Source organism: Castor canadensis, chromosome 11, assembly GCF_047511655.1.
Source record: "Castor canadensis chromosome 11, mCasCan1.hap1v2, whole genome shotgun sequence".
Lineage (NCBI taxonomy): Eukaryota > Metazoa > Chordata > Mammalia > Rodentia > Castoridae > Castor > Castor canadensis.
Window position 1 is genome coordinate 128,957,538 of NC_133396.1, and position 1,101,677 is coordinate 130,059,214.

At 45.2% G+C, this 1,101,677-nt stretch overlaps 24 protein-coding genes, 2 long non-coding RNA genes, 5 other non-coding genes and 4 pseudogenes across 94 annotated transcripts in view; 18 read left to right on the forward strand and 17 right to left on the reverse strand.

Moving 5' to 3' along the window:
- Nucleotides 1-6,140, forward strand: part of Chi3l1 (chitinase 3 like 1) — a 7,460-nt gene extending 1,320 nt beyond the window's left edge. Inside the window, exons 3-10 of the mRNA XM_020163579.2 lie at nucleotides 1-182; nucleotides 655-711; nucleotides 1,420-1,570; nucleotides 2,365-2,486; nucleotides 3,790-3,913; nucleotides 4,381-4,563; nucleotides 5,227-5,343; nucleotides 5,513-6,140. The exon at nucleotides 1-182 is cut by the window's left edge and continues 20 nt beyond it. Coding sequence (XP_020019168.1) covers nucleotides 1-182; nucleotides 655-711; nucleotides 1,420-1,570; nucleotides 2,365-2,486; nucleotides 3,790-3,913; nucleotides 4,381-4,563; nucleotides 5,227-5,343; nucleotides 5,513-5,653 — 1,077 coding nt within the window. The 3' untranslated portion in view covers nucleotides 5,654-6,140. The remainder of the gene's footprint in view (nucleotides 183-654; nucleotides 712-1,419; nucleotides 1,571-2,364; nucleotides 2,487-3,789; nucleotides 3,914-4,380; nucleotides 4,564-5,226; nucleotides 5,344-5,512) is intronic.
- A 3,467-nt stretch (nucleotides 6,141-9,607) lies between these two features.
- Mybph (myosin binding protein H) lies at nucleotides 9,608-17,339 on the forward strand. Its single transcript, XM_020163575.2, has 11 exons — nucleotides 9,608-9,921; nucleotides 10,015-10,149; nucleotides 10,848-11,015; nucleotides 13,345-13,433; nucleotides 13,816-14,011; nucleotides 14,162-14,301; nucleotides 14,857-15,016; nucleotides 15,892-16,028; nucleotides 16,172-16,358; nucleotides 16,619-16,669; nucleotides 17,065-17,339. Exons 1-10 carry the CDS (start codon nucleotides 9,693-9,695, stop codon nucleotides 16,633-16,635), a joined length of 1,458 nt encoding a protein of 485 aa, XP_020019164.1. The 5' UTR covers nucleotides 9,608-9,692; the 3' UTR covers nucleotides 16,636-16,669; nucleotides 17,065-17,339.
- A 337-nt stretch (nucleotides 17,340-17,676) lies between these two features.
- Nucleotides 17,677-61,999, reverse strand: Adora1 (adenosine A1 receptor). 9 transcript variants are annotated; one of them, XM_074048591.1, is made up of 5 exons: nucleotides 61,850-61,999; nucleotides 61,192-61,320; nucleotides 51,532-51,653; nucleotides 50,303-51,187; nucleotides 17,677-19,628 (listed from the first exon to the last, which is right to left on the reverse strand). In XM_074048591.1, exons 4-5 carry the CDS (start codon nucleotides 50,641-50,643, stop codon nucleotides 18,989-18,991), a joined length of 981 nt encoding a protein of 326 aa, XP_073904692.1. In that variant the 5' UTR covers nucleotides 50,644-51,187; nucleotides 51,532-51,653; nucleotides 61,192-61,320; nucleotides 61,850-61,999; the 3' UTR covers nucleotides 17,677-18,988. The 9 variants fall into 9 exon arrangements, with proteins under 9 accessions (XP_073904692.1, XP_073904694.1, XP_073904691.1 ...); XM_074048593.1 differs by lacking the exon at nucleotides 61,850-61,999 and having other exon boundaries at nucleotides 50,303-50,700; nucleotides 51,033-51,187; nucleotides 61,192-61,565; XM_074048590.1 differs by lacking the exon at nucleotides 61,850-61,999 and having other exon boundaries at nucleotides 61,192-61,566.
- Nucleotides 62,000-68,238: 6,239 nt separating this feature from the next.
- On the reverse strand, nucleotides 68,239-69,391 carry LOC109686325 (developmental pluripotency-associated protein 4-like). Its single transcript, XM_074048980.1, has one exon. It carries the CDS (start codon nucleotides 69,346-69,348, stop codon nucleotides 68,467-68,469), a length of 882 nt encoding a protein of 293 aa, XP_073905081.1. The 5' UTR covers nucleotides 69,349-69,391; the 3' UTR covers nucleotides 68,239-68,466.
- Nucleotides 69,392-110,399: 41,008 nt separating this feature from the next.
- Nucleotides 110,400-113,092, forward strand: Myog (myogenin). The gene is made up of 3 exons (XM_020163566.2): nucleotides 110,400-111,032; nucleotides 111,767-111,848; nucleotides 112,381-113,092. The coding sequence occupies exons 1-3, from the start codon at nucleotides 110,487-110,489 to the stop codon at nucleotides 112,500-112,502; spliced, it is 750 nt and encodes a 249-aa protein (XP_020019155.2). The 5' UTR covers nucleotides 110,400-110,486; the 3' UTR covers nucleotides 112,503-113,092.
- A 4,759-nt stretch (nucleotides 113,093-117,851) lies between these two features.
- Nucleotides 117,852-170,133, reverse strand: Ppfia4 (PTPRF interacting protein alpha 4). Of its 9 annotated transcripts, none has more exons than XM_074048598.1 (31): nucleotides 169,989-170,133; nucleotides 158,343-158,964; nucleotides 154,976-155,077; nucleotides 154,425-154,589; nucleotides 154,063-154,137; nucleotides 153,749-153,838; nucleotides 153,022-153,213; nucleotides 152,601-152,747; nucleotides 152,218-152,352; nucleotides 150,334-150,417; nucleotides 149,952-150,083; nucleotides 149,601-149,663; nucleotides 148,735-148,826; nucleotides 146,761-146,869; nucleotides 141,478-141,686; nucleotides 139,677-139,917; nucleotides 139,242-139,277; nucleotides 138,887-139,020; nucleotides 138,443-138,609; nucleotides 136,357-136,450; nucleotides 135,787-135,868; nucleotides 135,059-135,259; nucleotides 134,325-134,387; nucleotides 133,707-133,733; nucleotides 131,386-131,561; nucleotides 128,038-128,153; nucleotides 127,271-127,446; nucleotides 124,362-124,430; nucleotides 120,889-121,066; nucleotides 120,579-120,686; nucleotides 117,855-120,302 (listed from the first exon to the last, which is right to left on the reverse strand). In XM_074048598.1, exons 2-30 carry the CDS (start codon nucleotides 158,574-158,576, stop codon nucleotides 120,628-120,630), a joined length of 3,648 nt encoding a protein of 1,215 aa, XP_073904699.1. In that variant the 5' UTR covers nucleotides 158,577-158,964; nucleotides 169,989-170,133; the 3' UTR covers nucleotides 117,855-120,302; nucleotides 120,579-120,627. The 9 variants fall into 9 exon arrangements, with proteins under 9 accessions (XP_073904705.1, XP_073904703.1, XP_073904699.1 ...); XM_074048600.1 differs by having other exon boundaries at nucleotides 117,861-120,302; nucleotides 128,038-128,135; XM_074048604.1 differs by lacking the exon at nucleotides 149,952-150,083 and having other exon boundaries at nucleotides 117,852-120,302.
- Nucleotides 132,253-132,314, reverse strand: LOC141414388 (U7 small nuclear RNA). Its single transcript, XR_012439427.1, has one exon. It is a non-coding gene; the product is annotated as a U7 small nuclear RNA (small nuclear RNA).
- A 2,590-nt stretch (nucleotides 170,134-172,723) lies between the features above and the next one.
- On the reverse strand, nucleotides 172,724-188,650 carry Tmem183a (transmembrane protein 183A). Of its 2 annotated transcripts, none has more exons than XM_074048607.1 (8): nucleotides 188,435-188,650; nucleotides 188,158-188,247; nucleotides 187,181-187,345; nucleotides 183,030-183,183; nucleotides 181,960-182,140; nucleotides 179,453-179,533; nucleotides 174,935-175,090; nucleotides 172,724-173,413 (listed from the first exon to the last, which is right to left on the reverse strand). In XM_074048607.1, exons 1-8 carry the CDS (start codon nucleotides 188,541-188,543, stop codon nucleotides 173,228-173,230), a joined length of 1,122 nt encoding a protein of 373 aa, XP_073904708.1. In that variant the 5' UTR covers nucleotides 188,544-188,650; the 3' UTR covers nucleotides 172,724-173,227. The 2 variants fall into 2 exon arrangements, with proteins under 2 accessions (XP_073904708.1, XP_020019162.2); XM_020163573.2 differs by having other exon boundaries at nucleotides 183,030-183,186; nucleotides 188,435-188,648.
- Nucleotides 188,651-199,560: 10,910 nt separating this feature from the next.
- LOC109686324 (uncharacterized) lies at nucleotides 199,561-226,723 on the forward strand. Its single transcript, XM_020163582.2, has 6 exons — nucleotides 199,561-199,665; nucleotides 200,523-200,679; nucleotides 212,469-212,920; nucleotides 213,104-213,532; nucleotides 224,714-224,870; nucleotides 225,591-226,723. The coding sequence occupies exons 1-6, from the start codon at nucleotides 199,561-199,563 to the stop codon at nucleotides 226,721-226,723; spliced, it is 2,433 nt and encodes an 810-aa protein (XP_020019171.2).
- Nucleotides 226,724-231,280: 4,557 nt separating this feature from the next.
- On the forward strand, nucleotides 231,281-232,082 carry LOC109686323 (casein kinase I pseudogene; annotated as a pseudogene).
- Nucleotides 232,083-241,127: 9,045 nt separating this feature from the next.
- Nucleotides 241,128-246,363, forward strand: Cyb5r1 (cytochrome b5 reductase 1). The gene is made up of 9 exons (XM_020163565.2): nucleotides 241,128-241,280; nucleotides 241,589-241,738; nucleotides 241,883-241,955; nucleotides 242,479-242,585; nucleotides 242,792-242,921; nucleotides 243,623-243,706; nucleotides 244,469-244,554; nucleotides 245,006-245,105; nucleotides 245,438-246,363. The coding sequence occupies exons 1-9, from the start codon at nucleotides 241,266-241,268 to the stop codon at nucleotides 245,608-245,610; spliced, it is 918 nt and encodes a 305-aa protein (XP_020019154.1). The 5' UTR covers nucleotides 241,128-241,265; the 3' UTR covers nucleotides 245,611-246,363.
- Nucleotides 246,364-250,075: 3,712 nt separating this feature from the next.
- Adipor1 (adiponectin receptor 1) lies at nucleotides 250,076-269,733 on the forward strand. 6 transcript variants are annotated; one of them, XM_074048609.1, is made up of 10 exons: nucleotides 250,076-250,256; nucleotides 253,751-253,817; nucleotides 256,812-256,907; nucleotides 257,218-257,452; nucleotides 258,980-259,096; nucleotides 260,248-260,419; nucleotides 261,198-261,384; nucleotides 264,921-265,108; nucleotides 268,278-268,471; nucleotides 268,875-269,733. In XM_074048609.1, the coding sequence occupies exons 4-10, from the start codon at nucleotides 257,312-257,314 to the stop codon at nucleotides 269,001-269,003; spliced, it is 1,128 nt and encodes a 375-aa protein (XP_073904710.1). In that variant the 5' UTR covers nucleotides 250,076-250,256; nucleotides 253,751-253,817; nucleotides 256,812-256,907; nucleotides 257,218-257,311; the 3' UTR covers nucleotides 269,004-269,733. The 6 variants fall into 6 exon arrangements, with proteins under 6 accessions (XP_073904710.1, XP_073904709.1, XP_073904712.1 ...); XM_074048608.1 differs by lacking the exon at nucleotides 256,812-256,907; XM_074048611.1 differs by lacking the exon at nucleotides 253,751-253,817.
- Nucleotides 269,734-276,045: 6,312 nt separating this feature from the next.
- Klhl12 (kelch like family member 12) lies at nucleotides 276,046-307,619 on the forward strand. 10 transcript variants are annotated; one of them, XM_074048617.1, is made up of 14 exons: nucleotides 276,046-276,217; nucleotides 277,158-277,243; nucleotides 277,694-277,738; nucleotides 277,947-278,137; nucleotides 282,593-282,746; nucleotides 284,283-284,500; nucleotides 290,066-290,215; nucleotides 292,458-292,572; nucleotides 299,942-300,048; nucleotides 300,831-301,026; nucleotides 304,084-304,242; nucleotides 304,528-304,626; nucleotides 305,700-305,886; nucleotides 306,069-307,619. In XM_074048617.1, exons 4-14 carry the CDS (start codon nucleotides 277,955-277,957, stop codon nucleotides 306,193-306,195), a joined length of 1,695 nt encoding a protein of 564 aa, XP_073904718.1. In that variant the 5' UTR covers nucleotides 276,046-276,217; nucleotides 277,158-277,243; nucleotides 277,694-277,738; nucleotides 277,947-277,954; the 3' UTR covers nucleotides 306,196-307,619. The 10 variants fall into 10 exon arrangements, with proteins under 10 accessions (XP_073904718.1, XP_073904715.1, XP_073904716.1 ...); XM_074048614.1 differs by lacking the exon at nucleotides 277,694-277,738 and having other exon boundaries at nucleotides 277,898-278,137; XM_074048615.1 differs by lacking the exon at nucleotides 277,694-277,738.
- Nucleotides 307,620-310,392: 2,773 nt separating this feature from the next.
- Nucleotides 310,393-317,564, forward strand: Rabif (RAB interacting factor). The gene is made up of 2 exons (XM_020163571.2): nucleotides 310,393-310,569; nucleotides 315,302-317,564. The coding sequence occupies exons 1-2, from the start codon at nucleotides 310,438-310,440 to the stop codon at nucleotides 315,545-315,547; spliced, it is 378 nt and encodes a 125-aa protein (XP_020019160.1). The 5' UTR covers nucleotides 310,393-310,437; the 3' UTR covers nucleotides 315,548-317,564.
- LOC141414321 (U6 spliceosomal RNA) lies at nucleotides 313,279-313,385 on the reverse strand. The gene has a single exon (XR_012439381.1). It is a non-coding gene; the product is annotated as a U6 spliceosomal RNA (small nuclear RNA).
- A 13,379-nt stretch (nucleotides 317,565-330,943) lies between the features above and the next one.
- On the forward strand, nucleotides 330,944-336,702 carry LOC141413970 (uncharacterized). Its single transcript, XR_012439037.1, has 3 exons — nucleotides 330,944-332,406; nucleotides 334,355-335,602; nucleotides 336,185-336,702. It is a non-coding gene; the product is annotated as an uncharacterized lncRNA (long non-coding RNA).
- A 6,178-nt stretch (nucleotides 336,703-342,880) lies between these two features.
- On the forward strand, nucleotides 342,881-355,873 carry LOC141414120 (uncharacterized). Its single transcript, XR_012439210.1, has 4 exons — nucleotides 342,881-343,105; nucleotides 344,062-344,208; nucleotides 352,999-353,122; nucleotides 354,204-355,873. It is a non-coding gene; the product is annotated as an uncharacterized lncRNA (long non-coding RNA).
- Nucleotides 355,874-359,855: 3,982 nt separating this feature from the next.
- Nucleotides 359,856-359,962, reverse strand: LOC141414264 (U6 spliceosomal RNA). Its single transcript, XR_012439326.1, has one exon. It is a non-coding gene; the product is annotated as a U6 spliceosomal RNA (small nuclear RNA).
- A 13,821-nt stretch (nucleotides 359,963-373,783) lies between these two features.
- Nucleotides 373,784-445,118, forward strand: Kdm5b (lysine demethylase 5B). Its single transcript, XM_074048624.1, has 27 exons — nucleotides 373,784-374,173; nucleotides 400,291-400,368; nucleotides 401,777-401,899; nucleotides 402,668-402,838; nucleotides 408,199-408,333; nucleotides 411,173-411,269; nucleotides 412,418-412,527; nucleotides 415,281-415,439; nucleotides 416,940-417,059; nucleotides 418,717-418,875; nucleotides 419,922-420,103; nucleotides 421,296-421,458; nucleotides 423,823-423,942; nucleotides 425,174-425,368; nucleotides 428,243-428,424; nucleotides 428,556-428,680; nucleotides 429,941-430,091; nucleotides 430,244-430,358; nucleotides 430,760-431,115; nucleotides 432,398-432,536; nucleotides 434,265-434,444; nucleotides 435,446-435,604; nucleotides 438,647-439,132; nucleotides 441,004-441,115; nucleotides 441,911-442,065; nucleotides 443,308-443,628; nucleotides 444,162-445,118. The coding sequence occupies exons 1-27, from the start codon at nucleotides 373,970-373,972 to the stop codon at nucleotides 444,297-444,299; spliced, it is 4,635 nt and encodes a 1,544-aa protein (XP_073904725.1). The 5' UTR covers nucleotides 373,784-373,969; the 3' UTR covers nucleotides 444,300-445,118.
- Nucleotides 445,119-458,623: 13,505 nt separating this feature from the next.
- Nucleotides 458,624-564,806, forward strand: Syt2 (synaptotagmin 2). 5 transcript variants are annotated; one of them, XM_074048631.1, is made up of 10 exons: nucleotides 458,624-458,835; nucleotides 543,005-543,124; nucleotides 549,972-550,178; nucleotides 551,261-551,427; nucleotides 552,817-552,936; nucleotides 553,360-553,527; nucleotides 553,867-554,034; nucleotides 555,333-555,450; nucleotides 556,655-556,788; nucleotides 559,067-564,806. In XM_074048631.1, the coding sequence occupies exons 3-10, from the start codon at nucleotides 549,995-549,997 to the stop codon at nucleotides 559,271-559,273; spliced, it is 1,266 nt and encodes a 421-aa protein (XP_073904732.1). In that variant the 5' UTR covers nucleotides 458,624-458,835; nucleotides 543,005-543,124; nucleotides 549,972-549,994; the 3' UTR covers nucleotides 559,274-564,806. The 5 variants fall into 5 exon arrangements, with proteins under 5 accessions (XP_073904732.1, XP_073904730.1, XP_073904731.1 ...); XM_074048632.1 differs by lacking the exon at nucleotides 458,624-458,835 and adding an exon at nucleotides 519,643-519,783; XM_074048629.1 differs by lacking the exon at nucleotides 543,005-543,124.
- LOC141414132 (small nucleolar RNA U13) lies at nucleotides 533,781-533,871 on the forward strand (annotated as a pseudogene).
- A 1,419-nt stretch (nucleotides 564,807-566,225) lies between the features above and the next one.
- On the reverse strand, nucleotides 566,226-782,919 carry Ppp1r12b (protein phosphatase 1 regulatory subunit 12B). 9 transcript variants are annotated; one of them, XR_012439038.1, is made up of 26 exons: nucleotides 782,466-782,918; nucleotides 736,498-736,628; nucleotides 727,159-727,277; nucleotides 724,300-724,459; nucleotides 722,796-722,940; nucleotides 721,428-721,502; nucleotides 719,725-719,804; nucleotides 718,908-719,047; nucleotides 711,691-711,803; nucleotides 708,544-708,747; nucleotides 707,266-707,348; nucleotides 705,885-706,010; nucleotides 703,237-703,419; nucleotides 699,187-699,369; nucleotides 660,114-660,204; nucleotides 651,776-651,979; nucleotides 649,657-649,846; nucleotides 649,465-649,571; nucleotides 648,373-648,414; nucleotides 595,433-595,449; nucleotides 590,061-590,205; nucleotides 588,983-589,087; nucleotides 585,551-585,604; nucleotides 584,251-584,301; nucleotides 567,024-573,430; nucleotides 566,226-566,992 (listed from the first exon to the last, which is right to left on the reverse strand). XR_012439038.1 is itself a non-coding variant. In XM_074048625.1 (25 exons), the coding sequence occupies exons 1-25, from the start codon at nucleotides 782,754-782,756 to the stop codon at nucleotides 578,684-578,686; spliced, it is 3,174 nt and encodes a 1,057-aa protein (XP_073904726.1). In that variant the 5' UTR covers nucleotides 782,757-782,919; the 3' UTR covers nucleotides 577,223-578,683. The 9 variants fall into 9 exon arrangements, 5 of the variants coding, with proteins under 5 accessions (XP_073904726.1, XP_073904727.1, XP_073904728.1 ...); XR_012439039.1 differs by lacking the exon at nucleotides 703,237-703,419; XM_074048625.1 differs by lacking the exons at nucleotides 566,226-566,992; nucleotides 567,024-573,430 and adding an exon at nucleotides 577,223-578,818 and having other exon boundaries at nucleotides 782,466-782,919.
- On the reverse strand, nucleotides 636,559-636,669 carry LOC141414221 (U2 spliceosomal RNA; annotated as a pseudogene).
- A 2,706-nt stretch (nucleotides 782,920-785,625) lies between the features above and the next one.
- LOC141414341 (U6 spliceosomal RNA) lies at nucleotides 785,626-785,723 on the forward strand (annotated as a pseudogene).
- A 3,149-nt stretch (nucleotides 785,724-788,872) lies between these two features.
- Ube2t (ubiquitin conjugating enzyme E2 T) lies at nucleotides 788,873-798,369 on the forward strand. The gene is made up of 7 exons (XM_074048981.1): nucleotides 788,873-788,965; nucleotides 794,438-794,551; nucleotides 795,253-795,322; nucleotides 796,677-796,782; nucleotides 796,889-796,987; nucleotides 797,116-797,199; nucleotides 798,021-798,369. Exons 2-7 carry the CDS (start codon nucleotides 794,443-794,445, stop codon nucleotides 798,168-798,170), a joined length of 618 nt encoding a protein of 205 aa, XP_073905082.1. The 5' UTR covers nucleotides 788,873-788,965; nucleotides 794,438-794,442; the 3' UTR covers nucleotides 798,171-798,369.
- A 5,756-nt stretch (nucleotides 798,370-804,125) lies between these two features.
- On the reverse strand, nucleotides 804,126-919,291 carry Lgr6 (leucine rich repeat containing G protein-coupled receptor 6). Of its 4 annotated transcripts, XM_074048638.1 has the most exons (20): nucleotides 918,531-919,291; nucleotides 889,298-889,369; nucleotides 887,537-887,608; nucleotides 880,369-880,440; nucleotides 847,265-847,480; nucleotides 842,250-842,321; nucleotides 839,751-839,857; nucleotides 838,586-838,588; nucleotides 827,055-827,121; nucleotides 824,361-824,432; nucleotides 824,056-824,127; nucleotides 822,083-822,151; nucleotides 820,780-820,851; nucleotides 819,597-819,662; nucleotides 818,452-818,523; nucleotides 817,955-818,026; nucleotides 816,137-816,262; nucleotides 814,901-815,061; nucleotides 811,131-811,211; nucleotides 804,126-808,490 (listed from the first exon to the last, which is right to left on the reverse strand). In XM_074048638.1, exons 1-20 carry the CDS (start codon nucleotides 918,734-918,736, stop codon nucleotides 807,235-807,237), a joined length of 3,006 nt encoding a protein of 1,001 aa, XP_073904739.1. In that variant the 5' UTR covers nucleotides 918,737-919,291; the 3' UTR covers nucleotides 804,126-807,234. The 4 variants fall into 4 exon arrangements, with proteins under 4 accessions (XP_073904739.1, XP_073904735.1, XP_073904736.1 ...); XM_074048634.1 differs by lacking the exons at nucleotides 838,586-838,588; nucleotides 839,751-839,857 and having other exon boundaries at nucleotides 827,055-827,123; nucleotides 918,531-919,290; XM_074048635.1 differs by lacking the exons at nucleotides 820,780-820,851; nucleotides 838,586-838,588; nucleotides 839,751-839,857 and having other exon boundaries at nucleotides 827,055-827,123.
- Nucleotides 919,292-921,524: 2,233 nt separating this feature from the next.
- LOC109682252 (receptor-type tyrosine-protein phosphatase V-like) lies at nucleotides 921,525-945,360 on the reverse strand. Of its 12 annotated transcripts, none has more exons than XR_012439043.1 (36): nucleotides 945,221-945,359; nucleotides 941,300-941,382; nucleotides 940,534-940,684; nucleotides 940,048-940,091; nucleotides 939,581-939,758; nucleotides 938,450-938,516; nucleotides 938,006-938,054; nucleotides 937,566-937,838; nucleotides 936,656-937,369; nucleotides 935,573-935,827; nucleotides 935,226-935,471; nucleotides 934,795-935,070; nucleotides 933,587-933,859; nucleotides 932,715-932,978; nucleotides 932,228-932,494; nucleotides 931,687-931,968; nucleotides 931,243-931,383; nucleotides 930,798-931,008; nucleotides 930,230-930,297; nucleotides 928,772-928,898; nucleotides 928,648-928,695; nucleotides 927,346-927,439; nucleotides 927,079-927,169; nucleotides 926,895-926,971; nucleotides 925,980-926,114; nucleotides 925,220-925,342; nucleotides 924,471-924,631; nucleotides 924,226-924,361; nucleotides 923,837-923,904; nucleotides 923,599-923,686; nucleotides 923,445-923,523; nucleotides 923,303-923,364; nucleotides 923,029-923,157; nucleotides 922,739-922,888; nucleotides 922,082-922,649; nucleotides 921,526-921,853 (listed from the first exon to the last, which is right to left on the reverse strand). XR_012439043.1 is itself a non-coding variant. In XM_074048639.1 (36 exons), the coding sequence occupies exons 5-36, from the start codon at nucleotides 938,504-938,506 to the stop codon at nucleotides 921,794-921,796; spliced, it is 5,304 nt and encodes a 1,767-aa protein (XP_073904740.1). In that variant the 5' UTR covers nucleotides 938,507-938,516; nucleotides 939,581-939,758; nucleotides 940,048-940,091; nucleotides 940,534-941,382; nucleotides 945,221-945,358; the 3' UTR covers nucleotides 921,529-921,793. The 12 variants fall into 12 exon arrangements, 2 of the variants coding, with proteins under 2 accessions (XP_073904740.1, XP_073904741.1); XR_012439047.1 differs by adding an exon at nucleotides 938,816-938,970 and having other exon boundaries at nucleotides 940,534-941,382; XR_012439050.1 differs by having other exon boundaries at nucleotides 921,528-921,853; nucleotides 928,648-928,692; nucleotides 936,656-936,919; ... (1 more) ...; nucleotides 940,534-941,382; nucleotides 945,221-945,358.
- Ptpn7 (protein tyrosine phosphatase non-receptor type 7) lies at nucleotides 943,616-957,928 on the forward strand. Of its 4 annotated transcripts, none has more exons than XM_020157381.2 (10): nucleotides 943,616-943,759; nucleotides 945,646-945,819; nucleotides 946,335-946,518; nucleotides 946,815-946,899; nucleotides 948,341-948,417; nucleotides 949,904-950,041; nucleotides 950,388-950,498; nucleotides 951,528-951,685; nucleotides 953,937-954,050; nucleotides 955,542-957,927. In XM_020157381.2, exons 1-10 carry the CDS (start codon nucleotides 943,725-943,727, stop codon nucleotides 955,633-955,635), a joined length of 1,170 nt encoding a protein of 389 aa, XP_020012970.2. In that variant the 5' UTR covers nucleotides 943,616-943,724; the 3' UTR covers nucleotides 955,636-957,927. The 4 variants fall into 4 exon arrangements, with proteins under 4 accessions (XP_020012970.2, XP_073904743.1, XP_073904745.1 ...); XM_074048642.1 differs by having other exon boundaries at nucleotides 953,942-954,050; XM_074048643.1 differs by lacking the exon at nucleotides 943,616-943,759 and adding an exon at nucleotides 944,428-944,585 and having other exon boundaries at nucleotides 953,942-954,050; nucleotides 955,542-957,926.
- Nucleotides 957,929-958,955: 1,027 nt separating this feature from the next.
- Arl8a (ARF like GTPase 8A) lies at nucleotides 958,956-969,094 on the forward strand. The gene is made up of 7 exons (XM_020157378.2): nucleotides 958,956-959,199; nucleotides 965,668-965,748; nucleotides 966,002-966,075; nucleotides 966,922-967,015; nucleotides 967,145-967,212; nucleotides 967,453-967,523; nucleotides 967,978-969,094. The coding sequence occupies exons 1-7, from the start codon at nucleotides 959,077-959,079 to the stop codon at nucleotides 968,025-968,027; spliced, it is 561 nt and encodes a 186-aa protein (XP_020012967.1). The 5' UTR covers nucleotides 958,956-959,076; the 3' UTR covers nucleotides 968,028-969,094.
- A 3,631-nt stretch (nucleotides 969,095-972,725) lies between these two features.
- Nucleotides 972,726-978,262, reverse strand: Gpr37l1 (G protein-coupled receptor 37 like 1). Its single transcript, XM_020157379.2, has 2 exons — nucleotides 977,520-978,262; nucleotides 972,726-974,183 (listed from the first exon to the last, which is right to left on the reverse strand). The coding sequence occupies exons 1-2, from the start codon at nucleotides 978,147-978,149 to the stop codon at nucleotides 973,368-973,370; spliced, it is 1,446 nt and encodes a 481-aa protein (XP_020012968.1). The 5' UTR covers nucleotides 978,150-978,262; the 3' UTR covers nucleotides 972,726-973,367.
- Nucleotides 978,263-1,009,011: 30,749 nt separating this feature from the next.
- Nucleotides 1,009,012-1,009,084, reverse strand: Trnaa-agc (transfer RNA alanine (anticodon AGC)). The gene has a single exon. It is a non-coding gene; the product is annotated as a tRNA-Ala (tRNA).
- A 22,571-nt stretch (nucleotides 1,009,085-1,031,655) lies between these two features.
- LOC141414249 (U6 spliceosomal RNA) lies at nucleotides 1,031,656-1,031,762 on the reverse strand. Its single transcript, XR_012439311.1, has one exon. It is a non-coding gene; the product is annotated as a U6 spliceosomal RNA (small nuclear RNA).
- A 14,946-nt stretch (nucleotides 1,031,763-1,046,708) lies between these two features.
- Elf3 (E74 like ETS transcription factor 3) lies at nucleotides 1,046,709-1,051,808 on the reverse strand. 3 transcript variants are annotated; one of them, XM_074048645.1, is made up of 9 exons: nucleotides 1,051,605-1,051,808; nucleotides 1,050,893-1,051,059; nucleotides 1,050,292-1,050,513; nucleotides 1,050,043-1,050,138; nucleotides 1,049,719-1,049,838; nucleotides 1,049,490-1,049,579; nucleotides 1,049,237-1,049,356; nucleotides 1,048,179-1,048,374; nucleotides 1,046,709-1,047,522 (listed from the first exon to the last, which is right to left on the reverse strand). In XM_074048645.1, the coding sequence occupies exons 2-9, from the start codon at nucleotides 1,051,053-1,051,055 to the stop codon at nucleotides 1,047,408-1,047,410; spliced, it is 1,122 nt and encodes a 373-aa protein (XP_073904746.1). In that variant the 5' UTR covers nucleotides 1,051,056-1,051,059; nucleotides 1,051,605-1,051,808; the 3' UTR covers nucleotides 1,046,709-1,047,407. The 3 variants fall into 3 exon arrangements, with proteins under 3 accessions (XP_073904746.1, XP_073904748.1, XP_073904749.1); XM_074048647.1 differs by having other exon boundaries at nucleotides 1,049,237-1,049,353; nucleotides 1,051,605-1,051,788; XM_074048648.1 differs by having other exon boundaries at nucleotides 1,050,893-1,051,063; nucleotides 1,051,605-1,051,734.
- Nucleotides 1,051,809-1,055,374: 3,566 nt separating this feature from the next.
- On the reverse strand, nucleotides 1,055,375-1,074,190 carry Rnpep (arginyl aminopeptidase). Its single transcript, XM_020161305.2, has 11 exons — nucleotides 1,073,463-1,074,190; nucleotides 1,069,656-1,069,796; nucleotides 1,068,341-1,068,489; nucleotides 1,064,411-1,064,527; nucleotides 1,063,588-1,063,823; nucleotides 1,060,621-1,060,734; nucleotides 1,059,622-1,059,734; nucleotides 1,059,338-1,059,446; nucleotides 1,057,897-1,058,121; nucleotides 1,056,960-1,057,102; nucleotides 1,055,375-1,055,933 (listed from the first exon to the last, which is right to left on the reverse strand). Exons 1-11 carry the CDS (start codon nucleotides 1,073,889-1,073,891, stop codon nucleotides 1,055,775-1,055,777), a joined length of 1,935 nt encoding a protein of 644 aa, XP_020016894.2. The 5' UTR covers nucleotides 1,073,892-1,074,190; the 3' UTR covers nucleotides 1,055,375-1,055,774.
- A 6,153-nt stretch (nucleotides 1,074,191-1,080,343) lies between these two features.
- On the reverse strand, nucleotides 1,080,344-1,094,395 carry Timm17a (translocase of inner mitochondrial membrane 17A). Of its 2 annotated transcripts, XM_020161301.2 has the most exons (6): nucleotides 1,094,260-1,094,393; nucleotides 1,090,009-1,090,108; nucleotides 1,089,803-1,089,866; nucleotides 1,087,766-1,087,894; nucleotides 1,086,507-1,086,617; nucleotides 1,080,344-1,083,421 (listed from the first exon to the last, which is right to left on the reverse strand). In XM_020161301.2, the coding sequence occupies exons 1-6, from the start codon at nucleotides 1,094,283-1,094,285 to the stop codon at nucleotides 1,083,336-1,083,338; spliced, it is 516 nt and encodes a 171-aa protein (XP_020016890.1). In that variant the 5' UTR covers nucleotides 1,094,286-1,094,393; the 3' UTR covers nucleotides 1,080,344-1,083,335. The 2 variants fall into 2 exon arrangements, with proteins under 2 accessions (XP_020016890.1, XP_073904750.1); XM_074048649.1 differs by lacking the exon at nucleotides 1,086,507-1,086,617 and having other exon boundaries at nucleotides 1,094,260-1,094,395.
- Nucleotides 1,094,396-1,101,677: the final 7,282 nt, after the last annotated feature.

Below are 1,101,677 nucleotides of genomic sequence, written 5' to 3' on the forward strand. Positions count from 1 at the left end.
TGCTATTACACCAACTGGTCCCAGTACCGGGATGGTGATGGGAGCTGCTTCCCTGATGCCATCAACCGCTTCCTCTGTACCCACATCATCTACAGCTTTGCCAACATAAGCAACAACGAGATTGACACCTGGGAATGGAATGATGTGACACTCTATGACACATTGAACTCACTCAAAAACAGGTTGGGCCACAGGCTGGCCAGGGCAGGAGGAGGATGGAGGGATAGCTGGGCTGGCTTCAAGACTGGGCAGCAATGCCCAGGAGGATGGGTGAGGGTCCATGGTACCTTCCTCTGGATGGACAACAGAAGGCCTTGGCTTAAGTGGGAGGAGGTGACGAGTGTTTGGGGTTGTTGATGACAGGCAGACTGTAGGAGGCACCACTGAGCTCCCCTGAGAAAGGGGACTCTCCTTCCCCTAAAGGTGTCTCTCCCTGGTGTTTTGCTATTTTCTGGTTTCCCCATTGGGAAACCAGGGTATCTACTGTGTGGTTTATGACCTCCTAGAACACTGAATCTTGGGGTAGAAGGCCATCAGAGATGAATGCAGCCTCTTAGCCAAAGCTAGAACTCTATCATGGCCTCCCAGACTAGGATCCCCAGTGGCATGACAACTTCATTCCACCCCTGCCCTCCCCACCTTTCTGCTCCACAGGAATCCCAAACTGAAGACCCTCCTGTCTGTCGGAGGATGGAACTTTGGCTCTCAAAGGTAGGACCCATTCCTGGGGCAGGGTAAGGGAATAGGAGAGGGGAGGCATGGCTTTCCCCCACCCCCAACCACCACCACCAGCATGTGGGCGTTATAGTAGCTCTAGACTGGCTAAGTGGTTGTCAGGAGCCTGCCTTCTCTATATTCAAGAAAACAGAGCACACACAGAGAGAAGGACTTCCCAAGAGTCACACAGCAGCTCCTTTTCTCTGCCGATGCTCATCTCAGACCTGAAAACAAAGAATTTCTGGAGCTATTGCCATTGGGGTGAAAGTAATGGGACAGAAACCAGTGGGAAACATGGAGTCTGGAGACTCTTTGTTGTAGGCTGAGTTGGAGCAGGGATTTGAAAGGAGGTGAGGTGGCCATAATAGCTTCCACCTACTGAAAGCTGACAGTATCCAATGCACTTCCCCACCGTGTAATATAATGAGATATTGTGGTTATCCCAATTTACAGATGAGAAATCTGAGTCAGGTTATAATCCTATTCAAAGTGACTGGCTAGCCATGGAAACCAGGAATGTCTGAGTCCAAGGCACATGCCCGTTCTAATGCCTGGAGATGGGTGCTGCCTTTTAGGGTGCCAGGCCCTCCTAAAGCTGGTGGACTCAGGCTCTCTGCTCCCCAGGCTGTGGAAACCCCAGCACAGGACCAGGGCACCTGGCATCTCAGTGCTGAGCACATTCTGGTGTGATTTCCATCCTAGATTTTCCAGGATAGCCTCCAACACTCAGAGGCGTAGGACTTTCATCAGGTCAGTGGCACCGTTTCTTCGGACCCATGGCTTTGACGGGCTGGATCTGGCTTGGCTCTACCCGGGATGGAGAGACAAGAGGCATTTCACCACCCTGGTCAAGGTGCTGGTCAGGTTAGGGGGAGGCAGACAGGAGGGTGGGTAGGCCTGAGAGTGTGGGGTGGGTTAGAACCTAACTTCAGCTGACCTACTTCTGAGAATAGGCAAAGAGGACCTTCAGCCTCCTCACTGCAGGGCCCCAGTCTCTGTGTCCTGGAGATCACACACAATAAGGAAGACACCTGGAACCACAGTGGCAGATGGGGTCAGGAGGAGAGTTCCCTGAGAGGCAGAAGCCATGACTGAGCAGGGTGCCCAATCTCATTGTCCACTTAGTGGAGTGTCCGTTGTCCACTGTTCAATCAGTTCCACATGACGCCACCTGCTACCCAACAGGCACTGCACGTAGGGGCCCTGGATGCCATCCAGGAGCAGCCCAAGTATCTCCAGCTTCCCAGGGGCAATTGTAAACACTACCAGAGTAAATCCCTTTGACCTTGTGACTTCACGTACCAGCTAGAACAAAGCACAGACTGGAAGGTGAACTCCTTCCAATGCCTCCCCGCACTGTTCTGACGGCTGCTCCAGGACAGGGAGTCATGGAGTGCTGATGGGTGTACATGGGGCTTAGGAATGGGATTGGTCCAAACTATATTTTAGTAAAAGGACAGGGTCCCCAAAGGTGGAACCACTGATAGACCACCTTATCATCCTCACTGAGCCCCAGGCAGATTGAGGGTCACAGCAAGTGAGGAAGATCATAAACTACCCAGAGAACACAGAGACTTTGGCCTCCCTCCACAAGTCTCCCTGGTGCCTTTTGGGTCCCTTCTACTCACCTGCCTGTTTCTCACCCAGGAAATGAAGGCCGAATTCGCAAAGGAAGCCCAGCCAGGAACAGAGCAGCTCCTGCTCAGTGCAGCAGTGTCTGCAGGGAAGGTCACCATTGACAGTGGCTATGACATCGCCCAGATAGCCCAGTGAGTCTCCTACCCAGCAGCCCCCCGGAAGCCTCTGCATACACCTCTTCTCCCACTCTGTCCTAGTATCCAATGAGGACTCAGGAGACTGGTCTTCTGGACACAATTCTTCTAGAACCTTCATGTGTGAACTTGAGCAAGTCATTTTCATGTCTCAGATTCCACATCTGTCAAATGCAGAAGCCCTTCCCTTCCTTTTTCTTTTCTTTTCTTTTTTATTTTTTGGTGGTACTGGGATTTGAAATCAGAGCCTTACACTTGCAAAGCAGGTGCTCTACCACTTGAGCCACACCTCCAGTCCCTTCTGCTCTGGTTGTTTTGGAGATGGAGGTTTCGCAGAGTATCTTCCTGGGCTGGCCTCAAACTTCAACCTTCCCAATCTCAGCCTCCCAAGTAGCTACAACGACAGGTGTGAGTTATCAATGTCTGGCTCCTTTCTCACTTAAGGTGCCCTTAGCCATTTGAGAGAGTTGCTATGAATGTGTTTTGGAAAAGGAAGTAGAAAAAGTTATACAAACCCACTAGCCATTACAGAATATTTTCTCCACGACAGGCTGAGCAGGGTGCAAGGCTCTGGTGAGCAATAATACCTTTCATTTCTAGATTACTGGGGAGTCCTCAAGGGCTCCCACGCTCAGGGGCAGCCCTGTTCCCATTACCCCTTCAGCCAACAGCCATGCAGGGTCTCTCCCAAGAGCACAGGCAGGATAGTGGGAACCCCAGGAATAAGGAACAGTGATGCTCAGAATGACTTTAGAATCTCCACTTAGACTCGGTGCTTAAATTGATCACACAGACAGTGGAAAAAAGGTGGCTCAACCATTTGTGTGTCCTCCCCCTGCCCCCATTACTGAAGCCTACATTTGTGCTACCCAATTACCAATGCGGCTGTGGAGCACCCCCTCCCCCAAGTGTCGTGGCTGGGCCAGCCTTTGGTCGGGCTCCTTCCCTGTTAGCCTGACTCCCCATGATGCTTTTAAGTTGTTTTCACCAAGACCAGCATGGCAGGAGTGGAGGGCTGAGGCAAGGTGGTGACCAACTCCCAATCACGTGCTGGGGGCCTCATAGAGAGGTCCTTCTTGCCTGCCTTGAGGGCACTGGTGGAACCTGGAGCCCACACCCCACCATAGCTCAAGGAAGATGGGCCAGCAGCCAAGACAGTGGGCCCTGGAACAACTGGGCTTTGGGTCTGTGGCCTGTATGTCAGCTGCCTGCTTTCTCTGCAGACATCCTGCTGGGGCCTCTGACATGAGGCCAAGAGCTTTTGTCATTTCCCTCCTCACCTCTATCCTACTCCTCCCAGATACCTGGATTTCATCAGCATCATGACCTATGATTTCCATGGAGCCTGGCGCCAGACCACAGGACATCACAGCCCCCTGTTCCGCGGCCAGGAGGACGCCAGTCCCGACAGATTCAGCAATGTTGTATGTACCTGGAAGGAGGGGGCCCCTACCCCTGTATTCTGCAGTACAATCCTGCAAGACTTGGGTAGAGGGGATGAGGCCTATTTCACGAATGAGGAAAAGGAAGACCCCAAATCTGCCTAGGCCATGGCTCTGGGATGTGGCCTGCTGGTGGACCAAGTAAAGGCAACAGTGGGCAGAATGGAGAGAGGCCAGGGGCTGAGAGATGCAACCTGTCATTTGCTTGCTGCATGTCCTGAGTCAGTCACCTGATTTCTGCATCTGTCACATAGAAATGCCTCAAAAGAGCTTTTCAAGAATGAAACATAAAAATCCATTTTCAACTGGTATTATCAGTTCCCAGAGGGACAGGGAGTTCCGGATGCACAGTGTAACTCTAACCTCACCTGTCAAGGCAGCAGTATTAATGGTACAATCTTCCCATCCACGCACCACCAGCCCAGCTACCGCCTTCCCTCTCCACCCAGGACTACGCCGTGGGGTACATGTTGAGGCTGGGTGCTCCAGCCAGCAAGCTGGTGATGGGCATCCCCACCTTTGGGAAGAGCTACACTCTGGCATCTTCTGAGACGGGTGTCGGGGCCCCAGTCTTGGGGCCAGGATTACCAGGCCGGTTCACCAAGGAGGAAGGGACCCTCGCCTACTATGAGGTAATGGAGTTGGGGAGAAGCTAAGATTCCCCCGGAGAAGTGGAGTCCCACCCACTCCCACTTTTTCTCCTTTGGGAATAAAAATATGTTCAGTTGGCCCTGAATCCCTGAGGCAGGGGGTGGAGGCACACCTTTTGCTGCAAAAAGTCTCCAGCAGGTACAGGCCACCAAGTTCCCAGAATATTCCTCTGACCACTCTGCTGGGGTTTCCCTTCCAGCCCAGGAACAAGAAATGGCCAAGAGGCAAGGTCTGTGTTTTAGTCTAGCCTCTACTGCTCTCTGTGGCCTGAGCCAGTCCTCAGTGTCAACCCACCATTTCTCATATCCCTGTTTAAGATGGAAGAAGGAAGAAGCAGGGCTGGAGGTGTGGCTCAAGCTGTAGAATGCCTGCTTAGCAAGTACAAAGCCTTGAGTTCAAACCCCAGTACCAAAAAAAAAAAAAAAAGAAGATGGAGGTAGCAATTAGGTCACTTAAAGTTCTCAGGCTTTATAACAGCTGAACTCCACAGCATTTATATCTGCTTTTCATAAATTTGCATGAAGCCTACAGGCTTGTGAGAGGAGGGCTACAGGCTGATTAAAGGTAGGGAAGATTTGGGGAGTGACTCCTCCTGGTGGCCTGCCAAATCCCTCTACTTTACCCATGCTTTGTTTTCTTCTTAGATCTGTGACTTCCTACGTGGAGCCTCGGTTCATAGAATCCTAGGACAGCAGGTCCCCTATGCCACCAAGGGCAACCAGTGGGTGGGGTATGACGACCAGGAGAGTGTCAAAAACAAGGTAGGCTTCCCCAAGGTCATATCCAAGACAAAGAGGGAGAGGAGGCCCTGCTCCAAGCAGCCAGCTTCAGTCTCCTGCCCTGGGGCTGGGTGTGTTGGTCTCAGGTGCCTGCTGTTCCCTCCTCTGTTCCAGAAAACCCAGCCCTGCCCTCTCTGGTCCTCCCCACCAGGTGCAGTACCTGAAAAACAGGCAGCTGGCAGGTGCCATGGTGTGGGCCCTGGACATGGATGACTTCCGGGGCTCCTTTTGTGGCCAGAATCTTCGCTTCCCACTCACCAATGCTATCAAGGATGCACTCGCTGCTGCTTAGCCCACAGCACATGGATGGGGGGTCAAGGATGCCCCACATCCTCTAGCTCCAGCTGGCCAGGAGCCCTGCTAAGCCCCCCACTGAGTCTCAGTTTCCCTCCCTTGGAACCTTTTCAGAGGATCACAGCACTGAAGATTAGAGCTCAGTCCTGGTGGGCAGGGAGGTAGGGCGGGGCTATGGGGTTACTGAAGGATGAGGACCAGCAGTGTAAGACCCAGGATCAGTACCTAACTGTTGATGAATAGAAATGCTTAAACTCCAAGCCCCGCACAGGGTGGTTTCTTCAACTCCCTATCCCCAGTTCCCCTTATCAAAGGACACCATCTGGCAAGCCATATCACAAAGAGATGAAGTGGCTATACTAATTATACCCCTGCAAAGCCCAACTTGAAATCTTCTCTTAGGAACATAATCGCGTCTCCCATCCCACTTCCCTTTCCTAATTCCACAGCTGCTCAATAAAAAGTACCAGAGCTTAACAACGGGTTGCACTTGCTTCAGTCTATCTTTGGGGGCACACTGGACCACTGTTCTCACCTCCCCCATCTTTTGTGTGTGTGTATGTGGTACTGGGGCTTGAACTCAAGGTCTCAATCTTCACTCTACCACCTGAGCCATGCCTCCAGCCCTTTTGTTTTTAGTTTGTTTTTCAGATAGGGTCTCCTACTAACTTTGCCCTCATCTGGCCTTGTTCAGAGATACTCCTATATCTCCCCTTCCCAAATAGGTGGAATTAAGGCATGTAGCATGCAGCCTGCTCACCCATCTTTTCTAGATTCCTCTCTCTGAGGCTTGGGAGCCCTGAGCTTGCAGAGGTGAGGCCATCATGTCATCTATTGGGTCCCAAAGAGTCCCAACAAAGGGGCAGCATCATCAGATTTACCTGCCTTGAATTTCACCCAAGCATGGCTGATGGCCTTCCAGATACCAAAGCCATTGCCAACCAGACTTCCAAATTAAGTTCCTTGTTGAAAGAAACCACTTCTGTTTCCTGAAGGCTAGCAGCACCTTCTGGAAGGTGGTGGAGTCGACCACAGGGCCCTGTGAGAGGCACTGAACCCCAGACTCTCAGAGCAGGAAGGAGAGCTCTCACACACCCTCCTTGCTGCCAGGGCTGGAGTCTGCCTGGGCCCTTGAGAGATGGCCTTCCAGCCTCTCAATACTACCAGCGATCTGCAGTTCAGTATCTTCCGGGCAGCCCATTTTTTATGGCTGGGGCAAAACCTGCCAGTTATCCAGTGCTGTCCTTGTTCCCAGCCTTCTATCCTTGTCTCACTCCCCGCTCACACGTGTTTCTCAACCCAAGCAGAGATCAAAGCATCCCTGCTCTAACTGGCCTGAGGCAGGAGGGGGAGGATGGACAGAACAGGATCAGAATTGCCTCAGAAGGCCAGCCAGCTTTCCAGCCTTTATGGAGTAGTGATGCTCTCACCAACCTTCTGCGACTTTGACGGCTTTGGACATGACTTTATCCAAAAACAACCCAGACATGTACGCCAAAACTAAAGAGAATTTATTTGTGGATTCTCTGATGTTTGGATTATCTGTAACTTGGGATAATCATGAGTTGGCCAGATGGTTTGTACTCTGGTTTGAGGTGTAGGGAAGGAAATACCTATCTGCCACCCTGAAATCTGAACCCACTGGAGCTGGGCAGATACATTGAATTCCAATGTCACAGCTCTGCTAAAGGCAAGGAACTTGGCCAGTGCTTTCTGGGGTACCTGGCATTTCACTGCTGGCCAGTGGGTCAACAGCCCTCTAACCCCTGCCCAGTGCCTGTATCACCACACAGGGGCTTTGGAATCCAAGGGCTGTGAGCCCTCCTGGGCAGCCAACCTTGTCCCTTGGGGCTCCCCTCCCCCAGCTTGGGACAGGTTCTCACAGCTGACTCAGGACCCTGTAGGGTTAGTCACATTCGCTTATAGCTGCAGAGTCAGAGGACAAAGATGAAGATCAGGTCTCTAGGGCCTCCTCCCTGCCCAGCAGGACACTGGCAGAGAACAAGGGCACCCAGGCCGGCTGGACCTAGAGGCTCCCTGGTCCCTCCACTATCATGCACCACAAGGACAGCCAGGGTTCGGAGACAGCCACACTCCTGTGACTCCAAGAAGGGTAGAGCTTGCATGCTGTTGACAGCCTTAAATAAATTACATGTTTGTTTATTATTAAATTGTGGGCTACACCACATACTAAAGAGTATAAAAAATGTATTGGTTTAATTTAAAGAGTTGTTATGACACCTTGAAGGCTCCACAATCACTTGCACCCCTGTCCCTAGAGGCCATCACTGTGTAGACCTTTGTGCTAAACTTGGCCGTGCTTTCCTTTACGGGCTTACCACTATGGACGCATGTTGGTGTGGCCCGGTTTGGACGTAATGCATATGGTATGACAGCATTCTGTGAGCCTTGCTCCTTTTCCTTGCCATCAGGTAGGTCTGTGAGACCAGCACATTGTACACAGCTGAAGTTTGCTCCATTCCATATTTTGCTTTATGTTGCATAAATGCTCCACAGTTATTTACCCATCCCACTGCAGAGGGGCAGCTCTTCCTTCTCCCACCCCATTTTGGCTGTTCCAAGGGACATCTCCACGAACATTCTCACCTGTCTCTTGTCAGTCACCTGTGAGCAGTTGGGGCCAATGACTAGGCAAGGCCATTACCAGTGTCACTAGCCTCTGTTTCACTTTTTTCAAAGTCACCACTCCAATCCACACTCTCACCACACCTCCCTGACACATGGTGTCCTCTGAATTTTCAATTGTTACCACTCTTAACATTTTCTTGAATGACCACGGATTTGGCCATACCTGCCTCATTTCCTGCACTGGGAAAAATCTGTGGCCATGTCCTGCTTGGAAGAGGCTGAGTGTTTCAGAGCGTACCCTCCAGCAGAATGTCAAGTCTGCCAGTGACTTCATCCCACTCCCAGGGGTGCAAGTTCTCAGTAATAGATGGGAAAATGAGGCCCAGAGCAAGGACCAGGGAGGCTAGATCTTTATCAGCCTCCACAGTAGAGGCAGGAACCAGATGGCTTAGTCCTTGCTGTGGCTTACATGTCCCTTTAAATCTTATGCTCAAGTTTAATTGCTATTACAACAGTATTCAGATGTGGGGCCTTTACAGGGGTGAGCAGGCCATGGGACAATGCCCTCATAAGTGGGTTAATACTGTTTTCATGCTAGTGGGCTAGTTATCTCAGGAGTGGGTCCCTAATAAATTTCAGCCAGTTTCCTCTGTTCCTTTCTGCCACATTGTTGTGCAGCATCTATGGAACACTATGTGGGTGCCATGCTCTTGGACTTCCCAGTCTCCAGAGCCATCAGAAAACAAACCTCTGTTGTTTATAGTTCACCCAGTTTGTGGCGTTTTGTCACTGCAGCAGAAAAACAACTAAGACAGCCTCATTCCTGGGGTCCCACTGCCGAGGCACTCAACTCTACCATGGCTTCTCAATCCCTCCCTCTCCAGGGCCCTCAACCTCACACAGCACAGATGAATCTCCAGGGACTGTGGGGACCAGGGCAGAGTGGACCCCTAAAGGCAAAGCTGGGAGTGTATGCAAGGAAGGCTGGTGGAGGCTGTCTGGGCCCCAAGCCCCGATCTGAGGAGACCCCAGCTTAAGTGGTCCCATGAAGGCCAGACTCACAGAGCTGACCCCGACTTCTTTAGGTGACAGCTCTCGCCATTGCCCCAGTCCCTGGCACAGGCCCCAGCCATGTCCGGCTCACCCATCTGTTTCCTTCCCCATCTGGGCACCAGCGCCCCGGCTGTGAGGTCCAGTTCGGGTGATGGTGAGTAGAGCACTCCTCAAGGGGCCTTTCAGTTCCTCCCCCAGAGCTATTCCTGGCCTGAGCACCTCCCCACCCCTTGTCCCCCTGCCTGACCTAACCCCACAGCTGGGAATGGTTCTCTGGGGGTGGGGCTGCCCTGACTATATAAGCCAGATCCTAGGTGTCCCAGGCACCCCTAGAGGCCCAAACCCTCCACAGCTGACCCCTGTACACTCTAGCTTGACCCGTAGCCAGCCCAGCAATGACAGGAAAAACCAACTCTGAGATCCTTGACTCTGGTCCACAGGAGACAGCCCCTGAACTTGCCAAAGCACCTGCCACAGAGCCTTCTGGAGAAACAGCAGCATCAGAGCCTATCAGGGAAGAGAAGTCTCTGGAATCACAGGAGCCTACCTCTCAGGCATTAGCCACCAACACCCCTGCGGCCCCTGCTTCTCCCACAGCCACTAAGCCTGCACCTCCAAATGAAGGTGACTAGAAGCAGGGCAGGTGGAGGAGGGAGGCAGGTGTGCAGGGCACGGCTCTGGCCTTGAGCCTTTCATCTCATCCTGGCTTCTCCACAGATGTCCCCAGTGCCCCACTGTTGCTGACCGTGGAGGATGTGAGCCACAACTCCGTGACTGTGAGCTGGGAGCCCCCGGAGAAGCTGGGGAGGTTTGGGCTCCAGGGCTATGTGCTGGAGCTCTGCCCAGAGGGAGGTGAGTGTCAGGCTCAGCCCTGCCCACACCCAGCTGCAGTGGGGTAGGGAGGGGCTCAGCCCCTGCCCACAGGTCAGCTGGGAAATGCAGAGGGAGGGGTGCAGAGGGAGCCCCCCCACCTCTTTCTCCACGGGGGTCCTCTGAAAGTAGGGGGATGACCTCAGGAGCCCTCTTATCCTCCAGTTCCAGGGAGCCTCTGAGTATCAGAAATGTGGGGGCACTGGGCACTGCTCTGATGAGAAGGGAGGAAGGCACTCAGCCCGAGGACCCTGCTTGGGCAGGACAATGCAGCAGATGGAAAGCAGAGGGGTTACAGAGGGAGAGTCATAAATAAGACACAGTAAGAAATACAGAATGGGAGAGAGGTCTGACCCAATTCCTTCTGCTGCTCTCTCCCTCCGTGATAGCCAAGTTCAATCTAATCTTTGCTTCTGCCCTTACCTTACCTTATCTTGCTGTGTGACTTCTTAAATGTGTCCAACCCTTTCTGGACTTCAGCAATCCCATCTCTAGCCACTATTCCAGAGCTCTAACATCAGGTGTCTTTGATATCACTTGATGATAAGAAGTGAGGGAGGGAAGCAAGGGAGAAATAAGGCCTGTAGAAGGAAGTCAACTTCCTCAGGTCACCACCAAAAAGGGAAGTCTCTTTGAGAAGGGACTTCACCAAAGCTTCACTCACTCTGTATTCTCCTCAGCCTCGGAGTGGGTGCCTGTGAACCCCCGGCCCGTGATGGTGACCCAGCAGACCGTGCGGAACCTGGCTCTAGGAGACAAGTTCTTCCTGCGTGTGGCTGCAGTGGGCTCTGCCGGCGCTGGCCCACCGGCTGTGCTGGACCAGCCTGTTCACATCCAAGAGATCGTTGGTAAAGTCCATACTCAGCTCCCGCTCCCCAGCCCCCCGTAACTGGGACATTGAGGCCGTGGGCCATGGGATCTGGGCAGTCATTTCCCCATCCCACGCACATGCACAAGCCACAAGCTACACCATTTTGCCTTCAAAAGACTTCAGGTTCCTCAGAACCAAGGGGCCTCTATTTCCCTGGGTGTCCAGCTCTGGAGCACTGGTTGAGGGCCCTCCTGCTGCCTAGAAAGGACAGGTCTGCTCCCCTGCTCACCTGGCTCAGGCTCCCAATGCTAAAAGACCACATGCTTTTCCTCCTATCTTAATCCCTCCGACAGTCATGGAAGCTCAGTTTCTGCCCATTTACTGAGGCCTGGGTTCCAGATTCTCCTAAAGGTTCTGGAATGAAGAGAAGGCCCATTTGCCCCCTGTTCTACCATGGCCTTAGTGGAAAGAAGAGCAGGATCTGCAAAGGGCCCATGAAGGCTTCTCCATCCCCAAAGGGTAGGGCCTCACCGGGGACCTGGGCACCAGCTGCTGACCCTGTTGCTAATATTTCTATTTGCAGGGTGCATTAGTCCCAGTCCTACCCTCGCTTCCCTCCCCCCCCCTCCCCCAGTCCAGAGATGATCAGGTTTCATTCTGTTAATGGCAGTGAGTCATTTGGTCTGATCTCAGGTCTCTGGGGACAGTGAAGGGCCCCAGGGTGAAGAGAGACACAGGCAAGCAGGTGGCCTAGGCCTTCTCCAATCTTTCTTCTTGTACCTCCACTAGGGGGTGGAATGGTGGGAGGCCGAGGTCAGAACCCCACAGTTCTGGAGAAGGTGTCACAGCTACCAGAGGGGCCAACTTTAGATTCAAGTAAACACTCAGCACTGAGGCCTGAGAGACACAGGGAAAACAGAACTACGTGTGATGACTGTGATAAGCAGATCCCAAGGGGCCTAGGGAGTCCCCCGAGGTCACCCAGCCTCTCAGTGGTGGTCCCAGATTCTGATGCCCACACAGGACTGTTCGCACCCACCTGGCTGCAAGACATCTGCTCTGGAAGTTTTTAAAACCCCAGGACATTGCTAGCCTTTGACTCTGGGTGAGCCTCGGCCCCACGTGGAGCTGAAGTGCGGCAGTATTGACTCTAATCTAGAGGTGCCAGGAAGCCCACCTGGTTGGGAGAGTCCCAGACCTTCCCCTGGATCCCTAAGGTGCTCAGACTCCGAGAGGCCTTCAAGACCCAGTATTGAAGGAGCCAGCCGGACTCAGCAACCACTTCTCCATTAAAATTCTTCTGGCAGGAGAGGAGGGGATTTCCTGGAGAGAAAAGGGGGAGGAGACCACAAACAAGTGGGGGACAGCCAGGCTCCTTGCGGGTAGGGTAGGGTGGGGACCTTGTCCAGGATCTTCAGCTGCTCAGCTGTCCCTCCTTGGCCACCTGGAGCTTCCAGGCATTCCTGACCCCCTGCAGCTGCCCCTGGAGCAGTCCATGCCTGATGCTCCCCCGCCAAGCGCCTGCTCAGCTAATCTTTGGAGACACAGTGTTCTTTCCCACTGCCTCCTCCTCTGCCACCCCGCGTGCCTCTGACCAACTGCTGGCACCTGTTTGCTGCCCAGGAAGCTCAGTCCTGGCCCCAGCATCACCCCCCAGGGACAGAGATAGCAGCTGCTGCAGGTCCCCTTGGAATGTCCAGTGGCATCTGATAGGTGATGGTCAGGAGGGTGGCTCCCTACCCCAGCAAGGTGCTGACATGGGAGTTCAGGAAGAACTTGCCAACCATGAGATGGAAAGACCTGGTAAACTGACTGAGGAAGAAAGGGCCATACCTGCTCTGATCTCACTTAGGCAGGGCCCAGAGGTGGAGGCATGAGCCAGCAGGCTTCAAGGGCTTCCCTGAAAGTCCAGGGCTGTGGGGTGCCTTTGCTGGATTAGTAGGAAGTCACATTGCTTGCTTCCCAACCCAGGACAAGACAACAGGTGCAGCACCTGCCTCCCTCCAGGGGGAACTAGAGAGCCGGCCAGACCCATCTGGAGTTTAAGAATGCCTGGGCTGCAGGGCAAATCCCAGTCTGGCAGGGTTGATGTGCCAAGGGAGTGCCCAGGATGCTTACCAGTTCACACCATGGAGGCCCTGGAACCTCTTGGCTCACAGCTTCCCGAGGGCCTTAAGAGATTTTGGGCCCTCAATCTCAGCAGTGACAGCTTTGCCCTTATCCGGAGGAAGTAACCTGATGGAACATACCCAGAAGCCCCCCTGCCTGGCCTGCAGCCCACACCTGCTGTCTCCTACCTCTGTCTCAGAGGACCCCACCCAGCTATCCCACTGCTGTGCTAAGCTTAGACTCTTGCTTTCATGCAGAGGCTCCCAAGATCCGTGTCCCCCGCCACCTTCGTCAGACCTACATCCGCCATGTGGGAGAGTCAGTCAACCTGCAAATCCCTTTCCAGGTGGGTATTCTTCCACCCAGGTAAGAGTCTGAGTGGAAAACAAGCCCATGCCAGTCTGAGGTGTGTCCAGGGACCCCCAGAAATGCCAGGTTCCCCACGAGGGTCTGCAAGGCCCCATCTAGATGGCCTCACCCTCCCTTAATGGTGCATACGTGACTCGTTGTGATGCTGTAGCCTGTGGACAGGCAGGTGGCCCCAGGACAGGCCAGATACCTGGAAGACATAGCTATGGGCAGCTCCTGTGCCTCCAGCCTGACTGCGTCTCCTGAGAAGGTCCAACGTGGCAGATTCCAATGGGCACACCTCCAGATGCCCCTGGAGTTGGGAGAATGTGGAGTGCCGCCACCTGCCTGCTACACTCACCCAAGGGCCCCTCTCTCAGGGGAAGCCTAAGCCTCAAGCCTCCTGGACCCACAATGGCCACGCCCTGGACAGCAAGCGGGTAAATGTGCGCACCGGGGACCAGGACTCCATCCTCTTCATCCGCTCAGCCCAGCGCTCTGACTCAGGCTGCTATGAGCTCACCCTGCGGCTGGAAGGCCTGGAGGTCAAGGCTACCGTTGACATCCTGGTTATTGGTACGGGGCCAGGAGAGAAAGGGCTGGCTCACCACAGACCCTAGGCTGATAACGGGTGGGGACAAGCTAAGGAAGCATGGCAGGGGCCAAATATTTGGTGTGGGAACTGTGTGGCAGATGTTCACGTCCCTTCCTGCTCTGGTCCTGCAGAGAAGCCAGGGCCCCCCAGAAGCATCAGGCTACTGGACGTCTGGGGTTGCAATGCTGCTCTTGAGTGGACTCCGCCCCAGGACACAGGCAACACAGAGCTCCTGGGCTACACGGTGCAGAAGGCGGACAAAAAGACAGGGGTGAGGCCGGCTGGGAAACAGTGGGGTCTGGGAGGAAGGGGCCATGGAAGCCAGGAAAGCCTCCCTCACCAAGGGGCTCAGGACTGACTTCCAGTCCAACTACTGCCAAGCAGTCGGCCTTGGCAAGACTTCCCTCTCTGCACCTCAGTTTCCTCCTGAAGTCTGCAAAGGGGCTGCACTGGACCCTATGGGCCTTTCAAGGTCTGGAGCTGTGTTTCTGGAACCTTGATATGCATACAGATCACCTGGGAATCTTGCTAAATGCAGATTCTTCAGATGCAACAGGTCGGGACTGAGGGCTGGGTGCCTGCATTTTTAAGGAGCGCCCAGGTAATGCTGAGTTCACACATCTGCCAGCCATGCTTTGAGCCTCTCAGAGAGCTCACCTGAGTGACCCAGGAGCCCTTTCTCCCACTTCCAAGTCCCCTGGGCCCAAAGCCGAATGGTTCAGCCTCCTGGGGTTGGGAGCATAGAGTGAGCTCCTCTGAGGAGGGGGCTACAGGGTGAGCACGGAAGGTGAGAGCCGAGGGAGTGACCGGGCCAGAGTTCCCACAGCAATGGTTCACAGTGCTGGAGCGCTACCACCCCACCACCTGCACCATCTCAGACCTCATCATTGGCAACTCATACTCATTCCGAGTCTTCTCAGAAAACCTGTGTGGCCTCAGTGACTCAGCCACCACCACCAAGGAGCTGGCCCACATCCAGAAGGCAGGTAGGTTTGGGCCTAGGTGGGAAACCAGGCATACTGAGTCTGACTCCACACTGTCTCCATGTCTTCCTCAATGTCCCCACGTCCCTCTCTCTCTGGGCTTTTCCTGGGTGCCTGCTCCCTGGAACATTTGCTGCCTCACCTCCCACTCCACAGCTAAGCATGTGTGTGTATACATGTACACACACACACACACACACACACAGACGGTAAGGTATTGCGTGTGGCTGATTGATTTTGACAAACACATCAGAGCAAACCCATGCAAATGAACGATGTCCCCAGGAGGCTGTGTGCTTATTCTGAAAATATGAAGATGTATGTGACTGCCACCATTAGGTCTCATTTGCAGTGTCCCCAGGCACCACCCTGAAGGGCACCATGTGTGTGACAGGTAGACTGGCAAGTGCGTAAAAGCGCAAGTTTCCCTTTGCAGAAGAGAACATCACGTAGACTGCAGGAAAGATGCAAGACTAACTGCCTCCAACAGGCACCTGACCTTCTCACATCAAATGCTTAAATTAGACCTTCTCTCTGTCACCTGTGTGTCCAATGGTCTATGTGGACTCTGAAAAATTGTACTCTTTAACACCAATTGCACAGCCTTAAGAAGAAATTTTTGTTTAAAAAAGAAAAGCCAGTTTGGTCCTCAAAGACAAACAGAAATGTTTGTCCAAGTTGCCAGGTTCCACCTGAAACGTTCCTCTCATTGCCTTGGTTTTCCTGAGCACTCTTTTTTTGTGCTCACTGCCCCAACCTGTATCTGCTCAGCTTTCCTTGGCCTCTTTGGGAGGCCTTTTTCCTTCCAAAGCTGTTAGAAGAGGTCAGTCTTCTGAGGTCCCCTCCACTCCTGTAACATCAATTCTCTCCTGACCCAGATATTGCTGCCAAACCAAAAGGGTTTATTGAGAGAGACTTCTCAGAAGCCCCCTCGTTTACCCAGCCGCTGGCTGACCACACCTCCACCCCTGGCTACAGCACTCAGCTGTTTTGCAGTGTCCGAGCATCACCCAAGGTGAGGAGCCTCTGGACAGGTGGGGATGAATCAGCCCAGCATCGCACATAGGCCTGAAGATGGCCCTGGAAAGCCTAGGCCAGGACTACATCCTCCCCTGACTATGCCTCCTCTGACTGTGCCTCCTCTGACTGTGCCTCCAGCCCAAGATCATCTGGATGAAAAACAAGATGGACATCCAGGGTGATCCCAAGTACCGTGCCCTGTCTGAGCAAGGGATCTGCACCCTGGAAATCCGGAAACCTAGCCCCTTTGATTCCGGGGTCTACACCTGCAAAGCCATCAATGTGCTAGGGGAGGCATCTGTGGACTGCCGGCTGGAGGTCAAAGGTGAGGGTTTGAGGAGGGTCACTCTCCAGGTACCCTGCTGTGGTGGGAGGACAGAAGTCCCCCTCCATACCTTTGGAGCTGAACTCGATGTAGTTGAGAATCAAAAATTAAAGCAGGAAAGGAGGGGTAGTGAGGATCAAGGTCAGCCTGAGTGGATGATTGTCCAAGTGAGAAGACAGCCCATTGGGATGGTGGGTGACCTTGAACCTTGTGTTCCCTCCCCTCTTCCTCCAAGCTCTAACCTGCAGGCTCTCTTCCAGCCTCAGCCACACACTGAAGAGCAACAACCAGAAGCTGGGATGAGGAAATAAGTAAGTGGCTGGAGCTACTCCTGTTTCCTCTGGGTGCTACATGAGAACAGAAAGGAGGTTGGGAGCAGGAGGGTGGGGGTAGGAAGGGAAGGTTCAAATCTGCAGCCACCAGCAATTATCGTGCGTATCTAGAGTTGCAGTGACTTTGCAGGGTTGGGTAGTACCAGTAAGGTTATGGGAATTTGCTTTGGACCTGATTTCTCATCAGAAGAGGGGACTACAGCCCCTGCCCTGTCTTCCTTCCTTTGATGGCTCTGAGGCTCTGAACGAGCCAGGAAGTTTCTAGGACTGTGGAAAGCAATGCTCAGCCTTGGGCATTGGGCCTGAGGGAGGGTAGCCTGGCATGTGGCTGAGTTCGGCCACACTCCAGGGCTCAGGAGCGTATTCTCTGCCAGGTCCTGCAGGCCTGAGGCCTTGGGCCCCAAGCTCAAAATCTAGCTCCACAGTTGCCTGAGACCTGCATCTCCATAGCAACAGCTGATGGAACTGCTTCTGGTACCTGCTGGCCTCCTTCCACCAGAGGCTGGAGTTCAGAACCCAGGAGTGGGCTTGGCAGGCCCCAGGCCAGGCCTCCTGGGTCCAAGGGGCCCTGAAAGATGCAGGGATTGGAGAGCCCTACAGAGTTGTGTGCTGAGTGAGAAGCACTCAAATAAAGGTGTGTGGTGTTACACGGTGGGGTCTCTGTGGGAGAGTGTGTCTCATTGTGAAGGGCGTTTGAACGTGCCACCGTGAGGAAGGTGCCAGTGGGAGGAGTCTCAAGAGGTCATGGGGCACTATCTGGACATGGACATGGTCTGGATCTTGTTTTCTGATTCAGAGTTTGCCACCCCAAGTGGGTAACTATAGCAACAGACACACCTTCCCTGGAACCCTCCTTGCTCTGACCGCCTCCACATCCCCACTCCCAGCTTCTCCCAACCCCCCTCACCTCCCACCATTGTGTCTTCTCTGGTGAGGCTGACTTATTGCCTCAGTGGTGGGGGTGGATGCCAATGGTGTGCTCGACATGAGGGTTCACAGTCTTTTATTAGTCACATGGACCCCTGTTGGAAAGCAGGGCTATCCCACCTCACACAGAGGGAAAAGCCTACAATCAAGGTCTGGAGTCGATATTCATATTTGGCACCTCCCTCCCCAGCCTGCCTTCCACACTGAGACTCCAGGCTCAACAGGGGGCAGGGTGGTTCCAACCCAGACCCCTAAAGGCCTCGATGCTGTCTGCAGCAGAGCTCCTGAAGCCCCTGAAAACTGAGTTTAATACCAAGGGTATTTAAGGTATTTAAATGCCGGTGAGACCCTCCCCACACTCTCTGGAGGGTGGTCTCCTCTGACCTACCATACCCACCCTAGGAATGCCTGCAGTCAATCCTTGACCTAACAGGCAGTGGAGATACTCCCAAGGGTTGGCAGTTCTGAGGCTGTCTTCTGATTCAGACCCAGCAGCAGCAAAAATGGTGTCACTTGGGAGAGTCCAGGCCTGTCACTGGGAGCTGGTGGAGCTTGGTGGTGCAGGTGACAGAAAGTTACACCCAGGCTGCTTAGAAGCCCAGTGCGGGTGCTGCCCCCTGGTGTCTGTTTGAGGCCAGCACTTACTACACTACACTCATTCCCCAGGGCTTGGAGTCCCCACTGAGAGTCCAAGAGCTAGGAGAAAATAAAGCCAATATGAAAAACGATCTCTGGACCCAGAGTCTAGTCCCTGCCTTTCCCAAGCATAATTCTGGGATGTCCAGGGCAAGGTGAGCAGGCGTCATAGTGCCTGCATGGTCAGGGACTCAGAATTCTTTGAGGTGGGAACTGAGGCTTGTTTCCTGTCCCTTTGCGGTTCCTGGCCACTTGCTCTTACAGAACAGCATAAAGAAAGGCCTGGATACACTCTGTCTCCTCTCCTTAAGCTTGGTCCCTGGGCTATGCCACCAACATCTAAAAAGAAGATTCCACTGTCTTACTTCAAGAGCCCGTGCATCCTCTCCTGCCTTGATGGCTCCTCCACAGCCCACCCTGAAGCACTAGACTGCTCATGAGCTGGCCAGGCAGGTCAACAATAAGGTGCGGCTCAAGATACTTTTCCTTCACCTCAGAGCACCTGGTGCCTTCCCCATTGCCTGCCCACTCAGAGCTCTTCCAGGTCTCCAAGGTACAAGGAAGTTAGCTCCTTATAGAGGGGCCCCTGCTCCATGGGCATCTCTTTAGAACCTCCCCAGTGCCCACACCCACAGCCCAACTGGGGAAGGCTCAGGAAGACCAGTGGGACAGTGGGGACATGAGGGCCAGGCTGACAACCGCTGGAGGAGGGCTGATGGGAGCAGAAGGCAGAGTCTAGTCATCAGCCTTCTCTTCAGGGAGATCATCGTCGATGGGGGGTTCCGGCCGACAACGGAAATGGTCATTCCAGATCTTCAGGAAGGTGACTCGGAACTTGTGGATACGAAAGGCATAGACGATGGGGTTCATGGCTGAGTTGCCGTGCGTGAGGAAGATGGCAATGTAGATGAGGATGCTGGGCTTCTGGCAGGTGGGGCAGAAGAGGGTGATGCAGTTCAAGATGTGCAGTGGCAGCCAGCTGAGGGCAAAGAGGAAGAGGATGAGGGCTAGTGACTTGGCAATCTTCAGCTCCTTCCCGTAATACTTCTGTGGGTCACCGGAGGAGGCTGACACCTTCTTGTTGAGTTGCTTGCGGATCAGGTAGAAGACCTCCAGGTAGATGAGGACCATGAGGAGCAGGGGTGGCAGCACCCAGACGAAGAAGTTGAAGTAGACCATGTACTCCATGCTGATGACCTTCTCAAACTCGCACTTGATCACGGGCTCCCCGACACTGCCATTGGCCACCCAGGCCCGCTCCACCTCACTCAGATTATTCCAGCCAAACATAGGTGTCAGGCCCACTATGAGGGAGAGAATCCAGCAGCCAGCGATGGCTACAGCTGCCCTCCGAGGGGTCACCACTGTCTTGTACCTGCGGGAGAGGAGGACAAGGTGTAAAGAGTTGCCTCTCACTGCCAAGAAGGCCCCTCTGAGGCTCACAGGCCTCAAAATGAGGCTGCCTCCCCGACTGGGGCCCAGAGAGTCTGTGGGAGGGTGTGTTCCTTTTACCCAAAGGCGAAATCTTCAGGACCTAAAATTTAGGGCAGTGCTTGGCAAGCACTCATTTCTCCTACAGAAGAAGGCAATCTTGATTAATGATAAAAATATTAACAGAAAATAACAAAGGACCTCCTTTAGGAGTTTTAAGAAAATGCCCAGGGTTGGGGGCATGGCTCAAGCGGTAGAGCACCTGCCTAGCAAGCATAAGGCCTTGAGTTCAAACCCCAGTACTGCCAAAAAAAAAAAAAAAGAAAGAAAAAATGGTCAGGGGCTGGGCATAGTCACACATGTCCATCCATAATCCCAGCTACTCAGGAGCTGGAGGTAGAAGGATCTCAGTAAAAGCATGACATCCTACATGAAAAACAAAATTAAAAAGCAAAAGGACTGGGGGTAGTAGAATGCTTGCCTAGCAAGATGGACACCTGAGTTTAATCCCTAATACCGTAGAAAAAAAGAGAAGGAAGGAATGGAGGGAGGGAGAAAGTGACCAAAGTACAAACTGCTCCCACGTGCTCAGCACATCCCCACTGGTTTTCTTGTCATTGCTTCATGACAGCCCCTGTGGGGTGGGACAGCACTGTCAGGATGAGGACTGCCCAGTTTACAGATGAGAAACCAGGTTGGAAGTGGCCAGGAAATCTGCCCAAGACCACGCAGAAGGTGGCAGCATTGATCTGTGTTTCCTAACGGGCCTACACCCCAAAACAGCCCTTCACCCCAAAACAGCCCTTCAGTTAAGGCTGTGACAACGCTGTCACAGAATCATTCCTACCTCCCCTTCTTTTGGTTCTGTCCCTTGTTTCCTGCCAGCACCCCATCTCCTCTCTCCATCCTGACCTCCCATTCTCCTTCCAGTCACTGTACAGTACTCCTGTCCTAAGGGGCTGGCCTCAAGACCCAGCTCTGCAACCCTGCGCTAATTGAGAATGATTCTCAGAAAGGAAACATGTTCGCGGAGCATCTGCTAACATGCTAGGAGCTCTCCCTTGCTCGCTCACGCATGTCGCTCACACGTTCCTTACTCAGCAAAGATTCCTTGAGCGCATTCTGTGCTGGGCATAGCTCTCTGGGTTGGGAACGAGATAAAAGGGCTCTGCCTCTATGCGCTGTGCATTTTGGGTGAAGAGACCAATAAGACAAAAGTAAGGAAATAAACAAGACAACTTCACACCATGATGTGTTTCTTAAAGGAAACAAACAGGATGATGTCAAGGGACAGAGTTTTCCAACCTTTTTCACAGATGAAAACACTTGGGTGAGACAAGGCTTGCTGAGGATCAGGGGTTTTAATATCTCAGTGGCGGGGGGAGGTTCCCTGCTTCCCTTTAAGCCAATCCAGTCAACAGCCGGCCATAGTGTCCTCTGCCCACACACTGGCCTTGGAGCAAGTGCCAGGGCTGGGGCCCGCCCCGCACTGTGCTGAGGAGCTGGCTGAGCGGGCGCCTCTTGCCCAGTTGTTATTTTCCAATGCAGCTTCTGGGAGGGAGCAGTAAACAGCTCCTGAGGCCTGGGGTGTGCACGGGGGCCTCCAGCTATTTTCTTCTGTCCTGTGCCTGTAGAATCTGCAGCTTTCTCCTTCTCAGCAATGATGCTTAAGGTCTCTCTCACCTGGGCAGTAATCCCTCTAGACCCCTTACCATTCATCAAAGCCCACCTGCTCCTTGCAGGCTATGGGGATGAAAAGGGGGACCATTTGAAGGGTAGGAGAAAACCAGACACCTTTCCCTGCCCCTTCCAGAAGACAAGCACTGGAAGGGACATTTAGGACCACATATCCAATCTCTTCATGATTTCAATGGAAAAACTGAGGACCCTACATGATTTGCCACACATTCAGAGTACCACCTCCTCCCCTACTCTGTGATCTTAGGATCCTGTGTCCCTAAACTACCAAGGGTCCTTATTGCTGACTGGTTCCCTTATGCCTGTTCGCTTTCCCTCCCTTCCTATCCTCAACACAATGGCCAGCCTGGTGCATCCTCTGCAAGTCGGAAGAATGTGGGCCCCAGGTCAGCCGTGTGCTAACTCAATTCTTCCTCTGTCAAATGAGCCCTACTTCAGAGGGCGAGGATGGAATGAGATAATATGTGCAAATGCTCTGTAACACCCTATCCATATTCCATAGCCTGAGCTCATACCCCTCCAAAGTCTAGACAAACAGGCACCTGGAACAACCCCAGTGTTTCAAGGTCCTCAGCAAACACAGCCTAAAACATTTGAAACATCTGGCTCAGGTCTGGTCCCTGATGACCTCAGACTGTCCCTCTCATGTCCCCCCAGATACAGGGGGATGGGAAACAGCTCTGGGCACAAGTCTAAGGAAAAGATCAAGGGAACGTAGATCATTCTGTGGGATATCCATCCCTGAGGAGGTGGTTCCAGGTCCCCAAGGTGAACCTCTACAGGACCAAAAGTGGGGCCAATGGCTCTGTCCCCACCACTGCCCATAGTATCTTTCATTAGATCCCATCCGTGGTTTACAAAGCCCTTCCACAGTCACGTCTCAGGTGATCCCACAATCACACTGAGGGACTGCAGCTGATAATGGAGTCCCCACAGCTCAGATTAGGAAATTCACTGGCCCAGGCCTCCTGACAACCAGCCCAGTTCCCTTTCAGGGCCCGGGTGACCGATGACAGGTCAATTTGGAATATCCCTTCCCTAAGAGCTTTAAAAGGGGCACGGCTGGGCCCTGTTCTAGGACAGTACCACCCGAGATGGGGGTGGACCAGGTGACCTCTAGTGTTGCTGCCATCCAGCCTGAGAATCAGGGGTCTAGCCCAAGACCCACATCTGGGCAGTGCTGATCTATAGATGGAGGGGAGATGGACACTGACAGATGGGAGAGAGAGGTGGCCACTTGTAGCAGGAAAAGTGCCTACCTCCCCCCTCCATCCCTCTTTCCCTTCCTCACTGCCCTGGAGCCCCGAGGTTAAAGCTTTTCTGAGGCTCCTCCAGGACTGGGTTCCAGCCGACCCTGCCACACAGGGTATCAGTTCTCATCTGTTTTTCTTGCTATTTTCTCCTTGGTGGGAAAGGCTGCACCCAGGACCTTGGCTGGGGTGCGGCAGGCTCTCATAGGAGGGCTGCCTCCCTGGGCCAGGAGAGGCACTCACCTCTCCTTATGCATGGGAAAGGGAGACCCAGGCACTCATAGGGTGGGGACATGGAAGGTGCCTGGGAGCTGCAATGAGAATAAGCCAGAGAAATGGCTGTCCTCAGCAGCGTGCTGTCCAACAACTAAGACACGAAAACACCAAATCTGTCCACAGGCAAGCAGAGCAGACAGCTCCATAAAGATATAACTGGGGCTGGCGGATGACTCAAGTGGTAAAGCACCTGCCTAGCAAGAGTGAGGCCCTGAGTTCAAGCCCCAGTTCCACCAAAAACAAAATAAAACAAAAATTCCTGGAAAGTTTTATCTTATAATTCCAGCATTCAGGAGGTTGAGGCAGGAGGATGGTGAGTTGGATCCTAACTGGAAGATCTAACTGAAAGGACCAGGGCAAGCCCACACCTCCAGTATCTCTTTCAGTATACAGAGAATCCTGACACTACTGGGACCCTCCTTTGGGTTAAGAGTCACTCTCTCAATGTGGTATTTTTGAACATCAAGGTAACACTAACTCCAAATATGAATTAGTGGGTTTCTTCTTGATAATGATACCATGAAAAGCTAAGGTCTACAAGACTGTGTCCAAGGACCAGGATCAGTGATTCACACCTGCAATCCCATCTACACAGGAAGCAGATTGGCAGGCTCTCGGTTTGAGACTAGCCTGGGCGAAATGTTACCAAGTTCCCATCTCAACCAATAAACCAGACATGGTGGCACGCATCTGCAATCCTAGCTACAAAAGAAGACTAGATAGGGGGATCATGATTTGAAGCCAGCCCAGGTAAAAACTTGAGACCCTATCTGAAAAATTACAAAAGCAAAAAAGGGCTGGGGGCATGGCTCAAGTGGTAGAGCGTCTGCCTAACAAATGTGAGGCCCAGAATTCAAACTCCAGTACCACAAGAAAGAAAAGAAAAAGGGAAGGGGAAGGGAAGAGAGAACTAGGTGCCAGTGGCTCATCCCTATAATCCTAACTACTCAGGAGACAGAGATCAGGAGGATCTTAGTTTGAAGCCAGCCCAGGCAAATAGTTCGCAAGACCCTATCCCAAAAAACCCTTCACAAAAATAGGGCTGGTGGAGTGGCTCAAGGTGAAGGCCCTGAGTTCATGCCCCAGTACCATGAATGAATGAAAGAAAGAAGAGAAGGACAGAGACAGGAAGGAAGTAGGGAAGGAAGGAAAGAAAGAAGGAAGGGAGAAAGAAAGAAAGAGGAAGAAATGAAGGAAGGCAGAAGGGAGAAAGAAAGAAAAGCAAAGAAAGAAAGAAAGAAAGGTATCAAAATAGGGCAGGGTGAAGAAAGCCAGGTTCCTCCCTGGACACAGGGAGGGGAACTCCAGAATAATAGTGAAGTGATTGAAGATAATAACACAACACTGATAAGAGTTACCATTTGCGCTAGGCACCGGCTTTGTCAGCATAATCTCACTGATACCTCAGCCAGACAGAAGGATGAAGTTCTGTTATGATCCCGTTCCCTCATCGCAAGTGAGACTCAGCCAGATTAGGAAACATGCCCAAGGTCTCTCGGCCAAAAAGAAGTAGATGCAATTTCTAAGTCTGAGGTGTGTCCATGTCCAAAGCCTCTACTGGACACAGCTCTGCCACTCTGAGAGGCAGAGCACAGGAGAGTTTTGGAGTGTGGAAGCCTGGAGCCGAGGACGGAGCCATGGTTAAGGTGTGGAAGGCAAGCTTGGCTTGCTCCAGCAAACCTCCCTGGTCTGAGGAGTTCTGAGGACACCACCATACCCTGCTGGAGGCTGCCCTCCTCCTGTAAAGCCTGACCACTCTGTGAACCATCCAGTGGTCTGTTTGGGTGCAAACACTGAGGCTGAGGAAGTATCCAATGGTTTTCATGGGCTGGGGTGTGGCCCAGTGGAAGAGCATTTACCCAGACTACAAGAGGCCTGGGTTCCATACCCAGAAGAGAAAGAAAGGAGCCTTCCTAGATGGCTGTCTTGTTCCCACTGGGGCCACCAGGGTATCCAAGGCTCTCTCCTTTCCATGCATTCAACAGATATTCACTGAGCTTTCAGGACCTAGCCTAGTAGGTACTAGCGTTTCAGAATACAGAAGAGGCTAAGATGGGAGCTCTGTCCTGGAGGCAGGGAGGCAGGCAGAGAAATGTGAACAAAGTGGTCAGAACCTTTTAGAGTGAAAAGACCTACAGAAAGAGAACGCAGGGGGCCAGGGGAGCTAGTGAGGCAGGGTGTGCTGCTGACTTGGGCCACCTGTCTGGGGAAAAGACGTGAGCTGAGAGTAAAATGATCTCAAGGATACCAGCCAGAGATCCGGGGCACAGCCTTCCACGCAGAAGATACTGACAGTGCTGGGCTGGAGGGTCTAAGGAACAGAGGGAAGGCAGGTGTGGAGAAGCCACAGGAATGAGAACAAGAGAGGCTGGTTTACACAGAGACTTGGGCAGGTTGCTCACCTCAGGAGGACAGGGCCACACTAAAGGTTCTGGGGTTTATTCTAAGTGCAGGGAAGCCATTTTTAGCAAAGGAGTAATATAATACAATTGTCTGCCTTTAAAAGACAACTCAAGATGCTGTGTGGAGAGTATGAGGTAGCAGGAAATGCAGGAATGCAAGGATGCCAACACTCACCTATTGTAGCCACCTGGGCAGAGGAGGCAGGTGTTTAGCTGGCTGCAGTGGAACTGGGGAGAAGTCTATGGCATTGAGATGTACTTGGGAACAGAGAAAACAAGACCTGCGACTGACCATGGATGTCAGGGTGAGAGAAAGAACCAAAATGATGCTCAGGCTTTCATCCTGACCAGAAGATCATCCCCCATGTCTTCCCAACCCCTTTTCCACTTGCACAGAAGCTCAGGCCACTCATCTGGGAAGGCCACACCACCCTCAGGGACACTCCATTGTGTGCCTGTCTGGGGTACCCTCTCACTTCAGGGTCTTTACACTTCCTTCTCACCTCCTAAAGGTCTAGGAGGCTCATTCTCTCTCCATTCAGGGCTTAGCTCAGATGTCACCTTCTCAGAGAAGATTCCAGATCATCCTGCAAAGACGGTCCTCGTCACCCTGCATTCTGTTGCCATGTTTAATTGTCCTGATAGACATGTTCTCACTTTCTTGCTGCATAATTGTGTTGGTGAATATATGATTTCTCTCCAGCAGAATGTAAAAGCTCCTTTAGGATAGAGACTTCATTTGCATGCTTACCACCAAATCCCAGCTAGAAGAGAGCTTAGACTGTTCATTCAACAGTGGTTGAATGAACAAACATGTATAAACATGGATTAATGAATCCATGTATCCATTTATGCAGAAATGATTGACTGATGAACCTGCAAGCAATATGTCACAGGGAATAAGAGATAAGGACTAAATGGTAGGTGCTTAGTTAGGGACGGTCAGTTAGAAAGACACAGTCCCAGCTCAGCCCAGGACAATTACCAGCCCTGGATGAGGACGATCATTCTCTGGTCCATCTCCACTGCACTGGGAACAGTAGGAGATCTGCTGTTGGATCACAGCTGCTGGTCCCCTGCTTAGGTCCTGTGACAAAAGGCTGCAGTGAGGTGGGCCCCTGATGAAAGGTGTGAGCAAAGACAACCAGGCTACTAGACAACCACCAACACATTCCCAGCAGCTCTTGAGCCTGTAACGGGTACTTAGAAACTGCTTTTTCTGGAAAGCGCTGACTGCTCACTGGAGCCCACAAGTGTCCAAAAAGTAATTGACATCCCTATCTCCATTTTGTATCTGTGTCCTTTGCACTGAGCCATTCTTTTCTGCAGTCACTTTCAGATACCTTGGAATCCAGGAAGGGCAGGACTGATGGATAACAGCTTTATAAGAAGGGATGGAAACTGCCCCCAAAGAAAGGAGCAAAACCTCCACAGGACAGACAACAATGCCTTCCTTATCGTGACCAGATTGCTCCCCTCAAGAGATGACATCCATCACAACTTCTCTAGAACGTTTTGATAATGAACAACCAGACCATGCCTCTGACCACAGGACCACACCTGTGACCGGGACTGTTAATTATGTGTGTCTCTTGCCTCTGCCCCTCTGTTGAAACCTAAAGTTCCTATCTATATCCTAAACATGGGCTGAAGTGCTTACTTTGCCTCCTCCTGCAGTGTGCTCCTGCCATGTTAGTAACTCTCCTTTCTCTACCCTTTACCACTGCTCTTCTCTTCATGCTGTGGCAAGTGGGCTTGACATGAGGAACCCCACAACTGGCTCTTGAACTCTGGTTACAAGCCCAGAACTACCCTTGCATAAGACCAGCCATGTCTCTGTGTCCTGTTAGATCCCTGCAGGAGTCTGAGAATCCCCAGCTCCTCAAGGATCCTTTGCCTTGTGATAGTCCCCTTCCATGGATGAGATCACTTCCTATTGGAAGTGGCATCTCCTTGCCACAGAAGAGCTCTTCCTGGACAGCATTTGGGCACTGATTTTGAGGCTGACTCTGAGAACAAAGTCAATAAGCTTTCACTTAGAACAGGGAAAGATCACAATGCCATCAGATGAGCATTTGACAAAAAGAAGGGTAGTGGGAGCTGTGGGGAGCGGGGCAGGAATTGGGGGTGTCCTAAAGCCTTTTCTCGTGGACTGAGAACGAGCAGACAGAAGAAGGTGAAAGGAATCACTCTGTCGCTGCAGGGAGGCTGGAGTGCGCTTGTCCTGAAGCTGTCTGTCCTTGGCTTTCCCTCCTTGCTCTGTCCTGCTCTATACTACTGAGGGGCTCACCCCTACAGGCTGCACTACCCAAGTCCCTGTCTCAGCTGGCTCTAGGGGAAACATTGATGTGCTGAGAGGCCTGGAGGGACATGGAGAGTCACCCCTCTCTCTCTATCCCAGCCTGTCTCAGGAATGGGACCTCTCCTTGGCTCTATCTCCCCTTACACAGGCCCACTGTAGCCCAATTTCTACCAGGACCTGCAGCTCCCAGACTCCAGGAACTCCTCCTTTTTCCTTTGTCTTTCAGCATAGGGGTGGCATTGTGTTTGTCTCTTGGGACTTTACTGTCCCCTAGGCATCACTGCTGCTGCATCACCTGGGCAACCAAAGCCCTGGTAATAAAGGCCCTTGGTTGTGAAATGATTTCTGCATTGGACCCCAGTTCAGGAATGAAATGGCAGCAGGAGGATTTGAGCTAATCATCCCAATGAACTGGCTACCAGAGGTGTGAGCGAGCTGTGAGCCAGCTGTGAACCAGCTGTGAGAGAGTTGGCTAGACTCTCAGATATGTGTTGACTCAGAAGAGAGAATGAAATCACATGGTAAGGGTGGAAAGGGTGAGTGTGTCTGCTTCAGTGGAGTGACCTGTCATCTGCTGGGACCAGGACAGGGTCCTCAGGTCTGGCTTCCTGCTCCTCACCCAGACACAGCATGGGGGCAGAAATGGAGGCTGAGTGGGGACGAGGTAGTGTTTTTTTCTGCATCCCTGCAGACTAGATGGTCAGTCGGACACTGGCTGCTCTTCCCATCCCTTGCTTTGGCTCACAGGGAGCAGTATTTTGTATTTTGGGAGACTGGTCTCCTCCTTCCTCCCTCCCTTCTTATCGAGGATATCAGCCACTTATAACTGGAAACTTGGATCTCAAGACCAGGGAAGTAAGGCTTTCAGACTATTAAACTACTTCCTGCAGAGAAATTCTTCCTCCCAGAGGAGAACAGGAAACCAGATACAATCAAAGGCGCTCGGCACACTCCAGGGGCCAAATACTTAATAGTAAAGTTGCCCAGGGGAGTCTGGCTCAGGGGACTCTGGGGAGGGGACAGGATGTCTGGGACCTAAGAATCCAGCTCACTCGTTCCCTGTGACGTCATCACCTGCCATCTCAAACATCAGTGTCCACTGGCCCACAAAAGAGAGGTCAGACTGACACCCCCAGGGACAGCCTGTAGGCCTCAGAGAGGAGGGGGCACTCTGAGCTCCCTGAAAGAAAAGAGCTGGATAAACTGATTAGGTCATTAGTGTAATGGGCCTTGGAAATAGCTCCTGGTCACTTGCTGAGGACAAATAACTCCACAGCGCAGTAGGGAAGATGATGAAGTTTGAGAACATGATTCTGAAACAGCCTCTATTCTGAGCAACCTGCCCTGCTCTCTGTCCCTCAGGTTCAGAGCCCCTCTCCAGGCACTGGGGGTGAAAAGAAGAAACACAGCCCTGCCTGAAAGGAACTCTGGATCTGATGGGGGAGGCCTGGCCCTAAGCAAAGGAGCTCCAGGTCTGATGACAGCAGCATATGCTACGATACTCAAGACAATGTCCAGTGGTGCTGTGAATCCCCACACTCAGGTCACACGGATAACTGACATCGAGTTCTGCTGTAGACCCACATGCTTTGGGGTGAAGTTTCACTTTATATGGTTGTGTTTCAGCAACCCTACAAAGAAGCTTGAGTTTGCTCAGTGGCTGTGATCCCAGGAGGCTGGGGGTAGAGAAGGGGTCTCAGATTTGGGGAAGGCATATTTTCAACCCCCCATTCCTTTCTTTATCCTGGGGAAGCCCAGGAATTGTCAATTTTGAGATGCAGAAACCTCTTCCCCACTCCCAAGGCCCACACCTAAGTGAGGGAGGGGTCTTTAAGGAGGGGTGCCTGACCTGAGCAGTAAGCTCAGAAAACAGCCCAAAGTTTAGCACTGCCAGCCATGTTCTGCTCTGAGATTTGGTCTCTCTAGCTCTCAGTGTAAAGCCCGGATGGGGAAAGGGCCAAGGCTAAATGACCATACCTATCTTGGGTGACTGGTTCTGAATCACCCAAGGGGGTGGGAAAAAACCCATCCTACCTTCTCGTAAACTTACTTAGTGAGTAGTTGGTGAGGCAAGGCCTCACTGGTTGGACCCACCATGCTGCTAAGAGGGGCAAAATTCCTTTTCCAGCACAGTGGAGAGATCAGCTGTTGGGAAAGCATGCTGATTGGATCATTTGTTTCCCACAGGCCTCTGGGTTCTACAGACCATGGCCACTTATGAGAGACAGCAGGTCATGACTCCCTCCTTCTGGAAGGTGTCAGATCTCCCCCATGGAGAGCTCAGTTCAGCACTAGCAGAGGGCGGCTGTGCACTGAGACACCCCTCTCACCAGTTTGTAGTTTCTGGCTGCTCCCCAGAAGGCTGACCCCCCTCTAAGGGATTCCAAGCCCCAGCATGTGTCCTACAGAGAGGAAGATGGGGCGCAAGACAGAAAAGAAAGAAAAATGAATGTCTGTTGAGTGAATAAATTAGATGAGTGAGTGAGGTATGCTGCAGAGTAAGATCAAGTCCAAACTGTGCCTGCCTCCATTAGCGACTTGTGGCCTTGGCAAGAAACAGTTCTCTAAGCCTGCGTTTGTTCTGGGCACAATGGAACAGAAGAGGAGGTGGGGCACCGATAGCTTATCTAGGCACTCAGCAAACAACACTGGGTGGTCATGCTATCCCAGAACGCTGGAATGCTGCCCCTGATTGTATGGGAAACACTGTAAGCCCTTGAGAGATACAAAACAGGGTACAGGGACACAGATAAAAAAAAAGTCACTCTGTTTCACTTTGGAAGGCTAGCCACTGGGCTTTCCTTTCTGTGTTGCAGCCAACTCTCCCACCAAACTGGACCTTGCTATAGTGTGTTCCCTGATCTGTTTGACTAAGCTTCCTGAGTAGGGGTGGGAGGGGTTGGGGGTTGGGGAACTTGCTCAGCCCGGCACTAAATCCCCATAGGGTGCTGGAGGAGCCACACCCTCTGGTTAACCCCAGGAAAGCTCTCTTGGGCTGTGGGCAGCAGGGAGGCTGGAGGTGATGCTATACAGTGAGCATCTCTTGGCCTGACTGAAACCACTGGGTACTAGGCACCTCCTGAAGACCTGTTTCCACCATGGGACTGTAATCCATCCCTTCAGAGAGAGCCTGTGCGGACTCCAGATGTGCCCAAAGGCAATGTCAGGGCTAGGACGTTGGAAGCTGGGCTGATGAGCCTTGAGTCATGAGAGGAGAGGCCCTTACAGACCTTTCCTGGCCTGGGAGGTAGGGACAGTTCTTCCTCTGTTCTAACTGCCCTGAACAGACAAGGCTCACTGAGGCTCATAGCATCCAGCCCTCTGCTCTGGGACAGATCTGACATATGTGGGAGGACAAAGAGGACAGGGAGAGCTCTCTACCTTGCAAATCATTCTGAAGGAAGAATCCATGCCCATCCTCAGATGGAAAGTCCTTCCCAGAGTCTAAATTCAGTTACTTCTGTTATATCAGAACCCAAGGAGACATGGTTCTTGAGACCAGAAGTTTACTCATGTTCTCCCAGATTCTGGCCTTTCTCCTCACCTTGAATCCAGATCAGTGGAGTTTAGAGCCCAAGTAACAGCAGTAGGGACTCCAATGGCCAGCAATAGCTGTCTCTCCATGGCTAACTCCTGATGCATTCTTTGCCTTGCATCCTACCACATGCAGCCCAGGTCAGTATGAAGCCAGCCCAAAATGGGGTAGAGCCATTAACACAAAGTCGCAGGCCAGGCCCAATCCAGAAGCCAGTCCTGCCGCCGGCAGTCACTATCGACAGCTGCTACTGTGAGCCTTGCCAGCCCCACTGCATTTGCTGAAGCCTGCCTTCTGACCTAGCTCCAGGGATGGCCTGGGTGAAAGAGGGACCCAGGTGCACAGGTGCAATAGAACATGGGAGACACCCAGGCTTGCCCAAGTGGGTACAGAGGTAGGGTTGCATAGTTCCCCCTTCCCAAAGCAACACAAAGGAGGAAACAGACAGTAGTCCCTGGATCATTAAGGGTGAGGAGGTTTGCCTTCCTCCTTCTACCTACACGGAACAATAAAGAAAATTCTGACCAAATAACTGCAAATCCTCAAGGTCAAGGACAAATTCAGGTCCAATGTAGGCTCCTTAGCACCATCACAGTACCTGGCACTCATTAGGTACCGAATAATATCTGGGGAAGGAAATGGAACTATTAAAAAGTGCTCAGCTGGGCATGGTGGCTCACACCTGTAATCCCAGCTACTTGGGAGGCAGAGATAGGAGAATTAAGGTTTGAGTTTGAGACCAGTCTGGTCAAAAAAAGATCCTGTCTCAAAAAAAAAGCCAGGTGTGGTGGTGCATATCTGTAATCTCAGCTAAGCAGGAAGCATAGATAGTCTTGATTCAGGACAGGCCCTGGAAAAAGCATGAGACTCTATCTGAAAAATAACTAAAAATTAAAAGGGCTGGAGGTGTGTCTCAAGTGGTAGAATGCCACAAAGCCCTGAGTCCAAACCCCTGTACCACCAAAAAATAAATAAATAAGTAAATAAAAAAGCTCAGTTAAAACCAAAAGAGAAAAGAAAGAACAAATACAGAAAAAAAAAGTTACAAGCATGGCAGACATTAAGTCAACTACATCAATAGCCATATTAAGTGTGAGTAAAGCAGGAGGGAAGGTTAAAGGAAGCCATCTGAGACTGCTTGCTCATCTCAACAACATCCCTCCTGGCAAGCAAAGGAGCTCTGTGCGCAGCCTGGGACCTTCTGCAGAATTCTTGAGATTTCTATTGGAAGGTTCTGCCTTAATCTTCCAGTTCCAGTATCTCAAGCCACTTAGTTGGCTGGTTATACCAAGGCTCTGTAACACCAGCAACTCTCCTTGCTGCCAGGCCTGGGTGGAGGTGGGGAGCAACCTGCATTCCTGCTTCCCAGGGCACCCTGTCCTTTGCAACCAGAGAATAGAGCAGCATGTAGCTACTGGCAGAGTCCCAGGCACAAGGGGCCAGGAAGGTAGCCTCTCTGAGGGTTGATCAATAAATTCATTTTCAGTCACTTCTTCCAATTCTGCAAAGCCCTATAAATCATGTCTGTTCTGCTACCACCCTAGATGGGGGAATCTCACATTATGATGGGGGCGGGGGAGGAAGCTTATTAAATCAAAGCCCTTTTTTTTTTTTTCCATCCACCATTCACGAAAACTTCTAAGTGCTGTGCTCAGAGCTGGAAAAAGAAAATGCAGAGTGCTGGCAGTAATGGGCCTTGGGGAACTCACCAGACAAGAATAAGGCAGGACAGGAGCAGGCAGACATGTGAGAGTGGCAGCAGAGAGTATATGGGGTGACTTCCCTCTCCAGCTAGTAAAACATCAATGACCTGGCTATTTGGAAGTTCTACAAAGGTCTAGGCACCTACCCCTAACCTCTCCCTCCCCTCCCCAACCTCTGTAGCTGGTAACTATGTCTCCAATAGAGCATGCTGGTTAGCCAGAGAAGCACAGGCACAGAGGGCCTGGGTGTGAATCACAACTCACACTTGCTACATTATTAAGCCATATCACCTCGCAGAACCTCAGTTTCCTCTTCTGTAAAGTGGAGCTGCTACCTGGCCAGCCCACCTCTCAGTGACTCTGGTTACCACTGGCCTTGAGCTCTACAAACAGCCTCCCTTCTGCTCCTCTCACCCTCAGGCTATCAGGAAGGTACCCATTTCCACAGGTCAGCCCAGGTGACCTGCCCAAGGTCATGCACCTAGTGTCTGGAATTGGAACTGCAGCTTAGGTTGGCCTCCAAAGATGGTACCTTTTTTTTTTTTTTAAGTTTCATGGCATTTAAAATTTTTTTCATTTATTTTATCTCATTTTTACCGATAAATAACTATATGTTTACAGGATACATAGCTGTGCTCCAATGTATGTATACATTCCACAATGAATGCACCCTAGCTTTCAAAATTGATCAAGAGTGGCTTTTATAGCCAGTGTTTTGTGTTTCTTGCATTCATGTTCCCAAGAGGCTGTAAGGAATCTGAGGATAGGACTGTGGTCTTATATCCCGAAGTATCCATGTCCATCTGAGCATCCCAAGCTGTAATATGGATAGGAATCACCTGGAGTCCTTTTAAAATGTAGCTTGGAAGTCAACAAATCAGGTGGGACTAGGGTTTTGCATTTCCAGCTAGCTCCCAGGAAATGCCAAGGCTGCTAGCCCCTGACCAGGCTTAGAGAAACAAGCCCCAGTGGCACTCGCCCAGTATCTGGCACAAACCCTGATTTGGGGAGGAGGGTAATAGAGGAAGCCCAGAAAACGAAAGGTATTGTTTTGATCATGCAGGAAAAAGAACACAGCACAGCTCTGCAGGGCTCATCATAAATCCATCCTGTGACCTGTTTCTTTCAATGGAAAACCACCTCCCCACATGGGGAGGGAGAAGCCTGGGAACTAGGACAGCATATGAGACAGGGGCAAGAGGCTGTCCCTCAGCACCTGGCCAATGCACTGCCAAACCGGGGTTCGGTCAATGCCCACATCAGCTTGCAAGGTAAGAAGAGTAAGCTCTGTTGCTGCCATTTTATAGCCAGAAGAACTGAGGCCCAGGAAGGTACAGTGAGGGTCCAAGGCTGCCACTTGGCTGATTAGTGTTTGAGCTGAGACAGAGCCCCATAACCTCTGACTAGGTCCATTCTCTTTGCAGGAAGCCCTCTCCTGCAGGATGGGTGGAGAGAGAGGGGTCCCTGAGTCACTCCAACGCCCTGTTCTAGGCCTCAGCCAGGGCCTGCTGGGCTGCCTCTGCTGCCCATCTCCCCCACTCTCTGCCCTGACTATCTTGTGGGTTTGCTTCTCCTGCATGGTGCTAGCAACACCTCCTGATTTAGCCTCCCTGCAGTTGTGATTGAGCTAGCCGCGTGAATGAGCTCTGGAGTTGGAGAAAAAGCAGACAGGACCTAAAGGAAATCAGGCAGCAGGGCAAGCCAGGCCCGTGCCCACCAGCAGTCTCCATCTCAGAAATCTCAGCCTTCCTAGTTCAGCTGTGCTGATTTCTCTTGCTATCCACAAGATCTTATATTGTGTCTCCTTCTGGGCCTAGAAGCTCCCTAAGGACAGGGCTGTGGTTCCCCACAGTCTAGAAATCCCCAAGGACAGTGGCCTGTTGCAAATAGCACACACTTTGTTATTTCGCAGGCATATATTCAAATTCCACTTTTGCTTCTTACTAGCTGGGTAATGACTTCCAAGTTATCTTATGCATCTGGTTCTGTTTTGGTTTTTGGCAGTACTGGGGTTTGAACCCAGAGCCCTGTGCATGCTAGGCAGATGCTCTACCACTTAACACAAGCCCCAACCCAGAGGTTGTCTATTGCATTATTTGTAAAGGGGTGGAGATTCTGGCCTCGCAGGACTAAATAAAATCTATATGCTACCAAAGTGTTTGCCAACAGAGATACCCAACATGTAGGCACTCCCTCCCCTGCCAGAGTGCAAGTCTTCCTTCCTGGTGTCCCTACAGCTGCTCAAAGCAGCAACCTGCTTGAAGGGAGGTGTTCGTTTGACATTTCAGAGGCAGGTGCCCTGCCACTGCCACTTCCCCAAGGTCAACTTGTCAACTTCAGGCTTTGGCATGCTTGTGCAGGAACTCCTCAGGCTACACGATCCATTCCAACCACAACAGACATGGACAAACACACAACCGCACATCCATCCATCCATTCTCCTTCCTCTCACCAAACAGCAGGAAGGGGCCGGAAGATGCCCCATGGCACTGGAGGGAGATACTAGGTTACGCATTTGTTTTCATATACTCTCTGCACAGTTCTATGAAGTTGATATTATCATTGCCTTTCAACAGATATAAAAACTGAGTCTCTGAGGGAATGGCCAAAGCCCATGCTGTCTCCCAAACCACATCCTGATGGACTTGGGAGGCTGTGCCTCTACGCATCTCTTCCTTTCTTTTTGGTAGTACTAGGGTTTGAACTCAGGGTCTTATGCTTGCTAGGCAGGCAGTCTACCACTTGAGCCACTCCACCAGCTTACATCCTTTCCTTTCCTTCCCTGCATGCACCACACATTGGATCTTTGCAGAAGCAATCCGAAGAAGCCAGGCAGAAACAATGAGACCATTTGTTGATGAGGATGCAGGCCCTGAGTGGCAAGGTGGCTGGTCCAAGTGGGCACAATGGCCCTGGCTGGGTTCAATCCCCACCACTGCGAAGGAAGGAAGAAAGGAAGGTAGGAAGGTAAAAAGATAGGAAGGAATAAAGGGAGTGGGGAGGAAGGAATAAAGGGAAGGAAGAAGGGAAGGTCTTCCTTCCTTCACAGTGGTGGGGATTGATTGAACCCAGGGCCTGGAGTCCAGGTCACCTGGTTCCCAGCCCCTCGTGCCCGGCAGACTATGGGGAATGGTTCTCTTCCATCCTCTCCCCAGTTCGGGAGAGAGTCCCCTGTCCTTGATTCTCCTCACAGACATTCCCTTGAACATTTTTAATTTGAGTCTTAACTGTGGACTGTAGTCAGACCCAGGCTGTCTTCTGACAGAAAGACTGGTCCCTAGAAAAGGGCTTGCATGCTTCACACAGAGCCCTGGAGCTGCCCTGTCCAGCCCATGAGACATTAAAACCTAGTGCCAGTGCCATGTGGAATCTCCTTCCCCTGTGCTTTGGTTTTGGTCCATAGTTTGGTTGGTGGTGGTGCAGAGCCTCCCTTCCACCAGCCTGCTGGTTGTGATGGCGTCACACACTCCTCTCCCCACAGCTGGGAGCTGTCCATGGCCCCAGCAGGCAGTAGACAGCATGGTGGGTCACCCTGGAGGGAAGAGGCTTTCTCTAAAGAGGGACTCCTCTGCCAAGTGTGCAGTACCACCTGCTGCCCTTCCCTTCCTGCTTCCAGTACAGTGCCTTTTGTCTCATGGCTCTCTGCTCCATTCACATGTCCCTAGTCCTGCAGCCAATGTCACCTCCTTCTGTCTCCTCAGTGCCAGGCCATCAGGCCAGCCCCTGGTCTGTGCGTGAGCTACAGGCCAGGATTGGACACCTTCCCTCTACACCCAGAGCCAACTCATTACTGAACCATGAAGCCACTCCCCCTTCCTGTTCCGAGAACACCACCTCATACGTGGCTCTTTACTGTAGGGATTAGACACCCATTCTGTCATGGTGGATGCCGAGACCCAAAAGTTACCCAAGATCACCCACCAGGAAGTGTTGAAGTCAAGGCTCAAATACAGGTCTTTACATTCATCTATTCAGTTATTCATTCAGAAATTCTGGTCCCACTTTGCAGCTCTGTGACTGTTAGCAAGTTGTTTAATCTCTCTGAGCCTCAGCTTCCATGAATGGAAATGGGGATATAGTTTATTATTAATATAAAATACTGCTGGTGCCTCTTCATAAAACTGTACAAGGATTTAAACAAGATAATCCATGTAAGGTGTTCATCCCAGGGCCTGGCAAATGCCAGGTCTCAGGAACCACCCTGTGACCACTCATTCAGTGAGTCACTGGATACCAAAGATGGCCAGGCACTAAGCAGCATACTGTGGATACAGGAATGAGCAGCCTTGGACCCCACCCTCTAATGGTTCACAGGCTAGTGCAATTTGAGAGGGACATGGAGCACATAGAGCGCAAACAAGGAAGGCTTCCTGGAGGAGGCTTGGCCTGAGCTGAATGCTGAGTGTTCAAGAATGAGTAACAACTAGTTAAAAGAAGGGAACAGCTTTCTCTCTCCCCTCCTCAAGTGTGGTGTGTGTGTGTGTGTGTGTGTGTGTGTGTGTGTGTGTGTATAAGAACAGTCTTGTGGTCACATTCCTTTGTGATTCTCCTCTACTCCAAGGTCTACATGGGTTAAGAAGTGACTGGTTCAGGGAAAGGAAAAGTGAGCTGGAACACAGGTAAGGAGTGGTATGGCTGAGCATTAGGGCTGGGGAGTGACCTTGGCCTTATGTGCCTGTGTGGGCCGGATGCTCAGGCCTCCTGCCAGTGTGGCAGCTGGGCACTTGTCAGTCTCCTCATTGGACTGTGAATCTGTGCCCTTGGGGACAGGACTGGTGTCATCAGAAAACTCTTGGTGACTTGATCAGGGAGTGGCACAAGGGGTGGGTGGGCACAAATGACAAGACTTAACTGGGTATCTTGTCCAGACCCTGGAGCACAAGGGACTGTCATGGGGTAGGCACAGAGATGAGCAAGCAGAGCTGAATGAGAGATGTGGAAACCTGGAACATTATTCTTTGGCTTACAAAAATAAACAGCTACAACCCTACACACACACACCACACACAGCACACACACACACACACGCCACACGCCCCACACACACCACACACACATCCCCCCCACACACACCCCCACACCCCCACACACACCACACCACACACACCCCCAACACCCCTCCACACACACACACCACACACCACAAACACCACATACATACCACACACACACACACAGACATACCACACTCGCCTATGTGAATGCATGGCCCATAATGGGAGATGGCGGTGGTGAGACTTCAGAACTTCACACTCCTCGCGCCCAAGCTGTCATCAGTCCCTGGGGCCGACACAGCAGTTCTGCACGTTGTCTGCATGATGTCATCAAAGAGCTCTATCACAGCCCATATGTGTGTGTGTACGTGGGAGGTTGTTGTGTTTCTTCTACCAAGGATAGGGACATGGCAAGTGTGTCAGCAGAGCTCAAGCCCCCAAACACACTGAATGGGTTTCCTGCCCATAGGGGAGCCCTTGCTGCAGCCCTACTGGAGGCCACGACCCCACAGGAGCTGCACAGAATAAAGCCCTGGGAAGGACAGAGGATGCAGGAAGGGCTATTCACACCCCGGAAGCAGGGGATGTCAACACCCTTTGCCTCATACAAACAGGCAGCTTGGGGAAGGTGGTCTGAGCAGGAAGCCGGGAATCCTAAAGGCCTCTTTATTCTCCACCACCTGCCTTTGCCCTGTGCTGGTAAATCCAAACCACCGCTGGCTTCTTCCCAACCTGGTGGCGCTCTGCTCCCACTGAGCTCTCCTTCCTGCCACAAACATCTTCTCATTGCACTCCTCACACATGCAGCAAGCCACCTGCCAAGTGCCAGGCATGGGCCAGATGCTGACCACCATGAACGGGATGGTGGGACAGATGTACACCCTGCCCTAGTGCATCCAACTCAGGGGCAGGTCACGGCAGTCACATAGCGTCACATGGTTGATGAAAATCAAGCTTTAGATTATTTAACAGTCATCAACAGTCCCCCTTATTGAGTGCTTACTGTGTGTCAGCACCTTAACATACATTTCATCGACTCTAGCTCTTAAGAAGCCTGTTTTACAGAAGAGGAAATGGAAGGCAGAGACGTTAAGCCAAGACAAAGCTGCTGTAAGTGCCTGAAGTAGAGTTTTCCGCAGGTCCCTCTGCCTGGGGAGACTGCACTTACCTCTGCATCACTAATGCATCTCCATGAGGCAGGGGGAGGGAGATGCCACTCTAAAAGGTGGGTCATTAAAAACATCTGGGAAAGGAGCTTTCTTAAACAGACCTCCCCACTCCTGTCCCCAGGAGAATTGCTGGTGACTCCTGTCTGCCTCCCTGCCTGCTGGTGCAAGTGCATCAGAGCCCTTGGTTCTCTGAGGATAGAAAAGGGGCTGAGAAGCAGCTCTCGCCATGCCACAGTCTCTGCCCTGCTCCCCCAGGGTTGGGGAGCTCAGGATTGAAAACCAGCCAGCAGCCAGGACCCATGCCAATGTTGTCAACTGCACTGAAACATGCATTCTCCTCCATGAGGCAAAAGAGATTGTCTCTGTGTGGAAGGGCTGCTGATGGGGACAAAACAGACCCCCATGACAGCCTTGGGATTCTCCCCCACCCCCAACTGGGCATCAGGGCTGAGCTAGCACTTGAACTGCCTTCTTTTTCTTTCTTTCTTTCTTTCTTTCTTTTTTTTTTTTTTTTTTTTGCCATACTGGTATTTGAACTTAGGGCTTCGTGCTAGGCAGGAGTTCTATCACTTGAGCCACTCACTCCTCCAACTCTTTTTCCTCTATTTATTTTGGAGATAGGGTCTCACTTTTTGTCCAAGTAGATCAGGACCGCAATCCTGTTTGATGCTTCCTGCTATTCCTGGGATACCAGGCGCATCACCACACCGAGCTTTTTCAGTTGAGATGGAATCTCCTGACCTTTTTATTTTTGGCTGGGTTGGCCTGGAACCACAATCCTCCCAATCTCAGCCTCCCAAGTAGTTAGGATTACAGGCATGAGTCACCAACACTTGTCTGCTTATTGATTGACCGTCCTCTCTGTTTTATTAGCTTCAACAGGGCCACTTTGTGTCCTAAGCAGCTAGGAGAGGATGCTGCTTGTTGAGGGGTGGCAACCACTGTGCAGGGAAGTAACATAACCCATCATGCAGACCATCAGGTGTGATCTAGCAATAGGAGAGGGAACTGAGGCTCTGCAGGCACACCGTTCCAGACAGGACTCCCTCCCCCCGAGAGCTAATGAGGGTGGACAGGCTTGGGGTAGAGGATAGGGGTCTAGTTGTCCCAGAAGCCATGGGTCCCATTCTAAATAGAGCTGGCTGGACAGCAGAACCCCCAACTTTGCTATCTCCTGGATGTTCTAGGGAGCATGAGACCACATGTCCTTACTGCTATGGGTCCAGCGTAAGGAAACCAGTGGCCTCCTGAAGTGGGTGGGAAGGCAGCAGAAGAGCAGCTTGAGGCATTCAGGAAGCTTTCTGGGGATGGGGGACCCTGTGTGATATTGTGTGAGGCAAGAAGACCCATCTTCCCACCACATGAGGAGACAGAAATGAGTAAGATGACCACTGGTCGCCCTGTCATTACATCGCCTCCACTTGAGCACCTCCCCTCAATTTCTTCATCCTTCCCCATCCCTAGCAACGGCACTGCCATCCCCCAGGGGCTTGACTTGATACAACCAGGGTGGCACTGGATGTAATGCATTTCCAGTTGTTCTAATCCTAACATGCCCAGTCCCTCCATTTCTCCCCATTCCCACAGCCTCTTCCACTCCCTGCCTACTCCTAACCCCATCCCAACTGGTCTCCCATGTCCTGTTACCTCACTCATGAATTACAGTGATTGAGTTCTTTCTAATGTTACACTGTCCATGCATACTTGGAATAAACCATTTCAGTGTGATGTATTATCTTTTTTTGTATCACTGTATTGGATTTGCTAATATTGTGTTAAGGACTTTGCCTTCATAATGCAATTTGAATTATGTCATTCCCTGCTTAAACTACTCAGACGCTTTATAGAGCACTTGGAATAAAATCCAAACCCTTGACCATGAACCACAAGGCCTCATCTAAATCCTCAGACCTTTGCAGGTCTCTCTGGATTTCGAGATGCCAACAAGGGCCTGCCACAGAGAATACTAAGATGGCTTCCTTCCTCAAATCTTCTCAAATTGTAAGTGCAGACACCTGCTTGTCTAGCAGTCTACTGGCTCTCTTCCAACTAGTCTCTAAGTTCCATGAAGGCAGAGACCAGCACCAACTTGTGATAAGATCCCCATCTTATCGTGACTCAGGCACCTCTGAGCTGATGAAGGATGAATGCTACCTCCTCCACGCCTGTGCCTATGCAGTTGGCCATGGCTGGTGAATCACCACATGGCTAAGGATCACTGCAAACTCATCCCTGTGAGCTTCAGGTGACCCTTCATGCTGCCCCCAGTTATGCTACACTTCCCTAGTCTAGTCACTCTCCCACTTCCTGGAGAATTTATATTTCACACTTGCTATTCTCCCCAACACCTCCCATTGCATCCCTGCTCTCAGCTGGCGACCTTGCTGAAACAATCGGAAGAGAATTTCGCCTGCTGGCATCTGCACCCAGACACTACTCAAACCACACAAGAGCCTCCAGCATTCTGTCCAAAGCCCGCCTCCCCATCGGTGCTAGGTCCAACCCTACTTGCTTACACAAGGACATCGCTCCAGAAATTCCCTCCTTTGCTCCACCCTCAGTGCTAATCTCCCTCCTATCTTCAAAAACAACAAAGTACAATGCCTTGTTCCCACTGCTCTGTAACTTGGCTCTCTTTGCAACAAAATTCCTCAAAAGAGTTATCTATACCAGCTGCCTTCATTTCCATTCATTCCTCTTCTCTCCTGAGCCTTCTCCAAGCAGGTTTTCTGCCCCTCACCACTCCCTTGACATTGTCCTTGTCCAGGTCACCCATGGTTTCACTATATCCAATGGTAGTGCGTAGTCCTTGTCTCACTTCACCCATTGGCAGCATTTAAAACATCTGATCTCTCACTCCTCTTTCTACGTTTTCTACACTTGACTTTCAAGACGCCGCACTTTTGGCTCTGGGTTTCCTTCCTGTATCTGGGCTCTTCTTCAGTCTTCTTTGCTGTCGTGTCCTCTCTTCTCCAACTTCTCAATTCTCAGTCCTGCATCCTTTTCATCTGTTCTTTCTCCCTTGAGGAGTTCATCCAGCCTTGTGGATTTCAACCCCATTCACATGCCAGTGGTTCTTACATTTAGGTCCCCAGCCCAGGTCTCTCTCCTGAACCTTATCTTTATACATCCAATTACAACACTCCACTGGAGGTCTGTCAGACACTCCACACTTACCATGTCTAATCTACACTTCTGTTGCTAACCAAACCCGTACCATCTGCAGTCTCACCTGTCTTGGATGAAGCCAACTCCATCGGCTCAGTTGCTCAGGACTAAATATGGTCACGTTGACACTTCTTTCTCACAATCTATAGCTAAATTCCTATATTCAATCCATGAGCAAATCCTTTGGCTTTTTCTTCACAATATATACAGAATGTAATAAACAAATCATAGTACATTCCTACAGTGCAATTCTAACAAGAGCAAAGGTTAAAACCTACTGTCTCACATAGATGTAAGGACATAATTTTGGGCTTCAGAAGACAGACACAAAAGAATACATACTGCTTGATTCCATCCATAAAAGTTCTAGAACAAGCAAAATCAATCAATGGTGATAAAAATCAGAATAGTGGCTATCTTTTGGTACTGTATGGGAAGGGCACAGGGACCCTTCTGGGGTGCTGAAAATGTTCTAAATATTGATCCTGATGGTGACTATTTAGGCATACACATTATCATAAAAATGTATTGATCTATATACTTAAGATGTGTGCACTTTACTCTGTGAAGATTCAATAAAAAGATAAATTTTATTCTAGCACTCAGGAGGCTGAGGCAGGAGGATCGTGAGCTCAAGGCCAACCTGGGCTCCATAGACACTGTCTCCAAACACTAAGGTAAAACTTAACAATGCACATCCAGAATAAGCCATTGTCACTGCTCCCTCCACTACCGTAGAGGTTCAAGCTTCTTCCTCTCCTCTCATCTGAGTTGCTGGAATAGCTCCTAGCCAGCCTCCAGCCTGCACCCCGGCTCTAAAGCACACTCTCAGCACAGCCCCTGTGACCCTTTGCCACACCAGATGACATCCCTTCTCTCCTCTAAGTCCTGCAACTGGCTCCCTATTTCCCTCAGAACAAAAGTCCATGTCTGTCCAAGGGCTCCAGGCCATATGTGGGTTCACAGCTCATTATCTCTAGCCACTCTCCCCTTTTATCCTCCACACAGTTCTCCTTGCTAACACTTCAAGTACATTCCTGCTCAAGGGCCTTTGTTCTTTTTATTTCCCTGCACTGGTCATCCTCCTGATATCTGTATGACTGTCCCTCACCTTCAAGGTTTTGCTCAAATGGCACCTGCTCGATGAAGCTGCTCTGGCCCCCCTATCTCAGGTCACAGCTCTTTCTCCCCAGCTCAGCCTGGCACCCCCAATCCCATTTACCCTTGCTTTTTGCAGTAGCACATTTCCTTCTAACACTGTTGTAATTTAAGCATTTGGTTTTATTTGGTATCTGTCCTCCAGCCCATTAGAAGGCAGGCTCTATACAGATCTATTTTGTTAATGAATGTATCCCAAGTATCCGTAACATTGCCAGGTACATACAAGGCACGGGATCAGTACTTGTTGAATGAAGAAATAAATGAATAAACGAACAAATAGATCTGTCTATATTAAGGTCCTATGTGGCGGACAAGCCAGGGTGACCAGGTGTCTTTTTCCAAGGGGCAGAAAAGTTCTGGGAAAAGGTAACAGGAAGACAGTCCCAAAAGGCCTGTCTGTCCTGGGATGCAGCGAATGAGAGTGGAGTAGGGTCTCCCTGCCTGGCCCAAGCTTTGCAACCTGCCAGGTACCAGTCTCCTGTGGTCCCTACTCCTACCATAGGTGGTTTGTGAATTTTTCCTTGGCAACCTTGGTCTGCAGAAATCTATAATATCAAGAGTGATTAAGAGATCCAGACAGAGGTAGAGACTGGGCCAGGCTGCACATCTATGTCTCCAGGTCCAGCAAACGTGCTTGGCATGTAGCAGGTGCTCCAAACATGTTTAGGAAATTGGTAAGTGGATGTTACCAATCCCCAAACCACACCTCGCTGCAATCCTGGTAAAGAAGACTGCCAGGGTAAGGAGCAAGACAAGGAAAGGTGCCCAATCTCTTCATTGGGGTCAGGGAAGCCCCCTGCCACTGCCCCATCTCCTTGCCAACTTCTAAGCCAATATTTCCAAGGGTACATGAATGCCCAGGCTCTCCCACCTGCCTCCCCTTCCTCTCCATGTTCCCACTCCCACCTGCCAGGCTTTCCTTTGCTCTACAGCAACTTGTAGCCTCTACTGGACTCAAGTAAAGGTGGCTGAAAGTAAAGGAGTGATTCACACAAACCAAGGAGCAGTACCTCCTTCCTTCTGCCTGTGCATCTGTGCCCACCTGCCAAAGGGGACCACGGAGAAGCACTCCACTCCAGAGACAGCTCTCCCCACACTGCCCCAGAGGGAAAGAGACAGGATGTCCAGGCTGCAGGGGACAGAAACAGATAATAAGGACTAGCCTCCAGGCCTAAACAGTCCTGACCTCCGTGGCCAGAAGGGCAAGTGGGCTGCAGAATGCCAAACGCCCCCTGGGGATTTGCAGTGTGGGTAAAAGGGGCAGGGGTTGGGGAATGGAGTGAAAGGAGTTGGGAAATATGTAGCCTCATAATAAAATCCTTAAAGAAAGAGGCTACGCTATTATTCAGAAGGCCCAACCCTAGGTTCTAGACCTTGTCTCTGACCTGAGGAACAAAGTGAATCATGAAAGTGTTCTTTGTAAAAATAAAGAAATCAGTAATGCTGTAATCCTAGCTACTCAAGAGACAGAGATCAGGAGAATCACAGTTCAAAGCCAGCCCCAGGCAAGTAGTTTGGAGACCCTATCTTGACAAAACTCATCACAAAAATGGGGCTGGCTGAGTGTCTTAAGCTGTAAGAGTGCCTGCCTTAGCAAGCGTGAGGCCCTGAGTTCAAACCCCAGTGCTGAAAGAAAAATTATAGCAATCTAAACAGCCACCAAATTATGAATAAAATATTATATCCAAATGTTCACTTATTCCAAAAGTGTTTACAGTATGCATTCTTGTGCCAGACATGGGGGATGCGTGGATATGTAAGCAGACCTACTCCTGGCTCTTTGGAGCTTACCAAGCCCAGAAAGAGAAAAAATAGAAAACTCCATGGGCCGTGAGTAACATGGAAGGAGGAGTAAATCCAATCTGAGCACCACAGAGAAAATGAACCTGGTCTGGGAGGAGGCAGAGGGGGGAGGATTCCCTGAGGAGAGGCTATTTTGGCTGAGACCTGAAAGATGAGTAATATTGCAACCCAACATAATCATCATAAAAGTCCTTATGAGATCATTTTAGTTGACATGGGGAAATATCCATAATATAATGTTAAGCGAATAAAATGGAATATAAAACTACATAGAGAGAGATGCTCTCCAAATGTAAAAATAATGTATCTATCTATATATATGCATGTGTGGAAAGTTTTTCTGGAACACCAAAATGTTAACAGTACTTTCTGTAGGTGGTAGAAGTACTGGTGATTTCACCATCTTTATTCTTTCCTACATTTCTCACAATCAACACGGATTGCTTTTATGCTCAGAAATAAACATCGAATGTCAGGGTGTGGCTCCAGTCCAGGACCCATGGATAGAAAGCATTCTCTACAAGGCCTCTTGGCCATTCCCCTGCTTTCAAACCACAGACACCCGGGCAGGTTGTCCCTCAGGCATCCCAATGCAGGGTACAGGGGCAGCCTTCACCTCTAAAATGAACCCAGGCATCTCTGCAATGAAGGCCCACGAGCCCCAGCTCAGCCTGCTCCTAGGCACTGTACCCACCTAGAGGCTGCCCAGGACTACAGCAGTTGCCTTCTTCATCACTAAGTGACTTCTCTACATCACACCCCTTCCAAACCCACCACACATTTGCTGACCAAACCAATGGAGACTGCATTTTCATTTTCTGAGCCTCCAGGAGCTGGTGGTTGCTCTTCCTGCATGAGCCTTTCACATCAGAGGCAGAAGTGCAAGAGTCTGCATTGAGAGGAGCAAAGAGCTTCCAGCCACATGACCTTGAACAAGCTCCCCACATCCCTGGGCCTCAGTTTCCTCATCAATCCGCAAGTGTGAGGGGTTGGGCTCAGGGTCTCCCCCATCTGCTCTAGGCCTATGAACAATGCACCATTAGAAAGAGGATCTAGAGACAGCCACATCTCTTAGAAGTATATAGAGAACTGACAGCAACTGGACCCAGCAGCCACAGAAACCTGCTGGGGTACAGCAATACAAAAGCCTACTTCAGTTGTCAAGAAAAAGCCAGGCTGGCCAGTGTGGGGAGGGCTAATTTGGTGCCTAAAAGCAAACATACCTTAATCTATCAGATTTCTTTCCCTGCCCAGAGCTCAGCCCAGCACACCAGGCCTCTCCCACTCTCCTTGTTCTTCCCTGGGTCGGCACCCACCTGGGCAGGCTTCCATCTGTGGGCAGAGAAAGTGATGCCAGGATTCAACTACCCACTGGAGTGAAGGTGGGAGGAGGTGCTGAGTGTGGGCTGAGCAGAGTGCAGAGGTCATTGGCAAAAATCAGAGGAGAAAGACCCTGCATCCGACAGCTTTAGGGAAACACCTGCATAAGTCCTACAGCTGCTTGGACAGATGCAAGCTGCAAAGTTAAAGCCCTAGATGCCAAACTGACTACTCCTGACAAGCCGCTTGTCTGGGAAAATTACCAAACTTTTCAAGGCTTAGACCTCAGTTTACCTAAAGAATAACAATAACTTCTACTACTAAGAGTCTATGAACACCAAATGAGACACCATGGCGTGTGTCCAGATCATAATTTCTAGAAGAAAAAAAACACAACTCGAGACTCTACCAGGATCCCAAGACCACACTGTCAGGACTCAGGATAAGGAAGAACCACAGAGAGTTAAAGCTGAAAGGAATCTAGGTGAGTTCAAATCCAACCCTTCATTTAACATATGACCAGGGGGAAAAGGCTCAGGGAGGTTGAATAATTTGTCCAAGGTTGCACTGCTAGCTAGTAACAAAACAAACTTCACACTCATGTCTGGCTAACTCCCACACACTCACTACCCCTTGGCTTCACTCTACCCAACTGGCCATGGGCAACCCTTGCTGAGGTCTCCTTCCCACAGCAAGGCTTTGGTCAGGGAGGTCCCTGGGGTAGGCACCAACTGCTACAGAGTGCCATTAAGAAAGGTCTGGGCAAGGAGGCAGAGGGATGAATGATGAAGATTCTCTAGAACTAGGAGTGAGGGGAATAGAATATCAATAACTAAGTATAAGGAGGGTTTATGCAAATAACATGCAAATGACCACAAGTTATTGATGAGTCAACAGTTTGAACATTTTTTTTTTTAGACTTTGTAACTGGATCACAATTACATGATCTGAATCTCTTTTCTCTCTTGGCTTTCTACCACGTAGAAGGAAATAAAGTCTGTGGTTGACTGACCAACCCATATCTTGCTCACTGAGGGCCCAGCTGACTCCTGTGTCCAAATACCCAGACACATCTCCCCGATGCCTGCTGGAGTTACTCCGTCTGCTTAGGGCTGCAGTGATCTTTGACTGGTGAGTCAGGGCAGGGAGCCATGCCTGTGGGGATTCACAGACCTGGCATCCCACTGACTCCAGCAGAGCATGCTGTTCCTGCTGCAGGACCCCTGGGTGGTGACAGGCCAGGACACAGAGTGGCCAACACCTCCGCCAGGAGACCTCCTTGAGGAGCTAGGCCCCTAACTAAGGAGAAAGGCTTCTCTCTGCAGGGTGGGACACTCACTCTAAGCACACTGGTGAGAGAGCCACACCGAGCTGGTGGGAACAGCTGCGGATAGGACCATGAGGTAGAATGGTAGAAAACTAGATGTGAGACACCTGAGAGGCCTGCTTGGGGCTTACCTGAGTACATGAGTGCCGAGTGTCTGCCAGGGGCTAGATAAACACTGAGCTGGGCTTTCTGGATATTTCATAGAAGCACACAAGATATGGTCACTGCCTGAGTCACTGTCCTTGAGGTAACAACCATCCACGAGGGGAGAAGGCATATGGTCAGATAAAACTTAACAGTATATTGACACCTCCCTGGAGTGTGTTGTGTGTCAGTGCATATGTTTGTGTGTGAGTGTGTATAGATATGTCTGTGTGTGTACGTGTGAGTTGCCATGTAAGAGCATGAGTGTTTGGGTGGGGAAAAGCAGGGTTTGTCTATCCAGCCCCTCTCTGAGCCATATATTAATAATGATAATAAAACTACTAACATAAACTTACAGGCTAAGTATACTATATCAGGCCCGATGCTAAGCACGTCATGTGTATGAGTTCATCCTGTTTTTCTGGTAACCCCAGGCAGTCATACTGTTATTAATGTCCACTTTTATAGATGAGGAAATTAAACTTTAAGGAGGTTAAATAAGTGACTTTCCCAAGGTCACATGGCTAGAAATTTATAGCAAGAATTTGAGCCAGGCCTATATTAGACTGTACACACACCCCTGCCTTGGCCCTCAAAAGACACCCCCTCCCCACTGAGCCCCCCCCAGTGCCCAAGCAACAGCAGTTGCTTTCTGGAAGAGTAAGCCTGCAGGTCCTTCCAGCACAGTCATCCCCCAGGGCAAGGAGAGCACATTCCACAGTCTGCGACCTCTGTCACATCAGGATTGGGCCTTTGGCTTGTACTTGGCACTCACTCAGCAGGCAGAATTTCTTGAGCAACCTTCCTCCATCTGCCCATCTGTATGTGTGCCTGATGTGGCCACACTGTTATAATGGTAGAACTCTGAGGCCCAGTCCATTCAATGGGCTGAGACCAGTTTCATCTGTGAGATTCAGCAATGCCCCAGGACTAATGGCAGCATGAAGAATCCTCAGAGGCCGAGCTCAGGAGGCTTTTGGGCTGTTTGCTTCCTCCCCTGAGCAGCAGTCTGCACCCCACCTTCCCTGGGAAGCTTGGCAGCTGTGAGGGAGGTAGGCAGGGCAGAGAGGCTGGTATCACAGTCCTGGGCATGGGGCGGGGGATCGGGAAGGAGGGCTTGGTTGAATGAGGGCTCTTGAGCCTCCAGGCCTGCTTCCCCTTTACCAGCTCCTGCTCCACCTTCCTTGCCAGATCACAGTGAGAACAGGGAAAAGACAGCATGAAAAGAGGCTGGGAAAAGTTAAATGTGCACAAATGTGACCAAAGGGATAAGCATTGAGTACCTAGGCCTGCCCAGGCAAGCTGCCAAGAGAGATCAGAGGCCCCATGTCCCAGATATGGGAGCTGGGAAGCTACACCAGAATGGGCTGACAGGTGCCAGAGATGGCCAGAGCTTCCCATTAAAAAAAAAAGGAATCTCCCAGTGGTGAGACTATAAAGAGGGGCAAGTGTGCTCACAAGAGTGTCCCAGCAGGGCCAGTTCATGGCAGTGTTCCCAGGCCCTCACTGGCACTTGGTGGCCCAGGCACTGCCTGGTGATGAGATTATGGCCTGGCAAGCCTGGGCAGGGAGCCACAGTGTAGATGGACACCCACACTGAGGACTGCCACCATCAAGGCCTCCCACCCCAGAGCTACCCAGAAGTGGCTAAGCACCTCTGCTATAGCCGGCAGAGACACAGGTTTGCAACAGATGGAAGCATCAGAAGCAGGCACCCACATTTTCCATCTTGCCCACAACAGAGATCTCCTAAGTGGGAGCTAGGCAGAGGTAATCAGTCTCCTGGACCCAGCAGGACAGCCCTGGACAATGGAGTCAGTTGGCACAGAGAGAGAGAGAGAGAGAGAGAGAGAGAGAGAGAGAGAGAGAGAGAGAGACCTGGAGAATAAGCCAGCAAGGAGTGTCTTCGAGAAGCCTGGCTGGTCTGGTCAGAGAAGCAGCAGTCCCCCACCTGCTCTGCTGTGCCACCCTCAGCACATCTTTACCCCTACCCCAGCTCTCTGTTCTCCTTCTCTTTCTCTCTGGCAGTGCTGTCTTGGTGGCCCCTCCAAACCTTCTACCTCCACCCCAAATCTGATAGGCAGCCTCGGGTTTCCTGGCTGCAGCAGCTTCAGTGCTGGGTTCTGGGCACTGCCAGGTCACATTCCTCCAGCCACCCAGCCCTCTCCTGCTTCTCCAGCAGCAGCTCAACCTGGCACCATGGCACAGAGCCCAGGAAGGCAGAGTGAGGGCTAGGGCACAATGGCTGTAGAACACCTGGCTGGTTGGCTGGGGGGAATCTCATGTTCTATCTTTTATCCTCTCTATCTGGCTCTGGAGTGAACCAGCACAGGTACTGCCCATGCCTTGGGTTGCTGTGGACTCACCTGAGCGGGATCTTGACGCGGAGGTAGCGGTCCACAGCAATCGCCAGCAGGGCCAGGATGGAGCTCTGGGTGAGGATGAGGACAGGACAGGCCACCATGAGGCAAGTATGGAAGTAGGTTTGTGGCCCAATGTTTATAAGGATGGCCAATGGGATGACCAGGGCGCCCACGGCCACATCAGCCACTGCCAGTGACACAATGAAGCAGAAGGTAACGTCCCGCAGAGCCTGGTTCACCTTCACGGCCCAAATCACCAGCACATTCCCAGGCACGGAGACCAGGGCGATGAGCACCTCAATGCCAATGTAGGCAGCCTGGAAGGCTGTGATGGAGGGTGGCATGGCGGGCACCGGTTCGGCACATCAGCAGACAGGCACCGCGGGGCTCGAGGCCAGCACCTGTAGTCAGGAAGCTTGGGGTGGGGAGGCCCGCCTGGTAGGACCCAGGCAGCCCTGGAACTTGGCTGCCCTGCAAAGATGTATCCCACTTGGCACATCCAGTGCTCGCCCAGGCTGGCCAGGACACCCTGGCCCTCTGTTTGCCTAACCTTTGTCCCCTCCCCTTATTGTCCCCAGAGGTTCCATCCAGCAACTTAAAATAGCAGCGCTCACTCCACCAACGGCTTTTGTATCAGGTATGAGGCAGCTCCCAGCACACACACACTCCACAGGGGTCCCCCGTGCCCAGCGCTGCCCACCCGTGTCCACAGAACAGGGTGCAGGGAGCTCACCATCCTGCCTGCTGGCTGGCAGGGGGTCTCAGAGGCAGTGCCCAAAGTTCCCCGCGAGGGGTGCCGCCCAGAGTTCCGCCAGGCAGGGCTGGGCTCTGGGCACAGCGGAGCAGCACATCTCCTCTGGGCTCCCGCCGCAGCGCTCCCAGCCCGGCCTTTCAAGCAATCACATGGTGCGATAGAGGCTCAGCCCCGGACGCTTTTAAAGAGGTAGCGCCCCTGTTTCGCACCTGGGACTGGGGTAGCAGGCGTGGGTCTCGGGGACTAAGCCTAGGACGAGATTCTGTTGCGGCTTCCCATTCCCCAGCGTGCGCGCACCGCCGGCCCTGCGCCCACCCAGTTGGGACATTGCAGGCGCCGGGCTCTTGCAGCCTCCTGGTTCCAGTTCCAGCTCTGCAGGGAACCCTTGCCCACCGCCTAACCTAAGGGTGCATTCCATTCAACGCTCTCCAGCACCCTCATGGGGGAGCCCCAGGGACGAACTGAGGCATAGACTTACCCAAGGTCACACCAAAGCTGGCTGAGCTCGCGGTCACCTGAGCTGTTCTGTCCAAGTGCCCCCACACCTGGACGCCTTCAAGCAGGCTCTCCCGCAGGATGTCTAGAGAATCCAGGGCTGGTCTGTTAGATCCAAGGGGATGATTGCTGGCTGGGACTCCACTCAGGCGCCGGAGCCTCCGTCGCCCCCGGCGCGGGAGCTGAGTGACAATCAGGCTCGGCACACCGGGCGGGGGCGGCGGCGACACCCGCGGGCCCCTCCCTCCTTTCCCTCCGTCTCCTCCCCCACCCCCTCCTCTAAACAAAGGAAGTGATTCTGTGTGAGATAAGCTGGAGAAATGTGAGCTTCTGGAAGGGTCTGATGTGTGAATCCAGCTTCGGGACTGTGCGGAGGTGCAGCCTCCCGGTGTCCCCACCCTGCCTTCTCAATGCAGCATGCCCGCCGCCTGGAGCCCTAGTCTAGTCCCCAGCTAGCATCTCACAGGCTGGGCCCCCAGAACGTCCCCTGTCTGACCTCCCACAACCGACGGTTGGCAACTCCCCCAATCCCCCCACTCTCCCATAATCCGAAAACCGCTGTCCCCGGGAAACGAGTCCCTGCAAATTCTCAAGAACTCAAAACCTCCCCGCACACATTATTTTGCAGACTCTATCCTGAGTCATTATATCCCTTTCTCATCCATCTTTCAGAACTACCTTTTAGTCTATTAGCAATTTCCATTTTGCAGATGAGGACGCTGAGGCTCAGGGAACAGTTCCAGCTTTGCAAGAACGTCCCTGTCAGTATCATCCGCCTGTGCCCCATTTCCTTCCTGCTCCTCCTCCTCCTCCCTCTTTAGAGTATAGCACCTAAGCTGTAAGGTATCTGGTCCAATCCCCTTGGGTTCCAGAGAAACAACCCAAGCTCAGGAATGGAAGGGACTTGGGAAAGATCACAGCACAAATCCTAAAAAGACTAGCAGAAGAAACCCAAGCTTCTGCCTCCTGGCCCAGAGCTCTCCCTGCTGTGTTTCTAGCCATCTCCTGCAAGTTTCAGTTTAGGTAGCCCATTGGTATGGACTGGGGGCAAATCCTCAATCAAGGCCTTAGCAGAGAGGCTGACAGTGTGGTTCAAGTGATACAGCACCTGCCTAGCAAGCCTGAGGCCCTGAGTTCAAACTCCAATAGTACCAACAAAACAAAACAAACCTAAAAACAAAAAGGTCCTAGCAGATATCCCAACTTGAGAAATCAAGTTTGTGGATGTAGGGAAAGGGCCCTGGGGTGGGGATGGGATGCAAGTTAGGTGGGGAGAATCCAGTGCCCAAATGCCCCCTTGCTGGATCTCAGGATGCCGGGAGGAGGGCGAGAACTTTTCCCTGAAGGTTTGCTGGAACCTGAGTGGCTGGGAGAAGGAAGAATACCAACATAAGGAAAGACTGCTCCTACTTCTGCCTTGGGGCAACAAGGAATCTGTGCCTCAGACAAGCTGCAGTCCTACCCTAGAGGCCAGCAGGAGGGGAGAGCACACTCCTCAGTTTCCCCTGTGGGCTTGCTTCCTCCCCAGTCCCAAAAGCATGCAGACATTCTGTTGCTGCAAACATCACACACACAGGCCACTCCACACCCAGTCCTCTGCAGCATCCTCCTGTCCCTCAGTCCGTTCCTTGGCACAAGTTCTTTGCAGCTCAAGGCTTTCTCTGTTCCTCTCCTCTTGTCTTCCTGTCTCTCATGTAGTTTTCAGACACACACACACAAACACACACATGCACCCCCTCCGCAAAGATCCAGACCCAGGCAGGCCCAGCTGGGGGGCAGGGAGTGGGTGATCAGGTCACCCTTCTTAACCCTCAGTAGCACCTTCAGTTCTAAAGGGTAACTGGGCCCCCACCTCCATACAGCACCACACTCCCACACCAAGTCTTCTTATCAGCGGTTACTGAGGTGTGTATGATAGATTCATTTGCATAATAGCTGTAGGTAATTTGTTAATCAGTTTGAGGCAAAATAAGTTTAAACCCCTTCCATTCTCCTCACCCTTCTTCCACCCTTGCCTGCTCTCAGGTTGGGGGGAGGGAAAGGGAGGACCAGCCTGCTTGAGGACAGAGCTGACAAGGCAGGGTCCCTCCCAGAGGGCAGCTCTGGGAAAAGTACACAGTTTCCTAGGAGTCTCTGGCTGCAAGTGTGGGTGGGGGAGAGGTCAGGGCTGAACCAGGGCAGCAGAGCCATTTAGTGTGGTAGAAAGAGCACTTGGCAGAGCCAGAGGGCTGGAAGCTGGCTTCTAGGCCCTACTCTGCCACTCATTGGTTGTGTGGCCTCAGGTGAGTCACTTTTCCTCTCCTGACCTCGATTTATCCATCAGTCAAACAATGTCTACTGTCCTTTCCTACCGGGCAGTTGATAAAGCCATTTCAAGGTGGAAAAGCCAGGATGAGATGGAGACCAGGAATTTGGGTCTTTCCCCCTGGAAACTTCCCAAATGCTGGCTCCTCTGGGGAGCTGAGCCCAGGGTTACGCAGGAGGTTGTGGGCAAGGGAAGTAGAGGGAGATGGGGAGGGCAGAAGTAGAACATCCCATGATGGCTGGGATCCATGATAAACTAAAAACCTCTGGCTTTCACACATGTCCAGGATCCCCTGATTAGTTGACCCTCCCCACACCAGAGTCCTCCCCTGCCCTGAAGTCATGGGACCGTCCATTCTTTCCCATGCTTCTGGCAGTGTAGAGCCTTAGTTTCTCCATTTGTACAATCAGTACAAAAATGGAACTGAGAATACTCAGTCCTGGGAGTTTATGAGAATTTCATGGGTGGGTTATGGAGTGTCTAACACAGATATTTTGTCCAAAAGGCCAGTGGTCAGCATCAGGAGGTGCTGCAATGGAGGAAGGGAAGGGAGGAGATGCAAAGTTCAAAAGAATGAACTATGTTCCCTATAACCAGTGGCACTGGCATTGGGACCAAATCCCACAGGTATCAGTTTAAGTGCCCTTAAAGGAAAAGCCTTTATTAAGTATGTCACTCTACGGACAAGACAATGCCACAGTAAGTAAAAAAAAAAAAAAAAAAAAAGACCCCCAGGGCCTGATCCTACCACATTGTCCTTATTTTTTTTCTTCCAAAACCCCTGTCCCCAGTTTCTCACTGGTCCCTCACCCCTGCGGTTTCTCCCCTATGGGCAGGGGAAGGGGTGGGGAGTGGAGGCACTCCTGGAGGGGAGGGGAGCCTGCCAAGCGGCTCTGCACCTTCTCCCTCCTGGTGCCCTCCTCATTGAACTAGACCCCAGGTCAGGAAGAGCCACCCAGGGGTGCTGAAGTCATCCTGCATACCCCTCAGAGTACCAGCAAGAAGGGCAGGGAATGGGGTGCCAAGTCTTGGTTCAGATCCTGAGTGGGCCTTGGGAAATGGAAGAGGCTTTAAAATTCTTCTCTGGGGGTAGGGGTAGGAGTGAGGTGGGAGGGGGGTGGTTAGCTCAGAGGTGGGGTGCTGATCTAGCTTTTGTTTCATTTTGGTTTTCATGGTACTGGGGATTGAACTCAGGACCTCATGCTTGCTAGGTAAACACTCTGATCTTTTTTTTTTTTTTAAAATTGTTTTGTTGGGTCAGGGTACATTGTAGCATTTACAAAGGTTCTTACAATGTATCAAATATACCATACTTGAATTCACCCCCTCCACTGCTCTCTTTCATCCCCCCTCCCCTGGTCCCTGGAACAGTTTCAATAGATATCATTTTTGCATTTATATACATGTATATACATGTGTATACATTATTTGCACCGTATTCCTCTTCCTACCCCTTTTCCTGCCACGTCTCCCCTCCCACTGGTGCCAACTCCCCTCCGCTCCCACCCCCACACCCTCAGGTTCTGCCCTCTGTTCTCCAATTTTGTAGAAGAAAAAACATAAAAGATAAGAAGTGAAACATGACGTTTTTGCTAGTTTGAGACACAGGGTCTTTCCTTGTGTTCTTTCCATGCATGTATGTATTACAGTCCCAATTGGTTCATCTCTTCCAATCCTCTTCACTCCTCCCTTGTCCCCTTCCCATGGTGGCCCCGGCCAGTTTAAGATTTCTATATTCATTTCTGTACAGTGAACACACCAACCACATTCAAGTTTTTGGTTTCCTTTCTTTGCCCTATCCCTCCTGTATACGGCCTCCCCTTAGTGTGACCCATGTACCCTAATACTGCTGCAGTTGTTTTAGGTCTATAATCTGCATATGAGGGAGAACATGTGATTTTTTGGCTTTCTGTGCCTAACTTCACTTCAAATGATGCTCTCCAGTTCCATCCATTCACCTGCAAATGACAAAATTTCATTCTTCTTTGTGGTTTAGTAAAATTCCATTGTGTATAAATACAACATTTTCTTAATCCATTCATTGATAGTGGAGCATCTTGGCTGTTTCCGTAGCTTGGCTGTTGTGAATAGCGCTGCAATAAACATGGGTGTGCAGGTGCCTTTGTAATAACCTGACTGTCATTCCTTCAGGTATATCCCTAGGAAGGGTATTTCTGGATCATATGGCAAATCTATTTTTAGTTTCTTAGGAAGACTCCATATTGTTTTCCAAAGTGGTTGTACCAGCTTACATTCCCACCAGCAGTGTATAAAGGTTCCTTTTTCTCCACATCCTCACCAACATTTGTTGTTGGTGGTGCTCTTGATGGTAGCTATTCTAACTGGAGTGAGGTAGAATCTTAGTGTGGTTTTGATTTGCATTTCCTTTCTGGCCAGGTATGGTGAGCATTTTTTCATGTGTTTTTTTGGCCACTTGGACTTCTTCTTTTGAAAAAGTTCTGTTTAGTTCAGTTGCCCACTTCTTTATTGGTTCATTGATTTGGGGATAGTTTAGTTTTTTGAGCTCCCTGTATATTCTGGTTATCAGTTCCTTGTCTGATGTATAGCTAGCAAAGATCTTCTCCCATTCTGTGGGTGGCCTCTTCAATTTAGAGACAATTGCTTTTGTTGTGCAGAAGCTTTTTAATTTCATGTAGTTTTTGAGAGGCTCTGGCTTTTGTCCTCTTTCTGCTGTTCCTTTTCTAGCAGGCAGGAATGTTCTGGTCACTATCATTTTTTTTTTTTTTTCTGCCCAGCATTTTTGTGGGCAGTGTATGCACAGGGAGAAAAGTTGTTAGGTAAGAACAGGCAGTTGGGATGGCAGGGAAGCCCTGGGACTGTCCCCCTAGGGGCCAAGTCACCAGCCCTGTCTGCCCTAAGGTGACTGACTCCTTGAAGTTCCACCCCCTCCACCTCCCTCAGCCTAGGTCTCCAGTCCTCATCTTCACTCTCTCTGCCTTTCAGCTGCACTCTCCCAGGTCAATGAGCCTTCAGGGGACATTCTGAGCCTGTGGAAAGAACCAGAACATCAGCACAGGCTGAGTGTTCCTGTGTTTGTATGTTTGTGAGGGGGAGGAGAGGCACGTGGTAAGTGATAGGCCATTTAGCCCTGGTCCTTCCTGACAGCACGAACTGTTCCTAAATCCTGAAGCAACAGTGTGGCTCTCATGTCTTTCTTAACTACCTCCTCCTTCATTCATTCATTCATTCATTCTTTTCAGCAAGCATTTATCAAGCCCCTCTTGGGTATCAGAGAATGACCATCGTCTCCAGAAAGAATTCAGTCAGGTAGGGGACATAAGCATAAATGAGCCCTATATGAAGTCCCTTCTGTGAGGATCAGGACATGCCTTCAATGTCTAGCCTGTCTTTCCCATCTCCTCCGAGGTGCCTTCTCCAATTGAACTTGAGCAGGGATGGAACAGAGCTAAGGCCGTCTGGGTCTGGGGAAGAATGGCAGGCATCCCTGTCACCTGGGGCTTGGATACAATGAGGACACCTTAGAAGGCCCAGGGCCTGGAAGATTGGGAAGGGGGTAAGGTCTTGGGAGCTCAAGGAGCTACCCCTGCTCTAGGCAGAGCCCTCTGCTTTGATGTGGTTCACATTTCACATGTGGGTGCCTGGTATAAGACTTTGTTCAAACACAGATTTTATTAGCTATTTAGCTTCTAAAAAAAAAAAAAAAAAAACTTGAAAATCTAAATCTTTAACCTAACCCCTCTACGCACAGATCAGAGAAGTAAAACCCAAAAAAGGTTTTGTTAGGATGAACAAAAGGAAGCCATGTTAAAATTGGCCCCCTCCCCCTTGAAGGTGACTTACTGGAAACTCTCTAACAAGCCCTAAAGGAAAATAAACATCCACCTTTAGCCATTTACCAGAAACTCCCCACCTGGCCTAGAAGGACTAACTCACCCTTAGCCAATTATCTCAGGAGCGTCAGGGGACCATTGAGGATTTTCCCACCCAGTGACCTTCCTGGGACTTCTCCACCCACCTCATAAGTATCCCCAGTCCGTAAACAGCTGGGGGCTTCAGCAGTCTTACTGGGAACCCCTCTTGCAGGACCACTTCTCCACAATAAAGTATGTGTTTGTGTTGAGCTGTCTTCCCCGCCTATTCACTCTGTACCTCTTTCAGTCGAACAGGGTTCACCTGTGAATTGAGGGTAGCATTGAGGCCTGGGGAGGAACCAGGAGGAGAGCCACACTTGCACTCTGGGCCCTAGTCCTATTTCAGGGAACCCTGGGGGAACCTCTCCAGCCCTTCAAACCTAGAATTTAGTTAAGTGAGGGTTCTTGGCTTCTTTACCAGTTCCATCTCATAGGGGAGGGAATCTGGCTGTAAACACACCCATGGGAGCTAGCATCAGGTGAAAGACCCCTCACAGGTGCCCAGCAGTTTAGGGCTTATAAAGACATGCTGGAGAGAGGTGGGGGATGGGGGATGGGCGGTGGAGGATGGAGGGGGCAGTGACAGACACTACAATGGGCAAAACACCCAGTTAGAGTCGGAAAGCCTTAGCCTGGGTTCCACCCTTTGGCACAGGCAAACCCAGAAGCTCACCACATCTCCTGAGTCCAGTTCTCTTATCCATGAAAAAGGAATAGCCAGATTGCCTAATTTACTTATTTGAAGGTGACTTTTAGGGTATAAATCGCTAAATAAGCATCATGATCTACTCTTGGTATTCAGAAGCCTTTAAGGATTTTGATCAGGGACCTGGAGGGTCTGAAAATGCTAATTTAGAAAGACCATCCTGTGACATGCACAGAAGGACTGAGGAGGGGAGTAGAAGTGCCAAAGAAGGAGACCAGCCCGCGGCAACAGCAGTCTTGGTCAAAATGCTAGAAAGCTGCATGGAAGAGGAAGCTGTAGGAACAAAGATGACAGACAGATGACACGGTACTGGGGAATCCTGGGCTCAGTGGCTGGCCAAGCACATCAGCCAGGGCAGAATGAGGAGGCAAAGATAGGGCCAGGGGAAATGCTGGTGGCCAATAGAGGAGAAGCTGGCTGGGGGGACAGAAGGCAGGATTCAAAGTACGCTCCTGGACAGCTCGGGTGGTATGTGCCCCCTTAGGAGGGGTTCAGCGGGCTTCTGAAAACCACCAAGGCAGAATGAAACCTGGAGCTGGGTGGTAGTGGAGGCCCTGGGAGATATGAGATCCCTTGGGCGTAGGGCACAACAGCAAAGCTGCAGAGAAGAAGCTGGGCTGTGTCCACGAGGTCTGGGAGGGAGAGCAGCCAGAGAGAGGAGGAAACATTTCAGAGGGGCACTAAGTGATGGGATTTGGTGACAGAAAGAGAATGGAGACCTTAAAGACCCTTCAGAGGAGGGCTGGATGTTTGAGTGCCTCCCAAGGTTAAGCTGTAGCAGGTGGCTCAAGGTGGAAGTCATGGGTACAGACTAGTCTTTGAAGGATCTTGGCGGGGAAGAGATGAAAGATGGATGGTTAGCTGCAGAAGAAGGGGGTCAAAAAGAGGTTGGTTTTACACAGAGAGATCTGAGCATGCTCACAGCCAAAGTGAGGGAAGCAAAGGCAAAAGATGAGTCAGAGGGAAGAGAGGCTAGGAACAGCACCCCCATCTTGCTTTTATCAAGGACCTAAGCAGTTGCTGACAGCTGGCTGGACACCACTCTGCATGCTCACAGACTTGAAAGTCTCTGGCTCTTCACCCCTGGCTAACACCCCCATCCCCATCCCCATCCCCATCCCCAGTGAGCCTTGCGTGGAGGCTCCCAGGCCTCTTCCTGAACCCTGTCTCCACAACACACTGCCAGGAGTTTGCAGACCACGTCACATTGCACATCAATTAAAGACTTCTCTGGCACCAGACCCTCTTCATCTGGCAGCCATGGCCCAGCCCATAGGGTGCCAGCCATGGATTTCTTGGTTTCTCTGACTCTGTCTGTAGCCAAAGAGGTGCCTCTGGGCAATCCACTTGCAGCCTTCCACCACCGCCTGAAACATGTGGGTCGGCTCCACCATGTAACAGACCCATCAGAGCTGCACAGATGACCCATCCTGACGGGCACATACACCCCCACCTTCCTGGACTCCTCAAAGGGGGCAGGGCTAGTGATCCTCTGCTTCCCCTCCCATCAATGGACACGAGAGGAAAATCAAGGCAGGGGAGACTGAGACTTCTGTTAGAGGTTGGACAAGCCACTCCCACCTCCCACCCATCATACAGTGCCCTCACCCCTCAAGAAAGAGACATATCTCCCAACCTTCTGTATGTGCCAAGAAAGAAGGTTTTTAGGATGGAAAGGAATGAAGGCAGGACAGAAGTTCATAGAACATTACTCAAAACAACCTAAAAGTAGAAACAACCCAAATGTTCACCAACTAGAGGTGTTGCATTAACCCAGTTAAAAATGTTAACAGTTTTATTGAGGTATCATTTACATATCACCCTTAACAGTGTACACATACCCATCTAAAGTGTACAGTGCAATGGTTTTGAGTAGTATACCTACAGAATTGTGCAACCGTCACAATAATTTCATTTCAAAATATTTCATCACCTCCCTCCCTAAAAATCCTTGCAGCTATTAGCAGTCACTCCCCATCCCTCCTCCATCTAGTTCCAGGCAGCCACCAATCTACTGTCTCCATGGATTTGCCTGTTAGGGACACATCAGACCAATGGAATCATCCAATTTATGGTCCTGCAACTCACTTCCTCCACTTCGTATAGTGTTTTCAAGGTTCATCTGAGTTGTAGTGTTTATCAGTACTTCTTCCTTTTAATGGCTAAATAATATTCCACCCTATGGACATGCCACTTTGTTTTTCCATTCTTCAGTTGATGGACATTTCCACTTCTAGGCTCTCTGAACAGGGCTGCTAAGGACTACGTGTGAGTTTTTGTGTGAAAAAATATTTTCATTATTAGGGGGATAGATATAGATGGAAAGAAAGGTAAGGAAAGGTGGAACACAGGCTTGGCCCTTTGTCACACCTGTCTCCTGGACTGTCACACAACCTGGTTGAAAGCTATTATGTTCCCTTTAACAGATTTAAAATGTTGAGGCTTAGAGGGAAGGCCCGAGGTCACTGAGTGCTAGAACTGAGAAGTGAACTCAGGTCTCTCCAGTCCCAGTACAGGTTCTTCCAAGGAACCCTTCTCAGAGAGTTTGCAGTGCCCCAGGGGCTGAAAATCAAGATAACAATGCGACAATCAGCTCCCTCCTCTGAAGCCCTAATTGGGGCTTTGTGGAGTCCCCAAGGCTGAGAAAGTGAGGCTTTCACCTCGCAGGGTAGAGAGCTAACTGGGGTGGAGCAGCCCCCATTCCTCTGCGTAACCCCCCGGAGAGCCCGCCCCGCACACCTTTTCCAGCTGAACGCAGAGAAGCCAGGGGAGGAGACACCTCACACTGAGGAGTTCAGACCGGTCGGTCGCGCAGGCTGGGCCACAGTCTCCTTCCTTCAGTTCCAGTTTTATCCTGGCTCTGATTCCCTGGTCATAAGCCGAAGTATAAATGTCAGTCTGGAGTTATTTCCTTCTGCTCCACCTGGCCCCCCCACCTGGTGCCCTGAGCCCCAGCCCTGCCCCAGACAACACTGGGTCTGCCAAAGGAATTTGCACCGTGTGCATATTCCTGAGGTCGGGGTGGTGAGGCGACAAGTGGGCTCTGCCTTATTTGTGTGTCCACCCTAAAATCCTCAAGTCCTGAACCACAGGCCGGAAGTAGAAAAGAGTTTACCAGGCTTGTCCCCAACCCTGAAAGCTACTCAATGTGGCTGGGGGGGGGGGTGGAGGGTGGGGGATGGGGCACAGAGAAGCCCTTCGATGGCTGGACTTTCCCATTTTGACAACTTTCGCTGACCCAAAAGTCGGACGCTGTCATCCAGGCCCCCCAAATCGGTGCTCAGTAGAGCTCCAGAAAGCTGAAAGCTGGGTGTCCAGAATGACGCGCGTCAGGAGCAGAAGGAGCAGAAAGTCCACCCACGCTGCACCGTTTGGGGCTCACGCGCTCCGCACGCACCGCTGGCGACTGGACCGCAGTTATTCCCCCATTTCGCGGAGGAGGACACTGAGGCTGGGGGCGTGGCGGGGTCCGCGGCGCAGCGCTCCAGAGCCAGGAGCCTCCGGGCTCAGCGCGTTGCCTGGAGCTCGGGGTCCCCCTGCTGGCCGCACCGGCGTCCGGCTCGCGTCCCGCCCCGCGCGGTGGCGGCTCCGGTGGCCGGGAGCGGAGCCCCGGGCGGGTCCGCGGTTCGAGCACCAGCGTCCTGCGAGTGCGCACGGGGCCAATCTGCGGAAACACAGCGCGGGGTCCCCGTCTCCAGGTCTCAGCTTGCAGAGTCGGGAGGCCCAGGGTGTCTGGAAGTGCCCCGCACACCTGTCACCAGACTGGGACTCGGGTCGCTGGTCCAAAGTCCTCTGCTCCCACCACGCTGCCTCTTCTCGTGTGTTTCCAGGCCAAATCTCCTAAGCTTGCCCCCCGAGGGACAGGGGTCCTCACCTGGGGAAGTCGCCAGAGAACAGGACCTGCCAGCTTCCTCTGCCCTCGGTTCTGAGGCCAGAGAGGAGGGCGCAGACCCTCCACCGCCTCACTTCTGAAAGTGGCTCACCTGGGCGCGCCACCCTCTGTCCCTCCAGACCCCCCTCAAAGGCCATGGGCAAAAGTCGGCGTCAAATGTCACTCTGTCCCTTCTTAGTTTGTGGCTTTGGGCACCAAGAAGCAAGCCTGGGTTTTCTCATCTCTAAAATGCAAATAGCATTTTCCCGATGGGCCCCGGGGAGGATTCCCTGATATAAAATCAGGTAATAATAATTACCACATTCCTAGTTCTTTGGACTTTTCCACCCTAACACTCAACTAAAAAGAAGTAGGGTCAGGACAGAAAGTGTGGCTCGTCCCCAACATGTGTTTCAGATTTCCCAACCTGGTCACCTGTTTGTGCTCCTAGCCGGTCTGCAAGGGGTGGTGGCAGCTGCTTCCCTCCGCTGCCCATGGCCTGACCCAGCCAAAGGCCTGGCACAGCTGTTGGAGTGGCCCGAATGCCTGGGGTTTAGGGTAGGTAAAGGACAGCTGGGACTAGGGCTGGGGGAGGGGGTTATGGCAGAACTGGGCATCTTCCCCCTCCGTGTGCCCACTTACCCTGCAGCCTCTGAAACTGTTCAGGGTTAGCCTGGGACCTTTGGCCTCTCCCGCCCACAGCTGGGGGAGAGGGGAACAGAAGAGTCATTTCTCCTGTCCTCTGCCCTCTAGAACCTCTGCCCTCATGGCTGGACCCACCACCCTCCACCCCCTTCCCTGCTCCCTCTGCCGCCCACATGCTGCCCAGCTGTCACCTACCTCTGTGCCCGGCACCCCGCCCACCAGCCGCCTGCAACGCTCATGAATCGCCAGCATTCACACTCTGACCCCACAGCCTCCACCTGTTCCCCTCGGTCTGAGCAGCAGTGTGGCCCCATCTGTTGTCCTCCATCCAGGACTTCAAAACCCAAACTTCCACCTGCCAGGAGGAGAGGGCCCTCACCTCCTTTCTCCCCTGTCCGGCCCAAAAAACCCACATTCCAGCCTGGAAAAGCAAAAAAGCCACTCTTTCCAGAAGGATCTTTGCATGTTAACAGCATTCTCTCTCATTACTACATTTCATTTACTCTGGTCAGTATATGGTGGCAAACAGAAAGGAATAGCAGTGATAAAAAAATTAAAATTAATTCTTTACAAGTAAAATGTGAACACATGTTTCTTAATAAAACAATGACACCCTTGCTTGCAGCTCAGGCTCAAATTCTCTTTGATCAGTTCCTCAAACCCAGACCCTTTCTCCTAAACACAGAGGTGACCATAATTAGTTTGGTGTATATATTTCCAGGCATTGTGCATATATATGCTTATTTGCGTAATATAAAGGTGTATGTTGTATATGTAAATATATTCAATATGTAGCACTATTATTATCATTATGAAGGCTCGGATTTTGTTATTTTTATGCAAATTGCAAGCTACAAGTATTCGATATAAAAAGCCTTGTCTAAGTCAGCACATGTAGCTAGCTGTTCAGTCTCTTGGTTTCTCTCTCTCTCTCTCTCTCTCTGTGTGTGTGTGTGTGTGTGTATGTGTGTGTGTGTCTCTCTCTCTCTCTCTCTCTCTCTCTCTCTCTCTCTCTCTCTAGTACTGGGGTTTGACTCAAGGCTTTGCTCTTTCTAAACAGATACTCTATGGCTTGGCCACTCTTCCAGCCTCCCTGCAACCTCTCTGAATGTGACATTGTGATCCTCAATTGACACATTGTGGTTTATTTCGCTGTCCCCTATTGGCAGATGTGTACGTGGTTCCTCATTTTCTGCCATTACACCATGTCACTGCCTCAAGTTTGAGCCTTCTCCGACCTGGCCATATCTGATCCTATCTAGTCCTGTGTTCCTACCCCTTGTGAACAAAAAGATGTATCATTTGCACTGTTTTAACAGTATAAAAATAGCAAAAATGTCCTGAGAAACATTTTTAAATAATTTTTTAGTAATTCTTTTCAAACCCCTGAGACCAAATAAGATGGTTTCTATACACACCTGGGGGAAAATTGCTGCTGTAGGAAAGAGAAATGCAGTCAAAGAGGAAGAGATTTTGGGGAAAAAAGAAAGAAAGAAGGGAGGGAGGAGAAAGTGAAAGGCAGTAAATAGGAGCATATGAAATGCTTCTAATAATTAAGTGAAAAAGTAGACTACAAAATTAGAACTGCATTATGACTTCAACTATGCAGAATGATGTGGGCACAGGGATGAAGTGAACGTAGAAAAGGAGACCTATCTGCTTCATCGATCCAGCAGAATTTTTTTTGTGGGTGCTCTATCACTGTTGCTTAACTCCATTACACTGCTGTAAGGTTGTTTGTGTAACACGTGACTGAAGTGAAATAGCAATGGGAAGAGGGAAGGAAAGTGGATGAAAGAGGAGAAAAGAAGGGAAGAGTGCAGGCAGAAATGGGGGTAGGGGAGACCAAGGAGAAAAGGGAGAGGAGAGCCATCTCTAGCAGCTGTGACGGTGAGGGTCACTTGGGCTCTTCTTCTAGATCCTTTGGATGGAAAACAGTCCCCACTGTGCAGAGGCTGGGATGTCTGCACTTCCTTCCCTCTGTCTTCCCCCCCAGTACTTTCTGAAACCCACCAGAGATGCCAAGCCCAAGACTGGGCTCTTCAGGGACTCAGAGGCTAGTGGGGGTCCCATTCAAGTCTTTTCCCTGGCCTGGGAGGATGTGTGGCCAGCTGCACCTGCTCTTCATGCCCTCCTCATTTCCTGCCATTCTGCAGAACCGTGTAATGGCCCACAAGCAGATCTGTCACTCAGACAAGTACTTCAACAGCACCCAAAGTACTTTCTAGACAACCACCCAAAGCTAATCTGATGTCTGAGGAGGAGTGGAGGAGACACACTGTCCCACGGAGTCTGGGCTGTGTTCATTTTTTTTCTTTCTTTCTTTTTTCTGGGCTGAGTTCATTACAGGATTCACAAGCCAGAACCACATATTCTTTTCTTTGGATGACCTCTTCTGAAAGAACAAAAACGAAACATGTCTGGGATCATCAATTAAATCTTTTTCACATTTAATGCATATGTGTATACAAGCAGTATTCAGCAAATACTTGAAAATGTACAAATCATTCATCCATGCCTGTGTGTGAGCTGTATTTTTCACAGCAACAGAGCTCAGTTAAATGCAAGTAGGTTATTGTAAGGTGTTAAAAAAAAAAGTTTGTATGTTGCATTAAAAAGAGAGAGAGAGAGAGAGACATGAGTAGGATGGGGGAAAGATATGTGAGCAAACTATTACAGCAATCAACAAACACTCAGATAGAAGTAAAATCTTCTGTAAGTGGAAGTTGCAGGGTCCTAGAAGGCTTCTTGGAAGCAGGGACATTTGAGGTGGATCTCAAAGGATGGGTAGGAGATGGTTGGGCAGAAAGAAAAAATGTTGCATCCTAGGTAGAAGGCACATGTGCAAAGGCCCTGGGGCCTAAACACATACCAACACCACATCTGCTACCATGGAATATCACCAGATGCAAGGTTCAAGAGGAACAGAGGCAAGAGAGGAGGCTTGAATTATCCACAGGGCAATAGGAAGCACTGGGGGGTTCAATCAGAACATGACTAGTCCTTTAGAGAGAATGCTTGAGGCAAGTGGGTGGGAATGGGGCAAGTGGAGAGAAGGACTATCCATTAGGAATTGTAAGAGTTCTGGTTGGAAAGAAGCCTGCCAAGTCAGACGCCAGTGGCTCATGCCTGCATTCCTAGCTACTCAGAAGGCAGAGAGCAGGATTGCGGTTCAAAGCCAGCCTCAGGCAAACCATTGGAGAGACCCTATCTTGAAAAAATTTATCACAAAAAAGGGCTGGTGGAGTGGCTTAAGTTGTAGGCCCTGAGTTCAAACCCCAGTACTACAAGAAAAAAAAAAAAAGATGCCTGCCTTAAGCTGGGACAGTCAGCAGATGAGATTTGAAGGATTGATTCAAGACACTCTTATGTAGAAATGACAGAACTTAGCCACTCATTCAACAAACGTTTATGGAGGGCCTGCTGTGGCATAGCATATTCAGAGATCAAAGACAGTGTACGGAGACGGAGAGTTACAGATCAGTGTGAAAGAGCTAAGCCAGTGTGGTCACCAGAGGCCAGGAAGTGATGACTGAAGGAGGGAGGTGGGTCATGACCCCTAGGTTTTGGCCTCATGCTATAAGAGGAGAGTGGAGCTGTCACCTGAGACGATGCACAGGGTAAGAACACATCTGCAGGCATGGGCCTCTCCCTCTTCCTTTGTCCTCACCACATTCAAAAAACCAGATGTGGCTCAAGGAGTCTGTTGTCTTCCCAGTGAATGAATTACATGGAAAATATCAAGAATAGTGCCTAGCACATAAGTGCCCAATAACTATTACCTTAAACAAACAAAAACCAAATAAATCTGGGTGTGGTGGTGCGCAGCTGTAATCCCAGCTACGCAGGAAGCAGAGGTAGGAAGAGTGAAGTCCAGGCAAAAGTGTGAGGCCCTATCTGAAAAACAGACATGGCTCAAGCGGTAGATTGCTTGCCTAGCAAGCAAAAAGCTCTGAGTTCAATCTGACTTCAATCCCCAATACCGCCAAATAAATAAATAAACAAATAAATGCACAGAAGCTTAAAGCAAGATTCCTACTAATAAGGATGCCTTTCTCCCCTCTCCCAGTAAAACTTGTGCCCTCCCACCCCAGGCCTGAAAGGTAGTCCACAGACAATTTTTGAACCAGAACTCAACCTGCCAAAAAATAAGTTGGTTTTTCTTTCTTTTTTTTTTTTTTTTTGCAATACTGAGGTTTGAACTCAGGGCCTTCACCTTGAGCCACTACACCAGCCCTTTTTTTGTGCTGGATATTTTCAAGATAGAGTCTCTTAAGTATTTGTCCAAGGCTGACTTTGAACCGTGATCCTCCTGATCTCTGCCTCCTGAGTAGCTAGGATTATATGTGTGAGCCACCAGCACCCAGCTCAAAAAAGAGGTTGTTAAAACAAATAAATAGTGTGGCTACACATATGCAAAAACTGAGCTCCCTGCTGGTAGATGAAGCCCTTGCAATGAAGGAGAGAAGGGAGCAGGGGGTCTCCCCGTGGAAAGGAATTTGCGTTGCATTATTTGTGTTGCATGCACATGGCAAATCCAGTCACTACAAGTGTGGCTTCCGGTGTTCTTGTGCCTCAGCCATTGTGAGTGAGCTGGCGTTTGGGAAGATGAGGCTGAGGACAGAGGCGCTGTTTTTTGTTGACACTGTTAGTGGGGACGTCATGGAAACTCACTGGAAGGATTTACTGAGCTGTTTCCCCAGATGAAGGGCCATGGGGAAATAAAGGCTTTGAGGGACCCAACTCCTCAGGCCACAGGTCTTACTGACATACAGGACGTGTACACACTCCACTCACTGAAGTACAGGACATGTACACACTCCGCTCTTGCTTGACACATAGCTGGTGCCTGTGCTGACTTACAGTGGGCACGTGGACTAGTAACCAACTGCTGCAACTGCTCTCGGGTCTTCTTTTTTTTTTTTTTTTTTTTTCACATTTGGTACAATGTTTTATAACAATAGAAAGCAAATGCAAACACTACATGCTAACATGGACAATAAGAAACAACTCAGGGACATGAAACAGTGGGAGTGTGGCAGGGAGCACAGACCCCTCAATTAAGCTTTTTTCAATGGACCGCTGGCTGATTGGACTCGACCTGTTGCTTCAGCTGTGAGCCTTGTGTAATGGTGACAGAACAGGTGATGACAGAAGACCTCACAGCCCTACCCCAGGGCCTGCATGGAACACATAAATATTCTGGTCTTCATAGAGCAGTGGGAGCTGCAGGTTTTTCCAGGGTCTATGTGTCCACAGCCACAGTGAACTCAGAGGTGCCCTTATTGAGTTTTGGTGGTCTCAGTGGCTTCTTTCTGAAGACACTGCTAATTACATGACTGAACAAAGTCCAGTAGTTTCTTGGTGAGGTGGGCATCTGTGAGGGCACAGACGTTTGGATTTCCAAAAATCTTGGTCATAACTGCAGTTCCATAGGCCACTCTGCAAGAGCAGATGACATCAGAGAAGGATGTTCCCTTTTTTCTGGAATTCTAACCTCACTGGAGGCTTTTAATTAAGACCTTGTTCCTGTGAACACATTTGGGACACAACATATTGTCCTCCAGGTTCGGGGGTAGAAAAGTGCAGGCAGGAAGCAAGAACAGAGCACTAACTTTCCCTTTCTTCTCAGGTACCCAGGCTTGTCCAGCGTGAAACTGCAGTTGAACCCAACCATCAGTGTTTGCAGGAAGACTTCTCCCATGGACCACACACCACTTGTCACCATAGGCCACTCGTGGCAACTCTGTCTCCTGGGCCTCCTTATTCCCAGCATTGGCTGCAATTCTGCCCCAGGAAGCCAACACTGCTTCAGGGGCAGATGTGGTCACCACAGTAGTACTGACTTCTTCATAGAGAACAGGGGGGTCTTCAAGAACAGACAACTGCTCCTCAGGTACAGGGGCCACTTCAGGGGGGGCAGCCACCTCAGAAGGTAGCTTTTTCTTAGAGCTTTTTTGGGATGGTTCCCCCTGGCCTGCCTTTGATTTTCTTTGACCTGGTGTCTTCATCCTGGCCTCTTTTGCTGAGCTAGGAATATTCTGCAAGCAGTGCTTTTGCTGTGGGTAAGCATGTTCACAGAGTCGCTTATATGCCTCTAATTTCTGGCCTTTGCTGCTTAGCTTCAGCTGTTGGCACCAGGCCCGCAAAATATCCCTATGAATCAAGTTGACAGGTGGCAGTTCAGAAGGTAGGGGAGGAATTGGTATCTTTTTAGGTTCCTTTGAACAGGAACCCTTGTCATTTCCCACTGGTTTTGCTTGTTTTTTCCCCTTCGCTGTAGCTTTTGTAGAAGATGTGCTTGGTTGAGCAGGCCCTTGTTCCTCTTCTTCCTTGGACTTCTCTGAGCAGCTCCACTCTTTGCCTCTTGCATTCTCCATGCTCAGGAAAGGAACTTGAAACTAACTCTCAGTTCTTCTTGTGTGACTGTCCCCAACGCAATGAGACCTCCTACAGTAAAGAATCACAGTGCTATTTGGTGAGCACAAAGTCACATGGAAGGAAAAAGGCTCAGCTTTTGACAAGTATGAATTTGCTTTAGACGTCTGTGTTTTTTATCTTTTTCAAGTTAACCTCTGTTGAGTGCTTACATGGTCCAGGCACAGCTCCAGGTGTGTCACACATACTAGTTCATTCAAGACTCATGACTGCCCTGAGGGGGTAGTTTCTAGTATTATTCCCTTCTCACAAATGATGAAACTGACACACAGAGAAGTCCAGAGGTGAAGACTTTAAGTGGAGCAGCCTGGGCTCCAAATCCAGCAGCCTGGCTTCCATGCACTTGACCACCTTGTGTGTAAACTTGAGCATCTATCTAAATTTCCTGGCACCTGTCCTCAGCAGGCTTCATTTCCAGGGGGCTTACTAAAGCGAAACTGAGTTATGCTCCCCAGGAAGACTCAGCTGTCCTAGAATTTTAGAAAGCAAACTGGGCAGTACCTGTGTCCATTTTTCTGTTTCATGAAATGACTGAGACTGTCTTAGTTAAGATGCACCTTAACAAAGCACCCTCCATGGCTCCATTCATTACCTACCTGCCCTCATGGACTTCACTGATGCCTGGGAACTTGACCCACATCTTGCACCGAGTGAGAGGAAGGAGCCTCTGCACACACTGCTAATCCAAGTGCTTTCATGCTGCTGTTAGCAATCTGTGCGTTTGCTCAGCTCGCTTCACTACTGTTATTAATTTTTTAAAATCACAGACTTCAGTCCTGAGGTGTAGCCGAGTAGTTTATTGATTAATCATCTCAGTAGAAACAACATCAAAGCCTGGATGAAATATTTAAAACCTCTTTTTAGTACATCAACTGGAAAAGAATGAAAGGCAAACTCAGAAGCCTGTAGTCACATGAAAGCAGGTCCCAGAGAGGGAACTCTTGCCCCAATGTCACAAACTTGCAAGACACTGAGGGCTTGTCCATGGCAGGGTCTCTAATAAATACCCCAGGATAAACCTTTAAATCTGCAAGCCAAAGTTTACCATTCAGTACAAGGGCAAATTCAAAATAAATAGTGCTCTACCTGCCTGTCTTGAACCTGGCACTGACTGAGCCAAATGGAGATGAGCATCTCCCTGCAGCCTAGCCTGGGGTAGGTGTGCAGCCCAATCCACACTATCTTGGTGATTCAAAAAGTTCAAAGCCAAGAATGCATTTCTTGTAGTCCTGGGCTGGTAGCACCCACAGATGTCTGGCAGTAGCACTGAACTGGAGGAAAGGAACCCCTTCAACCTAGGCATCAGAGAATAGCTGCAGATACAGTTCTGAGGAAAATGAGTGTGTTAGTCAGTTCTCTGTCACTGTGACAAAATACCTGAAATAACATAAAAAGAGGAAATATGTATTTTGGCTCATGGTTTCAGACGTTTCAATCATGATCACTTAGCCCTGTCATTTTGGCATGTGACTAGGCAAAACGTCACGGCCCGGAGTGTGTAGTAGAGGACAGCTGTTCACTTCATGGTGGCCAGAAAGCAAAGAAAGAAGACATGGCAAGGGTCCCAATATTTCCTTGGTGCGGGGGGCGCCCCCCCAATGACCTTCCTTCCATGTGGACCCACCTCTTAAAGGTCCCACCACTTCCCAATAGTGCCATCAGCTGGGGACCAAGGCTTCAATTCATGAAGCTTTGGGCACATTTAAGAACCAAACCATAACAATGAATTTACAGTGAAAAAAAAATCACAAAACACAAAGAAACAAGAAACAAGACACTATGAGCAAAAGCTCACAAAGGAAAAAACTGAGAGCACAGGGGTCCACAAGCCAGGGCAATTCGGCTTCCAGAAGACAGTTTTGGTTGTCACAACTAGGTGAGTGGGGAGAAGAGGCTACTGATGTCCAGCGCATGGAGGGCACAGGGCCTATTAAACGTCCTGCATGCACAGGACAGTCCCTCACACCAGAGGTTTCTCTGGTCCACATGTCAATAGTGCCAATATTGAAGAAAGCCGAGACAGATAATCATACCAGCAAAGCTTCTTTCATATTGGAACTATTAGGGGGAAAGTACAAGTATAAACTGGAGGAAGCAGGAGAAGAAACTTAAAATATGAATAAAGAGCAAGGGACTATATTATCCAGGAGATTTGAAGAAGAACAAAATAAAATTTCTAAAAAGGGATTGAGTAAAACAATTGAAATTTAAAATTCAGTGGAACAACCATTTTGGAAAATATCTTGAGATTGTCGATAAAATTGAAGATATACATAATAATCTATGACCTAATAATTAAATTTCTGACATTTAACCTTGAGAAGCCCATCCACCCGTGTTCAAGTATACAACTCAAATACCCAACAAAATAGAATGGAATGAAAAATTATAATAGCTGGATGCCATGACTCATGCCTATAATCCTAGCTACTTGGGAGGCTGAGATTGGGAGGATCACACTTGGAGACCAACCCTGGGCAAAAAGTTCATGAGGCCATCTCACCAACAAAAGCTAGGCATGGTGGCACATGCCTGTCACTTCAGGTATTTGGAGCATAAATAGGAGGATTGCCATCCAGGCCAGCCCAGCCATAAATGCAATACTCTATTCAAAAAATAACTAAAGCAAAAGGGCTGGGTTATGGCTCAAGTTGTACAGTGCCTGTCTAGCAAGTGCAAGGCCCTGAGTTCAAATCCCAGTATCACCAAAAAAGATGAAAAATTATAATATAGTCATCCAATAGAATACCTCACAGAAATGAAAAATCAATGAGTCATGTTTGCAAATATGGATTAACCTTTTTTTTTTTTTTGATGGGACTGGAGTTTGAACTCTGAGCTTCAGGTTTGCCAAGCAAGCACTCTACCTCTTGAGCCACACCTCCAGTCCAGTTTGCTCTGGTTATTTGGAGATGAGGGTCTCATGAACTATTTGCCTGGGCTGTCCTCAAACCATGATTCTCCCGATCTCAGCCTTCCAAGTAGCTAGGATTACAGGCATGAGCAACTGGCACCCAGCTGGATTAACCTTTAAACGTAATTTTTAATAAAAGAAGCAGACCCAAAATATGTGTTCAGTATTAAGTTTAAAAAAATAAGCAAACATGATGGGCACTGGTGGCTCACACCTGTAATCCTAGATACTCAGGAAGCAGAGATCAGAAGGATCAAGGTTTAAAGCCAGCCAGGCAAATAGTTCACAAGACTCTATCTCGAAAAAAAAAACATCACAAAACAGGGCTGGTGGGATGGCTCAAGTGGTAGAGCACCTGACTAGCAAGCATGAGGCCCTGAGTTCAAACCCCAGTATTGCCAAAAAAAAAAAAAGCAAGATAAGCAAACAAAATTAGACATAACTGATGAAGCTATTTGCTTTTTGAAAAGCAAAGAAATGATTACATAACAGTGATGGACTCCTCTGGTGACAGGGGTAAGGGATCAAGAAAGGAAATATTGTGGTTTGGGGGGCCACTGGTGATGCTCCATTTCTAGGGTAATTACTTGGGTTTTTGTTTTATAATAGTTTAAATGTACATTTATATTTTTGTACTTTTCTGAATTGTGCTATATTTTCCCTATTTTAAAGATGTTTTGTAAATGAAGTGGACAGGTTTAATAGCAGGTTAGACAAAGCTGAAGAAAGAATTGCCACACTGGAAGACAGATCTGAAGAAATTATCCAGAATGCAGTTCAGAGAGAAAGGAGGTGAGAAGTAGAAAAGAAAAATTAAATTGGAATTCTAGAAGTCAGGAGAAAGAGAAAGGGCAAAGGTGACATGTGATGAGTGAAAGATTGAGAACTTCTCAGAAGTGAAGAATTGATGACTGATAACAGTCATCTATTAGCCTGACTAATCATAACGGAATAAATAAAAAATAATCCACACCCCTAGAACATGTCACACTGAGACTTTCCAAATGTCTGGGTTTTTTTTGTTTGTTTGTTTGTTTTTGGCAGTAGTGGGTGTTAGGAAAAACACCACTCACAAAGAAAGCTCATGAGAAAAGTCTCACATCCAAGAGCAAGGTTTAATGACAGGCTCCAGTTGTCAGGCTGGCTGGGGAAAGATGGTGCAGCACAGACCTGGCTAGGCATGGCTTTTATAGAAGAGGGAGCTTGAGGAAGTTAGTGCGTGCACAGGAGTCTCCGTTAGGGGTAGAGCTGTCTTAGAGCAGGGGAGTTTCTGTTAGGGGTGGAGCGGCCTGGGGGAGGCTCCATTTCTCAAGAAGTGAAGCCTGAGGATGAAATGGCCACTGATTCTCAAAATGGTGACATTATTACTCTATCATTCCCCCATTTTTCTTTAATAATGATGAGGGTAGGAGCTGAGGATCGGGAATTGGGGTGAAGCTGGCCTCTTAGCTGATTCCTGCTGGCAGGGGGCACTGTATGGGGCGAGATCCTCAGACTCCTGCATCCTGGTGGGGGCCCTCATAGCAGTCCTCTGGATGGTTTTGGAGAGGTTGATATTCCTGGAGGTACAACTGGTTAAACTTTTGATTAGCAATAGCAGACATGTGGTCTAAGAGAAATCTTTGTACTGTTTTTATGATACAAGGGAGGAAGCTTAACAACAGGAGAGCAAGAAATATAGGCATTAGGATGGGCATTAGCCAGGAGAACCACTGTGAAATGTTATTCCTTAGAGGATTCCAAGAGTCCATTCCTTAAGAGGTGCTGTCACTGGGGGATCCCATTAAGCTTGACAGCAGTGGGTGTTGTGAGGATGACCAGATGAGAGCCAGTCCACCGAAGTCCCAATGGAGAGGGTCAAAGATCCTTTAGGAGAATAAGATCCCCTGGTTTGACAGAAATTGTTATAGGGTGGAGCAGGATCTGATCTGCATGCTCTCTAAGAAGTTCCCTGAGAAGGTTAAGATAAGGTAGATAGTCAGCCAGAGGAGCAGGGTCTGTTGGAGGCAAGTTTCCTAAGAGAAATGGGTTGAAATACATTATTTCAAAGGGGCTCATGAAAGAAGGGCTTCAGGGGGGTGGTCCGGTGTAGTGGGTTTTTCTCATTTGCGGGCTTTCTCAGGTGTACTGGTTTGGTTTGTACCTTTATTGGGGGAGGGGAAACAATCTTGAGAGCATTTATTATGTAAGACCCAAATAGAAATATTAGAAGGAGCATAAAAAGGTGTTTGGTAAGGGCTGCATATCTAGGGATCTAGATTCTGCAAAATCCTGTAACTCCGAAGGAAGTTCTAAGCTGCTTTATGGTATGGGGGGTGGGAAATGGAGGACTGGGTCAATTTCCTCATGACTCAGGGAGTGAGTCTGTCCCTTTAAGAACACACTAGGTAGGTGACCTGTGGGAGGCAGGGGCTGACTGTCAGGATTTAGGTTAAATGTAACACTCTTGGATAAAAGAGAGCTCTAACTCATTATTTTATATAAATTTATATTTTTAACTTTGTAAATGTTTATACCATATTTAGATAAAGTATAGACACAACACAGTTATAAGGTGGTCATTTAAGACACATGAGCAAATACATAAATGAACTCTGATTTAGTAGTACTTAAAGCTTGGCAAGATCAGCAGAAAACACAAATAATTTCTTTGACAAAATCTTTCTCTGTAACAGTTTTTTGTAGATGTTACTCAGAGCAGAAGAATATTAGAGAATTTGATTTTAGTTTGACATGACCCTAAAAATCTTTTAGGCAACTCTTAGATTATAGTCAACTTTAACTTTATCACACGCCGGAGCTTTTTATTATACACTTTTAAAACTTACTCAGACCTTTATATAACATACTAAACCCTTTGATGGCTTGTCTTCATCCCTCTTATTTGAAACAATCTTTAGGACAAACCCTTCTTTACAAAATCCTTTCTCGTCCAAAAAATCCATTCTTTTTTCCTTTAACTTCTCAAAAAAATACATTCAATACCTATCTATATCCTTTCCAGTTGTTTGCTTTGTAACTTGTATTTTAAAATTAACTTTTATAAGAATTTTTAATTTATTATTGGGGCTGGAGCAACTAATTAGTAGCCCTTGTTGTTTTAAGGAATTTACATAGGCATAAGGACTCAGGCTTGAGGGGATATTGTTTTGGGTGTGGAAACTGTGAGGGATTTTTGAGCTTTATTTGAATAGGGAGGGCCAACCTGGCTCACCCTACACTCACCCCATCAGTCCACACTGTGGAATCTATTTGTTCCTAAAGGAGGGGGCAGCAGAAATAGCTGCCTGGGGGGAGGAGAATTTGAGCTTTTAGTTGAGATAGTAGATCCCATCCCAGCAAAGGCACTGGAGTCTCAGGAACTATGAGGAAAGAATGACAGAAGAGGAGGTCTCCCCAAGAGCAGGCCAGAGGCCAGGTAAAATAGTGCTGTAGGTGCTGGCCAGATTTGCCCTGAGCAATAACTTTTGCCATTAGACTGGGGACCCAGAGAGAAAGGTAAAACAGAAAAATGAGCTCCACTGTCTAGCTGGAAAATGATCTTTCATTTTTCTGCCACTATGGCTACCTCAAGGCTCCTCAATGTTGATCCCAAGAAGTGGAGCGTGGATAGGAGGCTGGGACCCATCAGTCTATAGGAGGTGGCACCCCACCTTCCATCTGGAGATGGGGCACTTAGACCTCTGGTGGTTACCTTTGCAGAAAGGGCAGGGTCCCAGTTGGAGGCAGGGCTGTCTCCCCAGCAGTCCCCCTTAAGCATTCCCTGCAGAAGTGCCCCTCCTGTCAACCATGGTAGCAAGTTCAGGATGGAGGACCCAGTTGGGTGGGGCCTTCTGAGAGCAGCAATGAGGTCATGATGTCTTTTGTCTTTTTCTCTCCTGTTAGTAAGGTCCCAGTTATATTATACAGACATGGCTAGCTGTATTAGTTGATCCAATGATTTTTTCCCATCAGCCTTTGAGTTTTTTACGAATATCTGGGGCTGACTGTGTTAGAAATTTATCTTTGAGAAGAACCTCTCTCACCTGTGACTCTGGGTCCACTGTGGTATGCTTTCTGATAGTGTCCTTAAGATGCTACAGAAAGGTAAGGGGGTTTTCTTCAGGGTGTTGCTGTACTACAGTTACCTGGGAATAATGTAGAGGTTTGACTTTGGCCCTTTTTAGCCCTTCCACTATGAGATGGCTGAAGTGACATTAACGCCATTTATCTTTCTTTATATATATATATATATATATTTTTTTTTTTTAGCAATGCTGGGGAATTGAACCCAGGGCCTTGCACATGCTGGGGAGGTACTCTCCCACTGAGCTATGTCCTCATCCTCAAATATTTTTTTTTCCTTTGGCTGTACTGGGATTTGAACTCAGGACTTTATGCCTGCAAAGTGGCACTCTACTGCTTGAGCCATATTACCAGCCCCTTTACCATTCTGATTTTCAGTGTGGCTCTGCCAAGGGGACTGCCTGTGCCCCTGTGGGTATAGGCACATTTATTCCCTCATTTTCAGGTGCCCTGGGTATTGTGGCTCGTTGTAAATGGTAATCATTTCTAGTCTGAGTGGCCTGGGCCAGAACCCATTGCTTTTCTAATGAGGAAAGAGTTTGGTATAATAGAAGCATACTATCTTTTTATGTCAATTTAAAGGTTTGGATCACAGAGACAAAGGCTTGGATGTAGTGATCTGGTGCATCAGTATAGCTACCCAGATCTTTTTTTAATTTCCCTTAGATCTCATAACTGGAAGGGGACATAGACTCGCCCTCTTCCTACCACTGCCTGCTGAAAGGGGAAGCACCCATTAGAAGGTTCTGAATATTAGGATGGCTTAGAAGGTAGGGCAGAGGGTGGAGCAGTAGGGGTAGGTCTCGTCATTGATAAGCTTTTCTGGTCCTCCTTCCCCAGTTTTATCCTGCAGCTTACAAAGAATGACCAGTATTTGAGTATCTAAATAGCAATTATGGAGCCAATCTGGGTAGTCTCAGAGATGAAAGAAAATTTGTGTAAGGGACCTCAGTTCACTTTTCTCCCTTTTATTTGGAGGGAAAATTTATGCTGAGGCCAAACGTATAGGAGATTTTGAAGGAGAAGTTTAGAGACCACAGTAACGCCCATTTTGCTGTTCCCAGGACTATAGCCTTGAGCTAACAATTGGCTTACAAGGGCTGGGTCTGGTGGCCTGAGGCGTGAGGTGGGGCTGGGAGCCGGGCTTGTGCAAGGCGCTGCCCAGTCCCCACACACACACCTGGCACAAGCGACCCTGTCTGCCTAGCCTGATCCTGCGGCCTGTCGCCCCTCCCCCCTTCCTGTGGACTCGCGCCTGTGCGCATTTATTCTAGGGGAAGTGGCAGTGGGCCTCAGCCACCGCCATGTGCAGCTGGCAGCCTAGGATGTGTGTTGGGTCCTCTCTATGGATTCTCTTAGCTATGGCAGCCTTCCCACTGTGCCCAGGGGCCAGCATCCCTGTGCATGAGCGCACCTGTTTGTTTTCCCTCCTCCTCTTGTGGGGGCAGCGTTAGGGCATGAGTGTGGCAGCTGCAGTGTTTTTGCAGGCACCTCTGCCTCCACCAGTACTTAGCAGTTGATTAAAGTTGCTTTAGGGGGCTGGTGGAGTGGCTCATGTGGTAGAGTGCCTGCCTAGCAAGCATGAGACCCTGAGTTCAAACCCCAGCACTGGCAAAAAAAAAAAAAAGCCACTACATTTAGGGGGTGGGGGAAAGGGGGAGAAACATTGTATGCACATATGAATAAAAGAAAGAATTTTTTAAAAAAATAAAGTTGCTTTAGACTAAGGGGGCTGACAAACTAGTGGGAATAACTTCAGTCATAAGGTACCATGCTACAGGTTTTTCATGGGAGGCAGGGTGCCAGTAAGCCCAGGGAGGGGAAGGCAGACAGAGACAAAGGACATGTGGTGAGACCATGGAGGAGGCAGAAAGGTGTACTGACATCTTAGGTAAGGGAGGGGAAGGCAGAGCCTGGAGGAATGGCACATGCCTGAGGGATCAGCCATCACCTGTGTCTCTAGGCCGGTCCCATTGACTGGTACTGGACACTTTCAGCAACACGAAACCTCCACCCTCGGGTCACTGTCTCAGGCAAAAGGAGCATTAGACAGGGGGGAAAAGAGAAGCAGTTGTCAGATGCAGCAATCAATCAGGACCCCCCCAAAGTAGCATGAGGCATACCTGAATAAACCCTGGGTTTGATCTTGGCCCACAGGAAGGGAACATGAGCTCTCCCAGAGCTGGAATCGCCTTGAGGCCAGAGTTGGCAAGGAGCAGCTGGCTTGACACCATGACGGGAAAGTCCCTCAGGAAGATAGGAAGAGATAGGCAGGGCAAGCAGTGCAAGGAAGTCTGCTTACATGGGAAGGAGGAGATTCAGGGGAGGATTTGGTTGATTTAGAGACTGGTTTAGAGGCTAATAGAACTGCGCGGGGAACAGGAAGTACAGAGGGAGGGTTTGGTGCGGAGATAGGAAAAGGATTGGACATAGGCTATTTCCTTCCATGTACCAGTGCACTCACAGAAATTGTATAAATCCCTTAAAATATTGGGATCGAAAGTGCCATTAAGAGGCCATTTGGAGGCACTGTCAAATGGATATTGGGGCCAGGCTGATTACAGAGAAAAATGAGCTTTTGGGGCTTAAGATCAGGCATTAGGCAAAGGAGCCCAAGGTTGGCCAGGAGACATCCCAATGGGGAGTCTGAAGGAATTTGGGATGGTCCAATCTCCATAGTGAGGCCTGAACTGAGGAGAGGATATGACAGGCATCCCTGAGATATTGGTTTCTTAGGAGAGGAACCTCAGGAGAGGAGAGAGTAGAGGTGAGACTCCCAGGAGGGATGTCTCCGTCACCGGGGGCCCACAGTCCTAGGGGACTCGGTCCCCAGGGACAAGAGAGAGTTGAGACCTAGCACTAGGATTTAGAGGAAATGAGAAAGCGAAATCAGGGCTCTGCATGCATGGAGGACTCACCTAGAGAGGACCTTGAGGGAGGATTGACCAGTGGTGGATGGCAACTGGAGGTGCACTGGGTGGAGGAAATTCCCTGTGAGCAGTGAGGGCGACTTCTAGGATTGGGGGTCCTGGCAAAACAGCTCAAATCCTGGAGGAAGGGAATGGGAGTTTAGAGAGAGAGACAGAGAGAGAGAGAGAGGGCAGGATGGAGGGGGCAGGAGAGCAAGGTCAGTGCCAGGAGCTCACCCAATCTGAGTCACGGCACCAAAATGTTAGGAAAAACACCACTCACAAAGAGCAAGGTTTAATGACAGGCTCGAGTTGTCAGGCTGGCCAGGGAAAGATGGCACAGCACTAACTCTGGGCTAGGTGTGGCTTTTATAGAAGAGGGAGGTTGAGAAAGTTAGTGCGTGCACAGGAGTCTCCATTAGGGGTGGAGCTGTCTTAGAGCACAGGAATTTCTGTCAAGGGTGGAGCTGCCTAGAGGAGGCTCCATTTCTCAAGAAGTGAAGCCTGAGGATGAAATGGCCGTCAATTCACAAAATGGTGACATTATTGTTCTATCAGTGGGGTTTGAATTCAGGGCTTCACACTTGCTAGACAGGTCCTCTACCACTGATCCACTCTGCCAGACTTTTTGCTTTAGTTATTTCTTAATAGGGTCTTTCATTTATGCCCGGTTTGGCCTGTATGGCAATGCCCATATTTCACACTTCCCACCATCCCTGAGATGAGAGGCAGGTGCCACCATGCCCAGTTTCTTTCCACTGAGATGGGGGTCTCATGAATTTTTTTTGCCTTGGCTGACCTAGAACCGTGATCCTCCTGATCTCAGCCTCCTTTGTAGTTCAAAAAAACCTTTTAATTAAAAAAATATTAAAAGCAGCCAGAGTGAAAAGATGTACTGCCATACGTGACTCGCCTGGAGCTACCTTCTGAGAAGTGTGCCATTAGATAACTTCATCACTGTGTGACCTCACCATGTCTCCTTACACAAACTAGATGGTATAAGTCAGTCACTTGGTGTGGCTTCTTGATGCAATCAAGAGACATGGTAAACACAGGTGGAGGAGGCTGCTGCTAGCATTGGCATATATTCTGTTGTACAGAATGAGCAAGCTTTTTATCAGTAAAATACTGATAAAAAATATAGGGTATAAATCTATAAACCAGAAACATAGTTTTCCATAGCTGTAACAAAATACCTGAGATAATGACTTAAAAAGAGAAAAAGGCTGGAGTTTTTGCTCCCATTTCCTGCATGGGGAACAGGAAATGTCTCTCTCTCTTTCTCTCCCCCTGACCCTGTTGCTCTCACTCTAGAGACAACCCAATTTCTGTCTGTTGAAAGTGTAATCCTTTCCTAATAAACTTTACTGTTACTTTTACTAAATCTTTTCATGTTGCTTGAATTCTTCTCTGCTGGATGCAAGGACCAAGGTAATTTTCAAGACCATTTTTCCGGTAACATACCTGGCCCTGTGACTCAGATACCAGATCTTACGTCTGTTTTGCCCAGAGTTTTTGTCATCTACAGTTTGGATCCTTCTCTAAGACATTTACAATCAAACTCACAGAAAATGTCTCTATCTACGATCACATCCTGATGGTTACTGTTTCCCTTGACTGCACCTCCCACTGTCACAGACCTCTGGACAGATCTTAATGCTGAGAAGCGACTTGTCTTCCTCATGGCCACTGACAGACAACAAGGACCAGAAACTCCTGACTTATGACTCCGTCCCCTGCCAGCAGGAAACAGCTAATGACAGATTATGACTCCCCTTCTCCCTCAAAGATTTCAGGGTCTCTAGTCCTTGAGTGGGAATGATAGGTAGCAGTTAGACATAGCGGTGGCCATAACAGGAGACAGGAAAATAATATTATTTTAATAAATACTTAAAGGGCCAGACTGTTACATTGGAACAGGAGAGCCAGAGCAGCTAGCCCTCTCCCTTCTCTTAGATGTTAAAATTACAGGAACAGGGAGACAAAGAGGAACCACCTGCTTCTGCTTTCCTCTTTGAGATGTTAACAAGCTACCAGGATCCTTGGAAGGGTAGAGAGGAATGAAAGGGGAGTTCTAAAGCATACCTACTGTCTCTGGGTGTGATTTGGGAGGGTGACCCCTCTCTGTTTTAACAGCCATCTCAGCCATCCAGACCCATTATCTGTGACCATGGGTATCCCCCAACTCTCCAGTATAAGACTAAGAGATGAAACCACTATTTTGAGTTCTTGCTTCCATTTTCTGCATGGGGAACAGGAAATGTCTCTTTCTCTTTCTTTACCCCTTGACCCTGTTGCTCTCAACTCTAAAGACAACCCACTTTCAGTCTGTTGAAAGCCTAATCCTTTTTTTTTTTATTCGGCTTTGAATCTATAGTTCAGTTTCAATTATTTTACACATTGCTATACAACTTTAATCTAGGAGATCTTGGCATAGCATTAGAAAACTTGGTGAATGTCACCAAAAGCAGCATAGGAATCACCAGCTTTATGAGCCTAATCCTTCCCCAATAAACTTTACTATTACTTTTACTAAAAAATAAAATTAAAAAAAGAGAAAAGGGTTATTTTGGCTTACAGTTTTGGAGGCTTCAGTCCATAATTGGTTGGCCGGGTTGCTTTTGAGCCTGTGGCAAGGCAGCATATCATGCTGAGACAAACTGCTCACCTCATGGTAAGGGAGCAAAGAAAGAGAAAACAAAGAATTGTTTAGAGTCCTAAATCCCCTTCAGAGCACAGCATCAATGACCTAAAGACCTTCCATTAGCCCCACGTCTTAAAGGGTCCCAATGACACCATGCTGGGACCAATCCTTTCACACATGAACCAAATGTAGCAATACTTGTCCATCGTCATCATCAAGAGTTACATGTAGCATTTTACAGTTGTGTGTGTCATATTTTTATAGGTCTGACAGCACGGTATGTTGTTTACACCAGCCTCACACAAACATATTAGTAATGGGTCTGTATGATGTTAAAACAGCTATGATTTATTAGGTGATAAATATTTTTCATCTGCATTATAATTTTATGGGCTGACCATAATACAGGCAGTTGGTTACTAACAAAAAATATTCACACACAGTGCATGCCTGTGGAGACTTCATGTAAACCATAATTAGACTGACAGTTTGTCCTCTGTGAAAGCTGGAGGACAGGAATAATGACTTCAATATGGCTAAAAAGTAACTCTCATCCTAGACTCTTTTTTTTTTTTTTTTTTGTATTGTGGTTTGAACTCAAGGGCTTACACCTTAAACCATTCTACCAGACCTTTTCTGTGATGGATTTTTTTTGAGATAGAATTTTGAGAACTATTTGCCTGGGCTGGCTTCAAACCTCAGTCCTCCTGATCTCTGCCTCTTGAGGAGCTAGGATTACAGGCACGAGCCACCAGGGCCCAGCCTCATCCTAGACTTTTAAACTTTGTTTTGTTTTTTGTTTTGTGGTGTTGGAGATTTAACCCAGAACCTCACACATGCTAGACAAACATGCTATAGACTTTATACCTAGCAAAAGGATCTTTCGTGAAAGCCACAAAATGCATTAAATGCTTCATGAATTAAAGAGCAACTTATAATGAAAATTTTAAATGTTTAGAAGTGCTTTTAAAAAGCTAGATGTCAAATTTGTGAAATACAATTAAAGTCATGTTTACAGTAGAAAATAAAACAGACTGGCTGGGGATGTACCTCGGGGGTAGAGCACTTGCCTAGCACATGAGGCCGTGAGTTCAATTCCCAGTATCACCAAAAATAAAATGAAATCCCATTTTTAAAAAAAGAAAGAAAAAAGACTGAAAATTAACATGCTAACTACTCAAGAAATTCAAGGAAAAACTGTTGAGTTTACCAGGTTAAACTCAAAGAAACTAGAAGGAATAAAACACTAAAGAAACAGAGGTAATAAAATACAAAACAAAGACAGTGGTGGGTACGGTGTCTCACTAACTTTTTGCCCAGACTGGCCTTAAACCTTGATCCTCCCAATCTCTGCCTCCCAAGTATCTGGGGATTACAGGCTTGAGACACCATGCCCAGCCTCATCCCAATATTTTTGAGTCATGTCTTCTGAGTTTTACTTGATCATTTTTGCCAGAGCATTTACTGATTAAATAGAGGGGGAACTAGAAACTAGAAACTATTCCAAGGTCATAAATCCACTGAGTGTCAAAGCCTTGAACCTGGGAAGTTCAGCCACAGAACACATGCTCTGAACCTTGTATTATGTTACCCCTTCATGAGTTAAATAACTATAGAGCAACACCGTGTTCATGGTTGGAAATGCACAGTTATGCCAATAGCAGTCCTCCCTCAAATGAACCTGCAGTTTCAATGCAACTCCAGTCAAAACCCCCAGAGGTTCCCCAGCGTCAAAAGCAGCATGTCTCCAGGTTTGGGGACTTGCAATACGGAGGTGAATCAAATCACTGCTGAGACCCATGCCAAATCCAGGCACTGGCCTTCCCCTTCACCACATACCTGCATGTTGGCTCTACCTGTGAAAAACAGTTGGTATTAGATTATCCTTCACACAGAGAACTTTAACCACCAGTTGAAACAGTCTGAAGGCACAAAGAGCAGCAATGCCAGCCAAGAGCCAAAGATGAGGGAAATAGCACCTAAGCCCAACCTTCTAAAGACAGTCTCTATCCAGGTGTTTGCCTAAAAGGTGCCTGTATGAGGCAAAGCTGCAAGAAACCAAGCAATGTTACTAGTTCAAAGAAGGCAAAACTGGGGTTCAGGGCCCCAAGTTTTCAGTTTAAGACCCCAGAAGAATTATATCTTAGAAGTAAGGGTGTCATGGGAACAGACACATCTCAATTGGATCATGTTAATGTGATCATAACTTATCTGCCTAATTGACAAAAATCAAATCCTTATCTGGAGGAAATTAACATCACATAAAGCTTCCACAATTTATCAGGAATAATAACCAGAAATCAATCAAAAATTGACAGCACACAAGAAATTAAAAGACAAATCAGGCCCTGGTGGCTCACACTTGCAATTCTATCTATACAAGAAACTGAGATCGGGAGAATCCTGGTGCCAGGTTGACTGAGACAAAGTTTGTAAGAGCCCCATCTCAACAGAAGAAAAAGCTGGGCCTGGTGATACATGCCTGTCATCCCAGCAACAGTGGGAAGCATAAAATAAGATTATAGTCTAGGCCTGCCAGGGCAACAAGCAAGACCTTATCTCTAAAATAACCAGAGAAAAAGTGCTGGGGCAATGGATCAAGGGGTAGAGCAACTGCCCAGCAAGTGCAAAGCCCTGATTTCAAGACCCAGTACCACCAAAAATAAAAAACACAGGGCCAGGTTGTGACTCAGTGGTAGAGTACTTGCCTAGCATGTACAAGGCTGTGGGTTTGATCCCCAGCTGAAAGGAAAAAAAAGAAAACATTTAAAAGACAAAAGGAGGAAGATACCTCTCAATTTAAAAAGAAAATTCAAGACCCATAGGTGATTGCAATTTTTTATTTGCTGGATGCAAATTTTAAAATATCTATGATTAAATAGAAAATGCATTAAAGGATAGCAGGTATTAATGGAGAAATAGAGTCAAAAGTATTGGGTGGAGGAGCCTGAAGTGTAGCTCAAGTGGCAGAGCAGCTGCCTAGCAAGCGTGAGGCCCTCAGTTCAAACCCCAGTACCGCAAAAAAGAAGTATATAAAAACAATACATTAAGAATATCATAAATCAAGAATTTATTACAATAATATAAATAACAACATAAATTAATAAATCATTTGATTGGTTTAACAAGGGATTAGACACAGTGAAAGAAAAGTTTGGTAAACTGGAAGATGAATCCAGAAAATAGATTGAAATAGACACCCTTTAGGAAGTGTAGGAAGTGAGTAAGAGACATATAGTACATGGTTGAAAGTCCTACACACATGTAACTAGAGTGCCAGGAGAGGAAAGAATGATAAAATAATGCAGCATTTGGAGATAATGGCCTAGAATATTCCACCATAAAGCCACAGAGTCAAGAATATGTGTAACTTCCCCCCACCAAAATGCCTAAGTACATCATAGTAAAAAATGAGGAAAACAAAGGCAAAGCAAATTCCTAAGAACAGAAAGAGTACAGAGACATAGTTGCAAAGGAGCAAAAATAACACTGTCAACTGACTTTTCAACAGAAATACTGAAAGCTAAAATGAATGGAATGACATCTTTAAAGTGCAGAAAACTCCCATAAATTTAAAATTCTATAAACAGCAAAAAAAAAAAAAAAAGCCTTAAAAGATGCAGGTTAAAGGTTCTCAAACAAGGTAAGTAGAATTTATCAACAGCAGACAAACACTAAATGTATATAAATCTATAGCTAGCTAGCTAGATGGATAGATGGATACATAGACAGATGATAGATAGATGATAGATGATAGATAGATAGATAGATAGATAGATAGATAGATAGAAAGAGATAGGTAATTAGCTAGATAGCTAGATAGAAGTAAATAATTCCACATGGAAGTGTGGTAATATAGGAAGAAAGAAAGAACAGCAAAAAAGGAGTAAAATATGAGTAAATCTAGATGAAGAGTTACTGTTAAAAATAATAATGTCTTGTGAGATTTTACATATATGTAGACTTAAAATGCATGACAATGGTATAAAAGGGGTGCACAAAGGAAGCTATGGTGGAGTGAGATCCTTATTACATGTGTGAAAAGTAGTAAAAGTGCTAATGGTGGGAAAGTATAGTTATGCATGCCATAACTACACAAATAATAAAATAATACATCACTAATAAACATAGTGGAGAGGAGAGTAATGAAAGAATAAATAAATTTATTAACTCAAAGGGAGGCAAGAAATGTTTTAAAAGAAATAAATACAGGGCAAATAGACATCAAAGGGTAACATGGTAGTTTTAACGGCATATCTGTAGTTCTTTGAATAATAATGAACTGAATTTTCCAAAGAAAAACAAAAAGCTCAATTTTTTAAAAAACTGCTAAGAGACATACTCTAAATGTAAGTGCAGAGAAAGACTAAAAGTAAAAGGTTGCAGGTCAGCACGGTGGTGATACCTATAATCTCAGCTATTCCGAACACAGAAGTAGGAGGACCAAGCGTTCAAGGCCAGCATAGGCAAAGTTAGCAAGCCCTATGTCAAACCAATCTCATGCCTGCAATCCTAGCTCCTCGGAAGGTGGAGATGGGAAGGATCTTGGTTCAAGGCCAGCACCAACGAAAGATTCAAGAGACCCCCTCCATTTCAACCAACAGTTGGGTGTAGTGTGGCCTGCCTGTCATCCCAGTTACATGGGAAGCATAAAATAGGAGGATCAAGGTCCAGGCCAGACCAGGCACAAACAAAGGACCCTACCTGAAAAATAACTGAAGCAAAAGGGCTGAGGGTGTGGCTCAAGTAACAGAGTACTTACTTAGCATGTATGAGGCCCTGAGTTCAAGCCCCAATCACACACACACACACTCTCACATACACTCACACACATTTACACTTTCACAACTTCAAACTCACACTCACTCTCATTCACACACCAACACACTCACACTCACTAACACTCACACACTCTCTCACACTCTTGCACACTCACACTCACACACATTCACTCTCCCAGTCACTCTTACACACTCTCTCACACACATACACATTCTCACACCCTCTCACATGCACACACACTTTCGCACTCACACCCTCGCACACTCGTTCTTGCTCACTCACTCTCACTCACACGCTTTCACACTTTCACACCCTCACTCTCACACACACTCACACACTATCACACTCACACATGCACCCTCACACAGCCTTGCACACTCACACACTCACTCTCACACACACACTCTCTCGCACTCACACACACTCACAAAGTAAAAAAATGCAAATACTACACCATACGAGCTGGGCATGGTGCTAAACTTCTGTAATCACAGCACTTGGAAGACAGAGGCATGAAGAACTCTAGTTAGAGGCCAGCCTGGGCTCCACAGTGAGACCCTGTCTCAAAAACCCAGGGTTTGGTGACGTAGCTCAGTGGTAGAGTTCTTGTCTAGCATATGCAAGACCTTGGGTTCAATCCTCAGCCCACCTCACCAAAAACAAAACAAAAAAAACCACACCATACAAATACTAACCAAAAGAAAGCTATCAAAGTAGACCTTAAGACAAACTGTATTACTACAAATAAGAAGTGAATGATAATTAAAAGAATGAATTCAGCAGAAAGATAAAACAACTCTATGTATTTATACAGTAGTAGTTTAGCCTTGAACCCAACAAAACGAACAGAAAAATAGACAATTGTAATTAGAAATATTTTTACCATACCTCTATGAGTAATTGGTAGACTTACAAGCCAAAAATTCATCAAAGCTAGAGAAAAATTTGAGTGTAATAATGAACAAATTTGACCCAAACACTAAACTCAATGCACAATGATCACAGGGGTCATTTACATGAGCCCACTCCCACAGTCTCAAAAGATGGAACCATACAGATTATGTCCTTTGAACACAGAGGAATTGTCTTTGTCTATCTTCTGCTGGATAACAGAATGCCACAAACAATAGTTTATTTGGCTCACAGTCGAGGCTGGAAAGTCCAACACTGAGGGTCTGTGTCTGGTGAGAGCCTTCTTGTGTCATTATCCAGTGGAAGACATGATGGCCTGGGGCAGGGATGCAAAGGCCAAAGTTATCCTGTATCAGCAGCACATTCCAAGGTAACAGCATCAATCCACGCACTGGACCAAAGCCATCTTAAAGGCTTCACTTGTGTTTTGTTTTTTTGTGGTACTGGGATTTGAACTCAGGGCCTACACCTTGAGCCACTCCACCACCCCTATTTTTGTGAAGGGTTTTTCAAGATAGGGTCTCGTGAACTATTTTCTCAGGCTGGCTTCAAACCACAATCCTCCTGATCTCTGCCTCCTGGGTAGCTAGGATTACAAGTGTGAGCCACCGGTGTCCACAGGCCTCACTTCTAAACACTGTTGTTACAATGGCAGTTAAATTTCAACATAACTTTTAGAGGGCACATTCAAGTCATAGCAGAAATTAAGTAAGGGCTGGCAGAATAGCTCAACTGGTAGAGCACCTGTCTAGCAAGTGTGAGGCCCTGAGTTCAAACCCCAGTACCACTAAAAAAAGATTTAAAAAAAGAATTAAGCAAAACACAAGTACAAAAGGAAAAATAGAATATCACCAAATGTTTGGACAATAAACATTCTTCTAAATCAAATACAGGTGATAGAAGATTTCATGATAAAAATGAGGAAGTATTTATGAACTCAATGATTATAAAAACCTAAAACATCAAAAGCATGAGTTGCAGCTGAAGCAGCAATTAAAAGGAAATTTCTATTCATATCTTAAAAAGGAAGTCTTAGTAAATATATTAGAAATAAAGCCAGAAAAAATATTGTAAACATCCATCTGAACAACCTGCAAGTGAAATCCAAAGTGCAAGAAATAGTTGAATATATCCAGTACCACCAAAAAAAAAGAAAGAAAGATAGGAATAGTGTAATACAGATAAAGCATGAGTCAATGAAATGAGGAAAACATGAAGCAGAAAAATCAACAGAGCCAAAAGTCATTAGTAAAATCAACATTTAGTAAAACTGATCAAAGAGAGAACATATATTACAAAAGCAGGATTTTTTTTTTTTTTTTTTTTTTTTTTTGGCAGTTCTGGGGTTTGAACTCGGGTTGAGCTACCTCCCAGCCCTTTTTCCTCTGGTTTCTTTTTGAAGATAGGGTCTCACTTTTGTGTCAGGGGAAGCCTGACCACATCCTCCTATTTAGTTGAGATGACAGACACACCACCACACCCAGTTTTTTTCCACTGAAATGGGGTCTCACTAATTTTTTTCCTCCTGGACAGGCCTGGAACCACAAACCTCCAGGCCCTTACCATCACACACACCAAGCTATTGTTTGTATTGGGGTTTTGTGAACCTTTTACTAGGGCTGGTTTTGAACCATGATCCTCCAGATCTTAGCTTCACAAGTAGCTTGGATTACATAAGCCACCAGCACCTGGCTCAACAGGAGGAATTTTAACAGGGACAGCACTACAAATGAGATCTTACATTTGCTGGAAATATAAGAGCACATTAAAAACAACTGCCAATTCATTTGAAAATTTTCAGTAAATAAGAAAACTCTTGAAATGCACAAGTTACTAAAATTAACACTAAAAGAAACAGAACTTATGATTTGCCTTATTTCTTTTGTTTGTTTTGGTTTTTTGAGATAGGGTCTTGCTATACAGCCAGGCTGGCCTCAAACTCATGATCCTCCTGATTCAGTCTCCCAAACGCTGGAATTACAGGCGTGCACTATCACACCTAGGTGATTTGTTCTATTTCTATTAAAGAAATGAAATGTCATTTAAAAAAAAAAAAACACTTAAAAAGAAAACTCAAGGGCTGCATAGATTTCCCTAAGTATTTAATGAGGAACTGAGCACAACTCTTACTCAACAAACTCTTCAAGATAATAGGAAAACAATACTTCCCAATTTGTTTTATGAGGACAGCATACTCATGGTACCAAACCTTGTAAGGAGGAAAATTATACGTCAGTCTCCCTCATGAACATAGCTGAAAACCAAAGCACAATATTACCTAATCAAATGCAATGATACATAAATGATACATAAACATTACTCATGAAAAGGATTTAACAATCAATATCAATCAGTGCAAGTCACTGTATTTATAAAACAATGGGACAAAACAAAGGAAAATCAGTCACAATCTTAACACTTGTGGAAAAGTCATTTGATAATATTCAGTACTCACTCATCATAAAATCACTGTAGCATAGGGCTAGAAAGGAACTTTATTCATCTGATTTTTAAAGTATCTTTATAAAAACAACATTAAAAGCCTTACTTAGTAAAATATACAAAGATTTCCTCTTTGGGGTCAGGAATAAAAAAGAATGTCTGCTATTATTACTTCATCTCAGCATTGTACTGAAGTCATTGTGCAATAAGACAACACAAATGAAAATGTATAAGAAATAAAAAGAGGGCTGGGGACATGGCTCAAGTAGTTAAGCATAGGGCCCTGGGTTCAATCCCCAGTACTGCGGAAGGAAGGAAGGACAGGAGGGAGGGAAGGAGGAAGGAAAGGAGGGAAGGAAGGATCAGAGGAAGGGAGGGAGGGAGGAAGGAAAAAAACTTGTCCCTATTAACCAATAACATGATTGTCAACATAAAATTTACAAAAGAATTTATACATGAACTATGAGAACTTAAAAGCACATTTACCATTATATAAAACTAACATTAAGAATGAATTTCATCTCTATACAAAAGCAATGAACAATTCTAAAGTGAAATTCAGTCTACATATACCAGCATCCAAAAACTCACACACCTAGGAATGAATCTGATGAAGGATGTGAAATCCTCTGGAGGATTCACAACCAGGACATTACTGAGAAAGCGTACAGAAAACATAAATAGATGGAGAGACACCGAAAGCTCTAGGATTAAAAGACTCAAAATTGTGAGGACATTGGTCCTTCCTGAAATTCTAGCAGATTTTTTGTTTGGTTGGTTGGTTTTGATATAGAATTTGGCAAGCTAGTTCTAAATGGAGAAGAAAATCTTAAAGAAAAACTACAAAAAACATTTGTGCAGGGATAGATAAAAGAGACCACAGTCCAGAGGTGTATGCATGTAGTCATCCGATTTACAGCAAAGGTGCCACCGCGGTGCACTGGGAGGTGATGGCCTTCTCAGTAAGTTACACTAACAACTGAACATCAAATGAAGGAGGAAAAATAAGCCACCACTCACCAGCCTTATATCACAGACAAAACTCTCTTCCTGACATTTAGAAACCCACATGTGAAAGGAAAAATAATAAAACTTCCAGGAGAAAACAGAAAGATTATCTCCATGACTTTACAATAAACAAAGATTTCTTAAATATGAACAGAAAACATTAACCTTAAATTAAAAGGTTGACAAGCTAATCTCAAAATAAAAACTGTTATCCAAAGGACATCCTTAGAGAGGGCCAAGGTAAGCCAGAATGAGAGAAGACATTTGTAACTTAAAGACAGACACACACACAGACACACAGACACACAGACACACACACACACACACACACACACACACACACACACACACAAAGACAAGGACTACCACTGAGAACATTCAAGGAACTCCTACAACCAATAAGAAAATTATGGAGACTTTACTCCCATTTCCTACATGGGGAGCAGAAGATGTTTCTCTCTCCCCACTTCTACTTGTCCTACTTTATCCTGCTGTACTAAGATAAATTCTTACTTGAAAAGAAAATGATGAACAAGCTGTTACGATTTGAATCTTAAATGTCCTCCAAAGGCCCATATGCTGACTGGTTGGTCTTGGCTTATGGTGCTAATGGAAGATGGTGGAACTTTTAGGAGGTGGGGCCTAGTGGAAGGAAATTAGGTCATTTAGGGGTATACCCTTGAAGGGGATTTTGGAACCCTGTCCTCTTCCTGTCTCTCTCTTAACTCCTTGGTCACTATGAGGTGAGCAACTTTGCTCCGTGACACATTCCTTGTCATGATGTTCTGCCTTGCCATAGGTCCCAAACAATGGAGTTAACCAACCATGGACTGAAATCACAAGCCAAGACAAACCCTTCCTCCCTTTAAGTTGTTTTATCTCAGGTACTTGTTACAATGACAGAAAGCACAATCCAATAGAAATGGGCAAAATATCTGAATAGGAATTTTACAAATACAGAAATCTGAATGAGCAAACACCTGAATGAATACTCAATATCTCATTAGTCATCAGAAGCATTCAAGTTTTAACTACGAGATGCCACTATTCCCTCCAGATAAAAAAACAAGAAGGAAAAGCTAAGTCTGGCAGTATCACTGTCAGTGGGAGTATAAAATGGTGTAAAAGCTTTGGAAAAAATTTTTAATCTTATCTAGCAACGTTTAGGGTACATGGACTCCAGGACTTAGCCGTGCCACTTCTGTGCACAGATGCTAGAGCAATTCTTCCATTCAGGAAGTCAAGAGGCACAGAGGAGAATACTCACTGCAGCACAGCACCTTGCACTCCCAACTGGGGGAAACTTCTTTCCATAGCCACAGAACTGAAATTCACTCCATAGAATTATGCACAACAATAAAAAGAAAATGAAACAGACCAAAGTGAAGCACACCCACAGTGGGCACACAATGAGACACCCCTTTGAACATCAACTTAAATATTAATAATGAAAATCAGGACTGAAAAATAAGCACAGTGTGTGTGAGGGGGGTATTTGTGGGAGGGGGAAGGTGAAGGAAGGAGATGAAGGTGACAGTGTGTGGTTGATGGACTTCAAATACCTATATGAAATAGAACTAAGAAACCTCTTGCAATTGCTTTAAGTGGGGTGGGGAGGGGGCTGAGGGGGAGAGATGAATGGGGACAATGTAAATAATGTACAATATAAGTCTAATCGGAATTGTCACTATGAATCCCTCCCTGCATAAAAAATATATCCTAATAAGAGTTTATAATAATAAAAAAGAAAAAGAAAGTAAGTTACAAGGCACACAACACAGACAAAATAAGGTAGTCATGAAAGAAGACACACGCTTTGATTCCATTAATAAAATGTTAAAAAAAAACATATAAAATCAAACAATATGTCATTTGGACAATAGAATGTGATTTCCTGCAGAGAAAAGCAAGGTAATTACAGATCAAAAGTACTGATGAGAGTTACCTCAGCTCAGGGAGTGAAGAGGATAAAGTCACTCAAAGGCGATGACTTTCTTAAACTGGATGGTGGGGATTAGACTAAGAAATGCCTAGGAGATTTGTAAAGCACCCCTCTAGGCATTTCAGAGACACTTTAGATCCTGAGGGCTCTGACCTAATAAGTGCTTTAATCCACTGATGGATTCAAAATCTGAATAGAATGAGAACTATGAACGGTGGGGCCTGGTTGGAGGAGGTTGGTCACGGGAGTTATATCCTTGCCCTGGCTCCTTCCTGTTACTGCTTCTCGCTGCTTCCTGTCCACTATAATGTGAGCTTCTGTACCACACTCTCCTCACCAAGGTGATCTAAAATCTCTGAAACTATGACCTAAAATAAATTTTCCCTCCCTTGAATTGTTTCTCTCACGTGTTTGGTCACAGCAACAAGAAAGTCTGATTAGCACATGAGTGTTACTGAATTGTTATTTTATACGTTATTATTTATCAGTTTTCTTTTCTAGTTAGTATAATTGGTTCAACAATTAAAACTTCACATACATATTGATTCCCGACCATGTGACTCAAGATAGAAGAAAACAAGGCTGCCCTATACTAGGATTCACTAATGGAGCAACCGCAGTCACCAGCATTGCATCAGGAAGCAAGCCCCAGATGAAACGCTCCTCCTGAGAAGACAGAACGACCATTCTGCTTTATGTGCATTAGTCAGCTCAGGCTGCCACAAAACAGTACCACGGGCTGAGGGGCTTGAGCAACAGAAATTCATATTGTACTAGTCTGGAGACAAACTGGGGATCAGTGTGCCTGCACGCGAAGGTGGTGGTGAGGGTTCTCTTCTGGGCTTGTAGACGCAACCTGCTCGCGCTCATGTGGCCTTTCCTTGGTGCACATGTGCAGAGAGAGCAAGCTCTCTGGTGTCTCTACGTATAAGAGCACTAATCCCATCACCAGGGTCCCACCCTCCTGCAACCCTAATTACTATTCAAAGTTCCCGTCTCCAAATGCCAGCACACTGGTGGTAAGACTCCAGGACGTGAATTTGGGGAGCAACACGAACGAACGTTCAGTCCAGAGGAACAGTCACTGGATTAGCTCACTGTCACTCTGGCAGGATGAGAGGGCCCAAGGCTCATGAAGAATATGCTTTCTTAGGGAGTGCAAATGACAATGGAGCAAGATCCCAAGGATACTTACCTCATCCTTCTCCCTACTCCCCCGCCCCCAGCCCCCATACACACAAGGCTAAGGATTTGTTTGGCTTTGGAACCAGAATGCCACAGCTTTGTAGTCCCTTTGGAGTGAGTGGTGCCTGACTCACAATCCTTCATGTTTTCTGGGCACATTCCAGCCGCCCTGCAGCTGCTGGCCCAGCCCAGCCACAGGCCGGGGAGGGAGCATGCCACTTCTGTGCAATTTCTTTAAATGGGCACTTTCTTCCCAGAGAAGTGTTCCCAGGAGATTTCCTGGACATCTGCAATGATGGAGAGGCCGCACACAGGCACGGAGTTGGGGGAGGCAGCACAAAAGAGAAGGGCTTTAAACTCTAAAACAGAATAGAACCCTACCAGAGCAGAGGGAGATGGGAAAGGATGGAGGCAGGGAGCCAAGCAGCTTCTGCTTTGGGTCTCACTATTGGGGGTTCATAGAACAGATGGCTGGGGATTATTTATAACTCGCAACAGGCAGTTGAGATCCGTGAAATGCAAGAGGTTTGGATGACGAAGGTTGAGACCTCCACAAGGACTCCTAGAATGCCAGGTTTTGCTCAGTGTAAGTTGCAGGGACAGAGGTAGTAAATGTCATCATGGAAAGGTTATGGAGACTCTAGGCAATCTTCCAAGCAAGATGGTAAATTCTGGAAAACCACTGTTTTCAGGAATAGGCATAGTCTCACCACTAACAATAATAGCTAACATTTTATTAGCTAACTGGGTCAGGTAGTAAGTTAAGTTCTTTATTATCTCTATTCTAAAATGAGAAAACTAAGGCTTGGTGAGGATGAGTAACCATCTCAGGCCTCATCGCTCTGAGTGGTGAAGCTTTCTGCCTGCTCTGTGTGGGAAGGAGGAGGAGTTAAGGATCTAGACATCTCCCAGCATGTCCTGTCAGCCCCTTGACACCTAACAGCAAGATCCACAGGGATTTAATTGGACAAATAGCTTTGATAGTGGTGGGATAGGGAAGGATCTGAAGTTTGGCAGGCTCTGGAGAGGTACAGAAGGGTGTGTTTGTGTGTGTGTGTGTGTGTGTGTGTGTGTGTGTGTGTGTGTACACGGACACCCAGGTGATCATCCAGTTAAAAGCAGTGTGATTCCATGTGGAAAACATTAAATGTGCACCCAATGACTACTTCCTGGCTCTTGAGGACAAGCCAAGCAGACTGCTGAAGTCCAATATGGCTCACTCTACTCTGCCATCTGTTGCCTTAGGCAAGTCACTCCTTCCTCCTTAACTAGTTCTCAGTTTCTCCCCATTAAAATGAGACAGTTGGTCTGAGATGCTTCCCAGCTCTACCAATTTATGCATCTATGATTTCACTGTGGTTAACAAGTGAGGGGGATGAGGTTAGAGGTATCAAAGACCAGAGGTAGGCTACCAACCTCCAAGGCCAAAAGCCAAGCCTGGCAAGGACAGCCAGCAAAAGCAAAGCAAAAACGAAAGCAAGTCAGGAGATGCTGTCTGCTCCCGGCCAGTGCCCAGGATCAGCAGATCCTGGCAGAGAGAGGCTCTGTGAGTAAGATGGCGCCAACACCCACTCCCCGGGCTACAGGCGCTGGTGCCAGGCTCCCCTCTAATGGGTGGATGGACTGTTGAGAGTGAGGCTGTCTGTCTCAGAACAAACAAGCCCCAGGCAACTTGACACAGCTCACCTACTTTTTGGTTGTAACATCTCTTTGAGAATCAAGGCATGTGCCTCCTGACTCCGCTAGTCCACAGTTATGTGACCCTGTGAGTGACATCCTCATTTTTTCCCAGTGGGTGACTCTGAGATCCAAAGGGCCAAGAATTCACCCAGGTCAACAGCACAAGGCTATGACATTCTGGTCAATGCAAAGAAGAAGAAGTGGCCCCAAAAATCTCACTCTGTGACATAAAAGGAAGTGGTCTTGATGACATGGGTTCCATTACTTTGCTCAGTTAATCAATAAGTATGTAGTGAAAAACCACAAGTTGCACCTGCAGAGTGCCTACTGTATACACACTCTGAAGAAGAGGGTTGTCCAAGGTCTGAGATGCAGACCATAATGGAAAAGACCATAATGGAGGGAGCCATGCTCCGGTGGGTGCCTCCACCTTTCATTATCACCACTAGTAAATTTCTTAACCATGACTCCAGTTTGAAAATGGGAATAATACCTATTTCACAGAATCACTGTGGGACTTAAACAGTTAATGTGTCTAGAGCATTTACCCTGGTGCCCAGTCAACAGGAAAGTCCTACATGATGACATAGCTGTTGATGATGACATGGTGAGGATTGTCACATTACTCCTTGGGTCCCATGTAATCCTACACTGGGCTCAGGGTACTTTCCTTGACCATCCAGCTCCTCCAGGTGACACTAGGTGGAGAAGGCAGGCAGTTCTGGGTTCAAGAGTCTAAAAAAACATTGCCTCTGGCCTTGGACCAGGAAGTGTGAACGCCTCCCTAGTCAACAAAAAAACAGTTGCTTTTGGAAATCTGTTCACAGCCAAGAAAGATGAGTACCAGGCATCTGGGACTTGGGAAGCCAGCCCTGGCATTGTGGAAGCAGTCCTACTGAAAAACCAGTAAGTCACAGGCTGAGGGAGCTATAGCTAGAAGTCTGATTCACAGTCAGGTCTATGACTCCACTGTGGAGGAGCCATGATGGGGTGAGAATGCAGATGGCAGCTGTCAAGAGAGTGTCTGGCTGTGTCTGAGGGTGCAAGGAAGAGTACCCTAGCCTGGAAGCAAGTGCAGCATCCCCATCCCCACCCCCACTCCTACTATCGGGAGGCCATCTGCTTTCAGAGGCAGAGAAGTCAGTGGGCCCTGCCTCAGAATGGCCTAAGCCTCCAAAGGAAGGGAATGCAGACAGGCAAGGAGGCTCAGGAAAAACACTCCAGGCACCAGGGTCTGGAGGGCGGAACGCAGTGTTCCCACAGCTAGCTATGCAGGGAACGCAGCAGATGGAACTGCCCCAATCCAGGGAAACATTTGGTTCCTTGTCTCACACCAACTCACTGGAGAGGATGGTGAGGAGGGCCTGGGAAAGACAAAGAGAAGGTCAGGAAAGGGCAGGGAAGCTAAGCCAGGAAGATGAGAGGAATATTTCCTGAGATCCTTCCAGAAGCCTTGAACAGGTGGCAGCAAAATGCCAACAGTGTAAGAAAGCTCCAGAACACTGAACCCAGTTCCCTTATTTTACAGCTCAGGAAACTGTGGCCCCTAGAGAAGTCAGCACTTTGCTATGGAGACAGACTGTTGAATTTGGGAGCACTTAGCAGCTGTGAGATTTGGTGCCAATGTCTTAACCTTTCTGAGCCTCAGATTTCTCTTTTGCAAAATGGGAGCCCATCCTCTATTCCATAGAAGTGAGGTAATGTATATACAGCACTTAGTGCGGTGGCCAGCACACAGCAAGAGTCAATAAATACTAGCTTCCTGTTCCCAAGGTCACATAAGGGTTAACGGCAGAACTAGAACTAGAATCCAGATAGCCCAATTCTCAACCCAGTGAGTTATGCCACATTCCTCATTCCAGTTATGGAAAAGAGTTAAAGAAAGACATGTCTGGGATGGGTCACTGGAGGTGGGGAGGCGGGGAGATGTGACAGTAGAAGGGATTTTCTCACAACCAAAGCTCAGGAATGCATTACTGAGGGTTCCATTTTGGGAACTTATTTAAGTATGTGCCTAGGATGGATTAAGGGCTAAGGATGAACTAAATGTCATCTCGATGACCTGTTCTGCCCACGGATGCTAGGATTTATCAGAGGCAGGGCTGGTTCTACCCTTCCCAAATTCCCAAAAGAAAGGAAATGAATATGCATTCTTCCAACAACCAGCATTCACAGAGCACATGAGAAACAAGTTTTCCTGCTAACATTTTGCCTGTGAGGAAACGAAGGCTCTAGAATACTAAATAAAAGATCACACAGCTAGCAAGTGGCAGAACGAGGATTCCATGGCATCTTAGTTTGTTCTGTGCTCCATGCCACTCCATCTCCTGTCTTGCAACACAGAAGGCATAGGATAGCACTCCTCAGAACAGGGTGTGTCAGGGCAGAACAGTCTTGAGAGAACTCTCCAGCTTGCCCCATCCTGGGGGTAGACATAGCCCCTGGAGACTGTCTTGTGATCTCATTCCAGGAGCTGCTTGGCTCTCTCAGGGGACTTCCCTGCTCTGGATAGTAATCTCTGTCTAGGATCCCCTTTATCCTTCCCCAGGGCCTGACCTCGCCACAAGGCAGAGCCTCCAGGGTGCCTCTCAACAACCTCACTGCCCTCGTGGTCCGCTGGGCCTCCAGTATTCACAGCCTTGTTCTGAGCACAGAGAGGCAGGCAAGCAAGAGAATTCAGATCGTGAGGAGCAGTCACAGTCCCTGTCTGATGGAGGAGACACATTCTCTACCATTAAGAGTCCCCACTTCTTAGGGGAGATGCAGCCCCTTTCCTTAGAGAGCTTCCAGGATGACAGAGTGACAGAAGAAATACTACCTCTGCTCTCAAGAAGCTCCCAGTCTGATGGGGAGAGAGAGCAGAAGAATGTGGATTCAATAACAATAGCAAAACAGCTATGTTTATTGAGTGCCTTATAAATAGGATCTCCTGGGCCAAATGTGATAACACACTCTTGTAATCTCATCTCTGCAGGAGACATAGGTAAGAGGATCATGGTCCCAGGGTGACCTCAAAACAAAGTGTGAATCTTATCCAAAAAAGTAAACTTAAAGTAAAAAGGGCTAGAAACGTGGCTCAGTGGAAGATTGCTTGCTAGCAAGTGCAAGGTCCTGAGTTCAAACCCCAGTATCACCCTAAAAATTAAACAAATAAGATCTCATTTAATCTTACAGCAACCCTATGAGACAGGTTCTATTTTTACCCTTATTAAGTAGATGAAGAAATTGTAAGATCACATAGCTAGAGAGTGATAATGTCAGGATTAAAACCCAGGCAGTCTGGTTCAAGGATCTCTCAAGTAAAGGAGAAAGATAAAGGGAGACACTGGACAGTCTGGGGATGCTCTTGTCACCAGAGAAAGAAAAGAGAAGAGGAGGATTCCCTGACAAAAGAGACAAGGGGAGAACTGTCCTTCACTCAGCTCTCCAATTTCCACGTAAATCACAGCAACTCCAACTCCATGACAAAAACCATTTTGTATTTCGAAGGGTTTCACAGCAAAGGAAACCCACAAAGTGGAAGTTTAGCAAGGATTTATTTAGCAGAGCAAGATAGAGTAGGGAGAAATAGAAAAAGGAAAGACGAGTACCTCCTGCTTGACACCTAAGAGATGAAAGCAAAGAGGCTCAAAATGGCAGCTCTTGTCCAAGGCATATTTGTATCTTACCAAGACATGTGGTCATGTCACCTAGCAACCCCTAACCAATGTGTTAAGTTTTCAAGTATGGAGACAATGGGTTTAGGGTGAGTCTGTCCCCCAAAATGTGGATCAAAAGGCGTAGGATGGATCCTAGTACTATTCAAAACATGGTGGCACTCTGACTTATTCTGTGAGATTGCAATCTGACATCTGCAAGAAGGAAGGGTGGTAGGAGAAATGATTGCACTCTTGGTGATTTTCAACTTTACTTCCTGGTTCTGTTTTAATTCCTGAATCAATTATATATTTTTTTCCCTTTAAGTTCCCAGTCACCTTAATTTTATCCTGTCTCACTCTGATTGCTGGCGAGTTTCAGGTGGCCAGTGACAGTTTATTTGGACTGAGAAGACTGTCTGAGGAGCATGGTGTCTCAGGTCTTGCTTAGAGCTCAGAGCCCAGGGAAAAGAGTCTAGAAGTCCTCATCCTGAATCTCCCTTTCTAACTCTATTGTAATTCTGTTGTAACCACTCCAGGTTTCTTATGACTACTGCTTGTATTGTATGTATTTTTCCATCCCTTTTACACTCAGCTGTCTGCGTCTTTATGTGTTAAGTTAGTTTCTTGTACACAGACTATAGTTGGAGCTTACTTTCATAAATCCAGCCTATTTATATTTAATACAGTTGTGTGTGTGTGTGTGTGTGTGTGTGTGTGTGTGTGTATGGTTAGTCTTAAATCTGCTACCTTTCACATTGTTTATAATTTTTCCTCTTTTCTCTGTTCTTTTCTGCCTCTTTTATTCTAGAGTACTATTTTATTTTGGGGGGGCGGGATGGTACTAGGGAAGTTGAATTCATGGCTTCATGCTTGCGAGGTAGGTACTCCGGCAGAGAGCTCACTTGAGCTACTCTGCCAGCTACGTTAACTATTTTTAAATATTCTGATTTATCTCCACTATGGGCTTAGTTAGCTATACATCTCTGTTTTGTTTTTCAGTAGTTGCTATGGTGTTAGCAATATGCACCTTTAACTTAGCACAGTTTATACTCAAATACACCACTTCTTATATAAAGTGGTGTAAGTGGGAAACTTACAACAATTAATTTCTGTTTTCTATCTGCCATTCTTTGTACTATTACTGTCATACGTTTTGTTTCTATCTGTGTTATAAATCCAGTAACACATTGTTATTATTTTTACTTTAAATCCTTTTAAAGAAGTTTTAAAGTAAGGGGAATAGCCTTTTCATACTTAGCTATAATATGTTTGCCACTGCTGGTGTTCTGCATTCCTTTAGGTACATCTCAGTTTCCATCTTCTATGATTTTTCTGGTTCCTAGAAAACTCCCTGCAACATTTCTTGTAAAGATCTGCTGGTGATGAATCCTGCCAGCTTCTCTTGTCTGAAGAAGTCTTTAGTTTACTTTCATTCTTGAAAGCTTTTTTCATTAAATATAGAATTCTTGGATTGGAGGCATGGCTCAAATAGTAAAATGCCTGCCTAGTAAGTGTGAATCCCTGAGTTCAAACCCCAGTACTGTAAAAAAAAAAAAAAAATCATAAATATAGAATTCTTGATTGTCAGGTTTTCTTTCCTTTCAGCACTTTAAAGACATTCTATTGTATTTTGACCTTCGTCGTAGCTGATGAGAAATGAGCAGTCATTTCTTATCTTTGCTCCTTTACTCATAAGTGCCTCTTTTCTTCTGGTTGCTTTTAATTTTTTCTTTTTATCACTGGTTTTCAAAATTTTGATTATGATATGACTTAGTGTGGTTTTCTCGTGTTTATCCCTTTGGGGGTTTAGTTAATAATTTAGATTTGTGAATTTATAGTTTTCACAACACATTTGGAAGTTTTGTAGCTATTATTTCTTCTAATATTTTTCTGCCCCCTTCTGGGACTTCACTTACATGTATATTTGTCCACTTGGTATTGTAATGTCCTCAGGACATTGAAGTTCTTTTTGTTGTTCTGTTTTGTCTTTTTAGTATTTTTTTTCCTCCGTGTTTCATTTTGAATGTTTCCATAGCTTTGTAGTCACATTCAATATACTTTCATTCACAATGTCTGATCTGCTATTAATTTGTTATGTACTGAGTGTTTAATGTCTCCTCAAAATTCATGTCTACTTGCTAATTCCCAACTGATGGTACGCTGGAAGGTAATTAGGTCATGGCAGATGAAGCTCAGGCCTAATGGAAATAATACTCTTAGAAGAAAAGACACCAGAGACCTCTCTCTCTCTCTCTCTCTCTCTCTCTCTCTCTCTTTCTCTCTCTCTCTCTCTTTTCCAAGGAAAAGAAAAAGTCACACCAAGGAAAGTTCCATGAAGGCAGCCATCAGGAAGCCAAGAAGGGAGCCCTCACCAGAATGTGACAATGCTGCAACCCTGCTCTCGAACTTCCAGTCTCCAGAACTGTGAGAAAATAAACATCTGTTGTTTTAATGTATTCAGTCTATGATATTTTGGTATGACAGCCTCACCTCATTAGACTAGTAGATACTCCTATCCAGTAAAATTTTTATTCCTTTTTATATCTTCCATTTATCTCTTAATTTTGTTCATGTTTTTCTTTAAATCTTTGAGCATAGTTATAATTAGTTTGACTGATAATTTTATCATCCCTATCATTTCTGGATCTATTTCAATTAATGGATTTTTTTCTTCTGTTTATGGATAACATTTTTTTCCTCCTTCTTTGTTGTCTTCTAATTTTTGATGGCATAATTGCCATTGTGAATTTTACACAACTGAGTGTTAGATTTTATTATATGACTTTAAAGAGTATTGGACTTTTTTTTACAGGCAGTTAAATTAATTTTATGCTTTTGAGGTTAGTTTATAAATAATTAATATTATTATTATTTGGTGCCAGGGATCAAACCAATTGCCTTGTGCATGTGAGGCCAGTGCTCTATTTCTAAGCTATGCCCCTTGCTCTGTTTTTAAACTTTTTGAAGACAGATCTGGAGTAACCTTTACTTTTTGCTAAGGTATGACCCTTTTGTGATCTCAGTTAAATGCCATGCCTTCAATGAGGCCTTTGACTTTGGCTAGTGGGAACCAAAACAAGTCCTGAACCTATGTGAGTCTAGAATTGTTGAGATGGATCATGGGACTTGCTGAACGATTGTATATGGATGGATAAGAGATGCAGAGACATTATTGGGTGGATGATGGCATCAACTAGCAGTAAGGGGAGTGTTGGAATGGAGGAGAGAGTAAATGGATTCCACATCAGATATATTTAATTTTAGGAGCCCACAAAACATTTAAGTGGAGATATCTACCAAAACCTTGGATATGCAATCTGCAACCCAGAGAAGCAACTGAAGCAGAGCAGAGAACTGGGAGTAATCAATACATAACAGTTAAGAGCAGCTAACTGTCACCAAGCATTTATTACGCAAGGTCATTAAAACCAAGGTAAGAACATGAGACTGCCAAGGGAGGTTGTATAAAAGATGACTTAGGAGAATCCTCTTGAAGGTTGGACAGAAGTAGAGCTAATGGAGAGAAAGAAAGGTGAAGACACAGTGAGAAAAGACAGGGAAGAAACGGGAGATGGAGGGGCCTTGGGAGCTGGGAGAGCACAGTTTTAAGGGGTGTGTGTGGCTCATACCACCAGATGACACAGACCAATCAAGTAAGATTAAGACTGAAAGTATCTCCCCGGCTGAGGGCCTCTGCTGATCTTAGAGTCCTCAGCTGCGTAGGTGGTCAGCTGAAGTCACATACTGATAACTAGCTCGATTCTACGCTGTCAAGATTCCACGTCAAGAAAGTCAAGATCGAAGAATTTCAACATCTCAAAATTTCAGAACTTGCTAGAATGCTACCACCACCATGGTTCTAGAACTTTAAAGGTGTCAAGATTCTAAGGATTTCCAGATTCTAGAATCCTAAAGATATCAACATTCCAAATCCCCTCAGATTCTTTGTTTACTGGGCTCATTGGTTCCAGAATACAATGATCCTGTTTTTCAAGCCTGGCCCCTCTGTGGCCACCCACAGCAGCAGCAGCAGCCACTGGAAGTGCTGGGTCAGACCCATGGTGCCACTGTGGCTGCTGCTCCAGGAAAAGCAATCTTACTGACCTAGGGAAAGTGGAAGCCAAGGAGCAGACAAATGAATGAGAGGTGAGGAAGTATAAACTTTTTCTGAAAACTTGATGAAGAAGGGAAATTAGCCATAGAGCCATAGCTAAGGGACTACATGGGAAAGAGGAACTTTTTTGGTGGGAGAGACTCAGCATGCTTAGGTGCTCAGAGGAAAGGCCAGCAGAGAGGGACAGTGTAATATTCTTAAGAAAAGACAAGGTAGTGAGACCAATAGCATTCAGAGAGCTCCTCAGTAGGTGTCAAGGTACTTACAGAGGTGGGAAAGATGTTATTCATCACCTTTATTTTAAAAATAGAAGAATAAAACCCAAAGGGGGAAGAGACCTGCCTGAAACTGGGGGCTTGGCAGAAGAGACCCTACCCCCAGCCCTGGCCACCTGGGGCAGAAGCCCCAGAAAGCTCCCTTGTATCAGTCTGAGGCCTTGGCCACCCTGCAGAATCCTAGAAAAAGTTGTTATCTGAGTTGCAGAGCAGGGAATGCAGGGAGGGTCTCTAGGCGCATTCTGGGAAGGGGTGGCTATCAGGAGGATTCAGGAGAGGAGGATTCAGGAGAGGAGGATGGAGCCAGGAGAAAGGCAAAGGCAACTCCACCCAGGCAGCAGCTGCTCCCAAATATGTCACAACTTGTCAAAGAGGCAGAAATAGAAGCAGTTCAGGGAGTGGAAGGGGGTGGGGTAGCAAGATAGGGCTCTGAACCCATAGGGGGCAGGGGAGTAGAAGGATAGCAGCGAAGGGTGACAGGCAAGGAGGCTAAGCTCAGGTGTGAGTATGGCAAACACATCAGAAAGTTCTAGATGGGCGAAATGGTTGCAGAGAACCATCTGGTGGTCTTTCAGTGAGGTGGAGTATAGAAGCAGAAGTGAAGGTGGACAAATATCCCAAGAAAATCTTCCTTCTCTTATCCCAGGGGTCCACTGTTCAGGCCTGGTTCACACAACCCTCCTAACTCCCTCCAGCTAGCGGTGTAACTCAGTGCCTAGTGTGTCTGTGCAAGGTCCTGGGTTTAATTCTCAGTATCACAAACCCAAGCAACCAAATGAAAAAATAAACCAGTCCTCCTGTCCTGATCCCAAGAGTACATGCTAAGTCAGGAAAACAGGGGATATTCAGATCATTCACTCCAGCATCTTGGTTTACGGATGGGCAAACTGAGAAGCAGAGAGAAGACATGACAGCACCGTGACTTGACTCCCTATCCAGGCTTCTTTCCTCCACTTTCCTGTGATTTCCTGACAGTATTTGTTCCAACCAGAAACTGAAGGCCCTGTTTTCATAGGGACATGGAACACTCACAAGCAATCCTCATCCCCATTTCAAAGGCCCCACTGGTGCCAAGCCCTCAGGTTCACAATGCCACATTCTCTGCTGAGCTCTGTTCTGAGTATTTTTAAGACCAGCTCTACTTTGTCTCCATCAATCACTTCTCCCTGACTGCCACTCTCCCCAGACCCAACCTCTTCAGCCCCCAGGCTGGCACCTTCCCCCACTCCTAAGCCAGAGATTCTTGAAGGATGATCCTGGCTCATAGTTCCAAATTCCAGGCAGGGAAGGAATTTCCCAGTGGTTATCTGATGCTCAGGCCTCGGTGGAAACAATGTGGACTTGAGGCGAGGGAGGGGGAGGACCACCTCTCAAACATGGTCCTCTGCCTCCAAGCTTCTTCTCCTGTCCCAAGTCCCCCTGCCTTTCCCCTCACACTTGTCCTATATCTTTTTTTTTTCACTTTTAAAAAAAAATTTTATTCATATGTGCATACAACTTTTGGGTCATTTCTCCCCGCTTCCTCCACCCCCTCCCTTACCTGCCCTGCCCCCTCCCTCTCCCCCACTACCTCCTATATCTTCTTTTCTTCTCTCCATCACAACTTCTCCTGATGTCACCCTGAACTCACCATTGGAACACGGAATCCTCTCACTGTCCACTGCCTGTGGCACCATGCCCACCTGGAGAGCATGTACCCACTTGCTGCACCCACCTCACCTGCAACCTCAAGGAAGGGAGAAGGCTCCTGGATTCAGCCCCAGGGTCTAAGTTTAGGCAGACTCCTTAGCACTCTGACACTGGTCTTCTGCCCCCTTGGGCAAGTCACGTCCCTTCTTTGGGCCTGTGTTTCCGACTCTGTAGAAAGAAATTGGACTAGCTGATCCTAGACTGCCTTGCACTCTGACAACCTATGATGCTGTGATCTGTACTTACCCTGCGGCATAGCTACTGCCTCATAAATAATCAATTCAGATTTCCATGTCATATTTATGCATGTTCTGTTGAAATGCACATGCATTCTGGACACCCAACCCCAGCCCAGTCCTTACCAATAATACTCAAGAGATTCAGCCCAGGAAAACAAAAGGTGGGAACTGTTTGCAGAAGCCAGAGACTCCCATCTTTCTAGACTCTCTTGCTCTTCTATGTCCAAGCAAATGAGATTCCAGAATAGGCAACTTGCTGAATTTCAGACAAGCAACCTGCCAGCCCAGGTCAGTTCACCTGTGAAGCCTGCAGGGACTAGAAGAGGCTGGAGGCCAGACAGCCATGGCTGGACATTCAGCAGAAGGGGAAGGAAGGAGTAGGGAGCAGGTGAAAGGGATTTCTGAAATCCCCTTCATGCAAATGAGATTAGCCCAGCATGCAAATGGTACAGAATCAACTTGAGATGGTGTGTGGGGAGGCAGCAATCTGGCCCTGGAACCCTGTGAGGGACAAGGGCTTCCTCTGGAGAAAGCAGGACTCCAGTGGAGGAGGTTACAGTCAGAAAGGGGGCCCTGTGTGCCCACACAGCAGGGGTGGGGATTAGGGCTGGACGCCCTGCTGTCAGGTTAGAGCTGATGGATCACCGCTGGTGGCAGAGCACAAAGGCTGCTCTGTGCTTGGCACCAATGTGTTCCCATCCATCAGAGGGCAGCTTGCGGCTGAAGGGCTGTGCCGGGGAGAAAAGCAAGATCTAGACATGGTTCCTTCACAACTCGGCTAAGAGAAGAACAAGGCCAGTCCCTAGCCACTTGAAAGTTTTCAGAGGTCAGAGACACCTGGATCACCCCATGATCTTGGTCCTGGGAACATTCCCACTTGAGTCCTGATATGGTACCCAGGTCACCTTATTCAGGCATACATAAACATATGTACAGGCGTGGTTCATAGAGACCCAGGCATACAAGGTCACCGTAACCTCCCAACCCTGTCCTTATATTAGGTCAGAGGCAAAAATCGCACAAACACAAGGCCACACTCACACCTAACACAGGTGCCTGAAGACAGGAGCTGCTCCTAGTCACTGTTCTCACCCCAGGTCCTGTCCCCACCCAGAGATCAACACAAAGTAGGTCCTTAGGAAATAGGTGTTGAGCAGAGGAAGGAGTGAATGAATCAAATTTTCCCTCTGGATTATAGACCAATGTGGCAGTTTTTCTAACCTTCCCTTTTGTCACTGAGCCCTGTCTACCTTGGTGTGCTCATCTCCCTCACTCAACTGTGAGCATATTGACAGCAGACAGACCACATCCTATTCGTGACAGTGACCCTGGAGCCTGGCACACTGTGCTCAGTATATGTTTTTCAATTGAAAGAAAAAGGATGGGAGGGAGGAAGGAAAGGAGGGAGGGAGGGAGGAAGGAAGGGGAAGGAAGGATGAAAAAGAAAGAAAGAGGAAGGAAGGATGAAAAGAAAAAAGAGAGAGCGAGAAAGAATAACTATATAAGGTGGGGGGGAACACGTTTTTCCCCAATTCCTGCTCCTGGGTTCTGCTATGGGACAATGAGGACATGATCTGTAGATCATAGAGATAAAAGGGAGGGTAAGGACTCAGGAGTTGGGAAGAGGACAAAGCAAGAAGTGGGTCTCGTATTTATTGGGTATTTTCATGAAAGTCCTCCTCTCACGTAATAAAACAACATCCTCCCAGGGTACGCATGCACACACGCCCGCACACACACCATCCTTCGTCAGCCTGAACCATGCATGCTTCCCAGTCAAATCCACTCTCTTGCCTCTGAGGGTTGTTCGGACAGATCATCGTCGTACTCCAAGATTACTGTCATGGTGGTCTTTGTGGTCTCCTTGCCTCAGTTTCCAAGTCCCTCCATGCCCAGCTGGGCCTCTTTCCATCTTTGTAGCCTTGTCTCCAGGTACTCCTCACCTGAACTCTTCTCCTCTGGTACAAATCACAAATCCTACCCGTTCCTCAAGACCCAACCCAGCCCAGCCCACTCCTCCGGCCTGAATTCTCCACAGAGGCCCCAGCCTTCAGTGGTTTTGCCATTCTAAAAGCTTCTGACACACCTTTTGTTTTCAGTACTGGGGTTGGAACTCAGGGCCACGGGCAGGCACTGTACCACTTGAGCCACACCTCCAGCCCTGAGTCACCCTTTTGCCAAACCTACTTATTTACAAAGAATCACAGCCCCATTAACTATGCCATTAGCCTACTCTCCCTTGCCTGCAGTCACAGTTCAGTGTCTAGGCTTGCCCACAAGACAGCAAGGGCTGTCACAGGACAAGCCCATTCTGCTTCCATTTTTAGAGGAAGAAGACAGATTGCTTAAGGGCAAGTCAAATAGGATTCTGAAAGGACAAAGACCCTATTTCTGGGTTTTCATAGTAGCTTTGACTTCATTCCTTTTCTTGGGAATATGAGATTGGAATGTAAACTGAGGCAAAGTTTTTCTTTTTTGGGGTGGGTGGGAGGATTGGAAATAGAGCTTCTTATTCTGATTGGGGTCAAGGACAAGTTTAGAACCTGCAATACCTGTGCTGTACTTTATGACAGACTGGTAAATCCAAAAACCAAATTAAGGTTCTGCTGTTCCACAACTTGCTTGGGGTTGTTTTACTGTCCAGCTATATCCCCTCCTTACCCACTTTCTTCATCAGAAGGATAGCAGCATTTTCCTGGCTCCTTGCTTTGGATAAGGTAAGGAAGAAAAGTTAGTCCTTCAAACTCTGTGCAGGTCTCACTTCCCCTGGGAGTCAGTCCTCCCTCAGGCTCCCGCATGATTCTGCTGCTTATCCTTGCTACTGGTTTTAACTTATAAGTCTCATCTGATTGCAAGATGAATCAGACTTTGTCTATGGAATGAAAGACTGCAGCTCAAAGCCCAGGATTCAGCCAGGTGCAGTGGTTCATATCTGCAATCCTACTCAGGAGACAGAGACTGGGAGGATCTTGGTTTGAGGCCAGCCCAGGCAAAAAAATTCATGAGCCCCCATCTCAATCAATAAAAGCTGGGCACAGTGACATGTGCCTGTCATCTCAGCTACAAAGGAAGGGTAAATAGGAAGATCACATTCTAGGCTGGCAAGACCCTATGGTAAAAATATCTAAACTAAAAAGGGCTGAGGACATGGCTCAAGTGGTAGTGCCTGCAAAACACAGCATTGAATTCCCAAAGCTGCCCTTTGAGGGAATGGGCTGAGCTGTCTTGTGACATCAGCAGCAGAGGTGACCTAGGAAGGGGATTTGAGTATCAGAGGTTGTGTTAACAAGGTGGTCCTCTGGGGGTGGGGGGGGTAAAGAAGAATGATGGGGGGGGTGAAATCAACTATGATATATTGTAAGAACTTTGGTAAATGTCACAATGAACCCCCAGTACAATAATAAAAAAAAATTTAAAAACAAGGTGGCCTTCATGATATAGTACACAGTAAGGTGGAGGGAAGGGATCCTGCTCTGGGCGTCCCTATATTCCCAGCCCTAAGCCTGAGCTTTGCTCATGGCTGGCACCTGAGGCCTGCACAATGCATGGGGAGGAACAGCCCTCTCAGACCCCCAAGGTCTCTACTAAGAGGTGACCATCACTGGAGACACCCAAAGATTAAATAGTCCTCCATCTGACATTTGAGAACTCGATGATGCACGAAACACTGGTGCTGAGACAGGCAGGGGGGAAGAACCCAGGCAGGAGGTCCAGGAGAGGACAGATGCCAGCTGGGTGTGAAGAGCTCCCTGTCCTTTCCTACCCCCTTCCACTAAGGAGTCAGGAAGATTCTGGTATTCAAACATGGCAGGAAAGAGAGCTGAAGGACAGATAAATGAGGGTGACAGAAGGAAGAGACTTACAACTGGTGGCCTTGCCACTGGAGGTAGCAATGTGTAGGCTGTGAATTCTGATTCTTGCTCTGACCCTGACCAGCCATCTTAAGGAGAAAACTTCTTACTAAAAAACAAAAAATTTCTCTCACCTCAGTAACCACCAATATGTGAGATCTAAGAGAATGAATAAGGCCAAAAGTGCTTTGGAAACCCAGAAGCTGAATCCGTGTACCCCAGCGAGTTTCAATCTTTCTTATCCCTGGACACTGGGAACCCACAAGTGCCCAAAATTTGAAGCACAAAATTTCTTTGGTGAGGGAGGTCTTTAAAAGTCTCGTTGGACTGATACAGTGTAGTTAAGATGCTGTCAAGAGCAGGGAGACGGATGGATTGACTCTTAAGGCCCCTTCCAGCCTAAGCTGACCCCTTCCTTGTCCCTTCCTAACCTACACCCACCCTGCTGCTTTGGCTGGCAAGCCAGGAGCCGGCAGGCAGCCACTAGGAGTAACTGAAAGGAGCAGATGAGAGCGGCAATGTATCCACCCCCACCTCTCTTGCCCCACAGGGACTGCCGAGAAATGAAAACTAATCAAATTACACCCAACGGCCTCCCGACCCGTGCACAGGAGCCGCCTGGGCCAGGGGCAGGCTGGCTGGGTGGGGTGGGGGCCTTGGGGAGAGGGAAGGGGAATCACATGTAAGCCACTGTAAACGTCTTGATGTGCAGCAACAGCTTAGAGGAGGCTCAGGTTTCTGTGGCGTAGGCTATATTTATCTCTGGTTCCATGCCAGCCGGGAGGGTTTAAATGGCACCCAGCAGTTGGTGTGAGGGGCTGCAGGAGCTTGGGGACCTGTGGCAGGAACAAGCCTTTTTCGATCCCATGGAGCTGTATGAGACATCCCCCTACTTCTACCAGGAGCCCCGCTTCTATGATGGGGAAAACTACCTGCCTGTCCATCTCCAGGGCTTCGAGCCACCGGGCTATGAGCGGACTGAGCTCAGCCTGAGCCCCGAGGTCCGAGGGCCACTGGAGGACAAGGGGCTGGGGACCCCCGAGCACTGTCCTGGTCAGTGTCTGCCTTGGGCATGCAAGGTGTGTAAGAGGAAGTCCGTGTCTGTGGATCGGCGACGGGCGGCCACCCTAAGGGAGAAGCGCAGGCTCAAGAAGGTGAACGAGGCCTTTGAGGCCCTGAAAAGGAGCACCCTGCTCAACCCCAACCAGCGGCTGCCCAAGGTGGAAATTCTGCGCAGTGCCATCCAGTACATCGAGCGCCTGCAGGCCCTGCTCAGCTCCCTCAACCAGGAGGAGCGTGACCTCCGCTACCGAAGTGGGGGTGGGCCCCAGCCGGCGGTAAGTGGCCGGCCACCTGCACCAGGGGTGAGGCCAGAGGGAGGCATCCAGACAGCCGTGGGACACCATGGAGTCACCAGTCAGATGGCTGGAGCAAGTGCCAAGCAGGGCCTTAGGGATTGAAAGACCCCCTCCTTTTGTCAGAGCTTGGCTGTCCAGCTGACCTCCTGTGCCCCCATGCTCTTTCCAGACCAGACAAAGGCAGTGGGCAGGAGGTGCTGACCCAGTGGGGCTGGCTGGCACAGAGCTACAGAAGGGACCCAGGAATAAGCCAATAGTGAGCCTGGGTGAGAGAAGGATTAATCTCCATGCTTAAGTCAGAGCCTAAAAGGCCATGCCAAGTTAGTCAAAGAAGCCTGCTTTGCTCCCCAGTCCACCCCCGTCCTGGGTGTGGCTGAGCAGATAAAACCCACCCAGTTTCACTGGAATCCTAGCAGGCCTCCTCAGAAGTCACCCTAGTGGGGCCAGATGGGCTGCCTTGTCACCCTTATCCCCAGGAACCCCTTTAAGTTAGTGTCCTGTGAAGACAGAATCATTCTGGAAACCAGGAAAGGCCTGGCTGTAGGAGGGTCTTTTTGGAGTGAACATTCTGGAGGTGAGGGTGCCCTAGGCTGGAGGGCCCCAGCCTTGGCCCACCTTTGTACCCCAGCACAGTTCTGACTGCTGGGACCAGGCAGAGAGACACAGCTGAGGATGGCTGTGCCCTGACCTTGGGCCTTGGCCGTGTCTTGCAGGTGCCCAGTGACTGCAGCTCCCACAGCGCCTCCTGCAGCCCAGAGTGGGGAAGTGTACTGGAGTTTGGCCCCAACCCCAGCGGTAAGTGAAGCCTGACTTTGGTAACTAACCATGGCTCAATCCCTCAGCCTTTCCTTAACCTGGATTCTCCCCTCTTACCTGTCCCTGCTCCAGTCCTCTTCCTGTGGTTTCTCCAGGGACCTGCTGACCCCAAATGGTGGGCTGAGAGGCCCTGTGCCGTCCTGCAGCCCTGACCAGCTAAAAGGGGCCATGGCCTCCTGCAGCTCTCCAGCTGGTGCCTGCTGACTGACCTTCTCAGTGAGAGAAGACCGTCCTGCCCCAGGGGTCCCTGGGAGTTGCTGAGTCAGTGCTGCAAAACTGGGCCCAGCAAAGGGCAGTTCCAGTTGCTTCGAATCCCCCACTAGGGAATTCAGAGAGGAGACATGCACACAAGCACACACACACACCCCCCCCCACACACACACCATGGAGAAAGGTAGTGGCTAGGGAGAACTCCTGGATTTTGTCCACCCATCTGTCCTCAAAAACCTGTGTCACTCCAAGGCATCCTCCTTCCTTGCCCAGATAACACCCTCCCACCTTCTCCTTACAGACCATCTGCTTGCAGCTGATCCTACAGATGCCCGCAACCTGCACTCCCTCACCTCCATCGTGGACAGCATCACAGTAGAGGATGTGTCTGTGGCCTTCCCAGACGAAACCATGCCCAACTGAGATGTCTACCAGGCTGGGTGTCCGTGTGAGCCCCCTTGCTGGCGACAGATGCTACCACTTCTGCAGCAGGGGCCTCCTGAAGAAGGCTGTTAGGATGCCAGGATGACAGCCCTGGGCTGCCACAGGCCATACTATTCCACTCCCCATCCACATAAGGAATGGATGCCCTCATTTAGCTGACTTAGAACAAGGGCATCCCCTTTCCAAGGAGATAAAGCAGGGGACCAGAGCGCCCCCTTGTGGATACCCCCAGGGGCTCAGGGGGCAAACTCAGGAGCTTCCTTTTTCTCATACGCAGCCTCTAATTCCAACCCCCAAATGAAATGGTTTGACAGACAAAGACAGTGTTCTGACCAGGACAAGTGTGCACATCTCTTGTTCTAGTCTCTTCCTGATGCCAGTGGCTGGGCTGGGCCTGCCATGAGTTGAGAGAGAAGAAAGGGAGAGGAACAATCCATGTCCTTGGGGGGCCAAGCTTTTGCAGTGAATATTGGGAACCTTCCACTGGTTTTATGTTTTGTTTTGTTTTGTGTGTTGTTTGTAAAGCTGCCATCTGACCAAGGTCTCCTGTGCTGATGTTGCTGGAGACAGGCAGGGATGGGGGGGGGGCTCTTGGGGTGATTTCTTTTGTTAACTAAGCATCGTGTGGTTTTGCCATTGTTTTGTATTTTTTTTTTTTGCTAACTTATTTGGATTTTTTTTAAAAAATGAATAAAGACTGGTTGCTAAAAGAGTGTCTGTGATGAAGTAGAGGGTGGGGAGTGACTGGCAGCTCTGCCCCTTCCCCTCAGCAGTCCAGATACACTCCAGGGGTGGGCCTTCCGTGGATGCCAAGGATTGCCATGGGCTCCAAAAGCACCACAGGCACCATCCTGCAATGGTCACTAGGCCCTGGGGGGCTCTGCTCTTTTTTCCCCCACTACAACAGGAACCAAGTGTGTCTGATCCACAGCCTAGAGGAAAACCAGTTTCCAGAGAAACTGTGGAACCCAGAGGAAAATCTGGTGTGCACTCCATTGCACTTTAATTCACAGACATCTTCACACTCTGCTTTGTTCCACTGTACAACCCAACAGGTTCATTGCCTCCACTTAGTTGAACGTGTGCAGGTGCCCTGCACTCAACACATAGTCCAGGCCAGGGGAGTACAGCTGGATTTGTCGAGCTCTCCTCCCTTATCCCTGTCTTTCCCCTGGTTCCACATTACTGGGAGCCCTGTAGAGAAGTGGGAGGTGATTAGATTAAAGAGTGTGCTCAGGCACTGCCATTTCATTGCAGGCCAAATAGCAGTCCCCTCGCCACTCTTCTTTCTCCATGCAAAAGGGTTCCTGTCCCTGTCTACTACTCAGAGATGAAGCAGGAAGAGCACAGAAGGGTTCACAAAGAATAATCAAAGGAGAAGCTGGGGCTCTGTCATTTAGGACGCTATTTTTCAAAGACTGGCTTCCCAAGGGGAGAAGGTGGGCGGGGAATTGTGAACAAAGACTTTGGATGGAGATTACGTAAGGATTAACTGGGGGAGTTAGCAGGAACTAGAACTGAAATGGACCAAGAACACCTAATAAAAACTTTATTAATTCCAATTGCTTGGGCCTAAGTTGGTCTGGTTTATTGCGAATTATAAGTTTCAGAATCACTGCAGAATGGGGATTCAGAGCACGGCACTCAATTCCAGCCCCCACTGAGTTCTTGGGGGCCCTTAACAAGTGACTCAACCTAGCTGCAGAGACCAGTACTGGTGGCCATTCAGTACTTACTCTAGATTCTGCTAGGCCACCTCCCCACACTGCCCCCCTGACTTGGTTCCTAGAGGGAGAGTTGACACCCTGCCCCCAGTTTTTCCTGGAGGCAAAGTCTACCTAAGGAAGAAATAAGAAGAAAACCTCAGCAGAGACTCAGGGAACTCTGGTGAGGGTGCACAAAGTAGGATTCCCCCAAGGCCTGCTTATCTCAAGTAAGCAGTCAGGCTGGGCCCACTGGAAGTCATCAACTGACCTCATCGGCCCTGGTTTGTGGGATTTTCTTCTTTGTGAGTTTGTGTCACTGTGTTTATAGTCTTCCCCTCTTGGATGGGCTGGAGAGGTACATCTATTTCTTTCCTATGACCTCAAGGGCCCACGCTCTTTCGGTGAGGAGGGCAATAAGGGTGATTATGATGATGTGCCTCTGGTCTACGTTCACTTCCTTACAACCCACCAAAATACTGAACTGTACATCTACAGAACGATCTTCTCTCCTCAAACTTATTTCCTCTGACCCTGGTACCTCCCAGGCTCTCAGGGTGAATTCTACCCACTGCCTTCAGCTATGTCCTGCCTATCACTTATCCTCCTTACTGGGGTCTAGGCTGGCGAAGAAGAAAGGCACTCAACAGTGCCAAGGAGATAATGCGTTCTGGGGTTGAGGATATATCTCTAAAATCCATTCCTCTTCAGTTACTATGCCAACTAGAAACTGAGGTTCATTCATCCTCTGGAAAGAATGGCTACTAGAGTCAATAGAGCTCTGCCATTGTTCAAGTGTAATCATCGTCTACTTACTTTGTCACAGCCTTAAGTCCTTGAGTTAGAAGTAATCTGGTGTAAAAGTACTGTTGTGAATGGCAAACTCTGCCACACAGGAGCCCAGTCTCATTCATTATTTTCACAGAATAAATGTCATCAGAGGACAGGGACTTTCTTAAATTAACAAATCCTTAACCTTCACAATAGAAGTACAGATAAGACTCCAACTAATGAATAATGAGGTGGAGTGCTTTAGGGAAATTAAGCTTAAATTCCTTCCTCAGTGGAAGCACATATAATAAATCAAACTGTGTTAATCAAACGTTGCCTAATTATGGACTTGGGGGAATCACTAGAATGAAGAGAGAATTACTTGAAAGTGGCATACCAATTGTTAGTGTAGAAATAGGAACTTTACTTAAAGTGTTTAGATAATTAGTGTGAATTGCAGGATGCTTCAGGTTAGATTTGTATACTCCAGTAAACACTCTTAGATATCAAACTTCTCCAGGTAATTTATTTGGTGGGCTGGAAAACCTGAGTGTTGTAGATATAGCAGGTGGTTGGAACAACTGGAGAGGGAAGTGAAGGGCAGACAATGGAGGGTGAGAGGAGAGGAACCCGCTCGATTTGAGAATCCGTTTCATGGATAAAATGTCATCCCCATCATGTCATGCCCCTTGCAGTCCTCTGGCTTCCTGGTTTCTGGGAAAGGCCTGATGCACAGAAACCTGAGCTAAAGCTTTGCATGAGACCAGAAGACTCCAGGCTGACCTGGGGTCTTAGCTAAGGAACCCCGGCTCAGGCCTGTGTGGGAATGCACACCGCCACCTGTCCGTGCTGCATGCCTACTCTCCCCTTTGCCACAGGCGACCACCCTGACCCACATCCTTGCCTCTCACTCTGTTTGGAACATTCCTAAGGGGAGCAAAGGAAAGGGTTCTAGGAAAGAAACCAGAATGCTGAAACATGATGTTGGAGTCTCGTCTCAAACTCAACATGTCCATCACCAAACTCACATTTCCACAAAAGCTTGTTCCTTCTACATCTCCATCCCAGTGGATGGCAGCACTAGGAAATCATGTTTTTTCTGGATCCCTTTGGATCGCATTTCTGTAGCCAGCTGGTCACCAAAGCCCATCTTGATCATGGAGGAGGTAGAAGGGGACCCCTAGAGGCTATAGGCAATAGACCAGCACCTTCTTTGTCTGTTTGCCCTGTCTGGGCTCTAAGTTGTCTTGCCTGGCTCTCCTCCTGTTACCTGTGCCTGTCACCTGGAGAGGGAGGTGGTCAGTCAATGGAGGATAAGAGGAAAGGAATCCCCTCAATTCAGATGTCTGTTTCACAGATAAATCTCTACCCCCAACAAGTCTCGTCCCTTGGACTCTGCCATTCCTTGCTCCATCAGTGTCTGTGGCATTGCTGACTTTGGATAGGATACAAGGACACAGTGTGTTATGCAGCACAGATGGAAGTTCACCATTTGGATAAGCAGAACAAAAACATGGCAATGAAGATTCACAGGATCCAGGTCTACCTGAGTGGTACAAAACAGTTGTGGTAAGAGCACAAGCACTTACATGTTGGGGAAGGCATGACTTCCCTTTAAAGAGAAGCAAGTCATATTGTCAAGTACTCCTGGCACTGGGTCAAGACAGTTTGTTGTTTGAGACAGGGTCTCATTGTGTAGCTCAGGCTGACCCCAGATTCTCCTCACCTCACCTCCTGAGTACTGGCATGTGTCACCATGTCTCATCTGGATCAGGACTTTAGCTTACAGACTCTAGTTAAGGACAAGGCAATGGAGTCAGGAGACTTAGGGTGAGACCTACATCTCTTCCCAGCTATGTGATCTCAGCCTTATCATTTTCTTTTCTAGAAAATGGGGATAACACATCATAGGGTTGTAAGGACTCAATCAATTAATCCATTCAGTATGTGCAATGATTTGAATGTTTGTGCACCTCTCCAAAATTCATATTAAAACTTAATCTCCAATGCAATAGTATTAACAGAAGTGATGTGGGAATGCTGAGTTCATGAGATCTTGGATGTGCCTAAATCTTGAAGGTCTCAACTTCCAGAACTGTGAGAATTTGTTATTTATAAATTACCTAAGTTATTTTGTTATAGCAGCAGAAACAGACTCAAACAATGCTTAGGACAGTGTCTGCCATCCAACAGTATACAGTAATTTTCAGCTTTTACTAATATTATTCCCTCTGAAAATCCTCAGATAAGGTTGGTTATCCATTCCATTCAAGTGTGTCCACCCAAGGATGTAGAGGTCAATGAGACTAACTTAAGGCATGTCCTAGCAGCCCAGTGTGAGACAAACAAGGAGACAGTAAGTGCACAGCATTTGAATGTGCAGAGTGCTCATGGAGTGCTGGAAGCTATTGGCTCCCTAATTCTGCTGGAGAGGTAGACATTGCCTCACCGGGGAGGCTTGAAGATTCAAAGCTGCAAAGGCAGGGAAAGAGGTAGCTGGCTGCCTTCTGGTGAGGAGACTGGATGGACATAACATTTCTGAGTTAGGTGGACTGGGGACTGGCAGAAGGAGGAAAGGGTCAAGGACCCCCATGGCTCCTTGCTTCCATAAGAAACATGAATGGCTTCTTATAGCCACCTAGAACTGGAGCTGGACCCTGATCTAGAGGTAGGGGAGAGCTGCTGGTAGTGAGAACGAGGAGGGCAGCTTAGAAGCAGCAGCAACTCTGGGTGCAGTGGGAAAAGATATGAGCAGGGTAAGCATGGGTAGGTGAAGATGGAAGAGGAAATCAGTTAAGCCGAGCACAGGCTCCTCACTCCTTCATCTTGCCTTCTATACCCTTAGCCCAATCCACCCAAACATGAAACTCCCCATCAATCCTGTATGTAGAGAAACAAACAGAAGGTTATTGACTATAAGTTTGCAAAACTCTTGATACTGGACATGTCAGATGAGTTCAATTTCAAAAAAGGACTAGAGGCCATTTGTATGTTGTCTTAAAACCAGGTTGTTTATTGTTACGTACACACCCACTCTCACACCCCACACACAGACACATCCACACATTCACTCCTGATGAACTGAGCCAATACAGTACTGAGAAGGGACCTGGTGAGACACAGAAGTTGGAGAGAAGGGTTTGGGACACTGGTGATTCTCTAAAGAAAAAACATATTGACTATGAAGCAAGGGGTACACAAAGACAACTGCCTTCCATCATTGTGTACAGATACCCCTTCTCATCACCTCCCTGTATTCCTTCTCTGGGGCCCTGAATACACCTGGCTCCCCCAGCTGTTGCCTTTTCACTTAGCCAACCAGGGCTGACTCTTTCGCATAGCCAGCCCATGGAGTTTCCTGACTCTTGTAGTGCTCAACTCTATTAATCTAAGGACTCTGAAGTTTCTCCATAATTCTAGCATCCACTATCTAAGAATGGAAGCTCTTTATACACAATTCATCTTCTGCTCCATTGCTCCTCTGTATTTATTCCCAGCAGCCTGACTGGTAGGGAGGGCAGAAACAATGAGGAAGAACAAGGGCAGATGGTTGCCTACCCAGCCCAAGTGCAAGCCCACCCAACCACCCCACTGGTCAAACTCTGCTCTACTGAGCTGCAGCACAGGGCTCTAAGCCCTATTACTCCTTCAGAACAGAGTGCTCTGACCTATTATCCCACCTGAGAGCCTAGCCCTGCTCAAAACCAAGCGCAGCAGATGACCAACTGGCTGCTCCAGCCACCTGTAGGATTGCGCTGCACCACTGCTCTACAGCAAAAGCCCTTCCCCTCCCACAGGTGTTTTCCCTCTCCTCTCTTGATGAAGCCCTAGTTCCATCAATCCACCATGAACTTGGGTCCCCAACATTTTCAGGCACCTTGGTAGGATGAAAGAATGAGTGAGGAAGAGATCTCTTGAGAATCAAATTCCTTCCAAATCAGAATGCTAATCCTCTGCCCCAGGTCTCTCCATGCTGCTAAGGGAAATGATTAAAATGGTGGAAGGCAGGCAGGTCTCAGGAATTTCAGGAGGAAGATAGTCCATGCACACCAAAAGAACCCTGGAGAACTGGATGATATGGGGACAGGCAGGAGTGACTGCCTTCATTGACAGGATTTCCTGGTCCTGGGATGTGATTCACTGAAAGGGAAGCTATTTTCTTCCTGGCAGGTCAGAAGAAGGAAGCTTCCCACTGCCCTTTTTCCCAAACCTGATTTTAGTGTCAATGTATGTTCAATCCACTCATCAGATTCTTCTTATGAGGGTGGATTTACTAAAGAACTGTGGCAGAGGAGGACAACAAAGGAAGAGATATTAGGGGCAGAACAGCAGCTCACAGTTCATCTGTTCTGCCCCAGGGCCAAGATCCACTTAGCAGCTGTACTCTATGGCTGGGGCTGGGAGCATTCTCATTGTCTTTTGGGCATATGGCTACCAGAGGCCACCAGAGGCCACTAGCTCGCTCTCTCTCTCTCTCTCTCTCTCTCTCTCTCTCTCTCTCTCACTCTTTCTTTTCTTGCCTGCCTATACCTGTCACTAGGCAGCAGGCTGAGTTTTCCCTCACCCTCACCCTTGGCCCAAAGCTCTGGGGTCCACACCGCTCTCTTATTTGGGATTCAACTTAAGTCATGCCTTAGAGTTTCTGCCTCAGTGTTCCGCCTGGCCTCACCATCCTGAGGGGCAATGGGGCCTCTGTACCCCTCCTAGCCCCCAAGCAAGTCCTGGAGGCAAGTTGTGATGGGTCATGGAGGGACAGTGGGAGGGTTGATGTGATGGGGGGGGGGTGTCCCAAAGCCAACTGTCTGACCATCTGGCTCAGCCAGAGTGGACAGGGACCAGAAGGCCAGAGCCCAGGCAGGACAGAGTATGAGTCCCTTTCTTGGAAGGGCTGTATCAGTCCTTGGCTCAGGATCCTGGTCCTGATGGAGGGCACAGTCTAAACCAGGCAGAAGGGTGATGTCACACCCACCCTGGGCTGCCCTCCCTACAGAATCCCAAGCACCTGGGTGCCTCCACGACACAGAGCAGGGGGGGGGGGGACCCAGGCCCCACCCACGAGAGACTTACAAAGTACACGCAGTGGACTTGGGGTAGTGGGATGCCGAGGGGGTGGATGAGTATATTCTGAGATCCAGGGCAACTGGAAAGTCACGGACGAGACTGGGAACCGTGGGAGGGAGGGGAACGAGCAGGTGGGGTCAGGGCCGGCTGAGCCTGGGCAACCAGAAGGAGGGCACAGGCCCTGGAGGCCGGGGCTAGTCCCGGAAGGCGGATAGCATGTGTCCGTAGAGATAGTGGGAGTGAGCTAAAGAAAGAACAGACAGAGACAGGCAGCGCTGTGAGTCGGGCTCAGCCCTGGGAGCCGGGATGCAAGAAGTCTGTGGCATGCTCCCAACCTCAAGGCACCCCAGGCCACACGAAGCAGGAGGGCGAGCCGGGCAGTGCTGGCGAGCGAGCGAGCGAGCAAAGGAGCCAGCGAGCGGGGTTACAGCGGCAGGCAGGGCCAGGCCGGTGGCCGACGAGAGGCGTGGGGCCAAGGACCAGCAGCAGGGCACCCGCGCCCCGGGCCTGGCCCACTTACCCCGAGCCGGGGGCGCACCCCCGCCAGACCCGGGGCAGGAGGGTGGGGGTCAGCAGGAGTAGGTCCGAACCGTGGAGGTCTCCAGTCTCTGCGCCCCCGCCGGCCCGGCTGGGAGGAGTCGGCAGCGCGGTAGAACACAGAGCGGGGTTAGTGCCCGCCCGCCCGCCCGCTGCACCGCGGGGCTCCGCACGGCCTGCCCCGCAGCGCCCCCCACCGCAGACAGCCGTTAGTGCAGCACTGGCCTCGCCCGCTCCCCCGCCGGGCCGGGGATGCCAGGATCCGAGCCCCGCCCAGCTGGTCCCGCCCTCACCTTCCGGCATCATCTTCTTCGCCGGGGCCGGTGGGGGCTGCAGGGGCCCCAGCGTGGACACGCGGAAGCCCGCCGGGAGGGTCTCGGCCGAGGTGCCCAGCATGCCGCCGCTGTGGTGGTCCCGCGGGCGGAAGCGTTTCCTCCAGGAGGGTGCACGGCGGAACACCTTGTCTTCCCCCTGCACCATGGGGACACGTGGGAGATACGCGGGGGGAGGTACGGGGGGGGGGAGGTATGGGGGGAGGTAAGGGGCATGTTGTAATTGCGGTCCGCACTCCCTGCCTAGGGAGGACAGTCGTGGTTGGCTCGACGGTACTACTCCCGTCCCATAGGAAAGAAGGGAGCAAGGTCACTTCTTTCTAGCCCTCAGTGTTTCCATCTGTGGAATGAATCAGGTGAAGTGGATGGCTCCAAGGGGCCTGTGCGACTCTGAGCTCTGCTTCCCTGCCCACTCCAACCTCCCTAAACTGAGCCTGAGATGCCCCTGCTCTAGTATTCTTCTCAGCCTCCCCCAGGAAGTCGCAGGTAGCCCTACCCCCATAATGCTCTCCTGTCCTAGGGTCTCAGTAAGACTCTCATCCAGGCACATTGGAAGAGCACTGTGCCAGAGGTCAGGACATCTGGCCATATGACTAGCAATGTGACCTTGGGCAAGTTAGGTGACTTCTCTGACTTCATTTCCTCTTTTGTAAAATGGAAATACCAACATCTGCCCCCATCCATTTCTCAGGCCACCTACCCCAAAGCATCAGCTAGAATGCACCCTGTGAGAGTGATGTGTCAGGAAGATGAAGAATCTGATGTGCTCCTCCTAAGGGCAAGGTGGGCAGCCCCCACCGTCTGCCTCTCACCAATGCCCACCAAGTCTCCAAAATCATGCTACCAAGGGGCACCACCAGGCCACAACTCTACAGGATGCTTACTACACAGGTCTCCCTTCTCTACCCCACAATGCTGCACCCACCCAACTTTGCAGCCAGCCCTCATCTCCTTCCACCCCTGTGTTCTCACAACTACAAGGGCCCTAGGTGCAGGCAGAGTGATACCAGCAGGAATAGGAACACAAACCCACTCCTATCTCCCCCTGTCCCCTAAGGATTTGTCGTCTGTGCCCTGTGGAGGCCAAATGCTCAGATCAATTCTTAGCACCAGGTACTTCTCTTTCATACCACTCGTCCAGTAGCATTTTTACATGAACTTAGGAGACTATTTCATTAATACTTTTCCCCCTTCCCCTTCCCTTGCCTTCTCACTCCCTCTCTACTTTTACCCCTTTCACCTTCTCCCTCTTCCTCTCTCTCAAATTCTATGCTCCATGGGCAGAAACCATGATCTTTTTTCCAACCAGTACTCCCAAGTAGTGTCTGGGAATACCGTAGACATTCAGCAATTATTTGTTGAATGAATGGCAGTTGGCACCCTGTGCAGGAGTCTCATTCCTGAGTTTAGCAGGAACATTGCTCATCACTGCTATCTTCCCCTTAACCTAGCCCAGAGCCCTATCCTTCACCCTCCACTGCCACCTTTGCCAACCCTGAGGACTTGCTTCTGTGTCCTCCTCTACCCACTAAGAGGCACATGTTCTTCCTGTCACTCCTCATTTCCTTTGAGTTCAGATCTCCATGTAGAGGGAAACCTAGAAGCAGCCTTTCAGAGCCTTAATGCTTGAGAGGGGGAACAAAGAACTGGCAGGACTAATTGTAAGAGACAGCTCTAGATAGCCCATGAAGTGCCAGATGGCTGTGCTGGAGGTAACCTCCCTGGATCTTCCTGAAGTCTCCTGGGCTTCTCCCCAGCCCGGCCCCCTTCACCAGTCTCCCCTTACTCCCACCACCAGGCTTCTACTTTAAGCTTCCTGGAAGAACCAGTGCTCTCTCATCTCACATCTAATGCAGCCCAGACTCCCCAGTGTGCTGCCCCATGATAGCACCCACTCCACCCAATAGCTTCACCCTAAGGTGGGAAGCCCCCAAGACTGGCTGTCACAGTCAACTTCCAGGATGCAGAAGCTAATGGGAGAATTAACTCTACAAGCAGACCTACATGTGCTCCAGACTTGCTCTGCCACACACTGGCTCTGGGGCAGCAGTAAGGTACTTCTTTAAGATTTGATTTATTATCCTCATCTGCATGATGTGGATAATAACTTGCCCCATAGATGACTGTGAACACAAAAGGTAACACCTGTTGCCAATGAACCACCATGTCTGGCCCATCCCTGGCACAGAGCAGGAAATTCAAAGAATATTTTTCCAGAGAGCAACAAAGAAAGCTATGATCCTAGGAATGTAGACACTTAGTAGTAGGGTCAATATCACAGTGGTATTAGAAGAACTAAGGAATGTGAAAGTGAAGACAGCTGGGGGAGTCTGAGTTTATTTCCTCAGTTGGAATACAAACACACACACATACATACACACACACACACACACACACACCCCAACTTCAAGGTACCTCTGAAAACAAAGCTCCACAAATTCTATGTATTCTTGGTTATGTCCTGTCTACTGAGACACAGCAATTGTTCTACAAAGGTGGTTTTTAGCCCTGTTAGACCCAACTAAGAAACAATGATTGATTGAAGATAGAGAAGCTAAAAATAAACAGAGCCTGGGCTCTTTTTTAACTTGCTTGGAGCCAAATCAGCTAAGGCAGACATGACTGGCAAGGGCAGGCAAGGTTGGTGACAGGAAAGTGAGTAGGGAAGAGGAAATGGAGAGAAGGCAGCAGGCTGGGCTGTGGCCTCAGGGAACAGGTGACCTTAGGTAGGCATCTCTTAGGGTACCATGATGGCTCAGGGTGTCAGGGTCTTTTCTGAACCCAAGAGGAAGACAAAAGACTATTTCTGCAGACCAGGAGGGCAGAGAGAGGACAGCTTTAACATGGCATGATGGTAAAGAGAGTAAAGCTAGAGAGAGCTGGAATGATCAAAGCCTGAGCTGTGTGTTTAGCCATGTCTGACTATACTGAGGAGTAGAGAGCAGAGAGCAGAGCTGTCACTCAGCACCTCAGAGATACTCAGAACATCTATCCCCAAACACCACACTACCAGGCAGCGGGCTGCAGTCCCACTGAGCAGATGGAGATATGGCTGTTGGCACTGAAAAAATGGGGTCTGAGAGACAAAAACAAAGCTATGACCCAAAGATGTGGCCTCTAGGGAAAACTTTGATCCTGCATGGGTACGAGGGCCAGGCCCAGAGTTGAAACATACAGGGATCTTTGCTTTTAAATCAGAAAGGAGTTTCATGGAGACTTCTCCACAGCCATTGCTGACCAAAGACAATCCCAGCTGAGCCTGGCTGACTTCCCCAACCTCTAAAAGCACCCCCATCCCTCTGGCTCTCCTCCCTGAGGCAAATGCACTGATCATCAGCCCAGGCAGGCAGAACTTATGAACCTGTCAATCCATCCAACCAACGATGATCAAATCCTCAAGGTCCCCAATTCATGGCCAGGTACCAGGTACTCACATCATCCAGCTTCCGGTCTGTACCCAAGGCCAACAGGTTATTGAACTCTCTCTCCATCACCTGGCGGGCCTGGAGGCCACAAGTCAAAAGAGGGAAAGGTGAGAGGGCTGTGATTAATGACCTTTATGGCATCTTCCACCTGTTTCCTAGGGTCCAAGGGCAGAGACGGCACAGGGAGTTAGTGCACTTAGCCTAATCAAAACCTCACACACCTTCCTGAGGCTACTTCTTCAAGCAAACCTCTAACAGTGTCCTATGGAAAGTGAAAATGTTAATCTCAGAATTCTTTTTTACAGTGAAAATTACAAAACATATTGTCATTTTCTTTTTTTGTTTGTTTTTTTTTATTTCTTTTATGCATACAATGTTTGAGTTATTTCTCCCCCCTTCCCCCCCGCCCCCTCCCTGTCATTTTCTTTAAAAAAAAAAAGAGTACAGAACACAAGAATGGACAGACTTTATCTGTAAGACAAAACCTACATTTTTTCTCAGTAAGAAAAGAACCATAGCTGCCCACCCTTTAATGAGGGCTGGGGGTGGGAAATAAGCATGTAGACCATGGGTAACCAAAACTTGTGGATTAGATAAATGTATCTGACAAGATTCCACATTTCAAACTTAAGCTATGGATTCCGGTGGTCCAGGGCCACATGGCACCCGGAGGCTTTCTCTAGGTCTCCCAGAAATTAACTCATTAAGAAAAATGTCACAGAGCTGGAGGTATGGTTCAAGTGGTACAGTACGTGCCTAGCAAGCATGAGGCCCTAAGTTCAAACCCTGGTACTGAAAATAAGAATAATACTGCCAAAACAGGAAGGTTTTCAAAACTTTCTGGCACCAGATATTTTCACCATTTTTTTTTTTAAGATACTGGAGATCGAATCGAGGACCTTGTACATGCTAGGCAAACACTCTACTACATAAGCCATTTTAAGTGAAGAGGTCAGATTCTATTTCCCACAATTGCTAAATGAACAGGTCAGGAAAATAAGAAAGATTAGAAATTGATAGGAAGGTGTCCTTGCTATGATTTATAGAATTATTGCTATCCACAAAAACTGAATGCATTTTGAGGTAGGAAGTAAAGGAAAGAGAAAAGCGCATTTCCAGATGAAAAATACTAACTGTAGAATTCTATCAGGATAATCTTTGTCTCCACATAACATTTTTACAAATGATCTGAAAGGAAAAGCACAGTAAATTTTCCAAGTATACAATGACACCACTCCTCTGAATAGTGAAGTGAAAGGTGAAGTGGAGGCCATGTGCTGGTGGCTCACACCTGCAATCCTAGCTACTTAGGAGGCTGAGATTGGGAGGATCATGGTTCAAGGCCAGTATGGGCAAATAGTTCATTAGACCCCCATCTCTAAAATAAACAGAGCAATATGGACTGGAGGTGTGGCTCAAGTGGTAGACTTCCTGCTTTGCAAGCACAAAGCCCTGAGTTTAAACCAAAAAATTTTTTTAAAAAAAGGGAAGTGAAGAGGTATCAACTTCAGAAACATCTTGAAGAGAAGCCAGGCACTGGTGGCTCATCCTTACAATCCTAGCTACTCAGGAGACAGAGATCAGGAAGATCTTGGTTTGAAGCCAAGGGCTAAAAGAGTGGTTCAAGTGATAGAGTCCCTGCATAGCAAATGTGAGGCCCTGAGTTCAAACTCCAGTACCAGTACCACCAAAAAAAAAAAAAAAAAGAGAGAGAGAGAAAGAAACACCTCAAGGAATTGTGTGATGGTATGATGGAGCAAATGAGGTACAACTTGCATTCAGGGGGAAATCCAAACTGTTCTTAGAGAAGAGGGAATCCATGCTGTCCATTCTGACTGGCTAGGAGGGGTCATTGCAGAGACTCTATAGGACACACTGGCCCTGTGTGTTGCCCTCACCCCCAGGGCCAACACAACACCCAAAACTAGGAGGCAACACAACACAGCTCTACCTTCCCTCAAGCTAAAACGTGTCTGCTCCCAGAATAGCCCAGGCAGCCCTGCTGGCTGAATTTCAAAAGCAATCTGACAGCTGCAAACAGTCCAGACAAAGGCAGCTAAAATGATCAGGGACAGAGGCGAGAGAGTCTACATGAGGGAAGGCTAAAAGAATTAAGACCACTCTGTCTGGAGAGACAAAGGCTTGGGCCCAGAAGCAAATATAATCAGAGTTTATGAAATTCACAGTTCGCACAAAGGTGAGAACTGGTTACATCCAAACATCCTTACCAAACCTAAATTATGAGAAGGCCGTTCCTTCCCCCAGGGAGAGCCTGAAGGGGCTTATTTAGGACAAATAAAATTAGGAAGTACTTTATATAACTGTTAGTACTTGTAGAATCCATTACCCACAGGAAGTTAGAAAGGCCAAAAGTATAAATAGGTTCAAGAGAATTTAGATATATTCTTGGATGACAGCTCCATTATAATTATGAAATGTAATTTAAGGAGATGTCTAATCTTTTGAGCTGTTGACAGGCAGACAAAGCGCTGGTGTGGAGAGGCTCTGGGCTCTGCTATCTGGTATATTTAGTTTTGTGAAGCCTTGGGGGCCCATGAGCAGATCCCTAGGGAGGCAGACCAGAGATATGGGTTCTCTGGTGCCTGTGGGCCTCAGGTCTAAGAAAAGTTAGGTCAGAGAAGCAGGATAAGGAACAGGAAGGTGCTGAGTCTCAGCTATGTAACTGAATTGGAAGGAGATGCAGGAACCCAGAGCAATGTAGTGAAGAATCTGTTATCTCTGCCTCTGAGGGACTTTAGCTATGCATAGGGACCACGTTTGGAGGTTTGAGGACATTGTAATCCCATTTGGGACAGGCTCCAAAAAAGTCCCGCACCCCACACACAGAGAGACAAATCCCTAAGCTTGGAGAGGAAGGGAAAGGGAGACAGAGACATACTAATTAAAGGGTTGCCCACCTGGGTGTTCTGCGTGGGGATCTGGAGAACCAAGGCCAGAGTGTTATGGTCGAAGTTCTCATCCAAGGCCAGCAGGGCGCCATGCACACCACTCTCATGCAGGTTTCCTGCATAGTCCCGAAGCCCAATAGATTGGACCCAATGAACCACCTGGTCGTTGGTCCAGACCAGCACATCTGAAAGAAAGAGGAAAAAAGGTGCAAAAGAGACAGCAGGTTAGACCTAGATCAAGGTCTAGGTAGAGTTCCCTATACCCAAAGTCCCAGTGACCCTGCTCTTAGCTCCCACCCCTCTTCTTCCCACATCCTTCTGTCTTCCCTGGCACCTGGGCTCCTGCAGAACCAGCCCCACCTGGCTCCATCCCCGCCAGCCCACAAGATTCAGGATAAGGCCAATAGGCACCCAGTTTTCTCCTCAGAGCCACTGCACAGGTCATTCTCCCTCCCCAAGCCAGAATTCCCTCCACTTTAAGTCTTTTAAAATCTGAGGGCACCAATCTACAGCACTGTCCCAGGACTTCATCTCACTTGTCTGGTTGGTGGCCACTGTCTGGTGGTGCAGGGAGAGGTATCACAGGGAACTGGGCAAGGACTATTTCTCCTTTATCAGACTGAGAGCTCCTAAAGCAGTTGGACTATATCTTCCCTCTGATTTGGAGCTCCCCTGAAGTTCAGAATGTCTCCTTTCCATTCAGCCCAAGGAGCAATGAGAGAGGCAGGCTACTCCGCACCCTTTCTGCAGAGGGCCACCAGGCCTGACCGGCTTACCCTTGATGTCATGCTGGCTGTCCTCCCGCCTCTTCTCCAACTCCTTCCGGTCATAATTCAGTCTCTTCAGACACATGATGCCATACTGAAGACTGGTTCTGCAGGCACACAGCCCCCTGAGCCCAGCCTCAGCAGGGCCTTATTTCCACCCACTGGACCCACATCCCATACCAGACACAACAGGTCTAAACCCACTGCTCTAGCACACAGAGGACCCCAGCTACCTCATGCACTTCCTGCTGCCCAGGGTTTGCACATGATCCATCATCCCCAATCCACCTCACACTCTCAATATCCCTTCCCTTGGTCTAAATGCTTTTCTTAGCACTTTTAATCTATTAGCTCCTTAACTGACATTCCAGGTTAGAATGTAAACTCCTTAAGGGCAGAGGACTCTATTTTGTTCACTAATCTGAAACTCTAGCACATCATAAGCACTCTATAAGTGCTCAATTAATTAAATGGGATAATTCACATAAATTACTAAGAGTGCTTAAATGTCACAGTAAGCACTAAATGAAGAGCTAAGCCAGGCTGAGAACCAGATTCTGTGGATTAGAAAGGACCCCAGAGCCATGAGTCTGAGATTTTCCTAAAGCAGGAGTCATCTGTAGCACCCTCCAGAACAGTCAGAAGTCAGTACGTGAACCCTTCCAGTCACAGGGAACTCAAGGCAGCCCATTGCACCCTGGGAGAACTATAGGGCTCCTGCTTCACTTGAAATTGCTTTGTCCCCTTCAGCCTTTCTGGGGTTTTCTATCCATGGAGGAACAGAGGAGAGGGTCCCTTTCAACTCTAATTGCTTTTGACTCTGTTATTGAAGTCATTGCTTTGTGAGATTAAATTATGCAGTCACTCTCTCCTTCTCTCCCCTCAGTTCTACCCTGGAAGCCCTTCTATCCAGAACAATTGTGGCTCAGAGACACCATTTATAGGAACCCTTTTCTGGCACAAGCCACACACTTATTGACCAAGCCATTGATTTAAGCCTCAGTCTACTATGGAGGAGTATCAGCACACACAGTGCATGATGGGAAATACCCCTGCCTAATTTCAATCTCACTAGAATTCTTAGTATAGTTCCTATGACTTTCAAAGATGCTGCACAGCATAACAAAAATGTAAAGGTCTGAATGCCAGCCTGGCCACTTTCTAGCAAAGGAGCACTGAGCATCTGTGAGACAAGGTCCTACTTCTCTTGCAGGGCCATGGAGAGGATTAAATGGAGGGGCTCAACTACCCCTGGAGCATCACAGGCACTCAGAAAAAGGGCCACTATTAGGTTGATGGTTTTGATTATTGTGTGGGGAGGGGGGGGTTCTACCCAAACAGGAGCTCCTCAGAAAACTATTCCACAGAATACCCTGATCCGAGGGAAAGCACGGAGTTGGGTGTCAAGACACAGGGTTTAAGCCCATTCTTCCACCACTTGGCTGAGTTACCTGGTGAAACTCAACCTCTATTGGACTTGTTTGCTCTGTCTGTATAAAATAAGTGGTCTTAAACATTCTTTTTTTATCATAAAATGCATGACTTAAAATAATCTGTCACAGCTGAAGAACAAGCTTATGAAAAATACTAAGTGGAATAAAAGCAGGTAGGGCCAGGTGCTGGTGGCTCATTCCTATAATCCTAGCTACTCAGGAGGCAGAGATCATGATAGTGATTCCCAGCCCCAGGCAAATAGTGCAGGAGACCCTATCTCAAAAATACCCAACAGAATGGCTCAAGTGGTAGAGCACCTGCCTAGCAAGCAGGAGGCCCTGAGTTCAAACCCCAGTACTACCAAAAAAAAAAAAGCAGGTAGGGCACTGCTGTATGGACATGCTTCAGAACTCCAAAGCACTGAAAGTCAGTCAGAGCTGATCCAGAACCATGTGGAAGGCTGGCTGGTTTCTCTCTCAGCTCGAGGTAAGGGGCCATGGGAGGACTTCCACAGTGTTGGTGAGGCTGCTGGCCTGTGCCAGCAGCCCAGGCCCATCCTGGCTTGGAGAAGGACTCACCCTTCTCCCCAGCCCTATTAATCACCAAGGAGGGGACAGGTGCAGCTGGGCCTGGCAGCCTCCCAGGCAGAGACAAAAGATATCTTTTCAGCCCCAATGACAGGAGAGGGTGGAGAGGCCACAGGCCTCCCTCTCAAGTCAGTCCTCACAAGTTGTGTTGGGGTCAGGAAGGGTCAGGATAGGAGTTTCTGTGGTGTGGTGGGCAGAGCACAGAACTTGAGTCCACAGACTTTATTCCACCTACACTTGCCAATCATTCCCAAGTGACCGTGGGCTATTGCTTCCTCCCTATGTCTCAGTTTCCTCACCCATGAAAATCAGAGGCAACTAGATCCTCTCATGATTTATGTGAACTAGAAGGACATCCACAGAGCCTTGAGAGAACCTTGAAAAGCCACACACACACACACAGCCCCACCCCTTGTTTCATTATCCACTCAAGCCAAAAAAGCATGGCTTAAATAGCAACCTGGGCTACATAAAGCTGGATGTTATGAAGGACTTCCTAAAACCATTACCATCCACTTTGTTCCCCAACTCAAATGCCTACTGGGACCATGCAAGTGAGGGAAGCAGGCTGAGAGGCTGGAGGAGCTAACGAAGGCCACCCCATTCTAAGAGGGCACTGCTCTCCAGCTCCAGCTGGTTGCTATTCTGCTGGAGAGTGACAAAGCTTCAGTTTTTCAAGAGAAGCCAAGAACCCAGAAGTTTATATAAAACGTCCTACTGTTTAAGTACTGGCAACTAAATTTATGATTTTTAAAATACACAGGGGCCAAACAAAACATATCTGTCTGCCAAATTCTGCTCACAGGCTGCCAGTTTGGAACCTCTGCCATGATACTTTCAAGCAGACCTTTCCAGTCAAGAGGGAAGAAGAACTGGGTGACACTGCACAAAAGGACATGGGTCCAAAACTGAGGGGCTCCAATTGGGGATGCTGCCAGAGCAAAGGCCCAGCAACCCTTTTCCCTCAACCTGGAAGGAATGAGACACCTAAATTAAATGCCAAATTGTATATGAGTCTTCTCAGCATAAACATGGAGAATTCAGCAAGCCCAAAGATAAGCAAAGAAAGTGAGATCTAGGGGGATGTCTCAAAGATGATTATGCTAAAGAGAAATGACTTTTTGTGTCCTAAGAGTTAGAAGTAAAAGGATCAAATCCTCAAATTGCAGGAAGAAACAAGCATTCAATAAGAAAGACTTTCCCAACGGGGAGGCCTGTCACCACCCAGGACCATATCATGGAAAGAGATGAGAGGCACCTCCATTCCTGGAGATAGACTCCTAGCGCTGGGGGAGATGCTTGCTGGGGAGGTGACCCTGGCTTCAGCCTTGCTCACCGATGGAAGCTGTCCACCATCTTCAGGTGGACCCGCAGATCCTTCTTGGTGAGGTGATCCAGCATGCGTGCATCCACTAGGCACTCCATGAAGTAGCTGCGGTACTGGGGGAGCCCCAGGCTGGGTAGCCATTCGTTTCCAATCCACTCATGGTTCATGTCTCCATAGGCCAGGGTCTGGGGAATGAGAAGGAGGAGGCCATGGGGGAGGAAGGCAGAGCCATCAAGTTGCAGCTGGTTGGGAGAAACATTAATCCTACCCATGAGGGAGGGAGGGCAGTTCAATAAAATTTCAGTCTCTTTTCACTAAGGGGCTGGTAGTGGTGGGAGGTAGGGGATTTCAAATGGAACTTTTCAAGATCTCTAAACAATCCGGTTCCACTCACGCATCAATTATCCAAACTAATGAACAGGCACAACTGTCCAGGCAGCAGAGAATATGAAATCCTTCCTGCCAACTCAGGAATGCATGTGCACGCTTGTGCAGCCGACCTGCCTCCCTGATTCTCAGCCTCAAGCCCACTGAGCCCAGGGGAGAGGCAACATTACAGTAGACCTGCAGAGTAGCAAAGGACACCAGCATTGCTTTGGGAAGTGAATGGCCTCACAGTCCACAGGGATGCTAACTATTGGCTGAAGACAGAAAAAAATAAACAGCAGGTGGCCAATTTGGTTCCCTGAGCCTGGTCCTCTGCTCCAAGAATTCTCCAAGTCTTTCATTGCTTTCTCTGTGCACAGTCTCCACCTGGCTCTGAGAAGCCTGTGCTGTCTAGACATCCCCTCCTGACATGAGGGCACAAGGACTCCCTGACCACCCATCTTTAGAAAGCTCCAGTTTTGTTTTGTTTTGTTTTTTCTTACTGGGGGTGGGGGTGTTCCAGCATAAGCCAGAAAAGCTGCTGGATAAATTCTAAAAGAGCTGTGACACTTAAAGCTTCAGTTTTGACAGCAAACTCTCCACCACTCTTCCTTCATCCCATGTGACATTTTCAGACTGAAAGGTTCAATTCTGTTATCTTTTAAAAAGGAATTGTTTGTACATATAAAACTATATGTCACATCTGTTCATTATTAAGCATAAAAACGAAGCTACCATCTGCAGAGGGGAAACAGAACATCACCCACAACCTCCCATCCACCCTTCCATTGTTCTTCCCCATGTCCTGCCCTGCTGTCCATCCCAAAGGTAAGCACTACATTGAGTTTTCTGTTTAGCCTTCTCATGCCTAAAAACTATTTTTAGTTTTTACAATCACCAGTGTAGATTTTTCTAAATAATTTTTATTTACTTTGCTTATTTTGAATTCTAGCATCAAATTCTATGAAGCCATTGTGATTTTCACTTTTTTTTGGGGGGGGGGGCAGTACTGGAGTTTGAACTGAGGGCCTTAGCACTGGCTAGGCAGGAGTTCTATCATTTAAGACAGGCTTCTATCCTTTTTTTGGCTTTAGTTATTTTTCAGGTAGGGTCTTCCAGTTTTTCCTGGAGCCTGTCTTAGGCTGTGATCCTCCTACCTTTGCCTCCCATATAGTTGGGATGACAGGTAGGCACCACCACACCTGGCTTGTTGGTTAAGATGGGATTCTCCCTAGCTTTTTGCCCAGGCTGGCCTCGAACCTCAATCCTTCCTAACCCCTCCTCTTCAGTAGCTGGGATTTGAGGTGTGAGTCACCATGCCCAGCTATTACACTTTCATTTAACATTGTTTCTCAGATCCTTCTATTTCCTCTGCCGAACTGTATTTTACTATGTGAATGTGCTTTGATTTGTCCAGTCTCCTGGGGGTGGTGCTTCCTGTAAATGGCTACTCCATGCTTTGTTCTTTACTGCACTTGTCACTATCTGAGATTGTCCCTTTATTTGTTGGTATTGTCCTTTTTGTCCCTAGTGACATTGTTCATTGATATTGCTCCTTTACTCATTTACTGTTCCATGAGGGCTTTTGCTTATTCATTTTTGTATCCAACACACTTAGAAAGGCTTAATACCTAGAAGATTCTCAATAAATAATCGCTCACTAAGTGAGTGAGTGAAAGGCCTTGGCACCAGGGATGCCCATGACAGCCAGGAGAGGATTATATGAATTTTCTTATTGTTCCTGAGAAGAGGGTCTAACTGTGGAGAACAGCCCTGCATGCTAGGGGCACAGCTGCCTCAGCTGCCATCTTGAGAGATCAGAACAAGGTACTAAAGAGGAAGTAGGGGACAAGATTCAGTGGAAGAATTGTGTCCAGGCTCTTCATATGTATGCACACTGGGGCTGTTGCAAAGATGCTGCCATGACCTTCGGAGAGCCAGCTCAACAAACCAGGGAGTCTTACCTGGGCCCAGCTGCCCTCCTCTCTGTCCTAACCGGAACCAGCGCCGCATGTCAGGGGAGACAGGAAAGTCAAGAACCTTGCACCTACACCCCAGGTTCCATCAAAAGGGGGAGAAAATCCCCCAGTGTCTGGGTGGGTGGCAGCTTCTTGGGATGGTTACTAGAGAATAGAAGCCTGATGCCTGTACCCATGTTTGTGGTGAGAGGGCAGCAAATGTGTGTGGCAAAAACCACGTTGCCCCACTTCCTGGGCTTGACTGGGAGAAAGGCACAATGCCAGGTGTTCCCACCCCCCTGTCCCCCCCACCAAGGAGCAAGCTAAGGGCAAGGCTTCTGTGGCTCAGGCCCATAAGCAGGGCAAATGCCTCAGCAGCCTAAGTAATCTCCCTGCAGTACATCAGGACCGGGGTGGCTAGTGACTCTGGAATAGACACCCCCCCGCCCCCCACACACACATACACAAACTGTTCCCAACCTCACCCCTGCCCCCACAATGCTCTACCCTGAGAAAAGAACCCAACATTAGGGACATTACATCTACTGCCAGCCCCTGACTTTCCACTCCCTCCCTTTCATCCTCACAGGTGTCACTGGTCCTAGGGCCAAGGGTTAGACTCACTGTTTTGGTGGATGTTGCCAGAGTTTCCATCTCTTCATGGGTGACCCAGACATTCCCGGAAGACTGCAGGCAGAGAGGAAACCTAGCTGGTCTTGGGTGGGAGCCTCAAGGAGAAGGACAAAGTTCCCTTCCCCAAGTCTACTCCAGAGCTCTGCACATTGTCCAGCTCTGAGCAACTTCCTAACGGAGACCTATCTCTAGTATCATTGTATCCATGCTGCATAGCATAGTGTTTGGGACACAGAAAGTTCTGGGTACACATTTCCTGGATGAATATGAATGAATGGTGCTGACCTGAAATGGGGGGCTGATTCCAATCCCAGAGATGAACAGTAAGATTTTACCTTGGGTTGGGGGGCAGACCACAGAATAGTCTATACTCTTGTGTTGAGGTTAGCGGGCAAGACAGAATTCATAAGGGCCCTATTGCCTCTACTTTCCCCAAGTTGACAGTACCATAGAACCCCTGAAGTCCTGTCCTAGAAACTCTGTTCAGAGAGCTAGAATTGTCAGGGGGTTGGAGCCCATGAGTAGTAGACAGGGGACGGGGGACAGTGACCAAGGCCTGTAGTGATCCTCCAAGAATCAATGGCATACCCTTCTGAAGACCAAGACCCTTTGGTAGGGATTGGAAGTTAAGGGGCAGAGCTCAATGCCACCAAAGGCCAATGGGAGTCTTTGCAAACACTATTCCAGGGCCTCAGTAAATGTTCAGAGTGAAGGAAGCCACTCACAGTTCTGGAGGTGGGCGGGGCTGAGGGGCTGGTCAGTGACACCATCTCCTGGATGGCCAGCCGAAGCTTGAGCCGGTGCAGGGCATTACTGATGCCAATCTCCCGCTGAATCTCTGTGTCTGATAGGGCAGACATGATGGCACCACTCTTGACGTTGGCCCGGCAGGCTGCCACATACCAGGCAGGCATCCCCACCCACAGCTGCAGACATGGAGCACAGGGAGATAATTCAGTCTCTGCCCCCAAGGCCTGGGCCCCACTGCTGAGCGCTTGGCCATACCACGTGAGGGACAAGCCCAGACCTCAGTCTCAGTATGGCAAATGCAGAGCACAGCTTAGAAACATAGAGAGAATACTCATCAAATCCCTGCCTTTCCCATTTTACAGATTAAAAATTTGAGGACTGGGAAGGCGAAGGGATTTTTCTCAGCATCACATGGGTGATCCTGAGGGCAGTCTGTAGGAGGAGTCTAAATGCCTGTGCCTCAGTGATTGGTCCCCTTAAACTTAACTGCCTGTGAGGCATCAGTAGGGAGCACTGATTCTGTCCTCTGAAGTTCGTGTGTGTTGGTGGGAGGAGTAAATGCTTGGTATGGCACTTTTGCACTTGGGAAAGAGAAGCATGCAGGAAAAAGTATAGAAACACCACCCATTGACCAGGGTTCCTCATCCCATCTCATGTGGTCTTCCCTCCAGACCCCAGAGCAGACTCCCTCTCCCAGGCTCACCTCCAGCCAGGAGACCACTGTGGGGCCATCCCACTGGGCAAAAGGCATTCCTTTTCTGCGAGCATCTTCAAGCAGTTGGTGTCTTGTAGAAGGAGGAACAACAGACTCACTAGTCCTTCTTCCTCTCAACCAAGCTAACTCCACTGGGTCAGACTGGGCCAAGGGTTAGGACCCTCACTTCCCCAGCTCCCCATCCATGGACTCTTCTGCTCTACGCCTAAAGCAATGTGACACCAAGAAGTGGGACAGGATATCTCTCCAGATGACAAGGGGCTCTCACGTTGTTTGGACATGACCTGATACATACTGACTTAGACATTTCAATCTGCCCTGCCAGGTCCTGGGTCACTCTCTCACAGCCCTCTTGTCTCCTTTTCCCTAGGATCATCCTAAGAACCTCCTCCCAACTCAGGACAGCCATGATGTGCCCACATGGAAGACCAGGACAAATCAGCTCACAAAGGGCCTTCCTGGGCTCTGGCTCCTGAGTTCAGTCCTATGGCAGTTCAGGGGAGGGTAGTGGGTGGGAGCCTGGGCCCACCCTGGCAATGCTTGGCCTGTGGCTCTTACTTCTTCTTCAATCTCCGGTCCTTCTCTGCCTGGGTTCCCAGCTTGGCAGGGACCATGGGTTCCTGCAGACTGAGCTCGGAGTCTGTTAGCAGAACTGGAAGGGAAGATGGTGTGTTAGCTAGCCTCTGCTTCTCCTCCCTTGGCCTGGGCCTGGGATGCAGAGCAGAAGCAGGAAGAGGCTCTTCAGCATAGGACAACCCAAGGAGGGCTGACAGGACCCACATCATTTTTAAAGCCTCCTCCCAGAGTCCCTGCATATAGGCAGTCCACACATGACACTGGGTGGATTGTAACCAGCCCAGATAGTATCCCTTGGAAGCCTCAGCCCTGGAGGTGTTTTTCAGCCAGATGGACCTAAGCTATCCCACTCTAGAATCCAAGACAGAGCCTATTTCTCCTCAAAGCCAAAGTGCAAAGCAAACCCAGAGGGCAAACATGAGTGGCCTATGAGGCTCAGAGAGGATTATTCACAGAGGGAAGTACCCCTGCCCCTAGCCTCTTTCTCTGGGTGTACTTACTTGCCCCAATTTCAAAGGGGAATATGCTCTGCTCTCTGTCTATTGAGGATTCCCTGAATTCATGCCAGACCCCTACAGAATTCATGGCAAAGGGCAGCATCTTGGAGTTCACTCAAGTCCTGGCCATTCCCCCACTGCACGCAGGCAGCAGGTGTGGATAATCCAGAAGCCAGTCTAAGGTGAGTTGAGTTATGGAGCCAACACATTTCACAAAATGCCTCTCCCCCGGATCAGACCTTTCTGCTTCCTCCCCTGTGGCTGGCTCCACAGTTCCCCTCACCCATGACGATGGAAAGGAGGGAGCTCTACCTGTTCCTGGGCTGAGACTTCCACTTCTGAGCAGAAGTACTCGTCTCCACCACCCCCTCCTCGCTCAGCTAGTTGTGTTCTGATTCATACCTTCTTAAGGCGCAGGAAGGTCTAATTATGCATTGGGGTTCAAAGGTTCCCTTCTTCTAGCTGATCCAGTTCCTCCCCTGTATGATTCATCAATGTTTCCACTGCCTCGGGTACTTCTAACCCTCTTCTACCAGCTTCAGAGCTGGCCCAGCCCAATTGTCCATCCTCTTCCTATTCTTTCCTCTCACCCCTCCACTCACCGCATACATCCGGCAACAAAGCCCTCACACTCACACATCTTTCCCTCTCCCAGATCGCACCCCTCTCACCATACACACAGATCTCTTCTTGGTATGGCTAATTCCTATCCTCCTTCAAGCTTCAGCTCTGGTGATGCTTAACAAAGGAAGCCTTTCCCACTCCCACCACTCTAGCTGGTTCTGAGCTGCTGGAACCCCTGGGTCTCTCCAGCAGAGAGATACTGTGTGGGAATCATCTAACTTTTTCCTATTCACTGAACACTGAGCTTCTTGAGGAATGGGCTATCACTTCAACCCCTGATCTGGTACTATGCCATACAGGGGTTACTCAGTAAATGTTAGGCCATGACTGGACAGATGATGCAAGAAAAGGAAGGAGGGAGGGGAAGGAAGAAAGGAAAGAAGGAATGTGGGTGAGGGAGGATGAAAGCAGCTATTGTGTACCTCCCACACACCAAGCACAACCTGAGCTTTATACCACCACAGCAGTGACAACAGCACTCCCCATGCCCAAGCACTTTCCTGAACTGAATGTCTACAAAGCCATAATTAGATGTTTTCATATTCTGAGTCCTGCACACCAGATGTACCAGAAGTTCCAGTCAAGAACTGACTCTTCTAAAGAAAGGACAGGAAATTTCTCCTGCAGGGCCTATGCAGTATGTCAGAAGACTTCCAAAGAGGAAGAAGACACAGCAGTCAGATCTTTGACTCAACTCAGGAATCCCTGCAGTGCATGCCAAATAAACAGCCACCAGCGCTGCCTGGCACATCTAGGCACAGGAGCCACCACCTCATGAGGCCATCCATCCTGTTGTGACACAGTTCTAACAGAACAGCATCATCCCTGCAGAGCTGAACCTGCCTGCCTGATCCCTGGAAGGCAGACAGAAGACTGGATCTAAGTATACCCTTCTGATTCCAAGCCCCTACTCCCACCCAACCCTCTGCTAGGACAGGGGAAGAGACCGTGGCCTGTGGCTCCATCCCGACTCAGCTGGATCAGCCTGCCCTTCTCCTTCTTCCCAAACAGGCGACCAATGGATGACTTGATGCCCTTGCGCTTGCCGCCCTTGTGCAAGGAGTCCTGGCTGCTGTTGCTGCTGCTAGGGTTGCTACCCTGGTCCTCCAACGCGCTACAAGATGACAGCCAGGAGGGAGTGAAATAAGAAGGAAACATACTTAAATTTCAGCAGGAGAGATGGAAGTTAGAGCTCAGAAAGAACTGAAGTATCAGCACCACAGTGGGGCCAAGGGGGCATGTGACCAAGGGAGACATGGGAACATCCATCCTGGATAATGTTTCAAAGAGAAGCAAAATAGTCAAGTGCAAGGCAATCCCTTAGGAGGCAGAGGGAAGGATGAGATGGCTTTGGGACAGAAAGACTAAGAGGTGGGGCCCATTCCACTTACCTCTTGCCTTCTTCCTGGCTCAGGGCTGGGTGGCCAAGCTTCTCTAGCCGCAGCGTCCTGGGTGAGGAAGGAGGAGAAGTCTCACATTTTATGGTGGCTTTATCCTCTCGGTTCTCTTCCCGAGACACTGGCGACTGAACAGACAGTGGGGCCGTCAGGGGATAGAGGGAGAGATCTGGGCCTGCCTACCCAGCCCGGACGAGGCAGAGGAGTGGAGAAACGGAGAAATGCAGTATGGAGGCCCTATGGCCTCTGGATTTCTTTCTCAGCCCCAAGAGCCCTGGGGGAAAAGTGGAAAGGGAAGAGCTTGGGAACAGTTACCCAACTAGTACCTGGGTCATCAGGCAGCACTCACCAGCAGCTTCCTTCTATGCTTTCTTAAGTCACTGGGCTAGAAGAGAGAGAAAAGGGTGAGCTTGGGCCCAATCCCAGCTATCCTAAAGCCAACCCCAAGGGGAGCCCAGTGGTCTTAGGATAGGCTTGGAGAGAGTATCAGACCAAACAGACCCAGCCTGGAGATAGTCAAGGCTACCTTTAGAAGAGAGGCAGCAGTATGGGCAGTGTGTGAACTTTTTAAGCCTTCTGTGCTTATCCAAGGGATAGGGCAGAACAGATACTACAAAAACTCTCCTACCCAGCAGGGCATGCTGGTGGCCTAATATGCAGGGTCTACACACATCACAGGAAGAAGATGCCAGGCCCAGCAGAGAGAGGCTGGGCCTTCTCTTATAAACTCCCAAGGGCACAGCCCAGTGACCAAAGGGCTGCTTAGTTGGGCAAAGACTCTCACCAGGGTCATGACCCCCATTCTGTCCAGGTCCTGGGCAGCGCTGCGGGAGGTGAGCTTCGGTGTGGAGCGGCCACTGAGTGGGGGGGATGCACTGGCCAGGGACAGGGCGGTCAGAGAGGTGGGGATGGAACCACGTTTGCGCAGCTGTGTCAGGTTTAGTGCCTCCATGCTGCCGCTGGTCACTCGCGTCTCAATCTCCTCTGCTCGCAGTTCCGTGGACTCCTTTTCTTCCTGGATCATCCTGGGTGGCAGGCAAAACCAGACCTGGCCATTAGCCCAGCAAGTTCTGGCAGGCACGGTATTGGGTGATGACTACTCACCACACTAGGACCACATGCCTGCAATGCCTAAAGACACTCCATTGTCTCTGGCATGGTTGGGACAGATGACACCTGGAGCTTAGAAACATTTCTCTCTTCTTGCTGGCCTATCTCCCTGTTTAATCAAAGTAGTTACTGGGGAAGGAGGTATTTTGATCATCAAGGCACAAACCTATCCTCCAAGTCACAATTCGTGACCTACCACTCACTACAGGAGGGATACCTTGAGTCAGGCTCCTTGTTCTCTGTGCCTCAGTTTCCCAATGTGCAATGTCTGGAGTTGTCTTAGTCAGCAGTTTCCAAACTTGGGACTTTTAACTGATGTTTCCCTTGTTCCATGGAAAGATGAGAAAAATAATGATAATGGGGAGGGGAGTTGTGTGGCCAAGAGGCGCTCAGGGAGGAGTATGTATATATGCACTCTCAAACATGTACACTGTACATGAGCTGATGGATACATGCCAGCTGTCTTCAAGATGAAGGCATGTCTTTATTCTGAAGAGTACACCTTTCCTACTCTGGGGATGTTCAAATGTCCTTTCTTTTGCAGAACAGTTGCAATTGTAAATGGTAGTTCTCTTTCTTGTTTTACTTTCAGAGAAAAAAGTTGGTAGAGGGCTGGGGTGCCTGTGAAGAGGTGATGTGGGTATGTGTTTGTGAGGTGTGGGTGACTCCCTTGTAACTGGTTGTGAAATTCAAAGGTCTGGGGTAAATGGAACCAAATGACCTTGACAGTCTGTCAAGCTATATCCTCTGGCTCGGATTTCCTCTTGATCCTTGTCACTAACATTAATAAGATCACTAAAAAGACAGAGTAGAGCTCGCAGAGTAGCTCAACTGGTAGAGCGCCTGCCTAGCAAGCATGAGGCCCTGAGTTAAAAACCCAGTACCGCAAAAAAAAAAAAAGACTGAAGTGAAGGGTCTGACAACTTCCCCCGCCACCAACAGGTTTCTGTTTGATGCTTCTTTAGAGATGGGAGGCATGGGACAGTGGTCTGTTTTTCCACCTGATTTTGAAACCTGGCTCTGTCACTTACTATGTGGGTTTTGGGCAAGTCACTTAACTTCTCTGAGTTTCCATTCCCTTGTCTATAAAACAGGTATCACCCCACCTACCTCAGGGAGTGGGGTAAGACTGCCAGTGACATTCACGAAGCTTTCTCCCTGCGCTGGCCTCAGTAGTGGGAGCTACATTCTTAGTGGTCGCTACATTCTTAGTGGTCAGGTCGAGTTCCAGGAACACCACTCCTCGGGCCCACAGTCACTTCCCCAGTCTGGGGAGGGGAATGAAGACTGCCCCTCTTAGGTTGGTATTGAGTCACTACCTTGCCTGATGCCCCACAGTGGGACCCTAGACTGGGATGCTATAAGGAAAGGCTATAAGAGACAAGCCAATGCATACAGAATTGTTACCATGGTGCCCAAACACAGGGCCCCCCGCCCCATCCTTCAAGGCTTCTCAGCCCTCTGCCATCCCCAACCTGATCTCCTCGTTGATGGCATCCAGCTGCTCCTGTAACATCATGGCCAGAGTCTGGGCATCAGAGTGACCGCTGGGGGAGACCGTATCGACAGCACCCACCAATCTGCCTGGCTCATCCTCATCCACATCGGAGATCTCAGGGTCACTGTCAAAGGCAGGGGCAGCCGTGGGGGCCAGCACCCCAGGCAGTGGTGACGGCTCCCAGTCCTTAGCAAAGGAAGAGGGTACAGGAGTAAGTCCTCCAGATGGCTCAAGAGCACTCCCAGCAGCACTGGCATGTCCTGGGAGCCTGTTAAAAATGCACTTTTAGGTCCACTACCAGACCTACTAACTCTGAATCCGCTTTTTAGCAAGATTCTCAGGTGATTTGTTTGCACATTAAAGTCTGAGAAATACTGCTCTGACTAACCCAAGGAACTAGCTAGCAGACTGATTAAGAACTGATTCTAAGAAGACATGTACCTCAACATAAGAAAGGCTATATATGACAAACTTATAGCCAACATCATCCTAAATGAGGAAAAAACTGAAACCATCTCCTCTAAAGTCAGAAATGAGGCAAGGGTGTCCACTCTCTCCACTCTTATTCAGTGTAGTACTGGAATTCCTAGCCAGAGCAGTAAGACAGAAGACATAAAAAGGGATTCAAATAGGGAAAGAAGTCAAATTATCCCTATTTGCAGATGATAAGATTTTTAAACTCCAGCAAAAAACTCTTAGATCTCATACTTTTAGCAAAGTAGTAGCATACAAATCAATTTACAAAAATCAGTAGCTTTTCTCTATGCTAGCAATGAACAGATTTAAAAGGAAATCAGGAAAACAACCCCATTCTCAATAGCCTCAAAAAATAAATTATCTACAAATAAATTTAACAAAGGAATAAATTCCATTGTAGAATGAGTTCTACAATGAAAACAATAAGTCACTGAAGAAAGAAATTGGAAAGAACTCCAATGCTCATGGGCCAGCAGAATCAATATTGTGAAAATAGCTATACAACCGAAAGCAATCTATATGTTCAATGCAATCCCCATCAAAATTACAATGACACTCTTCACAGGGATAAAAAAATTAATCCTAAAGTTCATATGTAAGCACAAAAGTCCTCAAATAGCCAAAGCAATTCTGAGCAAAAAGAGCAATGGTAGAAGTATCACAATACCTGACTTTACGCTACACTACAGAGCCATAGCAATAAAAACAGCATGGTACTGGCACAAAAACAGACATGAAGACCAGTGGATCAGAACAGAGGACCCAGATATGAAGCCTCATAGCTACATCCCAAAACACGCTGGAGAAAAGACAGCATCTTCAACAAATGGTGCTGGGAAAACTGGATATCCATATGTAGAAGACTGAAACTAGATCCCTGTGTCTCACCCTGTACTGATATCAATTCAAAGTGGATCAAAGATCTTTTTAAAGGTGATAATGAAACACTTATTAAAAAGAAAATCTCTCTTCAACCCAATAATAAAAGCTCAAACATGTCCTTTATTTCCACTTTAATATATTTCGTATTTCAGAATTACACTATGGAGAAGGGATAAAAATGATTTGTATCTGTACTTAATTTGAGTGGGCTTGATCTTTTCCTTTTGTAAGCAGACCTAAGCGAGTTAAAATGTCTTCCCTTTTACATGTAAAGGCAGAGTCATAGAGCTTAAGTCTGAATTTATTTTATATTTGACCTTTCCTCTGTAGCTACACAGGACAGTGGCTTGCCACAGGTAATATAACTGTAATTAAATTCCCTATCTCCCAGATACCATGAAGCACTGACCAGAAAGAATTGACTTTGGTGAGGATACTGCCTTCATAAGAGTCAAGAAACCCAAGTTCAGCTCTCAGCCTTATCACTCACTTACTGTAAGACTTGAATTGTGTTCCTTTTCACTTTCTTCATGTTTATTTACTTTTTTATTTGCATATAACATTTACGTATATGTTTACAGTACATCTTAATTAAATTCACCCCCTCTGTCATTCTCCCTCACTTCCCCTGCTCCTTCTTAGAACAATGAGTTTCATACACAAATACAAAATATATCCACCATATTCACCATCCTTTACCCTTGCTACTGCCCTCCTACCTCCCACTGGTACCCAACCCTGGGCAGAACCTGTTTTACCTTCTTGTCCTTCATTTTTCTAACTGTATGTTGATTGTTCAACAGGGTATTTCAGACATGTATATGTCATGCTTTAATCAAATTAACCCCCCTAATTACTTTCTCTTTCTCCATCGCCCTGCTTCCCTATTATTCAACAGTTTACAGTGCATTGCATTATCTTAATGTAAGATCTGAAACTTTGAAACTACTACAGCTAGAACAGGGAAAATACTGGCACATACAGGAATAGGTAATAATTTCCTGACTAGAACTCTCATAGCTCAGCAAATAAGAGAAAGGATTGACAAATGGGACTACCTCAAACTGAAGAGCTTCTGCACAACAAAGGAAATAGTCACGAGACTGAAAAGACAGCTCACAGAATAGGAGAAAATCTTTGCCAGCTATTCATCTGACAAGGGATTAATAACCAGAATATACAGGCATTCAAAAAACTAAATTCCCAAAGAAGCAACAACCCAATTAAAAAATGAACAAATGAACTGAACAATTTTCAAAAGAAGTACAAATGGCTAATAAATACATGAAGAATTGCTTGACATCTCTGGCCATAAAGGAAATGTAAATCGAAACAGCACTGAAATTTCCCCCACTCCAGTCAGAATGGCTGTCATCAAGAATACAAACAACAAATGCTGGTTGAGGATGTAGAGGAAAATAGACCTTTATACACTGCTGGTGGGAATGCAAATTAGCACAACCCCTATGGAAAGCAGCATGGAGGTTCCTCAGAAAACTAAAAATAGAACTGCCACATGATCCACTCATACCACTCCTGGGCATGTATCCAAAGGAGTGTAAGTCAGGATACAATAGAGACAATTGCACACCAGTTTACGACAGCACTAGCCACAACATCCAAGCTTTGGAAACAGCCCAGATGCTCTACAACTGATTAACGGACTAAGAAAATGTGGTATATATACACAATGGAGTATTATTCAGCCATAAAGAGGAATTAAATTATGTTATTTGCAGGTAAATGAATGGAACTGGAGATCATTATGTTAAGTGAAGTAAGCCAGATTCAGAAAGACAAAGGTCACATGTTTTCACTTATATGTGGAAGGAAGACCTAAAAGATAAACTTATACTTAAATGCACACATGGTCATACATATAGAGAGAGAACATGTCTGTAATAGTGGGACTGTTTGAGGGGACTAGGGGAAAGTGGGTGGGAGAGGAAAAGAGAATGAGAGTGAAAAATATTAAAATACACTGCATCTGTGTATAGTGTGGCTTAACAAAACACACTGAAAGCTGCTGAATAACGGAGCAGGAGGAAAGGGGAAGAGAGTAAGGGGTAAATGGAGAAGGTGAAGGAAGGTAAATAAGGTCAATGTGCTTCATATACTTATGTGAAAACAAAACAATGAAATCTGTTGAAACTGTTTTAAGAAGGGGGAAAAGGATGAGGGGGAATGACGGTGGAGGTAAATCTAACCAAGGTACTTTGTAAGTATATATGGAAATATCACAATGAAGCCCTGTACAAATAATATCTGCTAATAAAATCTTTTTTAAAACGAGTTCCAGAGAGACTGCCTTAGTTTGAGTCCTGCTCCACCAATGCTACCTACACTACCACCTCTCTGCGCCTCAGTTTCTTTATTTGTACAAGGAGGACAGTGCTGGTACTGTGAGGCTTAAGTGAGAAAATGCAGGTGCAGCCCTTAGTACAGCGTCTGGCACAAAGGCGACACGATATAAAGGTTACTGGTTTTTGTTCATTGAAACAGGGAAGATGACTAGATCCGGACCAAGATGAGGCCCAGCAAGTCTGACTGTCTTGTGCCTCCCAGTTTCGGCACTTTGTTGGACTTTCTGGTCAACTCTAAGAGAAGGCAACTTTTCAGAAATCACCCTATGAAACTTTTCAGAAGACAAAGACCCAGAAGAGCGAGCACAGGACTGGGCTGGGAGAGCCCAAAGAGTAGGGGAAGGAAAGAAAGGAGGCCAGGGACAGAGAGGGACACTATCGCCCCTCTGTTCTAGCTCGTGCCACCTTCAATCTGAGCTTCTGGGCAGCTGCTGTGTTCTTATAAACAGAAGAGTGAAGGAGTGAGGGAAGGGAGAAATAGGGGTACCGTCAGACTGAAGGCTTCTTTTTACCTTTTTTTCTTTTGTGGTGCTAGGGATTGAACCCAAGAACTTGAGCATGCTAGGCCAGGGCTCTACCACTTAAGCCACACCCCCAGCCCTTCCATTTGTATTTTTTGAGATAGGACCTCACTAATTTTGCCAGGACTAACCAGAAACTCAAGATCTTCTGTAGCAGCCTCTTGAGTAGCTGAAATTATAGGTGAGCACCACCATGCCTGGCTTTTGTTTCTAGAGACAGGGTCTCACTATATAGCTCAGGCTGGCTTTGAACTCATAACCTTCTTGCATCAGCCTCCCAAGTGCTGGGATTACAGGCATGTACCACCATGCCTGTCCTCAAAGTAAGGGCTTCTTAAAGGCAGAAATGAATTTTCCCCTATCAGACTAAGAGTCCTCTCTTTCTCCATTTATACTTTCTAGTACCCCGCAGCACATAGAGGACCTGGACTCAGAGTGGAACATGATTGACAATTAGGAGACCAAGCAGCAATTAGCCTTCCCCAAAAGATGGAAGTCTGACCTTTTCTGCCCCTCATCCTTCCTTGTACCTCTCTAATCTTCCTAGGCCAACACAGACAACATGAAGCCCCAGCTGCCTCTTAGAAAACTCCCGGTGCCATCCCCAGGGCCAGTTAACCTGTCATCTGTCCTTCCTCTCTCCCATAAACCACACTTTTGTTCCAGGAAGTCAGGAAATTCCATCTTACCCCTGCAGCCCCTCTCAGGCCCCCAGAAACACACGCCTGCACACCCAGGCACACGCACACACATTTCAGCAGGGCCTTGGGGACTGGCTGGCCACCATCCAGCCCCTACCTCTTGCTCACCAGAAGGCCAAGGCAAGTGGGGGTCACAGCTGTTGCAGCTGACAATAGCCCCAACTCCAAGGCTGCAGCTGTCATTGAAATGGGGGAGGGCGGGGGAGGATTTGCACCATTCGCCAGCCGTCTGTGTAACTGGAGCCAGGCACGTGGCCGAACTGACCCCAAACTCCCCAGGGAGACCCCTGCACACACTCACCCCTCCACTCCTTACCTTGACAGTTTCTTCCCTCAGCGCCAAGTAGCGGTGATGCAGGCCTGGGGGTGCATGGGTGGCTGCACTCAGGGAGAATCGCACATCCACTGCACTGCCCATGTGTGACCTTGAGTGGTGGCAGGGAGAGAAAAGACAGTCTTTGAGGACTTAAAGTGCCGGTTAGTACCCACTGGGCCCAAAGAGTTGGGGATCTTTAACTTAGAGGAGAGGAATCTTAACAGAACATAAAGCGATCATATATATCTGAAGACTGCCATGTAAGTGTGAGATTAGACTTATTCCCTGGTGCTGCTGGGTCAGAATGACCCAGTGGAGAATGCTCTTGGGAGAAGCATTCCATTTAACATAAGAACGATCTTCTCATGGCAAGAGTTGGCCAATGATGCCTTTGACAAATGTAGTGTAGGAGGGCTCTGGGCAGTGGGACTAGTCAGAAAGGATGATCTCTGAAGGTCCTTTTAACTCTGAAGGTCTTTGTTTCTTGACCTCCTTTGCAACTTTTCTCAGGTCTCCTGATAATCTGGATTGAATTCCTGGCTAAAATTCAACCCCAGGAAGCTTCAGGAGGCCCTGACATTGTATCACAGACACAGGCTAGAGAAACCACTTTGTTTGTCCCAAGGGTGTATTCCACCCTTGAGACCTGAGACCTTAGGGTCTAGAAGGACCTGGAGTGTGTAGAAGTCATGCCTATGATACTTTTTCCCTATGCCTTCCCAGCCTGGAACCCTTAAGGGAGCCCAATAAAGGGGGCCAAGTGAACCTACAAACTATACCAGGTACCTGGAGGAAAAGGGGAGCGCCTGTGTAGCCCCCTCTTTTCTCCTGAAACTCACTCCCAATTCCATGATAGGTCCAATGACTCTTTAGTCAAAGCTAAGAATTTCCAACCAATAAGGAACCTAAGCAGTGGCAAATGGCTTGGTGTACTCTGGGTCAAGTCTTATTAATTGAGAAGGAATAGTAGGAAGAATCCCCACTATCACTGTATGTCTCTGTTCCTTGCTTTTCTTCACACTTCTATACAGACACAGTAATTCCTGATGAACTTGAAGATGGTACTTGAGTGTCCACCACCTCAGACATCCCTTTCCCCTATGCAATCACTGACCCTCCACACATAAATATGCATATTTCCCTTAACCTTTCTCCACAGTATCTGATTCCTAATTTCCCTGATGTAACAACAGCATTGAGTAAAAGGAACCATAAGGGTTCTGATCAGAGTCTGGTTTGGAGAGAAAACAACCAGAAGCCATGAACCTTGTGTGGCATCATTTGCTTCAGATTCCTTGACCCTCACTATGCCTTGCTGGGCTGAGAACTAAGGACAGGCTTGAGGTCTGAGTTGAATGCCAACTACTTCACAAAATGGGAAGGGAAATTCAGAGGTTCTCTAAAACTGGGTGAGAGCTCAATTCACTTCATCTTGTAATGTCGTCAGGGAAGGGGGTGCCACGACTGCATGATTAACGCAGCATCTCAACTTCCAACAGTAAGAAAGTTTTTACTGCCTCATTTCAATCTCCCTGCTATGTTTCTGTCCCCTGCATCCTACCTGAACTTGGGTGATACTCACCTCTCAAACAGTAATCCTAAAGATAGTGTCTCAAAAGAACTACAGTGAGTGGCCAGTGGGCTATGTGGGACAAGGAAGAGCATGTAACTCAGCAGAGCATGCTGAGCACACGCACTATCAAGGACCCAGTAATGATGGTCCATGCCCACAGTAGAAGGGAAGGAACACGGTCTGCTTACTTGCCTCTCAGTAACCCTCAGGGGACAGGTATGCACTGCTGAACTACCTAAATGCACTGGGTGACTGACCAAGTTCTCTGAGTTTCAATGTCCCACTCTAAATAGGAAGAGGACTCTGAAGTCCTGGGTGGTCTTTTGGTGGGGAGAAGTCTCTTTCCTCAGGGTCCATCCAGGACCCCATCCTGGCACGTCCCACCTCCCACGCTCCAGTACCTGGAGTGGATGCCATCCACAAACGGCCCCCCTCGACCCTTCAGCTGGTCCACCTCTTGGCGCAGCTTCTCAATCTCTTCAGACAGGCGGCCCTGTGCCAGGCAGACCCAGGGTGGGGTGGGAACCAGGGAAGGGCAGAGAGGGGAGAGTGGACATCAGAGAGGGACAAAGAGGACAGCAGAGTTGGGGAGAAGCAGAAGAGTACAGTGCAAAGTCAAAAGCCAGGGGCCCCAGGCCAGGGCCATGGATGAAGAGGTGTGACTGGAAAGTGAGCAGAAGGTCAACAGAAGGGCTGGACTAGGAACAAGCTGTGTCTGGGGAAAGGACTCTACTGAAGTAGGCCATCTGATCCATCACCACCAGACAAACGCATGGCAAAGGAGGCTAGGCAGCAGGGATCCCTGGTGCCCTCCCAACACATTGCTGAGGCTGATCCTCCCCTTGCCTCACCAGGGTAGGCTCCCACCAAATCCTCTGATAAGAGCCATTCATGGGGCCCTGGGTCTGCTGCACACTCTGTGCCCTATGTTTATGGCCTTCATTTCTTTTTTTAACCTCTGGGTAGTAATATATCAACTGTGCTGGACTGTGGTGCAGAGTGATGAAATAACAATGTACATGGACTGACAGAGAAGCTAACACAGAGCTGGGTATCAGAGCAGCTACATGAAAACCAGGATTGTTGGCAGAGTGGCTCAACTGGTAGAACACCTGCCTAGCAAGCCCAAGGCCCTGAGTTCAAACCCCAGAGTTGCCAAAAAAAGAAAGAAAGAAAGAAAGACAAGAAAAAGAAAAACAGTAGTGTCCTTTCCTCATAGCCACCAGGGCCCTCCCAGGCTGGATGGGGCTGGCCAGCAGCTGGGTACCTTGTGGTGGTGCTGCTCCTCAATCTGTCGCTGGGAGCTCTCCAACTCCTGGATCAGTGTGTTCTGGGGGAGAGAAGCTGTGAGCCAGGGACCCCCACCCCACCAGCTTCCCTGATCTGGCCCTGCCCTCCAGGCCTCCCAGCCCACCTCTCCAGGCTGGCCCACCCCTCCGCAGCCCCAAATGTGTGGCTGTACTCACTAAAGTTCTGGCCAGCCCTCCCTGTCCCACTCCTCACCCTTACCCCTCCAAACCCCACCACCCCCAACCCCACCTGGGGAGGCCCCACCCACATGCTCCTCTCACCACACCCCTTCTAACAGCCCCTCCCCGCCCACCCAGGCCCTCTGCACCTTCTCCTCTAGGGCTGCCATGCGCTCCTTGAGGTGGAGCTGCAGGCGCTCGTTGGACTCGCTAAGCAACCGATCCACGGTGTCTGAGAGCCGCTTGTTGTGGTCTTCATTCATCTTCTCACGCTGGCGCACCTGCACAGCCGCCCACCTTGCACCAGGCCCTTAGGGCCTGAACATCACCCTCCTCAAGAACCACCCATTCCCGCGGAGGTTCTATTCCCCTCACCTGTCTCCTCTCCAGCTCTCCACATCACCTCCTCCCCACCTCTTTCTGCCCCTGTGTGGCTCTCTCCCTGGACCAGCCTTTCTTCAGTGGCCCCCATCCTGAGAGCCTGCCCTGGAGACAGGGAGGTGGCCTAAGAGCCCAGAATAGTGCCCTCACCCTTGCCAGCTCCTGGTTCTTCTCCTCCAGCTGCCCTTCCAGCTGCCGCAGGTGCTCCTCAATGTTGCCATGTCGTTCCTCAGCCTAAAGACAGGGATGGGTCAGTGTATCCTGGAAGTCTCTGTTCCTCCTGCTCGGGCCCCCATATCCCAAGGTAGCCAGGGTAGCCTTGGAAATCAGGGTCTCAGGTGTCAAGGAAACCCAGCCCTACCCTATCTATCATCTTGGAATAGAACCACCATCACCACTGCCATGTCCTCCTCCCCTCCCCTGCCATGTCCCCCACATCCTTCCTGCTCAGGCCTATCCTTACAACATCTCAGAGCTGACAACTCAAGAGACTATCAATTCTCCCCTTATTTCCAGAAGAAAAAAAAATCTCCACTTGAAAGCAAGAGATACTGTACATATCCTCTGTGCCTCAACAGAGAACATGGACTCAAGTCAGAGTACCTGGGTTCAAATCCTGGCCCCCTCTCTTACTAGCAATGTGATCTTGGGAAGTCACTGAAATTCTATGTGCCTTGGATTCCTTAACTATAAAATGTGGATAACACCACCTGTGCCCAATGGACCCTTGCAAGGACTAAATAACATAACCCATGGCAAACATCTAAAACACTTACTGTACTTACTATACTCCACAATGCTAGCTTCACCATGATTGCTACCTTTGTTACTAAATCAGCCCTAAGAAAGTGGTCTTCTTTCCCCTTCATGTGTCTACAGAGACGGAGACCCTATTGTTTTTGCTAACAAGGTATTGCAGAATACCACACATTTTACAGTCAGGAAACCCTTCCTTAAAATCCTCCTGCTATGACTCACTTGAACATATTAATCACTTCAGCCCATCCCTTCTTGTCAGTTTCTGCTCTGCATCCCACACATAACATTCTCTGCTGTAATTTAAACTCAGTCCTTCATGCTTAGGGACTAGAAGACTGAAGAGACCACCAAGGCCAACTTCACCTTCACAGAGATAAGTTAGGGAAGGGGTGACTTTCTCCAGGTCACAGAGCCAGTGAGTAGCAGAAGCCGACTTGGTCCCAGGTCTCCTGAGACACAGCCAGGCTGCAGGCTCCATCTCCAGAGCACCTGAGCTGTCACACTGGCCAGTAACCAGTCTCTATCTTTAGAAGTTCAGGAATGCTTGGGTGCTTATCAAACACAGATTTCCTTCTATGCCTGGGCTTGGGGGTAGCTATGGTGATCCCACATTAGGTTCCCCAAAGTCTCCCCAGTTGAAAAGACTCCTAAATTCTTCTGATTACCCTCTGCATGTCTAAGTCCATTCATATACCTTGCTCTTCCATAACCTGTTGTTTTCAGCCTTCTCACCTCTTAGGAATTATTACTCAATAAAGTTATACTCCCCTTTTATTCATCCTAAAGCTGCAGCCTTCAAGCAACCAGAGGCACTGCCTAAATCTAGAATGCTTCTATTTGGTGAAGAAAGATGTGTTCAACCTCAGTTCCCACCCTGACTACCTTCCAGAGAGATACAGACTTCAATCATATCTTCCCTGGGGTTTCATCTTCCCTGAGGTAAAAATCCTAATCTTTCCATGCCAGCCCCAAAGGAAAAGAAGTATGAACGATAACAGTGTGAATGATAATAAAAATACTGTGTATCAGTGGAGCTGCATCTCCTTCAAGTACTTTTAGCCTCCTTTATATGGGATTGTCACATCCTGTGGGTGATGAGGGTAGGGATTACTCTTCCAAATGACAGCCACAAGGGAGTATTTGGTGTCACATAGTGGGAAGCAGTTCTCTGTCTCCCAGCTGATGTGCCTCCCATTCTCCCTACTCCCTGCCTGGCTGCATAAGAGCTGGGGATGCAGAGGTCAGAGATTGATCCCAGGCCATTGGCCCTCTTGCCTTGGTGAGAGCTGCAATTCTCTGAGCCAGCTCAGCCTCCACCTCTGGCAGCGTTTCTGCCTTGCGCATGGTCTGCTGCAGCTTCTGCTCTGCCACCTCCAGCAACTCCTGTAGGTGCCGGGCCTTCTCCTCACACTAGCAATGTGGGGCAAGGAAGAGATCCAAGAGGAGAGACTCAGTACCCATCCCCACCCCACCTCAGCAGAGAGCAGGTGTCAGGTCAGAAGGATCAAGGAGCAATCTTGGTTCTTGACTGCCCATGATGCCTGACTTCCTCTGTCCCAAGAGGGCCTGTACAACCCCAGGGCTTCTAGATGACCAACGAATGGTTCCAGCCTGATCAGCAGGACCTCTAGGGACAGGCACAGCACCCACTCTTCTACCTGGCGGTGCAGGGACTCCTTGTTGGCCAGCTCATTCTCCAGTTTGTCATTGAGATCATGGATGGATGTAGCCTCACGCTGAGCAGCCAGGTAGCGCTTCTCCAGCGTGGTTATTCGCTCCTCCATGTCCTCTTTCTGGGCTAAAGCCTGGGTGGGGTGGGAGGGAAGGTCACCAGCCTTTCACCATCCCTCCCACCCCCCATCTGTACCTCCTCATCAACAACTAACTGTAACCCAGAAAGGGCCATGATCAGTTTCTAGCCTTGACCCAACCTCCCATCACTCCTCCCCACCCTAGACCCCCAGTGTACAGGCTCGCACACCCCAGCTGTTGCCTGACCTCTATCCACACCCACCTGAGTGTCAACACCCGCACTCAGCAAGATAAGGTCACTGAGAGCAGGCCTGGGCCCTCACTCACCTCCCGGAGATCCCGCTGGTGCTTGCTGCTCAGCTCCTCTGACTTGATGAGGTCCCGGCGGGCTGTGCCCAGGTCCTCCTCAAGTTCAGTCACAGTTGCTGTCAAAGTGACCAGTCGCTCCCGGGCCTGGCTCAACTCAAAGTTTTGCTTCTCCAAGAGCTCCTGCAGCTCCTCCACCCGGCCCATGTCATCCTCCAGGGACAGTGAGTCATCAGTCAGTCATGGGGCCCAGGGCATCCCATACCCTGTCCTACCCAAGGGGGGTGGAAGAAGGGAACCACATGCCCACAAGTCACAGCTCTGCCCCCACATTAGAGCACAGCTCCAGGTATACCTTCCTTTCTCCAGTCCCCAGGAAAAACACACTCTTGACAGTTAGTAAATACCTTTGCTCTCCTGTATATCTCTTTAAAAACAATTGTTTCTAGTTTTACCTGCAATCTCAGTCTCTTGTAACCCAGGAAGGGAACAAAGGCTCAGAGAAAGAAGGAATCTTGCCTGATGCTTACACAAAGGTTCCTAACAATTCAAGTGGACAAGCATATCACATGCCTAGCACAAGAACAAAAATCTATAAATTTCTTTGCAGGTGAAGGGCTGGGGAGAAGAAGGAAAGAGAAGCCCAAACTTAATTTGACCAGTTACTTTACTGAACTCAGGCAGGTAGAGCCTCCCATTCCTGTCTTGGGGAATACAAGCCTCTGTTAAACAGCTCCCTATTACCCACCTTCCACAGGCATTTTGGTCCCAGCTCCACAGTTCCCTCCTCTTCTGTGACTCCATCCCGAACCCCTGCCCCCTGCTGCAGGGCAGACACCTGTAGAACACAGCCCCGGAGGAAATGAGTCAAAGAGAACTTTCTACCTATTGCAGACCCTTCTGTGTCCCCAGCTCTTGGAAAGGGGTGCCTGGCCTAGCCTTGTAACAGTCTCTAGCCACAGTGGGGAGAAATCTGATGAGGAGCAAAGTGGAACAAAGGGGTAAACCAGGTGAACTTCTGGGAGCTGCAGTGTGCAGACCAAGGGTGAGAAGGCAGCTTACCTGCTGGTGGGCTCCTGCCAGCTGCTCCTCCAGTGTGGTAACTCTTTCCAGTGCTGCCCTGAGCCGCTCTCGCACCTGTCCAAGTTAAGGGGAGATGGAGGAAGAAAGGGGGACCCTACCAGACTCAGGCTAGAGGGGCCTGGGCTTGGTCTACTACTATCAGTGAGGGAAAGTGAAGGGCCTCCCAAGGGACAAATTCCCAGGAGGGAACTTAGGAGAACTTGAAATCAGGCTAGTGGTAGGAAGCAGCCAGTTAAAAGACAGTCTTCCTCAAACATGGTACAAAGAACTCAGAGAAGGGACATGAGGCTTGGGACAGCCTAGCTGCACCGGGGAGACATCAGGGACAAGTGAGTGAGTACCTTCTCATCCAGGGCCTTGTGGTGCTCAAAGAGTGACTTGAGGGCCTTTAGCACCTCCACCTCACTGGAGACCCCTGAAGGTGACTGGGCCTGGCGCTTCACCACAGTCATCCGCAGTGACCGCTCATGGCGGGACACAAGACACTCCAGATGTTCCAGAAGCAGCTAGTAGGAAGCAGAGGAGGGCAGGAGGGAGGGCTGTAAGTATGTGCTCCAGGGACCACAAGCAGAGTCTGTATGATCACTGAGTAGACAGGAGTATTGCCATAACTTTGATAAAATGATGAAGTTCTCCCATGTTAGTAAAGAGCTGTTCCCAATTAAACACACACACCCAACTCAGCTGCCCTGGCCTCTCCAGAATCCCAACCCTTCCATGACCCAGAAACTGTAAGAGCCCAGCAATGGTGGCTAAATTGTCTGATTATGACCTTAGGATGTGAGATAGGGAGAGGTCAGGATAAGGCTGGGCCTGTTCTCTTGATTGAGGTACACACACACACACACACACACACACACACACACACACACGCGCGTTTATCCTCACTTACCCTTGTGTTATTCCGTTCTGCTTTCAGCTCTGATATCTCTTCCTCCCGCTCTAGAAGCTGCTCCCGACACATGCTCAGCTCCCGAGTTAAGGTGGCAAATTCCTGAAAACCCCCAAGACCCCTCAGTGCTTGGGGATTCACCCACTAAGCAGCATCCTGCATACTCAAGTCCATGGTGGGCTTCTGTCAACCGTCCCTTACTTCCACCTGCCTCCCCCAAAAAAATTCCAACCCATTCACATTGCAGGGTAGTAAGCCTGTAGCTAGCATGAGCTTCTCCAGGTGGTCTGGGGATCTCTGAGTCCTCCATGTAGTCCAAGTGTGATCCGAGGAAACAGAGTTGCACAGAAACACAAGAAAGCTACTGAGTCTGCTCTGCAGCCCCTTCCCTCTTCAGCCACCACTGTGATCAGTTTACTCCCTCCTTCCTACTCAGCCTTTCCATTTGTCCAGCAATCCAGTGGCCTTTTCTTTTAGAAACTCATGGAAGGGAATGCCATTGCTGGTTTGGCAGAGTGAGGTCCACATCAAGATGATGAGTGTCAGAGAGGGAAGAGGAATGTATTATGAAGCTTTTATCTGAGTGAGTCCCAGGAAGCTCTCTTTCTCCCCCTCCCCAGGGCTTTGAAAGCTGGAGGTGGCTAGTGAAACAAGTGGATTGAAGGATCCACCTATCCAGGAGCAAGAGGGCACAGACTGCTCAATCAGTCAGTCATGTGGCTTCAGTGTTGGCTTCCTGGAAGCCCCACTCAATGAGGCCAGGGCTGCAGTTTATTGCCTGATGGTAGGGTACCTGCCTGGGCCTTACTGAGTGTGTGGGACACACTTCCACACTGTCAGATCCATACACTTTAGAACACCCTTCCTGACCATCCTCTTCCAGCAGGACAAGGATTCAGGAGAGAAAGCCTGGCCCCACAATTCCAAATCCATCACACCCTTTCTACTTAGTATACATCTCCTTATTTCAGAAAGGTTCTCAGATGAGTGGCCCACACTCTAGCTGCCAAGGTCTAAGAGCTACTGAACAGAGGATGCAGCCCAACTCTTGCACACCAAGAATTCATGGCCAAAGGAAGAAGTCCCAAAGCAGTCCCCTCTTATCACTACAGGCCAGGCAAAAGTGGCTGAATGGGTTGTGGGAATGGACAAGGGACTAGAGAAGCAATAGCAGGAGAACCTCTAACCCTATTCCTTGATAGCTGTATTTCAATCCAGGCCATGGTCAAAGGCAGTCAAGGTCAAGCATTTCACACTCTGAAAGCTAAGGCCTGAGCTTGATGCTGCTTCATGCCTCAGCTAACATGCACACATGCATACATACACACACACACATACACACATGCTTATACCTACAGACAGGTCTTGATGGCCTATCCCCACCCCCACACTCTGTACCATGACACTGCCACAAAAGGGCTGTGATGCTTTCTGCCCCCCTAGCCTCAAGCTGAGTGACTGCCATTCTCCCCTCCCCAAGATGCCTGCTCCTTCCCTCCATAACTTTAACTCATCTGAAGGACACTGCCCCAAAACACACTATCTACAAAGTGCCATACAAACTTCTCACCCTCGTTTTCGAACTTCTCTCTCATGGCTCCTTTCCATTTACCCTAAGACCTAGTCCACCGAGGCCTCTTGCTGTTTCTAAATACCAACATGCCTTCCTGATGCCACACCTTCACCCAGTAGGCTACCTCCCTACCACCAGAATCCCCTTATTCCTCCTACTGCAGAGCCCAAACCTCTGTGGCCACCTGCTGAGGTCAGATACCTCTTCCAAAGCTCATCTCAAAGGTCACAGCCTCCTCAGGACCTTTCCAGAACAATAATCATGAAGGCTAAGAATCAAATCTCAGCTCTGCCCCTGTTAGTTATGTGACCTTGGACAAATCACCTAACCTCTCTGAACCTGTCCTATGATCTGTAAGACAGAGCAATTCTCTTTGGGAATTGCTATGAGAATTAAATGAATACACAATACAGAAAGTTTGGAGCACAAGCCCATCCCAGGCAGCTATTTTTATCACTGATGTTATGCTTAACCACCCTTGTGGGCCTCTTTACCTTCCTCTACATTCTCTCCTATGCCTCTTCAGGAACAGGGTCTCACTTCTTCACTCAAGTGCATGTTCAGAGCTTCATGCACAGTGAGGTAGGAGAAGCCCACCTTCCCCCCACCTCTTCATCAGGGTTCCCATCCCGTCTGTGCTCTGGGTACAAAACCTAGCCACCCAAGCTCAGGCCCAGCTCTTCTTCCTGCATCTGGAGAAAGGGCCTGGAGCTAAGGCTTGAACTGTGTGGCTCCTCAGGGCTGCCTCCCCAACCCGGCAGTGTCCCCACCAGCTCAGGGTGAACTATGCAATGCATCCACTGCCTGGTTTTGCCACCCATCTCTTCCTAAGAGGAGGTGGAGAAGACGGGCTGTTCATTCTGTCACTGAGAACTGTGCTCAAAGACAGACAATTGCCAACCACGCCCCCAGGCCTGGTTACCAGGCAGAGTTCACACCATTTCTGACAAGCAGCCGCATTACTCAGGTTTCTGCTCCCCTCTCCATCCTCAGAGCATTCATTCGCCTGAAATATCTACCAAATGAATGACAAGAAGGAATGTGGAGTTCCAGGGTCAACATGAGGAAGTAGAAATACAGGGAAGGGTGAGACACTTTACCTGTCGGTGCACGGCCCAGAGTTCAAGTCCTCCCTCTACCACCTATTAACTGTGAGGTCACAAGCAATCGATTAGTCTCCCCAAGTCTCCATTTCAACGTTGGTAAAACAGGATGATGATGACAATGGTACCAAATTTATCACTGTGAGAAACTGCTGAGACAACTTCTACAGAATGCTTAGCCCATAGGAAATACACAATAAATGGTGGCTACACTACAGCTCGTGGCAGTGCCACCAAAGAGCATGAGACACCTGGCATCTGCACTCAGCTCTGCCTATAATTGTCTATGTGATGCCCCTTGCTTTTTTCATCTGTGCAGTAAGGGAACTGGATTAGATTATAGCTAAGGCTTCTCCCACCTCCACTTTCTGTGATTCCCCCACCTGCCACCTCCAAGAATAGGGATCTGGTAAGGAGCAATCAGGACTGAAGTTTTTTCCAGTCTACAATGCCACCTACTGGCAAGCTGGCCTCACTGCAGTTGGCAGCTGCGGCATCAAAGTCCATTCATTTCTCTGGCTGAAGCCTAGTCCAGGCTGAAGAGCTTGGGAGTGACAGGGGAAGGATTTAAGTAGGAAGATGCGGAGTAAATGCTCTGTGGATTCCAATATTTGATATGCAAATAGATGCAGAAGGGATCCACAGGGGTATGGGGAGGGAAGGGCTGAGAGGCACAGAGCTTTAGCCTTACCTGAGGGAGGGCAGAGTTAAGGTGCCGCTGGAGCTGGTCCCGCTCATGCAAGGCATCCTGTAGCCGGCTCTGCGTAGCTGCCAAGGTTTCCTGACTCCCCCGAAGGGACTCCAGCAACTTCTCCCTCTCATCCAGCATGTTCACCATCAGCTGCTCAAAGTTGGCGTCAGCATCGGCGCCATGGGGGGGCCCCAGAGGGTCCCCCTCATTGATTGTGGGCATCACCTCACACATGGTGGGGGTGGGCAGGGCCTTCTCAGTGTCAGGGGACAGGGAGGGACTCACAGGGTAGGCACCTGCAGGAGGACCCAGTGCATGGGTCTCAGAGTGGGCAGTGCCAGGTGGGCCAGGGCTTCTCCCATGGCATCAGTTGCTCTTGATCTGAAAGGAGGCTGGGGCCTGCAGTGCCCCTGTAGAATGGAGCCAGAAGGCCTGGCTTAACCTCTCAGGGCTGGGGCTGGGTGCCCTGTGTCCCCAAACAAGTGGGCAGCATCGGAGTGTGGCCATGACAGGCAGGAAGAGCAGGACTGAGACAAAGCCCTTGTCTTAGACTGAGCACTGGAGCCTGGCAGAATCCCAGCTGTGTCTATTGACACCCATGGTTTCTGGAGGGCGGCGTGGTCTGTGGGAGAAGACAGTGCAGTGAGGACCAGCTGAAGTGAGAAGGGCATCCAGGGGAGAGGGGAAGAGGAGGTAGGCCCTGAACCACAGCGGGGAAGGGGAAAGGGTGTTGGCATAAGCCACTCCAGTGGCTCCTCCTTAGTTCCCCTCAGGAATGCACATACTTACTGCCTGGCCTCTGCTGCCTGCAGCCCCTGCCCCCCACCCCCCCGCAGCTGTCAGAAGTGCAGCCGCAGAGGTTCCCCACCCACGTGGCTTGCTGGCCAAATATAGAAATGATTCAGTCAGCGGTAGGGGAGCAGTCGGCAGGCTGCCCAGAGTCCTCCTGAAACCTGAGGGTGGCAGGAGAGGAAGTGGGTCTCTGCCTTCCCCCATAGCCCTCTCCCCACACTCACACCAAGGCAAGTGTAGAAAGGATTGATAGAATTAATGGGTGTGAGTCCCACAGAGGTTGGGCTCCTGGGGGGGGTCACAGGAAACGGGCAGAGTAGGTCCTGTCCTGACCAGTGGCACAACATGGCTGAAGCCTTGGAAAGGCACAGGCTGGGCACTGGGACAGGCCAAGAGCCCTGACCTACTACAGTGCCCATAATTCAGGGAGGAGGCCCTGGCCCAAGTCATTCCCCACTTCTGACATCTGCCAAGGGCAGCACACAGGCCTGGCTGGCAGCAGTCTTTGACTCAGGATTCATAGCATGAGAACAGGGACTGAATGACTGAATGACAGAAAAGAACCCAGGGTTGGGGTCCCTCCCCCAGGGTGGGGCATCAGCGGCGGAGCGGGGGGACCTGCTCCCAGCTGGGGATCTGCTACCTCAGTGTAATTAGCCATTACTGCCAGAAGTCACCAGCTGGGGCTGTCGTCCTGTACAGCCTGGCTCCAGTGATGCCCTGAGCCTGGCACAGGGAAGCCCAGTGGTCAGAGCAAAGGAAGGCGAAACGTGGAAGGCAGCACATAGCTGGGAACCTCTCTGCACATCATCAACTCCCAGCCTGGCCCACTGCTAGAAGGCTACCACCTTCATCAGCTCTGAGAGGGAGCATCTTCCAGTCTCCAAATGCAGTAGAGCACTGAAGGAGCATGAAGCCCCCAGCACATGGTGGCTACACTGGAGATCCCCATAAATGATGTCTTCCTTCCCTCCCCTCCTTCTCCCCTCTAAGAGACACAGAGGTAGCCTTCTGTCCACCCAAGGGATGAGAATAGGCAGACTAGGTGGGCAAGGACAGAGGAGCCATCAGGACCCTGTGTGAGGCAAAAGGTCAGACAAGGACAGGCCTGTGCCAGGCCTTACTTAGCTCAGCAGGGGAAACAGAATCCTGATAATCTAAGCAGAAATGGGGGAGCAGTAAGAGAGAAGTGGGAAGGAATGTGGGGTCTGGATCAAATGAAAATTACAGAAACAACTGGAAAACTCTAGAACTTATACCCATGGCCATTCCCAGAGGGGCTGCAGTTCAAGCCTGCACCTGCCACACACACACATACACACATGCCTGGAGGCAGACACAGGAACATGGAGACCCAGGGCATATACATGTGACCCCAAGCATGCTCCCTGACATAGAACCTAGACACAAAGTCTACTCATAGGGATCCTTTCCCCCTACTTGGAACCCACCATGGAGGGCACAGTCCCTAGAGGCTACTTGATGAAAAGAATCCTGGTCTGGCAGCCCACACATCCTCTCTCCCCCACAGAGCAACTGGAAAGGGGGAGGAGTTGCACACCAGGCTGGCAAGAGCTGCCTTCTCACCATCTCATGGGTATTAATAACAGCAGTTCCTCTGATTCTCTCATCCACTATGTCCAGGCCCCTTCACCCTGAATGTCCAGATTGAGAGGCTGAAAAGCTCCAGAACCCCAGCCTCCCTCTTCAAACCCATCATTAGCTGGGTCCACATTCCCTTATTTCCTCCACGCAACTACTCATATCAAAAAGAAATAAAATCAGGCATGGTGGCACATGCTTGTTATCAAGCTCTTAGGAGACAGAGGCAGGAGGCTCTTGAGTTCAAGGGCAGCCTGAGCTACATAGCAAGACTCTGTTTCAGGGGAAAAAAAAGGAAAGAGATAGAGGAAAGAAAAACGAAAGACTGGAAGAGGAGAGCAAGCTAGAAGGGCCCTGGGCAGAGGCTATCCCTTGGAGAAGAACAGAATGTGCTCGGGAGCTCAGGTGCCCCAGGGATGGCCTCAGCCCCAAAGATTTCCAGGCAGCCTGAAGTGCAGTCCAAAGAAAGAAGCCCAGAGCTGGGCCTTAAGACATCTGGGTTGCAGTTCTACCAGAAACCAGCCAGATAACCTTGGACTTATCGCCACTCCTGGGGCCTCTGCTATATGATGGAATTTGCAACCCTTGTTTTGTCTGTTTTTGAGGGATGAGCAGAGCTCTGAATAGTAGAAAACACCCTACAGTGGCAGGGGAGAAGGAATTACTGTAGTATTGTGCAAAGGCAGGCCTGTGGATAGAATTGGTATTTTTTGTTTTGTTTCATTTCGTTTTGTTTGCATGTCTGTTTTGAGACAGGGTCTGACTATGCAGCCCAAGAGGTCCTTGAATGTGTAATCCTCCTATTCTGGCCTCTTGAGTGTTGGGATTACAGGCATATACCACCATGCCCAGCTTGGGTGGAGTTTTTAAGGCTCCTTACAGGAGAAGGGTTAGAAAACTTCTCAGAGGGAAGAATGGGCTGCCCACTATGAGGTGCTGGCTATTTGGTCCAACCTGGCCTCCCTAAATCCTCCCAGTCTTTCTGGCAACTGAGAAACTGGCTTTGGCACCACAGTACTTTCCCAGCCTCCCTCTAAAACAGGTGCCGTGTAGCAACTTCACTTCCATGGGCCAAATGGCACAGAAGAGTTGGTTGAATATGAGCCCAGAGAGGGTGCAGGCAGATAGCTAGCCCTGACTGTCCAGAACCTCCTACTGTATAAGCCAGCAAGCAGAAGGGAACTCTAGAATAGCCACATGGGGACACCTGGCTCCTTCTGGCTCCAGAGTCATCTTTAAATAGCGCAATTATCATTTCAGCCTAGCAGAAGCCTCCTCAACTCTTGCAGAGACTCACAGGTCCTGATTCAGAGGTGAAAACTGCCAGCCCCTAAAGCAAGCATTTGCCAGGGGCTTTGCCAGGGAGGAGTGTGGGCAGGCTGTGAAACAGCGGAAGACAGCTCAAGAGTGAGTGGGTGTGAGGAGGGAGAGGTCAGCAGAAAGTAGGCCTCTGGCTTTATAAACAGACACAAACTCTGAGGCACCTCTGGCATCCCCAAAGTCACCCCCCTCCATCTTTTCCTAACAAACAGGAAGGATGGGCACCTGGGTCTGATGCTTTGGCTAGCCACACACACATATAGGCCTGGCTCCCTACTGGTCTACCAGATGGCAGGCCCTACCACTTGAGCTAGCTCAGTAAGGACATGGCTGCAGCCTTTGTGGAGGCAACAGGGCCAGGGCAAAACTGCTGGGACCTATACTCAAGTCTAGTGGGCCACGGGCTGGGCAAAGAGGGAGTTCAGAATACAAGTCCCTTCAGAGTTAACAGGAAGAGTGGTGGGTCATACACCCATCAACATGAGGAAGGGTGGGAACCTGAGGAAATAGAGATGTGGAAAATATCCAGGAAAATAATAATGACTGTGGTAGCTGCTGTGACTTATCAATATTTACCGTATGCCAGGATGGTATCATCAGCTAACATATGTTAATTGATTTGAATCCTCACAATTCCTGATGAGGAAGATGTAATACTTCTTCCCATTTCACAGATTTGACAACTAGGACTCAAAATCATGTAACCACGTCTCCACAGCTAATAAAAGGAAGAACTGGGATTTGATTTGTCTGGATGACTGCAAAGAGGGAGAGGGGATGGAGGAAGAAGGAGAATGAAGATGATCCCTTCAGGCATCATGTCTCCCTCAAAGAACCAAAGCACCAGGGCAAGGCCCTTCCCACTCTCATCAAGTGATGGTGCCTCTCCTCCTCCAGCCTGGGAAAAGACCTCTACCAAACAGCCTTCCATCACGGTCACAAGGTGGCCACTTCTCTGCCAGCAGTGATCTGTCTCCCCACAACCACCCACCCAGATCTCTCCCCTAACCCTCTGGTTTGCTCGATACCCAGTGGTAAGTGGGCTCCCTAAGCCCACCATCCATGTTCCTGCAAGCACCACAGAGACAGGCTTTTTTCTGAGCCACCACTCCCTTCATCCTATGGGTTTTCAATCAGTATCTCCCAGGGCACTGAAGTCCAGCTACCCATACCCTCAGGCTTCCCACCTGTCTTTCTCTCTCACCCAGATGCTTCTCCTCCTCCCCCATCCAGCTTTCAACTCCCAAGAGGTCTGGCCTCCACCCTCTCCTCCATCACCCCATTTAGCCTCCTCCCCAGCTACGCCCCAGCCCTGGTCACTCACATTCCCAGAGCCTACCTACTGCTCATGTCCTCTGTACTATACCTGGTGTGTCTTTCATTTCCCCTTCCATGTCAGTGTAATGAACTTGGATCGCCCTTCTAAGCTCATCTCAAAAACCACTTCCTTCATGGAGCCTTCTCTGGTTCCCTCAAATGTGTGGGATTTGCTTTTTATTAACCCAATATAGCCCTTTATTGACATCTCTTTCTGGCACTAGAATTCCTTTACATCATCTCTTTGGCAGACCCTAGGGTAAGAACCATATTCTACTTAGCGCTGAAAGTTCCAGCACAGAGTCCTCACATTCATGTGACAGAGTGCTTTCTGGGAAATCCTTCCCTGACTGACTTCAAAGAACTCTAAGACAGGAAACCCACCTCAAGGACAGGAATAGGGCCACTTACCTCTCCCTCTGAATACTGAGAACTGGGGCCACTCCTGTCTTGAAAGGTAGACTCTGGAGCAGGCTGATGGTTCTACATGCAGGCTCCTCTCTAGCTACTCATGTGACCCTGGGAAAATACATACCCTCTCTGAGCCCCAGTTCCCTTCTGTGAAATAGGGGTGATAACAGTACCCACCTCAGCTAGCTGACAGGAGGATTGCTCATTACCATTCATGAAGTGCTGAAACCAGTGCCCACTAAGACACCCACTCTGTGTTAACTCTTAGCATCCAAAGCCCCCAAAGTCCTATCCCATAAGAAAATTTATAAATCTGTGTGGCTACAGGAAGCCATCTCCAGAGAATAAAGCCTAGGGAAAGCTACAAACCCCTTCAGAAGCACCAATTCTCTGGGCCTTCTATAAGACCACCAGTGAGACCCTGCCTCTCTAGGTTTCAGGTTTCCAAATCTGAAGAATGAAGGACATAACACACAACACACTCACAGGTTGTCATGGGGTTCATAGAAGATACCAGTCAAGAAGCATTTCTGAGAAGTATCAAATGCCACCAAGTACAGGTTGGCACCAGCTGCCAACCCCTAATGTCAGGCATATTTAGGTAGACAAAGGAGGAGACATCTGCGTACTGAATGAGCTCCCCCAGGCCTGAGTCTGTAAAGCCCATTTCTTTAGCTACTCCCCAGAAGCTAGAAAAAGGACACCTCTTCCCAAGATATGCCCTTTCACCTGGGCAAGCACACAGCGTACTCCCCAAATCATGCCCCTCTTGAAAGTGAAGGGAGGTACCACAACAATCATACCAATGGAAACCAGGTCTGTCCCAAGCACACTTGGCAGCATGGCCACTCTCACTGTCACCATCCCAAGAGGTTTAACATCAAAGACTAGTGGGGAGTGGTAGACTATGTACTTCTGTGTTCCCTCCAAAATAGTTCATCCTCTGTAACACAAAAATTACTCCATCACAACCCTTAACTTCAGACAGGGAGTGCAAACTAGGCTTTATGACAGAGTACCCATTAAAGGCAGCCTGAGGAGAAAAAAAAAGGTGAAGCAGTGTGACAAACTCAAAGGGCTCTGAATTTACTTCAATTCCATCAACTCCAAATCTGTCAGTTTTAGAGGACATCTGAGTATCTTTTCACTTGTATAAAGGACTCCAAGTAGAAGAGTTTATAAAATCCCTAGTTTAAGCATTGTCTAACTTTCTTTTTGAGACAGCTGGATCATGAGTTCAAGGACAGCCTCAGCTACATAGTCAGACCCTGTCTCAAAAAAAAAAAAAGTCTACAGAAATACTTGTCTCCTTTTTTGCTAAAATAATTTAAGTTCTCTCAGAGAGCCAGAACATCAATGCAACAGAGCAATAAACCTGGGAAGGCTACACAGATTACACTGTGACCCATCAGCACAGACCACATTCTAGGTGTGTCATAGAGACTGCATATTCCACTCAAGTCAAAATGTAAGGCTGAGTCACTGAACACAGCACACAGATTTTGCTGTACTGAGTACAATAAACCTAGCCATCTTCTGTTAATCAGAACACTTAATTAATACAAATGTTCTCAAATAGAGAAAACTCCACTTGCCCCAGGTTTTCATGTTTGCAAAAGAAAAAAATGAAGTAGTAAGTGGTATTTGGAGAATAAAATTCTTGAAAATCAGGGGTCTGTGCAGGACAAATATTAAACAGGGGATTTGACAAAAACAAATGCTCAGAGTCACTGCATTAGTAGACCAACTATCAGATTAAGAAGCTATCACATAGCAGAAAACATACTGCTCAGAGGGCTGACAGGTGCCAGGGTGTGAAAGATCCAGAGTACAGAACTGCCCTGAGAAATGTAGGCATCATAAAAAGTGTGCATGTGCAGATGGTCATGGAAGTGTGCAAGCATGTGTGTGTGTTTATGGAAAAGAGAAACATGTGAGGTGGTCATGTGTGCATTCATGCAATAGAGGGTGTCAGTATGTGGTCATGAAAATGGGGTCCTCAGTGAGTGCATGAAAGTAAATGGATGTGTACAATCATGAAAGTGAGGGGATGTGTGTGTGTCATAATTCTATATAGGGCTCATGACTGCATATGACTGTGATCATGAGAATGGCATGTGGCTGTGTACACAGTTGTAAGAGCATGTGTGGTCAAACAAGCATGTGATCTGGGAGTCATGAAATCGTGTACTCATTAAAGCACAGCGGGAGCATGTATGTGTGATTATAAAACTGTACTGCTAGTCATGAAAGAGTGTAAGTGCATATGTGTTCTTGAACCTGTGTGAGAATGTGTGAGGGAAAGAAGGAAGGGATAGGATGAAAGAATGAAAACTCTACTTGTCCCAGGCACTCTGCCCCAAATAGCCAAAAATTTCAAGCACTCTATAACTGGCCTGGTGTGAGCCGAGATCATGAAACTTGGCCTACCCCACAATTTAATTACCTTCCTCCCCTCCCTCATCAGGGATGTACTGCAGGATTTGCCAAGCCCAGGGTTCCATGTCCATGAGCAATGGCTGGCATTACCCTTGCATCTTCCAGAATTCCCCTTCTCATGGTGCAGGCTAGGCCAACTCTGGGCCTGGCCCTACTCCCCACTCCCCAGGCCCTCTGCTGTCAGCTGTGCTCCTCTGAACTGAATGTAAGCGAGCCCTCTTCTGAAGCAACTGCCAAGGGCCCTTCTGTCCAGCAGCCTCCCAAAGCAGCCCCCACCTAGAACTTCAGGCCCCAGCCTTGTCTGGGGTCCCGTCACAACATCCCTGACAGCTCAGTATTTACTTGATTATCCCTAAGGAACAAGGAGCTCCCCACTGATGAGGAGGCCTTCATCATTCTAAGAAAGTTTTTCCTAAAGTAAATGGAAATGATAGCCACCTAGCTGAAGACAATGGCTATGAAGGCACATCAGATATGAATTTCATATATAAGGAGTCAACTCACTGGCTAGGCAGCACAAGCAAAAGTCTCTAAATACAAACCAGCTATTTCATCTGACATTTAACTGTGAAATTATTTTACTCATATGTACTTTCTGTTTCATTGCCATATGATAACACACATGACATACTTATATCATTAACAAAGAAACCTGTACATTCAGAGCACTGTTCGGGATTATAAACCTGTATCCATATACTTCCCTTTATGAGAGACTTAGGGATTTTTCACTTTATCTACTGCCTACAGAATCTAAGTCCACCCCCCATGAGATATAACATCGCTGTACTGAGTCCCCAGAGGCTTCTCTGATTTAAGTTAAATACTTCTAGTTGCAAGGAGATCCTGCTTCATAGAAGCTAGGGACCAGAAGACAGACCTCTTCAATTCAATCCAGCAATACTCACTGAGTGATTTCTGTGAATTCAAGACTGTTACAGATACAAAAGACATGAAAGGTAAATTTCAACCCTCAGGAAGTTTGCAGACTACTTGGGAGGGCACAGACATGCCTGTAATTATTTGAGAGCCATACAAGAAGCATGCGACCAAATATTCAGTCTCTGGCCAGCCTGAGGTCAGAGCTAAGAATCACTTGGAGTGTGGCCAATTGAATTAACTAGTGGCAGTATGTCCGCCACCTCTCTCAGAAAGAAGTGGTCCTACGCCAAGCTTCTCATCCCCCATCTGAAAGGCAGGCAGTTGCCCTGTGCTAGAGCCAACTTCTGGGGAAAGAGAAGACACTTGAGGGAAGCCCCAAAGCTGCAGCCGCTAAGCCTCTCTGCAGGCAGAACAATGAGCTGGGCAAAAGTCATGCTGTGTGGTGAGGCAGCAGCCTGGCAAGGATGAGATGGAGTCCTCAGGGCCTGGCCCTAAATCTCATACCATCCTCACTTAGTGCTCCTTACCCCACTGCTCTTTCCCCCTCAAGTCCTGTTCCCCAAAACATTCTCCGTTCCCCTCCCAGTTCAGCAAATCCTGAGGGTCACCTAGAAGCAGCCCCTCTCAGAGTGGAGTATGCAGAGCGGCCATGGTTCTGTTCATAAAGTCCTTAAGCACAGGACCAGAGCCCCTCTGAGTACTCTTTACTATGCTGGCCACCCGAAGTGCCATGCTTCTGTGAGCCAACACCGTATGCCCTCCAGAGCTAATTATAGGTCAGTGAGCTAGCAGGCCGGAGAGGGGACAGATGGTGACTTCATGTGGCTGCAAAACACACTTGTCCCTCCCTCTGACCCCAAACCTTCCCCTCCATTTCTCCCAATTCCCTACCTGGGACCCAGACTCTGAGGCAGCTGTCATTCCCTCAGTCCTCCCTGCTCCTCACTACTCTTTCTTTCCAGCACACACACACACACACACTCATACATGCATACACATGTACATACAGAGACATGCACACTCATGCATGCATATCCACACGCAACTCTAAGACCACTCTGTCAACACAGCCCACCTCATTATACAGCAACTCCTCTACCAACTCAACACATTAGAGCCTAAGGCCCAGAGGAGAGTAGCCCTGGCACAAGGCCTTCACTAACTCCTCCATATCGTAAAGCTCCCTTGGCACCTGGCCCTCCTGAGCCTTCACCCTGCCTCATTGCCACATTAGCCCAACTACTCATCTTCTCCCCAGTTGTAGTCCTGCTATCCTCAGAAGCTCAGAAAGGCCCCACAGCAACCCCTGAAAACTCTTTCCAACTCTAAGGTTTCAGTAGTGAACTCAGAGAAGGGACCCAGGAGTCTGCCTGGCTACCCTGCCCCACCCCTCAAAGCCTTCCTTTACAACCCAGCGCCAGACTTCATACATTCTAACATCATGACACGCTCAGCAGCACACACCAAACACCACCATGCCCTTCCACCTTTCAGAGATGGGTCTCCCCGTGCAAAGTGTCTAGTGCATTCCTAGCCCCTAATAACCACTGTGATACCATTTATCCTAAAGCCTCCTCAGGCCTCAGTACAAAATCTGAGAACCTAACCAAGGGAAATTATTCAAGCTGTCTGTTTTGGTCAGGTGGCTACCCTGGGACTACCTAACCAGTTAATAATGTTAGGGACTGCATGGATTGCTATCCAGTTAAGACTCTGTCTTTCTTTTCCTAATCCAATAGGCAAGTACCTGAACTGTGCTTAGGAGGAGGAGAGTGTTACTATATGGGTACCTTTCAGCTGCTCCATGGCCCTGGATTAGCCTCAGAAGACCAAGTGTCTAGCATGATGTCTGGCATACAGTAGGTGCCCAATAAATCTTAGTGAACACTGAACAAAGTACTAAGCACCATTCCAACAAGGACTGAAACTTGGCTCCTAGAGGGCCCATTAAAGTCACACCAGGAAATGATCACTATGCTAACCAAAGCCTCTTCCTTAACCACTTGCTACCCTGGAAGAACTGCACAGCAGCCTCAACTCCCCTGCCCTCTAATGAACACTCTTCAAAGGTGACATCAGCCATGAGTATACTTTGTCCTGGATACGTCTTCCTTCTCAAAGAAAACCACCCACACCATGTTTCCAAGCCCTCCAGTCCAACTTCTCTCTTTCCACCCATCATCAAAACCTCAACATCGTACTGGAAAACGCCCCTACTGCATGGACAAAAGTCAGCTCCCCACTCCCACAACCCCCCAGTTCAGGAATCTCTTTCGACTGTCTTTTCCTGTTGCGCCCACCTCATCCCCACCCCCACTAGGCCTCCGGTTGGCCGCTCCTTCCACTCCACCGCCTTGGCACTGCGGAGATGGAGGCATCTCTGGCACGACCTGAGACTGGCAGTTCCAGGAATGGAGAGCTGGCGATAGTAACAGGGGGTGTAATGAGGCACATGGGAAGGATTAAGACCCCTCGGGAAGCACGAAGACCTAAGCCCCTCAGAGGCGCTTGTCCAGAGAAGCAGAGTTGGCCCACGAGCCGAGGCGCTTCTTCTCTGACTCTCCTGGAGAAGATCTGGGGGCACAGTGCATCTGGTTCCCACCAGGAGACAGCCAACTCAGCCCCTCCCTGGAAGCCGATGTTGCTGAGGACGAACTCCACGCCCTCCCTGCAAATCCGGCATCACCCCCCACTCGCATCCCCAAGGGCACAGGCCACCGCAAAGGCGGGCGAGGGGCGGCGGAGAGGGCATTCTCGACTCACTCCAGAGTAAGAGTGGTCGTTCTCCCAAAGCGCGCTAGAGACCCCTCCCCAAACTGTGGAGAGGAGCTGGAGCTGATTAAAGAGGCATCCTTCCCCCCAGCCCGGGCTCTGAGCGCTCACCTGCCTGAATTGCCGAAGGCCCAGCAGCAGCGGGCAGCTCGGCTCCGAGGCAGCAGGGAGCCGCCCCCGACCCGGGCAGCACCACACGTCCTGGGCAGCGAAGCGCGCCGAGGTAGCTGCAGCCTCCGCCGCCCTAGTGCCCTGCCTCGAGGCCCCGCCCCCCTCCTCCGCGGATATCCCTGGCCCCACCCCCAAGGGCGGGGCCCGGCTACCTCTCCCGAGGCCACGCCCCCCGCCCGGGCGCGCCTCGGCCCCAGCACGTGACCACACCGCCGCTTTGATGTAGAGCGCCATCTTGGTTGGTCCCTCAGAGGAGCGGCGAGGCGGATGGGCGCCAGGCCGTTACCCGGCAGGAGTAAGGTCTCAAGGCCGGGAGTGCAGGGCACATCCTGCTCCTCCCTTTGAACTTAGCCTGTCCCTAGCCTAACCACCTGTTTCCTAAATTGACCAGTGGTTTGCCACCCTGCACACCTGCTGTCTCCCACCAATTCGTTAAGGAGCTTGAAACGCAGATACATTCCTTAATGTGTCAGCCAATTGTCACTTGCCTTCAGGCATCTGTCCTAACACTGCTACGATAAAATGAAGCGTTTGCCTATTATGAAAGCGTTTGCCTATAGTATGCAAACAGCCTCAAATGCCAAAATTTCTGAAACATTTTAGCTCAAAGCTCTCCATTTTCCTGTCCCCCGGGGCTATTAATGTCTCTCTCCCACCTGGTTTGTGAAGTTTCATCGAAGTGCCAACTCAACCCGTTACAAGTGCCCGGTGAGCGCTGCTGCAAGTGTGAATGTTCATATGCGTGCAGCGTGTACATCTGCACTTACACATCCACACACGCCCTGTACCACAGCAGCAAAGCTGTAGTTGAGATCACGGATAGAGAACCTTTCGTTTATCATTTTCCAAAATACTTGCCATTGGGACAAGTTTCCTTGCATTTTTGGAAGACAAGGAAATCTGAGTGATTCGAGGGTATATGTAGCTAAAGCTAAATTTGTATTATTTGGCTCTCTGAACAAAATCACATAAAAATATATATTACGTTTTATTTAAAGAAGTGAAAATTATGTAGTTTTTAACCCGCAGTCTAGAAACTTCCAATTCTTCTCTAGGTGGTCTGGAGTTCTTACCAAAAGGAAATCCTGAGACCCATCATGTCCTTTCACTAACAATACATGAATCATCATAGAAAAGGCAACTGAGCCAATGCAAAGGAAAGCTGAAGCCATGAGGACCCATTTACCAATATTGTATCCATCATCATTCCATGGAGTTTGATATAAAAATTTGGAAGTTGAGTCAGAACACAATTATTAAGCCACATTTATTTCACCCCATTTTTTAAGGTAAATCCTAAACAAGGGACATACAATCCACATAGACAAGTTCCTCCTGCTCTGTGGCATCATTTGTTCAGAAACTAGGAACCACTGTTTTTTTTTTCCTTCCACCTCAAAAGAGGCAACTTTTGATTATAGAGATCTGTGAAGTGTTATGTCAGGTTTTTTGTTTGCTTTTGTCACTTAGATACCCGAATTCTGTTTTTCACTTACCCAGGCTAACTTTATTTGTGAACAGCTTTAGTCCCAGCCTCAATATGGGGGAAGGCTAGCTGTAAGCAGCAGTATTAAACAGATCCTTCCTAAGAATGTTCCTTAAATAGCACAGGATGGGGAGGATGGGGAGGAAAAACTAACATGGTAATTTAGCACTTCTGGCTCACAGTAATACCTGCCCCCACAAGATTTTCATGTTTAAAGAACATTGTCTTAGCTGGGCTTGGGGGCATACACCCTGTAATCCTGGCACTTGGGAGGCAGGCAGGAGGATCCCAAGTTGGAGGCCAGCATGCACTACATACTGAGACCCTGTCTCAGGGAATTAAAAATATATATATATTGTCTTAATGCCCATTTCCTGACAATTTGGAGATAGGAGGAGGTAAGCAGCAAGATTATCTTCTTAGCAAAACAAAAACACCCATGATCCTCTTCTTAGACCATACCATGTATAGCAAGTACCTGACCAACAAGAGGACATTAGTATTTCTGCAGGGACATAAGGCAAGGTTCTTCGGCTGACACACAGGATAGCAGAGGCAGCAGAGTGCAGGGCAGAGAAGAGCAAAGTCACTAAGTGCTTTATGATTCCAGAGACTGGTTTCAACATGCAATGCACTTTTTTAAATGACCTTTTAGCATAATAAATGCCTTTCTAAGGATTTAATGAAAATGCAACTATCCTTCCTGAAATAACTTTCTTCCTTTGTTTTACATTTTACTTGAAAAAAACGCACTTACACAGATTCATCAATCTCATATACTTTGTAGGTGGATCAGGAATTAAGTATATCATAATCAAACTTCAACTCATCCTTTTACTTTTTTATCTATTATGCCGTGCCTACCACAAGAAAACTAAGTATGGCCTTTTAAGCTGTGGTACAGCAAAAAACACTTGGGTCGGAATCCTACCTATTCATTAACTGGCTGTTAAGGCCCTGGATAAGTCACTAATTCAGTATCTCAACCATAAAATGGGAATAGTTTCATCTACCTTGCAAGACCGTTAAGGATTAGAGATACTATGTAAAGTACCAAATCACTATTGTCACTATTGGCCTCATGAAGGAAAAAAAAAAAAAAACCCTACAATACAAAATTGGCAAAACAGTATTTATGCAATAAATATAAAAAAATTACTTTAAAAAAAGATACACAGTCAATCTTAGATAAGATTCTGAAAACCCTGTTACCTACTTTATTTAAATTGGAGAAGGGTAAAGGGAAAAGAGAAAATTTTCACTCAAATCTGAGGGGCAGCCTCATTGAAAGCAATAGTAACAACACTTTTAGGCCTCTGGGTTACTTTGATCCATAAGGGAAATCTTCCTTGCTTAAAGATTTAAGAGTTTAATTTTTCCCTAGAGCAAGATCATCTATTTTCACTGGAATAAAAGAATAAAGAACAAACTCAATAGCACCAAGTGGGGTTTTAACACAGAAAACAGGGCCAGGTCTGTCCTTTCAAATGCAAATTTTTACATTAAAATGTTTATAAATCATAGTTGTTTTTCTTCTTGATTCAACCCTCCTCCCTCCTGTAATAGAAACCCTAGGAACCCAAAGAACATATGCATTACTAATCAGATATACAATCCAGCTGCCCCTTCCAAACTGGAATCTGATTACTAATGGACTAGACTCAGAGCTGCCCCAAGGGAAAGGAAGCAGTAACTATGCTCTCAGGGAGAACGGATACTGCGGATGCCACCAGTCAAAGAGTCGAACGCTGTGCACTGGATCCAGGATGACTTGCACGCCCTGTTCACTGCGCAGCTTCAAACCTCCACGGACAGGAGAATCTTGGAACACCAGTCTCACCCGATGGTGCCTCATATCCGTGCTCACATTAACAGTAAACTAGAAAGGAAAGGCAAATTTAGTGCTCAACTCAACCTTGGTTTCCTAGGTTGAGTCTAGACATAATTTACACTGGCTAGGTCACAAAGCTACCATTACGCTGTACGACCAACACTTTTGTAAAGATACAAAAATTAAGGGTGATTTTATAAGATCTTCTCAGCTTCATATATTTAAACTACACTAATTAAAGCCTCACAAATGGATGAATAAATTAAGATATACGCACACAGACTACCATCAAGGCCAATTTTTTATAACTGGGTTAGAGCTATAAAAGATGACTTGAAGTGATTTTTTTAACAAGATACCGTTAAACACATGGAACACAAACTTTATCCCATTTTCTTTTGGTGAAATAAGTCAAATACATATATGTAGGTCCCTATAGAGTATAAAACTAGGTCCCTACAGAGTATAAAACCTGGAGGGTTTTAACATAAGACAGAATCTCAATTATACAGAACTACTTGCTAGAATGTATACATGAACATATAAATAGACTCATTAAAAAACAGTCCCTAGAAGGTGAACTGCAATTATAGGACAGTGGCAGTAAAAAGGACTTTTATTTTCTCAATATATTTATGTATTATTTTAATGCTTTAAAGCTATTTTCATTGTGGAGGGAAAGCCACATATTCTCTGAACATAAGCCTAAGATGCAGAGAACACAAATAATGTCAACTTTCAAGTTTGCCAATCCAATTAAACTTTCTTAAACATGGGGGAAAAAAAAACCCACAGGCACATGCATTATTTATTAATTCTTAGTCAAGCCTTGAATTGTCAGAGCATCACACAAAGGACAGAGCTGGTCCCCTATATTTTAATACTCTATTCATAACACCTCATGCATGCCTCAAGGTTCTGATACACAGTGCTCATGTGTAAGTTTCACCATTTTTCCTTTCAGGATAACTTATCAGCCAGGCACTGGTGGCTCATGCCTATAATCCTAGATACTTAGGAGACTGAGATCAGGAGGATTGCAGTTTAAGGTCAGCCCAGGCAAAAAAGTTTGCAAGATTCCCATCTCAACAGAAAATAGCTGGGTATGGTGGCAAGCATCTGTTATCCCAGGTATGGCAGGAAGCATAAAATAGAAGAATCACAGCCCAGGCCAGCCTGAGCAAAAAGTGAGATCTTTGCTCCAAAAAATAACCAGAGAAAAAAGGGCTGGAGGCTCAGGCAGAAGAGCATCAGTGTGAAGCCCTGAGTTCACACCCCAGTACCTCCAAAAAAAAAAAAAGAATGCTTTTCTATCATTAATGATCACTGCACACACATGAAGATGCAAAAAACATTCCTCTTTTCCTACAGAAGGAAACAGATGCAAAATATTCTGATATAATTAACTTCTCCCCAAATCAGTCTGTTGCTAATATACAACTCTGAGTTCAGACTTTATTATTCTTCAGAGATTTCTTCAATGATTAAATTTATAAATCTCAATTCAAAAATGCAGCTTAAAAAGAACTATGGATGACACCTTGAGTGACACCTTGAGGCCCCACTTACCAAGGTAAATATCATTCCCATGACAATTGGAATGAAGATGAAATTGAGGGTGGTAACCTGCAGTAGGCAGCAGTCCTGGTCTGGGTTGGTATGAACATCTTCATACTGAATAGGAGGCTGCAATCGTTCCACACACTTGCTCTTTAATCTAGGAGGCTAAAGAGAACTAAGAATTAATCGAATGGCCTAGAAGAAATATTTGTGTCTTTAAGACTGCTTGAAAATCCAACAGGTCAACTAAAACTAAGGAGATATACTTTTCTTTCTCTCTTCTTTATATACATATTGGTTTCAGGTTGGGGACATGATTATAAAGTACTACTGCACATTGCTTTCTATGCAGAGATGAAAGAAAAGTGCCCTTTAAAAGGTAAAATAGTTGGACGGATAGGTTTATGTTACATGACAAAAAATGGAAACTTACAGCGTTTATTAAATGGGTTGGTTTTTTTGGGGGGGGGCTGGGAGGTACTGGGGTTTGAACTCAGGGCCTTTGCCTTGAGCCACTCCACCAGCCCTATTTTTGTGAAGGATTTTTACAGATAGGGTCTCACAAACTATTTGCCCGGCCTGGCTTCGAACTGTAATCCTCCTGATCTCTGCCTCCTGAGAAGCTAGGATTACAGGTGTGAGCCACTGGCACCCGGCTTAACTGTTCTTCAATATTTGAAAGACTGCAAATTCCTGGTGACTTATTAGCCTCCAAAAAATATCTGTGTTACAGAAGGGATGGAAGCAGAAGTGACCTCCTAATCCTGGGTACCATAAAACAAAGGATTTACAAGTGTCAGAACTAAAGGGAATCTCAACATTCACTTTCCTTCAGTAATTCTGGTATCTGCTTCTAAATCACATCTCTCCACTGCTAAGACCACCCCTCAGTCCTTTCCCAGAAAGACTCTATGGTGGACTTTCTACCAATGTCTAATAGATATCAGATTGTGAGCATCTTACTAAATGTAACACACAGAAGCCAAATTTCTTCCCCAGAATGTTATTTAAATATATCAATAGGAAATTATGATTTACTTAAAAATTTATCTATAATCCACATGCCATCAAATGAGAGATAACTAATTGTATATGTATCATCTGTAGGCTACTAAGTAAAGGGGATGGGGGGAAAAGACTAGAGGATAAGAAGATAGGCAAAACAGCTCTTCACTGTGGCCAACATCTCAGGCACATCCAAGAGCAAAAGGCAGAGTCAGAATGGACTAGTATCTACTTCTCTTAGAAATTCTTTGGTCATCTTCTCCCAAATCACCTCAGATGTAAAAACAAAAATTACTGTTATCTGCAAATACATTTGTGATGATAATCTTGTCTTGAATTGAGAAGGGACTAGGAATAAAGCACCCCTCTGGGTGTGTTGGTGAGGGTATTTCCAGAGATTTAACTAAGGGGGAAACTGCCTTGAATGCAGGTGGTACTGCTCAACAGGCTGAGAGCCCAGATAGAATGAATAAAAGGGGAAGAAAGAAGAAATCTGTGAGCACAGGCATTCTCTCTCTGCTTCCTGGCCATGATGTGAGCTGCTCTGTTCTGCCACACACACCCTCCCTGCCATGATAGACTGAAACTGAGCCAAAAAAAAAAAAAAAATTCCTCCCTTAAGGTGTTTAATGTGAGGTATTTGGTCACAAGTAGAAATAAAAAGCTGATTAATACAGCAAACTGGTACCAAAAGAAGGGTCACTGCTGTGACTACTGGAAAACACGGTTCAGAACCCCAGAACCCTTTGGAACTGGTTTGTGGGAAGAATTTGGAAAAGTTTGGAGATGTGCACTAGAAAAGTCTTAGAATTCTATAAACTCAGCTTGGTGGGTAATTCTGGTGAGAGCAGAAGACCAAAATGCCAGACAGGAATGAGGACAGTTAAGACTATGCTCACAAGATTTCAGATGGGAACAGGGACTCTATTGGGAATTGGCCTAGAGACTATACATTACATTCTGGCACCAAAAAAAAAAAAAGGCCCTACATTATTTCCCTACCCTGAGGCTTTGTGTTAGGCTGAATTTAAAGATGATAGACTACCTACCTAATAGAGGAAATTTCAAAACACAGCCCTTCATTCAGGCTATGGCATAGTTACCAATGGCTGCTTTTAGCCAGTTTTATGGTAAGAATAGAGAGAAAAAAGCAGTGGGGCTGTGGTTTGGCCAGAAGAGGAGTGCTTTTAAAGTTGTAGAGAAGGAAGGTGTGGTGATTGAAGAGATTAGGACCATTAAAAAGAAGCCAAATACTTAGGAAAAATGCCTTGAGGGCATTTCAGGAATCAACAAGACCCTACTCAGGGCAGACCTAAGTGTAAATGTATTTAAGACTTCCCCTTGAGAAAAGAGCACTACCAAGGTACTCTGCTCACCCACAGCTGCCTAGGAAGCTCATTCCCCAGGACACATTTCGCCAGACTCAGCCACCCAGACATTCAGAAGCATGGTCCAAATGGGTCCAATTACTGCTTGAGTTGACAACAGATTTTGGCATTGACCCCATGATGCTAGTTTTGCAAGCATACAGGATGCAAGAGTTCTGGTTTATGGAGGCTTCCACCCAAATTTCAAAGGCAATCCTGGAAGGCCAGGTAATACATGGGCAGGGTCAAGATCCCTATAGGCAGCCTCTGAAAGGGCAATGTGAGGGTGAAGCCTAAGTTGCAATGGAGACTACAGGAAGCTGGAGCCGCCAGGAACATCTGCCCAGGGAAGCTGTAGACAGCAAGCAGGGGTCAGTCCAAGAGAAAGGTCATATGGGCTACAAATGGCAAGACCATAGGAGCAGAACTGCCCAACACCTCTGGGGCCCATGACATGCTGTGTGCCCTAAATGCAGAACAGAAATCTACAGGATTTAATGTTTTTTCTGCTGGATTTCAGTCTTGCTTTGGCCCCATTCCTCCCTTTTGAAATGGAAATGTTTATTCTGTGCCATTGTACACTGGAAGTTCATAATGGTTTTTTAGTTTACAGGGGTTCATAGCTAAGAGCTTGCCCTGCATTTCAGAGACTTTGAACTTAGGCTTTTGAACAATGTTGGAACTGTTAAGACTGTAGAGACTGATGCTTTTGGCATTATGAGATGGATGAGCTTTTGGGGCCAGGAGGGAATGTTACAGTTAAAAAAGATGTATTTGGGTGTCAAATTAACAAGGATGTTTATAATCTTTTTTGGAGGGGAGTAGAGGAAGCAAGACCTTGTACTTGGGCTGGAAGAGTGGCTCAAGCAGTAGAGCACCCTACTTAGCAAGTGTCAGGCTTTGAGCTCAAACCCCAGTACTGACAAAAAAAAAAAAAAGAAAGAAAGACCTTGTACTTGCTAAGTAGGTGCTCTGCCACTTGAACCAAATCCCCATCCCTTTTGGATTCAGGTATTTTAAAAATAGGATCTAACATTTATGCCCAGACCATCTGCCCACATACCTGGGATGACAGGCACACACCATCACACCTAGGTCTTACTGTTTGAGATGGAGTCTCAAAAACTTTTGCCCCAGCTGGTCTCAAACCATGATCCTCCCAATTTCTGTCTCCTGAGTAGCTAGGATTACAGGTCTGAGTCACCAAGCCCTACCTGGAGTGCTTAATCTGAATTGCCAACTTGACTGGATTGAGAAGGGACTGGGAGTTAGTAAAGCACACCTCTGCATGTGTGTCTGTGAGGGAGTTTCCACAGAAGATTAACTAAGTGGGGAAGAAGTGCTCTGACTGTGGGCAGCACCACCCAATAGGTTGGGAATCCAGATGAAATAAAAGGGAGAGAGAGAGAGAGAGAGAGAGAATGAATGAGAATTAGCAATAGCTTCATATTATCTGAAAGCCACAGCAGTTTTCCTCAACTGCCAACATGTCTTCTACAGCTCTTTGTTCTGATCCAGGACCCACCCAAAGTTTACTCTTTGTATTGGGCTGTTACCTTTGTCTTTCAATATAAAAGATTTTTGTTACTTTTCATTATTATAAGTTTTGATTCTTAGTACGTCATTCATGCTTGCTGTTAGGGTTTGAATGCTAATGCCCCCTCCAAAATTCATTTTGGGGTCTTTGGGGGTGATTCAGTCATGAGGGCTCCTCCCTTAGGACTGGGATTAAGATTCTTAGAAAAGAGGCTTCAAAGTGGGTTTAGCCCCTTTTGGCCTTCCACCCTCTGCTATTTGAGGACCCAGCATTCCTCCCCTCTAGGGTGCAGTAAGGCACCAGATTAGAAGCAGAGAGACCAAGACCTCACCAGAAAAAGAACACGCAGGTGCCTTGATCTTGGATCTCCCAGTCTCTAGAACTGTGAGGAAATTAATTTTTGCTCATAATAAATTACCCCATCTATGGTACTTTGTTATAGCAGCACAAATGGACCAAGACAAGTACATTACCTGAGGGCTAGAGGCACGAGTCAAGTGGCAGAGCACCTGTCTAGAAGTACAAAGCCCAAAGTTCAATCAAACCAGTACCACCAACCCCACATCCAAAAAAAGGTATGACCTGAAACACAAAGAGAAAATAAGAAAGACCACCTACCTGTTTCTTAAACTTAAAGTTGAACTCCCACATTGGTTCCTGTCTATTCCCAACAATCTTTCTGCACCAGAAAAGTAAGCACTGTAAAAATAAATAAACAAAAATAAAATAAGGGAGAAAAAAACATCAAAATACACTGTAAGGTTAACAAAAAATAATTAGCAAAAAAATCTTTTTTGACAGCTCTAAAGTCAACCATAATCCCAATGATAGGATTATACCTTGGCACATAAAGACCCACAACTTGACACTGGTGCAATATGAAGACAATCCCAGAGCTGTTCAGGAATAAGAGGGACCAATATAAGTCAACCTCGGAGGCTACTGAGATCAACACCTATTGTTCTCATCTTTAAAGACAGAAACATGGTATCTAGAGACTGGGGCATTTTCTCTCACTCAGAAGGCCTCTGCTCTACATTAAAATATAAGGGTACCCCATAGCCACCAGGCAAGATGATAACAAGGCCATAAGGCAGGCAGAGAGGGCTGGCCTTATAATAGGAGCGAGCCTTTCAAGACCTTGTGGGAACACATAGCCAGTGTGAAAACCAGAGCTGGGCTGAATTCAGTTTGAAGCAAGTCCCTAATGAAAGTCAGGCTATAGCTAGGGTTAAGCACAAGAAGTGAAGTACCTCCCAGGGGATAAGGGGTGGGTCGTCCGCCGTGCCAGCTGTCCTGCCCTTCAGACATGCCCTGTACGTCCTGCTGTTCCATCAAAAATAATGGGCTTGGCTTTAAGGGGAAAACAATTCTGCTGCCATCACAACGGCTCCAGTGTCCCACACAAGCTATGCTACTGAAAAGAGAGAGAGGGGGAATCAAATACGAAAAGGTGGAGTCCAGGAACATAGGACAACTTTCTTTAGGCATGCTGGCAACTACCTGAATGCCATGCGATTGTAGGCATACAAGTGGTGAGGCCATGCATAGGACATCTGCTACTGCAGGTCCCATACCCTCTTCAGGTATCTCACAAGGCATAAAGAAGCAGCCAGATGGCTTGGGCTTACTACCTGAATTAAGATCTTAATTTTCGCTCAACTTTGGCTTTTCACACTCTACTTTTAAAAAAATTAATATATAGTGGCAAGGATATGAAGATACAGGTCTTTTAGAATTTAAGCAGTAGCCCTTGCATTGCGCACTGGAGCCGCTAAGATGTGTAAAGCATGAGAAGTTTGCCCAATACTGCTCTGCTCCCAACACTTGATTCACACCTGGCATGGTTGAGCTCCACCCTTCCCATAATTAGTCTGATACTATCAAATGCTTCTGGGGGAGGAACACTGTAAATGTGAGACAATACACTGCCTGCTCATATTACAAGCAGAAGCAGCTGCTAGGTGAACTGTACTTGCACAGCATGTTACTTAGTCCTGCCCAAAATCCATCAGCTAGCACAATATTAAGGTGAGCTCAGCCAATGGCCCTGACCACCACAGTTTGCAAGTCTAGCAGGGAACCCTGATTATCTTGAAATCAATAGTACACTTTTAATTCACATGTGTCAGGTAGACACATATGACAGGGTAATATTATTACCCTGGAGCTAAACTAGTGAAGAATCATTGTATAATAGTCATGGCCATAAAGACAAAGTATCAGAGAAAAGGAAGTACTATAGAACTTAGGTACTATAGATTTTAGGTGGGAACAATGTAATAAAAATTACCTACAAATTCAAAAGATATGAAATTTATACAATGATATTAGTTAAATGAGAAAAGGGCTAAGATACCAGCTTGCCTAAATAATATCTACTATACTCATCTAGGTTGGCAAAAGTGATTTCTCTAGGTTTTTCATCAGGGAGGAGAAAAGGAGAGAGCGGACCAAAGACTAGTAGGCCTATTTACTAATCAGAAGAATTTCAGAAACTTGAATATAATGTATGAATATAAAATACTAAGAGAATTCTGAGATAAAAATAGCCTAAAACACAGGAAGAATTTTAGAGCCCTAAGACCTATGAATCAGAATACCCTACAAGTCTCTAAGACAACCTAACAGAGCCTGGCAAAAGCCTGGCACAAGGCACTTAGCAATTTTAAGTCTACCTCAGAATCCTTTAAGAATAAAGGGGAATCTCAGGTGTCAAGGTTCATTCGAAAGAGAAAATTGGTGAGCTGCTCATGCTACATCTTTGTAACGTTATTCAAGGACCTTTTAAAAATAATAGTATACACCTACCATTTGAGTTATACTCTTCCTAGCTCAAAATCATTATATCTTAAAGTGGTCCAATGTATAATCCATGAAAAAAGTTAAAATAAAGAGAATAAGGAATACACTAAAAGCACAAGAAAGTTTTGAGGTAAAGATAACATAAGCTAGCTCAGCCCAGTGGGAATGTCTTAGAGAAATGAAATCTCTGACCCCTAAAAGTTGGCATTAGTCCCCTAGCAACCTGAGACCACAAAGAAGCTGAAAACAAGCCACACTGAACAGGCCCACCATACAAAAGTTCATCAGTCAAACCCCAACATTAACTCTTTCTCGCTTACTTTGGAATTCTTTAGTGTGCTGGGAGTGCTTTCTGGAATGGCTGGATTCTTGGAGATTCGAGCAGCAAATGGTTCATACATATGATACAGAGATCGGATCACACATGCCCGGAGACAGCGTAGTTTCTCCATTGACTCTGGTCGCAGACGCAAAGGCAGAGAAGCATCTATTGTGTAGTGCCTGTAACATGACACATTACTCCAACCAACATGTGACCTGTCTCACCTGCTTTCTGTCTCCTAGGACTCCAGTCGCCATATGAACTTTACTATCCTACTCCACTAGCTAGTAGTTAGCTTGCCCCAATTCTCACATACATAAAAATCACCATCTCCTTAACATCTCAGTGACTTCTGCCTCTTCATTTTGTATTCCTGTACTCTTCCACCCTTTTCAAATGTTTAAATCCACGTTTCACTCTACAAAAAAGCAAGCCTCTAAATTGGTAACAGCATAATATACTTCAATTACTCAAAAAGAATCTGCTCTGGAGAAGAACCACCAAAGTCTCCTGTCAGATGTCTCAGCAAGTTTTCTACTCCCTCTACCTCAATATCCATTCCCACCACAGCCTTACAGTTAATTCTCCACTACATTTCTGCACCCATATCAAAAGACAGCCCTTTTATTAATCATATAATTCACTCACCTCTTACCAATACAACTTTGTACAAAAACTATATAGTCCTTCCAGACAACTAGAAAAATCTAAGCAACAACTAATCCAATGGGAAAATAAGCAGATAGGCAACCGTAGCTTTTGATCATTTTAGCTAAGATAAACCTCTGAAGAAAAGTCTAAGTCAGTTGTTTCTGGGACCCGAAGCAGTACTGTTTCCCAAAAGTTGATACTGGAAGGAAAAGGTGACAACCACAGCGAAATAATTACCTGGATGAATCAATAATATCAAATTTAAATTAAAGAAGGGTCAAGGGGTCCAAAGCTAGGTCATACCCAGCCATAGAGTAGAGAACGTAAAAAGAAGTCACCAATTAGGAGTAGTTCCAAATCACAAACAGCAATGAAATCAGCTACAAAGAAAACAGAATGAGCCCTCTGTGGTCGCACCTTCGGTACAACCTGGTCCAAAAGGCAGCAGTACAAGTGACAGTCCAGGCATTCTTACAAATCAGGGAAAAATTCACAATGTCCTCAGGACGGATGTAGGAGGCCAGCAATAGCCAAATATCCATGGGATATTCTTCTCCAGCCCCGTCCAGGTCTTCTGAAACAGAAAAAAGAATAGTATTTTTTGACCTTCTGCTACAAATCTATCGAACAGTTAAGAAAAAGGTGTTAAATAGGTACAAGGAAGCCCCTCAAGTCAATCATTTCCTCCTAAGTCTAGCTTCTAAAAACTTTTGACTCCTATTACTGAAGTGATAGGTTTTGTTCTTAAGTCCTATTCAAAACAACTATTTACATACTATTTTGAAGCTTTCAAAGTTCCTTTGCATAAATTATACCATTCAAATAAAATAATCTTTCAACAGAAATAAGGAAATTATTGTGCCCATTTTAGTAATAAGAAAACAGGCTTGCCACCTAGACGAGGTAACAGAATCCAGGGATTTTTACTCCAATTTCCAACTTTAACTATAAACCCTGTCTTTGATTTTTTTCTTTTTAATACAGCCCACATCCACCATTTTCTTCAGTTTGAGTCATGTAAAAAACAAAATTGGTTTTAAGATGGTATGAGGAAATCTCAAGTGCAAGCTAAAAAAAAAAAAGGGCTAAGTTACAATTATGCTCATTATTCAGTAACTGCCTATAAATGTGTTTCTTTTCTTCTAGTTTCTCCTTGTTCCACTGCCACTTTGGCCTATGATCCTAAGCAGTTAGTCACTCCTTGACAATGTAACCCTACCTCCTCCTCTTCAGGCCTCATTAGTGTTATTCTCTTGACCCTGAGTTCTACTACCCATCTCAGGTTCAGACAATAATACACACTCCATCTGGAATGAACTCTAACCCTAACCCTTAATTCACATGTAGAATGAATAAAAACAGCTTTTCTCTTTGCCAAGGCAAAACCTCCTATACTACCTCCCCAAATTGTCCCTGCTTCCTGCACCTCTACAACTCAATCATATGCTTCATAACACAGACCAACATATCTGAAATAATATCCTCTGTTCTGGTTCCTGTCCCTTCTTGTAATCTCTAGTAACCATTCAAGGTTCCATCTACCACATCCAGGCACCCCTTTCTCTCACTGCATCCTCACTCTCTGAAAGAGAAGGTAAAATGACTATTAGAATTTCCTCTGCAGAGACCAATAAGGACTTATACAAAGCAGAATACTATTAAAAGTCTTTAAGGACACAATTCAGTTCTTACTAAAGAGTTGTCAGTGTTTTGTACATAATTATTAAGAAATTTCCAAGCAAAGGAAATGGATGGGGTTGGTTCAAGTGGTAGAGTGCCTCCCTTGTAAGCGTGAGGCCCTGAGTTCAAATCCCAGTACTGCAAAAAAACCAAAACAAAACAAAAAAGGAAATGGACTCAGTAAAGGAAAGCTACATGGAAATAAATCATAAAGAACATAAAGAATTTTGACCGGCATAGGTTAAGAGGAAAAGCATCCAAGTGCAAAAAAAAAACAGCTAACACAAAGGGGAGAAAAAACCCACATGTGTAGGCAGTAAAGACAAAAGTCTAACAAGATTTTGATGATGTTAAGAAATTAATGAGCCAGGTGCTAGGATGTGACTCAACTGGTAAAGCACTTGCCTAGCAAGCATAAGGCCCTGAGTTCAGACCCCAGTATGTCCAAGAAAAGAAAGAAATTGATAAGCCAGGTGCACACCTGTAATCCTGGCACTCAGGAGGCTGAGACAAGAGGATCGCAACTTCTAGGGCAGACTGGGCTACACAATGAGATCTTATCTCAAAACAACAAAAACAATGGCTGGGAATATGGCTCAAGTGGTAGAACACCTGCCTGCCAAGCTCAAGGCCCTGAGTTCAAACCCTAATACTACCCAAAAAAAAAAAAAAAAAAAAAAAAGAAAGAACCTAATGGTGATAACGTGAAGCAAGGAAGTAAACAATGAACTATTAAGTCACAAGTCATAGATCTGGTAAGCGACTGGTATCCTGAATATATAAAGAATTCTTATAACTCAATAATATAAACTTTTTTTAATTTTTGAATAGATATTTCTCCAAAGAAAATGTACAAATAGTTAATAAGTACATAAAAAGATGCTCAACCTAATTAGCCGTCAGAAAAATGCAAATCAAAATCACAATAAGATATTATTTCACATCCACTGTAATTTAAAAAGTCATACAAGCTGGGCATGGTTGCAGGCACTTGTGGTAAGATGATCACAGTCTGAGGCAGACCCCAAACAAAAATGCAAGACCTTACCTAAAAAATAACTGAAGCATAAAAATAAAATCAGGCACTACAATTTCAAGTTGACAGTAACAAGTATTGGCAAGGATGCGGAAAAGCTGAAGCATTCATACACTACTGGTAGAAATATAAAGTAGTACATCCACTTTGGAAAAGTTTGGTGATTCCTCAAAAAGTTAAACATAGGTTACTACATGACCCAGCAATTACACTCCTGCCTAAAAGAACTGAAAGCATATACCCACATAAAAACTTGCCCAAAAATGTTCACCAGTATTACACATAATAAACAAGCAAAAAGCATTCAAAGCCAGGTGTGGCAGAACACACGTGTAATCCCAGCACTCAGGAGGCTGAGGCAAGAGGATCTGGAGTTTGAGGCCAGCCTGAGCTACACACCAGAACCTGTCTCAAAATTTTAAAAAAAGAAATATTTTTTATATGTATATAAAATACATGTATGTGTGCATATACATACACACACACACATATATGGATATATACATAAGTCCCTAATAGAATGTTCCTAAGTAGGGATTTTTAGTGAGAAATTAAGGAAGAATGAAGTGTAAGAAATGTATCAGTTTTTGAATTCTGGAAAAGCAAGGTATCACTGGCAATAACTGGTATAATAGCAAAGTAATGTCAGTTCATTAATTTATTATGTCAATACTCATACATCTTATTCTCAAGTAGAAGTTAAAGTTCTAAGTTAAAGTTCTAAGTTAAAGATCTAAGACCAAAATTACACATATAATTTATTATTTCTCTGCTTCCCCCTAACCCTAGCTGACTATCAGAGCCACCTTAGCCTTAAGAATAGCTAATTTGGGCGAGGCATGAGTATCTCATGCCTGTAATCCTAGCTATTTGGGAGAATGAGATTGGGAGAACCATGGGTCAAAGGCTGAGGGGAGAGGCAGTTCTCAAGACCCCTTTTTCAATCAACAGCTGGGCACAGTGTCACACACCTGTCATCCCAATTATGCAAAAGGCTGAGATTGGGAGGATGAGAGTTCCAAGGCTCTGGCAAAAAAGTTCACAAAACCCCACCTCAACAAAAAAAGGCAGGGCACAGTTGCACAATATCTGTCATCCCAGCTACAGTGGGAAGTCTACAATAGGATAGTAGTCCAGGCTGGCCTCAGCAAAAAGTGAAACCTTAGCTCCAAAACAAACAGAATAAGTGCTGGAGGAATGGCTCAGGTGGTAGAGCCTAGCAAGCATGATGCCATGAGTTCAAACCTCATAAACAAAAGATGATATGGGCTCCACCCCAACAGATTCTGATTCATTGACTCTGGAACAAAACATGGGAATCAAAATGATTGTGTGGCACATTATATACCATTTGTTTATTTTTCTTTGTTTCTTTTGTATCTTATCACCATTAAGATTAAACATCATACACTTTTCTATTTTCATAGTGCCTATTAAGACATAAAGTAGCCATTATAATTGCAGAGTACTTGAAAGCCCATGATAACATCTAATTTTATCCGAAATAAAAATGGTTGTGTATAATCCACATACTCGGGGAAACATTTTTTTCACACCTCTGCTTCCTTACACATTAAGAAATCCAGAAACTCAAGTTTTTACCTGATAATGACATGCTCTCAATAAATGGTTAGTACAGTCCAGTTCACAGGTCCAGAAATTTATGACTCTTCCCTCAAATGTAGACAAAGTAAAAAAGCCAAGTGTATTAATAGCTACTGTCTCATTATCAATATCTTAGTTGAAAGCCTGGTTTGCGCCAAACCCTGGTTCCTCACTGCTTCAATCTCCCCTTATGCAGAGAAAATGACAACTTCAATTATCACCACAGACAGGACTAATAAGCCTGTACCTTTGTGCCTCTTGCTTTTCTTTTTTCTGGAGATGGTTCTCTTGTGGATGCTTTCCTCCTGGGCATCCATCTCATCACTACTGTCAATGTCACAAGGCTCACCAACCACAGAAAGAGCTTCCTCTGCAGGAACCTGGGAGGCTTCCAAGCCACAAAGAGATTTTACTAGAAGAAAATAAGAAAAGAATGAGATGGCACACAGTCCCACCCAGAAGTGCAAACACCTTAGCCAAGATATCACCATCTATCAGGGAAGGGGTGGGGAGCCATGTGAGACAGACTGCTGGAGGAAGCTGAGAACCTATAACCAAGATAAAACGGAATTTTAGCATTTTAATGACAAAAATTTGGAAAGTAATTGGCAAAGTGACTTCAAAGCTGCAAAAACTTGACTCCTTAAAAGTGCCAACTTCAGCCCTGAAAATAAAGGAAAGGCACAACTCATTCACTGTGATCCTCACAGGATAATAAAGATGAATTCTATTCTCGTTTACAGAAACTCTGAGGAGCAATGTTTGAGAAGAAGTGGATCCGATTTAACCCTGTTCCTGAGCTGGAGACAGAAGTGTCATAAAACAAAAGCTTCAGGGGACAGCGAGTAAAAAGCTCGAAAGCAAGAGAAACACCAGAAGAGGAAAGGAACACGTCAAGGTGATTACATGAGGAAGCCAACTGTAGAGTAAAATACATATCAACTACCGAAAGAAATTAATACTCAGGAAGAAGCAGTGGAAACTAGTGATGATTACACAAAGCTGGGCTGGTTTGGTTTTAACGCAAGGACAGAAACACAGTATTTCAGGCACAGAAACTGCCAGTCTTGGCTAATCCTCCTCCCACCCCTCCCCCGGAGATGAGAGCAAACAGTGAGAAGAGCAAACACATTTATGGAAAGACGCCCAAAGGACTGCAGGAAAAACACCGAAATAAAATTCCAGGAAAATAAAGCGCCTCGTTCTGACTCGCCAGAAGCCTACCTTCCTGCTGAACAGCGTTGGCGACGGCTTTCTTGACCCGTCCAGACCTCACGACTGCCGGATCCGAGTTGGCATAATCCGCCACGGTCACTGAAACACAGCACCAAGCCTCCAGGTAGAGGCCTTTTCTCCAGGGTCTTCCCCACCCAGACCTCCTCACTCCGGGATCCCAGCCCAGCCGCCCTTCCCTTCCGGCAGAGAAGCGCTCGGTCCCGGCGGTCCAGCCCCCTCCCAGCCGCCAGCCCCAGGTCTTGCAGCGTCCTCACCCCCGACCCACCTCGCCCCGAACAGGCGTCGTGGGCCCGGAACTTGAGTCGCTTTCCTCTCTTGGGCATGGCGACTGTGTCTGGGCGAGGCCGGCCTAGAGGGCCGGGACCCCGGGCCATGTCTCGGGCGGAAGAACCGGCTCCGGGAGCCAGAGGCCAGCTCCGCCCGGCTCCGCGGCCATCCCGCACCCTAGGCCGCTGCTCTCGCGATGACTAGCCTAGGGCGCCGGGCCCCGTTGGCGGCCGACGCTCCACTTCGACAACCAATCACCGCCGGGCTTTGGCATACGTCATCACCCGGCGTCCTCAGCTCAAGCTGGCTTTGGTTTCCAGAAGTGTCCAGTGCTCTTCTGCGAGTTGTTCTTGTTTTCGCCTTGTTTTATTTCTTGGTTATGACACCAAAACACAGCCAACAGAGGCAAAAATAGGCGATGTGAACTGCATAAAAACAAAATGGGTGGTGTCAGACGCGGCACTCACACCCGCGTTGATTTAAGTTTACATCCTGGTGTCCCGGATGCTTCCTGCTTACGCCGCTGCCCAGTCTCCAGGTCCGCTTCAGAACCCAAAAGCACATGATCAGGTTGTGTGTTATGTCTCCAGCACTCAGGCCGCGTAGACTGTGCTCTTGCTATTTCTATGTGGGTGTATAAGAGTCTTGACTGAAATTCCTTTTTATGAATGTGTGGATTTCTGAATTCTCAAATTGGGGAAGGGGTGCTTCAGTTTTTCAGTTATTACCATCCCCCAAGCAAAATTCCACAAGGATCGGTGAGGAAAGAATACCATCTTTCCTGTATATTATGAAGTCCTGGGTTAAGGGTTTTTTTATCCTTGTAACTTCTTCCAGCTTCCTAGGAGTGACAGGCCCTAGCTTGAGAAATGGTAGCATCCCATCTGCCGGACACCTCCTTAAAGTGCCACCCGAAGAATTTGGAAGGAGGCTCCATTTTGATCTAATTAGCTACTGTACACAAAAGTTCATTAGGAGCAAACGACTGGCTTATTAGCATCATGAAACACTACATCTAGGGGTCGAGCTAATAGGCTTGAATCAACTAGGAATTATAATTGAAGCGAAACGTAATTGTTTATAATCATAAAATACCTAATTTAACTTACCTAAAATTATAATGAGAAACAAAGGTCCAATAGAATATTAACTAAACGGGAATTGTTTCAAATAATTTTCCACATATACATAATTCATGTTTGTAGTTAGGTTCAAAGTACAGATGGTAAGCACTGAGTCTTCTCATTTCACATTATCAATAAAAAATTCATGAGGCTTTCGTGCATGTAGATTTCTGCTCATGTGGTACTCTGTTGAAAACACAGAATCGGACTTTGAAGGGAATCAAAGATGTAAGAGACATAGGTCCTATTAATACACTACTGAAAACAAGAAAACAAGGGTTTTAATTGAAAGGTTCTCTCATTTTAATGCATTGAAATAAAAGAAGTGTTAGTTCCCAAAACATTTGACTGAGAAGATCTTCAGCAAGCAAGGCCTCTCAGACTCAAGTCATTTGGCCACTTTCGTGGAACAAAAGACATTGATCTTTGATTCCTTCTTTTATGAAAAAGGAATACTTTCAATTAATGCCACTGTTAATTTCCAGACCCAATGATACATGTTGTTCCTAGAAAGACAAATTGTAAAAGTTACTAAAATTGCTATTATATGTAAATATAAGTTGCCTAACCTATCAGGAAGAAGGTGGAAAGAGAATGTTCTAAAATCTTACTCCTCAATAAAGCAAGAAATGTAAGGAAAATATATCAATACATGTAGTATTAGGGTGCTATCATTCTAGATTATGTCCATCCTACTGTTTGGTATTAAATTGTCCTTTATTTTGTGCAAATTATAAATTATGGTGGGAGTAGTTGCCTTTTAAGATCCTTGTCAAATTTTAAATTTAGCAAATCTGTATTGGTTGTCAGAATCTTTGGTTGAATTTTAATTTTAATAGCTTGTGAAACCCTAAAACCTGAGAACCATTGCTTTGGAGACATCCTAAAATTAATCCTTCTAATTTGAAGAAATTCATGACAGTGAAATTTCCTATTGGAGGCCGTTTAATAACATGAAGCAGTATCTGAAAACCGTAGAGTGCAAATTAAATCAGGTTTACTGACAGGTCCAAAACCTGTCTCTGCCACTTACTGTCTACGTGGAAAAGTTAACTGCTCTAGGCTTCAGTTCCCTTGCCTATAAATTTCTGGTAACACCTGCTTCACAGAGTTATTGAAATAAAAAGCATGCAGTAAGCACTCCATAAGTGTCACCTATTATTATTGTGGTAGGGATAGTTAAAGTTGTGGTAAATAACAAGACATCTTAGGTGTCCAATTACTTTTTGCTTCTACTTCATGAAACTAGATTTCTGGGGGAGGGAGTCAAAAGCAAGACAGCCATTCCAGTTGATTAAAATGCTAGAAGACTAGCTGATGTTTATTGAGTACTTAGCCCGAAAGTGGCAGGGCCAGAATTTAAACTGAAGACTGTCTTTAATGACCATATCTAAAACCACTACACTATGTCACATCTACAAAAGAAGAAAATTATAGTAAGCCTTTACCTTTGATTAATAACCTATAAAAGTAATCTCCCAAGCAGGTGTAGAGTCAAACAGTTACTAAGACAGAGAAAACCTGTAAAAACAAGCTGCTGTGTTTCTATGAATTTCTGTGATGTACCAAAGCTGTGGACAAGGTCTGAGAAGAATCTGATTTAGAGTTAAGAATTCAGTGGCATGAGAAAATGTACTTTAATTAAATCTGGGGGAAAGTCATTATGACTAACTTTATAAGCCTTATTTAAAATATATGGTAAAAATAGTTTCTCTGGCTAAGTTCAGGTGGATGCTGAGCATTTTTCAGTTAATGATAGTGGAATCTCAGGCTTTAGCAGCTGATGTCTAAGTTTGAATCACTGCTCTTCCTGTTAACAGCTACTTGACAAAATTACTTAGTCTCTTAATCTATGGAATGGGCATCATAATGGTCCCCAGTTCATAGAGCTGTGAGGATTAAATGAGAAAGTGTATGGAAAGCTCTTCGATCAGTACCTGGCACGTACTAAGCAAATGAATATTAGCTACGCTTACAACTAGAAGCACTCAAATGAGTCAGATGAAGCGTTGATTCAGCAGTACTACATAGCAGTCACCCTGGTGGAACTTTATAAAAACAGGTGACCTGGCCTCATACCCAAAGATTCAGGGCACCTACATTTGAAAAAACTGATCCCTAGGTAATTTCATGGTTCAGCCCATATATTGGAAACCATGAGTTTACATCAAGGGCAGGTAATTCATAGGCTCCAGGCCAAATCTGATCCCTACCTGTTTTTGTAAATAAAATTATATTGGATCACAGACAGGCCTATTCATTTGTGTTTTATCTGTGGCTACTTTCTTCTTTTGTAACAACTGAGAATTTATTAAAATTGATAGAACAACTTTAGCTTTCACACCTGGCTTAGTTTTGTCAAAAGTAATCCACTTGCCAGGCACTGGTGGCTCATACCTGTAATCCTAGCTACTCAGGAGGCAGAGATCAGGAGGATCACGGTTTGAAGCCAGCCAGGGCAAATAATTCGCAAGACCCGATATCAAAAAACCCTTCACAAAAATAGGGCTGTTGGAGTGGCTCAAGCTGAAGGCCCTCAGTTCAAGCCTCAGTACTGCAAAAAAAAAGCCATTTAACAAGCTGAGAAGCAACAGAGCCAGTCAGTAGCCTCATGGGTTCTCATCTGGATTCTTCTATGAATCAGCTTGAATTTTGCTGAGTATTAGGCCCTTCATACGTCACAGGAGTTTTTCTCATGCTGATTTTCAGAATCATTTTCTTTTTGGGGAGGTGATACTGGATTTTTTTTAATTATTCATTTATTCACACGTGCATACATTGTTTGAGTCATTTCTCCCCCCTGCCCTCCTTCCCCACCCGATACTGGGGTTTGAACTCAGGGCCTCATGCTTGCTAGGCAGGCACTCTACCACTTGAGCCACTCTGCCAGCCCTGTTTTTGAGTTGGGTTTTTTTGAGATAGGGTCTCATGAATGTTTACCTGGGCTGACTTCAAACCTCCATCCTCCTGATCTCTGCCTCCTGAGTAGCTAGGATTACAGGAAGAAGTCACCAGCTTCTGGCTTGATATTCAGAATCTTGAGGAGATATGAACTGGTCCTTACAATTTGAGAATTTCTTCCCTGTGCCCCTCTGATCAAGGCTGCACACTGGAGGTTTCCGTTGTGGTTGGTTAGGGCAGTTTTAATTTGGTTCATGACCACCTCTTCTTCCACTAGTCTTTCCCATATTTTTAAAAGCCACATCTGGGAATCAAGAGCAGGAGCTAATGGACCAAGATTCTGCTACAGCCATGGCCATGTCTGCACGGCTCCCTCAAAGAGGGATCTGTGGCTCCTTTCTCTCTACAGTTGTGTAGTTGAGGCAAAGACTATGTGCTCCTCAAAGTCGAAAATGTTTACTGCAACTTGCAGTTTAGAATGAAGCTCCTGGGTGTTCTACACCACATGGGGGCAGTAGAGCCTCATTACAGGATCAAGATTCTATACCTAATAAAACTTAAAATTTCACTCTGCAAAACTAAACACACTGGGAATTACATAAATGAATATGTTTTTCTTACTTACAGGTTCCTGTCTCTAATTTCCAATATAGTATGCATAACTATATTCTGTCTGGAAGACACCTATATATTGTATAGTTGTATAGTACTCCCGTCTCTGTCTACCATTCATGAGACTAGTAAGAACAGCTTTGACTACTCTTTTTTTTTTTTCCTCCACAACCTAGTCATTTCTTGTATCTCTACACTCCAAACTTGCATCTTCAAAACTTACTTAGCCAGATACTGGTGGTGGCTCACGCCCATAATCCTAGCTACTTGTGAGGCTGAGACAGGAGAACCACTGTTCAAGACCAGCCCTGGTAAATAGTGCAGTGAGACCGCCATCCCCAAAATAACCAAACCAAAATGTAGTGGAGGCTTGGCTTAAGTGATAGAGAGCCTGCTTTGCAAGTGTGAAGCCCTAAGTTCAAACCCCAGTCCTACCCCCCTGCCAAAAAAGAAAGAAATATTGCTCTCCAGGGTAGCCAGTGACTTCCTAACTGCATTTTCTAAGTTGTCTCTTCTTGGAATTCTAGAGACCCCACCCTTCTTGAAAGCATTTCATCATGGCACTTCACTTTCTCAGTTTCCTTCTGTTATTTGGAAATGCAATGTCCTCCCACACTCAAAGGCTCATGTGTTGAAGACTTGATCCCCAGCTGGTAGAACTATTAGAGGTAACTGGATCATGCGGGCTCTCACCTAATAAATGAATTAATCCATTGATGGGTTCAGTTTTATGGCCTTATTGGAAGGCGGTATAAACTAGGAGGTGGAGCCAAGTTGGAAGAAGGTCACTGGAGGTGTCCTCTTGAAGGATATACCTTGTCGCTGATCCCTACCTGTCTCACACGCTCTGCTTCCTGTATGTCAGGAGATGAACCACTGTGTTCCAGAAGAGGTTTGATCAAGCATCATGTCTGAAGGATAGACCAGAGCAGGTTGGGGATACACACAATCTTCCTCATACTCATAATTCTACACTTTGTGATGCAGTCAAACTTGGGACCAGACTCAAATCTGACCTTTGGTCCTTTATTCTGTCTTCTCCATCAGGAAATACCTGCTTCATTTCTTTCTTCTGGTAACATAGCATTTCTATAAGATGCAAAAATGTGGAGCTACGTTGTTCACTGTAAACACTGTACTTGCAGCTTATGTAGCTGAGAGCTCTAGGGATTTTCAAGTTTTGTCTATGTTGGAACATGAATCCAAACATTTCTTTTTCTTGCTGAATAATATCCCATTGTATGTATATACATTATGTTTATCCATTTGTCTGTCTATGGACATTTGAGCACATAAATATCTCTTTGAGACCCTACTTTCAATTCTTTTGGTATAGACCCAAATTGGAATTGCTGGATTATATGGCAATTCTGTTTTTTTCAAAAACTTCCATTCAGTTTTCCACAACAGTTGCTCTATTTCACAGTGCATAAGGGTCTCGATTCCTACACATCTTTGCCAATGTTGATTGTTTTCTATTTGTGCTTTGTGGGTTTTATTTTGTTTCGTTTTTCAGTGCTGGGATCAAGCCTAGGGCCACGAGCATGCTAAGCACATGCTCTACCACTGTGCTGACTCCCTAGCCCTGTTTTCTGATATTTTTTTTGTGTGTGGTACTGGAGTTTGAACTCAGGGCTTACACCTTGAGCCACTCCACCAGCCTTTTTTGTGATGGGTTTTTATGAGCTAGGTTCTCTCAAACTATTTTGCCCAGGCTGGCTTGGAATTGAGGTTGGAGAGGATCTCTACCTCCTCAATAGCTAGGATTACAGGCATGAACCACTGGTGCCAGGCTTATTTTCTGATTTTTAAATGGTAACTATCCACACAGGTGCGAGAAAGACTTTCACTGTGGTTTGATTTGCACTGCCCTGATGAACAGGGATATTGAGCATCTTTTCATGTGCTTTGGCCATTTGTGTATTTACTTTGAAGAATGTCTGTTCAAGTTCTTTGCACATTTTTGAATCAGGTTATTCATTTTTGTTGTTGAGTTTTAGGAATTCTTTACATATTCTGGATACTAATCTCTTATCAAGTATGTAACTAGAAAATATTTTCTTCTATTTTGTGGGTTGCCCCTTTACTCAGTTCATAGTAATTTTTTCCAAGATTCTGCCTTTTGAATAGGCTTGCTTTTTTTTCTTTTTTCTCTTCCATTTTTATTAGGATATATTCATTGTATAGAGGAGATTCACTGTGACATTCCCGAATAGCTTTTCAATAGTATATATATATATATATATATATATATATATATATATATATATGCAACATTTTTTAATGTAGGGTTAAAAGTAGGGTTTCACTGTGTAGCTCAGGGTGACCTCAAACTTGCAATCTTCTTGCTCCAGACTCATCAGTGCTGGAATTACAGATGTGGGTCCTCACACCTGGCACGCCAAAATTTTTTATTTTCATGAAGTGCAATTTGTCTGTTCTTTCTTTTTTTGACAATGCCTTTGGTGATATATCTAAGAAATCATGCCAAATGCTAAATCCAGTATTTTGAAGATTTTTGTATATTTTCGTCTGAAGAGTTTTATAGTTTTAGCTTTCAAGTCTTTGATCTATTTTGAGTTAATTTCCATATTTAATATAAAGTAAGGGTCTGACTTCATTCATTTGTATGTGGATATCTAGTTTCCCCTGTACCATTTGTTGAAAAGACTTCCCATTCCCCCACTGAATGGTCTACAGCCCCCTTGTTGAAAACCATTAAAATCATTTTACCATATATATGAGTGTTTATTTCTGACCTCCCTGTTCTATTTGTTTGTATGCCTTCATTTTTGCCAGTACCACATTGTTTTGACTACTGTAGCTTTGTAGTTAAGTTTCGAAATTAGGAAGTATAAGTCTGCCAACTTTGTTCTTCTTTTCAAGGATTTTTGCCTATTCAAGGTCCCTGAAAGTTCCATGTGAATTAAAGGAAGAATTTTTCTATTTCTACAAAAAAAATTACGGTCTGGGTATGGTGGAACATGCCTGTAAATCCCAGCAACTCAGGAGGCAGAGGCAGGGGGAATCTCGAGTTCCAGACCAGCCTGGGCAAAAAGATTGTGAGACCCTGTGTCAAAAATAAAATGAAGCTGGGGGCCTGTGGCTCACACCTATAATCTTAGCTACTTGGGAGGCAGAGATCAGGAGAATTGTGGTTTGAAGCCACTCCAGGCAAATAGTTCATGAGACCCTACCTCGAAAAATACCCAAGCAAAAAAGGGCTGGCAGAGTGGTTCAGGTGATAGAGTACCTGCCTAGCAACTGTAACTTCAAATTCCAATACCATCAAAAAAAAAGGGGGGGGGTGGAAGGAGAGGAAGGAGGGAGGAGAAAGCAGAAACAATGGAAAAGGGAAAGGCGAGAGAGAATCCTAATATTCTGAGCAAATGACTTTAGCAAAGCTACATTGTCACCAATTAAAAGTTGATTCTTGCTGGGCACTGGTGGCTCACACCTGTAATCCTAGCTACTTGGGAGGCTGAGATAGGAAGGATCATGGTTGAAAGCCAGTCCAGAGAAATAGTTCAAAAGACCCTACCTCCAAAATAACTAGAGCAAGAGGGACTGGAGCTGTGACTTAAGCAGTAGAGTGTCTGCTTTGCAAGCATGAAGCCCTGAGTTCAAACCCCAGTCCCACCAAAAAAGATTTTTACAAAGTAATATAAAACTTTTTAAAAGGTTCTTATTGTGGGTCTAGTTCTTTGGAGGAGAGCTTCATGGTGGGCACTGAAATTCTGGACTTATAAAAGTGTTAGTATATCGCCATCATGTTATCCTTAACAACTAAATGTATATGTTATTCAGAGCAGACCAGGAACTGTGGGAGGAGAGCAAGGGAAGGAAAGGCAGACATAGAACATCAGTTATTAAAGAAAACATGGAAGATGACAAGATAAAGAAGAGTGGTAGAGAGAAAAGATAAGAAAGATAAAAAGGACAGCACATCTGGGATGAGTGGGACTGGAAGCTAGGCTAGGCCATTGAAAATGGTTGATATGGGGAGACTGAATTGCCTCTTATTCTCTGAGAATGGCCACACTTGGTAAATTCTGTTGCTCAAATAACACTCAAAGAACTTCTTAGTGATTTTACCTCTGTTGCTAGGAACTCAAGATTTTAATCCACCCATTTTATTGTGACTCAAGGTGTTCAGTCAGATGTTAGGAAGAGCTTATCCTGACCATTAATATTTTGGGTCACTTTTGCTCTTTTTTTTTGGTAAGTGATTTAATATTTTGTGTTAAACACATATTGACAATTGAGAAAATACCAATAAAACTATTTCTGTTTGGAGAAAAATATTACCAAGTTACAGGCCACATTCTTTGATCAGAGTCCAAGGAAGCTCCTACCCAGCTTTCCTCACCAAGAGCTGGTGCTTGGTGTGAGGTTAGGTTGGTAAACAGCACCCATTCAGGGAGAACAATGGTTGCCAGGGGGGGTGTCATCTGAGAGTGGTGGCCGACTTGATCTTGCCTCAGAGGATGCATATTCTGGCTGAATCCCAGCCCCTCCAAGCATTACATTTTTCTTCTTGACTTTGGGGGACGCTCTGGACACTCAGTGGTGTGGACCTTAGCTCCTATGCACCTGGGGAAAGTCTCCAATGGGCCACTGGAGCTCCAGTCAAGGTGAGGACTTTCATGTGCTATGGTTGATGCTAAAGAGAAAACCAACTTTTTAATCTCCTCACTTCCTGCCTCTTCAGAAGCTGTGGGGGGACCAAAAGATGCCTGTCAGAAAGAAAAATTGTCTCTTGGATCTAAGACTGCCCCCCATTCATACAATTAGTTAGATCCTTAGGTGCCCAAATGAGTGTCCATGGCTGTGTTGTTCAGTGAGTCATCCAGAAGGCCAAAAACATAGGCAGGAACGGTGACTTCAGTTCATAGAGGGGAGGGCACCCCTTGAAGAACTTGAAGTTCTTCAAGCAAACCTGACAAGCAAACCCTGGAGATATGGAGAGGTGACAGTCTCTGGAATCATGCAGGAAAAAGAAAACCTGTGAGGAAGTAGGGAATATCACTCCTGGAAACAAGAGGCTGGCCTAAGGGTCAGAGTTGGACAGCACAAAATGACGCACTATTTTCTTAGAGCTAATTGTGCTCTGATCCCATTGAGCAGTGTATAAAGAAGTCATGAAGACTACACTTAACAGAATTCCTGGCTCATTATGAGCCAAATCAAAGTCTTTATCAAACCTAAGAATTAATGGTAGACAGGGAGCAGCAACCACTCAAGAGAGGATAGTACTTGGAGGAGAGAGAGAAATAAAGGCTTCAGATGTCTCAGTCTAGAACATTCCATGCTGCTTAATGTAGGGTATATAGACAAGAGAACAGTGTCTAGAGAATGTCTTCCTGGCTCCAGGGTCAAATGGGTGAAGGAGTAAATAGGTAGGCTCTCCCACAAACGCCCATTAAAGATCACTATACTCCACCTGCCTAGCAAGCACAAGGCCCTGAGTTCAAAACCCAGTATTGCGCCCCCCCAAAAAAAGATCACCCCTCCCATTACTGACTCATTCCCTCATCACCCCTTCCTTTCTTCCCCAAGGAATGCTCTCTGGTTCAAATGTACATGAGAACAGTTCTCCATAACACACCTGGAAACTCCCACCAGAACAGATTTGAGCTTTCTGCCCTTCACCTTACCTTCCATGGAAACCAGGTCAGGGAGAACAGAAATCAAAGGGCAATCAAGGTGAGAAAGAGCTCTGGAAATTTAACTAAACAGTTGTCCAGAAGAAGGGAAATGAAGGAATGGATGGAGAGACTTGCAGGCAAGAAAAGAGCAGCTCAGCTGTGAGGTTAAGACACCTTGCACACGTTTCTATCTGCCTGTGTTTCTCAATGAGAGAATACATACATCTCCTTTGAAGGAGAAAATTATTAAGGATCCCTAAGAATACATATTTGAACCACCCCAGGTTCAGAATCCCTGGCTTTGGAAACTACTCTTATTCAATGATAATGTCTTTTTTTGTGTGTGAGTGCGGTACTGGGGCTTGAACTCAGGGCCTACGGCTTCAGCCACTCTACTAGCCCTTTTTTGTAATGGGTTTTTTTGAGATAAGGTCTCTTGAACTATTTGCCTGGGCTGGCTTTGAACCATGATCCTCCCGATCTCTGCCTCCTGAATAGCTAGGATTACAGGTGTGAGCCACTGGTGCCCAGTTCATATATCTTTCAATTGTAAGTCATAACTGCAAGACAAAAGGGTATTTTCTTGGTAACTAGAGTATCTCTCTCTCTCTCTCTCTCTCTCTCTCTCTCTCTCTCTCTCTCTCTTTTGGTGGTACTGAGGTTTGAACTCAGGACTTTGAACATGCTAGGCAGGTGCTCTCCTGCTTGAGCCATGTAAGTTTTTTATATTATTATCAAATGCGAACTTTTCTCAGTAGAGTATAGATTGCAGACGTCTGAGGATACATCCCAGGATCACAGATCAAGAAACAGCTCTACAAGTTCTCAACCCAGGCACCATGAGAAACCTCCTGTGGACACTCACTATTGCCATAGCACTGGTGTTCCCGATCTTCTATTTCATTAAGGAAAATCCTTTTGACACCACAAGTTTCCTGACTTTGGTGAGTACCAGAAATATGTGGTGGGGCCAAGTTGAGAGCTGACATTATCTTAAGTGTCTGTGTGAAATCAACACGAATACTGGAGATACTCAAAGAAGAAAGAATTGGAGAATGCCTGAGGAATTGACGTATCATTTTTCTTTGATGAATTTAAAAAGTGATGGTATCCCAGTGGGAGAGAAAATTCAAAGCCAGGAAGGAATAACACTTTCTTAATACATCAGCAGTTTATCCTCTTCTTATAGCAATTGATGAGACTGAAATTTTTTCTATGTTTGTAAGTTTCCCATTTTGGAAATTTTCCTTGATTCTCAAAGTTATAAATTTTCAAGCATTTTGTGTATTAGGATCCTAAACCTTAGAGAAGTTAAGTCATTTGTTCAAGCCAAGAAAAAGTCTAAGGAGTAGAGAAAATTTCACAGAACTCAGAAAAGGCAAAGTAAAGAAGAGCAGATGGTGAATGAATGGGAAAGACTTTTGTTTTGGCCAGCGGGGTGGTAATATCTGGCTCCTGTATCTCTCACGCTTAATACCTGCTGTGCCCTTGGTGGAATTAGTGACTCATATCAGACTATAATCATAAGGATAATTAAAGAATGGTATTATCTCATCCGCTATGTTTAACCCAAGAGAGCTAAAGGAATCCCAACTCCATCTATCCCATGATCCATAACCTAAAATAGAACTTGGTATCTCAGGTATCTCCTAAGAGAGAACTTTTTCAGAAGACAAAGATGAAACTGAGCAACCTGCCCTGTGTTCTGGAGATCATTTTGTCATGCTCTACGCAGGGGAGCCTAGCCAACATTATTCCCAGATGTGATGAATCATAGAGCTGAATCTTTCTCTTTTCTCAGGAGGAAAAGGAGCTGGTAGCTTGGCAGACAGCCCGAATGCAGATCAACCCTGGCAGAACAAGACACCTCAAAACCTTCAAAGATATGCAGAGAAACTCAGAACCACTCAAAAATGTGAACTCTCGTATCTTGATTGGAGCCCCTCCCCTGGAAAAAAGTGAGTGTCTACAAGGCGTGTAGATCATCCAGGTCAGCCCAGGTAGGCAGGGAAGGCAGGTAGAAAGGAAGTGGAAGAGATACCTGGAATTTAGACTGCAACAGACAGTAATTCCTGGTCCATTCTTTTCCCACCCTCTCTTCTGAAGAAACTAGGGAGAGAATAGTTTCCAGGAGGAAACTAGAGAAGGGGGATTTAGTAAAAGAGAAAGAAGTCTGGAGGTGACAATGAAGTCTGAGTGGGTGGTCTCTCAGGGTCCTGGGGCCTCTAAAGATCACCTACCGTCCATGACAGATGGCAGCAACAGCACCTGGGCAATAGTTAGAGCTGCAGAATACTAGCCCTGTCCCTGACCTACAGAGTCAGAATTTTCACTGGGAGCAGATCTCCAGGTGAATGGTTTACACGAAGAAGCTTGAGGATTATACTTTTGTAGCACTGCAGCCCAGGAGATGATCTTGGAGAGCAACACCAGAACTGTGACAAGTTTCAGGCAAGCAAAATCAGTTTTAGTACTTTTTAGACTCTCCATATGGTAGAGACCCTGTCTTCCCAGTCCACCCTCCCAGACTTTAAAACACTACATTTGCAGTAAATAAACACATTTGCACTGGAAACTAATTCCATACTGTACATTGTAAAAATAGGTACTGTGTGGTGAGTTAAAAATGAAAGTTCCTTTTTCTTCCCCATTCCTCTTCCCTCCCCCAGAAGTCTGGTGCATACCCTCCTAGGGATTCAGACATCTCTGTGGCATTTACATAGATGCTATAACCATGGTATTTAAAAAGATCATTTTATGTGTATTGTTCTGAGATCTTTTTTTCTTTTGAGACAGTGTCTTGCTATGTAACCCAGGCTGTTCTAGAACTTGAGATTCTCCTGCCTCAGCCTCCTGAGTGCTGGGATTACACGTGTGAAACATCAGGCTCAACTGGGATTTGCTTTTTTCATTCTTTAATGTGTGTGTGTGTGTGTCTGTCTGTCTGTGTGTATCTTGGAGAGTCTTCCCTTGCCTCATTCTTTTTTAACTGATGGCATCTACATACTATGGATATAAAAAGGATTTATTTAACCATTCCTTATTGATCAATACTCAGTTCTTTTCCATTTTTTCCTATTAAAAAAACAATGTCACAATTAATATTATTTTTGTTCATATGAAAAAGTATTTCTATGGGAAATATGCCTAGATGTGAGACTAATAGGTCAAAAAGCACACCGTGCTTTGGATTTCTATCTACATCTTAATTGCATGGAAAAGGCTACAGCTTGATAGTCACATCAGTTTATTCTGTGGACTTCCTCACAATTTCACTAGTTCTCATGTCATTGTTTGAAAGGCAGAAAAGATTTCTTTATATTCTGTGATGTTTGTTATTTGATAACCATGATTACTAGCAATGGTTAAGCATGTTTACATGCTTAAGGGTCATTCCATTTCATTGGATTGCTCGATTTCTGTTGTTGATTTATAGGAGCTATTTATGTATTATAAAAATCTTTTATTGAATGTGTTCTTCACTGCTGCTTGGTTTTGCTCATGATTCTTTTAGGATATAGACATTTTAATTTTATGTAATCAACTGTGTCTGTGATTCCTATGACTTCTGGATTCCATACATTGCCTAAGTGAAAAACTTCCCCACCACAGACTATTCTTGGAAAACTTTCACATTTCTTCTAATAGTCTTATGGTTTTGTTTCTGCAGGGATAAATAGTTCATGTAGATAATTTTTTTAAAGTAAGATGTCAGCTACATAATTAATTTACAAGGGGAAATCCTGGGATTGCATCACTATTTACTGAATACCCCATCTTCTCTCCTTACTGATGTGAAATACCACCCTTGTCACAGAAGCTCCCACATATACATGGGCTTATTTCCAGACACCACTTTATTCCAGACCTTTTTAAATGTTCCTGTACCAATTCCATATGATTTGATCTTGTGTTGCTATGTTGTATATGTTGTTAGATTAATCCTCCCACTCCTTACTTTCTTATTTTTGTGCTCTTTCAAATTTTTCCTATTTTTCATTTTTTCTTCCAGATGAAATTTTAAATTAGTTTGTTGACCTTTGTGAAAAAATACTGTTGATATGGACCTCATTAAATTTATAGATAAACTCAGAGTTAATTGATGTCTTTATAATTCTGAATCATACCATCCAGGAATATCTTATGTGTCTCCATATATTCAGGTATTTTGTGGGTTCTGTTAGAGCTTTGTCATTTTTTTCATGGGTCTCTCACATTATGATTAGGCATATTCCACTGGATATTACAGAACTTCAAAGTATGGGGCATGCTTTTCCACTACGTCCAGTAACTGAAGGAATGCCAATGCCAATGTTTTTTGTTTTTTGTGTGCTCATCATATATGTGTGTGTATATATATATATATATAATCATCTTGATGAACTCTCTTACAAGATCTAGAAGATTCTCTTGATTTATCAATGTAAGTCATCATTATAGCCAGGCACTGGTGGCTAATGCCTGTAATCCTAGCTACTTTGAAGGTTGAGCTCAGAAGAATTGAGGACTGAGGATTGAGTCAAATAATTCACAAGATCCTATCTCAAAAATAACCAGAGCAAAATGGACTGGAGGCACGCGAGTGATAGAGTGCCTGCTTTGCAAGTGAGAAGTCCTGAGTTCAAACCCCAATCACACACACACACACACACACACACACATCACTATTTTTTGCAAATAGTGACAGTTATGTCTCTTTTCAACAATTATCGCTCATTTCTTACATGATTTCAACTATTAGTAAAAAGACACATCTTTGTCTATTTCTGACTTCAGTGGGAATGCTTCTGTGATAGTTTATATTATGATGCTTCCTATAGTTTTTCATTTCTGTATGTCAAAGAATAAGCAAAGTTCTCTGCTGTGTTTTAGGCTTATAATTTATCAAAAGTACTTTCTTAATCTTTTTAGAAAGGATATAGAAAGGGAACTGCAGCCCCAAACAATGGAAATCTCACCAAATTTTTCGTAAAGTGCAATGATTTTGGCCTTAGTAACAAAGCCAACATGAGGTATTCTAGATGTTCATTGTAAAGAATTGGCTTGTGAGATGGTGGTAGCTGGCAAAACAAGTTCAAAACCCATAGGTCAGCCGTTAGGAAGGGTAGGCTGGAACCTGGGACAGGAAATGAAGCTGTCGTCTACAGGAGCAATTTTATCTTCAGAGAAACTGAATGACCTGACTCATTCAGCCCACCCAGATTATTTAGGATAACCTGTCTTCCTTAAAAACAATTGATTATGGATACATCTGTACAATACCATCCCAGTAACATCTAGCTTAGTGCTTGAATAACGGGGACTACAGCTTATGAAGTTGACATGGAGAAATGAGCAGCACAATCAAGAAATTATTTATTTATTTATTTGTGTGGTACTGGGGCTTAAACTCAGGGCCTACAGCTTGAGCCACTCCAAGAGCCCTTTTTTGTGATGGTTTTTTTTTTTGAGATATGGTCTCAGGAACTATTTGCTTGGGCTGGCTTCCAACCACGATCCTCCTGATCTCTGCCTCCTGAGTAGTTAGGATTACAGGTGTGAGCCACTGGTGCCTGGCATGACTTTTTTTTTAATGAGCAGATTCATTTTAAGTTTTGTGAACATTTTAAATGCATTAACTGAGACAGGCATGGTAGTTTACAGCTGTAACCCCAGCTGCTCAGTAAGCAGAGATTGGGAGGACCACGATTAAAGGCAAAAAGGCCATGAGACCTCCGTCTCAGTCAACAAAAAGCTGGGTATGGTAGTGTGTGCCTGTCATCCCAGCTAAACAGGAAGTATAAATAGGAGGATCAAAGTCAAGTAGAAATCTGACTCATTTTGACAAATAACTAAAGCAAAAAGTGGGATAGGGGTATGGCTCAAGTAGTAGAGCACCTGCCTAGCAAATGCAAGGCCTTGAGTTCTAACCCAGTACAACCAAAAAACTTTTCTACTGTGGAAACCTCTGGGCCTGTGTTTTATTTGTTTTTTGATGAGGTGGTGGTTTTCTTTAAAAATTGTTTAATTATTCTTTAATTTATTCAAGTTTTCTACCTCTTCTTGGGCCAATTTTTATAATTTATATTTTCCTAAACATCACTTATTTTTGCTATATTATCAAGCATTATAGATATGATTGCTAGTATATATTTTTATATATATATATATATATATATATATATATATATATATATAATTTTTGTGTGTGTGAGGCTTGAACTCAGGGCCTACACCTTGATCTACTCCACCAGCCTTTTTTTGTGTTCAGTTTTTTTTTTTTTTTTGAGATAGGGTCTCACGAACTATTTGCCCAGCTGGCTTTGAACTGAGATCCTCCTGATCTCTGCCTCCTGAGTCGCTAGGATTACAGGTGTGAGCCACGCCCAGCTGCTTTTATCTTCTACAGAGTAATTCTGTACAAGAGTAAATCTTCTACAGTGTAATTCTACACTCTGCTTCTCTTAGTTTTGTTTTTGTCCTAGTTCCTCTGTATCTCATTTCATTTATTTCTTTGTTGTTTTGTAGCTATTACTTCTCTAAGTGCCACTTTAACCATGTTCCCTGAGGTTTGGTCTACGATGCTCTTATCCCTACTTGCTCCTAAGTGGGTGGCAATTTCATTTGGCTTTCTTCTTCAATCCAAGAGACACTTAGAACAGTGATTTTCCATTTCCAAAGGGAGAGACTCTGATAAACTTTCAGGATTAGTTTTAGTTTTATTGCACTTTTGTCAAGGAAGACAGCTTATAAGATTGCTAGCTTCAAGACAATTAAAAATTAAAACTGTCTTCATGGTCTAATACATGGCCAGCATTTACTTTTTCTTCTTCTTCTTTGTTTAGACAGGATCTCATCTGTTTCCCAGGCTGACCTCATACTTGAGATTGTCCTGCCTCAGCCCCCTGAGTGCCGGGATCATAAGTGTGCCCAGCCAAACTCAGATATAGGTAATGTTTTCAAAGTATATCTGAAAGGAATGTGTATCCTTTAATGAACACTACACACGCACGCGCACACACGCACACACGCACACACAAATACAATGAGTTACATTAAATGTGTTATTCAAATTTTCTGTTTTTTTGCTTAGCTAATCAGTTAATTTCTGAGAGAGATGAAAGGTTTCCCAGTGTAATTATGCATATATTCATTTCTGCTTATATTTCTAGAATTCTGTTTCACGTGTAGCTTTGAAAATAGGTAAATCCTGCTGGGCGCCGGTGGCTCACACCTGTAATCCTAGCTACTAGGGAGGCAGAGATCAGAAGGACCACAGTTTGAAGCCAGCTGGGGCAAATAGTTTGCGAGACCCTATCTCGAAAAACCCTTCACAAAAATAGGGCTGGTGGAATGGCTCAAGGTGAAGGCCCTGAGTTCAAGCCCCAGTACCGCAAAAAAGAAAGAAATCAGTAAATCCTATTTGTTAGCATTTGTATAACATCATTTTTTCATTGCTGTCCAGTGTTTCTGTATCTTGTGTTTGTTTCGTACAATATATTGCAGCAGCATTTCATCTAACATTGGTATAACATGAGGTATTTTTCCAGATGTCTTTCTTCCCTATGGTCTGCGGGCCAATTCAGAAACACACAAGGTGTTGGATAAGGAGTGAAGTGAAACCCGCCTTGCTCCCCCACTTTTCACATAGAGCTAAATTGGAGAATGTCATTTGGGTCTAAGAACATAATCCACTTTCCAATACCTCACGGGTCCCAAACCTAAAGAAAGGAACTTGAAGCCTGGAAATATGGGTCTGGAGAGTAGGCACTTAAAGATTCAGATGAGTGAAGCTTTGTTCCTACTTCTCACTCCACAAGTGCAGAAGTCCAGAGAAGCTGACACATGGGCATTATCTATCGTAACCTTGCACTAAAAGGAAACTGTGGGTCAGCTTCCAGTAGGTGTCAGGGTTGTCACCTCATGGAACACACTTGCCAATCAGGGAGAATAAAGTGGGTGTGGCTCAAGAAACTTCTACATCAGGGGTTTGAGGATGCCAGTGGTAGAGTGCTTGTCTAGTATGTGCAAGGCCCTGGGTTCAATTCCCAGGACTGCAAAAAAAAAAAAAAAGAAAGAAAAAGAAAAGAATCATCAAACAATCACTTGCTGGGTATGGTGGTGCATGCCTGCAAATCCCAGTAGTCTAGAAGGTGGAGGTTGGCAGATCTTGAGTTCAAGGCCAGCCTGGGCTCAATAGCAAGACTCTATCTCAAAAAAACAGGAAAAGGAGAGAAAAAAGGGAAAAAAGACAGAAACTTCTACATGAGAAGATGGATATTCCTGTTTTAAGAAAAGCATGCTCCAACCAGGCGATGGTGGTTCACACCTGTAATCCTAGATACTTTGGAGGCTGAGATTGGGAGGATCATGGTTCAAGACCTGCCCAGGCAAATAGTTCCCAACACCCTATCTCCAAATTAACCAGAGCAAAATGGACTGGAGGCCTGGCTCAAGCGGCAGAGCACCTGCTGTGTAAGTGCGAAGTCCTGAATTCAGACCCCTTGCTGGGCATTGATGGCTCATGCCTGTAATCCTAGCTACTCAGGAGGCAGAAATCAGGAGGATGGTAGTTCAAAGCCAGCCCAGGTGAATTAGTTCTTGAGACCCTATCTCAAAAAAAAAAAAATCTTCACAAAAAAGGGCTGGTGGAGTGACTCAAGTTATAGGCCCTGAGTTCAAACCCAGTACCTCAAAAACAAACAAACAAAAAACAGTCCCACTGAAAGAAAAAAAAAAAAAAGTATGTCCCAATGTACAAGAAAAGTCCTCTTTTCTATGATAGATGGACTGGCCCTGCTCCTGCTCCTGCCTATTACAGCTCTCTACTTTTACACTAGATTCCATCTCTCTCTCTGTCTCTGTCTCTCTCTCCTCCTTCCTCCCTCAGCAGTGTGAGGGTGTGGGGTTTGAATTCAGGGCCTTGCACTTGCTAAGCAGGCACTCTACTGCTTGAGCCACTCTGCCAGCCCTCCACCTCCTCTTGACCACTCGTGAACATCACTCCAGTGATTTCTCCCTCCTGGGCCATCAACTTTCCTTCTCTCTTGTAACTCACAAACATGCCACAATTTTTCTAATCTTGATAGAAGATAAAAAAAACTCTCCATACATCTTCATGTTGTATAGGTAACCACTGGCTTCCACACCGAGTCCACTGATTGGCTTCCAATCTCCGTCCCACTTTGCCTATCATGGTATTTGACCCAGTGATCACTTCTTTCATCAACATTCCCCTCAGTTACTTCCAGGATTACAAAGTCTTCTGGGTTTCTTCCAACATTACTGACAAACTGCAGAAGCTGATACACCCCAAGGCTCAGGCTTTATCTAGACTCACTATCTTGGGGACCTCGTCTACTCCCACAGCTTTAATTACCATCTATGTGTCAGTTACTCTCAAAATGATAGCTCCAGCCTGGACCTGTCTGTGGTCCTCATGGATCCCTTTTTCCCTGTCACTGGTCACCTATTGGCATTTGCTATGAAGTTCATGGCTAAAGAACATATGACCTCCTCTCTGTCTGCTCAACCAGGACATTGTAATTCTCCTTGATGAGCCAGCTTCCCTCTGGGACTGAAGTCTGACTATGTCCACCCATTTGACACCATAGGCACAGGTGGCTCACGCCTGTAGTCCTAGCTACTCAGGAGGCAGAGATCAGAAGTATCATGGTTCAAAGCCAGCCCAGGCAAATAGTTTCGAAAGACCCTATCTCGAAAAACCCTTCACAAAAATAGGGTTGGTGGAGTGGCTCAAGGTGAAGGCCCTGAGTTCAAGTTCCAGTACCACAAAAAAAGAACTAAACCTCGAGACAGAATTAACCTCCTCTGAGTCAGTATTTTAAGAATTCAAAGGACAGAGCTAAACTATTTATTATGGCACTAAAATAAGATTTAAGTTTAAACACTCTTAAGTGCTTAAGAGTGTTTGGTTTTAATAACACAGAGAACTCTCAATGAAGAGAAAGAGTTTTCTTTAAGTTTAAATACATTTTAATTGAATATATTTTGAAATATCACTATGAAGTCACAATGTTTTCTTATCTTAAAAAAAAACATATTTTAGCTGGGCCCAGTAGCTCATGCCTATAATTCTAGCTACTTGGGAAGTAGAGATCAGGAGGATCATGGTTCACAGTTAAGACCAGCCCGGGCAAAAAGTTCATGAGACTCCAATAGCTAGGCATGACAATGTACCCCTGTCATCCCAGCTACATAGGAAGTAGATATTGGAGGATTTCACTTCCATGGCAACCCAGGAATAAAGCAAGACTTTCTCCAAAATAATCATAGCAAAGCAGACACTGTACCACTTGAGCCATGTGCCGGTAGCTCACGTCTGTAATCCTAGCTATTCAGGAGGCAGAGATCAGGAGGATTGAAGTTTGAGGCCAGCCCCAGCAAACAGTTTGAAAGACCCTATCTCAAAAACACCTCACATGAAAGAGGACTGGTAGAGTGGCTCGAGTGGTAGAGCACCTGCCTAGCAAACGTGAGGCCTTAAGTTCAAAGCCCAGTTCCACCAAAAACAAATAAAAATATTTTATCTCTCTCCAGTAGAGCCTAGAAATGACCACCCACTAATAATGAGCACCCTGGTCTAAATCCTAGACTCTATATACCATTTTGCGCTCGAAAGCACCAGGACTCCTCATAAAAATGGGTGATTCTAGGTGTAAGGGAAGAAATGTCTTACGGGGTAGTAAGAACACTTCTTTAAATGACCAAAGTGTCAGAAGGCTCAATATCCAAATTCAAGAGGCTATTTGCCAAAGACAGGACAATTTAGGCCAATAAAAATTAAATTCCCATTAAATGAAACATGTAAACTCCATGGATTCATAAGGATTTAAACAACTGACATTTTGTCACCATTCAAAAATGCCAGGAAACCAAGTCATTATTTTTAAAGGCTGATAAAGGGGAAGAATCAAGCATGCATTCCCTTTTCTATATGAACTATACTACTGACTAACCAAAAAGTAAATGAGGAAATGTTCTTTTATAAAAACATTCCAGGTAATAAATTAAGAAGGAATGTTTGACTTACAGTACCACCATATTGCAACCTCTTGAGGGTTAACAGATGAGCACCAAGGCTGTAAACATCACAGAAAACAGAAACAACGTGCCACCGTGTGACTTCTGATGGATGAACATGTCACCAACGCATGAAGCATTATTGCCAGAAATCTATCCTGAACTTGATCAAGTCTTCATATCCATATATATATATGACTTTTTGCAGTGCTGGGGATTGAACTCAGGGCCTTGTTCATGCAAGGAAATCACGCCACCACTGAGTACATGCCAGGCTCCATAGTCATACTTTGTACAAACTTTCCAATTCATCTCAGCCTATTTTCTCATTGCCAAAGAGCTTTTACTTGTGAACTTTCTTTCTGATTAAGTTTTTTCTTCTTTTCATTATCTTGGTAATTGTTATTTCAGACTTACATTTGAGAATCTAGAATGAATGATTCATTGCAAATAGCTCTCCCTGTTCGGGCAAAATATCATATTCTCTCTCTCTCTTTCTCTCTCTCTCTCCCTCTCTCTCTCTCTTCCCTGGGTTTATGCTTCCCATATAGCTGGGATGACACTACACTCAGTTTTTTATTGGTTGAGATGGGGGTCTCGTGAACTTTTTGTTTGGTCTGGCCCCGAACCACAGTCCTCTCCTATCTACCTCTGAGTGAAAAACTCTTAGGACTTTAGCCTGAAAATGGATGTCGCCACCAACAGCCCCTAAGTGTTCACAACCCAGTGGTTCTGGAAACAGGTGTATAATAGTCCAGGTGACCATCCTGATACAGGAGTTAGGCAGAGAGTTAGGAAACCTGCTGGGTAAGAATGAAACTTGGATGTTGATGCTGAATCACATCCTAGCATGGTGGTGCTAACAGAATGAGTTTTGTGCTGTCCCCCTCCCCACAGCCCATGATCTGACTATCCAAAGCCACGAATTCCCCTGCCCAACATGTGGGAGGAATGGATGACACATACCCAGTCTCCAGAAGTTAAAGACACATTAGCTTAGTTTTCTAGGAGTGACCACCCCTATGTCTGCAGATCCTAATCAAAGTTTGAGGTCTTGGGACCTCCAGTGCAACACTCCCTTTTGAGTCTGCCCACCTTCCTGTCTGCTTTCACTTTGCTTTGCATTACTTAACCTGCTCCTGCTCAAGTCTCCTTTGTGTCCATTCTTGAACTCTTTCTCCAATGAGACCAAGAACTTTCTGGCCCCTGGACCCAGTGAACCAAATTCAGTGATAATCCTAGGACCCACTCTTCTTTGCACTTGGTGGCTGTTAACTTAGAATTTCTCAGAACTTTTTATAGAAAGATATACTTATGCAGCTGTTTCCTCTTGTTCGTCTTTTAGACTATAGACTCCTCTGCTTAGATTTCTCCTCCAGTCCTGTCCCACGTTCAGGGATTCTTCAAATAGGATGGAGCTCTCAGAACAACCCTTCTGGGTCCTCTCATGGGGTTTTAAATGAGAGGGGACATAGGTGAAAATGCTAGTTTGTCACCTTTATCCATCTCTCCCACATCCATTTTCAAAAGTAATTATTTTTTTAAAAAACCTCAGAATGGCTGGTGGAGTGACTCAAGCAGTAAGAGCACCTGCCTAGCAAGTGTGAGGCCCTGAGTTCAAACCCCAGTGCCACCAAAAACAAACAAAAACAAAAAAAAAAACCTCAGCTTGTTAGTGATTCAATGTCTCATCTTATTAAGAAGTACATAAAATCTGGATTTCTATTTCTCAGGTTCTGACAGTTTTTTCTTTGCTATATTTTGTACATTGTCACCTCTAACATATACTTTCACATTAAAAAAAAAAAAACAACAAAGCAGTCCTTGGTTCGACACCTGTGGCTCACACCTGTAATCCTAGCTACTCAGGAGGCAGAGATCAGGAGGATCATGGTTTCAAGCCAACCCAACCCCAGGCAAATAGTTTGTGAGACCTTATCTCGGGGAAAAAAAAAAAAAAGTCACAAAAAAGATTCGGTGAAGTGGCTCAAGGTGTAGACCCTGAGTTCAAGCCCCAGTACCACACACAAAAAGTAGTTCTTCAAGTGAGTCTGTAGAGTTACATTGCCCACCTCAAGCATAAACTTGTAATTGATCAAAATGTCATCTAAAACTTCTGGTTTATTTTAGTATATTCCCCCTACCAACTTTCATTTTCAACATCAATGGTCAAAAGATCCCTCTAATTTTTTGATGGGAAATTATTCCAGAAATTTCTGAATGCATGTGCGTACTCATAGTCCATGTCCTAATAAAACCATTGCTGAACATGTTTTGTAAACCTAGATAATTTTCGGCATATAACTGGTTTTAAATGTTTTCACTTCTATTTCCTTTCATATCTCTTTTTCAAGTAAATTGTTAGTGCTCCTTCCCTATTTTCTAGTTATATTTGAGAGCACATGCCATTGTAAACTGACACCTTATAAAATACATAGTTCTTCATAGTTTGTTTTACTAAAGATTAGAAATTAATTTCTTTTGAATAAGATAATGTTTATCTATTTTATCAGAAAGAAATGCAGCTTGTGACCAGATAGTAACTCCTATATGGTCCTTACTCAGCCCTGGGGGACAGAAAATGTAAGAAAATGGTGATCTTATGTGTTCTTACATGCAAGGATGGCATATGGGAAGACTTATGAATGTGTCATAATTGATCGCTGACAACTACTTTCCTCATTTCTATAAGTTGGTAAAGGTCCTCTTTTCTCACCAATCCTAGAGCTGCTGACCATAGGGATTTCTTCAGTGCAGCATCTCCAAGGGAGCTACCTCTTGGACACCCTGCAATCTCTCTTCTTTGCTTCTTCCTCATCTGAGTTGAAACACATCATTGTTCTGGTACACCTGGCAGATTCTGACCGCAAATGGCTTAATCAAGTGATCTCCAACATCTCAACACTCTTTAAACCATACATCCAGGCCGGACAGCTGGTAGTGATCAATACTCCTCTTAAAAGCTATCTTCCATTGAAGAAACTTAAGAGTAACCGCAACAATACCCCCACCTACATAGCCTTCCGCTCTAAGCAGAACATGGATTATGCATTCCTCATGAACTTTGCTACCAATCACTCTGACTACTTCCTGATGATTGACGATGACGTGAAATGTGTCCCTGGATTTGTCACCCAGATTGCCACGATATTATCTGCCTGGGAATGGAAGTTTTGGGTGACTTTGGAATTCTCTCAACTGGGCTTCATTGGAAACCTCTTTCATTCTAGAGATCTCCCTTACTTTGTTCATTTCCTTCTCCTTTTTTACCAAGAAATGTCCTGTGATTATCTTCTCTCCCATTTTCGTGACCTTGTCATGCAGCAAAAACCAATCCGCTTTTCCCCCTCCCTCTGCCAGCATACGGACAATCACTCCTCCTTTGGAAGCAAATTCAGTAGCCTCAAAGATAAAGAGTTTATTGAGGAAAGTGATGGCTCTCCCAGCAACCCTGCTGCTACCATTTACACTAGCCTGAATGTTACCAACGACTCTGTTCTCATGAATGCCTATAGTGTGGATAAGAATTTCTTTTATATCAAGGAGGCAGCGGCTGGCAGCCATCTGACTGTGATCTTGGACATACCTGCCACTTTGTCCCGAGTTCAAGTGCTAACTGGCTCTGAACTCAAAGAGGAAAAGCAGTTGAAAGAAGGGCAAGTAGAACTGGGCTATGATTCTACCAATAGGATCAATGACTGTGATGACTATGTTCTTCTGGGGATACTTGTGAACGGCATCCTGAATAAGCAAGTGTTATCTGAAGAGTCTGGGAAGAAGGTGAAATGCGTGAGATTGCTGGTAACAGCCACTCTGCCCTCTGGGCTAATAGTCAGGCACATTAACCTCTGGGTTAAGTAAAGTTTAATTAATATGCAGAGAAGTCATTGGGAGTTCTGGGAGTGGTCAGGTTGGAGGTAACCTACAGAATTTACAAAACATTAAATTCCCAAAATTAATAGGGCTAGCCCTTCACTGGGTCTTTCCAGGATTCTTGCTAGGCAGGCACTCTACCATTTGAGCCACACTCCCAGCCTCTTTCAGGATTCTTAAGACAGAAAACACAACCTACTGAAAGGCAGACTGAAGGTGACATTCTCTTGGTATCAAGAGTCATGTAGATGGAGAGGGCTTGTGAAGACCTCCTCTGGTTTTCCATCCATAAGGGTGTAGTCCAAAATTCTTGGCTTGGACTGAGAACACCAGACTTCTAAAAACAACAGGAACATGTGAGATTAACTGATGCTCAGATCACAAGACTGTATCAACCTTGAGAGTAGACCAAGGGTCCTTCCACCAGACAAGAAATGGATTCATTAAAAGCTAAACTTCTTATGTAACAGGACAGAGTAAATTGGCCAGGAATATGACTGTTTTCTCTGTGATCTCATTTTTCCATTAGAAAGTATTCATTCATTCACTAGACATTAATCGAATACCTTTTATTGTTAGGCAGAGTCTTCTTCTACTTGAACACCCCAAATGCCAGGGGATTCCTTTTAAAATAGCATCTCAATTATTAAAAATAACTTACCGTGATTTCTGGTAGCTCCTGTCTCTACCATCACAATTATTAAAATTAACATCATTGTCAGGCACAAGTGACTCATGCCTGTAATACTAGCTACTCAGGAGGTAGATATCAGGAGGATTGTAGTTTGAAGTTAGCATGGGGAAATAGTTCGCAAAACCTTATCTTGGAAAAAAAAATCACAGAAAAGGGCTGGTAGTGGCTCAAGGTACAGGCTCTGAGTTTAAAACCCAGGACCACAAAAAAAATTTATCATGGTGATGCCTTTGGCAGCCAGTTTAAATAAATCAAATACTCTAAAAAAATAACTTACCATGATTTCTGTAGCTCCTATCTCTACCAAGTCTTATCTATGGGACTAGAAGTGATTTGCGTGCTTCTCATAGGAGAACATTTGGATATTTTACTAATATCTTTATTGTAGCTTGGCTATGAAATCCTGCTCCTAGAAAATCTGAGTCCACAGCCCCATTAATTCGCACTGTCTTAACAGGGCTTTTCACCAATTTGAGAACTATAATCCAATATGGCAGGGACAAAAGAAGAGAAAAGGAGCAATTTAAGAAGAATACTTAGGGCTTGGTAGCCTGGCTCAAGTGGTAGAGCATCTGCCTAGCAAGTGCAAGACCCTGAGTTCAAACCCCAATACCATAAAAAAAAGCCAAGAGTAATACTTAGGAAAAACTCAAATCAAAAGCCAGAGTGTTCAAATCTATTGTAATCAAAGTGGTTAGAATAAGCTGGGGAATCTGGAAAGAAGAATGGGAGCTAGAAGCTTTGGGGCATCAGATATAGGGGAATTGAGCAAGTGTATATGGCAGCTGATCAAATCTCCTGCTACAGCCAGCATGATTGACAGACCCAAGGTTTCCCTCTAAGGCCACCTCAGTGTCGGTGCCAAGGCTACACTTCCAAATGACTGCCATTGACCACAGCAGGGTACTAACATCAAGATGGTAGACTGCTCTAACTTTAGCTTGTGGACTCCCCATCAGCCTGGTCAAAACTTTTGGAACCATAGTCCTAGACTCTCCCTAGCCAACCCTCTCTTCTCATCTCCTTCAATAGTTATCACACCTTCACTACAGTCCAAAACCTCTCCCTGCCTTCTCCTTCTCTTTCCACTAATAAATCTCATCTACGTGTAATCCTGTTTTCATGTCAGCTTCTTGGGAGATGTGAATTAATACAAGTTGTATCACAAGTGATCTCAAAATACACATAGTAAGATAAGGATTTAGGACTGGCTTACCAGCAATTGTCAGGGAGTTGTGTAATAGAGGTTAAAATGGGTTCAGACAAGGGAAGAGGGGTTAAAATAAACATATATCACTATGGTCAAAATAGACAGTCGAAGTCAGCCAGGAAAAATTGTTCACGAGACCCTATCTTGAAAAAACCCATCACAGAAAAGGGCTGGTGGACTCGCTGAACGTATAGGCCCTTAGTTCAAACACCAGTACTGCAAAAAAAAAAAAAAAAAAAGACAGCCAATAGGGCTGCTACCTAACAGAGAGATAGAGAGAGGAGAGAAGGAAGGAAGGAAGGAAGGAAGGGAGGGAGGGAGGGAGGGAAGAAGACTGAGGGCAATTATCCCAATGAAGAATCACAATCAGCTGAGTACTGATTGTGAGGCTGGGCACTAATTAGGAGGCTGAAATTGGATGAATCGCTCCTGGAGGCCAGTCCAAACAAAATAACCAGAACAAAATGGTTTGAATATGCCGGGTGACAGTGGCTCACACCTGTAATCCTAGCTACTTAGGAGGCAGAGATTAGGAGGATCTAGGTTCAAAGCCAGATTCAGGCAAATAGTTCATGAGACCCTATCTCAAGAAAACCCATCACAAAAAAAGGGCTGGCAGAGAGGATCAAGCAGCAAGAACGCCTGCCTAGCAAACGTGAGACCGAGTTCAAACTCCTGTACCACACACACACACAAAAAAATTGAGATATCCAAGACAGCTGAACTAAGTCTTCTCAAGAATTAGAGTCTGATAAAGCAAACACCAAAAAAGAACCATAGCCAAAGGCAGGAGTAGAGCAGCATCTAGCCATAGCAGGCCCTTAACAAATGCTCTTTCCCTTTACCTGTTCTAGCCTCATTTCCTCATCTTTAATTTAAAGGAAGTAATAAATACGCCCAATGGTATCATGAAGACTCAATAAAATCACATTAGGTGGTTTTCCATCACCACCACCATAATGTCTGGCATGATTGCTCAATAAATATTAGCTCTTCCAGTTCTATTTTTCTTTGCATTGTGGGGTGCTTGAAATGTTTAATATTCTAACTGGAACAAGCACCCTTCAATCAAAATGGGTGCTAATCAAAAAGGGTTCCAGAAGCTCCCTGCCATGCTTGGTCTTAACTCTTGCTCTGCCAGGTCATGGGAGATCTGGGAAGCCTCAGGAAAGAAGCCTACGTGGCTGGGACATTGGAGCACATCTAAGGACAAGTGTTTACTATTTACTGGGTAAACATCAACCCTGTATTGTACATACTAGTCTTTTGAATCTGGGTCAATCAGACTCATATCCTATCACTTCCTGTTCCACCCCAAATTTGGATTGTTTAATATACCTCTTCTTTAGTCTTGATTGAAAATTCCTAATTAGCAAATTCCTAATCAAAATCCTAAATTCAATTTTAAATTCACATCCTGCCTCTTCAGTGAAGGCTTCCAGACTCATTTCTGGGTTCTTTTTTTTTTTAATGCTATGCTGAAATTTACTATAGCACTTCTTTCAGTCAAGAAATGGTTTAAGTTGCTGGGTATGGTGGTTCATGCCTGTAACCCCAGCACTTGGGAGTCTAAGGGAGGAGAATCTCAAGTTTAAGGCCAGAGTGGGCTACATAGTGAAACCATGTCTCAAAAAAAAAAAGTGTTACTTGACTTCCATATGGTAAGAAATGACTAAAGAAATAGTCAACTGGTGTTATGATTCCTATCTCCTGTCTACCACATTCCATTGGTCTCCACAAGCCACTAGGGGAAGGTCTTGTCCTTCCTTCTTTTCCTGTCCTATAATCCTAGTTGCCATCTCTGCAAACCAGTGGAAATTAAGCCATCTCTGAAGGGCATGTAAATTATTTTCAGTCAGTCAGAAAGTAAATCAGCCATCCCCTCCAAGTTCACAAGGGTTTCTCTGTGCCAACCACATGCCAGTTGGAAGCTGCAGTCCCTCCCCTTGACATGTTTACAGACAGCAGGAAATAAACAATGAACTAGAATGGCACATACCACACACTAAGAAATGCTAGGTACAGACAAACACTGAGCACCAGGACCACACAGAGGAGAGGCCTCACCCCACACTGCTCCGAGTATGGTTTATTCCAAAACATTCCCCAGGACTCCAAATTCTAGGTTACCAACTGCGGAATTCTGTGACTGGGGGACTTTCCTGAAAGGCACCTGACGTGGGGAGTTCTTAACCTAAGGTTGACTTGAAGTTAAATGCAAAAGTGGCTGAGACTTGTATGGGTGTGTGTGAGTACACATGGAGTGCGTGAGTACACATGGAGTGCACAGGTTGGGGGGTGAGTGGGCAAGTGGTCAGGGGAGGAGTGTATTGTGTTTGAATGGAAGTGTGTGCAGGTGTGTGGAGCTGGTGTGCATGGTCATGTGGAGTGGAGGTATATAGAATAATGTGTCTGCAAATTGGTGCATAGATGGGGGATTGTGGCTGTTTATTTAAATGACATTGGGAGGTAGATATTGAGTGAGTGACTGGGTGGGTTCCATGTATTTTTCTTGGGAGGTCCAAAGAGGGCTACATCTCTAGTATGATTAAGAGCATCTTCTGGCTAATCTTTCCTTTCCCTCTGAAAAGCATTTGAATTATCAATCCAGAAAGTGACCAGAAAGGAACCATTCCTGAGTCTGGTAGAGGCCTAGTGCAGTGGGTGTGACACCACTTATTCCTCAGAGACACAGACTGGTGCCTTAGAGGAAAGAAGTCAGCACTGTACCTTTATTTCATTTCTAGGACTTGCTTGCACCAGAAAGGAGCCAAGGAGAAAGGGGTAGAGTTGGTGAGCTCAGCCATCAGAAATAAAGTCAGCTAGGGATCTGATGTTAGTAGAGGAACTACAAGCTGGCCTTGAACCTGATCCTGAGGACTTTGTGAGGCTCCTCAGCTACCAGTCAGGTCCTGGACTGACTGGCCACCAAGTGTTTTATTCATCATAGGTGACCCAGCCCATTCTGCTGGTTCCTGCCTTAATTCTCACCCTGTGCCTTCATCAGTTCCCCATTGTACACAGAAGCCTACCCTTGGCTGGGTCAACTAAGTGTCCAGAGATGGGTCAGCCATGTTTAAAACCTGACAGGGCATCAGTCTGCTCTGTCAGGCTCTCCAGGTCAATAAACCAGCCCAGCCTTAGTGGCATTGTCCCTGAAAGTTTTTCTTGAAATTACATCTAAAAACCAGGATCATGGTGGCTCACGGCTATAATTCCAGCTACTTGGGATGTAGAGAATGGGAAGATCATGGTTCAAGACCACCTCCAGCAAAAAGTTAGCAAGAACCCCATCTCAACAAATAAGCCAGGTCTGGTATCACACAGTGAAATTCAAGCTACATGGGAGGCATAGGTGGAAAGTCAGTCTCAGGTAAGAATGTGAGGCCCTATCTAAAAAAATAACTAAAAAAGAAATAATAAAAATGGAAACCAGGACACAAGTTAGAGCACTATACCCGAGTAATAGAGTACTCGCCTGGCTGGAACAAGGCCCTGGGTTCCAACCCTAGCGCTGAAAATTAAATAAATAAGTAAATAAATAACAAATTCACAAATGATGTCAAGATCACTCCTCTATCATACAGGCATTCCAGGTATCTCTGGGTGGAACCTCATGAAAGACAGCCAGGGATGCCACCATGTTATCCCTGGGTGGCCATGCTTGGCCATCTGGGGTGTTCCTGTTAAGAAGATCAAGAAAAATGCTGTTTGTGCAGCATGCTCAGCAAGGGCGCAGGTGTAGGTCTAGAAGGCTGGTCAGAGGCACATCATGGAGGTGAGATGTCACACTACTAAGCCATGAACTTTTCCTGGAAGCATCAAAAGAACCAGAAAGGGCGGAGCCAGCTAAGTGAGAATGGCAGGAAACACTCCACCTCATCCTGGCCACTGGACACTTCCTGTTCTGCTCGGATATCTTGTCTCCCATGTCACTCAGGATCTCACTGGGTGAAATAAAACTTGGCCACCAAGGCCATCTGCCATGAGAGCTGGTCATTCTACTCTTGGTTGTTCTCCCAAGGGAAATGAAAGTATATCTACACAAAGATTTGCACAGCAATTTATTTATTATAGCCAAAAGCTGAAGCAATCCAAACGTTCATCCAAAGTCTTGAACACATAATGAACTTGTGGTACATCCACACAATGGAACACTACTCAGTTATTAAAAAGAAACAAACACAGGTGAATATCAAAAAGCATTATGTTACGTGAGCAAGGTCAGACACAAAAGACTATATACTGTGTAGTTCCTTTTACATTAAATTCTTAAAAAGGCATACTACAGTGATAGAAAGCATGACCATGATTTCCTGGGGAGAGAAAAGGGGGAGGGAGGGATTGAACCAAAAGGACCATCAAGGATCTTTATAGGATGATAGAACTGTCTGTATCTTGATCATGATGGGAGTGACAACCTCATAGCTATATGCACTTGTCACATTCAATAAGCTATATACCAATAATGGGTTATAAATCATATTTCAAGAAAGACAATTTAAAAGCTAAAGAAAGAACTAAGAAGTTATTCTAAATCAAAATGGCATGGTTTCAACACATGGAAAGAAAATAATCCTCAAGAAATATGGGTAGATAGAAATTGTATTTCTAATAAAGATGGTACAGTGGGGAAGGAATGTCCATTTTTAATAAATATGGCAAGGACAGGGTCATCACATGCAGAAATAGTAGGATTGGAATCATAGAGCACTTTCTACATAAAAACTCATCCTACTTAACCATAAGAAAACACAGGAACCATCAGACAACCTCAGAATAAGGATATGGGGTCAATAGATGCTATGTGTAAGGGTGAAGATAGTCAAATGCATCAGTGAAACTCAAAACCATAAAAACAGCTTCAAACATACATGGTTAGTGGATTGTGACAAGGTGCCAAGGTGATTCAAAAGACAAGGAAAAATCTTTATGATAAATGGGTATCAATACAAAAAAAAATAAAGCCCAGCATAGTGACTCACACCCACAATCCTAGCTACTTGGGAGGTAAAGACAGAAGGATTGTAGTTCAAGGTCAGCCTGGCCAACAAGTCCACAACCCCCCATGTCAACCACTAAAAAGCTGGGAGTGGATGCGTGTGCCTGTCATCCCACCTACACGGAGCACAGATAGAAGGATCACAGTCCAAGCCAGACAGGAGCCAGACAGGCATAAACACAAAGCCCTATTAAAAAAAGTAAAGTGAAAAGGACTAGGACATGCCTCAAGTTGTAGAGTGGCTGTGTAGCAAGCATAAGGAGTTGACTTCAAAGCCCAGTATCACAAAAAAAAAAAAAAAAAAAGCCTCTGTGGGGGACTGGGATAGGATCTCAGAGTGATAAAAATTTTAAAGTTTGGGAGTAGATGGGCAAAGTTGTTACCCTCTGTGTTGTAGAATAAATCCCTAAAGTTTGAAAAAAAAACCCAAAAACATCAACCCCTATGTTATTCCATACACAAATATTAATATTAATTTGAGATGAATCATAGCCATAAAGGTAACAGCTAACACTACAAAACTTCTAGAAGGCAAGCTAACAGAATATCTTTGCAACCCTGTAGAAAATGATGGGTTTTATACGTGTGTGCAGTACTGGAACTTGAACTCAGGGTCTTCACTTTGAGCCATTCCACCAGCCCTTCTTTTGTGATGGGTTTTTTCGAGATAGGGGCTTACAATCTATTTGCCTGGGTTGGCTTCAAACCGTGATCCTCCTGATCTTTGCCTCCTGAGTAGCTAGGATTACAGGTGTGAGCCACTGGTGCCTGGTTACATCTTCAAATAAGATAAAAATATCACAGACCATAAAAGAAAATAATAAATTTAACTTCATCAAAACTATATAGTACTTTTTTTGTATGCACATATGAATAATAAAATAATGAAAAAAGAAAAAAAACTATATAGGACTTTTTAATGTCAAAAATATTGTTCTTGATCTTTGTTATTTTCACATTAAATCTGAGTTATTGTTAAAGCTTGGTCAATTGGTTGTTCCTTCCTAGGAGAGAAAGAGGGGAGGAAGAAGGAAAATTGGAAGAAAATTCTAACGGGAAGAGAAGAGGTGGGAAAAGATTTTTAGGGGTTTTTTCACATTATTTTTTATTTATTTATATTTTTATTACTGTTGTGCTGGGAATAAACTGTGACATTTACCAAAGTTCTTACAATATATCAAATATACCATAGTTGAGCCAGGCACCGGTGGCTCACACCTGTAATCCTAGCTACTCAGGAGACAGAAATCAGGAAGATCACGGTTCAAAGCCAGTCCCGGGCAAATAGTTCTCGAGACCCTATCTCGGAAAAAAACAGCTTGTGGAGTGGCTCAAGGTATAGGCCTTGGGCTCAAGCCCCAGACCACAAAAATATACCATAGTTGAATTCACCCTCTCCATTGTTCCCCTTTATCTTCCCATCCCCATTCCTGGAATAGTCCCATTTTTTCATTTAAATATGGAACACAGCTTGTGCACCATATTCACCTTAGAAGGGAAAAGATTTTTAGTCCAAAGAAGTTACACCCTAGTAGACGCTTACAGTTTTTAGGTTTATGGCCTTGTCAAAACACTATTATGAGTAAAAGTGTCTGTAGAGAGGGAGAACTGGAAATGTAGACTCAGTAACGAAAAAGAACAGATAAAGAGGCAAAAGGGAACCTCAGAGGTCCCCCAAGTATGTCTAGGCCGAAGGGAGAACTAGAAATTTGAGGAGACCCACCAGGCAGCACAATGTGACAACCTGAGGACCAAGGCAGCAGCAAGTTGCCCATGGGGCACAGGGGATCCACCCTTGTTGATCTGATTCAAACTGAAAGGTTATTTCCAAATTTCCAGTCAAAAACTAGAAATCTGGTTTTGAAGCTATGTCCCCCGCACCTCCCCCCAGCCCTCAAAAGCTGGTGCTTGAGTGAGGCCAGAGTGGAAAGCAGCCCCCATTCAGGGTGAACAATGGGTGAACAATGGTTGTCAGGAGGTATCTCCTGGGAGGGGTGGTGACTACTCTCAGCTACCTCAGAGGAGCCACTCTGGTACCTCAACCATCAACATTAAAAATTTTCCTCCTTGTTTTCAGGGGAATCCCTGCTCTGACAAGCCCTCAAGTTACATTTTCTGTTAGGCAGGAAAGACTTCAGTGGATATAGCACTCCAAACATGGTGACAGAGTGGACTTGATTAGAAAGTGTCTGGTTTCCATCCTCCTCACCAGCCCAACTTCAGAGATATACACCAACCTGCATTGCCCTTGGTATTTCTGATTTGATTTAAGACCTTATATATCTGCCTAACGTAGTAATCCCAGAAAGGATCAGGCACAAAAGTAAGTATGGAGCTGAAAGACAAGATTCTATTTATTTATTTATTTATTTTACTTTTAAGCAGTACTGGGGTTTGAACTCAAGGCCTTGCTAGGCAAGTGCTAGGCAAGTGCTCTGCCACTTGAGCCACACCTCTGGCTCTTTTTGTTTTAGGCTGTTTTTAGATAGAATCTGACTTTTTGCCTAGGCTGGCCTGGGACTGAAATCCTCCTACCTATGCCTCCCAGGTAGCTGAGATTACAGACATATACACCACTCCCAGCTTATTTGTCGAAATGGAGTCTAGCTAATTTTTTTACCTGGGCTGGCCTCAAACTGAGATCCTCCGATCTCTGCCTGCTGAGTAGCTGAGATAACAGGCACAAAACCCTACATCCAGTCTAAGATCTGATTGATTGACTAATAAAAGAGATTGGGGCTTGAGTTTGAACTTTGGGGAGGAATACAAGCAATACCAAATTCCCAATTTCCTCTCCAGCATATCCTCACTGGTTGGGTCTCTAAAAGCAAGTAAATGAAGGAAGCTCCTTCAGTTTCACCTGAAAAACCCAGACAGGAGGCTAAGGAGGCATAAGCTGAACAGAAGCAAATTCCTTGACCTTTATATTTTCTTAGATGGCTATGCATAGTGGGAAGAGAAGATTTGGAAGGGAAAGGTAAGACAAAATTAGGTAGTGATGCCCAGGAATTGGGATGGGGTCAGGACATGGTAGGCTTCCAGACAGGAGGAAGAGACCCCCATGCTTTCTGAGGACAAGGCACTCAGGATCAAAGCTGCTCACGTTTCTTTGTGCAGCTGCTCCTGGCTCAGCGCCATGTCCCACTGTCCGTGGAGGTACACCATAGTTGTCGCATCCTTAGTCATCCTGGGAGTTTGCCTGCAAGAGGGCAAAGAAGAGCCTGTTGAGGACAATGTGTCACTGGTGAGTACCAGAGACAGAGGTGGGACCACTTGTCAACCCTTCAATAGGATGGGAATTTTCCCAGTTATGTGAAACATGCCAGGCTCAGTATAGGAGTTCTACAGGAGAGGCTCTGAAGAATCCAGACAGTGTCAGAGAAGAGGTCAACGCTGAGCCAGCCTTGAGGCAGAGAAGATTTGAGCAGGGGGAGAGGAGGGGAGCTGGCGTTGCAGGTATGCAGAGGGTGATGCACAGACACCGCTGGAAGACACTACTCACTGGCAGGACCACAAGCGATGAGCACCGCCTGGCTGCTGCCACCTCCCTCATCCGGTCCCTCACCGGGTCCCTCACTAGGTCCTGCCAGGCAGATGAATACTTTCCCTCTCTCGTGTGAGGAATTGGAAGTAACTCCCCAGAGTAAACTTCTGCAAGTAAGACCTGACTCACACAGGGCGGGTTGAGACTTTGGGTGCACATTTTTCTAGAATGTCTCAGACCAGAGCCCAGCACGGGGTGGTGTGGGGAAGGGATACCATGCTGTGTGTGGTCACGCTGAGCAAGAGGAAGGCCTTCAGATGGAGACTGTGTGTGTAGGTTCCTGAGGACAGGAGTAAGCTTTGTCTTCAGCATCTGTCCCAGAACCCAGCACAGGCCCAGCCTGAGTTAGACGATGCTTGCTAGCCTGATAATGGTCAAGAAGTGACATCTGGGCTGTGGCAGGGCAGACAAGTCCTCCCTTTGCCCGCAGATGCTCACTGCACTACCCTGCCTGGGCCTGTGGCTTTTGCTGGAAAGCCATGTGGGCTCAGGTTGAGGCAGGTAGTCGTGAGCTGCCATTCAGGCTCCCTGGTGACTGGATCTTGGGGCTCACTCAACCTGTCCTAAGGGGAGGATGAGCCCCTCCATTGTCTGCAGAGGATCTGGGTATCAGCCTCAGAGCTGGTATCTAGCTATCTTGTCCTCAGAAGGAAAAGGGAAGAATCGTTTGGCAGATAATTCAAGAACAAATGAGCTCTGAAATCCAGAACCATCTCAAAGTCTTCATGGAAATGCAGATACGCTCCCCTCTTCTCCAGCATTCCAGCTACACAGTCCTGGCTGGAGCCCCTCCCCAGAAAAAGAGTAAGTGTGTGGGAGGGATTGGTCAGACGAGGTATTTCAGCAAGAAAAGGGAAAGGGGCACCAAACGGGGAGTAAGCAGGTAGCTGGTGAGAAAAGGAGGGGGTTCTGGGTGAGAACCAGGCTGGGAATTTGGTGCAGGTTGCAATCCTGAGTGCTTTTTCCTCCCCCCCCCCCCCCCCGGCTCATTCCTCGATTGAGCAGAAAGACCAAAGTGACCCTGACAAGGAGCCATCCCATAGTGGAGCTCTTTCATGACAGGCCCCAGAATGGGGAAGACAGGATAGAAGAGAAGCCTGGGAGAGTCAGAGCAAAAAGAACTAGGCAAAGGATAAACAGGGAGGTGAGGACGTGACATCCCAGTGCACTGGACTGGTAGACCTAGGGCTTGCAGGGGTCCCTGGAGGTCCTCTGCTTCAGGTCTATGTGATCCAAGGTAGCTAAGGTAACTCTGAAAATCAAGGCCAGGCTAAGATAATTTGCCAAGCCAGCAGACTTACCGTTGCTACATGGTAGTGTTCCCCATCAGAGAACGCCTTGTCCTTCATAAAGCTTCCCCTAGCCATCGGCCTTGAAAGGTACTGACCACATATTAACCCCTCGGCAGGGCCATACACCACCAGGGAAGAGATGTGAATTTGTCACAGGGATTAGTCTTAAGAAGGAGAGTCCTAGGACCTCCTCATCATCCTGAAATGCTGAAGGTGCCCCTGTCTCCCCCAGAATTGCTGACAGTGGGGATCTCCACAGTACTGCGTCCCCATGGGAGCTACCTTCTGGACACCCTGCAGTCCCTGTTCCAAGGCTCTTCAGAGCATGACCTGGAGTATACTGTGGTGCTGGTCTGCCTGTCAGACCCTGACCCCGCATGGCTCAGCCAAACGGTTGCCAACATCTCAGGCCTCTTTGCACCACACATCGAAGCCCAGAAGCTGCTTATGATCTCTGGTTTTTTGGGGGGTTCCCTTCTGAAGAAGGGGAATCACACCTCGCCCTGTGAAGGGTTTAATTCCAGGCAGAAAGAAGATTACGCTCTCCTCATGAACTTTGCAAGCAACCTCTCTGACTACTTCCTGTTGATGGAGGACAACGTCCAGTGTAGCCCCAGGTTTCTGTCTGCCATCTACTGGACGTTGTCAGCCTGGAAAGACCTCCCTTGGGTGATGCTGGAGTTCTCCAACCTGAGAGCCTCGGGGAAAGTTTTCCACACACGAGACCTCTCCCGCCTGACCTCTTTCTTCCTCCTCTTCCACAGTGACACCCCCCCTCACTTGCTTCTATCTGAATTCCGTCTTCTCCTGGATCAAAACGTCCCCATTCGCTTCAGTTCCTCCATCTTCTCCCACGTGAGCAGTTATTCTGAGTTTGAAGACAGATGCTTTCCTGAGGAGAAGGAAGTGGTCTTCGGTGATCCAGACAACCCTACTGCTGTGGTCCTCACTAACATGTTCCCAGGATTTCGTGACCGTCCACAGCATGCATACACTCTGAATGAGGACTACTTCTCTACCGTGGATGCCCAAAGTGGTAACTACGTGACGGTGATTCTGGATAGACCTCAAAAGATCATCCGGGTAGCAGTGCTAACAGGCTTTAAGAAAAAAAGGATGTACCAACTCCATCAGGGACAGGTACTACTAGGTTATGGCCTCACAAAGAGTCCCAGGTACTGTGCCCACTATATTCTGCTAGGACCATTGGTGAGAGGCAGTTTGGACCAGAGGGTATATTATGAAGAAGATTCTGTGGAGAAGCTGAGTTGCATCAAATTGCTGGTGTTATCTCAAGAAGCTTTGCTTCTGATCAGGCAAATCAAAGTCTGGACAGAGCCAGAGGAAGAGGAAGAGGAGAGTTAGAAGGCTCAGTGGGGTTTCTGGAAGGATTGGGATCAGGAATAGAATCTACATGACTGACAAATAAGTCTAGAAAGAAACCCTTCTTATGAATACAGTGATCTTGTAATTCTACAAACTGGGACCCCTTAGAGAGTGAAAGAAAGTGCTATTAAAAACTGCACTAGAGCCGGGCATCAGTGGCTCACACCTGTAATTCTAGCTACTCGGGAGGCAGAGATCAGGAGGATTGTGGTTCAAAGCCAGCCTGGGTAAGTAGTTCACAAGGCCCTATCTTGAAAATACCCAATACATACACACACAAAAAAAGAGCTGGTGGAGTGGCTTAAGTGGTAGAGCTCCTGCCTAGCAAGCATGAGGTCCTGAGATCAAGCTCCAGTATTGTCAAAAAAAAAAAAAAACCAACTACACTAGGAGCCATGTGCTAGTGGATCACACTTGTAATACTAGCTATTTGGGAGGCTGAGATCGGGAGGATTGTGATTTAAAGCCAGTCTGGACAAATAGTTTGTAAGACCCCATCTACAAAATAAGCAGAGGGAAATGGACTAGAGGTGTGGCTTAAGTGGTAGGATGTCTGTTTTGGGAGTGTGAAGCCCAATTCAAACCCCAATCCCACCAAAAAAAAAAACTGCACTAGGATCAGGCAAGGCAGTGCACGCCTGTAATCCTAGCTATACAGAAGGCAGAGAGAGAAGGATCACAGCACAAGGCTGGCCACGATAGAAGCACAAGAGCCTATCTGAAAAATAAACTAAGAGAAAAGGGCTATGGGTGTGGCTTAAGCAGTACAGTATCTTCCTACCAAGCATGAGGCCCTGAGTTCAAACCCCATTATCCCCTCCCCAAAAAAAGAATACAAAAATACCCTAGAATAATAGATGTAATCCAGGAATGTCCTAGACAAAATGAGATATTTGATCACTGTCATGCTGAGTTTTCTACACTACTTAAATAACTAACAGTCTGGTGAGGAGCAGAGATAAATCAACATCCTAGCTTACAAGCACCAGAGCGAAGGAGTCACCATGAATTGCCTTGGTTCTTCTCTACATCCTAGAATCTTTCCTTGATGGAGTTATTGCTGTCTAGAGTTGGTGGTAGTCCTCCTATGTAGCCCAAACTGACTTCAAACAAGATCCTCCTGCCTCTACCTCCTGAGTACTGGGACTACAGGCTTGTGCCACCACAGCCAACAGCCACTGTCTTAATAGAACCATAATCATGGACTTTGGCTTATAGCTATATACCAAACCTGCAACAAACCAAGGTTGAAACCTTGGTGGAGCAAAGTTTGCTGAACTGGGATTCAGAAATGACTGTGTCAAGTATACATGATCTCCTAGAGCTGTGTGCAACTTTTGAGAGAAGCTCATATGTGCGTTTTTCCTAAGGAGAGGAAACTTTATTTTCATCAGAGCATCAAAATGTCCCATATGGTCCCTAAAATATTAAGACTAGTTAAATTGGCAGCTGTTGCCTTCTTAAGAGAAGAAACCATGTGTCTCTTCCAGCATAAATCTATTTCCACTGAAAGAGAAAAAGTTAAGATTATATATTCCTTCATTCCTTTGTATATCTAAATTTGGCAGATATTTGGGTGTACACCAATGCTAGGTGTTGTTAAAGACAGTATGAGATGACATGGTGGCTCAAGCCTGTAATGCTAGCTACTTGGGAGACTGAGATTGGGAGAATCACAGTTTGAGGCCAGCCCAGGCAAAAAGTTCATGAGACCCTCATCTCAACCAATGGCTGAGCACTTGGTGCATGCCTGTCATCCTAGCTACTGGGGACCATAAATAGGAGGATCTCAGTCCAGGCAGGCCCCAGCAAAAATAATTAGTACCATAAAAACAGAGTTGGCAAATGGCTCAAGTGTTAATGTACCTGCCTTGCAAGGCTATGAGTTCAACCCAGAGTACTGAAAAAAAAAAGAGTATATGTAATAAGATGAACCAAACATGGATGACACCAGCAAGGGACTTAATAGCAAAGAGCAGAAATTAAATCAAAATATGACTGAGGTGTGGCTCATAAATGTAAAATTGTCTCTAGACTGGTGAATAAAACTGATCAACCTTAATAAAAACACAAGTGAGATTTGTTGTGTTGTCTATTGATTTTGAAGTTTTTCCTAAAGTGAAACTTAACAGAAAACAATATTTGTGTGGGAGGGGGGAGGGTGAATGAAGGAGATAAAGGTGAGGGTAAATGGCTGATGGACATCTTATATTTACAGGAACTAGAACAATGAAACCTCTTGCAATTGCTTTAAGTGGGGAGGGAGTGGAAGGGGAGAGATGGTGGGGGTGATCTAACCAATGTGCAAAATGTAAGCCTATTTGGAATTGTCACAATGTAATCCCCCTGAACAACGAATATAATTTTTTTAAAGAAAACAATATTTATGTATAGCTAGCTGCTTTTCACTACAATAGTCTCCATGGACACATCTAAAAAGAACAAAATTCCCATGTCCCTTGCAATTTATGTTGGCCAATAAAATGAAAGCAAAAGTCTTTGGGTGGAGTTTCCATGAAAAGCATCCAATAGCTGATTGGTAAAAAACTTTTTGCATTGTTCTAATAATTCTTCTTTCCTTTTGTTTCTTCACTGTTGGTTTCAGTCAAATGCTTTTCCTAGTTGTCTTTAGTAAGAGAGCTGGGTCAAATTACCTCATTTGCTGTTCTAAAAAGTTTTCATGTGTGACTTGAAAAGATCTTGAAGACACAGTATTAAATAAAAAAGATCGAACTTCCATACAATATATTCAAAATTTTTCATTCATGCATCTATTCAGTGTAATTACAAAAAGAAACTACATAGAATTCTGTTGCTGATGGTCTTTCAGACTATGACCTTTAAAATACCTCTCCTGATTAAAACGACTATATAGGGTGCAGCACGAGGCCCTGAGTTTTTGTGAGCCCTACCTCCTTTAAAGGGACATGCAGTTTCACAAGTCATGGCCCCCTGGGGATGCCTCAAAATGCCATAAGGCTGATAAGCAGGAGGCTTTCACAGAACTGTGTATATGTTCCTTCAGAGATATGTTAAAAGACCACTCCACTCCTGACTCCTGACTCCCCTCCCCAAAAGTATGTTCTAACTGAGATATATCAGAAACCACTCCATCCCTGACTCCTAACTCCCCTCCCCAACAAAGTACCAAATAAAAAACCCTCTATGTAAACAACAGGGAGCCACCGGTTTCTGGGCTCCACTGCAGGAACTAGAGAAAAGGTGAGATCAAAAAGAATTAACCTAGAAGGTAACACACACAGGAAATCAACGTGAGTCAACTCCCTGTATAGCTATCCTTATCTCAACCAGCAAAAACCCTTGCTCCTTTCTATTATTGCTTATACTCTCTCTACAACAAAATTAGAAATAAGGGCAAAATAGTTTCTGCTAGGTATTGAGGGGGTGGGGGGGGAGAGGGAGGGGGCGGAGTGGGTGATAAGGGAGAGGGTGGGGGCAGGGGGGAGAAATGACCCAAGCCTTGTATGCACATATGAATAATAAAAGAAAAAAAAAAAGGAGAGGGTGAGGGAGAAGGAGAGGGAGAGGGAGAAGGGCCAGGTGGGGGGGGGAGAATGATTGAGAATGAATTAGTATTGACAAAAAAACCCCCAAGGAAAAATTGCTAAATCTACCATCATGGTGGGAGAATTTCAACACATATCTCAGTAACTGATAGATCTACAATACAAAAAAATTAATGAGATCTGAACATAATTAGCAAGCTTGATTCAATGACTATCAAATATTGCATCCATTATACTTGTTTGTAAAGCATACATGGAACATGTAATGAAATTCCACTATATAGCACCTCAACAATTTCACTGATTTAAAATACACATAAATTCTCCAAGAACAACGCAATTAAATTTTAACCTGTCTGGTTTCTAAATTAATGACAACAGGAAAAGATTTAAAATCCATGTATTTGGAAATAAGCAGATGAATTTCATTTTTATTTGTTTGTTGGTAGTACTGAGGTTTGAACTCTGGCCTCAGCTTGCTAGGCAGGTGCTCTACCATTTCAGCCACAACCCCAGCCCATTTTTGATTTTTAGTTATTTTTAAGATAGGGTATTCTGTTTTTGCTCAGGGCTGCCCTCAGATCTCCATCCTTCTTTGTATACCTCCTGCATAGTTGGGATTACAAGTTTGAGCCATTGCTTCCAGTCTTGGTTTTTGGTTTTTGGTTTGGTTTTGTTTTGTTTTGCTTTGGTTTTGACACAGAGAGATAATATGTTGATAGAGATTGAGGGAGAGAAAGAGAGAGAGAGAGAGAGAGAGAAGAGAAGAGAGGAGTGATGGCAAGAGCCCAGAGTCAGATCCCAGCTGGCAGAGGGCAGTGGCCCAGCAGCTGGGCCAGGTGAGTGCACCTGGTGGCTCCACCAATCCTCCTGCATCCTCCTAGTGGGCAGGCCACGCTTCTGTGTCTTTCTGGTGGGCAAGTGGAATCATGGACCAGCGTGTCGGGAATAAGTGCTCCTGGGACACAAGATCGCAGAGGCTCCTTTGAAGACATCTACCTGAACCTCTGGTGAAGAAGTGGCCATCAAGCTGGAGTGTGTGACGACCAACTTGCACATGGAGATCAGGTTCAAGAGGATGCAAGGAGAGTGGGCATCCTGTCCATCAAGTGGTAATGGGCTCAGGGTGACTACAAGATGAAAGTCATGGATCTGCTGGGGCCCGGTTTCAAGGGCTTCAATTTCTGTTCCTGCAGCTTAGCCTCAAGAGCCTGCTGCTCCTGGTCTATCACATGATCAGCCCTTTGGAGCACACCCACTCCAAGAACACCCAGATGTCAAACCTAACAATTTGCTAATGGACCTGGGGGAAAAGGCAACTCGGTATACATCATTGACTTCAGCCTGGCCAAGAAATACCCTGATGCCCACACCCACCAGCACATCTCCTACTGGGAAAACATAAACCTGCCTGCTATGCCTCCATCAACACCCACCAGGGCATTGAGCAAAATCAGGGAGATAACTTGGAGAGTCTGGTCTACGTGCTCATGTACTTCAACTGGGCTCCTCAGAGCAGTGACAAAGAGCCAGAAGTAAGAGCAAATCGATAAAAAGGAACCCAACTATTCCAACCCAACTGCTCCTGCCTGTGTTAGCTCATCGGCAACCTCTTCCACTGGCAGGGCTTCTCCTATATCTCATCTTTGACTGCAACATAAACAAATTCTGGGCTTCCTTGAGCCAGGTCTAGCCCCATGATCAGGCCCATCTGCTTACCCAGGTTCTGGTTCCAGGTGCCACTAGGTATCCAAGGCCCCCCAGACAGGCCCATGCAGAAGGTGGAGGAGCTGCCCCAGCAAAATCACTAGCCTATGGTCTGGACTCCCAGACCTCAGTTCTGACATCACCAGGTATGCCTGAGTTCATGGGGACCAGGCCTAAGGAAACAACTCTTGGAATGATGGAAGTGGCACCCTGTTCTTGAGAGGTGGCTGTTTAGCGGAGAGGTGTGGTGGAAAAGGCCCTGTGTGGGATTTTTCAGGACTGAGCCAGCTGCATGGAAGTGAGTCTGATAAATGGATCATGGCCTCTGCCTGGGAAGACCCTGTGGACACAGTTACCAGGACCCTTGGCAGTCTCTGTATTGAGCTTGAACTCATTAACTGCCTGCTCTTCTGAAAGAAAGAATCAATCTCAGTAATTCCCAATGTTCTGTCTGTGCCCGTGGAAGGCATTAATCCTATCCAGATATAGCTCTCCCCCAGCCATCCCAAGAAAGATGCACGAGAAGTACAGCAGGTGCTGAAACACACACTGTTCCCAGAGGACTTGGGCTGTTCTAAATAACAAGTGACAAGGACCAGAACAAAGGCAAAAATAAAATAAGACAACAAAGAAGTGTTTAGTTTTCCTTCCCCAGTTCCATCTACCCTCACCCCCATATATTCCCTTTTGCTAACATCCCTGCAGCCCACTGGTTCCTGATACTCTGCAACAATGTTCTCAACCAGGAGGGGTTTTTGTACCCCAAAGGACATTCAGCAATGTCTGGAGATATTTTTGATTGCCACAACTGGAGGGTGCTACTCACATCTAGTTCAAAGAAGCCAGGAATGCTGCTAAGCCAACTATAATGGATGGAAACAATTTTCTGGCTCAAAATGTCTACAGTGCCAAGAAACTTCCTCTTCAATGAGTCAGCAACAGCCTTAGTGACAGGGTGAGGCTAGTTTAAAACAATATACTCTAGCCAGGAGCCTGTGCCTCACACCTGTAATACTAGCTATGGAGGAGACAGAGATCAGGAGGATTGCAGTTCAAAGCCAGCCTGGGGAAATAGTTCACATGACCCTATCTCAAAAAAAAAAAAAAAAAACATCACCAAAAAAGGGCTGGTAGAGTGGCTCAAGTAGTAGGCTCTGAGTTCAAAACCCAGTACCATAAAACAAAACAAAACAAAACAAATATATATATATATATATATATATATATATATATATATATATATATATGTACACACACACACACTCTGCCAGGTGTGATAGTACATGCCTATAATCCCAGAATTTGGGAAGGTGAGACAAAGGACTGCAAGTTCATGGACAGCCTGGGCTATGTAACAAGATCCTATCTCAAAAAAGTAAAATAAGATCATCTTAATCCTTGAAAGGACTGCATCTATACTTTATAAATCTATGAACGTCCCTCTTACACCCTCTCCAACCAGAATTTCGCCCTTACCCTCAACCAAAATTGCTCCTGCCAAGATTTCCAATGACCTCCTGGTTGCAAAATTTGAGATTTTTTTCAGTACATAAAACCATGAGACTGCCAAGGACTGAGCCCCAGATCAACATTAAGTTAAGCAGTTGAAAAGGAGCCAGCCAGGGAAGAGAGTGAAAAAAAGAGTAGATGTAGAGAGAGGAAGAGAACCAAGCAAGTACAAAGTGAAGACAGTGTTTCAGGGAGAATGAAATAATTAGTTGGCTGCTGATAGACCCAGTTAAATGAGGCTCATTACCAACCACTGGATTTAGCAATGTGGAGATCCAGTAAAATAACGGCAAAATGAAACCATCTCCACAACCCTTTATCCTAGTTCTGTTCCCCAAATATAACTACTTTCAAGTCTTCTGATGTTTCTTCTGGGATTGCGTTATATTTCTAAGTAATGCACTTACATTACCATTTTTAAACGTGTTAGTTTTATACATAGTTCCTTCTCATTTAGATAAGGTTTTAATCCTTTACGCGCCTCCACGATATGCAGAGGTGGTGTCTTCCTTCAGGGCAGAGGGCAGATTTGTTTATAAAGACAGTGATTCCCTCCGGAGAGATTTACAGGTTGGCTCTCAGTGACATTGCAGCTTAATAAGATCTTCCTTCCCTCCTCAGAGAATGTCTGTTTTGTTTTATAGCCAAGTCTCCCCTTGGGGCAAAGGTTGGGTGATTTGGTAATGTGCTTGTAAGATTAGGAGTTTCCTAAGCTTAACATTTCTCAGCTGTGACACAGATCTACTGTGTGTTCAGTATCTATCCAGGCCTGCTTTGTATCACCCCTTCACAAGGTTGTCCCTTGGAACCTGCAGAGCAAGGGAAGTGGCAACATGAAGTCCATGGTGTCTTCTGGGTCATGGTGGGGAAAGGGTCCACTGTTTCCTTCCCAACTGGATTTGTGGAAGTGTGGCATGTCAGCCAAGCAGCTATCCTGTGTTTTGGGATTATTTGACCTCTTGATTTAACAATAGCAATCTGTGATTGTTTTCTTTTGTGTATAATTTTTCCTAGAAGAAGTAGTTGTTTCTTTTATTATTTGTACTATTTGAGAAACTTAGGATTCATCAGTAAACATACTGAGATTGCTACCATCATGGAGCTCACCTACTAAAGGGGAATAGAGAGACAAGGAACATATAAAAATTGTAATTTTTACAGAGAATTACAGTTTTGAGTCAAGGAGTGGCATGATCTGGCTGAAGTAATATAAGGAGTTCTCTACCTGCTTGTAGAGACTAGATTACAGAAGAACAGGGATGGAAGTGGAAGCAGTTTGGATGCATCAACAAGAGTCCAGAGGAGAGAACATGGTGGTTTAGATGAAATGGTAGCAATGGTGGTGGTCACAAATGGTTATGTTACTGGATCTGGGTCACCAGGTCCAGAGGCCAGAAAGTTCTTGGTCTCATCAGAGAAAGAATTCAATGACAGGCACAGAGGAGACAAGCAGGAGCAGGTTAATGAATGCAAATCAAAGTGAAAGCAGAGCAAAAGTGCACTCTCCAGATGGGAGGGTGGGCAGGCTCAAGAAGGGGAGCACTGCACTGGAGGTTCCAAGACCTCAAGCTTTTATTGGGGTCTGCAGACATGGGGTGGTCAGTCCTGGAGAACTGGCTTAATGTGTCATTAACTTCTGGAGACTGTGCTACGAGTCATCAACTCTTCCCACACATCCAGCAGGGGAGTTCTTGGCCTTGGGTGGCAAACTGAAGCTGTCATTTTCTACAGGCTAGGGGTCAGCAAGACACTACTGTAGGTCACAAGTCATTCCCTCAGTATCAGTGGCCAGGATGGGATTCCTTATCAACATCCAAGACATCATTTTCAGCCATCAGGTGTCCTAACTCCCTATTTCTTCCATCAGTTAGATGTTGAATACATTTTAAGATGGAACCAAGATTTCCTGAAAATTGGTTGTAGGACTTGAGAAAGGGAGTGAAGATAATTCTTAAGTTTTTATCTGCTTTCCTGGGGAGATGGAGCTGCTATCCACTGAAATGGGGAAGACTTCTTTATATGCCTTCTAAGAAAAATTTGATCATTTTCTCAGGGGCCTTGTAGCTCCTTTGTTATATTTATTCCTCAGTATTTTATATTTTCTTTTGATATTAATATATTAGGCTATTATAATAATATTAACATTTTATGTTTTATAATTATTGTACAATGGGCTTTTCTATTTTATTTATTTATTGGTGCCATGGACTCTTGTCTAAGGCCTTGCAACACTACTGAGTTATATCCCCAGCTACCTAGGAATCTTCTTGAATTTTCTTTGTTTATATTTGTGATTCTGCTGACTCTCTCGAATCCTCTATGAAGATGAACATTTTAAACCAATAATGATTATTTGTCAGTTTCTTTGGCATTTTCATTCCTCATTTACTTTTCTTAAATTGTTGCACTGGCTGGTGCAGGAGCTAGTGCAGGGGCTGACAAACTATGACCTTCAGGCTAAATATTGCCCATTGCCTAGATTTATAAATAAAGCCTTATTAGAACACAGTCATGTTCATTCATTTTATGCTACCACAATAAAGTTGGGTAGTGGAGACACAGGCCACGTGTCCTAAAACATTTACTATCTGACCTAGGGAGAAAAAGATTGCCAGCTCCTGAGCAAGTGTTGGTAAAACCATGTTAATTAATAACATCAATTACAGACATTGTAGCCGTGTTGCCTGTTAACGGAAATATATCTGAAAGCATGATGCTTACAATAGGATTTTGGTATATACTTATCCAAGTTAAAGAAGTTCCCATCACTTTCTGGTTTTCTAAGATTTATGACATTGGTTTTTTTTTTTTTTTTTTTTTGGTGGGATTGGGGTTTGAACTCGAGACTTTACACTTTCAAAGCAGGAGCTCTACCACTTGAGCCATGTCACCAGTCCATTTTGGTCTGGTTATTTTGGAGATGAGGTCTCACAAACTGTTTGCTAGGATGGCCTGGAACTGAGATCCATTCCCGAACCCCACCTTCCTGGTCTCAGCCTCCCAAATTGCTAGGATTACAGATATGGCCCACCAGGGTCAGCTGACAGTAGATTTTATTAAATGCTTCTTCTGCAATTAATGAGATGACCATGTGTTAACTCTTCCTTAATATGTTAATAGGGAGAATTTTATATATAGACCTCTTATCTTTGCTAGCTCTCATTCCTAAGATAAACCCAATATGATTATGACTATGGTTTTAAAAAAATAACTGTTGATTTGTGTAATTTTTATGCATGTGTGTGGAGGGGGACTGGGATTTGAACTCAGGGCTTTTCACTTGCAAAGCATGCACTCTATAACTTGAGTCACACCTATAGTCCAACTATTGGATATGAATTTGCTAATATATTGTTTAAGAATGTTACTCCTATGTTGATAAATGAGATTGGACAATAATTTTCTTTTCTTGTTGGTGTGGCTCAAGTGGCAGAGCACCTGCCTAGCAAGCACAAGGTCCTGAATTCAAGCCCCAGTACAGTCAAAAAATTTTCCTTTCTTGTGCTGTCTGTGATAATAAGATAATATAATCTACAAATATTTATTGAGCATTGTGTGAAATGCTGGAAATATGTCAGTCCAATTATGTCAATCTTTATGGAGCCTATAATTTAGGAAAGAATTACAAAATATACCTGATTATAAAATGAATCAGATAAAACCACTGTGGTAAAGACTGAGAAAACGCAGTGTAGAGTCAGGTGTCTAATGAGACAGGCAGAGCTGAAAAAACTCCCAGTGAAGAAGAGGTACCTTTGATTAGCTCTTTATTAGTTTTCTGATGCAACATAATTTACCACATACAGTGTCTTAGAATAATTTGGAGGACTATTATAGAGATTTAATTATCTGTTCAGATGCTCAGCTATAAATAACATAAGAACCAACTCAACAAAGCTTGGTTTTCAAACTTGAGTATGCATTAGCATTGCCCCAGGGCTTGTTTTAACAAGCCTGGACTGCTGGCCAGCTCCTTGCAGGATTTTTAGATTCAGTGGTTTCAGGATATATGGCCTAAGAATTTGCATTTTTACAGCACATTTTTGTTTTTGAGGCAGGATCTCAACACATAGCCCAGGCTCACCAGGAACTCGCTATGTAGCCCATCTGGTCTAGAACTTGTGATCCTCCTGTCTCAGCCTCCCACATGCTGAAATTAGAGGTGTACACCACCATGCCCAGCCTTCTATTTATATTTTTTAAATTGATGGATAAAAATGATACTGCAGGAGGGAAGTGGTCAGGGGTCAAGTAAAACAAGTCTGGCCCAGGCACCAGTGGCTCACACCTATAATCCTAGCTACTCAGGAGGTAGAGATGAGGAGGATCAAGGTTCGAAGCCAGCCTGGGCAAACAGTTTGCAAGACCCTATCTTGAAACAATCCTTCACAAAGAAAAAAGGCTGGTGGAGTGGTTCAAGGGGTAGGCCCTGAGTTCAAACCCCACCACAAAACAAACAAACAAGCAAAAAAACAAGACTGATCATGAGTTAATCATTGTTGAAAGTGAGTGGTGGGCACATGAGGTGCGCTATCCTGTCTACCTTTGTATAGACTTGATAATTTCAATATCAAAAATGTTTTAAAAGTGCGTGGACTATTGGCCTTCAACATCAGGCTGCCCGCCCTCTGTGCCACCTGATTTTGCTGCTTACTTGACCCTGGGCAAGTTATTTATTAGTTCTACACTTTATTTTCTCCACCCACAAAATGAGGGTATTAGTGATAATACTCTTCTCTCAAGTTGTTGTAAGGATTAAATGAATGTTGGCAGAATATGTGAAAAGCAATTTACCTTGCTCTTGGTATTCTGCACATACTCAAAAATGCCAACTTGTTTTGCTCATGAGTACATCTGATTTCTCCAGTCATGTCCTCTGTATGAAGCGCTCTTCCTCCAAGCTCCTTGAATATTTGGATGTCCAGTTGCATTTCAAAAGGACTACTGTTGGGTCTAGGACCTAAAGGATAGATGAGTGAGTCAGTATCCCATCCCCTATGGAGAGCACCATGAGTCCTGCACCCTGAGGAGACACGGGGTCTCACAAATCTGCCACGGCACTGATATGCAGAATGCTCTCAAGGTTGTTCCCCCCATAAGGAGCAAACAGACCAGATCATCAAAGAGAGCCCACACATGCAAATCCACAGCCAATGGAAAGAACCCACCTACCCTTACCCTAACCCAGAGTTAAAGTGTCCATAAAAAGCCCCAGCCTTCACCTGAGTGGGGAGCCACCAGTTTCAGGGCTCCACTGTACTGCTCTACCTGTAGCCTTTCCTCTCTCTCCAATAAATTCTACTTTGTGTACCAGCCTTATCTCACAAGTCAATCAGCTGCCTCATGAGCCAGTTCTTTGGCCTGTGAAGGCAAGAACCCTCGACACCAGCCCACAGCATTTCACATCTGCACATAACACTACTATATTTTATACTCTAATTCAGAATTATGAAACACATCTTTGATATTCTGTTTTCCCTCATACTGATTATACATTCTATTCTTTCGGTAGTTGTTTTTCTTTTTTTCTTTCTTTCTTTCTTTGTGATACTGGTGTTTGAACTCAGGGCCTTATGCTTGCTAGGCAGGGGCTTTACCACTGGAACCATATCCCCAGCCCTTTTTCACTTTTGTTATTTTTGGATAGGGTCTTTGTACTTTTTGAGGACCAGCCTCAGACTGCAATCCTACCATTTAGCTGGAGTAAACCACTGCACAGATACATTCTATCCTTTTGAGTTATTTATTTATTTTTATTATTGTTGTGCTGGGGGTGCATTGTGACATTTACAAAAGTTCTAACCATATATCACAGTTGAATTCACCCCCCTCCATCATTCTCCTTTATTTCCTTCCCCCTATTCCTGGAATAATTTCAACCAGCCTCATTTGTCCATTTACATACACATGAACATAATATTTCTACCACATTCACCCTCCTACACCCTTTCCTTATATCCTCCCACCTCCCACTAACCCTTAGGACCTGTCTTGCCTTCCTGTTCTCCATTTTTAAAAAAATGACATTTTTGTTTATTTAAGATAGCTATACAGGGTGTACATTCTAGTCTTTTTTTATTTATTATTTATACAGGAAGAAAACCTAAACTTTAAAAATTATATTGGACAAAAATCCAGAAATGCCTCTTGCAAACAAGGAGTAAATAAAAGATGAATGTGAAACATCTTCTGGACTGGCACCATGAAACCAAGAATCTGAGCCTGGAAAGGCCTGTGAGGACCTAGATTCAACTCAAGACAGAAGGCGCTCTCTAGCACTCCTGCAGAATCCATTTTCAGGAAGGAAGTTCACTCATGGTTGCTGCAACACCAGTTAGGCCCAGCTTCATACATCCTGTTCTGTGGCTTCCAGAGATGCATTCAAACTACTTGCTACACCAGCAGTGGATAGTCAAACGCCCTGGAACACAGTCTCTTCAAGCTCTCCAAACAGAAAAGGGGAAGGATCCCTCCTTTCCCCTTTCAACCCTCCCTACACAAACTGACACTTCACATATCCTGGCACACCCTGACTTCCTGCAAGACAGTATACAGTCTGCTTTAAAAACTCAGAGGGCGATGCACCTGGGTCTGAGTGACATTTTCAGCTAGCCAAGAAGAAAACGTAAACAAAGCTTCTCTTGGATTGTTCACAGAGTTTACCAATTACGACTGAAACCCAGGGCTCCAACGTCCCTGCTACCTTAATGGCATTAGTTTGAGATGTTGACAGTCACATATGTGGAACTCTCATCCATTACTGTACATCAAAGAGCAAATGTCATTCTGGCTGAGAAACTCTTGTGTGAGGATGGCCATCTTGGCAGCTCTAGTGGTTCCCAGTGTCTATTTCTGACTCCTCCTGTTGCAGGCTTCTGCTGCCAAGTGAGCACTGCCCTAAACCCCTGAGTTTCTGAGTTAGAATCACAGCTGCCATCCTTTGACTATTTTGCTCTATGATAGGCACTACATTAAGCACGTGAACATATCTCGGGGAAGAATCACAATAATTCTCCTAACTAAATACTACCTTCTTTGCATGATAATGTCTACCCATCCATAGATGAAGAAATTCAAAGAAGTTGTTTAAGGCCACAGAGCCATTCAAGTCCTGCCTCCAAAGCCCACCCCTTTGCCTCTGAGGTGTGAGAAACCAGACTAGAGGTGAAGCTTGACTTGAACCCAAAGGAAACTCCTGATTGGTCCTGATGGCCTGGTGTTGTCAACAAAACTAGTCTTTTGTCCAGAGAGACCAGGAAATGAAGTTGCCATGCCACTGTTCCTTCCTGAAAGAGACTCCACCAGGCTGCTCAATTGTCTTGCTCCAATTCAGCCTGCTGGAAAAACTAGGGTGTCTGCACAATGATTAATTTCACGCCTTCGCTGCCTACTTGAAGCCTGTCTCTGGCTCAACAGTACACTTTTGTGTAGCATTTGGAGTCAGACTTAGAGTGGCTCTCTGTTACACAGAACCGACTTCCCGTTCAAGGGTAAGTAGACTCAAGAGGCAAGGACCAGAATGCTGGAAAGGAGGGGCCGGACCTGCATTCTAAAAAGTCTTGAATAAGTACCGGCCATCCTTAGGCCCGCGGGCCAACAGGGCTGGAGAAAAGGAGAGGGGCACAGACTGGACCAGCCCCGCCTCCCACGTGGACGACTCCCTGTCTAGGCTCCGCCCCATAGGCCCCTCCTCATCTAGGCCCCGCCCCCGGTCCCGCCCCGCGGCGCATTGTGGGATCCGTCCTTCTGCCGGGTGGTGCAGGACACAGCGCTTGGTCATGGGGATCCAGCCGGTAAGACCCTGGTTCGGTATCCTGCTCCCGGGGACCTTGCCCCAACTGGTTCTGGGCCCTCAGCTGCGGACCAGGGGACCCCACCTGCGGATGGGGTTCCCCGTCCCGCAAGGCTTTGGACCCCCCTGAGATGCTGGGGTCCCAGTACTACACCTCCTACCTCCGGGCTGGGTACGCCGGCTTTGGCATGCCTTCGCGCTGGAGCTCGGGACCGTCATCGCTGGGGCTGCCGGTCCTACCGAACGGTCACCACCCACGCCCTAGGCTCTTTCTCAGCTTGCCGGTCACGCTGCCTCTTCTATTCACAGAGCCCAATCCTTCTGGCCTCTCTTGGGGTGGGTCTGCTTACTCTTTTCGGTCTGGCTCTGGGCACCTACTTGGTTCGAAGGTCCCGCCGGCCACTGGTCACTCTCCTGAACCCCGATGAGAAGTACCTGCTGCGACTGCTAGACAAGACAGTAAGTTGTGGAAGAAAGGGCCAGGGTAGAAAGGGGACCACAGTTCTCCTGGTATGAAGGGGACCTACGGTGGTGGGGATGCTCCAAGGGACTGGTCAACTCCAAGACTGGCTTGGTGAAACACTTGTGTCATCCATCCTCCAGACTGTGAGCCACAACACCAAGAAGTTCCGCTTTGCCCTGCCTACCGCCCATCACATTCTGGGGCTACCTGTGGGTAAGGAAAGTATGGAGTAGGCTCCTTTCCCTGGTGTCCTAGGAAGGCGATTCTCCTGGGGTCTGAAACATGCCTTGGTCTTTCTTCTGCACACCATTCCCCTTCTCTCACTTGAGTCTGGATCTTCCAGGCTGTAAGGGGTGCCAGTGAGACCCTTTAGGGTGTGGCTTCTGTGCCCCCAGACATCTTTAACACTCAGCAGCCTCCCTCTTTCCTGTGGGACTTGCTCATAACTGTCCCTGGGAAGACATTGATTTTTTTTTCCCCCATGGTCCAGACCCTCAGCTCACCTGGTGCTGCCACGGTCCTGGCAGTGATTGATAGGAATCTCTCCCAGAGGAGACTGGGGAGAGATCCTGCTGAGCACTTTTAAGGGGTGAATCCTCCCTGTCTGCCAGCTCCTTGGGACCACTCCAGAAGCAAAACATTCTATCCTTTCAAACCTCTCTGAGTATTTCAAAAGGTAACAGAGCTGCAGCACATCCATAAGCAGCCCTTATGTAGTTCTCCTCATGGTCTCCAGGCAAACATGTCTACCTCTCTGCCCGAATTGATGGCAGCCTGGTCATCAGGCCATACACTCCTGTCACCAGTGACGAAGACCAAGGCTACGTGGATCTTGTTATCAAGGTAAGAGTGTAGGAAAGAACCCCAGAGGCTCCTTACCCCATTCTTTCTGGGATTTGTAGAAACTTCTAGGTTCATTCGATAGCAGGAGATGGTGTGTCCTTTCCAAAATATGAGAAAAGTGTATGGATTGGAAATGAAAACGTGTGTGATCCTTGCCTCGGCCTCAGTGACCTCCAAATAGGGTATTTTCTTCTCTGCCTTACCAGGTTTATCTGAAGGGTGTGCACCCTAAATTTCCAGAGGGAGGGAAGATGTCTCAGTACCTAGATAACCTGAAGATTGGGGATGTGGTAGAGTTCCGGGGCCCAAGTGGGCTACTCACTTATGCTGGGAAAGGTAATGACCTGTCTTTTCCTTGAGCCTAGCTTCACTTCTTCAGTTCCCATAGCCTGCTTGGCACAGTTTGTGTGTGTGTGTGTGTGTGTGTGTGTGTGTGTACATGTGTGCACGTGTGTAAGGCCAGAGCTGCCCTTCTATCTAAACATAGCTAGCACTGATACTACAGAAAGTCATGTTTCTTAGCCCTGTTCACTGTAGGAAGCAGTTACCCTTCCACCCGAATTCATCTGCTTTGACGGACAGCTATGGAGATCACCAAAGCAAACATCCCTCTAATCCTCCCTCAAAGTTTCACCCCTCCTGACTGTGGAGATGAAGAGATAGCTTCCAGCCCTTCCTATGGGAAACAGCTGGGTGTGATAACAAGTCCCTGAAGTTGCTTTGTACAAGTAGGGAAACCAAATTCACTCCTTGTCCCATGCCCGTCACCCTCATCAGGGAGTGACCCTCTGCCAGAAGCTTCTGATGCTCACTATGTGGCCCTGAACTGACTGGTAGACAGATAACTCTGGCCCCATTGTCCCTCGAGGGTATTATTGTCAGGGTTGGCTCCTCTCAAACCTCCATTCAAAGTTCCAGGATCAGATTTCATAGCAGTTGCTAAATTGACCTCAGGCATATTTTTGGTTCTGCACTTGTTTACTTAGTTTCCTACTTTGATTTTGTTCTTCCACCCGTTTCTTCACTTTACTCCTCAGGGAAGTTTAACATTCAGCCCAATAAGAAATCTCCACCCGAAGCAAGAGTGGCGAAGAAGCTGGGAATGATTGCTGGAGGGACAGGTATGAATCCCTTTGAGGGGCTATTCTCTCCCACCCTTGTTGGTTGTTGTCATGATAATGCCTTAGTGACCTCAGATTTAGTAATCAAAGCCAAACTGTTAATCGGGGCATTCCCAGCAGTGCCTAGACCTCCCCAGTGGCTGAAGTCATAAGCAAGTAGAAACCAAAGGAATTTTTGCACTGATAAAATGAGAGCAATAAATCAGGTGAGCTCTCTGCAAATTGAATGAATCTAATAATTTTTAGGTGGAAGTAAAGAGCAACAGTTAAGAATGATAATCAAAAGGAAGGAAAATTAGCACTGGTCACCACTGTGTATTAGACACACACATATATATCTATAGGTTAGTTACCAATCTTTCCTTCATAGATGACAACGGATATTCAAAGAGGTTAAATGGTTTCCATTAGGTTACTTAATTGGTAATAGTCAGAGGCAGGATTCAAATCTGGCTCTGCCCAATTCCAAAGTACATGTACTTAACCTGTAGACGTCCAGTATCTCAGAACATGTCCATGTAGTCATCGATGTGATTTAGGTCCCTAGCCTCCAAGGGACTTTCAGAAGAAGAGTCTTAGGTTGGTTCCTTAGAAGGATTTCCCCAATATAAACATCTGTGAATGTCGAGAATATGCAGGAAAAGGTCAGAGGATTAAGGTGCTAAAGGAAAAGGGAGTAGGTGTGAATGAGTAGGTCAGCTAAGAAGCTGTGATAGAGCAAAGTGTGGACACCACATCTCACCGTGGGGTGTCCTCATGCAGGAATCACCCCTATGCTACAGCTGATCCGGGCCATCCTGAAAGTCCCTGAAGATCCAACCCAGTGCTCTCTGCTTTTTGCTAACCAGGTGGGTTTGCCCTTCTCAGTCCTGGGCCTTCAGAGTTGGCATGTGGGTAGGGCTGAGTGTTGAGGAACTGATGGGCAGCATGGACCCAGTGCCTGTTTAGCCTCTGCCCAAGGTGTCTTCTGCAAGATACAGGACCCTCTACTACAGTGAGGAGGAAAGAGGACTGAACATTGGGCCACATTCTTCCGTGGCCCCCAAGGAAAGAAAAAGATTTAAGGCATCTTATGCTGAGCATAGACACTAGAAGATCTAAATCTTCCTGGCTAAATATTCTGTCTTTATTCCTTCATAATATGTAAATAAAGGCCGTTCTCCTCCTACCCCCTAAAAGCACTGCAAGCTTTGCTTATTCCTTAGAACTTTAGCAGACCTTTAGTATTCCTTTCTGTCAGAGAACCTTTCTGATGTGAGCCTAAGCTCTCTATGACTTTGCTTCCCCTTTGCATTTCAGACTGAAAAGGACATAATCCTGCGGGAGGACTTAGAGGAACTGCAGGCCCAGTATCCCAATCGCTTTAAGCTTTGGTTCACTCTGGACCACCCCCCGGAAGGTACCTTCCCCATTTCTGGGTATCCCAGTATCCCCTCATTATCAAAATCAAGGCATTGCCCCTCTGTGAGTTCTGGTTTCAGTGAAACCAGCCCTCCCTGACTGCCAAAGCCCCAAGTCTGAGTGCATAGACAGACATTAGTTTCCTAGTCTCTGCTTCCGGTTTGCTGGTGAGGGTGGGAGTGGTGTGGGGGAGGGAAGGTAGCTGCTGCTACAACCTGAGACCTTCTCAGGATCTCCTCAGGGATCTTCTCAATGGCCCATCATGGCATCAAATTCACTTGCCAGCATGGGTCTGGGAGCGTCAGTTCTCTCTTCTCCCTCACACTTCAGATTGGGCCTACAGCAAGGGCATTGTGACTGCTGACATGATCCGGGAACACCTCCCTGCCCCAGGAGACGATGTGCTGCTGCTGCTCTGTGGGCCGCCCCCAATGGTGCAGCTAGCCTGCCATCCCAACTTAGACAAACTCGGCTACTCACAAAAGATGCGATTCACCTACTGAGCGTCTCCCACCTCCCTGGTCCCACATCTGCAATTGTCCCCAGTTGGTACTCAAACACTATAAGCCCTAGATTCCTTTCCTGAGAGCATCAGCTTTTTCTGTCTTACTCTGAAACTGCAATCTGGATGGTACCTGCAGGAGAGCATTCCTGAAGCAATGTAAGGGGGGGGGGGCCAAGGCCAAGTTGTTCCTTAGAAGGCCCCCCAAATCTCCCTGTGATAAAAGGGCCAGGTGAGGTCCATGGAGCAGTTTCTTCCCTAGGTTCAAAAAGAAGAGAGAATGTACTTTTGTTCCAAGACTGGCAAGTTCCTTTATAGGAACTTGATGTGAACACTATCACCTTTGTGTCTGTGACAAATTTTTTTTTCGGGCGGGTTTGAACTCATGGTCTCGTGCTTGCTAGGCAGGTGCTCTTACCACTTGAGCCACTCCACCAGCCTTACCTTTGTGTGTATGATGAAAGGAACAGACTGTGCAATGTGTGTTTGTTAATATTTAGTGCTTAGCCCATGGGCAAATTCTGTTGATATGAGTGCAAGTTGAGTGAACTTGTAGAGATAGTAGGAAAGGAGGAAATAGTTTCTTCAGAATTCCAGACCTCAGATAAAGGAGTCTGAAGTATATATTTGTATGTCTGTCTTGGCCCTTGCCCAGGCTGGGGGAAAATGGCTGCCTGCTACCTAAGACAGTTGCTTGTATAAGGAACGTTTGGCTGTTCAAATAAATGGGGCTGAACCCTGATGTGATACCGAAGAGGTTGTTGTGTCTGGGGTCCTTTTTTCCAAATGCTTGAGGACTTTGGGAAGGAAGGCCTTTCAGCACAGAATCTCCTGGGTCTTCCAAAAGCCTTTGCGCAGTTGTGCTTTGTGCTGAAATGTGAGCTGCCACCACTTAGTGTTCATCTCTGCAGCTGTTTCTGTGGGCCAGCACTCAACTCCTCCAGGAGGCTTTTGCAGTGGGGGAGAAGAACATGTTAGAGGGGATGTTTTTAGAGCATAGTTATCCCTCTCAGTGATCCCTTGATTTGGCAGTTTTTCCCTCTCTTATTTTTGTTAGCCTTTCCTTCACCATATTTATCCTTCAGGTTACCTGGCAAACAAATCAAAGTATTGCCTTTCCATTTGGAAGCCTTCCCCTTTAAAAAGTAACTTGACATCACCTGCTCCAGACAGAGTTGGCCTCCCACAAGCCCATCTGTTCTAAGCGCCTTCTCTGCTGTGGGAGCTTGACCCAGTCCATTCCCTTCTCACAAGACAGGGCTTGGGCAACCTCTTCTAGTTCTTCTTTCTTAGTCCCATTGGGACAAAATGATGCTTTTGGTTCAGGAGGAAGGGCTACAATGTTTTTCTGTATAGAGCTACATGTTTCTGTCTCAGGGTTTCTGAGAGAAGGATTGTGACCCTCAGAATTCACCCCTCCATAAGGTAGATTCTTCAGTAAATTCTGTTGGCGGTATTCCATCAAATAGTTCTTTTGTTGTGTGTGTGAGTAAAGTGGAAGAGTTTATTGGGATAGAAAAGTAGCCGAGAGCTCCCAGAGCTGGGAGGACACCCAAGAGGGTGCTTGCTATAAATTTTTCTTGATCAGCTAGTATATGTGTGGTACCGTGCTCTGTAAGCCACCTCACCTCCTGAAAGGAAAATCTTGCTTAGGACTGTTGAGCTTAGTGAACCAGTTCAGCAAAGAGAACTTCCTACATGTTAGTTCACCATTCCTTGTTTCACACAGGAATGAGTGGGCCTCATCCCATCAACGTACAAACATTTACTGAGGACCTGTCATGTGCCCAGCACAGTGCTAGACTAAGAGTACAGCTATGACCAAGGCTGGTGTTAGACCCCCAAAGAACTCAAAGTCTAAGATGGACAAGTAACAGATCATCACAACAAATGGAAAGGGGTTAAGAAAGATTCAGAGGAGGAGGCAGAGGAGGAAGAAAATAAACCTCTGAGTTAATAGCCACATTCAAGGTACTGTGCTAAAAACTCTGTGTTGTATTGTTTAATCCTTATGCTAATCCTGTGAGTTGAACATTCCTTGAAAAAGGAAACAGCTGGATGGTGGCTAACAGAGCCTGAATTTGAATTTAGGATTATCTGAGGCCAAGATTTTTCAGCAGACAATGAGGGGAAAGGCAGTCCAAGAGAAGGATCGGCATGCAGAAGGCTGAAGGAGTGAAAGGGAAGTTCACATTCAGACAACTAGGAGAAGCTCATTGAGGCCCCGAACGGGAGAGGGAGATGGAAAATGAGGAGGCAGGGGAGCAGGTTAGAGCCAGTTTGCAAAGGGCCATGATGAAGAAACTTGAACTCAATCCAGTGGACGGACAGTGGGAAGTTTCTGAGGGCTTTATACAACAGACAACACACTGTTTTTTGAAGCAGTATTTGCCAGGCAGCATACTAAACCTTCATGAATTACCTCACAATCCTGCCAAAGACCCAGTGGAAATAGAACTAATTTTTCACCATTTTTCAGATGAGGTCATTATTATTTGGAGGGATTCAGCAATGTGCTTAAGATCATGGACTGGCTAGGAAAAGGAACCTGGATCTCTATGACTCCAAAGCCCAGGCTTTTATAACCAGAGTTGATCCCAGTGCCTTGAGGAGTACATCTAACATTATGAGTTCCTTTGAGAATGGGCCAAACTCCTGGGTTTCATAAGTCAGGTTCTGTCACTTGCCCCCAGATGCAAAAGAGACATGATGAAGGGCAGAGGTAGTGAAATCGGAGTTTTGGACCCAAGGCCCAAACTCCATATGAGATTCCATTTGCCAGGTCCAGCCACCCACCCCTAAACACCAAATAAAGAGGCTTGGTGAAGGCAGAGAAAGGACATTTATTACACGGCTTGGGGCATGCCATGGGAAGAGGCAGAATAAGCACTCATCTCATCTTCAGCCATCTTGAGGTACAGATAGGCGCTATAGGTTTAAGGAGACAAAAGAACTGGGGGCAGGGGACAAAGGTACACATAGTTAAACAGTCCCAGTCACAGGTGTGTTCTGGTTGACTATTATCTCAGTCCAAGGGTTCCCAGAAGGGTTAAGGAGAAGTTATTATCACTGTCATCGCTTGAGGGGAGCAATCTGGTTCCTATGAGATGATTGCTTCTGGTCCAGGGTGCAGCCTCATTATTACAGGTAATTGTCCTCATTTGGAGGGGTGGTCTGCCCTGAAAGTCTCCACTGTTCCTTATGGGAAATTTCAGTCCTTTGTCATAGAGATGTTACCAGTTCTGTCCTTTCTGGAATCCAAGGCAATTGCAAAGTGATTGCAAAGAGAATGACTTAGAGCAAAGACATAAAATGGAGGCAGGGATGCCAAGCTTCTGTTTTTAGTTAATTCGTGCTCCCAAGTAAGGAGTCAGTGCTTTTCAGCAAAAGCAATTTGAATGCCTCTTGGAAAGGTAGCATTTCAACCCCTCTTCCCTAAACAGACATTTGCTTTAGGTTTAAATAGGATTGGGGGCAGATGAAGGGGTTGCATAATTACTAAATAGTACCAGCCCCAAGTGTGTGGCCATAGGTGGCAGGTGACAGTCACAAGTGGGTTAACAGCTCCTCTCACGATTGGTCAGGTGGAGCCTTCTTACAATAAGAGTGACACCTGGCAACTGGTCTGGTCCTTCCTGGATTCCAAGATGATTGCAAAGTGACTGCCAGAGAATGGGTTAAGGCAAAAGACACAAGATACAAAATGGAAGCAGGGATGCCTAGCTTTTACCTTGCCTTCAGTTAATTTGTGGACCCAAGTAAGGAGTCAGTGCTTCTCAACAAAGGCAGCCTTCGGGCACCTGTTACACATTGTTGGTCAGCTCCTCAAATCATCTGTGTTATGAGGTTCAGCTGGGGAGGGAAGCACGCCCCTATATTGTCTCCCAGGATTGCTCTCTGGGTCACACGGGAGAAGCTAGAGCAGGGAGTGCTCAAGCAAGACTGGTTAAAAATAGTTTCGCCGTTCCTAACGGGAAAAAAAAAAAAAAAAGAACAGGAGCCAAAAAAACAAAACAAGAAAAGCCTAAAGTGCTTGTCATATGTTAGTTTCTCAATAAATAATGTGCAGAAAGAAGGAAGGGAGGGTCCATGAGGTAAGAGGGATTAAGAAGTGTTTCGGAGAATGGCCTTGGTAATGGAAGAAATACAGGTTATTCCCGGCCTAGACGACGGGGTGCACGGTAGGCAATTCGGCATTGCGTCGCAGGGCTCGCTCTAATTTTCTGTAATCTCTTCTCCATCACGCGCCCGCGTCCGTGCGCTGCAAGGCGGCGTTTGCAATTGGACAGTGCGCGACCAAGCCGGTGGCGACCCGAGCGCGCGACTGGAGCGGAGCCGGGAGCTGGGCCAGTGCTGGGAACGTGGGCGCGCGGGGCGTGGCCGGCCGGGTCGGGGGCGGGACTGGGGGCGGGGCGTGGGGAGCGCGCCTGTGATTGGGACTCGAGAGGAATGCCTGGGATTGGAGGGGGCGAGGTAAGAACTTCGAGGAGGTGACGCGGCTGCGGAGGTGACGCCGTGCGGTCGCGCGCCCCTTCCGGCGCGGGGAGGGCGCTGAAGATCTGAGGCCGCTCGGCCGCAGGCCGCCTCCAGCGCCGCAGGATGTAGCGCGGGGGACCGCGGCCCCCAGCAGAGCCTGCCCACCCTGCCGTAAGTGTCCCGGGGGGAGAGGGGCCTGGCCGGTGGACAAGGAGCTCGGCCTCAGCGCGCGGACCCGGCAGGCGCGGGTCCCGGCCAGAGGAGGGGACAGCCGCGGGGGTAGCCCGTCCGAGGGTCCCGCCCGACTCCCGCGCTGGACTCGCGGGCAGGGCCTCCCCCGCTTCCCCGCGACCGGGTTGTAAACATTTCCGGCCCCTCCCACTGCGCGCCGCCTCCTAGGCGGCCTCCCGAGAGCAGTCTTGGGGTGGTGGGCTGCTCCGCCCGGACCGTCCCCGGTAACCAGCAGCTCAGGTGAGTGCTGCGAACTCAGCCTCGCGGGGATTGAGACGTCCAGGTTCTGGCCTCGGTCGCGACCCCGACGACCCGAGGTGAACCTGCGAATTGGAAGTACGGGCCAGGGTCGTCTCTGCGGGGAGGGCCTGTCCTGGGGGTCCGGGGAACTCTTAAGGCTCCTAGTCCGAGAGTCTTCGGCAGGTGAAACCGTGACAGTGCCCTCATCTTGGTGGGGTTGGAGGGAAGGTTTGTTGATAGACAATCTCCGGGTTTAAGGTAAATCCTAAAAGCTGAAATGTGAACAAAATCTAAACTGCTTTAAGGAATGCCGAAATTTCACCCCCTCAGAAATTTAGGATTGATGTATGCTATCTTATATTTGAGAATGTGGGTCTTCAAGCCCGCGGTTTTTAGGAAATAAAAGAGATCGGTGCTTTCCCTCGGTTTCTGGCGCTTCTTGGGGGGAGACCCAGTTTCAGATGTCAGAGGAGCATGAGGAGGTCATGGAAAGTCTGCTAGGTTAACCAGAGTATTTCCCTCAAGTTTTTACGAGACTGGTTAGGAAACCCATCGGTGAGTAGATAGGCTGTGGATGGAAATCAAGTGAAGATGGCAGTGGCTGGTTCTTTTCTGAACGGGGATGGTGGGGTCTGTTCACTGTTTTTCTCTTTAGGAAATGGCCAGTCAGGCTGTGAGGGTGCAGCTGCTGTTCCTGATGCTGTGTAGTGTGTGCACACTGCCAGGAATTTAGACAGGGTGGCGCTAGACAGATTGCAATGTCAGGGCTCCCGGCTCGCAGCCACTAAGCTGCTTTTCCTCCGGAGAAGTTTGTATTGTACCTGTATTGTGTTTGGTGCTTGGGAAATCAGTTTTAAAAACTGGTGTGATCTGAGAAGGTCCGTCTTAGTAGGTAGACCTTCACAAAACTTATACCTAATTACAGAGTAGAATCTGAAAACGTTGTGCTCTCAGTGGTCCTCAGGAGTAAGTAAATAAGTGACCATTTTGCCTGCAAATAGGAATCTCAGAAAAGTATCAGCAAGCAGCATTAATTCACCAGGCTCTCCATCACTAATGGATAAAGTACACTACCTTAAGTGGTGTATTTAAGGCTTTTAGGCTGTGTTGGGTTCCTCCCATCTGGCCTAATTTTACCTTTCCAAAACTCCTTATGGAAAAATGAATTATTCACTGTCCTGGTGCTCTGTTCTTTCATGCCCTTGTTTACATCACGTACCCTCCCAAAATGCCCTGCCACTACCTTTGCCTGTCTTTAAAGAAAGATCCTTTCTTTAAATCCTTCCACAAGACTTTCCTGATCGCTTCAACTAAACTTCACCTTTTCTTCTGAATTCTTCCAGCACTTAATGGTACTTAGCCTTGCAGTATGTTGGGAGAAAACAAGTTATTTTCTCTTAAAATAGAGACCCAGCAACCATTGTAAGCCTCTGTGTCCTCTCTTTGCCTTGACTTTGTAGCCACACCATGTATATTATGTTAATCAATAGGTATCTTCAGATTAATAAAGGTGCCCTTCTTTCCAGGCCAGGAAATTTGCTCTCTAGTTCCCTAGGAAATTTCCTTTAACTTTTTTGGTATAAAGTCATCAAATCAAGATCACTTTGGTGAACTGAACAGTCATATTTAGATCTAGAAGCTTTATTAATAATGGCAGGGGTTTTTTTGTTTTTGTCTTGTTTTTTTTAATTCTCGTGCTGGTACTCATCAAAATTGTTACATTTTGTCCTTAACATCCATTTGTCTCTATGTCACCCATGGGACTTTGTTCCATCCACCATATTCAAGTTGATTGCCTTTTGCTGCTCAAAAATGTTGGGGGCGTGATTAGTGTTTATAAAGTTTGTAGCTGCCTTGGATTGAAAAGATCTTTCAAAGTGCCCTGTAGCCAAACTAGTTCCAATTGATTGGCTTTTAGGCATGCACCTAGTTTGCTTTTGTTTCACTGGGACTCCTGGGGTACACAGTGCAGCTATGTTTTCCAAATATCTGTAATGCACTTGAGAGATGGTATTAAAAACAGGATTAGCTGGGCACTAGTGGCTTACACCTGTAATCATAGCTACTTGAGACAAGATCCAGAGGGTCACAATTCGAGGCCAAATAGTTCTCCAAAATAGAGCAAAAAATGGACTGGAGATGTGGCTTGAGCAGTAAAGTGCCTGTTTTGCAAGTGTGAAGCCCCGAATTCAAACCACAGTACTGGTTTTTTGTTTTGTTTTGTCATGGCATTAGAAAAGTTTACCTGTGTCTGTTTGGGACCAAAAAGACTCTTCTGTTGGGATAGCTTTAACTGGAGAACAGCCATGAAGGAAGTTAGATTGTGATTTTCCCCTTCAGATTCTGAGTCAGTGACACTTGGTCATCATTAGGAGAGCTGAGGCCCTATTGCTGCAGTTTGGTAATTTCAAACATACGCCTTTGCCTTGACTCCTTTTTTCCCCCAACAGAGCTATGAAACTACCTCCCTAAACAAACAGGAGACAGGATGAGTCTTTGTCTATCTGCTTTAGAACAATGAGAATGAAGCTACCCACAGAATCTGTATGGGTCTAGGAACCCCAGATAAAAATTTCTATAACCTTTGAGCCTCTGACTCAAGGGAAAGAATGTGTCATAGCTGGAAATTTTCAGAATAAATGTCTCTAAAAACTCTAAGGGAAATAACTATCCCACTAACTGGCGATTAAGAATCAACATCAACCTTTTCTTCAAGTTTGGTGCAGGATTATCCTTTTTATAGCAACACAAACACGTCCCTGCTTACATGGCTTTACTCTGATAGTCTAGGTTTATCCATTTGAAAAGCTTAGTGGTAAAGGTTTATCAGCTTGAGTTTAAGAAATCCCATCAAAAATGATAATTGAGCAGTAGAGTTTGGCTCAGTTATAATCTGCTGTGCTGGGTGTGGCAAGTTTCAGAGGAAAGGTGTTTCCTCTAAAATAAGGCGGCATAGAAAGCTGGCAGAAAGTTGGAGTATATTTTGGCTCTCCTGAGACTCCCGGAATTGGTCTAACACCTTAGAGGTTTGTGCTGATTGTATGCAACAGACTCACACTTGCTTGTAATTCTCAGTTGTTTGTGAGTGATCACCCCATATAAGTGCTATTTTCAGGGCCTGGTGTTACTTGCTCTTTTTTCTTGCCAGACCTCCAATCCCTGTCTTTCCCTTTCCTGTCTCTGTGTTGCTACAGTTTAGAAGACCAAACTGGACAATGGACTTTGCTCACTATGATGACATGATCTCCATTGACCTCCATTGTATGTACTTTAATGCATGATGATATATTTTGTATGGTGAGTTGTAGCTGCTGACTGGTTTGTGAGTTAACTGGGTTGTCTGTTAGGTTTGGTGACTCTGGGTCTAAAAGATGGGAGGGGTGAGGAACTAGTGATATAGGAACTGGAAAGAATCAGAAAAATTAACAGAAAGTGATTTGAACTGAGAAGGGTAAAAATTTTGATGATGGCCAAGAGACTTGAGGGCATCAACACTTCAGACAGAATGAGGAAATTAGCAAGAATACCACACTGGATTCTGCTGCTGTTTGGACCGTACTTGTCCAACTTAAAGTTTGTATTGTTCTCACTTCCTCTAGTAAAAGAGTTACATAGTGCTCCAGATAGCTGAATTAAGTGTGTTGTCATCTAGTCGAGGATTCTCTTCCTTCACTGCCCCCAACTATGAAATTGTATCCCTTAATTGAGACGTATCACACACTGCCTTATGCCCACCAATGACAGGTTCTTTGAAGGCAGTGACATAACTTACTCAACTTTGTATTCTGCACAGGGCCTTAGGATGCATTAGGGTGCTGGTACTAAATACATTTGTTAAATATGTGAGTGTGTTGGCTTAGTCTGGGGAAAGGGATAAGGGTGCCACAGAATAAGACAAAGTACACAAACCTTAGCTAGTGCTAAGAGCTTAGTTATGTTTGTTTGCTAAATCTGCCTCATTTATTCATTCACCTTGAAATAAGGGTTTTGACCAATTTATGGATACACATCATTTTATGATCCATGTACTATTGCATCCCAGGCCCTAAGTGCTTTGCTTTGCTTCACTCTGCCATGGTGGCGTGCTGTAAGTTACTGGGAACAGTATTTTAAGCTTTGTGTGCTCTTTTCAGACTTCTCCAAAATGCCCAAAGCTATTTGTTTGTTTGTTTTTGCTTAATAGTATAAATTATTTCTTAGTAAAGCTGTTTATTCAGTATACTTCAAGTTGAGGAAGTATGTTTTGAGGTCAGCTATTGAGAAAGATTTTCCAATGTTTTCTTCTCACGTGGGTTGCCTATCTCCTGAGGTTTTCAGGGGCCTCCAGTTTCCTGTTCTCCTTGAGCACAGTTGCTGATTATGGCTGTGCTGGCATCTGCTTGTCACAGTCTTGCATGCTTAAAGGAAGAGGAACTAAGTGTTGACACCATATAAAGTTCTGCTGTACATTGAGTTATTGTTTGTGTCTCTTGGACTAGATTTGTCTCTTGCTTTCAGCTGTACTTGTAGGGTGAGTATAGCATGATGCATGACTGTTCTGAAATTTGAGGATTGCCCTCACCTGAGGGCAGATTAAAGTATTAGTCAAAGATTTCCAGAAAAAGCCAATAGGAGAGAGAGAGAGGAAGGGAGGGAGGGAGATAGATAGATGGATGGATGGATGTTAACTCCATTATAGGCCATCTGCAAGCCAGAGAACCACGAGATCCAATGGTCTCTCAACCCAAGACTAAGAACCTGGGGGCCATTGGTACATGTCCAAGAGAAAGAAAGAGAGAATATATTCATCTTTCTTCTCTTTTTTGTTTCTGTCTCGGCCCTCAGCTGATTAGATGAGAGTTATTCTTCCTTACTCAGATTGCTAATTCATTGCCAGTTTCTTCCTGAAACACCTCACAAATGTACCAGAAATAATGCTTTCTGGATATCCATCATTCCAGTCAAGTTGACACCTAAAATTAATCATGTGATCTGACAGCTCATACTCAGTTACAATCCTTGAACAGGAACTGTGGATAAAAACTAGTACAAGATGCAAAGATGTTTGTCTGTTTAGTGAGCAGCCATGGGTGATATAGTGTCTCCTTTGGGAGCAAAGTCATGTTTACTTCCCAGTACAATAGAATTGGGCTCCCTTAAGCTTCTTTCTCTCCCAACATGCAACCCAGTCCAGTTCTTCTCTGCATTGCCCAGTGGTTATTGGGACAATGCAAGAAAATGCCAATATTCTAACTATTACTTTTACCCTGAATAATAAAGTCCTTTGTCTGTGAGAGGCAGAAGAGAAGAACCAGTAATTTACAACACAGTAGAAATGTTTGGAAACTTTTCTGTATTACTTATGTGTCCCTAAGGCCTAATTAAAGCTTCCTACCTAAAGTCCAGCCCAGGAAAATTTAAACTGTTTCTGAGACTTTCCTGAGAAAACTGAATTCTAGGTTTCTCTGGCTTTCCTAAAGGATCTGTGTGCCTGTGTCTAGCTTCTGAAATTTGAGTGGGTCTTAGATTATAGGCTATGATGGTTGAGACAAACTCTTGCGGAGCTAGTGATTAGGTACATGTGTGGCAAAGGGCAAACTTAGGTCTGCCTTCTTGTCTTCAACTTCCTGCTTCCAGGTAAGTTATTGCTTGCTTTAAAGGAGGGGTATGAAGAAAGCTTGTTGCCTAAGTGTTAAACCCAGGGTAGAATCCTGAAATAGAATTAGTAGATTTTTAACAGGCGTGAGCCACTCACACCTGTAATCCCATCTACTGGGGAGGGGGAGATTGGAAGGGAGGATCAGGCTAACCTAGGCAGAGAGTTAGTGAGACTCCACCTCAACCAAAAAGTTCTGGGTATGGTGGTGCTTGCCTGTCATTTCAGCTACGTGGGAAGCTGTAAGTGGGACAATTGCTGGCTGACCAGGGCCATCTGGGCAAAAAATGTGAGGCACTACCTGAAAAACAACTAAAGCAAAAAGGGTTGGGAGTGTGGCTTAAGTGATACAATACTTTCTTAGCAAGCACTTAGGCCCCGAGGTTTGACCTCAGTCCTGTCCCCCAACAAAAAAAAAAAGAAAGAAAAGAATTAGTAGATTTTGTAGAGAAATCAATCACTGAGTATCCATCCCACACTATACCATATTCCTTTTGTATGCAAGGCACAGTGTGGGAACATTTGTAGATAAAGTCCAACTTAGTTTAGTTGGCATTTAATTCATTACTTGTAGTATTGTAGCCAGGTGTTAACTTCATAATTTTGTTCCTCGATCTCAGGGCCAGGCCTTTCTTGGGCAGAATGAGTTTTGGAAATGGTAGGCAAGACTCTGTGCTAAAGAGGAAGAGGCTTCATTCCTTGGGAGAGACTTTCGGGTAGGGACTTTTTTTTTTTTTTTTTTTTTTTGTGGTGACAGTTTGGAGCAGTAACTGTAGATCCTGTGAAGGAAAGAAACTAAGTGTTATGTTTTCAGCCTTACCTGTAAGATCAGTGAGGTTGTGGATAAAGGGTGATATTAAAGAGAGGACAAGGAATAGATATCACTTAAGTGATGAGTTAGGCTTTACATTTGGAGACAGGGCATAAAAGCTAATTAGCTGTGTCTTATTCAGTGTTGAATTACAGAAATGAAACTCTTAAGAGAAGTAAATTGCCAACACCCTTCATGTTTGTGTTTGTTTTTAGTGTCTACCATCACAGGGAGATCTCTGCCCCTTGGGGCTGAGAGACCCCATCTTTTCCCCAAGCTGAAGCTGCAGGGTATCGAGGCACCAACCAGATGTCTTCCCACAAAGGATCTGTGGTGCCACAGGGCAATGGGGCTCCCACCAGTAACAGGGAGCCTGACACGGTGGAACTGGCTGAGCTGGGACCCCTGCTGGAAGAGAAGGGCAAGCGGGTAACTGCCAATCCAACCAAAGTAAGTGACCTCCAGGAGCCAGTTCCCTGACCAGCCTCTCCCCAGACCTCTGTCAGTCTCTGTTTGAAGATCTTACCTTCCTTCTGAAAGGAAGAACCATAGTACCATAGCACCCTGGGAATATCTCTGTCCAAGTGCTTATTGTACTGTCTTTTGGTTTGTGTTTGTCACTATAAGCTTTGGGAAGTTCACTCCCCCAAAGTGCTGAACACTTTTGTATCCCCAGTGCTTAGCACAAGGCCTGAAATCCAGTAAGGAATTAGTAAATGTCCATGAATGAATGTAGGAAGCAGTCAATTAGGGTTAGTTTTGACTTCTTGTAACCAAAATCTTTACCTTCTAACAAGTTGGAAGTGTCTCTCAAATTAAAAGACTCAGGAAATAACCAACCAAAGGCTGATATGGAGGCTCCACTACTGTCAGGCACCTGCCCTGATCCTTCATCATTCAGAAATGTTGTCTCCTCCTTTTATGGCCACATTCCACCCACTATGAACGAGAAGGGCTCGCCCTTTCCCTTTTAAAGAGAGTATCAGGAAGGATCTCACAACATTTAGGCCAGAACTTAGTTGAGTATTTACACTCAGCTGCAGTGAAGGTTAGGAAATATCTTTTCAGTGGGCTTGAATAAAATTGTAGTAATGTTGCTATCCTGAATAAAACCAAGGACTGAGGATCATGGGTTGAAACTAGCCCCAGGCGACCTGCCTGGCAAGGGTGAGGCCCTGAGTTCAAACCCCAGTATGGCAATCAATCAAATAAATAAATAAATAAAACAAAACCAAGGACTTTGTTCTTAGGAGCAAAGAGAAAAAATGGTTCCTGGGGTATGCAAGCCAGAATTTACATGATAAAATCTGAGAGGGACCATGTGCCTACCTGTGACCTTCAAAAAGAGAAAAGAGAGCAAGCAGAGAAGGAGCTGGGGGCCAGGCTTCTCATCTGCATGGTAGGGAGCCTGGGACTAGGAGAAAAGTCTGTCTCCTTCTTCATAGGCAAGCTGTACCACGTGCGGTCAGTTGGAGCCAGGAGTCAGTACTGCTGCTTTGCATGAACCAGGTTAGAGGCCCAACACTTCTGGGAGCTGTTACGGATACAAAGTTGCAGTAATGATAGATAGCATCCCCAGAGTAGGTGAGCAGACAACTACAACAGGATTATTAAGGAAATCTTTGGGACTGTCTTTTTTATCATTTTGAAATTTAGTGACCTGGAAAACTATTTGGGAAATTGGGGAAAGTTGAGAACTACTTGTCCTAGAGAAGTCATAGCATACAGCTAGGGCTTGTGTGCCCATCTGTGTCCCTTCCATGCTAGTCTCCGTCAGTCTATCCTCTACGTGGAATAGAACTTTCAGTGTGGCATTTATAAAGTATTAATAAATCTCAGTACGTATCATACTTTTGGAGAAGAAGCTGAAGGTCCTGTGTAGGAGAGAGGACGAGCAGAATGCCTTGCTCTGGATCTGACTTGGAGTGGTACCTTTAGGAGATGACTCCCTGGATTTTTTTTTTTTTTTTTCTTCAGACTGAAGAAGAGCAAACATGCCCAGTGCCTCAGGAAGAAGAGGAGGAGGTGCGGGTACTGACGCTTCCCCTACAGGCCCACCATGCCATGGAGAAGATGGAGGAGTTTGTGTATAAGGTGGGGCTAGAACTTCTGTTCTGGAAGGGGAAGGGTAGCAGTCTTATTTGGAATACTCCCAGCTGGCAAGCTTGCCTGGGGTTGAAGAGCTTTTACTCTTGTAGGTATGGGTTTTCGGTTAGGGTGAAGTAAATCAAGGTGAAAACTGGCTACATTTTTATTGCCTACTGTGTTAGACATTGTTCAAGATAGACTCTGAAACAGGGCTTCTTGGGCTAGGGGCTAGCAGTGTGGCACAGGTGGTAGAACTCCTGCCTAACAAGTGTGGGGCCCTGAGTTCAAACCTCAATACTGCCAAAATAAAATAAAACAGGGGTATCTGAACTTTTTTTAGTACTGTGAATTCTTATGGCAGTCATCAAAATATTTAAATATAGTAATATGGGTTCCTTTATTAACACATTAGATATGTATTAATGATAAGCCCCCTAACATTTTATTAAAGCTTGTAATTTGTAAGTAGTGATGAGTAGAAATAGTATTTTGAGGTGTTTGTAAAATCCACATATAAAAATGTCTGTTGTTGGTTTTTCTGTCATCGTTTTTTGGCTCTGGGAATCAAAACCAGAACCTTGTGTGTGCTGTGCAAGCACTCTACCACTGAGCTACATCCCCAGCCCTAAAAATGCCTGTGATTTCTATTGGTGACAAAGCCACAAGTTGTAATACCACTGACGTCTGTTGTTTACATTTATAATTGAGGAAAATGTTAAATTTAATTAGAGATAAATGAGAATAAAGATGCTTTTGTCCATCCAAGTTTATACCTACTCTGGATTCTGTCCATTATGCACGGGTCCTCTGTTAAGAACCACTGCTACAAAGATGTAGCCCAAGCCTGGTAAAAACTTAAGAATGTAACTGGGGGAACGATGGAGCAAGCAGGCAATCTACCAGAAGACAGAGCAGAAGGACCACCTGTATGTTCATAAAAACCCTCTCTATAATTTGTTTTCATTCACTATTACAATTTTGAAATTTCAAGGAGTCTAAAGGAAGTTGTGCCATAAAGTAGTCAAAATATGGATCAGTACTCTGCTATCCCCATTGGTGTTGTGTCTTGGATATCTCCTGGTCCAGGCTTATCCTGGTATTCTTGGGAAAGCTAGTGTTCTCTATGGACCTCCCTAGAGCCATTGTATCTGTCCCAGGTCTGGGAGGGACGTTGGAGGGTCATCCCCTATGATGTGCTTCCTGACTGGCTGAAAGACAATGACTACCTGCTACATGGCCATAGACCACCGATGCCCTCCTTTCGGGCTTGCTTCAAGAGCATCTTCCGCATCCACACAGAAACTGGCAACATCTGGACCCATTTACTTGGTGAGTGCTTTGGAGGGGGAAAAATTCAGTATTTGTCCCGTTTACCGCCAAGAAATTAGAAAGCTTTGGTCAAATATTGTGAGAGGCATGCTGGAGGGCATGTACACTAGACTATAAGCTCCATGAGGCTGGGAATTTTACTGCTGAGTCTATACAGCCTTAACATTGACTAGGATTTTTTGTTATCTCCAGTACTTATTTGCTAAATGAATCAAAAGGAGAACATGTAAATACTTGAAAATGGTGTACAGAGAAGGAAACATTCAAAATAAAATCATTCAGGGGAATGAGTATTTGTTGAAATGCAGAAAACCACTGGATACTGCATCCTGTCACACTAAAATGGTGTTATCCTGTTGCAAAAAAGAAAAAAGTCTTTGTTGATGAGGAAGAAGAACAAAGTTGTTCTGATTGATTTTATACCTGGAATTGTGCCCTTCAAGTCCCTCGGTTGACCCTTGATTACCGATCTTCAAGACCGAGGTTGGAAGGTCTAGAAACAGAAGAAACTGGAGCTAGATGTTCTCTATGACCCCTGGTAGAACTGTTGGCGATGGAGAGGACCCCTTCTACTTCATAATTTCCTATTGTAAAAACAAATGTGAGCATTTCAAAAAATGGTCTTTCTGGCTGGGTTTTTATGACTCGTGCCATTTTCTACTGAAAGTTTTGACTGCAGTTCTCACAGCTAACCCCACAGTTCAGTGATTTAAAGCCATCATCAAAGAACACACAGTCCTTTTTTCTCACAGGTTTTTCTTCTTTCTCCCTCGTGTAGGTTTTGTGCTGTTTCTCTTCTTGGGAATCCTGACCATGCTCAGACCTAATATGTACTTCATGGCTCCTCTACAAGAGAAGGTGGTTTTTGGAATGTTCTTTTTGGGTGCAGTGCTCTGCCTCAGCTTCTCCTGGCTCTTCCACACGGTCTATTGTCATTCAGAGAAAGTCTCTCGGACTTTTTCCAAGTGAGTTGAAACAATAGCAGTAGGAAGAATGTGCACACTTGTCAGGTCCTGTGGTCTCAATGCCGGCTGGGTGCTGAGAACCCTCTAACTCCCGGGAGTCCCTGGTATGCCCACGGAAAGGCTTTCTGTTCTGTGGGTATAGTGACGTGATGAAGCTTTTCTTATAAACGTGTCATGAAAAAACTTACTGTAGCCTCAACAGATGGAAACCATTGTGGGATGTATTTTCTGCCTGTACAGTACTAACTTTCATGAAACTTCATTGCTTCCAAGACCTTGTACCCATTGCTAGCTTATCTTCCTCTTTTTTTTTTTTTTCTTCAATACTAAGGCTTGAACTCAGGACCTTCTTGAACCAATCCACCAATACTTTTTTGTGATGGGTTTTTTTGGGATTGGGTCTCTTGAACTGTTTGCCTGGGATTGGCTTTGAACCGTGACCCTCCTGATCTCTGTCTCCTGAGTAGCTAGGATTACAGGCGTGAGCCACCAGCAACCAGCTTATCTTCCTCTTGGCCCAGGCTAAGTGGGGTGTAGCAAGCAGTCTGTGCTTCATTCTGCTAGTGCTCCTGCCCACCAGTCAGAGCTTATCTCTCCTGCTCAGGCATTGCTGGAAGCCCCAGGAGTACATCTGATGCTTTCCCTATTTCCTGACTTTGAGCCTAGGGTTCTGTTTACACATGTGCTTATTTTTGTTATTACTGCTGGCTTTGGTAGTGATGGTAGCAAGCAACAAGAATACATTTTTCATCTTTAAAAGAGCTAATGCCAAGGCTGGCAGTGTTGCTGAAGTGTTTGAGCACCTGTCTGGCAAGCACAGGCCCTAAGTTCAAACTCCAGTACCACAGGAAAAAAAAAAAAACTGATGCCAGGCATAATGATACACATCTGTAGTCCCAGATACTCAAGAAGCTGAGGCAGGAGGATCACTTTAAGTCCATAAGTTTGAGGCCAGCCTGAGCAACATAGACACTACCAAAAAAGAAAAAAAAAGCCAAAAATGTCAGTGAAAAGAGAATAAGCAAAAGTACCACTTAATAATACACCTAAGGAGATTGTTTTTAGAACTTGTTATAGAAGATTGGGGAGTTACTCAGAGTACTTCCTGAGTATGATGATGGGGACCATCTGGATTATGACAGAATCTGTAAATTCAATCATGCACTAAGGGATACAGCTCTTCACAGCTAAGGACAAGGGATAGCGTTCTATGAGCAGATTCTTAGAGGATTTTCTATTGTAAAATAGAAGTGCTTGGCCTTGTGGAGTTTTTTGTTGTTGTTTTAGTGATACTGGAGCTTGAACTCAGGGCCTTGAACTTGCTAGACAACTGTTCCAGCACCTGAGCCAGACTCCAAGCCCCCTCGTGGAGTTGTTTTTTGATTGAGTGGGTTTTTTTTGATTTTTTGAGTTTTTTTTTTTTTTTTTGGTGGGATGGGGTTTGAACTCAGGGCTTCACACTTGCAAAGCAGGCATTCTACTGCTTGAGCCACCTTCCAGCCCATTTTGCTCTGTTAATTTGGAGATGGGCTACCCTCAAACTCAGTCCTCTTGATATCAGCCTCCCAAGTAGCTAGGATTACAGGCATGATCCACTGGTGTTTGGATCCTCTTGGAGTTTTAATACAGGATATGGGTTAGATTTATGGGAAGTAACAAGAGGAAGGGTAGTCAAATCTGGAAGCAGGTAAAGAACTAGTTCAATGAGCCATAGAAATTCTTCAGTTCTTGTTTTTTTTTTGTTGTTGTTCATTTGTTTTTGTGGTGCTTGGGGATTGAACTCATGACCTTGAGTATGCTGGGCAGGTGCTCTACCACTGAGCTACATTCTCAGCCCAGCTCTTTTTTTTTAATGTTACTAATAGTAGAATATTTTTGAGACATAGAGAATTGGGTGCTAGTTCTGCATTGGTGTATTAAATTTTTACCTTGGAAATTTTTTTAGGTAACTCTTAAATTACAACCACATACATAAAAACTTTTTATGCTGCCTTTTTTTTTTTTTAAATGAGACCAGGATTTGAACTCAGCTTATCATTTACAAAGTAGGTGCTCTACTGCTTGAGCCATGTCTCCATTCCATTTTGCTGTCATGATTTTGGAGATGGGGTTGCAACTATTTGCCTGGGCTGGCCTTGAACTGTGATCCTTCCTATCTCAGCCTCCCAAGTAGCTAGGATTACAGACTTGAGCTACTGGTACCCTGCTCTTCTATCATATATATAATATTTACTCCTACACTTTACATTTTGCAACTTTTTCAAACGTTTGGAGTTTTTCCAGTATCCTTTTTCATTTTGGAGCAGTCTTTTAGAAAAAAAAAAACCCTTATTACCAGGCACCGGTGGCTCATGCCTATAATCCTAGCTACTCAGGAGGCAGAGATCAGGAGGATCAAGATTCAAAGCCAGCCCACAGAAATAGTTTGCAAGACCCTATCTTGAAAAACTCTTCACAAAAAAGGGCAGGTGAGTCACTCAAGGTATAGGCCTTGAGTTCAAATCCTAGTACCACAAAAAAAAAAAAAAAAAGAAAGAAAAACCTTATTTTATAAAATCTTTCCTCACCCAAAAGCATTTCCTTTTCCCTATAACTTTTTCAAAAATATGTTCATATACCTTCCTTAGATATCTTTCGTATTTGTTCATTCTTTTTTTGTCTGTTTAATCTATATTTTGGAATAACTTTTACAAAAATTTTGAACTTAGACAAAAATGTTTATTTTTTTCAATAAAATACTCATAGTAACCTTTTATTCTAATGAACAACCAGGAAGAAAGTCATCTTAAGCTGTCTTTTAATAACAATAACAATTTATTTTAAGAGAGTTGAATCCAAATTACATTTCTGACAACAGATTAAGATCATTTGTTTAAATAACCAAACTTTAATATCCTTTTGTAAGTAGTTATAGCAACTCCTTAAGTTTAAAATGACACCCTTTTCGTGGGATGTATTTTCTATCTGAACAGTACTATCTTCCATGAATCTTGGGATGCCAGCAGGTTGCATTCCAAGACGGTGTACCCAGCACTAGCTTATCTTCCTCCTGGGCTAAGTCAGAGTGGGTTGTAGCAAGCAGTCTGCTCTGTTCTGATAGTGCTCCTGCCTGCTAGCAGGCCAGAGCCTGAGCGAACTCTTGAGTGCCTGTTTATTATCAGTCCTTGAGTACCACACTAACTTCATGATGGTAGTTTAAGAACCATCTTAATGACGGTTAAAAAAAAAAAGATGGTTAACACATACATATATGCACTAAAAAAGGTTTTTAAATAGGCATACCAAAAAAATGTCAATTTTGTGTAGATTAAAATAAGCAAGAAAATGAAAGACAGCTATAACTAGTCAGTTTTTTTTTTTCCCTTGAATTCCAGGGGCAGGTTATGTTTTTGCCTAATACTTAACAAATACACAAAGTAACAGTAACAATTATATTAATTTAGAGTACCCTTAGACAAACCTTTTAGTCATAGATTTGTTTATAGAGTTCAAGTCTACCACTGGTTTGTTTCATTTCTATGACTTTTTTTTTTTAGACTGGATTATTCAGGGATTGCTCTACTGATTATGGGGAGCTTTGTCCCCTGGCTGTATTACTCCTTCTACTGCTCCCCACAGCCTCGGCTCATCTACCTCTCCATCGTCTGTGTCCTGGGCATTTCTGCCATCATTGTGGCACAGTGGGATCGGTTTGCCACTCCTAAGCACCGGCAGACAAGAGCAGGTGAGTGGGAAAACACAGTGTAACCTTCTGAGGTCCTGGGCTTTGGCCCTGGTCAGCCCACACCTGGGTCCTGAGAATTGCAGCTTGTAAAACCCACCCAAACCTGATTTACATTTAGAACTTTCAAAGGGACATTAATTTTCTTTTTTTTTTTTTATTGTTTTATTATTCATATGTGCATACAAGGCTTGGGTCATTTCTCCCTCCTGCCCCCACCCCCTCCCTTACCACCCACACCACCCCCTCCGTCTCCCCCCCATCCCCTCAGTACCCGGCAGAAACTATTTTGCCCTTATTTCTAATTTTGTTGAAGAGAGAGTATAAGCCATAATAGGAAGGAACAAGGGTTTTTGCTGGTTGAGATAAGGATAGCTATACAGGGAGTTGACTCACATTAATTTCCTGTGCGTGTGTGTTACCTTCTAGGTTAATTCTTTTTGACCTAACCTTTTCTGTAGTTCCTGGTCCCCTTTACCTATTGGCCTCAGTTGCTTTTAAGGTATCTGCTTTAGTTTCTCTGTGTTAAGGGCAACAAATGCTAGCTAATTTTTTAGATGTCTTACCTATCCTCACCCCTCCTTTGTGTGCTCTTGCTTTTATCATGTGCGCAAAGTCCAATCCCCTTGTTTTGTTTGCCCTTGATCTAATGTCCGCATATGAGGGAGAACATACGATTTTTGGTCTTTTGGGCCAGGCTAACTTCACTCAGAATGATGTTCTCCAATTCCATCCATTTACTGGCAAATGATAACATTTTGTTCTTCTTCATGGCTGCATAAAATTCCATTGTGTATAGATACCACATTTTCTTGATCCATTCGTCAGTGGTGGGGCATCTTGGCTGTTTCCATAACTTGGCTATTGTGAATAGTGCCACAATAAACATGGGTGTGCAGGTGCCTCTGGAGTAACCTGTGTCACAGTCTTTTGGGTATACCCCCAAGAGTGGTATTGCTGGATCAAATGGTAGATCGATGTCTAGCTTTTTAAGTGTCCTCCAAATTTTTTTCCAGAGTGGTTGTACTAGTTTACATTCCCACCAACAGTATAAGAGGGTTCCTTCCCCCCCCCCCCGCCCCTCCCCCGGCATCCTCGCCAACACCTGTTGTTGGTGGTGTTGCTAATGATGGCTATTCTAACGGGTAAGGTGGAATCTTAGTGTGGTTTTAATTGCATTTCCTTTATTGCTAGAGATGGTGAGCATTTTTTCATGTGTTTTTTTGCCATTTGAATTTCTCCTTTTGAGAAAGTTCTGTTTAGTTCACTTGCCCATTTCTTTATTGGTTCATTAGTTTTGGGAGAATTTAGTTTTTTAAGTTCCCTATATATTCTTGTTATCAGTCCTTTGTCTGATGTGTAGCTGGCAAATATTTTCTCCCACTCTGTGGGTGTTCTCTTCAGTTTAGAGACCATTTCTTTTGATAAACAGAAGCTTTTTAGTTTTATGAGGTCCCATTTATCTATGCTATCTCTTAGTTGCTGTGCTGCTGGGGTTTCGTTGAGAAAGTTCTTACCTATACCTACTAACTCCAGAGTAGTTCCTACTCTTTCCTGTATCAACTTTAGAGTTTGTGGTCTGATATTAAGATCCTTGATCCATTTTGAGTTAATCTTGGTATAGGGTGATATACATGGATCTAGTTTCAGTTTTTTGCAGACTGCTAACCAGTTTTCCCAGCAGTTTTTGTTGAAGAGGCTGCTGTTTCTCCATCGGATATTTTTAGCTCCTTTGTCAAAGACAAGTTGGTTATAGTTGTGTGGCTTCATATCTGGGTACTCTATTCTGTTCCACTGGTCTTCAAGGGACATTAATTTTCAAAGCTCAATTCTCCCCAAGCTCATACTATTTCAGTAGATTGGTAACTGAACACATCATTCCCAGCTTGTTGATTAGCTTTAAGCAATCAACCTTATTTTTAAGGTTTAAAAATAAAGCAAGCACAGTCATTTTAGTGACCTGAGTCATCAGTACTCAAAGCAAGCAAGGGATTCAAATTAAAATACCCAGAGGCGTTTTACTAAAGGAATGGAATACCTTGTTTGGTTTATAAAATAACTTGAGCATGAAAACTAGTAGCAACTAATTTAATAGCTATAAGCACAAATATCTTTGTGTTGACTCGTCTGGACTCTTATTTTAAGCTTTTATTACTTGTCAGCAATTACCACTTGTTTTCAGCCCCTTCAGTCTTCTTAGTACCTGTTGTGTTTTAGCCTTCAGCTAAAAGAATTATATGTTTATCAACCACCAACCATTGGCAGGCACTGTGCTTAAACAAGGGTATTTGCAAAGACGACATTCCTGCCCCTTAGTTCTGTACAGTGGAGCAGTATGGAGACAAGTATCCATTCTTCCCTTGCTCTTGCCTTATTTATGTCTTTCAGCAGCTTTGGGAAACTGCTCATCTGCATGTATCTATGGGAGATCAGAGGCCTTGTTACTTAAGTCTCTTTCATGATCTTAATGGGAAATCTATCCTATACTTCTCTGGTTTGGGAGCCAGCTGAAGACTTGGCATCTAGGATCTGTACCCAAGTCAGCCATCAGAGAGCTTTAACATACTATTTCTGCCTGGGCTCCTTAACATATAATAAAGACTATGAGGTATTGGGCTGGGGACATAGCTCAGTGGTAGAGCACTTACTTAGCATATGCAAGCCCCTGAATTCAATCTCTTCAGCACTGTATTTAAAAAAAAAAAAAAAAAGCTGGGCACTGGTGGCCTGTAATCCTAGCTACTTGGGATGCAGAGATCACTGAGAGTTGCAGTTTGAAGCTAGCCCTGGGCAAATAGTTGGTGAGACTCTATCTCAAAAATACCCAACACAAAACAGAGCTGGTGGAGTGGGTGTGACAAGTGATAGAGCGCCTGCCTAGCAAGTGTGAGGCCCTGAGTTCAAATTCCAGTAACACCAAAAAAAAAAAAAGAGAGAGAGAGAGAGGTAGAGATGTTTGTTTTTGGTGTTCCTTAACAGGTAAGTGCTTACACAACCTTATTCTCATTCTGGGCACACCAAAACTGTCTGTTACCCATCTTGTGGCCAAACTTCCAAACATGTATTATTCAGAAAGTAGTTCTTAGGATAAACGCAGAGTCCAGAGTCAGGCAGCAGCACCTTCCACATAGTGATTGTTTCCCTGTTGATGATCTCGTGTCTCTCTGCTCAGGAGTGTTCCTGGGACTCGGCTTGAGTGGGGTCGTGCCCACTATGCACTTCACTATCGCCGAGGGCTTTGTCAAGGCCACCACAGTGGGCCAGATGGGCTGGTTCTTCCTCATGGCTGTGATGTACATCACTGGAGCCGGCCTTTATGCTGCTCGGATTCCTGAGCGCTTCTTTCCTGGAAAATTTGACATATGGGTAAGAAATGACTCTTCCAGCAGGGCCTGTGATGGCGAATGACGGGCTCACAGTTGAAAGGCTAAGTAAAAGGTGATAGGAGACCTGGATCATGTAGTATTTAGGTATACTCATATATGTACATTGGAGAAAAATAGCCAATATTAACATGTTGGTGTTATCTCTGATACTTTCAAATTTTTTTGATACTTTTATAATGTAAAAAAAAGAAAAGCAAAAACCAGAAGAGGCAAATACTGTCTCCTACTTCTTTCTTTTTATTATTGCTGTACTGGGGGTACATTGTGACATTTACAAAAGTTCTTACAGCATTTCATAGTTGATTTCACCCCCTCCATTTTCCTACTTCTTTCTAATTTCTCCTTCCATCATCCTAAAAGCTGTTCTCTTTTTATTCCTGCAGTTCCAGTCTCATCAGATATTCCACGTCCTGGTGGTGGCAGCAGCTTTTGTCCACTTCTATGGGGTCTCCAACCTTCAGGAATTCCGTTATGGCCTAGAAGGTGGCTGTACTGATGACTCCCTTCTCTGAGCCTTCCCACCTGAGGGGTGGAGGAGGAACTTCCCAAGTGCTTTTAAAAATAACTTCTTTGCTGAAGTGAGAGGAAGAGTCTGAGGTGTCTGTTTCTAGAAGAAACCTCTTAAAAGAATTCAGTACGAGTCAAGGTTCAACTCACTTTCACAGCCACTGGGCAATAAACTTTCCATTTCTATTCCCCAGCTGGGGAGGGTGAAATGGTCAACACAGCCACCCCCCTCCTTAGCGGTCACCACCTCAGCAAGGCAACTACTAGTCCTTTACAGAGACGACTTTGAAGCTCATGTTGAGATTTTACCCCCTCCTCAAACCATTTTGGGAAAAAATTACAGACTGGGACTCTTCAGAAATTGTTTTTCTGGAAGAAAATGTCCCTCCCTTACCCCATCCTTACTTTGTAACCTGGCTTATAACAGGCCATCCATTTTTGTAGCACACTTTTCAAAAGTAATTATACCTGGTCCCACCTTTCTTGGGCCTAGACCTGCTTTCACAGCAGGAGAGCAAAGCCCTGACTTTTACATGCCCGGCTAGTCATGGGAGTGCATCCAGGCCTCAGATAACTTGAGCTTTAGTTTTGTTTTTTTTTTCTTGGCAGAGTAATGTAAAATTAAAATGGGGAAAGATATTTAATATTTAATACTAAGCTTTAAAAAGAAACCCGCTATCATTGCTATGTATCTTGATGCAAAGACTATGATGATAAAAGAAAGTACAGAAAACACTTGGCATTCATATATTTAATGTGTGGTCTCGACTACTTGCATATAACTCCAAAAGATTAAAACCTATAATCATCCTAAATTCTGCTGGGTCACAAATTTGAAAGATAGTCACGACAAGCCTGATATGTGTGGGTCAGGGAATGATCCTAATTGAGTTGCTAGCATCTGCTCCTCAGTACAACTTTAATTTTTCCTACTTGCATAGATGTCTAATTTGAGAAATGACTGTGCTATAGTGCTCAGTGATGTGAAGATTCTCACAGTTTAGTTCTAGTAAAACCACCTTGCCTAGGGTTGTCTCATCAAGGAGCTATTCTCTGCCCTCCTGTACTCTTGTGACAGGTACTCAACCCGGACTTCTGTTCCTTAGGTAGCTGAAGCCAGCAGTGATCACTTCCTAGTTGTAGGCAGTTGAAGGGGAATCTCATAAAGTTGGGCTCACTTCAAGTTTGTACAAGTGGAAAAACAAATGATCCTTTTAAAATATCCACCGAGGCGAACAAACAGGAAAAAATTCTTAGCCTCAAGAGGCAATCAGGAAAATGTAAATTAAAACCAAAATGATAAACCATTTCCTGCTCCAACAAGATTGGCACAAATTAAAAAGCCTAATATTGAGTGTTGGCGCTGACATGGAGCAGACCAGATGGCTGTTGTGGAATTGTACATTGGTAAGATCACTTTGTGTGGACATGCATACAGTGTGAACATGCACACGTGTAAACATTTCATCAAACATGCTTGGGGGTGTAGTTCAGTGGCATGCTAAATACTTAGCACGCATGAGGCTCTGGAGTCTATCCCCGTCATCCACAAAAAAAAAAAAAAGGGAAAAAAATTTCACAAAGTAACACCATGAGATTATGAGATGCATCTGGTATTTGTCTTAACATTAAAAAAAAAGTCTGATCCCCTAAATTTGTTTTCCTAACTCATTAATTTGTCATGACTCAATGAAAAACACTGCTGTTACACTAAAAGGCTCATTGCAGCTCCTTATAGCCAAATACTGCAAATGTCTAAAACTGTTGAATGGAAAAATAAATTTTGGTTTATTCATGAAATGAAACACTACCAGTAAAAAAAAAAAAAAAAAAAAATTACACAGGAACAGGAGCTGGAGGCATGGCTCAAGCAGCAAAAGTCCTGCCTAGGAAGTGTGAGACCCTGAGTTCAAACCCCATAGTCTCCAAAAAATAGTAAAAATGGATCAAGGTAACTTCATTTCATCTAGTGTTCTTTAAAAAGACCGAAACAACATGGTTGAGTCTCAAAATTGGCAGGAGGAGAGAGGAAAGCAACTCACAGAATATATTGGTTTGATTGCTCTTCTGTGGTGTTCAGAAACTTGCCAAACTAGTGACAGCTTAAGGATACAGACATGGCAAAAACTTTTAAAATAACGTTAATTCTGAATAATAGTTACCTCTAAAAGGGTAAGAACAATATTTATAGCAAAATTGACATTCTTTTTAATAGGTGGTAAGGACCTGGGTGTTCCTTATATCATCATGATTTTGTATTTGTTTAATTCAAAACAGCTTTTAAATATATTTTAGAAAGTGTTGCAGTCACAACTTGATGATCAGGCAGTTACCAGTGTCCTCAAATGTATGCTGTTTGGCCTTGCACAGTAGGAATCAATTGAGCCCAGAAGCAGCCTGTGTCCTATATAGAGGGCTTGTGCTCTCCAGTTCACCACTGACCCCACCTACAGTGATCCACTCATTGGAGTCATCTGCTGATCCCTGGAACACATCTGAGTTTGCATCTAGTACAGAACTGGAAGGAAGCCTAGAACTCATACTCCATCCTTTCATGTTTGTTTTTGGTTTGTTTTTTGAGGCAGAGTGTCACTATGTAGCCCAGTCTAGCCTCAAACTCAGTCCTGCCTCAGCCTTCCAAGTGCTGGGGTTACAGGCCTGAACCACCATGCCTAGCCAACTCCACCCATTTTACAGATGAGAAAACAAGGACATCCATGGCAATTGATGAAAGCCAAAATGTGTGTTTCATTTTGCAGTTCTAGACAGATCCAGGAAAAGAATCTGAGGGTGTTTATTGAGGACCTACCTAAACCTTTTTTTTTTGGTGGTGGTGGTGGTACTAGGGATTGAGCTCAGGGCATCCTACTTGCTAGGCACTCTACCTCTTGAGTCACACTCCCAGTTCTTTTACTTTTTTCAGATAAGATTCTCTTCTGCCCTCCCAGCTTCTGACCTCATTCCTCTTACCTTCTGCCTCCTCAGACTTTACAGGTATGCTCATCACACACAGCTACTTCATACTTTTGATAGGTCATTTTATATCTTTAATCCTGTAGAGCAGATAGTATTATCCTCTTTCAACATAAAAAATAAGTTGGTCTCCTAATTTTTTACTTGCTGATAGGAAACAGGTTGAGTCAGGTTTTTAGCTTTTATTTCTTTAATCACACTTTGTCATTGTTTTTATCTTATTCTATAGTGCCTAGCACGTAACAGGTCCCCAACTTTGAGGATCACACTAAGGTCCACTGCTATGGATCTTGTTTCTCATCTCGGAGATGAATTGACTTACTTGGATCACATAGGATCCCTTCTAGTCCTAGTCTTGAAGGCATCTGGTTGCAAACTCAGATGCCTTCAGACCACCTATAATTATTCCTAAAATGACAGCAGGATTAGAGCCTGCTGGATTTGGATTAGTATCCAAATCCAGATCATTTTGACTTAAACTTTATGTTTTAAAGTCGCAGATGATTTAAAAGTTCCTTTTACTTATGATTTCAGTTACCTCTTGCTTTTATCAGCAAATAACTATTACCTTCTTTCTCTAACTGCACACTTCTGACTCATTCGCTTACCAAATTCCTGCTTAGGACCTGTTATGTGCTTGGCACTACAGAACAAGTAAATGAAACAAACACTAATTTTTATCAAAGAAAGGCGAAGGATAAATGCTAAGAAGTCTGATTGTACCCCTATCCTATCAGTAAATCAAAAATTAAAGGACAGCCGATGGCTCACACCTGTCTATAATCCTAGTTATTTGGGAGGCTGAGATCGAGAGGATTGCTGTTCAAGGCCAGCAAGAACACATAGTTCAAGAGACCCGCCATTTCCAAAATAAGCAGAGCAAAATGTACTGGAGGTGTGGCTCAAGTGGTAGAGTGCCTGCTTTGCAAGTGCTGAGTCTTGAGTTTAAACTCCAGTCCCACTCAAAAAATATTAAAGAAGGGAATAATTTGTCTTTACTGGCCATCCATTTTGGTTTTTTGTTTTGTTTCTTTTTCCTTTTTTTTTTTTTTTTTGCAGTACTGGGGTTTGAACTCAAGGATTCTTCCTGCTTGCTAGATAGGCACTCTACCACTGGAGCCACACCTCCAGGACTTTTTGTTCTAGTTATTTTTGAGATAGAGTCTTCCTTTACGTCCAGGTCAGCCTGGACCTCAATGCTATTTATACTTCCCACAGTAGCATCTCACTGTGCCTGCTATTGGTTGGGATGGGGGGTCTCCCTGTTTGCTCTGGTTTTATCAAAGAAAGGCCAAGGATAATTGTGATCCTCCTGATCTGCCTCCCAAGTAGCTAAGATTACAGGTGTGAGGCACTAGCACCCAGGTAGGCCATCTATTTTCTTCTTTTTTTTAAGGCCCTTTGATTGATTGATTTTGGGGCACTACTGGGGTTTAAACTCAGGGCCCCACACTTGCTAGGCAGGCACTTTTACCACTTGAGCCACTACACCAGCCCAAAGGCCATCTACTTTCAATTAGAGTAAGATAGAACATTGAAAATAGTAAACTCAGATTATTGCAAATGGGTAAGACCCAAAAAAAATTCCTGAATGCCTTGTGTTATTCAGGCAGAAAAGCATCTTCCCAGATGCTTACATGTGCAAAAATTGTTCAAGCAAGGAGAAGTACTTAGAAAAGAGGAAGGAAGCCAGAGAAGGTGGGGAGAGCCATTAGGCCTTGATACAAGTCTGACCCCATGAAGGAAAAAGACAGAATAAGGACAAGTGTCCTAGGCTGCCTTGCAATCTAAGGAAGGCTCAGCAAAGTCCTTTGGGAGAAGTTCTTGATCCACTCACAAGTCTCCCAGGGGAGTCCGTCTAGCTGATCCCAACCAGGGCAGAACCAGCCCTTGGGAGGTATGACCTCAACCTGAGTGCAAATTCAGACAATGAATTTCTAAGCAGCAGTTGGAGCCCTGCTTGGATTACATTAAGTAACTGAGAGGTGCATTCTCATGTCTGCCACACTGTGACAGTACAAAAATGCAATGTATTTGGCCTGACTGGCTACAGATTTGACCCACACTTTACATACCTGATTGTGGAGTTCCAATGTAAATTCCCTGTGCCTTGGAATTTGCCTTGCAAATTCATTGAAACCCTTCAGTAGCTATGAACATACAGAATCACTTTCAGGTCCAAAACATAAAGGTAAGATGATGTATGGGAATCAACCAATTAACTCACCTTATCCAGACCCACCCATTCAGAATATGCCTAAGAAACTCAGAAGAAATCTGGGTGTAGAGTATTGGGCCAGGTAGCCAAATTACTAGAAACATTCTTGTATGGGAAGGATAGTGTTGCTATTATTTAAAATCCCAATACAAAGCTGGGTGTAGTAGTGCATGCCTATAATTCCATGTAATGTAATTCCATGGAGATGGAAGCAGGATTGTTGAGTTTGAGGCTAGCATGGGCTACACAGAAACACCCTGTCTCAAAAAGACCAAACCGACAATGACCCAATATATGCTAGGACTGTACCCTTGAAGAAAACAAAGTCAGGACAAGCCTGAACTAGTGTCAGTGAGCTCACTTCCTTACTGACAGTTTCTCCGTCTTCTCTGAAAAAAGGAGTGAGTGAGCATATTCTAAACAAAGCCTCTTTTCAGAAGTTGGAAAAAAAATTCTTAAATTTAGCAGCCAGAAATTAGGCAGTATCATTAAAGTGCTATTAATTAATAGGAATAACTTTTATTTTAAATTGTACATATTTTAAACCACAAGACATGACAAGATATGGAGGGGAAAAAAAACCTCCTTTCCACCAGGTCTCAAAACCAACCAGTTTCTCTCCCCAAAGAAACCAGTGTTATCACTTTACTTTGTAACTTTCCAAATACATTGTACATATCTGGGCAAATAAAATATTTCTATTTTCCCGCCTTTTTATACAACGAAGAGCAGATTTTACACACTGTTCACAGCCACATGGTATGGTACTGGATTCTGTGGATGGATCACAATTGAATCAGCCCCTATTAATGGACACCTCAGGTTATTTTCAATCTAATCTATAATACTGCTGTGAACAACTCTGTACAATACATCATCTTACACGTTCATAAGTATATATACAAATCAAAGTCTACTTACATTCATAACTTTGTCTCATGTTTCCAAAATGCCCCCAGTAAAATTTATACCAATCCTGCACTCCCATCTACAGTATGTAAATCAGGGACAGTTTCAGATCAGAAAAGATATGACGTGAAATATGGGAACGCTATGAAAAGTTAGGATGCTGCCCATTTGAGTAAATTTTAGTATCCTTAAAAACCAAAAGTCCCATAGAGGAAAACTCTGAAAATAACCAAACACAGTTTGGACATTCACATAAAAGGAGCTAAGGGACCTCTTTCCCTTCTCAGCCACCAAGTGCGCCCAAATCAATGAAAGCATAATTCCTAAATACTCCTCAGCACCAACGGACACGGTGAAAAGCCAGGAGAGGATGGTGGAGATAAGGGCTACTGGAACTGCTCTAAGACGATCCTTTGCAATTTCTCTCACCGTGTGCAACTTCTGATAGCCCCAACTTCCTTCCACTTCATTCTGGGAGTGAAAGAAGTAAAATCACCATCGCTGATGCATTGGTGACTCATTATGATGCAGAGAATGCTGAGGCTGCGGACCGCCGGGCTCAGAAGGTTCTCGCCACGGCGGTGGGTAGCCCGAAAAGGCCATTGTGCATAACGGACCTGAAAAGGCTTGAAGCCTTGGCTAGGTTTTCCTGATGTGACAGTACGCCTGCACACCTTGCAGGTAACCCTCTCTCTCTGTGGTCCCAGCCTCCGCACGGCCAGCCTCGGAAGCCCCTCAGCTGGCCCGCCCCGTGAGCCGGGAAACTCAGGCTCGACCAATCCCCGAGCAGGAGAGCCGTACAGGCCCCTCCCCTGCCGGAGCCGCCCAGAGTTTTCTTTTTTGCTTTCTCCAGCACCCTAGGGTTCGTGGGTCACGTGACACCGCCACTCGCGTGACGTAGACCGCAGGGGGGTGGGGCTCGAGTTGCATTACGTCATCACGTCGCGCGGCCTTGGAGTCTTGAGCCGGGACGACCACGGTGACGGCTCCGGAGCCTCCGGGTGGGGGCGGCGGCGGCGGCGCTCCGGCTCCTGCTGAGCCGCCTGCTGGCCCCGCGCCCCACCCCATCCCCGCGGGCTGGGGACGGGCTCGTGCGGCTGGGCGGGCCCGGGAGCGGAGGTGAGTAGCGCTAAGGTGGTGGCAGCCACCCTTCCGTGCCTGCCAGTCAGCTCAGAGGTAGGGCCCTTCCCTCATCCTTCCTCTACCTACCTGGTGGGCTGGGTGGGGACCCGGGAACGGAGGAAGCTGGGAGCGACGTCCTCGCACCTTTCCCTGCACTTTGCCCCTCCGCCACCTCCACCTGGCGGTAGCATTTGTAAGCTTGGTGTTGTCAGGAGAGGAGACCTCGTTTCCTTCTCTGGAATTTAGTCTTCCAGAATCTGATTAATCCCCCTCCCGTTCTGAATCTCCAGTGCTGGAACCTCTCTATTCAGGTAATAACGGAAGCTCTCCACTAGATCATTTCTGAAAGATGAGGGTGGAGGATTCATTGAGACTTTGCTTGGCGAGGCAGAGATCCCCAGAAGAGGGACCACTGCACTGAGGTTACTGTCAGTTCTGTCACAACCCGTGGAGCCCAACAGCCCCGGCCCTGGGGTAACCCTCCAGAAAATCTACACAGCCGACAGACATTTGCTCAGACCTTTCTCTCATCTCCAGAGTTGAAACTAAGGAAGTTTAACTTCAGCTGACTTAAGGGAAACATTTCCTCCTTTTCTGTAAGCTGGATCTTGCAGAGTTATTGGAGGGAGAGTCTAGAGTGCTTATAACGTCGTAACTATAAATATAAGTAGATGAGAATTTAGAATCTAGTTTTACTATTCAAACTTTGTGGTTGGGCATTGTAGGCTTTTGAAGTCCACACTTTCATTTGTCTTTCTTGGCTTATTTCAGAAAATTTGGGATTGCAAACGAAAGACTATCCTAAATAATAACCATATCTGGGCTGGAGGTGTGGCTCAAGTGATAGAGTGCTTGCCTCACAAGCTCAAAGCCCTGACTGAGTTCAAACCCCAGTATCTCAAATAATAATAACCACCACATCTACTTCATTCCCCAGAATTGTTTCTGAGCCTGATAGGGAGGTGGGGAGAGTGACTAAAGTCTGTGAACACTGAAGAAACTATGCCTTAAATTGATTTTCAGGTATGTAACTTAATAGTGAATTCATTTAATTCATTCATACAAGTGAACTTAGCTAGTATGGTTATCCACAGAAAATTGGTTCCAGGAACTCAGTACATACCAAAATCTGAAGCTGCTGCTGAATGGCATCATAGTATTTGCATATAACTTATGCACATTTTTCAGGATTTTTTCTTTCCTTTTATAAATTATTTTACTTGTTTTCTGCTTAACTCATTCTAATTTGGTTTTTGCAGTACTGGGATTTGAATTCAGGGTCTTATACTTGCTAGGCAAGTGCTCTACCACTTGAGCCACTCTGCCAGCTTTGCAGGATATTTTAAGTCATCTCTAGATTGCTTACATACCTAACACAATTTAAATGCTAAGTAAATAGTTGTGTTGTTTAGAAATGATAATTTAAAAAATCATATATGTGAACTTTTTTTTTTTAATTCTTTTGATCCTCAGTTGAATCCGAGAATGCAGAACCGTTAGAACTCAGAGAAAGAAGAGGTGACTTTTACTTGGAATTGGTTATCAGATCATGGTGGTGATGCCAGGGATAGGAGTGGTTGTTTGAGTCGAAAGAAGCCTTTCCTTAGTTCCCTAATTTGTAAAAATAATTGAGTATCTTCGGTTTCCCCATTTCTTTGTTATTTTTCTCTCTCGTAGTTCCATTATCCAGGGATCCCTTTTGTTCTTTCTCCATATTGTTTGGTAGGAGGCATTATGGCCCCCAAAGACATAATGACAAATACTCATGCTAAATCCATCCTCAACTCCATGAACTCTCTCCGGAAGAGCAATACCCTCTGTGACGTGACATTGAGAGTAGAGCAGAAAGACTTCCCTGCCCATCGGATTGTGCTCGCTGCGTGTAGTGATTACTTCTGTGCCATGTTCACCAGTGAGGTAAGTGGTAAATTGGCTCCACACAAATGAAGCTTACATATATAGGTTGTAGTTTGCTCATTGTTGCAAATAAAATAATAGATGTTTGACATAATGAATTCTTTTTGTGTGGCAATACTGGAGTTTGAACTCAGAGGCCTCATGCATACTAAGTAGGTGCCCTTGTCACCTGAGCCACACCCCCAGCCCTTTTTTAGTTTTTAGTTGTGTTTTAGGTAAAGTCTTGTGTTTCTTCCCGAAGTCAGCCTCAGACCCCCATCCTTCCATTTCTGGCTTCCCAAGTAGCTTGGATGACAAGTACCTGCCACCATGCCCATCTTATTGATTGAGATGGGAGCTTGCTAACTTCTTACCCAGACTGGCTTTGAACTGCAGTCCTTCCAGTCTCTCCTGAGTGGCTGGGATTATAGGCATGTACCAAAGTGCCTCTTCATAAAATCTTTCTAACCACCAGTATTTTCTTTAGTTAGCCCTAATCACCTTTGTTAAGATGATATTACTGGATCTGAATAGGAGAGGTAGTATCATATAATAACTATTTTTATGGGCAAGCTATTAGGCTACATGTTTGTCATGCATGTCTTACACATCTCATTTTATAAACAGAGGACTAAGTTTTTATATTAAATGACTTGCCCAAAGTCACATGACTTGTGGGTAGTAGAGGTAGGATTTTCTGACTGTAAAAGCCTAGTTTTTAACTTCTGTGCCTCCTCAGCCTCTGAAATATGGGTTTTATATTCTAAAATCTAATTTTATTTATTTATTTATTTGAAGTACTGAGGTTTGAACTCAGGGCCTCATGCTTGCTAGGCAGGTGCTCTCACCACTTGACCCACTCCACCAGCCTTTTTTTATGATGGGTTTTTTTGAGATCAGGTCTCGTGAACTATTTGCCTGGGCAGTTTCCACCCATATCCTCCTGATCTCTGCCTCCTGAGTAACTAGGATTATAGGCGTGAGCCACCAGCACCCAGCAACAATCTAATTTTAAAGTCAATATAAGTTTTTTAATGCTGTGAGCCAGTGCTCTGTCACATGGCTGGTAGGAAAAACTTAGAAATCTGATAGGTCATTCTTGTTAATCCAGTCTAATTTTAAAATGATCTTGTGTACTGTAACATATGGATCTCTGTGCTGTAGGGTTTCCGTGATAATCTGCTAAGGAGCATCAGAAGCACTTGGCATTTAACTGGGTAAGGAGAGTGTCTCCCAGAAGCTACTGAGCATGAATTGGGCTAGCACTGCTGACTGCTAATTATATATTGCACAGCAGTGTATAATTATTTTTGTTAGCTTGAAGAAAATTAGTCTGTCTGCACTATTATTTTTTCACATTCAGAAATCAGGTTCTGATGGCTGACACTTGTAATCCTAGTTACTCAGGAGGCAGAGATCAGTAGGATTGGGGTTCAAAGCCAGCCCCAGGTAATTAACTCATGAAACCCTATCTTGGAAAAAAAAAATCACAAAAAAGGGGTAGCAGAGTAGCTCAAGTGATAAGAGTTCCTGCCTAGCAAGCATGAAGTCCTGAGCTCAAACCCAAAAAAAGAAAAAAAATTACTGTGGCGTTTTACACAAAAAGCCTTTTTTTCTAATCAGCAATTGGTTCTTTCTTTGTTTAAAAACTAATATTTAAAGAACAACAAAAACAGTCTGGCATGGTACTTCATGCCTATAATCTCAGCACTGGGGGCTGAGGCAGGAGGACAGGTGAGTTCCAGCCAAGCCTGGGCTAAAATAATAAGACCATGTCTCAAAACAAAACAAATACAAGACTCCCCTCCAGAAAGAAAAGAGGTTGATATCAGGTAAGAAAACCCCTAGAAAATTCTATGTTTACTTTTTTTACAAACAGGATCTTACTTTGTAACCCAGTCAAGCTTCGAACTAACGATCCTCTTCCCTCAGTCTCCCAAGTGCTAGGATTGCAGTCATGTGCTGCCATAAAGTTTTATTTTTGTTTTTGGTGGTACTGGGGTTGAAACTCAGGTTATCACACGGCAGGTGCTCTACCGCTTGAGCCACACCTCCAGCCCTTCTTTATCTGGCTATTTTAGAGACAGGGTCTCACTTTTTGCCCAGGCCCTCCTGGACCATGATCCTCCCATTTTAAGCTTCCTGCTGTCACTGTAATGATTGACACACGCCACCATACCCAGCTTTTGTGTGTTGAGATGGAGTCTCAAAAACTTTTTAATCTAGGCTAGCCTGGAACCATGATCCTCCCAATCTCAGCCTCCCATGTAGCTAACATTACAGTGTCAGCCATGGGCACCTGGATTATCTGTAGTTTTAAGAGTAATTGTTTTAAAGTAATGAGTCTAGACCTAGGTTCTAGGGTTAAGTTCTCTTAGCAGTTCTGTATGAACTCTTACTAACCATCTAACTTTACCAGGTGGCACTGTAAAATAAAGTGAATGAATGAGGTGGTTCATTGTTCTCTTCTAACCCTTAAATACGCCTCAGATGTCCAACTGAGAGATCATAGAACTGAAGTCAGAGGCCTGGGGTTTGTCTCTCTTACTATTTAAGTGATTTTGCTCAAGTCACATAAATTCTTTGAACCTTAATCTCTGTTTTTTTTCTTTTGACTGTACTGAGGTTTGAACTCAGGACCTCATGCTTGTCAGGCAGGCACTCTGCCACCTGAGCCACTCCACCAGACCTGTTTTATGTTGGGTGTTTTCGAGATAGGGTCTCCCAAACTGTTTGCCTTGGCTGACTTTGAACTACAGTCCTCCTGATTTCTGCCTCCCAAGTAGGTAGGATTACAGGCATGAGCCACCAGTGTCCAGTTTGAACCTTTATCTCTTAAATGGCAATAGTATCAAAATAACTACCTTACCAAATTGCTGTGAGAACTAGATGAACTAATAGTAAATGAGACTCATGCTGGCGAGTTGTAAAGCAAAAATAAAGATGTGAGATGTTTTGAGGTCTTACGTAAGTGAAATCATGTCTATATGTGACTATTTGGCTAATGAGACTGTGGCTTATTTGTTGAATGAAGAACTTCTAGATTACATGTACTTGTACATTTCAGAATCATTAGTGCTTAATGTGTTGGAACAGTAGTTGTTTATAAATACCTGTACTGTATTAAATGTTAAATCTAATATGTTTTTTCCAAAATAATGTCCAAGTGTTGTTTTTTAATGTTAGAGATTGATTTGGTTTTGGCGTTAGTAAGAAATGTTTTATGAGGGCTGGGGGTGTAGCTCAATTGGAGATCCTGGATTCCAGTACCACCAAAAAAAAAAAAAAAAAAAAAGGCATTTTGATTACACTGTGAGCTGATGGAGAAATAAAAGATGATAAAGCCATTTAGTTCATAATGGAAGTGTACTATAGTTGTATGAGTAACACAGATTTTCAATCTAAAGCTTAGATCTAGTAAAATTTTCATAAGGTAATCAACTTTCAATAGTTTACTGTCCTGTAAAGTTGAAGATTTCTACTCTTAACAGTCTTTTACGATTACCTGGCCTCATCAACACTCATTGCTTCACGGAGATATTCTAGACTAAATATAACACCAGTTACTCATTAATCCCAAAATACAGTGTATTTAGTATTTTATAATTTGAAGTGTGTGTGTGTGTGTGTGTGTGTGTGTGTGTGGTGGGGATTAAACCCAAAGCCTTGGGCATGCTGGGTAAGCAGCACAGTACAGAGTTATGTCTCTAGTGATCCAATATTTGGAGAAAGTGACAAATAACTCACTGTTATTCAGGCAGTTGTATAGAAGAAAGCCCCTTAGGATGATCTGTGTGTTCCTTTCCTTGTTTCCAAATGTAGTCTAAGGGAAGATGATAGGAACTTGATAGTCTTGAAGGATGTGGAGCTATAACCCACAGAGTGCTCTCTAAGTACGAAATTTCATTGAAATTTTGTGTTTTATTTTAAAACATGGACGCTAGTGATAAATTCGTGGAACTTTAGTATTCAATTCTGTAATAAATCTATATTTCTTAAAATAGGGAATTAGGGTTTTTAATTACTCATTGGTAAAATTGATCCTGCACCTTGGTTGCTGGGGACACAGATAACTGCCCACTCCATTTGAGTATGAATATTTGCTTAGTACAAATCAAACAAAACAGATTATAATTTTTAAAAGTTGTTTATTTTAATTAATATTAATATCCCTTTAAGCTTTTGGATTTGAGATTTTGCATTTATCTTGTGGAACTATAACTACTGTTCTTTCAGCTGGGCGCCTGTGGCTCACGCTGTAATTCCTAGCTACTCAGGAGGCAGAGATCAGGAGGATTGTGGTTCAAAGCCAGTCCACGCAAATAGTTCAAGAGACCCTAACTCGAAAATACCCATCACAGAAAAGGGCTGGTGGAGTGGCTCAAGGTATAGGCCCTGAGTTCAAACCCCAGTACCGTTAAAAACAAACAAAAAACAACAAAAAACTACCATTCTTTCATATCTGTGAACTTTCAGCTTTCAGAGAAGGGGAAACCTTATGTTGATATCCAAGGTCTAACTGCCTCCACCATGGAAATTTTGTTGGACTTTGTGTACACAGAAACAGTTCATGTGACGGTGGAGAATGTACAAGAACTGCTCCCTGCAGCCTGTCTGCTTCAGCTGAAAGGTACAGACATAAAAAGTTGCTATTATTCACACCAAAGCAACCCTGGAAATGTTTTAAATTAATGTAAACTTAATCATGAGTCCAGACTATGAGCACTCATGTTTCTGCCCATGGCATTTGAATATTTGAGCAATAAAAGATCTGATGTCAAAAGCAATACAAAGGAATTTCTCCAAATTTGAGTATCTTGTAAAAGAAAGCATTTACACCTTTTCCATTTAAAAAAAAAAGTGGCTGGCAGAATGGCTCAAGTGGTAGAGTGCCTGCCTACCAAGTATGAGGCCCTGAGTTCAAACCCCAGTACTGAAAAATAACAACAAAAGAAATGGGGGAATGGAAGATATGTGCATTTTCTTACATTTCTCATACCATACCCCTGTAAGGAAATCTAAGACACTAATAGTATTCATTGTCTGCATATCTGCCTGGTCTTTAGATGGCTAGGTTGATAGGGAGGCAAAGGGGACTTTTCATGGTAAACTTTTTTATATCTTTAAATTTTTGAACCGTGTAAAATATCTGTTAAATAAAATTTACCCAGCACTTGGGAGGTGGAGGCAGGAGGATAAGTGAGTTCAAGCCTAGCCTTGATACATATCAAGATATAGGCCAGCCTTGGCTACATAGCAAGACCTTGGCTCAAAAAACATAAGTGAGGGAATAAATAAATGAATAAAATTTTAATTGATGCACACAAATGAAAATATGAACTTTTCACAGAATTAGAGATGGGTCTCCCAGTTTCCAGTCTTTTTTCTCCACACACACACACCCTTTTTTTTTTTTGAGATGTGGGCTCACTGTATAGACCAGGCTGGACTAGAAATCACTCTGGAGCCCAGGCTGGCCTTGAACTCATGATCTCCCTGCCTCAGCCTCCAAGTGCTGGGATTATAGGCATGCACCACCACACCCAGCTATCTGTTCTCATTATTTTCAGTTTTTATATACACATAATTGAAACATTTTCTATTTTAAATACAGCATGGAAATAGTGTGAAATTTTTACATTTGTGCACAGTTATGAAATTAGGTTTATACTATGAATTTTTGTGTGTGTGTGGTGCAGGGATCAAACCCAGGGCCTTGTATGTGCTAGGATGCTAGACAAACAATGCTTTACCCCTGAGCTCTGTCCTCAGCCCCTACTCTGAACTTTTCAAATACAGAGATATAATATTTGATATAGAGTAGAAAATAGGTACATTATGCTGAATTAGTAATTGATTTTACAGATTGGTTCTCAAGGATTTATAGCTTTTGTTTAACTGCTCCAGGGTTCCTGGAAGTAGTTATTTTTGTTATACTTATTTTAAAAATGAAGCAGAAACAGGCATAAAGGCCTTATTGAAAGTTCCACAGCACATAAGACAAAGATTTGAACTGCTTAAGCATGAACTATCTAATCTGTGTGTTAGGTGTGGAGCAAGGGTTCCTCTGCTAACATGCAGAGAAGATGTTGAGGTCCAAGATATAAGATGAATTCACATATGGTCAAGTGTCCTGAAGTATATTCATTGCCTGTGTTTGTCCTAGGTGTGAAACAAGCCTGCTGTGAGTTCTTAGAAAGTCAGTTGGACCCTTCCAATTGCCTGGGTATCAGGGATTTTGCTGAAACTCACAATTGTGTTGACCTGATGCAAGCAGCTGAGGTTTTTAGCCAGAAGCATTTCCCTGAAGTGGTACAACATGAAGAATTCATTCTTCTGAGTCAAGGAGAGGTGGAAAAGCTAATCAAGTGTGATGAAATTCAGGTACATATTTGTCTTGGTGCTATGGTTTCTTCAACATAATTGAGTTATCTGTTTCTGTATTGGAGCTTTATATTCAAGTGTCCACATTGGCTCCACAGGTTTTGACTTGCTTTCATACTTACAGAGAAGAGGTTTGTCACTTTTCTTTCATTAAATGTGTGATCTCAGTAGTTAAGAATCACTGTTAAACAGTGTGGAATGAACAGAAATCTGAAAATGAATGCTTATAGAATATTATTGAGGATTTCTAATATGTAACAGTCACTATGCCAGGTGCTATAGATCCCAAACTGGGGAACAGTTTTTACTTTCAGAGAGTTCAGTGTAGTAGCAGAGACAGACATATAGAGGGGAAAAGTTAATAGCAGAGAATAATAGGCTGAGTGCCGGGGGCTCACATCTGTAATTCTAGCTATTTGGGAGGCTAAGATAGGGAGGATGGAGGTTCCTGGGCAGCCCAGGCAAATAGTTTATGAGACCCCATCTCTAAAGAAACCAGAGAAAAATGGACTGAAGGTGTGGCTCAAGCAGTAAAGTGCCTGCTTTGTAAGCATAAAGCCCTGAGTTCAAACCCCAGTCCTATCAAAAATAATAATAATAATGAGCCTATCCAAGGTAAGAAAATTACATAGAGAAAAGAAGAGTAAACTTTAACCCAGGACTGGATCAAAAAAGGAAGCTTGATGGTAAGGATCTGCATGAGCAGGAAACAGACCATAACTGCCTAATGGGGATGAAAGGAGATAGAGGAGGGGACATGTGAGCTAGGTGATAAAGAGTGCTCACCCAACACAGGGAAACTACCTATGTCAGGCAGGCATTCAGTGACTAAACCCAGCAAGAGAAAAATTCTAAATCAGCACAGTGGTGTAGTAGTTTTTGTTGCATATAGGTGTATAGTTAGGCTGAGAATTAGAGTGAGAAGTCCAACATAGGGCTAGTAGATATCTTTGGAACCTGTAGTATTAATCTCTAGTGGCCTCATTCTTTAATTTTAGTTATCTTACCATCTGGGAGAGCCAAGTGGTAAAATGACAGTCTACCTATTATGTTATGTTTCCCTCATTTAGAAGAAAGTTGATTCTTTTGTTTTTTTTCCTTCTCACTGTCTTCTGTTAATAAGAAAATAAATTTTAAATTAGTTGATTTCCAGAAATTACTGGCACCTCTACAGGTGTACCTCAGTTTATTTATTTGCTTTTTTATGGTTCTGATAATAAAACATGCTAGCAAGTGCTCTACCAATGAGCTACATCCCCAGTCTGGTGTACCACGATTTAGACAAGAGATTTATTGGAAAGAATCAAAACTTAATTAATACTCTTAAGTGATCTAAAAGGAATTTGCTACTAAATTAGGGGAAGGGTACTGTTTGAACTCAGGGCTTTGTGTCAGTAGGCATGCACCTACCACACTAGGCTACCCCCTGCCCAGAATTCTAAGGACTGGAATTCCAGCTACTCAGGAGGCATATGTAAGAGGATCAAGGTCCAAGGCTGGCCCCAGCAAAAAGTGCCAGATCCTGTCTGTAATATAACTAAAGCAAAAAGGACTGCAGACATGGCTCAAGTGGTGGATAAGAGTGCCTGCCTAGCGAGCACAGATCCCTGAGTTCAAACCCAAGTACCATCAAAAAAGTAAAAAGAAAGAAAAAAATTATTATATACTTTGGTAAACCAGAGGATTTACTTCCTGATTTATTTTGTTAGAAGTAGGATTTTAGCCAGGCACCAGTGGCTCATGCCTGTAATCATAACTACATGGGAGGCAGAGATCAGGAAGATTGCAGTTGAGAGCCAGCTCAGGCAAATAGGTTCATGAGACCCTATCTCAAAAAAACAGGGCTGGTGGAGTGGCTCAAGTGGTAGAGCACCTGCTTAGCAAATGTGAGGCTCTGAGTTCAAAACCCCAGTATTACAAAAAAGTAGAATTTTATGTAATATAAGTTTTAAAATATTTTTCTCATCAATTTTTAGCCAACTTTTTACACCCTTCCTTAGTGACTTTTCTGTGCAAAATTGATGAGGGTACATTGGTAACATTGTTTCCAACTAAAGAGGAATTACTCTCCAACTTTACATACTGTTTCATGTCAGCGCAGAGAGCTGCTGTTAGAAATGCTGCTGAGTCAAGAATTTGCTATAATCTTAGTTCTCACCTTTATTGGTGCATGACATCGTATCCTTGCACTGCCATGCCAGGCATACCCAAAAGAAAGTATGCAGGGGACTGGGATGTAGCTCGGTGGTACAGCGCTTACCTAGCATGCACGAGGCCCTGGGTTCGATCCTAGCACCAAAAAAGAAAAGACAAAAAAAAAAAAAAAAAAAAGAAAAAGAAAGTATGCAGATTTACTTGGTGGAAGTTTGCTAGAATATCTTCATTTTTTCTTGATTTGTCCATATACTAAAAAATAAAGAAATACAACTCTTCAGGCTTGAAGCCCACTGCAAATGGTAACAGAGTAACTAGTACACTTGGCATTTACTGTGATTCACTTACTACATATTTAATGAGCATTTATTATGTGCCCAGAATAGTTCTAGGAATCAGGAATCAATTATGAACAAAACAGATGAAAAATCCTTGTGTCTTGGAGTTTCCATGCTTTTATTTCCCCACCCCGTGCTGGGGGTTGAGGGGTTGAACACTGCTAGCCAAGTACTGTACCATTGAACTACACCCCTTGCCTATAGCTTCCATTCTCATAGCATCATTCTTGATTTTTTATTTTAGTTAACTCTTACATCTCCATTTCCTGGAGGAAGAAACTTGAGGCTCAGGGGTTAACCATCATACTACAGCTATTAAGTGGTAAAGCCAGGACTCAAATTCAGGCAGTCTGGCTCCAGAGTGACCACTAAGCTATGAGCTCCTCATGGGCTCAGTTTGTTTTTAATTGTACAAATCACAGAAGTCATTTACTTTTGGGACTATTACAGACTTTGGAATAAAATAAGGTGAAGGAGAAAGAGCAAATAACTAACCTTATTCAGGGGCTAACATGAAAAACAGTTTGAGAGCTCTTCTGGCCTTTGCTTTTTTCTGGGTAGATGGCAAATGACCTTTGTTTTTCTGTTCCATGTCCTATCCAGAAATAGAAAGCAGATGTCTGACTCTCAGTTGCTTCCTCTTATTAAGTAAAACAATAGTACTTAAAACAATGAGAAGCACTGTATCATACTGCTGAAAACAACATGAGTTTCGCAATCAGACATGACTATAATCTTGGCTGTGCGACATGTGTTACCTAAATGCTAACCTTCTGTTTTCTATGAAATATAGGTAATATTAGTATTTAGTACATGGGACTGTTTTGAGCATTAATGAGAATGCTAGAATCTGATACATAAGAGAAAATTTTGTGAAAATTAATTGTGGAGAAAATTTATTTTCCTCCATAGTAGAGCATTAACGTTGGGATTTTCTGCCACTTTAGCTATTTCTCTGCTATTCTGTTTTATTTGTCTTTAGTAAAATCAAGAAACTCTGCTTGGGGCTGGCATAGTAAGTGGCACAAGTTGTAGAGTGCATGCCTAGCAAGCATGAAACCCTTAGTTCAAACCCCAGTACTGCCAAAGCAAAAAAGAAGCTCTGCTTTGGCTAGAGGCATGACTCAAGTGGAAGAGTGCCTGCCCAGAAAGCTCAAAGCCCTGAGGTCAAACCGTAGTACCGCAAAAAAAAAAAAAAAAAAAGCCTCTGCTTATGATTGAAAACCCCATCTTTAAATTGATGTATCAAATTTAAACCTAGACTATATCCGAGTCTAGCATGCATCTGCTTAAGACTATTTGCCAGTCATTCTTTTGAGAAAAAATTTTTTTTAATCATGGCACCCTTCTGCACCCTCCCCTGCATATAATCCATCAGTAGGCTGGATTAATTTGACCTCCCAATTATTTCTCCAGTACATCTATTGCTTTATCACCACTGCCACAGCTGTAGTCTAAATACCATCATCTTTTGCCTGTTATGCCAGAGTATCATCTAACTGAACTTCCAACTATCGGCACTTGTAAAGTGTTCCACACTTGGTTGCCAGGGTAGTCTTCAAAAACATCAATGTGATTATATTACTAGCCTGCCTGAAACTTTTTAATGATTTCCAGTTGCTCTCAAGAGTATCATCCAGTCTTCTAGGACCCTCTGTGATCCTGCCCTTGCTTAACTCTCCAGCTTCATCTGTTACCACATTTCCCTCATTAGCCTTCTGTCATTTCCTTAGGCTGCCAGTTCTTTTTTCTTTAGGGCTGTGCTGACCAGTAGACTATTCTATGAAGAAGGAAATGATCTGTGTTGTCCAGTTAGATAGCCACTGGCCACATGTTGTTGCATACTGAGAAACTGAATTTTTAACTTAATTTTAGTTAATTAGTTCATTTAGTTAATTAATAGCCACACTTGGCTAGTGGTTGTCATGTTGGATAGTGCAGCTAGGCTAGTGCTTCTGAATGTGCTCTTCTGTCTGCCTTTGAGTGCTCCTGTTCTCCCTGGCTATCTGCTACTGACTCACCAGATTTTGACTTACTGCTTCTGCAGGGAGGCCTTCCTCTGTAATAACAATACCATTCCTATATAGTAACAGTAGTAAGAGAAATAACAGCAGATCCTTCAGTTTTCCAGTTAGTAATTGTCACTCCACTTCAGAGCAAGGATTGCATTGGATTTGTTCATCATTGTATGATCACCTTCAGCACAGTGCCTGGCACTGTGTACAGGTTCATTAAATCCATCGAGTGAGTACATGTTCTAAAACGTTTTCTACACTTCCAGAGTACCACAGTTCTTGGGAAAAGTTCACAAGGTGTGTTTTTAAATCTAGTCACAGTGATACTCTGAAAGATATCCTTCAGAACATGTATGTATGCCCTAGGGACTGGTGGGAAGGACACAACACCTATACTTAGGTGTCTCTTTGGGAAGTCCTAGCTCTTATCTAGCACCTCCTGGTGGTATAATATAGACTTTATAGGGTGAGTCTTATCTTATCCAGTTGTCATATGTAAGTCTAGATCTAAGCTCCCCAAAGAAGTATATGTATCATCTCAATGGCATGGTGCCTAATACATAGTCATTGCCCAAATGCTAAGTTGCCATGCTTTGAAAACTGTAAGATTACAAATAGCGATATGAGAAGCCCCTGAAGCAGAGGCTTAGCAAGTGAGGGATGTGGGGAGCCTGAGCTCATTAGACAATAATTATGAATAAAAGTTATTTCAAGAGCTAATTTTAATTGGAGCAAAAGATCCCCACCACCCACTCTCCCTGAAGGTATAGAAATGACCAGACAAAAATTCAGGACTGGAAAAAATTCTGAAGTGAAAGCCAACATATGGCTGATGGCTTATTAGGTACTAGCTATCTTTTTTTTTTAACCCATTAGCTATAATTCTTTTCCCATGTCTGTAAAGCTTGTTTTTCCAAGAGCCTACCTATTTCTGGGCGATGGGAAATAATAGTGGTAGGTGACAGGAAGCAGAGAAGAGAAAGTAAACATGGTTATGTTTTGAGATTGCGAGCTAATTGAGAGAGCAGAAATCCATGATGTGAATTATACATTTATAGGTGGATTCTGAAGAGCCAGTCTTTGAGGCTGTCATCAATTGGGTGAAGCATGCCAAGAAGGAGCGAGAAGAATCCCTGCCTGACCTGCTACAGTACGTGCGGATGCCCCTGCTGACCCCCAGGTACATTACAGATGTAATAGATGCTGAGGTAAGTCTTGTAGGATATCAAGATCTAAAATCTCGACTGGCTCTTGCAGCTTAGTATTGTGTGCTCAGAGTTGATCATCTTAATGTAGGCAAAGATAGCTTACCTTTCCAGGAGTGCCAGAGAGGTGGTGCTGAGTACTCTCCAGGCATATTTCTAAGAAAAGTTAATTGCTTGACAAGTCAGGTTTCCAGCCCAAATGAAAATCCATGAGTTAATTTAATTTTGTGTTTTGTTGTCTTGCTGTTTTACATGCTTAATGGTTTTTTGTGTTGTTTGTTTTTGTGGTCCTGGGGATTGAACTCAGGGCCTGGCACTTGCTAGGCAAGGGCTCTACCACTTGAACCATAGGCCCAACCTAAGGGTTTTCTTTAAGCAACATGAGATGAACAACTTTGTATCCTTCTCTGTTAAACATACATTGCTACAAATTGCCTTGAAAAGGGAAAAGATGCTTTTCTCTGCAAACTTCTTTATTTTTTACCTTAGCGAAGCCAGTGTAAACATAGGTTAATGCATTTTCGTTTCAACTTTGGTCATGTTGAATTTATTTATAAAAGTGTTTCTCCAACTTAAGTTCTTTGTGGAATGTTTTCATAATTTTTTTCTTAATTTGTGGTGCTAGAGATCAAACCCAAGGCCTTGTACATGCTAGGAAAGAGCTCTAGCACTAACTACATCCCCTGTTTTTTGAGACGTCTCACTTTGAAACTCAGTCTGGCCTTGAACTCACTACATAGCCCAGACCTATCTTCCTTGGCCTCCTGAGTATTGGGATTACAGGTGTGTACCACCATGCCTTGCACATTTTCATAATTTTTACCATAAATGCCATCTGTGTTACCTGGACAATACCTTGGAGAAACACTGATTTATATCATATAGATAAGGTCCATGTCAGTGATGAGTTCTTTCTGCTGGCCTACCCCTGAATGTTTTTAAAAGTAAACCATAGAAATAGTTTGTTAGTTGTTCACATTAGAAAAGTTGCAGGCTGGTTAGTGTCACATCTCAAACTCATTTTCTATTTGTAATTTCTTTCTTAGAATACATCTACATTCCCCTTCTGTCCAGTTCTTTACATTGTGGTTAAGTGCACACATTTTAGAGCCAGAATCAGGGAGCTAAAATCCTAATCCAGTGCTCACTATATGAACCTTAAGTAGATTACTTAATATATATATGCCTCAACTTTCTTATCTATAAAACAGAATGTGTTTAGTAAGTTAAGATGCAAAAACTTTTAGTACCATATCTTGGTACTTACGTATCTGCTACTACTAATTTCCTTTCCAATGAATACTGAAAACTTCTTGGGTCAGGTTAATAGATGTGCTTCGTACTTAAAACTTAGTTTAATCTGGGTCCAAAAAGGAAACATATGGCATGCTCAGAATGGTATAGTTTTTAAGGAAAGTTTATATAAAAAGGCTGTTTACAAAGATATGAGTGCAGAGAAATAAGACAGTGACAGAACTTGGGTCTAGGAGAACCAAGAACCAAGCTGTGTAAACAACCCTTAAGCCTGAAAGGCCAGGGTTGAGGTATGGTTACCAGAACCTGAAAGGAAAGAGTCATGTAGCGTTATTGCCTTGAAAGGAGACTTGACCTTTGGTGGGGCTGATCCCAACCAGAGACCAGAGGGTCTGGGACCCTTATTGGCATAATTCCATATGACCCAATCTTCTGACCCAGAGAGCAGAGTGGAGGAGGATGCAGAGATCCTGGGGAGGCAAATACCAATACAGAGCTCTATAGACCTGGGGATAGTGACTGTGCTGTGAATTTTGGGGAAATTATTTTAGAAAATTATTATGTCCCTGTCATCCTAGAAAATGACAAAAGCCTTTGGTTTTCTCTTAAAACTCCTGATAATCGTTATGTACTTGTACTTAGATAATCCCTGGAAGAACATACAACCTAATAAAGGTAGTTATGTGTAAGTGCAGAGGTAAATGTAGACTACTTTCCAATATATATATATATTGTCATTTCATTTTTTGGGGGAAGGGGTTGTGAATTGAACCCACTTAGCTATAATCCCAACACACTATCATTTAATTTTTGATTCTTATAATATATTATGTAATAAAAAATAAAAATAAATTCTGAAAACCCACGGCAGTCTTTCTGGAATCATAGGCTTTGAAACCTTGTTTTCTATACTGTTAATTCTTGTGTCATTTTATTCTTACAGCATTAGAAATGGCTGTCTTGGCTCACTGCACTATCTGCTATGTTTCAGCCTTTCATCCGCTGTAGTTTACAGTGCAGGGATCTAGTTGATGAAGCAAAAAAGTTTCATCTGAGACCTGAGCTTCGCAGCCAGATGCAGGGACCCAGGACAAGGGCTCGTCTAGGTAAGCTGGCGTCTTGGCAGAATGAGGGGATATTTTTCAGTTGCTTCTTGTAGGTGTCATAATGCAGTTGAAAAGAACATTCTGTAAGAAATATAAAGATCTCTTTCAGACCTGCCTTTTATCTTTTTATTTTGTCATCTTAAGACAAGTCATAACCATTCTGTTTTATTTCCTGTAAACCGAGAATATTTTCCCTTTCTATTTCACACACCTATTTGGAGATTAAATGAGATAAAGTATAAAAAGTCTTCATAAATTGTCAAGTTTTATGTGCTGTGTTACAGTTTTATTTCAGTACTTTTAGAGTCTATGAATATTATATTGAATGCCATGTAGTAAGTAGTATGCTCCCATCCACCTCTCCCCTTCCCTTGTATGGATTTTTTTTTTGTCCATTCTGGAATGAAAAGAAGAAGGGAAACAAGCTCAGTGTAGTAGAAAATACAAGGATTTGGGCAGTGATGTGCAACAGTTAAAAACTTGGCCTCTAGTGCCAGGTTTCTGGGTACAGATCACTTACTGGGTGTTTACCTTGGGCAGGAAACTTAGTCTCTCTGTGCTTTCTTTCCTCAAAGGATTTTATGAAGAGTAAATGAAGAAATTTATGTAAAGCTTAGGGTCATTCTTGGCACATTTAAGTGATATCTCTGTTAGGTGCTATTTTAGCAAACAGACCTAGGTTCAAATCCTAGCCTCACCAGTGACTGGCTAGACCTATGATACCAGTTTATCTGAGCCTATGCTTCTACCTCTAAAGTGGCTGTTAGTTTCTTATCTCACTTGGCAATTGGGGTTATTAAGTAAGATAATATAGGTACTGGGGTTTAAACTTAGAGCATCACACTTGCTAGGCAGGAGCTCTACCACTTGAGCCATGCCCCAAGCCCTTTTTGGTTTTAGTTATTTTTCAAATAAGGTCTCACCTTTATGCCCAGGCTGGCATTGACCACTGTCCTCTATTTATGCTTCCCAAGTAGCTGGGATGACAGGTGCACACACCATGCCCAGCTTTTTTTTTTTTTATTTGTTGAGTAGGCTCTCAAGAATTTGCACATGATCCTTCTGATTGCCATATTAAATATTTTCACATTGTTGTATCACCAGTCTCCAGATCTCTTTTCTTCTAGCAGAACTAAAATTTTGTACCCATTAAACAATTCCCAATTCTCCCCTTCCCTTCCTGAGTAGGAACCTTTTCACCAAAACAAAAGCACATAATTCCTCGAGGTTACTTAACTACATAAAAAAAAATTTTTTTTTTTTTTTTTTTGGCAGCATCGGGGTTTGAACTCTGGGCCTACACCTTAAGCCACTCTGCCAGCACTTTTTGTGATGTGTTTTTGAGGTACAGTCTCAAGAACTATTTGCCTGGGCTGGCTTTTGAACTGCAATTCTCCTGATCTCTGCCTCCCGACTAGCTAGAATTAGAGTCATGAGGCCACTGGCGCTCAGCTATAAAAAAAATTTTTTTATTTGATGGCAAAGACATAGACTGGAAAAATATCTATTCAATGTATATGACAAAAGGTTAAGATTTCTAATGTAAAAAAGAACCCAATGGATCAACAAGAAATAGGATAATAACCTTTAAAATATTAGTCAAAAACCTCAGCACCAGAAGAAAAAAATAGATTAGCAAAAGACATGTATAGGCAGCACACAGAAGAGGGCATACCAGTGAGCAGCAGTCATTTAAAATGTGCCTCACCAGGACATTAAGTTCTAAGCATCCATGCGCCTTGTGTCCTTTCTTTAGGGATGTGCTTTGCAGATATGAGTGTCAGTATGTAAGGCTGCATGCATGAGAACACTTACCAGAAAAAAGAGGGACGCAACCTGAATTCCCTGAATTGGAGAATTATAATACAGTTGTGCTTTGCAATGTTATGGAACTATTCAAAGTATTGAGTCACATGAACATAGCTAGCTAGACAGACTGGGTTTTTCCTTTTTTTTTTTTTTTTTTTTTTTGACAGAGACTGGCCTTGAATTTGTGATTGTCTTGTCTCAACCTCCCAATTACTGGAATTACAGGTATGTTCATCACACCTGGCTGATTTGGCATAATAAGTAGAAAAACTTTTTCACAAAAAAAAAAAAGGACAGGAATGAGGCCCTGAGTTCAAAACTCCAGTACCACAAAAACAAAGAAACAAATAAAAATGAAAACTCCTGTATGTGTGTATGTGTGTGTACAAGCATAAACAAAAGTATGCTCATAGCCAGTCAGTGGCTAGCACCCGTAATCCTAGCTACTCAGGAGGCTGAGATTGGGAGGATCAGAGAATCAAGGTTTGAGGCCAGCCTGGGCAAATAGTTCATAAGACCCCACCTCCAAAATAGCCAGAACAAAATGGATTGGAGGTGTGGCTGAAGTGATGGAGTACCAGCTTTCAAGTGTGAAGCCCTGAGTTCAAATCCCAGTCCCACCAAAAAAAGTATTTTTATATCCTGTTAACAGAATTCTCCATAGATGTGATGGCAAAGGCATATTAGCAATTCATGTTTTATTTATGTACTCATGTTTTACTTATTACCATTGCATGTGGTGACTTTTATTATTTAAAAAATAAATGGGGATAGGGCTATAGCTCAGTGGTAGAGTACTCACCTAGCAGGCATGTGGTCCTGGGCTCAATCCCAGCAACACAACAAACAAATTATTTGTAATAATACTAACAAAACAATTCGTATTTTGGTGATGGTGCTAGGGTTTGAGGGACATGTGCTTGCCAGGCAAGTACTCCACCATCTGAACCATGCCTCCAGCCCCTATTAAAACAGTTGTTGTTTTATTTTGTTTTTGGCAGCACTTGGGTTTGAACTCAGGGCCTCACACTTGCTAGGCAGGCACTCTGTCATTTGAGCTACTCCACCAGCCCTTTTTGGTGTTGAGTATTTTCGAGATAGGGTCTTGTGAACTATTTGTCCAGGCCGACCTCCAACCACAGTCCTCCTGATCTCTGTCTCCAGAGTAGCTAGGATTATAGGAATGAGCCACTGGTGCCCATCTCCACTTGATTCTTAATTAGCATCTTCTTCTCAGTGCTTTGTAAGGTATATTGCTACATCTACCTTGTCCTCTGCCACAGAGGTTGCCAACCAGGTACAGGATAATGAGTTTTCATACAACATAAGGAAATTAAATTTATGGTCAAGTCAAAATAGCATGCCAAATAAGGGATTTTACTTTAGCTTTTCCCTCTCTCACAGAAGAAATAATGGAGATTAGTATCCTCATTTGTGTCTGACTCTTTTTCTGAACTAAAGATCAGTACAAATGGAAATGTAAGTCCCTCAATGCTGTTATTTTAGTGGTTCCATCATCTGTCCAGTTCCTCTAAACACACCATAGCGCACACACACACACTCCTTTCCCACTGCACCAAAATAATGACCATGGCACTGCCAGCATACCTCAGTTTTGTAATGTGCTTTTTCACATTGCTCTTGCCAAATGTCGTAGACACACTTTTCTCATCAAAAAAATAAAAATCTAACAAGTACCCTGAGCTGGGTGAAGTAATTCATGCCTGTTATTCCAGTACTCAGGATGATGAGGCAAGACCAGGGCCAGCCCCAGCTACACAAAGAGTTTAAGGGCAGCCTGGGCTACCTGGCAAAACTGTCTTAAACAGCAACCAAAAAATTTCTGAAATGACTCATACTGACATAAAGTTCTGATATAGATGTATAGCTACCAGAATGTTTACTACGAAACTTTCAGTTAATAGGAAGTGTTATCAGTTCTCTGGGTTTTGCAGCATGATGTATTTCCTAGAGAGCTTCTGTGACCCCCTACTTTAAAAGATGCCTGTATTTTTTTTAAATATTGGAATTGCATAAAGCAACAGAAATAAGAGCCAAAGAATCTATGGAAAACTTTAAAATATGCCAAGTATAGGAAGTACTTCGCAATTGTTATGGCAGTTTTAATTCTCTTATTCATAAATATCCCCTAGCATCATAGATATCTACAATGAGAAATGTGTTTAGATAAAAGGATCATGGTTACATTCTCTGTTCAGGTCAGGTAGGGAAAGTAGCATATGAAGGAGCACACGGAAAGTGCTGTTAAGGACAAAATAACTCATGGTTCTCACCTTTTCCAGCTCGAAGGAACTTTGAGGCACATACAATTAGACTGATATAAAAGATCCTTGCCTTTAAGTGCTTTGCTTTTCTAGATGGATCTGCCTGCTGAGACCTACTTGTTGGGTCACTTTGGAGAAGGGGCCTTTTTATTTGGCAACTATACAAGACAAATGCCCTCTTAGGAAATGAAGTGAACTGCATGGTTTATGTGTGGGTGCAGATGTGTTATTAAGAAAAATTTCAGGTAACTGAAGAAGAAGAAGAAGAAGAAAATATACAAACATTATATAAAACCAGAATAATGGAATGATCCTCCATATCCATCACCCAATTTCAGTAATTATTAACTCACTGGTAATTTATATTGAAGCAAATTCCAGCAGGATATAATTCTATCCCAATATCTCTAAAAGATAAAAATGCCCTTTTCACACATGCAAAATGTCATTTGCAGTCTAAAACAACACACAGCTTTGTGTGTTGGTACACACCTATAATCTCAGCATTTGAGAGAGAGAGATGGAGATCATGGGTTGGAGGCTAGCCTGGATTACAGCATGAGTTTAAGGACAGCCTAGGTGACATAGTGAGACCGTATCTCAGAAAAACTAAATAAATTACACACAAAATTCCTTATATCATCATCAGATATCAGGTACATATTTTCTTCTTTTTCCCTATAATTGTTGTTAGTTTTCAGACCCTTAAGTTATTCAAGTCAGAATCCAAAGTCCATATATTGCATTGACTTCCCATCTTTCCTTAGGCTCTTTTAATCCTTTTGATTTTCTTTCCTGCTTTGGTTTTCCTTGCACATTTATTTGTTGAGGAGGCCAGATTGAGCTGTCAAATTTCCCATATTTTGGATTTTGCTTATTACATCCTTATAGTGTTAATTAATAGGTTCTTCTAGCCAGGCTTGGTAGCCTGCAGCCATAATCCCAGCACTTGGGAGACTGAAGCAAAAGAATCACTTGAACTCAGAGGAGTTTGAGACCAGCCTAAGTTATTTAGTGAGACCCTGTCTCAAAAAATAAAAAACATGTTTTTCTGTCCCCCATATTTCCTAGAGACTTGGATAAAATTCAGGTTCAATATTTTGGAAAAGTCATTTCATAGGTAGTGTACTGCCTGTCACATCAGGAAGCACACAGTGTCTGACAGTAACATAATAGCTTTTCACTTAATATTGTAGCAGCCATAGATGACAATCACCAAAGCCATTACCTCTTTAGGGGTTTATCTCGATCTGTTAGGAGCTTCTGTTAGGAGCTTCACGGTGCTACATTTGCTCTTTCAGGTCCTGGTTACTTACAACACAGCCATGTTATTATAGTGCTACCTAGTGGCTGAATTGTCCAAAACTCTACCAAACTGTTCTGTCCATGAGGTCTAGCAGAGTAGGTACATAGGGGATTTCTTCAGAGACTTTTTGCTTTTTGAAAAGAGCCAAGGTAGAAAGTGTTTTATCACAATAAGGCTTCAGGGAAAATGGGAGGATATGAAGGCTGTCAGAATAGCTTCTTTGGGAAAATAAAGAAAAGGACTTCCTTTTAAAAACCCTAGTCTTTGGTGACCTGGCAGTTTTGAAGAATTGACAGGGTATTCCCTGTCATACACACACACACACACATACACACACGCACATATGTATATAAATTGGAAATGTAAATGTACATACAGATGTATACAAATTGGAAATGTAAATTTTCATGGAAAAGAGATTTTTGAAATCTATCACTTGTCCTTTTGAATGGACTCAAACTTGGGGTACCTGGCTCCACAGTTGTGCTGGGTCAAAGCAATTGTCAGAATTGTCAGGCAGGCCCATTCCTAGGAAGTTCTGATTTTGCTAAGACCAGCCAGTTGTAGCTGTGTTCTGATCCTCATGTGTTCTCAAGCCTACCAAAGGTATCAGGTGTCATGCTTCCCATCTTATCTAATGTATGTTTCCAATGACTCCCAGTTACCTGACCTTCTTCCCAGTGGACATTCTCATTTCCCCCATGTCCATGAGAACCCTACACCAAGAAATACCTTTGGGTGGCCAAGATATGTTTTTTGTCCTACTGACTAATTTTGGGAAGCTTGTTACTCATAGAGTGATTCAGCAAATGCCCAGTCACTTTCTCACTGGGTGCCTGGAAGATCCATCTGTGAAAGACCTCCCTGGGCTTGAATTTCAGTGCTAGGAACTCTCAGTATACCAAGAGGGCCACATCTGATCCTGATAAGTATCTTTGAGGGTATATGTATGTGAGTAATACATGTCCCTTTAATAGTGACATTATACACATGCTATATATTAGTGTTTTGAGTGTTCAGTTATGTTCTGTGATAATTAACATTGTACTTGAACATTGATTTTTTTGTTTTTTCTTTTTTTGTAATTCTGGAGTTTGAACTTAGTGCTTTGTTCTTCCAGACAAGTGTTCTACCACTTGAGCTACACCTCTAGCCTGGACATTAAATATTTTTACAAGGAAGCTCTTGGGATTTATTTCAAATAGATATGTATTTTTTCATTTTGAATATATACATTCTTCTGAAAAACAAACAATCTATCACTTGGTTCCTAAGCCTCAGCCCTCAACCTTTTTTTTTTTTTTTTTTCTTTTTTTTGGTGGGACTGGGGTTTGAACTCAGGGCTTCACGCTTGCAAAGCAGGTGCTCTACTACTCGAGTCACACCTCCAGTCCATTTTGCTTTGTATATTTTGGAGATGGGGTTCTCTTGAACTGTTTGCCCAGGCTGACTTTAAATCCTGATCCTCCTCCATCTCAGTTTCCCAAATAGCTAGAATTACAGGTGTGAGCCACCAGTGCCTGGCAGCCCTCAAAATTTTTTTTGCAACAAGTTTAGAAAGGTGTTTTTCCTCCATTACCAAAAACTCCCAGTTTGGGTTTTTAGGCTGAAAAGAGCAAAGAATGCCTTTAATTTCCCACCTTATACCTATTGTGCAATGAGTTATTATGCATAACAGTATTTCAGTTATTATGTTAACCAGAAGCCATCTAGCTAGGTTGAAATGGTGTGGTAGAATGTTTTTAATGTTGTCTTTTAATGTTGTCCAGAAATTTACATTTCAGAGATTCATGTCCTCAGGAAGAATACCTTCCTGTTGTTCAGCCTTGTAATGTGTCTCCTTTTTCAGATTGCTTCTCTTAGCACATAAGACAAGGTATCATACAACTGTTTCTACTTACACGTCCCCGTAAGTAGTTAGCCAGCCAGTCTGGTGAAGTAACCTGTCTTTTCCTACCTTTGTTCTTAGGAGCCAATGAAGTGCTTCTGGTGGTAGGGGGTTTTGGAAGCCAGCAGTCTCCAATTGATGTGGTAGAGAAATATGACCCCAAAACTCAGGAGTGGAGCTTTTTGCCAGTAAGTAATGGGGCCATTTGTCCCAGAACTCAAGTGTCCACATTCCCCAACTCCAGATCATAACTGATCCAGCCCTGAGAGTAGAAAAGCCTTGTAAGAGCATGTTCCTTCCAACAGTGCTGTGTACACAGTAGGTAATGAGTAAACAGTTTCTGAGTGTTTAGATTAGAAGACTCAGCTCCAGAAATGTAAGTGGCCCTATATTAAATGAAATTCAATCAGCCACCATTTAGGCACCCAGTGTACTCCATTGGTCATGCTGTATTAAACTGAATTGGAGTTCAGTTATCTTACATCAAACAATTTTCAATTGAAATGGGAAGTTTTTATCTTTCTCCCTCTATAAGTCTCTATTTCAATACTGAATGAACAGTAATGATTTCTGAGAAGTCATGGAGATCTTTTGAACTAGTCCTCCTACATTGTAGGATCTTTGAATCCTAGCCCTCTAGCATTATGCCAGTACTTTCCTACAGTGTGAAGGGATATCATTCTCTTAGCCAGGGTCTTATGTAAAGGAAAGGTGTCTGGTGCCAAACAGTAGAAAGCACTGGAATGGGGTCAGGGGCAGAAGGCTTGCATCTTTCAAGCCCCACAACAGTCATCTCATTCAGCAGGCAGTCAGCTGGAGGCCACTTGAGGATGAATCGCTGTTCCAAGGAGGGTTCATGGTGAAGGAAAGAAACAAAGAGGCATAGATAAAGACAGCAAGGATAGCAAAAGGTAATGCTGAAAACTTGCTCCACTGAACTGCTCTGTATCTTTTCTCCCCAAACCCAAAGAGCATCACTCGCAAGAGACGGTATGTGGCCTCTGTGTCCTTACATGACCGGATCTACGTAATTGGTGGCTATGATGGCCGTTCCCGCCTCAGTTCAGTGGAGTGTCTAGACTACACAGCAGACGAGGATGGGGTCTGGTATTCTGTGGCCCCTATGAATGTCCGAAGAGGCCTTGCTGGAGCTACCACACTGGGAGGTAGGGCTTGGTGTACAGGCAATGTTTTCCTTTTTTTTACCCTTTTGATATAGAGCTTCACTATGTAGTCTAGGTTGGCCAAAACTCATGATCCTCCTGCCTCTGCCTTCCAAGTGCTGGGATTACAGACATGTGCCACCATGCCCAACTAATGTTTGCATCTTATTGTAGCTGGATCACTGTTCTTACTGCTCCTGTTGTATGGCAGGAGCATGAAGTAGGGAGGATAAATTGGTATGGGCAAATAGTTCCTTTTTTGCTTTTGGAAATATCAGTGTTAACAGAAACTGTTCATTATTTGTGGATATTTCAAAGTTGGTTATTCAGGTTCCATTGTGCTATGTGAGAACTGGCACTAACTGTATTTTTACAAACTCCTTTGGTAGTCTTCAAATACTCTTAAGAATTTCATTCTGCCTCCTGCTACTTAGGAGGAGAGATCAGGAGAGATCATGGTTCGAACCCAGCCCAGGAAAATAGTTCCATGAGACCATATCTTGAAAAAAAAAAAAAAATTACAAAAAAGGTCTGGTGGAGTGGCTCAAGGTGTAGCTCCTGAGTTCAAGCCCCAGCACTGCCCAAAAAAGTAAAGAAAGAAAGAATTTCATTCTTGGGCTAAAGGCATGGTTCAAGCAGTAAAACACCTGCTTTATAGCAAGCAAGAAGCCCTGAGTTCAAACCCCAGTACTGCCAAAAAAAGATAATTTTACCTTTCTTGTACTATTAATGTATTCTAATATAAAACACTATGAAAAAAAAAAGAATTTCATCTTAACACCTTTTTTTTACATTTTTATTAGTGTATATTAATTTGACAAAGAGTTTCATTGTGATATTTCCATACATGCATATAATGTAGTTTGATGAAATTCATCCCCTCTGTTACTCTTTCTCATCCCCTCTACCTCTTTTAAAACTTTTTTGTTTGTTTGCTTGTTTTTTGGCAGTACTAGGGGGTTGAATCAGGGCCTCCCACTTATAGGCAGGTGCTCTATCACTTGAGCCACTCTGCCAGTCCTTTTTGCATTGGTTACTTTTGAAATGGGATCTTACTTTATGCCCAGGCAGGCCTGCACCACAGTCTTCCTATTTGTACTTCCCTGCATCTCTGGGATAACAGGCACACACCACTGAGTCCAGCCATTGGTTGAGAAGCAGGGGTTTCAAAAACTATTTGACCAGGTTGGTGTCAAATTGCAGCCCTCCTAATCTCTGCTTCCTGAATAGCTAGGACTACAGCCGTGAGCCACCATGCCAGCTAAACAGTTTAACAGGCTTCATAATTCTATTTTCATACATGTGTATTTATACATGTACTTTGACCGTGTTTGGTACCCCCATCACATCTTCTGTCATTTTACCCCTCCTGATGGTCCCAACCCCAACAGTCCCTGTTTTACATACCTGTCATTGATTTTTACAGGTCTCGATTCCATATAGGAAATCTGGCTTATTTCGCATAACATGATGATTTCTCAGTCCATCCATTTTCCTACAAATGACATAATTTAATTCTTCTTTATGGCTGAGAATACTCTATTGTGTATCTATACCATATTTTCTTTATCCATTTACTGGTTGATGGGCACCTAGGCTGATTCCATACTTTGGCTGTTGTAAGTAGTGCTGCTATAAACATTGGTGTGCAAGTATCTCAATTAAATGCTTACATTCCTCCAGAATGTGTAGCAGGAGCATATGATAGTTCTATTTTTAGTTTCTTGAAGAACTTCCATACTGATTTCCATAGTGTTGTGCAGTTTGCATTCTCACCAACAGTGTATAAGGGTCCCTTTCCCACATCCTTGCCAGCATTTGTTATTTGTTCTCTTGCTGATTGCCATTCTGACTGGGGTGAGATGGACTCTCAGTGATTTGCATTTCCTTTATGACTAAGGATATTGAACATTTCTTCATGTATTTATTAGCCATTTGAAAACTGTCCAATTCATTTGCCCATTGGAGTTTGTTCTTTCATTGTTTAATTTTTGGAGCTCTTTATATTCTGGATATTAGTCCTTTGTCCTATGAACAGCTGGCAAAGATTTTCCCCCATTCTGTAGGTTGTCTCTTGATTCTGATAATTGTTTCCTTTGCTGTGCTGAAGCTTTTTAATTTGATGAAATCCTATTTGTCAATTCTTGTTCTTGTGTCCTGGTAATTGTGGTTCTATTCAGATAAGTGTTACCTGTGCATATGTCTTCAAGGGTTTTCCCTATGTTTTCCTCTAGCAGTTCCAAAGTTTCAGGTCTTACATTAAGACCTTTACAGGATGAAAGATAAGAATCTAGTTTCAGTCTTATACATGTGGAGATCCAGTCTCCCTATCACCTTTTGTTGAAGACACTGTCCTTTCTCCAACATAGGATTTTGGCACCTTTGTCAAAAGTCAGGTGGCCATAGCTATGTGGGTTTATTTCTAGAACATGTATTCTATTCCACTGATCTACCTGTGTGTTTTATGCCAGTATTATGCTGTTGTGTTACTATGACTGTATAATTTGAAGTCAGATATTGTGATACCTCTAACATTGCTCTTTTTGCTCAGGATTGATTTGGTTATTTGGGTTTTTTTGGACTTCCAAATGAATTTTACAATTGATTTTTCTATTTCTGTGAAAAATTACATTGGAATTTGTATAGGGATTGCATTGGATCTGTAGATTATTTTCTGTAGTATAGCCATTTTCACAATATTAATTCTGCTGATTCATGAACTTGGGAGATCTTTCCATCTTCTATTGTCTTCTTTAATTTTCTTACTTCAGTGTTTTATAGTTTTCATTATAGAGTTCTTTCAGCTTCTTAGTTATATTTATTCCTATGTATTTAATTTTTTTTCTTGAGCTATTGTGAATGGGATTGTTTTCCTGATGTTTTTTCTCATTATTGGTATATACAAAACCTATTTTTTTATGTTGATTTTGAATCCTCCTTTGCCAAAAGAGTTTTTTGCTCTCAGACATCTGAAGGACCTGTGGGGAGTTTGTACAGAAAAGAGTTCTTTGAAATCTCTCATTCTTATTTAATAGTCTGAAATTTGTTCATGCTGAGCAGATATGATCTACGTCTCTGGAGGCTTTGATGGAAGCAGGCGTCATACCAGCATGGAGCGATATGACCCAAACATTGACCAGTGGAGCATGCTGGGAGATATGCAGACAGCTCGAGAGGGTGCAGGACTAGTAGTGGCCAGCGGAGTGATCTACTGTCTAGGTACTCAGTCTGGGATGCAGGGATGGAGAGAATTCAATGGTTACCAGACTCGGGTGGGATCCTTTTCCACCAGAATGAAGTTCTTAGGCTTCCTTTAACAAAAACTCTGGTCTATTTCAGTATATTCCATTAACTGGGAAAAAACAGAGTACTTTCTAATCTCTCTTTTGGTTATTAGAACTCTGTAGGAGAACTGAAACTAAACTAGTTAGATGTACTCAGAGAAGGCCACTTGGAATGAGCCTGATAATTGATTTCTGCAGTGATCTCTATTTTGTCTTCCAGGAGGATATGATGGCTTGAATATTTTAAATTCAGTTGAGAAATATGATCCCCATACAGGACACTGGACTAATGTTATGCCAATGGTCACCAAACGTTCTGGTAAGACCGAATCTGAGGAAACTGACAAAAGATCGTGCTGTCAAATCTTATACATGCATTGGTGGTGTGGTCACAGGATCAGGGTATCAGTAAATCAGAGTTATAGTTCCTGTGTACTTACTGTAATTATGAGTCCAATTCCAAGGGCTGGAGGAGTGGCTCAAGTGGTATAGCACCTGCCTAGCAAGTGTGAGTCCTTGAGTTCAAACCCAGTACCACCATAAAAAAGGAAAAGAGAGGTGAGTCCAATTCCACTCTTCTCTTTGCCTCTATTGTCTCTAAATGGTAGTGAAGATAAAAATAGCTTAACCTTATATATATAAAATAATATATATATAGCTTTTGAGGGCAGAAGCCTTCTTGAGTTATTTATTTATTTTGGCATTTCTGGGTAGGCTTTTATTTATTTTTAATGTCCTTGTTCATTTCCTGTGGTCTAGAATATCCAGTACAATTTTGTGCATATAGTACTTGTTAAATGTTTAGTAAACAAGATTTCTGGTGCATTAGAACAAGAGTAACTATTTATCATCACTGAAAAGCTGGGTTTTTGTTTTTGGATTTTTGTGTGTGTGCTGAGGATTGAATGCCAGGCTTTGTTTACACTAGGCAAGCCCTCTGCCTCTGAGTTAAAGCCCCATCCTCAACTGAGAGCTTTTTAATGTAGTCTATTCTGGGGTGTAAGAAAGGAGAAAACACTACACTATTTTAATTGACTGCCCCTGGGTAAAACTGCCCCAGAACCATTGTCACAACTCCTTTCCTTCCTTTCACCTTTTATTTTACTGACACCTTTTTCTTACTTCCTTATTTTCTCCTACTGAAGAAAGTTGAACTCCTTGTTAAAGTGAAGAAAAGAACCATTTCAGTTTTTCTTTTATCATTTCAAGTCCTAGCCAAATGTTTACAAATGGAATAACCTGTGCTGTACTAAATTATTCTAGACCTGTTTGACCACATCCACATCCTTCATCTCCCCTAGAATTTAGCTAGCCATTAGTGACATGTTTTGTTCCTAGAATTCAGACGCTGGGCTTAGTACCATTCATCTGCTAATATCTCCTTTCCCCCAGGTGCAGGAGTAGCCCTACTGAATGACCATATCTATGTGGTGGGGGGATTTGATGGTACAGCCCACCTTTCTTCGGTTGAAGCTTACAACATTCGCACTGATTCCTGGACAACCGTCACTAGTATGACCACTCCACGATGCTATGTAGGGGCCACAGTGCTTCGGGGGAGACTCTATGCAATTGCAGGGTAAGGATTTAGAAACCGGGGTAATCATTATGTGTCCAGGGCAAGAGTCTGTGTGCTCCAGTCCTCATTTTGGATGGAGACATAGGTTGGGTGGGGGAAAACACCTCCAGTAAAACTTTAGTGAAGGACTTGTATATAAGGAATAGAAAGCTCATTTCTCTCTTTTGCTTTTTCCCACTCAGGTATGATGGGAATTCCCTGCTGAGTAGCATTGAGTGCTATGACCCTATCATCGACAGCTGGGAAGTAGTGACATCGATGGGAACCCAGCGCTGTGATGCTGGGGTGTGTGTTCTTCGAGAAAAGTGACTATTATTGGAGCATCATCCAGAGCTAGCAACCAGTCCAAGGGACAGTTTGTGGGAGAATCAAGGATCATTTCCACAATGTCTATTTCTCACTGTGTGCACAGGGTGATTACAAGCACCAGTGCAGTGATGATTGTACTTATTTGACACACTCCCTCATGGTGGTAATGTCCCTCAGCAGGGTGGGTAACATGCAAGGGAAGAAAATGCACATTGAGTGGATATGAGAACAGATCACTCCTCCATCTGGTCGGGGAGCACTTTCTTGTCATTTATGGCTTACCATGTGCGTGGGAGAATATATATGTGTGTGTGTGTTGTGCTTCATATATTGCAGAGAAGTAAAGTGAGTATGGCCTGCTAGATGTGGACAGTACCCAGCCTAGATGATTGAAAGGATACCAACTTGCATAAGCTTGGTAAAAGCCAAGTCTTTCCCCCCTACCAGGAAAATGTCTTTTTTAATCTACAGGTAGCTAGGGGCATCACAGTTCCATTCCGGAGGAAAACAAAAGGGAGAGCCCTATCAAACTTTGGGAGCCTAAGCTAGAAAATCACATTATACTCCTTAAGGGGAAAGGTCCATCAGAACTGGAGTTAGAATAAGTGGTGTGAACTGAATTTAATGGAATGTGAGTGAACCCAGAACACCACTGAAGTATAACCTGGAAGACTGAGATGGATGTATTGTTTGAAGAATTTTTTTATTTCCCTAAGGTATTTCTACAGTAGAATGTTGTACATCTTGGCTGAGATGAAGACTGTCTGAAAGAATAACGTTGGGGTGAGAGGAGAGTGCATAAATATGGGAGTTGAATATACCTGGGGACAAACTAGAAGAACCTGTGACTTTACAGTTGTCTTAGTCCCTGCCAGGGCACAGCAGCCATGGCAATATTTGTCTTGAATGGGTGAAATACTCTTTGTTGAATCAAATGCTACTACACTGTTACACTTCTACATATTTATTGGGGGATGGGATGGGGGTGACAGCAGCCTAGTAGTTCAGCTACCTAATTATGTTCCTATTCATCTAAGGTCATATTTGTGCTAAGGAGTGTTTTTTTTACTGCTGTGTTTGGTACATTTAGTCCTCTTACTACTATAAGTTTTCCTCACCTGTCTTTAGCGTGAATTTTATTCATCTTTGGGCAGAATAATCAAGAACAATGAAAATTCTTTTGTCAGTTCCAGTACTTCTGCTATCACCATTTCTGAGCTACCATTCAAGGCTCCTCTGTGTCATGGAGTACAGTTTTTGCTTTCTGGATATTGGGTGTGTGGAATGTGATAACCTAAACAAGGGTGCCCTTTCCCTTTGCTCTGGAATTCTATTTTTTTCCTCTCTCCCTGAGTTATATTGACCTATGAGTTAATTTCCTTTGTATTTTTTTTAAAAAAATATTAAAAATCACCTGTCTCAAATGCCGTTAAGAGTCCATGACTATCAAGCTCTGCCTTCAGCAGACATCTTGGGGGACAGGAATAGAGATCAGCTGTAGGTACTGTCTCTTCATCTCTTCACCTCATGTTGGCTGACTGGTGCTGATGTTTCTGTTAGACACAGGGAAGAGGTAGCACTGTACTACTGCAGAAATTCTCACCTGTAAATGTTTACTTGAATTTGTCATATTTATCAGCCCTTCTCACACCTGTTTGCTTGAAAACCAAAGGAAGTCTTGAATTAATTTAGCATCAACTTTATTGTTAAGGTTTTAGTCACTCCATCCATTTTGTTTGATTTATCATATGTGTTGTAAACAGCTATGCAGAAGGCCTGAGAAACTGCAGAAGTCCTGCTGGTCCCAGAGTGAAAAGAAGGAGAAAAGCCACAAGAGGAAGGATTTTGTTTTTGTGGTTTTTGTTTTTGAGACAAGGTCTCACTGTGTAGCCCAGTCGGGCCTCATACTTGCAATTAACTTTTGCCTTGGCCTCCTAAATGCTGGAATTACCGATGTGTGTCACCATCCCTGGCTGAGGAAGTCATTTTCACTAAAGAAGCCAACCTTTCTTTGACAGATGGATTGTGCCTTCTAATTGAACCAGTCTGTGAAACAGGTCATCTGTCTCAGGAAGAGATCCAGGGGAGGCTGAAGGGGAGGAGAGAAATGGGCAGAGGACTGAGGCATCTATGCTGACTTCTGAGTTGCAGACCATTCACAGACAGTTCATGCAGTGAAGCAACAACTGAACATTCCATTAAAAAAAAAAAAATCAACATGTAAAACTCCTTTTCCACTGTTCTCACTTTTATACACTTAGTCTCACACATACACAAGAGCCCTCTAATTTGGTGGGTTCCTCCTGTTATTCTAGCTCCCACAACTACAGCTACCTAATCTAGGAGACCTTTTATCTGTGTCATCTTCATACAATACAGATACCCAATTAGTTTGTAATCTACACAATTTTGTCTTTTAATTGTTCTAAGTCCTCTTACCTTCATTCCTTCTGCTACCAGATAGCTCAGGCTTTTTTTCTTTTTGGTGATACTGGAGTTTGAACTCGCGGGCCTCATGCTTGCTAGGTAGGTGCTCTACCACTTAAGCCAACCCCTCCACCTTAACCCCCAACCCTTTTTACTTTAGTTATTTTTTAATATTGATTTTTTTGCCCAGAACCAGGTTGGACCTCAGTCCTCCTAACTATGCCCCCCATGCAGTTGGGATGACCATGCCATGCTTATTGCTTGAGATGGGTCTCCCCAGCAGTTTGCCCTGGGCTGGCTTTGAACAACCATCCTCCTAATCTCTGCCTCCCAAGTAATTGGGATTACAGACGTGAGCCACTGTGCCTGGCTCAGACCTTTTATCTCTGTGCTGGATTCATGAAGTTAATAGTCTCCTCAGATTTACTATTCTTTTCCCCTCTTACTATCTAGACTTCCTGTTTTGAGATCAGAACCTTTCTGAAGCGCTTTTATGATCATTACAGAACTTCACAGATTATCAGTAAATTATTTCTGTCCTCCAATATCTATTGATTCTCATTACCTGTACTATTAAGTTCAGATTCTTAGCATGATATTAGACCCATGGGGATCTAAGCCCAGTTCTGCTTTTCTGATTTTACTGTTACTACCTTTTTTTCCCCAAGCATAATGTGCTTCAGCCACTGATAGCCTAACCATTCCTGAGTTTGATTCCACCCTGGTTTTTATATTATACTGTTCCTCTGTCTGAAATCTTGCTTTCCTGACAGTCACCTCTTGATGTCTGATAAAAAGGTACCTAGATAAAGAAACCTTAACTCCCCAGACGGAACTACTCCCTAATACATGCTTCCATTTACAGTACTTTTGTTCCTCTGATTGACCTTATCATAGATCTTCCAGTTCGGCCTTCCTGTTTAGGCTGTATTCTCATATGCAAAGTGCCTTAGGATATAGCAAGTCTGCTGGGTTGTTACTTACTAAATATGGAACTAATGAAAAATAAAGAGGAAGCAAAGATGATAGGGGATATTGGGTACATTAGACATAAATCAGACGGCTTAGTTCCCCCTCTTTCTTTTCCCCCTGCCCATTTCAGGAAACCCATGGCCTGTTGCACTAGAACTAATAAGCTGGGAATACAGTGTAATAAGAGCAGTGGTTTTAGAGCTGCGCTTGAATCTATGGACCACGGGAAGATCTTTGATCTTTGCCTTCATTGTGCACTGGGGAATAACAAGAGTGCAAATCCTGTAAGGAAACTGGTGATTTAACATGTTTGCAAAAGCACTAATATGTTGCTGCATCACTATGATTAGAACTGAGACTTGTAAAGCTTCCAAGCATCTTTTTCCTCCTCCAAAAAAATTACACATCGCTCTAAGTTGCTATTTATAGACAAAACTAATGTGGCTAAATCTTCTGAACGGTAGTCCAGCCCAGATTCCTTCCACACTAACCCCACCCGATAATGCTCCCATCCATTCACGAGACAACTGAAATCTCAGAAAACTAAAGGGTAAAGACCATCCTTAGCGACCAGGTGGCTATGCAGAGAAAGGACTTGTCATGGGCCCCACGAAGTGCAGCTGTCACAAAGCCATACCGACACCCAGTCACTCGGGTAAAGCAATGAATGAGCGGCGCTAGCTCAGCACAGTCCGGTGTTGGTGTGGGGGTGGGGGAGCGACGCCTGCGCAGAGAGGGCAACCGTGAGTGCGCCCCGCCCCTGACGAGCTGCGCCTGCGCGGTCAAGAGCGGGTGGGGCAGAAGCCGCGCGTGCGCGGTCGTGGTGGAGGAGGCTGCAGCAGTATGGCAATGGAACCAGCGGAGCAGCTGAACGAGTTAGTGTCAGCCGACGGCCGGAACCGGAAAGCGGTGCTTTGCCAGCGTTGTGGCTCCCGGGTGTTGCAGCCAGGGACCGCCCTATTCTCCCGCCGACAGGTAGGGAGGCAGGTTAGAGGCCACTTTCATGCGCACCCTCCAAGCGGCCGAAGCGGTAGGAGTCTGATTCCCGGCTCCTCGGTTTCCGGAGACGGCACGCATCCTCTCGCCTTCCGTAAGCCCCGCCCTCCCGAGTCTAGGCCCCGCCCCTCGAGCTCCGCTTGGCGTGTCTCCGCCCCGCTGCCGCGGGAGTGGGACGGGGTGCTGTCCTTGATCTGAATCCTTTTCCGAGGAGGACTTTCCGCTGTGCCCCTGCATCCAACGGTGGCCCGCCGGGGGAAAGCGCCCCGGCCTTCCCCCAGATCCTCCGAGCGCAGGCAGAGAACCCCTGCGCGCCGTCGGGCGGTGTCCGCGTGCCCCAGCCCGCTGCTTCCTAGACTTCGGGTCTTTGCCGCCGCGCGGTGCGCAGGGCGCCTGAGAGTAGTTTGATTCCTGCGCCTCACCAGCTTTGCTGCCCAGAGACAACTTTGGTGCGGAGACAGTAACTCCTAGTGCACTTTGCCAAGGCACTACAAGCCAGAGTTCAGGATAGTCATATTTCAAGTACCGTAGATACCTGAAGTCCTGGAAATAAATCTCGAAGACGGGGGTGGGGTTTGCCTTCTGGTTAGGGGGTTTGCGTGTGTGACTAAGGTTTGACTCAGGGCTTCCTGCTCGCAAAGCAGGCACTCTACCACTTGAGCCACACCTCCAGTCCATTTTGCTCTGGTTATTTTGGAGATGGGGGTCTCAAACTGTCTGCCGAGACTGACCGCAAACCTCAATTCTCGATCCTCCCAGTCACAGCCTACCAAGTAACTAAGATTACAGGTGTGAACCACTGGCGCCCAGCTGGAACTTGTTAGTACCCTTCCTGCCATCGTCATCACAAGTGAGAAAGCTTAAAAAAAAATTTCATTTTGGTAAACTTTTCATTGACACGTGGCAAAGTGTAATCTCGCTTCACCCAGGTGCATTCAGATCCTGTCACCTAAAATGATTTTTAAAACAGGATCATTTTACTGTTTCGTGTGACTGAATGTCCAATATAGAAGGAAGAGGCACCCTATTTCTCCAAAAGCCGAATCCTGTTCATAAGAGGAGAACCAGTGTCTTCCTTGTTCTGTGGGTTTTAATGACAGTCTAGGGAAGGGCGGAGCTCCCTTGTTCTCTTGATAAGATTTCCAAGGATTGGGTTAGAGTTTTCAGGTGGTTTGTTTCAACAGCGTGCCTGCTGTTCTAGAAAGAAGCCTAGGAAATGTTTCTGTTTTAATTCTAATCTCTCCCCCCCCACACACACACACTTTTTTTCTTTTTAAGTCATAAAGGGATTTTCTTCTGTCTCTTTGTTTTGCTTTTTGTTTTACCATGGCTTCAGTGTTTCTGGAAATTTCCAGTTCTCCCCTTAATTTCCATCCTAATTTTCTTCCTCCTTTCCAAAAAAAACGTAATTTCTAGGACATGATGTAAACAAGAAGTTTCGAAAAATCTCATGGAACATTCTAACCAGTTAGTACTCCCTCCCCTGCTACATAGTGTGTACTTCAAGGAAGGGAAAAAAAAAAAAAAGTTCCTTGCCTTCAGAGAACAAACAGTTTGCAACTTGAAGGGCACTGAACTCTTTAACTAAAGCCCCATAAAGTATCAGGGTAGTTCTTTTTAGTCCTAACCCAGAAATGCTGAGAAATCACCACAGGGCAATTACAACAAAGCTAGTACTCATCTCCTAGGGTGGTAAAGAGGTGCTTCCAGCCATTAAATAAGCCTGTAGAAACGCAGGGTGCAAGGAGGCAGTCAGAGGCAGCCCATAGCATTCTCACTCCATTCAGCAAAACAGACTAGTCTCCAGATGGGAAGAATTTTAAGGACTAGACCCAGCTGGTCTAACGCAGCTTCTCAACCGGGGATGACTGTCTCCCCAGAGGGAAAACTCCAGAGACATGTCTAGAGACATTTGGTTGTCACAGTAGTGGAGGTGTGCTAGGGCATCTAGTAGGTAGAAGCCAGGGAGGCTGCTCAGCATCCTACAGTGCCCAGCCTGGTCCTAACAGCAAAGAATTCTTCAGCCCAAAATGTCAGTCTAAAATAAACACTGCCAAACACCATCCTATCTATTATTTCAGTTACCCTTATTAACTTTTTTTTCTTTTTGCGGTACTGGAATTTGAACTCGGTATTACCCTGAGCCACTCCACCAGCCCTTTTTTTGTGTGTTGGGTATTTTCGAGATATGGTCTCGTGAACTATTTGCCCAGGCTGGCTTCAAACCACCATCATCCTGATCTCTGCCTCCTGAGTAGCTAGGATTAAGGTGTGAGCCACTGGCATCCAGCTAAACTATTTGTATTTTTATTGTTTATACCACAAGACTATGAGATCCTGTGTCTTGTTCACGTCTGTATCTCCTACATCTAGACTGCACATAAATGAGAACTTAGGAAATGCTTGGATTTGAATAAATTAATGGATAAAAGCTATTGTCCAGGGTAAATAACACAGCTGGAGGAGCAGCTCAAGCAGTAAAAGTGCCTGCCTAGCAAGCATGAGGCCCGGAGTTCAAGCCCCAGTACTAGCAAAAAAAAAAAAAAAAACTTAACAGGGTAAATAACGGGTTAGTGTGGATATATAGATCAGTGTGTTTAGCTGGCACCATTACTGTATACAGTATGTGATTCCTATTCTTTTTAGCCATATAAAATATTCATATCCTTGAACTTGGACCGGGGCATGGCCCTGAGTTTAATCTTCATGAATTTGAGTGTCATCATTGCATAGGGGCCATGCCAATCTTCTCTGTAGTGTTCCAATTTTAGTATATGTGCTGCTGAAGTGAGCACATTAAGATTTTTTTTTTAATAGATTATTGGGAGGTGGTAGACTGTGGAAGGTAGGGTCTGGTTAGAGGCAGTGGCTCCCTGGGGTTTGTTCTTTGGGGATGTCTTGCTCTGACCCCTCCTGTCATTGCTCTGCTTCTTGTCTGCCATGATACGAATGCTGTGCCACTGAACCCTCCGAAACGGTGAGCACAATAAATCTTTCCTCCCTTGAGTTGTTTCTGTCAGGTATTTGGTCACATTTACAATAAAACTAACAAATTGGTGTTTCACAGTCATCCCAAAACAGTGACTTTCAACAACAAAGGCATTTTGCTCAGGAACTTAAGAGTTGACTGGGCTTAGCTTGGCAGTTCTTCGAGGTTTTTCATGGCATTCAGAAGGGTCATCTTGAAAGCTTTTTCCCTCACAATTTGCCTGTGGGCTGAGATGATTCAAACACATGATCCTTAGAGCAGGCTTTGGGGGATATCTCTGCATTTCTGTGAACCTCTCCATATGGTCTTTCTGCATAACACTCTCAGAGTAGCCTGGACTTCTGACGTAGTGGTTGAAGGGCCCTAGAGCAAGTATCCCAAGAGCAACGGCAAAAGTTGCATGGCTTTTTAAATTTTTTATATTTTTATTTACTTATTTTTGTAGTATACAGGATCAAACCCAGGGCCTCATGCATGCTAGGCAAGGACTCTACCCTTTGAGCTATACCCTTGTTTTTTCCCTTTTGTTTTTGTTTTCTTGTTGTTTGAAACAGGGTCTTGCTATGTAGCCCAGGCTGCTTCAAATTTATAATCCTGTCTCAGCCAGATAGCTGGGATTATAGGCATGCACCACCAGGCTGTGTTTGCATGCCTGTCACTTCTCATTGCACTGTAGTCATCGAGGCAGTCACCACAGCCAGCCCATGCTCAAAGGCAGCAGCACTGACTTCACCTCCTGGTGTAAAGATTGTCACAGAGCTTATAGATGTGCTTTAAAACCACAAGTAGTGTACACACATGCACCAGAGGCTTCATTCTGACGATTGGGAAGTCATCTCCATTACAGGCTACAAGATCCTAGGGATAACATTCTAAATTCTAGAGCTAGGTTTTCCTGTTTTTAAGACAAATCCAGCACATTCATAACATGATAGGTAAAGCCAGATATCCCTTCCATCCTCTTAACAAATATTTGAGTTCCTGCCCTGTGCTAAATGACAAGGAAGGGAAGTTCCCTGCTCTCCAGAAGCTGATTTTCTAGTAGAGAGAGAGATACATCATAATAAGAAATTCTCACAAATCAGTAAGTGAAAAAGGAGAGGCATGAGGAAACAATTGTTCTAGGAACACTGAATGTATTCATGATCTTGACTGTGGTAATGGTTTCACCACCACATACATGTGCCAAAATGTATCAGAACTGTGCACCTTAAATATGTGAGAGTTATACATCACTTATACTTCAGTTAAGCTTTAAAAAAAAAAATACAGTGGGCAGTATGGAAAGCTAACTCAGATTGTTTGGGCAGAGAAGACTTCCTGAGGTGGTTAGTTTGAGCTGAACACTGAAAGGAAGCTGGCCAAGCTAAGATATGAGGGAGGGCAGACATAAGCTGGTTGAGGAAGTAAAGTGGCCAGTGGGGAGGGCAGATGCTCACTGAGCAGGCGGGAGCCTGGGGCGGGTTGGCCTGTAGTCTGTGGTGTGTGTAGTGGGGAAGTTGCCATCTGAAGCACCCCTTCCGTATTTCTTAAGAATGATGGCAGGCACCGGAAGAGCCACCCAGCATCCTAGTCTGTAACCTACTGAGACTGTTGTGTTTCTGTGTTTCTTTTTTCTCCATTCCAAAAAGCTGCTAGAGAGCCGGGTGAAGTGTAAGCAGTGGTCAGGAGGTGGGTGAGCGGCCAGTTCAGTTACAGTCCTTGTGTTCTCGTTCACTGCAGCTTTTCCTTCCCTCCATGAGAAAGAAGTCAGCTCTGGCTAAAGGTAGCGACCCTGACGGCGATCTTCTCCAGGACCACTGGCTGGTTAACGACATGTTCACCTTTGAGAACGTGGGCTTCACCAAGGACGTTGGCAATGTCAAGTTCCTGGTCTGCGCAGACTGTGAAATTGGACCCATTGGCTGGCATTGCCTAGATGACAAGAACACTTTCTATGTGGCCTTAGAGCGGGTTTCCCATGAGTAACTGGGGGGATGGAGACTCGCTCTACCCCCAACTATAAAAGCTTTCTCCACAGAACTGGCATTGAACCTGGTCTAACTGCTGTGCTGCTGTCTTCTCTGCAGTGCCCTTGAACGTGCAGCTTCCTTCAGGCCTCTTGTTTAGTCACGCTTTGTGTTAGAACATGTCCCAGCCTCCTAATTTTGGGACCCTGTCGTACCTCCACAGGTCTAGTCTCGTCACTGGCAACCTGCCTCAGCTATTTTGCTTTCTTTTTTTAAATCATATTATTGGTATACTGGGGGTACAGTGACATTTACAAAAGTTCTTACAATATGTCATAGTTGAGTTCACTCCCTCTGTCATCCTCTTTTGTATGCCCCAGCTCTCTTTTAACCCAGGGCTCCTTTTTATCATGCTCTGAAAGATATGATAAAGCAGCCCTTTAGTCACGATGACATATGACAAAATGCTCATGTGCTGATAGTTGAAACTCCAACTTTTTCTCTCATTCAAGAAAGCATATAAGCATCTGAGAGTCACTTTGTTGTATGACTAACCTAGTTATCCACAGTAATTTATTCTTTCTAAAAGTAAAAAATTTACAGACTTCGGTATTTAACCACTAATCAGAAACACCTTACTTTGGCACATCTCAAATTCAGTGCCTGAGTCTTTACTTGGGGTTGATGTTGACATTTTGTTGTGAAGTGGAACATGGTCTTTCTTCCCTTTGCATCTGATGTGGTTTCTCATTATTAGCTTATCACTGCTAGTCTATTGAGCATTAGACTGTCGATCCCAAGAGAAACTCAGTCCCAGCTGTTTACTAGGCTGTCTTAAAGAGTCAAGGGATGGACCTCTGCCCAGTGATATTGGAGTTTACAGGTCATTTCATCTAGCCAGGTGACTTACTTCCTGTGTTCTTAGGAAAAACTGCTTTCGTGGATAGTGTCAACGTTTACTGAACATACTGGGCATGGTCCTCAAGAGTTTTGGTTGGACTGGCAGAGTTGTTCAAGTGGTAGAGTGCCTACCTAGCAAGCATGAGGCCCTGAGTTCAAACCCCAATACCGCAAAAACAAAAAAGAGTTTTGGTTTAGATTTAGTTGGAATCTCTATCTCTGTACCAACACAAAATACATTTTTTTCTACCAAAAAATGCCTCTATTTCTATTAGTGTGGAGTTGCTTTGACTGTTTAATGTTAGAAAACTTAGTCTTCAACACAATTTCCATGAATAGTCAGATCCATTTCTCTTCTGAAATGATTCACCATCTTAGAAGGAATTTGTATAACCAGGTTTCAGGTAACTTCCTATCCTCCCTTCCTTTGGAGGCCTAAAATTGAAATAAGGACTAAATAGAAACAGTCTCTTCCTTTGTATGTGTTAGTTACTTCCTTCCTTCACTCCAAAACTTTAAGGGCTCCTCCACTAAAGTACAGGCACTGGGCACAGTTCTGCAACCAAGTTTATCACCTAGAAAAGTGGCTCCCTTCCCAGTCAGAACCTGAAGAACTGTGTGTTCCAGACACATGATCAAATGCATATTATTATGACATTTGCAGAAAAACAAGTGGAATTATCCACTCAGGTCAGAAGGCACACAACCAAATAGATGTCACTTAGGGGCATAGGGCCCTCACCTCACAAGACAAAACTGAAGTTTGGCATTTTTTAAATTAAACTTTAGCTTTTTTTAAAATTAATCATAGAAATAGTACATGTTCATTGCAAGTAAACTTAATGGATATAAAAAATTTTTAATTAACTTAGTTTCCGTCATACAGGGATTGCTAGTGGGAATGTGTTATATATCCGTCTGTGTTTTTCTGTATATATGTATATATAAATAATGCATCTTTTGAAACAAATAGGAGACCATACTGTACTTTTATAACTTGCTTTTTTTCATTTTACAAACTAGGGTGAACACCTGCCATGATAGCAGATAGTCATCATGTATGTTCTCAGCACTCCACTGTATGCTATATGACCATTTTTTTCTTCTTGCTAACTATAATTTATTTAAATCATCAACTGTTGTGTTGCCTGAAGTTTCTTATAAATAATGACACAACGTGCAACCATAAAGTTAAATCTGTCTCACAATCTCAGTGGAGTGGCTCAAGTGGGAGAGCGTCTGCATAGCAAGTATGAGGCCCTGAGTTCAAACATCAGTACTGCCAAAAAAAAAAAAAAAATATATATATATATATATATATATATATATATATATATATATGTATGTATATATGTGTGTGTGTGTGTTGGCGTACATTATGAGAAATGGAATTGTAGGCTGGGCACACCATCAAGGCTTTGCTATATTGACATATTCCTCAGAAAAAGTTGTGTTAATCTACCATTCTCCAGTGTTGTAAAAGAATACTTGTTTTTCTGATCCCTTACTAACACTGGCTGTTATTGTTTAGAAAATATTTTGCACAGGGACTGGTTGAAGTGGCTCAAGTGTTAGAGTGCTTCTAGCAAGTGTGAAGCCCTGAGTTCAAACCCCAGTACAATCAAAAATAAAAAGAAGCCAGGCACCGGTAGCTCACACCTGTAATCCTGCTACTCAGGAGGCAGAGATCAGGAGGACTGAGGTTTCAGGCCAGCCTGAGCAAATAGTTGGAGACCCTATCTCAAAAAAAAAAAAAAAAAATCACAAAACACTGTGCTGGTGAAGTGTGGCTCAAGGTGTAGGCCCTGAGTTCAAACCCAGTACCTCAGCTGAAACCTGAACCTTAGAGAGTAGCTTAAGGTCTGTCACCTTACTGACTAATCACTTAGTATCTGCTATCAAATGAGAATGTCATCTCTTCATTCCTCTCACACATAATAGGTTCTCAAATACTTGTGAATCAGTTCAGTGTTGTTTGCCATAGGTAGGTGGAGAGATAACCCATGGTTGCTGCTGTAAGTATAGAAACCTGCTTTTCCAGGCTCGGGCTATAGGTCATCGGTGGAGGAGCTCTTGCTTAGCATGCACAAGGCACCAAATAACCTGCGGGGCAGTGGATTTGCCAAGGCCTAATTTTTTTTTTTTTTTGAAGGTACTGGGGTTTGAACTCAGAGCCTCATGCTTGCTAGGCAAGTACCATTACAGCCATACCCTAGCCCTTTTTTGCTTTAGTTATTTTTCAGGTAGGCTCAGGCATTTTTGTCCCAGGTGGCCTTAGTCTGCGATCCTCTGTCTAAGGCCTCCCATGTAGCTGGGATGATGATAGGCATGTGTCACCACAACGGGCTTACTGTTTGAGATGGAACCTCAATAACTTTTTGCCCAGGATGGCCTTGAACCAAAATCCTCCCAATCTCTACCTCCCAAGTAGTTGGGATTACATGCATGAGCCACCACACCTGGAATCAAAGAATGGACAATGATGGACTGACATTTTATACATTGTTATGTTGTGTTTGAGGCTATCAAGTAACTAACAATTACTGAGGTCTTTGCTCGTGGTGATGGTGAGAGCCAATTTTCACTAACCATACCACAGAAAGCAACTAGATAGCCTAGAAAAGAAAGGTTTTTTTTTTTTAATCAATCTGTAATCCTAGCTACTCAGGAGGCAGAGATGAGGAGGATGGAGGTTCGAGGCCAACCCAGGCAAATAGTTGCAGAGACCTCATCCCCAAATTAATCAGAGCGAGATGGAGTGGAGGTGTAGAAAGTGCCTGCTTTGGAAATGCAAAGCCCTGAATTATATCTCAGTCCCACAAAAAAAAAAAAAAAAAACTGCTTGACTTTCCCAGGGACAGTTGTCTACAGGCACTCAGAACGGCCCAGGTGTGCTATACTATCAAAAGTTTTCCTACAAAACAGCTTTTCACAAAACTAGGCAGTCCTCAACTCCTGGTAATAGAATTGTTTTCCTTTACACTAAAACGCTGGGGAAAGGACCAAAGTTCGAAAGTGAGAGGTGCCCAGACTTCCGGAGGTTTGCGCCACCGTGAGACCTGAAGGTCTTAGGAAACTGTCTCAGGTGGAAAACGGGTGTCAGCAGGGCCTGCGGGGGTTCCCCGTGTGTTGTCTGTGACACCAGCAGAACATCATAAAATGCTGAAGGCACAACGCAGTTACGGACCCAAATTTAAAATGAAGCTTTTCTGAGTAATTTTTAAAAATCAAAAGGCTAAAAGAAAAAACAAATCTGCTTGAAGGCTTCACAGAGCTGACAGTGATTTTGAGGGATTACGGGACCAGAACCCCTGGGGAGATGGAAGCCCAGGAGGAGGCTTAGTGTTGCCAGCCACTTTTCTGGCGCGTTTGCCAAATTTAGAGACCATTCAGAAGCTGATTGGTGATTTAGGCTTTTTTTTTTAAGGTGCTGGGGATTGAATCCAGGGCCTCACATATGCTAAGCACATGCTGGAACCCTGAGCAAGATTACTGAGTGATTTCACAGCTTCCCAGAATTAGGCGACAGGGCCTGTCAGAGTGCTAGCCCTGGCGATGTCCCTGGCTTTGGGTGGAGGCCGCCAGTCCTTTACTCCCCAGAAATGGAGAATGAGGACGAGAAATAGGAAATAAAAGGCCAAGGGGACTGCAGCTCAGCTTCCAGTCAGCCAGCCTTGAAATTAGATGCGGGTGATCCCAGAGCGGTCCTTTCCCCAAACCTTGACGTAAGCAAATAAAAACCTCTTCAGAGGAAAATACCATCATCCTAACCCTCAAATTATTTCTACAATTTCCTAGTGCAATATCCTGAACACAACAAAATGTCACCAGGCTTAGGAACAAGATAAACTAGCGAAGAGCAACAGGTGTATTGTGGCTACAGATATTGGAGCTATCAAATATAGACCCTAAAATAACTGCTTACTATGTTCAAGCAGATACAAAAGTGTGGGAATTTCAGCAGGTATTTGGACATCTTAAAAACAAAAAACAAAAACCTAATAGCACCCCCATAGTCCCAGCTACTTGGAGGCTGAGGTAAAAGGATCATTTGAACCCAGGAATTTGAGGACAGCCTATGTTCAAGGGCAATATGGTAAGACTCTGTATCTAAAACCAATAAAATGATGAATAAAAATCCAAGAACCAAAATTAAGAATTCAGTGGAAGGGTTTAAGAGTAGATTGGGTGGCCTGAAGGAGTGGTTCAAGTGGTAGAGCACCTGCCCTAGCAAGTGCATGGCCCTGAGTTCAAGCCCCAGTACTGGGGAAAAAAAAAGAAAAGAAAAGTAGACTGACCACAGCTGAAGAAAGAACTAGAAAAACTGGAAGCTGGACATACTAACAGATATTCAAGACTACAAGTACTTATACACCAGTACTGAAAGAAAATAAATTCATGAGGGGTCAGAAAACAACAGACCACAGGCCAAACCCATTCAGCAACACCTCACTTACTAAGGTCAAGAGACTGGGCTAAGAATGGTTTTACATTGTTTTTCTTGCAGTGCTGAAGATTGAACACAGGGCCTCATGCTTGCTAGAGTGGCTTGTGTCACTTAAGCCACAGCCCGAGTCCCAGTTCTTACATCTTTGTATAGTTATAGGAGTACCTACATAATATTCTCAAGCTTGCTCTCCATCTGCAAAGTCTAATTGCTTATTTGTTCACTCCTAATATTGTAAAGATGTCCTCAAATTGATATGTGACCTCAATAAAATTGCAAACATCCAACAGTTGTTTTTGTGTTATGTGTGTGACATTCAGCAAACTAATTCTGAGATTTATCCAGAAATGCCAAGACAGTAGTGGGAGGTCAAGGTGGAGGATTTCTTTTTTGGATAGACATATAGCTTGTAACAAGAATAGACAAATAGACTAAATAGCTTAGGAACAGGTGGGGATAATGATTTGGAAGGGCCTGAAAAAGGTTTCTTCAATGTTTGCCTGTTTTAAAATCTTGGTAGTGGTTGTGTAATAAATTGTTGAGCTGTGCTTTTTTTTGGCAATACTAAGGTTTGAGCTCAGGGCCTCAGGTTTGCTGGGCAGGCACTCTACCACTTGAGCCTCTCTCCACCAGCCCTTTTCTGTGTTGGTTATTTTCAAAATAGAGTCTCAAACTATTTGGCCCAGGCTGACTTTGAACCTTGATCCTCCTGATCTCTGCCTCCTAAGTGGCTAGGATTACAGGCATGAGCCACCAACTCACTGATGGCAGGCGAGCTGTATTTCTTTTGTACACTTTTCTGAATAGACATTATGTCTTTGAAATTAAAAAGAGTTTTATTTTTGCAGAGCTGAGACCGTACGCAAGGTCTCACACATGCTAGGTCAGCACTCTATCATTCAACAATACCCCCAACCCAAGGAAAAGGTGTTCTAAAGAACCAACGGTCTTAACATGAAGCCGCTTTCCTAAATACCACATTTTACTTCAAAATCAGAAGGCATTTCATTTCCATTATCTCCTAATTCTATATCCATTTAAATTTGAAACCCATAGCCAGGTGTGGGTGCACGAGCCTATAATCCTAGCAGGCTGGGGTAATCCCAGGAGGCTGAGGCACAAGGATAGAGTGTTCAAATGCCAGCTTGGGCTACATAGACTCTGTCTCAAAAAGAAACTGCTTAATTACACACACACACACACACACACGTGTGCAGTGTGTGTGCAGTGCTGAGGATCAAACTCAGGACCTTGCACGTGCTAGGTAGAGCAACAAGTCCTCTGCTGTAATTAGAGCAGAGTCCCTCCAAAAGCCTAACCTGGTGACCCCAAACAGTCTAATTCAGGTTGGGGATCAGGATGAACTGTGACCTAGGTAACAGGAGACAGAATGTGGGCTGGGAACATGTGTGGCCCCAAGTGACCATCTTCCACCCCTTTGTCCTGAATAGGCTCTGGTGTAAGATGTGAAACAGGGATTGGGTGGGGAAACTGGGGGCCCCATCCCAGAAAGCAGTTGCCCTAGTCAAATGGAAAATAAATTTCTAACTAACATTTCTAATCAACTCTGCACTCTTTTGCTCAATTTGAGATAGAAATGACAAAGAAGCAAATACCACCCCAACGAAGCTTTCTTGGGGCTTATGCTCAAGTATAAAGGGAACTGCCAGGCAGTGGTGATTTGTGCCTGTAATCCTAGCTACTCAGCAGACAGAGATCAAGAGGATTGAGGTTCGAAGCCAGCCCGAGGCAAACGGTGCTGGAAAAAACCCATCATAAGAAAGGGCTGGCAGAATGGCTTAAGTAATAGGCTCTGAGTTCAAACTCCAGTACCACAAAAAGGAAAAAAAGAAAATCCTGGTTTGGCTGGCTCCTCCGAGAAGTGAAGAAGAAAGTTTGTGCAATCTGAGGTACTGACTATTTCGGCCCCAGGAGTGGTCAGAGCCAGGCATTCTGTGCTGGGAGATTTGGAGGAAGCCGTAGTGCACATAGGGCCATCCTAGGACTCGTGTGCTGCAAAAACTTCCTTCTATTAAAGATGGAAAAATCAGGTCTTTTTCCATTTGGTTTCATTCCACCTAAGAGATTTTATCCTTTTTTGGTTTTTTTGTTGTTGTTGTTTTGTTTTGTTTTTTTTTGCAGTACCAGGGCTTGACCTCAGGGCCTACACCTTGAGTCACTCAACCAGCCTTTTTTATGTTAGGTTTTTCTAAGATAGAGTCTCATGAACTATTTGCCCAGGCTGGCTTCGAACCGTAATTCTCCTGACCTCTGCCTCGTGAGTAGCTAGGATTACAGGCGTGAGTCACCAGTGCCCAGCTGAGATTTTATCCTTGTTAATTTTAAGGGGTCATGGGAAAAGGTCATTATCTTCTGTAGTTGTTTCCTGCTAGTCACAGACATGGGCCCTATGGGTTCCTGGAGTTATAAAAATTTCTCCCTGACTGCTGAATCAGAACCCTATATTTTAGACAGGCGCTGGTGGCTCACTCCTATAATCCTAGCTAGTCAGGAGGCAGGGATCAGGAGGATCTAGGTTTGAGGTCAGCTGGGGCAAATAGTTCTCAAGACCCTATCTAAAAAATACTAAACACATAAAAGGGCAAGTGGAGTGGTTCAAGTGGTAAAGTCCCTAGCAAACATGAGGCCCTGAGAGCAAATCCTACTACCCCCCCCCCCACACACAAAGCATTAAAAACAAAAAAGAAGCTGACGGAGTGGCTCAAGTGCCTCAACTTCCTGCCTAGCAAGTGTGAAGTCCTGAGTTCAAACCCAGAACCACCAAAAAAAGAACTTCCTTCCTTGGAGGGCCCAAGTCCTTCCCCAAAGGTATCCATGATAAGAAGGAACCAAGTTAAGTAGGGTAAGGTACTGACCACATTTGGAGATGGTTGTAGGGTTGCCTTGTCCAAAAAGCATGCAGCCATTTTGCCTGGTCATTCATATATATGAATCTTTGATCAGGTATCCCTGCCAGACAGAAAGGAAGGGACTTTTCTCCCATAATCCCTCTTGAGCCTCCTGTTTTTTTCCTTTTTTAATTTTTTGGCTGTACTGGGGTTTGAACTCAGGGCCTTCCAGTTGTTAGGCAAGCGCTGTAACACACCCCCAGCCCTCTCAGGTGATTTTAACATTCAGTACAGTTTAGGCTGAGAAGCACTGCTAACTCAAACACCCACCTAGTTTTCTCAGTTAGTTCTGTAGAGCTCCCTTCCCATGGAATTATTTTTCTGCAAATCCATCTATATGAGACTTTCTTAGCACTTATGCTAGAGTATAAAGGACAAAGCACACAGGACGGAGTTCTTTTTTTTTTTTTTCCCCCTTTTGTGTTACTACGGTTTGAACTCAAGGCCTACACCTTGAGCCACTCCACTAGTCTTGTTTTTGTTTGTTTGTTTTTAGTGATGGTTTTATTTTTTGAGATAGGGTCTCACAAACTATTTGCCCAGGCTGGCTTTGAACTATGATCCTCCTGATCTCTGCCTGCTGAGTAACTAGGATTAAAGATGTGGGCACCAGTGCCCAGCCACAGGACAGAGTTCTCACTGCTACACCACAGGTCCTTTATTTTGGCAACTAGATCATGGCTTCAGTAACCTCTCTCAACCTGGATTTCTCGTCCCTAAAAGAAGACTGAGTTCAAGGATCTCAAAATTTCCATCTACGTGAAAATTATGATTCTACCAAAATGATCTCAGACTGCTGAATGCTGTTTCCAGTATACTTAAAATAGTAATAAATAAAATCAAGAGTTCTACACTGTGATGCTGCAGTCAGAATTATTACTGTATCTAGTATATGATCTGAGCTGCACCCACTCTGCTAAGGTGTCCACAAATACCAAGCCAATACCTGCCCTTCACTTTTAATTGTCCATGCATGACTTCTGGCTTTTCTTCCATTCATAATTTCTCTTTGGCTATACTTCTCTGCTGAGTGTTTAAGACCAAGGTGGCCCCTGTATCAGCACCAAATCAGCCTTTTTTCTTCCACTGCTATTCATGTTGATTATAGAGAGGAGCTCCTTGGCTCCTTCAGTTTTGTTCCCCTCTACCAGTGGCACTACCTGCTGGGATGGCTCCCCTTGGAAGCCTTGGGGACACTCCCTTTCCCAATGATCTTCCTCTTTGAAGAATCTGCACTCTCTAGAGTCCCCATGATTCCCAAATGGGAGGTGAGGTGACTCATCAGAGCCACAGGGCCCTCTTAGAGAAGTCCTGTCTCTTGGAGGATGAAGGCCCAAATATTGGCCATCCTCCTTTCCCTTTTATCCTCCTTGGCTTTGACCTCCAAGTGTCAGTCATCAAACAACCGGAAGGCCAGTTCTACCATTCTTAAAGTGGGAGTGGTCAGTTTTAATTCTAACTTTTGTAATTTTCTCCAGATACTGGTGGAACTGGAGCACATTGTTAAATTCAACCCTAATCTGAACAAAGGCTTAGAACAGTTATGGTCAGAATTTTGAGGAGAGGTTAGCAATTGCCTAATTCAGCACATTTTTCTGGTCAAGTAACACCTTGACCCCTTCCAACTGCAGTGGTTCTAGCACTCACTCAGTTGTGCTCCTAGTGTTTTATGCTGATCTTCTTCCTCTCCCCTCCGAAGTTCTGGCTATGCTGAAAATATCCACTAAGCAAGCAAATCTTTTTTTTTTTTTTTTTTTTACAGTACTGAGGTTTGAACTCAGGGCTTACACCTTGAGACACTCCACCAGTCCTTTTTTGTAATGGGTTTTTACAAGACAGTGTCCCATGGAACTATTTGCCCAGGCTGGCTTCAAACTGTGATCCTCCTGATCTCTGCCTCCTGAATAGCTAGGATTGCAGGCTTGAGCCACCGGCACCCAGCTAAGCAAGCAAATCTTGGCCTACCTTCATTTCCTGCATTGAATAATCCTACCCAGGAGAAGTTCTCCATCAACCCACACCTGATCTAGGTGGTCAGACTAATGGTTCCCAAAGTGGGGTCCCTGTGCAGTAGTCTCAGAATCATCTGGAAATTGGTTCCAGATCTGGTTCTGGGTGTGCCATGGGAAGAGGCAGAGTGAGCACTCAGCTCATCTTCCGCCATCTTGGGGTACAGACATGAGGTACAGATTTAAGTAGACAAAAGAACTGGGGACAGGGGACAAAGTTATGCATAGTTAAACAGTCCCACTCACAGGTGTGTTCTGGCTATTATCTCAGTCCAGGGGTTCCAGAGAAGATGTTATCACTGTCTTCGCTTGAGGGAAGAAATCTGGCTCCTATGAGATGATTGCTTCTGGGCCAGGGTGCAGCCTCATCATTACAGGTAATTGTCCTCATTTGGAGGGGTGGTCTGCCCTGCAAGTCTCCACTGTTCCTTATGGGAAGTTTCAGACCCTTGTCTGTTGTTGTTTTTCCTGGAATCCAAGGTGACTGCAAAGAGAATGGCTTAGAGCAAAAGCAGATACAAAATGGAGTCAGGGATACCAAACTTCTCCTGTCTTTAGTTAATTCGTGGGTCCAAGTAAGGAGTAAGGGCTTTTCAGCTAAAGCAGTTTAAGAGGCGCTCAAACTGCTTTAGCTGAAAAGCCCTTACTCATCATTGAAAGAAGCCCTTTCATCATTGAAAGATTACACCTGATCAGAAAACAATTAGGACTTCCCAGCTATCATTAGCAAGACTGTCTCCTCTGATGAGACAGTCATCAGCTAAAGCAGACAGCTAAAGCAGTTTGAGCGCCTCTGGAGGATCACAATTTGAGGCCAGCATAGGCAAATACTTCTCAAGACCCCATCTCCAAAATAACCACAGCAAAATGGACTGGAGGTGTGGTTCAAGCGGTACAGCGCCTGCTTTGCAAATGGGAAGCCCTGATTTCAAACCCCAGTCCCACCAAAAGAAAAAGGGCCAAGAGTGTGGCTCAAGTGGCACAGTGCTCACACGAGGCCCAGGGTAGTACTGCACCAAAAAAAAAAAAAAAAGTTTTTCATTTAGGGTTTCAATGTAATCATTTCTTCCATGGCCTTAAGCAATCCTTAATCTACACTTGTGTTTCCAAAGGTATGACTTTTAGTTGAAGCAAGGTAGAAATGTGTATCTCAGAGACACACAACCTCAACACCATGGAGAAAGGTTTAAGTAAAGGCCAGTGAAAGCAAGAAGAACCAGCCAGACCTCACTTCCTTATTTTAGGAGCTAATCATCAGAGGAGACAGTCTTGCTAATGATAGCTGGGAAGTCCTAATTGTTTTCTGATCAGGTGTAATCTTTCAATGATGGGAAGCAAGCCACTTTCCACGCCCACCCACCCCGGAGCCTCCTTTGCTTTTGAAAGGGTCCCTTCCGCTTTAACTCAGAAAGAATGTGTTCTTAAATTGCTCCCAGTTAGCAGTTAAGCACCCTAAGGGTGAGTCCTAGGGAATGCTGGGCCGGTTTAGCCTGTGAAATTGATGGCCACCAGCCAAAGGGATAATGAACATAGTATGTTCTTAACGAGCCTGTCATTAAGATGGCACTCAGTTCATTAAGAGAACCAGTAAGATGTTACAGCCAGAGAAACAAATCAACAAATTCAGAAGCAATATCCACAGTGCAATAACCAATTGCATCTCCTCTTGGACATTGGTTTTTGCTATTTGCATTTGGGAGTGACGGTACTGAAGTTTGAACTCAGGGCTTTGTGATTTGCTAAAAAGGCACTTTACCACTTAAGCCACATCTCCAGCCCTTTTTGCTTTAGCTGTTTTTCAGTCAGAGTCACACTGTTGCCTGGGTCCAGCCTCATGCTGCCTACCTATGCCTCCAAAGTAGTTGGGGCTACAGGCACTTCACCACTACACCTGTCTTGTTTGTTGAGATGGGGTCTCCCTAACTTTTCACCTGAGCTGGCCTAAATCACAATCCTCTCTGCCTCTCAAGTAGCTGGGATTACAGAGATAAACCACTATGCCTGGTCTTGCTATTTGCATTTCAGTGGGCCAGAGTCATCTGCATTACTATCAGTTTTCAGCAAATTACAGAATTATAGAAAAGCTCAAAGGTACAGGAAAAGCTCAATGAAAGGTACAGGAAGGGTGTTTTAGTCAATGCCTGGCAGGTTTTATTTTTATTTATTTTGATGGCTCATTTCAAAGTCTTTCCTGTCAGAATATATGCCTCCCAGATGTATTCCCTTTCCTGCAGCAGACATAGTTTTTATCTTTCCCAATAAGTCAAAGGAAACTTCACTATCCTTCTTACACTGCTCCAGGTAACCTCCTTCTCTCTACCCAGGTGAACTTACTCACTATCCCAATCACAAAAAGCTCCTCCGAGCTGAGCTCAAGTGGCTCACGCCCGTAATCCTAGCTGCCTGGGAGACTGAGATCAGTAGGATCAAGATTCAAGGCCAGCCCAGATAAATAGTCACAAGACCCCATCTCCAAAATAACCAGAGCAAAATGGACTAGAGCTGTGGCTCAAGCGGTAGAGTGCCTGCTTAACAAGCAGAAAGCCCTGACTTCAAACCCCAACCCCACAAAAAAAAAAAAAAAAAGAAAGAAAAAGACTTCCCCTAGCCATTCACCTAAATGGCTTTCAGGTGGCAATGACCACAGAGCCCCAGAGCAGGTAAGCAAATCTAGTTGTTAGTCTCCAGGGGAAGGAGGAGCAGCTGACTTTCAGCCACCTTCGAGTATTGCTGTAGATGCTGTTTGTCTTTAACAAGAGCTTTTAGGATTCCACTGAAGCTGGAAGAAAGCCAGTTAGAAACTTCCTGACAAGACTGTTCCAGACCCTCCAAGCCCACTTCGAGTGATCTTGTTCTGTTGAGACGCTTTATCATTTCCAGGCCCTTCTCTCCACCTTCCCATCGTGGTTTTGCTGGTAAACATGTCTCCTCCTAAGCCATCAAACCACCCTAGGCACCAATTAGTTTGTCCTGCCATTGAGTGTGCAAGGTGGACTCTTTTTCAGTGTCTCCACTGTTTTTAGTTGACAAAGAAATAAGCAGGGATGGGGGAAAAGGAGAGAGGGGTAACAGGGAAAACCAGAAACACTCACAGAACGGGGTGGGGGGTGCAGGGAGGGAGCCAGATTCACACTTTCCCAAACAGATTCTGCAGAGAATATGCAACCTGAGAGGCAGTCTCAAATACTGGGTGAAATTGTCAGGGCCTCAACCCTGCCCTCTCTGCAGAACACTGACAGCCTCAACCCACCCTTACTGAGGACATCTACTGTGTAATACGATAATGAACAACACAACAGAAACAGGAGGAAGCAAGCCAGGTGCCTGTGGCTCACACCTGAAATCCTAGCTACTCAGGAGGCAGAGATCAGGAGGATCGTGGTTCAAAACCAGCCCAGGCAAATAGCTCGTGCGACTCTATCTTGAAAAAAAAAACCATCACAAAAAAGGGAGGGTGGAGTGGCTTAAGGTATAGACTCTTGAAGTCAAACCACTGTACTGGGGAGGGGGAAGTGGGGAGAAACAGGAGGAAGCAAAGCTGACAGGGATGAAGCATCATTTGGATGGGAAGAACTGCACAGCTGGGGACAGCCAGGGCAGAACCTACCAGTCACGGGCAACACTGGAAGGAGGCTCAAGAGGCTGCTTGTTAGACATGAGACAGGTGTGCACCAACTGCCACTATTGTCGATTCTCTTCCTTGGGATCCTCTAAAGGGAAAGGGTCTTTTGCTCAATTCGAAATAGAAATATGAAGAGACAAATAGCCTCTGACAGAGTTTTCTGGGTCTCATGCTGAGGCAGAAGAGAGGCATCACAAAGGATAGAGCACCCAGTCTGGCTGGATCCTGGAGGAAGTGAGGAGGAAAGTTTGCAGTGTAAGGTGCTCACTATTGACACCCCAACAGCAGTTGGAGCCAGGCATGCTGTGCTGGAAGCTTTGAAGGGAGGTGAGGCATGGAGGGCCATCCTAGGATACCTGTCCTGCAAAAACCTGCTTCTCCTTGAAGATGGAGAAATCAGGTCTTTCCCATTCTTTCTAAGACATCAGGAAGAGAAAGGGCTAAGGAAAGCACCCAGTTTATGCAGCTATGCTAAGGTATCTGTATTTATAAGCAATTCAGTCACTTGAAAACCAGATGCTGCCTACTCTAACAATCTTGGCATTACTGAGCAATGGCCCCGTGAAGATATTCTTGTCCCCACAAAAGCTCTCCATCTTCTTTTGTCCCTCCCTTGCCTACAATGACTGTGGTTGTCATTTCAGTTCACAGCAGCATTGCACTGCTCTGTGATGGAGGAGCGGGGTGGGGGGGAAGTCCATGTAGCTGAGGGCTACAGGCTTACCAGGATGCCTTGGATTACTTGCAAACTAGGGCTGCTGGACTTCAGAATATTTTAAATCCCCGAAGAGATGTGTAGAAGTGGTGTGTCTGCAGTGGCACAGGAGTTGAGATCAACAGGGTGAAATAAAAATGGGGAGAAAGTTAGAAATAAAAACCCAAGCTTGGAAACAGTCCGGACAATAGAAATGAGTCCAAATGCCTTGTGGGGTTTTGTTTTAGGTTTGAATTCAGGGCCTCACACTTGCTAGGCAGACACTACCACTTGAGCCACTCTGTCATATGCCTTATGAGAGAACTGGTTTTAATTGGTGTGATGTAAAAAAATATATTGTCAAGAGTGGGGTTTGTGAAACGTCCTCAAATAACACTGAAGATGTCATTCTTTTTGATGTTTTTATAATCCCTGGGATAGAGTTGACTCTATGCAGTAGGAATGGAAGGACATCTTTAACTGACCATCTCTATACCAGCAGGTGGATTGAGTGTTTAATGGGTGAAGCAGAGAGATGATGGTGTTGAGTGTATGTTTTTTTCACTTTATGACTAGGAAGCTTTCTTTTTGTTTGGTTGGTTGTTTAAGACAGGGTCTCACCATATAGCACAGACTAGCCTTGAACTCTAATCTCAGTCTCCTGGGTGCTGTGATTATAGATGTGAGCTACCATGCCTGGCTCAGAAGCTTCCTTGTAATTATGGATATGAATGCGTTTGGTAGGATGCAACATTTGCATTGACTTGCTGGGGTCACTGACAGCTGCGAATAACCATGTCTTAGCGGTTCTATACAAAGATTTACAACACACTTGTTAGACTGTCTGTTCACATGCTCTCCCCCTCTCCCCTGACCAGACACATCTATTGTAGAGCTGGGAGTCTCATAAAACGCAGTTCCAAGAGTTGAAATCAAAAACACTGCAGAGTTTGAAATTAACCTTTGCAACCTAGATTTAAACCTCCCTGAGTCACCCAAACAAGCACTGAGTTTCAAAATATTTTCAGGACACTTCTGAATGGCGCGGCTAGCGTCTTGTGGGAAAACAAGGTGCAGGAATCCAAACGGCAGCTGATCGGATGGCACAGTGACTTTGAGTCTTCCTGTGTGTTGCACGTTCTCAGCAAATGTCACAGCAACTACAGATACTTCTAGCAAATCAAGTCTCCAAGACTGACTTGCATAAACTGGGTGCAGTTACCTTTTCACTAGGGAGTGACGATGGATGATTTGGGTCCCTCTGGATCGTGCTACAGAAATATCAAACATAATCATCACGGGGCGAAGTGTCCAATCATTTGATAAAACAAACACCAATTAACCCACTCAACCTAGGAAGGGGATAATCTGTTGTGCTTATTTAAAAGCAAAACGTCATCTCAGCTAACTACTTATCCCTTTAGCAAGGAACAATACGAAGCCATCAATGGAACAATTATGTACAAATAACCACCGATTACTGCCTAAAATGCTGCACTAATCACATCATTCCTCCGCTCAAAAATCCTCAGGGGAGCCCTACAGGCAGTGGAATTGGTAGAACTCTTCATCCTAGCCCTCAAGGCTTTTCCGTCTTCCTCCTCCCAGCCTGGACCTCTTGATTTTGCAAGAATCTGAGTCACCTGAACCGGAGCCCTTGCCCCCGTCAAAAGGAAGGTGAAATTCAACTACCAGCACCTGCAATGTCACCTCCCACACCTGCCTGCCCACCGCCCCGCCCGCTGCATTTTGCCCCACCTCGGGACGCACCACCGCTCGCTTTTCATCACAGCACCCTTCCTTCTCCGCGGTGGCTGCACCTTCCTCCGCTTTACCCCCTTTCCAACCAGGACCGCGGGCTGCGGTGCAAGGTCCTGAAGCACAAACGGAACGAAGGTATGTCCCCAGAGACTCGACCCGTCAGACCCGGCTCACACTCCAACAGAGGAAAACCGGATCGAGTTGACCCGGAGGAAGCGGACCCTATCCGCCAGGTGCACCAACCTTCGGGCTTACCAATTGCTCAATGACCAGCCACGGCGGGGGTAGTTCGTATGTAGCCAGCCAATAGTGGAAAGAGGGGCGGGCCTCTGGTGAGAGCTGACCCAATAACACGCGCGCAGGGGCGGGCTCCGGCCGGTCGCGCGCCAATGGGAGTCCCGCGTCTCCGCGTGGTATGTAAGCCCCTAGCCCCGCCGGCCTACGCCAGCCTGCCCACGTGGTGTGGAAGGAGACTCGCGCTGTGTCCTCAGTCGGCGGTCGTCGTTCCACAAGTTTTACCTGTTGGTGCAACGATGGTGAGGGGAAGTCGGGGGCCCTCTACGGAGAGGGGATGCTGTCTGGGGGGAGGATGCCAGTTCCGTGCTACAGGCGGGCTGCACGGAAAAGAGGGGCGCCCAGGTAGTCCAGGTGTGGATGGGCTGCGTGGGGATGGAGGGACTCTTGGGGTTCACAGTAAAGATGGGCCGTGCGGGAAGACCAGAGGTGCTGCGGGAGGCGGATGCAAACGCGCAGAGTGCTGAGCGCCCCGAGCGCGCTGCGGCACGGTGGGGGGGGGGGATAGGTAAGGCGCGGGTGTGGGCTCGGCCCCGCGAGGATGCGGTCGGTGGTTCGGTAGTGCAGGGCCAGCAGTCTCCAGGGGACTTAGGTCCTGCCCCAGATTGCTCCTGCTGAGGTCTGGGACAAAGAGGCACAGGCCGCTAGCCGCAGTGCCCCGCCTCCCTCAGTGCGCACGCTCCAGAGCGGAAGGATGGACTTGGGGTCGTTACGGAATTTCAGCAGGTTTGGCCCTTCAGAACCCGGTCCCCTGAATGCCTGAGGCAGTCGGCTCTGGCCAGAGGTTGGCGCCCTTTGGCCCAGTACCTGACCAGGGCATTCTGTAAACTCCTGGTGCCTGGGGAATAGAGCTCTTTGCTCTTCTTCTCTTTGGATGTTCTAGGACACCGGGGAACCTGGGTTCTTAACAACCAAGGGATCCCCAATAACAAATGCAAAGTAGATTATGGCCCTTTTACAAGAGGCTACCCTCCCTCACAAAGCTGCCGTCCTCCACCATAAGGGACAGCCAAAGGATAACACTTTCATATCCATCAGCCATAAGCGGCCCAACAAGCGCCTCTCCAGGACATCCTGCCAATTCACTACAGTTACACAAAAAAGGAGACAGAACTATTAAAAACCCAGGGGGCTAGCCAACACCAGGGGCACTGGTTTCTTAATAATTTCTTTGTCCTACCGAACAAATTAAACCCATACCTGACAGCCCTTCATCAAGTCTTTCACTTTAATCCTCTGTCCTTCATTTTATTAAAACCCATATCGCCCTCAACCCCAGCTTCCACAAAACACTAAAGGAAATCTTTCTCTTGTTCCAAATGCTCCAAAGCCAACCCTCTATCAAACATCCGCCCCCTCCTTTCCCACCCATCAAGCAAGAAGTCACTTGCCCAGGTCAGATGGCAAGTGGACTTTACTAACATTACCCCTGTCAAGCACATCAGGTATTTTCTAGTTTTCATTGACACTCTTTTAACAGGATGGATCAAAGCTTTCCCCACTACTAACAAAAGAGCCTCCATAATAGCCACCACACCTTTCAGGGAAGTCATCCCCCGTTTTGGTCTCCCCACATTCCTGCAATCGGACAGTGGGCCAGAATTTACTTATACCGTTTTCAACAACTAACCTCTTATATTGGACCAAAATGGCACTTCCATATTCCATACCACCCACAATCCTCTGTAAAAGTGGAAAAAGCCAGCCATACCCTAAAAAACACTCACCAAACTTAGGAACTCCAAATGGACTGGGTCAAACTACTACCTTTAGCTCTCCTCCAAACCTGAGCTCTTCCTTGAAAGCCTCTGCGAATTAGCCCCTTTGAGGCCGTGTATGGCTGCCCACTTGTAACACCAGGTCTTTCTACATCACCCCCTAACATTCTCCCTCCCCTGTTTTCTTCTTTACTACATATATGAGGACAACACTTTGGGCACACTTGGACACCCACCTCCCAAAACCCACCTCTTCAAACCCTGACCTGGTCCAGGTCAGGGAATGGGTTTACTACAAGAGACGGTATCCTCTCTCCCCTTACAACCTCCTTGGAAAGGCTCCTTATGGGTTATTCTAACAACCCCCACCGTGGTTAAACTGTAGGGAATAAACCCTGGGTGCATGTCTCTTCTATAAAGCGAGCCTCATCTCCCCTCATGCACCACCCCCTTCTGCTCTCTCTCGTTTCAGGACTGGACCCACTAAGATCCATATAACCCGTCTGCCCTCCATCCAGGAAGCAGATGAAACAACTCCTCCAACTCTACCAGACCTTCCTTCAAATACTTCAAAGCCAACTTAAGAATTATCATCTGCCACAAGCCAACTTCCAGGAGATCATCTCAGACCTTTGGCTACAGGGAGACCTCATCGACTTCACGCCGGACCAAATACTCTTCTTCTCTTTTTGCCTTTTCTTTATACTCAATCCTCACCATTCCTCTCACAATGACTCTCTCCTTTGCCTCCACTCTCTTTGCACAAGCACTCCTCATCCTACCTCTTCAACAGGCCACGACTGCCCCATCCCTTTTAACTCTGTTCTCTCCCTTGATTAATGCCTCCACTCACCTACTTTTAGCCATCAATCCTAATCTCTCTTGCTGGATCTGCACTTGATCCACTGAAAAGGGATGGCCTGCAAACCCTGCCACCTTAGTAGACTGGACCATCACACAGGGAATCCCTGCATCAGAGCACAATTCACCTAGGCACTATGTTCTTCAACAGCGGTGGCTCACAGAGCAATAATGCCAAATCCGCTTTCCAGGCTTTATTTGACTTAAAACTCCAACTAACCATTGGGAAACGCTCAGCATTCTGCTTTTCCAAAAGTGCCACCTCCTGTGACAGGGCTGTCTTGCTCAGGCCGGGCTCTATGGGACAGTCCCTTTATGCATACAAAGACCCCACTTTCCAGGTTCCCAGCCCATAGCTCTCCTGTAATATCTCTCAGTGTGCACAAACCCTTCTCCCGCGCCCCCCATTAGCAATTCAAACTCTTAAAGAAGGGGCAGCAGGTACAGGCACAGAAAAGTGGCCCAGGACCCAACCCCCAACCTACCCATTTTGTCACACCACCATCCCCCACCCCAGGGCAACTTCAGCGCAGCCACTTCTGACTTTTGTAGTGGGATGGTTCACCCTAGTGCCATTCCAGTCTTCGATATACCGGGACTCTACCCAAACCCCTCATCCAAAAAGAACTGCAAACTGCTATTCACGCCTGGCTCTTTCTCTACCCGCCAACCCACAGGCTCATTATGGACTCTTCCACGCCCAGCCCGCCGATGCCTGTTCCCCCCTCTTACAACCCCTTCTAATGGCCTCCCTCTCTTTCTGGTCGTAGAAGAGAGCAGAATGCAGATCGAATAGAACCCCTCCTCTCCTTTGAATTGATGGAGTATCTCTTCCCCTTCACAGGAATCTTCTTCCTGTGTGAGTCGCAAATAGATACATGTTTGCCTACTAACTGGGTGGGAGTTTGTACACTTGTCTGCTTAATTCCCCCAGTCTCATACACCACCAACTCAGAAATCATCCCCGTCCCTGTTGTGAACTTCATGCGTACAGAAAGGGATGTCAGTCTCACCCCCTTGGCAGTGGGAATGGGTTCGGCCAGACTAGGAGTGTCAGGTAGCCAATTCCAAAGATTGTCAGAGGCTCTGAAGGAAAGCCTTGGTGATACTGCTTTACAGATCTCTGCAATCCAGGACCAAAAAGACTCCCTAGCAGCAGCAGTTTTACAAAACGAGAGAACTAGATCTCACAGCTGAAAAAGGCAGTTTATGCCTTTTTCGGGGCAGGGGGTGGGGAAGACTTGTTTTTTCACCAAGTCTGGCATAGTTAGGGCCAGGGTAAAGAGATTCAAGGAAATGGCACAACAGCTGACATCCTCACAGCCTACTAATACTCTTTCCTCTTTATATCCACGCTCATCCAGTCGGTGTTCCTCTCCTTGTTTGTTTTGCCCTGATGTTCCTACCATGCCTTATTAATATTTTTCAAAAATTTTTACAGGAATATATTGCCACTGTCTCCCGGGCTACCTCAGGGAAGCAACTCAAAGCCATCATGCTTCTGCAAACTCTCCAGGTTCATGTCGTCCCTAGCCAGCTTGAAGTAGCCAGAAGACAAACAGCGCCCCCATGCCCTATATAGCAAAGAGCCAAAAATGTTGGAATGCTGAAAAACTCTGAAAACAATACAAATATGGTCGCTTCAGGTGAATCGGCAAGAGAAAAACAACATGCAAAACTGCCCAGCCCTAGTAACCTTCCTGCCAGTGTCCAGTCCCTCCTCCCCCATCCTCCCTTCCAGCCACACTACCTATTGCCTACCCCTTCCAACCTCCCCCTTGCCTGCCACATGGTGCTTAAAAACCCAGCCTGAATAAAACCCTGCTGTTTGTTGAGGTTGCAGATCTGACCTTTCCAAAAGTGTCTCCTTTCTTCCTTAAGTGTCTCAGTTTCCCTCATTTTTCCTTTCAGTGTGCACACAAGTCCCTATCACTCAGGGGACTCTTGATCTCTACTTCTTTAAGCTCCCTTAAAGGCTCAGAGGATGTCTTGGAGAATAGTTCCTAAGACTGCTGGACTGTTGCTTCTGTCCTTGTAGAAAGTCCCTTCTGCATCTGGAAGGTGCTTGGCTCTTACAAACTAATCCCCTGAACTGTGAAGTTGGGAGACCATTGAGTAGAAGGGGAAGTCTATCCATTATAGGATCTGCCTTGATGAGGAGAGCTGAAGAGTGGGGTGGGTCTTCTGGCCTCCACTGTTACCCCTGACTTACTTGGGCTGACCTATCTCTACTGTGATGCACAGCAACAGGTGTCTAGGGTAGGTAACTAACTGTGTTCCCCAGAAGACAGGGTGAGCCTTCAAAACAACTTCCTCCGTTAATCCATAGACCTGAATTTGGTTTTCTCCCTCAGAGTATTGAGGAGACGAGTCCCTGCCATGGGAGACCGCCTCTCCCCCAGTGCTTGGAGCTAGAAGCTCCAGGTGGCCTGTATTGGAATACAGAACTCTTGAGCTTTCCCAAGTTCACACAACCACAAAGAGGGCATGGTACAGTGGGATTTGCAGCTTGTTTCGGCTTTCTCTAGTTCCTACCCCCAGAAGACCTAGGCATATCCACTTTCCTCTTAAGCCTGAGCAAATGAAAGGAAACAGCTTGGAGGCGGTTTGGTTTCTGGTGTGGGAAGGCTTGAAAAAGAACTCAGTCTTTGGGTTTCAAACAAGGTACCATCCAGCTTTAGCCTTCCGTAAGGAAAGGTGAGGGCTGCTCCCAGGGGAGGTTTTGTGGGTACCCCCCCACCAGCCTGAGTGCATCTCCATCCATGTGGGATGCAGATGGGCAGTACCTGGAGCACACGTCCAGTCCCACGATATTAAGACCCTGGGGTGTGATGATGCCTCCTTCAACACTTCCTTCAGTGAGATGGGCTAGCAAGCATGTGCCCCTGTCTTTGTGAACCTGGAGCTTCTGTTAGAGGTGAGTGGGCAACCTGTAATTCTTGCCAACCCAGAAGTCAATGGGGAAGCTCTGCTTAGGGTTAAATCACTTGGGATACAGGCAATCCCTTGCCAGGAACACCACCGAATCTGAAGTGATTGCGTTTGTCTATATGCTGTCTTGGGGAGGGCTTCCTGTGGGAGAACAGTCTCATAACTGCCTGGAAACTGCCAAAGGGTCAGACCTAAAATGAAGACTGCAGAAAGGAATGGATAAAAGCAGAAATTTCAAACTTCTTTTGCCTTACCCTTAGCCTCTCATAGATAGGATTGCCTAAGAAACTGGGCGCTAAGAACATTCCTAAAGGCCTCCAAAAGGATTGGACCTGTGCAAATTTGGCTGTTGCTGGCTCCCTCAGGTTTTTCTGCTTCCTCCCTTCTGCACCTGAAGCTCCTCAGTTTCCTGTTCAGGAACGTTCTACCCTTCTCCCATTTTTCTAAAGACATTGCTTTAGTTGTTAAGCTGTGGATTGGGTTTTTGCTTTAATCTCTGTGCTTACCCAAAAAAAGTTGAGATTCCTCTAAATACTGACTCTTCACCAAGCAAAGTGAAGTGACTGTGATCAGAGAGAAAGTACTGTTAAAGGCACCCCCTGACTTGCCCCTTGGGCCCAGGTAGGACCTGGATTTAGAAGTAGGCCTCTGGAGCTGTACATATTCATAACTGTTGTGTAGTTAGGTCTAGGGGAGCTCAGAAGCAAAGGCTCAAGGGCTTTGTGTCCTCTGGGAATGAGATCAGCCTCTTATCTTTGACTGTTTCTTCCCCTCAAGATAGGGTAAGAACTGGCACCTATAGGGAACCCTTCCAATCTGAGCCATGGATATCAGACAAGGAAGATGCTGCTACCAGCTTTGCCCATGAACTCTCCACCTTTGGGAAAATCACTGACCTGGTGCTGAAGTGCATCTAAAAGCTGTTGAGCGGTACCAGGGGCCCCTGGCACTTGGAGGAGGACATTCCTCCTTAGCCTCCCTCCCTGGCCTGGGAGGCCAAACATGTAAGGAAGAAAGTGATCCACAGCCTGTAGCTGGTACCTGATGTCATTGCTCTGTCCTTTCTGTCCACCCAGCTTCCCCTAGGGGGAGCTGTGTGTCCTGATCTGAGTGTGGATCTAGGGTTGGAAGCCGGAATCACCTCCTCTGCCTGAGTTTGTGGACTGAGGCTTCTGTCCTACCTGTTCCTCACTTGCCAGTCTGGTCCAAGCTTTCTTTGAATTTTGTTCCATCTCTAAGAGCAGCTCAGCTTGCTGTTCTCAGAGTCTGCTGCAGATCTTTACATCTGGGAGAGGGTCCTGCTTATTTCTTGAACACTTCTCCACTTTACCCATCCCCAGCCAGCTGGGAGTCAGCACTTTGGTTCTGTTGCTCTGCAGGGATTGTCTAGACATACTCTCTGCTGCTTGGTAGAGACTGAGGACTCGGGGAGTTACCTGAGGAACAGGATCCTGTGCCCCCCTCCTCAACCATAAAGATAAAATAAAGCATCTCTTGGGATTAGACCTTTCTTGTACTGTGGTTATCTATGTACCTGCTATAGGTGGATGTTTTCCTGGCCCAAAGAACAGCTACATCAGAATTACATAGGCTACCTGCAGGCTCCTGGGTTCCGGTTTGAGGTGGGGCCTGGGAATTTGTATATATTCAACAGGGGACCCTTCTGTATAGGTGGCAGAGTGACAAAGCTGTTCAGGCCCAGCTCTCTGACTGCATAACTGAACAACAAGCGCCCAACTCCACCAACCTCAGCTAGATCATGTCCTCCATCACTGCCTCTCTGGGTTTTAACAGTACCTTCAACATGAACCCCAGAGTTCCAGACCAATCTGGTGCCCCACCCTTGAACCCGCTTTTCCCTGGGAACCCACTTACCCATTGTCTCAGCTGGGAAGGCCTAGTGAGCTGCTGCCTATGTTGGAGCTCCCCAATAGCTGCTTTGAACCCTGCAATTAGATGGCCACGTGTGATCCTCGCAGCAAGTACATGGCCTGCTGTATGCGCGATCATTGAAATACGGTACCAGAGATGCGAATGCTGCTGTTGCCTCTCCCGAGACCAAGTGTAACACTCAGTTTGTACGGGAGCCCCATGGGGTTCAAGGCAAGTAGGGAATGAAGGGAGAGATTAGCCTGTGTAGCCACTGAGGAAGGAGATTCCTGGAGAGTTGCGGGCAAGAACAAGTGCACGAGTGCTGGAGAGAAAGGGCAGAGAATGGCTGTAGAGACTGCCTTTAACTTGATAGATTCCAACTGGTGTGGCCAGGCCTTTGGACCATGTGAAAGATTGCCTTTATGAAAGGAAAAAGCAGTTTCATGTCATTTAGCCTGGCTTTCCATAGGCATGCCAGTCAAGGTGAGGAGAATAGCCTCCTCATTCATGAATGTCAGGAATATAGCCACCTATATGGTGGCTTTTGCTTTTGCTTTTGCTTTTTTTTTTTTTGGTGGGACTGGGGTTTGAACTCAGGGCTTCACACTTGCAAAGCAGGTGCTCTACTATTTGAGCTTCAATTCTGAAACAGGATCTTGCTATGAAGCCCAGGCTGGCTTCAAACTTGGATTCCTCCTTCCTCAGCTTGAGCCGCCGGCTTGGGGAATGCTTTTGGAAGCACAGAAAATCCCACCATCAGATTGTGAAGAAAACATGGGTCAGAGGCTTCTTAGATTCTACACCTGTGAATGTGGTTGCTTCCTTTTGCAGTAACGAAGCCTGTTATCAGTTCCGCTCCTGGGGTACTGGGCATATGCCCTAGTTTAAGTTTTATGGGCTTTGCTCTGGGGTAAGTTGTAGGAAGATTAAAGGTAGCAGCTGTGGCATTAAAAGACATATACAACTTTCCTGCCCTGTGACACATGGTGGATATGACCACAAGAGGAGGGGAGGCAGGGACTTCCGGTCATAAAGATAATAACTGCTTGCTAGCATTGAGGAGTCGTTCTGTAGTTCAGAAGGAGAAATGAGGGGCAGGCTGTCTGGGAAGCAGACCATTTCTGCCTCCATATTAGGAAGAGCTTTAGCTCTTAGGAAGAACCGGCTGCTTTTAGGAAGTGGTAAACTTGCTGTCCCGAGAGGCATCAGTGGGAATGTGGCCATCTTTTTTTTTTTTTAAGTTGGGGACGACATCAAATATGAAACCTATTTATATATTCTGACTAGACCAAAACTTAAAGCAGGCTAAGTTTGCATCTGTCTATAGATCTTCGGAGTTTTGTATTTTTAAACTAGTCTAAACTATACAATTAATCCCCATGTATCTACCGCCTAGATTTAACCTATAAATCTATTTCCTTTGTTTTTTGCCTTGCGGACCCACTGAAACTCGCTTATAGAACTGTACAACACACAAATCCCTAACTGCTGTTCACACTTTCCCAGTTGCCTTCAATGGACTTTTTGAGACAGGGTCTCGCTCTGTGGCCCGGGCTGGCTTCCACCTTGTGATCCTCCTGCCTCATCTTCATGAGTGCTGGGACCAGAGGTACATGCTTCCATACCTGGCTTATGGACCGAAATGAGGGGCGTCTCACTATCTTTTGCCTCAGGCTGGCCTCAAACTGCAATCCTCCTTATCTCTCTGCCTTCTGGGTAGCTGGGATTAGAGATGTGAGCCACTGTGACAGCCCCTATCTCTTAAGTCTCTCAATGTAAAGCACCTTTTTTCTTTTCTTTTTTTTTTTAAGCACCTTTTTTCTTGACAGTGACTATGAAGGCATTAGTTTTGTCTCATTGAATGTTCCGTATTCTGAATTTGCCTGTTTTCATGTGGTAGTGATCTTCCTTTACCTCTTTAGTTTTTTGGGATTTATTATTGTTGTTTGGTTCTGGGGTTTGAACTCAGGGCCTCATGCTTGCTAAACAGGTGCTCTACCACTTGAGCTACACAGCTAGCCCCTTTTATTAAAGGTAGGCAAATGTCAAACACCAAATGACTGCCCTTTTCCCAATTGTGGGGTCCTTGTGCAGACCCCTTCTAGGGTACAAAGAACCAGCCAGTTTAGATTACCTATGTCTTTTCATGTTGGCATCAATTCCCAACCCTCACAGTGCTGTCTGAGGTACAGAGGGCAGTCTGTGTGCCACAGCCATTGCTGAGGCTTGGACCTGCCTTAACCACAAGTTTGATTTGATGTTTGCCTTGAGATCATTTGTGCACTGATATGTGGGTGTTGGCATGAGGAAGGAGAGTGCTCAGCCACCCAAGAGGACCTAGTCATCCTGCAGAGTAATTAGGAAGAAATGGGAGATGGACAGTGAGGATGAGAGACGCAGACTACGGGATCCTGGGACCTGCAGTACCTGATATCCATCTCCCTAGTTGTTTCACCAACTCCCTGAAAATACAATTGGTGTCGCAGGTGATGTGAACCTCTGTGATATGGAATTCTGTCCAGGCAGTGAGCCTTGCCAGTGCCCTTGGTCATCCTTAGTTAAAGGTAGTCTGGCCTCTGCCTCAAGGAACCCCAGCAGGGAATGTCTAAGGAGGATTGGCACTGTGTCCTTCCCAGTGAGTGGACTGCCTTGACAGATGTGCATGGGTTCAACCCTGGGTTGTTCTGCTTGACTTCATGTGGGTACCTGTGTACCCCCTCACCCCCAGTCCACCCATAGAGAAGATAAGCCTTCTACACGGTCCACGAAAGTTGCTGAAAGTGTATCTTCCCCTATCGATCTGGGGCAGAAACTGCTCAAATTGCAATGCCTGGAAGGAATCAAGTTGGAATTTTAATCTATCCTCCCTCCTCATGGCCAACAGAGGGCAGTAGAGATTGAACTCAAAGACCCATCTGTAGCAGCCATCTTACAATTTAGGACCCTACCAGGATGCCTTATAAAGACAGAGGGTCCAAGAAACAGGATTCCGGAAAACAGGAGTCTTTAGCCTGGGACTATGAACATGTGAAGTAATTTTTTAAAAGTGCTTATGAGCCCTTTAGGCAAGAACATTTAAATCATTTATTCTCAAAGGAGACCCTATTGAGGAAATTGGAACTGTTGTTCTAGGAGCTACCATATCCAGGCACAGTCAGTGTGTTAGGAACAGGTTCTGGCAGTAGCTGAGAGCTAAACAGATGGCCCTTTCTAGCACAGCCCAGGCTCAAGGAGGCTTCTTTAATAATGCACTTGACAAGACCCTGTGCCAGGCAGAGGTGGCAGACTTGTGTTCTCAGAAAAGATAGGGAACCTCCAGGGAGCCAAGCTCTGTTCCTGGTGAGGCCACTGTGCAGAACCCAGCCCAGCCCCCACTGGAAGGGCGGGGCCACACCATTCTCTTGGCCTGGATGTGCCTGCTCTGAAATTCAGTTCTAGCATGTAACTCAGAACATGTCTCAGTCATTTATTTATTCTTTTGAGACAGGATCTCACTCTGTTCAAACTGGCCTTGAACTCAAGATCCTCCTGCCTCGCCTCTCAAGTGCTGGTATTACAGGTAAGCACCACTATATCTGGCTCTTTTTTTTTTTTTTTTTTTTGGTGAGATTAGTGTTTGCACTCAGGGCGTTGCACTTGCAAAGTAGGTGCTCTACCACGTGAGCTACACCTCCAGTCCATTTTGCTCTGGTTGCTTGGAGATTGGGGACTTGCAAACTATTTGCCCAGACTGCCCTTGAACCTTGATCCTCCCGATCTTAGCCTTCCAAGTAGCTAGGATTACAGGTGTGAGCCACTGGTGCCTGGCTCCCTTTTATTTTAAGCACCAGTGAACGTTGGGGTTGTCTGGAGGGTCACCTGTGGCCTGTGGGTTCAGGAGCCTAGTTGGTAGCATCAGTCTAGAGACTGATTTCCTGCATCTGTGAGCCTTGCCTGACCCATCCCCAGGAGGAGTGTCTCAGAGCTCAGGTATCCAAGAGCTCAGGCCCACAGATGTGGACGCCTGCCAAGGCTCTACATGTCTTGATTGTCGTTCTCAGGCGCTGAGTCTTTCCATGTTTCCACCTTCCCCTGATTGCAGTTCTGAGTATAAATGTCTGACAGTCTCTTGCTTGGCTTTTTCCCCTTTATAGTCTTCATAGTCCCAAGAAAACAAGACCCTTGGCCTACTTTATTCTTCTTGATTCCCTGTTACCCAGCTCTGGCACTGGCTTGTATCTTCCTGATTCTGCCCCCTCTGTTCCGTTTTAAGCAACACCAGTCTTCCCTGTATAACTGTTGACTCTTTAGGAGTTTTTCTCCAAATCTGTTCCTGATAGACAACCTCCTGGTTCCTGAAGTACTCAAAGGGCTGGGGTTAAAGAGAGAATTCAATATAGAAGGAAGGGAAAGAGGCTAGACAATTCTGCCCCATTAAAGGATGTAGAACTGTTCACAGCTTTGCCAGTATTTTCCCTCAGGCACCAACGAACTGACATTTCCTTTCTTCCTTTTCTCTGCCTTTTCCCTCTCCAGGCACATGAATTCATGGACAGTTAGTTCAAACCATGAGGAAGACCACCCCTCCTCCCCACCAGGTGCTCCAGACAACAGGAAGGACAATGTTCACTGAGAGCTGGACACCTAACCCCAGCACTGTCTTGTGGTCAGGTATTCCTTAGAGTAAGTCAGTTATAAGGGCGGGAAGCAAGCTAGACAACTTACACGGATAAATCAGCAACAGCCATACTTCTCACGGCCCCCAGGTAGAATAAAATGAAAGTCATCTCTTCTCCTGCCTCCCACAGCCCTTTTTTTTTTTTTTTTGGTACTTTTGAAACAAGCAGGAATAATCATTGCTAAATCCCTGCCTGGGCTTAACCTTACCCACCCCCTACTTCAATTTGTAGATAGGGACTTGCCTGGGTTCCTTTCAAACTTTGGAGACCTAACGGGCTGAGGACAGAGAAGAGAAATTCTTGCCTTGGAAGTTGTGATCTGAAACTGTTGGCACTTGGAGTCTTATCAAGTGCTCTGAGCAGGGCATGAAAAAGCAGAGGTTGTTACTGCAACCAGCAGCAGATGGACTCTGGTTCTGGCCACAATGAGCTCTAAACCTGGATGACTTTTGTCAGGCACCATTGCCCTCCATTTGTAGCTGCTCTAGACACCAGGAACCCATGGGCAGTTGGCTCCGTGGAGTTCTTGGCAGGCAGGATACTGATTCTGGGGAAATTGGCCTAGAACGAGAGGGAAGACCTGTATTAGAAACTTAACAAGGAAAGGTTTCTGGAGCCAGGCATGATGGTATACTCAGGAGGCAAAAGGAAGGTCCCAAGTTCAAAACCACCCTGAGTTATAGGTAGGGAGACCCTGTCTCAAAAACAGCAAAGTTTCTGGCCTGGGGTTGTAGGTCAGTGGAGGAGCTTCTGCTTAGCATGCCTCCCCTCACCCCAACCCACCCCACCCCACCCCCCAGAAAAAGAAAATGCAAGAATGGGTAGGTGGTTACCCGTTAGAATAGCCATCATGAGCAACACCAACAACAACAGGTGTTGGCGAGGATGCGGGGAAAAAGGAACCCTCTTACACTGTCGGTGGGAATGTAGACTAGTACAACCATTCTGGAAAAAAATTTGGAGGCTACTTAAAAAGCTGGACATCGATCTACCATTTGATCCAGCAATACCACTCTTGGGGATATACCCAAAAGACTGTTACTCCAGAGGCACCTGCACACCCATGTTTATTGCGGCACTATTCACAATAGCCAAGTTATGGAAACAGCCAAGATGCCCCAGCACTGACGAATGGATTAAGAAAATGTGGTATCTATACACAATGGAATTTTATGCAGCCATGAAGAAGAACGAAATGTTATCATTCGCTGGTAAATGGATGGAATTGGAGAACATCATTCTGAGTGAGGTTAGCCTGGCCCAAAAGACCAAAAATCGTATGTTCTCCCTCATATGTGGACATTAGATCAAGGGCAAACACAACAAGGGGATTGGACTTTGAGCACATGATAAAAGCGAGAGCACACAAGGGAGGGGTGAGGATAGGTAAGACACCTAAAAATTAGCTAGCATTTGTTGCCCTTAATGCAGAGAAACTAAAGCAGATACCTTAAAAGCAACTGAGGCCAATAGGAAAAGGGGACCAGGAACTAGAGAAAAGGTGAGATCAAAAAGAATTAACCTAGAAGGTAACACACACGCACAGGAAATTAATGTGAGTCAACTCCCTGTATAGCTATCCTTATCTCAACCAGCAAGAACCCTTGTTCCTTCCTATTATGGCTTATACTCTCTCTACAACAAAATTAGAGATAAGGCCAAAATAGTTTCTGCTGGGTATTGAGGGGGGGGAGAGGGAGGGGGCGGAGTGGGTGGTAAGGGAGGGGGTGGGAGCAGGGGGGAGAAATGACCCAAGCCTTGTATGCACATATGAATAAAAAAAAAAAAAGAATGGGTAGGTGGAATAGGAGACCTTGACTGCTTCTTTTTCTCTGTGGTGCAGACTCTCCATAAGCTTTGCCTGGTTTTCAGTGGCTCTTCTCCTGCCCCTGAGCTGCACCTCAGGAGTAGTCTTAGGTTTGAGTGCTCTCGCTGTGCATGTTTGCTTCCTCTTAGGTGCATTTTTACTGTTGCCTGCCTGGATAAAGGTGATGGTGCTAGTCGGCTTCCATTACTATAACAAAATACCTGAGATAATTTATAAAAAGTAAGTTGATTTCTACTTAGTTTTAAACAATGATCATTTGGGTTTTTTTTTTGTTTGTGGTGCTAGGAATCAAAGCTAGGGCCTTATACATGCTAGACAATCACTCTACCACTGAGCTATACCCCCAGTTCAACATGTTGGATTGGCCCATAGCAAGGTGGTACACCACGGCAGGAGTGCATGGCAAAGCAAAGCCACTTACCTCATGGCCAGAAAGCAAGAGAGAAGAAGAGACCAGAATTCTATTCCCCTTTAGGGGACTCATCCCCAATTACCTACTGACCTCTCACTAGAACCCACCTCTCAAAAGTTCTACCCCTTCCCATTAGCACTGTTCTGGCGACCAAGCCTTTAACATATGGCTCTTTGGTGAGGGGACAGTCAAGATCCAAACTAGCAGTGAGAAGCAGGATCTTGGGGTCTGACTTCCTTATGAACACTTTCAACCAGTCTTCTAATCCCAGCTCTACCCTGCTTCCCCAGCTAGAACTTCCCAGGGATTCCAGCTCCTCCACCTTCTGGAGGTTCCAGGATGTGAGTCATCTTGCTTCTTGTAGGCACCAGTGTCCTGCACTAGTCTTTCTGTCTGTAATGTGGAACCCAACCATTGTGTCTGCATCTTTCCTCTTCCTCAAAACTCAGAAGAATTGGTATAGGATGTGTGCAGTGTGCCTACAGAGCACAGGAAGCCCTGGCTTAGCCCAGAGGAGGCTTCCAGGAGGATTGGCTCTTGAACCAGATACCGAAGATGGGCAGGGTGTTGAAGGCAGTGACTGGCATAGGGAAAGGTATGGAAAACATGAACACATTATATTCAGGTGACCTTGAGTAGTTTGTAGTTAAAACTTGGGATGGATGAAGGAGAAGCTAGAGAAAGATGTACAGAGCTGAATGATTGGTTTTGGATTTTTTTTTTTAAAGACAGAATCTTACTATGTAGTCACGCCTGGCCTCAAACTCATGAGCATCCTGCCTGAGCTTCCTAAGTGCTGGGGTTATAGGTGTGTACCACCACAACCAACTGAATTTCTTTTTCAAACATTCCTTGAGCGACTGCTATGCCATGAATTATTATAGATGTTAGGGAGCCAATGGGGGATCAAAAGAATTCAAACTTTTATACAAAGTCTTTAGTGGCTTTCAAGTGTCTGCATTTAAGGATAACCTGTCCTTAAAGTAGTTGGTTCTCATTCTGGGGCAATTTTGCCCTCCAGGGGACATCTGACAATATTTAGAGATACTTTTGTTATTGGAACTGCTGTGAGGGTGTTGATGTAACACATAGAGACCAGTGATGCCATTCAGTGTCCTATAAAGCACAAGAAAGGCCCCTACAACAAAATTCCCTCACTCCAAAATGTCAGCAGTGCTAAGATTGAGAAGCCTGGTCTTAATTAGTTGCTTACAGTTGCAAGACACAATACAGTAGGAATCAAGGTGAAAACTAATGCTCAGACCTGTGCAGTGAGGGGAAGAAGGCAAGAGTGAAATGCTTGGGATTCCACCACGTAGTGGTCAGTTGACATGGCACATGGACAGAAGAGTTGTAGGTGATGGTTTTGGATAGCATGGGATTTTCTCCTGCCCGTGTTTTCCATTTGAATTGGGAGATGAGTTTAGTTTTGACTTTGTATTAGTCTGCAAGGGCTGCTGTGACAACACCACCAACTAGGTGACCTAAACAGCAGACAATATTCCTCACAGTTCTAGAGGCTAGAAGTTCTAAGATGAAGGTGTTGGCAGAACGGGTTCCTCTCTCTTTGGTTTGGAGATAGCTGCCTTCTCCCTGTGTCTGCCATATGAGTTCTTCCTCTGTACCTGTCTGTTCTGATTTTCTCTTATAAGGACACAAGTCATGAGTTAGGACCTATCTACCCATATGAGCTCATTTTACCTTAGCTCTTAAAAGGCCCTGTTTCCAAATAGTCATATTCTCTGGGGGCATTCTGGGAGTCAGGTCTTCAACATATGAATGTAGTAGGAGAGGAGGGAGCCAATTCACAATTCAGCCCCTAACAGACATGTTAAGATTGAAGTGGCTGGAGTTTGGCTTGGTGGCTCATGCCTGTAATCCTAGCTATTCAGGAGACTGAGCTTGGGAAGATCGAGGTTCTAGGCCAGCCTAGGCAAAAAGTCCACAATACCCCATCTCAACAGAAAAAAACTGGGCATGGTGGTGCATGCCTGTCATACCAGGTAGGGTGGGAAGAGTAAATAGGATCAGGATCCAGGCTGGCCTGGACAAAAAGCACAACCCCATCTCCAAAATAACCCAAGCAAAAATGACTGGAGGCGTAGCTCAAGCAGTGTTGCACCTGCTATACCTGAGTTCAAACCCCAGTAATGCCTAAAGAAATAAAAGACTGAGGTGACTGAATACTGACCCACCCATGGTGGATACATGACAATACTGCTCTACCACCTGGGAAGTCAGGCCCTTAGAGCTTAGGGACAGGATGGGGTCACCTGTGGAGAGTACAAAGGGCAGAGGAGACACCTCAAAGTGCAACTGTCCACTGGGTGTAGAGACCCACCAGCTCAAGAGAGGAGAAGAGAACCAAGAGGGATTGGAGGGAGGGCAGGGGGTGTAGTGTGTAGTTCAGTGGAATGCTTGCCCAGGGTGTACACAGCCCTGGATTTGATTCCCCAGCCCTGCCCCCTCCCCCAAAAAGTGTTTAGGGCTCAATATTAGAATCAAATGCAGCAGCAACAGAGGCAAATGGGCCTTGTATAGATCCAGTTGGAGGCTGGGAGTTGGCATTCTTTTTACTTCCCTCTGAAGTAAATTCACGTGAGAGACAAAGTGGTGAGACACTACTCATGACTTCACCTTTCCTCCAGTGGAATGGAAAGAAGCATCTGAAGAGAGAGCCTGCCAGGCTACGTGGCGTCTCCATCAAGCAACATCCATTTCCTCACCCTCTTCCTGAGCCCTGGTAGAGCCCTGGGATCCCCAACATGGGCACTTCCAATGAATTCCCAGCATTGGGGCATGAAATCTACTTGCCATTTGAACCTAAGCTTATGAAGAGGAAGCTATGTGAACAAATCCTGCTATAATGTGACCTGTGAATGGGAATGTGAGTCAAGTCCAGAAGCAGAGCAGACGGTGGGCTATTGACAATTGACCTTGAAGGCTGAACAGTTGGCTAGGCAGACCAGGAAGGAACAAGATAGGGGCCAGCATACCGTCTCAGAACTACACCTAGTTTCCTGACGCTGAGGCTCAAGTGCATGACAGAGTGGTAGGCTCTGTGTCCATGAAACAGACATCTCCTGACCCAAGCTAAAGAGAGAGAAGAGAGGGCTGCCCTGGCAGGTGAGGGCAGGGTGTGTGTTTTAATCACATCCCGCAGAGTGGTGGCCCCTGGTGCTATTAGGCAAGCAGATAGTACTGGAGTGCTGAGTTATGGTCAGAGAAAGACGGTGACCACCTAAGACCTGAGGGTCTGGTAATTAAAGTCCAAGGCCTCTGACCATGTTGAGGAGGGCTGTTGATGCTACATCAAGCTTGGACATGAACACCTATTTGGAAGGATTTGGGAGGACTCTTGGCTGAGGTGGCAGTGTGGGGTTTTTCCACTCACAGGAAAAGTGAGGAAGCCAGCAGGGTGCGTGTGGTTTCTTCTCCCCCATCTCCTCCCCAGTCTTGAGGAAGAAAGACAGTGCATTATAGCAGCCCATGGGCAAATAGGTGACCCTCCCCTCCCACACAGAGAGGGGTGGAGACCTGGTCAAATAATGCTCTCCTCTGGATGTCTTCCTTGTTTGTGAATTGAAGGACTTGGACTAGATCTTTAGTTAAGAATACCCCTATGTCTCTATGGACTAGCATACAGAAACCAGGCAGCTAGGAAGAAATTGAAGGATGAGGTTATCTGAGCTATAGGCATTACATACATACCCTTCTTGCTGATCTCCTGGAGTATGGTTTTTACCCCATCAAGTCTAGGCAGGTTCTCAGAGGATTGTGGCTGCCTCTTCTGGGAGGGGCTGCTCCCAAGCTGTCAGAAAGGCAGTGGGGAAACCTCCTAAAGGATTTCATGCAGCAACAACTAAAGGAGAAGCAGCAGATCCTGGCCCAATTTGATCATCTTGTTCTAGAGTATTCTGTAGTCTTCACTTCTGATGTCTGGGCCCCTTGAAATGGACTCTACTAACCCCACACACCAGCCATATCCAATTGCTGTGTTTAAGGCTCTGCAGAGGTGTGGAAATCCAGAGTGTGGATTTCCATTTTTCTGCCTTTAGCTCCTAGCTCATAATTAAGAGCACAGATTCTGAAGCCAGAATACCTGGATTTGAATACCAGCCATGCCACTTAATAACGATGGCCTGGACCATGTTCGTGGGTCCCACTTTCCTGATCTATAAAACGAGTCTAGAAACAGTGCCTCCTCTGGGTTATGAGGAGCAAAAACTACACAGTGTGTAGACGAGTTCTGGGACTCATTAGTGTTAGTGATTCTCGGCGGAGATGGTAACCACTACAAAAGAGGAAAGGGGCTTTATGTATTTAAGCACTTTCTCTTCCATCGCTGTTCTCCATATAACAATCCTCTGTTCTTCTTCTGCGTAATCAGTTCTTTGTGCTTCTCTGCAGCTCTTCTTTTTTCCCAAAATTAAGCTCTTTTGAAGACACCCATTCTCAATGGTTAATTATTCCAGCTTTCCCCTTAGCCAAGGCCTCTCACTACTTGTGTTTCTCCCCTTACCCCCCGAGGTTCCAGTGTTCTGGAGCCCGCACAGCCAGCTCTCTGCGTCTGAGCTCTGGCTGGAAGCCCACCTGCACAATGCGTTCCTCAGTACTCTCTGCCCCTCCCCTGCTTGCTCAAAGCCCCAGCTTCTCACCCATGCACTCAGAAGCTTCTAGGTAGGTCAGAGGGGGCCATTCATTATGTACAGACACAGCTTTGTCCTCATTCCCAGCCACTCAGCCAGCAGTGAGACCCAAGTATTTTATCTGAGCTCCAACAAGGCTTCCAGCAGAAGGAATCAAGCAGTAATTAGGAAGGCCCAGACTTGTCATAGTCATCCCCCGCCATATTACAAACCACGCCACAACAGAGTGCCTTAAAGCAGCCACCATTTATTTACTCATGACTCTGTAACTTGGGCAGGGCCTGGGGGTGGCTCACTCTGTGGGGTTGGTTGGGACCCAATGTGGCTGTACCCACATCTGAGGCCTTGGCAAGAATGACTGGGAACCTGGAGGAGAGGGTTCCCTTTCTTCCTTCCCAGTCTCATCCCCCTGGGCTTTTGAACTTTGTATGACAAACAGCTTCCAGAGAATGAAAATAAACTGTAAGACTTCTTAAACCTAGGAGCTCAGGTTCATTGAGAGGTGCTATGGGTTGAATTGAGTGTCCCCCAAAGTCGTCTACTGAAGTCCCAAAAACCCAGTGCCTCAGATTGGCGCCCTTCATCATTTCAGATATTACTAATATGAGGTCCTACTGGGACAGGGTGGGTCTCAAATCCAGGATGACTGATGTCCTTATAAAAGAGAGAAATTGGGGACTGGCAGGGTGGTTCAAGTAGTAGCAAGAGCAAAGCCCTGAGTTCAAATTCCAGTATGCCCCAAAAAGGAGAAATTGGAAATACACATGCACACAGGGAAGATGCCATGTGAAGACTGAGCTGTGCTGTCAGGTGCTAGGCAAAAGGCCTGGGACTGGACCTTCAGAGGGAACAGCCCTGCCAACAGCTCAGACTTTGAACCTTCAGAACTGCAAGACAATAAATTTCTGTTTTAAGTCACTCACCTGGGGTATAGTACTTTGTTACAAGAACTCTAGTAAACTAACACAGGGAAAATTAAGTCTACCTTTTTTTGGGGGTGGGGAGTAGGTGAGACAGGGTCTCTCATTGTAGCCCAAGCTGGCCTTGAACTCTTGACCCTCCTGCCTCAGTGTCCTGCTTCTGGGATCACAGGCTTGTGCCATCAAACCTGGCTCAAGTCCCCCTCTTGATGATGGGAAGGGTGACATGCCTGCACAGAGAGGAGGAATCATGACCATCTTTTGGACCATCCACCACAAGGTTGCCTGAGTATAGACAGGACAGCAGGCGACCCTGCCAAGATCCTGATGGGAAACTACTTAACTTTCCCTTTTTCCAGGATACAAAGGACAGTCACATATCCTATTCATTTTCCCGTTCAAGACTTATGCCTCCCTAAGAGTTCTTCAGCCTGCACCAGAATCCTCTAAAGATATCGTAACCTGAAATTACTGGTCCTGCCCCAAGTTTCTGACTGGGGCAGAGTGAAGCCTGAGAATGTGTGTTCTAGCAGTCCCCAGTGATGCTGGCTGAGACCACCTTGAGGATCTCAACAGTGGGTCTCAGCTCTGCCTGCATGGTAGATTCGGGGGAGCTTTTAGCAAATACTAACGCCTTGGCTCTACCCTACAGCTGCTGTGCGAGGATGTGCCCAAGCTTTTTCTTTTCCTTTTCAATCTTTCTAAGTGAAGCAAATGTGCAGCTGGAGTTGAGAACTACTGCCCTGGGGGTCCCAGACACCTGAAGAAACTGCATTCAAATGTGTTGGTGCATACTTAAAAGAAAATTGTTCCTCAGTCTGACACACAAGGCCCAAATGTAACTCTTAACCAAAACAAAGAAAAAATTGTTCCCTAACTTCGTGAGGTTAAGAAATTTGAAATTGAGTTCACTGACTTGGGTTCCCGTCACCTCTTTTGAACAGTTTGTAATTGCCTTTTCCTTTCTTTCTTTCTTTTTTGGCAGTGCTGGGAATCAAACCCAGGGTCTTTCGTGTGTGAGGAAAGCACTCTACCACTGAGCTACATCCCTGTCATTGCTTCTTATCCCATCATCCCTGTGACTTACAGAGATACTGGCCAAGAAGGAGGTGAATACTCTTTCCTCAGGAGGGAGAGGGGGATCCCTCAAGTGCCTGCATCCCTGTCTCAGGCACAGTCTTGTCTTGGAATCTAGATAATCTCAACCTTCCAAGCACCTATCCTTCCCCAGCCTCAAAGGAACAGAGCAAGCATGGCCACTGGGAAAAAGGCTGGGGCAGCAGCTGTGTGGGAGCTTATTCAAGTTCACACAGCTTAACAGTAGTGCGAGTGTTTCCCCCGCCTTCCAGACTTCAATTACACCTCAAAGGTAAGAAGAAGTAAATCCTGTTGCACTGAGCTGTCCACAGAAGGCAAGGGAAGTGCTTAGCACAGCGTCTGACACAGATGGTAATTTATGTACCTCATGATTTCAGCCATTTTGCACAGTAGTATCCCTAGGTGGCAGGTGAGGAAACTGGTGCAGAACTTTATCCAGGTAGGACAATGCACAGCTGGATCTGAAACGCGAGGGGCTGCCCTTTGGTTAACAGGGAGGAAGGGGGACCGGACACAGGAGGTTTGCTGATAGGCGAAGACAATCCACAGAACAGCCCAAACCTGAAACTAAGGTGACATGGTAAACAGGCCCAGTTTTGGAGTCATGGGAATCTGGAGGGAAGATGCAAGTGACGGGAATTTCTTTTGACAGTACTGAGGTTTGAACTCCGGGTCTTATGCTTGGTAGGCAGACCCTCTACCACTTGAGCCACTCCACCAGCCCTTTTTTGTGTTGGATATTTTCTTTTTTTGTTTGCTTGTTTTTGTCTTTTTATTTATTTTTCTGGTGGGATATTTTCGAGATAGGGTCTCGAGAACTATTTGCTTGGGCTGGTTTCGAACCGAGATCCTCCTGATTTCTGTCTCCTGAGTAGCTAAGATTACAAAGCATGTAGCACCAGCACCCAGCTGGAATTTTTAGTTTTGACGGACAGGGAAAGCCAGAAGGGCTCTCCAGATTCTTTTGGTAGTGCTTAGCTGAGTGGGGTGGGGCAGTGAAGGATCCGCAGCTGACTCAAACTTCAGGCTAAGGGGAGTGGATGAAGAAATGGGTGGAGCTGTCTCTGACTCAGTTGCTTTTTCTTTCAACAGGTTAAATGCCTACTGTGTGTCCTGTCCTCTGCGAGACCTTGGGAATACAGTGATGGACAACATGGATGGGCATGGGTGCTATCCACAGGAAGGACACATTCGGGGACTGAGGAGAGGGTTTACGAAGCTTAACAGTGCGTGCAAAGCAGAAGATGCAAAAAGTTCAAAAAGAGCAAGTAACAGGCCCTGGCCTGGTGTGGGTGGTTGAGGAAGGCTTCTCCAAAGACGCTTCACTGAAGCTGAGGATGAGCGGTTAGCCAGATGAGGCATCTCAAACCAGGGAACAGCACAGGCAAAAGACCCAGGGCAGGCATAAGCTCAGGCCTGCAGAGAGAGCTTCAAGAACCGTGTGGCTCAGCCAGAGGCCATGAGGTTAGTGAGATAGCCATAAGCTGTGTTAAAAAATGTATTTTCCCCAACAGCTATGAGGAAGCCACCAAAGGACTTTAAACTGGCTAACATCATGACCTAATGTGATGTATTTCTTGCCTTACCGTTCTAGAGCCCTCAAACATTAATCTCGTTTGATTGCCACAAGAACCCCATAGAGATATTATATCTGTCTTATGGATAAGAACTTTTTGAGTTCTAGAGGGCCCACCCTTTTTCTCTCCTACCAGTGGTGCATCCATGCCCACATAGACTTTGAGAAGGTGGGTGCTCCCTGTAGGAGACCCTGGAAGCCTGGCTTTCTCTCTCTGTCCTGTCTCCTAACCCTCTTGGTGATATATTTCTCCTCAGATGCCCCTGGCTCCTAAAGTAGCCCAACCAGAAAAGGGAGAATCATGGTCTGAGGCCTTTCAGTGGGAAAAATCTGCCACTCCCCATCCACCTGGGGCAGGGCTGACAACAGTGGAGATGCCCTGCCTGCCTGGGCCTGTCTGAGGCTTCCTCTCTAGCCCCAATAAGCAGGGTTCCCCAGCCAGCCCAGAGCCTATAACTGAGTGTGCAGTTGCCCTGGAGCCCTAGGGATCAGGATCAGCCCCTGCATCAGCAGGGGAAAGGAAAAGCCCCAGAGTGCTGGGCTGACAACTGTGGTCCTGCAGTACAAGAGGTGGGGGTGGAAGAGAGTGCCACACTTGAGGAACACAAGGCTGCCGGGCACCGGTGGCTCACACCTATAATCCTAGTTACTCAGGAGGCAGAAATCTGGAGGATCACAGTTCAAAGCCGCCCGGGGAAATAGTTTGTGAGACCCTATCTCAAAAACACCCATCACAAAGAAAAGGGCTGGTGGAGTAGCTCAAGGTGTAGGCCCTGAGTTCAAGCCTTAGTACCGAAAAAAAATAAAAAGAGCACAGGGCTGGGCACTTGAGCCGATGCCCTCTGAGGGTCTACTGTCTTCCTTTTATGTAGGGTTTCCTTTCATTCATATGCTAACTTTGAGTGATAGGAGGAACCCTTGTTTTATGGATAGGGAAACTGGCTTGAAGGGGTTAAATAACATTTTAAGGTCTTCCAGCTAGTTAATAGAGCTGGGATTAAAACCCAGGTTTGAGTGACCCCAGAGCTTTGGTTCTTTCCACTGAACCTCAGTAACCAGAGAAGAGCTTACCCACTCCCCCACGAACCTCAGGGCTTCATGGAGGAAAAGACATTAGCACTGAGACCCTCCTTTCAGGAGCAGGAACTCAAAGGTTTGAATGAATGAAAAACCTGGAAGGAAAAGGGTTCCAAAGGGAGACTCTGTCAAAAAAAAAAAAAGAAAGAAAGAAAAAGAAAAGAAGGAGAGGAGAGAAGGAAAGGGGAAAAAGAAAAGGGTTATGGCTGGGTCTTAGGAGGTAGTGGTAGGGCGTGGGGTCTCAGTTGTCTCCATCAGTCACATGGGCTTCCCATCTCTAAGGATGGACTCTCAGGGCTGCTCCAGTCTCACCAGGGAAGCCTATGCCACCTGGCCTTTGTTGGCAGGAACTGGCTACCAAGAGACACAAATGCCATTCTCCTAAAAGGCAGTTCAGGAGAACATGAAGCACTTGCTGTTGGTAAAGGACAGATGTGGTCAGCACAAAGAGAAAGAGGTCAGCAGAGACAACAGCTACTGGACCAAGCTGAGAGGATCTCTGGAAGCTATGGGGATGCAGGAGGAGGAGAGTAAAATTGCTGATTGCAGAGAGAACACCCAACCCCCCACACACATCAGCCTGAGACCAAACTCAGCCTTTCCTTTGGATGAAAGAAAGCCATGTCCCAAGAAAAGCAGGTCTGGGGACAGGCTGGGTGAGGTGAGGGTGATCGGGATGTTGGAGTGTGTCAGATCTGCTGGGCTGAGAAGGCCAGCACAGGTGGGGTTGGAGGATAGGGATCACGGCCAGTGGAAGGACCAAGCACTGCTGGCAGCTTGGTGGTGACTTCCAAGAGGTTTTTCCGAAGCCACCTCCCTCAGCTGGAGGGAGCCTCCTGGTCATGCTTTACCTGTGGTTGCTGGAGGTAATGCAGCAGGAGATCTTGACCTCAGGCAGGATCTAGGTTGTAGCAATCTGTGCTACCTAGGTGGAATCCAGGTAACCTGTTTCACAGAAATATTTACATATTGTACATGGAGGGTTTGTCAGTGCTAGTATGGTGGTGCACATCTGTAATCCCAGCACTCAGGTGAGGAGGAAGATCATAAGTTTGACGCCAGCCTGGGCTACATAGCAAGATCCTCAAAAAAAGAGAGCCTTTCTTGGCTTCTTGTGATGTCAATTCTAAAGACTCCCCATGGGGTAGGGGTGGAGCTCAACAGTGGAGTACTTGCCTAGCACATGTGAGGACCCAAGTTCAAACCCCAGCACTTAAAAAGACTCCCCATGATTTCCTTACTCACCCTCCTCTTACCACGTTATATCTCACCCCACCTCTATGTGTGAACATATAAGTACATGTACACACCCCCACCCCATATTTGAGCTAAATCAGGCATCCCAAGAATGTAACGAAAGATTTTGAGTGTGACCATGACCTTTCCCCAAATTAGACTAAGCTCCATGTGCCCCCAGCAAAAGAGATCTTACTATAGTTCTTCATTTCCTTTAAGAGGGAAAAGGATTAAGTCTCCTAATATCTTGGTGGCACCAAAAGAATGGTACCCTCTGCCTTTCATTCCTTTTTATCTCCCCTATATCACTCATACAGGCTAAAATAAAATGGCTTCACAATTCTAGTTTTATCATTAACTAAATGATAAAACTTTTCCTTTTGATCAGCTTTTTCCTTTTGTGGCATTTTCTTCCCAGAGGTTGATGGAGCTAATCATGAGACTGCCGACCTGGTTAGCTTTAACCACCAGCCTCACACAGCTCACATGGTTCCCGTGCTTTTCACAAATATCTCTTGATCCATCTGCCCTTGCCCAAGGCAACACAGCAGGGCAAAGCTGGTACAGTATTGAGGCATCCCCTTGGGTCGTAGCCCAGCTCCACCTGACCCTTTGCTGAGGTGTACTGTCCATTCATGATGGACTTTCATTCTTCTCAGGCTCACTGAGTGGTTCAAAGTCATTTTCAAGTAGTTCTGTACACTAACATTGTGTGTCCAAGAGAATGACCCATGCAGAGTGTAAGCCTTCCAGGGGAAATGAACATCAGAAACCTTCATGAAAACAGCTCCAGGGAGAGCGTCAGGACGATAAGGGTTCTTCCCCAACACAAGTGTGACCTCTTTGTCATCAAAGATGGAATGGGACAGCCCATGATGGAAGTGGAACAGTCTGTAGACAATTAGGTCTTCCTGGACCAGGAAAGGATGGAAATGGAGGACCACCAACTGTCAATGGATTTCTTCTTGGGGAAGAAGAGGAGGAAAAATGGGTCAGAAGTGGAAGGAAGGGCCCTGCTGTGGAAGACTTTGGCAAGAAGTCCATGTTAGAGAACTCCAGTGGTATCTGTGGATTGGGCTTCATGGTGGTCACCTTTGAAAGAATGTGGGTGACAAGGTTGGGGGCACAAAAGACATTGCCATCTATTAATGGGAAATGAGTAGAGAGCTTTGTGACAAAGTTCATGAGAAAAGCATGATCTGTGCTCTGCTTGGAATAGAACTCACCATGATAGGTCTCGTCTGGGTGCCATGCACAGTAGGGTAGACATTGGATGGAGTGTGGATCTATACCAACTTCCTGCAAAGAGCTGTGCATTGTAGAGGCCTGAAATATGGGCAGTGGTTTCTCTGAACCAGGTGAAAGTCATGATCTGCCAGGTTTGGCTCTGGGCATGGCTCCAGTGGTAAAGCATTCACCCAGCACACGCAAGGATCTAGGGTTTCAATCCCCAGTACCACTACCACCAAAAACAATCTGCCAGGCAGACCACTATGAGCCATTTCTTCTCAACCATAGAGGAAGCATAGCACAGAGAAACCGATGTGTTCAAGTGGTCACTTCAGTCAAGACACTTTGGAGATTCCCACTGTCAGCCATGCTAAGAAGAGAATAGGGACAGTTGTCAGCAGACAGTGGTAGTGAAGGTTGTTAAAAGGATTGGGGGAGCTGGGCGTGGTGGCACAACCCAGAAATCTCAGTGCTGAGGCAGGGGGATGACTAGTTTGAGGCCAGCCTGGACTATGTGGTGAGACCTTGTCTCACAAAAAAAAAAAAAAAAAAAGGAAAAACACCCCAAATACATTAAGGGTGGGGCTGCTATTTAGGACCTCCTCTCCCCTCTCTCCTTTTTCCCATCTATTCTTTCTTTTGGCAGAGGGGATGTTTACTTGCTACTCAGTGTGGTCCTCAATCCAGCCTCTGAAGCCTCATGTACAAGCTTAGCAGATATACAGAATCTCAACCCCTTCTTCAGAATCTATATTTGAACAACATCACCAGGTGTCTGTGCACACACTAGAGATGAGAATACTAGGCTAGGAGGTGCTAAGTCTCTGTGGGTTCCTCTGAGTCTTTGAACCTCAAATCTTGAGGCATGTGGTTTAAGTGCTCAACAAATGTTAGCTATTATTATTACAGTTCTGTTTGTTTTTACGCAGCTCATCTTTCTACAGGTCTCCTTTGAAGAAGGTATATTAGCAAAAGGACTTTCCCTAGAAGTCAGGAGCCCAAAGGCTTTTGTTTTTGCGGTGCTGGGGATCAAACCTGGGATTTCACACACATTAAGCAGGTTCTCTACCACTGAGCTATATCCCTAGCCCAGGAGATCAAGGTTTTTGCCCCAGTTCTGTCACTAACTGAATCTTGAGCAAGTCCCTTTACTCCTGAGTTTAGTTTGAAATCCACAAAGCTGAGGGAGATGGACTATGTGACCCTAACACCCCCTTCCCACCCAAATGGTCTCCAATCCAGTGACTGCACCTTCTTATAACGACTCCAGCAATTCCACCACCTTCTTTCTGGTTAAGCGTTTTATTTACGTATTCTTTAAATTCCTCTACCTAAACATGCATGCGGACAATCTGAACCACAACTCCTTTCTTTTTAATACTTCACTTAATTTCTTTCCTTTTCATTTAAATGATGTAAAGCTACATAATCACCCATTCCTAAGATCTCAATCAGAATTGCAGACTCAAATATTAAGTTACATAAACTAAGGAGAGTCACGCTCCCTGTTTATCCAATATGAACATGCACAGTCTTGCAGATAAAAGTAAATATAATAATGTCCAAAGATGTTTTTAATATGCAATTAACATATTGATTTCACCTTCTTTTTATTTATTTATTTATTTATTATGGAATGCTTCACGAATTTGCGTGTCATCCTTGCACAGGTGCCATGCTAATCTTCTCTGTATCGTTCCAATTTTAGTATATGTGCTGCCGAAGCGAGCACTCACCTTCTTTTTAAAGACACAGTCTCACTATGTAGCCCAGGGTGCTCATTATGAAACTCAGTCTGGCCTCAAACTCTGAATCCTCCCACATCTGCCTCCCAAGTGCTAGGATTACAGGTGTATGCCACCACACCTGGCTGATTCTACCTTCTTGTAACAACTAACTTTATCTTTCCCTCCTTCTTCCTCATACCCCTGGTGTGCAAATATCTTACCAAAAGGGCAGAGAATTGTCTGCCAGATTCAGATATTCCTGGTCATAGTTCTGTCTTTTTTCCTTCCCTTTTCTTCTTCCTAGCTAGCTTACCTCTCTTGATGCCCTACTTTCTCTGGCATAGTCCATCCTTCCTTCTCATTGTCACTCTTTCTTCTCTTTTGTTTTTTTCCAAATATTTGAAGGTGATGGTCTGCCATCTTGTAACTGGCCTCCTGGAGCATTGAGAAAGCCAAAATATGTCCCTCCTTTCATAAAAGAATAGCATTTGTCTCCTGGTGGCTTCCCATAAGCTCCAGGGAAAGAGGTAGAGTGAGTCACTTTCCCAAGAGTAAGCCTAACACATTCTCAGGATAACCATTGATTGGCCAATGGATCCAGGGGGTCAATTGAGATTCATTATCTCCCTTACCTTAGAAAATATGAACAATTCAACTTCTTTCTAAGTTTTTTATTATTTTTTTTGAAACAGGTTTTGCTAGGTAGCTCAGGGTAGCCTTAAATTCACTATGTATCTGAGGCTGGCCTAGAACTTGTCATTTTCCTACCTCCACCTCCTGAGTGCTGGGATTATAGATATGTACCACCTCACTGGCTAAATGCAGCTTCTTTGTGGACTAATTGGTCCAGGTCCATACCCCAATTTCCCTTAGAGCTTCCTGTTCTTAGATGGGAAAGTACAGAAAGAGGGAAAGCCCAGGTGCTTTAAGAAATCTGCCTGTCCTTATCATTCTCACCCTACACCACCAATTCCCAACCTAGAGCAAGGGTTGCTACCTGGCCTTTAATAGTCACCATATTTTGGCCATCTTCAGTTTCCTTGAGGAAACTTGTGATAGGCCACATGAATTTGATGCCCATTGAGGTTACAAAGCAGTGCCTGGCAAACGCTGCATGGTTTCTGCGTCAGGATACTGTTCCTATAGTAAGATGTCAACACACCTGTAATCTCAGCACTCAGGAGGCTGAGACAGGAAGATCGTGAGTTCAAGTCCAGCCTGGGCTACATAATCAAGATCCTGTCTCAAAAAAAAAAAAAAAGTCAGTGAGTCAACATGTAGCACTTTCCCTTCCCAGAACCTCTCTTCTGACCCTCATTCTCCCCCACAATAGTCTATTCTCCATCATGATCGCTGTTAACTTATGTCCAAATGCACCCTTTTATCTGATCTAGGAACTTGATGGAATATAGCCTATGCCCTGCCTAAAGAAGGAAGGTCACCTCTTCTGTGATTGATACTGGATCGCTGATCCCAAGTTTGTGTCCTGGCAAGTCAGTGATTGAAGACGCTGGACTACCAGTTAAGAGAAAAGCAAGCACAAGGTTTGTTGAAAAGACAGCAAACTCCCAGTATGGGAGTTGCTTATGGAAAGCTAAGTCATAGAATAGGAGGAGTCTAAGTAGTGATATAGACTTCTGCCTGGCTTAGGTCCAACTATTCTATCTTGAATAGTGAGTGGTTGGCGCCTAGTCAACTTCCTGCCGAACCTGGCCACCTGGTGGACCCCCTCCTTATCAAACAGAACATTCTGAGAAGATCTGGTTAGCTTGTCCTGGCCTTGGGGTCCACCACCCACATCTTGCAGCTGCATTCTGTTGTAGCAAAAGGCCTGTTATTTCTCTGAGAAGCCTGTTGTTTCTCATGCCCTTTCAGATGTCCACTTTTAAAATTCTCCCTCATCCAAAATCATCTGTTCCCCCCACATGATGACATCTGCTGCCCTTGCTTCACAGGTCTGTTTAGAGAGTCAACTTTCCCAGAGTTTCTCCTCCTCAAAATGATGAGGGTGGCTGGGGCTGTAGTAATGTGGCCAGTTTGTCTTAGAAAAAAGACTGTCATTGTGCCCTATCCCACTTTTAAAAACAAAAGTCAAGCCGGGTGCCCATGACTCATGCCTGTAATCCTAGCAGAGATCAGGAGTATCCTGGTTCTAAGCCAGCCCCAGGCAAATAGTTCACGAGACCCTATCTCAAATATACCCAATACAAAACACAAAAACGTCAAACTATTAACATAGCTAAAATTAAAGTGATAAGTTTTATGCCAAATTGGTGTCTTTCTTGCTTTTTATTTTTGGCAGTAGTGGGATTTGAACTCAGGCCCAGTGCTTGCCAGGGAGGCACTCTACCACTTGAGCCATGCCCCCAGGCCTTTTTGCTTTAGTTATTTTTCAGATAAAGTTTCATGCTTTTTGCCCTGCTTTGCCTTGGATTGCAGTCCTTCTACCTCATCTAGCTGGGATTATAGGCATGAGCCGCCACGCCCGATACTTTCTTGCTGTTTAGGTAGAAGATATCCTTAATTTATTATAGTCTTTAACTTATTCACAGACTCTGATTTATTGTTCAGTAAAACACTCTTTTCATGAGTGTTGTGTTGTTGGAATCCAGGCTGGCTCAGCCTTAAAAGTGCTTGTGTGCAGCCCTCTTCCTCCATGAGTGTCTTTTCACAAGACAGAATGTGATTCTCTGATTGTTCCTAGATTCTCAGAGGAAAGGCCTTGCACTTGCTCCATTCTTTCCCTTCATGCTCAGTACACAAACAGAAAGAGGTTGTAGCCAGTGATTTCTGTGCTCGGGAGGCCACTCCATCTCTTCTATTTTCAGGGATGTCTTTCATGTCAGAAGTTTGGTAGTGCTAATGTGTGTAGCATATATGTATACACACACACACACACATATATGTATGTCATTAAAAAGGCCCGGCAACAGTGGTTCACTCCTGTAGTCCTACCTACTTGGGAGGCTGAGATTGGGAGGATCTCAGTTTGAGGCCAGACAGGGCAAATAGTTCACAAGACCCCCATCTCCAAATAACCAAAGCAAAATGGACTGCAAGTATGACTCAAGCAGTAGAGAGGTGCTTTGTAAGTGCAAAGACCCCAGTGCAAACCACAGTCCCACCAAAAAAGAATGATAAAAAATAATGTTTATGCATGGTAATAAGGTTTTACAGATTAAACTTTTCTTGCCTGGCCTCCTTAAGCAAATCTTTCATGTCATTCAGGTGCTTTAGGTGCAAATCTCTATGTAAGAGAAATAGACTTCTCTAGACCATAAATGCATGGATGGATACACAGAATGAAAGGCTTTACAGATGCAGTTTAAGAGCTTCACCATCGCAGACACAGCTGTGTCCCTTCTGTCCCTCCTGTGTCACTGTCACACAGAAGGCCTGCTTTCATTCAGCAATTTGACAGGCTTCTAGAAGAGGTAGGAGAAGAGGGTCTGAGGATCAGTCACTCAAGAGATAACGAACAAGCCAGATGCTGGTGGCTCACACTTGTAATCCTAGTTACTTAGGAGGCAGAGATCAGAAGGGTCACAGTTCGAAGCCAGCCTGGGCAAATAGTTCCATGAGACCCTATCTTTAAAAAAACTTATCACAAAAAAGGGCTGGCAGAGTGGCTCAAGGTGAAGGCCTGGAGTTCAAACCCCAGTACCACCAAAATAAATAAAAAAGAAAGAAAGAAAGAAAAAAGAAGTAATGAATAGATAAGGCCAGGCACAGTAATGTGAGGTCTCCAGTTTCCTCCCCTTGAGCTCTGTCCCCTCTGTCATGTTCCTGTGTCCTAGCCACCACGCTCCTAGCATCAGAGGTATGTGTTTGATAGGTGCGTGCTTTACAACCAGTAGCTAGAATCATCATTCACCCTAAAGCCTAGTATGTTTTAATAGAAAGTAGATCCAAGAACAGCCAATGCCACCCCCACTGCATCCTGGCTTCCTTGTACCTCTGCCTCATCCTCTCCTTCCCTTCTGCTGCTCCCACTGAGATCCATGTGGGTCCCTTTTGCCACTCCCTCTCAACCTTCTCAAGTTCTTCTCCCTTGCCTTTCTCCTCTTTCTCTTCAGAATGATCCCTTCTCCCTCTCTACTAGACCATTTCCATCATTATGGAAAGCAAATCTATTATCACCCAGTGGAAAAAAGGAAAAAAGCAAAATGCCTCCCTGCATTCACATTTCAAGTTCTGTCCAGCAACTCTGTCAAGCAAAAGCCCCTGAAAATGACTTTATTGTCCGGCCCACTTCACACCCTCATTCACCCTACTCAGCGCCTTTGGCTTTGACCCTGTTGATCACTGCTTCCCGCTGGAGCCCTTTTCTTCTCTGACACCACTCTTACCACACTGACCATTCCTTCCCAGCTTCCTTTCCTGGCTCATCCTCTTCCCAGCCCATCAGTGTCCCAAGGCTCTGTGCTTTGCTCTCTTTTCCTATATACTGTCCCTGGGTGATTTTACCCAAGTCCCATATACATGACAGTGTAGACATGTGTGTGTGTGTGTGTGTGTGTGTGTGCGTGTGCGCATGTGTGTGATAACTCCCACATCTTATCTCCAGTCCTGACTCCTATCTGGACCCACCCTGAGCTCCAGGTTATCTGACTTTTCAACATCTCCATTTGGATGAATAAGACACATCTCAAATTTGACAGGAACAGAATAGAAATATAGACTCCCCCTACCTCCCAAGTCATTTTTTCCCCTAGCTTTCCCTCTCAGTAAACAGTACCACCACTTACCCAGTGACTGGGGAAAGAAAGGCCAGTAGCCATCTTTGAAGCCTCTCTCCTTGCACTACACATTTAACTTAGTCTTCTTACCATTTCCTCCACATTTCATCCAGAGCACAATGGCTCTGCCTTAACTCTTGCAACCACCTTCTCCTGGGCCTCTCATCTCCGCCTTGTTCTCCTGCAGTCTGTCCTCCACATGGCCGTCAGAGAGACCTTTGAAAATTAGAGATCAAATGATGTCCTTTCCTTCTACCATTCTCCAATAGCTTCCCACTACAAGTAGAATGACATCCAAAGCCCTGACCATGGCCTGCAAGGGCCCATGGGATTGTCAGTCTGTTTGACTTCTCCCTTCTCTTTCCAGCCTCAGAGGCCTTGTGTTGCTTGAGGAGGGTGTCCTTTGGACATACCAAGCTCTTTCTTTCTTTCTTTCTTTCTTTCTTTCTTTCTTTCTTTCTTTCTTTCTTTCTTTTTCTTTCTTTCTTTCCTTTCTTCCTTTCTTCCTTCCTTCTCTCTCTCTCTCTCTCTGTCTCTCTTTCTTTCAATCCTTCCTTCTTTTTTGGGGGGGTACTGGGGTTTGAACTCAGGGTCTATACCTTGAGCCATTCCACCAGCCCTTTTTTGTAGTGGGTTTTTTCAAGATAGGGTCTTGAGAACTATTTGCCCAGGCTGGCTTTGAACCACGATTCTCCTGATTTCTGCCTCCTGAGTAGCTGGGATTACAGGCGTGAGCCACCCACACCCAGCTCCCCCAAATATTTCTATACAAAATAATCCACTTAAGGCCAGCCTAAGTGAATACAATGTACTCTTAATTTATAAATGGGCCGCCCTCGATATATAAAGTGTATAGGCATGCATACTATACATACAAAGTAAAAAATTCAAAAAGAGATGGAAAGGATTCAGATAGAAAGTCATGATAACTAGCGAGGCAATGTGAATGGTTCAAAGAATTTTAGTTTTGGTAAATATTTGTCAGAAAATTATCCCAGTTATGAGAATAATAAATTTTCATCTTAATAATATGGTAGAAGTTTCCACTTAAACTTTCAGTAAGGCTGGGTGCCATTTTTTTTTTTTTTTTTTGCAGGGGAAGGAGTGGGGCTGAGGCTTGAATTTAGGGCTTTAGTGCTTGCAAAGCAGGCATTTTATCACTTGAGCCACACTTCCAGTTCATTTTGCTCTGGTTATTTTGGAGGTGGGGTCTAGAGAACTATTTGACCTGGCTGGCCTCAAACTGAGAGCCTCCCCATCTCAGCCTCCCACGTAACTAAGATTACAGACATGAGCCACAGGTGTCTGGCTTCCCAAGAGTTCTTTAAAGGATTAAAAAAATTACCTGTACAAATATTCCTGGCAGATAGCAAGCCTCAGTAAATGCTAGCTCTTCTATGTGAAGAATAACCACCATTTTCTTTTATTGGTGAAAAAATCAAAAAAATTTTTTTATTATTCATATGTGCATACAAGGCTTGGGTCATTTCTCCCCCCTGCCCCTACCCCCCCCTTACCACCCACTCCGCCCCCTCCCTCCCCCCCACCCCCTCAATACCCAGCAGAAACTATTTTGCCCTTATTTCTAATTTTGTTGAAGAGAGAGTATAAGCCATAATAGGAAGGAACCAGGGTTTTTGCTGGTTGAGATAAGGATAGCTATACAGGGAGTTGACTCACGTTGATTTCCTGTGCGTGTGTGTTACCTTCTAGGTTAATTCTTTTTTATCTCACCTTTTCTCTAGTTCCTGGTCCCCTTCTCCTATTGGCCTCAGTTGCTTTTAAGGAAAAAAGTATGCACTTGAATTCACTTTGTACACTAACAATAAAAATTGTCTGGGGAATAAACCCCTACCACCATTCTTCACCACTTTCACCACCACCTTCCTTCCTCTCATGTTTGTGAGGTCTATCTCCCCTATCCCAAAACCCCCACTCAAATTGTACTTTTGTTTTTTAGTCTGTATGACTCTCTTCTTTTCCTCTTTTCTATTTCTTCTTTTATTTTATTGTTTTTGCATTTACTTACGTGTGTATACATTGTTTGTGCTACTTCCCCCTGCCCCACTTGAATTGTACGTTTGGATTCTCTCACAGATGCACACCACCACAACACTCTCAGAGCCTTTCTGTATATGACCATCGCATTCCCACTTCTTGAGGGATTTGGAGGAAGCAAAACAAAACAAAACAAAAAAAAAACGAGGGGCAGGAAAAAACAAATTTAAAAGGTCTGATACCTCCCCAGCGTCCTCATCGACACTGCAGTTAGGGGCAGGCCATCTGCCATACAGTGCTTTATTTTTTTTTAGGACTGGGTTGGAATTCAGGGCTTCAAATTTGCAAAGCAGTCACTCTACTGCTTGAGCCACACCTCCGGTCCATTTTTGCTCTGGTTATTTATTTATTTTTGTGGTGCTGGGGCTTAAAATCAGGGCCTTCACCTTGAGCCACTCCACCAACCCTTTTTGTGATAAGTATTTTTCAAGATAGGGTCTCGAGAACTATTTACCCAGGCTGGCTTCAAACCCCGATCTTCCTGATTTCTGCCTCCTGAATAGCTAGGATTACAGGCATGAGCCACCAGCACCTGACTGCTCTGGTCATTTTGGAGATGGAGGTCTCTCAAACTATTTGCCTGGGCTCTCCTGGAACCTCAATCCTCCCGATCTCAGCCTTCCAAGTAGCTAGGATTACAGGCATGATTCACTGGTGCCCGGCCACAGTGTTTTGACACTGTACGTTCTGGGTGTGGCCTCTGATTTAGCTGGAAGTCAGAGTGTTCCTCTAAACCTGAACCGGATCCACGGGGCAGGGACGGAGAAGAGTACCTCCACTTCAGCACTTTTCCCCTGGGTGGCTCAGCTGATGCTCCCTTAGCAACCCTCATGCCTCCTGAGGAGCAGGGGTTCATCCTGCTGGCCTCTCCTGGCAGGTGCCGAGGGAGGCTCCACACAGCACACAGTCTGACCATTGATTGGTCCATACACTGTGTTTGAAAAACATGATCAAAGACTGAACATCTAAAAGTTGGGAGAGCTTATGTAACAGCCTAAGTAATTGGCTCCTCCTGAAAAAAAGGGAACTCGCTGTACCCTTGGACATGCATTCTCTCCTCTCCATAGACTCCTCTGGCTGACTTCACTCATTTACTTGTCTGGCCCCTGTAGGCACTTGAGGCTGTTTTTTTGTTTTTGGTTTGTTTGTTTTTTGGCGGTACTGGGGTTTGAACTCAGGGCCTACACCTTGAGACACTCCACCTTTTTTGTGATGCGTTTTTGAGATACAGTCTCATGAACTATTTGCCCCGGCTGGATTCAAACTTCCATCCTCCTGATCCCTCCCTCCTGAGTAGCTAGGATTACAGACTTGAGCCACCAGCGCCCTGCTGCATTTGCGTTTTTAAGCTGTTCTATGTCAGGTCTTGGAAAACCTGAAGACTCTATACTAGATTCTTGTCTTATGCTTAGCACCTGTTTGGCATAAAGTGCTAAAAAGATGAAACACAAAGTGGCCCCTGGATTTGATGGCTACAGGCAAAGGTTGGAGAAAAGACAGAATGTAGACAAGTGAATTAGAAATAGTGAAACACAAACAGAAGAGCTAAGATATAATTGTCGATTCTGTATATAATGTAGACCATGTTTTGGGGACTTAGGACACGGGAGGGAAAGGGGCTGAAATACAGGATTAAATGGGTATTGGTAGGGAAGACTCACTGTTTGTAATTCATCAGGGATTTATAGAGCATTGGAACATGGAACAAACGCCAATAGGGACTGTGAATGTGTAACCTTTATCATACATGTACATATAGATATATGAGACAGAGAGAGACATCTTAAGGAATTGGTTTACCAATAGAAATTTATTTTCTCACAATTCTGGAGGCTAGAAAATCCAAGGTCATGTTGTCAACATGACTCTCACCCCCCAACCCAGGATTCTTCCCTTGGTTTGGGGATGATCTTTCAGTATGTTCATGTGGTCTTCCCTCTGTGTCGATCTTCTTGAAAGTTGCCCAAGCAGCAGGAAAAAACTAACCTCAGAACAGTATTTTTCAAACTCAGAGTTACAATCCATTGTGAGTTACAGAATCAATTTGGGTTCAACCAGCATATAGGTACATCACTGTACAGGGTAAGCATTGTTTTGTGACATTTTTGTTGCTGTTACTATGTAAACAAAACCACTGGAGACTGCAAAGTTTAAAGCCACTAGCCCTAGAGGGGAGTCAGTGGATGAATGTTGTCAGGTAAAGGGGCCGCTGGTAGATCTGAGGTGGGGCCTCTAGTCCTCTCCTCAGCTTTGAGAAGTCAGCCTGGTGTTCCGGGAGGATCAAAGGCAGGCACGACGATTGCCATTCTAGTCCCAGCTCTGCTGTTATTATCTATGTGATTTGGGCTGATTAGCCTTTCTGAGTCTCAATTTCTCCATCTGAAAAACGACAATGCCTCCTACTTCACAGGGCTGATGTGCCTAGTAGACTGTGAGTTACTTCTGGCTGGTGGCCTTGTCCTATTCACATCAGGTCAGGCAAAGGTTGGAGAAAAGACAGAATGTAGACAAGTAGACAAGTATGTCCAGTCCTTCACACTATCACCCCTTTGTGCTTGGGAAGAGAAAAAAGGAACTAGCATTTAACATTAGTATGTCAGATCCTGTGCTGGACACTCAGTGTGATTTGTTTGGATGTGGAATTTCAAACGGGGCATGTTAGATGCGGTGGTGCTCTGTAAAGTTCTGACATACTGTTGCAGCTGGTTCCATCCGGTTAAAGACTTCCATCCCAGATATAGGGAATTCCAAACATTCCAGCTGTCCAAGCCCATAGAGTGTGCTGAGAAGGGCCTCTCAGCCCAGAAACCTGAGTTAGGGGTGCTGGTGGTAACCACAGGATGAACAGAGACCAGGGGGTTCCCTCTCAACCCCTCTCAGTAGCCCACACAGGATTGCTCCTTGGGACTCCCAGGTCTCTAAAGTGGCCCAACCGGAATGGGAAGAAACACGCCCTGAAGCCTGGTGTGGGTTACCCTGCCCCTCCCAACCCCTATGAACAGGGCTGGCAGCACCGTGGGAACTTGCCAGTGCCTGACCCATGCGAGGGTCTAGCCCTTTGGGCCCCACACCCAGGTAAACCAAAGCTGAGGACTGACAGTGCAGTTACCCTGGATCTCAGTAGGGCTGAGTCAGCAGAGAAGAGATTGTAGGACTGAAGAAGGGGCTGAGTGTGTAGCTCTGGTAGAGCTCACTGGAAGCCCTGGGTTCCATTCCCAGCACTGTGTGCGTGGGTGGTGGTGTGGGGAGAGGAGGGTGATGCGAGGAGGGGGGAGGTAGGAAGAGGAGATGGTGAAGAGAAGACACATTTAGTTACCTCCCCAACACCCAGACCTAGCTTCCCAAGACACAGAAGCCCAGTGATGTGAGCTGCAGCCCTGGGTGGATTAGAACAGGGAAGACATAAGTCTCACAGAAGAGACTAGTCCAACTGAGGATGAGCGCAGAGGAGGAGGGGGCGCTGGTTCCAGATGGGAGAGGACGGGTTTATCTCAGTTGTGGCGTTCACCCACTGTGTGGGCTCTCCCACCACCCTACCTCCGATCTGTTGTGAGATTCCTTTCTGCCTCGTGTGGGCAAGCACATTCTTCTCCTTGTCCAGCCCAAAGCTCCATCCTCAGCCAAGTGGAGCCACACAAACTCAAGGCCATTTCCCCTCGGTTTCAACAAATACTTGTGAAGCGTCTACCACGTGCCTGGTGCTAGAGACAGAGATTATACTTCTTTCCCTCTAGCGGCTTACCATCAGGGTGGGGTGGGGATAGGTGGAGAGGCAGGGACACTGGCGGAAAAAAGACAAACACCGAGGAATAAGTATGGAGTGAAAGGATAACAAGACGTTGTGGGAATACACAAAATAATTCAGGGAGACAAATCCCATGGTTTTTGGGTTTCCTCATGGGATAGCTAACACCAAATATTCCAGGGCAGCAGAGGTGGTGAGTTGAGATGCTGGCATTGAACTGGCGATCAACAGTGCTGGGAAAAAGAAGGGACGCGGCGCAAGGCGGGGGCACAGATCCTAAGTCAGGGCGGAAGGAAGGGAAGAGTGCGGGCGACACCGGGAGCCCTGCAAAGTCTTCCGAGGCGGCACGAGGGGGCGCGAGGGGGTGGGGAGCGGGTCCTACACGTGCGCTACGTGCTGCGCCGCCGCCGCCCCCTCCCCGGCCGCTAGGGAGCCGGACCTGCCCCCCTCGTTCCGTGGCTCGGTCTCGGGGCTATGCCGCTGGAGGACCGGGAGGGAGGAGAAAGTCATTCCCTTAGTTTGGGATCCAGGAGCGTGGTCTTCCCATCACGGCGACCGGAAGGAGTGCAGGGAGCGCCTCATCAGCCGGCGGGCGAATTGGGGGCGAAAGCTGCAGATCGGGGGGTGCGGGGCTGGGGGCATGAGGTGTAGGGGCTGAGTTGGCGGGATGACGATGGCGATCCCTAGAAATGGACAAATGGAGGTGGTTGGGGGGACGGAGGCCCGGGCGGGGGCGGAGTGTTGTCCAAGAGTAAGGAGGGGGTTCCTGGAGACGTGGCACTCGGAGCGGGGCTTGGTTCCGCTCAGGCCGCCTGGGCTGCAGCCCCGCTTTCCCTCGGGAACCTGGACCTGGCCCCGCCCAGGCCTCGCTCCCAGCCCTCCGGGAGCCGTGGCCGCGGCACCTCCTGGCCGGGGTTGTCCAAGTCCGGCCTCTGGGGCGTCCAGCCGGCCCCAGACAAGACAATGCGGCCCGGGCCCCGCCCCCGGAGGCTGATGCGGCCCGGGCCGCGGCCAATCACCGCGTGCGGCTAGGCTCTTTAAAAAAAGAAGAGCCGGCCGCGGTGTGGCTGTCAGCTGGAGAGGGATCCCTCCGCCCATGTAAACACACATCATAAAGGGCAAGGGGAAGCGTCTTCTGCGGGCGGGGGAGTCGTCGCCTTCCCAGAGAGACCTCTTGGTCCCCAGGTTTCCCTCGCCAGCCTGGCAACGGCTCCCTCCCTGGACGTTACCTCGGATCTGTGCGGAGCCTAACAGCTGCTGCCTGACCTGGGAGCAATAGTATCTCATCACTTAGAGTCACTACCGGAAATGGAGGAAACAGGACTGCGAGACCTTGAGAGTTGGGAGCGAGCGGGAGTCTTAGCACACAGTTGAGAATTGAGAAATATTTTCTTAGGCTTGTTCCTCTGTGCCCTTCAGTTAAATAATAGTCACGGTTCATGTATGTCTAGAGTTCTTCTCCCTGCTTGTAAGATGTCACCATCAAGGGTGAAAATACTGCTCTCCAAGAGAGCACATGACAGGAAATCAAGTCCAGCAAGACCCTCCAATGCACACAACGCTCAGGGCAAGAGCGACAAAGATTTCTCTTTGGAATACTATTATGAAAAAATTTTCAAAAATTCAGTAAAATTAAAATAATTGAAAGCAAATTCTATACAGGCTAGCTAGATTCTACCGCTACAAATGACTTGCTGAATCTCGTTCTCTTACACTGAAGATTTTTTTCCTCTAATAGGATGCCACCTGTCCCTCTGCTTGCAGGAAAAGGTTTATCCAGGTTCCAAAGCCCTAGAGAGCTAAGAAAAGGTGTACCTTCTCCAAGGACTGCTCCAAACTCTTTTGAAGGCCAAGTACCTCTGGGAAGTTTATTAAAGAGGAGTTTCTCTTTCTCTCTATCCTTCCTTCCTTCTTTCCTTTTCTTTTTCTCCTTCCTTTCTTCCTTCCTTCCTCCCTCCCTCCCTCCCTCCATCCCTCCCTTCCTATCCTTAAGGAGAAGAGACTTCATTCCTCTGGGTAAATCTGAAAGCAGGGTTTGGGTGCCATTGACCCCTCCTTACAGAGGCCCTGGCAAACAGTCCTTCCATGGGTTTGGCTGCCTTTAGGATAAAAGAGGTCATTTCAGTGTTGAAGTTGTACTTTTTGAACTTCCTTGTCTTTTCTGGGGCTAGACATTCTCTTTTCCCATTAAAAAAAGTGCTTCAAAAGTGTTCATATTTCTTAGTTACTTAACCTCTCTGTACCTCCATTACTTGCTCTTCAAAATGGGGATAATGCAGTACCTACCTGGTCCTGCTCTAACTCAGTGAGCTAATGTACACCAAGTGTTTAGAACCCTGCACACACAAGAACATTACATAAATAATGGCTATCACCCAGTTCTGATCTCCCCCTTCAGACTGTTGGGTATCTCTACCTGGATGTTCCAGAGACACCTCAACTCAACATGTCCAGAAGTGAACACATTATCTTCTTTCCTAAAACTGTGTCTTCTGTCTAGTATAATCTGAGTGAAGTTTCCAACAATGCCAGTGGGTCAGCATCCATCTGCACACTTGAATCATGCTTAGTACCTCCATCCCAGTTTGTCCCTCTGTCCTAATTTTATTTCCTACATAATGATGGGTCTTCATTTAGGCCCATCATTTCTCAGCTGGATTATTTCAAGAGTCTTTTACTTCTCTCAAATTCAACCTGGCCTATGGCTGTGCATGACTTTTTCTTGCAACACTCCCTTTCTCCCAATTTCCATCACTTAGAAGTCACATTGATTTGGTCAAACTTCATCTTCCTTATTTGTGACATGGGAATAAGAGTACTTGCCTCACCAGGTTGTGGTGCAGGCTGATTAATCATGCAAAGCACTTAGTTCAACGTCTAGGATATGCAAGTGCTTCAAAGTGTTATTACTGTTATCACCACTATCGCTTCTCACACCCATGCTGTTCTGAAGTTCAAGTTGTTCCCTCTACCTGTAGTTCCAACACCCTTTCTGTCCCTCCTGGGTTTTCTAAGTGTACACTTCAATCTTGGCACAGTGTACTGACATGAATGAATGATCACCTTACAGGTCTCATTCTCTCCACCAAGATTATTAACTTCTTGAGGGCAGGAACTCTTGGCGTTACAATGGTCAATAAATATTGGCGCGACTGAACCATAAAGCTAACTCCATCCCCACGCAGAAGGCCCCGGCCCCTCCCGATGAGGGGGCGGGGCGGGGAGCTCGGCGCGGGGGTGGGGGTGGGGGTGGGACTCTTTTTCCTCGCCGTGGCGGCGGAGGCGCACGGCGTGGGGCAGAGGCAAGACGTCGTCGTCGGAAGGCTGAAAAAGCCCAAGGTGCTGCCGTTGCTAGTAGAAGTCGGACTTGTCGCCCGAGCCGCGCGTCTGCCGAGGTCTGGGACCGAGTGGAGCTCGCAGCCGCGGTCCCGGAGCCCACCCTGCCCCCCGCCCCTGCCCGACCCTCGGTGATGGAGCCAGCCACCGCGCTGCCCCCGGGCCCGCGCCCGGCGCTGCCTCTCGGGGGCCCGGGCCCGCTGGGCGAGTTCCTGCCTCCCCCCGAGTGTCCGGTCTTCGAGCCCAGCTGGGAAGAGTTCGCGGACCCCTTCGCTTTCATCCACAAGATCCGGCCCATAGCCGAGCAGACTGGGATCTGTAAGGTGCGGCCGCCGCCGGTGAGTCACGACTGCACCCCGGATCCTGCTCGCGGCCGGGGGAGGTGGGAGCGAGGACGCGCGGGGCCGGAGGCCCGAGGCCCGAGGCGCGGGGGGCGGGGAGCGGTCGCCCCGCAGGCCTCGTCAACTTTGGGGCTGTCCAGAGGGGTCGGAGTTGAGGCGGCGGGAGGAAGGCGGAGGGCTCCTCCCGGGTGGGACCCTAGGAGCCCTGGGACAGCGGGGCTTTGGCGGTGCCACGCCAGGGCCGGGTCGCGGCGGGGCTCCGGCGGACGGGTGCGCGGCCCGACCCTGGGGTTCGGGTTCGGTTCCGGTTGGAGCGGTGGCAGGGGCCGGGCCGGTCGCGGGGGAGTTTCCTCGGGAGCCCGGCGGAGGCGCGGACGGGGAAGGAGGGCCGTGGGCCGCCGGCCGCGGCAGACTGGTCCTCGCCTCCTTCCCCGGGGTGCGGGGGTGTGTGATGGGGTGGGGGTGGGGGACTTGCGAGTTGTCGTGCGAAGAGGAAAGTTTTCAATATGGCGGCGGGAGCCCCTGGTCCTTTGTGTGGTGGCGGCGTCGGCCCGGAGCGGCCCTCACCTGGGCGCCCCACCCTCCAGACCAGGGCACCCCTCACCCCTTGCTCCCTTGGCCTCCAGGTGTCCCCCGGGCCGGGGTCGAGGAGGGGGCGGCCGGCGCTGCCCGGGGGCGGGGAGGAGCCGCGGGTCTCAGGCCTGGAGCGGATGTGTTGCGGGGGGCGCAAGGGTCTGGGGGGACACTTTTGGGATGATGGGGGCAGGACCGGCGGCGGCGGCGGCGGCGGTGGGCCCCGGTGCCCGCCTGCGCTCGCCAGCGCTGCCACTCCGACTTCTGGCCGGGCCCGGCGGCTCCCCAGGGAAGCCCAGTTGTGGTGGTGGGGACGTGGTGTAGGGGGAGATGTCAGGCGACTGGACCCTCCCACCCCCCTGCAAATTGCCTCCCACTTTCCCCGGTCCCCAGCCTCCCCGGGCTGAAATACAGCCACCCTCTCAGCCCTGGGGCCCGGGGGCTGTGAGCCAGGGGTGGAAGCTTCTGAAACGGTCCCCAACGGCCCCCAACGTTCGCTGGGGACAGCCGGCCAACTCCTGCCCCGGCCCCCGCCCCCAACCGGCGCTGGATGCGCTGCGGCACCCCTGCTTTAAGCCCACCTTTCGGGATGGTCTGAGCGGAGTTGGCCTGGACGACGGTTGGCCGGGCAGGGACGGTTGGGAGGAGGTTTAACTGCCTTTCCCCCTGTTGGAGAATTGTCTCCCCTGCCCCCTCCCCCAAAAGGGGCAAGGTTCCTCCCCTCCCCCCCACCGGCCCCTTCCTCCCTTAAACTTGCTGTTTGTAATGACATTTGAAGTTGCAGGGGTTGTGTGTGTAATCATTCTGCTTTGGAAAAGCTGTTTTGAGGGAGATCCCTGAAAAAAACCTTCCTTATCCCAGCCCCTTCCCTACTTCCCCACCCCCAAAATTAAAAAACACGGACGCCATACTTTAGTTTTTCTTGGATAAGTTTGAAGATGGAGATGAAGCAGTGTCTCAGAAAATAACCGGCCAGCTAGTATGGGGGAGGTGTGCGAAGCAGATCCATTTCTCGCGGTGGAGTGGCCGAGGTGGATTATTGTTGCTTAGGGAAGAAGTACATTTCTCTGAGAGTCCAGTGGCCTGCAGAAGTTACACCCCGGGCTGGTTAGAGCCCAGGAATAGGTCGCGTTTCAGACATCTAGCAGTTTCCTCCTTCTGTTAGGTGCTAGGAAGGATGAGTATGAATATTGGACATTTGTATTCATGGGATTTTATTCGGAAATTAGACCACTCGAGTAAGTTCTAGGTAACCAGAATGTGAGGAGTTAGGTTCCTGGGAGTTGTCCTCCATGTTGGTATTGTGGTATATTAGGGTATATCCTTTATCTTGCTTGCTTTGCCTCTTATAGAGACCCGTTTCCCAAAAGATAGTATGGCTCTAGTTAGTTTGGGCCACCCATTTCCTCTTCTGGGCCAGCAGATTAATAGCAGTCTTTGCAAAATACGCGTTTGTATTGCCTTTTCCCACTCTGAATGTCAGACAGACATGATGGCCACCATTTTGTATTGAGAGACTATGTACTACAGCCCGAGGAAGGGGGTAAAGAGGAACAAATAATCTCAAACATAACCAAGTGATCTGTTTTGGAGACCTCCTTTGTGTGGAGGGGCTTGCTTCCTCCTTTGTCTTACAAACTCCTGTGCCAAATGGAAAGAGTTTGGGAGTATTTGCTGTTGATATAACCACAAAAAGGGAGATCTTTCCAGAAGTTGTAGCTCTTGAGGAGAGGGGTCTTGGAACAAAGGCTTCTCTTAGGAGATGTAAACAGTCTTTGTTTTAGAAACTGTTTTGTTTTAGCAAAGCTAACTGTGAACAAGTGGTTTCAGAGAGTTGAAATATAGGGGGGGAAAAAAACCTTTAAGAAGTATGAAATATTTTCCATGGTGTGATAGCTGCATAATACCTGTTTCTAGATGATTTTTGGAACACCAGTGGCTACATTAAAAGGAGAATTAGGGTTTTTGGTATTTTACTTGTTAGTAGGTCAGGGGGAGAATGAAAGCATTTGTTTCCTTTTGTTCTTACCTTTGTATCTTTAGTTAATAGTACTTTCATAGCTTCAGTTTATAGCTGCTTTCTTGGCTTATGAAAACTTCGGATGTTTGCATGACTTTGGGTGCAAAAGGGATTTATGAAAATACAGCAAGGTAAATGTGATAAAAGGCTATATGCAAATCCCAAGTTTAAAAGGAGTAATCTTTGTTTCAAATTACATCAAGTATATAGGATAAGCAGGCTCATTTTCTGAGCAGAGACCTTTGTAAACTTTAATCTATTTTCTAGTTTTGATACCTTAAAATGCAAATTTTAATTTCTGTCTTGATGTATTTAGTTGTTTACAAACAAATGGTATTTTCTCTATTACTTTGTGGTATTTGGAAATGATTAATTTTAGGGTTGTAACTTAGTAGGCAAAAAAAAAAAAAAATGAAAAATAATTCCTGCTTAGTAATGACTTTTTTGAACCTCCCGGGTTTGATAGGAACATATTTGATGGCTTTAATAGCTATCTTCCCTTAAACATCTTAACTTTTGGCCACAGGTAGGCAGATTGCAAAACACTCTTCCTTAGCGATATCCAGAAGTGAGAGATTGAAACCAAATCCCCTCGATGGTACAGTGGACACATTTTTTTTTTTTTTCAGCTTTAACTTCCTGTGGTCACTGTTTTGCTCCGTTCATCCTTACAGCCAAAGTGTAAAACTGTTTTAATACAGTCAACAGCTTTTTTTTTTTTTTGCAGTATGGGTTTTGAACTTAGGGCCTCACACTTGATAGGCAGTCACTCTGCCATCTGAGCTACTCAGCCAGTCATTTTTTGTGGTGGATATTTTCAAGATAGGGTCTGGAGAACTATTTTGCTCCACCTGGCCTTGAACCTTGATTCTCTGGAGTAGCTAGGACTACAGGCGGAGCCACCAATGCCAGCCTACCTGTCAGCCTCTTTGAGTGTGCTTACTGGTTCCACCCCTAGAGAATAGGGAGGGACTTAAATACACAGTCATTTATCTGGTAGAAGTATTAAAATGACATGGAGCTCAGCTATGCCGATCCAGCATAGCAGTCTCCCTAATTTCAGGTTTGACTTTGGCCTTACTCTTACTTTTAGTGTCATGGAATCTTTCTCTAGTTTTTCTTTGGCCACTTTAAATCTTTAACATTTGGAGAAGAGGCTTATCAGTAGGAACATCCTTGTGAAGGAAGAATATATAGCTACTTAAAAATAGCTTTATAAGTGCTAAATAAAAGTCATATGCCTTCTAATGCACCAATTTATAGTGTGCAATCAGAGGTTTTCAGTGTGTTTACACAGCTGTGCAACCATCATTAGAGCCCATTTTAGAACATTTTCATTTCCCCCAAAAGAACCCTTGCACTCACAACTGCTTAAAAAAAATTTTTTTTTGAGGTGTAGGGTCTCACTATGTAGCCAAGGGTGACTGAACCCATAATCCTTCTGTCTCAGTCTCCCCAGTGCTGGGATTACAGGTGTATGCTACCATGTGTAGCCTCAGTAACTTTTTTAAAAGACAGATTTATTAGGACTGTAGAAAAACTTGTTAGGAGTTTGGATTAGTGCTTGGAGTTCTAGGTCACAGTTGTCTTTGTTAAGCAAAGCGGACGCATACTTTATTTGTTGTAGTCTTTGAGTGGGTAGTTACATCAATTTGACTTTATCAGTGGTAAATGGGTACACTCAGAGCCAGGAACATAGCTGTCTAGTTGTAATCTTAGGACTTTTAAAATGATACTGGAAATAAGTGAGTCAGCTAAAGATTCTTTTCCCCACCCCCACTGGGAAAATTTCTCTTCCCATGATGATAGGATATGACTTTAAACATGCAATCCAAGTCGTTTAAAGAGCAAAATGAATAGAGATTTGCCTTTGAAAAGTGTTAATTAGTATTCTCTATTAAAGCCAGGGTTTGATTGTTTCATTTATAAGCTGATAAAAAAGAGAATTATTAACCCTTAATTTCACTCTTTGTGTGTAAGGTACTCAATTTTCTTTATGGTCCCTTGGCCTAGGCTTAGAGCATTCCTAGTTGATAGTTAGCGATAAACTTGTTTGTTTAATTTGGGGGCAATCGCAAAGTCCAGGCAGAATTCTGCCAGCAAAGGAATTTTGTTTTAGAAAGATTAAAAAAAAAATTGTAAACTACTTGATTAAAAAAGTTGAACCTGTCTTCGGAGCTGTCATGGGATTCTTTTGTCCCCTCTTGTCACCTCATTGTTGTCTTAATTGGTCAGGTTGGCAGTAGAAGAGCCTACACTGGCAAAATGAAAGTGTTGGTTCCTAGTCTTTGGGTTACTTGAAGCCTACTGTGTACCTCTTTCCAATTGCCAGATCTAGGTTTGAGAAATCACTAACCTAGGAAGGTGTTGCTTTTCTTTTTTTTTTTTTTTTTTTCAATTTTTTTTGTGGGACTGGGGTTTGAACTCAGGGCTTAAGCCACACCTCCAGTCCTAGACCTTGGTTTTGGCCTTGCCACAGTACTTTCAGCTTGGTTTGTATCAAAATTGTGTGATTTTTCTTTTTCTGAGAGAATTATTTGTTCTCTGGAAATTATGGCTATTTAAAGTGCAGATTATTACCAACTACAAAAGAAATTCAATTGGTGGAATGTGTGTTAGGATTGGGGGAGGCTACACTTTCTGAAGTTTCTATAGGTTTGGGTTCCTTGAAGAACCATCAGAGGCATACTGGGGAGTCCTTTGGGGCAAGTGGGTGGCTGATACTTTGGGAAAGCCATATTCCTGGGCTAGTACCACTAACTTGTGATTTCTTTCTGAAGTTTGAAGAACTAATAAACTGCTTTTTAAACTGAGTTTTGAGACATTGGTTATAGACATGAGAATTGGATGCAACCTAATAAGGATTTAAGTATTCATTGACTATTATGTCCTAGCTTGGGATTAAAAGCCTTAATTTCTGCCATTAGCTATTGGGTGAGTTCTATAGTAAATGTGCTTTTTTTTTTTTTTTTTTTTTTTTTAAATAGCAGCACTGGGGTTTGAACTCGGGGCCTTGTGCTTGCTAGGCAGGCACTCTACCACTTGAGCCGCATCTCCAGTCCTGAATTTGCCACAGTAATGCAGAAAACCTGCCTCTAGGACAATGAGGCATTTCAATTCCATAATTGTAAGATGTTTGGAATAAACGTGGAATTTAACTACGTTCCTTTCCCCTCACCGCGGTTTACATAGCCTTTCTTTTCCCAGAGATAGTGTTTTGGTAGGTTGCCCGGGCTGGTCTTGAACTCCTGGTCTCAAGTGATCCTCAGCCTTATGACTTGGAGGCACTAGAGGTGCCTAAACACCTCCTAAACACCATTGTCACATCCCTTTACACATTGCCTTCAAGTCGCCCATTTTTAAAAATTCTTTTTAAAAAAATCACTTAAACTGTTTCTGGATAATGTTAATTATTTTGTTCTGTCAGAGATATTGTTACCAGGGTATAAATTAAAAAATGTTTATAAAAAATTTCAAGCATACAAAAGGATAGGAAATTGTGCCTTTAGTTGTTTCCTAGATATAAGTGCAGACAGAGTAGCAGCACTGGAGTTGAGAGAGAACTAATGACCTTTAGTTGTGCAGAACAGCTGGGCCCAGGCTTTGTCCTATTCATATTATGTAGGTGACATTTGGGCAGTTCAAGAGTGAGCTATCTATTCTTTGGTGAGTGATGGTCACTTTGCCCAGTTATGTGGATTGTATTTCTCAGTTTTAGTCAATGGCTTTGTTGCTTTGGTACACATTTTTTGGAAATTGTAAAGAAATTTGACCAGCTTCAGGCCAGCTCTTGGCTCATGAAGGCATGGGAGCAGGTAGTGGGTGGGGGGCATTTCCTGCTCGCTTTTGTATTGGCCTCAAACTCAACTGTCTGTCCATCTATTTGTCATCTGTGTATCGTCTATCTCAACTTTCTGTGTTAGGATGGGGCCTCCTGGTCAGAGTGGGTTGGGTATTTCACCTGACAGAACAGAGTTTGGAAGTCAGGAGTAACTAAGAAACAGAATGCAGCCCCTTTCTGGAAAAGGAGTTTTAGAGAAGTGAGACTTAGAAGACTCTAATGAATTGTTGGTTAGGTTGCCAGGTTCACTTTTCTATACAGAAGCGTAGTTTGACGCTCAGCATTGGTGCTAGTTTCTGCTAATTTTTATATGGTAGCAAATATTTCCTTTAAAATGGGTAACTTAAAAATTAGGTTGTATGCCAGGCATGGTGATGCCCCGTGGTATACCCAGCACTTGGGATCTGGGGCAGGAGGATGAAGACTCCATGCCAGCCTAGGCTGCATAGAGAGACCCTGTCTCAGCCTCCCACCCTCCCAAAATAGTAACTAAATGAAAATTAGGTCATTTAAAATGTTTTCTACAACTAATCCTTAAAATGTAAGGGCTTATCCCTTCTAAAATAGTAACTTTGTTCCTTAGATAAGAGATGCAACCAGACAGATTATGTAGTGAATGACCTTTTAGAATTTGTTGATTCCACTTCAGTTGGTAATCTCTTATAAAATGCTATAAAATTTAAGGAATAGTTTACAGGGATAAAAATTAGTTATTAAAAAGAATCACGTATATGTATTTTGCCTCTTGAAAGCCAATGTCTTAGCTGGGTGCTGGTGGCTCACACCTATAATCCTAACTACTTAGGAGGCAGAGATCAGGAGCATCTCAGTTTGAAGCCAGCCCAGGAAAATAGTTTGTGAGACCCTACCTCAAAAAAATCCAACACAGAACAGGGCTGGCAGAGTGGCTCAAGGTGAAGGCCCTGCCTGTGTTTAAGCCCTAGTAGACAGAAGGGAGTATTATTTCTAGATTTTTAGAAACAGGTGGGCAAAATTTTGAATTTTAATTCCATGACCTTGGACAAAGTTGATTTACCCCAATGTATGCCTTCTCATCTGCTATAAGGGGATTTGACACTGACCTCAGGCTGCTGTCTAGTGAAATTAATTGATGGGTTGCAAGAAGCTTAGATCCCAAAGCTTTATTTGCCTATTGCTAAGAAGAGTCTGGGACAGATTTTAGTGAGACAAAGGTTAGTGCTAAATGCATAGTCCTCATTTTCCCCTCCAGTGAAGGAATTTTTTTATGCAGTGAAACTTGAAACGGCCAAAAATTTAGCATCAAAACTAGAAGATAGCCAGGCATGGTGGTACACAACTGTAATCCCAGCACTCAGGAGGCAGAGGCAGGTGGGATTGAGAGTTGGAGACTAGCCTAGACTACACAGCAAATTCAGGGCTAGCCTGGGCTATTAACAAGACTCTGACTCAAAAAACACAAAACTAGAACATATAGAATGTAATCTTTCTGTTATATTTTATTTTTTGAAACCATCTTGATATGTAGCCTGGGCTGACCTTGAATTGGCATTCCTCCTGAGTGCTGAGATTACAGGCATATTCCGCCCGACTCCTTCTGTTATTATAGATGAAGCTTTTCTGAACTTGGATCTTTAAAAAAAATTAGGTTTTTAAAAATTAGGTAATAGCTATTATAAATTATTGCAGAAAATGCAGGTATATGTGTGTCTTGTGTGGTGTGCATATGTAGGCAAGAGTTTGTATTTGGTGCACTTTGTGTTAAACTATGGGATGACTGGCTCAGTGAAGCTTTGCAGATGGATGGAAGGGCATTGTCCATACCTAACAAACAGTTTAAATAGTCACAATTCATCCCTGACAGACAGGACCAGCAGACTGAGTCTTTTAATCTTTCTGAGTTATCCTACTTATAAAGTGTGGGAAAAATAGACAAGGTGGCAGGAAAAATGCTTACTTTGATCTCTGAAAGAGAAACTTCAGCTGGGCGCTGGTGGCTCACTCCTGAGTTCAAATTCCAGTACCACCAAAAAGTAAATAAATAAATAAAAGAGAAACCTCAGGACAGAAGCAAATTAAATAAACTTTAAAAAAAAAACAAATGAAGGTAGAATTTACATAACCATAAAAAATTGAATTCTAACCTCATAACATTAGCTGTTAGGTAGACTGGCGTATACTATGTTTCCACTATGACTTTAGTGTGACTTTTGAGTGTGTTAGTCTTGAATCAAGCAATTTATTTAATAATAACGTTCTCTAGATGTATTAAAATGCTTCTCAAGGATGCATATACTAAGATTTACGTTTTCAAATGTTAGGTGTTTAGTTGGGAGCGGACAGCTAGGCTTAAGATTTCTCTTCCCAGCTATGCCATTTGTGTGGCCCTAGGCAGATTTTTGTGCATTCCTGAGTTAATTATGAGTTAATTCTTGCCATCTAACAGTCTTGGCCAAATTGTGATGTTCAGAGAACTAAAGTCTCAACCTAGTGTGTGTTGAGCACTTGGTTGGAGCTTTTTAGTAAACAAGGATTCCTGTGAGACATTGCTGTACACTACAGGCTACAGAGGCTGAAGTATAACCATTTTACTCTAATCACATAACTCCAGAAACAAAGGACAAATCCCTATCAAACCCACATAATTACAAGGTCCTTAAGGCAAGATCCTCCCAGTTTTCTGTGTGGTTATACCAACTCATCATTTGGTGATATTTAAACCAGATGGTAACTTCTTGTCCTTGCCAGTCTCTGACTTCAAGAGAAGAGACACAAAGGGTAGGCACTCTTAGGATTTGTACTCTGGTGCTGTTTTATTTGTGGGGGCAGAGTGTGGGGGTGGAGAATGAGAGAGGTGTGCATACAGAATTTTTGGAGTATAGTCTCCACTTTATAAAACTCCAGGTATTTAAGCTTTTTCCATCTCTGAGAAGGCTCTAACCCAATATTATGATGCATTTGGGGCAAATTGAGAACAGCCACCAGATTTTCCAGTGGGAGGCTGGCTTCAGGGATTGATTTGTGTAGGGTGTGGGTTTGGGGTTTTTAAAAATTGTGCTGGATGGCAGCCCATTTCTCTGGGTCCCTCTACAAATACTTTTTTTTTTTTCCCTACTGTTAATCTTATGTCTTTCTTATATTTCATTTGTAAAAATATCTTTGACTTATATGATGAATAATTGCTCACCAAGATTTTTTGAAGGGAACAGGGTTTAGAATTTGATTTTGGATTCTAAAATAAATTTGTTTTTTGAGTGGGTGGTATTAGCCAGCTAACAAAAACTAATGAAATTTTGTGAAAAGAATGCTTAAGTAAGACTCACAACATTGGATTTGAGGTACGTGTTATTACTTACATGCTACCCTTGAGCGCTTATGCTTAAGAGGGTTGTGATGTTGCAGAACTTTATTCCTTAGCCTGAGTGGCAGCCCTTCTTTATATATCGAGGCCTGAAGAGTTAGGTGAACTTGCCCTAGGTCCCCTGACTAGTAAATAGTGAAAGTAGGATTTAAACCTCAGCAGTACAGGTCCTAAGTTAGTGCTCTGATTGGGGTTATTTATTGCCTTTTTTGTAACCATAATGTAATTGTGACTAGTCACTTACATACCTTTTTTTTTTTTGGTTTGAACTCAGGCCACTCCCCCAGCCCTTTTTTGCAATGGGTTATTTTGAGATAGGGTCTTACAAACTATTTGCTCAGGCTGGCTTTTGAACCATGATCCTCCTGATCTCTGTCTCCTAAGTAACTAGGATTTCAGGCATGAGCCACTGGTGCCCGGCTGCTTATATACTTTTTATCCTGGTATGCTACCTTTTTTTTTTGCTTTGTCCTTGCTGCTGAGGTTACTCTGTCTTACTAAAGGAACAGGCTGAGAGAAGTTCAAGTTGCTCAAGGTGACGTACTCTGTAAAGGACAGTTTGGGGATTCTAAACCTTGGCCTTTTATTCCCAAGTTTAGTGCTTCTCCTTCTAAGTCATATACAGTGACTCTCTCATCAACTCCAGAAATTAGCCTGCTTCTCTTTTTCTCTCCCCTGACAGCCTGACAGACTTTTTAAATTTACTTCTTTTTTTTGAGACAGGGTCTCCTTGTATATAACCCAAGCTGTCCCTGCACTCCTGCTTCTGCCTCCCTGGAGTGCTGGGATTACAAGTTTGCCTCATCATACCTAGCTCCTAACAGACTTTTTGAGTGTATTTCCTTTCCTCTGGCCACTCACATTCAGCTGCAGGGAAATCAGTAAGAATGGTAAGCTGCTTGTATATAATACTGTTGTTTGGGTAGGTCATTTATATGGATGCTCCTGGTTTATCAACTTCAATGACCATCTTCACATGGAGGACTATTTAGGACTCAGAGAACCCCTAACCCCTAAATTGCTCCCACCTCCCTTCAGAGTCATTTTGGAGCCCTTCCCAGAACTGACTTAGAATCTCATGTGGCTCTAAGGGTTTGAATTTTTTTTTTTTTTTTTTGGGCAGTACTGGAGTTTGAACTCAGGGCCTCATGCTTGCTAGGCAGGCACTCTGCCACTTGAGCTACTCCATCAGCTAAGAGTGTGAATTTTAAGAAGCTGCTCTGATCATTGTAAAGCCTAGCTTAGTTTTAAGAACTGACCATTAGGTAACCCTGACAGGGAATATGTGGGGCTTTCTTGCCTTTAACTTTGAAGTAATCAGAAATTGTCAGCTCTACACCAGGAAACTGGATGTTTCTTTTTATCAACCCCGTTGAATGGAGAAATGCGTGGGGTCCTTGACATTGGTTGTGGTTTCAGTTCAGTACATTTAATGATCTGTCAGTACGTGCTAGGCATTTTTAGGGCCATAGGATTTCAGAAATCCTTAAACTCTGACTTGAACTCAGTCTACTGGTGAGAAAGATCTCCAACTAGATTATAAAGCGTGATGTCTGCAAAGATTTCAATTTGTGTACAGAGTTGAAGATAACTAGGGTTAGAGGTACTAGAGGTGGGATACAGAATGAGAAGAGATGTCGGAGAGGGCTTTGTTTCACCTGAATTATGGTGGGGTTGAGGGATGCTACAAAAGTGTAGAATGAGAATTAAGGATCATGACAACCCCCAGAAACACCAACACTAAGGAAGGAAGTGAAGCTGGTTGGAGGTACCAAGAAATGTGAAAAGTCAAGGAGAAAAAAAGCAGGTTTGTTGATAGTTCTGCAGACTTTTATGATTTCGTAAATCTCAACTCTAGACACAGCTATAAAACTCTTCCATTTTTGGAAGATAATGAGATAGGGTCTCATTATGTAGTCAAGGCTGGCCTTGAACTATCGATCCTCCAGCCTCAGCCTCCCCAGTGCTAGGATTACAGATGTGTACCATCAATGCCCAGCTGAGCTCTTCTTTTTAAAACCTGGAAACTAGATAATTGCAGTTTTATTAGCAACCATTGATACCAGGCAGCCATTCTAGTGATGGCCAATTTATCTGGCTGCAGCATCCTTATATTTAGGCTAAAGTGAGGTGTCTTTCAGATCAAATTTATTTTGAACAGAGAAATAAATGTAAAAGAAAATAGCTGAATATACTTACAGTACTGCAGTAACACAACATGGTCTGAGATGTTGTGGGATAAGTTCAGGGTATTTGGAGTTAAAGACCTACTTACCATCGTAATTTTTCAAACAGATCTAGGTGGGTATGGGGGGAAGCACACATATGTAATCTCAGCACTTGAGAGGCTGAGGCAGGAGGACTGAGAGCTTGAGAGCCCCTGGGGCCTGTCTCAAAAAAAGAAAGAAAACCAAAACAAAACAGGAACTCTAGCCTCGAAGCTTACTTAGTATGTTAACTGTGTTCCTACTTCTGTAGAGTCTCAGGTAATAATAAGTAATAAAAATTTACTTCCATTGTTCTGGAGGCCGGCAAATCTAAGACCCAGGCTCTGTGGTAGGTTTCATGTCTGGTCAGAGCTGGGTCTGTGCTTCTAAGATAAGGATACCTTGTGTGCGGTGTCTTCCTTTGGAAGAATAAGAGGGACTAGGCTAGTTCCTTCTAGCTCTTCTATAATCCTATTGATGAGCTCCACTGCTTGATACTGTTAATTAGAGATTAAGTTTCAACACGAGGGGCACAGACATTGAAACCACAGCAGTCAGGACTATAATAATTCAATATATATATTGAATAGACTAGCAAGCCTGCCTTGTGTAAATGTCAAATGATGAGCAGGGTCAACTGAGCAATTTCCTAGCCAATTTCAGTTCAGGTTCAAGTTCAGTGTTTTACTCAGATATGGCTATTAGGAGTCACACTCACACATTCTATCTAAAATTATTTCCACTTTTGGTGTTAAGTTTTACAGTTAATGTAACTTAATTGTAGTAGAGCTAAGTATCTAAGTACATCTAGTGAAACATGGGTTATTGGTTATCTTTTTTTTTTTTTTTTTTGGTGGCACTGGGGTTTGAACTCAGCACCTCATTCTTGCTAGACAGGCACCCTTCCAGTTGAGCCACTCCATTTATTCATTTATTTATGTATTTATTTATTTTAAAAATACATGTCTAAATGTGTCTAGATGAGACAGAAAACAGACTTTTGCAATGTTTTAGTATCTTTGATGGGGCTCAGGCTGATTTTTCTTTTTGAGAGAGGGTCTCACTATGTAGCCCACATGGCCTCAAACTCTGCTCCTTGGGAGTGCAGGGATTATAGGCATGTACTGCCACACCTGGTTCAGACTGATTTTTAGTCTCCCTACTCTCCCTTTCCTGATCCTGACTTTGAATCTCCAGGAGTGATGAGTTTGTAAAGGACCAAAGTCAGAGCATGTGTTTACAGTCTAATCAGGCCTTAATGATAGGGTGTGGGATGTTTAACTTTCCCTGCCCTGGTGCCCACGTAGGTTTGGGTGTTGCTTAGGGAAGGCTGAGGGGGCAGAGTCCAACCTGTTTCCTAAACCATTTACCCCTTAAAAACAAATAATTTTTGGAGTCTTTTTTTTTTTTTTTTTTTAACCATTACAGCTTGGGTTTTCTGCCAAACATTGTTTTTCTTTCACTGGGACTCTAGGTACAGGGGAATCAAAGCTACTTATTAAATAACTTCTTTGGGAGAAGAGTTACTGACATTATAGCTGGTTGATCACAATATAACTTGGCCTAGGCATGCTGAAGGAATAAGTGCACTGGTTATAATTGCATTGGGGAAGAAGGACCTGAAATTTCTGGTTCTGGTTCCATTCAATGACTCATGTCTCATGGTCTTTTGGTGACCTAAAAAATAATGCTTTCGTGTAACTTGTCATGGTTAGCCCACATCATGGTCCCAGTCCATTTGGATAGAAGATGATTTGTTCTAGGGATTTAGTTAGCTTTCTTAGAATCCTTGAAAAGGGTGTTTCCACAACTGGCCTGCTAAGACTTTGAGGTTATGCCAAAACATGAATCACTTCAGTAGGTAGCTTTGGTAGAATTCTGCTAGGGAAATTTTTGGAGAGTAATATGGTCTGCATGTGGTGTATTTACCTCCCTCACTGTATTGTTTATAAACAACGTGATACTTTACTAGTTCTATAAATTAGCCTGGCAGGAAACTGTAAGTCCTTGAGGTCTGGGAAGCAAGATCTGTGAGAGGGCCATTTATATTTCCTTCCGGTTTTGACAACAATAGATTTAAGGCATTCAGAGGAACTACAAATATAGATCATTATTGCCACACACACACACAATTTTTTTTGGTGATACCGGGAATTGGACCCAGGGCCTTGTACATGCTAGAGCTCAACCTCATTGCCAAGTTTTCTTTAAAATGGCGAAAAATGCAGGCATGGCGACTCAGCCTGTGCTCCTAACTACTCAGGAGTCAGAGATTGACGTTTGAGGCCAGCCTGTGCAAAACGTTCACGAGACCCTGTCTCAGCCAATGGCTGCGTGCTGTTGTGCGGGCCTCTCATGCCCAGCTACTTAAAGCTGACCCTGCATAAAGTGAGACCCTATCTCAGAAATAACCAAAGCAGAACTGGCTGGGGTATGGTTCCAGTGACAGAGTGCCTGTCGGCACTGGAGTCCCTGAGTTCAACACCTGGTACTGCCAAAAGGAAAAAGGAAAAAGGAATTTGAGACTAGTGCTTAAAAAACACCATGGCTTGCCTTTTATTACCACTTTATTTAACTTTGCTAATAAATAATCCATAAAAACAGTGCTTTGCCTTTTCAAATATTTAACATTCAGAAACTGAAATATTCTTAGAAACAATTTCTTTAAAACTGATAGTTTTCTGGACATGGTGGTACATACCTGTAATCAGAAAGCTGAGGTAGGAGGATCACCAAGTTGAGGCCTGCCTGGCTGCATAGTGAGACCCTGTCTCAACACCTCCCTAACCAAAAAAAAAAAGTTGTTAGTGGATGAAAAAAAGAAGGGGCTACTTTTTTTTGGTGGGACTGGGGCTTGAATTCAGGGCTTCATGCTTGCAAAGTAGGTGCTCTTTTGCTTTTGCTCTGGTTATTTTGAGACGAGGGGGTCTTATAAACATTTTATCTAGGCTGGCCTCAAACTGTGATCCTCCCAATCTCAACTTCCCAAGTGGCTAGGATTATAGGTGTGAGCCATTGGCCTGGCAAAATGGCTGCTTTTTAAATCTAAATGGATAGTTCTTTGAGGAATAGACTTGATGGAGTGATCTGTTAGGATATTCAGCAGGACTAGATAATAGTGTTGGCCTAGCACCCTTGAAAGGTTCCCGTGAAATTTATCCCTTTCAACTAAATATCTGTTTGAGGCCAGATTTTTGCATATACGTTTTTGAGAAGGCAGTATTGGGATTTGAACTCAGAGCCTTACCTTTGCTTGGCAGGCACGCTACCACTTGAGCAACACTCAGCCCTTGTTTGTTTGTTTGCTTTTTGAGACAGGGCTTAGCAATGTAGCTAGCTGGTCTCAAACTTGAGACCCTCTTCTACCGTAGCCTCCTGAGTGTCTTCATATACTTTTAACACAAAGAACATACCGCAACTGATTGAGAAGAAATGAAAAACTACCATACTCCTGTTAAGCTTAGATGTTAAAGAGATGTGCAGAATATTTGTAAAATAAAACAATTCATTAAACATTAAAGAGGTCAAGTAATTTTAAAATGTCTTTTAATTTCTAATGTGATGAAAATAAGTAGATTTAACCCACATAAACTAATGCTCTTTGAGGTCTACAATTTTAAGAGTTAAAGGGGGTCTTAAAACCTGAAATTTGAGTTGTTGCTGCTGTTAACAGGGAAGTGGGAATAAATCTAGATCTATGGAAAGTGGTTTCTTTCTGTCTCTCTGTTTTCCTCTGCTCATCCTTTGGCTATGACCAAGCCAATAGAGGATTCAATAAAAACTTCAACCATTCTTCACCTATCTTTTGCTTCTGTGAAATAAAATAATTGTTTTACCTTATTTCAGACAGTATCCCCATATAACCAACAGCTGAAATATTGAAGGTGGTGGCTTTTGTGGTCATTTTGTTATTTTTGTAGTTTGAGGCCCTGAGTTCAAAGCCCAGTACCACACACAAAAGAAAATTCATACTAAGCACATATGTTTTGCCTTTTTGTTGTGTGTGTAAGCTGTTGAAGTCAGAAGAGTTTGGTAAGTTAAAACAAAAACTGATTTAAATGATCTTTAGGACAGTTTTAGATTTACAGAAAAATTGATGAACCAGTCCAGAGAGTTCCCATATAGCCTGTCATCACCTGGTTTCTCCTGTTATTAACTTCTTACATTAGTGACACATTTTTTATAAATAATGGACTAATATGATAGGCCAATATCCATAATTTATTCTCTTCCCATGGTTTTTCCCTAGTGTCTCTTTTGAGTTCAGGATCCCATCCAGGATACCACATTGCATGTAGTTGTCTTGTCTCTGTGCTGTGGCACTTTCACCGATTTTCCTAGTTTTTTATGACAGTGACAGTTTGGAGGAGACAATCAGGTAATTATAGGATTTTCCTTTATTGGAATTTGTCTTATTATTATTTTTTCCAGTACTGGGGTTTGAAATCAGGGCATACACCTTGAGCCACTCCACCAGCCTTTTTTTGTGATGTATTTTTTTGGGCTAGGGTCTTTCGGAATTATTTGCCCAGGCTGGCTTGGGCTGGCTTTGAACTGCGATCGGCCTGATCTCTGCCTCCTGAGTAGCTAGGTGTGAGCCACTGGCCCCCAGCTCTTTTTTTTTTTTTTTTTAAAGGAACATCTTATTCTTACAGTCTTTTCTGTTGATTTTGGAAGGTTTTGAAAGATTAAAACTGGGAGTTTTTGTGTCACTAAGGAAAACCTTATGTAACAGTATGAACATTTCTTCTTCTTTCTTCCTTCTTTCCTCTTCCACTTCTTGGGTGGTACTGGAGTTTCAAACTATGGCTTCATGCTTGTGAGGAAGGCTCTGTTGCTTGAACCATACCTTCAGTCCTCAAAATTAGCATTTCTAATTAGAATTTTTACTTGTTTAATAGCAGTTATTAAACTATCCATTGTTGCTGTTTTATGAAGGAAGATGGAATTTTAAATACCTCCAGAAAACCGTTTTCACACAGATATTCAGCTGGCATCTGTGGACTTAGAATAAAACATAATTTTTCCCCTATTATTCAAATAAGATTTACTGCAACTTTTGTAGAACTTTTTTTTTTTTTTTTGTTACGTTTCATAGGAAACTTTGTAAAGCCCCCAAGGAAAAATATCCTTGGTTTAAGGTACAGCTGGTTTTGTTTCTTCTTTGGAAAAAGGTGAGATGTATTCTTTGGACAAAATGAAGGCGAAGAGTGGAAAAGCAGAATTTAAGGTTGTTTTGGGTGATGGTTGGGGAATTCTGGGACTCAGGTCTTCCAGCATCAAATATCTAGTGCTTGTTTTTTAGTTTACTTGGTCTTGGCACAAGCTACATAACAAATGTTTCAGCCCAGTAAGGGATTACACATTGATTAAACTAAGTGATAACTAACATGACATGTCAAGAATGCAATTTAAAGACAGGCAATTCACAGGTCTCAAATGGCCCAGCAGCCCTTCAGACAAACAGTCTGAGTCCTAGCCCATTGCTGGGGTCACCTCCCTGGAGATCAGTCTTACCTCATTCCCACTGGTGGTGCCATAGCTACCAAGGAATCGTGAAAGTCAACACAGCACCGTCTAAGCAGATCTGCCACCCCAGATGTCATTAATGCTACCCTTTGCCAAGCATTCTACCCTTTGAGCTAAAGCCTCCCCTCCTTTTTGTTTTTATTTTTGCTTTTGAGATAGGATCTAATTTTGCCTGGAATGGCCTCAAACTCATACTCTTTTTTCTTCCACCTCCCTGTTATTGGGATATATAAAATGTGACCGTTGAATATGAAGCTAAAACTAAGACAGCCATCTAGTAAGTATGGGTGTTTGTTTGTAATACTGAATTATGTTGGAAAGAAAAGGAAATAATGTAAGTGGCCAAAAGTAAAAACTTTTAGTGTCCATTTTGTGAAATACCAAATTTCACAGTATAATAAATAAAAGACTAATTTTTTATTTGTTTACATTTATGAAGAGAAGCTGATGGAGTGGCTCTAATGGTAGAGCACCTGCCTAGCAAGTGTGAGTCCCTGAGTTCAAGCCTCAGTACCACAAAAAGAAAAAAATTGTGAAAGGAAACATTTTTTTTTAAATAAGAGTAGAAGGATGTGTACCAAAATGTAGCAAGGTTTTCTCTGAGATTGTGGCTAATTTAAAAAAGTATATTTCCTAAATTCAGTAGTAAGCATTACTTTTGTATTAGGAGAGATTATTTTAAACCTGTTGCTTAGCTTTTGCCCCAGTAAGAGAACAGGCATGCAGGAAGTTTTGTGTAGTGGACACGCAGGAAATGACATGCACAGTGTAAAACACTGCCTTCATGGAAGCCTACATAGACTTGCTGGCTAAAGTGTTATCTTTAGTGGAGTAGAAGGTGAGTGCATTGCCATTCCTGTAGCTCTGCTCTCAGCAGACCCATTGTTGTCCACCAGTACCTTGAATGGTCTTAGAAGAAGCTTTGAAAGCACAGGAGTCTGATGGTGTGTTCTACTTTAAAAGGCAAGGTTGCATTAAGCCTCCTGCAACATTTATTCCCCTCTCCCCCCTCCAGTGCTGGGGATTAAACCCAGGGCCTGAATGCATCCTAAGGCAAGCCCTCTACCACTAAACTATGTCTCTAGCTCATTTTTAGACCACTTAAGTAAAATAAATGTCAGGTACCTGTTTTAAGGGCTTTTCCTATATTATTTTACTTAAGTTTCACAGTTACCCCCTCCTTTTTTTTTTTTAACATATAGGAGGTCAGTCTAGTCCAAAGCCACACAGTGGAGGCTGAATTTGAACCCAGACAATATGACTAGAGAACCTATGTATCCTCTGTAGCAGTGCAAAGCTAAAAGTAAATGCCATTATTGGGCTTTGAAGAAGAGCATTGGAGAAATAACAGGGAGGCAATGCAGAGGAGCCCTTTAACTTGTGTTAAAATTGCTATGATGAAAAGTCCTTGGTGACAGTTAGATGCCAACTGAGTTTGACCAGAAATGTAGGCCCTTAAAAGTAAAGTTTAGAGAGTTAATGCTTTTTGAATATCAAGGTTGCAATAACTTTTTTTTTTTGGCAAAGGAAAATTAAATTTCAGTGGTTGAAACTTAATGTAATGATGGCTGGGTGTGGTAAATGCACACCTGCAATCTCAACTACTCAGGAGGCTTGAGGTTCAAGCAAAAGCATAAGACCCTATCTGAAAAGCAAACTAAAAGCAAAAGGACTGGTGGCATGGCTCAAATGATAGAGGGCTTGCCTAGCAAGCTCAAGGTCCTGAGATCAATCCTCTCCACTGCCAAAAGAACAAAAACAACAAACAAGCATCAACAAGAAGAAAAGTACAGGGGGTGTGGTGGCTCACTCCGGTAGTCCCGGCTACTTGGGAAGTGGAGATGCAGAGAATTGACCAGCTGGGACAAAACATTAAGAAGACCCCTCTCAACAAGAGAGCCAGGCCCTGCCGGGGGAGGGGTGTTGTACATATGTACGTACACACGAAGATGATACCTGGTGAAACTACTCCAGGAATTGGGGTGGGGTAAAGGAGAATGGTGGAGGGGGTGAATGGGGGTGAATTCAAGTACGATACACTTGATATATTGTAAGAACTTTCATTAACTGCCACAATGTACCCCCACCCAACACAACAATAAAAAAAATGGGAAAAAAATAATAAAAAGACAACATTTAAAAAAAAAAAAAAAGCCAAGTGTGATGGTACATATTTCTGATACCAGGAAGGAAGATCAAGATCTGAGCAGAAACACAAGACCTTACTTGAAAAATCAACTAAAGCAAAAAAGGACTGCAGGCATGGCTCAAGTGGTAGAGTGCCTGCTTAGCAAACTCAATGCCCTGAGTTCAAACCCCAGTACAGCCAAAAGCAACAAAATACATCCCCCCCCGAAAAAACTTGATATAATGATACATTTACTTTCCTATTTCAGTAAAAACCTTTATATTTGTAGTCTTGATTCTCACTGTAATCCTAAAAGGAAATTTTCACAGTTTTCAGATGGAGAAATGAGACCATTTAAAATGGTGGTAAAGAACCAAAACTCAAACTCTGGCTTTCTAACTTTGAATGCATCTCTTCCTGTCCTACACTACATAGCCTCTGAGTGGCATTCTTAGGAAGAAGCGTCTTGCCCAATATCATGCCTTAGGTACATGCAGGGAGAAGAGGTCGAATCAGAGAGGAGTTAGGGCAATGACACAAAGTTAAAGAGGAGATAGGTTTTTATGATGCCCAGACATTCAGGGTTTATGTTTAAGGTTACAGACCCCCTGGTGACCGTGGTGAAAGCTGTGGCCCATCCCAGAAAAATCTACACTTAATTCTACATACAATTTAAGTAAAAAAAAAAACCTTCCAGATTTAAGTACTTTATTCTAAAGGGCTCACTGAAGGTGGGCGATCTTAAATAGCCTTAGAACAAGTGGGTGGCTAATTAAAGCTGGTTGGTGCTCATCCTACCCTGAGGAAGGAAGATGCAAGGGAAGAGTAAGCATCATTGTATCTGATTCCTTTTATTTCTGTTTGGAAGACACTGAATGCAGCTCTTCCAGAAGGGAATCAGTTGGCCTCTGTCGGGTTCATAAGCAGTAACTGCTGTCCTCTGTGAGAAGGGTGTATAGGCCTTCTGATGTCCCAGGTTATACCTTTTGCATTTGCATTTGTGCGTGCACTCTAAGGACATAGTCCTGACCTGAAGCCATTGAAGGGATGAGAAAGTGGTCTTTTAAATTGGGTTTCATGTATATGTCTCTCAAATCCTTACTAAGGGGATAAGTCTCGTCATCCCCAACTGAAAGATTTGCCAACTTGGCTTCATGTGCTCACGAAGACATATTCCTTTGTTGGGATTCTTAAAATTTTGCATTGAGGTTTCGTGTTAATTTTGATAACCTATAAACTGTAAGAACGTGGATTTAGAAAGCTGTTGTTACCTCTGCTGGCGCTGGGTGGAAATCCTGAGTGCATTTACTCTGATGACTGGTTTCATAGAATGCATGAAGTTAGAAAATGCTTTGGTTCTTAGTTAATGTTAATTCTTTGTAAACTAACAAGAATGTGCTTTTGACACTGATTTTTAATTGGTTTGTCTGTGGGGGGGTCAGAACTAACTTGTATAGCTTCTGTGGAGAGTGTGTTCTCATTTGCTAGTTGTCAGATCTCCAAATGATATGACAGCTTCTCTGTAATTAGAAGGATTAAGAACTGCTCTAATATCTCCAATGTGTGGACGCTAACAGCATCTGCACAGGGATTTCCAGTCTTTGACAGCTGTGCTCGAGCTGCTTGATTTTGTCTTTTAAACATTCCAGGGGCTTGGTGTGGCTCAAGTGGTAGAGTGCCTGCTTGGCAAGCGCAAGGTCCTGAGTTCAAACCCCAGTACCAAAAACAAAAACAAAAGCAAACATTTCAGTTAAATATGCAGAAGTTGTTGCGAAGTGAGTGCCAAGCCTGAAGAAAATGTTTATCTGATGTTTCTCAGGCCTCTGAGGATTTTGAAGCCTCAACTTCCTCTTTAATTGCCTTCCCTAGGAATACATTTTTGAGTGCTATTGAAAATAATCGAGCTGCTTTTTTTTTTTTTCTTATTGTGGTATTGGGGTTTGAACTCTGGTTCTCTTGCTTATCAAGCTGGTGCTCTACCACTTGAGCCATAAACCCAGGCCTCTTTGCTGGAATGTTCAGCTATTGGTTAAGATGGGGTCTTGTAAACTTCTTGCCCAAGCTGGCTTCAAACTGTGATCCTCTTGCCCTCTGTCTCCTGAGTAGACAGGTTTAGAAATGTGAGCTACAGTGCCAGGTTGTTTTTTTGTTGTTGTTGAGACAGGGTCTTGTTATGTAGCCCAGGCTGACCTTGAACTTGAGATCCTCTTCCTTCACCTTCTAAGTGCTAGAATTACACACATGGGCAGTCATACTCAGCAAGCTTTTAAATAATGTAATTCTTATATCTTTTATTTTGAAAGGGTTAAAATAAAACCATTTTAAGTTTCAAAGCAGAGGAATTAAATAACAGAATTTGTATAGAACTGCTTATAATCTGTTAATTCTTACTACTTTTAGTTGGAATGGAAATGCAGTTTTCCTGGGAGAAAAATAATTTATGATTCATGTTATTGATAGGGGCCATAAGTTTTACTTTTGGTTAGATTACATGGTATTTGTTTTAGATACTTAGGTGTCAAATCAAAATGTTTTCACAATGTTTCTGTTTCCTTTTTTGTGTGTGTGGTATTGGGGTTTGAATTTAGGACATTCTAGGCAAACCCTCTACTGCTTGAGCCATACTTTAGCCTAGTTTGCCATAGCTTATTTTTCATGTCGGGTCTTGTGATTGTTGCTTAGGCTGCTCTTAGACTACTGCCTATGCCTCCTGTGTAGCTGGGATTACAGACGTGCCCCGCCACACCCAGTCCACAGTGCTTCTAAGTGGAAATTTTGTTCATTCAGCTACTCAGAGGATTATTTTTTTTATTTAAAAGTTTTTAATTTTTGGAACCTTTTTATTATGGTTTGTCTTCTTAATGGCTTTCCCACCCTCTTACTCAAAATTCACAACACAAGGAAGCCAGACTTTGCACAGGAGGTTTTAGTTCCTATAATAGTGAGCATCCAAATGGTATATAATTCTTTTATTGGGAGTAGTTTTGCAGCCAACAATGAAAGTCTCCAAACAGAATGGCATTTATCTCTTTTTTTTCCTAATTTTTCTTTTTGGCGGTACTGAGGTTTGAACTCGGCCTTATGCTTGCTAGGCAGGCGCTGTACCACTTGAGCCATTCTACCAACACATTTATCTCTTTTTTGCTCATTCTTTGTAACCAGAAGAGGAAACAAACTTTTCAATAATCTGTATTCATGAAAAATGATCTGAAGCTATTTCTTTAATTTTCAAATATAATACCTATAGTGTAAGCTTCTTAAAGTGACAGATTTCTATTGCTTTCCTTTTGATGTGTCTTAGGATTCATTTATTTTTGAAGGTTCAAGCTAAATAAGCATAAATTATGTATATATGTAAGCAAGATACAAACTCACTTTTTGAAATTTTTATAGGCTTTTGAGAACATGAAATTTCTGTATCATTGTGTTTTGGAATTAAAAGGCACATTAGCTGATCAATCAGGAAAGTGCTTCTTGGCCTTTCTAAGGTCACCTGTAGAATCTGGTCAACCAGGGAACAACGTATTACCTTTAAATGTTTCATTTTGTGGTTCTGGGAATTTGAACCCAGGGCCTTGAGCTTGCTGGGCAAGGACTACCTACCACTTGAGCCATGCCCCCAGTTCTTTGGCTTTTAGTTTGTTTTTCATATAGTGTCTTACTAACTTTTCCTGAGCTGACCTTCCACTCCATCCGCTCTGCCTTCTGAGTAGCTGGGATAGCAGGCCCAACTCTTTTCAATGTTTATGATCTAACCTTTGACTCAGATCAGTTCATTTCTAAAAACCAGCAATTTTTATGAAGTATGAAAAAGCCAAGCTCTGAACAATACCGAGTTCCTGTTAACTACCCCTAGCTTATGAAGAAGCAATGTGATTTCTGTACCTACATGGTGTTCAGAACAATTAGGCTTTCATCTTTTTTGACCTACTCGTGAGGTGTTTTTTTTTTTTTTTTTAAGACAGAGTCTCGCTGTTCAAGGCTCAGTTCTGTTCTACCACTAAGCTACATTCCCACTCCTTTCAATATTTTTTATTTTGAGACAGTCTTGCTAAGTTGCTCAGGCTGGCCTGAAACTCGTAATCCTCCTACCTCAACTTCTCTAGTAACTGGGATTGCAGGAGAAGTGTACAGTGATAAATTCTAATAGTATAGACTGAAAAATGTAAAAAGTCTTTTTATGAGGCACAGCATACTTGTAATCCCAGTACTCAAAATGCTGAAGCTGGAGGATCACTAGATCAAAGCCAGCCTGGGCTACATAGAGAAGACCCTATCTTTAAAAAAAAGAAAAAGGAAAAAAAAAAAAAAAACCCTGAAATAAATAAATAAATGCCTCTTTCCTCTTCTGTATTTTGATAGTGCTTAAAATTGATATATGAAGTCATTAATAGAATTTCACTGTTTTTTGTTTTTGGTGGCACTGGGGTTTGAACTTAGGGCCTCACACTTGCTAGACAGGTACTGTTACTGCTTGAGCCACCCTGCCAGCCGTTTTTTGTGATGGGTTATTTGAAATAGGATCTCACAAACTATTTGCCTGGGGCATTTGCCCGGAGCTAGCTTCTACTGCATCTTTCTGATCTCAGCCTCCCAAGTAGCTAGGATTACAGCATGAGCCATGGCGCCCAGCTTTATTTTGTTTTTATACTCATTGACTCTTGGATACATTTTCATACATAGGACATGCAACTTTATGGTACTATTATTTATAAATGTACTTACAATTTATTTCCCACTGATGGTTAGTAGGCTTTAAGTTGAACTGATTCTGCAGTGAATTTCCTTCTGCCTATATATAGCTCTGGGTTGTGACGGTAATAAATACTTGTAGTGTAGTATAAATTTACACGGAACTGCTGGGTTAGTGGCCGTGGGCTTCCGTACTGCCCTCTAAAACTCTTAGCTCTTCACATATTCCCAGTATTGGTGGTGTGTATAGTTTGAATCTTTGCTAAGATAAATTGAAGACACTGAGTTTCTATTTCATGAATTCCCATCTTTTTGATTGCCCATTTTCCCTGGCTAACTGTTACAATTTGCCGCTTTTTCTATAAGCTTATTAGTTTTCTTCCTTCATTTCTTCCTGTTTCCAACTCGAGGTCTACCTCCCTCAGGAGTGTGCCACCACACCCTGCTCTAAGTTGTGATTTTTGTCATTTTTTTGTGATACTGGAGCTTGAACTCCGAGCCTTGCAGTTGCTGGGCAGGCGCTCTACTACCTGAGCCATGCCCCACTCATCTTTCTTCCTGCCTGAGTCCTCCCTCAACCCCAGGGCTCTGAGCATCCTAAGCACATGCTCTACTGTTCAGGCTCACTTGTGGCCTTTCCTGATTGATTGAGAGGAGCTCTTTAGAAATGTAGCACATTTATAATCCTATCTTCCTAATTTCATGCATATATTTTGTTAACATCTAGCTTAATTATTTTTTTCAGAATAATTTTCTTAGTGAAATTGGGTTATGTTAACATTCTCATAATCTGAGATTCTATATTATTTAATAAATTATTTAACATATATCAGATTGTACTTAAAATGGGTAAGGAAGCGAAATCAACTGAATCTTATGCCAACAAGTAGAACTCTGTACTTCAGCATAATTCTGTTTGCTGTTTTCATTGCATTAAATGCTAAGATCTATGCAGTGTAAAATTTGCCATTTTGTACAGTTTTAAGCAGCACTGAATACCTTCATATTGTTATACAACCATGATCACTATCCATCTCCAAATCTTTTCATTATCCCAGCTGAAACTCATGAAAACATCATTATTTTTGTGTTTTCAACTATGTCCTTATTGTGGACATTTAAGCTGTTTCCATACAGTTACATATAATTTCCCCCACATTTAGGTAAAAATTCATACATTTTTCTTCTTATTTGACTATTTTTTCATGAAAGCAGTTCTTCCATGATAGTGGGATTCTCTAAAGAACAGAATAATTTTAAAATTGGTTTTGGGACTGGGAGTATGGCTCAGTGGTAGAATGCTTGCCTTGAGTTCAAACCTACAACCACACAAAAGAAAAAAGACTTTGGCCATCAGCTCTCCTACCTCTACTGAAGAACTTCTCCTCAACTTGAGAATGAAAGCTATGACTAGAAGGTTAAGTATATTAAAAATATTTTATAGGTAATTCGACATTAGGATAGCTATTTTATGGAGAGATACTTCTGTGATAATAGAGAAGTCAAAGTCTCTTTGCCTAAATCGGTAACTTTTCAGTGGAAGATCAGACTTGGTGACATTGTCAGGCCAGGTGCCGGGAGGGGTATGTGCAGGACGGATCATTCATTTGGAAAAGGGGATTCATACATATTCTGCTGTTCTGGTGGAAAACAAGTTGAAAAACTACCTGTTTGTGTTAAATATTTTTGACTGGTTACGGTTTATATGTACTTGGCTTTAATTTTAAAATAACTGAGTGTCAGATAACTATAAATCTTCTAATAAGAGCTCTGCTCTCTTCCAGGACTGGCAGCCACCATTCGCATGTGATGTTGATAAACTTCATTTCACCCCACGTATCCAGAGGCTGAATGAATTGGAGGTAATGTCCTCGCTGGTGTTGTGGCTGCCTGTGTTCCAGGGGGTCTTCTTTGAAGAAACTTTGTCACCAATCTGATGGCTTAGTGATATGGAACGGCTGATAACTGATAAAAAATTTCAGTGAAAACACTAATTTTGTCAGTTATTATTTTTTACCTATTAATTAATGTATATAAACCATTCTACATCTAGATGATAATCACCAGAACTTAGGTTTTGAAAAAAATCTTCTTTGAGAACCATACAATAGAAAAGATTCTGCAGTCCTAATTTTCTTCCAAGTGCATAAATTAGATTTTAATAACACACTTTAGTTTTCCAAGGAAGAAGGAGGCATACAGGGGATTCTCCAGAGAATGGATGTTTCTTCAGTTCCTATGCAACAGAGGGCTTAAAATGCAGGGTTGATAAGACTTGGGGTGTTGATAACATAGAGACAAGTTGTTTACCTTAGTGTTTTGCAAATCATATTTTATCCTTTACATTGTATCAAACATTTTTTTTAACTTAAATAGACTACATACCCAATGGAATTCTGTAGTCATTGATGGTGGGTATTTAATATATATATTTTTAAGGATTTCAATACATTTTTAAATTTCAAGTTTACCTTGAAAATAGTAGATATGTGCTAACTTGAGATCTTAGAGTATAGTTGGGAATATCTGAACATTGATCTCAATTTTTCTCTGGTGTGCAAGATAAAAATTTCCCAAACTGCCTGACTTACATTTTGTAAGGAAGGGGAAGAAAAATGACCTGTAGAGGACAGTAATAATTTGTTAAAGCAATAGCATTTAAGAATGTTCCCCTGGTTTTCTTTTACTTTAAATTACCATATCAGGGCTTATTAAAATTCATGTGGAAATACCATTATAAATCTGTTTTTTGGTTTGTATTTGAGGAAGTGAGAAAATTGCAGAAAATGGACTTTTAAAATATCTAATTTTAAAAAGACCGTATCGAAGCTTACCTGTCATGTGATCAATCTTAAGCAGTAACATGAAATTGTGCTTCTGGTACCTCTTAACTGAAGCACCATTCAGAGTGACTACTTATGTTATGGGAGGGCTTACTGAGTGTTTTAACTCCTTACCTGGTATGTGGTAGAGGCTGATTTAATGTTTTGTTAATGTATTCAACCAGCTTTATTTTATATATTTTTGGCTGATTCTTATTGAATTCAGAAAGTAGTTTTATACTTGACTATTTGAAGAACGAAGATGCCACATGAGCAGGTAATAGGCAGGAATTTTAAAATAATCTGGGTAAATGCCAGGTGCAGTGGCGTACTGCTCAGGTCCCAGCTACTTGAGAGACTGAGATGGGAGGACTGCTTGCACCTGGATAACCTGGGCAACACAGTGAGACCCTGTCACAAAGAAAAAATTCATTTCTTTGTCATGTAGGCTCAAACACGTGTAAAACTGAATTTCCTGGACCAGATTGCAAAGTACTGGGAGTTACAGGGAAGCACTTTGAAAATCCCACATGTGGAGAGGAAGATCTTGGACTTGTTTCAGCTAAATAAGGTAAGGTGAATGGCCATCATACTTGCGGTCTTCTTTACTTTAAAGAGAAACTTACTGTTGAGTTATGTAAAATGAGATTTCCAACTCAGTTGAGTAATGAGGAGCAGGCTCTGCCTGTCCAGTCTGGAAGCCTTATTTTACAGATTAATTTTTCTACTATCTGTTTTTGTCATTTTAAAACTTCACAATAATTCTGTAAGCCATTCCTTTCTATTTTAATACAGAAAAGGAAGGAAACTGAGGCTCAAGGAGGTTTTTGTAAATTGACCATGGTGAAAAGACTGAGTCATATTCGATTCCAGGTTCCACCTAATTCTAAAGTCTGCATTCTGTCTACCAAATATGATGGTGTGCTTTGCTACACCTTTGTTTATGGAGATCTTAAGGGTCACAGAGTAGGACCAAGTACTTGGGCCCTTTCTTTATAGAGGTTTAATTGTTAATATAGTTTTTCTAATGACTTCTTTGAGGAAATGATAAGAGGGACAAAGGGTTTATGGACCATGCTGTCAAAAAGATGGTTTGATTTTCTAGCTTAAAATTAATAGCATATGTATTTTTTCTTTTGATTTGGAGCTGGGTAGAGTTGCCTGCCTGGCAAACTCAAAACCCCGAGTTTCAAACCCCAGAACAACCAAAAGAGAGAAAGAAAAAAAAAAAAACTAACCGTAGCTGGGAACAGTATGTTCTTGGAGTCATACCTAGGCATGAGGGAATTAGAAGTGTTGTCCATGGAAGTGTTCCTAATTTCTTTTGCTATTTTTACAGTTAGTTGCAGAAGAAGGTGGATTTGCAGTTGTTTGCAAAGATAGAAAATGGACCAAAATTGCCACGAAGATGGGATTTGCCCCTGGCAAAGCTGTGGGCTCACATATCAGAGGGCATTACGAACGAATCCTCAACCCCTACAACTTATTCCTGTCTGGAGACAGCTTGAGGGTGAGTTTTGGGGCTGGCCGTAACCTGTTTTATTTCATAGATTCTTGGCACATTGTCTTTTAGGGGGAATGAAGAGACTTCGATCACATTTGTAAGACATTGTTTAGAAGATGTTATTTTGTGGATATTTCCTCCAGTGCTTTCTGTTTTGAGAGCCATACTTAGAAGTTCGTTTTTGAAATAAATAAGATTGGAGGGGAAAATTCCTTTTACTGTCAAAGGCTGAAATCTGTATTTACTTCACCCCAGGTGCTTCTTTGTGAGAAGGAGTTGAATACTACCTACTTGATACTTCTTAACGCGATTTCAAGTATCCTTAATGGTCACAAGAAAGTATAACCTGTGAAATAACTTGCCTGTTCTCTTCTGCTAGCTGAGATTCCAAGAAGTGTCAGATAGAATGCTCACATTTGTAAAGGAGAGAGGGCTTCATAGTGCTGCATAGCTAATGGAGTCTTCTTTCAGTAGCTCCTGTCTAGTCATGTTTGTTTCCACATAAAAAAGACATTATTTGGGTAAAAACTTCTGTTTCTAATTGAAGTAAAATGAAATTATGAAAACTGCCCATTACTTCAAGGCCCAGCTAAGAAAGGAGTGTCAGTTTCATTTCCATTCTGTGGGTTACAGAGTAGAATAGTAAGCCCTGTAACTTTGCGGGTTTCTGTGCTGAGAGAGGTAGATGATAGCAATATCTTGGGATCAAAGCCCTGTCCTCATGCTGTAGACCCATACCATCTACAAGGTTTCAATGCTACAGATTCACATAGCGTTTTGAGGTTTTCCTCTTTTTTTATATTAGTGTATATTAATTGTACAAAGGGGTTTCATTGTGATATTTCCATCCACACACATTTTGTTTGTTTGTTATATTCTTTCTCCTTTCTTGGTTCTAGGTGAACTTTTTTTCCTTTTTTTTTTTTTTTTGTGATACTGGGGTTTGAACTCAGGGCCTGCACCTTGAGCCACTCCGCCAGCCCTTTTTTTAATGACAGGTTTTTTTGAGATAAGGTTTTGAGAACTACTTGCCCAGGCTGGCTTTGAACCACAATCCTCCTGATCTCTGTCTCTGCTTCTTGGGTAGCTAGGATTACAGGCGTGGGCCACTGGTACCTGCCTTAGGTGAACTTTTTGGCCTAGAGGAACATAACCAATCTTGTATTCAGAAAGCTTGGTTTTCTTTCTTTTTTTTTTTTTTAATGTTAGTGAACCAATGGGTGAAATTGTTTGGAACATTCAATGTGGAATCTATCTTTGTTACTCCCCTCCCCCCTCCCGCCTCCCAAGGGCTGGGCTTAGAAGCACTTGCCACCATCAGGCCTTTGCCTCTGTCAGACCTAGATATAGCCCACAGAGGTTAACTTTCTCTTCTCCAACTATCTAAGTGTGAACGTTACAGTGAATAAGCCTTAAGCTTTATGAGTTGCAACATTTTAGAAGCATGTCATCTGTATACTTAGAGAGCCAGTGTAGTTTCATAGTTAAAAAGCACTTGACCCTTGTAAACCTAGCTACATAGGAGGATCATGGTTTCAGGCCAGCACTGGCAAAACAAACCTGTCACTGTGGCACATGCCTCTAATCTCAGCTAGGTAGGAGGATTATAGTCCAAGATGGGCCCAGGGAAAAATTTCCAGCCCCTACCTGAAAAATAAAGCAAAAAAGACTATAGAGCAGCTCAAATGGTAGAGCACCTGCCTACCATAAAAGCTAGTTTGAGCATTTATACAACTATGAATCTGAAAAGAACAGGTGTTTAAAGACACCCTTTACAAACATTGTACCTACAACAGGTAAATATTTGTTGAGGGACTAATTATGTGTCAAGTATATTCTAGATACTGATGTATATTTACTTGAGAAAGTTTAAAAATAGGAAAGCATCATAAAAATAAAATCACTCCTAATCCTCTCACCTGCCATTTCTCAAAGCTGTTTTTTATGCATGTGTGCACAAATGTATACATCATATACTCATCATGTAGTGTTGGGTCTTGTTACTTTTTTTTTTTTAATTCGATTTAACAGCATTTGCTATGTCATTGAATTTTTTTTTTTTTTTTTTTTTTTTTTTGGTGCTACTGGGGTTTGAACTCAGGACCTTGCACTTGCCAGGCAGGCACTCTACCACTTGAGCCACATCCCCAGGCCTCATTGAATGTTTTTGAAGACATGGTTTCTTATGACTGTGGGATTCCATTTTTATAGCCAGACTTTGACTTGATTTTTCCTGTTGTTGAAAGTTTGTTGTTCCCCCCGCCCCTTGATTTTTTTGGTGTTGATGGGGATCAAATCATCCTGAGTCCTGTACATGCTAAGACATACTCCATGTGGGCCAGTAGCCCAGTGGGTAGGTAGCATGCCTGACTACACACCTGAAGACATGCTCTGCCACTGAGCTACATCATCAGCCTCTATGCCATTTCTGATTTTTGAAATTAATTTTTAGAGGAAAAGGAGAATTAGAAAACACAGTTTTTTTTTTCTTTAAAGAATGATGGCACACAATGTGGGAATTTTTACAAAAGGGTGAACAAGAGTTAAGCTTTGGAAAACTTGAAAAGTTGAGCAATGATATAGTGGCACAGTGGAGCACAGGCCTCCATCTTGCATCACCATGTTTTCTAAATGTCTAAGGCATGGCTCTGTCTCTGTGGGGTGATGTGATTATGGTGTGGCAATATTAATAATTTCTAAATCCCAGTTTGTCAAGTAAAGGTCCAAATTAGACCCTGCATGTGATAGCATTCATTAGATCTGAAATCTGCACATCTGGTGTGTTTTGAATTAGGGTTTGAAACAAATAATAAAGATCTTTCTTCATAAAGTGTTGCTCTGCTCACTTTATTTTTGGTTTCTACAGCCAACTGTAGATGGTGGACCCTTACAACTAGAGGGAACTCAGGGTCCAGTACATGGTGTCTGAATTTCTGACTATCTGCTTAATAAAATTTATTTGATCCAGCTCAGTGTTTCCCTAGTTCACAAAATAAATAAAAAGGGTTAATTTAGTTGACAGGTTTTATTCCTGTCTACATGCTTGCTTTAAACTCAAATCAATGTATAGGTTTAATAAGAATGAGCAGAGTATTTAATATTTATATATTTTTGTACTAGTGATAGATTCATTACTTGTTATAATCTATATTGTAGAAATATAAAGTACATAAATACAAATATATTTTATATATTTACATGTATTTAGAAATATACATATATATAGAGAGAGAGAGACAGACAGACAGACAGACATATTGTCAGTTTGTTCTCTCTGCTTCCTTTTGTCCTGCCTCTAGTAGTGCCGGTAGTTCTGCACATTGGATATCTCAGCTCTTGTGCTGGGCGAGCCTGAGGCTTTGCTGTGCTGTTGAGTTTATTTCGTTACACCTCATGTCAACTATAAATGGTATAACACCCCATGAGTTACATTTGGGAACCCACTTTTAAAAATGTTCCCCTGGTGTTTCTGAGTCCTCTTATGAAAGAGAAGTTTTACTTCAAATTTACATTAGTTCCAATGGTAGTATTTTGACATGTTATGTTGTATTGGCGTTTAATGCTGCCCATTATTACTAAGAGCTACATACCAATATTTGGTCTATAAGTTAGATTTTGTACAGATACACTGAAGTACATAGAAACCCTAGTAAGAAAGAGCATGTAGTCAAATGACCTGTTTTCTCAATCAGGACATATTTTGATGATGACATTGCTCTTTGTGTCTAAAACTACAAGACTGAAAAATCTAGAAAACCCTACTAGATTCCCACTTTTGTGTTATTTCTTTGGGGGGGGTATTTGAACTGGAGTTTGAACTCAGGACCTTGCGTTTGGCTGGGTGGGTGCTCTGCCAGTTGAGCCCTTTTGCTTTAGGTTATTTTAGGTTATTTTTCAGATAGAGTCTCCTGCATTTTTGTCTCAAACCATGATTCTCCTATTTATGCCTCCCACCCACATGACTGGAATGACAGGCATGCACCAAGCTTATTGGTTGCAATAGGGTCGCACTACCTTTTTGTCCAGATTGGCCTCAAAACTCAATCTTCCCAGTCCCCATGTCCTAAGTAGCTGGGAGTACAGGCGTTGAGTCACTGTACCTGGCCTCCTATGTCATTTTTTATTTTTATTTTTTGTTGTGCTAGGGGCCAAAGCCAGCTAGCAAGAGCTCTACCACTGAGTTTCATTGCTAGATCTTGGCTCTTTTGAGACAGGTCTTGATATGTGGCCCAGGATGGTCTTAAGCTCAGAATCTTCCTGCCTCTGCCTCCTGAATGCTCCACCATTTCTGGCTGAATTTTCACTTTTATTCCAAATACTTTTTCTCTGTTTTTGAGATAGGATCTCACCAGGTAGCTCAGGCTGGCCTTGAACTTGTCCTCCTGCCTCAGCTTCCAAGTGCTGGAATTACAGATGTGCACCTCCACTCCTGGCTTTAGAAGGAAAGAATATAGTCTTAATTTGGGGAACTATTGAGACTTACAAGGGAACTTTTTAATAGTTTGGGTCAATTCACAGTCACAAGTGCAGGTATTATCAAATGAGTCAGTAAGAATGCCTTGAGCCTGCCATGGCATGCACATGCTTGTGTGTGTGTGTGTGTGCCTGTCTGTATTTTGTTTGTGTTTTGGCAGTACTGGGGTTGGAACTCAGGGCCTTGCACGTGCTAGGCAAGTGCTCTATCATTTGAATCACCCCTCCAGCCCTTTTTGCTTTAGGTTATTGTTCAGACAGGAACTTGTGTTTTTTGCCTTGGGCTGGCCCCTAACCATGATGCTCCTACCTTTGCCTCCCACTTAGCTGGAATTATAGATATGCACCAGCACACCCATCTTGTTTGTTGAGATTGGGTTTTCACTGACTTTTTTGCCCTGGCTGGCCTTGAACCTCATCCTCTCAATTTCTGCCTCCCTAGCAGCTGGGATTATAGGTGTAAGCCACCAGGCCTAACCTGTATGAGTGTTTTTTGTTTTGTTTTGTTTTGAGATAGTGTATCCCAGGCAGTTCTGAATTCTCATTTCTGCCTGCACCTCTGGAGTGCTAAGATTACAAGCGTGTTCTACCAGCTGTGGCCTGTTATGCCTTCTTCAACTCTTGACAAGCTCAGCAGTGAAATAAACTGAAGCAACATGGTTTACCTGTTATAAAATTTTCCAGGTGTAAAAATTGTACCTGCTGTGCATGTGTGCATATGCGTGGTATTTGCAGTCTTATTTTTGTGTTTGTTTAGACTTTTAAAAAGTAGACCTGTTGTGTTAGCTACACAAATAATTATAAAATTTACCTTGTAAAAATCAACAGAACCCTCTTCAGATTAATTTCTTAAGGGAAGGAACATTCATCTCTGCATTTTGTTTTATTTCCAGTGTCTGCAGAAGCCCAGTCTGACAACGGACACCAAGGACAAGGAGTACAAACCCCATGATATTCCCCAGAGGCAGTCCGTGCAGCCCTCAGAGACATGCCCGCCCGCCCGACGAGCCAAGCGCATGAGAGCAGAGGTGAGACCCTCAGCAGGTTGAGTGGCGGAGCTGTTGAGCCAGCATGGCGGTGGCCGTCCAGCACCAGCTTCCTCTCACGCATGTGCTCTTGCTCATCTCACAAAGGATGCTTTGCGCTGCCCAGCTCTTGCACTGGGAGAGGCAAAGGACTCTTCATAGGCTTTGCTGGTCAGAGCATTGGGAAGAATTGACTGGTGTTCTTGTGCTTCTGGTTGGGTTTTTTTTTTTTTTTTTTGGGTGGTACTAGGGTTTGAACTCAGGGCCTCATGCTTGTGAGACAGGCCCTTTACCACTTGAGCCACTCCACCAGCCCTGAGCTCTGGTTGGATTGCCTGTTCCTCTCACAAAGTTAGGCAGTGCTGACTGGAGACTGGAAGACAGTGAAAACCGCTTGCTCAGACCTTTTTGAAGAGGAGTATGTAGTCAGTGGCACATGTATGCTAGGAGAGAGGATGAAGTAGTGTTAAACAAGGAAGATGAAATGAAAGTGACATGAGGATTAAAAGACTGAGATGATCATTTGAGTGCTTTAAGAATGTTTTTCTGCCCAGAAGTTTTCCCCTGTGAAAGGAAGAATATTTTCTCACCTCATTCTTGGCTATCTGTCTAGCTGATAGGTGTCTAGTTTTAGGACTCAGGTAGTATATAGGGAGTGATTTAGAGTGAAGAAGCCTCATGTTGCAGTAATTATGCTTCTAAATTAGTCTGTGGTTCTTTGGTGGCTCTTTGATAATCATTTGCAAAGATGAACATGAATTAATGATTTTGGTTTTTGAAGTAATTGATAAATCGGAGAATTGTTTTTTACTTGGATAAGTGGGAGGGAGATACGAAAAATTTCATTGTCTCCATTTTTCTGGATGAAAGAAACACCCAGAATAGGAAAATAGTTATTTGAAATCTGTACGTGTGTTTAAAGCTCATTAATCTTAAGAATGAGTTCATTTTGAACATATTCTTGATCTTTATATGCAAGACATTCTCCAGTGCTACAGATGCTTGGGACTGCATTGATGACACGTAGTGATAACGACAAACCTCTGTGAGCTGTGGACACTGGCAAAGTGATACCAAGTATACTTCCCCAAGCATTGTGTTAGAGACCACTAACATAGTTTTATTTCCATTACCAATAAATAGTAGCATTTCAAGTAACAATAGTAACTGGGATTGGTAATTCGTAATAACTGGGAGAGTAACTGAGGTAGTAATTTGTGATGTTAGAGGTATAGTTTTTTAGGATTTGAACTTAGGGCATCCTCTTGCTAGGCAGACATTCTACTGCTAGAGACACTCTCCAACCCAGAGGTGTAGTTTTTAAGAACTGTTTGTTAAAAGAATTTATAGAAAATTGTGGAAGCTGAATTTTCCACAAATAACAGTGGCGTATAGAAGAGGTTTGCAAATTCTTAGAAGCTAATAAAATTGTGATATTTACATAACTGCTTCAGGAGTAGGCTTAGTGATAATTTAATACAGTATAAAGTGAACAGATATGAACTGAGAAGTTTCTAGGAGGAAAATAGGGGTTGTTGTAGTAACACTTCTCCTAGTTTATCCCTGATTCTTTGATTTTTTTTTTCTCCTGTTTTTCAACCTATGATAATAGAGAATACTCCTGTAAGATTCCTCTTCTATACCTTGAATAAGAGTAGTTTCAAAGAGGGGTCTCTCCTCTAAGGGGAGAAACAGTAAGTTTTGAATTCCCTGTTACAGTCACCTAGAGATTCCAATTGGATTTTTTTGGGTTGCGGGGGACTGGGGGGCATTGAACTTAGTGCTTACCACTTGCAAAGCAGACACTCTATTGCTAGAGTCACACCTCCAGTGCATTTTGTTCTTTTTATTTTGGAGATGGAGGTCTCATGAACCATTATTTACCTGGGTTGGCCTGGAACAGTGATCCTTTTTTTTTTTTTCCTTTTCTCCTTTTAGTTTATCATTTTTACACTTAACTTACATGTGTATGCATTGTTTGTGCCATCTCCCTCTTTTTTTTTTCTTTTTTTTAAATTATATTCATATGTGCATACAATGTTTGGGTCATTTCTCCCCCCTTCCCCGCTTCCTCCTTTACCCCTCCTCCCTCCCTTATCCCCCCCCCCCAACCCCTCGCTACCAAGCAGAAACTATTTTGCCCTTATCTCTAGTTTTGTTGAAGAGAGAGTATAAGCAATAATAGAAAGGAACAAGGGCTTTTGCTGGTTGAGATAAGGATAGCTATACAGGGAATTGACTCACATTGATTTCCTGTGCATGTGTGTTACCTTCTAGGTTAATTCTTTTTGATCTAACCTTTTCTCTAGTTCCTGGTCCCCTTCTCCTATTGGCCTCAGTTGCTTTAAAGTATCTGCTTTAGTTTCTGTGCGTTAAGGGCAACAAATGCTATCTAGTTTTTTGGGTGTTTTACCTATCTCATACCTTCCTTGTGTGGTCTCGCTTTATCATATGATCAAAGTCCAATCCCCTAATGAGGGAGAACATACGATTTTTGGTCTTTTGGGCCAGGCTAAGCTCATTCAGAATGATGTTCTCCAGTTCCATCCATTTACCTGCGAATGATAACATTTCATTCTTCTTCATGGCTGCATAAAATTCCATTGTGTATAGATACACAATGAATATCCATTCATCAGTAGTGGGGCATCTTGGCTGTTTCCATAACTTGGCTATTGTGAATAGTGCTGCAATAAACATGGGTGTGCAGGTGCCTCTGGAGTAAACTGTGTCACGTTCTTTTGGGTATATCCCCAAGCCATCTCCCTCTTTAATTGGATTTTTAAGACAATTTCTTTCTTTTTTCAAAAAAAGTATTCATGTATGTGACCTTTTTTTTTAGGCCATGAGTATTAAAATAGAACCAGAAGAGACAACAGAAGCTAGGACTCATAATCTGAGACGCCGGATGGGTTGTCCAACTCCAAAGTGCGAAAATGGTAAGATGAATAAGAAAGAAAAAATAAATAAAAACAAATATTTATTAATTAAGTGGACATTAAAGCAATTATTATGTACTAGTCCTTTGAAATATAAAATCTTAATATCTCTTTGTCTTTGTTCTCATAATTAACTGCCCAGGGGAAGAAACAGACATGTATGCATATTAGGAGCGTAGGTGAATTTCTCAGCTGTAGATAGCTGCTTTGAAATTCAGTACATTCATTTTTACAAAAAGGATTTCTGAAAAGTATAGATATCTGACTCTTAGAGATTTATTTCTGGCAAAGCAGAGAGACATACTTTCTGAGTCTGAATTTTAGTGATCATTGCTTGCCTCGCTGTCACTTGGTGTCAGTCTTCGAGAGGTAAAATTTGTGGTATGTGCACATGTGGCACATTCAAATGAAGAAATTACTAAGATACCTCTCCTTAGGGATTAGTGAGTCAGTGGAAAGGCAGTGTAGTGTAGTGTATCAATAACAACATGAAGCTGTGTCCTGGCCCAACCACTAACTAGTTATAGATGTTTCTTACTTTCTGTTAGCATCATTTTTCTTGTCTTTGAAATGGTTCATTTGAAGGATTAACTTTGTGGAGTGCACTTAGCACGTTATAGTTCAGTGATTCATAACTTAGTTTTTAGCCAAAATTTTCAGTCTTTGGAACCAGGAAGTTTGGAACCAGAAAGTTGATCCAGAAATCATCTTAGCTCATGGAGAGAGAATATATGTGGAAGAGGTGGAGTTGGTGAACTCAGTCAGTCATGATCAAGGGCAACGTGGTTTCATCAATATATGCCGTGTCTTAGCCATCTCAGCTCCTGTTTGGAAGGCTCAGCTCACAAACCTAAGCGGCGTGCACAGAGCCATCCACATGTTGAAATATAACGGGTGTGAGAGTTTGTATCTTGTGGTGAAGTGATCAGTGTCGAGCCCTTGAACTTAGTGACACTGAGTGCTCTGCTACTACGCTGCAAACAGACGTGCAGCTGTGTTTTTGTGCTGTGTGTGCTTTGGGAGGAGGGGGATGATGAGGTGAGGAAGGAGATAAGAGAAAAGCATGGTACAGAAAGAACTGACTTTTTCTAGGGTGACATTTAGGGGGGAAAAGAAAAAAAAAGCTAACTTTGGATTGCCTCCTGCAGAGAAAGAAATGAAAAGTAACATCAAGCAGGAACCCATTGAGAAGAAAGACTATATTTTAGAAAGTGAGAAGGAAAAACCCAAGAGTCGATCTAAAAAAACTACCAGTGCTGTGAGTTGATACCTCCTTTCCCCCATATCTTCTTTTTCTCCTTCCACTTCTTTGTTTCATGAGACGGAGTCGCACTGTGTTGCTCAAGCTGACCTCAAATCCTTCTGCCTTAACCTCCTGAGCAGCTGGGATGAAAGACATGCATCCCTTCTTTTCTTCCTTTTCTTTTCTTTTTTTGGTAATACTGGGGGTTGAGCACAGGGCCTCGTGCTTGCTAGGCAGCCGCTCTACCACTAGAGCCACTCTGCCAGCCCCTCTTTTCTTTCCTTTTCCTTTCTCCTCCTTTCCTTCCTTTTCTTTTTCTCTTATTATTTCTTTATTTCTGTAATCAACCCATATAGCTAAGACTTCATATTTCCAGTGCACTTAACACAGTGCATTGGAAAATGCACAAATGGAATATAATTAAGTTGAATGTTTCTAGACCAGTATCACTATGAATTTCCGTGCCAAGTCAATGCTGTAAACTGGGATACTTTTTTTCAAAAGTTGATAGCACAGCTAGTTTCAAAAAAATATAAATTATAAAAAGACCAATAATAGCAACATGCTGTGTATCAGTAGCAGCAGTTATTTTTCCAGCTTCTGCAGTTATCTGAACAAAATGAAGAGACAGACAGCATCCCCTCCCCCAAAAACGAAAAAAATAAAACCCGGAAAACAGCAAAGTTCTGTTACTGTTGTGGAACCTGGCATCTTTTTTTTTTTTTTTTTTTTAATTTCAGCTTCTCAATCATCTGGAAAGAAAACATTCTAGAGTAAATCATTAGAAACAGCTGTTCCTTTCCTTCAAACCCCCCCCCCATCCCCCTTTACAAACAGGCTTACACTGTGTGCCTTATTTAGGATTGGTTAAATTAGTGTCTATGGAAAGATCTTTTCCAGTCACTTTACAGTATCCATTTATAAATGAGATACATGGTTACGTTGTGAAGACAGTAGCACTAATCTGGACGGCACTGACAGCCATTTTTCTGGAGCACATTCCATTTGCACTGAATAGTAATAAGCTACATCATGCATAGAATTTTTCATAAATCGCCAGCCCACCTCCGGATGAACTGAAGAACAGATCAAGAATGAAGTTGCTGACATGCATCTTTTTAGCTAGCAAGGGCAAAGAAGGAAAGAAGAAGAATGGAGTTGAGAAATAGTTGGCAAAGGCACGGCAGAGTTGGACAGCTCTTTATTCTTTTAGAAAAACTTGTTAAAAGTAAAGTTTGAGATGTTAGGAAAGTACCTGGTTGTCCTTCCCTGCCTCCTCTGAGAGTCTGGTAACAGTGCCTTTTACCTTAGAATTAGACATTACTCTGATCTAATGTCTTCTCCATAAATACCTGCCACTTTCCCACCATACAAAGATACAATCAGAAAATTTGCAGAGCCCAGATTTTTATTTCCTACAGTAAGTAGACTTTCAAAGTGGTCCTCCCTGTTAGTTGAGCTCTCCACTTCTTATTAGTGGGGAATGTATTAGTTTGCTAGGAAGTACCGCAGACAGAGAGACTTAGACATCAAAGTTTCTCATGGTTCTGTAAGCTGGTTCTTCATCTCAAGCTCTGAGATGAAGGTGTTGGCAAGGTAGGTTTTTCTGAGGCCTCTCTGCTTGACTTCTCCCTGTGTCTTCACATGATCTTTTTTCTGTACGTATCTATGTCCTGGTCTCCTCTTTTTATAAGTATACTAGGTCACATTGGAGTTGGGCCCACTCTCATGACCTGATTTTACCTTAATCACCTCCCTGAAGGCCCTGTCTCTAGATACTGTCATATACTAAGGGTAGGGCTCCAACATGATGTCCGTTCTACAATTCAGCATCTGAGCTGAATGTAACACATAATAAAAATCCTTTATCCCCAGGCATTTGGGAAACCTATTAGCCATGACCCCCTAAGTAGAATTGAAAGTGATAGTTTGTTTTTTAATTTTAATTATTATTTTTGGTGGTACTGGGGTTTGAATTCAGGGCTGCACACTTTGGTGGGCAGGCACTCTACAATTTGAATCATGCTTGCAGTCCTTTATTTTTTGAGATAGGATCTGACTATGTTTTGTCCATTCTGATCTTGAGCTCCATCCTCTTGCCTCAGCCTCCTGAGTGCTAGGATTATAGGCATGTTCCATCATACCTGCTGACTTTAAATATTAGTAAAAAGTAGTTAATTAACTTGAAAACAATGTTCTTTACTTTTAAATATGGAAAAATTGAATTTTTCCTTCATAAATTCTGTTTTTGACTATGCTAGTAATTTATTGCCCAACACCTTATTCTTCTAGAAGATTATCATTTTGGGTATTTGAGTCAGAGTCCCACTATACAGTTCAGGCTGACCTTGAACTCATGATCCTCCTTGCTCTGCCCCCCAAGTCCTAGGATTCCAGGTGTACACCACTCCATCCAGCTCTAGAAGATTATCTTTAAATTACTAAAAACTAGCGATTTAAACAGCAAACTTTAAGCACCAGATGAGAAAGTTAGAAGATCACATTTGAGAATTAAGAATGCATGCGGTATTATGAAATAAAAGTGAAGCGTTTTTATTTAAAGTGTCCCTTACATGGGTTGGGGATGTGGTTCAGTGGTAGAGTACTTGTATAACATGCATCCCTGGGTTTGATCTTTAGTACCGTAATAAAGAAAAAAAGAGGTTGAAGAGTCTAGATTATATCTTAGGTCCATTTCATTCCTAGTATTTCACAAATCAAGTAATAGTTCATGTTACTTTGTTCTGTGCCCATTTTCGTTGCTGCAGGTAGATTTGTATGTCTGCCTCTTATGTGGCAGTGGCAATGATGAAGATCGGCTTCTCTTGTGTGATGGCTGTGATGACAGTTACCATACATTTTGCTTGATCCCACCTCTCCATGATGTTCCCAAGGGAGATTGGAGGTGTCCTAAGTGTTTGGCTCAGGTAAATAGTAATGACAGAAACAGAATAAAATTTTCTTTTAGCGCATTTTCCTTTGCTTGTGAGGTTTAGATTTGGCAGTGGGTAATAATGAAGCCCATTTAGGCTGATTCTAAATGGGTCTTAGAAAAAGGTCTTAGAAAGTTTTGCAGTATATGCAGGTAGCTGACACGCAGCAAAAATTTTTGTAAATAATTCTACTTAAAAAAAAAATTTCAAGGCATGGAGGAAACAAAATACCAAGAGCCAGGCAGAATGAGGAAGTAAGGACTGAGGTGTGAAGTTCAGTTACAGTCAAACCATCTTTTGAGGAAGAAACAACCAGCCAATCAACAAGGCCCATCTAGGCCAAGTAACTCCTTAAAGGCCTGCCCAAGCCTTAAATCAGGGCACCAGCACTTTCTCTTGTTCATCTGTCTGCTGCTTCCCTCAGCAGTGTATTCAGAAACCTTTGCTTCTCCTATATATTAAAAAATTCCCTTGCAAAAAGTACTATATGCTCTTTGTAAGAATTCTTAAACACTGAACAACTTAAAATAGTTTCACAATGCATAGGGTTAACCCCTGTTAATACCTTGATATGTATTCATCCAGAGTATTTTCTTTTTTAAACAAATGGAATTACATAAATGACTGAATGATTGTAGTAATTATCATAAATACTATTACGTTTTACTGTGATTACTGATATTTTTAATAAAATCGGGAAAGGATTTGCCACTGCTTTCTGAGGATTATTTTGTAGTATGAAGCAGTCAGTTGGAATATTATATTTGTCTTAGAGTTTAGATTTAAGTAAGAAGTTTTGTATTGTGTGGCTTGGATATTAAGGGTTAGTGCTTTTCCGTACAGTTTTACATTATAACATGGTGGTGTCCCCATCAGGAGATGTTATTAGACCTGGGACAGAGCAAGGGATAATGGGTGTTAGATTAATTAAATATTTAATACTTTGATAAGTGATGACCTTACCAGTGGGTCTGGAATATTCAAATCCATTGGCTCCTTATGATCTAGGTAGCTTATACTGCCCCCGTTAACCATGCAGTGGTTTTTAATGGCATCATTAGTTTGTAATGAAATATTGCTGGTCTGAGAGCTATTCTGTTTCCACCAAGTGTTTTATCTCTAGTTTGGTCTATTATGTGTTGATTTTATAGTTTTAACTCTTGAGGGACATTATTCCTTTCATTTTTAGTGTTGGTAACACTATTTGATCCTGAAGGAAGTCAAAATTTTAGGCTGTATCTTTATAAATTTTAAATTACTCCAGGTTGTAATTGGTAACATAGATATTTTATTTGCTCAGTAGCAAAAAGTTTATTTCATTTACTTACTAGAACTACCTCATTCTTCAGGCAGTTTGATTTTTCTAGTGTAAACTTACATAGAGGTAAAATAAATAAATTAAAAACCTTGTTTTTTATCTGCCCATTTGATGACCAAATATACTTGACAGTTTCAAGTGTCACCTAGAACACAAATTTTCTTGTTTATTTGCAGGAATGTAGTAAGCCACAAGAAGCATTTGGCTTTGAACAAGCAGCCAGGGACTATACACTTCGTACTTTTGGGGAAATGGCAGATGCGTTCAAATCTGATTACTTCAACATGCCAGTCCACGTATGTACATCTATACTGCTTTGATTTAGGATGTTAGTAACTTTTTTTTTTTTCTTTTTGGCAGCACTGGGGTTTGAACTCAGGTCCTCACACTTGCTAGGCAGGCGCTCTACCTCTTGAGCCACTCTACCAGCCCTAGCTTTTGAAGAAAAAAATCTACCTAAGAACAGATTTGAGTTGAAACTTCACTCTGAAAGCCATTATGTAGAATGGAACTTTCAATGCTTAGTAGTATTAAAAATCATTCTGATTTTTCATTATAAGATTTTACTAAAGACACCTCTTTCCCACAACTTCAGCAACTGTAACAGCAAACCATCAACAGTCCTTTTAGCACAGCACATGTAATTTAAAGAAAACTTCAGCCTTTATTGAATGATTGTGTGCCGAGCAGTGTGCTGTGCTTGGGACACGTTTATTAATATGTTGTTGTATAATCTAAATTAGTATTGTAAACTTCACAATGAGCTTCTGGTTCTATTTCTCCCTTTTTCACTTATAAGTATTAAGCAGGTTTCATTCAGTATTCTATCAGAACAGTACACAAAGTTAAATGGTTTCTACAATAATTCTGGATATTTAAGATGTAGTTTTCCTCAGTTCTACTATGTGCTTCAGTAAACCTTCATGCAGGTAGATCTGTAGTTGGATTAGTGTCTTGGGATGATTACTGAAGACAGGTGAGAATATTTATCCCTAGGCTTATCCCAATAGCTGTATCAATTTATGAGACTCCAGCAATGTGTGAGTGAACATGTTTTCCCTAACGTCTCTAACATCTGCTAGTAATTACTTAAAATGTTTGCTTGTTTAATGGTCTTAAATTCACTTAAAAGATGAAGGCACTGAGAACAGACATTTAAGTTACTTGCCTCGTGACTTAAATCAGATTATCAACAGACCCTTGACACTCAGCCTGATGGCTCTTTATTCTAGGGCATGCTGCTGCAAATTATTTTCTCTTTTTGTTCGTAATCTGCTTCCTGTCTTTTTCACCATGGTTGCCAACATTACTGTCAGCCAGGTCTAGTGAAACAAATGAAAGGATGGACTCAGATGATGTGTCCTAAGCCTTGAAGTAGAAAGCATCATTCAAACCCAGCTGACCCATTATTACTATAGTCACCAGCCAAGTTGTGTGCTGCATTTCTCAAAACACAAAAATATTCCCAGTTTGTAGATGGCAGTATTTTATTTTCCTTGAGTCCATTTTACAATTGTGGCTGCATTTGTGATAAAGGAACATGTTTTTTTTGAGACAGGATCTCACTATGTAGTCCAGGCTGGCCTAGAACTCAAGATCCTCCTGCTCTGCTTCCTAATTGCTGAGATTATAGGCATGTACTACCACAGCCAGCAAGAAACATGAATTTTTTTTTTCCTGTAGCACTGGGCATTGAGTTTAGGGGATTGTGCTTGCTAGGCAATTGCTCTACCACTTGAGTTGAGTCCCCAGTCTGCAATATGAGTTCTTAATCAATTCTTATGCTTCTTAATTGTAAAATTCCTTTTAGAAGATAAGAGTTGTTGCCTGAACTGCCTGGGATCAATTATGGCACATTATGGACAGAATTTTTCTGATTCCTAACACTTAAATAGTGAGTTTGTGAATAAATGAGAAAGCTTACTTCTTTTTTCCTCTTCCTTGTATTTCCAGATGGTTCCTACAGAACTGGTTGAAAAAGAATTTTGGCGCTTGGTAAGCACTATTGAAGAGGATGTCACAGTGGAGTATGGAGCCGATATTGCTTCAAAGGAGTTTGGCAGTGGATTTCCTGTTCGAGATGGAAAGATCAAACTGTCCCCTGAGGAAGAGGTAGGCCCACTCCATGAGGACTTTTACTTTGGGGAGTTCTGCCTTTGAAGCTGTTGTGGAGCAGATCCTTGCTCTAAAAACACTGGATTAATAGCAGCATTACTGTAAAAAATAAAAGCCTATGTAAGTGCCTTGAAAATTGAATTATGTATTGATATTCTGTTTGGTCAGCTCGAAGTAATTTGTGATTACTTTCAGTAAATCCTTAATTATTAGAGTTTTAATGATTTCAAGAAAAGTTGGAAGTCCATACAGATTCCTGTCACTGCCACTGCGTTACAGTGATGGGGGAAAATTATATACTGCCCTTTGCCATCAGATTCCATAACCTTGTTTTCTCCTTCTGAAGAAAATCTGAGGGATATTGAGACCATACAAATTCATGTTTGAATCTTGATGTTTACGAGTCTACTGTTTCCACACCAGCATGTTTCCAAGAAGATTTCTATTCTTATTCTGGTAGGACGTTGAATTAAAAAAAAAAAAATCTAACATAGGCACAGAAAAGTACATAATTAGATATGTGGAGTTTGGTGAATTTTCACAAACTGGCCACACCTGTGTAATCAGCACTAGAACAAGAACTAGGATTTTCTCAGAAGCTCTCCTTTGTTTTTTCTTTATTACCTTTCCTATTCCATGACAACCAGTGTCCTGACTTCCAACACCATAGATTAGTTTGACTGTATTTGAACTTTTTATTTTTTGGCAGTACTGGGGTTTGGACTCTCAGAGCCTTGCACTTGCTAGGCAGGTGGTCTACTTGAGCATGCCCTGAGCTCTTTTTTTTTTTTTTTGAACTTTATGTAAATGGACTCACAGTTTATGTTCCTCTATCTCCCAAAAAAAAAAAATGTATACACTGTACAAATCCTTTTTAATCTACAGGCATCATAGAAGTCAGTGTAGTAGCCTGTGTCCTTCCTCCCCCTTTCCTGGCCCTTTTATTTTGAATGAGTCTGTTTTCATACAGCTTTTAGAAAACCAGTTCTAAAGTGTTAGCATGTTGTAGCTAAAACTTTATCCTCCTTTGTCTTATGTTTTAGGAATATCTTGATAGTGGCTGGAATTTGAACAATATGCCAGTAATGGAGCAGTCTGTTCTTGCTCACATTACTGCTGACATATGTGGCATGAAACTCCCTTGGTTATATGTGGGAATGTGCTTTTCCTCCTTCTGTTGGCATATTGAAGACCACTGGAGCTATTCAATCAACTACCTGCATTGGTGAGAAGTTCCACATAGAGCCTATGAACAGAGCAGTATGCAAGCTGGGTAGGAAAAAGTTCCCTCTTCCTCTCCGATGTGTCTTAACTGTGTGAAGAGTAATGAGCTCCCTTGTGTTTTCACTACTGGTAAACCAGGCATCTTGTCAAGTTAAGACAGTGGTTCCTAATGCTTCCTACAAAGTCCATGCATCTTCTGAAACTGCACACACACACAATTTTGCAGGTATAGCATGTTTCTGGGGACATGATACAGTTTTTATGTGAAGTAAATATGTCTTCACTCACAGGTAGGTTAAAAAGCACTGTGCTTTGCTTTCACTGGAAATCTTATTAGGTATCAGTGGCAGCATTGGTACCCCCTTCCCTTTGGGAAGTCTGTGGAATGGTCAACTTCCTTTTTGCGATGCTGAATTCTGGCATTATACACTTTGTAGCGTGAGCCTCATCTTCATGTGTGTGGCAGACAAGGAGGCAGGTACTTGGACTTCTTTACTGTTCACACTATTCAACCAAAGCTGTTTCTTCACATCTGTTTTTTCCTCTTCATTTCTCTTGCTTCTAAACACAAAAATACCTGAAGGTCTATAATTCACTCAAAACCCCACGCAAGGAATTTGAAGATGGGCAAGAAAGAGGGAGCTGGCACATGTATGACAGCATCAATTCTGTTTCCTAGCTGTAAAATGAAGATGATATTTACTGTACTTCACAGAGATGTTATGGATTAATTGGTTGACAATATAAAGTGTTTTGAAATGTAAGAGCTCTTCAGAAATGCTAATTGCCTTGTTAGTGTTTGATTTAACCTCATCTATCAGAATGGGCAAGGGAAAAGGAAGGTGGAGACTTGCCATCCATTGTCAGTTGCTTTAGGAAATTGTGGCAATCACATATTCAGTAGCAAATGTGAAACTTTGTATTCTTAAGAAATTCTAGAGGTCTGCGTTTTGTAAAGGTCAGATGAAAATGGGAGCTGGGAGAAGGACTCAGATGGAAAGTCTCATGCTTGAACTTTATACTTGCCGGGGTAAATGCATTGCGTATGTTCAGATCACATTTCTAATGGTGCTTCTTTGGTTTGAACATTCCTTTGTAGCTTAGTCTTACCGAGCAAGGTCTCAAAAATGCGAATGGGTTAGCCATTTTGTTTGCCTTGGTGTTGCAAATTGATTTGCTTTTATAATTTACAGGGGTGAGCCAAAAACCTGGTATGGAGTTCCAGGGTACGCTGCCGAGCAACTAGAAAATGTAATGAAGAAGCTCGCTCCAGAGCTCTTTGTGTCCCAGCCAGATCTGCTCCATCAGCTTGTGACCATCATGAACCCCAATACTCTGATGACTCATGAAGTGCCTGTATGTTTTGGGTTAATTCTTCTGTCACTCACACTTAATTCACCTCTTCTCTTTTTCTTTATTATTCACTTTTTTGTAACGTTGATTTGGTTTTGTAATTTCCATGGTAACTTGATAGCAGAAACAGCTGTTTGCTCCAGCTTTGTACTATGTAGCATTTAACCCAATGGGCCTAGATGCTCAGACACCATAAAAATTAATTTGTTGCAGCTAGTACTTAGATTACTGGAAAGCCTTGCTTTGCAAATAATAAATGTGATACGTTTCGACATACAGTTCATTGGTTTCAGTGCCTTCACAGTTGTACAGCCGTCCCCATTAATGCCTTCTGAACTATAACTTTTTTATAGTTAATTTTTTATAACTTCAATCAACAAAACAAAAGCTTTAAAAAATAATTACCTGCCAGTATAAATTGGTTTACTGTGAAAATGGCTACATTCTGTTACAATTAGATATAAACTCTGGTGTCAGAATTTTTCATACTGTGTCCCTACTTTAATTTTATTCAGTTTACATGCTCTTAATTTTGATTGAAGAACTGAAATGACATGCTTAGTAGAATTTAGTTATTTATACCCCTACCCCCAGTTATGCTTATTTTCAGAGAAAATTTAATGTCTTGAGCTTGGATTTTAGGATTCTTAGTATATGACTGGAAGGTACTTTTGATGCTATTTTCTCTTGTGGCCACTATATGAAATGACACTCAAATGCTTGGTTCCTTTTGGAGCAACTCTGAAGATATTTGGGGAGGCCACATTGAAATGCTTATGTTTGAAGAGTCCATCCATCCTGATTAACTAAATAAAAAGAAATGATAGATTACTAGTATTCAAGTGAATTCTTGATCTTGCTATGACCTAAATTTTATGCTTTAGGGTTCACAGGCTAGTCAGTGGGGATCATAGTTTTGCACTTTGAGGGATCATAATTATGCACAGACCATAGCTTAGAAAATAATGACTAAGGGTTTAGGGATGTAACTCAGTGGTTGGTTGCCTGCCTAGCATCCTCAAGGTTCTGGGTTCAAGCCCCTGCATTGCAGAAAAACAAATAAAATCCCCAAAATTTAGCTGAGTATGGTGATGCACACCTGTAATTCCCATACTTGGGAGGCTGAGGCAGGAGGATCACAAGTTTGAGGACAGCCTGGGCTACACAGTGAGAGCCTATCTCAAAAAAAAAGTGAGAAAAAAAATAATGACTGACAAGGACCAAAATTTTGCCATCTCTTTATTGTTAGTATTTTCCTCATTGATTGTTTCCTTCCTCACAGTGATTGGTCTTTTCAATATGTCAGGTAGCTTGCCCTATTGAAGACCTGGCTGTCTGGTTCTTCAAAGTTTGAGGAAACCATGAGGGACCAGATTCTGAAACTATAGAAACAGGTGAATGAATTCCTTCATTGAGGGATTCATAATTTAAGGAAAAAGATGGTCCATGTTTATACAGATAATGGAAAGGATGGTGTGATTTAACAGGGCTGTCAGTGGGAGACTGAATCCAAGAGCTTCCTAAGTGAGATGTCCTCTGAAGTGGAGTTGTTCTTGTACTTACTAGTGAGTATGGCAAAGGGTGAGGTAGGGGAGGCAGGAAGTAGTCCACTAGAAGGGATCGTGCTCATGTGATAAGTGGTCTTAAAACTTAAGCCTGTATCTGCCCTCAGAAACATACTTCCATGCACATGGCTGATCTGCCCCTGTCCCTGCCCCTCCCCTGAGCTACTGGTATTTTCTGGTCTGGGTGGGACTTGATAAGTTGCATTTCTAACAGGTGTTCAGTTAATGACTCTGTTGTTCTAGGGGACCACATTTTGGATAACTATTAATGTAGAGATATAAAGATGAAAAGAACTAACGTTATATAAGTTCAGTGTAACAGTATGTATGCTTAGAGCAGTTCAGGTGCTTTTGGGGTGAGTTGGTTGGAAGGGGGAAATGATGGGAGGTAAATTTGAGCTCCAAACAGGAGGAGCTCTGTATGTTAAGAGATTCTTGAAATAGAGTAGATTTTCTTTGATTGGTGATAGAAAGTCCAGTTTGGAGATAATATTGCATTAGAATATTCTTGATTATAGCTGTATTTAGAAAGATGTGTCTTAATCCTAGATGCAGCTAGATTTTTGTGGCACAAAGAATGTTTTCTGTTCAAATACTAATTAACTCTGGTAGTCTGGGATACTGCTCCATCTTGTGGCAGAAACTAGATGATTATTCTACCTCAAGAAGTTTTGTTTTCTTGCTCACTTTTAACTGGCAGAAAGCTGCATTTTTTTTTTTTTGAGAGTCATCTAATAGTCTATGCCCATATTGTCCTCATGAGAATGTTACTATCTAATAACCTCAGTATTCTTCTCTTTAGGTTTACCGAACGAATCAGTGTGCTGGGGAGTTTGTGATTACATTTCCAAGAGCCTACCATAGTGGTTTTAACCAAGGTTTTAATTTTGCTGAAGCTGTTAATTTCTGCACTGTTGATTGGGTATGTAATTATGTTATTGAGCTTTTTAAAATCTATTGTTTCTCTTTGGAAATAGTATATAGTGCTTTAAAAACTGTTAGTGATATAAGTGTCAATGAATGAAGCACTCCCATTCCCCATACAACTAATATGATTCACACACACACACACACACACACACACACACACACACACACACACACACACACCCCCAAAACCCTGTGTATAGTTGTTTCAACTGATTGCTGCTCATCTGGCCAGTCTGCAAATTCTTCACCAGTTCACAGTGAGGTAAGGAACTTGTATCACACTGTAAATCAAGAATGTACTAATAAACACACTGCTTAATTCAGCTGATTTTTTTCTTTTGTAATAATAGTTGTTGGTGGTATAGGGGGTTTGGTCTCAGGGCCCAGCACTGAGGTGCTCCACCACTTGAGCCATGCCACAGCCCCAAGATTTGCTTTTTTGTAGTTGTGGCGTTTTTTGTTGTTGGCTTCTTTTCCTTTTTTGAGACTAGCCCTGAGCTTGTGGGTGCAAGCCAACCATCTACCTTAGCCTTCTAAGTAGCCTGACTTGCAGCAAGACTTTTGATAAAGAAATGAGTTTGTTTATTTCCTGGCTGAAGCTTATTGCAAACTGGTATCAAATAGTTCCATTGTGAAACTTTGTATAGATTGGCTTAAGTTATCCACAATGCAGCTATTTCATGACACATTTGTTTTCCTGTATAAATTTGAATTTTTGTTAGTAATGCTTCTTTCCATTGACATAAAAAAATTGTCTAGATTAAGTATGGGCAGTATTAAATCTAATGAATTGTAACTTCGTTACAGTGCTTTTCTGATGAGTAGTATTAGCTTTATCTAAGCTTATTTTCCATTATAAAGGTTTTGGAGTATTGTTATTACCTGAAATAGGTTGAGCATAACTAATTTAGCACAGTTGTTTCAAGAAATGTGTAAATTCATATTTCCAATTAGATTCTCTATTATTATGCAAGTTCATTTATTGTTAATACATTTTTTTCTAAACTGCTTTTTAATCAAGATACCTAATATGCTGTACCTTTGGGTTGTAAAGACAAATAATACCCAAGGCCTGGTCTAAGAATCTTGTCTGGTTTTAAGATTGAGAAGTGGTAAGTGTTTTGACCCAGATTGTAATGTTTGGTAATGTGATAGTAGAAGTCAGAAGTTTTTGGAAATACATGAGATGAATGTCAAGTATTTCCTTCTATCTTTTGACACAGTTACCATTAGGCCGACAGTGTGTGGAGCATTATCGCTTGCTTCACCGTTACTGTGTGTTTTCCCATGATGAGATGATCTGCAAGATGGCTTCCAAGGCTGATGTGCTAGATGTTGTAGTGGCTTCAACTGTTCAGAAGGACATGGCCATTATGATTGAGGATGAGAAAGCTTTAAGGGAAACTGTCCGGAAATTGGTAAGGTTCTGGAAAACAGCTCCATTGTGAAACTTTGTATAGACTGCCTTAAATTATCCACAATGCAGCCATTTCATGACACATTTGCTTTCCCTTATAAGTTTGAATTTTTGTTAGTAACAATACTTTCCACTGACATAAAAACAACTGTCTAGATTAAGTATGGGCAGTATTAAATCTAATGCATTGTAACTTTGTTATAGTGCTTTTCTGACAAGTAGTATTAGCTATATCTGTGCTTATGTAATTGGTTATAACTTCCTACAGTTAAGTACTTTAGTGACATTTTAAGAACTCTTTCCTTAGTGTATTTAATTTCCTTTAAGGCCATTCTAATAGATGATGTGTAGTACTATTTCATTGTCATTTTTATTTGCATTAACTATTGTGTGCTTATTTTTATCCCCTGTACCTCTGTCTCTTTGATCAAATGTCTATTCATATGTCTTGTTTTTTAATTTATTTTTAAGTTAGATTGTTGTAAGAATGTTTCACTCTGTACACCACTGCTTTTTCACAAGTGTTCGGCTCATGTTCTCATTAAGTCTGATTTCTCTTTGTCTCTCATGGGTCTCTTGTCTTTCACAGAGCACTTTTTCATTTTGATGAAATCCAGTTTATTTATATCTTGTCTTTTGTAGATCTCTGTGAGTGTGTGTGTGTTCTGTTTAAGAAATCTTTGCTTAATTTAAGGCTAGGGTCACAAAGATTCTTCTAGTTTTAAAAACGTCTTGCACTTAGGCCATTAGTTGTTCTTGCACTATTTCTTGAAAAGACTGTCTTTTCTCTTGAATTGTCTTGGTACCTTGGCCAAAAATAAATACATCACATATGTATGTGTCTATTTCTGGATTCTTCTTTTCTGTTAACCTATGTATCTGTCCTGTTGCAAATGCCAAATGGTCTTCCTTACTTTAGCTTTCAAAGAAGTCTTAGAAACCAGTAGTGCAATTCTTCCAGTTTTGTTCTTTATTTAAAAAATTGTCTTGTGTTTTAGTTCCTTTGCTTTTTCATATAAATTTTATTTATTTATTTATTTATTTATTTATTTGCAGTATTGGGGTTTGAACCCAGGGCCTCACATTTGCTACTTGAGCCACTCTGTTGGCCCCTCCATAAAATAATTTGTTTATTGATTTCTACCAAAACAATCCCTATTGGAGATTTTTATTGGTATTACATCAAAATTATGGATAGTTTGGGGGAGAGTTCATATTTTTAACAATACTGAGTTTTTGCATCCGTGGATATTGTATAGATACGTGTTTTATTTGGTACTGTTATAAATGGTACTTGAAAAGTTTTCAGTTTCTAATTGGTTATTGCTAATATGTAGAATTAAAATCAACTTTTGTAGTTTGTATTCTCCTAAAGTTACTTTTAATTTCTGGTAAATTTTTAATGGATTCTGTTTAGAACAGCCATATCTGCAAGTAGTCTCATTGATTTTTTTTTTTTCTTTTCTTTTTTTAGTCCTTAAATGTGACTCTTTTGGTAGAATACCAGAATATTGGCTATCTGGAGCCCATATGGTTCAACAACAGGATATCTACCTTCCCCTGATAGTTTATAGTTGGGGGAAGCCTTTCTAAAAGATTTAAATGACTTAACCAAGGTCTTACATCAATAATGGTAGCTAACTTTTGCAACTTTGAGAACTAGATTTTTTTCTCCAGATGTGGAATTTGCAAATTAAAATTGGGTATAAACTATATGATTCATTCTCAGCTATAACCCATAGAGTTAGTCCTAATCTTAGTTTAAACAAATAATTTCAACTATCTCCATCCCATAAAGTCCTTTTTAATGATCAATTCCAGATTTAAAATGGAAAATTCATTCATTAGCATTTTTTAACTCCTTGTCTTGGTTGGTCCATATAATTGTCAGAAATAAAATGGTCAAAAAATTAAAATAAAACAAAGGAACCTGATGGCTCATGAACCAACCTAACCAGGATTGGCCTAAAGCTTGGATTTGGACCAAAAGTCCATCTCCTTAGCTCCTGGTTGTAGCTTAGGAGAAGAGATGGGTGGAATTTCACTTAGAGTAACAAAATATACATCCCAGAAAGGCCTTCTAGAAGTCAGGTGCTACAAGCTACAGTTGAAATGTACTGGTTTAGGACCTTACTTTTCTTGACAGTCTTTCATCTAGGAAATGCTTTGTAATGACTCAAGTCTCTTCTGTTGCGCAGTTTTTCTGCCCTGTTCGATAGCTAATGATACAGTTTTAGATGATTTTTCATGTGAGGGTGAGAGATCATTTAATGCACAATTCCTGCATGATCATCTTTCCCAGTTGCCCTATATTCCTTCCTTTCCTTTTTATGCTTTTTGGTTTTTTGAGACAGGGTCTCACTGTGTACCTTAGGTTGGCTTCAGACTCACTATGTAGCCCATACTGGCCTTGAACTCAGGATCTTCCTGCCTCAGTCTCCCAGTTGCTGGGGTTCCAGGCATGTGCCACCTGAGGTCTATTTTTATGGCTTTTTTTAGCTTCTCCCACAACACCACTCTGATACTCATAAGTATTTCCTCAGCAGTAGAAAGCATACATGTTTTCTTTGCTTTTGTCTGTACTTAAAATGTGGACAAGGCCAATTTAAAGTAGGAAAGACAGCTAATCTTAGTGTTATAGTCCTATCAATAACTGTTTTCATATTCAGATCAAAATGGCTGAACATATGGCCAAAAAGATATTTTCCCTATACAAATGAAGTAGGTGAACGTGTTGGTGTTTGCTGGGCCATTGTTAGTTACTTTGTATTCCATACATTTTTAACAGTGAAACTCAACTGTTATTTCATGTTTGTCTTCAAGGCTGTTAGATTATATTATCCTTTGAAAGTCTCTAAAGTACATTTTATTGTAGGGAGTAATTGATTCGGAAAGAATGGATTTTGAGCTATTGCCAGATGACGAGCGGCAGTGTATAAAATGCAAAACTACATGCTTCATGTCTGCCATCTCCTGCTCTTGTAAACCTGCTCTGCTTGTTTGCCTGCATCATGTGAGAGAATTGTGTTCCTGTCCTCCTTATAAATATAAACTGCGGTAAGTACAAGGAATGATTTTCCCTGCTGGAAAGCACTAAATGTTTCATAAAAGCTCAGGGCTGAAATGTCAAATGTGAAACATGTAGTTTCTCCAGCCATGTGTCTCAAGGCTGGCTGCTCTCTTTCCAGGTACAGGTACACTCTGGATGATCTCTACCCCATGATGAATGCATTGAAGCTTCGAGCAGAGTCTTATAACGAATGGGCCTTGAATGTGAATGAAGCTTTGGAGGCAAAGATCAACAAGAAGAAAAGTACGTAGTACACGAAGTGTGACTTGCTGAGTGGCACATGGGACTGGTTATGATGCAGCCCACTTCAAGCCATCAGCAAAAGAGATTAATGACTACAGCCTGGTTCCATCCTTGGTTAGCTCCTCTGTCCAGGTCTCCAGAGCATTGGTGGAGGTTTTAAAACCAAGGGTGGATGAGTCAGATCCCCTTACATCAAAGTGAAGTCTTTATAATTGTGCAAGATGGCTTATTTAACAAAATCTTCACTGTTAGGAAGCTGAATAACATTTTATTTATGTATTCTATTTTTAAAAATAGATCTTTCCAGGCACTGGTGGCTCACGCCTATAATCCAAGCTACTCAGGAGGATCACTATTCGAAGCCAGCCCAGGCAAATAGTTCTTGAGACCCTATTTGGAGAAAACCATTACAAAAAAAGGCTGGTGGAGTAACTCAAGGTACAGGTCTTGAGTTCAGGCCCTGGTACAAAGGGGGTGGGGGGAGATCTTGCAGAAGGCAGCATTGGGACATTAAATTAGGAGTCTCTGAAATGCTGGTTTATCACTTCTTAGTTCTAACCAAAGTGGTCCCTGGCACTTGTCATTACCTTTGAAAGTTACCATTTGCCATCTCTTTCACAGTTTCACTTGCTTTGCTTTCTGTAGCCGAACAGGTAACACTCCCCCTTTCATTTAGGGGAAGGGAGGAATATCACTGTCTCTGAGTACAACAGTCACTGGCAACTACAGAAGGAAATGTAGGAGAGCAGTGGATCAGAACATAATAAGATTTATATTTGTTTTTCTTTTACAGATTGGTTGCTTTTTTTTCTTTTTGGGTGGTGAGGGGCAGGTACTATGGTTTGAACTCAGGGCCTATCCTTGAGTCACTCTACCAGCCTTTTTTGTGAAGGGTTTTTTTGAGATAGGGTCTCTTGAACTGTTTGCCAGGGCTAGCTTTGAACTGTGATCCTCCTGAGTAGCTAGAATTGCAAGTGTGAGCCACTGACACCTGTTTTTTGTGTATCTTAAGTCCATCAGACCTTAACGCTTCCACATTCATTACCAACTCTCTTGTTTAAAATTGCCTTGACCAGGAACCCCTTCCAAAAAAAAAAAAAAATCAGATGAGCAAATTTATTAATGGTTTAGAACACTATAATAATTTTTAAGTTACATTTATGGATAAGAAGTGACAAATGCACTCTTTCCCCTCAATTTCATAACAGTAATAATTACTATAATGAGGACAGAAAAGGTGACTGTTTTCTAAATTATCAGGTCTCGTCAGCTTCAAGGCTTTAATTGAAGAATCAGAAATTAAGAAATTCCCAGACAATGATCTTTTGCGTCACCTTCGTTTGGTCACACAGGATGCAGAGAAGTGTGCCTCTGTTGCCCAGCAGTTGCTTAATGGCAAGAGGCAAACCAGGTGGGTACTTTGCATGTTTGAGTTTGGCTCTGTGGCACTAAACTGGGAAACCTGTTGTGCCTGGGTTTTGATGCTTGATTCTTGTGACACTAGAACCTGTGAGTGGTGAACACATGTTCTCATAGAGCTTCCTTGGGCCCTTGTCTTTATAGATACCGATCTGGTGGAGGAAAATCCCCAAACCAGCTGACAGTGAATGAACTCAGACAGTTCGTCACACAATTATATGCTCTTCCATGTGTTCTCAGTCAAACGCCATTGCTAAAGGTAACCATTGGAGCCTGTGTTGGAGCACTGTGGTAATCCTGTACCTTATAAATAAACTGAATTGACATTATTAAGTAGTCCTCTTTGGTGGACAATTTGTGTATTTATTTTCAGATATTTTAAACAACACTTTGAGTGGTGAGTGATGTGTGTGTGTAAAAAGACATTAAAATAGGCCAACAGAGGGGAGAGAAAGTTGAAAATTTTACTATGAAAGTAACTAACAGCTAGTTCTTATGTATTACCTTACTTACCCATATTGCTACTAAAATCAAGTGGATGGCTGAGAATAACATTGACGATGAGCTTAAGATTCTAAGTCTGAAAGAAGCCAATGACTGAAATTACTGTTTTGATTAGCCAACTTGCACTTCTGTGTTTGCTTATTTGTTTTCTCTTAGGATCTCTTGAATCGTGTAGAAGATTTCCAGCAGCATAGTCAGAAACTACTTTCTGAGGAAATGCCTAGTGCTGCTGAGCTGCAGGACTTGCTTGATGTCAGCTTCGAGTTTGATGTTGAACTTCCGCAGCTTGCTGAGATGCGTGTCCGTCTGGAGCAGGCCCGATGGCTAGAAGAGGTGCAGCAAGCTTGCCTAGAGCCCAGCTCCCTGACTTTAGATGATATGAGACGTCTCATAGACCTTGGGGTGGGACTGGCCCCATATTCCGCAGTAGAGAAAGCCATGGCCCGGCTACAAGAACTGCTGACAGTGTCAGAGCATTGGGATGACAAAGCCAAGAGTCTCCTCAAGGCCAGGTAAGAAAGCAGACTTACACCTCTCCCCTGGGGAAGGTCGGATTGGCATTTGGCAAGTCATTTGGTAACAATAGGCATTTTGGCAAATGTTCAGTTGCTATCATTGTACACGTAGAATACATGTGAAGGCACTGAGGCATTTGGGTCTGCTTTGGAACTTGGGTAAAGAATATTAATATTTTCTTATTTTACTAATTATGAGATGGATGATTTAAATGGACATGCCTTTTCCAAGGCTAAGATTAAATTAAATTTTTGTGGATCCCAGAATATGGTCTTTGAGAGAAGAAAAAAGTTTACAAATGGGTGGAACTGTTTAAATCTACAGTTAGTAAATGAGGTCCCAAGGATTCTTACAGAGAAACAGCTGAGAGTTAATATGCATTGTGCTGTAAAATGAAGATATGCAGATTAATTTTCAGTAGACACAGGACTATATATTTGTGCTATTGCTTAGTAAATCAGGGTACTTAACCTGTGATTGAGAGATTAACTGGACATAGGCTAGCCAGCTGAGGTGGAGGAAAGCATGAGGCCTTTCCTGAGCTTGCTTTCTATGTGGCAGACTTTGTTAGTCTAGTTGACAACCTAAAGCACTAAAAAGTGTAGGTTGTAGACTTTTTTTTGGCAGGGGGACGGGGTTCCTTGGGTTTGAACTAAGGGCTTACACCTTGAGCCACTCCACCAACCCTTTTTTGTGATGGTTTTATTTTGATATAGGATCTCGGCAACTATTTGCCTGGCCGGCTTTGAACCATGATCCTCATGGTCTCTGCCTCCTGAGTCCTGAGTAGCTAGGATTACAGGAGTGAGCCAATGATGCCAGGCTTAGACACTCTTTTATAATCCCAAAACAGTAGTCACTGAGCAGAGAGGGTGACAGATTTTTTGGTGCTGTGCTTTGAGTTAATACTGTAGAGAATTTTAATTTTCCTAGTAAAACTGTGAGTCTTCACAGTGTATCTCATTTACCAGAGAAGAAATTACCCGTCCGTAAGTTAAGTCGCCTTATGCAGATGGAAGTTTGTGGTAACGCCATCGTAAAATCAGGAACAAGCAGAACCTGAATGCTCCATTGCTCATTTGCTTTTTATCTTGATCACTCTGAGATTTTAGACAGCCGTTTGAAACGAGTTAGCTACCTAGTAATTAGTATCAGCTGCAAAGACTTACTTACCATCCTGAATTTTTTTTGCAATGATTTTTCTTGTCTTTTTAGTAACCATAAGAAAATGAACCATCATTTAAAATGCTGAGAGGTCTTTGTGCTTCATTTTTGCAGACCAAGGCATTCATTGAGCAGCCTTGCTACCGCAGTAAAGGAGATTGAGGAAATCCCTGCGTATCTGCCCAATGGTGCAGCTTTGAAAGATTCAGTGCAGAGAGCCAGAGACTGGCTTCAAGATGTAGAGGGGCTGCAGGTAGGTAAAAACAAATGTCCTGAATGGGTATTGATGAAGAGCAGTAACTGAAAAGCTATAAAGGGTAATGTGTTGAATCTCTTCTCACCATACATATTCAGTGTTTTTTGGAGTTGACTAGTTTACTGATTCTATTCAGCCTTTTTGGATATACTTGTTAGCTGTTACCTAACAAGCTGGCTCAGGAGAGATCATTCAACCATCAAGAGATGGTTGGGTTGCTGGGGAGGGAGGCTCTTCCATAGCAAACTTGAATCCTTGGTTGCAGATAAAAGGGGGAAAAAAGCTAAAAACGAAGTTGTGAGAAAAGGTGCAGTTTTTAAAACTCTTTGATATGTCTGATTGCTTATTGTTGGCTTATCAGCCTTGGAGGGCAGAAGCTTAGGTACAGTAGGATCAGTCAATATACCATGTACAGTAACATGGCTAAAGTAGGCCACAGGCCCAGAATTTTCAAAACCAACTTCCTGATCTTACAAAAAAATGAAAACTTCCCATAGTCAAGTAGTTATCATGAAGTGTTTGTGGTGGCCCTTTGTTATTGGTTTATTTAGTGACTTGCATATAAGTTTTAAAAAGAGCATTGAATGTCACTTGTAGCATTACTAAGGTACCAAAAGAATGCCTTTTATGTTTACCCAATTTTTAGCTGGATAACTTAATTTGAATAGTGGTTGATGGGAGCTGGGCATAGAGGTACATGTCTATAATCCCACTCTGGAGACTGAGGCAGGAGGATAGTGAATTTAAGGCCAGACTGGGCTACATAGTGAGACCCTATCTCAACAGCCACTCTTCCCCGCTTCCTCCAGAAAAAAAAAAAAAAAAAAAAAGTATGTATCTCTCTATTATAAACCAGTAGGTCTACCAAGAGAAGAAAAGTCTCAAGTTTTATTTCATTCGATCCTTCAGATTCTAGAAATGAAACACTGTGGTTTTCTGGATATTTGTGTTAGCCACTGGCTAACGAAAAATACCAAATAGGAGAGTTCTGGACAAATTATTGCAACGAAATGTCATCATCTGTTGTAGTTAATAGGGAAAAAAAAAAGAAACATTGTAGGAGATTATGTAAATAAGGATAACCTTAGAAAGCCAAAGAAAAAGAAAGTATTTACTATGTCCCTAAGCCTCCTTAATGGGATTTTTTTTTCCTCCACCAGCCTTTTTTTTTTTTTTTTTTTCCTCAGTACTGGGGCTTGAACTCAGGTCCTTCACCTTGAGCCACTCCACCAACCTTATTTTTGTGAAGGGTTTTTCAAGATAGGGTCTCGTCAGCTATTTGCCCAGATTGGCTTTGAACCGCGATCCTCGTGATCTCTGCCTCCTGAGTAGCTAGGATTATAGGCATGAACCATCAGCACCTGGCTATGAACTTTTATTTTTGTTAAATTTTTTTCAAACTATCCATAGGGACCAATGTGATGAGTGAATTTAAAAGGGTATAAATAGAACAGAGGAGCCACAATGTATGTCATATTAACATTTGAATCCATTGGAGCTTAGCACAATGTAGGTTTCTCTGGCTGTTAAGTGAATGAACAAATAGTGCTCCTACTCCCACCACTGTTGGTCAGCTGGCAAGTTTTGTCACTGTTAATTTAACATGTTGAGTTCATGGAGTGATCTGAATTGTCCCATCGATCATGGACCAGTCCAAACTATGCTTTTACTGTTTTATGTGTAAGTATTCTTTCTAAGTTGCTATAATTTTTCTTAATTTATTAGGCTGGAGGACGTGTGCCAGTGTTAGACACACTCATAGAACTTGTAGCAAGAGGCCGATCTATCCCAGTACATCTGAATTCTTTGCCAAGACTGGAATTACTAATAGCTGAAGTTCAGGTTTGGAAAGAATGTGCTGCTAACACGTTCTTGACTGAGAATTCTCCATATTCTCTTTTGGAGGTAAGTGTGCAGCCAGCTCATCTGCAAGAACTTAGGTCTCCCGGCTTGAAAAGCCATGTAGCCCATCCCAAGCAAAGGTAGCATCATTGATAGATCTTGTTCTGTGAGTTGTTTTTAGCACCTTTTAAATTTTTCTGCATACATTCAGTATCTAAAGAAGAACTTTTTTTTCCTACTGGGTGAAGTTCTCTATATTACTTGATCATGCTTCTCTACCTGAATTTACCCTGATACATGATCTCACTTACCTTTCATAAGTGCTTTAGCTATGCCTTTTTATTTGGTGGAACTGGAGTTTGAACTCAGGGCCTCATGCTTGCTAGGCAAGTGGTCTACCACTTGAGCCACGCCTTCAGCCCTTTTTGCTTTATTTTTCCAGGAGGGGTCTCATGCTTTTTGATCTGGCTAGCCTCAGACTGTAATCCTTTCACTTCTGCCTCCCATGTAGCCAGGATTACAGGCGTGTACCACCATGCCTGACCCTAGCTGCACTTTTTATATTTTCTGTATGCTAAGCATGCTTATTGCATTATCACTGGAATCAGTTGGTATATATCATATTTTTACTTTTTTTTTTAATGAGTCTAGGGTTTGAATTCAGGGCTTCATGCTCACAAAGCAGGCACTCTACCACTGGAGCTACACCTCCAGTCCATTTTGGTCTGATTATTTTGGAGATGGAGGTCTCTTGAACTGTTTGCCCAATCTGGCCTTAAATTGTGATCCCCCTGATCTTAGCCTCCCAAGTAGCTAGGATTACAGGTGTGAGTCACTAGCGTCCAGCTACATTTTTACGTACTGAATTGAATCTGGAATCAAAACCAATCTCTTGTGAGTGAGCCTTGCCTACTTGCCTGCTCTGAGTCTCCTGCCCTAAGGGCTGCATGCGTCGAAGAAAGTACTGGATACTAAGAAAATGTACATCCTTCCTATTGGTTGAGTTATTTGTTCTGCTTTATCTGAAATCCTTTTTACCAGCATTGTACTTTGTTCTACATTAGGTGCTGTGTCCTCGATGTGATATTGGCCTTTTGGGATTGAAAAGGAAACAGAGAAAGTTAAAGGAGCCCTTGTCAAGTGGAAAGAAGAAAAGCACCAAATTAGAGAGCCTGAGTGACCTGGAGAGGGCTTTAACTGAAAGCAAAGAGACTGCTTCAGCTGTGCGTAGTAGGATTTTTTTCTTCTCCTTTCTCTTTTGTTGGGGAGGAAATTTCTAACTCTTCCAGGTTTGTAGGAATATTGGAAAGGCAAGTAGAATAACTTGAAAAGCTGAGTTTTAGTAGAAAGACTGGTTTTTAAAGATGTCATATTTAATAGATTTAAATGAAATATGCCAGAGCTGGTGGGATATAGCTCAGTGGTAGAATGCTTGCCTGTCATTCACAAGGCCCTTGGTTCAACCCTAACGGTGCAAAAAAGAAAAAGAATAAATAATGCTTAGAGGTGCAGAGATTCAAGGTAGGCCTCCCAGTTTGAGTCTTGCAGACTTAGAATGTCTGTGGGTTAATCCAGAAATGCTGACTTAAGGTTATCAAGGGTAACAGGTAAAACTGCAATATTAATTTACTAACTTCCAGTAATAAGTAATATACTTAAAAGACACTGGAGCTGGGCGTGGTGGCACACAGCTACCATCTTATCACTCAGGAGTCCAAGGCTAGAGGATCATGAGTCTCAGGCCAGCCTGGCTTATATTGTGAGACCATATCTCAAAACAAACAAACAAAAAGTAAATGTAAAATGTACTGAGTACTTATTTGAATCTGGCCTGCATTTAGTAGTGATTACTATTGACTCAAGGTATCATCTTCAACAAGATAAGCAGAGTCTAGCCAACCCTTAGTGAGCACAGTGTCCGGACAGAAAAGGAGACTGCTATGTGATTTGAATGCTTTTAGTGGCACAGTATTGCCCGCCTAGAGTGGAATACAGTCCCATGTCGCTTAGTGATGAGGTAAATCCTGGGAACTGCAGTATTAGGGCAATTTTGTTATTGTGTGAATATTATAGAGTGTACTTACATAAGCTAATATGGCTGCAGTAGACAATACAATCTTAAGGGACACCATTGTATAGACAGTTCACAGTTGACCAAGAGGTTGTTATGTACTTGCTGGTAGAATGAGACTGAATGGGTTCATCGTTGGGTCAGGGCACCTTCCCCCAATCTGTTGCTGCCTGAGCTCTTGTGATTGACATGGGTTTGCCTTGATTTATATGTGTATTTTGACACGTCATTTCTTTGGGGTATATTTGTACATTTCTACTACCTGAGCAGTAGTTCTGTGTTTTTAAGATAGCTGTTTGGTTTGCTATTATATTTTTGGTTAATTTTCATAAAGATTAACTGAAAGTGTTAGTCCTCTCTTGAAATGCACATGTCTTTTTGAAACTTTGCATATCGTATCTTAGGTAGATTCTAGTCTGTACCCATCTAGTCCATGGGCTCCTATATAAATGTCCTATACAGGGTGCTGGCAGCTTGGCTCAAGTGGTAGAGATCTAGCAAGCGCCAGGCCCTGAGTTCAAACCTCAGCACCACACACACACACAAACACACCTGCTATACTTAGTCTTGATTTGTTAGAACCTACCCACCTACCCATCCATCCATCCATCCAGGGTTCTAACCCTGAAAGGTCAGTTACTTGCATTCCATCTCACGCTTTGGAAGGGGGAGGTTACCTTATTATCATGGAGCCCATATATATATTGCTGAAAATTACATTCATCTATAAAATACGTAGATTTTATTTTAATATACCAAAGGGTTTTTTTTGCTAATTTACTTGTAGATCTTTGTTTTTTCCTGAATCCCTTATTCATAGATTTTCTTCCCTAATCCAAAAAAATAACGGGAAATTCCTTCTGGCCTATGACTCAGGTTCGCTCATCTGGTGAATCACGGTAGATCTGAAGATGGGCAGGGGACCTTATCCCCTCGGTTCCTTTGTAGCTTCCTGAGCTTTTGTGATTGACTGGATATGATCATTGGGAATTATTTTAACTGACAATCACATTTTGAGGGCATGGAAACAATTGGGAAAATAGAGTAAGTCTCTTGGCCTCTAGCTTTTGTTTCTGGAGGATAAAGCTCCATTTAAAATAAAATGCATGTTTCCCCGTGTATCTGTTCTCTTTCAGTGATATGACAGAGGAGGGCTTTAGTGGGCTAGCGTTTTGTTGTGGACTGGCCAGTGTAGCCTGGCATTAAGTTTGAGTTGGTAGTGGCCAACTCTGACGTGGCTGTTGATTTGAATCTGCCACTCTGCTGTTACTTCATGGTGCATAAATGAATAAATCTAATGCCTAAGCTTGCCTATTTATGGGGTGCCTTGAGTGCAGTAGTAGCAGCTTGGTCTGGTCATGTAAAAGTCCCATTTATGGACTATGTAAATGGTGTTTAGAGAAATACGTTCAGTATCACTGCAGCTTGAGACTGCAGGGTTGATTCTGTTTATGAGTGTTTTCAACTTGTTTATACAGGTTAGCTGAACTTAGCACTTTCCTGGGACTTGGTTCTCTTTAATAAAGAGGAAATACTTCATGTATGAGTACATTGCAGTTTTGCACAGAAAGACAACCTTGCAGAGTATCTGATTTTGTGATGATCTTATAGTATAGTTGTGGGAGGGAGAATGAATCTGGTCAAGTGGTTTCTGTTTAATGTCTTCATGACATTAATGTCCAGCACACCCAGAAAGACCCTAGTGGTGAAGAGCAATGAGAGGCATAGACTACTGCTGTGTAGTGCCTGCTCTGAGCCACTTTGCTATTTCAAGTACCTTTCTAGAAGAACACAAAAGCTAACAGAACTGAAAATAAGTGGAGAGCTTCAGAAGTGATCTACACACAGCGTAAAGTGTCTGCATCTTTGCAGAGAAGTAAAATTTTAGGAGATAAATGTATGAGGAAGTTGGACTTCTGAGCAGTGGCATATGGGAAGTGCTTGCTAACACTGTGTTTGCTGTGTCCCAGGCAGAGTGTGTTCTGTCTCACAACTCTCATTTAATTGTCAGGTGTGCACTGTTGTCGTCTCCATTTTATACACGTTTATAAGCGTATGCAGGGTTAGCCGTGGCTGAATGTGTTACCCAGTTCATTTGCACAGCTTAATGTGAGGCAGAGCCCGGGTTTGAAGATGTTGAGTTTTGGGAGAAGGCTGAGTTCTCCATGACATTGTCCTTGCTATTCCCTTTCAGATGGCAACGCTTGGGGAAGCTCGCCTTAGGGAAATGGAAGCTTTGCAGTCTCTCAGACTTGCCAATGAAGGGAAACTGCTGTCACCTGCCCAAGATGTGGAAATGAAGGTCTGCCTGTGTCAGAAGGCTCCAGCGACTCCCATGATCCAATGCGAACTTTGCAGGGATGCTTTCCACACTAGTTGTGTGGCAGTACCCAGTATTTCACAAAGCCCCCGAATTTGGCTTTGTCCCCACTGTCGGAGGTCAGAGAAGCCTCCATTAGAGAAAATTCTGCCCCTTCTGGCCTCCCTGCAGCGTATCCGAGTTCGCCTTCCTGAGGGAGATGCACTTCGGTATATGATTGAAAGAACCGTGAACTGGCAACACAGAGCCCAACAACTACTTTCGTCAGGGAATCTAAAATTTGTTCAAGACCGAGTGGGCTCAGGACTGTTATATAGCAGATGGCAAGCCTCAGCAGGACAGATGTCAGAGACAAACAAGGTGAGCCTGGACTTTGCAGGTTATTGGCATCCGTTCAGCTCTGTGCCTTTCTCCTGACATATAGCTCTGTCTGGTGTCGCTGTTTCCTTGGTAATCCGGTTACCATCATCAGCACTCATTGCACCTGTCTACTGCTTCCCACCTCAGGGGCCATGCACATCTGCCGTGACCTTGTAGTTTCTTCTGCACCTAACAGGAGCTGTCTCTTAGCCACTCCGCTTCTGTAGAGTACATGCTCACCTTTTCATATTTATAGATAATTTCTTCTTTTTTATGTCTGTTAGCCCATGTGTAATACTTAACATATGTATAACTTTTGCTTGACTAAACATTTCGTCCCTCACTTGTTCTTCTGTAAGTCATTATGTAGAAAGGAAGACAACCTCTTGTTTTCTATCTAACCTTTAAGGAAGAATAGTATTTGGAAGTATTTGAGTGTTGTTGCTTCAGAGCAAAGAGGATGAGTTTCATGCTATCTGTGGTTTTTCTGCCAAAAGCTAGGCTCTTCTAACCATTACTGGGATGGGTGGGCAGTTTTCTGTCTTTTATAGATGGCTTCAGAGAATGTAAAGAAAGCACAATTAAAATAGCAATATTCAGTCTTTTTATAAGGCTAATTTGATTTTTCAAATCTGGTACATATTTTTTTTATCAAGTAATCACAAACTGGACCTGGTAGTGCACACTTATAGTCCCAGCTCCTCAGGAGGCTGTGGTGGGAGGATCACTTGAGACCAGTCTTGGGCAACATAGACAAAAACAAAACAAAACAAAACCTTTGGGGCTAGAGACATGACAGTAGTAGATACTTGCCTAACATGCATGAGGCCTGGGTTCAAACCCCAGCGCTGCACAGACATAGAAAGAGAGATGCCAGCACAAGTCTGTGCCATGTGAATACAGACGCATGGATTAAATGTTCAGCAGATGAGAAATAAGGACCAGAAAATGCTGTCATTGCTTTCTTGATTTTTGTTTCTTTCCAGGCTTCTGACATACAGTGCCTGGCACAGAACAGATGATCAATTAAATTTTTGCTGCATAGATGCGTTGTAGCTGTTTGGACAGCCTACAGCGGAATCACTGTGTTCTTTACCCAGAACGTGCTAGGAGTTTCCCTTTATCCAAAAAGGGAAAGGGTGCAACTGTTATTTACTACTTCATGATCAGAAAAAGGTTTCCCTTGTTTCCTTTAATAAAACACTGAAGAAGGGGTATGTGATTGTGTGTGTGTGTGTGTGTGTGTGTGTGTGTGTGTGTATGAGAGAGAGAGAGAGAGAGGCAATGATTTCTGACAGATCCTTACTTGGTTTACTCAAAGGGGTACATGCCTGTGTTCATTGTAATGTAATCTTTAATAAGGAGAACTACATAAGGATTAAAAGGTTGTATGATTTGTTTTCACACAGAGAAAATGGCTTATTTCCCAATGGTCTGAAATCAGTCCAAGTAAAACGGGGAAGATTAAAGGCTTGGTCTTCTGGAGGGTTGATTTGGACAGTTTCCTGTTTCATTTTTTTTTTTTTTTTTTTTGAGGTACTGGGGCTTCAACTGAGGGCCATCACCTTGAGCCACTCCGCCAGCCCTTTTTGTGATGGGTATTTTCGAGATAGGGTCTCATGAACTATTTGCCCAGGCTGGCTTCAAACCATGATCCTCTTGGTGTCTGCCTCCTGAGTAGCCAGGATTACAGGTGTGAGCCACCAGCGCCCGGCTTGGCCAGTTCTAAGATGCTAGGGGGACTCATTTCAGTTTGGGAAAAGCAGGTCTGTCTGTCTTCTGGTTGCCTGCCTGAGAAGCTACTTTCATTGGGCCATTAGGAGTAATTTCAGTCTTGAAAAGACCTTGTTAGAAGATGTTTTTCTTCTTAGGTATCTCAACCTCCTGGCACAACGTCCTTTTCCTTGCCTGATGACTGGGACAACAGAACCTCGTATTTACATTCTCCCTTCTCTACTGGACGGAGTTGTATTCCCCTTCGTGGTTTGTATTTGATTATTTCTACTATTTGTGGGAGCTAACAGCAATGGGTCATCTTGCACTAGGTCTTTGTAATATATGATTAGGCTCCATAAAGAACTTCATCCTTAAATGCAGGATGCAGGCTAGTGTGCAGTTGCTAGATAATCTAGGGCAGTGATGGACCATATTTGAAGGAAAGAGAGAGGAAGGCCTTGTTCATTTGCTCCCAGGGATAAAAAGGTTCATCCTATGCCAACTCATTAATTAAGCACCGTGTATTTAGGTCAGATGCTAAGTCATGTGCTCCCTTGTTTCAGTACTTAAGAGACTTGTGTTTACAGGATCTTGAAAATAATCCACATTGAGACCTTCCTTCATTTTTCTTACCTCTAAATGACTACCCCAGGAGCTCTGCCTAAAGCTGCAACGGAGTCTTGATCCTTAGTCACATGCTCAGTGTGTGTCTAGTGACGTGACCAAGTTCTTCATCCACTCAAAGCATTCCTGCCCTGGGCTAGCTGCTGCTTTCTGTGATTTTTCTAGTAAAGGCTGTCCTGGCAGAGGGCGCTATCTTCTGTATTAGCTAGATGCAAGGAGAGAATTCTGGTGGAATAAATACTTCCTAGTAACCAGAAATCTTAGGAAATGTAGTTTGGGTTCTATTTGTGTAGTGTAGCTTTCGGCACGTTAAGTGAACTTAACTTGAACTGAATACTTACCTTAAGAAGGAAAAGGTGGAAGTTTGATGAGGGGAAGTCTCTGTGCTTGTGTGAAATACTCTTGTCATCATTTTAATTGGGTCTGGTCTTGTAACAGGCATCACTCCAGAAGTGAATGAACTGTTGATGGAAGCCCAGTTGCTCCAGGTATCCCTTCCTGAAATTCAGGAACTTTACCAGACTTTACTTGCAAAGCCAAGCCCTGCTCAGCAAACTGACCGAAGTTCACCAGTTAGACCTAGCAGTGAGAAGGTGAGTGTCTGAGAAAACAATGTTACACCTTTTCTTTTTTCTTTTTTTTGGGTGGTACTGGGGTTTGAATTGAGGACCTCACACTTGCTAAGCAGGCAGTCTACCACTGATGTTATACTTTGTAGTGTCACTCCACCTCAGTAGTTTGGTGAAGCGGATGGCTGATATCTTTGATCCACAAAAGGATGCAAACTGTCTACCTTGCAGCTCTGTTCTTAAGACTGTTAGTGAGAAGGAACATCGTTGACTTGCAGCACCTGGGGCTTATGGCCTGCATTTGGATCCTGTTTTAAGTTACTAATTTATTTTTTCCTGTTTCTCAAGGTGTGCTTCTCATCATTCCTATGTGACAATAGTAAGAAGCAGCATTATTTTTATCCTATAAGAGAAATACTGTAGAAATAGAAATGTAATTATAGCCTTTTTTTTGTTTTTTATAAAGAACAGAGTCAATGTTGAACCTAACAAGACATCTGGTGTGGGTGAGGGCTGAAGACACCTGTCTTGAATGCTGACTTGAAGGATACTCTACAGTGTCCTGTTTCTTAGCATACTTAAATATACTGCTGCTGCCTCGTTCTTATAAACTAACTGACCTGTCACATATAACATAAGGCCCTTACCATAGAGGCACACGATAGGTATCTACTAGGACGACTGAAGCCATGTTAGAGCATGAGGACTGGTAATGGCATTTAGAGTTTTATTTTTCATTGTGAAACCAAATTGTGTAGAAGATGATAGTTATTATGTTCATTTAATGGACCTTCCTCCTAGAAGGGGTGGGAGGACTATGTATTTTTTAAAGAAGAGGAACATACTAGCCTGGTTCCTCAGGAACCTTAGATCAGACACTTAGAATCTACACAATTAGTCATGCATTGGTGAAAAGAAGAATCTCTGGACATCTTTCATTTCCTGGTGCCAGTTGGCTAATTTGAAGGCAAAGTATGTTGTTGGTTTCCTTTTTCTAGTGTTCCTTCACTAGCACCAACAGTGAGGAAGAAAGAAAGTTAAACTGGTTGTACTGCACGACTTGGAGGGGAGTTGGGGGAGAGGCTAGGATGCAGTGTGGTGTCACTGTGTGCTGGGGGACCATCTGATTCCTCATTCACATATTTTCTTTAGTCTTACTGGTTTTAGACGAGATCGGGCACATTCAGGGTGGTATTGCCATAGACTAGTAGTTTTAGTAGTGGGCAGTCTGTAGGCTAAACTTGAATTTTCTCATCTTCCGTCCAGAATGACTGCTGCCGAGGGAAACGCGATGGAGTCAGCAGTCTTGAGAAAAAACTGAAGAGACGCCTGGAGAGAGAAGGCCTCTCCAGTGACCGGTGGGATCGAGTTAAAAAAATGCGGACCCCTCAAAAGAAGAAAATCAAACCGAGCCATCCCAAGGACTTGAACAATTTCAAATTAGAGAGAGAGCGTAGCTATGAATTAGTCCGATCTGCCGAAACTCATTCCCTGCCCTCAGACACATCCTATTCTGAACAGGAGGACTCTGAGGATGAAGATGCCATCTGTCCAGCTGTGAGCTGCCTGCAGCCAGAAGGAGATGAGGTCAGTGAGGTTTGGGCCATAGAGGACGTGCTTTCCCTTAACTCAGAAACCCTGTAAGCTAGACCTCATCTCGCTGGGTCTTTCTCTTCTGCTTGTCTGCTTTGAGCCGATCTGAATGGATTGCTCAGTCTTCCCCCCACTGATACCTCTGCTCTTAACCATCGTTCCTGGGTCTCCTCCCTTTCCTTGAAGAAACTCTCGTTCTTCCCTTTTTCCTTTTCTTGTTTCTCCAGCTTTCACCGTCCCGGCGCTAAGAAGGTGGGAGGGATGCTGATGTAATACCCTTTTGCTTACTATCACAGGGCAGCACTGTCTTACCCCAAAGCAGTCACGACTTGAAGAATGACTTTGACTCGGTTGCTTTGGCTGGTGGGCCAGCTACACTCATGTGGCTTAGCTGTTGTGCCAGAAGTCCCAGTGGTGGGACAGTGGCCGTTAATGGCAAACGGCCTGAATATCTTGAGGCTGGCCTGCCCAATTTTGAATGGCATTTTTTCCTCTGAATACCCCATCTCCCTGCTCTTTGTAACCAGGTGGACTGGGTCCAGTGTGATGGCAGCTGCAATCAGTGGTTTCATCAGGTCTGTGTTGGTGTTTCTCCAGAGATGGCAGAGAAGGAAGACTACATCTGTGTGCGCTGTACTGGGAAGGACGCACCAAGCCGAAAGTAAAAACAAAACAAATACCCCACTTAATGTAATTCAGGACTCCAACCAGAAGATTTCCTCAAATCTCAGCAAAGCTACAGGACTGGTATTCAAGCCAGCCTGTACACGGTGCTATTTCTATTCCTTACGGGATCATTTTTCCAGAACTCTTTGAAAAAAAGAAAAAAACAACTAAAAAAATTTTTGACACTTTTTGTATTTTTTTCCTTAAGAGCTGTTTGTGGTTGTTGAGGTTTGAAATGCTGACTGTTTTTTGCAGGGGTTTCCCACCAATTTGGAAGGCATTGGAGCTTGCACCTTTTCCTGTACAGCATTGACGTTGTACCTCTTGTCTGGGATTTACCGGCTTAAGAGTCCAGCTCAGTTTCAGGGCCCAGACGGGGCACCAGAAATTCCAGTAAACCCTCATTGGAGGAATCTTTCTCGTTTACTCTGTTACCACATCTCGGGGGGGTTTTAAGTTGTTCACTTTGGGGGTTTTTGTTTCTTTCTTTATCCAATTTTCTTTTATCTGGTAGACTAGGTTTATTTATCTGAGCAATAACTTCTATGTTGGTTTCAGTGGCTGGAATTAAAACAAAAACAAAACAAACTTCTAAACAGTGTGTTGGTGCTTTAGCATTTGGTTAATGTACAGAACGCAAATGTCTAGTTTCTAGTGTCACTGATGAACTAGTGATGTAGAAAAGAGACTGCGCTGTAAGTAATTGCCACAGCTGTATTTTGGCTTTCACCCTGCCCCTTTCTTCCTCCCCTATTTTTTGGTAGCTTGTATCAAATGTTGCGTTTATATTGTGGAATAAATCCTTGGTCCTAATATAACACTAAATGTTGGTTATTTAGAGCCATAGACTACAGCTGCCTCTGCCCCTCTTCCTCGTGGGCTTGCAGAACCAGAAGGGGTCACTTTCCTTTGCCTCTGCCCATGCAGGCTGCAGTAGCAGTGGATGGTAGCCTGCAAACACAAGAGAATTCTTCTTTTGTAGCCCGCTCTTTGAAGTGGGCCATGTGCCTCCAGGCCTCACTAATAATCCCTGAGTCTTCGAAGACTAGGTAGGACCTGCCTATAGAGCCATGCTCTTTACATAAGGTCTCTCAAACATGGTGAATCACCCCAATCCTCAAATCGGTCCTCCCTGTGGAAATGGTACCTTTATTATATTTGAATTGTCAGGGAAACTTGGTTCAGGGTTAAACTGTTGGAAGGAATACAAGGAAGGTTCATAGGGGGTCAGTTTTAGTATATGAATTGAGGAGAAAGTCAGGAACACCCAGGTTCTGCTTTCCTGGGATCCTTTTCTGATCCTTTTTAACTCCATCTATTGTTATTGATGGTCAACAGCGCATACCTTTTTCCCTTCTTTCCTTTTGAAAGAATGTTGTTCTGCAGTGGAGAAGACATCCTGGTGAACAGAAGATTCTTACTTCCTTTTTCTTACTCTGTTGCTGATACTTGTTTCCCCACATTTTATAGCCATAAACCTGAACGTGGGTAGAACTAGTGGGTTTTTAACAAAACAGAACAACAGCAAAAAGAAGTTTGTGATGTAGCAGAAACTATCCCTTCTTATGCAACTCAAGATAATTAAATCTCTTTAAGAATGACTCCTGTTCATCTGCAGTTTCCCTGCAGTAATTCTGATGTCTCCTTGACTGATGGAAGTTTGGGGGCCAAAAAGAAACAAGTGTCCAGTACACACTTTGGGGTAAGAGTGGTTTGGCCTTTTAATAATCCAGACTCTTAGCCCCACCCTCCAACAGTGGAACAGAATCCCAGCTGCCTTCACTTTCCATGGAGAAAATAAGCTTCATAGGGGGGTCTTCTGGGGGTGCAGATCAGTAGTAGAGTGCTTGTCTAGCATACATGAGGCCCCAGGTTCCATCCCCAGCACCACACATGAAAAGAACACTGCTACTAAAATAAAGCCTTAGCCTTTAGGGAGCTTTCACCTGCCTCATGTAAGCTCCCTTTGCCAAGCCCCACTAGCTTTTCTCCATGTGTAGGCTGATTGTAGCAGCCTTGGCAAGGTAGCTTGTCTATCTGAGGGAGGAAGGGAAGCAGGTATATATTTGAACCATCTCCTCCCCAGGTGGTAACCACTTATCTTTTTTAGCATGTGCTGATGTTGAAGTTAATGCTAGTTGCCCAAAATTACACTACTAGTAAATGACAAAGCTTGGGTTTTTTTCTTCCAGTTCTACTGTGTTCATCCTATCTTGTGCACTATCAAATGCTGAAATGAACCCAGATACATTTGCCTTCCAATTTATACCTTCTGTTGTATAGCCAACGTGACTACAGACAGACTAATATTTATTGTCCAAAAATGACTTTGTTAATTGTGAAGCTGGCATGTACTCTACAGAAAACTTTGAACTGTGGGGAAAGAAGATGAAACACAGAAACTGACACTCAAGTTTTCCAAATCTTGATGGTCCTGCAGCTCCCTGAGCTTGGTGAGGTCTGTGGGAGGTAGAGCCTAAGCCAGGAGGAGGAGGGTCAGTGGTAAACAAAAAGACTGGGGAACTGAGCACCAAGGGGTGAGCAAGGAATTCCCTCTCACCTCTGTGACCATTGGTTGCTTTTCCTTTCAGATCAGACTCTGGGGGATTTCTTTTTTTTTTCATTTTGGCAGTACCGGGGTTTTTGAACTCAGGGCCTCACAGCTTGCTAGCAGGCTAACAGGTGCTCTACTACTTGAGCCACTCCACCAGCTCTGGGGGATTTCTTATATAAAGGGCTTGCTTATACATAGCCTCTAGCTGGGAGAAGGACATTTGGACTAGCTAAATGATGTTGGCTTTTTTTTTTTCTTTTTCTTTTTTTTTTTTTTTTTTTGGTGATGCTGGGGTTTGAACTCAAGACCTAGGCTTGCTAAGCAAGAGCTCTACCACTTGATTCACTGCCAGCCTTAAGGACATTGGCTTCTTTCCAGCTTCACTGCAGCATCCTGGGAGTTGGCACTCATTTTTTTATCTCAAGGTTAACCCAAAGCAAAATTGCCCACTTGTGGTGGAGGTTAGTACTGATATGTTTCCCTGCTTCGTTTTGCCAACACAGAGCTTAAGAAAATGAGACAAAGGTCTCGAGGCTTTGAATCTTCCAGTTTGGCAGAAGTGGTTGAGATGCACCTGGTTTGCTATTATACCCACCGTAAAACTACATGATGACAGGCATGATGATGCATGCCTGTGATCCCAACACCTGAGGCAGGAGACGGCAAATTCAAGGGCAGCCTGGGCAAAAAGGTAGTTAGCCTGTCTCAGAAGGACTGGGATCACAGCTCAAGTGTTAAAGTGCCTATTTGGTATGCTCAAGATCCTGAGTTCAATCTCCACTATTGCAAAAAAAAAAAACTGACGAGCCAGGCGTGCTGCACTTGCGATCCCAGCATGAGGAAGAAGGCTCTCAAGGTCGGCTAACATAGTGAAACCCTGACCGCCCCAAAACAACAAAAACAATGTGGTCTTTTGACTATTGGTGCATGAGGTTGAAAATGATAGATGCTTCTCTGGAAGGAGCTAAAGCTTGGCTTCTCTTTCTACCTACCCAGGTATACTCTAGAGGTCATTTTGTAGTGGGTTTCTGCCTGGAGTGAACTGTAGGTGCTTTCTGTACTTGTGACATGAGATAGACTTGGACAGCAAGGATAATCTACTGCCAAGATTAAGCCAGAGCTGGTCATTCAGAAACAGGCTGACATATGCTAGTCTTTGCTAGGTATGTGCCAGCCTATATTAAAATGGTTTTTCCTTGGGCTGGGGATGTGGGTCATGGTAGAGCACTTGCCTAGCATGCATGAGGCCCCGGGTTCAATTGTATAGTGCCACAATGCTGCAGAAGTGTTGAATCCAATGAACCATTGCCTGTTCTGAAGCAGAGCTGAGAAAAGCAACGAAGATCCATTATTGACCTCTATCAAGCTCCATTTGAGTGTCAGGCGCTCCTTCTCAATGAAGCACCAGAGTGAAAATTCTACTTCAGAGGCCCTCTGCCCCAGTCCTCTGCATGTGGTTCTTCCAAGCTTCTCCACTTTATTGGAGACGATTCGTGTGTACCCTGCAATAGAAATGTTACCGAAAAGCTGCCTGAACAAAAACTGCATAATACTGTTGTAAATCCATTTTTAAGGCATAAAGAATCAATTTGTAAGGTGTATATTTCACTTCTTCCAAATTTATGTAAACAAACTCATGTTTAAACATCACTTACATGGAGATGTGTACATTTTCATCAGTATAAAATGAAACATTTCAAACCAGCCAACAGCAGAACAGATAATCCAGCCCCCTTTAGGGGTTCTGAGTTAATTACACAAAGATGAAGGGCTGTGATCTTGTCGATTTGGGTATGTTTTTAATTTTCAGTATAACCTGCCGCCTTGCCAATGGGATATCATTTGATCAGGTGAGTGGAGGCCAAAGGGCTGTTCTTTCAGCTTTCCCATCAATGGCAACAGAGAGAAATTGAAAAGTTGCCTTTAAAAAGAACTGCTCTTGGACTGGGGGTGTAGCTCAAGTGGTACAGTATCTGCATAGCAAGTGGGAGGCCTTAAGCTCATACCCCAGTACCGCCAAAAAAAAATTGCCTTTCTGAGAAAACTAGATTCTTGCTCTAATAAAGACCAAGCCAAGTGCCGGTGGCTTACGCCTGTAATCCTAGCTACTTGGGAATCATGGTTGGAGGCCAGTCCTGTCAAATAGTTCTCAAGACCCTCTCTCAAATGATCAGAGCAAAAGGAACTAGAGGTGTGGGTCAAATGGTAGAGTGCCTGCTTTGCAAGCACAAAGCCCTGAGATCAAACCCCAGTCCCAACTAAATAAATAGACCAATATTTTAGTATCTGGCAACCTTCCTTGCTAGAAGTTGAGAGCAGTTTCAAGCACTGCTCCTCCTGCCTGCCCCAGCCAGTACTTTGCCCACTTACTTTGGTTCTGATGTGAGCACATGCAAAATCTCTTTTTCATGATTGGGACAGGTGGCTTGATAATCAAAAAGTTAAAGGACAAAAAATGTTTGATTTTAACCTACACAATAACTCTATATTCATTAAACTCTAAAATTTAGTTTGAGGGTGAAGGGCTGAGCAAGCCATAAGTGCTCATCATGCCAAAAGCTCGAGCACATTTTATGAAGGGTAGAGAGGTGGCGTTGAGGTTATTTTGAATTGGTTAAGAGCAGGTCTACTGTTTTTAGGTCATTTGGTCTAGATTTCAAGGTGTTCTAAGCTCCCAGAAAATAAATGCTACTAAAGACAAGGCAAAACTTCAGCTGTCTGATCTACTGGCCAGTTATGGCACACATGGAATTGTGTTTTAAAAGATGGTCACTGTTCTTAGAATACCCTTCTGTATGTAAGAAGCCATAGCAGTACTTTACAGTTGTGAAACTAAAGAGCTTGACTGACTTGCCATCCTGGGAAAGGTGAACTTCGGGAATCAGGTGAGACTGACGTAGGCATTAACTTTGTTCTTAGGAAAAGCCTATATGCTGTTCTGTCCAGGGCTTTCTAAGAACCAAGAGGTTAGTAAACTTCATTTTTCTTTCCTGCCCCTTTTCTTCTTGCTCCCACCTGTAGGGAATAAAATAGAGTGGACAGTAGAGGCCTAGGTTTAACCTGCAGTCACCAATCGATCATTTAATTGTTTTTGTGACGCTGGTTGTGAGGGGCTTTTATTTTTCAGAGATACTTTGAAGACTAGCAGCCATGTTAGCCTTGAAGTGGCCACTCAGTGGGCAAAATGCCTCCATGACCAGGTTCCTCTTCCCTGTTGAGACTGAGAACACATGGTCAGTACTGTGGTATTCCCCTGACCACCTGCCAGACACCTCTGTGTCTCCTCAGGCAGCTTCACAAGAGGAAGCAGGTCCTGGACACAAGCTCTTGGACTTGGTTGTATCTTGGAAAACAAGCAGAAGTCACAGTGAGTGTGAGGCCCACAGGTGGTTACTTTGCTCACTTCATGTCCATTGCACTCTCAAGAGCAGGAGTGAACAACTTACAAACTTCTCACAGAATCAAGGAAATCTGGAAGGCAAAGGCAAGGAGGATTTGTCAAAGCATAAGGCTGTGTGTCTGGATATGCAGGCCCTGGTTCAGCACACTCGGTTCCCATATGTTCTCTGAGCCACTAAAGGCAACTGGCCGCCGCTCCAGGTATGGCCACCAGGTGGAACAATTCGATTTCCTCTTGCCAGGTTGATATAGGTTCTAGCTTCCTGTTTTTAAGTTGGCCAGGAGGGAAACACATTTCAGTGAGTGTAGGCAATCTTCACTAAGATTATTAGGAATTTTAAGGTTCTAGTCCTTTCTGGAGAGAAAGCCGGGTCTTTGCACATCGTCCTTCTCCAAACCCAGTTTTCCAAGGGAAAATAGAAAGGATAGAGGCCCACTTGGTGCAGTCATCCCAATTTAAGTGATCACAGAGGGCTGGTGATTCCTTCCCCGGAGAAGGATTGTGGGCAGAACCAGTGCTTATTACTGGCGCTTCCTTTGGAGACTAGGTCCCAGGGAAGCAGGTAGGAAGTGATTCTCTGCTAGACCACCTGGAGACTGAGCTCTGAAGAAGCAGTCATGGGACATGGATGACTTGAACTGGGATATAGATAAAACTTGTGTAAGGCCTGAAGCCAGTAGCTGAGCCAGACCCAAGCTCAAGTCCTTTTGCACCCTGTACCGTGACCTCTGCTACATCATTAGGTTTTTTGTTTTTGTTTTTGACAGTACTGGGATTTGAGCTCAGAGTCTCATGCTTGCTAGGCAGGCTCTACCGCTAGAGCCACTCCTCCAGGAAGGGTTGGCTCTTTTTAAACATTTCTGTAGCATTCATTACCTACCAGACATTCTTAGGACTTTATGCACATTAATTTTCTAACACTTAAAAGGTAATATTTCCCTGAGAGTAAGGATGGAATTTTGATGGCAAAAATATACCCTCATCAGCTTTAGAGTTTGCAATGAGTTCCAAAGAACCAAGAGTACTGGTCTGAGGCTGGTGAGCCTGCTTCATCTCTCTGTCCCTGCCCCCACCACGGGTTCTTAAAGGGAAGGCTATGCCCAAGGCTACTGCTGCTTTGTCCAGGAAGATAATAGGTGTCTTTTTGGCTTCTAATATTAATCTCAGCATAAGGAAACCATAGGGTGAGGTGGGTGGGATGGGATATTGGAGAGGAGTGGGTGTTTTCCAGGCCCTGGACGAGCCACCAGGAACTTCTAGTGAGCAACAGAAGAGGGCAGCAGAGCATCAGGATCCGGCTCCTTTCTAGTTCCCGGAGCTGGGCCTGGGCTCACCTGGATGGAAGCTGGGTTAAACAGACTTGGACACCTTGAGTGTCTAATCACTGTCTATTCCTATGCTCTAGGCCAGACGTCAGGATCTATCTTCTGCAATGTATCCCTCACAAAATTCTTAAGTTCAAACTTGCTGTTTGGAAGGAGATTGTGTTGTAGACTTGACTGAAGATCAGGTTTTGGATTCTCATTCTGTTGATTGATAGAAGTCAATGCCTAAGGTAGAGGTGATCCCAACTATGTTCCCTCCTGCATTCTCAGCCCTGCACCAGGTTTTATGGGGTCATGGGCTGACACAAAGCACTGTGTTCCAGGAGCCCAGCCTTTAGCACAGGAGGAACTATACACAGGTCTTTTTTTTTCTCTAATGTGCCTGCGTAATTTTCATGGCACTACAGAAGAAAGAGCAAGGCTTTGGAAGGGTGAAAATTTGAATTGACTTGAACTAGGTCATTGCCAAACTAGCCACGTGGCCTTGATGAAGATGGGTGCAAGATTCCCCAGGGCACTTTGTCCTCACGTGCCCCTCCCTATATGTTTGGTTTGACTCTAGCTCCCTTAAGCACCACCTAAGGTCAGTCAGAGACACTGGCTGTAAATTGTTCCAATGAAGGTGTTTGATTAGGGTCTGGCCTTGGCTCTATGGGATCCCTGGATGTTGAAGCTGGGTACAAACTTTGCATATGTGAGTGGATAAGAGCCAGGGAAATAGTCCCAGGAGTCTGCGGGAACATGTAGAACAAGATGTGCACCCAGAGAAAGCTGAGGATGAAGCATTTCAAATGGCATAAATAACAATAATAATAAATAATAAAAGCCAATGCAATGCTTAGTGTGTGCATGCATTACCCTCAATGCTTTCCATATATTAACTCATTTAATCTTCCCCAAAGCCCAGTGAGGTCACTACTGTCATACCCACTTTACAGATGAGGAAATTGGCCTTCACACAGGTTAAGACTAAAGGCCATCCAGCTAGTACACAGAGGAGCCAGAGTTCAAACCTAGCATCTTAAGATGGAAGGCTCCTGACTACCCTTGTGGCTAGAGATACGTGACTCCCCAAAGCAATAGCCATTTCTAAAAACTCCAACATCTGCAGGTGTGGTTCAAGTAGTAGAGCACCTGTCTAGCAAGTGCAAGACACTGAGTTCAAACCTCAGTACCCCCCACCCCGACCCCGCCAAATGCCCAACATAGCTGCTGATGCCTTCACAGGCTATGGTTCCTCCTTCTCATCCCCAGCTGAGGGAGGCTTATAAAAGCCTTAGTTTAGAGAACTGAGGGAACATCCGTTTTTCCTAAACTGGGTGGGTAACTCAAGTTGAAAATGTGTGCCAGCAGCCTCTTTAAGGTCCAGGTATCTGCTGCTCTGGGTGGGGTTCAGAGAGTAGGCCAGAGGTCTAGGCAGGGACCCTGCCTTTGGGCCTCCTGGCAGGTGGTGGCAGCTCTACCATGGCACTCGGTTTCCAAGTCACACCTTCACCCTCCATGAGCAAAGTCACCTCAGTTGGAACTGAGCCAGGCATTTTCATTGTGATCCTGGCAAAAAGAGCCAGTCAGTCCAAGAAAACCAGCAAATTACGTAAGCAAAAGTGCGGGAAATCTCAAGGCGACTGGCCTGAGTGGGAAGAGGAACCAGAGCACCAGGCAGGCTGGCCTGAGGTACCCTGATCTTGTGGCAGAACCTCACCCAAGCAGAAGCACCTGGGAGCAGACCCTGTGGTTCCCAGCTGCACTCACGCAGAGCCATCTCCTGTCTAGAAAGGAGGCCAAACACAAAGGCCCTGGGCAGGGGGGTGAAAGGGGAGAGGAGGATGTGGCTTAAGGTGTTCGGTACTCTTCAAACCTCCCCCAGACATGCCGTCAGGGCAAGGAGGAAGGACGTTAACATCCCTGGCTTCTAGATTCGCTGTGTTGCCTTGGGAAAGTGAATCCACTTCTCTGAAGCAAATGCAGGAATCATCGTTCAACTTGCCGGCCTCCTACAGCTAGGAAGAATAGCAGTCACTGTAATGCCCAATGCTTACTGAGTACTTACTAAGCATCGGGTGCTATGCTAGGTACTTAGATCACCTCAACTGCTCCTCACCAACTTGCCCAACCAAGAAGTCAGGGCCTATGAGAGGTGAGTGGAAATTCAAATCTGGCCTAGTGATCTCTTTGCTCTGTGTTTATTTTATTTATTTGTTTGTTTGCTTATCATTCATTCAGTTAGTGGTGGTGATGGAACCCAGGCCTCACCCATGCTAGGCAAGTACTCTACCACTGAGTTACACCCCTGGCCTCTTTGAGGGACCAGCAGGGCAAAGGACCTTACAAACCCTCCGACCTATTCCAGATTCGAGTGGTTTTTCTAAAACATAAAATTGATCATTCCTTCAGTGGTTTACATTGGCTTCTGAAGAAAACACGAACAGCTGGTCTGCAGAATCTGGCATGGTCTCGCCCTGGCCTTCCTGATCTTTCACCCACCCTGCACTCTAGCCTCACAGTCACTTCCACTTCCTGAGTGCGATGATGGTAGCTACGTTTCAGTAAGGTCCTGCTCCGTGTTCATAAGCATATTATTTAGTTCTCACAACAATCCCTCAAGGGAGGAGGGAAGTCTGCTAGTCTCCTAAAGAAGTGTTAGGTGCCAGCCCTGTGGCCAGTGCTCGGGGTGTGAAAGATTTCACAGAGGGAGTTCAAGCAGAGGCAAACTGACTTACTTCCCAAAGGAAGAAAGGACCAGGTGCCATAGACAGCCTTGGTCTTATAGGATAATTAATGGGAGGTTTTAAGGGCTTTTGTGAGGCGGGGATGTAGGAACGTGGGTGGGGTAGTGGTCCCTTTGACAGACTGTGGGGTGGGTATCCTAATTAGATCAGCACATTGGCTAGGGTGTGGTTTGGCCTGGAAACATCTGTGGGCAGTGATTTCTCAGAATAGAACAGGGAATTACTAACTGGGTCTGGTCTGAAAAAGATAAGCAAGGCTAGGCAGGAACCAGCACAAAATGGAGTTTAGATATAACATGGAGTTTCTTAGGCCCATTGGTTAGCTGTACAGGAAGTTGGGGCCTTAGAGAGGTTGGGACAGGTGCCCAAGGTCACAAGAGTTTTTTGACTCCAATGCTCAAGCTCTTAAATGAGCACATGGTATACTTTTATCCTTCCATGATTGTCTGCCTGGCCTGTCTTTCTCTTCATTGCCTGCCTGGAGAGCTAGTCCTTCCTGGGGAGGCAGCTGAGAGGTCCTTCCATCAGGGAAGCCTGCCATTATTTCTTCCCCTCCCACCCGGTTGAGCTGGTGACTCTTGCTTTTCCCACGGTAACTTCTCCCTCTGCATACATCTCCCTCTGCCTCAAGGAGGCTGAGAACTGCTGAGGGGTGTAAGGTCTCTTCACATTCCTAGTGCTAGCAAGACTCCTGACAGACAATATCCTGGGTGGTGGATGGTGAAATGTTGGCTGGACACCTGACGAGTATGTGGATGGATGAACTGAAACCTGAGAGACTCGCTCCTGAGAGACTGTTCACTCCTGAGGTGCACAAAAGGGTGGCAGCTGGCCTAGGAAACCCAAACAAGGCTGGATCCATCCCAGAACTGCCTTCCACTTTTGCTTCTGGTGCCCCCCTCTCACAGCTAGGGCTCATCCCAAGGGCAGCTCTGTGATTCAAGCCCAATTTATGGAGGGTTTTAGTGGGCACTGAGCTGTTACAGTGCCAGAGTTAATTATTCAGACAGTGTTTTGACTGACTTTTCATCTCCTGGTGATGAGTAGTTTCAAAGCCTGGGATTGTCCTCTGGAAAGAAGGAACACCTTGTCCTGTGTGACTGCTGGCTTTGACCTACTTGTTTTTCACATTCCAGAAGGAATGCATATTGTATCTCTTCATCATTTTACATTCTCCAAAAGAGTGTTTGGACAAGGAGGCAGTTTTCTTTCCTTTCTTTTGTTTGGTGGGACTGGGGTTTGATCTTAGGGCTTCACACTTGCAAAGCAGGCAGCCACATTTCCAGTCCATTTTGCTCTGGTTATTTTGCAGATAGGGTCTCGTGAATTATTTGCTCTCGATGGTCACAAACTGCAGTCCTCCCAATCTCAGCTTCCCAAGTATCTAGGATTACAGGTGTGAGCCACTGGGGCCGGACTTGGATTTTTTTTTGTTTTGTTTTGTTTTTTGGCAGTACTGGAGTTTAAACTCAGGGCCTACACGTTGATCCACTCCACCAGCCCTTTTTTTGTGATGGGTTTTTCCAAGATAGGGTCTTGGGAACTCTTTGCCTGGGCTGGTTTCAAACTGAGATCCTCCTGATCTTTGCCTCCTGAGTAGCTAGGATTACAGGTGTGAGCCACTGGCACTTGGCCAGGATTTTTATTGTTAATTAAAACCTAAGATATCATGTGGGTTGTATGACATTTAAGTTTACTTTACCCATATTTCATCCTTGACCATCTGAGTTAATGAGTTAATGTCTTCTGTATTGGAAACATTTTTATGGGGAAATCTAAAATTAAGTGGACTCTAGAATGAACATATTAACTAAAATTTAAAATACATTTAAACTTGAAATGTCTAAAGAAATCAGATTAGAAGAAGCAAACCAAGACCTTGAGGGACAGGAATTACATAGGAGTTTAAAAATCCAATTTATCTGATTACAATTTGTCAGGCAGGTGTGCTTCAGAGGCCACCTCTGCCACTGTTTGCTTGACTGTCAGGGATAACGCAAACCACTCCAGAAGAGTAAGATGGATGTGTGGCTGGGCCGGGAGTGTGAGGAGAAGGGAGGTGAAGGTGGACATGACGACGGTTCTCCTCCCTGGCTTTTGTTGTATGCTTTACACAGACAACAGCATGGCTTTGAACAGCTGTGCGAGCACAGAAAGCCCCCACATCAGAGGGGAGAACAGTCAGGGTGTCTGTGCCAGCATACATGTGAACAAGGAGGGGAAATGCAGCATGCGAGGGAGGGGCGCTAGGGCTTTCAGTCTCCAAGGACAGTGGTGCTGGGGGAGACCCCTTAGCTCCCTGCTGTCTTCTTTCTCCTACTTAGGAAAAAACCAGAGAATGAAGCCACCAGGAAGCACTATTTGGGAGAAAGAAGTGAAGCACTGTAGTCCTGGGATGTAGACTTTCTCCTTGGATCTTGGGGTTGGATAAGCAGACTCCCCCCACACAAACAAATACCTTCATGGCTTCAGGATGCTCTTGCTTGGAGGCAGAGGATGGGTATGTGCTTCAGTGATGGTGATCTAAGAGTACCAAGGCTCATCTTTTAAAATGACCACCATAGAAAGGTGAAGAACCTAAGGATAGGCTAGATGTGGAAGGGGTGGATGTCTTTTCCATTTCTTCTTCTTCCAGTTCCTGAAGTCTGGGGGAATAAGCCAGAGGGATGCTTATAACCCAGACACTACTGGTCCTGATGAATTAAAAAAAGCATTAAGGCTGTATCCAGGGACACCACATTCTTCATTTAACCAAACTGATTACAGCATTGACTCTCCTGATAGTCTGGGAAGGCCGGCTGGCTTCTGACCTTACGTTCCCAGGCGTGTTGGAAGTTGGGGCACCAGACTGGCATAGGCTTTGATTGGTTGCGGGCAGCTGAGCCAGCTGCCACAGAAAAGTCCAAGTACCTGTTAACACTGGCTTGAGCCCTGTGGATCCACATCATCAGCATGGGGTAGGAAGGAGCACAGGGAGTAGAGCCTGCCCCTTTGGTGAAGCACCAAGTCCTGGTACACTTACCCAAGGGCAGGGCTGGGTGTCCTCTTTGAATGTGAAGGGCAGCACCATGACTGCTACAGATTCAAACCTTACTCCTTACTTCCTCTTCTCCTGCTCCTTATGGCTGCCCTACAGATGGTGCTTGGGTGCTGTGGAGCACTGCTTCAATCTACTTTAGGACTCCCCAGAAGTTCTGTCACCTCTTGTATGACAGCCACTCAGGGGGCAGCCATTTGCCCCATTGCTTCGAAGCAAGCCAGTGAGGCTGGTCTCTCAGCATTCTGTCTGGTATTATTGGCAAAGGGATCAGGAAAAGCCCTTCCTCTGCCTCTTCGCTCCCCTCATTTTGCTTTCACTCCATCTTTCACTTTCTCACTCAGAAAATTGAGGACTGACCTCAGGGCACCTACTTTGTGGTACCCAGAGAGAAGCGGGATACTACAGTCCTATTATAAAAGTTGACTCCAAAAGAGTCAAAGTGGACCGTTCTGTAAAGAATTCCTGGCAGCTGGGGGAAGTCAGGGAACAAGGTGGTACTTGCAATCTTTCTCCCCAGGCTCTTCCTCAGCAACCCACCTGCTGTCTGTGGCTTCCCGGTCCCAGTACAGCTCAGAGACTGTTTACCCATCTGCATACTGACCATAAATAATCCCCACCTTAAAAGGGTTTTCTTACACATCCAGCAAACTGGGTGAAAAATCCTATCATCGTTTAGTTGTTTCTTCCTTACCTCCCCCTCAGCTCCTCCTCCCCCTTCTCGGTCCTCCCCTGTCCCATTTTCCACGGGCCCAGAAACCTTTATCTTCTTTCCCACTAATCCTTTAGGTTCAGAAGCCCCCACCATCCCAGGAATCACTGTAGGTGATCGCTACAGGTGGCCTTACTGGGAGGAGGAGGAAGAAAAGGAGTTCAGGGACCCCAAAATGACCACGGGGGCTCTCCAAAGCCCAACAATTTCGCCTTGAGTTGTAGCGGGTTCTTGAGGTTGGGTAGAAGAAACTGGCTCAAGAGAGACAACTCAGCTTGGATGGGGAGGATGGGGTGACCCTTCCCCACCCCCTCCAAGTCCTTCCTGCCCAGGGAGCAGTGGCCGTGACCTTGAGCGGGAGGCGGGGGCAAGGGGCTGCGCGAGGGGAAAGGGTCCCGGCAGCCAGGCCCGCTCCTCGGGCTCCTGCGGTCCTCGTCCACGGCGCGGTCCCGCTCCCCTCCCCCTGCCCCTCCCTCCCTCCCCCTCCCTCCCCGTCCCTCCCCGTCCCTCCCGCGGTCTCCTCCCCGCACTGCAGCGCTCGCGCGCTCCCCATCGATCAGCCCCCTCCCTGCGCCGCCGCGCGCAGACTGCTGAGCTCCGCAAGTCTTGCGGCAAAGGCACTTCAGAGCCGAGTTGGGGCCCGGGCGGAGCGGGGACTCCGCGCCCCGGAGGAACGAACGCCGCCGCGGGACCGTCGCCAGCGCCGCATCCCTGCAGCCCGAAGCCCCCTCACATCGGGGCCCCCGGATCTCTCCTGCCTCGTCCGGATCGCTCTCGGGTAAGTCCGCATGGCCGCCCACGGGGGGCACAGAACACCCCCTCCAAAGTTTCTCCTTCCCTGCACCTGAGTAGAAGGACGTGGGTGGGGTCGGTGAAGTTTGAGGCCAAGGGGCCTGGGAACCTGCACCGTCCTTTGGCGGAGTTTGGAGTGTCCAGAAGATTCGTTCTGGGGGGCCGGACCAGAATGGTGGGGGGCTGGCTTCTCTACGGGCTTGGGGTGGAGATTTCTCTCCCGTGTCCCTGGGAAGAGCTGCGGAGGAGAGGGGAGCGACGTCCCCGGCGCCCTCTGGCTCTGCGACCCCTTTTTCTGGTCCTCCGGACGCCCCCCATTTGCGTCTCGCCCGCTCTCCCGCCTGGGCGCTCTCGGTCGAAGGCTCTTTTGCCCCCATTTCAAGCTTCGGGGACCCCGCCACTGCCGTCGTGGTCCCTGAGAACCCTGGACCCTGGATTAGGGAGAGGCTGGGGAGCCAGACTGCCTGGAAGCGAGGGTCAAGAGGAGCAGGGGCAGGGACGCGAGAAGGGGATGGAGGCGCCCCTCGCCGCGTTCCAAATCTCATGACTCAGCACGACCGAGGCCGTCCCGTCCTTGCTTTGGCCCCGGTCTCCAGGTGCAGACAGCCCCACTCCCCTTTCTGGACTCTTCCATTCACTTTTCCCATTCCTGGGGGTGGCCACACAGGTTTTCTATTTTAACTAAAAAAAGGAGCTGACTCCCTTCCCCACCCCACTAACCCGGATGTCCTTCGGCCGCTTCCCTCCATTCCCACATTCCACAGGTGCCTCCCTCCGCCCCCAGCCCACCTTGCCTGGCTCCCTGCCTTTGCGCACTCCCACTCCCTGTTGGAGCAGAGAAGGAGGGCTCTGGCCCTGGCAGCGGGAGAAGTCAGCGCAAGGACAGAGGAGGCTCTGGCCCAGAGAGGCCCCTGCAGTGTGGAGAGGGCAGAGGCCAGCTGAGGTGGGAGGCCCAGGTTGGAATGGGATGGGCATGAGGAAATCCTTGGCATCTGAGCACCAGGAGGATGGACTGGAGTCCGATCTGGAGAACCCAGAGATAGGTGCCCTAACCCCCTGCCCTGCTGCTGGTGAGAGGAAGAGGGCTCTCCGATGTGTAATAGATTGTCCTCAATCCAGTCTCTCTAGTTTTTGATAACCTGGGCACTTCATCACAAAGGTGACAATGAGAAGCAGGACAGCCCTCAATCCTTCCGGCCATTCCCCCTAGCTCAGTCCAAGTCCAGCCTTTGGGCTGCTGGAAACATCTCTGTGATCAGCAGAGATGCTGAAAAACAGAGCCATGCCTGATGCCCCCAAGGCTGAGCCAGAGGGGCAGGTGGGAGGGGGCAGGACAGCTCTGATGCAGTGGGACGTGCCTGGCGTCCTGGCTAGTTACCGGTGGCCTGGGCGGCAGCAGCGCTGCTTGTGTCAGGGCTCCAGGGGGGGTGAGTCAGCCTCAGGGGGTCCACCCAGGCACACTGTGCCTGGCCTAGGAAGTCCTTCTCCCCATGTGCCTGGGGAATGGCCAGTGGTGTGGCTGCCTCTGCCCAGCTGGGCTCCCAGACATGTCCCTAGCCTCTTCCCCAAGAGGCCTGGCTTTTTCTGGGGACTTCTTGGGCTTAATCCTCACCCTGTCTCCTCTACACCTGGCCCACAGAGGAGCCAGAAGTTTTGGGAAAGTGAGGGAGGGGAGGCAGAGGTAGGTGTTCCAGTTACAGCCTTACACAGATCTGATCCTCCTTCCCCTGGAGGAGCAGAGAGCAGACTGCTCTGTTGTGAGTCAGCTTTGCTCAGCAGTCCCCAAGCTTTTTCCAGGCAGCTTGGGGTCTTTTTTTTTTGAGGGGGGTTATGCAAGCACATTTCTTCTTTTAGCTTTGGGACCTGACACAGGCCAGGCGAGGAGAAAGGGTTGGTGTTTGTAGATGTTGCCTTTTCCCTGCCTGAGTCTGTGACTGGTTTCACCTGTGAGTGGCATTGGTTTTTATCCCTGGGCAAATCATGTACTTGCTGAAGACATGCAAGGCCAGAGAGATCCTTTCCAGAGCTGGGTCTGGGCCTCCTGACAGCACTGCAGCCAGATCCCTTCACCCTCGGGCAGCTTCCAGCAGGGCAAGGAGGCTGCCCCTAATACCGTAGGTTTGGAGGTGGCTGGAGGAGCCTCTTCCCTGCCAGTCCACCCCAATCCTCCCACACCTAGGCATGCTTGACCTTGAATGGCCCCTGTGTCCTCTCCCAGCTTGGTCTCCTCTTTTTTCCCAGTTGAGCCTGTGCAGCCCTTTCAGGAAGGGAGGATAGAGGGGCAGAGAGTGGGTTGAAAGCAGGCGTACAGGAAGGACAGTGGAGACGGGGAGGGGCAGGCTGGATGGATGGCACGTCATTCCCTGCCCGGCACTGAGGCATCCTCTTGGATGATGGAAGGCTGTAGCTGAGTAGAGATACTGCTTCACTTGGCATTGGGATTTGCTGTGTGGACTTCCTGATCGAGGCAGGCTCATCTGGAGCCAGATTCACTTGTCTTGAGCTAGGCATCACAGGTGGTCCAAGAGCTTTTGCATAGTCAGTGGTTAGAACAGGAAGCAGCAAATCAGAAAGGCCGGGAGCCAGGAAGTTCTGGGTTCCAATCCGTGACCCTTTTGTAATCAGTGAGCACTACTGTGTGCCACTGTTGTAGGTACTGTGGATGCAGCAGAGATAGCTGACAGTAATCCCTGCCATTCTGCACGCTGCGTGGGACAGGGTTCAGGCAAGTTGCCTAGGCATTCCGGTCATCCTCTTTCACAGTCTTTCTGCTGTCGCTTTTATTTTTTGAAACAGGGTCTTATGGTAGTCCAGGCTGATCCTGAACTCACAATCCTCCAGCCTCAGTCTCATGAGTGCTGGGATTACAGGTTTGCACTGCCGTGCCTGGCTCAACTATTACTTTTTGACAGTCTACTATGTATCAGAGCCATGCTAGGTGATAGAGATTCAGGTGGGAACAACACAGACCTGGTTTCTGTCCTGAAAATCTAGTTACTATCATGCAGTTAAACAAACCTTTAACAAACAAAAGAAGAAGACAAAATCAAGAACGCATCACAGCAGTGACAAGTGTCATCCGGTATCCAGGATATTCTGAGCATATAACAGGGTGACTGACCAGGTCTGGTGAGTTTTCTCTGTCAAACAGAAGTAATAATTTTTACCTCACAAGATAATAAACAGCTATTAATATTATCTTTAAAATAGTCTATGTCTCCCTGAACTCATGCGGTTCTAAATTCCCTGTGTGAATAGTCTATACACAGGAACCAATTGATTATTCCCCCTCCCCTCGATCAGAAGCCAGGTCAGAAAGCTGAGATTCAGTCCTGGGCTCCTATGGCGTCAGGAACCTGTGATGAATGACATAAGTTCCATTAGAGAAATGTCACATCATACATGTTTTTTTCTATGAGGCAGTATATAACTATAGACAGATTGCCTGGGTTCCTCCCGGTTCTGTCACTTTGGACAAGTTAATCAAACTTTGATTCTCAGTCTTCCCATCTGTAGAATGGAGCTAAAGTTCCAATCCTGACATTGGTTGCTTTCAGTGAGGATTAAGTGAATGAATTCCTGTAAAGTGTTAGAGAAGTGCCTCACGCAGAGTCCGGTAAGGCAGCTCCCAGTGCCTGCTCCTTGCCAGCAAACAGGGCTCTTGCTTAGGTCTCCAGCTGAAGGGAAAACATTCTGCCTGTTAGTCTTAACACAAGGGAAGGAGCGGCTATAACTGCCGTGGTGACTATTCCGGTCTTTCATCCTCCATCTCTCAGGTGGTTCATCTTTATGCCTGACGAACCATTTCTTGCTAAAGCTTAATTTCTGGGAAAGATTTGTCCCAGTAAACCTTCATTTGCATCCCTGGAACAGACAGTTCAAAGAAGTAGCCAGAGTGACGGGTAAATCTGGTCTGGATCCAGGCCCAGAGGGACCCAAACAGACTTGTGAGTCTGGACTGTGGGGAGCATTCAGCTGCCAGCCCTCTCATGAAGCCTGACCCTAAGGTTAAACCCCAGGAAAGGCTCTCCAAATGAACGGAGAGCCAGAGCTGCTGTGGAACTTTCCTCCCTGGATGGTTTCCAGACCAGGGTGGAGTGCCCCCTGACCTAGTATAGGGACAAGAAGGCTGGACTCTGGTGCTTCTCCTAGAGTTGCCACTTAGGACAATGGATATGAGTGTCCATTAAAATGTGCCACTGAACCTCAGCATGTGATGCTCCAAGCCCCCAGATCTGGGGTAAAGGGAAAGAAAGGAGGGAAGGAGAGAGGAAAAGGAAAAGGAAAGGGGGTTACCCTGCTGTCATCAAGTCAGGAGAGGCCACTTTCTTTGGGGGCTCAGGATTTCAGCTTTTGCTGTTGGCAACACTTCCCATGAGGCCTAAGAGAAGACCTAGCTGTGGTGGGCCACATGTGGCAGGCAGAACTCAGACCTGAACCCCCGCTCCTCCCGTCTCCTGTTCTCTTACTCCATAAGACAGCGGTTCAGAAAGGGCCTTGTTCACATGGCCCTCGCAGCAGTCCTCAGCCCCACACAGGATCAGCGCCCGAGTCATCTGCCACAGTTTACAATAAAGAAGCAAAGGCCTGGAGAAGTGATGGGCACCGTTCCAAATCCACAGACCATCTGCACTTGGGGGCTGTGGCTGAGTGGACAGAACTTTTCCTTCCCTCCATTCCCCTGTCCTCACCAGCTCTGTCTATAGCATGGAGTCAGAGAATGTGGTTGGGGGCACTGGGGGACCCTTGTGGCTGAGGTCACTGATGCCTTGAGTACAGGCAGGAGACTGGGTGATTAAAATCAGGCAGCAGATTAAAAAAAAAAAATAGGCAGTGGTTCTTTGAATGAGCTCTCTCTCCCTGGTGTCAGGGTCCCTTAGCCTCTCTTAAGGGCTCTGGCATCTTCTTCAGGGGAGGGAAAAGCTATAGTGGGCCCTGCCTCAACAGCCTTATCTGTCATGGTGCGATGATGTCACCAGCGCCTGGAGCCTTTGTGCATTTCTAAGTTGGTGATGAAATGGTTCTTGTGAACCATGTGTGGTTCAGAAGTGTGCACATGTGTCATCCACGTGTGTGTGTGCGTGTGTGTGTGTGTGTGTGTGTGTGTGAGGGGCCATGGGATGGGCTGAGGACAGGCTCCTTGCAAAGGCAGGGGAAACGGAAGTTAGTGTCCTCTGCTTGTCCTCCAGAGTCCAGGCTTGAGAATTCAGATCCCTGTGGCACTGGGCCCCAAAGCCAGCCCTTGTGTGCAGGGTAGCTAAAGCCCACACAGTCTCACCCAGCAAGGCCTGGCTCTCCCTGATTCCTCACTGTTCTCTTTCCCTGTTTTCCATTCAGATGGGCAAAATCTACTTTCTGAAAAGCATAGGACTGTAGAGGGAGTCCCCCAAGGGCAGGACATGGGGTTCCTTCTCCTCTCTTGGGTCCACTAGCACCCAGAGGGAGCATTTGTGATGGCAGTGTGGGGAGGCCAGGCTTTCAGCTACTCCCTCAGATTGCTAGGACCAGGTTTCCTCAGTCCCCCCACCCCAGACACTGAGGGGCTGGAGGGCCTCAGCACTGGGCATTCTGGGTTGGGGGAGGACAGTGGCTGGGCGGGGAGTCGGGGAGATGCCTCTGTGGCGTTTGTGAGGACAGGTGCCTCTGTGTGAAGCAGGAAGTCCTCAGGCCATGGAGAGTCCTGGCAGGGCTTCCCTAATTGGGCTGCTGTGGGGGCCCTGGAATTCAGCAATTAGGGAATGCTGCAATTACTGCTCCATGCATCTTAATATCTAGTGTAAGTGGCATAGCTCTGAGCATGGCACTGGGGACACGGGAACATAGAGATGAATGAAGGAATGGGACAAGGGGGCTCCAGCCTAAGGATGGGGGTGGGGCTGAGAGAAGCTAAACCCTTTATCAGCGAGTCACCTGGAGCTGATACAAATTTGGGATGAGGCCAACAACCTGTTGCATTTGCAAGAAGAGACTGAGGCAAAAATCACCCAGACTCACCATGGGCTGCCACTTTTTGGGTTTTTTTTTTTTTTTTGGTATACTGAGACAAGATCTTACTATGTAGCCAGGCTGGCCTTGAGCTTGAAATCCTCCTGCCTCGGTCACCTGAGTGCTAGGATGACCACTCCCTGGCCCTGGGCCCTTTTAAAAATTTTTTAAAAGTTATTTTAATTCTTAGTCGATGCATAGTAATTGTGCATATTTGTGGGGTACAGTGTGACATTTTTGTGCATATTCACAACGTAATGATCAGGGTGATTGACATATCTGTCACCTCAGGTGTTTCGTATTTCTTTGTGTTGGAAACCTTTAACTGCTCTCTCTACTCTGGGCCTTCTACACACTTCTTCAGCTCAGGTTGCTTGGCAGGGATCGAAGGAGTGGGAATGGAGACTCTGCAGGGGAGAAGGGCAGCCTGCGAGAAGCAGAAGAGTTGTGACCAACTGCAGTGTGTGTATGTGCACGTGTACATGTGTGTGACAGGAGAGACCATCTTCCTTGTGCCTAATCGTTCCATCTCCTTTTGTTGTTTTCTCTCCTTTCTTTCCCCCAGCCCTGGGTTCAATTTCTTCTGAACTCAAATGAGGCAGGATGTGACAGTTAGTGCAAGGCTAAGCTGGGTAGGGACACACATGGGGTTGAGGGCCCCAGGGGTGACTCCTGTCTTTCCCCCTCTCTACAGCAGACATAGCTTCCCCAAAGTCAGCCAGGGCCTTCCTCCATCGACCCTCCAGACAACCGCTGCGGTCTAAGGAATGGTTTCAGAGAAATTTCTTTTCCTCACCACTGATTCTAGTCTGAACTAATGGCCCAGACGTCCCGGGCCTATGCTTCCTGTTTTGAAAAGTGACTGGGAAATGAGCTTTTTATGCATTTATGGGAAGGAAGGCCTTGCCTTCTCCTGCCATACCTCGGTTCCTACAGAGGAGGAGAGCTTTCAAGGAGTCATGGAGGGGGTCCTGAGGAAGGGCTCGACTTAGGGTGGTGGAGGGCTCCGAGGGCTTCCCTGTGGTGTAGTTGGAGAAAAGCACATTCAACAAACACTCTGTTCTTTATCGACATCCTCCTCGGGGCTCATTGTCAACCACAGATCCTTCATTGTGCCACTCAGATAGACCAAAGTCACAGGACCAGCAGTGGGATGGAGCCCTGCAGGAAGGAGAGAGGGATTACTCAATGCCACACCTCAGGGATACAGGGAGGATGGATAAGAACACAGGGGCTAAGTGCTTTATGGTCCTACAGAGAAGAAGCAGACCTGCGACTGACGTCCAGCCTCACCACTGGGAGCCAAGGATGGTTAGAGGTAAACCCCAGGAACTCGGGGCAGCCTGTGGCTGGAATCTGAGTTAGCAGGAAGCATAGAGTTAATTGGCAAGGGTGAGGGGGCTGGGGGCGGTGGGGGCAGGAGGGCTCCCTCTCCCACTGCAAGTCTCCCAGGAGGAGGAAAAAGCATCACTTTACTAAGGCTGCCCTGGTTCCAGATCAATCCTGGCGTTGCAGGAGGCGAAGGGGGAAACAGAGCTGAGGAATTGGATTAGCGCTTTGATGCTGGGAGGTGTTCTAGCTGTAGCGGTGGGAAGCAGGGAAGGAGAGGACTGGCCGCCCTGTTTGTCTGAGGCTGCCAGGGAGGCCTGGCCCCCACCCCCATCTAGTCTCCTGCTGGTGGAGGGGCAGCAGGGTGCCCAGGGGGTGGGCAGTAATGGGAGCCAAGGCCCTCAGCACTGCACAGCTGGGAGGGGTCCTCAAGCCTCCCTTTGAGTAGATGGTGAACCCCAAAGGCCCCCAAAGGTGAGGCGATGGGGAAGGGGGAGAAGAGATACCCGACATTCCCAGGTCCACATTCCACGGTTGCATGTTCTGAAGGGTACATCGAAAGGACCCCGCCATTTCCTGCCTGTGTGTCCCCTGGGCTAGTTACTTAAACTTTTTGAGCCTCAGGGTTGTTCTCTGAGACTGGAGCTGGTAACACAGGACACAGCCCTCGTGAAGACTGCATGAGGTGTGCTGTGACAGCAATTCTCCACCGATCCCTGGGAGTCCCCAGGAATTTCTCAGAGGGATTCCTAAGGTCAAAACTGTTCCTTCCGTGGCATTTTTACCCTCGATGGCGATGGTCTGAAAGCACTGCCACATGGTGCCTCAACCTGAGTCAAGGCCACGGCACCGAACTGTCCTAGTCATCGTTTTCTCCCAGTCAGGAAGTAAAGAAATGCCGGGTACACAAAGATTATGGTTTTGTGCCATATGTGGTGCCACACTCCTGTGATCTTAACGCTTGGAAGGCAGAGGCAGGAGTTTGAGGCCCGTCAGTGCTAAGTAGTGAGTTCAAAGCCAGCCTGGGCTACAAAGTGAAAACTTATCTCAAAATAAATAAATAAAGATTACAATCTTATTAAATCTGGGCTCTGGAGTGCACATTCTCATGCAATCAGAAATACAGAGCACTTCTGGTACACTCTGAAACCCTGTCAAAAACTAAAAAGACAAACACCGACACCTGTACATCTGTTTGAGTTACAAGCTGAAGTAGCCACTTTTTTAATGGAATACCACGTTCCCTTGAGAGAATGGCTGACAAACTATAGTTATCCAGATGAGTGTTGAGCAGGGATTTTTTTTTTTTTTTTTTTTTTTTTGCAAAAATGAACAGATTGAGCCTGTCACTGACAGAAAAACAACTGACAGCATTTGTTGCCAATGATAAAATTCAAGTTTTCAAGAATTCTGGAAAACACATCTGTTGCTATGAAAAAGACTTTTTTGATGGGATCAGTGGGAATGTTAATGGATGTGATTTGGTAATATTGGTGAAATTTGTCAATATTTGGAAGATCTGTACAACTGATCAAACCAGTTTCTTCAAAATGATAAAAGCATGATGTTATAAAATCATGCTCTGAGTTTAAAGATCCATTCCAGATGGAGACGTGGCTCAGGTGGAAGAGCATGGGTCTCCAAGCACAAGGCCCTGAGTTCAAACCCCAGTACCGCCAAAAAATAAAGATAAAGAAATCCATTCCAAGCTCAAGGTTTCAGGTTCTATTTTGCAACTGACCTTGGGGAAGCTACTAGGGGTTGAGTTTTGGCTTCATATCAAAGAAGGATATTCAGAGAGACCTGAAAAGGCTTTGCTAAATACTCCTTCTCCCAGCTACACATCTGTGTGAGTTTGGATTTCTTTCCTACTTCAATCAAACTAACACTGTGGCAGATCGGTCACAAATTCTGTGATCTGAGACTCTAGCTCCCTTTTAGCAAAACAGACATTGAAGAGATTTGCTAAGATGTGAAATAAGACTTTCTTAATCTTTTTTTTTTTTTTTTTTTTTGCCAGTACTGAGGTTTGAACTCCCTCACGCTTTCTGGGCAGGTATACTGCTTGAGCCACTCCACCAGCCCTTTTTTGTGTTGGGTATTTTTCAAGATACGGTCTCATGAACTATTTCCTGGGCTGGCTCCACTTGATCTCTGCCCACTGAGTAGCTAGGATTTATAGGTGTGAGCCACAGGTACCCGATTAAATGATTCTGTCTTATTTCTTGCTGTATAAAACCTCTACCAGATTTTTTTTTTAATCTTGGAAAATACAGTTTTCATTGAAATATGTTGTGTTAACATATGAATTGTTTTTAAGCTAATAATTTAGAAATTTTTCAGCTCTAATTTCTAACATGGTAAATACCAGTAGCTCTTGGAGGATCCTCAGTGAACAGGTCTTGGGGCATAAGTCCAGGAACCACCATCCTTGGCGAGGCTCAGCTGGGCGCCCAGCAGACTGCTTGTTCCGCCAGCGTTCCAGCTTCCCAGGACGTCATACCTCAGGGAGGGACCTGGGATGGTTCTCTGTGCCCCACATGTCCAGGGCCACTGGCAGCATGGCGGAGCAGCCTGTGTGGAATGGGGGCCCACACACGCAAGCCAGGCTTGAGGGAGCCCAGGGTACCTTGCCCCTGGCTTTGGGTAGCCTCTGGGACTGAGGCTCCTTCAAGGGTTGCTGTTCTTGGAGCTGGGAGAGAAGGGTACCCAAGGAGAGTCCCCCTCAATCATCCTAACCCTGCCTTTACCAGAGCAACTCTGCTTTTATCTGTCTAGCAAATTAGGGAACATCTGTTTAAAGAAGGGTTTGTGCCAGGTGTGGTGGTTCACGCCTATAATCCCACCTCCTTGGGAGGTGGCACTAGGAAGATCACAGTTTGAGGCCAGCCTGGGGCGAGAGGGAGAGTAAGACCCTATCTTAAAGAACAAGCTGGGCCTGGTTGAGTACTTCTGTAATTTCAGCTACTCAGGAGGTAGAGGTAGGAGGATCTTGGTCCAAGGCCACCTGGGCAAAAGCACAAGACCATATCTGAAATATAAGTTAAAAACAAAAGGACTAGGGGCATGGCTCAAGTGATAGAGTATTTGCCTAGCAAGTGCAAGGACCTGAGTTAAATCCCCAGTACCTTAAAAAAAAAAAAGTAAAATAAAAGGGGGGTTGAGGCTTTAAAAAACTTTGTAGCCCAGAGAGTGAATGTGACATCTCAAACACCTAGTGAGCAGTGGACACAGAGGCGATGAGGCCAGGCAACCCAGCAGTCTGGTATGGCTGGAGGAGGCTCAGCCCACTAAGCCCAGGTTTGGCACAGTGAGGCCTCAGCAAACAGGCACAGCACAGATCCCATCGCTTCCCTGTGTCATCTCATTTTCTCTTTATGACAGCCCGGGCTCTAGGGAGGTGAAATTGATAGATGGGAGTGTCATCTGTTCAAAGTGTGCAGCTCAGTGGTTCTCAGTACATTTACAGCATGGACCCTCGATCACTGCAATCCAGTTTTACAAAACGGGGTATTTTACCCCCACTTACAGAGAGAAACAGAGAGTCTCAGAGAGGTAAGGTCATGTCTGTCCCCCAGGGCCTCACTCCCTCCCAGCTATGCACTGCAGAGAAGAGGAGACAGTGGACAAATGTCCCCCTCCCCCCAAGCTGGTGCCACAAGACTCTGGAGTTTGTCATGTCAGCCCTGTCTGGGTCCTGTCCATACAGCTCCGTGGATATAGAGCAGACTTCCTCAGCCCCTCTCAGGAGAAAACCTACACAAATGGGGAGCCCACACACTTCCTTTCACCTGTCTTATGGGGTGCTTAACAGGCCTTCTGTAGACTAAGAGGTAAAATCTCCAGGAAGTGAAATTAGTCCTTAATGCTGATTACCCCAAATGGTGAGGAAGTTCTTCCTTGTGTCTAGCCACACTCCTGCTTCTGCACTGAGTGCTCATTTCCTTTCTGTCCTCCTACCCAGTGAGTCTGGAGGACGACGTACACAGCAGAGAGAAAAGCAAGAGCTGGATACAGTTGTGGACTGTGTCTGCCTGGACACCTTCCTGTTGTAATTACAACGCAGCTCCCGATCTCCATGACTCAAGAGAGAATCACTGTTCCCACAGGAGGACCAGGCAGTCTTTGTGTCTCTCCTGTGGCTTTTGTGGCTCCAGAACTGAGAGTGCATGGTCAGTTCTTGCTGGAAGGACAAGAGGAGGGAAGGTCAGGGAGGCTGTGCAGGACATAGGAAGAGCTGCCTTCAGGTAGGGCAGGTGTCTAACAGGGAACATGCCAGTCACTCCTCGGAGGCCACAGAGTAGGGTAACTGATGCCCTGTGGTGGCTTCTTCCCCAGCTTGGCCATCCTTGGCTGCCCTGCTGTGGAGGCACCACTCTGTAGGGGCTGCTTCTTGTGTCTGCTTAAGACCAGGGGTGGGGAGAGACCAAGTCACAAGAAAAGATGGGGTCCCTGGATGAGAAGGTCACTTGAGTAGTTTGGACTTTCCTGAGGGAAGAGGTTCTGAGACCCTGAACGCTGTCACTTGGACATCCAACCGGTGCAAGAAGCTGGCCCCTGAGTCTTCACCCTTCCAGTAATCCACCTGTGTCCCCTCTCTCCGCACCAAGGAGCCCCTTGACAGACAGACCCTCAGCCTGGCGGCTGTCAGGTGGGGCAGAAATCAATCTGGAAGTGCTGGGAGGTGGAAGTGCAGGTTTTTTGGGTTTTTTTTTTAACTAAAATTTTCTAGCTTTGTTTGTTTGTTTTGAGACAGTCTCTCTCATTATGCAGCCCAGGATGGCAAATTGCAGCATTCACCTCCAGAATGCTGGAATTATAGGTGTGGATCCTCGTGCCCAGCAGTTTTCCAGCTTTCTTGCGGTATAATTGACAAATAAAAATTACATATATATTAAGATGTACAATATGATTTGGTGTATGTATATTGCATAATATTTACCATGGTCAAACTGATCAACACAGCACCACGCAGACACCCTGTGAGGATTCCAGGTTGCAAACTCCTGATACTCTCCCTCTGGGGCACAGGACTGTGGCCTTTTTCCCAAACTAGCCAGATTCTCAAAATAGCCCCTCCCAGGTCTCAGCCGTGTCCTGCTCTCAGGAGGCATTCCCTTCTTGTTCGAGTCTATGGAATGTTGGAGCACTTGGCTCAGAGTGGGAAAGATTCAGTACTTCACACACACGTGCACACGCCCTGCACATGCACAGCTTTTGGTAGGATGCCCTCACAGTGCCTCCCTCTCACATTCCTTGGAGAATGAGGATGAAATTGAGCCTGACGCTTTGTCTTCTGGTGACACATGGCCTCTTTCCCCAGTCCTCATGTCACTTCCCAGCTTGGCTCAGCACAGCTCCAGGTGGAATCCTAAGCTGGGGTCTGGCTTAGGTGCATGACAATTGTGTGGGCTGCTAGAAGACTTTGGATCTTTGGTTTCCCCCAAACCATTGCTGGCCCCACCGCCAGCCTTGTGGCAGCTGACACCTGCCATCAGGAGCTAATGTTCTTGGTGTAGCTTGCTTGGGTTACTGTTAACGTAGCACTTTATACTGGAACTAAAACCTGGGGTTCCAGATACTGCCCTAGTGACCGAGGTGGTGGAGGAGTTGATGAGAAACACATAGACTCAGGGCTGCAGATGAGGCTCAAGTGGTAGAGTTCCTGCTTAGAAAGCACGATGCTCTGAGTTCAAACCCCAGTGTTGCCCCTACCCAGAAAGCACATAGACTCATGGAATCCTTTCCCCCACATGTAGGGCTCACCTAGTCCCCTTGCTTTGCTCCACAGTAATAAGATTCTCTTATCCAAAGCTCTGTAGGGAGGATAGTTCAGAGCAGTTCGTGTTCTCAGTTTTGCTGCTGGAACTAGGTGGGACCCCTAGCCCTGCAGCCTTTCACTTATGGGAGACTGGCCAGGTCTTCACATGCCTGGGGCCACCCTACCATAAGCCCCACTCACTCATCCTTTCAAGTAATACCTGCCGAGCAAACAGTCCCTATCCTCGTGGCCCTTACAGTCCAAAGAAAACAAGACATTTAACAAAACCATCAACACAATTGACTATTTAATCACTACTGTGTTAATTGACATGAAGAAAGAATACTTGATGTTTTGTGGGCTTATAGTGGGGGTCAGGTGGGGAACAGGTCCATGGCCACCATGATTCATGGGCTATGGAGGGGACACAGGTATCCCTGAGCCTCCTCCTTGGTGCCAGGCCTGATCCTGGCAGAGCGAGTGTGAGACCTGGCCTGGGAAGGGGGCCCATGGGGAAGAGGTCTGAGCTGGTTGACAGGAGCTGGGTTGTAAAGTGTTCTGGAATTTCTGGCTCTGCCGATAGTTCCCCACGTGACCTTGGCTTGTCCCTTCTCCTCTTTGAATCTGTTCCTTCCTCTGTAAGGTGAAGTGATCTGGCGAGGAAATCCGTAGTGCAGCTTCCAGAGGCTTAGAAAATCATCAGAGGTTTCTAAGAGCCAAACTCTAGTTCTTCCCCTGGAGACAGACAGGAATTCCAGTGCAGAGTCCTCAGCCACACTCCCCAGAGAGCAGGGGGGAGGGAGGAGAGAGAGAACAATTCTTGTATAGCCCTTGACAGCACAGACAGAGGAATGGGGGTGGCAGGTGTGTCCCAGAGTGGCTGGGACTGGGGAGTGAATCTTGCTCCAAGGACGAGACTAGATCAATGGTTGAAAACCACAGCAAGCAGAGTTTGGGTTAGATATTAGGCAGTACTTTCTTGCTCATAGCACTAAGACACCTGGCAGGTGTCAAAGGGGTGTGAGGGAGAGTGTCATATATATGTTCTAGAAAAGCAGAGAAAGATTTTCCAAGGGAGATGGTTGCATGGAGCAGGCGCGATGGATGACCTTCCAAGGTCTCTTCCTCAGACAAGTCCATGAATCTCTTCTCGTGTTGCCACTGATGTCAGCACCGTCTGGATGTCTGTGAGAGGAAGATGTCAGGTCCTCTTGGAAATGAGTTTTTGAGCATAAACTATCCCCAATTCACATCTCTTGGTGACACAAGGCTAACTGTACAGTTGTCACACTCAATCAAATCGACTCCAATTACACCTTTGCTCTCTTGTCCTCTGTAATAGAAATATGGCTTCTGAGAAGTGTATTAGTTGCTGGCAACATGGGAGCTGGGTAGGCTGGATTTGGGGGCATCAGGGGGCTGGGGGCTCATGTTTCAGTCCCAGACACTAGGACAGTAGATGGGCTTCTTGGCAACCTATGAAGTCTTCCTCCCAGGGGGCTCTAGATCAGGGGATGGAGCAGATGCTCTCCCAAGGGTCCTTTGTGTCCTCGGACTTACTTTTTTTTTTATTGTTGGTAGTGGTCACAGGGTCTCCCCGTATGCAGATGGGAGGTGCACTGCACTCATGCATGTGTCTGCCTACAGGTGAAGAAAAGTTCAATGCTCCCCACATCTGGGGAACATGCCACTCACCTTTAAAAACGATTCATAGTAGCTGGGCACGGTGGTAGCCGGGTACGGTGGTGCACATGTGTAACCCAACACTCAGGTGCTGAGGCAGAAGGATCAGGGGTTTGAGACTCTGTCTCAAAAAACCAAGTGAAAAAAGATTCATATTATCAGAAAGGCAATGGGATTAACCTATAACATGAAGGATCTCAGGTAGATGCACAGGAATTCCAAACAGTAAACCTAGGCATTGTAGCAGAAGACCAAGTAGGTGGGGAGGGGTGTCTCATCCAATGAGAAGGCTGGGCAAGGCTAGGCACTGGGAGAGGATAAACTAAACTTCAAGAGTTCTTCCATACCAGAGTTTATATGAGTATGGGTGTAGACATGCTGGTGAGAGTTGAACATGACATTGTCAATCAATGACATTCAATGAATGTAGTGCATGTTGCGGGGAGAGGAGGATGAGGGGAAAGGAAAGGGGAAGAAAAAGAGGAGAAGAGGAGGACATAACAGTGTTTAGCAGGGTGCCACCCCATTTCATTTGTTCCAGATACCTCATTGCCACCCCACCAGTAGGCAAAAGCTAGTCTGGGTTGGTTCCAGAGGTGAGCCTTGCGGTGGTGGTGAGGCATGTGAAGCTTAACTGGGGTGCAGCTTCCAGATGAGGCTGAAGTTGAGCAGCATTGAGGGGCAGCATAGGCATCAGAAGGGAGAGTCCAGCAGATGGAGGCAGGGTGTCAGCAAAGGACCCTTTTCCCCCTCCTCATTCCCACAGTGATACTTCCTCAGCAGGAGGACTGGGCTACACTGGGAGTAGCCTGCAGTGGGAGGCGAAGGCAGGCTGATCCTGTGGCATGGGGCCAGATGGAAGGGCTGGTCTGGGCAGAGTCTGGCAGCACTCCAGAATTTGGGAGTGTGGGGATGATGGTGGGAGAGAATTGAGTGCCAGACTGTGGTTGTGTCCTCGTGTGCCTGGAGCAGGGCTGCATCATCCTGACTCATCTAAGCAGGGTTGCTTAGATGGGGTCAGGGCTGGTGTGGGGGTGAGAATGTGAATTAGGTACCAGGAAGCTTCAGTTTTGAGACTAACCCTGCAATGGGACGCGCTTCTTTCCCACCCCTGCCCTGTGTGGGTTGGGCTGTCCCTTTAAATTCAGGGTGCCACACATCTCCTGCTCCTGTGTGTGTACTCTGTTTATGCACGCTGGACATTTCCCTTGCCCAACAGCCACAGTTCTTCAGCCTCAATATGGCAGGGAGGGTGAAGAGACCTGGACAGCAGAAGAACACAGTGTCTTCATTCATTTAGCAGGGTCCTGTCTGGGGGCTCAGGACAGACTCAGCTACTTTCTTTTCTAACACAACTCTGGTGTCATTCTAGATGTTTCCAGGGGCACTCAGGGTTGATACTAGAAAATCCATAGACTTCATCTGAGGTCACTTTGCCACCAACAGAGGATGAGTAGACAGTGCATTTATTTTATCTTTTTTTGGCAGTCTTCCAAACTTGACTCCAAGGACCCATAGAAAAGTCTGGACATGATCCTGGACTTTGAAGGAGTGACCTTGAAAGATCCCGATACCAAACCTCCAGCCTCAATGCAGGACCTTTCTCAATCACCCTACATCCTGTTATCTACAAGTTCTCCCAGTTTCTCTTGGTCCTCATTCTAGTGGCTTCCGTTTTAGAAAGTGTCCCCTTTGGCTAACTAGTGTCAGTCCCACTGTTTTCTCACATTCAGTTTCTCTGAAAGGACTTGTGTCTCTGTGTCTTATGGCCAGGTGGCCACGCCAAGTTCAAGGAGGTGAGAAAGCGAGGGGTTAGAATGTGCACTGTGCCCTTCCTTATGGGCTTGACATCTGTCTCTTTGTTGCCTTGAAATTCACCTCTGCTTCCTTTGTGAAAATGAAATGGTCTATAAATTGTCATCAGCTTCTCATAGCACCTTTGCAGTGCTCTGGATGGAGGTTCAGCACCAAGGACAGAGCTCAGCGCCACCCTCCTCTGGCACAGACCAGAGGGTCACAGACTGAGTCCTAACTTCCAATTTTGGAGGAAGAAGCAGGGTTGAGGGGAAATCCAGTGTTGTAGAATATCAATTCTGCCTTTCACTGACTGTGAGACCTTAGCCAGACCACCTCCTCTTCCTCGGTCCCACCTTTTCATCTGTAAAATGAGAGGAATGAACTTTTTGCTATTTTAAATGAACTTGAAAATTTATTTTATTTTAATTTATTTATTCATATGAGCATATATTGTTTGGGCCATTTCTCCCCCCACCCCCCTCGCTTCCAGGCAGAACCTGTTCTGCCCTTTTCTCCAATTTTGTTGAAGAGTAGACATAAGCAATACTAAGAAAGACAAAGCGTTTTTGCTAGTTGAGATAAGGCTAGCTATACAGAGAGATTCCTAGCACTGCTTCTATGCACAAGTGTATTACAACCTGAATTGATTCATCTCTATCTGACCTCTTCACTACTTCCCGGTCACCTTCCCATAGTGACCTCTGTCGTTTTAAGGTTACTGTATTAGTTTCTCTGCAGTGGGGACATCAAACACTTTCAAGTTTTGAGTTTCCTACCTATCCCCATGAGGAATGAATTCTAAGCTCGGCTACACTATGATCCTGGGTAGCTATGAATGTCTTTTCCAGAAGGTCTTTAAAAGTAGTCTTGGGATGTCCCAGCACTGACGAATGGATTAAGAAAATGTGGTATCTATACACAATGGAATTTTATGCAGCCATGAAGAAGAACGAAATGTTATCATTCGCTGGTAAATGGATGGAATTGGAGAACATCATTCTGAGTGAGGTTAGCCTGGCTCAAAAGACCAAAAATCGTATGTTCTCCCTCATATGTGGACATTAGATCAAGGGCAAACACAACAAGGGAATTGGACTATGAGCACATGATAAAAGCGAGAGCACACAAGGGAGGGGTGAGGATAGGTAAGACACCTAAAAAACTAGCTAGCATTTGTTGCCCTTAACGCAGAGAAACTAAAACAGATACCTTAAAGCAACTGAGGCCAATAGGAAAAGGGGACCAGGAACTAGAGAAAAGGTTAGATCAAAAAGAATTAACCTAGAAGGTAACACCCACACACAGGAAATCAATGTGAGTCAATGCCCTGTATAGCTATCCTTATCTCAACCAGCAAAACCCCTTGTTCCTTCCTATTATTGCTTATACTCTCTCTACAACAAAATTAGAGATAAGGGCAAAATAGTTTCTGCTGGGTATTGAGGGGGGGAGCGGGAGGGGGTGGATTGGGTGGTAAGGGAGGGGGTGGGGGCAGGGGGGAGAAATGAACCAAGCCTTGTATGCACATATGAATAATAAAAGAAAAATGAAAAAAAAAAAAAAAGTAGTCTTGGCCTGGTAGGGCCACTTTAGCTTGTAATTGACAGGAATACTTACCTCAGGTCCTGAAATAAGGCTATGGTTTCCCAAAGTCAGCAACTTGTTACTCCAATATTTAGAGGAGAGCATCTTCCTACTAATTAATAATATTCATTTGTTCCAGATACCTCATTGCCACCCCACCAGTAGGCAAAAGCTAGTCTGGGTTGGTTCCAGAGGTGAGCCTTGCGGTGGTGGTGAGGCATGTGAAGCTTAACTGGGGTGCAGCTTCCAGATGAGGCTGAAGTTGAGCAGCATTGAGGGGCAGCATAGGCATCAGAAGGGAGAGTCCAGCAGATGGAGGCAGGGTGTCAGCAAAGGACCCTTTTCCCCCTCCTCTTTCCCACAGTGATACTTCCTCAGCAGGAGGACTGGGCTACACTGGGAGTAGCCTGCAGTGGGAGGCGAAGGCAGGCTGATCCTGTGGCATGGGGCCAGATGGAAGGGCTGGTCTGGGCAGAGTCTGGCAGCACTCCAGAATTTGGGAGTGTGGGGATGATGGTGGGAGAGAATTGAGTGCCAGACTGTGGTTGTGTCCTCGTGTGCCTGGAGCAGGGCTGCATCATCCTGACTCATCTAAGCAGGGTTGCTTCTCTGCTCCCAGGCCCCAGGATGCCCTAAGATACCACAGGGAGGAGGGAGCTGCCCTCTGTCCTCTAGCTCCTTCTCTTCCCCAATCTTTGTCTCTTCCTTGACCACAAGACCTTTCACCAAGCTGATAATCCAGTCCCCCTTGTTTCTAGGGCATTAGCCTGGGGCAGAATGTGCCTGTGACCCCCTGGGTCATGAGAAAGACAACCCTTGTACTGAGGGAAATCACTGAGGCCCTCCACAGCCTGCCAAACCCAAAAAAGAAGTTCCCTTTTGGTGCTCCTGCCCTTAAGCTCCCCTCAGAGATGGCCAAGTACACCTGCTATGATGTGCATGCTGTCCTCATCTTCCTCCTCCAGTCCGGAGAACAATGTGGTTTGTTTTATTCTGCAGCCCCCAGCCCAGATTTAGGTAACTGCTGTGCTTCTAACGAAAAGGCACTTGCATGTTGAGCCACCCCCCAAAAGTCTGGGTAAACAGCGGTGGGGTCCAGGCATAGTGGAGGCTGTCAGAGAACATATTTTAGGCAGGGCTTCCCTGAGCCATTCATAATAACACCAGGTGGCTCACTGCCTACCTCACCCCAAACTAGGGTGGAATTGGGGCTGAGGGAAGTGGAGGTGGATTCACACTTGGCAGAGAAGTCTGTTGTGTGTGTGGCGGGGGGGGGAAAACAAGGGGCTTAAACCAGGGCTACCCGTTGCTCAGGTCCAGTCCTAAAAACCATTGCTGAAATCAGGGAGCAGTTCAAGGGTACAGGGTCAGGCTGTGAGGAGCAAGCTGGGCCCCACATCTTGCTGCAGCAAGCCCAAGGCTTTGGGTCATAAAGAGAATCGATTCCATATCTTGTTTACAGCTGTACCACCTCGAATGTGCCCAATCTTGTCTGATCTCAGAAGCTGAGCAGGGTCGGGCCTGGCTAGTACTTGGATGGGAGAATTGATTCCACAATTCATTTACCAGGCCCAGGGAGCACAGGTGTAGAAGATGAATTTTGACCCATTCTTGTTCTCCCTCCCTCTCTCTCTCTCTCTCTCTCTCTCTCTCTCCTTTTGGTACTGGGGATTGAACACAGGCCTTACGCTTGCTAGGCAAGCACCCTACCACCTAAGCCATGCCCCTGGCTATTAGGAAGAGGATTCTGACAGAGCAAGGACTTAGTCTGTCTCAGTTGCAAACACAGGGCTTTATTCCATGCTTAGCACATGGAAGATGCAGAGTAACCATTGAGTGAATGTTGAAGAATTAGAACTATCTAGACTCAGTGGCCTGCCTCCCAAGATGTGAGCACCTTGTCCTTGGACACAGCTCATCAGAGGCCAGGTGGTTGCTTTGTTGTGGGAGGGACTCAGGTGGCACTGATTGATGCCTTGGATTTGAGGGCTGTTTGCCTTGGACTCTGAGAATCCATAATTCTGTGACCTCTTTTGAAAGGAGGTGTCAGAATCAGGCTGGAACTGAGCTGGCAGTACCTTTGCCCTTGCACACATGAAGTGTGTCTTCTTCCCCTCCTTAGGGAGTAGGGGGCCAAGAGCATTCCAGCCACACCTACTCCTGCCCTTCTGCTGTATCAGCCTGTCACCAAACACGTTTATCAAACTGGATAAAGAGAGCATGTCTTTCTGCTTTCTTGGAAATCCTTGTTGTGAGGCTCCTGTGTCCCAGACTCAGCTTGGTCTGGGACGCAGGCCATCTGTTCACTGGAGTGAAATCTATGTGACTCCCGCATGCACTTTTCAGAGGTGGGAGCTCAGGAGGACCCTAGAGGGTGGGAGGGGAGGCAGGAGAGATTGCTGGCTGCTTCCTGGGGGAGTGGAGGTGAGTATAGGTCCCAGCCTAGTCGCTGCCCTACTGCGTCCTGGCTCTGGCCCCGACGGGGATGAATAATTGATGGTGACTAATGGATCATTGCTCCTGTATGAAATATTCAGCAGGGACCGTGGCAGGTCTGTGTAATCAGATGTTTTGTGTAGCCCTCCTGGTAGGTGCAGGGCTCCTGGGTTTCCCTGACTCTCAGAACAGTGAGGTGAGAGAGAGCACTTCCCTGGAGATGAGTGAATTCTGTGCTGGGGGCAATGTGGCAGCCTTCTCAGAGCCCACTTAATTGGAGAAAGGGTGGGAGCCCATGGTCCATAATTCTGGGGACTGGACTTGCCTGTTTTATGTGTGTATCCAGTACTATCCAACATTCAGAGTGTTGGGGAACTACCAGGAGGGTAGTGACAAAGGGGCAGCATACACCCGTGATGTCTAGGAAGGACTAGTATGATGCTGAGCTTTCCTTGGGTACTTAAGACAACCTGGAGAACATCCTTATTACGCAGGGGAGGAAAGGATGCCCAGGGGGGTTGAACGAATTGCCTGAAGTCATACAGCTAGTGCCATGGAGCTGGCAGTGTCTCCATAGCACCATGTCTGCAAATACAATCCCTTGGTCTCTTCTCCCCACCCCCTTCCCTCCTGATCCCCTCCTCCCCTTCCCTGCTGACCCTGTGGGGATGATGTCATTGGGATCCCAGGATAGAATTACAGCCACAGCAGCTATGTGCTTGGGAGGGTTGGCTGGTCCAGGATGGGGAACAGGATGATGGGGATGTGTGTGTGCTGGGGAGGGGGGAGAGCATGAGCTGGTGCATCCTGGCACATGTGAGTGGCATGCTTAGTATGTATGCTGTGGGGTGACAGTAGTCTTCCTCACCATAGGAAGCAGGGAGTGAGAGCATTCAGACATCCTGCCCTATCTGATCACCGAGCAGGAGGAAGTGAGCCTCCCTGAGTAGATCAGACCCAGGGACCTGGCAAGTCCTCATAGGTGGGGGCTGGCACCCTGGTCAGGTTGAAGGAAGCACCTTGCCCTGCTGGGCTTGGCCCCTATGAGTGTTATCCTTCCGTGGAGTTCTGGATCACATCTAGAACCTGCATGTCCTGACTCCCTGTTTGGAGCTTCCCTTTGCCACACTGTCCCATGTCTCTGTCATGGTTGGAGTTGGGATGAGGCCACCTTAGGACATCCATTCCTGAGGGATGAACAACTTAACCCACTCTTGCTAGTTCTCCCCTCCCCCAGCCCATCCATTTCTGAGCATCACAAGCTCCTTCTGTTGTCAGGAAGTTCTTCCTGCTCTCTAGTCCGAGGCCCCCTGCTGCAATCAAACATATCCTCTTGTTTCTTGGGCTGCAGATCTCTCCCTCCAAGGTCTCATGTAACATTGCGGGTGTGGGAAACAGACAAGCAATGTCTGCTTATCAGAGAGGAAAATGCAATTCAGGAGTTTAGGTTGAGCCAAATCCCTCCATAGCTATCTCTCATCTCCAACTTGACACATATCTCTGCTCTGAGACCTGGGTCCTGTCCAGGGGCTGAATCAGAATATTCTGCAGGAGAAACAGTGAGGACCTCTGCCACATACAGCCCAACCTGTTCCAGACTCTGGACTGTGCCCTCCCACTAGGGCAGGCCTGAATGTTACACCAGGGCTATCCCTGCTAAGGAAAGAGTACTACCTTAGTGAGCATTCCTCACATCCTGTCCTTTCACCCTTTTGCTGGTAGGGAGAAGTGCTGATGGAACCCTGGCAGATCACATTAGCCCATTTTACAGATAGGAAAACTCAGGGTTCACACAGCAGTTTGGTGTGGGACAGCTTAATTTTGGGTTCTGCTCTGAAATCCAGCCTGAGAAGTGATGATGATGAGAACGTCAGGTTCTTGTCCACAAATGGGGTTTCATGTTTCAACCTTTGCTGCAGGAGGGGTTCTGACTGAGAAGCACTGCAGTGTGGAGCAGGCCCATGCTGCCATCCAAGGCCGCTGTCCCCATCCCATTTATGTGTCCTGTGTCCTGAGAAGACATTTTTTTCTAGCTTATTTCTGTTGTAGTTTAGCGTAAGGTACAAAGAACTTGGCAGCTAGGAAAGGGTGGCTTTTTATGTCTCAGGAAAGGAAAAAAATTGATGATGTGTGTGTTAGTCAGTTTTCCATCACTGTGACAAAATACCTGCAGCAATCAATTTATAAGGAGGAAGGGTTTATTTTAGCTCAAGATTTCAAGGCTTCAGTCCCTGGTCACTTGGCCCTGTAGTCTCTATGCCTGTGGTGAGACAGTACCTCATGGTGGGCAGTTTGTAGTGGAGGAAACTGCTCAATTCTTCATGCCTGGGAAGCATAGAGCAAGAAGAAAGGAGTGGGGACACAACACCCCCCAATAATCTATTTCCTCCAACCACAACTTCCTAATAGTGCCGTCAGCTGGGGACTAAGCCTTTGTGAGTCTTCAGGACATTCCAGGTCCAGCTGTAAGAGTGTGGACGAGGAGCCATTCTCACAACAACCAAACACACACACAGCTGCTTCTCATAGGCCTCTCTGACATCCTCACGTCTTTAGCTTCACCGTCCGCAGCTGGTCCAGGGTGCTCTCTCTCACGAGCTCCCTTCTCTGTCCATCAGCCACTCAGTCACTGAGCTTGGTGAAGACCTGCCTCACACCCAGCCCCATGCTAGGTGCTGGTGGGGAGGAGAGCCATGTCAGGAGCTGAAATCTCCCTCTCCTCCTTTAGTCAGTGGTTGGAATTTGGAGAAATTCACACAGAGTTGAAGAATTAACAGGAGTTGGCCACACAAACCTTCCACAAGGAAGGGCATTTAGTGCCAGGCGGGGAGGCTTACCCAAATGGGCTTTTGGAGTATGAAGGGTCCTTGGTGAGGACACCAAGGACTGTGTTGAGGGCTTCAGGGAGGAGGACACTTAGCTGGGAATCCCTCACTGGGCCTTTGAGAGTTCTCCATTATTGATTTAGCAAACATTGCATCAACTACACTCCAAGGGCAGGTGCCCTGCTCAGTCCTGGGGATGTAAAGATGTGTGTGGCCCAGCCCCCATCCTCCTGAACTTACGGCCAAGCACACCTATGCCAACAGGTGACTTTGGCATAGAAGAGTGTCAAGATGGATATGTGGGGTAAGAGGAGTGGGAGAGCAGTCAGTTCTGCCCAAGGGCCTCAGAGGGGACTTCCCAGTCAGGAGGAGCTACAGCTGCTGCTTGAGCAAGGAACAGGTGTCTTCCAGATGGACAAGGGGAAGGAAATCGTGTCTAGCAGAGCAGTCGCAAGGGCAAAGACTGGGTGTGTAGTCCCATGGTGGTCTTTGCTTTGAAGGACTGGAGGGAAAAGACACACTGGCAGAGGGGTGGGGCTGGGCCCTGAGCTGTGATTGCCATGTTCAGTGGGAAGGAGGAGAGGGTGAGGGCGAGGGAGAATGTGGCAGGGTGTGGAGGATGGCTTAGAGGGTGGCGGTAAGAGACAGATGTGGGATGGAACAATGGCTTTAGGAGGTGACAGATGTTGGGGACTGGCCAGAACAGAGACAGTTCTCTGCCTACACCCAGCTGAGTATAAGGCATGGGTTTCAGGATGACTTGTCCTTGGCCCTTGGGGCATCTGAGAATGGGGAGTCTCCACCCCAATCATACACATTCTTTCTCAGGCCAGCACAGATATCAGGCAGCAGGACTCCAATTCATGAAGGAAAGAGAAACTGTGAGCTCAGTGTTTTCCTTGAGAGCTTGCCTCTCTATTTAAGGTTAGGATGGGAGGTGGGGTAACAAGAAGAGTGAGGCTGAGGCAGGAAGGTCATGGGGATGACCAAAGGGCTAAGGGGCCCAGCCCTAACCTCCTGGGCTGGTGTTCTCTGTGGCAGATGCGCCTGGCCCTGCACCAGGGTCCTTGCCCTCATCTGCAGGAGTGTAGAGGTGAGACCCCTCTGCACCTGCAAACCCATTGTCCAGGACTCTATGAGACTGTTTGCCAATGATCTCATCCCTCATTCGCTTGCAGGGAACATGCCTTCTAGCGATGCAAGCCTGTTTCCCTAGTTAATGGAGCTGGGGAGATGTGCATTCATTTTTCCCCTGAGCTGTGACAGGCAATAGGAAATTTTCCCTGAAATACGCTTCAGTGTGGATTGAAATAAAGCACGCAGTGTATTTTGCAATAGAACATTGAAAAGGAATAGTGCAGGCATCTCCCCCAGAACCTGGCTTCCCCCAAACTTTCTTCTCTCCCTGACCCAGACATCTCTTCATGTGGTAAGGTGGGAGGATGCAGTGAAATACCCGGGCAAGGAGTGGGATGGTCAAGACAGGATGATATCAGAGACACCAGGAGGCCTAAGACCTCACGTTTCCAGAATGGTGGGGACCTTAGGAATCTGGAGGAAAGAATGGGTGTATTTAAAGTCCCTGATGTCTGCTTGATAATTAAACTCCATCAATTCTCTGTCCCGCTAGTGGAATCCTTTCTGTACCTGTTGGCACTTTGGTGTGGGCAGTGGTGGTGATAGGATGGGTGCCTGGAATGAAAGGTGCAGATCTGATTTCTCTAACACTCGCACCCCAATCTATTTCTCATAACCTGCCTACAGGCTCCACCTAGAGAATTCTTCATGCCAGTCAGGTGAGTGGGAAATGGCTCCACTTCTGTTTATTTTCCTTCTTAGGAGGTGAAAGCACTGTTCGTTCAGGCAGCCTCTTCCTCAGCAGGCTGGCTTGCCAGGAGAGGGCTGAGCTCCCAAAGCCTGACTCTGCCAAAGGTTTTGTGTCAACTCCCTCTGGGGAGCCCACCTCTGGCAGGGTGGCCCAGCCTCACCCTCTGCTTCCCAGCTGCCTTCATTCTAGCTCAAGCTGGTCATTCCCCCTCCCCTAGCCCGTGAATCCATTAGCATCTGTGGAGGTGTCAGAGTGCCAAGGAGAGGAGTTGGAGGGTCAGCGACAGGGACCAGAGAGTAAGCTAGATGTGGGTTTGTCAGGATGTCATGGCTGGGGAAGGTAAGGTCAGCAAGGTACTGAGAAGCATGTTAAAGTCAGAAGAGAAGGGACCAGCAGGGATGCAGGGGCCCAAGTCTGTAAACCTAGTTACTCGAGAGGTAGAGAGCCAATCCCCAGCGAAAAGTTGGCAGGACCCCATTTCAACCAATTGCTGGGTACTGTGGCATGTGCCTGTCACTCTAGCTACACGGGGAAAGCATAAATAGGTTTGTAGTCCAGAACATCCTGGGCCTAAAGTGAGACCCTGTCTAAAAAATAACCAAAGCAAAAACACCTGCCTAGCAGGGGGAAGGCCCTGAGTTCAACCCTGGTACCACCAAAAAACCAAATAAACAAAACAAATGTGGAGGACCAAAGGAGGTTACTAACCAACCGAAACCAAGTATGTCAGGAAAAGGGGCAAGGTGGAGCACCAAAGACAAGATCAAGTGGACAAGGCTCCTCTTTAACTGGTAGAGACATCTGCACTTCCATGTTCATTGCAGCATCATTCACACAGTCAAGATGAGGAATCATGACCTGGAGGAGTGACTCATGTGGTAGAGTGCCTGCCTAGCCAGCTCGAAGCTCTGAGTTCAAACCCCAGTACCACCACCACCAAAAAAATTCCATGTATATATGGAATCAACCCATGTGTCCATTGACAGATGAATGGGTTAAGAAGTTGTGGTATATCTAGGCTATAAAACATTATTCAGCCTTACAAAAGAATGAGACACTGCCTTTTGCAGCAACACAGATGCCCGTGGATGATCTTATGCTAAGTGAAGTAAGACAGGTACAGAAAGAAAAATATACTGTAAGATCTCACTTACATGTGGAAACCAAAAAAAAAAAAAGTTGAGTGCATAGAAACAGAGAGTAGATCAGTGGTTATGAGGAGTGAGGAGGATGAGGAAAGAGGGAGATATAGGTCAAGAGTCCAAAATTGTGTTTGCGTGGGGTGAAGCAGTCTAGGTCTCTAACGTACAGCACCAGGACTACACTGAAAGTTTGCGAAGAGTGCATTTAGGAACTCTTAGCACACGCACAAAAGTGATGTCTATGCTAATTTGTTTACCTGCAGTAATCATTTCATTATGTATGTGTATTGCAAAACATGTTGTATATCTTAAATATATACAATTAAAATAAATTTTAAAAATTTGATTGAAATACACAGAGAAAAGTACACAATTCATAAGAATAAATTTGGATGCATATTCACAAACGGAACTTACCTGTGTAACCTTCTACCAGACCAAGACACAGAACACCAGCAGCTCCCCGAGGGAGGAAATGAACCCAAGGTGAGTGGGAAATGCCTCAACTTTCCCACCATGACATCTAGCACCATCCATTACCCTTTAGTTTTGCCTGTTTCTGAACTGCAGGAACATAGTACACGCTCTACCCTGACGGCCTCCCCTGCCAACGTCATGTTTGTGACATTCACTCCGTCATTTCCTGTAGTGGAGTTTATTTATTCCCACTGGTGTGTCATATTCCATTGTGTCCATGTACCTTAATTTACTTATCCACTCAGTGTCAATGACATTGGTGTCAATGACACTGGGCAACTGTAACATTGCTACTCCAAGCCTTTCTGTACATCTCTTTCAGCACCCACTTTTCTTTTGCTGGATCGGGGGGGGGGGTATGGCATATATTTTGTTTTGTCCATGTTTCCTAAAATGCTGTGCTAACTTGCCCTCCCACCAGTAGTCCCTGCTGCCCCATATTCTTGCCAATGCTTGGTTTTGGCCACCCTGCCCTCACTCTGAAGGGCATCCTCTCCTGTGTGTTCCCTTTCCCCCTGCTCAGGCCTCTGCTGTCCTGGCTGAAGATCCTGGACTTGGTCTGATGCTTTTTCCCAGCCCCGAGAATGAAAGGCTTTCAGTGGGAAGCCTCTTAGAGATTCCACTTAACTTTTCCCGAGTGCTCGCTGTCTGCTGGCTGTGGCTGGAGGACCCTGCCCTGGGATTCTCTAGTTAAATAAGACGAGACACCAGCGGGCCAGGGAGGACTCTCAGCTGCTGCTGCCTCGCACCCCAGACACTCTCTCCTCACCTCTCCTCTCTCTCTGCAGCCACTGGGCCTGAGGGAGGATCCCTGGGCCACTTTTGAGTCTCAGGATGAGCTGAGTGGCCTTGGCGGAGGGTGAGAGGGTTGTGGATAGTGAGGGAAGGTGAGCTGGGAGGGTGGGAGAAGGAGATGTGGCAGGAGGTCAACGTGGAGGGTGGATCTGGCCATCAGATGACCTAGCACTTCCCTGAGTTATTGGCTAGACTGCGTTTGACAAGGACTTCTACAGCGCCCCACGCTGGAGCAGGCCAGATCACTGGGCTCGAGCACCAGGAGAAGCAGTAAGACCAGTCTTTGTCAAGGGCTCTTCTCTGGCCCCTCAAATCGCCTGCCAGCTTAGCCCAGTCCTGTGTGCCCAGGAGGATTGTGGGCATCGCTCTGGAGTTCAGGAAACCAGGGACCTCACCCTCCCCTGTGCTGCCTGGCTCTCCTGTACTTCCAGGACTTTGCTTGCTGGATACCCTGGGTCTGATATGGGTTTGGGCTTCACTCTGGGAATATTTATAGATGAAGAAAAGCAGAGAGGGGCCAGAAAGAAGGTTGAAAGTGTGGAGTTAATGCCAGTGTGTAGTTAGGTGGAATTTGGTGTGGCTCTTCCTTTCTCTTCTTGGGCACCTTCCCATTGTCCCCAGCTGTGAGTGATCAATGTAATCACGACTGGCCCTGTGTATGAGAGGAAGGCTCATGCAGAGGTCCCAAAGGCAGGTCCTCTTTACTGCAGCTCCTGAGGCAGGGGCTGATGTGTTCCCATTCCCTATTTCAGCAATAATTACATAATGGCCTAGATTAATTTGAATCCTCTGAGTTTCTAGATTTGATTTTAGGAAGCTTTTGTACTTAGCTGAAATGTATGGAGCCCTAACCAAGTGCAAGCGCTGCACTGGTTCTGGGATGCAGAGATGAGTAGCCACGACCCGTGATGCCCGTACTTAATTCAGCTCAGTGAGAGCAAGTTCAAGGTGGTGGTCAGGCCAGGAGGACTGGTGGACTTGGAGAGGAGGCAACGTGTGAGAAATGTCCTGCAGGAAGAGTAGGGGTGACTTGGTGAAGAGAGGTATCAAGGGATAGACAGCCTTACGCAGCATTGACTTATGGAAATGTGGAAGTGAGGGAGGACCTGGGAGGGGCTGGGGCTGGACCAGGAAGGCAAGGCAGGCAGGGCTTCATCTTGAATGCTGGGCTAAGGAGTTTGAATTTCACCCACTGGAGAATATTAAGTAGGGATGTGGTATGACCATTTGTACGTTTCATTGATTGAATGATTGGCAGTACTGGAGTTTGAATTCAGGGCCTTGAGCTTGCTAGGCAAGTGCTCTACCACTCGACCCATGCCTCCAACCAGAAGTGTATTTTAGACAGTTTGCTCAGACAGTGATGCAGTTCCTGGCTAGAGGCAAGTTGTGCAGACAGCAGGGAAATAGAAGATAATTGTGGAATTTAGGTGGGAAGTGATGAGGGCCTGGACCTCTGGGAGATGGAGTCTGCATTTTAGATATAATTAGGAAGAATAACACACCAAACTTGGTAACTGATTATGAATGGAAGGTAAAGGGGAAGGAAGTGTGGCTGATTCCTAAGCCTCTGAACCAGACAGAAGGGGAACAGAGGAAGAGGAGCGGGTCTAATCTGAGGGATGTGAATGAGTGTCGTGTTAGCATGGTAAGTGTGAGCTGCCTCCGGGGCAGCTATCGTGGTGTGCTAGCTACTGCCATAACGGAATACCCAAGACTGGGCGATTTATAATGAAAGAAAATTGACTGGCTCCTGGTTCTGGAGGCTGGGGAGTCTAAGAACATGATGCTGGTGTCCAGTGAGGGCCTTGGCTCTGTTTTGTCCCATGGTGAAAGGTGGAAGGGCAGGAGTGGGTAAGTGCAAGAGAGCAAGACGAGGTGAACTGCCCCTTCTGTGACAACCATATTAATTCACTCATGCAGGCAGAGCCCTCAGGAGCTAATCTCCTTTCAATCCTCCCTCCATTGCACTAGGAATTATTTCCAACACAGGCACTTTGGGGAAGACACTCAAACCATAGCAAATTACAGGTAAGCAGCTGCAGGTGTAGGTCTGGTGCTCAGGAGAAGAGGAGTCTTCTCTGCCCGGGGAATTGTGGGAGAGAAGCTGGGAGGGAAGGTAGAGAAAGGGGCCTGGGAGACCTGAAGGTCACCAGTGGCCAGCAAGACAGGTAAGGAGAGGACAGAAGGAGGTTGAGCTGGGAGAAGGGGAGCAGCAGGAGGAGAGAAGGAGACCAGTGGAGAGAGGCCACAGAAGGTGCAGCCCTTGTCAAGTGCTCTGCGGCCCAGCAAGGCAGAGGCAGAAAGTGTCCTTGAGAACTGGCACTTCAGAGGCCACCGGGGACCTCAGGGAAAGCTGGTTCATTGCCAACTAGGGCCAGAGGCAGACTGTCAGATTGCAGGGCCATGGATCAGTAGTGGACTCTGAGTGTGGAGCAGGAGCAGTGATGGGTTTGTGTCGACAGGAAGAGGTGTTTGTGAACAGCTGGAGGGCCTATGTGGGGATTTTAATTTATAAACGGGATAAACTTGATCTTATCTATAGGTGGAAGAAGAGGGCAGGTGGAAAGTAGAAAAGAGATAGGAAATAGTTGGGAGCAGAGTCCGAGAGGAGGTGGGAAGGGCTGGGTGAAGCGTGTGGGAGAGGGACAGCCTCACACAGGACTAAGGACAATCTCTCTGAGATTCAGGCTGATGGGGAAGGAAGGAAGCCTTAGAAAGACACTGAATAAAGATTCCAGAGGGAGACTGATCACTAAGAGAGCTGTAAGGTAGCAGGGTCTCAGAGGCAACCAGGGTGTTAGGTTGAGCCTCAGAATGAAGAGAAAGAGAAGAAAAAATGAGGTGAAGAGTTAGTGTGTTGTAACATGAAGTCACAGACTCACATAGATCATAGAATCAGAATCTTTATAGTTGCCATATTAAAAGACTTTTTGGGAAAGTTAAGATAGAAGAGAAGTATAATTTTCACAGAATGAGCAAATGTTAATGTTAGGTCAGCTTCTTTTATGTATGTATATATTTTAAAACAGCACAATTACTACAGGCATTCATTCTCCTTTGTAAAATCACAGGTATGTATATAAGGCAAAACAGCTAAAGCCAAAATCCCATTGGAAATCACCTCCAACCTTATTCCATCTACGTCTTTGAAAGAACCCTGACTTTGCTGTCCATACTTCATAAGCCAGATCACGTTAGCTTTCTGGTATAACAAAGTACCTGATAACAAACCACCTAAAATTAGTGGCTCAAAACAACACTCACTTGCTTTGCTCTGAAGTCTGAAAAGCGAGAGGGCTCAGCAGGATGGTTCATCCATCTCTGCTCCACGTGCTGGTGTGGCGCTGTTGGCTTCACTGAGGCCTGGGGCACCCACTTGCAAGGTGGCTCATTCACATGGTTAGCAAGTTGGTGCTGGCTGTGAGCTGGGAGCTCAGCTGGGGCTTTCTGCCTCCCCCGTCCCCCACACACCATAGGCTGCTTGAGCTTCCTCACCGCATGGTGGCTGGGCCCCAAGAATAAGTGTCCTAATAAGCCAACAAGGTAGAAATACATTTCATTTTCATTACCTAGCCTTTGTCGTGTAGCATCCCTTCTACTAAAATTTATTAGTCATAGCAGTTACAAATCCAGTAATTTCAAGGCAAGAGGATGTAGATCTTTTCTTTCAATGTCCAAGTCATATTGTGAAAAGTACATGTGACGTGAGGTAATGATCTGCCTCATGTATGTTTAAAACTTTAACATAAACCTTGTTTACATATATATAAACGAGTCTATAGTCTAGTCTATGTAGTCTATGTTCTTTAACTTGCTTTTTCTCCCTCAACGTTACGTTTATGAAATCTAGAGCTGAACTTACTTTTCCACACATGCCATGGCTGGTGCTCGGGTCTGCGTATTAGGGGAAGAGCTGTTAGCAGCCTCATGCCTTTGGGTTAGTTAACCTTCTATAATTCAGGCTGAAATGCTAACCTGGAAAAAGCTTCTGTTTTGATCTGAGCTATTATCCTCACAAAACTGAATCTGGTTGTCTGATGTGAAATACAAGCGTTCATGTCACTTGTTTAAAAGCACGGTCTTTGCGAGAAAGGCAAAGAAGAAAGCAGTCGGTCAGTATGGATTGAGGGGAGGGTCTGTGCACTGGGCATTATGAGGTATGGAAAAGAAACCTAAGGCAGGGTTCTTGCCCTTGGGAAACCAGTAACCATCAGTGGAGACAAACATTGGGGAGGTTGGAAAGGTTTGTGAGTCAAGTAGGAGAATTTGGGAAGTATGAGAGCAGCATGGCTGAGAACAGAGCTGTTTTGGGGAAGGGTGCTCTGCTCAGGGATCCCCTCCAGCCCCAGAGGGTGTCCTGCAGCCTCCTGTCTCCACCTCCCTGGAGGGCCTCTGACTCACTACATGTGTGTTGACTGCAGAAAGTGGGGCAAGAGCTAACTCTGAATTGTGTGAGGAAGGAAGGGGGTGGGCATTCCACAGCCTGGGACACAGCCTGAACACCCAGGCTGCAGCAGCAGTGACAGTGACCAGCCATGTCAGTCACTGTCACATGTTTGCAGGGGGTGGCAAAGGCAGTGGCCTTGGAGAGACTGGCATTTGGAGTGAATTGGACTGGTACTGAACTTGCTATGCCACTTCCTGGTGAGATGATCAGGGGCCAGGCTTTGGTCTCCTTGTTTGTGAAATAGGCAGAGTAACACCTGCCTAAACCCGCTGTGAGACTAAAGGCAGAGCTGCAAAGGATTTACACTTAACACTCAGTAAGTGCTGGAAAGAGGCTGGCAAGGACGAGTCAAGCAAGGACCACACGAGGTGCCTTGAATGCTCAGCCGCAGCGCTGTAATTGGGACTCTGGTGGTGTTTCTGCCTTATTAGCCTGGCTGCTTGGACCATTGAGGAGGGGCGGTTCAGTGAGACCAGCCAGGAGGCCAAAGAGCAATCCATTCCAGGACCAGTGAATGCATGCATTCCACCCTAAAAGACTGGCGGTGCTTCCTGCTCAGGGTTCAGGACCTCTAGTGACAACTCTGTGAGTGAACAGGTTCATGTGTGGGTTGGAGATGCAAAGCCCACCCTTTCTCAGTATCACTTCTGCCCTTAACTGTGACTCCAGCCTCTCGGGAAAGCCTCAACTGAGCCTTCAACTCTGCCATGTCCCCTTGTCAAGTTCTGACCTAGCTCTCTATGCCTGTGGTCACAGTCTTAGCACAAATTTTGATTATTCAGGTGTCTGTAAGCTCAATGCTGAGAACAGGTCCTATTAGTGTGTATGGTGAACAGTAGGTGGGAAGTAATTGTTGAATGAATGAATGACTGTACACAAGGACTCACATGTCCAGCACACTCAGATGTTTGCTGTGTCTTATCTTTCCTTAACGAACGTCACAAGACTGCACATACATTGTCCTCATTCAACAGATCCTCTCCGAGCCTTCCCATGTGCCAGACGCTGCTCCAGGGACACAATGATAAAAAAAAGGCAATGGCCCTCTCCAAGCAGCTTGCATTTTTTTAAGAGGCACCAGCAGACAATAGTCAAGTAAATCCAGGCATGGTGGTGCATGCCTATAATCTCAGCACTCAGGAGGCGGAGGCAGGAGCAACACAACTTTGAGGCCAGCCTGGGTCACACAGTGAGTTCCAGGCAAACCTGGGCTGCAGAGCAAGATCCTGTCTCAAAAAAGGAAACAGGAAAGTCAAGGTGAAGCCCTGAGCAAGGTGGTTGAGATGTAGTGGGTGTGCAGAAGGAAACAGGCTGATGGAATTGAGCAGTGACCTCTGGAGAGAGACACCTGAGCTGAGACCATGGGATGAAGGACCTGGGGCCAAGCATGCCAGGTGTGTGTGTGTGTGTGTGTGTGTCGGGGGCAACAAGTGTGAGGACCTTGGCCTGACGGAAACCAGCATGGTGGGTGGAGGGGACGCAAGGGAGGTCAGTGTGACCAGAGCAGCACATGAAGGCAGGAGAGCCAGAACTGAGGTCACCATGGCGGCAAACCCAGACCGCGCATGGCCTTGCGCGCAAGTCTGGTTAAGGAATCAGGATTTACCCTAAGTGCAAGGATGCTGGTTTGGATTACTGCTTACAGAGTCCTCAGCTGACAACAAATGGGACTCCCGTGACTTAGGCACAGGTGCATGAGTGATTGAACACGTAAAATCTGAAAAGCTCATGTTCTTGTGTTTGCATGCAGGTACACATACCATCGTGTCACGTGTCACACAGACTTTCGCATCCTTTCACACAGACCTTCACACGCTCCGAGAGGCCAAGCTGACACCTGGGCCCTCAGGAAATGAAACACACCTCTGCTGTCACAGTTTTCAGAAATTCACACGCACACGCCCTCAAGGTACACGCTCACCGCTCTCAGGCCTCCCTGCGTGTCACACGAGCCCCACGTGTGTAAATGCACACTCGCACCCGCCCACAGTCAGCCAACTCTGGCCACCCATCACCCAGGCAATCTCATCCAGCCTTCTCCCGGCAAATGAGATCAGAACTCTATGAGGACTTGTCCTCTCTGTTGAGCACAAATGTGCTAAATAAATCTTCCTGCCTCGAATTAATCTTGTACAGATGTAGAAAATGCATTAAAGCCTGGAAACTAGAGGTGGCTGGAGACGGTGCTGGGGACAGTAGTAATCTGCAAGGGGTGGGCAGCAGCTGGGGTGCCCTATTTGCCCAGAACAGGGAGGGAGATGGGAGCATGGGTGTGGATCCTGCCTGGAGGTCACCCCAAGGTAACCGTGGCCTCCTTTCCAGTACCCCTGCAAGCCTTGGTCTTCAAGACACAGAAACATCCCTCTTACTTAATCCATGTGTGTTGGAGGAAGCTCACTGCTTAGGTGGAAACTCGCTCAGATGGTTTGTGGAGTACAGAGACTAAGTACCAATCGTTTTGGTTTGTTTGGGCCGAATTTAGACACAAAAGACTGAAATTTTTTCAGTCTTTAGCTCTTCATGTTGCTTTGGGTATATTTTCTTCTCGTTGCTGATTCTTTCCTAGAATATTTAATTATATTTGGTTCATTTTACTTGCTTTTTTAAAAAAAAGCATTTCAGTAGAGTCTCACTATGGAGTCCAGAATGGCCTCAAACTCAAGATTTTCCTGCCTCTGCCTGCTCAGTGCTGGGATTACAGACATGCATCACCACACCTGGCTTGCATTTTAACTTATGTGGTCCTACCCTGAAACTGACCTGCCACACCTACCCATGAAATCGGCTTGCTGTTTATTTTAGAAGACATTTCAGTTTCTTTCTTTTTTTTTTTTTTTTGACATTTCCGTTTCTAAGCAAGGCTGACTAGTACCTACAGCTCACTCATGTCACCCTTTCTCAATGATTTACTGGAGTCTCTAATAAATGCCAGCCTGTCCTCTCATGTAGGGGACAGCTCATTTGTTATTCCCTTTTGTTTTCCATCTGTAAGATTTTCTCTTTTTTTGCAGAACTGGGTCTTGAACTCAGGGCCTACACCTTGAGCCACTCCACCAGCCCTTTTATGTGATGGGTTTTTTTGAGATAGGGTCTTGCAGACTATTTGCATGGGCTTACTTTGAACTGCGATCCTCCTTATCTCTGCCTCCTGAGTAGCTAGGATTACAGGCGTGAGCCACTGGTGCCTGGCCTCGTAAGATTTTCTTTTAACTCCCCTTATCTTGTCCTTATGCCCAGGTGTCTAAGTGAGAGTCAACAAAGTCTCCGCTCAGTTTACACACTAGCAAACATCTGAACAGCAAAACACCTGGAGCCTGGGCCATCTCCTGGCTACTGGCTGGGTGTTATGGCTTTGTTTCTTGTGGTGCTGGGGATCGAACCCAGAGCTGTGTGCGTGCTACACAAGAGCTCTTTTGTCTTTAGTTTGCTGCAGTTTTTCTATGGTATGAGTAGATGTGAACTTTTTTTTTTTTGCTTTTTGCTTAGGATTTGTTGAATCTGTGGATTATTGATGTCTTTTATTAGCTCTAGAAAAAAAATTGGGGCAAGACTGGGGTTTGAGTTCAGGGCTTCAAGTTGCTAGGCAGGCACTGTACTTGAGTCACATCTCCAGCCTAACTTTGGAAATTTTTTCAGCCTTTATCTCTTCATGTTGCTTTGGGTATATTTTCTTCTCATCGAATCTTCTTTTTTTTTTCGGTTTTTGATCCTTTTTTTTTTCTTTTATTATTCATATGTGCATACAAGGCTTGGGTCATTTCTCCCCCCTGCCCCCACCCCCTACATTGAATCTTCTTATTCGATAATTCCTTATTCTGCATCTGCTCAGTTTTTGCCTCAGTATTCTGGAAATTTTTTTTTCCAGTGTTCTACCATTGAACTAAATCCCTGTACTTGCTACTGTATTCTGGATTATTTCTTCTGACCCATCTTCTAGTTCATTAATTTTCTCTTCAGCTGTGTTAAATCTGTGGTTTTGTATCTGTTTTTTGAATCTTTATTTTTAGTTATTATATGTCTTGGTGTGTTTCAGCTGCTAAAACGAAATACCACAGCTTGGGGGGTTTAAATAACAGGCATTTATTTCTCATAATTTTGCCCTTCACCCTGAAGTTCAAGGTCAAGGTACCAGCAGATTTGATTCTGGGTGAGTGAATTCTTCCCGGATTGCAGGTGGCTGTCTTCTTGCTGTATTCTCAAAGGTGGAGGTGGTGGGGTGGTGGAGACAGACAGACAGACATGTCCCTCTTCTTTCCTCTTTCTTCCTTATTTATTTATTTGTGCTGTGGCTCAAACCCAGGGCCTTGCAAATGCTAGCTAAGTGCTGTACCACTGAGCTACATTCCCAGCCTTTTTTCCCTGTTTTAATTCTTATTTTATGTTTTATTCAGAGAGGATTTTTGTTTGTATCTTTAGGATGCCTGGGGGCATCTCAATTCATGTTCAAGGTTTAAATTTCCATAATCAGAGAATGAAAAATCAGTCTAGAATTCCATCTGCTTTCATTCTGAACCTGGTGCAGGATAAGCCCCATTGGAGTCGTGGTCTAGAACAACAGGCAACATTAAAGCCCCCACTTTGGTGGGATCTGGGAATTGGCTTGTGTTTCCTTAACCCCAGAGCTGGCCAAAAGGACAGAGGGGGTGCTGAATTTCTCAGGGTTTCTTCCAGATGGAAGAAGGCCCTTAGGGCAAAAGTGGCTTTGATTCTGGACTTCCAGCTCTGGCTTTGTGTCCTCTAGAGTGTGGCTTGATGTCTTGTTAGGTCTCTGATGCTGCTTGATTGTTTTGTATCTTATCATCCTTTTCTCAGTTGTCATTTGTGGCAGGGTGAATCCTAAGGCCCTAATTTCCCTTTGCTAAAAGTGAGTCTCTCTTAGCCCTTGTGCCTTGGCTACCCATAACCTTGATGCCGGAATGAGGACTGGCAACCAGGAGCTGTAAACTTGTCACAGGCAAGCAGCAGCAGCTATTCTTCTTACTGGCTTGGCTTGATCACCCCAGGCTACCATGGGGCCCAGAGCTGACTCTGGTTCTCATTTTTATTCCAAATTTTCATGGCCATGACTTTATTTTCCAAAGGAGGGGCCCCTCTTGTTCATGCCCTGCTACTCACACTGTTTGGGGACCAGTGGGGATGATATGACACTGGTCTTCATTGGACCAGCTGAAGGCCAATGGGAATGATCAACTGCTTATCACAGAGACTTGGTCCTTTGGCCTTACTTGTCTTGGCACTGACCATGTGACAAGCACAGGCCCAGCTGGCCCTCAGATCATGGGAACCTCAGTGTGGCATCAAGTTAGGACCCAGAAATGGGAAGAAGTGAGTCTAAGGGAAGAGCCATGTCTGAGCCCAGCCACTGACCACAGCCATTGACAGGTCGTTTCTCTTGTTTTCTCAATGATACCTATGGCTGTGCATGACTTGTCAGAGCCTGTATTGATCAAAATAGACTAGACAAATAAAGGATGGACATTAACACTGAGCAATGACCCAGGGCTGTGGGAGGTGCCTTTCTTTCATGCTACCTTCCTCAGCGGCTGCTTTCAGAATTAGGTGTGGAGCGGTGAGTCACCTGTCACATACCACCCAGGCTGTTCAAAACCAGACCTGCCATTATTGATGGCCATGCCACGGTCTGCTCCCAGCTCCCAGAGAGTGCGGGAATTAATTCTGGCAGGGACTTCATTAATCTTGATTTAATGCCCAATGTAGTCGTGTCCCCATTCCCCTTCCCCTTTGTTTCCTACACATTAAGTGACTGAAGGAAGAGTACTCATTTCTGGAGACAGCTGACTAGGCAGTGGGGGACTCTGTAGTTCTCAAGCAACTTGGAGCCTCACTGGTGTTCAGCCAGTAGCTCCCTGGGCACCAAAGAAAGTATAGCACCATAAGGGTTGAAGGTTAAGTGTACAGTCCTCCTGCTTTTTTATTGCCTGGCACCTGTTTGTTATCTCTTATTCTAGGACCTAGCTTTAGAAGTGACAGTCCTAGTTCTGTCTGTCTGCTCCAGAGCTCCTATGGGGTGGGGTCCCTCAAATGCTAAATTCTAACATTTGGTGCCACCATAAATACTGGAACCCCCTCACTGGGAACCCCTGGTTTGTAGCATTGGAAGTGTTCTCAGGCCTTTTCACCCTCTTGGGTGGCTATGAGCCATTCTTCCCCATGAGCACTGGCGAATATGACTGGGAGTCAGTGAGTGCTGCTGAATGCATGTGCTACCACTGTTCTGTGGGTCGGGACCTGCAAGCTGTGTGTTCCTTAGTCCTTCTTCTTTCACATTAACTACAAAAAGTTGTTACCAGGCAGATGGTAATGCCTTGGTTTGCCTTGATCTGAGAAGCCAGGCCTGGCTCCTGGGTGAGTAGACTGAGTAAGAGGCTTGTTTCATGTCTTTCTACTCAACTGTGGTCCTAAAATCTACTAAAGAGAAGAATTAAATATTAACTAGCATTTCTAAATGATACTGTTTTGGGGGGGCAGTACTGGGGTTTGAACTCGGGGCCTCACACTTGCTAGGCAGGTGCTCTACCACTTGAGCCACATCCCCAATCCTTTTGGCTTTAGTTGTTTTTCAGATAGGGTCTTGCTTTATACCCAGGTCAGCCTGGACTACAACCCTCCTGTTCAGCTTCCTGAGTAGCTAGGATGACAGGTGTATGCCACCATACCCAGCTTTTCATTTTTAATTGGTTGAGATGGGCTTTTGCAAAATTTTTGCCTGGGCTGGCCCTAACTGAGATCCTCCTGATCTCTGCTTCCCAAGTAGCTAGGATTACAAGCCACTGTGCTTGGCCTAAATGGTACTTCAATACACAATTTAATATGAAATTTAAAGGGACAAAGATTGTGGTTTGTGCCAAAGCCTGCCAAAATATTTAATAAAAGATTTAAAGCAGGTCATATGCAAGATCTCATTTTGTATCAGCTGCTTTGATGTGAAGTGTTCACGCTCATGTGGAATTAGTGCACTCTGAATTTGTTAACTGAACCCCAGAATCAGCAACAGGTCACCAAAGTTCTGAAGCCTAGACAAAAATAAGAGACAGACAGAGCCCTGATCACCATACGTGTCCCCGCCCTTGGTCAGTGTTCTTGCATATCATTTCAAGGCTCTTTTTGCTTCTTCTTCAAGAAATACATGTGACTTCAAAATGAAGAACATCAAAGTGGGCAGCTGACCTTTGTCAGGGCCTTGACTCTCCTCTCTTTGAGATATGCGGGTGGTATGGGAGTCAGCCAGACCACAGACCCAATCCCAGCTCTGCCCCTGGGCAGCCATAAATTCTTACACAAATTGCTTACCCATGTTTTCTTGCAGAGGAATGCCTTCCTGCCTGGCAGAAATGCTCCCAGGGTTGAGAAGAACGCTGTACCTAAAAAAGCCAGCACAGGTCCTGACGTGTAGGAAGTGCTCCACAGATGTCATCTTCATATTCCTTTCCTGAAATCTTTAAACCTTGGAGAACTCATAATAATTTTACCTACAACCATTGCTATTGGTCTCCACTCATAACCAACAAAATACAGGCTGGAAGTACAGCAATATTTTTGCATTTATCTGAGTAATGTGTTACAAACTTTATAAAGTGCTTCCCCATGTATCAGTCTATCTCCCACATCACACCTCAGAGGTTTAAACAGTATTGAAAAAAGATTTAAAGCAGGTATTCCATGTCTCAGACACTGCTTCTATGTGTGTATCTGAGTATCCAAATGGATGTGTACAGAGTAAGGGAGACATGTGAGTGGGTATTTGTGCATGTCTGTGACTGTGAGTTGGCAGTCGCTGGATCCCTACGGTAGACTCCATATCTTTGTACTTTGGGTAGATTCCAAATCTCCTGTGTCTCCTCTGTTACCTCCAAAATGTCCCCTTCCACCCACTTTTATGCTGTTGAGCTGCTAGATGGGCTTTGGCAGGGCTGAAGGGAGTGGAGGGGTGCTGAACACACCATAGAAGGCCACGTGGACTCAACTTACTCTTCTAGGCTTATTCAGAATGGACACCAAAGAATAGAGTAGCTCTTTCTGGCAACCCCCACGTGGACGCGTAGACAGACACAGATGTGGTCTTCACATCCACTTCCTCCCCTGCTGCACTTGACTTCAGGGAACTGCATTCCCCAAGCCCCCACCAATGGAATTCTGGGTTGGTTAAGCCACAAGTCAGCATTGGCAGAGACTGGAGGGGAGAATCCCTTCCTCCTGAGCTCAGGTGACCCTCTCTGGCTGCAGTTGGGTCTTTTTTTATGGCTCTAGTCCTAATAGATGACTCCAGCTTCTGGGTCCTTCTGTTTTTCTTCTGGCTCTAGGGGTGGCAGTGTTTTTCTGCTATTGCTTTTCTTTGGGTTGAGTCTTTTCCCCCTCTGCTTGGCTTCTCAGTTCTCCACCACCTGTTAGCCATTCTTGTACACTTGGAGTGTATTTGTTTTACACACACACTTGTACGAGTGCACTTGCCATGGTAAATGCTTTTGACTGAGACTCACGTGCTGTTGGGCTCATTGTAGACCAGCATCAGTCCCTAGGAAACACACTGCTCCCCGAAGGCCTCACCAGGCCAGTGAGGCTGCTTACCTTTTTATATCCTAAGATCTCAGTGTTGTCTGTGGCCCTACTCAGGCATCCCCAGAGTCTGGCCTTCCACCCCCCTCCTTCACTGCATGTGTGGGACACAAGGAGGATGTAGAAGCCTAGGGGTTCTGAGCCAGCCAGGATTGCTCTGTGGGGCACCAGCTTGTCCCAGTTTCCTAGATAGGAAACTTCTCCAAGTGCAGAGAAATTTGCCATTTTGACAAGCAGACTGGCTCTGGATTCTACTGAAGCAGCAAGTCAAACTGTCAGATCACGGGGGAAATTTAAGTTAAATTAGTGGTTTGGCACTTTGAGGACCAGGTAATTTTTTTCCTACTGAGACCTGATAAAACTAACTTACCTTAGTTAGCTCTTTAAAGAAATAAATTTTTGTCTATTTTTCTGCTTCTTAAATTGGCAAGGACAAGAACAGTGTGCATATGAATAACTTTCAAATTATTTTAAATTGAAGCCAGGTGTCATGGTACATGTCTGTAATCTCAACACTCAGAAGGCCAATGAAGGAAAATTTTGTGAGTTTGAGGCCAGCCTGGGCAACTAAGTAAGACCCTGTCTCAAAAAATTATTTTAAATTGAAATTATAATTTTAAGCTTAAGCCAAGTCCAATAGCACACATCTATAATCACAGTACTAGTGAGGGTGAGGCAGGAGTATCTTGAGTTTGTGGTCATCCTAGGCTACAGAGCAAAACTCTGTCTCAGAACCAAAACAAAATGCCTTAAAACAACAACAGAATTAAATTTCAGTTGGCACTCCCTACAATGGCATGCTGTATTAGAAAAGGAACGAGCTACTGAGACCTGCAAAGCATGGCTGAATCTCAAAGGAATGATGGACGGTAAGATTTAATTTACAGGACGTGTCAATGAGTAAACCTCATCTACGGTAAGAGAGACAAGTCAGTGGTGACCTGGGGATGGTGATGATGGGAACTTGAGGGCGGAGAGGCACAGGAAGCTTCCTGGTGTGCTAGAAATGTTCTGGCCAGGTGCTGGTGGCTCACGTCTGTAATCCTAGCTACTTGGGAAGCTGAGGTCAAGGAGGTTCATGAGACCCCCCCATCTCCAAACTAACCAGAGCAAAATGAACTGGAGGTGTGCCTCAAGAGGTACAGTGCATGCTTTGCAAGTGTGAAGCCCTGAGTTCAAACCTCAGTCCCACCGAAAAAGACAAACCAAAACAATAAAGCAAATTCGGTATCTCTTTTTTTTTTTTTTTTGGTGGTACTGAAGTTTGAACTCAAGGCTTGCTAGGCAGATGCTCAGCCACACTCAGCCCTTTGCATTAGTTATTTTTCACATAGGAGCTCACATTTTTGCCCAGAGCTGGCCTAGGACACAATTCTATGTGTCCCGTGTATCTGGGATTACAGATGTGAACCATCATGTCCATTTTATGTGCTGACATGGGAGTCTCCATAATTTTTGGCCTGAGCTGGCCTTAAACTATGATCCTCCCAGTCTCTGCCACCCAGTAGCTGGGATTACAAGTGTGCACCCACAAGCCCACTGTTCTGCATCTTGATTGGGGTAGTGATGAGGTGGGTATACACTTAACAAAATTCATCAAATAGACACTTTAAAATTAGTATATTTTATTTCATGTTTATAATTATACCTCAGTGCAGTTGGCTGAAAAACATAAAAATAGGAGCAATGAAGACCAGTGGATCCTGTTGCTATTAGGTACACTCAGGAAACTCAAATAGGACTGTGAGCCGCCCTCCCTCCTAGCTAAGGAGGGAGCTGAGTGGGGTTGGAGGCTAGACTTGCACAGTTAGAAAGAGGGTCCTGGAGCCTCTTCTCTACCCCAGATAGAAAGGTCCTTCCTCCACTCCTCCTCCTGTCACACCTCTTTTTGAGGAAGCCCAGGTTCAGGTGATGAGTGGGCCTGCATTTTCCCACCTGTGCCGTGTGAAGAGGTGGAAGAGCACATGTAGCTGACATCCTAGCCAGCCAGGTCCCCAGAGCCACTGCCCAATGGGACCCCCTCCCTGCATTCTGTGGGCCCTGCAGCCAGAGCACAGGTCTCTCTGCCTGCTGGGGAGGATTTTGCTTGGGCAATGAAGGTACGAGGGCAAGAAGGTGGGCAGCGGGAGTGCTTGAGAAGAGGCGTGTGTGACTGCTTTTCAGCTCCCACCCCTGCAAAAGGCCAGCTCTCCTTGCTCCCTGGGTTCCTGCTGCTGCTGCTGAGTCCTGATAGTACCCAGTACCCCACCAGTAGGAATTTCTAAAACTCTGTCAGTGCCCTGCATCTGTGCTAGTCCAATGTCACTGCAGGATAGGTGGCAGCTATTCTGTAAACGTTGGTTAAATGCTTAGTACCCCCTAGGCACCCTGCTAAGGTATGGTAGTCAAAGGACCAAAGGCCAACCTCGCCTTCTGGAGCTCCCAGTTTGGTGGGGGATACCTGTGAGTAAATAGGCTAATGAAACGAGGTGACAGCAGGAGGAGGATACAGAAGGATGCTGGCTCTTAGAGGGGCCACCCCAATCCTGAATGGAGGCCGGGGAGGAAGAGAGGTCTGAGCCTCATCCAAGAAGAAAAGTTAAATCCAACTTGAATAAATGCAGCCAAGGCAGACAGAAGAAGAAACGTTCCAGGCTAAAGAAGCAGCAGGTGCAAAGGCTCAGAGGTGAGAGAAAACACAGCACTTGAAGACTTAACGCACAGTTTAGTAAGGTTGCAGGGTGGGGTTGGGGACAGGCGGTGCCCGGTGTGAGGGGCAAGTGGAGATGAGTGGGCTGTGGTGAAAGTTGAACCTGCCTCCAGTTAAACCTCTGGACCCACCCATGAGTTCCCAGGAAATACAGGGAGCAAAGGAAGAAGCAGGTAGCCAATCCAGAGCGTGGAACGTTGTGCAGAACAAATGACCTACTTTATCCAGCTAATCAATGACATGAAAATCAAGGCTGGGCCATGGCTCAAGCTGTAGAGCACCTGCCTGGCAAGCGCAAGGGCCTGAGTTCAAAACCCAGAGCCACCACCAGAAAAAAAAAAGCCAATTGGGGAAGTTTGAATATGAATTCCTCTATAAAAGCACAGTGTGTGAGGTGTGATAATGCCACAGTGATTATAGAGAGATGTATTTCTAAAGGCCTTTAAGTTAGCTATGCTGAAGTATTTATAGGAGGAATAACATGGTATCTGGATTTGCTTGAAAATACTCCCAAAAGAAAAAATAAGTATGATGGGTAAAAGTGAGATAGTAAAATGCTCATAAATTTTGAAGTTGGCTGACAAGGACATGGAGCATGTTATATTCTTTGTCCTGTGTAAATTTGAGACTATCTCTAATCAAAGGTGTTTAAAAAGGATGACCTGAGGACAGAAACACTCTGGTGCCACGAATAGACACTGGGCATTCCGGGGAGGAGCCAGCTGGGAGGAGAAGCGAGGCCTTTATTTGCTGGGACTGTGATGTGTAGGGTGTAGGGTGCCCAGCGCTGCAAAGGAGAGACAAGGGCTTGGGAGCAGGCTGAACTGCTGAGCTGACTCAGTGTATGCATAAGCAGGGCTGCCAGTCCTGCCTCCTACCCCTGACACCTTCAATGGCCTCCAGCACCCCTCCATCCTCCCTCTGAGGAGGTCAAACGACTCACTCTTCCTGGGGCAAAGCCTGAGCTCTGCTTCTTAGTGCTTAGGAAAGGAGCCTCTCCAGTGGTGGGTGGGTTAATTTGACCACGGTCTCTTGCTCCAGGTGTCCCTAGTCCCACACTAATACAGGAAAAGTTCCAGGGAAGAGCACTAGTGATGAAGACAAGACAGGTAAGTAACTCGAGAAAATTCCACAACTGGTGTGTCCAAGGATATACCATACATCCTGCTGCCACCTGTCTCCACAGGAAAAAGCAGGCCCGCCTCTTCTTCCTGCCTCTGGCCCTGTGGCCATTTGTATTATGGACGGTTTGCTCAGCGTGGCGAGGCCCTTGCTAATCACCCTGAATACAGTATTTCTAATCCTCAGCAACCTTATTAGATGGATATTAGTGATCCACTTTTCTAGATGATGCTGAGGCTCAGAGAGCTTACCTGACTTGCTCAAGGCTACTCTGATAGTGAAGGCTGAGCTACCAAACGAACCAAGCTCTGTGTAGTGCCAGAGTCTATATTTAAACCACAACACACAATGTCTCCTGATGAACCTGGCATGTGCCCAGAGAGGTTGGGGGCATGTGCTCTCAGCTCAGAGAAGATGGGCCCCCAGAACTCTGCAGCCACTCAGTAGCAGCCCACCCACTATCGGCTAATGATGCACCTGAGCGGGCGAGAGGGTCACACTTGACCCTGCTAGTTACCTGTGCTGTCTCCACCTGTGGAGGGGCCCTTGGCCCCCCACAAGTTTTACTAATTGACATGCTTTCTTTGGGAGGCTTCCCTGGATAGCATTGCTAATTAGAGGGTTACATCGCTTGTCCAAGTGCACATGACTCAGTGTGAAGGCAGGCCCAGCTCCACACAGGAGGACCAAGGATTGTGATCCCTGCATCCCCAGAAGCAGCGAGCCTGCAGAGACAGGGAAAACACTGAAGGCCTGGGCACAGTCCCAGGTCTGCTACCTACCTTGAATATGTCATGCCTCTTCCACTTCCTGGTCTTTGCCCATGAGGCATCCTCTGCCTGGGATGCCCTCCCTCTGTACCATGTACTTGGGCAATTCCTATTATTCCTCTAAAGTTCCACTCAGAAGTTCTGCTGGCTCCCAAGCCAGTTGTCACTCTTCTCGTTTTTCCCACCACCTGACTGTTAGAACTCGTTCTAGTCTGTTGTGATTACCTGGGTCTCACTGGAGTGGATGCTGCTTGCCGACAGAACCACATCTTGCCATCCTCATATGTTCAGAGACTAGCTCAGCCTTGCTACCTGATAGATTTTCATAGTATTTGCAAAGTGAATTAATGAGTGAGTAAATGACTGGTTTTGTGGCTAATTTTGTGCAAGTTAGGGTCCTTCTGAAGCTTAGTTCCCCCATTTGCAAAATATGGGGATTGGATCCAATGAATTCAGAGGCCGCTTCATGTTTTCATAAACACTCCAGGGGTGGGGGATTTAGTTCAGTCGTAAAGTGCTTGCCTAGCAAGCACAAGGCTCTGGGTTTGGTCCCCAGCACTAAGGAAAAATTAAAATAAACAAGCCAACAGGGGTGGTGGGAGCAGGCCAGCACCTGCAGAGTGTTCTCTCTGAACACCTGCCCCCTTGGAGCAGAGACCGGAGCTGGCAGGCTGGTGATGGATGCGGGATTGGCATGAAAAATTGAGGCCTTGGGCTGCGCTCTTCCTGCCAGGCGGCTCAAAGGCCTCAGGGTGGCGCAGGGCAGCCGCAAGGGAATGTTATCGATGGCCTGGCACCGTGTTTGGGGGAATTAGCCTATCCTCACTCCTAATTATGAGGCACGGAATTATCAAAGGGACAGGGCTGGATCAGAGGGAAAAGCAATACTTTGTACCCACCAATGATGATGAGTGATCTGGGAGGAAGGACAAGCCATCCATCTCTTCAGATGCTTCCTGCTCTATAGTCAGTGCAGCTGGCAGGTGGCCTCTAACTGGACACTGCCCTCTGCCTCTGGGGTTTGGAGCTGAGGGTCCCCCGGCCTGGGCAGTCCCTAGGGACCACCTTTCCTTTCCTCTGAGAAGTGGTAAAAAATGTGGCCCAAGGACCAGCAGCCCAGTATCCCCTGGGGAGCCTGAATCTTTGCAGTCAAGCCTGGAAATCTGCACCTTACAGAAGCTTTCAGATGTTTAATGCATATTAAAATCTGGGAGCCAGTTGGTTACACCAGACAGGCGAGATGCCCTGCCTTTCTCCCCTACCATTCTGGGGTAGTTAGAGCAAAACTCATGACCACCGGCACTTGCTGAGGGCATCTTTGCACTGTGTCATGCAGTCCTGCCAACAGCCCTGCGAGGTGTGAGAGTCTCTATCCCTTTACACACGAGGAAACTGAGGCTCTGACAAGTTTATGAACTTGCCCCAAACACCTCAGCTAGAGGGTAGCAGGGTCAGGACCAAAGTCCAGGCTTGTACCTGTTTACTATGCTGCCTCCTGGGACCTTTTCTGTTTTCCTGGTGGATGTTTCCCCTTGTGGCTAACTCGGGACCCTCTTACTGTCCTCAGAGCCCAGCCTGTCGTCCTGCCCTCAGGGAGCAGATCTGTTGCTTCCATCTGCAGTGACACATGCCCCAGCCTGTGTTTTAAAGGAAATTCATGAGGCAGAGGGGCAGCCTCTCTTGGGCACAATTTGTTTTTGTTGAAGATCTATGTGCCAGGCACGGGTCTCAGAAGCCCCTCCTGCCTGGGGCCCAAGAAGTGTGATAACCAAGTACAGAAGTCCTGTCGGCAGCAGCCCTGTCCCTATCAACCCAGCTTCCCGCCCCTCACCCCACCTTACATATCAGCAGCTGTCACCTGCTTAGCAGATGGGCTGACTGGCAGCACCTCTCCCTGGGCAGTACCCAGATTGGCTTGGCTGTGCCCTGGCTGCCCCTGAGCTATAGCCATCTGTGCCCGAGAGAGACCCAACATCAGAGAAGGGCAGATGGCGTCCTCACAGCCCCTCCAGGTCTTGGGATGAAAGCATAGGACCTTGTGGTATCCACACTTGCTGTGCTCAGATCAAGTACCTGAGAACCAGCACAGGGCTGGGAGCAGCTTCACCTGTCCCTGCTAAGAGCTTCCCTAGTCCTTTTTGAGGCTGAAATGCCGCTCACCTGGCCAAATTCTGCTGGCCCAAACAGGCTTCTAAGCCATCTCTTTCTGCTGTTTTCTGTCTGTGAGCAAAGAGTTCCTGATGTCTCTCCATGGCAGTCAAAGTTCCCAGAAACCCTCCATCGACGGGAGACATGGGAAGGGGCCAAGGACCAGTGTCAGGTCCACCCCTAGTTCTGGTCAGCTTTTCCTCTGGGTTTATTTTCATGGTTGGCTGAACTCATTGCTTTTTTAATGGGGAAGGCAAAAAGGAAGGGAAAAGTTCCTTTAAAATGAAACCCAGGACCAGAAAAGCACAGACAGAGGTAGAGTGTGTATGAAATTAGTATGCTATGCAGCGGGGAAGGGTAGAGGTGTCTGCCATTAAGGAACAGGGTGTCGAGGTGGTTTACCTTCATGCCCTTCCCCAGAACCTGCAGCAGACTTGGTATTTGATACTTTGAAAGAGGCGGAGCATTGTCACTCACCTGCCAGAAAAGACCCTCTGAGAAATAGAGAGAGAGACAGAGATTTTCTTGAATGTGCTAGGCATTGCTGCCTCTATGTGGAGGAGTCTCAAGCCGGAACCCCCGGGCTCATGAATTGGAGGAGAAGTGCGCCCTGGCTTTAGGAAGGCAAAATCAGCCAGTTTGTAGTCCTTTTCCTGACACCTCCCCACTTTATCCAAAGCAGAGTTCAGGGGGCTACACACTGCCAGCACTGGTGGGTGCAAGTGTCCTGAATAGAAGGGGTTTACAGATCCTCAGGCAGCTTGGCCCCCCCTTTCTGAAAACATTTGGCTGCGTATTTCCCTGTGAAATGAGGACTTTTAGGAAAAAAACTAACCAAAGAAAAAAAAACAAAACCCAACCACTGCATTGCAGTGCCTCTGAGAGTCGTGCAGGCTGCCTGGCTGCTGTTTTAGGCACACACAGCATGCACACTCTCCCAGCCTGCACCTAGGTCACCATCCTCCTTGCCCCTTCTGGCAGCTGCTGTCACAGCCCCTGAAGCCAGGTGTAGGGGAAAGGAGCCACCCAGCTCTGGACTGACCCAGGGCAGGACCCAAGAGGCAGCAGTAGAGGCCAGGGTGGGATTACTGAACTGGGAAGGAGGAAAGCAGCAGACGGGAGGCCAAGCAAGGAGGCCACTGCCCACTGCTGCCACTTTGCCTTTGCTACCACACTGGCTATCTCCAGCACACAGGATCCCTGCAGCTGAAACTGCACATACCCTTTCTTGGTCCCATGGCTGTGAGATGTCCTCATCTCTTTCCCCTCTCTTTCCAAGAAACGGGCCTTTGCCATTCATCCCCTTCCAGTCTTCCAACTCACAGACTCACCCATGGTTTATCAGAGCCGAAATGGACCCAAGAGATTGTCTAGTCCAGATGATCTGGCAAGGTGACTTGCTTAGGTCACTCAGTGAGCTGGAGGCAGAGGTGGGCCCAGAAGTAATGGGAACATGCTGAAGGTAGCCCAGTGAGAGGGCGCTCTTTCTCATGACTGATGAATGGAGTGACTGATGAGCTGTTTAAAGCAGCCAGATACATAAAGGATAAGCAGAGTCTGGCCTCCACCCCCACATAGTGTACTTCCCCCCCAGGGGCCTGCCCCCAGGGAGCCTGCTGCCTTCCCCCCACCCCAGCTGCTGGTTCCAGCCTGGCCTCTAGGGTTCACCAAGGACAATGAGGGGCTCTTTCCATTGTGCTGGCCGTACACCATTTTTGGACCAGAGGGCCTCCTCAGAAGTGGGAGGCCCAGCCGGGGAGTGCCTTATATCCCTAACCTTGAGAGCCTGTATTCACAAGCCAGCTCAGAGCACACCAGTATGATGGAGGAAAGGAAAAAACACAGTGACCACCTCCCCAATTTTTTCAGGTTCATGGAACTGTCAGCCTGATCACTCCCGGTAGCCCCCAACCCTGCAAGCCAGGGTCCCCAGGAGTGCGGAGCAGTTCTGTCCAGAGTTCTGACCCCACCTCCCTGGAAATGGACTTCAGTTCTGTATGGAAAGATAGAGAATTATGGATGGGGAGGGGGTCCTGGGCACCCCTTTCAAAGGCTGCCCTTTGACCTTTTCTGTGGGCTGCCCTGAAGCCCAAGGTGAACTTAGCTTTTATGCGGGTGTGTTTAGACTATCTCTGCCCAAGGCTGGACCTGACAAAAAGGCCTGGATGGCCCAGCTGCAGTCTGGCCTCTGGAACTTGGGTAATTGACTCATACTGTGGGTGAGTTCTACTTCTCTCAGTATCCCATTTTAAGAAGAACAAACTGAGTCTTGTCTGGAAGAATCTGGTCCTAATGGTGGAAGCCATGGAAAACACTGAATGAGGGTGGAAGGAGCACTTTGGATTATGTAAAGGACTCCAGGGAAGCCAGGGTGGCTGCTTCCAGAGAGCTGGAGAGTGGCCATGTCTTACCAAGTGCAGAGCGTGGGAAGACAGATTTTAGTTCAAGAGAAGATAGCTCACTCTAAGTCTTAAAGATGTCCGAACAATAGGGGATCTATCTTGTGATGTAGGGTGTTGCTGATTGCGGGAATGATCCAGAAAAGGCTGTCAGGGAATTCCTTCATGGAGTGGGAGGCTGGGCTGGTGACAGCTAAGTGGAAAACAAAGGGGAGGTACATGTCTGTTCTAGCTGTGGCACTGTGCTACATACATATAGTGTGTTAGACATTTAACATGCAGGACACTCATGACGGCCTCACAACCAGCTTTGCCAAAAACTGTTATTTCCTCCTTTTGGGTGGCAGGTGTGGGGGCTTGAACTTAGGGCCTTCCACTTCCTAGGCAGGCACTGTGCTATGTAAGCCACGCCTCCATCTCTATTTCCTGCTTTTATAGATGAGAAAATGAGCTTTAGAGGGGTTAAAGACAAAGTTGTTTACTTGCAAAACAGCCCATGGGCAATGGTCCATGCACGTCTGGCTCCTGACTCCTTAGTCTTTGCACTCAGCCACTCTTGGCGCTGAGCCTCAAGATACCAGGGCATAGAGGAGGAAGGCGTCAAGTGCCCATACAAACTTGCACCTCTCCTGCTCAGAGTCTAGAATAAAGACCGACAAAACCAAGGAGGAGGGGAGATGAAGAGCTGGGGGCTGAGGACCTAGATCCCTGAGGGATTTGTTTGCCAGCCTCAGCTACCCCTAACCAGGCGTATGCTCCACAAGTACCATTCTGAATGGGAGGTTTGAGAGTGTGTGCACGTGTGTGCATGCATACAAGTGCACATGCATGTGTGCATTCATGTCTCTATGCACGTGTGTTCCAAAGCCCACTTCTTCCACCAAAACCACATGCTCCTCATCCCAGCATCATCGATGACAGTGGCTAGTGCTGATGAACACTTGCTCCTCTGCCTTTTAGAGATGCAGCAGGACTTGGCCTGTTGCCAAGTCCTCTTCCTGGCCCTCCACAGCCCTAGTAAGACTGGGCCCCTGGTGTGCATAGCGGGTGGGGTGAGCACGGCACATCAGAACCTTTTGCTCTCAGTCTGGAGGACTTTTGTACAATGCTATACAAACTTGTCCCATGGGCCAGTAGCTTAGGAATTACTCCTAATGCCCACCCCCACCCCCACAAACACCCCCAAACCAATCCGAAAGCTAGTTACCTTTTTGGTCTTCTCTCTCTCTCTCTCTCCCTCTATTTTGCAGTGCTGGGGATGGAACCCAGGGCCTTGCACCTGCTAGGCAAGTGCTCTGCTGCTAAGCTACTTCCCCCGCCCTGTTCTCTCTTGAACCTTGTACCTCTCTCCATCCTCAGTAGCCTCGTCGAGCCAGTATCATCTCTCACCTGGGTTATGCAGAAGCTGGCCCTCTGCCTGATATGCACTTCCTTCTCCCACCTGCAGAGTTCATTTCTGTCCAGCTTCAAATCAGTTTTCGTGTCACTTCCTCAAGAGAAGTTGTCCTTGATCTCCCTGAGAAGTCTGAACCCCCCTATTTTAGAGCACTGCCCCACACTCCTTCATCATACTGGTGTAGCACAGATCCAGTGCAAGTGTGTGTGTGTGTGTTCAAAGATTAATGTCATCTCTCTGAGTAGACCGAACACTCTGTGAGGACATGATCTTGTTTGCTTTCTCTGTTCATTGACTCCCCAGTGCCCAGAACAGCATCTGACACTTGAAGCAGGCAATAAACAAAAGGTTACTGAATGGATAAATGAAAACGCAAGGGCAGTGTGGAGGCAGGTTTTGCATGTGGACAGAGAGGCAGGTGGAGTCTGGTGCTGAGTGTTCTAACTCAGGGCTGGCCCAAGCACCAATTGAGCAGGGCAAGGTGTGGTGACTGTCCCAGGTTGGCAGAGAGCTAGTCCTTCACTGAGGGAGTACAGGCAACAGAGTGGCCATGGAGAAGGTGCATTCTTGGGTCATGTGACTGAAAATATTAGTCCTTGGGAACAATTAGTTAAGTTAATTAGCTCATCCATTTAAGCAGCAGCTAAAGCAACTGGGCCCGAAGACTGTTTGGGGAAAGACAATTATTTGCACCAATGTCACCCTAATTTCCATAGTCAGCTCAGCTGTAGGTGGGCAAGGGAAGACACTAGAACACTCAATTAATTTTCCCTATTTGGGGTCTGGAGTGGGAGGGGCATAGGGACCCCAGGAGCAGGCTGCTATAAGAAGGCTATCAGGGCACTGAAGCCCCAGGGGGCACCTTAAGAACTTGCACTGACCCTTTTGATACAGATGCAGGGCCCTGAGATGTTACCCCAGAGAAAGAGGATGACTTGGCCAAGGTCACCTGGCACATCCATGCCAGGGACACACCGAGAGCCCAGGTCCCCAGCCTCTTAGACCAGGACCTTTTCTTCATTGCCAGGGATCATTAGGTGACCCACAGAGGCTCTGGGAATGGTGGCGATAGGGTTGCATAGCATAGCTCACCTAGAGCTACTTCCAGAACTGAGATGCCCTCGCCTCCATTATGGGACCCATTACCCACTCTCTGCTCCCCTGTTTGGAAAATGAGGCCAGTGTTTGTTTGAAGTAGGCTTAGATATATTTCTGTTCTCTTCCCAATCTCTAGGGCTAGTGGGGTACACAGATCCTGGTCTCTTTCTGATTCCCATATATGGCCGTTAATCAAGACTGAGGAAGCACCTACTACGTGCATGCTTGGGGGGAGTAACCACAACCCCCGCACACCATGATAGCACCAGCAAAGCCACGCACAGGACAGGGCATGAGGAGATCTGACTGTGTATGGGGGAGGGCCAGTCCACGAGGTGTGGGTGCTGGCCGGGAGGTGGAGTGAGAAGTGAAGGCTCTCCAGGTGACTATGGGATCTCTGCAGGGAGGTGGTCAGAGTGATTCTGCAGAAGGGGGCGGGCAGAAGCATGTGAACCAGAGTGATTGGGATGGGGAGGCATTTGAGAGAGGGCCTTGCTGGCCAGAAAGTAGCATTTTGAAGCTGGATGTGGTGGTACACACTTGTAATCTCAGCATTTGGGAGGCTGAAACAGGAGAATCTACAGCTTGAGTTGGGCTGGGCTACATAGTGTAACCCTCACCTCAGAAAAGAAACAAAACAAACAACCCCTCCAAACAAATAAATAAAAATAAAGTAGCATTTGGGGGTGGGTGCAGCTGGAAGTGAGTGATGATCAAGGTTTTCACTTAAGAGAATGTCACTGAGATGTCAAACCATACAGCAGAGAGCTGGGAAACTCAGTCATTGGGGAGGGGCGTGCTTTCCATGGGTTGTTGAGCTGGAGGGTTGCAAGGCGAGGATAGGAGGAAATCCAGTGAAGGAAAGTCAGCTGTCTTGAAGGCCAACGAGAGCTCTAGGCACCCTGCCTTATGTGGATTATCATAGGTGAATGGGCAATGGATGGTCCCTAAGAAGAGAAACCTGGAGCTCGGAGAGTGTAACCCATTAATCCAAGTATCACCATTGTTTACGTGAGACAAAGGCACGATTGATTCAGGTCTGACATTGAAGCCATTACTCTTTTCATTGGGGCAATTACTCGGAGAAATCATAATATTCCAGGCGAATGGAATCAGAATATCTGGGATATGAGGCCAGGATTCTTTCTCTTAAGCTTCTCAGGTGATTCTGATGTAGGAAGAGGTGACAACCATCACCCTGCAGCCACCTGCCTCCTAGTCCTCAACATAGAGGTTGAACTGTCCTCTTGGCCCCCTTCACTGGCATCAAATGCCACCACCTCCCTGCTGAGGGAATGGCGCTCTCAGAGGTAGTTCCCACTGAAAAGTTTGGCTGTAATTGATACCACTGGTGAATGACTTCACCATCCTTCCAGGGACATACATCAGAGATCCAGAAGTCATCCTTGACTCCTCTACATTTGGTAACTCACTCAACGTGGAGCCTTCTCCACGTTGCAAACCCATCCCACCTTTCCACTCCCACTGGGCCTCTGTGGGTCTGACACACCATCTTCCTCCTTCCTACACAATACCCACCCCTTCTCTGGCTACCCACTGAGCCCAGCCCTGCCATAAGCGTTCCCCTTCAAGCTGTCCTACAGTTCCCAGTCACTCCTTCCCTCTCTGCCCAATGCCTCAGCCAGCATGCTGGTGCCTCCTGCTTCCATATTTGAGCACCTGGCCTGGAGTACCTGCCCCTTTCCTTGGGATCAGACCAAAAGTGAGAATCTGTCTTCTCTGGAAGTTTCCTGCCAAGTTGGCCCCCACAGAGGCTCCAACTGCTTTGATTCTGCGGTTCTTTGTGTCACTCATACACACACACACACACACACACACACACACGCACGCACACACCATGCATCATCTGCTTATGTGACTGTCTTCTCAGTAGACTTCCCAGTTCCCCAGATCACTTCATCTCCCAAGCTTAGCAGAGGACACAGCATACAGTATGTCCTCAATAACAAGAGAATGCACATCAAGAGAATGTTGCACGCAAATACCTCTGCTTGGTTCTCTTTTCTTCCCCAAAGACCCAACTACCCTAGAAGGAACACACAGTCTGTGTGTGCTCCTAACCAGTAGGTGGTGACAGAAATGTCACCAGACCTCAGCAGTCACCCCTTCAGGTGGTCATTTCAGGTGAGCTGGAAATGGGGGCTTGCAGGTGGGCAGGCTTACCTGCACTTTCCACCCACAGTCATGGGAATCGGTTATCTTGGCTTCTTGAATCCTCTGGGGAGATCCTCCAAACCCAGCCCCAATTCCCTTTCCCCTCTCCAAGGCTCTCTGCTGAACATCTTTATAGGTGGCCCATGTGTCTACTCCAGTCTAGACAGAACTGGGAATCAGTACTCATGTCTGGGAAAAGCCCTTCTTGGGACCAGAAGCAGTCTGGAAGAGACTGAAGTTGGTTGGCCATGTGGTCTTGGGTGGGTCACCTCACTCCCCAGGAGATGGATGGGTTTTGGAGCCCCATGGACCAGGGCTTTGGCAGTTCTCAGTTATGCAACTAGAGTCATCTGCACTTTCTGGGCCTCAGATTTCTCAGCTGTGAAAGAGGGAAAAATACCAATTTCTTAAGATACTTAGGAGGTCTAGGGAAGATCCAAGTGTCTATAGCCCTGACCAGTTAATAGCTAAGGAGTGAGTGGCCCGGCATTAAGGTAAAGGGGGTCTGAAGTGTGACCCCAGGTTCAAATCCTAAATTTTCCACTTCCTGGCTGTGTGGCCTTAGGCAAGCTATTTTTCCTCTTGCTATCTCTGCTTTCCCATCTGTGAAATGGGGGTAAGGATAATCCTCTCTCCTACAGACAGAGTGTTAAGGAAATAGATTCATGTTGAGTTCTAAAGTAGTGCCAGGTTCTCAATAAACAGCAGTGTCTGATCCCTATCAGCATCTCAACACCCGAATCTCATTAGCTCCAAGCATCTACCTGTTCCCAGGGGAAACCTGGGATTCCCCAAGTCGGCTTCAGCCCAGCAGTAGGTTCTGGGAGGCCCTTGAGCTGACTTACCGCCTCCCACAGGCTGGGTTGCCACTTGCTGCTGGTTTCAGTGTCATAGCTTCCCTAGCACCACCACTGCCCCAAATGGCTCTTCTTGGCTCCTGCTGACTTGCCCATTCGCCAGGGTTTTCCATCTCCGTGGCTCAGCAGCTCAGCAGTCTGGTTTAGAGAGGATGAGAACAATCCCTCCCAGGGTCAGGTGATCACCGAGGGGCGGGGTCTCAGCGGGGAAGCCCCTGTAGGTTTCCCTGGACACATAGCCATTCCCTTCCCAGGATGGCTGGGTCAGACAAGATCAAGTGCCAGCCACACTGGTCAACCTGGAGGGGCTCTTCTCTGACCCTCAGGCTCTGTTGTGAAGTCTGACTTGTTTGGTCAGCTATATTCTTTTTTGTGACAGTTTTTCTATCAGAAACCTCTATTTAATGGCTGCCAAAAATATCTAGAGCCCAGCTGGGGACACAGCTCCAGTTCTCCCCAGAGCACTACTCGGTAGTGGATGCAAACGCAGCCCCAGAAAAGGAGTGTCAGATGACTTATCAGGTGTGACAATGAGTGTGCACCTCTCGCTGCAACCCATCCTGGACTCCTTGTCCTCCCCCAATACATACTAGCCACATAATAGCCTCTAAATAAACTGTTTGTCAGATTTCTCATCTGCAAAGTATAAATAATATGAAAACAATAGCCAGTATCTGCTGAGTCCTTATTGTCACCCAGACATTGTTCTGAGGGGTTGTGTGTGTGTGTTTGTTTTTGCTTGGCAGGACTGGGATTTGAACTGGCCTCATGCTTGCCAAACAGGCACTCTACCACTTAAGCTACATCTCCAGTCCATTTTAGACTGGTTATTTTGGAGATGGGGATCTCTTTAACTATTTGCTCAGTCTGGCCTCAAACTTTGATCCTCCTGATCTCAGCCTCCCAAGTAGCTGAGATTATAGGTGTGAGCCACTGAAGCCCAGTTGTTCTGAGTTTTTTTATTTTGTTTAGTTTTGCAGTACAGGGGATCAAACCCAGGGCCTCACATATACTAGACAAATGCTCTACCACGGAGCCCTGTTTTGAGTTTTTTTGTTTTTTTTTACGTATTAACTCGTGCAATATTTGCAATGATTATATGAGATAGGCAGTGTTTCTGTTCTCATTTTACAGATGAGGCACAGAGAGGTTAACTAACTTGCCCAAGGTCACATAGCTCTTCAGTAGCAGAATCAGGATTCATACCCAGCAGTCTGGCTTTGGATGCTGTTATTTAACCACTCCAGTGTCTGCACTATTGCTCGGGACTGTTCACTGCTGGGAACTCCCACAACTCAGTGTTGGCACTAAGGACGATCATTCTGATTTACTCAGTGATCCGGAGGGGGAGAGAGGAGAGGAGCGGAAGAGGAAAGGGTCTCCCTTAGCACTAGTGGTGGTCATGGTGGTATTTCTGAAAGGGAAGCACCGATAGCCATTTTGTCTGGACAGGTCTGAAGTGGTGAACGTCAAATTGAAGAACTCCATCAGCTTTGTAAGCACACTCTTCTTTCCCCTCTCCTTCATCCCCCTCGCCTCATTCAGCTGCAACTAGGGGTGGGGGTGCCTGCAGGCAGGCAGCTGTGAGGGATACTCCTGGAGTAGGGCTGGGGGAGAGATGGCTGGCCAGCTTTCACTAAGGCCCATGTCAGGCAGACAGAGAGGAGGACAACTGAACAGCAGAAGGGAGGCCAGCCCTGGAACTGTAGAGTTCTTTCCAGGGTGCCTCTTCCTCGGATGACCCTTCCATTCCATCCAGGAGTCCTAGAAACACAAGGGCACAGGGCCTGGGCCTGCAGAGTGCTGCACAGGAGGGCCTTCGAGCTGCCATTTCATCGGAAGGGAGGCGAGACACTTCATGTGGACTGATTTGAAGGTGTCTTGGGGCGGGCGGGGGGAGGATCGCCAACAGAGATCAGAAAGTTGGTAAAAGCCTTCTACCCTATCCCTGGCCACCCCAGCTCAGCTGTGTGTAGCCCTGTGGCTCCAAGTTTGGGGTTAGTTTGAGCTGATGCCTGAGGCCAACCCAGGGCTAATGAAAGCAGAGAATCTGGTTCTTGGGCTGCGGATCTGGACCCAGAAAGGCAAAGCCAGCCGTGAGTGGAGGAGCTGGTGGCAGCTGCTGTCTACTTTCCCTGGGAAGCCTAGAAGCGGAAGTCAGATTTTAGGAGTCACTAAGTGGGGTGAGATGAGGGAGAAGGGCTGGCAGTCCAGGAGAGAGGTATAGTTAGCACCCTGGGCAGAGGCTGGGTATAGGGCTGGCTCATTTCTTTATTCTGTCAACTCTTACTGCTTTACCAGCAGGAGCCAACACAGACATGCACAGAATGGACTGTTAGTCTCTTTACATGCTTATCCCCTTAACCCTCACAATAGCCCTGTTTTATAATTGAAATCCCCAAGTTGCAGGTGAGAAAAACGAGGCTTAGAGACATTATATAATTTGCCTGAGGTGACACAGTGTGTACAAGTGGCGGCACCAGGATTTGAGGACACTGAGTCTCAGAGCCGAGATGTTTGTTGAGGGTCTGCTGTGTGCCTGGAGGCTGGATGAACGGGGTGGGGCGGAGGGGGCAGTTCTCTTTTCGGAGCTTACAGTCTGGGTAGGGTGGAGACAAGAAGGAGAAAGGAGGGCTGGAAGCATGGTTAAAGTGGTAGAGCACCTGCCTAGCAAGCATGAAGCCTGAAGTTCAAACCCCAGTAGCACCAAAGAACAACAACAAAAAAAAACCATGGGTGACAAGTTGCTGCAGAGAAGCTCAGGAAAGAGGGGCAGGGACCTGAGACTGGCAGGGTAATGTGGGGGGAAAATGACAGCATTCCCCACTGAGGAGACAGTATGAACAAAGGTCCTGGAGCAGGGAAGAGTGCAGCCTGTGCAGGACCTGCAAGGTGATAGATGGTACTAAGGGTGGAGTGAGGCAGTGGGCAGGGCCAAGTGAGGCTGGGTAAGGACTGCACCTAGAGGTACTGGGGCAGGAGACTGGCAAGAGGAAGACAGGGAAGGAAGGCAACTAGGACAGAGGAGCACCTGGGGAGGATGAAGCTGTAGATTCACACCCAGCCCACATAGACCCAATGAGTCATGAGATCCAGCCCTACAACCTACCTGTGCCAAACCCACCGTGAGACTTTGGGTGAGTCACTCACACTTTGGGGGCTTCCTCTGCCTAAATGAAACAAAGAATTGTCCTTACCTTGCCCTGCAGCCTCTAGGGTTATTTATAAGGCTAAGTGAGATCAGGGCTCCTACCCCTGTCAGGGGAGGGGTCCTCTGAGCCAAATACATTGCTTCTTCTCAAGGGAACCACAAGACTCCCAACCTCTCCTATCTTGACCCACCCTTGCCTGTGCAGTTGTCACCAGACCCTGTACTCTGTCAGAATTCTCCTGTCCATCAGGAGGAAACGGGGCATCCAGGAGGCAGCCTATATATTAAACACAGGTGTTTGTACAAGTCACAAATGTAGCTGTACAGAAATGCTATATTTTCTGCCATTAGGCCCTATTTCACTGGAGGCAGCTTTGAGTAAGGATCAGGCATCGTTTGATTAATTTTGCCAGAAAGAATGAGAGGATTATTTTATCCATCCTGCACTTCCATCGTTAAGGCATAAGTCTTCTCTGCCAGGCAGGATGGTGTCATAGACCCTTAGCATCAGGAAATCCTGGAGTCTAACCTGAGTTCAACCTGCCGAGCCTACAGTGTGGTGGTGGTTGTGTGTGTGTGTGGGGGGGGAGTTCCAAAGAGGAGCATTGCTTCCTTAGGGAGAAGCAGAAGAGATCTACCACTTAACTGTTCTTCAGCTTGTACGCCTGACGGGTGGCAGGTCCCTCCTCTCTGTGAGTGATGCCTGTGTATGTACAGGTGTGGGGAAATCCCAAGGGCCCTCTTCTGAGCACACTGACCTTGAGCCCTCGACCCTCAGGTCCCCTTTTCCATCTGAAGAATGGCAGCACCCCCCAGTCCTTCCCAGAACCCATGTGCAGTTCCAGCCAGGTGTCCATGCACCTGCTTCCATCCCAGTGTTTCCTGCAGCCCGGAAATCCCCAGTCAGCTTTTTTTTTTTTTTTTTTCAGCCCAGGGGCTTGACTAGTAAGCGGTTGCCACTGCCATTCCAAAGAGAGGCTCTGGCCCTGCAAAGAGCAGAGGCATTACTGCAGCACTGCAGTGGCTGGGCTTCAAGTGATGTCCATGTTGTGGGGCTGGGGACATGTGGGAGAGGGAAGGAAGAGGGGATTGCTTCCTATTGGGTATTTCCCAGATTCCTCAGACTCCACCAAGAGCCTGACCCCCCCCCTCCCCAACACACATAGGATCACTTCCTGGGTCAAACCCTAAACTTGATTCCTGATTTTGAGTTTGCAAAACAGGAGGCAAACCTTGCTGCCAAGGGTGAAGGGGGCAGAGGGACTGAGGACAAGGATGGGTGGGCTGAGAAGGTCCTGGATGAGAAATTCCACCTGGTGACTGGGGTCCTGAAGTCTTAGCAAATGGGTGTTGGGGATTAAGGGTGAGGCACAAGGGTGAGATTGAGGCAGAGGAGGGACACCAGACTCCCAGGCCTCCCTGCCCCTATGGCTCTCCCCCCCACTAAGGGTGGATAGAGGTACTGCCTTCCCCAAAAAGGAAAAACCAGATTGAAGGGGGTGAGCTCCAATTTAGGAGCCAAACATGGGTACTTTCTTGCAGACACTGTTCCTTCTCTCCAGCCTGGGTCCCTCACCTGCCTTTTTACCTCTCCAAGTGGACCGTGGAGAGCCCTGGGCACCAGTCTTGGCTTTACCTTCTAGGACAGACTGATGCTGGGGGACAGGGACGCTCGGAGCCCTCTGGACAAACACCCCATCTCGTGTCTGCCTTTTGTTCCCTCTCTCCCTCCCTTTTCTTTTCTCCTTCGACTCAGGGAAACCTTCACCAGTATCCCCTGAAGCAAATCGTTTCTCTCTCTTCCACCCCCTCCTTTTTTCCCCTCCCCCAGCCAATCCGCGCACCCGAGAGGCTCATAAAGCTCGTGGGTGGCGGGGGTGGGGTGGGGAATGTCGCAGGAGGATACCGAGAGGGCGGGGACTCCTCCGCAGAGCCGCGGGAGTCCCGTGGGGCTCCGGGGGCCGAAGTCGCTCCGCCTTAAACTTCTGTAGGGCCGCGCCAGTTTTAACCCCTTAGCCCTCCTTAGGACGCTCTTGCCCACACGCCTCCCCTCCCCCTTCGCCCTTCCTTCCCCACCCGCTGGCCGTCCCAACTGCAGAAGGGGGTGCGGAGGTGGACTCCCCGCAGCGGGGATTGCCCGGGGGCGGGGTCCCTGCACCGGGTTTGCGGGGATCGCCCTCCGAGGGCCCGCACGCGCTGGATGCAGGCGGATGTGAGGAGCATCTCAATTGGCGGGCGGGGGAAGCGGGATCAGGTTGTTACTACTGCAGAGAGGAAGAGAGAGAGAGCGCGCGAGTGAGCGAGAGAGCGAGCCGGCGGGAGGGAGGGAGGGAGGAGAGCCGCAGCGGCCCGGCCGGCGGGGAAGTGGGAAGAGAGGACCTGGACTTCGGGACCCCAGCCATCCCCTCCAGCTGCCCTCTCCACCCACCAGATCACGCGGAACCGCGCCCGGAACGTCCCTAGGTAAGAGGGAGCCCCGGCCCAGGCACCCTGCGAGGGCAGCCTGTAGTGTCGAGCTAAGCCACGCCCTGACCGCCAGCGGCAACCCTAGGGCCTGGGGCGCGGGGGGGCGGGGTGGGGCTGCGGCGTCGCCAAACTGGGACACTCCGACTTTCTGGGCTTGGCGCACACCGCCCGATAAACTAAGTGCAGATCGGAGTCCATGGTGGGAGACTGGGCTCCGGAAATCCACTTGCGACGGAATTATCAGTCCCTGGGGAGCTGTCCTGAATTCTCCCAGGAGCCCCTCGCCCTCGACCTGTTTCTCCTCGCAGGGGGCACCGGGATGGGCACCTGGAGAAGACAAGGGAGGCAGCGGTGCCTCTGCGCCGGGACCGGGGAATTAGCGGGGAGGCTACGGCGCTCACCGCTGACCACCGTGGGAAGAGGTGCAAAGGAGGGCGGATGAAGTGGGTGTGTGGTGAGAAGTGGGTGCGAGGCGCGTGGGACCCCACCCGCCCCCGCCGCAGGGAGGAGTTAAAGGATTCCGCACTCGCGGAGCGTTGGAGCCCCGTGGCGCAAGGTGAAGCGCTCTGGGGACCCTGGTCGTGCGCCGGCTTACTGACCTTCGCGCCCCTCATCTACCGAGTCCATCTGGAACTGGGATTGGGGGCCGGTCACGTTTTCCGCCCCTTCCTCTCCCCAGAACTTTTTCACACTCCAGCCAGAGCCGCGGCTTTGTGTATTGGCAGAAGCAGGGTCCTAAGATTCCTGGCTGGCAAGCCCCGGAGCTTGGAGAGACCCTGCTGGGGAAGGGACAGCTAGGCAGTAGACAGAGTACCTTACCCAATTTGCTGTGTGACCTTGGACGAGCTGCTGTACTTCTCTGAATGGGGGGCGTATGGTGCACCAAGGCTGGAATGGGACCATGTGGGGAGGGTGTTCTGGTGCACAAGGCGGCAGGTGATCCTGCCCAAGCTTTTGCAGACTTTGCTCCCTGGCCTCTGCATGGAGCTCAGTTCAGTGAGCTCAGCACACACTTCCAAGGACAAGGTGGCAGTGTGGAGCTGTGAACCCAGCACCCCAAAGAGAGTCAGGAAGCTTGCTTCTGACCTGTCCTATGACCTTGGGCAACTCATTTACACCTCTGGACCTCATTGTCTTCGTCTGGAAAATGGGGGTATGGAACGTATGGCATCTGAAGTCTCTCCCAGCCTGGACACACCTGCTGGCCCCAGCATGCAGGTGAGACCCACTGAAGGGATGGGGTGCAGAACAACTGAATGTGGTGGCTTAGCTTCTGAAGAGGCCATACATAGCTCCCTGACCCTCCAGTTAGGTGGTGAGACCATTATCCTTCCTGGTTCTTAGCATCTCCAGCCTGGTGGGGAGGAGATGGTTTTCTAGCTCCTGGCACCCTTTCTGCACAGGGTAGGGAAAAAGGTCCCTGGGACACTAGGAGACAGGGACTAAAGGGGATGCCAAGGGCCTCCCAAGGTCATGTTGCCTGCTCTCCTGTCTGCAGGCAGGGCTGTGTGCACCACAGATGAGGATGATCAAAAGAAGTCCTCTCTGCTTAGAAAGGGCTCCACCTCTAGAGCCCTTAGCACCCACTGTACAATCTGACAGCCCCGGCCACACCAGGAAGTCTCGGCTAACTCCTTCTTGGGGTAGACTCCAGTTCAGTCTTCTGTTGAGATGAATAATAGCCTCTTTTTGAGTCTCTGTGTTGTGGGAAGAGTCCTGGTTTAAGACAGGAGAGGGGAGTTGAGTTTATAGGCTCTGCCTCCAATTTGCGTGACCTTGTGTGACCTTGGGCAAGCCCCTTTCTTGCTTTCCTTGCCTGTGCATTGAGAGGATAAGTAACTTCCCAGGAGCTTTCTGACACTGCAAACCTGGGGCTGAAGTTCAGGGTTTGTGCCTGAGTAAGAGGAAGGGGCCACATGGGGGCAGGTGGTCTCCCAACAGGACCTCCCCATGCTCTGCCTCTTCCTGTGTTCATCTCCAGTGAGGAGACAACTTGAGACGCGATACTCTATAGTAGTGGGGACATTTTCCACACCCTGGAGGAAGACCTCAGGACACCCTTGTTATTAGCTGGGTGACCTTGAGCAAGTACCTTTATTTATCTCTTCCAGCTTCAGTGACTTAACTATCAAAATACCAGGATAACAGTGATATTCTAGGGTCGTGGTGAAGATTAAACAAGAAACACATGCAGTGCGGAGCCCTTGGGGCCCTCCATGAGCGGTAGCTGTCTTAATCATAGTCAGGCAGCTGTGAGCAGCAGCCTTGGGGAGCAGGGAGCTTGTGGACTTGTGGTGTGATCTTCCTCCAGGGGCCAGAGCTTGCCTGCAGAGTGGAAGCAGCAGCTCTGCCTCTCTCTGTCCCTGTCCCTGTCTCTGACCAGTAGTCATTCTGCAGTAGATATTCAAGGGAAAAAGAGATTGCTTGGTGTTCTTACAACCTCACACCTATTTTCCTCTAGTTCTCCCTTCCCCACCTCTGCCACCTCTGGTCTCTTCTGTGGTTATGGCAAAATGGTCCTTTTACTCCACTTCCTGAAGCTTCCAGGAACAAACCAACTGAACACCAGAGAGGGATGAGGCTGGATGTCCCTGGAGTGTGTGGCTGGAAGCTTGTCTACCAGGGCTGGCATGGAAGGTATAGTGAAGGGACTGGGTTCATCCTTGGGGGTGGGGGTGACTGCAAGTCTCAGGACAAACCAGACTGGATATGTGGGCAGGATAAGGAATGGCATTGGCAAGGCTGGGTCTTGGTTTACCCCAAACTTGCTGTGTGACCTCAGGTGGTCACATCCCCTCTGGGCCCTGGGTTCCTCAATTGTGAAGTAGAAGGTTGGTTTAGGTTAACCAGAGTCCTGGCCCTGTGTTTCTCTATGGTGGCCCAGTTGGTTCTCCCTTTGCCAAGGCTGTATAGGCTGTGGTGGGACATTCACTAGGGTAGTTCAGGCACCTGGCACTCACTGCTTCTTGGTTCCATCTTGTGATTCAGCCTGGGGAGAAGTGATGAAGGTTAAGGACAGAGGCTTTGCAGACAGACATGTCCAGGTGCTTTCCTTAACAGCTGTGCTAATTTAGGCAAATTACTTAGCCTCTCTGAGCCTCAGTTATCTCATCTGTGAAATGGGAATAACATTCCCTATCTCTAAGAGTTCTTATGAAGAGTTCATGAGGATACTTTATGTAAAACTTCTGGAATATGGGAAGTTCCTAGTGTGATAGTGGGTCAATGTCAGCACAGAGGGCTCACGCCAGAGGAAGGGTAGAGCAGAACTCACAGTTGCCATTGCACTGGCTTCCATGACAATGTGTCCTCCTGCTGTGCACCCCAAGAGTTTGTATGCACTGATCCTCATCACGGGGCCATGCCAAGGAAAAGTCAGCCCCAGGGGGCTTCAGGCTGAGCATGAGTCTGCTAGGGAGAACTGTGGAGGCCAGGAAGACTCCTGGTTATGAGGGAATTCAAGCCAGAGGCATGTATCCTTTCCTTCGAGGCTAGTCATGAGGAAGCTGGGAATTCAGGCCTTGGAGGAAAGGCTGAAGGAGCCAGGGCATTGCTGCTGCAGAGGGTGTTGAGTGAGGGAAGCTCAGACTGAGGCACCAAGATAAGTCTTAGAGATCAATCTTCTTTTCCAGTCTCCTGATTCCGATTATTGGAAGACTGAGGTTCAGAGAGGGGGAGTGCCTTACCCAATGTCACTCGGCATGTTAGAACCAGTGATGAGGTTGATTTGGCACACGTGGATCCTTATCAGGGCTCCTTCCTTCCTGCTAAGCATGGAGCAGTTATTTTCCATCTCTTCTGGTATCAGAGCACAAGGTACAGTGCTTTGGTTGCAGCAAGAAGGACATAGGTCCTCTTCCACATACCAAGATCATGGAGTCCAAAAGCCCATTTTGCAGGTTACAATGCTGAGGCCCAAGAAGACTGCTGGACTTGCAAAGGTTACCCAATGTTAGGCCAGCGTTCAGCCAATTACACCAGCTATGTCCTGCTTCTCAAGTCGGACCCGTCACCCGGCAGGAGGGCAGGTAGAATGTGAGAAAGTAAGGAGGGCTTGGAGACGAAGGAGGGCAGGAAGACAAAACACAAGGCCAAACGACAGAAATATGACTTCCAAGACATGCTCGGCTTTTTTGGCCCGCCTCCATTGGCCCTGCTCTGAGCTGCTGGGCTGACAGCCTGCCCTGCCCACAGAGAGGAAGGAGACAATAGCCGGCCCCATTGCTCTCAGTTCCACTGGCAACGCTGAGTGAAAGAAAGTCAATATTTGCCCAGTGGCAGAGGATGTGCAAGAAGTCTGACTTGGGGTGGGGCAGGGGTGGTCTGTGAAGGGAGGTAAGTGGGGGAGCATGGGGCCGCCAGTGTGAGCACTTGCCTTCTAAAGAAGCCTTTGACTTTTCCGCATTAAATAACCCTTTGTGTCTGAGTGGATCCTGAGTGTTTGTGCCTGCTAGTCTGCACCATCCTCCCAGAAGCCCAATCCTAATAAATTTCCCTTATTGTTTGGAGCTGATGCCTCCCCAGCTTCCTGCTCCCTGGAGGAATGGGACTTTTGAAGGTTTTGCAGAAAGGCCACGGAGCAGATGACCCATTGAGCAGTTCTCAGGCAGACGCAGGGAGGAAGGCTGCCTTCTTTATCTGGGTCCCCAAGCCAAGGGAAGGATGTGGAAAAAGTCGTTGGTAGGTCAAGAGAGGTAGTGAATGATTTTTTTTTCTGCCTTTGTTTTGTTATCTTTCTATTTTTCTTCGGTCTCCCTCCTGCTCCCTTTTCTCTGTGCTGAGATTGTAAGGGGGGCGGAGATGGAGGTCCACAGCCTTTCCCCTATGAAATGAGATGCTTGAACCTGTAGCAGCTGTGGAGGCTTTAATGGCTTTTGTGATTGCTAAGTTGCTCCTGGAGCCGAGACTAAGCAATTTAACAAAGGGTGCATTTGGATGCAGGAGCCCTTCTAGTGTGAGGTGACAAGGTGACAGAGCTGTACTGTAGCAGGAAGGGCTCTTGTAAGGTACAAGGAAGGACTTCCAACCAATTGTGGGTGTCACTACCTCTTGGTGAATCTGCCAGGTGCACAGGGGTGGGAGAAAAATGAAGTTACTCTTGTAGGAACCAGCCAGCACTGTTACCTGCCCCTGAAGGGACCACAGTTGCATTCTTTTTTTTGAAACACTCTGCCAGCCCATCACAGTGACATTCTTGGAGGTCAGTCTCACCACCCCAAGACTAAATCTGGCTCCTTGACATCCATTGATCAACAAGGCTGACAGGCCTTGGAGACCAGCTAGCCAAAGTGACCACCCAAGCACCTCTGTCATAGGCTCAGGACAGCTCAGCTGAGTGAGTCTCTGGACAGATAACTACTGCAGTACCTATAGGCTGTCAGCAGGAATGTCTCTCAAAGCTGCTGCTCACAGCCGGCCAGGCGGAGGTGCCAGCAACAAGCCTGTTTCCTACTGGTGGTCCAGACTCCAGGGCAGCCTGGCCTCCAGGCCCTTGCTCCAGCACATGGCTCCTAGGCACAAGCACAGCCCTGCTCCCAGACAAAAGTGGCCTCCCTGCACCTGTGGTCCTTCCTGAGCAGATTCTTGGTGCCTCTGGGGTCACCTTGCCATCTTGCATGTGACTGGGAACAGTGGACCTTGTGTTCCAAAACTACTGGCGCTGTTGTGCCGTGGCTAAGACCCAGGTGCTTGGCCAGGGTGGCCCGTGTTCAAATCTCACCTCCTCCATGTTTTAGCTGTGGAATTTTTACTAAGTTATTCAAATCCTTGTGACCTTGGTTTCCTCATCTAGAAAATGACTTTAGGGTCCATATAAGGATTTAATGTGTTAATGTTTCTGTACGTCTTTAAGGATAGTAAGTACCCAAGACAAGAGGCTATAAAGATTGAACTATGAAGTGCCATCAAGACTGTTACTATAGTGTCTCTTAAAACAAAAAGGGTCATTTTGAAGATAAAGAAACTTAGCACCAAAGCTGGGAATGGGGTGGGTCAGGATATGACTGGATTTGATTAGAAAGATCTAGAATACAGGGAATCTATCATTGAGTTACCATACATGGCAGTAGACGAGCTCTTTCTTCCTGCTTCTGGCCCAATGTCTTCCTGTCTTCCTCACCTCTGCCACGATGTCCTGGGAATCAGCCGAGGTGGATGCAGGTCTGGAGAAGCCAGCAGGCCTAGTGGATGCACAGACTGACCTCTTCCTGTTTGTGCTGTGGAGCACATGTGGGCTTGCTGGCCCAGGCCCTATCATATTGCGTTTTCTACAAATGGCACCAAACCCAATGGGTTGTTCTCCCAGTGAGGCCACTTTGGCTATATCTGGCCCCTCTTATTTTCTGTTTGTCCTCTTCTGACCAAGAAAAGAGATGGTAGTTTTGTTTCTACACTCTCCTTAGTAGGGGAGCAGGAGTGGTTGTGGACATAACCACAGTTGACCAAGCAGAGAGCAAAGGGTGGAGAAGCTTCCTTCAAGCCAGGATACCATGCCTGAGAACCCCAGACAGATAGGCTGAGCTAATGCTTTCTGTGGGATGTCAACAGTGGGAGCCCCTTTCCTCCTGCCATCCACAGCAAGGGGGCTGCCAAGAAGCTGGGCATGGGCTCATGCCACTTTCAGCAGCATTCCTGCCAGGTCAAGGGCCCAGGGTTGCTTACACCCTGTCCCATTCTTTGCCTGCTTCCTTCCCAGGGTGGGAAGTGGAGCCAGCAGAGCCTGCTGACAATATTTATCAGCCATGAGCCTCTTTCATTTTCCCCAGCGTCCTCTGCCAAAGGCTGCAGGGGTGACCAGACTGTAGATGCCTAAGCCAGCAACTGAGAGATGCCCACTGCCCCATATCCCTGCCACCTGGTCATCTGGGGTGAGTGACATGTTTAGGGAAGGGAGGCCACTTTAGTGCAGATTGCTCAGGGCATTGGGAAGGGGTGCCTGGTCCTCAGGGATTCTTCCCAAGCATCATCTCACCAGGAGCCCCAGAGGTGAAGATGCTTGACCAAGGGCCCCTCTAATGTCAACCATCAACTCATGAGCTGGAGACCCCTGTATATCATCCACGCCATTCCCCAGGCTTCCCTAGACAAGACTCCAACACTGGCTGGAAATATAAAGTCACCATGTGCCTGCCTCCTGTGACCTTGGTCCTGATCTCAAAGTCCCCTGACCATCATCCCTCTGCAAGTTGGAAGTGTTTAGATTAAGATAACAGGTAGAATTTCCCAAGTGGCCTCATTGGAACAGGGAATGGAGGCTTTTCCAAAAATAGTTCAGGGTAGACCTGGCCTTGAGCTTGGGCTACATTGGATATTAGGGGCAGCTTCAGAAAACAGCCCTGGACTTGCAATTTAAACAGAGGGGGAGGAGGAGGGGAGGAGGAGGTAATAGAAGTCTATAATCAGGTCCAACAGCCATGTGACTTTGGGCATATTGCTACATCTCTTTGGGCCTCATCTCCAAGTTGGGATTGGTACTGCTTATTAGCTTATTTATAAGAGTTTTAAAATATCTATTTACTTACAAAACAGCTTTATTGAAATTTAATTCATATACCATACAATTCACCCACTTAAAGTGCACAATCCATGAGTTTTAATATAATCAAGAATTGTGCAATTATCACCACAATCTAATTCCAGAGCATTCTTTCCACCCCTCAAAGAAACCCCATACACATTGTGGTTTCCTTAGTTTCTCTCTAGTCACCCAGCCCTGACCTGCTAACACCTTACTTCCTGTCTATAAATTTGTCTCTTGATTTTTTTTAATGGAACCCTACATTATATGGTCCTCTGTGAGCAGTTTATGTACGTAATGTTTCAGGGTGCATCTGTGTTGCAGCGTGTATCAGTAATTCGTTTCTTTTCATCGCTGAGTAACATTCTGCTGCGTGGATGTACTGCATCTTATTTACTCATTCAACAGTTCCTGGACATTTGAGTTGATTCTACTTTGCAATCACTATGAGTAATGCTGCTATAAACATTTGTGTAACGGTTTTGGTAAAGATATGTGTTTCCGTTTCTCTTAGGTATACACCTAGGATTGGAATTGCTATAGCGAATGGTGTATTTATTTTTAAATAGCGTATTTGTATTATGAGATGCTGTTCTAAGTATTTTACATGGATTTTGTCCTTTAATTGTCACAGTGCTCTGCATTTTACAAAGTGAGGAAACTAAGGCACTGTTTGCAGGATATCAGGTAACTTGTCTGTGGCCCCTCAGCTAGTACAGCCAGGTTTTGGATGCTGGCAATCCAGCCCTTAGCTGTTAGAACTCACTTCATCCAGTCCACTGCCTAGCCTGTGGTAGGTGTTCAATAAATGTCTGTGGAATCCAGGGAAAGATGACCAGACATCTGCATTTCTCTGTCTGACCTACTATGTGGGTTTAGGGTTCAGTTTCCTTGATAGATAAAGCATCCAATGTGGCATTTAATAAGAGGCGGGCATGGGGGGAGTGTGGTGTCATGGAAAGAGTCCTGGATCCAGCTCTGGCTCTTTTAGTCACCTGCAAAGTGATTTGACTTGGAAAGGAAATCAGTTCTCTTCTTTGGGGCTTAGTTTCCCCATCATTCAATAAGAGCGAGAAGACTTGATCCTAAGGTTCCTTCCAGGGAACCTGTCCTGTGTAAGCTCCAGTCTTCCCCAGCAGCCTGAGCACCCACCCAGGGAGCTAAGCCTGGGGTCCCTGCTGTACTCAGCAGCACTTCTCCTACCGGATGTAACAGATCAGATGGGGAAGAGGGGAGACCCGTCGTAAGTCTCCCTCCATCTCAGAGCCCTTACCACGGGCTGAAGACCTTCTGTAACCTTTCCCAGGAAAGAGCCATTTTGCCTTCCTTCTCTGTATCCTCAGCCCTCCAGAGTCCTGCTCCGTGTAGGGTCCCTACAAGTTTGTGGTCCAATGGACCACACGGCCACAAAAATCTATTCTCTCACACCAAGAAGAGATCTTCTGAGACTTGGTCCCACTCTTGGTTTGGGATCATTCAGTCATTCAAGGGAGGTGCCCAGCATGCATTAGTTGACTGAAATCTAGCTCAGTATTTGAGCTAGTGGTTGCCCGCAGGCCCTGGTCTCTCAGTGCACTTTTCCCCTCTCCTTTTCAGTGAAAGCACGAGCTTCATTTTCCAAAGTCAAGCAAGGCAGCCACACTTACTTTACATCTTCCAGTCTGGACATTCCCACCCTACACGTTTCCCCTTTACTCCACATTCCTCCTGCCTGGAACCTGCCAGTCAGCCCTCCTGCGTTCCAGGTTCTGCACACACATGTGACTCAGAATGATGGGTTTAACCCTGGGTGCTAGGATGTGTAGCGTCCTTATTGTGGATCGGGAAACCAACTCAGGACAGGGACATGACTTCTCCAAAGCCACCATGCTGGCAGGAGGCAGTGGGAGAATTTTAGTGAAGGCCTAGTCCCAAAGCCTCTGTCACTAGACTGATAAGAAAGGTGTTGTGAAGTGCTTCTTTGGGAGCAGTCCCAGGAAATCAGGTGAGCTGTCTCTGGGCAGGTGCACTCTGAATTCCTGGGCAGACTTATGTCTGTGCATCTTGTCTCTACCCCTGCCCAGAGCCCCAGGGGTACTGGTTTGGTTTTGCCTATTAGCACCCTCCCCTGGGCCTTGACCTTCTCTGGGCAAAATGGGCCCTGACAGTCCTGCGACATTTGCTCTGCTTACCCAGATGGTCAGGTGCTGGCTAAGCAGCCTTCTTCCTCTGGCTGTGGATTTTGTCTCTGGGTTTCTGTTCTTGACTCTGGTGTGACAAGCTGCAGTCAAGGTCCCCAGCTCCCCTCCCCCACTCTGCACATCTCACTATTTTTAAGCTCCGTGGGCTTAATGAGCTGCCTGCAATGACACATCTTCAACATTCTACCTTTTTTCCTAACAAACCTCAGAGAGTTAGGGTGGGTGCCTTCTCACTTGACAGCCCCCACTCCACTCAGAGGGTCAGAGCCTGGCTGGTCCCTAGCTGGACCCAGGCTTGACACACTGAGACCTGCCCTGTAGTGTGCCCCCAACTCTACTGGGTATGATCCTGAGGATTCCAGCTCTTAGGAATGGGCCTCTTCTCCTTGTGCTGCCCTCTGCCTGTCTCTCTCCTCTTACCCATCTCAACTCATCCTGTAAGAGTAATGATGCTGCCAGAGGACTGTGTAACTGATGACCACTTCTCCCTGAGGACACACTGCCTGGGGACCTGGGTGAATGAGGCCAATGAGAATGGGAGGAAGGGAGGACCAGGATGATCATGTCAGAGCTTAAAGACGCGCAGGGCTGGAAAGGGCTTAGGGTTCATCCAGTCCAATACTGTATCCCCCAGCTGAGTGCCACCTATGACATCCCTCCCAGGAGTGGTTCAGCCTCAGTTCGAATACCCCCAGTGACAGGGCACTCATACTTCCAGAGGCCGCCATGCCATCACCAGATGCTGCTAATTATGAAAAAATTCTAGTTTGTGCCTAAATCTATTCTCTCACACCAAGAAGAGGGGAGGCTCCCCAAGGGGTTCATCTGTCTCCAGCCCTCACTGATGCTAGAGGAGAAGAGGGGCAGAGGAACATAAGTCCCCCTTCCTGGGAGTGCTGGGGATGTGGGGTGAGCCTTTGCTCTAAGGGGACCTAGCTTGGGGGAGTGGGAATGCTCAGAAGAGCCAAGCTACTGTTAGACAAAGCTGAGGTCACAAGCCTAAAGTTCTTCCAGCTTCACCCAAAAGGTACTTAGGCCTATGACCCAAAATTAGGAATATAAAATCAGGCCAGCCCTGTCTATGAAGACAGTTACATGCTGGCTTCCTGCTATCAGCTTCAGGGGCCACATCAGAAATTCTGATGACAGTTTTAGCCAGGGGCCAGGCCACAGGGTGACCAAAATGCCCTATGGCCCCACAGAGCCATAGCTACTCCACGCCTGAGGATTTGGCCAACTTGGAAGAGCACTGAGCTAGGGACCAGTCCTTAGGCAAGTCACCGCCTCCCCTGGCTCTGTGTCCTCAGTGGCTGTAAAATGTGTCATGTGGGCCTTCAGATGTGATGTGGAGCCAGCTCTGCAGCTGTACAATGCCTTGTGTGGGCAGATGAACTTTGGTCTGAGCTGCACTGTGTGGGGGCACAGTGTCCTCAGTAGTCATGTGAAGGGGACAGTTCTCTGTCCACTTCCTGCTCCCTCATTTTTGGCCCAGGGCAGGGGCCATTCCCAAACACTTGCTGGACGATCCCCCATGAGAGGATTCCAAGAGGTTCTGGGGGTCGTGACCCAAGGGGGCTCAAAGGTCCTAGGCCAGGCTCTGTGGAGCAACTCCCAGAAGGTGGGATCCCTGGAACCAGAGATGGCACTCAGCTACATCATCACCTTCCACGTCAGCATCCATCAGTGGATGCTTCTGGGGTGGTGGCCATGAGTAGTACCATCTTGGTTTGTAGTTGTGGGATGTTCGCCAAGCATCCCTAGATCTGCTTCTGGCCAAGAACTTGCCAGGCCCTTCCAAGTCCACTCATTTCCTCTAAAACTGTGACTCAGTGCTGCTCTCGTGGGAAGCTAACAGAGTGGGGCTCTGTGTGCCTTCACCCCATGTCCCCCGGCAGGACACCTGTGCAGCCAGGAGTGCTGCCCATGGTTAGGCCCACAGTTCTTTCTGCTGGACACAAACTTCTTGTTTGCCTTTTTTCTTTTTGATTGAGTTGCAACTTAGATTCAGGAAAGTTTACAACTTGCTGGTACATATGCCTGTATGAACACCAAAGAAATTCCCTGGTCCCTTCCCAAGCCCTACTCACCCCTCAAATGTGATGGTCTACCAGCAGAGTAGTTTTCAGTTCTTTCTGGCTTTCTTCCCATCCCTGGCTGTTCCTCAGTCTCCCTTGCATTTCTTCTTTTTCTACAGATCCTCCAAATATTGTTGTTCCCTAATGGCCATCTCGGGCTTTCTTCTTATGTCCATACCGTCCCTGTGAGTGGTGTTTGTTCTCCCAGTCCTCCTTGCCACTTGGACTATAAGAACCCCAGAGCCATAGCGTTCACTGCTGACCAAACACCTGACCCCTGAGTTGCCCAGGGGGCACCACCACTTGAATGGTCCACTGGCATTGCTAAGTTTCAACTGGGATATCCTTCTGGAGTCTGGACAGTGTTATCTCACTGAATTCCAGCTTATCACCTGTTGGATGGGAGTGGTACCTAGAGGAAGAATAGCCAGGCTCTGCTACCTTCTGGGAGGAGGAGAGGTCAGACACCCAACACGTAAAAACTTAAAACCTGAGCAACCAAAATGGAGCCGCAGTGGTTACGTGGGCAAGGCCACAGATGCCAGCAGATGAATGGGTATCAGGGAGGGCTGAGGCATGGCAGTATCTGGACACAGAGGACACAGAAGGAAGAGGCTAGGGGCAGAAGAGTGGACTTGGCCCAAATCTGGGCTTCAAGAAGGCTGGCTGGGCTGGAGCTGAGGGTGTGGGTGGGAGGAGGACAGTTTATTAAGGGAGGCCTGGAGGCCAGTGCAGAGGCCTGAATTCTTCCAGGAAATACAAAAAAGGGTGTTGAGCTTAACCCAGTAGTGATAGGGCTGTTTAAATATCCCACTAGCTCCCCCCACTGGAGCCATCCTGTGTACGCTTGCAGGCTTACAAACGGGATATGGGCATAACACCCTGCTTCCCACACTTTGATCCATGCCTGTTAGTGCTGTGAGGCAGGTCCCATTAGCATTCCCATTTTGCACATGAAATAACAAGGCCCAGAGAGGTTAAGCAACCTGCCCAAGTTCATGGGCTAAAGTGGCAGAGCTGAGACTGGTCCATCTGCCCCAAGTCCAGGTGCTAATTCACCCCACTTAGCTGCACCTCCTGTTTACTTGACTCCTGTTCTGCAGTGGAGCTGTCTCCTCAGTTTGGATCTCATAGAATTCCAAGTTGGGACTTTCCAGTCCAGTGTGGAATTTTCCCCTCAGTGCTCCCCTCCTCCAGCCTGTTGGCTTTTTGAGGCTGTGGTTCGCCCCTCCTACATCCCTACTTCCCACGTCTGTTCCAGCCCCCAGGCCAGGCAGGAGGAAGTTGGCTTCTTTGGGGAATCTAATTGCACCCCCAGGGCTTGCATGACCCACTTAAGTTTCTGGACAGCTGGAGCTGTCAGAGGTGTTGGCAACAGTGGGCATCTTCCTTTGATGAGTGGCCGGCACAGCTCTATCTCTAGGCCTGGCCAACATCTGGGAGGGAGACACTCATGAAAAGAGGAGACCAGACTATGTCCTTCTCAGCTAACCTTCTCCCTAGGTGCCAGCCACCCATCACCCACTGAGAGCAAACTGGGCTAGCTCGACTTTCCCTAGCCCGCAGCTTGGCGCTCAGATGAGATACTTTGCTATGTGGGGGTGCATTGATCCTTTGGGTAAATTGCTATGATGTGAATGTACACTGTGTAGCATACCCCACCTGGCCTTGGTCTCCTCATCTATAGAACGGGAATAATAGCAGCTACCTCCCAGGGCTGAGGGTGAAGCAAGATGCAGCATGAGCATTTAGAGAACAGTAGTGAGGTCTCCTCTCACTCATATTGCCCCTGCCACCTCACAATTAAGACATCCCAGTGGGGAGCTCACTGGGGCTGTTCGATGGGAAGGAAAGAGGCCTGATCTGGCTAGGTCAGGGTCCAAGTTCATGGAGGAGCCTTGGTTGTCTCCTCTCTCGAGTAGCAGAAATCACAGCTGCTCCTCTTCCATGAAGGCCTGAGTTTGTATCTCCCTGGTGAACTAGTGGGGATCAAGTTGGGTTTTAGTCATCTTGTGTTATCAGTGTGTAGCAAAGGGCCTGGCATAGAATTCAGAGTAAATGAAAGTGAGGGTCAGGAATGGAGCATGGTGTGCTCAGTTATAATCTCAGCACTGAAGACGCTGAGGCAGGAGGGTTGCCAGGTCCAGGCCAGCATGGGCTACACAGTGAGACCATCGCAAAAAAAAAAGGAAGTAGGCAATCAGATCAAAGAGGGGATTTAAGATCCTTTTTTGGTTCATAAGTGTGGTGATTGGTGTTCACACCTTTGCCTCGCTCAAGCTGGTTACGATGTTGGCCCATTACCCATCTGATGTAGAAACAACAAAAGAGAGGGCCTTAAAAAGTTTTAAACATGGCAGGGGTTATTTTCAAGATCAGGTAAACTGGACATTAGTAAGGAAGTCATCTTCGTGGCCTTCCTTGCCTGTGTCCCTGGAGGTCTGCCTGCCTAGAGGCCGCCTACCTCTCTCCCTCTAGTGGAGGACTCTGGGGCAGCAGGCCTGCCCACCCACCACCGCTGAGACCACTCAGGCTTGGGGTGTGAATCTGGTTTAAGCAGATGCACCTCCAGCCGGTCCTTCCTGAAGCGGAGGTTTCCAGAGGGGAGGAGAGCAGCAAATGACGAGACCCCACTTCTTAGTCACCTGCTGCCAGGCCCAGCAGCTAGGCTGCCCCTCTGGGACAGTACAGTGGGGCCTGGCAGGAAATGCAGAGGTAAACAAGACACGTTTCTACATCATAGCCCTTACAGTCCATGGGATGCTGAGCTGCTTACACAAGTGAGAATAGAACCAAGGAAAGGAAATACCAGGTCCACGTCACGCCCTCACACTAGCTTCCTTAAGGCCCATCACATCCCACAAGACAGAACCTCACCTCCGACTGTGGCCGATACCCAGAGATGCCAGCTCAGCCTCCAGGGTTGTTGAGTGTCAGATTGGAAAGCGGCCCTGGTCGTCCTGCAGCCCATGTGCACATTACTGCCCTAGCCCAGTGCCACCATGTTCCCAAGCGAACATTCCTGGCATCTCAGAAGGTGAGGTCTTCAACACTGTGGGCAGAGCACTTTGCAAAGGACAGGAAGCAGGGTGAGGACCCAGGACACCTGCGGTGGTGTCAGGTCCTGACTTAGGTGCCTTTGCAGACAGAGCCTCCCTCACCCCTGAGGGATGGGATGCAAGGGATGATGGGGATCCTGGGGTCTCTTCCAGCCCCAAAACTCTGTGGGTCTGTCAGGCAATCCACACTATAGTCCGTTCCTCTCATTATCCAAGTACAGGGCCTTCAGTGATGGCCACGGCCTCCAGCACCAGTGGTGTGGCAGGGGACCCGGGTTCTTCCTTCCCTAGGGCTTCTTGCATTCCCACCCATGACTATATAACACACTCTTGCCCAACACATGTACCCCACACCTACACACTTGACTGCACACGTCCAATAGCACGTGTGCATGCCCGTTCACAGCCCACATGTTCCCACACACTGTTCCCACACATGGCGCCGACCATCTGATACCCCCACCATGTCCCTTCACTGGCTGCTGTGGCTTCTCAGCTAGACCTGAGAGATGGAGAGCAGCGCCTTTCCCCAGGCAGGGTGGGCAGATGCCCTGGTGCTGAAGTTCTGCTTCATTTCTTGGGTAAGGGAGCAATCCCTCCCTCCGGCCTCCTACCAGCTGACCCCTCCCTCCCTCCTTTCTGGGCATGAGTGTTGACTGGGACCTGGAGGCAGTGAACCAGACAGGGGTGCCCAGCCGTGTGTGGGGACCAGCATGGTGCTGGTAGAGATGGGGCTGGTGGCCGCAGTGGCTGCAGACAGATAGCAGGGGACACTGCTAGGCCTTAGCAGCCTGGAGGCGGGAAGGGAGGAGGCCCCCAGGTCCTCTCCCAGTGAGCTGGTACACCCAGCAGCTAGCTTCAGTCTTTCCTCCTGCCCCCTGCCCTCTCCCCAGACAGGGGCACATTCTCCCAGCTTATAACCCACACCTTACTACACACATCACCCCTATCCACAACACACCCCACCCTACACCCTATTAAACACACCCCTTTCCACCACACCCCACTACACACCTCTACTATATGTCACGCACCCACCACACGCGTCAAGCATGACACTACACACCCTTACCCACCACGCACAGCACACACCCCAGGCCACCACAGGCCGCCACATTAAAAGACTCTACTCTCCTTCCTAGCTCTGTCCCAGGCGCATAGGTGGCACTTGGCCAAGCATGAGTTCCATGCTCATGGCGGTTAGTTAGGGAGGAGCTGCGTGACTTTCTGATGGTTTTTAGCTCCAAATGAAGTGTGCGTGAGGCATGAAGCTAACAGGATGGTTGGACGGTGTGGTGTGTTTCATGCTAGGCCATTGCTGCTGAGCCCAGAGGACTCTTTCCGCAGTGAAGCTTCCCCAGTGCGTGCGTTCTGGAGAGAGAGACACGCTTTGATCAGAACCAGAGCAGAGCCCTCCCTGCACACCTTCTTCCTCTCAAAACACGCACATACCAAGGTCACCGAGGTCCCATGACACTTGAGGTGGCAGACCTCCTGGGGTCCTGCCAGTGCTCCACCCACCACACACACACTTCCCTTCACCCATACCAGGCAGCCTTAGGCCATTACACCCAAGTTTCCATCTCTTGCCACTCAGTCACCTAATTGGGGACAACAACCTCCCTGGGCTGTTCTTGAGTGTCCTGATCCCTAGCCAGTGGGAGGTCCTCTCCTCCACTGCAGAGAGCTGCCTACGGGTGTGGGAGAGACTGTTGGTGCCAGGGAGTGCGGAGCTCTGAGGGATGGCACAGGGTTCTGGGGAGGGGCAGCCCTGGGTTGGAGCAGCTGGATGCCTGGTGGGTGAGGCCCGCGGCTGGGCTATGACTCAGCAGCTTCTCCCCCTTGGCTGACCGAGTGGCCCAAGTGGTGGCACTGCAGCCTAAACTCTCTCTAGACAGCCTCCAGCTCCTGTTCCCACAACTGTGGCTCCTCCGACCTCTCCCAGGGCAACCTGTGAACCTGACTGGGGAGGCAGGAGGCAGGAGAACAGAGGAGCCTGACCTGAGGGGCATCACCTCATCACAGCCACCCTGCACCCTGCAGGTTAGCCTCAGACAAATGGGGCTGGTAGGGCTTGGCAGGATGGGAGGAGGGGCAGCAGGGCCAGGGAGTCAGGGAGCTCATAGTGGGCAGTACCACCACAGTACTGCCATTTGATCAGCCATTTGATCTGTGTGGCATGAAGGAAGGCCCAGCCTGGCCCCTCAGGGCCTCAGTTTCTGCATCTTTCAAAGGTCAGCTTTGGGATGCAATTGACTGGGAGGCCCCCCTGGGCCTCGCAGGCCAGATTTGATTTGTCTGTGATTTAGGAAGATTCACGCCTGGGGTCCAGGCTGGAAGAGCAAGTGTGGCAGGTGAGAAGGGCTGTGGTTTGCAGCACCTGAGTCAGAGCTTTCTCTCTGAATCACCACAGCCCCCTGCACCCCTCAAGACCCTGAAGGCCAGCAGAGCAGGGCTGCTTAACCCTCACTTACGGATGTGGGAGCCAAGGCCAGCGAGGCTTGACAGGCCTGCCCGAGGTTACACACAGTGGATTGAATGGTGCAGGAGAGCTCAGTTGCAGCTGTCAGGAGCCTCAGGCCTCCTCTCAGGTGGCCTGGGATTTTCTGATTGCAGCCTAGATGCAAGAGAAGTAAAATGTTGTTACAGCAGGGAGGATTGACGTTAGATCCCAGGAAGGACTTTGTGGTTCTCAGGAACCTTGAAACGGGCAGCTTCCCCAGGCCTGGCCAAGAAAGGGCTCTGCTTGTCTATGTGGGGAATAGCATCCTTGCTTCAAGGGTGAGCTGACCCAAGAAGCTCTCATCACACAAAGATCTCAAAGAAATGGGTATGTTTTCAAAATGAGCTAGAAAGTTAACTCATTATAACTTTTTATCCTCTGCCTCCCGGGACCAAATGTTGGACTGGAACTTTGGTGCAAAAAATAAAGTCATAAATTTATCCTTAAGTATTGATCGTTTTTAGCCTGCTAGTTTCAGTGACAGGCATCTTGCCGGCTAACCTATTTCCATCTCATTTACTTTGGCTTCTGCAAATCCAATGCCGGGAAAGATTAAATAAACTCTGTCTGGTCAGTTCTCTGTTATCTGCCCTAATCGAGGCCAGGGCTGAGAGGGGTAATCCACAGAAGTGTGTAGCCCCAATCATGTTTCATTGGCGTGGGGTGGCAATTGGTGGGAGGAGGGGTGTGCACGCACACACATGATTTTGATGAGGGTGGGGATGGAGCTTACTTATCTTTGATGTGGAACCAGAATTCCATTCTAAAGAAAGTCACGCTTGAGAGGACACCAAAAGAGCCCCAAGAGTACTGGAGGACTGAGTAAGGGTCCAGGGTTCCTGACCTATTATAGGGCCTTTGTGGGGGAGGGGAGGTCTTGACAACATTCTCCATGCAGCAGACCTCCCAGCTTGGGGCAGGTTGGGGTCAGTCCTGGTTGAACTATATAACTCCCTTCACTGTTCTTTCTGTAAATCTAGGGACCTGGCTCCTAGGTCCTGAAGTACCAGGGGTGGGGAAAAGGGACAGGCAGATGGATCTGTGGGATTCGAAATTTAAAAGATATGAGAGGGTACACAACACAGTGGAGTATTAGCCACCCACTCCTTCCCCAATGCCCCTCCCAGAGACAATGACAACTAATGCCTTCAATTCTCTGGTCTTTCCAGAGGAACTCATGGAGACGTATGCGTGCATTACCTCTGCTTCTTTTCACACCTAGGTGTGATCTCACTCCTTGCACACAGATTCTAGCAACAGTCTGTAAAGATCATTCTTTTTTGGTACACAGCGACACCTGGGCCCACCTGAGCATTCTGTGATGCATCCACGTGGGTGGAATGAAGACCTCCAAGCAGCCCCTCCAGCCTGTGAGCATGTGCAGTGTCATCTCAGTCCCTCCTTTACCTCTCTTATCTAACTGCCCTTTCCTCCTACTCCAAGGTTATTTCAACCGAGTCCCCTTGGTCTAGATCCAAGGATTGCAACTGGGTGCTGAGCACCCCTGGATATGTGCAGCTAAGGGAATATGGAGCCTCTAGACGGATGTCATTTCTGCTTGGCACAAGAGGGCTCATGATGGGGAGAGAGTGGCCCCTCCCCTGCCCCAATCTTGGTATTTCCCAAGGTTCACATTCCATGTCCTTCTCAGTCCCACCACAGTCCTGCTTCCTGCCCTGGGAGCCCTCTTTGGTTTGCTCCTACAAGACAGAACCAAAAAACCAAGAGGGTAAAATACAGGACAAGTCACCTGCTCTCTGACCCCACCCATCCCAAGCCACATGTGGCTGTCACCCTGGCAGAAGGGGCCAGAGGCAGGTAACTAGTGCTCAGGGACCCCAGGTGTTCCTGGATCTGTGCAGGGACCCAGACCACGCCTGCCTCTTCACCCTGGTCCTACCCACTTCCCTGTTCATTGACTCCCAGCCCTGGGGGGCACTTGCAGAGAGCTGAGAACCTGGGACTGACATGGTCTCCACAGGCAGATTGATGGGTAACAGTCAGGGGCTGGGGGAAGAAGGAAATCCCTGTGTCCATTCTTCTGGTTAGTTCTCACTTGGTGCACCCCAGCCTCCCCAGCATAACTCCCCTACTATCTGGAGCTTTCCCCAACCTCATCCCTGGCAGATGGAGGGAGGGAGAAGATTTGGACTTGGGCAAATTTAGGCTGGAATCTTTTCTCTGACCAGCAGTGTGACATTGGACAGGTCCATCTGGGGGGAATTTGCCTTATCTCCAAAACAATGCTAATAGTGGCGCCCTCCTGCCAGGTGGATTGGAGCTCTGTAATTGCTGAGGCTGTGGTGCCTACAGGTGCTAGGTGAGGCTTCACTAAGGACCACAGAGCCTTGGAGGCTCTTGGACTTAAACCGCCTCCACACGGCTTTCCAAGTTACTTATAGCCTTGTTTGTTGAAGTGTGGCCCACTGGTGACCTGCACCAGAGGAAACTGCACCACCAGATACATTGCAACCTGTGGATCAGGCTTTGGGGTGCAGGGGTGGTAATCTGTGTGCTAACAAGCTCTCTGGAGGCCTTGATGTGAATTGGGCCTGGAACACCACTTCTTAGTCTCTCCTCCTGGTCACCTGCTCCTTGGGTGGGCCTCATAGGCCCTCTTTCTTCAGATCTTGACCCTGGGCTCTGCAGCCTAGAGTGGTTACCCTACCCCTCCCCACCCCAGCCTGGCTCCCTCTGGGGCGGCCGCTTCCTTCTGTGCCTAATGGTGCCATTTCATGCTTCCTTGCTCTGGTGATTCTGACCAGACAGCAGTTCACTCTGTCCTGGGAGCCCTTGGAGCCTCATCCGTTTATCATCCTCAACTCCTTTAGCTGCCTGCCACCCCAGGACTTCAGGGGAGGCCAAGGAAGCTCTAACCCCCTGAGGATTTGGCTTTTCCTCCTTGTGTTCTGTTCTCCTCCCTGGGGGATGAGGGGCACAGGAGCCTGCATCCCAAGATGGAGTCATGGTCCTGAGCTGGATTGAGCAGCTGTGCCGCAGGGGCAAGAATGCAGGTCTCAGGGCCCAGAGACATGTTCTATGTCCATGCTGCCAGCAAGTGCCTATGCAACCTTGACCTGGCTACTCCTCCTCTCTGGGTCTCCTTTCCTTACAGAAATGTTAAGAACACATGCCAGGCCTTTATCCTCTTTCAACCTTGGCTTTGGGAGGAATCTGTGTGGATGAAAAACACCCACCCCTTATAATTATCCAAAGAGTGAAGATGAAAATAATTTTTTATAAGTGCTTAAACACTATAGAACTATCACAGGCACACATGAAAGAGGTCTAAGAAAAGTGAGACATATACAATCTGACTGAGGACCTACTATGTGCTAGTCAACCCCCCACATTTATTAATCTTAAATTCTAGTAAGGGGCAATGGCCAGATAGGACTGATAAAATAGTTGGGGCTAAGTGCTGTGAAGAAAAACAAAATAGGCATGGGGAGCAGATACTAAGGGTGGTAGGCTGCAATTTTAAATACAGTCATCTGTGATGACCTCAGCAAGCTGAGGAACCCTTCAGGGAAGGGTATTTTGAGAGGGAACAGCAACTGTGAGGCCCTAAGTTGCCTGTGTATCTAAAGATCTGCAAGGAGGCCATTGTGGTTGAACAGAGCACAGGGGAGACCCATAGGATAGAGGAATAGTGGGGTCTTATGCTTTAACAGCAGGACCATTGACCATTCTGCCTGCTGGACAGAGAACCCACTGGGAGGGGCAAGAGAGATAGGAGAGACTGACCAGGAGCCTGGCACCCTCCTTGTCCTGGCAGGATCCCACCCGTGAAGAGCAGAACTCTGGGGCCCAGAAACAGGTGAGAGGGCAGAGAGGACTGCATCCACCTGGGGGCACCATGGGGTGGGGCTCCCCTGCTTTGTCTCTAAAAGGGATGACAAAGTTATATGCTGCCAGGGATTATTGGGGTCCCATCAGAGGAAGAGTATGCAGGGAGAGTTAAGTCACAGCTACTAGGGTGTCTCTCTGGGGAGCTGGAAATGCTCCCAAGGGCATCCTTGGATGGATGTGATCTGAGCAGACAGGGCTGGGCACACCTCTGCCTCAGCATCCCAGCCTGCTGCATTTCCATGCTTAAGAAGCAAGATGACCAGTGAGGTCAAAGGACCCACCCAAGGTCAAATGGTGCCTGAGGGCACATGTGGGACTCCCAGCCTGCGCCTGCTACAGGAGAAGTGTTGGTCTTTCTTAGGGCCAAGCCCATACTCTCCCCTTACCAAGCCAGCTTTGGGGTCTTATATACCGCCACCCCCCCCCACCAGGCCTCAGTTCCCTCTCACCCTGTCCTTGGCTGGATGTCCTCTGACTCAGCCTGAGCCCACTGGAGCAGCTGGGTCCTGACAACTTTTAAAAAAAGCCCTGGACTCAGAGTCAGTCTCAAATGCCCTGGGGTGACGTGGGAATCCACTGCCCTTGGGCTTCAGTGTCATCTGTGAATGACTCGATGTAACCTAGTGACCTCAGAGCCTGTCCTGTTCAGTCATGTGTTCACTCGTGTACCACATACCCATCAGGTGCCCGCCACATCCAGACACCTTGCTGTCTGCCAGAACAGACACCACATTCTTCCATAAAATACTACAGAGTAACTGGTTTTCATCTCCTAGGCCTATTACTACTCAGCTCTGTTGTTGTGGGGGAAAAGCAGCCATAACAAATACACAAACAAGCAAGCATTTTCTTTCCACTCCCATCTCTCCGCTCGGACCACACAGTTGTCTCCTGTCTGGAAGATTCCACTCTTCACACTCCACCTGCTCTCCACAGTAGAGCCAAACCAACCTATTGAAAACTGTCCTATGGTTTCTCATCCCCGCCTAGACTAAGATCCCCGGGCCTGGGCCCTGGTTGGCTCCCAAACTCATTTCCTGTCACCACTGCTTGTAGTCACTCAGTTCCTGCCTCTCTCTATGGCCACAAACCCACTCCACAAATCCCTATCCTCAGCCTGTGCATCTGCTTTCCCTCAGTCTGGAATTTTCTGCCCTAGAAATCTCTCTGTCCTCCCTGGGGCCACCATGGGGCCCCCCTTGTCATTTCCCACCACAGTCTGCCATGGGATCTTTTTGTAAGTAGGGCAAGAAGCCATGAACAGTTTAGATAAGCGGGTCTGGCTGCAGTGTGGAGATCAGGTTCCAGACAGGAGACTACTGTGTGGTGCAGGTGGAGGGATGGGAGTAGAATCTGGAAAGCTCTGTGATTCAGTTGGCAAGTCTGCAGATGCCCTGGATGGGGCTAGTTCCACGTGGATGGGAAGGCTCTCAGTCCAAGCACCTAGTGCCATTGCTGGTTGTGGATGTGAGCAGATGGGTCCTGGAGGTCCCCCATCTTCCTCTGGGGCCATTACCACATTCCTGCCTTGTATCAAGGGCCACCTTCCCCAGCTTCTTTCATGATTCCGTCCATTGCTGTCTGGGCAGCCTCATGGATTGCGGTGGAGATGGACTTAAAGGGAGTCCAGGCTTTTGGGCCACCATCAGCTGCTGCTGTTTCTGTCATTCCTTTCTGGTGGAGGCCTGGGGTCACTGTCTTCTTTCCTAAGAGGTAGGGGACAAGACATTTGTTACTGGTTGCCTTCAACTCTTATCCCCTTCCTTCTGGAGTCATGCTCCACTCTGGTCAGTACAGTTATTATGGGTCAAGTGAAGGTTTCAAAACAGAAATTTATACCTGTAATTCCTACCCCCATCCCTATTCTCAAAGCTTCTCATGACTCTTGGGGAAAGACCTTGACATACCCACTAAGTTATGCACCTGGTCCTCCCTGCCTATCCTTCCAGCCTCCTCTTGATCATGCTTGCTCCACTTCAACCACCATGGCCTTCTTTCAGGGTCTGTACTCACCATACTCCTCTCACCTCCAGATCTGTGCACATGCTGTTCTCTCTGCTGAAGCTGCTGTTTCCCTGGACCCTTCCCACTCTTCCATCAGTTCCCCCGAAAAACACTTTTGCTGTTCCAGATTAGGTCATATGTGGCCTATGGTAAGTTCTCTCCTCACTGGGTGCACGTCCTTCCTTTCACTTCTATTATAATGTTACATGCGTTTCTGTGCAAGTATTTAGTATCTGCCTTATGGTAAGTTCCATGGGAACCTTGATAGAAGCTCAATAAATACTTGAAGGAATGAATGAATGAGTGTCTTGCACACATGTTCTCTCTCCTCCATCTTCTACCTCCTTATCCTAGGATGGGTCCATATCATTTCTGGTCTGTGGAACCACTGCCTGCTAGCCTCTCAATCCAGCCTTCTCCTACCTTCCCTACAGCTAAGTTTCCACGGGTCAGGGCCGCACCTCTGCTCAGAAACCCTCAGTGGTTGCTGCTGGGTATAGAACTAAGTCTAGTCCCTTTCCCTTGGGCTCTGAGACCTCCTAGCATGCAGTGCTCTGACTTCATATCTTGATCTGTGCTCACCTGAGTCTCTGAAGCATGTACCATCTTCCTTCCTGGCTGGCTGTTCTTATTGCCAGGTGACTCTGTTGGGACTGTTTCCTGGGCCCTGGGTCCCTCTGCTGTGCTAAAGCCATTGCCATGCACTTTATAAGGGGCTCAGAGACCCATATCTCAGGTCTAACTCTAGCCCACACTTACGGGGTGTCATTTGTGTGGATTTTCAAAACAGTTCTGAAAAGCAGATGTTATTTTCTGTAGTTTTTCTACAAGGAAATTGAGTTTGGGGAAGGGATGTGTTTGGAGTCGGTGACAAGTAGCCTGTGTTCTCTGGACTCCCATTCATTCTGTTCCCCAGCTGTGCTACCTCCTGTCCACTTCAGCAAAGAGTGAGAGGGTGGAGCAGGCAGGGGCTGAGGGACAGGAGAGTGAGTCTATTCCAGAAGTAATGGGGACCAGTGTGCAGAATGAGGACTGCCACGCCAGGAGGGAGGTTAGAATGAGGAATCCAGAACAAATGACTGTGCAGGCTCAATTCAATAAATGGCGTTTACAGAAAGCCCACAGCTAACGTCACACCTAGTGGAGAAAGACTGAATGTTTTCCTTCTAAGATTAGGAGCAAGACAAGAATTCCCACTCTCATCACTTCTGTTTCATCCAGGTTCTTACCAGGGTAGTGAAGGGAGAAAAAGAAAATAAGACATCCAGACAGGAAAGGAAGATGTAAAACTGTGTCCATTTGTATGATTCTGTATATAGAAAATCCTAAGGTATACACACATTCACACATACACCCACACACACCATACGTACACACAAATGCACACACAAATATGTTAGGACTAATAAGTGAACTTCTCACTGTCCCAGAATACAAGCTCAGTATACAAAATCCTGTGATATTTCTTTGTACTCACAAAGAACAACCTAAAAGTAGAATTAAGAAAATAATTCCAGGCTAGGAATGTAGCTCAGTGATAGAGTGCTTTCCTGATATACATGAGACCTTGAGTTCAACGCCCGACACTGCCAAAAAAAAAAAAATCCATTTATAATAGCATCAAAAATAATAAAATACCTACAGATACAAGAAAAGACATGCAAGAATTGTATACTGAGACCTACAGACCAGTGTTGAAAGAAATTAAAGATCTAATAAATGGAAAGTCACTGTGAAACTTAATATTGTTAAGATAGCGATAATCCCTAAATCTATCTACAGAGTCAGCGCAATCCATGTTGAAATCCCAGCTGACTTTCTTGTGTAAAAAAACAAGCCAATTCTAAATTCCTGTGGAAATGCAAGAGGCCTAGAACAGCCAAAACAACCTTTGGTTTTTTGTTTTTTTATCAGTACTGGGGATTAAACCCAGGGCCTCTGTACCATTGAACTACACCCAGCCCAACGATCTGAATAGACTCAAGCCTATTTAAGGTACAGGGTCTGCTTTCCAAGTGAGAAGCCCTGAGTTCAAACCCCCAGCCCCACAAAAAAAAAATAAATAAAAGGTGTCTCAGCTTCCAGCCTCCACCTGGGCCCCACCATGCTTCCCTTTGTATTTGTCTTCCCTAACTTTTAGTAAACTCCCTTTACACGCCCCCAAAAAGGAATAGAGTTGACACTAGGCATGATGGTGAATGCCTGTAATCCCAGCTACTCTGGACAGAGGTTGGGAGGATTTAGGTTGGAGGCTGACCCAGGCAAAAAATTAGCAAGACCCCATCTCAGCAAGAAAGCTGGATGTGGGGGTACATGCCTGTCATTCCTATGGTGGGAGGCATAGATGGGAGAACTGTGGTCGGAGGCTGCTCCAGACAAAAATGCAAGACCCTCTCCAAAAAATAACTAAAGCATAAAGGACCAGGGGCATGGCTCAAGTGATAGAGCACCTATCTAGCAAGCAGGAGGCCCTGAGTTCAAACCCCAATACTGCCAGTAAATAAGTAAAAAGTCGAAAGAGTCACACTGCTTAATTTCAAAACTTACTACAAACCTACAGTAATCCAGATGGTACGGTGGTAATTGCATATGGATGGATGTATGCACCAATGCAATAAGAGTTGGGAGACCAGAAATAAACCTTCTCTTCTGAGGGCACTAAGATAATTAAGGGGGGGGAAGAATAGTCTTTTCAATAAATGGTGCTGTGTCAAATGGATATCCACATAATGAATTTGAGTCTCTTCCTTACACCAGACACAAAAAATAACTCCAAGTGAACTGTAGACCTTAATGAAAGAGCTAAAACTATCAACATCCTAACTGAAGACATAGGAGCAAATCTTGGTGACCTTGGGCTGAGTGAATATTTCTTAGACATAGCACCAAAAACATAAGTAACAAAAGAGATAGACACACTGGACCTCATCAAAAGGACAAACTTCTGTGTTGCAAAAGACACCATCAAAGGCATGGCAAGATAACCCTAGAATTGATAAGTATAACTTGCAAATCATGTATCTGTCACCTCTCTGTCCCTGTGGGATTGGAGTGTGACTGGTCCTTGTGGTAGTGCTGGCATGGGATGAGAATCTGTCCATCTGTAATCCTGTCCCCCATAGGACAAGGAACTGGTATCCAGAATATGTGAAGAACTCTTATAACTGGATTTTTCAATGAAAAATCTGGATTTGAATCGGCATTTCTCCAAAGAAAACAGTCAAATGACTAATGAGCACATAAAACGAAGTTCAACACCATTAGTCATTAGGGAAATGCAAATCAAACCTCAGTGAGACACCACTTCCTCGCTCACTAGGGAGCTATGAACAAAATGACTTGATAACAAGTATGGTCTGGGATGCTGAGCACTTGGACCCTCCTACACTGCTGGTGGGGACATACGTTCACGGGGCCTCCTTGGAACATAGTTCCTTAAAATGTCAACCATGGTCCGTGTATGACCTGGTAATTTCTCTCCACTTCTACATATGTTCCAAGAGAACTGAAAACACATGTCCACGTCGTATCACACGTGGATGTCCGTAGCAGTGTTATTCACAGCAGCACCAAAGTACACATACCCCAACATCCACGTAGATGAATGGAAACATAAAGAATGAGTAATATTTACACAATGGAACATTATTTGGCGATAAAAACCAATGGAGAACTGATACATGCCACAACACGGATGGACCATCCATCAGAACATACAAAAGAAAGAAGCCCATCACAAAGACTGCATTTTTTTAAATGAATCCATTATATGAAATGTTTAGAACAAGCAAATCTATGGGGATAGAAAGATTAGTGGTTGCTAAGCTGGTGGGAGGGTAGAATGGGGAGTGGCTGCTAATGGGCACAGGGTTTCCTTCTGGGGTGATGAAAGTGTCCTAAAATTAAATTGTGGTAATAGTTACACAACTATGAATATGCTAAAAACCACTAAGCTGTACACTTTAAATGAGTAAATTATATGGTTGATGAATTGCATCTCAGTAAAGCAGAGTTGTTTTTTTAAAGGCCAGGGATCTGGGCAGTGTGATGGGGTGAGGATTGCTGAGAGGGTGGAGATCCGACACTCATCGTGTGCTGGTGATGTGGTTGGTCACAAATCTCTTGGATTTGTGGGTCCCCCAGCCCCTGAGCAGGTTCAGGTGGCCTTCATTCTTCATTTCCAGCCAAGCTGGGAATCAAGACAATTGGAACCCGGCTCGTTGGAAGAGTCTGCCTCAAGGGACAGGTAGTCAGTACGTCACACTTAAGGCTGGCAGTCTCTGTGGAGGTGAGGGTCAGTCAGGATAGGAAGAATGAACTTCGGAGTCCCCAAAACTCCCCCCTATATGAGTGCAGCGGACAATCAACCCATCCTTCAGGTACAGTGAGAAAGGCTCGTGTATCATGCTATTTGATTTAAAAACACTAAGTTATGATTAAGGAAAACCCAGCATCTTGGGGATTGTTTATGTTTATGACCTGGAGTGCATCTGGGTGCCCACCTCTGGGTGCCCCAAGGCACTGCAGACAGCAAATGCCTGCTTGGCATGGGGGAGCTGATGCCATCAGGGCACCTGACCTCCTGCGGCATGAGTGCAGAAGAGGTGCTCACCTCTTAAGAAGCAGAAATAGGGGTGTGGGTTGGCTCAAGCAGTGGAACACCTGCCTTGTAAATTCGAACCCTTGAGTTCACACCAATAAATAAATAAATAAATATAAGCAGAAATAGTGCTGAGAGGAGCAGGGGATTGGGCAGTGGGGTAGAGTTTGGAAACTCATGAGGACTTAGCCTTAAATGAAGACTGAAGTTTGTTTATTCTATTTTTTTTTTTTTTTTTGCAGTGCCTGGCATCAAATTCAGGGCCTTCCACAAGCTAGACAAGTGCTCTTTCACTGAACTACACCTCCAGCCACTATTTTTATTAGCAAGAAGTTGGAAACTAAGGCAGGTGTGGTACCATTCACCTGTAATCCCTGCAACTTGGGAATTGGAGGCAGGAGGATCTTGAGTTGGAGGCCAGTTAGGCCATGGGCAATGGTAGTGAGACCCTGTCTCAAAAACAAAATAAAAACAAAAGGGGGGGAGAGTAGCTCAAGTGGTAGAGCACTTGCTTAGCATGCAGGAGGCCCTGGGTTCCATCCCCAGGACAACAACAACAGCAAAATAAGTTGAAACTGGACACTATATAAACATCTAGGAGTGGAGGCAAAGCCCTAAATTCAAACCCCAGTACAACCAAAACCTACCAAACAAAAGAAATATCTAACAGTTGAATAAAAATGTTACGATACTGCCTTGCAGTGGGATGTTATGTAGCTATTTAATGATAAGGGAAAAAGGTTTTTTTTCTTTTTCCTTGGAACTGGGATTTGAAGTCATGCTTGCTAGGCAGTACTCTACCACTTGAGCCACTCCACCAGCCCTTTTCTGTGTTGGTTATTTTCGAGATAGGGTCTCATGAACTGTTTGCCCCCTGGCTTGGAACAGAGATCCTACTGATCTTTGCCTCCTGAGTAGCTAGAATTATAGGTATGAGCCAATTTTAGTTTTGTTTTTTTTTTTAAGGCAGGCCAGGTACCAGTGGCTCATGCCTGTAATCCTAGCTACTCAGGAGACAGAGATCAAGAGGACTGTGGTTTGGAGTCAGCCTGGGAAAACAGTTCTTGAGACCCTATCTCAAAATACCCACCACAAAAAGGGCTGGTGGAGTGACTCAAGGTGAAGGCTCTGAGTTCAAGCCCCAGTACCACAAAATAAAAAAAGAGAAGGCTGAATATCAAACAATATATTGTATGATTTCAACATGTAAAACAGGAAAAATACTGGCATAAAATTACTGATCACTAAGCTTAGTTCTCTGGATGGTACAGGTTCATTTTCTCTTTCTCCCTTCTCCGACACACCCACCCCATGTTTCTGTCTTTGTCTCCCCTTCCTCTCCCCAAATTTTCTTCAGTAACCTTGGATTATTTTTATCACTAGGGAATACCATGTATTTTTCTTTGGAGTCTTCGAGGCACTGTAGGGAAGGGGTAGGGCTAGCAATGTGGAACTGGGTACCATCTCCCCAGAGAAGAGGTAGAAACAAACTCTGAGCAAGCTCTGTAGGGAGAGCCAGGGAAGAGAGAGAAGGAGGCTGGGGAGAGGCTGAGAGGGCAGGAGGAGGCGTTAGAGCGAGGATGATGAGGGTTGGACGGTCATGGAGGAAGACAGAGGGTGAAGACTGAGTCACCCCATGGAAGGGAGGGAGGACAGAGGCTGAAGGAGGCCACCTCCACCTCAGAGAAGACTTGCTCCTTTCTGGAGTTGCCAGAGGTTAGATTTTTTTTTTTTTTTGGTACTGGGGTTTGAACTCAGAGCCTATACCTTGAGCCACTCCACCAGCCCCTTTTTTATGATGGGTTTTTTTTGAGATAGGCTCTCGCAAACTATTTGCCTAGGCTGGCTTCAAACCACTATCCTCCTAATATTGCCTCCCAAGTAGCCAGGATTACAGGTGTGAGCCACCTGTGCCCAGCTCAGAGGTTATATTTAAATAAGCATCAGTCTATAGACTTTATATCAGATGAACTCATTCAAACCAACTTCCTACTTTACAACTGAGTGGCCTGGAGAAAGCTGCCTAACCTCTCTGAATCCTTTTCCCCATCTGTTAAGTGGGGACATAACAAAAACACTACATTACTGCTTGCATTGAATGAGGTTGCTCATAGGACATACTTTTCACAGCCCCTGAACGTATATGTACTTTTTTGTGTGTGGTGCTGGGGATCAAATTTAGGGCCTCGCCCATGCTAGGCAAGCACTCAGTCACTGTGCTCTATCCCCAGTGGTTATTACTTAATGGTGGTTGTTATCATACAGAACAGCTCTGAGCCATAAAGGAAACATTTATTAATACCTTTAGCTTTTGAAACAGCTTCTCCTGGTTCTTTGGTCAAGGCTTTTTGCATGTGGACCCCTGGGATGTTCACTGTGTCTTCTTTTCCTCTCAGCCCCAGCCGTCCCCTCTGCCACCATGAGGAACATCTTCAAAAGGAACCAAGAGCCAATTGTGGCTCCTGCCACTACCACCGCCACGATGCCGATACTACCTGGCCCCGCAGACAACTCCACAGAGAGTGGGGGCGCTGGGGAGAGCAAGGAGGACATGTTCGCCAAACTGAAGGAGAAGTTATTCAATGAGATCAACAAGATCCCCTGTGAGTGGCCTTGGTGGCAGAGAGGGTGGTAAGACTAGAGCCTGGGGAGGGGCTGGGGCAGGGAAGGGTTGAGGAGGGGTTGGAGACCACAGAACTGGGCCGGGCTTTTCCCTAATGCTTGAGTCTAAGCCTGGATCCTTTGGGGGAATCACTTTAGGGAGATGGGGAGGGTATGGTCTGGAGCTAATGAGGCAAGCAAGAGGGTTTATGTTTTTGTGTCCTAACTTCCCAGGGGAAAAAACAGTTCTGACAACTTAAAAAACTGTCAACAGATGAAAACAAAAGTTGAAAAATTATGGAACAGAAAGATTATTCAAGTTTTCAGTAACATTTTGAAATGACTTTACTTTGGCATATGGAAAATAAAAGCCTCGGTGATTTCTGAATTCCTGGCAAAGGCTGTCTGCTTAGGAGACACCAGGGATCTGGTTGATGGGGAGCAGCCATACTGGTGGGAGATGTGGCGTCAGTACCATGGAGAACAGCCAAGGCTGCTCTCCGCCCCCCCGCCAAAAAAAACCCACTTAAGCCATGCAAAGCCCAGCATTCTAGGTGGGCCAGACATGAAGAAGCCTTCTTGTCTTAAGTTAGCCCTCTCAAGACTGGGCCTGGGGGTCAGGAGGACAGGAGCTCTTTCTATACCTGGGTGTTGTAAGGACCATTCCATCTTCTCCAGTAGGAGCCAGTTCTGCAAAGATCAGACTAGTCAAAAGTCTACTAATAGAGCCAACTGATATTCTTCCATACAAACTTCTGGCTGCTGTCTCTTAGCAGGCTGTAGTCACAAGGGTGGCAGGCCAAGGAAAAGGCACACAAAGTATATGTACCTTGTGTGCAAATCACTCATGGCTATATAGTGAAAAATGTGGAGCTGGGGACTGGCGGAGTGGCTCAAGTGGTCGAACGCCTGCCTAGCAAGCATGAGGCCCTGAGTTCAAAGCCCAGTACTGCCAAAAATAAATGTGGTTGAGGGGCACTTGGGGGTGGGGGGGTCATGGTCCTGGCCCATTTTTGCCCACAGTATGGGGTCAGGCCTATGAGGCACAGCATGCTGACCCCGGGACTCTTCTCCATGTGGGCAGTGCCTCCCTGGGCTCTGATAGCTGTTGCTGTGGTTGCTGGCCTCCTGCTCCTCACCTGTTGCTTCTGCATCTGCAAAAAGTGCTGCTGCAAGAAGAAGAAGAACAAGAAGGAGAAGGGCAAAGGCATGAAGAACGCCATGAACATGAAAGACATGAAGGGAGGTCAGGTAGGCATGGGGTGGGGGCCTGGAAGGGCCCAGCACAGCTTTCCTGAGGCTGAAAGGTGAAGCAAAGGTTTCTGGGATTTTTTTTTTCTTTCTTTCTCTTTTTTTTCTATTTTAGCAGCACTGGGGTTTGAATTCAGGACCTCACACTTACTAAGCAGGTGCTCTACCATTTTCTGGGCTTTTGTAGACAAGCCACTCTCTCCTTCAAACAACTGGCCCCTCCCCTCACACTTCACCTGGACCCCAAAGGCTGTTCCTCCAGTACAGTGTAATGACTTCTCCCTGTCAGCTAGTGGGAAAGGGGGCTTATTCGTGGGTCAGCATGAGCACTCTCTGAAGAGGCAAAAGAAGAGACATATACTGACCCCTAAGGAGACCACTGGAAGAAAGTCTGGACAGAGAGACAACCACTACCACCCACAGGAAGGCCCATTGGGTAACTGTGCCTTTTCCTCCCACGAGCGACCAAAGGAAAACAGGTGTCTCAGCGGAGGCATCTACCTGAAATGAGGTGGGGACTCGGTCCTGAGGCACCAAGACAGGGCCAAAGGGGATCTATCGCTAGTCACATAGTAATTTATTTCCTCTTGGCGTTAGTCAGCCTCAAAAGGTCCCTTGCTACACCAAAGTCTCTCCTTTTTAAGTTTAGAGGCCCCTGAGTCTTCTTATTCTCCATGTCTGTTTTGGGATAGTTTGGGAGAAATCTCAAGGAATCAACATGGAGGGTGGTAGGAAGGGGCTAGTCACAAGAAGTCAGCCAGGGGTCATGATGGCCTTTGAGCATGAGCGTGTGTATGTGAGCATGTGTGTGTCTGTCTGTCTGTCTGTATGTGGGCCCCAAAGGAGCCTACAGTGTATTTGTGTGTATGGTTCCAAGAAAGACCTGGATCTAGCCCAGCCTGCAGTCACCAAATGGCTGTGACTTCAGGGGCCTGAGCCACAGGATTTTCTCTGACATTTCTTTCTTCCTTCTCTTTCTGCTTCTGTGTACTGCCCTCCTCCTGTCTGCCTGGACTGCACTCCTGGTATGTCTTGCCCAGGATGGGTGGGGACTGAACTGGGAAAGGTATTGGGAGGGGTCTTACAAGCGAAGCAAGTCCTCCCACCTCAAGAAGCTGTAGGGCATGTGGTCTAGCGCCTGTCCTCATAGCATTGTGCTCCACTGGGAGGAGAGAGGCACCCCCAAAATCAGAGCTCTGTCTTCCAAACACAAGGCTGGGGATTTGTCTGGGGGTCCTGAGGGGCTTTGAGGAAGCCCCTCACAGGCCATACTCCCCCCCTCCACCCCACACCCAGCATGGAATCAAGGTCTGGCACAGAGGGGTGGCTTCCCATTGCCCTGTGCTAAGCCAGGCTTTTACGTCATTCCCCCTCTCCCAGCTCCATCAGGATGACGATGATGCAGAGACAGGCCTGACTGAGGGAGAAGGTGAAGGAGAAGAGGAGAAAGAGCCGGAGAACCTGGGAAAACTGCAATTCTCCCTGGACTATGATTTCCAGGCCAACCAGGTGTGTGGCAATGGGATGGGGGGACAGAGTGATGGCAGAGGGCCTGGGGACATAAAATTACCCTAGAAACATTGGGCAATGCTCCTTTCCATGGAGCGGGACAGGTTGGAAACCACACAGATTTATCCCCGGACTTTGACCCTGGCCTGGCTACCAGCCTGCTCTGTGGAACGTTTAACAGAAGGTCATCTCTGCTATTAACCTGTCCACCAGGCTTGGGCAGTCAGCTGCCCTCTCAACTTCAGGTTTTCCAAATGTCATTGCAAACTCCTGGAATAGAGATGGAGACCAGTCTGGCTCTCAAGAATCAGTCTGGCCCACTCCCCAGGAACCTCCTCTGGGAGGGACTGGTGAGGGCTGGGGCTAGATCTGGAGTTGAGACAAACTGGAGACTCAGGTCGTCTCTCACTTCTGTCCCCACAGCTCACTGTGGGCGTCCTGCAGGCCGCTGAGCTCCCTGCCCTGGACATGGGGGGCACCTCAGACCCTTATGTCAAAGTCTTCCTCCTCCCAGACAAGAAGAAGAAATATGAGACCAAAGTCCATCGGAAGACACTGAACCCTGCCTTCAACGAGACCTTCACTTTCAAGGTGACATGGCTGAAGTAGGACTCCAGCTCCTTCCCTGTCCCCAAGTTCTGCAGCCCTTTCCCTGTCCTTAGCCATGACTGGGGCCCTAGGACCAGCCTAGTCTAGGACAGTGGTAGTCTGAATCTTGGCCTACATAAAAGGTCACTGCCAATCTCCATGGAAAGCAGGGATCCCTCTTGTCTCACACTCTGCTCCCCCAGAGCCCCAAGTCTGTATAGTCTGCCTGGAAACCTTGTGGGCTAACTGAACTAGAGGCCTAGGCTCAGGGACCTGTCTACCCCATTCCCTGGAGGTATATGGGTAACTCCGGCTCCTTCTGATACAACTCGTGCCCTGCAGGTGCCATACCAGGAGCTGGGGGGGAAAACACTGGTGATGGCCATCTATGACTTTGACCGCTTCTCCAAACATGATATCATCGGAGAGGTAAAGGTGCCCATGAACACCGTGGACCTCGGCCAGCCCATTGAGGAGTGGAGAGACCTGCAGGGCGGTGAGAAGGAGGAGGTGAGAGCAAAGATGAGGACAGACCCAGCAGAAAACTCATGCCTCTGCCTGCCTGGGCTTGCTCCACCTGGTGTGATGGGAAAAGGGTGGGCTTTGGAATCAGGCCTCCTGGGTTAGCATTCCAAGCACCATGCTCCCTGACTGTTGACCACAGGCCCATTGCTTAAAATCTCTGTCCCTGGGCTCTCTCCTTTAGACTTGTCTTACACATGAGGATTAAGTAAGGTGCCTGGTGCAGTGTCTGGTGTTTAGGCACCAACTAAACAAATAAGGACTATGATTAATGTTCCTCCTAAGGTTTGCTGTTATCCAGGACCAGTGATTCATGACTCTGTGCCTCTGTTTACCCACCAGGAAAACTCACCTTTATTCTAAATGATTTTCAGCCTGGGAGCTTGTCTGCTACCATTTGTTAATTCGCCAAATATTTATTGAGTACCTATTATGAACCAGAGACCCCAGTCTAGCCACTTTCCTTCCAAGCCTTGGTCCTGTGTCCCTATCAGGCCCTGGTGTTGCCTAGGTGGTGATGCAGGGGTGAGGAGGAAAGCATTAGACACCCTTCTCTACCTTGGGGTGCACATTGTGTCTGGGAGAAAGGACAGCACACCAGAAGCAGGATGAGTGACTGGTCAGTTTCTCCCAGGTGGCCCCATCCTTGAGAAGCTGTGGTTTTGGCAGAGACCTTGAAGTCTTGGAGTGAGGAGTCCTGAGACCTTACCCTGCCCCCAGTGCCAACTTTCTATGGGACTTTGAGGAAACCACCTCTCTCTGGGAGCCTTGGTTTCTCCTTGGTCACATAGTATCCTTGCTTTGTCTCATGAAAGAGTTGCAGTGACAATAGCAAAAGAAAAGGGAAGACTAAAGTGCAAGCCTGCAAGCCTAACGGCTGTTGGGAAGAGTGGGTGGAAGTGATCATTGGAAGAGGCTTTTGAGGAGCTCAGCCTCCCAAAATCCTTGGAAATGAACACTTGGTTGGCTTCGAACACACTTCTCATGGCTTCACACTTTACCCGGGCCTGGAGTAAGGGCTCAAAAATGCCCCACATTGGCTGGACCCATCAGGGCCTGCCACCCCAGCCTATCCTCTGCCCGTACACTCGTCAGATTATGGCCATGAACTGGAGGAGAGATCCCAAGGTCAGATGCTGCAGGATCTTTTTTCATTAGTGGGGACTAATGACTGAAGGAGGCAGCTAGAAACCACTGCCGTGCTAATCTCAGCAAGATGGGGTCAGCCATTGTAGACAGAGTAAAATGGCTGAGATGACCTGAGTCCTGCTTCTCCCCCTGGACAGCCAGAGAAACTGGGTGACATTTGTACCTCCCTGCGCTACGTGCCCACTGCTGGAAAGCTCACGGTCTGCATCCTGGAGGCCAAGAACCTCAAGAAGATGGATGTGGGTGGCCTTTCAGGTAATGCAGAGCTTCTGGCTGCCAGTGGGTGGCACCAGCGAGCCAGTCACTGTCATGAGCCCTGGAGCATGCACCCCCAGCCTGAAAGAACACTTCCTACCCTGGAATTCTGCTGTCTCCCCTTGCAGGGGAGCTCTGGCTTCCCAGTCCCCGCTTTCTCCAAGGCCCCCCTGTACCCAATCAAAGTTATCTTCCCGATGCCCTTTGGCCATGCCCTGTGGGCCATGGATGAGAGGATCAGAGAAATTTCATCCTTCAAATGAGTTAAAGACTTAGGATTTCCCATCTCCTGGAAAGTGTAGGAAGTGAGTAGGGCTTAGCCCAAATCAAGGACTGTTCCTGCAGGAGCTGTAGCTTCCGCTGGTTCTGCCCTGGAAGGAGACTCCATGTGTGTGACACTCTTGAGGTTGAGATTTCCTGACTGTGAACTGGGCTAGCCCATGGCACAGGGTACTGGTGGTTGAAACCCACTGCCTCTGCTATGCCTTCTAAGAGAACCAGCACTGTGCCCTGCCTAGGCTTGGGCTTTGTCACTGACCTAATGTGCAACCTTGGCCCGGTCATTTCTCTTCTTTGGCCTCAGTTTCTCATCTGCAAGGTTGGGAGGATTGGATTGGGCCCTGGCTTTAGCACTCCTCTGCCTCCTGCCTAGCACAGGCATCACTAGTCAGACCCTATACTCTCTCACAAGCCCTTTCTTAGTCCCAGACCTTCCCCATCTCTATGTTCCAGGATACTACAACCAACAAACTCATCAGAGTTGTCTTTGAGGTAAAACCTTTGACACCTTTGAACTGGCTAATTCCTCTGTTGAGGAATTGGACTTTCTGTCCTATGCCCCAGAGCTTTCTTTTTTGAGGGGAGGAGCAGTACTGGGGATTGAACTCAGGACCTCATGTTTGCAAGGAAGGAGCTTTACCACTTGAGCCACTCCAGCAGTCCTGTTTTGTTTTGGGTATTTTTGAAATACAGTCTCACAAATTATTTGCCTGGGCTGGCTTCAAACCACAATCCTCTTGATCTCTGCCTCCTGAGTAGCTAGGATTACGGGCGTGAGCCACCAGGACCCAGCTTGCCCCAGAACTTTCTGAAGGCTTGGGTTCTGGTTGCACACAATCTGCACAAAGACCCTGGGCTCACTGGGAGGGTGGGTGGAGACTAAAGGGATCCTAACCCCTCTGAGGTTGGGACTTTCCCTGCACAGACCCCTACGTGAAGATCCACCTGATGCAAAATGGCAAGAGGCTCAAGAAGAAGAAGACGACGGTGAAGAAGAAGACCCTGAACCCCTACTTCAACGAGTCCTTCAGCTTTGAGATCCCCTTCGAGCAGATCCAGGTGTTTACACTCTGTGGACCTTAGGCAAATGAGGATGGGGAGGTCGAGGGCAGGGCACTCACCAAAGACCTCAGAGCAACCTCGCTTGGTGGGGGAAGGCTCTGGGTCCCATGATCCCACAGTATGGCCTCCTTCTTGGAGGGTCTCCTTTTTCTGAGGAGATGAACGGCAACTAATTTGATAAAGATTCTACAGATCCTTCCTTAAGGATTTCGAGGAACACTTGTGCACATGGACATGTAGTAGTGACACCACTGAGGTTGGGAGTGACTGAGGAGGAAATGGCCTCGCTCATCCTCCTGATGTCCTTCTTTGGCCATCCCTGCCCCCATTTCTACTGCTTCCCAGGTCTGCTCCCATCTGCCCCTCTGACTCTTTCCTCTCCAACTTTGTCTGTTCTTCCTTCCCTTCCTTCTTTCCTACTAGAAAATTCTGTAAATGTTGGAGATGAGGTTTGTTTTTCGCCACTTCTGGGTATGATTGGGAGCTGGACCTAGAAGGACAAGAGACCCTACCTTTGGGGGCTGGAAGTCAGAGGCAGCTAAGGGCTTGCATAGCAGTGGGCACTCATGAAGTTTCCATCTCCTGCCTTTGTAGTGAGCTAGCCCTCCCCCTTTCCTCCCCTCCAGGAAGGCTGAGGGGCAAGAGTGCTGAGTTGGAGCTATCAGCTATGGAGGAGTCTGTGATGGATGGTGGAATTCCTCAAGAGAACAATGGGCAGCTCAGTGATAATGTGAGCCCAAGAGTCTCCACAATGGAAAGCTTTAGACATAAGGTGTACTGGCCCAAGCATTTCAAGTTCATCAGTGCAGTGACCTCTGTCCTTTCTCCTTTCAACCAAACCTTTAATTCTGTTGTTTTTTGTTTTTCCTCTACTGGGGATTGAACCCAAGACTTCATGCCTACTACTCAAGTGTTCTACCCACTAAGCTATACTCCAGCCCTGAATTTCTCTGTTTTCAATTAATTGTCATACTACCCACTCAGTGGGCCAACTCAGAAACCTAGCAGCATCTTAGACTCTAGTCCTTTTTCCTTTCTCACTTATCCAACACACTTTCCTGAGCATTTCTTAAGTGCCTGGCACTTGTGAGGGGCTAGGGAAACAAGTATGTAGAAGATACAGTCCTGGCTTTCAAGGCCGTGGCAGTGGGAGGGGACTGGTGAACTGGTGGAGAGTGTTACAGCACAGTGAGATGACAACTTCAAGGAGAAGAAGACAGAGGACAGGTGGGGGTGAAAGGGAGCAATTCAATAGTGGCTTCCCAGAGAAAGCTTTGTCCTAGAGTTGAGTCTGCATTTGTCTGGAGTCAGGGAGAAAGGCATGGACTGTCTCCTCAACAAATCCACCTGATCAGCTAGCCCTCTTGGTCCCCTCCTCTAAACACCTCTCCAGCCTGACTGACTTCCCATCTCCACTGCCTTGTTTTCCATCCTCAATATCTACCTCTCCAGAACCCCTAGCGACTGGCCTCCTCCCTGCCTTCAAGCCCATTCCTCTTGTAGTGACTATTCCTCAATACCAGCACTCTCTAAAAATAGCCGTGCTATTTCTCTTCAAAGTCTGCAGGAACCTCTGACTGCTGGCCTAAAGGATAAAATGTAAACTCCTTAGCTGACTCCACCCTCCACCCACCCACTGGCTTCATTTCCTGCCTCAGTTGCTTCTCTATACATCAGTGACTCTGAGTTGCTGATGTTTCTCAGTCACCAAATGCACTCCTGTGTCCGTGCCCCTACCCACGCTAATGGTTCCTGCATCCTCTTCCTTCTTTTCTCCTCCTAGAGAAATTGTCAGCTTTCACATCCCAGTTCAAATGTCACCTCCTCTGTGGAGCCTTTTGTGATTAACCTGAGCAGGAGTGTCACTTCCTCCATGTCTCTACCAGGACCTTGCGTTAATCTCTCTAGCATAACCTTCATCACTTTCATTTTAAGTTTTTGATTCTATATGTCTGCTGACCTTATGTCTAACCCTAATCCTAACCTTAACCATAGAGGTAAAATCCATCTTTTCATGCCTCCCCCAAAGGGCTTTACACACGCCTAGAGCATTGCACATGCTCAGTAAATGCCTGTTGGTAGAGACACAAGTCACTTCCAAAAGGTGTAGGCTCCACCTCCATGTAAATTCAGATTTAGTTGGAGCTCAAGGTGCAAGCAAGAAGACCTGGGAGGCGTCTAGTCATTGGGACTATTGGTTGATAGAAGGGAAAAATTTGGTCATGGAATCTCCATGTCTTTCCCTGCCAACTCCGTTCCTTTGTTTTCCTTGCAGAAAGTCCAGGTGGTGGTCACGGTGCTGGACTATGACAAGCTAGGCAAGAATGAAGCCATCGGCAAGATCTTTGTGGGCAGCAATGCCACAGGCACAGAGCTGCGGCACTGGTCCGACATGCTGGCCAATCCTCGCAGGCCCATTGCCCAGTGGCACTCACTGAAGCCTGAGGAAGAAGTGGACGCACTTCTGGGCAAGAACAAGTAGGCAGTAGCGGCTGGGAACCCGCGCGCTTCACGGACGCTGACAAGATCCAGAGCTATCAATACCTCAGTTATGCAACCTTAGAGGTTTTTTCATTTGTTTGTGGTGTGTCTTTGTTTTTCCTTCCTTTTTCCTCTTTTTAAAGATCAACTTCCCTTTGAAGGCTGCGTGAGGAGAGTCCCCTTAGAGGTAAAAGAGAAGCCTGGCTCTGTTCATCTCCTTGGAACTTCCCTTGCTGACTGCCCTGTCTTGTTGCCTTTCAGTTTTTCAAAGCTTCACTTAAGCCTCACCCTGAGTGAGGCCCTCTACTGGCAGAAAGTTGCAGCACTTCCTGTTTTTGTGTGGGTTCTGGACCAACAAAATGGCGGCACACCCTGTTTCCTGACAGCAAAGGCAACACGGTGGCCAGTGATGTGTGTGTGTGTGTGTGTGTGTGTATGTGTTGTGTAGCTGTGTGTGTGTGTGTGTGTCTTTGAGTATCTCTTCATTCCTTGAATGAGCCATGGACAGTGAAGCTGAAGCTGTGTGGGAGAGGAGGAGCTTCAGGAACCCCAAACTGAAGAAAGCCCACTGTCTTAAGTGGAAGATCTGTCAGCTTGTGGAGAAGACCCAGACTCATAGTCAGATGTCAGAGGCCCTCGTATTCCTTGTGAGTGGCTCTTTGGGAGGCAGCAAGATGTGAAGACTGGATGTGTCCAGAACTAGGACCAAACTCCTGATGCCATCATAGACTTCCTCCTGTCAATCATGGTTTCCCCAGAAGTGGGATTTCTGGGACATTTTTGGAAATGACTATTCTTTAGATTGGTCAGACTTTAACAGGAACTGCGAGTCCCAGGATCTCACTCTTGTTAACAATGAATATCAAACTATGAAGAAACAGTGCCCAGAAAAACTAAAATTAAATTCCTGGATCTTTGCCCCATCCCATGGAAAACCTAGACGCTTTCTTCCTCTCCAGAATATTGGCAGTGCAGTTCATTTGCATTTATTCTCCATCATGCTTTGCTTCTGTTTCTCTTTTCATTTAAGTGGAGCAACACTGTCTGAAGACATGTTATCTGTACAGAGCCAGAGAACTTTAAGAGGAAGGCTTAAATGTTCTTAGTTCCCCTAAGGTTCAGGTAAGAAGGGGGTGGTAAGAAGAGGAAGATAGATGGATGGTGGAGAGTTACTTGGATGAGATAGATGGGATTCCCCCAACTCTCATTCCTTGTTCCCTGGACACTCTGCCTTCCATGCCTGTGGGTTGTGGGTAGCTGGAGTGGCCCAGGAGGACCAGTGCAGAGGCCCCAACATGCCATTTATTAGACAGGCTTCTAAGAATGCCAAAAATGAAGGTCATTAATTCCAAATGAGTGATGAAGGAGGACTTGTCAGGGTTTCTACCCCATGCTGTTATGTCCCATTCCCTGTTCACCTTTTGTCCCTGGCATTGATTAAAAAGCCATATATATGTTAGTCAAGTTTATACTGAGTCCCCTTCCAAACCTTCAGCCTGGGCAAGAGAGTCAGCCCCCATGTGACCAGAGGCCAACCCTACTTGCCTCCCTTCTTTTGGCCTTTCTGTTCCATCTTTAAATCCTTCCTTAAATTTCTTTACCACAGAAAATTCACAGCTTTCCCGGAAGCCTGGGAATCACTCTCTTTGCCAGCCAAAATGGTAGCATCTATCTTATCCCATCCAGGCTTCTTCAGGTTCTTGTAGGCACCTGAGGTGGATGATACTAGAATCAGGCTTTGAGGACCCAGCATGAAGAAGGTGCAAGAGTGTCTTTTTATTTTATTGAGGGTTTTGTTTTATTTTTTGGCTGAAGTAGGGAGTGAAGGAACACTTCTACCAGAAACAGACTGGGAAGAAAGGCTTGGCCTGCCTCTTTTCAGAGTGATCGTTGGCATATGAGAAGTCACAGATTTTATAGCCTCTGTGTGTGTGTGTGTGTGTGTGTGTGTGTGTGTGTGTGTGTGTGTGTAATAATGAGGAGGTAGGACTGGATAAGGATTATAGGCTGTGATCCTTGGGACCAGAGTTATGATCATGGTAGAGAGTTGTAGAACAATGGCTGTAGGTTACCAGGGTTGTGGTATGGACATCTGAAGTCACTATACTCTTCTCTCATCCCCAGAGCTATGGGGTTTTGGTGCTTTCTCAGGGTCCTTCTCCACACTTGTTCTCTTCCAGCCATTCCCCACAAATCTCATTCCTGGAACTCTGTTGTCCATCCCATCCCCTTTGCCTCTATCCTGTTGCCCTTTCCCAACCCACTTTCTACCACCTGGGATTCTTTTCTGCTCATGAACCCCATGCAGCCCTTTGAGAGCCCAACATTTGCTACTCCCCTGACAGAGTTAGAAAGGGAATGACAGGCACCTCTGGGGCTTAGGTGTCCTTAGATCTAGAGACAGGCTGGATTTTATTGCTCTGTCCTCTCTAGTGGGCAGCTTGGAGACTGACTCTCAGCACCAGGGTGGCACTGGTGTGAGTGCCAGAATCAGTTCCTGCCCAGGTGCTGCTGGTCCTGATGAGCCACCCAACCAGGTAACATCTCTCTGGGTCCAGGCATTAGGCTGGAACATGCTGAAGCAGTAGGTGACTATATCTGAGGGCTGATATGACCCAAACCTGTTGTGTAAGTTTATTTCTGGGGATGTGAGGGCCCTGGGGTATCAGCACAGGATAGAGTTAGGGTTTGTGGCTAATGAGGAGTTCTGGATGCTTTTGGAGCTGTGAGTTTTCATCTCAGTCTGTTCCCAGGAAAGGAAGATACTTAGTAGAGAGGTCCTTTTTTTTTTAATAGAGGGGCTGAGACCATGAAAATCTAAACTCAATCCTAGCTAGGGCTAGGCTGGAAACTATTTCCTCCCTGAATGATCATTCTAGAATGGAAATATACTCTGCCAGTGCTTTTCAGAATGGAAGGAGAAACTGAGGCCTGGAGAAGGCTGTGCAGTCCCAGAATGTGGGTCCTAGACAATGAGCTATGATGAGGAGCCCTTTGGCTGGAGGAGGAGACAGTAGGGATTAGGCTTCAGCCTTTCTGTGGGTGAAACCAACTTGCTTGTAAACAGTGGAAGTGGACAAGAACAGAGAGAGAGAGAAAAAAAGAGAGAGAGAGAGTATTCCTGTTCTTTCCATTTTCTAGGATAATTCTTGAGGTTTCTGAATCCTGGGTCTCACTCTGCCTCTTCCTTTCTCCACCCTCCCTGCTTCCCACCTCAGGCTGGTTGGGGCCTTTTCTCAGAGCCACAAGTAGTGGCAGGCAGAAAGGAGTCCCAGTTCCTTATCCTTGAGACCTGTGACGGTTACCAGATTTGGCAAATAAAAATAGAGAATGCTCAGTTAAATTTGAATTTCAAATAAACAACAAATAATTTTAAGTGTGTCCTAGGCAATATTTGGGACATATTATACTAAAATGTGATTTGTTGTTAGATTTAAAGGAAATTCAAATTTAAGTGGTCATTCTGTATTGTGTCTGGCAACCCTACCCTATGACCACTTTTCCCTGCTCCCCTCTTGGTCCCAGAGGGCCAGAGATTGGTCATGGATTTGACTTAATCTGTTTTTCTTGAGCTGCAATATTGAGAAGGGGACACTGTGACTTGAAGATACATGAATATACTTTATTTTTGAAGCAACAACAAGAATCTTCTGAAGCCATTTGAGCCTCATCTGCCCCTCCATGTGTGTTTAGTTATATATAAGAGAAGATAGTTATCTATAAACATATGAACGGAATCTTGTTTCATCAAGATGCATGTCTATAACTTTCTGTAAATAGCCGCATGGCAATGCTGAGAGCCCCCTTGATCTCCCAGCCCACAACCCATTTTACAGAACTGGTTGAGGCTGCTCCTTTGATTTTATGTTGTGTAAAGTCTTTGTTCTTAGCCCCACCCCTACATCCTCCCATGGGGAATCCTTGCAGTGGGAGCCATTGGGATGGGAGTGTGTTTCTGGCCCTGGGGCCAGCACTGCCCAGGGAAGATGCTGGAGGATACTGTGGCCTTGAAGACCCATCTACTGCACACCTGATTGCAGGGCCACCATTGGGGCATGGTGTAGGGTCCAGCTGGTGTCTGGTGTCCCATTGCTTCTGTGTCCAGTGTATGTATGTGGTGTGGTTCCCTTCCTCCCACTGTCTGAATTAATTGAAAAGCCATAAAGGGGGCCTCCTACTGGAGACTGTCCTAGGCTCCTCCCAGGAGCCCCCATGTCCCTATGACTGGCTCCCCACAGAACACTTGTGAAGGGCTCACCTGTTGTCACCCCCTCCTGATCCCTCAACCGTGTCATGAAGACAGATGGCATCCAGGGCTTCTGGTGGGGCCTCAGGAGATGCCCCTGCTGGCCTCTTTGGCTTAGGTCTGACAGCTAAACTCCATCTCCACCCTGGGTGTGGACTCCATAGCTTTGGATGTTTTCCTGAGGGCCCTGCAAGAAGCAATAAGGGTTTTCAGGAGCAGTCAGCAGCTCAATTTGGCCAAGTTCACAGTGACCACCTGGGGTTCACAGAACCAGCCTTGCCTACTCAACACTAAAGTGTCAGAGCCCCTGGATGGCAATTGGAGGAGGATCTCATGGGGACCACAATGGGTTAAGCTCTCCCCCACTTTCGCCTGCAGTCTGACAGCACCCCAAGTACAAGGGAGCCCTGAGTGGTGGGCAGGTGCAGTTGTGTGGGTTGACTCCTAGCAGGTATGCGCTTGGCTGTGATCCTCACTTTGCTCCCAGGGTAGCCTCAGCAGGTGTAAAGTAGTAGACAGGCGGGCAGAGGGAACTGGAGCCTTCTAAGGTTCTCAGTCATCACGTTGAACTGTAGTCCCCCCCCACCCCAGGCCTCCATTGGATCCCTCTCCCCTCCAGAACAGTAATGCATGTAAATCATGCATGCAAATAGCCCAGGAGACTTCAGGCAGGAGAGAACTTGGGTGAATCAGGCAGGGTGTATTTGACAAGGCCAGAGACAGCAGGGTGGGCTCTGTCATTTACAAGCCATGACATTTGAGCAGAAGTCCTAGAGACCTTTGTGCTGAGGACATGAAGAATGGGGAAAGTGGAGGGGGACCATTTCAGGGATCAGCGCTCTTTGGGCCTCTCTTGCTCTCCAGAAAAAGTAGAGGAGAGATGGTGAGGTGGCAGGAGCAGTGTGTGGGGACATTGTGGTTTCTCTACCTGCCTTAGCAATCAGGACTTTAGGGGGAGTCCTCTTCAGAGAAGTCTGACCATTCTGCCCTGATTCCTGCTCATCAAAGATTTGATTTGCTGCTTTCTGAAAATCTTGGGGCCAGATACTTTCAAAACCAGGGCTGGAGCAGAAGCCTAGCCTGCCTAAGGTCACCCCTGGAATGCATCAGCACCACCAGGAGCCCTCTCTGTCTTCATAGGAAAGACACGTGTGTAGTCCCTTTCCCGGCTCTGCTTGGCAATGCTCTCTACCCCCTTATGTGGACTCTGTTGTTCTTGTCTGATCTCGTCAAATTGTTATTTTGTAATGAGCTGCGTCTCCTTATTAAAGAAATGAGCTGAAAGAAATCTGGGGGTGGGGGGGTGTCTCTAGTTGTTTTTACTGGGCCATGGTGAGGGTGGGAGTAGTAGGCATGACCCCTAAGGGTCAGCATGGCGTGGGAGAGTTTTGAGGCTCTCATCTCTGGCTCAGCATCTCCTTTTAGGGATGCCACAAAAGGGCCCAGAGCCCATTCTCCTCTGGGGTCAGGGAAGACCAGACAGGCACTCTGGTGGGTGGTGGGGCACCAGCACCTCACGATGGAGGACATATGCCAGGGACTGTCCTCTGGGAGGTGGGGGTGGGTGGGTGGATGGGCCGCAGTCTTGTATTCTCTCAAGAGCTGGGCTTAGAGGGCAGTGAAGCCAAGGCAGGGGCAGGACTGAACCAGAGTTTGGGTCTGTAACTGACCCATCTTGCTGCTTTAGTCCTCAGGTAGGGCAGGCTGAGGGGCCTGGGTGCCCAAGGCGAGGGTTTACCACTGGAGGGTCTCCTGGCTGAGAAGGTGGGTTCCCCACCCTGCTGGAGGCTGCGCACACAGTCCCCATACACAACAGCTAGGTGACACTGTCTGCAGAACTCACCCTATCCAATGGAACCGAGACAGAAGTGACAGTTCTGTCTGGGGGCCCCTTGCAATGGAAGACATGCTTCTCTTCCTCTAGTTTGAGGCTCCTGGACAGGTCTAAACTCTTTAGCTATGACATCATGTGTTTGTTCTGCTGCTGCTTGAGCTGCAAACAGCTGGGTGACAGCAGGGGAAACAAATCTTCCCTCCCTGACTTCCCTCCAAGTGACCAGGGATTTCCGCTGGGTAGAAAACAGCTGAGCTGCGTAAGCAACCAGACCTGAACCTTAGCTGCCTGAGTGGAACCTGGCTACCCACCCACAAGCCGACAGGAGGCCAGCACAGTCCTTCCCTGGTCTGGGCTGTTTAGTGGTAACCTCTAATGACCCCCAAGGTAACTACAGTTGTAGTTTGGAACTAGGGCATGATTTTGGATCTCCTGAGTCAAATAATGACCTAAGGAAAACCTTCACACACAGAAGAGATGAAGGGTGGTGCCAAGAGACTTCATGAGCCCAAGAAAAACCACTGCCGCTCTGGACTCAGACTCCCTAGTGGGGAAGTGGCGGGATGTTAGTGTGTATTGAGGCGGGCTCAGCGCCTTGTCACATAGCCCTCCTCTCTTCCTTAAAATAGCCACATGCTCAGCCTCTGGGAACCCTGATTTCTTCATATGGTTCTTCTGTACCTTCAATCTCGGCTTTTCCTGGGCCCGATCCACCTAGGAAACCCCTTCTGGTGCTCCCAGAGACTCACCCTCAGGTAGGCTCACTTGGGGGCTCCCTGAGGAAGAGACCTCTAAGTGGATAGGAGTTGCAGGAGGCTGTCGGTGAGGCCCCATGGAGGCCTTGATAGATGTGAGTCTACCAATCCCACTGCACAAAGTTAAAACACATTTTTATTTACTCATTTATAAATACTGTTGTGTTTACAGGCATCATATAGATGTGAATATTATTCCCGAACTTTCAAACACAGAATACTTAATACTACTTAACAACAACCAGTAAAACATCCATCTCAGGGTTGAAAGGCCACTCAAAATTGCATAAAAATACATTCAGTTCACAAAGCGAATTTGGCTTCCCCTCCCTTAGCCCCACCCCCGCCCCAGGTGTATTTACAATGGACTGAAGTTAATCCACACAAACCAGCTGAAAAATGGTTACATTTGGTGCTTTAACCATGGTGGAAGTAAGGTGAGGAGTGAAGGGTAGAGAGAGCAGAGACAAAAATGCTATCACTAAAATGGGGAGTGTGGTGATTCTCAAAGGCTCCTTTCACCTTGCCTCATCAAGGTCTGGACAGAAGAAGCATGAAAGGAAGAACACCATAAACCCGAGACTTGAGTGTGAAGTATTCAATTGAGAATAGGCTGTTATTGAGATGTAAGGGGAAACACATTCCTTCCCCTCAGGGCTATCACCGCCCTCCTTGAGGTACCAGCCAGTGGCGCCCCTAAGAGATTCAAGAGATGCTGGCTAGAAAAGGGGGTGTGCTGGAGGCTGCATCCTCTCAGAGCCCTCTTCTACCCCAGTGGCCTGCCTCCTGGTGTCCTTTACCTCCAATTGCCTTTACATCAGAGGACAAGCTGGAATCTGTTCAATGTCTCAGGGCTGGGAGCAAGAACACCAAGGGCAAATATACCTTGGAGCAAGAACACCAAGGGCAAATATACCTTGGAGAGAGTTGAGCTGATGCTGGCTCTCCAGTGTCCCTTGCTCAGGATTTGTGCTCTGATCCCCACCTCTGGCTTAGGGAGCTCAACAGGGGCTCTTATGAGCAAACCGCCCCCCCCACCCCAAGTCGGTGTGCCTTTCTTGCCAGGCAGGAATGAACTGAGGTTGCTGTTACCAGATACATTGACATACTGATCCAGTTTGTACTGAGAAGACATACTTCTGCTTTAAGCTGGAACTAGTCACACCTCTCAGGATGAAAGATGGAATGAGCCAGACATGGCTACTCACAGTCTCCTTGGCCGAGCTGTGGAGGAGTCATGTGGGCCTACAAGTCAAACCTCTCTGAACGGTCATTGGCACAGCCAGGGAGCTTTGAAACTTGAGAGGGGATGGGGGTGTGTGGCATATGACACACTCCTCCAAGAATCTTGGCCAACTGACAGAAACCCTCTAAAGCACCACCAGGTTCAAGCGAGGAAGCAAGGTATAAAGATTGTGGAGGGCGATGAGAGGGAAAAGAAGGGGGAAGGGTGTATGCTTATTTTGGAAGAGAATAAGAGCATCCTGGTGTCACCCTCAGGGACCACCCAAGTAAAATTTTATTGGAAGCATTAGGGGAAAACTTGGAGAAATAACAAAATGTCACTGGAAAATTCACAGTTCAAAATGATAAGCAAATGAGTTGGTGAACGGCTCAGAGAAGTCCTTTGGGGAACTGGTAGGGAGGGTGAAAAACAAAAGATGAATTAACAGAATACTACATTTGGGTAAGACTGTTTTCTAAGTTCTCATTTCTAATCAAGCAAGACCTCACTGTGAAAGCCCCGGACTAATAAGCTGCATGTGCATTCACACAGGCTAGAAGATATCCTCAAACTGTCAAAGCTTCTTAAGGCAAGGCCAGAGCATGCTTCAGTGCCAGGGTCTTTAGACACTCCCTCCTCTCATCTTTCCAAGGAGGCTTCCAGACACTGGGTTGTAAGGTACACATCAGGTCAACTGTGACCCACCACCGCCTTTCAAGGAGACGTGGATGCAGTTGCTGACTGGCTGGTCAAGAGCTTGTTTTTCCTCAGCCCTCAAGAGACCACCTCATTCCTTAGTAGCTGTGACAATGACAGTTTCTGGGCTATAATGAAGTTGATCTATTTTTCAAATCTAATCAGATACAAACAATTGATAGCCATCCCTGGCAGGGCCTACTGCTCCTAAGCAGTGTCAATACCCATTAGGGAGGCTGATTAAAACCTCTGCTCAGCTGATGGCTGAGGGATGCAGTCATCAGTGAGACAGAATTCACTTCCATGTGCTGAAGCTTCATTTTCTTCCTTCCAGTGCTCACAGCCTCCATCCTGCTCACGTTCAAAGCCCCTGGCCATTTGCTCTTTTCCTAACATAGAACACAGGCCACCTCTACTTCCAGGGTCTCTGCCCTTCACTGTGCACAAACCCAGACCTGCAGGAGTCTTGAGAGCCAAGTTCTGTTCTATGCAATGTGGCTGTATGGTTTGTAAATGCTTACTGCTCTCATAGACTCCTCTGCAGACCTGCTTTAAAGGAAAGACCATCTTGAACAGCATCGGAACCTTCTTCTGAGAGCCTCAAGTCAGAGGAGGAGCTCAACAGAACCAAAGATTGAGGGTTTTTACTGAGGAAAACTCTTACTGTTGCAAAGGCAGAGTTCAAGACTAGGACCAGCTGGTACTAAGCAGAAATGCAATTAGTCTGCTGTTTGGATATTGAGAGCCAGTGCAGATCACAGCTGAGAAAGCTGAGGAGAGGTGATTGAGGACACCTAGGAAACAGCATATCTATTTCCTATTAAAACAATTTGTCCAAGGCTGCCTGCAACAAATTGTATTCTACCCATTTCCCCATGAGCTCCAATTTCCATCTCTGCAGGTTTTAATATTCTTACCAAACCTTTTACAAGGGAAAGCAATTGCAACACCATTCAATTACCCTCAATATTAAACTCAGTTTCCAACAAGGATGAGAAGTCAACCTTGATATGCTGATGTTAAACAGTTTGAATCTGGAAGAAAACAAGAATTTTGGTCTTGAATTTTTTAAGATAAAAGGAGGAAATTTTTGAAGCAGAAATTTCAACTTTAAGAACTGTTCTGATCTTCCTAATAAAGAATATATCATAGAATTTTATGCTGAAAGGAACTTTGTATAGATTATCTTGCCCAGGGTCACATGGCTACATAGAAGAGTTGGCCCCAGAACTCAGATGTGCAGAATCCCAGTGGATTATTCTTATAGCACCGTATGTTGCCCTCAAAGCTGCCTTGCTTACTGGGTCAGAGAAACCCACATCCTCGAGGGGGTCTGCACTTGACTTGCCTTAAAAATAAGAATGGCAACAAAGATCTGCAGCTATAATTGGGCCTAGATTTGTGCAGGGACCACCTCTGACTGATAATTGGGTAGAGGTAAGTGCAGTGCGGGCATATACTGTGGGGCTCGATGATTCCTGGTAGGACTAGAAGGGACACCAGGGCTCCTGCAGTGTGGCCTCACTGCTAAGCTGCTCTGGAATCAGTGGCTCATCTGGGGTAGAACTAGGTATTGCCCTACTCACTGGCTTAGCTGCTGAATCCTTTAGGCTTTCCCATTTAAAATGCAAAAGAGTATGAAAACAAGTGGCAAATTTTACAGTCCTCTCTTCCCTAGGCTTCTGCTCATCCCAGGCCCTCCTCTTAATGAGTGCCAACACTGTGAAGACCCTCTCTTGCACAATGGTCTGGACAGAAACACTATCTTTTTCTGAGAGAAGACAGTGTCTGTCTGTGGCTAGGAGAGGCTGCAAAGGGGCCAGAAATCCAGAGCCCTAGAAAAATGTATGGCTGTGAGAGTTTCTTCTTCCCTCATCTCTGGCTCAGTGAGATACTCCTGGGGAAAACAGCAAGCAGTTTGCACATACTTTTATGGGGTCTACAGGTTAAGGGGGATTTTATCCTCACTTCCTGGGTGGAACTGTCAAATAAGCATATGTTTTGTTTCAGGCAGGGAGAGTGGGTGAAATGTTCAAAGAGAGATATGAAATCCACCAGTGGCTTCGGTGAAAAACAAATGCATTTACATCTCTTTAAATGGGGTGAGGGCTGCGATAGAACCAGAGAAAATCCAGAAGAGAAGCAAGTATCCCTCAGTTGCATAGAGACAAGGAGATTCCAGAAACTATGAATGAAGCTGGCCCATGAGAGAATTTAGTGCACTGAGTAGCCAGCCCAAGCCATGCCTATTTAGATTCTTCAGAGGCAACACCTGAGATGTGTGTAACCCTCACAATAGGGACTGAGATGGGGGCTGGGAGCCATCAGACCCTGGAGTAATCAGAAAAGGCTCAGTAGCCCTGAAAGACAAACAGGCAAATTCCAGCCAGAGAATTTCTGGAGTGGCCTAATCATTATTCCCAAAGGTGTGGCTTGGTAATCAAAAAAATATCAAATCAGAGAACAGAGGGTATGAAACTATACTGAGAACATTCTCTTCCCCATTCTAACATGACAGAGCTGAGCCCACGTAGCTGGCAGCTTGCAGCTGGTTTTCTCAGCTTGAGCTGCTGGGGAGGCTCATGAATACCAAGTCAACAAGTGAGGATGGGGGTCGGTGGCCACTGGAGAGAACCATAGTCTCAAACTGACCAAGCGGCGCAAGAAAAGGAGACCTGGGGTTGCCAGCACCCAAGGAGGGCAGCTGGCTATCAGAAGGCCTATAACCACCAAGCCCCTGTGGGGCTTTTAGTCAATATGGCTCTGAAGAAATGACATTTTATTCTCTGGAAGAGACCAGAATTCAGTTATCTGTCTCATAGAATTAATGACTTTAGAGAATGCGCCTGAAATCACCCATGATGGCTTACACTTTCATGGGTTCTTCATTGTTGAATCCAGTACTCCTCAGCTTGTAAGTATCCTGTTAAAAGGAAGCACCCTGTGCTATGGCAGGGCTGTGTAAAGCAGCAGGGTGCAACAACCCCCGAGCTTTGAGAACTCGTCTCCCATGCTTTGGAAGGCACAAAGGGCTCTGAGGGAGCTCTCTCTTACTCCTTTACCTGGTCTATGGACTGGAGGAGGCGCAAAATGCTTCCCCAATAATATTTTTTCCTGAGAAAGAGGCAACAATTCTCTCTTCCCCAGTGTCAAAGATGTGCCAAGAGACTCAATTAGCCAACACCTTGTTGATTTCCTCTCCCTAGAATGAAGGAAATGTTTATTATAGTGAAAGATATGGTGCTTCTCACTCCACTTCAGCGTTCCCTGAGAACTGAGCATACGGTGTCCCCATGATAATACAAAGTCCTAAGAGAGGAGCAGCTTCTGAAAATGGGTGGAAACAGAAGACAGAATCTTATATGCTCTAAAACTGGTGTTTTGTTAGAGGCATGGTTTCTATTCTGGAACTGGGATCCTGAATTACAGCTTCTGGTTTAAGAGCATGGGATGTTTCAGAGGGTCACAGAAAACAATCCTCCATTCCATTTTCAGGAAAGAAACTAACAGAGGTAGTATATGTTAAGAGAATGGACCAATCTGAGCACTGAGCATCACTGACAACACTAAAATGACTTGCACACCCAAAATGAACCAAGGAATAAAACCACAAAAAGTAAACACTATGTGCCTTTAATGTTGGGTCATCATTGAGAAGTAATGGTTTAATTGTGTGCTGGAATTATGGAGTACTCTGTCTAGGTCTGGGCATGATATTCTAAAAGGCTGTTTTAATCTAGAGGAGGATGGCCAAGATTTGACAGGCATGAAAAGCCTCTCATGAGGACTGGGGTGTGGCTCAAGTGGTAAAGCACTTGCCTAGTAAGCACAAGGTTCTGGGTTCAATCCCAGTACTAAAAAGAATAAAAGCATGCCACATGAAAGGACTAGGAAGGGAGCATCCATGTGCAGATTAGTAAAAACTCTGGTTCTGAGAGCTGCGGAAGCTTCAAGCATTTATCACTGATGCTTCCCCAGAAGTTTATGTGAGCAAGAGTCAAAGCTAAGGCAGCAGAGGTCCCTGTGATGGAGCTGGGCCAAGTGACTCGTGGGCCTTGATCCTCTCCAATTCCATGACTTCCTCAGGGCTGAGAGCGCTTTACTCCCTTAAACTGCCACCAAGCAGTCATTTCTCCTGCTGGAGTTTCTAAGAAAGCAAATGTTCCCTCCCTAAGTCTAATCACCACTGTCCTCCAGCATAATCAAAATGCTGCAAGTGTCCACAAATACTCTACTCTCAACATTACATGTCTTCCCAGTCTGCTTCCATCCCCTAGTCTAGCTCCCAATAATCTACCCTCCCCACTCTCAGGCCTCCTCGCATGACTTCATCTCCCACTAGAACAGGTGCTAGAGTGGACAGGAAAACAAGGGACTGAGGTGAGGCAGACTGGGGTATGCAGAGCCCAGATTTTCTAATAGGGAAAATCATTTTACAAGGAGCACACGAGTGGGAAATGAGAAGAATGGACTGATACTTCTGCCACACACATCCTAGCTCTTTGGGGAAATGGCTTGTGATAGTACTACAGCTCCAGAGTGATGACAGCCATGTTTCTAAGACTCTAGAATAATGATTTTCTATAATGGCCAAAGACAACTGAGGTCAGGCGCTCTATGCCAGCTTTTATACCATCGGGTAAGGGCCTGGAGAGGAAGAGAGAATAAAAGGACAGAAAGGAAAAGAGTAAGTGAAGCCAGGGCCATCTGAGTTTTGGAGAAAGGAAGGAATAGAGGTTAAGACTAGTCAAGGATGTTACTGGGTTGTTGATAGAAAAAATCAAAATAAGTCAGTTCCTGAGAGGTGAAGAACAGAGAGTCTTGATGCAAAGTCATGGTCACTAGGACCCTAAGGAAACACACAGCTCTGAGGCAGTCCAATTATTAATTTCACATCCTGTGCTTTCTCTTGGCACCCCAGACAGAGTCTGGAGTGGCCACCACAAGACTCACTCATATCAGTGTAAAGGCTGTAGGTAGAAGCCTTACATGTTTGGATTAATTCCAATGTGGACAAAGCAGCAGAGCAGGAAGCTGGGGCCCATAGCTGAGCTTGGCTTACTCCTCAAGGCCTTCTCCAGATGGCTTGAGTGATCTCAACCATGCTTCAATTAAAACTGTCAATAAAAGTTGGGAGAGGGGTGTGAGAGTGCAGAGAAAATGTACAGTGCAGAGGAGGTGTCCGAAGATGATCAGAAAGAGTCCTTCCACCAAAACATTCATTTTTTTTTTTTTTTTTGGCTGGAAGGCCATAACTGGAAAAGGAGGGGCAGGGCAGAAACTGCTGTCCTCCCTTTCAAAGTCTGGAGCATGCTCTATTTGGACAGTTTGCTGATGACTCTGATGAGGGCACCATTTTCATCTTTCAGCCTCTGGTTGTCGGATTTCAGCTCTGTTAACACCTGTGGTGGGTGACAAAGAGAAAGGTGTGTTAGAGCCTGCAATGATCACCTCCTCTACCAGGCCAGCCTGGCAAGTGAACAGGGCCTTCCGTGTGAGGAACTGTCACCACCCCTTCACCCAGGGATGAAATTCCCTTGAATCTTCCTATTTATTGAGTTAGTAATGCTAATGTTTGGGGAGCCCAAAGCCCCTCATTTTTTGAGCCAGAATATTTAGCAGCAATAACTTATTTCCTTGTATGTAAGCTTCATGTTCCATATTTGCATATCCTTTTATTCTATTGAGCCAGTAGCTGTTTTCAGTTTTCCTGTCCTTGAACTCACCTCTAGTCTAGAGAAATTGAGGAGAGTGCCAAAGTAGGCTGGTGAGGACATATGGAAGGAATTCAGAAAGGACTTGGAGAGGAGATCACTGTTCCACTGCTCATGAAAAATAAGAATGCAGGCTGAGGAACAGAACTTAGCTTTTCTACCATGTGCCAGAATGATTTAAAGGTCTTCCTCTTAGTGCCTTTGATGAATAGAACCCTTCAAAATTCTAACTAGTCACTTTACACATACCTACTTTCAACATTAAAACTAGAGAATGTAACAGATACGGTCATAGAACAGCTAGTTACAGCAAATACAAGGCATATATTAAATTTTCTCTTTAACTCTCTATTGGTAGTTATCAAGAGATATAAGAGACCTTATCAGCAATTTCAGAGGATGGTGTTATAATTCTGGGCAACAGATGCTTATGGAGAGAGGGAGGGAGTAGAGATTCAACCCTATCAGTTCTGTCATCTTGGAATATGACATATAGTGTTGTCTAATTTGTGGAACAAAGGAAAAGCAAGGTCCAACTTGGATAGCCAAGTCTTTATTATGTGATCAGGCTTTTTGACAAGTATGTTATGCATCTGAAAAATCTTAATGGGCTGTTGATAAGGGTACAGTTTATGTGTGGTCCTTTTGGTAGCAAGACTTAAGTTAATGGGTAAATATATCTTCACCTTGAAGGCTCCAGAAATCTATATCCTCATCTGCTCAATGCAGATATCCTTTCATTGATCAATTATTTAAACCTACAGGACCTTTGTGTCAGGCAATGCCCACAGAAAAGGGTAGCCTGGGCTCAGGTCTTATTAGGTCTGTTTAGTTTTAGCTATCAGCTATGTATTAACTATTTAGGGGATCTAGCTGTACTTGAAGGAATATAACTATTGTTTCCTCAACCTTGCAGGGAAGATACAGGTTACATCATTAAGCATGTAAGGGGAACAAAGGGAAAACACTGTATTTATAATGTGGGAGACACTGTGCTAGAGGGCCTCACTAAGTGCCTCATGAACCTGTGATACAACTACTATCCTTATTTCTACAAATGAGGGAACCAAGTCTCCCACACCACCCATCTATTTAAATGGCAAAGATGATACTGAACCCAGCTGTGCCCAAAGATCATTCCTTTATCAAAGGTGGAAGTAGGGATGAAAAAGAAACACTGAAATTGTTATAGAGCAGAAACAAATCCCAGCATTGTCACTGTCATTAATGCAAATCACTCAACTTCTCTGCAGGGACTCTGGGAGGCTGACAAGAGGTAACAGATGAGCAAGTATGTTGATGTCTATAATGTGTTTTGTGATACTGGGTATTCCGCTACCACTGAGTTTTCCCATGAAGGTGGGAGGGCAGGCAAGTAATCTATAACTCTACTAAGAAGGATTTAATCTAGAAAATATAAAGTTAGAGTTTTAGTCTTTTGATCTTGTCTCTCCTACCATACTAACTCAATCTAGGCAGCTCTGGCCATCCTCCCTTTTATGCCTCTATTCTTGTAGTTTTGTTCATCAGAATTGAGTACTTGGAAACTCATTTCAATAAAAATTTTTAGAAAAAAAATCCCAAGGAGGTTTCATGATGTTTTACCTTCCCATCTCTTCTCTAATCCCTATCCTCGGGCCTGCAGCCTGGGTTGACTCTGAAAACTCTAACTCTGTAACAGGATTCCATAGCAGGAAGAAGCTACATATGGCAAAGGTTTACATTTCACTGCTTAGCAGCTCATCAAGTCAGAACTGAGCTGCACTTTTTTTTTTAATTTACAAACAATTCGTTAAGCTTTGGTGATTTATTTCCACATTAAGAATTCAATTCCTTGGGAAAAAAAAGTTGGACAAGGCAATTTCACAGCTGCAACATACTACAATTGACATCTTAAGGGAGTGTAAAAAAGTACAAATGGAATGTAGAAATCAAGGGGGAGGTGGGAAGCCTCTTAAACTTCACTCTCAAAAGAGAGAAGGGGAAATGAGCAGTACTATCTGATAGTCACTTAATGCTAAAGAATTATTAAATTATTATTAAACATTTTTCATATATGTGAATATAATATACAAATGTGAGGCTTAAAGCTTTATCATTTTATCACTCTGGATCTCAGCTTCTTAATTTCTAACTTTGCATCTTACCACAGTTTGATATTAAGATACCTTGGACAAATAAAATCAAGTACAAGTTTTTTCAACTGTTACTTCTTATAGTTTATGATGAGGACTGTTACAGAGGAAGGAGCCATGGGTCCTGAACCTTCAGAGAGAGCCAAGGCAAAGCCAGTGTGGGCAAGAGGGTCTCAGAATGAGTTGCCTGAGCTGCCTTGCTTCCAATTACATGGGAAGTAGAAAGGATTCTTCTTTTCTATTCTGTTGATAAGTAGCTTACCACACACTGAGATAGGATGATTTCTCCAGGGGACTATTAGAAAAAAAAAAGCAGGGCAAAAATCTCTTGATCCTACTGCCAGCTTGGCTTAGTCATTCCATCTTTCCTTGTGGCAGGGGTCAGGAAGCATTTTCTATTAAGGGCCAGAGAGTAAATATCTCTGCAGGCCACACTGTTTATGGTGCATCTCAGCTCTACTGATGTAGCAAAGAAGTAGTCATAGACATGTTGAGAATACAGAGATAAAAGAGCATGGCTCAGTTCCAATACAGCTTCATTTCTGGACACTGAAATTTGAATTTCATATGTTATGAAATAATTTTCTTTGGACTTTTTTTTTTTTTGACTACTGGTATGGCTCACAGAACTATGAAGTGGGCCATAGTTTGCTGTCCTTGTTGAAGGTCATGTACCAGGCCAAAGGCATTCCTTACAGTGGCAAATCTTTTGGTAGGTAAATGCTCTTTGGAAGTCAACCTTTTACAGGAAGTCAAAGCACTGAGAAGGAAGAAGGGTGTCCTTCATCCCTCAGCTGCAAAGCTGGGAAACACTATAGTTGCTTAATATATCCTCCTCCATTATTTATGTCATATGCTTAACAAATGGCTAAAACTCTGTGACAAATATACAGACAACTTATATCACAGAGGACTTTGGAACCTAACACAACTACTTTGAATTTTGGTTCTACCACTTATTCTTTGAGTGTCCTTGGGCAAGTTTCTTAACCTGTGACTCCATTTTAAAAATATATACAATGGTTCTGAGGAATCAATGAGGAAAAACATACAAAGCACTCAGCTTGGGCCTTAATAAATGATAGCTGTTATCATGCTTTTTCTTTTTTCCCTCTTCTTTTTTGGTGGAACTAGGGTTTGAACTCAGGGCTTCACACTTGCAAAGGAGGCACTTGGAAAGTAGGTGCTGTACCACCTGAGTCATACTTCCATCCCTGTTATGCTTCTTGACCACTGAAAGGATAAGATTTAGTCTTGCCCCATATCCCACATTGTCTTGCAACAACTAAAAATAACTGGGACATCTTTTGGGGTCTCTGCCCCATGTCAAATTTTTGTAGGAATCTTTGTGTGTATGTGTGTGTGTGTGTGTGTGTGTGTGTGTGTGTGGTGTGTGTATACGTGTGTATGTGTGTATACGTGTGTATGTATACGTGTGTATGTGGGCTGTGTGTATATACGTGTGTATGTGTGTGGTGTGTATGTATGTGTGTATACGTGTGTATGTGTGGTGTGTGTGTGTGTGTGTGTGTGTGTGTACTGGACATCGAACCCAGGGCCTTCAGCATGCTAATCACCAAGCTATACTCTCAGCCCAGGAGTCTCGAGGTGAATGTTAAAGCATGGAGTTTGGACCTATGCTGGGTGCTCATTGCCAGGCCATGGCAGCACATCCCTTTCAATTTTCTTTCTGCCTGTGATAGCATCTGCAGCAGGATATTAGCTCAGCCCTATGGTAATTGGGTGCTTTAGTTCTAGTGGATATTAGTTGCTAGCTACTGACCCCGAAGGCAAAAGCAAATAGGCAGAAAAAAGAACAGGCCCTGGTCAGGACTAATTAGATTGTTACTGAAAATTAAAAACTCATGTCAGGGCAGTGGTGACCCTACCACACTATCTTGGGATGGGAAAACAAGCTGCCTGTGAGCTTGTCTTTCAGATCCACAGCCAGAGGAAGGCTCCAGCTCTCAGTTTTTATTCTCAGTTGAAAATAAATTCCTGCTCTCTGCTCCATTGCCTGTCCCATTAGGGAAAAGCCCAGTCCCATTAGGGAAAGACTTGCTATTTGAGGGTCTCATTTATACAGGCTATGTTCTGCCTCATAGCCACACACTTGGGGTGGGGAGGCACACATCCCTAGGACAAGGAGATCTGTGACAGGGATAAGAGAAATACCTCCAAGGAAAGAGAAGAAAGCAAACTATTGCAGAAGGAGGCAAAGAATACTATTCAATTCTGCTCCAATGGTGAGATGGAGGATGTTCTTGCTGGTAGTGGAGTGGGCCACAGTCCTGGTTCTCTCAACCCAGCAATGTTGTCACATGTGGGGATTTAGTTTTGCCTTGTATTCAAAGAGTTGTGTTCTTAACCTGGTTGTAAAAAGAATCAGTAGGGGAGCTTGAAGAAATACTGATGCATAGGTCTCAACCCATGTATTCTTTGGGGTTAGCCTAGGCACCTGTGTATGTGAGCAGTTCCCACTCAGGTGGTTCTAACATGCAGTCAGGGTTGAGAGCCATTGCCCTTGGCTAAGCGAGCAAATCCATATTCAGTCTCTAGAAGGTGATGTAGTGATCTTATCAAATACACTGCCGGCTCAGATGAGCCTCCCTTGACCTAGGCTGTTATGTCCCATTCTATTGTCTTACTCCTGGCTCCTTCCATCTCCAGATGACCAAGATTTACAGGGACCTGCACAAGAGGCTCTGATGGAGGGGATGAGTACAGGGCTTCTGGGTACAACAAGAAGAGTAAACCTGCCTGAAGTAGTGGAGGAGGGAAGTGAGGTGGAGAAGAAGGGCAAGAACTAGAGCTCCTGGGTGTCCGAGGACTCGATGGACTCCGAGAGTCTGGCCACCACTCGGGTCAGGGCCCTGTTCTCAGCCTGCAGTTGCTCGTTCATCTGCTTCAAGGTTTGAATCTGTTTTAGCTGGTGGAGGTTCTGCAGAGAGTGAGACATGGAGGGGACGGACACACAAGACAGAGACAAGACAGACCAGAGGAGAAAAAAGTAGGACAAAGAAACCACGTGACTTTTTGTTTTTATTTTTAGTTTGCATGCAAGGAAATGAGAAAGGAAGGAGTAATAAGAGCAAATTGTGTATAGGGGTGGTAGAGAAAAGCCCAGGGAGGGGAGAGCTGTGGCTGTCCTTCTTGACTGGGGTCTAAGTATGCTGAAGACCAGCTGTATGAACACAACCACCAGGCTCTTCAAAAGCACGTCTGGATAACTTTTGAGACTGATAGTCCACCATGTGGCTTACAGCCTTCCAAACCAAATTCACAAAATTGAGCCATAGCCTCAGGGACTCTCTATTAGCACTGGGACTGGAGCTGAGGACTTGTGTGTTCCTAAATCCAGCTATTGTCCTTTCTTTCCCCCATACTTGGCCTCCTGCCCCCAGTTATTTTCTTTCTGGATTCTTCTTTTACCTCATTTATTTAATTAAAAAAATACAACAAGGAAAACAAGAGAGGGGTCTTTTATTTAAGTACGTTCAGCATATGGCATATACTACTTAGAAGGGTGAAGTGATTCATAACAAAATAATAACTGTCAGCTCTCTGGACAGTCCTCTAATCTGCTTTGTAGGAAACTTCATAACCATCCCAGTTCTCCTTTGCAGTATGGAGAGCTTGTCCAGGATCTCAGAATTGCTAACTTGCCTCTGACCTGCTATATGTGATTATATGCATCACTAAGTTCATAGCTAACTATGCTCTCTGTCCCAGTTCATGTTAAGGCTGGGAGCTGCTTAAAGGTGTTTACAGACTCATATTCTGGAAATGATAACAGTGCACAAGAAAAGCAGAAATCATAAATGCCCAATGATAATAGCATTGGCTGGACTAGTCCAGTCTCTACTATCTGTCAGGGTTACAAATAAACAGAATAACCACCCCAGAGATATTCTTCCTAATACCCTATATTCTACAAGGGACATGAAGACTTTAATAAACAAGATTATAGCAGAGACCTGCCTACTCTGCTACATGTCCTTCCTAAGTAATCATCTACTCTGACCTTGAAACTGAGACCATCAGCTCTTTTGGGGGGAAGTGATTGTTAAGCAAATGGGGTTTTGCTGATGAGGATGGACAAAAAGGTATCAGAAAAAAGTATCTCATACTCACACAATGAGAAGGTAGAAATGAAAAATTAGTGGAGTAATAGTTTGGGAGTGAAACAGCAAGAAAATGAAAGGTAGCATGAGGGGAATAAAACAGTGAACAGAAAAAACAAGCAGAGACAAACTGCTGATCAGCTCTTCGCCCAAAGAAGGAGAATGACTGCCTTGGAAAAAAGGCAGAGCAGCCAAACATTTCCATGTAGCTACTGGGCAGTTCTCAGTAGAGGACTGGGTGGTCCTCTTTGCCCACTGTAAACAGAGGAGGGAGATCATGGTGCAGCAAATGGAAGAGTTTTTACCTTTATTTTATTTTTCTTTTCAGTGCTGGGGTTTGAACTAAGTGTCTCATGCTTGCTAGGCAGGCATTCTATCACTTGAGCCACTCTGCCAGCCCTTTATGGAATAGTTTTTAAAGAGATGGGCAGAACCCAAATTTAAGAACCAATGGAAAGTCCCCGGTTCTTCCCCTTCATTGGTATTGACATTAAACCAAAAATTTCAACACAATCATTGTCATTATGTAAAGAGGTCTTTGCCTTCCAAGGAATAGGAAAGACATGAACTATGGGAAGTGACTCAGTCTAACATGTGAGAACAAGCAGATGCAGGTGGAAGGATTTGAAAGTTATCAGCATAAAGGAAAGAGGCAGGAAAAAATCTGGTGGGATGTTCTATAAACATCCTGAAAACAAGGCATGGTAAGAAGATGGAGAGAGAGAGCAGGGAATAGAGCAAGGTGGATAAGAGCAGTTTAGGGGCAAGGTTGGCTACTCCAAGTAGGCAAAGTAGAAATCCCAAGACCAATCTAAAAGGAGACTGGCTGCTGGGCCACTCTCATGCAAGGACCTGGGAAAGGAATTCTAAAGGTATGGCAGAGAGGCTGATGTTGAATGGAGGATGTAGTAGGAAAGTAATCAGGCTGGATGTGGGTACATCCTAAGACCAAGTACAGGCCCACTCACAGTGACATGCACACCTGTCAAAACTGGCATGTAATCCTACCCCAATCCAGGATCTGGTGGAGTTTCTCCTGAGGAGAATTTATAAATACTTACCTTTCCAGATCAAAGCAGAAAGGCACAACCCGTCTCTCACAACCACAGAGGCCCATATACATTTGGGAGAGCCTCTCTCATGGTTCCCCATTTCACCTGGCCTTTGTCTTTTAGAGTCAGAAAAACAGGCACTGAAGTCACTTTCTGTCTTGAACTCACTTTAAGTACCTATATCTTTAAGGAGTCACTAGAGATCAACACTCCCCCAACCCCCAAACTATTTCCTACTGACTGCTCTGGGGAAGACTGAGTGTCTGTATAAACTGAATATGCATAAGCATAGAGAGCAGCTGGTTCCAAGCTCTACTGGATGCTGGATTTCACAAGACAGCTACCTGCTCTATTGGCTGGCTACCTTGTACACAGAGATTTTGGCGGCTAATCACTTAGAGAAGTTGGTCACTATAAATGATATCCTGGATGAAGAGCTTGAGAGATAAACAAGCATTTCTTCAACTTCTTTAGGGCCAGCCACAGCAATCTGATAATATTTATACATGTGTATTTGAAACTTTTGCCTTCAAAGAAGGTACATGTTCGGTTTATGTCTATAGACCTTACTGGGAGGTTCTGATGATCCTCCCCCTTAGTCCTCTAGAGGGAGCTGAAAGATTTTATTAGCCTCTGACTGAAGCAAATTATGATTAGGGCTGTAAAGCTTCCAAGCATTTCTTTTCCACTTGGCTCTGTAATTGATAATGGAGAATAATGGCAACTAAGTGAATAGGTGGAATTTTTAACTAAAAAGAAAAAAATCAGTCTCAAAACAGCTTACCTATGGTTTGGGAGGCCAAATAGTTATGATCTGGCCTCACTTGCTAATTTAAACAATTCATTTTAAAGTTGCTTTAAAATGGTTTCTGACTGAAGGGAGCAAACACTATCCTGTATTATAATCTCTACTGAGAAAATAAAAGAACTCCCGACTTAGTTTAGAAAAATCACAGCCTGATAGAATAAGGAAAGACAGAAACATGTAAGCCTATCTCAACCCACAGGAATGAGAGCAATTAGATCATGGAAGGGCTTCCACACTTGCTAATTTAGAATGGAAATAGAAAGAAGGAGCAACCTCAAGTTCTCCACTTTTGGCCACTTTCTAGGTCTTGTGGCAGGGGTGGAGGGACTGTGCAGATGAAACAAAGAGGTCTGTGACTGGTGGGTACAGGCTGGCTTTGGGTTCCAGGGTACTCACTGGGAGGTACCAACTTGGGCCTCATTTACATGAGCATTTTGGGTCTTCTTTTTTTCTCTTCCCTTCCTCCCTTCCTTTCTTTTTTGGAGACAGGGCCTTACTCTAGACTGCCCTGGAACTTGCTGTGTAGCATAGGCTAGCTCTGAAGTCAAGATCCCTTGGCTTACACCTCCCAAATGCTGGGATTAGAGGCATGTGACAACATGCCTGGACATAGGCCATTTCTTAATGAGCACAGCTGACAGCTGCTAATAGCAGAGTACAGATGGTAAAACTCAGAGGGTCTCAAAGATAGAGGATCCCCTCCCCCATCTAGACAATCAGGAGCCATGAACATTCACTCATCCAGAACTGTTTGGCAGCTAGGCACCACTGGCTCACGCCTGTAATCCTAGCTACTCAGGAGGCAGAGATCAGGAGGATCATGGTTTGAAGCCACCTCAGGCAAACAGTCTACGAGAGACTACCTTGAAAAAACCTATCACCAAAAAAAAAAAAAGGCTGGCATAGTGGCTCAAGCTATAGCTTGACCCTGAGTTCAAACCCAGTATCAGAAAAAAACAAAAATAAAAACTGTTTGGCAATAGTAACATTCTGCCCCAAGTGGGAGAGAATACTTCTATACGTTAAGCCAGGTGGACTTGCAAAAACCAGAAGATGGAAAAGTTTAATGGTGTTGGGGTACTATTCTATTACATCAGAAGAATCAACCAGTTATTATTTCATCTCTTGCTACTCTGATTTAACTTGGAAGAATTAAAGCATTTGATGCATAAGCAGACATTGTTTGAAATTCTACGTCAATGTTATCAGTCATAGCTTTGGTATGGTGAGTAGGAAATGCATAGGCAAGGCTTGGTATTCCTCCTTCATTCTGGAACTATAAAAACTAACAGGATTGTGAGGCACAGAATCTGGTTAAAACTATGATCATGTCAGGTCCTAAAAAGCTTCTTCCAGTTAATAATCTACCTTTTTAGGCCACTGGAATAACAGCTGTCTCTCCCAAAGTGCTACACTGCCTATCAGGATGCTTGCTCACAGGAGACTTGGGGATCAGCCTGATGCTGTCCCAGAGTTTCTGTTACCTACCGAAGAAACTCACGTCTCACTAGATGAATACTTGGCATCATATATCCAGTAAAGTAAGATTCTTGAAGAAAGAAAAAAGGCTGAGGAAGTGCTAAGTGATTGTGACCACGTGGCATCATGCATTGCTGGGATCAGATGCTCCAAAATCATATCCAGGTGACTATCTTGAGCAGCTCTAAATCCCCTACAACTCTCAATCTTACCCTTCCACAGCAATAGATTGACTCCTTTGGATAGAATGCTAGCTCTTAGCACCAAAAACTGCCAAGAACAATTGTCCATTAAAGTGGTTAATGGAGGTGATGGTCATTGCAAGTCATAGTGAGAGGACAAAGCAGCAAGCCCTGAAGTGTGTCTAGTGGCATGAGCTTACTCTAGTGGGAGAATGCCAAGTACACTGGAATACTGCAGGGGAAATGGACTGGGACAGAAAATCAATATGTGAATAAATTTTTGTTCTACTGCAGAATGACTCAGTCTGTGCTCCTCCCTGCAAGGGCAGGATAGGGAGGGTACTGGGTGGAAAGCCTCTGACCTTCCTTCCATTTGCCAAGCTCGAAATGGAGGCTCTATAAAGCTAGAGAACTTGTCCTGGCCCTTTTGGAAATCAAACTTCTTGAGGGAAGCTTTGCTTAGAAAACCTTAAAAGTTCCACTAGGGTTTATTGCTGGCAATCAACCAAAGGCAGCATTTGTTCCTAGGCAGCTTATAAAGGGGTCACAATGGATGTACATGAGCTGAGAGAGCCTCAGAATGGTTGAGAAGAGGTGCTCACCTCCTTTTCACAGGCCTTCTTTTCTTGAGAGTATTCAGTTTGTAGTGCTATTTAGAGGGGACAGGCTTATTCTTGGTGGGCATTCTAGAACAGGCACACAAACAGAGAAAGAAAATTTCTTCATACCTTCATCTCCTCCTCCATTTCTGACATTTTCCGCTCTAAGGCTCGCCTCTCCTGTTTGGAAACAATGAGCCTGTTGAATTTGTAACAGATCGAGAAACAGTCACAATACTGCCTCCTACCTGCCATGTGATCAGCAGCTTCATGGTCAAAGGTCTGTCTACTGGCTCAGGAAAGCTTTCTTCAGATGTGAGCACTCTCTGTCCCTACCCCTATGGGATGGAGTCACTTCACTGATCAAAATCACAGTGTTTAAGTCTCTGATCAGAAAATTAGAAGATATAGGGGGAAGCAACTGGCTAACAAGTAAACAAATCAGGATTCTCTGAGTTATTATTTACAAGTTAAAAATTTCAAATGACTACAAGTTACTAGGACTCTTACTCTCTATTAGCAAAAACTCCATCATTATCTTCAATAATACTCCTCCTAAATTCCTAGGGAAGTGCTTCTCCTATGATGGGAAGCAGATGGTGAATAGGGAAGTAGACATCACTGTCTGCAAAAAAAATAGTACCTCTCCCCAACTTCTCTTCTCCCTGACTTCTCCTCCTCCCTCCTTTTCTCTGAGCAACTAACTCTTAATTTAGCCTGAACCCAATGAGGTGTCTTTGATCAGATGAGATACCAAGGAGGATTGGTTACAGGCCAAGGAAATGAAATATAAAACGTAGCTACTCTCTAAATTAACAGACAATGATGGGAGAGATTGGAACATACTATATCCCTAGGGTCAAATCAAAGCTAGAGTTCATCAGTAAATCTAATTGACTTTCCCTATCCAAGAATGTCAAACCCAGAAAAGTATGCCGAGTGTAGTTGGGACAAGGTCAGCAAACGAACCACAAATCCTCCCCTTAGTTAGAGAGTGACCAAAGACTCTGATGGCTCATATCTCAAGTCATAAGACCTAAATCAATGGCAGAAGGTCCTGTCAAAAACTTCCTTTCTGTTCAAGGTCACAGGAAGGGCAAAGAGTCCTTGGACCTATGTGTGTCTGATGAACCAAAATATATTATGTCTCTGTGCATGTGTGTAGTTCGGCCTACAGGCAGAACAATTTATGAGATGATCCTCCAAGGACCCTTCCCACCCTAGGACTGGAATATGTACAAAGAACTGAGTATCTGAGGAAGCCAAAAGGACTAGCAATTCAATTACTGTCCAGAGTCAGCCAGAAAGAATTTATCATCAAGCTGGGAATGGAATGTGGCAGAACTCCCACCTTCTTAAGATGAACAAAAAAGTCAGAGGAGGTCAGAAAGAAGGGATGAAGCAGGGGGGGAAAGAAACATGTACATACCCGTTTTTCCATCTCTAGCATTGATGATCGGTCAGAGGTTTTCTCTTGTTTCTGCTGTGCATATAGAAGGAAAACACTTGTTACTTAAGCTGTTTCTGGCCCAGTGGAAAGCCGAGTCTTGTCCAGCTTCCCTACTGGACATTCAGAAATAGATGGCAGGGCTTTGGGCTTTCATTTTAGCAGGAGTCTAGGCTAATAGACTCTGACAGATTGCTGGGCCCATCATTACTACCTCTCTGATGTTTTCAGGGCTCCCACTGAAGAGGGAAAGGAAGTAGTCCCTGAAATTTACAACACCCATACACAAAAAGATATGACTCACAATGCATGCACACCTGACTCTGTATTCCTCTCTCTGTCTTCAATACCAACTACTTTCTTACATTACACCACCCCTCTCCCCTCTTCTTTTCTATGAGTCAATCCAGAGGAAATGAGAAATGGCTATTCCTCTTTAAAAGGCTAGAGACCCTTGAACTGGATGTCTAAGCCCCACGATACCCTTTTAAGCAATCCTTCTCCCCTATTCTTTGTGTTTTGGGTACTGAGGCCATTTCCCATGTGGATAGGCTTCTTGGGAGCACAGTCATGGTATCTGCCCTGCTCTGAACACAGCAGTCCCACTTTTGTCTGTTTCATATACTAGACTTCAGTTAAGGTAAGATTTTATTTGAATAAGAGATCTAGAATAAATATTTTAGATGATCTTTGACTTTCCATTTAAATTTTTCAGAAGGGCTAAAAATATTTGGCCACATACCTCAAAAGTAGAATAACCTAAGATAAGGATCTTATCTTAAATAGGGGAATGGGAAGGAACCCCTAAGTCCCTTTTGGTCTTAGCATTATAGAACTGAGTAGACTTTACATTCAATAGAAAATAATAACAGATAATTATTTTTATTTTGCCTAGTGCCATGCCTAGACGTCATCTAATAAACACAGAAATTATGCTGGTCTTCTTGCAGAGGTTTCTTTCTTTCTTTTTTTTTTTTTAAATTAAGGAATAGCCAAAACTAACAATAAAACTTGGAATTCTGGCTCCTGTCCTGGGCTTTCACCTTCTGTTCTGAAGGTCATGGCTATCTGCCTTTACACTGCATCTACTGTGAAGCAGAAGAAAAGGAAAAATGCATTAATAGATCCTATAGTTTGTTTAAATCCTCTTAAGTCTTTCCTGAGAAACTGGAGAAGCTGTGAAAATTTCACTATTTTCAAAGTTCAGTTTACAAAAAACTAGTTTGCTTGTTTTATTTAAAATTATAACTCCTTTAGAGTTTGGGTGGATCTTTTATACAAAAACTCTGCTGTGTCCATATGGTAACTATCTCTCTACAAATGTGTGAGGCTGACAAGCCCCCCCACCCTCACTGTCCTACCAAACAACTCCATTTTTGGTAAATACAGACTTGGTTTGCAGTGCTACCATTTCTTCTGAATTTCAATAACTTGTATTTGGCAAAACTAAGCATATTCTGACACACCCAGCAAAGCAGCTGGCTGGAGGGTAGATGCGGCTCCCCAGTGACTGGGAAAGGCTGATTTTGTTTCTAATGCCCTCTGTGTACGTCAGTGCCTGCAGCTTGTTGGGTTGTTCGCTGCTATGAAAAACAGGCTGGTGGAAAAGCAAGAACACTTAAAGGTTAAGAAATAAGCTGTCAGAAGCTTCTGCTGAGGAGACGGGCACCAGGTGAATCTGGGTTCTTTCTGTGGCTCCTCACAGGACTGCTTCTTAATTTTCTGCGAAACAGCACTGTAATCACATGAATACAAACATAAGGCCTGTATCTATTAACTGTTACTAATATGCAGCACTATTCAGAATAAAAAATCAGTTGATAACTTCTAGGGCCCACTGTGAATAAGACATTTTGCCTGGCTCAGTAATATTGAGGGGAAAAAAGAATTTAAATCTCATTTAGCCCACCATCCTCTGTATTATGGCAGGATTATAATTGTGTTATGGGGGGGCTTGTGTGTTGTGTGTGTATGTGTGTGTTACCTTTTGATTTAAAGACCTACTTTTCTTGCTCCATAAAATCTCTTTAGGTCCAGGTGTTATCTATCTGCTACACAGTCTCAGAAATTCATCATGTTTGGCTACTATCACAGGCAGAAGGGGGGGGCCTCTTCTAAACTGACAGGCAGCTCTCAGGATAGGCCATCCATTTTGGGCCTGCCTAAGCCCTTCTCTGGGAAGTGTGGGCATCCTGGCTGTCTTTCCGGGATATCATGCAGTTCTTGGCACTCTCTTCTATGTGCTGGCACCCCCTTGCTCATCTCATGCCAGAGGGGCTGCACAAGATGTACAGGGGGTACTCTACACCTCTGCCCCCATCAGACCCCATCTGCCTGGGACCTACAACAAACTTACATTTAGTCTTTGCTTTTGGATTATATTCCAAACCAAAAAAGATGCCATTTCTGGTTTTCTTTTCATCCTGTCCTTGTAAAGAGACATTTTTACCTCAATTCAGCTTTTGAAATTCTTATTTCCCAAGCTTTTCAGGAGAGCAATAACTCAATAGGTTTCCTGTTAACTCTGCAATAAGCTCAGACAGTGCTGCTTTAGCTTTCAACTGCAGGGCTTGTTTCACTGGTGATGAGGTCATTACCTCCAGCACCCTCTTCTCAAGCATCATCCAATTAAATTAGGTGGGGCAGTGACAGGAAGTAGTTTATCTGGTCTTCTTGTCACTAGTTTCTTCCACTCTACCTCATTCCTAGGTAGAGTGGTACTAGGGAGACAACATCTATTCCAAGACAGAATCTTTGCTTTGTGACCTAATCCTGGGTTCTAGCATCACCTAAGCAAACCACTTATGCTTTCTAGGCCCTATTTACTACCCCTCTGCACTAGTTATATATAGTGTCGTTTGTCACTCTTTAAAAGGTGGTGTGGAGTGCTGGGCACCAGTGGCTCACACCTTTAATCCTAGTTATTCAGGAGACAAAGATCAGGAGGATTACAGTTCGAAGCCAGCCCATGCAAATAGTTCACAAGACCCTAGCTCGAAAAACCCTTCACAAAAATAGGGTTGGTGGAGTGGCTCAAGGTGTAGGCCCTGAGTTCAAGCCCAACAACAAAAAGTGGTGTGGAGAAGAAATGAACTGAAATATAACCAAGACAGGAGAAACTGTCTAGGACTGACCTTGTAGCACCAGTTTATACTTTTCTACCAAGAAATGAGTAGATAATATTAATTATTAGCATTCATACCATTAGAAGTTGTTCACTGTACTATCAGTTTTCAATTTTCAGTTAAACACTGAACTCTAACATCAAATTAGAATTAAAAAGGCTTCCATCTCACTGCTTCTGAGGAACAAAATCTTGACTCTACCTACATTGTGTCCCTCAGCTCTCTAGTCCAGTTTGCCCCCTTATTTTGACCCCTGTCTCCCCAGCTTTTTTCTTTTTCCTCCCCTCACCTGGGCCATCTTCTCAAGCTTGGATTTTATATCCGATAGCTCTAGCTGGGCCTCCTGAAGTTTTGTTTTCAGTTTTTGGTTTTCGGTCAGGGCACTCTCGTAGAGCTGTGAGGGAAAGCAGAATGATCACTGGGCCACTGCTCCCAGAAGTAGAACTCACACGTTTTCATCTTGTGAGAATGCCTGGGCACTCTGCCCCAAGCCACCACTGGGAGCAAAGTGGAGAGGATGAAGGAAGCTAGGAAATAAGGCATATCTAGCCCCTGCTCTTTGGCTTCTTGAAAGCATGATCCCAGGTGCTGAACACAAAGAGAATAACGGTGCTCTAACTTCAATAATGTTAATCTCTGAGAGGAAAACAAATCCCAGACATCCACTTTCTCTTATAAGCATTTGTACTGCTTGAAAGTGTGGCTCTCTGTACAAAACACAATTATTGTTTTGGAACCAGTCTAGTGTGTGATATTGATTTTCGTCAAATTCTGCTTAACAAAAATATCAACAAAGATAAAACTTCCTAATTAAGATGTTTTTTTCCTGTATCTCAAGCACCTTTTAAAAGTGAAAGTTTTCAAGGTCCAGATAGCAAGAACTAAAAGAAATGGACTACAAAGTGATTTAAATCCTCTCTAAGCCTAAATAGATAATAATGATGATTTTTAAAATATTTAACTCCAAGAATTATTTAGCTGATATTCTACAGGACCTTATTAAAAGCACATTAAAAATAACAGTCTACCAAATGATTCTCAGAGGCTCAGACAGAGGACACTGTAACTTTTACTCTTGTGACAATTCTTAATCTCTTACTTTTTCCTATACTTCTAAATACCTGATTCAAGGCATATACTTACTGCAATAAAAACTGTATGCAAACAGGTCTTTATTTAGTGGGTGGAGAGGTGAAATAACCAAGAAGTCTGCAAGTACCTAGTTGTTACTTAAATGCCTTTTTTCCCTGCTTATTTAGAATTATCATTTTTATATATTGAGGGAACAGGCTGAGAGGTTTATATATTATAAACCAAGAACAGGAAAACTGGAAAAAAAAAACAAAACAAAACCCAAAAAACCCTACTTTTTTATAGTCCCTGTTACTGTCCTCTTCCACCCGGCTGGTCAGGCTGGCTAGTCGGGCCTCCCGGGCCTCCCGACGGGCTCTTGCTGAGGCTCGGTCACCGTAAGAATCACTGGTTGTCGTATTACTACCTCCTGATTCCAACCTGTGAGAGATAGTGATAAAGGTAAAAATTGGTTTTGAGAACAAAATAGTGTGGAAAAGGTAAAGCTTATGGGTAGTTTGTGACTTTCCTAAGAAATGTTTGAGAGTTCTGGTCAGAATCAATGCACATACAACATTCCTTCCTGGAATCTCTCAGCCAACATTCCTGGATCTCATGGGTACATTGTATGAGTGTGGAGCTTGAGGAGGAAGGCCATTATTTGTCAAGAATAGAGCTTAAATTGGTGGTTTGGACCCATATGCTGACTTAAATCTTAAGAGATTTTTAAATTAGTTTGGAGTTGAACAGCTTCCCAAAAGAGTGTGCTTTTAATTGAAAGTTTCTTGAATCTCAATGGCTCTTAGAAAATGATCACAATGAATTGTCAATGAGTCAGAAACATGGATTTGGAGACTGAGCTAGAGGATGAATGGGGGAGGAATGGCAAGCTATACTTTATTATTTTTATTTTAGTTTATTATTTTGGTGGGACTGGGGTTTGAACTCACAATTTATGCTTTATTGGTGCACTGCAGGTGTGTTGGAGTCCCAAATATTCCAGGGATACCACCCTGGTATTCAAACAGCTCGCTTTCTACCATCTTCCCTGTATTTCATATCAAGATTTATGTCTGTAGTTAGGATTTCTGCATCTTCTATTAACAGAACTCTTAGAGTGTGGTGTTTTTATTTCTGGTATTGTTAACTGTGTTAGGGGAAGGGTTTCTCAGCTTATTACCTGTTTAAAGTGTACGACTATCATTTTGACCCTTAACACTAGCTTTTCACTTTGCAAATTAAAATGTGGTACATATTTAAAGTACTAACAATAAACCAGCTCTGAACTGGGATGGTTTGAAGCATCACAGCTGTGGAAGTTGCATCTGATGCCAAAGCTGTGGATAGGAAACTGAAATAAGTATTAGAAGAGCAGTAAGGATGAGATCAGAGAGGGGAGAGGCAAAGAAATGAACTCCTAAGGACACCAATGGCCACTTTGATAGAGATGAAGTCTGTCTTCCTTTTCCTTCTCCTCTTCTCTTCTCTCATCTTCCTTCTTCCCTTCCTTCCTTTTTGTTCATAGAAATGTATATATTGATTTTTTCTGCCCAAGAAAAAAACACTATTAACAGTTTAGTTCAGGGCTTGGTGTGTGGCTCTGTACCTAGCAAGCACAAGGCCCTGAGTTCAAAGACCCAGTACTGAAACAAACAAACAAGTAAATAAATAAATAAAAAGTTTAGTTCATGTTCTTGCAGGATGTCAAACACAAAAATATGCCAATATATATATATTTCTATAAATAAAATCAGATAATACCTATGTTGTCCTACTCCTCTTCCTTTCTATACTTATCACTATGATTATGAGCATTATAAAATGTAAGTAAAGATAAATCTGCCTCATTAAAAGACTGTATAGTCCATTCCATGCATGTATAATAATTCAACTAAACCTCAATTGATAGACACATATTGCTTCAAGATTTTCAGCTATTATAAACAATGTTACAATGAGCAGTCTTGCCTATAAATCTTGGTAGAAGTGTCCAATTACTTTCTTTTTTTTTTCTTTTATTATTCATATGTGCATACAAGGTTTGGGTCATTTCTCCCCCCTGCCCCCACCCCCTCCCTTACCACCCACTCCGCCCCTCTCCCCCCCACCCCCTCAATACCCAGCAGAAACTATTTTGCCCTTATTTCTAATTTTGTTGTAGAGAGAGTATAAGCAATAATAGGAAGGAACAAGGGTTTTTGCTGGTTGAGATAAGGATAGCTATACAGGGCATTGACTCACATTGATTTCCTGTGCGTGTGTGTTACCTTCTAGGTTAATTCTTTTTGATCTCACCTTTTCTGTAGTTCCTGGTCCCCTTTTCCTATTGGCCTCAGTTGCTTCTAAGGTATCTGCTTTAGTTTCTCTGCGTTAAGGGCAACAAATGCTAGCTAATTTTTTAGGTATCTTACCTATCCTTACCCCTCCCTTGTGTGCTAAAGCTTTTATCATGTGCTCAAAGTCCAATCCCCTTGTTGTGTTTGCCCTTGATCTAATATCCACATATGAGGGAGAACATACGATTTTTGGTCTTTTGGGCCAGGCTAACCTCACTCAGAATGATGTTCTTCAATTCCATCCATTTACCAGCGAATGATAACATTTCGTTCTTCTTCATGGCTGCATAAAATTCCATTGTATGTAGATAGCACATTTTCTTAATCCATTCGTCAGTGGTGGGGCATCTTGGCTGTTTCCATAACTTGGCTATTGTGAATAGTGCCGCAATAAACATGGGTGTGCAGGTGCCTCTGGAGTAACCTGTGTCACAGTCTTTTGGGTATATCCCCAAGAGTGGTATTGCTGGATCAAATGGTAGATCAATGTCTAGCTTTTTAAGTAGCCTCCAAATTTTTTTCCAGAGTGGTTGTACTAGTTTACATTCCTACCACCAGTGTAAGAGGGTTCCTTTTTCCCCGCATCCTCGCCAACACCTGTTGTTGGTGGTGTTGCTGATGATGGCTATGGGTGAGGTGGAATCTTAGCGTGGTTTTACTCTGCATTTCCTTTATTGCTAGAGGTGGTGAGCATTTTTTCATGTATTTTTTGGCCATTTGAATTTCTTCTTTTGAGAAAGTTCTGTTTAGTTCACTTGCCCATTTCTTTATTGGTTCATTAGTTTTGGGAGAATTTAGTTTTTTAAGTTCCCTATATATTCTGGTTATCAGTCCTTTGTCTGATGTATAGTTGGCAAATATTTTCTCCCACTCTGTGGGTGTTCTCTTCAGTTTAGAGACCATTTCTTTTGATGAACAGAAGCTTTTTAGCTTTATGAGGTCCCTCCAATTACTTTCATAGGGAAAATCTTAGAAGTGTAATTATCTGGTCAAGGGCTAAATAAACATATTTAGTCCACAAATATTATACATTATATGTATTATATATTAGTCAGGATTATATATATATATATATAATGTCCACAGAGGTTTAATCCTTTTCAATCCAATAGGAGAAATACATTATTCTCATTAACTTTAATGTTTTTATTCTTTTTTAGGGGGCAGGACTGGGATTTGAACTCAGGGCCTCACACTTGCTAGGCAGGCACTCTAAACTTAAATGTTTTTAAATCACTAGGGAGGTTCGATGTCTTTTGGTTATTCATCCTATTTGTTTCTGAGTTATCTGTTTGTAGCCTTTGTTTAGCAGGGTGATCATTTTTTTCTTATTATAGTGGAGGATGTTCCTGCATACAATTGTCTAACATAGCTTACAGGTATTTTTTCTGACTTCACTTTTTTTTTTTTGTGGTACTGGGGTTGAACTCAGGGCCTTAGGCTTATAAGGCAGGCACTCTACCTACCACTTGAGTCATACCTCCAGCCTTTTTTGTTTTGGTTATTTTTGAGATAGGGTCTTACTTTATGCCAGGGCTGGTCTGGACTGTGATCCTCCTATTTACATTTTCTGCATAGCTGAGATGACAGGTGTATACCACTACATCCAGCTTTTATTGGTTGAGATGGGGTCACATGGACATTTTGCCAGAGCTGGCCTTGAGCCACAGTTCTTCCGATCTCTGCCTACTGAGTAGCTAGGAATGCAGGCTTTAGTCAGGATGGCCTGTGTCCACTTCATTTTTTGTCTCTGTTTACAGTGTCTTTTAATAGAAATTTAAAAATTCTTGTAATTAAATTAGACAATTTTTACCTTTATGGTAAAATGCTTAGGGAAACTATTCCTGTTATAAAGATTATAAAATATTTTCTTCTATAAGTTTTGTGGGAAAGACCTTTTCCTTAAGAAAAACTGTAATCCATTTGGAATCTGTTTCTGTTGCTTTCTTAGTAAAGCCTGAGGGAATGATATATTCCTCCCCCCACCCATCACTTATTTAATAATTCTTTCCCCCCTCAGATGAATAGTCATATTATATACTTTAACACTTTTGGGGATATGAACTGTGTTCCATCAATCTCTTTGTTTATTCTTGAATTGGCACCTCACTGTTTTAATCACTAAACTTTACAGCATATTCTGAAGTTTGCGGAGAAACTCTCCTTTCATAAATGGCATTGTAATCCAACAGAATTCATAAAAGATTAGCTATAGCAAGATAACTCTCTCTGTCAAATTTTGCAAAACTAAGTAGCTTTCTTCTAAATTAGGAAATTGTTTATGCTCAGCTGGTGCCTGGTGAAAGGACAAGAAGAGGAAGAATACATCTAAAACAGCATGTATTAACAAGGTAAAACCAGTTCAATTACCAAGAAAGTTATGAAGAGACTAGTTTTCCCTTTGTTGTCAGTAGTATAGGGGTTTGAACTCAGGGCTTCATGCTACTAAGCAGGTGTTCTACAGCTTGAGCCATACCTCCAGCCCCAATCTCTTCTTAATTTCTCTACCAAAGGTATAGTGGAAAACGAGAGATTCAAATGTTTAGCTTTTATTTTTTATTTACTTTGTTCTTCAGAAATATCAGTTTTGTATCCTCAGATACTAGGTGAAAATTTACATAAGATCATCCCCAAATTGGTATCTTTTTTTTTGGTGGTACTGGGGTTTGAACTCAAGACCTCATGCTTGCTAGGCAGGTGCTCTATCATTTGAGCTACTCCGCCAGCCCTGTGGTACATTTTCTTAATTTTTTAGCCATTGCAAAACAGATCTTTAGTTTATTCGAAAAACTGTTACTGAGTACCATTTAGATCCAAGGTAAAGTGTTAGATTCACCATAAAATGACAGTATCTAACCTCACTCTCAATCCACTGCAATGAAGCCTTCTTGAACCACCTGATTAGGTTAACTGACTCTTCTCTGTGTCATTATACCTGTTCTTACTTCTAAGTGGCACTTACTACATTCTACAGAAAGGATCTGTCTCTCCAGTGGTTTGCAAGCTAATTGCTAGTAAGCATAGTATCTTATTCATGGTATCTCCCTAGTGGTGAGCACAGTGCCTAGTACTGGTGCTTCAGGAAAACTAATCTAGTGGAAGTATACAAGATGATCTGGAAAGAGGAGAATCTGGGGTCAGGAAGGTGAGTTGAAAGCTGTTCCATTATTTTGGGCAGAAGATAATGTAAGTCTAAATTACTGTGGAAATGAAAAGGAAGAAAAGGATTCAAGGAACAAAACTAAACAATTACATAAAGCTAAATTTAATTAGACATGCATTCACTCACAAGTATTAAGCATGCATACATACAAAACAGGGAGAATTCTTACCTAGAAAGTCTTTCATGCTAGAGAAAGGAGACAAAAATAAAAAAGAAAAAGAAAACAGCATTAATAAGGGACCAATTTTTATTTCCATTCATAAATGCACTTTTCAAATCAGATGTCTGAACTTCACAGCTGGAGATGGAGCATTCAACTGACTGCATAAAAGACTTCTTAGCACTAACTCATGCTTTTTTGTATCCATGATTTGCCAGATTTGGGACTTTGAAAATAACATCTTTTTAAAAAGAAAAATAACAAAAACTGCCCCCCTCCAATCAGCCAGCCAACCTTGTGCTCTAGGAGTGACTCACTGATTTTTCTGTATGACAATGAGCCTTTCTAAATCATGATATTTAGCCTATTAATTTTCTTCAGTTCACAACCCTGCAAACCTTCCCTGAGTAAATACTGCAATTTATACAAATTAAAACTCAGGAGAGTTAAGCTTTCCCCAGATCTATAGTAAAGGCAGGAAAGTGAGGAGTTGGGGAAGTGAGGCAGGGAAAATCCCATCCTAGTTCTTAGGATGTTGGTAAGAAATTAAAAGATAAGAAGTACTTAGAGGTCACAGTAGAAAGAAGTTTCATAGATGCAAACTATGAGCTTTGTCATTGTAAACAAAGCAATAACAAAAAGTGATTATGTGTGCCCTTTTCATTTATTTATTTATTTTTATCATAGATGACCTTTACTCTCTTATCCCTTCATTAAAAAAATAATATGGGCAAATAAATAATTGATTTGGATATATTTATTTCCTTCCTCCTTCCTTCTTTCTCTCCTCTTGAGGTGTTAAAGAAGAGCAAAACCTTCAAGAACAGACAACAGAAGAAAGAAGATGGAGGGGTGGTTCAAGTTGTAGAGTGCCTGCCTTGCAAGAGCGAAGCCCTGAGTTCAAATCCAGTACTGTCCAAAAAAAAAAAAAGAGAGAAGAGAAGCAGGATGGAGGGACCAGTAATCTTCAAAATAAATCATGAATCTATGAAGTACTGAGGAGTTCTAAATAATCCCTGGAAGCCACTGGTTTGTCAAGCAACACAGCATGATAGCCTTATAGCTGTCCAGGAGAAGTGAGTTGTGACAGCACACCTATCAGGTAGTGTTCCCTCATGTAACTCCTATTTAAATCAGGGATGCAGTCATCAGAATGATCTCATACCCTGTACACCTCCTAACCCAAATCCTGGAGGTTCTCTTTTAGTAGGTCTCTTGTACATATTTTTAACAAGTTCCCCAGGTGATTCTGTGGTACAGCCCTGGTTAAGAACCACTGGACTAAACACATTTTTGTTTAATATGGAGACGTGCCCCATTTCAGATGAGGAAATCATTAAGAATATTTTTTTTCAAAAAGAAACTAAATTTTCACTACCCCTCAATAATTACTTAATATATAAAAATGTTCGAAGAGTATTTGAGTGAAACTAAGAAGCTGGGCTGTTGACTATGCCCACTGACTAGCTCTGTGATACGATCAGCCTTAAGGCACGTGGGTGAGTTAAAATTCACAGCACAGGAAAAGTGAATTGTGGCACGTTAAATACTTATAAACGGTTGAGACTGAACTTTATACTGGCAAATGTCAAGAGGCTGTTGTATTTAAGAGCCCACTGTATGCACAGCCTTGTTGGGAGGTGCAGAGGAAGAAAAGCCCAACTAGCTGCATGACAAGCCAGGAGAGCACTGTGAACGTAATTAATGAGCTTGGGAGCAGTGGAGGGAGAACATGTGAACAAGTTCTACAGAGACAGGTAGTAACCCCTGAGCTGCAATTAAGAGGATTTCATGAAGAAATGAGTTCTGAGAAGACGATGTTAGAGAAATGCATACATAACACATATATGTTTAAAAATACTATTGTAGAGAGTTCTCTGAAATTTCCTTAACTGAGATCCATCCACTATCTTATTCCCAGTTAGTGCCCACAGGGCCAGGCATGGCAGGTGCTCAATAAACTAAGCTGAATTGAATTGTTTCTGTGTTTAAAGTGTGATGGCCTTGGCTCTCTGACTTCTAATTTCCACTCTGACATTTGCTAGCCATGAGACCTTGGGCAAGTTGGCACTTACTCTAAATGAGTAAATGAGATAATTATGAGGAAATACACTCCTAAAATATCAGTGCCCTACTCTCTTTCTCTTCATATTTTAGTTATAAACATACTATATTGGCTGTTGATGCTGGTTATTGTAGTAAGTGAATTTAGGACCTTTGATCCAGGAAATTGAGCTCACATGCAACCAAATGAAACAATAATTTAGGAGACCATTCATTTCTCTCACTGCTTTTGGGTAGAACACCTTTAGACAACATCATCCATATGAGAGAGCCATTCTAACAGTCTCTCCAAAGACTTTTCCCACATCCTCTCTTAGGTATGAAGAAAAGACCCATTTATGCTATATGATATATATTATTGTGTGTGTGTGTGTATTTTTTTCCCCAATATTGGGATTTGAACTCAGGGCCTCATACTTGCTAGACAGGTGCTCCACCACTTCTGCCACAATTCTAAAATGATTCATTTATAATCAAACTAGTTTGCTGTGGGTTTTCTTTTTCTTTATCCTACTGAAATAGAAACCCATTTCTACATGGTATGCACAGACTGAGGCCTGATGAACTTTCTAACAATTGAATCAGGTGTGTTTATTGGCTTTGTTTTTCCTGGGCCATCACTTAACTCTTTTTCACCCTAGTTTCTTCTTTGTAAATGTGCTATTTCTCAGATAAGATTTAACTACATCTTCATCTTTAAATTCTGTGGTATAGACTCTGGCAGCAATCTCCAGAGTAAAGAAACAAGTGTTTCTCCCCACTAAAACAGGGAAATTAGCATTTTTACTAGGTATAAATCTTAATATGCTAATCATTTCCATTGATTTAGTTCAATAAGGATAATATATAGGCTGGGAGCATGGCTCAAGCACCTACCTAACAAATGAAGGCCCTGTGTTCAAACCCCAGTAGCAAAAAAAAAAAAAGACATATAATTAACCTTTTTCATTTAGAACATGCTAGAAGTATAATAAGACTCTTTATGTCTTGTTTATCACACCTGAAAGTGTGATAAAGTGAGAAAGTTCTCAGACAGATACGTGACTGAATCGTATGGCTGTATATACTTATAGCCTCCACTGAGGAGGCTGATGTAAAATGCAAATGCTTACAAACTGAGAAACAGAAAAAAAATAACTTAGCATTATCAAGCAGCAATCAGAGAAAGCCCACAGGGTCCCTAGATGTGAAAAGGCAGATTCCAAAGGGGCTTAAATTACTTTTTTCACAGATGAGAGCATGTGAGAAAGGTAATGCTAATGGTGCTCAGACTTGTGATGGCCATACCAGTTCTTCCCCTACAGGTTTCCTGCAGGTATTTCCTATAGACAGCCATCTAAGAAGCTAGTGAATGACACTCCTACTTCTGCCCACCAAGAATAACTAAAAGCAAGTATCACAGTCTGTAATCTTCTGTTAGGCATGTCAAAATTCCATTATCAATTTCTTTTTGGGTAACCTTTTATAAAATGTGCAGGGGATGCATGATCCAATAGATGAGGCAACAGACAATTCACCTAGATCCAGATAGTAGGGGAAACAGCAATTCCAGGTTAACCTTCACTCTTTCTTTACCACCTCTAACATTCCCCTTCAGCTTTTACCCAATTTTGAATTTATGTGGAATACTTGCTTTCAAGGGCAAGCCTTAGCAATGTCCTTCCTCAAAAGGTTAACCCAACCGATTAGAGGTGAATACATAAAACTCCTAAAACTCCAAAGATTAGTGAGATTTGGATGCAGTAGAAGTTAACATAACTATCTCAATATAAATAATATCTCAAAAAAGGAGGAAAATGGGATTTCTAAAGGAGATGATATTCTCATGGGAAAAGAAATGGTTTCTTTTAAGTTTATAGCCTAAAAAGATTATTCTTATGGGCTGGAAGGTAAGATGGCTTAAAAGTATACATAGTTTAGTGTTTAATTCCTCAGTTTTTGATAACATGGCTTGGGTTTTTAGGTCACACTTCCTAACGCATTTTCACTGGTAGAATACCTGTAGAAACTGTTTTGCTTGGCTTCTTGATATCTAGATAACTGGAGAGAGGTTGATGAAAAAATATTGATTAGAACTAGGGAGAAAGAAGTTTGGGTTTCTTGGGTAAGGAGCAGACTGGCTGAACTGGTGCAGGAGACTTAACCTCAATTTTTTTCTCTTCATTTTGCGGTCCCTTTTACTAAGCATATTTCAACTATTAGGCATGGCTTCTCTTTTTAGAAATCTGACTACTAATCCTACAGGGAGAATACTGAGCAAATGTAGAGATAAGATGGAGTGGTAGTTTGCCTAAATGGTCTCAGGAGGACAGTGAGCCAGGAAGTAACATCAGAAGAGGCAAGCAGAATACATGCTAGGGAAATGAACACTGATGTTCTCCCAGAGAAGATAATATGAAGAGTTCAGTCTAGAAGGCAGGAAATAAGGAGAAGGCCTAGACAACAGGGCAAAGGCATCTTCCAAGTCTCTGTCCCTTTGAAGGCTGGGAATGTGGGCTCCTCTTACCTATGTCTCCACTCTCCCTCCTCTGCATGTTTTCTCTTTCAAAAAACAGAACAGAGAAGCTGGTTGCTAGTGGCTCTGTAATCTTAACTACTTGGGAGGTGAGACAGGGAGGATCATAGTTCGAGGCCAGCCCAGGGAAATAGTTTGTAAGACTCCATCTCCAAAAATAACCAGAGCAAAATGGATGGGAGGTGTGGCTCAAGTGAGAAATCCCAAGTTCAAACCCCAATCCCATCACAAAAAAACCAAAACAAAGAAAACACAAAAAACCCATCCCCCCAACAAAAAAACAAACAAACAAACAAAAGATAGAACAGGGGCTGGAAATGAGACTCAAGTAGTAAAGCGCCTGCCTCATAAGTATAAAGCCCTGAGTTCAAACCTCAGTACTGCAAAACAAAGAAAAACAACAGAAAATAGAACAGCTACTCTTAGTCTACTCTTTAGGATCTGAATAGCTTATCCCTACATAATGATAAAATGTATTTTAGAAAGGCATGAGTCTATGCAATTTGTAGGTTAACATACAAATGTATTATGTCACATATTTTAATCAGGAAATCTAAGGAGGAACTTATCAAGTGTTTTTGTAAAAGATCATTTTGCTCTACCTTCCATTGAAAACAAATGAATTATGGCCTTTAAGATGGGACTCTCTGGTGTGTCTGAACTACATAAAAATTGTTCAGAGAAGGAATTACTTTCATAGCTTTAATGGCCCAAGTAGGGGCAATAGATATTGTGAATGGGACCTGCGAGCAAAAGAGACTAAAAGCTGTTTGGAAACCAATATAAATCCAGAGAGTTGGAATAAAGAATGATTAACTGGATAAAACATGTTTTAAAAACTGCCCCCAAATTAAAAAGCAGGCTCCTTTTGTTCATACCTCTGAAATACTCCCATAATACTCTCATTGCTTGGGCCTGCTTCTCATAAAAGAACAGTTAGGATCACCATTAATTTAGATGGCAATCCTAGAAGGGACAGGAACCAGGCTGGTTTTGATTTGTGAAATAAGTAGGGCCCTCAAACACCAGAGACTTGCTTAGAAAATCCCCATAAAAGCTTTTAACTTGAAAGTTATCAGGAGTTCAGAAAGGCACATAATTAAAACCAAACTCCTTTTACCAAGTTTAAAATAAAATCGTGGCTCTGGAAAGCTGGGCCCAAGGGAAAGGAATGAGACCAAGTCACGTGTCTGCTGCCAAGGCTGAAACTGGTTTAACTCATGTTCATTTGGAGTCAGGACCTGACCCCACAGTGATGGGAAAAATCTCCTATTTACATTTTCCAAATGAAGGACTAGGCAGAAGGAACATTTTATATCATGTTCTTGTGCACTAGCTGAGCCAGGGGAAACAAGCTGAGCTATTCTGGGATGGCCTACTGAGAGAGAGCCAGCTTTTTCCTTCAGAATTCCCAGATTAATGGCCAATGATGAATGAGCCAATGGGAGTGAGGCTGCAGCCAGGACCCTTCAGACTTTCAGGGCCCCTGCAAATCTAATCACCATTTGAGCTTATTACAAAATAATATAACTTTATAACTTTTAAGAATTATTCTGTTTCTATATATATGTCAAAGAGAGACAAAGGTTTTCTAGCCTTCTATCTTAAGGAAGAGTGTCCTTCATAACTCAAATGGATGGGATTTTCAGAAAACTTGAAATAAGGAGAATGGGTACCTCTCTAGCTTTAAAGTAAATCTTTTTGAGCCTATGCCCTGAGTAATATATTTAGGAATCTTGAACAATTTAGAAATACATGAATGGGTAGAATAAGAATTTCAAGATTTGTACAAAGATAGGACAGTGATAATGAGGCTGTATTAACACTCTCTCATCTAAAAAACTCATGATATTTTCTTAGTATCATCAAAATTTTAATCATTTTTCTATTGCTGCCCAAACAAATTACCACAAAGCTTGGGAGTCCATAAAACACCCAGTTTTATAGGTCACAAGTATGGCACAACTCTACTGGACTCCCTGCTTAGGTTTTCATCTGGCTGAAATCAAGGTATCTGCAGGCTGGGCTCCTGTATGGAGGATGTGGGGGAAATCCTGCCTTCAAGCTTATTCGGGCTGTCAGCAGAATCCAATTTCCAGCAGCTGCAGGTCAAAAGTCCCTGTTGCTTTGCCACTGTTAGCTGGCAGCTGCCCACTGCCTGTAAGGGCCTCCATATCCCTTCTTACTCAGCCCCTTCCCTCTTAGAACCAGCAGTAGCACACTGAGTCGTTTCTACACCTCACATTTCTTGCTTCCCCTTCTGTCATCAGTGGAGAAAGCTCTTGCTGCCTTATAGGCTCCTCTGATTAGATCAGGCCCTCTCCAAAAGCCCTCCATATCGTAAGGTCAACTTTGTCATGTAACATAACATAATCATGGGAGAAATATCTTGTCATAAATACAGGTTTTTGAGATCAGGCCAGGACATCTTTGGGGACTCATTTCCAATTATCACAAGGATTCACCTTTAACAATATGAAACACAGTCTAGTTTATAACACTCTGAGAGTAAGATACATGGCCTCTCAGCTGCCTATAGTATGCTACACTCTATACACTGAGAATCAGAACAATGCTGAGAACACTATCTTATGCTGGGAAAAGTAGGCATTTGTGTGAGCAGAATTATGCATGTGTGTGTAACAGAGAATACTTTCAAGCAAAAATTAGCAACTATAAAATCACACATATCTTCATCGTATTATACTCTTTGATTTGTCTTTACCAACTGCTAAATGCATATGGAAAATAAGTTAAATAGGAAAGTCAAATATAGTATTTACATTGAGCTTATATTATAAATACTTCTAAAAAATCTCATACACCAGACGGTGAGTATCCTAACAAATTTTTTTTTTTGGTGCTGGGGACTGAACCCAGGACCTCACACATCTACCATGTCAACTTAATATTGCAAGTAGAAAGAGATCACACAATGTCACCTTACATATTCTAGTACATCTTACCCTATTGTAGGCCTGCACCTTTTCTTTATGGATATTGCCAGCTTCTGAAGAATTTCTGCATTTTTTTGGGAACTCACAAAATGTACTTATTATAGAAGGAAGCATATGAATATGAAAGTCCTCCATAAAATATCTGAAATAAGCCATCTCACATTTAAAGATAATTTCAAAACTCTCAGGACGCATGCATACATTTGCAAGTTCACGTAAGTTCTCTACCTAGCTGTTCATGTGCTCTACACACACGATGACAATGACCAACAGAATGAGGAGCTCTCAAACGTGTGGCTGTAGCTCATAGGTCACTCTTCTCCTACTGCCATCTACCTTTACTTTCATGGCCTCGAGTTTTCAGCTCATTCTGGTGTTGAAACCACCTGAAACTATAGTAGCCCATGAAATACATTCTGGAGATTCAAAAATTGGGCTCACTGAACACATGAGAAAAGAGCTTGATCAACCCCCAAAAAACATTATTAGGAAATATTACATACAATAAGTCATAAGCTTCAAAAAGTCCCCGGTTAGGCCCTAAACTGCACTTTGAGTATTAGTGTGTGTCTCTACTTGAGGTTCCAGGTTTCACTGCACTATTCAGCTAGCGTCCTTCAATAGATGCTGCTACTGACCAACATTACACCTCCTTAAGCAGCAAGCTTCCCATGCCCAAAGCCTGGGAAGAGACAGATTTTTTTTTTTTTTTTAACACTGCAAATACCACAGTCTGACAGCTTGTTTGGATAGCAGTCATTAAATTTTATTTGTACCAAGCTATGAATCAAGACCTTTGCATAGAGGATTGTGAAGCTCTCTAGACCTCACATTTTAAAGAGAAAAAAAATCTTCGGACCTAAGTGATATAAGGTAAAACTTTTTATTTCTCTGTAGGTTTCACGAAGTTCAGGGACTTCTTCTTTTTTTATTATTCATTTATTCACCTGTGTGTACATTGTTTGGGTTTGTTTTTAGCTTTTTCTTTCTGTTCTCACAGAAACCAAAATATTAATTCACCCATTTTAGATACAATTGCAAACTGTAATAAACAGCAATCCAAATTGCCTTGGGAAAAATCTATGTTTGGCCTTCATTTCAGAAATAGGATCCTCTAGTGTGTGGGTTGTGACTCTTTTCTAAATGGGATAGGAGCAGAGAGTTCAAATCTTAAAACGGGCAGTAGCCTTCATTTCCTGTATTTGCATTAAGTACCTATGTGTGCCCAGTCTTGCCAGTGTGTAATAAAATGTACAATTGTAAAATCTAGGATATGGGTTTTTTTTAAATCTCAAATAGCTCTTTTTGGGAAGGAAAGAATTAGGAGAGCAATGCAAGAAAGAAACTGATTGAAATCAATCAAATACTAGCTATCTGACACCTACGGTAAATAAAAAGGAGACACTCTTACTGACTAGGGATTTTTGAGCAAGGCTTTATAGAAAGTACAGAACTCCTGGATATATCAGCCTGGAGTCTGAAACCAGTGGTCATGAAAACTGGCAGTATTACATCAGATAATGCCTAATCTGGCACAGGTTAGGGGCTTGCTAGGGCCACAGTTATCCTAAAGTGCTACTCAGCATTGAAAGTCAAAGTTCTGAATGATGAAGAACTGAAGCTTTCTTTGAGTTTTCCACTGTTATACCCTAACAGAGAAGCTGAGTCTTGTCAGTTTCACAAGGTTGTTTAGATTTAGGGAGCTAAAACTGCCTTCCAGAGTAAAACAGGTATATTAACATGTAGACCTTTGGGAGAGGAAATGTTTTTGTACTTGATTTGCTTGGTTTTTTTTGGTAGGGGAAGGGTACCTCAGATAAGAAAAAATTCAGAAATTCAGGCCCTACTATTTAGAAGCTTCTGTAATTTAACAGGTTCTGAGTTAAAGCATACCTTTGTACTATTTAAAATTTATTTACAAAGCAAATTAATGGTATAAATAAAATAACAGAAATAATCTGACTACTTTAAGAGTCTGTTTTTGAGCACTTACAAATGGCTTTAGGGTAACAATTTATAGACAATTAACAGACACACTAAAAATTATTCTAGGTAACAATGTTCTATGGCATAGGAGATCTTTTCTCCTTTGCAAAGGTAGTACTTAACAGTCATATCACAGATACTTAAAAATAATTAAACTATTATCAATTTTAAAATTCTGACTTTTTAAATTTATATTTGTTTCTTCCTAAATTATTCTGTAACCTTTTTTCCTTTAAAATAAGTTTTGTCATTGTCTTCATCTTCCTTTCCAAATAGTCAGATATACTGGCAATAACTCAGGAAGCTATTCCATTGGAAGGACCCACACATCTTTCTGGTTAATACTGAGGCTCTGGATCCAGACTACTGGCTGCAACATTATTAGGTAGCATCACTAGTTACCTTAGATAACTGCCAAATTCTCTCAAGTGTTCTCATCAGTAAAATGGGGGTTAATGGTACTCAATGGATAAGGTTATTAAAAACATTAAATAAGACAATAAATGTAAGTGCTTGGTATACCACTGACATAGTAAGTGTTTTATAAATGTTAGCTTTTGATATCACTACAGTTTTCCCTGGATTTCCATTCTGTCTCTTGTCCCTCTTTGGTCTTTTGGTACTACCAATGCTTGTTGGCTGCAAGAAGAGTTAAGCTCAAATAAATTCCTTAGCATTTAAGAAAAGGGTTTTATTTGTAGATTTTGATTATTCAAGCTAATCACTATTTATCCTTTCTTCCCTATAGATATTGAAGCTAATTATTTACTATTTGGATGGTTATATAGTCTTCCTAGATAACCAATCATGTGAAGTTCACTTTGGAAAGCAAAACAAAGATTTTTCTTGTTTTTAATGATTTATTATATTTTCATCTATTTTAAATTTTAATTTAAATCTAAAATATTTAACTTTCCATACAAACAACTTTAAAAATAGCCACTTGCTATTTTGCACACAACACCTATGTGAAAATGTTTTCATAATGAACCATGAGGAGATAAAAGTCTAGATATACTTATAGTACCTTTAATTATCTCACTGGTAGAACTTCCTGCATCGTGTAACCAAAGACGATTATTGTGTTTTAGGGCTGTGATGAGAATTAAAACTCCAGTTGTGGATAGCCACCACCCACCGCATAATAAATAGGTCAAGAACAGAACTGAAAGGAGCTGAAAAATAACAAAAGACTGATGGAAGCCAACTTTAAGTCATTTCCCTTTGGCCTTCTTAATTAGTTGTCAGCTCACTCATACATGAGATTGAGGGGAAAAAAAACAACCAACCAAGTCAATGCTGAGCAGTAATGGAACTTCTTCAAATTTGAAAAAAAAAAAAAATCCCCTGGTCACACATCTGGTTATGTACTGAAAATAAAACTAGAACTCAACCCAAAACTCATAACCAATTGACCCTTAACTGACTTCCTAAATTTCTAGATCCTTTGAGAACTGAAGGTTATTACTATAGCAGAAGGCTGACTACAACGCCCACAAATAAAGAAATAAAACACAGAACCTGCTGTCTTCCTGTATGTGATTCTAGTGGTAGCTGGAAAGGAAAGTGCAGGGAGAAGCAGCAGCACACCCCTCTCTACACCTTACTAACTTCTCCACAGTTTATTCTTAGCCCTTTCCTCATGGCACATCTACTCCTTAGATAAGCTCACCAATCCCACAGATTTATCATAAATATCAATTTTTCAGCCAATAATTTTCCCCTGAACTTCAGATCAACTATAGGTTGAGTATCCCTTATCTGAAATGTGTGGGTTAAGAAGTGTCTCAGATTTTGGAATATTTACATAGTCATGAGATATCTTGGAGATAGGATCAAAGTACAAATAGGAAATCACTTGTTTCATATACACCTTATGAACATAGCTTGAAGGTAATTTAAAACAATACTTTTAGTACATCTCCATTTTCACTGTGACCTGTCACAGGTGGTCAATTATAGAATTATGTTGGTGCTCACAAAGTTTGAAATTTTGGGGCTTTCTGAATTTTGGGTTAGGTATGCTCAACCTGTACTTTCTGGATATGACTATCTAAATATCCTAAAGTATCTCTAATTCAACCTGCCCAAAAGTGAAACCATTTCCCTGCTCAACATGATTTTGCCTCTTGTGCTTGCTGATGCATCTGTCATATCATCTTTTTTTTTTTAACCAAGTCACCTGACCTAGAGACCTGGCAATTGTCCTTGATTCTGCACTCTTCCAGACTCATCTCTGCTCCCATTCTATCAGTCCCCATATTTCACCAGCCCTATCTTCTCAACAACTGAATGCTCTCTGTACTACCTGAAGCACGTCTCTGTTCAAGCCCTTGTTATGTCTCACCTGAAATACTGCAATTAGAAGCAAGTGACCTCATCACCTCCTGACTGTCCCTGTACCATCCAGTTTCCACAGCAGCCAGACTTACTTCTCTAATGTAATCTGGATCACAACACCTTTACTTCAAATCTTCAATTTTTATCCACAGGATAACTCCCCAAATCCTCAGAATAACAATTAATTCTCACATGACATGAACACTGCTAAGTCTCCAGTCTTATTTCCTATTATACTTCTAAATATATCTTTTTTTCTAGCCACACTGATCTGCAGCTCTCAAAATAATGCCACACTTTCTCCTATCTTTTTTTTCTACCTCTATAATGTGCTATCTCTTTCTTCTTTGCCCATACAGCTTCTCTTGTTCTGTATACATCACATTAATGCATTTACCACTTGACTGATCTTCTAAAACACTCTGTACCTATATGTTTTTATTAGAAAATTTACCTCCCTGTGTTATACTTCTTGCCTTTCATCTTTCCAATTAGACTTTCAGTTCCTTGAGGGCAGAAACTGTCATTTATGAATTTCAGTGTCCAGTACAGAGCCTGCTATACAGCAGATGCTCATGGAATATTAATTGTGGAAAGATTCAGAATAGAGCAGGTTGGTTGGCCATGGTGGCACAGGCCTGTAGTCCCAGTTATTTCAGAGGAGGACACAGGAGAATCTCCTGAGCACATGAGTTTGAGACCTGTCTGAATAACATAGTAAAGCCTTGTCTCAAACAAAAGAAAACAAAACAGGGCAGGTAGTCTCAATACTCACCATGGAACCAGAAGAGTGGCAAGGGCAGGACATAGCTTGCAGGAAAGAGCTGATGCTTTCAAAACTCTGAGTTTCTCTGGCCAACAAACCAAGGCTTCAAATGCCACCTCATTTGGCTCTATGAGTTATCTAAGCCAGAATCTATCCAGAATTCATATAATGGTTCCCAATGGGAAATCTTCTTTTATTCCTACAGATCCTACTATTATTGCCTAGGAAGACTCCTTTTAAGAAGTAATTACTGCTTATTGGCTTTTCTTGTGTGGAATAAAACAAACAAAAATACACTAGTGACTTTAATTAGGCAGAAAAAATGGTTAACAGATTGCACCCTAATTAGCATGGTTCATCCAGACAAATGTTTCTCATTCTATGACAATAAATTATAAAATGGAGTAAAAAAATGGATTCCAAATTAACAGTGGCCCAGATGTAGTATCATATAGGCAAAGAGAATAAGATAATATGCTACAGAACTATTTGGTGCTTGGACTGGTAGTGTGGCTCAAGTGAAAGCAAGCATGAAGCCCTGAGTTCAAATCCCAGTACCATAACAAAAAAAACTCCCAGAATTTACAGAAATATTTGATACTTGCAAGAGGTAGGCACAAAGCACATGCAAAGAATGATTATCAACAGTGAAAATCTGGAAAGAAAAGAGGCAGAATGACTCTGGCTGCAAACCAGAGTTCCCACATAGACAAGCTCTCAGGAAAGCTGCAATCTCTTATCAGTCAATTATTCATTCAATGCACCAATTAGTTTATAGGGCTGGTTATAAAACAAAGCAAGATGATTAATTGTTTCCTTTATGTACATCAATGGCTGGGGTGAAAAATATTATGGAAAATCTTTCCTGTTGAGATGTTAGACTTGAAGCAGTCCATTTTAAATGGGAAAATGATACTGATCTTGGTTTATAAACATGGGTCAAATACTAGGATTATGAACACCAATTCAATAAAAATCTGCCTAATTAAAAGATTCCCAGGGTTCAGATGATGACCCACTTACTTCAAGATGTAATAAATATCAACATAATAAATATCAAATAAGCACTACAATTTGGACATTCACAAGTATTTGTTTTCTTTGTATATATCTGTGTAGATATATAAATATAGTATATGTGTGTGTGTGTTTTTTAGATAGGGTTTCACTATGTAGCTCAGGCCTTGAACTTGCTACGTAGCCCAGGCTGGCCTTGAACCTGCAATCCTCCTGCCTCAGTCTCCTAAGAGCTGGGATTATAGGTGTGTGCCACCATGCCTGACACAAAATGTATTTTTAGTTAGCAAATAATAATTTGAGAATATTGACTAGTAATTACCTGGTTCATGGCTTCAGGATGATTTAAAATGCTAACCCACCATAGACTAGTTCTTATGTTTCAAAATTTTATATTTTACATAGTGATTAAAAAGCAAGAGCTAGGGGTGTCTAGTATATTTATAGCTCATAATTTTTTAATATTGAAAAATTACTGTCAAAGGAAATGTTCTACTAATTTGTGAAACAAGCATTTTATGTTGTTACTTCATGGTGTGAGAAGGGAGGCTGACCCTTTAGATTCTCATAAAGAACAACCTGATAGGGTTCCCATTAGACATAAGAGTGAATCTGGAAACTGTTCTGCTTTTCCTGAGTAACAAATCGGAGTTAACAGATCTACTGCTCAGGGAGCTTCCAGCCTTTAGAGACAAAGGAGATGTTGAACTAATGCAAAAGTAGTGTGGAAGTCAAAAAAAGCTGTTAAATAAGTTATTTCTTTATTTGTCATTTCACAGGAGACCCAAACAGCAATACTAGGAATATACCACTTACAACAACTATTCTGGGGGGGAAGGGAGGCAGGCTATAAAAAAGATTTCCCTATTGAGGAAAAGGGGTATTTTTAAAAACCATGTCAAATAGTACAATTAATGTCCAGAGAATAAGAAATACTATTTTTAAAAATACAAACTAGAGAAAGTTAATACAAATCTTGGCTGGTGAGGACACAGACTGTCTTCTGCATAGGAATGATTAGTCTTAGGGAATACAACAGTTGCACAATCTCTAGGCAGGCATTAGATTTCTATATCATTAAAAAGGGTCAAAGGCTTACTGAGTACAGAAACCAGGCATCATATAACATGAAAGGTATCAGGTGCTGCTAGTTTTCAGTTCTGCAGTCACTAAAATATCATCCTGCTTTTGCTTCCTCAAGTTAAAAATAATACTTGTTGAGTTATAGTTTTAAATTTGCCCATAGGTCTTCTTGAACATTTGATTAAGTGCAAGGTGTACAAAATATTCTCTTCATATGGACAGTCATTATTTTAAAATTCTTTGAGGACATTTTCATATTTATCTCCTGTAATAGTACTAAGAAAAAATAACAAACTTTTAAATCCTTGATCAAAATTTCAATCCTGTTCTGAAGAATGTTGGATCAGGGGCTCTATCTCTTTAACTATGTGTGATCTCTAGAAGAAAACTACATGTGTATACACCTATCACAGACGTCTGAATGATGATAGTGAGAAAGCTGTCCTGCCTTTACAAAAATGCACAGATACTTCCTGTGTTTTCACTATAAAAGCTCAATCATTTTCTTCAAGAGAACTCTGAAGACTCTGTAGCCCACACAGTCTCAGGTTATGTGGAGTTCATGGTCTCAGAGAGTAGGACTAGAATTTGAGAATCAGGCATGGAAGATTCAGTTATAACCTGTCAATCGTCTCCCTCAGTCTAGGGACACAGTGTTCCTCCTTCCTGAAATTTCAGTTTCCTATGGCCCCATCATAGATAAATTTTGGACTCTCATAGCTACTTAGGCTTTTAGCTGTCGTCTTTGCCCCTTAGCATGTCCTTAACATTGACCTTCAAATCTACTCGATATGCACCCCAGTGTTGCTGATTAATGTTTTGGAGTCAAGGGAGAACTGAGCTTAAATCAAGACTGTACTGATTATTATTATTATCTGAGTGATGCTGGAAAGCCACTTTTCTTCTATATGGATTCAAACTTCCTCATATGTAAAATGTTGATAGCAATAATTACATGTCAGGGTAGCAGAGGATCAACCAGTTACAAACGAGTATCAGAAGACACACAAGCACAATAGCACCATTAAATTAGTTGTTAAAGAGCACCCAAACCAAATTTTAAAGAGCACCCTAATTAGTCAGACATGAGAGGAAAGGAACTAGGCTAGTGAAATCTTCTGAGATGAAGTCTAGTTTGGTATGCAGTCCCAAGAGTCGACAGTCTCCAAATTAGTTTTGCATATCTTCCTCTATATCAGACATTCTCTATAGTATGGTCTTAAGCCATTTGGACACTGGAAGTTGGTTACAGTAAGCTGATGCTACTGTGGGAATTCATAGCCACAGACCACTAAAACTGGGAAGCAGTCTCTTATTAAAGCTACCCATGTTTTGAGTTCCTGTAATCTAAATTCTCAAATTTTCTCCTACTGTGACCTCTGTCTAAAAGGCAGGTATGTAAGTTAGTGGAATGCAGGTGGGAAGGGTGGATGGCAGCAGGAGTGACACAAGAAGAAAGCAGTACCTGACTCTAAAGAAAAAAATTGGAAAAACAGAAAGGGGATGTTCACTAAAGAGAAATTTGCTGAATGACCACAGGCATCACCCACTGCTCTGGGAGCTGTGGTTACAGTTGAACAAATGTTGAAAGGGGCTCTTTACACCAAAAAGTACTATGGAGTATGAGAAGAGGGGAGGGAGAAAAGGGAAGTACCAACTGAAGTAATGGTGTTTAGCCTTGTGAACCCCAGTTGGTGGTGTCTGGGTACCCAGCAGCTGTTGGGGAGAAAGTGTCTGTGGCTCCTTGGAAAAGGAAGGTACCAGTCCATGTGTGGAAGAAACACTCTTGGAACTTAGTAACAGTGACCTGTACACTGAACCCTCTCTTGGTCTGCTCACAAAAAAGAACTTATGAATGAAACAGCTCACAACAACATTCTTTTGGTAAGTTGGTTACTATAAACATCCCTGGCTGAGGCCCCAAACCAATATGCCATACACCAAATTCCACTACCTGATAATTTACATGGTGAGGAAGACATTGAATATGGATATGAAATAACTGAAAAGAAATAAGCAGTCTGTTCAGATTTTCTCCCCACAGTTCCCCAAATAAGGAAGCTATGACTGGCTTTCTTCTTCCGCTGTATATACAATAAAGACAATCAAGTTGCCTAAGAAGGAAGTGCCACCTTGCCAACTACCTAATATGCCCATCAGGGCTTTCTCATAGCTTGCTATTGGTAACATTTCTTGCTTTTGTCAGCTTCTAACAGAGGAAGACACTAAATTAGATGCAAATATCCATGTGCTCATCACTTTAGCAGAGACATTCACTAGAGTAAATGGAGAAAAGTGTCAAATGGGTGTGCCTAGGATTTCACAAACACCTCTACACAGCTGGACGCCAAAGTTATTAGAGTTATTTCTTGACTTGAAAGCAGGAAATACTCTGATGGTACCTGGTGACTGAGAAATAAGAATGATTTCACAGCCAACTGAACTATAATATTGATCCATAAGGCACAGAAAAGCAACAACTAAATATTGCTACAGAAATTAAGAAAAGACCCATAAAATATAGTGATAAAAACTCTAAAATCTCCCTGTCAGTTTGTTTGCAACTGATTAAAAATTCAAACTGTAGCTTGAAATATGGATCTGTTTTTTATTTAACAGTTTATCAAGCATTATGAACCATAACCTCTTGAAGACAAGCTGTCTTTACTTGCAATGCTTTTTCCCCTTTACTGATTTCTGTATGTCCTGAAATGCTTTTGCTCTCAACCTAGCTCTACAAGCTATGTATAAACACATGTTCCACCTTTGAAACAACTATGAACATACGTAAGTAAAAAAGGCTGCTTACTCGGAGCGTCTTGGCAGTCGGGGAGGGAGATGCAGGGGGAGAATCAGACTGAGATTTCCTATTCCGAGTGAATTCTTTACTTCGAGTATATAAAGAGGACATGGTTCCTCAGGATGTAGAAAGACACTCAACTCTTGATTCTTCGGGCAAAGCTGAGAAACTGTCCCTGTATGTTACTCTCACAGAATCTCTCCTTTTGAGTCGATGCGAGATGACTTTGGACAGAACTAAATAAAGGATAAAAGCCGCCCTGTAAATTATAGTCTTGAGCTCTGAACCAGTCCACAGTTAAACAGAGTCTGAGAGGCGGGTTCCATCAATTTTTCAATTCAGCTTCAACCACAAGTGCTCAGTACTGGTAGCTCATGGTACAGGGTATTGTTCTGAGCAACACCTTTTATGCCTAGATTGAGTCTCTGATTTTCCCAAAAGAATACTTCTTATTTGGCTTGCTCTTCAATGAAACCTGAATTTAGGTTCCTGATGACACCAGATTAAATCCCAGAGGAAGGATGACTCTGAATCCTGCTGCAGACGAGCCGGGAACAACTACTGTCACTTTATCCAGAGGGAAGAAATACAAATCCTCTGAAAACCATGCTGTCTTCCCTTAGCTTGACTCCACTGGCCTGTAAGAGTTTGTAACCGATGTGATAAATTCAGGTTAAACAACTTAAAAAATATATATATATAAATAAGGAACCAAGAGTTATAAGAAGGAAGCAGTCTGAGGAAGTCAAGTTTTCCCTAAGTCTTTCCAGACGAAGCTGTTCTTACATATAAACACTCACAGTCAAACACACATCTTTTCCCCTCCCCTCTTCTATTTTCTGACATTCCAAAATCCCTATTCGCTCAGCGAGGAATGCTGGAGAGGAGCCAAGGGCAAAGATTCACTTTCAACTCAGAATTCAGGTTTCCACTTGAAGAAGGAAAAGAAAGCCTGCCAGCTTCTAGGAATAAAGGGAGGTTCTTTGGGGGCATGCTTAGGGGCAAATCCCCAACATTCAGTTTGTCACCTCAGTGTGGACAGCAGTTGCCAAGGCTGATTTCTCTAAATACTGCTCTAAATATGAGAATGGTGAACTTTCAACTTCTGGATCTCTTAAGTAACAAAGCCCAGACAGACGCATCAGTCAAAGAACCTTCAGGCCTTTTATGTTCAATTTTAATGAAATGTCATTACTGCTACTCTATGAGGAAGTCCAGCAGTTTGAAACCGGTTCACTGAAAAGGAAGCTCTATATATCAGAAATCTTATTGGCTGAATCTCTACATATAAAGCTTGTCAGAGTTCCTAAAATGCAGGAATGAACAAGATTAGGAAAGAGTATACAGGTGAGGGGAGAGGGGAAAAAAAGTCAGAAATATAGAGAGAAAGGAGATGGTTATGAAACTACAACACTACAGTAAAAATGAGGAGTTAAAAAGAAAGGAATTTTTTTGCTGGGTGTTGAAGGATTTTGCATTTGGCCTTGAAGAAACATCTCAAATTTAATCTTTTGCACTCTGTTGTCATCACTATACTATCTAACATTTCTAAGGCAAATGTTTTCTAAGCCAATGGGTTTATTATCCCCCAAAAAACAACTCACTTCTCTCTGGGATCCTGGAAACTCTATCCTACCCTCCCTTTTCCACATGAAATTTTAATTTTTTCCTTCAAATCTTTCCAATAAACCACTCTTTTTCCTCTGATTGTCTTGATGGCTTCTTTATTCCAATGACCAATTTTGTGAAATTAAATAAAGAGAATGGTCAGTTACATGGGCATTAGTTAAGGAATACTGTTTGAAAGGATTTATAAAGAAGTCTTGATTTATTCCCAGTCTGAAAAAAGCTCCTTAGGAAGACAAGTCAATTCTACCACAAGCCAGAATTACAGATTCTGTTTCTAAAAGGCCAATTATTGTGGGGGTTCAGAATGTTGAATCTAAACTTTCTTCATTCACTTATTCTTTTGTACGTTTTCTAACCCTGCCAACAAGCATTTATTGCTCCTTTTTGACTTAAAAGACCCTAATTACCTGTGAAAATTAAAGTATCCTTCACATCCCAGTAGAAATAAGTACTGAAAGGAAATATTCTTGGCCAGTCTTGCTCTTTCCAGTTATACAGTGAACATAGTTTTCAGGTAGTAAACATTTGTAGTATCATTCTCAAGTTACAGATCCAGATATTAAAACAATTTGTATTGTTGCTGGGCAATGGCAACTCATGCCTGGTAAGCATGGTTACTTGGGAGGCTGAGGATCATGGTTGAAGGCCAGCCTGGGCCAAAAAGTTCATGAGATCTCATCTCAACCAACAGCGGGGTACAGAGGTGTGCATCTGTTATCCAGCTACATTGGAGGTTGAGATTGGGAGGACTGTGGTCCAATCCTCCCAATCTCACTTTTTTGAGATTTTTTTTGGCCTGGCCAAAAAAGTGAGACCCTATCTCCAAAATAACCAGAGCAAAAGGGGCGGAAGATGTGGTTCAAGCAGTAGAGTACCTGCCTAGCAAGTGTGAAGTCTTGAGTTCAGACCCCAGTACTAAAAAATAAATAAATAAAAAATAAAAAAAATCTGTATTTTTCCCCACACTAGCCTACCCTAACACCTTGCCAAGGACGTAACTTTACCAGAGATTGCCTAACCACAGAAGTTTTCTGCTTAAACAATTTGCATGGAGGGATAGCTTTGCTTTCCTAGGTGGGTATTCACCAACTGATGATTCAGGCTATTCTCTCTCAAGTTAAGATTTAGTAACCAAGAAGTCTGGTAAAGGAAAAACCTCAGAAACAGACTTCCAAGAGTTAAGCTTTGCAAAAGATTTAGAAAATGTTTTATTCCACATAGGTAGGACAGAATGTTGGGTTCTTCTGTTTTATTTCTTCTAGGTGAGATAAAGTGGTGCAATGGAGAGACCATAAACTGTAGCAGGTTATTTGTTATAACTAAGTTAAGAGTCCCAGGTGGTCAGCTCAAAAGTCTCCATCAAATAAAAAAACTATAAAATATGGGGACTATAGTTGGTTGCTTTTGAAATGATATACACCAAATGTGTGAACCATTAAAATGCCTAATGGGTGATGAGCCCTGATCATCAACCCTCATCGGTGTCCAAAAACTTTAAGGGAAAAAAATTTATGAATCAGTTCAGTAATTTCTAGGTTTTTTCCTCTTTTTGTTTCTTAAAATAAAAAAAATTAAATAACATGGTTTAAGAGTGATGATGTTTGGTAAATGTTTCCTCAGGGATGATTCCCAAAGCAACTAATATGCTACCATCATGCTGTACATGAGGTTGGAAGTGTGGGCTTTACAGTCAGATTTCCAGGGTTACAATCAAACCTCTGCTCAACTAACTGACATAATTAAATTCTTTAACCTCACTGAGTCTTATTTGTCTCACCCCCCAAACGGTGACAATGTCCACTTGGAGAGTTAGTATATGGTTTAGTCCTAATCTATAGCAAATGCATCATCCAGCAAAGTGCCCAGTATGGTCATGCTCAATACACTGTAGTTATTACAAAAGAAGCTTGACCAAAGATTTGAGGCCAGGCATAGTGGCTCATGCCCGTAATCCCAGCTGCTTTGGAGGCAGAGATTGAGAGCATTGCAATTCAAGGTCAGCTCAGGCAAAAAGTTAGTGAGACCTCATCTCAAAAACAACAAGCTAGGTGTGGCAGTGCACCTGTCATCCCAGATATGAGGGAAGCTATAGGTAGAAGAATGACAGTTCAAGGCCAGCCCTGGGCAAAAAGGACTAAGGTGCGGTTTAAATTGTAAATTGCCTGCCTAGCAAGCTTGCGACCTTGAGATTTAAAAGAAAAAGATTTAAGGAAAAACTTCTGTGCCTATATTCTTTCCTACCTTCCTTATTTCTTAGAAGGCAGAGCCCTGGCTAAAGGGGAGGGTACAGTGATGAAGCAATAACCGGATCTAGTCAGGGTATTAGATTTATATAGGGAGATTGAACAAATAAGAAAACATATTGAGGATAATGGAAAATACATCTTTCCTGGTTTAAAAAAAAACAGGTATAAAAATAAAACAAAGGGAAAGCTAGAACGAATCCTGTGGTGGTATGCAAAACTTAAGGCACTGGTATGGATTCAGGATTTTCTTTTCTTTTTTTAAACTTTTTTATTAGCATATATTAGTTATACAGAGGGTTTTCATTGTGACATTTCTAAATATGCTTCAATGTACCTCTGTTAGATTCCCTCCTTCCTTCCTTCATTCTCCCTCATCCCTTCCCCTTCACTTTAAATAGGTTTCATTTTTTTATTTTCATACAACCCTATATAAAGTACACCAAACACTTAGTACCCTGTTTGATATCCCAATCCTTCGTTTTTTAAAGTTTATATTAATTGTTCATGGGGTTTCATCTTGGTATTTCACCCACAAATATACTGCACTTTTAATCAGATTAACCCTCTCAATTAGACTCTCCCTTACCCTTTTCCCCCACCCCATTATTCAACAGCTTTTTGTGTATTTTGTTAAGCCATCTCTTCCCACATAGATGCAATGTATTTCAGTATTATCCACTTTCCATCATTCTCTTTTCCTCCCCCTCCTCTCCGTAGTCCCCTCAAACAGACCCACTATTACAGACATGTTCTCTCTACATATATACATATGATCATGTTTGTATCTGTATATATGTTTATCTTTTAGGTCTATCTTCTAGATATGAGAGAAAACACGTGACCTTTGTCTTTCTGACCCTGACTTATTTTGCATAACATGATAATCTCCAGTTTGGATTTAGGACATTCAACATAGAGAAATAACTATACTGACAGGGCTGGGAAGAGCAACACCCCAGTAGCATTTAGCACACCTCCACCCCAGATCATTGTTTCTAAATGCCACACCCCACATAATAGGGCTCCCTAGAGGAAGTGGCAAATTCTAGAGCAGAAGCAGGGAAAGAAAATGAACCTGGGTATCCTGTGTTAGAGCAAAATACTTAAAGCAATGACTGGGACATGGCAAAGGACACAGAAGTCTGGGCATGGTGGTATATATCTGTAATCCCAGCTTCTTGGCAGGTAGAGATCGAGAGGATCACAGTTTGAAGTTAGCCTGGGCAAAAAATAAGGGAGAGATACCCACATTTCAACAAACAAACTAGGTGTGGTGGCATATGTCTGTAAGTGAGAAGTAGAGGTAAGAGGATCATAGCCTGAGGCTAGCCCCAGGCAAAAAGGGTAGCTGTATTTGAAAAATAAACTAAAGTGAAAAAAGGATATGAATAATAAAAGAAAAAGGAAAAAAAAAAAAAGAAAAAAGGGTTGAGAGCATGGTTCAAGTGGTAGAGTGCTTGCCTAGTAAGTAAGAAACCCTGAATTTCAAATCCCAATACCACGGGGAGAGGGGCATACATCAAAATAAATAAATAATGATAGCAATGAATTATAATCTACTGAATAAAATAGGAATCCATGAGTATACACGGATATAAAGAAGTCAAATATTCACTTATAGTAAAATGTCTACTAATAAATGCAAAAAGAGTAATGTAGTTAGAAAAGTCACCATTTAGAAATGATCACTGTAAAATCAATCCAGAAAAGGAATATTAATGGATGCCAAAAACTGGTAGGTAAAAGTAGATGGGAAGTGGATTTTACATACTCTCAAAGTGTTGCTTTACAAAATATTTATTAATAGCAAAGCAGGAAAAGTGACTTTACTTAGAGAAACCCAGCAGATGACATCTTAAGCTAATGATCAAAGTCAACACCCCAGTAAAATAAGACAAATGACAGTATGAAATGAGAAGAACACAATGTCACAAGAAAGCATAGTGTCACTCCTGTGATACGATGGTCCAAAGTGCATAAATTCTAACTATGAAGAAACATTGGAAAAACCCAAAATAAGGAACACATGTGACTTGTCTGTTATCTTAAAAAATATCAAGGTCATAAAAGTCAAGAAAGGACTGACTACAGACACAAAAATTAATGATTCTGGATTGGATGCTTCTACTACAAAGGGCATTATTTTTTTTTATTTTTATTTTTTGGTGGCACTGGGGTTTGAACTCAGGGCCTCATGCTTGATAGGCAGGTGCTCTAATACTTAAGTCACTCCACCAGACAAAGGACATTACTGAGACACTTGGTGGAAGTTTGAATATGGTCACTGGTAAAGGGTATACAGGAGTTTTTTGTTCTGTTGTTGAAATACTTCTGTAACTTGAAATTGTTTTAAAACAAAAAGACTCCAGTGCTTTCATCTTACAAGGGTAGGAAAGGGGGACAGAGATGACTTAACTCCAGAGAACTTTTGAAAGATAGCCAACCTCTCATTACAGAGGACTGTAAGATTATATGTTCATCACAGAATTGGGTTTGCTAATGCAGCAGGCAATTGGCTTGGGTGAAGGCAAAAATGACTACCAAGACTGATTAGTAGGTCATGAATCAATTTAGTGGCTTGTGAAACAGAACAGTAAAAGTCTGAATGCATCACGCATAGTAAAGTAAGGGTATGTCTTCATGAAATTGTTGTTTTAGTTATATATAATGCTTTTATATATACTGGGTCACAATGTAAAATATACTTCTTACTATGGGTCATGGGTCAAAGTTTGAAAGCCAATGGTGTAAAGATGTTGATACAAATCCTTTGCTGGTAAGAAGAACAAACAGTTTTTATTCTGGCACGACAAAAGGACAGTCATCTCATCTCTGAGGTATCAAACTGGCAAAAAATATCTGCTTCAAACTAAGATTGACCTAATATTATACTGCTTGATAAGTAAAATCTGAAAATGATACAAAATGTCACTACTTATATATCCAAATTTGGGATCTGTTAGACAATTACCACTATAAGCCAAGAGAGAATGATGTTATTATGATTGATACAATTCCAAGAATCATTTCCAGTGTCAGACTATCACCAAGCAAACATCAGACTATTCAAATGCACCCTAAAAATCCTTACATGCTATTTGGCATGAATGGAGGCTTTCTGAATATCACTAAGGGCTTCAACTACTTCCCATCATCTCAAGAAAAGAACGTTTAGAATTCCAACACACCTTTTCCTAAATGATGAAGTGCAAGGTCTCCTTCCTGCCAAGATCCCAGTGTTCATTACCATATAAGAAGGGATGTGGTAAGCAGTTGTATCACTCTTTAGAATTTTCAAGCATATTGCATTTTGGGCATCAAACATGACACAATTATTAGGTTCAGAGAGAGGAAAAAAACCCAACATCCCAGATTTCTGTTTCCTATATTTGATATTCAAAAAAGACTATTAGCCTGTAGAAGGGATTTTAATATTTTTCCAAACAGATCAAAGTGATAATTTTTTAAAACTTCATCTAGTAAAGATTTTGAGTAGGGAGAGGGTTGAAGAGTAAGTAAGGAAGGAGAGAATATGAAGGCCCAGGTGATACCATAGACAGGTTAGAAAGAACACTATTTGCTCTTTGTGTCACAAACTGATTTAAAAAAACTTCCTGTTGGTAGAGTATACAAATAGAAATATGTATGAAAAGGAGAGGCAGACTATATTCTATGTAAGCTAGAAACAACTACTCAAAATAATCTTTATAACTATTAGCTTGGAAAACCTAGAGAGGCTTTACTTTATTATGCTGCAGTTTATGAGAAACCTTAATCTCTTGGAATTGACTACTTTGAAAACTAAAGTTATCTGAAAGTAATTTCACATCTTCACAGTCCCTATCTACACCTTTCAAATTCTTTTTTTTTTAACAGTTTTTTTTTTTTTTTGGTGGTACTGGTACCGGAGTTTGAACTCAGGGACTCATGCTTGCTAGGCAGGCACACTATGACTTGAGTGATTCCTCTAGCCCTCAAGTTCTTTTATAAAAAAAAAAAAAAGAAAAGAAAAAGGACAGCAGTATAAAATTCTAGAGTGCTCTTGGTAAAAGGGAGCAGAAAAGACCTCATTAGGGAATGTCAGAATTAATCCTGAGCTATTAAATGTTTAAGGCAGTAAGTGTTGGATGACTTTAGCCAGAAACGTTAGGCCTAGAGTTTTCTGAAGTATCCTCAAAATCTGAAACTTAACTATCTAGAATTACAATATCTAATAGTCTATTTTTGGCACAGCAACAAAAGAATTTCTTACCATGGCACATTTAATCAGATATAACAAAAGTACAGGAAAGTTCCCTGGGAAGGTAAGCACAATTTCCAGACTTCAAGTTCTTCAAAGCCCACAGGGGGGATCACGAACAATTTGATAGATGTTACCTAGTCTTTCAAAAATTTCTCAGCTGCTTTCTACAAATCAACTTTTTAGTAGCTTAGTTTATAAACTTCTGAGTGGCCACAACACATAGTATTTGAGCTCAGATTTAGGGAAGATAAGTCAAATATTGCTAGTTAAGAACAATTTAAGTTTGAAATTGTTTAATAATTCAAACAATTTAAGATGTCTTTCCCTCCTTTTGGAACTAAGAGTTTGAAACAGGACAATCATTTTTGGGTCTATTTATGAATAGAAGGTCCAAAGAATATATGTTTATTCTTACCAATGAAAGAATCGTTTCAGAGTGAGGGGCTAGCCTGTAGTCAAGGAAATGCAGAGCAGAGAGAAGCCATGCAATTCTTTCAACCTAATAAAGGGCTTTTGACATGTGCTTTTTATGAAAAAGCAATAAAAGCTAAAAAGTCAGACCAACAAACATATCCACGTAAAGGCTATGGCCTGTGAATACTATGGTGGTTGCTGGGAGTCGGGGAAGCAATAGCACCATTTTGATGTATAAGACAGCAACAGAAAGACAAAGCCAGATAAGAGCTACATGTTGAACAGTTGGAGCTTACAATAACTTTTATTAGTCTACAAAATATTACTAATTTTGTTCTAACAATTAAATATTCATGTTCTAGTGTTAATGAAAGTTTAAATCTCAAAAACTCACCTAAAAATAAGGGATTATAAAGGCCTTTTAAGAAAATCACTCTGCAAGCCTGTCCCAGAATTGGCTCTTGAGTTTAATGTTCTGTAATTAAATTTAAAATTAACAACAGCTTAAAAAGGAAACATTAGTAAAAAGCTACCTTTAAAAAAAAATGTGAACAACCTATGCAGATTTTCTCTGTTCAAGCTGTTTGCAGGTCCCACAGGATAGAAACTGCAAGCAGTAAAATTAGAAGAGGCAAGTCAGAATCTACAGTTTTCAAGGGGAGGGGAGGGAGCAATACTCATCACAGGGGCATTTGGAAATGCGTGGGGACAGTAATTGTCTCAATGATGGACGGTGGTACCATATTTAGTAGGTCAGGGTCAGTGGTGCTGAATATCCTGCTATGCTGGAGACAGACCCACACAGTGAAGAATTACCCTGTCAGATTGGACTTTGAGCACATGATAAAAGCGAGAGCACACAAGGGAGGGGTGAGGATAGGTAAGACACCTAAAAAATTAGCTAGCATTTGTTGCCCTTAACGCAGAGAAACTAAAGCAGATACCTTAAAAGCAACTGAGGCCAATAGGAGAAGGGGACCAGGAACTAGAGAAAAGGTGAGATCGAAAAGAATTAACCTAGAAGGTAACACACACGCACAGGAAATTAATGTGAGTCAACTCCCTGTATAGCTATCCTTATCTCAACCAGCAAAAACCCTTGTTCCTTCCTATTATTGCTTATACTCTCTCTACAACAAAATTAGAAATAAGGGCAAAATAGTTTCTGCTGGGTATTGAGGGGGTGGGGGGAGAGGGAGGGGGCGGAGTGGGTGGTAAGGGAGGGGGTGGGGGCAGGGGGGAGAAATGACCCAAGCCTTGTATGCACATATGAATAATAAAAGAAAAAAAGTAAATAAAATAAAAAGAAAAAAAATAATAAAATAAAAATATTCAAGATTAAAACATTAGTGAGAAAGTAGAGATGCTTCCCTGAAAAAAAAAAAAAAGAAAAAACATATATTTGAGGGGGTAAATTCAACTCTGATATATTGTAAGAACTTTTGTAAATGTCACATTGTATCCTCAGTACAACAATAATAATAAAAGAAAACATACGTTCTACAAAAAATAAATAAAATTCACTTTACCTCTTGAGATAAAAAAAAAAAAAAAGAATTACCCTGTCAAAATGTTCACACCATGCTGATTGAAAAAAAAAAAAACCCCTCAAATTCATCAGAAGCATTAATAGTACAAATTAAATCTTTTTGGTTAGCTTAAAAGCAACAAAAGTTTTTTGTTTTTTTTTTTTTTAAATAGGGCATATGGTTGATCAAATACTATAATGGACAAGTAACTTAAAGAGTACAACTTATCTGAAACTTTTGTTAAAACCATAGATATCTATGGAGAGATTTCATGCATGCATATTCCAAAATTCATCAGATAGTACATTTTAAACATATCCAATTAATTGTATCTAAATTGTATCTCAATTAAGTCATTAAAAAGTCAGGGAGAAAGAAGCTGAATTATAATTTAGGGTAACTTTAAAATAAATGTATTTGTCTGAGTGCCAATGGCTCACACCACTGCTTGGGAGGCTGAGATTAGGAGGACAACGGTTTGAGGCCAGCCTGGGCAGTTCGTGAGACCTCATCTCCAAAATAACCATAGCAAAATGGACTGGAAGTGTGGCTCAAGTGGCAGAGTGCTTTCTTTGCAAGCACAAACCTTTGAGTTTAAACTCCAGCCCTACTAAAAAAATAGAACAAAATAAATAAAATTTAAAAAATCTGGCAGCCGGGGATAGCACTCAGTGGGAGAGTGCTTGCCTAGCATGTGCAAGGCCCTGGGTTTAATCCTCAGTACTCTCCCCAAATAAGCAAACAAATAAATAATAATAAATGCAAATAAATCTGTTTAGTGCACAAATATAACTTTGACAGATAAACTGTGGTTATAGCAGACAAAACATCCTACTAGCTAACATATTCTAAAATTTAAGTTCAGGTGTTTGATGACAATTAGTTTCTTGAAGTTGAAACCTACAATTAAAAACATCACAGAAACATAAGCTGTAACTGAAAAAATATAAAGTATAAAAAATATATAAAAATATGAGTAAAGAATTCTACTTAAGAGTTTTTAAACTGTCAAGTTTCCTAGTAAGAAAAGCAATCTGTGTTTGTCTCATCTAGAAATTTAAATATTTCAACTACTCTTTCAGTTGTGAATTTAGTTGATCCAGAAATAAGGGCTGTTCTGTTTTGTCTGGATTTACTAAGAATATTCTCTCTCTCTCTCTCTCAATATTAAAAATGTGTTTAGGAACTCAACATCTAACTCTCTTATAACAGCATAGATTCTGAAATAGTATATGAAAGAACCTTCCTGGTCTACAATGAATTGGCATGCAGCCTTCTGACTGCAGACGCAGCTGATATACGTAGTATAAATGTCTGTATGTCTATGTGACACGCTTTATCTCCATATTCTTAGTTACAAATATTTTTAAAACAGTGAAGGCTGCGAGTGTAGCTTAGTGGCAGAGCATTGCCTAGCATGCCCAAGGCTCAGAGTTCCATGTCTAGCACCAAAACAAACATACTGTAATCTTAGCTACTTGGGAGGGTAAGATTAGGAGGATTAAAGATTGTGGTCTGAGACCAGTCAAGGCAAAAAGTTACTGAGATCCTGATATCAAGAGAAAAATCAGGTGTGGTGATGTGCACCTGTCATTCCAGCAATGGTGGGAAGTGTAAAATAGGAGGATCACAGTCCAGCCTGTCCTGGGCAAAAAGAGAGACCTTACTTTACAGTGAAAAACAAACAAACAACAACAAAATAGTTAAAGATGAAAGATGCCATTGCACTGCTAGGTTGAATTTTTAATTTTCTCACTTCTTTTATTCTCAAATGGTTTTCTTCTGAGTCTACTGAATCAGCAACTTTCCCTTTTTCTGCCAAAAATGTTTCTTTCTGTTGGATTTGGTAGCTCACACCTGTAATCCCAGCCTTGAGAGACAGAGGCAAGAGGATTACAAGTTTGAGATACCAGCCTGAACTACATAGTAAGAACCTGTCTCAAAAACCAAAAAAAAAAAAAAAAATTTCTTACTACGCCAAAGACACAGGAAATACCAAAAAACCCCAACTGACCAAATAAACAAACAAACAAACAAAAAAACCCAAACCAAAACAATCCACAAAATACCCCAACTATCATAAGAAAAAGTTGACACAGAAGTATTTCATAGGGAAAGTACTATTTTTTGTCCAGATTATTTTGATCTATGGTAGGTAAAGAACGGTCTGTGTGTACATATTTTTAAAAACACATTTCAACCCTACCTCATAATTCAGAAATTAAGCTCCTTTTAGTCAGTCATGGGGAGGGGGGAGAACCAATTCCCAGGGTACCCAAGTTAATGGTCTTGCCAACTCTGTCATTCCCACATTGCAATGCCAATGCAATTCCACATAAACACAATTATGCTGAGGCAAATATTGTTGCAGAGTATGAGAGCTACATGTGCACTTCTCTAAGAAACACCACTTGTGAGGTTCATGAGGTATGGAAATGTTTGTGGCAAACAGGACTGATGTGGAAACCAACTAATTAGATTCCTGAAGTCTACTGCTTAGCATGCAATACAGGAAAGAATTGAGCTCCATGAAGGCCAGGCTGACCAGTATACATTCAACTACACATTGTTCTCTTTGAATACAAAAGGCAAGCAGGAGCTAACATCTGAGGGCCCCTGACACTGTTCTAAGTAGTTTGCGCTATGCTGCATGCCATGTTACTATCTGGGTTGGCAGACTGGGGTGGTAACAATAGGTTATTGGCATTGCGGCCAGAGAGTCAATGTTTCGTTAACATCCTATTGAAACAAACAAACAATAAATAACACCAGCTACCTTAAAAAACATACATTATGGGTCATAATTCAGACTTTGTATCCTAAACCCATCATTACAACTGCAACTAGAACTCAAAGAGCAAAGCAGATCTACTGTTAACCACAAAGAAGGGTGATCGAAGTCTCACTCATGTTCCAATCCAAGAAACTTGTATCACTTAGGTGTAATGTGAAATGTCCTTATTTTTCCAGTGATGTTTGTGGGAAGTATTAGAAATTTGTTTTTCCTGCCTCCTTTTGTTGTTTCTAAATAAGTTGGAAGCAAGACAAGCTGGTGTGGATTCTGGTTTTTTTGTTTTAATTCCCCAAAACACTTACTGTAAGACAAGATTTCTTACACTTATTCCACGAAGGTTTGTCCCCAAAATTAGTCTAGGCTTGGTGTCTTCGGCAGGAGGAAGAGGTAGTAATGGTAATTAAAATATGATTAAATTTCTTTAATGATTATTGGGCATCTCCATTTTTCTATTTCTTGAGTCATTTTGGTATTTTACACTTTCTCAAAACAATGTCCATTTAAGTTTTCAAGCCTACAGACATAAAGTTGTTTCATCTGTAATTTGTTACCCTCTCCCATCCCAATACTGTTTATTTATTCCTATTGCTTTTTCTTAATCATACTGTCAAAGGCTTTTCAAAGAATCAGCTTCTGGTTAAATCAATAATCTCTACTACTGTTTTATTTTCTGTACACTAATTTCTGCTTTTATCTTAATTTTATGTCATTCCTTCTATTGTATTTGAGCTGGCTCTATATTCTTGCTAAGTGCTACTCCCTTCCCCGACCCTAACCCATGGCACCCAGGGCCTTGCACATGATAACTTGCTAACTTACTAAGTTGAAAGCTTAGCTCACTTATTCCTCACGAAATTTCTACTGTCTCTCATCCCCTTCATTCCCCTCACTCTCTAGCTTAAATTTCATGGCCCATTAGTATGATTACTCTCATTCCCTTTCTTGCCTCAAAATACCTGGCAAAAACTATAACTTTGTTTAAATTCAATTTTCTGCCTACTCCACACCTACCTGAATGTGGCAAGATAAAAACATACAACCAGGCTCAATGGTCTCAATTTAAATTCATTACTTTGAACTTTTAAGTGGACTCTTAATGATTCACTTTTCTAAGTAACCATTTCATCCCCTTTTCCTTTCAACTAAAACCTAACAGTTTCTCCCTCATGCTCTTTCTTACCTGTTAGTCTTGTTTTCTAACTTGCTTAGAAAATTGAAGCAACCAGAAGAAAACTCCACAGACTCCCATTACCACATGTAACCATCACCTACCATTCTCTTATCTGTTACCACTGACCCACTTAACAGGCTTCTATTTGAAGTCAGTCCTTCAACTGTGTCCCATATCCTACTCAGGGATCTCGCTTACAATAGGTCTCCATTCTTCCTCTTACATCAACCTTTTTCCCTTTCTCTCTCTCCTGGATCATTCCATCAGCAAACTACGTCTATTTCTCCCATTTAAAAAAAATATCCTTCTGTTGAGTAGATCTCCCCTGCAAGCTGCCACTGAATTTCTTTGTCTCTCTTTGCTGAAAATTTTTTTCCTTAAAAAAAAAAAAAAAAAAGACTTTTCTGGTGATTCCAATTCCTCTCCTCCAAGACTACTCTTTATCAAGGTTAGTTCTTAGTCTTCATCTTATTTCACGTAGCAGCCAGCCATATGTGACATGGTTGATAGCTACCTCTTGATACACTGTCTTCACTATACTGGACACCATATGCATCATGGTTCTCTTTTTCTGGATTGTCTCTCCAATATCTCAAATAGTCTTATGGCTTAAATTATCTAAATGCTCCACAGATTTGTATATCCAACTGCCAAAATTTCCAGTTGGATACCTAATATATATCACAAACTCAACACATTTGCAATTGGATCCCTGATTTTCTTCCACAGCCTTCTTTACCTGCAGCCTTCTCCATGTCAGTTCTTGGCCATTATCTTTCTAGTTGCATAGGTCAAACACCAGGGAGTTATCTAGGACTCCTCTTTTCTCATTTTCCCCACAAACAACCCTCAGAGAGATGTTGTCTCTCCTTTCAAATTTATCCAGAGTCTTATAACATCTCTATTGCTCCCCATATGACCTAACTCCCCATCATCCTTATTAGTGTCCTGGCTTCTGCTATTGTCTCAAGTCTAATCTCAACACAGCAGTTGGAGTGATTCTTTGAAAATGCAAGTCAGATCATGTTATTCCTCTACTCAAAATCCTGCAGTGGCCTCTCATTTTACTCAGAGTAAACAATAAAGTGTTACAACAAACTATACTCACGTGACCTGACTCTCTTGCTATTTACCATGTTTTCCCTTTGCTTCTTTTCATTTCCTTTTCTGCCTTCTATTGGATAAAGTGAATGCATCTTTAAAAATATCTTTTTTTCTCTAACAGTTGGGGGTTGTACCTTCTATTTCTATTACTTTGGTGGTTACTGTGGTGGTTCTTGTGGTGCTGGGGATTGAACCCAGGGTGGTAAAGCATCCTAAGGTAAGTGCTGAACTGTACTACCAGCTCTACCACTACATTTAACATGCTTATTTATTTTACTTTAAAAGCTTACAGAATTAATCAGGATATTTTCTATTTAAAACTAGGACCTGAGTACACTTTTACCTCTTTAACATGTTATTGTTAGAATTTAGTTCCCCCTTTTTAAACATAAGGGAAATAATTATTAGCATTACCACCACACCTTAGTGTTTTTTGCTTCTTGTATTGTTTTCTGCATTCTTCTTTTTCCTGAAGATTATCTTTCAGTTATTTTATCACAAAGGGTTTGTGGGTTGTGAATTAGCCCTTATGTCTGAAAATGTCTTTGTTTTGCTCTCACTGTGTATGTAAGTCAGTGTACAGAAGAGTGTGTTCATACTTATGTTTCCATGGCAATTTGAAGATACTATTTTGTTTTCTGATATCTACTGTTGCCAAAGCCTACTGCCAATTTGACTACCATTTCTTTTTTAGATTACATCTTTTTCTCAAAATTTAAGACTTTTTGCTTTATTACTAATGTCCTACTATATATGAAGTTATGGATTTATTTCTTCTGCTTTACACATTGTAGGGCTTTCTATTGTGAGGTCACTTAGGTTCATTTCTGAAAAAAATACTGATGTGCTATTATTATTATTGACACTTTCAATTCTCTTTTCTTCTATGCAACTCCTAGCAGATATAAGCTAGAGTTCCTTAGGTTACTTTTCATTTCTATCTTCTCTTTTACAAGTTCTAGTTTTCTAAACTGAATTCTAGGAGATTTTTCTCAGTTCTATTTCACTAATTTTCTCTTAATCTATAAAAAGTATGTTATACAGTCTGTTCTTTTACTTCGGTACTTTTTTTTATCTCAATATAATATTTTTCACTTCTAAGATGTCTTAAATTTTTTCCCCCATCCCTTTCTCATCTTGTTTTATTCCTTGTTATTCTTGCATTGTGGAATCTAACTATATTTGCATGTTGAGAATTGTAACTTACTTTAAATTGTCTTCAGATTGTCCTTTTTTCTCAGGCATAAATTCTCTTATTTGTTGGGTCTTTTGACTGCTTTTCCTGCTTTTAAATTTTATTGAGTTCTTTCTAACATTTTAATAGTTTTAAAATGTGTATACTTGTGTCTATAGTAATTCTCTAGTCACCTTAGCTTTGATCTGATAACCAGAACTTAAACAGATAGTTCTGGGCTCTCCTTCCTCTTAGCCCAGTTCTGTATTGTTCACCCCAAAGTGGTGTGAGTCTGAGTTCTGTGTTGAGTGAGTTCCTGTGCTTTCTTGCTTCTGCCAGTTCTCCTTTACTTCTGGTCAGGTGCAAGCAGCTTATTTCTGGTTGTGACACTACTAGGATAAGCTGAACAAACCCAGCCTTCATATACAGATAGCACAGTGTGTTCCTGGTTTCTGGATTCATGTTCTGAGCAGATGAGATCCTGGCAAAAACCACCGGTCCCAATTGCCTGTAACCAGTCATCGCTTCCCTATCACAGTGGCTTTTCTTTACATTACTGGCCCAAAGTGACTTTCTTTCTTATTTTTAAGTATTACTATTTAGAAAAAAATCTTTAATCTTTAAAAAAAAATTTATTCATCATTTCTGTTTTGGAATGAAAGGGGTAAGAATCAGAATGTGCTCACTCTGTCATTCTGACCTAGAAGTCCCAGAGTAGCTTTTGCTTTGAAACAAGAGCAGTTCAGTTCTCTGGGTCTCATCAGTTTATAAACATTAGCATGTGTACCCAGAGTTCAAACTCAAAATCAACTGTAGTGGATGAAAATTCCCATTATTTGGAATTTGTTTGTATTGAAATAGATAACAGATTTATTGGAAAATCAGAAATTGAAGGAAGATTATTTTAAAAAGGCAAGAAACTTGGGACTGCAGCAAACTTTACTGGAAACCTTATGCACAAACTCTACCCCATAAATGGAATCAGACTGAACAAAAGCAGACGGTGTTTTCCCCACCCAGGAAGAGTCACTGCAGCCAGTAGGGTCCTGTCATAAGCACCAACCTGCACTTCTGAACCTGGAAGACAGCCATCAGTACAGTGGAAAGAATGCTAGACTAAGAACTCAGAACTGTTCTAGTTTATTCTCTAAAACCAAGTCATTACACAAGTGAAGCCATGCCCCCCTTTGGGGCCCCATGTTCTTCATCTGCAAAATCAGGGAGTTGAACTAGAGCTTGTAAAGTACCACCTAGAAATAATTTTCTGTGATCTCAACAGTTTGGTACTTTGTAAGTAGGCTGTGTTCTCTATTCTTTAGTTTGCTGATTAAATAACTTGCCAGGTAAATTCCTGAAATCAGTTTCAAATCAAATGAAAGAATCACCAGATGCATGGTTTTATTTGATTGCTATACTGCAAAGAAACAGCCTGGTAGCTGGATGAAATTTCAGTGTGGGTGTAAACATAATCTAAGTTTTAAATAGAAAAAGCAAATCAACCCAGACCAAAACAAAAACATGCTACACACAAGCCCAGATACAACAAAAGGTAAGATGTCTCTTCTACAAAAATGACTGTTATTGATAGCTAAGAAGACAATAAAAAATAATAAATCTCAAACTGACCTGATTAAAGTAAAGATGGAGACAAAGCTAAGAAGCATGCAGCAAAGTTACAGGATGTGAGAAATCTAACCCTGCACATGTAAAGTTTGCACAAATAGAAATTATATGTGAACAGAAATGTAGGAAAGAGAATGAAGAAGAAAAGGTAATGATAGAATTCTGAACAGAAAAGTGGAGTAAGAATAAAGAAAACTAGAACCCAGTGGTAGAGTGCTGCATTGCCTAGAATGTTAAGACTCTGGATTCAATCCCTAGCACTGGGGGAAAAAAAGAATTAAAAAGTGGGGGGCCCAAGCGTGGTGGTGCTTGCCTGTCATTCCAGCTACTCATGACGTGGAGACAGCAGGCTCACAGTTCAAGGCTAGCCCAGGCAAAAAGCCAGCCAGACCCTATCTCAAAACCCAAGTGGGTGTAGTTACACACACCTGCGGTCCCAGATACTTGGAAGAGGAGGATGGCAATTTATGGCCAGTCTGGACAGTTAGCTTGAGACCCTTTTTGAAAAACAAACTAAAAGCAAAAGGACTGGTGGGCATGGCTCAGAATGGTGGAGCACTTGCTTAGTTGTCAGCATGAGGTCCTGAGTTTAATCCCCAGTACAAGAAAAGAAAAGAGCAAAGAAATAGAGCTGAGGTGAAAAGGAGAACTCAAGGATAAAAATCAGAGCTTTGACTATGGGTCACAATAAGAGTGTATGTGAACCCTGTAAATGCACTACAAAGCAGTAAAAGCTAAGTTGATTCAAGCTTTATAGATCTGGAGAATGGAGCATTGTGGCCGCCATCTCATGTCTTCAGACAACACCCTAAAGACACACTGTTAAAAAAAAATTCACTGAAAGGCATCTTACCATCCACATTGCTGTATATGATACACAGTACTCTGCATCAACATTCCCACATGTGTGGGCGAAAATATTAGGGGAAGTTATCTAGCAGATTTCTATTCACTCTTTAATGCTTTCACCCAAACTGAAACGGGGAACCAGACAGAAGAGAGGGGAGGAGCTCTCTGACAAAATTCCCATTTGGTTCATGAAAAGACCAATGAAGTAGTCTTTACTTTCATGCAAATTTTCATTTTTTCCAAGTTTTCATTATCAAAGAAGCACTTATAGGGAATAATTACACAAATAACAAGGGATTATGAAAGAAAATTCAATGGGAAGGGGACCAGGAAGTAGTGAAGAGATCTGGTAGAGATGAATCGATGTGGGTTGCAATACACAAGTGCATGGAAGCGATGCTAGGAATCTCTTTGTAGCTATCTTTATCTCAGACTAGCAAAAACGATATGTCTTTCTTATTATCTGTTATGTTTTCTCTTCAACAAAATTAAAGAAAAGGGCAGAACACATTCCCCTGGAAGCAGAGGGTGGGGGGAGGAGGGAGCTGGCACAATGTATACACATAAAAATAAATAAAATATATTACTCACTTTTCTACTTAAAAAAAAAAAAGAAAATTCAGAAAATAAAGACAAGGACAAAGTCAGTCACAGTCTTACCTAGAATACAATAGCTATTAACACTCAGTAGTTTTCCCTCTGGTCTTCTCATTTGATCCTGTCTATCCTCTATTCCCCCATATTGTTTATCTTATTATATTTATGATTTTGGATTTAGTTCACTTAGTAATATTTTATCATTAATTACTTATCTAGATCACATTATCTTTGTAACTCACTTTTAATGGCTGCTTTATACTCTGTTCTTGTCCAGGAAAACACCCCTAAATGGCTAGCCAGCAGGGAATGGTAAAACAAACTATAATCCATGGTATTCCATTGCACAGATGAATCATAGTTTACTTAACTCCTGCCAGAACACTGGACATTTAGGTGGTTTCCAAAGTTTCCACTAGTATAAATAGCTAAATGGACTAAGTCTGTTTTGTTCAATAGTGCCTAACAGTCTTCCACATAGCAAGTACACAAAGTTTTTGTGGAATGACTATGTGTTTATAGAGCTTAATATATACATTATATATTTTATATATTATTATATATTATGTATATATGTCATATACATAATTACATATAATTATATGTATATTTATATATTGTTATTATGCATATAACATAAATATATTTTACATATATTACATGTTGTAATAAAAATTTCTGTGTATAAGGAATGTGTGTGCATGACTACTTCACAGAAATAGAGTCCCAAAGTAAAATTCTGGATTAATTTCAAGCTTTTAATATTTTGGCAACTTGCTTTCCAAAAAGAATTAATTTGCATTTCTAAGACTAAAAAATGAGACGTTCTAATTCACTATATTTTCACCTAAAATGGGCATTAACTTTTCAGTCTTTGTCTATTATGACAGGTAAAAAATTTTTACTTCATTATATTTAGGTTTATATTTTTGAACACTAGCGAGGTTGCACACTTTTTCTTATATCTACTAACTACTTTGAAATAGTTTTCAAATAATAATTACTATCCAAATCATATTTACTCCTTGAAGCCCAGCTGTAGGATGCAAAGGGCAAAACGAAACATAACAAAAAATCCCCCAATATCAGGAAGTAAATTCTGGAAGAAACTTTAAGGAACTACTTCAGAATATATAAGCAGGGAATAGCTTACTCATACAACAAACCTGGTACTGTTATGTGCTTTTATTAACAGTAAAGTTGGAAGTGAGGTCTCTCAGTTCCTGCCTTTTTTCTAATATTCATATGCTATCTAATTTTATTTGTGAGACTTTTCTGGGGTGACGAAGAGGGCCAAGAGGAAATGGTTTCTGTAATAATTCTAAAATTTTTCTTTTAGGAAGCCATTCTAGATTAACCTAGAAATTCTAAGGGCTGTTCTCTATAATTGCAGTCTGTAAGAACTTCTTTAAGATAGTCCTGGGGTGGTTTTGCAGAAAGGAGCTGTCCTCTGATGGACTACTGGTCCAAATTCACAACAGATAACCAGTTAATCTCTAAAGGAGGCTGTCTTGAGGGAAAACTGGTTGACCATCACAGCTGAGACTGAGTCTAGCCAGGGCTACTGGTTGACCTCCTTGAAAGCATTCTGTAACAACTAAGCTAGATACAGAGAGGGAAAAGCATGGTTAGAGGAAAAAAAGCTGACTCTAGGGAACATTATCAGCAATGAGAACTAGACCAAGACTGACAATGAAACCTTACTCAGTAATCCAACAACTAACTCATTGTTAGTATAATGTGGAAAACATTCCTCTGAGATAGAAGTATAATTGCTTTCTATTCCTTCAAGATATCTATCCTTGCAGGAGGAGGCAAGAATGTTGATCTCTCATCTATTCTTAACAAAGAAAAAAAAGCAGAAATGGGGAATGAGGATTGTAGAGGGAAACAATTCAGGGTGCAGCATGGAACCAAAGTCAACACAATGTGCCAAACAATAGGGTGATTAGATTTGCTCCAACTCTTCATACTTCCATGAGATTGTCTTAAACTGTAAACTATCTTGGAGCTCTACCCACAAAGCAAATGGCTACTAATCCCAGGCTATTAACACCAGAAAACCCATCAAAGTTATTACTTGCAGATGAGTCACAAAGAGCAGACACCAGTCTGTGGTGCTCCCCCGCTCCACTCCATCAAACTGCTCTCACAAGTCAGCAATTTCTCCTTACTGCCAAATCCACTGGATAACCCTCAGTTATTAAACTGCTAAAAGCGATTTGAGAGGACTGCTGGTAGCTCCAGTTTGTCTTTCTAGTACATTAGCCCTTTAACAGAATCCCTATTTCTGTGAGCAACCTATTCCATGTAGCTGTCTCTTGACCTACCCCTACAAGTGGCAGATGATATTTCTTCATCATTATTACTACTTTTAACACTACCACTCACATTACCGTTACCATAGTAACTAACACTGATTGAGCATTAACTATGAGCCATACACTGTTTTGTCACTTTATATGTATTATCTCATTTAAAGATATGACCTCTGTGATAAATACATATTCCTCACATTTTAGAGTTGAGGAAACAGAGGCATAGGAAGAGCATATAATTTGCCCAAGGTTCCACAGTAAGTAGCAGAGCAGGGTTTGAATTCAATCTGGTTCTAAAATTCAGGCTTTTAACCACCATGCTTCACTGCTTTTCTCACTCAGTCTCATCTAATCTCTGATTACAGAAATTGATTCAGGAAAGTACACCTGACCCAAGCAAGGTCAATCATACATGTGGACACTAGGATAGAGAAGTTCTTTCTTCCTTTGTAGTATGTGCAAAAAAAAAAAAAAAAAAAAGGCAGTGGAGCTTTGGTGACCAAGTTTCAGCTTCCTATATTAAGCTATGCCTGAAGCCAGGCCAGGATCAATATCCAGATTTCTCAGTTACATAGCCTTTTTGCTTGAGCTACATGAAGTTAAGTTTCAATAAGAGGAGAGAGAGTTCTTCACCATTTAGTATGACATTGACTATAAGTTTATCATATATTACCTTTATTATGTTGGCATATGTTCCCTCTATTACTAATTTCTTTAGGGCTTTTATCAAGAGATGTTGAATTTTGTCAAAGGCTTTTTCTGTACCTATTGAGATGATCATGAGATTTTTGTCATTTATTCTGTTTATGTGCTGTATTACATTTATTGATTTGCATATGTTGAACCATCCTTATATCTCAAGAATGAAACCAACTTGATCTTGGTATAGATCTTTTTAATGTGCTGTTAAATTTGGTTTGCAAGTATTTTCAGGAGAATTTTTGTGTCTATGTTCATCAAGGAAGTTGGTGTATAGTTTTTTGCTGTTGTGTGTTCTTATCTGGTTTTAGTAGTAAGGAGATAATAGCTTCATAAAATGAATTTGATAGTGTTCCTCCCCTTTCTATTTTATGGAATAGTTTTAGGAACAAACTATCAGTTTTTCTTTCAAGGTCTGGTAGAATTCATCAGTGAATCTTTTGGGTCCTGGGTTTCTCTTTGTTGGGAGATTCTTGATTGCTTCAATTTCATGCTTGTCATAGATCTTTTAGGTGGTTTATATTCTCTTGGTTCAATTTTGGTAATTTCTGTCCTTATTGCTATTATTTCTTTCCACTTACTGCTTTTGTGTTTGGCTTGTATTTTAGTTTAAGCTATTAATTTGCCAAAAGACTTGTCGTCTTTGCGGTGGGCGTGGAACTGGCGTTAGAACTCAGGGCTTCGTTCTACCACTTGAGCCACATCTCCAGTACTTTTTTATTTTTTTGAGATTAGGTTTTGTTTGCGATGCGATGTCACACAGACTGGCCTCAATCTCCTGGACTCAAGCAATTCTCCTATCTCCTAAGGAGCTGGGATACAGCAAGGAGTCACTGTGCCTGCTCTGCCAACATACTTTAAAAATGTCCCTCCTTGGATAGGTAAGACACCCAAAAAACCAGACAGCATTTGTTGCCCTCAACGCAGAGAAACTAAAACAGATACTTTAAAGCAACCGAGGCCAATAGAAGAAGGGGACCAGGAACTAGAGAAAAGGTTAGATCAAGAAAAATTAACCTAGAAGGTAACACACACGCACAGGAAATCAATGTGAGTCAACTCCCTGTATAGCTATACTTATCTCAACTAGCAGAAACACTTGGTCCTTCCTATTATTGCTTATACTCTCTCTTCAACAAAATTAGAGATAAGGGCAAAATAGTGTCTGCCTGGTAGTGAGGGGTTAGGGTGGATGGGGAGGGTAAGTGAATTAAAAAAAAAAGTCCCTCCTTTCCTCATCAGCATAATTGAAGGTGCAAGAGTTCAGGTTGTAAGAAAACATTTTTAAAATTCTACACTTGATCTTAGCCAAAAGGCCGAGAAGCGATTTTAAAATTCTAAAAGCATAAAAAAAAAAAATCAAGCATTTTTCAAGCCCACACTCTGTTAAGGCTCATCTGTGTGAACACTTACCTTGAAAGGTCTTATTTGGATACAAAACTATGGTTTGCCTATGAAGAGATTCATGCCACTAAATGGCTGTTATCTGATTCTTGAACTTGCTTGATTGAAAATTGAGATGTAACAGAAAAAACTGGTAACTGTAACCATTCATCTTTATATTTTCACTCTAACTATCCTACCGTTTAGGTCTTACCAAAATAAAACTTCCACAGGCAATATCTATTAGTGTCTCAAGCTTAACATTCCTGTTGGGACAAATCTACAAACACTCCATTTGCTGAAATGGGGCTTCAAATCCCACACTAAGCTTTCTACCTCAATCATGGGGCTAGAGCTCTACCATTAGCTAAGCCTAAACCATGATTACGGCTCTCTAGCCTTGCTATCAACAGAGAAATGAATACTTTTGTAACCAAGGTAACCCTTAGACTCCAACTGAAAGGAGAACAATTACTCCTAGAGGCTCTCTTATGATCAAAGCCATCACAGGAATGACTACTTTGATAAAAGAGTTGAACTCAAGTGCTTTGAAGACAACCTTATGAAATTGTCATCATGGTAATGATGGGGTCTCAGGAATGCTCAGTTGAAAATGATCCTTTTCTCAAGAATGTCTTTAGTTGGTCTTGAATGTTTTTAAAAATAGAAAAACTTTGGAAAAATACCATCAGAAAATTCACCAGAATGTTAATAATAATTTCTTCTGAATAGTATGGTTATAGATACTTTTCTCTTATTCTTTATAGAAGAAACAGTTCCCTTTTTATAATTAATATTTCTAACACATCTACCTTTACTATCCTGAAATGATACTCACTAACATAAAACTTAGCTAAAATCATAATAAAAGCAAAGTAATTTATAATGAGATACACACACATACTTTTGGTGCTGGGGACTGAACCCAGTGTCTCAACTGCTCTACTCCTGAGCTTCACTGCTAGCCCCTATTGATATATATTTATTATACACATAATATATATGCATATTAATGTGTTAATTCTTCAGTCAATAATATTAGGGGGCATAATATAATAATGCATCATAGAATTATCATGAAGGCAGAGACCAAGTGTAGATTTGCAAAATTTGTTATACAATGTCATCATGATATAAGTGGCATTACTGTCAGGGCTGAGTAAAACTAAGTATAGTTTCTCCTCAATTTACATGGTGCTTGAAATTTTAGAAATGCCCATACCAATTGAGTTCATATATAAAACCAACTTTGGTTTTAGACTCAGGTACTCAACAGTTTTTCATCTAAGAAAATTCAGGAAGACAGTGAAAAATCAAGCATGCTCAGGACAACTGCTTGAAACGTGACATCACAGAAAATCTAGCATCTCTGGCCTCTTCTACTAAACGCGACCATAACGTTCTCTATCACCATGTCCCCTGAAAGGATCCCTATGAATTTTTACAATCTCCTGTAGAAATGTAACTGCTGATTTTGAGGTCCACTTTGTACTTTTTTGTGCTTTATAAATTTTTTCTAATGTAATGCATTACATTTTATGATCATAAAAAAGCTCCATCAGAACTTCAAGCTCATGAGTTCCCCTCAGCAAAAAGATGTAAGATCACAGGTTCCAAACACAAACTTAAAGGCAGCTGGAGGCAGAAGGAAGAAATGAGAAGAAAAGACCAAGAGGTTAACTACACTATTCTTAGTAGTTGGATAAATCTTCCACATCTATGGATAAGATGTCTGAACAAAGCCCAAACAGATTACCTTGAAGGTCAGTTTATTCTGTCTTAGAAAAAAAATTCTGATTAAAGCAGAATTCTTTTTTTTTTTTTTTTGTAATGGGACACTGGGTCCAAATTTACAGGGTCTCCAAGGAATATATGTGAACTTTGATTACTGAGATTTCCTTGGCAACAGCACGATCTAAAATTAATAGAGTCCATAAATGGAAGATGCCAAAAGAAACTGTTCTTAAGATGGTTCAAGCAGTGTGGGCTAGAGCAAGGCACAACCCATATATAGAAAATCACAGCATGTGCAGTATTTTAAGAAACTACAGTTGCAAAGCAACAGCAAATGTACAGTGAGAAGAAAGATCCTTCCAGGTCAGTGTGGAGTCGGCCACTAGAGAAGATTCGTCAGTGTATACTAGATGACAGGCAGCGATTTCCCACACACAGAGCTGGTTAGCTGCCCTTTCTCTATCACCATCTCCTTCCCTGGACTGCCCATTATCATCAATTGTACAAATCTGGGATACTTTGCTTTTCTAGATGTGGAATTCCTGCCAACTCCCAGAGGCTGGCCACAAGAGGATTGCTTGTAACAACTATCATTTATTAAATTTATCCATATATTTTATCTCCTTAGGAACATTATCATGTTATCAAATTTCTCAGACTCCTCAAAATCCTCTCATTCTGGGGACAAGCTATACCATTCCTTTTATTTACTTATTTTTTTCTTATCTGCCTAAAGATAAAGAGGTTGAGTGCAGAAAATCTGTATTTTATTATCCTTTTAACTCTGTTCAAAGCAATAGAGACTTACCAAAAAAGAAAGATACTGCAGTTCTTATATGGCATACTGTAAAAAATATTACTTTTCTACATAAATAACTAAGTCTATCTGATAGCTTACCTACGGTGTCTTTAAACTTAAGTCAAGCTGTTGTTCTCTCTCAACAGTGCAGTCTTGTCTGGGAAATACCTTACCATATTAGGCAATCAGGCCCCATAGAGAGGGGAAAGCAAAACAGACCTAGGATTTTACCTAAAAGGAGAATGGCAAACATATTACCCAGTGTTGGAGAGTGTACAGAAAATTGCTGGCTACCCTCCAGCAGATAATGGAGCTTCACAAGATTAAGTAACAAGATTTAAAATATACTGCTTGAGGAGGAATGATCCAGCAAATAGCCAGAAGGAAAGTTGTAAAAAAAAATTATAAAAATAGGAAAAAGAGTTGTTATTGAGTCAAAGAAAGAAGGCAGGGGAAAAATAGCAAAGATCTATATAACTACAACTGTTGGAAACATTGGGAGAGAAGCTTAAATAGGAACAATTTAGATACAAAAATGAAACACTGCTTGATTGACAGAGAAATTTGCAGGATGTATTTGCTCATCAGGAATTCAGAGTTCTGAGCAAAACATTTAGTCCTGTTCTTTCCTTTTCTGTTCATTTATTTCTCCCTACCTCAGCATCCCTTCAGAAACTTATTCCTCAAAACTCTTCAGGTACATGTTAAATTTGTTGGCGTTATAGAACAATTTGGGTTACTTCTCTGACTCTCCAAATATTTCACTCTTTAAGGGTAAATTAATAAATAACTTAAAAATCAAATGATTCTAAAAGTCAATGAAAATATTCCAAAAGCTGTACTCTAGTCTGACTTAGGAAATTGCAGACTTAGAAAATAAGGATCCTTAGAAAACAGAATCCAGTCACCTTTAATTATTTAAATGTATTAATTCATTTTTATTTTACAACTCAAAAAAGGTAGGTACTATAATTATTTCCATTTTAAAGATGAGGAAACTGAAGCATGTAGATGTTAAATAATTTATCTAAAATAGTTAAGTGGTCAAACTGGAATTTAAACCCAGGGAGTCTGCACTCTTGGGTCTGCACTCTTAGATTTTACACTACTGCCCATCATAACAGCATATGACATAAGATACGTCACAGATACAAAAGATTCAAGTGCAGGTAGCATGAGAACTGCAGACTGGGAATATAATGATGTTACCCTGGCAAATTAGTTTATCACTCTGGGATCAGTAGTTTCTTTAAAAAGAGAGTTAACTAAATGGCTTCTAAAGTCTCCTTCAGTTCTAAAATTTCATTCTATAATGGCCATCCTAGTCATCACAGAGTTAAAAAGAAATCTTAGTATATTGCAGCACCTAGAAATAAACATTTTTCAAAAAAGAGCTTCTTCTTTACTGAAATGGAAGTGCTAGTTATTCAAAGATAAAATAAAGATGAGAAAATTAGGCAAGCAGAGTGATCAAAAGGTGAGCCAACTTAACAGACTATTTGCAGGCATGTTAATCAGTAGAAGCCTCTGATGCACCAAGAACAGTCTCCTCACATCCCTGAGCTCCAAAAACTTACAGAGAAGCAGTGATTTCTATTTCAAAAGATGTCAGAGATGCCCTGGGATATTCAACTCTCGTACACCACTACATAGTCCCCTCATAAGAAGGTCAAACAGATTTTACGGGTAATATCCCTAGACAAGCTGAGAAAAAATGTTAAAACAAGAACATTAAGAAACTACTTATTATTCTGTGCTTTATTTTAATTTGGTAAAAGGGGAAACTGCATTCATAATTCTTAGAGTCAAGTGCCAGGACTCCCTGGTCTCCTAGGCTGGTCCTTCCCCTTCTTCTTACTTTAAACTTTGGTGTGCCCCAGTGTTTTGTCTTTGGGCCTCTTCTCTGACTTCCATTTTTACTATCTTGGCAACTGCATTCAATCCCATGATTTTAAACACTGTCTATATGCTTACTGGCATCCAGCTTTATACACCCAGCCCAGACCTTTCACCTAAACTTCAGAATCCTATATCCAACTATTTTTTTCACATTTTCATGTAAAAATATGTTAATCAGACCTACTAAGTTCAACACTTCTAAACCCCAAGCCAAATGTCTGCTTCTCTTCTACTTCATCTATTCTTCACATAGTATTCTCCAATTCAGTTGATGGAAACTCTGCCCGTTCAGTTGTCTTACCTAAAAACTTGGTACTTTTCTATTTTTTTCCAAGCCAACAGCAAATCTAAGTAGTTCTAACTTCAAAATACACTCTGAATATGACAACTTTTTGCATCTTTTCTGCTTGCTATCACCTTGGTCCAAACTAACATCAGTTTTTTCTATATTACTGACATTCCTGCTTCCATGGACATTCCCTCAGTTTACTCTTCAACATGGCAGCAGAGTGGCCCATTAAAATGTAAGTATGACACTTTGATGCTCAAAACTACAACAGGAGCTGGGCACTGGTGGCTTACGCCTGTAATCCTAACAACTCAGGAAGCAGAGATCAGGAGGATCGCAGTTCAAAACCAGCCCAGGCAAATAGTTCTGCAAAACCCTATCTCGAAAAACCCTTCACAAAAATAGGGCTTGTGGAGTGGCTCAAGGTGAAGACCTGAGTTCAAGTCTCAGTACTGGAAAAAAAAAAAAACCCTACAATAATTATACTCAGATCGAAAGCCAAAATTCTTGCAGTGACTTCAAGTCTAAGCTCTCTAACTCTCTTGCTCTTCCCACTTGGGGAATTTTACCTGTCCCAAGCATGCTGGGCATATCCTGCCTCACAGTCTTAGCAGTTATTGCTCCCTGTGTCTGTAATAATTCATGCTCATATATCCACATGGCTTCCCACTTTACCTCCTTTAAGCTAAGTTCAGATGATGTTCTGTCACCGAGGCCTATTCTAACAACCCTATTTACGATGCAACCTCTGTCCACAATGGCACTTTTGATTACTTCTTACTTTACTTACCCTGTGGTTTTCACATAGCACTTAATACCTTTTAACATAACTTATTTGCATATTTATTTTATTTTCTGTTTATCTCCCTCACCAGAATATAAGTTCCATGACAGCATGGCTTTTTGTTCATTGTTGCATTCCCAGAATTGAGAAAAGTACCTGACCACAATAGGTGAGTAAGAGCACCTGCTGAATGAAACAATGGGAAGACACTTATAAAAGGGGAGCAGGACAAAAGGGAAAATGCATTTATTGGTTTCTGGTATTACAGACATTTTGGGGGCATTTTTTGTTAAAGTTCAAAATGAAGCACTGCTAAAAAAATTTAGATGTGTTTTCTCTTTTATTTATTTTGCTGAAAAACCTTACATTTAACTGATTACATCTTTTGAATCACAGATATCTCCAGTAGCATATCAACTAGTTACCTAGGGCAGGTACCTTGATATCCATGAATTATCAATTCTCTAATAATATTTCCTTTATCAATTCACTTTAAGGGATGATTAGTAATTCAATGTACTACTTCCATTCAGGACTGAGACAGCTCCACTGCTAACTCTGAGGTAAGGTTTCTGTAATTTTTTTCAGATTACAGTGTCACCTGATTCTCCTAAAAGCAACAGAGCTTACAGCAGAGGTGGAGGGGTGGGAGCCGGGGTATTTTCCTAATAAAAGTATGGAAATTCATACTTCCTGACAAACATAACTACCCACCTATGTCAAGTACAGCAGAAGAATGCTCAGGCTGTACCCACTGAATCCTGATATTCTGAGTAGGCTTTTAAGTTGTCCTTCAAGAAGACGTTCCTTCACTCAAGGAGGTGAGGTGCTACTAGCAAGTCAATTCGAACATGTAACCTGCTGATAAAAACCAAATGAATGAGTAGAGTGTGTAAAAGAATGTAAGCTCTAATTTCAGTCTGCATCACAACCATAACATAAAAAGGTTCCCTGATGCAGGACACAGGATGCTCACCTAGCAGAGATTTTTTTGTCTCCAAATGATTAGTAACCTCTCTGGGCCTCAGTTTTCTTAACTGTGAAATAGGTTCCTAAACCAAGTTATCTCTATTCCCCTTCCAATTCTATAATATCAAAAGTTGGGAGGCAAATATCTTTACTACACTGAACTGGATTCTTCAACAATTCCTTTAAAATAAAGGCAATTTGTCTTGGGTCAGCTCCTGTAGGGCGCCATGCTGCTTGCTCACCAACATCTTTTCTGTTGACCACTTGTGCCCTCTAGTGATAAAATCAATTATACAACAGGATTGTTTTGGGAAATAGTTTGCTCCAGAGTATATGGGGGAAAATAAGAATGCAGTAGATAAAGCTCAATGTAAAATGGGCCTGGTGTCTCACATTTATAAGCTTAGCTACTAGGGAAGCAGAGATTAGGAAGATCGTGGTTTGTTGCCAGTCAGGGAAAAAAGATAGCGAGATCCCATCTCAATCAGCAACCCCAGGATAGTGGTACACACCTGTGATCCCAGCTATAGAGACCATAGGTGGGAAGATCACAGACTGAGGCCAGTCCTGGGCAAAAACATTAGACTCTACCTGAAAAATAACTAAAGCAAAAAAAGGGCCAAAAGTACAGCTCAAGTGATAGAGCACCTGCCTAGCAATTGTGTAGCTCTAAATACTGCCCAAAACAAGACAAACAAAAAAACAAACAACAACAAAAAAAGCCTCAATGAGATCTGGGGTGTGGCTCAAGTGGTAGAGTGCCTGCCTAGCAAGCCCAAGGACCTGAGCACCCAGTACCGTGAAACAGAAAAGCAAACAAAATCCAATTAACAAACAAAACCAAACAGTTATTTAGCTAGGTACCAGTGGTTCATGCCTATAATCCCAGCTACTAGGGAAGCAGAGATTTGGAGGACTGAGGTTCAAAGTCAGCTAAGGCAAATAGTTTGTGAGACCCTATCTTAAAAATATCTAACCTAAAAACAGGGTTGGCAGAATGGCTCAAGTGGTAGAGTGCCTGCTTAGCAGATGTGAGGCCCTGAGTTCAAATCCCTATACTGCCAAAAACAAAAACAAAAACCCTCAACGTAAAGCGAAAGGCCAGCAGGCCAAAGATGGAAAGAACACCAATGGTATGCCTATGATTGCTCCTTCTAGAACAAACATTCTATGCAGATAATACTACAGTGGCCTCACCCATCTGCAGTTTTGCTTCCCACAGTTTCTGTTGCCTGCAGTCAGCCACTGTCTGAAAATATTAAACAGAAATTCATCATTTTAGAAGTATATGTTTTTCTGAATAATGTGATGAAATCTCATGCCATCCTGTTCTGTGCTGTCTGGAATGTGAATCATCCCTTTGTCCAGAGTAGTACCCATACCATTAGCAACCTTTCAGTTGTTGATTGACTACTAAGACATCAATAGCTCAGTGTTTAGGTTCAGATAACCCTTATTTTACTAAACAATGGCCACAAAGCAAAAGAGTAGTGAATCCGGCAATTTTATTACAGTATATTATTATAACACTTCTATTTATTATTAGTTATTGTTGTTAATCTCTTACATGCCTTATTAAACTTTTTCGTAGGTATGAATATATAGAAAAAAGCATAGTGTATAGAGGATTTGGAACTATTTCCAGTTTCAGGCATCCCCAGGTGGTCTTGGAAAGTGTTTTCCCATGGATAAAAGGGCACTACTATATAGTAAAAACAAAACACATCAAACACACTCATAAATATAAAAGCATTTTCAATCTTCCTCAAATTAACATTCAGATTCAGTTTCTGTTTCACTTAAAAAGACAAAGACTATCTTAAGATTTCCAGAGACTGTCATATACCTAATAGGGATAATGAAACAGAATTCACATCTGTTAAGGAGGTACTAAGATACAAATTATATATTCTTTGTCAGTCTCACTGGCTGGTGGATTTACCAATAGGGATGGGTTTGACTGAAACATGCACTGTGATGGACTTAATCCCAACTTCTCATCATGCTCCTTGTTTTGCAGCATCACTAGCACAGCAATGCAGGACTGGTCCCTTTATCATCTACTCTAGATATCAAGGCCATCCCTGGCCATAAATCTTATCTGTATACAAATCTTGGTTACACTTTTCTAGGTACACAAAAGAGGAAAGGGATTTCAATGATATTAATAGGGTTTTGGGTAAATAATACAAAGGTCTCCTAACCTTACTAATACATGGGCAAGAGATTAAAGAATCTTCTTCTGGCTGGGTGCCAGTTGCTCATACCTGTAACCCTAGCTACTCAGGAAGCAGAGATCAGGAGAATCACTGTTCAAAGCCAGCCTGGGCAAATAGTTCATGAGACCCTATCTTGAAAATACATAACACAAAAAGGGCTGGTGGAGGGCTCAAGGTGTAGGCCCTAAATTCAAGCCCCAGTGCCACAAAAACAACAACAAAAAACTTCTGAAATCTCTAAGAAGGGGGATGGGTGGGAAAATCCATACATATTTAGAATCATTTTAGCTCTAGCTCTGACTAGAGGCATAAGATAGAGATGGTAACCAATCACGTTTTCTTTCTACCCTTTAAAACTAAGTATTACTGGATGATTTCACACATACAAGTTTGAAAAAAGGGCAATGTTAACCTACAGTATCAGAAATCAGGAAACATTTGCCTCCTGGGGCAGGAAACTGACTGGAAAGGGACAAGAGGGAACTTTTTAAAGTGGTGGAAAAGTTCTATCTTGTTGATTTGGGTGGTAGTTACACTAATATATACAAGTGTCAAAACTCACCAAATGGTACATTTAAAATCTAAGCATTTTATTGACTGCAAATAATATCTCAGTTAAAAAATAAATGTCAAAGTCTTGGGAGCAGTCAACTTCAAAAATAATAGCATCACTGTTAAGAAGTAGGTTAGGAGAAAAGAAAAGAATTGCCCTGACTTCTCAGTAGTGTCCATGCTGATTCACTAATAGGCCATTTCAACAGAATGTCCCTTCCTCTGGTGCATTTGTTGCTGCAGAGCTAATCAACAATACTGCCTGATGGATGGTAATTAAGCTAGGGGGAGAGAGAGTGGTCATAAGATTCATAAGATGCTATTGATTGCCTGGAGAACAACTGTGGCAGTTTATACTGGGCCATTTTACTCTGTGGGCCCATATGGATACTGACTTCATGTCTGCTAGTATTAAAAGACAATGCACAGGGGAGAAAAACAGATAAAGAATTTCACAGATACAAGTTGGAGCAATGAAATAAGCAAATGTAAGACCTACAAAAAGGATACTTCACCTTGCACTGACTCCTCATCTACCTTTCCTTCTGCAGAACGGTGGGTGGGGCTGGAGAATGGCACCTGGAAAGTTCTCATATCAACCACAGCTGGCCTGCATACATGCAAAGTTACCAGTCTAGAGGTAACAGGCTGTTCATTTTTCTCTTAGATTCATACTGGACTCTTCCTAGCACATGGTAAACGCTAGTAAATGCTTCAAGCAATTGGATGAGTGGAATATTTTTTAGACTAACAAATGACTTTCATGCCAAATCTCAATAGTCTCTGCTTTTCCTCACCAACCAAAAGCCTTTTCTATAATTTTAGGTCAATGGTCCTAAAATGCAATTCTCTAAGAAGCACTGCATCAAGATCATCTTAATTCTCCTTACTTGGTATCCTAGGCTAGGATTTTCCAGTGCCAAAAAGTCTAAAAAGACAGAGTCAAGGCCAAGTGTGGTAATACCCACCTGTAATACCAGCACTCGGGAGGCTGAGGCAAGAGGATCATGAGTTTGAGGCCAGCCTGGGCTGCGTAGTGTGTTCAAGGTCAGCCTGAGCTACATAGTGAGAGACCCTGTCTCAAAAAAAACCCCAAAAACTAGACACAAAGATTTTTACTGACAAAAGACGTTTTATAACAACAAAACCTTCCTTGTTGTAAGTCTCTGGATTTAAATAACGTGTATAACCCTCTAGGGTTATAGCCCATTTGAACGCTCTGTAATCTGTTATGCAGATTCCCTGTTTAAATATAGTTCCCCAAAGGAATTTTCCTATATTTACTCTTAAAGCCTTTCCAAGCCCCTTTAAGAGAGTTGCTGCTGCCTGCATGCATGTGTGCGTGCACTCACACCCCTGCCCCAGTGGAACCTGTTTGTGCTATCTCTAAACAACATAACTCAGCTTCAACCAATGGTTGGCAATTCTCATCTATGCTAGCATTAATCATTATTGTTTTTTGGAAAACCACTGACTTCTTGGGATTTTTTTTTTTTTTTTTTTTTTTTGTGCTTTCTGATACAAAGTCTCCCTACGTAGCCCAGGCAGCCTTGAACTTATGGTCCTTCTGCCTCAGCCTCTGCAATGTGGGAATTATGGCTATACACTACCATACCTGGCTACATTTGGGATCTTGACTAAAACACAGTCATGTCAGTGGCAGCTTGTTATTTGCATTTCTTTTGCTAAAATGAGTTAGTTGTTGGTTTTCTGTGTGGGATATTAAGTATATTCAGTAGAATATGAGAACACATGTTCAATAAACTGTAGGGAACCAAAAGGCCATCATTTTACATAATTGCCAATAAAAAGCACACAAATTTCAATTAATTTAGTAAAAACCAAGTTAGAAGAACTCCACAGTGTTCTATGGTATCTAAGTGGCTCACAGGCACTTGGACTATCTTCAGGAGTACTGGGCACAGGTCTTTCATTGCAGAGAGGAGTTACAGATGCCAGGCTTCAAAAGGTTGGAGTTATAAAAGAGACAAGGTGCTTAATCTTACTTCAAAGTCAAATATAAATGACTTACAGACTGCCTGATGTCTTCCATTCTCCACATTTATGTTCTTCTCGACTAGTGTAGATCCATAGGGAATTGGTATCACTTTTTATATTTCTTCCTAAGATTTCAAAGTACTTTATACAATCCAAATTCAAGAGAGAAAAAGGTGGAACTTTTTTGGCAGCTGGCATTGACAGATGCTGGAAACTTGTTCAGGAGCATGAGCACTGTTACACCTCATGAGAAAGTACCGCCAACTAGCACCTGCTACAAACCTGTCCATCTCCAAACTCCCCCTCAACCCGGATTTGCATAGGGCCTGCTCTTTTACTAAAACTGTATGCATGAGAGCAAGACTGAGCCCTAAGGGTGCCATGCCTCACTGGCTTGTCACTTACCCATGTTTCTTTGACCTCTTCAGAGCCATCAGTTTCATCCTCCTAAAAAGGAAGGAGAAAGAAAAACAAGAGGATCATAGTCACAGATGTCTTTGAAACTAACAAGGTCAGTTCCTATCAGTTATACATCGTGGTATTTCAAACATAGGCAATGAGAATTGACAGCGAAGTGATGCTCTGTTACTGCCACTTTTAACAGCTGTCATAGGCAGGCAACTTCAAAACATCACCTGTAGTCAAAAATGTCAAATCAACCACAGTTGGAAAAGAACTATCTTCAAGAAAGTAAGACTTCACTTCATCTCTGTCAAAAATTATCAGCCTGTGGACTGGGACGGAGCTTAATGGTATAGCATTTGCTTACTTAGTATGCAAAAGGCTCTGGGTTTGATCACAGCACTGAAAAAAGAAAGTTAATCAGTTTATTTGGCCCAATAACAAGGAAATACTTTTACCTAAAAGATAACTTTTAATTATTATTGTTGTACTTCTTGTCTCATTGAATAGGTGTATCTAGTTTTCAAATGAGTCATTGGTAAAAAGTTACCTCTGCTTCAAATTATTGGTCATCTGATTTTAAAATGCCAATAACAAGGATGAGTGAGAAAGGCAGAGAACAATGAATGTGTGTCTGTGGTTAGCAAGCACTGGGTGCACCTCTTTTTTTAAAAGCCAAAGTCAATCTGTTTTCTATTATTTGTTCCTTTTTCCTCTAAAAGTAAAACTGGATCAAAAATTCTAACTTATTTACAGATTAGTTAGAATCTCTGTTTATATGAGGTATTAAGATATTGTTGACTATATGAATTTCAGGAGGACTGCTAAAACTTGACAAGTTTTTTCACTTGTTTTATTTGTTTATATGGTAATTACAAATTTCCAACTTTTAAAATTCCTCACCAATATGTACTAAGTGCCCCCCACACCAAATGGGTCCCACACCAGTTGAGTCTTCCTCTCTTTTCTTCAGTAATAGGTCTTGGCAATTTGCAAGTTTCATGGCACCATGTGGGGATCTTTCTTTTGAACTCAACATACAGGGTGGCTGCCAAGGGTAATGTGGTATGCCCCAGCACTGACCAACCCACTTACATCCTTTATCCAGATACCGGTGCCTCTTCGCCGTTCCCTGGGCCGCCTCCTGTCCCGGATGGACAGCCTATCAGAGGACTGATCATTGAAATCTGCTTCTGCCCTCCCTAGCCAGAGACAAAAGAGAGTATGGAACTTAACCTGAGGCATGTGTACTGGGGAGCAGCAAACATCTTTTGAAACTGTACATACCATTTTTATCCATTTCCTTTGCAGTTGCAGTATTTATAGTGGTCTCTGAACTCTCAGAATCAGGGACTGAAGATCTGCTTGTGCGTAGCAGATGGGAACTGGTGTACAGCGAGGGTCTTGACACAGAAGGAGACACCGCTGTTGTGGATTTGTCTGGTTGTGTCAGACACCTCACACGACGATAGGCAGGCTAGAAATAATCCAGAGTGAGATAACAGAGATCAAGTCTAACCAACGGATGAAGATAGTAGATTTATTCAAAATGGGCTTTTTCAATATTAAGAGGCTTATTAATAGGTGATCCTCAATCAATTGTTATTGTGCTAACTTAATGGTAGCAATGAGCCAGAAAACAACAGCTTATGGACTCTGACTCTGAAGATAAAACCATGTTGACAGCAGCCCAGACAAATTATTCCTAAAATGACCAAAGGGTACTAGATAACACAAACAGTACTAATAAAAATTCTTTTGACACTGGAATGAAAATAGAAAGAATAATGGCCTTTTTAAGGTAGAATGCTGAAAGGCAAAGTTTATATAAGAAAAACAAAGGTTAGAACTATAAAGAAGCGGAATGTAAGAATCATCTGAGAACACAGAATAAGTATGAACAGTCTACCAACTTCTGAATACTCTCCCATACAATAACAAATCTTACTGAAACTTTGCTTTATTGTTTTTCTTGTGGTGCTGGGGACTAAATCCAGGGTCTCAGACATGCTAGGCAAGTATTCTACCACTACATGCTCAGTCCTCTACAAGTTTAAATTTCCATTTTTCCCTTTGTTATATTTTTTTGAGAGTTAAAGTACAAAACCTGACAATTAGCCTTAACTTGGTTTATTGAAGATGCAGAAATAAATTCTTACTATACATTAAGTTCACAATGTAGAGATTATATAGTTTTTAATTTGTAAAGTAAGAAGCAATAAAATAAAGTGAGTTTTGGAGTCACAGAACTTGTCTTAAATTCTATCTTTAGCTTATACCAACTGTGTGACCATGAAAAAGTTATTTTTTTCTCTGAGCCTCAGCTTCCTCATCTGTAAAATGGGGACAATACTGTCCTTAGACAGGATGGTGAGGATTAAACAAGATAATGTATGTTAGGTACCTAAACACTAATTTGTACTCAATAAATAGTAGATTATAAAACAAACAACAGAAAACATACCTTTTTCCCATAACAACAGTAACCATAAAATTTATCTGTCTACACTGGGACACTTTTGAGGGTGAAAAGGAACGGAAATGATAAATATACAGAGATAATAATTTCAACTCGAACTATCTTAGGTAAAGAGGAGTTATGCTTGTCCTAAATATACCCTTGTCCCTGTGACTTCAATTCGACCAGCGACATGAACATACATCAAAATGTCCATCCCAACAATAATACCCAAGGGTACTTTGCAAGCACTCAGGTTTGCAAAACCACATTAGTGGTTAAGAGAGCAGGCTCTGGAGTCAGACGGCCTATGTTCAAATCCTTACTCACCCACCCCTTAGCTGTGTGAAATGTTGGACAAGTTACTTAACCTCTGTGACTCAATTTCCTCACGTATGAAATAGGAGTAGTAATATTACCACAGACGTTTGTTTGAAGATGAAGTAAATTAATACATGTGAAATGCTTAAAATAACTGGCATAAATAATAAATGCTTATATTTTAATTTGCATTTTATTATATTATGTACTCTTTAGAATTACAAGGTGTTTATACAAAAGTATTATTTAACTCGCAGAGGGGAAAGTGATTACTTCTTACAGACTGACAACCTTTGAATTCTTTCAGTCACACAGCTTTGACAACTAAAGACAGACAATCATGTTGGGTGGCGTTTTTTTTTTTTTTTTTGAGTCAGAGTATTGCTATTTAGCCCTAACTGACTTTAAACTCGCTCTGTAGTTCAGGCTGGTCTGAAACTCACAATCCTCCTACCTCAGCCTTCCTGGTGCTGGGATTATAAGTATACACCATCACACCTGTTTCAGATAAAGCATTTCTTTTTTATGGGTGGTCCACTGCAGGGTAGAACAACACTTGAATTTTCAGATTTGCCAAATTAAATACCCTGCTTGTAACATAGTACATGCCTGCAAAAATGAGCTTACCTCTTCATCCAGACTCTTGCCCCAGGGTTGCTGGACCTCTCCAGCTTCCTTTGCTGGAGCTGCTGAGGGCTTATGCTTCTCAGTGCTCCCCTCAAGCCCTTCCGTGTCTACAAGCTTTTCACCAGGCTGCTCCTGAGCTTGCTTCTCTGCCCTTGACCGACTGAAAGTCCTTTCTGCTTCTTGAAGGTCCGTTAAGGTAACACCCTGGGAAAATATCACAAGATCAGGGCAGTTTCACACTAACATGGAATAACTTTTGAGCAGAGAAACTCCCCAAAAGATATAATTGTTATTGAATTCCAAATGAAGCTCCCCAAATGTATAATGAGGCATTTCAAGCAATGCACACTTAAAATAAGCACTTCAGTATATAAGAGAACCCAGGCCTGAGTCTGAGTACATTTTGAACATAATACTTTTGCTTTCCCAATTTTATCTCCAGAAAATAGGTCAACATTGATGTCTGCATGTTTCAGATGTACTTCTTCCATACCACATAGTGCTCAGCATCTTTATTTGAACACTGCCTACCCTCCCAAATCAAACAGTTAGCAGAAAAGATTCTCTGAACAGCACATACTGGAAAACCTTACTTTTTACTCATAGAAAGCTCAGGCTCAAAAAGCAAAAAACTTAAAGCTAAGCTAGAACAAAAAACCTCCCCCAATCCCTGGATTAGTTTTTCTCTAATATCAATTCCTAAGTAATTCTATGAATCATACAGGGATGTTCCAACAATCAATGTTTCCTGCAGGGCCATGAAAGCAACAGAACAGAAGAAAAGAAAATGATGAGACACTTGCAGCAGAGATAAAAGGAGTTAGGAAGAGAGTCCTCAGAGGAAGAGGGAAGTACCAGAGCTAGAAGATAGCTGATTTGGTATCAAATCCACAACTTAAAAAAAATTCATTTATTCACTTATTCTCTTAATACGGAATTAAGTATCTTTAAGCACCAGATCTACAAAAAACCAATCAGATGATTCCTTTTAAGAAACTTTCCTGTGTGGGGAACAGGAAATGCTTCCTTCTCTTTTCTCCCCCTGACCCTGTCGCTCTTATTCTAGAGTCAACCGGCTTCCAGCATGTTGAAAGTGTAATCCTTTCCTAATAAACTCTACTGTTACTTTTGTTAAATCTTTGTGTCTTGCTTGAATTCTTCTGCTGGATGAAAGAACTGAGGTAATTTTCAGGACCTTTTTTTCTGGTAATATACTTGGTGCCGTGTCTCAGATACCACATCTTATGCTTGTTTCATTGAGAGTTAAGAACCATCCTCCCCGTCTCTCTCCTCTCTCCTTCCTGCTGCCTCTGCCTTCCCACCCGGTTACTAAGTGTCAGCTGCTTCCTTTTCCTACTGGGTGCTCACTCGGATCTGTAGCCTACTTTTCCTGAGTGCCAGGCTTTACTTTCCCTTCCCCTCTCTGGGACTGGGCTTCTTCCTCTTAGACCACTGCCTGAGAGAAAAGCTTATTATTCAAAGTATGATTTTCCACCTACCGTTATTAAGGCATTTCCTTGTTGTTAGGGTACTCCCCTGTCCTTTGTGCTATCCAGAATGGTATAGGCCATAACAAATAGGTAAAGCAGGACCGTTCCTTGGGACAGATCAAGAGCCTGATGGAGCTGACAGGGCTACAGGCCACACGCAGATGCCTTCAGGTGCAGACCTGAGCCAGATTTGAACATCATTCCCAGAATCTAAGTATTTAGAGGCCAGGTGGCAAGAAAATGACACTCAGATATTTTGTCTTTTTCTCATCTTTGCTCCAAATAAACTGGGATTTGGAGGCCAGGTGGCAAGAATGATACTTTTTCTTTTCTTCATCTTCACTCCAAATGAAAAAACTGGGATTTCTTTGACCCTCATAGGCTACTCCAAGAGGTTCAACTAAAAATAAAGATGCTGAAAGGAAAAGAGGTGCCAGGAAATAAGACAGGCATGCTACAATAATTTCCTAGTCACTAGAAGGATGTTTTGAAAGTCACCATACAGGTTTACCTAGCTCATGGGCTGGAGGACGCTCCTCCTATGACCTAGGCTCAAGGGTTCAACCTAGGCTTGAGGCTTTGACCTAGGCACAAGGCTATCACTCCAGGAAGGGATGCCTGACTGGATGACAATTGGCTCTCTCTTCCTTTCTTCCAGATGGGAAACATGTATCTATTCCTGCAGAAATGTGCAGCCTGCACTATTTTGGTATGCCCTAGGGAGGATTGTAATCTGGCTAAACAATCTAAGAGTACTCTAAAATTAATATAACTACATAAATGTATACATTAGTCTATCAAGCACTGGACAAACTTCTTTTGCCTATAAAATTCCAGAAACAACTGACCAATGTACTTGTGGCCACTTAGTTTTTCTCAGTGATTTTAATATACAATAAAAATTTTGTCAATTGCTAAACATTTAAAAAACATTCTAATTGACTGTTTAAGTGTTTTGTAATCTGCAGTTTGGATTCTTCTCTAAAGCATTTACAATCAAGCTCCCAGAAAATGTCTCTAGCAAGGATCTTTCACTCAAACAGTTGTCTACTTAAATATTTGCTATCATTGGTTTTGTTTTGTATTTTCCTTGTAAAAACTTTTAACTGTTCTTTGTTGATATTTTGGAAAAGTACAACATAAATAGCATGTTTTAAAAAATGTCCCCATTACCTATAGAGCAACAAATTAAGCTTACTTAAAAATGGGTGCCTTATAAGCACAGCCTAAGGGCCACTTCTTCTAAAGTTTGCTTAACTTTGATAAGATCCAACACCATTTCATGATAAAAGCTCTAAGAAAACTAGGAATAGAAGGAAAGTACCTCAACATTATAAAAGCTATATATGACAAACCTACAGCCAGCATTATACTTAACGGAGAAAAACTGAAACCATTCCCTCTAAAATCAGGAACCAGACAAGGATGCCCACTATCTCCACTCCTATTCAGCATAGTACTGGAATTCCTAGCCAGAGCAATTAGGCAAGAAGAAGGAATAAAAGGAATACAAATAGGTAAAGAAACTGTCAAAATATCCCTATTTGCAGACGACATGATCCTATACCTTAAAGACCCAAAAAACTCTACTCAGAAGCTTCTAGACATCATCAATAGCTATAGCAAGGTAGCAGGAACATAGAAAAATCATTAGCATTTCTATACATTAACAATGAGCAAACTGAAAAAGAATGTATGAAAACAATTCCATTTACAATAGCCTCAAAAAAAATCAAATACCTAGGTGTAAACCTAACAAAAGATGTGAAAGACCTCTACAAGGAAAACTATACACTTCTGAAGAAAGAGATTGAGGAAGACTATAGAAAGTGGAGAGATCTCCCATGCTCATGGATTGGTAGAATCAACATAGTAAAAATGTCGATACTCCCCAAAGTAATCTACATGTTTAATGCAATTCCCATCAAAATTCCAATGACATTCATTAAAGAGATTGAAAAATCTACTGTTAAATTTATATGGAAACACAGGAAGCCATGAATAGACAAGGCAATACTCAGTCAAAAGAACAATGCTGGAGGTATCACAATACCTGACTTCAAACTATATTACAAAGCAGTAGCAATAAAAACAGCATGGTACTGGCACAAAAACAGACATGAAGACCAGTGGAACAGAATAGAGGACCCAGTTATGGAGCCACACAACTATAACCAACTTGTCTTTGAGAAAGGCACTAAAAATATACGATGGAGAAATAGCAGTCTCTTCAACAAAAACTGCTGGGAAAACTGGTCAGCAGTCTGCAAAAAACTGAAACTAAATCCATGCATATCATCCTATACTAAGATTAACTAAAAATGGATCAAGGATCTTAATATCAGACCCCAAACTCTAAAGTTGATACAGGAAAGAGTAGGAAATACTCTGTAATTAGTTTCTCAATGAAACCCCAGCAGCACAGCAACTAAGAGATAGCATAGATAAATGGGATCTCATAAAGCTAAAAAGCTTCTGTTCATCAAAAGAAATGGTCTCTAAACTGAAGAGAACACCCACAGAGTGGGAGAAAATATTTGCCAACTATACATCAGACAAAGGACTGATAACCAGAATATATAGGGAACTTAAAAAACTAAATTCTCCCCAAACGAATGAACCAATAAAGAAATGGGCAAGTGAACTAAACAGAACTTTCTCAAAAGAAGAAATTCAAATGGCCAAAAAACACATGAAAAAATGCTCACCACCTCTAGCAATAAAGGAAATGCAAAGTAAAACCACACTAAGATTCCACCTCACCCCTGTTAGAATAGCCATCATCAGCAACACCATCAACAACAGGTGTTGGCGAGGATGCGGGGAAAAAGGAACCCTCTTACACTGGTGGTAGGAATGTAAACTAGTACAACCACTCTGGAAAAAAATTTGGAGGCTACTTAAAAAGCTAGACATTGATCTACCATTTGATCCAGCAATACCACTCTTGGGGATATACCCAAAAGACTGTGACACAGGTTACTCCAGAGGCACCTGCACACCCATGTTTATTGCGGCACTATTCACAATAGCCAAGTTATGGAAACAGCCAAGATGCCCCACCACCGACGAATGGATTAAGAAAATGTGGTATCTACACACAATGGAATTTTATGCAGCCATGAAGAAGAACGAAATGTTATCATTCGCTGGTAAATGGATGGAATTGGAGAACATCATTCTGAGTGAGGTTAGCCTGGCCCAAAAGACCAAAAATCGTATGTTCTCCCTCATATGTGGACATTAGATCAAGGGCAAACACAACAAGGGATTGGACTTTGAGCACATGATAAAAGCGAGAGCACACAAGGGAGGGGTGAGGATAGGTAAGACACCTAAAAAATTAGCTAGCATTTGTTGCCCTTAACGCAGAGAAACTAAAGCAGATACCTTAAATGCAACTGAGGCCAATAGGAAAAGGGGAACAGGTACTAGAGAAAAGGTTAGATCAAAAAGAATTAACCTAGAAGGTAACACCCACGCACAGGAAATCAATGTGAGTCAATACCCTGTATAGCTATCCTTATCTCAACCAGCAAAAACCCTTATCCCTTCCTATTATTGCTTATACTCTCTCTACAGCAAAATTAGAAATAAGGGCAAAATAGTTTCTGCTGGGTATTGAGGGGGCGGGGGGGAGAGGGAGGGGGTGGAGTGGGTGGTAAGGGAGGGGGTGGGGGCAGGGGAGAAATGAACCAAGCCTTATATGCACATATGAATAATAATAAAAAAAAAAAAAGCAACTGAGGCCAATAGGAGAAGGGGACCAGGAACTAGAGAAAAGGTGAGATCGAAAAGAATTAACCTAGAAGGTAACACACACGCACAGGAAATTAATGTGAATCAACTCCCTGTATAGCTATCCTTATCTCAACCAGCAAAAACCCTTGTTCCTTCCTATTATTGCTTATACTCTCTCCACAACAAAATTAGAAGAAATAAGGGCAAAATAGTTTCTGCTGGGTATTGAGGGGGTGGGGGGGAGAGGGAGGGGGCAGAGTGGGTGGTAAGGGAGGGGGTGGGGGCAGGGGGTAGAAATGACCCAAGCCTTGTATGCACATATGAATAATAAAAGAAAAAAAAAAAACCCAGCATGGTACTGGCATAAAAACAGACCTGAAGACAGTGGAACAGAATAGAAGATCCAGATATGAATCCATACAACTATACCAACCTCATTTTTGACAAAGGTGCCAAAAACATATGATGGAGAAAAGACAGCCTCTTCAACATATGTTGCTGGGAAAAATGGTTGTCCATCTGCAAAAAACTGAAACGAGATCCATGTCTATCACCCTGTACTACTATCAACTCAAAATGGATCAAGGACCTAAATATTAGACCTGAAACTCCGAAGTTACTACAGAAAGGAGCAGGAAACACTCTGGAACTAATAGATATAGGCAAGGACTTCCTCAATACAACCCCAGCAGCCTAGCAACTAAGAGAAAGGATGGACAAATGGGACTTCATAAAATTAAAAAGCTTCTGTACAACAAAAGAAATGGTCTCTAAACTGAAGAGACCACCCACAGAGTGGGAGAAAATATTTGCCAGCATCAGACAAGGGACTGATAACCAGAATACACAGGGAACTTAAGAAACCAAATTCTCCTAAAATCAATGAACCAATTAATAGAACTTTCTCAAAAGAAGAAATTCAAACACATGAAAAAAATGCTCACTCTCTCTAGCCATAAAGGAAATGCAAATCAAAACCACACTAAGATTCCACCTCACCCCTGTTAGAATAGCCATCACCAAAAACACCAACAACAACATGTGTTGGCGAGGATGTGGGGAAAAAAGTACACTAATCCACTGCTGGTGGGAATACAAGCTGGTACAACAACTCTGGAAAAAAATTTGGAGACTTCTTAAAAATCTAAACATAGACCTGCCATATGATCCAGCAATCCCACTCCAAAGGAATGCAACACAGGTTACTCCAGAGGCACCTGCACACCCATGTTTATTGCAGCTCTATTCACAATAGCCAAGTTATGGAAACAACCAAGATGCCCCACTATTGATGAATGGATCAAGAAAATGTGGTACTTGTACATAATAGAATTTTACTCAGCCATAAAGAAGAATGAAATCTTATCATTTGCAGGTAAATGGATGGAACTAGAGAACATCATTCTGAGCGAGGTCAGCCAAGCTCAGAAGACCAAAAGTCATATCTCCCTCATATGCAGAATTTAGATCTAGGGCAAATGCAGCAATGTGGTTGGACTGGGACCACATGACAAGGGGAGAACACGTATGGGTAATATAGAAATAGGTAGAAAACCCAAAACATGAAAGCATTTGATGTCCCCACTCCAGAGGAGCTAATACAGAAACCTTAAAGCAACAGAGGTTATCATGAGAAGGGGATCAGTAACCAGGGTAAAGAAAGATCAGTTAGAGATGAATCAACATGGGTCATAACACTGTACATGAAAGCAATGCTAGGAATATTTCTACATAGCTATCCTTAACTAGCAAAACCACTTTTGTCTTCCTTATTAGGCTTGTCTCTTTTCAACAAAACTAGTGATAAAGGCAGAATAGGACCTGCCTGGAACTAAGGGGGAAAAATGGGAGAGGGTGGGGGAGGGGGGCAGGAGGGGAGAAATGACCTAAACAATGTATGCACATGTGAATAAATGAATAAATAAAAACTGCTGAACAACTCCTTTTTGCTGGAAACTTATTTTTATTCATTTCCAATGCCACTACTATTCCTTTTCTTTTTTTTAGTATATTCACAGAGTTATATAACTATCACTGCTATCTAATTTTAAAACATTTCTATCGCACTGAAAAGAAACCCCATACCCATTAGTAGTTACTTCCCATTCCTCTATCCTGTAGCCCTGGATACTCATCTATTGCCTCTTTCTCTAGATGTGCCTATTTTGGATATATCACATAAATGGAATCATATAACAAATGGGGTCTTTGTGTCTGGTTTCTTTCACTTAGCATGTCTTCCTAAGGATTATCTATATTGTAACATGTACCAGAATTTCATTACTTTTTAATGTCAAGTAGCATTCCATTGTATGGACATATCATATTTTGCTTATTTATTCATCAGTTAATGGACATATTCATACACTGAGATATTATTATCAGTTACTATGGATTGTTGCATTGTTTCTTTTTGGCTATTGTGAATAATGCTATTATAAACATCTAAATCCAGGTTTTTATAAGGGCAAATGTTTCCATTTCTCTAATGTATGTACCTAAGAGTAGAAATGCTGGGTCAAATGAAAAGTCTATGCTTAACGTTTTGAGGAACTGCTAAACTCTTTTTCCTTAGAGATTCTTAAAGTGTGGTGTGGGTATATGGATTCTTAACTTCCTTATGTAGAAGTGGAATGATTAGTTTTGCTCTGAACCTAGAGGAATTAGAGGTGAGAGTGGATAGATATAGCTATAAATTCCTTTGACTCTATATAGCATAAAGTTAAACACAGTTTAATGTAGTGGCTAGAATAAGGCATTTATTTTAATATTGGATAAATTTTAGCTCTTACACCCATTTACTCTGCAATTCCAATGCAATTATGGCATATTAATGTTTAAATCAGTATTTGGTGTTTTCATCACTATGAGTAGTTAGAAACTGTTACTCTTAAGCCAGTTAGAATATTCTAATTAAATTTGGGTGGGTGGGAGCTGGTGGAGTGGCTCAAGTGGTAGAGTGCCTGCCTAGCAGGTGTGAAGTCCTGAATTCAAACTCCAGTACCAAAAAAATAAATTTTTGTGTGTGTAAAAATAAAATAAGATAAAATGTATGTCCAATGGAAACACTGGACAAAAGGACATTCAAAAGCAAAAGTCACACTCACTTGAGTAGACCTTCGTGTCTGCCGAGCTTGTCTGGAGCGTGCTTTCCGTAAAGACTCTGCTTCCTCATCCCGTACAGGAGTCAGATAGGACCTGCAGAGAAAGAAAACAGCAGACATAGGACCACTGCAGCATGTACTTGAGAAATGACAAGATAGTTCCACATATTAAAGGGATTTCTATACTCTGAGAATAAACTTTGGCAAAGTCAAAATGGTAAGAATGCTATCTATCATCAGTAAAAACTACATTTCATACTGTATGTTATTGTTCATACAGAATCATGTCACCTGTAAAATGAGAATTTTATTGCTTTTCTTGCCCTAATGTTCTGAATAGAAACTGTAGGACATGTTGAAGAGCAGTGGTAACAGAAGATATCCATGTTTCTCTTCCTGTTTTCAGACAGAATGCTTTTAGCATTTTACCATTAACTGTGAAGGCTGCTGTAAGATTGCTTTAGATAACACTCTCAAATTAATTTCCTTACATGCCTATAGGAAGCAAACTAAGAGGGTTTTGTGTTTTACATATTAATTTTGGTTTTGGTTTTTTTGCAGTGCTAGAGATGGAACTTAAAAAAAACAGTAAGTTCCCAAACTTGGAAAGTGATAATGTCTAGACACTGGAATTGGTGATCATACTGAGGACTAGCTTCCCATGCAGTTCTGTCTGGGTTAACAGCCAACCTACTACTTACCTGTCATTTCTACTTGCAAAATATAGATACCATTATAAGTATAAGTAATTCCTGACTGTTATCTCTTTTTTGCATACTGGATAGAAGCCACAGTGAAAGAAAGAGCTTTAAGTTCCCTTATCCCACTGCCTCTTCTAGAGTACTTTACTGAATGAGAGAAATAGAGCTAGTTTTAAAAAAAGTCTGGTAGCTAAGACCAAAGATTTCACATTCAGCACAGCAATCATTAGCCATTCCAGATGTGGCAAAACTAGCCCCAGGTCTGGCTTAACCTACCACTCTAGGCAATATATTCCATAAACCTTGGCAGCATCCACGCAGTGCCAAATCTATAGGCACACAGAATGCAAAGGCTACAGAAGCATGCCTTCTCCACCTAGATTTCAAAGGATGTATCAAATTGCATGAAACAGCTAAGGTGCCCAAGCTGAGAATTTCTGTAGAGGTTGACCTACCTTACAGAACATATATTAGGGCAATGTTGATAGTAAATGTGGAATACAAAGTTGCAACAGGTCAATATCTACTGCAGACATAGGAGGAGGATCAGCCCTGGGAATCCAGAACTGTAGAGATGGCAGCATGCCATGCTAAGCCAGGACAGCTGAAGACAAGGGACTCCAAACCTGTTGGCTAAGGCCAACAAAACTGTGAAAACAGGGCTGCCAAAGACATTAGGAGACTACTCCCACACCCATGTGCACAGAAAGTCGGACATGGTGTCAATAAAGATTATCTCAGAGTCTTAAAAAAAAATAAGGTTTTTGCTGGGCACTGTGGCTCACACTTGAAATCCTATTCACTCTGGAGGCAGAGATCAGGAGAATTGCAATTTGAAGCCAGCTGGGCAAAATAGTTTGTGAGATCCTATCTTGAAAAAAACCCATCACACATAAAAAAAGGGCTGATAGAGTGGCTCAAGGTGTAGGCCCTGAATTCAAGCCCCAGTACTGGGAGGGGGGGGAGATTTAATATAGCCTGGATTCTTAAGTATTTAAAATCACACATTTTTCATGGAAAAAAAATTAGAAAACAAAAATCAACTAAAATTCCATCAGATGAAGAAAACCTCATTTTAATTTTCCTATATGTATATCTAGATTCTATGTATATATGCATATGTATTTGAATAGTTTGTGTTTTTTAATGTATTCCACATATTTTGTGATGTGTCAATGTTGTTAAGAAAACAAATCTATAAAAACCAAACCCGGAAATTCCAGTACTTGAAATGTAAATAGTTTTGAGGAAACAAAGAATATGTTCATTCATCTTCCTTTATTTGGATGGATATTCGAAGGCTCACAGAAGTGATATGCCTAATTCAGGATTGCCCTGAAGAACTCTTCAGTAGAGATAGGTCCTTTCTAAAACCTAGACTAAGGGTCAGCAAACTATGATCCCTGGGCCTAATATGGCCTATTACTCTTTTTTGTAAATGAAGTTTACAAAATGGAGTATAATATGGCCTGAGAAGGCCAAAACATTCACTATTTGGCCCTTTACAGAAAAAAACCCCAAAAAAACCCTTTCTAATCTCTATACTAGACTGAACCCATGCCTAATACTCTTGCCTCTTTCTGAGAAGCATTTGCAGCAGTCCATGAGTATGAGTGCTACAGGAACTTCACTGTTGTGAAAAGAAGACATATGTAGCCTCCCAAAATAGAAATAAAACCTTCTGAAGTATAAAGAGGCCATTATTTCCCATCTTTTTCTTGGCCTTCTGGCATCCAAATAAAACAAGGCTAATATCCCTATTCAGTGGCACGGGAAGGAATTCAGATGCCAACATTCTTTAATTACTTATCTGTTTACTATGTTTCCTAGAGGGCAGGAAGCATTTTTCTTTGTATTTGTTATGAACTGAAAATATGCAATTAATAGCACTCAAACAATTGGTTACAGAGAATTAAGTATGACTTCACAGAAATACTTTGTTCTCTGCTTCTAAAGTTTATAGTGCCCCATCACACACTATAGATGGACCAATTTTGTCTTAACAAGCTGAGCAAAATGCCAAACAAATCACCACTAAGAAAGTCATGATAAATAGTAACAAAAGACAAAAATGTCCTCTGACAAGTATATTGTAGGGATAAGGTACTCTAGCATGAAAATCAGATTTTGTGGATTGTACCATGGTTCCTCAACTTGCTACTATATGATCCAATAAATTAAGCATTCTAAACCTAAATTTCTTATAAAATGGGGATACTGACAGCTGTGACAGATATATAGATATATTAATAGGGTTGTTGGGGAGATTAAATATAAAATCTAGATAAAGCTCTTAGACCTAGGCAAAGCACTTAAAGATTAAATACAAAACTAGGTAAAGCCTGGTACCACATAGTATGTATTTACTATAGCTTTTTTTGCTACTACTACCACTACTAACACCATCACCACCACTCCTACTACTACATTGTCACCATTACCTTATTAAAAGGTCATCAGTGGTAATTTGGAAAATGAAGAACAGATAGATATGTTACAATATCCACCCCATGTTGTCTAACGAGAGAGTTTTTTCTTGTTATTTTTTACTAGAAATGGCTAACTCATTTTGAAGAAGTCTCAACTCTCTTGAAAATATTCTCCATGAAGGTTCAGAGGATTATCTAAGTAAAATAAAACTACTTGAAAGAGAAGAATGAAAAGAGAAATACTTCCTATTATTGCTTATACTCACTCTTCAACAAAATTAGAGGTAAGGGCAAAATAGTTTCTGCCGGGTATTGAGGGGGTGGGGGGGGAGAGGGAGGGGGCGGAGTGGGTGGTAAGGGAGGGGGTGGGGGCAGGGGGGAGAAATGACCCAAGCCTTGTATGCACATATGAATAGTAAAACAATAAAAAAAAAAAGAAAAGAAAAGAGAAATAACCTAGATTTCCAAGGAGAGAGCAAAGCTTCTTTCCCTAGAACGATGGGAAAATAATTTTTTTTTTTAGTCTGGGATCCAATAGAAAATTGGTTTTGAAATACTTTTAAGAGTCCTACACATCAAATCTACTAAGGAGAATAGGGTTCTTAGTAAAACATATTCACTTTAAAAGGGAAGGAATCAAGTTGAGTGTGTGTCCCTTACATTTTTATTATATGGTATAATTAAGACATTATTTATACATTGTATATATTTGAATATATTATATAATTACAGACATACTGCATAAATCTTTTATAGTATATGTCTTATTAATGACCCTTCAGGATGCTGCAGTCATTACTTACAGAGTATCTAATAGTCTCATAGGGTACCTTGTCAATCCTTGTATTATTCCTATGTAAAAGGATATGTAGACAAAGGTTTTCTCAGCGATTTCAAAAAGAACTTCTTTGCTATCAATGTGGAAGCACATACAGATACCTACAGGGAAAGTGGGGAGGAATCATTTAATCAAAGTTATATGGCCAAAGACTATTTGACTTCAAGAAGTCATATGATCTAATTCTAAGACTTTGGGTAGAGATAGTATTATTCCTCTTTTACATAAACCAATCAAGGCTTAAGGGGGGATTAAAATAGTTCCTCATAATGCCATATATCTCATGTTCTCCTGCTTCCAGTACAGTTTTTCTTATTTTATACCACAATAAAATTTTTGTCTACCAAGCATCATGGTGTTCTAGCTATATGGATTTATGAAACAAGACACTTCCTAGAAATCCATCAATAACTGGAATAAATGAATAAAAATGTCTTGCATTAGATTTCTAGCATCTTCTGGCATTTCGCAAAAGTTTGCAATAATGAACACCCTAATGGGAAATAATGATTTTTATATTAACAGTGTTGTCATCAACATGTTGTAAGGCTGTCAGGAACAAACAATAAATATTAATAAAGGACTAAATTCTCCTTTGAAGGATTCAATTGACTTTATAATTGAACAGGTTTTAGTACAAATTTACTTGCTGGTTTTTGTTTGTTTATTTACTTTTGTGCAGTACTTTTGTTTGTTTTGTTTACTTTTGGGGGTTTGGATTCAGGGCTTTGTACTTGCTAGGCAGGTGCTTTACCACTTGAGTCATATCTCCAGCCCTTTTTGCAATAGAGTCTCATTTGTTTGTCTGCTTGTTTTTTTTTCTTGGGGTGGTCTGAACTTTGATCCTCCTATTAATGCTTCCTGCAGTAACTGGGCTGACAGGTGCACACCAACACACCCAGCTATTGTTTGAGATGGGGTCTTGTGAACTTTTTTGCCCAGGCTGGCCTGGAACCATGATCTTCCCAATCTCTGCCTCCTGCATAGCTAGGATTACAGGTGTGAGCCACCAGCATCTGGCTACTTGTTGATTCTAATTAGGAATGAGATGCTAACACATACCTGGTTTTTCTTCAATTACTTGTTTAACCTTAAGAAAATCACTTAATCTCTTGGGACTCTAGCTTTTTTACTTAGAAAATAAAGGAGTAGGTCTATATAGTTCTTAAGATCTCATATTTTAAACTAATGAACCCATAATTATACTATTCATTGGCAAATGGCCTTTAAGCCTTCTTATTTTCAAAATGCTTATTTATTAGTCTGGCCAAATATAGCCATCTCTTGGTGTTTGAGGGAGACTGGTTCCACTGTCCCTGGACCCTCACCCATACCAAAATCTATAAGTACACAAGTCCCTTATATGGTATAGTATTTGCATACAATCTATACACATCCTCTCATATACTTTAAATAATTCCTAGATTACTTACAATACCTAATACAATGTAAATGCTATGAAAATAGTTATACTGTATGTTTTAATGAATAGTGACAAGAAAAAAGTCTGAACATACTTAGTACAGATGCATTTTTTTCCCATGAATATTTTCAATCTGAGGTTGGTTGAATCCAAAGATGCAGAATCTGTGGACACAGATGGGTGACCTTCACTTTCTTTAGTACTTTCAACAGAACTTTGTATGATAATGGAAGTATCTGATACATAGTCTAATATAGTAGCCACTAAGTCACATGTGAGTACTGACCACTTAAAATGTAGCTGGTGCAACAAAGGAACTGATTTTATTTTTATTAATTTTAATTAGATTTAAATAGCCACACATAGCTACTGACTGTAGCTATGTGTGCTATGTTACTATACTGCTGTATAGTAATACAGCTCTAGAAATCCTGGGAATCCAATTCAAAGACATTATTGTCAGCTCTCTCTTTAAGTGGAAACCAATTCAACTCATACAACATACACCTAATAGAATTTCATTGAGAATACAATTTGTTAGCCAGTTATGTTTAAAAGCAATTTATTTCATTTTCTTCTCAAAGTTCTTATTTTTCTTCTATGCTTCCCAGAGGGAATATTGTTACAATCTCACATTTTTATATGTGGTACTTTAAGTTTTATGAGGTAGTGCTGGGGCTCCCACCTTTAAGATATTTATAGATAGAGAAAACGGGAACAAGCTCACAGATGCAGCACACTTCAGAGCTACTTTCTTTCTTTTTTTTTTTTCCTAATTGCAGTATTTATACTCTGCTGTCTTCATTTGCCATACCCAGTACCAACCCACTTTCCCTCTGTCCCCTTTGACAGGGAGCTCCAAGAAAACAGGCTGCTACCTCCTTGCGCAGGCCTGCATGGCAGAATGAAGGTCAAGAGATGCGTGGAGACGAACAGCAAGAAAGGTAAGTGGCTGCTGAGAAGGACTGCAGTCTCAGCACCCAGTCTCCCTTGGAAACTGGAAAAGGCTTGCACTGCCACTGCTATCCAGAAAGCGAGGCAAAGCTTGTAATTTGCTAAGAAGCTGCTACTGGGAAGGAGGAGGAGAAGGAAGGGGAGGAGAGTAGGGGAAGAAGGCAAAATCTTGGGGCTAGGCAGAGCCAATACTGCTTACTAATAGTTCCCAAAATATCATTCCATTAAATGTATATTTTATACACTGTACCAAACCAATCAATACTACTTTTCATTTGATAGAGAGGAGAGGGAAGAGGCACCCTTCCGCACGTGAACAAACATAAAACAAAAGAGATGTAGTTTTTTCAATCTGGATACTATTTCATCTGCCTTTGGGCTACCCTAGTTGCTGTATCCATCCAAGTGAGGCGTAAACACTGCCTCACTGGAGGCTCAGGCCTAGCCAGCTGGCAAATACCAACAGTGGAGAAGAGACAGGCACAAAAGAAACTCATGCCAGACAGAAATGCAGGGGCAAATTTCAGATCTGCTATAAATGGGTTAAACCTAGGTAGAGGAAGACTATAAGCCTGCTCAATTTGATAAGCTAGCTACGGATCAGGAAGATTTCTAGATCTAATGTGTTTCATATTATCAATATTATCTGAATCACAATTTAGGATAACTGCATTCAAATACTCATATGCCATTGTGGCCTCTCTAATTGAACACTGAGATCAGAGCTGAAGTTTAAGCAAGGAATAAAAATCAAGAAAGAAGGAGGGGATGGAGGGAAGGAGAAAGGAAGAAAAGAAGGGAGAAAGGGATGAAGGAAAAAGGAGGAGGAAAATTTTCTCAATCAAGCTAAGCGTCATCTGAATCTTCTAGTGTACTTCTCAATATGAAACAATTTTGTGCCCTTTCTAGAGCGGGATGGGGAGGGGAAACAACAGAATTTTCCAGTCCAAAATGTCAACAGTGCTGAATGTGCAGGCCTTGAGGTCAGCAGTTTTTTCTGTAAAGGACCAGATAATATAAGTTTTTGGAGCCTTCTATGCCAAAGACTTTGTACATACAAAGGCCCTGTATGTATCTTAGAGGATACATATGCAAATGAGCAAGGCTGTGTACCCTCTGCTTGGCATGCTACTTTGCAGATAGTGGGCAGTTGCAACAGATATGGACTGCAAAGTCTTGCCTTTTACAGAAAAACTCTGCTGATCCTCTAGTCTCTAAGTTATACAGCACCAAACTATGGCTCAGAGAACTCCGTTTGGTTTATAGACAATCTAGTATTTCTGTAACCTATCTTAGATAAGTATATCATCTTGAATTCTTTCTCTTCTGAAGATTTGTTCCATTAAAAACAAGCCATCCAGCTTCAAGTGCCAAAGTCACTTTCACAAAAGACAATGCTTTACTTATGTAGGTCACTTTACAATTAGTTCATTGGTCAGAGCAGGTGTTACTGATGCCAAGGATGACAGATTCATTCACCAACAAGGCCAGCAAGTGCTTGTTTCATACCCGTAGGCTATATCAACTAGACCAGGCTAACCGTCTCAAATTTATCACTGACTACAAAGTAGACCAGGACAAATTCAGCACCACTACTATTTTCTTTAAATAAGAAAGTCAACACACAAAATATACCTGGAAATAACCTAAATCTCAAACAATAAGAATAATTAAATAAATTATGGAACAATTATATGATAAAATATTGCATAGACATTAAAAGGTAAACTAAGAAGTCCTAAAGATACATAACTTGCAAAATATTTATATCTGGAATTTATGAAGAACTTATATCAGTTAAAAGAAAAAAGACCAATGATCCGATTGAAAGGATGTGCCCTTTGCCCCAGCAGATCCCCATAGCAGAAACCAGTAAAGCCAGCACAGGATACCCCGTGCAGGATAAGATAAACAGAATGGGGGCAGGTGGAATGTGAGGAATATGAGGAATGTGAGCAGACTGTGAAAGACGACTAGAAGTACGTGCAAGATGTGCCCTGCCTGCTTGCTAAATGTAACCATGTGTGCGAATACTGACCCTTGAATCTATAGGCTAAGAAGTAATGTACTCTTAAATGGATAGGCTGGAAATGTATGTGGTGTTACAAACTCATTGGCTATGTACTGTGCGGGCTTTTGCTGTAACAGCCGGTAGGGGCCTATATAAGATCTTCCCTAAAGAGGCTCGGGGTCTTGTCTGCCCAATCGGACCTGTGTGTCTGTGTGGGAGCTTGACCCTGGCTTGCCAGCTCAATAAACTCTGCTTTGTTGATTGCATTCACGCGTGACTCTCTGTCTCTTGGAGGAATAGGATTCTCGGACCCTAACATTTGGAGGTCCCACTGATATACCCTTTTTCGAGAAGGCAGACCATCCACGAGAAAGCAGAGGTGATTCCAAGTCCTAGGTATTGGGAGAGTCTGAGATTCTCATTTGGAGGGAACTAATTGGTAGATGATTGTTCCCGTTTGGGCCGTGGTGGGGATTTGGCCAATCCCCGGGGAGAATCATTCTGGGAATCTCGTTAAGGGGACCACAAGGTCCTGCTGGGAGAGGCTTTCCTCTCATTTGGGCTCGAGCATTTCAGGAATCCTGGCGCCAGGTGAAGAACTAATTGAACTAGTCGACTGACCACCCATCAAGTGGACGCCTTTCGGCCTGATATCCAAATTGGACAGTGAGGAGATTGAATGGGGTGCGCACCAGCGTGAGAGAAGGACCGGTCCAAGCAAGTGGTGGAGAGTGTTCTGTGTGTGTGGAGTTATTGTTGCTTTCACCCTTTTTGTTCTATCTCTCCTGGTAGTTGCTTCTCATCCCACAATGGGACAGGGACAAGCAACCCCAAAGTCTTTGATTCTCTCTCACTTTCCAGAAGTCAAAAAAAGGGCATTAAATGTGGGTCTGGTCATTAAGAAAGGTAAGTTCGACACCCTTTGTTCTGCAGAATGGCCCACCTTCGGAGTCGGATGGCCTATTCAAGGTTCCCTCTCCCTAGACCTGATCACTAAGGTCAAGGCTGTCGTTTTCCGACCAGGCAATCAAGGCCACCCAGATCAGGCCCCCTACATTTTGGTTTGGGAAGATTTAGCGGGGAACCCCCCCCCACCTTGGTTAACAGCTTTTCTGACTCACCCCTCCAGTTCGGCTCCCGGGGCTAAAACCCCAGTCATGCCTGCCTTGGTCATAAAAGAGGAAGAGAAACCTCCCCTTCCCTCCCTGACCAGTCCTTAAAATAGGACACCCTCTTTACCATCCCCGGTCTTACCGGAGAGTTCCACCTTTTACCCATCCCTCGCGGGGGTAGAGGAAGATCGGCCGCCCCCATACGTGACTCCCCCTGGTCAGGCCAGTGCTCCGGAGGAGGAAATTTCCTCATCCTCCTCAACAGGACTGACGGCCGGAGGAGGAATGGGTCGAAGACTCCGCCCCCGAGGGGTACGGGAAAGGGAGGGAGAAGATGGGCCCTCCTCATCAACACATGGGGAGGAAACTGTCCCCATATTTCCAGTCCGGACAGTAGGCCAAGGAGGACAGGGAGGAGGGCAACAGTTTCAGTACTGGCCCTTCTCCTCCAGTGATCTATATAACTGGAGGACGCAGAACCCACCCTTTTCAGAAGACCCTAAGTGTCTCATAGATCTCCTGGAGTCCGTCATGCATACACACCGCCCCACATGGGACGACTGTCACCAGCTGCTCAATACTCTTTTTACTACGGAGGAGCGGGAGCGCATCCTCCACGAAGCTAGAAAGAACGTCTTGGGGGACAACAGGAGACCCATAACCCTCCAACCGGCCATAGACGAGGCCTTCCCCCTACGCCGCCCTGATTGGGATTTCGGGACCACAGAAGGTAGGAAGCGTCTCCGAATCTACCGCCAGACTCTTATGGCAGGTCTCCGAGCGGCCACTAGGAGGCCCACCAACTTTGCAAAGGTAAAGGCAGTTGTCCAAGGGGAAAATGAAAGCCCGGCCGGTTTCTTAGAGCACCTCTATGAGGCATACTGTCAGTACACCCCTATTGACCCTGAGGCGGAGATCCACCGGTCTGCTGTGGTATTCTCATTCATTAATCAGGCAGCTCCAGACATTAGGAGAAAACTCAATAAACAGGAAAACTTAGGGGAGATAACCATTAGGGAAATGTTACAGATAACAGAGAAGGTCTTTACCGCAAGGGAAACTCCAGAAGAAAGGGAGGAAAGGCGGAGAAAGGAAGACAGGGAGGCCCAGGAGAAATTGAGAAAGGAGGATCGGGAGGGGAGCCCGATACACGTCCTGTCCCTATCATTGGCTGACGAATATCGACTGTTTGAGAGCCGACAGGAGCCAGGAGGGGACATAGCCCAATGGCTAAAAAGGTTTCCCATGGCCTGGGCAGAGACTGTGGGAATTGGCCTCGCCAAACACCTCCCTCCCGTAGTTATACAATTGAAGGCTTCCGCTCTTCCCATTCGGGTGAAACAGTATCCTATGCCCAAAGAGGCTCGAAGAGGCATAGCCCCTCATATCCACAGGCTAATAAAGGAAGGAGTACTGCGGCCTTGTTGGTCCGCCTGGAATACTCCTCTGCTCCCCATCCAAAAGCCGGGAAGCGGGGACGATAGGCCTGTGCAAGACCTGCGAAAGGTAAATGAGCGGGCGGAGGACATTCATCCCACTGTACCGAATCCCTATACCTTGCTCAGTCACCTACCGCCCTCACAAGTATGGTATACAACCCTTGATTTGAAAGATGCTTTCTTCAGCATTCCATTGTCAGAAATCAGCCAGCCACTATTTGCATTCAAATGGCAAGAGGATGGGGGCCAGACTGGACAGCTCACTTGGACCAGACTGCCACAAGGATTTAAAAATTCTCCCACCCTGTTTAACGAGGCCCTGAGCCAGGACCTGGAGCCCTTTCGCCAGAGTCACCCGCGAGTCACTTTACTACAGTATGTTGATGACTTACTGTTAGCGGCAGAAACCCGAGAGGAGTGCAGCGAGGCTACTGAACACCTGCTAACGGAGTTAGGTGAGCTGGGATATCGGGTGAGTGCCAAGAAGACCCACATCTGTGAAAGGTCAGTGACATATCTGGGTTATCGGATCGCAGATGGGGCAAGATGGCTGACTGATGCCATGAAACAGACTATTTTGACTATTCCACCCCCCACATCCACTAGGGGAGTGAGAGAGTTCCTGGGCTCCGCAGGGTTCTGTAGACTCTGGATTCCGGGATTTGCGGAGATAACCAGATCCCTATATGAGGCCACCAAAGAGGCTCTGGATTGGAGGTGGGGAGAGGAACAACAGCGGGCCTTTGACCAGCTAAAGGCCGCCCTTCTCCAGCCCCTGCCTTGACCCTACCAGACCCCACAAAATCGTTCACTCTGTTTGTGGATGAAAAAAAAGGGGGTAGCCAAAGGAGTCCTGGCCCAACAGTCAGGTCCCTGGAAGAGACCCATGGCATATCTTTCCAAGAAATTAGACGCAGTAGCATCAGGATGGCCCCCCTGCCTCCGCATCATAGTGGCCGTTGCCATGTTAGTGAGAGAAGCAGACAAATTAACCTTTGGACAGGCCCTCCGGGTCACGGCCCCTCACCCGGTGGAGTGAGTCCTTAAACAACCCCTTGGGAAATGGATGACGAATGCCAGGCTCACCCACTACCAGGGGCTCTTGCTGGATTCCCCTCAGATCACCTTCACAGATCCCGTAACTCTGAACCCTGCCACCCTGTTGCCCAACCCGGAACTACAGACACCTGTCCATGACTGCAAGGAGTTCCTCTCCGAAGTTACCCAGGTACGGGTTGACCTAAAGGACACCCCACTGTCCGGCTGTAAATTAAACTGGTACACTGATGGAAGCAGTTTTGTCCAAAATGGAGTCCGAAGAGCAGGGGCAGCAGTGGTCGACCAAGAAGGAAACACGGTATGGAGCAGCGCCCTCCCACCCGGAACCTCAGCCCAAAAGGCAGAATTAATTGCCTTGGCCAAGGCCCTGGAAAGGGCAAAAGGAAAACGAGTCAATATCTACACCGATAGCCGCTATGCTTTCGGTACCATCCACGTCCACGGAGCCATCTATCCCGAAAGGAGATTTCGCACAGCAAAAGGGAAAGGCTTAAAAAACCTGGCCGAAGTCCAGCGTCTATTAATAGCAGTGGAAAAACCAAAGGCAGTGGCAGTGATGTATGTCCCAGGCCATCAGTCTGCCAAGACTTCGGAAGCTGTCGGTAACAACAGGGCGGATCAAGAAGCTAGGAGAGCAGCAATGGTGAGTCCCTCCATGGTCGCGGCTATAGATGTGCTTGTCCCCGAGCTCCCTTCACTACCTCCCCGGCCAGAATACTCCTCGGAGGATTTCACTTGGATGAGAGCCCACTCCCTCACTAGAAAAAGGGAGGATGAATGGAGAAGCGACTTGAAAGGCAAGCTAATCCTGGTTTCTCAGCCGATTCCTGTTAGCTAACTTACATAAGTCCACCCACTTGGGGCGGAGAAAGTTGCTAGACTTGCTGACATCTGCACAACTCCGATTTCTGAACCAGACCGCAGCCATCCGTCAAATTGTGGAGGATTGTGCTAGCTGTACAGCTATGAAACCAGGACGAAGGGAGGGGCACCACACAGGTATTCGGGAACGGGGGAGGGCCCCGGGAAGAAGCTGGAAAGTGGATTTTACCGAAGTAAAACCAGGGAAGTTTGGGTACAAATATTTACTAGTGTTCATAGATACCTTTTCGGGCTGGGTGGAGGTATTTCCTACAAAGAGGGAGACGAGTCAGGTAGTGGCAAAAGCCTTACTAGAGGAAATCATACCCAGGTACGGGGTGCCTGAGGCAATTGGGTCAGATAACGGTCCGGCTTTCATTAGTAAAGTCCTGCAGGGACTAGCCCAGGCTATGGGGGCCAATTGGAAACTACATTGTGAATATAACCCCCAGAGCTCAGGGCAAGTAGAAAGGATGAATAGGACACTAAAGGAGACTTTAGCCAAATTGGCCCTGGAGACTGGCGGTGATTGGGTGACACTCCTTCCCTTGGCCATCTTCCAAGTCCGGAACTCCCCTTATGTCCATGGGCTAACCCCCTTTGAGATCCTGTATGGGGCTCCACCCCCCATCATTCAAAGGACCTTAAGCCCGGGACTAGGTGATCTGGCCCCAAATTACCTGACTATGCTACAGGCTCTAGCTAAGGTGCAACAACAAATATGGCCCTTAATTCAAGCGTACCATACTACTGAAAGGGTCCCGACTCCGGAACATGGCATAGTCCCGGGTGACATGGTATGGGTTAAAAGGCATCAGTCCAAAACCCTAGAGCCTAGATGGAAAGGACCTTATGTTGTACTGCTTACTACCCCCACCATCCTCATGATGGAATTGCACCATGGGTACACCACTCCCATGTGAGACGGGCACGTCCTCAAGAGGAGCAGGGAAATTGGACTGCACGACAGCATCCCACAAATCCACTCAAGCTCCGGCTGATACGGGATGCTCCGGAAAACGAAAACACCCCAGATGCTCCGCAGCCCTCCTAGAATGGGATCATCACCTGGGTCCACTGCACCCACATCAGACCGGCGGACCCGGTAGCTGTGAAGGAAGACTTCCTGCCAACAAGAAGGGTGTCCCACCACAAGGACAATTCCTTCAAACTCAAACTTCAGCAAACTGGACCTCGGTAACCTTATTCCTTTTTCTAACCCTGTCCACCACTTGCTTGGGGCATACAAATCCACATCAACCTTTTAACCTGACCTGGATGATTGTAGATGTATCCACAGGAGACATTCTTAACCAGACCTCCAAGGTGACCCCTCCCAGCACCTGGTTCCCAGAATTATACTTTGACTTAAGGGCCTTATTCACTGGCAGGGGACAATGGAATTTGCGCCAAAGTTACTTCTATGTCTGCCCCGCTCCCCAACCCAACCACAAAAAAAAAATGTGGAGGAATCACAGACTATTATTGTAAGTCATGGGGTTGTGAGAGCTCAGGGGACATATGGTGGCCATCCCCCAAACAGGGGGACCTTATTCAGTTAAGTAGAGTCTCTCAATCTGGTATTACATACCACCAACCTAGACCTATAAATAAGGGATGCCCAACTCCCCCCAATTGTAATCCAATTATGATAAATTTCACTGATTTAGGAAAAAAGGCGACAAATTGGGAATTGGGTAAATCCTGGGGAGTCAGACTCTACAAAACAAATCATCCAGGAGCCCTTTTTACCTTGCAGCATGTGCGACAACCAGTCTCTACTCTAACAATAGGACCTTGTATTCTAAACCGACTTGTGACTTTCATCAAAAACCGAATTAACACTGTCCAACTTCTGGTCCTCCGCCAACAATACCAGGGCTCTTCATCCCCTTGAGAATGATTCCTCAATATAGCCCAAAGAAAAGGGGGGAATGAAAGGATGTGCCCTTTGCCTCAGCAGATCCCCATAGCAGAAACCAGTAAAGCCAGCACAGGATGCCCCGTGCAGGATAAGATAAACAGGATGGGGGCAGGTGGAATGTGAGGAATGTGAGGAACGTGAGCAGATTGCGAAAGACGACTAGAAGTACGTGCAACATGTGCCCTTGCCTGCTTGTTAAATGTAACTGTGTGCGCGAATACTGACCCTTGAATCTATAGGCTAAGAAGTAATGTACTCTTAAATGGATAGGCTGGAAATGTATGTGGTGTTACAAACTCATTGGCTATGTACTGTGTGGGCTTTTGCTGTAACGGCCGGTAGGGGCCTATATAAGATCTTCCCTAAAGAGGCTCGGGGTCTTGTCTGCCCAATCGGACTTGTGTGTCTGTGTGGGAGCTTGACCCTGGCTTGCCAGCTCAATGAACTCTGCTTTGTTGATTGCATTCACGTGTGACTCTCTATCTCTCGGAGGAATAGGATTCTCGGACCCTAACACCGATAACAACAAAATCATAACCAAGGAAATCAAGAAATTCATAAGACAGGCAGCCAGAAAGGCTTATAAACAAAAGAGAAAGTGTTGTTTCACTAGTATCAAGAAGATGCAAAATTAAAACAAGGAAAAACTACTTCATCTACCTTACATTGGCAAAAGTTAAAAATAAAACAAAACATTTCAAGTATAACCTAGTTGTACATAGACAGCATTCGCACTTATCCTTTAGACTCAGAATTTCCATTTGGAAAAAAATTTCCTTGAGAAATTCTTACACATTTATATAAAGAAATGCAATCAAGAATGTATATAGCAGCAGCATGATTACTACAGAAGGAGGAAGAGAAGGAGGAGGAGACGGAGAAAGAAGAAGAGATGAAGAGAGGGAGGGAGGAAGGAAGGGAAAGAAGGAAAGAAAGAGAAAAGGACCTCAATGTCCACTAGCACAGGAAAAACGAAGTGTGAAATAATCACACAAATGTTTAAAATGAACAAACAGAATGCTGAGTGAAAATACAAAGTTTTAGAACGATGTCTATAGAATGTTAGAACATATATAAAGCATGTAAAAGTATCATGATATATGTGTTCACATAAATGAAGTAACAACATCAGTAACAAACATTTGAGAACAAATACACATTCAGGATGGTGCCTAACTCTAGAGAGGGAGTCAGGAGATGAGACGGAAGAGAGAGATGCAGAACATAAAACCATATTCTTAATATTTTATTTAAAAAGAACTGAGGCAGATATGGACAAAAAAATGGATAAGTATTTGTAATGCTTAATGATTTTTCAAAGGAAAAAAACATATGTAGCATGATCTTAAAATAACTAGAATGTAATAAAAATGTTAGCAGCAATAATATTGATGGTGGTAATAAGGAGTTTTAGTTTCTACTTAAAATATGGATATTGTGGACAATTTCCTATACTAACTTTTTTATTTATTTATTTTATTTTATTTTTTTCCCCGGTACTGGGCTTGAACTCAGGGCCTTCACCTTGAGCTACTCCACTAGCCCTATTTTTGTGAAGGGTTTTTTTGAGTTAGGGTCTCACCCTAACTATTTGCCAGGTTTGCTTCAAACTGTGATCCTTCTGATCTCTGCCTCCTGTGTAGCTAGGGATTATAGGCATGAGCTACCAGCTCCCAGCCTACACTAACTTTTTTAAATGCTTAAAACTTTTAACTGAAAAAATGACCATTCATATAGAAGGGGCTATTTTAAGCAGTAAGATATACATAACAAAGAGGTTGGGAAGCAAGACTAGGAGGATGTGAGAGTTCCAGGCCAGCCCAGGCAACCTTAGTGATACCCTATTTTGAAAACAAAACAAAGGGCTGGAGGCATAGCTCTAGTGGTGGTGTTCTTACAGTGTGAGGCCCTCCATTCAATCTTTAGTACTGCCAACAACATTTTATTAACCATAGTTGGTAGTGATATAGAAAGTATAGGTGCTCTCCAGAAAATACTAAAGTAAGTTAAATATCCCAGAAAAAAATAAAAATGCACTTTGGCTAACCTTAAGTGAGAGAGTGTAAGGAGCACTTCCTTCTTAAGAGGGAGTGTAGGGCTGGCTTGGGTCAGGGGACACAGGAAGTCAGCAGCAGGTAGGCTCTGAGTCTTAAGACCAGAGGACTTACAGACTCCTCCACTCTCACCATCTCCTAGATACTTCTTTTCAGCTGCTATAATAACACCATGGTCTATTTGGGAAGAAAAAAAAGAGGGGGGCGGGTACCTAGGGAAACCTATGGTTCTAGACCTATGGTTCTAAACCTTTATTGAACACTAACCTACCTTTAACAATCAGATAAAAACTATAATTCCTTCCCAGGAAAAACCGCACTTAAGTATACACAAAATTTAAACAATTTAAGTTTCAGGAATTTGTGAACTTTCCCTTACCTTGGATTAAAAAGAGAAAAGTCTTTGAAGAATAGCGCTCTCTGAAGTACTTAAACCAGATTTACCTTTGGAGAAAGTCTATACAGTCTATTATCTTCACTTTCCAATCCACCACTTTGTACATGGATCAATATCCTATAAATGAGACTCAATGGGTGTGGAGATGGGGAAGGAAAGAAGATGCTTAATGTGGACAGGGGTAGAGTTGGGTGGGAGGGATAATTTCTACCTATTGCATAGTAGGGTAACTATGATTCAAAATAATTAATTGAATATTTCAAAAGAGCTAGTACAATGTTGAATGTTCCCAACACAAATATGTATAAGTGTCTGAGATGATGGCTATGCCACTTGCTCCGATCAGATCATCACACATTGTATATGTGTATTAAAATGTCACCCTGTACCCCATAATTATGTACAGTTACTATGTGTGAATTATATGGTTTTTTTATAGGTTAAAAGACAGTGGAACTTAAAAAAAAAAACCAAGTTTCCAGAGATATAACTGACATGCAGTGAAATTTGCCCTTTTTAGTATATGAGAGTTATATATATGAGTTAACATAAATGAGTTGACCTTCGTTGCTGTTATTTTGTTTGTTTGCAGTGCTGGGGATTGAACTTAGAGCCTCACAAATGCTAGGCAAGCACTCTACTACTAACAAACACCCCCAGGCCTAACATTGGTCTAAGCATTTTGACAAATTCACACAGCCCTATGAATTTATAATCAAGATATAAAAATATTTCGATCACCCTCAAAACTCTCTCATGGCACTTTGTAGTCACCACTTTCCTACTCTAAGGGATTTTTTTCTTTTAATTATAGACAAATTGTTAAAACTTATTAAAAATGACTTTTTCATTCACACCAAAAAGTAGTATGTAAACCAACAAATGCTTTAGCCTACTAATGTTAGTAGCTATGTTAGCTATTGCACTAAATTGTAGATTATAATAGCTGAAATGAAATTCCTTACATTCTACCCACATCATTAACACTAAGCACTGTGCCTACCCTGTAATGGATGCTACAAAATAATTACTGAACCAAATTAAGGGTATGCATGAAATTCAGAAGCAAGCTATTAAGGAGAGGGTGAAAGGGGGTGAATATGATCAAAAGATTTCTATTCTATGAAAATAGAATAATGAAACATGTTAAAATTGTTTTAAAAGGTGTGAAAGAGATAAGAAAGAGTAACTGAAGGGGTAAATTTGATCAAAGTATATTATGCACTTATGGAAATAGCACAATGAAAGAAACTCTTTTGTAAAATTAATATATGCTAATAAAAGAGAGAACAAAAAAAGAATCTGAGTTATAGTTATGTCACAGGGTTGGTCCTAATTCCTATTTCTTCGTTTATTTAATGCTTTCTAAGTTTAGTCAATAGTGTGTTGGTTCATTCATTCATTTTGCTTTCATTCTATTCAATCATTTTCCCATCTTATCTTTTTTGACCTATTGCAGATACTGCACATAAAAATGAAGAAGGCTCCTGCTCTCAAGAAGGATCTTGTGGGGAAATGAACATATTGAGAGATGATAATCAAAATTTAAGACATAGCCAGCACTGGTGGCTCACACTTGTAATCCTAGATACTCAGGAGGCAGAGATCAGGAGGATTGCAGTTTGAAGCCAGCCCGGGCAAATAGTTCACAAGACTCTATCTCGATAAAACCCATTACAAAAAAGGGCTGGTGGAGTGGCTCAAGGTGTAGGCCCTTGAGTTCAAACCCCAGCACCCCCCCCAAAACCAAACCAAACCAAAACAAAAAACCACAATGCTCTGGAGAGGAAACCTGATATTACCTCAGGGTTTCAGAAATAAACCACCACAGGGGAGGTGATGGGTAGAATCTAAAGGGAATAAGAAGAGGATTCATAGAAAACAAAGGGGGGTGGGGAACAACACTGCATAGGGTAGTATACCATTCTCAGATTTTAAGCAGGAGACAGTGACATGATCAGATCTACAGGGTATGTACTGGTGGGGCAGGCAAAGAAGGTCATGGGTTCAGTTAGGAGGGCCTGAGTTAATAGAGGGCAGGTGGAGAGGAGAGGAGGGAACTGAAGGATTTTTTGTTTTTGTTTTCTGTGGCGCTATGGGTCAAACCCAGGGCCTTACACATGTTAGGCAGGTGCTTAACACTGAGCTATATCCCCAGTTAGAAGTGAAAGTTCTTAAAGAAAATGAGAGATAGGATCTGGTAATAGGTTAAATGTGAACAAAAAGGAAGAAAAAGGGCTCTAGTTTGATTTCCAAGTTCCTCAATTAGGTGTCATGAGGGAGTATTACAAAGATTTAAAAAACAAAACAAAACATGAGAACAAACAGACTTTCTCTGCTTAAAGGTCAGAGGTAACAGTGATTTGGTTTACTTTGTTTATATCTTCTTTCTAAAGAGGACTTGAGAACTAGAAAGAAATACATACTGTAACTATTTGAGATGGATGAAGGGGAAAAGGAGATAATGGCCATAAATGGCTACTGTTGTGGAGTACTTCGAGTAGTCAGTCAGGCACTGTACTAAGCCTTTTACATGCACAGTATGAAGAGCAGCAGAGGAGTCTGGGCTAGAGATTTCAGTGACAGCAGTGGATATGGCCTGGTGGGGAAAGTCCTGGGAAGAGAAATGAAGGATGTAGAACAATATTTAAGGTGTTACATTGGAAAAAAGGCTAAAAAGAATACAAAGAAGGAATATTAAAAAAAAAACAGAAGTGAGCCAGGAAAGAATGGTATCAGAGAGGTCATGATAAAATACAGAGGTTTTAAAGAAGCAGGTAACATCATCAAGTGCTGCTCAGAGTTCAAGGTAAAAGATAAAGTGACTATGGAATCTGATAATTAGGAATTTACAGGGCTCTTTGCCAGAGCAATTTCACTGGTCTGGCAGGTAGGACAGAACTTCTATTTTAATAGGTCAAAGAGTGAATAGCAGGCCAGGAAGTGGATCAAGTGTAATTAGAGGACTTTTTTAAGACTAACAGCCCAGGGAAGACTGGGCTACAGCAACCTCCGAGGGCAAAGTAGGGCTAATGGTAAGTTTGATTAAGATGGGAAAGACAAGCACCTGTCAAGGACAAATAAAACCTTTACACAGGTATATTTTTGTCACAGAGATAGCTAAGCTTGCAGTTTGCTTCCCATAATTTATGAATTTGTGTGGCAAGTGTTCCTTCTTTAAAACACTGTCAGTTTCATTATAAAGGCATTTAGTTCTTGAAGAACCCTTGAGGTATTACTATATTTTATTTACATGTCAATGATCATTGAACCACTTTCAGCACAAGTACAGTGGGACTGTGAATCACATCTACTTCCTTTTCTCAGGTTAGAAGACTAGGTTTTCTTAAGAGAAAACAAATTAAAGAGCTGGATACGTATACTACACAAGGATATCTAAAAGACTCTGAGGAAGAAGAAAAAAAAACATTGTTTAAATAAGAAGCAGAAACAACCATTTGCATAGTTTCTGTCATCTAATTCCAATTTTAAAATACTTCTTAATAAAAATATGCCATCAGACATGGTGGTGTATGGGTATAATTCTAGCCTTTGGGAGGCTAAGGCAGGAGGATAGAAAGTTTGAGGCCTGCTTGTATTAAATCAATTAGAAAAGAGAGAGAAAGAAAAGAAAGAACAAAATTTGCCTATCCAATATCCTGGAACTCTCTCAAAGATAAACTTCTTAAATTCAGTATCCTCTAACACTGGACAAGACAGGTGACCTGTAGGACAACTTCTCTTCTGATTCTCAAAAATCCTTCATTTCCTCATTGAGACTTCAGAGGACAGAAGTGACATCTTTCCAAATACTTATTTCCTAGAAGTTCTATGGCTCCTTCAAAGACATTAAGAGATCATAACCATATCACCAAGCTCAGGGTATAGAACGGTTCAGCTGAGAATGACCCTAGATGCGTTTACTTGGTGCTGTAGAAGAGTAAGAATGGGCATTAGAGTCCAAAAGTCCTGGTCTTTAGTCTGTTTGGGTTTTTTGTTTGAGAGTGGGGTTTGAACCCAGGGCTTCACACTTGTAAAGCAGGTGTTCTACTGCATGAGCCATACCTCCCTTCTATTTTGGTATGGTTTTGGAGAGGAGATCTTGCAAGCTATTCACGTGGGCTGGCCTTGAACCTAGATCCTCCCAATCTCAGCCTCCCGAGTAGCTAGGATTACACGTGTGAGTCACTGGCCCCTGGCTAACACCTGATTTTAAATCTTGCCCTTTTCATCATTAATTTTAACTTCAGGCAGGTTCTTTAATCTATTTAAGCCTTAATTTTCTTACATGTGTTAAGAAAGTAAGGGTACTGGGCATGTAATAAGCTTTCAAAGTCATTAATTCTCTTATTCCTCCTAAACCCTTCATGTACTTGAAAGCCAACTCAAATTCTACCTCCACTAGCTCCAGGAAGCCTGTTCTAACCACTCCACTCTACATCATTCACCTTTTCTCTGAATTCTTAATATGTCTACCTGAACACAATATTGCACTCAAAGATATAATTTCTTAATATACACTTACAGTTTACTATATGTACATCTAATGCTCTCAATCTTGAGGGTACAAGGTAGGGCATAACATACCCCTTTCATATTATACTGAGCATATGAATGTTATGACTGCCACTGATGATTTAGAATCCTATAGTTTTAGAATCCAGTATTACCTATAGATTTCTTACCACCAATGATTAGCCAATTAAGAAACTCAGACTAGGGCTGGGGGAGTTGTTCAAGTGCAAGAGCACCTGCCTAGAAAGCGTGAGGCCCAGAGTTCAAATCCCAGTGTCGCCAAAAAAAAAAAAGATAATAAAATAAAAAGAAACTCAGATTAGAGAAGTTACATGGCTTGCTGGAGAAGGCATCAATTGTGTATTTTGCTAAAGCTTAAAGTAGGTATTCTGTTTGCAATCTGGGGAGCTTTCGACTTTGGTATCTGCTGTTCTTCTGTGGAGAATCACCAGAACACAAAAGGCCTCAGCAGTCCAGAAAATATTTTCACTTCCAATACTAAAACATTTAAAATGGAATAGGGGAGACAGGCTCATCTGAAAACTGATCCAAAGGCAACATAAGGTCTTTGGGACCACATACCCAAGTAGATCAAGAGATGTTGCTCTGCTGCCATCTTATGGACAGAGAGGATTACTACATAGAGTCCATTTTCATGAGAGGAACAATTTCATTCAATAAACATTTATCCAACTTCTATGTATTATGCTCTGTGGTGTAAAGAAAACCTAATAAAAAAAGAAGCCTCATGAAGTTCGTAATGCAGTATGATGAAACACAGCAACATGCCATTTAATTAGTCAAACTGGTCCTAAGAACACAGCTATAACAGAATACGGAGGAGAATTCTGGTTTGGTGGTGGAGAGGGGTGAAGAAGGGTAGTTGGGGGTAGTTGCCAGTAGGGTTTAATCTAAAGGAGTTCTTGTGGTACTGGATAGGATACTGTTAAGCAAAGAAGATGAGAAAGGCCATTCCAGGAAAAAAGAAAAAAATTCCAAGACAAAGAAAGATGATCATGAAAGTTGAACACGTTCAGGAAATGACTGTTTTCTGCCTGGGTAAAATGATGTAATTACCAAAGACAAAAACTACAGGAAGATGAGTAGGAAGGGTTAAGGAAGATAGGAACAACATTATAGTCATAAATAAGTTGAATTCAAAGAGTCTGATGAAAGCTGGGCATGGAGACACATAACTATAATCCCCTCAGGAGGCTGAGGCAAAGGATATGAGTTTGAGACCAGCCTAGGCACATACCAAGACCCCATCTCTATACGTATACATATACATATACATATACATATACATGTACAACAACAGAGTAATGAGTAGTTTCTTTACAGGACTAAAAGAACCATCCACACAGTTTGCTAGACTTCCTGGCTCACCATGATTCTCAAGCTTACCCAAAAACTGGTCCCCCAAGTATACAAGAGCAATTAGAAAACTTTTTTTTTGGGGGGGGAGGACAGTACTGGGTTTGAATTTTGGGCCTTGTGCTTGCTAGGCAGCAGCTCTACCACTTGAGTCATGCCCCAAACACTTCTGACTTTAGTTGTTTTTTGACTAGGGTCTCATGTTTATGCCCAAGTTCTCCTATTTACACTTCCCACATAGCTGGAATGATAGATGTGTGTCACCACAACCAGCTTTTATTCATTGAGGTGGGATGTCACTAACTTTTTTCCCTGCTGGGCTGGCCTCTTCCCTGGCCCACCCTTAGGAGGCTGAGACAGGAGGATCTCGAGTTCAAGACTACTCTATCAAAAAATAAAAACAAAACCAAAAAACCTCAATCCAAATTGTATAGCTTGTAGTAAGCAAACAGCTTTTATACAGACCTTATCAAGCTATTCCCTTCATTTTACAATTTCCTGCTTATTATAAAGTCCAATTCAACTTGTAATCTGCCCTTTACCTATGTAAACCAACTTCTTTCTCTAGTTGCCCTAAATATCTGACAATGCTTTTTCTTTTATTGAAATTTTAAATTATGCACTATTTAAGACATAAAAAAGATAAAAATAATACAACCAACACCTGTGCATTATTACCATGCAACTTAAGAATAACAAAACCAAAGCCAACTTCCTCTTAAAAAGAGAATCTTTCTAATTCTCCAGATTCTTATCTTCTGCTACCCTAACCATTGGGTCTGATCCTTAGATCAGCACACGTTTAAATCCATTAGAAATACTAAGAAACAAGACAAGTTCAAACTGGTTATTCTGAACACCTGGAATCTTATTCTTACCAGCCTTCTCCCTCTCCCCCAGTCACATCACCAAAACAATGTACACAAAGAACTATCAGGAAAAGGATGGAGAAACATGTGTCTAGAATATTAAAACTTCAACGCAAGTCATTTTACCTGCTGGTTCTGCCATTCCACATCCAGCACTTTGTGATGTCTCAACTCAGCACACTGGAGAGGCCCTCAGTGAGAGTGCTAATAAGCCACGGCAGAGGCTTCAGTCAATTCCCTGGAGCACATGGGCCAACTTCCCATACCTCTGATTTCCATAAAATAAGGAAGAGCAAGGAACTCAGCTGCCAGATTAAATCATTCCAGGGGAGGTTAAGCTACCTTAGACACACTGTGTCACACACCTGTGCAGCTTTTTCCCAGAAGCTTGATTTTCAACAAATAGAGGACCACTCCTTTGGTTGTCCTTCCCCAGTAAACACCAGAACCCATTTTATGAGGCTGTTACAAGCAACCGTCTTTTTCTAACACGGGAAAATGTACTGCTAAGCAAGAAGAAGGGAATGAGTGAGGGCACAAAATTTGGTCACTCCTACATGTTACTAACAGCACAGCCACTTTATCAGAAAGAGATTAAGTGTAAACACATGGCTGATAAGGACTTTGAGCAGCAGGTGTTAGGTGACTGCTCCTTCATTCTCAAGTGTCTAAGGAGTTGGGACAGAACCACCAGAGGCTCTGTTCTGTCTGTGAATTGATACTAGTCCTTTCTCCTAAGTGCACGTGTTCTGAAGGGGAGGGGGGAAACATTTACAGCCCCCACTCCTGAACTGTTATGTGGTATGCCAGTGAAACGTATGAAAGATGCCTCTGACTCTGTAAAATGAAGTGCAACACTGTGGCCGCCATAGCCAATGTTTTTCAAGGTCCAAGACTTCAATGCATTAACTCTTAGCAGACACCATTCAGGTCTTCCTTTCCAGAACTGTTTATGGGGGCTAAACAAGACTAATGTTATTTTTAAACAACTTTACTAAGATGTAATTCACTTACCATTAAGTATATCATTCAATGATTTTCAGTATATCTACAGAGTTATGCAGTCATAAAAAGCAATTTTAAAGCACTTTCATCATCCTGAAAAGAAACTCCATTTGCATTCATTTCCCACTTGATGTTTTTAAATATACACCAGCAACATCATTCTCATTGGATAAAAAGAACCACATTTCATCATATCTAAAACAAAATCAGTTGCAAGATGCAATTGCTTTATTTACTACTGAGGAGGAAAAAAAAAGCAGTGTCAATGACACAGGATAGATCAGGGAAATTGAGGCATGGGAAATAGCAGCCAGGAATTTACAAATATGTTTGGTACTAATGAATAGCTCAATTAAAAAAAAAAGATACTGCTTTCTTTGCTTTAAGCCTTATACTCCATCAACAAGCTGCAACATTCACTAAAAAGAAAAAAAAAGAGGGGAGGGGGGAGGAAGAGCAGCTTGATCTTGCCTGCTTATCCAAAAACAGTTAGTGCACTCCAAGAACTGTGCAAGGATATCTTATGAAAAGACACTTACACTGAAAAAGAACTCTTGGGAAAATGACTCCTCTGGGCACAGAGGAGGTAAGACCCATCCTTTGTTTAAAGGGATGTTCAAACATCTATGTCATAGTCACTCAAATTTAATGAGCAGGTCAACCTTGAAATCTTTGGGCCCAGTTGATAAGACAGTGTAACAGCAAAAGCAACTAATTATACCAGGTGTCAGAACAAAGGGGAGCAATTTTCCTAAGGTAAATTCAAGCCAACCCTCAACCCAGTTATAGTACCCATCAAGAGAACCATAAATACCCTTGATGTTTAAACACTCATTACACCTGTTATTATCAGATGTGCCTGCACCCATGTCTGGGTTGTGTCTACCTTTGCTTTGCTTTACTAATAAACTTTCTAGGTCTCCACTTTGATGTGTCTTAAAATTCTTTTTTGTGACATTATGAACTCGATATCCAAGAGCCAGGTGGAGACCTCCTCCTTCTTGGAGATCTCCTCCCTGGAGCGTTGGTGGTTCTGGTAACATCAATAAACCTATTGCACATGCTGTCATGCAACCATCTTATTGCTTAATTTAGGAGTTACTATATTTGATCTTAGCTAAAAAGCCAAGAAATGATTAATTAAGTAGTTATTAAAAACATATTTTAGACATATTTATCTAGGTACACTTAGGACCAGCAATGTACATGGTTCAACGGATGTAACTATATAAACACCTACAATCAAATTCACATATGTCTAAGAATGACAACTAGCAATAAGATAGGTCCTGATTTCAGAGATGTTAAAATGTGAAAAAGGTTCATTCACCATAATATAAACAATATTTAATATTATACAGTATGGAGTATACTTGATCATAAATGACAGAAATTGGCCTCATTAACTTGAGCTGGAAAGAAATCTGTGGGGGGGGGCAGAGAAATAGTGTTTTTAACACAAAGAATATCAGATGAGTAGGAGGCCTCTTGGAAGAGTCAATTGCTACCATTATCATCGTGTTTGATTCACTAGTTGTTGCCTCAAATAAATGTCCAAGTGCTTGCATTCTTGGACACTTCTTGGTGAGGGAAGAAAAGCATCAGAAGATATTTCCATATGGCTGTCATTTACTATGTTATCATGATGAAGATTTTCCTTTAGGGTTCAGAAAGTACACAGCAATGTGTGACATTATAAATACAGGCATACCTTGTTTTATTCCATTTTACTTTATTGGGCTTCACAAATAGTATGTTTTTTACAAATTGAAGGTTTGTGGCAACCCTGCTTTGAGTAAATCTAATGAAGCCATTTTCCGATAGTATATACTCATTTCATGTCACTATGAAATGTTTTGGTAATTCTCAAAATATTTCAAACTTTTCATTATTTTTGTATCTGTTATAGTGATCTGTGACTAATAATATTTGACATTACCATTTCAACTGTTTTGGCTCATCATGAACCATACCCATATAAGATGAACTTAATTGATAAATTGTGTGTGTGTGTTGACTGTCCCACCAATTTGCCCTTCCCTGCTTCTGCCAGTTTCCTCAGGCCTCCCTATTCTCAGAGACAAAACAATATTGAAAACTAGGCCAATTAATAACCTTACTATGACTTCTAAGTGTTCAAGTAAATGGAAGAGTTGCACATCTCTCACTTTAAATCAAATGCTAGAAATGATTAAGCTTACTGAGGAAGTCATACTGAGATAGGCTGAAAGCTAGGCCTCTAGCCAAGTTGTGAATACAAAGAAAAAGTTCTTGAAGAAAATCAAGAGTGCTGCTTCAGTGCATGTATGAATGATAAGAAAGGGAAACACCTTGTTGATACAGAGAAAGTTTTAGTTGTCTGGATAAAAGATCAAAGGAGCCCCAACATTCCCTTCAGCCCAAGTCTAATCCAGGGCAAGGTCCTAACTCTCTTCAAGGCTGAGAGAGGTGAGGAAGCTGCAAAAGAAATGTCTGAGGTTGGCTCATGGGGTTGAAGGAAAGAAGCCATTTCCACAACACAAAAGTGCAAGTGAAGCAGCAAGCACTAATGTAGAAGCTATGGTTAATAATGGATGAAGGTTGCTACATTAAACAACAGATTTCCAGTGTAGATGAAACAGCTTGTATTGAAAGATGCCATTGATGACTTTCATTGCTAAAGAGGAAAAGCCAGTGCCTGATTTCAAAACTTCAAAAGACTGGCTAACTCATGTTAGGAGCTAATAATGCAGCTTGTGACTTTAAATTGAAGCTGATGCTCATTTACCATTCTGAACAACCTAGGGCTCTTAAGAATTATGCTAAATCTACTCTGCCCATGCTTTCGAAATAGAACAACAAAGCCTGAATGATACATATCTGCTTATAACATGGCTTACTAAATATTTTAAGCTGATTCTTGAGAACTACTGCTCAGAAAAAAAGATTCCTTTCAAGATATTACTGCTTAGTGACAATGAACTTAGTCACACAAGAACTAGGATGAAGGAGATTAATGTTGTTTTCATGCTTATTAAAAAATGTATCTACTTTGCAGCCCTTGGGTCAAAGAGTAATTTTGACTGCAAAGATTTTTTTTAACTAAGAAATAAATTTTGTAAGGTTATAACTGCTGTATTTAGTGATTCCTCAATTAGATCTGGACAAAGTAAACAGAAAATCTTCTAGAAAGGATTCCCCATTCTAGATATCACTAAGACCATTGGTGACTCACGGAGCACACACAGGAGTTTGGAAGCGTCCAACCCTCACAGGTGACCTGAGGAGTTTAAGCTTTCAGTGGAGGAAGCAACTGCAGACGTGGCAGGAATAGCAAGAGGACTATACTTAGAACTGGAGCGATCTCATGATAAAACTTTAGCAAATGAGTTGTTTCTTGTGGATGAGCAAAGAAAATGGTTTCTTGAGATGCAATCTATTCCTGGGAAGAAGCTGTGAACTTTGCTGAAATAACAGCAAATAATTTAGAATCTCAAATTAGTAAAGAAGTAGCCAGATTGAGAGAATTGATTCCAATTTTGAAAGAGCTTTACTGCTTATAAAATAACACCAAATAGCATCCCATGCTACAGAGAAACTTTTTGTGAAACTAAGAGTCACTGATGTGACAAAATTCTTTGTCTTATTTTTTAAAAACTTGCCACAGTCTGTTGTGGTGTGTGCCTGTCATCATAGCTATGCGGGAAGTTTAAGAAAGAGGATTACAGTCCAGGCTGGCCTGGGCAAAGAAACAAAAAATAAACAAATAAACAAACAAAAAACCTCATGAGACCCTACTTGAAAATCCCTACTTGGGATTTAACTCAAGTGGTAAAGCACCTATCTAAGAAGTGTGAGGCCCTGAGTTCAAACCCCAGTACTGACAAAAAAGAAAGAAAAAAAAAAAAGAAATTGCCACAGCAACCATGACCCTATTAGTCACAGCAAAAAGATTACAACTTGCTGAAGACTCAAATCATTAGCACTTTTTAGCAATAACATATTTTTAAAAGTTAAGGTATGCACATTTCTAGACATATGCACACTTAATAGACATATTTATATGTACTGGGAAACAAAAATATTTGCTTTATTGTGATGCTCTAGAACCAACCCAAAATATTTCTGCCATGTGCCTATAATAGATAAGGAGGTCAGGGCAGGACAACTTGGCTTAAATTAAGAACACAATCTCAACTTTTTATAGATAGGATCACTATAGCATGTAGAGTTTAAAAATTAAATGGATAGGGATGGTGGAGTAGCGCAAGTGGTACAGCACCTGCCTGGAAAGCGCAAGGCCCTGAGTTCAAACCCTGATATTGAAAAAAAGGAAAAAAAAATTAAATGGATGAAACAATCTGACATCTAAAACAATGCACTATTTAGCATTTTTGGGTAGATTTTATTTCCAAATGTATTAGCTCTGGAGAAGCAAGGCTCAGATCTCAATGAAAGCCAAAAGAAGCATTTGCTGGTAATAACATAAATAACTGCTATGTATATATAACTCTAAATTATTTTACAGTTTACAAACTATTTATACATAGTCTATGTTTTTTGTTTGTTTGATTTTAATCCTTGCAATAGCCCTGTGAGATAGGCTTGGACACCTGGATTATCCAAGAATCATTTCTAATCCTCACAACCTTACAAGGTGGGAATTAAAATCCCTCTTTTACAAATGAGGAACAAGTCAGAAAGGAAGACTGATTTCCCCCAAATCACATAGCAAATAAAAGGCTTAACTGAAACTTTAAATCAGTTTTGTGTACTTCTTAGCAGCTTTTCACTGTTATCTAGAGGTAGCCTACTTCCTTAGGCAGCAACACATCACTACCATTTCAAAGCAGACATGTTCTAAAAAAAAAAAATTAAGTAGAGTGCAATATGACACTGAAGACAGTTTTATCTGTAGAGGTATCTTCAGTCCAGTAATGCCTCTTATCCTGCTATCCAAGGATTATGGCCCAGAGGATCATTTTTTTTCTTTCTCTCTACTCTAAAAATGTTTGACATTTTATGGCATACTCCTAATAGTGTAAACAACCCAGAAACTTCCAGAATGACAACTTGCTGATCATCTGAGCCTTCAGCAAGCTGTAGACTTTCTGCTGGTGAAAAGTCTTATCTTGATGTTCATGTCTGTGGTGACTGCTGAAGATTTGGAAGGCTGGAGCAATTTCTTAAGATATGACAATGAAGCAATCCTTTCACAAAAAATTTCTCTGTAGCATGGGATTTTTTGTAGAGTAGAAAATGTACCTACTACCACACATTTCATTCTTCCTGTTCAATATTCATACTTAGGAAGACAGATTGTGTCAGTAGAGTAAAAGAGTAAATTCAGCATTGCTACAGACTTTTGGATAAAGAAAATACTTATTTTAAAGCAAAAATGGAGAGAGATTAGAGAAGTTTGTGGAATCCCTTTTCTAGAGTACCTTTTTGAACTGACAACAGTCTATAGCTTGGAGACAGAGTGATGAATCAAATGACTTAAAAGCCATGATTCAGTTTAAGTGTTCAGTTTAAATTTCTAACATTCCAAAGATGATGCCAAATTAATCTGCTGACAGCTTCACATTAACTGGAGTAACTACCTAGCTTACAAAGACCTCAAGGGATTCAGGAAGGTTGATATGTATGGTGTCCATGACTCGGCCAGTACAGACCATATCCTGACAAGCAGAGTCACATATAATGTGGGCTATTTGGGAGAGAAAAGCAGTTTTAGCTTCTTGTGGAAGAAAACTACTTATAGTCATTTCTGTAAAGAAAAGAAATGACACCCACAAAAATGATATAAAACTCAAGGTTGGATAGGAGAGAGGGAAAAAGCTGCAAGGAGAAACAGAACAAGAGAAGCAAAGGCAGACACAATCAGACTCTAATATTAGCCAAGGGAATTGTTTACATTTTGTTGCTAAGGAAAACTTGGAGCTTTGGAAAATGAGCCCGACCACTACACTATTGTGACAGCTGCTTCTTGGCCCTGCAGTCCCTGCAGAGTTGTCTGCCAACTGCTTGCCACTTGCCATTTCTATTCTGCTCTCTGCTGGTCAAATCAGCCCCTTTACAAGTGGATGACCTGGTTGTTTTCTATAGCCCCCAGGACAATCCAAAGCCTGGATGGCAGTGATTAGAGTGCCATGAGGGTAGAAACAATTGCAATCTGGACTGGTCACTGGATCAAAACCTTTACTTTAAACAGATACTACTTAAATTCAGAAGAAGTAGTAATTTGTGAGTTCAATAAAGAGGAAAATGATGCCTGAGTGATGGTCTCCACTGTGTCTCTGAATCAAAGTGTGATATTAAATGAAAGATTATGCTCTTAAGCCTCAGCATTCACTTTTATAAAGAAAGGAGCATATATTCCTTTCCAATATGTAAAAAGAATACATTTAAATGTACTTGAACTTTTCAGGAAAAAAAACAGCTGTGGATGGGATGGACAAATTAATAAATTCAATATCATGCCCTTCTTAAAAATAGTAAGATTTCAGAAGTTCTACCATGAGCTACTTATTCAACACCACTAATTACCTAGAATCATGCAAACCTTGAATCTCTGACTACTGCATTTACTGTCCAATGTTTATGGCCATTTCCATGGACTTATAAGAGATACTGTGGTTCCTAGAGTTAATTTTTTTTCAAATACTCTTGCCTCTCTGCTCTATTATAATGTTAATACTTTTTCATTCTGTAACTTTGGAAAATACAGACAAATAAAATAAAAATTAGCCATAATACCCCCAAAACCCAGTGTTGACACTTAGGTATTTATTACTATTTGGTATCATAACATAACCTTTTGCATCTAGCTTTGTTCACTTAACAATATATGTACACTTAAACTGAGCAAAGATCTGTTACCAGAGGGTATAACCAAATCACTGGCCAACTGGTATGTACACTCACTATCCCCTCTTGGAATAAACCTTCTCTGAAAAGAAATGTAATGATAAGGCCACTCCACAGTCCAACTGCTCTAATTACAAGGGCAAATGAAGATTATTTCTGAGAGATGACTTTCCACTGCTTAGGTCTTACTGTGGCCAGTTTCAAAGCCTCATTTATCCTAATGCTCACTAATTGTTTCAAATTGGACCTGTGAACACAGGCTTCAGGCCTCCACCATGGTTTCCCAGTAGGAGTCAAAATACTTCCACAATGAGCTGATTACATAGAAAGCTGAAGCTTCAAAAGAGACTTATCACCCAGCATATGCTCTATCGAAGGAAAATTTAGCTGTTTTCAAAACATCTGACTTTTTTCTTTCAGCTTATGCTTGTCTGGAGGGAGAAACCAAATGGTTTTAATTCTGTAAAGGCTTAAATGACATCTTTTATTTGATCAAGTTGTTCCCTGCTGAAAATCCTTCAGTAGTATTCCATAGCTTTGAGAACAGAGCAAGTTTCTTAGCATAATAGCAAAGACAAAAATTTACATGATTTGGTTCCTGCCTACCTCTCTAGCTCTACAATTTCCAAAGAATTTTCAGTAGAATACTAGTTTGGGGTTTCTGTGGGGGAAAAAAAGACAACCCAATCTGGTACATGCTGCACTCTATACATCCAAAGCCCCAACCTCCACCCCACCTCCCAAAGAGATGACCTGAGGAGGCTTGAGTGATCCTGTTTAACCCATTGGTTTTTTTTCTTTTCCTTCATCTAAATTTATTTCATAAAAGACACTTCCAGACATGCTACACAGGCCTTACCTTCTTCTCAGATTCAAGTATACCAAACTTGCTTGTTTCTTGAATTGCTTGTTTCCTCTAAAATATCCTATTAATTAATTTCAAGTTGCCTTTCAAAATTCAACTCCAGTCACCTCTTAGTCAACCTAATCAGTCCGATTCAGAGTCCCCTCTTCTGCTTTCTCACAGCAATTTTTATCTTAACAATTGCACTGCCACATTTGATTTGCTTGTTTGCCCTCCCATGACAGATAGATTTACCATTAATGACAGGAAAAGAGGTTTTCTTTGACCTTGCAATTTTAATACTTTTGTGACTGGCATATGGCAGCCTCTCAATAAATGGTGGAGGTGCTTTATTTATGTGGGTCCTCACTTAACAGAATTCTTCACCTACAAAAATATTTTGCAAAATATTAGATTTTGAAAACCGCTACCAATTAATTTACTTAATGGTTTCTATAAGTGTGTCTATATAGCTAGTAACTAATTATTACCTATTCAAATAGTTTAAGGCTTCAGCCCTGCATTTTAAAATTCTATTATAGTTGGCCATATCTTTGAATCTATCTCAATAGAATACAGGTCTGTTAACTCTCTCTCATGGTGATTCATTTCCTTCAGTGTTTATCATGTTTTGTGTGACTTCATCCATGGTAGGAACTACTTTACAGAAATCCCTTGTACCCTGGGTTATAGATGTGTTCCATCAAGGGAGTTTTGAATTTGCTTGTGCTACAGCCCCAGAGTTTCAAGAGTACAGTGACTGTTTCTATGTTAAATTCTTGGCTTGTGATTTCTAAACTCTTCAGGTCATAACAATTTATCACAAGTGACTTTTCTGTACCTTCCCAGATCCTTGGATATACCCTCTTACTTGTTACTTCTTTGAGTCAGGAACAAAGGAGCCTTTCCATGAAGTGGAAAGCTTCTTGAGAATTCTAGCTCGACACAGGTGATTAGTTACAGATCTCAGTCCAGTAGGTACAGAGCCATGCTTCCTACACCCACATACGGCATTAAAATCTGATCTTCCAGACCCAAAGGTCTACATTTAGGTATGACAACAATCTTAAGCCACTCAAGCCACTCTGACCTTTGAGCTCTCTTTGTTTTTGTCATCTGACATTTCACTATTCTGAACTCAACTATATTTTTGTATGTTTGTAATGGGAAAAGAGTCCTTGTAAGTTCCATTCACTATGGTGCTAGAACTATTACCTTAAACATATTTTGAGCCTGTTCACTTTTCTTCATCTCTTCTCCCATTATCCCAGTGCAAGCACCTTTTTCCTCATGCACCTTTCTTCTACAATGTTCTCCATACTGGTTATCTCACATACATTCTTCCCCTGTCCAATTCATACACAACGCTGGATGCAGAGTTTAAAAGCCAGACCTTTCAAAGAATTCATTTTACATTTTCCTTAAAATCTTCTAGTGACATGACCAGAAATTCTACTCCTATGTAGATAGCCAAAAGAACTGAAAATGTATCTCAGATAAAAAGTTGCACACAAATGTTTATAGTAACATTATTTGTGATAGCCAAAAGGTGGAACTAAGCCAAATGTCTATCAATTTATGAATGGATAAACAAAATGGAATAGAATTAGGTCACAAGAATAAGTCCTGATACATATCTTAACATGAATGAATTTGAAAATATTAAACTAAATGAAAGAAGCCAACCACAAAAAGCTACATATTGATTCCATTTATAAGAAATGTCTAAAATAGGAAAATTTAAAGAAATAGAAAGATCAGTGGATGCTTAGGTCTAGGGGAAATAGATGGAGACAATAAATAAAGGGTACAGGGTATCTCTCTGAGGTAGCAAGAATGTTCTAAAATTCAGTGGTAATAGTTGCACATTATCTGTGTATATACTAAAAAACATTGTTATTTTAAATGAGTGAATTGTATGGTATGTGAATTATATCTTTATAAATCTGCTGGAAAATTCTTCTAGTGGCTAATCTTCTAGTGGTTCTTAGCATATAAATCTAAAATCCTTACCAGTGACTGAAAAACCAAGCATGATTTAGCACCTATCTGCTCCTCAAGCCTCACCTTTGATCACTCCTTCCCCAATTCTGCACTTGGTCACAATGCCTTCTTTCAGTTTCTCCAAAAGATCAATCACCTTTCCACCTTAGTGCTTCTTCAACTGCCATAATTTTGCTTCGAAAATTCTTGCCCTTCTCATCACCCAGCTGTTTTTTATTCTACAGACCTTGGTTTGAGCATTACACATTTATGAGAGCCTTCTTTGAGTCCCCAGGAAAAAGGAGTCTTCTGTAGGCAGATCTGTAATATACTGTCATAACAACTCATCCTATCTCTTCATTACACAGGTAAAAGTATCTCTTATCCACAATGCTTGGGACCAGAAGTGTCTCAGATTTTGAATTTCTTTTTTCAGATTTTGGAATATTTGTATATATATAAGGAGATATCTTGGAGAGCAGACCCAAGTCTAAGCATGAAATTCATTTAGGCTTCAAATATACTGCTATAGTTTACATATTAAGTATTCCCCAAAAAGGCTCATATGCTGGAGACTTGGTCTCCAGTTGGTGGATCCAATCATTGGGAAGTGATAGGATAATGAGGGCTCTACCTTTATCAATGGATTAATCCATCAATGGATCATAATTTGATGGAATTATTGGGACATGGTGGAAAGTTTCAGAAGTGGGGTATAGGTTACTAGGGGCATATTCTTGGACACTGTATCTTGTCCCAGGCACCCTCCTTAATCACGCTCTGCTTCTTGGCCACCATGAGATAAGCAGCTCAGCTCTGCCATGCCCTTCCACCATGATGTTCTGCCTTACCACAGGCCCAGAAACACTGGAGCCAGACAACCATCCATGAACTATAACCTCTGAAACCATAAGCCAAATAAATCTTCTCTCCTTTTAAACTGTTTCTCTTAGGTATTTGTCACAGTATGAAAAAGTAACAGCATACATATACATATTTTGAAGATAATATAATAATTTTATATATGAAATAACTTCATAGCACAGAATTTTCCACTTGTGATATCATATCAGCACTCATAAAGCTTTGAAATCTGGAGAATTTTATATGTTCAGATTAGAGATGGTCAACAAGTGTAATTACTGTGAACACATTAATTGTTTTTTGTTAGTAGCATATATGTTTTCTGGAGGTACAAATATTATTTGTCTAGTTCATTATGTATCACTTGGGCTAATTATAGTACCTGGTAATAGCAGGTGCTCAATAAATCATTTGAAAATAAAAGCTAGTACATACCAAGTGACTTACTCTAACAACTCTTTATCTTTGTCATCCTATTTATTTAGCTTGTGCCATTCCGAAAATACACTTATCATAACCTATACTAGGTATACCACATTCATCTTACAATTCAATAATATCTTGATATAATCCTTTCATAGTTGTAGCTGCTGCTTCTTGAGGAAACATGTCCTGGTAATCCTATGTTGTACATAGCAGGTATTCAGTAGATATTTGTGGACTGAATAAGAGTCCTCAAACAAAACCAAAATCTGTAGCAAGTGCTCTCTTTCTCTCTCTCTCTTTTTTTTTTTTTTTTTTTTTTTTTGCGGTACTGGGGCTTGAACTCAGGGCCTACACCTTGAACTACTCTAACAGTCCTTTTTTTGTGATGGGTATTTTCAAGATAGGGACTCCCAAAGTATTTGCCCAGGCTGGCTTTGAACTGAGATCCTCCTGATCTCTGCCTCCTGAGTAACTAGGAATAGAGCCACCGGCTCCCAGCAGCAAGTGCTATCTTATTCATTATAGGTTATAAAATTCCCAAAAGGCAGCAACCATTTAAGCTTTTCTAATAAAAGCTCATGTTAACTAGGTATAAGACAGTTTGATAACATATCTCATTTTCCAATCATTTCAGGGACCATGATCATAATGAATTTAACTCGATTTACTTCTTTCTGCTCAGAAAGGTGTTTTAAGGAGCGTTTGGTTTTTTTCAGCTAATGAAAAATTACTTTTGCATTTAGTTTCTCAGTGTACCTGTATTACCTGAGTTAGTAAATATGCAGCCTTAAATATTCAAGATTGATTTATTCATAATTTCTTGGCTGGAAGCCAATTAAAAGAGGACAACTGTTGGCTCTGAAATCTGTCAGCACAGAAAACTGAGTTTTCTTCAATTTTTATGTAAAGAAATTTTTAAAAAAGGAAGAAAAAGGAAGCAGAAAAACGCTATTTTCCAACTCACTTAACAACTTTCCTTTCTTCCTTCTCAAAAAGTATGTGCTTTTGAACTATCTTCACAATAAACAAATAACTAAAACATTTAAATCTTATTGGATCTTATAGATAACATATCCTGACTTCTTAATTTACATACGTACTCATAAAATCTCCTTCCTTTGGATCTTCAAAATAAGTCAAACTGAATCTAAATTCTGGTAAGACTTCACCTTTTTTTTCTAGTTTTAAAAAGGACAATTACAGCCTTAGTCTTTAGGTCTGAAGATCCCAAAGCAAATGGAGTGCATTCTATTTTTTATATTTCTTTAAGTGGGAGAAGATGGCCCATGCTTCCTTGGTCACATCTCCCAAGGTCTCTTAATCCTGACAACTAAAAAGTTCTTCTTAAGGGCTGGTGGAGTGGCTCAAGTGATAAGAGTGCCTGCCCTATTCACAATAGCCAAGTTATGGAAACAGCCAAGATGCCCCAGCACTGACGAATGGATTAAGAAAATGTGGTATCTATACACAATGGAATTTTATGCAGCCATGAAGAAGAACGAAATGTTATCATTCGCTGGTAAATGGATGGAATTGGAGAACATCATTCTGAGTGAGGTTAGCCTGGCTCAAAAAACCAAAAATCGTATGTTCTCCCTCATATGTGGACATTAGATCAAGGGCAAACACAACAAGGGGATTGGACTATGAGCACATGATAAAAGCGAGAGCACACAAGGGAGGGGTGAGGATAGGTAAGACACCTAAAAAACTAGCTAGCATTTGTTGCCCTTAACGCAGAGAAACTAAAGCAGATACCTTAAAGCAACTGAGGCCAATAGGAAAAGGGGAACAGGTACTAGAGAAAAGGTGAGATCAAAAAGAATTAACCTAGAAGGTAACACACACGCACAGGAAATTAATGTGAGTCAACTCCCTGTATAGCTATCCTTATCTCAACCAGCAAAAACCCTTGTTCCTTCCTATTATGGCTTATACTCTCTCTTCAACAAAATTAGAAATAAGGGCAAAATAGTTTCTGCTGGGTATTGGGGGGGGAGAGGGAGGGGGCGGAGTGGGTGGTAAGGGAGGGGGTGGGGGCAGGGGGGAGAAATGAACCAAGCTTTGTATGCACATATGAATAATAAAAGAAAAATGAAAAAAAAAAATAAGAGTGCCTGCCTTTCAAGTGCAATGCCCTGAATTCTAACCCTGGTATCACCAAAAAAAGGAAAAAAAGCTTTTCTTAAAATTTTTCCTGTCATTCAACAGCTGCTTTCTCATAATTTCTCTCTAAAGAAATTGCAGAGTGCCAGGTGCCAGTGGCTCATACCTGTAATCCTAGCTACTCAGGAGGCAGAGACCAGGAGCATCACTGTTCAAAGCCAACCCCAGACAAATAGTTTCATGAGACCCTATCTCGAAAAAACCTTCACAGAAAAGGGTTGGTGGAGTGGCTCAAAGTGTAGGTCCTGAGTTCAAGCCCCAGTACACAAAAAAAAAAAAAAAGAAAAGAAAGAAATTCCAGAGTAGAGGGTGCAGTGGTACATGCCTATAATCCTAGCAGTCAAGAAATTGAGGTAATACTGCAAGTTCAAAGCTAATCTAGACCACATCACAAGAACTTGTCTCAAACAGGAGAAAAAAAAATAGAGGCTGGGGATATAACTTAGTGGTAGAACACTTGCATAGCATGCATGAGGCACTGGGTTTAATCCCCAGCACTTCAGAAAGAATAAAAAGAAAATGAAAAAAAAATTGTAGAATAGCTGGTTACTATCCTTCTACCACATCATCATAAACTATTCATTTCCTTTTCTGTTTTCAAATTAGCCAAAACTATATATTCTAGCTCTATTTCTTTTAGCCTTTTGTCATCACTATTACTTTGCTGCCAGAGAAGTCATCATGGACTACCCAGAACAAAAGATCAATCTCAGGTTCCCCATTATAAAATATAGAAATAATACTTGACAATGATCTCTTTCATAAAACAAACACACAAAAAAGGTATGGCCATACCCATAATAGAAATAATTAAGATCTCTAACAAAGACCTCCCAAGAGCAAATGACAGAACCCAAACAGTGAACTTAAGGTATTTCCACAAATTTATCTGAGCTTAGGGAAAAGATTTCACACCCACTCCTTCATTGTTTACCTCAAAGCAGAGCTTCACAAAGGCATTAGTAACCTAACATACCTCCTCTTCTCCCTGGCTTCCACAGAGGAATCTGTTCCAGTAGAGGAAAGCACAGGGGTAGCTGTAACCCCATTGGCGGTGTTAGGTGAAGGACGATTGGTGATCACACACAGAGGGGTATTAGAAGAGACACTGTCTGCTGTTTTCTCTGCTGTGGATTCAGTCTGGGATTTGTAAGGAGTCCTGAAAAAAGACACGTGCAGAAAGAGGATGATCAGGCATGCTATACAACAAAGCACTGGCATAGACACAGCAGAGTCAGAAAATCTTCTTGCTCAGGTTTTGTTTGTTGGTTTGTTAATTCTGAGCTCTTAAAATCTTAGAACAGAATAACTACACATTTATCTAACATTCCTTGCCTGAAGACTTGCATTTTATGAGATTTTTGTTTTTCTGCATGAGATTAAAAAACAAACAAACAAAAATTATCTATAGCAAAAGGCAAGATAGTGACATATGCAAGAGTGTTTTAAATGACTCTCATTACCATCTGGCCTCCCTCCACACATGCACACAGAGACAGGTTCTCCTTACACATGAAAAAAATACTAAAGACACTTACGATATTAGTTTCCACCTGTCCCTTAAGTCTTGGCAGTGGGAATCTGTGTGGCAGCATCAGCCTAGACTTCATGGCCGTCTTCTTCGATTATCCATTTGGAAAATATTCTACAACCTCAGTGTGTTTAGATCTCTCTCACCTACTTCAGCAACTGCAGTCTCTTTCTATTTAACAAATGCCTAATTGTCTACATTCATAACTGCGTAAGTGAGAAACTAAAATAAAAACCAAGCAGGATTCTATATGTAATCTTAACTACAGACTTGTCAACGGCAAGCTGTATAATTAAACTCATTTATGTGAAAACAAGATCTTTGTTTCTTAACAAAGAGTTAGGAGCACATTGGCTCTCCACCCAAAAAGCTATCATTTGTGATGTCACAGCTTGTTGCTGGGGTAACAGAGATCCAAAATTGATACTCACAGAGATGGGAAAAGCAATGAAAAGCATGAATGTTAAAAATCTGTTTTTCACCTACTCACAATTGTTACCAGAAATGTTTATAAGCAACTCACTTCCAAAAATCACAATAGAATAAGGTTAAGAGAAATAATCAGATCATTAAAATCTAAATATGGTATCTAGATACAAATATAAAAATAGAATACTTTCTCTTCATATGGTACTGGGGGTTGAACTCAGGTCCTTGCACTTGGTAGACAGGTGCCCTACCACTTAAACCATGCCCTCAGCCCTTTTTGAGTTGGTTATTTTTGAGATATGGTCTTGCTTTATGCTCAGGCTGGCCTGGACAGTGATCCTCTGAGTAGCTGAGAGGACAGGTGTACACCACTGTCCCCAGCCATTGATTGAAATAGAGTCTCACGAATATTTTGGCAGGGCTGACCTCAAATTGCAATCCTTGTGATTTCTGCCTCCCAAGTAGTTAGAATCACAAACTTGAGCCACTGCACCTGGCTCAAAACAGAATATTTTTGAAGATGAAAGTAGTATCTAAAAAATAAAAGCCACTTCTCCAGAAGCAATAAGTAACTCAGAATAAGGTGAAATTGTACATTCATTTTCTAATTAAAAAAAAATTGAAGGTAAACAATTTCTTAGACTTACTAGTCTATAGGAAGGCATGGTAGTGTGTGTCTATAGTCTCAGCAACTCAAGAGGCTGAGACAGGAGGCTCACTTCAGCCCAGCTTAGAGAACATAAAGAGACCATCTCAAAAAACAAAAAAAACAACAACAAAAAACAAAACAACCTTAGGTAAGGCTCTATATTTATCAAAACCTTACCTGAAGGTTTTTTTTTTTAGGTTAATAACATGTTTTGGTCTCTCTGTAATTTCTTAAGTGCTGAAATGCCGGTGATTTTATTTTGTTAAATTGTACAATAGGATTTTTACTATTCTTTTGAAATATGGTATCATTTTACAAGTAGATTGGTAGGAGCAGAATAGGAAAAGCCCTGCAGCAGGGATCAGAAGCTGAACAAGGGAGTGAAGTAAATTATGGGCTTTGGAACAACTTGGGACTAAGTTTAAGCCAATTTAACTGATCTCTTCTTCATCTAAAAATAGGGCTAACATAATATGCAGGGTTCTTGTGATGATTAAATAAAATACAGTATATGCAGAACACCTAAAATAGTGCCCAGAATAAAATATAAACTCAGTAGAAACAAAATAGTGACAAATTTAGGTTCAAACCCTCCCTCAGTTCCTAAAAGCTATGTGATCTTGGGCAGAAGATTAATATTTTGGTCTGTTTCCTCATCTATAAAACAAGAGTAATACTTCATATACTCAGGAGCTCTCTATGAAACTATAAATAAGCAGCCTAACCCATATCCATTGTCTCTTTCTTCCTTACACACAGAGCCCCTCTAATATTGAGGGCAACAATTGTACCTATTAAAAATTCACATTTCCTAAGGTCTCCTAGAAGCTGGAGGTAATCTAATAAGACACAAGCAAAAAAAATCAATGTTTCTCTCCATGCCTATTTCCTGCTTTCCTCCTGCTTTCTGCCTAGAATGCAGCCATGATGGCTAGAGCACCAGTGATTATTTTGACCATGAGGCAATCCCTGGAAATAGAAGCTGTAATGTAAAGATTATAGAAGGGAAAGATGGAAACCAACCTGGATCCTTTAACAACTTTGGAGCTACTATGCTAGCTCTATTTCTGGGCTTTCTTACATGCAAGAAAAGCTATAAACCTTTACCTTATTTAAGGTGCTATTAAGTGAATTTATTGTTATGTGTGAGTAAACCAAACCCCAGTGTAATTTTTATATAGTTCTGAATCCAATGCTTGTCACAAAACAGGGTTCAACAAGTGACAGCTGTATTTGTTTTTCCCTAGTTTTAGTTCTGTGAATTCCACCCCCCCGCAGTGCTAGGGATGGTACTCAGGGCCTTGCGTGTGCTAGGTAAGTGCTTTACCACTAAGCTAACCCCCCAGCCTTCTGTGTTTTGGTTTCTTCATCTAAGGTGATAATATTTACCATGTCTCAAAAAAAAAAAAAAGAAAAAAAAATATTTACCATGTCTGTAAAGCTAAATTATTATGGGGACTTAATAAATTTCAACATAACCATACAGTACTAGTATTCATTATCTGTCATAAGCCTTCCCCGCCTTATAAGTAACTGATTATGAGGACCTAATAATGTCTACATAATTATGTAGTCATGTTAATAGTAATACGTCATAAACCTGTCCTTCCTGGCCAAATTAATGATCACTACTTGTTTAGGAAAAGAATCTAGTAAACTGACAAACATCACTATAACTGGTGTTTTTGCAACAATATTCTCATCATTAACATTTTTCTTTTTTGGTGTCAAATGTAGAGAAAGACCTACAAAAGCCATACCCCAAAAGCAAAAAGGTCTCAACCACATGAAAAGAGTTAAAAACGACAGTTAAAAGTGCAGCTAAAGCTCGGCTGCAGTTTCATAATAACTCAGCCCATGCAATCCTTCAGATGAACCAGAAACCAAGAAGATGTTTTCCCCAGAACCCAGTTTAGACACACACAAATCTCTTCCTTCCCACAGTGTCCCTGTTGGCTGGAGTTCTCAGAAGGCTGTAGGAGCTTTTGGAATATGATCAGCTTTCCTTCTCTTTTGAGACTGTATGCCATCTTCCAAGATGACTAGATACACAAGATTCCTACTCATAACTATTACAGAGTTAATATAAGTCAAATATAGGAATATTTTAACACTTAATTTATCAAAGCAGAACTGATCCTTACATTGTAATCACAACTGGTAAGGTTTTGCAAAATGATGAAAGCAGTTGTGCTAAATTGACTCCTGAATCCCAAGTACAAGGATATATACATCCTGTTATTCAACAGCAGCTGTCGACTGGCTAGTAAAAGTCAAAACAATTAAACTGCAGATATTTTCACAGGAAATCAAACTTGCTTCTACAGTGACAAAGTCTCTTTAGTTCAAATTTTGTATGTGTTTCCAAAAGCATTAACTTTGATGAATGCAACTCAAATGGCTCAAAGAAGCCTTACCTGCCATGTTGTACAGATGCAGTAGTGTTTGCACTGATGGGTGCAGGGCAAGAAGAGGCAGGTTGCCACTGGCTGCCCCGAGAGGTAGATGAACCAATGGTAATGGGTGAGGTAGCAGGAGATGAATTGCGATTGGCTGAAATGTAGGGACTTGTGGGGTCACTACTTCTACCAAATGAAGCACTGCAAAACATCACAGAGTCACTTTCTTCAGGACATGCTGCTCACCACCATTTCCCAGCACCACCTTCCCACCCAGATTGTGCACTTAAAAAGAATGTAGACCAAAGAGAGAATATGGCAACTGGGAAGTGGAGTGGTCAACTCTAGCTGGAGCTGGGCCCTGGCAGCAAGCAGGCAATCATTCAAAAGAGTGAAGCAATCATCACTCTTTGAAGGATGGTATTTTGGTCAATCATCCAAAAGAGTAAAGAATGTGAAGGAGGATATTTAACAAAAGGAAGCAGGAAAGTAGACTATATCTCAACAGTAGAAGGTAAGAAAGGGAAATAATAGGAAATAGCATAATTCTATTGAAACAAATCCCCAACAAACCCAATGCAAAAAATCATGCAACCTCAAATGTCTACCTGATATGGAAGTAGCACTGCAAAAGCCAGAAATTGAAGAGGTTTTAGAGACTTAAGATTAAAAAGTAGAGAAGGGTAAAATGTGAAAAAATGACTTTGAGAACTGTAGATATATAGCTTAAAACAAAAATGCCTCTGAGAGGATTTAAAGTTTTAGTCTAGAAAGTAATACTGCATGAAGAATAAAAGGCAACCTGGTCTCAATTGAAGATAAAAACTATCTCAACTGCAGCAAAAAAATTATTTGGGTTAGAATTTTTAAAAATACTTCCTGACTGTAATAGTAATGAGACATTGAGGGGCTAATCATAAAAGGTTATGAAACTTTCTCAGGAGAAGAGGCACTTTATTGGGCCATATGAAATTGATTCTTGCCTACAGACAAGAGATAACATAGAAAATGGAAAGAATCACAAGGTTTGGCACAGCCAGGGAATCACAAATTCCTACTTGTACTTTCTTTTTAATATAGTGATGGCATATAAGATAGGATTTTTTATAAAAACCAAAAAATGCTTTTAGGGTTATAGAAGATGAGCTTTGGAAATCCAAAATATGAAGCAAGCTGTAGATCTTTTCTCAAAAAGTGCTTACACAATTAAGCACACTACCTACCCAAACAGAGTAGCCCTTCCCTCCCCTATTCATCAAAACTTTGGCAAACTACATCTGTCAAATCAAATGCCATTCAAGCTACTTGTTGATGACTTGATCACGAACATCAACAACCTCACTACAAAATAACTCCATGCCTAGAAACTAAATGTCAGCTTTTTCTCTTTCCTAGATCTATAATGTATCTAGGTAAACCAAGGCCTCTGCCTTTAAGACAAATAGATGACAGCCTTGTGAAGGCCAAAAACTCTGGTTTGCAAGATAAAGAGTCAGTGAGATCATTAAGCTGTACTTGTAGACTAGAGATATGGCTCAAGCTGTAGAGCACCTGCCTTATAAGCACAAAGCCCTGAGTTCAAACCCCAGTACTTCCTACCCCCACAAAAAAGCTATATTTGCATACTTTCAAAGTTGAGCCCTTTTTTTATAGAATGTATCTGCAGAACTGAAGACAACTAAAAGATAACAATGGCCATTTCTTTTATAGCTATAGTTTTATAGTTATGTGTGACATAAACTATTTGACAAGAATCTTTTTGTCACGTAGAAATACGTTTTGATCCCAAACAGCTAATCTGCTCATATAGTCTATGGGCAAAACTTATTTCTAAGGTAGCCACCCAGTCATTTAGAAAATCTAATGATAAAGGCATGAAGAGGCAGCAGGAGGGGTTAAGTGGAAGTGAAGAAAGAATTCAAAGTAAGCAATGAAAAACAGATTCTTCCACATCAGCAGCAAAGTTCAAATTAAAACATTAATTAACTGTATCTGTAGCTTAATGGTCTGGCAAAGGTGCTTTGCTTGCTGGCTAGCTCGTGGCAAAGAAAATAATTGCAGAAAAGGGAATATAGATGAGAAAAAAAAGGAGACCCATGTACCTTCTCTGCACCAAACTTGCGAGTTTCACATCTTGATGGATCTGAGGCCATTAAAGTCATAAAAAAAAACAAAAAACTCAAGTCCCTAAATTAACAGGCTTCAATATGAAATGTCTTTAATGCAATAGAAAACTGTCCCCATTTCCCACCCCTCACCACCCTATAGTGTCCCTCCCTTCCTCCCCATAAAAAATAACTTGAGAACTACTCTAGTTTTAAAAAAAAAGAAAGCAAACTACTGGACAACAGTGTTTTAAATTCAGTTTTGCCCTGAGATTACTAGAAGTCACTTCTGTTTAAGATTTTAAAAGGACTGAGAGAACTGAGTATAAAGCCATGTCTGTGGTAAGAATTTGGAATTAGCATATTTAATTCAGTCACTAAGAGAACAAATTAATTTTAATTTTAAATCAGTCAAGATGTTCAGCCCAAGATATCTAAAAGCAATTCATTTGTTGATTCTTTTTTGTGGTACTAATTGGAATAAAAAGGCATGCAGTTATTACCCATATTCCAATAGCCAGAGTGAAGGAAAATCATCTCCCACCCTTTTGCACTTGGTACCTTTTCAAGTAGGTTGATACATAGGTGGAAGGAGCAATTTTCTGTGGGGTTTCATTTCCCTTTGCTTCATCCCTCCACAGTTGCCGGGTGTAGGAGCCACTTCTCACTAGATTAACAGCTGATTCTCTGTAGAGGCATAAAAGAAAACCAACAAACACTGATTCCTTCCACCAGTGTTGCCCCTGATATAACATAAACAGAGAAAAGCCAATAGGAAACTGTAATATGGCTAAAGAAATGGAGATACCTTTTAAGTGTTTCTGTTTTATATACCTGTTTTCTATGTAACTTCAAAGCCGACTCATTTGAACAGGTACCAAATTCTGCATATCAAAAAACCACCACCCTTTTGTAAGAGGAATCACTTTTTTTTTTTTTCAGCATTGGGGTTTGAACTCATGGCCTCAAGCTTGCTAGGCACGCACTAGTACATCTTGAGTCACTCCTTCAACCCTGAGGAGTAACTTTTATTCCTTGTTTAAAAAGCACCCTATAATTAGTCCCCTTAGTAAGGGGACTATAAATTAAGCAAAGAAAGGATTGGTGGGCAAGGTGAGGAAGTGTGTCACCATGAAAAAAGGTTACTGCAGAAGAGGAAAAGAAAGGAGAGCTTGCTGGGAGTCTTTTTAGCATTATAAATGAATGAGAAAACATCTAGAAAAGGGGTGTACTGGGATTTTGGATCCACAACTGATAACCTGGGGTCTTTGTTAGAAAGGCTGTGGGTCTCCATGCTTCCTTCACAAGGTTCTCTAGAGCTTTCATGTGTACTTCAATCACCTAGGAAATTCTGTTACAATGCAGATTCTGACTCAGCAATCCTAGCTTGCAGCCTGAGTTTTTGCAGTTCTAACATTCTGCTAGTGAGATCAATATCACTGGTTGGAGGACTGCAACTTCAGAAGAAAGGCTCTAGATTAAGCTCTATCCTGACATGAAGCAATACTTCGGAATTTGTGTATTTACTTTAACTGATGAGGAAAGCTTTAAATTTTATCTGCGCACAAATTAGAAGTTGACTGATTCAAGTAAATCAGTGGTGTTGGTGTTTACTATGTGGTAGCAGTGTGCTAGGCAAAGGAGCCCTTGAGAAACCAGATAGACACAGGCTCTACCTATATAGAACTGCTGGGGGACAAAAACTAACCTACACTTGGAAGGGTCATGGAAGATGTCCTACAGACAGTAATACAAAGTAGGAGTTAAAGAGTTTGAGGGATAAAGGAATAAGGGCTGGGAGTTATTCTAAGCAGAGGGAACAAACAATTCACAATGTGCTAAGGACACCTATGGAAAAGGCAGAGGCGTAATGGCCAAGAGGTCAGATCACGATGCCCAGAAGAGCTAAAGGAAATCACCTTTTAGCCTGTATTATGATTACCTGTTCTCCTTTTCTTCAATGCCATTTGTGCTGCTGAGCCTCCGGGGTGCTAGTGAACTAAAATAGCTTTTGTTTTCTCTTTCCTGTAAAATAGAAAAAAGTAAAGCACAAGAAACATACAATACTGGCATAGCACGAAACATTTTTGATTAAAAAAAAAGCAGGACTTAATATACCTATATAATGTCTTACCTGGATTCAACACTAATTCCATTATGAATGGTATTTAAAAGCTTATTCCTAACTTTCCTCCACTAAAACCCATACATAGGGAAATAATCCTTAAGAGAAAAGTCAGGATGATCCAAAAAAGAAGGCAGTAGTACAGATTACACAAAGCAGCAGCACTGCCAAGAGAGAGGAGGAGACTTTGAAAAGCCAGAGTGAACTCTACTCTAATGTTCTTGATGAAATAAGCCTGATTTAGTCTCCAGATTATCTTTTCCTTGAAATGCAGCTTCCTTAGGAACACGCACAACAAATGTGCTACACAGTTAATCCAATTACTATGCCTCACCCCTTCAAGTTGTCTCCAGAAATGCAAGAGAGCAAGAAGACTGCGATTACAAGAAAGACTTGACCCCGGAGAAGAACACTAGGTGAGCCCTATAAAATCCTGAACCAGATTTATCTTTGATGGATACATAGATGAACTGCTCATGAAGTTAGCCTGATCATACTTCTACAAATAAAAAAATAACAAGTTTAAATTTTTCTTCCAAGGTTGGGCATGTACACCTATAGTGTTAGCACTTGGGGGAACTGAAGCAGAAAGATTTTGAGTTTGAGGCTCACATGGGATATATATCAAGTTATAGGCCTGCCTGTCTCCAAAAACTTTTTTTAATCAAAAAATTTTTTGATTAAATTTTGTTTTCTGAAAGTTAATGTGCCTGAACTGCATGAGGATTCAAAGTCGAACTAAGAAACTTTACTTCTAAGCATCAAACACATGGTTCTGGTATTGGTTCAAAAGAACCATTTGGGTCATAGCCAATTTTCTCTGAATCATTGTTTTACTCAAGGTAAGATGGTAAGGAAAAATGAACATAAGGTAAGCCAAAAAGAAAAGCTGTATTTAAACACCCCCCCAACCACCATTTTTTTGGCCAAGCAAATAGCTACCTAGTTGAATTATCAATGTATCTGTCTCCCTTTAAAGACTTTGTACATACACAATCAACTTAGGGACTAGAAATTATTTTCACTTGTTCTCAAGACCAAATTTTCACAGAAGAAAACTGCCTTGAAATTCCCTCCATACCCATCAAACCTCACCTTATCTTTGCTGTCCAGCAGGGCAGAGATCCGAGGGCTTGACGAGGAACGGTAGATGGAAGAACCTCGGTCCCTCAGAGCTTCCCTAGAATTGGCGACTTCACTCAGCATGTTGTGGCTGCCAGTTTTTCTGAGTCCCAATCTCCATGAAGAAGGAGATTCATCTTTGGTCTCTTCCGGCTTGTTAAAAAGGCTGGAAGAGTACTATAAGGGAGAAAACAAGGAAGGAAAAAGGAAGTTTTAGAAAGAAGTAGAGGGCTGGAGTTGTGGCTCAAGTGGTAGAGTGCCTGTCTACCAAATGCGAGACCCTGAGCTCAAACCCCAGCGTTATAAAAAAAGGAAAGAAAAACACTCATCAAAACCATGAACTCTGGGTGCTGATTCATTCGTTTTCAGCCTGATCTCCGTTTCCACACTTTAAGAAGTTCGTGAGGCAGCATAGGGCAGAACCAGAAGAACAAATACATGGCAGGCTTTCGGCCAAGGTGCCCTCACAGGGCAGATTCCAATCATCTGTCAAGGCTCTCTTTCTCCCTAAAATAGAACAGACTCATTCTCAGCACAGAGCTCCTACCTGACAGACTTGTTCTCCTGCGACCAGTGCTGACCTGGAGCACCAGGATGTTGTGCTCTAGTGATACATCTTCTCTTGACTGGCAGGGCACCTGAAAATAAGATACTCTGCTTCTCTAGGTCTCAACATCCTCATCTGCAAAGTGGTGATAATGAGTTTACTTCCTCCTATCATATGTGGAATCTAAAAAAACAGGATGAGCTCATGTGTAAGTATGTTTGAAGGTACTGTATGTGATAAGCTGATTTAAATTAACACTAATAAAAATATTACAGGCCACTGTACACAAATTCTAATGGCTAACTTCGGAAAGATAATTTGTTTGATGTTGAGCAGGGATACCAAGAGTTTTAGATTTCACTAACCACAAATTTAAGAAAAGAAAATTTTAGAGGTCAAAGAGTTGCCATCTTTCTTATTTGCTTAGACAGAACATCTTTCAAAAAGATGAACAACTCACCATCACCTTTTTTTTATTTTAAAAAAAGTAAGAAAGCACTTTTTTCTTCTTTTATTCATATGTGCATACAATCTTTGGGTCATTTCTCTCCCCTTCCTTCCGCCCCCTCCCTTACCTACCCTGCCCCCTCCCTCTCCCCTTCTACCCCCTCACTACCAGGCAGAAACTATTTTGCCCTTATCTCTAATTTTGTTGAAGAGAGAGTATAGGCAATAATAGGAAGGACCAAGGGTTTTTGCTAGTTGAGATAAGGATAGCTATACAGGGAGTTGACTCACATTGCAAGAACACACGTTTACTATCAGAAAAGAAAGCTTCAGTAGCTCAGAGGCACAGTGTTTCCTTAACATGTGCAAGACCCTGGGTTCTATTCCCAGTACCTCAAAAAAAAAAAAAAAACCCTTTATGAAAAGTTTACATTGTCTTTAGTTACAAGCCAGGAAACACAGACTATCTTATCCCCAAGGATAATTATCCCAAGGGTATAACTGGTCTTTGTGACACCAGCCAACGGCTCCCTTCCTAGGGTTTGGGGACATCTGCAAAAAGGTTTATGTCTTTCTCCCCAAACCAGGAAATCTTTACTGGCTAGTATAGTGAAAAGTTAATAAAAATATTAAATCATTCATCTCCAAGTCAAACTAAGATTTTCTCTTGTCATCAATCATATGAGTGTGTACATTTCTGTACTCCTTTCTTTTTACAAGCTACCCTAACTCTAAGAGGAATCTTTTTCTCTTTCCCAATATTATTTTAGCAAAATGGAATAAATACATGTGTGTGTTTGTATTTTTTTTTAAGTTAGAATTTTTCTTTTTAAAAAAGGTAGGAAGTCAAGCCATATGCCTGTAATCCATCCCAGTACTGAGGAGGCTAAGGCAGGAGGACTGTGAGTTCAAGGCCAGCCTCAGCTAAAAAAACAAAAAAAATGTAGCAAGCATAGTCATACCCAGAAGCAGTGCTGTATATGAGGTACAACTAAATGACTGGATAATGAATGAGAACTGCACTCTTATTGAAGCCTGGTTAATGTTTCAAGAAATAAATATGTAACTAGGACTTGTTCCCTCAGTTCCACAGGGGCACTGTAAGCCCATCTTTCCAATTCATGAGTACCTACGAAGATAAATAAGTTACTATCTCTAAAACCTCAGAACTCTGTCAATAGACCATTCCAAAGAATCAGATGAATTGTTTTTTTAAATTGTTGTGCTGGGGGTACATTGTGATATTTACAAAAATTCTTACAATATATCAAATATACTTAAATTCACCCCCTCCATCATTCTCCCTTATCTCCCCTCCCCCATTCCTGGAATAGTTTCAACAGGTCTCATTTCCATTTAAATACATGTATACACAGTATTTGTACCGCATCCACCCTCCTACACCCTTTCCCCACATCCTCCTACCTCCCACTAATACCCCCCCACACAAGCAGGACCTGTTCTGCCCTCCTGTTCTCCAATTTTGTAATAGGAAAAAAAAATGACATTTTTGTCTAAGATAGCTATACAGGGAGTCTCCTTGTGACATAGATATTATAACCCTAATTGGTTCAACTCCTCTATTTCTCTCTTTCTAACTTAGTCCCCTTCTTAAGGTGATTTCAACAGGTTTAAAAATTTTACATTCATTCTTGTACAGGAAGCGCATCAACCATATTCACCTTCTTAACTTCCTTCTTTTACCTTCCCTCTCTTGTATGTGACCTCCCTTTAGCATGACCTATTTTTCATAATATTGCTGTATTTGTTAAATGAGGTCAACAGGGTAAGGTTCTACTCTGACTAGAGGTCTCTCTCTCTACTGTTAAAACATAGCAACAAGGCGGCCTTCTTAAAGCCAGGAAAAGAGCCCTTATGTAGAACTGAATTAGCTAATACATTGATCTGGTACTTTCCAGCCTCCAGAACTATAAGAAGTAGGTTTCTATTGCTTATGTCACATAAACTGGTATTTTGTAAAGGAGCACTTTACCACTTGAGCCTCCCCCAGTCCTGAGGATGTATCTTTTAATTGTTTTGCAAGAATTTATCTTTAAGGGCTTTCTAAATATGTGCTATTAGAGTAGGGTGAAATATAATATGCAAGTAAATTCCAAAGTACTCACTCTCCTGGCAGAAGAGGCAGAGAATATATTCTGAGTTGGTGCTGGTATCTGTTCCATGACACTACTTTTGCTTTCAGATTTGGAATGGTTGACAGTGGCTTCTGGCGTTTTATCTGTTAGTTAAGAGAAGCAACAAGTGCACATATGAAAATCTTATCTTTTGTCCACATGTCCTATTCTGCTAACAGAAAAGGTTGGCTCCTTATCAAAACAGATCATTAGGGCCCTGGAATGTCTGGATTCAATCTAAGATGAACTCTCTCTAGCAACTGTGGGAAGAAAAAGCCAACTCAATGGCATTTTAAGGGTAGGCGCCAACTCCATTTCCCAGATGAAAACTGTCTCTACATTATTAGTTATATATAAAATTCACTAGCAACTACTTATGAAGAATCTACTTTGTGTTATGGGGTAGGCTGGACAGGAAAAATGAAACAGAAAAAGTTTAAGGTAGACCTTGCTTTCCAGGTAATTACAATTGAGAGAAAGAGATAAGATACATTATAATAATAACACAAGATCATATCTAATCCAGTATTAAACTGGTTGATTCAGATAAACACGTGCTATAGGATTTCAAAGAAGAGGCAGATCCTACAAGAGAAGAAATAAAGACTGAGTACTACCATAGTCAGTGTTCTCCAGAAAAACACCCGTGAAGAAAGCTGTAAGACAGTACCAACTGGCAGATGGAAGAGGAAGAAAGGGCATGAGTAATGCCTTAGAAATCAAAATACACACATCTGTTTGTCAATGAAGTATCTGTCCTAATTTAAGTAATGAGTATTCTTGGGGTTCCAATAGGACATAAAGGTAAAAAGGATTACAGAGGATGCAAGTTAAGCTGCAGAATTTTAGTAACTGGACTCACATAACACAAATAGGAGTTGCTCACTGCAGTAGGGTCATCAATCAGAAAGCTTGTTTGTCTTACTTAATGCCATGTACCAAATAACTACCAGTGCCTACACTTAGCAGGTATGGCTCTGGAAACAGAGCCCCTAACCTGCCCATGAATTATGTGATAATTTTAAGCCATACCCTGCATGATACTTATTGTATTCAGACCCCTATTTTCTTGTCAATGGATAAGTGAGACCCTCAGATATTTTAATTCTTTTTGCCCCCTTTTGGTTTTTTGAGAGAGGGTCTCATTATGGAAGATCCTTCTGCCTCAGACTGCCAGGTGTTGGGATTTGGGGATTACAGGTATGAGCTACCACACCTGGTTCAGAGATTTGAATTCTTTCCTTATGAGAATTGTTACAGAGATAATATTTTTAAATTGCCTAGCTCAACCAGGCATGGGGGTGCATCCCAGCTGTTCAGGAGGTGAAGAAAGAAGGACCATGGTTCTAGGCCAGTCCAGGCAAAAGTTAGTGAGACCCTATCTCAAAAACAAGCCAGGCACAGTGGTACATACATGTAATACAAGCTACTCAGGAGGCAGAGGTAGAAGGACTGTATCTTAAGGACAGCCTGAGCAAAGCATAAGACCCTATCTGAAAACAAACTAAAAAGCAAAAGGGCTACGGGGCATGGCTCAAGTGGTAGAGTGCTTGCACAAGACCCTGAGTTTAATCCCCAACACCACAAAAGAAAAAAAAAGTTGCATAGCTCATTGGCCACAGTAAGTCCCTTGTGTCATTAATGCCATTATTTCTGTAGTTTTTATGAATACTCAAGGTATTTCTTTCTTTTCAATGTGATGCTGGGGAATGAACCCAGGGTCTTGTGCATGGCCCCGTACTTGGTACCCTGTACTCAGTGATATCAAGCATTGTACCACTGAGCTATATCCCAGGCTTTTAAGGAATTCTTTAAGAACTGAGTATTTCCAGCCTCAAGAAATCCAGTTTACTAGCAAAATGTGATAGATTCCTATGAGTCCCAATGAGTCCACATCGTTATGCAGTGCCTGCTCATATCAACTTTGGGCTTAGCTAGGTGACTTGTTATGGCCACTAGAACATTAGCAATGTGATATAAGCAAAGGCTTGGAAAGTATTTCTACACTGAGCCTTGCCCTCTCTGACTGCTTTTGGAAGTTGCCACATGAAGAACTAAGAAATAATGTGCTTGATGATGGGAGACACACGGCCCACTTACCCTATACAACCTGGCCAGCCACCAGGCGATAGGTGAGTAATACCATCCAGGACCAGCCACTCCCCCAGCTGATGTACTAACTGAAGGCACAACATGAGTGAACCCAGCATTATTGCGAGGAGGAGACCCAAGCTAGCTGATCCCTTCCCAAATCACCATTCATACAGCAGGGTGCGCATGAAGAGGTAATGTTTTAAGTTCCTAAGTTTGGGGATGGCTTATTATGCAACAATGGATAACTGATACACAAGATTTAGGTCAAATAAATAAAAGTGGAAAAGAGAAATTCTAATCAAAATGCTTATATTCTCTTCAAAATATAATGAATACTTTTTTTTACATTTTTATTAAGTGTCCCATACAGGTGGCTTTCATTGTGACATTTACATATGTGCTTATAATGTATCGTGGTTAGATATTCACCCCCTCCATCATTCTCCCTTCCCCTTCTTAAAACAATTTCAACAGGTTTCATTGCTCTATTTTCATTCAAGTATAAAGCACATCAATCATATTCACCCTCCTTCACCCCGTTCATCCTTCCTGCCATGTTTTGAAGTGTGTATTAATTGTTCAAAGGGTTTCACTGCAGTACTTTGCACATGTATATACTGTACTTTAATCAGATTAACCCCCTTACTACTCTTTTTTCTATTCCAACTATGCCCCATCATTCAGCAGCTTTCAGTGCATTTTGTTATTCCATCTTCATACACAGATGCAATATATTTCAGTATTACTATCATTTTCTTGTCCTCTCCTATCTCCCTCTAGTCCCCTCAAACAGTCCCACTATTACAGTCATGTTTTATATATGTGTGTATAAAACACCTACATGTTTAAATATGCATGTATATGTATATATATGTTATATATACACACATATATATGATCATGTATGTATGTATGTATATGTTTATCTTTTAGGTATAGATTCCACATGAGGGAAAACATGTGCCCTCTTTGTCCTTCTGAATCTGGCTTACTTTGCTTAATATGATGATCTCTAGTTCCATCCATTTACCTGCAAACAACATAATTTCATTCTTCTGCATGCCTGAATAACACTCCACTGTGTATATATACCACATTTTCTTAATCCATTCATCAATTGTAGGGCATCTGAGCTGTTTCCACAATTTGGCTATTGTGAATAAACATGGGTATGCATGTGTCTCTATTGTATCCTAACTTAAATTCTTTCAGATACATGCCCAGGAATGGCATTGCTGAATCATATGGTAGTTCTATACAACATTCGTATGCAAAACACATGAAAACTATCATTTTATAAGGTTATATCTGTGGATCTTTAAAAATGGAACAAATTCATTCAATAAATACTTGCTTGGTACATACATACGTAATAGCGACATTTGGAAAGGTTTAAGTACAATCCACTTTCTTGTACTCTTCCAACATATTTACCAAGCACCTACCAGATAGAAGGCCCTGTGCTAGGCACAAGGACAGAAAGATGAAGAGACACATAATACATTCAAGTGCTTCCAAAGCTTGCCAGTGGGGGAAGAGCATAAGGGATGAGGGAAAAAAATAATTCAAACACTAAGCAGCAGGAAAAAAGTAATATTAAAGAAGCTAACATAAATAGCTAAAAATCAGAAGGAAGAAAACCATGTAGGAAAACTCTAAGAGAAGTTGATTTGAGCTGGGCTTTGGGGCATGAGTAAAATTTCAGTTGGCAGAGTACTGCAGAAATGAGTAGAGAAGCCTGCTGGAACCATCTGGCTTCTGCCCTTACCAGGCTACTGAAACCACTCTCTAGGATTACCAGCAACTTCCTAATTGTAATATCATCCTTGGGCTCTCCCTACACACTACTGCCCTGGCTTCTCTGAGGCAGAAATATACATCCTGGATTTGTTCACTTTTAGATGACACCTTCTTTGCCCTTCATTGATTCTGCCTCACTTCCTAAAAGCAGTATTCCCCTGAGATTCTTTCTCATACCTCTTTTCTCTACATTCTTTGGGGATGCTATCCTTTTCCACAGTTTTACCTCTTATTCTTACACAGATACTTTCCACTGGTCTGCTATTACTCTGAGGAGTTCTGATCTCTGTTCAGGATCTTAAGCATGCCATGTGCTAGCTATAAAACTCAAATCACCTAATCTGCTACAATGTTCATTTCCCATTCTAAAATGTGAATGGGTGATAATGATACATACCTCAAAGTATGGCTATGAGGATTAAAGTAAAATGTTTAAGTTGTTACATAGTAAAAAGTACTGTTTTCTTGTAAGTCCCTGACTCAGACATAATCTTTTACCAATGAATGCTATTGACTACATTTATCTTTCTCACATGACATGTATTTTAGCAGGTGTATGCCTTTTTACTCCCTTACTAGATAAATTCAACAGAGGCATCTAATGAATATGAGTGCCTGTCATGTTCCAGGAATTGTGCTGAGACCTAAGAGTATGATAATAAACCCAGTGTTCCTAGCAATAGTGAGTGCTAGAAGAGAAATCAGTACACAGAGCTAAAGGAACAAAAGAGGGGATAAATAAGCATGGAGTGGGAGAAGAGGGAAGGGGTATATTATGGTTTAGATATGAAGTGTTCCCCAAAAGTCTCATGTGTTGACAGCTTCTTCCCTAGCTGAAGGATACAAACACTGAGAGATGATTGGATCATGAGGGCTCTGATTTCATCAATGGATTAATCCATAGATGGATTCATAATTTAGCAGCATTATTTGGAGCTGGGACCTGGTAGGAGGAAAAGGTTGCTGGAGATGTGACTTTGAAGGGTATCTCGTCCCTGGCCCCCTCCTGTCTCTCTCTCTTTCTCTCTCCACTTCCCAGATTTCATGAGATGAGCACCTCTGCTCCACTACACCCACTTGCTACCATGATATTCTGCCTCACCACAGGCCCAGAAACATAGAGCCAGTTCTTTGGGCTGAAATCTCTGAACTGTAAACCAAAATACATCTTACTTCCTTTAAACTGTTTCTCTCAGGTATTTGATAAGTGATGCAAACTCAGGATCCATTCTTTTCAGCTTCTTGTATAAGAAAAAACCTAAAGAAATACTTTAAGCTGCTCTATCCTATAGTTTTTAACAGAGCTCTCTCAAAAAGCATTTGATACCTGAAATGAATTCTAAGGCAAAAAGAACATCCAGGGGCAGGACAGCTCAGGCCATAGTTGAGGAACTCAAGCAATCCAGTTTGGCTACAATAACTTCTTACCTGTATACAGCAATGGAAAAGTCAGCTGGAGAGAGATTATGAAAGGCCTTGAAGGCCAAGGCAATAGAGGTTGGGACTTACTCTGCAGAAAAAAAGAGAATGAGGAAGGTGGTCATAGAAAGTTTCTGAATGGAAGTATACCTTGATCATAAGATGCTGGTCGGTATTTTAGTCCAATAGCAGTGAGGAAGTAGACTGCAGGGAATGAGACCTGAGGCAGGGGTACAAATCATGAAGCAATGACAGTAGTTCAGGCCGTTCTGTCCCATTTTTTTTAGTTCCCTGATAGCTAACAAAGTGATGTGGCATAGAGCAAGGCCAAATATTAATACTAGATAATACTTTAAGGTCAGAATATGGGAATACTTAATAAATAATACAAATAACAAAAAAATGAATATTCATACTTTATAAATGCAACACTAGCATTTCCAGAGCAAGCACCTGGTTAATAAGAGAAATTCAAGGCTGGCAGAGTGGCTCAAGCAGTAGAGCGCCAGCCCCGAGTTCAAAACTAAAAAAAGAAAGGGAGAGAGAGCGAGAAATTCAAATCTCAACAAATATAAGATCAACTCCTATATTCCAAACTTAGCTGATGCTTGCCTTCTCTATACAACTGACTTGGTGACATTCAATGGGCCTCCGATTGAGACATGAAGAAGGTCAGTATTCTCCCATGATTAAGAGAAAAAAATGTCAGCAAAGCTACACCATCAGAAATCATTAGAAACTGGGACCCAGACAACAGAGTGAATAAAATGTCTTCATTAGAGATAGGCCAGCTATAGCAGAGTTCAGAGGAAAACACAAAATCCATTACAACTTCCTCTGGTCTTCTAACTGGAAACATTTCCTCTTCTTATGGACTCAAATCTGAAGGGCTAATGTGCCCATGGATGCAGGGCAAGTGTGCTATGAAATCTTAGCTTATCATTACTTTCCAGTTAGGTATAAAAGCTATTCTGTTGCAGATAAACCTCTATTCAGTGAGATCCAGGACTCTTCTCAGAGTCTGCATGTCTGTAAATGAGAGTGCATGCTTGTGGTCTGGCCCCACTCTGCATCTCACTCTCACTGTTAGAGCCTGTGTCGTGTCACACAATAAACTTAGGAAGCTCCATATGATGCACAGTTGGTCCTCTATGTCTGCAGGTCCCAGAGCCATAGAGTCAACCAACTGTGGGTTGAAAATATTTGGAAAAGCCTGTGTTTGTGCTGAACATGTACACACTTTTCCCTTGTCATTATTCCCTAAGCAACATAGTATAACAACAATTTACACAGCATTTATATTGCCTTAGGTATTATAAGTAACCTAGAGATGACTTCAAGTCTACAGGAGGGTGTGAAGGTTATATGTAAATACTGTGTCATTTTATAAGGGACTTGAACATCTAAGGATTTTGGTATCTATTTGGGAGGGGGCCCAAACCAATCTCCCACTGATACTGAAAGACAACTGTTTATGTTACTAATAAGAGTCATAAAGATGAATGTAATTTTGTTCCTTCCTTGATCTCATACTCAAGAACTGAAGGAGCTTTACATAATGAGAAAAAAAAAAGATTTTAAGATTCTGTTTAGGGAAGCAGACTAACCTGAGGACTAAGTGCAAATTTTCCCCAGTTAAAACCATATGACTAAAAGTGTCTCCAGAAGATCTCTGCCTCTCAGCATACTAACTTTTTAGAATCTGGTCTCTATGCCATCTACCTACCAATCCAAGGTCAGCTCACAGCTTAGTCAAGTTGTCAATAGCAATTTGATCTCTTATCCTTGAAATTTTAATTTCAAGCTTGTTTTGGAGCCCTTTGGAGCTAGCTGTGGCTAGCTCTCTGACAAGCAGTGAGAATGGAGGATCTTTGCTGTGAACGTCTTTGTATTACCTGCCTCCTTCTCAGTTTCTGACTCAGAAGCTTCATCTTCACCTTCCTCTTCCTCTGAACTGGAGCTGCTGGATTCTTTGTTTTCTTCCTCCATTTCCTGGGACTTCGGTATCTCTTCCTCATAAAGCATCTTCTCTTTGCTGAATTAATGATACAATTTGAAAGTAATTCAAAAGGGAGATATCTTTTAAGTTCACTGATAACTGAGTGTTCTAAAGGGAATAAACCTATAAATCTATATGTTGAACTAATACCAGAAACACATTCAACTCCTTTTTTGTAACTGTGTATTCCTCTGAAACCTTGTTTTTTTGCAGACTAAAGTTTAGTATTAACTTAGAATATGACTCAAAGAGACTTGGCTTGTTTACCATACAGAAAAAAAGGGAGCCATGAATAGTGATGATGATGAGGCAGATAATATTCAAAAACATCATTTAACAAAGATTTAGTGACTACTTATTATATGTCAGGAACTATGCTAGGCACAGTGGTAAACAAAAAAGAGAATGGTTCCTAAGCTCATGGTACTTACAGTATAGTAAGGGGAGCCAGTGAGACCAAGAACCCTCAAGCAAAGAGAAAAGAAATGCTGCATGCACACAGTCTCAATTATAAATTTAAAGCACATTCATCTATTCTCTTGGTATCCCCCCCCCCACATCAATGTAATCTCCTTGCCCTACAAACTTTCCCACATGTTTGAAGATCACTTGGCTGAAGTCAAACATGGAGTTTTTTTCCAATATAAATTCTCATGGTAAGTATGTCGCCATACACAGCCAAGCTCATCCCAATCCTCAAGCCTATGTCTTACTTTTTGAAGAATCCACCCTGTAACTTGCTGTTCAGGTCTGACTCAATGAGTTTATTCCGTGTTTCCTTTTCACTTCGAAGCTGGAAGTTAAGAAAATAGAGAGAAAAAGGAAAAAGCTGACGATTTGTGAAAAATCAGCAGTACTGAGAAGAACCAAAATGGCACTGTCATTCTGAAAAAGCACCAAAAGGAGAGAGGGGAACCTGAGGAAATGAGAATCCAATATCAGTTGACTCCCCTAGGAAGAAAGTGACAATGGAAAACCCTTATCCAAGATAGAAAAGAAAGAGCTTTAAGAAAACTGGTCCCTTCAAATATCCACAGCCAGTCTTGCAAAAAACTCCTAACTTCTGAAGGACAAAAGGCCAGTGGAAACTTGGAAAGAATTCTTTACGATCCATACACTGAGATAAGTTGGCAGTAGTTATAAGGAAACTACAAGTACCAAATAAGAAATAAGCCTTTAGAGAAAATAGTCTGATATTTGATAGACGTATGTGCTAGACAAAAAGAACTTATATCCCTAGAACCTAAAGTTATGCAGGGTACAAAAATATGTACCAATTCCATTAGTGGAGAAAGTTTATTTGGTGAAGATGTTATGTCTAAAACCTAAACCATACTAGGTTTTACAAATACATAAAAACCTAATAACCTAATAATGCTGCATTTGGAAAGTCCTAATATTTAATGATCCTGACTGGTCAAGAAAGAAGACAAAATGAATTATATTTATCCGAGCTTTGAGTATGCAATTTTCCCATTGAGCCCTGAGTAACAAGAATCTGCTTTACCAGTCAGGTATGACGCTGAGCATACTTGACTGATATATATGTACTGATTTGTCCCATCACTGAATTATATAGTTCTCTGATTCAGAATTGCTTTATTTCCTACACTTGTCCTAAATTTAAGTTCAACATACCTGTGCCACAAGCAATTGAAAAACAAAGGAAAGCCATTGATTTTTTTTTCTGTCTTACCCTGTTGTTATTGATATCCTTGCCCAAATTAATCTTCCTATGGGTAGAAAATGTGACTTATTCACTCTTCATGTGTCTACTGGGGGGTGGTTTTCCATCTGTAGCTTATACATAGTATCAAGGTAGGTTCTCCTGTACAATACTAAACAGAATGGTACATGCAACCAAACAATAAAAGATTTAAAATAAGAAAGAGAGTTTAGTGGACTGAATTCTGGATGTTTCAAGAATCTGGAATAAGCATGACTCACTGACCAACTACTGCCCAAAAACAAGTAACAGTTTTAGTATTGTGTGGTTGTTAAGAAACAACTACATTCCCTTCTGTAATCAATGTACTTTAAATGAAAACATCCTTTTAGTCAGGAAGGGGAAAAAAGCCATGAGATAGCCTCTATCTGGTACTCCTTATTTGGAAAAAATGATGTTTTTTGTATGTTCATTTTCTAGAAGTCAAGGATAATAATTCAGATTTTGCTGTAGTTTTAACTTTTAAATGACTGAACGCTATCTTATGATGAACAAACATTGACAACAATGATTTCTGGAATACTTTCTTCTAACAGACTGTTGATAGTTTCTGATGGGAACAAATAATCTCTGGGATGCAGATATGTCCAGTTCAACTCTCAGCAGACCTAGCTAAAGCAAGTGATTGAGATAACTAGTGTGGGCTACAAACTTTTAGGAAAGCCTTAAAAGCATCCACCAGACACTCACCACATTCTGCTTCTTCTGGAGCATTTCCAAATGCTCCACAAGACCCTCATCAGCCACATCAAATGGTGTCTGGCCCTAGCAGAAAAAAGGGGTACCATGACCAAAAGAAAACAGAAGTGATAATCACATGACTTTGTTTTATCAATAACTACTCAACAGTCACCTTCTGCCTCTGATCCAATAATATAGGCTGAATACCCATACATACTGAAGCATCTGGAGGATAGAACCGAAGTCTAAACACAAAATTCACATATGTTTCATATAAACCCTATAGACATAACCTAATGATTATTTCACACAATTTAAAAAATAACTTTGTGCTTTCATGGTGTGTAATTTTCCACCTGAGGCATCATGTCAGTGCTCAAAAAGTTTTAGATTTTAAAACATTTCGGATTTCAGATTTTCAGATTAAGGATGTTCAACCTAGAGCTGCTTCCCTGATCAATCTACTCTACATTATGAAGTCTTCATCTATAACAGAGGAAATATTACAAGAAACAGGAAATCCTATAAATACAGAGTTTTGTATTGTGTAAAGCAGTCGTGAAGAAATCAAACCATTTCTAATTACTGCCTCCAGGTAAATAGTCAAGAGAAATCCTACTTATACCTATTCTAAAATGGTCTTAAAAACCTTAGAGGGACATTAGGACGTATGTGTACTGAAGATTAGGCAAAGGGAATCATCTCTCTTTAAGTAAAAGGAAGGCAGATAGAGAGGTTAGCTTTTTTAGGAAACATCAGCACAATTAAGGACCATGACAGCTAGCATAAGAAAGAGACATAGGTTCAGGAAGGATGTGCGGCAGACAAGAACATCTACTAATTAAGAGACTATGTCTCTACATTCCTAGAAAATCAAAAGGCATAGGATATGAGTCCTAGAGCTTCTAAATTGCTAAAAGTGATGCTAAATAACATTGTTTTCGACCCAACCCAAGTATCTCTGCTGTTATAACATTTTTAAGTGACCTGATAAGAATAGAGCTCAGCTGTCAAAAGACTTTAAATAGAAAATTAGTAAAAATGTTCATATCGTCACCATAGTGACTGTAGGCTTCTCAAATCTCATTTTTGCCAAGGAAAAATATTTTTTGTTTGTTTGTTTTAGGGGCTTCAACATAAACAGAATCAGATGACTAGGTAGAAGAGTTTTGTTTTACACAGCAAACATACCTCTATGGTGATAACAGGAGTGGGGACAGGGAGGTGGAAGGCAACACTAGTAGCTAAACATAGCTACCAGTGATGTATATTTCCCCAAAATAGTCATCTGGCAATTGAATAGAGACTTTAAGCCTTTTTGTGCTAGAGACCCGACGACTGACTTCATCGCCCTTTTAGAGGCTCAAGCTCACTAACCAGCTTGTTCCGGATATCCATGTCGCAGAGTGCTTCTGCCAGGATGGAGCAAGCTTCCTTTACTCCCCAGTGTGCAGCAGCATGGAGAGGAGTCCAGCCATCATGATCCTGAACATTGAGTTCATAGCCAGCCTGAATTAAAAGTCTAAGAAGAAAACCCCAAATAATATATTTATCTCTTCGATCGAACAGTTTTCTGCCAAATAAGCTACTGTCCAACTGATATTTCAAATATGGGCTATGACCCACATGACATCCTGTGATTACTTCAATCCTCTAGGGTATAGGTAGGTTTCATATTACTACTTTGAGCACCAAAACCCAATTATCTTTATCAATTCTCTCTAAAAGATCATTCATCCAGTATCCCTGACACATGTCCAGTTACACAACACAAAGGGACTACATGGACTGATGTGTACCTGAGATTAACCAAAAACTAATTCAATTAGCCAAACCACACACCTCTATTACAGAGTGTGCTTTCCATTTTCCAGTGCTGGGAGGAGTTCACATATAAAATGAACACTTAACTCTCTCCAGGGCACTTTATCAACTAACTTTCTGGCTGGTCTGGCCAGGGTATCACAAGTTTACTACAGAATCTCATACCTTCAACTCTGCAAAAGTATCCATAGATGATTCTTGCTGACTATAAAGTTATCATCTAACTTGTATCCATGTTATGTAAGGGGAAAGCTATGACTCCTGAAGCCCCAAATCAGACTGGGTTGGTTGAGGCCCATTATCATGGGCCTGCAGTCACCTTTCAAAAATTGAAAGGTCACAATCAAGAATTGAAATGAATGTCACAATCAGGCAGAACTGGAATACTAACACACTAGAAACCCCTATACCTACCAAAAACTCCACCATCAGATGGAATACAAAACACTGCAATAGTACAGCAACTGCACATATAGTGCCTTTAGCAAACCCTGTATTTGGGTAAGCCTGTCTATTTAGCACCAAGAGCTAGCACATGAAGCATTTATGGATGTAAGGAAAAATGGAACAGGTAAAGTAGTGGAGTCCAAATCTCTCATGTAAGTTTGTTTGTCCTATTCTGCTAGACACTACACACTTGAGATCTGTATAAACTGATCTAATGAGCCCAAGGAAATTATCTTAGTCAAAAAGGACCAAAATGATCACAGGTCTATCCTGTATGATATGTCACAAAAGGAGGAGGTTATAGGGGATCCATGGAGAATTCATAGAGCTAGAAAAGCTCTTGAAAGGTCACTTCCTAGGCCAGTGTACCTCAACTCTGTTTCATATCATCTATGTCAGGAAGAGACTAGAAGGGTGATAGGATAGAGGGAGACCACCTCTGGAGGAACACCAGCAAAATGTGAGAAAAAAAACTGCATGATCAGAGCAGAAACCAACAAAAAAGAAAACATATCACAACTGAAAATGTAGTTCACTTCCTACTTCCAAAACTCATCTCATTTTCTCCCAGTAAGACAAATTCCTATTTGATGTAAACAAACGACCATACCTGAGGACTTCAGAGTAGCCCTTAGCAGCAGCCACATGCAGGGCTGTGGCCCCAGATCGAGCCTGCTTCACATCTTCTATTTTCCCACTGTTGAGCCACTGTCGGGCATCCTGCAACATTTGTTGCTCTTCTTCCTTTCTTGACTGCTCTAGATCAACTCCTATAGAGCAGACAGCAGCATTACTAAAGCTCCATATAAGTATGACAAGATATTTTAAATATTATTATAAATCACAGTTTAGTCATCAAGTTGGGTATTCATCAAATTTAGAAGAGCAAAGGCATTTGTATATACATTAGTGGTCATATCAGGGTTAAAATCACCAGGCTAAATATGATGTGATGCAGAGCCATTAAGGGAACACACCTCACATACCTTATGTTCATTGTTTTCAATAGAAAATCAAAACCAGAGGACCATTATTTTTACTTTATAATATTTATACAAAGCCATAAATTTCCTTTTTTTTTTTTTTTTTGGTGGCATGAGGCTTGAACTTAGAGCAAACCACCAGCACCCAGCCCAAAGTCATAAATTTCTAGGTCCTTTTATGTGTTGTATAATTTTAGTTTCCAACAATCCTTTGAGGTAAATATAATGTCTATTACTATTCCCTTTTATCAGGTGAGAAAATAAATATAGAAAAGTTAGGTGCCTTGCTTCCAGGCAACAAAACATATTAGTGACAGAGCTGCCACTAAAACCTTGACATTCTTGGTCCTGTCTGTTTTTCTTTCCCACTGACTACACCATAAGATTTGTATTTTTAAAAAATATATATCTTATTTTCGATTAAGATATACTTTTAAAAAATAAACTACCTCTAAAGCTTATTTCCATATGCAAGTAAATACACTTACCTGAAGTAATCTAGATATGAGCAGGTAATCTACAGTTTAAAAAAAACAGTCGGCTTTCAAAGGAATATAGTTTGTTTACCTTAAAAGCATTATGGAGGAACTCCAAGAATTATTCCCTTTAGCCAAAAACTCTCCAACATCTATGCCAGTGAAGAGGGGCTAAGGTGAGGCATTCCTCATTATATAAAGTTATGAGGTGCCTCAAACACAAACACTCCCATTCAAAGAGTTTACGCTCATTAGCAGTCTTTATTTGTGCTTAGTATTTTCTTCCTTTCAGCTCTTAAATGAAAAAGTAAGAACTCCCTAAGGATTATTTGTTTGATCTGAGAAGGAGGAATCCTATTTAGAACAGAGCAGACCTCCACATGCTAAGGAGAGTTAACAGTGCTATAAAGTAAGGCATACATATGAATGCTGTCCCAATAGAACATGCTCCGTAACAGAAGGGACAGCAATCAAAACAGAAAAAGCAGAAAAGCAGATTCTTAAACCAAAAGTATTCTTAAAATCTGACTTTTTAAAAAGTTATTTGAAAATTGTAAAAACATAACTTAGGAAATGAAATTGAGTGGGATGAGAGGGTAAACTAAGCACAACAGTCTTTAATTCAAGAGGGCATAAAAACTGTATACAGAAGGCAGAAAAAACAGCAGTTGTCACCCAAGAACGTTATTATGATAAGGCAGGCTCAGCATACTTTCTATAAAGAGCCAGGTATTAAATATTCTCAGGTTGCCAGTCATCTGGTATATCAAAACTATGTAATTCTGCTGTTGTAGGTCAACGCAGCTTTGGTCCTTGAGAGTTTGTTTGGAGGTTCTAGCAGTGGAGCACAGATACTCAGATACCCTTGACTAAAGAATGGTCCTCCTCTGTGGGGGAAGCTCATCTTCGTCTGAGCTCATGGCTTAGGGAGGGACACACAGGGAGTGGTGAAGGAGGAATGGGACACCTGCCAAGCCAGCCAGATCAGCCAAATCAACCCTGGCGATCAATGGGGTGACAGTACAGACAGATCACTCTCACACCCACAACTTTGGACAATATGTAAATAAATGGGCAAGGTCAGATTTGGCCCTGACTGTTCTAAAGGACTGAAAAAGGTCACTAGGGCTAAACCCTTTGGGAAGAACTACAAATTGTGGGTAAGGTTGTTTAGCAGACCACCACTGCCTCAAAAAAAAAAAAATCACTGCAAATCATATCCAGAGTTTCATGATGGTTCTAGCAGAATTCCTAAGACCTATCTTACTGCTCTCAGTCTACAGTTATTCAACATTTCTTTTAATTAAAAGAACTCAAAGATCTCCTATTGGAGAATCCCATCCTATTCCCTGCAATGAATTATTCTAAAACTAAGAAATAAAAAGACACATTTTAAATGCATATTCTTCTAAGTTAGGTCCCTCACCTTAACACACTACCAGAACAATTTCCAATGTTAGTATGTTTAAAAATAATTTCAGATGTTACAATAAGTATCTTCACCAGCACCACTTTTAGTACTCATTAAGAAAAGAAATGCATGGTTAGAGGCATGGCTCATGTGGTAGAGTGCCTGCCTTGCAAGTGCAAAGCTGAGTTCAAACCCCAGTACCAAAAAACAAAAAGATGCCGTCACAAAATGAATTTGACCATACTATACCCAATCCTTTCTTTGGATTCTAAAACGTGTGGCAGATCTAATATAATATATACACACAACTAAAGGACTGTTTACATTCCTCCTCAGGTCATTCCTAAACTACTCAATAGGCATACAACCTCAGCAAAAAGCAAGGAATGACTGTTCTTCCTTTGGTGTTTGGCCTATTCTTGTGTGAGTTACTAGAACCAATCACCAATATGCTGTTGGTAATTGATGATTAAAGCTGTGCAGACAGATCTAATCCTTTGCCGTCATATGATAATCAAAACTCTCTACATAACAAATGGACTACGTTCTGTAAGGGGCAGTTTGAGAGCCTCTCCAGCCCCACCAATTCCCTAGGTTACCTTGCTTCTTTACTTGCTCCAAAAGAAGATCCTTCATGGCTGGCTCTTCTGCAAGGTCAGAGGGGACTTCACCTTCACTATTTACAATACTCACACTGGCTCCATGGTTAATGAAATACCTGTACAACAAGATCCAGAATCAGTATTATCTCTGTACATCTGATATCAATGTATACTCATGCACAAGGAGTTCAATGCACAGCAAGACATATTTAACAGGTTTTAAATACAGTCCCAGATAAGTTGGTTTTGTTATTAATTTCCAACCCTATTATCCTTCAATAATTAAGACTGGAAATTTCTCCACTTCCTGACAAAAGCAGTGTCAAAATAGGATTTCTTTTATATTTATATTCCCAACCCCCACCCTCTCCGTTCCAATGGATCGTAAGAGACTTTCTGAATACCATGAGGAAGGCATGCAGCCCTTAATGTTCATCCGCCTTCCTGATATCCAAATGAGGTTTCCAAAAGCACTTACTGCAATTGTAATATTAGGAATGAAAGAAAGCCTCTAGAAGCTATCCAAATAAGTAATTCTCATGAAAACTTTTCCAGTGCCAAGTGGAGATTATTAAGTAGTGCTGTGGATGTGAAACAGAATAAAGTATGCATTAAAATTTGTATGAATCCTCCTTTATTATACCTCCAAAAAACTATCCCTTCAACCAGCCATCTTTTGAGGAAACTAAATTACCGAAGAAGAAACATTAAAATGCTAATAGCTGGATTCTAAATTTACACAGAACACTTGATCCTGAAGAAAAAAGAGCTGATAATTTCAGTAACTCACATGGATCCTTTTGTATTTTCAAAGTACTTTCAAAAATATGCTATCATGATTCTTAGGCAAGATTATGAAGCAGGCAAAAGTGGGTACTATTCCTACTTTAAGAAATTGAGGTTCACACATGGTAAGTCATTTTCTCAAAATCAAACCCTGGCATGTGACATAGGCTATAGCCCCAGGCTTTTGAATTCAAGTCAATTCACCTTTTCTCTACATCAAAATACTTTTGCGCCAATGAGAACTCCAATAATGTTGGAAACTCTACCAAATAGAGATATTTAAAGGGGAAACAAAAACTATGTGAGTTAGACTTCAATCCATTCAACAATTCAATAAAACCATTTGACAACTCAATGAGCATTTGCTGGTCTACTACTCCTTTAAAAAACCACATTTTAGACATTGTAGGAGGTATTTTAAGAAATTAATATATAGCTAATACATTCAAAGAGTTGGCACAGGAGAAAAAATCAATGAAAATTAGATTAAGACCATAATTTTTGCTTTCTTGGTGCCTACAAACCTGATATAATAGGACTTCATTAAGTGTTAATTTATAGATTGATTCCACATATATAAAGCTCAAAGGCATTCACAATTCATCTAATTTTTCAACTATCTCCTTCCTTCCCTCACAGACTGAAAGATAGACCTTATACAATTCCAAAGTAAATTCCCTCTATTTGTACTCTTAAATCTATCAAGTATCACCATTCTGCCCATTAATTATTCCTTTGTTTCCCCATATTCAATAGCTCCTCTCTTCTTGTTCCTTCCCTTCAGGCCAAAGGAACATTCAACTATATCTCCCTCATCCTGAAAAATCAAAATACAAAGTCTCCACAGTAAACACACAGTAAGTATTTGTTGGACTGAATTCTATAACCAAACTGAACCACTTACTATTCCCAAACACATTCCCCACTCTCCTCCAAAGTACAAATTGTTTCCTCCATCTGGATGGAGCACTCACCTCTCTTTTCCCTTATAGACTACTTTTATATCATTCAATGTCCATTTGGAATACTTTTGCCTTCAAGAAGCCTGTGCCTGTTCCCGTCTACTGAATTCTCTCTCTCCCTCCTTTAATGCCACTCTCCCAACCCACCAAACACTAACCTCTGTTGAGACATAAACTATACCTTCATGCAACCACTCTATGACTGGAAGGTACTAGAGGGCAACAGCTGTGTCTTCCTCACTATTATCATCACCAAGGCATCTGACACTTTCTCTTTTCTCTTGGCACTCCATTAAGTATTGTTTGAATTAAATGACCCATCTTTTTTAAAATTTTATTTTATTGTTTTTACATTTATTTACATGTGTATGCATTATTTAACACCCCTCCACTTTCCAGGCAGAACCTGTTCTGTCATCTTGTTCTCCGATTTTCTTGAAGAGAAAACGTAAGAGATAATTAGAAAAACACAGTGTTTTTGCTAGTTTGAGATAACGATAGCTATACAGAGAGATTCCAAGTGTTCTTTCCATGTACATGTGTATTACAACTCATATTGGTTCATCTCTACCAGACCTCTTCACTACTTCCCAGTCCCCTTCCCATAGTGGCCTCTGCCAGTTTATACAGTGAGCATATCAACCATATTCAAGTTTTAGGTTTCCTTCCCTTTCCCTATTCCTCCCATGTGTGGTCTCCCCTTAGTGTGTGACCCAGGTCCAAAAAATTACTGCATTTGTTTTAGGTCTATAATCTACATGAGGGAGAAATGTGATTTTTGGCCTTCTGAGCCTGACTAACATTGCTTAAGATATTCTCCAGTTCCATCCATTTATACTTGCAAATGATAAAATTTCATCCTTCTTTGTGGGTGAATAAAATTCCATTGTTGTAATTTCTTAATCCATTTTTCGATAGTGGGACATCTTGACTGTTTCCATAACTTAGCTATTGTGAATAGCGCTGCAATAAACATGGACAGGTGCCTTTGTAAAAACCTGAGTTGCGTTCCTTCAGCTATATCCCTAGGAGTGGTATTGCTTGATCATATGGCAGATCTATGTTTAGTTTTTCTAAAAAGCCTCCATATTGCTTACATTCCCACCAGCAGTGTATAAAGGTTCCTTTTTCCCCTACATCCTTGCCAACATTTGTTGCTGGTAGTGTTTCTTGATGCTGGCTAGTCTAACAGGAGTGAGGGAGAATCTTAGTGTGGTTTTGATTTGTATTTTCTTTCTGGCCAGGGATGATAAGCATTTTTTCATGTGTTTTTTGGCCATTTGGACTTCTTTGAAAAAGTTGTTTAGTTCAGTGGCCCACTTCTTCATTGGTTCATTGATTTTGGGGGAGTTTTTTGAGCTCCCTGTATATTCTGGTTATCAGTCCTTTGTCTGATGTATAGCTAGCAACAATTTTCTCCTATTCTGTGAGTAGTCTCTTTAATTTAGAGACCATTTCTTTTGTTGTGCAGAAGATTTTTAATTTCATGTAGTGCTATTTGTCAATCTTTTCCCTTAGTTGCTGGGCCACTTAAGTTCTACTGAGGAAGTTCTTGCCTGTATCTGTTGCTTCCAGTGTATTCCCTGCTCTTTCCTATACTAACTTCAAGGTTTCAGGTTTGATATTAAGGTCATTAATCCACTTTGAGTTGATACTAGTGCAGGGTGACAAGCATGGATCTAGTTTCAGTTTTCTGCAAGCAGATAACATTTGTTGAAGAGACTGTCTTTTCTCCATCATATGTTTTTGGCACCTTCGTCAAAAATAAGGTGGGTCCTCTATTCTGGTCTTCATGTCTGTTTTTGTGCCAGTACCATGGGCTTTTTATTGCTATGGCTCTGTAGTATAGTTTGAAGTCAGGTATTTTGATAGTGATAGCTCCAGAGATACTCTCTGTGCTCAGTATTGCCTTGGCTATTCATGGTCTTTTGTGTTTTCAAATGAACTTTAGGGTAGATTTTTCCATCTCTGTGATGAATGTTATTGTAAATGAACCATCCTGACCACTCTGCTCTAACATTTACCCATTCTTCATTGGATCAGGTATAATGTACTTCAGGTGTACAAACCCCAGCTTTTCCCTTTTCTAACTTGTTCTTGGGCCCATGATCAAGAAGACTGGTTTAGGCCATGCGCTAGAGGCTCACGCCTGTAATCCTGGCTACTCAGAAGGCAGAGATCAGGAAACTCACATTTTGAGGCCAGCCCAGGCAACAAAAGACCCTATCTCAATACTGAACACACACAAAAAAAGCCTGGTGGAGTAGCTCAAGTGGTACAGCATCTGCCCAGCAACTGTGAGACCCTGAGTTCAAAACCTAATACCACACACACACATACACACACACACACACACACACAAAGACTGGCTTACAGGAAGTACTCTGGCTCTACATTTTCCCATTTTCAACAAAAAGTTTACTCTTGTGAATGACCTCTATAAGGAAAACTATAAAATTCTCAAGAAAGAGATTGAGGAAGACTATAGAAAGTGGAGAGATCTCCCATGCTCATGGATTGGTAGAACCAACATTAAAAAATGTCTACACTCGCAAAAGTAATCTACATGTTTAATGTAATTCCCATCAAAATTCCAATGACATTCATCAAAGAGATTAAAAAATCAACTGTTAAATTTATTTGGAAACACAAGAGGCCACAAATAGCCAAGGCAATCAATACTCATTAAAAAGAACAATGCTGGAGGTATCACAATACCCGACTTCAAACTATATTATAAAGCAATAGCAATAAAAACAGCATGGTACTGGCACAAAAACAGACATAAACACCAGTGGAACAGAATAGAGGACCCGGATATGAAGCCACACAACTATAACCAACTTGTCTTTGACAAAGGAGCCTCTTCAACAAAAACTGCTTGGAAAACTGGTTAGCAGTCTGCAAAAAAACTGAAACTAGATCCACGTATATCACCCTATACCAACATTAGCTCAAAATGGATCAAGGATCTTAATATCAGACCACAAACTCTAAAGTTGGTACAGGAAAGAGTAGGAAATACTCTGGAACTAATAAGTATAGGCAAGGACTTTCTCAATGGAACCCCAGCAGCTCAGCAACTAAGAGATAGCATAGATAAATGGGACTTCATAAAACTAAAAAGCTTCTGCTCAACAAAAGAAATGGTCTCCAAACTGAAGAGACCACCTACAGAGTGGGAGAAAATATTTGCCAGCTACACATCAGACAAAGGACTGATAACCAGAATATATAGGGAACTCAAAAAACTAAATTCTCCCAAAATTAATGAACCAATAAAGAAATAGGCAAGCAAACTAAACAGAACTTTCTCAAAAGAAGAAATTCAAATGGCCAAAAGACACATGAAAAAATGCTCACCATCTCTAGCCATAAAAGAAATGCAAATTAAAACCACACTAAGATTCACCTCTCCCCTGTTAGAATAGCCATCATTAGCAACACCACTAACAACAGGTGTTGGCAAGGATGTGGGGAAAAAGGAACCCTTTTACACTGCTGGTAGGAATGCAAACTGGTACAACCACTCTGGAAAAAAATTTGGAGGCTTCTTAAAAATCTAAACATAGATCTACCATATGATCCAGCAATACCACTCTTGGGCATATACCCAAAAGAATGTGACTCAGGTTACTCCAGAGCCACCTGCACATCCATGTTTATTGCAGCCCTATTCACAATAGCCAAGATGCCCCACTACTGATGAATGGATTAAGAAAATGTGGTATTTATACACAATGGAATTTTATGCAGCTATGAAAAAGAATAAAATCTTATCATTTGCAAGTAAATGGATGGAACTGGAGAACATCATTCTGAGCGAGGTTAGCCTGGCCCAAAAGACCAAAAATTGTATGTTCTCCCTCATATGCAGACATTAGATCAAGGGTAAACACAACAAGGGGATTGGATTTTGATCACATGATAAAGTGAGAGCACACAAGGGAGATATGAGGATAGGTAAAACACCCAAAAAACTAGATAGCATTTGTTGCCCTCAATGCAGAGAAACTAATGCAGATACTTTAAAGTGACAGAGGCCAATAAGAGAAGGGACCAGGAACTAGAGAAAAGGTTAGTTCGAGAAGAATTAATTTAGAAGGTGACACACATGTACAGGAAAGCAATGCTATCCTTATCTCAACTAGCAAAAACCCTTGGTCCTTTCTATTATTGCTTATACTCTCTCTTCAACAAAATTAGAGATAATGGCAAAATAGTTTCTGCCTGGTAGCCAGGGGGTAGGAGGGGATAGGTAAGGGAGGGGGCAGGGGAAGGGGGGAGAAATGACCCAAACATTGTATGCACATATGAATAAAAGAAAAAAGAAAAAAAAAACTCTTTAGTTTTACACTTCTACTTGAATAAGAATAAGCATCTGCCATGAAGTTGTAGGTAGAAATAGTAGGTAGTAGAAGACCACTAGCTCAATACATATGCCCTTAGAAAATAAAGCCTTCTTGTTGATCACTGATAAAAGGTCTTTTGCTACTATTTTAAGGTAGAAAGAAAGAAAATGAAATATATTAAGAAAAACACAGAATAAATTAGCATCACAAAAAACTATAAATCAAATCAAATTGCACCTTTGGGTCAACCTGTTGCTTTAAGTCAAACACAATTCAGAACAAAAATGTAGGAATAACTCAGCTAACTAATATTAAGCCTGAACTCAAATTAAAATGAGGAAAAATAATCTCTAAACCTCTCTTTTTGTTACGTATCATACCGAGTATAAATATCAGATAAAAAAAAAAAGATCATCATGGAGCAGGAAATTGAATGTACTTGAGTTCTTTCTGGAAATCCAGTTTAGTTTTTATTCATATTTACCCCATCAAAAGTTAAAGTTTCTAATGAGCCTGAAAATCAAGAGTGTGAACTGTAAGATCTTTAAGATACCAAGAAGCCAGGCACAGTGGCATACAACTGTAATACCAATATTCTTAAGGACCATGAGTTTGAGGGCTTCCTATGTTATATAACAAAACCAGTCTCAAAAACAAAACAAACACTGGTGGCCCACTAGGTACTCAGGAGACAGATCAGTAGGATTGTGGTTCAAAGCCAGCCTGGGTAAATAGTTCTCAAGACCCTATATCAAAAAATACCCAACCAATGAAGGACTGGGGGAACAGCTAAAGTAGTAGAGTGCCTGCCTAGCAAGCACAAGGCCCTGCGTTCAAACCCCAGTACTGCCAAAAAACAGAATAAAAAAAATAAAACCCCAAAGCTCCACCAAAAAAAATGGCTAAGATGACCAAGACCAAGGAGTGATCTTATTTAAAACAGTCTTCATTGGCCCTGAGGTAAAACAACCCAATTAAATAATATAATCAGGTTATTTTCCATTGTCTAAAAAAAAATGCTACATATTCTCAATAAATAATGACAGTAAAATGAACACCTGTATAATAATGACACACATAAGGAAAGGTAAAACAGGTTATTCCTGCCACCACTCCACTTCTACAATGGATTCTGATCTAGATCATCTCACTCACGCTCAGACATTCATATATTATAGTTTGTAATAACTTATAAGAGGAAATAGTAACTGACAATTTTACTTTATTCAGGGTAATTGGTTGAGCAAGAATTTTTAATTTATTTCCAAAGGAACTGTGTTCCTCCACACAGATGAATTAAAGAAACCACTGTAAAAAAGCATTACAATCATTGTCTGTGCTCAGTTTCACAGAAGAATAAAAACACAGGCAATCTGAATTCTAAGCATGAGCACTGGTCTGGAGGTATGGTTTAAGTGGTAGACGACCCTGAGCTCAAACCCCAGTCCCACCAAAAAAAAAAAAAAAAAAAAAAAAAAGAATTAAAGAATTAAGCATAAGCACTTCTTAGAAAATTGAAAAAAAAAAAAAAACCCAAAACCCACTTGGAAAAGTGCATCCTTGATAGCTCAACTATCACAAACACACCACCCAAATAAATAATCAAATACCAGTAATGAGGGGTAAATAATGCTCCATGTTTCTTAGATGAGTATTTTAAGTATAGTCAAAACGGACTAAGAAGTTACCCTAACTCTTAGACAACAGAAATTCGGCATTAGTGAGTAAGGCTGAGAATCAGAGCCTTTCCTGTGAGACTCTGAAATGGAGGCAGCCCACAGGATGAGGAGATGACTGACTTACTAATTTAGAACATAGTGAGGAAGAATAGCAAAAAAACCCTGCACTACTCAATTGTCTTGGCTTTGGGATCAATCCAGCAGTCTACTGTTTTGAGCAAGCAGCACAGTGAAACACCAGTGCTGATTTATAGTGTTTCTCTGACCCTCACTCTCCCTGTGTTTTGACTTCTGCTGAGCATCGCTGGCTCAAGTGAGCAAACCTAGCAACTCAGGCTCTCCCGGAGGAAACATAAGCAAATCAGATTCTCAGACCTCTACACGGCTGCCAACATAAATTCTCCCTATTATGCTAAATAAGAGAAATGTAATGGAGCTCTAATCATATTATTGAAAAAGCCTTAAAACAACCAATCTGATTTTCAAAGGACCTTAGAATATTGTGATTTTATTTAGGAAATGTACCTTATCAATCTAAACTTGCCCTGTTCTACAATACACTCAATTGCTTCATTTTAAAGATGTTTCAACTACCAAAGTCTCTTCCTATTTAAAAACAACCTCTCTGATCATTCCTTCAAACAACATTGATTTAGTGCCTCTTATATCTCAGGCACTATGTGGTCAGGATTCTTCTGCTCAAGCAAGAGCAACCTGTTGTAATGGAGTAATGGAGGTAAATTGCTACTAGTATTTCTTATTAAACATACCCACTCAACAACATGGAGAGCACATGCTAATCCCTACCTTGTCCCAGCTGTTTGGGCTCTTTTTTCTGCTATTAATTAGCATGACCAACATGCCAGGTATTTTCTACTTTCACTTGTACCAAGCACTGATTTTTCAAAAAACAGGTTTATGAGACTGGAGGTGTAGCTCAAGTGGTAGAGTGCCTGCTTTGCAATCATGAAGCCCTGACTGAATTCAAATTCCAATACTACCAAAAAGAGCCAACCATACAAATAAACAAACACAAAACAGGTTTACAGAGAAGACCAGAAAAAAAAAAAGTCTGGCCTGCTCTGCTTTAGCTATTTAGAAGTAAACCTTGACAGTGTACCAGACTGAAGCTACCTCTGCATATTCCAGCAAATATAAATTATATAAAAATAGGAGGGTGAAGAAATATTAGGTACTCATGTATGAAAATGGAAAAATGAGACATGTTGAAACTATTCCAGGAATGGGCAGGGAGGGGAGAGTTAAAAGACAATGATGGAGGAGGTTAATTCAATTATGATTATTGTAAGAACATTTGTAAATGTCACAATGTACCCCCAGTACAACAATAATATGATAATAAAAAAATAGAAGCAAACAAAAAGATTCAACTAAGAAACTGTGGATTTAGTAGCTATATAACACACTGTATCAGTTATCCCTTAAAAATAATGAATTTCCTGCCTTTATAATTTGTAATAGCGATTATAACTGTTAATGAAATTCAAATTCTTACAAGAAGAAATGAAGGGTTAACCCACACAGAAACTCACTCACTCTGCTATGTTGAGATAGCCACAGGAAGCTGCTGCATGAAGGGGTGTCCATCCCTCATTGTCTTGCTGGTTTACATTGGCTCTGTTCTCCACCAGAAACTTCACCATGTCCAAATTTTCATCAATGCAGGCCTGAAAAGAAAAATCCATTCATTTGTTCAGCAGTATGGATTGAGTTCTACTATGTGCCAGACACTGCTCTGGACTTTGACCATACCCAACAGTTCTAAGGACACTTTGATTTTTTTCATACTGAACATCCAGAATGTGACTTCTAAGCTCAGGTGTACTACAGGACTATTATTTACAGTGCTCAGTATTAATAGGATAAATTATGAAAGTGGTTTCTAATGTGATATAAATGGGTGGGCTATTTAATCATTATGTTATATAGAGAACAACATGTTAGAAATATGATAAGCACTAACTTGTTTATGAATTTTAGAGAAAATAATCACATAGAATTTTCTCAGTGGACAGTTGTAGTTTAATACTCTAGGAGTGCTAAATAACCACCTTTTGTGAGAAAGGGTAGAGGGATTATTTCAAATAAAAGAAATGTATTTTCTTTCCATGCATTTTTCCAAATAGTTTCAGTCTGACAATATGGAAAGTATGTTTGTAGTTTGGGTGTTTAAAATTCTCATCTGCCCATCTCATAGTACCAATAGGACAAAGCACAAAAACTTTCTGAATAAAGGCTTATGGCTGCCTATAAGCCTAAAAAGTAACAGTCTATAAAAACCAAAAAGCTGTCTTAACATAGCTACAGAATAAAAAGAAAATAAAAGGCCCATATTGACAAAGGTAATTATTATTCAGGCTAAAATAGTTGAGATAATTCAAGACCTAGAAGCAAGAAAGACCACCTTTTTCAAAATTTGCCTGTGAATCCCCTCTTTCAAATAAAAAAATCAACTTTAGCTGAAGAATTCATTAACCAAATCAAAATGATTTTCATAACATAAAGAGTTTATTTGCTTTATTATTGTGCGACATTTGCACTAATGATGCCAAAGCAATGGTGAGTAAAATTACTAGTACCTTAGCACAAATCAAGACAACTATGTTTTTTAAAAAGCCAACTACACTTCAGGATAACCTTGATGAAAGAGTAAGAATTACTTACTTTATTAAATCTAAGTCCTTGAGTCTAAGTCTTTTAATATTCTGTGTGATAACATGAGAAGTATACTCGAAGCACTCTGTCATACCTGAAATATGAGGACTGTTTTTAGGCAAAAGCAGTTGTGTAGCATGTTGAGTTGAAAAGCGAACTAGCCACTTTTTTCAGACTACTACTTTTATTCAAGAGAATAACTGATAATTAATGATTATTCAGATGTGAAAATGAACAAAGAAACTTCTCACCTCAAAGGAAATGACTAGTATTTGTTGTTAATGATAAAATCTGACCATGCATGTGAAAATTGGAATTTGGGGGAAATACAGCCACTACCACAAAGTTTGCCAGTTTCCTGATACTCTTGTGATGCTCACAGTGGGACTATCAACAGTGTGATTTGTTGACATAATGAGAGCTGTTTACAACTGGAAGATCTGCATGACTCAATGTGCCTCTATTTTTCAAGTAACTAAATGCATGGTGTTAGGAAATCAAGCATGGGTAAAATATCCATTCAAAGTACAAGCTAGACCATGTAACAGATGAGACAAGCCCATTGACATACTTTAGTTTCCACACTGCAACTAACATTTAAGAAACTTCCACTTGGCATTTCAGTATAATTGTCAGTAGCCTATTAAAATACTCCTCCCTTCCCAGAGTTTCTTTATACACTTTAACAAAAATAATGTTACAATAGATTTAATGCAGACATTAAAAGGGATTTACAAAAATCCCTTTTACAGAAAAGGGAAAACAGATGCCACTTTTCTGCTTTTCTGTTTTTAAAGGTATATAGTTGTTTTTTTTTAATTAAAATACGTAATTTAAGCCAGGTGCCTGTGGCTTATGCCTGTAATCCTACCTACTCTTGGGAGCAGAGATCAGGACGATTGTGGCTCCAGGCCAGCCATGGCAGATAGTTCAGGAGACCCTTTCTCAAAAATACCCAACACAAAAAGGGCTGATGGAGTGACTCAAGTGGCAGAGCAAATGCCTAGCAAGTGTGAAGCCCTGAGTCCAAACCCCAGTACTGCCAAAACACACACACACACACGCACACACACACACACACACACACACACACACAACTTATATTAATATGTAAAGGATTTTTTTAAATTAACAAGTATATATCTTTTAATTTTCTCAGTAGCAAATAATAGTCAATATGAACAAAGTTCCAAATCAATTTGGGGGAGATTATGAATAAATTTTTAAGTTTAAGGAATATGGAGATCAAACAGTTTGAGAACCACTGTCTTCAATCAAACATACCAAGAGACATTTTATGGTGATGATGAGCAGGAATCATCACCACCAAGGAATTCAGGCTAGAACTCCAGAGGACTGTTGTTACTATAGGACCTAAGCAGAACATATGTATCAAGAGAACTAACAGGAACTCCCTCCATACACAAACTTCATGCCAAACCTGCCTAAAAGCAGGGGGGATTTATGAAAAAAGGCTGATTCAATTTAAGTGAAAATATAATTAGGTAACTTTGGTTACAAAAAGCATCTTTGTTAGGTTTTCCCAAACCATTTGATACTTTTTTTTTTTACAATTGTTGCCATTAGCTAAATGTATAAGCCTAAATTTGACTTGATGCAATATAATATATTCCTCTAACCAGACCTTCTGAGGTCCAATGACCCCCCAGCCAATACTCATAAAAGTCTCTTTTTCAACAGAAGCTCCAGAAATCAATTTCTTCTATAACTTTATCTTCAGTTTATCAACTTCCATAAGCAATCCCAGTTACTGTCTTTATTTCTTTACCACATAAATATTTCACTATTTATAAGATTTTTTAAATATTTCATAATTATTAAGTTGGTTGTAATTCCATTTGGCAAGGTCCAGGCAACTCACTGTGGAGAACCTTGCTAAAAACTGTAAATAAAACCTTTTAAGTGAAAATATGGAAGTAGGCATGTCTTAATTCATGTTCTGTTGCTATAACAGAATACCTGGGTAATCTGAAAGGAAAGAGCTTTCCTTTGTGTCATTGTTCTACAGGCTAAGATTAGGCAGTAGCATCTAGTGAGGACCTTGTGCTACTTCAACTCATGGTGAAAAATGGAAGGGCAAAGGCTATGTGAGAGGGAGAGAAAAGGGGAGTGGACCCCCAGCTCATTCCCACAAAGAAGGGCATTAATCCATTTGTGAGGGTTCTACCCACCATGACCAAAACACCTTGCATTAGGTTCTATTTTCCAACATCGCTGCATTGAGGAATTAAAGTTTCAACACCTAAATTTTGAGGGCGTATTCAGACTACAGAAGGCACTTTCTCCAGGGAGAAACAAAGTATTTTAGTTACTTTTCTCATCATGGTGACAAAATGCTTAACCTAAACAATGTAAAGGAAGGAATTGTTTATTTTAGCTCATGGCTTCAGGGGGTTTAGTTGGTGGTTGCTTGGCCCCATGTACTTGGGCAAAACATGGCAGCAGGAGTATGTAGGAGAAGGGAGCGGTTCACCTCATGACAGACAGGATGTAGAGAGAGGGCACACTGGAAGGGGCCAGAGCAAGATATAGCCCCAAGGACATGCCCCAGTGATCTACATCCTCCAACTTGATTTTACCACCGCCCAATAACACCAGCATATTATGAATCCATCAAGAGATTAACCCATTCATTAGGTCAGAGCTCTTACGACGTAATCTTTTCTGGAAACACCGTCAGACACTCCCAAAGATGTACAAAACCAATATCCTAAGGGTTTCTCAGTTCAATCAAATTGACAATTAAAATTAATCATCATAAGAGTTGTGCTAAATACACTCTTTGCCCTTAATAATAATAACTCCTATGTCAAGAAGATCAATGTGCCACCTTAACCTGTACAGCCCAGGACAGCTAAATCAACTGCTTTCTTGGTTGCAAAATTTCTTTGGCTCTGAAAGAACAGTCTAAAAACTTAGCTCCACCACTAGAAGCAGTGGACTACACCACCACAAGGCAGACTTTGGGAGCCAAAGTTATCAAGATCATTCTTTGCCCTTTGAAGATGTCAGCAGCCAAATTCCAGGGCTCCTAAAATAAGCTCAGCTAGTCCAGGTATCAAACAAGAGAAATTTTACTTTGTCTCTCTCCATCCTTCTTAAAATCTCCATCCTTTTCTTACTCTCCTTCACTTCATCACTATTTCAGAAAGTTCTCCTTACCAATTGTGTAATATTGTTGCCTAGAAATCTCAAATCCTTGATATATTTTTATGGGAATGAAATAGTGTGAAAGTTTGAGAGAACAACAATAAAATCTGCCCTAATCTGAAATATAATTTGATAGATCATCAATCTCTGAAGAATTATTTTAGAGAAAATAATAAAGTAGTTCAACTGTTTTGAATCATTCCCCATACCCTCTACAAAGTAAAGGACAGTATATCATTAAAATCACCAGCTTTGGATCGGACAGTACATGGTTTGCTTATCAGCTCTGCTAATGCATATAACAATATCAGTATATTCATCTGTAGTACTGGGAATACCATCCACCTCATAGGGTTTTATGAGAATTAAAGTAGATAAGCCATTAGAACAGTTTCTGACATTTTGCTTTTAAGCCAACGGTTTAATAAATAGCAATTTCCCCAGGGAAGAAAAAAAATTTATTTAACCCTCACCTATGAAGTGCTCCCCTGACCCTCAATACCTTATGGGAGGAAAGTAATTTGATTTTTAAAAAGTAAAACTAAAAAACTAAGCCGGGCACTGGTGGCTCACACCTGTAATCCTAGCTATTTGAGAGGCTGAGATTGAAAGGATCGAGGTTCAAGGCCAGCCTGGGCAAAAAGTTCACACGACCCCAGCTCCAGAATAAGCAAGATGGACTGGAGGTGTGGCTCAAGTGGTAGAGCGCCTACTTTGCAAACACAAAGTCCTGATTTCACAATCCAATCCCACCACAGGGGGAAAAAAAACCTAGCAAGATTTGGGAGCTTGTTTGTAAGAATAACTTCAGAATTCTAAGTTTCAGAGCACTATGGGTTCATGTAATTCAGAAGTTAAATGAATAAAATAGTGTGGACCATGACAAACTAGAAAAGATTCAGCCTTATAGGAGATACCAAGCAACAGAGTTATGGGACACTTACTCTAATGAATACCTTAGTGAAAACTGTTCACTTCACCCCATCTCTTTTTTTCTCTTTCTCTCTCCCTCTCTGTCTCTGCTTCCAGAATGAATATGAATAAAGTATGGATGAGAGACGAATGGTCCCTGAAAAGCTTCTCAAGTGAATAATGACTAAATTTAGATGTCCTCTGCCCAGTCCATCTGCAGCTGTGCTGCTGACTCATTCACGACTACATCATGGTACATGAACAGAATTGCCCATCTCTGAAACCCTGTCCAGGGTCATGGACTCCAGAACCATGCCTCTGCTCAGAGCTATACTAAACCCTCCAGGACCAGAGGTCTTTTCCTTTTCTTGGGAAGGACGCTAAGCTTTTGCTGTTACTCATGACAACAATAGAGAACTTCTTTGCTTTTAACTCAAACTCCTTCTGTGGTGGCTGAAGTCCATTTCCTCTTATTTTGCATTGCTAAAGACACACAGAATATTACTAAAGTAACAATTTGTTCTAAGTTCACTAAGAAATGAAGATATGACTTAATTATTAGTTCACAAGAATGATTTCAAAATCTGCCAAGTAAATAACTCGTAACTTCCTAAAACCAACATGTTACTTTTCTTTTACTAAAGACAAGCTTTCTCCAATGTAAAATACTTATTTGTTGGGGTTTTTTAACCAATAAACTGGGGAAAGAGCACTGTGATCTTTCTACTCTACCTGATACTGTTCTCTATATCAAAGGCAAAAGTGGCTGGTGGTGACCAGTGCCAGAGTTAAATCTAGGAGTGCAAAGAAGCATTACAAACAAAGCCTCCTTAGTTCCCAGAATAGCCTACAACTGTCACCGCCACCAAGTGCTGGTTTGTATGTCTGACCTTGCTGTCGTAGCTCAGAATAATGCTAACACTACCTGCTTCCGCCTGCAAACAACTCTCTTTGCCACAAAACACAGTTCCGGGTTACACTAGAAGCTGAAATTAGTGCAGCCTGATACTTACTTGTTTGGGTTTTTCCATCCACATTTGTCTTGATTTCAACAAATTATGCTGACAAGTGTTGGGAAAGTACACCAAAAGACACTACCAAAGACCACAGGCAACCCACAAAATGGGAAAAAAAAATTTGCAAACCAAGCAAATATCCAGAACATATAGGAAACTCCTAAAACACAACAAAAGCAATCCAATTAAAAAATGGGCAAAGGACTTGAACAGGAATGTCTCCATGTTTACAAATGATACAAAAATGGCCAAAAGCACTCAAATAGATTGTCAAAATCACTAATTGGTAGAAAAATGCAAATCCAAAGTACAGTTATACACTCTTTCATCAGGATGCCAGGAAGGAAAGAAAAAAGGGAGAGAGGGAGGGAAGAAGAGGAGGAGGAAGCAGAGAAATTAAAATGAAATACAAAAGTGGTATCAAGGATATGGAGAAATTAAAACCCTGTGCAGGTAAGATGGTACTGTCTCTATGGAAAGCAGTATGGCAGTTCCTCAAAAAATCAGAAACAGAATTACCATTTCTATTCCATTCAAAAATAGAATTTGTGGTATATATTAAAAAGATGTGAAACAGGGTCTCAAAGAGCTATCTGTAAACTCATGTTCACAACACCAATATTTATAGGAGCTAAAGTACAAAAGCAACCAGAGTCCACTGAAGCATGAGCAAGATGTGATATATACATACAATCACATATTCCCGGGGAAATATATCCCTGTTGACACCTTGATTTCAGACTTCTGGCTTCCAAAACTGGGAGACTAATTTTCTGTTGTTTTAAGTCACCAAGTTTGTGGCAATTGGTTACCGAAGCCATGGGAAACTTATACAATTAATAGAATAGGAAATCAGAACCCAGGGTCTGCCATACCCTATCCCTTGCTTTCTGCCAGAAGTGATCAAAATTTTTGTTATACCAGTTTTTAAAAACCAAGTACATTAAATAGAAATATTTTTGGTTTGCTTTTGTTTTCCTTAATCAATCTCTAGCTCAATAGCAAAACCACGAAATACTAACATTGTTCTCCCACTAGACTGAAACTGAATCTGGGGTAGCAATACTATTAATGCATTCTCTGTGAAATCCAACATTTCTAACTCAAAGTCCACTCGTTCCCAGTACTTAGCTTCATTATATGCCAAGAAATTATACAAGTAAATTTAAGGTGATAAAGGAGTCAGTAAGTTTGGAAATCCCAAATATTGGCAGATCACCATGAAGGCTTTAGCATATTATTAGTCAAGACTGACTGATCTAGCATTTGAATCAGTCCTTCCAAGTACCTGTTTCTCCATTTCAATCATGATACAGTATAAATAATGCTTAAGTGAGAATCATAATAGCAGTCTGCTCCAACCTGACAGGTCACCCCAGCAACTGTCAGCTCTGTGTGAAAGACTCACAACCCCACTGGCAGAGAGAGTTTGGCTCCCAGATGGTGAGAACTGTATCTGATTATGTACTCAGTGGTCAGGCAGGCTCTGGGCACAGATCAGTGGCCTTTCAATAGAGAGAGCCAACAGAGCCAGCAGAAATAAAGAATTTTCCATAGATTGTCACATTGATTAATATTTTTGTTCAGTAGATTGGCATATTATCCCAAGACTGCAAATGTTTACAGAATATCTTCCTGCCATTAAGAGCAAGTATACTGCCTCTGGGTTAACAAAATATGTTTTCAAAACATATTTCAAAAATATGTTCATTCTAGTTTCTTACAAGGCCTGCTCTAATTTCCCCAAGCCTTTCCTCTTAAAGTAATGTTTCTCTTAGCCATCTCTAGGCCTTTATCCACCAAAATGAAGAAAAGCTCATTAAGGTGTCTTACAGGTGTCACTTTGGCAACTTTTATACAATATAAGGTTCTATGCATCTTATCTCACCCTTGTCATCAAAACAGGTACTTAAAAGTTGAGGAGAAAGAAGATAAAGAAAGGGACCAGAAAACTGAAAACATCTTCTCAAAGGTCATGGTTCATCTTCAAACAGAAGATTTATAGTTCCAGTCTCCAAATCTCTTACTTGCTGATGATCCTAATTTTGAGGAACAGTAAATAAGGCCTATTAATTGTGGTCAAAATCCCAAGTCCCACATTCTCTTTGGCAAAAGGAGTATAGATAGCTGGGAAACTATGACACTTGTATATAAGGAGGAAAGTAGTGAAGTTGCCTTCCTAAAGAGTCTACACATAAGAGCTGAATGCTAAACAATGGAATAATTTCCCTTAGGCTGATCAAAGGAAGTTCCTTAGGGAAAAAATCTATTATAAAAAAGCTATAAAAGAAGGAAAGAATGTAATAGCTGGTATAATAAGCACCAGGACTTTCATTCTGAAGGTGGAGAAACAACCCAGAAAAATAAAATGACTTATTTAAGCCACATGTTCAATTATAGAACCATCTAAATGCTTTCTACCTATATTTCTACACTAATATAGAGGTGTCCAAAATACAGTTCATCAGCCAAGGGTCAAGACACTGCTTAGGTCCTGGAACATTTTTAATACCTGATACTATCACCCTAAAAATAACTTAGCATTTATTAGATAATATGATATTAGTCTAGCCCTCCCATAATTTCATATGAAGAATGTGGCCAATTGGTCAATTTGAGTTGATCACTCCTAATGAGGCTGAATGTAAAACATAAAGACTACACTCAAGTGCTTTGGTTACCATTCTGTTTATCAGCATGAGTATGGATTAGAAACCTCCCTCATATCTTGGCTACCTGTCTTAACCACAATCCCAAAGGTCTACTCTGCTGCCAACTTGGCGTGTAGAGTAAATTGCAGTCCCATGGAGAGGGATTTCTCTATTTAACTCCAGATCACTCTGTGCCCATAAACAAGTTACTTCACAAGCCACAAGAGTGCAGCTTGGAAGCTATGGCATGGGCAAAGCTCCATGCATGTCAAGTAAGCCTGGGGAAAAGGAGGAAGGCAATTTGGGGACCTGAGCTGGATGAGTAGTTAAAACCACAAAGAAATTACAGGGAGTTTAAATTCACAGAAAGTATAAATCAGTACATCAAATTTTATCCCTAAAAGGAGATATCAAACAAGAGGCTATCATTCACCCCTGGCAAGTTTTCGCTGAGATTTTTATATAGTCAAAGCTGATAATACATTAGTGTAAATCACTTATCATGCTTTCCTCACCCTGTGAATAATCCTATATGGTAAAAGATATTAGAGAAAGTAGTTATATAACCCTACCCAGTTAAGAGAACAGACTATACAATAAAACTTCCTAGGTTCAAATCCCAGGTCTATGAGTTAGTACTCTTGAAACAGACCAATTTATGGTCTCAAAACAATTTATCTCTATATGTTTCAGCTTCTTCAGCTGTAAAATTATCAAAATGATCATTGTAACTACTTCATAAGGGTTCCAATTAGGACAGCATGGGCTAATGTACATAAAAACGCCATATGTATGCCTGGAACAGAGTTAAATGATATATAAATGTTAATTGCTTTTATTATTATAATTATTACCCTTGAGTTAGCAAAGGACATTCTTTTACACATAAAGAAGTGCAACAATGGAGGTAGGGGCATGGCCCAAGTGGTAGACCTCCTGCCTAGTGAGTGCAAGATCCCGAGTTCAAACTCCAGAACTGCCAAAACGAGGGGGATGAGGGAGTTAAAGGTATGGTGCAAGTGGAAGAACACTATTCTAGCAAGCATGAGGTCCTGTGTTCAAACCCCAATACCAATAAAAACAGTGTAACAATGACATACTTAAACATAAATACAGTATAAACTCTAGTGAGTTCCTACAGATGCAAATAGATCATAGTCAGGTTTCATTAATAAGAGAAGGAAGTGAATTTAGGTTAGGAATAAAGGAAAGGAAAGAGAATGGGCCAGGACCCCTGTTGCTGACTCCTATAGCTGGTAAAGAAGTCAGGGACTGCAGACCAGGTTTTACCTTAACTGAGTCACTGGTTGCAGATCCATCAATTCTATTGTTAGCATGAGCAGAAAATCAGAGAAAATGGATTTGATTTCCAAATTTGATACTGACTCACATTATCAAAGAACAGGTTAAGAATTTATCTCAGTAATCAGTGCTCTCTGGCTATAAAGTGCTTTTCCACTTTTTCCATGTAACAAATTATTATGCCAGATATAGTCCTTAAGGGGACATGTAGATATAAAAAATGAATGAGGCTTTACCATTTAGTGGTGGAAAGCAACATGTACGTCATACAATGAAACAGGAATAATACTTTTAATATAAAATGAGAGATAAGTACAAAGTAAGAAGTTACTAACTTTGTCTGGGGGGATGGAGGGGCAGGTGACAGGAAACACTTCCCAGAATGGACATAACTTACCTGTTGTGAAGGAGGAAAAGCACCTATCCCACTAACAAAGCAGAGAAAAAGACAATCTGAGGAAACAGCATATACAAAGATCTGGAGGACTAAGACAATGTCAATTTTTTTGAATTTAGTAAAAATTTACTAAATTTTGAATTTAGTAAAAAATACTCAGATGGGGGTTACAAGAATGCATGAGTATTTGAGTAGGGCTTTATTTGCCAGAGAAATTTGAACTTTACCCTATGGGCTAAAGGGGAATAGAAGGGAGAATAGGTGGTAAGTATGCTGGTATTAATAAAGGGCCTTGTATCCCATGGAGTGCAAGATAAACAGTTTTACCTCTAGCAGCAGGCAACAGAGAGGTACTGAGGGGGGTTCTGGTTGGTTGGTTGGTTGGGTAGGTGAGGGTTTTTTGGCAGTACTGGGGTTTAAAGTCAGAGTTTTGTGCTTGCTAGGCAGGTACTCTACCACTTGAGCCACACCTCCAGCCCAGCATTGACCAGAGAGTGATACTATCAGAATCATATCTGAAAATGATAAATGCAGTGGGAATAAGGAGATGGGACTGCTGGCAGGAAAAACTTATGGCAAAGACACCACATATGAAGCTATAATTCAGGCTAGAAAGAACAAGATATTGAAGTAAGATACTATCAGGGAGATGTGGGGAGGGGATGGATTTGAGAAGCACACCTGAGAAAGAATGGACAGAAGAGAGTGATTAATTAAAATGCCAGTAGTGAGAAAGGATATCAGATATTTTTAAGAGCTTAGGACCCTGGTTGGATTACGATACTACTTTGGCAAAAAAGAGAATATAAGGAAGTCTTAGAGGTCTTTTCTGTTTTTGATTCCCATCTGGTGCTAATTTCTCTTAAAGCCTGACTTATATCCAGGAATATATCTGAGCAGCAAACTAGCATGTACCACTGCCCTTTCCATATTAAATAATCCTAACATGAGCCTGGGGAAATCAATGCCAACCAGCCCAACCTCACAGCTGTTCCTGACCCACAGCAAGGTCCTGATTGGGTCAGTGTCATGAATGCTGTGGCATGGCTCTGGCAAGGAGGAGTATTGTACAGCAGCCCACACAACAGGGGAATTGAGGTTACAGTATAAGGTCTCAGCCACAGTTGAAATCTCTTTAAAGTCACATGCTAGTGATGACAATAGTGAGTTTACAATTCAAGAGACCATTCTAAATTTCTTCTCTAAAATTGAAATATTTGGAATAGAAAAAACAGTTGGCAAATTAAAAATACTGTTTGAGGTGGCATAGTGGCTAACACCTGTAATTCTAGCTACTTCAGAAGCTGAGATCAGGAAGATCGCAGTTTGAGGCCAGCCTGGGCAAAAAGTTCACAAGACCCCATCTCAACCAATAACTGGGAGAAATGGGGTGCACCTGTCATCCCAACTACACAGGTGGCTGAGATCAGGAGGATCACAGTTCCAGACCAGCCCAGGAAAAAAGTTCATGAGACCTATCTCAACAGAGAAACCTGGGTGTGGTGGCACATTCCTGTCACCCCAGTTATGGCAAGAAGCAAAAAATAGGAAGATTCCAGGCAGGCCTGGGCAAAAAGCAAGATTTTATCTCCAGAACAGCCAAAGCAATGAGGACTGAAGGCCCTCACTTCAAATCCAAAGATGGCTGCCCACCCCCCCCCCCGCCCCCCGCCAAAAAAAAAAAAAAAAAAAAAAAAACCTCTGTGTGTGTGTGTGTGTGTGTGTGTGTTTTTAGTTTGGTCTATATGGTATTTTAAAAATAAAGATCTTCACACAAAAAAAAGTCTAGATTTGAAATCTGGGACTGGTACCACATGCCTTGTAAGCCCAGCAACCTGGGAAGATAAGGCCACAGGATCATGAATTTGAGGCTAGTCTGGGCTACAAAGTGAGACTCTGTCTTGAAAAAAAAATTTTTGTTGAAGTTCCTTTTGGAAAATTAGAATATCTGACAGTACTAGGGCCATATTTCCACAAAGTAACAACTAAAGTTGAGTATCAGTTGCCTTTTTTAGGCAGAGCATGACTATACCAGTGCCCCAGGCGCTATCAGTCTACCATGTTATACCCAACCTACTTTATTAATTTAAATTACCTGCCCTTCCTCATTTGCTATTTTCCTAAAATATTCTACATTACAAAAATGTTCAAACAGGGAAGTTGAAAGAATTTCACAGTGAATAGCCTTATACCCTAACAAGCCCCAGTCTACTTGTTTTATTACGTATCTTATCCCTTCATCCTGTTTCAGACATTAGTAATAATTCCTCTGAATACTTCAGCATGCATATCATTAAATATAGTTCAAAACTTGTTTTTCTTTTGAAGTAAAATTTGTACACAGTAAAAATCACAAATCTGAAAAATATATTCACTGAGTTTAACAAATACCTATACTTGATAGCTATCACCACAGGTGTTTGAGTTGACTCTGAGGCATCTGACTTTTTGGACAGAGAACTGTTTTTCTACACTGCTCTGATCTCAGCACTGTCCATAGCCAAGGAAACACTGGCTATGAGCAGAACTCAGCTGATCTCCCGTAATGAAGCATCTTGTTTCTGCTGGCCCTAATAGTCCAACTCTGGATGTAACTAAGTTTGCATACCTAATAATATAAAGTCACCAATTTAGGCTGAAGGAGAATATGCCATTGGTTAAGAGTTTAATCTAAACATGTTTGTTCCTGAAAGCATCAAACTCAATGATATAAGAAAAATAGCCTATAGGTCAACCCTCAGACTGCCATGTCCTACAGAAAGAGGAGTGGAATGAATAATAGAAGGTGATAACACAAACATCTCTTGAGATCACATACAGAAGAGTCAGATTCCACTTTCCCTAATCAGCTTAGCGCTGAGGCAACAAGGGAGCTTCTGTGATTTAACTGGTAAGAGAAGATATTCCTAAACCTAGGAGAAGATCAATAATAAAATGGTTCCAAAAAACAGAATAATGGACGGGTGCAAACCTGAAAAGGATTCAAGGTTCACTTTTAAGGCAAAGACTTCCCATATAGCCTGCCAACGCAATAGCATCTCTTCATGGAAATGGAAACGAGAAATGCTCCCTGTCTCCTTTATGGCAAGTCTTACTTATCTGCAACCAAATCCAAGCCTCTTGGAATACCTCACTGGCAGTGGGCTCAGAATTAGGTGAAGCTTGCCAAGACAGAGCATTTCAGATACTGTTGCACACCTGGCTATGGTTAAGAAAAGACTGCATGTTACCTTGCTCTTTTAATCTAGCTCAGCTGTCTCATTTATGGAGTGGCCTCAGGCCCAACCTCTGAGCAACTGTCTATCTAGGACAGAGGTAGAGGGCAAATTTCAGAACAGAATGGGGACATTACAAGATACTGTACAGGCAGAAGAGTCTGACTTCAATGTCATAGTCCTTCCCAACAGTTTCCTGTCTGTAATATGGAAAGCACCAAAGTTAACCTTCTTTTTATTTCATGGTTGATATAAGGACACAGAAGATAAACACATTTTTTAAAAGATAACTAGTACAAGAGGTTGGGGGTACAAACTCTGTGGTCAGTCACTTGCCTAGCATGCATGAAGCCCTGGGATGAATCTTTAACAAGCCCCCTCAAAAAGATAACTAGTACATATTATATAACAAAACAGCTTAGACAGTACTAAACCTATGAGTATAGCTGTGTTCCAATAAAAATTTGAATTTCATGTAAACTTTACATGCCACAAAATAATATACTTCTTTTGATTTTCTAAACTAATTAAAATGCACAAAACCATTTTTAGCTTGCAGGCTATACAAAAAGAGGTCACAGGATGGATTTGGCTTGTAGGCTCTAGTATATTGACCCCTGATTTAGAGCACTGGCCAGAAAGTTTTAATTCAAATGGTAGCCGTAAAATTTACTAGCAATAAGACCTAATATAAATTATTTATAACAATAAAGCTTATCTCTTAGAATTGTTATGAGCATTGCATGACTTAACATGGGCCTACAGTTGGAACAGTGCCAGGCACAGCTTAACTGCTTATGCATATTGTTACTAGCTATTATAAACCACTCCCATAATAAGTTTAACAATTCTCCAAAGTTATAATCCTTTCATATCCTCCACAGCTTTATACATGCTATTTTCTCTATCTGGAATGCATTTTCCTGCTTTCATATGGTCTCAAACACTAAGTTTAAACATCACCTCTCTGAAGTCTTCTTTAACTGTTCTTCCCTTCCTAGCATACACTAAGCTACCTCCACCTGTGTTTCCAATCACCAACTAAAGTATATTATATTTCATTGCAATTATCTTTCCCAGGTCAATGCCCAACCACACTCCATCTATGACAGTAATTTTATCCCCAGGGCCTAGAATTAGCTCTATACACAAAAAGTACATATTTGCTTAATAATATTATTAACAATATAGAAAGTAACCTAGTACATTTTTAGGATAGAAATCTCCTAGTTATATGACAAATGATAATTAAATATGAAAATAATTTCTAATATCCTATTTTGAATAAAGTTAGTTAGTCCTGTCAGCATATCCTGTAAACATCCAGAGTTCATCTTGGTGTTGTTATAAGTTTGTAGCAGATATCTGAAAATCCACACATTAATAATCACAATGTCAGTGTTTAGTAATTCAAAAGCCTACCTCCAACCTCAATTCATACAAAATAATCTGTGCCTGATAGTGGGGGATGAGGGGACTAAACTGAAATCTGAAATTTCTACCAATACAACAATGTATTTAGTAAAAAGCAAGAGGTTAACGGAGTTGAAGCCCTTTTTTCATCCTACTCTTAAACTCTAAGAAATGGTCAGTGATCAGAAGGGTTTAACCAAGGCCACTGAACAAAGTATGTTTTCCCAGCTCGTCAGGATCCTAACTAAAACAGTTACTTGGACAACCTAAGGTACCACTCTTGCCACTCTCACCCTGCCAGCCAGGGTGTTCTGACCCTCTGCTTAGACCTCTGCCAGGCAAGCCATAATATTGTGCCCAGCTGATCCTGTGCCAGCCGTAATACAATCCTTCTGATAGAGAGGTCCTCTGTGTCTGATAATACTGAGCTAACCAGCATGCCTGGCATACTATCTCCTGAAAACTCAAAGCTGTTTTGAGAGAACTGGTTAAAGTGGGAAGATATTTCAATGTTCACTATTTATAGAGAACATTTTCCAAAAGGCAATTTAATGTTTTTGAAATCAGTCAAACGCTATGCAACCATGAAGAGAGTCTAGTGAAGACTCAGAAAACAGCCTACAATGAGACACTAACGTGACAGTGAGGATATACTAGGAACTTCTCATTTTCTAAGTTTTCTAAATTAATGTCAAATTTGTGGAATCCCAGCTAGATGCTGTGGAAATTATAGCATCATAATTGGTTTATCCTTGTGTGTGTGTGTGTGTGTGTGTGTGTGTGTGTGTGTATGTGTGTAAGAGAGATATGCACTGGCTAAGAATAATCAGTTTCTCCAGAAACCCTCTTTCAGTGTGTGAGATCATACACTATGAGAATCTGCCAAATTTAAGAAACAGGAAACTCAAAATAGAGAAGATATTTCTGTTAGGGCTATGCTATATTTTGTCAGTGTCATTGCTATTACTATCATCAATATTATCATTTTCTTTGGTGCCAGGAAATGGCTTCATGCATAGTATGTGAACACTGCTGAATCTGAACACTTTCTGATCCCTAATTCATATGATAATTTTAGACATACCATATCAACATTTTTATTCCAATAATATATTTCAGTAACAAATTTGATCGACAGCATTGGGTTTTGTTGTATTTTAGAGCCAGATTAATTTCAATGGAATAATAAAATATAAATAAATTGTAATACCATCTTTTCTTCTAAAAAACTCTATTTTCTCAAGAGTCTTCCCAAAAGTTCTCTAAGGATGGGAAAGTTTGGTGAGTAATGGTAATAATGGTGATGACAGCCAATTGAAGCTGGACATGGGAACAAGAGCTCAAAAGCAAGCAGAGGAAAGAGGGAGGAGGGGAGGGAAAGGGAGAAGGAGAGGGACAAAGAAAGAGACAGGGAGAGGGAGGGGGAGGAGAGGGAAGAAAAGAAGGAAGGAAAGGAGGCAGGGAGGAAGAAAGAAGAGGAGGGGCAGCAAAGAAAGGGATACCAGAAAAGAAAAAACAGAATTTTGGCATGGAAGTCATAGGAATTTCAAAAAAGAGGGAGTGGGGCTGGAGGTGTGACTCACCCCAAGTTCAAACCCCAGTACCGCCTAAAACAAAACAAAACATGAAAGAGAATGGTTGATGATCTGAAAAACGAAACCTCAGACTTTAGTAATGAGTGACCTTAGCAAGAAGTATTTCCATGCAGTGATGAGGCAAAGGAAAGACAAGAATGGAATGAAGAGTAAAGAGAAACTGAAGTATTTGATAAGTCTTGAAAAATATGGCTAAAAAAGGGAAGAAAGAGGCCAGGTGATAACTGGACCCAGAGAGGGCACAACAGTAAGATGGAAGAGAACAGACATGTTTAATGACATTTGGACGTCTATGTGAAAGGAAAAGGTTGAAGAGAGATAAAACAGTATACAAAGAAAGGTTCTGAAACAAAGATAGAAGATTAGCCTCAGGTGGGTGTCGGGGACACCGCTGCAATTGCAATGGGAAGAAGGAAAAGAAAATGCCTCATACAAAGGTAAAGTGGTTTGCAGGTAGAAGGCTAAAGATAGGAAACATTTCTGTTTCCTATCTTGTCTATGAAGCAGTAATAATTATAGCGGTAATAAAGGCAGGAATAATAACACTATCAATTAATATTTATTGAGTACTAACTATGGGTTAAGCACTGTCTCACCTATTCCTTCATTTGCTCCTCCTAGCAAGCTTATAAGATGGACATTACTATTTTCATTTTTAAAGGGCTATAACTTGCCTAAGGTTACCTGACTAAAAATGAAGCTAGCATTCAAATCTAATTACTCTGGCTCCAAAGACTGTATTCTGAGTCATTTTATTTTGCCAGCTTACAATTTAGTGACCTGTAGGTCACTAAGGACTTATAAGTCTTACAAGGTTAAAGCTCTTATTAAAATAAGTCTTTTTTTTTTTTGGTGTAGCGATAAGAGATAAAAAGCAGATTAATAGGAAGTAACATCCTATCTTGAGGAAAAGGGAGGAAAAAGGGTGGGCAAAAGGATGAGGAGTACAGACATGTGAAATAAGAAGAAAGGGATGAAGTAACTACAGACACATAGTTTCCAGACAATGGCAAGGATCTATTTGAATTTGGTGTCCATGATTGCAAAAATGTTTTTAAAAATCTGCCCTATTTTTTTTCAGTCACTTAGGTGCAATCACAGAGAAATCAGAGTTGGGTTCATCTAGTTAGAACTCTGCCAGATATGTTCAAAATTTTCAGAGGCAAAGGAGTTTAGGGGTCAAGGAAAGTGTTACTGAAGTGAACACAGCAAGACAAGAAGGGAATCTGATGAATGTGGAAGAAAGGGAAAAGGACAGAGAACTGGAAGTCCCAATAAGAATTTGGTTATAAGGGGGGTTAATGACCTAGTAATTACATATTATGGTCAAAAAACCAAATGTTTAGCACAGAAGTGCTCTAGGCAACAACTCTGTGATGGGTATGATATGACTGTGGAAGTGAATGACAGAACAAGGTGGAGGGATCAATCACCCCAAATGAGGAAATTAAGAAACTTAGAGGCCAGTGTGTTGGACAGACTGGTGGTAAAATGAGGTGGAGAGAAAGTTAAGTCTCTGATGAATGAGAGGATAAGGTGGCATAACCCAATGGCATGAGAACCAAAGGAACAGACTGTATGTTATTTTTATAAGAGGTTATAGAAGTAATGCTCAGGAAAATGAAAAGTAATGCTCAGTGACAATGGAAAACAACATGGTACTAATCCTATTTCCTGATACTCAGTTATGTGAGATACATGAGAATAAACCCACTTGAGAGGGCTTAAATCCATGACAGTAGCAGAACTATTGCTCTGGGTCTCCAACTTCCAGCCCAAGGTTCTACCAAGTTACTATTTTCTTTAAGCTGATTTAAAAAAAAAAAAAGTGACTCAGTAACACAAGCATATTTTTATTGTAACACTGAAAGAAAATGGACATCTAACTGCTACAGCTTCTCTTTCTAAAAGATTTTCCTTCCTCTGGTCCCTAGTGTTGGTATTGAGAGGTGGTAGGCCTTTGATCACTAGGGGCTCTGCCCTCATGAAGGACTAATCCCATCTCACAGGACTGAATTCTAGCTGTCATGGGACCACATCAGTTCCCATGACATTGAAACCAGGTTTCTCTAAAGCTTCCCTTCATATTTGCCTCTTCTGCATGAACCACTTGCCCTTCTGCTTTCTGCCATGAAGTGAAGCAACCCAAGACCCTCACTAGAGGTCAAGCAGATGCTGGTGCCATGCTCTTGGACTGCCCAGCTTCCAGAATGGTGAGCAAAATAAACCTCTTTTCTTTATAAATTACTCGGTCCCAGGTATTATTATAGCAATGGAAAGTGGACTCACACACTCCCTATCTACAGTTGGTGTACATACTTCTAAAATACTGTCAGGATATGTACATATGGATGGATTTTTCATAAATCTTTTAGAATTTTTAAAACAAAATCTGTGAAATTTTCTTTGTGCTTAAACTATTCGTATGGCCCTTCCTTGTTAGTATAGGTCTACCTTTTTATTAATAAGTACAGAAGAATTTCATACTTTGAATACATTCAACCATCCCCCTATTTATGTAAGTACAGCTTCTTTTTAAGTTTTTGTTACTATAAGCAATGAATAAAAGAACATTTCTGGGTCTGAGGGTGTAGCTCAGTGGTATAGTACTTACCTAACATGTGCACAGCCCTAGGTTTGAGCCTCAGCACTGAAAAAAACTACAGTATTTATAATTAATAAATAAACATTTGTGTAAATACATCTTTCTTTTTTTTTTGTAGTACTGGGGTATGAGCTCAGAGCCTCACACTTGCTAGGCAAGTGCTTGACCGCACCAGCCATTTTTTGTGTTGGGTATTTTCTTTTTTTTTTGATAGCTCACATATATTTCACAATATAGTTTTACACAGAACACTAAGGGCACTTTTCTTCATATTTTATGGAACAGCTTGAAACATTTTATAGAATAGATTTTCTATTAATATTGATACCATAGTACATCCAAATCTAACAACTGTAAGAAATGTATTACAATTTGTTTAGAATTTAAAGGCTTAATGGCAAAAATTAGGGGAAGTGTTAGGTATTTTCGAGATAGGGTCCAACAAACTATTTGCATGGGCTGGCTTCAAACAGAGATCCTCCTGATCTCTGCCTTTTGAGTAGCTAGGCTTACAGGCATGAGCCACGTGAACCACTTGGCGCCTGGCCATATTGAAATTTTTTATGATTTTATTAGCATATAATAATTGTACAGGGGAGTACACTGTGATATTTACATATACATTTAAAATATATCTCAATTGGATTTGCTCCCTCCATCATTCTCCTTCTTCCCCCATCATATTGTTTTTTGACATCTTGGCTGGTGGAGTGGCTCAAGTAGTAAAGCACCTGACTGACAAGTGTGACACCTTGAGTTCAAGTCCCAGTATCACAAAAAAAAAAAAAAAAAACCCACAACATATTGTTGACATCTGGTAGATCAAGACCCACCCTAATGGATCTTGGAGAATTCTGTTGGTTATTTCTGCAGATTTATTCTTTCAGATGAACTTTAGAATTAACTGTTCTCATGTAAACTTGTTTACAAAATTTTGAGGAGGGTTACAGACTTTATAATAAAAAAACAGTAGTAGCAAATACTACATGCTATTTTAAACCTTTGTATACATAAACTCAATTATTCCTAACAATCTTAAGCACTCACTATGGTACTTAAGTACTATTAGGAAATCCAGCTGATGTAATTCTAAGTATTTTTATCAGTGTCTCTACTTACACATCCTTTATGTTTTTTAATAAAATATTTTCTTCCTTAAGGTCTTACATATTTCTTCTTGGGCTTGTTCCTAAGTATTTTATGTTTTGTTTTTTCTGGATGGGATCCTTTCTCCTGGCATATTCTTTTCTTTTTTTTTCCTTTGGTGCATGTATGGTGCTGAGGGTTGAACTCAGGAACTTGCCGACACACACTACCCAAGCACACGCTCTTCCACTGAGCCACTTTCCCTCCCCCTTTATGTTCTCCAATGCATTTCCAGAATATTCTAAATGATTTGGAAAACTATATGGATTCCTTTTTTTTTTTTTTTTTTGGTGGTGGTGGTGGTACTGAGGGATGAACTCAGGCCTCATGCTTGCTAGGCAGGAACTCTACCACTTGACTCACTCTACCAAATCTCAAATTAATATCCTATATAAAACTTTTTTCTGAAATTTCATTCATCTTAGAGTTATTCTGCTTTTGTACAATGTTTACTTTGGACCATATTTAATTCCACATACCATAAACTAATTTACATACATTCTTTCACTGTGGCACAGGGATTTGTAAAGACTGGCCTGAAAGATAAAGTAACAACACTTCTACTTTCCCAAATCTGCTCAGGATTACCCTATGACACCACGTTAAATGTGTGGTGCATCTAGAAAGCAGCCCTCTCACCCTGTAGGATCTGACGTAGAAGACCACAATGTCAATCTGAGAGGAAAGGCAAAAAGGTATTAAGATGCTTAGAAGTTTGCTTTTGAACAGTTTGATCACTGACCTTTAAAGAAATCATTAGAGAATCCTTTTCTACCAAAAGGGAATCAGAAAGAAAAATGCTTATCCCAATGAAGCATGAAAATGAAGCTAAGTTTAAGGACAGCCAAACAGCTGGCACATTTAAAGCTGTCTTTCTGGAGTTACAGCTGTCTAATTAACAACCTCAGAGATTAATTCAAATGAATCTTCAACAGCAGCGCACAAAACAGATCTCACTCCCTAGGCTTATAGGGTACCATGGTCTTAAGAAATAAGCAGAGAAGATCCTTACATCTTTTTTTTCAGACCAAATTTTGTCTTTCTTTTTTGGTACCTGGGATTGAACCCAGGGCCTTGCACATGTTAGGCAAGTGTTCTACCACTTGACCCACACCCCTGCCCTTTTTGATATTTCATTTTGTTTTTGAGATTGGTAGGGACTTGATAACTTTGCCAGGACTGGCCTTCATATCTCAATCCTCCTGCCTGTCTCAATAGAAGCTAGAATTACAAGCATGTACCTGGAGGTTGCGTCTTTAGTGCCTTAAATTTGCCAAAAATCAAAGAAAGCCATTAGAACATGCTAAATGCACAAGAGCTTATTATAATATTTAAAGTTACATTTATATTCTTGGCATTGCCATGCATGTTATTACTGTAGAAAAACAGCTCCTAAGAGGTCTTAGGATCACAAGATCTAACAGTCCTTTTCCCCCAACTGCAATTGTTTTGAATACTAGCTCTTTATCAGCAACAACAACAAACCTCCTGGAATAAGCATTTAAAATATAATACTAGATCAGAAAAAATGTAACAGAAGGCTTGCAAGCTGCAGACGTGCCTGAGCTACATAGCAAGTTCCAGACCAGGTTGGCCTATTCGGTGAGACCCTGTCACAAAGTAATAATGATAATGATAAAATAAAAACAAAACTTCTGGTACAACATATGCAACTCTTCGACTAAGAAGAAATCATGCAGAAAAAAAAAGAGCTGTTGATGAAGAAACTGATGATAGGGAGTAGAAAAAGATGTAGAAGGTTTAAATAATATATAAACTGTATAATCCAAGTATGAATTGTTGAGATTTAACTTGTCTGGGATGCTGAGGAAGGTTTTTCACAACAGATCTGTCCAATCTCTCTCTAAGTTTCCTAAGTTTTATATGAAGTTGGTCATGCAAAAAACCCAAATATTAAGCAATATACTTATTGGGTCTTGATATTTTGCAGCTAATCAATGACAAATCTATGCAGCAATAGTCAAGAGCTCCTACAAATAGCATCACACTGTTAGCACTGTCTGAGAATAATAGGTAATCAATTAAAAAATCATTTTAGTTTGGACCTAAGAAATCAATGATATGAAAAAAATATAATATCAAGTACAAATGAGAAACTGGATCAATAGCAACTTTCATTCACAATAGAAGGCGATGTAAATTGGCCTTGTCCATTGTCCTCAAACAGCACTTATTCAGTGAAAATGCACAAAATGTTTGATCCTAGAAAATTTCTAACATGGACCCATGTACAAGAATGCTAAAAAGTAGCATTGAGTTTTTTAAATTGTTCTTCAGAACATCTTCACTGAAAAATAATTCACCCATTTAACATGTACAATTCAACTACTGACTTCAGAACATTTCGTCACTGCGTTCTGTTAGCAATCACTACACAGATGCGTGAAGTGCATGTAAGACTGGTGAGACCTGAATAAGCTCTGTGGGTTGTACAAATGTCCATTTCTTGGTTTTGATGCTACACTGTGGTTACATAATATGTCACTGATAGAAAAAAACCGGATGAAGGACACAGGACTTCTTTGTATAACTTCCAATGACTATATAATTATTTAAAAATAAAAACAGTAAGTCCTAGAATCTGACATGATATACTCAGAAACAATTTGTCTGTATCTGAGCTTTGCATGAAGACTCACTTATTAAAACAGACATTTTCAATTCCATAGCTGTTGGTTTACAGATCCTCCTAGTCCTTCATTTCTCCTCCTAAATTACTGCTGCCCTAATAACTCTGACCATTAACCAACTCACTTGTTCATGTCCAGGAGCAATGGCAAAGGTAACATTCTAATTTTAATATGCCATATATTAATAGACACCATAAAGGAAGGGTTTGGAATTAGCAGATATCTCTCAGTTAGACCATTCCCAGAAACCACAGAAAATAAAACACTTTCCTACTTGAAGTCTTCGAATTGGTCCAAAAGCACAGAATACCAGTAGCTAGTCCCCAGTGGCTTAAGAAAACTACTGATGGAAACTCACAAGTCATAATTAAAATCCAGATGAGCAAAAACAGTCCTATGAAGAGGACTTTTGTATGATTCTTGGCCTAGACTACAGGAGGCAGATGAAACACACACACACACACACACACACACACACACACACACACACACACACCACAAAACCACCCCAACACTCATTAACACAAAGCACAAAGGGTTATCTCAAAAGGACCAAAAGATCCTTTTTTTTCTCCTTTTCTGTCACTGGGAATTGAACTCATGGCCTCATGCTTGCTAGGCAAGAGCTCTACTACTTGAGCAAAGCTAAGTGCCAGCCCTTTTGTTTTATTTTTGAGATTGGGGGGGGGGGTCTCGCTAACTTTGCCCAGGCTTGCCTAGAACTTGTATTCCTCCTGCCTCCACCTCCCCAATACTTAGGATTACAGAAGTGTACCACCACACCCTGCTTTGAAACAGGGTCTCATTATTTAGCCCAGGCTGACCTCAAATTCAGCCTTCTGCCTCAGTCTCACTATGAAATTATTCTTTTTTTTTTTTTGGTGATACTGGGATTTGAATTCAAGGCCTCTGCTTTTCTAGGAAGGTGCTCTACCACTTGAGCCACTCCTCTACCAGATCCAGAGTTATTATTCTTATTCTGAGTAACCATAAATAACTGGGATCCTTTGGGGATTTTAATAATCTGGAAAGTATGCATGTATGTAAATATACACATATAAAAGTATAGAATATGTGTACAGGATAATATATACAAATTTACACAGGGATGACTATATGTTTAGAAACAATGTATGTATACATCTACAAGAGATAACACTGTGAATAAGAAAGAGAACACAGCGTGTGAATTCTAGTGCTATTAGTACAATGCAATTACCCCAAGAACCACATGAAGCCTTGATAAAAGACTGTGACTTTTTTTTCTTTTTTTGCAGTACTGGGGGTTGAATTCAGGGCCTAATGCTTGCTAGGCAGACACTCTGCCACTTGAGCCATGACCCCAGCCTTTTCGCTTTAGTTATTTTTTAAATAGGGGTCTTGCACTTTTGCCCAGAGCCAGCCTCAGACCACGATCCTTGTACCTAAGCCTACCAAATGGCCGGGATTACAGAAGCATGCCACCGTACCTGGTTTATTAGTTGAGATGGGACTAGGCTCAAACTGTAATCCTCCTGATCTCCTCCTCTGGAGTGGCTGGGATAATAGGCATGTACCATCAGTCCCAGCCAAAAAACAGTGACTTTCAAAGAATTTACTACAGGTACGTGAGATCTTAGTCCTTCTAAGTGTTGTAACAGAATATGATTCAAATATGAAGAATTCAAAAGGAATATGCCCAATCATTTCTTTGATGAAGTTAAGAGGTCTTCAAAAGAATGCACTCGAATTCAGAGAAGTAAACTACCAGAACAGACAGGAAAGTCTTGGAACAAATCAGTAGCCATAGCAGGCAACAGTAAAGAACAAAGAAGGCATCTACTGATGCTGAGAAGACAGACCAAGGGATAAAGAGAGTTGAAAGCTTCTGCTCCAGGGGAGGAGGTGGATGTAGGGCTTGAACATTTACTCTGAAGTGGATAAGGAACAAGTACAAGAATCCAAAGTTTGATTTGTGTTCACAGAAATTGTTAGAAACATTTTCTTCTTAATTTACTAGTCAGATTAAACCCACTGGATAAATCTTTCCACTACGGCAATAGCAGCCCTGGGCTAGAAATACCAGATAAATAATGAAATTCTCACTTTCTGAGTCTTCTGCCTGTCACACTGTGTGACTTGCTGAAAAAGACTTAACAAATAGTCTATGAAGTTCAAAAGGTCTGAGTCTCCAAATATCATTGGTAAGTTGGAGAGAATTTTTAAGAAGTAAACTCATATATTTAGATGATAATTTGGAATCCCAGTCTAAATTTTTCCCAATATTCAAAACGTAACATCTTTTATTTTGATGGCAACATCTAAAATATGAAGAAGCACATCAGGCAATAAATTATAGCTGGCAGCCAGGGGTCAAATGAAACCTACTAAAGCTGCCTTAAGATGGGACTGAATGCGGTGTGTGATGGTGCACACCTGCAATCCCAGCATTCAGGGGTTTAGGCAGGAGGATCATGAGTTCCAGGCCAGCCTGGGCTACATAGCAAGATCTTATCTCAAAAAAAGACAGGACTGAACAGATACAAAAGTAGAATTTTCTGCAGCATTACCAGAAACTCATTAAGCCGGAAGTAATAAGGGAAATATGGGATTTCTCACCCTTGTCCAACAAGTCTCATGAAAATGTAACAGCCAACCAAGATTTCCAAAGTGTAGTCACATGACGACTGGCTCAGGGAGGGCAGAAGGTATTTCTTCAACTTGTTCTTATGATTTTTAGACCCTGTCGGAAGGCAATGGATGATTCCTTCTGTCACCTGTATTCAGGTAAACTAGAAGAGGTGTTCTTCTCAGATTAACTTCTCAAATGAATTCATTGCTTTCCCAAGTATCCCATCAAAGATGATGATTTCTCAAATGAAGGAAGACTGTAACCCTCTGCCTCCATGTAATCTGAACAATCTCTTCCTCATAGTCAAAAAGGTCCCAATCCAACTCCACATTAACTGCAACATCTTTTAGAAAAATCAGTTTGGGAAAATGGAGTCTAAGGCGTGGTGGTGTACATCTGTAATTCTAGCACTGGAGTTTGAGGGCAGTCTAAGTTACATAGAAAGATCATTGTATGAAAAGAATTTTTTAAAAAAAGAGAAAAAGAGAGAGGGGGAGTGTAGGGGGAAAAGGGGAAAGGGAAGAGAAGAGAAGAAAAGGAATAGAAAAAAGAAAACTGGAGTCTAACTTTATCTAACCGATAGCTAAATAGATTTTGCATCCTTAGGGAATGATGAAAAACAATAAAGCTGCTGGGTGCCGATGGCTCACTCCTCAGTTTTTTGATTTTTGTTTTTTGTTTTTTTTTTCTCTCTTACTGCTCCTTAGTTCCGATTCCTATTCCAGGTAGGTAAATTCTCAAGGGCCAGATCTCAGTCGTCTGCTCTTCTCAATGCTGAAAGAGCCTATCTTCCAGAATTTACAGAGCTAATTTATGAATTCAAGCAGCGCTTCCTGCCATTAAAGACTCCTAGACTAGCATGTGCAAAGTCAAACATGAAGTTGTGTAAGACAGTATCACACATAGTTGCTATATTAGCAGCAAGACTAATGCGTTATGAGAACAAAAAGGAGAGATGAGTAAATTCTGGCAGGCTTCAGAGGAAGAGACACCTGAGCCTAGCCTTGTAGGATTAGGAGGGTTTACCAAGTACAAGGGCAGAGGGGCAGTCCAGGCAAAGAGAACAACATGAGCACAAGTTCAGGAGGAATGCTGAGGAAAAGACAAGTAACAAACATGCAGGTGAGTGAACACAGGTGACGAGTGGAAAGGAAAAAGACTGGGAAGACCAGTTGAAAACAGTTTCGATGCCATGAAAGAAGTTAGCCTTTTGACTGCAGGTCAATGATTTCAAAATGCAAAACTGCATCAAAATAACCAGGGAGGCTTGGCAAAAACACAGATTCCTAAACTCTACTCTGGATCTACTAAATGATAATTTCCATAACTAGGGCACAGGCAGCTGTACTTCAATGAGAACTCTAATATATTATCAGGCTTAGCAACCATTGATAGATTGCTTTTTATGGAAAAGTTGTATTGCTAAGTGGGCAGTGTGAAAACTCAGAAGTTACAATTAAAATGGACTACAAAGGTGAGAAATTGGGGGAAAAAAAGGATACTTACAGCAGACTTCAGCAATGATACATTCATTTATTCAACACAATTTTAAAAACACCTACAAGTGTCTATCGGTTCACATTTGGGCATGAGAGCCTACATCCCAAGTAGCTGGAATTACAGGCATGAGCCACAGTACCCGACAGGTAGAATGACAAATTTTGATGATTCATTGAACCATGGAGGAGGAAGAGGGAGTGTGTTGCTCAGCTTTTAGTGGCTGTGATAAAAATACATGAGAAAAATAATTTAAAGGAAGAAATGTTGACTTTGGTTCATGGTTCAGAGGTCTCACTCCATGACTGTTGGTAATGCCATCATTGCCATTGCTCCTGACCTGTGTTAAGGCAGAACATCCTGATGGGAAGCACCAGGCAAAGCAACTGGTAAAGCAACTCCCCTCATGGCAAACGGAAGGCAGAGAGAAAGAGAGGGGAAGCAGCCGGAGATGAGATAGAACTTCCAAGGGCATACCCCAAAGAACATCCAAGGGTATACCCCCAAGGACCCAGTCCTTTCAACAAGGTCCCAAGTTTCTACCACCTCCCAAAAGCTCATCAAATTATGAACTCAATGATGACTTCAGAGCCCTCATAATCCAATCACTTTCCAAAAGCTCTACCTCTGAACACTGTTGCATTGGGGACCAAGCCTTTACACATGAGCCTTTGGGGGGCATTTCAGATCTAAATCATGACAGAGTTCAAATCCCAGTTTTCATCAGCAGTTCCCAAACTTGGAAGAGCATTAGAATACAATATTTCTGGGTCCTACCCCAGACCTTCTGAATCAGGCTCTACGGAGGATAGGGCTCAGGAGTTTAACATATGCTCCCCACCCCCACCCCCATCCCCATCATGATTTCCACGAGTCAGCCAGGAATCAATTATGGGATTATCAATTGGGGATCAATGGCTCAGATGATCAAATGGCTTTTCCAAGAAGAGAACTCAGGAGAAAGAACAATTGGATTGTGACAGGTGAGAATGGTTTTGTTCTAGAAGTACAGATTGAGATAAACCCGAAGGACATCTACATCAGGATGTCTAATAGATCTAGAGTCCAGGAAAAAGGTCAAATGTGGAAAGGTCAGAACTGGAAAAATCTGGATATCATTAGTACACAAGAAATAGATGAGGCCAGGAAGTGGGAAAGTTTGCAAAACAAGAAAGGATGAAGAAAAAGTGAAATTGAGGATGGACTTCTGGGGGAAAATGGGCAGTAGAAGAGGAATAGGGAAGCAAGTACAGAACAGTGATTCAGAAGTTAAGAAGACGATCTGGGAAAGAAAGCTCTGTTTTGGAAACCAAAGGGTAAGTTTCAATTAATAAGGGACAACAGTAGCCAGGCATTGGTGGCTCATGCTTGTAATCCTAGCTACCTGGGAAACTGAGATTGAGAGTAGTTCAGTGAAAAGGCCAGTCAGGCAAATAGTTTCAAGACCACCATCTCCAAAATAACCAGAGCAAAGGGATTGGAAGTGTGGCTCGAGCACCTGCTTTGTAAGCTCGAAGCTAAGTTCAAACCCCAGTCCCACCCAAAAAAAGGGGGGGTTAGACACAAAAGTAGACAAAGTATTATAAAATGGTCCAAAAGGATGAGGAAAAAGAGGGATGATAAGGTGTCACATTTTAGAAGTCCGTGGTAGCCTTTAAGAAAGTAGTTTGTGTAAAACAGCAGCAAAGCAGAATAGTGGGTATATACTACTCCTTAAAGAAAATTTGAGGAGAAAGGAAAGAAACAGCTAAATCAGTAGTTTCAAGGAGAGGTAAAACTGAAAGAAGGTTCCTTTGGCAGCCATTTTGATTTTTAAGAAGGCAGACAACTTGGTATGTTAAAGAATAGGAGAAAGCAGGGAAGAAGAGAATGAAGACACAGATGAATGGATAATTGAGTTAGTATCATCCTGAAAGAGGCAAGGAAGGATATCAGCCTACAGAAGAAGAAAGAAAGGAGGAATGATAACAGATTCTTGGAGGTGGATAGAATACTGAGTGTCTTTTTTGGGGGGAGGTGGAGAAGTAGCTGATAAAGTCAGCTATTAGAAGAGAAATTAAAAATGTACTTGGAAGCATAAAAATGAATAGCCAGTAGGGATGATTAAAACGTTGGTGAGTTATAATGAAGACCCAGATGAGGGTATTTCATTTCATTTAAACAAAAACACATATAGGCACTATTTTGTGCCAGTGTTCTGAACATTTTATAAACATTAACTCAATTATTTCTCATAACAATTCTATGAGTTTGAAATTGTTATTATCCTATTTTACCTATAATACCACTAAAACATAAAGAAATTAAGTGATCTGCTCAAGATAGTTGACAGAATCAGAATTCAAATCAGATAGCCCCCACCACCAATCCAGTTTCTCCAGCTGACTCCAAAAGCTGTAATACCAATGACACACAGCAACATGAACTCTGCAAAAGCTTATAATATCGGAGGCACTAATTCCTAACAGTCACACTCCTCATGTTAATACATTCCCTGAAGGTCAAGGATCTCAATTCTGCAATATTTTTAGCATCCACAATCCTAATACTCTACTTCTAGTTCTCTTGATCTTTAAAAACAAAAAAAAGTAAGAACATGCTATCAGATTCCTAATTCCTTGCATGCCCTAACCAACAAAAGTTTAAGTAATAAATAATTTTAAAACAAGAATTACTTACTGGGTTTACTGGGCTGGGGATGTAGCTCAGAGATACAGTGCACCTAGCAAGCACCAGACCCTGAGTTCAAATCCTAGCACTGAAACAAAAAGCTATCATAAACTAACCATCATATTTCAGGGAAAAACAAACAAATAAAGATGCTCTACATCACTATATCATTTGACACTGTTCTGAAAGTTATGGATAAAAACAAAGACCAGAAAAGAAAAAGGATCATTTCAACAAATGGTGTTGAATTTGTTCCAAATTTGACCAAATGGATATTCCCATGCAAAAGAATGAAACTGGTCCTCAATTATACACATATAAAAAGAACCATGTTAAAAGAGTAGGAAATACTCTGGAGTTAGTAGGTATAGGTAAGAACTTTCTCAACGAAACCCCAGCAGCACAGCAACTAAGAGATAGCATAGATAAATGGGACCTCATAAAGCTAAAAAGCTTCTGTTCATCAAAAGAAATGGTCTCTAAACTGAAGAGAACACCCACAGAGTGGGAGAAAACATTTGCCAACTATACATCAGACAAAGGACTGATAACCAGAATATATAGGGAACTTAAAAAACTAAATTCTCCCAAAACTAATGAACCAATAAAGAAATGGGCAAGTGAACTAAACAGAACTTTCTCAAAAGAAGAAATTCAAATGGCCAAAAAACACATGAAAAAATGCTCACCATCTCTAGCAATAAAGGAAATGCAAATTAAAACCACACTAAGATTCCACCTCACCCCTGTTAGAATAGCCATCATCAGCAACACCACCAACAACAGGTGTTGGCGAGGATGCAGGGAAAAAGGAACCCTCTTACACTGGTGGTGGGAATGTAGACTAGTACAACCACTCTGGAAAAAAATTTGGAGGCTACTTAAAAAGCTAGACATTGATCTACCATTTGATCCAGCAATACCACTCTTGGGGATATACCCAAAAGACTGTGACACAGGTGACTCCAGAGGCACCTGCACACCCATGTTTATTGCGGCACTATTCACAATAGCCAAGTTATGGAAACAGCCAAGATGCCCCACCACTGACGAAAGGATTAAGAAAATGTGCTATCTACACACAATGGAATTTTATGCAGCCATGAAGAAGAACAAAATGTTATCATTCGCTGGTAAATGGATGGAATTGGAGAACATCATTCTGAGTGAGGTTAGCCTGGCCCAAAAGACCAAAAATCGTATGTTCTCCCCCATATGTGGACATTAGATCAAGGGCAAACACAACAAGGGGATTGGACTATGAGCACATGTAAAAGCGAGAGCACACAAGGAAGGGGTGAGGATAGGTAAGACACCTAAAAAATTAGCTAGCATTTGTTGCCCTTAACGCAGAGAAACTAAAGTAGATACCTTAAAAGCAACTGAGGCCAATAGGAAAAGGGGACCAGGAACTAGAGAAAAGGTGAGATCAAAAAGAATTAACCTAGAAGGTAAAACTCACACACAGGAAATCAATGTGAGTCAATGCCCTGTATAGCTATCCTTATCTCAACCAGCAAAAACTCTTGTTCCTTCCTATTATTGCTTATACTCTCTCTACAACAAAATTAGAAATAAGGGCAAAATAGTTTCTGCTGGGTATTGAGGGGGTGGGGGGGAGGGAGGGGACGGAGTGGGTGGTAAGGGAGGGGGTGGGGGCAGGGGGGAGAAATGAACTAAGCCTTGTATGCACATATGAATAAAAAAAAAAAAAAACCATGTTAGAATGATAAAAATCAAAATAATGGTTGCCCCTGAGAGCGGCGGTATGGACAGCACTCTCAAGGGTGACAAAAATGTCCTATTTCTTTATTTGGGTGATGATTATATGGCACCATGAACTGTCACTACCTAGCAAACTATAGATTTTGCATTTTGCTACATGTAAAATATACCTCGACTTTTAAAAATGAGAAGGTAGGAAAAGTTAATTAAAAATTTTTCGACAGGATGGCTAGAAGGTGCTTCAAAAGGTGAGATTTAGGTAAGAAAAAAAAAAAACCTCCAGAAAGTGAAAAAGCAAGCCATGAGGGTGTTTCATGGGAGAACTCCAGGTGGAAGGAGCAACAGATGCAAGGCCCTTCAGCAGGAATACCAACTGGAATTTTTGAGAAACAGGGAGGGAGTTAATGTGGCTGGGAGGAACAGAAGAAGGGAAAGACAAATTCTAAGAGGTAACAAGGGCATCAGATCGTGGAGTGCCTGGTGGGTCACAGTGAGCCTCATTAAGAATTTTTGTCTTATCTCGGGGCTAATGGAAAATCACCCAAGTGCCTACTAATAATCAGGCACTATGCTCAGACAACATACATAAAACTTAGTAAGCAGCAAAGGCAGGATTAGAACCCAGGTGTGTTTAATTCCAAAGCTAGTCATCTCTATACCTGGCTTTACTAACTCAATATAGTAACAGTCATATTTCCTGGGTGCTTATTATTAATATGTTTGCCTTAAGAGGCTTTACATCAGATCATCCCAATCATGTATTTTTCTACAAATGAGTTATAAATCTGATGTAAAGATCCCTGGAACGAAATTTTCTATTGCTACCAAATAAAAATTGAAGATGGGTAAAGTTAAATTTGCATGGTTACTTTTATAAACTTATTACAATTTTGGTACATGAAACTATTCATGGCTTCATTGCCAGAGAGCATACTATAGTGACTTCACAACATAAACCCTTCTCTTGAGCTTGCTGAATCCTTTTAATCTATATTTTTATTTCACTCTACTTTGTTTAATATCAGTGAAGTCCTATGTTTGGTACAGACATGTATAAAATACACTATTTTTCTATTTAATTTACTTAAATTTTTCTAAGTAGAAGGTATTTATGTTTGTCATGAATATCACTGTAATCATTATTGACATGGTTGGTATTAGAAACTGTTCATAAATAAAGTATAATTGATTTTGTAGCTCTTGATTGTTAAATCTTGGCCTAATTACTTATTACTCATGGATTTTGATTTTATTGTTCAATGTCTAATTTTTTAAAAACCAATTCTGACAGTACTGAGTGCTTGCCTAACAAGCACTTTTACCACTTCAGCCACACCCCCAGCTCTTTTTCTTTTGTTTTTCAGATAGAGTCTGGTTAACTTTCACCCATCCAACTTCAGAACTTGATCCTCCTGACTGCCTCCCAAGTAGCTGGGATTATAGGCATGAATCATCAAGGCCAGCCCAATTTACACTTTTTTGATTTGATCATTGGTATTCCAATTAGAAACCCAACACAAGGAGATCTAATAATTAGAAGTATTAACTAACCAATAAATTTCAGGTCTCATCAAGACTGGCTCTATTTTTAATAGATTTTATGATTGCATGAAAAAAACATAATAAATTTTTATACCAAACTTCCAAATCTCCTCCAGTTTACTGAGGGTGCTATGCAAATGTCATTTTCTGTGTATACTACAACATAAAGGTAGGGAAGCAGTGCTTTAGCCATTATCTCACACTAAGTACAGAATTCTAATAATGTAAAAATTGCAAGAGCAATATAAAATGCTAAGAGAAACCTACCTCTTCAAAGCCATGTATCTAAAGGGCCTTTTAAAAACAGACAGAAGGTCTAAATGGAGAGGTAAGCCAGGATTTCAGAAAATTAGTATAACTCAGCTAAAACTTCTGAGTTCAAATATCAGCATGACCCGTGAATCCTAGGTTAGTGCACATTACGCTCTCTGACTCTTCTTCCTCATTATTAGGTGGAATTATGCTATCTATCTGGTAGAGATGTTGACATAAAGATAATTTCAAAAGAGCAAAATGCACAATGCAACCCTCAGTACACAACAGCACTCAGTGAACAGTATTTATTATCACGCACCATAAGTTCAATTATGTTAAAATATTTGTAAAAACTAAGATGGCTGGAAAAGAACAGAGAAAAATTAAATTGATGCTATGGTGGTATTTGTACTAGTTATATTTTCTTTTAAATAATTTTGGTTGAATGTTATCCTGTTGCTTAGCTATAGATAGATGAAATAAATCAAATGTGAAACCAATTCTTAAAAGAACCATTAGATTAATTAATTCTCTTGGAATGTGAATAATTATCCCTTGATATTTCTATTATGTTGACTGAAAGGTATCATCCTTTTTCAAAAGTTCTTCAAAAACATTTAGAAAACATTTTACGTTTTCTGCAAGTGATTTGCAAATAACTACATTTTCAAAGACAGAAAAGAATACCAGGCTGGAGTCTGACTCAAGTGGTACAGCACTTGACTGAAGCCCTGGGTTCAATCCCCAGTAAGAGGAACATCAAGCAGAAATACTCTTGCAGGATACCCCTGCAACTCTATGTATACTTTCAAGTGGTCCTATAAGTCTTTCACCCTGGTGATGGTTCCTAGAGCTGAAGACATTATTGTCTCCTCTCAATGAGCTTAGAAACCCACAGGAGAAAAACAAAATAATTGTTTGAAAATTGATCTTAAATTAAAGAAAAAGCATATTTATCCTTAGAGAAGACTAAGAACAAGGACTTGATTATCTTAAAATATACAAAGCCAAATGTATAAATAACCAATACCCTTTCTTCACTTTTACTATGAACAGATTAATAACAGAAAATTGAGCCAACACTAAACAGGAGGAATACAGACCAGATATAATATAACTCCTAAAACTATGAGTTTCTCAATAACTGTGGGATTCCTAAGGGCGGGAACTATGTCTTCTTTGCATCCCAGCATCTACTACAGGATCTGGCATCTATGAAGTACTTAATAAATATGTGGAAAAAAATTAATAAAACTTCATCCAAAAATTGTACTTGTTAGTTTTATTTTATTTTTATTAATGAATATTATATACAAAGTAAGAGGTTTCATTATGACATTTCCATGCATTCATATAAATAAAGATTTAAACCACTGAAGTACATTATAGGACAGAACAGAATTCCCACAGGTCAGCCTAAGTTTTAAAGGCACCTGGAGAAGAAAAGCATGCTCACTCTGCACCAAGATTCTGCCTGGGCCGACCATGCTCCCTTTTGTATTTCCCTTCCTTAACTTTTAATACACTCCAATTACACCACACACACAAAAAAAGGATACTAACCTTCTTACAATAATTTACATAATAAACAGAAAGATAAATTTTATTGTATTTCAAAGTTATTTTCCCATTTTAAAAACTTCTTCAGCACACACAGTGATGGGAATCTATAGTGGAGGGTAAGGTGAGAGGACTGTTTGAGTCCAGGAGTTAGAGACCAGCCTAGGCAATGTAGGGAGACCCTGTCTCAAAAACAAAACTCTTGGAGCCTTGGTGATCCTGTCATGGACTGGCTATAGCACAGAGCTGAAGACAGAAAGTCTCCACTCTTACCTGAAAACTCATACGTTTATTGCCTGTTTTAATATCTATTAAGCACTTAGAGTACTAGCAGTAAAATTCCCCTTAATACCTGCGTAATATTGCAGTTGATGAGGCATGAAGGTAGTGGGTCCCAGTGCTGCAGGAACTCTCCAACAGGTGAAGTGATTTTCAACAGATGGAATGCAGCTTGGTCACCCTTCAAAATCACTTTCCTTTATCCCTAGGGATTTATAATGAGATGACTCACCCCTTTGACCTCATTTTCCATGCTATTTACTGTCAAGGGGGAACAATATAAACACAGGGAGGAAAATCAATACAAAAGACATGCTTAAAAAACATAATCTGTCTGGGTACTTTAAAGTCACATCTTATAGCTACACCACCAACTTAAAAAAAGAAGAAGAAAGTATGACCAAAAAAATGTTGCCAAGAAACTGAAAAAAGTAAACCTGCAGTTATTTTCAGTCTGTTGAAAGTGCACTCCTTCCCTAATAAACTTTACTATCACTTTTTTTAAAGTAAACCTGCCTCCTGTGAAATGCCTGCATATGAATAAAACACAGTTCATAAAATTATACATCCTACTATGAAATTCATATTCAATTAAAAGAGAAGATTTTTGCTCAGCCTCAAATAGCACAACACAAAGCCACCCAATCCAATCTCCATATGAATGCTCCAAATACCACTTCTATTTTCTAAGACAAGCCCATCATTGACCCACAGTTGACTGCCTAAAACTGATAAACTTAGAATGGACACTCTTCTCTTTTTATATTCTTTCTTCCTTACAAGGCAGGGGCCTGTAAAGAAAGTCTCTTCTTTTACAGCCAAATTACCCTGCCTCTTTGCTTTCTTTGGAGACTTTCCTTTGAACTTTTCTTTCATAATGGAGCTCAAGGGCTGGTGGTTGTCTTGGGATGCAAGAAACCATATTACTGAACTGGAATTTCTTAAAACTTCAAAATAAGAGAAACTTCAGTTAAGAGTGAATGGAACAGACTGAGATATAGTTTAATGGTAGAATGCTTGCCTAGCATGCCCAAGGCCCCGATTTCATCCCCAGTGCAAACTCCACCCCACCCCCCAAAAAAATGAATGGAACAGATATGAAAAGATGGCAGATGTTTGCTCCATGGCTATCATCATTGACAAATACTTACAAATATTCATTTACTAAGGGTACTAATCTATATGCTTGCCATAATATCAAGCTTAGCAACAGTCAATATACTACACCTACGTTAACCATTTTATTCACAATTTGTACAATTTTTTTTTTTTTTTGCAGTACTAGGTATTGAACCCAGGGCCTCCTGCTGTCTAGACAAGCACTCTACCACTTGAGCCATGCCCCAGTCTTTTTTTTTTTTTTCTTTAATGAAATAGGATATCAATATTGCCATGGCTGGCCTCAAACCCTGTCTGTAGCCTCCTACCTCTACCTCCTGAGTGCCTGGGATTATAGACTTGTACCAACAAACCTGGCTCAATTTCCATTTTTTGGCCTGATCATTAGTATCCCAATTAGAAGCTATTAATTAATAGAATTCATGTATAGTCAAGACTGGCTTGAAATTTCAAAATTCTATCAGGTCACCAATGACCACGAAACTACAAAGAGAAAGATAAATAGACATTGTGTGCCTCCTGAAGGAAACATATACGACCACCTATAATGTACTTTTGACAAACATTAAAACTTGAATCAGATCAAATCTCTAAATATACTGCAGTTCACAGAAAATACAGGAGACAAAGGAACATGTTAGCATCATTAAGTAAGCAGTCAAAAATGCAGATTATGAACAAGTCAAGAGTATAAACACCCCAAGTTTTCAACAAATAAGATTCAGAGTGAAAAAAAGTAAAAGAAATCTTAGATTACGGAGGTCTTAAGATAAATATCAACCAATGTAAACTTTATTTGAATCATGAATTGAATAAATTATAAAAAAAACTATGAACAATCAAGGAAATTTAAATACTACTGAATATTTTATGATTTTAAGGAATAAGAGTTCAACTTTTAGATACACTATTGAAATTGTGATTGCTTCTACTTAAATTATTTTTAGAGATACATATTGAAATATTAGCAAATGAAATTATATTACATCTGTGATTGGGTGTAAAATAATCCTATTGGGGCTGGGGTAAAAGACTTATAAATGAAACAAGACTGGCTACAAGTTGATGACTTTTGAGAATTCATTATACTGTTCTATTTTTGTAAATCATATTTTGAAGCATTTCATAATAAAAATCTTTTTAAAAATAAAAGGAAAGTAACTAGACAAAAAAACTCATATATAAAGCCGAGGTCATGCCAGACATATTACAGATGTTTAGAGCATGGCATTGTGAAATACTTTCCCAAGTTTACATTAGATTAAGGTTGCAACAGATTATCATTGTGTTATGATATTTAAGCATAATAGGTACAAAGTCATTTCTAAGATCTTGCATAAACCTATCCCACAACTAAAATGAAGTACATTTCATTAGAAACCATACCCATTTCAACTTTCAACACTGAGACCTAAAGTTTCAGCTTTCTAATTGTCTCATGAAAAAAATATAAACTCTACATGCCTGTTAAAACTTCAGGTCCCCCAAATTTGCTCAAACTCATTACAGTCTAAAATCTAAGAAACCATTTTTTAAATTATGTTAAAAGCAGGGGAAAACCCCAACACATTCACAAACAAAAATAACGACTAAACAAATTGAACAAGCTGTGAATTAGCAACCCAAATGAGATTTCTTGTCCAATATAGAATTGTGGGTCAAGATCTTTAATCTGAATTTATTATTACTGTGTGGAGCCACTAAAAATTAAAGATTCCCATCTTTTACCATCTTTAGGAAGAAAAGGTATAAATATATTTTCATCTATAAACATAAAAATAATCACAAATACTGAAATAGCATTCCCCCGAGTCCCCAAGAACCAGAATGCTAGAATTACTTTCTAGCATTGCTGCTCTAACATCACCACAATTCCAGAGTTCAGAAGTCTGAAATCAGTTTCACTGGGCTAAACTGTTGGTTCCTTCTGGAGGTTCTGATGGGAGAATAATTTCTCTGCATTCCTTGTTCATTGCCCCTTCCTCCAATCACTGCAATTTTTTGCTTCCTTCTTCACATCTACTATTAATTCTCCTCTCCTGCCTTCTTATTTATGAACCTTTGTGATTACAAGTTCACCTGGATAATCCAGGATACTCTTCCCATCTAAAGATCCTTATTTTAATGATATCTGCAAAATCCTCTTCCATGGACAGGTTCTGGGATTAGGACAGGACATCTTGTGGGGAGAAGGGGACTTTGTCAGCCCTATCACATCTTCCAATGGCTCTAACTTGAATTTCTGGATCTTTGGTTTATCACCAAATTGTGTTTTCTGCTTTTCTCTTTATTTTTTTGGCATGCTCCCTCATACTCACTGCTTCAACTCTCACTTCTATGCTAATATCCCAGCCTTTCATCTTAAAATCAAGAGTACTGGAGCCTCGACAGGGAAGTAACTTGCCTTGATTCACATAAATGCCTATAGGATATTTCTACTTGGACATTTTCAGAGGACCTCAGTCAGGTAATGGATTGAATCCTACTTTGACCTGAATACACAATTCTTTAAATTCACAGGCTAGAACTGTATTACACTTTTTATTCTCACATTCGTTCACTTGGCTGGTCCTTTTTTCCTCAGTCCCTCCATTCATTTTGAAATCCTACTTTGGCTATGTAACACTCCTGCTTAAACACACAAAAGTTCTCTGCCAAGAAGTCCATCCAGCCTCCTTAGCCTGATGTTTGATGCTCATAGCCTTCTAGGATGTCATCCCCACTCTTGTCTCTAGCCCTCCAAACACATCCATCAGGATTTCCCAGTGTCCTCTGCCCACACACCACACCCATTTCAATGCTTTGCCCATGTTGCTCTACTGTCCTAGACTGCCTTCCTTAGGCCTCCACTAAGGAGCACATCCCTGCCCAAATGCCATAGAATTTAGCATTCTAAGGGATCCAGGGTTTTCATTTATGTCTCCAAACCAGACTGTGAATCCCTTGAGGGGAGAAATAGTACTTTTTATATACTGTAGCACAGACTTATACTATACCAGTAGTCATTCAAAATTAATTATAAAATTTAGAATCTAATAAAATCTCTAACAAGAAAAATATATTAAAGCACATATGAATGATGGTATACTATTCAAATATAAAAAATTTTACTCTCGAAGCATATTTAAAGATACAGGAAAATTAAACATTCATTTACAGATACATAATAGTACTCAATTTAAGGGACATTCAGAAAAAACTGAAACCAGTACACTAAAATGTTACTGCTATTTATCTCCAAGCAACCAAATTTTGAGTTACTCTAATTTTTTTCTTTACACTTTATTTCCTATACATTTTTTTTTTTTACAATGAAAGACAATATAGTCTAGTAAAGGCAGTATAGTCTAGTGTTAAAAGTATAGGTTTACTGCCAGACTGCCTGGGCTTAAGTAAATTTTAGCTCTGCTTATCTGAGTGGCCTTAGGCAGTGTCTCAGTTTCCCTATTTCTGCAAACTCCAGACAATATAAAAAAAAAAAGTACCTAGATATCTCACAAGCTGTTTTGAACAGTACATATGAGTTAATATATTAAAGGCACTTAGAACAGACTCTGGCTCAGAGAAAATCCAGCAGTATCTAAGTGGGAACTACTAGTACTAGTATTGCTGCTGCTACTATTATTATTACTAAGTCATTTAAAAAACATACCAGCACAAAACTATTAAAATGGGTTTAGGCTGGACATGGTGGTACATACTTGTAATCCCAACACTTCGGAGGCTGAGACAGGAGGACTGTCAGTTGGAGATCAGTCTGGCTACTTAGCAAGACCCTGCCTCAATTTTTTTTAAAGGCTTTTTTAAAAAGTATCAAATGAAGACAAGGATATATTATGAACTAAATGTCTGTGTCTCTTTGTAATTCGTATGTGGAAATCCTAACCAACGTGATGGTTTTAGGAGGTGGAGCCTTTGAGAGGTAAGTAGGTCTTGAGGGTAGAGCACCCCATAAATGGGAGACTATAACTAGAAGACAACTGTCTGCAAACCAGAAAGATGAACCTCACCAAGAACTCTTGTGCCATCCTGATCTCAGTCTTCCAACCTCCAGAAATAGGAGAAATGTTTGCTGTTTAAGTCAATCAGGTTATGGTATTTTGTTATAGCAGTCCAAGCTGACCAAGACAGGCTGCAAAGCAGCTGGAACCCATACATTCTGTTTGGAATACAAAATGGCAGAGATACTGTGTAAAACTGGCAGTTTCTTAGAAAGTAGTTATCTCACTCCTAGGAGTTTAAATAAATTTTTAAAAACTGTGCACACAAAAACTTGTATGCAAATGTTTGTAAGCTTTATTTATTGTTATCAAAAGTTAGAAATAACTCAAATGTTCAACTGGTGAATAGATAACTATGGTACATTCACATGGTGGAATGCCACTCAAAAATAAAGACCAATGAACTGCTGACACATGCAACAACACAGATGAATCTCAACGCAACCTGGTAATGAAAGCAGTTAGATTCAAAAGACTCCATTCTGTATGATATCATTTATACTGCATTGTGGTTACAGAGACAAAAAACTAATGAATGGCTGCCATGAGCTGTGGGTAGACGAAGGGCTTTACTACAAAGGAGCACAAAGACCCAAACATTGTATGCACATATGAATAAAATAAAAATTAAAAAAAAAAAAGGAGCACAAAGAACTGTGGGGGGAATGACAGCATCCTATATCTTGGTCATGATGGTGACTACACACCTGTATGTGCTTGTCAAAACTCATGGACCGCTACAATAAAGGGTGAATTTTACAATATATAAAATGTATCTTATGCCACCATGCTGGCTTAAATCCTAGTATTTAAGAGGCTGAAGGCAGGAAGACTGTGAGTTCAAGGCCAGCCTGAGCTACAGAGTGAGACCCTGTCTTAAACCACTACTTTGTGTATGTGTATATATATACACACACATACACAATATATATATATATACAACTATACATATGGTAAACATATACATATATACACACACACCACACACGTATACATATATATCTTAATTTAAAAATGAAAATAAACAATGACTAAAGTTACCAGTAAGATCTGTCCAACCCTTTACATTCAGCAGAATTGTGTTTAATCCACATCCATTGACAGTTTGCTTATTTTAAAATACAGAGGAGATTCTAAAAACCCCAATGGCAGAATATAGTTACTCAACAGGCCTTGAATGGAGAGGAAAATTTGGCTAGGGAACAAATGAAAGTCACTTGCATCTGCACTTTAAAAAAAAAAAAATCCAACCAGGCATCAGTGGCTCATGCCTGTAATCCTAGCTACTTGGGAGGCTGAGATCAGAAGGACTGAGGTTTGAGGCCAGTTGGGTTAACAGCAAGACCCTGTCTCCAAAATGACCAGAGCAAAATAGATTGGAGGTGTGGCTCAAGTGGTAGAGTGCAAGCAGGAAGCCCTGATGTCAATACCAGTACTACGGGGAAAAAGAAAAAAAATCCAAAAACCCCAATGTCCAAATCTGGCTTTGAGGTCTACAACAGCAAGGAAACGTGGGACTAATACTCACATGGCAAGGAGTCAGGTGCCCTAAGTGTAAGGCCCAAATTTGGACCCTGAGACCATTACTGCAAAGCCAACTTTAACTTCTGAATCAAGTATGGAATTATTATAGCCTCTCTGACACCCCTCTAAATGAAGACTGATCAACTGAGCAAGAGTCAAGCTCTGCGTGGACTAACATCAGTACCCCTCACCACACCCAGAAGATACACGTGCCAACAGAACATATGCTAAAAGAATATACGCATTTGTTTTAATGAATTCTAGAACATCTCCTTTCTGAAAGCAAGCACTTGCCTCTTACAACAGTCCAATAATCTGGTAGATACTGTTCCTAAAAGCTTGTGTGTAGGACTCGAGCACCCAAGACCATAATCTAAGGATACAATACAGGTGCTAATAATCAACCTCACTGAAAAGACATTTAAAAGTGCCAGTCCCACTTCGATCACATGATAAAGCGAGAGCACACAAGGGAGGTATAAGGATAGGTAAGACACCTAAAAAACTAGATAGCATTTGTTGCCCTCAACGCAGAGAAACTAAAGCAGATACTTTAAAGCAACTGAGGCCAATAGGAGAAGGGGACCAGGAACTAGAGAAAAGGTTAGATCAAGAAGAATTAACCTAGAAGGTAACACATATGCACAGGAAATCAATGCGAGCCAACTCCCTGTATAGCTGTCCTTATCTCAACCAGCAAAACCCCTTGTTCCTTCCTATTATTGCTTATACTCTCTCTTCAACAAAATTAGAGATAAGGGCAAAATAGTTTCTGCCGGGTAGCGAGGGGTAAGAGGGGGTAAGGGGAGGGGGGTAAGGGAGGGGATGGGGGGGAGGGAGGAGAAATGACCCAAACATTGTATGCACATATGAATAAAATAAAAATTTAAAAAAGTGCCAGTCCCATAGAATTATCAACATGCACATTCCTTCTTTATAATGTGTATACATAAACAAAATGGAAATTCCTTTGTGAGCAAACAGGCGCTTTCGAGGATTATATTATCAGATTAGCACCTTTTTCATTGAGGGCTTTAGGGCACTAATGGCATACATACCAAATCTTAATTTATTTACCAAAATATATTTAGTCTACCTCAGTTTCCAAAGCTTTCATCAGAGCTGGTCTAGCCTTTGAGATAGTGTTTATCCCCAGTCTATTTCAAGTATTATTAATAGGCCTCCTGAAGCTTGTTATCTTGGACTCAAGCACCCTGTGGTCTCAGCAAAGACTGCCAAGAAAGAAAGGTGTCCAAGTCAAAAGAAGCATCACCATGACCTTGTGAGGAAAGGAGAAATATTGTTCCCCAATATTATATGGGGATTCTTTCAATATGCCAAGATAATAATCCACAGCTCAAATGGCCGTGGACAAAACAAAGGAGAGAAAGGAAGCACTGGCCAGATAATACATATCACACTTATCTAACAGATGGATATTTTAACTAACCTATTCAGACACTTGTACCACTCACTCTCCATTTCACAGAAGATGAATCAGTAGTAATGTAGTGGCTTGGCTGCTGGCATCTCCAGTCTTATATTTTGAAAATAATCTTTTATGTACCTGAAGAGTCTTTCAGATCATGGAGAAACACATTATAGCTTCTTGTAAACTGACTGCTCAGAATTCCTAAGCCAATAAAGGCCTTGTGTCTTGATTTAAAAAGATGGTTTCCCAACAGAAGATTGTGTTGACCTCAAATCACTGTGCTAAATTTGTCTAGTAATGAGAATACCTATTCAATTCAACCCACTGTCAGCCCTGTAAATGTGAAGGAATGAGTTTATTGTATTTGCAGCTACTTAAAAAGAAAAAAAGAAAATTCCATGACTATCATCCCCTTCCTCTATTTCAGAGAATACTGAATATGAAAAGTGTATTAAGTGACAGACTTCACAATCAGGCATAGTAGTAAAGAGAGAAGGAAAGGCATCAAGATAGTCAGTCTTAGAAGAAGGGCTCAGAAAAGTGGTTACCTAAAATGGGAAGAAGATCTATATCATGAGTGACCTTAAAGGAAGTACTTTTCTCAGGGTAACATTAAAATGTATATACAGGGTTGGCAGAGTGGCTCAAGTGGTAGACTGCCTGCCTAGCAAGTGTGAGGCCCTGAGTACTGCCCTCCCCAAAAAAATAAATAACCAGAGCAAAATGAACTGGAGGCATGGTTCAAGTGGTAGACCGCGTGCCTTGCAAGATGAGGCCCTGAGTTCAAACCCCAGTATCACAAAAAAAATTTTTTTTAATGTATACAAAGGCTCAAACTTAGCTAACAGAATCACTATAAAAGAAACAAATTTACTGAGCTTTAATAGAGTTGTGATTCAAAAAGTGGATAAACAGACAGGTGTGGTGGTACACACCTATACCTCCAGCACTCTGAGGCAGAAGAGGTCAGTCTGGGCTACATAGCAAGACCCTCTTAAAAAATAAAAGTGTTGGGGAAAAGGGACATGTGGACTAGAAAGCTGGATTACATTTCTCTATCTTCTATGAATACATAAAATGATTTATAGAATTCAGATCTCAATCTCCTTTACATCCTGGATACATTTGAAAAATAGAAATTTACCTTGTCAATGAGTTCAGAAATTTAGTTTAAATTTTATTTAAAATTTAATGTGGTTCTATCATATTTTATACTCATTTCCTTATTCAGTAGGATATAGAGTTCTGCGATTTAAATCTGAAAATCCCATACCTATGGCCAACTTCTCTCTTTTCTAACCTTAAGTATCAGTTTTTCTGAGCTTCAGTTTCCTCATCTGTAAAATGTGAATAACAACATTATTATTACCAGCTACATCTACTTCAGGGGATCACTACTGAGATCTACATGAGGTAAGACATATGAAATAATTTCAAACAGCAAAGCATTGTACAAATATTGTTTGCTACCTTAGGTGGAGCACTGTTATAAGCAGAAAAAAATGGACAAAAATAGGAGGAAAAGAGAAGTTTCTTCCATCTGAAACAGAAGGGATGCAAACATGGTGAGGAGCAATTTTAAACTATAGTTTAAATATATTTAGGGTAATGGTTTGACATAAAGTTGAATTATTATTTAGAAATGGATTCTCATGCACAGAAGGCAACAGAAAAATAAGAAAGATTAAGAGTGGATGTCCAGCTCTGAGCTCACCAAAATAACTGATGAAGTTCAACTGGGAGAGAGGGTGTTGTTGGTTGTGATAGTCAGTATATGTGGAATAAGTGAGAGAAGTAAAGGTGTTATTACCAAGCACAGAATTATCAAGTCACCCACAATCAAATCATATCATACACACACACACACGTGGTTTTCATATCAGGCTTAGAAAAAAATTGGAAAGGCTACTCCCTAAATATCAAACAGAAGAGATTCAGTAGCTCATTTCTCCATAGGAAACCCTAACGGAGATGGCACTGCCAGGAAGAAAGACACCCATAACAATGAGGTCAAGGGTGTCCTAAGAGCTATAGCCTGGAGAAGACACAAACTATTTTTGAAGCACTACAAATCAGCAAAACAAGAGGTGTGGCTTCAAAAGATCTGCTTACAAAACCCTGTATAGGAATTTACTCTTTAAGTGACTAAGAGAATGGGACCACACATGCAGAAAAATGCGTTTTTCTATAAGGGCATCAGACAAATACTAACTGTTCATGTGAGTGACACGGTGTTCAGGCACGAGAAGATGACTAATCTATAGGGATAACACCACGGACCAAATCATCAGTAACCATGACAACCCAAGTAGGTGGAGGGAAATACAAACACTGACCAGGCATCGAGGTGCCACCGTTCCTTCAGAGACCCTGGGGTGGAAAAAAAAGACTCGACTAGTGTGGGAAGATGGCCAAGAATGTATGCAAGTTGACCAAAGGGGCAGCGTCCATGAGGAGGGCTCGGGGGTGACACTAGTGCTATCTTCCAGGGGGCGGATCGCCGGGTCACAGGCTCGTTTGTAGGAGATGGGGCGCCCTTAGGACCCAAAAGGGACCCTACCTGGTGCAGGGCTGTCAAGCCGTCCACGTTGACAGTGTTGATGTCAGCACCTCTTGCCAGAAGCTTTTTCACCTCGTCGGTGTCCCCGCTGGAGCAGGCGGCCAAGAAGACAGCGCCGTCCTCGAAGCGGACCCTCGGGCTCCCGCGCCTCGTCTGCTGCTGCCGCCCCGATCCTCGTCGTTCCGCGGGCTCCTGCTCGGTCAGTGAACCTCGCCAGCGCCGCAGCTGCTCCGCCCGCCGCACTCGCGCCGACTCTGCCCGCTTCCCGCCCAGGTGCTCCAGCTCCGCCATGGCTCGGCCTCAGCAGCTGCTGCCGAAACTAAAATCACTAGACTGCTGATGCTGCGGGGGTTGCCGCTGCCGCCTCCCTCAGAGCGCTTTAGCCGGGAGCAGAAGGCGGAGACCCCAGCACAGCCATCTTTACTCCTCCCGCCACTCACACCGCCCATACGCCCCGCGGGCGTCAGTACGCAGGCGCTGCCCGACCTCCGCGTCATCATGGGAGTTGTAGTAAGAGACCTGCCCTGAGGACGCTCCCTGGCACGTTAAGGGAACTACATATCCCTGCAAGCATCAGAAAAGAGGCGAGGGCGGGCCGCTCTCTCCGCCGCCCCGGACCCAGCGGGGTCACCTTTGCCCTGATGCTGGACTGTCTCCCTGACTGGCGGCAGCCTCTTTCTTCAGGCATTTTGGGAGTCGTAGTTTATTCTTGTTATGACTGCTAAATGATCTTAACTCTCTATCACATTTCTTAAGTGGAAAAGCAGCAGTAATAATCCCTATTTTCCGGTGGAAAGAACTAGACATAAAGTGCCTGAAAGACTCCATGGCCAATTTCCAAATGTAGAGTTTTACCACCATATATTAATCACAGTAAATGCGTGGGAAGGAGATGCATACATACAAATGCAGTATTATATGTTACACCTAAATAATTTAAACATAGTACTTATTCTAGATCCAAAAAAGATCTTGAAAAGGATGCATCAAACTGAATTCACATCTGTACACAATTCACTTGCTTTCTCTGAAGCTGTTTCCTTCTGTGTAAAATGGGGACAATAATACTTCACAGGATAGTCGTGAGATCAAATGTGCAAGGATACCTAGTGCTATCCCTGGCACATATCAGTTACAGTAAATATTAATTTCCCTTCTCCCTCCTCCTTTTCTACTCTTTTCATTAATCTTGTTATTACAAGACGGAATGGATGTTTTTTCTTCCATTCAAAGCCATGAAAGAAACTATGGAGCATCCTAAACTCCTAAAGCAACAAGGGGAGATACTTTCATATTCAACATGACCTTGGTTATAAAACCTATGTCTGATTGATTTAATAACTAAAACCTCTACAGCCTTAGCCTTGGACAAAATATAATTAAATGTGTTATCCACAATGAAAGTGTAAATGAACTGGGAATCACACACTGAAGAAATAAATTGCCGGGCACTGGTAGCTCAGCCTCAAACTTACAATCGTAACTACTCAGGAGGCAGAGATCAGGAGGATCATGGCCGGAATCCAGCCTGGGAAGAGTTCTCAAGACCTGATCTTGAAAAACCCACTACAAAAAAGGGCTGGTGGAGTGGCTCAAGGTGTAGGCCTGAGTTCAAGGGCCTACTGCAAAACAACAACAACAGCAAAACAAATATTATGTTTAAAAAATTATGTCTATTCACCACATGCTTTAAGATGAGTTTTTTGTTGTTGTTGTTGCTTGTTTTTTTTGGCAGTACTAGGGTTTGAACTCAGTGGTACAGTGCTTTCTATAGGCAAGCACTTTACCACTTAAGCCAAGTCTCTAGCCCAAGTTGGGTATTCTTAAATACTTTACAGATGCTAATTAAGCCTTATAGCATCTTTGTATACTATTAATAACAATGTACATTTTTAAAAAGTCAATAATGTATACTGTATATAATCTTCTACATTTATTTAGCTACCATAGACCTTGTATATCTCATCATTCATTGCAATTAAATATTCTTTGTGAGATTTACTTTGTTACTTGTCAATATGGAAACTCTTCTTATTCCAACTCATCCTCTTGCTGATAAGTAAAATCTCCCACACATTCTTAAATAGAATTCTCCCTGAAGGATAAAAGAGAAATTGATATTATAAATCAGATAGAAAAGAATAGATGCCATAGCTTAATCCTCCAGCATCATCTTAATATTATGTTCCTGGTACATGATAGCTGATATATTTACACACACACATATTTCTTTTTTTATTATTATTATTCATATGTGCATACAAGTCTTGGGTCATTTCTCCCTCCTGCCCCCACCCCCTCCCTTACCACCCACCCCAACCCCTCCCTCTCCCTCCCACCCCCTCAATACCCAGCAGAAACTATTTTGCCCTTATTTCTAATTTTGTTGTAGAGAGAGTATAAGTAATAATAGGAAGGAACAAGAGTTTTTGCTGGTTGAGATAAGGATAGCTATACAGGGCATTGACTCACATTGATTTCCTGTGCGTGTGTGTTACCTTCTAGGTTAATTCTTTTTGATCTAACCTTTTCTCTAGTTCTTGGTCCCCTTTTCCTATTGGCCCCAGTTGCTTTTAAGGTATCTGCTTTAGTTTCTCTGCATTAAGGGCAACAAATGCTAGCTAATTTTTTAGGACACACACATATTTCAATGTTATATCTCACTAATGTTTACTACTAGTCATCTAGTAAGGATTTTAAAACTGGGATAAAATGTCTGAGACCAATAATATTACATTTCTTCTGGTTATACTCTTTGCTTTCAGAAGGAAGAAATATCTCATTCTGTTTGTATAAATAAGCTAAAATTGGCTATGTCCAAGTTAAATTCTTACTTTCACAAGATGTATCAGCTTAAGTTCAACAAGTATTTACTCTCAATACTAGGAAGTTCCAGGAAGCAGGAAGAGTACTTCCTTACCACACCTATTATACTTGCTGCTTCTCCTTTTCTTCTTTCTTGTGGTGGTAAGAGTGCAAAATGCTCTTTGGAGACTTTACCCAAAAGTATAAGTGGCTAAGTTCCTTGGGAAACTGAAGTGCACCCTTACCTGGATCCAGAAAAATGTATCTTCCAGCTCTGTAATTACTAAAAGTAGTAATAATTATTACAATCTAATTAACTAGCTCAGCCAAAAAATTACGCCATAAAACACTCACTTTTTTCAAAATTAAAACCTTAAATTTCCTTAAAAATTATACAGAGAAGATTAGCATGGCCCCTGAGCAAGGATGACACACAAATTCATCCATATTTTTCACAATGTACCCCAGTACAACAATAATAAATAAATAAATGTCTTCCTCTGTGAATAAACTTATAGTATCAGATCAGTTTTTAAAAGTTTTAGTTTAGCTAGAGATGTGGCTCAAGTATTAGAGCACTTGCCTAGCAAGTACAAGGCTCTGAGTTCAAACCTGTGCTAAATATATATATATATGCCTTTATATATATATATTTATAGGTGTATATAAATATATGTATATACTTGTTTGTATATGCATATAAAATACATAAATATATTTATATGTATATAAGTTTGATAGGTTAAATTTCACAAATATATACTCTAAACATTTTTTATATAGAAGTGAGTAAATCCTAACAAATAATCCCATATAAAAATAAAATTTTTCTACTTTCAAGTACTGAGCCACCTATGATGTTTTTGTATATAAAGTGAAGAAATTTTATAAGATAATAATTTTCCATATCCACATTTTAAGTTGGAATATTAGAATACTCCATTTTTAAAAAGCAACAAATGACACCGGTAGACTCTGAAAATCTTTCATTTTGACCTGTTCCCACCAGTGACTATACCACCCTCTAGTGGACATATGGAAACTGTACACTTAGCAAGGTGTCTTTTTCTTTTCCTTTGCTTTCCTTTTCTCTCATTCACTCTCTTTTCCCTTCCATCTACTTTGCCTTTCCTTTGCCCAAACTATAGGTAGTTGCTAGTTTTAAGCCAACACTCCTTCCACCAAATTTACGACAGTTCATGCTTTTTCTAAGACATGTTTTTAATAGGCATTTCTCAGTCACCTGTGGAAGTAATCCACTTCAACTCTGAAAACAGAACTAATGAAGATAGAATTACAGTTGGGGTAGGAAGAAAATAAAAGACATTAAAGATTAAATATCAGTAAAATTAAATATCAGCAGTAAAAGCTGCAGAGACTCCAACTTATAACAGAAAACACTTCTTTTTTTGAGCTTAATAAGTTTTTGTTTGTTTTTTAATTTTTATTTTATTCATATGTACATACAATGTTTGGGTCATTGCTCCCTCCTTCCCCCTACCCCCCCCTTACCCCCCTCTCCCTTACCCCCCCCTTACCCCTTGCTACCAGGCAAAAACTATTTTGCCCTTATCTCTAATTTTGTTGAAGAGAGAGTATAAGCCATAATAGGAAGGAACAAGGGTTTTTGCTGGTTGAGATAAGTATGGCTATACAGGGAATTGACTCACATTGATTTCCTGTGCGTGGGTGTTACCTTCTAGGTTAATTCTTTTTGATCTCACCTTTTCTCTAGTTCCCGGTCCCCTTTTCCTATTGGCCTCAGTTGCTTTAAAGTATCTGTTTTAGTTTCTCTTCGTTAAGGGCAACAAATGCTATCTAGTTTTTTGGGTGTCTTACCTATCCTCACCCCTCCCTTGTGTGCTCTCACTTTATCTTGTGATCAAAGTCCAATCCCCTTGTTGTGTTTGCCCTTGATCTAATGTCCACATATGAGGGAGAACATACGATTTTTGGTCTTTTGGGCCAGGCTAACCTCACTCAGAATGATGTTTTCCAATTCCATCCATTTACCAGCGAATGATAACATTTCGTTCTTCTTCATGGCTGCATAAAATTCCATTGTGTATAGATAGCACATTTTCTTAATACATTCGTCAGTGGGGGGCATCTTGGCTGTTTCCATACTTGGCTATTGTGAATAGTGCCGCAATAAACATGGTGTGCAGGTGCCTCTGGAGTAACCTGTGTCACAGTCTTTTGGGTATATCCCCAAGAGTGGTATTGCTGGATCAGATGGTAGATCAATGTTTAGATTTTCAGAAAACACTTCACTGCAATAGAGTAACAATAAAAGTAAAACCCCAAAAACTAACTAGAAATTAGACTGGACAGTAACAGGATTCCTTATGTTTCACAATTTCATAAAACAAAGTTCTCATAATATTTTGTAAATTACTTTAGATGGTTCAGTCCTACAACAAAAGTGAGGAACCTCAAGATAGAATCATAGACAGAATCCTAGTGAATGTGTGAGGTCTCCGGAGAAGAGGAAACCTACCAGCAGGTTCTATGGACACCAGTGTGGACTAAGTGTAGAAACCCCTGCAGCAGCCCAAATCATTTTGGTTTACAAGTAAATTTAGGAAAAGATGGATCCTTGCTCCTCTGCCACCACTCTACAGGTACACCAAGAGCTGAGGAGAGCTACAGGCAGTGGGAGTAAAGGCGGCGAGAGAGGAGGGCTGGTCGCTTGGTTTGGGGTCCCGTCCACAGGATTCCCATAGCCCAGCCAAGTTCCAGATCTGTCCTCGGGATTCTCAGGTCTGAGCCATCCCTTCATCACTCAAGGAGCAGCAGGGACAGCCCTGAGAAGTCACGGTTGGCCTCCCCAAAGAGCAAATAGCACTGCATTATTCAGAAAACACACCTGTCGAGAGGAAAGTCATTGACTGCTCAGTGGCAGAGAGCACAGCACACACAAGGCTCAGGGGTTGGTTCCCTGCGGGGGGGGGGGGGGGGGAAGAAAGAGAAAATGTTATCTACTGAAAAGATCCCTTTTGCCCTAGTCATAATAAATGATATCTACTGTCCACTTCCTGTGATGCAGGAAGTCTCTACCCACTTTGTTCTTCAGAATTGTAATGGATAGAATGCTGAATTGAGCTAAATTTTAACCTTTTTTGACACTTTTTTTTTTAATGCTTCTTGGTATGTAGTCCAGGCAGGCCTGGAACTCACGATCCACCTGCCTCCACCTCCCCGAAAGCTGGGATTACAGGAGTCTGCACCACGCCCAGCCTCAGCGCTCCTCCTCGGGTCTTCGATGTGACGTAGTGACGTCTTCGCTATCGAAACATTTAAAACGCACGCAGTCAGCTATCATAGTCCCTTCTCCAGATTTCAGGCTCCTCTCGTTGCTCCTACTGTGAGGTTATTTCCAGCTCTGGGATACAGAGCCGACCTCGGAACAGCGCGGCTGGTGCCAGGTCGCGCTGCGGGGATGGCGCCGCAGGGCATCTGGATAAGAGCGGCCGACAAGAAAGGCGCTCAGCGGAGCGCGCCGGCCGATTTGAATGCCTCGTGAGCGGAAGTGGGCGCAGAGCGCTGGCCAATAGATGCGTGCGCTCGTTCCCTGTGGGCCAATCACAACCCTCCAGGGGCAGGAGGCGGGGTCACGCCGCCCGCCCGCGCTCGCTAGACGCCGCTACCCGGTGGGTAAACGCGCTGTGCCGGGGTGTGGTGGGATCACGCAGGTGAGGAGACGGGTTCTGCGGTCCCCACCGGAGAGAATGTCCCGGGAGAGGTCACTGTGGGTGTGGGGGGAGGGAGGGAGGCCTGTTTCTGCCGGACATGGCGCTTTCTCGGAGAAGCGGCTGGCGGACAGCATCTTCGCAAAGAGTGCGCTGTTTGCGCATTGGAGATCTGACGGTCTCCAACGTCCGTTCGTTAATAACTACATTTTCTGTAGGGCTGGACCCCTAGGGACCTGGCCCCGGGGGTCCGCGCTAACGGGACGCGGAGAGGGGCAGCCGGGAGGCGTCCAGGCGCGGGACGCGGAAGTCGGTGGGAGGCTGGAAACCCGGGACCCAAACTCTCGGGCTTGTTTTTGCGGGGTTTTGGGTTTTTTGGAGACAAGGTCTCACCATGTAGCCCAGGCTGGCCTGGAACACAACGATTCTCCTGCACCACCGTGCCCGGCCCCTCGCAGCAACGGATGGCCTTTGAGCAAAGGGCTTGCTTTTACCGGTGTTTGCTGGTTGCTCCTGAGAGAAGGTGTCTCACTGTTTCTCTGCTCTGCTCCAGTCCCCTTGCCACGCCTTTCCACTGCGTCCTCATTTTATCTAAAGGTGCGATTTACACTCCTGCGTGGTTGTTTTTGTAGTTAGTTCCCAGTGACTGAGAAAGTTGTAAACATAATGTATATCAAAGGTAATTCGTGATGTGACTTGCTCTAAGACATGACGGTACCTGGGTGCCCTGGTGGCTCAAGCCTGTAATTCTAGCTACTTGGGGGACTGAGGTCTGGAGGATCCAGTTTTGAGGACAGCCGGGGCAAATAGTTCCTGAGACCCCCCATCTCCAAAATAACCAGGGCAAAATGGGCTGGAAGTGTGGCTCAAGTGGTAGAGCATCTACTTTGCAAGCATGGAACCCTGAGTTCAAGCCCCAGTCCCACCAAAAGAAAGAGCGTGTGAGAGAGCGAGGATCGTTTTAAAGGAGTAGCTAAAGGGGGCTGGGAGTGTAGCTCAACGGGGAGCAAGGGCTTAGTATGCCAGAGGCCCTGGATTCAGTCCCCAGCACACACATAGAAGTATGGCTAAGGAAATTTGGCTAGAAGGTAACACCCACACACAGGAAATCAATGTGAGTCAATGCCCTGTATAGCTATCCTTATCTCAACCAGCAAAACTCCTTGTTCCTTCCTATTATTGCTTATACTCTCTCTACAACAAAATTAGAGATAAGGGCAAAATAGTTTCTGCTGAGTATTGAGGGGGGGAGCGGGAGGGGGTGGAGTGGGTGGTAAGGGAGGGGGTGGGGGCAGGGGGGAGAAATGAACCAAGCCTTGTATGCACGTATGAATAATAAAAGAAAAATGAAAAAAAAAAAAAAAAGGAAATTTGGCAATACATAATGTAGAGAGTGATTAATATGAAAGAGTTTGTGTAATTGGTACTATTTAATATATAAATTTACCTATAGTATTGTTAATTCTACTTATGTATTTAAATATTTTTGTAAGAGTGCGCTAACAGTGAGACCACGATGGCTCTCCTCTTTAAAGAAAAGTGAGAGAACAAAAGGACTAAAATTAGTCTTTAGCAGGGTTCAAGAGAGTGTCTGGACCCAATCAATACACAAATTTAGTCTCCTTTGAACATATCCTTTTGGTTAAAATGTACACGTCAAAGTTGAGATTATCATAAATAATAATAAATAATGACTGTCCAACATACTCTACAGTCTGCCCACCAGGCAATCCTCCATTATTATTAGAAAGTAGATATAACTCAGGGAAATGAAATTTTTACCACTTTTTTTTTTTTTTACAAGTTAATTAGCCTTCTGGCTAGTTGAAGTCTTTGTGAGTGAGCTGGCATGAATCAGTATATTGGCCCCACTGAATCTAGCTTCACTGCTGAGAACCAGATCTGAAACTGGTGACCATGCCACAATTGTGTGTGCAAGTGAGCCCTCGCTTTATTTTTTTTTTTCATTTTTCTTTTATTATTCATATGTGCATACAAGGCTTGGTTCATTTCTCCCCCCTGCCCCCACCCCCTCCCTTACCACCCACTCCGTCCCCTCCCTACCCCCCAACCCCCTCAATACCCAGCAGAAACTATTTTGCCCTTATTTCTAATTTTGTTGTAGAGAGAGTATAAGCAATAATAGGAAGGAACAAGAGTTTTTGCTGGTTGAGATAAGGATAGCTATACAGGGCATTGACTCACATTGATTTCCTGTGCGTGGGTGTTACCTTCTAGGTTAATTCTTTTTGATTTAACCTTTTCTCTAGTTCCTGGTCCCCTTTTCCTGTTGGCCTCAGTTGCTTTAAGGTATCTGCTTTAGTTTCTCTTCGTTAAGGGCAACAAATGCTAGCTAATTTTTTAGGTGTCTTACCTATCCTCACCCCTTCCTTGTGTGCTCTCGCTTTTATCATGTGCTCAAAGTCCAATCCCCTTGTTGTGTTTGCCCTTGATCTAATGTCCACATATGAGGGAAAACATACGATTTTTGGTCTTTTGGGCCAGGCTAACCTCACCCAGAATGATGTTCTCCAATTCCATCCATTTACCAGCGAATGATAACATTTTGTTCTTCATGGCTGCATAAAATTCCATTGTGTGTAGATAGCACATTTTCTTAATCCATTCGTCAGTGGTGGGGCATCTTGGCTGTTTCCATAACTTGGCTATTGTGAATAGTGCCGCAATAAACATGGGTGTGCAGGTGCCTCTGGAGTAACAGTCTTTTGGGTATATCCCCAAGAGTGGTATTGCTGGATCAAATGGTAGATCGATGTCCAGGTTTTTAAGTAGCCTCCAAATTTTTTTCCAGAGTGGTTGTACTAGTCTACATTCCCACCAACAGTGTAAGAGGGTTCCTTTTTCCCCGCATCCTCGCCAACACCTGTTGTTGGTGGTGTTGCTGATGATGGCTATTCTAACAGGAGTGAGGTGGAATCTTAGCGTGGTTTTAATTTGCATTTCCTTTATTGCTAGAGGTGGTGAGCATTTTTTCATGTGTTTTCTGGCCATTTGAATTTCTTCTTTTGAGAAAGTTCTGTTTAGTTCACTTGCCCATTTCTTTATTGGTTCATTAGTTTTGGGAGAATTTAGTTTTTAAGTTCCCTATATATTCTGGTTATCAGTCCTTTGTCTGATGTATAGTTGGCAAATATTTTCTCCCACTCTGTGGGTGTTCTCTTCAGTTTAGAGACCATTTCTTTTGATGAACACAAGCTTTTTAGTTTTATGAGGTCCCATTTATCTATGCTATCTCTTAGTTGCTGTGCTGCTGGGGTTTCGTTGAGAAAGTTCTTACCTATACCTACTAATTCCAGAGTATTTCCTACTCTTTCCTATATCAACTTTAGAGTTTGGGATCTGATATTAAGATCCTTGATCCATTTTGAGTTAATCTTGGTATAGGGTGATATACATGGATCTAGTTTCAGTTTTTTGCAGACTGCTAACCAGTTTTCCCAGCAGTTTTTGTTGAAGAGGCTGCTATTTCTCCATCGTATATTTTTAGCTCCTTTGTCAAAGACAAGTTGGTTATAGTTGTGTGGCTTCATATCTGGAGCCCTCGCTTTAAAAGGTGACGTTTTCTTTTTTTGAGACAGGTCTTGCTATATAGCCCAGGCTGTCCTCTTAACCTCAAATCATCCTGCCCCACCTCCCAAATGCTGGGATTGCAGCAGATAGTCTAATAAATAAATAAAAGAAATTTCAAAAGCAAAAGTTTTATTAGATTCCTGCACATGCATTACTCTGCTCAGTTGGTGAGCAGATGCTCTCAGTCCCATGTTGTCCGCAGTTGCGTTTAAATCGTGTGATCTGCTAAGAGTTTCCTTACCTTTTGTTTTATGGGAATCTGCCTCCCAAAAAGCAAATAGTGCCCAGAAGCGATTTGTTGAAAGACAGCATGTCTTTACCAGAAGTCGGCTGACGTTAGGGGGAAAAGGATGCAAGATAATGAAGAAGAAATAACACTGAGTTTGGGGTGAGCATTATTAATGTGTACAACAATAATTTTTGTGACTGTAATATAGTCACCTACTCCATGCATTGTCAAGTTCTGTGTTCTCAGACCCTCTGTTCGCACAATGCAGGTAAATTGGAGCTTCCTGTGCATTTGTGCTTTTGTTCTATGGCGGTCTCTTGGAACCATATACATATGGATACAGAGTCTTCTGTACATGTCAAATACGAAGTATTGGTATCTTTTGACAGGGTGATTGCTAGAGGGAGAGCTAGAGTTGAAAATGATGTTGAGTGCTTATGTGTTTTTTTTATTTTAGTTAAGAGACTTTGAGCATATTTGAATGTTAATGGCTAACAAGGAAAGATTGAAAGTACTAGAAAAAGATGAGCTAATTGGCTTTGTTTTTTTGTTTTTTTGTTTTTTTTTTTTTGGTTTTGGTTTTTCGGGACAGGATCTGGCTCAAACTTGAAATCCTCTCACTTGTTTCCTCAGTGCTGGGATTACAGGCATGTACCACTCCACCCAGCCCCATATATGGGCTAATTGATAGGAGTTGGGTTCCCCAAAGAATTAAGATGTGGAATCCATACAACATGGAGAGGACTTCAGACATAAGTGTCTCAAACACTTTTTTTTTTTCAGCCAATACCCCACTGTTGGAATTATTTATTTTTCATTATTTATTCAAACTGTTACCAGCTTTGTTGAAGTATAATTGGCAAATAAAAATTATACATAGACTTAAGATGAACAATATGCTTTACTATAGCTTATTTACCTTGTTCTTTTCCTTTGGGGATGTTTTGGTTACTCTTGGACCTTTGCTCTTGTGTATGAATTTTAGAATCAGTTCATAAAAGTGTGACTGTTTCTGTATCATTCTTGCTGTCATAAAGCATGTGTAGATTTCCTCACATAGCTGTTATTTCTCAAGGTCCTCAACTGTGCCAGGCAAGCTGGGGACATAATAATGAACAAAATCAAGCCCAGGTTCTGGCCTTGTGACTTTATATTTTATTGGTTAAAACAAACATTAATTTTAAGTCTGTACTTTTTTTTTACACTTTTTATTCTTATAAATTTATTTGCTTAAGTGGGTAAAAAAGTTTACAAGGAGCAAAGCAAGGTGGCTTAACTGAGGCCTCATCTCAATCTATGTCTGGGCATAGTGACATATGTCTGTCATCCCAGCTACCCAGGGCAGCACAAATAAAGCCCAGGCATAAAGCTACCAATCCAAAGAAACAATGAAAAAAAAAAAGAGGGGTCTGGTGGTAGAGTGTCTGCCTAGCAAATATGAGGCTCTGAGTTCAACCCCCAGTACCATCACAAAACAAAGTTCACAAGGAGTATAGAGATTAATAAAAGGAACCTGTCATTCACTTAAATTGAAGCTGTGTGCTGAAAAGTCCAGTCACTGTTGCTGACTGTTTCACACTTGCTCCTTTTCTTCCCTGGTACAGCCCAACAGCCCTTGGTGTGGAGAGCTAAACTGTGTGGTTCCTTTTACTTAGGGATCATGCAGAGAGCTTCACGTCTGAAGAGGGAACTGCACATGTTAGCCACAGAGCCACCCCCAGGCATCACATGCTGGCAGGAAAAGGACCAAATGGATGACCTCCGAGCTCGTACGTATCATGTCATGCCTGTGATGACAGTCGTAAACCTATTGAAGCTTGTGCTGAAATGCAAACATTTGTTTGTTCTTCAAGTACACAGTGTAAGGTCAGCATGCCTTATTATCTTTCTACCCTAATTTCTTTATGTTCATAAATTTCCTTGACATTTTCTACTTCTTTGACTTTGTTTTTTTATTTAGATAGGTCTCAATGCACTGCTCAAACTGACCTTGAATTCACAATCCTACTTCAGTTTCCAGAGTGCCGGGATACAGGCATGAGCCCCTATGCCTGGCTGCTTTGACATTTTATTATACTTTTTGCTGATTTATAATCAAGATTTGGACATCAGCTCTGAAGCAGTGTTTAGATCAAAGATGACCATCTCAAATAGAGATATATGAAACCAGGCAGGAAATTGTTTGCAATCCAAATAAAACAGATCTGTAGGTTGTATTTGGTCTGGTGGCCAGCATTTTTCAGCTTCTGTTTTAGATCTGTATGACCTTTGTTTGACACAATTTTAGGGGGTACATTAGCATCATGGCGCATTGTGTAAAGACTTGTTAAAGCCCTAAGAGAGAATTATTAGCCTAGACCTAGTTTCTCTACTAGGACTGTAGACCTTATTAGATCTGTTTAGTATGATAATTCAAATCATTTGATTCCCTTTTAACTTTTTCCTTTTTTCTCTTCTCCTGTTATTTAAGAAATACTAGGTGGAGCCAATACACCTTATGAGAAAGGTGTTTTCAAGCTGGAAGTTATCATTCCTGAGAGGTTAGTATGAATTGGATTCTCAGCCTATAAGGTAGAACAGTTATTGGAAAACAGAAAAATGTATAGATACAACATTAAATATAGGGGTTAAAGGACCTGGATTTTAATCCTAGTCTTAAGACTTAATGTGGCAAGTTATTTTATCTCTAGAGTTCACTTTCCTTCTCTAAAAGAATGGGCTAGATCATAAGCTGAGGTGTCACTCCCGCCTCTTTTTTTTAAATTGTGGTTAAGAAAATACCATATATTTGCCAGGTAGTTCCTGTAACCCCAACTACTTGGGAGACTGAGATCAGAAGAGTAGGAGGATCACAGTTCCAGGCCATCCCAGGCAAATAGTTCATGAGACCTCATCTCCAAAATAATCAGAGCAAAATGGACTGAAGTATGGCTCAAATCCCAGTCCTACCAAAAAAAGAAAAAAAACATACTTTATATAACAAAACCATTTTAAGTGTATGTTTTACATTGTTGTGCATCCGTCACTACATCTGCAGAACTTTTTCATCTTCCCAAACTATAACTTTATACCTATTAAACATCAACTCCATTTCCCCTTCCTCTCAGCCCCTAGAAACCATTCTACTTTCCATCTCAGTGTTAGGGCTCCTTAATTCAAGTCCCCTTTAAAGCGCTAATTGGGTAAGTGATAGTTATAGTTTTGTGCAGAATGGGGAAGTGTTGAAATGTAGACAACTATTTACCAGATCAGATTCTGGCCAAACTTGTCAAAATCCTGACGTTAATAATCACTGTTGAGCATCGGTTCTGAAAAAAACTGGGAATTTTTCAAAGCTTATGTGTTGTTATAGAAAGAGACATAATAACCAAATGCAGTGTATAAATCTTAATTACATCCTTTTTTGAAAATTCCAGCTATAAAAAAATTGAGGAGGGAGGCTGGTGGAACAGCTCAAGTGGTAGAGCACCTGCCTAGCAAGTGTGAGGCCTGCAGTTCAAACCCCAATGCCACAAAGAAAAAAGGGAGAGGGGATGACAATTAAGGAAATGTGAATAGTAAATGATATTGGGGAAATGTTTTCAATTTTTTCATAGATATAATGGTATTATACTTACATAGGACAATGTCTTAATTCTTAGGAGACATTTAGAAGTCTTTGAAAAATTTAGAAGTTAAAATGACTTGAATCCAGGCAAGGGGTATAAGAGTGTTTTCAATACTGTTTTTCAACTTTTTGATTGTTGGTTAATTTTTATAATATAAACTTGGGAAGAAAGAATGTTTGTCTTCCAAATGCTGTATTCCTGGTACATCCATTAGTGACTAGGAAACTATTTAAAATGTAGAATCGATCTTAAAATAGTAATTTCCTGTTGTCCTGTATATTCAAAGGTACCCATTTGAACCTCCGCAGATCCGATTTCTGACTCCAATCTATCATCCAAACATTGATTCTGCTGGAAGGATTTGTCTAGATGTTCTCAAATTGCCACCGAAAGTGAGTGGTGGGTAAAGTGTTGAGCTTGGCATTCTGTTTTCTTCATCTATAAAACTTGAATTACAGTGTCACCTTAATATATAAGCAACTACTTATCTGTATATAGGGTGCCTGGAGACCATCACTCAACATAGCTACTGTGTTGACCTCTATTCAGCTGCTCATGTCAGAGCCCAACCCTGATGACCCACTGATGGCTGACATTGTAAGTATCCCCCTCTCCTCTGTAGCACACAGCCTACATTCTCTATACCTCTTAACACTGTGGCAGCTGGAGATTGTCATTGCAAATCACTGCTTCTTCATTAACTCTTCCCTTTGATTTCATCTCAGTCATCAGAATTTAAATATAATAAGCCAGTCTTCCTCAAGAATGCCAGGCAATGGACAGAGAAGCATGCAAGACAGAAACAGAGGGTATGATATTTGCTCTTATTATTAGTTCATTAAGTACATATGTATAAATGATGCTTACTAAAGTTGCCAAATTTGTACTGTACTCCAGAATGACTAGTTGATCTTTTTCTCCTACTGTAACCAACTAATAATTATTCAGCTAAATAACCTCATTAACTCAACCAACAGTAGATTTTTCCCAGCAGTTGTCATCTCTTGGTAACACTAGAGGGCAGGCAGTATCTGGTTAATATTGTTCAGTATTCTTAAGCGTAGCGTAGCGGGGATAGAGGAGAAATAACTCAGATTCTTTCTTCTGGATTGTCTTTTTTCACACTGAGAAAGGACCATATTTGCAGGGACTAGTTGCAGAAATAGAAGATACAAGTAGAGGGGGAAATTTTATATGTCTTATGGGACCATTCATAGAAGAAAGGAGAAGGAAAAACTTCCCAAGTTAAGTTGATAATTTTTTTATTTAACAAAATATAAATTGCATTCACTTCTTGCTGAGTTTCAACGTAGTTCAGTTCAAATTGAGTTTAGTTGCAGTTATGTATTGTGAAAAAAATTAAAACATACACAAAACTGAGAAAGATACTTTTAGAGGAAATGCCTCACACAAAATGTAGTATATGGCTGGAGGTATCACTCAAGTGATAGATCCTGGCAAGCTTAAAGCCCTGAGTTCAAACCCCAGTACCCAAAGAAAAAAAATTGCAATATATAAATCTTATAATGAAGTATGTGAAAATAATATTAGAGTGCTTCATTTCCTACACACCCCACCCCCACAATTGGTATTTGTGTGAACTTTGTATTTCACTCTCTTTCCTTTTTAGGCTGATGAGGAGGAAGTACTTGACAATTTACCAGAGACCAGTGACTCCGAAGTACACAACTCAACGCAGAAAAGGAAGGCTAGGCCACTAGGAGGCGTAGAAAAGAAATTTCACTCTGATGTTCAGGGATTTTGTCCTGGTCCATCTTAGTTAATGTATTTTTTGACAAGGTGGCCTCATTTACTTACCTTACTTGAATTTTTTTTTTGTTTTTTTGTATCCTACAAAAAAACACTGTGTATTTATGTATTCTGCTCTTCAGTGATTCTCTAGTGTAGTTTGTTTTATTTATCTTGTATATATGTATTTTGAAATCTTTTTAACCTGGAAAAATAAATAATTACTTAATGTTGAGTGTGTTTATCCTAAATGTGTCTCTGGGAGTGAACTGGCTAGAGTCAGAATGTTAAAATATTTGATCTGGGTGAAGTGCATGTCTGTTACCCAACACCCAGGAGACTAAGGCAAGAAGATCAAGAGTTTGGGGCCAGACTGAGCTATGTAGTAAGACATCTCTCAAAAGCACAATAAAACCACGAGTGATAGTGCATACCTATAATTCCAGCTATGTAGGAGGCCAAGATAGGAATATAGTTCAAGGCCAGCCTGGGCAAAACGTTGGACTTTGGGAATAGTTGTAGGAAAAGAACACCTCCTGTAGAACAAAACCCCCTGCACATTAATCTATGACTTAGACTGGTCAGCTCTAAGCTAATTCCCACCTCTACTTCCAACATTCTAGTTCAAGCTGTCATCTCTCACCTGCCACAGGCTTCTGTCCTGTTTCCTTGCCACCATCCTTGACCCTCCATACTTCATGCTCCTCACAGCAGCAAGAATAATCTTGACAATGAAGTCAGATTTGGCTTCTCTCCTAAAAACCCTCCAAGTGGTTTCCTTTTGCAATTAGAACAACAAAAAATCAAATGTTCCCTGACTCATAAGACCCTGCACCATCTGCCCGCTCCTTGCTTTATCCTCTGCATCCCCTTCACACTGGCCTTTGATTCTGTTACATGCATCTCACTCGTTCCTGTATGTCATTTCCTCTGCCTCCTATATCCCCCAATGATGGTCTCAACTCAAATGTAGCTGCCTCAGAAAGTCCTCATCCCATAAAGCAGCCCTAGAGCCTCGTACTCTCTAGCCCACAGCCATTTATCTCTGATTGACTTTCCTCATAGCCCTTGGGTCCCACTGAAAGTATGTTTGTGTGTCTTTAGTCTGGCTCTAGGTGCTGGGGATATGGTTACTATAAGGGTCTTTGTTCTCCAATCACAAGAAATACCAGAGCTGAAAGTTACTAGAAGTCATCTATCTATCTCTCTGCCTTAACAAGTACAGAGAACTTAGGCTAAGGAACAGAGGGACATGCCTGAGGATTAGAAAACCCCAGGATCTGCCACTCAGAGAAGGACAGGAAATGACTGAAAGCATGGATGCAAGTCGAGAAGACCTGCATCCAGCCCTGGTGGCACTATTCACCAATTGTGGGACCTTAATATTCTTCTCAGTCAGACTTTGGTTTTCTCCTCTGTAAAATTGTGTAATGATGGTACTTAACTCTGAGATTGTTGTAAGGATTGAATTTAATGATGCACATAGAGCACCCAGTACAGGGCCTGGCAGAGGACTGACATTTGTTGAGTACTTAGCAGGGGAGTGGGGGATGGAGACAGCTGTCTGACCATAGGTGGGCCCTGAGAAGCTGCTCTGCCCTCTGCCTACTTGCCAGTCTGCTCTGTTCCTAGGACAAGCAAGCTGAGCAGTTTCTCAATTCCAAACCTCTAATTAAAGAGGAGAGATGACATCCATGACTGATCATATAAACATTGCAGATTCCAAGTTCCCCTTGCCTGCTGCCCCCAGGCCCCCTCTTCACCTCTCCCCACAAGCTATCTAAATAAGAACAGATTTTACCACCCACCTTGTGGGTAGACTCTTAAGTCAAGCCTGGGACCAGCTATTTATCCTTCGGCTGCTGCGGGAATTCAACACATACAAATAAAGTTCCTTTTCCAGCCAAGTGTGTATTTTTCCACCAGCATGTGGCCCCCCTGCCCAGGTTGTCTTGTTTAGGTTGGGGCAGCCTGAGGGAAGGAAGGACAGGGAGGGGGTGTAGGGCTGTGGTTTTAGAACCTGCTCCCCAGGATGGATGGCTGCAGGGCAGCTTGCCGTCCCAGATTGCACAGGGCTGCCAGTAAAGGCCAGGAGAGGCTGGGCAGTGGACATGGACAAGCTATGCACAGAAACAACACACTCTACTTTCTCCTTGCTTCTTGGCAAGTCGCCTCTGCCTCCTGCCATGGCCCCCAGAGAGCGTCCATCCCTCTCTCCAGCTCTCAGTTTATATCAGAGATGACAGGTTATTCAATGTCTCTCATCCCACCCTCCCTCCTGCTCCAGGGTTTCACCCTTTCATGTACTTGTCTTTCTTGCTTACCTCTTCCCCTGACACCACATCCCGCTAGGCTGTGTCCCCTACCTTCTTTTATGCAAGACCATGAAATTCTGTGCTTCAGACAAAGGGCTGCTCTGGGAGTTCTTACCTAAAACTTCCCACCAAAGGCATATTCTTCTAGAGGATGATCTAGGTTTTCTCTAGACCTGGGAGTTACTGTCAGTAAAGCTCTTTACATGAAAAATCTTAAATCTTTCCAATAACCTTAGAGTGTAGTTACTCTTATTGTCCCCATTCTACTGATGATGCCACTGAGACTCAGAGAGGTTAAAAACCTAAGACATGGTAAATCTGGGATTCAAACTCAGGCCTGACTTATCACTGCTAAGGATTCTGTTCTAATATTCATACATCTGTCTCCTCAGTTCTTCCCAGAGTAGGGGAAAGTTCCTCCCCTTTGATTTTTTTCCTCTATGAAACAAAGATGTTCTCTAAGTTTTCTTAGACATTTGGCAGTTCTGCAATTCTGAAGCTACCTGTGAAATTCTAAGCAGGCAGTGCCTAGTGGACTTTCTCACTTACCTTCTCACCTGCCCTTCCATTCTTTCCCTCCCACCCCTTCAGCATTCTTTTGCTGGGTTACCCTGTGGGGACCTTCCAGCCAGGCTCAAATCCACACCTGATAGTCAATCCCGACAATTCTGAAAATCTTCCTTGTCCATCAAAGCTCCAATAGCTGCCCTCTTCCACCCTAACAGTTCATAAGAAGACAAATGGGTTCACTCCTTTTTTCTCAGAGGGCACAGGGGCAGAGGGTGAAGATGTGGAAGAAATTTGCTTAAAAAGCTTGTCTGATCTCTTCTCCATGCAAGTTCTGGAAATCTAACACTCAGATGTGTGCAAACAAAAATCTCTGGTCCAAATGTACTTTCAGGCATAACCAAGTACAAACACTCAACTAATGCCATCAAGATTCATTTCTCTCCAAAAGGCAAGACAGACAAAAGCAGCCTTACACCTGTCAGCCCAGAAGCTCCTGGGAAAGAGTACTTCCCATGGGCTCCACCAAAGATCCAGGACCTAGGACTTGAGATGAGAGCTTATCCTTGGATCAATGTTTGTGGCCAGACACTAGAGAAAGCTGAAAGGCCGAGGTAAACTTCCTACTCAAGAAACCTAGTGGAGTCAACCCCATCTGAACCACATGCAGTACAGAGCAGTGGGGGCATTGTCTGAAATAGAGTCAAACAAATGTTACCAGAAGGATGGTAGTGGTTACCTGGCAGGCTGACACAAAATGGCTCTGCTGCCCCCCCTGAAGGAATAAGTAACTATATAGTGATGGAATTTTAACCACTCTGGTAGCCAGGCGATCAGAGAACTTGGGGGCCCTTTGTCTCGCCTTATAAATATCTACCCATAACTGCTTTCTTATAAACAAAAAGGACATGTCCAAAGGGCGTGACAGACCTGGAGAGTGGAGAGTCAGAGTGACAATTCTCAGGGATAGAAATGATTTATAGTTTGGACAAGAAATTATTTGCTGTTCTGTGTTATTTGCATCTCTTGCCAAAAGGGCCCTTTACACTGGGAAATAATCTTTAGGGAATTACTTCTTTATGCTAACTTCTTAATTCTTTTTTTTTTCAGCAGAAAATAATTGAACATTTTCTTTGTGCTAGGCCCTATGAAAAGGATGGAGGATAGATTAATGAATAAGACCAATGGGTCCCTGCCCTGGTGGAACTTTCCTGCCAGCCCTGTCCATTTTGAAAGAAAGCCCTGCCCACAACCCTTGCTCAAGTGGAAGCCATGAACAGTCACATTGTGTCCACTATGACCCCACAAAACATATCTGTTTACACACTATAACTCAGTGTACCAGGACAGGTACCTTTTATTTGGCTCTTGATCCATGCTTTGGTCAAGTGTACAACAGGGAGCTTGACTAGTCAGATTCTTAATCTTTCAGGACATTGCCCTAAGAAATATCAAAAGAAAACAAGGCAATTAGACTAGGAACTAATGCCTTGAGGAAGAATAGTTGTCACAGTGTGTCCATGTAAGCAGAAGTTTACATAGTCTGCAAGTCAAAAGAAGCAATGAGATAGAGGAAAGATGTACTTAAAATTATTCTTTTGACCCATCAATTCTACTTCTAGGAATTTATTTTACATACATATGTGCTAAATGGCATACATACAAGGTTACTTGTTGCAGTATTGTTTGTAAGAGCAAAATATTGAGCAATTCAAATATCCATCAGAGGACAATGGTGAGATAAAATGATAAACCTATATTATGGGATATAGGCTACTGAGAAAAAAATAAGAAAATGATACAGAAAAATTTTTGAGCTATATTAGTAGGTGAAAAGAGTAGAAGCAGAAGTGTGGTTTGCTAACATTGGGTAAAAAAGGAAAAATCAGCACGTGTAGGCATACTGCTTGCATATGTATTTTTAAAAAACCCTCTGGAAGTATATATGGGAAATAACTTATACAAGTGAGAATTTGGGAAGTGAGAATATAGGGACAGGGATGGGAAAGAGACTGTTAAAAAAACTCCTGTTATTTGGACCATGTCAATGTATTACTTATTCAAAAATTAGATTAAAGCTTTTTAAACAAAGGGGTGGGAGGGAGCAGTTGATTGTGGTTTAGAAGCAGATAGACATACCAACAGGCTGACAAAACAGTGGAGCCGCTTCTGGTGGGTATGGGTGACTAATCGGATTCCCACTGGCTAGAACTCAGCTAGAGCTGCTTCAAATCCAGAACAGCCTCTGAGTTTAGATACAAGGCCCAGTCCCAGTTCTCTTTATGCTTTTGGGTTTGCTTAGATTCTGCCTTTCAAGAAACACATATTTACTGGAGTGATCCCCTGGACTCTGTCTTTTAACCCAGTCTAACAAGAATAGCTGAGGAAATGGGCATGCCTGCAGTTGAGTCAGGAGGATGGAGGAATTTGAATGCTCGTGCTCAAGAAGAGAAAAGCGTAGGTGTTTATGAAGGTACTGTTTGTCTTCTCAGAAAGGAGTCGAGTTATATATCAGCTAAAAAAAAAAATTGAAAAAAAAAAAGTAAATGCACAAAAGGAAGAAAACAGAGCGAGAGGAAAGCAGAAAGGGAGAGAAAGGAGTCACAGCCTCACACTAGGCTGATAAGGCCCTGATGCCATTCTGGGGCTAGCATCTTGTTCCCATGATTACAGGTTTTTGTTGAACTCAGCCACTTTCTCTGCCTTGAGAAGGGCTCTGGTGGTCTTGGGGCCATAATTCCACTCTGAAGCAAGGCTCTCAGGAAAAGAGTCCCAGGGCAGAGGTGAGGAGGTTCGCCCCAAAAGAAGAAAGCAAGATGATTCTTTGGGCTTGCCAGTATCGGGAAACCCAACTGAAGGCTTAGGTCTGATGGTGTTCTGGGGCTGAGGAATGGAAACCCAACCTGCTCAGGGCTTTCTTCAGTCCATTCTGTGTTACCCAGTGCAAAGCACACAAAGGGCACTTTGATATGGATTTATGGAATTGACTCTCATGCCTCCAAAGTTCAACCTCCTTGGCTGCACCCTATGTGCCCCAGAATTCAGAAGACGGTCAAGACAGAGCCTTGACCCTCTGACCACTCCTCCCTCATAGCCATCCCACAACCTCTGACCACACCTACAGCTCCACCAGGGAAGCAGAAAGTTGCTGACAGACACACATGGTACTTCACTGGTACTTTATTATACAGAAGAACCCAAATATTTACATCTTGACAATTCTTATATTTCACATGGCTGGAGAGGGCATGGGACTGGAACCCAGGAGAGGTGTAGGGGTGATTGGTGTTGGGCAGAAGAACTTGCTAAACCAGAGCAGAGGTAGTCAGAAAAGATGGTCCTGGAAAGGATCAGAAGTCTAACTATCTCCCACCATCCTCACTTCTCAGGCCTTCTACTTGTCAGCTTTTCCTGCTTCCCCTCCTTACTCTTTAAACTTTTATTTTTCCTGGAAAAAGGAAACTAGAAGGCGTTTGTGGGAGGCGACAAGGAGAAGGTCTTCCAGGCTCGGTCAATCCATTGCCTTCCAATTTTAGCTCTGAGGGTTTTGTTTTCTTTTTGGTGTGTGAAGAAGTGCTTAGCAAACTATGGTCCACCATAAGAAGTTCTCCTCCAAAGCATCTGAGAGGAGACTGTGGCTGGTACCAGCTGCCAAGGCACAGCACATAGAGCCCAGGGCAGCACATTCTCACCACCATGGGTGGATTCTTTCCCAGGGACAACATGTTGGAAGATTTCATCAACCAAAAAAAGAAGAATTTATGTGCACCGAACAATTTGGTTTTTGATTTGTGATTAATCAAAGGCATACATAATCTTCTACTGATCACAAAGGAGTAACATACTGACTTGCTAGAAATCCAGTTCAAAACAAAACACAAACTATAGTACAATCTTATTTTGGGTAAATATACAACATCAACTAGACTTTTGAATAAATTTATGGCAAACACCTCAACTCCCTTCCCCCACACTTCTCCTCTGACCAGAAGGTCCAGTCTCAATTAATGCTCAGATCTTCAGAAGCAGACAATAAGGTGTCAGCAGTGCCACCATAAAGCTTTCGGTCAAAGAGCACTGGCCCACTTCTCATAGAAGAAGCCACCTGTAGGGAACAGTTTCTAGAATGCCAAAACTCCTACACATGGCCACTCTACTCCAAGGCTGACTCCCTAACTCCAAAGGGAAGAATAAGTCCATGCTGGTAGTTGGCAGGGAAGTGAAGGAGTCTAGGGTGACTTCCTAGAAGTCAGGCTCCCCAAAATCATAACAATTTTGTCATCACTGAGGTATCTCAGAGTACACCTTTCCCTGACGAGAACCACCAATTCTCAGTACTCAAAGTAATGCAAACTCCTTCAATTGAGGATTCTTGATCAGCCCTGAGCAAACAGGGAGACCAAGAGGTCCTCAAACAATTGGTAAATAAATGCACCATCATTGAATGTGTTCCTCTTCTGAAGCTGACCCCATGTAAGGACCCTAAAGTCAGCACACTCAGCAGTAGAGGTTGTAAGAATCCAGGAAACTCAACAAGCCACAATTGACCATGTCAAGTTCCAGGCATGATCTCTGCCTCCTTCCTCCACTCAGCCCAGGTAGCCTTGTTGACCTAGATCAGAATTTTCCCCTGGACACTGAGGGCAGTAGGGAGATAGCAGAGAAGCTAAGCTATAGAAACTTGAAACTATGAAAAAACGAGAAGGGAATCCTCAAGAGGAGACCCTGGCAGGGGCAGAGAAGAGGGGTAGGGCCTAGATAAGACCACCACCTGATTTAGGAGAACTGTGTTCCATTCACGCTCAGAATCCCAGACTCAGTCCTACAATGCCAACCCAACTGATGTTGAAGTGCTCTGGAACAAATCTCACCCATTTCTGAGTCTTGGATTCTCTTTTTATATCAGCATGAATCCCCTTCTATATCTATAAGAATGCCTTAGCTTTCACCCCCTCACCCTGAGACTGAGTGTGTGTGTGCTTGGGGTGGAATGGAGGCACTCTGTGGACCCTCGGTTGCTTGGGAAAGCAGGCAAGAAGGTCTTGAGGAGAGATGCTGAAGGGTCAGAGACCTTGTGGGGTACCCAGGAACCCCAGTTACCTATAATGCTCCTTAAAATGCAATACCTACAATACAAATATCTCTCCTCTTTGCTGGCTGATGGCTCCTTGTGCCACAGAGAAGCAGGATCTGGGATGAGAAGGGAGAACCATGCTTGTAGAAAGAGGTGGCCGGGAACATCTATCTGATGGAGAACCATACGAAGGCAACTCAGAGCAGAGGGGTTCACACAGCCACAGACTTCACTGTGTCCTTGCCAGAACCCAGGAATCTCCTCCTTGCTGGGAAAGAAGTTGCATTGGTGCTCGGGTGTGGGGAGGGGTCGGGAGCTCACATAGGGATCTCCTTCTCCTTGCCCCACCTGGTGCACTGACTAAGGTTAGGACCACAGCAGCAGGCTACTCCTCCTCCTTCCTACTTAGGACAAGCAGGGTGGGTGGGGGAGTAGAGAGTCTGTCCAGGTTGAGCTTCTAGGATTTTAGCTTTCAAGACTAGAAGCATCTTGTAATGTCACCAGGTAGCACGAGGTGGTATGGAGATGAGCCTCCTGGAAAAGAGCTATGTAAGTACTCTGGTATACGAACAGATATTCCATGAAAACCAACCAAGCAAACAGAAACCTGTTGTGACATAATATGGGGATATCGGTTAAACAAAATTCAATAGGTTTTACTGCTGCAGGAATTCTCAGAACCTTTATTATACTAATATGCCCTGTGATTCTAAGAGAGGGTCATAATGTGTAATTTCTTCCCAAGCATATTTTAACAGCAGGCACTTTTGCACGGCACAGGTCAAGATTAATGGGACACAGAGCATATTTTGTACCCTATTAATACTTTGGTGATCCTCTTCCAGACCTTTCTGTGTGAGGTTGTGCTGCTCATTGCTCCCTGATCCTAGCCCTGTCATCTCCCAATCCCCTTCACTGTCTTTTACTTCCTTATTTCCTTTAAATAAATTCCTAGGTCTCTGGTCCACCGCTTTGGACTTAACAAAGAAGAGGCCAGTTGGAAGGTGAAGCTGAGGAAAGCCCAGAGGAAATGAGGCCAAGAAGCACTCATTGGTGGTGGCCATGGAGAGAGGAGACCAAAGGAGACAGGACCTGGGCCACCCTGCTGAGTTGTTTTGGTTGTATTTATTTTACAAGCAGCCATCATTCACAGAGGAGGGGTGGGGTAGAAAGGGAAGAGAAGAATGGGGAGGGACATTTTATAAGTGTGAGGCAAAGACTGAGCCAGAGGGCCGGTAGCCCGCACCCACTGACGGGCACCCACCTGCTGACAAGGCCCCCTCTGCCCTCAGCAGCAGTTCTCCATCCATGGAAGGTTGTGGGTTCCCAATGTGGGTTCCCTCTGACTCTACAAAATGACTTCCCTCCAGCCTGGGGGCCCCTGGCTGCTGACAGGAGATGAGGGTCACTGAGGGGAAACCATAGGTCTCCAGCCCATGGGGCCTCCCAGCCTCAGAAGCTTCCAGAATGAGATCCACATCAGAGAAGGCCACCAGAGCCTGGGTGGAGTCACAGGAGCTCTTCTCTAGTTCACTGGCAGCAGCATAGGTTAGGGGCCCTGTGGTCCCTGTGCGAGGACAGAGCCGCCGAAGGTCGTCCCGGAAGTGGGGATTGAAAAGCAGGTAGAGCAGTGGGTTGAGGCAGGCAGGCAGAGGCAGCACCACCAACAGGATAGACTTGACAGCCTCAGGGGTGACAGGGAAGAGGCCCAGCATGGAGGCAAAGCTGAGGAAGGCCACCGGACAGTAGAGAAGCCCATCTGCAAAGATGAGCCAGGCCACGTGCCTCACCATGGCGCAGTCCCATACGGCCTCAAAGTCACCCCGTGGCAGGTCGCAGTAGAGTTTGATGTAGGCACCAGCCACTACCAGGAAGCAGAAGGAGTTCATCATCACCAGGGCCACAGCGAAGCCCAGGGCCGCTGGCTGACCCTCGGGCGGGGCGTAGGGCAGGCAGAGCGGGGAGGCCCCGTAGTCCCCCACCGAGGCCAGGGGCAGGGCGGCGGCCAGCCCGGCCAGCGCCAGGCACACCAGGGCCCCCGCTCGGACGCTGCCCAGCGAAGGGGCCTTTCCGTAGGCCCGGACGCAGGAGACAGAGACGCTGCACTGCACGGCGGCCAGGGTGAGCAGCAGCACCGAGGCCTCCGACCCCAGCACGGCCAGGAAGCCTGTGGCCCGGCAGCCCAGGCCCGTCTCCCAGCGGGCTCCGTAGTCTGCGAACTGGCCGAAGGTCAAGGCGTCCACCGAGGCCAGGAGGCCACAGGAAATGCCAGTCAAGGTGTTGGCGCCTGCAATTGCACCTACCACAAACTTGACCGGGGGCAGGGGTGCAGGCCCACCGGCAAACACAGTCAGCAGCACCAGTCCGTTACAGAGCACCGAGAGCAGCACGATGACCCACACTGCCAGGCGGATGCCCCAGCTCTCAAAAAGGTGCTCGCAGGGCTTGAAGGGGCCTGTAGGAGAGAGGAGCAGACGTGACCCCAGGGCCAGCCAGGACACGGTCCTAGAACAAGGTTGGCGTCTGTGATGATCAGAGAACCCCAATGCAAGAGTCCAACCAGAGAACTTCCCTCTGGGAGAGGTGACCTGGTCTCCATGCTCAGAGAACTCTGGGAGTGAAAGTGGGGACAATTAGAACATACACAGCTCTTCTCCCAAATTGCTGCAAATGGAGTGAACCTTCTTCCCAACAGAAACACATGCAAACTTGCACACAGTACAAATTAGCATAGTGCACAGCGGGCACTGAAGGAATATTAAGTAAAGTGGCCTTTGTAAAGGAGCATGATTTGGAAGGATGGATAGGACAGACTGGCCTACAGGAGTGGAGAGGGCATCAGAACAGGGGTAATAACTGGATTCAAGATGCAACAGCATGAGGGATTGCCCAGATAATAACTGCTACATGGCTGAGGTTCTACTGGAAATCAACTAAGGATGAGCCCTGATATTGTACTAGGCTGGCTCTGTGAGAGAGGTACAGGCCACATTGCATATTCATCAGCTAATCAGTATTTGGGAGGTAAAGTAAGTAATCAGAATACAGACGACTCAACTACGTGGGGTGATACATGCCTGTAATCCCAGCACTTGGGAAACTCAGGCAGAAGGATTGAGAGTTTGAGGCCAGCCTGGGTTACATAGCAATTTCCAGGCCAAACTGGACTACACAGAGAGACCCTGTCTCAAAACAAAAACACAAACAAAAGTAAGGAAACAAAATTACAGATGACTTCTGGGGTTTTCTAACCTGTCTTCACTCTAGATCAGTGAGATCCTGGTGTTTTCCATCTTGCTCCCTGACGTCTATCCTTAAATCACCTTGTAACTTTGGACATTTTATAAACTTCATTTCCTTTGGCTTCAGTCTTGTTTTCAATGTATTGCTAGGCATCTTGGGAATTTGAGAAGCTTTTGTAGGAGCTATTTTTAAAACATTTTTTCTGATTATGAAATAATAGAAGGTAATTATAGAAAATTTGAAATTATAACATGGAAAAATTAAAACTGCTTATGACCTCACCTCTCAGAAAGAACTGTTTTGCTGTTTCCTTCCATTTTTTAAAATTGCATACATTCACATAGGCTTTTGTTGTTGTTGTTGTTGCAGTACTGGAGCTTAAACTCAGGCCCTTCACCTTGAGCCACTCCACCAGTCCTATTTTTGTGAAGGTTTTTTCGAGATAGGGTCTCATGGAACTTTTTGCCTGGGCTGGCTTCGAACCTCGATCCTCCTGATCTCTACCTTCATCCTCCTGATCTACCTCCTGAGTAGCTAGGATTCAGATGTGAGCCACTGGCACCCAGCTTTTTTTTTGGTGGTACTGGAATTTGAACTGAGGAGGACTTCATGCTTCCTAGGCAGAGAATGCTTGAGCTACACCTCCAGCCCCTTCATATAGATTTTTAAATTAAAATGAAATTTTAATTCATACAACTTCTGATTTTCTTTAAGTTAAATTATATACACTTTCCCAAATCCTTGCGTTCCTCAGAAACAAATTTCAATGCCTGTGTAATAGATACTCCTCCACATGCTGTACCAGAACTCATTTGACCACTCGTATGAGCAATTTTAAAAGCAAGTTCAAGTTGGACCTTGGTTTTTGAAGCTTCCTCTTTTACCTCATCCCTGTTGACTACTGGTTTTCAGAGATGAAATTTCTGTAGCAGTGTGAATGAAGTTTCCAAGTCAAAAAACACCACCTGTTTGTCTAGGCTGGGTCAGTGCACTGGCTCCAGCTGACACTAGGGGGCGTGCTGTGGTCACTAAGTGACAAGAATTGGTGTTGGGCAGTCAGGCCTGCATGCCAGGCTTTAGTGAGCGCAAGGGCAGAAGGTCACGGAGCCTGAGCCAAAGAAAGATGGAAACTTGGAAAGTGGAGGTGGGATGAAACAGAAGCAGTGGACTTTCCATAGCTTTTTCTTCATGCTGAGTGGTTCACATGTTGCTTCCTTCTGGCATTGCCCGTTAGCATGTTACACACAGGGAGGGGACTTCTTAACTCCAAAGTCATCTTAGGTTGTGTGGCATCAAGGAGAAATGGAATTATCTTTATTTCCTTACAGCACAATTGTTAGCTTCTAAAGGCTTCTTCAGCCGTAAGGGTTAGCTAGCACTGTAAGAGTTACCCACGGACAATACAGTTTTTCCACCCTGGAGGATTGTGAAAAAGAGAGACCACAGTCTTCCTGGGACAGAGCAGAGAGGGCTGTAGAAGGTTACCTTTCAGAGTCCTGCCCGCCTTAGGTGTCTGGGATGTGGGTCTTATCGAGGAGTGTTCAGAAGCAGCACCCCTTCCCCACCAGTGGGGTCAAGAGCATTCTTTCTTGCTTCTCTTTTCCATGAGAGCAGTTTTTCTCTTATGTATAACCTCTAACTGCCTGACTTCCCCAGCCCTGCACTGCACCGTAGCCACTCAAGGGGAAGAACACCAGCTTCACCCCAAGAATTATGAGGTTACCCTCCTCTAGCAAGCAAAGCAGGTTTACCCAAAGCATGGCAGCTGGCATGCCCGCTGCACTGGCAGATCATATAGGAGGTTTGGTGCCCTTCCTTTATCCCTTCCCTGCTCCCCAGACACTCATCTCACCTGGAACAGGGCTGCACTGGACACTGGGGTGTGGCTTTGGGTCCTCCATCTCCAGCTGGAGCTCATCCAGGTCCAGATCATCTAAGGGGTGGGGAGTGGGTGAAGAAAGTGCCTCAGGCTCTTGTCTGGGTATCAGTCAAGCCCTATCTTTGTCCCAACTCCTGCCCCTTTCTGCAGATGTGTCCCTGACTAACTGCTCAGCACTGGTCATCTAGCAGCCCTGCACATCTGTTTCTAGCCTTGGCTATAAATATTTGGATAGCTCCCCGTTGTCCAAATGTGGATCGTGTGCAGTGTGGTTCACTGAGACCGGCTCCTTCTGCTACCCAGCATTCTCTTGTGCCCTCTCCAGTCACCTTTAGTCCCAAGTGCTGCTTAGAGTCCAGCATCCTAATAATGGGAGCCAGCAATCACACAGTTCTCCATTCCAGTCAGGCTTTCTTTCTTTCAATTCTGTTATCTAGTAGTGAGCATTAAGAAGGGTATTGGTGAGCTGCCATTGTTCAGCAGTGAACCAGGGATAGTGAGGGAAAGAAGTCATTTGCGTGAGAAATAAAGTGACTGGGGGATGTTTAGCTTGGAGAAAGCAAGAATAAATGAGGCTGTCAAAGAGCAGAAAGACTGTCAGGCATAAAGGAATTACACTCCTACATGCTGTTTTGTCCCAGAAGGTAGAAGCAGCATCAACCATGGAACATAAAAGGAGGCAAATTATGGCATAAATGGAGATGTTCTAGCTTTTCCTAACAACGAGTTCCCACAATTAGTTGTCCAACGAAGGAACAACCCTCCTTCAACCATTGCACAGTGGGCCCATGCTTGTCGAATGTAATGCCAACTACATTTGGGCACTGGGTGAGTGCAGAGGAATTCAGGGATGATCAATAGATGGCCCTATCTCAAGTAGCTTATGGAGATAAACAAGGAAACAAATTGTCACAGTACAATGAGCTACATCAACTCACAGATTTACTTAGTAACTGGGGTTGACATTCCTTGAGCTTTTACTCCCCCAGTGAGTCCTCATCCTCATGGTCTTGCATAGCAGCCACAGGAGGCAAGTGACACATAATAAAACTGAGGCTCATCAAAGTCAAGTGGCTGGCCTCAGTTCTCATAGCCAGTACGCAACAAGCAGAAGACAAACTCAGGTTTGTCTGAGTATAGAGTCCGTCAGAGATCGATATTTTTGTGTAGGGGGGGAGGGTTAGGGAGTGGAAAGGATGGGAAGAGATTTACAGATGCATAAGCTGGCATAGTTTGTCACTGGAGATGCTGAAGCAGAAAGTCCCCACTGTGAGAGTCACTTCTACCTGAGTCAAAGGTTGGATTTGACCATCACTAATTCTAACTCTGGGCTCTACAATTCTAGACTCATCTGAGAAAAAAGGATTCAAGGGTAAATTCGTTATTAAAGAAATTCTGGTTCAAGTGAGATGTCTTTCTTCCTATTCTTTATTGCAGAGTTTTAGTTGTTTGAGAATTGAATTGGGTGGTACTAAGGATCAGACTCACAGCCTTGCACATCCCAGATAAACACTCTATCACTGAGTCACATCCCTAATCCTACTACAATATCACTATCTCCTCAGCGAGGACCTGTGAACTCTAGGGGGATATGGACATCTCTGAGGTCTATGAATTTTGTAAGAATTTTGAAAAGATAATCTAAAAGATTTTATAATCTATGAACGCACAACTTTCTTTTACATCGTTGAAAGACTTTTTTTTTTTCAAGAATAAGACCTAAGTTTCTTAAACTAGACTGAGAAATGTATCTGAGTACCTAGTTGTGAGAAGGAACCATCTGTCTTTAAAAATAAACAAACAAAGGCACCCACACATTATTCAGGTTAAAGAGACAGCACCCTGTGGGCTCTTCTTTCATCATAAGAGAATAGATAGATGACTTTGTTGCACTTGTCCCTAACTTTGGTTTACAAGGTCTATTTCCATCCGGATACTTCCTCCCCATGTAAACCGTAAACATCTTCAGTTGGGAGTTTTCCCAGGAGGCTGGAAGATCGTGGAGCTGCCCTTGGCTTGGACAGCATCAGGGCGGGTGGGAGGCTGAGGTGTGGTCACACAGGCCTGGCATTTCCTTCCCTTTCTACCTTTCATTGCCTGCCTGCCCCTGCTTTCCAGAACAAAGCTCAGCAATTCTTTGAAATAAAAATGCATGAATGAAATACAAGGGTGAAACGCACGGACTCTGTCTGAGGCTGGGAAAGTCACGGCCAAGGTGTTAAATAACCACTCTTCAAAGAGGAAATCGAATCTGGCCGGAGCAGCAGCTCCTGACTTTCCTTCTTGAGGCTCATTTGCTCCCACAGGAAGTAGGGGGCCCTGCCCTAGCTCCTGTTACAGGCGGCAGGCAGCTCACGAACCCCACGCCCTGTGGTTCTCCAAGGCCTAAGCCCTAAGCCTGGTGGAAAGTTTCACCTTGAGGAAGGAAAGTTTCCATTCCTCCTTCCAGCCCCCTAAGGGAGTGTGCAGCAGACATCTGGGAATGTTCCCCAGGGGACTGCTGGTCCTGCCAGTTGCTGGACTTTCCTCATTGGGCCCTTGTACCCTCCTTGGGAGATGCTTTGGTTCACTGGGAGGGAGGTTCTCTGAGACCCCCAGACTATCTATCTGACACTTGGCATCCATAAGCCATGTCCTAGACTATACAATTATACTGTCCCCACACATGTGTCCCCAAAGGCACCTGCTCTCAGAGCAGTAGTGGTAAACACACTTCACATTATGCAGAACCTTCCATTCCTCCCCAAAGCCTGAGGATGATTATCTTTCTCACTGAAAGGTCAGGAAAATGAGGTTCAAAAAATTTACATCACTTGTCCAAGGCAACCCAACAGATTGATGGTGTAGTTGGGTTTGGGCCCAGCATGAGATGTTTTTCTTACATGTTTAGATTTTATTTTTATGTTCAGCTTCTCCGAGACATTGTGGGGAAGAAGTTTATGAGAGAAAAAGGCATCCAAGAGGTAGGACCCCTTTCTTTCTCCTTAACTCTGCTCGTGGTCGAAACATGGGGCAGAAGGAGAGGAAAACATTCTTTTCTCTTTACTCAAGACACCACTTAGTAGATGATCCCTCAGGACCCCTGGCTGCTCATTTCCAGCCTTTCCCTTTCCCCCAACTTTTCCAGAAACAGATAGATCTGGGCCAAGACAACCTGCGCCTCTCAGTGAGGCCTTCTTGCTCCCATTGGTCATTGACAGCTCAGTTTTAGACTCACAGACAGAAGGAGGGCACAGGATAGCCTCAGAGAGCAATAGTTCCTACCATGTTCCTTTTGGTTCAAGGACTATTGTGAGAGGTTTTTTGTTTGTTTGTTTTTCTGGAAGAGGGTTGAATTCATTTGATTTAATTCTATCCTACCTGGTTCAGTTTGCTGAACTAATGTATCTCTTCTCTCTGAGAATACCCAAGGGTTGAAGGGCCACGTGGCAAGGAGGCAGCCACAGAGAAGAAGTCCATGACGTTAGGAGAGATGGTGTGTGAGAGGTACTTTGTGAACTGCTAAGGGGTAGGCAAGTGTTGAGACATCATTGCTACCATTGTCACCATCATTACTTTTTGCCCAAGCAACTCTGGAATGTAACCTTGGAGAGTCAAGGAGCAAACAGTGGGACAGTTCTTCCCAGGTCACAAGTGCCCCACCAGGGCTTCCCTCTGCAACCCATGAGCTACTGCCCCAGGTCCCCCAAGAATCCTCTCCACACACCCCTACCCCCATAATGCAGGACTCCCCAGTCACTTACAGTGGTTCTCTGCTTGTCCAGCAAGGAGGCCTGGGGGCCTCTTTGGAACCTCCTCCTCCTCCAGGTGGAAGTCCTCAGCCTGCCACTGCCCAGAGGCCTTGAAAAGTCTGGCACAGACACCATAAGCACAGCACTGGTAGGCATAGGGTACCTCCAGGATCCTGAGGGAGGGGGTTTAGGGAAAGGAGCTAACTTAGTATGTTTAGGGTCAGGTCTTAGTCTGAGTTAAGATATATCCAGCCCAAGGACTGGGCACTCAGTACCTGCTCTTCAGCCCCTAAGTGCCCTGCCTCCTGTGCTTCTGGGGCTTTCTCTACATGAGTCTTACAGCCTGACTCCTGACCTGAAGGGCTCTGGGCATATTCCAGTTTTCCCGTTCATCCTCAGAATCAAAATGGAAAAGAGAAACCCAGCTAAGTCCATTGCTTCAGAAGTTTCCTCAGCAGTCTTCAGATGGGGAGCAACTTCTTCAAGGTCACACAGGACTTGGAGGCTCTGCTCCCCTCCCAGGCAGCTATTTAAGGGGCTGGAAGTGTAGCTCAGTGGTAAAGTGTTGCCTAGCATATGCAAGACCCTGGGTTTGATTCCAAGATCCTCCACCCCACAACGCACACATACCCCAAAGGAGGCAGGGATTCTCCTAGGGACTCTTTAACCTTTCCCTCCATGAAACCTACATCCTGTCCCCTCTGCACTCTGGGCCCTCTGAGGGTGAGGACAGATGCCTTGGGCATCTCATTAGCTTGCAGCAGACAATGCTTGGGCCACACAAGCTGTACTGCTGCTGCCGCACGAAGAAGGCCAGGATGTCATTAGCATGAGGGCCTGGCTGTGCAGCTTGTTTTCCACTCCTCAGTGCCCTGGGCTCTGCCCTAATTCCAGGGCCCCAGATGCCTCCTAAGTGAGGGCGGACAGTCTGGCTATGTGGAACCATTTGCAGAGTGAGGAGGTCTAGGGGCCTTCACATCAGCTTACTCCTGTCCTCACAGGTCCCTAACCCCCCTAGGGTTGGTACTTAGATGACGGCTATGCTGCAAAGGAGATGAGGAGGAACAAGAGATGTGTTCCAGACCCTGTTCAGGCTAGTGGGAGGTCAGGTGAGCCCATTCTGTACTGCTCTGGCCAAACTGTGAGCCACCCGGCTCTTCTCAGAGTGGGGCCCTGTGGCTGTCCCTCCATACCCTCCAGCTGCCCCAGAATGAGCCTCCCTAGGTGTGGGGGAAAGCAGACCCTCACCTCAGTTTTGGGAAACTGTCCTTGGAGAAGGCCTGAGATAGAGCCAGATTCCCTTTGAGCTTCAGGTGCATCAGGCCCCCAAGCCCAGCCAGGGGCAGTGTGGTCAGCTGGTTGTCTGTCAGGTCCCTAGGACAGTGGATGGTCAGGGTTATTGGCAGTCAGTGGGATTGCTGAGGGGCAGGGCTGTGCTGAGGGTATGGCCAATGTGCCTGGGATGAAAGCAAGAGGAGAGGAGCAAGGACAGAAGATAAGCATAGAGACAGGATAGCATTACATACCAGGGTAGGAGGCACTCAAGAATTGCTAAAGGTACCATCTATAACCATTCGTTCATTCATTCAACAAACATTGGGTGCCAACAATGTACCAAGGGCTGTTCTAACTTAATGTCAAGCTTCACAATTTGTAGGTAACAGAGACCCAATGACAGCAACTGGGCTCAGGTTTGGGTGCCACTCAGGAACCACTATCCACCCCCCTGGAAGACCTGCCTGCTGTTTGCCTCCACTCTCCTCCCTTTCCTTTGCTTTTCTGATGATGTAAGAGGCCAAAGTCAGGGTAGGACAGAGCTGGTCATCTGGCCACAAGCAGGGATTGGGTCATCAATTCTGCCTTGCAGGGTCTGTCTTACAGCCAGAGATGAGGACATACATGGGCATTATTTGAAGAAGCTGGGGCTCCAAAGCAAACACCAGCACCACAGACTGTGCATCGTGGAAACAGCCCTGGACTGGCAGGCAGGAAACCTGGCACTGTCACCAACTCACTGTGTAACCAAAGGGAGTCACAAGTCTGCCTGAGTGCCAATGTCCTCATCTTCCAAAGGATAAAAATATCTGCCCTACCTATCTGGCAGGAGTAAAGCAAACAGGAGAGGGAAGATGGAGGTAAGAGTTTTGCAAGACCACAACCCAGAGCCCAGAGAGCCAGTCTGGGGAGGGACTATGTACTGCCTGGGAGCCCTGGGCTGTGGCCTTTGGCTTTGAGCAAGCTTCTTACCCTGGCCTTGGAGATATCACCTGTGAAGTAAGGGGCTGAGTCTGGATGATCTCCAAGGCCAGGGCTGGAGCTAGCCCTAAAGAATCTTTGTGAAAAGGGCCCTGTCTTGGTGAACGTGCATTCGGGACACAGCACTTGGCAATCAGGCCAGTGGGATATCAGGTCCATCTCAGGCAGGAGCCCTGGTGCAGTGAATAACCTACACCACAGTGCACGGCAGCCAGATCAGAGGCCCCATCCAGGATGACCATGTAGCCATCTCTGCATGTCTCTATTTACAACATATGTAATTTAAAGAATCTGCTATATTCTGCTGACCCACAGTGGTTCTCTGTGACTCCAGGTCCTACCTCAGTCTCTGCCTTCTTGCATTGAGAAGGTGTTCTAGGCCCAAACACTCCTTCAGTGGACATGGAGAATGTAGAGGCTGGGGTGACGGCGGTTTAGGTGTCATGGGGACACCCAAGGCTGACAAAATGTTGCAGAACATTAGCAAATGATGTTCCAGAGCTTGCAAGAGAAAGTCTCTCTGCTTATCAGGCCTCACAGTCTGTTAAATGGACTGTCAGAATGATTGATGAGGCTGAAGCCCATCTCCCTGAAATGTGTGGTCAAATATGCATGTCCCTCAGGCTGGGGAAGTAGCTCAGTGGCAGAAAGCTTGCCTACCATCCTCAAGACACTGGGTTCCATACAACACAGCAAAAAAAAAAAAAAAAAAAAAAAGAAAAAAAATGCATGTCCCTGCTCAGGGATGAGATGGCCCACACAGTTCTAACTGGTCCCCAGCATCCTGGAAGAGAGGTGACAGGCACTTACAGCTTGACCAGGGAGTGCAGAGTGGAGAAGGCTTCTGGGTGGATGGACCGGATGGCGTTCCAACTTAGGTCTCTGCAAGCAGAGAGTATATGACAGGGGAGGACAGTGACATATGGAGGACTCATTATTCCCAGCTGGGTTCTCCCTCACATACTTCTCCCTCTGACCTGCAGCAGTAGCAGTAACCTTAGCCTTTAGGGGAAAGTACTTGCTGCTGTCTAACTCCTGACCTGGCTGTGGCCCCAAGACAAGGATGTAGCAGCTTGGCTCCAGAGCCTCAAAGCCTCCTGGGTACCAGCTGGAGAAATGGCTTGTGAGGCCATCTGGATGGGGAGGTGCTTCTCCTGTGTGTGAGTGCTGAGGGAGGGGCTACGGAGCAGGGAGGCGATGAGCATGCCATGCATGCTTAAACTGGACACGTGTGCTGTGGGTAGGAGACTGGCAGAGGGACACAGTGGCTTCTCTGGGGTCCACCCCTGAGTGCTGCAAGTACTTACAGGGCTTGTAAGGAGCTCAGCTGGCTGAAGGTGTCAGCTCTAATTTCCCAGATCCGGTTGTGTTGGAGGCCACTAGGGCAGCAAGAGAGGCTGGATGAGCCCACAGGCTCAGACTCTGGCTCTGCTCCACCCCTCCCTCCCTCCAAGTACTGGGAGGAAGAAAGGAAAGCCCCCCACTTCTCTTGGCACAGGAAGAAAGGGCCCAGCCTGCGGAAGTCACCAGAATTAAAGAGAGCACAAGGGGATCCGGTTGCCTTGAGTAAGTGGGTCAGGAGACAAAGCCACAAAACCATCCCTGTGGCCCAAAAGGGAGTCAGCTTCCAGGGTTCCCACCGGGCCTGGCTCCCAGCCCAGCTGATCTACCCTCTGTATTTCCCTCCTGCCATGGGTCCTTTAGACCCTGGCCCAGTAGCAGAGTACTGTCCAGCCTTTGGACAGCTCCAATGACTGGCCTATGTGGGGAAGCAGAGCCCAGTATGCTGGTTGTCTGGATAGGAGGTAGAACCTGGGCCTCAGCAACGTCAAACACCCTCCTTTCATTGTCACCCAAATCAACTGGGCAGACCCTTATATCTCTTCCTTTCCTGGCCCACAAAAGCATTGTCTGTATAGACACAGGAAGCACAGAACACCATGCTAATTCAAGAAACCAGGAATTAGGAGAATTCCTGGTTGACAATTTTTAGAGTTTCTTTTCCTTGTGAAACTTGAGTCTTATATATGACTGTGCATGTCTGTGTATACATAAGCACACATATCTCTGTGTCTTTAAGGGAAGTAGAAAATGAGAGAGCACACTCCAAAATGCGGGGTGCTTCTAGCAACCCTGAAACTTTCCTGTGTTCAGCCCATGAGTCCTAAGTTTGGCCCTCTCCCTCTACTGGCTGTAATCACTATTGGATGTCTGTGTTGCTGTTGACTCATAAGGAGCCATCTTGAGACTCCTTTAGGGCACCAGCTCCTGGGTCTGTCATCTGCTACGAGTCCTTGGGGCCGTGTCTGTGGAGTTCCTATCCCTAACCCTGGGTTCAACCAACTCAGAGAGAGGGGAAAATTCAAAGTGTACTTTGGCCCTTGCTGCCCCCTCCTCAGACCTGCCTAGAGTCTGACTTGCGCTCCTTTGCCTCTCCCGTGCTCACACTTACATCTCCTCCAGCTTCTGACACCTGTGCAGGCTGGGCAGTTCCTCAATCTGATTACCAGACAGCTCCCTGGAGAAAAGAGGGAGACCTGAGCTGGGTGAAACAGTGATTATGGGGGGGGTGCAGTGCGGGGGAGGAGGGAACAGGAGAAGCAGCTCTGGCCAGGGCTCTGCTTTCCTGTCTAGTGGCTGAAGGTAAGGGGACCCTGCAGGGACATGGCTGTGAATCCATCTCTCACTAGAGTACTAATTTCCTCAGTGAGACCTCTTTTCATTTTCTCCTGCTAAGTCCCACTCCTCACTGAGGCTAGATAAGGCTGTCTTATCCACATGAAGGCCTGAAGGGTCCTGGGAGGGATAGGAAGTGAGAGGGGCATGGGGATGAGGAAAGAGGCAGAGAGTGGGGCACAGGGCACTGAGACAGCCAGCAGGGAACATAGATATTACTGAGCAAGCTGGTCAATGCCAACTCAAGTAAATGGTACTTATAACCACCATTTACAGAGCTGGCAGGGAAGAGCAGAGCTGGAGGCTCTTGGGGAGCATATAGCCAACCCCTTCACTTAGCTGAGGAACCTGAGGCTCAGGACCTGTCTAAGGACACACTGCCAGTCAGTGACAAGGCTGGGTCAAAGCCCCAATCTCCAGACACACCTACGTCAGTGTACCCTGTGTGGGGCGGTCCCTAGGGAAGAACCCCCGATTTAAGTTGGAGTCAAGGGGGAGAGAAAAACTGCCCTTGACTTACTTTGTAGGCCACTTAAGCACCTTTGCAGTCCCAGAAGGAACTACTTTCTTGCATAAACTAGACTAACACTGCCATTTATTGAGTACCTACCACATGCTAGGTGCTTTACCCATATTTTGTTAAGTCTCACAAATTGACTCTCATTTTACAGATGAAGAGATTGAAGCTCAGAGATAATAAAGAGTGAATCCAAATTAACACAGTTAGTGAGTGGCAGCAGCGGGCCTCAAATAAGCCAGGTCTGACTCCAGAGACCTTTATATCCTAAACAAGAGAGGACAGCCTACTCCCTCCTGAGCAGGTTCTCAGCAGGAGTCTAGGCTGTGCCACTCTCCAGAAAGAGAAGTGACCAAGTGGGACAGAAGCAGGAGAAGCCTTTGCTGGGACATGGGGACAGAAGTACAATGCCAGGACTGCAGAATGCTCATGAGCCACTCACAGGACTCGGAGCCTGGGTAGCTGTTGGCACATTCCCGGTGGGAGCAGCTGGATGCCTGCACGGGTCAGGGTCCTGCAGGGAGAACAGAGACAGAGCTGGCACCAGGCCCAGAGCCCTGCCATTCCCAGCCACCCGTCTCCAGCTCTGGACCTGATACTGTCATGGGAGGACAAAGCTGACAAAAGAGAGAGGTGGTGAGAGAGACAGGGAAAGGGGTGTGGCTAAGAGAACAGAAAGGAGCAGGCCTCGCATCTGAGCACGGAGCTCCCCTGGGCATGGAGGAGTTAGAGATGGGAAGTGGAAAGAAAGGGCTCCTGCCCAGGGGCTTTGCTTGGTACATTCACTGCAGTTCCAGTCCAACATACCCACCTCATTCCATCCCCACCCCACCCCCATAAGGGTACCCAACCACACTTGACCTATAGGACAGGGACTAAATCTTTCGTGCTCTAGGGACATTAGAGAGGAGGGATGGCAGTGGTAGGTAATGGATAGAAACCAGTTCTAACTGAACCATGGGAACACGGCACCAACTTTGCTGTGCTTGGGGGGAGGGGGAAGAGCTGGGAAAAAATGGAAGGACCCAGGGCCAGGGCGGAGAGGGTTGTGGGGGCAGATTGAAGAATAGGCTTGGCTTAAGTACCGGGTGTCCCAGGAATGACCCAAGGTCATGGTCATTCTTGGGGAACTATTATTTCCCTCATGGAAAATTTCCCACACGCCAGCAAATCTAGGGGGAAGACAATAGAGGCACAGAGGAGAGTTCCAGACCCAGTGATGTCAAGAATGAGTTGTATGATGTGGGACAGGGAGCTGACTTGCTAACACTCACTCTGGGTGTGTGTTTGATTGTTACATTCATTCACTTAAAATGTACTGAAGGCCTACTATGCACAGGCAGCCCTTCCCCATTCTGCAGGATAGAATAATAAAGAGTCAAAGAAAGTCTTTGTTGGAACCAAGCCTCCAAAAGACAAAGGAGATGGTTTTCACAACCCTGTTCCCTCGCCTGTGTCCTCAGTGCACCCATGACCCAGGGTTAGGAACTCTAAAGCCAGACCTGAAAAATCCAAGCACAGTAAAGAGAGGAAGACCACCCTCCTCACCCCCACCCAGAACCCCCTGCCTTGCCTGGAGACAGCACCACATCTGGAGTTGGCCCTAGGTATTGGGGCCAAGCCAGCAGCAGAGGCAGGCAGAGTTGGGGGAGCACAGCTCTCTGGGGAAAGGAGACCAAAGTGCTCCTGGGAGTGGGAGGAAGCTGGAGAGACAGAGTAGGCAAAGGGAGAGAGATTCCACTCACAGGATTTCCAGGCTGGTGGTTCCTTTGAGGTCTGGGAACTCCTGGATGTCTGAAGCACCATTCAAGGATCTGTGAACAGAGACAGCAGCCTTAGAAGGGTGGGCCAGGGCATCTCAACATCTGGGCTTTCAATCCTCCGTCTTCTCCCACCTTGGGAACTCTACCTTTTGGAGGAAATATCACCTTTCCCCTAGTCTCATCAACTTGCCCTCTCTGGCCCTGCTGGAGGCTGGACTAAGCTTGTAGGGTCCAGCTAGACACTTTCTTAAGTTTGTTCAGCTCATCCTAGGCCACATTGAGCCAGGCAATGTAAGCATTCAGGCCTTATCTTGCAATCAAAACAAAACAAACACAGGCAAGGGACATGGGAGGCATCTCTTTTAAAGACAGCAGTTTGGGTGCTTCTGAAGAAGTCCTTGGCTATTGCAGTTTGCTCATCAGGGCCTGAGAAGGGATTGCCCCTTAATCGCCACCAATGGTAGCTTTATTTAAACCTCTCCTTTAGACTGATGATTTCCTCCCCACCTGCCCCTGTACTTGTAAGCTCATGGGACCTGCATATGACAGGAACACAGAATCATGAGTGTATCAGAGACCCTAAAGAGGCAGCATGAGCCATGAAGAAGAACGAAATGTTATCATTTGCTGGTAAATGGATGGAATTGGAGAACATCATTCTGAGTGAGGTTAGCCTGGCTCAAAAGACCAAAAATCGTATGTTCTCCCTCATATGTGGACATTAGATCAAGGGCAAACACAACAAGGGGATTGGACTATGAGCACATGATAAAAGCGAGAGCACACAAGGGAGGGGTGAGGATAGGTAAGACACCCAAAAAACTAGCTAGCATTTGTTGCCCTTAATGCAGAGAAACTAAAGCAGATACCTTAAAGCAACTGAGGCCAATAGGAAAAGGGGACCAGGAACTAGAGAAAAGGTTAGATTAAAAAGAATTAACCTAGAAGGTAACACCCACACACAGGAAATCAATGTGAGTCAATGTCCTGTATAGCTATCCTTATCTCAACCAGCAAAACCCCTTGTTCCTTCCTATTATTGCTTATACTCTCTCTACAACAAAATTAGAGATAAGGGCAAAATAGTTTCTGCTGGGTATTGAGGGGGGGAGTGGGAGGGGGTGGAGTGGGTGGTAAGGGAGGGGGTGGGGGCAGGGGGGAGAAATAAACCAAGCCTTGTATGCACATATGAATAATAAAAGAAAAATGAAAAAAAATAAAATAAAATAAAGAGGCAGCATGGTGTCCAACAACGAGCCCAGGATCACAAGTTGAGGGTCCTGGGTTCACACCCAGTCAGTACCTGAGCACCTCAGATTCCAGCCATAAAGGGGATGAAAACACCTTCTTCACAGGGTTGGGATGAAGATAAAATGTGCTAAGGAATGTGAAAGTGAAGCATGTGCTTTGAAGAGGTTGGCTATGCACTGAGAGGGTACAATATGCTGAGAGCAACCCACAGAAGCTTTTTAGAAGTGGAACTTGGGCTAGGAATTGAGAGTAGGAGAAAGGAAACAAAGGACAGCCTTCAGGCTAAGAGTGATAAAGATATAGCACAGCAGAGGGACTGCAGGAGACTGAGCGCCAGGGCAACTGCAGCATCATCAGCCTTGAGGACACATGACAGTCAGAACCTCAACTCAGCCCACCATTCATCCAGCAGGTAAGTATGGAGCAGCTGCCATAATCAGGGTAAAACTGCAGAGGCCAGCTAAAGCTCCTTGGCTGTGGAAAAGGGCCCTAGTCATCCATTTGAGATCTGGGAAGAAGCCACAGATCAAGGTAGAGGGAGGCCATTAAGCCCAGATGGATCTTGGAAATAGGTCTGAAAGCCACACCTTCTCACAGGGTTGTGCCCGGCAAGTGAGAGGTCTGCAGGAAGGAGACGAGAGAGCAAGCAGGAGTGATCAGGGAGAGAGAAGTTCAGGCTTTGGCAGCCTTCGGTGCCCACTTACAGTGTGTGCAGTTTAGGCAGGAACTGGAATGCCGACCTTCCCACAAACTGGATTGGGTTATCATAAAAGTGTCTGGAAGAAAAAGACCCGAACACCTAATTCAGATTCTCACCCTGTTCAGCTGCATCCAAAGCCCACCTCTGCTTCCTTCTCCTCCCGGTGGAGACCCAGGGAAGGAACATAGAGGAGGACGGCTCTCCCACACTTCCGCCTCCCTGGTGCTTCTTAGAAACATCTCCCCTCCCTCCCCAGTCTCTATCCTCCCCCAAACACTCAGCACCAAGAGCCAGAAAATCAGTACTCACATTGTCTGCAGTAGGGGGTTGCCCATGAAAGCCTTCTCTGGGATAGCCTTGATGTTGTTGTTGTGGAAGCCCCTGGAAGACAGCACCAGGAACAGTGAGGACTTAGGAGAGGGGTGGAGAAGGAGAATATGGATCTCAATGGGGCCTTCCAACAGCCAACTAGACAGGCCCTGAGACACCAGCCCAGCGATTCCAGCTTCCAGTGCTTCCTGTGAGTTTTCTTTGTTCAACAACACACTCATCCTTTCAGCTAACAAGTGTGAAAAGAGCAAGGGGTAGAGTTCCTGAGGGTAGAGGCCTCAGGAAGCCTGTGAGAACAATTCAAGGCCAAGCAGCTGAGTTCAGGGCCAAAGAGGGGAATCCTCTCCTTGGTCATCAGTGGCAGGAGCCCTGTGGGTCTCCACAGAGGAAAGCAAGGGTGCGTGGGAAGAAAAAAAGGATGTGGAAAATCCAGAGCTTCCAGGGAATCCAAGCTGTTCCTCAAATGAAGGCTGGTTTGGCCACAAGGCTCTGCAGTGAACAAACAGAAGGGTTCATGGAAGCAGGAGGGATAAGGCTCAGAGTCAGGTATGGAATGAACATGGATGGCTTTGTGGGGTGGTGAGCAGTGAGGTACCCGGCTGAGTGTCTGTGGTCTAGAAGCCAGGAATGATGTGGTTGGTTAATTGGGAAGATTTCCCAAGAAACAACATGTTGGACTGAAAACCACAGAGCCTATGCTGAGCAGGCTTCTCACCATCCTCTTTTCCACTGGAAGTCCCTGGCTTCCCTCTGTGTCCCCTAGCCTCTGCTCCCCTCTTTCCTCTTCCTGCTGTCCCATCACTGCTTCCACTTCATGCTCTTTTCACTCAGGGTGTGTGAGGTTCACTCTCAGACACCTCTGGCAAGGTCCCCTACCGAGACCAGTTTGTTCCTTCATTTATTCCCTCTAGTCATTCATTATGTTTTTTGAATGTTTTTGAATGCCTCCTCTATGTCTTGTGTCAGGTCAAGCTTGAGTGATTGGCAGGTTTATAAGACAGAGACCCTGTCCTCAAGCAGTTGTCACCAAGTCGATGATAGATGGATGGATGGGTAGATAGACAGACAGATAGAGACAGATAGTGTGGTGATTAGTCATGATTGTCAACTCAATTGGATCGAAGTACGTACAGGATTAGGAAAGCATCCCTCTGGGTACATCTTTGAGGGTGTTTCCAGAGAGGGTTAACTGAGGGGAAGACTCACCCTGAATGTGGGTGACACCATCTCCTAAGCTGGAGGTTAGATGGAATAAAAGGAAAAGAAGAAAGCAGAATGCTGGCATTCTCTCTCTTTCCGCTCCTTGGCTACCATGATGTGAGCTGCTCTGTTCTGTCACAGCCTCCCCACCATGATGGTTGGAAACCTCTGAAACTGTGAGTCCAAATTAATCCGTCTTCTCTTAAGTTATTTTACTTAGGTATTTGTCACAGCAACAAAAAGTATGACTACTATAGATAAATAGATCCTACATACATACATACAAACACCCTTATACATGTATCTTTTTTGCTCTGGATAATGTAGGTTTCTGCTCTCCCCTAATGTTTCCTGTCCCCATGGCCTTGGCACACCCTGTTCCTTCCATGCCTTCTTGACTGATCAAATGTCATCTGTCTTTTGTGTCTCAGTTCAAAAGAAAAAAAAAATCGCAACTTGCTGACTCATTGGCAGAGGACTTCCAAGAGTTTCTCATTCAGATCCTTTCCTCTGGCCAGTAGACTCACCCCCTTATCTGCTACTTACACCTGACATTCATACCTTCAAATTTCCAGAAGAGGTGAGGAAGGTGGATAGCATGGGACCAGTATTCTAGGTCTTAGGTAGGAGTTTGAGCCATGAACTTGCTGGGCTTCCTTAAAGTTTGGGGCTCTTTTCATGAAGTTTCAGGCCTCTTAATTTGACTCCAGTCTTAATCTGACTCTAGTCCAGTTTTACACTAACTCTCTTAGGTCCCCAGAAGTCCCTCTCCAGCAAGGCTGGTGTCCTCTGCCAGCTCTGCTTTCTGTTGGGGTCTATGCCCGCACTGTCCTGGTATCTGAAATGCCTGTCTTCTGCTTTCACTGCTACCTGAATCCCATTCATCCTTTATGTCTCAGGCCACAGTGATCTTTCTATGTTACTCTGAACTTCCATGGTCATTTCAGCCAGTAATACACAATTTGGGGTTGGAATTATATATTGCTTTGTCCCACGAGGCTGAAGGATCCTTGGGGAGAACCCATGTCTAGCTCATTCTTCATTTGGCTTACCACTAAACACAGAACCTAGCACAGTGTGTGCTCAGCAAAGGGTCGAGTAGAATAACAAATGGTGGCTGTGAGGGACAAGGTACTGAGGAGCTGACGCTGTAAACTAGCCCCTAATTCCTATTCTCCTTCTTCTCTGGACACATCCTAATCAAGACAGAGCCAAGTGCCATGGCTCATGCCACGTGTCTTCTCAGGCTTGATGGGCCCAGGGCTGTTTCTGCTGATGACACACCCCAGGAAATGCTCAGAGCTAAGCTAATGATGCCTGTGACTGCTTAGAGCTGCCCTTTGGACTGGGGAGGGCTACAGTTACGGTATTTACAAGGACCAGAGGAGGTGAGGGCACAGGGGAGGCTTGGGCTGGCCGCATCCCCTGCCCTCAGGAGAGGAAGCACCCACAGAAACCAACAGAGGAGCTTACAGTTCCTGCAGTCTGCCCAGGGTCCGGATGGCCATAGGGAACTCCTGGAGCTCATTATAATTCACGTCTCTGGAATGGAAAGCAGAGCAGTCATTAGCGCAGAGGCTTAACAGGGCACGTCAGGGTCCCCAAGAAATGGAAACTTGGCTGTGGGCTTGGCCAGAGAGATGGGTTTTCCAATCTGTTGGATCCAGCTGCCAAGATCTGGAAACACATTTTTGGAATGTTTGTACTCCATTCCTATTCCACAAATCCTCAGGCTTAGAGCCTTCCTGGCTGCAGAACTGTTTTGAGTGGGGGACACACTTCAGGGTTGTGGATACCTGGAACTGTGCCCCCCACACACCTCAGAGATCTCCACAAGCCAAAGAAGGAGACATGGCAGAGGTTGGGGAAGGAGGGGAGAATGGAGTAATCTTTAACATCTCATTTCCAGCACTAGAGAATCCAGATAGTTCCTCAGGTGACTTACCTTGATGGTGGCCTCTGCTGTTATCATCTATAAAAATGGGCAGCATTTTTTTTTTAATCTTTGGATGGTGGCATGGCAGCTAATCTTTACTTTCTCTTACTTTTTGCTGCATTTTCCAATTCTTATACTACAAACATGTATCACATATATAATCAGAAAATAACGAAGGTAATTTTTAAAAGGGATAACAATCCAAGTTGGCAAGACTGAGGATAAACAAACCTTTTAATAAACTAACAGTGGGAAATTACATGTGTGTAACTTTTTAGAAACAATTTAGCAATAGCCTTGCAAATTAAAATATTCATACTCATGTCTTTGAAGTCTAGGAATTTATTCTACAGAAAACTCTACACCTGTGTGAAAAGATACTTATCAAGATATCATAACACCATTTTTTAGACAACAGGGCCAAATATTGACCATCTAAGTGGCCACAGCTTCATCTCTTCAGCTCTTTCAAGGGGCCCTCTGTGTTTGTACCTTTGGAAGTGATAAAGGGGCAAAGGAAAAGGGGTGAGATGAGAAAAGCTTAGAGCAAATTCCGTTTTCATCAGAAAAGATTTAGAACTGCTTGCACCAGATAGAAAAAGACCCAAAGGCAGTTGAGGCCTGCAGAAAGGGGTGGGGAGTGATTTTTTTCCCCATATCTTTGCCAATTTGGGATGCTATCCCTTTTAAAATTGCCTCTGCTGTTTTCTGGAAAGAGCCACTTCCACCTTTTGGAAGTTTCCCTTTCTGCCACTGTAGCGGTAGACTTCAGAAGAGACGGCAGGCAACTTTGGAAATGTTAAAGCTAGCTTTGGTTTACTCCCTACCAATGACTTTAGCCTGGGTAGAAACGGGGCTAATTTGGACGGTGGCTTGGGGAAGAATGTTGACATCTCTAAAGTCCTGGCACTAAAGTACACAGTCCCGGGCTTTGGCATTGGTGGGGCAAGGGGAAGCTTCCTCAGTCCAGTGCCCCTATTGAGCCTCCCAGGGAGACATCTGCTCATTGTCTCAGCCTTTTAAAGCCATGGCTGCCCCGACAATTTTTGCTGTCCAATGCCAGAGCTGGGGGACCATGGAGGTCCTTTAATTACAGAGGGAAATGGCAGAGTTTTGTGTGTAAATACCATGTTAACATGGAGATAATGACAGGTTCTTCTGCATGACAGTCATTACACTTAATAGTCCACAGGTAGAGCCAGGAACCCAGCCCAAGGACCAGAAGAGCAGTGACAAGCCCCTGGCAGCCAATGAGCTGGATAATTGTTCTTCTCCACACACACACTAATTACCCGATTACCCGCAGACTGCCCTGGTGATTGGGGTAATTACAGTCTAAAACCCCTTCTGCTCTATTTTGCTCCCTCCATTTGTGAGCCAGACACCTTGGTCTCCACACCTGATTCACTCACACAGACGCTCCCACAGGTTGTAAGGGCCAGGCTGTGGTTGCCCCGAGGCCAGTATGAGTGCAAAGCACTCTGACTGAAACCGGAGGTATTGGAGTTGCAAGCAGGAGGACTTTCCAAACTCTGGGCTCCCTACTGCTGAGGAAAACACCTGCAACGTGAGATCAGGAGCGTTGAGCATGGAGGTAGCAGAGGTGAAGGAGGTGGGCACTTTTTGATCTTAAATTGCATAAGTGGTTCATCTTCACATCTGTGTTTCAAAGTCAGGTGTCCTCCTTTTAACTTGGCTCACCTCCCTGAGGAATTCTCCACCATTGCCCATAAGTAACATGGATGTATCATTCTTCAAAAGATTGTGTTATTATCTCTAATATTAAGTTACTATCTCTAATGCAAAGAATTGCAGTGGTCTGGCTGGTTTAACCTCAGAGTCTTTGCTTACTATTCCCTCATTCTAGAACTCTCTTCCCCCAGATATTTGTAACACTTCTTCCCTCACTTCACCCAGGTCTCTGCCCAATTACCCCTCACCAGAGAGGTCTCTCTGGCCATTCTGTTTCAAATAGCATACCCTGTCACTCCCTATTCCTTTACCCTGTGAGCTAGATTAAGAGTGGCCTCAAATACTTTGTAGCTTCTTCCATGAAAAGGTGGAATCTCCCTGAAGACTGGACTTACCTTGTCAATGACATTGACCAAATAGAATGAGATAGAAGTGATATGGTGTGACCTGCTCTGAAGTAACAAGAGTCTTGCAGCCTCTGCCTTTGCAATCTTGGAATGCTTGTACCACCATCATGTAAGGAAGCCCAGGCCACACGTGTGTGTGTGTGTGTGTGTGTGTGTGTGTGTGGTATTGGGGATTGAACCCAAGGCCTTGAGCATGCTAGGCAAACCCTCTACTACTTGAGCCACTCCCCAAGCCCATTTTGTTTTTGTCTTTTTTTTTTTTTTTTGGTGGGACTGAGGTTTGAACTCAGGTTTATTTTGTTTTTGAGTCTGGCTAACTTTGCCTGAGCAACCTTGGGCAGCAATCCTCCTACTGAAGGCCTACCATGTAGCTGGGATGATATGTACACACCATTACACCTGGCTTGTTTTGTTGAGATTGGGGTCTTGCTAACTTTTTGCCTAGGATGGCTTTGAACCCCAATCTTCCTGATCTCCTGCTACCTCCTGAGTAGCTGGTGCGATAGGCATGAGCCACTGAAGATGGCCAGGAGGCTGAACTCTTGAATGGTAACAGCCAACAACCAGCAGCAAGACCTCAGGCTTGTGACTGAGGCCATCTTTAGCGATCCCAGCAATCCTTCGATGACTGCAGCCTCCTGAACGAGGCTCCAGCCAGTAAGCTCAGGCTCATGAGAAATAATAAGGTGTTATTTTAAGCCACTGGGTTTTGGAGTAATTTGTTATGTTGAAACAGATAATGAGATACCCTGCTTTCTCTGCCTTCATAAAACTTATTGCCACCTGACATATACTTATTTTCTTTCCACCCAACCAGAATGAAAGCTCCTTAAACATAGGAACTTTGTTTCATATTTTAAACACCAGAATAATACCTGACACAGAGCAGGAGCTCAACAAATATGTGTTGAATGAATAAATGAAAATCTCTAAATAAGCTGATGAATAAAAAACAAATGAACTCAAGAGAATCCAGTGTTTAGGGTGCATTTTTGGGATTTTAGGTTGATGTTAAAATGGCACGAGACCATCCTAAATGATGCTGTTAGGGTTGCCCAGAGCCATGGGAACCACAGGATGGGTCCTGTGAGACTTTGCTATCATTGAGCCCTTCTACAGGTCACTGGACCTACGTCCAGGCCTCTAAATTGAGTAGTTCCAGCCCTCCCTGGCAGTTTCTGGTCAGGAATTTTGCCAGGAGTGAACAGACAGTGGGAAAAGACACATGGTAAAAGGCATGTGAACTAGAAGGCTATTTTTATAGAGAAATGTGGGAGAAGAAAAATTGTACAAATGTCAAAAAGAATTCTGCAAATTCTACATCAGTGAGGTGGCCTGAATTTTCCCATTTGGATGTCTCCATAGATTCAATGACCTGGGTAATTGCCAAAGGCCTGCTTTGTTTGGGACCATGTAGGTATGATCTCTGGCTCTAATGGTCCAGGGAACATGTCCTTGCAGCTCTCTCTGCCCCTAATGAATTCAACTCAGTGCAAGAGACATTTATTGCCAAATGTCCCAAAATACACAAAGAATTCTGCTGGGTAAACTGGAAGGTAGAGAGATGGTTAAACCATCCTCATCTAGACAAACGTGCAAGACCTGACAAGACCCCACAACATTGTAAGTCCTGAAGAACATACAAAGCATGATGACCCTCAGAGACTGTGGTGACCACACACACCTGGGGAGACCTGGAGGACTTCATGGAGATGTGATCTTTGAACCATTTCTTGGCGGCAGGGGTGGACTTCACTGGGAAGGATAGATGGATCAAGCAGGAAGAACACAATTTAGAGGAAGTAAGCATTTTGGAGTTCTGTTTGGAGAAGAGCAAGTGGTATAGCTTGGTTGGAGCAAAGGGCGACATTTAGAAGTAAGGCTGAAGGGCTCTCTCCCCTGGACTGCTGAATACCTCCTGTCAGGTGCCTTCCTTCAGGCCATACATAAAATAGCATTGGTTGAGTACTAACTATGTGCTAGCCACTAAGTGCTTTGACTGAATGGTCTCACTTAGTCTTCCAAGAGCCTTAAGAGGTAGATGCTCCAATTATACACTTTTTACAGTTGAAGAAAGTGAGACACAGAGAGAGTAAATCAGTTGCTCAGTCACCAACAACTAACAAATGACTGTGGCAAAGACTATTGTCTCTTTGCCAAAATCTTTCTTCTCTTTTCTCTATGACTGCACTGTCCTGTACCACAGCCACCAGCCCTATATGACTATTTAAATTCATTACAAGTGAGTAAAGTTAACTTTGCTGGCCATGTGCTAAGCATCCTGTAAGAACATATGGCTAAGGCTATCATAATTAGAAGCATAGATCTAGAACAACATTTCCACCACCACAGAAAGTTCTACTGGCTAGCACGATCCTATCACAACAAGAGGAATAGCTAGAAATGCAGCCTCCCTTGTGGTACGTGTGGCCACATGACCAGATTCTTACTCAAGAAGGTGGACAGAAGTGGTGCATGCCACTTCCAGCTTGGGGTTTATAAAATAATCAGCCTATCTCTTCTGTGTCCTCTGTACCATTCCACCAGCTAGATGCAAAAACAATGAGGCCCAGGGAATGGCAAGAACCCAAGAAGCCAGGTTCCTGAGTCACCACATGGAGGGCTACCTGCCAAGAAGAAACACTCTCCTTGGACTGTTACATGATCCAGAAATAAACTTCTATTGTGTTTGAGCCATTATACACATTTTGGTCTATTCGTTACAGCAATTTAGCCTATCTTAACTAATCGAGTGTCACAGCCAGGATTTGAACATTAGCAGTTAGTCTGCAGCCCATGCTCTTAGCTCCTACACATCTACCAGAAAGATCTTTTTAAAATGCAAAGCTAACTCTATCACTTCCCTACACCAAAAAATCTGAAAAGCCTTCCAGAGTAAAGACCTACAGAACAAAATTCAAGTTCCTTAATGGGCTCCAAAGCCCTTCACCAATCTTTCAGTTTCTTCTGCATTTCAGCCCTGTGTTATTTGTATTTTTACAAGGACCATTCTTGCCCCAGCCTGGAATGCCCTTTCCCCACATCCTCAGCTGTTGAAATCCTAGTCACCCTTTGAAGTTGGGCTCAAATATACCTTTCTCCATGAGTTCAACCTCATCCCTGTAGTTAGAATGAATCACTAGCTCTCTCCGCATTTTTCTGGTGTTTTCTTCCTCAGTGTGCATAGCATTAAATTGGTAATGATTATGGCAGTGGTGATAACAGTAGGCTGTAACGGTCACAGTTCTAGGTGACTTGCATATATTAATCCGCTTAATCCCTACTATGCCAACCCTTTGAGGAAGGTACTATTTCTAGCTCCCTTTTGCAGATGAGAAACTGAGGCACAGAGAGAGGCAATCACTTGGCCACAATTCCATAGCTCATAATGGAAGAGCGAGGGTTGAAGACCAGGCAGTGCAAGTCCAGAGTGGGGTTATCTGTGTGTATAGTTTCTCCTATGAGACAGGAAGCTTGTTGAAGGCAGAGATGCTATGGATTGGCTTTCGGATGTCCTTCAGCCCAGGAGATCTGTGGACGGAAGGCCACGCTTGAATGTTCACTGTTGGAGATGATCATTTGAGCCCATTGGACGAGGTCTTTAGATGGGGAGTCTTCGTAGCTGGCTGCTTCAGGCAGTGTCTCAGCCCTTTGGGATTCCACTCCAACATGCAGACTCTTGGCAACCACAGAGAAGACCTCCCCTGGCACCAGGCTTGGTCTGATTTTTCTGTTGCAGGATTGTTTATGATGCCCTAAATTTCAGCTGGAAAACTCCCCCTCAGCTTTATAGCCTATTGTCTTTAATAGCCCCCACGATCAGCCAGAAGCCCAGGAAGAGTTCACTGTTCTGCCTGATGCTCCCGGGAGCTAGAAGCAGATGGAGAAGTGCTATGGTTAAATAACCACTCCCAACTCTAGCTAGAGCTCAGTCTGGAAGCTGCAGCTGTCTGTGGCTAATCCTCCCCTTCATCTGCTTAGCAGTTTCCAGCCAAATCCAATCAAACTGAAGGCAAACCCATGGGATTGGTCAAAGCGGCTGAGAAGGTAACCCAAGCCCCATGCTGCTGTAGGACCCCTGTCCTCTCCCCTGCAGCTGGCTGTGCAGAAACAGCTCCTGAGAGCTCTGGGGAGCCTCCCCATGGGTCAACAGAGAGAGCTGGCAGAATGTCACAGTCATCTTGTCCAGACTCTTCCTTTTATTGATGAAGAGACTGGGTCTTGGAGAGAAAAAGTAAATTGCTGCAAGTCCCAGAGGCAAACCTTGAACTCCAGCCTCCTGGCTCCTGGCTTACAACATTTTCTATACTACCCAGAGTTAGATCCTGGAAAGACTACAAACAACAGAGCTAAGAAGAAAGTTTTAGAGAGAATGGAAAAGAGGATAAGTGGAGGAGGAGGGTTCTGTAGGAGTTTCTTTAGGTGTTTGTAAGTATGTCAAAGTCAGATGATTATGACTTAGAGGCTAGATGTCTATGTGTTGTCTGGGTTAGAGTAGAAACTTTTTGGTCTTCTGTTATACTAACAAGATCACCTTGAGCAAATAACTTGATTTTCTTAGCTTGCTTCTTCACCCACTGCAGAAGGCTGCTCTGTCACCTGGCCCAGAAACTGACACAGAGTAGGTGTTCAAATAATGCCAATGCCTTTTACCTGTTCCTTTCACTAGACTCTACACACTGGAACAAACACTTCATTCATTAGACCCTACAACAGTAGACACACAAGTTGGTCTATCTAATTTTCACAGCAATTAAGAAAGATGAATATCATTAAAGAGGCTTCCCCTTACATTTTATTCTCGAGGCTAATATTTATGTTTATTACCAGATCTCAGATAAGGGCACACAAAGGGAGGGATGTGGGAGAGCCTAGTTCCACAGTGGCAAACACAAAGCACAGAAATCTCTGATAGATTATAAACTCTAAACCTCTATTATCTCCCAAAGGGCTGGAACAAAGGCACGCAAGCACAGTGAACACATGTCTTAATTGCTCTTCGCATATTGCAGATGGAGCGCCTGTCTTGACTCTGTCTTGAATCTGCTTGGGGCAGATGACTTGGAGAGCCAGGAATCAACAAACGCTTTCTGACTAATAGCATTGTTTTACCTTCTAAACAACCTACATAAAAGGCCACCCATTAATAAATGCAGCAATTAGTAAAATTGTCATCAGTTTCTATTGAGAGACATAGACACACCCTCCCTCCTTCCACCTACACTCTCTTCCTTGCCAGAGAGAACGCAAAGGTATGATTTTAATGACTGTTGCTCGTCTCCAATACTGAGCTTACTTCTTGGACTAATGAAGCACCTGGGCTTACAGAAGCCTAGAACTGGAAGGGAGATAAAGGTAACAGTCCAAAAGCCCCCACAGTAGAAATCAACTCTAAGGTTCTGGACAGATGGAGTCCAGGGTCTGCTTGGACTGTCCAAGTGGGTAAGCACTCATGGTGCTGGCTGTCCAGGGTGGCCACTGCCAGACTGCTCCATGGACTAAGCAATACTTCCTCATCCTAACCTAGAGTGCCACCTTCACCTCCTCTCTTGGCCTTCATCCTGTCACCTGGAAGTCCATACCATATGCACCTGTCTTCCACAGGGCATCCTCACATTCCACCCAAAGCTTCTTCCCAGTTCCTTGAATTACATTGTGTAGACACTTCACTTCCTCACTGTCCTCCCCAGGAAAGTCCTTGTTGCTTTTAAGATGTGATACCCATTCCAGGAATGAGGGGAGGGGGGATAAAAGAGAATGAAGGAGGGGGGCTGGCAGAATGGCTCAAGTGGTAGAGCAGCTGCCTAGCAAGTGTGAGGCCCTGAGTTCAAATCCCAGTACCATAAAAAAAAGACAAAGAGAATGAAGGAGGGAGTGAATTCAAGTATGATATATTTGACATAGTGTAAGAACTTTTGTATATGCCACAATATACCCCCAGCACAAAACAACAACAACAAAGATATGATAGAACAGGACCTAGTCCTCTGGATGTGATCAGATCCCAGTGGAAAATCTGGGATGCCAGGGGCCCATTAATGTAGAGGACCTAAAGGCTCTGAGGTACTTCTGACCACAGCACCATGGGAAGGCAACCAGGACAAGGCCGAGGGACCATTGCAGTGAGTGCAGCCCATGTCCAGGGCATTTCCCTAAGTTAGAGAGCTGTGCCAGCTCCCAGGCTGTGAGAGGACCGACTAGTGGATATTTAAGATTGAAATTTAGTGGGAGGTCTGGACAGGATCTCAGCAAATATGTGGTATGGAAGTCCAGGATACCAGATGGAATAGAGGGGAAGAATAGAAAGAATGAAAGTAGTTGAGCCCTGGGGCATGTCAAGGTTAAGGGGTTAAGTGATGAGGACAGAAATGCTGGGAATAAGTTTAAAGGAACTCAGGACTTCTGGTCTAGAATCCTTTAGTCTCTGTGATAGGAGGGGCTACATTTTTGTTGTCCATACAAGTTCCCCAGAACCTACGATGGTGGTCCAGCACATACTAGACACTCATTTATGGAATGAGTGAGTCTAAGGTAACAGAAGCAAAAAGAGTGACAACCACCGATTCTTTCTAGCTCCTCCTTCCTGCAGATATGCTAGGGCCAGACTTCAACTTCTCACTCTTCTCCAAGGCATCTGCTAAGGATCCGTGACTGAGCTCTCCACCCTCTTAGCCTCCCTTCCCTCTCCATTTCAGACCAGCTGGCTGGGGTGCCTGGGAGAGTGACAGTGGGGGTGGGAGTTCAGAGCAATTTTGGTCCCATTGCCAGCAGGGAGGAAGGGGCAGCAGTGACAGGAGCAGCGACCTTGGAAAGGGAACGTTGTTCTGGAAAGAACTATTAATAACTCGTCCTGGTCACAGAACGCAGGACAAACTCATTGGGCAGCTCAATTTTCTGCCTGTTAAAAGTCATTAGTGGTTCTGTGGAGGAAGCCAGGAAAAAAAAAGTTTTATATGGAACAATAAATTCTTCTATAAGCCACAAAAGCCCACAAATTTGCAGCTAATACACCCACAAATGTAAGATGATTAAGGAGTGGAGAGGAAAGAGTTCCTCGATGCTCGCCCTCAAGAGGCAGTGTGGTCTTAGAGACTGACACTCAGCCAAGAGCAGGGAAACCCCAGTTCTGATCCTGCCACTTTATTAGTGAGTGACTTTAGGCAAGTCATCCACTCTCTGCCTTGGTTTCCCTATCTGTCAAATAAGGATACACCATTCCTACCTTGTCTCAGCAGGTAGTTGGGGGTAAGAAGGAAGATACGTAATGAGATAGCTTTCGAGGAAAAAATTTCTAGTTCTACGAACTGTGGGGAATTATTAGCTCATGACTAGTTGCCTTAAGCAGGCAAACTGGCAAGGTTCATCTGAACCTCTGCCTACCCATTATCTGCCCCTAGCAGGCTTTGCTATGGATCCTGCCAGTGAGTAGCTATAGTGGGTTCAAAGGATATGCTCAGGTCCTAACCCTTGGTCCCTGTGAACATGACCTTACTTAGAGCAGCTTCACAGAAGGAATTCAGTGAAGGATCTCCAGATGAGATCAGCCTGGATCTACAGGGTGGACCCTAAATCCAACGATAAGGACTTTCATAAGAAAAGGAGGCACAAACGAAGGCATTGTAAAGATGGAGGCACAGACTGGAGGGATCGGCCTCAAAGCCAAGGAATGCCAAGGATTGTCAGCAGCCACTAGAAGCCAGGAGAGAGGCGGGGAATGCGTTCTGCCTCAAACCCTGCAGAAGGAACCAACCCCGCCAATGCCTTGATTTTGAACTTCTGACCTCAAGAACTGTGGCAGAATAAATTGCTGTTTTGTTAAGCCACCAAGTTTGTGGTAGTTTGTCATGGCAGCCACAGGAAACCAAGAAAGTAGCCATCCCTGATTACCTGGGAATTCCTATTCATCCTATAGAGATGAGTCACAGCATGGCCCTTTGGATAATACCATCTCTGCAACCTTCAGGCAGTCTGTCTAACATTAAATGGGAAGGTAGGAAAGAGAATGCCAACATAAATTAATCACCAGTGGAGTTCTAGGCACTGTGTTAAGTTACATTAGTGAGGAATTTGTAACAGTTCTCTGAATTGTAAGAGATCAGCCTCATTTTCTATTTGTGGCAACCAAGACTTTTGAGAGGTCAAGTGTCTTACACATGTCACACACTGGTGGCAGAGTCAGGATTTGAACCCAGGACTGTTGATTCAATTCTAATCCTGGAAGAACCTCTTTGGAAATCTGCCTGGTGCTCTGTTCCAGGCCAAAGGCTGACTGTCAGGCCCAGGGGCAAGGGTTAGCCGATACTTTTAGCACCAAGGACCAGCCAGTAGAGTGAAACCTGTTGGTATTTGTGGTTTCAATGACAAAGAGTCAGGAGAACATTTCTAACCACAGCTACTGTTGAAGTAAAACTGTTCTGCAGAAACAGATCATTGTGAACTCTGTCACTAAAGGAGGTTTGACATGGGATGTACAATTGTGTATTAAGAAGCAGAATTCTATAAATTCCTGCCTTGCCCTCCTTGCTTCCCAGACCCATGTTGAATGCTGGTCCTGATTTAAAGGAGGAGGAGGGCCAAGAGGTTTCTGTTCTCACTACAGCACAGGCTCTCCTCCAAAGAGAGATGTCCAGCCAGCATGGGCTTCATTTGGGCCTGATTTGTTGAACAAGGTTTTAACAAGGCCCAGAGATCATCACCCAGGCCCAAGGAAGGGAGGCATTGTATCCTGGGGCCTACCCCTTCTGGGTTTTACCAAGATGCAGATACCAAATTCCAGTATGTAGGTAGTGGGGGTGGGCCCTCAGGAGGCAACTGGGGTTGCTAGACCCTTAAACATTTTTGTTGTTATGTATAGCAGGGAATTTGAGAACTATTATCTGTTGGGCTGGGATAGCTGCCTACAGTCTCCATGCTTGTAATTCCAAGCACTGACCTAGAGACCCTGGGGCCTGGTTTCAGGTCCCTGAGACCTCCTTGGAGATCCTTCCCAGAACCATTCATTATCATGGTTTCTTTTTCAGCCTACATATCTAGAAAATCCTGTGACTGATATGTCCTTGAGGGTACTAGTGCTACACAGAGCAACCTAGTATGAGTTTCTAGTTGCTTCCCATCACTTACAAACTATGCAAACAGGCAACTCACTCCAAATCTGTAGATTTGGTCTGATCTGAAAAGTGGAGATGTTACTTCATAGGCTGAGGGCTAGACCATCTCTGATTCAGAATTTCCCATTCTCACTGTGGAAGAATTTCTCATTCTCACTGTGGAAGAGGAAAGGAGGTGAGAATGCAAGAGAGAGCATGTCCTGTCCTCCTCTGGCTGATACTTCTCCGCAAAATCTAGAATGGTGGTGATATTGGGAGAAATGTCCCAGGAACCTCTTCTGGCAATGTCAGACTTCCCTGGAGCTCAGAAAGCTTGTTCCCAGGGCCCTTGGCATTTACATGCTGTTCTGCCCAGCAGGAGAGGGCGTACAATGCCTTATCCCCAGAACCTGCCCAAAGCATGGATTTTTCCTGGCCCCTTTGGAATAGAAGAGCACGGTGTACAACTCTCTCGTTTACCACTCTCCACTGAAGTAGCTGATTGTACAGGTGAAGCAGGCAAGGATCCTAGAGGTGAGGAAACACATTCCAGCTCACTCAGGTTGTGGAGACGGAGCCAAGGTTGGAACCAAGGAGCCTGGCCTCCAAAGATGAGAGTATGAGAGAGGCAGTTGTGTGCAGGTGTATTTGGGGTGCTGATGTGGCTCGGGGAGTCTCTCTCCAGAGGATGGTGGAAGGTGTGAACCACGTGGTGTGTATGCTGCATGTACCTAGTTCAGGGAGCCAATGTGGCCACAAGTGTGCATGCCCACACCTGGCCCCTCCTCCCAGGTGGAAAGGCTAGGGGCTGTTCTCCCTCCAAAGAGGAGTCTGCAGACAAGCCAAACCGCAGCTTGAGCCAAACCACAGCCTGGGCTCTGGGGGTTTGATCTTCCCTCGGCTGCCAGAGATGAGAGAGGTCTAAGTGGCAGAGATTTACGGGGCCCGAGGGAGAAATACCCTTCCAGTGAGAAGCACACATGAAAGCTCCCAAGTAATAACTGAAGCCGCTGAGTGTGCCAATTATGCAACAATTAAAAGGGTTGACTATCATTTCTTTTTCCTTTCATTCTCCCAGCCACTTCCCCCCACCCCCCACCGCACACATCTGGCTTCCCTAGCAAATGCTCTGGGGAACAGAGGATAAAGAATACACTTTTCCCCTTTCTAACTGGAGAGCAAAAGTTGGAAGAAGGGCTTAACCCTCAGGGATGGGGAGGAAGGGACATTGTTGAGATGGTGGCCCTCAGAGAGGGAGGGATAAAGAAGGAGAAAGGAGCATAGGGCAGGCTCCCATATAGCTGCCAGGCTGTAAGTCCACACATCATTTCATTTAATTCAAATGTCAGCCCTGTCAGGTCGGTATTATCAGTGACACTATCTTTCAGATTAAAAAACTGAGGGTCACAGAGGCAAATCATGTGACTAAGATCTCACAGCTGGTAGAACTGACATTGGACCCCAGGCTGTCTGATGCCAGGGCTTTGCCATAAGGCTATTCTGCCTCCACTCTGTAAAATGGGAGAACTTTTCCTTGTCTCTTAGTCTTGCCTTTCCCATCTGCAAAGTGGGCATGGCCCTTGGCTTTGTGTAGAGGGCCAAAAACTCCTGTAGAGAGATGAAAGGGCCAGCGGGTGTTGAGCGGCAGGATTGCTCTGTAACTCAGCCAGCACCAGCTGAGCCAAGGCCCTGTGCAGCAATCCAGTGGCTAATTGAGAAAGAATTAGGCACTGTGCCCCAAAAGTGAAGAAACAGCTGCTCGTTGGCTTTTTTGAGGTGCCAACTTACACCCAGTGTATGTGCCCCCTCCTCTCCTGATTTCCCAGCAGAGTGAACAGCCTCCACGTTCCAGGGCAGATGGCACTGGACTCCCTCCTGGCCCAATGTTGAATGGCGACTCCAAGCACCATCCCAAAAGCTCTGTCCCCTGAAGGGCGTAGCTATGGAGCCTGGGCTTCTCCAGGGACATGACCGTTTCGCACATTTGCCTCTAGCACATAGGTGGCTCTCAGAATTCACATTTCTCCAGGTAACAGATGATGGCAAGGCACGATCCCAGGACCTCTCACATATGGTTTCCTCATCAGCTTACCCTGAATCTGCTCTGTCCATACTGGGAGAGTGACTCTGGGGGAATCAGGCCACCTTGGACATTAATTTTCTCCTATGGTGACTTAGTGGGCCAGACTGTCCAGCTCGAACTGTCCAGCTGTCTGTGACAGCTAGGGAGGGAGTGCACATAGCTCAAGTCAAACACAGTGGCAAGGAGAGGTTCCAGCATTTCTGATGATAGGCTGGGACACACTGGCCTATTTCCCTGCACCCCACTCCTTGGGACTCAGTTGGCTGAAGAGTCAGGATATTGGGAGAGCTGTGCCTGACTCTGCCATTTCTCCTGCCATGGGCTGAGCCCAACAGAGCAGCCATGTTCCTGGGAATCATACCGCAGGAAAGAAGAGTGGAGCTTTGATCTGAGCCTTCTATTCCCTTTTCCCATGTAACCACAAAAGCTGATGGCAGAGGCCTCTTGGGATAGACTTTGCCAAATGGTTATCCCCAATACTTTGCTTCCTAGTCACAGCCTGTCCCCCTGGATTTTCTCCTGGCTGCTTTGCTTGAAAGTCCCTCGACTCAGGAACAATGCTCTGAGGTATGCGTTTGGTTGTGTGCAGAAAATGTGTGACCAACCTCTGATGCTGTGAGACCTTCCCCAACCCTCAGTGGCTCACAGTTCGATGACCTTGGGGTCTTTCTCTCCACACTGCTCCCTCCCTGACCTGTACCAGGTGGCAGTGGCAGCCATTCCCTCATGGGAGCTGAAGAACCCCAACTGGCATGGCCGGCCACACTCACAGGGCTGGTCAATTGTTTGCTCAGTTGGGGCCTACTCAGCCTACTCTGCGGGGGCTGGCAGGGCTCCAGAGGAAGTGATGGGAGGGCTCGGGTGCATTTTGACCTTAACCGGATTCCAGGATGATGATGTGTGAATAAATAGGGCTTTTTAAGAGTCAACAGCTTGGGTGCTTTTTATAGTCAGGCTGGAGCCCTGAATGGGCCATCTCCCTGTTAATCATTTAGTTAGTTAGATCAGTTGGCAAAAAATTCCAGCATTACTTTGTGATATTCCTCTCCCTCTGTCAGCAGCACCCTTAAACACACGTCAAAACTGCCATCAAGTCAGCCTCCATCCCCACCCCCGAGTCTTCTAGTCCCCAGGCTTCACGTCCTAACTCCTCCGGCTTCTCCTTGCATTTCTTATATCTGTGCTATTTTTGGTGGTCTCTGCTGCCAGGGATCCTAGGAGCCCATTCCCTGGGGCACTCTGAATTCCCACAGGGCACCTTCTGCCCACCCGAGGAGAAAGGAATTCATTCTGAGTGATGTTCCTGAGAAAGTGCCAGGAGGTGCATAATGGGTACAACCCTGGGGCTGGACCACAGACAGCATCCCAGCCCTGCGGGTCCTTCCTGTGCCCACACCTCTCACTCCAGGCTTGCAGGACAGGGCTTGAGCAGCCTCCCTACCTCCTCCCCCCCGCCACACTCACAGTGTCTCCAGATTATGCAGCCCCTCGAAGCTGTGGGTCCCCACATGCTGGATGCGGTTGTTGTGTAGATGCCTGTGTGGGAAAGAGAGACACGTCAGAAGGAGCATCACAGCATGTGGCCAGGGCAGATGAGCACACGGTGGCAGGAGGAGTAAAGTAGAGGCAGAAACGTGGGTAGAGTGAACCCAATGGTCAAACCTTTAGTCTCTAGGGACAAAGATTGACTTGAAGCCACAACCACACCACAGGCTACATCACGTTGACTTCCTATTGAAGGAACCAGGGCAAGGAGAGCCCCAGGCCAAGGTTAAAGAAAACTCCTGCTAAGTACTGGGTTGGGGGGAGCCCTGATGTCAGAGGGGCTCATGTCTGAGGTCTTTTCTATGGTCTTCTCCCTAGGGCTCAGCCAGCCTGACTCAGTGGCCAGACGTTCCAAGAGGAGCCAACACCAAACCACTGCAGACAACATATAATTAAAGGCTAAGCTTTTGGAGAGGCTGTGGACTCAACACTGAGAGAATAGGGAGAATGGCGAGGCCAGAGGAGGAAGGCTGTATAGAGGTAGTGATCCTGAGGAGCACCTTGGATTGGTGAACCATACCAGCACAGGGAAGGACATTCCAGGCATAGGTGTGAGTGTGCCTAGAGGCCAGGATGTGGGAATAAGCATAGCATGTCTGTGCAAGGTGGTGAAGGCCTTGGCTAGAGCAGGTGTGGGTTGGGGAGAAGGAGATCAGTTTAGGAGAGATTTACAAGGAAATAGCTGACTGAGAATAAGAAGCAGAATTTTCTTCTCCCAATTCCTACTGAGCTAAAATAACAGAAACCAGACCTATCCCACCCCAAACAGCACAATGAGCAACAAAGCCAGGAAAGAGACAGAGCCTAATGTAAGAAAATAAAATCTGAGAATTAAAACCTCCAAATTACATATGTACATATATATATATATATACATATACATATACATATACATATACATGTATATATATGGGCAGTACTGGGGTTTGGACTCCAGGCACAGTACCAGCTATAGCACTTGAGCTCCAGTCCTAGCCCTTTTTGCTTTAATTTATTTTTCAGATAGGGTCTTACGCTTTTGCCTAGGGCTGGCCCCAGACTATGATTCTCCTATCTCCAGCTTCCTCATAGCTAGGATTACAGATGTGCACCACGATGTCTGGCCCCCAAACCCCAAATCTTAAGAAAAGTAACAATGTGAGTATTCTTTGTTTTTCTTCCCTATTCCTGACTTCCAAAAGGAACAGATGAAAGGGAAAAGTAAAACAAAGGCTCTAAGTTACTCACTGAATAGGGGAAATGACTTGAAGTCATTTAACGTAGTTGAGGCAAAGGAAGCAGAGTGCAACTAGGTTAACAAAGACCAGACACCTCTTCAGAGCAAACCCCTTCCTCTCAAAATTCCACCAGGACACAGAAAATGGGATGGAGCCTAATCCACCCACTGTACTGAAACCACACACTGCAGCCTGGAGGGGAGAACCACTGGAACCCAAAGATGACGCAGCTAGACCAACTGGCAGAGCTCCCCAAGCATAGCCAGAAACAAGAAATCACAGGGCAATTGTGACAACTCATGACAGGGCAACAGAAGGAACAGAAGAGAGGAGGCAAAAGCCAGGCAAAGCTCCAAATCTAGAAAAACAAAACAAAACAAAACAAAACACCACAATTCATGAATGAGGAACAGAAGGAGATCCATCATGATTACCTTCTGCTACAAAACAACCCAAGTAAGGTTTCAAAGACAAATTTTTTTACTGAAAGGACAAATGACATTGTAGATTAAGGAAACAAAACTGAAAAGCAAAACTACATTATTTTTAAAAACTAGTCAATAGATTTGAAACAAGGAACTGTATAGATACTGCTGAAAGTTGACTCGGTGTCAGAAAGCTTAAGATAATCAGGGTGAACATGGTGGAATGAGATAAAGGTTAACACGCAGTAGAAACTGGGCTGGGAATGTAGCTCAATATTAGAGTGCTTGCCTATGATGTGTGAGACCTTGGGTTCTGTCCCCAGTACCGCACCAAAAAAATATTAAAAACTGATCAGTGAGGAAGACATCAGGGCGATTGATGTCTCTGAGGAGAGAATTAAAAAACAAATGGGACTGAAGATGAAGTCAAATAAATAATACAAAAAATTTCTCTAGAAGAAGAACAGAATCTGCAACTCAAAACACATTTGTTCTAGGAAAATTAAATCCAGAACATTCTACACTGTGACATATTAAGGTTCAAGAATTTAAAATCGTCTTCAGGCAGAAAAAGAAAATCACTTACCAGGGGTAAAAAATCAGGCTGACCTCCAAGATGTTGCTCAGATACACAGGTCAAACTCATCCAGTATAGATGGGAAGAGACAGGAGTCCTGTGATGTTGCAGTTGGAAGCTCTTGTCTGTCTTCCCCGTCCCCATCCTCTCTATCCCTGTGCCCCAGGGAGTTTCTGATCCAGTAGGAAAATGAGCCCCTGCCTTCTGGGAACAAGCACTCTCTTTGCTAAGGCATTTAAGTTTTCTATTTCCGTCATACCTCTCTCCTAACTGCCACCAAACCCTGTCATTCTTCCTGTTTCCTGTTGAACTCCTGACTCTATTTCCTACCCCCTGAACCTCCTCCATCAGCTCTGGTCCAGACACTCTCAGGTTTCTAGACACTGAGCTCCAGGCTTCCAACTCTCTCCTCCAAACCATCCACTCAGCCCCAAGTCCTGGGCACCTCTACTACCTGTGCTATGCTTAGAGTCTGATGAAGAGACAAGATTACACACAAGGCACCACTGCTGTCCAATGAAGTGTTACCTAGTGGTCCTGTCAGAGCCCTAGCCATGATGGGATGGGGTTCTACATCTGCCAGAGCAAAGCATAGGTCTTGGGTTGAAAAGATGCCCTACCTCCTCTACCATACTTGTCTGCTCATACCTGCCCTCCCCCTTTGGTTTTAGCCAAACTTCTTTCTTGTCTATCATGCCCAGTCTTCCTTATTTGCCTCTTGGGCCTCCCTACAGCTCACTCCAGGTCCCTGAACAGTACTCTCCAGCCTCTTCTCCCCTTCAGGTCACGTCCATCTCATTTGTGAAGGACAAAGGGTAATGTGTCTAGCCTTGCCCCACGCAAAGGGACCTGGTTTTGTTTCAGCTTTGCTCCTGCACCAATATGCTTTTTCCTTTAGTCCCTGTCCCTTCTTACACCCAGTGGGTCTGCCATGCCTCTTAGATCTATACAGGCCTGACTTGCAGCCAACTCCTTGTCTTCTAACCAAAACTTGAAGTCTTCCTGATTCCTTTTCTTCTTGGTCTTCCACCCACTGGAAACCTCTAAAATAGATCAATTCTTCCTTCAAAACATCTCCCACAGTCGTGCCGCCCTTCCATCCTCTCTGCTGCCTCCCTAAACTGGACTTTGATACGCAAAGTCCTTCAAGCTGACCTCCCTGTTCCCATCCATACTTCACATTGATCTTCCTAAAATACTCCCTTTCAACTGGCAGATAAAAGCCAGATTCCTGTCCTGACATTGTGAGTCCCCAAACTCACCTTTCCAGCCTCTTCTCCCACACTCTCTCCAGCCAGACTGGCCTATTCACTGAACATCCCTGACTTTCCTCTATGTCTTCAATGCTCTCATTCTCTTTGCTTATCCAACTCTGCCATCTTTCCAAGCCCGGTCCCACCTACCCAGTGAAACCCCTCTCACCCACCTGCTGTGGCTCCGCCTCCCTACTTCTCCCATGCTGCTATGATTCTGTCCTTACCCTGCCTGGCTATGTTAGCAGAGCTATACAACAGCCTGAGTTATCCTTCCCATGGTTGTTGTGCTATTTCAGCTAGATGGTAAGCCCTCAAAGGCAGCAGCTCTGGCTCATCCTTCTGTGATCTTTGGTGCCCACATAGGGGCTGTGTAAGGGGCTGCTGCCACCCATATATCTGGAAACCACCATGAAGTTCTCATTTTTCCAGTAGTCTTATCTCTTACAGAGACCTGACCCCATTCCCTCATGCTGTTACAGGGATATCACCACAGCTAAAACAAACCAAGTTATTTTGTTGACTCTTCAAATACCTCATTGACTTCCAGGAGACTGGAGGGTGTGTCATCTTGATAGAAGAATATGCTCCATAGGATATTCATATAGGGTTTCCATGTACCAAGGACAGAGCATCAGACAATCTGGTGCTTGCATTTTCATTGCTCCCATGGAACTAAGCATTGTCCATTATTCCCAGGCCTGGAAAGCCACACCAGATTTCCAAAAGCAGAGGAGGCAATGCTGCCATTTTGTAGTCACTAACACGCATGTTCCTGAGCCATGTTCCTACAGCAATTAGTATGTAACCCAGAGCAATTACACATGACCTTCAAGCCCTTAGTAATTACCCTATGAACTTACCAATCATTCATAGCAATTAGCTGGAAGCTAATTTGCACTCCAAAGTTCCTACTGGGAAGACAGAGTTAACCCTAGTCCCCATTCCTCCTGCCAGGGATGCTATCTCCCAGGTAATTACCCTGACGGGGCTTTGCTGTCTAATTACATTGATGGCTTTTTCTGCTTCTTTAGGCCTGGGAAACAAAGTGAATTTATCCTGTCCCCGTGCCAAAGCACATGACTGCATCATGTGATTGTCAGATGTGGTGGAAATGATTTAAGAAATTCTTAACTTACACTCCAGTTAGCAGGGTATGGTTATCATATTTGCATAATGAAAAAATAACAGCTTAATTTCTATCTTCTGATTATAGTACTTTGGCCCTGTAGTGACTGTCAGAGCACTTCTATAGGTCTAATGTCATCTGCCTTTGAGATTATCTTATGAGGTCAACTGCGGATGGATATTCTCATCTCGTACCAAGGAGAAACAGAGCAGAAGATCCAACAACATGCACAGAAGAGCAAAGCTAGCTAGGCTTTTGATCCAACTGAGAAAGCATACAACCTCCAGCCCCATGCAGGACCCAGTCAAGGATGGGGGCCGGAGCAGTACTCACAGCACCACAAGGCTGGTGAGGTTCTGGAAGGCATAGTCAGGAATGTGATGGATGCGGTTGAGAGCCAGGGTCATGGCCTGCAGGGTAGGAAGGTTATTGAGGGCTCTGACAGGGATCTCGGTGAGAGCATTGTCATCAAGCCAGAGGTGGCGGAGAGAGGACAGCCCCTCGAAGCTCCTCTCCGGGACCTGGGAGATGAGGTTGGCATCTAGGCGCCTGGTGGAAGAGAGGAATGAGAAGAGTCAATCCAACAAGGGAGGGCCAGTCAGTCCCCCAGCAAGACTTCTGAAGTACACTGAGACTAAAGTTGTGACAAGGCCACTGTTTATTGTGTACCACACCTCTTCAAGTTCCCATATTTGGCCTCTATTCCAACCCATAATTCTTAATCCTTGTGTCACACATTTCTATTTATGACCCCCAACTCTTCCTCTCAGACTCAAGGGTGGACCCATAGCCCATGGTGGATAACCCGTATTTCTTCCAACCTCCCTGGGCTTCCAAATCTATGCCATGGCTCCCTGCTCTTACTGGGACCATTATTTTTCCCAACCCTGTCCTCTTCAAGTTCATAAAATCAACTTTCCCTGGAACTGGCAGAGGAATATCTCTTCCTATTGGACCTAACCAAAGAAAAATCTCTTCCTAAAGATGAAAGCCGTTGTCTGTCATCCATCCCTAGCACTTTTTGTTCCTTTTCCCTTCCCCAAGGACCCAGTAATTTTGTGGGGCTCCTGCCAAAGTCCTGGAGCTCTTGCTGAGTTGAGGTCCTAGCATGCCGCAGATGAAACTCTTGATTTACTGCTTCTCAGAACAGGTAAACAGATGGTAGGTGTCCATGTCTTTGCACAGAGATTCCAGTATGCTATAAGAACTTCTGAATGAACCCTACAAGATTATGGTTGCCCAGCAAATCAAGTAGACTGCCCACCTTAGCTTATTACAGTGTGCCCAAGTCATGTTATCTTTTATCCATATACTACTGTCCCTGCCTCCTGGTCCAGGACTTAGGCTGAAACCCTACCACCCCATGCAGCTGGTGCCATGGACAAAGAATAATTTTCTGTGACCATTCCATGGATCTACTCTTGAACTTTGCTGTCTTGAAGGGGCTCTTAGCTCTGAGCCATAGTTTTCCCACACAGGCATCTTGTACCTAAACCATGGAAACTCCAGCCCTTGTCTACTAAAGTCCTAAAGACTGCACAATCCTAAACTCAAAGGAGAATTGCTGTAAACAGATGGTAGGAAAAAGGTGACTTCCTTTCACCCAACACATAAGCCAGTTTGTTGAAGGTTCAGCAGTGCTTCCATCTTTTCCTAAGTCACTTTACCAGGGCCCTCCACATCCAGTCTCATGTACCTGTGGGGGACCCCCTGCTGACCAGCAAGAGGGCTATAGTGGACTGGCTGACATGCAGCCTTGAGTAGAGAGCAAACTGACCAGGTAACCCTCTAAAACTGCAATTAGGAAAAATCTCCCACCCACATCAAACCTGACCTGATAGAACCAAAAACCCCTCAGGGAGCACCCTCTAATAGCAAGGCCTGTCACCCCAATGGTCCTCAAATGGTAGTCACCATGCTTCTGATGGCTCTGACTGTGGCTGAATCACCAGGGAAGCTTTGTGAAAATACAGGCTCCCATTTGCTCCCTGGGAGAGCTTAGAAGGACTGGGGTGGGGTGGGCCTGGGAATCTGTCCCTAAAGAATGCACCATTATTTCCAGGCACAGACAGGTAATGGGAGCCACCTTATCAGGAGAAACTAGCCCTAGATCTTCAAGAAAAAGGACACTTGGGATAAAGCCCTTACAACAGCTCTGCGACAGGGCAGCGTTCGAGAAATGCCATCTGCTGAGAAGATAGTGTCCCTGTCCTTCTTCCTGGAAGGACAATGGGAAAGCCAGACTGGTTGTCACAGTGCAGCAATATGGCACCTGGTCCAGGGCATTGGGGAAGGCTTCCAGGAGAAAGTGACATTCACATGGAGACCTAGTGGCCAAGTAGGCCCAGCTTGGTGAGGAGCGGGAACATTTCCAAGAAAAAAAGCATTGTAGGGGACCTGGAAGCAGACAGGCAGAGCTTCTGGAAGGAAGAATGAGGGAAAGAATGAGAAAGTGCATGGTGAAGTTTGGAGGGCATTATAAGCAATGCCACTGGAAATTGGACAGCAACTGAAGGATTTTAAGAAAGGAAGGATATAGCTAGATTTCTGTTCTATTATTACAATGAAACCCATTATCTTGTATAGTTAATATATGATAATTTTAAAAAAGAAAGATTCCCCTGGAGACCCAGTAGATACTGGGAAGGGTAATAGTGAAGGTAGAAGATTAGCAGAGATAGTTGCTTTGGATAATCAGCATGTCCAGAAAGGGACAACAACACCCATATCATTCGCTCTAAAAATTTGAGAAGTGAATTTAACCACCACAGTGTCCAGTCCCCCAAAATGCCCTCTTTTAACAGTGAACTCCGTTGTACTTCACCTAGGATAGTACAGTGTTGGCCCACCAGGACTTCTGGCACAGTAAAGTTACCTAAAGATTCTTGAGGTGCTTTTAGTGTCCCATAATACATGCCCTGTCCCTGTTTCCTTCCTGTACACTGAGTGCTCCCTCACCTCAGCCCCACTCCCAGTGTGCCTGGGATTCCACAATCCAGGACTATGGATGGTTGGTCAGTGTCAACTTGCTCCTATCTCCTGCCTACCCAGAAAACTGAGCCTGGACAGTGACAACCACCCACACAGGAAACCGAGACCTTTCTGGACTCACATGGCCTTTGTGACTATTGTGCCAGCACTTGGCTCAGTCAGTCACAGGCAGGGTATTCTTTCAAAGAGCCCCATTTCCTTCAGTGTTCATATTACCAGACCCTCAGGTGGCAGAACATTCTGCTTGGGCTGTAACCTCGGTGGATCACAGTCCACAGTGAGCAATCCTCCTCCTGGCAGCCCTGTTTGAATCTCAGTTCCTTATTGTAGTAAGAGCTCCTGCTTATAGAGTGTACACTTAACTATGTTCTAAGAGGGTTCCATGGACCAAGTCATTTATTTTCATAACCTGTGAGGTTGACATTATGCAAATGAGAAACATGAAGTATAGAGAGATTAAGTTATTTGCCCAAAGTCAAATGTCAGATAGGTTGTAGAACCGGAATCTAAACCCAGACAATCCAGCTCTAACGTACATTTCTCTAACCATTATGCTACATCCCTGGCACTCCAAAAAGTCACAGTTCATGATCCTCCCTAATTTCTACACCAATCTAGAATGTTCCCAGAATACCTCACTCCAACCTAACAACAGTCTCTGGCACGCACACACTTGCCTGGCTACCCCATTGAGGAGGCCTAGGGTTATATCACCTAGCTTGGTCATGTTGACCCCACCACCCACCTCTACCAAGGCAGCAGTGGACATATCAGACCTTCTTCTAGGTCTTTGCCCCATAACTCATGGCACATGGGACATCAACTCAACATCACCTAAATCTTGTTAGACCTTAGGCCCCACCCCAGACTTACTAAAGCAGAATCCGAATTTTTTGTTGTTGGTTGAGACAGGGTCTCAATATGTAGCCTAGGCTGGCCTTGGACTCCCAATCCTCCCACCTTGGCCTCCTGAGTGCTGAGATTACAAATGAGTGCTACCACACCCAGCAGAACATGAATTTTAACTTGACTCTCAGGTGATTCATTGGCTCATAAGTACATTCATGTTTTAAAGCACTGAACCAGATCTTCCAGAGCTGTGGATGCTCTTGTCTTATGGCCATAGATAACTGAACAAGAGAAGAAGACTGAATGATTAGTAGAGGCCATTCCATCCTGTGGTTGCTCTTAGACTTAATCCTCAATTACTCCAGAATATGAGAACTCAGCCTCATTTCCCTGGTTATAGTAGGGACGATGGCAGACACTGTGTTCAGTGTTGAATTCCTAGTGCCGAGCACAATACCTCCCTGACAGGTGGCACTCAATCGGTATTTTGGGATAAATGAGTGAATGAATGCCATCTGAGTCCCCATCTCCAAGTCCAATACGGATGGCCTGACCAAGCACACCAGGAATCTGAGGAAGGCCATCCTATCACCATGAGGGCTCTCATCCCCACCTCTCCCCATCCCCAGAAGACACCTAGACTCTCCTCTTGACCCCAGAGAGGCTGTCTTAGGGAGTGTGGCATCATGGTCCCAGCTTTCTCCAGGACCACAGACACATATCTAAGTCCAAAGTCCTGCTTAGCACCACACAGAAGTTGTCTTCGAGACTGCCTTCTTCAGGGAAGGCAGGACTGGACAAGGAGAAGTAAGAAGCATGGTATCACAAATGAGGGTCTGGAGACCAGAAGCTCCAGGGATGGTGTGGATGGAGGAAGTGGGCACAGATTCTACACACCCTTCTAAAGTCAGATGGATAATGCCCAGCAACCCGGTGCATGTGGGGGCTCAGGAGGGCTGGGGCCTGGTTGATCTGACAGGTCTGAACCTTGTCCTTTATAACTGATGACCTAAAGGGTAAATTCACAGAGCCTGTTTCCCCAATGGGGGCAGTGCTGCCTTCCCTGGTGCCCCAGGTTGGGAAAAACTGTATGTAACAACCATGGCACCAATGATTATCACCGTTTCCATTTATTGGACACTTGCCATATGCCAGGCACAGTGCCAGGTACAAGTAGGCGACCTGTGCCTTCTCAACCACAATGAGGTAGTTCTGGTTAGCCCCATTTTACAGAGATTAAGCTGCCTAAATTCACACAGCTAGTAAGCCAAAGAGCTGGGGTTTGAACCCAGGTTCTCTGACACCAAAATCCATGTGCCTCCCCAGTGTGATGCCAGAATCTAGGTGCATCAACAGGGGTGAAAGCCTGCTCAACTAATTGAAGACTGGGAACAGGGCAGAGACTTTGGCTGGGCTGAGCATGGAGCTCTCATACATATGACCAGGGAGAGTGCTATGAGATACACAGAAGTAGGACCAAGCAGAGCAAGGGGAAACAACCTTGTATTCCGTGAGCTCAGGAAGGATTTGGAAGTCCCCTCTTGCACGTGAATGCTTATGTCTGAGCACATGTGTACCACACGCTCACGCACATAACCTATGATCCTGATCCATTCATCTGCATTTTGTGTAACCCCCAGGCAAGAGAGCTTGGGAAGGGGCACTGCTACCAGGCTGAACCAAGCATAGCTGTTGCACAGGATGGGTCTTCTTTTGTCAGCTTCTCAGGGAAGGGCACACTGCATGAACCTCTGGCAGAGAGAGCCAGACTGCCACCATGCTTCCCGTCTTGTGCACAAATGTAGTAAAACTGACTATGCCTGGGAGAAGAGGTGTCGGCAGCCCTGTCCTGACACTTGGGGACAGGGATGTGCCAAAGGGGGAAATGAAGCCAACTGGCAAATGGAGAAGGTAGGGTGAGCACGTGGAAGAACTCATGAAATTCAGTGAGCCTGTATTTGTGTTCAGGGTGAACATGGAGTCCAAGCATTTGATTCAGACCTGCTGGGCTACAGGGTAGATGGACCCAGGGTAGAGTGGTTGGAGATAGTGAACAAAAATACATGCTGTCCACATGAACTTGAATCATTTGAATTTGTTACAAATAATAAGTAACTTCTAGAATAACTATGTCCCATGCAATATTTGGGACAATGTCCCAAAATTCAAATGGATATCCAAATGGGATATCTGAATTTCATAAATTTCATAAATGAGAAATAACCTTTTAATGCTAGTGGGTCCCATGCAAGATTTGTATTTACCTGACAACTCTGGTCCAGGGGCACCTATGGGTGTGGGCAGAGTGGGCTCAGCCACCAAACAGACGCAGCCACAGATCCCCTCCTTCAGCTTGTGGCACTGGTATCCCTGGCTATTCTCCTTTTCCTCCCCTTCTAATGGGTCTATCCAGGGGGGCGGCCCTGGGGATCCCAGGGATGAACAGGGTGCCTGGCAATTGTAAGTCCTGGAGACAGCAGTCAAGGAAAAGGAGCAATGCTGGCCTCTGCTTACTCCCTCTCCCTCTTTCCTCTTGTGGGCATCCCCCAACAGGATCCTCTGACTGTTAACCACAGGTCAGCAAATTGGCTGCAGAGAAGTCCCTCCTGCTGTCTTCCCACTGGCTGTCTGAAGAAACTCTCCCAGCCCCTTTGAGCCAGAGTTCAGGTTCCCCTGGGGTCCTAGGTCTGGGATGATGGGCCCTAGGCTCCTCTGCCATTTGAGGGTGGAGGGGGATCCAAGGAGCCTATGAGCAGCAGAATCTGCCACTTGGGACTCACAGACCTTTCTGAGCAGCTCCCCATCAGCAGGTAAGAGAGCCGATCCTGACTTGGATTTGGCAGGAGGAAGAGAGCAATTATACCAATTAAGCCCTGGAATAAAATCAACAGCGCTTCTCTTTCTCCCACGTGAGCCCAGGCCCCTCCAGTGCTTTCTGATTATAATTCTTACCTGCGGGTAATAGGGCAGATTAGCTAGGCTCTCACAGGCCAGTTTGGGCTTGCCTGAGCTCTGGGGAAACAGCTTAACCTCTCCAGGGCTAAACTGTTCCTCACGCTTCTCTGGGTGAAAGGCTGAGGCTGAAGAGGAAGGGGCAGAGTGAGGGCATCTGGCCATGAGGGGGACATGAGGATTCCACTTGACTACAGTGAGATGAGGACATAGTAAAGTAAGTTGTAGCAAAAGAGCTTTAGATGAAACAGCAGGAAGTTTTTCCTTGACAGTGACCCAGAAGGACAATAGCGTAAACACAGAACCACATTACATCCGAGCCTAAAGGACCCTTCCAGCCCCACTCATCTCTTATGAGGAGCCTGGTACCCTGAGAGGTCAAGAGAAATGCTCAAAGGGCTGGGGCTCAAAACTGGGCTTTTTTCCACTTTACTAGCTTAGCTTCCCCAAAGGGATGGCATATATCCCTCTTAACTACAGGAGCTGTATTTCTATTTGGAAACCAAGAGTTCTTACAGCCCACAGAGGACTAGACTTATCTAACAGACTCCTCCTAGGATTTCTCTACAGCATCCTATATCCTACCAGATCTTAGTCACATACAGGATAAAATGGACAGATTCAGGGTTCCTAGCAGACCACCAGCTAGGATTCCTTTTAAATGAATATTGGCAACAACCTCCAAGCTTAGCACCTGGCACATTGTACCTACTTTCTGAGCACAGGCTGACTTAGACTCTACAGGCCATGATGCCATAGGAGAGACAAGGAGGACAGCAGGAAAAAGAGGGCAGGTGTCTTTGACTCTTATTCTACTCAGGTCACCCATGAGTTAGGTCCTCTCTCAAGCTCTGAACAACACGATACAAGAGAATAGCAACTATAGGATAGGGGTCCTCGGGATCAGAGAGAGGCTGGAAACCAGGATTCATAAGGAAGTGGTATTCATGGCCTGAAGGAGGGCTGGAAGGAGCTCTGCTTCTTATCCAACTGGAGGAAGGCAGGCCTCCAGGGCCCTCCCATAATGTAGTTTGTTTCTCCTACGAAAGAATCTCTAGTCAATCCTAGGACATAGAGGGTTCCATTCCCTCATCAACCCATCAGGTTTTTGCAGAGAAAGGGACCCAAAGCTTCATTCAGATGCTGAAAGCTCAGAGAGGGGGAGCCCCTTGCCATCTGTCATCCAATGGCCAAATTCAGGCCACTGAGATTGGTAGAACTTCTCTGGCCTAACACTTGTCCCGACCTGGCTGCCTCCCTCTCTTCTTGAAGCTGCCTACCACTCCTGAGTAGGACAGCTATATAATTTGCTGGTTCCAACACAAAGTGAGAACACAAAGTCCTTGTTCAACAATCATTAAGAGTTTCAAAATGGTTATAACAGCCCTAAACCAAGTGCAGGGCCTTCTGAAGACAGGGCCCTATGCGGTCACACAGGCATCATGTCCATGAAGCTAGCCCTGCAAATTCTTCAACCATTATAGACTGGACCTTCCCCTCTTTCCATTTCTTAGTTGGGACTGGGAGGGGAAGAAAGAGACTGGGAAGGGAGGGAGCTGGTGGACAAGGACTGTCCATTTGACACACGGCTGTTTTTTACTTCTAACCTCCACCCCCAGCACAATAAAGGCACAGACTGACTTTCCATCGAATACAGGGAAGGGAGAGAAGAGGGAAAGGAAGGGGGAGGGCATCTCAGGCTTTGGTGGAGTGGAGAGGGGAGGGTAGAAGGGGAGAATATTGGAAAAAAAAAAAACCAGCTACTGTGGAAATGCTTATTCTGTGGGGAAAAAATTCCACGTGGGAGCTGTTGATTGTTTGGAGGGTCCATAGCCCTGACTGGGAGCCTGCCAGGGAAGGAGAGAGTTCTAGCAGGGAGCAGGCTAGCACCTGCAGAGCACAAGAAGGGGGCCGCCATAGGTAGCAGGGCCCCCACCTCCCACCCCAGCACTGGCCGCCAGTGCCAGTTGCTAACCTCTGCATTGAGGGCCACAGGGTTCCAAAAGCAGAAGGGCTCGCTCCCTGTCCACAGCATGACATCGTAGTCCTCCTGGCAGGACGGCTCTCTACCTGGGGACCAAGCAGACTGGACCCACAGATGCAGCCCTGGGATTCGTGTTCTGTCACTTATCAATGCTGCTCCAAGGCTCTTTATGGGCTGTTTTTGTTTTTTTTTTTGGTGGCACAGCCTTTACTGTCCCCAGGAATCCCCCACTGCCTATCACATTGCTTAAAAAACCCTTCATTGCAAATGACATCAATGGATGAATTGATCCTAACAATCCTGCCTCTATGCCAGCACTGTGCTCAGTTCTGGGATCAAATTTGAGTAACACACCGTCCCTCTTCACAGAAGCTCTTAGACTGCTTATTATTTAATAAAACAATATAAAGACCTTAGCTAACATGCAGTAAGAGCTAGCTGATTGGCAGGTGTGCTGAGCATTTAGCATATACTATTTTTTTCCCCCAGTAGTACTGGGGTTTGAACTCAGGGATTCATGCTTGCTTGGCAAGTGCTCTACCTTTTGAGCCATATCTCCAGCCCTTTTCGGCTTTTTTAGTTACTTTTCCATGAGGGTTACAAGTTTTGACCTGGGTGGGCCTGGATTGTGATCTTCCTACTTATGGCCTCCCTTGTAGCTGGGGTCACAAGGATGAACCACCATGTGTGGCTTGTTGGTTGAGATGGGGTCTTGCCAAGTTTTGGCAGGATGTGGCCTTGAACTGTGATCTTCCTGATCTCTACTGCCTGAGTAGCTGGAATTACAGGTGTGAGCCACCACACCTGGCAATATCCTTTCATAGTTAATCTTCACCCCAGGCCTATGAGCTAGAAAACTTATTATTCCCACTCCGCATGCAGAAAAGCTGGCTCAGGAAAATGATACCATTGATCTGACTCCAAAGCCTGTCTTGTAACCTACAACTACAAATGCTTTGATCCAGTGTTTGGAAAATAGTCTGGTAGCCAGGACCCACTCTTTCTGCCTGTGGGAAATCCACAAAGACTTTGGAGAAGAAGTGACATTGAGCTGGGTCCAAAGGTAGGAGTAGGAGTTTTCTGAAGGTAGAGCATGAGACAAAGAAAGAACATAGTGGCAACAAGAACTACATGAGCAAAAGCCCACAGCAGGAAGGGTACTAAGTGAAGAGTCAAAATTTGCAAGTGCACGAGAAGGGGCCGGAGCCGAGGTGATGGAAGATGGAGACGGGCAGATTGTTAGGACTGGGGCCATGGCTCAAGTGATAGAGACCTGCCTAGCAAGCACAAGGCCCTGAGTTCCAACTTCGGTGCCACCAAGTGAAAATAGACAGGGGTGGGCAGATTATGGTAGATCACATATTGAACTGGACTTTAGGAAGATCACCAAGGCCATGGTGTTAAGACTGGGTTGGGGATGGGTAGAGGCTGTTTCCAGGGCATGAGTCAGAGCTGTCTCAGTATAAGAAGGAAAGGCCTTTGGGGGACAGGACCCAGGAGAGTGGAAGGGTACGGACAGAGAGGTGGGGACACCAAAGAAACCCATATTAATTTCCCCAGACTGTCAGGCAAGGGACCCCAGTGTACACACTACATAGCGCTCAGCTACACGAGATGGAGGGGACTCAGGGCCCACCATACAACTCTAGAGCATCCCATATGTGGCCTTAGGCTGCCTAACTACCTCAGGGGGGCAATGGGGCAGGTTGTAGGAAGTCTACCCTTGCCCTCAGCCAAAATCCAGGTCTCTATCCTTGCATGGTTTAGGGTGGAAAAGGGAAGAGGAAAGAGTTGGGTAACCCTTGAACCACAGCTCTTCCTCTTCAAGGGGCCACCACACAATTCAAACCATTGATTGGTAAGCCTTCCCCTCATGTGGACTTGAGCATCAAAGTTTGTCCCAAAAGGCCCTTACCAGCCTGTGGAAAGAAACCTCTCAGCCAAGGGCAGCAGTCCAAGCAGAGGTCCTCAGAAGGTAACACTTTCAAGTTAGGACTAGACAATGTCTGTCCAGATATAGTAAACAATCCTGGAGTGCTTGCAATGAAATTCCATCCACATCTACTCAAGGAGGCTTCCCTTCAAGCAGTTCTCTGTGCCAGACACCCATGCACATACAGCCAGGGTAACAAAGGATGCCCTGACCTGCCACCCTCTGTGACAAAAGATGGATGCCCCTGAACAACACTGTCCAGTCCAGTAGAGCTCTCTGCAACAAGAGAAATAGTGCTATCTAACGCAGCAGCCACTAGACCCAGGTGGCTGTTGAGCACTGAATCAAAATTTTAATTTTATGTCATTTTAATTACACATACAGCTAGTGGCTATCCTACTGGACAGCTCTGAGAAGTTAGCTGGTGTCTGTGGGAGATGCTGGGGATGCAGAGATAAATGAGATCTGGTTCCTGCTCAACAGTACATGAGTGAAGATGAACTAATAAACTGTGTGTATATGTGTGTGTGCTCGTGTCAGTGAGGAGGGGCATGAGCTGGGGAGGGTATGCACTGCGAGCTGAAGAAACAGACTGAAGGGTGTGAATCATTAGGCCAGGGAAGGTAGACAGTCATTCTGGAAGAGGTCAACAGGTAACATTCATACTGAGCCTTGAGGATTATTTCTGTGTTTTCCTGGAGCATAGGGCCAGAGAGATGGGGAGCTGGGAAGGAAGTCAGTCAAGGCAGAGGAAAGCAAAAGCCAACTTTGTACTTTTGAATGACTTTATCCACAGGCCCACTTTCATTGCTTTTCTCCTCCATTAGACTGGAAAGCCCAGAGAGCCCAGGGAAAATCTTCATTTTCCCTGAAACTTGTCCACAGTGGATATTCAGTCTGTGCTTTCTTTTTTATGGTGCTGGGAATTGAACCCGGGATATGTTAGGCAAGCGCTCTACCACAAAGGGAGCGAGGATTTCTGGCGGGGAGAAGAGTGCTTGAGGTACCAAATAAAGCCCACCATGGGAGAGGAAGAATAGGCAATTGTGTGCAGTGGGAGCAGAGGGTACTGGGCAAGGAGAATGTACTTGCAGTTGGAGGCTTGATGAACTTTAACTTGTAGGGACGGGGAGGTCTGAGGCTGAGAAAGACAGCTCCGGTGGGTTGGGGATGGAGTTGGCAAGGTTTTGTACCTCTGTGCATTTCCCCTTCTTGGGCTGTTTCTCCTCTGTGCAGAGAAGGGTCCTATGGCTCTGTCCTACTAGGTGTCTAAGTCATCTTTGTACAAATTCTGTACTGTGCTCCTGTGTTCCCAAGACAGGGACCTTGCTGAACAGGCCAAGTTACAAGCATTTGATGTCACGCTAAGGCAATCAACTCCACCTCATACCCTGCAAGCATCTCAAGATGACTAAAATCCTAATGTTTGGATAGTATTCTTTTCTTAGAACTGTTTTTAAAAACTTGGCAAGTAGTATTATTCAGTAGCCTTTTAGTAGAGAATAGCTTTTTGAGAGAAGTTTCTGAAAATGAGACACAGACCTGGAGGAGTGTATGGAGCTCTGAGCCAGAGAGATGGGAATCTGGGAAGGAAGTCAGTGAAGGTGGAGGAAGGCAAAGGTCAACTTTGGACCTCTGAACCATGGGCCCACTTTCTTTGCTTTTCTCCTCCATTAGACTAGAAAACCCAGGGAGCACGAATTGTGCCACTTCTTTCCCTGAAAGAAGCAGGTACTCAGTCTGTAGTGGGTTTGTTTCCCTTCCCTCGCCTGCCCTCCCCTTGCCTCTCCTCCCCTCCCCTCCTTTCCTTTCCCTTCTCTTCCTTTCCGTTCTCTTCCCTTCTTCCCTTCCCTTCCCACTAAGGATTGAACCCAGGGCCTCACACATGCTAGGGAGGTGCTCTGCCGCAGAGTAACGCCCTCAGTCCCAAGTCCGTGTTTTCTCGTGGTTAACTTATGGGCTGGTGAGGTGCTTCAGTAGCAGAGGGCTTGCCTAGCATGTGAGAAGCCCTGGGTTCCATCTCCAGCAATGCAATTTTTTTTAAAGTAATGGAAATTTCTAGCACTTTACAGAGAACTGTCTGCTAAGAAGAGAACACAATTACAGAAATGAGAGCTGAAAGGGACCCCAGACGAGGGAGCCCTAAGAGACCAAGTGACTTTCAGACAGTGAAGAGATGGCAGAGCCAAAGAAGTCTGTGAGCTTTGAGTCCAGTGTTCTTTGAGTCTAGTGCTCTTTTCTCCCTACCCATGTCACTGGCTGTGTCCTGGAAAGAGCCTGGGTTCCAAGAGCCATTTCTCCACAGCATCCGACACTTGGGTCCCATTCTACGACCCCAGCCATGACTCTCCACATCTGGAACCTATCACCAAGCCCTCGCAGAAAGCGCACCCATCCTGAAAAGTCCAGAAGCTAAAACTCTTGGGACTTGGAGCCTGAGCACTTCTGGGGGACGGGTCCCCATCCTGAGAAGGATCATGGGTTGCAGAGAGGCCAACTAGCTATCAGGAGCTTTGAGGAGGAACAGGAGCTTCCCGGCAGGGGTGGGGTGGGGGTGGGGAGGTGGAAAGAGACTGGAATTAACCTTTGTGTTCCCATTCATGACTGGGGAGAAGAGAGGCCTAGGGCTAGAGCATCCCTTTTCCTTCTCTCCCCAGACAAGGGAAAGTCTTTTTGTTGGAGGAAAGGGATTTCATCAGTTCTGATTTATGCCACCTCATAAGCTCCTTCTCCTTTCACCATCAGCCTTCCAATAGATCAAAAGTGGATATTAAAATGCAGGCAATTCCAACTTGTTCCCAGGCCATGCTTAAAGCTCAAGTCACTCTCCCCTCCATCTGTCAGGAGAATTGATGGGCGTGCTCGAGCCCCCGAGGCAGAGAAGCTGCTTCCTTTGTATACATCAAAGACAATACCTGAACATTCCTGCGAGCCATCCTTGTGTTCTGTTCGGCAGCAATATATAAAAATAATTACGCACCCTCCAGGAGGGAGGCAGGCAGAAGACTGTGCAGCCTTTACGAGCTTCCCCTGAAGACACAGACCTACAGATCTGGGCAGAAGGCCAGCTTTGTGGGTGACAATCCCGGAATCTGGGGGTGGGGACTACAAAAAAGCTATCTCATCTATCCCCTTCCTCCAGCCATTGGATTCCAGACATCAGGCTGGTTTCTGGGGACCTGCCTAGCTGTCTGAGATGTGTTGGGAGCTGGGTCCTGTGGTTGCTTGGGCCTGGATGCCTGCCCTTGGCAAAGGCAGCTGTGGTTGGTGGAGGAAGAAGCACATGGGGATTTTCCCAACTTGTCTCTCCAAACAGGACACAGTGATGTCAGAGTTTAGGGTGACAGACTATGAGTGACATCCCAGTGTTTTAAAGGCATTATTAACAGACCCTGTAGTAATAAACATCTAGGAAAGCCAAATCACATATTTAAGATTTCTAAAAATACCATGGGAGAAGGGGGAGAAGAAGAAAGGGGGACGTCCATATTAGTTCCGGCTTTCTTAACACATGGTTCCAGTCATTTCCACAATCTGTTTTCTCCTCCTTCATTCCCAGGAGTTCCCAGGGTCCCTGTGGACCAGTGTGAGAACTGGAGAAGTTACACCTGCATGGTGTTAATTGTCTTCTTCTCAGCCTCACTGCCTCCTATCCACCCATCGATCCACTCACATAGACTAGAGGACCCCCTCGTCCCCCACGTTGTGATCTTGTTTTTCTCTTGCTCAGAATCATCTGTGGCTTCCTGTCAACTCCAAAGACTTTAGCTTGGCCTTTGAGATCCCATTCCTGTAAGGGCCCTCTCATCAACCTCTTTTCTCAGAGGGTCCTTCCAATTTTCCATCTCAGCTGCAAAAATGCCTCTCTCTGCATCTACTCATCTAGAGTCTATGGCTACTCATACCTGTACCTTTGTAGAGGCTGGGGCCCCTGTTTGATTATATTTCTCTCTCCTTACTTCAGAGCTCTGCTTAAAACCTCTCTTTCTACAGCCTCCTGACCCAACCTACCTGGCGTTGCTCCCTCTGGCCCTGAGTCTCCTTGGTCCTTCCTGACTGACCCTAAGAACCTTCCACTCCCCCAGCCTGTGATGACACTGTGACACTCAGGGAGACTAACCATAATCTTCCCCTTCAGGGAGGAAGTAAAGGAAACAACCAGATTCAAGTTAGGTCCAGTTAAAAAGGAGGGAAACTTAACGCCTTCTCACTAAAACACCTGGGAAGATACAGGAACACTGATGAAAACTCAGATGTAGGCCAAAAGCAACACTTACCCAGAACCTGAGCTCTCTGCTGACCCTGAGGTCAGTGGAACCTAGGAAAGCACTTGGGGGGGGGTGGAGGAAGAGAGACGATGGGGGCAATATATGTCTAATTGGAATTGTCATTATGAATCCCCCCCCATAATGAATGTCTCCTAATAAAAATTATAATGAAAAAAAAGGAAAGAGTTGGGAATCCTTGTGAAACAGAGCAATGCTGCCAGGATAGATGAAGACAGGAAGCCTGTTCTCCTCCCCATCTCTCTGTGTGGAGTCAGCATCCAGAAACTGGGCAGCCATGACCCCATATAAATGATGTTTTTTTGAGGTGGCCCCTGGGCATTTACCCTGCCACCCCAACCCAGGTTGCAATATTCACTCAGAGGCTTCAACTCCCTGAAAATGGTGTGGCAGGAATGAGAGGGGAGTCTGAAAGTAGCACCTTGTACCTGGAAGTGAGTTTCCTTAAGACAAGGGCTCTCCTCTGGCAGACAAGGGACAGTGTTGGTGGCCTGTATTTTGAGGTAAAGTAGCGTTTTTCCTTCTTCTTTGTTTTGTTTTGTTGGAGACAGAGTCTTTCTATGTAGTGAAGGCTAGTCTCAAATGTGTGATTCTCCTACCTCAACCTCCTGAGTTGCTGGGATTACAGGTGTGAACACCATACCCTGCAAAGCAATGGTTCTCTGCCTGGGCACCACAGCAATATTACCCAAGGAGCTTTTCAAAACTCAGAAACTCTGAGGCAGTTGGTTTAGGGTGGAGCCTAAACTCCAGTGTCATTTACAATTTTCTGCGGTAATTGTAATGTCCAGCCTGGGTAGCCAGCCATGGTGTACACTTTGCTACAGACCTTGGAAGGGAGAATCAGATAACCAGTTACTGGGTGAAGGATACAATTCCACCACAGACACCAAAGCTACACCAGATGCGCATCTGCTTAGATGCAAGAGACTGGCCTGAGAACGGTCCACACCACCCTGCTTTCCATCAGGTTTGTATCTGAGAAGCTGCCCGAACCAGCCTTGCATGGAGAGAGACCAAAAGCCTGGGAAACTGACATCGCCTCCTCAGTGGCAAGTTCTACAACTAGACAAGGTTTTTCTATTCAACGATAAGGAGAAAAACAAGGACTGAAAGAGATATTTGTACACTTAGATTCAGAGCAGCTCTATTCACAATAGCTCACGGGGTGAAGCAACCAGCATCCATCAGCAGATGAATAGAGAAAATGTGATCGATACATCCATCAGCAGACTATTATTTAGTCTTCAAACGGGAGGAAATTCTGACACATGCAAAAGAGCAAATACAGGGTGATTCTACTTATATGAGATACCTGGAATAGTCAGACTTATAGAGTGGACTGGAGGTTGCCAGGAGGACATGGGGAGTTAGGGTTTAATGGGCTCAGAGTTTGCACTTTGCAAAATGGAAAAAGTTTCTATTGGCTGGATGGTGCTGATGGCTGTACAGTGTAACTGTGCATAATGTCACTGAACTACACACTTAGGTATAGTTAAGATGGCCGGGCATAGTGGTACAGGCCTGTAATCTCAGCACTCAGGCTGAGACAGGAGAAGCTCAAGTGCAAGGCCAGCTTAGGCTACATAGTAGGGTGCTGCCTCAGAAAAAGCAATAAAAAGATGGTAAATTTTGTGTTTTGTATATTTTATAACAATTAAAAAATAAAAATAAGCTGGGTGCCTGTGGCTCCCACCTGTAATCCTAGCTACTTGGGAGACGGAGATCTGGAGGACTGCAGTTTCAGGCTAGTCTGAGAAAAAAGTTTGTGAGCTCCTAACTCAATGGAAAAAAAGCGGGCATGGTGGTGTGCACCTGTCTTCTCAGGAACAGCAAGAAGCATAAAATAGGAGCTCAATGTCCAGGCCAGTTTGTGCTAAAATCGAGACCCAATCTCAAAATAACCACAATACTAAAGGGCTGGAGGAGTGGCTAGAGCCCCTGCTGAGTAAGCACAAAGCCCTGAGTTCAAACCCTAAGACCACAAAAAGAAAAAACTTTTTTATTATTATTATTTTTAGATAAGGAGAAATAAGGAAATGACTTAGGGGTCAACACGCAGAGACCCTCTTCAGCTCATTTGTAGACACTGCCCTCCTTTCTTGCTCTTTCTGCAGGGAGCAGCTGTACTGCTCAGCGCGCCTCCTCCCAGGTGACTTTAGAGTTCTGGCCATCTCCACGAGGCAGCCTCAGCCCACTCACCTCTAATCCTGCCTTTCCTTGTTCTCCAAGGGCTTATTTTGGAAAGCCTCTTATTTAAATCGGTCATGTTCAGTCATAAATATCAGGAATTTTTAAAACACAAATTGATGATTAAAGTCTCTTCTTTTCCTCTACATTTCAATACCTAATCCTCCTGCAGGGATCATTTTATGATTAATTTAGGTTCAGGGTCAAAGTTGTTGCTTCTATCAACAACCATCCAAGAACAGTGTCCATATTATAAATGTTCACGAACCATCAATCTCTTGACATGTGACTTCCAAAATAGGACAACTGCTTACATTTTATTTATTATACACATATTTTTTCTTCCTTTTTTAGAAAATAAGGAGAAAAAGTCAAAAAGCAATACCGTTTTTAAAATTCTGAAAAAATATATTTTTTTAAATACAAGGAAGACAGAATAGCATCCTGAAATCCAGATCACATCTCCGAAAATAATTTATTACTAGAATAAGGGAGGGGAAAGTAGAAGTTATTTGGCATCTTTAAGGTATGAGTAATCATGACCTCTATAAACCAGGAACAAAACCCATGCAAAGAAAAAAAAAAAAGCTGAGGCAAAAGAACAACAGCATAAATGGAAAAATAAAATCCTTTTCAAAGACAAGTGGAAACGCAAGTAGAGCTGGGTAGGCTGTGGGAAGCTTGCCATGGAATTTGAATGTTGCTCTTTCAACTTTCCTTGGGAGCTTCGTGTATGAATACTTTTCTAGGATACAATGTTGTTAAGTGTAATACTGGCAATGGAATACAGTACGAATTATCTGCCACCATGAGATGGGGGCCATACTGCAACAGTTACAATAATGAAGTCTATTGTACTACACTGGGTTCAGTATATACAACAATCTAATATATACGGAAAGGCCACTCAGAAACATCCAACAGTCTTTTTTTTTTTTTTTTTTTTTGAAGTAGGGTCTTGGTATATACTCCAGGCTGACCCAGAATTCATTATGTAGCCCAGGCTGGCCTTGAACTCACAATCTTCCTGCCTCTGCCTCCTGAGTGCTAGGATTACAGGTGTGTGCTACCCAATCCAACAATCCTAATTTTTAAAAAGACTTAAAAAATAGAGGAAATAGCTCCCCCAAATCAGAGACTGCTTGTTAGAGAATATGAACATTATACTTAGAGATTGTCCTTTTAAAATCCAGAAAAAGATAAATATGTTCACATCAGAATTGTCACTAGTCATTCTTCTGGAAGTTCTAAGGCATAAGACAAAAACAGGAATGACACTGGGCACTGGTGGCTTACACCTGTCATCCTAACTACTTGGGAGGCTGAGGTTGGGAGGATAGCCGTTTGAGGCCAGTTCAGGCAAATAGTCTGCAACACCCCATCTCCAAAAATAACCAGAGCAAAATGGACTGAAGGAGTGGCTCAAGTGGTAGAGCGCTTGTGAAGCCTTGAGTTCAAACCCCAGTCCCACCAAAAAAACAAAAACTAGAAATGAAAGGTATAATTAGTATTTTAAAATATTCTATAAATCGTATACCTAAAAGTCCAAGAGAATCAATAGTTAAACTGTTAAGATTCATAAGAAAATTCAATAAAGTGATCAAACACAAGATGAGTGTACACACTTTGTACACTCGCATATACATCCATGTACACTCATGGATATGTTTGAGTGTGTCTCCCAAAAGGTTCATATGCTGGAAGCTTGGTCCCTAGTGTGGTCACCAAGTGTTGAGAGGTGGTAGAAACTTAAGAGGTGGGGCCTGACAGGAGGTGATCAGGTCATGGAGGTACCACCCTTGCAAGGGATTAATGTAGTGCTGTGGACCCCCAGTTAGTTTTCACACGAGTAAACTGTTACAAAAAGAGAGAGCCAAACCCCTGTACCCCTATTCCGTTTCACCAGGTGATCTCTCCTCTTGCATGTTCTCCTGCCGTGCTGCCAACAGTCATGTTGTGATGGAGTCAGAGCTGAGCAGCAGCCAGCACCATGCTTCGGGACCTCTTTCCTTTACAAATTACCCAGCTTCAAGTGTTTTATTATAGCAACAGAAAACAAAGTAAAACAATGCCTGAATACTTTCCAAGTGCCAACAATAAGCACAAGAGACAATAGTGAAAACCTCCCCTTCACACGAGTGACAGCACCAGAGCAAGCTCACAAACAACAGAACCCAATGAACATTGTGAAGTAATTCTAATGAGAAACAATACAGGTCCTTAATGAAAAAACTGAAACTACAAAATGATTACTGAGATATATAAAAGTTGTTTTGAATTAAGAGAAATTGAAATCCTGTGGAAGAAGACTAAATTTCATTAAGTATGTGAAGCATTTACAATTCGATGTATAGACAATGGAACTCCAATTAAGATCACCACAGCAAATTTTGGCAGGGAGTAGGAGCACTCTCAAGAAATAAAATTAAACTTGGGTGTGGCGGCTTGCACCTATACTCCCAGCTACTCTGGAGGCAGGAAGATAGCGGACCAAGGCCAGCCCAGGTAAAAAAGTTAGCATGAGACCCTATCTCAAAATCAAACTGCAAGCAAAAGGACTGGAGGTGTGTGGCTGAAGTGGTGGAGCAGCTGCCTAGCAAGTGTAAGGTCCTGAGTTCAATCCCCCGTACTGCAAGATAGGAAGAAGGAAGGAAGGGAGAGAGAGAGGGAGAGATGAAAGAAAATTAAATCTTGCATCATACAAAAAAAGGTGAGAAAAATATAACAAAAAAATGGACAGGGGCTCTCCTTATCAAACATCAAAATACCTAAGTAAAATCCACAAAGAAACTATTAGAGCTACAAGTACAGCAAAGCTTCAGGGCACAAGATAAATACACACAAATCAGTTGTATTTCTGTACTCTTGCCACAAGCAACCCCATGAAGTAGAGAATAAAACAATTCCATTTATAATGGTGTCAACAGGAATAAAATACCTAGGAACAAAGTCAACAAGGTAGTGTAAAACCTATACTCGAAATTAATATTCTTGAAAACAATGAAAAATAACCCAATGTCCACCAACTGCTAAACAGATAAAATGAAATACAGTTTTTCCATCTCATGGAATACTCAGCTGTGAAAAGGAATGATAGCAGTTGGGGCACAGAGGCAGCAGGACCGTGAGTTCAGGGCCAGTCTGGGCTATATAGCAAGACCATGTCTCAAGACAAAACAACAACCAAAGGAAGAGAGTCCTGATACATACTGACAACACATGGAAGAACTTGAAAACATGACAGGCCAAAGAAGTCATGTGCCATTTCTACAAAATGTCCAGAAGGGGAAATCCTGAGACGGAAGGAAGATTAGTGGTTGTCAGGGCTGGGGGAAGGGAGAGAGGGAAAAACTGCTAATGAGTAAAGGTTTTCTTTTGGGGGTGATGAAAATGTTCGAGAATTAGAGTGATGATGGTTACACAACTCGTAAGTAGACTAACCACCACTTAATTGCATGCTTTAAAAGAGCAAATTTTATGCTAGGAGAATTATATCATAATTTTTAAAAGAAAGTTGATGTATCAGTGTAATTCTGAAGCGACAGTAAACCAGACTCAAATAATGCATTATAATGTATTAAAAGGGAAACTTACATTTTTGTGTGTTCATAGGGAAACACACAGAAATGTTAACCAAGCATTGTGTCTGGGTGGTAGAATTGTGGGTGATTTTTATTTTCTTCTTTTTATTTTTTGTATTTTCTAAATTTTCTACAATGAGTCAGAACAAAAATAAACATGTTTTTTAAAAACAAAGTGCGTCAGTGTATAATTAAGTCCCAGGCTGTTGGAGAGCTAAGACCGGGGGCCTGAGGGAGGGAGTGTTCCACAGAGCCCCAGCCGGGCAGGGAAGGAACAGTTTAGGAGTGTGCTGTGGAAAGAGACTCACTTGCTTCATCCCATCTTCTCTGCACCCACCCTTCCCTGGACCTCCCACCCACCCAGTATTGGTATTGGGATCCTGGTATTGGGATCTCACAGGCCATTGCTGTGGGCCTGGCAGTGGTCTCCTAACCAGCCTCACTCCAGGCCCTGGCAGAGCCCCTGGGATCCACTGTGGACAGCTGGTCACTGTGTTCTCCTAGACACACCTATCTCCATAAAAATGCTGCAGTCCCTCCACTGCCTGTGAGACAGTTTTCCGCTGGTCATTGAGACCTATCTCTCTGCCAACCCATCTCCTACACACAGGCTTGCTCACAGACAGCACTGTAAGTACAGGAAGCCAGGCCTGCACCAACCAACCTGCCATTCTCTACACTGAACACTACTCCTCTATGTCCCCAACTTACTACAGTCACACTTTGCCCAGGCTCTTCTTTCTCTCCTAGCAAAAGCTGTCCTTTCATCTCTACCAGGGCAACTTTTACTCCACCCCACAAAACCCAGCACAGCACTGGCACATAGCTGGTGCCCAGCAAATGCTAACTCTTTCCCTTCCCGCCACACTTGGGACCTCTCGTACCCACCTGTTCTATTCTGGCATGGACTATTCGTGACCATGTCTTGAGCCTCTTATTTGATGGTAAACTCACTGAAGGCAGGTGTATCACCATGAACGTACTCAACACACATCTGCCCAATGAAGAAGGTGAAGGATGGAGTGACCCACTGCACCCACTGCACGGGTGGCTGCTCACCCAAAGGGACCAGTTCTGAGTTCAGACGTTAGGAGGCATTTGTCCCTCTATGGATAACCTAATATTATAGCAAGCCTGGTGTGAGTGAAGGACCCCAATCCCAGCTCCTACAGTCTATCTGCCTCTAGCACCTCACAGATAGGGCTCTGGGCTGCCCAAATCTCCTTGACTCAGGCCCCTCACTAGTGGGAAAGGATGGCACTGTAGGGGACGGTCCTGGAGATTCGTGTGGCAGTAATACTAATAATAGGACCAGGACTCATTGTGCATGTAGGATGTTCCTGACATAGTGCTCAATCTTTCTTTTTTTGTGTGTTTTTTTTTTCTTGTTCCTTTTTGCTCAATCTTTCTATACATCGTCTTGTGAATCTTCAAAAGGACCTCCTTATTATTCTCAGCTTACAGATTACAAAGGAGAGGTTCAGAATATTTAGACAATTTGTCCATGATCCTTCATCTAGAAAATGGCAGAGTTGGCTGTCAAAGAAAAGCAGTAGTAATCTTCAGAGAAAGACCCTAAAAATCTCATGGCACCCTTTCAGCTGAAAGGAGAGAGAGTCCTCAAATTGCCACAATCTAGAGTCCCAGACAGAACCAGGACTGGAGAATATAGGCCTCTCCTAGGACAGGGTCTCCTGGCTGGATAGGTGAAGGCCTGAATGAAGGGGTGGTGAGATGCCTGTGCACTAGCCTGGCACAGGGCTCATACCCAGAAATTGCTCCTGAGGCTTCCTTTCAAGACACAGGGCAGCTTGGCTATCAGATTCCAAGCACATGTCAGGACTCACTACGGAGACGGATGAGCCAGGAAGGGTGTTCACCTGCCCTGGACTGGGCATGGAACCCTTTCTCAGAACTTTCCAGACTTGCCCAAAGGCTACCACTTAGTGTCCCAACCCTCCAAGTCTGAATCCAGGGCTCTACACAAGACTAGATGGCATGATTATCTAGCCAGCCCTTGCTCCAATAGCACAATCCCAGGAGGACTTCCTGGAGGAGGTGAGTGGCACATTGAGAGAGGCCAGGCTTGGCAGAAGAAAGAGCAAGGCATCTCAGTCTGAGAAGTGCCTTAGGCCAAGGGTGTTGGGGGGTGGGGCGGATAGGTAGTTTTGATGGAATGGAGAACAGCTAATAGAGCCAGGGTGAACATGGGAGCAACTCAATTTGCCCTAGCTGCTCAGGGGTCTGTGAGTGGTTTCTGATTGAGCAGCAAGATTATTTCAATGGCGCCATCTGAATACTTGGAGAAGCCTTGGTCCTCTCTTCACCAGGCACCTTCTGATCCATCCCACCTCGACAAAGGACGGAAGAAAGAAGCCAGGGACAACTTCGTTTGCTTCCAGGCTCCTTGCCAGCCCCTTACCTCCCCCAACACACACCATACTGCCCTTCCTCTTCGGCCCTTTTCCTTCCTCCTCTTCTGTCTTTCCCTCTCCCCCTTCCCTCTTCCTCTCCCTTCCAGGTGGCGTCAGCACACCCCCCACCCCCGCACTCCAGATGTTCTGAAGGGGTTTTACTACAAGGCCCTTCAGGCCTGGGGTTAGCAGATGTGCGGCTGAGCGGCAGGTTAATGGAGGCCAGGGGAGCTGAGGCTGGGGGCCAGCGCAGCTGCACTGGCCCAGAAGGGCCCGGTGGTCCCCTGAGGAGGCCTAGCAGCCTCATTCCTGTCAGTTGCAGCTGACAGAGCGGAAGGAAAGGGGAGTGGGCTGGGGGATGGGGGGAATGACATCCCACCTGGGGAACAGGGCCTCCTGGCTCCCTGACTGCGATGAATCTGGAGTTTCCTCCTCCCCCTCACCTGCCCCCACCCCCTCCCGGAACTCTGGAAATTACAAATGCCCCCCAAGTAGTCGGCCTTCACTGTTGCTCCCCTGGACCCTGCCTTTTCGTTTTAGGAAGATGTTCATTTTCCACGAAGGTGGGGGAATGCAGGGACATAGCCCATCCTCAAGTTGAAAGTCAGTCTCAATGATTTTATTTTTGGCTTTGAGCAACATGGCATGGCTTTTAAAAAAAAATAGCAAGCGTATTCTGTTTTATTTAGTGTGATATATATTCTAAGCAGTAGACCCTGCCAGATGATGGGGTCTGCCACCCCCAGGCAAACCTCTCCCGCTCACACCCAGAAGCCACGGACACTGCTTACAGTAAGCTGTAAACTATGTCCTTCTCATTTCCACCCCAGGGCCAGTCTTCCTGCTTCTACTCCCTTCTGAGCTCTGTCTGTTATCCCAGCTCACCGAAAGTGACTGTGAGGTGCAGGAAGGGTCTTATGGACCTTCTGGGTGTTCTAGAAGAATTCAGAGGGAAGGAGAGAAGAGGCAGTAAGCCGTGGTAGAAAGAGCATAGCTGAGCATCACGCTGTTTGGTTTAAGGGAGAGCAGAAGAAGAAGCTGGCTCCAAGTCCCAAGACAGGTGTTAGGGCTGGCGAGAAGGAAGCTACGTTGGCCAGAGTCCACTGGATGGGGTCACATTCCAGAACAACGAATCTTAGAGCCATCTGGTTGAAGCGGTCACAGAGCTCATAAATAGATGGTCTCTTTTCAGAGGGAAAAAGCATTCACGAGCCTGGCCTGGGCTCCGGCTGTTGCAGCTCCCCGCTGATTCCCTGGGTGCCCTGGGAGTGCCCTGCCCTCTCCACCTGTGAAAGAGGCATTGCACTAGGTGACCTTCCGCTCTGGTATTCTAAGGTCCTGTGGTCTCTGGCAGGCAGCCTCCACCCACTCCACCTGTACTGTGGACAGGGCAGGAACCTGGCTGGCTTTCTAGTTGGCGTGTGGATTTCCACACTCCAAAAAGAGGCTGGCAGCCACCTGGGTTCTGAAGGCTCATAAATGGGTAGAAAACTACTCACAGACTCTCGAAAATGGCCCCTGTTCCCAGTTCCTGACCCACCTTCTCTCATCAGGATGGGTGAGTGCGGGGTGTGGGCAGCTGACTACAGGTATAGATCTACTACTGGATGCTCCTCCACTCCACCGAGTGCCATCAGAGCCTTCTCACACCTCCTCTCTGGATTGCTTGAAGGCTTCAGGGGAACATGTTCCTGGAAAGATGTCACAAGCTCCCAGAAAATGCCAGGAGATGATGTACTTCCTTCTGCTCCCCTCCCCCAGGCCAAGTGAGCAGACTGTGACCCTGAAGTACCTTCACAAGAAAGAACCCACTTCCCCTGGAAAGTTCTTCCCAAAATCTAACCTTTATCTCTCCAACTGCACCCCCTACAGCCCCCACCAAGAGGTCATCTGGTACCTCTCACTGCTCCCAGGCAGTTCTACAACCAAACCAATCCAAGCCTTATATTTCCATCCCACAAGTGACTTCGGGGGAATAAACAGAGGTTGTAAGGGCTGGGAACTTTCTGTAGAAGGTCTTTAATCACTTCTTGGCCTTCTGGCTAAGATCGAGTGAAAGTCCTTGGGGTCTAAGGAACAGCAGGCAGTGAAGAGCTAATAGCGACTGTGTCCATTTTAACTGGGAGATGGGAGGGAAGGCAGGATGTCCAGGAACCTCCTGGACAAAAGAAGAGCCAGCCATTCTGAAATTTAAATTGCCTAAGAATCACCTGGAGGGGATTGGAGTGTTTCTTGAGAAAATGCAGAATGTGAATAGAAGGCCCTGTGTGGAGCTGGTGTCTAACTTGCTCCCAAGTGAAACTGAGATGCTGCAGCTCTTGGAAGCACACTTTGAAAGGTGAGAATATAAACAGAGGTTCCCAAACCAGCCTCTGTGTTACAATCACCAGGGAATATTTTTTTTTCTGGCTCTGGGATTTGAACTCAGGGCCTTTCACTTAGCTGGGCAGGTGCTCTACCACTTGAGCCACACCCCCAGTCCTTTTTTGCTTTAGTTATTTTTCAGGAAGGGTCTTAAGTTTTTGCCCAAGGTTGTCTCAAGAAGGGCTTGAGGAAGGGAAGAGGAAGATGAACCTTGCTTCTGCCCTTGCCCCATGAGGGATCCTCCCCCACTCAAGTTACCAGTTCCCAATATCGTATGTGCTCTTGCCCCTCAGGCTTATGTGTGCTGACCTCTGCGCGGCTCAGGAGAGGCCCGGGCAGAGAAGAACGTCTGCCCATGACGTGCCAGCACCACACAAAGCCAGAGAAGGTTCAGCGAGAACTGAGGAGACCCACAAGTCTGAGCTGTGGTGCTTCCTGTGGGGTTGAGGTACCATGCTGCTCCTGGGTGGCCCAGCTGAAGACAAGTCTGTCCCAGAGCAGCATTTATAGCTGGAAGAATCGCCACTGGGTCCCAGGGCCCAGCCCACTACAGTCACTCTCCTAGGATCTGTCAGGAGCCAAATTACCCATGTTCAGACCCTCATGGGCTGCAGGGGATTGCCGGCCTACCCACCCGGCCCCTCAGAGCAGCCTCTGCCCCAGACACATGTAGTAATCAACTCCCGGAACCTTGGAAAGATCCAAAGACAGTAGCATATAATCATGGAGCCCGAAATAGCTGTGCCAGGGAGGCCATCTGCCACCTCAAGCATCCCTAGGGACCCCTCGGCTGGGCCCCAGGGCATGGCTGAGCCCCAGGCCCTCCGTGGCTGGCAGGCAAGTTGGGGGTACTGATACCAGATCACCTGCAGGCCTTGGAGGCAGCTTGGGGTAGGGGCTTCTCTTTGGTCAACTGGACAACTTTAGTCTGGGACCTCGAACTGGAGTTCCTCAGACCTCAGGCCTTCGTTGCTCCTCTCCTGTCAGCTCTGGGCCTCCCTCCAGATGCCTGCAGGAGCAGCAGGCTCAAGGGTTCCTGGATTCCCTTAAACCCCCTTGCCCTCCCTCAGTTTTCTTCCTCCTGACTCCTCAGTTTTTCATCCCTGCAGTCTCTCATAGGATCCAGGCTTCCCTCTCCTCCTCATTCTTCTTATCCTTTGCAGGACTTGAATTGTGACCCCCAAAGTGACATGTCTGTGTCCTAACTCCTAGAACCTGTAAATACGACCTTATTTGGAAAGAGCATTCTTGCAGATATAACCAAGGATCTTGAGATAAGGTCATTAGGATTATCCAGATGGGCCGTATAGCCATGCCAAGTATCCCTAGAAGAGACTACAGAGAGGCACACTGAGAAGGAGAAAGGCCTGGGGAGGACAGAAGTTAGAGAAGGGAGTGGTGAGGCTACAGGGATTGCTGGCATGAGAAGCAGGAAGAGGTGAGGAAGGGTCCTACCCTGGGACCTCTGGCAGAGTTTAGCCAGCTGACACCTCGATTTCAGACTTCTGGACTCCAGGACTTCCAGGTGATACATTTCTGTTGTTTGAAGTCATCCAGTTTGTGGAGAGGTGTCTAGGTGGCCTCAGAAAAGGAATACACCTCTTCCACACCATTTTTAAATTTTCAGCATGCTCCAGAATCACCTGGAGGACTTGCTAAATCACAGACTGCTGGCTCTACCCCCAGGGACTGATCCAATGGGCCTGAGAACTTGCATTTCCTCCCTTCCTTCCTTCCTTCCTTCCTTCCTTCAGTCTTCCTCCCTTCTTTCCTCCTTCTCCTCCTTCTTCTTTTTTTTTTTTTTTTTTTGAGATAGTGTCTGGAACTTGCAATGTAGCCCAGGCTGGCCTAAAACTGGAGCTCCTCCTGCCTCAGCTGGGATTACAGGCATGTACCACCACTGTGGCTGATAATTTGCATTTCTGACAGATTCTCAAGCAATGCCAATGAGACTGGTCTGTTCCCACACTTTGGGAACCAAAGTTCTATAGGCTTTATTGATGACTATGCTCACCCATTCTCGGTCCCTAGTCCTTTTCCCAAGGACACCTTCCTCTGTCCCTCCCCCATGATGTCCTCCTCCTTTCCTGAGCTTTCAGGAGACCAGAGACAATGCCTCCTGGAGGGAACTCCCCATCCCATGCATAACTGGCTCCTTTCTCCTGAAATTGCCCAGGCCTCCCCCTGGACTTGTAGAAGGTTTGCCTCCCCAAGCTGTGAATGAGGAGGGAAGTCACTGTGGAGGGGCTTTTCTACCCATAGACAAGAAGACTGTACTTGGTTCCTCCCCTGCTCCATCTCCAGCCCTGTGGGTGTAGCTTGCCCTTGCTCCACGGCTCTCAGACTGTCTATGAGCCAGGCTGTAAGCGTGTGTGTCCCTCTGGTAAGACAACCCAAGGGCAGCTGCAGCCCAGCCCCTACAAGTTCCTTCCTGCTCTTCAAAACAACCAGGCACATGTCCTCTCTCATGGAGCCTTTGGGAGTCAAAGCCAATGCTGCCACATCGGCAGCCCCTAGCTCCCCCGACAACCAGTACCATCCTGTCTCCCCAATCAGGGCTCCACTTAATTCTAGAACTCCTGGGTAAGGACAGAAACAGGCCAGTCAGGATCCTCAGGTGTTCCCTGGCAAAGCTCAACCCAAGGCCTCTTCTGGGAGCTAGTGCTCTGAAAATACCTGCATCCCCAGAACAACCAGTGGCCGGCTTCCCAGGGCTCACCATCTTCCTATTCAGCCTCCTAAGACTTGCTCTTAAGAGGCAGCCCAGTAAAACAGTTGTATGTGTGGACTCTGAGCCAGGCCACCTGAGTTTTGACCTTGATTCTACGACAAGTGACTGTACCCCTCTGTGCCTCAGTTTGCTTATCTACGAAATGGGCATGGCGAGAGCACTGGCAGTAAGCATAGGACTGAGATGGCAAGCGCCAGGGACTCACACATGCCAAGTGCCATCCAAGTGCTGGTCCTGGGTATCAGTATGAGGTACAACTGTCCTTAGGTGTGTCAGAGGGTGGAGACGGGCACCTAATCAGAAGCCCCTTGCTTTGGCTTTCCTGGAACACCTCCCATCCCTGTCCTTGTGGGACCCCTGACATAAAACAGCTTGGCCCAACTACTTTCTCCTGGAGACACTCAGTCCTTCCTCCTCATCCAACTTTGCAGCATTCCCAGGAGACTGGGAGGGTCATGGTTCATGAAGGATTGCTTTCCATTTCACAGAGAGAGAAATTGAGGCCCAAAGACAGCAAGTACACAGAAGTCACTAGCGATCCCAGAGCAGTGCCTGTAACCCTATCAGGAAGTTCTTGCATCTGTGTGGCATGACATTCTCTCGAGACACCTGACTGCCAATCATCCCTCTTGACCCTCCCCTCAATCCAAAGAGATGCAGAGGAGCTTCAATCCAAAGATGGAAGATAACTTGCCTCACAGCTAATTAGTGATAAAGTCAGTACTTGACCCCAAGTCTCAAGATCCTAAAGCATTACAACTTTGGAGAGGTATAAGAGGGCAGAGGTTATAAGCATGGTACTTTGGAGGCAGAGCTAACCAAAATTCCATTTCCACTCCTAGGTATGTGACTTCAAGGAAGTTACTTATCATCTCTGGCTTTAGTTGCCCTCCCTATAAAATCAATTTAATAAAAACTCCCTTGCAGGGTTTTCAGGATTAAATGAGACACACAACACACTTAGCATATTGAAAGATGCTAAGTGAGCCACCCCACGTCCCCAGCAGTTCCCCCATGCTCATGAGCACAGCTGCAGGCACCCACCCACTCACTAGGTTCCCCACCTCTTCCTAGGCAGGCAGCCAGGGTGTTTTAGATTGGCTGGCTGGATCCTCAGGGGTTGGGGTGCTTCTAACTTGGGCTTCAGTTTGGAATCTGGCATTGCTCTTGATGAATTTCCCCTGCTCCCCACAGGGTTGGCCAGTTTCATGCAACTGTCCTTTGTAATTAAGCGTTTCTCCCCTAGGGTGTCCAGGACTGGGTTGTTTTTCTGTTTTCTCCCCTTTATTCCTGCCACTGTGCTTTTCCGACTGTGCTCCTGGGACACTCAGCTGGAGCTTCCAGGCTCCAGCCTAGCCAGGCGCCCAGCTCCTTGTGAGCGTGGTTCTCTGCGTGCTGCCTCACCCCCACCCAGTTTCTATTTTCCCCCAGGCTCCACTGACTTCCCGTGGTTTCTCTTGGCCTGGGCTCAGGCCTGGCGTGACAGGTCTGGCGTAGCCCTCCTCCTCTCACATTGGTAGGGGAGGAAGCAAGTGCATGGGGTGGGGGTGGGGGGTAGTGCTGAGTAGCTGGGCTCCGCCAGCCCAGGTGCCAAGCCAAACAGTTCCTGTACCACGTCTGACTCAGTACCTGGGGCCTGGAATGCCAGGCCAGCTGTTGCATCATTCCCTACCCCAGCCCCATTCCAGAGGCCCCACACCTAACTTTGTGTGGTTCTAGCTGATAGAGGTAGGAACACAGGGCTGAGCCTTCCCCCAGGCTCCAAAAATGCCCACAAGAGTGTGTGCAGGGACCCTTCCTTCTGGTGCAAAGAACAGCCTTCTCCAGATGTACCTGGCCTGCTCCAGGGAGTACAGCCCAACCCTGGAGAAGCCCAGACTGTCTCCTTGATCAATTGACTTCTAACAGGAAGCAGGGAAGCAGGAGGGTTCCCTGATGTTGGCCATCAAAAGGTGGCCTCCTTCACAGCCTTTGGATGCCAATACCTGGGGATAGGCCCTCCCCCTCACCAGCTCTGACCTCGGAGAGCTCCTGAATTTGTCTGCCTCTGTCTCCTCACTTGGTAACAGAGAGGACAGTTCTTAAAGAGGGGTTTGCGAGGAGAAAGCCAGATGGTGCACATACGTCTCTGCAGAGTTGGCACAGAGGGTGCTCCAAACACTGTCCTTGGCTCCTGCTTCTCCTTTCAGCCTGGCAACTTGAGCCTGCTTTTACTGTCATTAAAATGGAGGGGCTTGGAATAGGTGAGGCAGCACCTCACCTCACTTTGAGGTCTCATGGTCTCTCCTTGAGCTCCCCCCAGCTTCCAAAAGGTCAGGATGTAATGCCTGCTATACAGAATCCTTGAGCTGGACTGTGCACCCACTCTGTCTCACACACACACACACACACACACACACATGCTTGCATACTAGTGTCCAGTGTCCAGCAGGCAGAGTGACCAACCTTCCACTTTGTCTGGGATGCTTGGTCACCCTCTGAGGTTCACTTTGTCTTTATACTCACCTGACCTAGTCTACATGAGCTCTTCCCAGGTGCTAGGCTATTGGTGACCAGAGTCTCCTACCCCAGTGTCAAAGTCAGAGAACTGAGTTTTAACTTGACTTCTCCTTTCTCTCTACTCCTACATCTGGCCAATACTACGAATAATAATAATAACCAAAGCAGTGCCAACAACTGGCACTGTTCTAAGTCTCTTCCGTACACTAACTCATTTCACACCACGCTGAGAAACATGAATTCCAGCACCACCTCCATTATGCTGCCAAGGGTAGGAGAAGAACCAACGTTTGCACCCAGGGAGTCTAATTCGAGGCACAGCTTCTTGATACATCTAGAGCCCAACAACATTTCTGTTTGCTGCTGTCCCTACCTTTCCTTCCACCACTGTCGTGCTTTCTGGGTTCAGGGGCCATTTCCCTAGCTCCCTGACCCAGGCTGCCCTCCATCACTGCTGTCAGAGGGTTGTTTCAGTGAGCCAAACTCTATCACATTGCTCTCCTGCTGAAAATCCTTCTAAGGCTCCCCACTGCCTTACCTTAACAAGGATTCCTGCCTACCCCTCAGGGATTATTGCTAATTCCAGATCTTTCTCCATCACTTCTCTTCCCAGACCCCAACACACACAGAGTTCAGCCCGCCTCCTTCCTTGCAAGTTCTCTAGAGCTCACTGGATTCCTTCTTACCTCTGCCTGCAATGTCATCTTCACTGATTGACATTTCCCAGTCCTTCAAGAGGTTCTACTGCCCCAGTCAAACCTCAAAAATACTTGTGAAATAAATGGCTCAATGGTCAGTTAGATGAATGCTACAACAGAATCACCACATGGCTGTGTGGTGCTGCTTTGCAAATCCCTCTCACATGTGTCAGCTATGCCATCTTCATGACAACCCTGGGAGGTGGACAGGGAAGATAATGACCCTCGCTTGGAGGGTGGAGAAATGGAAGCACAGAAGGTACAAGACATGACAGTTAGGGTCAGAGCCAAGACCTAAAGTCAGGTTTCCTGTCTTGTAGTCTGGTGCTCTTCTCACAGGCAAAATTTCCCCACCTGCCTCATGTTCTGAGCAGCAGAGAGTAAGCCCAGGGCTGGGGTGGGTTAATTATCTACTTTTCCAAGCTAGGCAGCTGTGCACTTCCCAGAAAGCATTGGGAGAAACTGCCTGTCCAAACCTACACTGAACCTACACTGAAAGCAAGACCTTCAGAAACCTTAAGCAAAAGGTGTGAGTCATATTTAAAAAAAATTAAAGACAACCTTAAAATAAGCATAAAGAAGTTCAGTGAGAGCCCAGTTTTTTCCCTATGAAGTCCTCTTTGATACTTTGGATGAAATGTCAAATCCCCCCCCTACACACACACCTCTTATTTTTGGCTGCCCCAGCTCTTTGCTGGAGTCCTAAGCAAATGTTTAGTCTGTCTGCCAGTGAGGAGCAAGCACGGACTTTCCTGGCTTTTCATCTCCTGACCATCGTCTCCTGGGGCACACTGGTTGCCTGGCCCTACCCAATGGTGAGGCTGGATGGAAGGAGAGAAGTGGCTAGGGTCCAAGGCCTAGACGTGCTGGGATGGTGGGTGGAAAGATGAGAGAATGAGGAAAGGTAGGCTCTGCTACTGGGGCCACTCAGGCAGCTGGAGGGAGGACATTGGGGTACAGACCCAGGGCAGGAAGGGAGGGGATGCCCAGGACAACTGTAGGGAAGGAAAGCTCTACCCATGGCAGGTATAACACAGCTAGCTAGTCAGGGCCCCCACTGCTGGGTCTCTATATTTAATGGTAGAATGGAGCCTGAACGTCTGTCAGCCATGGAGAAAAAAGCCACCTTTGCCTCCTCTTTCCTCCTTCCACTTGAGGAAGACAAGACAGTTTAGGGTTTTCTGACTTCCACATCCATGCATTGGGCAGGGCTGCAGCAGGACCCCCAGCCCTTGTCCTGTACACTACATGTGCCTCAGTTTCCCCCACTGGCTAAAGGCCATGTCTTGTGCTCCAACTTTGATTTCTCACAAATATCCATTCATCCCCAGCAGATATAGATGTACCTGAAAATTCAGTTGGGTTTCACAGACAAGTATGAGACGCCTGCCATGTTCCCAGCCCTGTGCTGTGCAACGTGTGAATGAAACCCAGCACCTGCCACAGATCTCCTCGGGGAGCTGGATCTGTCATAGGTGGCCCCTGAGTCCAGGATCACAGTTCCCCTCCCAGTTAGGGAAGTGGGTGTCTGAGCCTGGCCTCCCCTCCCCCCACAGAACCCTGGGGCAAGAACAGGCTAGATGGAGGCAGCCCCTTCCTGACGCTTCTTTGGGGCGGCCGTCTCCACCCTGCACTACCGGCTCTCATGGCATAATGCCAGTGGCCTCAGGACTGCTGCCCTGGTGGCCCTACCTAGGGAGGTCCCATTCCCACAGCCTCCAGGGGAGGCCTGCTTCCCCAAAACACACACCCAAGTACACACACACACACACACACACACACGCATACACACACACACTCTGACAACAATAAGGCACCCTGGAGAAACCAATGCCAAAAGCCTGGTTGACTGGAAAAGGGAGTGGGAGAGGGGCCTGCAGGAGAAGGGGGAGCCGAGGCAGGGGGCCTGGCTGTGACTCAGGCCCAGGAAGCTGGTGACTCCCAGGCTGGCCCTCAGTGACTCACAGTGACTGCAGGCTGGGCAGCTCCCACAGCGCCTCCGCAGGGATCCCTCCTAGCTGGTTGTTCTGCAGCATCCTGAAGGGGAGAGAAAGGCTGTAGGGACCATAGGCATATGTTCCAAGGAGGAGATCCTCCCTTGAGTCCCTTCCCCAAGCTAGACCCCTTCCTCTTGCCCCAGCTCCAGATCCCACAGAGGGCAGATACAGCCCCCTGCCCTGTTGGTGGGGGTACAGAGAGGTGAGAGGCCCATGGGGGGAAGTTGTCCCAGAGAGCCTTCTAGGATGAGACAGGAATGAGAAAGATGTTGAAGAGAAAGGGGAGAGATGGTTTGGGAAGCAGGGTAAATCAGAAGATAGGAGATTCTGCTGTAGCAGGCAGAATCACCACCACCACCACCACCACCACTTCAGTTTCCCTGTCCATTCAGCTGAGAGGCTAATGGTTTCTTTGTGGAAAGGGAGGACATAGATGAAGGTAAGGCTGTCATGGGTATCAGAGCCCCAGAAAAACATGCCTTCTTGGAGTCCTTGTCTATGGAAGAATTTATGGCACCCAAGAGCAACACATCTGCCAATTATAGTGACCCAATCCATTATAAGCACAAAGAAATGAAACGCCAACCAGTGATAGTCCATTCACTAGGCTACCCTCCTGGAACTGGCCTCAGGATGGCTCCATAGACAGGAGCCCTGGAGTCCATTGGGGACCTGAGAGCTCATGGAAGGGAAGGAACAGGGGATTGGGGTGCCTCTCCAGAGGGCACCTGACATCAGTGGACTCCACGCATCGGAGGGGGCCCTGAGGCAGTCCTGAGCAAGGTGCCTGGCCCTAAGGGAGATACTGAGTATAGAAAGAGGAGGAATGTCCTTAGGTAGCAGTTGCCAGCTGGACATCCTTTACCCCTAGGCGATAGATCCAGAATAAGGAGAAAAGGGGCACGTGGAAACTTGAGAAATATCGAGGGAGGCAGGAGAGCAAGGGAGCCCCTGCTCCCAGACTGCTGCAAGCACCTTGTCCAGGCCAGAGCCATATGCACTGACAGGCTTGCCTCACCAGCTAGCCATGCTAGAGGGAAGGGATGAGCGCCCAGTGAGTCCCTACTATGTGCCTGGTAGCACTGAGGGCTTCATTTTTCCCTCTACAGTGACAGTATTGTTGACCATCACTCAGAGGGGGAGGCTGAAGTTGAAAGAGTTCTAACCTTTCCTAAGATCACCCAGGTGATGCCAAACTTCAGGAAAAGTACTCCTTCCCTGACCTTCAGTGTAGTGACAGCAACAACTCATGTGCCAACCCCACTCTTGGGGTTTTGCAGGTATTCACCTAAACTTGTCCTGTGGCAGCTCCACCAGGAGGGATTATGCTTATCCTTGTTTTGAGGTCACATGGCTGGTAAGTGACAGGGTTGGGGTTTGGACCCAGAGTGTTGGGATCCCTAGTCTGGACACTACACAGCACATCTCAAATGGCAAGGTGACCACAGGGGTCAGAAAATAAATGCTGAGAGGTAAGGTGACAAGCCTGATAGTTATCAATTGCCTTCTATGTGACTCGGTCAGAGTTACACCTGATATTTACCCTGACCTCCTCTTATGTGGATATGAGAAAATCCCAATGTAAACCAAAGTTTACCAAAGTGGTACCATGAGAACAGGCTGCTAGGCCCTCTGTGGGCACAGAGCAGGGAGGGGGTAAGAGGAACCCCATGTGGAAGCAAAGGTGAAGGAGAGAGAACAAAGGTAGACTGGGGGCGGGTGGCCAAGTTGCAGGGTGGAACAGAACCCAAGGCTCTGAGTCCTGCAGGGTGCAGCCCCTTTCCTGCACACTGTGATCCTGAAGGTCTCCTAGCCTCCTGGCCCATCTAGTCCAGCCTCAACATAGTATAAGAGGGACCTTTCCAATGACAGCATTTTGCTTCATGGGTGGAATTTAAACCTGTGCTTCTCTACCTTCTAAACTACAGTGTCCTATGTGGAGGCTCTGACATCAGAAGCCCAGCTCTGCATCCGAACTTCTACCTTCTGCAGCTGTGTGACAGGTACTAAAACTCCAAGGGCCTTAGTTTCCTCACCCATGAATTGGTGATAAGGAGGCTGATCTCATGCACTGACCAAATAAAATGGCCCCCGTAAAGCACTTAGAGCAGTCACACACAGAAAAGCTCCTGACACCCTGGCTGAGAGCATTAGTGTTATTACTGTCTGTGGTTCACTTGAATAAGTCACTCAACCTCTCTGGGCCACAATTCCCTCAACTTTCAAAGGAAGAGACTTGCAAAAGATGGGTAAAACTTCCTTTAGTTGTAGCATCCAACGATTCAATCTCACATAATCCCACATGAAGAAGTAGTGTGCCAACCAGAGGAAATGATCTCCTCACTAGGCTGCCCTCCTGGAACTGGGCCCCTGCCACAAGACCCCAGGACGGCTCCACAGGAAGAACCCTGGAGCTCCTTGGGAACCTGGGAAGCCCATGCTCAGGGGAGAGGTTAAGAGTATACTGAAAGAGAGTCTTCTAATTCCTCTGTCCTGCTTTGCCACTTCCATCCTTCCAGCCATCCTGACTTCTAACAGGTGAGCAGTTCTTCACTCTGACCTCAGTAGACTGTCTACATTCTTTCACAGACACCTCAGCATACTTGGAGCAAGGATACAGGGAAAAATGATGGTGAGGAAGCAGGGAGTCACAGGCTGCTCGTGCCTCCTCACAGGACCCCGTCCCTCCAACGGTCTGGAGGCTACATCTAGTCACTGCACAGGTGAGCCCCATCTCCAATGCACTTCCACCTGCATCACCTCCTAAGACCCTCCTACCCCAGAGAGATCTAGAAAGATCTCTGGTTCAGCATGGCCATTGGCTTTGGCCCTGACCTGCTCCTCTTTTTGTTCCCAGCCATCCTTCCTTTATTGAAGCAGTTGGGTCATAAGGGTGAAGAACCGTTGAAAGGGAGAAGCCCTTTGTTTTCCAGAATGAGGAAATGGAGACTCAGAGAGGGAGGTGACTTGCCTTGAGTTACAAAGGAAATCAATGGCAGAGTTGGGACCAGGATCCAAGTCCTGTTCTAGGCTTTTGTGCTCACATTCCCTCCCTCTCTTGCTGACCTGCTCCTGCCTGGCGAAGCAGAGTGGATTAAATCCAGCAGTCTCAGTCTTGACTGGATGCTAGAATCACCTGGGAAATATTCAGGCCTGAAACAGCCCACTGAAAGCTCTGGGTCAGAGTCTCTGGGGGAGGAACATTAGACATCGCTGGTTTACAGGCTCCCAGGGGACTCTAAATAGCAATGCATCCAGAAGAAGTCTATCCTTGGCCCCCTTCCCTGCTCATACACATGAAGCCTGCACAGGACATGTCTCTCTGACCAAAGAGGCATGGGGCTGGGGGGCAAGACCCATGAGCTCCATAGCCAGAAGGTAACAGAGAGGCGGACCCACCAGTGGTTTCCAAAGGCCCTTCCCTTGGTTCTGTGGAGATGTTTTAGGATTATTGGATGGGTGGGAGAAGCAGAGCCTGGAGCCCACCCATCCTCTGCACTAATTAGCTACAGTCTCTTACAAAAGGGTCAGAGAGAGAAACACGCCCCCCCCCCTTTATTTCATCCTTTACTTCTAGGAGGGTGAGAGGGAAGCAGAGCGTCCCTCAGGGACTTGAAGGCGCAGCTCAGAGAATGGACCTGGACACAGAGAACAGGAAAAGCTACGGTCTCTAGTATGGAAAGAGGCTCTTATGCCAATGGCTGGCGCTACTGATTCATCTGTTTTATGTATTGGGACTTCTGTACATGGCATTTTTGTCTTAAGTTTCTTTGGGGGGTGCTGGGATGTAACCAAGGGACTTGTGCATACTAAGCAAGCACTCTATCTCTGAGCTACACACCTACCCTCAACTCTCCTATTTTAATGATGAGAAAACTCTGCATCTCAGAGAAAGGAAATCTAAAGGTCCCCCTGACAGCTATTCTGGTAAGGCCTTGAGTCTGGCCTCAAGTCTTCCTGCTGCACATGACACCTCTTCCTGACATCCAGTCCCTTGAAAGGACGAAGGCAGCAGGTACAGAAATGGCTCAAAGGATGTTGCTGGGCTCTGGGCAGCTTCCTCTCATGAGACAGGCTGGCAAGGCTGGCAGAGCCCAGCAATTCCCAGTGACTTCTGGTCCAGGTATGGCTGCTGTCAGCCTGTTAAAGAGAAATAGTCAGTGTCCACCTGAGATGGCTCCATACAGTGTGAAGAAGGAGGGCTGTGTTAAAGGGTACACAGGGACATTCCTTGGTATTGGGCCTGAGAAATAGTCACTCCTTCCTGGTCCTCTGTAGCCTCCTGCCAGGGCTTCAGCCATGATGGCCCCACAGGGGAACAATGAACTACTCTTCAAGAGCCTTTTACTTTACCAAGATGGCACAAGCCAGGAATTCTCAGTCACAGACTCCAGGGGTTCCTGGCTCTGCCTAAGAGCAGGCAATTGGGGAAACCTCCTATCCAGTCTCCTAGAAGGAGCAAGGGGAGGCAAATCCTTGAACTGCCAGCCTATGGCCCATATCTGGGTCAGATGAGAGGCAACCAAGGCCCAACAAGAGCCAATGTAGAAAGGGCCTCACTGTCATGACACAGAGAGGCCACAGGCCCTGGCTGGCCTGCCAAGGCAGGGAGAGGACCAAGGCCAGGCCTAGCTCTCTGTCTGAGAGGGCAACTCTGGAGAAAGCAGTCGATGAGAGAAGACAGGCTGGGGACAATGTAGATAAAGAAACACCCAGGGGCCCAAAGACACACACATGCACCCTCAGGTTGGGGGGTCAGGATGCTGAAGCTCTGCCCACAGCTGTCCCTGTGCCCTGCAAAGGTCCCCAGGGAAGACCCTCAGAGGTTCAGGCATTGTACTATGGGTCTGAGCAGGAGGAGCAATGGCTTCCATTAGGAAGCCATTCCAGTGGTGAGCATAGCCTTCGCAGCTCTGCGGGACAGACGGGAGTGCCAGAGAGGCTGGAAACTCCTTGCAGGGTGGCTCTCTCCATCTGTGCCTGGCCAGAGCCCATAGAGGAGGTGGTCAGGGCAGGAGTGTAGCAGTGGGACACAAGAGAGGGTCTTGGCTACAGTCTCTCAGGAAAGAGTCAGAGAGGTGACCCCTTTATTTCATCCTTTGCCTATAGGAGGACAAGAAGGAGGAGAGGTGTCCCCAGGCACAGCCAGGCCTCAGACAAAGGAAGACATAACTCAGAGAAGGGTCCTGGGCACAGAGAAGGCTGAGGAGAGCGATGGTCTCCCGCCAAAAGAAGACTCATGTCAGTGGCATGCTCTCCTGTTTTATTTCTCTTGCAGGTCCGAAAAGTAAGCAACGCAAGGACCTGCAACAAGGGAAGGGACGTTGTACTCAGATGCATGTGCTGTCCTGCTCTGAAGCACTGGGAGTGGGGGATGGAGCCCCCAGCCCACCCACTGCCCTCTGGCAGCAGAGGGCTGCCGTGAAGAGACTATGGTGGGCAAAGTGGGGTTACTGGCAAAGGGGAGGCTTCTCTGGGTTGCTCTGCTCACTCTGCCCAGGCGCCACTAGTGGGAAGGGGGCGGGTGGCCTGCGGTTTCTCCCAGGCTTTGATTTATTGCCTAATGCACGCAGAGAAGAAAGAGAAGGCTCATCTCTAAGCCGGAGTCTTAGGAACGGGACGTGAGTCTCACATCTTCTGAAGGCCCAAACACAACCTTGCTCTCTAATCCGGCTACAGGTCTGAGCCTGCCACTGGGCACAGACATGCCACCAAACAGGCCGCCTGTACCGTGTGTCTGGTGCAGGATGCCTCCCTGGCCCCCTAGGGCAGCAGTGTTTATGGGGAGCAAGACAGAGAGGGAATAGGAGAAGTGACAGGCAGGGAGCAGAGGGGCAGAGAGAGGGAGAGCCAGGTCTGACACAGAGAGGAGAAGGAGGGGGAGACAAGGACACTGAGGATGGGGCAGACACAGGAGGGACTCCTGGCAAAGCAGAGTGAAGGAAGGATGAAGTCACAGCAACCTGGGAATCACATGAGAGGCAGATGGGGAGAGGGGTTTGGGGCCAGAAGTGGGACCAACAACATGGGAAAAGGAGAACGAGCTTAGATGTTGACTGTCTGGTAGCCTGAAGGTCATGGACTAAGGGAGTAGGGCCACTGCTAGTCCACAAGCCATTCTGAGAAAATTAGAAAAAGATAAGACTCTTTCTGGGTGGATGCAGCCCCAGGACACGGCACAGAACTGGACTTCAGTCCCTTCTTATTTCCTCAGCCAGATGTTCTTGTGCAGTCAACAGCTAGTTCAGCTGTACAAAGAAGACCACAAGTATAGTCAGGACTGAGCAACAGAGCTGGGGAACGCACCATCACTTTAGGAAAGCCCCCAAATGTTCATTCTATTGTTTAAGGATCAGCCCCCAAGATTCTTGTTTTCTTCCTGAACTAGTCCCTGCAGTGATGACTTCTCCAAGAATCTCTCCTTTGAACTCTGGGCATCCATGCCCTCCCATCTCCTTCCACCCTCATCCACCATAAGGGCCGTGGGGATGGCCATCTTAGTTGAGACAAGGAGAGTCATGAATTGGGATGAGAGGAGATGGTAGTTTAGTCTTCTCTTCTTTAAAATGGGCCTCTAGTTCGATGGTGAGGTAGAATATCAGCAGGTCCTCTGTAGCCCTCACTTTCTTTTGCTTTAAAGAATGGACTAGCAGGAGGCATCCGCGTCTGAAGAGGGAGATGTGCTCACAGTGGGAATGGACTTGGGGCCGGAGGCATAGAAACTAAGGTTGCACTTCAAGAAGAAAGATGGACTGAAGCTCCATTTGGACTCTGCAGAGACAGCCTTAGGCCTCACTGGCCAGGGAGGCCACAGGGAGCACCTGGGTCTGAACTGGGAGCACCTGGTCTCTAACTGATGGTCATTCTTCACAGGACAAGACAAGTAAACTGAGATGCCCTTTTTCCGTCCAGGGTTGCCATACACATCAGGCACAATTAAATGCTTGTTTACAGATCATAAAGTTTTTACAGACAAGAGCAAAGCAAGGAAATGAAAATAACAAGTGAAATTAAAAGAGGAGATAAGGAAATGAGAAACAAATTAGGACCAAACTAAGACTCAGGTTACAGAGCTTCGGTTCAACCGCAATTCTGTGTTGCGCCTTTAAGGAAAAATGGGGTTGACCTTTACTTACAGGATTTTCAGGCTGTAGAGACCAGAGAATGCTTGTCCGGGGATGTGTGAGAGATGGTTCCCAGAGAGACGCCTGGAAATCAGAAGCAAAGTCAGTGATGTTGGCTGACACTCATTGGTTTGTCTTGAGACATGAGAGGGACAAAGGTGAGATGTCCACCATTTATTAATATTTATAATTCCCTTAATTCTTCACATGCATCAAGTCAAACCTCACAGTAACCCTGTAAGGCACCTATTACATGGTGAGTACCCCTTATTTGAAATGTTTGGGACCAGAAGTGTTTTAGATCTCCGATTTTTGGGCATTTTGGGGTATTTCTGTATTCATAATGAGCTATCTTGGGGATGGGATGCAATTATATACATGGGCTGAAAGTCATTTCATATAATAATTTGTTGGTTTGTTGGGTTTTAGTGCTGGGTGTGGAACCCAGGACCTTGCACCTGCTAAGCACATGCTCTCTGCGACTGAGCCACAGCTCCAGGCCTTCAAGAATGTCAGTGCTCCTGGGTTTTGACTGTCAGCTATCTAGCACATGAGTAAGGTGCAGAATTGTCCACTTATGGTGTCATGTCAGAGCTCAAAAAGTTTCAGATTTCAGATTTTTGGACTCAGGAGGCTCAACCTGTATTACCCCCTCATTTCAGATGAGGAAACTGGGGCTAAGAGAGACCAAGTTGCTTCCTTTAGAGCCCGCTGGGTAGTCAGTGGTGGAGCATAGCTTCATCCCCGTATCTCACTAACTGCCCTCCCCAGTGCTGCCTCCTTTCCTGGGCTAGCCCTGCCTCATCCTCCCCAGTGTTAGGGTTACAGTCTTGCACCATGATGCCCAGCTCAGAAGCTAGTTTTAAAAACTATTATCCAGTGGAGAGGATGAGCTCAATGGTAGAGCTAGCATGTGTGAAGCTCTGGGTTCTATCCGTAGCATGGGGGAAAAAAATCTCTAATAAAAGTCTCATTGTTGACATTTGTTCTTTTAAAAAAAAAAATGACAGTGAGAAGGCATTGTGATATCTGAAGTGTCCGAACTTGGGTTCTGTAGATGGGTGTGTGCTGTGAATGGGTACTTTAGGTGGGAACTTTAAAATGGGTGCAGTTCCCTCTCAGGTTGCGGGAGATGGAAAGTCAGACTTAAACTCTCAGGTTGTGCCCCCTGTCACCTGCCCTGAGTGCCTTGGCCATGGGGAAGGACTAACAAGGGAAGATGCTGTGGAGGAAGGGAGCCTTGTCATTGAGGGAGGTGAGGGTCAAAGGAGTACACCCTTCAGGCTGTGGGGAGCCACAGAAGGCTCCAGAGCTGGTGAGGTGCCTTTATACTATATGTAAAGTATATTGGAATGGAGGTAGGAGATCTGTCACTTAGGAGGCAGGTTCACCCCCAGATGTGGAGGGATGTCTCAGGCAGCACTGATATGATAGACACAAAGGGGAGAGGTGGGTGATGTCCGAGAACAAGCACCAGGTCCTAGGGAATGGCTGGACACAGGAGATGACAGTAGCTCAAAGGTACCTCCTATGGACATGAAGAGGGAAAGTTGCAGAGAGGTATTGGTTTCAGAGAGGAACTGATGCCAGGTTTGGACCTCCTTTACCGTGGATTCATATGTGAGGCAGATCCCGGCTGAAGACACACTTCCCAGGCCTTTCTTTCCCTCTAGCTCCACCGTGCCCTGGGGAGTCCTGGTTTCTGTAGCTGGTGGAGGCAACCAGAGTTCCCCCTCCCCCTCCTAGACCCTCAACCATGGACCATTGACTCACAGCTCCTCCAGGAAGCGCAGGTGGCGGAAGAGGCCCGGCTGAAGTTCGGTAAGATTGTTCATGCTCAGGTCTCTGAGTGGAGATAAAATGGGAAGGGGCCATGAGCCGTCCATTTGTGGCATTCCGAGCTGCCCAGCTCCAGCCCCCTCAGGGGACCCCAGAGCTTTCCACAGTTCCTCACTCTCCCACAGTGCACTCCTAACCCCACAGCCAGTCTGGCAGTAATGGCTATGATCTCTGTAAGAGTGAGGAGCAGGGCCGTAACCAGGCCTCCAGGGGTCACTCTGTATGGTCTCCCATTGTCCCCTCTGCCTTTCACACTTCCTTTGCTGGGGTTCTCCTGGGACCTGCTGTGGTTAAGGCTATTCAGAAAATGACTTCTCTGCAAAAGGAGGAGATAGAGAAAAGCACATAGAATTTCAGAGCAGGAAGGCAGGGGTCCCTAATGTATTTAACACCTCCTCCACTCTTTTTACTGGATCTAAAGTCCTGGATATCTGCCATTCTGACCTGCTCTGGGCCCCCCACCCTAGACCCATCATGGGGGTCACCCTTTCACTGAGTCCCAGAGCGATGTGGTTTTGCTGCTCCCTGAGGTCTCTGACAGTCTCCTTCCTCTTTGCTTAGCCTTCCCCACTCACTCCTAGTGTCCTGTCTTTCTCCAGTAAGAGGACATGACCTCTTGGCACATCCCAAGAGATGCCTAGGTTCCTGAGTGGGTGGATGTGAAGATCTGGTCCCTCCATGAACTCATGATCTAGATCATTCTAAGCCTCCCATGTTACCTAAGAGACCTAGTGAAGGGTTTTAGTGTCACTGTCTCCCAAGATGCCCTCATACAAAATCATCATGACATTTACAGAGGTTCACTTTGTGCCAGGTACCAGCTAACCTTTATCTAAAAGAATGCCATTGAATCCTCACAACCACCACTGCAGATGAGTTGCCATTCACACTCAAGAAAACAAAGAAAAGAGCTTTGAGTTTCGGAATCAAAAGGCCCTGAGATCAAATCTCTCCTCCAGATACCCATCAGACTCCTGACCACTAATTACCCTCCTGTCCTCATCCATAAAAATGGAACACCAGCATTCTGGAGATTGAGGCAGGAAGAGCTTGAGTTCAAGGCCAGCCTGTCTCAAACCAAACTAAACAAAACCACAAAAACAAAAGAAAGAATCAACGCCAGGCTAGAAAGTTCCTTGCAAGGATTAAGTGAGCTAATGTTTACAGACTTAGTACGTACACAATAAATATTTGCCTTTTTTCTTCCATCTTTCCCTCAGTGTCCTGTGAGCAAGAGTCCCAACCCCACAGACCTGGAGGGAAGGTGGGGAGGAGTTGGTGAACTTGGTTTGAAGGTCCTGTCCCATCTTAGCATTTTCTTAGTTTGTGCCTGGATGAGCAGTGATGTCTGAGACAGCATGTGTGTGCCCAAAACATTTGGGTTCCATTCCACTTCAAACTTCTACCAGCTGGTTCTTGCCTCTGCTTGCTCCTCCCTGGGGGTACCAAGGTGGGTGCCGAGCAGACCACCATGTTGCTAGGCAGCACCCACAGACCTTCCTGCAATTCCTCCCTCCCCAAGGAGGGCACCATCACCTTCCAACCTCAGAGTCTCCACTTCTCCCTAGAAGTGCCTTTGCTTTGTGTGTGTGCTCAGAAAGGCAGGCTGGGAATGGTAGGGAACGTGTGCTGGGAGCCCAGTTCTGATCTATAAAAAGACTGTTTAGTCTCAAATGTTTTATCTTTGATAAAACTCAGGCTCTGGACTCCATGTCCTCTGAGGAAGGAAGACAGTCCATGCAGGGTTGATCCAAGAAACTACTTCAACCCTGAGCTTAGGGGCTGCTTCTTGTCTGGCCCCATCCCTGCTGCAAACAGAAGGGCCACCTGGGGCCTGCCCTGGCTAGGGCAGACTCAGCAGAGGCCATAGCTGGTGAGCTGATGGTCACAGAAGGCAGGAGAGAGGTGGAATTAAGAGAAGTTGTTTGATTTCGGCCAGCGTTCTGTCCTGAGGATGTTCCCAGGCTCCATCCCCTAGCCTCAGGTTATGGCTGACACTGACATGTGAAGATGCCCCTGGACAGCGGCAGGGGGCAGTGGGGCGATGACCACAGAAGCCCAGGTTGCAGATCCTGGGTCTGTTGGGATTCCTTCCCTTTGAGTCCCAGACCTGGCTCATCCTCAGCAAAGCAGGAGGTGCGAGGTGCGGTGAAAATGATTACCTCTAAATATTTACCCTGTGCATTTCTGGATGTGCCCGGACAGGCAGGAGCGGGAGTTCAAGGAGCACTCAGGACATGTGACTTGGGCTTCATCACTCAGCTGTCCCTCCAGGGGCCGCATGCGGAGCTCTGATGTAGCTCCATGCCCCCCACCTACCCCCTCCACCCCACCACCCTGACTAGCTGCCTCATTGTTCTCCCTGGGGAGAAGGGGCTGCACCCCCACTGGCCGCCCCCACATCCTGCCCAAGACGGCTCAGTAGAGGGGCCGGGGTGGGGTGAGGATTTCAAATGTTTGGGTGGGGGGAGCACCATTCAGGCCTGGCTCTCTCACAAAAGGAGAAGAGGTGAGGCTTGTGCCAGGGGAAGGGGAAGGAAGAGGAATGTGAGAGCTGGAAGAGGGAGGCAAAGTGGAGATTTCAAAGCCCAGATCCTCCACGCTGATGCCATAAGCCCTAGGGATGGCTAAGGGCCCTGGCAAGAGGCACCGGGCCCTGCACAGGGACAGGGAGGGAATCGAAACTCCCAGCACAGAGGTTGTCCTATCAAGCTGGTATTCCAACCTACAACTGTCCTGGGCGTCCAACTGTCCAACCCAGAGGACACTGCTCAGACATTTGGACCATAACTGAACCCACGGGGAAATCAGAGAGCACCCTGACCCTTGGATGCCTGGGGTTTGGTTGTGGCTGCATCAGCTTGGCCATAAGACCTTGGGTACAGGACAGAGTTGTGTGCTGGGATACGTGAGATCCTGGGAGATTCGTGAGATCCTGGATGTGCTTGTCTGGAGGGGTGCTGGGCAAGCACATGTAACGGTACACATGCATGTCTGTACATGCTGGACTGTGAAGAAGGCCCAGTGTTTCCTAAAGCATCCACCTGTTATAGACAGAAGCACTGTGGGAGAAATAAGGAGTCTCCAGAGGTCTTGTCCTTTAGGTCAGAAAACCTTTGTTTGGCTGTGTGACCTTGGACAACCCTGGCTTCTTCTCTTGGCCTCTGTCTCCCCTGTAATCTGTCTCTGAGCCCAGCTAGAACAGATGGTCCAGTGATGCTGTTTTGCAGTCTTGCCTATGACTGAATTGGATACCCAAAACCTGGATGCAAACTCTGCTCCATTACTATTCACTACACACATACTGCTCTCCAGGGGTGGCTTCAGAGCAGGTAAGCTGTGCACCTGTGCAAAGACAAAGGACTCCACACTCTGAAGGGCTCAGGTTCAATTCTCTGCTGTTGCCATTTTGAAATTCTTAGTAAGTCTGAGACAAGAGGAATTACATTATAATCTTGTACTGGGCTGCCTTAAGCACCTTCTCTTGATTGAAAAGCAGGAAGATGGGAGGAAGCCTTCTTTCCAGCAGTCCTCAGGATACCCAGAGGGGCCATGTGTCCTCTCGACTGGACACAGCCTCGATGGGGGGTGGGCAGAGGGTGAGGGTGTTGATGGTGAGGCTGGCAGGAGGGAAAGAGGGGGGCAGAGATGAGAAGGGCAGCCCTGGGCATGGGAAGTGGAGTTTCTGGCTGCACATTAGGAAAATGTTCTCAGAGCTTCATCCTGTGAGGCAACCAGACCACCCAAGGAAGCTGGGTGAGGCGGTGTCACCATGGAGACAGGGAACAGGTTTGATAAGAGGGAGGATGCTGGGGAGCTGAGGGGGCAGAGAGGGGCAAAACCACACTGGAGGGTGTGGGAATAGGAGCCACTCCCCCAGGCAGCCTGGCTGAGACCCAAGGCCCATGGGGGACTGGGTCTGTTTGAATTTTTCCTATGGGAGGAAGAAACAGGGAAGGGCAAGTCCCTGGGTTTGTCTGGGATAGGGCTGGAAAGACGACCCCCACGTGGGAGAAGAGGCCCACAACCCAGGGCCCTCCATTTCCACTGCCTCTGCTGTGAACTTGGGAGCCCATCTCTGCAGCCAGTTATATTATTTTATTTTTGTTGAATATTTAAGGTGTACAGCCTGATGATTTGCTATGTATACACATCGTGAATCAAGTGCTACCATCAGTTCACATGTCTTTACCTCACTGGTCACTTTTTTTTTTTGGTCAGAACACAGACTCTACCTTCACGAAAGGCCAGTTAGCATGCAGGAGATGAGGCTCTGCTCAGTAGCCACCTCCTCTGCCTCCCCAGGCAAACTGGGCCACATCCTCTGAATCTCCACAGCACTTTCTACACAGCTGACAATGATCACGGAGCTCTTGCTGCATGCCTAGTACCATGCCTGCCTTTACATTGTCTCAGAACAACACTAATTGGCTAGGGTGACCCTCGTCCTGTCATTTCACTTCTCTAAACCTCCATGTGCTCATCTGTAAGGGAACATAATAATGGCCATTACAAGACAAGAGATGTAGGGGAAGGTACATGCATTACTAAATGTAAAACACAGTGCTTAATAAATAGGCCTTATTATTAATATCATAGCCATCTAACTGAACCATAATTATTAGTATATAATGACACATCTGATTAGGTGCTTTTTTGGGGGGAGGGGAAATAGGGTCTCATTATGTACCCAGACTATCCTCAAATTCTCCATCTTCCTGCCTCAGCCTCCTGAGTGCTGAATTACAGGTGTGCATCACCTGAAATCAGCTTGATTACTTGCTTCTTCGAGGCGAGGCCTTAATCCTGATCATCTGTGAATCTCGAGGTCTATCAGAGTGCCTGGGTGTTCAGCCATCACTCAAGTAAATGTGCTGGGGGTGTGGCTCAGTGGTACAGCACTTGCCTGGCATCTTTGTTCAATCTCCAGCACCAAGGAAAAAAAGAAAGAGCAAACCAAATAAATGCACTACAGGTATAGATAGATGTCAGGCATAACCTCAATAAAGACCAATCAGTGGTTCCAAGTTGGTATACATCATTGATGGCTGTTGCTGACCGGGCTCGCTGGTGATGTTCTGGTACTTTGGCATTCTCTAGAGAGGTAAAAATGTAGTTCTCTTCCAAGGAATCCTTCAAGAACCCACAGTCAGCCATCAGGTTTCTTCTGATCTCTGGATAGGACCAGATGGGCCGCCATTAACAACCTTCAGCTGCAGCCTTTCCATGAGATCTAGGCTGAGCTGAACAGACATCTCTTGACACACCAGTGTAGAAAAAGTCCAAGGAGGGGGCGTTCCTCTGACCACCAAGGGCCAGTAGACCAGCTGGCTGCCACAGAGACCATCTGATGCCCAGAAAACACTTGCCAAATTCCTCTGTCACCAGTAGAAGCAGGTGACAGGGTAGAGCGGAACGAATACAGAATTTAGAGTCAGGGCCCCTGGTTCAGTTAAGCCAATGTCAAGGTCCCTTCCAGCCTCAAAGATTATTATGTCGTTCTGCCATTGGCTGCTGTGTTGCCCAGTGCATTTACAGTGTTGCTGGGAGGACTGTTTACTAACAAAGTAACAACACCCCCCCACATATGTGCTCTGTTTTGTGGTTTGCAAAAACCGCTCCTATAGCCACACTCTGGTTTAATTTCTGGACTGAGTGTACACAAGAAACTCAGGAAGGAGAAAGAGCCAACAGGGAAGGCATTCTGGGGAAGAAATGAGGGTGGGGTGTGTGTAAGAGATACCAGCAGCTCAGAGAACTGAGTCCAGCAAGCACCCTTGTGGGTATCATTAACCAGACAGGTCTTCACTGGGCAGGACCATCCCTCTCACTTCAGGGCCTGTAGCATCCTAGGCCTTGCTTATTGATGCTGGCAACATCTCCTGGTTATTGTGACCACCAAAAACACCTTATGCATATAGCTCAATGGTAAAGCACTGCATAGCAGCTAAAGGACCTTGGGTCCATTCCTGGCACCACAAAAAAGATGAATACAAATTAAAAATAAAAACAACATCTCATGCTTTTGCAAACACCACCTCTTTGGCAGGTACTTTACCAACACTCCTTCAATGTACTAGTGTAAAAACAAATCCAGAGAGGAACAGAGAATCTAAGTTCACACAGCAAGTTAATGGCAGAGTGGGAATTATATTTTGATCTCCTGAAGTCCCGAAGGATCTCTAGTTTTCTCCTCTCTCTACTCTATTCCCTGACATAACAACCTGCTGTCAGAGATAAGTAGGACATCAGTGATCTTCTCTGAAATTCCAAACACACAAGTTGACACAAAGTTCTCTCGAATTTTTGCAGTTATTATAAATTTCCAAACAAGGGAATATGCTTCAATCTAGAAAAAGTGTATTTCTCTCCATGCACATAAGAACATAAACTATTCTCTTGGGCTTTGCACAAACTCCTGTGCGAGAACACTCTAGTTTTAAATAAAAAGGCTATTTGCTTTATTTTGTCATTTCTTGGCTCCCTTGTTGGTCACAAGAATGTCTCCCCGCCTGCCTGGAGTGGCAGGAGAGCTTGTGACGGGAAAACTGGAGGGGTCAGGGGCAGAAGAGAGAGGCTAGATGGGTGGGCAGGATGGAGGGGCCTGGAGTTGGGAGAGAGAGTCCCTTGTTGGTTGCCAGGCAAAGGCAAGGTTTGTGTGAATCAGACTGAACATGAGAGAAGCTGGAAAGTCACAGTGTCACCAGGTGACCCAATTACCCAGGTAGAGCTGGCATAAAGGCAGGGGAAAGAAACATTCCTAAAAGTCAGGTGAGAGAAAAGATAAGTCAGGATTTATTTTTTTAACTCTGGTTAAAAGACCTTGGGAATGTTGCATCTGGGTCTCCTCAGAGTCTGCAGGCAGAGAAAGGATGCCAGGGAGAGACCAGGAGTGTCCCCCACATACTCAAAAATGCTAGGTTTAGGAAATCATGGTTTGGCACCATGGAACCAACTTTGCTCCTAAATTTTTTTCTTTTTTTTTGAAACTGGATTTCCCTATGTACTAGGCATGGTAATCCCAGCACTCCTGAGAAGCTGAGGCAGGAGGATTGCAAGTTTGAGGCCAGCCTGGGCTACACAGGGAGACCCTATCAAAAAAAGAGGGGGTGGGGGAAGAAAAGAAAGAGAGAGGAGGAAGGGAAGGAAAGGGAAAGGGGAAGGGGAGCGGGAAGGGGATGGGAAAGGAAGGGAAGGGAAGGGAAGGGAAGGGGAGAAAAGCAAAGCAAAAGTTCATCTAACAGCAAGCCAAGGACATGAACACTTGGGCAAACTGAAGCAAAGGAGACTGGGTTCAGGCCTGATCCTGACTCTGGACGCCTGAGAGGAATTACTGGGAGAGAGCCAGGCTCAGCCAAGGATGAGGGGTCATCTCTGGCTTCGCTGGGTGAAGCTGCTAAGCTGGAGTGGTACACAGTGCCCTGACTCCCAGACAGAAGTGCTATAGTGGATCAGATGAAAGGGGCCACTCCTGCCCCTAGTCATGACCCTCAGAGAGCCTGTGGGAGCTGTCCTCCAGCCATGCACAGAGCCAGGCAAAACACCATGGCATAGAGACTGCATAAAGCCTGAGTGCATGTCTCTTCGGGTCCTTCCTGCTTGTCCTGCCACCCACAGACACAGGAGTTAAGGGACCCAGGTCTCCCCGGCCAGCTAGGGCCACAGTGTGACCTGAGAATGGCCCACAAACCTGAAGGGTCAGAGTCTCTGGGGAGCAATGAAGCCATGGGGAGTGCTCTGGGCTCCCTCCCCTCTCTGCCTCCTCTCTGGGTGGAAATACTGGCCTCTGCTGCCCAACCAGGGAGCCACTAACTAGCCAAGTGCAACTCCTTAAGTTTAAATTCATGAAATTTTCAGTACCTCAGCTGCACTGGCCACATTTCAAGGCCCAGTAGCCACACATGGCCAGCGGGGACTGCACTGGACAGGCACAGATCTAGAACATGCTACAATCACAGGACATTCCACTGGACAGCCTTGGTACCGCCTCTTCAATCAGACTGACCTGAGACTGCCTCCCAGCTCTGGCACTTTCTGGCTGTGGGACCTTGTGCAAGTTATTTTGCCTCTCTTTGCCTTCCCTTTCCCACTGGTGCAGCATTTATGCAGTGAGAGCACATGGTACAAAACCAACAAATACTACACGTGAGCTTCATGGCCCAACTCTACTGTTCACCAAGGCCCAACTCAAAGGCCTTACCTTCAGGAAGCCTCCAACCTTTGACCATGCATTTCATCACACAGCCACTGTCCAGTCAATAAGCATTTAATAAGCGCCTACTCCATACCAGGCACTGTGCTAGGTGATGGAGTCTAGCACAAAATCCTCAAAGAGCCAAATCCAGTAGCGATAATTACAAGAAAGTGGACAATTACAAGTGCTAGGCCTGGGACTTGAGTGTCAGAGGGCTATCTCAGACTAATCCTTGTGGCCTTTTGACTCTGATCCCTGAGGGTTCAGTCACAAATTCAGGCCACAGGACCCTGTCCTCAGTTACAAACTGTCATCTTGGGGGAGTGCTCAAATGGGAGAGCACCTGCCTAGCAAGTTCAAAGCCTTGAGTTCAAACCCCAGTATCAGCTCACATACAAACTGTTATCTCCTAGCCTCAGATGGATCCTCCATGTGGCTGGTTTCCCGGCATAGTGTGGGAGCTCCTCCCAATTATCTGTCCTTACCACAAACACAGACCATTTTTTACACAGTCACAGAGGAGTGGGCACCCCACATGGGGACCCTGGCCAGAGGGACTGAAGAGGTAAGGCAGATCTGACACAGGAGGGAATCAAAACAAACCCAGCAAAACCCAGCAGTGGCCATTCCAGGTGCATTGGAGGACCTGCCAAGTTTGGGTCACTTCTGACTCACCAGGTTTCTTCCAGTCTTTATTCTGATCTCTGAGCTCCATCTAAAAGGACACCATTTCTGGTGCAGAGGTGTGCGTGTGCACAACTGTCTGCCCTACCAGTCTGCAAGCCCTTAGGATGACTGCAACACCTGTCAGCCCAAAACTCCCCAAGGATAAGAACTCCCTTAATCCTCAATCTGGGGAATCCCTGCACTCTGGGCCAGGGCCCCAGAGAGGGCTGGGTGGAGTAGGAGCAGTGCATACAGGTGGGAAGGAGCAGGAGCAGGGCAGCACAGAGCAGAGGGTGGAGTCAGACCAGAGCTCTGAGCTTGTTTGTTTAGCTGAGGTCCTGTCCTGTCTCCTTTATTCCCCACATAAACAGGCAGGGTGTGTCTTGGGTGGGGAACTGGAGAAAACCCCCTCCATTCAGAGTCTCCCCTCCCATCCCAGACAGAAGCTTCCCTTATACCCACAGCCTCTTCCCCTTCCCATCCCAGCAACCACCCACCATGTCCCCACACAGGCACTGAGGGGCACTGAGGAGTAGCACCAAGACACCCAGCCAGGGGCCTTCTGTACTTTGGAACGGGCCCCAGGTTCCACTGCATCTGAGTCAGCCCCAGGCTGGGAGTTCAGGGTATAAGAGCTACCTTTGCTGGGCCTCAACGCAAGCCTTTAGTGGTGGTCCATTTCACAGATGAGGCCCAACAAAAACTGTCCACTACTCCCCCCAACACACACACACACACACACACACACACACACACACACACACACACACAGATGAGGCCCAACAAAAACTGTCCACTACTCCCCCCAACACACACACACACACACACACACACACACACACACACACACACACACAGATGAGGCCCAACAAAAACTGTCCACTACTCCCCCCAACACACACACACACACACACTCCTCTGCCTCTCCCATACCACCACCCCCATTTGAATCAGGCACACGCTTGGTCTCATTTAATTCAATCTTTTTCACAGGCTGGGAGTGAAGCACTATTTATTCCCATTTTAGAGAATTTAGGGAGACTCGGGCAAGATCAAGTTACTCCCCTGGGTCGCACGGTTACGCAGTGGCAAGGCGGACTCAAGTAGCAAGGCGGACTCAAGTAGCAAGGCGGACTCAGCAGCTGAACTGCTGCACTGGAAGCGGTGCCACCATGGACGGCCACCCTCCCACGCCTGCCCGCTGCGCCCCTGCCCGGCCCCGGCCCGCACGCGCCTCGGGGCTGCCAGTGCCCAGAAGCGGGGAGGAGATCGGCGCCCCCAGAACAAAGCTGGGGGATTAGGGCAGGCCGCCAGCGCCCCACCCGTCGCCTCGGCCTCTGGGTCCTGCTCCGGAACTTTCCGGAGCTCGGCGCCCCTCCCCCAAGCCCACCTGGGCGCGCCGCGCCCCGCTTGCGGCCCTGGGAGGAGGTCCCGCCCGCCCGCGCCTGGCGGCTGCTGTCCTCTGAGCGCCATCCAGCCCCCCCCCCCCCGAGGCCTCGACGACCGGTCCCGCGTCCCTGCCCAACGCGCTCCGCGCCGACCTGCGCCTGTTCTGTCGCCTCTGACCGTGCGACCTTCCCTCCACGTGGCTCCTCAATCACCTCCCCTCTTTCCCCCCGCTCACTTCCTATTTGGTTCACCCGACTTGTAGGAAAACTAGATCCCAGCTCTAGGGCAGAATCCCGGCCCAGCAAGAAATCCTTCCCGACATCTAGCCTTACTCCTTCATACTGCAGCTGGACTGAACAGAGTTCTCCGCCCTCCATTATGGAGTAGCAGTTCGTGGCCCTGGTGTCAGACTGCCAGTTTGTACCTTGGCCCTAACGCTTGACAGTGGTTTCTCTGTGCCTCAGCTTCTGTCTCCAGGAAAGGTGGTACAATAATTCCTCCCCAGGGAATCAGAAGCTTAAATGAAAGAAACCAAGTGTGTGAGTCTTAGCTCTGTCCACCCAGTCACCATCCCTAACTCGCCGGCTCCCAGCAGCCCCTTCCCCTCCCCCTCCCCGCCCCCACGATGAAGAAGCAGCCATTGCAAAGTGAGCAAAGAGGGTGGAGCGGAGGGGCAGGGGAGGGCGTTCTGGGTCAGCCCTGCCCTTAGGAGGCACCAGCTGCTGCTTCCCTCTGGTGCCTCCAAGTGGTGCCACCTGCCTCGCCCCTGATCTTCTCATCCTTTGATCTTCTGATCCCTGGCCAGGGTCTCCCAGCCAAAAGCATTCCTGTCTCCCTGCCTCCTCCAAGGAAAGGCAAAGGGCTGCCCTCCCCCAATCCCCCAGCTCCTCCTGCCCTCCCCTGTGCTGTGTATAGCAAAGACTACTACACAGGCCCTAGGACAAGGTAATAACCTGGTTCCTTCCGAGGTAGCTAGCAGTGTCTAGGGAAGAAGAGGGGATGTGAGGAAGAAAAAGGCTGGACCCAGGTGCTGCTACTGGGCATGGTGCTCTTGACTGGACCAGACACTGCTGGGAAGGCACCCGTGGCCCAAGATTCTTATTCACCCTGCCCTTGAATGCTGAGCCTGACAGGAGGGTGTGTGCCCCTGGGTATAAAAAGGAAGACAAAACATCCCCTGCCTTCAAGAAACCTTGGTCTGAGGAGAGGAACCACAGGAACCGCTGAACAGAGCTTAGACACTAGTGCTGGGGGACTCCCAAGTACCTAAGACCAGGAGGCAGGCAGGGAGAGCTTCCTGGAGGGAACTTGGCCTAAGGTGGGGGACATGACTAGCCATGAGAAACTAGCTTGGTTTAGAGATTTGCAAAGGGAGAAAATGAGCTGGGACCCTTAGGATGGAGGTGAGGGATGGCTGAATGGTGGCTCTCCAAAAGGTATGTCTACTAGAACCTGTGAATATGACATTACTCAGAAAATGGGTCTTTTCAGATGGAGCTAAGTGAAAGATCTTAAGACGAGCTCAGCCTGGATTATCCAGGTAGGCTCCAAATCCAGTGGGAATTGCCCTGGTTACAGAGGTAACACACAGAGAAGGTGGAGTGAAGGCGAAAGGCAAGGTGTGACCACAAGCCAAGGAAACCAGCAGCCACCAGAAGCCAGAAGAAGTTTGCAATGGATCATCCCCTAGCACCATTGTAGGGAGTGTGACACTGTTGATTGGGGCTTCTGGCCCCAGAACTATGAAAGAATAAACTTCGGTTATTTTAAGTCACCCACTTTGTGGTTCACAATAAAAACATTTTATTGGCATGTATTAGATGTACAAAAGGATTTCACTGTGATATTTTCATCCATGCATACAATGAATCCCAAATTCACCCCCTCACTCCACCTCCTCTCCTTTCTCCCTTCTTAAAACAATTTTTTTTCTTTTTTAAATTTTATTTTTGAATTAGCATACATTAATAATGCAAGGAGGTTTCATTGTGATACTTCCACACGTTTACAATGTACCTCAATCAACTACACCCCCTCTATCACTTCCCCTTCTCCCCTCTCCATAAAAGGATTTCAACAGATTTCATTGTTCCATTTTCATACACGTGTATAAAGTACTTCGACCATATTCACCCCCACTCACTCTCCCCACTCCCACTGGTACCCACTCTCAAATAGAACCTGTTTTACATTCCTGTCATTCATTTTTAATACAAATGATCTTTTTTTTCTTTTGGCAATAGTGGGGTTTGAACTCAGGGCCTTATGCATGCTAGGCAGGATCACTTGAGCCATGGTCCCAGACCCTTTGTGGTTCTTTGTCATGGCAGCCACTGGGAATGGATAGGTAAGCAGCTAGCAGTCAGAAGGGTCTCAGCATGCCCCTCTTCTGACCATGGGCTCCTGCTGCCCTCCCTCCACCCAGCTTCCCTCACTGGCCCCCTCCTGGTGCCTCAGGCTAAGCTGATGGCCCATCTCACACTTCTCTACCGGGGACAGCCACTCCATTCCTTGAGACTTGTCTGGGTCTCCTCTGACCCAGCAACTCCAGTCCTGGGTATTTAATGGACAGAAATGGATACATGTGTTCACCAAATGACTATGCGGAACTACTCAGAGCAGTGTTTTCATAATACCCCTGACCAGGGAAGTGTCCAATGTCCATAAACTGTAGAATGGACAAAGTGTGCTATATGCAGGGTCCAGGGAATACTATGCAGCAGCGAGAATGAACAGATAGTATGGATGGATCCTCGAACCAGTGAGAGAAGGAAGCCACTCACAAAATGATCCTCTCCTTCCATAAAGTTCAAAGCCCAAACAAAACTTCCTATGTTGTTAGGAATCACAAGAGTGATTACCCTCGCGCAGGTGTGTGATAACCAGAAGAGGACACAGGAGAAGAGGACTTCCAGAAAGCTGATGTTCTGTTTCTCTGTGTGGGTACTGTTTACACAAGTGGATTTCCTTGTGAAAATTTATGAAGCTTATTGATATGTACTCCCTTCTGCTATACACATTGTACTTAAATTAAAAGTTAAGTCTTATTGATCTACCATTTGATCCAGCAATACCACTCTTGGGGATATACCCAAAAGACTGTTACTCCAGAGGCACCTGCACACCCATGTTTATTGCGGCACTATTCACAATAGCCAAGTTATGGAAACAGCCAAGATGCCCCAGCACTGACGAATGGATTAAGAAAATGTGGTATCTATACACAATGGAATTTTATGCAGCCATGAAGAAGAACGAAATGTTATCATTCGCTGGTAAATGGATGGAATTGGAGAACATCATTCTGGGTGAGGTTAGCCTGGCTCAAAAAACCAAAAATCGTATGTTCTCCCTCATATGTGGACATTAGATCAAGGGCAAACACAACAAGGGGATTGGACTATGAGCACATGATAAAAGCGAGAGCACACAAGGGAGGGGTGAGGATAGGTAAGACACCTAAAAAATTAGCTAGCATTTGTTGCCCTTAACGCAGAGAAACTAAAGCAGATACCTTAAAGCAACTGAGGCCAATAGGAAAAGGGGAACAGGTACTAGAGAAAAGGTTAGATCAAAAAGAATTAACCTAGAAGGTAACACCCACGCACAGGAAATCAATGTGAGTCAATGCCCTGTAAAGCTATCCTTATCTCAACCAGCAAAAACCCTTGTTCCTTCCTATTATTGCTTATACTCTCTCTACAACAAAATTAGAAATAAGGGCAAAATAGTTTCTGCTGGGTATTGGGGGGGGGAGAGGGAGGGGGCGGAGTGGGTGGTAAGGGAGGGGGTGGGAGCAGGGGGGAGAAATGAACCAAGCCTTGTATGCACATATGAATAATAAAAGAAAAATGAAAAAAAAAAAGTTAAGTCTTTAAAAACTCTTTCTGAAAGTCTTCTGTGAACCTCAGGCTGGCTAAGGGGTCCCCATGGAGTCTTGTAAATACTTCTCAACCGTTGTGTCACTGAATTAAATTAGATGTTTATTTCCATGTGTCACTTTCATCTTACTCTTCTGTATATGCTTTGCACCTGGTCATAGGCTCTGGCACATAATAAATGTTTAATAAACACTTCAGATTTGCTGGCATGACCAAGGACTTTGTTGTTCACAGATTTCCCTCCTGGGCTTCCTGGCCATCAGATCTAGCATCCTGGATCCTGACAAGATTCCTCAGACACATTCCTCCCTACCAATGCCCCATACACGTGTCCCCATCACCAGTCTGTGCCTATCTCCTTCTTAATGTTTAAGGCACAGGCTGGTAGCTTTCTGACCCACCAGTCTGTGGTCGCTCTCAACACAGAATTCCAATCTTACTCATCTTCAGAGCGTAGGCAAGTGTTGGGCATCCCAGAGATTCAAAACCCATATTCTAGAGTCACTAGAGCCCTCTGTCCATCCAGCATAAGAGCTGGCACATACCCTTGTCCATCTTAGCTTGTTTGGAACCGAGTGGAAATTTTCAAAAGAAGCTTTCTCCAAAAAAAAAAAAATAATAAAAGACAATGAATAGGAAAGACAACAGCTTCTAAGTGAAAGGGTTTATAGAACAGATGTCTCACTCTAATGAAACCCAAGCCTGGCCATGAGCTGGCTGGCTGGCAGCTGAAGAGACGCCCTACTGCTGCTCTGTCCTCACCGCAGCCGTCTGGGTCAGATGCCACACCTCGGGCTCCTGCCTGTGGTGGAGCCTGGTGAGCACCACCCCCAGGTCTAAAGAGAACTCCTCCCTCGTCTCTCAGGAAAGTTCACCTGCTCCTGCTCTGGCCTGGATTGCTGTCTGCTCTTTAACTCATGGTTTTATTTTTGTTGTTTTCATCCATTCATTAACTCACTCATTCATCTCTTCACTTGGTCTGCAAAAATTTTTAAGCAGCATGTGCAAGAGGCTTATGCTGGCATAGGGGGAGACCTGGGAGTGCTGATAGCTAGGCCCTCCTTTCTTGGGGCTCTCAATAAGAAACTGGAGGTAGAACTCAAGTGGTTGGGCCCTGGGACCTCACAGGCTGCAGCGGGGAGCATCTCCCAGTGTTGAGTGTTGAAGATGGGGAAGGTTTTCAGGAGAAAGGGACATTCACAGGTAGCCTGTAATCCTAAATGAAGTTGATGACTTCCTGGCTCCCTCCAGAGACTCCCACCTGCAGGCAGGGCTTCAGGATTCTCATCTGAAACCATGTCTTAACTGCATCCTTGCAGTAAGTCAACAGTGATGCCCATATGGTTCTGTCTCTCACCCCAGATACACACCAGTGCCATATCACCCAAGTGCAGTTGTCTGAGAGGTGGAAGGAGCGGCTGTCCAGAGCTTCAGCTGATGGTCTGACTTACTCCAAGGATAAGTACTGGGCAAACTTTAAAATGCAGATTCTGGGCCTGAGGTGGTAGCACATGTCTGTCATCCCGGCACTCAGATGGTGGACACAGGAGGATCTCAAACTCAAGGCCAACTTAGGCTACATAGCAAGACCCTGCCTTAAAAACAAAGAAACAAGCCAGGTGCATGTGACTTATGCCTGTAATCCTAGCTACTTGGGAGGCTGAGACTGGGAGGATCACAGTTCAAGGCCTGTCCAAGCAAATAGTTTCAAGACCCAATCTTCAAAATTATCAGAGCAAAATGGACTGGAGGTGTGGCTCAAGTGGTAGAGCTCCTGCTTTGCAAATTTGAAGCAAGCACTGGGTTCAAAAAAAAACGCCAGTCCCACAAAAACAAACAAACAACAAGAAAAAAGGTAGAGTCTGACTCAATTGTCTAGAGTGGGTCCTGAGCTCCTGCACTTGCAACATGCTCCCGGATCTGATGCTGCTCTGGGGACCAGACCATGAGTAAAAAGGCTTCAGGATGCCTGGTGGGCTGGATGGACTACAGCTACTCCTAAGCAATCCCTCATAAATATTGTTTTTAATCTCTTTTTGACTAAGGATTGACCAAGTTCACCCAGAGATGCAGTGATTGTGGTCTGGTCTAGCAAGGGTAACTTGTCAAGGGGTTAAGCAGAGGCTGAAATGCTGTCACCAGCTCTGCTCCTCCCCTCATAGATGGGGACTCTAAGACAAGATGCACCCTTTTCTAATTCTCAAAGGCACAACCATAGCACTGAAAACAGTGGGGCTGAAGGGAGGTATGGATTCCATGGGGGAGCAGGCAGATGCATGGCATGTCCAAGGCTACTTCTATAGGCCAGGCTGCCTCCCTCATGGAGAAAGTGAGATGAAACTGAGTCTACCCCACTGGTGCCTGTGGGGCTAACAAAGGCAGGCCTGGCTAGTGGCTATGTTCCCTCTGGCCCAAACAGGATAGAAACTGGGGGCATCACAGTAGAAAAGAAGAGAGACACTAGGAAGAACTTCCCAGCAATCACATCCCTAAGAGGTCACACACTAAAGCAAGTGGTGGGAAGTTGAATAACCTGGACTTCCTATTTGGGGGTTCCATCCCAGGGTAGGGGCCAGATTAAGACATCAGTGGGGTCCCCTGGGCCAAGCTTCTGAGTTTCCATACTTTCTTCTCTCGCTACACTTTCTATTCCTTCCTGCTCCCCTGCAGCTCGAAAGCCATCCATCCATCAGCACTGGGCATACCAGTGTTCTAGGGGCCGGCCCAGGTATTTCCTGACCCCAAGACCCACATCCAGCAGGTGCCCTTTGCACTGCCATGCCAATTGGGGTGGCGAGGCTAATACTTTCTGGCAGGTGGAGGAAGGGCAGGCAGAGGGGGGACAGTGCCCTGGGCTTCTGTATTCAGAGTGGGGAAGCGAGCAGCAAGGCAAAGTCTGGAGTGGCGTTGGCTAGAGGGAGGTGGGCATTCCTCTTTCCACTGGCTGCACATAGTTAATGGGGGGCCTTGATCTGGCTGGGCACACAGCCCTGCAGGTGCTGGGGATAGCCATGCCCCTGTCCCGGTCCCTGGGATCTCCAGGGACCTCAGCTCCTCCCTCCCACCAAAAGTCCCCTCCATTGACTTACTTGCACAGCTTCTCTCTCTCTCTCTCTCTCTCTCTCTCTCTCTCTCCTCTCTCTCTCTCTCTCTCTCTCTCTCTCTCTCCTCCCTCTCTCTCCCCTCTGCATGTTTATTTAAAGACCACCCCTTATCTCTATAATATCTTGGGCTCAGGAATGATGAGTCCACAGGAAATAGGCCCAAAGAGATCGGGGGACATGCCCAAAGGCCCTCACAAATGGTAGGTGAAGACAGAATTCTAGCCCAGGACCTCTGATTCCAGTCCCACTGACAAAGAGCAAACCTAAAGCTACAGATGGGAGGCGTCAGAGGGGCTGCAGACAAAATCACAGGAGAGACTTATTGACAATTCCCCCATACACACTGCTCCAGAGGACTCGTGCGGTGCCCCTCCCTCCACGCTACAGAGAACACTTGCAGGGGAGGGTGGCAGAGTAGAGAGGTGAGCCAGCTGAGCTTTGCATCTGGGGACCAGGGTTTCATGAGGCTGGAGACGTCTCTGCAGCTGGCTTAGGGACTGTCTAGTCAGACAGTTCAGGGATGTGCTGTTATACAGGGACCCCCTCCTTATCTGAGGGGTGTTCCACACCTCAGTAGATGCTAAAGCTTTAGATTATACCAAACAGTATGTACGAAGTTTTCTCCTACACATACATACACGTAAGAAAAGATAAATCTTTATTTACAAATGAGGTACAGTAAGATACTATCAACAATAACAATAAAATAGAATAACATACTATAGTACAAGTTACATGAGCATGGACTCTCTCAAAATATCTTCTTTTCTCTTTTTTTTTTTTAATGCTGGGATTGAGTTTGAATTCAGTGCTTCCCACTTGCAAAGCAAGCACTTTACCACTGGAGCCATACCTCCAGTTCATTTTGGTCTGGTTTTGTTTTGCTTTATGTCTCACAAACTATTTCCTGGGCTGGCCTTGAACCTTGATCCTCCTGATCTCAGCTCCCAAATAGCTAGGATTACAAGCATGACCCACTGGTGCCCAGTTCTCAAAATATCTTACTGAGCTTTCACGTTTTCACTTAAAGGAAACACTTTACAGTTTCTTCTTTTTTTTTTTTTTTGGCATATCCCAATTGCCAGCTTCAGACTCTTGCACTTTAGGGCCACTATGAAGTAAAGCATGGATTACTTTCACAGAAGCACTTCTGTACCATAGTAACTAATCTAGTAACAGAGACCCATGAAGTGACAAATGGGAGGGTAGCACATACAACATGGATATGCTGGACAAAGGGATGATTCAGCTCTCCAGTGGGATGGAGTGGGACAGTGTGGGATTTCATCATGCTACTGAAAAACATCACCAATTCAAAACCTTTGAACTGCTTATTTCTGGAACTTTTCCATGTAATATTTTCAGATCCTGGTTGATGCAGGTAACTAAAAACCGCAGAAAGTAAAGCTTCTGCTAAGAGGGGACCACTGTACAAAGAGCTCATGCCGATGCTTAGCACAGCTGTGCTATTAAGTATTCACTCAATAAATGTTTGTCAGTTGAGATAAATGTAAGAACAGCTAACACCATTGGATGGTTACTATGTACCGTCACTGTTCATTTATTAACTCATTTAACCCTCTCAACAACCCCATGAGGTGGATATTACTATTATCTCCATTTTATAAGTAAAGAAACGAAGGCACGAAGAGGGCATTTCTCCCAAGGACAGTTAAAAGGCAGAGCATGGGCTGGCAGAGTGGTGCAAGTGGTACAGCAAGTGTGAGGCCCTGAATTCAAACCCCTGTACTGCACTGCCAAAAAAAATGGCAGAGCCAGGACTTGAACCCAGGTTAGGGTGGCTGCAGGATTTGTGCTCTTAACCATTTTGCCACATTATAAAAAGATGAGGAAGGAGGTGGACACACACAGAATGCTGACATGTCCCCCAACCCTCCACTCAACAAAACGTCTATCCACCAGAGCCTGACAAGGGTTCCAGGCAGAAGTGTGTGGACTCAGGGGCCCACCTCAGCACAGCGCTCCCCATGGCCCCCTGGCTCCCTGCAGAGTCCACGCGGGGCCAAGAAGCACCTCCAGCCCAAGGATGTCTAGTCCTTCTTTTAGCCCTCAGGCCCCCTCAAGGGCATCTGGAAGAGGCTAACTCATCTACCCTGTGATATCCTCAGAAGGACATCCCCTCCTGCCTTGCTGTATCCCCCATCAGACCAAAAAGGGTCACCATCATGTGTGAGAACAGAAATGTGTCGGTATATTAGGAATCCCAGGCACAGCTATAGAAAATGTCTTATTAGAATTCATGATCACTTGGGATGGGAGATAGGTTAAGAGAAACCAATCAGTCTCACTCTACAAACCAAAACATGAACTACATAATTTGCAGGACCCAGTGCAAAATAAGAATGTGTAGCTCTTCTTTATAAAAGCATTAACTTGAAAATGGTCCTGCCGGGCTGTGTAGGTGGCATGTCTATTAAGGAGGCTCTGGGAAAGGGGCTTGCCCCATGTCACCCAGCTCACAGATGCTAATAGCAGATGATGCTGAGGGGCTTGGGTGCAGGGTGGTCTGTAAGGGGAGCTGGTTCCAGCCTCCAACTCTCTTGGGTCCTGAGCTTTCTATCAGTCCCCAGGTGAGGGTAGGAGCCCAGGTCCTGTCCCAATTCTCATTCTCTCTTGCTTTTGTCTTAGACAATAGTCCCCTTCCTTTCTTGTCTCCTCCCAGGCTCTTAATCTGCTCTGTCCACCACAAAGGCAGGGGATTAGTTTACAGTCCCTTCCTGCCTTAACTCTCACAATCCCTGGTCACTTGATCCAGCCTCCCCATCCTGAAACACCCTATGCCTGGGATGCCCCAGATCTGCAGCTGAGGGGGGAAGGAACAAAGACCAAATGCAAATTCCTGTTCTGTTTATGGCCCTGTCCAGAGCGCCCCCTGCAGGTAGAGACCTAGACTGGACTCTGTGTGTGTGTGTGTGTGTGTGTGTGTGTGTGTGTGAGTGAGAGAGAGAGAGAGAGAGAGAGAGATCTGCACACAGGTTTGAAAAAGGGTGTGACGTGATGCTGAGAAAAAGGGATGCAGGAGCACAGACCTTGCCTGTAGGAAGCCCCCAGTCTAGAGGGGAGGCATGGCCCCGCCCTGAGAGAGTCCTCCCTCCTTCTAATGCAGAGAAGCCCTGAATGTGATGCTCTGTCAAACAGACTGAAAAAGAAAGACACAATGTCCTACACAGACATAGGGTATGTAATATACCCCACACTTTCACAGGAAATAAAAATCTCACCACCTGTGTGCTAAGCAGTCCCCCAAGCAGGGTCTTGCTTCCTACAACAACTCATCAGGGAGAGACCATTATCCTGCCTTGCAAATGAGGCTCAGCCTAGCTAGGTCGTCCACTCCTGAGCCTGTGGTCTTTTCTTGCACCACACTGACCACCTCTCCAGGGGGTCTGCATCAGCATCAGATAGGCAGGGCTTCTCTCCTGTGTCCCTGCTGCTTGCTCTTATCTGGCCCTGCCTTGTGTACTTATCACTTCCCACAAGGGGTCATAGTTATTTGTGTGTTTGTCTTGGAGGGACCATGAAGTCCCCCAAGTTCTTTCCCATCCTGGCTTTCTCCCTGCCATGTGTCTCTCTTCATCTGGAAGAGTTGATGGCAAGGCACGCCTCACATGGGAAGATCATGACAAAATGGTCAACACAGTGCTCCACAGACAGCAAGCATTCCATCCATGTCAAATGAATGAGTGACTGAATGAGTGAGTGAGTGTTTGCTCCCCATGACAGCCTGCAAGTTCAAGAGACATCATCATTGACCATTAATGGAAGGGAATGAGGAGTGCTGTGGGGTGAGTTGCGGTGAAAGGTGTCACCAGAATCTACATGCTGTGCTGGTGGCCCACGTGGGAGCTTAGGCACACCCTCCTGACCCATGCTGTCCTTCACTCATGGGTACATGGAGTATACTGGAGAGGCCTGGAGACCTGGAGAGAAGAATCCTGACTGGGTCAATCTGAGAAGGCCTCTTTCCTATAGGAGATGTTAAAAGCCTTTTAGAGGCAGCTGCTTTTGGCCTGTTTCCCGGAGCCAATGATAACTCAGGTGGGGGGCAATTCAAATTGCAATTCACACAGGAACTTGGAGTTGACCTTCGTGTGCTGGGTCCTATTTTCCTGGTTCCCCCATTCATTCGCCCCATAAAAGGAAGCACTCCCCTGCACTGCAGAGAGCCCAGCAGAGTATCAAACTGGGATGCTGGGTAGTGAACAATGACTCTGTGCCACTGCTCCTCCCTCTTCCCCCTCTATTAGCCCCTTGGCCTTGGGCCTGAGGACAACATCCAAATGCCTGACTAGTGCCATGAAATACGCTCAGCACCTTCCTGCCACTCTGCCTCAGGCCAGACACTCTGGGGAACACTCCCGCCTCTCCCAGAAATTTCAAGGGCAAAACAGAAGGACAGTGGCAGGGAGAGAGGGTAAGGAGAACTGTGTTCTAAAACAAACCCTCTGGATTCCACTCTTAGCAAAGTCTTGGATGGGCAGAGTTGAATAGGTGAGATGAAGGGCAACTTCATGCTTGCCTCAGTTTCTCCTTCCAAATGTCTCCCAAAGGGAAACCAGAATACATAGTAACAATAGCTCCATGTACCTGTGGCACTTGCTATGTGCCAAATGCTGTGCTAATTACAAATGCCTGTCTGAGAGCTTGGTATTATTACAGCCATTTCAGGAAACTGAGGCTCAGAGAGGTAAAGCAATGCCCTGGTTTAGTGCTGGAACCGAGACTTGGCCTCATGCTTGCTTAGCTGCAAAGGTGCTTCTGCTCTCAACGCTCCTTCCAGGTACGTAGCCATAGTATAGCCTCAGCCCCCAGGGGCAGATGTTGCCTGGGGTTGGATGAACACCTTGGATTTTTTTTTTTTTTTCAGCACTGGGGCCTGAACTCAGGGCCTATAACTTGAGCCACTCCACCAGCCCTTTTTTTGTGATGGGTTTTTTCGAGATAGGGTCTAGCAAACTATTTACCCCTGCTGGCTTCAAACTTCAATCCTCCTCATCCCTATCTCCTGAGTAGCTAGGATTACAGCTGCTAGCCACGGCACCCAGCTATTCTGTTTTGTTTTAAATGTGTGCCTTGAGAAAAAAAAGGCAGAAAGCCCTGCTCTGGAACATCCTGCCCCAGGGACTGTGACAGAAAAGGCTATCCTGATGAAGTGACAAAAACTCCTATGTGGTTCCTAGAAGAGTTTTCTTGGCCATCTCCTGGGCTGAACCCTTCTGGTCGATGGTCTTAAGACAAGCTTCTTCCCCTTCTAGGCCCTTCCTGACTGCCCCAGACCACTTTCTCCTGTCAGTTCTTGTTGACTTCACCACTGCTCCCCACAGAGGCACCCAGGACAATTCAGCACAGGTTGTTACTTCCCATGCACACCTGGCCGTCTCCCCTGGTCAACGCCATATTGCCCCGACTGCCTACAGAGGACCCAGTACACAGTAGGTCTTCAGCAATGACATTGAGAACAATCTCCACAATCAGGGATTCTGTCTCACCCTCCCCAACCAGAGTCCCTAGCTCCTTTGTTGAGCCCTAACACCTTCCCCATCAAGCAGCCCCAACAGACAGACTCTCAGAATCCACTATTGCCAGATGAGTGAGGAATGGGGCAAAACACCTGATTCTTCCTTATAGAGGAGGGAAATTGGAAATAGGCTTTGAGAAACTGCTCAGAACTGGGATTTTATTGTGTCCAGCCTTCTAGAGTTCCGAAAATCCCCAGATTTGAGTCCTGAGAGGCAGTATACATAGCAGTCAGGAGGGAGGATCTCTTGGCTGAAATCCCAGTACCAGCAATGAATAGCTGATGGTCTTCTCCAAGCTCCTTAACATCTAAAATCTCAGTTTCCTCACCTGTAAAATGGACCTAGCACTAACACTTCTCTCCATAGGGTTTATAGGAGAGGATGCAGGTAAAATGCTTAGGCCACCTGGCTATCATTCAGTTACTATGACTTACTGTGACTGCTTAAGATACCAGGGTGATGGTAGGTTCCTAGGCTAGGTCTCTCTGGGCTCTTCAGGGGCCATCGAGGCTGGGTCCCAAGAATGGACCTTCTAGTGTCTTGTCACAGTCCAAAGAATGAAAACTTCAACCACGAAGACATCCTCACCACACACAGAGCAGACAGAGAGGCAGAAAGCCAGGCCCCAGGTGCTTCCCTGGCACAGCCTCAGATTCACATGCATTAATCAGAAGAGGCTTGGATCCCAGGGCTGGGGGAATTACAGATACAGGGCACAGCCTCTTTTGTATGACTCTAGAAGAAAAAGATCATGGCACACAAAAGAGGGCTGGGAAGAGACACAAAGAAAACCTCAGCTGTGGAAGTACCTTGTCGTGTTGAGCAGCTGGCCCAGCCCCCACCTGCGTGCTGCCAGCCCGCCGTGGCCTGCCCTGGCATGGCTCGGGGGTGGGGGGGCGCAGTGCCAATCCCTGAGCTATCCTCCCCCCATCATGTCCTTTCACTGCTTCCAAAATAACTCTCTGCTCATTTCCCAAGTTTGGCCTCCCGGGTGTTTTTCTCCTCTTGGGACCTGTTCCCCCAAGTCTGAAGGGCGACAAGAGAGAACTGAATTCTTGTTAGAAATTAAGGACCATACTTTTTTTTTTTTTCCAATGGGTTGGTTAGTACAAAAGGGGCTCCCACAGTTCTGAGATCCCCTAAGTCAATAAGTCCATTTCAGTTTGGTTAGAAGCAATTATTTCCAATAGGGGGAGAGGGGTTGGAAATTTATCCCCCAACCCCAATTCTGTACCTCCCAAGGTGTCCAATGCCCCAGCAAGAATTCTTGGCCTTGGCCTTACTCCCAGTTGAGTGAGTTGCTAGCCTAAGGTCACACAGCCCATTAGGGATGAGATCAGAGGACATCCTCATGGCCCCTTGGGGGACACCATGTGAGAGGGGGAGCATAGTCTCCAACATCCCACAACCCCAAGAAGACTCTCATTCTGAGGAATTCTGTTTCTGGGGAGAAGTACAGCTCTCCAGACAGCCTGATGTGAGAGCCCAGACTCTTCATCTTTGGAGTCTCCCACCAGGCCTGGTTGCATCTCCTCCGGGCATCCCTACGCTGAGGATTGCTTCCTCTGTCCCCATCTCCCCCCGACACTTCTAAGGAGATGGGCTCTTTAGAAGGCCATTTCCCCGAAGGCTGCTGGAGGTGGGTTTGCTAGAGAGGAAGGAGGGGGATCCAGGAACTGTGGCTCTGGGATCCCAAACCTACACTGTCATAAATATCCCTGCTATCCCTTTCTGAGCCTTGTAGTCAAGGACAGGGAGAAAAGCAATATTAAGCCAACGTTTCATGAGCACTTGTGTGTGAAAGTCACCATGCTTTGCTTTCTTTGTCTGGATTGCTCCTCCTCACAGCCCTCCCAGGTGGCTACTTAGTGTTTCCATGAAACTTTGGAGAGGTACAGTGATTTGCCCAAAGATATGAAGCTCACCTGGGGCAGGGATCAGACCCAGGCCACAAGCCAGGCTCCAGGGCCCATGATTCTACCATGAGCCAACAGCTCCCCACTCCTGTGCCCAGTCCATCTCTGTCTCTGGTGGGCCTGAGGCAGTGCAGGGAGCAGGCTGCAGGCGTGGGGCCATCAGGAGTGAGAACCCACAGAAAGGGGAAGGTGGGGTTGAGTGGGGCAGGCGGGGGGCCAACTCCTCTCTGAGCCAGGCTTTCTTCTCCTCCGCCAGCGCCCCACCCGGCCGCGCCCCGTGCCCGCTGCTGCCAGGGCCCAGAGGTTTCCTTTTTCTTTTGCCTAGGGCTGTTTCCTGCCTTTCCTTTGAACTGGGGTGTTGGCTCCCCCACATACTCACTCTCCTCTGGCGACCCCCCCATCTGTCCTCTGATGGGCCCGGCCCCCCAGGCCCTGCTTTGGAGTAAGGCTGCATAGGAGGTTCCAGAGGACCCCATTTCCTGGAATCGCTCCACCCCTCCTTTGCCCTCTCCTCTCTGCTCTGGGCTGGGCTGGGTGCTGCCTGGCTTCTCCCCTCCCTCCCCTCTGCCCCAAGCTACTGCCAAGCCCTCTCCTCGGGAGCTTTCTCTGTCCTGCTCCAGCAGCAGAGGACTAGGAGTTATTTCCCCCTTCCTCTCTCACTTTCTAGTTTTCATTTAACTGTGGAGACACTTAAGTCCAGAGTTTTGAGATTTGAACAAGGTCTCCCAGCAACTATGGGACTGGGTATTAGAACTTACCAACCCCAAGTTTCCAGGGGGAGAGAGACAGTTCTTAGCATCTATGAGAAAGGTACCTGAGGATGGGTGGGGAAAGGAGTCCCAAGGTGAGAAATGGATCTGACCCAGTGACCCCACCCCACCCCGCCCCACCCCAGCTCTCCCCCAAGGAGGCCACATGTCTTTCTATTTCCTCATCAGGGATGTGTTGGGAAGCAATCAGGAGTCTTCTCTCAGCCATTCCCCTTCCCTTCCATGAAGCCCTAAGATTGTACCAGCCAGGAGAAAATATTCAAGCCATTCTGAGTCCTCAACATAGCTTATGTCATCTCCTTGATGGTGGTCTCTCCCTGTCACAACCTCCAGCACACGCACGTGTACACACACACCTGTCTCACACCTTTCATAGAATGGTGCTGCTCCTCTGTTTAGAACACTAGCTCCAGAACTTCCTCCTCCAGGAAAACCTCCATGATTAATGCCACCTGGCCACAGTTCCCTAACTAGAATCCTGCTAATACTTACTGAGCTCTTCCCATGGGCCAGACCTATGCCAAGCATTACCCAGTAAGTCCACAAAGCAACCCTTTGAGGCAGATATTGACTCCATTTCCAGATGAGGAAACTGAGTCACAGAGGAGCCAATAAACTGACCCAGTTTCACAAAGCTAGAAAGGAAGGCACAGCTCGGGATATTTGTAGCCAGTACCTATCTCTTTACTTCTCTGCATCCTGCCTCCCTCTTTTTGGTTATAGACATACCCAGGCAGTGGAGAGGAGGCAGCAATTTACCCAGAATCACACACACACACACACACACACACACACACACACACGCACCCTGACCTTTCACACAAGTCCAATGGTTATCACAGGCAGTCATGAAGGAAGTGAATTCCCAAGAAAGCAGTGAGCATGGGGTTTGCAAGGAGTGGAGGCCCCTCCCCTGGTCCTGGTGCAGTGGGTGAAGGACATGGGTGCTTAGGGGTGACGGCAAGCGTACGAATGTCAGATTTTCTACAGCCAACTGTTCCAGACACCTCTTTTCACACCATTTCCCAATGGTGCTCGTCTTCAGGGGAGGACAGGCTCCAATAACTACCCAGAATCTCCTCCTCCTGCACAACTGTGGCTTTTATTTGCCCAACAAGTATTTGCTGTTGGTGTATTCCTGCATCTCATTGTGTGTGTGCACATGTGTATGTGTGTGTACATGTGTGTGTGTGTAAGTGTGTACGTGTGTGAGATGGGCTATAGAGCCAGAGGTTTTATGCTTCTCATTGCCCTCAGGTCGGGATGCCCCAGAGCCAGTGGCACCATCTGCTCCTAGGTCCACTCCCAGAAGAGGCCTCACACAGGGAGAACACAGAAAGCTTTCCCTAAGATGGCAGTGTGGAAGAAGACTTTTTAAAAAAAGATACTTGAAGGACTGGGAATAAGTGAAGTCTGTCTCCCAACTTTGATCAAATAAGGCTGGTGTTGGACCCTAGAGTAGTCATGGTCTTTTGGACTAGAGCATCAAAGCAAAAGATATAAAGAAGAGTTTCTGGTCTTCTTTGGAACTGGCGTGGAGGGGAGGTGGTGGCAGCTACATCATGGAAGGCTCAGGCTAGAAGAAAGGAATCTCACCAGCCTGGGGTAGAGGAGCAGTTGTCAAGCAATTTGTATTGGGGAGCGGTCAAGGAATACTTAGGAGGACTACCAGGTGTCCTCATCCGCCTATGTGCAATTCCTAAGGGGCAGGCCTCCCTGATCCAGCTCTTCTCAATGTTCTCACTCTCCTTCCACCTTCAAATGCCTTTGCAGCTTGCCTGAGAGGGCAAAGAAAAAAGGTTCCTCCTGTGAGCCACCTTCAGGCACCATCCACACACCATCCACAGCCCAAGGCAGGGGGCACAGTCCTCTCTACCTCCCTTCAATATTCTGGATTCGCTGTGAAATTCCCTCATATCGCCTGCACCCATCTCCTTCACCCTCCCACCCTCTGGAGCATTCTCTGAGACTTGGGAGAGAAGGGCTTCCTTGATCCCCAGAAAGACTCAGGACCAGCTTAGAAAACTCTACCTCTACTGAACCTCAAGGTAGTTCACTTATCGGGGGGAGTTGTGTCAAGACGATGGGGAAAATCTCCAGCCAGCATGGATGATGGGACACTTGAACCCCCAAAGTGGCACTCTACCTCGTTCCAAAGTCCAGTCAGAAAACCCAGGCTAGGAAGTTTTGCATGCTGGGAAAAGCCCTATATCCCATACCCCTTTTACCAAGGCAAGGGAGTCTTCCTTCTGTTCCCCAGAGACTGGCTTGACAGAAGTCATTTCCAAACTTCTTAGCCACAGGACCCTGTCTCCAAATGAAACAATGTCATGTACCCACAGTATAAAAAAATGCTAGAAGTGGGGCTGCCCTGGGTATCACAGGGGTGGAACGAGAGCCACCCTACTCAGTCAGCTGCTCAGGGCTCTGCTCACAGTTTGTGCCTTGCATTCTTGTGTTTAACTCTGGTGTCACCCCAGGGACTCAATTTGCTTTTTGGGGGATTTTCTTCTCACTCCCTCTTGTGACCCACAGCCTGTGTCCTTTTCTGGTGGGGAAAGGGGGGCATTCCAACAAAGGCCAGAGAGATAAGGAGGAGAGCCAATATGCAGTTTCAATTCACCATCCTCTACATCCACCAGGGCATTTCCAAGGCTGAGCATCCAGGCCACATTTCCTTCAACATACTCTGGACACCTTCAAGACTAGCCTGGTTCCCTCTTCCTCAGAGCTCAGCAGTTCTGTAACCCCAAAGTAGTGAGGGGTCTCCGTTGGGCTTGAAGGAGTTCTGTGGTCCCACCACTAGGAAGATGTCCTCATTTATCCCCATGCTCTCCCTCCTCTGAGGAAAGGATTGTGCCTGGGCAGGATGAGACCAGGGGTTTCCTTTCCCCAGAGTCTGGGTAGGTGGGAGGGGGGGATGGTGGTCTGGAATGTGTTCTCACGGCCCCCCTCCTGCCCAGGTAGTGAGAGGGGAAGCTCCTGAGCCATCCTCAGGATGGCTTCCCCTAGTAGGGTCCTCTTCATGCACCATCTCACCCCAACTCAGACTCTAAAAATGGTTCTCTGGTTTTCAGCCTCAGCGCCTGCCCACAAATTAGTGTCTCCAACACAGTCTCCTGGGACATGACTTCAGGGAGGCCCCTGTGGGGGCCAAGCAGCCTCAGCAAAGGGATATGTTGCTGGCAGAGACCTTTTCTAAAGAGAGGAGTGGGTAAGGCCCCCTCACCAAGGTCACTCTGCCTCAGTGCAACAGTTCTGTACTCCCTACCATGGCAGAGAAACAGACCTGCTTCCACCTCTCTGGAGCACACTCCCCTCACTTCTGCCATCAACACTGTCAGTTGCACCCTCAGCCACCACCATCCGGGGCACTGCTCTGCTGGAGAAGGCAGCAAGAGAACGGTGTCCCCTGTTTCCCCATGCACAGGGTCCAGAACCCACCTTTCCAGGCCTGGGCTCCAAAGGTGAGCCCACAGCACAGGGGCCACCAGGGAAAGCGAGCAGGGCAAGGCCAGACTCACTGCTTGCCTGGTCCTTAGTCTCAGACTCTTCTCCCCTCCCCACCCATGCAGCCATGGACTTGGAAGGGGAAGAGCCCTCCGGGGATGCCTAAGCTACAGGGCACCACACGAGCAGGTGTCCTGAACTGTTGCGGAACGGGGCGCTAGAAGGCAGCCAGCAGGAGCAGGGAGGGACGTACTCACAGGTAAGCCGTCAGGGGATCCAGATCTCCCGGCACGACAGACAGCCCGAGCTCGGAGCAGTCGGCCGAGAGCATGATGCCGTCCTCCTGGCAGTGGCAGGGGGCCGGGCAGGCGCCGCGCCCGGGGCCCGGATGGGGGTCGCCGGCGGCGGCACACCGGGACGTGCACAGCGCGGCGCAAAGCCACAGCGCCGGGAGCCAGGGCATCTCGGTGGCCTGGCGGCAGGGGCACCTGGCAGGCGCACGGACGGGCGCACGGGCGCAGTGGCCGCGCTGCTGGCCTCCGGGTCCCGCGGCTGGTCCCGCGGGCTGAGCCGTCGGTGGGGACCGCCCCGAGGGCTCGGCTTGGCGTCGGTGGCAGCGACTGGAGCGCGGGACCGTGCAGTCAGAGAGGGGCAGGCATTGTTGAGTGATCTTCGTTATTCAGTTTCACAGGCTGGGCTTGGCAAGGGAGGGAGACACAGGCGGAGGAGGAGTCAAGAAAACTTTCTACGCTGCTGCTCGCTCCCCTTCCCTCCTTCCTTCCGAGCTGGCAGGAATTTCATCCAGGAAAAAAAAAAGGAAGAAAGCAAAGAAACCCAAAGCGAGGAAAGCACAGCATGTCAGAGACCTGCACTTGTTTGGAAAAGGTGTCCCAGAGCCTAGGCTTGTGGGGCTGGAGCCCCTCTTGCCTCTGGAGACAAGGTCACGTGGGACCCAGAGGAGACCCTGGGAAGACACTTCAGAGTTCCCAACCCCACTACCAGGTTTTACACGGGAGGAAACTGAGACCCAAGAGAAATCATCTACTCAAAGTCACGCATGATGTGGGGCAGCCTCAGAGCTGGAGTTCAGGTCAGCCCTCCTTATCCTGTATCCTGGGCAGGAAGAGTGAAAGTCCTGGAAGGGTCAGGCTGAGGCGGGGGGCGGGGGGGGGCGGCGGGGGTTCCATTGTAGACTGGAATGAGAGGTAGTGGACAGAGGAGGAGGCTCCTTACTGAGGGGCCATACTCTAACACCAAGGACACAGGCGCAGATTTCCACTCCCTGTGCGCACTTGTCCGTCACAGCCAGGTTCAAGGCCTGGGGATCCTCTTAATCCCTGGTCTATGGACCCAGAGAGGCTGCGAGGCTGTGGTCTGCCCAGCTGGCTGTCAAGGCAATGCCAGAAAGTCAGCGCATTGGCGCCACCTGGAGGCTCAGTGCTGCAGGTGCAGTTTAGTCATTTGCAGCTCCGATTCCAGGGTCTACCCTTGTTATTCCTAGGACCTGACAGATCAGGGAGAAAGGTAGTTAAAACTGGAGTCAAGTCTCTGTTCTCTCCTTAGGCCATATTTGACTGGCAGCGCTTTCTTCTTGTGGCCTCTTGCTTTCTCTGGTCTGTTGTCCCTCTCTGAGCCAAGCTCCAGTGCAGAGCTAGAACAGGTTGGAAGCTCCCCTTCCTCCCGATTTTGCTGTCTCCCTGTGATCCATCCAGAGTGCCCACTAGAAACATAGGGACCTCAAAGGAGGACAATATTCCTTCCACTCTGTACTTCCATGTCCTCTTACTCCCTCTCCTCCTTCTGCTATCCCTCCAGAGCTGGAGGGGCTTCACACCTGGACCAAGAAGCCAGCAGACCTTGGCCATAGGACTCCAGTTGGGACCATGACCCTAAAAGTAGAAGATGAGCTCTTAGGAAGGCCAGAGGATGGCCTTGAACAACCATAAAGACCCACAGGCAGGTAACACCCACGCACAGGAAATCAATGTGAGTCAATGCCCTGAATAGCTATCCTTATCTCAACCAGCAAAACCCCTTGTTCCTTCCTATTATTGCTTATACTCTCTCTACAACAAAATTAGAGATAAGGGCAAAATAGTTTCTGCTGGGTATTGAGGGGGGGAGCGGGAGGGGGTGGAGTGGGTGGTAAGGGAGGGGGTGGGGGCAGGGGGGGAGAAATGAACCAAGCCTTGTATGCACATATGAATAATAAAAGAAAAATGAAAAAAAAAAAAAGACCCACAGGCAGACGCATTTCTGCCCTGCAGCAGAAAGCCACCTCTCTTATCCATAGCCATGGCTCCCTCTCACACCCCACCCCTACTCCCACTACTCCAGTGGGGTCCCAAGTTGAAAAGCCATGGTTGAACCCTGTTGCAACTTCAGCAGCAGCTCCTCGAAGCAGGCTTGGGCAGCTCAGAGCTGGGTCTCTACCCTGTCTATGTGAGGGTCTTTACGGAGCCAATCCCCTGAACCCCTGATAAGCACTATATATGAAGAGGCCATTGATATTCAGTCCTACTGGGGGAGGGGCACCAGAGCCTAAACTCATCTGGGAAGGCTCTTGATTGAGCAGAAAGCCCTACTTTTGTTTCCTTTCTTTAACTAGGCCTGAGAGGGACACTCCCGACTTCTGACCCTTTGTGCACTTCTAGGAACTCAGGTTGGCCAATAAGAAAGAGCTCTATCCCCGCCTCCATTTAAGGGAGTTCTGTTCTGATTTGTCCAGGCTTTCTCCGTCCTCTGAGTGTCCTTTACCAGGGGCAATTGGGCAGGAGCTTATGAAGCCATCAGCAATCCTGTCATATGGTGTGCAGTCCAGTCCTAAAGAGTCTGGGACAGCCAGCCTCATCCCCATCCTCTTTTCTGGTCCCCTAGTATTTCCCTTCTCCATATCCCCACTCATCGTTTTTTCTCCCACATGGGGAATGATTGGATGAAGAAGAAAAGAGCTAAGAAGCAGAGAAATCTTGGTATGTCTGACTTGAAGGGCCTCTGGCACCTGTACCCGGGCAAGGAGCTGGCGGTGACTGAGGATGGTCCCTAGGAATTCTGTTAAGTAGAGAAGGCTGGGGATAGCAGGAGAAAGGAAGTAGGGAGCAAGATAAATCCTACTGAATTTGGGGTGGTAGGTGAGGAGGGGACAATGGGTAACTGGGACTCTAATTCCAGGGCTTAGCACCAAAGGATGCTGGAGGTACAGAGGCTGAGATCTGAGGAAACTGGAAAAATAGAGGATTAAGGAGTAGTGGGGAGGCCTGAGGAAACATCAACAGCTTGCCAGCTAAGGGTCATCTAGGTTAGCCATACTCCATACCCAGCTCCCATCCCTGCCCTGTCTGTCCACAGGACCCATGCTGCAGGATGGACAGACAGAACACAGCTTCAGACTTGACCACATGTCTTTATTTCCCGACTGTACCCTCTCACAGTTCTGTGGAAGCTGCCTTCCCAGGGAAGCCAGGCCTAGGTGGACTTGTTGGGGCCATCCCTGCCTGGCAGGGCATGGCCACTCCTGGATTCAGGGCAGCCCATCCACCAGAGCGCTGTTCAGACAATTGTAGAGGTAGATATACTGCTCCTGGGGGTAGACATGGATAAGAAACTTCACCCTGCCTGCCCAAACCTGACAGAGAAGGGCCCCTTGTGCCAACTAACCCCTGGGGCTCCAGCTGGGCAAGAGCATAGTGGTGCACAGTGCCACCTGGTGGCTACCCTAATGGTGTGGCCCAGAGGTCACCTGCAGCTGGAGCAAAACCTGCTTTGTCTCTGGCCCCTTCCCACAGCTGAGCCCCTGGTTGCCTCTCACCAGCGTTGGAGTCATGAGGCCACAGGCTTGTGACTGCTGCAGGGCCACGTTAAAAACATCCACGGAGTACTCAGCCCCTGCCTGCTGCAGCAACTGCTCCATGGCCAGGAAGGTGCCCAGCTGGGTCACGCCTTTGCTGCAATTGACCTAGAGTTGGATGGGGCACCTGAAGGTGATGGGGTGGGAGTGTCCAGGGACATGGGGAAACCAAACATGGGTCCAGGGACTTGAAAAGGACCCAGGACACTTGGTCAACCAGCCAGGCTGGGTCCAGGGAGGGAGGGAGTAAATTCCAACCATATTCCTGAGGACAGGGCAAGGTGCAGAGAAGATGGGGGCATGGGGAGACTGTGTCTTTTTGACCCATAACCCAAGCAGGGGCAGTGAGATTTGTCCAAAAGCACCTGGAGTAGCTGAGCAGTGTGCCAGGCTTCTTGCTCTTGCCCTGGTAGCAGCACTGGTTCACAGCAGCCAGGAAAGGCAGCAAGGTGGTAACGGGCAGCTCATGCCCAGGTTCCCAGCACGGAAACTGCAGGCGCTGCACCAGCCTCTCTGTCCTGCTCTCCCCCTGGGGCAAAAATGAGGTCAGCATTGATGCCAGGGAGGGCAGAGGGAAGCCAGCACAGACAATCCCTCCCACCCCCCTGCAGCCCATACCTCATGCCCTGTGGCCGCAACACCTGAGGTCACCTGTGTGACCCTGAAGACAGTACAAGGCCAGCCAGCTGTGTTGTTCTCTGCTACCCGGTACACTGTCACCAGGTCTGTGACAACAGGCTGCATCTCTGTTGGCCAGAACTCCTGTAGCTGGGACCAAATTGGGAACGGCTGCTCAGGTTGCTTCCTAAGGCCTCTGCCCATGTCCTGGTCAAACAGCATCACACATTCCTCCCACCCCTGCCCCAACTCCTGCAGCCGTCCGTTCTCTATCCCTCCTCTCCCCTCACCTTCTCCTGGGCATTAGGTGGGCACAGGGAGACCAGCACATGGGCCCCATGCTCCCACACCAGCTCCCAGAGCTCCTCTGGCCCCGCAGGGCCGGTCAGCACCACATGGTCACGGCCAAAAGGTCCACCCTGCAGAGCACAGTCCATTGGCTCCAAGGACTGAGGTGTCCCTTGCCCATCCCATAGTTCTAGGAGCCTCCAATGCCCCAGTCCCCGCCAGGGAAGCCCACATGGTCTCAGGGCAAGCAACAAGTTTGCTGCTGTATCAGCTCACAGGGAAGAGCCAGGCTTCAGGCATATCACCATCAGGGCTCTCCTGCACCTGAGAACAATCATCTGTGGGAAGATGGTGAGGGTGAGGCTGCCAGACATGCTCAAGCCCCCTCCCAACCCCCACAGTACCCAGGGAGACTCACAGAAGAGAGTGTTATCCTGCTCATAGCCAGGAGGGGGTGTCAAAGAGCCAGCTTCATCTTTGATTGCCTGCAGCAGGAGCTGGAAAGGAGATGGGCACCCTGAAGCCAAGCTGGGGAAAGATGCCCTCCTTTGTCATCTACTCCTGAAGCATACCTTGTACTCCTTCAAGAAGCCAGCATTGGCATTGGCTGCCCTCTTGGCACACGCCTGTGCAAAGTTCATCACAGAGATGGGCCCAGACCTGGGGGAATGATAGAGAAGGGAGAAGACATGGGATTGCTGGCTGCTACTTCCAGGCTTCTCTGCTGGTAGACAGGAGCCAGGAGCCTGTTGGTGGGAAGGCACAGGGCACCAGCTCCCACCTTCAGGGCCCAAGGGCAGCTGGACTTACTCCAGGGTGTCAGAGGGCCCTTTCAGAATCTTGTTCAGCAGACAGTTATGCAGGAAGACATACTGGCTCTGGTGGGGGAAGAGAGGATGTCAGCCTGCTGAGTGGCCTTGGTCTAGCAAGCAAAGCAGGGATGCAGCAGGAGGGATGAGGGAGCCATTTGGGAACTCCCCTAAACTGTCCCACAGATGTGGAAGCTGGCAGGAGCCAGTCCTCTCCTTTTACAGAAAGGAAAACAGCAGCCCAGGGAGGATGGTGGCACTGTGGAACCCCTCACCAAAGCATGCTGCTATGATCTCCTCTGACGTTGGGGCCCTGAGGCCCTGAGGCCATCTATTCCCCTACCACTCCTTGGGGTCCAAGCTGCCCAGCCAGCATGCTGAGGCCCTCACCGGCGTCTGGATCATGAGAGGCCGGTTCAGCCGGAGCACGTACACAGCATGGAACACATCCACCACCTGCTCCTCCTCCAGCTGTTGCAGCAGCCTCAGGAGGGCCACGAAGGTGCCAGTCCGGCCCACGCCCGCACTGTGGGGATAGCCCTGGGGGACTGAGTGGGGAAAGCGTCCACAGTCCCAAAGCCCCCTCCCCATTCAGGCCAGACAGGGGCCTCCACCCCACCCCCACCTGCCCTCACCTGCAGTGCACCAGGATGGGCCCCATGCCTTGGATGGTCCTCGCCTGCTCCTGTACCAGTTCCACAAAGGTGAGCAGGGAGCTGGGGGCCTCGGGGATGCTGTGATCTGGCCAGGTTGTGAACTGCAGCTGCTTCACCCTCCGCTGTTTATTCTGGGCGCCCTGAGGATGGGTAGGATGGAGCAGACAGGAACCATGCTGCTGCCCCTTGTCTTCCAAACCCCAGGGATCCTGGCTTAGCCCTGAAACATCCCTCTCCAGCTCTCTGAGGGGAGGCTGCCTCCCCTCCCCCACATTGTGTGCTCTTGGAGGGCAGCAGCTATGTCCCCAACACCAGTCTGGATTTTGCCTGCATCCTTGATTTCTCTTCTGCCCTCCTGAGTAACCTCTGCTTACAGAGGGGGCCCAGGCAGAGGGGCAATTCCAGTTCCTGGCTTTTTCCTGTCCCAGAATGTTCCAGGCTAACAAGTCAACCAGGTAATGGGGTGAGCAGGGAGCCCCGAGCTGAGGTGCAAGGTGGGGGGGTCAGGAACCATTGCTCCTTGCTCCCCTCTGCCTTTGCCTGGCTGGATGGCCTGTGATCAGCCCATGACCTCTGTGCTGCCCTACCCCTTTCCTAACCACCCACTTGCCTGGGTGTGTAATCCTCAGCAGGAAGGGGACCATGGGGACCCTGGAGGTGGGACAACCTTCTCAGGGAGTCTCAGCCCTAAGGCCCATCATACCCTCCCTGCCCCTTGGGGTGCATACATGCTCCATCTGGAATTCCCTCTTGGTCCACTCATCCTCAGGTTCCTCAGCCAGGAGGCGGATGGTAAGGTGGCCGTGGGTGATCGGGGTGGAGTCAACTGGCCAGTAATGCTCACATAGCACCTAGGGTCAGAGGGAAGGGGGGAGGTGGTTATGGACCCAGCCCTGTAACTTCCACCCCCTACCTTCTTCATCCCAATTCTCCCCACCCATTGTTTTGGTCCTTGCCATCCTGATGAAGTTCTGCCATCTGTCCCCTGGCTGGCTTCCAGCACCCTCATCCCTGGACCCTTATAGGACCCCCGGGGCTCTAGGTTAGCTTTGGCACCTTTAGAAAACCAGGTGGTCCTAATTTAGGGGCTTTCTGCCTTTGCCATGCTGACCCAGACAAGGACAAGCTCGGCAGCCTCTCTCTCTCCAGGCCGGCCCTGCACAGGGCACAGACGAGACATCCTCCAGGCTCATGGAGAAAGGAGTCAGGGTGCCTCTCCTTCCCCATCCTTCTCTACCCCATTCCCCTTCTCTGCCTAGAGTAAGAGGCCAGTGGAAACCGAGTAAAGCTGGGAGCTTGCGTTCTTGGTCCCTCCCCCTGCCTCCCCATCCTGGGTGACCCTGGGGACCCCCCAACCAACCCCCACACCTGATTGGCCTCACTCCTGTCTGCCCCACTGTCCCTGATAGACGGTAACAAGGGGCCATTCCTGCAAGGAGAACCTGCGCCACCTGGCGGCCATATTGGGAACCTGCAGGGCACACTCACCCTCCCGTTCTCCATGCCCACAGTGAGCATGACGATGAGGTGGACCTGCTGCTCCCACACCAGCCGCCAGAAGTCCTCCAGCGTTTTCTTGAGAGGCCCCTGGGTGGCAATGAATTCCTGTGGATGGGTGTAGCCCTAAGGAGTGGGAGCAGAGGGAGGAACATGTTCACAGGTGACGCTGTGGCCCCTGGTCTCTACCAAACCTACAGGAATGGCAACGACCCTATGCTCTCCAGGAGCAAGAACACTGTGTATGTGCTCACACACATGCAGAAGCGGGAACGCAACTGTACACTAAGAGCTCCAAGCAGGAGGGCGATTTCCGGGGCACTGCTGCCACCTGTGCTCCACCTCAAAGGGGGGACAAGAGCCACCCTGAAAATAACAAGACCCTGATGTGCCAGCACTAGTTCCCCCAGCCCACCCTCCTCACCAGCCCAATGGCCTTCCTAAAACCAAACTCTGCCTTTCTTCCACACTCACAGTCCACGCTTCCGTGGTTCCCCATTGACCACCAAATAGAATTCAAAGCCCTCAGTCTGACAACCAAGGTCCTCCTTCCTCCAGCCCTGGTTTGCCTTTCCCAGCTTGGCTCCCACTGCCCGCCCCCTCTCCCCCTCCCCCCTGCATTCCACTGGCAACACACTCACACTCACACACACATACATGCACACACGTGCACACACGCACACACCCCCCATGTGCTCCTTTGAAGGTATGAACATGGCTAACTCAGCTCTGCCTCCTAGGGGCCCATCTCAGAACCTGGCACACAGGGGACCTTCAAAAAGACCTATCGGATGGACCTAAAGAAGCGTGACCTGGTTATCTTCACAGGCAGTGGTTACACCCAGAGAGGACATCGTGTCCTGAGCAGACACACCCACAACAGCCCTGCCTGCCTGTGGCCCTTACTGGGATGAAGTTGGCGTTGATGTAGTCAGAATGGGGCTCTCCCGCCAGCTGAGTCAGCCTGACCCTGGAGTGGTCATCTGCAGAGGGTAGAAGCGGTGTGCTCAGTACCCGGACACAGGCAGTCCCTCCTCCAGGCCAAACCTTGGCCTTCTGCCCGTGACCTCCCCATGCTCCCAGCACTCACAGGGTAGCACGTGTGGGTAGCGGTTCTTGGTGGTGTTGGCAGGGTGTTCGGCCTCCAACCTGGGCTGCTCCCTGCCCACCTCCTTCAGTTCCTGCAGGGATGGGGCAGAACTGGTTATAAAGCACACCCAACTTACCCCACCGCAGATGAGTGACAGGTGGTGAGAGCATGGCTGGAAGGTAGATCCAGCTCTGCCTAGATGCCCCACACACGCACACACACAGGGAAGCCTCCCTCCTCTGAGCATAAGGACCGTGCAGGCCTCACCTCAAACTCTTGAAAGAAAGCCTGGTGCTCATGAGCGCTCTTGGCCTCATAGTTCTGCCGGAAGCTGTGGACAGTGATGGGCCGGTGGGTCCGCCTGGTGGGAGAGGGAAGGAATTGGCCCCCAGCTGAGAGTGTGCAGTCCTGCCATGCCCTCCGCTGGGTGACAGGTGCAGAGCTGTCTCTACAGCCTAATCACAGGGTGTGGGGAGGGGGCTGTTGGTCATGCAGACCCTGGTCTCCACCCCCAGTGTGGAGCAGTATGTTTTTTAAGTGGCTCCTCCAATGCCCAGGCTGGGCAGCAAATCAGAAAGGAAGGAAGGAAAGGAGAGAGGGCGATGGGGCAGGAGCTACATATGAATGCACACACCAGTCTTTAAAACTCCTCATGGGCCCCTGAAGAGGACTTCTGTGCACAGCCAAGTCCCAGTTAATGTCAATTCAACAGGAAGTCAGTATGGGGCAAAGAGATTTGGTCTGTTATCATCCAGGTGGTTAGTCAGGAAGGAAGGACTGGAGTAAGTGAAGGTGGTGGCTAATCGTGTATGCCAACCTGGCTGGGCCACAGCACTGATATATGGCTACACATTATTATAAATATTGCTGTGAAGGTGTTTTTTGGATGAGAGTAGCATTTCAACTGGTTGAGCATAAGTAAAGCATGACTCCCTTATGTAGGTGGGCCTTATCCAATCAGTTGAAGGCTTTAGTAAAACAAAGATTGGCCTCCTCTGAGTAAGAGGAATTCTGCTAGCAGATGCCTTCAGATCTCTGCTACCCCATCAGCTTTTGGATTTACCAAGCAGCACCCTCACATCAGCCTTTTCTTTGGCAGTACTAGGGTTAAACTCAGGGCCTTATGCTTACTAGGCTCCACCTCTTGATCCACACAGCCAGTTGTTTGAGATAGGATCTCAGTATGCAGCTCAGCCTGGCCTCTAACTCTCAGGCCTCCTGCCTCATCCTCTGGGATAACAGGCCTGTGCCACCATACTCCACACAAGCCAATTCTTTAGACTAAATTTCTCCCATCCCCGCCCTGTTGGTCCTACTTCTCTGACAGTCTCAACTTATATGGTGAGTGTGAAGGAGGAAGAGGAGGGAGAGAGAGGCAGAGCTGTTGAAAGCCTTTGAGAAGGGAGGTAGTGGGGGAGAAACAGGAGTCTAGAAGAGACTGGAAAAACAGCAGTCTAGTGTGACTGCACCTGTCTGGGTGCAGTCACAGAGAGGCAGGTTGCAAGAGAGCCTGCCACTGCCACCAGGGCCCATGCTGTTACTGTATCTCCGCCAGGAAAGCACACTTACCGCAGGCCATGGGGCATCAGCTCATGGGAAAAGTCCTTCTCTGCCCTGCTGGAGTGGAGAGGCAAGTGGAAGGCAGTCTTCAGCTGGGCTGGCCTTCCCGGGGGCCCTCTCTCCTCCCACTCACCTCTGCCCCTTCAGCCTCCGCCAACACAGCAGGCTTAGCATGGCACAGACAGTGAGGCCACAGCCAGTTGCAATGCCCACCAGGACTGGCAGGGGCACTGCTGTTGAGGAGACACTGGCCCGGGGCTCTGTGGAGGGCAAGGGAAGGTGTAACATGGTGGCCTTGTCCCACTGACCCTGCAGGCCATGCCAGCCTCTCCTGGACTTGGGTTCTCAGGGTAAAGAATACATGACAACCCTCTGCACCCTGAGAAGTCCCAGATGCATTTGCCAGAGCTGACCAACTGGGAGAAGAGCCAGAAAGCTACCCCTGCCTCCCAGCTCCTAGGTGTACTCCAAAGACCCTACTCCCCTCCCTGACACCATCAAAAAGAACAGGGCAAAAAAAAAAAAAATGTAGAGGCCAGGTGTGGTGGTGCATATTCATAATCCCAGCTACTCAGGAGCAGAGGTAGGAGGATCAAGGTCGAAAGCCAACTGGGTAAAGTTAGCCTGAGACCCTATCTGAAAAACAAACTAAAAACAAAAGGGTTGGGGGTGTGGTTTGAGTGGTAGAGCACCTGCCTAGCAGTCCCCCATGCTGTCAAAAAAAAAAAAAAGTTAAACATCTCAAGTTTGGGGGGGTAGGGGTGTTTTGTTTGTTTTGTTTTTTGAGACAGGGTCTCACTTTGTAGCCAGGCTGGACTTGAACTTGCTATGTCATTCCTGCTGTCCTCAAACTCATGAGCCATCTCCTGCTTTCACCTCTTGAGTGCTGGTTGTACAGGTAAGTACCATATCTGGCCTAAGTAACTTCTAAGTTAGTATCTTAAAACAATAACATTTTAGATACCTTGGTTTAAATAAGATGCTCCAAAAATTAATTACCTCTTTCTCTTTACCTTTTCTTTTTATTCATATGTGCTTCTCTTTACCTTTTTAACATAGCTACTAGGAATTTTTTGTTATTGTTACTTTGTTTTTGAGGAAACAAACTTATGTAGCCCAGGTTGGCCCTGAACTCATGATCCTCCTGCCTCCAGCCTCCCCAGTACTGGGATTATAGGCATGTACCACCATGCCCAGATCTACTAGAAAATTCTAAATTTCATATGTGGTTTAGCTCACATTGGTGGCTTGCCTTAGATTCGTACTGGACCATGCTGTTCTAGAACCCAGGTAGCCTGGGACAGCCAGCTGCAGAAGGCAGATGGGAAGGTGGTATGCCTGTGAACAGTGACAATCCCCCTCAGCACCTCTGTCTCTCCCACTGCCCATTCATAGCCCCTAGGCCAGGTATAGTGGTCAGCGCACCTTCATCTTGGGCTCTGGTCCCTATCTCTGCTACATGGCACCTGACTCCCAGGAGCCTAAGCTCAGCTCCTCCCACTGCCAATTGAGGATGAACCTCCAAAGAGAGGTCCCAGCACCCTTCTCCCTCCAGGGACCAGCTGGTGCCCTAGCCATGTGCCCACCCTACCTGAGAAGGCCGAGAAGGAGATAATGGTCTCAGAAGCACTGAACCTGGTGAAGGCTGCAACACTGAACCTGGGACAGAGAAGCAGGACGTCTGCTGGGGAGGGGCTGGCAAATAAGGCAAAACCTCTCCCAGGATGTGAGACCTCCATCAATGGATGCTCAAGTAGAGGAAGCTTCACTGCTTCCCTTATTTAGAGGCTGTGATCCTGCTTCCTATACTGTAGAGCAAAGTACCTCGGCTTCTCCTCCCTCTTCCCTGCCCTGTTTGTTTTGAGAGCAAGAAGCCTCTTGAAATGTGTACCTGGATAGCCTTGAAATTGCCCTGGCAAACCTAAGCAACCCACCCCCCATTTCTTATTGAAAACAACAACAAACAAAAAAGAAAACCCGTAACAGATGAGTGTTCCCTTTTTGCCCTCCCTGTCAGGACACCCAGTCAAAAATAATTCTGCTGGCCCTTAGGGATTAGTGCAGGCATTCTCTTTGTGAGTCCATCTAGATCTGTTGTTGAGAGATTGTGTAAAAACCCATAAGTGATGGCCCCCCTTCCTGTCCACCTCAGCCCTCACCTGTACTGAGAGCCTGGCTTCAGCTGCCCATTACATATTTCCTGGGTATGGCCACAGTCCTCCGTACCCATGGGTACTGTCCAGGATCTTGGCACTGCCCAGGGCCCTGGGTAGAAGGGGTTGGGCAGCAGGATGGCCAGGTAGGAGTCTTGTCCCCTGAAGTAGTGATCGAACCATGTGTGGTTGATGGCTTCCTGGGAGGGATGCACCACTGGGGGAGAAATGGGAAGGGAGGGGCAGGATAAGGTGATTGGTGAGTCATGCATAGCCTTGCGCCCCACCACCAGGGGCTACCCCAACGCAATCCAACACCAGCCCCATCCTCAAGAATGGTCCGGGGAGTCCTTAGCAGCTACAAGACTGATGTCGGCTTTTCATCTTAACAGTCTCAGCTCTGCCAGGCAATAACCAGGCTCTCCCCACCCCTCCTGAGCCCAGGACTCACGTGACATGTTGGTGGTGGCAATGACACCATACCACTGGATCCGCCCATCATCCTTCCCAAACATACCCCGTGTGATCATCACCCCCATTCCTGACTCTGGCTCCAGCTGGGGGGCTGCAGCTAGCTCTGGAGGATGCCAGGCTGGGGATGGAGCGGAGGAAAAATGAGACAATTGGCAATCAGTCTTCCAGAGCAGAAACCATGCCTTCCTGTCCCCAGAACCTCTCACAGGGCCTGGCAGCAAATGGCTAATGGACAATTAAATAAAGACAGGAAGTTTCCTGGGCTAGGGTGCCATGGCTCAAAAGTATGGAATCAAGCTAACATGATCAGAGCTAGAGGAAAGGGCTGAGCTTGGGAATGGGAGAGCCCCAGGGGCCAGGTCCAGCCCTGGGACAATCCCATGTGGGCAATGACAGAGAGAGACCAGCAGAAAGGGCCTACCCTCGGCAGAAGTAGTGCACACCAGGGAGACGGCCCTACTCTGCAGGCCGTTCCTGCCCAGTGCAGTGAGACTGAGACGGTAGGAGGTGGCGGGCACCAGGTTGGGCAAGAGGAGAGCATCCTCAGAGGTGTTGGCCTGGAACACGAGGCGAGCAGCTCCTCCCGCTGCCAGCTTCTCTGCCACCACCAGACAGGCATCCACGTCTCCGGAGGGCCTCGACCAGTTCAGAGCCAGGTAGGTGGCCTCAGGCTGGCACTGTACGTCCTCCACAGGGCCAGGTTCTGTGGGAAGTGAAGGCTGTGCTTCGTGTGGGGGTCAATGCACCCCAAGAAGACAGTACTGGGTCTGGAGGGGGTCTCAAAACCAGCAGGTGCAATGGACCAACATTTATGCTTATGGAAGGCGCCTCAGCCACAGGGAGAAACAGCTTGTCTTTGGGCCATCACCCCAAATGATAATCCAGGGAAGGGGTGGGTGCCACATCTACCTGCAAGGTGCAGGTGGCTCTCAGCACTTCTTCCCTTCCTCCCACAGACATACCTATGGGCAGCACCACAGGGTGAGTAGAGGCCTGGAGCGGCCCTGCCTGGCACAGCACTGACAGTGAGAGGTTGTGTCCTGGCGTGAGGTCCCTCAGCATGAGGTGAGCTTGGCCTAGCACCAGGGGCTGCACCCAGGTGGGGTGCCCAGCCTCTGAGAGTTGGGCGTGGCATGTCCCCTGCCCCATGGGGCCACTGACCCAGGCCAGGTTGACCACAGCGCTGCCCGCCTGCATTGACACCAACACCTCATTGGGAATGAGTGGGGCTGTGAAGAGAAGGGGAACAGGTCAGCCAGGTTCCAGACTCTGGTCCTAAGAGTCCCACTGGGTACCAGGGGCTCACTGATCTCCCGCAGTGTCCTCGGTAGGGAGGTGATAAATGGACTAAAGTGCGGCTAGCATGCCATTGAGGGAGGAACCCAGGGGTTTCCGAGGCTGCCTTTGCCACTGCTCCTCCCCTTGCTGCCTTTCCCACACTCCACTCACAGGTCCAGCCAGAGACGTTGGCTGCTGCCGTGCGGAAGGGCCCAGCCCGTGAGACTACCTCCACCTCGTACTTGGTGCCCGGAGTCAGAGCCGAAAAGCTCATGCTGTCCACCTTGGCCCCCACGGTGCTGGTGGCTATCTGGGTGCCTGCCTGGTACAAGATCATCTGGTACCTGTCCCTGCCCCCAGAAGCATGGATCCAGGATGCCCGGAGCTGGGTGGTGCCTTCACTGGTTACATTTACCAGAGGAGGCGCAAGGGGGGCTGCAGAAGAGCAAGGTATGGGGGGATGGACAGGAAGGAAGAAAAGTATCCAAATTCAATATCTAGTTTTTCCTGCCCAGAAAGCTCCCCCCACTACTCCCTCGATCCTTGGCCCAGGCAAGAAACTCCCAGGAGAAAGGGGTTCAGGGCAGCAAGTGAGCCCACGACTCAACTCTGAAGCGGGTCCCAGGCAGTGGGGGGCATGCTCAGACTGGGTTAAACGTGAGAGAACACAGGTGGGACACTCAGCAAGGTGCCCAGTGAGCATTCGCTATGACTGTTGTCATTAACAGCTCACAGCCCAGGCTGATCTAGCAGTGGGGTTCAGGCTAGGTGCCTACAGCTACCCACCTCCATGCTTCTGGGTAACAGGGAGCATGGAGAATGGCATGCCCATGGCGGTTGCACAAGTGAGAAAACTCCTGGCTCTGCCCACCGTCTAGAATGTCAGAAGGGCTCTCTGTAAGGCGACAGGGGTTTCCTGGTGTCTAGGGATCAGGGGATAGTCACAGGCTGGGACATACCCACAGTCAGCCCAGCTGACACAGAGAGTCCAAGGGAGACATGAAACCCCTGGAAGTCCAAAGGGCCATGGTCAGAGCACTCACGTGTCCAGCCTGTGGCATTGACGCTGCTGCTCTCCTCTGACCCCTGCAGGGTACCCAGCTGCACCAGAAACTCAGAACCTGGGGCCAGCTGGGCCCAGGAGAAGTTCTGGGCCTCAGGGGCCAGGGTTTCCTTGCTTTCCAGAGCCAGAGGCCTCAGGCTATAAAGTCGAAGCTGGAAGCCATCCCTGCCACCAGGTGGAAGACTCCAGGAAGCCCTCAGGACAGGAGGCTGTGTGGCAAACCCCAGGCTCAGGTTGGCAGGGGGAGCAGGACCTTGGAGGACAGGAAGAGAAAGATTTGGAATGACCTGGATTACTACCTCTCCTTTCCCAAACAAGCTCCACAGCCTCCCAGTCTAAAGATCCAGCTTCCATGGGGCTCAAAGCCCACTCCCCTTGCTTTCCCAGAAGAACCTTTCACAGAGCCACTGGCCAATGTCTGCCTTTTGCCCAATGTCAGACACTACTCTTTCACCACACCCAGTGAGACACCTGCTCTCTTGCATCCCTCAGGGCCTTGCCTCCAGCCTATCAGCTGACATTCAGCTCCGGCAAGGTCTCAGTCTGTCTGTCTCTGGCCTATGGGCCTTGGTGCATGCTTATCCCCTGCTAAATCCCCTTACCCATCCTACCCAGCCCCCAGGCTTCTCATTCAACTCATTCTTCTCTGAGAACCCCACTCTGACTCCCTAAATAGGTATCCCTTCTGTGAGCTCAAAAAAATCAGATGGATCCACATAAAATCCCCAAGAGTCAGCCATTTTAACTTATAAGAATGTAGTTTCCTGTGATTCAAGGTAAGACATCATGCATATTCCTACCAAGCCATTTATATTTATTACAATATGATATATAAAATCTCATATTTTATAGGTATGTAAACAATGTTTGTCAACCCTGCTTTCTAAACTGTTTTGTTCATAATATCTAGCATCAATGTCTAATCCCATATCTAGAAAAGGGGAGGGATTAATTAAATACTTATTGGAAGGATAGATGGGTGAATGGATGGATGGATAGATAGATGAGTAGGTACCTGGATGGGTGGGTACATGGATGGTAGGAAATGCTACCAAACAGATTTATAAAAGGTCTCACCTTGAACTCATGGCCCTCTGAGTCAAGAATATGGCACACAGAAGGACAGAGAGTAGAGGTCCCCGCCCGCCGCCCTGCACTGGCCTCCTAGAAGCAGAGCCAGGAACTCACGGGTACAAGTGTGGATCCTTTGGATGCTGGAACTGAGGTTCCCAGCCCAGGCCCATGCTGACATGGTGTAGCAGGAGCCAGGCACCAGACCCCTCAGAGTCAGGCTGGAATTGTCTGGACCCACATCAACAAGGCTGACCAGGGACCTCTGGCTGCCCTCCTGATGCCAGGTGACCTTGTAGCCTTCCCGCTGCCCTGGTGCTGGGGCCCAGCCAATGGTCAGGTCAGATGGGCTACCCCTGTTGATGAGCTCCAGTGACTGTGGTGCAAGGGGACCTGAAGAGAGGGGCAGTTTGATCAAGGGCCATACGTGTCAATGGCCCTTGATGATCCCTGCCTGGCCCTCCTGAGCTTCTCTCCTACTCTGACTTGTCTCCCCAAGGCAAGGTCTTCCAGTCCCAGGCCTAGGGCACAAAATTTCTGGCACTCACTTGTGTGGCCTGTGACGCTCTGAGTGATTGCTCCCTGAGATGAGGTAATATCCACCCGGTAGCGGGCCCCAGGCACTAGCCCATAGAAGATAACATGGGTGGCACCAGAGGGCACAGAGATGTTTCCTAGGAGGCCTTGGGCACCATCAGCATAGAGCAGTGCCCGCCTCCCAGGCTCCCTGGCAGCTTCCAGACCTTCCAGCTGCAGCTTGGCACTATTGTCCTGCCTGGACTGGGCTGCAGGATCTAGAGAAAAAGTAGGCCCGAGATAGTGAGGACCCAGATGCCTCAAGATGCCAATGCCCCTGGGAAAGACCCTGCCCTGACCTTCCCCAACCCAGACTCACCAGCCAGCCAAGCGCTGGCCTGAGCCCAGGCCTCATAGGGGCCGGCCAGAACCTTCAGCTCCAGAGCATAGTGTCCAGCTGGCAGGGGCCCTGGGAATGTGGCATTTTGGGCCTCAGGGCCCAGAGTGGTGCTCTTCTCCAAGGGCCCACTCAGCTTCAGCAGATAACCATCCCGGGCTCCTGGCCCCACCTTCCAGCTTGCCCAGAGCTCAGGAGGCATGGGAGTCAGCACCAGGTCAAGTGGGGCAGAGGGAACTGAGGACAATGAGACAAATGCTCCTGAAACACCTCAGCAGTGGATGAGAAAAGCCCTACTTCATCTGCACCAGCTGCCTCCTACACACATCATACCGTGCGTCATCCAGATGCTAGTGGCCCCATTGGCCACCTTCCAGATGAATACCAGGATCTGGTAGCTACTATCTAACCAGGGACAACAATAACAGAAATAGAAGACATCACATAATTAAATGTGTGTGCCAACATGATTCTAAGGATTCTATACACAGTATCTCACGCTTAATCCTCGGGCTAGAAGGGAGACCCTATCTTTTAAAGATATAGGAACTAGTGCAGAGCTAGAGGTAGGCAGTTCATCCAGAGATGCCCAGCCAGCAGGTGGCAGAAACAAAACTCAGAACTTAGGCCGCCTGATTTCTCTACTCTTGACCACTGCACAGCAATGCTTCTTGGAGGGAAAATGTGGTGCATGGCAGCAGACACAGCTTTGAAGGCGTCCAGCCAAGGTTAGATCAGCCACCCTCATACCCATATGACCTTGGGTTCTTCCTCTCTCTGCACCTCAGTTACCTCCACTATAATGTATCAGGCTGTCTTGAGAATCGAACAAAACTATACACAGAAAGTGCCGAGCATAGAGACCCCCACCTCCACCAATGATAATCGTTACCTTCACCATCATCCTCTCAGGTGAGCACCAACCACCCACCAAGTGGAGGAGCGTACCCTGCAAGTGTCCAGACGAACTGTGCTCCCTGCCAGCATTTCCTGGCTGATCAGCCAGATGAGAACTGAGTCTCTGCTGTGATCCCTTCCCCTCCACCACCACCCCTAGGCACTCACAGGTCCACTCGGTGGCATTGGGCCCCACCACCCGATGGGGTCCGGCAGCAGCACTAAGTGTCAGCTCATAGGCAGTGCCCGGAGACAGGTGGAAGAAGGTGTGATTTGAGACCCCTCGTCTGACTACGGCAGTGAGGTTGGAGCCACCTAGGAAGTCTGCGAGCACTAGGTGGAGCCAGGCAGCCCCCTGGGAGCTGTTCCAGTAGGCTTGCAGAGCACTGATGCCCAGGGCACGCAGCACCAAATGATCCGGAGGTACAGGTCCTGGACGAAGGGTGGACAGAGCATAGCCAGGTCCAGGAAGAGCCCTGGATTCAGATAATGGCACTAGCTCTGGTGCTAGGGGTCCCAGAAGCATAACCACATTGGGACATGGCTGCCTACTCACTCCCACCTCCTCTGGATTGGTGGCCACCTGGGGCCTTACCCAGATGTCCACCTTACCTGTCCACTGGTAGACGCTGGTCTTTGCTTGAAGATCACCAGCCCAGGTAATAACTTCCAAAACATACTGGCTACCTGGCAAGAGGTTGCCAAAATTGTAAGACAGGGTGCTTGGGGACACAGAGATATTATGAGCCAGTGTTTGGGATTCCAGGTGGTGGAGGAGAAGTTGGTAGCCATCCTGCTCCCCAGGGGCATCACTCCAGAAGGCCTCCAGACTGATGGGGCTTCCGGTGCTGTGGAGCTGCAGGCCTTGGACAATTGATGGGGCTGCAACAGAGGTAGAGAGAAGCATCAAGTTTAGTGCCAAAGGCCTCACCCCTCTGCTTGTGCTTCTAAATAGGCTTCTAGATCAGATTCAGTCCTCACAGACCTGTTGCATTTGACTACCCTCCCCTCAGGGGTAGTCACAACCTGCCCTGACCCCAGGCAGGGTCCCCTCCCCCTCAGCTTGCAGACCTCATACCAGTTTGGGCAGTGACAGTGACAGTAGCATTCTGTCCACAGGGTCGCAGGTCAGTCACTTCCAGCTGGTAGCGACTCCCTGGCACCAAGTCGTGGAACTCAAAACTGGATTCATTGGTATAGGCCAGGAGCTGCTGCCCTTCGGGAGATCCGAGGGGGCTGAGGCGCGTGAGGGAGAGGGCCCGGCCAAACCCACTTGGCTCTGCAGCTGCCCAGCTCAGAAAGAGGCTGGTAGGCTTGCCCTGGCTGCTGATGTTCACGTTCAGAGGTAGGCCTGGAGGAAAGGGGTGAGTTCACAGTCTCCCAATACTCCTTCTGCCCAAAAGAAGGAGAGAAGGCCAAAAACGGACCAGAGCAGAGGCAGGAGCTGGTTTGGAGCCATTAGCCCCGTACCTACTCACTCCTCTTCCTCAGAACCCCTCCCCCACTGAAGACACCTACCTCCACCTTCTGGGTCTGGGCTTCCTTCCAGTGAGTGGCATGTGTATTCCTGTAGGAAAGAGGGGAGAGGAAGAGATAGGCAGAGGCCTTTGGGGTCCAGGTCTCTGGGAAAGCCAGTGGGTCAAGGACAGGATCAGAGAGAAGGCGTCCTGTGTGTCTGACCCCCCCCCCACCACACACACACACACACACACACACACACACACAGCCAAATGAGAGAAGAAGTGGCTCCTGGAGTCACACACACACACAAGGTGCAGGCAGCAGCCCAGCAGGCTGGAGCACTTTCTTTCCGTCCTCCACGCTGGCCTGGATGGGAAGGGAGTAGCTTTCCTTCTCCACTAATGCAGACCAGCTGTGGGACCCGGCTGAGAGGTGAGGAGCCTGGAGGCTCCTGGAGAGCAGGGTCCCACTCACCCGGCCTGCCCCCCATGCCCACCTTACCTCAGCCAAAAAACCCCGGAGCCAGAGGAAGACAGCAAACAGGACTGGGGGCTTCATCCTGGTATGTCTGCAGAGGAAAAATTGGGAGGCAGCAGAAGGCGGAGTCACATCCCCTCAACCCTCCCCTTGCCCCGCTGGCTGTGGGCAAGGGTGGGAAAGGCAGCCTTTCAAGCAGGGAACAGGCAGCAAAGAACAAGGGGCTGCCTCTCAGCCCCAGACCTGACTCTCACCCCACCCAGCCTTGGCAAGGCTCCAGATGGAAGAGAGGTGGGAACTTGGTTCTAGGCCCAGAAGGTGGAAGGGGATTGCAGCTCTCCCATGTAGACAAGCCCACCTCCTCCCTCTGCCTACCCTACTTCCACCCACTTCCAGCAGTTGGCTCTCCAGGGAGGAAATTGTCCCGTGCTCTTGGGGAAGATCAAGAGGAGCGATTGCCTTGCAACTGGACACACTTGGTGGAGATGGCCAACTCCCCGACACTGGAAAAGGCTTAGCGCATCTATTGACTACTTCCCACGTGCCTGTGTGGTAGACAGGGAGTGGGAGTGGGGGAGCTTCTGGTCACATGGCCACATGTGTGTTCCTGTGCTCTGGGTGAATGGGCCAGCTAAGCTTGTGTCCCCTTTTGTGCCTTCACATGACACTATGCTCCAGTGGTCAGAGGCACAGACACACATCCTTTGGGTTCTGAGTCACAGTGATCATGAATCTAGAGCTCACCTGGCTCTTGGGACTCATCCATCCCTCCTTACTGCCCAAATGAAGAAGCTGAAATCCAGAGAGGAGAAGAGCCCAGCCTGAGGCTCCTCATGTATGAGAGAAGCTGGACTTGAACCTGAGGCTTCTGAGTCCATAAAGCGGAAATGTCAAACCTGCACCTACCCCCAAATTGGGGTCCTCTCTGCTTGGAACCCTTTGGGGAGCAATTCAAGTCCCTGGGATTTTTGCTGCCTCCACTCCTTCCTCTAGTTAGGTCAGTAGTGCCCACCTTGTTCCTCTGCCCCTTCCCAGCCCCTGCCAGGCTGCAGGCACTACAGAGGCCCAGCTCCTGTGCCTGTCTGAGCCTGGCCTAGAAGAGGAGGAGCTCAGTTTCCCCTCCCCTCCTCCCCACCCCCAGAGCCAGCTGCTCACCTGGTGCTGCACACTTAGGTGCTGCCAGGCCAAGTCAGTCAGTGAGACTGGAAGGAGCCAGAAAATGCTCTGGGCCCTGGGAAGGAAGCCCAGGACTCAGCAAGCTCAGGAAGGGAGTGTGTGCAGAACGCAGACAGGTACAGACTCTGAGCAGGGGCCAGACTCTACCAGGCCTGCCCTGGTGGGAGGACAGGCCTGCATCAGAGACCAGCTTGCCCGGGCAGCTGCCCCTCCCCCACTCCACCCAGCCCCAAACCTCAGAGCCACCCACCCAGCCCTGGATGGAGGCCTGGAAACTCAAGCTGCGGACTCATCAGATTTTCCAGGCTGTGTGCGTGTGTATGAGTGTGAGGACACACACACATATGTGCTCTTTTGAAAGAGGCAGGGATGAGGGGCTACCAATTAGGTGTGTGTGGGGGGGATCATCCTATCCTAGATCCTGGACCTTCCCCCTGTCACCTCACCTGAGACCTCACTCTGATCTTCCTAGCAGAGTCTCCAAGAGCACCTGCAAAAGGCAGAGGTGAGGCAGAAGCATCCAATTCAGGATCTAAACAGAGGACACACAGCAGGACATGGGTGTGGGTAAGGGGCGAGGGAGATTCTCAAGGGTCCCCACAAAAGAGAAGCATGCTGGGGACAGCAAAGACTCTATAGCTAGTCCTATGGACAGAGTCTTGAGGAGGCACTGGACCATAAACGCCCCAGCTGCCTGACCCCCATTCTGTCAGGAAAGCCTTGGGAAAGGAAGAGGGGCTCTACAGAGGATACAGAGAGCTTCTGACAGAAAAGAAGCAGTCCCCACCCCAGGCCAAGCCTCTCCATTCAGCAAAAACGTGCCACATGGGCTGTATCTCCTCCCCGACAGCCGCCCCCACAGACAAACCCACATCCTCTCCCTAGAGAACCCCTGGGGTCCTCCCAAGGTTTCGAATCACCTTTCGCCTTACCCAAGAGGCAGAGGAAGGCAGAGGCAGGTCCTGGCTTCCCAGCTCTCAATGGGAACTGGCCTGGTCTCTCCTTGCAGCTGTCCCAGGCAGCTCTTCCGGCCACTCCTCTGCTCTCCCACAGCCTGAAGCCAGGCCTTGGGCATCCCCCACGCTGGAAGAAGATAATCACCAGGCAGGAGAGGACAAGTCGCCCACTCTCCCTCCCACAGCCAGGGGAAAGTCGCCAGGAAGAGGAGGAAGAGGGGGAAGAGGGAAGGCCAAGGTCCCACTGAGCAGGTTGTGGAAAGACAGCAAGAGGCAAGAGGTGGCAGCTGGTGAAGTGCTGGGTGTGTATAGACTGACAGATGTGTGCAAGTGTGCAATGCGGGGACTACCAGGGTGCACGTACCTGTCTGATGGACAAATACTGGGTGGCCAGGGACAACATGGAGCGGGTGGGAAGAAAGGACCATGCTGTGGAACAGATGTCCATTTCACTGGCCCTGGGCTTCCCCTGAAGTCCTCCGGCCAGGGTCCTGAGCTCCTTTCCTGGAGCTTCTGGCAGGTTGGCCCTTGCTCCCACACCCCACCCCCATGCTGAACTGGCCGGGGTCACTGGTCCTCTCTACCAGGGGTGAGGGGTATGAGAAAGTCTCCTTCACCAGCAAGCCCCCAAAAGGTAGCAGAGGGAAAGTGGGTCAGGGTGGGAGTGGCACCTGGGTTGGCTGGAACAGGTGTGAGGGTGGGCCTCCCTCAGCTCCTCTTAGCACTTCTCTGCCCAACTCACCTGTGTCTCCTCTGGTGTCCCCCTACCTCCTTCTCCTCCCTGTGAGCTTGAATGCCCCCACACCACCAGGGACAAGCCTGGACCTGCAAAGTCAGGAAAGAAGCTGGCTTGCTCTGGTACGGGATATGAGGAGGGGCACAGAGGACTCTGGAACTGCCACCCAGGACCCTACAGCTTGTCCAGAGAGGAACTGAAGAGGGAGTCTAGGGAGCGGCAGGACAGGTGGAGTGTGCAGGACCCAGGAGTTCTGGTCCCCAGGAGCTGAACCCTTCCCCAAGATCTCCCTTTGCATTTTATAGGGTAGCAGTCTTTGCCTCTGGGGGCTGACCCCAATCCAGCAAGCAGCTCCCTGCTCCATAGACACTGCTGGGAATGGGGACTTCTAGGAATTGCAGACATATCCCCTACCCCTAGGGGCATCTGACATGGGGGACAGGGACTTTTGGCTCACAGTCCCTGGCATGGGAAATGATCAGAGGGAGACCCGAAAGTCAGGTTGAATGTATGGATGTGTGTGTGTGTGTGTGTGTGTGTGTGTGTGTGTGTGTGTTATGCATGTGTGGCCAGGTGGACCACAGACATCAGGGCAAGGTGTGTCCTTGCCCTGCACCAGCCCCTTCCCAGCCTGGCCTAAGGACTAGGGACACCCTTTCCCACAGTCTCAGGACTGGACTATGCCCATTGGAACTGCTGGGAGGGACTCTTTCCAGAACCTCCCCCTGCTGAGTGGAACTACCCTGAAGGCTGACTAGGGGAGGAGGAAGGAGCGAGGCAAGACTCCTCCATCAGGGCCCCCTGTCCCCAGGCAGCTACTTGGCCCATTTTACTGAGCAGCTTCTCCTATGACAGCTCCTGAGCACTGACTGTGAGCCACAGGCCTCACTCTATCTGTCTGACAGGGGTTATTGTCCCTATTATCATCCGCTGGAGAGGGAGGAAGCAGACCGGAGATTGAGATTCAGGGAGGCTCAGTAACCAGCCCAAGGTCATACAGCTAAGAAGCTACATTTTACTCATGTGCAAGTTCTTTCAGCTTTCAACTATTACTATATTTCTCTGGGATAAAGGGTAGCTGGAACCTAAATCCCAACCCAGGAAGACAAATCAGCAATTTGAATGATGGAAGTTTGAGAACAGTTCTGCCCCAGGTGTGGGAAGGTTCTACAGTGGAGGGGGAGTCACTTTTGGGAGGTTTCCAGCAGCCAGGATGGAGTAAAGCCTACTCCAGAGAAGACAGGAAGCAGCAGGCCAAGATCCAAGGCCAGAGTGGGAAGGGGTGGTACAAGGCAAGGACACGTGTCTTGTCCCTTCTGAGGCTTGTGGTCGAGGCTCTAGCCATGTGCCTCCATGAGTGTTCGGGCATCCCTAGGCAGATAGGGGAGAGGGAGTCGGCAGCAGGCAAGAAGTGACTCTCCCTTCACCCAAACCCACCCAACCATCCCCAGCTATTGTCTGCATCTTCTGGCTCCCAGCCTTCTGTCCAAGAGCTCGACTTCTAACTGCATGAACCACTGCTCAACCCCCAGCTGTGAGGGGCACAGGATAAGCTCACTGCCACTGAGGCTCAGACCATGGAAACCTGGGAGCAATGGGCAGGCCAGTGGGGGAGGACTTTGCCCACTTCCTTCTCCTCACCCCTGTGGTATCCTAGCTTCCTGTTCGTGATCATAATCAACAGCTGGCCCAGAAAGGGTGACCATCTTTCCACTCTCCTACTGTCCTCTCCTTTATGCCAGGGCCCTGACTCTCTGCCAGTGAAAACACTGACCCCAGAAGGGAGGTCAAAGCAGAGGCCAGCTTTGGGTCACTGCCCACAAGAAGGCTATGGAATGCCAGGCTCCTGTCTCTTCCATCTCATTCTGGCACTGGAGCTAATCATTACTTAGCTATACTTGGCCTCCTCCTCAGGGAAACCCACCCACTCCCCAGAGCAGCACAGGCTACCGGGAGAGGAAGCCAGGATCAGTGGCTAAGGAGCCCTTGCAAAAGAACCAGGCCTATCCTTACTGCAAGGGCAGGTGCCCAGAGGCCTCCTGACCCCAAAGGGTCATCCCTGGCCTTCACCTCCACTCTCCTTCCCCATGGGCCAGCAGAAGGCCAGCCCCCTCCACACCGCCCCCTCTGGTGTGCCACCTCTTTTGCCTATTGCATGCACATCACTTCTTTTCTGCTGTCACCGTTGACAATTGAATCAGAGAAGTGGGAGGAAGAGAGGGGATGCAGATTGTGTGTGCTGGGGCCCGGGAAGGTTGTCTGGAATGTTACAGGGTAAAAGGAGCTGTGCAGTGAGCATAAGCCATGAACCCGCTGGGCTGTGGACCAGCAAAGAGCTTGCCAAAGCCAGGCAGGGGTTGAGGGCCGTGGAGTCTTGGACTTGGGGGTCATTCCCCAGGGCCCCGGCATCCAGGCTCCTAGTGAAGAGGACATGGGAGTCCCCTGGTGTGAGTTTGTCGACTACCAGTAAGTCTGAAAAGATGTACGATTCTAGGAAGAAGCCCAGAGGGGGAAGGGGGCTCTAGGAAAGCCCCCAAACTCTCCTCCAGGTTGCTCTGCTATCTGCTCTGGAGTGGCTAGCTGAGGCACCAGCCACGGGAGCTAGGAGCTGGTGGGTAGGGTGTCAGGACCTAGAGGGGACCTTTCTATCTGGCCCTGGTCCTTCCTTCCCATGTGGTGTAAGGATTCCTGCCATCTCTTTCCCCCACCCATGTTGGTGGCACATCTGTGACATAGCCTGTGTGTGGCTATGAATTTCCAAGTCTTAGAACAGCAAGGGCTTCCAGGGAGAGGGCTCTGGGACATAGATGAGCAGTGAAAATAAGTTTCTGGCCAATATCAGGATAAGCAGGAACTACATGGGATCCTCTGTGGAATAGCATGGACCTGGGGTCAGCTAAGCTCTGCCCAGCAAGAAGGCAGAGGGGGACCTAACAAGAACCCAGAGGAGAAACATGGCAGGAGGGAAAAGAGGGCCTGGGGGTCAGGGGACCTCCGATAGTCAGAGAAGGCCCTGCCCCTTCCCTTTCCCGGGGAGCAGAACTTGGTACCTGGCAAGGGTGCCAGGACATCAGCAGCCTGCCCCTAGGGGGCACAGGCAGGAGGCACCGACCCCTGGTGGCAGCTGCAGCAAGCAGGAGCGCAGGAGGGCAGCGTGCAGCTGGGTGTGCGTGGGTGGAAGCCAGGAGGGGCGGAGGGAGGAAGCTGGCTTCCTGAAGCCTTCTCAGCCCTCAAAGACAGACAGACAGATAGACAGCTGGCAAGAGGCAACCTGGGGGGCACAGCTGCTTCAGTAAGTACTCGCAGTGGGCATAGGAGTCCTGTGGCCTTGGGGTGGGGTAAGCCCTGGGAAATGGGAAGGCATCTCTGAAGTCAGGGTGCAGGAAGAGAGTTGGGGGCCACCATGCCTGGCTGGGACATGGGTTCTGACACACCTGGTGTTCCTGAGGCTGGGAGGGCAGAGAAGCCACATGGAGTGCAAGGAAAGCAGAAGTGAAGGGCCCCTCCTGAGCAGAGAGCCTCTCTCCACCACCCACACCTGCACAGGCCCACACTGTCCCCTCGCCTCCGTCCGTGTGGGCTTAGCAACACTAACTCTTGCCACCTTGGCACCTGTGACCCTGGCTCTGGGAGATGGGGACTGCCCCCAGAGGACATGGCCTCATCACCTCCATGCCCCCTCTCGTCCCCCCCCACCCCCCAGCTGTCGCCTCACCATGCACTGTCGCTCAAAGGCTTGGTGAGGCCATTTCCTGTGACGGTTACAGAGGCGGGAGATGGGGGATGGGCAGGAGGAGGAAGGAAACACCCCCAGCCTACCTCCCTGGACAGGGACCCCAGAAGCCAGAACTGATCTTGGAGTAGACCTGCCCCCATTTGGAGAGGATCTTGCTAAAAGCCAGCAGCCTAGCACGCCTGAGTCCCCACCTGGTTCAAACATTGCTAGAGGCCTCCAATTTCTCGTTCAGGAGAACGCCCATTGGTTAGACTCAGAGGTGATCCTTGTAGCTTTCTCCCTTCCTTCTGTGCTATACACACAGATCACATCTCTTCCCTTGCCTTCTTTCACTTCGACCCCAGCTCAGAGTCCAGTGTACTTCAGTCTCCCTTCTCTCTTCCTCCTTCTGGATTTGTTACTATCTTCATCTACAACTCCACCCTTTATCTTATCCCTACTCTAAACCCACACTGCCTGTTGCTCACTCCCACCAAAGAACTGTCCCCAGGAAGTGGGGAAGAAAAGATACCCCACAGTGAAAACCCGAGCAGATGGGGGCCTGGGCTTGGGAGTCTCCTTCTGGCCAATCAGGAAAGCCAGAGGCCAGCAGCCTTGGGGGGGCCTTGTTTTTCAGGCAGGCCTCATGGCTGAGTGAGCCTTCCCTGGGCCCAGCACCCCACCCCAGCATGGTCCAGGCCTGTCGGGGGCGTTCCAGAGCACAGCCGCTGATCTTGTCTTTGGGGGCAGCCATGACCCAGCCTCCACCAGCCAAAGCACCAGTCAAGAAGCACGTCCGGCTACAGGAGAGGTGAGATCTTTCTGGAGAGAGGGGTCTTCCAAATTCTGAGCCTCTTTCGTCTCCTCCCTTCCCTCCATCTGCCCCTTCAGCTCAGACATCTGAGTCCAGAGGGCCCTCAATGTTGAGTCCATTCTGGAAAGGAAACCAATAATGTTCATTTGCATGTTGTTTGCATGTCTCGGACACTAAGTTTCATATCAATCTTGAGCCTGCTCCCTAAATCCCAGGTTGGGTTGGGCAGTTCCTGGGCTGCCAGGGGCCTTCTTGATGCTGGATGTAGGTCTGAGTTTCAGGGCCAGTGTGGGAAGAGGTGGGCAATTGGAAGGAACAGTGGGCTCCAAGCTGCCCTGTTCTACCTGACAAAAGACAGGCATGAAGCAGGGGCTTGAACCCTTTAATGCATGAGCCTCTGGATCAGAAGAAAGACAAAGAATAGCTACCTCAGGTTACCCTGCAACAACAATAATTGTAGGAATAGCAAATGGGATTGGTACTCACTAGGCACTGGCTGGCTGTGCCTGCAGGCGAGGCTCCAATGTGGCTCTGATGTTAGACGTGCGATCCCTGGGCACTGTGGAACCCATCTGCTCAGTGAATACACCCCGGGAGGTCACCTTACACTTCCTGCGCACAGCTGGACATCCCCTTACCCGCTGGGCCCTGCAGCATCAGCCACCCAGCCCCAAGCAGCTGGAGGAGGAATTCTTGGTAAGAACTTGGGGTCTTCTCAGTGTCACTCTGACCTTCAGTATCAGAGGCAGCCATCAGATCCCATTCCATCCCGGACACCAGGGACTTGACTCCTCCTTGGGCCCCTTAAGAAAGAGAGTTCTGAGGTTCATGAGAAAAGGCCTTCCTCTTCTGCTGTCCACCCCACCTAGGCCTACATACCCATACCAAGAAGGAATGGCCAGGGTCCACTCTACCAGGAAAGGGGAGAAGGGGAGAAAAGGAGGCTGAGAAAGGTTACTAGCTACTCACTCACTCATTTCTCCCCCTGCCAGAAGATCCCATCAAACTTTGTCAACCCTGAAGACCTAGATATCCCTGGCCATGCCTCCAAGGACCGATACAAGACCATCTTGCCAAGTAAGGCCTGCAGCAGGGATCAGCGGAGGCGGGCGCTGTGTATAGGGCTGGAGAACTCCAGAAGACAAGATGCACAGCCTCAGCCAAGGAGGGACAACAGTGCTGGGGCATTTTCTTTCAGCAGAAACATACTAATCCCATGTACTGGGGGGGAGGGGGGAAAAGGGACAGCAGTCACGACAGCAGCAATGATATCTGAAGATGCTTACTGTGGGCTACACCCTGCTCTATGTGCTTCACATTAACTCACCTCTCCCAATGTCCCTATGAAATTGATACTATGGTATTATTATTCCCATTTTACAAATGAGGAAATGGAGCACAAGTTGTGTAACTTGCCCAAGTCACACAGCTAGTGGCACTAAACCTTCCTCCTCTTCTTCCCATATGGGAAGCATCTGGCAAAGGTTGGCAGTGAAAGAGGCTCCATTAGGATGAATCCTGAGAGAAGGCTCTGAGAAAGCCACAGGGAGGCAGGGCAGTGACCAGCAAAAAAGCAATGACAGGTTGCAACAGGGGATGGTGGACTGTGCCAGGTTGACTGTAAACTGACAGACCCAGGGTAAGCATCTCCTGTTTTTCAGGGGCAGGTGTGAGGTCCCTAGAGCCTCTCTGTACCGCCCCTGTGCCCACAGAGCTGCCTTTTCTGGCCAGCCCCCCTCCAGTAACTCCCAGTCTGAGACCTGAGCTCAGCAGAGCACACAGATCCTATCTCCCACTGAGCCTCCCTGCCCTCTGTCTGCACGAGTGGACCAAGCATTCATCCACGTGGGATCGATTAGCCCTTGTTCTTGGCTTAATTCTAGTCAGCCTGTAGCCACCAGAAAGAGGAAGTTTCCTTTGCCTGAGCTTAACCTGGAGACCCTCTGTCCCCAGCTAGGGTGGCACAGGAGAGTGAGCCTCCCTTCTTCTTTCCTTACAAGCCAACTCCTTCATCTCTGTTTGGGTATGATTTGGAGAAAACCCTTCCGCTTATGGAGAGAGGCGGACACGCCCAGTGGCTGAGTGAAATCTAGTTCAACTTCACCACCATGTGAGCTTAGCAAGCTGCTCACCTGAAGCCCGTATTCACTGTCAGAAAAGAATTCTTCCTCCACAGCTCTCTATTTCCGCTGCTATTGGTACCATCCTGTTCTAGCTCTTATTGATCTCAAGACTAGACTATTCCAGTAACTTCCTATTTGGGCTCTGTTGCTCACCAGTCCATCCGCCACAGCACCACGCAGTGAATCTTCCCAAACTGTTACTTTGATCATGTCACTCTGTTGTTCAAAACCATTCCCTGGTTCCCTGCTCTCTACATATAAAACAATTCAGTGGGTATTGGGCCATGTGCTATACACAAAGTACTCTTATGAGCACAAGAATGGTCTGTCCCTATCAGAGTCTGCATGACTTGGTCACCTTTGACCTCTGACTTCCTCTGAGCCTTCCTTTCTAGATCCCCAGAGCCGTGTCTGTCTTGGTCGGGCACAGAGCCAAGAGGACGGAGACTACATCAACGCGAACTACATCCGAGTGAGTGGCCTGGCTGTGGCAGCGGTGTGGGGACCGGGTGTTGGGGGGTGCGTGCACAGGGCTATGCCTGAAGATGTCAGGACAGCAACCTAGAAAATAGCAGATGTCAAGCATTTCTGAAAAGAAGAAACTATCACCTCTCCTTAATCTACCCTTTGCCAGCCATCAAAAGTTGGCATGGCTGAACCCAGTCGCTGGCTTGAGGGTTAATTGCTTCTGAGAGCTGCAAAAAGAGGCCAGTACAAGTGGACAAATGGGAGTTTCTCTCTCTCTCTCTCTCTCTCTCTCCCCCCCACCCCCACTCTTTCTCCCTTTCTCCCCTCCCCTTTGTGGAGATGGTTTGATTGATGTTCATCTAACAGGACCCTCAAGGCAAGGCTCTCTACCTTTTTTGTCCCTAGGGATATGTAAAAGCAGTGCTCTCTAGTGGCCAAGGTGAGTATGACAGCAGAAGAGAAGCTATTGACAGGGAGATAGTGGGGAAACCTGGTCTCCCATTTGCCCACTGGCACCAGGCAAACAATGGGCTACAGCTAACCATCATCTTGAGGAACAGGAAGCTGAGGGTCCCGAAGTGGAGACAGATTAGGGAGAGGGAGCTACATTTTGCTACTGAATATATTAATTGGTAAAAAAAAAAAATCAATCCACATTTAATGACCCTGTGCAGGTATTTGTGCTAGAAAAAAGCAGCCAGGAAGAAAGAGAAGAAAAGGTGGCTCATGCCTGTAATCCTACTCAGGAGGTGGAGATCAGGAGAACTGCGATTTGAAGCCAGTCTGGGCAAATATTTCATGAGACTCCCTCAAAAAAACCCATCACAAAAAAAGGGGCTGTGGAGTGGCTCAAGGTGTAGGTCTTGAGTTCAAATCCCAGTACTGCAAAAACAAAGAAAGAAACATTTTATAGTGAAGTGGCTCAAATGGTAGAGTGACTGCCCAGCAAGCATGAGGCCCAGAGTTCAAATCCCAGTAACCACCAAAAAAGAAAAGAAAAAAAGGGGAAATAAAACACTTTATAGAGCACCTGCTATCTGCTAAACTTAATATATTTTATTAAATTTAAGCTACACTACATTCCTGCAAGATTGGTATTGTTATGCCTAGACTACAGATGAGAAAACTGAGACATACAAGGGCTAGGTAACTTACTTATAGTAGCACAACTAGGAAACATAAGAAACAGAAGAGGGATTTGAACTCCCTTCTTTTTTCTTTCTTTCTTTTTTTTTTTGGCAGTACTGTTTTGAACTCAAGGCCTCACCCTTGCTAGGCAGGCACTCTACCACTTGAGCCACTCCACCTGAACTTCCACTGTTCTTCACTGTGGAACCCATGTCCTTCCCACTCTGTGACTTCTGGTATGTGTGTTTGCTCGTGCACATGTGTATTTAGGTGTGCACGCTTCCTGGCTTTAACTTGATCCCAGCACCTGTGGAGTTTGATCTCAGGGCTTCTCCACCCTTCTTCTGTGCTTCCCTTCCCAGGGCTACGATGGACAGGAGAAGGTCTACATTGCCACCCAGGGCCCAATGGCCAACACTGTGGCAGACTTCTGGGAGATGGTGTGGCAAGAAGAAGTGTGTCTCATTGTCATGCTCACTGAGCTCCGTGAGGGCAAGGAGGTAGGAGGCACAGCCATAGTCCTTGGTGAACCTAGAAAGGACAGGGCTATGCCCTGCCACACAACACACACATGCAGGGAAACTTGGGTCCAGAGGCCTCTCTGGGAGCTGAGAACACCAACAGCCAGCCCCAACTCACACCTGTCAGAAAGGTCCCTGAGCTATCCCCTGAGAAAAGTGGTCTTGGCCAAAATATGGGATGGAATGCGCACTCTGTCTGCAGGGGTCAAGTTCAGGAGACCCCCCCCAGTGGGGAGGGATACAGAGCAATCCCTTCTCTACTGTCCCAGCCTTGCTTCAGCTGATAGACCTACCCCCTTCTGACTCCCAGCTCCATCCCTCCTAGAAATGTGTCCACTACTGGCCCACAGACGAGGAAACCTATGGGCCCTTTCGGATCTGCATCCGTGACCTGAAAGAGCACCCGGAATATACTGTACGGCAACTCACCATCCAGGTACCACCCCCTGGGCCAGGCCTAGAACTCAGGCCCCACATTTACTAGGAGCCAAGTTAACTCATGTAAGCCTTGAACCCACCTCTAAAAGAGATGCTTGAACCATAGAAAAAAGAGAAACTTGGGTACTGACCTTTGGGAGCTGGTAGTCTAATAGGGCAGAGCCGGTAAACCAAATAGGAACCAATAGGAACTCCGCCCACCATGCTAAAAGGTGTAGGAGCTGGCTAGGAGAGGAGGGACCCAGGAGTGTGAAGAGTGAGAAGAGGTTGAAAGAAGTGTTTAGTAATGTGTAAAAGTGCTTCAAAAATGCTTTCTAGCTGGATGTTATGGCTCAGGCCTATAATCCCAACACTCAGGAGGCTAAGGTCAGATGATCAAGAGTTTGAGACCAGCCTGAGCTGCACAGCAAGACCCTGTCTCAAAAAGAATGAAAAGAAGGAAGGGAGGGTGGGAGGGAGAGAGAGAGGGAGGGAAGAAGGAACGAAGGAAGGAAGGAAGGAAGAAAGAAGGAAGGAAGGAAGAAACAAGGAAGGAAGGGAGGAAGGAAGGAAGGAAGGAAGAAGGAAGAAAAGAAGGGAGGAAGGAAGGAGAAAGCTTTCTATTTGTTTTTCGGGGTTGTTTTTTTTTTTGGTAAGAACTGGGGTTTGAACTCAGGGACTCACGCTTGCCACTCTGCCAGCCAAAGCTTAGTGTTTTATGTTTTTCAAAGCATTTTATCAATTCATTAGTTCCCAAGAATCCTGGGGAATAAAGCAGTACCATTTTCTAGGTGAAGAAAATGAGATTAAGGTACTTGTCCAAAGTCATGTGCTAGTTACAGACAAGACCGTGGTCTTTTACTCTCCCAGGACACCATTCCTTTTGAACATTTTGGAGTAGGGAGTGGTGGAGGCCAGCTAGCAGGAGTCACCCTTCCGGCTGTGAGTCCCCCATGGAATAACTGCAGCCCTCATCCCCCTCAAGCACCAGAAAAGGTGACCTGTGCTCCCCCTGGACCCTGGTTCTCATGCCTTGTCTCTATTCCAGCACCAGGAGGAACGCCGGTCAGTAAAGCACATCCTCTTCTCAGCCTGGCCAGACCACCAGACGCCAGAATCAGCTGGGCCCCTTCTACGCCTGGTGGCCGAGGTGGAGGAGAGTCCAGAGACAGCTGCCAACACTGGGCCCATCGTGGTCCACTGCAGGTGCCGGGTCCCCCCCTCAACTGTGACCTGGGTACCATCCTCCCCTTCCCACTGGGGGTCTCTTGGGGAGGGGACTCAGTAGAATAGCATCAGGTAGGCCTAGTTCCTACTTGGACAGGAATCTCTAGATGGTTCAGAAGTGCTTTGTTCTTAGTACCTCCTTTGTACACAGAGCCCAGGCATACTGGGGACACCACTGGTCAGCCAGGGGAGGAGCTCATTTATTCATTCAACAAATATTTATTGAAGACCTATTATTATTATTATCAGGCATGATGTAACTTGCTGAGGAGACACTAGTAAAGAAAACAGTTTGGTCTCTTCCCTGACAAGGTTATAGCCTGGTGGGAATGACAGCAGGGCCCAGTACGATGACAGCTGTGATGGGATAGTACAGGGAGTGAAGGATTGAGTTGCCTAACTCAGTCTTTGTCCAGTGAAGCTTTTCCCAGAGAAAGTATATCTAAGCTGCATGAAGATCTGAAAGGGCTATTAGCCAAGTAAAGAGGGGAAGAGGACAGCATATGCAAAGGCCAGACACCATGGCTCACAACTGTAATCCCAGCTACTAGGGAGGTGGAAATAGAAGGTTCATGGTTTGAGGCTGGGGGCAGGTATTGCAAGTTAACAAAACCTCATCTCAAAGAACAATCCAAGCATGGTGGTACACATCTGTAATCTCAGCTACAGGAGAGAGGCAGAGGTAGGAGAATCAAGGTCTGAGACCAGCCCAGGACAAAAGTGCAAGACCCTATTTGAAAAATATGTAAAGCAAAAGGGGCTAGTGGTGAGGCTTAAGTGGTAGAATACCTGCCTAGCAGGTTCAAGGCCCTGATTTCAAACCCCAGTACTTCCAAAAAAATTGGTGAGTTGCTGGGCTCTGGGTTTAGAGGGTGGGTCTGGGGTCACGCTTGGGAACAGTGAGGGGAGATGAGTCTGGAAGGCAAGTGAAGGTCACAGGGAAAAGGGCCTTGCAGGATGGACTAAGATATTGAAATTTTTTTTTTGGTCGTGGTGGTGGTACTAGGGTTTGAACTCAGGGCTTCATGTCGGATAAGCAGGTGCTTTCCCACATGAGCCATGCCTCCACCCCTTTTTGCTCTGGTTTTTTTTTTTTTGCAGATAGGGTTTCAATTTTTGCCCAGGACTGTGATGATCCCATTTATGTTTCCCACTGATGCTGGGATTAAGACACGTGCCACGGCACCCAGCTTTTTCCACTGAGATGGGGTCTCAAGATGCCCAGGATGGTCTGGAATTGTGATTCCCCCCATCTGAGCCTCCCAAATAGCTAGAATTATAGGTGTGAGCCACCAGGGCTTGGCTTGGATTTGCCATTTTAAATTTTCATTTTTTATTTTATTTTTCCTGGGGAATGAACCCAGGGCCCCAGGTTTACCATTTTTAAGAATGCTTTGGCTACAGAATAAAAGTGGATTGGGTGGAGTGGGAGGTGATGTAGGGGACAAGACCATCTGCGAGTGAGCATCCTAAATAAAACAGAATGTGGGGTCAGAAAGTACAGAGGGTGCTCCCGGGACCATCCATAGATGGCACCTGGACATAAGTGCCAGGAGTCACTAGTGGCTTCTATTAGGGGCTCATCCAAGAATGTTTGCCAAAGAAGGGAGAGGGTTTTCAAATAAAGAAAGGGAAGGGGGGGGGAGGGAGAGGGAGAGAAAGAGGAGGGAGGGAGGAGGAAGGAAGGAAGGAAAGAAGGATGGAGGGAAGGGAGCAAGGAAGGGAGGAAAGCCAAGGTATAGGAGATCAGAGAGAAAAGGACTGTGGGAGAGAAGGGAGGTGGGAAGCAGAGACGTCAAGCGTTGGCAGCTGTGGAAGCTGACGCTGAGCTAGGAGGAAGTATTGGTTAGATAAGGAGGGCCCCCGGGGTCAGCCAGCCCACAAGCAGGGCACTGTCAGTTAGAAGCTGTTGTATACTGTTAAGCAGAAGAGACATTAAAATGTCTACAGGACCCAAGTGTGGCAATGCACATCTGTAATCCCAGCACTCACTCAGGAGGCTGAGCCAGGAAATCTCAAGTTTGAGGCTAGTTTGGGCTACATAGAAAGACCCCATCTGGAAAAAAAAAAAATTGGCCACAGGAGTTGGAAGGTGACCTGTACTAGGCCTAGAGTAAGGCTAGTAAGAAATACAAACTCCTCCAGGGTCTCTTGAGGCACTGGAATTCTCACTCACCCGCCTCCCCTATTCCCTGGTCTCCTGCCCCATCCTCTCCCTGGCTGTATCCAGTGCAGGGATTGGCCGGACGGGCTGCTTCATCGCTACTCGCATCGGCTGCCAACAGCTGAAGGCGCGAGGAGAAGTGGACATTCTGAATATCGTGTGCCACCTGCGCCTGGACAGGTGGGTCCATGGTAAACAGGACCGGCCACATGAATGAATGGCCTTGGTGCCTCTGGGCTGCTGGACATGTGACCAACAGACACTAGGAGAAAGGAAGGGACCTCTGTTGTTTAAAGAGGTTTATACTTTGTTGATAACTAATACCCAGGAAGGAATCTGTACCTGGAATTTGAGCTTGGGGGCCTGGAATTAAAAGTGCTATTCTATGGATTTACCCCGAACCTTCAACTTTTTTTTTTTTTTTTCCAAATTCCCTACTCAGTAGAAAACTGGGAAAGAAGAAATAGTTGGGGTTGGGCATGGTGGTGCATACCTGTAATTTCAGCACTCAGGAGGCTGAGGCAGGAGGATCATAAGTTCCAGGCCAGCCTGACTACACAGTGAGTTCAAGGCCAGCCTGAGCTATGTAGCAAGACCCCATAGTTAGTTCCAGATATGAGACAGCTACAGATAATGCACAGATGCTCACTGGGCTTGGAGACAGAGGAACAGGGTTCAAATTCCCACTTGTATCTCACTGAATTTTCCCCGTATTTCTTTATCCCCATTTCTTTATCTAGAGAGAGAGAATAACTCTTTCCCCACAGAATTGCTGGAAGGAATGGGTTAACTTATGTGAAAGTGTTTTGGAAAATAACTACTGTAGAAATGTGTGACATTATTAGTTTTACTTTTAAGGTGATTTATTTTTAAGATGATGGCCCAAACAACATATATACATGTGAGTAAAATATAAAAACAACCTTGTGCCATGGGTCTAGTCAGGGAGATTAGGCAAGAAGTCAAGTGTCTTTCTTTAGAGATGATGTGATCTTTTATATAGAAAATCCTAAAGAGAGCACTAAAAATAGAACTATTAGGACTAATAAGTGAATCCAGCAAAAAAAAAAAAGAAGAAGAAGAAGAAATAAAAAGATTATTGACAGTCGGACAACGGTGGCTCATGCCTGTAATCCTAGCTACTCAGGAGGTAGAGATCAGGAGGATTGCTGTTCGAAGCCAGCCCAGGCAGATAATTCATGAGACCCTATCATAAGAGCCTATCACAAAACCCACCACAAAAAAGGGTCGGTGGAGTGGCTCAAGGTGTAGGCTATGAGTTCAGCCCCAGGCCCACCAAAAAAGCAAAGATAATTGACAAGAGGAAAACCTGTGGCTTGGGAACACTCCAGTCCCAACCTGAGCAATCAGGCCTGGTTTCGCCCAGGAGCTGAGTGAATGAGGAAAGACCAAGTGTCAGTCTGTGGCACCTCCCCCTTGGCACACTGCTCGGAGGAATGGGGCAGAGGGCTTTGCTCCTGGGGGGAGATCTGAGGGGCTGTAAGGAGGAACAGGAGATAAAAAGGGTGAATATATGGGAAGAAGAAAGTCAGGACTTTCCCAGTAGGACTATAAGGAATTCGACCAGAGCCAATGGGCAGGCGCTTTGCCCTCTCTCGCTCATAGTCCCTCGCTCACAGTCATGGTTGCCATCTGTGTTTCTCCCTGCAGAGGGGGGATGATCCAGACCACGGAGCAGTACCAGTTTCTGCACCACACTTTGGCCCTGTATGCAGCCCAGCTGCCCCAAGAGCCCAGCCCCTGACCCTTCTACCAGCCCAGATGCCAACCTCCCCTCAGGCCTAGGACAGGGGCCTAGGGAAGTGGGCTCTGTGCCCTGGGGCACCCCCTGCATGAGCACAGGGATGGTGCCTCACTAGTGAGTGCTTACAGTCCCAGGAAGCTGTGCCAGCAAGGATGAGGGACCAGACTCCAGGTCTTCACCACCAGCCACTCCTCTGACTCCTCTGGTGCTCCTAGATGGACAATGGGAGAGCCTTCTGTGTCTTTGAACTTAAAGACAGGAGCTAGCACTTGAACCAGACTGCATGAAGACTGCTCTTTGTGGGCTCATTTCCTATCTATGACAAGGACATTATGTGCTTGGCTGCCATAATGGAAGCAATCAGGGAAGTTTCTGGAAGCTGTTCCAGCTGTAGCCCCTTTCTGGGCTGGCAACAGGGTGCGTCAAGATCATTCCCCAACCCAGCCCTGCCCAAGTGTAGGCCAGATGCCTGAGCTGGGAAGAGTCCAGTGTGACCTCTGTCAAATTCTCCACATCCTAGCATGGATCCTGCTCTATTCCATGCATCTGGGAGTGCCGCATGACCTCCTTGAAAGGGAACAATGACCCAGGTTGGCCCTGCTTCCACAGGTGTCCTGGGAGTGCTATAGAGGTGACTAGACCTGTAACTTGAGGTCTCTGGAAGAGGGAATATATGGGGACCATTCAGAGGCCAAGAGGGCTGCCCTGGCCTGGTAATTGCCTTCCACCCACCCCAACCCCTCTCTAGGAAGGCCCATCATTCTCTGCTTTGCTTCTTTGACCTCAGAAGATACCCTGGGTACTCAGGAAGTGCCCAAGAAAGAGAAGATGAAAGGAAAAGCTCACTCTGGTTCTAGAAAAGCCACCCCCTCCACACGCTCCCTACCCTGAAATTTGCAGAGCAAATGGCTTTTTCCAGAAGCAGTCTGGGTTCTAACAACTCCATGAAGACACAGGGCACAGACTGAATTGTGACACCTCGTTTCAATCCCAGAGAACTAACATCACTCATCTATCTCAGCATCAACAATTTCCAGGGGACCGCAGATCTATCTCAGGATTGAACTACACACCCTAGAAATGCAGTCAAAGCCTGAGCCCTCCTTGACACCAAGATGGCTGCCTCTGGGGATAAAGATGAGGCACAATTCCTCCTGACCCTCAGCCCCTTAGGACTTTCCTTGGCTGACACCAGCTCCCTGCAGAAACCCCAAGAAGCTGGTCCTGCTGAGCAGCTGACCTCTTCCTTCGTCACAGCTCTTTGAAGAACTTGCAGTGCTGCAGCTGAGGTTAAAATTCTTCTGTTTCTGCTTGGCCTTACCAAGGAGCCTCTCCTTCCTTATAGCCCTGGGGTGGGCTCACCTGTACCTCCAACTTCCTAGGCCCTGTGAGAGGCATCTGCTGTGGGCGCCCCCTGAGCTAGGTGGAGGGCTCTTAAGCGCCTGATTCTGCCCTGAGCTCAGACCCAGTCTGAATGGAAGAAACTGCATTGCCCCAGAGCTGAGGGTACAAGCTCCAGAAAAGTAAGCAAGTGGAAAAAATAAAGACTTCTTGGATGGCTGATTCATTCCTTCTTTCCATCTTCGTAGGCCTCTGGGGCTCTGAATAGCACTAGAGAGAGAAAGACTCCATGGAACAGGAGCAGACTGCAAATCTTTCCCCCTGGGGTATGTTCTTTTCTAACACTTTCAAGGGCATGAAACAAAGTGAAACTGCAGTCAATGTAGGAAGTGAGACAGACAGGTGCTATCTTAGCCCATTCAGGCTGCTATAACAAAATACCATACATTGGGAGGTTTATAAACAACAAGAATTTGTTTCCCATGGTTCTGAAGGCTGGGAAGTCCATTATCAAGGTGCCAGCAGATTAAGTTTACAGCCCACTTTCTGGCTTGTAGGCAAAGCCTTGTCTCTGTCCTTTCATGGTGGGAGGGGCATGGATTCTAGGTTCTCTCTCTCCTTCTCTTCTTCTTCTCCTTTTCCTTTTCCTCCTCATCCTGCTCCCGTTCCTTTTCTCCTTCTCTTCCTCCCTCTCCCTCCCCCCTCCCTTATTCCATATTTATATGGTCATTAATCTTATTCAAGAGGGCCCCACCCTAATTAGCTACCAAATACCATCACCTTGGATGGAGATGAGGAGTTCAGCATAGGAATTCTGGGGTGGGAGGAACACAAATATTCAGACTATAGCATGTACCTTAGGAGCTAGAGAGGATCCACAGATGCTGCTTAATAAACAAGGACATTATTCTGGTCCAAGACTGTGATTTCTCCACTTTAGCAACTCTTTGATCATTTGAAGTTATCTAACTCTTGGGGAGAGTTGATCGATATGGTTGATATTGATATTTTACTCATCTTTGACTGAGACAATGGGCTCTGCGTGAGCACACTTGAAAACTAAATCTGAAGAAGCATCCAACATAGATTGGGGACTGCCCTGAAACTTGGGACCAGTGAGGTGCAGACAGCTGGGGTAACGAACCTGCTGACTAGACAGACCCTGTGGTTAGTTCCTGCAAGGGGTGTGGGGACGTCTTGGCAGGCCTGACACCACCCACTATCAGTTCTGCTCCTAGAGAAAACTTTGCTTTCTTCCAAAACAGCGTACATTTTCCTTTGCCACAAGATGTTCCTTACTGGAAATCTCCTGCCAGGATTTTGTCCCTTTCTGCATGGTGGCCACACTAGTAAAAATCAGCATTAAGTTCGAACATCCCTTTCACTGAGGCTTCCTAAACAAATGACCTGGGTAAATTGTGGCTGACAAAACAAGATGGAGTAGTAAAAGACTTAAATGAGGCTGTTACTCTGTGCGGGGTACATTTTGGAGGATGGGGCTCAGAACCCAGGGATGTTCAGAGGCCAAGGGTTCAAGGAACCAAACCCTCCGTTGTTTGCCTTTCCTGGAGATCTCATCTCGGCGTCCTGCCCAGTAGGGAGTCACTCTTCTTCAACCTGGAACTGCTCTTGCGTACCAGGGACCTCACCGCGGCGGGCCCAGCAGCAGTCAGGGCGCGGCAGCCGAGGACAAGAGAGGAAATTAAATTGGAGCCTTCTCCCCAAGTGCCGGGCGACGCCAGCTGCCAGCCAGCCCCGCAGCCCCGCAGCCCCGGGTCCCCGCCCACCCCGCGGGGTGCGGGCGAGGGAGGAGCGCGCGCTCGGGTGCGAGCAGGACGAAGCCCGGCCCGCGGGAGGGCGCGGCGGCGGCGGCGGCGGCGGCGGCGGCGGCGGGGGCGGGGGAGGGGGAGGGCGCTGAGGCCACACCCATCGGCGAGCGGATCCCGGGGCAGCGAGTCGTCGGCCGCCGCGCTCGAGCCTCCGCCCTCACCGAGCCGCGCGGGACCCGGGCCGCACCGGGGAGGGGCCGCTCCGGGCGCAGCGCGAGGGCAGCGACGGGCGGCGGGGACCCGGCACCGGGCGGGGCCGGCGGCAGCGACCATGATCGCTTTGTTCAACAAGCTGCTGGACTGGTTCAAGGCCCTGTTCTGGAAGGAGGAGATGGAGCTCACGCTAGTCGGGCTGCAGTACTCCGGCAAGACCACCTTCGTCAACGTGATCGCGGTACGAGGATGCGGGGTGCCGGGCCGGGGCCGGGGCGTGGGTCGAGGGTCCCGCCTTGTCTCCGCCCGCGCCGCGCCCTGGAGAGCCGGGGTCGCCGCCTGGCATGGCCGGGCACCGCCGGGCGCCGGGCGGGGGAGGAGCCGGTTCCGGGCGCTTGGGGCCTAGTACGGCTCTTGGAGGACCCGGGTGGCGCGCCACCCGCTCTCCGGCCTGGACTGGGGTGGCACAGCTGGGGACAGGGGAGGGGCGACGAGAGGACAGGGCTGATGCCCGGGGGCCGACGGCTCCGAGGGGGTCTCCAGGCACCAGGGACCCCTGCGGGCTGTGACAGGGCCTCGCGGCTCCCGCGCAAGGGGGCATGACGGGGCGAAAGTGCCCGGGCCTTCCCGCCCCGCGCGTGGACGGTCACGGGACACGCGGCCTAAGCGGCTTGGGAGGTTGCCTGGCCAAGCTCAGCCCCACCCTGAGGGCTCCATCCCTCCATGCTGGACCTGGAAGCCGCGACCCCGTTGAGGGGGAAGGGAGGTGTCCCCTGGGGCGGAGGAGTCAGCTGAGGGTCTGGCTCGAGCCCAGACTCCTCCTCCCGGAAACTGTCCCAGACCTGCGTTGTCTCGGGGGGTCCAGGGAGGATGGCACTATAAAGGGAGTTTGGAGGCTCCGCCTGGCTCAGAAGTTGAAGGAGGAGATACTCCGAACCCCAGAGGATGAGCCAGAGGGGCGCAGCCCACCTGGGGACATGGAGCAGAGTGACTTCTTCAAAGGCTTTGAGAGGAGCGTTTGTAATAGTCATTCTGTGCCAGGGGAATGGTGGAGAAAGAGTTAAAAATCTAAAAAAAAAAAGAAGAGAAAAAAGGGGTTTGGGGAGGGGAGATGAGCTCCCGGGGTGTGTGAGCTGAGCTGCAGTAATGGCTGAGGCCTGCATTTCAGAGCCAGACAGGAGTAGGGCCCAGGAAGGCTTGGGACAGGGGCCACTGTTGTCCAGGGACCTGGTCCAGGTCCCAAGGATGGGATTTCCAAGAACGGTGAGCTGGCCAGATAGTGATGAAAAATGCTGATGAGATAAGTGGCAAAGGTGTGTGGCAGCCCAGCCTAGGTACTGCCACCTCCACCTGCCTCTATTGTTGCAGGAGATGCTAAGGACAGCCCTCACGTGAACCCCAGCAGGGAGCATCCCAGGGACTGGTTACTACATGGAGCCTGAGCGGGAGGGCAGATGGAAGGCTGAAGGGGCGAGTACTTCATGGTCACCTGATCATGCACTGGCTCCCTCTCCTAAATGCCTCTGCAGGTGACCTCTGCCCCCTCCTCCACCCAGTGTCTCCTGGCTTCTGATCTGACAGGCCAGGATCTTCAGGCAATACTGAGGTTTTAGGTGTGATGATTTTTTTTCTAAATTAACATGTACCCCTGGGCTGAGACCTCCTGGTTAAACTGACTTGACTCTTGGGCTCCCAGAACAGAAACACAGCACCTGGAGTCCTACCCGGCTCTGCAGGCCTCAGTGGCTTGTCTTCTAAGCATTTAAGTCTGAGAGGTGTCTCTGGAGTTTCTCAAGAGGAGAAACAAGTTGCTTCATCTCAGCCTAGGTGTCACCTTCCTGTCCCCGGGGAAGCTCTCCTTATGGAACATTTTTAAAGCCATGCTCCTGAACAGGGATCCACCGGTGCTCAGGTGGGTTCAGTTTCCAGATCTGGAGGTACCCCATAGATCATTTCATAGCCACAGAGTAGAAAGCTATGACAGGTCAGAATGAAAGCATTCCAGATCCTTCATTCACAGGGTCAAGAGTTTCTGTGAGAGCAGGGCATGGTGGCTCATGCCTGTAATCTAGAGACTGAGGCAGGAAGAACCTGAGTTCAAGGCTAGCCTGGGCTGTATGGGAAGACCCTGTCTCCAAAAAATAAAACAAAACAAAACAAAAAGGATGTTTAGGGAAAGTTCTTCCTTTCCAGCCCATGCCCTGAGTTCAAACCCTAGTAATCACCCAAAAAACAAGTAGGCCAAGTCGGGTACGGTGGTATGTACCTGTAATCTCAGAGGATCATGAATTCAAGGCCAGTTTGGGCTACATATCAAGACCCTGCCTTAAAATTAAATAAATGCATAAATAAATTTTAAAAAGAAAAGCGAGCAAGCCAAATTTCCCTTCTATTAAAACAGCCTACCAAATAAAACAACCCCCTGTTGGTCTGCAGTTGGGATTCTAGTGTCTGGGTAACTCCAGTGTCCTCAGATCAACTAGGACTACACATAGGCATTAGAATCTTACAGAAAGAAATGAAGAGTGAGCACTCCTGAGCTCTGCTCCCATGCTTACCACTGACTCTGAATCCCCTTCACCTGTTTCCTCGGGCCTCTGTTTGTCTCACCATTTTCCCCCTTGGGTTTTTGTACTCACTCCATGAGGTCTGGTTGAAAATAGGGATTGAGTTTTGTGAGTGTAGCTGCCCAGTAGTTTATGTAAACTAGAAAGAAATTATCTAGAGACTCTACAGTGCTTCTAAGAAACTAAACTAAAGCTGATCTGCTGAGTTCTGAAAGAGAAGTAAGAGTTATGCATGTTTTTACCCAAGGGAAACAAGAGGGTTATTTTCTTTTTCCCTTCCTTCCTCTTCCTTCTTTCCTCCCTCTCTACTTCCCTCCCTCCCTCCTTCCCTCCCTTCCTTCCTCTCAGGATTTGAACTGAGGGCTTCTAGCTTGCTAGGCAGGTGCTCTGCCACTTGAGCCACACCCAGCTCTTTTTTATTTTTATGATATAATTGTTGTACAGAAGGGATTCATTGTGACAATTCTAAATAGGCTTATATTGTACATTGCTTAGATCATCCCCACTGTCTCTCCTCCACAACCTCCTCCCTGCCTCACTTAAGGCAATTGCAAGAGGTTTCTTTTTTCTATTCCTTATAAGTATATGAAGTCCATCAACCAAAATCCCTCACCTTAATCTCTTTTGTTCACCCTCTCCGCCCAGCCCTTTTCTTGAGACAGGGTCTCCCTGGATATGTAGGATTACTGGTGTACACCGCCACATCCAACAAGAAAGTAATTTTCAAATATTTAAAAGTGTAAATGACTATCTATGGAAGAAGTAGTTTGGGCCGAGTGCCGGTGACTCACGCCTATAATCCTAACTACTCAGGAGGCAGAGATCAGGAGGATTACAGTTCAAAGCCAGCCGGGGCAAATAGTTTGTGAGACCCTATCTCAAAAAACTCTTCACAAAAGTAAAGCTGGTAGAGTGGCTCAAGGTGAAAGCCCTGAGCTCAAGCCCCAGAACCGCCAAAAAAAAAATGACATAGTCTTGGGTACCCAACAGGACTAGGGGACAAAATGTAGAACTTATAGGATGATGGATTTTTGACTCAAAGAACTTTCTGATAGTTGGAGCTGACTCAAGGGGAATAGAAGCTGGGGTGGTGGTACATATGTGCATTCCCAGCTATTCAGGAGGCTGAAGCAGGAGGCTGTCAAATTCAAGGCCAGCCTAAGCTACATAAAAAGACCCTTTGGGGGTAAGGGAAAAGGGAGAACCAACCAGAGATGGTCCAAGTCTGAGACGAGGTTGGGCTGGATGACTTAGGTTGCTTCCATCCTTCCATCCTTGCATTGTGAGGTAGGGAGGCGTTCTCAGGAAATTAAGGCAAAACTGGGTTCTGATTTAGCTCTGACTTATGAATCTGAGCAGGATTCAGGATGTTTTTTATGGAGCGGAACAGGACCCCCTGGAGCTGTGGCCTCGCTCCCTGAAGGTCTCCTACCACTCTCTTGCCAAGGTCACATTCTACCAGGCTAGATTTTCATCTACTTGGGAACCTGTGGATCTTCTGGTTGCCAGGGAGCAGTGATGGCTCTTTGTGCTATACAGAAACCATTTCCAAGCACTCTATGAGCCTTAGCCACAATTCCTGGGAGACCAAAACTCTTCTCCCTCATTTTACAGTAGGAGATCCTGGGGCCCAGAGAAAACAGAGCATCTTGTCCAAGCTCCCCTGTGACGAGGGGCCTCCTTCCTCAGACTCGATGTCCTTAATCAGCTAGGATGAGAATGGGTACCCACTCTGACAGCCCTGTGGCCTGCTGGGGTTTGGGTGGTGAAGCTACATGTATTCTCCCACTGAGACCCAGGGAAGCAGCCCTACTGAGGGCATGTCTTCCTCTTAAGCGATTCCTAACTTCTGGGGGATTCTGGACCCTTCTGATAGCCGAGTAAGGTTTGGAACCCTTGTAAATCAATCCTTAGAATTAGCGGGTTCTGCAACTGTGTACACAACCAAGGACCAAAAATAATCTGAGAAAAAAACCGGGTGCAGTGGCAGCCTCAGGAGGCTGAGGCAAGATCGCTTGAGTCCAGGAGTTTGAGACCAGCCTGGGCAACATGAAGGCCCATCTCAAAAAGAAAATTTATGAAAAAAATTGTATTGTATTAAACATGTACGTATTTTTTTCTTGACATTATTCCCTAAACAACAAGTGTAGCAATTATTTACATAGTATTTATGTTGTATTCAGTATTATAAGTAATTAAGACATGATCCAAAGTCTACAGGAAGCCAGGTATGGTGATGCAGGCCTGTAATCCAACAATGGGGAAACTGAGGCAGGAAGGTCTCTTTGAGGCCAACCTAGGTTAAATAGCAAGACCCTATTTCAGTAAAACAAAACAGGGCTGGCTCAAGTGGTAGAGCCAGTGTCTACCATGCACAAGGTCCTGAATTCAAATCCCAGTACCATGGGGGAAAAAAGAAGTCTACAGGAAGATGTGTGTAAGTCATTGGCAAATACTATGCCGTTTTATTTATTTATTTGCAGTACTGGGACTTGAACTCAAGTCCTACACTTTGAGTCACTCTATCAGCTCTTTTTTGTGATGGGTTTTTTCAAGATAGGGTCTTGCAAACTATTTGCCTGGGCTTGCAGGCTGCCTCTGAACCTTGATCCTCCTGATCTCTGCCTCCTGACCAGCTAAGATTACAGGTGTGAGCCACCAGTGCCCAGCTACTGTGCCATTTTATATAAAGGATTTGAACATCCCAGGTTTTGGTACTTGAGGGGGGTCCTGGAACCAACCCTGTGGTTACCAAGGGACAACTGTGCATAGAAACAAAACTTTACATGCACAGTTTGTATGCGATTTCAGGGGGTTCAGGGACCCCAGGTTAGGAACCCCTGCTCTGCATTGTCACAGGGCATCAGTCATGGTTACTCAATTCTCATGACTTCCTGCAGCTACAAGGGAGGGATGCATTCATTCAAATGAATGAAGACCTTGGGGTCTTCATTCAGATTTCCAGGCCTCTAATAAGAACTGATCTCCTGCACCTTAGCTGCTAGACAGAGCACCTGGCCTCTTTAGGAGACCCAAGCAAATTACTGTACCACCTGGTAGGAGAAAGAAGTATGGTAAAAGAATGAGGCTGTCACCCTCAGATTCAAGGTTAAGTGAGCCCCTGTCTCTGTCAGCCTGCTTCTGGGGAGTAAGCAGAGAGTCCCACACTTGAACATGGAGATGACCGGGGAAGGAGTAGGGGCTGGCCTGGAGTCCTGTGGCTAGTTGTTGGTTTGGTTTTTTGTGGTACTGGCTTTGAACTCAGAGCCTTAAGCTGACTAGGCAGGCACTCTACCATTCCCCCAGCCCTTGTGGTTAGTTTTGAACTCAGAAATGTAAAGATAATTTAGAGAAGAGAAGTGAATTACTAGAATCTGAAGATGGGTTATAGAAAGTGGAATTACAGTCAAGTCCCAAATATTCAGCAAACATTTGTTAATACCGTCACTCTCAACCTGATTACTCTCCCCAGAAAGCTTTCCGTCAAGTGGGGAGATATTAATACAGGGCGTGGATTACCCATCCTCATAGGCCTGGCACACACTAGGCAAGCCCTGTACCAATACTCCGAATCCTTATTGCTCCTCCCCTCCCCCTAAGAAAAATTTTGACTTGACTTTTACTACTAGTTTAAAAATATGTCTGCGTTCCTTGACTGCCCCTTGAAAGTTAGACCATATCTTGTTTGGGATTCTTTTCCTAGGAAATAATTGATTGTTCTCTTCTGCTAGAGACCAAATACAGTAAAGAGCTTCAGTGAACAGAGAACTATAGATTAGATCTTAGGAAGAACTTTCTCCCAGTCTAGGTTGAGAGACTTTGAGTTACTTGAGGAACATGTGCCTCTTCACAGGAGATCTCCAGGTGTGGATGGACATCATTCTGCCTGAAAGCAGGGGAAATTCAAGATGGCCACATAGACACACAGTGTGGATGGACATCATTCTGCCTGAAAGCAGGGGAAATTCAAGATGGCCACATAGACACACACACACACACACACACACACACACACACACACGCGGAAGTCCAAGAAGTTCTGGCTTCTGGCTCGACCCTAGCCTCTCCATCTGGTATCAGGAAATACACATCCAGGTCCCGTCGATTTTTGTACCTTTTCCAATTCTGACTCTTCTTTCTAGTCAGGACAGTTCAATGAGGACATGATCCCCACCGTGGGTTTCAACATGCGCAAAATCACCAAAGGGAACGTGACCATCAAGGTGAGGAGCAGGAGGCCGAAACTCCAGGCGTGAGCCAGGGGGCTTCAGAGAGCTATGATATTGTATGTGGCCCTTGGGAGCAGGGAGAAGAGAGTGGAAGATAGCGGGGGTCATCAGAGGGATGGGAAAGAGCCCTGGAGGGAGAGAAGGGAATTGGAAAGAGAGTAGGGCAGGCAGGAGGAACTGCTTGGGAGCCATGATGGGTTTTGGTTGCCTCCTTGCTTCTGAGCCATCTTGCCTTCTTCTTGCTCAGCTCTGGGATATTGGGGGACAGCCCCGTTTCCGAAGCATGTGGGAGCGTTACTGCCGAGGAGTGAGTGCCATCGTGTAAGTACAGGCAGCAAAGACCTCATGACTTCTGGGCCTTACCTGGTCTCCCCAGCCCCTTAGCCTGCAAGGACCTCAGACTTGGCACAGAATCAGATTAGATGTAGTCCTCCATCCACGGCCTACTGTCTGGGCATGGCCTTTATTTTTTATGCTGCTTGCTTGTTACTGAATAAATGTTCTTGACCCCACCACTCAAGCTAAGAACCAGGGCCCCAGCACACCACATGGGCTGTGCAATGCTCCACCTCATTGTCTCCCTGTCTCCCCCAACCCAAATCACCCTGTTTCAGATTTGGGGTAGTTTAAATGATTCATTCCCTTGCTTGTTAAAAATAATTTTGTCAGAGCTAGAAAGATAGCTCAGTGGTAGAGCTCTTGCCTAGCATGCATGAGGTTCTGGATTCAATCCCCAGCATCACAATGAAAAAAACTCTTCAGCATATATATGCCCAAACAATAGATTTATATTTCCTGACAGAATAAATGATAGATGGTTTTTAAACCGGATTTTTTAAAAACGCATTTTGCTGCAAGAAACCCTTCTGGGGTTCCCTTTGATTTTCCACACTAGCCTTATCTAGGCTTTGCATAAAAACATAAATGATTCACTTTGGGCCAAACTTATAGCTAATCCTATGGGCCCAGTTTTGCCACAGAGGACAGGTTAAAGCAGCCCTAGGAGCTCCTGAGGCGTTTCATACCCATGGATTTGGGAAGCACTCACTGAGCCAGGCCAGGGTGGCCATAGCTCCTAAAGCTACCATGCTGATACCAACACAGATCCTCTTCCTGCCTGCCCTCAGCCCATGGTGTCCACATGCTGTCCTTGCCTGCCTTTCCCAGGTACATGGTGGATGCTGCTGACCAGGAGAAGATAGAAGCCTCCAAGAATGAGCTCCACAACCTGCTGGACAAGCCACAGTTGCAGGGCATCCCGGTCAGCCAGGGATGGAGAAGAGGGGTAGGGTGGGGGAGCTGGCCAGAAGTCACTGGAGGCAGACCTGGCCAGAAGAAAGCTGCATTGCAGGGGTGCCCTTGACCTTATCCTGTCCTCCCTCCTCTGTAGGTCTTAGTCCTGGGGAACAAGCGAGACCTCCCAGGAGCACTGGATGAGAAGGAGCTGATTGAGAAAATGTGAGTTTGATGGCTGTTTGTACTTCATTGAGTTCCTCTTAACCTCCCAGCTGCCATACTCCGGGGCTGGGCTTGTTGCTGTTCTTAGTATTCGCCACATGGTGGCACCAGAGCACACCTTTCCAGGTGCCTCACCCTCCTCATTGTAGCCCTTTGAGCAAGAAAAAGACCCTGCCCTCCTTTGGCCCAGGCCCCCTGGGGAGCCAAGCCTCAGCAGACTCTACTCTGGTCTCCCTGTAGGAATCTGTCCGCCATCCAGGATCGAGAGATCTGCTGCTACTCCATCTCCTGCAAAGAGAAGGATAACATTGGTGCGTGAATTTGGGGAGTGGTTGGTGCTCTAGGAGTGGCTGTGGGAAAGGGAAAGGAGTCTTGCATAGGGCTCTCAAAGGTTCCCGCTTCACTGCTTGCCTTTAGGCCAGAACTCTGTGGTCCTTAGGTGCAGCAAGCAGCCAGGGGGCTGGAGTCCTGACCATAACCCAGTTCTGCCTCACGGCTGTGAATCTTGGGCCACTCACTCCCTCTTCCTCACCTCTGAGATTATAGGGTTGGACCAGGTGATTCCAGGCTGACTGTGCATGCTGGGTGCTATCTCTTTCACAGTGCTCAGTCTCCCTACCACCCACTTGACAAGGTGGGAGCTCAACAGCTGTTGGCCTTTGGTAGTCTTAGGCTTGATCCTGGCTGAGGTTTGGGGACCCTGGACTTATTGCCACCACCACCCTGCCGGAAGACCCTATAACCTTCTTTCTTGTCCCCACCCAGACATCACCCTACAGTGGCTTATTCAACACTCAAAGTCACGGAGAAGCTGAGACTGCAGCCCTTCTCCCTCGGACCAGGGACTGCCGTCACCTAAACCTAAAGCCAAGCTCCCGCCCACCCTGTCATCCCCCACCCCCAAGCCCACCCCTCCTCTCTCAGTGTGGGGAGGGGCCTCTGGGGCTCCCAGAGTCCTGTTCTGCTGAGGTTTGAACTCCTGTTTTTATTGTAAAATAAATTGCCCCCCATCTGGTCCCCTAACCTCTCCCCCCACCCTTCTCTCTTTGTCCCTTCACCTAGCCCTGTCTCCCTCTTCTTCCAACAGCCGTGGCCCCACAGCCCCCGCTCCCCACCCCCTGCCCTCCTCTGGCCTACCCCCTACTTCCCTTTTCAACACTGTTATTGTCCTGTGTGTACAGTATATATATGTATATATATTTTAATTTTTTAATTTAAGCAAAGACTAAAATCAACCATTTGATGCTGCAGGGGCCATTTGGGGATCTAGGAGGGGGCAATCTGGAAAGAAAAGGAAAGAGGCAGAGTTGGCTGGGGGCAAGTTCACATCTGGAAAGGTGGAGGTTGGCACCTGGGGCCGGTAACAGCCTGGGCACTGGTGGCCACCCTCCCCCCATGTCCCTTGTGTTTCCGCCTCATAGTCTGGCTTGTCTGTGCACGGCTTGAATATCACAGGCTGGCAGGAGCCTCTAAAGGCACCTCCTCTCTGTCCCCAGCCATGGTAGAGCCACCAGGCATAACCAGATGCCAGAGACCACCAGGCCTAAGGGGCAAGAAGCCAGTGTCCATGATGCCCCCTCCCCTCTGCCTGCCTGTTCCTGGCCTCTGGGTCCTACCCCTACCCAGGGCCACCTCCATGACCCACCTCATTTTCTGTTCTCGTTTTGCAGAGTTGCACAAGGAGAGAACTCAGCATGGGGGGTTGGTTCTTTGGGTTTTGTTTTTTGTTTATTTGTTTAATTTAATGATTTGTAAAGTGATGTTCCTCTTCCTTTTTTACACTTTTCAGCTCATATTTAACCTCCATTTGGAAAATGATTCTTGTAACTACATTTTTTTTGCCTCCTAATAACAAGAACAATAAATTACCAATTTTGTGTTGGGGGCGTGTATGGTGCCAGTCATTTTCTGCAGATGTCACAGACTGACCAGCAGGCTCACAAGGACACCAGGACACCCCGCACACTGAGCCAAGCAGCAGGGAGCCCCACCCTCAGGGGACATGCACTCACACTGGAGACAACGATGACTCTCACAAAGCACTCTCCCACACTAGTGTCTGGGCTCTGCTCTTACCTCCTTCTCATTCTCTTCTCAGGCATTCACGTGTTCATAGCCTTGAGCTAGCAGCTGCCCAGTGGTGCTAAGCAGGTCTGTTGGGTCATAGTGACAGCAGGACACAACTGAAGGCCAGTGTGCTTGGACTGTGCTGCTGTTTCCATACAGCCAGTTCAGTCTTCAGCCCGTGTCTTTTTCAAGGCCCTTGACCATCTCTGCAGCCAGAGCCCACCCCCCTACCCCCAACCCCACTGTGAATAGTTACATGTCCTCTAGGACAGCCTGGGCCTGCAGAGCCTACTGGTTTTGCTGCCTGTCATGGTGTTATTGCTACTAGTTTCCTGGGAAGGGCCCATTTGAGTTCCTCTCACCCCACCTGTCTTGCTAGACCCCCACCTCAGTACCCAAGGCAGCTGCCTCAGAGCCTATAGGCACTGCTTACTCAAATCTGAGCCCATCTTGACCCAGTTTTACAGTAAGCCCCGCCTCCCCTCAGCCTCCATGTCACCCTGGAAAATGGAGCAGGCCCCTGCAGAATACCCTATTCCTTCTTGCCCCTGATGTTGCAGAAACAAGGTGTTCACTTGCCTTTAGTCCTATGCGAGGTACCCAGGGCTCTGCACCCTTAGCCTTCCCAGTCCTGAGCCCTCCCAGCCTCTTGCCCTCCATCTGTACCAGGACCTGTTCCTGGAGGCACTATCTAGCCACCAGAGAAATGCCCATCCTGGAGGTGCCATTTGCCACAGAAGTTTGAGGAAAAGGGCTGAGGATGTAGCACAGTGTACAATACTTGCCTGGCATGTGTGAGGCCAGGCCCTGGGTTTGATCCCTTGGAACATTAAAAAAAAAAAAAAAAAGTTTGAGGAAGATTGTGGATGGAATTTAGCACCAGAGCTAAATGATTCTCAGGTGCTCTGCAACCCCTAAGAAGTATGAAATATGCCCCTGGTTGAGGGTGGGCCCCTGCTGGTTGCAATGTGAGCTGCAAGCAACACACTAGCACAATGCTGGCATGCTTAGACCCAAAGAGGGGATGAAGAAGTTCACATTCAACAGAGAGCAGATCGTGCACGGTGTATGTAAGTCATTGGGTTTGGAGCCTTTGATGCCAAAACTGGATGAGTTTAGGAACATCCTAGCCAAACCAGCCCCATAGTATGAGATTCAAATTCCCCAAGGTGCCAGTTCCTGACACAGCTTGTCTCATTTAATGACCATAGTTCTATGTAGGAGGGACTGTTTCCGGTTCATTGATGAAAAGCCGAGACTGAGGTAAAGGGGTCACTCAGGCCCCAGGATAAAGGACAGAGCTGAGATAGAATAAGGCAATTTCCCCAAGTATAGGTGGGGCTCAAAGGATCTCCCCCAACTTCCTGCCCTGCCACTTGACATCAGGGTCCGAAGGCTGGTCCCCTGCAGTCCACCCTCTGGATAAGTGTCAGGGCTGCCAGGCGCCAGTGGCTCACGCCTATAATCCTAGGTACTGAGGAGGGCTGGCGGAGTGGCTCAAGGTGAAGGCCCTGAGTTCAAGCCCCAGTATCGCAAGAAGAAAAAGAGTGTCAGGGCCTCCTCCAGGCATCCCAGCTCAAGTCCACCGCCCACCCTGAGCCAGCCAGCCTCCCCCCACCTCAAGCTTGGGACCCCTACACAACAAACACCACATTGTTCCCCAGCTGGCCTAGGCTGGAGGGACAGTGGCTCTTTCCCAAGACCGGCTGGCCTGCTGACTAATTCCGCAAGCCATTCACGTTGGCAGGCCTGGAAGGCAGCAGCAGTAGCAGAGCCTTGGAGCCATCATCTCCCCCTTCTGCTCTGAGCCAGCCAACCAGCAGGAAGGAGAGACAGAGGGTGCCCTTTGTGGAAAAGGCCCCCAAACAGGATGCTGAGGGGTCCCCCACCCTTGAGCCTTCCATCCTCAGCCCTCTCCCCGAGTTCACCCCAGATCACCCGGCCCCCTTCCTGCCTCCCTTAGGAAGCTATTGGTGCACGAAGGGCTGTGGTGGGGTAGGGTTCAGAAACGGGGGTAGGGAGGAAGCACCACTTGTCACCTCTGGCTTCAGAGCAGCAAGCCAGCCTTTGGCCCTCTCTCCAGCCCCATCTAAAGTTTCTACAGACAAAGCAGGGGGCTTTGGTCACTGTGGCAACAGGTCTGCTGAGAAATGGGTGGGTGTCATTCCCCAGCACAAAGGGTGTACGCATGGCAGTGCCATCACCTAGCAACAGCCTCCCTCTCTCTTGGCGGCGTCATTGGCCATGGGGGTGGGTTCCAGGAAGAGAGAACAAGGCTGTTAAGATCCCGGGTGGTGGTGGTGGTGGGGAGGGGGGTAGGGAGAAGACTCAGCCACTGGGCAGGCTGAGGCCAAAGGGTGTGGGTGGCTGGACAGAAGCGAATGAAGCCCGGACCACAGGACCACTGGGACCCTGTGCTAATGGGTGTTCTAGGTAGGCCAGGTGAGCAGGAGTCTTTGGTGGGACATGTAACTGTACTTCCAACTGGGGAGTGTGGTTCTAAAGAAAATTGGTCCTATGGGGCAGAGAGTTAGTGGCTGGGGCTGAGCATCCCTTCTGCTTGATGTCATGCCAGCTTTACAGGAACCTACAAGACTAAGGTCCCCCTCACAAGGACCCAGAGGTGGAGCTTGGGGAAGCAAGTTCTAGAACAGGGATCAGCAGGAGGAGGTGCAGGCTCTGCTGGGGACACAGGATGGAGCCCTGGTGGGGGCAGGGTGGGGGCAGGCAGGGGACAGGCAGCTGGGCCGTCTACAAGCAAAACATTCTGTTCTAAGAATTCAAACAAGAGCTGCTCTCAGATGAGGGAGGCTGGGGAGCCCTGTGGTTCACATGGGCAAGTTCCTCAAATGGGGGCTTTGCTTGGAGAGTGGACAGGAGGGGTGGGCTCCAAAGGAGATAAAGTGGCAGCCTTTTGACCCCCCATGGACTGCTAGGTTTAGATCAGAAGGACAACTTGGTCCCCCAGCTCCACAACCCCAAGTCCTCCTTCTTGTCCCTCACAGGTCATAACGTTCTTGGAATCCCCAGAGTCAGACTTTGGCAAGGGCCAAAGGTGATCCTTAGGGTACTGCCTCGCCCTAGGAAAGGCCCAGGTGCATCTGAGCACTGCCAGGACATTAAAAAAAAAAAATGTTATGGGAGGGTGAGACATGGTGGTTCACACCTGCAATCTCAGCTACTCTAACTTGGGAGGCAGAGATCAGGAGGATCAAAGTTCAAGACCAGTCAGGGCAAAAAAGTAAGTGAGACTTCATCTCAATAAACAAACACGCCTGTGATCCCAGTACACAGGTAAGAGGACCATTGTTTAGGCCATCCCAGGACAAACAGTGCAAGACCCTACCTAAAAAATAACTAAAGCAAAAAAGGGCTGGTGGTGTTGCCTTAAGTTCAAACGCCAGTACCGCCAAAAAAAAAAAAAAAAAAATCAGTGGGCACAGGAGTAGTACTGCCTAGTTTATTGTTTTTCAAGAAGGGCCTTCTATAGGACAGCACCTAGTGAGGGGTTCTTGGACAGGACAATGTGGGTACTCAGAGAAAGGAGGAGGGAGGAGAGATTGAGAAATCTCCAGAAGAAGTGGGGGAGGGCCAGGGCTAGAATAGATCCAGCTCAGAGAAAAGGGTCTGAGATCCTGGTCAGGTGGTCCCCAAGGAGCCCCCATTCCAGGTCGGGGCCCGGAAGGTGGAGAGCAGGGAGATGCTGCTTGGAGAGGGCTTAGCTAATATATAGTCAGGTTCCAAGGCAAACGAGAGCGAAGTAGGGCTGCAACCAAGACAGGGCAGGCCAAGTCCTGGCTTCTAGCTGACAAGACTGACAGACGCTGGGCAGCTGTCAGGACCCAGTCCAGTGGAAGGGACAAGACTGCAAGGTCCCTCAATGTAACAGGAAAGGACTGGCTTGGGAAAGGGGCTTTGACAATCCCAAACCTTGACCAAAGAAGCCAAGTTCATCTCTAGACAGCAAGACAGGCAGCAAAGCAAGACCTATGGGGAAAGAATCATCAGACACTGGCTTGGGCTGGAGTGACTGCTCCAAGCCTACTCTGCCCCTGCTCTTATGCCCCTATCCCTGCTTGGGCCTGACCTCAGCAGGGCGTGCCCAGGGGTAGGAGCGGGGGAGACTCCCTGGGCTTATGGAAGTAGATAGAGGAGGACACCTCGGTCTTAAGCTTGCTGTCCGAGCCATCGGTGGCCAAGGCCTCTGAGGCCCCACGACATTCCTCACAGCAACAGCAGCAGCAGCAGTCCAGGAAGGCCTGGCCCAGTGGCCTGCAGACACACAGAAGGAGCACAGGGGTAATGGTACCCTTGAAGAAGGTGGAGAACTGATTGATGAGGCCCAGGAGGTCCAGCGTCTGGCGCGTCAGCTCAGTGGAGAGGTAGGCCACCACGATGTTGCACACATTCTCAGGCAGGGTGCAGAAGGCGTAGACCACAGTCAGGCCCACTACAGTGCTGTTGAGTTGCCTCTCACACTGCTCGTGCTTGCTAGCCCTGCATTCAGGCTTCCTGCCCGGTGGGCCCCGCACCCGCCATGTCACCAGCTGGCAGGTGACAGTGAAGAGGATGGGCAGGCAGAAGTAACAGCCAAAGTACCACCACATTCGGGCATTCTGGTAGGTCATCACCAGTGAGTAGAGGGACTCAGGCAGGCTGGCCGAGGGTTTCATGATGCATGAGTCCACAGTCCCTGTGGTGGGGGCTGGCTCCTGTGCCAGCTGCCACAGCAGGAGCTCAGGCACAGCCAGTGTCATGGAACCCACCCAGATGACAGCCAGCTTCGCCAGGATTGACTGGCACCGCTCAATGGGCCTCACCTTGGGCAGGGTGCTGGTAGCCACGTGGAAGCGGTCAATACCCAGTGCACAGAGGCTAAAGGTCGTGACTCCCAAGGAGGAGACCTGTGAGCAAGGATGAGGAGGAAGACAGAAGAATGGTCAAAACCTATGAGGACAAGGGAAGAAGGCAGGGTTCCTGGCAGAGTCAGATCTTGAATTGCATCATAAGCATAGAATAATAGCAATGGTAACCGCTATTTGGCAAGCTTTTTCTACCCATCAGGAATTTCCATACATCACCAAACCCTCAACCAACCATCTTACAGAAGAAATCGTTAGACAGGAAAACTGACTTGCCCAAGATCACGCCTTCTTCTTTCTACCTCTTGGGCTTGGAGCTGCTGAGTCTGCCTCCCACAGTCCCCAGGGCTTCCCAAGAGACTCAAGAATCATCTCTAAGGAAGAAGGACTGGCAAAATGAGCTCCTGCCTAGCAAGCATGAGGCACTGATTCAAACTCCAGTGCCACCAAAAACAAGAATCATCTCTAAGGAAGAAAGAAGCAGGACAGAAACGGTGAGCAGCTCCCACTTTCTGCACCCACTTATGTGCATCCAACGGGTGATGGTCTTGGGGCCTACACACACACACAGCTCGCGCTCGCGCTCTCTCTCTCTCTCTCTCTCTCTCTCTCTCTCTCTCTCTCTCTGTCTCTCCAGGGCCTGGCAGTGTGGGGAGCAGCCTCCCTTGGAATGACCAGTGTCCACCACCCTCACACACTATTCATGGAGTGCAAAGGAGAAAGCAGGCTGTGAGCGAGAGGAAGCAGGCTGAACAGCAGGAGAGTGCCAGTGAGCGGAAAGGAGAGCCCTCAGAGCTAGCAAGTGATGTTTCACCACACTCAGGGACTGTGCTCCCATCCCCTCTCCTGTCCAAATTCTTCCCTCTTCTGGGGGAGAGGGGAACACAATCCCTGGTTTATTTGCACTGCCACCAAGTGTCCTTTGTGAAAAACCCAACCCCCTCTCTTGGCAGTGCAGCCCAGCCCAGTGGAGAAGTGGCAAAAACACCATTCTCTCTCCCTGCATCTCAGAATCTGTCTCAAGTTTTATTTCATGCTGCTTTTCTCCCTCCCTCCTAGGGGACACCTTGAAATCCTTTCTACAGGAGAGTTCTGGGGCAGTGTGTTTTGTGTGCCCACTCCCATCCCATCTCCCAGCCTACAGGGAGCACCTCTATCAGCTTATGGATCTTCTCTATCCTCCAGAAGTAGGGGCAGGGCAGATGATGGGGGCAGGGGTCCAGAGCCTACATAATAGGTATGTCAAGTCCAAAGTCAGTTCGGGCCAGGTGTGCATTGACCCAGAAGGGTTCATACGTGTCTGCCCTCCTCCCATTGTACTATTCCCAAATAAAAACAGACATATACTGAATTATTTTCATTCTAAGCATTTTATGGACACTACCCATTTTAATTCTTCAAGAATTGACCCTGGGGACTGGAGGCATGGTTTAAGTAGTAGAGTGCCTGCCTAGCAAGTGTGAAGCCCTGAGTTCAAACCCCAGTACCACACACACAAAAAAAGGAATTGGGCCTGCAAGTGTTGCTCAGTGGTAAGCATGTTCTTACCACTTAGCTTGTTGCTCAAGCTAAGCACATTCTTAACTTGTGTGAGGCCCTGGGTTCAATCTCCCAGCACAGAAGAATTCATTTAGGTAGTTAATTATTATTAACATCATTATCATTATTCTTATTGGGACTGGGGTTTGAACTCAGGGCTTCAAGCTTGCAAAACTGGTACTCTACCACTTGAGCCACACCTCCAGTCCATTTTGCTGTGGTTATTTTTGGAGATGAGGTCTTGAGAACTATTTGCCTGGACTGGCCCTAACCTCCTGATCTCAGCCTCCCAAGTAACTAGGATTACAGGCATAAGCCACTGGCTTCCGACTCAGGTAGTTATTATTATTCCCAACTAATAAATGAGGAAATTGAGGTTTTAGGCAGGTTAAGTAATTTACGAAGGTCGCTCAGCTAGTGATGGGCAAATTCTAGTTTCTAATCTAAACTGTCTAATTCCAAAGTCCTGTGTCTAACTAAGCTCACCTGGGCTGTGAGCATGAGATGATGAAGAAAATGACATGGCTATCCTGAGTTGTGGGGTCTCTTTTCAGGTGGAGTAGCTTCGGACCACCAATGGATGGTCTCCCCGTGTTGGGGAGGATAGGAAGGCCCATTCCAATTGCTGAGCCTCAGAGTCTGTCTAACCATGAAATCATTGCTAATAGCAAATTGGGAAGGAAGCTAGGATTAGGACCAAGTCAAATGCCTGATCCTGATTCCTTCTCCAGACAGGCAGGTCACCCATGTCATACAGATCTCTTCCACAAAGAAATAGCAGCTATACAGGGAACCCATGCTCACTACCATCTTCGTTATTCCCCCATGGAGCCAAGATTTAAAAGGCTGCTCTCCTATAGAGACAGCAACCTTCCTAATGCCCTGCATAGATGCACTTCACAGATATATGTTTAGTGATTTAACTAAGCTGTCTCCATGTGATCTACACATCCTTTAGCAGCCATGTACACAGAAAAGGTATACTAGTATACTTGAGAGCTGTAGAACAAGCCAGCTAGAAGGACCATCTGGTCTACCTCCACCCTTGGAAGAGGGAAATGGGGAAAGAGATGTGATCCTTCCAGCAACACCAAGAAGGTCGATGACAGGGCTGAGAACAGAGCCTCCACCGGCTCTAGTGTCTAGAAATGAGTCTTGCCTTTCAGAGAGAATTCAGGAGGTTACAGCTGACCATGAAGAGGACAATAACCACAGTCAGGATGAGAATAAGGGCCTGCCCTCCTGTGTTCACGCTCACAGGGAGTGGTCCCCTGCCTAACCTGGAGGTATCTGTAGGAAACTGGGGCCTCCTTCAGACACTGCTTAGAGAGGCAGGATATGGAGGAGTAAGAAGAGAACTGTGGGTGCAGAGCAGCAGCAGGGGGCACAGAGGAGAGAAAGGAGATTTAACAAAGGACAGAGAGATTTCCTGGGTGGAGGAATGGGGGAGGGTCAGCTTGGGATCTAGAGAAACCTGAAGGTGGGTTCCTGTGTTTTGTCCCTACTCCCACCCCATCTCCCAGCCTGGAGGGAGCATCTATCAACTCATGGGTCCCCTCTGTTCTCCAAGAGGTGGGGCCTGCAAGGCCAGAGGCTGGAGCCCAGGGATCCTGCACACCTGCCTGGTCCTCTGGGTTGCCTTGTTCTCAGAGCTGCCAGAAACCAATGCATGTTTGTCTCCTTCTCCAGTTTAGGGGAGAAGGAGCAAACTGAGTCCAAGCTCCAAGGCTCTAGGATTCTGCACACACACAGATTTGCCTTCCAGGACCCAGCTACAACTTTGAGCCCTTTCCCTGGGCTGCAGCCCCATGGTTGAGCTCTAGAAGGGCACACACTCACCTCCATGAAGGGTACAGCCCGGCAAGAAATGTCACCCAGCAGTCTCTGCTTGGTGATCTCATTGAAGATGACAACAGGGAGGCAGAAAAAGAGGATCAGGAAATCCCAGAGGGCCAGGCTTGCAAGGATGGAGTTCCAGGCGCTTTTCAGGTAGTAGCTGTGCCACACGATACACATGACCGAGAGGTTGCCCACGATGCCCACGGCAAACACCACCAGGGCCAGAAGCATGATGGCGTAGGCGCTGTAGGAGCTGTCAGTCAGCGGATACAGGGGGTTCTGAATCTGCAACCTCTGACCTGGCATCCCTGTCAGGTTGCCCCTGGGCTCCTGCCCGCTGCCTGGGGTGCCCCCATCCTTGTCTGGGTTAGGGCTAGTGGCCACCAAGGATTTGGTGGGCTGCAGGCTGGCAGGGTGGAATGGCCGGGGGTACTCAGCCCACTCCCCTGGCACATAATGCTGAACTTGCTTGTCCGCCTCATCCTCGGTGCCTCTCCTGGGTCGACTCTGCAGCTCCTGGCCCTTGGGGCTGTGTCTGTCTGAGGACGAGGGGGCACCCCCAGAGACCCTGCTCAGCCCCGCAGCCAACAGCACAGCAAGGGAGCCAGCCAGGGGCCACAGGCACCGCATGATCAGATGAGCAGGACGCAGCTGCCCCAGGCAGAGCAGGTGAGGGCAAGGAACACAATTGCTGAACAGAATCAAGAGAGGCAGCTGGCTGCTGGGTCCGCCTCCAGTCAGGCGTCTGGCCTGACCGGCCCTCCCATCCCACTGGCCACTGGCTAGCCAGGGCCCTCTGCTGGACACTGAGCAGTCTTTGCTGCCTCCATGACATTCCTTCTAAGCTCTTGAGGACCACAGCAGGTCAGACTGTGTGGCCCTCACAGGGACCTGTTCTAGGTGCTGGGATCAGGGAGGAAATGTGGCTTGCAGGAAGGCAGGTCTGATTCTAAGGCAGCTCCTGTATTCAAAATTGAGAGATATGAGCCAGGTCCTGTGGTACATGCCTGTAATCCCAACACTTAGAAGGCAGAGACAGGAGGATGAAAAATTCAAGGCTAGCCTGGGCTATATAATGAGGCCCTATCTCAAAATAAACAAACAAACAGAAAACCTGAATGAGCTGGCACTGGTGGCTCACACCTGTAATCCTAGCTACTTAGGAGACAGAGGTCAGGAGGATCACAGTTCAAAGCCAGCCTGGGCAAATAGTTCATGAGACCCTATCTTGAAAAACCCCTCTTAACCAGGTGCTAACACTTAAACAAAGGGTATTTTGAGCCAGACACAAGGTGAATGAACATTTCCAACAGCATGTCTTCACTTCGTGCCTGTTGTGCCCTAGACTGCCATCGAGGAGCTCTTAGTCCCGAGGGAAAATAAACACACAAATAAAGAATTACAATTCAGATGATGCTATGAAAGTCCAGCATCACCATACAGAGGGAGGTCAGAAGAGCCTGGGGTATCTGGAAGGTCTCCAAAAGTGATGTGACATTTGAGTGGATCTGAAAACTGCGTTGGCAGACTCAAGGAAGGAAAGATGTCCTATGCCAAAGACACAGAGTGCTGGAAAAGTAGGTGATAGTCCTACAAGCAGCAAGCATGTGGAGGAAGATGAATACAGGGGAGACAGGACAAGAGATCAGCAGAGGAGGCAGGAGGAAGGATTTGTTATGCCAGACCACGGACTTAAGACTATCCCCAAGGCAGTGGAGAGTGGTACAGGTTGTTGCCCAGGGCAACAGTGATTCAACCAACTTACTTTAGAGGGGTCTCAATGGGTACTGGACTCCTGGCAGCCAGAGCAGAGGGATGCAAAGGCTGGAGAAGCCCAGCTTTCAGGAAAGCCAGTAGCACTGAGGGACTCTGGCTGTGTATGGGGGAAGAGGGGGAGTGAGAGAGGTAAAGGTCAAGGCTGACTCCAGGTGTGGTGGACATATCCATCTGTGCAGGACATATCAGGAGCCCCTGGTGTGCCTGGGAGGTACACAGAGCTCTGTTTTGTCCACGTGGAACTTGGTGGGCCATGGTGGCTGGAGGAGATTCAGGAAGGAGAAATCTGCAACTCAGAAGGGTTGAGCAGTCAGGGGCTTAAGCACCAAGCTCCTAGTTAGAGTAGGGAGGTGGAGCAGACTGCCACAGAGTGTGTGGAGCACGTGCGGGGAGGGGGTGAGGCAATGGAGGACCACCCCCCGCCCCACTCCGACACACACATGTAGGCAACCAGAGAAAGGGACACTCAAAAAGAAAATGCAATAAAAGGAGCCAAAGCCAGGTGGCTGTGCTGCCACTCCACAGGGCCTCGGAAAAGAGGAGAAGGGGACCTCTTTGGCCAGAGCTGGAAGTCACTTACAGTCAGTTAGCAAACATTAGCAAGGACTGCCTGGGAACAGGATCCCCACCTGGAGGCAGCTTTCCTTAAGACTTCCCATTTGAGGAAGTGACAGTCCAACTCAGAAGGTCCCCACATGCTGTGCGAAAATAGGAGTCCCAGGACAAAAGGGCGGTGGAGAGGAAGAACAGTATAAGATTGACATTCCCTCTGCTGAGGTATCAGACAGATCAGTTGGGAACTCAACTGTCCCCTTGCCTGTGGTCACAACCATCCAGGTCCCCACAATGGACAGAAGAAGCTAGGATTCCCAGTGTGTGCACAAGCTACCTCCTCAGAGAGTTTGGGGAGAGCACGGTAGAACACACAAAGGGTACTGCGCCCATCTCTGACTGTTCAGTCCACGCTCAGAATGGAGCTTCTCTAATTCCCTGAAGAATTGACTCTTGACTCTTGAGTCAATTCTGTGTCCCAGAGTGACTCAGATCGCTCTACTCCAACTCCCACGACATTTGGCTGCTCATTGAAACCTGCCACCTTCTGCCTTGTGGTGGGGTTATTTGGGTAAATAGTCATCACTATTTGAATCATCTGCATTTTGCATGACAGGCTCTGACCTAAACACTAGGTATAATTGTCACTTAAGCTTTTACCCAGGTTCAGAGAAGTAAAGTAACCAGCTCAAGGACGCACAGCTTGTGAATGACAGCTGGGATCCAAATGAAGATTTATCTAACCCCCAAGCTAAAATTCTGCCACTCCTTTGTGTAGTTTATGGATTTTTTTTAACACTGGCAGAGAACTTAGAGATGATCTACGCCAACCCTCTTATTTTTCAGAAGTGGAAACTGAAAACCAGAGAGGTCAAGGGCCAAGGCTGGGCACTCAGCAATCCCAGCTCTGCAATGGAGTCCTCAGTACTCCACAGACAGAAGCCAACAGGGTATAGGTCCTAGAACCCAGTGCATGAGGATGTTCAAGCAAATATTGGTCCTTTATATCCTGACTATGTCCCCACCCCACTTCACATTGCACCAACCCCGGACACCCTGAATGCATGGAAGGGCGCTCCCTCTGCTGGTCTCTGTTAGAACAGTTGGAACACCTGCGGCCACTAGGTGGCACCAAATGCTTAGTGATGGAAACTAAGGGCCTGGTTTCAGGCCAGGGCCCCTCCCATCCTAGCCCAGTCCAAAGACTGTACTGTCTGAGGTTGTGGGAACAGAGGTGACAAAGTGGGTTCCCAGAGAGCAAAGGGCATGGTGGACTGTGCCCGCCGTTTCACCACCGTTCCTGAGGGTGCTCAGCAAGGGTCTCACAAAAGTGCTCTTCACCTATTTCTGCTTCTGCAGGATGAGTCCTCTCTCTGCACCAAGCTGGAGACACCAATCATTCTTGTTCAGAGCACTCTAGGCAGGAATCAAAGATTTTTTCCAGCCCTTGGGAATGTCTGTTTATGATCCCAGGAATTCCCCCATTCTTCTCCCTGGGAATTTCCCAATGGCAGTTTCAGAAAAGGCAGTTAGAAGGGACAGAGTGGCAGAGAGGCTGGGGCTGTCCCCTGGCACTGAATGAGGTGAGGGCCTCCAGGTGATGTGGCAGTGTGGTCCATGAAAATAATAAGAACCCATGTTTCGCTGAGAAAGTACCTCACACCAGGTCCCTCTGCTGCAAGCCAAGAGCGGGAATGCACGCTGCACCCAGACCGCCTAGGCTCAACTCCCAGCTCAGCCACAATCTGCGGACATGGGGTTTTGTGTCAATGCTACCTCTGCCTTAGCTTCTCATCTGTAATATGGGTACAACAGCAGAGGATGAAGAGGTCCTCTATGCCAACCACTAGTGTCTGGCACATGGGAGCACTGTTTAGCTACTAGTGAGAATTAATTCATTTAAATTCTCACTGCAGCCTTATGAGCTAACATGCTATCTGTTTCTTCATTTTACAGAGAGGTAGGAGGCAGCTGAAGAAGAGGAAGGCAAGTTCTAGGACAAGCCTTTCCCTGCCAGAGGCAGGAACATCTCTCTCTGGCCTGCAGCTGATACAGACAGGCTGACCCCCACCGGATGCTGCTGTGTTGATTCTCTACGCTCTGGACTCCCGGGCCCAGGGGCCACTTGGGTCCTGCTCTGGAGGACAGGCAAAGGGTCACCGGGGGAAGGTATGCTTCTAAAAGTCAGGGATCTGAGACCTAGTCCCAACTCTTTGGCTAGCTAGCCCTGTAGTGACAGTAATTAGTGTCACTCATTTGCAAATATCACTGAGCACCTATTTTGTGCTAGGCATTGTCCTAGATACTCAGAAACAGAATGAAGGGTACAGCATGATCCCTGTCCTCATGAAATTCACCTTCCAGTGAAGGAGGCAACCACTGAAAAACCTAAACCCCAAATAACCTAACCTTCATCCTGAGATGAAAGACATGGAAGGAAAGGACAGGATGCCATGAGGTCATGGGACCTGTCCCTCTGTTAACTTACTGCCTGGTAAGAGGTGAGGAGTGCTGTCCTGCTATTGAGATAAAATATGGCTGTGCATGTTGGTTCATGCCTGTAATCCTAACACTGAGGCAGAGGCAGGAAGGTCATAAGTTTGAGGCCATCCTGGGCTACATAGCAAGGCTCTGACTCAAAAAATTAAAAAAAGCAAAAAACAATAAAAAAGAAAGAGAAGAGAAAAGAGGAAAAGAAAAGACGAGCTGAGCTCTGGTGGCTCACACCTGTAATCCTAGCTACTCAGGAGGCAGAGATCAGGAGGATCGCGGTTCAAAGTCAGCCAGGGCAAAAAGTTCATGAGACCCTATCTTGAAAAAAAAAATCACAAAAAAACGGGCTGGTAGAGTGGCTCGAGGTGAAGGCCATGAGTTCAAGCTCCAGCATTAAAAAAAAAAAAAGAAGAAGAAATGTGACTTGATCTGACTTGTGGAAAACCCACCAGTGGGTTCTGGTTCTGTCCCCTGGAAAGACAATGCATACGCATGGATAGGATCAAGTCTTGTGACAATCATTAGACATAAAATCAAATACATAGGAGAGGGGCCACAGTTGCTGGTGGAGGTGGACAGAGGAAGGGGAGGGCTGGAGAGTGACCAGTGGCTTGGGTGACTCAAAGGCGAGGAAGGATTTCTTCAGGGCACCCTCAGGGTAGGAGTGAAGGAGCCACTCTGGCAGAAAGAAAGGCAAAAGCTTCGGGCAAGGAGGTAGTTGGGGAAGAAGGGGAAAGGCACCCTGCTAGGTGGAGCCCACTGTCACCCTGCCCTTGTCATAAGACCAGGCAGTTGAACCAGGTCAGGGGTGGGCTGAGGCCTTGTCTCCCTGTCCCCAGCATTCTAGGCACATTGGACTGTTGCCCACAGTCTTCAGGCAGCCAGTGGGAGGGCCTCTGGAGTGTGGGTCCTGTTCCGAGCCTTGGAGTGGATGGAGGGGGGCTCAGATGAAAATCTCTCGGGAGAACCAAGCCTCAGGCTATTGCTGCAGCCTTGGGAAGGGGGGAAGGCTGCAGGCACTTTCTGTCTAAGTGGTGACTGTGCAGGAGATGAAGCAACCTCCAGACAGGCTCTGGGGCCTGCTTTAGAGCTGGCTGCCCCTCACCTCAGCCCCTTGCCCTCCTTCCAGCACTGAAGCCGTCTTCCTTTTTACCCCACACCATAAGGCCACAGTGCAGCAGGACTAGGACAAGCAGATTATTCATTGCCAGGTGCCCCTGCCTTGTCCTTTCTGCTTTCTTGTCCTGATGTCCTGACTAGAGCTGCCAGCCCCAGCGCTCAGCACAAAAGAATGCAGCCCAGAGCCAAAGAGGAGGGGTCAGCCCTTCCTTGGGCATCATCTGCTTCAGCAGCTCTCAGGGGCCAAGGGAGGTGTGAACTGAAGCAAAAGATGGTTGAACTTTATTCCTGAGTCCTCCTGAACCTAAGCGCAGAACCGTCCCCCACCTCTCTGGAGTTGGTGGGTTTCTTGGATATAGTATGAATCCACACTTCCTCTCTTCCTAGCTGTGTGGCCTTGGGTAAGTCACTTAACCTTTCTGAACTTCGTTTTTTTACTTTACTGTAAATGTGGAAAGTAACATGCACCTCCATTATGGTGCCTTGAAACTAAATTATATAGTTTAGGTGGTACTTTCCTAACGCAAAGTTGGTTCATTTCTTTTTTTTGGTTTCTTTGAGACAGGGTCTCACTATGTAGTCCAGGCTGGCCTCAGACTCCTGATCCTCTTGCTTCAGTCTCCCAAGTGCTGGAATTACAGATATGAGCCACCATGCCTGGCTCAAAGTTGATTCTTTGGTTTTTTTTGGGGGGTGAGGGGGTCTAGGGTTTGAACTCAGCGCTTTGTACTTTCAAAGCAGGCACTCTACCCTTTGAGCCAAACCTCCAGTCCATTTTACTATGGTTATTTTTTTGGACATAGGCGTATCACAAACTATTTGCCCAGGCTGGACTCGAACCTCCATCCTCCTAATCTCAGCCTCCCAAGTAGCTAGGATCGCAGGCATGAACCACTAGTGCCTGGCATCAGAGTTGGTTCTTAATAAATGTAATTCCCCTCTCTCCCTCCAGTTCCTCCTACTGCATTACACCTGTCTCATTCCCCTGACACCCTGAGAGCACTGATCTGATGCCCTGGACCCTTGTGTTCCCAGGTACAGTCCCCCCACCCCCCACCGCCCTGACTTCTCCGTACTGGGAAGGTTCGTGTCTGACCAGACCAACAATATGGTTCTGACTCCGTTTGCAGGGACCTAAGGCTCTGCTGCCCACATCACAGGCTTCCAAGAGACCTAGGAATGGGGCTGAGGGTTCCTCTCCCTTCCTAGAGTGAAGAGTTTGTACTCTGCCTACCTTTGCCATCAGCCCATATTGGAGGGTGGAGAAGAAAGAGTGAGTGCTTCAAAGTGTGGGGGGACAAAGGTCCCTGGCCACACCTCCTTGCGGGAAAGATGGAGGAAATTCCCTGAATGCAAAGGAGGCTAAAGATAGATAGAGACCCACCCCCAGCTCAGTCCTGCTCCGCCCTAGAATCTCAGCTCAGCCTCGGTTACCTAGAATAGGCTGGGCCAAGCTGGCTGCCCAAGATCTTCGGAAAGACACCTATGGATGAACAGAATAACCTCCAGCCACAGGCAAATCTCCTCCCACCTTTGATTATCCTTAGCTGTAGGTGTCAAGTCCTGCCCCTGTCACACCCCTGGCCCATGTGCTAGGTATGGAACCCATGGCTTGGCCATGCTAGGCAAGTGCTTTACCACTGAGCTACATGCCCAGCCTGGGTCCCCTTCTGTCGCTCTTTTCTTTTTGTTTTTGGTGTTACTGGGGTTGAACTCAGGGCCTCCATGCTTGCCAGGCAGGCACTTTATCACTTGAGCCACTCCACCAGCCCAATACATAATTACCATTCACTTTTTTTTTCTTTTTTTTTTTTGACAACAAAGAGGTTTGAACTCAGGGCCTCATGCTTGCTAGGCAGGTGCTCTAGCACTTGAGCCACACCACCAGCCTGGGTCCCCTTCTGAAACTTCCTGGGAATCATTCTTCTTTCCTATCTAAACCGGCACAAAAATCCCAAGGGCTCAATGAACACTTGCTCATTGTTTTACCTGGATTTAGGCCTGTGGCCTTAGAGGCTGAGAGAGGGTCCCTTGCCAAACCTACCATGCATACCTTCATGAGAACAAACTGCAGGAGTAGAGACACCTTGTGCATCTCTGTCACCCCAGTGCCAGGCGTGGTGTCTGACACAAAGTAGGCACTTTGGGGCTGGGGTGTGACTCAGGGGTAGAGCACTGGTCCAGCATGTTTGAGGCCCTGGGTTCCATCTCCACCAACACAAACAAAAAAGAGAGAGAGAGAGAGAAAGGAAAGCAAGGAAGGAAGGGAGGGAGGAAGGAAGAAGTGAGCCAAGCAACGGTGGCTCACCCCTGTAATCCTAGCTACTGAGGAGGCAGAGATCAGGAAGATCTCAGTTTGAAGCCAGCCAGGGCAAATAGTTTGTAAGACCCTATCTCGAAAAACCCTATCACAAAAAATTGGGCTGGTGGAGTGGCTCAAGGTATGGCCCTGAGTTCAAGCCTTAGTGCTGCACAAAAAAAGAAGAAGAAGAAGAAGAAGGAGAGAAAGGAAGGAAGGAAGGGAGGGAGGGAGGGAGGAAGGGAGGGAGGAAAGAAGGAAGAGAGAAAGAAAAAGCTGAAGTCTACACTTCATCCTCACTGTTGGTTTTGTTCTTAGCAGAACTCTGTTAGGGTATGGCCGGATTCCATCAAGGCCCCTTTCCCAGGCCTTCCTCTGGTCATGCTTGATCCAGCTGGGGGCACTGACCCAAGAGTTCCTCCAGGGGAGAACCATGAGCCAACCTCTGTCCTGGCTCCTGAAACTTTGGCAAAAGGCACTCACCAACGGGAGTGTGCCAATCCTCCTCTGCACAGAGAAACCCTATCTCTGGACCCCAGGTCCCAACTGTGAAGATGGACCCTTAAAGCCCAGAATTTCCACAGGAACCTCTATGGATAGCGCCCATTTGATGCTGTATGTTTTGTTTGCTTTGGTTTTTGCAGGGAATGAGGGAAAAGCTATGGACCACTGCTGGCTAACGTTCATAGTAAGCTGCCACAGGGCCTTAGTGAGACATCCAGATCTAAGTAACATCCTGAACTTTTTCTCTTTGGCCAGTTTCTGCCCCAGGACATGGAGGACAATGAAGACGGTAGTGACCTCGGCAGAGGCAGGAAGGACCAGGGCTAAAGGTGGGGAGGTTGTCATCTGTGCAGGTGCATATTCATGCATTAGTGCCTGTCTCTGTGCTCGTTAGTATCGATGTGCAACTCTCTCCATATTAGAATTACAGAGCTCTCCACATGCAGCTATAATGAGATTTCTATTTCTTTCTAAAATGGTTGAGGCAGGGGTGTGGTCTAACAGATGGCTAGCAGGTCACAGGTGTGTCTGCCTGAAAAAGGTACCTGGCCTGGAGCCTCTTGATTGGCTGACAGTGAGTCACATCGGTTGGGTTCCTAGAGCAGAGCTAATTGGCTGCCCTGAAGTCGGGTTCATGCCCTACCTTATCTTTAGAGCCTTCTCCTGTTGGCCCAGACGGACAATGTTCCCTGTTTCGGTAATGACGATTGTAGGCTCCTGACTCCAGGTCAGTGGGACGTGCCCTTTAGGTAGCCTTCCCAGCAGTATGTGTTTACCTTGACCTCACCATGCCCCGACTTCTTGGTCCTTCAAGGACCTTAAAGATGTCACCCTCAGGGAAGTGATTTGAAGGACTGGCTGGCTGTGACCTGGCAAAGCCAGAAAGGGGTCTCTTAAGTTCTGGAAGACGGGCCTGAACTAACTAGTAACATCAAGGTGTTTGTGGGTAAACATTCTAGAAACCAACTGCAGATCTTGGGAAAGGCCTGGAGGGAGATACACGGGGATGTTGCCATGGTAACTCAGGGATCTTCTGAGGGTCTGGGTAGAGAATCGGTGAAAAGCAAGGGGTCCCTACCCTGGCTTTTCAGATCCAAGAAATCCTGGGTATGTAGGCCATGGAAGGATTTTGCCCGCCAGTCTTGTCCCCTGCACACACACAGCTTTTTGCTTTTCCTAGACCTGTGTGGGCGTGGCTTCATGCCCTTCCAGGAGGGTGGGGCCAGATGGTTCTCCCTATGTTTGGATGAGCAAGGCAACGATTTGAAGGGAAGAGCATTGCCCAAGGTCATAGAGAAACTAGCAGGCAGCAAGAGCCCATTGGACGTTTGCCCCCTGCACTTGGCAAAGCCCTCTTTCTGCCTGTCCTGTGAAACATTGCAGCCTCCAGTCTTCTATTAGTGTTCCATGGAGCACTCAGCCAGGGTACTGGGAGGAGCAGGCGCAAGGATCTGGGCTCAGGGATGCACTTCCAAGAAGCACTCAGACTTCACGAGACAAGTCCACAGTTCCCCATCATCCTCTCCTCTGTCTGCTGGAGCAGAACTCAATTCCTTCATCTGGGCAGTGGGGGGCAGTTGAGCTTTGGAGGCCTTGGCAGTGGCTGCTGGGCTATCTGTGGATATCCTGGACTCCCAGCTTTTGCTTGCCCAGGCTGGCATAGTTGCCATCCAGGGCTCCTGGGCAGAGCGCCAGAGGGAATTTTCCACCTGCTGGCATGTTGTCTGCTCTGTGGTCTGGAGCCTGGGCCTGGGAAGGTGTTTTGGGACACCTCACACAAGCATTGCCAACCCTTCTTTTCTTCCATGACCTGACAGAGTCTCTTTTCCTCCCTGGGGCAGATGTAGGAACTGGTATGGGAAAGCTGAGCAGCTGGGGTGGTGAAGCCCACCTGAGTGACCACAGAGTGTTGGTTAAAAAAGACGTTGGCTTATCCAACTGAGCCTCTGCCTTGTACAGATAAGTATACTGAGGCACCAAGTACAATGGCCATGCCACAAATCACAAAGGGAGAAGGTATCCAAGCCAAGACTCAAAGTCAAGTTTCCAGACTCACAATACAGTCCGGTGTCCCTTGCCACCTTTCAGTCCTGAGAACTCTCCCCTCCCCCAGTCTCTCTCCTCCATCCCAAGCCAAATCAGGGGTAGCAGTAGAAAGGTGTCTCACCTGTCATGGAGGTCGCAACCTACATCCCTGTAACAAAAACAGGTAACAAGAGCAAAGCATAATGAATGTGCTTAATTGAAGTTTTAGATGGCATAAAGCCTTCAGAAATGAAAACCTGGGGTGATGGAAACACAATTTTCCCGGGGAAAACTGTTTTTCTGCTTGGGCTCATGGAGAAATGCATTTGGACAGGATATGGTCTCATGGAAATAGACTGGGGAGTGCGCTAGCACTGGGAATCTGTCTGTTCAGATTCCTCTCTGTGTAGCCTTCATTAAACCAGGTATGGGGCAGAAGTCTTAGAATGAGGGTCTTCAAGGGAGAAAAGAATGACCTTTCTAGGTTTATTGGCTGGCTTTGGGGGCGAGGGCTTCTAGTTTCTGTGACAGCCTTGGGGAAGAAGAATTCTGGTTTCCATGACTCACTTTGGGAGAGAAAGGAGGTGGGAGACCTGAGGGCAGAAGATCAGAGACCTTGCTTTGGAAGCTTCCAGTCTCCTTCAGTTCAGAACACTCAGCATGCCAACACACCATACTTAAGGGGTATCATTTTCTGAGCCTCAACTCAGGACTACCAGTGTCTTAGCCCAATCCCCTCTACATACCTGCCATCTTTTCTAGGCACAGAGTTGTGGGGGCCCAGCCTGCCCTCAACACCTCCTCAATGTAAGAACAGTGCTGGTGGCCCCTGCCACCTTCAGGGTGCCTTGCCTCCAGGGCTGGCTGAGCTGTGCCAGGTGGCCTCAGGCTGAGGGTGGGGCAGAGCTGCAGCCAGGAATGACTGAAACCACCAAGGACTGAAACTACTGGTAAGCACAGGAGGCGGAAGACAGGTTGGGGGAGAGGCTGATATTAGGGGCTAAGGACTCAGTTGTTGGCAGAATGGTGGGGACCCACTTGGAGCCTTTTCATGCCCCCAGACCTTGGTAGGGAGCGCCAAGACCCTTACCTGGCCCTGAGCCACCTGTGGAGGGGTGGGGCCAGCAGTGCTCCAGGTCTCCCAAGCCTGAAGTCCTATATCTCTCCTCCCCGGGGTGAGGTGACCAGGTGACCAGGTGCACCTGCTCCCCGCCACCCTCCCAGGAGTAAACAGCAAATGGAAAGCCCAGGGCAGGGGCGGGGCAAGGCTGAAACTGGGTGCCTGGGAGCTGGTGAGTCATGTCCTTGCTCTGCAGCCACCAAGGGCCAGAGGGGGAGTGGAGAATGGGGGAGGACAGATCAGAGCCACAATAGGGCTGACTCAGGCCCCGAGTTCCCCTCCTCTGGGACTCCTTAAAGGGTCAGTTGGAAATTGCTCCTCCAGCATCTTTGTTTTATTGAAGTAGGAGGCTGCACCCAAGAGGACAAGTGACTTGTTTAGGGTCTCCTACACCGGCATGGGTTCAAATCTCAGAGCCAGGAACAAAACTCCTAGCAGGTTCTCCCTGTCCTTCTGGATCACCACCTACTGGGAAAAGGGTTCCAGAGAGATCTGTAAGGACAGTCATTGCCAGGATGCACTCAAACCACAGTGCTTCCCAGCCAGGAAGCTTCCCTGACGTCAGCTGAGGAGTGTCACAAAGCCCTGCCCAGTGGTGTGACATCACAGGACTCGATCTGCTTTGCTGTGTAGGGTTCCACCTGGAGGAAGGGGGTGGAGGGATCCCAGTCTTGATGATATTGCTATGCAATATAGTTCAGCAGGTCAGCTGACTCCAGGGGTTACCCAAACTCCCGGGTCCTATCTCATACCCACCTCCAAATCTCCCCTGGGACCCAGGATCCCTGAAGCCTCAGCCCTGGGTGACTGAGTCAGCTGTCCTCCAGGGCCGACTTATGAATCACAGCAAGTCAGGCTTTCCCTGATGACACGTAGTAGTATTGTGGTTCAGGGGGTGGAATTTAGAAGATTCACGGTATCGGGTCATGCTAGCCAATCTCGGCTTGTCACCAGTCAGCTGTGAGACTTGGACTGGTCCTGACCTCACTGAGCCTCCTCAGTAAATTGAGTGACAAGAATCCCTACCTCATGGGATTGTGGTGAAGATTAAGTGAACTGACCTGGGTGTCCCTTGGGCACAATGCCTGGCATGTAGCAATATGGGTTTGACTATGTGTGTGTGTGTGTGTGTGTGTGTGTGTGTGTGTGTGTGGTCCCCAGAACTCAGGGCTCTCCCATGCTAGGTATGTGATCTACTACAGAGCTACACATCCTCTTTAGGCTCTGCTTTCAATTTTTGTGAGATAAAATACAAATAAGAGCCATGAAGCTGGGTGGCGGAGGCTCACGCCTATAATCCTAGCTACTCAGGAGGCAGAGATCAGGAGGGTCGTGGTTTGAAGTCAGCCTGGGCAAATAGTTCTTGAGACCCTGTCTCAGAAAAACCCATCACTGAAAAGGGCTGGTGGAGTGGCTCAGGGTGTAGGCCCTGAGTTCAAACCCCAGTACCAAGAAAACAAAGAAAGCTATGATGGCCCAAGTCTATAGTCCCAGCATACAGAGGGAGGTTGAGGCAGGAGGATCTTGAATTCGAGACCAGCCTGGGTTACATAGTGGGTCTCTCTTTCTCAAAGTTCCAAACCTTGCAGTTGCAGCACATAAGAAATGGTGCTGTGGACCAGCTCTGGTGTCTCACGTGTCTTTAATCTATCTACTTGGGAGGCTGAGATTAGGAGGATCAAGGTTCAAGGCCAGCCCTCCAAAATAACCAGAGCAAAAACAGCTCAAGCAGTAGAGCACCTGCTTTGCAAACGCAAAGCCCTGAGTTTAAACCCCAGTCCCCCTAAAACAAACAACAGCAACAACAAAACCCAGTGCTGTGTCCCTCTTGACTTTCATTTATTCAACGAGCTTTCCAGAAAGTCAATGAGGACATGGATGGAATGAAGAGGAGCAGGCCAAGAAAGGATAGCACCTCTAGTTAGTACCAAAAACAACACACCTCTTTTTCTCCGCTCCAAACCCCTTCTGTGTTTGTTGATGTGGACTTCTTCAGAGCCCCTCAGGCTTCATGTCTCCTCAAAGACTAACCCAGACCAGAGACCCCTCAGGGCAGGGTGAGGCCCCCCTCCCACATGCTGCAGCAGGATGCTGACTCCTCTTTCTTGCTGTTTGTCACAATGTCTGTGCCTTCTATACACTCTTTTGTGATGAAATGTCTCCTCCCTTAGACTGTCAGCTTCCCTAGACCAGGGGCCTTTTGTTGTATCGAATTTCCAGCCCAGATGAGAACGATCAGTAACAGAATGAGTACTTCTGGGGTTCTGTGCCCATGAAAGGAGCTGGCTTACTGTACAACCCAGCATGCCCAGGACAGTTGTGACTTGTGCTGTTGTCCTGTCATGGTTGTTAACTGTTCTCCAAAACGCTCAGTTTTGAAGGATAAATTTTATAGTCACCCTTGACCTGACAACCCTGGTCAGGAAGCCCAGGTTCACCACTCAAGGTTTCTTTTGCTGTCCTTTTGTTCCTTCTCTCAACTGTGATGTGGGATGTTGATGTCATTGTGACAGGGAGGACACCAGGGAATGGGCAACAGTAAAGGGTCCTGTCCAGGACAAGGGAGGGCCCGAGGCCCAGCAGTACAGCCTGAGGAGGAAAGTTCCCCTGCTAAGAATTTAGGGGCATCTGGGCCTGTTTACTTAACCCAAACAGAAAAGGTACTAAAGGTACAAAGAAGAATTCAGGAGCCCAGCATGTATATAAAGAGGAAATTACCATACAATCAAACTCTTTGTGTTTTTCAACTTCAGGAGACCTCAGTGGGGCCAGCCCAAGGGTGAATGGAGAGGTGGCCCAGCCCCAAAGTGCCTGGGGCTTTAAAGGTGTGGAGACTTGCTGGGTGTGGTACACAGGCCTGTGAAGCCAGTACTCAGGAGGTAGAGGCAGGAGGATCACTAGTGCAAGTCCACCCTGGACTACATAGAGACCCAGACTCAAAAAACAGACAAAATACCCAAAACCAAAACCAACCAACAAACAAAACCTAAAGGTTGGAGACCTACGGTTCTTCCTCCCCAAAATGTGCAAATGTAAGCAAATACAAACAAGTAGCATCAGGTGTCCCAGGACAATGAGGCCTCTCTGGTTCTCCACAGCCCCTAGTTATGTTCCCAGGCCGTGGTCTGGGTGGCAGGTAGACAGGGGAAAGGGCGAGAGGAACCACAGAACCTCATCAAGAAGTCTGGCCCGGCACTGGTGTCTCACACCTGTAGTCCCAGCTACTTAGGTGGCAGAAATCAGGAGTATCATGGTCGAAAGCCAGCCCAGGTGAATAGTTGGTGAGACCCTATGTTAAAAAACCCATCACAAAAAAAAAGGGCTGACAGAGTGTCTCAAATGGTAAGAGCACCTGCCTAGGAAGCATGAGGCCCTGAGTTCAAACCCCAGTGCCACCAAAAAAAAAAAAGGAAGAAGTCTGGAGGAGACCTCTAAGAAGAAGCATTTAGCCAGCACCTCCTTCAGTTTATTCAACAAACATCCATTAAGTCTAACAGGGTGTTAGGTACTGGCTTAGGCCCTAAGGATACAGAAACGAAAAGGTTCCACCCAATGGAAGCTCACAGGCTTCTGGAAGAAGCCAACAGGCCATCTGATGCTGTTGGTGACTAGTAGGCTAGGATGGTGGGATGGAGGGAAGCCAGGAGCACTGTAGAGCCAAGAAAGTGCCCGAACCCAGACAAGGTGAGGGCATAAGAGACATGACCTTAGCCTGGAGAGGAACAGGCAGCCAGGTCAAGAGTAGGAGGCAGATAGGTACAGGGAGGCAGAGGAGCATTTCCAGGCACAAAGAGAAAGAAACTTGTGTGCTGAGAGAGACAGGGAAGGAGGCAGTGTTTGTAGAACCTTGCATAGCTTCTATTTTAGTATGACATGCATGTGTGTGATGCTGGGGACGGGACCAAGGGCTGCCTTGTGCATGCTAGGCAAGCACTCTGTCACTAAGTCACATTCCCAGCCCAGTAAACCTCCTTCTTCAGGGGAATAGGAGAGGGGGCAGTACTGGGGTTTGAACTCAGGGCCTCACACTTGCTAGGCAGATGCTCTACTACTTGAGCCATGGCCTCAGCCCCCAGTTTGCCTTGCTAAGAAAAAGTATGGGGCTGAAGGTCTAGATCAAAGCAGTAGAGCACCTGCTTTGTACGCGTGACATTCTGAGTTCAAACCCCAACCCTACCAAAAAGAAAAAGTATGAAGAGGTTGGTGAGGGGTAGCCCAGGGGCAGTGTGCTTGCCTACCTTGCTTTTTAGATCCAGGATCCAGTCCCCACCAAAACAAAACAAACAAGCAAAAAAACTTTGAAAACCATAACGTTTTGGTGTGTGCTTACAATTTATATATTACTATTTAACTTGGTAAGATTATACTTTAGTGGAGGACACATGAGATCATGGTGGAGAAGAGGAGGAGGAGGGCTTTGTAGCTGGTGTGAAAATAGAAGAGAGAGTGGATGTTTAACTTTACTAGACACTAACATGCTGTTTTGTAGTTTCTTATATAAGTCTGCAGGACTTACAAGTCTGCAGCGCCTTTCCTAATGCCTACTCAAGAGCAATGAAAGAAGATGTGCACACAGAAACTTTTATTAGAATATTTGTGACAGCATTATTACTACTAGCCAAAAGTTGGAATCAACCCAAATGTCTGCCAATAGCTAAAGGAAGAAGAATATTACAGTATATCAAACATGACTTAGCAATAGCAAGGAATAGATAAGTGGTTATATAAAGCACAATGGGGGGACTAGGGATATAGCTCAGTGGTAGAGCCCTTGCCTGACATGGCTGTGAGGTCCCAAGTTCAATTCCCAACACCATAAAGCAACATCAACAAAAAACATATAATGGATTGATCTCAGAAACATTATTCTGGGCAAAAGCAAACAGACACAAATGAGCCCAGATTGCATAATTCTATTTAGAGTCTAGAAAAAAGCTAAGCAATAGTTTTAGAAAAAAACAAAACAAAACACTCATGGTTGTCTGGAGCTGTTGGATTTCAAGGGGCTCAAGGGAAATTTGGAGGATGACAGAAATGCTCCAGACTTGGAGGAGATGCACACAGAGTGTGTGTGTGTGTGTGTGTGTGTGTGTGTGTGCCAAAACTCACAGACCTGTTCACAGCAAATGAGTGAATTTTATAGCATGGAAGTGACATACCCAAGAAGCAATCTGAGAGAAGAGGAGAGGAGAAGGAAGGGGAAGGGAATGGAGGGAAGGGAGGAGAATGCTTCGGTGAGTGCACAGGGGGGAGATTTCCAAGCAGGAGAAGGACAGGTGGGTGTGTGCTCTTTTTAGCCTTCTGCCGAGAAGTGGGTGGAACCTAACTCTCAGTGGGGAGGAGGCTTCCTCTGGCTACATCTGACTCTGCTGTGGGAAGTATGGAGGGCCCTCCGCCTGGCGTTCAAGGCAAAGAATATCAGACTGGCCCTAGAGGATGGATCTTGTATCTCCACTCTGTTTTACATTTGCAGACCACTCCCATAAGCTCCCCAAGTCTCAGGTTCTTCCTGCAGAAATATGGTAATTCACCCCTTCCCTAGTTTCCCTCTCAATGTCATCGTGAGGATGAAATCAGAAACTGCATCTGAAAGCACTTGACTGCAGGGTCATCAGGGGACAAAGTGAGAGATGCCTCAGGGCTCTTTCTCCTGGGTGGCTTGTTCTCTTAATGACTTCTTTTTCTGGTGGTACTGAGGTTTGAACTCAGGGCCTCATGCTCGCTAGGCAGGCACTCTATCACTTGAGCCACTCTGCCAGCTCTTACGACTTCTTGAGGCAGGGCATTCTTCTACTTTTTGTACACGTCTATGGAATCACTGGGGCACTTTCTAGCCCCTAGAATATGAACTAACCCTTGTTGTGGCATGGGGTTCTTTAAAATAAAAGATTTAAACCTCACCCCTGTAATCCCAGCCCTTGGGAGGCTGAGGGAGGAGAATCATGAGTTTGAGGTCAGCCTGAGCTATATAGACAGATACAGTCTCAAAAAAGATTCCTGAAAAGTCTGCTTCCTGGTAGGTAGTTGTCATGTGTGACCTCTTAGCCTCGGCATCTGGAGCTGCAGAATAGGGATGTTTCAAGTCAGACAGAATTTTATACATCCATTTCTCAAGATCCCAACATCAGGACCTGTTTCCTAAGGCATTACTCTCAGTCCTCATTTCTCTGCTTTGAGTGCTGCCTGCTGCTGAAGTGGTAGAAGCCAGAGATGAAAAAAAATTTTTTTTTCAGTACTGGAGCTTGAACTCAGAGCCTACACCTTGAGCCCCTCCACCAGCCCTTTTTTTGTGTTAGGTACTTTTGAGATAGGGTCTTGCCAGTCCAGGCTGGCTTCAACCGCAACTGCAATCCTCCTGATCTTTGCCTCCTGAGTGGCTAGGATTACAGGTGTGAGCCACAGGCGCCCAGCTGATGAAATTGCTCTTTATGTGTTAGGTGTGGTTCTCGGCATTACAGGCATTGGTGTGTGCTCAGAGGGGATGCCCAAATGAGAAATAGATGGATGTGGCTTTGAAAGCTTCTTCTGGATTCTTTTTTTTTTTTTTTTGTGGTGGTACTGAGGTTTGAACTTAGGGCCTCACCATTTACTAGGCAGGCACTATACCACTTGAGCCACTCCACCAGCCTAAAAGAAAGTTTTAAAAAAAGAGATGAGGAGGATCATGATTCAAAGCCAGCCCCAGCAAATAGTTCGTGAGACCCTATCTCAAAAAAACCCTTCACAAAAAAGGGTTGGTGGAGTGGCTCAAGATGTAGGCCCTGAGTTCAAACCCCAGTACCAAAAAATAAAAAAAGGATTTGAAAATGTACCTAATACTGAAGTGGAGGAAAGAGTTAATATAAAAATAACTTTATATTGACATTGAAAAGAAGAGAGTTAATGTTAACAAAAACAAAAAACCTTTATGAACCGGGGGTGTGGCTCAGATGGTGGGGCTCCTGTGTAGCAAGCTGGAAGCCCTAAGTTCAACCCCAGTACTAAAAAAGAAAGAAAGAAAGAAAAAATTTAAATATAAGGGCTAGGATTGTAGCTCAGTGGTAGAGAGCATGTAAGCATGAGGCCCTGGGTTTAATCCCCAGCATCATAAAATAAATAAATAAAAGTCAAAAATTTTAAATTTATTTTATATTAATTGAGTAATATCCACAGGGTGGGAAGGTCATTGTGTTGCAAAACAAAACAAGAATAATGAAAAGGAATTAAAAGTGAGAAATTTAAAAATATCTATTTAAAAACAACAGTAAGTCCATTATTGCTAATATGTTACTATTTTTTCTGGTACTGGGATTTGAACTCAGGGCTTCTGGCTTGAGTCACACCTCCAGCCTGAGACCTTATCCCAAAAACACCTTATCCCAAAAACAAAAAGGGCAGAGCACACACGAGGCCTTGGGTTCAATCCCCAATCCTGAGCCATAACTGGATTCTGTATCTGCTTCAGCTTCGAGTCTCTTGTGATATATTGGTTTGGTTAAAGCATGTGAATAAAATCCAGCCTCTCACAAATACAGAGTTAACAGAGTGAGTATTTTAATAGCCTTTTTATAGTATTGTGGACATTCTTTGACATGACACCAAAACTCAGCCACTGGAATTTCTTAGAGGTAGTTTGCAATGTGGAATCTGAAACCACATGAACGAACACTTTGTATTCTGGAACATTAAAGCCCGTTGTTCTTTCATTTTGTAGAAAAGTTGGGGGGTGATGGATATGTGTGCTATTTTGGTTGTGTTTAGTTTCATCAGTGTACATGTCCATCCCAATTTCTCAAATCTTACATTAAATCTGTGCTGTTTCTTGCATGTCAATTACTACCCAATAAATCTGTTTTTAAAGAAACAACCCTAAGAATCTAATTGTCCTGAGAAGCACCGTGGCATGCAGGAAAATGCAAGAGTCTTGGAGGATGACTTCTCTGCATTCGCCTGACACTGGCTGGCCATGGGGAAGACATGTGTGCTCCGGGCGAACATAGCCCATTCATTAATTTGTTCATTTCACATGGCTTGTGTCCTAAAGTAACAACCAAAGTACGATCTTCACACTGGAGCTCACGGTCTTGCTGGGGAGAAAGGCGAAGACAAAACAGTGGCAGAGAGCTGTGTGGAAATAGCTGCTATGGGCAACTGATGGGGAGGGGTAGTCTTGAAATGCTTCTTGGAAGAGGTGCCATCGAAATGAAAATGTCCCTAGGCATGGGGTAGGAGTTCATTAGGCAAGGACAGAGAAGATGAGTTTTCCCAGCAGAGGGGAATACTATGGCAAGAGCCCAGAGACCACAGTAGAGTGGAGGTGGCAGGTGGGGTAGGGAGGAGGATGCCAGAGACACCCACAGTCAGACCAGGCAGGGCCTTGTCTGGGCTCCATCCTGAGGACAATGAAAGCCTAGGAAGGTTTTTAAGCAGGAGTGGAAAGGTCAGGTGGTTCAAATGAAAGTAGCAGCAAGGGATACAAAAAGAGGGACGATGGGTAAAATGTTTAAAATTGGTTTTACTTACACAAATAATGTGGGTTCTGCTATGCGCTTTGTGCGTGTGTGTGTGTGTGTGTGTGTGGTACTGGGGATTGAACCCAGGGCCTTGTATATGCTAGGCAAACACCTAACCACTGAGCTACATTCCCAGCACCAATGTGGGTTCTTAGAAGTAGTGCAAGATAGAATCATTTCAAGTAAGGAGTAAAGGGCAGCTCCTCTGCCAACATGGTGGAGGGAGTGCCCACTAGGCAACCACCAACTGGTAGTGACCCTCGCCACAGAGCTTTGACTTTAAATTTCTTCCCATCTGTCTGGTCAGTCACTGAAGCTCTCCATCCCTGTTTTCTTGGGGTATTAGGGATTAAACCCCACATTCCTGCTTAGTTCTACCCCTTGAGCCATGCCCCTAGCCCTTTTGTTTGCATTTTGTTTTTGAGAAAGGATCACTAACTTTGCCTGAGCTGTATTCAAGCTGGGATTACAAGTGTGAGCATCATGCCCGGCCCTCCATGCACTTTTCTTTATGTATAAAATAATTGTGGGGGGGAGGTGCTGGGAATGAAACCCAGGAACTACACATTGCAAAACAAGCACTCTACCACTGAGCTACAGCCCCAGCCTTTTATAAAATAATTTCTCGTGGTGATTAATTAATCCTTATCTAGATCGCAGCTCACTGTAAATAGGTACAGTATAGGAAAAGTGCATAGGATAACACTTGGTCTCCCTGGTTTCTCTGTCTGGATCTTCAGCCTGAGACCAAGAGGCCACTCATTCAGTACTGATGCCCCAGCCCTGGCCCTGGCCTCCTCCCTGGCCCTCATACCAGCCCCCTCTGGAGCGGCCTCCCTCCCTGAACCTGCTTGCAAGGCTCCTCAGCCAGGTGAGCAACCAGCTGCAGCTGGCCTATGCAGGACTGGCCTGGGAACATCTCCAGCCTCCAGCACGGCCAGTGTCAGTTTCAAGCCCTTCTGGGTTAGGAGGAGGCTCAGGGTGGGGTTGCCAAAGTCAACACGGCCTGTTTCCATGGGCAGGGACCTGTTTGGCACCTGCAGGCCTGGTTTCCTCCAGTCCACAAACCCAGGCCTTGGCCTCTCCTGGGGTCAGCGGGAGTTCCAGCAGGGATCACTGCTCTGCAGACTTTCTTCTATTCCCTACTCCAAGCCCCAGACCCACCCACAGAAAGCGTCCCCCTCACATCCAAAGTTTACACCTAAAACCCAAGCTAGCTACTTCCCACAACCCACAACCACTTTCACATGATTGATTGGACTCCTCCATCATCTGCACTGGTGTGACTTAAGTTGCTGGTAGACCCCTGCAACCTAAAGGTAAATGACTGGATTGTCACTTCAGTACCTCCTGGGGACAGGTAGCAGGCTCCCTGGCATTTTTTGAATCCCTGGCTATTTGTTCTGACCCTTGAGGATTACTTAATTTATCCTCATCAAAACGTCTCCCACTGAAATACCCAGTTTATTTTACTTTTTCTTTTGAGACTAGGTTTCTTCTATGTAGCCCAGACAGGTCTCAAACTCAATCCTGCCTCTACCTCCTGAGTGCTGAGATTACAAGTGTGTACCACCACACCTGGCTGAAAGGCCCATTTTAAACTAAACTTCCAATTTTCAGTACTGTCAAGGTGGTGGTCTCCCTCCCCAGAGTGATCAATAAACTGAGTTTTGCACTATCAGTAGGTTGTACTGGCATTTCTACTTATTGTCTTCCCAAATGAACCCTTCTGGCCTCTGCAGATGCAGCCCCGGTTAAGATATCAAGCCTGTCCCTGGTCCTCTTGAATGAATTTCTCAGGTCAAACCCAGATCCCTGCTCTCCAGCTTCCTCGTACTGGGAGGCCAGGGCAGGACCAACCCTGGACCTCTGCGCATGTGCACACAGACAGAAGGCACAACAGGGAGCACAGGGGTAGGATTTAACTAACAAATGCATGGGGTGGGGGTGTAGCAGGGGTTGAACAGACATTCTACCAATCCAGATGTCTCTCCCTTCACCCTTTGCAGCAGCCTGATTTGCTTTGCAAAAAATTAGAGAATGTTCTGTGGCCATACTCTAGGAAAGCTGTGAGAGCAGGTGCAGATGGCCAGGGGGCAGCTCCAAACCAGGGGCTCCTGGTTTCACGAGCTGTGTTCGCTTCCCCTTCATCCCTCTTCTTCCTTCCTCCCTCTTCCCAAATGTTCCCCAAGTTCTAACTCCCACTCTGGGCCCCAAATCTCTCTCCTTACCCTACCTAATACCTGTTTGCACAGGTGTGGAAACCTGGCAGGAAGGACCCAGCCTTTCCCCAAAATAGAGGGGACAGCAGGAAACCCCAACATCAGCCCTGACAGGGATAAAGACCGTGCCTTTTGAGCTCAAGGCTGGAGCGATTCGGAAGGGAGCTTCCTCCCTCCCCATCTGAGCCAGGGCGCGCCCCTTGGGCGGAGAACACACGTCACTAATGCCCTTTGCCCATCTCGAGCAGGCTTGGTGGGAGCCAAGCAGCTGCCTCGCCCAGCACTGCCCTGCCCCAACCCCCCTCTGTGCCCCAGGTGGGGTTGTCCTCCCTCCCCTAGGGAGGCTCCGGGGCACAGGTCCCAAGCTGCACAAAGAGTCCTTTGTCTGGACTGGAAACAATTGTTCTCCCCTTTATGGAAACACGGGCTGTCGGCTGTCTCCGTAATCAAGCTTACAGAGGCTGGATCAAAGGGCACTGCAGCTTGGGTGCTTTGGGATTATAGAGCTGTCCTTGGAGCCACTGACAACCTGTCATTGGTTCCTAATCCTCACCAGTCCTGAAAGCACCCTTTCTTCCCTGGGTTGAACCTGTGTAAGCCTTGGGGTATGAGAGGATGCCTAGGGGGGACCAGAGAGGACAGGGTGGGTCTCTCTCCCTCCTGGCACCCAGAGCTCAGGTTACAGCCCCTGCCAGCAAGGCACTGGGTGTGAACGTGCAGAGAGGCACTACCTGGTGAGAAAGGGTGGTGCCTGGTTTGGCTGAGGGCCACCCCCATCTTCCAGATCTTCAGACAAGCAAGGACAACACTCAGACTCACGGGGGCCTCTTCTCCCCATTTGCCTTGGCGTGGCATTAGTCTGCCTAGACACAGGGGCCCAGGTCCTCTGCTTTGCCTGTGGACATCCCAACCCCTTCTTACCTGCCTGCTTCTGCCTCTCCTCCACCCACCTCTGGCCCTCCCCACCTCCCCCTGCATCTGTCACAGGGGAAGAACTGTGGGGCCAGAAATCCGCGTGGACACCCAGGATTCCAGGCCCGGAGGCTGACGACACACAGGTTCCAGACCACAAACTCTTGTCTCCCAAACAACTCCCTCATGCCTTTTTTTAGAACTTGACCAAAGCAAGTGCTAAATCTCTCACATGGAGATTAAAACCATTCTCTCCCTCAAGGCTCTGGTACTATACTCAGAGCACAAAAGTTCATATTAACAGAACTGGAAGAGGTCTTTGGGACAAATTCAGGGGCTTGGGCCCCCCCACCCCCACCCCAATCACATGCACCTATTCATTGCTCTGGTGAAATTTCAAAATAATTTATAAACACTGATCTAGCCCAATCCAAGTTATTTTACAGACTGGGGAAAACTAAGGGTCACAGTAGGGAAGCCACTCAGCAATTTAAGGGTACAACTGAAGATGGAAATGAACTCCTGAGGCTATTGCTGTGAATCCCTGCTCTTTCCTGGCTCATCTCCCTACCAGAGGCCACTCACAAGGGTTTGTGACCTTTTGAAAGGCTCAGGATGAATTCAAAAGTCTGGGGACCTGAGGAAGCTTGCAATGGAGCAGAGATGGAAGAGATAAGAGCTGACAGACAGGGCTATGAAAAAAGCAGGGGTCCAATGTAATGCAGAAGATAGCATCGAAAACATGCCTACCGCAAATACACATAGAAGTCAGTCCTCGGAAGAAGCAGGGACTCTGTCATCCTGTGGTCATCCTCCAACCAGGCTGTGGTCATGTGGGAGTCAGGTCAGCAGTTGACATGAGCTTGTCAGACAGCACATAAACCAAGCCCTCACTGGATTCAGGTGTGTGGCCTGCAGTCCTGCCCCAAGAAATGTAGGGTCTTGCTCAAGAGGCAGTACACAAGGCCCACACTAGACTCCCCACACAGCAGCCAGAGTTGAAGCCCTCTGTGGCTCCCATCTCACAGAGGAAAGGCCACAGTCCCTCAAAGGCCCTATGCCATCTGCCCCCACTGCAGACCTCCTCACCCACCCTACCCCTCCCTCCTCCGCCTTATTCCAGTTGCACAGCCCCTTTGCTGCTCCTCACATGAACTCCAGACTCCAGCTTCTGGTGCCCCACAAGCTCTTCTCAGTCTGGATGCCTCTTCCCCAAGATGGGCCCCAGTCCATGTCTTCAGGCCTTCACCCAAACATTGCCTGGTGCTGGTAGCTCACGCCTGTAATCCTAGCTACTCAGGAGGCAGAGATCAGGAGGATTGCAGTTTGAAGCCAACCTGGGCAAATAGTTCATGGGCCCTTATCTAGAAAAAATCCATCACAGAAAAGGGCTTGTGGAGTGGCTCAAGGTGGAGGCCCTGAGTTCAAACCCCAGTGCCACACACACAAAAAAAGCCTGCACCCACCCCATCCTCCCCATCATAGAATTCTCTGTGGTTTGTGGATTGTCAGTCTCCCCAAGCAGATCATTCCATGAGGAGAGCCATTACTCTGTTTCATTTATCACTGTACCTCCAGCAGGTATAAAAGCACACAGTAGACTCCCTAGAAATTCTCTAATGACTGTCCTTAAAGAACATAAGAAAAAGGGTGTCAGATAAACCATGTGGTTCAGTTTCCCTAAACAGAAAATTGGGGGCATAACACTAGATTCCACTGGTCTGCAGGAGTCAGGCCAGGTGGAAGGGTGGAGGTGGGGTTAAGAGAGGCACTTTGTCCCCAGGCTCTGAGGAGAACAAGCCTGCAAGCTGCAAGCAGGGTGTGGAGAGAGGGGGCTCGGAAGAACCCTGTAAGGACCTATCCAGATGACTTCCAAATTCCCCAGAATCAGCAGGCCTGAGACCCTTCCAGGAAACAACAGTGCCTCAGTCAGCAGCAGCCCCTACTTCCAGAAAGTCAGAGCCCCAGGGGGCGTCTGGATTCTTCTTTATCCCTCAGTCCCCACATCTGGTCAATTTACAAACTACCAGGCCTTCCCAGCTCTCCTGCCATAATTGTAATCTACACAAATAAATATTTACATCTGAAAAAACCAGGCATGGTGAAGCAAGCCTGGAATCCCAGCACTCAGGAGGCTTAGGCAGGAGGATGGCGAGTTTGAAGTTAATCTGGGCTACACAGTGAGACCCTATCTCAAAAAATAAAACCCAGAAAAACCCCACTAACATGTGTCGAACACTTACTGTAGACAAGAGGCTGTTGTGAGCACTCAGAACCCTGAAAGCCCAGGGAAGCTTGTGTCTCAAGTCCCTTCCCTCCTCTGTCGGGTCACTACAGAAGGTTTTTCTGGTATCATCTGGATCTCGACTTAAATGTACCCTCGTGGATGTGGTCCGCACCTTCTAAGAATCCACACAGTGGTTGGCGCTCCCTGTAGGGTTTCTGGTTTGGTGTCTGGACTCCCCAGTCATAGCCTGATCCCCACAAGGGACAATCCCATACCCAGAGCAGGACCAGGGCACAGTATGTACTCAATAAACACAGGCTGAGTGGATCCCTGCTTTATAGCTGTGAGAACAGAGCTCAGAGAGGCTAAGCCCCTGGCCTGAGGTTCAACAGATGTAAGCAGCTGAGCCTAGATTGCCTTCTACACTTGTACCTCCTGCTTGTCACCTGTCCCTCTCATCAGTCTCCATGCAGTGGCCAAAGTAGAATTTTCAAAATAGAAACCAGGTTCCTTCTGAATCACCTTTCTGTGGTGGCTTCCTTTCTGTAATTGCCTCTAAGCTATTTTGTTTTTTTCAGTACTGGGGAGCAAACTTATCGCCTAACACGTGTGAAACTAGTGCTCTACCACTGAGCTACACGCCCAACCCGGTCATCCCTAATCCTGTCCTGTCCATCACCATTTTATTTCTCATTCTTTTTTTTCTAATACTGGGGTTTGAACTCAGGGCCATGCACTCAGTAGGCAGGTGCTCTCCCACTTGAGCCACGCTCCCAGCCCATTTTATTTTACTTAATATGTCAGCTAGGGTCTCACTTTCACCCTGGTCAGTCTTGGATTGTGATCCTCCTACCTAGGCCTTCTGCATAGCTGGGATGACAGATGTATACCACCACGTTTGGTTTATTTATTGAGATGGGGTCTCCCTAATTTTTGTTCCAGCTGGTCTTGAACCTCTATCCTCCCAAGCTGTACCTCCCAAATAGCTGATATTACAGTGTGTGCCACCATACCTGGTCCCACCATTTTTTAACACTCTCAACCACCTCTCCCCAGCTTCTGTTTGTCCCCACTCTACCCCAGATCCACCCTACTCTACTCTACCCTAGGTCTTTATACTTGCTCTTTCCTCCCCAGAAAGATTTTGCCTTGGCTCATTCTTATCCACCACATGGGTGGTGGGTTTTTTTTTTTTTTGGCAGTTGTAAGGCTTGAACTCAGGGCCTACACCTTGAGCCACTCCACCAGTCTTTTTTTGTGTTTTTTCAAGATAGGGTCTCTTGGAACTATTTGCTGGGGCTGGCTTTAGACCATGATCCTCCTGATCTCTGCCTCCTGAGTTGCTAGGATTATAGGTTTGAGCCACCAGGCCTGGCCACCACATCTCTTTAGAAAGGTCACTCTAACCACTCTTCAACCACCCAACTGTCTCCATCCAGTTCCCTCTGCCACATTCCTCTGCATTTCCTCCATGGCACTCACCGCCCATTGTAATGGTTTATAGCTTGTCCTCAGCCACCCAGATCATAAGCCATGTGAGAGCAAAGACTGTGCCTGCTGGTTTCCCACTGTCTCTTTGGTGCCCAGAACCATGCTGGGCACAAAGTGAGCACTCATGTCAAATGAATGCATGCAGAATGAATGCATTTGGGGAGAAGACAAGTGGGGTTGGCAAGGCAAAGTATACAAGAGCAGAGCCTGCAGGCTCAGACACCAACATCAAGAGCGATGTAGACTGCCTGTTAAAAGATTAATGGCAAACAAGCATGGTAGCACACATCTGCAATCCCAGCTACTCAAGAGGCAGAGGGAGGAGGATCTTGAGTTTGAGGTCAACCCAGGCAAAGGTCACTGTCTTGAAAACAAAATTAAAAATTCAAAAGGGCTAGGGGCATAGCTCAAGTGGCAGAGCGCTTCCCTAGCAGGCACAAGGAACTGGGTTCAATCCCCCACCCCCCCAAAAAAAAACCAAAAAACAGTGGCACAGAGGGCCCTCTCTGTGCTAGGGAATGTGACTGGGGGTAGAATGCTGTATTCAAACTGGCAAAAGGCAAGCAGGCAAGACTGGTGAGCTGAGCCCAGTGCATCTCAACTCTTCTTATCGACTTTCTCTGAAGCACTTATCTCTCTGGACTTCAAACAGCTGCCTCTTATCTTGGCCCAGCCCAGGTGGTTATCAGGTTCTAGAATAACAGCTCCCCAGCCTGCTGGGAGTCCAGTGCCAGCTCTCCCGCCTGGCATGGAGAATGCCCTGTTGTCTTCCCGCCCTGTACTCACCGGGGCCCCAGGGCCCTTTCACAGCCCAGGGAGGAGCTGCACACAGGTGGAATCTCAATGAGGCCACCCTGGCTAGAGTCAGAGCTAGAAAATCCAATCCAGGGGTCCAGCTGGTCTGGCCAACCTGCTAAGAGACAGGTTTCAGGCCTCTTCTTGCCACCTGAGCCAAGGATTCAGTCTGAAATGGGTCCCCAAGGTCCCCAAACATGCCCCTGTGAGGACATCCCAGTCAGTAGCATCCTCAGTACAGGTAGAGGAGGTCAGAGTGCAATGGTCCACTTGCCCTAGGAAGCACCTCTCAATGCCACAGCCAAGACACCTTCAGTTCTTTGAAACCCAGATGGGCTAGTGAGAGACTGGTCCCACGCAGGACAGTCCAGGCTCTTAGGTCCACCTGGTCTGCCTTTATTTATATTTTTAAAATTCTTTTGAGACAAGTTCTCTTGGCTCAAAATACTTCCCAGACTAGTCTTAAACTGCTGGGTGATCCTCCTGCCTCAGCCTGTAGCTGAGACTACAGGTATGCATTACATGCCAGGCTGGAGCTATAGCCAGTGGTAGAGCACGTGAGGTCCTGGGTTTGATCCTCAGCACTGCCACAACAACAAAAAAAATTGACCAGAGCCTCACTTTGCTTCTTTCCACCTTGAAGCAGTGAGGGTGCCAATAAGAAAAGACACATGTGGATAAGTAGAACCAGAGCCAGCATGTCAGTGCTTACACAGAGCATTTGCCAGTCCTGGAGGCCAGTGTGATGCAGCAGAGTGAGGGAGAGGCAAAAGGCTGACGATGAGGCTGAAGGGAGGGCAACTTTCAGATCACAGTGGCCCCTGAGCTGAATTAAGGAGTCATATTTGACTGTGGAAAGAGGGAAGCTGTCCATGGAGCTTAAGATGGCAGTGGTCAGCACCAGATTTGCTGGCTGCTATGAGAACGAAGGGGACCCCAACAGGAGAGACATGGACCTGCTGGGGAAGACTTCAGGATGCAGAAGGGGAGAGATAGGCCATTGGTGACAGTCTGCCATGTGTATGTGTTTTCTCAGTGTCAGGACACTGACAGTCAAACTCCTAGCATGTGGACACGCCTTAGAAGTTTAAAACTGTTTCTGAAAGAACTCCAAAAGTCCAGGGACACCTCTGTCAAAAGAGAACACAGATGCTCCTCCTTGGGCCTGAAAAGCCTTCCATGTGGCAAAGCTCTGGCTCCAACCCTGTCTCCCTGTTTGTACCCATCTGATGCTTAACCCCTTCCCAGAGCCCAGGCCTCCATGCCCCTGCAGTCTGTGCCCCCTTGCAGGATGCCCCTCCCTTCTGTGCACTGTGCTAGGCACGTGATAACGCTCTCCAGCAATGTGCATTGGTTTCACCCATGGCAGATTAATCCTCCTCCCTTACCTCCCACTGCATGGAGCCCACACTTTGAAGTAGCACTGAGGTCACTCTGCAATGATCTCTCCTGACATCTCCACTCAGACTGGTGTCTTTGGGGGTTGGGCTTCTTCATCTCTGTGTCCTTGCTGCCTGGCACACCAAAAGTGCAGTCAGCCCTCAGCATCTGCAGTTTGTGAATCCATCCTTGGATTCAACCAACTGTGGATCAAAAACTTAAAAAAAACTAAGTCATTGGGGTCTTTACTCCCACTTCTTACATAAGGAACAGGAAACGTTTCTCCTTCCTCCCCCAATGTCTCCCTCTCTACTTTATGCTGTTTTTTTTTTTTTCTTCAGTACGGGGGCTTGAACTCAGGGCCTACACCTTGAGCCACTCCACCAGCTCTTTTTTTGTGATGGGTTTTTTTGAGATAGGTTCTCTCAAACTATTTGTTTGGGCTGGCTTCAAGAATATTTGACCTCTGTCCTCCTGATCTCTGTCTCCTGAGTAGGTAGGATTACAGGCGTGAGCCACCAGTACCTGGCTTACTTTATCCTGTTATAAATAAAATAAATCCTTGCTAAAACTTCAAAAAGAAATATTAAGTTGTTGCTGACATGTATACTCTTGCCTATGGTGGTTGTTTCCGTAGTGAACATGTATAGATTTTTTTCTTGTCATTATTCCATAAACAATGTAGTACAACTGTTTATCCAGCGTTTACATTGTACTGGATTTTGAAAGCAATCTAGAGATGACTTAAGGTACACAGGAGGATGCAAATCATATATAATACTGCACCATTTTATATAAAGGGCTGGAGCATCTGTAAATTTTGGTATCTGAACGGGTGCTAGAGTCATTCAGTAAATTGTTGAATGAGTGAATACATGATGCCTCTCTGAAACCTTTCCTAATCACTTTGTTTTGGGGGGGTTGCTTGGAATTGACCCCAGGGCCTTGAGCTTCTAGCCATGTGATCTGCCTCCAAGCTACATCCCTAGCTCTTCCTAAGTACCTGTGCTCCCTCTGCTGTATCCCTCCCCACGTTCTTGCAGCCCAGTGGTTAATCCAGGGCCCTGGACAAGTCCGGAACCAACTCCTTGCTGTTCCACTCAGTGATGACAGGAGGTACCCTGTCAGCCTTTTTCCACTTGGTAAATAGGGGTAAGAATTGTATCCATTCCGTTAGGGAAGTGGAAGGGTATCATCCGGGAATTCATGGAACGAGTTTGGCAAATGTCAAACAAATGGCAACTTAGCTATTCCGGTGTCACTCACACTTTTTTCACCCCCAGAATCCTAAAAGCCAGCCACTTAGTGCCTCAAAACCTTGCTCATAGGGGGATAAGATGCCCAATGAGCAGTGAAGTTCTAACGTGAAGATAACATCTTTTTAGATTTGCAAGATGGAAGAATAAGAAAAGAGAAGGAAGGCTGGCCAGGGCAGGGGCAGAATCGGGAGGGACCTTCAGGCTGCCTGGGAGTGCCCGTGTGTATTGGTGTGGCAGGGCCAACCGTCAAGGTCCGGTCACCAGCCCGCCCAGCAGCTGGGCTCTGGTAGAGCTACTTGTCCCAAGCCAGATGTCCCCCTTCTCTTTCCTCAGCACCTGGCTCTCTCAACAAGTCTGCTGTGAGTCTCCTAGAGTTGTCCTCCAGATGGGCACGGGAGTTTTTGGAAGGGAAGGACAAAGCTGTCATCAGGAACCCAGGACTCCCTAGAAAATTATCACATTGCCTGGCCCTCTAACCTGTAAACTGTACATTTTCCGGACGTTTATAAGTTGGATAGCATTATCTAGAACATATAAGTTTAGTTTTGCTTTGGCTTTTATTCAGTGCTGGAGATCAAACCCAGGGCCTTGCACATGCTAGGAAAACGCTCTACCATTGATTGAGCTACAGCCCCAGCTCACAGAATGTTAGGGGTTTTGTTTTGTTTTGTTTTTATAGGGTGGGCTGGGGATGCTTGCCTAGCATGTGTGAGGCCCTGAGTTTGATCCCCAGAACAGAGAGAGAGTGAGTGGGGGAGAAAGAGAGAGAGAGAGAGAGAGAGTCACTATGTAGCCCAGACTGGACTTGAACTCTTTTTTTTATTTTTGGTGGTACTGGGGTTTGAACTCAGGGTCTCTTGCTTGCTAGGCAGGCACTCTACCACTTGAGCCACACCACCAGCAGTTTTTTGTGATTTTTTTTTTTGAAATATGGTCTCTTGAACTATTTGCTTGGGCTGGCTTCAAACCATGATCCTTCTGATTTCTGCCTCCTGAGTAGCAAGGATTACAGGTGTGAGCAACCAGTGCCTGGCTGGTCTTGAACTCTTGATCCTCCTGTCTCTGCCTCCAGGGTGCTGGGATTACTGGTGTGTGCCACCACCCCTGGCAACTACCTAATAGAATTTTAGTGATTCAATTAGATTATGTTAAATTGGGCATATAATTTATCATCAAACGGGATACCTTTGAGAGTAAAAGGAGGTCACTGATAACTTTTACACTGAGACAAGAGGCTAAAACCAGGACTGTTCCAGGCAAACTAGGAGTCAGTTTCCCCCTAGATTCTGCATACAAGCGCCTTGCCTTAGTAACAATGGTAACAGAGCATTCTTTGGCTCTTATATGTGCAGAGCATGGTTCTACATGACTTACCCCATTTGATCTTCACAATAGATAGAGATACCTATTTTACAGATAGAGAGTCACCATTGTATAGGTGAATAAATCAAGATAAGTATTATCTTCCATAAGGCAAGATAAGTATTGGTAATGGCTGAACTAGAAACTGAATCTGGAGCCTCTTGCTATAATTCCTGAACAATGTTGGCTTTGGTAAAAGCTACTATTCTTATCTTTTTTTTTTAAGGAGACAGGGGTCTTAATATGTTACCCTAGTTGACCCTGAACTCCTGGGCTCAAGCGACCCCCCTGACTCAGCTCCCCAGTAGCTGGGACTGCAGATGTCACCCCTTCCTTCCTGTTGAGGCCATCCCATGCTGAGTCAGGGTGCCATTCCCTCAAGAGGAGCTGGCCTGGCCCTCAGAGGAGTCCTCTCCCATTCCAGGCAATCCTGTACGGAGGGGTTGGGGGAGGGGCTGCATCCTCAATCTACCATCTCAGCATAGGTTCCTCTGCTGAGCTCAAACAGCACACTCAAGCTGCCTGGGCACCCAGATGTCCCTCAACTGGAACCAAGTCTGAGAGGGCCTCTAGGTGACTTATCACAGAGTCCTGGGCACTCTGGGGCACATTATCTAGACAAACTAATATGCTTTAAATAAAAAAAAATTTTTAAATTTTAATTCAAAAGCAACAACAACTAAAAGCCCTGTCCACCAAGCATCTAAGGGCCCCCTGGCACCTGGTGATGGTGACTATTTTCAACAAACCATGTCAACAGATTGTAGGGTGGGTTCTGTGGGAGCAGACACTGAGTCAGAGTTTGGGGTGCTAGGTATTTCCCGAGACCAGAACGGGAGGAAGAAGGATTAGTCAGAGGGAGAAGGTGACCTACAATGCAGGCCTGAGGAAGCATGACCCACCTTGCAGAGAGCCCAGGAGTGACAGTCCCATGTGAGGCTGACAGCCTGGCTAGCCCCACTGCTTGTCACCATCACTGGATGTGGGCTGCAGCGGAAGATGTGCACTCAGCATAACAGCCCTCTGCAGCCAGGCAGACGCCAAGGAGCTGACAGCTGGAGGCCATCTGGTGTCGGCGGGGTGTTACATCCTGCCTCCAAGTGGGATCTCCACAGCCCACTCTGTGCTGTTCCATGTCTGATGGGCATTGGAGAAGGACATCCAGGGGACAAACTGCAGCCTTCTCAGCTGCTAAGTAAGCCCAGGTGCGAAATGGACAGTCACCTTGTTCCTCCAACAACCATTCAAGATTCCCTCCCGCTGTGGGTTAACTGTGGTGGCCACAGAGACTCCACCAGGTGACCAGAGGGGTTGACCCTTTGTCATTTGCTATCTCAGGCTGGGGTTGCTGCACTCACATATACATCATTGTCCTTGAACAAGGGAACACTGAAAGATACCCTCGTTGGTTACCAGGGTCTCACATGAATTTCTCCCTGCTCTTGTGGGTAACAGCAATCCAATCACTTCCTGAGGACCAGGGTCAATTACCCCTGGAAGATGGTGGCTCCTCTTTCTGCTTGCTGGTCACCAGACACAGGGAGGCGAAAGCACCCAGGTGGTAGCCACAGTGACTGAGTTGGGCTTTTGCTGGGTGTCCTCTAACTGCAGGACCCCAAGAACTTGCTCAGCTCCAGAAACTGGGTAAGGGATACAGTGCTTAGAGAATGTCCCTGAACATTCTCGGCATCCTTGATTCCTTCCAGCTGCGCAGACTTATCTACTGCGTATCACGTCCTACTAACCATTCATGTCACCCTCCGCAGGTCAGGTCCCCTGGCTGCCACTCTGACCACGATGGTGTTTGTAATGGCTGCTATAGTCTAGCTTCTTATCATTAGTGCAGCCACCCAGGCTTCATGGTTCCTGGGTCTTATCATCTCTGTTACTGGGGGCCTCAACCTAAAGAAAGCCACCACAGACCTTCTGAGTGATGCTGCTGCCACTCTCGGTGCTGCATTCCTTCTGGTCCTGTATCAAGGCATGTCCTCGGAATTTCCCGAGAAGCCTGGACAGTTGGTGAGTCTGTGACAGCATGTCGTAGGTTATTTCAGCATTCCCCTTCCCTGTACCCTTTAGCTCTTTCCCTCCCCATCTGCCACCGCACTCCTGATTGTCATTCAACTTCATTCAACATAGGCAACCACTTTTTCCCAGTCCTTCCTCATGGCTTTCATTTGTATTTCGAAAATGTCTAGTGAGATTAGCTGCTTCTCACTTGTGGACAGTCTTAAAATTTTTAGTTTGTCATTAAAGCAATTCATTTCAGGGCTGGGGATATAGCTTAGTGGCAGAGCACTTGCCTAGCATGTGAGAGGACCTGGGTTTCATTCCCAGCAGAGAGAGAGAGAGTGAGAGAGTAGTTTAGGGGTTTTCACACTTGCTTCGAGTCTTTCTTTCTCCAGGTGAGTTTGCAGGTAAGTCTAATAAAAACCAAAGGAACCCAGAGCCAGGGGTCAGGACAGAAGGAACCAAGGCTCCAGCTGCTCTGCCTAGTGTCTGCCCAAGGGTCTTCTAACAGCAATAGCCCTGAAACTCCCAGAACTTTGTAAAGCACAGTTTGAAAACCACTAATTAGGACCACATCACAAGATAACTGACAAGAAATGGCAATAAATAGTGGAGAAGCGATTATCACTCTAAATGAGTACTACTTAGTGACATATTTTCCTAACCAAAAACAGACCTGCGGGATCTGGTGATGTAATTATTTGTGCCTGAATATTTTCTGCAAATCCTATTTTTATTCAGCAAATGTTAATTGAATGACTTATACTGGACAGTTTTCTAGGTTCTGGGGATTAGAGTAGTGAAGACAGAGCCTGCTGCCATGCTGTAACACATCTCAGGTAGTGGATTGAGGATGAACACAGACAAACAAACAGGAAAACATCAGGAGCTGTTAGGGCTGGCCAGTGTGAATGACCTCCATGTGACCAGAGGCTGTTTTAGATCAGGAGGCTAGGGATCCCCTGAGGAGGTGACATTTCAACTGAAAGCAGAAAGGCCAAAAGCCCCAGGATGGAACCCAGGGTGACCTGTTCAAGGAGCTCCAAGGGGCCTGAGCAGAGTGGCCTTGGGGGAGTCATGGGCAGGACACTGGAAGAGTTGCAGATAGCTAGGTTTTGTTGACCTCATGACCCAGGCTAAGGGTGTGGTGTGGATTTTATTGTGTGATGAAAAGCCTCTGAGGTGTTAAACAAATTGACATAACTATTTCTTTCTTTCTTTCTTTCTTTCTTTCTTTCTTTCTTTCTTTCTTTCTTTCTTTCTTTCTTTCTTTCTTTCTTTCTCTCTTCTGTCTCTCTCTCTCTGTCTCTCTCTCTGTCTCTCTCTCTCTGTCTCTCTCTCTCTGTCTCTCTCCTCTCTTTCTCTTTCTTTTGGTAGGACTGGAGATAACCCAGGGTTGGAAGTGCTCAAACACTTAGCTACATCCCCAACCTTCTTTTGTGTTGTTGCAATAAACCTTATTTCAAAATAATTTGATTTACATAAAAGCTGAAAAGATACCACTAAGAGTTTCATACCCAGTGTATTATTATTATTACTACTACAGTACTGGGGTTTGAACTCAGAGCCTCACACTTGCTACCAGGCACTTTCCTACTTGAGCTTCTCCGCCAATCCCCAGGTTCCAGTATCCCATCCAGGGTACAACTGATGGTGTCAGGTCTCCTTAGGTTCCTCCTTTTTTGGGTGGTACTGGGGTTTGAACTCAAGCCCTTGTCCTTCCTAGGCAGGTGCTCTACCACTTGAGCTACTCTGCCAGGCCAAGTCTCCTTTGGGCTGCAATAGTTTTTCAGACTTTTGCTTTTCATGACTTGAACAATTTTGAGGATTCCTAGAAAGGTAATTTCGAGAAAGTCCCTCCATTAGAATTCTTCCATTGTTCATCTCAGGATTAAAATGGAATCAGAAAGGCAGGGCCAGGTGCATCAGTAGGACAGTCATTCACTTATATCGGTATGGATGCATGAGTATTTACTTTTTTGGGAGGTTATACTTCAATACAATTTTATTTAGTTGGTCAGACAGTCTCAGCTTTGGCTATCAAGACTCCTCAAAGTTGGGTTCTATGTCTCTTTGACGTACTAAATCCTAAAACAACAGCTGAAAAAGTCAGAAGCAACCTGACAATAGGATGTAAGCAAAGTGCCAGGCATGGTGGTACAGGTCTGTAATCCCAGCACTCAGGTGGCTGAAGCAAGAGGATCTCAAGCCTGTGCTGCATAGTGAGTCCCTGTCTCAAAAAAAAAAAAAGCAACCAAAAAGGAGGCTGAGGATGTAGCTCAGTGGTAGAGCACTAACCGAACATTCACAAGGCCCTAGGTTCAATCCCCAGCACCACACAAAAAAAGAAAATAAAAAAGAATGCGAGTGGTGACAATGAGTGATTTCCAAGGGTAGGTCCTGAAAGACACTGCCACTTTCAATTTGTGCTTGCTCAGAGTGCTTTGCTTGCCCCAGAGGAAGCCGGTCCTCCTCTCACAGGAGGAGGCATAGCAGCATATGGAGAGGTCCATGAGGGAAGGAACTTAGGCTCTCCAGCCAAAATTCAGCCTCGCCTCTCCAGGCATGCAAGCCTGCCATCTTGGAAGAGGCTCCTCCTGCCCCAGCCACACCTTCAGTCCCCAACAATGTTTTTATTTCAGTCTTAAGTTGACCCCCCATGCCTGAACCCACCCTTTGGGGGAGTTCCTGATCCAAGGAACTCATGAGATAATAAACGCTTATTGTTGTTTTAAACCTCAGAGTTTTGGAATGATTTGTTATGTAGCAATAGAAAACAAATGGACGAGAATAGAATGCTGTGGGAAAAATAATATTTATAGAAAATAAAAGAGCTAGGCCACGTGTGGTGGTACATGCCTGTAATCCCAGCACTTGGGAGGCAAAGGCAGGAGGATTGCAACTTTGAGACCAGCCTGGGCTGCATAGCAAAACAATCTCGAAAGAAAAGGGAAGGAAGGAGGGAGACAGGGAGGAAGGGAGGAAGAGAGGAAGGGAGGAGCTCTATGTGAACCTCAGTTGATAGAAAATAAATTGGAGGAATGTTCCAGAAAGTAGAGCTAAAAGACAGTGAGATGGAAAACGAGATAAGAAAATTAGAGAGCCAAATTTCTGAAAAATAATAGAGGTTTTAAAAAAGAGACAAGCCCTTCCTGTTATTGCTTATACTCTCTCTACAACAAAATTAGAAATAAGGGCAAAATAGTTTCTGCTGGGTATTGGGCGGGGAAGAGGAAGGGGGTGGAGTGGGTGGTAAGGGAGGGGGTGGGGGCAGGGGGGAGAAATGAACCAAGTCTTGTATGCACATATGAATAATAAAAGAAAAAGAAAAAAAAATAAATTCCTGAGGAAAAAAAAATAAATAAATAAATAAAATAAAATAAAAAAGAGACAAGATGAAATAGGAGTAAGAAATTCATCACTGAAATAGTTCAAGAAAATTTCTCCAAACTGAACTGGAATGTCCTGCAAGTTCCAGGTTGAAAGGGCACAGCAAGTACCCAGCACAGTGTTTAAAAACAGAAATATTCCAGGTCCAGCACAGTAGTTTTCAGAACACCAAGAATAAAGATCCTACAAGTTTATAGAAAGAGAGAGAGAGAGAGAGAGAGAGAGAGAGAGAGAGAAAAGAGAGAGAAAGAGGAAGAACAAGTCCAAACCATTAAGAATTAAAATAGTGCCAGTCCTTGATTTTTAAAAATGTTTATTTATTTTGAGACAGGGTGTTCCTGTGCAGCCCAGACTGCTGCCTGTGTTCTGAGTGCTGGGATTAAAGGCATGTACCACCGGGCATGGCAAGTCTCCTTATTTTGGTGGAGCTTATCTTCCAGGAGTTTTCTGAGAAAAGGCATGGTGGGAGGTCAATGTTTTCAAGAGTACTTGTAATGAAAATGGCCATGGTGGCGCGCTCAGTGTGACCAGACTTAGGGGGAAGCTGTATCTTTAGCCATGGGCCAAGTTTAATTGAGGCAAGAAAGTCAAGAGGACTTGGTGGAGGGTAGGGAGTAATGAGAAGTTAGATAGAGGGACTGGAAGCCCCATGCACAGTGGAGGTCAGCTGTGGACAGGCAGATATGACAGTCAGACTAAGGCAACAGGACTCTGAGCTTAGCCACTGTAGGCCTGGTCCATAATGAAATTGGCTGGTTCCTCAAACACCCAGATTTTTTTTTTAAATGAGACAGGGTCTTGTTGTGTAGCCCAGGCTGGCCTTAAACTCCAAATCCTCTTGCCTCAGCTTCTCAAGGGCTAGGATTACAGGCATGCTGACACCCAACCTTTATAGGAACACTCCTATGTCCCCTTCTCAGAAAATTATCCACTCCCTTGTGGAAATTCTAAGGCAAAATCTGCCTTCCAGTGATTGTGCTCATGGCTTCTTGGGTTGCTCTCTGGCCACCTACCATGCAGAGTAACCCCACTTCTGCACTTTGGTGATACCAAACCTTGGCAAGAATAATTCCACAAGCCACCAATAAGAAGGTTCCAATTTGCAGTGGGTCCCAAAGACTGGGCTCAGATATTTTTTAAGGATATTTTGCTATTCAATGTATTCTTGCACTTTGAAAAGTCCTTCTGATCCACCTGCAGGAAGACTTCTCGGATACCAGGTTTTTTTTTGTTGTTGTTTTTTGTTTTTGAGACAGGGTGTCCCTACGTAGCCCAAGCTGGCCTCAAACTCAAGATCCTCTGCTTCAGCCTCCTGAGTGCTGGGATTCCAGGCATGTACCACCACCAGGTCTTTCTTTTTTGTTCCATTGCCCCTTTTTCCAGCAGGACCTAACTATTTCCATCTTTGAACTCTGCATAGCTTTATTCATTCATTCATCCATCATTCATTTCATTCATTGTCCTTATTTTTCAGCTGATGTTTCTTGAGCAACCACTCTGCTCCAGGCTCTAAGATTTAATGGTGAGTAATAAAGACACAAAAATCTCTCTTACGGCATTTATCTCAGACTGTGTTGTACTGCTAGTCATGCACTCAACAAATTTCCATGGAGCATTTAGCAAGCACCAGGCACAGTACTGAGTGCTGTGTAGACAATGGCGCCCAAGACATGAAGTTTGGTGGACGATTCAGGCACCTCCACTGACAATATGGAGACAATATGGCAGGAGCTCTGTCTAAGCGTCACTGACTCTCCTCTGACAAGGACAGAATCTATTCTGGTTCAGCTTTGCTTTACATATAAAGAAGGGTTCCACATGTTTGTTGGATTAATACAAACCTTTCTAGCTGTGACCAGAGGCATCAGCTTGCTCTGCCCCTGCCCAACTGAGGCAGACCAAAGGTCACAGACTGTCCTTCCACTCCTTCAACTCTCAGAGCAACAGGACTCGTCCCAAGTCCCCAACCCGTGCTGGCAGCCCCTCCTCATGGAACTAACCCCTGGTGGTATTGTAGCTCTGTCTCCATTGGGGAAGGACAACAGGAGAAGCAGTTTCCCCAGCTCCCCACCTGCCCTTGTTCCCCCAGGAGAGTTTCCAGTGAGGCTCCTAGCCCCTCCCAGCCCAGGCGACCCCCACTGATCTTGTTTGCCTGTCCCATGGGAAGCCTGTCTGCTGGATCACCCTGGCCAGACCAGAGCAAGACAGTTGGTCAGCAACCCCACCCTCTTCAATTTCAATTGCCCTCTGTGCTGTGGCCACGATGACAAACCAGCTGAACTCTTTGTTGAGTTCGTGACTCCAGTCTGTTTGCACAGTGCTGGCACCTCAGCGGCTGACAGAGCTGACGTTGTGCTCCATTCTCTGGCCCAGGGCCCACCCAACCACACCCGCCCACACACAAGTGAGGCCTGCTCAGGTTACACCAGCTGCCCATGGTTACAAAGAAGGCTTGGGGCTGGCTGGGAGGGCCTCACCCCACCCCCCAGGTGGCTTGGATGCCTGAGGAGCACAACAGGGCCCAGTCTGAGGTCTCTGGGAGATCAGGAAGGGTATGCAGCTGGCTTGGTTGTCATAGATTCCAGAACCATGGGACAGCCCCACTTCCCTTCTCCCAAGGTCCTCTGTACTGGTGCTTCACCAAGCCACTCTGGGCTTGTCCATGCTTGTCGTGCCACACCAAAGCCAGCATTATTGCCAACCTGTGACCCCCCTCCAAGGACTTGGAAAATCGTCTCAGACAATAATAGCAATAGCAGGGACCATCTGCCCTCTGTGAGCATAGTGTTCCACACCTATGCCCAACCCTGCATCATCATCCTCCAAGGTATTTGACCCTGTGGTTGGTTCCTCAGTTCATTCACCAGCAGATCCTCATCTGTCCATTTTTTCACCATCACTACTGAGCCATCCTAGTCCAATGAGCCAAGTTTTAAAACTGATTTGTGCCAGGCGTGGTGGCTCACACTTATAATCCCAGCTACCCAAGAAGTACATATGATAGCAGTCCAATACAAAAAGCATGAGATCCTATCTGGAAAATAACCAAAGCCAAAAAAGGGTTCAACTAATAGAGCTTTTGCCTAGTAAACTGAGTTCAAATCCCAGTTTACAAGCTGGGGGCTGGGGATGTAGCTTAGTGTTTGAGCACTTGCCTAACATGCACAAAGACCTGCGTTTGGTCACCAGTACTGCCAAAAACAAAAGCCAGGTGTGGGGGTTCATGCCTATAATCCCAGCACTTGAGAGGCTGACACAGAAGGACTACAAGTTCTAGGCCAGCCTGGGGCATACAGCAAGACCCTATCTGTAAACAAAACAAAACAAAAAGTGCACTTACTTTCTGATTTAAATCTATTGCTTCCCATCACTCTTAAAATGACACCCCAATGCTGTCCTGGCCTATAAGACCTTGTGTATGCTTGTCCCTCTGTGTCCACCTCCCCAGCCTCATCCATGCTACCACCATGGGTTCTGTGGCTTTAGCACACAGCTTTTCTGTTTCTCACAAACACGTTTCCAGGCCATGTTCCTCCTCAGCTCGCTGCTTTGAGGCCTTAGTTCAAATCTCATGTCTACAGAGAGGCCTTTGCCCAACACCCATCTAAAGTAGATCTCTGCCCCAGCCCCACCCCATGCCTTCACACAGCCTGTCATCCTGGCTTCAGAGCGCTTACCCACCTGAAGTTTTTCTCTTTCTTTACTTCTTCCTCCACCATCCTCACCAGCCTGGGTGCAAACTACCCAAGGGCAGATATATTTTATGTCCTGTTCACATGAGTCTCCCCAGCACCGTCAACAAGAGTTCACAGTGTTCTATAGAAACACCGTGAAGGATGAGTGATGCAAATAATTTAGATATTATGCTCTCTCCTCTTACACCAAACTCAAGGCCCACCAGGTTTTGTTACATTTGTTAACAGTAGTACCTGGTTGGAATATTATTTAGCAAAAATAAATAAATAAATAAGGAATAAGGAAATACATGTAACAACATGGATGAACTTTAAAAATGTTATCCCGAGTGAAAGAAATCAATCATGTATTGCATGATTCTTGTATATGAAATGTCCAAAATAGGCCAATCTATAGAGAAAGCAGGTGTCAGGGCCTGGAGGAGTGACTGCCAATAGGTACACTTTCTTTTTTGAGTTATGAAAATAATCTGAACTTGTATAGATAGGATGGCTGCACAACTGTGAGAATATACTAAAAACCACTGAATTGTACACTATATAATTAATTATAGCTGAGCATGGTGGTCCATGCCTGTAATCCCAGCACTGAAGAGGTTGAGGCAGGAGGATCTCAAGTTTACAGCCAGCCTGGGCTACATGGTGAGACCCCATCTCAAAACAAAAAACAAAACAAAACAAAAGGTGAACTTATGGTATGTGAATTTGATATCAATAAAGCATCTATTTAAAAGAAGGTATTATATGATTCAAACAGTGCCAGAAAAGTAAAAAGAGGAATGAAAAGGTAAAATTCCACCTCTTAAGATGGCATCTGAAACCCTGTTAGTGGTGACCTGCCAGACTTCTGATGCCATTGTACAAACTTAAGAGTTACTCTCAACCTCTTCCAAGATCAAAACACCTGAATACCACGACATGCTTCGTCGGGAACCCAGGCTAACCTGGAGGCATGCTCTGTGAAGGGTTATATCCAGCTGGGGCTGTGGTGACAGGGAGGGGGGTGTGGTGACAGGGGTGTGATTTGTAGAGGCTCACTGGGTGATTCTTTTTTATCTTCTTTGCACTCAGCCCTGCACCAGGGTCAGCGCTCCTTGTTAACAGGTGGAGCTCCACACCAATCCTTTAATAGATGCACGGTGATTCAGGATATGGACATTGTGTGACTGACTTAACAACCCCCTGTGAAAGGCTACCTCTTCTGGGAAGCTTTTGGAGTCACCCATGCCTATGTGGGCTGCCTCCATCTCCTTCATAGGATAAAGAAGCTGGGAGGAGGATGGGAACTCTGGAAGGTGGGGTCTGGGTGCTGTTGCCTTGGCTTTCTCCTCAAGCAGAGAGCATATGCTTTTAGACAAGTACTTAAGAAATCAGTACATCCACTGAACTCCAGTGGAGCAGGAGGTCTCCTCAGGCTGGGCTGTGGCTCAGTGGCAAAGAGCTTTTCTAGCATGCATGAAGTCTGGGTTTTATCCCAGCACCTCAAAATAAAGCATCGTCCACTGCATTTTTTTGCATTGAATGAGAAGAGATTCAGAGAAGTCAAGATCTCACCTAGGTTCCCCATCCCTTTTAGTGTGAGCCACTAGCTGTCTCTGTGAAGGTGCTTCCACCAGGGGGCTGCCATGATGCCATCACAATGAACAAAGTGCAATAGATACTTTGAAATGTGAATTCTGATTAGTTATGTTTTATCCACCATGACTCAGAAGTGGAAGAGGTCCATAACTTAAAATCCCCATATGGTGGGCAGCTGTCCCAGCCCTGCACTCACTCTGAGCCCCCAACCCTTGGCGTTATACTGGATGGCTACTGGTGCAGGGCTGAATGGGAGCTTCCTCATCTCTACCTCTTACAAGGTCATTGCTGAGACTATGGCTACTCAGAGTAAGGACCACCAGGGGGAAGCTCTTCAGGCAGCTTGTGATCGTGCTGGCCCAGGCTGGCAAACTTTTACAGTGATCATAGAAAATTTTATAGCTATTGGACCCAATATGGAAAAGAATGGACTTGTGATTTGTATATCTTTTTTTTCCCTCTCATTTTTCTATCAATTCATTGTTAGATTAGAAATTTAAAACAAAATAAAGCTTCAAGGCCAGCCCTGGACTACATGGTGAGACCCTATCTCAAAACAAGCAAATTAAATGGGTAAAACTGGAGAACCCTCTCTTAAACAAAGTTAGCCAGGTTCAGGAAGACACGTGTCATGTTTTCTCTCATATACAGAAGATAGATCTAATACAAATATGAGCGTTATCATATATATATGAATGATGTTATCATATATATATGTATGATATTATCATATATTACACGCTTCCAAAAGTGGGACTAAGGGAGGAGGGAAAGAAGAAGAGGATGCTAGAGAAGGAACAATATTGAAATACATCAATCTGTGTAGGAACAAGACATAACGAAACACCTTGAAAACTGTTGAACAATATAGGGTGAGGGGAAAAGATGAGGAAAAACAGTGGAGGGGGTTAGACTGATTTAGGCACAATATATTTTCAGGTAAAATACTAAAGCAAAATCCCCAGTGAAAAACGAACAGACACTTACACAATGAAGGACAGAAAGTTTACAGAGGCCCTGGCCAGGGATGGGTACCAATGGGACAGGGGATGGCATAAGGAAAAGGTGAAGAAAGGCAAATATGGGGAATGTATTTAGTATTCATGTATGGAAACAGAACAGTGAAACCTGTTGAAATTGTTCTAAGAGGGAGGAGAGATGAGAGAGGAACATGGAGGGGGTGAATCTAGTTAAGATATATTGTAAGCACACATGTAAATATCACAATGTATCCCCCTGAACAACTATTATACGCTAATTAAATAAATTAGGCCTCAAGGCCAGCCTGGGCTACATGGTGAGATCCTGTCTCAAAGCAAAGCAAAACCAAACTGGTCCTCCATGGCAAAGTGTATGAGTAGCTTGGGTCTGGAAGACCTGGGCTAGTGTCTGGACTCTACCTCTGCAGGATCACAATTTGCCCCTGAGTGAGTGATGTCACCCTGTGACACTCAGGTTTTCGCATAAGTAAAAGAGGGATCGTAATAGTAGCTACCTCAAAGGGTTGTTGCAAGAATTAGGCAAGATGACATATGTAAAACAGGTACATATGTAAGAAGTGGTGGCTTTCCCCACCCTTTCTTGTCCCTCCCATCTCTTCTGCTGACTCTGAGATGACAGTCATCTCTCTTGTCTGAGAGACAAGAAGAAACCCAGGGGGAGACAGACATGGAGCAATAATGGCTGGAGACGGGCCGAGATATGGCTCTGCAGATCCACCAGGACAGCAAGGATTGCCGGAAAATCCCTTCCAGGGATAGGAAGGGCTGGAACACCTCAGCCTTCCACCTCGAAGGCCATTGTTGAAAGAGGACTAATGTGAAGGGGAACAGGATAGACCACCCCAAAATAGACCACTTTGATATAAGTATTAGCTTGAACTGAAGGCAATGAAATTGCAGACAATACGAGGGGTACCCCGCCTCCCCCATCTGCCTAAAAGCAGGGCATAAATTTTCCTCTGTAAAAGCAGCATAGATTCACTTGTGTGGTGTCTCCCTATTCTGTACCAACAGGAAGGGAGTCACCCTTATCACTGGAGATGGCACCCAAGTCAGTCTGCATAAACAACCCTTGGTAAATAATCCTTATTGGTCTAGGGTGTAAATCAGTGGCAAAGTGCTTACTGAGCATGTGTGAGGCTAGTACTGCAAAATAATAATAATAATAATAATTTTAAAAATCCTGTCTACCATTAGTTTCTCCCATATATTTACTACCCCAAGGAACACAAGGCCCTTTTCTGTGTTTTATCACTTCTTCATAATTCATTGCCATTTGTTAAAATGGTATATAAGGCCCCCCCCACCAAGTCTAATGGCTTCTTTGGGTTTTGGCTTCTTTTCTGTCTTTCCCCCATGCACAGCAAATTAAAAACATCAGCTAAATTTGTATGCTTTTTCTTCTATTGATCTGTCTTTCTTTTGTTTAATTTCCAATCTCCAATAACATAACAAGAGGGCAGGGGGTTTTCCATCCTGTATCTTTGTCTTCATGAGACTTTGAGCTCCTCAAAGGCAGAGACACCCACCTCTTTTATTCATCCGGTTGGTCTAGAACTTTGTCTGCCAGTCAGTATCCTACGGCCCCTTGTGAAAGTCCTGCCACTTGCTCAGTCACTGCCAGGCCATTGGGGTACCTGAGGTACTAGGGACAGATTAAGATGGCAGAGGAAGCCATAGCTACTCAGGTAGCAGCTGTGGGCTATAAATTCAGCAGCAGTGAGACAAGAGGGCTGGAATACAGGAGGCTGGAGGGTCTCAGCTCTGTGATGATCTGCTCCACTGGACTTTGGCACTGTGGGCATGGGGGAAGTGGCAGCGGGCAGTGATGGACTTGAAGAGCTGAGAGACAGAGATCTTGAGAGCAAAACTCAGGGAGGAAGAAGGCTAAATGGACAAACTGGGATTTGAACTCAGGGCCTACACCTTGAGTGTAGCTACTCCAGCAGCCCTTTTTTGTCATGGGCTTTTTCGAGATAAGATCTCTCTAACTATTTGCCTGGGCTGGCTTCGACCCTCGAACCTCGATCCTTCTGATCTCTCCCTCCTGAGTAGCTAGGATTACAGGTGTCAGCCATCAGAGCCCAGCTGACAGTAGACAACATGACCTGGGATACAACCCTTACACTGTGGGGGCGGGGAGGAAGCTCCCATCCCTTGGGCTGGTTAAGAAACCCCTGAGTCAGCCTGCCTAGCACTTAGTGTCACTGTAGAGGAAATAAGAGAAACCCCTCCAAAGACTTGTCAAGGAAACCCATGCTACCAGGATCTTGAGTCATTGTGTCCTGGGACATTCAGGTTGGGAGTGGGGACCATCTGGCCTTGACAGAGGCATCTCAGGCACAGTGCCAGAAGGCTGGCTACCCAACACTCTTCAGCTAGGTCAGCACTGGACTTCCCCTTCCTCAGTAGGACCCTCTAAATGAGGACTCTCAGCTTGTCTTAAAGCTGAGCCTATGTGATAACCAATGGTCCCAAGGAACTGGGCAGGGACCTCCAGCTCAGGAGACAAGGTTGGCATCACGCCACTGGAGGGAAGGTGAGGTGGTGGTGATGCAGCAGGATGGGAACCAGAAGGACATGATGTTTCAGACCCTGGTGTCCTGGCGAGGTGGACAAGACCACTGGTGAGAGAATGAGAGGTCAAGACGCAGGAGGTGAAGTACAGGAAGCGAGTGTGATGGAGGAAGGGAGAGGTAGCTGGCTGGAATGGCACCTGCTGAGATGGATGCCATGGGCCGGTAGTCACTAGAGAGCACAGCCATAATCCGAGCACCCAGCAAAGGGCTGGGCACGTAGTAGGCAGTCAGTACATATGTGGTGACAGAGTGAGCAGTCATCATTGTTGAGAGAGACAGAAAAGAGGCCAGGTGGAAAACAATCTTACATGAACTTGGTCAGTTAATCCCCTGATGGAAGAAGGAACTTCTTCCTCAGACTGAGTCACACCTACCCAGGGCCTCCTGCCCCTACCAGACTTCTGACCATGAACTGCCAGAAATAAACCTGGAGGCTGTAGATGCTGGACCTCATTGCTTTCTTCCTCTGGGACAGGGTCTCTGCTCTGCTCTGACTCAGATGTGCCTTGCCTGACCATGTTGGTCCTTGTCACCGCATCCTCTCCCCCAGCTTGCCTTCCTCCACAACTCTAGGCTCATCCTTACTTCCTCAACTCACATAACTGGGGAGCAAAGCCTAGAGCCCCCCAGAGTGTTCAGGTTACCAGACAGGACTAAGCCCAGCTCCAAAGCAGCCACCTGCCCCTTGGGCACACGTCTTTCTTGTCAGGTCTGTCTTGAAGGGGTCAGCAGATGACACACTGATCCTGTCACTAAATCTGGCTCTCTCTAGATCTCAATTTCCTTCTAGGAGATGCCCACTGAGGACAAAACTCTTTAGTCCTTCCACCTCTACTGATTGGCACAGAACTTTCTGGCAAGGGAGGTCCCAGGCACCCTGTCCTCTTGGAGTAGGCAAGGAATCCCTGGCCCACGGTGGCAGGGCCAGGCAGCAGTGCTACCATGGAGAAGAACAGCTTGCTCTCCCAAGGCCCGAATCACCTGCCAGTGCCACTACCTGCACCCTACCCCCAAGAGCTCAGGCCAACCTGTCCTACAGGTGTGTCTGGCTTGGGACCAGCAGGGCCCAGTGCCCAACTCATTTACGGGAAGAGAGGATGTAAACAGAGGACAAGGGGCAGGCAGAGGACAAAGGCGACTGAGTCTTTTGTTTGCACCTTACTCAGTTCAGTCTATATCACACAGCAGGGGAGCTGGCACCGGGAGACCTGCCCACCAAGGGGCAGCAAGCAGTGTCATGAGTTGTTCCCAATTGCTGCCCAGACTTCCCTATCCCCTGCTCTGCTGCCTGTTGGCAGGGCTGCTCTTGGCCCACCTGTCCTCCCTCACAGACATGGTCCAGGCCCTATGGTTACAGCCACCGCCCAACCTGCTCAGCCTGGGGCCAGGGCTGACTGGGAATGCTGAGGACCTGGCATGTCATAGGCCAGAGTCTGCCACGTGGCTGCTCAGTGGGGCGGGGGCACTTTAGGTTTCGTTTTCCCACTTCAAGGTGTCAGAGGAGGTCGAAGACAGCAGGCCCAAAGCTTCGGACAGGGCCTGAGCCCTCAGCTAGGAACCGGGTTGAGTGAGAATGGTGCTTTCTGCCTCTCAAGGTTAACCCATTCAAGAGGCTTCTGAGTACTTGGTCCACAGGAAATTTAAAACGTCTAGGCATTCGGCCTGGTGGAGTGGCTCAAGTGGTAGAACACGCATAGCAAGCGTGGGCCCTGAGTTCAAAAAAGAGAAAAAAGACAAAGCAAAACATAACTCCCATGCATTCAACAAATACTTCTTGGCCATCTACCAGTCTCCTGGCATTCTGCTAAGGCCTGGGATGCATCGGGGAAGGAAACAAAGCCTGCCCACCTCGGCCTCCATTCTAGAGAACATAGACATTAACCAGGATAACACACAAACACGTTGTGCATTAGACTGGAACGGTGCTGGGGAGAGAGAACAAAGGAAGCAGAGGGCCTTGCAGGCAACTCTCTGAGAGGAGGGTATTTCAGTCAAGACCTGAAGGCTGTGAGGGAGCCCGCCTGCAAAGCCGGGGGGTGGGGGGACATTCTGCACAGAGCAGAGAGACAAAGCCTTGTGGTAGGAGCAAGCAGCACAATGGGAGAAGACCCTAGCTCTCAGGGAGGCCAGGGAGGGCCTGTCCCCAGGGATGGTGGGTGTTTGCTACCCACTCTAGTGAGGTGGGAGCCAAAGAGGCTCAAGAGGGAGGGGAGACAGGAACTCATGATTTCACTGGATGGTGCTGGTGACTGGCGAGAAGGTAGGTTATTGAATGTGTGCTATTAGTTTTAAATTGTGGTGAACTATACCTAACATAAAATGTATCATCTGAACCAGTGGAATGAAGGATAGTTACAATGCTAGGCGACCTGTCACCACCATCCATGTCCAGAGCTTTTCATGTTGCCAGGCTGAGACTGTGTCTATTAAACAATCACTCCCATTCTCCTCCCCCTCTCCCACCCTGCCAGGCAACCATCTCTCTATTTTCTACCTCAGTGAATTTGTCTATTTTGGGTACCCGTATGTAAGTGGAATCATGCAATGCTTGCCCTTTTGTCTTGCTTATTTCACTTATAATGTAAAGGGGAACCTATTTAAAGAGAAAATATTAAAATAAGTGATAGTCTAGGAGGTCTGCAAATGTGACAATGGTCCAGGGGTGACCAAGAGTGGGAAATTTCACAGCTATGAGAGCAGAGCCCTTTTCATGTGTCCTACATCTGAGGACAAGGCCACCACTTTGTCTGCCATGCTGAGAAGCACAGAGAACACACATTGGGAACAGGGGGAAGAGGAGGCAGTGAAGGAGGCAGAAAAGAACTGAGTGTAAGCTCTTCATCCAAAGAATCAACCTGGTGTCACTCAGCTCCTCTGGGAGCCATTGCACGCTCAGCCGTGGCACAGAGCTGGCCAGCCACTCTGTAAATACCTGATCAGAGCAGAAAGAAGACAGAGGTTGGGAAATCCCCAGAGACTGTGGTTTCAGGGATTGAAACGAAGGCATTTCCAGGATGGAGAGGGAGGCCGATTCTCCCCTGAGTACTGAGGTCCTGGCAGAGAACCTGGACTCATGGTCGCAGCACTATGGTCTCTATAGTCCGATGAGCCAGAAATGTCAGGATGCGAGGTTTCTTTCCAAGGATTATTCTTATTCTTGGTGTTTGTTTGTTCAGACAGGATCTTGCTATGTAGCTCAAGCCTGGAACTCACCATCCTCCTACCTCTCCCTCTGGAGTGCTGGGATTACAGATGTGTGTCACCATGCCCAGCTCTCATTGCTGGTATGTTTACAGTGAGAGAATGTAAGGTTCATCCATGGTGCTGTGTGGTGAGTGCTCAGTGCACTTTGAGCCTGCCATAGGTACAACTGTTCCAACTGTGCTTTGAATTCCTTGGTGCAACCCGGCCCTACAAGCAGATCAATGCTACTTTCTGACTCAGATTAGGGCTAACAGGCTTCCAGGCCTCACCCTGCCAAGTATCTCACTGTGTGTTCCCGTTAATCTCACAGACTATAAATTCTTGAGAGGAGGGACCAACTCTGTTCTATCCCCCTGGCACTTCAGTGTCTAGCCTGGTGCTCAATAGGCAGTAGTAGTTTCATTAAATATTTGTGATTAAGTGTGCACACGATCATCAATCCTGATGTCTTTTATTGAATTTCTGTCTTCTACAGAAGTTCTTTCAAAGCTTACATGTGTATAAACACATACCTATGTCCACATACATATATAATTGGCTGCCTTTATGTATGTATTTTTAAAATCCAGAATCTTGTGATATTTATCAAGTGAATAATTACTTTCCTAATATACAACTTGCATTTGTATTGCTACAGCCCCATTTACTAATTCCTGAGGTCACAATATCTACTACTGGAAACAGAATGGTCACATTGAGCGTGGTCGTGGAAAACAGTAACTTCTTAAAAATCAAAACCCCATCAGAACTTTCAAAACCAGACACAATTCATGTGTGAATGGAGTCACCATGGAAAGAAAAGAACTCCAGCCAAATTCTTTCCCATGTAACATTCCTTTGAGGGAGCAGCATCTCTGAATGAGAGGAATTCATTTTCTACTCTTCTACGTGCTGCTCCAAGTCACTAAGACTAGTTCAACATTTCATATCAATTCTTCGGTCTACTTCTGGGGTGGGAACACTTTCAGGGCTTGGGAACTAATGGATGAAAAGAATTCTACTAATTTTTTTGTTTGTTTGTCTTTGTTATTTGGCAGTACTGGGGTTTGAACTCAGAGCCTCCCTCACATTTGCTAGGCAGGCGCTCTAAGCACTTGAGCCACTCCACCAGCCCTTTCCTCTGATGGATTTTTTTGAGATAGGGTCTCAGGAACTATTTGCCCACGCTGGCTTCCAACTGCGATCCTCCTGATCTCTGCCTCCTGAGTAGCTAGGATTACAGGTGTGAGTCATCAGCACCTGGCTGGCCACTCATCAATTTTTAAGCAGCAAAAGTATTTTTAATTTTTTTTCCACTACACAGAAGATTATTGTGAAAGTAAATAAAACAAACACACATTATAGCAATCTGGTAGCTTAAGGCAAATTTTAATGGAGATGAATTTAGAAAAGATGAAATGATACAATTGTCTCTAAATATAGACTGAAAAAATATCAAATTGCACCAATAACTTAAAATAAGTAGTTTCAAAGCCTGCACTATCAGAGAAAAAGGGCTTATTATCTTAATGGCAGCATTAAGACAGAAACCAGGCACCAGTGGCTCACGCCTGTAATCCTTGCTACTCAGGAGGCAGAGATCAGGAGGATTGCAGTTCAAAGCCAGCCTGGGCAAATAGTTTGCAAGACCCTATCTTGAAAAAAACCCATCACAAAAATAGTGTTGGTGGACTGGCTCATGGAGTAGGTTCTGAGTTCAAACCCCAACAACAACAACAAAAATTTAAGTACAGAAGTCAAAAACCAAGGAGCCCTGTAATAAAAGTAATCTTTAAACACCACTATAAGGATCCCTTAAAAGGTGATTTCCCCCAGGGAAAGTTAGGGCACTGATTGTATAAACACCAAATACCAACCAATTTCATTCAGTAAAATAGTTTTTAGATATACATCTTTGTTAAGATAGAAATACACACTTATAAGGTTGGATCCAAACTTGCACTTATACATCAGATGTATATTTGTTCATACAACGGACGATTTTTTTCTGATACTTGTGAGAGGTAATGCAGGTAATGAGGCAATGGATAAGGACAGGTCCACCACACCCCCACCTCGGCCAGGGTACACTCTGCTCCCTGCCCTGTGAGTGTGTGCCCCAGGCCAGGCCTCCCAGGCCCTCTGAGATGAGGCTGGTTAACCATTCCCTCTGCTCCTGGTGAGGTAATCCAGGCTCCTTAGGGAGAGGCAAGGACTTGCAGGGAAACCAGCCCAGCCTGCCCAGCAAGGCTGAGGTCACCCTGACCCCTAGAAGGCTGCTGCAAGGCCAGGCCAAGAGTGGGTGGCGAGCTGGGGCCGGGGGCTCTCAAGCAAGGATGCATTCCTGACTTAACTCCTGCTCCAGGCTGTCCTGGTGGAAACCACCAGCCAGGCCCTGGCCCTGGTGCAGCAGGAAGCCCCGCAGGCTAAAGAGAAAGATTAGGAGCCCATTGGCCTAGCGTGGGATGTATGGTGGTTGGGACAGACCAGGAGGCAGAGAAGTAACTGTAGATGTCAGGAACCTGAGAATACCAAGGGGAAGCACCAAATTAGGAATCTGCAGACCCTTAACTCTGGCCCTGACATACCAGCCCCCCACCTCCCATGTATGTGTGTGTGTGTGTGTGTGTGTGTGTGTGTGTGTGTGTGATGGTTCCCAGGGTGTCCTAAATAGGCTAGGTAATTCCTTTACCACTGAACCATTGGTAAGTGGGTTTTACATAAATGATTTATTTATCTTCAGAACCCCAGGAAATGGAGGCAAGTATTGGCCATGTTTTAGAGCTGGGAAGGCCGAAGCAGGGAAGGATAAGTTCCTACCTAAGGATGACCCAGTGGTCAAGGCTGACTGAGGACTTCAATACAGGCAACTGGCCCTGCACTCTGAACCACAGTGCTATCTCACTTGGGGCTCCGGTCATCTTCCTCTTGGACCTGGCCTCCAACCTGGCTTCCCACATCCACCACTTCTTCCCCCTCTGTCTTCTCATCCCGAATTCCTGACAAGCCCCAGCCCTGTCAGTTCTCAGAGGGGAAGATTCGAGAAGAGCTGATTCACAGTGTCCCTATCCAGTTCAAGAAAGAAAGTCCATCAGTAGTTAGGAGATCAACCTTCACTCGATTAGAGGTAAAGGTCCTTGGCCTTGCCAGAGGTCACCAATTAGGGTTCAAAGGTGATCACTTAATGACCATTAATCTCTTTATGAAGTATCGGATGGGTACATTCACTAATTCTAATTATAAGCCAGGCGTGGTGTTGCACACCTGTAATCATAGCACTCGAGAGGCTGAGGCAGGAGGATCAGAAGTTCCAGGCCAACTGGGAGCTGGTGGCTCACACCTGTAATCCTAGCTACTCTGGAGGATCATGGTTCAAAGCCAGCCTGGGCAAATAGTTTGCCAGATCCTATCTCAAAAAAACCCATCACAAAAAAGGGCTGATGGAATGGCTGAAGGTATAGACCCTGAGTTCAAACCCCAGTACTGAAAAAAAAAAAAAAGAGTTCCAGGCCAGCCTGGGCTATATAGCAATACCTGTCTCAACAAAACAAAACAAAAAAACAAAATAAGTTAATAATTGACTGAATGTCTTCTATGGGATAAACACTGCGAAAAAAATAATGGACAAAATGCCATGCCCTCACAGGCTTACATTATAGTGGGAGAGGAGAGACAATTAACCAAAAATTTAAGGTAAATGCATGGTTGTCTGATCGTGATTAACACCATGGCAAAAAATAAAACATGAGAGAAGACTCGAGTCCTTGTAGGACTGGGTTGATGAACAGTGGCAGTTTTGAGGGAACTTCAAAGATGAGGTGGCATTTGACAAAGGCCCAAAGGAGGTAAAAGATGAAAGCGTTTGGATCTGGGGAGGACTCAGGCAGAAAGCAAAGAAAATACAAATGTCCCAAGGCAGCCCAGACAGGAGCAGTGTGAAGGTCTGTGTATGGAGCAGAGCGGAAAGATGCAGAGGTCCAAGGGGAGAGGGCAAGGGACCTTGAGCTCAGCTGTTCCTCTGAATGGACTTGAGGGTTGTGAGCAGAGGATGGATGTGATTGCAAGACTGGAAGCAGGAAGAACAAGTTAAGAGGCTAGGTTGGCAGCCATGGATGTGGGTGAAGCAGTCATGGATGACTCCAAAGTTTTGTCTTGAGCAAATAGCAAGAAGAGATTTCATTCATTATGGTAGAGCTGTTTAGAGGAAATTCCAAGTTGAGTTGAGCATATCAAGCTGGCGTTGCAAGTATAGCTGTCATACAGACACTTGAACTTTGAGTCTGGAGGGCAGGGGATCCCTCAGTGTACACATGGTTTCTGATGCTGAGGGGCCAAGGATGCTCACAGAAAGGGGAGTGCTGAGCTCTGGGGAATGCTAGCATTTACACAGCAGGGGAATTAGGAACGCTGGCAAAGGAAGCTGAGCAAAACATCCCTGGAAGCTGAGTGAGGAGGGGGATGTGATCTTGGTGCCATGTCTACCGCTAGATAAGACTGTTGAGAATAACTCTCAGATAAATCATGATGAAGGTCAATCAGTAGAATCAGCCCAAGCTGGTTGTGTACCTTGAGACCAGGAATATAGACAGGACCCAAGGTCTTGTGCATGTTAGGCCAGTGCTCTGCCACTGACCTGTACCCCCACCCCAAGAGGAAAATTTTTTTTTTTTTTTTAAATATGGAACGCTTCACGAATTTGCGTGTCATCCTTGCGCAGGGGCCATGCTAATCTTCTCTGTATCGTTCCAATTTTAGTATATGTGCTGCCGAAGCGAGCACCCAAGAGGAAAATTTTGAGGAGGGGAGGGACAGAAGTGCCAGGTACTCTTGAGCAGCCAAGATGGAGAGGAGTTAGTGCACAGGTGGGGGTGGCCTCAGCCAGAGTCACAGAGGGAGTGTTCACTGAAGCAGCGGGGGAGAGAAGGCAGAGGGTGCAGGCATGGGTGCTATGAGTGGATGGGTGCTGTGGTGAGTGATGAGGTGATCAGTGATCAGTTCTCACCTGATTGCTTCCATGTTCCCAGGGAAGTAGGAAGCCAGGTCCTCAACTAAGAGTGAGGGGCGGGAAAGAAGGTGCAGATAGATGGGACAGAAAATGTGAAATGATCTTCTGAGACCTGAGTGCAAAAGATACTGTGGCGGGGCGGGCAACAGGAAGGGGTGGTGATGAATGGAGTAAGCATAAAGAGAAAAGGAAAGGAAGGAAGGAAGGAGGGAGGGAGGAAGGAATGAAAAAAGGAAGGAAGGCAGGGCGAGTCCTGTGAGCACAGGGGAGTGAGCCACGCAAGGGAAAGAAAACATAGTTGTCAGGTCACCTGCCGTTCTCTGAGAGCCTTGGGGATCCAGACCAGCGTTTCCTCACCTCAGCATGGACACGATGGACGTCACAGGTCTTCACTGTGGAGAGCTGGCCCGAGAGTTGTGGGAACAATCCCTGGCCTCTGCCCACTGAGGCCTAAGTGCCCTCCCCCAGCTGAGATCATCAAAATGTCTCCAGACATTGCCAAGTGTCCCCAGGGTTCAAAACTGCTCCCCATTAAGAAACACAGGGCCAAACTGAGACTCATGTGACTGTCAATCAGCGCAGGTGCCAGTTTGAAGTGACTGGTTTTCATCAAGATTGTTGGATTGGCTGGGCGCCAGTGGCTCATGCCTGCAATCCTAGCTTCTCTATGCAGAGATCAGGAGAATGGTGGTTCAAAGCCAGCCTAGGCAAATAGTTCTTGAATCCCTAACTCGAAAAATCCCATCACAAAAAAGGGCTGGTAGAGTGGCTTAAGGTGTAGGCCCTGAGTTCAAACCCCAATACCAAAAACAACAACAACAAAAAAGGGACTAGAGGTATGGCTCAAGTGGTAAAGCATCTGCTTTGCAAGCATAAAGACCTGAGTTCAAACCCCAGTTCCACCAAAACAAAACAAAAAAAAGATTGTTGGGTTGTTCCTTCAGTGTGGTAGTGGAGAATTGAACCCAGGCCTATAGGCAAGTGCTATGCCACTGAGCTACTCCCCCTGCTCCCTCCTTTTTGCAGATAGGAACTTCCTAAGTTTCTCAGGCTAGCTTGAACTTGATGATCCTCCTGCTTCAGTCTCCTGAGTGCAGGGATTACAGTCACATACCACCACGCCTGGCCAAGTTGTGGATTTTACCAAAGGAGAGGAGCAAAGCAAAAGGAAGATAAAATTAAAGGTTTCAGAACAGGAGACATCATAATGACAGTTCATGGGATTTGATCTGGAGAAAGAGGGAAGAGAGAACCTTCCATCTTCCTCCGACCCTTAGATGGCCACCCTTAGGATTGCCAGCTACAAACCATTCATGCATCTCTACCCTTGCAGCTCATATCCTTCTGCCTGGATGAGCCAAATTGTGCTTTGTAGGCTCCTGGTCATCTTCCCAGAACCCACCTGCACCTAGGTCCAGAATCTTTGCATCTCTGCTCTGTGGACTCAATATTATTTATTTTTTTTTTGGTACTGGAGTTTGAACTCAAGGCCTACACCTTGAGCTACTCCACCAGCCCTTCTTTTGTGAAGTGTTTTTTGGTTTTTGGTTTTTTTTTTTTTTGCGGAACTATTTTGCTCTGGCTGGCTTTGAACTATGATCCTCCTGATCTCTGCTAGGATTACAGGTGAGAGACACTGGGGCCCACCTTCAATATTACTTTTTATATGCTTTTGTTTTGTTTTGTTTTGTTTTGAGACAGGGTCTTGCTATGTCGTCCAAGTTGGCCTTGAACTTGCAATCCTCCTGCCTCCACCTCCCAAGTAGTTGGGATTACAGGCATGTGCCACCATGTCTGGCTGTACATTTTCATCACACTATTAATCCCAATGTGAGGTAAATGTCTGCTTACTCATGTGAGCCTGTGAGGAAAGAGTCCTTGTCGTGGCTTCCCTTTTATTATTAATGCCCAACACAAAGCCGATTCTTCAATGAGTCATCATTTTTAAAGGGTGACAGGATTCCACAATGTGAGTACATGAGTCATACTTTATTATTCCACATATTAGACGTGATGTCTATTTCACTTTTTTGGAATTAAAAATATTTCTTTTGCAAAAGAAAGAAAAAAAGCATTTGTCTTCTTTTTTATTTTAGGAGAAGCATAGGCTTATTGTAAAAGAAAATTCAGGCAGGAGCTGGGGGAGTGGCTCAAGTGGTAGAGCCCCTGCTTGGCAAGCATAAGGCTCTGAGTTCAAACCCCAGTACTGCCAAAAAAAAAAAAAAAAAAGAAAGAGAAGGAAAGGAAGGGAAAGAAAAGAAAATTCGGTGGGTATAAAACCAGCAGTAAAGGGCAGGGGATGTAGCTCACTGGCAGAACATGTGCTGAGCCTGCTCGGACCTTGGCTTTGATCCCCAGCACCATTAAAAATAAGTGTGTTTCCACTCTCCAAAGATGGTGATGGTTATAATTGTTATTTAGCATAGTTAAGTCTCCATTTCTCCCCTCCTCCACCATGCTGGGGATTGAACCCAGGGCCTTGCTCATGCTAGGCAAGTGCTCTCCCCTGAGCTATGTCCTCAGCTCTATCTCTACCTTCTTTTTAGGGGGTGGTGGGCCTGGGATTGAGGTTTGAACTTAAAGCTTCTCACTTGCAAAGACGGTGCACTACCACTTGAGCTACACCTCCAGTCCATTTTGCTCTGATTATTTGGAGATGGGATATCACAAATTATTTGCCTGGGCTGGCCTCAAATCTCAATCTTCCCTATCTCAGCCTCCCAAGTAGCTAGTCTTAGAGGTGTGAACCACCAGCGCCCCACCTTCTCTACATTTTTAAGGCAAATTGAAATATGCTATGATGCTGTTTTGTAACTAACCTTCACTTAGCAGTTTACCACAAACACTCTGTGTCTTTAAATATTTATATATCTTCATTTATAATGATTCATCTTATGGGTAGAACAATACATCTAACCAAACCCTCTTCTTTGGACATTTTGGTTGTTGCCAATATGCCATGATTCTTCTGATAGATATATCTCAGACCTCAGATAAATTTTCTGATTATTTGCTTAAAATCTATTCCTTGAAGTTGAACTTCAGTTGAGTTGGGGGCTCACTTTTTGTTTTTTGGCAGTGCTGGGGTTTGAACTCAGCCTCATGATTCCTAGGCAGGCACTTTAATTTGAGCCATTCCACCAGCCCACTTTTTTTTTTTTTTTTAAACAGAGTCTTGCTATGTAGCCCAGGATGGCCTCACATTCCAGGTCCTCCTGCCTCAGCCTCCTGAGTGCTGGAATTACAGGCATGAACAACCACACCTGGACTAAACTGTTTCCCCAGTCCTCAAGGCTTTACCCGGATTGTTCCCCAGCGTGAATGTATAAAGTTATCTTCTGACAGCAGAGGAAGACTCCCTGCCTGCCCACATTCTTGACACTATTGGATACTGGCGTGTTTTATCTTTGTCATCCTGCGCTTTCATTCCCTTTGAGAAAACATTAAACGGTTTTAAGACTAGCATCTCCACAGATAATCACTGAGTATGTACTTAGTAGGTATTTTATGAATGGCAGAATGAATGAGTGAAGACAGACAAATAGAGAAAACCCAGTGCATCCGATAAACTCTGGACCTAGGTCACATACACACTGGGTTCAAATCCTGGTTCTGTCATCTAAGGTGAGACAAGTAACTTAACTTTACTAACTTGAAATTTGCCCAGTGTGGATTGGAGAGCGGAATTCCTACCTCAAATGGTTATTTTGAGGTTAATGACACACTGTGATTTTTAAAAAAATATGTTAAAAAGCATTTTAAGAGGTTGGGAATGTAGCTCAATGGTAAAGGGTTTGCCTAAGATGCACGAGACTAGGCCAAGACCAAGCACCACACACACGAAAAAGAAAGCATTTTGTTTTGTTTTATTTTTGAGACAGGCTCTACTCTGTAGCCACCTCCTGAGTGCTGAGATTACAGGCCTGTACTACTATACCTGGCAAAAAAAAAGGCATTTTAAAAGAAAGACTTTTTTTCTTAAAAAAGATACAAATAGCATCAAAGATTGCATTATAAAAAGTCTCCTTTGCTCCCACTCTGCCCCATTCTCATTCCAGAAGTTGTACAGGGACTGGAGGAGTGGCTTAAGTGGTAGAGTGCTTGCCTTGCAAGCACAAGGGCCTGAGTTCAAGCCCTGGTACTAAAAAAAGAAAACCCATACCCACAGGAGTTGTACAGGTTGCCAGGTTCCATTGTGTCCTTCCAGACACCCTCTTCCACCCCAGTAAGCTATGCACACCACTCCACATCTGCTTTTTCCACGTAATCTGTTTTGGTTCACGTACAGAACCACCTCATTCTTTTTTGTTTGTTTATTTATTTTTTATTTTTTTATTTTTTTGGAGACTATGTAACCCAGGATGTTCTCTCATCTCACTCAGCCTCCTGAGTGCTGGGATTACAGGCATGTATCACTATGCCCAACTCCTACCACATTCTTTATAATGCAGACATTTAGACCTGGTGTTTAAGGGCACAAGCTCAGGAATTAGACTGCGTGAGTCTGAGCCCTGGCTCCACAATTTACTAGCTGTAAAATCTTGAGTAACTGACCTAAGTTTCTTTCTCATCTGTAAAATGTGGATGGTAGAACATACAGCCCACTGAAATGCTGGGTGCAATGGCATGCACCTGTGGTTCCAGAAACTCTGGATGACTTGAGCCCAGGAATTCAAGGCAGCCTGGGCAACACAGTGAGACCCCCATCTCTAAAACACCACCACCACAAGTGGTTGTGAAGACCCAGTCTGCACGTGTGACGTACTAGCCATGCATAGCACAATCACTCTGTTTCCAGTATTTTATTATTTTCCAAAAAAAATACTGCAATGATCATCCTTGCATTAATATGAAAGGATATAGGGGCTAAAACACTAGAAATTAAATAGCTGTGTCAAAGGCTGTGTGTATTTTAATTCCGAGGCCTTTCCTAGAGGGCCATCTGTTTAATCCACCTACAGAAAATACAATTATTTTTACACCTGTTCCTAGGCCAACCTGATGTGTTAAACAATTAAAAAAAAATTGTCAATGCAATAAGAGAAAAAAAGTATCTTATGGGTGCTCAAATATTTTTTTTTTTTTTTGCAGTACTGGAGTTTGAACTCAGGGCCTTCACCTTGAGCCATTCCACCAGTCCGGTTTTTTGTGAAGTTTTTTTTCGCGATAGGGTCTCGAAAACTATGTGCCCAGGCTGGCTTCGAACTGAGATCCTCCTGATCTCTGCTTCCCGAGTAGCTAGGATTACAGGCATGAGCCACCAGCACCCGGCAAGATTTTTATTTTTTATAAGGCCATCAAATGGGTCTAACTGCACCCCCTAAAAGAACCAATATATACAGCATATGACAGATGGTTATTTTTCAAGTGAATAAAGAGTGACAGGAGGTTGTGTTTCCATTCATGATGTAGGAAGCTAAAAAAAAAAAAATATATATATATATATATATCACTCCCAACCTAATAACAAGAAACAGGAGGCAGAGATCAGCCCAGGCAAAGAGTTGGTGAGACACTATCTCAAAAATAACCAACACAAAACAGGCTGCTGGAGTGGCTTAAGATGTAGGCTCTGAGTTCAAACCCCAGTACCACAAAAAAAGAAAAAGAAAAGTCAAATAAATTACAAAATCCTAGTTCTCCGTGAACCCATTAGACAGCTGGGATCAGGCGCAGCCACGAGGCCTAGAACTCAAGGAAGACAGGCACCTGCAGGGGATGATGAGGCGTGAACTCACTCTGGAAGGCAGAAAGAAGGGAAAAACACTTCCTAGCCATTCACACCCACCCCCAGGAAGAATTTTGCAAATATTTGTAACAAACTGCTAAAGGCTGAGTGAGGGCTAGCATGGCAGAAAAGCTCCAGGAATCCGTGGCCTCTTCCCCACAGACCTCTTCAGGAGCTCAGGAGGAAGACCAGGAGGCTGTGGGGAGCCTCCCTGGGTGGAGCGGCCTGCAGGAGGGCACCAATTCCTATCTGCACCCTTCTCCCTGGAGGAGAAGGAGAACTAGGGGAAAGAAGAAATAACGACCTTAAGCTTCTGGAAGAGGCAATAAACTCTGTCGCCCCCAGGGAACAGGTGAAGATCCCTGGGAAAAGAGTGGAAAGACAGACTTCTACCTCTGGGAGGGGCAAGAAAGTCCTGGACTCAGGATCCTGTCAGGCCAGTGGTTTGGGAAGGCAGGGAACCTTGCCCCTCAGGGACATTTGACAATGTTTAGAGACATTGATTGTTATAGCTGGAGGCAAGAGGTGTGCCTCTGACGGTAGAGGCCACAGATGCTACTCGACACCCTACATTTCCAGGACTCACAGCCTCCCCTGACCTAGAACTCTCCAGCCAGAGTATCAATAGTGCCCGGTCGAGAAGCCCTGCCTTCCAGGCCTCCAGTGGCTGAAGGAGAGACAGGAAACTGCCCTGCCCCACGGAACACCTGCCACAGACACAGGCTGAGTGTGGCTGCCAAAAGGAGTAACAAAAATTGCCTTCTCCTGAGACCCAGGCACACAGACCTGCCTAAGATGGACCCTGGACCGAGACAACAGATGACAGAAGGGAACTGACTCCCCTTATCTCATCCCCTGAGCCAGACCAGCAGGTCACAAACTCTGAAGTGGAGAGAGAGCATGGACAGAGAGTTCTTCTGTGGCCCCGGGAAGGCTGACAGCTCAGGATAGAGACGAAACACAGGGAAAACCCAGGACCAACCTGGAGCAATTTAAAGCCAGTGGTGCATGGAAGGCAAGCACCGTAGCAACCTCAAAGCCCAAATTGAACTAACTCCTGACCAGAGTGACCCAATACACACACACACACACACACACACACACACACACACACACTCCAAAGCAAAAAAAAAAAAAAAAAAAAAACCCTACCCACTGTCAAGATACAAAATAACCAATAGAATTAGACTCACAGATGTCCCAAATGATCCTGGCAGTGGTGGGGGAAAGGGAGACAACAGGTAGTAACAGATGGGGAATTTTAGCAAAGATGAAAGCTGTAGAAGTCACATGGGAATGCTAGAAATAAAAAGCACAGTAAGCCAGGTGCTGGGGTACATGCCTGTAATCCTAGGTACTTGGGAGGAGGAGATGTGTAGGATTCTGGTTCAAGACCAGCCCAGGCAAAAAGTTTATAAGACGCCCCTCCACCACCACCACCCAGTCTCAACCAATAGCTGGGAGTGGTGGTGAGCACCTATCATCCCAGCTATAGTGGGAAGTGTAAAATAGGATTGCAGTCCAGTCTAGCCCCATCAAAAAGTGAGACCCTATCTCCAAAATAACCAGAGCAAAAAGAGCTGGAGGCATGGCTGAAGCTGTAGGGTGCTTACCTAGCAAGTGTGAGGCATTTCAAACTATAGTACTGTCAAAAACAGTACTAGCAGAACCACACTAGGCAGGTGTGGTGGTTCATGCCTTTAATCCCAGCAATTGGGAGGCTGAAACAGGAGGGTCAAGAGTTCCAGGACAACCTGGGCTATAAATGCAGACTCTCAAAAAAATAAACAAAACAAAAATAAACAGCATGGTAATGAATAATGAGCTCATCAGTAGATACTACATGGCTGGGGAAAGAAGGAATCAAACAAACACACAAACAAACAAACAAATTTAAAAAAACACTACAAACTGCAATCCTAGTTACTCATGAGGCAGAGATCAGAGGATCAAGGTTCAAAGCCAGCCTGGACAAATAGTTTGTGACCCTACCTTGAAATTACCCAGCACAAAAAGGGGTTGATGGAGTTGCTCAAGTGGTAGAGGGTCTACCTTACAAGTGTGAGGTCCTGAGTTCAAACCCCAATATTGCCAAAAAAAACAAAACAAAAAAAGAGCAAAAACACTGTAGTTTGCTATAAATCTTTTGGACATCTTAATCTTTAAAACTCAAAGATTTATTACCAATTGAAAGGATGTTTTTATGTTGTTTTGTTTGTGACAGGAAGAAAAACCTTTGGGTACTTTAAAAAAAATTTTTTATTGTTGTGTTGGGTGGGGGTACATTGTAGCATTTACACAGGTTCGTACAATGTTTTGTTTTGTTTTGTTTTTTTAAGAGACAGTCTTCATATATAGCCCAGGTTGACCTCAAACTCCTGGTCCTCTTCTCAGCCTCCCAAGTGTTGGTGTCAGGATTATAGGCATATGCCACCACGCCCAGCCCTCTGGATACTCATTTTTCTGTGCTAGGGATGGAACCCATGGCCTAATGCACACTAGGCAAGCACTGTACCACTGAGCTGAATCCCTAGCCCCTAAGGCATTTTTATTTTGGTTTTTTGTCCAGTTTGCTTTGAGATGTTGTCCAGGCTGGTCTGGAATTCGTGGGCTCTGGTGATCATCCTGCCTCAGCCTCCTAAGTAGAGACTACAGGAGGGACCACCACACCCAACTCCCTGAGACATCTGAAGTGCTGAGAGAGGTAAAGAACAGCCCTGGGAAGATATACTAACCCATCAGTGCCTTTTTTTTTTTTCAGAATGGGAAATAGGTTACCTTGCCTGCACATGCGTGTGCGTGTGTGACTGGGGTTTGAACTCAGGGCTTCACACTTGCAAAACAGGCACTCTACCGCTTGAACCACAACTCCAGTCCATTTTGCTCTGGTTATTTTGGAGATGGGATCACGTGAACTATTTGCTCAGTCTGGCCTTAAACCTCAATCCTCTGATCCCAGCCTCCTAAGTAGTTAAGAGCCACTGGTACCTGGCAAATTGTTCTTTGAAAGTGTTTCCCAATCCACATCTGGAGCAGTGGTGAGTTTTTTCACGCCCTCACCAGCTCTAGGCATCAGGGGCTTTCTTTTCATCCTCTGCCAATCTGACATACGAAAAGTGGTAGTTTGGGGGTCTTCAGCTGCAGGCGTTTTCAACAGTGCTAGGGGAGATGGTAGATGCACCCTCTGATTTCTCGCGGGAGAGTGCAGTTTTCCAAAGCAGCATTTGCCCTGATTGGAGCATACCCTCTCGGCTAACAATCAGCCGGAGAACTAGGCCTGAGATGCCAGGATGCTAAAGCCGAGCTTGGCCTGGCACCACTGGGCTCACTCCTGTAATCCTAGCTACTAAGGAGGAAGAGATCAGGAGGATCACTGTTTGAAGCCAGCCCTGCCAAATAGTTGGTGAGACTCTATCTTGAAAATACTCATTACAGAAAGGACTGGTGGAGTGGCTCAAGGTGTGGGCCCCGAGTTCAAGCCCCAGTACTCCAAAAAAAACCCAAAAATTAAAAAATAAAAAGATAAAGCCCAGCTTGCCTTGCAGACACCTGGGGTGGAGGGTGATGGATGCTGGGACTTTCCCCTCAGCATTGTGGCATGGGTCACAGAGGCTGCCAGGTGTGGAGGTGGACAGGTGAGACTTAGTCACGCCGGACACTGGGCGTGGCTTCCTGGATCAGCTCCAGAGTTGACGTGCAGGTTCCAGTAACGGGTGGCTGAGCTGGGCTAATTGCTGCTGCTGCCCCAGCCCAGCCCTGCACGTAGCAGCAGCAGCGGCAGAAGGAGGACAGCTGAAGGCAGGAATGAGAGGCAGCGATCCCAAGGAGGGGCCACCTTGAGATGCTTGTGACCCCCCCATCCTTCCCTTGGGATCAAGCAGTCCCTGGATGCCAAGCACTTCTCCAAAGGCCTGTCTAAGGGTAGAATTCCAGGATGCATCAGTGAGACACTGGGTTATCTTTAGCACCTCTCAAAGCATCTACTTGTGGGGTTGAGGAGAGGGGGTCAGGAAGCCAGGGTTCAAGCCCTGGTTTCCTAAACTTCCTAGCTTTGAAAACGCATTCTGTTTCTTAACTTCCTTAAAGCCTCAGTCTCCTTGTCTGTGAAATGGAACACTCACTCTCATGTTGAAGACTTGTAGGAAAGTTGATGGAGATGTCTTTGAAATTTCTTAGACTCCAAACTAGGCCTTTTACTCTCCCTGGTGACTTGTTCTCTACTGGGTGGCTGCATCCGGCAGGGAACAAGGAACACAGCAGAAGCCAATGAACACTGAGATGGTGAATGAGTGATGTGTGGAAACCAATAACTTAAGCCCTTAGTGGCCCAAGCAGTACAATCGCCTGCCTAGCAATCGTGAGGCCCTGAGTTCAAACTCCAGTGCCGCAAAAAAAAAAAACAAACAAAAAGAACCTTAAATTAAAAGCCAGGTGCTGGTGGCTCACACCTGTAATTCTAGAGGCAGAGATCAGGAAGATCATAGCTGGAAGCCAGTCCAGGCAAATAGTTCACAAGACCCTATCTTGAAAAACCCATCACAAAAAATTGCTAGTGGAGTGGCCCAAGTATTGTAGGCCCTGAGTTCAAATTTGAGTACTGAAAAAAAAAAAAAGAAAAGAAAAGCAATAACTTGACACACTGCCTGGCCTGTAGTAAGTGCCCAATCGAGACCAGCTGTCAATATTAAACTCAGGCTCTTGTATCAGCATGCTGTGTGACTTTGAATAAGTTACTTTCCTTTTCTGAACCTCAGTTTTCTCATATATGAAATGGAGGTTGTTTTTTCAAACTGGAGAGCTCTATCCCACAAACCATGGGTAAGTGTTTATGATGTAGGGACTCCTTTAAGGTGAGTGTTCTTTCTAAAGGAGAGGAGTTGAGGGAGAACAGATGAAGAGGGATCGTACAGACAAATGGGGTTTTGCCAACTCTCCTCCCTCAGCAGAGAGAGAGATTTACGAATAGAACAAGACTTCTGGGCAATGGTGGGCACTCTGGCAGCTGTGCCCAGTCTAGAAGCCCATGCAGAGTTCTTCCAGTGTGCATGAGGGCCTGAAATATGCCACGTACAAGGCTCTAGGGATAGAGCGCTGCCTCATCAGTGCATGGCCCTGAGTTCAACCACCAAAAAAATTAAAATTAAAAGGTCTTGCAGGTAAGAAAATGGAATAGTTCCCAGTAAGAGTCAGGGGCCTCTGGTCCCTGTCCCAAGCAAGCCATAATTTTGTCAGGTAGAAGGGGTACCAAACATACTTTCAGAATGGAGCAGGCACACCCCAAGGGACACACAGGTACTGGCTATGGTGGCGAGCACAAGGCTATACAGTAGATCTGAGCATGGTGGTTCACACCTGTAATCCCAGAGACCTGAGCGGTAGAGGTGGGAAGGTCATAGTCTGAGGTTGGCTCAGGCAAAAGCATGAGACCCTATCTGAAAACCAAACTGAAAGCAAAGGGATTAAGTGGTAGTGTGCTTGCAAGTGAGAGTTCCTGGGTTCAATCCCAGAAAACAAACAAAAAACCAACCAAACAAAAAAATCTATATGGGAGTGGCACGATTCCACGTGTGTGTGTGTGTGTGTGTGTGTGTGTGTGTGAGAGAGAGAGAGAGAGAGAGAGAGAGAGAGGGAGAGACACAGACATACACAGAGAGAGACTTGCTATGTGGCCCCAAGTTGACCCTGAACTCCTGGGTTCAAGCACTGCTTCTGCGTCAGCCTCCAAGTTGCTGGGACTGCAGGCAGGCGTCCTCTCGACAGCCTAGCATGATCCATTTTGCAGGCGGTGTTCCATGGGAGAACTGGCTCAGCTTTGCCAGATCTTTGAAGTTTTTAAAGAGTGGCTACAGATTTTTTTTTTCCTGATTTAAAAAAGTTGACAACTTACTCATTGTTTGGTGATTGTTGTGAACATACCTTTGGTACAAGACATGGCAGGTGGTTCAGTTAGGCATTAGTGGGACAGGGACACAGCTGGCTTCAAGACATCACATCTGTACAGTCATGGTTCAGGGCACTCGGAGACCCAGGCTTGAGTTAATGCTCTGTCGTCAGTCTGCAATTTTACATTTCACTGAGTCCTGCAAATCGTGTAGCTGGTGGCAATGGAGGGAAGGGCTAAACCCACCTGTTGGGGGAGGGGCACATAGGAAGTCAGAGGTGCTTCAAAGAAGGGGCAGGGTGGCCCCTCACCTGGTGTCCAGGCTGTGAGCCCAGGCACTGGGCTGAGTCTGGTTGTGAGTGAGTGTGGCTGTGGGAGACTGTAAGGGGTGTGTGTGTGTGTGTGTGTGTGTGTGTGCTCTCAGTATACCCAGTGCACGCAAGAGTGTGTGTTGGAGACTGTGACCTCTGTGTGAGTGTGTGCATATGTAGTGTCTGTGATGCATACAAGTGCACGTGATGAAGGGTGTGTGTATGTGTGTGTGAGGATGTTTGATAGTGTGAGTGTAGTGTAGGCAATTGTGTGAGAGCGGTATACTTGAGTGTGTACGCGGAGTATGGTGTGTTGTCTGTATGGCATAAGTGTGGTGTATGAGCGTGAGTATGCTCTGGTGTGTGTGTGTGTGTGTGTGTGTGTGTGTGTGTAGAGGGGGAGGCCAGGGCAGGGAGAGTCACAAGGCAGTTTGACAAATATTTATGGAGTGCCTTTTCTGTGCCAGGCGCTGTACGAGGCACTGAGTTGAGTAAGCCCGGGGTGCCCAGGGGTGCTACCCTGGGGAAGGGACTGATGTGTAAACAGATAAGTGGAATGAAGGAGCTGATGAAATAAGCCCCTTCAAAGGAATCCCACCTCTTCACCTACCTCCCAGGAGGGGCTGCCGAAGCTGGATTTCCCCTGGACTGATGGCGTATAGTGAGATTCTGGGAACCCTCCCCAGGGTAGGCTGAGGACAGCCAGCCCAGCCCCCCTAGGCATGGGCGCACCCAAACCTGGGAGGGGTGACCTCCTTCTGACCAGCCCAGCAACACACCTGATTCCACAGAAGATAAGAGGTGACCAGCAGCTCAAGGCAGTATATAAACAGCCCAGCCCAGGGTACACCCAGGAGACCCAGGGCAGATGGGCAGGGACAGGACCACCTCTGGGTGGGAGTCCATTCCAAGGCCCCAGTGCTGGTGAGATTTGGAGTAAGGATGGCTATTTCACTGACAGAGAGGGGACTGAGAGAGAGGGAGAGAAAAGCCAGTTTACGGATCTGTGTAGGGACTCTGCACCGTCCTGAGGGGTAGAAGGGTAGACAGCAATGCAGAGGAGAAGGACATCTTGGGTGAGAAATGTCCCCAGGTTGCCACTCCCAGGGCAGGAGTTCTAGGTTCTACTCCCCACTCTCACCTGGTCAGTGACCTTGGGCCAGCCTCTGGCCTAGTCAGTGAAACAGGGACACCCAGTCTCCTCAGAGAGCTATGGGGTGGACCCAATGAGATAATGGGCTGAGGAAAGCGCCTCATAAACTGAACAGAGCAGGGCAAAGGTCAGTGTACAGGGCTGGCCTTGGCAGAACATTAGGGGCTTGGCCTGGCCTCTCAACCCCCTGACCACACACACCCTCTAGTAACTCACTGTTGCGATCTCCTTTTGGGAGCAGAAGAAATTGAAGATGGAGGGAGGCATAGCAAGAACATCCTAGGCTCCAAGGTCCACCCCTGTTTCTTGGCTAGGTGACCTTAGGCAACATGGGGTCACCTCTCTTACTGCATAAGGACTCCAGTGATAACATGAGGGAGAAACTAGCATAGTGCAGAGTACACGTGGGTTCTCAAGAAATGAGCTCATTATTAGGCTAAGCAGTGATCCAGCTAAGTGACCCAATCAGCACGGAGCCAGGCCGTTCAAAACCTCTGTGCTTGCCCACTGTTCTTTGGCTAGCTTGTTCCTACTTCAGAAGGGCAAAAGGTAAAGACAACTTTTTCTAAAGAGCCTCCCAAAGATTCTTCTTCTTGCTCTCCAGCCAATCTCACCACTCTCCTTTCTACTACGTTGTTTCTCCAGAGCAAGCTCCGTTTCCATAGCCACACCTACACCCTTCTGTTTTTCTAAGATCTTTTTCTCGATCTGCATCCCTTCTGTGAATAATCTGGGATTTCCAGGACAACTGGGCATCATTTCAAACTTACAGAGTGTGCTTTGAGTGTGCTGTCTAGAATCTGAAGACTCAAACTTAAGGAACTTTCCACCTGGAAATTATTCTTTCTGTCACTCTCCAGACAGCCCATCAGTGAAATGTCCTCTCCAGAGCCAGACGCATCATCACTATGGAAACACAGTAACATAATTCTGGACTCTCGTGAGGATTCACTGAGGTCCCTATACGCTGAGGGACAGAACCGAGGCACACCTACAGAACCTCACACGGTTCTGTAAAATGGGAAGGTTAAATCTCCTCTCTTCTTGAATGAGATGAAGCCAAATGGTGTTGATCACGGTGGTGCGTGGTCCACGAGTATCAATTCCTTCCTCCGTTCTTTCCCATCCAGTACTCATATCCATTTTTTTGGTGTGTGTTTTCCCTATTACAAGATCATAACTCTGATTTCATGTCAGACACAAAAGCTAGGACTCATATTACAGACTCAGCTTGCAGCCAACTTGGCTAGAATGCAAAAAGCATCTATTTATTCCACAAGGCCGGACATGCAGTTCTAGACTTCTTGGAGAACAAGCAGGCCCAAAGAGGACAGACTTGGCCAAGGTCACTGAGTACCTGCGTGGTGGCAGCAGGACAGCGCTGGTCCTCAGCTTTCTAAGTACATGTCTTTGCTTGTGTGAAGTCTTGCTAGCTTCCTCAGTTGTGAGAGGCCTTGTCTGTTTCCTTTGCTCTCCTCCCAGCCCCCATGCCTGTAAGACCAACCCTCCTGCTACAGGAAATCATTACCTAGCTGCCATCTGCGTCTGCCTTTCCCCTCAAACCAGTGGACCCCCTCTCTTCCCCTCCCAACCCTATGCTTCATCTAATCTGAAGTCCCACATTTCAGTACACAGCTGAGACAAAGCTTAGAAAAAGCCCAGAAGGCACTTTATTGGAGGTCTCTGCCTCCATTCACAAGAGAAAGGATCCAGGAGCCCCATTCTGAGGACTCTGACATCACTGCCCCTTGCAGGCCCAGCCAGGGGCCTAGAACAGTAAGTCTGGCCACCGAGGCTCGGTGGGAATAGAGTAGGGAGGGGATGCTTTAGAAAAAATAGGTCTCTATGTACATCTGACATATTTATAGCACATAAATTAGGGATGCTCTGACCCCCACCCGGGGAGCCTGAGCACTGAGCAGGGAGGCGAAGCCAGTCCAGGAAGGAGGTGCTGGAGGGTGCTGGCCTGTTCTCTCTGTCCTGGTGCTCCCCTGTGGCCTCCCCAATCTCCTTGGCTGTGTCAGGCTTTTGCAAAAGGAAGGCATCCTGTACAGTCGGTGTTGGGTTGGGACTGGAAGGAGGCAAACTTGCAGCTGTAGAGTCAGCGAGCAAATCACTTCAAACCCCAGGGCTTGTAATTCCAAGAGGAGGAGAGGGGAGAGAGACCCCGAGGCTCCGCTTCAGCACACTGGCTGCCAACACACCAGACAGATTTCAGCTTCTCTCCACAGCACAACAAGGAGCACGTCCACACAGAGGGGGCCATCCACCCTGCCTGTCCTCCCAGGAAGGCCACAGGCCTTCAGTCTGAGTCTGTGAGTCAGGTCCTGGGTCCAGTTCTGACCCTCAGTTACGACTCTGGACAACCTCCTCTTCCTTCCAGCCACTGGAATTCTTGCCGAACTTGTAGACGAGCCGCCGGCCGTCTACCCGCTCCAGGATCTCCCGTTTATAGTAGTACCTGGTGGGGAGAAGGTGGTCAGAGTGGCCCAACAGGAGACATAACCTGCACTGCAGGCCCAGAGGACTCCTCAGCTGACCCTGCTTTCCAGCCCAACCAAGCTGAGCCTGATCCATGCTGCTCAGACTTCTCTCCTTCCCACCCATGTGTTCTTGCCACACTGGCCTAAAATTGTGTCCAGAGCATCTGCCTCTGTTCCTTGTTTCTCTGTGCCTTATGGCTATGTCCTGGGGCTTTTCATGAAAGCACATGAGTGGAGGGCTGAAGGGCCCTTAGAGATAAGTTAGTCTGCCCCTGTGGCACGCAGGAGGAAACTAAGGCCCAGAGACAAGCAAGCACAGCCAGGCCTTGATGTAGATATGACCGATGGCTTTTCTGCCACTTTTCAAGTGTCTTTCTAGGACAAGTCTCACAGATCACACACAGAAATGTTACTGTCAGCAGAAGTTGGCTGTGCTCCTGACATGCCTGGCTAATACTTGATCCACCAGGTAGGCTGACACTGCCTCTTGTCCTCACTCCGCAAGACTCACACTTGTCGCATGAAGCGTGGTAGTAGTTGGAGAACAGGGGAGCACAAACAGCCCTGGACAGATCATCCAGTCAGGTCCCTCGGTATCCAGTCTGATCACAGGGGTCCCCAGCCACCAATTTACCTCATGGCCCGACTCAGCTTCTCATAGGTCATGTTGCTATTCTTTTTCTTTTGGCCCCACAACTGAGCCACGGCCTCGGAGCGCAGGAACTTGAAAACACCCTCGTGCCGATTCTCCCACTTCATGAGGCCTTCATTGAGCTCAGGGTGAATGAGGATGTCTCGGATGAACTCCCACAGATGGGTGCCTCTGGGGGCTGTGAGGCCAATTCCCTCAGTTAGCAGTCCAGGGCATTCCCCTCACCCAGGTCAGCAGCCCTTCCTATTGCAGCACACTGTGCAGAAGGAGCCCCTAGCAATGCCATCCCAGTGTGCACTGTAGCTGGCTGCTTCCCTCTTTGCCTGCCCCTTCATAGGACCTGGCTTACACAGCACAGGTGTTTCACTCGTGGCAATACTGATCAAACACCTGGCTGGAGTGGATAGTGACTGAGACACATAACCACCTGAGGGATTCACAGGTCAATGGGGCCACAGGGAAAGAAACATACCATCAGGTGGGAGAACTTAGCAAGTAAGGCCACAGAGAACTGGCCCCAGCCTGGGGGACAAGAGAAAAGAAACCCCTCAGGACAAGAAGAAAACCAGGCTGTGAGAAGTGCATACGTGCATGCATGTGTGTGTGTGAGAGCGAGAGAGAGAGGAGGGGCAAAAAAAATCCTCAGGGTGTCCTCCAAGTGGTTCAGAGCAGCTGGAGCACACAATGCCTGAGGGCCCTGCCTGTCCTCAGCAGGCTGGTGCCTGGAGTCTCAGCCCACCTTGGTCTCTGACCAGCCCACCTATGTACCCACCAAGGTGTTCTAGTGGGGAGGACAGTGGCCAAGTGCACAGAGAACTACAGTGGGTAGACTCTCGTTGTGCCATAGGCCTCCTTCAGAAGCCTCACTTTCTCCTTCTCTCCAGGACCACCAAGTCAGCCTCTGCAATGAGCCCTCCCCACTGTGCAAGCAGCAATGAAAGGAGGGTGGCTGTGAGAGGCCCAAGGAAACAGAAGAAATACCAAGTTCTTTCACCTTGCCCCCGACCCCCACCTCCTGCAGCCGTGGCCCCTGAGCTCACCATGCTTGCTCTTCTTGCCTTCCAGGCACTCCCAGTACTCTTTGCTCAGTTTTCGGGGCCGGCCTCGTTTCCGCTTCCCGTGCTTGGGTTCCCCCTTCTTGTAGTCAGGAAAGCCATCTACTAGGAAGGAGTGGGAAGTTAAGAGAAGGTGAGAGGTGGTCACTGGGGGAGAGCTGCTCTCCTACCAAAAACCTGTCAAAGAGCAGGGAGGGGGCACTGTGGAATGACACACCAGGAGCTACCCTGGACTCACCTCTGGGGAAGATCTTGCTATCAGTGGAGTCCAGGTCCACATCACTTCCACCGGAGTCTGAGGAGTGGGAGCTCTGAGAAGTGCCAGTTCCTGGGGAACAGGTCAGTGTGAGTGCCTGGGCCAGCCCACCTGCTGCCACACAGGGCTGGCAGCCCTCAGGACATGTTACCCTGCTAGAGGATCCAGGCATTCTGGGGGAGGGAGGCTGTGGCCCAGACAGGACTCTCACCTGCGGTGGAGACATCAGAGCTGCCAGGGGATGGGGCTCCTGTGCCATAACTGCTGCCATAATAGGGGCTGGTCTGGCGGCCATCGTCCAGCAGCTCCTGGGTGAAAGGGCTTCCCTGGTCTGCGAAGGGGAGGTGAGAGCTCAGAGAGGCTCAGGTGGCAAGGACAAGTAAGGCTGCATAGGGGGTCTGAGGACTGGTTCTTGGGATTTTTCTAGCTGGAAGAGGAAGAAGTCTGGGAGGAGTGGTTTCTAGCACTCTGGGAAGGGACAGCCATGGGACAGGATAGGACAAGCTGGGAAACGATGAAGAAAGTGCGTTCTCACCAAAGGGACCTGGGTCTTCCAGGGTGTCCTGAAAGGCCATGCCATCCTTCTCCAGCAGCTCAATGATCCAGCTGAGTTCATCAGAAGAGTTGGAAGCTGGAAGAGGGAAGGAGGGTCACAGTCCCAGTATCTCCCAGGGGCTCTCTCTGGCTGCACCTGCCTCTCCAGCCCAGAGCTCCTGGTCCTACCCAGGGCCAACGCTCCCCTCCACTCCCTGGCTTCCCTGTGGCACCCATAGCCTGGACTCACTGAGGTCCCGCAGCTGGGCATGAAGTTGGTCCCCCAGAGGCCCAAAGACCAGACGCAGCTCCTCAAGGGCACAGTTGCAGAGGGTGGCCCCATCCATGTCACACCTCGAGAAGTCGATGGAACTGGCGTCATACTTGTTCTTCTCTACTTGGTAGCTGATCCAGTCCAGAACTTGGGCCTTCGACCAGAACTGGGGCTGCTCCCCAAACCAACTGGCCTTCTCTGCGTGAGCCACATCAGTGGGGTCAGCACAGGCCCCATTTCCAGCACCCCTTGGGGATCCTGTGCGTGGTTCCACCTTACCCCTCTGAAAGCCCTCTCATGAGCAGGGGCCAGAGGCGGTATTCAACACCTCTGGTCCTTGTTCCTCACTCAGCTGGGTCACAGTCCCCACAACCCCCGCTCAGGATGGAGCTGTAGTTTGGTGGTAGGGTGTCAGCCCAGCACACACCAGGCCCCTGATTTCATTCCCAGCACCACAAAATATAAAGTCTCCTCGGCCCTAGCCCAGGAATTTGCTTGGAGACCTATCCTATCCATTCCACCATGCATCCAAGAGGTTTTCTCTGTTCCTTCAGGCACCCCATCCCACATTACCCACCTGTACCCTCCAGCGACATCTGGGGGTTGCTCAGGGTCAGCACCAAGTCATCAGCTCCAAAGGTGGCAGCAGCGGGAACAGAAGCCAGGGTGGGGTCCTCTGAGCTGTACATAGCACTGAAGTAGTTGCTAAAAATGTTGCTAATTTCACAGGTTGCAGCCATGAGGCTACCTGGGGAGAGGGTACAAAGTTGGTGAGGACATGAGGGTTCTTTTTTTTACACTCCTGACTACTCTATTTTGGGCAGGAGTAGCCCCAAAAGACAGGAAGGCTGGTATCTCTGTGGACACCGTCTCTTCAAGAAGGGCCTGCTAAGAGCTGAGTGTAGTGGCAAGCCGCTAGTCTCAGCTACTCAGGAGGCTGAGGTGGGAGGATCTTGTGAGCCCAAGAGTTTTGAGACAAGCCTAGGCAACCCAGCTAGACCCTGTCTCAAAATTAAAAAAAAAAAAAAAAAAGAGGCCCTAGAACTCAATCGAACAAAGGGTGAGGTGGGGTCACTAGACTCTCCTGCTGACTCTCTTTAGATCTAGATCCTTGAACAGAGGTGACCACTCTGTCACTCCTAGAGACAATATGTCAGCTCCACTACCCTCAGGACACCGCCATTGTCCTACACTCCCACTGGGAGATTCCAGGCAGGTCCAGAATTGCAAATCCATTAGACCCCTCCCCATTTTCCCAAGGCTGGGAATGTGACATCTAGGAGTCCTACCGAGTGTCTGGGTTCAGATGTAAGCAGGTGGACCAGCAAGCTTCAAAGGCCCCAGGTGGGGAAGAAATCCAGGTGGCGGAGAGCTCCGCCAGGTAGCAGTGAGGAGTCTGGCCACTTTGCTCCCCCACCCGCCCTAAATAAACCCGAGCGGGAGCTCCTCCCCACACCCAGGCCTTGAGTGTGCCTCCCGGTGGTAACCTGAACTGTTGGCTCATTGGATAGAGGGGATTTCCTGGCCTTCAGACTGGGCTCCTGGCCCTAGGTGATTTGCATATTCTGTGCCACTTGGCCCAGATCCTAGCAGGCGGTGCTGGGAAATCAGGCCTGGCTGGTTTAATGATTGTCAGAGTCTGTCATCCCGCACCCTCTAGGGTTGGGCCCAGGGCACTGGACTGGGCAGGTGGCGGGAACATTGCTGGGGTGGGCATCAGTGCTTTCTACCACCCTCTGGCTCAGGAAATTCTTCATGGGGGCCAGGCCAGGGATGGGCTAGGGAGGGGGAAAGGTAAATGGGAGAACCTGAACCCCTGGCTGAACTAGATCAGAAAGGCTGCTGCCCCTAACTGTCTGGTGATCTGGGGACAAAGTCACCTAGAAAAAAAAGGTTACTAGAGTTTAGAGATTTGGGGTGCAGGCTGAAAGACTCTAGGCTCCTCGTTAGGCAATATTCATTAATAGGCATGGGGCAGTCCACCAGCCTACCCCTGGGCCCCAGGGTCTCCAGCCAGAGACCTTTGCTGGCATCTACTTTACAGGCAAGGTCTTAGCACTCTCTGCCCCATTTAAGCTTTAGGGTTGCTGCTGCCACTTCTGGAAAAATCTGGCCCTTCTAAATTCTTCCCTCCATGCTTTATGGAGCGCTCCAAGCCTAGGGGCTGCTGGAGGTGCTGGAATCCACAAGGATATGTTCATGGGCTTCTGTCCGTCCTCCCTCTGATCCCTGTTCGCCAGTGTCTGACTGCTGCCCTCTAGTGGTCAGAAGCCCTATCATTCTAAGAAAAGGGAATGCGTGGTATTTACTATTTACCAAGCGCTTTTTCCCCCTTTATTTACAAAGGTTCTTACAATGTACAGACTACATCATACTTGAATTCACACCCTCTACTCCACCACTCTCTTTTATCCCCCCACCCACTTCCTCGTACTAAGCACTTGTCTTTTTTCTTTGGTGCTGGAATCAAATCCAGGGCCTCACACATGCTAGGCAAGAGCTCTACCACTGAGCTACATCCCAGCCCTACTAAGCACTTTTAACAGAATGAGTTGTACCCATTTAGTGACTTGCCCAGGCCACAGCAAATTAGATAAATGGTGAGGCTGTGAAAGGCCCTTCTCCTGTACCTGAGTCCTGTGTGGCTCTGGTCCTCTCCATGGACTCAGTGCCAAACACAAGGGACTGGCTCCTACTGACCCCCTAAGGACCCTGAGCAGAAGTACTGGGGTAGCAAGGAGAAGGTAGAGATTTGTGTTCTACTGTTGTACCTATGTGAGCTTGGGCAAGACACATGGGTTCTGCACTTCATTTTTGTTTTGTTTTCTGAAAGGAGGTGCCAGATGTGAAGGTACATGCCTGTAATCCCAGCTAGTCTGGAAGCTGAGTACATTTGAGGTCACTCTGGGCAATTCAGTAAAACCAAATTCTGCCTCAAAACCCCAAAACAAAAATAACACAAAAACAAGGTTGTTGGGATTTAATAATCCCAAAGTCTTTTCTAGGTCTAGTTGTTTTAGGTTATTTTTGCCCCAAGGGGGATCCAACCCAGAGCATTGTGCACACTGGGCGAGGACTCTACTGCTGAGCTACTCCCCAGCCCCAAGCTCGTTTTTTGTCCACTGAGATGCAGGATCTGTGTCTCTCTCCTTTCCACCCTGTTTACAACCCCCAGGTGGTTCTCCCTAAATCAAACAAAAGACGAGTCCGCCTCCAGATACCCCTCTGTAACTTCACAGCCCGGGGATGACCAAAGTCCCCTCAAAGTATCTGTTTCTCATCTTCTGTGTCTCTAAAACCACTGTGCCTGGGGGAAGGGGCCCTCCACTGAGTCAGGGCTGCAGGAGAGCCAGGGGCTCTGGCTTGGATTTTTCCCCAGCCCAAGGAGCTTGAGGCAGGCACACCCTTTAGCCAGTCACTCGTTCTGGAATGTGGGAGAACCAGCTTGTAGCCCCAGGGCTGCTCACGTGCTCCCTGCCCTGATGCCTAGAGAGGAGGATGTGTAGAAAATTAGAAACCGTCAGCTCCCTTGCCCTTGCCTTCATGGGGCTTCTTCAAAGGACAGTGGCGCTTAGGATGCTAAGCCCGAGCCTCTGGGTATTGTTGCCTTCAACAGCCCAGGGAGGCAGAAAAGTAGGAAAGACTTACATTTGAGGTCAGTGCCTTGGAGGAATGGGGAGAGAGTTCCAAACTTCTGCTATGGAGCAGAAGGTAAGGGGGCTTCTTAACACCCTGCCCCAAACACTGCCCACGTCAAGAGCAGACCACTGCCCTTCCCCCAGAGAGATTCCCCCAAAGGTAGCACAGCCTCACCTGTGGGATAGGAGCACGGTCCCCCGGCCCTATAGAAGCACAAGGACACTCTGTAGGACTCTGACAAAGCAAAAGTGGTGAGTGAGGCAGGCTCTACGACCTGGGATGCCCCTGCTGTGAAATGTGAGGAGTCAAAGAAAGGCTTTTAGAGCAAGTGCTTCCAGAGACCCTTCATTACTCAAGGGTCACTCATGCTATAGGGTTTTGTACAGGAAAAGGAAAGCTAGCTACTGGTCTTAAGACCGATAGATACCAAGGCAGGGAGAGCGGGCAGTAATTGGACTGCCCTAAAATAGTCCATGTCTGTAACATATTGTCCTGAGATAGCTCAGAAATGGTTTGCTAATAAAATGCCAGCACTCACAGTAGCTCTTCCAATCCTGGGTCCCCAAATCTTCATCCTATGGCCCCTTCTGATGATGAGGCTTGAGTGTACCATGGGCCAGAGGTACGCCTCTGTCTACCTACCATTTGGTTATTAATCTTTCCTCACTTTGACAAACATGGAGCTCTTTCCCAACCCCTGTGAAGGGAAGACAAAGTCAAGTACTGAGATTGGTTCAGGGGTCCTTGTATTTAAGAAGGCAATTTTTTTTTTTTTTTTTTGAGGATTGAACTCAGGATCTCATCTTGCTAGGTAAACACTCTACCGCTTGAGCCACACCCCCAGTTCTTTTGTTTTTAGCTTGTTTTTTCAGATGGAGTCTTGAATTTTTGCCTGAGCACCCTTGGACTGCAGCTCCACAGCAGCTGGAATTACAGGCATGCACCACCATGCCTGGCCTTAAATTTGGTATTTATTCCAACCTTCCTCTTCATCCCAGTCCCAAAACTTAGTATTGGTACTTAGATTTGAATGTTCAAGTTGGAAAATCAGAATTTAGTGCCAAGTCTTGAACAGACCACTTATCACACCATTAAAATAGCTACCCAGGAGCAAAGCCCCAGGGATGAGCGGAAGAGTAGAGGGAGGGCAGGAAAACCCACTTTTGCATGCGGGTGTGTCTGTGATGGAAACGATGCTGTAGACAGGAATTTAGCTGCTTTCCCAGAGCAATGGAAGGTAATTATCCACTTGTACGTGTTCCCTGCAACAGCCACACCATAGGGCTATGTATTTTTTTTCAGTCATGTGTGGGGCTGCTACCTTCTTCAGCCTGGCAGTTCCCTAAAGACAGGGAAACACCCATTCCTCAGGTCTCCCCAGTGACCTTCTCCAAACACACAGAAGAAATCCAAGGCAGAAGAAATTTAATAGTCATTTAATTGCTAACTCCAATTTACCTACTTTTTGTTGAAAAACACTTATTTTTAAAAAAAGGAAAAAAAGAAAAGAAAGAAAAATTCTCTGCCTCTCCCCAGAGACTTGAGTGGGAAGGAGGGAGAGACAGACTATTTTCACCAAGGGAGCAGCCTGCATGGAGGGGAGCTGTGGGAAGAACTTCAGGTCTCAGTTCTCAGTGAGCCAGAAGTTCCCACCACAGCAGAGGCACAAGAGGCAGAGGCACAAGAGGCAGAGGCACCTAAGTCCAGAGAACAGATAATCCTGAGAGGACAGAAACTTAAGGTCACTGCCTGGAGAACTGGAATCTGGGAACAGTTATTCTGAAAGCCACGAAGGCTGACAAGGCAGAGACCAGGAGCCTCTAACTACTCTTGGACTCCAAGATCTGCTGGACGTAGTTGACCACATTGCTGTGAAGCTGGGAGGCAGTGGATGCAAAAGTGTCCTTGGCAAGGGTCTGGGCCACGTCGCTGCCACTCACCATCGCATGGTACAGTGGGAGAGTGTACTTCTGCTTTCCCTGTAAGACACATGGATACGGTCCTCAGTAGCCTGCTCCAGGGTGGAGGGGGAAGGAGGTCCACCCAGCCCTCCTGCCTGTAACAGTGGTCACAGTCAGTTGCCAAAGGGATGTGGGGATCAGAGGTGGAATGAAGAGCGCTGATTCTGGCATCTTCTTCATGGGAACAAACATCAACATGCATCCCAAACCATGGTTAAACATGGTTTTACCATGGTTTACAAACAGGGACATCCACACCCTATAAAACCAGTGGATGGGCTGACATGATGGGATGGTAAACTTTAGGAAAGCTGGAGGTGGTGAGCCACAAAGGTAATGGCAGACATAAAACCCAAGGCTACAGAGGTCCAAGAGCAATCAAGCAAAAGAAAATCCACAAGTCAAGTTTACGTAACTGTAGGGCAGCTACATCACGAATGCCTAAACTCCCAAGGCTTGAAGAAGCAGTTGGAGGGCTCTGGATACCTCCAGCAGACACGTGGCTCCCACTTCACATGGATGAGAGAGGCTGAGCACTGCTCCATATCCAGCCAGCACCTCCTGCTCAGAAGCTGATGATGTTCAGTTTATCTAAGAGCCCTTCCCCAACAGGGCAACTCTCACGGGGTGATGTAGGATCTGGCTGGTGTCTAAGCTGTTCCCAAGTCTCCGAGCTTCTCCAGAGAGGAGCATACAATCTTACCCTTTGCTCATTTGTCGTCCTTTGGCCTCTTGTGTTTTCCCTATGATCAGCCTCCATATTACACATTCCCCTCCTTCCCAGTTTTGGGTTAGCTCTGACCAGCTTTTTCCCTCCGGCCTCACCAGCTGATCTGCAAAAAGCATCCCAAGCCTGCGGCTCCTTTTTTCCCCAGGACAAAGCCTCCAGGACTCATAACAAGGTGATCAGCAGGGCCCTCCAGAAGTCCTTCCTCTGTAGCTCAGACTCGCAAGGCTCTGACACAGCTGTGCCCACAGGACATCTGATTATGGCAGAGTGGTTCACAGCCCACCTGTGGGGGACAGGTAGGTGGGGTCACCCACCTGGCTTTGTAGGAACTCCTTTACTTTCCAGAAATCCTCCTGGTAGTCATTCTTCAGGACAATTTGGCTCCATCGTAGCCGCAACTCAGCATTATAGGCATTTGAAATCTTTGGGTATGTCTCTCCAAGTTTTTTCACATTCCCTGAAAAAGGAAAAATAGTGGGTTGTTAGGTGAAGCCTACAGAAGTCTCATTCTCGAGGACAATGAATGCCTGCCCTCTGGCAGACAGAAGAACTGGGAAGACACTTCAGGAAGGTCCCTGCCACCCACCCACTGTACCATTCATTCTGTCCATTTTACACTCTGGAATGGTAATGTTCTACTATTCCATTTACCTTAATTTCTAAGGCTCTTCCACTAAATGTCCCTTATAATTATTACAGATTTTTGTTCTTTTCTTATGATTCTCCTGTTTTTCCTTCTTGGATTTATGTACCTGTATCCCATAAAATATCCTTCCCCACTTTTTCTCTAACTTAACCTGCTAAATTCACCTGGGCTTTAACTTTTTTTCCCTCCTTGGTGAATATTATTTCTGATTAAGCAGCAATGGCAAAGAGTTTTGGATGACTAGGTTCAAACCCTAGCCCAACCAGCTATGTGACCTACTGGTACCTCAAGTTCATTCTGTACCTAGGGATTAAAACCACAGCACTTCCTTCAACCCAGTAGATACACAGAGCTTACAAAGTGCCTGCAGAACCTGGGGACCTGATGAATGCCAGGCTTTGTTATTTGGTTCCCATGGGACTTACATGTGTAACCTATTTGCTTCTGACAACATGTTACTTGTAAAGTGCCAAGCTCCCTACCACACCTGGCATCACCTAGGGACAAGATCTCAACTTTTCTGAGTTCCCTCTGGCCCTGATATAAAGCTCCCCACACAAAGAGCCTTGACTTAGTACTGGAAGAAATAAGCCACTTTCTCTTACCAGGAGGGAGTGGAGATTTCTGGAGGATTTTATCTAGGAAGTAGATCAGCTGGTAGGTCTTCCAGGTCGAGATGGCCACTGTTTCAATGGCCTGTGTGTCCAGCTCTGTGGCTACCCACAGCTCAGCTAGTTCATCAGCCGGCTTCATAAGCGAGTCCCCAGGGGAGAGATCAGGGAGGTAGGGAGGCCAACCAGGGCTATTCAGCCATCGATCAAACTCAAAACCTGTTAAGTAGGAGAGAAGACACTGTCAGAATTCCTTGCCACATCACCTTGCCCAAGCAACTCCAGGAGACCTCAAGCCCCTGCCTCTCTCCATCCCCAAACTCTTCTCTATCTGTACTTAATGTCATTTTACCACGTAACTACTTTCCCAGTGGGACCCGTTAGGATGACATCTAGTGACTGTCAGAATAAGGTTGAACTGCCCATTTTATGATAAAAGTGGTTTTTGCTCTAATATTAACATAGTGTTATCAGAGCCAAGTTGATAGAGACCTTCCTAGCTGTATTCAAGTCCATGGTCTCTCGATTAACACACCACCACTGTGCTTAAGCACTGGGGCCCCAGGACTGGACTGCCTGGGTTCCCATGCCAGCTCTGCTACTGACTAGCTGGGAGGCCATGGGCACTTCACTTCTCGGTGCCTCAGTTTTATCTGTAAAATGGGGGTGATAGGCCCTACCTAGATGACAGTTGTGAAGATTAAATGAGCAAATAGATATTAAAAGCTTAACATACTGCCTGGTGCATAGTAAGCACTCAGTAATTATTAACTTTCATTAGCTACAGTTTCATGACCTTGATAGACAGGCATTCAACCAAGGAGTAGATGCTACGAAGGCCTGACTGATCCTGGCTGCTAGAGAAGGCTGACTTTACCAAATCCACCAGAGAGTGACTCAGAGTTCACAGGCTGGTGTGGGGTGTGACTGATGGACTGTCTCACCCGTAACAGGACATTCTCTCCTCTCTCTGAGAAAGCAGTACCTCCCATGCTGACATCAAGGTGGCCACTGCAATTTTCCTTTGCTCAAAAGGCACTAGAGGCTCCACCATGACCTTAAGGCAGAGGCTGTGGCCTCTGCTATTGCCCTGAGTTTTAGTTTGGACAGTGGCAGCAACAGGAACTCTCTAGGCAAAGTCAAGGGTCCAGGTGTAAGGAAACCAAAGGGAGACGGCGGAGAGTAAGGAAACAAACCAAGAAAATGAGGCACAGCAGAATCAAGAGAAGTCTTTCTTTCATCAGTGCCAGGGATTGAGCCCAGGGCTTCGTGCATGCCAGGCATGTGCTCTACCACTGAGCCATACCCATAGTCCCAAGTGAAATCATTTCTGTGGAATATATCCTAGTGTCCTGGGCTTGCTCCTTAAAGTGTCACCCACCAAATGACTTTGAGTCAATGTTCTGGAAGCCTGTGGGCCCATGTCTCTGCTTACCTGGAATGGAATCCACTTTCTTTTTTTTCAGCTCAGGAAAATATTCCAAGTAGAATTCCAGAAAGTCTTCAGCTACAATACTTTGGAATTTGAACTCATCCACATAGGCCTGTGAGAAGGGAGGTGCTTTTCAGCCTCTTTGGGCACCCTGGGAGCAGAATTCCCCTTCTTTCTTAGGCCCTCTCTGGCCCCTTACCTCTTGTGCCCCCTGCCTCTACCCTCACTCTCTGGCCCACTGCTTTATCTGCACTCGTCCTTCTCCCGCAACGAAGAGTTGACTATACCTTGAGAAATCTGTCAAACTGATCCTGATCACCCACCAAGTGGGCCAGGTATGAGACAAAGCAGAAACCTTTCTCATAGGGGGTCTCATTGTAGGTATCATCTGGGTCAACACCTGCCAGAGGAGAAAGCAGACACTGAGCACTGTAACCTACCACCTTCATTGCTTTCCAGCTCCAGATTCAGCCCTGGAAGAGACAGCAGCACAGTTGCCCCAGGGATAGCAAGGCCTAGAAAGTTTCCAGATATTTCTTGGCTTCTCACAAAGCACTTCAAAGATCTTGAGAGCCACTAACTATGGAGTTTCTAGAGAAACTGCCACATTTCCTTATTCTTGGGACATGCTTTGCTTAGGTAGGTCCATTGACTCTTAGGACTGAACACTGGGCTTCTTTTTCAGCCTTGTTGGTCATTGCCTTGTATACTCAATCTCCCCTCCCATAAGGTGTTGTTTTTACAACTGTTCTAGAGTAAAACTAATTACCAGTGTACAAGAAGTTCACTTTCACAGTCAGATACATCAAGACACATGAGCCTCAATTCCATAAAAATGTTTTAGATTGGTCATACATGGAATGAAAGAAAAATATTAAACAGTAAAGAGCCCTGAACTGGAAACTGACTAGGCGCATGACCTTGGACAAGTCACTGAACCTGTCTGGTGCTCAGTATGTCCTCTGTAAAACAGACTAACACCCTGCAGAACCCACAGGTCTGACATGATGATAAAAAAGGAATGGAAAAGCACCCTGTAAAATGATATGGACCCATGCAAGTGCAAAAGGACTTCATTAAGAACTGCACACAGCTGGCTAGAACTCTGTCCAGCTGACACGGTTGGGTTCATTCAGCCTAGAGGCCAGGGAATGGCCAGAGAACTCTGACGGCCCCTCCCTTCAAAGGAAGTATTTGAAGTGTGCACCAATCAATATGAGGCTTGGACAAACTTGGGGCTCCAAGCCAATTAAGGGGAAGGGGAAGACTAGAGGAGCCTCCTGGACCTGGTTCAATCTTCACCCGCAGCTTGTTGAGCGGGTTGTCCTCTCCCGTGATGTCCATGTGCTGCCGCAGCAGAGCCCGGCCCGTTGCAGCCTCCAAGCAGGTATAAGCAGCCCCTGGGCCAAAAACAAACCACAAACCCCAAGACTTTGTCACCACAAGTGCACTTTCCTGATAGAAGGCACTGTGCTGCCCCCTTGTGGCATGAGACTCACTACCATTATCTTTCTGGGAGGAGGAGGGCAAACAGCGTCACTGAATGGCTTAGCTGCTAGCTAGCTGTCTCTGGGCTACAAAGAACTTGGATAAAGAGGCTGCAGGTCTCTCTTCCATGAGGACTTGGGGAACCACACCTTCTCCCTGCAATTCCCTTTCCCTGTTAATTTTTTAGGTAACAATGTGGTCTCCTATGAAACCTTGAAATTATTTTTCATCTGGGGTTGTCAGAGTGGCTCAAGGAGTAGAGCACCTGCCTAGCAAATGTGAGGCCCTGAGTTGAAACTCCAGTACCACCAAAAAAACAAAACAAAACAAATCCACATATTTTGGGCTGGGGTAGTAGCTCAAGTGATAGAACAACTGCCTAGCAAGTATAAGACCCTAAATTCAAACACTAGTACTGCAAATAAAAAAAAAAAAAATTTTTTTCCATCCAGCTGTTGGTGTCAAACAAATTGTCACCTTCAAAAATGTTAAAGGTCTCTAAGTCTCCTGCTGGCTTTAATAACTGAGGGAACAGTGGAGGGGAAGAGGACTGGTTTTTTTGGCTTAGTTTGGTTTTTTTTTTTTTTGTGGTACTGGGGACTGAACCCAGAGCCTCATACAACCTCTTAAACCAAGCTCCTAGTTGGGGACCAGGTTTTAAAAACAGCTAGCTCAGCCACTTACTAGATGTTCTGACTGAGTCTCTCTCAGTCTGTTTCTTCATCTGTATAATGGGAGAACATCATTTATTTCAGGATCCTTAGCTGATTAAGATATTCGCAAACAGGTTCTTACTGTATATACTATGAATGAAAGTAAAAATTTGTACAAACTTTCTGGGAGGTAAGGGACAATGGATACTAAAAGGCCTTGAAAGCTGGGCGCCAGTGCTCATGTCTGTAATCCTGGCTACTTGGAAGGCTGAGATTGGAAGGGTGGTGGTTTGAGGCCAGCCTGGGCAAATGGTTCATGAGATCCTATCTCCAAAATCACCATAGCAAAATGGACTGGAGGTGTGGTTCAAGTGGTCGAGTCCCTGCTTTGCAAGTGTGAAGCCCTGAGTTCATACTCGAGTCCCACTTTAAAAAAAAAAAAAAAAAAATCCTTTAATGGACAATTGGAAAGAGCCTCTCTATCAACTGTAGACTGACTAAATAAATCATGAAATGCCCAGTCTATGCAGAGATAAAAGAAAAAACTGTTTTTCTTTTTCTTTTGCAATGCTAGGTATGGAACCCAGTACTTTGCATGTACTAGACAAACACTCTACTACTGAACTATGTTCCCAGGTGGAAGATAATTTAATGACTTAGGAAAAATGATGGACTTTATTAAACTTAATAAAAAAGTTCTAAAACTCTTTCAAACTTTATTAAGCTAATAAAAGACACTTATAAAAGCATGCATGGTTAGATCATTCATACACACAGAAAACTGAAAGGATATACATTGGCTGGGTGCTAGTGGCTCATACTTGTAATCCTAGCTACTCAGGAGGCAGAGACCAGGAAGCTATCCCAGAGGAAAAAGCAAGACACTATCTAAAAAATACCCAACACAAAAAAAGGGCTGGCAGAGTAACAGTAAAGTCCCTGCCTAGCAAGCATGAGGCCCTGAGTTCAAACCCCAGTACCACTGAAAAAAAAGAAAGGATACACATTGATTATCCCTGACTACTGAGATTATGGATAAAATTTCTCTTCCTTTTTGTGCTTTTCCCGATATGTCAAATAGATTTTGATCAAAGAAAATAATAATGATAATAAATATTACTTTTATTTTTGAGGTAGGGTCTTGCTAAATAAAATCTTTTGCTCCGTCTGGCCTCAAAACTCACCATCTTCCTATCTCCACCTTCCAAATAGCTGGGATTATAAACATGCATTTTAAAGTGTAATTTTAAAATGTTACACTTTTTAAAGCATGTGATACATAATGGCCTCTCATTAATAAGAGAGTGTAAAGTTTTTTTTAAAGCACACCTGGGCTCAATTAGAGTTCTTCTCTCATCTGTTAACTGGCTTGGGCACTCTTTGAGTTGTAGTGAACTCATACCAAATGGAATTAATAATATGTTTCATAGGACTATTCTTTAATTGTTAAATGATGTACTTTTATAAGGTACCTATGACAAAGTCAGAGCAGGGATGCTCAGTAAAAGATAATGACAACCAGTTTTCTTTGAGATAGGATCTTGCTGTATAACCCAAGCTGACCCCAAATTCACGATCCTCCTTCCTCCACCTCACAAGTGCTGGGACTATAGGGGTACACCAATATACTCATCAATGATAATATTCTTATGATGATTCATTCATAAACTAACCACTCACCTGATAAACAACCTGGGCATGTACCCCAGGATTATGTCTGGCTCAGGGAGAAGCAATGTGTGTTACCTCAGCTTAGATGAGGGGCACTGTCACTATGAGTTCACAATCTACTCACTCAACATAAGCTAGAGCCAGAACTGATTTTACTAGCATGTAGTGGAGTAAAAGCGATTTATTTAAACCAGGGCTTATGACGGGCTGGAGACAGGGCTTGAGTGGTGCAGCGCCTGCCTAACATGTTCAAGGCCCTGAGTGCAAACCCAGTACTACAAAAAAAAAAAGCCCAAACGAACAATGCTTTAACCCTCTATGGCCATTTGCCTGAGATTCTGCACAGCTACTTCCTCCCTTCACACACACCTGTAGCCTGAATCCCCAGAGGAGGACACTGGCTAAAGAATGGAGCAAGGTGCCAGGAGGACATCACCTTACCGAAGAGGACGGTGGAGATCCTTCTCTGAGCATACATGGTGAAGCCCTCATTGAGCCAGAACTCCCCCCAGTTGGCATTCGTGACCAGGTTCCCAAACCAACTGTGGGAGATCTCGTGGATGATGACATCAGCCAAGGAGCGGTCCCCTGCTAGCAGGCAGGGGGTGACGAAGGTCAGACAAGGGTTCTCCATTCCTCCAAATGGAAAGGAAGGGGGCATGAAGAGCAAGTCATACCTGCAGAGAAACCGGGGTCACAAGAGGTCCTGGCTCCCCAGAGCAAAGCTAACTTCCCCCAAGTGGCCTTCCCATCCTCCTTTAAGCCCTCAGCCATGGCCACTATGCAGGCAGAGTATAATCCTGGGCCCAGGGCTGAAGATGCAGCTCAGCCCCTTGGTCCTGCCCAGGCAGCTCTCCTACCTTGGGGCCTCCCTCACCCAGGTAGTGTTTGCTGTAAGGCAGCTCAGGGCCTCTGTCTCTCTCCTCCAAGCATGGCCTCAGCTCTAGCACACTTAGCTCAATGGAGGCCAACTTGGGACCATAAAGACCAGCCCTGCATCAAGAAGCCAAAAGTCTGAAGATGTGGAAGGACAAAAGGGAGTGGGAGATAACTTCTGACAAGGAGGAAAGGCAAGTCAACAAAGGCCCACTTCTAACTTGGCAGCAACCATGAGGAACCTGGCTCATCCCTTCCTCCTCTCCTTTGCTTCTGGGATCAGAGAAAATTTGCTTTGCGAGACAGAAGGAAGAGAAGCAGTGCCATAAGGGAGAGTGGAAAGCAAGGACTCGGTTTAACAATCACTTCTGTCAGCGTGATACCACACCTTCCCCACACATATGGTCCAAAAAGCCTCTCTCCTGTTGCCAGGAATTCTTCTATCACCCCGTCGTACTCCTTTTTGGCGGCTTCAATCAAGCAGGGCTCTGCCCACACCCGGCTCCTGAAAAAAGGCAGAGGGGCATTTACAGATCACCACAGTGACCCAAGTCCAAAAACACCTGCAGAAAACCGGCTTTGGTCTCATATTTGAGCCAAATGAATGTGACAATGTGGCTAGCCACTGAGGAAGGAGATGCAAGGTCAGATCACCTGCACAGACCCAAGGCTGCTCACCACACCTGGGTATAAGGACCCAAGACAGCCTCTGGGAGGTGGCAACGCCTCCTCTAAGCAACAGCATCTAAACCAACAGTGCTGGAAGACTGTGATCTTGAATAAGTTACTTAACCTCTTTGAGCCTCAGTTCCTTTATCTGTTACATGAGTGATTAAGTAAGACAACATACAAAGGCCTCATACAGTGACATACAGAAATGTTAGTTTCCTTCTTTCCATTTACAGAATGGATGAATTAAGAATTCTGATAGAATCTTTGGAGTTGAAAAGAGCCTTAAGAAGCTGGAGATGTAGCTCAGGGTTACAGCATTTGTTTGCCTGTGCATATACAAAGGCCCTGGGTTCTATCCCCAGCATGGGGGTGGTGGGAGATGGACAAACTGAATGTGGTGGTTCATGTCTATAATCCCAGCACTGAGAGGCACAAATATGAGGATCATAAGTTCAAGGTGAGCCTGGGCTACATAGTGAGAACCTATCTGAAAAACCAAAAGGGGAGGAAAAAAAAAAAAGAACATTAAGAGACAAACCTATTAAGCTGGGTGCATGCCTGTAATCTCAACACTTGGGAGTATGAGGCAGAGCCTGGACTTGAACCCCCAACTCAAAAAAACAAAACAAAACAAAAACAAATATCCGAATAAGGTGACTCATGACTGTAATCACAGTTACTTGGGAGGCAGAGATTGGGAACATGGAGGTTCAAGGTCAGCCTGGGCAAAAAGTTAGCAAGACCCCATCTCAATGAACAAGCCAGGCATCGTAGTGCACAGCTATAATTTTAGCTACACAGGAGGCAGAGGTAGGAGGATCATGGTCTGAGGGAAGTCTTATGCAAAAAGCAGAAGATCCTCTCTACAAAATAACCCAAGGCAAAAAGGGGTGGGGATGTGGCTCAAGTGGTACAGTTTTTACCTAACAAGTGTAGGTCCTGAGTTCAAACCCGATAGCACCAAAATAAACAAATAAATGTCAATAGAAAACTGCTAGTTGTCTTATTAGGTACAATAACGGTATTGTCTTTATTCTTTTTTTTTTGTGATACTGGAATTTGCACTCAGGAACTTGTGCTTGCTAGGCAAGTGCTCTACCAGTTGAGCCATGTCCACAGTCTTTTTTTTTTTTAAATTCTTCACAATAAAGGAGACCACCTTCATGTGAATTTTTATTTAATTTTTTGGCAGTACTGGGGTTTGAACTCAGGGCCTCACACTTGCTAAGCCGGCACTTTATTACTTGAGCCACTCTGCCAGCCCAAAGTACTTTGGGCTTCTTCAGTCTGACCCATGTGAATTTTTATTTATTTCATTAATTCATTCGTTCGTTTATTTTTAAAGGGAGACCATCTTTATTCTTCAAAGAGGCACTCTGATTTACTTTTTTTTCTGTGTGGGACTGGGGTTTGAGCAAAAGCAGGCAGTCTATCTCAGTCCATTTTTTTTGCTCTGGTTATTTTGGAGATGGGGGGGGCGTGTCTCATGAACTATTTGCCCTGGCTGGCCTCAAGTCAAGATTCTTCTGATCGCAACCTCTCAAGTAGCTAGGATTACAGGCGTAAGCCACTGATACCTGGCTCATTTATTTACTTTTACAAGATCTCAAACAAAAATAAATCTGCACATAAGTAAAACTACTATGACAAAGTGGGTGGATATACAGGTGTTCAATGGACCTTTCAATTTTGTGCACATTTGAAAATTTCATAATAAAAAGTTAGAGAATCAAAAACAAAGCTCCAAGAAGCCCAACCCAACAGAAAGCCAAGGCTGAGAGGCTAAGGACTCGCCAAGGCACTTCGTCCGCTCCACGGACGAGCTGACCTCAGAACTCAGGGCTCCTGGAGCCAAGGCTGGTGATCTGCCTGCATAGCCCTTTTGACCAGAGCCGTGGTTTGTTCATCTACAAATGGACACCGTATCACTCACTGAGTCTGGGTGATGTTTAGAAGAGGTCATACGCACAAGAGCCTACCGAGCTACATCTACAGCCCGCTTCTACCCAGGGTCCTCCTCCTGTGTGCCAGGCCTGGGCCAGGCAACACATTTTGCCAGAAGATGCTTCCTTTAACATGCCCCACGTGACCCGAAGATGTGATCCAAGATGCAAGGACTAACGGGGGAAGGAGTAAGTCACTATCACCAGTTTGACATACTGTTGTCATTTCCTTACAGAGGGATCAAGGGAACCATTGTCACTCAGTATGGTTAGAATCTGCTCTTGTTCTCCTACTGCCCTTGGACATGCCACACTCACTAACAGAATCTTAGTGAGGATGAACACATTCTCAAAACCACAATCCTTCACATCTATTTCCCTATCTATTGCAAAGATGACAGGTTCTCTATGGCTCTGCCTATTAGGACAAGATAACACCTTGTTTTGAATGTGCGTGCTAGAAGCAGATACCCAAGTAATCCCACTATTATTCCACCTGACACCCAGGAACTAAGATTTGTGACACCAGCAGAGCTTCGGAGGCCAATTGTGAAGTGTGAGGTACATAACACCTTATGGAAGACACCTCCACTTCCAGGAACTGAGATAAATAAGGAAAAGTAACACAGCCAGGAAAAGGGCCTCTGGCTCACAGCAGGATTAAGCTGTACTGGTGGATAATGTGACAGCCAGAAAAACATACATTCCCAAATTTCTTGTTTTTTTGAGACAGGGTCTCACTATGTACCCCAGGCTAGCCTGGAACTCAGGATCCTCCTGCCTCAGCCTCCTGAGTGCTGGGATTACAGGCATGTATCACCGTGCCTGGCTCTTGGTCAAATTTCTTAACTCGCACAATTTTTTTTCTGTTTCCACTAACACCATCCAATTCGTGGGTGAATCATGTCACCATAATTTTAGGTTAATGCACTTGCAGCAGACAGAAAGGAGAGTACTCTTCTCTCTCTACAGTGAAATAATGAGATCAAAGGTATTATATTTACTGGAATTAAGTGCCAGTGAAAAATGGGAAGATTTGGGCTGGGCAAGGTGGCTCAAGCCTATAATCCTAGTTACTTGGGAGGTGAAGATCAGGAGGATCTGCATTCGTGGCCAGCCTGAGCAGAAAGTTTGTGAGTCCCCCATCTCAACCAATAGCTGGACACAGTGGCACACGCTTGTCATCACAGCTACACAGGAAAGCACAAATAGGAGGATCTTGGTCCAAGCATAAAGGAAGATCCTATTTAAAATATAACCAACACAAGGGCTGGTAGACTGGCTCAAGTGCTAGGGCACACAACTAGCAAGCTTAAGGCCCTGAGCTCAAACCCCAGTACCACCAAAAACCAAATATAATTGCAACAAGAGCATTTAGAACTTGAAGATAGTATGAAGATCAATTTTCTAAGGCTGCCACCTAAGCTCCACCACCACTCCGCAAGGTGGCTCAGGTCAGCAGCTACTGCTATGCCAGCAGGACTGGTGATCCAGATAGCTGAATTGGAACTGGAGGGAGGGCAAGGAAGGGAAAAGATGAGCCCCTCCACCATCTATACTCATACTGCATGCTTCTCCCTGCAGAAGGGCTCCGGATGTCAGCCAAAGGGTCCTGCACTGTCCTAGATATACCTCATCAGGTCTCCTGCTCAGATGCCTCCTTGCCTCTGGGATTAATCTTGCCTCGGGTCTTTGTTTTTTACCTGGGTCCAACCTCAGCCGAAACCAGATCTCCAATGGCCAAAGCTATCAGATAGGAAGGGACGGGCTGGCGCATCTCAAAGAAGAATTTATTTGGACCTCTCTTCTCCCAGGTGGTTGCACTCATCACAGCTGTGAAGCCATCTGGGACCTGGCAACAGAGAAAGTATAGGAAATTTTATCTGGACTCTAGTTTGAAGACCAGCAACCTGCATGGCAAAAATAATGACCCAGCATACATCCTGAAGAACACAAAAGATTCAAAAGACTAAACCTTAGCTAAACTAATGGGATTTAGAAGGCTATTTAAATTTCTGTAGATTGGGCTAGAAGATGTGGCTCAAGAGATAAAGCATCCTGAGTTCAAACTCCAGTACTGCCAAAAAAAAAAAAAAAAATTCTGTAGATGGAAGAATTGAAAAGAAAAAGAATCTTTCAGAGGTACCACTGGTTAGAGATAACTTACCAACTCAAATGTGAGCTGATTAATCTGAAATTATTATTGTTGTTTTGGTTTTTGGAGACAGGCTCTTACTAGGTAGCCCAGGCTAGCCCTGAACTCACAATCCTTGCCTCAGCCTACTGAGTGCTGGAATTACAGGTGTGCACCACCATGCCCAGTTTGAATATATATATATATTTTGGTGGCACCAAACTTTGATCTCAGGGCCTCTCGCTTGCTAGGCAGGCACTCTACCACTTCAGCCACCCCTTTAGCCCTTTTTTGCTCTATTTTTCAGGTAGGGCCATGATCATGGATTTTTTTTGTCTGGGGTCAGCCTCTGACCATAATCTTGCTACCATGTAGCTAGATTATAGATTGTGCCTGTACAATGGGTTTATTGATTGATATTGAGAAGGTTTTTTTTTTTTTTTTTTTTGGGTGGTATTGGGGTTTGAACTCAGGGCTTTGACTTGTTAGGCAGGTGCTCTGCCACTTGAGCCACAGTCCAGTCTGGGCTTACTGACTGAGATGGATTCTTGCTAAATTTGCCTAGGCTGACGAACTGAGAGCCTCCAATCTCTGCCTCCCAGGTAGTTGGGACTGCAGGAGTGAGCTTTTTGGTGGGACTAGGGTTTGAATTCAGGCCTTTATACGTGCAAAGCAGGCACTCTACCACTTGAGATACACCTCCAGTCCATTTTGCTCTGGTTGTTATTTTTGGAGATGGAATCTCTCAAATCATTTCCTCTGCTGGCCTTGAACCCGGACCTCCCAACCTCAGCCTCCTAAGTAGCTATATAGGCATGAGCCACAGGTGCCTGGTTTGAAATTCTATTCATAATCCTAAAGGTACCTAACCTTAGTCTCCTTACCTCAATAAGAGCTGAATATTTGCATTTCACTGCTGGAGTGTCGAAACAAGGGAAGAAGGCCCGGTTTAGGACAGCCTGACCCTGGGTATAGACAAAGGGCTTCTTCTTTCCTGCTGTCTGTTCTGGAGCCAACCAGCAAACCTAAAAGAACAGAAGAATTTGGAACTGGCATGTCTCACATGAACTCAGTTCCACCAAAGAAAGGAACTGGCTGGTAGGGGAAAAATTCAGGTATCCTTAAAATCTTTCTGCTAGCAAGTTTGGCTCTGAGCAGAGAGTATTTTCCTATGTGAATTTAATCCGGCCTGGACTCCATGCCATGTATGAAGTCTCCTGCACAAGGCAGAGCCACCTCAAAAGGCCCATTTCCCATCATGTCCCATGGGCCATCTCAGGAGCCCCACACTTGGTTTCTGTCATTCTGTCCTCTTCCTGTGTCCTTCTCACTGTAGAAATTTCTCATCAAACACAAGCAATGAAACAACACATTTAGACTTGTGATAAGACACAGAAAAGCAGAACTGTCAAGGATAATATCATTCCTAAAATTTACCTTTTCATTTTACAGATACTGGCTATGATTCATTTTTCTTTCTCTCTTTTATGTTTGAGATGGGGGTCTCTTCCTATGTTGTCCAGACTGGGCTTAAACTCCTAGGCTCAAATGATTCTCCCACCTCAGCTTTCCAAGTGCCAGGACTACAGGTGTACACCACAGTGTCTGTGGGCTTTATGAGTCTTAATTTTTTTTTGTCTATTAGCCCTTGAACTGAGAGCAAATCCAAATGCTTATAACAAACTTCATTTTTCCCCATAGCAAAAGGAGGTCCCGTACAACACAGATGTAACTGGGAAGGGAGGGACAGCAACACCTAATATCATTTAGAATTCAGAAACGGATTCGGCTGTTCCAGGAAGGTTTCATAGGTGAAGCAGAACTTTCTGGTTAAGTCTTCAAAGGCAAGCATGAGTCAGATGGTTAGAAAGGAAAGGAGAAGCCATTCTCGAGATAAGCAATAGAAGGTGTAAAGGCATAAGTGGATGCCAGTTCTGGGAATTCACTGTGGACTTTGAATAGAGTGGTGGCAGGCAGGCCTGGCCAGGTATAAGGAAAGGATGTGAACACAGAGGCATTCAAGACTTGTTTTAAAGAAGCAAAGGAAGTCACATTGGATGCTGGGCTTTTCTTCCCTTGAGTTTTTGTCTGTGAGTGTGAAAATTTCAGTTAGTCTTCTAACAGAAGCAGGGAAATAACATCACAGTAGAAAAGCCACACTGCTATAGCCAGGTCATTGAGGTCAACACCAACAGTCAAAAATCATGTTGATAACTGCTACCATCTTAATACCATATTTTTACATGCACTTTCCCATGTTTTACCTCTTTTTTTCTTATTTATATGCCTGGGCATGTAACTACAGTAAATGGATGTGGTTGTATGGGCAACCTGGCCTTGTGACTCACTTTAGTGGAAATGTACCTAATTCTTAACCATGAACTTGGAGCTGGCTTATTGTGTGCATGTATGTGAATTTCTTCACACGTGATGTTGAGTGTTCTTTTACCTGCAAACTATTTTATAAATAGCTCCTTAAAAAAAAAAAAAGTTGATACAGGCAGCCTCAACATGACAGGATGAAAACAGCACCTTACCTCTGTGAGTTTCAGCTCCAAAACTGGTAATTCCAGTCTCATCATGAGAAAACCATCAGACACATTTCAAAAGAGGGGTACCCTACAACATACCTGCCCATCACTTCTCCAAACTGCCAAGGTCATAAAAAACAAGGAAAGCTTGAGAAACTGTCACAGTCCCAAGTGAAACCTAAGGATACACACCAGCTAAGCATAATGTGGTGTTCTGAATGGGATCCAGAGACAGAAAATAGTATTAAGTAAAAACTAAGGAAATGTGCAAAACCTATGGACTGTGGTTAAAATAAGATACCAGCATCGGCTCATGAATTTTAAGAGACGAATCATACTAATGCAAAATGCTAACAGGGGAAACTGGAGGGCGTATATGGAGTTCCGTGCTATCTGCTCGATTTCTCTGTTAATCTGTTTTTTAAGAACGGTCTATTAATTTAAAAAATGAGTTGTCAATAAGAGGTAACACTCCTAAGAGTGCTCACTCTTAGTACACTATTAGGTACTTATAATAAAGACTCAATTTTGTCAAGCACCTAAACAAGTGCCTGGCATGACTTAATAAATATTGCCTGTCATCCACTCCACCAATATTCCTGATTCATTATCTTTGCTTGAAGCTTTTTACAGGGTCTTCCTATGTAGCCCAGTATGGCCTTGAATGTGTGATCCTCCAGAATGCTGAGATTACAGCAGTGTACCACTACACTCAGCTTTGCTTTTCTTCTCTCTCTCTCTAATGATGTGAAGAAAATGGAATGAATAAGAACCTGGCAGTACATGCACCATAGAAAGTCTGAAGTCAGAGGCTGGGGGCATACCTCAAGTAGTAGAATGCTCACCTGGCAAGCACAAGGTCCTGAGTTCAAACCCCAGTACAGCCAAAAAATAAATAAAAAGGAATGGTAACAAAGAGGGGAAGGAATACATGCATGCCATTAACAAAGACCTTCACAATGAAAGAACAATACAAAGTAAAGACCCCTGCCACTGGATCTTGAATGAAAGCTACTCAACTCTGCCATTTAATTTGAGATGCCACTTTTAGTAGACAAATTCAGGGAAGGTTTAATTTTTCCATTCACTCCATTTAATTTCTAGTTCCTGACAAAAAGCAGGAACTAAGAAATAGCACAGTCATTTACAGACGTTAGGCTTCCCTCAAGGGCTCTGCCAGTCTTTGCCTTTGAGGCTAGTTTGGACCATGCGCTTTGGACTTTGGTTTTCCAAACAAGTTCTGTCAAAGACAGAAGTATTCTTCGAGCCAGTTCTAAGAGCAAAGGGGAGCTGCCAGCCAGATAAACAAGATTCAATTGCCAGCAAGCACTTTTGAGATACTTGTCATCCACCCTACCTGAGAAAAACTGGTAGCCACAGCTGAAGACCTCTTCATGGACTGACTGTCACAGATGAAGGTCACATAATGTCCCATCCTCTTATTTCCAAAAACTTACAATTTAAGAGTCAACCAACATTGAGAGAACCCACACCTCCCTCTTAACTTGGGGACCCTGGTGTCCCACTCCTGGGCTGTGAGCGGCTCCAGCCACCTGAGCTGGATTAGGTACAACACTGACTCAGAGTCAGGTTGCGAGAACACCCTAATTCCAGGTCTCACTTTTACTCAAATCTTTTGTTAGTCAAATCCAGGACTTCATAGGAGGAAACAAAAACAATGATCTAGGCTTCAGATTTGTTTTAGCTTGTGGACCTAGAAGGGCACACAGACTAAAGGGCTGAGTCAGCATCCGGCTAATTAGCTAGCACGGTGCAGGGTGCCAGAAAGCAGAAGGAATGTCGCTGATAATCAGGGACGCAAGGTCCGCAAGTCCTGGGACAGCATGAAGTCGGGTGTATGGACGGTCCTCTGAACAGAGTGAGTGCGGTGAGAGGAAACGCGGGGTGGTCTGGCCAAGCCCCAAGCGGCCCGGGAGAGCGGGAAGGACGGAGCTCAGGTGGCCGGAGCGCTCGGAGCCCAGGCGCAGCCCGGGGTTACGAGGGACGCGCGGGGCAGGTCGAGGCGTGCACAAGGGGAGCAGGTGGGCACTCCAGGGCTTCCTTCTTCCCGCTCTGGGGGAGGGGGGACAGGCGGAAGGGCGAGCAGGAAGCGCTGAGCGAGGCCTGCGGCCAGGGCTGGGCACAGGGACGCGCACTCACCCCGGGTCCCTCCCCGACGCGATAGCTGAGCACCAGCTGGAAGCGCTCCGAGGCCAGGCAGGGCTGCGGGAAGGCCACGTACAGAGCCTGGCCGTAGTGCGAGAAGGGCCGCGTGTGGAAGGGCACGGACTCCGCCGGCAACTCCTCCGAGCCGGGCCGCTCCCGTCGCAGGGTCACCGCCGTCACCTCGAGGCACGGGTGCGAGTCGAGCTGCAGCTCGGTGGCGCCTTCGGGCCGCAGGGAGCGTAGTTCCAGGACCGCCGTGCCGCTCAGCCCCCGGCTGCCCGGCCCCGGCCCCGGCGGTCCGAACTCGACCCGCAAGTCCAAGTGCAAGTGCAGTATCTCGAAGGCCCGGAACGTGGAGGCCGAGGCCACGTCCACCGCCTGTTCCGAGTGCAGCGGCCGTCGGGATGCACCGCCGCCCGCCATGGCCCAGCTGCGCCGTTGCTCACCCGCTGGGAAAACCGGCTGGGGCCGCCGGGCCCGCGGGGAGGCCACGCCCCTCGACGACGCGCCATTGGAGGCCACGCCCCTGCGCGGGCCACGCCCCTCTCCGAAAACTCTGGGACGGACCACGCCCTTTCCCTCGAGCGCTACAGCTCCACTCCGCCAGCATCGCACAGGTAACTCGGCAGTTTGGACGAAGAGGACAACTTTGCCCAAATTGACCCTGAAGTGTCCCTGTGGGACACCCTTCCAGATTCCTCCCCTTCCACGCCCGCAGTCGCGTGTGGATCAAAGATCTTAACGTACGACCTGAAACATTGAAAAGTACCTCTGTAAAAAATAGGAAGATAGAATTATTTTCTGAATAGGACTCCAATTGTCTAGCACATAAGAGCAAGAATTGACAATGGGACTGCACAAAGTTAAAAGTTTCTACACATCAAAAGAATCAGGAGACAACCCACAGAATGGGGGAAAATCTTCGCCAGCTACCCAACAGATAAGGGATTAATATCCAGAATATACTAAGAGCTTAAAACACTAAACAGCAAAAGAACAAATAATTCAATTAATAAATGGGCAAATGAATAGACAGTTCTCAAAAGAACAAACAGATATGGCTATGAACAGATGTTTGACATTCTTAGCCACAAAGGAAAAGCAAATCAAAACTACCATGAGTTCCTATCTCACCCCAATCTTGGTTATCATCAAGAAAACAAGGACTGGTGGAGTGGCTCAAGCGGTAAGAGTGCCTGCCTAGAAAGCCTGAGGCCCTGAGTTCAAACTCTAGTACTGCCAAAAAAAACCCCAAAACCCTGCTACAACTCAGTAGTTACCAGACAACCCAAGCCAAGTGCCAGTGACTCACGCCTGTAATCCTACCTACTCAGGAGGCAGAGATTAGGAGAACTGAGGTTCGAAGTCAGCCATAGGCAAATAGTTTGGGAGAACCTATCTCGGAAATACCCAACACAAAAAAAGTTGGAGGAGTGGCTCAAGTGGTACAGCCTAGTTAAGTGCAAGGCCCTAAATACAAGCCCCAGTACACACACACACACACACACACACAAAGCAGGTGAAAATGTATATGGGGGGGAGGCTCTTATCTTACACATGGTGGGAATATAAATTAGTGCAGCCACTATGGAAATCAGTATGGAGAAAAATTTAGTTTTTCTCAAAAAACTAAAAATATGTACAATTTTTTTTTGGCAGTACTAAGGCTTGAACACAGGGCCTCCCATTTGCTAAGCTTATCTAGGAAGGTGCTCTACCACCTGAGCCACCCCTCCAAAAACCTAAAAAAAGACTTACCGTATAACCCCACCATACCACTCTTAGGCATATATTCAAAGGAGTATAAATCAATATACAAGAGAGATACTGCATAGCCATGTTTATTGTGGCTCTCTTCACAATACCAAATGCAGAAACAGCAAGGTGCCCAACAACCAATGAATGATAAAGAAAATATGGTATGTATACACCATGGAATATTACTCAGCCATAAAGAAAAATTAAGCCATTTTCAGGAAAATGGATGAAACTGGAGGTCATTATGCTGAAATAAGCCAAGCTCAAAAGGTCAAATGTCACTTGTTCTCTCTCATTTGTGGAACCTAAATTAAAACAATGATGATGATAATGGGACATGAATGTACTTGGGAGGTTGTCTGGGTAATAAGGGGCAGGGAAAAGAAAAGGATACTGAGGGGTGAAAGAAGATGGAAGTACACTACATACACACACACACACACACACATAGAGAGAGAGAGAGAGAGAGACAGCATAATGAAATCCACAGAGGGTTATCACAATGAAATTCTCTCACATTATCAATGTATGATAATTCAAAAATAAAGTTAAAAATTTAAAAAAAGAGAGACAAAAGACAAAGAGAGGCCACATGAAGGCAAAGCAGACTCAAGGGATGCAGCCAAAGCAAGGAAGGCTGAGAGCCCCCAGGATCTGGAGAGGTGGGAGGACCCTCCCCAGGGACATCTTGACCTCCAGAACTGAGAGAAAAATTTCTGCTTTTTCAACCCCCCCTCCAAAAAAAATACTGAGGGGGAAAAAAACTGTCAACTTATAACTGTAATTAAATAAGGACAAACAGATGTCTTGCTTTTCTGTTTCATTTGTTGAGACAATGTCTGTGTAGCCTAGGCTGGCCTCAAACTATCCTCCTGTCTCCCCCACCCAAGTACTGAGATTACAGATGTGTGCCACCATACCCAGCTAAAGTAATTATGTAACAAAAACTGACAGTATTTACCATCAGTAGGTCCCACTAAGGAAATTTTAAAGGAATTTCCTCAAGAAAGAAAATTATCTCAGAAAAGTGAGATACGAAAAAGGAATGGTGGCAAGAAAAGAGGATGAATTTTAACTAACATTATATGAAACAATAGCAGAAATATAATGTTTGCATGAGGGAGTCATGGTAAAACTAAGAGTAGACTAAGAGCCCATAACCAAAGAGGGGTGACTAAAATTAAGGTATTCTAAGCTTCTTGTACTGTTAGGTGGAGTAGACTGAGAGATAAATGTATCTGGTTTTTTTTGGTTGGGGATTGAAACCAGGGCCTTCCTTGTGCATGCCAGCCCTGTGCTATAACACTGAATGTGAGATTTTTTTGTGTGCATATTAATATTTTAAAGGAAACAAGTTAAATGACAAGAATTGAATATATAACTCACAAAGCAATAAATGGGGAAAATGCGTAGTTAAAAAGTAACAACCAACAACCCAAATTTGGGGAAAAAAAAAAAGAGCAGGACAGGATAGCAGTTAGCACAGGCTGGGGGAGCAGGAGTCGGGTATGGGTGAGGATCACAACTACTAGTCAGGGTTCTAGCTCATATATTGGAGTATGATGCACTTAATAATATAGTCTCAAAATGTACGAAACAAAAATTAACAGAATTATGAGGGAGACTGGACAAATCCACCAACAAAGTGAGAGCCTTTACGCACCTCCTCTCAGTAATCAACAGAGCAGACTCAAGTTACTACACACAAAAGGTCTATGCAAAGCATCCCAATTTTGACCTAATTGACACACACAAAAATTTGCACCTAACAACTAGAGAAAACACACTAATTTCAAAAAATACTTAGGACAGTTAAGTGAACTAATCAGAGGCTGTGAACAAACCTTGATCAACAGCAGACAGAATATTCCTCTAACCACAACGCACTTACATTAGGAAACAATGCTGGCAGCCAATTCTCCAGGGATCACCTCTGCACATTTTGGGAAAGGAGGCACTGCCTGCCGGCCCTCTGTTTTGGACTACCTTTTCAAGAACGTTTGTACAGATCGTCTCCAATTTATGACAGGGTGACTTAACATGTTCCATTTTTTTCTTTCTTTTTCAGTGCTGGGTATGGAACCCAGGACCTCACACATGATAAAGAGTACCAACACAGGCACATTGTTTCCTCTTTTCTTTTTTTTTGAGACAGGGTCTCTCTATGTAGTCTAGGTTGGCCTCAAACTCTATACTCTTGCCTCAGCCTTTGAGTGCTGGGATTACAGGCATGAGCCCGCATATCTGGCCAGATTGTTTTAACATATGAATTTTGGGAGGATATATCAGAACACAGCAATGGGAAATTTCAGCAGAGATGAAAACTGTAAAAAAAAAAAAAAAAGAAAATTCCAGAAATGAAAAATAGTGTGAGATGAAAAATGCCTTAAAAAAGCTCATCAGTAGACTAGACACAGCCAAAGGAGGGAATCAAACATCAATGGCAGCCCAGCACAGTACCTCATGCCTGTAACCCTACTTACTTGAAGGCTGAGATCAAAATTGCAGTTTGAGGCCAGCCTGGGCATGTTCAAAATAAACAAGAGCAAAACAGACTGGAAGTGTGGCTCAAGCAGTAGAGTACCTGTTTGGTAAGAGCTGAGCCCTATGTTCAAACCCCAGCCCCACTGAAAGAGAAAGAGAGAGAGGTGTAAGGTGTGTGTGTGTGTCAGAGGGAGATAGCAATTGCCTAACTTAAATACAAGGAGAAAAAAAAGAGGGGGAGACAGAACAGGATATCCAAGATCTCAAAATCTGCTGGCCAATATCAAATAGATATGCCTAACCATGTAACTATAATTGCAATCCCAGGACGAGAGACGAGAGGGGAGAAACACATGAGACATGAACTTAAAAATGGAAAAATAGCCAGGAGTTTTCCAAAATTAATGCAGGCATAAAACTACAAAGAAGTTTAGAGACCACCAAGAAGGATAAATACAAGTTAATCACATCAGCATATTGTATTCAAAGTGCTGAAGCAGCCGGGCACAGTTTCACAATCTCAGCCCTTGGGAGGATGAAGCAGAATTGCAAGTTCAAGGCCAGCTTGGGATAGGTGACATAAGACGACATTATATCAAAATAAATAAATAAATAAATGATCCCAGCAAACTTCTTGTTAGAAGTCATAGCAGCCAGAAGAAAGTGAAGTGACTTTTGAGTCAAGGTCTCCCTACATAGTCCAGCTGGCCTCAAACTTGTGGTCCTCCTGCCTCAGCCTCCTGAGCGCTGTGACCTTTGCAAAGTGTTAAAAGAACATTATTTTTAAAAAACACTGCTAACCTAGAGAAAGTCTTTTTCAGAAATAAAGAGAGATAATTTCTTGGATAAACAAAAAGTGAGGGAATTAACAGCAAGCAGACCTACTGTATCAGATAAATGTGGGTCCAAAGCAAAGAAGAGCACCAGAAAGAGAATAAATCATAGATACTTACCGGAGAAATGAAAAGATGTTCACACAAAAAAAGTAGCAACTGTTGATAACAACTTTATTCAAAATTGCCAAAACTGGAAACGCCCTCATCCTTCACCTTGAATGGATGAACAAACAATGGGACACTGTTTGGAGGGAGAAGGGGAGGGACTGGCCAGAAGGGCAGCATGAGGAAACCTGGGGAGATACAACCCTTCTCTATCAACCTGGGTGGTAGACACCCATCTCTATGCATTTGTTAAAATTCATAGAACTGTACTCCCTGAGGAGTCAATTTTATTGATGTGAAAATTTAAAAGTTGCCAGCGCCAGCGGCTCACACCTGTAATCCTAGCTACTCAGGAGGCAGAGATCAGAGGATGGAGGTTTGAAGCCAGCCAGGCAAGAAGTTTGAAAGACCCTATCTCAAAAACAAAAAAAAACCTTCACAAGAAGGGGCTGGCGGAGTGGCTCAAGTCACAGAGTGCCCGCCTAGCAAGCATAAGACTCTGGGTCTAAACCCCAGCACCCCCTCAAAAAAAAAAAAAAAGGAACTTCAACTGTATGAGAAATATTTCCTATGCCATGTGGAGGGCACATGGATGTTTAATGTATTTATTATTACATTTTGTAAATCCAAAATATACTTTTTTTTGCAGTAGTGGTGTTTGAACTCAGGGCTTCACACCTGCTAAGCAGACACTCTGGAGCTTGAGTCACGCTTTTAGTCCAATACATTTCATTCAAAAGCTACAGACATGTGAAAAGTAGACATGTTTGCCTGTAATTTATTCATTTAGTCAATATTATCAAGTGCTTATTATAAAATGTGGCTTTTGTCAAGATTCAGTTTCATCACCGAGATTTAATCCTGCTTCTCCTGTGCTGGCTGTGGGGTGCAGAGGCCGTCACAACTACGTAACTCTGCCACAGTAGCAAGAAAGCCAGACACTGTGTATATGAAACATGCATATGTGGCTGTATACAACACACTATTTACACAAACAAGCTGCTGCAATGTGCTGACCCATGATGTAACAGATTGAATAGAATCAGACAATGAGTTCATCAAAACACACCACGGGGTGGCGCTGTGATCACGCGTTCGTGATCTGCAGGTAATCATCGACAAATGGAAACATTTTCAATAGCAGGTGCAGCTGTACCCACATCTTCCAAACTGTCTCAGAAAGCCACTACCACATACCAATTTCATACAACTGTCAGATACTAGGAAAAGGAGAAAAACAGATGGGATCTTTCCAACTGGGCATGTCAACACTGAAATGGAGACACTAGCTCCACTGTTCTAGGAATAGACCTAAAGAAAACCTCCTTCCCATCTGTTTGTTTCTCTAATTATTTTAGCAATTTAAATGATTTTGATGTTTCACTTCTTATCCTGTGCTCTAATATCAAATTTAGTTTTAATTTTGTTTGTTTTGGCAGCACTGGGGTTTGAACTCAGAGCCCCAAGTTTGCCAGGCAGGCGCTCTTACTGCTTGAGCCATTCCACCAGCCCCAAAATTTATAGTATTTACTAAAAATGTTTACTAAAAACACTATCCATGTTTTTAAAGGTATACAGCATATCTAAACCATCTGGTTCCCTCTCCACAGAGCACCGAGGTGGAAGGCCACAAGAGCATAGCTCTTGAAAATATCCAGAATTCACCAACAGAATGGCAGACATTCCAGCATCATCTGTAAACCAGCCTCAAAGAATCAAATTTTATTCACATGAAAGGAACTTATTCTCCACACTGATATACCAATTAAAAGGAATTTAGAGGCCACTTAAAGCATTTTCTGTGCAACTTAACATATTCTGTTTAAACTGTTCCTGATACACATCTCCTTTCTGACTGAAAGCTGAAGAGCTACAGAATTTAAAACATTATCTCCAAAGATACACAAATGACCAATAAACACATGAAAGATGGGTCTTATCAGTTTTTTTGGGGAAATGCAAACCAAAGCCACAAGGAGAAAAACAAAAAACTAATCCCAAACAAAACAGAGATACCACTTCATATACACTAGATGCATATTTAAAAAAAATTTTTTTCCTAAAGGAGGGGCTGGGTGTGCAGTGGTACAGTGCTTGCCTGGCATACGAGAGGCTCTGAGTTCAATCCCTGGCACTTGGGGGCAAAAATGAAAACAAGTATTGCCAAGGGTGTGAAAAAACTAAACCCTCTTGCGTTGCTCTTGGGAGCATTAAAATGGTGCAGCCGTTGGGAAAAGTTTGGCAGTTCCTCAGAGTTAAACATAGAACTATCATATGACCCACAAGCTTAACCCAAGTTATATATCCAAGAGAACTAAAGGAAAGGACTCAAGTAGACATCTGCATGCTAGTACATAATTCACCAGAGAAAAACTGGAAACGGCTCATTACCATCAACGAATGAATGAATGAACGGTATGTGGTATATGCATACAACGGAGAATCATTCAGTCATAAAAATGAATGACACATGCTACAACACGGATGGACCTTGAAACATTCTGCAAAGTCAACTGAGACACAGGATGAATACTGTACGATTGCACTTATATGACACACCTAGAGTAGGCAAATCCAGACAGAAAGCAGAATTGTGGTTACCAAGGGTTGGAGAGAGGGGAGAATGGAAAGTGATTGATTAATGGGTACAGAGCTCCTGTGGGTGACAATGGTGACATTTTGAGTATACCCAATGCTGATAAACCTCACTGTGCCTGTATCTGAACTATAACTTACAAATGTTTAAGGTAATTCTGTGTATGTTTTACAAAAGCCCTGAATCACAATTAGTAATTAAATGCTTACTATAAGTACAGGATTGCACTAAGAGAGAAGTGTGTGCTCACAGTAAACAGACTCATTCTATGTTTCACCCAGACGACAGAGGCAAATAGGATTACCAATGTGCCTTTTTGTGGTGGTTCTGGGGTTTGAACTCAGGGCCTCAACCTTATAGGCAAGTGATCTACTACTTAAGCTGGCACCCTTTTTTTTTTTTGTGGTACTGGGGCTTGAACTCAAGACCTTCACCTTGAGCCACTCCACCAGCCCTATTTTTGTGAAAGGTTTTTAGAGATAGGGTCTCGCGAACTATCTGCCTAGGTTGGCTTTGAACCGCAATTCTCCTGAGTAGCTAGGATTATAGGCGTGAGCCACCGGCGCTTGGTTCGTTATTTTTCAAATAGAGTTTCACACTTTTGCCCAGGGTCAGCTTTCCAAGTAGCTGGGATGACAAACGAGTCAATGTGGCTTATTTTATGATAGGGTCTTGATAATTTTTTTGTCTAGGTTAGCCTTGAAATGTGATCCTTTCGAGTAACTGGGATTAAAGCAGTGAGCCACTGTGCCTAGCTAACATCAAGTCTTTTAAAGACCACGTCATTTCCAAAACAAACAAGAAAACAACCTGTACTGAAAAACTAATCCCAAACAAAACAGAGATACCACTTCGTATACACTAGATGGGTATTTAAAAAAAATTTCCATACTTCTTATGAAGGTCAACGTCAGGGGACTTAGAACAAATTAAAAGCAACATATTTTGTTATTTTGAGTTTTCGACAGTGTCTGGCTATGTAGCCCAGGTTGGCCTTGAACTCAGAGAGCCTTCTACCTTCATCTCCTGAGTGCTGGGATTACAGGCATGTATCACCATGTCCAGTCAGGTTCAGAGTTTTGTTTTTTGTTTTTTTTTTTTTTTGTTTCTTCAGGTTCAGGTCTTCATTGATGTTTTGATTTTTCTCGCAGAAGACAGAATTCCTGATCTTGAGCTTGTAACAGGGACCTTTAGTAGATGCAAGGAAAAATAAATATCTGTGTAGAGGTAAGAGGAAATGGTTCTAATTAATGAACATGAGTGGAGGAGAGTGGGGTTTCTTCTTGAGAGGTAATGTGCAGTCAATGTATGTATGAGAGTGAGGACAGTTAATAAAGTAAGAATGTAATTGATTGACAATGTTATTTAAACAACAAATGAAACACTTCCTTACAAGAAGTCTTCTCATATAGAATTGGGTATGTTGGTTCTGATAAGGTTTGATGACCAAGATCAAGATACAGTAGCCCTAAAGGAAAGATGGTTTTCTGTCCAGCATCCTCAAAACCAAGTCACGGCATGTCTTACTTTCAAAGGAAAGGATGGGTTATTCTGCCATATTCTTCAATCCATAAAGAATTTCACTGTAAAATGATTCACGTTGACTCCGCGCAATTCTTCCCATACGTAATTCACATCAAGTGCGATGAGGGACCGGTGTGAAACACGCTTACACTCAGTATGAAAAGAATTCTACAACTTATCTTAAAAGAATGAGTAAGTTCCAGAGCTTTTTATTGTTTGAATACCTATACACACAACTGGGCCAAGAAGTCCCCAAGGAAACGATGGCCACATTTCACTGTTATTTGTCCTTTGGTCCTTCATCTTCTAAGCACTTATTATATTTTAATGATATTAGACATTTATTTTGGTCACAAATGCAATCCAAGTGTGAATAAATAAACGCATTATCTTTTATCCTCCTTCTATGTTCCTTTAAATAGAAAAAAGTGCTAAATGTCTCTTCACAGCCTATTTGGCCTCAGTAGTCCCACCTATGGTTTTAAAAACAGATTTTAACTTGATCTGAACACATTCTTCAACTATATAGCTCATTCGGTTAAGGAAATCCTAGGGAGAAAAATTCTACTGATATTGTCGATAGTCTCCAAAAGGTGAGGATGGTAACTGGCTTGAAGGCAACTGAGAGGGGTCTTCAGCAAACTGAGGACCTACAAGTAAGAAATAAAAAGGGTTTTGAAAAAGATATGACTACCATATAATTTAAAACAAGTCTCTGTAGCAAATAAACTATTAACTCAAAAACTTGGTGCAACACTAGAGCTGTAATCTGAATTTTTATAGATCTGCTAAATTCCCACAAGAGGGCTAGAGAACCGTCAAATTTGGTGTTCTATGACAGAGGGGCTTCCCGGATGCTCCAGAGTGAACACCTCTCAGATATGATGCCCGGAAAGTCAGATGGATTCATTACAGCAAGAATTAATCTCTCTGAAAGCAACTGCTATAACAAGCTACCATATGTCAAGATTCAAGAATCTCTCCCACCTCTTGACACATTTTTCTGTAGCTACTTAAAATTATTTTTGCAAAGTGTAAGCACCTTAGTCATATAATCTAATTTATATAACCAATTCTTAGGGAATGAGCTCTAAAATGGGAAGACTGCCTCTATCTTGCTGCAGAACAAAACTCTTATTTCTCAACAATGAAAGGGTCTGGGAACTGAGAAAAAACAGTAACAAAAACATGTGGCCCTTAAAAGACTTTCGGGAGACCAGGCGCCGGTGCCTCATGCTTGTAATCCTCAATACTCAGGAGGCAGAGATCAGAAGGATCACGGTTCGAAGCCAGCATGGGCAAAAAGTTCATGAGACACTATCTCAAAAAATCCTTCACAAAAAAGGGCTGATGGAGTGGTTCAAGGCGAAAGCCCTGAGTTCAAGTCCCAGTACTGCAAAAAAAAAAAAAAAAAAAAGATTTTCAGGGGAATAATAAATATTTTCTTCTATAGGGAAACTGAAACAGATGAAAAAAGAAAAAGATAAAATGGTAAAACACAATGGTAACATTCCCTGAAGTTTTCCAAGTACTTCACACCAATGACACATTTCTATTTCTCTGGAAAAACAGAATCAGCTTATTATAGAAAACTTTAGAAGACACTGGGTAAAAAATAACCATTATTATCATTTAGATATGGTTGTAGCTAATCTTTTTTGAGACAGGGTCTCTGTATGTAGTTCAGGCTGGCTTTGAGCTCTGGATCCTCAAGTCTTTAGCATCCCAAGTGCTGGGATTATAGGCATGAACCACCATGCCTGGATTCTTAACTGTTTTAAGAACTTTTTTGTGTAAATTAAAATTGATAGAACTGGGTGCCATTGGCACACGCCTGTAATCCTAGCTACTTGGGAGACTGAGATCAGAAGGACTGCGGTTCAAGGTCACCCTGGGCAAACAGTCTGTGAGACTATCTCCAAAATAACCAGAGAAAGTGGACTGGAGGTGTGGCTCAAGTGGTAGAGTTCTGCTTTGCAAGTGCTAAACCCTGACTTCAAACCTTAGTCATATCAAAAAAGAAAAGAAAAATATGACTAAGTATTCAAAGGTTTCCCTCTGCACAGCTTTTCAAAAGCATATCTAAAAATAAAATGCACAACCTTTAGGTTGCTTCTATATTGAGTTTTGATTACTCTAATGGAGATTTCTTCCAAACAAAAAACACTTAAAGTAATGTAACCAAGGTTGATTTCTTTAGGACAATATAGCCACTTAAGCTTTGTTACATTCAGTTCTGAATTTATTTCCTTCCTTTCTTCCCTTCCTTACTCTCTCTCATCTTCTCTCCCTTTTTCGTGTTTTTCTTCTCCCCCGAGTGCGAGGAATGGAACCTGTGGCCTTGCGCACGCTAGCCCAGCACTAACTGCTAAGCTACATTGCAGCTCCAGTTCTGAATTTCTACAAATATGCAACTCTTGGTGTTTCTTATGAAGTCTTTCACACTAAAATGACTGAACACTGAAAAGCAAAATTAGAACGTGACCAACAAGATAGAGTGTTAACTCACAAGTAATGACTGAAAAACAGAAACATAAGGTAAGAGGTCATTCAGATCAGCCCACTCACATCTAATGAGCATGTTCAGAAACTGTGCCAATGAGATATTCAACCGCTCTCAGTGCTTCAGGGAAATCAAATCAAATTGGGACGTACGATCTGTTCCTAACTCTATGCTGACTCTTTTCCAAGCTCCAAAAATAATTTTCAACATGTCTTTCTATTCCTTCTATTTCCTTATCTAAATGCTAGGCCAAATTTTTTTACTACTATAATCTTCATAGCTGTCTGCTTCCTTCCAGTGTCAGAAGTGGGATATTTCCATTAACAGACTGAAATTTACTGGGGTTTGAACACAGGGTCTCATGTTTGCTAGGCAGGTGCTCTATCACTTAAGCCACTACCACCAACCGTGTGTGTGTGTGTGTGTGTGTGTGTGTGTGTGTGTGTGTGTGTGTGTGTGTGTGTGTGTGTGTGTGTGTGTGTGTGTTATTTTTGAGATAAGAGTCTCTAGAACTATTTGCCTGGGCTGCCTTTGAACCACAATCCTCCTGATCGCTACCTCCTGAGTAGTTAGGATTACAGGTGTGACTCACCAGTGCCCAGTCTACTTTATTTTCTTCAAAGCAAACAACACTACTTGAAATAATCTCATTTATCTGTTAATTTGTTAGTCCTGCTTTAGTCCACCAATATGTAAGTCCTTGCAGGCAGGGACTCTCTTCTTAATTACTCTGTCCCTGGCACCTAGAATAGTGCCTCATATGCAGTATGTACAATAGAAGTTATCGATTACCATTATTGTTACAATACTGGGGTTTGAACTTAGGACCTTGCTTGCTAAGCAGGTACTCTACCACTTGAGCCAGGGCCCCAATCCTGTCATTTTTACACGTCTGCAGAACCATCCTTCAATTATCTTTAAAATGACCAGAATTTTCTCAGAATAAGCCAATGAACACGGATAAAATATGAAATCTAGGAACAAAGACCAACAACAAATGATGTAACCAAAGCATTTTGTCACTGTGGCTAACTAAACATAGTATTACAGACAGCACTGTTCACTTTTCAACTAGAATCTGGGCCTATTATCACTGTCTTTATGAACTTCAGCATATTAATGCCCAATGTATCACAAAGCACCCCATTTTAGCAGACAAACTATGTTCTTTCTTAACATCAGGAGCTATCTCAAAGTATTTGAGCTATACTATAAGGAGAAGGAAGACTCACCACTGGGAAACTGTGCAGAGGCAAACCTTGTCAACAAGATACCGGCTCCTTCAATTAAAGCTAGTAGAATGCCACCCATCGCAGCTGAGCCAACCATGGCCACCGGTCCATCTGAAGACATTAGTAACAAAGATTACGCTAAAGGAAATGGCTATCCACATGGGTATCTGCTTCTCCCATTCTCAAACTTTTTCTCATTATCCAAGATTCATAGTCAGTAAACTATGGCCCACAGGTCAAATCCATCCAGCCTACTTTGTTTTTGTAAATAAAGCAGTATTGGAATATAGCCGTGTTCTTCCATTTATGCATTGTTTGTGGATGTTTTTATGCGATGACAGCAGAGCTGACTAGCTCACAAAAATCCACAGAGCCTAAAATACTTACTACCTGGCCTTTTAGAGAAAAAAAGTTTACAAAGCTCTGAGTTAAACCACTAAGCCCAAAGGAATCCTGATTGCTTAGTCCCAGAAGATGGTTTTAAGCTCTTTATTCCTAACAATCCTATATGGCAGGTACTATTTTAGTTTAAGAGTACTGATGAAAACACAGCATCAAAAGCTTGGCATACTGCCTAGTCACACAGCTAATAAGTGCCAGAACTAGCACCTGAATGTTCTTAATCACTGTAACTCATGGGTTAGAGCTGCATGCTCTAAAAGACCAAGGATGAAGCTCAGTGGTAGAGCACTTGCCTAGCATGCCTAAAGCTGTGTTTTGTCCCCAGCACTGGAAAAACAAAAACAAAAAACTACAGGTTAGCTGGATGTTGTGGTACATACTTGTAATCCCTGCACTCAAGAGGCTGAGGCAGGAGGATCCCAAGTTTGAGTCTACCAAAAAAAAAAAAGCCCATGAAAAGATTCTGGGCTGGTGGAGTGGCTCAAGTGATAATAGCGCCTGCCTAGCAAGCATGAGGCCTTGAGTTCAAACCCCAGCATCACCCAAAAAAAAAAAAAAAAAAGCCTAAGTTTGAGTCTAGCCTGGGCCACACAGGAAGTTTCAGGCTAGCCTGGGATACATAATGAGACCATGTCTCAGAAACAAATAACAACAATAACAAAAATTTCACGCTTTCTTGGTCTCAAATATTCAAAAAAAAACCCCTGCTCTCCCACCTGTTTTAAGATCACCCACATTCATTCATGCTATACCAACTTAAGCAATGCTGAGTTTTACATATTACAAACGTCATTAAATGAAGACACATGGGTCATCCCAAAGGCCTGGTTCCCATGAATGTGTCTATGACTGCTTACTTCTTGCTGCCAGGATGGCTCCTGTTAAGGCACCGCTAGTGATGGAATTCCAGGGATCTTCTTTTCCTCTGACTTGAACCATACTACAGTCAATCATGGAAAACAGGCCTCCCCAAACTGCAAAGCTACCTATTTCATTTTTAAAAAGAAACAAATACCAACTTAAATTCAAATTTTCACCTTACATTTAAAATATTAGTCAAAAATAAGTTTAAATAACATTTACTATATTCTCAAAACTATTATACTCCAAATACACATACACAGGAGTTTGAATAGTGAACTGTTGTCAGAATACTTATCTTTTGAATAAAGCTTGGACTGCATTCTATCAGCTAGAATATTACAAGCTACGTATGTCTTAAAACATGTAAATCACTTTCAGAACATTGCATCCCTGTTTATACAGCAGTAACAAAAACTAAACCATCCTGTTTCCTCCTTTCCTAACTTCACTTATCTCTAGTTTCCCTTTCTTCATTAGGTATCACACAGTACCTACTCTATGAAAATCACTGACAGGAATATAAAGAAACCCAGCTATTCTGGAATGTATTACAGGGGCAGGTGATACAGGCTGAAGTGGCAAATGAATGATACAAACAGTTAAAACAATGGAATCCCCACAGGGAGGCAAATGCTCTTTCTTTCCTCCTCCCTATCATTTACTCCTCAAGCACAAATCTAAAAACCTTAAACCAGAAGATTACTTTGTACTTAACTCTACCTAAACATAAAAACAATTTTGTAAAATAAACAAAGACCCACACATATACATACACAAGTACAAACAAAATATAGAAAGATACCACCAAAATTTTAATTGCCAGCATTTCTGGGTGATGTAACAGGTGATATAATTTGTTTTTTTATGTTTTCCAATTCTAAAATGATTACACAAGTCTTGTGTCAACAGGAGAGTTGCTATATTTAATGAAATTAAGGAGAAAAACTGCACATTGGAGCCCTAGTCACTTTATTCTTTGTCCCCTGACATCTCAGGGTAGTAACAGGGTATGTAAACAAGACCAATAAACTGGGTTCTTACAAATATCTGAACCAGATCATTTCCAGTTCTTACATCATCAATTAAATCCAGTGGAGAGTGCCAATTGAAGGACAGCACCAGCCCCTCAGATCTGATCCAATACTAGATGTCATATATTCCTTAATGGAACTAAAGAAAAGTTACTTAGTAATTCCTTGCCCTGGGGGAGCTATGCTGTCTACATAGATTAGAATGACCTCAGTAGATTTTTTCATTTCTAAGGAATGACAGGCATTATGTCTTTTTCATGACATATGAATTTGTATCTTTGCCCGTGAATATCATTTTCACACTCTTTTGCCATTTCCTTTCTTCCAGCTTCTGAATAAACCAAGTTTCAGAAGTGCAATGCATATAATCATTTAAAATTTTGCACTGATGCCTAAAAGTTAACCTTGGAAAAAAGACCAATCAGCTTGATCAGTTTCTCTGATCCTTCACACCACATTCTTGTCAGTCTTATGTTATCCCAGAAGCTATATGCCTGACTCTCCAAATCTAAGGTTTAAACAATCTTTCTTCTGGAGTGGGAAATAAATAAACATCACTGAACATCTGAAGGACAAAGACAAGATTTTCCAATGAATATAACTTTCCAAAAAAACCATAAATCAAGAAACTACAAAGACTACTGTCTGTGATAAGCCATTAGATCCAACTAAAATCACTAACTGGTATAATCTGAAGAAAGACAAAACAGCTTGCTGGGCATGGTAGTAGTGCACAATCATGTAACACTCAGCACTGGTGAGGCTGAAGCAAGAAAATGCAAGTCTGGGTCCAGCCTGGGCTACACAGCAAGACCCTGTCTCAAAAGAACCTGAGAAAGAGAAATGGAGGGAGGGAAGGGGGGAGGGAAAGAGGGAGGCAGGAAGAGAGAGAGAAAGAGAAAGAAAAAGAGAGAGAGAAAGAGCGCGAGAGAGAAACATAGTTCCATCTTCAAGCAAACAGAAAATAGTCTGGAGTACAAATAGAAAAATTCTACTTACCTCCCAACTGTGGAGCCCTGGTTTTAATCGCTGTCAAACTCCCTCGTAGTCTGTGGTTTACTCCCTATAACAAAGCAAAAGGAAGCAGCCCCAAATATAATACATTAGAAGTATAATGCATTTCTAACCCACCGATGGGGCCACCAGTAATGTTACCAACCAAACAGTTTTACGTGACGGTAAAATAAGACCAAACACCCACTTACCACTGGCGAATTTCGAAAACCTTTGATTGCTTGAAAGATACCACCACCTATGGTACCCATCGTAAAGGCCCCACCACAATCATCCACAATTCTCCAGGGGCTAAGAAGAGAAGAAGGGGGAAAAAAGGTTAGCTTATTTCTCATCCACATACCATAAAATCTTTGCTAACACAGAATGGATACAACAGATTTCCACGCAGGGCCCACTGCAACCAATAAACATTTGGCTTATAAAATATAGACAAAGATAATGGATACAGAACAGAACATGTCTGTTATCTATTCTGCCCCAAGTCATCTAACTTAGAAGAAATGGTAGTTTCTGGGATAACATAAAGCTAAGAACATAACCTGAAGGATCAGAGAAACTGATCAAGCTGATTGGGCTTTTCTTTTAGGCATCAGTGCAAACTTTTAAATGATTATATGCACTGCACTTCTAAATGCACTTCCTTTTTTGTTTTTTTTTAAGAAGTGTGTAAAATCATAAAATTCCAGACTTGGCTAGCCTTAACTAGTAATCCTATAATCCTCCAGCCTCACCTCCCAAGTAGCTGGGATTACAGGACTGAGCCACTTCACTGGACTTAACTTCCTATTCTTTTGTTTGTTTTTGAATTTTTGAGACAGGGTCAAATGTAGGTTGGTAAGAACTTGAGATCCTCCTCCCTCAGCGTCATGAGTACTGGGTGGGATTAAAGGCATGTACCACCAAGTCCAGCTTAATTTCCTAATTTTAGAAGCACTTTATTCATTCACTTAGTAATTTTCATGTCAGTTATAACCAGGCACTATGCAAAATCAAATAAGTAAATACACAGGAAATTACACATTAAACCACAATGCTGGTTCAGTTCTCTAGAGATCAGGGTAAGCTCTCCAGCAGCAGTAAACTTTAAAGCAGAGATCCAAGGAAGATTCAATGGCTATAGACAAAGACAAATTTTTAAAAGTCTGCAATTCTCTCTGAAATAAGTGAATTCAAGCAAGCATTTGAAACTTTCATTTGCATCAGATCTATTTAACACACGGGAATAATATCCAATAGTTAGAGATTCAGTTTGTAAGCTCAGCTTCCAAATATAGCACCCTAATTTATGTAACAATGAAATCTGAATAATTTGAACAGAACAAAACTATTATTCTAGGAATCCGGTTTTAAAACCCTGTGAGTAATTAAATCATTTTTAACCCATTACCCATTATAAGTAAGAAATTTCTTTTATCCAGTCTCAAGAGACAAGTAGTAGCCAGCCTATTGGTAATCATTGTTAAGTGCAGATACATGCTCTTTTTAAAATTATTATTGTTGTGCTGGGTGGGGGTATATTGTGACATTTACAAAAGTTCTTACAATGTATCAACTATATCATACTTGAACCTCCCCCCCACAGATATATGATCTTAAATTTACAAATTCAAACATTACTGGCCGCCTAGAATCTGATTAACAAGTAAATTCTGCCTCTGCTAGATAGGAATACAAAGCCCTGACATGAAATGACATACCTTTTCCAAGTATAATCCTAATCAGGACCTTGTACACAAATACTTATCTCATGCAACATTCTGTTAGCAGGATGCTTTGGGGCCTTGTTACCTAAAGTGTGGTCCTAAAATGAGTAAGACCACCACCTGGAAGCCTATTAGACATGCACTCTTAGGCTCTACCCAGGGATTATAAAATCAGAATCTACTTTTTAATTTTTTTCCCCTCCAGCGCTGGAGACTGAAATCAGGGACTTGCATGTGCTAGACAAGTGTTCCATCACTAAACTACATTCCAAACCCCAGAATCTATATTGTAACACAATCTACAGGTGACTTGATTAAACTTTTAACTTTGAGAAGCAGTACTTTGAGAGACTGCAAAAGATAAGAAAAAATTCTTTAAAATGGTAGAAACAGTAATAAGAAATAAAGAGGGAAGGCAAAAGAATGAATTAGTTGCTCTAATTGTAAGGAGTCAGTAACTGTAGAATGAGAGACAATGGTCATTTTCTGCATACAGTGGTCCAGAATAGGGCGAACAAGGAAGTCTCTATGGGCATACAAAGAAATATGAAAGGGTTGGGGGTCTACTACATTTCTAGTTTAAATGATCTTATAGTTAATTGGAATTTAAATAAATAAGCATTAAAAATTAATGAAGACCAGCAGGATTCAAATCAGAGAGCAGTCACACTATTCCGAAAGGATGTCTAAAACAGAGGCAAGATTGAAATAATTTCTGAACAAAGTCTGGATCAAAATGTTCCTACAGGGAAGAGATAAGCAACACAGAAAGGTGAAGCCAGACCCTGCAAGAATGTGTCAGACAAATGCAGGCAACAGAGAACTAGTAACTAACAGTAGTAAGATTAAAAGTTACCATTTAACTATCAACTATGCTTTTTAGGCACCCTATTGTGCAAATAAAGCCTATGAACTTTCATTTAGAATCTATAATCTTTAAACTTTGCAAGTTAATTTTTCTTTTTTGAGACACAGTCTTGCTATATAGACCAGACTGGCCTAAACTTTCCAATTCTCCTGTTTTAGCCTCCTGAGTGCTGGGATTAAAGACATGCACCATCACACCTGGCTGAAAAATCATTATTTTTATAGTATTTCTGGCTCCTCTTCATTTTACAGATGAACAAATGCAAAGATTAACCAACGTGCTCCAGTAGAGCCAATTTAAGTGCAAAATCTGATACTCCAAAGCCTCAAATTCTTCCCCCTAAATCAAGAGCCCAAAGGCTTCTAAGAAAAGAACACATGATAAAAAATATTTAGGATACTTAACCCATATGCTGTATTAGATACTGAGAAAATAAGGAAAACAATTAGAAAGCCATTGTCAAAGCACCAGATAAAATTCTGACAATAGAAACAAAGACAGACATTTTGAAAGAATTCAGACTGCACATTTTGAGGAGGAGGGTAGTGCACGGAAGAAAAAGATGCTTAGTTTTGAGCTTGGTTGACTTAAGAGAACACTATAATCAAACAGGGCAGTCAGAAGATCAAAGCAATTTTGACTACAAAACTAACCAGGCTATACGTACTAAGTGAAAGAAAAGGGGATATCAAATGATTCAGGAAAGGTAAAGTCATTATTAATTTTTTTTTGTGAAACAGGGTCTCGCTATGTAGCCTATACTGTCCTAAAACTGGAAATCATCCTGCTTCAATTACTGAAGTGCTGTATTACACCTGTGCGCCACTATGCCAGCTGAAAACCTATTATTTTTATAAACTCTTTAACTCAACAAAATTAAGCCCCCCCTCCAAACTGGTGTCAATATACTGTATCTAATAGCAATTTATAATATGTGAGCCCTGCATATCCAAGCCCAATACAAGAAAGGGTAACTCATTTGAAGAAGAGGCTGAACCACATATCCTGTATGTCTTGAGGGTGGGACATAAAGCCCGCAACAGTGTAAAAACTTAAAGTCTTGGGTGCTTTCACAACTGAGAATACTTTGATGCTTCTTCTTACAAACAGGTGATTAATATAAGTATCAAGGTTTTTCACTTATGACCCAGCAGCTTTAAACTCAGACAACCTGAGACTTCTAGTAACTATTACACTGTTTTTGTAATCATGTGCCTGATTTAGCCATGCTTTTATTCTTTTACCCTAACCGAGTGCCAGCACAGGGCCCTCACTCGAAAAATGCTGAACGAATGAATGGATTTCTGTTCATAGTTTTTCAGAGAACACAGGCAGCTTTCTCTTCCTATTTTCCAGATTCTGTTCCTCCCTCCTCGAAAGGAAAATTCCAAGGAAAAAACGACCCTATACCCCTTGGGTGAAATCTATGTTCCACTCATTTGAAATGCTTCATCCTGTGGACACGTATCACGATACAAATGAGGCCTCAAAAATGGCACTCCCTCGGAGACCCATCTTCCCTTCCTCAACAAAGTAACTGACCAAAGTGAGGCACAGGGACGCGTCCAAAGTCACGGGCAGAGGAGACTCCTACTGTCCCTGCATAATGTCAACAGCTCCCAAAGGCGGGAAGAGGTTCCAAGGCTCCATCAAGCCCAAGCCTGGACCTCCGCATCATCCACCGCAAGGTCACAGGGGTGCTGAGATGGAGGAGTACAGGACTAAGACCCTAACTAGCCGCTCACGTCCGCACTGTCCACGGTCACCAGCCCACGTCACCACGCCTGCGACTAAGCGCGGCTTACACTCCGGGAGAGAGTGGGCAGAGAGGGGAGAACGGAAAGGCAAAGACAGCGTATGGGGCTCACCAAGGCTCTCGCGCATACTCCTCCATCTTGACTCCAGCCGCGCGGGTGACGCCGGGCAAGCTGGGCGGAAACTAACCCCAGCGGCGGAAGTGATCCCCAAGAGGAGGGCGATAAGGTCTACAGCGATTGGCTCGCCCTTGCTCTCCGCAGCCAATGGGAGTCGGGAGTCCTAGGGGGCAGTGTGTGGGCGTGGTCAGGCAGGCTAGTCCCGTCCGGCTCTTCGAAGGCTTGTGGGTCGGGGCTGTGTGGGCGCGGAGCCGCTTAGTAACAGAGTTCAGTTTACTTAGTTATCCAAGGTTCGGTGGCCTGAGTTAAACCTGGTATTATTGCTCTAGGGTTCACCAAACTTCTTAATGCTGTTCTTTCTTTCCTTCTTTTTTTAAGTACTTTTGCTGACAACTGTTAACTCGCTGTGACTCTTTAGCAACTACATGCAGCTCCTTTAGGGCAGAAGGTGTCTCAGTCTCTTATAATCTCAGTGCCTGGAATGTAACAGATACCCAGTAAGTGTTTCCGAAGTTGAATTCCTTGGGTCATGACCAATTTGGGGCCCTCGATTTGAGGGACATTGACTCCAGAGGCTCTTTGGGCCTCCCACTAATGATCCCCAGAAGGTGTGAGGGATGTTTAGCCCAGAGAAAAGAGACTAAAGGACTGGGACCCATTTGCCCCTTTTAGCTATCAGCAAAACTCAATCATGTGCCAATGTGAAGGGAGTTCCTCTCTACTCTGCACTTTAAAAATGTCTCTATTGATTTTATGGAAAAGTCAGCAATGAAGGGTGAGGTGATTTCCAAGCATTTGGAAATAGGTAAGCAGATTAATTGAACCCTGCATAAACTACAGATTTTCAGTTAAGTGTCTTGTATGTGAGAACAGTTCAAACCAGTCATCTGAGTTGAATGTGTAAATTCCAGAAGGCCTACTTGGAATGTGTGGCTGTAATTAAGAATACCTAAATCTATTTAATTATACTGGATGAAGAGAGAATGTAGGGGGAGGGAGAAAAAGTGGAGACTAGAAGGAAGAACTCCAAGAGCAATGATTTGATGTTTCACCAGCATTGCAGATCTGTTGGGCCTAAAGAGTTCAGTAATGTGACATTTGAATTCCCATGAAGCAAGGATACTTTGTCTGGTGTCATCAGGACCCAGATGAAATTCTCTTAGCTCTGCTTACACTCCTTTGCTTCCTAAAGGAACTGTGTGTAGTTGCTAAGAGTTTCACAGTGCATTAGATAGCATTAATTCACAATTGACTAGAATCCTGACAAAGAGTTCTTTGCTTTTCCTTGGCCTCAAGAGACCATGTTCTTATTCTGTATTCGTTATGCACTCTTCTGGTTATTATCTGACTTCTGAATAGATTTCCATGTAGTAGTAAAGGCCCTGACCTATCCTCATAACTGTTCTCATCATCTTGGTAATTAATTCTGGCTTATGCATCTGCCTCTTGTGAGCTTGGTTCTTTTGACTCAACACCAGGACTAGTTAGGGCTCGCCAGAGAAACAGACTCAATAGTAGACAGACTGACAGATGGTAGGTAGGTAGGTGAATGCAGAGATCGATGCGAGGATTATGGAGGCTGGGAAGGCCCATAATCTGCATCGGCAAGCTGGAGACTCAGGAGAACTGGTGGCATAACTCCACCCGTTGGAAATCCCAGTCAGAAGGCAAGAGAAGATGAGATGAGGTGTCCTAGGTCGGCAGTGAGGAGGGAAACATGAGAGAATTCCTCCTCCACCTTTTGTTCTATTCAGGCTGTCAGTGGATGGGATGATTCCCAATCACATCTGGAAGTGCAATCTACTGAGTCCATATTTGAATCTGGAAACACTCTCCCATTCATATGGAAACGGTGTTTAAGTTGAGCACCCTGTGGCCCAATCACGTTGATGTAGAAATAACCATCACAGTGAAGGTATTGAGTTCCCAACTTACAAAGATAGGTTATAGCTACCCAGCTAGCTTCATTCCAAGCCCCTACCCTAAAGGAGTTTACTCTTCTGGGAGACCAACTAACCAGCAAGCATTCTTAAGACTTCTCACCCTCTGCTGTCTTTTAACTGCAACAGGCAACAGGACATTTTTGGCTGGGAAAACCTAGAATTTGCCCTGTATCACCTTTCCCTCAAAACCAGACACTCCTTTTTGGTCCCAGTGTGCTGAATGAAGAAATCTCTTAAAAGAAAAGTCCTTGATACGCTAAGCTTCCCTCTAGCGAGCCTTAAAGTATTCTGGGAGACTTTGACGGTCCTCACTGAGGGAGTAGTCAGTGACACGAAGGAATGATAGAGGAAACCAGTGGAGGTCCTTGAGAGAAAACTCACCATGGAGGTGAGGGGAGTTGGAACTGGGGACTCAATACACAGGGCATATTGTATTGAAAGTTAGTGTTCTGGGCCTAGCGTGGGATTGTTGCTGGATCCCCTTGTGACCCAGGTACTAGTGGGAACGGAAACTTTCAGAATCTTCCCCCCCCCCACCACCACTTAGTACCTGTTGACTTAGGGGTTGAGTTCCATTGAACTGGAGGCTCCTGAGGCCTAATGCACTCTATGCATCAGGAGTTACAGGTCATATATGTCATTCCAAACCTCCAAGTCCTGCCTGGTTCAAGTCAACCAAAAAACTTGAACTGGCATAAATAAATGAAGCTCAAATCATAGTGGGTTTGGAATTCCAGTCTGTGACCAGTGCCACTTTGGTGGGAAATGGGTTTTTGGCTTGGCCTCAATGACAGTGGGAGAGGCCACCTCTTGTGTGTTCTGTCCTCTTTTCTCTTCCCTGGCAGTCCTTTCAGGAAGAAACTAGTCTGGCCTGTGTCTGTCTCAGAGCTCTCTGCTCATTTCTGCTCATCTCAGGAGTTCTAGGCCAGGGCAGTGGCTCACTTCCAGAGATAAAGTCTACCATTTTGTTCTAGAGAAACTCCTCACATCTCTCAGTAGAAGAAAAACTGTGTGCCCAGATGTGGTGGCACATGCCTGTAATCCCAGTTACTCAGAGCTGAGGAAGGAGGATCACAAATTAGAGGCCAACGTAGGAAAATCCCTATCTTAAAAAAAAAGTGTGAAAATGTCCCTTTGGTGGTCTCACACACTGTGGTCCCTGCTTTAGCTAGTCTTGTCAGAACAGCTATTGACTGGGATCTAGGTCTGAATCAGTAGCTCAATAGCAAGCACTATTGAGTGCTTCCTATGTGTCTGATGGTGTTATACTTTACATGCATTATCTTACTTAACATACTTAATAACCCCATAATTCTCTGAGGTAGGTACCCTTTTTTCTTTAGGTAAATACTGTTAAATACTGTGGGTTTTGTGTGTGTGTGAGGGGGCACTGGAGTTTGAACTCAGGGCTTCAAGCATACAAAGCAGGGACTCACAAAGCAGGTGCACTATCACTTGAGACACACCTCCAGTCCATTTTGCTCTGGTTACTTTTGGAGGTGAGGTCTCATGATCTATTTGTCCAGGCTGGCCTCTAACCACAATCATCCCAATATCAGCCTCCCAAGTAGCTAGAGTTACTGGGGTGAGCCACTTGTGCCTGACTTCTCTAGAAAAATATTTTTAATATCCTCATTTTCCATTTCGTAAGGCTCAGATAGGTTAAATAACTTACCCAGGGTCACACATCTCAGATTTCAGCCCATGTCATTTGACCCCAGAGCTTGTACTCTTACCTGATACACGGTATTCCTGAAAATGTACTTTCCTGGGGCCATTCAGCCCCACTGAGAGCCATGTAAGCATTAGTTAAGTTGGTTCTGGATCCTTACTATCTCTCACCATCCCACCACATATCCTCACTGGAGCTTGAAGCCTCTTTTTTTCTCTCTCCCCATCCCTCTAGCCACAACAATGCTCTTGTCTGAGGAATAGACTAAGCCACATACTGTGTGCCCTAGGGTGAATTTGTTTCAGGTGGAAGTAGATTCTGAGTTTGGACAGCCCCTGGTTGCAGGGGCTGGAGGAGACTGTACTTCTGCGGCTCTGGGTTCCCACACCCTCCAGCCATGGCTGTGGTGCCTTTCAAGGGAAGACTTTTCAGAGTCTGTGCTGAGCCCTGGGGGGGACCCTGGGTTTCTAGGGATCAAAGGGCTTCCAAATGAGTCAAATCAGAAGAGCTGGCTATTTGAAACTGTGGGATGAGAGTCAGAGAAGTTACAGGGATTTATGTGCACTTTGACTAAGAGTCCATGAGTCCTGTACTTTGAGTCTGAAAAGTGTGGATATATTTTTTTCATTGTATGCACTGGGCCCAGAAGAGAAGGCTACTGAAACCAGGGGAGTTATTTGCATTCAGGCCCTGCCTCCTCTTCAGGGAACAGCGAACATTTTTAGCAAAAAGCCTGAGAAAGAAGAGTCTTAGGAAGACTCTGGAAAGAGGACTGCTCTTAGCTGGTGGAGGTCTAGAGGTTGTTAAGGTGGCTCCAGAGCCAGGATCCCAGAAAATGCTGCCTCGTCTGTATGACAGTGAGGACGAACACTGACTGACCCAAAGGGACGTTGGTAAGAGCAAGGGACTTGCTGGTGGATGCAGGGAGCACCATGCCAACAACATGTCTAGCCAAATGCCCACTCCAGCCCAGTCTTTGAATGCCCATCCTGACTCCTTCCCCCCACAACATTAATGTCTTCTGTTGGGCTCTTAACTGTTCTCTGAACCTCTTTTGCTTTACTTTGCCTTACCATAATACTTTTTTTACCCCATTAAATGGCACATTCTATAGATAAGAACAGTGTTGTAGTTATTTTTGTATTCTTCTCCTCATAATGTCTGGCAGGGTACTATAGATACATAGTAGTATCTGAATAAACACTTGAACAAATGAATGAATGAACGAGAACCAGGTAAGAGCTGGTTGTGGTGGTGCACACCTATAATTCCAGCACTTGGGAAGACCACAGGTTCAAGGCCAATCTGGGCTACCTAGTGAGACTCTTGTCTCTCACTGAGAGAGAGAGAGCGAGAGGGAGGGAGAGAGGCAGTGAGAGAGAAAGGAAGAGAGAGAGAGAGAGAGAGAGAGAACATGAGAGTGAACCAGTTAGGAAGATGGAAGGGGTGTGTGTGTGTGTGTGTGTGTGTATGCACTGGGGGTGGCTACTATTAAAGGGAAGAAAGAAAAAGAAGAGGGAAGAAGTGAGCTGGAGATAAAAGAACCAAGGACCAGAGTAGGTAGTATAAAGGATTATAACTGCTCATAAATATTGTGCTTATTTTGTATCAGGTAAATGTTTTCAGGTGTATGTTTTCTTTTTCTTTCTTTTTTTTTTTTTGTCAGTACTGGGGTTTGAACTCAGGGCCTCACCCTCTTGTATATGTTTTCTGGTTGTGATGTTCACAATAGTTCTACAAGGTAGGTACTGCTGTTGTTCTTATTTTACAGATGGAGAAGGCAAGTCTCAGAGGAGAGACCTTGCACAGGGTCACATGTAAATGGCAATACCAGGCCCTAACACAGGTCTTTTGGCTTCAGGAGTGCAAGCTCTCACCTATTTAACCATACTACTATCCAGCCTTCTTTACTGTATTTTCCCATAGCCCCTGCACTTCTCTTTTGAGGCATTTTGAAGGCTTTTAATAACTTAATAGATAATTTAAAATTAGATTTGTAATAAATGTCTTTCTTTTTTTTTTTTTTTTTTGGCAGTACTAGGGTTTGAACTCAGGGCCTTGTGCTTTCTAGGCAAGTGCCCTGAAGTTATTTTTTTAATTAAGAATTCCATTAGTCAGCTTTTGTATCACTGGGGCAAAATACCTGACGTAACCAATTGAAAGGGAGGAATTTTTTTTTTTTTGGCTCACAGTTTTAGAAGTTTCAGACCACGGTCCTTGGCTCAGTAATTCTGGGCCTGTGGTAAGGCAGAACATCGTGATGGCGGGAGGATGTGGTATAGGGTACTCATCTCATGGTGGACAGGAAGCAGAGAGAGAGGAAGGGACCAGGGACCAGGTATAAACTTCAAAGACACTCCCCTAGTGACCACTTCCTCCAGCTAAGCCCTAGCTCCCAAAATAGCACCACTAGGTGAGAACTAAGCATTCAACACATAAACCATAACAACTGTCTTCACTGATAGACTGTAAACGCCAAAATGGCAAGGATCGTACTGATTTGTATCTGTAGTTACAACCCCTGCTCTCAGTGCAATCCCTGACACATACTAGGCACTCAATAAGTATATGCTTATTGACTGACATATGACAACCAACTTTTTTTTTTAATTTGGATAATTTTTTTGTGGGTTTTGGGACTTGAACTCAGGGCCTCCCACTTGCTAGGCAGGCACTGTACCACTTGAGCTTCACCAGCCATTTGCATTGTTTGTGTTGGTTATTTCTGAGATAAGTTCTCAAGTTACACCCAGGTGTCCTGGATAGTGATCTATTTGTGCTTCTCCAGATAGCTAGGATGACAAGTGTGCACCACCATGCCCAGTGATTGGCTGAGATGGTGGTCTCAAAAACTTTTCTCTGGGGCTGGCCTCAAGTCACAATCCTCCTCTCCCTCCCAAGTAGCTATAATTACAGGTAATGAGCCATTGTGCATGGCATGACTACTGACTCTTATAAACACAATAGTCCAGATTCTCTAAGCCCCTGTTCATTCTTCCTCTCTGGTCTGCCTGTCACTCTTCTGTCCTCTAGTCCCACCAGTCAGCACCATCCCTACCCCCCTCCCCCAGCCATAACTAAAGCCAGACTAGTGGGCATTAAATGCCATAGCAAAGTTTTAGTCCCAGACAATCCCTGGACTCAGCAAATACTGATCAAGTGACTGTCTCTCTCCGGCTTAGGATGGAGAGATGCCAGGAAAGATCGAAGCATCTACCTACCCTGATGGGTTACACCAGGGCTTCTAGAAAGGATTTTGTGGCAGGGGGGAGGGGGACAGGAGATTGAATGTCTCTGTGACTTGCACAGGGCAGCTTGATGGATGAGCAGTGGAAAGCCCTTCTATGAAACACGCCAGACCTGTTGCAATAGTATCTCTCCCAATGGCCCGGAATTGTATTTCCCTAAAGACATGCTAAATCGTGCTCTGGATTTATATGTGGGTGGCGCCTACTGGCTCCGCCTCAATGCTCCCAAAGGAGGTCTGTCTACAGATGCCCAGCAGAAGAGGAAGCAGATGGGAACTAAGGGAAGTTTGAACGCTCTTCCCAAGAGCCTTGGGGCTTTGGAAACTGACAGCCCTTTAAGACTTTTGCAGATACCACCTCTTCCTCAAACAGCCTTCCACTTTTGAGTTTGGGTACACAGAGAGAAGGATTCATATTCTCTCTCTCTCTCTCTCTCTCCCTCTCCCTCTCTCTCTCTCTCTCTCTCTCTCTCTCTCTCTCCCTCTCTGTCTCTCTCTCTCTCCCTTTCTCTCTCTCTCTCTCTCTCTCACCCCCTCTCTGTATCCAAGG

What these genes read in the sequence shown, in the direction of transcription:
- Ppfia4 (XM_074048598.1), bottom strand. Translation starts at nt 158,576, where the DNA reads ATGTGTGAGGTGATGCCCACAATCAATGAGGGGGACCCTCTGGGGCCC. An exon ending in AGAACCAGGAGCTGGCAAGG is followed by an intron (nt 150,084 to 150,333) that starts GTGAGGGCACTA and finishes GCGGCTGTGCAG; the next exon opens with GTGCGCCAGCGTGAGAAGAT. An exon ending in CAGACCGGAAGCTGGATGAT is followed by an intron (nt 121,067 to 124,361) that starts GTGAGTACCTGG and finishes CCCATGGTGCAG; the next exon opens with GGGGAAGACAAGGTGTTCCG.
- Elf3 (XM_074048645.1), bottom strand. Translation starts at nt 1,051,055, where the DNA reads ATGGCTGCAACCTGTGAAATTAGCAACATTTTTAGCAACTACTTCAGT. An exon ending in TGCCCAGCTGCGGGACCTCA is followed by an intron (nt 1,050,139 to 1,050,291) that starts GTGAGTCCAGGC and finishes TCCCTCTTCCAG; the next exon opens with CTTCCAACTCTTCTGATGAA. An exon ending in CTCTGATGTCTCCACCGCAG is followed by an intron (nt 1,049,580 to 1,049,718) that starts GTGAGAGTCCTG and finishes CCTGTTCCCCAG; the next exon opens with GAACTGGCACTTCTCAGAGC.
- Rabif (XM_020163571.2), top strand. Translation starts at nt 310,438, where the DNA reads ATGGCAATGGAACCAGCGGAGCAGCTGAACGAGTTAGTGTCAGCCGAC. An exon ending in CCCTATTCTCCCGCCGACAG is followed by an intron (nt 310,570 to 315,301) that starts GTAGGGAGGCAG and finishes CGTTCACTGCAG; the next exon opens with CTTTTCCTTCCCTCCATGAG.
- Rnpep (XM_020161305.2), bottom strand. Translation starts at nt 1,073,891, where the DNA reads ATGGCGGGCGGCGGTGCATCCCGACGGCCGCTGCACTCGGAACAGGCG. An exon ending in TCGGCTGAGGTTGGACCCAG is followed by an intron (nt 1,064,528 to 1,068,340) that starts GTAAAAAACAAA and finishes GCCTTTTTTCAG; the next exon opens with GAGCCGGGTGTGGGCAGAGC. An exon ending in GGACCATATGTGTGGGGAAG is followed by an intron (nt 1,063,824 to 1,064,410) that starts GTGTGGTATCAC and finishes GTTTCTCTGCAG; the next exon opens with GTATGACTTGCTCTTCATGC.
- Adora1 (XM_074048591.1), bottom strand. Translation starts at nt 50,643, where the DNA reads ATGCCACCCTCCATCACAGCCTTCCAGGCTGCCTACATTGGCATTGAG. An exon ending in CGCGTCAAGATCCCGCTCAG is followed by an intron (nt 19,629 to 50,302) that starts GTGAGTCCACAG and finishes CCTCTCCCGCAG; the next exon opens with GTACAAGACAGTGGTGACCC.
- Tmem183a (XM_020163573.2), bottom strand. Translation starts at nt 188,543, where the DNA reads ATGGCCCGGGGTCCCGGCCCTCTAGGCCGGCCTCGCCCAGACACAGTC. An exon ending in GAAAAGCAAGAGGCACAAAG is followed by an intron (nt 183,187 to 187,180) that starts GTACAGGCTTAT and finishes TTTCTGTTTCAG; the next exon opens with AAGACCTGGACGGGGCTGGA. An exon ending in TGGACCAGGTTGTACCGAAG is followed by an intron (nt 182,141 to 183,029) that starts GTGCGACCACAG and finishes GTCATGTTACAG; the next exon opens with GCACTACACAATAGATGCTT.
- Timm17a (XM_020161301.2), bottom strand. Translation starts at nt 1,094,285, where the DNA reads ATGGAGGAGTATGCGCGAGAGCCTTG. An exon ending in GTTTTCGAAATTCGCCAGTG is followed by an intron (nt 1,089,867 to 1,090,008) that starts GTAAGTGGGTGT and finishes GCTTTGTTATAG; the next exon opens with GGAGTAAACCACAGACTACG. An exon ending in CAGGGCTCCACAGTTGGGAG is followed by an intron (nt 1,087,895 to 1,089,802) that starts GTAAGTAGAATT and finishes AAAATGAAATAG; the next exon opens with GTAGCTTTGCAGTTTGGGGA.
- Cyb5r1 (XM_020163565.2), top strand. An exon ending in CATTCTGGGGCTACCTGTGG is followed by an intron (nt 241,956 to 242,478) that starts GTAAGGAAAGTA and finishes CATGGTCTCCAG; the next exon opens with GCAAACATGTCTACCTCTCT. An exon ending in AATGATTGCTGGAGGGACAG is followed by an intron (nt 243,707 to 244,468) that starts GTATGAATCCCT and finishes GTCCTCATGCAG; the next exon opens with GAATCACCCCTATGCTACAG.
- LOC109682252 (XM_074048639.1), bottom strand. Translation starts at nt 938,506, where the DNA reads ATGAAGCCCCCAGTCCTGTTTGCTGTCTTCCTCTGGCTCCGGGGTTTT. An exon ending in CCCAGACCCAGAAGGTGGAG is followed by an intron (nt 937,839 to 938,005) that starts GTAGGTGTCTTC and finishes CCTTTCCTCCAG; the next exon opens with GCCTACCTCTGAACGTGAAC. An exon ending in CACTGTCACTGCCCAAACTG is followed by an intron (nt 937,370 to 937,565) that starts GTATGAGGTCTG and finishes CCTCTGTTGCAG; the next exon opens with CCCCATCAATTGTCCAAGGC.
- Adipor1 (XM_074048609.1), top strand. Translation starts at nt 257,312, where the DNA reads ATGTCTTCCCACAAAGGATCTGTGGTGCCACAGGGCAATGGGGCTCCC. An exon ending in CATCTGGACCCATTTACTTG is followed by an intron (nt 260,420 to 261,197) that starts GTGAGTGCTTTG and finishes TCCCTCGTGTAG; the next exon opens with GTTTTGTGCTGTTTCTCTTC. An exon ending in CTGGAAAATTTGACATATGG is followed by an intron (nt 268,472 to 268,874) that starts GTAAGAAATGAC and finishes TTATTCCTGCAG; the next exon opens with TTCCAGTCTCATCAGATATT.
- Gpr37l1 (XM_020157379.2), bottom strand. Translation starts at nt 978,149, where the DNA reads ATGCGGTGCCTGTGGCCCCTGGCTGGCTCCCTTGCTGTGCTGTTGGCT. An exon ending in GGGCTGTACCCTTCATGGAG is followed by an intron (nt 974,184 to 977,519) that starts GTGAGTGTGTGC and finishes CCTTGCTCACAG; the next exon opens with GTCTCCTCCTTGGGAGTCAC.
- Mybph (XM_020163575.2), top strand. Translation starts at nt 9,693, where the DNA reads ATGACAGGAAAAACCAACTCTGAGATCCTTGACTCTGGTCCACAGGAG. An exon ending in TCACATCCAAGAGATCGTTG is followed by an intron (nt 11,016 to 13,344) that starts GTAAAGTCCATA and finishes GCTTTCATGCAG; the next exon opens with AGGCTCCCAAGATCCGTGTC. An exon ending in GTGTCCGAGCATCACCCAAG is followed by an intron (nt 16,029 to 16,171) that starts GTGAGGAGCCTC and finishes CTGTGCCTCCAG; the next exon opens with CCCAAGATCATCTGGATGAA.
- Ppp1r12b (XM_074048625.1), bottom strand. Translation starts at nt 782,756, where the DNA reads ATGGCGGAGCTGGAGCACCTGGGCGGGAAGCGGGCAGAGTCGGCGCGA. An exon ending in ATTGAAGAAAAGGAGAACAG is followed by an intron (nt 706,011 to 707,265) that starts GTAATCATAATA and finishes ATGCCTCTACAG; the next exon opens with AGAATCAGCTGTTAATCTAG. An exon ending in GCAAGAGTCTGGATGAAGAG is followed by an intron (nt 649,847 to 651,775) that starts GTAAGCTCATTT and finishes GATTATTTCTAG; the next exon opens with CCTGCCTATCGTCGTGTGAG.
- Syt2 (XM_074048631.1), top strand. Translation starts at nt 549,995, where the DNA reads ATGAGGAACATCTTCAAAAGGAACCAAGAGCCAATTGTGGCTCCTGCC. An exon ending in AAGACATGAAGGGAGGTCAG is followed by an intron (nt 551,428 to 552,816) that starts GTAGGCATGGGG and finishes CAGCTCCATCAG; the next exon opens with GATGACGATGATGCAGAGAC. An exon ending in ATGATTTCCAGGCCAACCAG is followed by an intron (nt 552,937 to 553,359) that starts GTGTGTGGCAAT and finishes CTGTCCCCACAG; the next exon opens with CTCACTGTGGGCGTCCTGCA.
- Klhl12 (XM_074048617.1), top strand. Translation starts at nt 277,955, where the DNA reads ATGGCCCCCAAAGACATAATGACAAATACTCATGCTAAATCCATCCTC. An exon ending in GTGCCATGTTCACCAGTGAG is followed by an intron (nt 278,138 to 282,592) that starts GTAAGTGGTAAA and finishes GTGAACTTTCAG; the next exon opens with CTTTCAGAGAAGGGGAAACC. An exon ending in TGGAGCTACCACACTGGGAG is followed by an intron (nt 301,027 to 304,083) that starts GTAGGGCTTGGT and finishes CATGCTGAGCAG; the next exon opens with ATATGATCTACGTCTCTGGA.
- Lgr6 (XM_074048638.1), bottom strand. Translation starts at nt 918,736, where the DNA reads ATGCCCTGGCTCCCGGCGCTGTGGCTTTGCGCCGCGCTGTGCACGTCC. An exon ending in CTCACCAGCCTTGTGGTGCT is followed by an intron (nt 842,322 to 847,264) that starts GTGAGTACTGCT and finishes TTTCCCACACAG; the next exon opens with GCATCTACACAACAACCGCA. An exon ending in TGGACAAGCAGAGAACCACT is followed by an intron (nt 811,212 to 814,900) that starts GTAAGTGACTGG and finishes CCCACCCCTTAG; the next exon opens with ATGATCTGGACCTGGATGAG.
- Myog (XM_020163566.2), top strand. Translation starts at nt 110,487, where the DNA reads ATGGCACCCAGCAGTTGGTGTGAGGGGCTGCAGGAGCTTGGGGACCTG. An exon ending in GGGGTGGGCCCCAGCCGGCG is followed by an intron (nt 111,033 to 111,766) that starts GTAAGTGGCCGG and finishes CGTGTCTTGCAG; the next exon opens with GTGCCCAGTGACTGCAGCTC. An exon ending in GTTTGGCCCCAACCCCAGCG is followed by an intron (nt 111,849 to 112,380) that starts GTAAGTGAAGCC and finishes TTCTCCTTACAG; the next exon opens with ACCATCTGCTTGCAGCTGAT.
- LOC109686324 (XM_020163582.2), top strand. Translation starts at nt 199,561, where the DNA reads ATGAGAAACCTCCTGTGGACACTCACTATTGCCATAGCACTGGTGTTC. An exon ending in CCTGGGAATGGAAGTTTTGG is followed by an intron (nt 212,921 to 213,103) that starts GTGACTTTGGAA and finishes TCCCTCTGCCAG; the next exon opens with CATACGGACAATCACTCCTC. An exon ending in AGCCCCTCCCCAGAAAAAGA is followed by an intron (nt 224,871 to 225,590) that starts GTAAGTGTGTGG and finishes TGTCTCCCCCAG; the next exon opens with AATTGCTGACAGTGGGGATC.
- Ptpn7 (XM_074048642.1), top strand. Translation starts at nt 943,725, where the DNA reads ATGGGAGTCCCCTGGTGTGAGTTTGTCGACTACCA. An exon ending in AGCTCCGTGAGGGCAAGGAG is followed by an intron (nt 950,042 to 950,387) that starts GTAGGAGGCACA and finishes CATCCCTCCTAG; the next exon opens with AAATGTGTCCACTACTGGCC. An exon ending in CCCATCGTGGTCCACTGCAG is followed by an intron (nt 951,686 to 953,941) that starts GTGCCGGGTCCC and finishes TATCCAGTGCAG; the next exon opens with GGATTGGCCGGACGGGCTGC.
- LOC109686325 (XM_074048980.1), bottom strand. Translation starts at nt 69,348, where the DNA reads ATGGAGAATGCAAGAGGCAAAGAGTGGAGCTGCTCAGAGAAGTCCAAG.
- Kdm5b (XM_074048624.1), top strand. Translation starts at nt 373,970, where the DNA reads ATGGAGCCAGCCACCGCGCTGCCCCCGGGCCCGCGCCCGGCGCTGCCT. An exon ending in TGTCTGGAGACAGCTTGAGG is followed by an intron (nt 402,839 to 408,198) that starts GTGAGTTTTGGG and finishes TTTTATTTCCAG; the next exon opens with TGTCTGCAGAAGCCCAGTCT. An exon ending in AACTCCAAAGTGCGAAAATG is followed by an intron (nt 411,270 to 412,417) that starts GTAAGATGAATA and finishes TGCCTCCTGCAG; the next exon opens with AGAAAGAAATGAAAAGTAAC.
- Ube2t (XM_074048981.1), top strand. Translation starts at nt 794,443, where the DNA reads ATGCAGAGAGCTTCACGTCTGAAGAGGGAACTGCACATGTTAGCCACA. An exon ending in GAAGTTATCATTCCTGAGAG is followed by an intron (nt 795,323 to 796,676) that starts GTTAGTATGAAT and finishes GTATATTCAAAG; the next exon opens with GTACCCATTTGAACCTCCGC. An exon ending in ATGCAAGACAGAAACAGAGG is followed by an intron (nt 797,200 to 798,020) that starts GTATGATATTTG and finishes TTTCCTTTTTAG; the next exon opens with GCTGATGAGGAGGAAGTACT.
- Arl8a (XM_020157378.2), top strand. Translation starts at nt 959,077, where the DNA reads ATGATCGCTTTGTTCAACAAGCTGCTGGACTGGTTCAAGGCCCTGTTC. An exon ending in CACAGTTGCAGGGCATCCCG is followed by an intron (nt 967,016 to 967,144) that starts GTCAGCCAGGGA and finishes CCTCCTCTGTAG; the next exon opens with GTCTTAGTCCTGGGGAACAA. An exon ending in CAAAGAGAAGGATAACATTG is followed by an intron (nt 967,524 to 967,977) that starts GTGCGTGAATTT and finishes GTCCCCACCCAG; the next exon opens with ACATCACCCTACAGTGGCTT.